The sequence below is a fragment of the Mixophyes fleayi genome, chromosome 3 (assembly GCF_038048845.1).
Source record: "Mixophyes fleayi isolate aMixFle1 chromosome 3, aMixFle1.hap1, whole genome shotgun sequence".
NCBI classification, from domain to species: domain Eukaryota; kingdom Metazoa; phylum Chordata; class Amphibia; order Anura; family Limnodynastidae; genus Mixophyes; species Mixophyes fleayi.
The window spans coordinates 201,627,826-202,707,065 of NC_134404.1; the positions used below are offsets into that span (position 1 = coordinate 201,627,826).

General features: G+C 41.0%; 10 protein-coding genes and 2 long non-coding RNA genes across 15 annotated transcripts; 8 read left to right on the plus strand and 4 right to left on the minus strand.

Annotated features, from left to right (window-relative positions):
- Positions 1-18,036: 18,036 nt before the first annotated feature.
- Positions 18,037-56,782, plus strand: LOC142144323 (heat shock factor protein 2-like). 3 transcript variants are annotated; one of them, XM_075203001.1, is made up of 13 exons: positions 18,037-18,252; positions 21,603-21,711; positions 22,388-22,560; positions 26,732-26,815; positions 33,686-33,810; positions 40,346-40,409; positions 40,918-40,967; positions 42,392-42,464; positions 47,594-47,718; positions 49,048-49,182; positions 51,662-51,731; positions 51,986-52,061; positions 52,484-52,563. In XM_075203001.1, the coding sequence occupies exons 1-12, from the start codon at positions 18,160-18,162 to the stop codon at positions 52,058-52,060; spliced, it is 1,176 nt and encodes a 391-aa protein (XP_075059102.1). In that variant the 5' UTR covers positions 18,037-18,159; the 3' UTR covers position 52,061; positions 52,484-52,563. The 3 variants fall into 3 exon arrangements, with proteins under 3 accessions (XP_075059102.1, XP_075059103.1, XP_075059101.1); XM_075203002.1 differs by having other exon boundaries at positions 51,991-52,061; positions 52,484-52,557; XM_075203000.1 differs by lacking the exon at positions 51,986-52,061 and adding an exon at positions 56,243-56,782 and having other exon boundaries at positions 18,040-18,252; positions 52,484-52,562.
- A 17,135-nt stretch (positions 56,783-73,917) lies between these two features.
- LOC142144326 (heat shock factor protein 2-like) lies at positions 73,918-615,839 on the plus strand. 2 transcript variants are annotated; one of them, XM_075203006.1, is made up of 12 exons: positions 73,918-74,113; positions 76,514-76,622; positions 76,908-77,035; positions 77,156-77,280; positions 80,947-81,022; positions 82,555-82,616; positions 82,727-82,811; positions 85,487-85,632; positions 86,938-87,195; positions 90,646-90,751; positions 93,352-93,436; positions 615,522-615,839. In XM_075203006.1, the coding sequence occupies exons 1-12, from the start codon at positions 74,021-74,023 to the stop codon at positions 615,533-615,535; spliced, it is 1,287 nt and encodes a 428-aa protein (XP_075059107.1). In that variant the 5' UTR covers positions 73,918-74,020; the 3' UTR covers positions 615,536-615,839. The 2 variants fall into 2 exon arrangements, with proteins under 2 accessions (XP_075059107.1, XP_075059106.1); XM_075203005.1 differs by lacking the exon at positions 615,522-615,839 and adding an exon at positions 95,185-96,205 and having other exon boundaries at positions 73,920-74,113.
- On the minus strand, positions 166,700-179,274 carry SERINC1 (serine incorporator 1). Its single transcript, XM_075203003.1, has 10 exons — positions 179,101-179,274; positions 176,437-176,598; positions 176,163-176,356; positions 175,706-175,785; positions 175,234-175,371; positions 174,847-175,016; positions 173,970-174,060; positions 173,744-173,885; positions 170,108-170,335; positions 166,700-168,229 (listed from the first exon to the last, which is right to left on the minus strand). Exons 1-10 carry the CDS (start codon positions 179,137-179,139, stop codon positions 168,091-168,093), a joined length of 1,383 nt encoding a protein of 460 aa, XP_075059104.1. The 5' UTR covers positions 179,140-179,274; the 3' UTR covers positions 166,700-168,090.
- Positions 451,840-464,081, plus strand: PKIB (cAMP-dependent protein kinase inhibitor beta). The gene is made up of 2 exons (XM_075200652.1): positions 451,840-451,999; positions 463,298-464,081. The coding sequence occupies exons 1-2, from the start codon at positions 451,852-451,854 to the stop codon at positions 463,372-463,374; spliced, it is 225 nt and encodes a 74-aa protein (XP_075056753.1). The 5' UTR covers positions 451,840-451,851; the 3' UTR covers positions 463,375-464,081.
- On the plus strand, positions 548,101-580,620 carry SMPDL3A (sphingomyelin phosphodiesterase acid like 3A). Its single transcript, XM_075203004.1, has 8 exons — positions 548,101-548,473; positions 550,791-551,004; positions 551,874-552,018; positions 555,774-555,870; positions 558,890-559,068; positions 561,338-561,518; positions 572,629-572,753; positions 579,220-580,620. The coding sequence occupies exons 1-8, from the start codon at positions 548,374-548,376 to the stop codon at positions 579,556-579,558; spliced, it is 1,380 nt and encodes a 459-aa protein (XP_075059105.1). The 5' UTR covers positions 548,101-548,373; the 3' UTR covers positions 579,559-580,620.
- A 14,248-nt stretch (positions 615,840-630,087) lies between the features above and the next one.
- FABP7 (fatty acid binding protein 7) lies at positions 630,088-633,883 on the plus strand. The gene is made up of 4 exons (XM_075203008.1): positions 630,088-630,277; positions 630,650-630,822; positions 632,006-632,107; positions 633,620-633,883. Exons 1-4 carry the CDS (start codon positions 630,205-630,207, stop codon positions 633,668-633,670), a joined length of 399 nt encoding a protein of 132 aa, XP_075059109.1. The 5' UTR covers positions 630,088-630,204; the 3' UTR covers positions 633,671-633,883.
- An 8,297-nt stretch (positions 633,884-642,180) lies between these two features.
- Positions 642,181-652,912, plus strand: LOC142143216 (uncharacterized). Its single transcript, XM_075200928.1, has 4 exons — positions 642,181-642,732; positions 642,976-643,059; positions 643,537-643,813; positions 652,771-652,912. Exons 1-4 carry the CDS (start codon positions 642,228-642,230, stop codon positions 652,910-652,912), a joined length of 1,008 nt encoding a protein of 335 aa, XP_075057029.1. The 5' UTR covers positions 642,181-642,227.
- A 174,883-nt stretch (positions 652,913-827,795) lies between these two features.
- CLVS2 (clavesin 2) lies at positions 827,796-890,806 on the plus strand. Its single transcript, XM_075203009.1, has 5 exons — positions 827,796-829,163; positions 845,205-845,379; positions 885,507-885,617; positions 886,680-886,903; positions 888,107-890,806. The coding sequence occupies exons 1-5, from the start codon at positions 828,775-828,777 to the stop codon at positions 888,195-888,197; spliced, it is 990 nt and encodes a 329-aa protein (XP_075059110.1). The 5' UTR covers positions 827,796-828,774; the 3' UTR covers positions 888,198-890,806.
- A 65,268-nt stretch (positions 890,807-956,074) lies between these two features.
- Positions 956,075-1,034,961, minus strand: LOC142143217 (uncharacterized). The gene is made up of 33 exons (XM_075200929.1): positions 1,034,913-1,034,961; positions 1,034,705-1,034,749; positions 1,034,552-1,034,596; positions 1,033,812-1,033,856; positions 1,033,194-1,033,238; positions 1,033,042-1,033,086; positions 1,032,396-1,032,440; positions 1,027,600-1,027,644; positions 1,027,023-1,027,067; positions 1,026,870-1,026,914; positions 1,026,315-1,026,359; positions 1,025,833-1,025,877; positions 1,020,889-1,020,936; positions 1,018,848-1,018,895; positions 1,015,932-1,015,985; positions 996,758-996,802; positions 977,851-977,898; positions 977,375-977,425; positions 975,540-975,566; positions 973,143-973,208; positions 972,860-972,925; positions 970,940-971,005; positions 969,350-969,415; positions 968,762-968,827; positions 966,691-966,756; positions 965,639-965,704; positions 964,523-964,588; positions 964,299-964,364; positions 963,850-963,915; positions 963,389-963,454; positions 962,977-963,042; positions 962,700-962,765; positions 956,075-960,788 (listed from the first exon to the last, which is right to left on the minus strand). Exons 1-33 carry the CDS (start codon positions 1,034,959-1,034,961, stop codon positions 960,643-960,645), a joined length of 1,869 nt encoding a protein of 622 aa, XP_075057030.1. The 3' UTR covers positions 956,075-960,642.
- On the plus strand, positions 1,009,108-1,013,093 carry LOC142144329 (uncharacterized). The gene is made up of 2 exons (XM_075203010.1): positions 1,009,108-1,009,391; positions 1,011,807-1,013,093. Exons 1-2 carry the CDS (start codon positions 1,009,223-1,009,225, stop codon positions 1,012,706-1,012,708), a joined length of 1,071 nt encoding a protein of 356 aa, XP_075059111.1. The 5' UTR covers positions 1,009,108-1,009,222; the 3' UTR covers positions 1,012,709-1,013,093.
- Positions 1,034,962-1,045,043: 10,082 nt separating the features above from the next.
- On the minus strand, positions 1,045,044-1,046,450 carry LOC142142853 (uncharacterized). The gene is made up of 3 exons (XR_012689359.1): positions 1,046,402-1,046,450; positions 1,045,660-1,045,704; positions 1,045,044-1,045,085 (listed from the first exon to the last, which is right to left on the minus strand). It is a non-coding gene; the product is annotated as an uncharacterized LOC142142853 (long non-coding RNA).
- Positions 1,046,451-1,046,557: 107 nt separating this feature from the next.
- Positions 1,046,558-1,048,117, minus strand: LOC142142854 (uncharacterized). Its single transcript, XR_012689360.1, has 4 exons — positions 1,048,070-1,048,117; positions 1,047,917-1,047,961; positions 1,047,175-1,047,219; positions 1,046,558-1,046,599 (listed from the first exon to the last, which is right to left on the minus strand). It is a non-coding gene; the product is annotated as an uncharacterized LOC142142854 (long non-coding RNA).
- Between the last annotated feature and the right edge of the window lie 31,123 nt (positions 1,048,118-1,079,240).

The following is a 1,079,240-nucleotide window of genomic DNA, read 5'->3' on the forward strand; positions in this document are numbered from 1 at the left end:
AGCCCGAGTTGCCCCTCTATGCGGTTCAGCCCGAGTTGCCACTCTATGCGGTTCCGCCCGAGTTACCACTTGGTGCTGTCTGCTCTGAGGCTTCTCACAGCGCTGTCTGCTCTGAGGCTTCTCACAGCGCTGTCTGCTCTGAGGCTTCTCACAGCGCTGTCTGCTCTGAGGCTTCTCACAGCGCTGTCTGCTCTGAGGCTTCTCACAGCGCTGTCCCCTCCGAGGCTTCTCACAGTGTTGTCTGCCACGAGGCTTCTCTCAGTGCTGTCCCTGTCAAGTCTGCCGCCCAATCCGGGCACCCTGCCAAGTCATCTGCCCAGTATGGGTTGTCTTCTGCCAAGGGGGTCCTACCCAAGTCCCCAGGGATGTATGTTCAACACGAGCTGGCCGAGTCTCATGCTAATTCGAATTCATCCTCTGTTCAAGTCTTCCAACCACCTACCTTCAATGGGGATATTCAGCAATTTCATGCTCTTATTAAATTCTGTATATCCTATTTTCCCTCTGTATCCAACCTCCTTGATACTCAACAAAAGCAAGTGTTTTACATGTTGGCCAACTTTACAGGGGAAGCTCTGGAATGGGCAGAGCCCTTAATTGAAACCCAGGATCCCATCCTGTCTGATTTACAGCTTTTCACTTAGCACTTGCCAATCTCACTCCCAGTGCTTCATCTGTGCCACATGTTCTATCTCCTGCTACTCCAACTTTGAGATTATCGTTTTCTTCGCTCCATTTCCAGCAACCCTCTAAAAACCATAAAAAGAAAGTGAAGAAGAGGAAGAAGAAGAAAGATTCTCCTGGATCTCAACTCCCTTGTGGCGTGGTTTCTATACCCTTTCCGTCCTTGCATGAAGACTTCTCAAATACATGCCCAATTCTGGACTATGACTCTGACTTTTCTGACCATTTCTAGTATTTGTGCGTCTGGAATCCGCCCTTTAAGGAGGGGGTACTGTCACGACTTGCACTCTGCAGCTGCTATCTGCAGTGACTCTATTGGATTTGCTATGCTTTTTACTTGTAGTACCACTGCCCACCAAAGGGGCCACTGTTCTACTTTGATTTTCCTCCTTGATCACTGGGACTGGTTTCAGCTGCATGAGGCATATTTAAACCTGCCTGCTTCAAACAGTCTGGGCCAGATCATCAGGTCACTCCTGTGAGCATTTCCATGTGCTTTGTTCCAGTCTGCATTACCAAGTTGTTTGTTCCAGTCTGCATTACCAAGTTGTCCTCTCCAGTCTGCATTACCAAGTTGTCCTCTCCAGTCTGCATTACCAAGTTGTCCTCTCCAGTCTGCATTACCAAGTTGTCATCTCCAGTCTGCATTACCAAGTTGTCATCTCCAGTCTGCATTACCAAGTTGTCATCTCCAGTCTGCATTACCAATTTGACATCTCCAGTCTGCATTACCAAGTTCTGTTAAATTGTTGATCCCATTGAACTGTTGCTCTGTCTTCCCATTTCGGTATATCTGTGCCACAATCCGTGGTGGTTTGTTATTTGTGTTCTTAATAAAGCCACTTTAACCACTTACACTCTCTCCGTGGTCATACCTGGGAAATCCTGACAAAGGGCAGTCAAGATATGGAATTCATTGCCAGGGAAGGTTGTGATGGCAGATTCAATAGATATGTTTCAGAAACGGTTAAACAAATTTTTAGCAGAAAGGTGTATCCAGGGATATGACCGTTAATTAAAATGTAAGATAGTAGTGGATATAGGGTAAAAATAGGACTGCAATATTGAGTCTGGGGGGATTTTCACAATTGAAACAGATTGGCGGTTGCTTACTCTGGATCAACTTCAAACATAAGTGCAGGATCGCAGATCCAAAATAGGTTGAACTTGATGGACTGGTGTCTTTTTTCAACCTCATCAACTATGTTACTATGTATCTACTCTATCTACATCATTGTCTATTACTGGTTCATTTTACATCTTCGTAGTGAGCAGTGATTCATCGCTGCTGCATATCTGGATTTCATTGATCTGTTCATCCCCAGTAATGTCATTGAACTTTGTATTATGTTCCACTCCTTAGTGGTAGAAGTGGTGACTTTGCTTGTTAGGCATTCAGTCTGCATTATTGAACTTCATAGATGGTTCCTACTCTCTGTTATTATCGTGATCATCATCTGCAGTTTATTCAACCTTCGGTAAACTTTGTATTATATTTTACAATAAAGTGGTAATCCTTATTATCACCATTTGATGTCCGAATTGGATTTCTTCTGCTATTTAAGCTGTTCTCCATCTGTCTCACTGGGAACTCCCTGGAGGGCCGCGACCTGCAGGGTGGAAGTCGCTGAAGCCCAAATTCCCTTGCGAGAGTCTCTGGTGAATACCTTCCACCTTGTTAGACTCCGCACCTCTAGGGAAGTCTAGCCAATACCAGTCGAGACAGCAGGATCTCCCTCATCTATTCGTGAGTTAACCTGACATTGTTCTTCCGCAAAGCATTTGCTGCTTGATGTGTGCGGGCACCTGTTGGTAAATCTCTGAGGACTGTGTATATCTTCTTTGTGGGTGTCTATGTGTGTCTATGTGATTCCCTCCTAGTTGGCCCAAATCTTCTATTGTCCCCCTGTTCCTCTGTATTTATTCTCTTGTGAGTCTCTTGCTACGTGTCCAATTTTAAAGCATTTAAAACACCTCACTGGCTCTTGCTCTTGCTTTTTTCGCTCCCCATAATTAGTGTAGTTATACTGTAGTTGTGTGTATAATCCTTCTAACTCCTGGATAGTTACCATCATTAACCTCTCACACTGCAACTCCTTCCTTTTATTTATATTTCTATCATGTTCCACAGCAGATTCCCTAAGGGCATCTACCGTGATTCCCCTCCAATTAAGTAACGAGCTTTGCACCATGATTTTAAAATTTTCCTTGAGGCCATCCATTAAAACTGACATCATCCTTTATGTCTGAAAACCCAGTGTATTTGGCTATTGCTGTCAGAGCTCTAGCAAAATAGTCTGCTGCAGTTTCACCATCTTTTTGTTTGATAGTGAAAATTTTTCTCCAGTTCACTACCACTGGAAAATATATACCCAATTGGAGAGTTATGCATTTAATATTTTCCTGATTGTCATCATCTGATAAGGACTTATCTTCCTCCAACATGCAATCCTTAATAAACTTTTGTACATCAATATTGAGAAGAAGACAGGCCCTCAACACCACTCGCCAATCTTTATTAGTTGGCTATTGAGCATTGCCCAGATCTTTGACAAATTTCTGACATCTGGCCAAATCTTTCCTACGGTCCGGGAAATTACACATAATTGAATGCAGCTCAGATATGGTCAATGGACAATGCCTTGCTACATGTTTTATGGTAACTACACCATCTTTGTCTGCTTTCCCATTGGGAACTGCTATTGTACAGAAAGAATGTAGGCCCACCAAATCACTACATTCTGGACTAATTGCTGGAATCACTGTTTCATGACAATGAATGTTCCCCCACCTATTGGTCTCTACACTACTCTCACCAATTTCAGCCGCTGCCCCTGCTGGTGGGACCGCTCCCTTTCTTTGTCTACGTGAAACCTCTTGCATGTTAATTGCATAGGCTTCTCATAAAACGGTAGCAACAGTTCGGATCACCTTTGAAATTGTTCAGTCCCATCTGTCGAGCTTTAGAGTTTGCTTGCAAACATATATATTTACTGTGCACAAAAACAGACCTCTCTCCCGTTGGTCCTTTAACCACTTCTCAAGATTGTTTTCAAATTGTGGCAAGGCCACTACACCACTTTGTCTAGTACGTTTAGAGCTCGGCATCTTTTCTATGTCAACTTCTCTTGTCTCCAGCATCTAACACCGTTCATCGATTTCATGTTCACGTGCTGCAGCTCTATTTCCAATCTCTTCTGCTCTTTATACTACAAGTAACTAAAATCTTGCAGTATACCTCTTATGCCATTTAGGAACCATCTTTATGACTTCAACGTCATAAAAACTGACCCACCCATTGGTAGGTCAGGTCAAGTAACTGACTCATCAACTGGAGCTTTCTTTTGTATGACAACCAAGTAAGTCAAGTCGCCTGCACCACTTCCTTGCTTATTAGTTTTCTTCCCATATAAACTTGGTTTTGTTCCCATATAAGTTTGTAATTACTGCACAATTTTTTTTTTAGACACTTACTCGCCGCTGTTTCTACACAAAAATACTATACCTTAATACCTAGTATCCCCACCCATAGATCCACGTTTAATGCCCTATATTAAATTAATGTGGACCACATTGTTTTGGCAAAACCAGTCATCCTATGTTAAATAGTGTAGCTACCAGTACATGGAGCAGTTGTGGCTGCCGATGCTCCTTGGACAGTCCCTTGATGGTCGGTATTAGTATTAAATTTGGATTCTGCCTCTCTGGTGGGTGGAGTGTGACTCAAACAAAATGTGGGAGTGGCGTTGCATGATGTGACATCATAAATATGAAAGATGCATGTCTGCAGCTAGAGTGACTGTTAAAAAAAAACAAACACTAAGGGGTAAATGTATCAAACTGCGAGTTTGCCAGCATGTTGAAATCGCGGCAAAGTTTACCCGCGATTTTTTGTAAAAAAACTGGAAATGTATCAAGCTGCGATTTTGAGACTCATGTTCAAAATCGCTGGTCATCTCTGGCGATTTTGAGCGATGTAAACACCGACGAGTTTAGCAATTAACGTAGCACATTGCGCATGCGCTACGCTACTTGCGTAAGCGCTAAATACAGTAATATGTGATTTCCCCACTAGCGTGGGAAAATACCATAATACAGTACTTAGCTCTGACGCAAACAGCGTAAGAGCATTGCGGAACGGACCTCCTACTAGGTAGGAGGTGTTTGCGGCGGCTCCTGGCTTTTTTTTTTTTAACTTCAATCAAGACTAAAGAATCGGGAAATTACAAATATGTGCCCCTTCTGGGTGAAGTGTTCCAGTTGGCACAGATTCATTTATGGAGGTACAAATGGCTGGGACTGGGGCAAGCCGGCAAGATGGATGTACAAATAATAAGGGACATTGGATCAAGAAAGAAGACATCATCGGTAAGTATTTGTTTTTTTTTATTTTTATTAAATAGTTGTGGTTAAAAAGAGGGTGGTTAGTGTCTTTATTGTGGGTTTTTTATTTTTAATAAATATGTGTGGTTTGTATGAGGGTTGTTTTTTTGTTAACTTTTTTCTTTGTGGAACTACAGGGCCCAGCAAGCCAGGAATGTCAGGGCATGTTGGCACTTGTGGTTCTCCAAGTGCCAACATGCCCTGGCTGCCGTGGGTATGCTGGTGCTTGTAGTTATACAAGCACCAGCATGGCCACACTGTTTTTGGCAATCTGGCTGGCTGGGACTTGTAGTTCCACAAACAAAATTGGTGTCAGTTTATTTTTTTTAACCATTTAGCGCCGTATTACCCTACTACCCACAGCCCAGGGGTAGTAGGAAGAGCCCTAGTGCTATCAGCACTGGGCTGGTTCTTTCTAGGGGGGGGAACCCGCTAGTTTTTTTCGGCGGACCCCACTCCCTAGGGAATCCAGCCCAGCGCTGAACAGTCTAGGGTTGGTTAGTCATTATGGCAGGGGGACCCCTGCCGCGCGTCCCCCTGCTATAGTACCGCCAACCCTGGCTGGTTTGCCTAGTGCTGGTAAAGTGAAAATCGGGGGGACCCCACGCAAAATTTTTCCCCGATTTTCACGGGACCAGCACTAGTCAGGCAGCACTAGGGTTAAGCATAAATAGTGGGGGGATCTCACGCTTTTTTTTTTTTTAAACTTTTATCTGTTCTTTGACTTTTTAACACTGCCAGGGCAGTGTAACAGTGATGTGTTGATACAACACGCTGCTATCAAGCAGCGTGTTGTATCTGGCGTGTTTAGAAGCAAACTCTCCTGAGTTTGCTAACTCGCAGCTTCATACATTGTAGACTTGTATAGCTGCAGTGGCAAACAGTGGTGAGTTTGATCTCTGGCGATTTTGCAAGTAGCGATTTTGACAGAAGCAGAACTCTGGCGATTTTGTATGAAAACTCAGCTTCATACTAGGGATGTGCACCGGCGACTTTTGAGGTCTCGTGTTTTGTGTTTTGGATCCGGATTTTCGTTATTTTTGAGGTTCGGATTTGTCTCGCAAAACACTTGACGAAAGGTCTCGGTTCGGATTTAAGGTATTGGATTCGGATTTTTTTTGAAAAAAACATAAAAAGTTTAAAAATCAAGTTTTTGGGCTTATTTTCACTCCTAGGCTATTATTAACCTCAATAACATTCAATAACAAGCATTTCCACTAATTTACAGTGTATTCTGAACACCTCACAATATAGTTATTAGTCCAAAACGTTGCAACAAGGTATCTTTCTGGACTGCGTAGAGGAGTGGGTCACCACAATATATTATAAACCCTGAACTTTTATGATTCGCACCAATAATTGTACCTGGACTGCGTAGAGGAGTGGGTCACCACAATATATATTAAAAACCCTGAACTTTTATGATTCGCACCAATAATTGTACCTGGACTGCGTAGAGGAGTGGGTCACCACAATATCTTAAAAACCCTGAACTTTTATGATTCGCACCAATAATTGTACCTGGACTGCGTAGAGGAGTGGGTCACCACAATATCTTAAAAACCCTGAACTTTTATGATTCGCACCAATAATTGTACCTGGACTGCGTAGAGGAGTGGGTCACCACAATATCTTAAAAACCCTGAACTTTTATGATTCGCACCAATAATTGTACCTGGACTGCGTAGAGGAGTGGGTCACCACAATATCTTAAAAACCCTGAACTTTTATGATTCGCACCAATAATTGTACCTGGACTGCGTAGAGGAGTAGGTCACCACAATATCTTAAAAACCCTGAACTTTTATGATTCGCACCAATAATTGTACCTGGACTGCGTAGAGGAGTGGGTCACCACAATATCTTAAAAACCCTGAACTTTTATGATTCGCACCAATAATTGTACCTGGACTGCGTAGAGGAGTGGGTCACCACAATATCTTAAAAACCCTGAACTTTTATGATTCGCACCAATAATTGTACCTGGACTGCGTAGAGGAGTGGGTAACCACAATATCTTAAAAACCCTGAACTTTTATGATTCGCACCAATAATTGTACCTGGACTGCGTAGAGGAGTGGGCACTGGGCACTACAATAAAATATATAAAAAACCTTCAACAGATCTGCATTACACTACACATACGGTTGCTCCTCCATCCTCTCCATCATATACATGTTGGAGTTTTAGCGTGTGACAACCTCTTGTTTTTGATAATGTCAGTGCATTTTGAATATTTTTCAATTTGCCCCACACCACTGAATGTACTTTATCTATGATACGCAATACGCATCTATCTATCTTGACTGCGTAGTGTGGTGGCCCCGGTACACAATTTGGTACCGAGGCCACAATATAATTAAAAAACCCTCCACGTGTCTGAATTCCACCAAACAAGTATCTGGACTGCATAGTGGGGTGGCCCCGGTACCCAATTTGATACCGGGGCCACAATACCTCCTCCAAACATGGTACAGACAATTCGTCATTGAGAGACCCCAGACAGACAGGGTCGAAGTGTTATTGTTTGACTTTGTAAACCCAAAAAAATGTCCCTGTTGCACATAGTCGTGCAATGAAGACTGACTTTTTCATTTAAAGGCACGATCTTTAAAGTGTAGTGTTTGTAAGTCTAAGTCATATTATACTTTTGGTATAATTGGTTTATTTTGTTCCTCTTTATGGTAATTAATTAGTAATAGAATTAAAGTAGGAAATAGAATTAAAGTATGAAATAGAATTAAAGTAGGAAATAGAATTAAAGTATGAAATAGAATTAAAGTAGGAAATAGAGTGGTATAGAGTTGTAGTGTGGTATAGATAGAGTGGTCCACACAATATAATAATAAAACCCTCAACTGGTCTGAATTCCACCAAACAAGTATCTGGACTGCGTAGTGGGGTGGCCCCGGTACACAATTTGGTACCGGGGCCACAATACCTCCTCCAAACATGGTACAGACAATTCGTCATTGAGAGACCCCAGACAGACAGGGTCGAAGTGTTATTGTTTGACTTTGTAAACCCAAAAAAATGTCCCTGTTGCACATAGTCGTGCAATGAAGACTGACTTTTTCATTTAAAGGCACGATCTTTAAAGTGTAGTGTTTGTAAGTCTAAGTCATATTATACTTTTGGTAAAATTGGTTTATTTTGTTCCTCTTTATGGTAATTAATTAGTAATAGAATTAAAGTAGGAAATAGAATTAAAGTATGAAATAGAATTAAAGTAGGAAATAGAATTAAAGTATGAAATAGAATTAAAGTAGGAAATAGAGTGGTATAGAGTTGTAGTGTGGTATAGATAGAGTGGTCCACACAATATAATAATAAAACCCTCAACTGGTCTGAATTCCACCAAACAAGTATCTGGACTGCGTAGTGGGGTGGCCCCGGTACACAATTTGGTACCGAGGCCACAATATAATTAAAAAATTGGGCATCAACTGTCACCGTTGTTTAATATCTGATACACCTAAATATGGACTGCACAGTGGAGTGGCCCCGGTAGTAAATTTGGTGCCGGGGCCACAATACCTCCTCCAACTTCCAAGTGTAGTGTTTATAAAGACACACAGCGTCGAAGTGTTATTATTAGTTGACTTTCTTAACCCTAAAATTGTCCCTGTTGCAAATATTCGTGCAATGGACAGTTACTTTTCTATTGAAAGACTCAAGCTTTCAAGTGTAGTGTTTATAAAATATAAACAACAATACAGTAGTTTTAGAGCACGTCAATACCTCTTGTTTTAAATTATGACACGGCATTTTACTTTTGGTTTAATTTCTTGAATTTTTTTACATTTGGTTTTACTTTTTGAACATGGCAAACGACTGTTGCTTGGTCATATAATGCAAAAAAAAAAGTTCCAAGATGGAATTGTCCTTGGGCCCTCACACCCACCCTTATGTTGTTGAAATAGGACATGCACACTTTAACAAACCAATCATTTCAGCGACAGGGCCTACCAAACAACTTTGGCTGAAATGATTGGTTTGTTTGGGCCCCCACACCAAAAAAGCTATTCATCTCTCCCTGTACAGACTAAACAGGCTCTACTGAGGCAAGATGTCGTCCTCATCCTCAACCTCTGATTCCTCTCCCCCTACAGTGTGTACTTCCTCCTCATCACACATTATCAATTCGTCCCCGCTGGACTCCACAACCACAGGTCCCTCTGTAGTATCTGGAGGGCAGTGCTGTACTTCATTGAGGAATTGATTATTCATTTTTATAAACATCATTTTTTGAACGTTGTGAGGAAGCAACCTCCTTCGCCGCTCACTGACCAGGTTCCCCGCTGCACTAAAAACTCTTTCCGAGTACACACTGGAGGGGGGACAACTCAGGTAAAATAGAGCCAGTTTGTACAGGGGCTTCCAAACTGCCTTTTTTTCCTGCCAGTAACAATATGGACTGTCTGACATGTCTACTTGGATGGTGTCAGCAAAGTAATCATCCACAATTTTTTCTATTGTGACAGCATCCAATGCAGCGAGAGTAGACATGTCTGCAATGGTTGGCAGGTCCTTCAGTCCGGACCAGATGTTATCAGCATCCCCGCCAGTGCCTCTTTTGGGAAAACTGAGCTTTTTCCTCGCAGCCATAGATGTGGAAGAAAATGAGGGTGGAGCTGTTGGCATGTCACGGTCCTCTTCAGAGGACAATCTCCTGACCAGCAGGTCTTTGCACCGCTGTAGACTTGTGTCCGCCGGAAACAGAGACACAACATACGCTTTAAACCGAGGATCGAGCACGGTGGCCAGAATGTATTCCTCTGACTTTAAAAGAGTGACCACCCTCGGATCCTGGCAAAGCGTACGAAGGGCTACATCCACAAGAGCTACATGCTTGGTGTAATCGCAATGGCTTACCAGCTCCTCCCTCACTTTCTCCAGCTGCTTCTGCAACAGCCTGATCAGGGGAATGACCTGACTCAAGCTGGCAGTGTCGGAACTGACTTCTCGTGTGGCAAGTTCAAATGGCTGCAGAACCTTGCACAACACGGAAATCAGTCTCCACTGCGCTTGACTGAGGCGCATCCCCACTCCTTTGCCTATGTCGTAGGTGGCTGTGTAGGCCTGAATGGCCTTTTGCTGCTCCTCCATCCTCTGCAGCATATAGAGGGTGGAGTTCCAGCGCGTCACAACCTCTTGTTTGAGGTGATGGCAGGGCAGGTTCATGCTTTTTTGATGTGCCTCTAGTCTGCGGTAGGCACTGGCTGAATGCCGAAAGTGTCCAGCAATTTTGCGCGCCACCGCAAGCATCTCCTGCACACCCCTGTCACTCTTGAGGTAATGCTGCACCACCAAATTAATGGTGTGGGCAAAACATGGGACGTGCTGGAAATTGCCCATATTTAATGCCCGCACAATGTTACTGGCATTGTCTGACACCACAAATCCCCATGAGAGTCTAAGTGGGGTAAGCCACTGGGAGATAATTTCCCTCATTTTCTCTAATATGTTGTCAGCGTTGTGCCTCTTATTAAAGCCTCTAATGCACAATGTTGCCTGCCTTTGCATGAGCAGCCATTTTGTAGATGCTGCTACTGATGCAGCTGTTGCTGTTGCTGCGGAAGGGGATGCATCTACCCAGTGGGCTGTCACAGTCATATAGTCCTTCGTTTGCCCAGAACCACTTGTCCACATGTCCGTGGTTAAGTGGACAGTGGGTACAACCGCATTTTTAAGAGCACTGAGGACACTTGATCGTACTTCTCTGTACATTTTTGGTATCGCCTGCCTAGTGAAGTGGAATCTCGAGGGGATTTGGTACCGGGGACACAATACCTCCATCAACCCTCTAAATCCCACTCCACTGATGGCGGACACCGGGCGCACGTCTAACACCAACATTGCAGTTACAGCCGCAGTTATACGCTTTGCAATAGGGTGACTACTATCGTATTTGGTGGTCATGGCAAACGACTGTTGGACGGTCAATTGTTTTGTGAAAGACTTAGCGGTCTTACGACTTCCCCTCTGGGAAGATGACCGACTAACAGCAGCAACAGCAGCAGTGGCAGTAGTAGGCGTACCGCTGCAGGATTCCTCGGATGAATCCCGTATTGAGGAGGACTCAGTCTGGCTGCTGACTTGGGCTGCAGGACTGAATCTGATGGAGATTGTGGAGGAAGTTGACGAGGAGGGTGTTGCTGGTGTGTATCCAACTGGACCACGGGATTTAGGTGTCCCTGTACCGATGAGGGTCCTAGCCCCAGTTCCTGAACTAACCACTGAACTATGAAGGTTATTCAGGTGACGTATAAGGGAGGATGTTCCTAGGTGGGCAAGATCCTTACCCCTGCTTATTTGAGCTTTACATAAGCTACATATTGCCATACATTGGTTGTCTGGATTTGGATAAAAATAACTCCAGACTGAAGAGGTGCATTTTTTGGTCTTCTGACCAGGCATGACGATGGGCTTTTTCATCCCATGGACATCAGCTGTTTCCCCCCCTGGTGCCTCATTTACAATAACCACATCACCATCCTCATCATCAAGTTCCTCCACAGCGCCAGCTACATCATCAATAGCCTCCTCCCGAGCCACCTCTTCCCGTACAGTGATGGGAAGGTCAGGCTTGACAACCACCAACACCCTTGGACTCGCCTTGGGGATTTGTGATAATTTCTCTTTAGAAGGCAGAGTTGTTTGCTGTTTTGTTGCTGACAGCATAACTCTCTTCAATTTTTTGTAGGGGGGGGGAGGAGGAGGAGGGCTAAGATCCGTGGGTGAAGCTGAACCACTAGTCATGAACACGGGCCAGGGCCTAAGCCGTTCCTTGCCACTCCGTGTCGTAAATGGCATATTGGCAACTTTACGTTTCTCCTCAGATGATTTTAAGTTTCTCTTTTTGCTACTTTTTCTTAACTTGGGCTTTTTGGATTTTACATGCCCGGTACTACGAGATTGGGCATCGGGCTTGGAAGACGACGTTGATGGCATTTCATCGTCTATGTCATGACTAGTGGCAGCAGCTTCAGCATTAGGAGGAAGTGGGTCTTGATCTTTCCCTACTTTATCCTCCAAATTTTTGGTCTCCATTATATGTAGCACAAGATACTGCAGAATGTGTGAACTTGGTAATATTGCAGTACCAATGGACTTATACTGCTGGATTGGTTTTGCAAATTTGGTTATAATTATTATATATTTTTTTTTTTTAAATTTTTTATTTTTTTTTACTTTTTTTTTATTTTTAAAAAACTTGGGAATAGTGGGGAAATAACTATGCCCTTCGAAGCACAGAGCACAGGACACAGCACCACTGGACTGAACAGGACACGGCACAGGACCCAGCAGCACTACGGAACTCAGCAGGACAGAGCACAGGACACAGCACCACTGGACTGATACTGCAGAATGTGTGAACTTGGTAATATTGCAGTACCAATGGACTTATAATGCTGGATTGGTTTTGCAAATTTGGTTATAATTATTATATATTTTTTTTTTTTTAAATTTTTTATTTTTTTTTACTTTTTTTTTATTTTTAAAAAACTTGGGAATAGTGGGGAAATAACTATGCCCTTAGAAGCACAGAGCACAGGACACAGCACCACTGCACTGAACAGGACACGGCACAGGACCCAGCAGCACTACGGAACTCAGCAGGACAGAGCACAGGACACAGCACCACTGGACTGATACTGCAGAATGTGTGAACTTGGTAATATTGCAGTACCAATGGACTTATAATGCTGGATTGGTTTTGCAAATTTGGTTATAATTATTATATATATTTTATTTTTTTTTATTTTTTTATTTTTTTTTACTTTTTTTTTATTTTTTAAAAACTTGGGAATAATGGGGAAATAACTATGCCCTTAGAAGCACAGAGCACAGGACACAGCACCACTGGACTGAACAGGACACGGCACAGGACCCAGCAGCACTACGGAAACTCAGCAGGACAGAGCACAGGACACAGCACCACTGGACTGATACTGCAGAATGTGTAAACTTTGTAATATTGCAGTACCACTGGACTTTTACTGCTGAATGTGTGAACTTGGTAATATTGCAGTACCAATGGGCTTATACTGCAGGATTGGTTGTGCAAATTTTGTGGTAATTAAAAAATATTAAAGTAGTTTTTGGTATTTTTTAAAAAAACTTTTTTTTATTTTTTTAAACACAGGGGAATATTGGGGAAATAACTATGCCCTTAGAAGCACAGAGCACAGGACACAGCACCACTGGACTGAACAGGACACAGCACAGGACCCAGCAGCACCACTGACCTCAGAAGGACAGAGCACAGCACACAGCACCACTGGACTGATACTGCAGAACACAGCACAGCACAGCACAGCACAGCACAGCACAGCACAGAACTAAACAGCACAGAACTAAACAGCACAGAACTAAACAGCACAGAGGACCACCTAACACACTCTCCCTCTACCCTGATCAATGCCCGAGTGAAGATGGCGGCGACTAGCGGGGAATTTATAGGATCCGAGTATCGCGAGATCCGACAACGGGATTATGAGTCAGAGCCTCAGTTTCACTTTTGAATTTGGCGCCAATACCCGGATCTGTCTCGGATCCGACTCGGATCCGCAACGTTCGGGTGGGCTCGGATTTCATAAATCCGAGTGCGCTCATCCCTACTTCATACATCGGCTAGTTTCAACTCTCCTGAGAAAATCGCTGGAGTTGCAAACTCGCAGCTTGATACATTTACCCCGAAGCCTTACAGGTGGCATATACCGTGACTTGGCACTGCAATTTGCATTATGCACCAGCAAAGGAAGCACCATGTGCCAACTACCACATCTGGAAACAATGATGAACATGGAAAGTAGGCAGGAATTGCACTTCTGCCTCTGTTGCCACTCACTCCTCCACCTTCCCCAGTCAGAAAAAGCTAAGACAGTATAACTGTCACGGTTGGCTTATGGGAAATTGATCTCTATGCTCTGCTGCACATGGCTTAGCCCACCCACAGGCGCGGAGTCTAACAGGCAGGTGGTTTTCACCAGGAACCCCCGCAAGGAGGTATGGATTTAGCGGCACCAAACCTACAGGTCGCTGTCCTGTGAGTGGGTGAACAGCAGAACGGTGTAGAGGAGCCAGGTAACACGGGTAGACAAATGAGGCACAACGAGAATAGATGTCCTGTGGTACAACGAGGAAAAGCCGAGGCTGTCACAATGGTGTATCCAATGGTGATTGATAGAGATACTGGAACAGCGGGAGTACAGCACTGGAGTATGCTGAGCACACACGGGAGAGCAGAGGTAGCTGAGGGAGAACAGCCAATGAGTCACCAAGGCAGTTGCGGCTCACAGTGATAGCGGTTAGAGAACTGTAGCTGTCACGCTGAAGTACAGTTGAGATGGTAATATCAGTACTGGAGCAGCAATAGTTCAACACAGCAGGAGACTGAGAGCAAACTGAAGTAACAGAGGTAACCCGTAGTAACAGCTGCTGAGTCACAGGTGTAGTAGCATCTCTGAGTGGTAGCGATGAGAGAACTGAAGCTGTCGCGATAAAGTACAATGGAGATGGTAGTAGCAGTGCTGGAGCAGCAATAGTTCAACACAGCAAGAGACTAAGAGCAGACTGGAACACAGGCAAACCACGAGGAGAACAGGAACCAGAACCACAGGCTACAGGAAGTGAGCTTGAAGAACAGGCATCAGACAGGTGAATCCAAGAGGTTTAAATAGTGCTCCAGAAGTGCTTAGCCAATGAAAAAGAGGGAGGAGGTCCTCAAGTGCAATAGGCTTGCACCTGCACAGATCTGAATATAGCTGAATGAATGAATGAAGTTAGTCTGATGCTGGAACATGGCAGTTTCCAGATAAATGAAATGCGGGTAACGGGACAGGTACTACTTGCGGGACCGAAGCATTACAATAACTTTAAATGAAACTCAGGGACAAATAGTGTGAGTATTGCACCACCAATGGGTACAGAGTAGGGGTGACTACATACCCTTGTGACTTGTGCTTTTTATAATTTACTAAGTCAGTAAACTTTCACTGAGTGAGTTCCATTACTAACATATCTATAATTATCTGGACTAATGCTGATGCGATCATTATACAAATTGTCCACTTCACCCATCTCATCTAATTTAGCAGATAACCATGAAAACCTGCACTGTTAGAAGTTATTGATCACTGAGTAGTGAACCTGTTTATAAGTTATTCAATGTCAGACATTACTACTACATAAATATTCATATAACACTGCACATATATCAAAATATAGAACGTATAAACATAATATAAGTCAGCTTACACCATATAATTAACTTAAAATTATTGAGGTGACTAAATACTATAAGGTTGGGTTATACTTAGGAACTTTAAAAATCTCCTCTTCAGGAGATCCCAGAGTGGAAGTCAAGTGTCTAGTGCAGGGTGAGCATGCACCACAAATAACTTCATTTTGGCTCCGAAATGAAATTCAGTAGCGGAAAAATGACACCATTTGTGCAGGAATGGATTTGAGAGAAAGGCCTACTCTACAGGTTTGGGGGACTACTCGAAATTCAGGAGGCAAGTATAGGTTAGGTAGTCTGACATCTAACCTCCTTTCATCTACATCTTCCCTTCCATTTTTCACCTGCATTTTTCTCTTACTTAAAACCACATTACATTCATCAGATTGTAAGCTTATAAGCAGGGCCCTATTACTGTTTTGTCTGTTAATACCCAGTCTATTACTACAAGCCTTAGCCTACTGCATTTTTAAAGCAGCATGACTATGCCCCACTTCCCTCTTCCATCTAACCCTCCACACCAGCTCCATACAGTGTTTCTTGGGGATGCTCCGTTTCTCTTACACAACCTGGTAAGGGGTGAGCACACTATTAAGGGGTGTGTGACCGAGCAAGCCAACGAGCATGTGGCTTCCCATTGGATTGTATAACCAAACCATAACCCATTTTGACAGCCATGTTAAATCAGCTTGCACCACCCAGCTTATACAGGACGGAACAAGATTCATATCAACATCTACAAGTCCAGGAATATTTCAAGGAACGTGTCCATGCTGGCAACAAACCATTTAAACCGGGTACTGTCGCTGGAAACATTTGGTCAGCCAAAGTAAAATAGATGTAAGTGACTGTAGAAAACAAAAATGAAGACTTCATACTGTAAAACATCACAGGATAGATAACTTTTAGTTATATGGCTACTAGCATTCTGAAAAATTCTGATTCTCTGAAAGTCCCCAGTTACGTACAGGCTGCAGAAAACTTTTTACCAATATCATGATCCCATTACGATTACACTGCTTAGTTTATTTATATATATATATATATATATATATATATATATATATATATATATGTGCATGTATATATATATGTGTATCTACTATATAAAAGCCTAGTAGCGTGTGTCTGTGTGTGGAAAAAAAAAAAAACAAGCTGCAGCGCCACCTGCTGGGCGAAGTTATACACTGACCTACTAAATTCTTAGTGTGTGTGTGTGTGGGGAAAAAAACTCAGAAAGGGCTGAAATTTGCTGCAGCGCCACCTGCTGGACGGGGTTATACACTGACCTACTAAATTCTTAGTGTGTGTGTGTGGAAAAAAAACTCAGAAAGGGCTGAAATTTGGTATACTAAGATGTTTTTAATTTGTGAATTTAGTTTGTTAATTGTTAAAAGTGTTTATAAAGATTTTAAAAAAATATATATATATTTCTTGAAGGAGAAGTGACAGTGGGGAGTGGTTGGTGGTTGCCGGGGGTGACAGAGCGAGAGCAGTGTGATACTCAGGGCCGCTGAGAGAGATCCCTGTGTCTGGATAGACATCTGGATAGATGTGGCGATAAAGATGAAGGATGAGGTGATGGAGAAAAAATGATGTGGTGGTGACATGTGGACAAAACCACGTTAAAAAAGGGCGCTTGCGTCAGGAAGTAACGCTCTTCCCCTGAGGAGGCCTGGCCTAGCCCCAAATGCATGACAAGAACCTTTTTAACACCTTAAGTAGCTTGATTTGACTAGAATGCATGAGTATCATGCACGGGTTAACTTGTATATATACAGTGGCGCACGCAGGGGGGGTTTCTGAGTCTCTAGAAACCCCCCCTGCGCTAACTAAGTGGCCACTGTCCTATACAGCAGCCGCGGCGCTGTCAAAGAAGCGTCCGTGGCGGTGCTGTATACCGCGGCTGCTGTATAGGACAGCGCTGGCGAAACAGAGCTGCTGCGCATGCGCGGGCGCATGCGCAGCAGCTCTCTCTCTGGTTTTTGTTTGGGGGGTTTTTGGGTCGGCGGGGAGAAACCACCCCCCCCCCCCGACAATCCTCAGTGCGCCCGATAGATATATATATATATAATGTGTGTGTTTGTGCAGTGGCGGATCCAGGCGATCGCCCCCCCCCCCCCCCCCCCCCTAGCAGACACTTGCTGCCGATGGCTGCACAGTATGTGCAGGTCCGTCCAGCCGTGACAGGCAGGGACAGTGTGCTGCCCGGCTGCTCTGATTGTGTTTCAATCAGAGCAGCCGGGCAGCACACTGTCCCTGCCTGTCACGGCTGGACGGACCTGCACATAGTATGCAGCCGTCGGCAGCCTAAGATGTTAGAAAGGGGCGGGGCCTAAATCGCCCCCCCTAAATCGCCTCGGGTACACCAGTTTTCTAGATCCGCCCCTGTGTGTGTGTATGTATATGTGTATATATATATATATATATATATATATATATATATATATATATATAAATATATTAAATCGCATCCAGAAAATTGGCTCATATCTTCCTTTTTTACTAACAAGCAGTGAACATCCTTTTTAGTTTGATATTTCTTCATGGACAGTTAAGGTGGTAAGGAATATAATGTACGCAATGACTTACTGTGGATAAAACTTTGTGAATAAAAAAATAAAAAGTGGGCGGGGAGAGTGGGAACGTTCCATCTGTACGCAGAATAGTGGCGTCGGTTGTCAGTCATGTGACCCTGCACCAGCGTTGTGTTGATGTGGGAGTCATGTGTGGGGGCGGGGTCACTTGTGTGTGGACAGTGTATGGAAATCATGTAAAGCGACTGGGGACAATAGGCAGAGAGTAGCATAGAGAGGAGGGATCACAAATATTGGCGCACAGCAAATATGAAGGCCAGCTCCGGTGTCCCCAAATTCCTCACTAAAATATGGGCTCTGGTGGAGGACCCCAGAAATCGCGATTACATCTGCTGGAGCCAAGTAAGGAGGACCGGTGCCAGGAGGGAGGGAGGCTGCCATTCGTACATTACCACGATTGTTGTTACAAAATCACATTTTATCCTCAAGAGCTGATGTTGGTTTGCGTTATTCCCCCACCCCAGTAAGGGGACGGTTATTATTACAATTGAGAGTAAACCTTCCACTAGCGAGATATTTGGTCAACTAATACATTACTAGCGATACACCTACAATAGAGAAATGAAATCCTTGATCTAGTGATCTATTCTGTATAACAGTCGTTCTGGAAAATCGAAATTTAATGACTTGTTCATTTTGTGCAATTGCAAAAACTAGTAAAATCCACCAATGTCTAAACTTCACTTGCAAGAAGATTGCATTCAATGTTTAATGTGTTAATGTCATTGTAGTTAACCATAACTTTGCATTTCTTTCTGTTTAAGCTGGATTCAAGAATCGTCTAGGTTTTATTATTCAGTGGCCAATATTATATATTATTCCAGGTATTTGGAATGGTATCTATTTTCTTTAATGTGGCCTCGTGGCACGTAATATTGTTTTTCATGCTGCCAATGTGTGAAACCTATTTTTTTTGCTGCCTCCCGCCTAACAGCCAGGTAGTGATATTTTTTTTTTTTTTTACAGAATACATTCCATACTGCACAATGGGATTAAAATGGAACAGATCAATATTTTTAATATAAGGCATACACAGACCCTTCATACTGAAAACCAATTGATACAAAATTATGAAGAAAGGGGTACAAGTGAGTCACAAGTGGGCTTATTTATAAAACTGGTGACTTATATACAAATGTGCTATAACCAATAGCAACCAATCAGTTTTGAATCTAATTTTATTGATTTTAGTCAAATCAGCTATTTTTTCTAAACTGCAGTAGAGAAAAAAATCAGATTAAAGCTGGCTACTTTTGGTTACAACACATCTGTACATAGAGCCATTTTACAAAATAAGCCTCAAGATGTAGGCAAGCAGGTTGAAAGTGTAAAGGAGGATGGTGAGCTAAGGGGCGATCTCTAAAATGGGTTTTAAGGAACTACTTAAATGTTAAGAATTTGGGGTAGTCTCATGGAGCAAGGGAGAATGTAGCAGATAAGATGTTCTGATTTAGAAAAGTCCTCCAGATAATAAACATACGTGAAAACAAATGTTTCCTTTGTTAAATGTAGCACCTCATGAGATGGTGCATGGTCTTCACTATCTCCAACAACCTGCAAATGAGATATACGCTGTCTTCTTACATTGGGTGGGGTACCTTTTTACGATGGCCATCTCGCCGGTACTAGATACGCCGACAGGAATACACGAAGGTGTATTCACCGGCTCACTGGTAATGCTGACCGCTTTAAACAGTGCCCGGAAACCATGGCGATGAATGAAGAAGTCGGCAGGTAAGGATGACGTAATTTTCATGCCTCACATTATGTTTGCTGTTCTTAACCTGGGATTTTAAGGAGGCGCCACCTGTACAATGTATGAGGTTTTCTAAATAACATTGTACAGGCAGCGGCTCCTTAAAATCCCAGGTTAAGAACAGCAAACATAATGTGCGGCATGAAAGTGACGTCATCCTTACCTGCCGACTTCTTCATTCGTCGCCATGGTTTCCGGTCACTGTTTAAAGCTGTCAATATTACCAGTGTGCCGGGGAATACACAGAGGTGTATTCCTGTCGGCGTATCTGGTATCGGCGAGATGGTCATCGTTTTAATGACTACCACCGCTAACATTTGCTGTTAAGAATATACTGTAGTTTGAGACTTAGGAGATATGTTAACTATGTGGTGACCATTTTCTTCTAAGCATGCCTCACAAACTTTTGAACTGAGTTATTGAGTTATTGTACTTCTACTTTATGAAGGCTGTGGAGATCATTTACAATGGGCAGAACGGCCACTCTATAGCTCAAATACTGCTTTGGAGTCACTGTCCATCTCAATTTGCACAAATGTTTTTAGCACAGTGCACTGCAGAACTGAAATTGAATTTTCGTCATGACATATTGGGTTGTAGAGGGTGCATTTTTCATTGGCTTTCATAGCTATGCAGATAGGAACTTGGCCATTTGCAGTTCCAAGGCTTAGATTTTTGCACCAGCTTAGAGCCGCATGAAATCAGGTCTAGTCTTACGCTTTTGATTGAGAAAAACTTCCCATACACAAGACACTAATAAATATATTTCATTTTCAATGGGTAGCGTGCTCCCTCTTCAAATACTCAACCAGCCTCGGTGTATGATAGCATGGTCTGCATTCTATAGTGAAATCCAGCTATAGACTGGTTAGTGCAGTACTGATACCCATATGATAGAATGGTGCAAACATAGCACCCCCAGCTCTACATAGGCTACTAGTCCAGCACTGAAAAGAGCTGGAACTTTCACCCCAGCTCTTCTTCTTTCGGGATTCAATTTGTATTGTTGTGTGCCCCCCCCCCACGGATTTTTAATTGTATGTTAATCCCCAAGATTTGAATTACTTTGGCAAAAAAATATTTTATAGTTAACAAAGTGGAGTAGTGCATAAGAGTTTGATAGTCTCTCACCCAATTAAGGTTTGTTTTTGTTTTTTTATAAATGATGTGTGCTATTGATTTATTTTTACTCTTTTATTATAGTGGACAGGGCCTTGGGACTCCAGTTCATTATACTTGGCAAGGGTGGCACTCCAGAACTCCCAATCTTGTAGGTTTCTCTGACCCCCACATTCCATGGTTGTTTGGAAGAGTCCCAGGGGTATATTTACTAAACTGGGTTTGAAAAAGTGGAGTTGTTGCCTATAGCAAATAATAAGATTCTAGCTATTATTTTATAGATTGTACTAAATAAATAACTAGAATCTGATTGGTTGCCATAGGCAACATCTTCACTTTTTCAAACCGACAGTTTAGTAAATTTTTAAGCCCAAGTGTTTTTCAGCGCAGGTTAGTCTGGGGGGGAAAGACTGTTTTTTTTTTTTCCCCCTTACAATGTTTCTATTGCACAAGGAATGCTTTCTTTAAGGCTTTTGCTTTAATTAGTGCAATTTCCTGGCCTTTTGGAGCTTGACTGAACTGTAAAATATTTATGTATGTAGTATAATGTATGTGTAGTTTTTCTTTAATATTTGAACTTGTGTATGAGCAGACTTTTCCCATGTTGGTACATAAGGTATATATCTGTGGAATTAATATATTGCGTTATGACCTTTCCATCATTTTCTTTGATCAGTTTCAATAGTTGACATTTTATGGGAGTACGTGCTGTTCCCTGTGCTTGCTCTTTAACTACCGATATTTACGCCATAGTGCTCTGCTTGTATGGCGGTGACAGAAATACTTTAATTTATATAACACTTATGTTTGGATATAGGATGGAAACAGCTTCATTGTCTTGGATGAAGAAAGCTTTGCAAAAGAAATATTGCCTAAACATTTCAAACATAACAACATGGCCAGTTTCGTGAGGCAGCTCAACTGGTGTAAGTATAGAGTCTTTCATGTGTCTTATGATTGCTTGCACATATCTGAAAAAGCCAACAAAACACAAGAGCAGCTTCTACCTTTAAATTGGCTGTGGTATGCTTGCGTGCTTATTCCCTGTATACAATTGTTTGTAATGGCTACTGTGAACTATAAACTATAAAAGCAGGGATAAATATACTGCATTCTGTTATATAGTTCCGGACACCTTAAAGGAGATGTCCGCTGAAATATTTTTGTTTTCTATCACATCGTCCAGTTGGCAAGATGACTTTCAAACGTTTTTAGCAATTCATAATAAACTGCTCCCTTTTAAACTTTGTATTCATCGAGAGTTGAAAAATAATACTAGTTAAAATCATAGACAAAACTTAGTCCTTTTGTAAGCGTGCATCATAAATATTCTCTGCAGCTAGTGGTCAAAGTGTAAAATTAGGAGTGACGGTATGGAAAATGTAATGAAAATGTAACTGAATGAAATTTGATAGTTTTACAATCAATGCAGTAGGAGAAGAGGCGGTATGCATACCACTGTATACTCTGCCACTTTGTCCACTGATCATAGCACTTTATTTACCTAGCTTGTGAAAGTGTATATTTGTTTTGACCTAGAGGATGCACCTAGGTAAACCCATCTGTGACAATAGATCTCTGGGTTTTTTTTGTTTTTTTCAGATGGCTTCCATAAAGTTATGCAGGATGAGACTGGTGCAGCTAGGCATGATAAATATTGTTCAGGCAGATATCAGCATAACTTTTTCAAGCGTGGCCAAGAAGAGCTACTGACAAAGATAAAACGGAAGGTAACGTCAAGTACCGGAGACAAGCGTGTGTTCCGCAAGGCCAAGGTTTGTTTGCTTATTTGTTCACTATAAATGTCAGGTCTATTGTCCAGTAATTTCATTAAAAGAAGACAAGAACATAATACACACAATATATTATATATGTGTGTAACATGGAAAATATTATTTCTCTTTCATTCTATCTGGGGGACAATGCTACCATGGGTTGTATGTGGGAGCTTGGAGTTGGCACTTAACAAGTTAATTCATTTGTTTAATACTTGCTGACAGAACTCCTCCCCTCTAGCCTTAGTGTTTGTTGATTACCCAAGGAGTTGGGCTTACTGTGGCTGCTCTGCAGCTACATCTTGCTGATTTTATTTTATTTTCATTCTATTTTCATGTTTTTTTACTAACTGTGTCTATGCTGCACTACAGCACATACACTGGCTGGGATACTATGCAGAACTGAAGGGGACTCCTATGCTGAAAACAGCTGCAGCTGACAGAGTTCAGTGAGAGCAGGACGGCTCAACACTGCCGCTGCTTCATGACAGGTGCTGCCAGCGCTCTCAGGGACCACTGTCACACCGGAGCCCCTTCCTGGCACAGAGACCCATCAGGTCACTACAGTTAAGGGTACCGGTGCTGCCATTGTGGGCAGAGAGCGCCGGTACATGGTGAATGACGCCCACCATTTGGATGGATTGTACCAAGTCGCCTGCTCTTCAGAGCATGGGGGGGACTTGTGTACACACTTTTGATGCCATCTTTGTTAGCAAAGAGACGTATGTGTAATGGCTGTGCTGCGCTTAAACATATAGAAGCAGCACCACAGCCAGCATGTACCACTACAGAGCCTTCATGAAGGAGGTGGAGAACTGAGCTCCCCCTGTCCTGGCAGGCTACATGGACTCTTCCTGAAGCAGGAAGACACACAAGAGATGAAGAGACTGCAGATACAAACTTGCTGACCGGCTTCTTTCTCTGAGGCACGGTGTAATAGACCTCATGGAGCTAAGTACCTACCTTTTTTTCTTTTTCTTTTTTTTACAAATTTCACTATACATAAGAGAGAAAGCACAGTGAAGCAGCCCGATTAGGTGTTTCTTTCCCATCTGCTACAATATTGTATTCCTGAAGCGGGAACTGCAGACAGGAAGGCAATTACATGGCTACAGGCTCCTCTCTGTCACTGATGGTCCTTGGCCTCTAGGAGGGCTAAGTACTTTCATGAAAGTTTTTGCATGTATATGAATGGATGTGTGTGTGTGTGTGTGTATATAATATGTGTATGTACAGTTCACTATTATGATATTCAGCACCTATTCGTGTACATGTGTATGGGTATATGAGATGCTCTGTTTATTAAGTGACAAATGGTATTACCACAGTTAATATACATTTTGCTATGTACAGTATCCTGTCTAGAGTTAACTTAGACAAGAAGTATACTCTGAAACAGGTATTGCATATTTCATTCAAATTGAGATATTGTTTGTGCTTAAAGCAGAGGAAGAACAGATATCCTCTATATTTACTCATTCTGCACCTGTTGTGTCTGTGTTGCTTTCCTAAGGTATGAAAAACACGAGGAAATGGTTTGCTGCAGCAGTTACCTGGTCACAGGAACAATGGCTGCAAAAGAAGCGCGGTAAAAGGTTTTACTGGTAATACTGTAAATAATAGTTTCTCTGGTGCGCTGAAAGACCCAGGGCTGGCTGTGCAGATTGTGGGGCTTACCCAGGGTAACGCACCCCCCATATTTATACACACACACACACACACACATACCAGTGTATGCATCCAAGTGGATCAGTAGCGACAGGTGTTTAGCTACTTGCCAGGCCGGTGGAGATGTAAACTAGTGCTGCAGCCTTTTTCCTTACTGTACTCCCTTCCAAGGGGGTGAAGTATCAGCCCCAAAAGTAGATACGGGTCTGTGCTGGCTTGGTCACATAGCATCGGGTGTTCTCCCAGGAGAACCCAATCTCTCAGTGATCAGTGGAGACCTTAAACCATTGACCTGGTTCTTGGTCTCACCCACATTGGCACCATGAGCGTAAGTGTCAGGGGTCCACTTCGGTCCGCCCTCTAAGCCTGTCTCAGACTAGGACTCTTCTAAATCAGAAGAGGTATGAAGGATTCTGCCTCTCTCCACAGGTATAACGGGAAGAAACCTCCAGGCACAAAGACATTGTGGATCTGGTGGTGGCAGGTCACCTAGCCTGGGACCTTATCTAATTAGAAACAAACCTGATGGTAAAAGAAGGCTCATAGAACTTGACACTTATCCTCTGCCGCTTGGAATTATGGTACCGCGGGTTTCTGGTGCTTAAGACAGACACCCAAGCAACATCCCAGCCTAACTCATTGCAGGATCATTAGGTCTTTGGAAACTTGGGCAGACCAGCGGACAGTGAAGTTGCAAGGCACCCCGCTCCCTATGGCATGCCGTTGTCGGAGGTTCGGGAATACAGATATGCTGAAACGCTATATGCAGCCTCGGTTCATTACCTGTCCTTAGACGGTTGCAGGACTATCTGATTGAGGTCCTTATGTGCCGACACTAAGTTTGTAAAAATTCCTCATAACCTTCTCCCTATTCAGGTTGGGTCTCATTAGGACCAGAGGCTGACATACATTGTTAGCCAACGGGAGATTAGTGCCCTCCTCCTGTGGTATACTTCAAAACAAACTTGGGCTCCGAGAGTGACTTTTCCGCCGGCCCCTCCAGGGCGGTGAGTCTGACAGTCCAGCGGCAGTCCCCTTTTGGCCAGGGCCGTTCATGGGGGGGCTGAGCCTTTCTTCTCATAAAAGGCACCCGACTCCTAGCTTCTGGATGCTGTCAAGAGCCTTGGGCTGCATCTTGCTTAGTCCAGTACCACATTATTACACAGGATTCCGCAAACTGATAAGCAAGGGTTATTTTGTCAGGATCCCAGGATACAGGGCAGAGGCGTTATACTACATCCCCCTTTGGCTTCCCTACCCAGCTAGGCCGTTCAGTCCCATACGAGCCCTCATTCTGTATTTTTTCTCAAGCTTTGGGTTAAGATCCACTGTGGTCTCCGTTCTTTTCAGAGTTCAACTTGGAATTCAGTCCATAAAGTTTTATTTTGGTGTTCTCTGACCATACAACTTTTTTCCCCATGGCATCAGAATCTTCTAAGTGTTTCTTTGCAAAGAGCAAACAAGGCTGAGTGTGACACTTTTTCAGAAGAAGCTTTTTTTATTGCCACCCTGCCATAAAGCTTGTGATCAAATGCTTTCAGGCTCTTTCATCCAGTTTGGAAAAACAGCCCAATCTAGGATGGTGCCATACTCTTTCCACTTCTTAATAATGCTTTGAATGGTACTTGGAGAGTGTAAAGGCCAATGAAATCTTTTTGTATCCTCCTAATTTTTGCACAGGCAGAGGGGAAGAGTTGAGTGGAGTGAAGACGTTCCTAGCTAAGTGTAAAGATGTTCCTCTTTTCCCAAGCAGTACAGGAAATAAATTTTATTTTGTCTATCAAGATTATTCAAATGAGATAAAGGAACTTGAATTCTGCACCAGCTCACAGCTGGCTCACATTTGTCTTGTCCTATTTTTTTAGTTGGGACCCTGGAGTAGCAAATTCCGGCTACATAGCATTTTTTTTTTTTTTATTGTTGTCTCATACAGGAAACATTGTGATGGAAAAGTCACTCTAGGGGTCCCAATCCTGTTAATTACTCTGTACTCGCAAACAAAGGGAAGCTCTCTGTACCTCAACATTTTGTTGGTTTTCACTATGGCAGGGGACACCATACTTGTGGTCTTTCTGTTATAGTGTAAACCAGTCTTGACTCGTTGAAAACTTGAGCATGGTGTCCACTGTTTTTGTTTGTTTGCTTGTTTTAAACTTTTTTATTTTTAATATCGCAATATTCTATGACTCTATTTTTCAGTTTGATATTTTGTATGTGAAGTGTTATTACATAATTCAGTGGGCAGTACTTGTGGACTCATCTATGTCCTTTGTGGGTAGTATAGTAGTACAAGAGACCTGTGCTTTGTCTTCTTCCCTCTGGTTACTGCCACTTGAAAGAACAGATGATACAGATTACATACATACGTCTTTTATTAACTTTATATTCTCTTGACAACCAAGGTCAAACTAATGTATACATCTGTCTTTGTTACAAATAAATATACTCATACGCTTCTGATTATGCAACATCTTAATCATAACTGCATAATTGGTCCTTACAGGAGGCCGCGCTCGGGTGCGGAGAGGAGACGTGCGCTTTGATGTGTGCTGTGCAGACCATCGAGACACATGAGTGCAAAACGAAGGTACTTTTTGTTGTACTTCATAAATGTACTCCTGTGTATATTTTTCTGAATGTCGGTTACCCTGTTATGATTGATGTGGGTTGCAAACAGCCTGCTGCAGATGTCTTGGGGATATTCGGTGAAAAATAATTATTTTTTTTAATGCCAACTGATTAAGTAGCACTTTCTAAAGTATGCTTTTTATTTTTTTTTCTCTATTATTTATATCCATTCCCACCCTAGTGGAGCGAAAAGTCTAAATTTTAGACCCCACAATAACATAGGACCCATGTCCCAAGCAAGGCAGCAATGATCATCACTGTCCACTGTGCTGCCCATAGATATGTAATATCAGATTCTTCAATTAGTACTTTCCTGGGCTTTTGAACTGTTATCTTTAAGTAATTCCAGATATCCTATTAAGTCATGAGGAAAAATGATTGATGGGAGTATATAGAACTTGGTTGCTCATTAGTTGCAAGTTTCCTCCTGACAGGCAAGCTTCCACCATCGGATTGGTCAGTTTTTGTCCTGTTTTAGGTTCTCTTTCGTTAATATGTTTTTAGGAGAACTGCCATGGAACTTCACTGACCATAAATGTATGCCAAGACCCTCAATTGTGCCATGACACCAAAATACTACTATTTTACTTCTTTCTGGTAGCACCTTCATGTGCACAGTCTTTTACAAAAATATAATGACTTATTGATATTGGCTGATCAAAATTAGACATTGTTCTTCTATCCCTGACTTGCCATAGTCAGAGATAAGGTAGGATGGAATTTTTTACTTTGCCTGATGGAGGTTGGGTTCTTAATATTGATGGGGGATTACCATGGGGAAACAACAGAATGGTTTAGGTTTTTTTTTTCCTTGGGTTATCTGGTGTCAATCCCACGGGCTGCTACCAGAAAATAATTGCATATCGGCTTCATTGTGTGTGTGACTTTCCTGCACCAAGTGGTTCTAATATTGACATTTCTATTTGGAACTCCAATACCAAATAGCACAGTGCACAAATGCATTAAGGTTTCCTGTTATTTTTGTGTGGAACGGATGTTGATGAAACTTCAAACAGTGTGGTCACTACATCTGCTTTTCTGGCATATGATGAGTGACTGATGGCCAGATCTGTAATGAACACAGGGTACAAAGTGGAGATAGACTCCAACCAGCACTTTCTACATTTGACACCCCATATGTCCCAGTCAAGGTTCCATGAGCTATTGTTTTGGACTTGACCAGATGGCCTTGGAGTTGGTGGGTTCTAGAACTAATTTGATGACTGTTGCATTAGTCTGCATATCCTACAGTTAGGATTGACTGGCTTTAAAAACCCACCCTGAGGCCAGCGAAAAGTTGGTCCAGTATACAGCCCTCCCCAAGCTGATGCCAGAATCCTTACATTACATTTAAAGCTACTGTGCTTTTCCCCTTATGAAAAACCCATTCTAGAGGGCTTCTCTCTTTAGCCATGTCATGGACAAGTATTTATGCTCTGCAAATGTTTGTACAAGCCTCAGAGAAGTGCATAGTCCAGGCCACTGCATTTGTATGCAGCTGCCTGAATGTGATGGAGATAGAAGAAGAAAAAAAAAGACTGTTCTTGTGGCTATATGGGGGTAGAAGAGGAATTTTGGGGGAGAGTGTTTTTGGGATGAGAATTCTGTGGGGTATCAGATGCTATATGGAGAAGGAGTATCTTAGGAAAAAACATTTGCATTTACAAGTGCTAGGTACCCTTGTTCCAACAGTTCACGTGGTACTCAAGGGAAATTATATGGGCAAAGAAGTGTTTTGGGAGGGATATTCCGGTCTGTGAAAAAAATTGTATCCTGGTTGCAGGTGTGAATAAGGAGCTCTGTTAGGAAAGTGCATCCCAGTGTGCTCCAAGGGTATCAAAATATCATTAATTAGTTGTGTGTGCTACTGTCCCTAAACTGCTAGAAGTGTGCCAAAAAAAGTGCCCCCCTAGGCTGTGTAATATTTTAGCATGGGCTGACCTGCATGAAGGTCAAGGTGAAATGGTGTTTTGGGGTTTCTGGGAGATAATTAAATTAAGCTATTTTTTATGCATTGCCCAAGGTGCTTTTTCTGTCAAATGTTGTTGCACTGTATGGTACTTAAGTGTAATGACAGGGAATATGTCAACATATATTTTGCTGTCATCTGTATTTACAATGTATTTTGCTGTTGCCCTTTTATTGGGGCTAAATGTTCTCCCTCTGTATTGCGTTTCAGTCTTGTGTCTCCTCCACCCCCATCTAGTTGTCAGGACAGCAAAGAATCCCTGTGTTTGTTGCAACTCCTAACTTGTGTCCTGTGGATGGTGTTGTCCTCCCAGATACTCGAAATTGGTTCTGCTGTGTTAAGTCTGCCATTTTATTTGTATATTTTGTGCCTGTGCCTAACATCTTGTGTACTAGGGAGAGGAGAACAATTTCTCCTTTGCTATAGCATTGTGCAGATCATGGGATACACTTATGTCATATCACATTTCTCAGGAAAGCAGTGCACTAGTTGTGCCGGCTGGAATTGAATTAAGTACTCTGTTATGTACATCACCTATATCAGTTGCACGTTCGGTAAAACAAGAGATTCCTGAAGTGTATCATGGCTGTAATATGCCTCTTTCTGATTACTTGTTCAATGATGGGGTAGATTATGTGCGTGGTACTGGTGATTCTCCTGCAGTGGTGAAGTCTGCCAATTTTTGTGTACCGAGCAATACAATGTTCACTAATGTTCTGATGGTGACTTCCCCATTGTCTGTGGTTTCTTAACAGAGGGTGGAGGAGCTGAGCTTTGTGATAATAATGCTATAGAGAACATGCAAGTACCTGCTTGTACTACCGTTTCTGCACCGTTTATTATTTAAAGTACTGTTGCTCTCCGCAGTGCCGTAACTAGACATTTTAGTGCCCTGGGCGAGACAGGGTACCGGCGCCCCCCATCTAAGTGGGAGTGGCATTTCACAAGTGGGTGTGACCAACCTAATGTGTGGGTGTGGCTACCACTTTACTGAAAGAAAAAATAAATAAATAAATTATATATATATATATATATATATATATATATATATATATATATATATATATATATATATACACACATACATACATACATACATACATACATACATACACACACACACACACACACACACACACACACACACACACACACACACACACACACACAGTGGTGGGATTCCAATAAATTAACAACCGGCTCTCTGCCCTAATGACCATTTAAAGTTTGCAAAAAATATATAGCAATAGGTATTCTAATATTTTATGCACTTAATACTCAAATAAAAACAGCAAAACTGTCTGTGTCTGTGTGTTAAGGAATTTAGAGTGAAAGCCCCAATGGGGCAGGGAGTGATGTAAAAAGAGTTCTCTGTACAGCAGTGCAGAAGAAATTCATAAGTTTAGTTGTTTTATGTAGAGGACAAAGTATATATTTATTTTACATAAACTGTACTGGGCATGAATTTAATGGGGGTTCACACATACTTAATTTGAGGTGTGATACTAAATTGTCTGTCTTATTCATTTATTCATATAATGCCTCAATGTAACTCAAATACTGCAGTATGTGTAGGTTGAAGTTACTTTAATATATTGTGACAACAATTGTCATGTGTTATCCTTGTCTCTGGAGGCAGATGTAGTTGAAATCCTTTAAATATTATGAATTTACTCTGCAATGTTAGAAGGGAGGTGCTTCACTTTGTGGGCCAGCAGAGTGTGACTGAGAGGCTTGCAGACTTGCTCTGCAGAAATGCACTGTGGTGATTGGTGAATTATTACAGAGGGGCAGGGATATTGATGTCATGGCAGCTTATCTGATACAATTTTAGCTTTTTTTTCACAAGAATATAAGGTACCTTAAGGAGAGTGTTCTAAAAATGTATGATGTAGGTTTAGCTGTCTGTTATGTAATGGGGCGGAAATATACTCTATTAAACTCTACTTTTTAGCAGAAATGCAGTGGAATATCACTGAACCAAAAGATATTTAACCGTCATTGTTTTATATTTGAAAATTTTTACTTTATCTTGAAGTTTGTGCTCATTACACAGGTACAAAAATGAGAATGAGAGAAAGAGAATGAAAGAAAGAGAATGAGAATGAGAGATAGATCATTTGGAATGCAAACTTGCGTTCCAAATGCCAACCTTCCTGTCAGTGGAACGCACATGCGTTCCACTTAAGGGCAGAAGCACTTCTTGTAAGTTAATGTTAATCTCTCTCTCTCTCTCTCTTCAGCCCTTAAGAGGTCATGGACCTGCCAAATTTAGAGAAGTCATTGATGTGAGCATAGTGGTACAAAAGATACTAACTACAGATACATCTAGTCTAGTCTACTTTTGTGTATGTGTTTTATTTATCTGTTTATTAATATAGTTTACATTTAATACTTTTGACATACATCTGCTGTTCGTAATAAATATCTATATTAAAGATTATATCCATCCACAAATGAACTTCTTAGTCATCAGCCAACGGCCCCCTAACTAGCAGAAATGTGATCTACCCAAATGAGTGGACCCCACAGTTTGAGAGTACTCAATCCTGCTGGCGCTGTACTGGATATTCCCCTTGTCTTGATAATGCAGGAAATTTAAAAAGCATAATAAACCTATTTTTTAGATAGAAGCATGATCTTAAGTGGCACTGTAATTTATTTTTGTTTAAACCTTTCTTAATATCTTTTGTGCAATATTTATTGGCTTGAGGGGTTCCAAGAAAATGTGCACCAACACCTCCAACTCACCAGTGGATATGATGAATAAACATATCTTGGAACTAAACATTTACAATAACCCACATAGTGCAGCATTTTATATCTGATTTTATTAATTATGAAAAAATGCTGTAATCTCCTTCTCTGTGATACTCCAGCCACTGGTCCTCGGTACAAATACAACGCCTGCGCCCCCACACACACACATAATATAAATATAATTTGACTTACCCTTTCCATCGCGCTGCGCTCTGCTCTGCTCTGCTCTGCCCCAGCAGTTCTCCTCGCTGAATATGACGTCGGGCGTGATGACGTTACGCCCGACATTCAGTGGGAGAGAGGAGATTGCCGGGAGCCGCCGGGAGATCAGGTGACCTTTTTTTTTTTATTAACAATTTTTCTTTATTAGCAAAATTTTTTTTTACTATGCCGGCGGTCTGGGGAAGGTAGCGGGCGGCTGCTGCGCCCTCTTGGGCTTGCGCCCGGGGCGAAGGCACCGCCCGCACCACCCTAGTTACGGCTCTGGCTCTCCGCATAGCACCACAGCCTGTAACTGTATTTGAGGCAGATTTATTTCTTAATTGGGAAGGGTTTTCGCATATGTTTGTCAAACAGATTTCACAGCTGCAATTGTGTCTGTAGTAGTGCTGTCCTTTTATCAACTACTTGTTTAGCCATGTGGGACCTAAGTCTGATATCAGAGCCTATTGCTAGGTCTCCAGTGTGAGTGTTTTACACAAATTAATTCTGGCATCTGTTTGCTGACATGTCTGGTCCCTTTTGATAGCCAAATTGTGAAGTATAGTGTCATAGGTAAGAGTTCCTCACTACTTGATCTTCAAACTCTCCCTGTTCAAGATGAATGTGTCATATGGTCTAGCTTTATAATTATATGATTTGTTGACAAATCTAGCTTATGAAGCCTTTGGGGAGCTATTTGTGTGAAAAGTGACTAGTCTGTACTGTGTAATTCATTATAAAATTTATTTTCTTAAAGCTGAATTATGTCTGTATTCCCCCATGGTACTGTTGGTTACCAGTGGCCTATTGCAATTGTCCTGGGAAGATGTGTAATATCATATTCTTCTATTAGCTCATTAATTTCCAGGTTTTCAACTAATATTAAGTAATACCAGAGATCCTAGTATCACAATAATGGATGTGAAAAAGCGAACGTGACTAGTTTTTTTGGAAAACCTGATCGGATCATAAAATGCCCTGTTGTGGAGTTAAACACCTACACAAAATATTCTCCTTCCCAGGTGGTGTGTTTATTGTTGTCATCCTTTGAAGCTCCAGTGGGGTCTTAATAACCTTTAGAAAATGAGGTCACAAGAGGACAAATGACTGAGGCATAGTACAGAGCAGTGTGCTCTGGCTAGGAGTTGCTTCACAATAGACCAGCCTCCTCCATCTGAATGACCAATGGTTTATAACTTAGGATGCATAAAAAGTAACAGTATTTCCTGAGTTTCCAGATGGCAGTACGCAGTGTAGCCAAATTTTTACTAACATACATTGACATCAAGGGGGGAATTCAATTGAACCACAAGTAACACGGCACATACACTATTACCGTTGGTGCAGTCATTTTAAATCTGATTTCTGCTTGCGGCTCTCAGGGCTGCGAGCAAAAATCAGTGTTGAAATTACCATACTAACGGGTAACACGGTCAATAAATTCCCCCCAGTCAGTTAGTTTTGGGAGGGTGCCTCTCATTAATACCCAAAGGGACTGATCAGTGTGAAAGCAGCTCTAATGGCCTACATTTTAAGCTTTTTCTGAGAATATGCATATTCCTTCTTGTATTTGTAAGTTGTCATAATGTCGATGATCTTTTCTATTGCTGTTGGTCTTATACAGTCTCCTTATAACCCAGTGTCTGTAGCTATTTCTTTCAGATTTTGTGTACGCCAAAATATAGTATAGACCCATTATGCGTTTGTTAGCCGTAAACACCCTTCTAAGAGGGCTTTTTTCCCCTGCTTTGGTACTCCCATATATGTGAAATTTGGTAATGTATGCAATGGTACTCGCATATGCTTAAAGCTAATTGTTTTTTTTAATTTCAAAACAAGCTTGGAAATGAGCACTATGTTAACAAAGCATTTAATGTATGTCCAATAACTTCCTGACAGGTTCCTGTTCCCTGTATTGAGGAAGGTAAAACAGGACCAGATGACATGCAGAAAATATTAACATTTCTCCATCAGCTGCAAGCAAGACAAGATATACTTGATTCAACTGTAGAATCTCTAAAGAGGTACAGAAGGGGACAATTAGTTGGAGATCTAAACCTCATTGGGTTTTTTTATTTTTTTTTATTTCTTAGATAGAGAATGCAAAAATGAAAAAAGGGGGCTATAAGATTGTACAGAACGGTTGCACAGTGCATTTCCAGAATTGTGTTTTCAGTAAACAATTCAATGCTAAAATAGTAATTGATGTGTATGTCATCAGTTATTGCATTTCTTAGTACTTTGTTCTCAACATACCGATAAAGCATTGGAAAAATCCCTTGATTTTCATTTTAAAGCAGCAGGATTATTCTTTCTAGGACAGTTAGAGGACAAATCTAAAAGTAATGTCCGGTGTATGTGTTTCAGGCTGAAATGCAAACAATGCTGGTTCTATTGTTTTGTTGCACAACCTAAACATTTTGTAAGGCATAATATCCTCTTGTGTGTTTTAGCAAAGAGATCATGGAAGATTATGTATCTGGGAATAGTTCAAGTTTGCAGCAATGTTACTTATAACATGAGGGCAAAGGAAAGCTGGGAGAAACATTTTACTGTGTTACATAAAAACTATGGGCCTTTCTCATTTTTTTGCTTTACTTTCCTTCATGAATAACTTCAAACCTTCGCAAAACCATATTGTAATTAATGCAAGGGGTGCAGATGAGTTTTCATTATTTTGCACGTAAGGAAAATACTGTCTTGTGTTTTCATGTAGGATGCAAATACTTAATAGCTCGATTTTTACACTGACATTAAAAATTGATCTAGAACATGCTCTACTCCAGTGATAAATCTGTCCTCATGTTTTAAATTTCCCAAAGTGCCTCCTTTTTTGTGCTTTACTTTCATTAATCAATCAGGCCCTGTATGTTTGATAAAGGGTGGTGTCTCATGCCCATGAAATTGTGAAATTGGAATTGGTGTGATAAGAATCATTGGAAACCTCCTTATTTTCTTTCTTAATAGCACAAACGCCTTGACAGATGTCTGCTTTTAAAACCTTTTTCGGACCCTGTGATCCTTTTGGGAATTTATTTTCTAAAAACTTAATCAAACTTTAATTGTGTCAATTTGTATTTTTGTGTAAGGCAGACTTTACCATAAGTCTCATTATTTAAGTTTTTATTGCTTGAAGTAACTTCGTATTTTGTGCTGTTGCAGCTGTTATACTTTGTAGATTTTTCCCTCAATCCATTGGCTTTTCGTTGTACTGCTAAACAATTGGTGAATGTTTTATGACAAATTAATTTATAGTGTTGTCTGTAGCGTGAGTAGCCTAAGCTAGTCTGATTGAGTGATTGGAACAATACGCCAACACGTGAGACTGGCTGTTCTGTATGGCTACAGTAGGTGACAAAGCAGACCTGAGCTACCAGCAATTCTAAGGTGGGAATTCAATTCTGCTGCGAGTAACGTTGCGCTAAATCGTTAATACAGTAATTTTAACCTTGATTTTTCTTGTCTACCATTGGGGGACACTGCAATACATTGGGGTATAGTAGTGGGTCTAGGAGTTTAGGCACTTATCAAGTTCTTTGATCATTTACTAGCAGACACAAGCACATCTTCACAGTCCTAATCAGTTCATGAAGATGAACGCCTGCTTACCTCCTCACATAGGGCCAAGAGAATCTTCTCTGATGCGTCTCAGGGCCGCAGTCAGGATTCTGACTATTCCTCAGAAGAGGAGGGTGAGGTAGACTTTAAACTGCTGGAGGATGACTCGCTCACTTCTATAGATTCTTCCCCCAGAATGTAGATAACCTCATTCTGGGAATCGGGCACTCTTTAGGTTTTGCTGAACCCAAGCCCACGGCCCCTTCAGGGTTCTCCCTGTTTAAGAAAACTAAGGCGCAGGCGGCTGCTTTTCCACCATCCCCTCAGATGATGGAGGTGGTATCTGACACATGGCAAAGGCCAAATAAACAGTTTATGATCCTGGGTAGATTTAAATCATTTTTCCCGCTTCCACCACTAGACTCCATTAAATGGGAGGCTTCCCCTAGGGTGGACCCCCCTGTGGCACGGTTGTCTTCCTCTTTGACTATGCCGACCCAAGAGCGGATTTCATTAAAAAATTCCACTGATAAGAAGTGCGATCAGGCCCTCCATTCAGGTTACGTTGCGGCAGGCAGTATGTTTAAACCCACTATGGTGTGGTCGCCTGGACTAACAAGGCTATACAGCATAGGGCTAGACTGCTGGTTAAGGGTATTCAAGACGAATCCCCACACGCAGAAATTCTTTCCCTAGACGAGCATATCCTGGACACCTGAGATTATGTAATCCAAGCAGCCATGGATACTGTGTCTGTCCTCATTATCGCAGCTCGGCGTACCTTATGGTTATGCTCTTGAACAGCGGATGCTGATTCAAAGCGAGCTCTAGAGAGTTTGCCTTTTGATGGGGTTATTCTCTTCGAATCAGAGATAGAGAAGATCTTTCAGGTGGCCACAAGAGGAAAGAGCAACGCTTTTCCCATGGGTTCCAGCAGGGACAGGGATGTTTTCGGTCCTTTGGCCAAGGCCGGACCACCCCATCCAGAGGCCAGTCCTCTGCCCCCATGAGAAGTTATAGCAGAGGCAGGGGTGCTATTAGGCGAGAGGCCTTGAGACTGGGTGATAAATCTGCAGCGTGACAATCTTCCCCTACGAGAATCTGTGGTGGGGGCACGCCTTCTTCGTTTCCAGCGCCAGTGGCAGACATCCACCACGGACGTTTGGGCGCGAAAAATTGTGTCCAGGGGCTATGTCATAGACCTAGTTCAGTTTCCACTACAAAGATTCTTCACCACTGCAACCCCCCTTTGTCCCCTCAGGCGCAAGGCTCTTCAGGAAGCAATCCAGAATTTGCTGGCAGCCAGTGTTATTGTTCCCATTTCAACACAGGAAAGAGGTCAGGGGCTTTACTCCAGTCTCTTCCTAGTACCAAAGCAGGACGGACCATTACGTCAATATTAAATCTGCAGTCTTTGAACAAGCGCAAGTAAAAACTCAAAAATTCAAGATGGAGTCTCTTCGGACTGTTATCGCCGGAATAGAACAGCGAGAGTTCCTGGCGTCCATAGACATCAGAGATGCCTACCTGCACATTCCTATATGAAGGGGGCACCATTGCCTTCTCCGCTTTGCAGTAGGAAACTCCCATTTTCAGTTCAGGGCCCTACCTTTCGGCCTAGCAACCGCTCCTCGAGTGTTCACCAAGATCATGGCGGGGCTCCTGCGGAAGGAGGGAATCACAATAGTTCCCTATCTAGATGATCTCCTTCTGAAAGCACTGTCTGCTTCGCTCTTGATTTGTCACATGCAAACCATGATACAGTTTCTAGAAGCTCATGGGTGGATTCTGAATTTACCCAAATCATCTTTTTCCGGGTCTCATGTTCAACACAGTCACCCAGTCTATTTTCCGGAGGAAAAGGTCCTCGCTTTCACGCAAAACCAGGACTGTACTGGTGCGGAAGCAAGTCTCTCCTCAGCTTCGTGAAACTCCTGGGTGCGATGGTTTCAGTGTTCGAGGCTGTGCCCTTTGCACAATTACACTCTAGCCCTCTTCAACAGGGGATTCCTCGAGAGTTGTTGGGATCTTACAAACATTTAGACAGGCAGATCATTCGCCTGTCAGAACCCACTCGTCTTTCCCTAGCGTAGTGGTTATCCAAACAATATCTGGACCAGGGTCAGACCCTTCAGATGGACCCTTAGTTACAAGAGACGCAAGTCTGCTAGGCTGGGGAGGGTTAACAGGACCCCCTAAAATTTCAGGGCCTCTGGTCCCCCCAGAAGGCCACTCTCTCAATAAACATCCTGGAACTCAGAGCGGTGTACAAGACATTGAAACAAGCTGAGAGTTTTCTGGCAGGAAAGCCTCTTCAGATCCAGTGAGACAATGCCACGGCCGTGGCATATCTAAATCGCCAAGGGGGAACCCGCAGTACAGGGGCAGTGCGAGAAACAGCCAAGATCATGGTATGGACAGAGCGCCACATACCCCAAGTATTAGCCGTTTACATTCCAGGCATGGACAATTGGGAGGCCGACTTCCTCAGCAGAGAGAGGGTTCACCTGGGCGAATGGTCTCTCAACAAGCGGGTCTCTGTCCCCGCCGGAGATCGATCTCATGGCATCCAGACTAAACCATCAAGTACTGCTCAAAGTCTCGAGACCCTCAAGCACATTTCACGGATGCCATGACAGTTCCATGGCACTAAAGGCTAGTGTACCTGTTTCCACCGATACCCATGGTGTCGTGGGTACTAAAGAAGTTAAAAAAAAAAGAGCTGGTAGCTCCTCATTGGCCTTGCAGGGCTTGGTTTTCAGACATTCTGAAGCTGGCAGCATATCCCCCTTCTGACTGCCAATGCGTCCAGATCTTCTCATTCAAGATCCTCTTCTCTGCCACAATTTAAATCGGCTAACTTTGACGGCGTGGCTATTGAGACCTTAATTCTCAAGGCCAAGGGTTTTTCTCAAGAGGTTATTGGTACTCTGATCAAGGCCAGGAAACTGTCTTCCTCCATATATCATCGAGTCTGGAAGACATACATCCTTTGGTGTGAGGCCCAGAATTTCCACACATCCAGGTTTAGCCTGCCTAGGCTGCTGGCCTTCCTGCAGGCCAGCCTAGACAAGGGGCTCCATCTAGGGTCCCTTAAGGTTCAGGTCTCGGCGTTCTCTATTATCAGCGGAAGCTGGCGGCCGTCAGGGACGTTCAGGGACCTTCCTGCAGGGGGTCCTTCATGTGCAACCACCCTTCGTTCATCCTGTGGAGCCTTGGGACCTCAACCTGGTGCTCATTGCGCTCATCCATACCTTGTTTGAACCTCTAGAGTTGGTGGATTTCCGCCATCTCACTTGGAAGACTGTTTTCCTCTTAGCTATCTCGGCAGCTCGTAGAGTGTCGAAATTAGCGGCACTCTGTTGCACTTCTACTTTCCTGGTTTTCCATGAAGATAGAACGGTACTTTGCACCAAACCTTCCTTTGTTCCGAAGGTTGTGTTAAGGTTCCATTTAAATCAGGAAATTGTAGTCCCGGCTTTCCTTCCTCCGCCTTCCTCGTCTTCTTCTACCGTCCCTTAGAATGACTAGTTAATATTGTATGTGGTTCGTGCTCTCTGGTGTTATGTTGACCGCACGACCTCTGTCCGTAAGACCAAGGATCTTTTTGTCCTTTACGATGCACATAAACGAGGTTGACTGGCCTCTAAACAGTCTCTTGCCCGTTGGATCACTTCCATTATTAGACTGGCTTATGCTCGATCATCTCTGCCAGAAGACCTGTCCCGGTATCATTGAGGGCTCACTCTACCAGAGCGGTTGGCACTTCTTGGGCGGTGCGTCATGGAGCTTCGGCAGAGCAGCTACATGGTCATCTGTCCATACATTCGCAAAATTTTACAGGTTGCAGGGCTTTGCATCTTCTGATGCGAGCTTTGGGCGCAAGGTATTGCACGCAGCAGTTCCAGAGCATTCCCTCCCATAGGGGCAGCTTTGGTATGTCCCCAATGTCTCGCAGTGTCACCCAATGTTAGGCAAGAGAAAAGAAGAATTTTACTCGCCGTAAAATCGATTTCTCTTCATTGGGGGACACTGTGCACCCTCTCTTGTCCTGTAAATAGTTCTGTTGTGTGAATTCTATACTTCTATTCTTTGCCCTATAGGGCTCCCCTTCCTCATACACTTGGTTAGTCAAAACTGAGTTATCCACAGGAGAGGAGGGGCATAGTAGGGAAGGAGAATGAAGATCAAAGAACTTTTGTAAGTGCCTAAACTCCTAGACCCACTACTATGCCCCAATGTCTCGCAGTGTCCCCCAATTGAGTAAGAGAAATCGATTTTACGGTGAGTAAAAATCTTCTTTTCTGCTCGCGGCTCACTGAGCTACGAGCAGAAACCAGCGTTAAATATTACCGTATTAACAGTAATAGTGCCAATAGTGCGCAGGCCGCGTTACTTTTCGTCAGAAACGCAGCCAATTAAATCCCTCCCCCTTCCCCCCTAAAAAATCTGCAGTCACTTATTCACACTGATGCTAGATGAAAGTATGACAATATGGGAATTTTGTTTGTATATGTTTTCAGTGCTCTTTTCATGTGCTGCAATAAGTAAGCAACAACTTATTATAGTGTTATATTTTTTTATTATTAGGGAGTTTATTAAATAAAAAGCATAAATCATTTTTGTACATTTTATATACTCTACTGTACAGGCAGTAGAATAGACCATGCTGCATAGTATTAAGATTTTTGAATTGTATAGTATGAGTTATACTAGAAATGATTGCTTTTTATTTTGATGTGCTCATGTGTTAAATAAGGCTGGAAAAGTACACTGTCAGCCTTAATACTGAGAGGACATAGGGTACAGGACATGATTACGTCCCTTAAATAGGATCTGGCCCATGAGCTTATAACAAAACTGATATATGGTCCGTCCTATTGGAATCTTGGACGGCACTGTATCCTTTAGGTGAAAAGACAATTTTAAGGGCAGAGCAACTTTTAAAAGCTCATTTACCTCAGTAAATATGTCATATGTGCCCTTTCTTGTTTTAATCAGGGAAAATGAGGCTTTGTGGAAAGAGGTCCTACAGTTGCGACCGACGCAGGCACAATTTGAACCTGTGAGTACAAAGTACTTTATAAATTTGGAACACCTTGAAAGGCCACAGGAAGCCTGATTACGTACACTAAGTAATTATTATAATGCCTACATTTTTATACTACTTGTAGTAGACATTTGCATGAAAAAGTCCCAAACTTTTCTTTTCTCATCATAATGGAGGCTTTTTTTTCTTTCTGAAAGCTTTACAGTTTGCTTGATGTGTCAGGTTGATTGTCCTGGGCCTGTTAGAAAGTTCAGGAGAACCAATATGCACACTGGCTATTTTTACATTTTTCCTTCCCATGCAATTGAATGGATGTGTTTTGCAAAACAAGTGACACAAACTCTTTTGTGGGTGTTTTCCACTTTTGGGCAACCCCTCGTCAATATAAAAATCCCTCCCACCCTTTACAGAGGCTGGTCTGCAGAATTCTGTTGAAGAGCTTAGGCTGGATTGTAGCACTCGCGTTTTGAAATTAAGCAAACTGCAGCACTAGTGCTTATTACTATAATTGTTTTCTTTTTAGGTTGCCACTTCTCAGTCTTATGACCATATGGCATCTTTGCAAACAAACCAGTAAGTGGAGCTTACATTTAATAGAGGATAAAAGGATTACAGGCAATACAGGCTAGACATATTCATGTTGGTTTGATCGCATGATAGATGCCTTTCACTTTCCTTCAAATGTGCTTAATGTGTGTGTGAATTACTTGCAGTTAGTGCCATGTTATGTGTTCTTGTTTGACTGTGGCACAGAATGAAAGCATCTGATCAATAAGTTGTTCTCCCAATCCCAACCAATCTAGCTTAAATAGTTTGTTTTGTCAAGGAAAGCCTGGAATCTGTCTGGTTGCAATAAAGAATATTTTTTATATACTCAGTGTCCACTTTATTTGATACACCTGCCGGTTTATGCAAATGTCAATATTATCAGCCAATCAATGAATACGAGTATGCAAACATGGCCAAGAGGTTCAGTTGTTGTTCACACCAAACACCAGAATAGGGAATAAATGTGATCTAAGTGACTTTGGCCATAGAATGATTGTTGGTGCCAGACTACTTATTTTCTGGGATCTTTATACACAACAGTCACTAGAGTTTACAGAAAATGATGGCAAAGCATCTAGTGAGCGGCAGTTCTTTGGGAAAAAATGCCTTGTTGTCCAGCTGACAGGAAGACTACAGTACCTCAAATAACCATTCATTACAACAGTGGTATGCAGAAGAGCATCTGTGAATGCACAACACATCAAACCTTGAAGTGGATGGGCTACAACCTCAGAAGACCACTCCTGTTCGCTAAGAATAAGAAACCGAGGCTACTGTGGGCACAGGCTCGCCAATACTGTTGAAGATTGGACAAAATGTTGTCTGGTCTGACAAATCTGGATTTTTGCTGCGGCATGCCGATGGTAGCGTCAGAATTTGGCATAAACCACATAAGGCAGGATGGATCCATGGATTTGTGTCAATCATGCAGGCTGATGGTGAAATAATAGTGTTGGGGTGTTTTCTTGGCCCACATTGGGCCCCTTAATGCCAATTGAGCAGAGTGTAAATTCTAAAGTCTACCTGAGTATTGTTGACCATGTGCATCCCTTTATGGCCATAGTCTACCCATATTCTAATGGCTACTTCCAGCTGGATAACACACACAATGTCACAAAGCACATCTCATCTCAAGCTGGTTCCACGAACATGACAATGAGTTCATTTTACTCCAGTGGCCTCCACAGTCACCAGCTCTCAATCCAGTAGAGCACCTTTGGGATGCTTTCATATCAACAAATGTTTCCAGAACCTTCCACATTGAATTCAGGTTGTTCTGGGGGCAAAGGAAGTGGGGGGGTGTCTTCTTAGTATTAGAAATGTGTACCTAATAAAGTAGCCACTGAGTGTATATATAGATGTTTGTGTGTGTGTGTATATATTGTGTTTGTATATGTATACATAGAATGAATAAATACACAAATAATGTGTTTTGCATTGTGTTGTAGGCCTCTCATGATTGACAGTACAGGAAACTACAACCAACTGTCAATTTCCAAAACCCCTCAAAATTCTAATCAGGTAAATCTTAGTTGGTTTATTATTGCTGTGATTTTAGTTTTTTATTTATATTTTTATTGTATTTTTAATTATACAACTATATTCAACTGTGCTTACAACTATCAATAGGTTTTAATTCAAAGAAACGAATAAAATATAAAAAATTACTGTGCAAAAAACAGGATAAATTTCCCACATGCAGTGTACACCAGCTCAATTTTTTGAGTTATAAAATGAGTTAGATTTAGTTTTTGTTTATATTGCAGGCAGTCTACGCTGTTGTTAAGTTTTCTGTTTTATTTTTAAGACTTTTACGTTTAAAAATTACATTTCAATAAAAACTAGTTAAAGGACATTCCTATATTAAATGGAGTTTGGTCTGATCAGTTATTTATGCCCTGAATATGAATTTGTTAAATGAAAGCAAATATCTTGCTGCCTTACTTTAGAAGATGAGTTCCATGAGGTGTATCTAGCGCAGTGATGGGCAACCGTTACACGTCATACTTCAAGGACCGCACATTCCCTTTAATTTCAAAACCTCTTCGGCACACGCATGTCACTCATCCCAAAATGCCCCCCCATGCTCTAAGATTCCACCACATGCCCCTCAAACTACGACCTGTCAACATGTTTCTCCAACCCCCCCCCTCCCTTACAGACCTCTGCACATGTGTCCCGCAGGTACAAGTTTATATTTAAAGTGCCTGGTTCATATGTCCTGCTTTTATTTCCCCTTTCCACTGTATTCTATGAGAGACTTGGATTCAAAGCGGCTCATCTGTCAGTTGTTAATTTGACTATTTTGCATACTTACAGCTGGCTATCTGTGCGAATACTTTTCATGTAATAATTCAGTGAATTGGCACTATTCATGCTGATATAGTACTGCTATCCACCTACAACATGTGAAATGTGGGAGGTTTTAACAGTTATCCAATTTCTTATTCGTACTCTCTTAGTATCTTAAAAATAGCAGCAATTCAGATAGAGTAAGTGTCAATGCTGTCAGAGGGCTGTCTCCCACTGGTGTCATGTAAAGCTGTAAAATCATGACAGGACTTCTGTCATAAGTAGTGTGACAGAATGGGGCTTACTTTGCCACTTTGTCAGAGATTGATTTTACAAATGTGTCTTGATCAGTAATTTTCCGCTACTGATACTGACCACTCTTACTGGTACAACTTTGCTTCTAGTCACTCACCGACTCTCCCAACCGCTCACAATAGTCAAACCACCAGGCTTCTTTGCCAGCCACTGCTTGCTTCTAAATGGAGTTTAAGTAGTGCAGTACCTTTTTGCTGAATATGGCTGGTTTCTCCTGACTACTTACTTTGAATCAAAGCTGTTCGGTTGCGGGCAGAATATTGACTCAATGATGGGTACAGCACAGGACAGGTGGGTGATGGATGAGTGTTAGCAGGTGTAGATGTCTTGCAGGAATAGAGCAGGGTGTTTTAAGCATTTTTGTCGTACAACGCTGGAGTTATGAGTTCAATTCCCAGCCAGGGCCTTGTGTGTGTGTGTGTGTGTGTGTTAGGGATTTTAGACTGTACGCTCCAATGGGGCAGGTACTGATGTGAATGACAAATATTCTCTGTACCGCGCTGCAGAATTGGTGTTGCTATATGAATAAAAGGTGATTATGATGTACACATTGCTTATATAGAGCCAACTGCAGTTTTTGCCACTGCCATATAGTCAAATAAGCTCTTAAAATATTATACCAATCCTATGAGTTGATGTGCCAGGGTGTCCAATCTGGGAGAGGAAGTAGGTTGACTCGGACTACACAATCTTATCGGCTCAAGATTTAACTGGATCAATGGGACAAGGAACATGTGCTGTTAATTTCTTCCCTGGTTAGTCACGAGAACAGACCTTTCATTTTACAAACAGGAAGGCTCAACACAAGGGACTCAACATATACATTGTTGGCATCAGGGTTTAGTTCTGAGCAAAGGGGTGTCTAAAAATCATGTTTTACTACAGTTCACAGTATTCTGTGCTTCCCAACAACTGCATACTTGCAAAAATCATTGGGACCATTTCACCCACTAGCCCTAATGTGGTTTTCACTCCTGGTGAAAAGAGTCAAAACTAGTTACCATGTCACATCCTATGGAAAGTGGAATACATTCCATGCTGAAATATAACTATTTTTAAAACCCACAGAAACACCAATTCATAACTAATGGGCATCATACAATAGAAAAGTCAGTATGCTAATACAGTTATTGCAAATCCCATAATAGACACCATCTGCATTTTGCCGTCAATAGAAATCATCTATACAATAAATTGTTTTCCAATTTCCTTGTGGGGAAAATTGAGGCCAGTGCTGTCTGTTCTGAATAATTTTGTTTGTTTTATGGAAAGATATTAAGGGTACTTTTAATGAACCAAAGTCTCTGGCGATTGTATCTGAGCAGAGTGTCATGTCTGTGGGTGACTGAATAATTTTATTAAACATGGTTTAGTCTCTAGAAGTCTGGAAATCAGAATATGACTAGATTCATGCTGGTGTTCTGGGGGTTAAGATCCGTAAATGCGTGGAGCCCCAGGCCTTGGCTTATGAAGCCTAGTCTAGCATTCCTAGAATCCTGTGCACTCATGTATGCATTATATTCCAGCACACACGGTGCACCTGCTTGCATAATATCACTGTGCGGTGTGGCCACACCATCCACAAATGTCTGAAGTGTAGCAGGGACAGGAGCAGCCCTGCTCCTTTACATTCATGATCTTTAGTCCATCATAGGAAATTGTGAGGGCTATTTCAATATATTCTTGCAAGAATTGTGTGCCCTACTTTCATTGGTAACAGAATTAAGATTAATTAATTATCCCCTGGATAAAGCGGTGACTGTAGTGGTGGTAAATTAAAGCTTCTATAAAAAGGTATATTCTATCAGACAAGGCTATGCAACTATAGCAAATAATCCCGCTGTTTTATAAGGAAGCTTAAATTTGCCTTAATTGAAGTAAAAAAAAAATGGATAATATCCAGGTGTCTGATACCAGACTACTGGTCAGTTTAGAGTTGAAAGTCTTAGGCTAGGTACACACTGAAGAATTTTCCGACTGACGTGTTTCCTCAAACGATTGTACCTACAACTGAAGTTCCAATCAGTCTGGCGATTCATCTATACACACTGATGTGATTTACCTTCAGATCTGTGCTCTTCATCTGGTCCGTCATCTATCTGGTCCTCTAGTCTTCAGAGAATGACAGCACAATATTCATTCATTCATTCTTGTCACATTGTCACACTGATTAAAACTGCCTTGTTATAGCTATTGACATGTGCTAGCGAATTTCGGTAGCTTCTGTGACTCTCAAAAGAAACATTCTGTCTCAGAACTAACAAATTAATTATTCCTTCTACAGCACTCTCTTCATTTATTCACCGGGCCATTCATTGCTATTATCGGTTGAAAAGAGCCCAACTCTAAACTCTATGGAGACCGTGAGCATGAGTGCATACAAACTCCAAGATCGGTCGGAAAATATTAAACAGTATGCCCAACCAAATGAAATGATAATCGGCACTTTGGGACAACTTTAGATCATCATGTCACTATACACACTTGCACAATATCTGACAAAACGGTCGAATGTCTGCTGGAGGTATTTTGTGCAATCATTGGGCCAGTGTGTAACTAGCCTTATACAGCAGTAGCCTACAAAATTAAGACATAATGGTGATTGCCTTTGATTTTAGCATAAGGTGCGTTCAATAGTCTCTACTAATTAGTGGTCCTATCTCTTCTCAATTTTTTCATTGGATTACAGTTCTTTCTGGTGTGCAGAGGAACTTGTTGTGCCCCAACTTATACAAGCCTATATCTGGGCTGGTGTGGGTACGGAGACAGAATAAAATGGATTTTATTTTGACATGTGCATACATGCACTTGTGTTCAAAACAAAAGTTAGGTGCAGCACTTGATGTCGGTGCATATGGAACCTTAGTGTTATAGAAAAAAGCAAATATTGTAAAATGTTTTTCAGCTATACCTCAGTGCAGAAATGAATACGTTGAATCATGTCCTCTAACAAAAGGCATTTTTAACCCCTCACCTCTAGTCGATCTTCTCATTCACTACCTGTGTATACAGAAGACAATAGCCTTTCTATGCTGTTGGCCTCTGTATGCATTATCAGAACTGTGGAGCGGCATTCTAGCAGTATTAAAAAAAATAAAAAAAATCATTATGCTTTGGGGAAATTCTTTTATTCTGGCAGTATTTTTTGATATTTTAAGTGACTGTATGTTTTGCATTCATTGCATTTTCTGTAAATGCATGTTGAAAAACATTATTTTGTAATGTGCTAGTTGAAGCCTTTAGGGTGCCACCCAGGTCAAAAATAGGTTTTGTTTTTGTTGTTTTTAATGCATAAATTTTAATGTACTACTCTGCTAATTTATGTTCATGGCGACAGTGACCATATCTCAGTGTATGTTATTACAGTCTAAGGATCTGTGTTAAGAAATGAACCCTAATGGGACATTGAGTCTTAATGGCCCACCTGATTTTCACCAGCAGACTTTGCAAAACGACTTGCACTTGTATTGTTACAAGAAGACCGTCGGACAGGGCCCCTAAAGTAGGCTAACTATGCGATTTCTGATTAACACACAAGCAAAGTATCAAATCACAAGACAGCCAAGGTCATAGGCAAGAAGGGTGGGTAGTCAACAATAAGCTGAGGTCAGGGCAGGTGGATGTCAAGCAAAGTCAGGAAGGATAGCCCGTGACAGAGAAATCCACAAGAAAATTTTATGCATTTTTGCTCCGCAACATTGCCTGTTTCACAGGCAAAGGTAACGTGAGATTGAGGGGTTTAATTAACCCATGAACTTCTTTGGTTGGCCACATGGGGAACACAATTGCAAACATTGAATAATTAGATTCTACAAAGGACTGAGCAAATACAAAGAAAAGTATTGAACTTTGGCTCATCTGTAATTACTGCTTATCGACATTAGGGGAAGATATTATAAAAACTGTGGAAACAAGGCAAAGAAAGACAGAGGCCAGTATGTAACAGGAAGCTGAGAAAAATCATATGTTTTTATACATAATTTTGTTATCTTGTTACCTTTTGTTATTTTATACATTTATTGTATGTCATGTTCAATGTATAGGCATTTGACAGCAGATTACCATGCCCCAATGACAGGAAGTCCAGCAGAGGCACCAAAAGAGCTATGAAAGAAGATCTGGACAGCTCTGCAGAGGAGCCCAATGACAGTTTCTTGAGCATTTCTTTGTAAGAGGATCACTTTTGCTTAATTTACCTATACATAATTTCAGATTTTCATTCTTTTATTGTACCCTTGTTATCTTTTGCTTAAATTTCTGTCCTTTTCTCCTGGCCGAATTTGACAGACATGAAAAATGAGTTGTAGCTACACCCAATAGGACACAGGTTATTTAGAAAACCTTGTTCTTTGTAATGTGTTACCCATTTTTAAAGATAGACCAGGTCCGTTTTCTTACAGCATCCAGATGGGGACAAACTAATAGTGATGTTAGGGACAACTGAAAAAGGTCCTGTGATACTAGGCCTGGTCTGTGTCCCTTTAGTTTCAAAGGAAAGTATTTATTGGAAATGTCCATTTTTCTTCTTCAGCCATAGGGACCACATACATGACCAATGTACATACATGACCAATGGGTACACGGCAAAACCCTCGAGATATGGAGGGAAGGAATGCTCTCAAGGAGGCCAAATATAAAACAATCTTTGACAAAAGCATTTTAAAAACACAACCTCCAGCACAAGTAGAACCCTTGGGAGAGAGGAAAATATAGTGTTTACTGTAATATAGCACTGTTTCAGCAACAGTATAGACTTCTGACTTGTCTGTAAGTGGTGACAATAAAACCTTTAAACCGGACAGCACTTTTCACAATCTAACAGTGAGCCACCATAAAGGAGAAAACTAAAATATAATATGTAGTGTACACTGTGAAAACTATATTTAAAAATATAAGTGACTACGCTACCTGAAACAGGTGAAACAAAACTTTTAATGATTCAAATCACACAGAGTAATGCGATTTAAACACTGCATCGAATCTTTGTATAAGTCAATGGAAATTCCCCCTCTGTGTAAAAAGAGAACACAATATTGTGCACTTTGAGATATACAAATACATTTTTAAAGTAATCCAAGTGCTCACCTTGATAGAGGTGAATTTATCTTGTTAATTCTCTAAGTCTTCAGTGTAATTCTCCACCATGTATTAAAAAAAAAATAGCCATAGTGCTCTCTGTCTGCCACAATCTCATATAAAAATAGAGTTTGGAAGATGTGTATATAAATATATTCCTCTTAGTCCTCAGTATTTACTACTTACAAATTATTACAAAGATAAATATTGACACTAATTTCTAAATTTGTTTGCAGGATACTAACCTATACTGAAGTGCAAAATACAAATAAAATTGAAAGTCTGTTTAAAACGATTGAAATATATGAAATTGCAGCTGCTTTTATTGTATGTTTGCTGAATTGTATGTTTGTTGTTTTGATACTGAGCTAAAACACACAACAAAACCTAACAAACTATTTTGTTTTCTCTGCAATCATAGATCTCAGGAGTATGAGAAATATCAGACGGATGACTCCGATGATCACTCAGATGTACACTCAAGTCAGAGTGAGGCAATGGTTAATGAGGATTATGCTTCTACTCAAAACCATTCGTTTGCAAAGATACATAAAAAGTAAGTAATGAGATCTGACATTTGTAATTACCTTCCGTTCACACAATGAGTGCCCTATTAAAGTTTATAGACCATTTCGAAGTGAATATATGTTAATATTTACTAGCAAAGTGATTTAAATCATAAACACAGTTTAAAAAATTAAACTGAACAACATATGTGGACACCAGCAAATATCTTCAATTGCATCATCCAAAAATCCAGTAACTGCACTTCTTATCTCACTGCCCTGGACAATGTAACTTGCCGTTTGTTTCTTTCTCTTTCTATTGTTTTATTTGCTAACCCATATAAAATTTCACAATATTTACCAAACTTTCTATCTATCCTTACATGGTATTATCTTAAGATTTTTAAAATTATTTGCCCCCACCATGCATCACCCAAAACCACACACACGCGTGAACACTATTCCATTCCCCTCTAACAATCATTATCTTCTTAACTGTATTATCCTCAATCAGTTGCCACAAAATAGGACCATTATAAGTCTCGTAATCATCTTTTCTCTCTTTTTCCCTCTCCATAAAATCTGCATTTTGAACTCCTACTTTCTGCGTGTTGCTATAATCTATCATTCCCCTGGCTCACCCCACAATTCCATTAATATTTCTCTACCTGGCTACATTATTTGTTATCACCACCATCATCTTGGGTGATTTCAGAATCCTAATTGGTTATCCTTATTCTCCTTCTGCCTCCAAACTATTCTCTCTAACCTATTTTATCTGCCTCACCCAGTGGACTGACTTCTCTTCTCACTGTGATGGCCGCTGCCTTGATCTTGTTTTCTTCAGACTTTGTTCAAAGTTTGAATAATAATATTAAGTTTATGATTGCATTTAATTCTACTTTACTTCTCAAGACAATTACCCGATCTCCTGCAAGTTCTCATCTACAGCTGTAACCTATATGTACTCTAACTCTACCAAGCCTCCTCATACCTGCAGACAGTTTTCAACTTGGCTCCTCAATTTCTACATTCTCTTAAACACGCTGCCCTCAAAGACTGTCCCAAAGTAAAATGACATCCTCCTATATACTGTTATTTACCTCTCCCACCAAAATGTTATGAACATTGCCAAAAAGATATAATAACTCTTCTCAGCCCTCCCACACTTGCTTCCTACTTCAAGGACAAGATCAGACATGAAATGTTACGGTCTTCCTCGAGCAGCAACCTGCTCAGTTCACTGAATCACACAAATAAAGAAGAAGCATCTTCTATCTTCTCCTCCCATTCTATTACCTTTCTACTGGACCCGATACCCTCACAAATCAGTTGTTCATTCTACTTATCAGACTGCTCCTTCAGTGTTTTTCTCAGATTCCACTTCCTTTATTAGTTTGAGTATAACAAATTTAGATCTTAGGCCCTGTGCTTAGCCTTTATCTTTACCAATTCTCTTATAACACTAATAAGTTCCTTTTCAATTTCATGATCACCTTCATGCATATGATGCATTTATCTATCCTCTCCAATCTGTATTGCCCGAATTACTAAATGTCTCTCTGCCATTTCATCATGAATGTCATCTTGCCACATCAAACTCGTTCATAATATCAGTCATCAAAAACTACATAACTGACATCTCTATTCCTGTTGACAACAGGATAATAAACTCTACTCCTTGAGTTGGGTGTCATCCATGACTCAGAACTATACTTTGATCCCCCATCCAATTTGTATCCAAATTCTGTTGCATACTTCTCAGAATAGATACATATCATCTCACACAAGAAACTGGAAAAAAACATTGTACTGGTCCACATTAGATGCCTGTATTTTACATAACTCAAGATATAATACTTTTAACATACAAAGTTATGAACAAAACTGCACCAACCTACATCTCTTATCCTGTATCAAAATATTTCCCAACTTGATCCATCCACTCTGCTTTCATTCTAGATTACAAATCCCGCATACAACAAGCCTTTCCCCTACCCTCAAAACCTTAACTTGTTCCCTGAACCCGCCTCTTTAGTTTATCAAATTCTCAAACAATCTTATTAACCTCCCTATGCTTTTCTACCTGCTTCACATCTCTCTATATAATCCAATCATTGCTTATATTAATTCACCTTCTATACTCGCATGGCTCTTTGACCCCCAAATCGGCATTGCTTTGTGACTGGGTCATATTACCCCACTAAGCACTTTTCCCATTGCAATCTGGCAACATTATGCAATATGTGGCACTTGACCTCTTGTATCAAATGCCTGTTTTATAATACATTGTAAACTAGCGAGTGGGGTGTTCTTATTTCCAGTTTTCGATACCCAGTCTTGTTTAATTAGTGTTTCTCCCAATTTTTAAGCACTTCAGACAAATAGCTGTAAAGCATAATGTGTTTTTAAAAATGGTTTGCACTTTGATTACTACATCTGTGTTAATTTTTCATGGACTAATAACTATTTACATGTCTGTAAATGGCAACAGATGTGTGGCTAAAATAACCGATTCTTTTTATTTAGCTCAATGACACACCGCAGAAAACAAGTACCTCACAAGAGAATAAAAAGCAATACAGAGAGATATGCTTTGGTAAGTTTTAGAACAGAAAAAATTACACACTTTCTTAATTTCCTGGGATCATACTGTTGCAACAAACTTTCTAATTCTGTTCAGCAATTAAGAGGATAGATTACCTAGAAAGCAGTTTGGGGAAAATGTTACGTTAAAGTCCTCCAAAGAATATGATCTCAGCAGGCGTGCCTCTCAACATTCCTCACTCTTCGTAGGTAAACATTGTTTTGGATTAGTATTACTAATTAGAACCATTTGTTGTTTTGTCTCAGGATAGAAGTTTAAGAAAAAAAACTGCCATGCATGAGCAAATGTTATCTGAGGGTTGGGTGCTAACCAGAAGATGAAGTAAGATGTAGTTTATTTTTTGAAAAATAACGCAGCTCTTGGCTAGTATGCTATAAATATAACTGCTTGGTGCACTACTTAAAAGGATGACATGTTGAGACCTAAGTACATTCAGTGCCACTCGTGTAGAATATCAGAACTTGTTTCCTGTTAGTATTGTTTTGGCCATTCTATTGGCTTTGAGTCTTGATGGAAATAATTCATTTAGAACAATGTTTTAGTTATTACTCATTTGTACAGTCATGTATTTAACATAGTGAAATATTCTTCAGTTGTGTATTAAACGCAAGACCAGCTAAAGTAAAACCAGAATATCTGAGAACAGCTTACAAAGTATATGCAAGATAAAAATACTTGTATAAATCAAGGAAAATTTTGACACTGTTTATTTTTTAATGTCTTTTTTTTTTTTTTGTGTCTAGCCAAGTAAAGCACAGAATGGAACACAATGGATTGGTGGTTCAGAGAATGAAGATGAATGCAAGAATTGCTTTGACTCTGGTAATGCATATAATATAGACTAACAAAAGTGGTTTCAAAATAAATATTTTCATTGTTCTTATCCCAGTCCTAAGGGATATGACTCTACCACATTGTGACATTTTAAAGTCACAATGTGGTAGTAACGTTAGTCTAGTCTGCAATCAAACTGGCATTGGCTTGTTACTGGTTGCATGATCACTGTGAGTACCACGGAACTCTGTAATATACAATAGAAAGTAAGTCAGTGACAGCATTGCACACTTTCTGTCCAATTCACTTGTTACATACAGTTCTCAACAGTGTTGCATACAGTTCTTGAGGGTTCGTAGAAAATGCCTATGTCTCATTACTCAATTTGTACACAATTGAATACTGTAATGAATTGTCATATACATAAAACAGAATAGTGACTGGATGGTGTTATTAATAAATAAGAAAGTTGCATTTATTCATGTTAAATACAGACGCAAATACAAAACACGTTCCGCCTCTCTAAGTTATTGAGTCATAAGCGCAAGATGCAACAGAATCTGCATATGGAAAGAAGTGCAAGACTTTATGTGCAGTACAGCAATGCGTATTTTACATAAAACACACATACTCCAACTCTACATGAGCCACTAAGGATAAAGGTAGTCTGTGTATATGAGTAATGTCTCCAAAACCAGGGTTCCCAGACACTGTTGAATCTCTTGGGTTTCCTTTGTGTGACGACTACTGTTTCCTTAGTTATATATCATTTATTTTTGAGTTGGGCAACCAGCATTTAGGTTTGTTATGCATTAATTGCTTGCAACAAATTATAATGAACGGTTATTGGTGCTAACTAGCTATGCTTCATGGTTTTGGTTTTTTTTTTAAACTAGAGATGGATATGTTGGCTTATGGTTGTGATTCATTTAAATTACAAAATTCAAATCCACATGTAATGGATTTACATTTTTTACCTTGATCACCAAAGTTTCTATATTTAATTGGTGGCTTGACCATAAGGCTAAATAGTTATACCAAGATTAGTGTAAACACAATTAAATGTCAGCACACCCACCCCGTCTGCTATTTTGATGTTTGTGCAGAATCGTACACACACCATTGTTTTTGTTGTAGATTCTGGTTTGATTTAAAAATTTTATTCTAATTTGGAGATCTATTTCAGAAAACTGAGTTGACCATGGTCTGTCCCCAAGATGGGAGGCTAGAAATGTTTACATTTTTGTTAGCAATAAATCATGATCTGACAAATTTTGGAACAAGCTTATAGGGGGGAATTCAGTTGACCGCAAGATATTTTTTAACACCGTGTTAATTCATTTTAACGCTGTTTTTTATCATTTTCATGCGGGTTAACTTTACCCGCGATTCAATTTCATTTTTAAAGTTCCCTTTTTTTTTCATGAAACAGTCCTCTCGCACTCCAGCAGAAGGTCTATTGAAAGTATAGGGTGGGTGGGTGAGAGCCCGCCACGTTAAAAGCTATTCAAATTTTTTTTAACGCGGCGTGTTAGGCCAATATGCCGTTTTATCTCGCACCTCCTTGGGGTGTGCTAAAAATAAAAACCCTAAGAAAACTATTTGAAATAATGGAAAAAGAAGAGATAAACATAGTTTTATCGGTAATGCATAACATGTAAAAGTTGATTTTATTGTTAAAAAAATATAATGAAAAAAAACTAAATATATTTATGTATGTTTTTTTTTTGTACAAATATGTATGTACTGATGTGTTTTGACATGGTGTATATGATTCTATATTAAAAAATAGTGAAATAAAGTATGTTATAAAAAGTACTGTAATGTAGATATTATCAAATAGAATGGTTGTGTAATGCAATGTAATGTATGCCAACCTTTTTTTTTTTTGTTATACATGACCGCGTTAGACACTCTCCTAAAAACTCGCAAACACCAATGATTAACGCGCGGGGGCAGTGTTACCTCTTTTTCAATTGAATTGCATAAGTTTTAACGCTGCGTTGACTAAAAACGGTTGCTATAGCAGTTAAAAACCCTGCGTAGAATTTTTATTTTATTTTTTTTTTTTACGCTGCGGGGGGGGAAAAAAAAAAACTTGCGGTCAATTGATTTCCCCTCATAGTATGCTAAATGGGAAATAAAGTTGATATTGGCAAAAATTTAATTAATCCAGGCATAAAACTTGTGTATTTGAAAAATGGAGTAACCTTTCGCATTCCCATTATGTTCCCTCTATATGTGGATCACTTTGGCCAATTGAGGTAAATCTTTAAACTTCTATTTCCCTGTCAGTCTGTCTGAATTCAGATGAGACCTGTCAAGGACTGGGTCCGTAACCATATTCAGGTCCTGGCCTGCAATCGGGTGATTAAAAGTGGAGGGCCAGTATACGATGCATGACATTGGAAATAAAAGATAATAGATGATCAATCGAATAATAGTACTTTCCAAGTGGTCTTATATATCAAAACCTAAACTATTTACAACATCATCTAGGTATGTGCAAACATTCACTTATCTTTTGAATGCCTGAGCTGCAAAATAATAGATGGATAGATAGATGGATTCATTCATAAAGTTAAAGTACATGTTTTATACATACAATGTTTTATAATAGCAAAACTTATTTGTAGACATATCTGCACTTTAGCCTTAAATTACTGTAAAGAATTATTAAATTGCTCCAGTCACAAATAGGCACAGCTATGTGTACTTAAAAATGGCATATATAATGCATCAATCTTGCCATGGAAAAGAGAAAAGCACCTTTGTTAATATAACAAAGCAGGTGGGCCCATTGTTCTTCAGCAACGTCATTTGGCGAGCCCTTTGTGCATAGAATAGGGCCACATTAGCAGGAGCAACATTTGTCCCAAGACAAATCACTAAAGTGATGCAATAAAAAAGAGACCAATACAAAATGTCAACACCACTCGGACAATAAATCATCTGGTAGACCCTCTTCTGAGTCATATTCAATTAAAGCCTCCTGGGTGTGTAGAGAACACCAGTTGGATTCAAGACAAGGGCCTGGAGATCTAGTTGGTCGAGAACTTGCTAAGATAGGTGGAAGAAAGCCTAGGAGAGATCCTACATCCCAGTTTGTGGTTTGCCTCCATTCATGCTAAATAGCGGTAGTCATGAGCCATTAGCCAGATTATACTAATGCACACCTTTTTAGGCGGTATATAAAGGGCGAGTAGGGACACCACAGTTGATGGGAAACGGGGTGTTTAGCCATCTCGGGTACCAAGCTTACATTCCAGATTTAAGTCAAGATGGCTCTGCACATATACACTCCTTGTGGTAAATGTATCAAGCTGAGAGTTTTACGGTGGGTTTGAAAAACTAGCGATAGATAGATTCTAGCTATCATTTATTTAGTACATTCTACAAAATGATAGCTAGAATCTGGTTGCTACAGGCAACATCTCCACTTTTCAAACCTGCTGGAAAACTCGCCACTTAATACATTATCCACTATGAGTATTTTTCTTAGTTAATCATTATGTATTAAAAATCCTTTTGGCAGTAGCACTTAAAAAATAGAACAAAATGCAGTTTAAAAAATAACAATGATGGTGCCAAACTGCATCCTCACATGTACCAAGCCTAATCCTGTTCTTATTTTCAAGCAAAATGCAAATAGGTTTTAGTTTATGTTGGTCAACTACTTGGTATATAGTTCAATATTCAATATATATATATTATTTTTCTATTCAAAGGCTATCCAAAGAAGACATTTAAAACATGCAGAGGCTCATGTTTAAAGATGGGACAAATGCTCAAAAAAATGCATCAGGACAATACTAGTCTGACTGAGAAGGTTCTAGCTGTGGAACAACAGTCTTTTCAGAAACTTTCTGAAATATCAACAGTGCTGTCCTCTTTAGTTAACTACATGATGAACACACAAAGTTCCCAAAGATCTTCCCGTCCACATTCTCTGGAAGCAGCAAAGACTCATGTAATTGGAATTGAAAGACAGCGTTCCCAAAGTCATCATCATGGACAGTGGCCTAATGCTACAACAAGTTATTCAGCCAAGAAAGAATATGATTCTTAGCATATATTTTACAAATGTTACTGTACAGATATAGGACATCAAATGATAATGCATCCATTGTAGGTACTGTGCTAGTCTTTCAGTTGTATCTAGTAGTAGTAATTTTTAAACTTTTTGGTGTGCTCGTTTTAGACGTGTTACATTGCTTTTAAATGACTGTTATATTCTCTATACATTCACATAAATGTATACAACATTACATTGTTTTATGGTTACATTTTATTTTTTTAATTGCTAATATCCTCACTATGGAAACATGTTGCCCTTTACATAATTGGTACAAAGGAAAAGGACTTAGGTTAAGCTTTTTAGCTACAAATATATTTTACCAATTTACTTGTGAATATTTAAAAATAATTACACAGAGCCAGAGTGTCTGTTATGTATTGACTTATTTTAATTGATTAATTAGAATATGCCCTTTTTTTTTTTTTTTTAGATTTGCAACAAGCATGAATAGCCTATTTGTTGCAAAATAGAAGGAAACACTGGGCTGTTTATCTTTTGGTGTAGTTAATAATTTTGTTTTTCACTGCTGTGTTAGCATTATTGACTGGGCAATCCATGTTGTTCAGCTTTGTTGCTGTCAAATATTGATTTCTGGCCATCATATCTATAACCAAGAGTTTATAATTTGATTTGCACAGTTGTGTTTGTTGGTCTTTTATGTAAATTAAAGTGCATCTTATACACAGTGGTGGTATCCATTCTCCACAGTGTATAGGTAATGGTTCCACACTAAAGTTTGGACCCTCCTGTAGGATCTCTAACTCGTGTGGAAGGTAAGAGAGCATTCTGCTCTGCCGCCCGCAAACGGCCAGCTTGAGACTCCTGCAAGGTACAGCTTCAACTCCTGGCCAGGTTCCACCAATGGACTCGCAGTGAGTATAATCACTCTGTGTCTATCTCTCGGTGCAGAGTAATATAACGCACATTCGCACCTCTCCTCGAAACCCTAATGTGTCGCAGCAGGCTGTCCCCAACATTGCCACTAAGCTTTAAGGTATTGTAAACCTTGGTTTATGGTGAAGTTTGTGCTCCATAATCTGACAGAGGCGGTTCCTTCACCTATAACTCATTCAAATTGTGGTGCTGTTACAATTGTCTACCATTCTGCACCCCACATATTGTTGCACCCATTAAAAATTCTAAGTGATGCAGCTGATATGGGGGTGTTGTTCAATGTGGGATTTTATCTATTGGGACTATTTGTTATTTCTCGGGTGGTAACAGAAACTTGGCCGATGGGCCTTCAGCTAAAACGTGCTGCCCTAAATCTCCCTGTTAGTGTACATCATGCCACAATGTGAAAAACAAGTCAGTCTGTTGCAGCTAAGCTGGAAAAATATTGTCGCACATCAGCTGCAAATACAATTACTGAAACTTCTGGTTCCTCGTGACAACACTCCTTGCTTGTCAACCCTGACACTGCATATACAGCGGCTACTTCTTCCCTACCGCAAGTTCTCCAGGCAATTATTGACTCAGAAAAAAGAGTCGAATTGGAGAAGTACAGTCTGATCTCTTCAATCCGACAAGATTTCAAAAAAATGCATGAGAGGTCGAACATAGAATTTCCATCTCCGAGGATGCTAAAACCCCCTATCAATGGGAAAATATCTAACTTAACCTCACATGCAAATTTATGTAAACCTAAAATGTCTGATCTTGAGTAAAGACTTGAAAGACATAATCTGCGTTTTGTTGGTCTGCTAGGGAGAGCGGAGGGCAACAACCCAGAGGTCTTCCAAGAAACTTGGCTTTCCCAAATGTTTGACAAAGTCACTTCCATCCCACAATTTGCAGTTGAGGGAGCTCATCTACCGCCACAAGTTTCTCAACCTGGTGCCCCTCCATGTAGTTTTATAGCCAAGGTCCTGCATTTCATATACATAAAAAGGCAGAAAATTTGAAAATTATTCAGTTGCTGTGTTTCCTGATTTCGCCATAGAAGGCCAAATAAGCTGTACCCAGTACCCCAAGTAAAAAGGAGCCTCTGCGATCTTACTCTGTGTTCCCAGCACTGCTACAAGTGGTAGAACCCATTTATTTGACTCACACCATGCAGCAGATGATTGGGTTGACAATAGGCCTCAGGGCATGGGTCAGGCAGACCATTAGACTTTTGTGAAAGTGTTTGGAATTCTCCATAGGTTACACATTTATTAGGACTGCTATTTTTTTTTAGTGTTGGTTTCATTAGCATACTATGTAACTGGAGGTTCTTAATGGATGTTCACAGGTAACTCAATATGTAGGGGAGTTCCCTGCTAAAAAGCCAACAATATATGTTTATATCTGCTTTTATTAAACGTAAGGGATCTAAATCACAATGTTAAGAGATCTCTTGTATTTCTTGACTTGGGCTAAAACAACTCGACATAGCGTACCTGGCAGAATTTTATCTTATAGGAAGCCGTAGCCTAGATCTGTGATAGTAATGAGACCTGTCACACTGAGATCCGCTATTATAATGAGACCTGTCATACCGAGATCCACTATTTGCAGACAGTCGTGTGAGTGCATACACACTGCAGGATCGTAAGGCAATTGGAACAATAATATCAAATAGTACAACCAACCAAATGAAACGAGGATCAGAACTTTGGGACGACTTTTGATCATTGTGTAAAAATACACACTCACATGATATCTGCCAGAGCGGTCGTATGTCGGCTCATTATAGGTTTTTTATACAATCATCGGCCCAGTGTATACTTAACCATAGAAAACATTTGCTGGGGTGGACTTTTTTTTTTTTCCCAGAAAAAGGAAACTCAATTAGAACAAGCAGGTTCTGACCTTGAAAGACTTGCCTTTCCACACCCTTAACCTCAGATAGACGACAATGGGTACATTCTCAGAGGGAGTGTGCTGACCACTTGATAAATCTAAATGTATACTCCTTTTCTCCAGACACGCTGTGTATGCTTAAAAGGACAAAAGAGGTAGTCTTGGCTTATTTAGGCAAAACGGAATTACAAAATAAAACTCTACCTATTCAAATGATCAAGGTATCAAATACTTCCATAGTGACCAAATTGCTGAACTTTTTTGTGGATGTTATTAGCACTTGTATGACTCCTGGGCGCACTATTCACATCAACTTATAGATTGTCTGGACCTTCCTAAATTAGATGCAGAATTGCTTCACTTGGCGGGTGGGGAAAGTGTGGATAAAATTGCACTCTAATCAGACGACATGCCCCTGTTTCTGAGGGACGTTAATGATTCCCTCAGCAATTTATTGAATTTAATAATGGCTTTCACAATTTATCTGGACTTGGTCCAAATTCAGCAAATTACATCTCCCTGGGTGGATTTTTTTTTTTTTTCTAGAGATAAATCTCTTTGCGGAATAGGTACATATTAAATTGACCACTGTACATGACTAGAGCTTCATGTGGCCTGGCTTTTTTCCTAATTTGAAAGCATATTATATTGCCGCACAACTAGCACATTTGAGAGGGTAGATCAGGGACTCCCCAACCATAATTTGGGCAGGTTTCTTCATGAGGAGACTGGGTCTTTGTACACTCCTCTTTAAACTCTCTGTTGAGCACAAGACTATCCAGAGCTACAGCACCCTTTCTCCGACAAGCAGTACTATAGGGAATATGATACAGGTGGTGTTGGATTGTGCGGGTACAGATCCCGATTTGCCTGTCTTTGGTAACTCCTAAAGTAGAGAATTACACAAATTAGGGAAGAATAACACTTGGCATAATCTTGGAGTCAACTAAAATAGTCAGTTGTATATGAATAACTACTTTAAATCTTTTGACCAACTAAAGAGGGAATTCTCTGTTCTACAGTTTCTTATAGCTGAAACATGTCATATGTCCTCTTTCCATTACATTTAGTCCTTCCCCAATTAAAGTACTTCTTCAACAGGAGGGATCAAAAAACAATATCCACTTTATATACTAATATCCTCCATCCTCTTGCTTCATATGATTTGAATACTCTCAAATTTAATTGGCAAACTGACCTTTGACCACTTAGTAATAAGGTGCCTGATTCATTAAGGATCTTAACTTGAGAAACTTCTTATTTCGGTCTCCTGGACAAAACCATGTTACAATGCAAGGGGTGCAAATTAGCATTCTGTTTTGCACATAAGTTAAATACTGTCTGTTTTTTCATGTAGCACACAAATACTTGATAGCTTATTTGTACACTGAAATTTAAAGTTGATATTTGTGTGCTATATGAAAAAACAGGCAGTATTTAACTTATGTGCAAAACAGAATGCTAATTTGCACCCCTTGCATTGTAACATGGTTTTGTCCAGGAGACTGAAATAAGAAGTTTCTCAAGTTAAGATCCTTAATGAATCAGGCCCAAGGAGTGGAGCTTGTATGGTATAGCACCAAAGAGGCAACCTCATGTACTAGTTATCGGCAAATCCAACAGTACATTTTACACAGACAATACTACTCTATGATAGATAGAAAGAAAAAAATAGCTGTAACTGCTCTAAATATGGCATGGATTCTGCTTCCTTCGTGCATTGACTATGCGATTGTCCCGAGGTACAGCTGTGTTAGGTTGCATGTAAATTTGGAATTGCAGTAGACGTACTATTAAATAAAACATTGGTACAATATGTAATTAACCTATTGGCTTTGGCAAGGTAGTTATTGCCAGAACCTTGATGGCTCGCGAATACCTGAGCTTTCACATTTGGATTGCCCTGGTAAATGATGCTGTAGCACATGAGAAATATAATTCTAAGAAAGCCACACAGCAGTACTACACCAACTGGTCCACAGCAGTACTACACCAACCAGATAATGGTGTCCTCTATAAATTACAATAAGTCCTACTATGATGAGAGAGGTGAGTCTTCTATGGGTCTGGGCAGAAAACTATCTGACAGGCTTGTCCGCAGCTCATACAACAGGAACCAGCTATACAAAAGCCAACTTTCTGAGCTGCAAAATATAACACCCAGGAGAAGGGGCATTGAACAAACAAGTATTCCCCAAAATTGTAAAAAAAAAAAAAAAAAGCTGGGCCTAGCATTAGTGGACCTTATGGGGCAACATCAGAGAATGCTAAAGTAAGGAGGTTTTTTGCCAGATAAATGGTCAAGGAAGCAGACACTGAATGTTTTCTGAATAAAGTGTCAGTTCAGCCTTGGCTATGTATTTTTGCCAATGATAATTTATGTCATAAAGAAAATAACAAAGGACAAAGTGAGAGTGATATCGATATTGGCAATCCGCCCACAGAAGTCATGGTTTTCTCAAATATTACAGCTAGATGTGCAAAAAACTTTGCTCTGATATGCCAACCAAAACTGAGGCTGGCAGCATCGCTACTTAGCAGAGACTCTTAAAGCGCCAAGTATTTTCAAACGGACTCATTTCCACACTATTAAAAACAAGGAAAAGGTCCACAACCAAATCATATGGGATATGTTTTGTAAGTAAAGTAAGTTTGTGACAGTAAATACTCTGAAAGTCTACATTTCTGCTCTAGGAGCATTGCTACATAGAAGGATTGTCACAAATGTTTATGTAATATTTGTCCAGGCTGCAAAGAAAATAAGGCCTCTCATTTGCTCTGAGCTAGCTTCATGGGACTTCAACTTAGTGCTAGAGACTCTCAAAGTCAACCTTAAAGCTTTTGAAAAATATTCCTCTGAAACACCTAACAATGAAAGATGTATTCCTGGTTGCTATTAGCTCAGCAAGATCTCAGATTCACAGGCATTGTGGGCAGAAGCAGGGGCGGATCTAGAGAATATTTGTACCCGGGGCGATGTAGGGGGGGGCATTTATGCCCCGCCCCCTTTTTGACATCTGAGGCTACCGGCGGCTGCAGGTCTGTTCAGCAGTGACAGGCAGGGACAGTGTGCTCCCCGGATGCTCTGATTGTGTTTAAAACACAATCGGAGCAGCCGGGCAGCACACTGTCCCTGCCTGTCACTGCATAGTGTGCAGCCGCCGGCAGCAAGCCCCTGCTAGGGGGGGGGGCGATCGCCCCGATCGCGCCCCCCCCCCCCCCCCCCCCCCCCCCGCCTGGATCCGCCACTGGGTAGAAGAGCCATTTCTTAATGTACAAGAAGACAAGGCCGTTCTTAGGACCAACTCTATGTTTCTGCCAGAGGTAGTCTCTCAATATCATATCAACCACAATATTGTTCTTCCTTCATTTTGTCCTAAACCAAAAAAGAAAATATCATTGTTTAGATTTAGTTGAAGCCAATAAAATCGATTTGAGTAGAACAAAGGATTTAGGAAAATAAAGCATTTATTTATTTTAAAAAGTGGCAAAAGGAAAGGTGATTCAGCCTCAAAAGCAGCAGTAGCAAGATGGATAAAATATTACATCAGAGCATATACAGTAAACAAAGTAGACATGCCAGAAAGTATCAAGACACATTCTACTAGAGTTATGGTGAAATCATGGCCATAGAAGGATTTGCGTCCATTGAATAATTTTGTAAAGCTATAGTATGGTTTTCTAGACATACATTTACCAGATATCATATAAACATTCAAGCTTCAGCAGATGCAAAGTTTGGAAGAAAAGCGCTGATTAATGTAAACAGCAAAAAAAAAAAAAAAAGCAAGGAAAAATGTTGAGTTTATTATTAATCTTCATTTGAACTATGTGAAGGGGCTCACCCTAAGCAAAGTGCAGCTTTGGAATCACCCCCTTGTGCATGCTGCCATGGATGAGTGAACTTATTATTATGTGCTAATCTGGTTTCCTTGAGTCTTCTATGGCAGCATGATAGCCATTTCTAAGTTCTGTTATTACTAATATATATGTGTTGCAATATTTTTTCAGCTTGGGGAGAATCTGAAGACACATGGAGAAGAGGGGTGTGGCTATATATACCCTCCAGGTGTGTCTTCTTTCTTGTCCTAACTCAACTAGAGGGGAGGATGTAAAGTCAGAGGCCACAGCTGAATGCCAGGAGTAATGGCCTAAAGGGTAGGCTGTGGGCATGTCCAACAATGAACAGGTAAAGTTCCATAAAAGTTAACATGTGTGGGCTACCTGTGCCTTCCAGTAGACAGACTAATATTGCTATACACCAATCAGCCACAACATTAAAACCACTGACCAGTGAAGTGAATAACATTGATTATCTAGTTACAATAGCACCTGTCAAGTGATGTGGTATACTAGGCAGGAGATGAACAGCCAGTTCTTAAAGTTGATGTGTTGGAAGCAGTAGAAATGGGCAAGCATAAGGATCTGAGTGGCTTTGTAAAGGGCCAAATTGTGATGGCTACACTGGGTTAGAGCATCTCCAAAACTGCAAGTCTTGTGGGGTTTTCTAGGGTTAATACCTACCAAAAGTGGTCTAGGAAAGACAACCATGGGCAATGTTCTGTTGGGAAACCATGGGTCCTGGCATTCAAGTGGATGTTGCTTTGGCCAACTACCTAAATATTGTTGCAGACCAAGTACACCCCTTATTCGCAGCAGTATTCCCTGATGGTAGTGGTCTCTTTCAGCAGGATAATGCGCCCTGCCACACTACTAAAATTGTTCAGAAATGGCTTGAGGAACACGACAGAGAGTTCAAGGTGTTGACTTGACCTACAAGTTCCCCAGATCTCAATCCCATCGAGCATCTGTGGGATATGCTGGAACAACAAGCCTGAGCCATGGATATCCCACCTCACAACTTACAAAACTTAAAGGATCTGCTGCTAACGTCTTGGTGGAGTCCATGCCTCAATGGGTCAGAGCACGAGGGGACCACCAAAACAATATTAGGCAGATGGTTTCAATGTTGGGGCAGATGGATGTATAAATAAAGAGACCATCCCTAATCATTTCACACACAAACCAGTGCAGCCTGTCAACACTTGCAAGTGCCACCACACTCATGTTTTTTTCAACAAAAAAATTAAATGTTAGACCTGGTATGACAGGCTGGACATCCTATGCCACCCTTTCCTTTTGCTGGGCACCAGCTGGTCCTGTCTTTCCACGTCTTCTTTTACCCCAGATGCACCCCTTCTAAACGCTATGGGAGGCACTTTAGGCTCTTTCACCAGCACCTGGAACCGCTTCTTTCTGAGTAAACTCTTGCCGGTACCCCTTACTTCAGATCAGGGTTGTTGTGGATGGTTCCACTGGCCTCTCACAATGGCCAGAGCTGCAGGTTAGCGGGCAGAGCATTGTTATTAGACGCCGAGTCCCAAACCTGGTAAGCCAGGTAAGTAGCAGGATGAGAGCTCTCCTAAGAACACCTGGTACAGTAAGTACACTGATCCCTATGTCTGGCCAGAGATCTGAAGGGGTCAACAATCTGAGTGTTTATAATAAATAAACATATATATATATATATATATATATATATATATATATATATATATATATATATACATATATATATAAATGTGGAAAATGAGTGAGGGTAGTAGTGTAATTGGATGACACCATGATTGCAGATTATGATTTTATATACACATTAATTTATTCTCTTACCAATATTTACTGAAAAATAGTCTTGGGAGGACTTATGGTATTAAAAAATATACCTAATACACATCATCTTCAGAGTCATGTATTGAAGAGTAAACTAGACGGTATTAACAAACATCCATTTATTTATTTGTTATACAATTTTATAAGCAGAATAAAACAATGGTCACTTTTACATTAGGGATTATGATTAGTCTTATCTCAGAAGGGTCATATATAAAAAGAATCTGTGGCTTAATGGTGTTTCCTAACTCTAAGTTTCATGTAACCATCTAATGAATAATGTCATGTTGAAGGATAGAAATATCCATATGATTCACGTCAATCTATGGTTATAACAGTAATCATAATAATGTATATAAGTGCCAATGTAATGACTATGAATTATTAAGGAGATTATATGATTGATTTACTACCTGCCTATTAATTCTATAAACACCAATCAAAAATGGTTCCACTGTGGAACGCACGGGATACTTATCATCTCTACACCATCACTGCAGTGGACACAATCAGATTGTCAGGATCTGCCAGCAGCCCTCTGCATCGCATGCTGCTTATTGGCAGCTCCTGTCTCTAGGACCTTGGACTTGTTTTATTATATTTATCTGGCAGTACCTCTGTTCACCAGAGGTGCTGCTATTGTGCCTTTTCCTTAGTTATTACTAGGGGTTTACTTGTGTCACTATCTCCTGCACCTGGATGTTACCTATTTATACCTGCCTGTCTTCCTCTCCTGTGCTGTTCATTGTTGTTTTGTTGCCTTCTCCTTTGATTTGTCTCCTGGTTCTCCTGTGCTCTCGGACTTCACATTGCTACTATGGATCTCTCTTCATCTAACCATTCCACCTGTATCCACAGTATTCCTTGCAACCAGTATTCAGTTATCTCTGATATTCCTGTGCAGTTTCAGCATTATTTGGTTCAAACTATTTATCTGTATGTTGATCAATAAACACCTATATTCTTTATCACATCCTGGGCTCCATAGCTGTGATTTACAATATTGTACCTGACCAGCATTTCGTTTTGACAATAGTGTATAATTTGGAGAACACAATTAAGAATGAATGATACCTATTGTGAATAGGACCAATTGAGGTTAAACAACGTTGGACTGCTGGAAATCTTGCTAGAAAGACTTGATTTTTAAGTTTACATCTGTGGAGACTGTGACGGTTGCTGCCTTAATATATTGCTGCTATAAGACTGGGTATATAGATTTATATGTGTGGATAACTGCTGCTTCGAATTTATTGTTCCTATTTCTAAAATTGGACTTTTAGAATAATTGTCAGGAGAGTACTATAGGATCACTCCTTAATTATTACTATTTATGAGAATTTTTATTGAATTTCCCTTTTATTCATAAATTGACAGTTTTAATACAAGTTTTTAGTATATGGTATTTTAGGAATTTTTGATCATTAGTAGTGATGTGCAATATTCAAGTTGTTTTATGTGTTTTTTATTCAGCTATATATGTATTTTAATTTAGAAATGTTATTTATTGAATGATGGAATAAAATAAGCTTAAAAGATAAGTGGTATTAATATCAACCACTGGACGCTATATGGTCTAAGTGTATAATAGTTATTGCAAGTACACACTGATTCATTGAATAGTAACACAAGTACGAACACTAATACCATAATCATTTTAACAATATCAATATTCAATTACACACCCAAAGGAAGCTACAATATGGACTGATCCTTTATTAAACCATCAATCATTGGTGGAAAATTAGGTTTCACTGACACTGGTTTCATAGTCTCACTGACTAATAAGCTGTTATGTTTGTATTGTCGCTACCAATGAATATTGTCCAATGTGATTATTGTGGTTCCAATGCACAATGAGATTTATTAGCAAAAGATAGCAGGATAACAGCAAACCATGATGATGTATACGAAGGTATAATGAAATACATTACGCTTGCGCCCCTGGGCCCAGGTCCAGCGTCAGTCTTGAAGTCTGCAGTGAAAGAGATTTAATATTGGGCCAGATGCTTCCTTATATACAGTTTGAGTTAACATAAACAGATGTCACAAATATACACAGATAACACTAAGAAAGTTCTTCATTGGTCCAGGATTTACAATGTTCCAGTAGACTGCAGGTCATAGGTCAGTTCATTTGATCTCTCGCCAAAGATGGGGGCAACTTACTCAGTTTAAACTGACACATAAACAAAGTGCTTTTGAGTGTTAATCTCATATCATTCATAACTTGTGATCTCTAAGTGCGATCGCTACTCTGTTCACACCGAATTTCAGCTGGTAAAATATGGATTAATATAAGACCAAACGCCACACATTTCTGAGGACCTGAACCATAATTACCTTTACTGTAGTATAATCTATGTATAAATAATCTCTAATACATTTACTAATAAATGAATGTGGATTGGAACATTAATAAATGTGTATTATTTACAAAATGTAAATGTAAGTGTGTGTTTACCTGTGAGATTGCATTATTAACCGTAGCGTACTAATTGCAATCGCACAGTAAAATAATATTAATCAATTTAGCCTACTTCATCCAATTATTCGACTTCCACAGAGCCTACCATCCAATGATCTGACCCAGAATTCATACCCAAACAATAAGTCATTTGAGCACATAACCATTATTACTTTAACATTATTTTAAGGGAGTGATGCCCTTTGTGCATGCTGCTCTTGCACTCATTGGAAAGAGTGCAGGCTATAACGAGATTATGATACTCACAATGTCGACATAAAAGGTAGAATCAATTGCCAGCTATGTGGCACGTTAACATTTTAACTATGGGAAAGCAGTTGGAAATCCTCGTTATAAATTGAATCAGTGTGGCTAAGAGCTCACTCTGCGCTGGAGCTCTTTTGAGCTAGTTTAGCTTTGTGAATCAGGATTTTTTGTTTTGCCAAGCAAGGATCGTTTGGACCTATAACAGTTGAAGACCCCTGAATGCAGCTGAGTAATTGAATAATAAAAAGGATAAATGAGGGTTTGTGTAGGGCATGTTGGCATTATATATATATATATATATATATATATATATATCCAAAAACGTAATAAACAATGGCGCTCACAGCAGTATTGTATAAAGTTAGTATAGAGAAAGTCCACACATACACCTCTTCCACATATGGAGGCAGCCTTCCTTATAATAGGTGGGTAAGTCCAGAGTCAAATGGAAAGTCAAACAAGGATACGGCGCACAATGGTGTGTTACTAGGAATTTATCCCAGGTTCAGTGTTTATTACGTTTTTGGATATATTATACTTTGGTTTTTGTTTTAACAAGGCTGCACTAACAGATTGTAAATCTTCACGTAAAGATGTGGAGAAACACAGACAGAATCTCACAAAGAACTAATCGTTGCCAAAAAATATTTAACGATAATGCTAACCCACTAGACTTAACATCTGATTTGGATAGTCTATTTTGGGATGTGGAAAAACTTTTGGTGAGAGAAACACGTATTTGGTGGGATGTGAAGGGTCTAGAACATTACATTGCAGTAGACCGCATCCCCAGGGGCTTACGTATCAACAAATCCCCCACTTTTGGGACTGACAATACTGAATTCATGAAAGAATGGGACCAGGCTTTACATGATTGTTCAGTTAAACTTATAAAACTTATTATCCATGAGAAAAAGAAATTGTTTCATCAGGTAGAAGAAGAAATTAACATTAAAGACTCCCTGTTAGAACCACATAAAGATAAAGAAGATTATCGTATTAACGAACAGGTACTCAATAAAAAGCTAGAAAGAGTTGAGACGGAAGTAATTAGAACTAAAGAGAAGAAATTTATGAGGGATAAGCATGATTATGACACCAAAAACATAAAACAGTGGAAAAGACATGTTCCACAACACAACTATAAAAATACCCCCTATCCGAATAGTGCCCCGAAAATGGATACTAACTGGCAAACAGTCCAACATGGACAGAAAAAATTTAGAACTAGTCCCCAGCAGAATCGCCCTGCTGAGCACCTGCCTCTCAGAAATAGATTTACTACATTAGACAGGGTGGATGCTAGCGATAGTGATGATTTTTTGTCTCCAGTTCGTATGTTACACGAAAGGGGGGGAGACAGGAAACACGTAAGAGAGAATATAAGAATAGCTTCGCCACTGAAACGCAGGCACACGGAAGAAGGGGAAAACGAGGGGGCATTCAGAAAGATAAGGAGAAAATACACCACATCGACAATGGAACGTTAAGAACTAATGGGATCTTTAACCTGTCCAAACACCAACTGAGCACATCAGAAATTTCAGTCCTTAGTAAAGGCCTTTCATTTGCCCCTACCACAAAACCTAACAAGTTCCAAATGTTTATAGACATCAATAAATTTACAAGGAAATTAACATTAAAAAGACACTTTGCTAGGAAAGAGACGGCAATAATTTCTAACTATGAGAATGCTTCTAAATCAGGCTTAAAGCCTACTTCAAAATTTTATCCATTAGAATCTAGAAGTAGTCACATAGACCTTTTCCAGGAATTGGTAGTGAAGGATTTATGCCACATGGATTATAAGAATCCAAGGTACCCTAATCTATCTAAACAAGAATTAACAGCCATAGAAACTCTAACTAATAACAAAGACCTAATTATTAAGCAAGCGGACAAAGGGGGGGGCATTGTGTTGCTGGATAGACAAGCATATATTGAGGAAGCCGAGAGACTTCTAAGTGATGAAACATCATACACAAAATTACAAAAGGACCCAACGCCTGACTTTATATCCACTTTAAGGGACACCATCTTGAAGGGTCTACGAAAATATGTTCTAACTAAAGAAGAATATCAATATCTCCTAGTTTTGAACCCTATCATTCCTATATTTTACTATCTCCCGAAGATACATAAATCACTTGATAAACCTCCAGGGAGACCTATAATCGCTGGTATAGATTCTTTAACTTCTCATTCCTCAGAGTACGTAAATGTTTTTTTGAGCAAATATGTAACTAAATTAGAGTCCTATTTGAAAGACACAACCAGTGTACTTAACCTATTTGAAAATTTCAAATGGTATCCAGAATACACATGGCTCACCATAGATGTGCAATCTCTCTACACAGCAATTGAACATGATAGAGGTATTAACGCATGCAGGGAGTTTTTAAATTCTGACCCCGATCTATCCCAAGACCATAAAGATTTTATTTGTGAGTTAATTAATTTTATCCTTACTCATAATTATTTCAAATTTTTAGACAGCTTTTACCTCCAGACCTGTGGAACCGCGATGGGGACAATTTTTGCGCCAAGCTTCGCGAATTTGTTTATGGGAAGTTGGGAGAAAATATATATCTATAATCCTAACCCTTTCTCGAAGCACATTAAATTTTATAAGAGATACATAGATGACATTCTAATGGTCTGGGAAGGAGATGATGATTCCATTAATTCATTTTTAACATACATTGATAATAATGACCACAATCTTAGATTCACTGCAAACCGCAATAAACATAATATTGAGTTTCTAGATCTAGTCTTGACGGGCTCAGACAATGAAGTTGAAACCCAAAATTTCATCAAGACTGTTGATACTAACAGCTATCTACACTTCAAGAGCAGCCATGTTAATAGATGGAAAACAAATATCCCCTTCTCACAATTCTCTAGAATTAAGCGAAACTGTAGTAACGATTCCCAATGCAAAACCCAACTTTCCATATATGCACAACGCTTCCAAGATAGAGGATATCCTAAACATCTACTACTAGATGCTCTGAAAAAAACAGAGGAGACAAATAGGAATGAATTAATGCAGTATAAGAATAAGGAACCAAAAACTGGATATGTTCCGTTTATCACCAATTATAGCGTAGGGGAACATAGGATCAGGTCAACACTAATCAAACACTGGGAAGTATTGAGAATGGATCCCATTCTAGCTAGTATCCTACCCACTAAACCTGACATTGTTTTCCGCAAGAGCAGAAACCTCAAAGACACTCTAGCTCCCAGTATGATACCAGAAAGTACCCTGAACACCACTAAAAAAACATTCCTGGAAATCAAGGGATTTAATAAATGCAATCACTGTAATATGTGCAAATATGCACATCCAGATAAGAAAATATTCTATAATCATGACAACAGCATAAAATATGACATTAAACAATTTATGAATTGTCAAACATCATCCGTGATTTACCTATTAGAGTGCTCATGTGGATTGAAGTATGTGGGCAAAACTAAAAGACCACTGAAATTGCGGATACAAGAGCATGTCCGCAATATAAAAAACCGAATAGAATCACATTCAGTATCTAAACATTTCATTAACATACACAACTCAGACCCTAGTTCCCTCACGTTTAAAGGAATTGAAAATGTTCGATTAGGTCCAAGAGGGGGAGATATCCAGACGAAGTTGTCTAGACGTGAGATGTTCTGGATTTTCCAATTAGGTACTTTGGCCCCTGCTGGTTTTAATGAAGGCTATGAGATTGCACCTTTTTTATGATCCTTTATGACTCTTATGTATTTTCATATATATTTTTATATGTATCTCTATGTATTTTTATATGTTTTATGGTTTTATGGTTATTTTACCTGAACTATTCTCGTGCTACGTGTTGTTTTAATGTTAACATTTTATAATGGTATACTCTATGATTGTAATACATATCTGAGCCACTACCCTATTACGATTAGGATATATTTATAATGACTCACTTGCATATACTATATGTAATCTATCTTACCTTATTTATGCATTATTCTATATATATTTACTGTGTATTTGTAAATGTTTTATACATTATATTGTGTTCACCTACATGAGATCCTTAGATCCCGTTATCTACTACTATTTCCAGCACTTTAGCACCTGCACTAAGATGGCCGTTTTCTGGAGCCATCTATTCATAATTCCTTTACAAAGATGGCCACCGCTATCACCTGTACAAATATGGCCGACAAAAAGGTCATTCCACTAGAATTCCCCTTTACCAAGATGGCCACCGCCATGTATTGTATGTAACTTTTGTCACAATCACTGCTAAATCCTTCCCCCTCATCCTTACACTATATCCCTCAACTACACCTTGAAATAGCAGAATAAGAGACTGTCTGTGATTAGTAAATCACGACAGTATCGTAGCCGCGCATGCGCAGTAAGACCGATGGGTCGCGCATGCGCAGTTCGTCTAGCGCAATGCGCATGCGCAGTTCGTCTAGCGCAATGCGCATGCGCAAAATGGCGATGCGCATTACTATAAATAATCCCTGGTTTCAGGCCACACTTATCACCTCCTGAGGAAGTCCTGTTTGAGGACGAAACGCGTAGAGGCTTCTTTCCAACTGTTCCTGTGTATTTGGGTCACCACACCATTAGTCGCTCCTGTGCGGAAGACTGTGGGAGGTTCCTGCTGTACCTGAGGACATGGTATATCTGATACCTGAATTTCAGATAAGCTTGCATTATTATTACTCTTTGTGAGTGTGCATTTTATATGTTAAAATCCTGATTAAATACTGTTACCTTGAAATACTACACCATATAGTGTTTTATCTCCTTTTTTCTTACCCATTGAGTGGAAGAGAGATATGTTTACAGTATGCTGATGTTTTTGACTGGAGACCAGACTTGCAGTTGCTGAGTATGCTGACCACATAATATTGAAAGTGAAGTGGTTGTTAAGCTGTGTTCCAGTCTTTGGATTAATCATACAGATAAGCGATATAATTTCCTTTGGGTGTGTAATACTATGGTGATGGGCTATCACTAACACACTGCTTCTACTAATCCTATGCCTATATCATTCTGTCTTTTATATGTGCAAACTGGACTTATACCCTTGGTCCTATAAGACCGTCCAGCAAACGTGGAACTTTGATTCATTGACTATATTATCATTTCCCCACTGAACCTGGGATAAATTCCTAGTAACACACCATTGTGCGCCGTATCCTTGTTTGACTTTCCATATATATATATATATATATATATATATATATATATATGTATATGTAATACATGCTTTTTTTTTTATTGCATTTGCTGCAGGTGTTGCTGGATTAAATCTAACCCTTTACGTTAACATTGTGACTATCAAATTTACAAACCCTGTCCACCTAATGAACAAATTGACAAAACGGTGTCAGTATTGCATGCTTTCCAACTTTTCCTCGTTGGCCTCAGGGCGAATCCGGCGGAGGTAGGCGTGCTGGGACAGGGCTTGGCAAATCGCATTATTTTGGCCCTTCCCCCTAAACGATTGTCACAATTTTGGCCAATTACAGCAGGGGGTGGGGCTAAGATGACGCAATATTTGCGTCATTAAGCCCTGCCCTTTATCTATTACAGGGCAAGAACCAGAAGGTTGTCCTGCTCTCCCGGTAGGTCTCCCAGAAATGTGGAAGTCTCCCGGACATTGCGGGAGAGTAGGCAACTATGCATTAAAGAAAAGCAGCTAATGAATCTCCAGAGACTGAAGTGTCTTTTACATTATTGTCTCCATTACTGAAGTCATATTGGCTTACTTATCAGTTTTTGATTAAATCATGGTCTTCATGAAAATGGCCACCTCCACAGACATCAAACAAAAGTGGATAGTATTTCTACGCCCTATTTATGGTATTAGGATTATACCGTTACTACGCCCAGTGACCCGAATACTAGCTAAACAACCAACCGATTCCCCAGGCAGAATCATTTTATTAGTCAGCGGCACGTTAAGAAGGACTCCCGTAACCAATCAATTGTTGCGTGCAAATCCCGCCCCCACCACCACCTGTCCCACCACGAGAGGTTGTGCACGTTATGTAAAGTCGACTTGCAAGCTCTCAATTATCCTCTTCCAGTGCGCGACTTGCGCATTATCATCCAGGGGGCGTCTCCTGTAGGCGTGTAGATGGTGTGTATAGTTTGCGCATGCGCAGTTTGTCAGTCTAGCTCCCACATCGGTCGGGTAGTACTGTGTTTGCTTCTCAGTGGAGGTCGGGACAATGAAACAGAACTCCAACGTGCCAGCATTCTTGAGCAAACTGTGGACATTAGTTGAGGACTCGGACACTAACGAGTTCATCACCTGGAGCCAGGTAACCGCCTCCGGGCCTGTGTGCGATATGGCATGTCTACCATCTTGTGCCAGTGGCCTGGGTGCCGTCATGTTGGCACCTCCGGCCCAGGTCACATTCTGAGTGATGAGGACGGAGTCTGTGTCTGCATCATTGAATGAACTTAGTTGTTCTGTAACCTCCCCCAAACCAATGCGTTTTCTGTACATTGATTCTTAAATACGAGAGCTGTAGTAGCATGTAGCTGATGTGGTCCCTAATATAGGGACATTACACCTCTCCAAAGCCCCGTTACCATATAAAGGCACAAGGCCTTAACTCCACGCTGACTACTTATGCACTCTAACAAATCTGTTTTGTACAAACAAATGGTGAACCATCTGCAGTTTGATCAAACACTACTTGTGGCTTACATATGATAACACAGCTTGGAATTCTGGTTTCGCCTCTCTCCCATCACTGTGTTATGGGCCCACATAGAAACTTTGTTTGCAGCTGACATACAGGCACAGCTTTGTGTTTTTGATTATGTACAGCACCTGAAAAACCAGCTCTCTGCAATTTCTCTTAATGGTTTTTTTTTGATGGCTGAGGAACAAGCCACCTTGTGTATATAGACTAAGGGCTAGATTTACTAAGCTGTGGGTTTGAAAAAGTGGAGATGTTGCCTATAGCAACCAATCAGATTCTAGCTTTCATTTATTTAGTACTTTCTACAACAAGACAGCTAGAATCTGATTGGTTGCTATAGGCAACACCCCCACTTTTTCAAACCCGCAGCTTAGTAAATCTAGCCCTAAGTTTATTCTTTGTGATATGTTTTCAATTGACAATTGAATTGTTTTAAATAAATGCTAAAGGCAGGCGTTGAAAAAACATGTATGAAAGGGAATGTTTTAACTTTTCCCATAAGACTTTACTGAGCATCACACCTCAGAGATTTGACATTTTTTATAATGTAAAGTTATCAGACTACATGCAGTTACTCAGTTTCCTTGTTTTATGTTTAAAGATGGAAATTATCTGAAACATGAATTTAGTAGTCTTCTGCAATTGATGGGTATAGTCAATAATAAAATATATGCAGGATTTGAGGGCTGTAATACTAGGACTTGTGAGTGGAACCTTTTAGTAAATGTATATAAATTGTGAGCTGTTATTTTTCTACTTTGCATACAATGGACATGGACAACTGTTGATTTTCCGAACATATATCAACTTTAGACCGATATCCTGATCAGTAATTAATAGAGCATCAACACAAATGAAAGTTTTTCAAACAGTAGGACAGTTTTACCGTTGTTTTTTCTGACATAACTACATTGTAGCATTGTCAGAAAGATTTGGAGTCATTGGATCTTATGTCCAAACGGTCAGATCTGTGGCTGTTTTGTAGTTTCAAATTGTACAAATATGATCATTTATGGGGATTACACTAACAGCAGTCTTGTAAAATTTCTTATTAGTGTATGCACATGATGAGTGCCTGTTTGGAACAATGGTTCCTGGAGAGTGCTATAGTAGTTGACAGGTTTGCAAAATAGAAGCTGAGGCTAGATACACTGAAGAATTTTTCAACCAACCTGTTATCTAAACCGTACGATCAACCAAATGAAACTATGATTGGCGCTTTGGGACTACTTTAGATCATCGTGCCACTATACACTCGCACAATATCTAACCAAACTTCCGGATGTCGGCTGATTGTAGGTTTTCGTGCAATCATCGGGCCAGTGTGTACCTAGCCTTAGATAGGTTGATGCTAGTTATGCAGACTCTCGTTTTTCTCCCAAAAGAACATTTACTTAACAAACCAACTGAAGGCTTTATTGAAAGTCATGGCTGAAATTAAAAAAGGTGATTTAACATTTTTTTTTTATTTTGGTCATGACATAAGATAGAAGTTGGTTTGATATTTAGTAGTTTGCTTTATAACAGTGATTGGCAACGGGGTGCCCTACGAACCTTCAACTGCAGCCCACAGCTCCTTCCAGCTTTAATGTCAGATTTGTTTCTTATAACTCGTAACACTTTTTGTTTAAATACCTGCTGATATGTTATTACATATATATGTTTCTGTCTTTGATTAAATAACTTTTTAACTTTTGGCTATGAATGTTTGGATTTATTAACACTTGCCAGTGTCTACGTGTTTTTGTTTTTTTTTATTCTTTGATGCAATATTCCCATCAATTGTCCTTTTTATTTGTAATAGAAAACCCACTTACATCCTGCTGTTATAATGTTACAGGTACCTAACTGTACCGATACCATGATAAGCTATTTTCGATAATACCCTCTGTGTGCTGTATTCATTAGCATGCCCTATGTTTATGTCTCTGTTCCACACTAATAAATGCCAGCCGATTGTTACTACTTCTTTTCTCCCTTCTAATTATTGTAATGTTTCCTTTGTTTCAGAATGGGCAGAGTTTCTTAGTCCTCGATGAACAACGGTTTGCGAAGGAAATCCTGCCGAAGTACTTCAAGCACAATAATATGGCCAGCTTTGTGAGGCAGCTAAATATGTGTACGTATAATGGTTGATTTGCACATACGAAAAGCCACATAACATTGGTATAATTGTCTCTTGTTTCAAATTCAAGATGGGCAACAAGAAGTTCATAATATCTGACCTTTTTTCTTTCACATTTTATGGAAGAGTGAGATTGTTGTAATAAGCATTGTTTATCGAAAAGGCCTGTGCATTTGTTGTAAATGACAAATTTATTTGGAAATATTTTAGTCTACAAATGACTCTGCAAATTGTAGTATCTAACTACAGTGTTTTTGTTTGTTTTTCCTGTCCCCTTAGATGGTTTCAGAAAGGTGGTTCATGTGGATTCTGGAATTATGAAGCAGGAGAGAGATGGGCCAGTTGAATTTCAACATCCATTCTTTATGCAGGGACAAGATGAGTTATTAGAGAACATCAAGAGGAAGGTAAGAGTGGCAGTCTAAGTATCGCACACATGGGAAGCCTTACTTTTATTTTATTTTTGTTGTGCATGAACTGGTTTGCTTGTGGCCATCATCTAATTTTGGTTTTGTTTGTCTTGCTAGGTATCCTCTACACGGCCTGAAGAAGCCAAGGTGAGACAGGAAGACATATCTAAAATCTTGAACAATGCTGCAAAAGTTCAAGTCAAACAAGACACAATTGATTCAAGGCTATTTACATTGAAAAGGTAATTTTATGCTTGAAGACTCATTGAAAAGATTGTATTGCATAAAAATGTAAAGAGCTAAGAAAGTGTTGTGCCTGGAAATCGGTATGGATTCAGACACACTGACATTGAGGCGATCAGTGTGCAGTCTTAAATGTTGATAGTTTTGCTTTAATGTTTTACAGGCCACAAAATAATGAATGCAAATGGATGTGTACACACCCTTTCTGACAAGCTTTTCGCTGTGTGTCAATTTTAAGTTGCTTGCAGCATTCATAAGTGTTATGTTGATTCAACATAATGTAGATTTGGGGTGTTATAATAATGTACACTGATTTGTGAACACATTTTTGAACTGGTAAAAGGATAAAGTACATAACTTTTGTCAGCTTTTAATGGGCATTTTTTTTTGGGGTTGCATACTATACAATGATGCTGGAAATTACAACACTATATACCCTGACAGCATTACAGCAACGCCGACTCACTGGAAACACAGGCAGCTTGAGAGGCAGACTTTACTAAATAGCGTAAGCGTCCCATGACGGCACATTGAAGAGACACGCTGTCATCGGAGCTCTTGAGATACTAATTTAAGGAGGCGCCGCCTGTAGAAGATTATTTACTAAGCCATGTACATTGTACAGGCGGCGCCTCCTTAAATTAGTATCTCAAGAGCTCGGATGTCAGTGTATCTCTTCAATGTAACGTCATCGAACGCTGCCAGGCTCTTAAGCTTCCGCTATTTAGTAAAGTCTTTCAAGCTGCCTGTGTTTCCAGTGAGTCGGCGATGCGGTCTTCGCTGTTATCCTTCTGGGGTAAGTAGTGTTGTGATTTCCAGCGTAGTAAAAGTGAGTACCGCCATTAATTTTTTTTTTTCTATGCCTGTATGTACAAGTGTGCTACTAATCTTGGTGTTTAGTAACTTGTATGATGACCATTAAAAGTGCAGCGCGTGTCGCATAGAGGTTACAGACACTTTCTCAACATTGATTGTGATACCCCTTTCCTTCTTCTCTGCGACAAGATAATTTGATAAGTGAAGAAGGTAAAGTCGCCTTTTTTTTTTTAATCCATTCAAGTTGGTAATGCTAACCCAATGCAGTCCCAGTTGTCCATGATGCATAGATTTGTTGGTCTGCTGCCACATTGGTGACCACTTTGTCACCAGTGACAATATTAACTGAGGTCTTGTCACTCTGAATAATGGACAAACTTCATTCACTGCAAATCACTTTTCCAGCCAACTTAATATTCTCCACCCACTGTCCCCCATTTCCTTACTTATTCCTAGCCAGTGATACAAGTGCAAACATACTCTCTAGTTCTAGGCCTGCTTAATAATACAATTGTGGTATAATAATGTATGTTTGATGGCGCATAATAGTGGGGTCCAGCACTGAGTTTTTAACTTCTGTTGTAAATATATTACATGATCAATTTAGTACTATGCAGCATAGCCTGGGAAGGTACAGTAGCATCTAATTCCCCCTGAAACACTATGCAATTTAGCAGTATGCAGGGTCGTAGGAACGAAAATTTTTATGGTGGGCAAAAGGCCAAGGACTGCTATACGGCTTGGAGACCCTTTTTCTTGCGTTTGGTATCTAATTTTATGACCATTGTAACAGTGAAATCCTATGTTCATTTTTGTCAGTGTTTCAGGGGTTGGCCAAAAAATGTATCCATACATTATTAAATAAATATTATTATTAATAACTACCAATTAGTACAATAGCTATTAGAAAGATAGATACATTCAATTGTTCATCTTAAAAATGTACATTTTTTTTCATAGTCATTAACCTAGTTTTTATTCAGATTTCATTGACAGCCTAATCTCATTTGATTGGGAGTATTTTTAAATCTATAGTCACTGCCTCGCTGGTTATGGTATGTGCTATAAATTTAAATTGCTAAATCTCATGTTTGTTACTGGACGCACCGCACAAAATTTAGGGTAAAAGTAAAGTGAATAGTTCATCAACAATACAGGTTATTTATTATATGTTTATAAGTGGAACACTTAGAGGTTTTTTTAAAATAACCAAATCAATTAATCTGTATTAAATCTTCACTAGGGCAATCTATATTAAAGAACATTTGGTAGTTATACGAAGACCATCTATAATTTAAAAAAGTTTCACAAGTTTAGAACAGATGCCATGACTTCAGAAAGTAGCATGAAGGTTTTTGTGTAGACGTTCATGGGGGGAGGGACTGCCCCCTTTGCCTCCCCTGGTCCCTACACCCCTGGCAGTATGTACTAAATCAGACTCTTTTGTGATAATTATTGGTACAGTGTTTAGCTTGCTTATTTTGTCTTTACAAAGTCCATTTATGACCCGGGCATATTTTTGGGTATTACAAGCAACTCATGCAGGCAGCATTGTGTGAGATGATCTCGTGCTCAACCTTGGTTCATTAGGCCCCAATGACATCGGTGAGGCTTAAGGTGTAAAATGCTCCATGCTCTGCTAAAGTTTACAGTTCCTAGTGAATAATTAGGCTGCATATTCTTGCTTATTGGTCCTTTCCATAAAATCATTGCCTCTGTAGGAGACTGGAGCACTTTGACATTTCTTTGTCTTTGCAGAATAATCGGTTAAAATAGGTTTAATTTGGAATGATTGTTACATGGAATATAGCTGCTTAATTTTTCTGTATTTTCACTATTTCCACCTTGTTTAAATACAGAATCTGTGTGGGGTTTTTTTTTTTTTTCTTCTTAAGGTCCTTGTGAAGGAGAATTTTAGATTAAGTTGCAATTTGCAACTTTGTTTAACTTATGATGTTTTCCCCTGTCCTTTTTGTATGTTGCAAGTCGGATGAATCAATGAAATTGTGAATTATGTGATGTTTTTTTTTTTTGTTGTTTTTTTTTCTCTGTTCTGTTTCAGTCTCGGGCTTGGGTTACATATTGTTTTGTTAAGTTATTGAAACTGTTGTATTTCTAATTCTGATTTGGATCTTTTACGTTTCCTTTTGTTTTATTTTTACCATGATCTCAGATTTAAAATAATTGACTTGTTTGTATTATTGTTTTTGGGTTTTTTTGTGAATTAAATAAGCATACAATAAATTGTACTGGTTCTGTATCACACACACACACACACACACACACACACGGTTGCAGGCTTTAGGCAATTGAAGAAGGAATTGCCATCATAGCAATGTTAGTATATTTAGGAACAAATATTTCCTCATGGCTTTTAATTTTATTGGCTTGTACATGGCTTCATTTAGCTTTTATTAAATACATTATGTACGTTGCTTTGGGATAATAAGACAGCTCTTCTATGCTCCCTGCATTCAATACAGTTATATCCAGAGAGAGCAGCTTTGCATGGTATTCTTGTGCAGTAAAACTGGCTAGAGATATGTTCTGACTAAAAAAACACATGTGGAGTCTAGAAAGATAACGCTATGTTATTTAATAATAGTTGAAGGAAGATTTGCGTAGGCCAATAATTGAATATTGTTGTGGCCTTATACATGGTATAATATGACTGTATATATAAAATCTCATCGGTCCAATAACCAACCTGTGGGGCCTAGTGGCCAGATCGTCCTGTGTAAGGGAGAGTTTAGAAAATGTTGGCCTCTTATCTGGTCACCACTAACTGGCTTATTCATTAATCTAGTTATTTTTGTGTACTGACCGTTATTTGTGGGTTTCCTTTGCAGGGAAAATGAGGCATTGTGGAGAGAAATTTCAGAACTACGAGCCAAACACTCTCAACAGCAACAGGTTATTCGTAAAGTAAGACTTTTTTTTTATTAATACTTTTTTCCTAGATTTTCTAAATCAGTGTGCCAATATACATTGATAACAATAATCAAGACAACTTTCTGGTTGGCATAACCTTTTAGACATCTCATTAGAGGTACAACGCAATATAAGTTAATATACACAATAAACCCACCCACAATTTACCACCTATATCTGCCTGCTATTTTGGTTAGGTTGCTGCTAAAGCAAGTTGCGGATAGAACTTGTCATAAGTTGAAAATGTGGTGAACATGCCTCTCACACACACACTTGCACCTTCTGTTCTCCAGAGAAACATAACCCAATGTAACTTGTTGTACCACACATGATCCAACAGCTGTCGTACAGCTACAGGCACCCATCTCCTTTGTGAACAATGGCTCATATAATTCCACACCCCACACCCTTCTTCACAGCAACCCACAATTGCTATACTGTTTTCTAATAACACGATGCAGCACCAAACCACATTATACACACCGTTTCACATCACACAGCCATTTGTGCTTGTCCTTGCTATAGATTCCCTCTGACAACCAAATTGGGACTGTGGTGACCCTTGGGTGACTCCTACCCATCCTTTTTATATGTATTTTTTTTTAAAGCCTTCAGTTAGCACTTCTACCGCAGTAACAAAGTGGAAACTGTAGTTTAAATTACCAATGACACCTTGCTCAGTTACTGGGTGAGTCGATCAGGTGTGGTTACCATGAGATGCACTGCTGATGTGGAGGTAATGGGGAGAGAGACCTTCAGGCAACTATAGGTACTGAATGCAGACTTCTTCCGTGGACCATTCAGATAAATACTTAAAACTATTTACAGCAGTGTGTGGACAGAGTGATCAGACCAGTACAGACTTGGCCCAGGCCAACATGTCTGACCTTTGTACCAAAACATATCTGTACAAGGAACAATGAAAAACCTGACAGTGGCGCAAAAAACAAATGTGCTCATTGATAAATGTAGGTACATTTAACTTAAGAATATTTTTTTACCCTTCAATAATGTTACATTTTCAAGTTACGTTTAAAATTAAAGCAAACCCCCTTCAAAACCAAACCATATACAGCACACACTTGGCAGCCAAGCCCCTCTCTGTCAACTTCATTAGTGCTTCATTAGTGAAATGTGAAAAGCGTTTTTCTCTGCATGTTGCAGGCTGCTTTCTCACAGTATAGTACGGACATTGCTAAGCTCGCTCACAGCAGAACATTTTATCAATTTTCATATTGGAGCAGGGCATTAAATTACCGTAATTCAAACAGTTAACCAGCGACTATGGCACTTTGTGTGATAGACAGCAAGACCATGTAGAGGCACTGGCTTTTTACTGAATCACAGAGAGGCGGATATTATAATTTAAATGGCCATGGGCAGTCAGTACATAGTGGATTGTTTAGTATTTTGTTTAATTTTTTTGTGTGTTTGAACTCTTTACAATTGCAGGGGAACATATCCCCTTTAATACGTGACTTACATTAAAAAATGTCCAGATGTAAAATGTTCTTTAAAATTTGCAGATTGTGCAGTTCATTGTGACCTTGGTGCAGAATAACAGATTAGTGAGTTTGAAGAGGAAACAGTAAGCACCTTGTTTTTATAATTTTATACTGAGTCATTTGGATATAAACGAGCAGTAACTGACTTTATTTCCCCCCCCCCCCCTCACCCTTGTTATATATTCATCTGCAGGCCGTTACTTCTGAACACAAAAAGTTCTCCCAAAGCCACCATTTTACAGACAATAGTTAAGGAGACAGTTGAAGACAACCGTCATGTAAGTGTCTTTCTGCTCAGTGCCTAGTATAAGTTAAGTGAAGCTACTTGGAAACAAATGATCTCTGTATATGTACTATTGGTAGTAATCATATTTGATCTGTTAAAGGCTGTTTTGTAAAGGTGACTTGTTGAGTGGAGGTAGACCATGTGACCTTTGCAAATCCCCTTCCTTCTTTATGACCTGTAATATTTGATTTGGAGTGAGAATATACTAGACCTTTGTGTCACTCCACAGAGCCCTCTTTGTATTTGGTCAGATGTTTCCTTCATTCTAGGTATGGACAGAGTACCTGTTCCAAGTTCATGTTGCACTTACATTTCGTTGCTTTGTCTGTTCTAACTGGTGTGGGACATAAATTGGATTATCTCCAGACATCTTTCTGTTGTACTATTTGATCTTAATGAAAGTTTCATATTAGGGTCTTTAAAAATTCAGGCTTCACGCAATGTTTGCTCTTCAAACCATGAAACTTGCCCCAGGATAATATCCAAACTTTCTTAAAAGGTGTAGTACGAACTGAGCTTCATATCCATATATCAAGATAAAGAGTAAGACCTCTACTTAACATTTTTGTACTGCTTCTTCAGTCCATCCGATGCTGCCTCACTGACTTGAAAGATCTTACTTTTAGTATTTCATAGGTACATGGATGAATCAAAAAATGCCAACTCCTCTTCCTAGCCAAGGCTTATGTTTTACACCGATCAGCCACAACACTAAAACCACCTGCCTAATATTGTGTAGGTCCCCAAAACAGCATTGACCCATCAAGGCAAGCACTCCACAAGACATCTGAAGGTATCCTCTATCTGGCACCATGATGTTAGCAGCAGATACTTTAAGTCCTGTAAGTTGTGAGGTGAGGCCTCCATGGCTTGGACTTGCTTTTCTGGCACATCCCACAACTCTGTCATGTTCCACAAACCATTTCTGAACAATTTTTGCACTGTGGCAGGGCACATTATCCTGCTGGAAGAGGACACTGAGATCAGGGAATACAGTTGTCATGAACTGATGTACTTGTCTGCAACAATGTTTGGGTAGGTGGTATGTGTTAAAGTAACACATACATGAATGCTAGGACATAAGGTTTCCCAGCAAAACATTGTCCAGAGCATCACACTGCTCCGCCGCCTTGCTTTCTTCCCATAGTGCATCCTGGTGCCCTCTCTTCCCCAGGTAAACACACCCATGTCTGGTCATCCACATGTTGTAAAAGAAAACGTGATTCATCAGCCAGGCGACCTTTTTTCATTGCTTCAAAGGCCAGTTCTGCTGCTCACATGCCCATTTTAGGTGATTACAGCAGTGCACAGAGGTCACAATGGGCACTCTGACCGGTCTGCAGCTGCACAGTCACATACGCAAGCTGCATTGCACTGTGTGTTCTAACGCCTTTCTATTATAGCCAGCATTAACTTTTTCAACAATTTGTGCTACAGTGGTTCTTCTGTGGGATTGGACTAGACAGGCTAGTGTTTGCTCCCTATACGACTCGGTGAGCCTTGGGTGCCCATGACCCCATCGCCAGTTCATCGGTTGTCCTCCTTAGACCACTTTTGGCATGTACTAACCACTGCATACCAAGAACACCCCACAAGACCTGCCGTTTTGGAGATGTTCTGACTCTTGTCAAAGTCTCTTGGATCCTTACACTTGCCTATTTGTCCTGCTTTCAACACATCAACTTCAAGAGCTGACTGTTCATTTGCTGCCTAATATATCCCACCCCTTGACAGGTGCCATTGTAAGGTGGTGTTTTTCACTTCATTTGTCAGTGGTTTTAATGATGTGGTTGATTGGTTCATAATGATCTAAATACACTATTTTGTTTGTGGACTTTCTTCTTTCTCTTTACCTTTTTACACAGGGAGTCTTCCTCTACCTGTTGCTGCCATCAGTTTGTGATTACACTCTTAGATTTAGGTTGCTTGTTTTAGAAATTCAAACATCAGCTTCCTAACATCTTTCATATCTGAAAGTTGACATGCTTAGCACTTTGATATTCTTCTCTCTCTGTTACTTAAAAGAATATTATTTATCACTGACGTTTTTCAGTAAAACTGATAAAGTTTGAACCTGATGCATAAGCAACCAGGTGTCGTTCACTATACTATAAGTGTTTTTTAAAGTGTTGATCAGAGCAAATCATTGCTAGAAGACTAGGGGTAGCCCATGTGAGGAATGGGAGAATCCTTTTGTCTAAGACGGGACTGTACTACCATGCCTACTATGAATTTGTCATACAACCATTTTGTATTTCCATTTTTTTCATATGGCTGTTTCTTATGTTTTCTCTTTCTGGGTGGTGTACAATATGGTGTCCAGGAAGCAAATTTGTGAAGTAACACTGTTGCTTTCCCTTAGTGTTCTTACACAGCCTTTTAGTCTGTTTTTTGTCTCCAAAATGATGCAGGCTCATTTGACTTGCTACACTGATGTAGATCAGTTCAGTGAAAAGGGACTTGGTAATTGAAACAAAAGACTACTTCCTATAGATGTGATGTCTATGATTAGTCAGCTTAAGCTTCTGTTTCATGTCCTGCCTCCTAGTGATAAAGGAGTATGCACCACAGATATCTGCAGTGACATTACTGGCTTTAAAAAATAAAATGATGGTAAGTGAAAAGATTTCCCCCTGTATTGTAACATTGAGCTTTAATGTTTTGCAGATTCCACATAGGGCAGAAAGTTTGAACAGAGGCGAGATTTCTGACGATATAGTAATTTATGACATAACAGACAACTTGGAGGATGAAGGCGAGAGAACTGTAGGCATACCTGAGAATACTGAGAACCATTCTTCTGACGTATCGAAGTAAGTGATCAGTTTTCATGTCACAAGCATATACTGTATATCATTACTTCCGGCTTTATTTCCATGTTATCTACTGAGTATTAAAATACAATAAAGTGAATAACCTCGTTATCCTTTCTCTTTGCTAGTTTTTTTGTACCTTGCCCTGTGCCACCATCTATTTTTTTTTTTTTTTTAATTGAGTAGGGTTCTGGAACCTCTGACTCTCTTGCCTTAGGGTCTCTCCAGAGCAGAAGATTGTGAAACTAAATGAAAACAAAATGGCGATTTTAGCATTATAAAATGAGTACAAAGTGAAAATATGAAAGACAAGTTAAGGCTAAATTATATTCCTTTTTATAGTATATTCTCCAATATGCAATATGTTTGTTTCTGTGTTTTTGTTACTATTTTGCTGTACTCTTGAGCCAAAAACATTGGTTACTACTGGAGTTATGTATGAACTACTGGTTTATGTTGATGGAAGGGCAAAAGAAGGAACTGAAGTGCACTCTATAAAACTGCAGCAAAAATCAGTCCTATTGGTTTTGCTAAACAATCTCTCAAACAGCTTTTATGATTTAGGTGATTTCTGTTGCAACATAAAATCTCAATTTGATACTTACACGGTAAGCAAATTAATTCTTATCCATTATCCAACTATAGCCACTATTATGAACTACCTAGGTATCTAAATAGCCCAGACTCTTCCTGGTCACATCTTATATTACATTTTTCTTGCTCTTTCCATTGTGTTTCACTAATTGGACGTCCTATACATTTCACTGCACTCATGGTGGTAATGGCAAGTGAGGAATCCCCTAAAAAGGGCAGTAAACAAACAATGCACCCTTTATCACACAAATGTGACTTCCTCCTGGAAGAAAATACAGTTATGTCCCCTAAAGTAAATGCTGTTTTCACCTCCTGGTTGCTGAGAAGCACTGGGTGTACACAGCGAAAATGTGTATACATTAGACTGCAATTGATCAAGTGATTCACTCTATATAGATGGACTGCTCAATTCACACTGTCCATAAATCTATTGTCATTGCCTATAAAGTTACATATGTATATAAACGCGGACATTGGATTTATCTAGAGACTGATTTGGGCAATCACTGGTTTGTGATGATGCTGAACTGAAGCATCTAAATAGGTGTTTTTTTTTTTCCATAATGCTTTGCTGTACAGTCCAAGTAAATTGGGGTTAAGCCCAATAGTTTGTAGTTCAACTGTAACAATTTATAGGGGATTCTTTCCCCAAACTCGCTCAAAAATACATAATGCAGCAGAAAAAAACGTCTGCACTTTTGTTTTTACCAGTGATCGTCTTTCACCTGAAATTGTTATCGTGGAGGATGATAGCGAGGATGAAGATACCCTAGTTGTCCAAGGAGATAGAACTGCAGAGGTGATTGGGCCACTGAGCCCAGTTTGTGAGAACATTTCAAGCCCACTGATGTCTGGTGCTGTGCAACTGAATAACCAATCTTCACTTACCACAGAAGACCCTGTCACTATGATGGATTCCATTCTTAACGAGAGTGGTGTTATTTCTCAAAATATTAATCTTCTTGGAAAGTAAGTTTATTATTGTGTGTGGTTTTGATGTACTGTTGTATGTTTAATTATTAGAGTAATAAAACTATAATTTATGTGTCTTTCGTTTTACATTTAGCAGCTTTGTTTTTTGCTTAAGTTATAAAAAATATAGTTGCCCTTGTAATGCTGTAAAAAGTTGTACTATTTTGTGGGATAGGAGATTCTTTGAAGTTGTCCTTCAGCACAAATCTTTGATGTACATTATTACATATGCTTATGTCAAACTTAAGTCCACAGAAAAAATGCTAAATAGCAGTTCATATAGTATATTGTCTGTTCTTTCTTTTTTTTTTATTTGTATGTGTAACTTTTTTATTGATGGATTTTTGAAGTACAGACAAGGAAGTAACTGGTTTGTACCACAGAATGAAGTGGCCAAAAATTCTTTGGTTATCAAATCCAGTCGGTGTTTGTTCCTCTTTCCGTTCCTTAAAGGGGATTTGGGGGAGGGGGGGGGGCAGAGATTTCAGAGGATGCAGAAGGACCAAGTAAAAATCTCAAGAACTGTATTAATTAATCACATTGGGATATATTCCACAGGTGTATTTTCAGAGGTGTGATTACTTTCTCTTTAAAGAGGTTGTCTAGGGTGGAAAAGGAACACCAATTGTTATAATTGCAGTTCAGAGTAGATTAATACCGCTTTCATACTGCCGCCCCGGCAATATCCCGGGTTTTTGCCGGGGCTCGGAGCGTCCCAGCTCAGAAACACCATTCATACTGCACCTCCGACCCGGGAATTTCCCGGGTTGACCCCATTCATACTGCACAAGTCTGTGCCCTGGCAATTTGTGGGAGTCATCACCAGAGCAGTTTTCATTGGCTGAAAATTTGACCTCACTTGTTTGAATGTACCACACAAATGTAAAAGTAAAAAAAAATGTTTATTTCACATATTGTATTTTGTTTTGTACATATTTCCTCATATGTCTCTTCACAAAAATATAAAATGACACCATACAAAAGTGCTTACTTGCATGTAGAAAAAAAAAATATATATATATATATACACAAGTAGTAAACAGAAGACACAAATGTGCCCAAACAGTAAGTGCAAATTTGCTTTTTACGTAATATGTCAAGCTAACGGCGTGTTTCCAGATCACACGTAACATACATGATAAAAATTAACTGTTAAGCATTTGTCCATAAAACATGATTATTACAATTGCCGATATTGTGGCATTTCTGGTTGTGAAGGGGTTTGGTTACCAGGTGGGTATTCTATGTTGGGGTTACCCATAGGTTGAGCATGTTGTGTATAATGTACCGGGTTTGGAGGGTTATTGTTGCCGAACATGGTTTGCCCCCGCTGGTACATAGGATAATGTCCGTCATAATAGTAAGGACTTGGAGGAGGTGCCTGCACCCGTGAGAGGAGTCTGTCCATGAATCCCATCATACACTCATGATTTTCACGTAACACGCGTTCCTGCATGTTCATGATTTGCATGAGGAAAGAGTCCTGGAGATCCCGCTCATTGTCCATGAAACGCTGCAGTTGTGTATTCTCGTGTTCCCTCATGTTGCTCTCCATCTCCCGCAGTTGATCCATCATGACAGTTGTCATTGTTTTAGTTGCTTGGTCCATTTTGTTGGGCCTTTTGCGTTTTTAGGAACGTTGTAAACTGTACGTAGAAAAAAAAACACAGTAAAACATACATTAGAATATATGTGGCAGAACAAAAAAGCAGTGTTGTAAGCTGATATGTGCTTGAGGCCTCCTCCCTCTTGCCCAGTAGTTTTGCACTGCAACATATGCGTGTTAATGTTTTAATACTTTGGAGTGTATTATACTTGTCTTTTGGGCTTTTTGTTGATATAGTTCTCTTTTTTAAGTTATGTAGATATATTGGTATTTGGCTTGCATTTCTGTTGATATAGTTCTCTGTTTTTGGCAGTTATGTTTATACAGTTACATTTTTTTTTTGCCAATTCTGTAGATATATTGGTATGTATATATAGTTGGTTATTATGTGAGATTATTAAAGATACTTACTGTTGGAGCGTAAACTGGGACCTGGCATAGACTTTGACACCGGCACTGGTTCTGGCTGCGTTTCTTGCAAAGTATCTGTAACGACTTGCGCAGCAGGGAATGGCTGTGAATCGTTCAGTTCGTCCAAATAAATGTTGGTGTCATCTGTTGTAGAATCTTCTATTATTACCGTTGCGGCCTCGCTTGTCTGTGTGCTCTCTGGTGGTGTTGGTATAGCCGCATCCACATTGCTAGAAGATGACAGTGCAATTGGATTTGTCAGAGGAGAATGTCCAAAGACCATATTGCACTGGTCATAAAAGGGCCAGTCCGTTCTTGCAGCGCCACTTTTGCGCCTGTTGTGGTCATGGACTTTAGTGTACTGCTTCCTCAGGGACTTCGATTTGTTCAGGACTTGTTGCTGTGTCCTCTTTATGCCACGTTGTGTGAGTATTTTGGCCATGTTGTAGTACACTGTGCCATCCTTCACAGTCCCAGTCACTTGCCTTCGAATTTCTTCCTCCCCTCTGACATTCAGCAGCTCATGCACCTCTTCCTCCATCCAGTGTGTGATAATTGCTGTTAATACACACTTTTTCAGAGAACTCCACCATTTCTCCTAAACTCCTTCTAGAATCTTCCAGGGGCTCCCACCGATGACATCATCCTCCAGAGACAGGCAGACAGCCAATCAGCTTGTTTTTTGTGCAACTCGGGTTGAAAAACCCGGGTTGCACCATTCATAGTGCAGGCAACCTGGGTCCGACCCGGGAATTACCCCTCGATAAGTCCCGGGTTTTTAGACACGGGATTTTTGAGTTGTACCATTCATACTGCACCAAGACCTGGGTCGTTTGAGCTCGCCCCGGCAAAAACCCGGGATTTTGGTGCAGTATGAATGGGGTATAAGAAGGGTTGTCCTTTTAAACATTAACATGTACTTTACCCTGAGAAGGAAAATGCAGTGTGAGCAACTGTTTAATTTATAGTCTTAACCTCAAGCTCACGTGTTGAACTTGAGCCTGAGCAACTGAATCTTTGCTCAGTTTGGGCAAACTTGGGTGGTTTAAGTGGATGGGATCGGTCTATTTGACACTCATGGAAAGTTGATCATTTCTTTAGTTATTTGTGCATGTTGAAGATTGCACAAATAACTGTAAATGCCACTAGCCAGCAGTGCCATTTATAGACATCTGATAATGATAGTATAATAACTACTTAAATAACATCTTTATAGGGCATCACACTTGCTTTGGGGGCACAAAGGTTGCGATATCAGGCTAGCATTAGGAAAGAGGTTTAGTTGTTATGTGGAGTTTTGTTTTTGCATCTGTCTAGTGTTGTGGGGGTTTACATTTTGTACATGGGTCTACTTGACACCTGTACAAAATGTTGCAAAATGCATAAAATTTATACACGTTTTGACCTTTTTATCTTCATTTTGTTTCCAGAGTTGAACTTTTGGATTATTTAGACAGCATTGATTGCACGTTAGAAGACTTCAAAGCATTACTCTCTGGGCGTCAGTTCAGCATAGATCGAGATCTGCTGGTAGATGTATGAAGCAATTTATTTCAAATTCACTGTTTATTTAAAATTACTTTACTTTATAACAATTAGACCACAAATGCTTGCTTATATTATGACAATTTCAAAAAGGTTAAAAGTATGAACAAATATTGTGTTTTTATAGAATATAAGCTACATTATGGAAGAAATAAAAATGAACAATGTTTTTCTTAATGAGGTATTAAGGTAAAAGGCAAGCTAGCTTTCTTAAAGCTAAATAATAACACATCCTGAAGACCATGCTATTTACTCTTCTTGTGTTGTGGTAACACTGCATGTTAATTATTTGGTCATTTGCTGTGCCACAATCTCTTAATTTTACCATGACTTACAGAAACACCATGAAAGAAAAGTGTTATTAAAGAAACTTCATTCTAGAAACTAGGGGGTAAATGTATCAAGCTGAGATTTTTCCGGCGGGTTTGAAAAGTGGAGATGTTGCCCATAGCACCCAATCAGATTCTAGCTGTCATTTTGTAGAATGTACTAAATAAATGATAGCTAGAATCTGATTGTTTTTTCAAACCCGCCGGAAAACTCTCAGCTTGATACATTTACCCCTAGGATTTAATAAAGCATTTTTTTCCATTTATTATGAGTCAGCAAGAATGGTACCGCAAAGTTTTTCTTTTCTGTTTAAGATGTGGGGTTTGATACGTAGCTTCCATTTCTGTAAAATGATGAATGTTCTTTGAATTGTTATGCCAGTTGCAATGCAATCTCAAAGTTGTCAGTAAATAGTGAAATTGCCTGTTTACAATTAATCATAGAGGTGTATTGAAGAGCTAGGGACTGCTTATCTGCAGGGGAAACCAGCACGAAACGCCACAAGCAAGCTCTCTAATTTAAGGTTCACAGGGGTATGTTTCCCTTAGAGGGCTTATCTAAATGTGAACAACTACTTTACCGAAACACTGTTACTTAGGTGTATTGAATTGTCGTTTCAAGTTACTCAGAGCTTCTGGAGGAAAAAAGGTATTTTCTGAGAGATTATAGCTCATCCTTTTTTGTCAAAAATACTATCTGTTGACCTGTTCATAGATTAGTTAGTATTTTCTGTGAAATATTTTGTGTGTCCGTGCCTATTCTTGCTTGTGTGTGACTTTATTTTCTGCTCAATAATGGCTGAGAAAAGTAAAGTAACACATACCAAATATTTTGCCTGTTCCAAATGTAATCCTAAATTACCTGGTGAACATCTGTACCCAGGGGTGCTTTGTGCTGGCTGCACAGCGACGCCATTAAAAACCTTAAACATAGACACTCGGGGGCAGCTCTACAAAAGATAACTGGCATGTGTCAGTGGTTGTACGGATTTATTAGTTTGTGCGCTCTTCACTGGTTTGTTTAGGAACTAAAATGAACCATTTATTCTCCCACTTGTGATAGTAAATTTTCAAGATCCACTGTGGAACCTATTGTCACTGGGTGTTTGAAACCTTCAGTGCCAGCACAGAAATGATGTACTTAGGACTAGGTATATCCCTTTCTTTTACAAATGACTTCTTATGGAAATAACTTTTTAGTTTAATTCATGCCACTCTGTTTTTCTTTTAATAAAAAAAGGACTCTTGGGTGGACACCAGGAAGTCACAAGCGTAACTTACATTTGTGTGGTTTCTGCCCTGACAGTGAATAAGAGTCAGCCAGGAAGAACTCTCCCATAATGGTGTATGGGATGCTTTCTGTACACAGATAAGGATTTCTGAGAGACCGCGGTGTTCTGTGGCACAAAATGCCCTTGGCTGAAAATAAATTAAAAAAGTGGAAAAAATCCACATGTAGACCCAACCTCAAGTGCATTTATCTCATATGCCTATAAACATTTAAAGTTGCAGAAGATGATTTGGGGTATATATTGTGGGTTGAATGGTATAACATTTGCTTAGGAAAGATTGTTATATGTGTACTTATTATTTTTTAATGCCCTTTATTTACCATAGTTGAGTAAATAATTTGAGACCTATTTGTTATGAAAAACAATATAAAATATGCTTTGAGGTAGAAGAGAATGTATTCCCAGCATGTGAAAACTGTTTGGCCACCTGAGGTGCAAAACCAGCAAACGCATCTGCAGTAAAATAGTCAAGGATCCGTATTGTTGACTGCTTTAAGAGACTACAATTTCTTCAAAATTGTTCTGTTTACGCTGACACTTGGGTTCTTTAAATGGTTTTCTTTGTGTTTGTAGTCCAGTAGCTGGTATTCCATATATAGAAGGCTTCAACAGCCTTGTCATAATTCTGCATTCCAAGATTTCTTGGAGATGGCACTGGCTCATTGTCCATCAAGTACTATTTTGTTCACGTTAACACAAAGCTACTGGAGTTTAATAAATGAGACTATATTCTATCCCTTCCCTCCTCAGCAAGTATTTCTTGTATACGGGAAGTTTTTACTTCAAAATTAGAATCTTCAATCAAAATGTTTGCGAATAGTGCATATTGTGCATATTTACTTTAAATATTTGATTACAATTACTTTTCTTTAATGTAAAACTATTTTATTTTACAAACTGTCTAACAACTTTTGGCAATGTCAAAACCGAGAACAAATTTCTTTTAACTTTTTTTTTTTTTTTTGTACAGCTGGAAACAAAAAGCATGGAATCTCTAAGAAGCAGTGACATTATTCCAGAATCCACAAATTGCAATGCAGATGGCCAGAAATCAGGTTAGGTTTCCTTTGTTTTCTGGTATGGTTTTTTACAATATGATTAAAATTTTAAGAGTGTAACCTGCACAGTTTGAAAAAAAAACTGAAAGGCACCTTATGTGTCTCAGGGGCACTCAAAGGATAATGAGATTATTTAAAACTTATATAAATTTTATTAATGTCAATTAAATATAGTTATATAAGTCCCTTATCTTTTATATGGAGTGAAATGTGAAAGTGTATAATGGGTTGCGCAAACTGTATTGTTCCTATAGAGAAAAGACATAACGGACTGTAATTGCCATCAGCCGTTAGTCCTATACTGATACCGCTACTAAGTTGGCAATATTAGCCTATGATATCGACTAATCTAAGCAGCCACACTACACAACCTGCTCAGCCCTATAGCATCCCAAACTATATAGTAATATATTAGAACAGGAGAGAAACAGCACGTGTAACGCCGACGCGCGTTTCACTCTGCTAAGCTTTATCAAGACCTTGATAAAAGATAAGGGACTTATATAACTATTGGACAATGGTTATTATATTTTGTGACTAAGACCACTACAATCCAATTAGGGATCGTCTCCTTATGTGTAATGTGATTCCTGATTCTTAAAGGGATATTTCTCACATATATAATCTTTGACTGGTGGGATCTGGAATTAATCCCACATGACAGATACTGGGAAATTTAAGGATTGGGGCATACTATAAGAACACATTATGATCCTTGACTCTCATTACATGTAATAATCTGAGAGAGTACACTTGTGTATCATCAATCCCCAATTAGGGATACATATTTATGTATGACCAATACCCAGTGGATTCATAATCTGAATGAACACTGCTCAGCAGGGAGTCTATGATAACTCTCTATTATGTTCAGCACCCCGTCTTAAACTGATAAAGACTATTGTAGAATCGGCACGTTTCGATAGTCTACCTATCGATCTCAACAGTCATTACCTTTGGTTCATTGTGTCATATACTTGTTTTTAATATTTCACTACTCCTAACCATATTCTAGTAGTTATATTTTAATTGACATTAATAAAATTTATATAAGTTTTAAATAATCTCATTATCCTTTGAGTGCCCCTGAGACATATAAGGTGCCTTTCAGTTTTTGTTTTTTTTTCAAACTTTGTAATTTGTGTGGGTGCACCTATTTCAGATGTGAAACCAATACATATAAAATGTGACATTAAGATATTAATGATTTTTTATATCTGGAGTATGTAGGATTATCCTGGTGCGATAGGGTGGTTCTTAATAAATGTATCCTGCACAGGCATGTTTTCATCGCCGTTTCATTAAAGAACTCCGTTGTAATGAATGCATAGTAGGTTATTTTGAGAGCTGATATTTTGTGCTAGTAATGGTTACCGTCTCATTACTGAACTAGGACTTTAATGTTCTACAGACCTGGATTTCCGTGTCTTCTGAGTTTTGTGACTGACACAATGATGGCACATGTGAAGAGGTGGCGGCACAATGTATTGACGCCACTGGCCCCACATTAATAATAATTAACCAGTCACAAAAGAGACCATTCCCAATTGCTTTCTGGAGCAGATGTAAGGATAAATGCATAGAAACTACTGCTTGAGATTGGTGTTTTGTTTTGTTTTTTTCCTGTCTGGATGTCTCTGCATGTAGTAAGCAGTTGAAACTTATCTGTGTCAAATCGCATAACAGTTTATGCAAATTTAAATATCAACCGTTTGTGATAATCTGTGTGGCTTTCCTATCTGCAGACCAACAACTTGTACAATATACAACATATCCACTTATGGCTTTCCTGGATGGAGATGCTGGTGGCTTTACAACAGAAGCACAGACTGCCAAAGCAAATGAAATGGACAATCTTCTGGAATCTAGCCTGGACTCCGCACCCCCACAGAGTAAACTGGTGCGCCTAGAACCGCTGACTGAAGCAGAAGCCAGTGAAGCTACCCTATTTTATTTATGTGAACTTGCCCCTGTGCCTCTGGACAGTGAGATGTCTCTATTGGACAACTAAAGCTGTGGCTTACTGTACACCTGTATATATTCATCAAAATGATGAACTATTTATTTGAAGTATCATTTTTGGTACTGTTTTTTTTTTTGTTTTTTTTTATTCTTTTCTGTTTTTGCAATTTTAAGACACTGTGGGATATCACATTTTGTTATGCACAAAAACAATTTTCGCGTTAGTTGTAGTAAAAAGGTTGAGATATTGTTTTTAACATTGGTTTCATAATCCAAGCTTATTTTATTTGTTTGGCTACTTTTAGTTTGTAGGCTGGAACCTGAGCTCCATTAAACCATGTTGCTTTCATATGTAATGTGTATAGATCTGCTCTGCAATGTGCAAAAATTATTAATGCTGAGACACAAGCACTTGTAAAACTGCAACCCTTTAAACACAATGCAAAAGGGCATTTTATTATACTTGGCAGTCATCTCTATTCAATGTGCAGTGTGACTTGGTTTACATCTGAGGTACTTGAGCAGGTGATGCCTATTTATATAAACCATATGCTGGAATTATATATTTATGAACATCTATGGGAAAACGTGACCTATGAATAAAAGTGCCTGTCCTTTTTAGTGTGTGTTTTGAGGGACCAATGAAAAGTACGGTTTAAAATACAGTGGGTCTTTTATGTAAACCCGTTAATGCACTACTTACTGAAGGTGACTTTATTATGGCAGTGACATGTTTTACTTAAATAAACCAATCTGTCAGACTCTATTAAATGTGTACTTTAATTAAAAATCAGATTTTTACGATTTGTATAAATGTTAATGATCTGGAGAGGTTGAAAGAGAATTGGGTTTTTTGCACTTGTCATAGGACTGCACATTAGAATTTGAAAGCCTTCACATTAATTCAGTGTAATTTTTGCTCCAAATGTACAAATAATGACACAGTAAATTTTCTATTACTTTTTTTTAAATTCAGATCAAATTAATTAAATTTTACCAGAAATTGTAGCTTTCCTGTAGTTAAGAACTAAAACCTTCTTATTCTACAGTGACGTTGTATTAATTTTGTCTTCATTATATTTTAAATGCAAATTAAACATGCTCCTCTTTTAAATGAAAGCAAATTACTATTTGCTGATGCTGTAAAATCATACTTGCCCAGTCTCCCAGAATGTCTGAGAGAGCGGGCCATCCTCCCGCATCCTGCAAAGATTGCAGGATCCGAGCCTCCATGACACTGTTTGCGGTGAATCGTGTCATTTCATGGAGGGAAAGAATAAAAGCTTGGTAAGTATGTGTTTAAATGGCAACCAGATCTTCAGGTCTTGTAATCAGACCAATATTTATTGGGCAGTACCAATTATTTTGGGAAAAATTGGTTAAAAATGACCAGTTTGGCATACAAAACGACTCTTACTAGTTTTGGTGTCGAAAATATGCCTGGTTGTGTAGCATATCTTTGCGTTTCACACTGCGTTTTCAAAATGAACGTACTCAACTGTGGCTATTCAGACCTGTGACATTTTGGCACTAACGACTACTTACTCCTGAGGAGGAGTGACTGGGTTCAGTTTGGATTGTAGTTGCAGATATGGATGAAAAAAATAATTTCTCTTTCATCCAGTCTGGGGGACACTGCTTACCATGGGGGTTGTGGAGGGGAGCACGGGAGTTGGCACCCAGCTAGTTAATCTTTAGCACTGCTGACAGACCCTTCCCCTCTACAATCCCCCTGCCTCTTCCTGTCAGTTTTTTCTAGGTGCCCAAAGGAGTTGGTCAAGTTTTAGAAACAGCTAGTTTTTTCTTTTATTTATTTTTTAATAACTTTAATTTTCTCTACTATTTAGAATAGTTAGGCTTAGGGCAGAGCTGTAGAGAGCACACTCCCAGAAATGATGCAACACTGACCAGGCTCTGTCAGAGGGAGCAGACTGCTCTCAATGGCAGAGCATTAGCGGTCAGATTACAGAGTGACAGGCGTTCTCCCGGACGCTGTCACTCTTGGAGGCTCCTCCGATAACCGGCGCTACCACTGCAGGCATAGAGCGCCAGTTATCGGAATACCTTGCCGGCGGCCATGATGACGTCGTCGGTCCGTGGAGGTGGGCAAGAAGAAGGAGAGAGCGGGGGCCATACCAAGATCCCCCCTCGGGAAAATAGGAGGGGGCATCGGGGTATATATCGCTGCAGGAGACCTCTTCTAAGGGGTCTTCATAACTCTGCCAGAAAGATAAGTTCCTTTTTAAAAAAAAAAAAGAGGAAAGGAGAGACAGAAGGCTGCAGAGGGGGAACTATCACAGAGCTCCCCTGCTCTTCAGCACAAGTGGTACAGTCCAGTCTTCTGGCGCCAAGGAAGCCCGGGAAGGAACTTATCTTGGAGGGAGCAGGCACCAGGACACTGCTGTTGGACTTCTCCCCTGTGTGGCCCTTTTGGCTAAGTACCAAAAACCTTTCTTTAACCATTTACAAACGGTATTTTGTGGTTTGAGGAGGGAGGCTAGTAAGGATTATTGAATTCTCTTACTTGCATAAATATTACACTGTCTGTTACACACATACAAGTACAACTTTTATTACAGATTAGTTGGTTACTTGTTGCTTGCTCTGTCTCTCTCAATATATGTTTATCTAGTGTGTTTGGTGTGCTTTTCCTTATAAAATGTCAGATAAGGGAAAAGGCCCTATTGATAAATATTTTACATGTTCTAGATGTCATGTTAAATTAACTTGTGGGCAGAAGGACCCGTTGGCGCTCTGCTCTGACTGTGAAGGAGGGGTCCCCTCTGCGCAAACCCTCCTTGACACAGTCGGTTTCCTCTTTAGCACAGATTATCTCTCAATCTACTCAATGGCTATCTAGTGTGGCAGCCCCTGCGGCTAATAATGCTATTACACCTTTAGGCCTCCCTGCTGTCACAAATTCTATTGAAACGGCTATAGCAGGACCTTCCTCTTTGCTTACGGACCAGCCCCTTGTTCCCACAGAACCGGCATGGTCCGCAGCATTTATAAATGGTTTGGATAAACTAAACCAGTTGCTCAAATCCCCAGACATTCCCCCTGCTAAAAGAAAGCGGCTTAGATCCGCTAATCCTCTTGTGGTCCTTTCAGATTCTGAAGGTTTTTCAGAAGAGAAAGGGGAAACAAATTTTGATCCTGACCAGGTTCAACCTTTGGAACAGGAAGAGAACACTAAAAGTCAGTTTATTGACGATTTGGTTTTAGCAGTAAGACAGGCGTTGGACCTCCCAGAACCGGAGGATCCTAGTCCTAGAGACAGAAGTCTTTAAGAAGGCCAAAAGGAAGGATATCCGGTTTCCCCCTTCTGTAGAGCTCAGAGATATTGCAGAGGGAGCCTGGAAACAGCCTGATAAAAGGTTCTCTGTTTCCAGGAGGTTTTCTTCCCTGTATCCATTGCAAGAGAACGTGGCTCGCTGGGAGGGAATCCCTAAAGTGGATATTCCAGTAGCCCGTTTGGCGCGACACACTCTCCTACCAGTCCCGGGCTCTGCAACTCTGCAGGATGCCACTGATCGCAGAGTGGAATCTCAGCTAAAATCTATATTTGTAGCAGCGGGTTCTTCCTTTAGACCCACATTTGCTTCAGCTTGGGTTGCTAGAGCTATGGAAGCATGGGCAGATCAATTGGCAGAGGCTTTACAGGACTCTGATTTACTTCCCCTAGCTTTACATTTGAAAGAGGCATCGGGATACCTTTATGAGGCGGCCCAGAGCACAGCGTCTGTGTCCTCCTCTATTCAAGCTGCATCTATTTCAGCAAGAAGAACGTTATGGCTGAAATCCTGGGAGGGAGATTCGGAATCAAAGAAGTCCGTTGAAACCATTCCTTTTTCAGCCGCAGGTTTGTTTGGCCCGGAATTGGATACTATGATTTCCCAGGCAACGGGGGGCGAAAGCACTTCTTTGCCGGTATTATCAAGTAGGAGACGGGCCCCACGGTTCAGCTCCTTTTGTCACCCCTTTCGGGGGACCTCCTTGCCAAGGGGGCAGTCATTTAGAGGTAGACAACGGAATGCTCGAGGCCTCTTGGTCAGAGACTTGCTGGGTCCGGTACCACATCGTTTTTTTGTAACACCGCTTCCCCGAGATCCACAAAGAAGACAGGCAATACAGGCCTGTGTCGCCTCTTTTCTTTTGCAAAAAAAAGTCATTTGCAGGGTCCCAGACAACCAGAAAGGGAAGGGATTTTATTCAAATCTTTGTCTGGTCAAGAAACCGTACGGGTCCTTTCGACCCATTCTAAACTTGAAAAACCTCATTGTGCACTTACAAGTAGACAAATGTCGGATGGAGTCCCTGAGGTCGGTGATAAACAGCTTACAGAAATATCAGTTTATGGCCTCCATAGACATAAAGGACGCATACCTCCATGTTCCCATTTGGAGCCGATCATCAGTCTCTCCTAAGATTCACAGTGGGGACCTCCCACTATCAGTTTCGGCCTCTTCCCTTCGGCCTCTCCACAGCTCCGAGGGTCTTCACGGTGATGGCAGTGTGTCTTCATTTAAAGGGGGTTCAGGTCGTGCCTTATTTGGACGATCTGCTCATCAAATCCTCCTCAGAGATTTGCTTATGTCATCACCTATCCCTCACAATATCGGTTCTCGAGAGCCATGGGTGGCTGATAAACTTAAAGAAATCCCAGGTGGTCCAGTGCCAACGCATGGTCTTCCTAGGACTCCTCATGGACACCAGCCAGCAAAAGGTGTTCCTGCCGGTGCAAAAGATCACTTCTATTCAGAGTATAACATCTCAGATCCTGTCCTCTCCCAGTCCCTCAGTTCTTTTGTGCTACGGCTGCTGAGAAAGATGGTGGCCACCTTCGAGGCAATCCCCTACGGTAGGGCTTATTCTCGATGCTTCCAGTGGGATCTGTTGACAAAATGGTCGGGTTCCCACCTGTGTTTGGACCTCCAGAGGACCTCGCTGTCTCCGGGGGCGAGAGAATCGCTCCAGTGGTGGCTGAAACAGGATCACATGTCGATAGGCAGGTCCTTTGCTCCATGCTCATGGATCATAGCCACAACAGACGCCAGCCTGAGAGGTTTGGGGGCAGTAGTCCTTCACCTCAGGCTCCAGGGGCTCTGGTCAGTTCAAGAATCAGCCTTATCAATCAACACGTTGGAGTTGAAGGCAATTCTTTTAGCGCTTCTAGGGGCCCAGACTCTGACTGGGTAGCCCTGAAGGAGAGTTCAGTCCGACAATGCCACGGCTGTGGCATATGTCAACAGACAGGGAGGAACAAAGAGTGCAGCTGCAATGAGAGTTGCAGCTCAGATTTTTCTTTGGGCAGAACAGTATGTTCCAGCAATCTCGGCGGTATTAATTCCAGGAATAAAAAATTGGGAGGCCGATTACCTCGGTCGCAATGTGATGATGTCGGGGGAGTGGTCCCTCCATCCGGAAGTATTTCAGTCTCTAGTTCAGAGGTGGGGTCTTCCGGATATGGATCTCATGGCCTCCAGACACAACAAAAAAAGTTCACAGGTTTTGCGCAAGGGCAAGAGACCCCTTAGCGGTAGAGGAGGACATGATGACCATGTCATGGAAATTCAGGTTGGGATATCTGTTTCCCCCGATTCCGATGCTTCCTCGAGTACTCAGACGAGTGATGCAAGGCAGACGGCCGGTGATTTTACGCAGACATAATCTCCATGGCGGTAGGACAAGGATATCGTCTTCCGTCACGAGATGACCTTCTTCTACAAGGTCCCTTTCGTCATCAGAATTTACCTCAGCTCAGTTTAACGGCGTGGCTGTTAAAGCCAGCCTCTGGAGAGCTAGGGATTTCTCCCCCAGTGTAGTGAACACTATGATGCGAGCTCGTAAACCTGTGTCAGCTCGCATCTATCATCGGATTTGGCGAGCCTATAACAGATATTGTGAAAAGAAGTCTTTTCACACGTCTTTTCGTCTCCCTCGCTTAATAGCGTTTTCTTCTTGATGGGCTGGAAGCAGGACTCCGTTTAGGGTCCTTAAGAGTTCAGGTATCGGCGCTTTCAGTTTTCTTTCACCTGAAGTTAGCGGAGTTGCCATACGTCAAGACTTTTCTTCAGGAAGTCTTACATATTCAGCCTCCCTACGTTTTGCCTACAGCACCATGGGATCTTAACCTGGTAATGGATATGCTTAAAGGGCCTCCTTTTGAGCCATTACTGGCGACAGATTTTAGGTGTCTGACCTGGAAGGTCGTTTTTCTTTTGGCAATTGCATCTGCACGTAGGGTTTCTGAATTGGGAGCTCTGTCTTGCCGAGAACCATATCTGTTTTTTCACGAGGACAGAGCGGTATTAAGAACAATCCCTTCTTTTGTCCCAAAAGTTGTTTCGGCTTTCCATTTGAAACAAGATATTGTGGTTCTGGTTTTTTCATCGACTTCTTATTCTGATCAGCAGTCTATGGAAAAGTTAGATGTGGTTAGGGCTCCGTATTTATGTCAAAAGAACTTCTCAGGTTAGATGTATAGATTCTCTGTTTGTTCTTTGATTCTATCAAAAGAGGCTGGCCAGCCTCAAAACAGTCCATTGCAGGATGAAATACGGCAACCGTTAAGCAGGCTTACATAAGGGCTAGCCGTCCTGTGCCAGAGAGACTTACGGCCCATTCCACCAGATCGGTAGGGGCGTTGTGGGCAGTGAGAAATGGGGCTTTTACAGATCAGCTTTGCAGGGCAGCCACCTGGTCCTCTGTCTACACCTTTACAAAATTTTACCAGTTTAATATTTTTGCATCCGTGGATGCAAATTTCGCTCGTAGTGCTCTACGAGCAGGGCTTTCAGCGCTCCCACCCTTAAGGGTCTGCTTTAGAACGTCCCCATGGTAAGCAGTGTCCCCCCGACTGGATGAAAGAGAAAAGAGGATTTTTGTACTTACGTTAAATCTGTTTCTCTGATTCCTTCTGGGGGACACTACGATCCTTCCCTTCTGCTTTTCCTCTCTGTGCTCTTGGTTGATTGGCCTTTTCTCCTTAGGACTTTTTAATTAAATGACAGGAAGAGGCAGGGGGATTGTAGTGGGGAGGGGTCTGTCAGCAGTGCTAAAGATTAACTAGCTACGTGCCAACTCCCGTGCTCCCCCTCCACAACCCCCATGGTAAGCAGTGTCCCCCAGACGGAATCAGAGAAACGGATTTAACATAAGTACAAAAATCCTCTTTTTTTCTCTTTCCTACCATTGGGGGATACTGCGAGACATTGGGGTATAGTAGGTGGGACTGGAGTTTAGGCACTTATCAACTTCTTTGTTCATCACACTCCTGCCCTACTATGCCCCTCCTCTCCAGCTCCGACCTCAGTTCTTTTCTAAGTGCCTAAGAGTTAGGTCACATAGGTATAAGCTCCAGCCTACACTTGTGTTCATTTTAGGTTTTTATTTTTAATTCCGTTGCAGTGCAGGGATCGAGCCTAAGACCCAGAGGAGTGAATAGCCTGTTGGCTTCCTTCACTGTGGGTCCCTGCACAAGAGACCCACGGTGAAGGAACGGTGCATTATCTTCCCCTAGAAACAAGCAGTTGGGCCACAAATTGTAAGTCTGCCATACAGGCAGTAGTCTGTCACAGCCAACACTACAATTAGAATGGCCATAAAGACGGCCGAGGGCTTAATCTTTAGGGAGTTAAGCTGCAATAGCCTCTCCACCGCCCAACAGACATGCCAGCAAGCCACCCCCCCCCTTCTAAACAACGAGCAGGGGGGACTGTGAAGCGATTGCTCTACAAAGGAGGCGATTTGCTTGCTAATGCTCCCCGCAGCCTGGGCACCATAGAACTTTAGGCGGAGGATGCAATAGCAGACAGCCATGCTTTGTATGTGCTGTTCGGCGGTACATGGAAACGGTCATCTTAGAGGACGGATAAAGGGTGGAACTTCTTTCACGCTCCCCCTTTCAGCTTCCTAGTGCGGACGGTGGCCATTCCTGGAGACTGTGCCGAACAGATGCAACCGCTTTGCCTCTAATCTGCCGGTACCTCTGTATTGTTTTACTTGTTTAGTTTATTAAACAGAGTTAAACTTGTTCAGTCTCTATTTGGACATAGACTAGGACTGTTTCAGAGTCTGGGGACTTGGTGTCTAATACTTAGATGTTCTCTGTAGCATGTCTATGTACTAGGTAATTCCTAATAGATATAAAGGGCTTGTTATTGTGACTTTGTGCCTTTACATTTCAATATGTCTGCATAAGGAACTTCCAAGAATAGTAGATATTCACTGGTATGTCTGTACTATAATATATTAATAACATAATATACCATATTTCCCTATGTATAAGACGCACTTTTTTCCCAAACATTTGGGGTCTAAAAACTGGGTGCATCTTATACAGTGGCAGCGGGGGAATCCATGGGGAGGGGGGGGGGGGGGGACTATTGCCCACCTCCAGAAGTAGGTCACCATCTGAACTGACATTATTTATATACCAAAATGACAAGATTCAGTTTTATTCTGTGACACTTTGCTTACCATTGTCTTATGTTTCATACGGACTCGCTGGTACGTCTGAGCTGCATTATCTCTGTGACAAATATATTTTTATATTGCCTCTTCAACAGCTTAGCCTGGATGTTCTCTGTGCAGCTTATGATGCTAAGGTCTGCGAACGAGGTGCTCCCACTTCGGTGTCAGCAGCTCTGGAGAAGCCAGTCTAGGCTAAATCACCGGCAGCATCAATGGCCGAGCTCACTAAGGTGGTGATAGGATCTGAAAAGATACGTGATTCCCTCTTTTCTCACGCTTCTACACACTCAGCCCACACAAATCAGATCTGTCGCAGGCATGTCTTCCCAGACTGAAGCGGCTATGTCTCTGTCCCGGTCTGAGTCCACCCAGACATAGACACATTTGCTCACCATCTCGTAGGGGTAAGCATAATTTTGTTGTTCACAGTCACAATCAGGATATGGTTCATTCCTCGACAGAGGATGGCTAGGTGATCTTGATTTACAGACTAAAACATGCTTAATTTTGAAAGTTCCACATTCACTCTCAGGATGGGATAGTCTCAGCTTAAGTATCAGACACACTTTAACCCTTGTGAAACTTGAGTCTGCGGCCTCATCCTCGCCTTCTCAGATACTGGGTAGGGAGAGTGTCTGCTTTTTGGCAGAAAGCCAAATAAACAATTATTACACTAGACAGATTCTCATCTTTCTCCTCTCCTGGCAGAGAGAATAGTTAGAGAGTAAGGAGCCTTATTCTGCTATTCCTACGCAGGGCAGGCGCCCATAAAAGGTTTTCTCTGACAAAGTGTAATCTGGCCTTCACTCAGCTTAAGTGACAGCTGGCAGTTTGTTTACATCCAACCGGGTCATGGCTGGGTTTTGAAAAAGTTATTCAGCCATGGTCAAGCAACTAGCCAGATGTGTTCTGGAAGAACGTTCCAAGAACGGAGCTTATCACTTTGACACCATTGCAGTGTAGTCTCCAGGGTCCACTGGAGGTAAGAGTACATCTCTTCCTGTCAACTCCACTAGGCCACATCAAGGGCTGTCTTAAGCCCTTTGTTCCTTTTCTTGAGAGGAGGGGTATAGCCAGGGGCGTGGTACCCCATTGCATACTCACTTCTTAGGAGCATAGGAGCATATAGTTCCTGCACAGGTGCAGTTAAGTGAGGAACCTATATATCTGGTGGTATTCCCAAAGGTTGGGGTATTTTATTCCAAACTCCTCCTTTAGAGCCCACTCTCCAGGGCGGTTGGCGCTTATTGGACGGCACATCTGGGTGCTTCGGTAAAGCAGTGGTGCAGGGTGACATCGCCCACATCTTCTGCAGAGTTTCTGGGTTGCATGGCTTTGCATCTGCAGATGCAAGCTTTGGGGACAGAATGTTGCGCGCAGCCATGCCAGAGCAATCTTTCCCTTAGAGGCAGCTTTGGTATGTCCTCAATGTCTCGCAGTGTCCCTCAATGGTAGGAAAGAGAATAGAAGATTTTTACTCACTGTAAAATTGATTTCTCTTACGCCATTGGGGGACACTGCTCACCCTCCCTTACTCTGAAAGTAGTGCTGGTTTTGGGGCTATTGTCGATATTGCTTCTTTCTTTCTAGCTTGGTTAACAGCCGACTTGGCAAATCTATTTGATTTACAGATTCATATTGAGACTTTAATAGTCACTTGTGCATAGATTAGGATTTCCCAGCGTGTTATAACAAAGATTTTAAAAAAAAGATAGAGAGCTAGAGAGAGAAATATCAAGTTGGGAAGCTATTCCTACTGTATTAGCTAGGTTATTCAAGTTTTAAATTATGCTTTATAGTGAAAATAATTGATCTCATAATATATGCAATTTAAAAAAAAATATAAATATATATATATATAATTTGTTACTCCAGTTCATTTTGTTGAAGTACTCAATGGTAGCCCTAATCGGTAGGTCCATTCTTAATCAGATAATAAGTTGACACCTCCGGGAATGTGTCTGGTTCTTTGAGCAACTTCTCAAGCTATCTGAAACATGTAAATATAAAAAATGAGAGGGAATATTTATGCTGCCATTTGAATTCTTCTAGCAAATTAAATTCACAGGTCTGCAACCAAAAAGCTGTTTTCATAATTTTATCTGATTCTTATGTTTTTTGGTGCGCTGAATTCGAAAATGACCACCATTTTTTCCTGGGACGTCGGTTTTTTTTTCACAATCGAAACGTGCCTTGGTCAAACAGGTAGCTGGAAATCGCAAAATTTCAAATTCATCATACTTGGGGGAAAAAAAACTGAACATGGAAAAACAAGTTTATTTTCACTGCCAGTGCTCCCAAAAACATGAAATAAATGTTTATTGGTCCTGATGGTGATCACTGCATTGTTGAGTGTGCTTGTTAGGGCCTGCCCGGACATGTTCTTTCATGCATTAACTTGTTCTCTGATTCCTTCACAATCTTGTATTTCATTTCAGTCATCATCCTGCTATTGTCTGTGTGCTTCAAAAATAATGCAATGCCTCTAAGAAAGTGTGTAAATTCACCTGACAGTTTCTGGTTCATATGTGGAGCGTTCATGGTGAAAAAGCAGCAGTTGAATATTACGGATTTTGTTAAGAAAGTTCATTGACTCTTCCAAAAGAAGCTTAAAAGCAGTTTTACTTCACAATGGTGGCTGGCCGTTATGCGTCCATTCCTGTTGCTTATTCGGTGTACTTGAAGGAGACTTATGAGAACTTGGAGTTGGTACTCAAGAAAGTGGGTTATCAAAACCAAAACTGGTTGGTATGTGGGGATTTAAAAGTATTGTGTATGCTGCTGGGACAACAGGCTGGGTACACCAAATACCCTTGTTTTCTATGTTTATGGGACAGTAGAGACCGACAAAATCACTGGAAGCAAAAAAATTGGCCACCAAGAAGTCTAGTTGTTGGTGAAAAGAATGTTCTCAGAGATACATTGGTACACCTGAGAAGGTTTTATTACCACCACTCCATATAAAATTAGGATTAATGAAGCAATTTGTTAAGGCACTTCCCAAAGATAGCGAATGCTTCAAGTAATTAGGATCCAAGTTTCCAGGATTATCGAAGGCAAAACCGAAAGAGGGGGTTTTGTTAGCCCGGATATTAGAAAACTCTTAGCCGACAAAGACTTCATTAGTTCAATGACTCCAACTCAAAAAGAAACGTGGGTTGCCTTTACTGTGGTCATAAAAAACTTTTGGGGAATCCAAAAGGACCCAAATTACAAGGAAATGGTGGAAACAATTTTGAAAGCGTTCCACAAGCTTGGTTGCTCCATGCGCTTAAAAGTCCATTTTCTCAACTCACACCTTGACTATTTTCCTGAAATTTTGGGAGCAGTGAGTGAAGAGCAAGGAGAATGTTTCCATCAAGATATAAAAGAAATGGAAAGAAGGTATCAAGGGAAATGGAGTGTTACGATGATGGCTGACTACTGCTGGATGTTGTACAGGGATCTTCCGGAAGCCACCTATAAGAGGAAAAGCTCAAAAATAAGTTTAGAGTTAAAAAAAAAGACTTTCACAAGCAATCTACTTGAGTGTGGTGTTAATTTTGTCGTCACCTGTGCAAATGAGTTAATATTTTTCATGTAAATAAAATATTTGAGTTAAGAGATTTTTGTAAACGATGACCACCCGTTTGTTCGAAAACCTGACGTCCCAGGACAAAACGGCTGTCATTTTTGGATTCAGCGCACCAATAAACGTAAGAGTCAACTAAACCAAAACCGCTGTCCAAAAATTTTTTTTTTTGCAGACCTGTGTTATCAGTGAGTATAATTTGCTTATTTCCTTCTCGGACTCCATGGTGGCTCTAACAAATTAAATGTACCCAAGCAGCAACACAGGGTGGGTCCAAGAAAATTAAACATTGATCAATCCATATAAAATATTTTATTGAACAACTGCTTGAAGGATTTTCCTTCCGAACTGAATGGCAGCCAAAGCAATGATCTGCAGAAGGTAATGTCTGGAAAAGGTATGAAGTGATGACATCCTGCTATTTTGCATAAATCACTTGCTGAAGCCTGAACCCTGTGTGCACAGGAGGTTGCCACCACTCTTGGGGAATGAACCCTCAGTATTTTAGGCTTGTAAGAGGAGCGAACATGAGGTGCCAGTGACAATGCATCTCCAATCAATCTTGCAAGAGCTGTCTTTGGATGGAGTTTGCCCTTGTCTTGGCCCTTCCTGAAGTACAAGGAAATGGTTCGTCTTTCTGAATTCCTTTGTTCTCAGAGATTCAAAGAAATTTCTCTGACAAGGTCTAGAGTATATAGCCCTTTCTCAGTTTCACTAGATGGCTTATGACAAAACAGAAGTAGATTTTCTTTAATCACATGAAATGTTGAAACTACCGTGGACAAGAAGGCAGAATTTGTTCTTTGCGCTACTTTTATTTGTTCTAAGAATAGTGCCTTGAGTGTTAGCCATTTAAGTGAAATATATATATATATATATATATATATATATATATATAAAATTATGTGTGTGTGCGTGCTTGGTTATTGGTTTGATAGTGGATTATATGTGTTAGATTCTACTTAACCAACTTGCATTTTTTCATACTGTTTGTTACAAGATATAACCTGTCTGTTGGAGATTAGTTGCTATTCTTGTATATATTTTCACACTATACCTTGTGTAACTGCATTCTGTTACTTCAGTGTGTTTTCCTCTTATGTCTGATAAGGGAAAAGCACCTTCTACAAAACATTTCACATGTTCAAAATGCTAAGTGAAATTGCCTATTGGACAGAAGTACCAGGGGGCACTTTGTACTGACTGTGACGCAGGGACACACTCTATGAAGGTCAAGCCTAGCCTACTACCACTACCGGATGAATCGGCATGGGCATCTTCCCTGGCAGTCTGTTACTACACTGGTCCAACTGCTTACTAAGCCTAAGATGCTAACAGCAGTTTCTGCCATTCTCCCTGCAGCTTTGGGAGAAACTGCCCTTCCGGTGACTACAGGTATGCCAGTGACCGCAGGGACATCGGATGTAGCTTTGGCGGGTACATCTTCACTGCCCACTAACCTAGGCTCTTACGGAGAACCAGCTTGGTCCTCATCCTTTGAAAGAGGCTTAGACAGACTAAACCACCTTCTAGAAGCGCCAAGAATGGCGCATTCTAGAAATAAGAGGTCTGGGTATACAAATCCCCTCCCTCCTATCCCTCTCTGATTCTGAGAGATCTTCAGAAGAGGAAGTTGAGGCTAATTTTGATTCCGACTATACACATATCACGTACCAGGAAGACTACCCTAGATATCAGGGCATTGATCTGGTCTTAGCCGTCAGACAAGCTCTCGATGTTATGGATTTGGATGAACCCAAATCTTCGGATCAGGGCCTTTTTAAAAAAAAAATGAGAAGACATGCTATCCGGTTTCCTCAGTCAGTGGAACTCAGACATTGCAGAGGCTGCTTGGAAACAGCCGGACCGAAAGTTTACCATTCCAAGGAGAGATTCCTCACCCTGTACCCATTACAGGAGGAGGATTTGGCCCAATGGGAGCAGATTCCAAAAGTTGATAAACATGATGCTTGCTTAGCTCGCCCTACTACGCTTCCAGTGCCGGGAACAGCGGCCCTGCAGAATACCACTGACCGCAAGGTGGATGGTCATCTAAAATCTATGTCACGACAGGCACTTCCTTCAGGCCAATGTTTTCATCGACATGGGTTGCCAGAGCGGTGAAATCATGGGCAGAACAGTTGGTAGAGAGACTGCAGCAGTCAGAATTGCTTCCCCTTGCCCTACATCTGAAAGGGGCGTCTGGATACTTATATGAGGCAGCCCAGAACTCAGCCTCCATTTCGGCCTCAGTGGTGGCAGCTAGAAGGACCCTATGGCTGAGGTCCTGGGACACTGACGCAGAATCTAAGAAATTGCTGGAAACCTTACCCTATTCAGGCGCAGTTTTGTTCGGGCCGGAATTGGACAATACCATTTGCAAGGCCACAGGTGGCAAAAGTATTTTCTACCAGTAAATGTTCCTAAGACTAAACCTCCTCATTTTGGCTCCTTTACTAGAGTTTAGACAGCCACAGGCAGATTGGTAGCAGGGGGCATTTCTTCAGAGGCAGACCCTCCCCCTCCGTGAGACGTCCTGTTTCCTGACTCTCACCCACCCATTCTTGCGGAAGCAGGAGTGGGTGGGGGGGGGGGGTTTGAGTGTATTCAAGGAACATTGGAAAGGCGGCCTCCCAAGACATTTTTGATTTGCGGAATCATGACGTGAGGGTACATGATAGACCTGACAGGCCCAGCCCCTCATCGCTTCTTTACAACATCCTTACCCCACGATCCAGAAAGGAGACAGGCGATGCAACTCTGTGTCACTTCTCTTCTTTCTGCAGGAGTCATTTGCTCGGTCCCAGACAATCAGAAGAGACAAGGGTTCTACTCAAATCTCTTCCTGGTTCCGAAACCGGATGGCTCATTGTGACCCAGTTTAAATTTAAAACGTTAAATCTACACCTGAAGGTGGACAGATTTCACATGGAGACCCTCCGATCAGTGATCAATGGACTGGAGGCAGACAAATTTTTAGCGTCAATAGACATAAAGGATGCCTTTCTTTATGTCCCCATCTGGGAAGGACATCAGTCACTTCTCAGATTTACGGTAGATTCATCCCACTACCAATTCCAGGCTCTCCCCTTCGGTCTTTCCACAGTGCCCAGAGTCTTCACAAAAATGTCAGTGATGGCGGCATCTCTTTGTTCCAGAGGAGTCAAAATAATACCATATTTAGATGACCTACTCATCAAGGCCACATCAGCGAACCTATTACAACAGCACCTGACGCTTACCATCAGGATCCTGGAGTACCATGGATGGATGAAAAATCTCAATTGATTCCCTGCCAGAGGATGACCTTCCTGGGGCTCATCATAGACACCAGGGAACAAAATGTTTCTTCCAGTGGACAAGGCCAGATTGTTACCAGAACTAATTGCACTGGTCCTGGCCACTCCCAGTCCAATCGTATACATGCACCTCCTAGGGAAGATGGTGTCAACATTCAAGACAATTTCTTATGGTCGGTTTCATTCCCGCTGTTTTCAGTGGGATCTTTTAACCAAGTGGTCAGGTTCACACCTACATTTGAATCGCCAGAGGATAAATTTTGTCATCCAAAGCGAAGGAGTCTCTTCAGTGGTGGTTGGTCCAGGATCACCTAGCGGAAGGTGGGTCCTTTGCCCCATGGTCCTGGATCATAGTGACCCCGGACGCCGGCTTGAATGGGTGGGGGGCTGTAGCCCTTCACTTACGCCTTCAAGGCCTTTGGTCTCAACTCAGGAGTCCTCCTTGTCTATCAACATTCTAGATCTAAAGGCCATGGTAATGACTCTTCGAGGCGCACAGACTCTCCTTCAGGGTTCGCCAGTCATTCTACAATCAGACAATGCCACAGCAGTGGCTTATGTCAACAGACAAGGCGGAACCAGAAGTGTAAGCGCAATGTCAATTGCAGCACTGATCTTTTCCTGTTCAGAACAGCACGTTCCCTCAATTTCAGCTGTGTTCATCCCAGGCATCCAACACTGGGAGGCAGATTATCGGAGTCGTGATGCTGGGGGAGTGGTCACTCCATTCGGAGGTCTTCCAGTCACTAATTCAGAGGTGGAGTCTTCCAGGCCTGGATCTCATGGTGTCGGGGCACAACAGGAAGGTCCCAAGATTCTGCGCAAGGGCAAGAGACCCCCTGGCATTGGCCATTGACGTCATAACAATGCCCTGGAGTCTCCGGTTGGGATTTCTGTTCCCACCCATACCCATGATTCACAGTGTTCTCAAAAGAGTAAGACAGGGGGGGTGGGACTCCCAGTGATTCTGATAGCCCCCGCCTGGCCGCATAGAGTATGCTACACGTACATAGTTTCAGTGGCGGTAGGTCAAGGAATGCGTCTTCCACTGTGAGACGACTTTCTCCAGGGCCCATTCCGACATCAGGACTTACAGCGGCTGACTTTAATAGCATGGCTGTTGAAGCCAGACTTTAGTGATCTAGAGGATTCTCCCCTAGAGTCGTAAACACCTTGTTGCCAGCTCGCAAGCCAGTTTCTGCTTGTATCTACCATTGCATCTGGCGCACCTGAGAATAGGCCATGCCATAAAACAGCCTTTCGTCTTCCCCCGTCTTCTGGCATTCCTTCAAGATGGCCTGGATGGGGGTCTCCGTTTGGGCTCTCTAAATTTACAAATGTCAGCCCTTTTGGTTTTCTTTCACCTTCGAATTGCGGACATGCCTGATAAGACTTTTCTGCAGGGAGTCTTGCATATACAACCGCCTTACGTACCGCCTACAGCTCCATGTGATCTCAACCTAGTACTTGATATGCTTAAAGGGCCTCCTTTTGAACCGTTACATTCAGCTGATTTTAAGGTTCTTAATATGGAAAGTAGCCTTCCTTCTCGCAATTGCATCAGCTCGTAGAGTGTCAAGAGTTTGGAGCCCTTTCGTGTCGTGAACCATATTTGTTTTTTCACGAGGATAGAGTAGATCTACGGACTATTCCTTCCTTCGTACCTAAAGTGGTCTCGGCTTTTCACATGAACCAGGAAATTGTGGTTCCAGTGTTTCAGCCTGGACCATCGTCTACCGAACAGAATCCGATGAAATGTTTGAACGTGGTCAGGGCTCTCCGTGTTTATGTGAGGAGGATTGTTCACAGACGCACTGATTCCTTATTTATCCTGTTTCACTCTCACAAAAAAGGCTGGCCAGCCTCAAAGCATTTCATTGCATATGAATTACTGCAACCATTAGGCAGGCTTACATCAGTGCTAACCGGCTGGTGCCAGATCGCCTCACTGCCCATTCTACCCGTTCGGTGGGGGCGTCCTGGGCCCCGAGAAATGGGGCCTCAGAGGACCAACTTTGCAGAGCAGCCACCTGGTCCTCGGTCCATACATTTACTAAATTCTATCAATTCCATGTCTTTTCTTTTCAAGACGCCAATTTTGACTGTAGAGCTTTACGTGCCGGGCTGTTAGAGTGGTCCCACCCTTTAGGTAGCTGCTTTAGAATGTCCCCATGGTAGCAGTGTTCCCCAGATAGGATGCAAGAGAAAAGAGGATTTTTATACTTACGATAAATCCGTTTCTCTGATTCCATCTGGGGGACACTGCGCTCCCACCCTTCTGCTGTATGTTCTTTGGTTTGACCTATTTTCCTTGGGGCTTTATAATTAAACTGAGAAGCTACAGGGGGTTGCAGAGGGGAGTGGTCAGTCAGCACTGATACATTAAACAATTGCTTAAGTGCAAACTCCCCTCATACAACCCATGGTAGCAGTGTCCCCCAGATGGAATCAGAGAAACTGATTCATCGGAAGTATAAAAATCCTCTTATTTCCACTGCCTTTAGATCTTTTTTAGTGTGCGTGCAATGAGAGGAACAGGAGGGAACACATACCCCAGTTGGCAGTTCCAAGATCTTGTGAGAGCATCCACCCCATCTGCTCTGGAGTCATTGTGACTGGAGTAAAATCGCTCTGTCTTGGTGTTTAGACTTATAACCATAAGAACTGTCTGGATGGTCGCAAACTATACCACCAACTGTTGAAACCCCTACTTGTGCAATGCTAACTCCTGGGTGGATCTGATACCAACTGCGATAATCTGCCACCTTGTTGTCCTTGCCTGCTACATAAAGAGCTGATAGAGAGATCTTTGATTATTTTCTGCTCATGATTTGATGCCAATACTTTGTCATCTTGGTTTTGTTCTTGGTACCAGCTTGGTTATGAATGCCACTAACATTTGAATGTCTGAAAATATTTTGCAATGGTTCTGTTGCAACTGAGGCAGAAAATTCTGTATTGTGTGCCACACTGCACTTTCTTCCATAATGTTTGTATGCAGCTTGTGGCTGGATCACTTATAAATAACTTATTGTATGAATTTATTTAAAGGAAATAGTGCAGTATTTATATAATTGCAGATGTACTTGTTTTGTTGTATCGTGTGGCACTTTCTATAGGAAGTGCATTCTTTTCTGGGGTATATGTCTGATGCAATAAGCATTTGTTTGAGGAGATTGTTGTGTACCATCAAGAGAAAGTCCTCATTAAGGCTAATTGTCTATTCATGCGAGTAACCAACATGTCCTTTTTAGTCTAAATGCACCACAGGAAGTCGTTACTGTTGTTTCTGAGTAGCCTTTTGACTAGAATGTTAGAACATGTCTGAACATTGTAAACCGCACATGATATAGATAAGTGTAAATTTTGTTACATATAAATTGCATTTAAATCCATGTTGGGGGAACATATTGCATCCTGATACTAAAAATAACTCAATCTTCTTGGAGCCAGCAAAGAGTTCAGGGAGCTGGCTTACCCCCTGCATAGGCGGTCCATCCTGTCAAACTGCTTAATTTCTTTTTGAAGTCATGCCCCTTGTACTACATCTCCTATGTCTAGATGGGCACCCCAACCGTTCGAGCTTGACTATATTATTCACACAGTCCACTTTAGCTCTGATAGAGGTACTCCCTTTTCATTTAATGCTGTATCCTGCCACCAGTTGACAGACTCTCTTGTGCTCTCTAAGTCTTATAGTCTGACTCTGAGGTTCTGGACTGTAATACCATTGATGGACCCTAGTTTGATTCCTCATGTGCATCTAGTCCATGGAAGGATCCATATGGTCGAAGAAAAATCCATAATAGCTTCCCTTATTGAAGGTTGCAGATACTGAATTCGATAGATTTGTGAAACTTCAACACGATTTTTCTTCAGACAAAGCTTCAGTGTATTCCCACAAAATTCTGCTGTTGATAAAGTCACAAGGGGACTCTTGACTATGTTTATGATCCAACAATGTTCTTATAGAAAATAGATTACTTTGAGTGTCTTGGTTCGGCACTGTGTACTGATTTCCTGAGATCCAGAATATTGTTCAGAATAAGACTATACTGAAATCCCTGCTTCCTGAAAGCAGCCATAAAATCTCTAGTACCTTGATAAAGTTTCTGGGAGATGTCAAGTGGCCAAATGGCAGACTGTGCAAATTGGAAATGGTGCTCTAGGCTGAAGAACCTTATTCACCAATTGTGGTGTAGTTAGGATATGTAGATAGGCATCATTTTGAGGTAGGGAAATCTTTGTAAATTTTATTTTCAGAGCAAAAAAGAAAAAAAAATCTAAAGGACTAAATGAGTCTTTTGAAATCAAGAGCTGCTTCAAAGCCTCCTGCCTGTTTTTCTACAAGAGCATCAGGAGTAGAAGCTGGTATATCTCTAATGGAGAAGCAAGAAATATATCTAGTATCTACTGCTCAGTGTCTGTAAACTGCTGCAGACTACCGTCTTTTGCATATCGGATGACTAATTTCACAAAAATATTTTCTCTTGGTTCCACTCAACTTTATCTTGTACTTTTTGTTTATAATGTACCTAGCCCAGTAAGCTTGCGTAGTGATGCCTTACACTCCTGACACTCACCAAGTATGCAGAAGGTGGTGTTAGCTAGGTCATTGTGAAATTCTCTGTCTTCTTTCCTCGAAAGGAAGGGATGCATTTGACAAATACTGTCTAGCATACTGTTTGCTAGAGCCATGGGTCTTTAAGAAGAAAATGGTATTTTACAAGCCTATGACAAGTTTTTTTTTTTTCTGTGACTTTCTGAATCATGGCGTCCAGTCTATCACTAAAAATAAAACTGCATTGAAAATGAAGCGCGGTTAAACGATTTTTGGACTGTTGATTTGTCAACCAGGGATGGAGCCAAAGGCCGTTCCTAGCCACTACCGCTGCAGCTACACTTCTGGCAAAAAGTATTATCGCATCAAGTGATGACTCAGAGGAAATCTATTCCTAATTTTTTTTATTCCCATATTAAAGTATCTATTTACGTTTTTTCGAATATCCTTATACAAATTTTCCAGACAGATTCTGATGTTCAGGAGACTGAAGCCACAGCTACTCCAGAAAAGATGTGAATATTTTTAAAACACATCTTCACTTTTTTCACAGTGGCTAAGTGGTTAGCACTTCTGCTTCTCAGCACTGGCGGCATGAGTTCAATTCCTGACCCTGGCATTATCTGTGAGGAGCTTTTATGTTCTCTTTCTGTTTGTGTGAGTTTCCACTGGATGCTCCGGTTTCCTCCCACACTCCAAAAACATACTCGAAGGTTAATTGTTAATGGGGCAGGGACTGATATCAGTGAGTATTCTGTACAGTGCTGCGGAATAGTGGCGATATATAAATAAATGGTGATGATGAATCATTTGAATTTTCCCCTGGGAACCATAGGTAAGCCCACATCCACAACAAAATAAAAAAACATACTATACTCACTGCTGCCTTATCTTTGAAGAGACAGCAAAAAGACAAGGAAGGAATAGTCGCACTACCTTCCAGAGGTATCATTTTTTTGTTTAGATTTTTTTCACTCACCCTGGGAATGTGTGTTGCTTGTCTCAACCTCTGTCACTTTGCTCTGCTGCTGATGCTGAGCTCCTCTTCACAGGCACTCTAATGCAATTGCCACTGTTCAGCTGGCAACAGTTAGTGCCATACCCAATATCTGCTTCTGAAACAGGTTCAAACAATGTGCCACACACTGATATTGATGCAGCCACTGTGTGCTGATGCTGAGCTCCTTTTCAAATTCACTCTGACACCACTGTTCAGCTGCCCACACCTGCTGTTAACACAAGACCACGTATGACTTGACTCTGCCGTACAGTGTCTGCTTCATAAAATATCTACCCATGAAAGAAGTTTAAGCAATGTTCCACACACAAACAATGTTGCTAATGACAGGCCGAGTAGCTTGTCCGCTATTAATACAGAACAGCAGTTGTCTGTCTTAAGTTGTCTGTAATTGCGTCTGTCATAAGCATGACGTAATTGGTAATGATTTTGCACCTGTTGTATCTTGAGATGCGTGTGTCTATATATGTACAGCAACATGCTTTACACTTGCAGTTTTCACACAAATTCATTCAACACTAAATGAGTCTCATAATCTATCCCTAACAGTTTACTGTATGAGAGGCTGTATATAGCCACTGGGTGGTAAGTTTACTGCAAGCCAAACTTTTCCTCTAATTTTAGTTAGATGCAAGTTGCAAGTCCCAGGAACTGTGTGTGCAGTGATATTGAAATGTGCTTAGCAGGGGCTGACTTGCAGACTTTAGCCTGTGGAGCAAGCACACAACACACTCCCAAAAGTAGCGGCCCAGTGACATCAGATTTTTAAAGCAAAGGGATTGTTTTTGCTTCACCATATATACTAAGAGTTGTTATATGTTTTAGGATTAGCCTAAAACAAATAATATGAGAGGTGGTACTGGGAAGAGCACTAGGTGTCAATCTGACACCCTTGACCTGAGCTCGATTAAGGCTCTGGGGGGCCTGGACACTTTAGACAGGTGCCCCAATGATGTAACATGGTTATCATTTTAGACAAATTGTATACAATACACAGACAATACTGTGTGCACTTCTGTTAGGTGCGCACAGTTCTGCCTTCAAGAGCATTACAGTGTGAAGTGGGACATACCTCCCAACTGTCCAAATCCTGACTAAGCGAGACTGTCACCCAAATCAGGGACTGTCCCTCCAGATTCAGGACAGTTGGCAGACTGTCCTGCTCTCTCCTACCTGTTCTTGTCACTTTCACCACTTATGGCTGCTGGTGTCTTCAGCTCAGTTGCTGCTTGTCTGGATCCTGGAATGTTGGATGCCCTATTTGAAAAAAAAAAAATGGGTACATAAGATTTAGAAAATTCCAACTAGTCCCCAGTGTTAAATCAGTAGCACACAAGTTTTAGAATTAGGCCTCCCTCCACCCCCAACATTAAAATACTACGATCTATTTAGCAAATGTGAATATATTTCCCTCCAACCAGCCCCAACATTAAATTAATAGTATTCCCATTTAATACATAATCCTTTTTCCCTCCCTCCAAACAGCCCCAGCAATAAATTAAATAGTATTTACGTTTAATATAACCATTTTCCACAACAATTCATATTTACAATTACAATTAATAAATAGCTCTCCTCCCCATAATCACTCCCATATTCAATTAATAGACCCAAACCACCTCACCTTACATTAATAGGACCCAATATTAAATTAAATAGCCCCAGCAATAAATTAAATTGCCCCACCATCAACCCCCCAAAAAAAATAATTCATTAAATAATTAGCCCCCACCTGCACTCCACCATTAAATAGCCTACCTCTCACACTATATTAAGACCCTCCCTCCCCTTCCCTCACATATATTGACATACTGCCCCCACACAAACTATTTATTTTCTGGCCTCCCACACACACATTATATATATATATATATATATATATATATATATATATATATATATATATATATTATGCTATAACCTTAAGAGAAATTAGCAGATATTATGTTCAGTTTTAAAGAAGAATTATTCAAGGTTGTGAAACTACATAGAAGGATGTTCCCATGAACAGAAACAGACCAAGGATATGCAGCAAAGCGTTCTTCACAGATAAAACCCAAGAACTCAAAGCTTGGGGCAGCACAAGAAAATTGGTAGAAAACCTAGAAAGAGAGAACGCAGAAAGAAGAAAGAATTGTTTGAATTGTATTGGAAAACTGCAATATATATTGTTGATTGACTTACTTTCATGATCTACTGTCTTATACTTGGTTGTTAAGCATCTATACCCCTTAACTTTTATGTATAAATACAGATGCTGAAGCGGTCTCAAATTGGATCAGAATAAAAGCTGCTCAGCATTATATCATACAGGTGTTGAGAATTTTTCTGTTCACCAGTCGACTGCAAATCAATGAAGATCTGACTGACATTAAAGGTGATTGATAGAAGTATCGGTAAACCCCGATACCCCAACATTGCTGGGGGCTCGTCCGGGATGCCCCAATATCTCCACACCTGACGCCAGACTCTACTGATGTCGAGAGAACTGCTGAACTAAATTCCGTACGGTGAGTAAGAAAAAGTGTAGGTTTCTGCCTTCTTACTCAGTTCAGTATTTCTTTGTATGTCTAAGGAGAGTCAGTTGAGGTGATTAGAGTGTATTCCATGAACCCAATGTTCAGTCAGAAGAAAAGATAATGACATTATAAATGTATGGACACTGTAGATTATGATGGATGTAGACAATTTGAGTTAGAAGAAAATAAGAGAGGTTTATGTAAGAATTGTACCTGCTGCATTGTTCTAAGAAAATATTCAGATTGCAAGGGACCTAGACTAGAGGGTGTTACAACTACAAATGCATATTACGGTTTTGTGAGTAATAAAAAAAGAACTATATTGTACCTTTAGGCTTCCATTTAAATACAGCGTTATTAGAGAAAAATTTACGTCAGGATTAGTCAAACATAATTACATACTGGCCACAAAATCATATGTTACCAGATTATAAACCTATATGTCCATACACGGACTTGAGGGGAAAAATCGGATCAGCCATAAGTGCCAGCCTTTTAATCTAAAGCCGATAAAACTCACATCTAGTGTTCCTAGGGCAGACTAGGAGGTAAAGGATTAAAGACACTGTACAAAGGGGAAAATGATATTACCTTATTCTGCTTACAGGACATTGTATTCCAGATACTGACTGTACTGTGATGAGTAACCCAGTAATTTGGGAACAGAATATGCCTATTATAGGTAAACCCATGGATATAATTGAGAGAGAAGATAGTAAAGCTCTTAAAAGAATTCATAAAGTACTCAAGAGAGCAGGATTTCCGTATTTCCCCAAGAAGGGACATTAGACTTGGAGAAATGGTCTCTGTTTAATTTGAATAATAATGGATAAAAAGGCTTGGAAGATTAGGTCAATATGTGGATATGCATGAGAAGCTGAATGATATAATGAATCAAGTAGGTTGTGTACTACAAATGTATGTTTTATGCTGCGCAGCTGAAAGAGTGAAATGTGTCCCCCCTTATTCTGTGTAAAAGATTTCAGTGTGTTGAGATAAGAAGGACTCTGTTTTTGTTATCTGACAATGTATGCAACATTGCTAAAAAGGTTCTTCGGACATATTTTTGTTACTCTTGAATTATTGAAGCATACTCAGAGTGCTGAGTGGTAATAATATATTGAAGCTGACTTGTATTTAGTTGAATGCTGGTACTTGTAGATCCACAGCAGTAGGTGGGAAGATATCAGTTAATTTTTCTTCCTCTGTATGTGAGTTGTGATTGAGATTCGTGTTTGTCTGTCTTGACCGTTTTAAAAGATACATGTTGAAAAGTTGAAAAGTTGTATATTTGTAAATGTAATGCCTGCATTGATTATTTGTAAGCTTTTGAAGAGATGCAAATGTTTGGTCCGTCACTCCATGATTCAGTGGACAGATAAAACTGTAAATAATGTACAGATAGTGTCAGAAGAAAGTGACCTTCAGCTGGCTGAGGTCCAACAAGCCGTTTCTGTATTTGAACAAAATAATTTTGTTTCTGAAGTTGAGAAAAATAGCTTTCACTTTAAGTTAAAAAAGAACTGTGGGAGTGAGCTTTTACATGCAGATATTACAAACGGTTTTAATCTGTGTGAAAATGGCGCTGATGAATGTTATCAGAAATCAGGAGGGTTTGTTATGCCCTTAAGAAATGTTACAAGATAAAATGCCATCTGTGAGCGAGACTTGTTTAAGTGAATATATTTGTACTTTCGATACGGAAATCACAGAATCTGAAAATATATGTGAACATTTGGTGATGGGAGATTCTGTTGAGAAAATGCTGAGTGATTTACAGACACAATGTGAGGTGCCCAACGACAGTACTCTGATTTATGAGAGGAGCAGTGTTGCTTTCAAAATGGCTGTATGCTTAGAAAGTTTTCTGGGGACATTCAAGGAGGCTGAACAAGGTGATGATGAGAAAGGATTGGTTTTGAACACTCGCCCAGGTCACGTCACTTTGACATTCCCTGTTTGTGAGATTAGGGACTGCCCCTTTGAGGAAATCATATTTTCATGGCATGGAACGCATAGTGTCTCAGGTAAGCTACACAGAGAATCACGTAAACAAGTGTCTTATTAGCAGCTGTTCACTGCACAACAATATTCACTGGTTACCTGATAATGGTGTACTGAAATTGACAAGCATGTTACATGCAATATACACTGATTAGGAAATGTGAATTAATGACAGTTACTGTAATCTCTAATGAATAAATGTTATTCACCATGCAAAAGTTTTTTGTTTTTTTTTTCTCTTCACAGAAGGTCTCCAGCTACAGAGAAAGACCATTTTAGGCAATCCAGATTGAATTTATCCAACTTCCAATTAAGAAGTTTGCAATATGTTTTGGTCCACAGCTACAACAAACATAAGTAGAAACTAATGAAGGATTTAAATAACGTACACTCTGCTGAGTAATGATTACTGTGTTTTGGAAAGAGATTATTATTATTATCATTTATTTGTTAGGCGCCACAAGGTATCCGCAACACCGCACACAGTACTAACAGTAGACTATACAGGGTGAAACCATATAGAACAATGAACAAAAAGTGCCAATACTTCAGAAACTCCGGCCAGTCATATGCAGTAAAGACGGAGCGGAAGAACAGGTATGGAGACAGGAGGGGAGGGGGCCTTGCTCATACGAGCTTACATCCTAAGGGAAGGTAAACAGATCAGGCACAAGAGGAGCCAGTTGAGGCAAGAGGAGAGAAGGGAGGACGAGCTAAAGGGAGGAGATGGGGGTTAAGTAGATGGTTGGTAGGCTTTGAGGAGGAGGTGAGTTTTGAGTGCACGTTTGAAGGAGCACAGAGTACTAGAGAGACGGATGGAACGAGGGAGGTCCAGAGAAGGGGGGCTGCTCGGGAAAAGTCTTGGATTCTGGAGTGGGAAGAGGTGATAAGAGTGGAGGAGAGGCGGAGGTCGTTGGCCGAGCGCAGGGAGCGGGCAGGAGTGTAAATGGAGAGGAGGTTAGAGATATAAGGGGTATTAGACTTTATGGGCTATTCGAATAGCAAATGCATGAACTAAGTGGTTTTTTTTATTGTATAAGGTCAGAAGGTATGTTTTTGAAAAGAAAAGACGAAATGGACTAACATAGTTGCATATGAAATAGTGTTTGGGTTTGTTTTTGTTTTGTTTGTTTGTTTGGGTTTTTTTCAACCAAATTTTACATTAGTTGGTTTGAAAGAAAGTAATGCAATGTAATGTCAAATTATGGTAGATAACAAAACGTTTTTACTTTTATTCTCATAATAGTTTTGAGTTAATCAGTGTTGTCAAGACATTCACTGCCCTTATTTACTGTGCTATAATCGTCATATGCTGTAAATACTTCTTTGCATCGTAGGTATGGTAATGCATTGTTGGGAATTCAATGTTTGTACATAAATGAAAAAAGACTTAAGACTTTGAGCTATTATCCGTGCTCCTGCATTAGAACTTCTGGATGATAGTAAGCCATTTACACTCTCCGCTGAGCAGAACCAAATGTTTAACCAATTTTAAGCTAAAGTAACTCCAGCACCAGCACTGGCTTTGCCAGATTATGACAGAGCTACTCAAGCACATGAAGATGAAGGTTTCACTGGAGATAATGCCCAACATCGCAGACTGTTTAAGACCAGATTCCTTAATCATCAACAATTGTTCCTTATAAGACCAAAAGCAGCGACAATGGAAATGCAATCTGTGCTCCAAGTCCTGGAAGGTATAGAAGACCGCGAAAAGGAGAAGCAGAGGAAAGCCAAAGACAAGTCCCAAACTCAGAGAATTACCATTCATGTGGTCCAAGAGAATCAAGACTGGAAGGTTTGAACAGACACAAGGGGTGCACCTAAGCAACAAATAAAGAAAAAAGAAAACATGACTCTGGAAGAAATGAAAAAAACAAGGGGTTTGTTTATTTTGCAAACAGAGAGGGCACATGAAAAGAGATTGCATTAAGCATAAGAAATGGCTTGAAAGAGGAAATCAACAAGCTACAGACCAACAATCCGCATAGCAAATTGGCAGTCCAACGTACCCCCTGCTCACAAATAGCCAAACTCTGAAAGATGACTTGAGTAAAGGCCTAGTGAATGTCATATTACCTAATGGTCAAGAATGTGAGTGTCTAATTGATATTGGAGCAAGCCACACTGTATTAAGAAAACAGGAGGTACCTCAGCAACTATTAACAGAAATTGATTTACCTGCTACAGGCCTAGCAGGAAAAAAAAGGAAAATTAACAGAAAGTAAACCAGTCACACTTTTAGTAGGTTAAGAGAAAGTAGACGTACTAATACAATTTTTCACTTGCTCATCTTGTCCCTATAATCTAGCTAGAGCAGATTAGCACATGTCAAAAGGATTAGACTTTTAATCTACCAGATTGAATGAACATAGTACCAGACAAGTTATGGGCCAAAGGAAAACAGGATGTGGAAAATAGGATGTGGGTACACTTAAAGTAAGTCCTGTAAAACTGACACTAAAACCAGGAACACATCCTGTCTCAATTAAACAGTACCCACTTACTGCAGCTCAAACCAAAGCACTCTCAGAACAAATACAAAGCTACCTACAAATAGGGGTGTTAAAAAAATGTAGCTCTCCTTATAACACACCCCTATTCCCAGTAAAGAAATGAGATGTCGGACAAGAGGTGAAATATCAGATGGTTCATGACCTAAGAGAGGTCAACAAAAGATTACTGATCAACACTCACATTGTGCCCACCCCGCACACTTTGCTTAATCAGATACCTCCAAATGCAAAATGGTTCTCAGTAATCAACTTGGTGAACGCTTTCTTCTTAGTCCACATTACAGAAGATCAACTTCTTCTAGCCTTCACCCATGATGAAAACCAATACTGTTTGGACAAGACTCCCTCAAGGAGGAGCCACCAGACCATCAGAATTTTCAGAAGCAATGGCACTCCAAGGATGGAGACCTATTAATCTAACTACTCAACTTATCCAATATGTGGATGATCTCATGGTGGCTGCGGAAACTGAAGAAGAATGCAAAGCAGAAATACTGTAATTACTATGTTTCCTTGCCGAACAAGACTGCAGAGTATCACCAAGCAAGTTGCAGCTAGTACAGGAAAAAGTAACATTTTTGGGACATTGTATCTCTGCAGGAGCAAGACATCTTCCAACTGAAAGAGTTAAAGTTACACGAGACATGAAGACACCAAAAACAGTCAAAGAAATCAGAGCCTATTTGGGGCTCATTGCGTATTGCAGAGAGTGGATCTCCTCAGCTTCAATTCTTATGCAACCACTGTATGAATGCTTGAGGAAACAACAGGGAACAGAACCGCTCAATATAACTGAAATAGAGAATGCAGTGCAAGCCTTGAAACATGCCAGCTCTACTGCACCAGCACTTGGACTACCGGACTACCTGAAACCATTCACATTGTTCTGCCATGAGCAGTCAGTCATGCTCTTGGGGTCCTCACACAGAACATGGAACGAAACAAAGGCCACTGGCCTATTATTCGGCACAGTTCGATCCAGTTTTAAGAGGTTCTCCATCATGTACACAAGCAACAGCAGCAATACTGAAAGAAAAGGTAGCAGATATGGTATTGGACCATGCACTTAATATTCAAATTCCACATGCAGTCACAGAAATAATCAATCAAGCAAAGACAAGACATTTGTCTGCAGCTAGACTAACTAAATATGAGGTAGCCTTACTTAGCGACTCACATGTAACAATTACCAGATGCACAGTCCTCAATCCAGCAACCCTGCTTCCCATTGATGATTCAGAAGAGGGGAGTAAGGGGAGTCACAAAAGAGATGACTCATCAGACAGGGGATATGAGGACCTGAGTGAAGCATCTGAAGAAGCTGAATAAATACACACACACACAAAAATTTTCACATGACTGTTTGGAACTTATGAAATTAGAAACTTCAGCTTTGCAAAATGTCACTGACAGACCATTTTTAAATGCAACCCTAACGCTTTATGTAGATGGATCTAGATACTATGTTGATGGAGTTCCATACACAGGCTATGCCATCACTACTGAGGAAGAGGTGATTGAATCAGGAACACTGTAATGGAGCATCAGCACAAGAAGCAGAATTGATAGTTCTAACTAAGGCTTGTGTATATGCAGAAGGACAAATAGCCAATGTATATACAGATTCACGTTATGCCTGGGGAGTGGCGCATGATTTGGAAAAGTAGAGATTTCCAAGTGTTATGTGCGTATTGTCGCTAAACAATAACGATTGTCGAACCTCGAGTTGTGTTTCCAAAGCACAATGGTTTATTCGCAAATAGTAGAATAAATATGCTCAAGCGAAGTAATAGTAAATACAGCCGTTACTTATCGCAGGCGCTCTGGATCCAGTGCAGTCATTCAATCCTGAAGTCTGGGGACAAGATGTCTGCATGCTGGATCACAAGCTGCTGCTTATATACACAATCAAATACAGTAATACAATGAAGATGGTATAGCTTGCATCTATTGGTCCAGGTCTCAGGAATTTCCAAGGGGTTGTCAATCATTGGCTGGTCCATCCTAAGGAATCCAAAGGAGGGGGTCATCTCTGCAGGGGGTATGCTCTGCTCTTCCCGCCAAGATTCCTTAGTCTTAAGTAGTTCATAATTCCCTATCATTCATAACTTGTGTATGCACTCTGCGATTCCCTCGCAGAGTGAACCAAACAGTAGGATATGTAACAAGGTTCATTATGATACCACTCATGATGTTATTCCTTCAACCCGTTCCGTGTATTTCACTAATATGTATGTAACTCTGATATAACGTATAAATACTACTATATTTCGACATAACTGACTACGTGTTGCAACTACCATTAATGTGTACTATTTTATAAGTATGCGTGTTTGTGCGAATGTATGGTAAAAGACCAATTACTGTTGCTGCCACGTGTAGTTGATGCGTACGCCCTTTCACGCCGTAGCGTGCCCTTGTACGTCGATGCGTACCGTACGCATCTTTTCAGACAAAGACAACCAAGTTTGCTAGACTTTAATTGAAATGACTTTATCCAATTTGCTGACTTCGACAGCTTCACCCTTTGATAGTGCAATAAACTATCACCCAATCACCGTTTCAAGTTCAGGATTATACAATACTTCTTCACAGACCATGATCTCGGTATCTGGTACCACCCTTTCAGTCTCTTTCACAGTGTTACTCCTATGAGACCGTTTTCCACACTTCAACACAGTAGGAACACATTTGACAACTAAACCAATTGCTAAGATGACACCCAGTATAAGGAGAAGGAGCTTACCTACACTAGCAACCATTTCCTGTACCCACTCCCCCAGACCGGAGAACCATTTCACAGGGTTCAACCACGAGAACCAACCCGCCACCTTTTCCCCGACCTCATATAACGAAGAATTGTGACTCTTTCGAAATTCCCATTTCAGCTGCAGAATTTCATTCATCTTCCGGTCTATAACCTCTTTAGGGTCATCAGTATTATTAGTAATGTACGTGCAACATTTGACACCGAACTGGGTGGCCAGTGTCACACAGTACCCACCAGTAATAGAGGTGAGATAATTTAGTACCAGTCTATGTTGCACCAACTCCTTCTTGTACGCTTGTAGCTCCCTTCCAGTATACCTGAAAGTGTTATCATACATCTCGGTGATATTATCTATTAATTTGGCTAGGTCTTGGATATATTTAAAGTTTAATGTTCCCCGAGCGGTCCTGGTGAGATCTAGGGCAACCATAACTTGGAAACCAGCAGTTTCACTAATCAATTTTGTAGCTATGGGTTCCTCACCAGGAATCATATTTCTCTTGCCACGGTGTTCATACTGTGTGTGTATGTATGGTGGTGATGTAGTCTTGTGAATATCAACCATTTCTTCATGAGTAATGGTCATGATTTCAGGAACCAGTTTAGCTAAGAAACACAAGCCCTTGGAACTCGGAGTCACCCAGGAATAAGCTTTCCTCCCACAAACAAAATACACATCATCAGGGAGAACATAAGGAGCAGTATGCCCATGAATTATATCACACAGAGTTTTGATAAAACTACCCATGCCCAGTGTCTCCATTTGTTCTAGACACGTGTCGGCATTAATGACATTTTTACATTTATCTGTAGAGATTTTTCCAATGGATACCTTCTTATGTTTGGTTATACGCCCTAATTTGTGACCTCCATCAACATTCCTGCCTAGTAGTGACCTTGTGAGTCTCCCTCTAAAATGAGTGTGACGAGCCATTGTCTGATCTGATAGGTCAGCCTCCCAATTCTCCAGGCGCTTTGCATGAGTTATGTTTAAGCACAGCAAAGATCTGCCTATGAAGTATTGTCGAAGCGTCAGACTAGGGGACCTAGTGTTATTGTACCTCCCGTCTATGGGCCTCCCACCCCTCAATTCGAGTACTTCAGATATGTTTAGAGGGAATGGCACTAGTCCTATATTATGCTGCCCTTGAGGCACGTGAGAGCACACCCAACACTCGGTTTGGTTTAGCACCTTACCCACCAGGGAGTGATAATCCTCCAAAGGATGCCCGCCTATATTCAGAGTACTGGGGGACTGGCATCGTTGGATGCATCTCTCTTCAGCTAGGGAGTCGCAGAACTTGCAGATACAATACTCATCAGACAATAGCCCCTCACACTGCCTCCGTGTTCCTGAGCTAGCAGACCTTTTCATAACCCCTGGACCAAGTTTGATAATGGGCTGCTCTGAGTATCCTATTAACTTTTCTTCGGCCTCCATTTCATCCGTATCACTCCCAGAACTCTCCTCCGTCCTCCATCCTCCTTCACAAAAATAGAATGTCCTAGAAAGAGTAAAAACAAGGAAAATCCTGGAACAAAAGAAAAACAAAAACCGCCACTCCATCGCTGGAAAGATAATTCTGAGGCAACGTCTCTGGTTCAGGTGTCTCAACTGCAGGCTTTAGGTCTCCCGGAACAGGCTCACAAGTGACAGATCTATGTCGTCGGTCTCAGTTTTATCTTGTACTTTCTTCGGATTATGGACTCTCCTGCAGTGGGTGGAATGGACCCAAGTGTCTCTCTCTGCAACCTTCAGTGATGTAGTACTGGTCAGCAGCACTTGGTACGGGCCTAACTCAATAGTCTGTTAAACAACCTGAACGTAAGAAATTGCGGATCATAACATAGTCTCCAGGTTCAACATCATGACAGTTCGTCTCTGGCATACCAGGTGACAGCATTTTTAGTTTTTGTTGTTGTTGTTTTAGCTGTCTACTCATTCTTATAAGATATTGTACAGTCACTTCATTATTACACTTCAAGTCGTCTTGTGGACTCACGATCAAATGAGATTGTCGTCCGAACAGTATCTCAAAGGTGGACAGATTAAGAGGAGGTCTAGGAGTGGTTCGAATGCTATGGAGGACCAACGGCAAAGCCTCAGGCCATGCCAACCCAGTTTCAGCCATTATCTTACCCAGCTTGTTCTTTATAGTACCGGTTACTCTCTCTACCTTACCACTGGCTTGTGGTCGGTAAGGGGTGTGAAGTCTGCTGCTGATTCCCATGAGTTTACACATATTTTGGAAGATATCACCAGTAAAATGGGTACCCCTATCACTTTCAATGATTCTAGGGATACCGAACCTACACACAAAGTCTTGTACAATTTTCTTGGCAGTGAACACAGCAGTATTAGTGGCTGCCGGATATGCTTCTACCCAACCGGAAAACACATCAATACACACTAACACATACTTTAAATTCCTGCACGGTGGTAATTGGATATAGTCAATTTGTATTACCTGGAAAGGTCCGTCTGTAGGAGGGATGTGGGATGGCTCAGTTGGAATAGTTTTCCCAACATTTTTCCTCAAACAAGTAAGACATGACATTGCTTTCTTACCAGCCTGAGAGGAAAATCCGGGAGCACACCAGTATGCTCTCACCAGTTTGCACATACCTTCTTTACCCAGGTGAGTCAGGCCGTGTGCTGCTTCAGCCAGGCTTGGATAGTATGTTCGGGGAGCTACAGGCTTACCTTGTCCATCCCTCCAGAGTCCTGAGGACTCTTGACCACATCCCTTCGCCTTCCAGACCGCCTTTTCCTGCAGGGAACACAAATCTTGCATTTCAATTAATTTCTGCATGTCTAATGTCTGAAAAACCATCATAGTCTCGGTCGATACAGTCATAGGTTGCCCTGCTGCCCATTTAGCAACTTCGTCTGCCCTGTTGTTGCCCAATGACACTGGGTCTTCTTCAAAGGTATGGGCTTTGCACTTTATGACGGCTACTGTTCTGGGTAACTGTATCGCTGTCAGAAGTCCTTTTATGTGTTGTGAGTGTGCCACTGGTGTACCTGCTGCTGTCGTAAAGTTTCTAAGACGCCAAAGGGCCCCAAAATCGTGCACTACCCCGAAGGCGTACCTAGAGTCAGTATATATATTGGCTGATTTACCCTCTGCCAATTCACATGCTCTCCTTAGTGCTACTAATTCCGCCACCTGGGCTGAGCAAGGGGTTCAGCTTCTACCACATCCTGATCATCTACAACAGCGTAACCAGTACATAGCTCTCCTGTCTCTGTCTGTCTATGGCAACTTCCGTCTGTATAAAACGTAAAATCTACATTTTCTAAGGGGGTGTCACGTATGTCGGGCCTTGCAGTAAAGGTCTGATTCAGGTGTTCCATACAATCATGCGTGTCAGTATTCTTGCCTAACTCATCATCAACCAGGGTCTCCTCACCTCCCACCCTTTGTGTCTCTAGAGACACATACGGAAGGTATGTAGCTGGATTTAAGGTGCTACATCGTTTGATGGTGATGTTTGAGGGTGCCATCAGGGCTAGTTCCCACTTTGTGAATCTAGCTGAAGAAACATGTCTGGTTTGGGCTGAATTTAACAGAGCTGATACAGCATGGGGTGTATAGATAGTTGAATTGTGTCCTAATACTACGTCCTCGCTCTTACTCACCAGAAGAGCCGTTGCTGCTACATTTCTGAGACATGTTGGGAGTGATCTTGCCACATTGTCTAATTGTGCATTGTAGTATGCTACCGGTCTGCTAGCGTCACCATGTTTCTGTGCGAGGACCCCTGCTGCACAACCATCAGCTTCTGTACAAAATAGCTCAAAAGGCTTTTCATAATCAGGTATTCCCAATGCAGGTGCTCTAGTCAGACTATCTTTAAGATTAAAGAACGCTTGCTCTGACTCTTCTGTGTGTACAACACGTTCTGGTTTCGAGGAAGAGACTAGCTCCTGCAATGGTAATGCCAGAATAGAAAAACCTGGGATCCAGGATCTGCAGTATCCACACATCCCCAAGAAAGTACGAATCTGCTTCTGGCTCTGCGGCAGAGTCATGTGTTGTATGGCCTCAATTCTGTCGGTTGTCAGGTGTTTTAGCCCCTTAGTGAGGCAGTGTCCTAAGTATTTGACCTTAGTCTGACATGGCTGTAATTTATCCTTTGCCACCTTGTGCCCTGTTTGTGAAAGATGAAGCAACAACAATTTAGTATCATGTAAACATGACATAAAAGAATCAGAGCACAACAACAAATCGTCCACATATTGAATTAGAACAGACCCATTGTGGGGTTGAAAGGATTGCAAACAGTCATGTAAGGCTTGGGAGAAAATACTGGGGCTGTCAATGAACCCCTGGGGTAGTCTGGTCCATGTGTATTGCACTCCCCTGTAGGAGAATGCAAAAAGGTATTGGCAGTTAGGGTGAAGAGGGAATGAGAAGAAAGCAGAACATAGATCAATGACAGTAAAATGACTGGCAGACGGTGGAATCTGCATGAGGATGACAGCTGGATTTGGCACTACGGGGAATTGGCTCTCAACAACTTTATTAATTCCCCTTAAGTCCTGGACTAATCTATAGCCCCTCCCCCCATTCTTCTTCACAGGGAAAATGGGACTATTTGCTGTACTGGCTGTACGAATTAAAATCCCTTGTTGTAACAGCCTCTCAATAACAGGATATACCCCTAGTTCCACCTCCGGTTTTAATGGATACTGTGGGATTTTTGGAGCTATCCTACCACTTTTTAGATTGACCATGACAGGGGCTACGTTTGACATCAGTCCAGTGTCCTGTCCATCTCTGGTCCATAGGGAACCTGGTATTTCCAGCAACATCCCCTTTACTTGAGATGGACTTTGTTCTATAACAGGAGAGTGTAACATTAACCTTTGAGGGGTGTCCAATATATCCTGTACCTCATGTGCGACCTTCACACCATCAGAAGTACAGTATATGACACATCCCATTTTACATAACAAGTCTCTCCCTAGCAAGTTAGTAGGAGCCGCTGCAGCCAAGAGAAACGAATGCTTAGTATGCAGAGGCCCGATAGTAACTTCAGCGGGTTTAGTTAGAGGATAATGTAGCACTTATCCCGTTACCCCCATAGCTGGAATTGTTTTACTGGTCACCTGTAGATTGAAAGGAGAGGTTATCACAGATCGGGCCGCCCCTGTATCTACGAGAAAAGTTTGTTTCCTACCAGCTATGTCAACTATCATTCTTGGTTCTTCACTCTGACTCTCAGTTAACCTCACTGGCTGTAGACTACAGGTATGACCTGACCCCTAGCGCTGACTATTGATTTCCCGCGCAGCATTTGCTGCTGTAATATGCGCGGGTAGATGTGAGGCTTCTAGTCTATGTGAATCCCTCCTTGGAGGATATCTATGTGACCCACCCTTCTGTGTATTGAGTCTTTCCTTTTTACAATCTCTCATGTAATGTCCTTCCTCGTTACAGTTGAAACACCTGATCACTTTAGGTTTCTTGTTATATGGGTTGTATGCTGGTGGTCGTGTATGCACCCTTTCTAGAGCCTGTATACTTACCGTCATTAACCTATCACTTTTCTCCTCCCTTTTTCTAAAAAGGTTTTTGTCATGCTCCACAGCAGACTCCCTAAGAGAGTCTACCATGACGCCTCTCCAATTAGGTAATGTGGTTTGTACTCTCGTCTCTTTTAATTTTTTCTAAGGCCATCCATCAGTACCCCTACAGCTACCTCTCTGTGATGTGGGTCCTCACTTATGTTGGATATCCCAGTAAACCGTGTTATCGCTGCTATAGATCTAGTGAAGTAATCTGCTGCTGTTTCACTATCCTTTTGTTTAATGGTGAAAATCTTACTCCAATTTACTACTACTGGAAAATAGATGGCTAAGTGTTTGACAATTTGTTCTATATTCTTTTGGTTAATTTCATCAGTCAAGGTGTCATCTTCCTCCAACAAACAATCTTCAATGAATTTTTGTATGTTAGTATTGGGAGGAAGACACACCCTCAACACTACACGCCAATCCTTATTGGTTGGTTCGTGGGCATTCCCTAAGTCTTTAACAAATTTCTGACACTTAGCCAACTCTTTTCTAGGGTCTGGGAATTCAGTCATAATGGAACGTAATTCTGATCTAGTCCAGGGACAATGCATTGTAACATTTCTTAAAGGAACTACACCATCCTTATCTGGTTTCCCATTGGGAACTGATATTGTGAGGACCGGGAACGCACCCTCTGGTACACTGACTTCAGGGGACACTACAGGATTTGCTGGTTCTAGATTTAGAACGCTTTCACTCCTAGTGATCACGCTACTCTCACCTATCTCAGCCATTTTCTCGTACTTGCGCTGAGCCTCTAGTACACTAACAGCATGGGCAATGGCCGAAATCACAGTGGGTTCATCTTCATTTTCAGATACACTTGATTTAAACTGGCTTAAAACAGGATACAACTTAGCAATTTTTCTATTTTCAGTTTTAACAACGGCTGTACTTACCCCTCCCGCCACATAAGGTGGCGGGGGTGCGCTTGCGCTGAGCTCGCCACGCTTCTCACCGGTTACATCTGCCTTGCGCGTGCTTTTCGCCACGCCTACTTCCGGTTTGCATTCGCTGCTCTGCCACGTGTTGCCTTCCATTTGCCACAATTTTAAACAATCATTATGTCTATTTCTCTTTTTCGTTGACTTGATCAACCATACTTTATCTTTTACAGTATTTAGTACCTCTGCATTAAAACTTCCTATTGTTGGGAAAGGCCTATCACAAGCTTTGGTCATCTCGACCCACGTGTCACAATACACAGTTGCGTATGCACCATATTTCTTACACATGAGAAACCTCGCTGAACCAATAGGGCCTTCCTTAGGCAGTACACTGACCATCTCTAGCGTATGCTTAGCACCCATGTTGAACAATATACCAACTCTGTTGCTACAATCACAGCTAGAGATCTCTAATGCTCGGTGAACGTATTTCCTTTAGCCGCATTCACTCGCTTTTCTCGCACCCGGCGAGGATCCCTAATACAGAAATATCACTGTGGGCCCCAAGGGCTATCAGCTCCTCGATACCCTGGCTCAACCACAAAATCTGCTGAGTTTATTATAACTGGGAGAACAAAGTCAATACAATCAACCAGTCTTTCCAATATAATTCCTCCTAGCTGCTTCACCAATTCGCACTAAAGATGCGATTAGATCGCACTGCCTACCAATACTAATTATTAGCAAACCTTGCGATCTATTGGTAGCGCTTTTGCGAAAACCCGGTTTTCGCATTCGGTATACCTGCCCTGTATACCGTCCTTCAGTTGGGCAATCCGCCTCGTCAGACAGCAACTGAGCACAATGAATAATGAACAGTGTATCTACGTTACAACATCACACACTATACACCTTTTCTGCGCAGAAAATCAAAAGTTCCCAACAACAGTAATAATATCTCAGAGGCTTTCACAAGTAATTATACTATACATGTACAATAACTATCAAAACGATTGTTTAACCACGTGGCAAGTCTACCGGAAGTTCGCGTACGCACAGCAGGAAATACACATACGCTAAGCAATGCAATACAGTTAAAACGCACAATGACAGAAAAAAGAAACAGTTTTCTCTTTTGTCCCTAGGTTCTAGTTAGCGTGCCCTAGATAATGCAAAACGGACATTCGGTTTCGCAACACAAAGTAAAATTCAGGTTTTGAACACCATGCGTTCTTACCCGTTTATGACGCGTCTCCACCCTTTGTTGAGGAACCGAAATCCGTTGGTCTTGCGTATCATCGGCAACGAAACCTCCAAAGCTCACGAGCCCCCAAAATTGTTATGTGCGTATTGTCGCTAACCAATAACGATTGTCGAACCTCGAGTTGTGTTTCCAAAGCACAATGATTTATTCGCAAATAGTAGAATAAATATGCTCAAGCGAAGTAATAGTAAATACAGCCGTTACTTATCGCAGGCGCTCTGGATCCAGTGCAGTCATTCAATCCTGAAGTCTGGGGACAAGATGTCTGCATGCTGGATCACAAGCTGCTGCTTATATACACAATCAAATACAGTAATACAATGAAGATGGTATAGCTTGCATCTATTGGTCCAGGTCTCAGGAATGTCCAAGGGGTTGTCAATCATTGGCTGGTCCATCCTAAGGAATCCAAAGGAGGGGGTCATCTCTGCAGGGGGTATGCTCTGCTCTTCCCGCCAAGATTCCTTAGTCTTAAGTAGTTCATAATTCCCTATCATTCATAACTTGTGTATGCACTCTGCGATTCCCTCGCAGAGTGAACCAAACAGTAGGATATGTAACAAGGTTCATTATGATACCACTCATGATGTTATTCCTTCAACCCGTTCCGTGTAGGGATGAGCGCACTCGGATTTATGAAATCCGAGCCCACCCGAACGTTGCGGATCCGAGTCGGATCCGAGACAGATCCGGGTATTGGCGCCAAATTCAAATGTGAAACTGAGGCTCTGACTCATAATCCCGTTGTCGGATCTCGCGATACTCGGATCCTATAAATTCCCCGCTAGTCGCCGCCATCTTCACTCGGGCATTGATCAGGGTAGAGGGAGGGTGTGTTAGGTGGTCCTCTGTCCTGGTAGATCTCGTGCTGTGCTGTTTAGTTCTGTGCTGTGCTGTTTAGTTCTGTGCTGTGCTGTGCTGTGCTGTGCTGTGCTGTGCTGTGCTGTGTTCTGCAGTATCAGTCCAGTGGTGCTGTGTGCTGTGCTCTGTCCTTCTGAGGTCAGTGGTGCTGCTGGGTCCTGTGCTGTGTCCTGTTCAGTCCAGTGGTGCTGTGTCCTGTGCTCTGTGCTTCTAAGGGCATAGTTATTTCCCCAATATTCCCCTGTGTTTAAAAAAATAAAAAAAAGTTTTTTAAAAAAATACCAAAAACTACTTTAATTTTTTTTAATTACCACAAAATTTGCACAACCAATCCTGCAGTATAAGCCCATTGGTACTGCAATATTACCAAGTTCACACATTCAGCAGTAAAAGTCCAGTGGTACTGCAATATTACAAAGTTTACACATTCTGCAGTATCAGTCCAGTGGTGCTGTGTCCTGTGCTCTGTCCTGCTGAGTTCCGTAGTGCTGCTGGGTCCTGTGCCGTGTCCTGTTCAGTCCAGTGGTGCTGTGTCCTGTGCTCTGTGCTTCTAAGGGCATAGTTATTTCCCCATTATTCCCAAGTTTTTAAAAAATAAAAAAAAAGTAAAAAAAAATAAAAAATTTAAAAAAAAATAAAAATATATAATAATTATAACCAAATTTGCAAAACCAATCCAGCAGTATAAGTCCATTGGTACTGCAATATTACAAAGTTCACACATTCTGCAGTATCAGTCCAGTGGTGCTGTGTCCTGTGCTCTGTCCTGCTGAGTTCCGTAGTGCTGCTGGGTCCTGTGCCGTGTCCTGTTCAGTCCAGTGGTGCTGTGTCCTGTGCTCTGTGCTTCTAAGGGCATAGTTATTTTCCCATTATTCCCAAGTTTTTTAAAAATAAAAAAAAGTAAAAAAAAATAAAAAATTTAAAAATAAAATAAAATATAATAATTATAACCAAATTTGCAAAACCAATCCAGCAGTATAAGTCCATTGGTACTGCAATATTACCAAGTTCACACATTCTGCAGTATCTTGTGCTACATATAATGGAGACCAAAAATTTGGAGGATAAAGTAGGGAAAGATCAAGACCCACTTCCTCCTAATGCTGAAGCTGCTGCCACTAGTCATGACATAGACGATGAAATGCCATCAACGTCGTCTTCCAAGCCCGATGCCCAATCTTGTAGTACCGGGCATGTAAAATCCAAAAAGCCCAAGTTAAGAAAAAGTAGCAAAAAGAGAAACTTAAAATCATCTGAGGAGAAACGTAAAGTTGCCAATATGCCATTTACGACACGGAGTGGCAAGGAACGGCTTAGGCCCTGGCCCGTGTTCATGACTAGTGGTTCAGCTTCACCCACAGATCTTAGCCCTCCTCCTCCTCCCCCCCCCTACAAAAAATTGAAGAGAGTTATGCTGTCAGCAACAAAACAGCAAACAACTCTGCCTTCTAAAGAGAAATTATCACAAATCCACAAGGCGAGTCCAAGGATGTTGGTGGTTGTCAAGCCTGACCTTCCCATCACTGTACGGGAAGAGGTGGCTCGGGAGGAGGCTATTGATGATGTAGCTGGCGCTGTGGAGGAACTTGATGATGAGGATGGTGATGTGGTTATTGTAAATGAGGCACCAGGGGGGGAAACAGCTGATGTCCATGGGATGAAAAAGCCCATCGTCATGCCTGGTCATAAGACCAAAAAATGCACCTCTTCGGTGTGGAGTTATTTTTATCCAAATCCAGACAACCAATGTATGGCCATATGTAGCTTATGTAAAGCTCAAATAAGCAGGGGTAAGGATCTTGCCCACCTAGTAACATCCTCCCTTATACGTCACCTGAATAACCTTCATAGTTCAGTGGTTAGTTCAGGAACTGGGGCTAGGACCCTCATCGGTACAGGGACACCTAAATCCCGTGGTCCAGTTGGATACACACCAGCAACACCCTCCTCGTCAACTTCCTCCACAATCTCCATCAGATTCAGTCCTGCAGCCCAAGTCAGCAGCCAGACTGAGTCCTCCTCAATACGGGATTCATCCGAGGAATCCTGCAGCGGTACGCCTACTACTGCCACTGCTGCTGTTGCTGCTGTTAGTCGGTCATCTTCCCAGAGGGGAAGTCGTAAGACCGCTAAGTCTTTCACAAAACAATTGACCGTCCAACAGTTGTTTGCCATGACCACAAAATACGATAGTAGTCACCCTATTGCAAAGCGTATAACTGCGGCTGTAACTGCAATGTTGGTGTTAGACGTGCGCCCGGTGTCCGCCATCAGTGGAGTGGGATTTAGAGGGTTGATGGAGGTATTGTGTCCCCGGTAGCAAATCCTGTCGAGATTCCACTTCACTAGGCAGGCGATACCAAAAATGTACAGAGAAGTACGATCAAGTGTCCTCAGTGCTCTTAAAAATGCGGTTGTACCCACTGTCCACTTAACCACGGACATGTGGACAAGTGGTTTTGGGCAAACGAAGGACTATATGACTGTGACAGCCCACTGGGTAGATGCATCCCCTTCCGCAGCAACAGCAACAGCTGCATCAGTAGCAGCATCTACAAAATGGCTGCTCATGCAAAGGCAGGCAACATTGTGTATTACAGGCTTTAATAAGAGGCACAACGCTGACAACATATTAGAGAAAATGAGGGAAATTATCTCCCAGTGGCTTACCCCACTTAGACTCTCATGGGGATTTGTGGTGTCAGACAATGCCAGTAACATTGTGCGGGCATTAAATATGGGCAATTTCCAGCACGTCCCATGTTTTGCCCACACCATTAATTTGGTGGTGCACCATTACCTCAAGAGTGACAGGGGTGTGCAGGAGATGCTTGCGGTGGCGCGCAAAATTGCTGGACACTTTCGGCATTCAGCCAGTGCCTACCGCAGACTAGAGGCACATCAAAAAAGCATGAACCTGCCCTGCCATCACCTCAAACAAGAGGTTGTGACGCGCTGGAACTCCACCCTCTATATGCTGCAGAGGATGGAGGAGCAGCAAAAGGCCATTCAGGCCTACACAGCCACCTACGACATAGGCAAAGGAGTGGGGATGCGCCTCAGTCAAGCGCAGTGGAGACTGATTTCCGTGTTGTGCAAGGTTCTGCAGCCATTTGAACTTGCCACACGAGAAGTCAGTTCCGACACTGCCAGCTTGAGTCAGGTCATTCCCCTGATCAGGCTGTTGCAGAAGCAGCTGGAGAAAGTGAGGGAGGAGCTGGTAAGCCATTGCGATTACACCAAGCATGTAGCTCTTGTGGATGTAGCCCTTCGTACGCTTTGCCAGGATCCGAGGGTGGTCACTCTTTTAAAGTCAGAGGAATACATTCTGGCCACCGTGCTCGATCCTCGGTTTAAAGCGTATGTTGTGTCTCTGTTTCCGGCGGACACAAGTCTACAGCGGTGCAAAGACCTGCTGGTCAGGAGATTGTCCTCTGAAGAGGACCGTGACATGCCAACAGCTCCACCCTCATTTTCTTCCACATCTATGGCTGCGAGGAAAAAGCTCAGTTTTCCCAAAAGAGGCACTGGCGGGGATGCTGATAACATCTGGTCCGGACTGAAGGACCTGCCAACCATTGCAGACATGTCTACTCTCGCTGCATTAGATGCTGTCACAATAGAAAAAATTGTGGATGATTACTTTGCTGACACCATCCAAGTAGACATGTCAGACAGTCCATATTGTTACTGGCAGGTAAAAAAGGCAGTTTGGAAGCCCCTGTACAAACTGGCTTTATTTTACCTGAGTTGTCCCCCCTCCAGTGTGTACTCGGAAAGAGTTTTTAGTGCAGCGGGGAACCTGGTCAGTGAGCGGCGAAGGAGGTTGCTTCCTCACAACGTTGAAAAAATGATGTTTATAAAAATGAATAATCAATTCCTCAATGAAGTACAGCACTGCCCTCCAGATACTACAGAGGGACCTGTGGTTGTGGAGTCCAGCGGGGACGAATTGATAATGTGTGATGAGGAGGAAGTACACACTGTAGGGGGAGAGGAATCAGAGGTTGAGGATGAGGACGACATCTTGCCTCAGTAGAGCCTGTTTAGTCTGTACAGGGAGAGATGAATAGCTTTTTTGGTGTGGGGGCCCAAACAAACCAATCATTTCAGCCAAAGTTGTTTGGTAGGCCCTGTCGCTGAAATGATTGGTTTGTTAAAGTGTGCATGTCCTATTTCAACAACATACGGGTGGGTGTGAGGGCCCAAGGACAATTCCATCTTGGAACTTTTTTTTTTGCATTATATGACCAATCAACAGTCGTTTGCCATGTTCAAAAAGTAAAACCAAATTTAAAAAAATTCAAGAAATTAAACCAAAAGTAAAATGCCCTGTCATAATTTAAAACAAGAGGTATTGACGTGCTCTAAAACTACTGTATTGTTGTTTATATTTTATAAACACTACACTTGAAAGCTTGAGTCTTTCAATAAAAAAGTAACTGTCCATTGCACGAATATTTGCAACAGGGACAATTTTAGGGTTAAGAAAGTCAACTAATAACACTTCGACGCTGTCTGTCTTTATAAACACTACACTTGGAAGTTGGAGGAGGTATTGTGGCCCCGGCACCAAATTTACTACCGGGGCCACTCCACTGTGCAGTCCATATTTAGGTGTATCAGATATTAAACAACGGTGACAGTTGATGCCCAATTTTTTAATTATATTGTGGCCTCGGTACCAAATTGTGTACCGGGGCCACCACACTACGCAGTCCAGATACTTGTTTGGTGGAATTCAGACCAGTTGAGGGTTTTATTATTATATTGTGGGGACCACTCTATCTATACCACACTACAACTCTATACCACTCTATTTAATACTTTAATTCTATTTAATACTTTAATTCTATTTCATACTTTAATTCTATTTAATACTTTAATTCTATTTCATACTTTAATTCTATTTAATACTTTAATTCTATTACTAATTACCATAAAGAGGAACTGCCGCTTCTATTTAATACTTTAATTCTATTAGTAGTTACCATAAAGAGGAACAAAATAAACCAATTTTACCAAAAGTATAATATGACTTAGACTTACAAACACTACACTTGAAAGATGGTGCCTTTAAATGAAAAAGTAAGTCTTTATTGCACGACTATGTGCAACAGGGACAGTTTTTTGGTTTACAAAGTCAACCAATAACACTTCGACCCTGTCTGTCTTTAACATACTTGATGGGATCTCAATGACGAATTGTCTGTACCATGTTTGGAGGAGGTATTGTGGCCCCGGTATCAAATTGGGTACCGTGGCCACCCCACTACGCAGTCCAGATACTTGTTTGGTGGAATTCTGACACGTGGAGGGTGTATTTATTTTATTGTGGCCCCGGTATCAAATTGGGTACCGGGGCCACCCCACTACGCAGTCCAGATACTTGTTTGGTGGAATTCTGACACGTGGAGGGTGTATTTATTTTATTGTGGCCCCGGTATCAAATTGGGTACCGGGGCCACCCCACTACGCAGTCCAGATACTTGTTTGGTGGAATTCTGACACGTGGAGGGTGTATTTATTTTATTGTGGCCCCGGTATCAAATTGTGTACCGGGGCCACCACACTACGCAGTCAAGATAGATAGATGCGTATCATAGATAAAGTACATTCAGTGGTGTGGGGCAAATTGAAAAATATTCAAAATGCACTGACATTATCAAAAACAAGAGGTTGTCACACGCTAAAACTCCAACATGTATATGATGGAGAGGATGGAGGAGCAGCCGTATGTGTAGTGTAATGCAGACCTGTTGAAGGTTTTTTATATATTTTATTGTGGTGCCCAGTGCCCACTCCTCTAGGCAGTCCAGGTACATTTATTGGTGCGATTCATAAAAGTTCAGGGTTTTTAATATATTGTGGTGACCCACTCCTCTACGCAGTCCAGGTACATTTATTGGTGCGAATCAAACAAGTTGATGGTTTTCTTATTATATATATTGTGGTGACCCACTCCTCTACGCAGTCCAGGTACATTTATTGGTGAGATTCATAAAAGTTCAGGGTTTTTAATATATTGTGGTGACCCACTCCTCTACGCAGTCCAGGTACATTTATTGGTGCGAATCAAACAAGTTGATGGTTTTCTTATTATATATATTGTGGTGACCCACTCCTCTACGCAGTCCAGGTACATTTATTGGTGCGATTCATAAAAGTTCAGGGTTTTTAATATATTGTGGTGACCCACTCCTCTACGCAGTCCAGGTACATTTATTGGTGCAATTCATAAAAGTTCAGGGTTTTTAATATATATTGTGGTGACCCACTCCTCTAGGCAGTCCAGGTACATTTATTGGTGCGAATCATAAAAGTTCAGGGTTTTTAATATATATTGTGGTGACCCACTCCTCTACGCAGTCCAGGTACATTTATTGGTGCGATTCATAAAAGTTCAGGGTTTTTAATATATATTGTGGTGACCCACTCCTCTACGCAGTCCAGGTACATTTATTGGTGCGAATCATAAAAGTTCAGGGTTTTTAATATATATTGTGGTGACCCACTCCTCTACGCAGTCCAGAAAGATACCTTGTTGCAACGTTTTGGACTAATAACTATATTGTGAGGTGTTCAGAATACACTGTAAATTAGTGGAAATGCTTGTTATTGAATGTTATTGAGGTTAATAATAGCCTAGGAGTGAAAATAAGCCCAAAAACTTGATTTTTAAACTTTTTATGTTTTTTTCAAAAAAAATCCGAATCCAAAACCTTAAATCCGAACCGAGACCTTTCGTCAAGTGTTTTGCGAGACAAATCCGAACCCCAAAAATAACGAAAATCCGGATCCAAAACACAAAACACGAGACCTCAAAAGTCGCCGGTGCACATCCCTAGTTCCGTGTATTTCACTAATATGTATGTAACTCTGATATAACATATAAATACTACTATATTTCGACATAACTGACTACGTGTTGCAACTACCATTAATGTGTACTATTTTATAAGTATGCGTGTTTGTGCGAATGTATGGTAAAAGACCAATTACTGTTGCTGCCACGTGTAGTGGATGCATACGCCCTTTCACGCCGTAGCGTGCCCTTGTACGTCGATGCGTACCGTACGCATCTTTTCAGACAAAGACAACCAAGTTTGCTAGACTTTAATTGAAATGACTTTATCCAATTTGCTGACTTCGACACAAGGATCAAACATGCCAACTTTAATTAATGAGCTATTTAGAGTATTGGAACTCCCTAAACAAGTAGGAATTATAAAGGTTCAAGCTCACACTAAAGAACAAACTCCATAAGCAAAAGGAAATAATTTTGTAGGTCAGGCTGCAAAAAAGGCAGCCCTCCAAAAAAAGAATATTACATTTCTAATAGACTCAACGGAAGGGGACGCAGACAAATTTAAATTTCCAGACCTACAAAGCCTCAAAGACTTTCAGAAACAAGCATCAAAGGAAGAAAAGAAAAAGTGGGAAAAAAAGGTGCACAGCTTGCTTGATGAGCAAGGAATATGGTCAAAGGAAAATAAATGGTGACATTAAATTGAAACTACAGAAAATGATGCAAGAAACCAAAAAGACTTAGGGCTAGATTTACTAAGCTGCGGGTTTGAAAAATTGGGGATGTTGCCTATAGCACCAATCAGATTCTAGCTGTCATTTTGTAGAAGGTACTAAATAAATGAAAGCTAGAATCTAATTGGTTGCTATTGGCAACATCCCCACTTTTTCAAACCCGCAGCTTAGTAAATCTAGCCCTTAGAATGTTTACCAATAGTTCTGTTTAACATTAGAACTACACCTATGAAGAGACACAGATTTAACACCATATGAAATTCTGTTTGGCACAGCACATAGAACAGGCTGTTAATTTCTACAGCAACTATGGCATGTACATGGTTACTTGTTGAAATATGTTGCTTTATTATAGAAACAACTAACTGAAATACATGGTCAAGTGTTCTCTTCCATTCCATACCCTAATTTTGATACAGGTACCGACAGACTGGAACCTAGGGACTGGGTGGTCGTGAGAACAAGAGTCCTTATCAAGTCCTGTTGGCAACTCCCATGGCAGTAAAAGTACAGGGAAAAAGACACCTGGATTCACGCATCACACTGCAAAGTCTTCAAATCAGGGGAGTCTTGTTCTGATAAATAGAAATGTTCTGTCTTTTGGTATTGATATGTCTTGCCAGAATAGTTATGAGTGAATTAGGGATCAAGGCCTCCCTAACCCAGTGTGAAACAGACAGATAAGTGACAAATTTTCTATGCCACTGTGAAAAACAGAAGGGGAAGGAGTGTTCAACAATTTACACTCATAGGAGAGTAAACTCTGAAAATATATGTGTGTGGATGCATAACCTCATTGGCAAAGTTGTCAATAATGATTCATTTTAAATATTGGGAATATTGGCATTAGTAGCAAAGGGTTTGGCAATCCTGTTGCTTGTATATGTGGTAGTGAAAATTGTTATATGGCTGATTAAGAAATTACTGATACTTGATTGTTGTTCCTGCAGGAAAAATGAGCTTCCTAAACCAGTAATGATCACAGAAATGTCTACAAGTTTAATGCCTGAGACAAACTGTGAACATTATGAACAACGGTCAGCAATCAAACCAAAAAACTGCACATTCTGCAACAAGAGATTAATAGTGACCATCAAGAAACTAGAATGAAAATTTATATAATTCTTGTAATAAAATTGATGAGAATCCTAGGGCAGGCGTGGATCCTGGGTCAGGTACTAAGTCAGTTAAAAAAATCTATGAGCAGATAATTGTGGGATGGAATTGAAAAATGGATTGTCACATCATTAGTGGGACATATTTGTTAATGGATCTTATTCCATGAAGAAAGCAATGAATATCTTGATTCATCCATTGTTACTAATTCTTATTGTACTAACTATAATGATTATATGGAACTGTTACCTAACATGTAATACAAGGAAAATTCTAAATGGATATCAGCAAAATATTCCCTTCTATAAACCTATATAACACATTAAATAGGGAAAGAAGAGTTATGGTGATAAAGATACCAGGGGATACGTGCTGAATGAATTATTATTCTATCTATATGGGGTTCTTAAGTTACCATATTGTATAAAGGTAAGTGTTAAACGGTCTTCTGCTGATTATAACCATGACTGATAGGTAGAAGTTAGAAGTAGATATTTAATCAGAAGAGGGAAGTGTAAGGGTAAAATTGTATGATTATTGATTTAATATCTGTCATATATTAAGCTTTAGAAACTAATATGTTATGCTATAACCTTAAGAGAAATTAGCAGATATTATGTTCAGTTTTAAAGAATTATTCAAGGTTGTGAAACTACATAGCAGGATGTTCCCATGAACAGAAACAGACCAAGGACACGCAGCAAAGCAAACCGTTCTTTACAGATAAAACCCAAGAACTTAAAGCTAGGGGTAGCACAAGAAAATTGACAGAAAACCTGGAAAGAGAAAGCAGAAAGAAGAAAGAATTGTTTGAACTTTGTTGGAAAACTGCAATATATATAAATGTTGATTGACTTACTTTCATAATCTTCTGTCTTATAATTGGTTGTTAAGCATCTATACCGCTAAACTTTTATGTATAAATACAGACGCTGAAGCGATCTCAAATTGGATCAGAATAAAAGCTGCTCAGCATTATATCATACAGGTGTTGAGAATTTTTCTTTTCACCAGCCGACTGCAGATCAATGAAGATCTGACTGACATTGAAGGTGATGGGGTATCGGGGTTCACCGATACATCTAACACTCACATACGATAGTTTATATACTGTCCACATACAATATATATACTGACCCCCCCACCCCTCCCCCCACACACACAATATATACTACCCACACACACACAAAATCAACACCCCTACTTACCTTATTTCACCCACGCATCTGCGGCAGTTCACACATGGGATGGCATCTGTCACGTGGTGCGCGTCCCATGTGACAAGCCACACAGGGAGGGGAGGAGAGGCCGCGGCCAATGATGAAAGATGGCTGGTCCAGGAGGAGGGACCAACCACCAAATAATAGAGACTTGGGCTGGTTCATGCACCGGCCCAAAATAGTAATTTTCTGTCCGGTCCGGGGGGAAATCTGCTCCCCGGCCCAGCCCGCCCCTGGTGTTTGTACTTTTAATATGAAAAGTGCATCAGATGCATAGGATTTTCTTCCCTCACATGAATGATACATCTGGTGAACATAACATATATATTTTTACAGTTGTATGCCCTAAAATGACAAACATAAGCGCACTACATTTCCAATAGTCCCAAAAGGGGCAGAAACCAAGCATATATGCGAGTGAGGGTTACAGTGCACCACTTACCAACATCCATTTCAGTGTGTGTTTTATGTACAATGCAGTTCTGCACTATATTGGGTACACTGAGGGACCAGGTACATAACATACTGAGTATTCGAAGTGAAATTAAATTGTTATTTTCTCTGCTTCAATAATATTGTGTATTATATTGTTGTCAATGAATGCAAGTGTGAATACGTATAATATTTTATACACTTATTTACAGAACCTATTGTCAAAATCTGTTATTTGGAGCAGTATTTGTATGATGATTCCAGCTTAATAAATATGGAGAGCTCTAAATCAAAAATTAAAGTGAAAGGAGGTCCTCAGAAAGCTAGAGAATAAAGAACAAAAGACATTGATTTGGCTGTAAATGATCCTAAACAAGTGAAACAGTTTTTTACATGGGTATATTTTAAGTTAACTGTTTATGAATACAGATTCAACCAGTTTTGGATAGGTACCTATTGTTATTTTTGGTGTTTAAAAACACATGTGGAAATGCGTTAGTCACATGTTTGATACTAGCATTTTCCCTAGCATTTGGAGGCCACAGGATTGCCGAATACATTTACCCACTGAAATATAACCGTATTCACTCAATGGGCTTTCTGGGCTACAGCCCAGGGGCCTCTGGAAGATGTGGGGCCCTAAGAAAGATTTGTATGCATTCCATAAACTTTTTTTTTCCATAATGTCTGCTTTTCTGGCCCCGACTGTCACTGTATGTGGCCATTCCCGTTGGGCAGCTAACAGCAAAATTGATGCTGTTAGCTGCCCTGCTGTTCCTGTCAGTGCGGGCACGGTGCACAGTGCACTGCTTAGTGAGGAGGTCTTGTAAGACTGACATCTCTGTCATAGTCTCACGAGACCTGCTCACTAAGCAGCACCCTGTGCCCGCACTGACAGGGCAAGAAGAAGAGGTGCCAGCCGGAGCCTGCTGTAGCAAACAGAAGACCAGAGGAAGACAACAAGTAGGTAAGTGCTATATATCGGAGAGGAGGAGCGGAGCATGGAGTTGATACATTGGGGCTGTGGGGTGGGGAGAGGACATGTCATTATTAGGAGGGGGAGACCAGTACTATCGGATGGGGCCTCACAGTACCTGTAGCCCAGGGGACTACAATTTCTAAAACCGGCTCTGCCCACTGTAATAGAACAATAAAACAGAATGTGTTCCTGAAAAATTGAGTATTAGCAGTAAAAGTGCTAGTGTGTATGGTGACACTATAAACAATGGCTTCTAATGTCAGGCTCATTATATGCCCTTTTCTAGCATTAAAAGTACTAATAAAATGCATATCAAAAGATGCCATAAGATCTGAAGCCTAAGTATGCATTCACTCTTACTTGTTTATCAAACATAAAATACAATACATCTACAAAACATTACAAAATATCAAAAGTCAAATTTTGTGAGATCTCTGCTCTAAAGTTTAGACCGCTATGCTTTAGCATACTTGACATTATGGTTATGATACAAGTATTTGAAATATTTTGCATTGTGCAAAGTATTACTAAAAGGGGGTGGTTACTTATACGAGTGAATATACAGCATACAAACGTTTTACGTTGTTACAGTGCATGGATTTTCTTGAGTGAATGTGTTCACTTTTCTAGTTTCAAATACATATTTATAAATTCATACACTTTGTTGATGTTCCTTTTGGTTCTACATGATGAATATTTAAAGCTGCACTAACACCTAAAGTATTGAACAGTTTGTTCACAGTTTTACAATGGCTGCAGATGGGTGGAGAAGTAGGAGTGAATGAGAGGACCAAAGTCTACTGATCAAAAGCCGCAATGTTCACGATTATCATTGGTTCTCCCCATCTCGCCCCCTTCAAAGCATCACACAAATCCAGTTTTCAACCAGGAAAATGTCACTATCTCTGAGAAATATCTTCTGCACTAAGCGCCCCCAGCGCTCTGGAGCTTGGGTTGACCTATAATGGTGGTAATGCAGCTTTAAAGCTACATAACTTAAAGATCTGGGGCCTGATTCATTAAGGACCTTAACTTAAGAAACTTCTTATTTAAGTCTCCTGGACAAAACCATGTTACAATACAAGGGGTGCAAATTAGTCTTCTGTTTTACACATAAGTTAAATACTGACTGTTTTTTTCATGTAGCACACAAATACTTGATAGCTTATTTGTACACTGAAATTTAAAGTTGATATTTGTGTGCTACATGAAAAGTCAGTATTTAACTTATGTGCAAGACAGAAAACTAATTTGCACCCCTTGCATTGTAACATGGTTTTATCCAGGAGACTTAAATAAGAAGTTTCTTAAGTTAAGATCCTTAATGAATCAGGTCTCTGATGGTTTCTTGACACAAAGTTTATTTCAGGCTACTGATGTACCCCATAAAAAGCAAACAAATGAGGATTTGGCTGGTATAAGTGATAATGAAAAACCTCCAGAAGTGTGAGAAGGAATTGAATTTACAAGCCAATGTCAGTGTTTTGGAGGTTTTCCATGAATGCAGCTCTCAGCTGAGCTTTCAACTACTTCCACACAGTCATTCCCAGGAAGAACTTAGGAGCCCTCCTTAGCTAGAGGGTATCACAGTAGAAGAGAGCCACGACTTTGACATGGTTGTAAAATCCATTAGCCTGTTTTGCTTTGTCTGTCAAGCTCTATTGCAGGAAAATTGCATATGTTGAACAGCACCATTATCAACAACCTACCATGGATATTGACAGAGTTCCATTTAAAGAGGAAGATTTCTATTTTTTCTATAGGAAAAAACAAAATGAAGACTAAGTTAGGCGCTCTTGACTAACATTTTGGGTACAAAATCTAAGCATTTATCTGCAGCATATGCATCGCTTTTCAGATTCTGAGTCACCCGTTGTTAGCGTACACATTTCAGACACTGACATCAAGCTGTAAATACGTATGAATCCTCAAAAGGTCATTGTGATACTGCTAATGCATACTTTATTGTAAAAAAAGAACAGAAGCATTGACACATTAATAAAGAATAAGCTTCAATATGAAAGAGAGTGAAAAAGAGGAAGAGCAGGAGCAGTTGGTCATGGAAGTGTAGTGACTAGTTTTTATCATACCAGACCAAAATTAAAGTGATTATGGCAATTGATAATCGTATTGAGCAATTAATCATTTCTAAAATTGGTGCAAGGAGATTTAGCATCCAAGTTAATTCCAGACAAGATGCAGGAACTGTAGATCAAGCAACAGTTATCATTAGGTATATGAAGAAAAGAAGAGATTCAAGAACGACTAATTTGAAAATTATTTTGTCTGTTAAATTGCACGGCATCTTTTATTGGAAATTCCCACAAACTTATAGGCCAAACAATTTCATAGAAGACAAGGACAAGAAAAGCTTTTAAGATTGCATAAAATTGGTGTTACAAGATGGTGGGCAAAAGAGAAGACCCTTAATTGGTTATTTGAAGAGAAGCAGTCCCTGTATTTGGATGCTATGGAGGTTTTATTTTCAATCTCGACGTTGGGAAATTGTGATTCAAAAACCAGTTCTGAAGCTACAACTTTATATGAAAATCTGTGCGAGTTCAAGTCCATTTTAACAGCAAATGTATTCCTTGCCATTTTTTATGTGATTTGACCAGTTTCAAAATACAAACCAGTGGACTTGACTTTATAGTAGCATGGAAAATGGTTGAGAATTCCATTGACCAGCCAAAGAAAATTGATTTTAATCATATTAAAAAAAAGGCTACACATTTTCCATGAAAAATGAATGAACTTCCATATCTCTTCTCCCCTTTGCCTCCAAAATTCTCGAGAGGCTCGTCTGCAGCCATCTCACCTCCTACCTTTCTGAACACTCCCTCCTTGATCCTCTCCAGTCTGGTTTCCGCCCCCTCCACTCCACTGAAACTGCCCTGGCTAAAGTCACCAATGACCTCCTCTCTGCTAAAGCCAGGGACCACTTCTCCCTTCTCATCCTCCTTGACCTCTCTGCAGCCTTCGACACCGTTGACCACCCCCTCCTCCTTCACACCCTCCAGTCTTTCGGCCTCTGCGGCCCCGATCCTTCTCTGTCACCACCTCTGGGTCTCTCTCCCCCCCCATCCACCCTTCCAGTCGGGGTCCCTCAGGGCTCTGTTCTGGGACCCTTACTCTTCTCTCTATACACCTCCTCCCTGGGTGAACTCATCAGCTCCTTCCGCTTCAGCTACCACCTTTACGCTGACGACACTCAACTATACCTCTCATCTCCTGATCTCTCTCCCTCCCTCCTCTCTAGGGTGTCCGCCTGCCTCTCTGCCATCTCCTCCTGGATGTCCTCTCAATTCCTCAAACTTAACCTTGCCAAAACTGAGCTCATAGTTTTTCCTCCCTCTCATACCTCATCCCCTTCTGACCTCTCCATCACTGTCGACAACACCTCTATCTCCCCTGTCCCCCAACTTCGCTGCCTTGGTGTCATCCTCGACTCCTCTCTCTCCTTTGGCCCCCACATCCTCTCTCTTGCTAAATCCTGCCGCTTCCAGCTGCGTAACATCGCTCGCATCCGGCCCTTCCTCTCCCAAGATGCCACCAAATGCCTTATCCACTCCCTGATCATCTCCCGCCTGGACTACTGCAACCTCCTCCTCACTGGCCTCCCCCACTCTCATCTCGCTCCCCTTTGATCTGTTCTTAACGCTGCCGCTAGGCTTATTTTCCTTTCTCGACGCTCCTCTTCTGTCTCCCCCCTCTACCTAGCCCTTCACTGGCTCCCATTCCCCTTCAGAATCCTCTTTAAGCTCCTCACACTCACCTACAAGGCCCTCGCCAACTCCACTGCGCCCTACATCTCCACCCTCCTCTCTATTCATGCTCCATTCCGCCCTCTCCGTTCTGCCTCTGACCATCGCCTCTCTTCCCCCTTATAACCTCCTACCACGCGCGTATCCAAGACTTCGCCCGCACTGCCCCCCTCCACTGGAACAAGCTCCCTCCCTCCATCAGAACTTCCCCTAATCTGTCCAGTTTCAAACGGGCCCTAAAAACTCACCTTTTTCTTAAAGCCTTTCTGTCTCCCACTTAACTTCCTACCTTATCTTCTGCCTCCGTCCCCCTACTCTCCCTCTCTCCCCTGCATCTCTCTGTCTGTCCACCCCTCCCCTTAGATTGTACGCTCCTCTGAGCAAGGCCATCTCTCCTCCTGTTTCCACTAACTCTGCTCTCAGAGTGGGTGCAGAAAGAGGTCAGTGTGCAGAAAGGGGGGCAGTGTGTGTTTTGAGGGGGACAGAGTGTGTGGATTTCTGATCAATCTGAATCTGAAGTTTGCATATTTGTACAGAACATTTTTGCATTATGTGCATTTTTGTGAAGTTTATTTATGCATATATATTTTTTGTTGCATTATTTATTTTTCCTTATTTAAGATTAACATTTATAATTGTCACGCTTCAGTGTAAATCACAGCTATGGAGCTCAGGATGTGATGAAATCATAAAAGTGTTTAATGAGCAGGTTTTATACACACAATAATACGAACCGAATTTTGCTGATATTGCACAGGGTTTTCTGAGTAAAGCTGAATATTGGTAGCAAAGGAATACAACGGATGCAGGTAGAATTACTGAGTGGAGAGAAATCCAGTGTAGTGATGTCGGCAACAGCAACATGTGAAAGTCCCAGAGCACAGGAGAACACAACCATAAAGAAAAAGCAACTAAACAACAATGGCCAGCACAGGTAATAAAGAGGGGCAGGTATAAATAGGGAACACCCAGGTGCAGAAGATAATTAGTGCAATAGGTAACCCCCTAGTAATGAGAAGGAGAAAAAGCACAATAGACATTAATATAACAAGTCCATGGCCGGACTGGCCATCAGTGTGGGCCGGTCCGGCTCCCTGCCACCCCCCGATTAAAGTAAATAAAATATTATTTTTTTTGCGTGTAGCCGTCATGACGTGTGACGTCATGACGGCTCTGTGGGCCGGCACGGCTCCCGCACTTCAGGTTCATCACATCGCGCGGCCGCGTAGCACTAGTTGCAGTGAATTCCCGGAGACAGTTGACAGTGCTGAGGTAAATGCATTTGTTATTTTCACAGGGAAGAGGAACGGGAAATGTGTGCAGGGGGGGAGAGGAACCGAAAATGTGCGCATGGGGGAGGAAGAGGAGAGGAGAGGAACCGAAAATGTGTGCAGTGGGGGGGAGAATGTGTGCAGGGGGGGGGGGGGGAGAGGAACCGAAAATGTGCGCATGGGGGAGGAAGAGGAAAGGAATCGAAAATGTGTGCAGGGGGGGAAGGAGAGGAACTGAAAATGTGTGCAGTGGGGGGGGGGGGGAGAGGAGCGAAAATGTGTGCAGTCAGGGGGAGAGGAACCGAAAAAGTGTGCAGGGGAGGGGAGAGGAACCGAAAAGGTCTGCACAGGGGGAAAGGGGCTGGAAATGTCTGCAGGGGGGAGAGGGGCTGAAAATGTCTGCAGGGGGGGAGGGGGGGCTGAAAATGTCTGCAGGGGGGGAGGGGGATGAAAATGTCTGCAGGGGGAGGAGAGGGGCTGAAAATGTGTGCAGAGGGGAAAGGGGCTGAAAATGTGTGCAGGGGGAAAGAGGGGCTGAAAATGTGTGCAGAGGGGAAAGGGGCTGAAAATGTGTGCAGGGGGAAAGAGGGGCTGAAAATGTCTGCAGGGGGGAGAGTGGCTGTAAATGCCTACATGGTGAATGAAATGTCTTGGGTGTTATTTAAAAAATAGAGCAGCTTTGGGGAGCATGATATCTCTTTTGTGTGGCAGTTACATGGCTGCTCTCTAATATTCTAGTGATAGTTGAGACCAAATACCAGTGAGATGGGGCTGGTAGAGGTTAATATTTTATTGACCAATGTTCAGATATTACTTATATATGCCTGTACAATGGGTTAGTGTTATCTGGCCATAATGGAGTGGTTTGTTTTTTTAAATTAAAAACCCTAATCATTTTGGGTTTGTTAACATTTTGCAATATAATAAATGTTTTGCATTTTCAATACAGGACTCCAAATTTCCAAAAGCCAGCGAGAAGACAACAAAGCAGCAAGAGAGAAGAGCAAGAACAGGTAAGAGACAACGGCGCAATCAATCTAAATTTGAGTGCTGGAGAATATTTCTGAATATTTATATTTAGGAGTATTCCTATACATTGGAAGGGGAGACGCTGTTGGTGTATTTGCCTATGGTGACCGGAACCCTTAATCAGGCCTGGACCAGCAACGCCACTTCAGCGTGCAGCAATATTGTGCATGGAGCTCATAGTAGGTGGGTCTGTGTGTTTTAAATGCCAGGGCTGATTTTTAGTCGCAGTCCGGCCCTGAACAAGTCCAAAAAGTCCTGGGGGCAGGAGCTGCCCATACAAACAGCATGAAATGCAGAAAGCTGCAGGCAGATCCTGACAAAAATAATAAAGTACTGTTGATGAAGCAACACTAAAAAAGACTATTTTTATATTGATAAATATATATTGTACCGAAAACCACCCTTTAGTGATGGACCGCTACTTATTGGCCAGTGCTGTGTGCTTGCCCCCCTTGGCTGAAGTTTGCCAGCCAGCCCCTGCAAGCCAATGTGGTTGCCACAGGACAGAACCAGTAAGAGACTATTATATTTTGGATGCCTTTTCAAGACTTGTCCAAACAAGGATTTTAGAGAAGCCAAAACCATACAGACCTTGGGAGAAATGATGACAGATAATTCCATGCAGGAATTTCAAGGCAGGGAGTTCCTTGGATTTTTCAAATTTTCCTCCCAATGATGTCCAAGAGGTTCATATGGGACACTTACTTGTAGGATGCAGGATCTCCAGTTTCTCTAAAGATTGATTCTTAACAATTGCAAATGTATGGGTTTTTTCAACAGTCACATTAACAACATACAAAAATCCCCATCTCCAAGACTCCATTCGAAAGATAGGCTATGTAGGAAAGCTTGATGTTGCTAAACTTTGAACAGGAATTTTGATAATTATGCCAAAGAAATTCATGTTTCTATTCCAGGATTTTAATTGTAAAAAAATACAATGGAGGATATTGTATAATATTGGACTTACAAAACCTCAAGAAATAAATAAGGTCCCAGAAATTCAAGATGGAATCCATGTGTTCAAACCTCTATGAAATATAGGTTTTGGACTCATTTCGGTAGATCTCAAAGATGCATACCTTCATGTGCCAATAAGACGATCGCATTCAACTTTTCTTAGGTTTCTCATATTCAATCAGCATTTCAGAGGTCTTCCTTTTGAGACATTCAGAAAAGTAATAATTGTGCTAATTGCAAAGTTAAGACAAGAAGGAATTTTGGATGCTATTCTGGTAAAGGCAAGATCCAAGCAGGTGGCACTTCTAGCTGCAGCTCGAGCTATAAAAGTTCTAAAACTGCATGCTGAGATTATTAATATGGAAAAGAGTCACAACCATCTCAGAGTCTAAAATTTCTTTGGATTCCTATGCAGAGATTTGAACCAGTTTGGAACAGAGATGTCAAGGTCATGCATCAATTGATTCCATTGTGAAGACAGTAAGGCAAGACAATAATTATTATAGTCAAAGGAGGACACGCTGGCAGTAGGAAAATCATTTGCAGGTCACCAGTAGCTTGTAATTTTTACAGTTGCCAGCAACACAGTATGTATTGCTCACTGCAGTTATCTGACAGCTTAAGGATTATGGCAGGACCACACTGCAAGACTGCATCCAAGCGCTGATAAACGTTTTCAATATTCAAGGCCTGTCTTCAGTTTTAGCAGGCTACTGCAGGATGTGCAGCTTGTGCAAAGCCTGTCGATGATGAGAGCAGTCTGACCATTGTTGAATTAGTCAGAGTGTATCTTGAAGCATTTATCAGTAACTCATATAGTCGGTTTAGAAAATATCTCCCTAGTCAGCGGGGCAGACACAGGAAACACCTCTTAGGGTATATAGTGTGACTCCTTCCTCTAGGTGTACCGTTGTGTAATTTCCCAATCTGCTTTTGGAAAATATATAACAAGGGTGGGAAAATTAGGGTTGTTATGGAGTGCTCAGAGAAAAAGTAATTAACAGTGAATATAATGCAGGGTTGGGACTACCATTGGTGTGGCAGGTGTAGTGCACTGGGGCGGCCCATAGAGATAATGGGGCCTGCTGGCAGATGCAGAGGGTCAGGGGGCCTTATTCCCTCTTCTCCACCTCCTTGCACCGGGGCCCACAGCTCGCTATTTCCGCCTCTGATATAATGTATTTCTTCTGTTGACTCCCTGGCAGGCTTAACAATTGGTAAGTATCCAAGCAACAGCATATGGTAGGCTCAAGAAGTAAGTGATACCAATAATGAAATGCAAGAATTGTATTGACCTATAATCTAAAGGATTCACCTTCCAAATTGAGCATTCATAGCTGATGTCACATCCAAAATGTAATGTATTGTAAAGGTGTGATGACTACCCTGCTGCTTTTGATTGTTGAAGCCAGAAACCTGTATGCCCAAGAGGTTGTCATTGCCCTAGTTAAATGTGCTGTCAGAATTCCAGGTATGTGTTAAGACAGTGTCAGGAGTCTGTTGTTATTTTGAATTAACTCTGCAGTACCTCTGTATTACCATCAGTACTGCTGTGAACTTTAGACATTTGCACCTTACATGTAGACGTTAACCTTCTTCCTTTGTAAATCTGCACTTGCTTCCCTGAGTATATATGCCTGCCCTTGCTGTCCATTGATTTGTTTCCCATGAACAGTGGTCTGGTATGTTCTAGCTATTTTTATTCCATGTTCCTGTGCTTTGGACATCCTGCAAGCCAGTGTTTTCTTCCTATGTGTTCTAAGTAGAGATTGCTCTAACAATCAACAGCCTCTGTAAACATTTTTCTTCTTCATTACTTGGATTTGAGCATAATGAAGGTAATATAATCTACTGATTGATATGAAAGGTAGACTCTACTTTAGGTATGAAAGTTAGATTCATCAGCAGCACTACTTTATCCTGGAAACTGTTCAAGAATGGTTTCTTACACCATTATGCATGTAGTTCTCTTATTCTTCTGACAGATGTAAACACCACCACAATTAATACTTTGGGAGACTGACTTATTAAGGCACGCAAACTGAACGTAGTGTGCTTTTTTTTTTAATGTCCTTATTCAACTAGGTGCGGATGTAAAGATACGTTGTTTGATAACTATGGGTCTAGGTCCGATCCACTCTAACAAACAATACACTGCAGGATTTATCCAATACATATGTGGAAACTAAAGTCACAAAAGAACGTACAGAATGTATTTTTAAATAAAATACATTTATTAGGATGTTATGAATGTTTTTTGTTTGTTTTTAAAGATTTGTTTATTCAAGATCATTAACAAACATAAAAGCATGGTACATCATCATCAGGAATCTGTCAGAGCAGATATGACAAGCAGGGGCGGATCTAGAAAAATGCTGTACCCGGGGCGATTTAGGGGGGGGGGGCGATTTAGGCCCCGCCCCTTTCTAACATCTTAGGCTGCCGACGGCTGCGCACTATGTGCAGGTCCGTCCAGCCGTGACAGGCAGGGACAGTGTGCTGCTCGGCTGCTCTGATTGCAGCAAGTGTCTGCTAGGGGGGGCGATCGCCCCGATTGCCCCCCCCTGGATCCGCCACTGATGACAAGGTCAACATGGGTGTAACATGCTGCATCGTACAAAGGTGTGGATAAACCAATTAAAGGGACCATAGTTTTTCAAAGAATTTTGATACAGGAAAAGAGAAAGAGTGAAAAAAAGGAGAGAAATAGAGATGAAGATGAGAGCGGAAAAAGAGAAAAAAGGGAAAGAAATGGTTGGAGGAGAGAAGTAGGCAGTGTGGCTAGGGCCGCAGGGGGGGGATATTCAGAGGGCAATAGCTCTAGTTATGCTATGGGTGGGGGGAGCAATATTGAAAAAAGGACAACCAGGGATCCTAAACTCTGTTAAAGAACTTAGAGGAGTTATTGATTATGTTTGTCATAAATTTCATAAGGTGAGCACCCATACTCAATTTGGCTTTGATCGCACCAAAATTGTATTAGTTTTGGGCATTCCCACCAGATATGAACAAGTGTGCCCACCTCAGAGCACCCATGCCAGCAACGATCTGAGGCATCAGGTAACATCTTGTGAAGCCGGATCGGGACGTAATACCACCTATACAGGAGTTTATATATGTGTTCTTTGATTTTATTGAGCTGGAGGCAGCATTCTCCCGTATACCAGCCCAGTCTTCGTCATCTAAGGAATTACCCAAATCTCGTTCCCATGCCAACTCGTGGGGGACCCGAGTAGAATCGAATGGGCGAGATACCTCAGAATATATAGTGGAAATTAAGCCAGATGTGAATGCCCTGCTCAGGCACATCGCCTCAAAGTGAGTGGGCGTGCAGAGAGGTGCGTTTTGATTAGAAGTATGGAAGTTGTGAATTTGGAGGTACTGGTATAAGTATTTAGATGGGATTTCTATAGCTGCTGGAATATCAATGAACTGTGGAAAAAGGGTAGAGCGGGACATATCATTCACATAACGGACACCTCGAGAGTATCAGGCGCAGAATTCAGAGGGTTGCAAACCTGGTGGGAATTCTGGGTAGTTGAATAAAAGGATGAGTAGAGAGCGATATGGGCAGATAAATAATAGTGTTTGAAATTTGGGAATCCAAGGCCACCATCCCCGAGAAGATCTCTGAAGGACTCTCAGCCCTATTCATGGTCGTTTGCCAGCCCAGATAAATTGAGAGGTAATGTATTGGAGGTATTTGAACACATGGGAGAATTCGAATAGGGAGGGTTTGGAACAGATATAGTAATCTCGGGGGGATGGTCATTTTTACTGCATTAATACGTCCTATCCAGGAGATGTATTGGCGAGACCAGGATTGAAGGTCAGACTTCACTTTGGAGAGGGTGTGAAGAAAGTTGGCTTGAAAGAGCTGGTGATGGCGCTTAGTTAAGAAAAGTATTTCAGTTTTTGTAGCCACCATTTTAAGGGAAATTGTTGTTCTATTAGAGATTTGTCTGATTGGGGAATGTAGAAGTCCAGCGTCACGGTTTTATCAGGATTAATTTTATATCCTAAAAATGGCCATAGGTTTCTAGTTCAGAAAGGAGGGGGGGAGGGAAGTGATGGGTTGAGAAATACTCAGCAGAATGTCGTCCGCGTAGAGGGCCACTTTATGGTCTCGGACACCTGAAATCGCCCTGTTAGCACAAATTCTGGCAGCAATGGGTTCAATCACTAATGCAAAAATAAGTGGAGAGAGGAGGCTTCCCTGACATGTACCATTCGAGATATTGAAAAGTGATGAAGTGTACTCATTGGCTGAATCTGTGGCAGAGGGGGAGCGATATAAGGCTGAGACACCCTTGAAAAATTTACCAGAGAAGCCCATTGATCCAAGGACCCCTTTCATGAACGGCCAAGAAATGCAATCGAAAGCTTTTTCAGCATCTAGTACCATAAGTAGAGGGGATTTTGCCGACATGTATGGAATGGATTCGATGGACATCCCTCCTGGTATTGTCTAGTGCCTGTCGCCCTGCAGTAAATTCGGATGAATCGGGATCGGAAGGAGGGGGTTCAATCTAGTGGCTAGAATCTTAGCGTAGAGCTTTAAGTTGAAGCTAAGTAAAAAGATAGGTCGGTATCCAGTGCATTGTATGAGATCTTTTCCGGGTTTTGGGATAACTGCAATATTAGCCTGAGTGATAGCTAGGTGAAAGGATGCTCCTTCTATGATTTGGTTAAAGAGGGAAGTACCAGTGAATTTCTTATAATATTGGGCTGTAAACCCATCAGAACCAGGGGCTGATGATGGTTTGAGGGTCTTTATGGCTGCTAAGACTTCTTCAGAAGTGATATCGGCATTGAGTGTAGAGAGTTGGGAGAGGGTACGTTTTTAGGTAGAGGGGTTATCAGATAGATATGATTAAAAAAAAGTCCGGCATGAGATCTCCCCGGTGCTGTGAAGCAGAAAGATTGTACAGTGAGGTATAGAAGCTAAATTCGTTAACTATGTCTAAAGGGTCCAAAGTTCATAAGTAATGGAGCTGGTGGATTTCTTATGTATATTATCAATCAGAGCACGAGTGCGCTTCTGTTGAAGCTTTCTGGCCAACATTGAATCCGCCTTGTCCGCTTTATCAGAAAAAACGTTGTTGAAGCTTTTGTATGAGTGAGGCAGCTCTGCGAGACAGAAGCGTGTTCAATTGGCCTTCCAGTGACTCGACCTGTGATAAGAGAGCAGGGTCTGAGTTTTTTTTATGTTGCCTCAACAGGTCTGTGATGCGCTGTTCAAAGGAAGATATTTCTAAGGCAGCACGTTTCTTAGATTGCGAGGCAGTGCTAATAAGCTGGCCGCGGATAGTTGCTTTGTGGGCTTCCCATATGATCCCTCATATGATCCTTGGCGCCACCTCTGGGGATGAATTTTCTTGAAAGTAATTAGAAATAGCCTTTTTGATGTCAACGAAAGTGGTAGAATTTAATAGAAGGGAATCATCCAGGCGCCAGCATGGTGAACGTGAAATACTGTTGTAGCATATCGAGAAGTACATACACTCCTGCATGATCTGTCCAAGAGAAAGGAGTAATTCCAGCTTGAGTGGTCATAGTCATGAGTGATTGAGACACATGGAGCATATCAATGCGAGACTTTAGTTGGTGAGGGGTAGAAAAATGAGTTTAATCTTTTGCAGTAGAATTTTTAAGATGCCAGATTTCAAAGCAGGTGTGCTGTTTTAGTTATGTGCACAATGTCAAGGAGTCAATAGAGGGTGGGGTAGGTGGTGTTCGAGAGGAGGTAGAGGTTTAGTCTAATTGTTGATCTAATACCATATTGAAGTCACCCCCCACTATGACATGACCTTGGGCTAATTGCTCAACGTGTCTAAATAGTTCGATAAAGAAGGGGCCATAGATTGAAACTAGAGTGATTAATGTGGAACGAGTTGTACCCAGCACCAGTATGAAACGCCCCTCTGGGTCAGCATAAGCAGAGGGGGATCGGAAGGGAACCTTGCTATATATAAGAATGACAACGCCCTGTTTTTTTGCAATCAGCTGAAGCAAAGCAGGTCTGGGAAAACTGTTTACCCTGAAGTTGTGTGTGAGTACCTGTGAGATGGGTCTCTTGGAGTAAGACGATGCCGGCTTTTTCCCGCCTGCAGGCTCCCAGGACTGTGATGAATTTGCGTGGGGAATTGAGGCCATTAACATTGCTGGAGAGGAGTTTCAGGGCCATGGCATCGAGTGAAGAGCAGATGCTAGATGAGGGGCAAGCTGCCAGTTGCAATAGGAAAACAAGTTTGACCATATAGAATCAGGTGGGGGGGGCAGTCAGGGGGGATGGGGAAACCATATGGAACAGAAAGGAGCTGAGAGAAAGCTATCAATAAGTCTTGTCTTCTCACGAGTGAGAGAGTGAAGGACCTAGTAGGAGAAGAGGGACAGTGGACAGTCAAAAGGGCCCAATTGGGCAAGAACCCTGAGTAAAAAGAACCAGAATGGGGTTCAAAGACGTAGTAAAAGAACTATACATTAATGAATGCTAAATACTAAAGGGTGTGTGGGGGGTGGCCCAAAGGTGAACTCGACCAGGACCTTGGACCCACTATAAGAGTTTTTCCTCAATATAATGACAACAACAATAATGAACTGAGAGAACAGTGTGTGGTGTAATATGTAAAAACCAAATCCGATTTACAGTATAATTAAATAGAGAAGAGTGGAGGAAGGGGAAAGGAGGCAGCAGGTCAAATACTTTGAGTTTGAAACAATTAGTATATTTCTGAATGCGCTAACGCTTATAACCAAACAACCAGTTGCTTTTAAAGACAGCAATGGACACAATAAGTTCAAGAAGCAATACTGGATCAATAATCAGACAAGGTGGGGAACTAGAGAACGGATGCTCCTGTAAATGTTAGATCACCATCTGTAATGGTAAAAAGACAACAAACCATAACACAGCAAAGGAGAGTCATGATCCCCTCAGGGGGAAGGAGTGGTATCTCGAGCATGGAGCTGTGAGGTCCGAGTCCACTCTGGTTGTAGAGGAGCTGGGTGCTGAGGTTTTGGAGATCTTGGTTGTTGGGTACAGGCCACTGGAAGGGCATCCAATTTGGCAAGGAGGGTGTGACCTTGGTCCAACATTTTAATGTAGTGGGTGGAGTTGGTCGCAAAGACTTGAAACTGGAATGGGAAACCCCAATGGTAATGGATGCTATGTTGACGCAAGACTGGTGATGGGCTGTAGGTAGTGCCATTTTTGAATCGTAGTTGGGGCAAGATCTTGAAAAAGTTGAATGTCTGTTTCTCTAAAGGATATAACTGGTTTATCCCTAATTGCCATTAACACCCGCTCTCTGGTGCGGAAGTAGTGTAGGCGAACAATTATATCCCATGGAGGTTGGACAGGTGCAGGCTTGGCTCTTTAACCTTTATGTGCACGATCCATGAGGCAGTCCATGTCAGAGAGATCAGGCAAAATATGGAGAAACAGAACTTTAATAAAAGAGTGGAGTTCTGATGGAGAGTTATCCTCTGCAAAATTTATAATGCGGACATTATTACGGCGAGAGCGATTCTCCGAGTCCTCCTGTTTCTCCTTCAAGGCCTCTATTTCGTCATGGAGGCTGGATAGTTCATTATCCAACATCGACTGTGAGCAACATAAGTCGTCTGTTTTTGTCTCCAGGGCATCCGTCCTGTTTCCCAGTGAGGTCAGCTCTGATTTGAACTCATTGACGGCTTTAGAGATTTCTTGCTTGAATGCAGCTTTGACACCCTCGAGGAAGCTAGTCATTCATTACAGGCTGGATTTGTGGGTCTAGCTCAGCTTCAGCAGGGGTGGGGGAATCTGACACTTCACTGTAATCAGCTTGAAGAAAAGGAATTTTGGATTTAGTTCTGAAGAAGTTGGTAGAAGTTCCTTGAGCCGGGTTCTTTGGTTTCTTGGACACTGTAGATGTAAAGAATGCCACGCGCGTTCTAGAAGACTCAAAAGGGGAAAGGGATAGGGTAATGAAGAAGAGGGAAGGGAACCACAAACTAGTCACAGAATATATTAGCAGGGTCCATCCAGGTCCAGGCCGAGGAAGGCGGTTATATTAGATTTGCCTGAGTTTGTGATATGTATAGAAGTCCCAGTAGATTATGGTGAGGTTCAGGTAGTCACCAGCCAGTGGGGTAGGACTGTATTGAAATGGTCCCATATTCCCAGACAGGTAGGAGGCCCTATGTGTCTTTTTATTGCAGGCCAGTGAGGATTGGATGCAGGAGCCGATCCTGTGTATCCTGTGTGCGAAAGGTGTTAACAGAAGACAGAAGATTTCTGGTGCGGTCTGGCTGCAGTCAGGTGGGTAAGATGGCCGCTGTTCCGAGAGTGTAGTATTCTTCCCCAGGCCCTGAGTTTCGAACCAGTGCTGGCTGTGTTAGGCTCGTTGCGCACTATGGACTCAGAGACCCATTTGGCGGGTTAGTTAGTGCAGGAGAGTCCTTATGGGGGAGCACAGGGTAGGCCCTGCCGTATAAATTGCTGAGTTTCAGGACCCCGGCAGCAGTACATAAATTATTGCAGTCCCTGGGGGGGTCCAGATGTTGCATTCAGGAAAATATTGCTGTTTTAGGAATAAAATTTTCGTTTTCCAGGACTTCCCGGTGATATAACAGGAGCTGGAGCAAGGTATGTCTGCTATAGGTGGCTACCAAGCCATGACCCCCAGCATTCCAGCATTAAGAGATGTTAATAGTACCAACTAAATCTATAAGATGGGGTGTAGTTCAAATATAGGCACTTGGGGGCAGCAGAGTTCAGACTTTTGTCTCAGAACAGCAGGAGGGAGAAACTGCTTAATTTGTAGTGGGGCTGTTTTGTAGACAGATTAGGGGTGAAGTCACTGAAATGAACGGTACTCACATTAGCTACTGAAGATCACCAGCTGATGAAGAAGAGAGCCCCTTCTCATGTGAGATCCGGACACCAGCATGTCTGTGTGCAGAGCTGTGCAGCTGATTCCAAGGCTGTTGTGGGCCCTGGGGGCTCCAGAAAATGCCTCCAGCATGATGGCTGACGGCAGTTGAGAGGTAGGTGTCTGAACAGTGGGACTGCAGTTCGGTGGATACTGGTGCACTTCGTGGTGCATTGGGACTGGGTCTCTGTCTGGTAACTGGCGGGCAGCGGAAAACTGAGGGTAATATTGCTACTCAGCGTGCAGCATCAGGGGCTGCACAGGCCGCTCGGCTAAGGGGACAAGTCCGGGCAGAGAGCACCAGACAAGTTGATTTGTGCACCAGCGGTCTCAAGCTCAGAGGAAGTATGAGGGTGCAGTAGATGGTCTGGATAACAGCAGGGCAGATGGAAATACCGCAGGCGGGAGGTGAAAGCAGGGCCTCACCTATGAGTGGGCACTGTAGGAAGAGATTTTGGGGCCACTCCACGCAGGTCTCCTTGAGTCACAGTACTATCCCCTATCACTCCAGTATGTGGGGGACAGTGTAAATCTTTTTGGTAGGGAATTTTAGGGTGAGTGATGGAGCTCACTGAAAACGTGTCTGACACGAATGGCATCCAAGGCACGCCCCCCGGATGTTATGTATGTTTACTGTACACAAAATGCATTTTTAGTTTCTTCTGATAGCAAACACATGTTCTCGCCTACATATGCGACAGTCCTATCATTCCACGCCTACACCAGACCTGTAGCTTGTGCAAGCGATACTACAGAAAAACATGTACCTTAGAGATGCCCAAAGCTTGAATCGGATGCTGCTGACTGTGCTCAAGCTTGACATGCCCTTACTGTACATTGAATATGTGCATACGCTCATTCCCGTTGGCTGTATGCAGTAAAGATCCTTTGCATTCAAAGATGAATAGGACGTTGCTGCGTTCTCTGGTGTTTCTGGGCATGTGCAGAGCAAATTTACACAAAATATGGCACATATCATTATATATGTTACACCTTGCGGCTATTGACATGAGCTTTCAGAACAGGAGACAGAGGTCTTTTTATCTTTAGCAGCTGCCTTTCCCGTAGAGATGAACCCACTCACAGGCACTCGGCTGCCCCCAGGTCTTAAGCTCAGCGTCCTGATAGCTCATATACAATAACGTGGTAGGTGGGTAGAAGATAGTAGCCAGACAGGAGTGGATGATCAGAAACTAGCCAAAGTCAGGTGTCTGTGGCAGGTAGAATAGTCAAAAACAAGCAAAAGGGTCAGGGCTGGCAGCGAGCAGGGATATCCAAATAACAAGCATAGATCAGGGCAATCAGAGTTCAAGCGGGTCCAAAACAAAGCAAAGGTCAATAGGGAAGTCTATCAGGAATCAGCAACACAGCAGGTGCACTCTCAACAGGGGATAAACTCTATAACCGGCAGGGAGCCTAAACACTCCTTGCCTTAAATACTCAAGGAGACCATTCAGGGAAGGGGGAAGTTGTGGATCCCAATGAGGCCCCCAGCAGGTGTATTGTGCTCATTAATTAGCCTACATACTATGGTTACTACTGCGAGCACATCAGACTGCCAGCCCGCGGCGCTGAACAGAACAGTGCCTCGGTCGTTGCCCTGGCAACAACCGAGACAAAGGTCCCGGAAGTGACTGTTGTCGTGACAGCCGGGACGCAGGTAAGAGCGAGCGGCAAGGAGCCGCCGCTTGTAACAGTTACTTAATGAATCAGGCCCTGAGCGTTAGCCATTTAAGAGAAATTGGAAATCTCAAAGGGAATTGACACTAATGCCTCAAGTTAAAATCCCATGGTTCTAATAAAGGCCTGATGCAAAGATGATTATTTTTTACTGCTTAAAAAAAAAAATCATAAGACTAAATCATTCAATGCCAGTTTTGTGTCCAAAAAGATACCAAGCACTGAACCTTCAGGGTGCTGATCAGCAAAACACTTTTCTAACCCTTTTTACAGAAAATACAGTACTTGAAGAATTCTTACCGACACTGGTCTAACAGACTTCCGTTTGCATCAGAGGACACTTTTTTATGCAAAACTTGTAGTAAATTACATTCTGCTTTCTGGCATCCAACAGTAGCTTAATCACTCAGTTATAGATTCCTGAGCAATGATCGCTCAATCTTCACCCCATCAAGGAGAGAGCACTGAGATTCAGGTGCAGAATTTGTACCTGGTGTAGGAGGTCTGGTCGAATTGGTAGAAGCCAAAGTTGCTCTAGAATAGTATTTCTTAACTCCAGTGCACCCCCAACACCTCATGTTTCAAGGATTGGTCTGTGTAAACAGGTTTGATAATTACTGACCCAACAAAGTAGTGACCTGTGCAGAATTAATGAAATCCTAAAAACATAAGCTGTTAGGGGTGCGTAAGAACTGGAGTTAAGAAATACTGCTCTAGAAGCATTTCCCAGGATACTGCAGACAATGCTCGATGAGGTTAAAATAGAATAGCCATTACCTCCACTGCTCCTTTCCGAATTTTCCTTAATGTTTGTGTAATTAAAGGGAAAAGAGGAAGTACATATCCCAAATGGTTGTCCCAAAGTCTTGTCACAGCATCGGTCCCTTTTGCTTTGGGATGGACATAAAATCGATCCATCTTGGTATTCTGAATGTCACCATCAAATCTATTTTAGGAACTCCAAAACTCTTTCAGCAGAAAGACCTTTGTGCTGGCCCATTCTCCTCTTAAGGAGTGTGCGACATAAAAGAAGTTGGAAATGTCCAATTGCCTGCCAAACTGCTTTCATCTCCAAACAGTTTGTATGTAGCTTTCTTTCGTTATGTTGCTATGTGCCTTGTCACGTGTGTTCGAATGTGCACCCCAACCTCTGGTGCTGGAGGCTGTTAACCCAACCCACTCTGGTTCCAAGAGGGGTACTCCTTGATCTTTCACTATGTTAGTTTCACACCATGGAGACTCTTGACTGTCAGTTTTGAAAAAGTGGAGATGTTGTCTATAGTAACCATATTCTAGTTATCATTTATTTAGTACATTCTACAAAAAGACAGCTAGAATCTGATTGGCTGCTATAGCAAATATCTCCACTTTTTCAAACCTGCAGTTTAGTAAATATACTCTGAGGACCGTTAACAAAACCTCCACTGCTTCTCTACCAGAAGTCTGGAGTAGAAACTGGTGCCTTTGATTGACAGGAACTAATGAAATCACCTATTTACCCTTCAATGTCTGCAGACTGTTGCACAATGCTTTCATTTACACTAAGGAGGCTGGACATTTGGTTTTTACAAAAATCTGCCCTGCCTTTAAAATTCTCCAAATTCCCTTTTGTAACCTTTGGATATAATGTCTACAACCAGACGCTCCTGAGCAGGGTCCAAATCTTTACATAATTCTAATGCATGCCACCCAGAGTGGACCCTAGGGATTGTGTTACCCTTACATCTTAGAATTATTTGGCCTAAATCCTCCTCCTTTACCACTAGGGGCACTAAAAGGCTGTTTAGAACTATTATGCCCAATCTGTTATAGTTTTTGCTGGAACTGCACCTTCTTGGTTCCTTAAAGTGCAGACAAGTGAAACAAGCCCTTGTAGGATCTTGTGTTAATTAATGTAATTGATCTTCTCTGACTTTGTAAATCAAGTCCAGCTTGTCACCAAATCATGACAAACCCTCAAAAGGAAGTGTGACTAACAGATTCTTAGATGGATCTGCTACCAAAAGACAAAGCCAAAGAGCTCTTTTAACCACTAGTGTTAATCTCCCCTTTAGCTACTTCTATATACAAGAAAGAATACATTCTCTCAGTTCTTTTGGAGTTTTTCCGGTTGATCCCACTCTTTATTAATAAGATCTTTAACAGCAAAAAGTACAAAGAAAATTCTCTAATTACACTGGTTATCATTAAAGGCATCTTGCAAGATTGTCAGGTTTGGTGTGTCCTGTATCCCAATAGCTTTATGAATATGCTCCAGAAGCAGCTCAATATCAAATGAACAGGGCTCTTCTCTCCACTATCCATGGAACAATCCTGATCAAGTGGCAGATCAACTGCTTGTAGTCACACACACTGTATAAATGTGCCTGTTGGCCGAGAATACTGCCCAGCCACAATCAGAGTGGTCAGACAACATCCTCAGCTGGCCTCTCAGTCGACAGGCAGCCCACCCCTGCTAGGAGTGAAAGGGGATGGGCACTAAATCAATGACCCTCAGGTCGGTAGATTTGAGTCATCAATATAGAAGTTATACTAAAGGCCAAACAAAAGAATAAGTTCACATAAAGAGGTATGTAATGAGAAAATCAGAGGGCCGAGAACAGCCTCCCAACAGATATTGGCAGTGGAGGAAAGGGGATGTGCCAAAGTAGGAACATTGAAGGAATAGTTGGATAGGTAAGATGTAATCCAGGAAATAACAGTGTCATAAAAGCCAATGGAGTGGTGGTGTGCAAGAGAAGAGGGTGATCCAACTGTTTCAAAAGTGGCAGGAGAAGTGAACCATAGGCTGTGCTGTAAGTATATCAGTGATCATGTTTGTAAGGGCAGATACCCTGGGGGTGAAAGCCTGTTTACAGTGTGTCGAGAAGGGAATTAAGAGAGGAAAAAGCAGGTTAGGCAATTGTAGACAAGCCGCTTAACTTGGTAGGTTAGCACATTTCCTACCTGGTCATATCTTTTACTTAGAAAATGTTGTTATTTTGATTAGAAAACAAAATTGTCTTTTCTCATGATGTGGTAGCGAGGGGGAAAAAAAAAAGCAAACTATAGTGCACGCAAATAGAAGTGTCTGCTTTATTTAATAAGATAACACATTAAAATAGTTCAATAAAGTTAAATAAAAAAAAATTATGTTTGCTCTTACAAGTTTTATTTTGCAATCAACGGCCTAAACGTGGCTTCTTGTCATTAGTGCAAAATAAAGAAAATATCAGTATTATTGAATTACTTAATATACAGAACAAAGTACACACTTGTCAGAACATAGTAAAATGCCAAAATTGCACACATTGACTACAAAATGTTAACTTTTACACACTAACCTGGACATTATGTAGTCACACAATCATCAAAAAACAACGGTCCTAACACTACAAAACATGCACTGTTGAGAGATCATAGGACATGTTTGTGAAGCACTGCACATCTTTCTATCCAGCAAATCCTATACAAACCAATCACTATTCTCTTACAAATCTTCAAGATAGAAAATAATGTTGTCACTTAGTTTGACCTAATCAGTGTTACCTGTCAGTTGTAAAGTTTTCTAATTATGTCAGTGATGGAATCTCCCTGAACCCTGATCTTGGAGTGTTGTTTCTTACTTTAACTGAAATTCTGCTTTGTGCTATAAACACACTGAAGTTTGCAATGTATTTTAAACACACATAAAAAGACATATAAACCACACTGTGTATCGTATGCTTCCACTAGTGTATTCAATCTGTTTTTCTTTTAAATGTAAATGTGTGTTTAACAAAATAGGCATCTTGTTCCAGACAAGCACATACCTGAATTTGACATAACTGCATCTCATTGTGTTTACAGTACAGTCTTATGAAGTTTTCAACTTTAACAATGCAAGTAAAAAGCACTGAAATGGAACAAGCATTCAAAACATACTGCAGCACAAGTTAAACACGCATAAAGACGCAAATATGTATTGTCTCATTTTGTACAATTAGTTTACATGTTCTTAAGCTAGAAACGCATCTTTAACACAAAACACTGGTAGCCTAAATGTCCAATTATTAGTGGACTGAAAAGAGATTGTAATTAGAACAAAACACATACTGCCAGCACTCATGCTTTTGTTGCCCCCCATGAGTCATCTGGGCTACAACTACTTGCTCCGTGTGTGTGTGTGTGTGTGTGTGTGTGTGTGTGTGTATATTTTTATACTGTAACACTTTCATGAATCTTTAGTATGTCTAAAATAAAAAGAAACCTGTTGACACTTTTTGTAAAACATACTGCATTGGAAATGGTTAGTATAAATAATGGAGGCTCTATGTAGTGTAGCTTCAAACAGCTAGTCTTACTGTACATATACTGTGGCATCATGCAAGGGAAATGCTAAGATAGAACATGCACAACTGACAAAAGCTGCTAGAGCCCAGTGTTCCAGGCACATTTATAGAGATTGCATGTTGCCCTTTGTTTTCTCTTCCACTAATCAAAGTCACGATTGGTCAACACCAATGGAGCAGCTAGTGTCCAAACGTACAGTGCAATGCACACCCAACTTGATGAAATCTTCACCCAAACAGATGGCCATTTGCTAGTCATGGTCTCATAAGAAGAGTCAGGGCTGGAAAGGAAGAAACAAAAAAATTTTAGTGACATAGGTCATGCTTTAAAGTATGGAGTGGTTACTTGGGGTAGTGAGCATAAGCAGCATCAACATGGAGTAGGGATCTTTACACAGTGTGGGCAACAATTTTGTGAGACAACTAAAAACTATTAGACTGTAGCCTATCAATTCACTTAGAACCTGTACCTCATGAACAGAAGTGAGGCCTCAATGATGTAATCTCTTTTTATGCAATTTATAGGCTGTACACCACCACTCTAACTAGAATGAAGGTGACAGCCCGTGAGGCTATTGTACAAAATACACTAAAGAAATCAATACAGCTAAAGATCATTAAAGTGGACCAGTCAATAACACAGTAGAGACAGCCATTTTGTGGAATTAATGATGCATGATTATGGAATCAGTACATCAGAAATATAAGTTAGGTTTCATGATTATTAGGCAGTGCCTTTAAGTGTATTCACATTTACTTTAAGATCTGCAGTCACACAGGGTCTTAATTTATATATAAGGAAAAAAAAGGAACATTCCAAAATAAAAACCCATTGTGTTCTATTTGTTTCCTTACACATCCAAACTAAGGACTGTTAACACAGTTTAGGAGAGGTCAGTCAATAGAGCATAAATAGATGATTTGGTTTCCACACATGTGCAATGCCTTCACCTAACACTACATTAAAAACAAAACAAAAAAAAAAACAAAAACATGCCCATGGGCAAATGTATACCCATCATAGTTGTTAATTATACGATTGATTTAAGTATTCCCTGCATCTTGTGCTCTGGCGCCTCAGTGGTCAAGCACCCTTTGTCCAGAACAGAGATTGGACAGCATTCTCAAGTAAGCTCGAGCAAAATTCATCATTTGTTATTATGTGACATGTATCTCTAGAAGTGGTTGCTATTGGTTTATGAATTATGTAAAGTGCAATGTATAATGCATATGAGAAACATGCAGGGATCTGCTGTGTGCGTAAAACTGTACTTTCCCCTGAGCATATGATAACGTTCTGTCTACCAGTTTTCAGTGTTTTCCGTAGAATGTTTTTTAATGCTATATCTTCATGATTACAGACAGGTGAATGGATAAGGGCTTCGGTGTACAAGCTTCTTTCTAGCGAGCTGCTAAGGCTAGATTTGCAGCGCATGACATGCGCTGCTACTCCCTGAAACATTCTTCTGACCAGGTATATATTAGTGACTGTCAACACGGTTTGTGGACCTCAGCCTTTTCCTGCTTTATGTCCCATCAAACCCAGATCTTATTCTATGCTTTATGCCCTGCCGAGATCAGATGAGGAAGGATACGCAATATGCACCACATGGTCTCCCTTCTTCCTCCACAGGAAAGAGTATGCCATTCCTGCTTCCTTCACCAGAGAGGTAAAGAATTTTTAGGCAGACCCTTTTATACACTATGCTGCAAAGTTATCTTCCTTTGGTCACACTTAAACAAGTGAACAGACATTCTCTGTCATGGAGCGCATTGAAAGCAAAAAGTGTGACCGGTTGATGAATGGAATCCTCTCTGCAGATGTGTTTGCTTTACACCTAATTTTAAAAAGCAGCTGGAAAATCTGATCACCGAGGCATCGCACTGGATTTATCAGATTTGTTTTTACAGCTTATAACACTTATTTAATTCTACATTAAAATACCTGGTTATATGTTATTACAAAGTGTTGTATCTTTCTTACTTACGAAAATTAAGGGTAATGATCCTTTTGAATGTTAGAGAGCTGTACCTGCCACACTTACATTTTACCAAGTTGCCCATCACTGGTATACAAGTCAGTGGAACTCCTTGAACATTCAACTAATATATTTTATGTTTAATTTACATAATCTACAGTTTGTAAATGTGAAACTCACCTGTACCAGTTAGTAAGGGTCATCATGATATACAGTGAGGCCAGAAACAGCATGAAGTGAAAGAATGAGTAGCTGTAAGTAACCCCATCTCGCTCGTTGTCTACAGCACGGTGCAAATCCTCAGAATCACCGAGAGAGCCATCACTTCTATTCCCATCTTCTAACAGTGTGGATTCATCACTAGTTAGAGTCAGTTTGTTCACTTGGCTGTTAGATGATGTCCGAATGCTGAATACATAAAAAAAAAAAATCATTAAACAGAATAAATGCAGAAACTCCCTAAACAATGGATATAGAAGTGATTCTGTTTGCTAACAGTGATAAACACTGTGTGAACACTGATGTCCTAAGAGTTAATTTTTTTTTTTAGCCTAAATCAAAATTCACATTCAATCCTCTAGGGATCAGGGTTTTAAGGTTAAAGATCCACCTGGCCGCCTCCTTTGAAATGAGTGCAACAAAGTTTCCCGCTCTCCCTGGTTTTTGGACCTTACAGAACCCCAAAAACTTGACAGCTGATGGATTGTGATCATGGTACTTAAGGAAGTGGTCAGACACAATATGGCTTTTCAATTGATTTTTGATGTTCAGCAAGTGCTCTGAAATCCTCACATGCAGTTTGCGGATTCTGCGTCCGACATACTGTCGCCCACATGGGTAGATACACGACCCATGTGGTATCACACGTTATTTTGTCCCTGATTTTGTGGGACTCCCCTGTGATATTCGAACGGAAGCTGGTGGTGGGTTTTGCTCCATTCTGTTTAGTAAGTCTACATGCTTGGCATCTAGTACAAAAAAAGAAGCCCTCGCTTTTCTCTTTTAGCCAAGTTTCTTATTGGCCCTTTCTATTTGGGGGAATGCAACATTTAACAAGTTTGGTGTTGAGAGAATCTGACTTCCTGTATATCATCTTGGGGTTTTTGGGGAGGATGCCCTTCAAAGAGTCATCTATAAGTAATATATGCCAGTGTTTCCAGATGATTTTCTCTAACTCCTTGTGGTTACAGCTGTATCATGTTATAAAAGATTCTAACTGCTCATTCGTGTTCTTCCTGGTCTTGGGTATAAGGAGGGTTTCCCTATCAGTCTCTCTGATCTTCTCAAATGCTTTTTCTATTGCTTCCTTGTCAGTCTCTTTCTAAGAATCTTTCCCTTATGATTCTGGATTGGTCATAATAAAGGGTGAGATTGGTGCAGTTGCGCCTAATCCGGGTAAATTGCCCCTTTGGAATGTTAGTAAGCCATCTTTTAAGGTGATTGCTTGAAGCTGGAATAAAGGAATTGCAATCTACTGGTTTAAGGAATGTTTTTGTCTGTATCTGGTTCTCCATAATGGAAATATCATGGTCTAGGAACTCAACCCTTTCTTCGCTGATCTGAGCAGTGAACTTGAGATCGTACGTGTTGAGGTAATCGAGACATTCAAGAAGTGTGTCCCTGGTCCCGGTCCATAGACATAACACGTCATCTATGTACCGGAACCAGCCCAGGATGAACGGAGTGTATGTGTTGCTGTGCCAAATATTGTGGTTCTCCCAATGGGCCATTAACAGGTTTGTGTAACTGGGCACGAATTTCGCACCCATCGCAGTACCGCAAACCTGCTCATAGTATCCCCCATTAAACCAAAAGTAGTTATGGTGTAATATGAACTCTATCCCTTTCATAATGAAATGGATCTGTTCAGTGGGGATGTCCGTCTCTGTAGTGAGGATGTGTTGTACATGTTTACATCCCGCTTGGTGAGCAATGATGGTATATAGTGAGCAGATATCACAAGTCATTAGTGTGTACCCTGCACGCCACTCAACATTCTGTAATAACAAACATGTGCCCGGTGTCTCTAAGCTAGCTTCTTTGTTTTGTAACTACAGGTTGGAGGAAGGAATGTAACTTGAAAGGTGAGTAGTGAAGGATTGGATGCCCGATACGATGGTGGATCAATGAGTGACTTGTGAATCTTAGGAACACAAATAACTGGGAGTCTTGGATTTTGAATGTGTAAATACTGGTATTCCGTTTTGTGAATGCTCTGTTGAGGAGTATGGTGAGCTGTAACCAAGTTAACGTGAGCACGAGAATTATAGTCTTGAGTCACTAAAAAGGAAAAAAAACCAAAACAAAAAACAGTTCTGGTCTTTGTCGAGTGCCAATTTTTGCAGTTTGTTTTAGAAAAAAATTGCTTCAGCCTTAAGTTCAATAGCTATGATCAAGAGGCTGGAGGAACACCAGACTCCCAAAAATCCCCTTATTTTACTACACAGAGTAGGATGAATGGGATTTCTGTTAAATGAGAAAATTACTTGGGAGTCGCCAAGAATAAGTGCAAGGACATCTTGAGTGTTTTTTTTCCACAGCTGTAATAGAAACCAGAGACAGACTGGTACAGATCAAGTTTTTTTCCCACAGTGTATGCTTTAACATATGACGATCATGGGACTTGCATAATCAGATTAGCGTTCTAGCTGTAATAGCAGCAGCTGTTGCATCTTCTATATAGTAGGGGGTGTGCTATAAAATTCAATCCTAGTCTGAGCAAAAATACCTAGGTCTGTATGTGATATGCACAGAACACCAAATTTTTTGCATTACTAAAGCCTGAACCAAACACCTCCAGTAATACAAAATTAAAGAAAACAAAAATTATGTACATTAGTAAATGCTAGAGATTTTTTGGTATATAAAAAGTGCAGAAAAATGTAGTGTTAAATCAGGGAAATAAATCCATTGAAATGCACAATACAGAACCAGGGGGATCGTGAAAACCCCCCCGAATATCTATAAAATCAAGGTGCAAGAAAATGGGGGTTTACATTATAATAGTAATAATCAAAAATAATCCTATCATATTTCAAATTATACTTCTTTTTTTTTTTTTAATGGAAGTTATGACGTGTACTGTCAAATTTAGGCATCATTTTCAATTGCTCAGCCGTCATAAAATTACAAAAAGTTTTAACAATAAATAAATGTGAAGTAGTTGCAAAATAATTCCAAAATAAATGCTTAAGTGTTTCCAATTATCACCAGTGAGCACGGTACGACATCCAAGCCTGCCAACATTCCCAATTGGAATATTTGGACAAACTAGGAAACTAAGAAAAAGACATTTTGGATGAGGTTACTTCTTTTCGGCAGTAAGCCCTATCCTTTCTGTCTGCTGAAAATTAAGTTTGTTCCACAAGTAAAAAATAAAATAGGAGTGTTGGCAAGTATTTCACATCGCAATTTCAAAATGGAGGGGTGCAATGCCTGATGTAACAAACCCTGCAACATCTACCAACTCTAGTGCATATCTACCCAATAGCTAGAAGAGGGCACTGTATTGCTGTGCAAGTATTTTAATTTACTTTAGTTTCTAAGTAGCTTCTTTTTTAAAAGTGTAGTAAAATCTGGAAAAATATTATTGCACGAAAAACCCAACATCAGTTTATTGATAAGAGCAGGTGGAGTATGGCCTCCATCTAGCTGCTTAACAGTCTCGGGTAATTTGGGATCTTTATTTCAAGAATATATAACTAACAAACAAGTGTACATTTCTATGTGAAATGTTTCTACAGTATCTTGGATAACATACAGTAAGCTACAACAATCCATTTCTCATATGTATTACATACACACACACACACACACCTGGAGTACAGGACACAGAGCAAGAAGAGAATGAGTCCCACAATTCCTTGAGCATCCCACCACTGCACAACCTGAACTTGCCCTGGAGTAGTAGTGGTATTGTAGCCAATTATACCAAGCAAGCTGGGATTGCATTTCCGATCTAGGAGACATCAGGGGATGGAAAAGTGAATTGTGTATACAAAGTTTAGCACAATAATACAACACGCCTATATAATATGCATACCTGGCTCATTGGTCATGGCAGACCAAGTCAGATACATAGTGTAAATGGTGATCACGGATGACTGCAGCAGACCAGATCTGGGCTGAGATTCCTTTAGACAAATATGCAGAAAAATGCAATAAACATCTTATATTGTGCTTTTGAAATAAACCTTGAATCATTTTATATTAGACACCCATTAACAAAGCTTAGATCCGAGATGCATTTGTAATTTGATTCATAGTACTATTTTATAAATGAGTTCAAGTCGCCAAGTAGCCATACCCATCTAAAGCAGTCATGGAATTATGTTAGCAAACAGTAGTAGCCATGCTTCAAATTATTCCTGGGTTTGCCGTCTTTTTGAGGCAGAGGATCAAAAACACTCCCTCTGCCTTCTCTTGTTGGCAGTAAGGCCAGAAAAAAACTCCCATCTTCTCCCTAATGTTTCAATGATGCTACTTGGCCAGCCTTGGCTCTGGTTTGGCTCAGCTGTGTCATGAACTCTTGGGAGTAAAAGGCAGAGAGAAAAATCTGAGGGGGGAGAGTGGGGGGGACGGACCATGGAATAATTAAAATTATCTACTGCTTGAAGGCACAATTTAAGCACTATCAAAAGTATCAGTCATTGAGCATCCTTCTCAACAAGATAAATTAGTATACATTTAAAACAGTATATATATTTTTTTTTCTACTTTTTTTTGTTTGGGGTGTTCTATTAACAAAGAAAACTTATTGTGAAGAAATTGGGGCACATAGGTATATCCTTTTGTTTTCCAAAGCAACTCTTTCAGAGCATTTTTGTAACCAAATTATAGGCATCAAAACTGTAAAACTCATTGCACCCTTCATTCTAATTACCGTGGCGCTACCACCCAGTAAGCTTAGGTCTACATACCTGGATTTTAGGAAGAACTGACATCATAGAGGCTCCAATACAGAGAAGCAAATTCACACTGATAAAAGCTTTGTTTTCAGTGCAGCCCTCAGGATGCGTGTAATAGACATAAAAGAGCACAACAGCTACCAGTGACAAGGCATAGTTAATACCAGTAGCTGACAGCAAAGCTATGGAAATAGAGACATAAATATTCAGGATTAAATAAAGTTATGATTGAGAACAAATTAAAATACATCTTAATGGATTTTAGACTTGTCATTGCATGTGCCATATTAAATATTAACAGGTATGCTAAAAAGGCAAAGGAAAAAAAAACATTTGCAGAGGGAGTAATAGAGGTCATTAACATCTTTCATTAAATAGTACTACAAAAATGTCACTCACCTGCATACCAGCACCGAGAGTTTCCTTCTTCCATCTTTTCGACCCAGGACTCATTCCAAGAGTGAGCAAAGTCAATCAGCAACACAAGCTGGATGAGGATGAAGCAGAAAGCCCCACCCATACCAACATAGAACCACACTGAAATCAGTAAGAAAAAAATGTTATTACAGATGGGGGAAAAAAAAAAAAAAAAGAGAATACTACAAAAACACAGATGTCAGCAGTGTCAGACACATTATAAAAGAAAACTAGAACTAGTACACCGGGCAACTGCACCTCTAGGGTACAAAGCAAAATTTGAAAGAAAATAATTTTTATTTACCAGTTCTTTTGCATTGCAAGTCATACTTTAAGTATTCATAAAATAGGGGTGTTCAGAATTTCTGTACTGACCTACCATTACCTGTATGTATTATGACATTATATATTTATATAAATGGTCAACAAGTGACATGATGCTGCCAAAGTTCACCTGTTGTAAAGGGTCCTTCAGGGATGAAAAATGCACCAACGGTAATTCCAATGGCTGCAGCAAACTTAAAGAACCACAAACTACAAATGAAGAAATAAAAATCCCCATTAGAAATTAAAATTATTTCATTGCTATATTATATCTATATCTTTACAATTTAATGGTAAAAGAAACAAAAGTTGCAGAATGCAGCTAATTGACTTGGCTGCTTGTTTCACTAATACATCCCATTAAGTGTTGTTCAAATAATGAAACCGTTTATAGAATTTAATATTTAATTAAGAAATACTGTAAATGTTATCATGAAAGAAATGTGATATCTGCTATTATTTATGAATATGCTAGCTATTAGTTTCTACTATTGGTAAGATTAACAAAATAACCAATGAAATAATTCATGAAGCATACTTTATATACATAATTGTGTCTTTATTTGTTCTAAATGAATGTGTCTCACCCATTGTGAATTGCAGCCCGTGGATCCTGGCTACTCTTCACTTTAATCATAAGGAGAGAAAAGAGAAGGAAAAACATGGCCATCCCAAAGCACACACGATACACAGCTTTGTACCCGACCAGCACATCACAGTTAACATGAGCACTCACTCCTGGGATTGTTGAACCCATTCCTCCATCACAGAAGCCAGGAATCTGCAATATAATGTCATTATGACAATTATATCAACACACAATTACATTGATGCCATTTTTTTTCCCCTCTGTTTTCTGACCTTCTTCAGCTGTTCCTCCATTCCTGGCATTAACATCACACAAGCAACTCCGACCCCAAGAAGCAATAAGAAGGCATAGATAAGTCGAGTCACTGTGGAATTGTTCCCACTTGGGCAGCACCGGCACAACAAGCATGGTGCACTGCCACAAAGGCAAGGGATCTAAAAAAGAAATACGTAAAATCACTGGATGTAAATCATGAAATAAATGGTGGAGACCCTAATATAAACATTATAACGCCAATAACCTGGTGGACACTCTTAATCAGAACTACTATATAACCACATGGACAGTAGCCACCAATCTTCTTCTGCCTCTTCCCCTTCCCTTATCCTCCGTTCCTTCTTCTCTCCCTCTCTCCCCCGTGTCCCTCTGTCTACCCCACCCCTTAGATTGAGGGTCATCTCTCCTCCTGTCTTCACCCCTTTTAACTCTGCTCTCGAGCTACCTAGCCTTCCTGCTTGAGGACCCTCTCCCCCCCCCCCCCCCCCCCCCCGTCCCCTCTCACTCCCTCCTCTCCCCTCTGGGGGTTTCCCTGTCATCCATGCCCTCCCTCTTGGGCTCTGTCGTATGCGGACCTTCCCCTCTCCCCTCCCCTAGCTGTGCTTTGAGTTCACTGAGTTACTGTGCTTATTGTTTACTGTACTGTGCTGTCTCACCTCGTATTGTAATTTTGTTTGTCCCTGTATGGCACTACGGACACCTAGTGGCGCCCTATAAATAAAAATTAATAATAATAATAAAAATCTGATGGTGCTCGTTATGGCACTGAAAGCTTTTAATTCTGCTTAGCTGTAAAAGAAAAAACAAAACAAACAAAAAACCTAAAGAAAATAAATAAGTTCCTGTTCAATATAAATAATTTATCTTTATATGGATACTGCAATGCTTGCTCAAGCCACATTGACTGACTTGCCCTTTTGGTTAAGTAATAATTTAATAATGAGTATTTCATAGATATTGGGAAAGATCACATTCTCCATTTTCAGACATTCCTTACTTAATGTATTCCACAAACCCAGAGGGCTGAAGCTGTCAGAGTAAAATGTGTATTAAAGATGACACATGACTAATGGCTATGCCAAAAATGCAGCTGTCACTAGAACAAGTGTATCAAAAACACTCCACTCAGAACTAAATGTACATTGTAATATCTTCCCCCATCCAACTTGCAAAACAGCAAGAGTCTGGTGTATGTGGGATCCCCACCATTTGCGAGATATTAGCCTTCTGCCCCAGCACCCGATAAATGGTCAATTCTTCAACTAGACGCTGCAGAAAAATTCAGAATTTCGTGTTCTTGCATCTCTTGTATCAAAATCTCAGTGCTGTCAACACAAGCAAGCACCAAGGTGTCATTGGGTCAAATATCAAACTTCTCCACTAGGAGACTTAACAGCTGATCAGGTGCCACAAGTGAGACTCTCACAAATAACTCTTTGCCCAAGACACTGGGTCCTTGCAAGTTGAAGGATTGGGTCTTGCAGTATTAATTTATTCCTGTGTGGGGCCCTTCTTGAGGTATATAATGGGTGTCCTTATTAGTTATGTCCGACTTAAATCATTCATTGAAAAGCAGTCACTCTTATACATCATCTTGAAACTGTAATTTATAATTCTATTGCATGTGGAATTTATATACAAATGCTTAAGAGATCTGTGCTGCTCTGCCATGCATCAATCTAGGGAAGTGCAGAAAGCTTAGATCAAATGGAATTGCTCTGAACAGACTAGTAGAATTGCATATAAGAGGATGACTAATAAATATAGAGCAAAACAGTGGTCAACATACTATGCTTTGCCATTAAAGCTGGCTTTTAGTAATTATCTAAGATGCATTGGAATTTTTTTTGCTATTTCTGAATCAGCTTTAATCATGCTGACAAAATACTTATGTCTGTAGAACAATTTGACTGCCAATTGATGGGGTCACATGACTTTGCTATTCTCTATGTAGTTAAACTTCCTTAAACTAACAACCCAAAGAATATGTTAAATTAAATATATACTACCTTATCAGTAGACAATAATTGAAATTCGCAAAATGAAACATAAAGCTCTAGCAAACATGGCCTTTTTTTAAAAAAATAAGCATAGTTAATGTCGATAGCATTACCGACAAAGAAAAGAAGCAGCAAAATAAATAGTTATCAGTCAAAAATATGACAATCTGATAACACTGCTAACCTACACACACAGCATACAAAAGCAGATGGCTTGGACCTTAATAGGTAACCCAAAATTTTCAACACCTGAGCTAAACAATACATTTTACACCTTAAGTGCATTTGCCTTCACAGTTGTTGCTAATGTAATACATTCTCACATTTCTGTAAACGGCGTTTTAGCACATATGTGTTGGCAGCCATGATAAGATACTATTATCTTTCTACATAAAAGATGTACCATACAGAAAAACCTCACTGATAAAAAAAAAAAAAAGCCTTAGTAATGCATGCACAATGTGTCTACGATAACAGATTACTTATATAGAAGGAGGACAGGGAACAAGTCAATGACACTAGGCGGTGTCCTTCTAGATAAATTCTATAGCATCGTGTAGTTTAGATTATTAGACATAGAGGTGACAGACAGCTGTGAACCTCGCTAGGCTTGTACATCCCCTCACAGCCCACCCTTAATACAACCCCAGCAGTAATTACCCAGCTGGCAGCAGAACACAGGCCTAGGACTCCCCCCATGTCGGCCTCGGTGTCGCACAATAAAAATGGAGCCTTCGCGAATGCACCCTGTTTACAATCTACACAAGAAGCTCTGTCACTTCCGTCTCTGTTATCCGCCCCATCTCATGGTGTAAAAACATGTTAAAAAAAAAATGGAACCGTATGCTCTGGGACGGCCATTTTACTAAAGACAGAATTCAGGTATATTCGTAGGCAGCTGGCTATAGTATGATGGATTCTGTAATGTAGAGAGAACTAGAAGAACTCAGTTGGGTCTCTAGTGTTTTAGACTGCGATGTCTGAGAGTCACGTGTTACACCACTGTTATGCAGTGATGTCATGTTCGCTGACTCAGTTTTATTCATTTGCAAGAATTCTATCCATATCCATAACAAGAAATCCATCATGTGGTAATAAAACGCTAAACATTCCTTGTGCGTGACCATAAATTGAGTATTTTTCAGTGGGTGCCAGTTTTTCAAGGGCGTATCGAGTTATTGCAACCACATATCTAATTCGGAGATGCAAGCTTCCATATAATGTGGTGTAGACTCCTGATACATTTGAATTATGAGCATTTGTTGAAATCGCCTAAGTGTTGTTCTGCATCTTGCGCACATACAACAGGAAGCATAGGGGTGACCTTTATAAACAGATCTATCTTCATGTTACATGAGTATCCTAGGTTTTGTGTTTCAACACAAAGAGGGAGTAAATTTAAGTTTGCAAGCTGTTTTTGTACCATATTAATGAGTACTGAAAGTTGTAATGGATTTGTGAATAGTATTATCTTTTCAGTTGTTCGTTCCAGCTGTTAACAATGGCAGAAACATCTTTAATTGCATATATTATCCTTACCCCCATAAACCTTAACACTTTCAGAAATGTGTCTGAGGCAACGAACTTGGGACTATATTAATACAGGTGTTATTACCAGGTCATGTCTGGTTTTCATCTGGGTAATCAAATTACTTCATACTTGCCAACTCTCCCGGAATGTCCGGGAGACCCGAAATTCAGGTAGGTCTCACGGGAGAGCAGGCAAATATCCCGCAAATGGCATCTTGCTGTCAAAATGATGCGATTCGCGGTTAATCGCGTCATTTTGGCAACCGCCGCGACAAAATGGCATTTTGTCGCAGGGGCGGAGCCAAAATGGTCTGATTCACAGCGCCCCGCCCCTCCCGCCCTGAAACCACGCCCCCTGCTTGGGATCTCTCGGAAAGAAGTTTGAAAAGGTTGGCAAGTATGAATTACTCCCTTATAAATCATAGGATTACAAGCAGATCACCATTTAATCCCATATAATTTGGTAGGCTACTATGGCAAATCTGTACTTTGTTTATTAGGGTTTCTCAAGTTTCAGAGAGTATGTCATGCCTGCATGCACAGGGCATACATGTGCTCCTATATCAAATATTAACTCAAAATAGTTCACAGTGAAAGAGATATGAAGGTGGGAATAATATAGACACTTTTTTAATTTAGAAATATATATTTATCCAAAAATGATAAAAAATGTCAGCTTCTGTGATACTTAAATACGAAATTGTTAATAAATCAAATGAATTCTCAAAACAAAATAAATGTTTAAAAAAAGCCACTTTAGAATAAACTTGTTACTGGTGACTGCAGCTTTACTGGGGATTTGTCCCTAAAGTAATTGAAACAATATGCACAGTTAAGAAAAGCGCAAATTTCCTGTAGCAAGTAAATCATACCACCACAGATTTATCAATCCACATATATGAATTTAATTAATATAAAATACATGCAAATGATATATACAAAAATAATAAGAAATAATTAAAAATACTTAAAAACGAATAAAAAAGTCCAACTTATTCCAATTAAGAACCCGATGTGCTATTCATTAGTGACATTGGATCGACTGTGGTCGGTTCCCGGAGGAGATGCTAGAAGCTCAAGTGGTGACAATTGCGAAACCAGGCAAAGACGCAGCTGACTATTGTAACTACAGGCCGATTGCTCTTCTCAATACTGACTTGAAAATCTATGCTAAATCAAATGCCAACAGGCTTAGTCCTCTCATATCTGGCCTAATCCACCCTGACTAGGTATACTTTGTCATGGGGTGTCAAGCCTCCGATAACACGAGAAGAGTCTTAAATATTGTGAAATGTATCTCAAGATCCCAGGAGGAGCTGTTGATGCTTTCCCTGAACACGGAGAAGGCATTTGACAGACTCCATTGGGGATATACGCGACGGGTATTGTTGAAATTTGGTTTTACTGGCACTATTTTGAAGGTGAACTTGGCGCTCTATGATGGCCCGTCCGCCAAAGGGTTTGGCAATAGATTCCTCTCTGACAAATTTGCCATCTCTAATGGGGCTGTCCCTTATCCCCTATCATGTATATATTGGCCATCGGACCATTGGCAGAATGCATACGCAGCTGTAATGTTTGCAAGGGTTTCAACCTCTGGGGCACCGACCACGGTCTTTGTTTGCGGATGATGTCCTTCTCCTTGTATCCAGTCCGAAAACCTCATTATTGGATTTACACAAAATTGTAACTGAATATAGCCAGGCGTCGTATTATAAGTTAAACACTACAAAAACTGAAGCTCTCCCTCTTAACCTCCCTTTGGACTCTTTGACACGCCTGAAGGCACGCTTTAAATTTGCTTGGAAAGAACGCTCACTTTCCTATCTGGGGATAATTATCCGCTATTGATTGCCCAGCTTACCAGGTCATTAACCACTTGGATGGGCTATGAGGTCTCCTGGCTGGGTGGAGTGGCTGCGTGGAAAATGATGTTGCTCCCTAATCTGATTGTTTTTAGAACTATCCCATACCTACTGCCAAAGAAGTATATGGACGCGCTCCATTCCCTTATGCTTAAATACATATGGAGGGGCAAACCCTCCAGTCTGTTCTTTACCCGAATGGTTCTGCCCAGAAGACAAGGTGGGCTTGCTTTACCCAACCTGCTAAAATATTAAGAGGCTTGTATTGTATCTCAGATCCGGGATTGGGATCTTCCAGCTCACCACAAGCCCTGGGTTCACCTTGAACGTGCCCTTCACCCTTCCTTTCCCATAGCTGAACAGCCCCCTTCCTCCATCCAAGATGCACTTAGAGTTTGGGATAGGACGGTAGGATCCTCCCTAGATTTTGTACCCCCAACTAGTAATGTCTCTCTCTCCAGTGTTTCTACACTTATCCCTGACCTTGATCTCTCTGGCTTTCTCTCTGAAAGCTTCTGCTCTTTGGTACATTTATTTGGCATGATGGGGCTCTGCTCCTTTGCACAGCTGCAGGATCGCTTTCGCCTTCCCTCTAAAGACTTCTACAAGTACCTGCGGCTGCGACATTGGATCACTGACTTTTTCCGTCTGACCTGTCTGTTGAACCCTCCTCCGCCCCTCCTCTATTCTAAACTGACTAGAGGCAACAATAAAGGAGGTATTACATTCTGGTACACATACCTCATCACTCTCCCTGTTACTACTAAACATACCTCTCAAATAAATCTTGTTATATCTCTGTCCTTAACTCAATGGGATTAGATTTACAATCTATCTAAAATGTCTAAATGTACTAATCACATAGAGATGTTTATGAAGCTTCTATATAGGACCTACCTCACCCCGTCCCGACTACACAAGATATGGCCCTCTCACTCTCAGCTTTGCTGGTGCCAATGCGGGGCTGTTGGAGATATCTTTCATGTGTTTTGGTCCTGTCTGGTAATCCAGCTGATCTGGATTGATGTTTTTCGACTAGCAGAAAAAGTTACGAAGGTACAACTAAACCCATCTCCACTCATTGCCCTTCTCCAATTATTCCCCGAACAACTGCCGAAACACCATAAATATGTGTGGGGCCATATCCTTATCGCTGCTAGAGCAGCCATTGCACAACAGTGGAAGCAAGTCTCCCCTCCCTCCATTTACAAAATTGTGTCTAAAATCCACTTCAGCTATGAGATGGAGACATACAAGATCCCTTATTCTATAGCACCATCTTCACCCATTGTCAAGTGGATGACCTGGCATGAGTTCACCACTGAAGGTTCTAAGATGACATGCCCACTAGACTTGCCGAACACTGCCACTTAAGACCCTCTTGTACAGCCTCTCCAAGCGCCCCCATGAGACATGCAATAGTTTGGTTCTAGTTTATTTATCTGCCTGAAGTTTGCCTTGTATTTTAACCCTCATACACTAATGCCATTTCATATTTTGATTGTATCTTGTGTTTTGCCTGCTCCCCACTATGTACCCTTCCCCATTCCCTTCGTTTTTTCTGTATTCCTTTCCCTTACCATTTAAATATCCCAATAAAAATAATTCTGACAAAAATAGTATAATTGGATCTACAGTGCACTTGTAGAACATAGTCATCTTGTAAGTTTTAACAATCCTTCAAATAAATATTTCACATTCAGAATTCGAACTTTCAACCTTTAGGTCTCTAAACCTTTCACTAATCCACTACTTACTTATGAAATCAAATGCTAATCAAAAAGATTGAGAGGAGTATTGTAAACTAACGATGTTAACAATGGGATCCACGTTGCGATTCCACTTTAAACGGGAACTAAAGTTAGTAAAGCTGAACTCAGCTGCTCCGTGACTTAAGGAGAGGTATGTATATAGAGCTTGACACAGCTGTGTCGGCGATTGTGCTCTCCATCGGCTACAGACACCTCAGTTCACACTTGATAATTTGCACATAGTCTCCAAAGTACAACAGTATATTTACTCACAGTAGGTTTCTATTCCCAAGTGTAAAAAAGATAAAGTACCAGATCCACTTCTCCAGATGTTGGTGTTTCTCCTCATGAAATCCACAATCTAAACTGCACATTGGTCCTAATGGCAGACACACTTACAGGTTTCTTCATAAACGCTGTGATTTCATCACAGGGTTAACGCTGGAGAAATTATAGATTTCTCTGGCATTAACATAATTACTGACACATACTGCTGTCCACATATATCTCATGGGGACAGCAGCATTAGGTAATTTATTAAGATGCAAAATGGAAAGCTTCTCGCACCAAAGTAACGCCATCTCCGGATGGCGTTACAGGTAATTTTCAAAAAAATCTTGTTTAGGAGGGCATTTAACACATACTTGGCCACTTTCCCGGAAGGTCCGGCAAAATTCCGAGTAGGTCTCCCGGACTCCCAGGAGTGCAGGCTACCATCTGGATCTCCCGGAGGGGAGGTTGGAAATGTTGGCAAGTATTGCAGCGTTTCTTCTTTATGTGCCGCTGTGATTTGGACCGGTTAGTGTGGTTGTCTCTATAGAGCTTCGCATGCTGAACAATCAACCAACAACACTGTAGTATAATGAAGCTAAACAAGACAAAAGTGTTTTGGCGAGGTTTCAACACTTATCTGTGTCAGGTTCTGAATACACAGAAACTAAAGGGTAACTTTTTTATAAGGCAATTGACTAATGTCTGGGCACACAAAGCTGTACATAATCACACTAGGTTACTTAATCTTCCTGTAAATCAGTTCCATTACAGATAAACAAGTACATGTAGCCAGATATAACAGAGAGTTACACCACTTGATAATACATTTTAGCGTTTTTTTTTTTAACTACTTTTATTCTTATGTATTGATTTCTGAATATTGTGAGGTAGACTCTTTAAGGAAAGTAAGGCAATAAATTGAGAAAATGTTCTTTTGGACAAACCATATTACAATTCATGGGGTGCAAATTAGTTTATTTTTTTTGCTCATAAGTTAATCAATGGCTGTTTCTTTCATGTAGCACACAAATACTTGATAGCTTTATTTTTACACTGATATTTAAAATTGTTATATGACATGCCTTATCCCAACTATAGATCTCTTCTACCATTGTAAATTTACCCCCACTCCAATACAACATGATTTTGCCAAGGTGCTATTTTTTTTGCTTTACTTTCCTTTATGAATCAGGCCCAGCGTGTCCTTTGGACCAGAAGAACAGAAGACGTTGCAAGCATTTCTGGAATTGCAAAAGGGGGGTCCTTTGGGACAGAAGAACAAAATATATTTTCCCTGGACTATTTGGAATACAAATTATTTGGGACAACTTCATGGACCTTTGTGGAATATGATGGTTTTATTTGAACATAGTTTCAAGAATAATTGGATTGAAAGCTTCTAAGAACAGGAAAAGACATTTGTTGGTAAGTATTTGTTTTTTATTTTATTTTTAATAAATAGATGTGATTATAAAGAGGATGTTGTATTTTATGTTGGTTTTTTATTAATTTTATTAAAATAGTGTGGATTTAAAGAGGGTATTGGGGTTTATTGTACATTTTTCTTTGTGGTACTACAGGTCACAGCAAGCCGTAGGTGTCAAGGCATGGTGACACTTTTGGTACTCCAAGTGCCAGTGTGCTGGTGCTTGTAGTACTACAAGCACTGGCAGGGGAGGGCTGGCAGATTTCAGCCCGAGGGGCAAGACTCAACTCAGCAGCCTATTTGAAAGGAAAAAATGCAGGTGGCCCAGGGACCAAGCCCAAGGTAGCCCACTATGGGACCAGCCCGGGGGACAAATGCCTCCCTGCCCCCCAGCCCAGCCTGCCCCATAGCACTGGCATGTCCATACTGTTAATGGCAGCCTGGACTGGCTGGGACTTGTTTTTCCACAATCTAAAATGTTTTTTTTTTATTTTGAATACTTTCCTGCTGCGTTATTGCCCTACTACCCTACACCCATCGTCCCAGGAGTGTAGGAAGAATCCTAGTTCTTTCAGCACTGGGCTGGGTATTCCTAGAGGTGGGGACCGCATGATTTTTTTGCAAACCTCACTCCCAAGGAAATCCAGCCCAGTGCTGAACAGCCTGGGGTTGGTTGTCATTATGGCAGGGGGGGCCCTGCTGCGTGTCCCCCTGCTATAGTGCCACCCAGCCCAGCTGGTTTGCCTAGTGTTGTATGTGTTGAAATCAGGGGTGACCCAACGCATTTTTTCCCCCAATTTCGGTGCAACCAGCAGTAGGGTGGCAGCGCTATGGTTAATAGTGTTTAGAGGGGGGGGGGGGGTCCTGCATGTGTCTAGCCCAGCAGTGTAACAGTGATGTGTTTGCAGCATGCTGTATCTGGCAATTTTTTATTTAAACTCGGGCGAGTTTGCAAAATCGCAGTATCATGCATTTGGCGATTTGTATAGCTGAAGTGGCAAACCGTTGGGACTGCAATTTGTGGCGATTTTGAAAGAAACACTTCTCTCGCTATTTTATATGTAATCACTGTTTAATACATAGGCGAGTTTAAACTCGATTGAGAAAATCGCTGGAAATGCGAAATCGCAACTTGATACATTTACCCCAAGGTCATTGAGAACAGAGTAGAAAATGCAGTCTTGCTAGAAAAATAAATATAGGGAGAATTAAGAAGTAAAGATTCATAATCTATATGATCTTTTTAGGCAACATGGGAGGAATGCAAGCTGCAATTTCGCTCCACCTCATACCAAGCCAGGCTCATTATTATTATTTATTTATTTGTAAGGTGCCACAGATTCCGTAGCGTCGAATACATAAAGAAGTAACATCTAGATGAGGTAATACACATAAGTAGCACAGATGAGTGTGAGTAATGCTATGGGGACTCACACAAAGTGCGGTGAAATGAATGACAGGACATACAAGGGAGTCAGACAGTGGACAGACATGGGGCAATCGGTAGAAAGAACCCGGCCCGAGAGACCTTACATTCTAGAGGGAGGGGTAGCTTAGTGATTACCACTTCTGCCTCACAGCACTGGGGTCATGAGTTCGATTTCCGACCATGGCCTTATTTGTGTGGAGTTTGCATGCTCTTCCAGTGTTTGCGTGGGTTTCCTCCCACACTTCAAAAACATACTAGTAGGTTAATCGGCTGCTATCAAATTGACCCTAGTTTCTCTCTCTCTCTCTCTCTGTGTGTGTGTATGTGTGTGTGTATGTTAGGGAATTTAGACTGTAAGCTCCAATGGGGCAGGGACTGATGTGAGTGAGTTCTCTGTACAGCGCTGCAGAATTAGTGGCGCTATATAAATAGATGATGATCGTCACAAACATGCTCCCAGCTTTCCTGACTTTGTAGTGTTTGCTGTATGAGGTTACACACGATTCCAGTCTGCAGTCTCTACCTATCACACAGGTTATAGACCTACTGAATTGCCCCCACACTGTGCTTTCACCCCCCCCCCACACTTTGCCACCACCTATTGAATTAAGGCAATAGGACCCCAATATACTGTCCCACCACTGGCACGCAAGGCTTCTGACTACCCACAGGCTAGCAAAGCCCACACCAACAAACAAAGGGTTAACTCTTCACACCTCCGGGCTGTTATACAAATGTAAAAGCAAGCACACACTAGGCTTGTTAGTCAAATGTATCAACAAATCACACACCGCCATTCAAAGGGTTAACTTGGTTGAGCTATATTCTTCTTAACAGGCTAATAGATTTGTTAGAGTATCAAGGACACCAATTATTAATTTTATAGACTTAATATACAAAAGTATAGGACATACAGATATAGATATAGATATATATATATATATATATATATATATATATATATATACACATAAAAAAAGATAAACAATTGATAGAACATACACGAGTAAATAGTTTAAAATAAAAGGAGTTACATTCAGAGTATAACTTACATGAGTTGTATAATCTGTGCCAGGGGAAAGAAGATGGACAGCTTATCAATGTGGATTGATTTTCCAAAGAGACTGACAATTTGAAAGAGTCCCTACGGGATTCGAAACGCGTTGGTTGACTCAAACGGCAGTTCCTGTGACCATCTGAGACATTATTACACCTTTTATTGGGAGTAGACTGGACCCGGGTAATCCATCCTATCTCTCATAATTTGTGTTTGTGACCTATTTATCTATGGTATGCTAATAGAAGGACACCAGTTCCTGTCTTTTATAGTTTTATATTCATTGTGAAATTATTAAATGGAATTATGCTATGAATGCTTTGTTTTTGGCATTATGTTTTCATCGTTGGAGTATTTCTGGAGGAAAAAGATCACCTCTACCATCAGATGTTACTAGATGTGCTGTATTCAAGAGTCATCTTGTAAGCAGATCCCCTGCGGGGACCCCTTCACGTGGTTTATATCTACAATATGGCCATATGATTTAGACACACTTGGAGAAGGGAATATCCCCACGGGACACTATATTGATAATAACTACAATACTACACTGATACTATATTGATACTAATACTACATTGATAATAATATGGGACAATACTACTCTATGTGTTTTTATTGTTTGTTACAGTATCTCATGTGATCATGGTGCTGGTGAACTTTTATATGTTTGATCCACTTAGCGCTGTGACGTATACAATTTTTTTTATTTCTGTGTGCATTATTTGAAAGCTGGTGGTCTTTCTTGTATATTTCAGGCAGCTTTGAGGAGTGCATTAGCGCCCATTCCTGAAATTATTTTCAATTTCTACATGGGTGGCATTAAGACACTGCTATCTTCTAACACTGGGATGTGCAGAGCCACCGAATACACAAACACACAGACTCTCACATTTTACACTTTAGTAGCTCAACTTATAAATGGATTTATTTGTTATACCATATTTACACTGCAGTTATGGTTTAGGCCTTATTCACCACAATTATGTGATGGGTTAACCCTTATAAATAACTGTAAGTTCTCTCTGTTCACAACAACAATGATGATGATGATGAGGGGTGGTGAGAGACAGTAGGACCAACTGGGAGAAAATGAAGATGGCAGACGAAGAAATAGGAGAAGAAGCATTAAAAGGTCAGAACATGTTGTGGCAGACATACAGTATACGGCTGTGTTTAATCCCCAGTGGTAAGCATACATGTGTACATTTACAGTTCGGGGGGTAGTTGGTCAAAGTCCAGTCAGCCTATGTAATCTCCGTCCTTGCGTCCTCACAGAGAGCCTTGCTTGTGATGTCCCGTGCACTGGAGCTCCGTTTGCGCATGCGTGTCCTATCCTTTTGGTCCGGCAGGGAACCTAAGCTTGTATCTTGGTTCCACTTTGGTATTGGAGAGGATTCTTTCCTATCCGGACGGGTTCAACCTATTCTTAGCCTCTCCGGATAAGGTTGTGCAGAAATGAAAGTGATGATAATCACGCATGCGCAAACGGAGCTCCTGTGCACGGGACATCACAAGCAAGGCTCTCTGTGAGGACGCAAGGACGGAGATTACACAGGCTGACTGGACTTTGACCAACTACCCCCCGAACTGTAAGTTTACACATGTATGCTTACCACTGGGGATTAAACACAGCCGTATACTGTATGTCTGCCACAACATGTTACTATTGGCCTAAAATGAGACAAACATATCGGAGAACTAGATGATAACAAGGAACTTGTTCCCTTTAAAGTATATGCTCATGACAGTCCATAGGAGCAGATCTTATTGAAATTCAACTTATCTATGTTTTATTTTTACCCAAACCAGAGGAATTATATGTTTGTGCAATAAAACCATACATAGAAGTATTACTTAAGAGTGTTGGATTGCTTTTAGAGTGGTGGAGCGCCAGGGAACTATTTACTGTCTTAGAATATTGTGAATGTGGGAGAGAACATTCAGACTCCCAAGGGCAGCACCTCACTTTAATAGACTCAAATTGTTAAGACAGACAGCGCTGGGGACTTTTTCCATTTTGTTCCTAATAGTAGATAGTAGCGGAGTCCAGCAACCAGGCCGAGGTCAGAGGGGCAACAGCAGGCAGCAGAGAGGAGTCCAGGCAAGGGTCAGGGCCGGCAGAAAGCAACGTATCCGAAAAACAGGCAGAGGTCAGGGTCACAGGCAATCTAACAAAGTTCAGTAAGCAAAGAATACACAAAGAATCTATCCTGAATAACACAAGAGCAGGAGCAGGAGAGCAGGTAAGCCACAGCAACAGGAAGCTATAACCGGCAGTGAGGCTCAGTGCCTTAAGTAGTGAAGTAGACCAATCACCTGCAGAGTGCACAGCTGCCATTCCCCAGTCAGCCAGGCTGCACTCATACACATCTGTGCGTGCACACCCAACTGTTAGACAGTTGGCCGGGCGCTGCAGCAGGGGGTACTGAGTGTCCCGGTTGTTCCCTAGGCAACCAGGACAAAGCAGGAGGCAGTGACGTCCCGGTCATCATGGTGACGGTCGGGACGCCAGGGGCAGAAGGAAGCGAGCCGCGGCAGCCAGCCATGGAGCTGTGGCTCGTGACATTATGTTGTCAACCAAGAGGGTGATATTGGGAGGGACAGCAACACTGGCAGGAGGAAAGATGATGAGCTCGGATTTGGAGATGTTGAGTTTGAGGAAGCGCTGTGACATCTAGGTAGTTACAGCCGAGAGACAGCTAGATTCATAATCTATATTATTTTTTTCAGGCAACATGGGGAGAATACATGTCACAATTTCGCTTTACAGTACAGTGCTCCAACTCATGCTAAGCCAGGCTCATAATCTTTATGATTTTTTTTAGGCAACATTGGGGTAATACAAGCCACAATTTCACTTTACAGTCCAGTGCTCCGTCTCATGCCAATTCAGGCTCCAAATCATTGCGTCACTGTCACAAAGATATATATATTAATGTTCAATAGTGACTTTATTGCTTTGTAAAAAGTTTTTGATAGACGAAATCTGTTCTGCAATACAAATAGTCATAGATTGGAAAGGTGATACAATGCTTATGACTAATGTACAATACTAGAACACTACTTTAACACTAATAATAACATATGGAGACATCACTAAATTTCTATACACTGCATATTTTATTGAATATTAGGTGCAAATTTACCATGACATGGTCACACTGTTTAATTTTCTTCATTGTTAATATATATCTCATCCTGAAACTTTTGTTAAGTAATAAGGCATTTATCTTGCTGTATTTCAAAGCGTAATGTACTGATTCTTTCACCAGGGGGCACAACAGATCAAATAAAGACAAATGTATTTGCATATAGTGAGGAAAATCTTATATTGTAAATGTGAAAAATATCTCTTCTATAGCAATAGTAATCAAATCTTTCTGTTTTAAATGGATTCAGAAACCACACTGTCATATTTAATTCTGAAGCTTACCAAAACATAATTGGTGGCACTATATCAATAAATAATGATGAAATGCTTGAGCTGCATATATTGGGATTATTAAGAGTTTAGGTTAGAAAGCCAGGGTTATTAAAAACATTTCTAACACTGAGGAGAATTGAATGAGGTTATATTTTGTTGACAAACTGGAACACAATTATAGTGAGAAAAACCACATCCATTCTCTCATCATGTCCTACCTTGACTACTGCAACCTTCACCTATAGCCATCTGTCCTCATTTTAAATCATCTTAAATGCTGCAACAAGAATGATCTCCCTCTCTGGCTGTCCGTGTTCTCCAGAACCAAATTCAAATTACTCACCCTCACCTAGAAATTGCTCCACAAGTAACTTTGGGTACAGCTCTGGGAGGCAACCACATCTCTTAGAAGGGCCAGTTGCTTGCCCCGTCTAGCTCATATCTTCAACCACTCTCTGTACTGGCACATTTCCATACTGCTTTAAAAACATTCATCTTACCAGTAAACCATCTGACAATACAGCCTCTCTCTCTCCAGCTACCACCTTATTTCACTACCACTCTTTGCTTCTAAACTGCTTGAGCAAACGCTCCAGTTGTTGAGCCTATCACTTTTTCTCTCCTCTCTCTGCCTACTTGATTTTCTGCCTTATCAGCCTTCCATCCTCAGCATTCCACTGAGACTGCACTCACATAATTGATCAATTATCGAAAATCTAAGGGTCACTTCTCCATAGTCAACTTCCTGGACCTCTTTGCTGCTTTTGATATTGCTGATCACCCTCTTCTCCTGCATAGCCCACACTCCATTGGCCATTGAGACATAGCTCTTTCCTGGTTCACTTGCTACCTATTGAACCGCCCCTTTAGTGTCTCTCCCGATTGCACAGCCTTCTATCTGTTTGGGTCCTACAAGGCTCTGTTAGCAGCCCTCTGTTCTCCTCACTGTATAGATCTTCTTTTGGTGAACTAATTTGCTCATTTGGCCTCCAGTATCACACCCTAATCTCCATCACCAATGACTTTTCTCTTCTGTAGTATCTTGTGCCCCAACACTACCTAAAGCTGAACATGTTCAAAATGAGGATGAGCGGGCTCGGATATCTGAAATCCGAGCCCACCCGAACCATGCCGATCCGAGCCGGATCCGAGACAGATCCGGGTATTCCCGCCAATTGCAAAACTGAAAGCGAGGCTCCGAATCATAATCCCGTTGTCGGATCTCGCGATACTCAGATTCTATAAATTCCCCGCTGGCCGCCGCCATCTTCACTCAGGCATTGATCAGGGTAGAGGGAGGTTGTGTTAGGTGGTCCTCTGCCCTGCTATATTCTGTGCTGTGCTGTGCTGTGCTCAGTCCAGTGGTGCTGTGTCCTGTGCTCTGTCCTTCTGAGTTCAGTGGTGCTGCTGGGTCCTGTGCTGTGTCCTGTTCAGTCCAGTTGTGCTGTGTCCTGTGCTCTGTCCTTCTGAGTTCAGTGGTGCTGCTGGGTCCTGTGCTGTGTCCTGTTCAGTCCAGTGGTGCTGTGTCCTGTGCTCTGTCCTTCTAAGGGCATTGTTATTTCCCCATTATTCCCAAGTTATAAAAAATTAAAAAAAAAGTTATAAAAAAAATTAAAAAAAAATAATTATAAAAAAAAGAAATTAAAAAAAAATATCCAAAAACAATCCTGCAGTATAAGTCCATTGGTACTGCAATATTACAAAGTTCACTGATTCTGCAGTATAAGTCCACCAGTGGTACTGCAATATTACAAAGTTCACTGATTCTGCAGTATAAGTCCAGTGGTACTCTCCTGTGCCGCATATAATTTTTAAAGGCTTTGCCGAGTGTGTGTGGCTTAGGGGTACGCTCTCTTGTACTACATATAATGGAAAACAAAAATTTGGAGGATAAAGCTGCGAGGAAAAAGCTCAGTTTTCCTAAAAGACCCGCTGGCGGGGATGCTGATAACATCTGGTCCGGACTGAAGGACCTGCCAATCATTGCAGACATGTCTACTGTTGCTGCATTGGATGCTGTCACAATAGAAAAAATGGTGGAGGATTATTTTGCTGACACCATCCAAATAGACATGTCAGACAGTCCATATTGTTACTGGCAGGAAAAAAAGGCAGTTTGGAAGCCCCTGTACAAACTGGCTCTATTTTACCTGAGTTGTCCCCCCTCCAGTGTGTACTCGGAAAGAGTTTTTAGTGCAGCGGGGAACCTGGTCAGTGAGCGGCGAAGGAGGTTGCTTCCTCAGAACGTTGAAAAAATGATGTTCATAAAAATGAATAATCAATTCCTCAATCAAGTACAGCACTGCCCTCCAGATAGTACAGAGGGACCTGTGGTTGTAGAGTCCAGCGGGGACGAATTGATAATGTGTGAGGAGGAGGAAGTACACACTGTAGGGGGAGAGGAATCAGAGGTTGAGGATGAGGACGACATCTTGCCTCAGTAGAGCCTGTTTTGGACTAAAAACAATATTGTGAGGTGTGAGGTGTTCAGAATAGACTGGGAATTAGTGGAAATGATTGTTATTGAATGTTATTGAGGTTAATAATAGCGTAGGAGTGAAAATAAACAAAAAAACTTGATTTTAACACTTTTTATGTTTTTTTCAAAATAAATCCGAATCCAAAACCTTTAAATCCGAACCAAAACCTTTCGTCAGGTGTTTTACGAAACAAATCCAAACCCAAAACCTCAAGGAAATCCGAATCCAAAACACAAAACACGAGACACCAAAAGTGGCCGGTGCACATCCCTAGTTCAAAACAGAGCTTATCATCTTCATTCCTCCCAAAGTTACCACCTGCCCTCAAATCTCAATCACCATTAATAATACCACAATGTCCTCAGTTTCCCACACCCACTTCCTTGGTGACACACTTGACACCTCACATCCAGGCTCTCTCCCAGTCCTGTCACCTACACCTTGAAAATATTCAAGATGCAGCTAAATCCCTTATCCTTCTCTCATCATCTTCAACCTTGACTACTGCAACCTTTTCCTATAGCCATTTGTCCTCATTTTAAATGATCTTAAATGTTGCAGCAAGAATGATCTCCCTCTCTGGCTGTCCACGTTCTCCAGAACCAAATTCAAATTACTTACCCTCACCTAGAAAGCTCTCAACAACTACACCTCTTCATACATCTTAAATAGCATCTTAAAATGCTTCCTCTTTGGCTAACTTCTGACCTGCGCGTAGTCTCACCTCTGGTAACCACCTCTCATTTCACCTGTAATACTTCTCCTGTGGCACTACCCACTTCTGGAATTCCCTGTCACGCCATAACAGACTCTCAAATCTCTAATTGCTCTCTGAAAACCCAACTCCTTATTAGAGCTTACCCTACTCCCACTTATACTACCCACACAATTACACACTCACAATTTTCCCAATTTTATCTGAGCCACAATTGCTTCTGCTGTGTCTACCTTGTATGTCCCTGTTTTATGTATGTCCACTCTTCCCCAATATCTGGTGCTGTGCAGAACTGTGGCACCTTACAAACAAACTAAATAATAAAAATCGGCATATAGCTCAGTTTCAATTTCAACACACTGTACTGGGATCTACCAGCCATAAAATAAATTTTGATGCACTAACAGCATAATAATTTAAATTTAGACTTTAGAACAAGGGTGTCTTTGGTGTACATAAATATATGCTACATTAATCTAGAAAAACATTAATTCTAAAAAATAAATCAATACTATATTCCAAAGTTAATGATATGTTAATTAGTAAAAGTAATCTCTATTAAATGCAGGGGAAATTTATAAGCCATTCATTTTATTTTGGGTTTGGTGTGCTAAATAGGCCTTTGTATTAAGTGGGAATGTTATTAATTTAATGTCGGGGTGGGTGAAAGTTGATATGTCTGTTTATTAAATGGGAATGTTATTAACTAATGTTGGGGTGAAGTGGGTCTGTTTATTATATGGGAATGCTACTAATTTAATGACAGGGCTGATGAGGATGGGAATATGTCTGTTTATTAATTTAATGTTTGGGGTAAGGTGGCCTAATTATTAAAAGAGGGTGCTATTTGCTAAATTTACTGTTGTGGCTATATGGAGGGGGGGATAGAAAAAAATATTAAGTATGAATGCTATTAAATTCTGGGGCTGATAGGGTGGTAGGAGGCTGGTTTATTAAACAAAAAAGCTACTTATTAAATGTCCGGTTGGTTGGGTGGGGGGGGGGGGGTAGATTGTCCAATCACTACTCACTCACTACTCGACGTTCCTTGGATCCGGCCAAGTAGCAATTTAGTGTAAGACACCAGCAACAGCACCATGTAGTTAAAGCTGCAAGAACAGGTCGAAGAGTCAAAGTGTTGGAGATTGGAATTGCGCTTGTAAAATGCTAGGCACATCCCCTCTGGTGCTGCAATCCCGTGCAGGGGGTGGGGAGTGAGGGGCTCCAGTGCTCTGTCTTGCCCAGGGCACTAAAATGTCTACTTATGGCTCTGGGGCACAGAGTTTATTTACAGTGCAGAGATTATAGCAATGCTTGTAATTAAACATACTACTAAAAGGTCAATTTAGTACATGAGCATTAGGTGTGTTCCTTTTGTTGTATATTGTATTTAATAAAATCAACAATTTTGATAGTTCCAAATACATATATACAGATATGAATAAATGAAACAAAATAAAAATAAAAGTATCAGCTAATATAATAAAATGTTTTAAAAGTCCAAAGTTGCTTTGATACACAGTTCCCTATTTTGTTATCTTTCTGGGATCTCCTTTGTCGTTCTCGTGGTATAAGATAAAACGAAAAGTGATGTTTAGAATTTTTTGGGATAATAATATTGCCTTCTTAAAGTCAAGCAACAAAGGCAACCATGGTGTCCAGTTCCTAATGGAGATGTGCAGTTAGCTAACTGCCAAACATTTGTATTCTAATGACCTGCAATGAATTCCATCTGATTGGGAATAATTCAAGGTCTAATTTAATTAGACACTATAATTAGATAACTATAATTAGACACTTAATTAGGCCTATAATTGTTAGGAAGAATCACCTAGAAGAGCAATTTAAAAAACACAGTATACATTGCCTGCTGTATAGAGCAAAGCCCTATTGCTGGCAAAAACAGCAGCTTTAACCAGCAATAGGAATTTTCACCCTATGATAAATTTACCCCATAGTGTGGCCTATGTGGGAACCTCCTACTAGCAATGAGACAGAAGGTTCCCATATAGGCAGGGCATAGTTTTGACTTGACTGCCTCTAATGTTTAGGTTCTGCTGTTTGTTATAACATAGACAAATTCCCCCAGCACACTGCTATAGCCAGCAACAGATCTGCTATTTCTACTGTAGATAAAAATGCAAAAGTCTCAGTTGCACACATTTGCAAATGTATGTTGAAGCCACCCACCACTCCAAGGTGCTTTTGCTAATAGGGTGGTCCTACTCTAAACAATGAGAGTCCCATATATTTGGGCCATACATATGTGTTTTTAAATTGAGAGCTAACTTACCAAAGAGGTACCCCAGAGACCTCCAAATAGCAATCCAATGTCAGTACTCCCCCTCAGCTACTGACACCAACATGCCTCTCAGACAAATAAAGAACTGGTAGTTGCTCAAATCAATTTATAGGCTATAACAGGTGCATGAAAGGGTGGGGTTATCCTAAAAGGAAAAAAGACAAATTCCCCCAGCACACTGCTATAGCCAGCAACAGATCTGCCATTTCTACTGTAGATAAAAATGCAAAAGTCTCAGTTGCACACATTTGCAAATGTATGTTGAAGCCACCCACCACTCCAAGGTGATTTTGCTAAAAGGGGGAGTACTGACATTGGATTGCTATTTAGAGGTCTCTGGGGTACCTCTTTGGTAAGTTAGCTCTCAATTTAAAAACACATATGTATGGCCCAAATATATGGGACTCTCATTGTTTAGAGTAGGACCACCCTATTAGCAAAAGCACCTTGGAGTGGTGGGTGGCTTCAACATACATTTGCAAATGTGTGCAACTGAGACTTTTGCATTTGTATCTACAGTAGAAATAGCAGATCTGTTGCTGGCTATAGCAGTGTGCTGGGGGAATTTGTCTGTGTTTTTTCCTTTTAGGATAAGCCCACCCTTTCATGCACCTGTTATAGCCTATAAATTGATTTGAGCAACTACTAGTTCTTTATTTGTCTGAGAGGCATGTTGGTGTCAGTAGCTGAGGGGGAGTACTGACATTGGATTGCTATTTGGAGGTCTCTGGGGTACCTCTTTGGTTAGTTAGCTCTCAATTTAAAAACACATATGTATGGCCCAAATATATGGGACTCTCACTGTTTAGAGTAGGACCACCCTATTAGCAAAAGCACCTTGGAGTGGTGGGTGGCTTCAACATACATTTGCAAATGTGTGCAACTGAGACTTTTGCATTTTTATCTACAGTAGAAATAGCAGATCTGTTGCTGGCTATAGCAGTGTACTGGGGGAATTTGTCTGTGTTTTTTCCTTTTAGGATAACCCCACCCTTTCATGCACCTGTTATAGCCTATAAATTGATTTGAGCAACTACCAGTTCTTTCTTTGTTTGTTATAACATACCAAGATCACAATTCACTGGTGTCTTCTTGTTGGAGAATACACCAGAAAATGATCACTTGTGGGAGGGGCTAGGGGAGAAACTTCCCTGGGCCTCTAATTGGCAGATATCTATAATATAAAAGCCTAGTGGCATGTGTCTGTGTATGAAAAAAACAAAAACAAGCTGCAGCGCCACCTGCTGGGCGGAGTTATACACTGGCCTACTAAATTCTTAGTGTGTGTGGAAAAAAAAACCTCAGAAAGGGCTATAATTTGGTATACTAAGTGTCACTCATCGGACTGTGAGTGCCATTTCTCCTGTGTTCAGGAACCGTGGCCGTCCGCCATCCTGAGGGTCTGCGCATGTGCAGCCCTTATGAAACCTTCAGTACCTGTTGCTTTTAATTGATTGGATGATCAGGCAACCCTCCCTATTTAAACCACCTGTGATCATTACCTGGTTGCCTGATCTTGGAGTCTCATTCCCCATGAGCCTCTGAAGGTGTTCCTGTGTTTCCTCGTGTATTCAGCTCCTGCTGATTCCTGTTTCTGCGATTGTGGTTTCCAGACCACTTCAACTCTCCTGTGTTCATCGTGCCTGCACTCAGCTGATTCCTATCTGCTACTACTACCAGGACTCCAGTCCGCCTCAACTCTCCTATGTTCAGCGTGTCTGCTCTCCGCTGCCTCCGTTACTACTGCAGGGTTCCAGACCGTCTCAACTCTCCTGTGTTCATCGTGTCAGCTCTCCACTGATTCCTATCTGCTACTGCTGCTGGATTCCAGACCGTCTCTACTCTCCTGTGTTCAGCGTGTCTCTTTTCTGCTGCCTTCGCTACTACTACCAGATTCCAGACCGCCTCTACTCTCCCGTGTTCAGCGTGTCTTCTCTCCGCTGCCTCCACTACTACTGCCGGATACCAGACAGCCTCAACTCTCCCGTGTTCATCATGTTTCCAGTTTTACTTACTACTGCTTCCTCAGTATTGCTCCGTTGATACTGGTTACCTGCCGTGCGCTGCACCAACCTGATTACCGCTTCCATCCTCCAGTGGTCTCTCCTCCTGCCGGCTGTCACGGGCACTAGGAGTCTTTACCCAGGGATCACCAGGTGGTAGGCTTACCAGAGCAATGTAGATGGTAATAGTGTACTCTGGTAGCTGGGTGATCACGGAACAGAAGATGGTGGATGATGAGATGCTCAGGAAAGTCTATGACTAGCAACACTGGTAATATGGAGGTAGTAGTACACGAGGAACTGTATGGACAAGGACACGTGAAGGTAGTCAGTGGTCTGCGATAGCAAGTTGTACCACTGCTATAGTGAGGAGGGATGTCCAACAGAAACGAGGAGGTGAGAGAGTCAGCGGTCTGCGGATAGCAAGTTGTACCGCTGTCTGAGTGAAGGAATGGAATCCAAGTGGAGGTATCCGGGGAGTCAGTGGTCTGCGATAGCAAGTTGTACCACTGCTGTGTGAGAGGATACTGGAACAGGTGATACTGGAGACAGGGATCAGTGGTCTGCTACTAGCAAGTTGTACCACTGAATATATATGTGAGGAGGTGCACGGGGAGAGGCTGCAACACAGGATATACACAGGCACCTTATACACAATCCACAGTAACATGCACAATATATATAAATGACTGAACAGCTCTGCAAATATAGAAAGTCTCTTGAAGTAGTCCAGCACAAGTTAACACAGTCAATGATGGCAATAGACTCAGCGGCTAGCAGGCTCCAGAGGAGAACCAACACAGTCCAGCAAGATATGCAATACACCAGCACAGTCAATGAGAAGTATGCATACCGTGGTTCAGAAGCAGGCAGTCAGATAGGAGTGCAGCGATACCTGAGCGGCAGGAGGCCGGCTGGATGAGAAGTCCCTGGATAGATGAGGCAGCGGTCTAGTAGGTGCAGCGCACAGGTAAGTAGACCAACAGGGACACGAATCCACAGGAATCAGTAACACGTGGAACTGGACTCATGGAGGACCCAGGAGAATGGAGATGATCCAGCAGAGGAGTAGTTGATGAGATACGAATCCAATGCTGACAGGAGGGTAGAGGCCAGCGGGACACGTGAAGGCGTGGAGAGCGGATCAGCAGTAGATGGACGATAGCGCGGTCAGCAGCAGCAGGGCTCTGCGAGTACACGGAGGTAACCAGTAGCGATGGAACACGGGAGAGCAGAGTAGACCAGGAGCTGTTGATCACGGAGAGAAGCGGATGGCAATGAGAGCAGCAGTCTCGAGGAAACACAGGAGAGCTGAGAAGAGACTGCAGTGCACAGGCCAGCGGATAGGAATCAGCTAACAGTCACGATGGTGAACACAGGCGAGTTGCAAGCTGGCGGCTGTAGTGCACGGAGGCAGCGGATAGGAATCAGCTAACAGTCACGATGGTGAACACAGGCGAGTTGCAAGCTGGAGGCTGTAGTGCACGGAGGCAGCGGATAGGAATCAGCTCACAGACTTGATGAGGCACAGGTGAGTGGATGTGAAGTAAAGGCTGGAGTGCACGGAGGCAGCGGATAGGAACCAGCAAACAGTCACAATGAAATATAATAGCGTTGATGTGGTTTAGAGAACTGTAGTGCACGGAGGCAGCGGATAGGACTCAGCAAACGGTCACAATGATATATAAAATGTTGAAGTGGTTTGGAAGACTGTAGTGCACGGAGGCAGCGGATAGGAATCAGCAAACAGTCACGATGATACAGTTGATGGTAGAAGTGGTATGGGAACCACAGTAGTAGAAGTGGTTTGGAAACCACAGCGGTAGAAGTGGTTTGGAAACCACAGGAATCAGCAGCGCTGAATACACGAGGAATACAGGAACATCTTCAGAGACTCATGGGGAATGAGACTCCAAGATCAGGCAACGTGGTGTTGACCACAGGTGCTTAATATAGGGAGTGTTGCCTGATCTGCCAATTGAGTTAAAGGGACATACACTGAAGTAAAGGAAAGGGCTGCGCATGCGCAGACCCTCAGGATGGAGGACGGCCACGGTTCCTAAATGTCCGGGAAGAGGCACTCACAGTACGGTGAGTGACAGTACCCCCCCTTTTAAAGGTGGGCACAGAACGCCTGGAACCGGGTTTGTCCGGATTTTTGGAGTAGAACTTCTTCAAAAGGGCAGGAGCATTAAGATCTTCAGCTTTGATCCAAGAGCGCTCCTCAGGACCAAAGCCCTTCCAATGAACGAGGAAACGGAGGACTCCTCGCGAAATTTTTGCGTCTAGTACCTCAGTAATCTCAAAATCCTCCTCCTGATGAACTTGAACTGGCTGCGGAGCTGAGGGAGGATTTGAGAAACGGTTGATAATAAGAGGTTTGAGTAAAGACACATGGAAGGCATTAGAAATCCGAAGATTCTTAGGAAGAAGAAGTTTCACACATACTGGATTGATTACTTGAATGATCCTATATGGACCAATAAAACGAGGGGCGAATTTCATAGATGGAACCTTCAAACGAATGTTTTTAGTAGATAACCAGACACGATCTCCAATTTTTAGTGGTGGAATAGCCCGCCTCTTCTTATCTGCGAAAGATTTATATTTGATAGATGTCTTCTTTAAACAGGTTTTGACCTGAGACCAGATATTTTTAAAGGTCTGACAAGCAGTCTCCACCGCAGGAACTTGGGTGGGCGGGAGGGCAGGAAATTCCGGAAAAGACGGATGGTGACCGTAGACCACAAAAAATGGAGTTTTGGATGATGACTCATGGTACATGTTGTTATGGGCGAATTCAGCCCAAGGAAGCAACTCTACCCAGTTGTCTTGATTGGCTGAAGAGAACATCCTTATAAAAGTCTCAAGATCTTGATTGACACGTTCAGTTTGTCCGTTAGATTGCGGATGGTAAGAAGATGAGAGTGCTAATCGTATGCCCAAGGTTTTACAAAGGGCTCGCCAGAATCTGGAAACGAATTGTACTCCTCTATCCGACACAATCTCAGAAGGACATCCATGGATACGGAAGATCTCTTTAATGAAATGTTCAGCCAGAGTAGACGAGGAAGGCAAACCAGATAGAGGAATGAAATGAGCCATCTTCGAAAATCTGTCCACCACCACCCAAATAGTGTTATGATTCTTACTAGGTGGTAAGTCAGTAACGAAATCCATACTAATATGGGTCCACGGTTTGGACGGAATGGGTAGTGGTCGCAGCAACCCTGCTGGGGTTCTGCGGGAGGATTTGAACTGGGAACATAGCTCACAGGAAGCAATGAACTCTTTGACGTCTCTCCTCATTGAGGGCCACCAGTAACTTCGAGAGAGAATCTCAAAGGTCTTGTGTTCACCGGCGTGTCCAGCAAAACGAGAGGCATGGAACCACGAAAGAATTTTCCTCCTTAGAGTACGAGGCACGAGGGTCTTCCCAAATGGTAGCGTTTTGGTGGAAGAAGCAGCCAGTGAGATACATTTGGGGTCTAGAATGGTATGGTTGGAAACCTCTTCTATATCGGAGGACATCACAAAAGCTCTAGATAAAGCGTCAGCTTTTTTGTTCTTGGCAGCTGGTTTGAAGGTTATTATTAATTCAAAACGGGAAAAGAAAAGAGACCATCTTGCTTGACGAGGGTTCAAGCATTGGGCAGACTGGAGATATGACAAGTTCTTATGATCCGTGAAGATCGTCACCGGATGGCGAGCTCCCTCCAATAAGTATCTCCATTCCTCTAATGCAGCTTTGATAGCTAGTAACTCCTTGTCCCCGATAGTATAATTCTTCTCTGCGGGCAGGAGGCCCCGAGAATAGAAGGCACAAGGATGGAATTTTTGCTGTTCCGAGCGTTGAGAGAGAATAGCTCCTAAGCCCACATTAGAGGCATCTACTTCCAGGAAGAAGGGGAGTGTCACATCAGGCTGTCGAAGGATTGGAGCCGAAGAGAAGGACTCTTTTAGTGTTTGAAAGGCTTGAAGAGCCTCAGGTGACCATTGCTTAGGATTAGCCCCCTTCCTAGTCAGGGCCACAATAGGAGATGCAATGGAAGAAAAGTCTTGAATGAAGCGTCTATAGTAATTGGCAAAACCTAAAAAACGCTGGATAGCACGGAGAGTAGTTGGCTGGGGCCAATGTAGTACAGCATTCACCTTGTCTGGATCCATCTTCAGGCCAACTCCGGAAACTATATACCCCAAGAATGGAATCTGGGGTAATTCGAATGAACATTTTTCTAATTTACAGAACAATGAATTTTTCCGTAGCCTGGAGAGGACTTCTGCCACATGTTGGTGGTGAGAAGGCAGGTCCTGTGAAAAGATCAATATGTCGTCCAGGTAGACGACGACACATACATATAATAAGTCCCGGAAGATCTCATTGATGAAACCTTGAAAAACAGCGGGGGCATTACACAGCCCGAAAGGCATTACCAGATATTCGTAATGCCCGTCTCTGGTGTTAAACGCTGTCTTCCATTCGTCACCGGAACGGATTCTGATTAAATTGTAGGCACCACGAAGATCCAACTTAGTAAAGATACGGGCTCCCTTGATGCGATCGAATAGCTCAGTGATCAGCGGAATGGGATACCGATTCTTGATAGTAATGGCATTGAGTCCACGAAAATCTATGCAAGGGCGTAAAGATCCATCCTTCTTTTTAACGAAGAAGAACCCAGCTCCAGCGGGAGAGGTGGAAGGTCGAATAAACCCACGCTGGAGGTTCTCCTGTATATACTCAAATGTAGCTTGAGTTTCAGGTAACGAGAGTGGATAGACCCGGCCCCTGGGGGGAGTCTTGCCAGGTAGAAGATCGATCGGACAATCCCAAGAACGATGAGGAGGAAGACGTTCAGACTGAGCTTTATCAAAAACATCAGTAAATGAAGCATATTGAGGAGGGAGTCCCGGTGAGGTAGATGAGATGGAAGATTGCTGTACTTTGAGAGGAGTGACTTGGGAAAGGCAACGATGGTGACATTCAGACCCCCAAGACGTGACTTGAGGGGTGCGCCAGTCAATCTGTGGAGAGTGACACTGAAGCCATGGAAGGCCTAAGACAATTGGACTAGTCGTAACAGGAAGGATTAAAAACGATATTTCTTCATGATGCAGGGCACCAATCAGAAGGGTTACTGGAGACGTACTCTGGGTGATGAGACCGTTGATGAGACGCGATCCATCTATAGCCGTCACAGTAATGGGTGTTTTTAAGGTAATCACTGGTAGGGACCATTGATTTACTAATGATTTGGAAATAAAATTTCCTGCTGCTCCGGAATCAATCAATGCCTGTGACTCAAAGGTTTTGGTAGCACAGGAAATTGTAACATCAAAGGCGCAGACTTTAGATTTCATGGAAGATGGAGAGGACTCCAGGGACCCTAACTTCACCTCTCCAGAACTAGTTAGGGCCTGGCATTTCCCGATCTCTTAGGGCAAGAGCTGAGCATATGAGTGGAATCAGCACAATAGATACAGAGTCTATTCTTTACTCTTCGTTTCCTCTCCTCTGAAGATAATTTGGAACGTCCTATCTCCATGGGAATCACAGAGGGTGAAACTGGACGAAATTGAGGGTTAGAACGAAGAGGTGCTTTAGCAGAAGTTGTTTTCCCAGCCTCTCTTTCACGAAATCTCATATCAACACGATGGCAAAGAGAGATCAGATATTCAAGTGACGAAGGAAGCTCCTGGGTAGTCAGTGCATCTTTAATTTTATCGGAGAGCCCCTGCCAGAAGGCGGCAACTAGGGCTTCAGTGTTCCACTGAAGTTCAGAGGCTAAGATCCTAAATTGAATGACGTACTGTCCTACTGTATGAGATCCTTGTCGCAGACGGAGGATGCTGGAAGCAGCGGAGGTCACACGACCTGGTTCATCGAACACACTTCGGAATGTAGAAATGAATTTGGCACTATCTTGCAATATTGGGTCGTTTCTCTCCCACAGAGGGGAGGCCCAAGCCAGGGCTTGTCCAGAAAACAAAGAGATAAGATAGGCCACTCTGGAACGATGGGTAGAAAAATATTGAGGTTGGAGCTCAAAATGGACTGAACATTGGTTAAGGAAACCCGTACAAGTTTTGGGGTCCCCATCGTACTTTGACGGAGTAGGCAGGTGAAGCGTAGAAGCTGTAGACACCTGGGATGGCACTGGGGAAACGGAGGAAAGCACAGGAGCCTCAGTAGTAGCTGTCACAGTCTGTCCAGATGTTCCTTGGGAGGTTAACGATTGATAACACTGAAGTAACAGCTGTTGGCGGGCATCCTGTTGCTCCACACGGCTGACCAGATGCTGCAGCATCTCTTTGGCGGTAGGTTCCGTATCTGGGTCTGTCATGGCCTGATCTTACTGTCACGGGCACTAGGAGTCTTTACCCAGGGATCACCAGGTGGTAGGCTTACCAGAGCAATGTAGATGGTAATAGTGTACTCTGGTAGCTGGGTGATCACGGAACAGAAGATGGTGGATGATGAGATGCTCAGGAAAGTCTATGACTAGCAACACTGGTAATATGGAGGTAGTAGTACACGAGGAACTGTATGGACAAGGACACGTGAAGGTAGTCAGTGGTCTGCGATAGCAAGTTGTACCACTGCTATAGTGAGGAGGGATGTCCAACAGAAACGAGGAGGTGAGAGAGTCAGCGGTCTGCGGATAGCAAGTTGTACCGCTGTCTGAGTGAAGGAATGGAATCCAAGTGGAGGTATCCGGGGAGTCAGTGGTCTGCGATAGCAAGTTGTACCACTGCTGTGTGAGAGGATACTGGAACAGGTGATACTGGAGACAGGGATCAGTGGTCTGCTACTAGCAAGTTGTACCACTGAATATATATGTGAGGAGGTGCACGGGGAGAGGCTGCAACACAGGATATACACAGGCACCTTATACACAATCCACAGTAACATGCACAATATATATAAATGACTGAACAGCTCTGCAAATATAGAAAGTCTCTTGAAGTAGTCCAGCACAAGTTAACACAGTCAATGATGGCAATAGACTCAGCGGCTAGCAGGCTCCAGAGGAGAACCAACACAGTCCAGCAAGATATGCAATACACCAGCACAGTCAATGAGAAGTATGCATACCGTGGTTCAGAAGCAGGCAGTCAGATAGGAGTGCAGCGATACCTGAGCGGCAGGAGGCCGGCTGGATGAGAAGTCCCTGGATAGATGAGGCAGCGGTCTAGTAGGTGCAGCGCACAGGTAAGTAGACCAACAGGGACACGAATCCACAGGAATCAGTAACACGTGGAACTGGACTCATGGAGGACCCAGGAGAATGGAGATGATCCAGCAGAGGAGTAGTTGATGAGATACGAATCCAATGCTGACAGGAGGGTAGAGGCCAGCGGGACACGTGAAGGCGTGGAGAGCGGATCAGCAGTAGATGGACGATAGCGCGGTCAGCAGCAGCAGGGCTCTGCGAGTACACGGAGGTAACCAGTAGCAACCAATAGGTATCAGTAGCGATGGAACACGGGAGAGCAGAGTAGACCAGGAGCTGTTGATCACGGAGAGAAGCGGATGGCAATGAGAGCAGCAGTCTCGAGGAAACACAGGAGAGCTGAGAAGAGACTGCAGTGCACAGGCCAGCGGATAGGAATCAGCTAACAGTCACGATGGTGAACACAGGCGAGTTGCAAGCTGGCGGCTGTAGTGCACGGAGGCAGCGGATAGGAATCAGCTAACAGTCACGATGGTGAACACAGGCGAGTTGCAAGCTGGAGGCTGTAGTGCACGGAGGCAGCGGATAGGAATCAGCTCACAGACTTGATGAGGCACAGGTGAGTGGATGTGAAGTAAAGGCTGGAGTGCACGGAGGCAGCGGATAGGAACCAGCAAACAGTCACAATGAAATATAATAGCGTTGATGTGGTTTAGAGAACTGTAGTGCACGGAGGCAGCGGATAGGACTCAGCAAACGGTCACAATGATATATAAAATGTTGAAGTGGTTTGGAAGACTGTAGTGCACGGAGGCAGCGGATAGGAATCAGCAAACAGTCACGATGATACAGTTGATGGTAGAAGTGGTATGGGAACCACAGTAGTAGAAGTGGTTTGGAAACCACAGCGGTAGAAGTGGTTTGGAAACCACAGGAATCAGCAGCGCTGAATACACGAGGAATACAGGAACACCTTCAGAGACTCATGGGGAATGAGACTCCAAGATCAGGCAACGTGGTGTTGACCACAGGTGCTTAATATAGGGAGTGTTGCCTGATCTGCCAATTGAGTTAAAGGGACATACACTGAAGTATAGGAAAGGGCTGCGCATGCGCAGACCCTCAGGATGGAGGACGGCCACGGTTCCTAAATGTCCGGGAAGAGGCACTCACAGTACGGTGAGTGACACCGGCGTTCAGCCGTTCAGGTATCCCTGCACGTCTCTCTGACAGCCTGCTCTCCTGAACCGCGGTATGCATACTTTCCATTGACTTTGCTTTTGTATTGCATATCCGTCTGGACTGTGTTGTGTTCATCTCCGAAGTCTACTATCCACTGAAGCTATTGTTACCATTGACTTTGTTTCCTTACCTGGATCGCTATAGTGACTTTGTATACTTCAAGCAGCGCTTGTCAGTTATTATTGTATTGTGGATATCATTGTGGGATCAAGTTCTGTGTGCCCCGTGTATCCTCTGCATTACATTCATCTCCTCGTGCCCCTCCTCACATATATATAGCAGTGGTACAACTTGCTGACGCAGACCACTGACTCCTGTTTCCCTGTGACACCAGTTTCAAGTATCCTCTCACATAAGCAGTGGTACAACTTGCTATACGCAGACCACTGACTTCCCCGTTACCTACTTGCACTTGGAATCCATTCCTTCACTATAGACAGCGGTACAACTTGCTATACGCAGACCACTGACTCTCACTACCTCCTCGCTACTCCTGGACATTCCTCCTCACTATAGCAGTGGTACAACTTGCTGTACGCAGACCACTGACTCTCCTCCCATTTACTTGTCCATCTGGTTCCTCGTGTACATACATCTACTCATTACCAGTTGCTGCTAGTCATAGACTTTCCTTGAGCATTATCTCACCATCTGCTGATTCTCCTGTTCCGTTGTCACCCTGCTACCAGAGAACCATAGTACCAGCTATATTTCTCTGGTAAGAACATCATCTGGTGATATCCTGGGCAAAGACTCCTAGTGCCCGTGACACTAAGATGTTTTTGATTTGTTATTTTAATTTGTTAATAGTTAAAAGTGTTTATAAAGATTTAAAAAAAATATATATATTTCTTGAAGGAGAAGTGACAGTTGGGAGTAGTTGGTGGTTGCCTGGGGTGACAGTTGAGAGTGGTTGGTGGTTGCCGGGGGTGACAGTTGGGAGTGGTTGGTGGTTGCCAGGGGTGACATGTGGGAGTGGTTGGTGGTTGCCGGGGGTGACAATGGGGAGTGGTTGGTGGTTGCCGGGGTTGACAGAGCGAGAGGAGTGTGATACTCAGGACCGCTGAGAGAGATCCCTGTGTCTGGATAGACATCTGGATAGATGTGGCGATAAAGATGAAGGATGAGGTGATGGAGAAAAATGATGAGGTGGTGACATGTGGACAAAACCACGTTAAAAAAGGGGCGCTTGCGTCGGGAAGTAACGCTCTTCTCCTGAGGAGGCCTGGTGTCACTCACCGGACTGTGAGTGCTTCTTCCCGGACATTTAGGAACCGTGGCCGTCCTCCATCCTGAGGGACTGCGCATGCGCAGCCCTTTCTAAACCTTCAGTGTATGTTCCTTTTACTTAATTGGCAGATCAGGCAACCTCCCTATATTAAGCACCTGTGGTCACTACCACGTTGCCTGATCTTGGAGTCTCATTCCTCATGAGTCTCTGAAGGTGTTCCTGTATTACTCGTGTATTCAGCGCTGCTGATTCCTGTGGTTTCCAAACCACTTCTACTACTGTGGTCCCATACCACTTCTACCATCAACTGTATCATCATGACTGTTTGCTGATTCCTATCCGCTGCCTCTGTGCACTACAGTCTTCTACACCACTTCATCGTTATTTTATATCTAAGTGACTGTTTACTCATTGCTATCCGCTGCCTCCGTGCACTCCAGCTTTTACCTCACTCACCTGCTTCTCATCAAGTCTGTTTGCTGATTTCTATCCGCTGCCTCCGTGCACTACAGTCTCCTGCTTGCAACTCGCCTGTGTTCAACATCGTGACTGCCAGCTGACTGCTATCCGCTGCCTCTGTGCACTACAGTCTCCTGCTTGCAACTCGCCTGTGTTCAACATCATGACTGCCAGCTGACTGCTATCCGCTGCCTCTGTGCACTACAGTCTCCTGCTTGCAACTCGCCTGTGTTCAACATCGTGACTGCCAGCTGACTACTATCCGCTGCCTCTGTGCACTACAGTCTCCTGCTTGCAACTCGCCTGTGTTCAACATCGTGACTGCCAGCTGATTACTATCCGCTGCCTCCGTGCACTACACTCTCATCTCATCTTTGCTGTGTCTTCTTCGAGACTGCCGCTTTTCATTACCATCTGCTACACTTCGTGATCTACAGCTCCTGCCCTGCGCTGCACTCCTGTTTCCCATCGCTGTTGGTTCCTGTGGTTGCTACTGGTTACCTCCGTGTGCCGCTGAGTCCTGCCGCTGTGGTCAGCGCTATCGTCCATCTCCTGCTGATCCACTCTCCACGCCTTCACGTGTTCCACTGGTCTCTACCCTCCTGTCAGCATTGTATTTGTATTTCATCTACTACCCTCTGCTGGATCATCTCCATTCTCCTGGGTTCTCTATGAGTCCAGTTCCACGTGTTGCTGACTCCTGTGGATTCGTGCCCCTGTCGGTCTACTCACCTGTGCGCTGCACCTGCTAGACCGCTGCCTCACCTATCCAGGGACTTCCTATCCAGTCGGTCTCCAGCCGCTCAGGTACCGCTGCAATCCCATCTGACTGCTACTGCTGAACCACGGTATGCATACTTCTCATTGACTGTGCTGTGTATTGCATATCTTGCTGGACTGTGTTTGGTTCTCTCTGGAGTCTGCTATCCGCTGAGTCTATTGCCATCATTGACTGTGTTATCATTGTGCTGGACTACTTCAAGAGACTTTCTAGATTGCAGACCTGCTCAGTCATTTATATCTATATATATATCTGTATTGTGCATATTACTGTGGATCGTGTATAAGGTGCCTGTGTATATCCTGTGTTGCAGTCTTCCCCTGTGCACCTCCTCACATATATATTCAGTGGTACAACTTGCTGATGTCAGACCACTGATCCCTGTTTCCGGTATCACCTGTTCCATCCTCCTCTCACATAGCAGTGGTACAACTTGCTACCGCAGACCACTGACTACCTGGATACCTCCACTTGGATTCCATTCCTTCACTCAGACAGCGGTACAACTTGCTACCCGCAGACCGCTGACTCTCATCACCTCCTTGTTTCTGTTGGACATTCCTCCTCACTATAGCAGTGGTACAACTTGCTATCGCAGACCACTGACTACCTTCACGTGTCCTTGTCCATACAGTTCCTTGTGTATTATTATCTCATTATTACCAGTGTTGCTAGTCATAGACTTTCCTGAGCATCTCACCGGCCATCATTTCATGTTCCGTGATCACCCAGCTACCAGAGTACTCTATTACCATCTACATTGCTCTGGTAAGCCTACCATCTGGTGATTCCTGGGTAAAGACTCCTAGTGCCCGTGACAGTAAGATCAGGCCATGACAGACCCAGATGCGGAACCTACCGCCAAAGAGATGCTGCAACATCTGGTTAGCCGTGTGGAACAACAGGATGCCCGCCAACAGCTGTTACTTCAGTGTTATCAGTCATTAACCTCCCAAGGAACATCTGGACAGACTGTGACAGCTACTACTGAAGCTCCTGTGCTTTCCTCCGTTTCCCCATTGCCATCCCAGGTGTCTACAGCTTCCACGCTTCACCTGCCTACTCCGTCAAAGTACGATGGAGACCCCAAAACTTGTAGGGGTTTCCTTAACCAATGTTCAGTCCATTTTGAGCTCCAACCTCAAAATTTTTCTACCCATCGTTCCAGAGTGGCCTATCTTATCTCTTTGTTTTCAGGACAAGCCCTGGCTTGGGCCTCCCCTCTGTGGGAGAGGAACGATCCAATATTACAAGATAGTGCCAAATTCATTTCTACATTTCGAAGTGTGTTCGATGAACCAGGTCGTGTGACCTCCGCTGCTTCCAGCATCCTCCGTCTGCGACAAGGATCTCATACTGTAGGCCAGTACGTCATTCAATTTAGGATCTTAGCCTCTGAACTTCAGTGGAACACTGAAGCCCTAGTTGCCGCCTTCTGGCAGGGGCTTTCCGATAAAATTAAAGATGCACTGACTACTCAAGAGCTTCCTTCGTCACTTGAAGATTTGATCTCTCTATGCCATCGTGTTGATATGAGATTTCGTGAAAGAGAGGCTGAGAGAACGACTTCTGCTAAAGCACCTCTTCGCTCTAACCCTCAATTTCGTCCAGTGTCACCTGCTGTGATTCCCATGGAGATAGGACGTTCCAAGTTATCTTCTGAGGAGAGGAGACGAAGAGTCAAGAATAGACTCTGTATCTATTGTGCTGATTCCACTCATGTCCTCAGCTCCTGCCCTAAGAGATCGGGAAATGCCAGGCCCTAACTAGTTCTGGAGAGGTGAAGTTAGGGTCCCTGGAGTCCTCTCCATCGTCTATGAAATCTAAAGTCTGCGCTTTTGATGTGACTATTTCCTTTGCTACCAAAACCTTTGAGTCACAGGCATTGATTGATTCCGGAGCAGCAGGAAATTTTATTTCCAAATCGTTAGTAAATCAATGGTCTCTACCAGTGATTACCTTAAAAACTCCCATTACTGTGACGGCTATCGATGGATCACGTCTCATCAACGGTCTCATCACCCAGAGTACGTCTCCAGTAACCCTTCAGATTGGTGCTCTGCATCATGAAGAGATATCGTTTTTAATTCTTCCTGTGACGACAAGTCCGATTGTCCTAGGCCTTCCATGGCTTCAGTGTCACTCTCCCCAGATTGACTGGCGCACCCCTCAAGTCACGTCTTGGGGGTCTGAATGTCACCATCATTGCCTTTCCCAAGTCATTCCTCTCAAGGTACAGCAAGCTTCCATCTCAGCTATTTCACCGGGACTCCCTCCTCAATATGCTTCATTTACCGATGTTTTTGATAAAGCTCAGTCTGAACGTCTTCCTCCTCATCGTTCTTGGGATTGTCCGATTGATCTTCTTCCTGGCAAGACTCCTCCCAGGGGCCGGGTCTATCCACTCTCGTTACCTGAAACTCAAGCTACATCTGAATATATACGGGAGAACCTCCAGCGTGGGTTCATTCGACCTTCCACCTCGCCCGCTGGAGCTGGGTTCTTCTTTGTCAAAAAGAAGGATGGATCATTACGCCCTTGTATAGATTTTCGTGGACTCAATGCCATTACTATCAAGAATCGGTATCCCATTCCGTTGATCACTGAGCTATTTGACCGCATCAAGGGAGCCCGTATTTTTACTAAGTTGGATCTTCGTGGTGCCTACAATTTAATCAGAATCCGTTCCGGTGACGAATGGAAGACAGCGTTTAACACCAGAGACGGGCATTACGAATATCTGGTAATGCCTTTCGGGCTATGTAATGCCCCCGCTGTTTTTCAGGGCTTCATCAATGAGATTTTTCGGGACTTATTATATGTATGTGTCGTCGTCTACCTGGACGACATATTGATTTTTTCACAGGACCTGCCTTCTCACCACCAACATGTGGCAGAAGTCCTCTCCAGGCTACGGAAAAATTCATTGTTCTGTAAATTAGAAAAATGTTCATTCGAATTACCCCAGATTCCATTCTTGGGGTATATTGTTTCCGGAGTTGGTCTGAAGATGGATCCTGACAAAGTAAATGCTGTACTACATTGGCCCCAGCCAACTACTCTTCGTGCGATCCAGCGTTTTTTAGGTTTTGCCAATTACTATAGACGCTTCATTCAAGACTTTTCTTCCATTGCATCTCCTATTGTGGCCCTGACTCGAAAAGGGGCTAATCCTAAGCAATGGTCAACTGAGGCTATTCAAGCCTTTCAAACATTAAAAGAGTCCTTCTCTTCGGCTCCAATCCTTCGTCAGCCTGATGTGACACTCCCCTTCTTCCTAGAAGTAGATGCCTCTAATGTGGGCTTAGGAGCTATTCTCTCCCAACGCTCGGAACAGCAAAAATTCCACCCTTGTGCCTTCTATTCTCGGGGTCTCCTACCCGCAGAGAAGAATTATACCATCGGAGACAAGGAATTACTGGCTATCAAAGCCGCATTAGAGGAATGGAGATACTTGTTGGAGGGGGCTCGCCATCCGGTGACGATCTTCACGGATCATAAGAACTTGTCATATCTCCAGTCTGCCCAATGCTTGAACCCTCGTCAAGCAAGATGGTCTCTTTTCTTTTCCCGTTTTGAATTAATAATTACCTTCAAACCAGCTGCCAAGAACAAAAAAGCTGATGCCTTATCTAGAGCCTTTGTTACGTCCTCTGATATAGAAGAGGTTTCCAACCATACCATTCTTGACCCCAAATGTATCTCACTGGCTGCTTCATCCACCAAAACGCTACCATTTGGGAAGACCCTCGTGCCTCCTACTCTAAGGAGGAAAATCCTTTCGTGGTTCCATGCTTCTCGTTTTTCTGGACACGCCGGTGAACACAAGACTTTTGAGATCCTCTCTCGAAGTTACTGGTGGCCTTCAATGAGGAGAGACGTCAAAGAGTTCATTGCTTCCTGTGAATTATGTTCGCAATTCAAATCCTCCCGCAGAACCCCAGCAGGGTTGCTGCGACCACTACCCATTCCGTCCAAACCATGGACCCATATTAGTATGGATTTCGTTACTGACTTACCACCTAGTAAGAACCATAACACTATTTGGGTGGTAGTGGACAGATTTTCGAAGATGGCTCATTTCATCCCTCTGTCTGGTTTGCCTTCCTCGTCTATCCTGGCTGAACATTTCATTAAAGAGATCTTCCGTATCCATGGATGTCCATCTGAGATTGTGTCTGATAGAGGAGTGCAATTCGTGTCCAGATTCTGGCGAGCCCTTTGTAAAACCTTGGGCATACGATTAGCACTCTCATCTTCTTACCATCCGCAATCCAATGGACAAACCGAACGTGTCAATCAAGATCTTGAGACTTTTATAAGGATATTTTCATCAGCCAATCAAGACAACTGGGTAGAGTTACTCCCTTGGGCTGAGTTCGCTCATAACAACATGTACCATGAGTCATCATCCAAAACTCCATTTTTTGTGGTCTACGGTCACCATCCGTCTTTTCCGGAATTTCCTGCCCTCCCGCCCACCCAAGTTCCTGCGGTGGAAACTGTTTGTCAGACCTTTAAAAATATCTGGTCTCAGGTCAGAACCTGTTTAAAGAAGACATCTGTCAAATATAAATCTTTCGCTGATAAGAAGAGGCGGGCTATTCCACCACTAAATATTGGAGATCGTGTCTGGTTATCTACCAAAAATATTCGTTTGAAGGTTCCATCCATGAAATTCGCCCCTCGTTTTATTGGTCCATATAGGATCATTCAAGTTATCAATCCAGTATGTGTTAAACTTCTTCTTCCTAAGAATCTTCGGATTTCCAATGCCTTCCATGTGTCCTTGCTCAAACCTCTCATCATCAACCGTTTCTCGACTCCTCCCTCAGCACCGCAGCCAGTTCAAGTTCATCAGGAGGAGGATTTCGAGATTACTGAGGTATTGGATGCAAAAATTTCGCGAGGAGTCCTCCGTTTCCTCGTTCATTGGAAGGGCTTTGGTCCTGAAGAGCGTTCATGGATCAAAGCTGAAGATCTTAATGCTCCTGCCCTTCTGAAGAAGTTTTATTCCAAAAATCCGGACAAGCCCGGTTCCAGGCGTTCTGTGCCCACCTTTAAAAGGGGGGGTACTGTCACTCACCGGACTGTGAGTGCTTCTTCCCGGACATTTAGGAACCGTGGCCGTCCTCCATCCTGAGGGACTGCGCATGCGCAGCCCTTTCTAAACCTTCAGTGTATGTTCCTTTTACTTAATTGGCAGATCAGGCAACCTCCCTATATTAAGCACCTGTGGTCACTACCACGTTGCCTGATCTTGGAGTCTCATTCCTCATGAGTCTCTGAAGGTGTTCCTGTATTACTCGTGTATTCAGCGCTGCTGATTCCTGTGGTTTCCAAACCACTTCTACTACTGTGGTCCCATACCACTTCTACCATCAACTGTATCATCATGACTGTTTGCTGATTCCTATCCGCTGCCTCTGTGCACTACAGTCTTCTACACCACTTCATCGTTATTTTATATCTAAGTGACTGTTTACTCATTGCTATCCGCTGCCTCCGTGCACTCCAGCTTTTACCTCACTCACCTGCTTCTCATCAAGTCTGTTTGCTGATTTCTATCCGCTGCCTCCGTGCACTACAGTCTCCTGCTTGCAACTCGCCTGTGTTCAACATCGTGACTGCCAGCTGACTGCTATCCGCTGCCTCTGTGCACTACAGTCTCCTGCTTGCAACTCGCCTGTGTTCAACATCATGACTGCCAGCTGACTGCTATCCGCTGCCTCTGTGCACTACAGTCTCCTGCTTGCAACTCGCCTGTGTTCAACATCGTGACTGCCAGCTGACTACTATCCGCTGCCTCTGTGCACTACAGTCTCCTGCTTGCAACTCGCCTGTGTTCAACATCGTGACTGCCAGCTGATTACTATCCGCTGCCTCCGTGCACTACACTCTCATCTCATCTTTGCTGTGTCTTCTTCGAGACTGCCGCTTTTCATTACCATCTGCTACACTTCGTGATCTACAGCTCCTGCCCTGCGCTGCACTCCTGTTTCCCATCGCTGTTGGTTCCTGTGGTTGCTACTGGTTACCTCCGTGTGCCGCTGAGTCCTGCCGCTGTGGTCAGCGCTATCGTCCATCTCCTGCTGATCCACTCTCCACGCCTTCACGTGTTCCACTGGTCTCTACCCTCCTGTCAGCATTGTATTTGTATTTCATCTACTACCCTCTGCTGGATCATCTCCATTCTCCTGGGTTCTCTATGAGTCCAGTTCCACGTGTTGCTGACTCCTGTGGATTCGTGCCCCTGTCGGTCTACTCACCTGTGCGCTGCACCTGCTAGACCGCTGCCTCACCTATCCAGGGACTTCCTATCCAGTCGGTCTCCAGCCGCTCAGGTACCGCTGCAATCCCATCTGACTGCTACTGCTGAACCACGGTATGCATACTTCTCATTGACTGTGCTGTGTATTGCATATCTTGCTGGACTGTGTTTGGTTCTCTCTGGAGTCTGCTATCCGCTGAGTCTATTGCCATCATTGACTGTGTTATCATTGTGCTGGACTACTTCAAGAGACTTTCTAGATTGCAGACCTGCTCAGTCATTTATATCTATATATATATCTGTATTGTGCATATTACTGTGGATCGTGTATAATGTGCCTGTGTATATCCTGTGTTGCAGTCTTCCCCTGTGCACCTCCTCACATATATATTCAGTGGTACAACTTGCTGATGTCAGACCACTGATCCCTGTTTCCGGTATCACCTGTTCCATCCTCCTCTCACATAGCAGTGGTACAACTTGCTACCGCAGACCACTGACTACCTGGATACCTCCACTTGGATTCCATTCCTTCACTCAGACAGCGGTACAACTTGCTACCCGCAGACCGCTGACTCTCATCACCTCCTTGTTTCTGTTGGACATTCCTCCTCACTATAGCAGTGGTACAACTTGCTATCGCAGACCACTGACTACCTTCACGTGTCCTTGTCCATACAGTTCCTTGTGTATTATTATCTCATTATTACCAGTGTTGCTAGTCATAGACTTTCCTGAGCATCTCACCGGCCATCATTTCATGTTCCGTGATCACCCAGCTACCAGAGTACTCTATTACCATCTACATTGCTCTGGTAAGCCTACCATCTGGTGATTCCTGGGTAAAGACTCCTAGTGCCCGTGACACCTGGCCTAGCCCCAAATGCATGACAAGAACCTTTTTAACACCTTAAGTAGCTGGATTTGACTAGAATGCATGAGTATCATGCACGGGTTAACTTGTATATATATATATATATATATATATATATATATATATACAAGTATATTCACTGATTGCTCACACTAAGCAACACATTTTGTGTCTACTGCAAACACTTCCTTTGATCCTATAATTATGTATTAATGTGCTCTGTATTGGTTAGTTAGTGACAAGCATCCCAGCTTGTCATTCAGGGCTCTGCAAGAAGCAATGTACAGTATCTCTATGGTTTTTATTTTTATCCCATAAGGATTAAAAGCTGGAAAAAAAAGAAGAGAATACCCACCAGAGATTTGGCTGATTAACAAAAAAGCATGTTTGGGCGTGTCTTTATTTAGATAAAGTATTTTTTCACAGTGTGTTAGTGTTTTTCACAGTATTTTTTGTGTGGGACTACAGGACCAAGCAGGCCCTGGATGCCAGGACATGCTGGCACTTGTAGCTCTACAAGTACCAATATCCCCTGACAGCTATGAGTATGCTGGCACTTCTAGTTCTACAAGGAGTTTATGGCTGTGAGTGCTTGTTGGAACAAGTAGTGTCACAAACAAAAATGCTGATTTATGCTGATCACTTTGGGTTCTTTTTTAAATGTAATTATTTATTTGATATTTTTTTTAACTGTACATTTAAGCCTAAGTCATCATCATCAAACTGATGAACCAGTAGATGTCCACTGTACATAAAAACCACAGTAGTCACATATCTTTTGGAATGATATCTGATAATGTTATAATTCCATCATATTTGTGATGTTCAAACAGTGCCAACACATCCTGTACCTCATTATATGCTATCAATTAAACTTATTTTGAAAAAAATTATTATGAGAACCACACCGTGATTCTAGTGCCTTAATAATCAACTCTGTGTAATTTTGGTAAGTGTGTAGGCTGCTGAAATTTTTTGTGTTTTCTGAATTTGTATTTAGAAGTGTTGTCACAATACCGCAGCTACCCTTTAGATATTTAGTGACAGGCAAACAGTGTCATGGAGACTACCAGAGATGATTCCTTCACCAAAATTAGCACTACTGGGCAGTGCTTCAGCCTATTCCTTGCCCAAGTACTGGCAGGGGCGGATCTAGAAAACTACTGTACCCGGGGCGATTTAGGGGGGCGATTTAGGCCCCGCCCCTTTCTAACAGTTTAGGCTGCTGACGGCTGCACAGTATGTGCAGGTCCGTCCAGCCGTGACAGGCAGGGACAGTGTGCTGCCCGGCTGCTCTGATTGTGTTTTAAACACAATCAGAGCAGTGCACTTATTAAAGGCAGTACTGTGTTGGCTGCCAAGAAGCCCTAATGACATTGTTTTTCAATTTTTAAGAATCCTGATTGTCCCTTTATATTTTGTCTTACTACTTGTCATAACCACATAACTCATAGAGCAGAAAATTAAACTGTATTATAAATAGAGTATGTAAAATATATTTATGTCAGTTTTTTCTGGTTAGCTAGAGCATTAAGAATCGGTTAAAGAAGAAAGCAATCAGTTTTTTTAATTACAATGTTTTTTCCCCATTTCTATTTATAGCACTATTCTTTCATGTAAGCATACTAATTTACAGATAGCGGGCCTGATTCATTAAGGAAAGTAAAGCAGAAAATAGGAGTAACTTTGCACCTTGGCAAAACCATGTTGCATTGGAGGGGGCTGTAAATTTAATATGTGATGGCAGATTTATAGTTGGGGTAGGGCATGTCCTAGATCAACTTTAGATCTCAGTGTAAAAATAAAATCATGCATTTGTGTGTTACATGAAAAAACAGCCAGTATTTATCTTATGTACAAAATAATAAACTACTTTGCACCTCTTGTATTGTAACATGATTTGTCCAGGAGAAAACTTACTCCTTTTTTTGCCTTATGTTCCTTAATGAATCAGGCCCAGCATGCTCAAAATTATTAATTTAAAATTTCAATGTCCTAAAGATAACTGCTTAAAAAAAACCCATTAAATACACCAGAGGTTATGCAGCTTTACTCTAATGTAGCCATACTTTTTTTTAATTACATTGATTTTATTGATTTGAACTATTGATTTGAGTTCCATGTTTTTGTACTTTTGTTTATAAATTTGTTTTGGAATTCATTTGCATGGGTATTTATTAACAAAATTTAATTCAAAATTAGATTTTTAAATGTAATACAGAGCAAAGTTTACATTTTTTTATAATGTATTAAAGTGTATATTTATGACAGTTTTCATTAATGTGGGTTGAATTACTTTTTCTTCTCATTATATGTGAAACATTTTCTTTAGCCTTTTTCAAATAATAAATGTCCAATTATAGATTAATCTCTTGATCTGGTATTAGTTCCATCTCTTTGTTAATTCGCTCTTCAGAGTTCTACGTAATGTTACAACAAATCCGTTAACCTTATGTTTCTTGTAGATGGTATTTTTAGCATGGATTAGAAAGGTTATGTTTTCAATCTCATTGCAAATGTCAAAACTGTTCTAATCAGCTGTTGAAAGTGCATATTTAGGGACCACACAACAAAAATCAAGTTGATGATCTCTGAATTGAGAAAACTGATGTTTTTTTATTGTCTATTAGAGTTAACGGATTAGAATGTGTGCTAATGAAAGATGGCTAATTTTGTTAATTTTTTCATCTGGAATCCTGGATAATATGTACCTGCTGTTCTGCAGGTTAGTGCCAATTCATATGTATTTTTTTTATTTTCATTAGAACAGTTGTCAAGATAATGCTTTTCTTAGCACCTTTCTATTAAGCTTCATTATTTATGATTTTTTTTTGGCTATAGCATTAATGTCTATATATTGAAGCAATGAACATTGAAATATATAATTTGGCTGCAGAAACCAACTTCATGGCCATCCAATCTGTTCATTTATTGGCTGTTTTATTAGGGAAAAAGGGGGTTATTTGGGTTTTTTTGCAGTTATAAATCTCCAGAATATGTAGCCCCTATGCTCATGAGTGCCTCAATACACTGGAACGGGAGAAGGGTGGTAAACCTTGCGGTTAGGGTTATCTCGTGTTTTTCTGATTTTCTTAACACAGTGCTTCCACCCAAGTCAATCTATCTCATCAGGATGTGGGTGTCTGCAGGGTCCACCAGTGGTTGACTCAGGAAACCCCTACATGTCTCGCTAAACCAACTGTAGAAACATACACACACTCATGTAAAGGGGATAAGCCACTTGGCATATTTATTATGGAAAACCTATTGGCCTGACACCTGGCAAGTGGTGGTTGGTGTATACTAAGGGAATTAGTTTCTGTGTAACAGTGATGGAAAAGGTGCAAAGTAATATAACTAAATAATAAGAAATATAAAAGAATATGTGGAAGATGATGGTTGAACTCAAACACAAGTAAATTATGTTTGCTGAACAATACAGTGCAACATCAATAGTAAAAGACAGTCACAACGGGAAAAGATGAGGTGCTTAAACACGATTGACAATATCATGCAATAGAAGAGTAATGGTGTGGGTTTCCTCTGGGTGCTCCACTTTCTTCCCACACTCCAAAAACATACTGGTAGGTTAATTGGCTGCTAACAAATTGACCTCAGTCTCTCTCTGTCTGTCTGTATGTGTATGTATGTTAGGAAATTTAGACTGTAAGCCCCAATGAGGCAGGGACTGATATGAGTGAGTTCTCTGTACAGCGCTGCAGAATTAGTGGTGCTATATAAATAGATGATGATGATGATGATGAAAGCTAATCGCCCTCCTGCTCAACCCCTCTTCAAAAGAGGAGACAGATACAAATGGTTTCCAACTGATAGTTTAGCCCTCAGATCAACAGAATGGTGAATGCTCCATGTGAGACCGCCATCCCCAAAGATTCCTCATTTGAAACACAGAAACTCAGGCACTCTGGTATGACAAGTGTAATGTCAAATCTATAAGAAAAAAGGCTGCTAAAATTGCTGACCTTATTAAATAATCAGCTCTAGCATGCATTATAGAGACCTGAATATCTGAAAATGCAGCTCTTATCTTGGAGGTCAAGCTAATTTTTCTGTGTTCTACCGCTCAAGCCAGAACAACAGCAGTGGCAATCTGCTTTAAAAAAAACACTTAATCTTAGGGTCCACTCAATCATTTGATTGTATTGCTGCCCAGAGTTTTACAGTTTGGGTTTTAGAGTCCTTCTAATCTACCACTCTCCCACCCTCAACCCCGGAGATGGGAAAATATTTCTAAAATAAATTTCAGACATTGGTGCTGGTCTAGTCCTGGAGCATCAATGATGACTTATCCGGTGGGATTTTAATAAGTCAATGAAAACTCTCACACCTTGGCCAAGACAAGGTATTCCATCTGTTACTCATAAATGTGGTCACACATTTTTTAAGAGTGGATTAGAAGTCTCTAACATAATAATACACCCAGTTACTTTGTCAAACCACTACCTCATTTGGTGTTCAGTTGTTCACCCAAAGAGATGACCAGGTATAATCCAATGAGGGGTGTTACTGCCTAGGCTATTACAGAAAATCTGTATCTCTCTGGTGTATGGGTGCATTTGATGATCCTTGCTCTCTTGTCCATTACCATAATAGGGTCGTGATGGCTGCAATGGATACTATTGCTACTGTTCAAATACATCTCTGGGGGCAACACCATCAAGCACCTTGGTTTGAAGAGAATATTGGGGAGCTGAAGAATAGGGGTCATGGTCTTGAAAGATATAGAGATATATAAATCATTTCACCCAGCAGTAGCATGTATACAGTATGCTATGGCCTGCACTACCACTGCTATGCGGAACATGCTCAACTGTACCTGTTCTTTGCTCAAGGTACTAAGAACCCAATACCAATCCTAAATGACTGTTTATTCTTCATTGTCTGAAAAAATGAGTGCCCTGTGTACTCCATGGAAATCAGCTAGACTTCCCTCTCACTGCCAGGTGCCTGCTGGAACCTGAGGACTTGGAGGAGGATCAGTAGACACCTGCCAATAAGCAGGTATCCAATCCATTGGGGAAGTCTTATCTGAAACCAGCCGTGCCAAGGCTGCACCATTGTGGTAACCAAGTCAGGTTCAAAAGGAGACACGTAGCCATCTGCTGGGTGTTCTACTGTGGAACAGGCTGAGTAGGAGTTTCGCTCTGTTGGACTGGTCCAGGATCATGCTGTTTTGTGGAACTCCTAGTTTCTATGGACCTTTTTACCTTGGTAAATCTGCATGGCTGGATTGTATATACATATATTTATTTTAGATATTTAATAAATACACTTGTACTTTTCCAGTTGTTTGCCTAAGTGGTAGGTTTTGGACACATTATTATAAAAAGAATGTTAAAGAACACAAGAGGGTTCAGAGGTAGGTAACCTCATTAGTAAAAGTAATGGCAAGGTTAATTACAGAGAGGTTAAATTATAGAGAGGATATAAAAGTAGATATTTACTTTGGAAAAAAGGCACCACAGAGGTGATCAAATTAATATTTATAAATATATTCAATGTCAACACAAAGATTTGCAAATGGAAGAGACAGTTTCACCAGCATAGAAAGAGCCATTATCCTGTTATTCCAGGTTACTGAATGCATGTGAGGCCTCTTTACAAACACACAGGCATGCTGCACATATGAAACCCTATATTTGTTATTGTGTTTAAACGTGTAATTTTATTAGGTTTTTGGTTGATTGGTTTCTTATAAAGGTTTTTTTTATACATTTTTCTTTATAAATTATTTTGTTTAACTTGCTGTAAGAGTTTTGGGGTTTTTATTGCTTATTGCATTTTGTAGATTTTATATGCCTCAGAATGGGTTTACAGTGATGGCAATATATTTGAAACTTCAATTTCCTTATATATCAAATGCATGACACGATCAGTAGATTTTGTTCTTTAAAAAATGCCAAATGGTGACAAAAAAACCCCACATGCTAAACCAATAGTACCCAAGTTCCTCACCTGTCTTGCGAGTTGATGTTCCTCTAGATTAACAGCTGGTGGAAGGAACTCTGCTGACCCTGACCCAGGAGAAGAGGCAAGACCACAGCAGAGACAAAAGCCCAGTGGCAATAAACCGCATTCATTTAAGATATGCATGATCAATGCAGAAAGCACCTGCCAGCTTCAAGGGTCTACAATCAGCCCTAGAGCATCCGCAACTTATACAGTTACTGACAGGAGTATAAGTGTCTCTGTGCAGGTCTGCAGTTGTGTGCAAACACGTGAACACACCCTTACTGTACTAGTTGGTTACATTAGATTGCCCCTTCCTCTCCAGTTGCAGGCGGCGGAAGTGTCATATGTGTGCAAATCTGCAACTGTCCAACTCAGCCTCAAGCCATAAGGCTCCCTAACTTAATTACTAAATATAAATAGAGTTTTCCTGTCACATTTAATTGATTACACAATTCTTCGTTTTTTGGACTATTTTACTTCTAGCCGACAACATACAATAGAAAGTGTACATGCATCAAAGGATACTATACTAGATTATTCTTAATGATTTACATTTCAAATCCAATATATCAGCTTTACTATTTGTCATCTTCAATAACATTTTAATATTTAAGGTAAGAACAAACAAAATAAAAAGGAAATGGGTAAGGGAAAAAGGTGTGTTTTTTAACGATTTGTCATTTTGAAAAAGACTATGAATGCCTTTCTTTATCACAAGGTAAATATGTCACCTGAATTATATTAGAACCATTGTTCTCAGATTTGATTTGATTTGTCCACTTTGTCTTCTCCATATTTGCTATAAACTAAATTTTAGTCTTCAATTTATGTATGTTTGTATAGTAGGTATCTCATGTTGTTTCCAACTTTGAGCTATTATACACTAAGCAGCATGCAGAACACGTTGCTAGCTATATCAATATTAATGACCGGGAGGCTGTGATGATATTGGGCTAAATTGCTCTGTGCCACACAGCTGGCCTAACCGGTACCTATCCAAGGTTAAAAATCACCCAGGTAAATATCCAAAACAACAATATTTAGTTTAATTTAACAAAAAGGTAGCATCAAATAGCAAAAATAACATTTAAATAATAACTTGCTGTATGTGAAGAAGATAATAACAGATGCTGCACAGGTGTGCAGCTTACAAATGCTGTCTACACTGCATATAAACAAGTAGATGTACTACACAGTTGTGTAGTACATAGTAACCTCATAGAGACTGTATATATCTATACAATCTGTTCCACAACTGCTGTATAGAAGACTGCTGTTCACCAACTGCAAGGTATATAACCTATATACTGCAAGATATACCATACTTGCCAACTCTCGGAAAAAAGTTTCCGGGAGAGGGGGTGTGACTGGAGGGCGGGAGGGGGCGGGACGAGGCCAAACGTGTCATTTTGGTCCCGCCCCCCGCGAAAACGTAATTTACGTCACCGGGGGCGGGGCCAAAATGACGCAATTGGCCTCGTCCCGCCCTCCAAAATGGCGTCAATCACCGAGAAGCGATTCTCTGTGAAATCCAGGATGCGGGAGAAATGCCAACGAGCCCGGGAGCCCAGGAGACTGAACCGAATTTCGGGAGTCTCCCGGACATTCCGGGAGAGTTGGCAAGTATGAGATATACTTCATCATCATCATCATCATCATCATCATCATCATCATCATCATTATCAACATTTATTTATATAGCCAGCAAATTCTGTAGCGATTTACAAATGGGAGCAAACATTAATAAAACAATAGAGGGCAATACCTGCTCGTAAGCTTACAATCTATGGGGCAATGGGAGTTTGAAACACAGGGGCACATGCTACATCATATTGCACGTTGGACCACTGTATCCTGTTATAATAAACCAACATTCCTGGTTAAGTTACTGACGTGTGGGTTCACCTCCTTCTCACATTCCGCTAACACCTATTACAGGCATCTGCCAATAGGTTATCCCAATAGCTTTGAGATCATTTGTATAAAGGGACTGCTTTATGGGCATATCAGGGTCAAATATGTTTTTAATATCATGGGATTGATTCAGGGACAATTATTGTTCTAATATTTCATTAGGTGCAGTTTTAGTCTCTCCATCTTGTACTATACCTTTATTCAGGTGCCATGTAATGCTTAGGGGAGAAGTGGAAAAAACATTTAGATCAACTACTACTGGGGTATGGTCAGACCAATTTATAGAACTCAGGAAAAGCATATCAATTCTTAAATATATATCATGAACTGTAGAGTAAGATATATAATATCTAACCAAATTATCCCATATTCTTCAGGAAACAAATTAAAGTTGATTCCTAAGAAGAGTGGAAATAGCTTTTGAGTGCACTCATTCATAAATTCAGATGAAGAAGGCAAAGACATGTAACTGTCTAAAATATTGTTTATAATAGTGTTAACGTTGCCAGACATTATAATCTCTCTTTTTCTATGCTGAGAGATTTTCTGGTCTAAGGAAGCAAAAAAAAAACCCCACTGATTGTTCTTGAATTGTTGAGAATCTGTTGCAGATAAAATCATTGCTTTCTTTTGAAAAACCTGCGTAAACCCTGGAGGAGTCATCACCTTTTTTCCCTTAGGCATTGTAGTTTAGTATTACTAGATAGGGTTTGCGAATAATCAATTCCTCTTTATAGAAAAGTAAAGATGTTATATCTCCTTGACAAGTGCAGCATAAGACTGTGGTGCTACCTTTTAACTGATTGTCTTCTTTATTGCTAACAGGAATACACTATTATATATGTTATATAATAACACTATCATATTTGATCATACTTAACTAGTCTCTGTTTGACCTGTTACACATAAATTTGCTCTATACTCTCTCATTAACTATCTCTGTCCCTAATTGTCACTTACTTTGTTCTTTTTTGCGTTTGTAAGTCATTGTTATACTTATTTTAACTTACTTTTTCTACATAATCTATTTTTTCTTAGTATTCTTATTTCTCCTCTGTAATTCTGTCTCTCAATTTCTTATTCCTACTCTATGCTGTTCTTTTATCACCTTGATGATTCAATTTCCTCCTTGTTACATTCCTTTTCACCTAATCTATTCCTTTATCAGGGTCCTCTTTCAAAATTCCTTCAAATCTTGTCTATTCCTCTCAGACATTTCTCAGGTCCCCAGGTCCCCTTGCCAGACCTGTCCTAAGCTGATCATTGCCACAGTTTCCAAACAGCTGGCCAAACAAGCTGGATCAGCTAATCCTTTTTTTTGCCCACTGAAGCCCCTTCACTTTGCACTGCTGGCTGGCATGCATTCTGTCCAGACATATCTGGCTTTTCGATGAGAAGAGCATGAACATACATGCACTTGAGAAGACATGCTGGCACAACCCACCCATTCAGGTGTAACGCCTGTGGGGAACAGGACAGACGCACACAGATAACTTACCTTACAAACGATGGTCACCTCCTGTCCGCTTCCGATGCACCCCAGTCACTCTCCTATCTCAGCAGACCAGCAAATGAGATCACCTCATTTCACTTCCCTCTCGATTGCCGCCAACTCGATTTACTCTTGCCAAGGGCGCGGGACTACGAGTACTTGAGACCAGGAACAGTCCCGTCTCAAGTACCCCACTCACCTCTCGGTGAGGGCCTAACCATAAGAAGGAAGAGAGCGTTATACTCACCGGGCACTCCAACTTCCGGTCCCTGCTCTCCTGCTCCTCTCCGTCACCTGTGGACGACAGACACAACACAGGCTCCCTCTACCAGTGAGGCTAGTATGTACAACCCACACAACTGACACTAACTAACAATAGGCGGCCCGACCCTAAACAAACAAACTAATGGTCAGGACCGCAACTTGACTATAAACTGGGTGTAGTCTACTGCCTAAACCTCCTCCCTCTACTTTACGGGGAACACCAGCCGGTGTTCACGTTCTATGCCGAAGGGCTGATCCTAAACCCTCACCCAGGTCGTACCGAGAAGACTATCTTCTCCTATGGGGTCACTCAGGGAATCCTAAGGACCAGTTGCACATGGCATGAATAAGGCTCACTGGACCAGCGCACCACCGGAGCGTCAACTGCAGCACGGAACCGCCAGTCGTCACTACCGGAACTCGAAACGGCTGCCTTCACTCAAGCAGAACACCGTCCCAGTCCAGAACTGCCAGAGAACCTGCCGGAACTGAGAACTGGAACACCCAAATAGAACCACAACACGCCCCTGGAACTCAAATGGGCTGTGCTGCGCTGAGGTGCCCAATCACCGCCTCTGGATACCAGCATAACCCCAAGGACCTACGGAACGGGAAGACTACTGTGTGTTCTTCCCTTACTTTGTGTTTGCTCCTAACTACCACTTGTCCCCACAGACACAGGTTATTCCAGGAAAACAGTAAGGAACAAGAGCTTACCTTTGATGGGGTCCTGACGTCTTGCACCTGTAAAGAAACACACACAGCACAACCAAAATACAAAGCACAACACAGTATTCGCCACACAGGCGGAATAAGACTTCGCTAATGTATGTGGCAGGCTGACCACGTAATACACACCTGCTATCTAACCAGACGGTTTAGTATAGCACTAATAGGATCCTTCTGCTCTACTGTTACCTAGGATTATCACCTAGCATACTCATCACATACTGGGACTGCACCCTTTTCTACGCAGGGCTCTCATGCCAGCTGCCTACAGGGCCTGGTGCCCTCTTTACCAAGGGCCTTATGCCCTACACCATGGACTCTCTGCCCACCTAACTACAGGGCCTTGTTCCCTGACTATGGGCCTTTTGCCCCCTCTCTGCCTTGGGCTCTGAGCCCACTAACTAGGGCCTTGTGCCCTTCAATATGGACTTTAAGCCCTCTAACTACCTATATGGGCCTTGTTCCCCTAACTGTTGCCATGGCCTAGTGCCCGACTGTTCCCATAGGCCTTGTGCCCGACCTTATTGCTGATTATTCTTGCCTGCTCTGTGCAGGATACTCAGCTTGACCGCGCCGTCTTCTTTTCCGGCTCTTCACTGGCTTTTCTTTCTTGATCCAGCGCTCCGGACATCCCACGACGTCTTCTTTTCACTCCGCCGACGAACTTCTGGCAAGATGGTGCCACCCGGCGGCTTAAATAACCGCTGGCGTGCCGTCATCACTGGGCGCTGCCACGGGCGCTCATTACCTCACCGCGGCGCCAATAATTTAAATGCCGGAGGTGAGCCAGGATTGGCTCACTTATCCGGCCGCCGATTGGCCAGCAGGTGGAGATGAGCCCTGATTGGCTCATCCTCCCTCTGCTGACAGGACCTGCGGAAGATTCATCGCTGGATTGCAGGAACAATAAGTGATTTCCTCTTCTTTCTTCACCCTTTTCACGGGCACAGCAGCGGGATGATTCTTCGCCCTCTTCATGGGCACAGCATCCGGATCTGCGGGGCACATCTCTACACAGGAGAGCCTGTTTTATTATTAAAATGTTTATTAGTCCACTCAGGAGTGGCTATCTGTACCTAAGCGACCATTACCAACCCGCTGCACAAAGTACCACCAAAAATGCATAATATCATATATATTAGACATGGATGAAGATTTGCACGTAAAGAAACATTTGAGTAAGAAATTGTCAATAAGGAGTGACTAGTAATAATCATGTGCACTACTGTAAAAGGAATTTCTCAGGCAGGGTCAGTGTTACAATTAGGTGAACTATGGCAGTCAACTGATAAGGAGGAAGAGGGGAGTGTGTTTAATTATTTCTATTTATTCGAACGTTTCCTACCTTGTGCCATTATACTAGTGGCCACGTCAATTTGAATCAGGCTGTGAAATAAAGAATCATTAGGAAATGTCAGGGATAAAGCACATGTAGACTAGAGATCCTCACTGACCCCCGTGTTTTGGTTTTGGTTTTGGATCTGGATTAACGTCGTGTTTTGGTTTTGGTTTTGCCATACCGCCCTTGCGTGTTTTGGTTTGGGTTTTGTTTTGCAATTTTGTTTAAAAATCAATGTTTTTGGGCATAAAATAACTGAATTTAGTGCTCCACCTGGTTCTTGGATAAGTAATGTAATTGTAAAGCTATATAAGTATGAAAAAAATCAGTTTAATTCCTGGTAGGCCGTCATTAATTCTACACACAAACCAGATTGTCCTTCTCTCCATCTATGCATATTGGCAATGCAGCCATCGTCTTTGGGTGTATATTACACCCTACACTTATAGTTACATATCTAAAGAAATGGACAAAGGCAGTTTGGTTACTGTCTCTCTAGGCCCCCCTCCACTTGTAGAAAATAGTAAAAAATTCAGCCGTTATAGACTGTGCAATATAAATTGAAAAGGACAAAGCCAGTTTGGTTTCTGTCTGTATAGGCCCCCCTCCACTTGTAGAAAATAGTAAAAAAAATTCAGCCGTTATAGACTGTACAATATAAATTGAAATGGACAAAGGCAGTTTGGTTTCTGTCTGTCCAGGCCCTCCTCCACTTGTAAAAAATAGTAAAAAATTCAGCCGCTATAGACTGTAGAATATAAAAAGAAATGGACAAAGGCAGTTTGGTATCTGTCTGCATCAGACCTTCTCTCCACTAGGAGTAAAATAGAAACTATTCAGCCGTTATAGACTCTAGAACAGGGGTCGGGAACCAATGGCTCGCGAGCCAGGTGTGGCTCTTTTGATGATTGCATCTGGCTCGCAGATCGATTTTTCACTGCTCATGTCCTGTTCAGGGCTGCAGTTTGCTGTAGGAGCAATTTTCCATTATTTTAATTGGATGATACTGGCCTACGTTGGCCGTTGCTGGGTAAACAGGTAAACGCCCCCTTTTGAATCAGTCTGCTCGGTCATTAGCAGTGTTGCCAATTGTCGCGGCTTTTTTTTGTCTGCCGCGGGTCGCGGTTTTTTGGGCTTTTTTTTTTTCCTCATCTGCTGGACAGCCGGGGAGGAGTACTCTGCAGGGGAGAAGATCGAGTGTAGGTAAAGTATAAAAGGTGTGAACTAGAGTAGAGTATGAATGGGGGTGTGAATGAAGTATGAATGGAGTGTGAACGGGGGTGTGAAATAGAGCAGAGGGGATAATGGACACTAAGGAGGAGGGTCATTGTAAAGCATATTTAAAAAAAAATAATAATAATCAATAAATCCTAAGTATATATATATATATATATATATATATATATGTGTGTGTGTGTATATGTGTATATATATATATATAATATATATTGGGCTTGTTTTTGGGCTTTTTAGGATTGTGTTTGGCTTGTTTTGGGCTTGTTTTTTACGAATTGGTTGCTTATTCTGTATTTTATAGTTGGCAACCCTGGTCATTAGCTCAAAGCTAACCCTTCGACAAAGAAGATGGCGAAAAGAAAAAAAGATGATGAGTATCGTATATTTCGGGACGAATGGACCGAAGAATTCGCCTTTGTGGAGAGAGCAGGTTCTGCGGTGTGTCTAATTTGCAATGACAAAATTGCATCGATGAAACGGTCGAATGTAAAGCGGCACTTCGACACGTGCCATGCTACCTTTGCATCAAAATACCCTGCGGGAGACAGCAGAAAGAAAGCGGCCCAAGAGCTACTGAGCAGGGTGCAAGCTAGCCAGCAGCAACTCCGCGTATGGACCCGGCAAGGTGACTATAATTCCGCTAGCTTTGCTGGATCTTTAGCAATAGTGAGGAACGGAAAACCATTCACAGATGGCGAGTATGCTAAAACGTTCATGCTGGATGTAGCCAATGAACTTTTTGATGATCTTCCGAACAAAGACAAGATAATCAAACGGATACAAGACATGCCTCTGTCGGCAAGAACTGTTCATGATCGTACCATCATGATGGCAAACAAAGTGGAGGAAACGCAAGTGAAGGACATAAAGGCCTCAGACATGTGGGTGAATAAGTTCAAGTCACTGAATGAAGATTTGGAAAGAATCACACGACAGAAAGCGGAGTTGGCGAGCAAGCACATGTGGACAGAAATGAAAAAACTTCAACCCGAAGACCAGCTGATTCTCAAAACTTGGAACGCGCTTCCTGTCACATACCACACACTGCAGCGTGTGAGTATTGCTGTGTTGACCATGTTTGGATCTACGTATGCATGTGAGCAGTCATTCTCACATCTTAAAAACATCAAGTCCAATCTGCGATCACGTTTAACGGATGAAAGTCTCAACGCTTGCATGAAGCTTAACCTCACCAAGTACCAACCAGACTACAAAGACATCAGCAAATCCATGCAGCACCAGAAGTCGCATTAATGGTGAGTATTATAACAACATTATTTAAAAGAATAAATTCAGAGGCGTTTTATACTGACATTTAGTTGAATTCACTTTTAAAATATATTATATGGCTCTCACTGAAATAAATTTCCAAATATTTTGCTTTCATGGCTCTCTTAGTCAAAAAGGTTCCCGACCCCTGCTCTAGAATATAAATAGAAATTGAGAAAGGCAATTTGGTATCTGATGAAGAGTACATAAATAATCTATTATTTATGTTTAATTTTATAATATATGAAGAGATTCAGTCACAATTGAATTAGCACACTAGCTTTGCACAAAATCAGCCATCCTTCCCCCACTGGGAAACATGATATCAGATAATCAGGTTTTCAGCAGTTGGCCAGTAATTAACATATGAAAGACTGTAGTCAGGTTCTAAACTCTGCCCAAAAGAAAGGTTTTTATTACACAAGGAGAGACCTTCTCTTTTGGAAGCTGTTGCTGGCCTGAGCAGACATGACATCAGATGCATCACGGCCTACTTAGGCCCTGACTAGTATGGAGTGTGCATGGCATGAAAGGTGAGTGTGAGCATATTGTAATGTGTTGTTGAATGGAGGATGTTACATGAGAATGAATGATTATTTGTTGTAAGTGATATGAAAGTTTAAGTTAGAATGAAAGTTTGAATACAGATGGTAAATGTGATTGGATTGATATGGACAGAGTTACATAAGTGTATAGCTTGTTGGGATAGATTGTTGGTTTAAATGAAAGCATTTATGCTATACATAGTTTGAATTCCTGTTGTGTTTGGGATAGATTGTTGATAGGAATGGAGACGTTTGTGCTATGCATGGTTCTTTGTTGGTTAAGTTTTGGTCATGGAAACATTAGTGCTTTATGTTAAATACCATGTGTTAAAATTGGCCAGTGGACATTGAGTGTTAAATGCTGAATAGAGAGCTATTTGTGGTGGACTGGCTAATACTACTTGTAATGAGTAATGGGTCTGTACTGACTTCACATTGTTAGTAAGTGAGGCATTGTGAGCCAACATATGTTTGTAACAAAGCATGGCAAGTCAGCCATTTTGGATGGTGACTACATTGTAAGAAGAAGTTTCATTATGGACTTTGAATGAGATGAATGGAGTGAGTGTATCTGTGTGGATTCCCTTCCCCTACCCCTTCACTACACAATACATACACACACATACACCTTTAGATAAGAGTTAGTCAACACACACACAATTACATATTACAGGCAATAAGAATGATGTATGGCACAAAATCTATATTTTGTGTACAATATTGTTACGCTGTTTATTGTTCTATAATATAATACAACACACTTTAAATGAATTTATATCTTGTTGTGGTTATTCTTGAAGCTTGACGATTTAAGGGAATATAAGAATGATGTTTCTTGGGTTAATATAGAAATACCTTTTGCAAGGAGTTGGTTGATGGCAATAGTCATATATATAACGGTATTAAATGGTCATACATACATTTGCCAGAATATTAAGGAAATTAAAACCCAAAAGGAGGTAAAAATCCTTCAACAGTATCTGTCTGCATCATAATCATCAACATCATCATTAGCGCCCTCGTCGCCTACCCAAATCTCCCCCTCATCCTCTTCTAATTCCAAAGTGGCATCCTCAATTGGTGTATCACTGGCTACACTCGGGCTGTTCAGGCACACATCAGCAGAACTGCTGAAAGGGCGCTTCTTTATGGGTACACAAACAGAATGCTCACGATTAGACATACCACTGGTGGATGGACTCTCTACAGAGATTGGTGTCATTTCTGATTCAGAGCATACGTTATCCTCTAATTCCTTACTGTTTTCTTGCAGCTCGGCTTTCCCGCGTAACAGTAGTTGTGCACCACTTTTAGACTCCAAATTACTTGGTCTTGCTTGGTGACGAGTGACTGTACAAGAAGAAGGCTCAGTAACATTTTTTGATCTGGCACTAATAGAGATAGACGAAGGCCTCATTCTTTCTTTGCCACTGCGTGTGTAGAATTACATGTTGGCAATTTTTTTTTATCGGCATTTAACTTTTCCTCAGTTACACTTCTTTTTCGCTTCAACACTGTAAAAAATTTTTGGGTGCATGTTTTTTTCCCTGATTTAAAAAGACTATGTACTTTTACATAGGCTTTACCAGATGATGTACTGGGAACACTACCATCAGGACTGGTGCCAGCACCTGCTTGCTGATTCTGCTCACATGTGGACTGCTTTGATTCCATTTTAATGAGCCCAAAGCACTTGTAGTGCAAACAATTGTATAGATACTGCTGATAAATATCCCTTTTGACAGCCATAAAAATTAGTGTTTCACACTGGGGAATATGGGACACCCCAAAGCACTTGTAATGCAAAAATTTGTAGAAATACTGCTAATAAATATCACTTTTGACAGCCAGAAAAATTAGTGTTTCACACTAGGGAATATGGGACACCCCAAAGCACTTGTAGTGCAAAATATTGTAGAAATACTGCTGACAAATATCACTTTTGACAGCCAGAAAAAATAGTGTTTCACACTGGGGAATATGGGACACCCCAAAGCACTTGTAGTGCAAAATATTGAAAAAAAAAAAAGCCTCCTCTATCCTCCTCTCTTCCTGCTCTAACAATTGCTAATAGAATTGGTAATAATAATAGAATTGAATAGATTATAATTGAAATAATAATACAAAGAATAAGTTGTACAATTATTGCTCTGTCCATGCTCTAATACAGCCTGTGACCTAACCCTACTCTCTCCCTCTGTCAAATGGCGATGGATTGCTGTGGAGGCGTGTATTTATGCTTTTCAAATATACGGAGAACCGAGCTCTGAAATACGAATACGTCACAATGACGTTTTGCCTCGATTTCGATTCCGAACGGGCGGGAGAGTACCGAGCCTGCATACACAAGTTATGAATGATATTGGATTCTCCTTGTGGCATATCCTGATTCTCCATTCGGATCCAGCCTGCCTGACACCGTTCCATCTTACAGCTTCACTGGTTACTCCCTCTGAGGACCACGACCTGCGTGTCTCCCGCAGCTAAGACCATACTCCCTTGCGGTGGTTCCTGGTGAAGACCTGGGACACGTTAGACTCCGCGACTCTTTGGTGAGTAGTGCCAAAACCAGTAAGCAAACATCCTTGAGTTGTGACAGTATACTCTGGCTATGACGTCAGATGGAACAAATGAACCCTCAGCTCGGGACCTTCTCATCCTCCTGGGTCGCCGAGTGGAACAGCAGGAGGCCGATCAGGCTCGGTTACTCCAGTGCGTCCAAGGGATTATGTCTCGTCTAGACTCCCTGCAGGCGGTCCAACCTCCCCCGACAGAACCGCCCGCTGCTCCGTCCATTGTCGCAGCTGCACCGGTGGCCCAGTCTTCTTCTTCAACTCATTCCATTGGGTTTAGAATGCCTCCACCTGAGAAGTATGACGGAAATCCTAAAAAATGCAGGGGCTTCCTCAATCAGTGCGCAATCCATTTTGAGTGCAACTCCGCTGCCTTTTCATCTGAACGCACCAAGGTAGCCTTTATGATATCTTTGCTCAACGGACAAGCCCTGGCCTGGGCTTCACCCTTATGGGAGCGCAACGATCCGGTACTAGGGAACTCAGCAGCATTTATTGATATGTTTCGCAAGATCTTCGATGAACCTGGTCGGATCTCCTCAGCTGCCTCTAGTCTATTAAGTCTTCGACAAGGTTGGTTGTCAGTTAGTCAGTATGCGGTACAGTTCCGTACCCTTGCTTCGGAACTTCAATGGAACAACGAGGCCCTCATCGCTACCTTTTGGCAGGGCCTGACGGACCGAGCAAAGGATGAGCTGGTTACCAAGGAACTGCCCTCTGACCTGGACACCCTCATTTCCCTGTGTATCCGGATTGACCTACGTTTCAGGGAGAGAACGTCAGAGAGATCTCTCACAAGACGCCCTTCTCGCTTGGCCCCTACCTTTCAAAATCCTATTTTGGTTACGGAAGAACCGATGCAGTTGGGGTGCTCTAAATTGACACCTGAGGAACGCGAGAGACGGTTTAAACAGAGACTGTGTCTGTACTGCGGAGAGTCCGGACATGTACTAAGCCTCTGTCCTAAAAGACCGGGAAACGCTCCCTCCTAAACGGTAAGAGGGAGGCCGCCTTAGGAGTAGCTGTTTCCACTCCCTACTCAACTTCTAACCCTGAATTCCTCATGCCTGTTCTACTGGTCGGTTCTAAGGGACCCGAGCGGATTCTAGCCTTCGTGGATTCCGATGCGGCCAGGAATTTCATCTCGGCTTCTCTTGCCTCTCAGCTTCAGTTGTCCATTCTGGCTCTGCCTCAGACGTTAACACTAACAGCTGTAGACGGTAATCGAGTCAGTAACGGTACCATCTCCAGCATCACTAGTGCCGTTCAGTTGCGGACTGGAGTCTTACATCAAGAGTGGATTCAATTCCTAGTGTTACCACAGTCCGTCAATCCTTTAATTTTGGGCCTTCCCTAGCTTCGGGCCCACTCTCCACAGTTTGATTGGGCTCGAGCTGAAGTTATCTCCTGGGGTCCGCAGTGCCATAAACAATGTATCTCTTATCCTCGTTCCAATATTTGTCTTAGTCAAACCAATTCGGAGACTCCTGCACTACCTTCGGTCTACCTAAACTTCAAGAAAGTTTTTTCCAAGCAAAGATCAGAGATTCTTCCACCTCATCGCCCTTGGGACTGCCCGATTGATTTAATTCCGGGAAAACAGATTCCTCGTGGTAGGACTTATCTCCTGTCTTTGCCAGAGACCCAGGCTATGTCCCAATATATCTCCGAGAACTTAGCCCGAGGGTTCATCAGGAAATCTTCCTCTCCGGCCGGAGCAGGGTTCTTTTTCGTCAAAAAACAAGATGGATCTCTACGTCCTTGCATCGATTACCGACAACTAAATAAAATTACTACAAAGAATCGGTATCCTCTGCCCCTTATAATGGATCTTTTTGATAGAATCAGTGGAGCCCGAATCTTCACCAAGCTAGACCTCCGTGGGGCATATAATTTGGTACGAATCCGTCAAGGAGACGAGTGGAAGACAGCGTTTAATACGCGGGATGGACATTTCGAGTATCTAGTTATGCCCTTCGGGCTTAGTAACGCCCCCGCTGTCTTTCAATCCTTTGTAAATGAGATCTTCCAAGACCTTCTATATCACTCTGTTGTTGTCTACCTGGACGATATCTTGATCTTCTCCCAGGATATTCCCTCTCATCGTCTGCATGTTAAGGAAGTTTTATCTCGACTACGAGCTAATCAACTCTTCTGCAAACTAGAGAAGTGTATCTCCGAAGTGGAGCAACTCCCTTTCCTTGGGTACATTGTCTCTGGATCAGGCTTATGTATGGATCCAAAGAAGGTATCTGCATTACCAGTTTGCCTCTTCCTCAAGGGACCAAGGCCATTCAAAGATTTGTTGGGTTCGCCAACTATTACAGACAGTTCGTTAAGGGGTTCTCTTCAATCATTGCCCCAATAACCGCCTTGACCCGCAAATCATTGAATCCCAAAGAATGGCCTTCCGATGCCCTGAAGGCTTTTGACACTCTAAAGCAAGCCTTCTCGTCTGCACCAATCCTGTCTCAACCAAACCAATTGGAGCCCTTTTTCCCAGAAGTTGATGCTTCCGCCATAGGTGTTGGAGCAGTGCTTTTTCAGAAATCTGATTCTGGTACTCATCTCCCCTGTGGGTTTTTCTCTAAAAAAAATTTGCCTCATGAGAAGGACTATGGTATTGGCGACAAGGAGTTGCTCGCAATCAAGACAGCCTTGGAGGAGTGGCCATCCAGTAACGGTCCTAACTGACCATAAGAACCTGCTTTATATCAATGAAGCTAGGTGCCTCAACCCACGTCAAGCACGATGGGCATCATTCTTTGCACGCTTTGAGATTATTCTAACTTACCATCCGGGATCTAAGAACATCCGAGCGGACGCCCTGTCTCGATCCTTTGACAATGTTGATCTCTGCAACTCTCTGAAACCACTGAACATCCTAACACCTACCAGGGTTATCGCTCTTACCAAGACTTCCTCCAAAACACCTCCTAGGGGTTGTTCTTTTCTGGAACCTAATCTACGAACTAAAGCACTACGGTGGGCTCATTCCTCCAAACTGGCGGAACCTGCCGGGGTGAAGAAGACTTACGAATTTCTTCATCAGAAATATTGGTGGCCTGCCTTGCATGCTGATGTACGAAAATTCGTGGCCTCATGTGCTACGTGTGCTCGTTGTTAAAAACCCAGATTAGCCCCATCAGGGCTTTTACAACCACTTCCTACTCCAGACCTTCCTTGACAAAGTATATCCATGGATTTCATCACCGACCTTCCCCCCAGTAATGGGTTTACTGTCATCTGGGTCGTCGTTTACAGATTCTCTAAAATGGCTCACTTCGTACCTCTGCCGGCCCTTCCGTCTGCTTCCCAGTTAGCTCCTATCTTTATTAAGAAGATATTTAGAATTCATGGCTGTCCCCGTGAAATCATTTCGGATCGTGGAGTGCAGTTTGTTTCCCAATTCTGGAGAGCCTTTTGTAAAATTCTTGGTTCTAATTTCAAATACTCGTCCGGCTATCATCCACAAACCAATGGCCAAACGGAACGAGTTAACCAGGACCTCGAGGTCTTCTTACGATGTTTTTCTTCAGACAACCAAACAGAATGGGCTAATCTCCTACCTTGGGCAGAATTTTCTCACAATTTCCATCATCATGAGTCTTCTGGTGCCTCTCCATTTTTTATCGTTTATGGAGCCCAACCCACCCTCCCAGATTTCTCCGGTCAGGTTTCCTCGTCAGTTCCCGCTGTTGAGGATTTAATGCGGAACTTTTCCCAGATTTGGTCAACTACCAAAACCAAACTCCAAGAGACTTCTCAACGCTATAAGCAATCAGCAGACCGCCATTGGTGATTTGTCCCTCTATTACAGGTTCACGACAAAGTATGGTTGTCCACACGCAACCTCAAGTTGAGAGTACCTTCTCAAAAATTGGCTCCTCGTTATATCGGCCTCTACTCCATAACACATGTGATTAATTCAGTAACCTATAGACTCCGGTTACCTCCTTCCCTGAAAGATCCACAATGTCTTTCATGTCTCTCTTCTCAAACCACTCGTACGCAATAAGTTTCATTGGTTGCCTCATCATCCAGCTCCTGTACGGACTACTAATGGTAAAGAATTTGAAGTGAGTCGAATCCTGGACTCTCATGTCCTCCATGGACGACACCAATTCTTAGTACATTGGAAGGGTTTTGGCCCAGAAGAGAGATCCTGGGTGCAAAAAGAAGATCTTCACGCCCCTATTAAAACAGTTCCTTGAGCAAAGATCTATCCAACAAAGTAGGGGAGGGGGTACTGTCAGACGCCGTCCCTGTGCTTTGTCAGCTGCACAGAGACGGACGTCTGCTGCTGTTGCCGAGCGCCCGGTTGCTAGGCAACCGGGCGTACTTCCGGGTCGGCGATCACGCGTTCCGTTGCTAGGCAACGGAACGCTTCTCAGTAATTCCGGCGGTGGTGTTTAGCGTCACCACCGCCAATGATTGGACTGTCTCCTGTATATAAGGGTCACTCTGGCACTTGGTGAGTGCCAGAGTATTAGGTCTTAACAAGTTATGTATTTATTGTGGCGAGCCGGACCACTTTCTGAATTCCTGTCCAAAGAGGTCGGGAAATGCCTGGCCCTAGTCTGCTCCGGGGAGGTCAGACTGGGGACATTTAAAACCTTCCCATACTCTGCTTGTTTTCTCACAGTCTCCGTATTATGGGATTCCTCTGAAGAATTCTCTCAAGCACTAGTGGATTCGGGTGCTGCAGGGAATTTTTTTTCCTGGTCTCTAGTATTTCAGTGTTCTATTCCTGTGTTACCCTTAGAGGTACCTGATACCATCAGTGCCATTGATGAGTCTCAACTCCCGGGAAGTATGGTTTGCTACCAAACTGTCACAACTCAGGATGTTTGCTTACTGGTTTTGGCACTACTCACCAAAGAGGCGCGGAGTCTAACGTGTCCCAGGTCTTCACCAGGAACACCGCAAGGGAGTATGGTCTTAGCTGCGGGAGACACGCAGGTCGCGGTCCTCAGAGGGAGTAACCAGCGAAGCTGTAAGATGGAACGGTGTCAGGCAGGCTGGATCCGAATGGAGAATCAGGATATGCCACAAGGAGAATCCAATATCGTAGTCAGGGATAGCCGGGTCAGGTGTCAGAAGCGTAGAGAGAGTTGTCAACAAGCCGGGTTTGGTACACAGGGAAGGCAGAGGAAGAATGGTCAGGAACAATCCGGGTAATTCACAAAAGGTAACACAGGAACGCTGGAGCTAGGTGAGACCTAATACTCTGGCACTCACCAAGTGCCAGAGTGACCCTTATATACAGGAGACAGTCCAATCATTGGCGGTGGTGACGCTAAACACCACCGCCGGAATTACTGAGAAGCGTTCCGTTGCCTAGCAACGGAAAGCGTGACCGCCGACCCGGAAGTCCCAGTCTCTGTGCAGCGGACAAAGCACAGGGACGGCGTCTGACACAAACTAAACCACTTACTCTCCGTATTGGGGTTCTGCATTCCGAAACAATCTCATTCTTTATTTTGCCGCACTCTACCACTCCCATTATCTTAGGTCTGCCATGGCTTCGTATACATTCTCCTAGCTTGGATTGGAATACCTCTGAAATTCTGGCCTGGGGATCTCATTGTCGTTCCAACTGCCTAGCTCAAGTCAAGCCAGTTAAGATTCTGTCTTCCACTACCAAAACGTTTCTCCCAGGATTACCTCCTCAGTATCAAGACTTTGCGGATGTATTCAATAAGGTCCAAGCTGAGCTTTTGCCCCACCCACCGCCCTTGGGATTGTCCGATAGAATTGCTCCCGGGGAAGGATCCTCCCAGAGGAAGAGTCTTTCCACTTTCCCAGCCTGAAACCTCGACCATGTCAGTATATGTCAAAGAAAATCTACAGAGGAGCTTCATCAGGCCGTCTGTCTCTCCTGCCGGAGCGGGCTTCTTTTTTGTCAAAAAAAAGGACGGGTCTCTCCGCCCCTGTATTAATTACAGAGGTCTCAATGCGGTCATGGTAAAAAATCAGTATCCTATACCTCTCATCACCGAGTTGTTTGACTGCATCAATGGGGCCAAAGTCTTCTCGAAACTAGACCTACAAAGGGCCTACAACCTGATCTGTATACGCTCCGGAGACGAATGGAAGACAGCATTTAATACCCGTGATGGTCATTACGAGTACTTAGTTATGCCCTTCGGACTTTGTAATGCTCCAGCTGTCTTCCAAAGTTTCATTAATGAGATCTTCAGAGACCTGCTCTATTCATCTGTGGTCGTCTACCTGGATGACATTCTCATCTTCTCCCAGGATGTTCATTCACATCTCCAACATGTCATTGAGGATCTGTCTAGGCTCCAGAAGAACCAACTGTATTGTAAGTTAGAGAAGTGCTCCTTTGAAGCTTCCTCCAAGCCATTTCTAGGGTATATCATCTCCAGTTCTGGGCTACAGATGGACCCTGAGAAAGTTCGAGCAATCTTGGATTGGCCACGTCCCGTCAACCTCAAAGCGGTGCAACGCTTCTTAGGGATCTCAAACTACTACAGACAATTTATCCAGGGGTATTCCACCATTGTTGCTCCCATCACAGCCCTCACGAAAAAAGGGGCCAATACCAAGGATTGGACGGAGGAAGCCTTGGAGGCATTCACATTTCTGAAACGGCCTTCTCTTCTGCACCCATCCTCAGACAACCCAATCTCTCGCAACCATTTTTTCTAGAAGTGGACGCCTCTGCTATTGGAGTAGGAGCAGTACTCGCCCAGAAGTATCCTCTTAACAAACTTCTTCCTTGTGCCTTTTTCTCCCACAAGTTTCTACCGGCAGAACGGAATTACACAATTGGAGACAGGGAGCTGTTGGCCATGAAGTTGGCTCTGTCAGAGTGGCGTTATCTTTTGGAGGGGGCGCAGCATGTGGTTACCATATTTACTGACCATAAAAATTTGTTATACCTACAGTCCGCTCAGTGCCTCAACCCTCGCAAGGCCCGTTGGTCACTGTTCTTCTCTCGTTTTAACCTCCGTGTGACCTTCAAGCCAGGTCATCTTAACAAGAAAGCAGATGCACTTTCCAGGGCCTTCAACTCTGACCTGAACTCTGATCTACCTCTCAGTCGTCCCATCTTGGATCCTAAATGTTTGGTAGGACTCACTACGACCATTTCTCCTCCTCCTGGGAAAACATTTGTCCCTGCTTCTCTTCAGAAAAAATTACTCTGCTGGTGTCAATTCTCCGGACACGCGGGGTTTATCAAGACTTATGAGTTGATATCCCGCTCCTATTGGTGGCCTACTATTCAATCAGACGTCAAAGATTTTGTAGCTGCTTGCAACATATGTGCCCAACACAAAAGTCCTTGTGTGAGTCCTATGGGTCTATTACAACCCTTGTCCATACCCACCAAGCCCTGGACTCATATCAGTATCGACTTCGTTACTGACCTTCCACACAGTAAAGGATGCAATACCATCTGGGTCATTGTGGACCACTTCTCTAGGATGGCCCACTTTGTTCCTCTCATAGGTCTGCCGTCTTCATCAGTCCTCGCTCAACACTTCATAAAATAAATCTTTCGTCTGCACGGTTGTCCCATGGAAATTGTATTTGACAGAGGGGTTCAGTTCACCTCTAAGTTCTGGCATGCTCTCTGTAAATCCCTTGGTATACAACTCAGCTTTTCCTCGGCCTATCACCCACAATCCAACTGCCAAACTGAAAGGGTGATTTAGGATCTGGAGACATTCATCAGGTTATTCTCTTCCGCCTCCCAGGACAATTGGGTTGACCTCCTGCCATGGCCCGAGTTTGCACATAACAATCTCTTCCATGAGTCTTCTGCTTCTTTACCATTCTTTACGGTTACTGGGCTTCATCCTCTGTTTCCCAAATTTTCTCCTCTCCTACCCACCCATGTTCTGGCTGTTGAGGATACCATTCGTGACTTTTCCACCATGTGGACTAAAGTGGTTGCAAATCTTAAAACGTCTTCCTCTCGTTATAAGACATTTGCGGACAAGGGGTGCCGAGCGGTTCCAGCACTCAAGGTGGGAGACAAGGTCTGGCTATCAACTCGGAATATTCGCCTCAAGGTTCCCTCCATTAAGTTTGCTCCTCGCTTCATTGGACCCTATAAAATAAATTCGGGTCATCAACCCAGTGTCCTACAAGCTTCAGCTGCCCGCTTACCTTCATATTCCCAACTCCTTCCATATTTCTCTTCTCAAACCCCACATTATCAACAGGTTCTCCGTTCCAGTATCCACCTCCACAGTACCCAAATTTTCTCAGCAACAGGAGTTTGAGATCACACAGATCCTGGATTCCAAGATCTCCAGAGGAATCACCAAGTATCTGGTAGATTGGAAGGGCTTTGGTCCAGAAGAATGCTCTTGGGTCAACGCTTCCGACCGCCATGCTCCAGCTTTGCTCCGAAGATTCCATGCTCAGTTTCCACGGATGACTTCGTCTAAGCGTCCAGTGGCCACTGTTAAGGGAGAGGGGGTACTGTAACGCTCCGGTCCACAGATAGTACCTGTCTCGTTACCTGCAGTCCATTCATCTGGAAACTGCCATGTCCCAGCATCAGACATTCTCCATTTCATTCATTCAGCTATATTCAGATCTGTGCAGGTGCAAGCTTATTGCACTTCAGGACCTCCTCCTTTTTTTTCATTGGCTAAGCACTTCTGGAGCACTATTTAAACCTTCTGGATTCACCTGTCTGATGCCTGTTCTTCAAGCTCACTTCCTGCAGCCTGTGGTTCTGGTTCCTGTTCTCCTTGTGGTTTGCCTGTGTTCCAGTCTGCTCTCAGTTCATGGTCTGTGCTAAACCATCGCTGTTCCAGTACCTCACTTACCATCTCCAGTGTACTTCATTGTGACAGCTCCGGTTCTCTCATCTTTACCACTCAGAGCCGCTACTACATCTGTGACTCATCAGCTGTTACCACGGGTTACCTCCGCTACTCCAGTCTTCTCTCAGTCTTTGGCCGTGTTGAACTATCGCTGCTCCAGTACCTCTATTACCATCTCCAGTGTACTTCATCGTGACAGCTTCAGTTCTCACATCACTACCACTCAGAGCCGCTACTACATCTGTGACTCACCAGCTGTTACCACGGGTTACCTCCGTTACTCCAGTCTGCTCTCAGTCTCTGGTCGTGACAGCTTCAGTTCTCTCATCGCTACCACTCAGAGCCGCTACTCTCTCTGTGACTCATCAGCTGTTACTACGAGTTACCTCCACAACTCTAGTTTGCTCTCAGCCTGCAGCCGTGTTGAACTATCGCTGCTCCAGTACCTCTATTACCATCTCCAGTGTACTCTATTGTGACAGCTCCAGTTCTCTCATCACCACTGTTCAGAGCTACTATTTCTTCTGGGACTCGGCAGCTGTTACTACGAGTTACCTCCACCACTCCAGTCAGCATTCAGCCTCTGGCTGTGTTGAACTATTGCTGCTCCAGTACTTCCATTACCATCTCCAGAGTACTTCATAGTGACAGCCTCTGTCCTTTTGTTGTATACCATAGAGCACCTATTCTCCTAGTGACTCATTGGCTGCTGACCATCAGCTATATTATTGTTGTGCCTGTATTTATACCTCTCATCTGTGGACTCCATCCACTTCACCTGGCTCCCCCACATCGTTCTGCTGTACACTCACTCACGGGACCACAACCTGCAGACTTGGTGCAGCTAAGACCATACCTCCTTGCGGGGGTTTCTGGTGAAAACCACCTGTGTGTTAGACTCCGCGCCCGTGGGTCGGCTTAGCCATGTTCAGCAGAGCCTAGGGATCAGACGCGGGCTGGGAGAGGCGTGGCCGGGGGGCACACAGGTGGCCGCATCTCATGAAAAGGGATGTCATGTGATGCGGCCGTCTGTGCGCTGACGCGGCCGCATCTGATGTCATCAGATGAGGCCGCGGGGGAAAGATATGTATTTTGCAGCCGGGGGACGGCCTGTCGGCCTACCCCCCGGCCCTAATAGTGGCCTGACCGAGCGGCCCGGGGGGCCGATGCCCCCCGCCCCCCGGGCCAGCCCGCCACTGCTAGGGATCAATTTCCTGTAAGCCAACCGTAACACTCTGCCTGTTCAGTGGATATTACTTCTATCATTGCTTCTATCATTGTAGTTTCTGGTCTTGTTCAATGGATATTTCCTCCTGGGGGTAAATTTATCAAGCTGCAGGTTTAAAAAAGTGGAGATGTTACCTATATCAGATTTTAGTTATGCCTTTATCTAGTACATTCTACAAAATAATAGCTAGAATCTGATTGGTTGCTATAGGTAACATCTCCACTTTTTCAAACCTGCAGTTTAGTAACTATACCCCTTGGAGTCTCTGGTTTTGTTTTACTTCAAATTGATGTAAGGTGTATGATTTGTTAAATCATAATACGTAAAACATTATTAATCATTTTGCTGGTTTGGATGTGTGAGCGGGAACAGAGATTTGCAGGTTGGAAATCTGTTTCAATACTGTGACAGAAAGGATTACAAAATCTGCTTTAACCACAGTAGGTGGTGTGTTAGGATATAAGTGTATGAATGTTGAGTTTGTAAAAGAAAAATTTGGGACCAAAGACAAACAGTGAACAATAATGGAACATGTACAGACATGATCACTTAAAAGATAAGTGATTCAGTGAGAAATGTGACTGCTGCTAAGGATGAGCTAGCTTTAAGAATGTTAAGGACAAAAATCCATATTAGTTGTTACATTATGACTTTACAACGATATTCTGTGAAGTCAGTAAGCTGAGCGTGTGGTTATCTGCTATGTTGCTTTTGACACAAAGAAGATCTTCAATTTTCCACTAATGCAGTTCATATCAAAGACAAAGTACTATATTTACCAAGTTCAAATCTTAGTAATTCTTCTGCTGATCTTATCCACAGGAAGGTAAAAATAATAAATCTTGTTATGTTTTAGACACTTGAATTAGTACACATATGCAATTATTAGATACCAAAAGGTTAAAGTTTCATCCGTCACTGTTGAGCGTCCCCTGGATGTCAGTACTCCATATGCCAATAACAATATCTAAAAACGGGTATTGAATGTAATCTGGATTGCTTGGGACTTGGGGCATAATAGATAAAGATTTTTTCCATAATTTTTTATTTTCATTGTCCTCTCATGTTACTTGAGTCCTGTACGATCATTGGCGATCACTGCGCTGATTGTGTTTAGGTGATGACATCTTTGTCTTGATCTTCTGAGACCTAGAAAGCAGACTTTTGGTAGAGTAATATTCTTTAACTTTATATAATTTTATATCTTGTGACAAATATTTAGATACTCTAGGCTCAGAGAGCAGGACAGGACTATTTGGGTCAAAAATGAGTTACTGTTTCTACAAAAGGCAGGTATGAAAAAGTGCTACTTGATTGCAAACAGATATAGAAATTATTTATTATAGATAATATTTCAGTTAAAATTATTTTTATAGCTTCTCTATAGTTCCCGAAAGCATCATATGAAAAATAATTTGTAGTTAGTATACAGAGTTAACTGTGGGGAAGTTTGAGATCTTTAATCCAGTGATATGTATTTATACTGTAATGTAATGCACAAGTGATATTGTTACGGACTTACCTTATCCCCGCCGCTCCGTCCAGCCGCACTTCCACATTCAGGACCATGTGACCGCACCCGGAGGCGGTCACATGACCACAACCTAGAGGCGGGGATTTTGAATCCCCTTCTGTATAAAAACCTCACTCTGACACTCGCTGAGTGTCAGAGCAACACTTACCTGTTCCTGGCTCCTGCTCTTCGTGGATTGCAGTGTCTTCCTGTTCCTGTGTCTCCTGTGTGCTGATCTCTGCCTGTTTGACTTCCCTGGCTCTCTATTCCCTGTGTACCGACCCGGCTTGCTGACCATTCTCCTATTCTTGTGACCCGTGTACCGAACCTGGCTTGTTGACTCCGAGTTGCCTTCTGATTCTGCCTGACCCCATTCCTGTGTACCGAACCGGCTCGTTGACTCCGCTACCACCGCTTCACTCCGCTGTACTACATCTTGAGGCGAACCTGGGGACCGCGACCTGCGACTCCTGGCAGCGAAGCCCACCCCGCCTTGCGGCGGTTCTTGGTGAACACCGGGGAGATCGTTAGACTCCGCACCTCAGGTAAGCTAGCGTTAATCAAGATTAGTAATATAGTATCCAGAATCTGTTACAGTTTGCTCTGACCATGGATACCACAGCTAAAGATCTGTTGGAGCATTTAGTAGGAAGGATGGATAAACAAGAAGCTAACCAAGAGCAATTTTTAAAATTCCTCAATAGTCTATCCACTCGCTTGGATGTTGTCCAGAACACCATAGTGGCTGGTGGATCACCTGGGCCGGCAGTGGCCCCTGTACCTCAGGCCGCAGCAGCAGCTTCTTCCTCGCAGCTACGGTTGCCTAACCCACCTAAGTTCGATGGAGACCCTAAAAATTGCAGAGGTTTTTTAAATCAATGCTCCATACAATTCGAGCTTCTACCTGGGAACTTCCCCTCCGGAAAAACGAAAGTGGCCTATGTGATTTCGTTATTGTCCGGTCAAGCTTTAGCATGGGCTTCCCCCTTGTGGGAGAGGGACGACCCCATTCTACATAACTTCAACCTCTTCTTGTCCACCTTCAAGAAAATATTTGATGAGCCAGGAAGGGTGTCCAATGCCGCTTCCGGCTTACTACGTCTCCGCCAGGGAAACCAGTCTGTGGGGCAGTATGCGGTCCTCTTCAGAACCATGGCCTCTGAACTTCGCTGGAACGATGAGGCTCTAGTAGCTACATTCTGGCAGGGCCTTTCAGACCGAATCAAAGACGAGTTGGTATCCCAGGAACTCCCTACGTCTTTGGACGACATTATCTCCCTCTGTGTCAAAGTTGATTTGCGTTTCAAGGAACGTAATTCTGAGAAGGAACAGTCACGGCGTAGCATGATTCGCTTGGCCCCCAACTTCCAAACCCCTGTTCTTCCCCCTGAAGAGCCCATGCAACTTGGGAGGACCCGCTTATCAGCCGAAGAGAGGGAGAGGAGATTTCGGAACAAGCTGTGTTTATATTGTGGAGAGAGTGGCCATCTTCTGAGTTCTTGTCCCAAACGCTCGGGAAACGACAGGGCCTAACGAGTTCTGGAGCTGTGTCGTTGGGCCTCTTTTCTCAGTGTCAGTCAGTTCCCAATAGTAATGATTGCCTGTCTATTCCCATTTCCCTTCAGTTAGGACAAAAGACCTTCCCGCAGTCGGCTCTTCTAGATTCCGGAGCCGCAGGAAATTTCATTTCCGCCACAGTAGTTAAACAATTCGCTATTCCCACACAAGCCTTGGAACAACCCATCTCTCTGATGGCCATTGATGGGGGAAGAATCCCTGAGGGGTCCATCCTGGTACGCACTATTCCTCTTCTACTTCAGATAGGAGCACTTCATCGGGAGAAGATTTCTTTTTTAGTAATACAAAGATCTACCAACCCAGTCATCCTAGGACTTCCTTGGTTTCGTGCCCACTCTCCCACCTTGGACTGGAAATCTGGTCACATATTGTCCTGGGGACAGTCCTGCTTCTCTCGCTGCCTACAGAGAGTGGTTCCCCCGAATAGTCCCAGACGTACCCAAGAATTTCCTGTGACTCTCCTGCCTGAGCCATACCAAACCTTCTCTGATGTTTTCTGTCAACAAGAGGCCACTAGACTTCCCCCTCACAGAATCTGGGACTGTGGCATTGATCTGATACCTGGTAAACCCATTCCCAGGGGCCGTGTTTACCCCCTTTCCCTCCCGGAATCTAAGGCTATGGAGGAGTACATCCAAGAAAATCTAAACAGGGGCTTCATCCGCAAGTCTGCCTCCCCAGCTGGGGCTGGCTTCTTCTTCGTAAAAAAGAAAGATGGGGGCCTCCGCCCTTGCATTGATTACAGAGGCCTGAATGCCATTACCGTTAAAAATCGGTATCCACTGCCACTGATTTCTGAACTATTCGACCGGATCAAGGGTGCCACCATCTTTTCTAAACTTGACCTCAGAGGAGCGTATAACCTTATACGCATTAAGGAGGGGGATGAATGGAAGACGGCGTTTAACACCCGAGACGGCCACTTTGAATATCTGGTCATGCCTTTCGGGCTATGCAATGCCCCAGCCATATTTCAGAGCTTTATGAATGAGCTGTTTCAAGACCTCTTGTACCAATCTGTAGTCATCTACTTGGACGACATTCTCATCTTTTCTCAAGATCTAGCATCTCATCGTACTCATGTATTGGAGGTCCTCTCTCGTATCCGAAGAAATCAGTTATTTTGCAAATTGGAGAAATGCACCTTCGAGCAGAGACAAATTCCCTTCCTGGGATATATTATTTCGGGCACCGGTCTACAGATGGATCCCACAAAATTGAAAGCCATACTTGACTGGCCCCAACCTTCAGGCCTTAAAGCCACTCAACGCTTCCTAGGATTCTCCAACTATTATCGTCAATTTATCAAGGGGTACTCCTCTCTCGTGGCTCCCATCACAGCATTGACCCGCAAATCTGCTGATGCTGGTATTTGGTCCTCTGAGGCTATCCAAGCCTTTATATTATTAAAGTCTCTCTTTTCATCCGCACCCATTCTTCAACAGCCAGATTGTTCTCGTCCCTTTGTCCTGGAGGTAGACGCCTCTTCTGTTGGCACAGGAGCCGTACTATCACAGCGAGGTCCTTCTGGAAAACTTCATCCCTGCGGATTCTTTTCCCGTCGCTTTTTACCTGCTGAGAGGAATTATGGGATTGGCGACAAAGAGCTCCTGGCCATCAAATTGGATCTCTCCGAATGGAGACATTTACTAGAAGGAGCGCAATTCCCTATCACCATATATACCGACCATAAGAATTTGCTTTACTTACGCACTGCCCGATGTCTAAATCCTCGTCAAGCAAGGTGGTCCTTATTCTTCTCACGCTTTGATTTCAACATCACTTTTCACTCAGGATCTAAGAACACGAAGGCAGACGCCTTATCTCGCTCTTTTGATCCAGCTGACATGGAATCCTCGGAAGATAAGAAATTCATTGTAAATCCATGTCAAGTATTGGCAGCTACACACCTGAAAAAGGGTTGTCCTCCAGGCAAAACATTCATCTTGCCACATCTACGCACCCGGCTCCTTCACTGGGCTCATCACTCACTCTTCTCTGGGCATGCTGGCATTCGCAAGACCTGGGACTTATTGTCCCGAAGCTACTGGTGGCCTTCCTTGCTGGAGGATGTGAAGAGATTTGTTGCTGCTTGTTCCAAATGTGCTCAACACAAGACCTCTAGGAAGAAGCCTTATGGATGCTTGCTCCCATTACCCATTCCTGATTACCCTTGGTCACAGATCTCCATGGATTTTATCACGGACCTTCCCCCTTCCAAATCCTGTACTGTAGTGCTTGTGGTCACGGATCGCTTCTCTAAAACAGCCCACTTTATTGCTCTCAAAGGCCTTCCTTCTTCCTCCTCCTTAGCCGATATTTTTATTAAAGAAATATTTCGCCTCCATGGCTGTCCTCAACATATTGTCTCCGATAGGGGATCACAATTCATATCAAAATTTTGGCGGTCTTTTTGCAATAAATCCGGGATCAAGCTTGACTTCTCTTCCGCATATCATCCCCAGTCCAATGGGGCTACTGAGAGAACCAACCAAGAATTAGAGAAGTTTCTCAGAATATTTATCTCTAGTAACCAAGACAACTGGGTGGACCTTCTCCCTTGGGCCGAGTTCGCCCATAACAACCATTTTCATGAGGCCATCTCTAACTCCCCCTTTTTTGTTCTGTATGGCTGCCATCCTAGACTACCCACCTTCTCTCAAGTCTCATCTTCTGAAGTTCCAGCAGTGGACTCTCTGGTTCGTAACTTCTCTGATATTTGGGAACAAACCAAGACAAACTTAAAACAAGCAACTACTCGTTCCAAAAAATTCTACGATAAAAGGAGAAGAATGACTCCAAGTTTTGCAGTTGGTGACAGGGTATGGCTATCCACCCAGAACATTCGTTTAAAGGTTCCCAGTAAAAAATTTGCTCCCAAGTTTATTGGCCCATTTGCTATATCTGAGATTATTAATCCCGTAGCCTTTAGATTGAGTCTGCCTCCCTCCTTACGCATACCCAATGTCTTCCATGTCTCCTTGTTAAAACCGATGGTAACCAACAGATTCTCCACCTCATCCAGAACTCCTCCTCCTGCTGTGGATCGGGATCAAGTGGAATACGAGATTAAAACTATCCTAGATTCTCGTAAAGTTCAAGGTGCCATACAGTTCTTGGTGGATTGGAAGGGTTACGGCCCTGAGGAGCGCTCATGGGTAAGAGCCATTGACCTACATGCTCCCCGTCTACTTAAATCCTTCCATAAAAAATTTCCTTTGAAACCCTATTAGGTGTTCGGAGTCCACCTTTATGGCAGGGGGTACTGTTACGGACTTACCTTATCCCCGCCGCTCCGTCCAGCCGCACTTCCGCATTCAGGACCATGTGACCGCACCCGGAGGCGGTCACATGACCACAACCTAGAGGCGGGGATTTTGAATCCCCTTCTGTATAAAAACCTCACTCTGACACTCGCTGAGTGTCAGAGCAACACTTACCTGTTCCTGGCTCCTGCTCTTCGTGGATTGCAGTGTCTTCCTGTTCCTGTGTCTCCTGTGTGCTGATCTCTGCCTGTTTGACTTCCCTGGCTCTCTATTCCCTGTGTACCGACCCGGCTTGCTGACCATTCTCCTATTCTTGTGACCCGTGTACCGAACCTGGCTTGTTGACTCCGAGTTGCCTTCTGATTCTGCCTGACCCCATTCCTGTGTACCGAACCGGCTCGTTGACTCCGCTACCACCGCTTCACTCCGCTGTACTACATCTTGAGGCGAACCTGGGGACCGCGACCTGCGACTCCTGGCAGCGAAGCCCACCCCGCCTTGCGGCGGTTCTTGGTGAACACCGGGGAGATCGTTAGACTCCGCACCTCAGGTAAGCCAGCGTTAATCAAGATTAGTAATATAGTATCCAGAATCTGTTACAGATATTAACAGATATATAAACTCCTGTTCTATATAAATATTGGGTTCTTATGTCATGGCTTGTAAGTTAAGATAATATGTACACAATGTCTTACTTAAAGAATTCTGTATGGGCCAAAGAACCTAAGAATGATTTAATTCAACTAAACTTTGTAATGTTTTTAAACTTAGAGTCTGATATCATAACTTCAGTTCATACACTTGTGTATTATAAAAAGAAACGGATCTCCTATTGTAACTTATTATGTATAGAAGCAGTCACTGCAGATTTCTGTAGCTGTCAGCCTAAAATCTTGTGTCTTATATGGCTATAGAACTCGAATAAGTGACTTTCACAGTGCAGTGCACACTTGTACTACCTCGGATCCTCTCTAGGGCTTATGTTCAATTCCTCTGTAATACTCTGACATAACAATGGATGTAAGGGACTGCGTCAAAAGAACTAAAGGCGATATATACTCCCTAAGCAGCATTCACTTCCTGATCGGGTGAGATACAACAGCATTACTATTCTTGTGGGAGCATCTGGATTTGATATCCAACAGGGATTTTTCACACAACAAAGCGTGTTATCATTTACAACAAAGTAAAGAGATTTTAAAACAATCCGAGGTAAACCCTAAGGACATACAGGTGAGCTGGCCACTCACCCTGACTAGGCACTGCCTTATAATCATTCATATTGAGTATGCTGCATACATGAGACTTCCATAAAGACCATCTTAAAATAATTGCCTTTGATTTACACTAGATGTATGACAAAAGATTTTGTTTTGTACCCTGCTGAATCCACATGATTGTGATACTGTATATGTTTTGATATATTTTTTTAGTACTTTGTTTTTTGTTTACTCCTGGACATTTTCTTTGGCATTTGATTGTTTTATTTGTGTTATCAATTTTATGTTAGCAATAAAGATCAGAGTTTGCTTTAGATGAATTTCCACCATATTTATTTGTTGGAATAACCATACATTTTTTATTCATTTTGTTCTGCCCTACAGTGCCTGCATTTGTTTGTTTGTTTGTTTTGTTTTTTTTGTGGCCATTATATCCAGGGATTGGCACTCCCTGTATGGGAAGCAACATTGGATCAGATTAAATTGTTTCAAAAACATTTTTTATTTGAAATCTGAGCACCTCTTGCTTCTGTTTTTAACATGAGCTGCCTTGCTGCCTTTAACCAGCACCACTCAGGTGCGGCTCCTAATTACCAGCTTTCAATCAGGCCTCCAGTCCTCCAGCAAGCAGCTTACACAAATACACATTTTCCTGGGGTTTCAATGTAAACAAGGCAGAAAGCCTGGGACATATCCCTCTGCCATTCAGCATTTATTCAGTGACGTTGTCACATATACCCCTTCCCTGTTTCAACCTGTGGGTGAAACACTTGTAATTCCTAAACAAACCTCTATCTCTCGCCAACAACTAATGCTGTGGACTGGGTGCAAGGGTACTGGCAGTAAAATTCTATCTAAGGTTTTTTCTACCCATTGATGCTTGGCCGTTATGAAACCATGGTCCCGGTCTAACACCGATCTTCAATTCAGTTTAGGAACTACCTGTTAATATGGAGTACTATGCTCCATCTCCCATCTTGGTAGTGGTGTCCCCTCTGATCTAGGGAAGACAGGAAGTCTAGTAGCCTCCAGTCGTCCGCATTGCTCTACTTAGCATGCAGCTCTCAGCTGTTTCGTCCAAGTGACATTTGACCTGTACAAGATGTTATAATTGGTGCTGCATCCTTTTTGTGTTCTCTTACTTAGATATAGATATATAAAGTGACCAGAGGCTCAAAAATATATATGAGCAACCTGATCTCTGACATTGCCCACAATATAAGTTTACTACCATCTGCATATATGAATGTACTATAATAGAGTTAAGTACATTAACTGCATAAGCTTGTCATATTGCCTGTCTGTTACAGTCAGTATCAACTGTGAGCAACTGTATATATCTATATATCGTCTGTTACAACTAGTTCTAAAAATAAAACCAACAAATTGGTTAAGTTTTAAAAGCTTCTTGTGATTTATTATCTACCAACAACGCCACTGACACCTATTGCATATAACAGCACAAGTGTCAGGATAATAGGTTTCTGCCAATACTACGAACCATTCCAAAAAAGTATTTTATTGCCATGTAAGGGTACGATAACCTATGACCATGTTCCACTGGCTTCCTATTAATAATTTTCACACTTTTTCTGGCTTTTATTAGGATGGGGTATTTTAATTGTTATGGGGCAAAAACATCTTTCTTTACTTTAGCACCAGGTACACATTTAGCAGGTTTAATAACAATTTCTATTTCAATAGGATGTAAACTACCTTGTACTCCACTGTTGCTCTCATCATTTTCTGATACATCAATCACAGTTTGAAAAAGGGAGCAATTCAGACATGGGGAGCACTCTCACTACCACTGTATCAGTGGTATTATCACATGGGTCTGGGCTATTTACTTTGGCAACCAACTTGGTTTGCCCTAGCTTGCAGAAGTGGGAATCTCCAGGTTCTGAGCCTATAATCTCTGTACATTTCAGTTCATTCCACTGCCTAGCACCCTTTTCCTCTGGAACAGTATTACCAGAATCCACTGGAGATCGCCGTTGTGAAACTAGGGGCTCAGTTCTTCTGCTGCCACATACTTTGTCTGCACCACTTTAGGAGCAATAGACGAGGTCAGGGACTCAGCTTCCTGGTGCGGCTGACTTTTCAGCCCCTTCAACTGCTGCAGAGGCAGGTAGGCAACATTCATTGTTTGCACCACCTTTTGGAAAACATTACTAACTTCCTGGATTCTTGTCACCTGAACCCCTTTAACCTGCTACACAATGTATTGTACAGATTTAGGGGTATTCTGTAAAATGAATACGTACATAGGCGCTCACGGATGTATATATAGATAATGGATGAAATCTTCTCTTGCGCTCCCCCAATTAGAGCAATTCACATGTAAAATATAAAATACATAATATAGTGTAATAAGTTCAAAACTACCTGTCTTCCACCATAATGGAGAATCCCAGAAATATCCCAATGATGGTAAAGAATTATCAATAACCACCAGTGAGGAAGGGTGATAGTTCATCAATCATGTGTCTTGTGTCACCATCTCCCTTTCAATCCATATGCTTATAGAATGCCTTCTTTCACACTGGCGATGTGTGAATATCACACTTTATCCTCCACATGAATTGTAAATATATGAATGGTGTCCCCCTGGCATCAGTACCATAAAGGAATGGAAAAAATCTCTAGTGCATTAACATTTTTTATTAAGAACCATATAAACATGATAGAAAATTAAACATACATAATGTGTAATCATAAAAACCCATTAACTAGGGGGGATGTCCCCTACCAGATGTCCGGACTTTAACAACTTTGAAAAGGAATGTGAAACAGGGTCTCCTTCCTTCTATTAATATGTCCATCCAAAATTCGGAGTCATCTAGATCTGTTACCACTGCGTTTCTATTCCTCCTGGAATCTTTTTCAAGGCAAGATCACATTCATCCATTCTCCCTCTTTGCCTCTTTATAGCCTACTAATCTAACATCGAGATCGCGTGGCGGCGAATCTGGAAGTGCCATACTAAAAAGAGGCTTTAGGGGTATATTTTGTTATGTTTGTCTAGTCGTTATCAATGAAAATTGTCCGCTGTGATTTTGTGTGGTTCCAACGCACAAAGAGATTTAATAGCAAGATGCAACAAATAACAGTTCAATAAATAAAGTACAGCCGATACATACGCAAATGCTGTGGATCCAGCATACAGTCATTCAATCCCGTGGTCAAGTAGACTTTATGATGGTCTCAGTGCTTGGTTTATATACAGTTTGTGATACATAAAAAACAGTAGTGATGTCATGGCAAGTTTCCATTGGTTCAGGATTCAGGACAGTCGAGTATAATGCAAGTCATAGGTCTGTTAATACAATGCCCTCCAACGGTGGGGGTCAACTTTCCAACAGCTGCATATGTGTCTTCCCGCCAAAAAGCTGGTTTAAACTGGTCTATTAACATTACACACACAATATAATTCTGATCATTATTCCTCTATCATCCATAAATTGCATACGCAAGGTGCGATCGCTTAGCCGATTGTATCGGATATCTGGTGGTAAAAAGTGGATTAAAATGACACTAAACATGATATGTTTCCTATATCCTGAACCTTAGATATCAACAAAGTGGTTTTAACATTATTGTATTAAACTATTAAATCTATTACATTCCATTATAAAAGACTGTATGTTGGAACTTTATTAAGGTGAACTATCTACAAATGAATGTGTGAGTGTAAGTGTATGCAGAAATGTGTGAGCTAGTGTTATTGATAAATATGCTGTATCGTGCTAATCGCATATTTTCTGCTAAAGTTAATTAGATTGATGGTTATTAATTAGTTAAACGACTTCATCCAATTATTCGACTTCCACAATTTAATAAACTGCGGGTTTAAAAAAGTGATTTTGAGAATTAACTTTATTTTCTTTTTCATCTATAGACTTTTGTTGCCTTTCCAGTGTCGATATCTTTGTTTCAGCCTGGGCAGGAGAATCTCTTATTCCTGTACTTTTTTTGAGAAGCTCGCTCTTCTGGCTTTGCTGCCTGGACTGAGAAGGTCTCAACACCCAGCTTATCATGTGGAATCTTTAACTCTTCATACTGAGCCTTGTATCGCTTTCCAATATTTTCACCCTGGGCTGTGGTCTTAATTTTCTCTTGTATATCTCAGATTTTGGTATCAGGTTCTTTCTGCAGATTTTCCTTTTCCTTCCTCAGTTTTATTGCTTCTTCATTTGCACTCTGACCAGGGCCGGACTGGGACTAAAAATCAGCCCTGGCATTTAAAGCACACAGGCCAACCTCTGTTGATTAGCAGGAAAAACAAATGTGTGCCGCAGTGCAGTGGCGGTGCCGCCATAGGCGTAGCTACATTATGTTAGGGGCATGGTCAAAATGGTGCGTTGATACATACATTATAATAAAACATTACATTTATCAGGCCCTCCCCATCCACATTACACCACCCCCCCAGATACATTATGACACCCCCAGCCCACTGTACTTATCTATGCTTCTGATGCTGCTGACATTCCTGTAGAGTGAGCAGGGATGCTCTGAGTCTCATGAGATTAATAAATCTTGTGAAACTTAGAGCTCCTCGGCTTGCTCTGTAGGCTGTGCCCTGTCTGGGATGGAGCACAGATCCTCCTGCTGACCAACTGGATTAAGGCTCGGGGGCCCGGGCACTTAAGTCAGGGGGGCTCCTATGATGTAATTCGGCTATTAGACAGATTTTTGAAAAATACAAAGGCAATACTGTGTGCACTACTGTTAGGTGCACGCAGTTCTGCCTTAACAAGCAGTACAGTGTGAAGCAGGACATATATCCCAACTGTCCTTGTAGTCAGACCAAATCCTGACTAAGTGGGACAGTCAACCACCAAATTCAGAACAGTTGGCAGACTGTCCTGTTGTCTCCTATCTGTCTTGTCATGGTCACCACTTGTGGCTGCTGGTGTCTTTAGATCAGTTGCTGCTTGTCTGGATCCTGGAATGTTGGATGCCCTATTTGGAGCAAAAAATGAGCAGATGAAATTTAGCCCTGGTGTTAAATCAATATAGCATCCATGTTTTAAAATTAGGCCTCACTGCAGCCACAACATTAAAGTACTAGTATTCACATTTGATAAATACATCTATTTCCCTCCAACTAGCCCTGACAATAAATAGTATTCCCATTTAATAAATAAAACTATTTCCCTCTCTCCAAAGCACCCCAGCATTAAATTAAAAATCCAATCACCCCATCTGAAATTGATAGGCCCCACTATTAAATTGCCCCCACCATCACCCCACAAATAGAATAGCACCCAATAATTAGCCCCCACCTGCAATTCCCTATTAGATTAACAGCCTACCTCCCACATTATATTAAGAGCTACCCATACACACATTATTGTCATACACCGGCCCTCACACACACACATTATGGTCATACGCCGGCCCACACACATATACTATAGTTATATTGTTACACACATACACACTATAATCATACCCTGTCACACACACACACACACACATACTATAGTTATACTGTTACACACATACACACTATAATCATAAAGGTCATTGTTTGGATATTTTTTTTTTTGGGATATTTTTGGGTAATTTGTATTCATTGTCATTCAGAGCTTGATTTATATATTTTTTAACTTTGTCGATCCCATTTTTATTGGCGCCTGTCAGTAAATTCTGTTATTTTTTTGTTACACTATAATCATACCCTGTCACACAAATAGATCCCCTGTCACTCATATAGATCCCCTGTCACTCATATAGATCCCCTGTCACACATATAGATCCCCTGTCACACATATAGATACTGTCACACATATAGATACCCTGTCACTCATATAGATCCCCTGTCACACATATAGATCCCTTGTCACACAAACTACCCCTCCCCACGGCGCTGTGTACAGTCTCTCCTAACACATGGTACGGCACCTATCACATGGTGCACGTCCCATGTGACATCTCCAGAGCCATTCATAGAAGAGAGGGGAGGAGGGGAGGCGCAACCGCACCAGGAAGTAAGTGTAGAACCGATCCCACCGCTCAGCGCACAGACTGTCATGCCGAATTCTGGCATGACAGTCTGTGCGCTGAGCGATGGGACCGGCCAGCTAGCAACTGGCCCATCTGGCCATCGGCCCTTCTGGCATTTGCCAGAAGTGCCAGATGGTCAGTCCGACCCTGACTCTGACATTGACTTTGACTTGTATTCTGGGCAGCATTTACCATTGCAATATCAGTTTTCAACTTTCCAATCACTTCAGTAAGCTGCTCAGTTCAGGCCCTCCAACTTTTTACATCTTCCTCAGTCAACTTCTTTTTCGCCTGCAGCATCCCACTTTTCTTACTGAGTTCAGAGTTAGATGCTTGCAATGACAGTAACTTTGCTGCAAGTTTCCGTACCTCAGCTTGAAGCTGCTGTAGGTCATGATCCACATCTTTACACCAGCCCTCCTGTACCTGCAAGAGAGATGCTGTCTAATTACATTGCATCGCCAGGACACATGCTATACTTAGGTGAGCATGCCCTTACTGCTTGTCCAGCTATAAGGAGTCAGCAGTCTAAGATATGCACAAATCAATATATAAATGGAGTTTGGAGAACATGCACAGTACATAAATGTATTTATTCATGCCACAAAAATTTACTTTCCAACTCAAATGCGGCCCTATATGTTACTATTTCTGTAGGGAGCATTCTTCCAAATAGATCAACAGGGACTGACTGCACTGTCATTACACAATACTAATTGCACACACTGATTGTGTTAAAATTCTGACAAAGTAATCTTCATAGTGATTTAATGATTTTTATTTTGAAAACATCCATGATGTATTGGCCTACTGGAGAACACAGGACAATGTACCATGGGTAGAGTACTAGCTCTAGTGCTTGGCCATGAGCCTTGAAACAGGCTTGATGAAAAAGTTTTAACAGTAAATGTAAGTCAGGATAAAATACACTATATGTATCGCCATGATAACTGCCTTAGGCTTTATAATCCTATAGACCTTGAAAAAATAGACAGAAATTATGGCAAGCCTTGAAACAGCATAGAAAAGCAGAGTGAATAATAAATACAGTATGTAATTGGAACACATATCGTTCTAAAATCAGATACAGCTATTCCTCTGCTTGCAGATAATGTGTCAGGATTTGTAAAAATCACTGTTTTTGCTCTCTGATGATGTGAATGTTTTTTATTGGCAAGGAGCAGTGTTTCCTAACATGCCGAGACATACAGTACAAAGTGTATCAAATATGGAAGAAATGCATTTGATCTCATATGCTCACATTAATTCCCTAGCAACTGGAGTCTTCAGAAGCATCTATCTTGAGAATGCAGATTTTGCCTGTAGATTGTAATATTTTTTCCCACACTAGCTTTATTATTTATACAGCTTTCTTCTTCAACGCTGCATGTTCCCTGATAACACGCAGTTCGCTTTAGCTCACCAACATTCTGTGTTCACTGCAAATTTTATTTTGAGCATTTTTAGGTTATATGTTTAATGGTAAATTAATTGCACATTAGAACTATTATGACAAAAAAACATACATTACACTCGTATTTACTAACATTGCTCAAAGGTGCAAATATATACTAAAACCATAGCAATCAGTCAAGCAATTGATTTTATTAAAAAGTACAGTCCCTTATTGTAAATCCAGACGCATTTCAAGGTGCACACCCATCTGAACTGCATCCGGAAAATAGAATTCCATTTTTCTTTGTGGGTTTACAGATACCCCTGCAAATGCCCATGTTGGAAGGAGTGGAACTTCACTTAAAGGCCAAACTTTTAAAAAAATATATTTATTTAAACTCTTCAGCTTTTCTCCTAAAATACTGCTCAGCTTAATGTATGTCTTACATGTGTTATGAGAAAAAGGGGACATAGGAACTGTATTCATTATGTGAAACTTTTGTGTTTGTTAAACGTTTTATGATATTGTTCAAAGTGTGCCCAGAGATGTGTTTTCCTTCAGGTACACAAAAGTAAGGTGCATAATGTGATCCATAAGAAGTATATGACGAGACCTGGTCTGGTGCTGGAAAATTTAAGTCCTTTTGTGGAGTGAGAAAGGCTTTGCACCCATTTGCAAAGCATGGACTGTTGCTATTTAATACTACTATTTGCTTACTCAATTGCAGACATCCCTTCTGAGAACACTGTTTGTATGGCAGGCCTTTGGGTCAAAGCTTTATACAATGGACTTTCTAAAAAATAAACAAGCAGATCATTTGCAGGAACAGTCACTTGTATTGAACTTCACATGCTGAGTAGAATCCCCCCCACGGAGCAAGGGTGACACTACCACAAGATGAACTTAGGTGGTTGCTTAGGACTCCAAGGTTTTTGTGAGTGCATGAAACACTGAAGATGAGAGGGCTAATGTGTTACAGGAGGGGCAGGCATGCACTTTCACTTGCCCGAAAACACCCCTCTAGGAATGAAGTGGTCCCAGGGCATTTTATGGTTCCTGGTGGCTGGCCCTTACATGGTGGGCAATCCTTATTTTGGGTGACTGTGCCACTCTGTCAGGACTTTGTGTGAGAATGCAGCAAGACAGTCAGGAGGTATGGTCGTTTCATATTCCTCTGCTCGCAAACAAGGAGCTGCATGCAGCATTGCCCATGAATTTAATTTGTCTAAAATTATAGCCAGGCCACTTCCATGCTGACATAGCATGGTGACTCCCTCTAAAAAAACCTGCATTTGCTTCTGAGTGGGAAATTGCTGGCAGCTTTTTTAGCATGCCAAACCCACTACGTGCAATGGCCAGGCCGTGGACTTTTTAACATTGTTAAAGATATGAAATAACTGAGGTGTGGTATAGCTGCATACATTTTTATTGTTCCTGTAGAAAATTTTACGTATTTTATATGTTTAAGCAAGTTAAGTTTTACTTTGGCCCCTATAAATAAGTACTATATTCCAATCCTTTGACCTGCTTTATTCACTCTAAAAGCAGATAGGGGATATCACACACATATTTAAAGCACCACCCTTTACCAGGATCGAGCATCAACAAAAATAGACCTACCTTGATGTAGGGAAGAACCAGGGTGATAATTTAAAGTGATTCTTGGAAGGGACCGGAACTTATACTTGCCCCCAGGCAGAAACATAAGTATTAGTTCTTGAAACACCCTGTCACAATTGGTCACAAGGATCATTTCTGTGAGATATATATATATATATATATATATATATATATATATAAAAAGCAAAAGATGACTAAGTCCAAGGCGCAACAAATGCAGCAATCTAAGAGGCAGCTTGTAGCAAACAATAGGAAACACCAAACCCTATACAATGTATACAAAACGACAGCAAGTTTGCAGACAGGCGCCAATCAAGAGATATCCAAAACAACTAATCAATTGCAGGAATAAAGAACATTCAGTAATAAATCAATAATGATCGATAAGTCAAAAAAAGCCCTAGATTCCAATGGGAAAAAGATGATGAATCTTCTGAAAAAGTCCCAATCATCATCATCATCATTTATTTATATAGCGCCAACATATTCCGTAGCGCTTTACAATTGGGGACAAACGTAATAAACTAATAAACAAACTGGGTAAAACAGACAAAGAGGTGAGAAGGCCCTGCTCGCAAGCTTACAATCTATGGGACAATGGGAGATTGACACATGAGGTTAAGTATACATTTTGCATCTTGGCCCATCCAGACTGCAAAGGTAGGGTGACTCATAAGCTAAATGATCCTGTCACACAACAATGTTGGTCCGGGGGTAGTTGTCTTGTGTGAAATTGTGTAACAGGCTAAAGGTAGTGAGGTTAAGATGGTGGTTGAGGAATATTATAAGCTTGTCTGAATAGGTAGGTTTTCAGAGAACGCTTGAAAGTTTGTAGAACAGAGGAGAGTCTTATTGTGCGAGGGAGAGAGTTCCATAGAGTGGGTGCAGCCCGAAAAAAGTCCTGTAACCGGGAATGGGAGGATGTAATGAGGGTGGATGAGAGACGCAGATCTTTTGCAGAACGGAGTTGCCGAGTTGGGAGATATTTTGAGACAAGAGAGGAGATGTATGTTGGTGCAGCTTTGTTGATGGCCTTGTAGGTTAGTAAAAGTATTTTATATTGGATTCGGTAGAAGACAGGCAGCCAGTGTAGAGACATACAGAGTGATTCAACAGAGGAATAGCTATTTGCAAGGAAAATCAGTCTTGCCGAAGCATGCAAAATAGATTTTAGGGGTTTGAGTCTGTTTTTGGGAAGACCAGTAAGGAGGGAATTGCAATAGTCAATGCGGGAGATGATTAGTGCATGTATTAAGGTTTTAGCAGTGTCTTGTGTGAGATATGTGCGGATTCTGGAAATGTTCTTTAGATGTATGTAACATGATTTAGATATAGAGTCAATGTGGGGAACAAAGGATAGGCGTGAATCAAGGATTACACCTAGGCAGCGAGCTTGTGGGGTGGGATTTATGGTCATGTTATCAACAGAGATAGAAATGTCAGGTATGCTCTTGTTGGCGGGTGGGAATATTATTAACTCTGTTTTAGAAAGATTAAGTTTGAGTTGACGAGAGGCCATCCAAGATGAAATGGCAGAAAGACAGTCAGTTACACGGGACAACACAGATGTCGAGATATCAGGAGAGGATAGATAGATTTGGGTATCATCCGCATAGAGATGATACTGAAAGCCAAAGGAACTTATTAGATTTCCAAGAGAAGCGGTATAGATAGAGAACAGCAGAGGACCTAGCACCGAGCCTTGTGGTACTCCAACTGATAGGGGAAGCGGAGCAGAGGTGGCTCCAGAGAAATTAACAGTGAAAGAGCGATTAGAGAGGTAAGATGAGAACCAGGATAGAACTGTGTCTTGAAGACCTAGGGATTGCAGCGTTTGTATGAGAAGAGAGTGGTCAACGGTGTCAAATGCAGCCGAGAGATCAAGGAGAATTAGGAGAGAGTAATGGCGTTCAGTCTTAGCAGTGATCAGATCATTAACAACCTTGGTCAGCGCAGTCTCTGTGGAGTGTTGAGAACGAAAGCCAGACTGAAGAGGATCCAACAGGTTGTTTGCGGAAAGAAAGCGTGTGAGGCGAGTGTAGGCAAGTCTCTCTAGAAGCTTGGAGGGGCAAGGGAGCTGAGAGATGGGACGGTAATTTGATAATTGATAATTTCATAATTCCTCGTGGGTCATTCATAAAAAAGAGAAAGAAAACCAAAACATAGTGCAGTCTGCAGATATATAAAGATAAAGGAGGAGTAATCCCTATAATCTCCGTGCACTAGTAAATGGACAGGAACACCTCATGTGATGAAGGGTTAAACTTAACCCCTAAGGGTTGCGCACTCACCAAATAGCGTAGTTAATCAAGCCCGTAACACAGATGTTGCTCCTTATAACAGTGAATCTTCTAACATGGAATTCCACTCGATCATAACGGAATCCAAAAGAAGAAAAAACGCTCCATAGTATAAAAACGTATACACAAATTTATTCACGAACAACAAAAAACAAACAGTACAGCGTCAGACGGAACCTGGAGATAGGGAATAGGTTGACCCTTACCGTCCTCAGAAGGGCAAGAGACGTGTCTTAAGGTAGAAAAGTATAGCGAGCAATGTCCCGGGCAGCACTCACTATTGACCTCAGTTCTGCCAGAAATCACACACCGAACAACGGTAAAGGAACAGATCCCCGCTACAGCCGTGCGGATTGGTGAGTTTATGTTTTGTTTTGTTTTCTTCTGGCTTTCCTGCGGCTGAGGGGACCGATTGAGAGGGAGCGTGGCAGAGGAGAGGGGACAGCGTGACAGAGGAGAATGGACAGCGTGACAGAGGCCAGAGGAGGGGACAGCGTGACAGAGGAGAGGGGACAGCGTGACAGAGGCCAGAGGAGGGGGCAGCGTGACAGAGGGCAGAGGAGAGGGGACAGCGTGACAGAGGAGAGGGGGCAGCGTGACAGAGGGCAGAGGAGGGGGGCAGTGTGACAGAGGGCAGAGGAGGGGGACAGTGTGGCAGCGTGACAGAGGAGAGAGGGCAGCGTGACAGAGGCCAGCGGAGGGGACAGCGTGACATAGAAGAGGGGACAGCGTGACAGAGGCCAGAGGAGGGGACAGTGTGACAGAGGGAGAGGAGGGGAACAGAGGCCAGAGGAGGGGACAGTTTGACAGAGGGCAGAGTGAGAGGGAGCTTGACAGAGGGCAGAGGAGGGGGATAGAGGCCAGAGGAGGGGACAGAGGGCAGAGTAGGGGGACAGTGACAGAGAGCAGAGGAGAGGGACAGAGGCCAGAGGAGGCGGACAGTGTGACAGAGGAGAGGGGGACAGTGTGACAGAGAGCAGAGGAGAGGGACAGAGGCCAGAGGAGGTGGACAGCGTGACAGAGGGCAGAGGAGGGGGACAGTGTAACAGAGGGCAGAGGAGGGGGACAGTGTAACAGAGGGCATAGGAGGGGGACAGAGGGCAGAGGAGGGGGACAGTTTGACAGAGGGCAGAGTGACAGGGAGCGTGACAGAGGGCAGAGGAGGGGACATCGTGACAGAGGGCAGAGGAGGGGGGCTGCGTGAGAGGGGGCAGAGTGACTGGATGCAGAGGGGGCAGTGTGTCTGGATGTAGAGGGGGCATTTTTGCATACAACTAAATAAGTATTTCTGTCCTGACCTAAATACTTATTAAATTTTTTTGACCCAACTACTTCTAAAACAGGACTGCTCAGTAATTATTTTGGAGGGGTGCCTTAAAAAAATTATGGAAACTCAAAGGGTGCCGCGAACTGCAAAAGTTTGGGAACCACTGATATAGTGTATATGTCAATAGAATGTATCTGTTTTGCATATTTGTCCCTAAAATACTCTTTGAATTGTATATCTGCCAGTTGAATGCTCTCTGTATTGTTTCAGACACTTCAATACCCTATATATTGTAAATAAGACACTATAAATCGTCCTGTATCACACCGGAAAGCATTTTGGAGTGTATAGAGGACACAAGAATAGGCTCTGCATTAAATATTGGTCAGATGGAGTTCTGTTTATAACTCAACAATTTCACTGCCTGTTGAAGACCACACCCACATCAGTGAAAATAGACACACAGCGCCTGATTCATTAACAAATGCTAATGGTGATATGTGCCGTATTTTGCACAAAATCGCTTTATGCATGTCTAGAACCAGAGCATACTCCAGTGAACGCAGCAACGTCCAATTCATCTTTGAGCGCAAAGGACCCTTATGACAGTCTACGACTATATGGGTGGAGTGGAGATGGGAAGGGGCATATGCACGTAAGCAATGTATAGTAAAGGAGTTCCCTGGCACATATGTGCAATTCAAGCTCCAGCGCACACAGAAGTAAAACTGCTTTTTAGACTTAAGGTTTGCATCTGCTCGAGATCAAGTCTAACTCACTGATAATAGTGATGACAAAACACAGCATTCCTCAACTAATGGAAGAACTGACTATTCACCTGCACACCTGACAACAGTCACCTCGTTATACAACACTGTAGAAGACTGCCATTTTGTCACAGGGAAGCTGTGTGCTGACATTTAGGATATTACATGTCTAATATTATAGAATTCTTCAACCACAGAGGGAGGTGCATGTTTTACAAGTAGTGCATACTTGTGTGAATGTTTAATATCATTTTGATACGTATTCAACATAGCAATCTAATACATTACCAATGTTTGTCTGTTTCAAAATGTTATGTGTATGTTGTATATTCCCTACACATTTGCATACATTTGCATTGTGGTTGTGTGCTGTAAAAGCTTTTAAAAGTCTTCCCAATGTCATCTACTATGTATGCCTATGTAGTACCATACACTTGTAATGCATGTTTTTTTAATTATTATTATTATTTAATTAAATTGTCAGGTGTAATAAATTTCATGTCATGCTTACTTTTATAGTTTTTGGGGGGATCCTAGGCCTCCATATTTCCAAGACTATTTCGGCTATAAAGAATATGTGATTTCATCATACTTTACATCTAAGTACCTTTTGGTCTTTGCTTCAAATGTTATGCTTAAAATAAATTGTCCAAAAAAAAAGCAAACCAATGGGTTTTTTTTAAATTTGTGTACTACGTGAAATAAAAAAATCAAACAATGACAAACAAAGCCACACGTGAAAATATACATCAGAAGAAATATTATTTGGTTTGCGGCGACAATTGCGCCCTGGGCCAATATTTTGCATAGTGATAACTTTTTGTTTTTTTTTTATTACGGGTCACCTGTGATGTTTTCTCCACTAACGGTGGAGGAGCAGGTGCTGCCTCAGGTGGTGGAGGAGCAGCAGAGGGTTTAGGGTAAACTTGGGGAGGATAATAAGGGTGAACTTGTGGGATAATGAAGGTAAACTTGGGGCATAGGGGCATGAGGGGAATAATGCTGCATAGGGTCCTGATGGGAGTAGTGTTGAATAGGGCCCTAAGGGGAGAAATGTTGCATAGGCGGATGAGGGGAGTTTTATTGCACAGAGGCATGAGGGGAGTAATGTTGCATAGAGGTATGAGGGGAGTAATGTTGCATAGGGGTCTGAGGGAAGAAATGTTTCCTAGGGGCATGTGGGGAAAAATATTACATGAGGGCATGAGGTGAGTAATGTTGCACAGGGGCATGAGGGGAGAAATGTTTCCTAGGGTCCTGATGGGAGTAATGTTGCATAGGGTCTAAGGGGTGTAATGCTGCATAGGGGCATGAGGGGAGAAATGTTGCATATGGGCATAAGGGGAGGAATGTTGCATAAGTGCAGTAGGAGGGTAATGTTGCATATGGGCATGAGGGAAGAAATGTTTCCTAGGTGCACAAGGGGAGAAATGTTTCCTAGGTGCACAAGGGGAGAAATGTTTCTTAGGGGCCTGATGGGAGTAATGTTGCATAGAGTCCTGCTGCTTAGGGGTATGGCAGAAGAAATGTTTTCTAGGGGCCTCAGGGGAGTAGTGTTGAAAAGTTTATTCCCTTGCAAACATGCAGGCTGCTACTTTCACCAGAATGGAGCTGCAGGCCCTAACTTTAACAATGGACTGTATTCTCGGCTCATCTCCTTGGCACATTAGTATAAGGCTATAAGGCTGACAAAGTTTGCTTGCACCGTAAATATGGCAGTAGGCGAACAACTGTTCAACTCCAGGGGGTATATTTACTAAACTGCGGGTTTGAAAAGTGGAGATGTTGCTTATAGTAACCAATCAGATTCTAGTTATCATTTATTTAGTAAATTTTACAAAATGACAGCTAGAATCTGATAGGTTGCTATAGGCAACATCTCCACTTTTTCAAACCCACAGTTTACTAAATATACAACCAGGAGTGAATTGAAGAAGCAGGAACTCACAGCTTTTTTTTGGAATTGAGGAGAGATATTAGAAAGTGTAATTTTACAATTAATAAAAATGTATTCATTTTTTTTTTTCAAGATAAGATTACTTCTATATCTGGCACATTACAAAGCAATATGACTTCTAATAACCTTCATTGGACAAAGTACAAGGCCTGCTATGTATTAGTGATGTTTCTGAATCAGTATTTGATTAAAAATATTATTTTCCAGCTGAATGTTGATATTTTAGTTTGTTGTTTAAATTTCATTTCAAAGATTGTTTATAAAAAAAAGTTATTGGGTAACGGAAATTTTTTTTGTGTGTGTTTTATTATTCTTAAGAAAATATGTACTAATTTTGGATTTTTGTACCTTTGCGGTATGTAGAATATTCCATATTTATATTTTTTGTCGTTAAAGAGGATCTCCACTTGAAATGATTTATCCCCGTTCTACCCTGTGTATACATGATGATAAACATATTTGTGTACCTAGAATTATTTACAATGTGGAGTCTTTTCAGAGCTGAGAGTAATGTCTAGGACACTGGAGATCACAGGGTTATATGACAGCTGCATAACTCTCTTTCACAGAATTCCTGGCTTCCGTTGTCCCTTAGCTCCAGGATTATTATTATATGTTAAATTCTGATATTATGTTGCAGTTTTTTTGTTTCTTTGCTGGACAGCTAAAGTATAGACGTCACAGACAGGTAGGAACATAATGAAATAGCCTGTAGCCAGTTCTGCGTGAACTGGTCTGTGCATTCGCAAGTTCTTCGAACCTCTCATAGCAGCGGTTGATAACCAAATGAGTCTCTGTCCTTCATCAGTAGCTTTATAGCAATATTTTTATGGCTGCTTAAACAAAGATACTGTGAGACAGTTCTTTTATTTGTTACTAAATTAGCTACAAGGATGGCTAACAGCTGCCATTTGAAAACTGTTCATTTTCATATGAGATCAATCTATACTATGATTATAGGATTAATAATTAGTTATTAATTAATAATTATCTGGCCATTCTTTACATATATTTTTATGTGGGGAGACCTGAACAAATAATATCTGCATCTAAATTTCAATGTCTTTGAAAATAAATACATGTAGATAGAAGCCGGGTGCCATGTGGCAATGGCAAGATTTATAAATATGTAAACTCTCACCCCCCTCCGCTCTATATTCAATGCGGCTGCAAGACTCATCTTCCTCTCACGCCGTTCCTCCTCTGCCTCCCCTCTCTGTCTTGCCGTACACTGGCTCCCCTTCCCCTATAGAATCCTTTTTAAACTCCTTACCACCACGTACAAGGCTTTCTCCCAGTCCACTGCCCCTTATATCGCTAACCTCCTCTCCATTCACCAGGGCCCGATCAAGGGTACCAGCCGCCCTAGGCTATTACAGCCGCAGTGCCCCCCTCCCCCCCCAATATAAGCGTATCGGAATACTCCTGAATATGTATATTCAGGAGAATTCGCCAGCATTCAAATTTAGACAGTACATTCTGTGTTACCTGTTCTTGCTCTTCTCTGTTCCTTGTTCTTGCAGCTTTGTTGTATTCTAGCTGCTTATGGAAAGTCTGGGTCCTGTTTTGAAAATATGCAGCAATTGTATTATAATGCTAAATGTCAACAAATCCTGAATGATTAGGCTCCAAAACACAACAGTCCATTGTGGCCAGATAAAACTACCCCATAGCACAGGCATATGTAGGCAATAAAACATATGAAAATTGTTGTCAAAGAGCTATAATCAAATATAAACCTCTATCAGCCCCACCTGACTAATATTTAGCATTCTAATGACCCTAGAACCACAGAGACCATCCTCATAATCGCTACATAATACAAAGATTATGGCCCCTCAAAACTGCTCTAGTTTTTTTAAATAGTCCTCTTAACCATTTCATCAGCCCCGATCAGCCTCATCACCTGCCCCTTTAGCACTATCTGCCCCCATTAGCCTCTTCACCTGCCCCCTTAGCATTGTTATCTGCCCCATTAGCCTCTTCACCTGCTCCCTTAGCATTGTTATCTGCCCCCATTAGCCTCTTCACCTGCCCCCTTAGCATTGTTATCTTCCCCATTAGCCTCTTCACCTGCTCCCTTAGCATTGTTATCTGCCCCCATTAGCCTCTTCACCTGCCCCCTTAGCATTATCTGCCCCATTATCCTCTTCACCTGCCCCCTTAGCATTGTTATCTTCCCCATTAGCCTCTTCACCTGCCCCCTTAGCATTGTTATCTTCCCCCATTAGCCTCTTCACCTGCCCCCTTAGCATTGTTATCTGCCCTCATTAGCCTCTTCACCTGCCCCCTTTAGCATTATTATATGCCCCCATTAGCCTCTTCACCTGCCCCCCTTAGCATTGTCATTTGCCCCCATTAGCCTCTTCACCTGCCCCCTTAGCATTGATATCTGCCCCATTAGCCTCTTCACCTGCTCCCTTAGCATTGTTATCTGCCCCCATTAGCCTCTCTTTACCTGCCCCCTTAGCATTGTTATCTGCCCCCATTAGCCTCTTCACCTGTCCCCTTAGCATTGTTATCTGCCCCCATTAGCCTCTTCACCTGCCCCCTTTAGCATTGTTATATGCCCCCATTAGCCTCTTCACCTGCCCCCCTTAGCATTGTCATTTGCCCCCATTAGCCTCTTCACCTGCCCCCTTAGCATTGTTATCTGCCCCATTAGCCTCTTCACCTGCCCCATTAGCCTCTTCACCTGCCCCCTTTAGCATTGTTACCAGCCCCTCCGCCCCCAGACATAAGGACTTACCTGTTCTAACTGCACAGCAGTCTTCTCTCCAGCGCTATACATGACAGACAGTCCTGATGTGGAAGTCCTGATCTCACGTGACCACAGTAAGAAGCTCCCGCGACCGTCCTGACAGGCAGCTAGCAGCGATCGCTGCCAGACTGCCTGTCACGTAGTAGTGACAGTCGGGCCGCCCCCTTTACACCAGGGGCGGTCCGATGATGCAGACCCGGCGCTGCCTAAATTAAAAAAAAAAATGGCAGTGAAAAAAAATTAATCTCCGTGCCGCTGCGCCCCCCAGGCTCCAGCGCCTATTGACTGATCAGGCCCTGCCATTCACACTCCTGCCCGCTCCTTGCGCTCGGCCAATGATCACGGCCTCTCCTCCACACTGATCACCTTTTCCCACTCTCGAATCCAAGACTTCTCCCTTGCTGTCCCCCCTTCACTGGAACGACCTCCCTCGCTCCATCCGTCTCTCTCCCTATCTGTGCTCCTTCAAACGGGCACTTAAAACTCACCTGTTCCTTAAGACCTACCAATCATCCACTTAACCTCTCATCTCTTCTGCTCATCCTCCCCTAACCCCTCTTCTCTCTCCCCTTTGCTTCACTGTCTCCCTTTTGTGCCTGACTTTGTTTACCCTCCCTTAGGATGTAAGCTCTTATGAGCAGGGTCCTCTTCTCTCCTGTCTCCATACCTGTTCTTCCGCTCCGTCTCTACTGTATTTGCCTGCCCGGAGTTTCTGAAGTATTGGTACTTTGTGTTTATTGTTCTGTACTGTTTTACCCTGTATAGTCTACTGTTTGTACCGTGTACGGCGCTGCTGAAACCTTGTGGCACCCTACAAATAAACGATAATAATAATAATAATAATAATAACTCTTATGTAAAGCTGCCTGTTCTCTAAACTATCCAGTAAAGATATCTGAATGTTTAGCTTGCAAAGCTTTTTTCAGTTCAGGCAAATGACATTTAAATTACTCTGCTAAATGGTGCCTGGACCTGTAAATCAGAATCACTCACATCTTATCTATAGAAGTACCTCATTTGCTTAGCGAATAAACAATGACAAATTGTTTTCATAGCCAAAGCAGAGATGAGATCAACCAGAAGCCTAATTCGATGTAGCTCTGCAAGGGGTTATTGCAGAAACTCAAGTAAACAATAGGTTTTATTTGCATTTGTGAAGGAGTAGAAGTCTACACCAACCAATCTGAAGATTGGGTGGAGTGCTAAATATGGATTGGACCAGCGCACTTAGTTTTGCAGAGCATGCAAGAAAAAATTACATTTTATTTGTGGAGCAAAATTGATTGACATTAGATAAAAGAATGGAGAAGACCATTTTTAGGGACATAATTGGACACACAGCCATTTCCACTCTACAAAATGACATCAATTTTGCATCAGGGTGAGCTTGCAGAAATTGTATGGTCTTCCGGGTGCACTTTGGCACAGAAGCACACATCTAAGTACAATCTAGACGAGGCCTGTCCAAACTGAAAACTACAAGCCCCAGCATGCTTTGCCGGTAGACCACCAGTTGATAGCTGGAAGGGCATGCTGGGACTTGTAGTTTCACAACACCTGGAGGGCCACAGATTGGACAGGCCTGATCTAGACAATGTAAACAATGTTCAAACACAAGTAATAGGAGGTTGGACTTGGTGGGATTTCATTGCAAAGGCATCTCCCAAGAGCGGAGAATAAGTGTGCACCTTAAAATTCACTGGGCGGCCCTCTATGTGCACCACTGCAAAACCAAGGCATTTTGGTCTGTACATACAGTGTACTTTATAAGTGAGTGTTCGCTACTGCAACTATAAGGCTACAAATAATACTATAGAAGCACCTAAAACTGGGTAGTGTAGTTAAGGGTAAACTTTTGAATTACACTTTTGCATTAACTTCAAGAGTAATTGGTATACAATGTAAGTTCTAGTGCTAGAACATAAGGCTAGAGCTACAAGGCGATTTCTAATATCTCCTATTAAATGTCATGAGATTAACCACTTAGAAAACACAATGCAATTTAAATTATTTTATTCAATTAGTCTCATGAGATTAATTACCAAACTGAAAAAAATCTTCCTGTTTTCTCTATTTTAAATAGCATTTCTTGCGCAGAATTGAGCAATTTATTGCTCATCCCATTAAACTCAATCGGAGGCGATTACATTTCTTTGGTACCTATTCTTTATTTATGCATTGTTTAGTAGATAACAAAAGTCAATAATATTAATAATTTATAAAAAATCAACATATTAAGTCACTAACATAGAGAACATTTTTAGAATATTAAAAAACAAACAAATACAAAACATAATGGGGGAAAACATCCAAACAAGGGGAAGTGAGAGGGAAAAAAGGAGGGGATACAAGAAGGGGAAGTAGATAGAAAGGTACATAAAAAAAACCCCAAAAAACACTTATCAGAAAATACATGTACAAATACTTATCATTTTGATGGAAGGGCAAATGTTATTATTGTATGGTAGTCATCTGTTTCTTTAAATTTCAACCAGTTAAACCAAGTAGTTGTGAATTCAGAGATTACTGGCTGAGAGGGATAGCTCTTTTATGGACATATAAAAATCAATATAAGTAAACCATTCTAACATAGTAGGAGTTGAAAGTGATTTCCAGCATACTGATATCAGAGGTTTTGCTGCATTATTCAGATGTTTAAGAAGTGATTTTTTTATATGAAGAGATGGGTATATTAGACCAGGAAAGAAGCCAGAAACCAGGGTCAGTCGGCACATCCTCACCGGTAATATTTTTTGGAAAGATGGATTATTTTGTTTCAATACACAGAGAATTTGGAACAGAACCATCACATAATGATTTGGGGTCCTATATGTGGATTACATCTCCAACAAAGAGGGGATCTGTTATTTGAAATTTCATGTAAGAATTGAGTACATTTGTACCATCGAGTCAAGATTTTATATTGAGTTTCGGTAACAATGGTATTCTGTGAACATGTATGAGTGGCCATGAAAATTTTTGGCCATTGGATTGGCTCAATAAAATCCTTAAGGTCAATCTCTAATTTTTCTGTAAAACTAGATTTATTTGTAAATTTGTCTTCTATATTTTGTAGATATTGAAAACAGTATGTTTGGGTATATTAGTGAGAGCATAAAGCGTTTCAAATGGCGTAAGAGGTCTACTGATTTTAGATAGAGTATCCCATTTGTTGAGGAGAGAATGAAGTTGCATATATCTCCAATATTAATTTGTGGGAAGTGAAAGTTCTGATTTGAGTTCACTAAACCCCCAGATATTCCCATCATTGACCAAATTGCCCAATCTTTGAGTAGCCTTTGATGTTCAAGCAATAAATTGCTTAGATTGGAGTGCAGGGGGTAAATGTATCATGCTCAGATTTTGAAAATCCAGCGATTTTCTTGCGGGTGTTTAATCTCGCAGATGTATTAAAGTGAGATTTGCTGTTAAATCGCCAGAGATGTGTTTTTGTCAAAAACGCTATTTACAAAATCGCTAGAGATCAAAGTCCAGACTGTTTGCTACTCTAGCTATACAAGTCTCAAATGTATGAAGCTGCGGTTTAGCAAACTCTCCTGATTTTGCTTGGAAAATTGCCAGATACAACACGCTGCATCCTAGCAGCATGATTAGTAAACACATCACTGTTACACTGTCTGAATATATAGCCACAGGTCCCCACGGCTGTGAAAAGTTTAAAAACAGATAAAAGTTTTTAAAAGAAAATGTTTGGGGTCCTCCCATCCAAGCACTATTAACCTTAGTGCTGCCAGCCTAGTGCTGGTTGCATGAAAATCGGGGAACAACTTGCGTGGGGTCCCCCCCGATTGTCATGCAACCAGCACTAGGCAAACCAGCCCAGGGTGGATGGCACTATAGAGATTACATTTTTCACCGCACCAAGTTATAACCCCTTGTCAATTTAGAGGTATCCTCTCATATCATAACTAGGGGAGGTGCACATACACAGTATAAATGTCTATACTGGAAAAGAAAGAAAGGAAAAATTGTGTATACAGGGCACTCTTTTAATTTTATGTATATAGATATAAGTTGCTGTTAAGAATTATAACTTTATTCCAATAAGTAAGAAATCTATTAGTGAAATAATTAAAAACACTGAGTGAATGAGTATGTATACCAAATTAAGAAATTCTGTTAAAAAAAGTAAAAAAAACTACTATGCTGTCTCACTGTATTTTTATAGCAGTCAATTCAGGTGAGCTGTGGAGATATCACGTTTGCAAGACATTATAGCTAGCATACATTGGTCTGTAGTCTAACCTTTTTATAAGTCTCTCCTTATTATAAGTCTATATAAACAGGTAGACACTATGAGCCTGAGTCATTACGGGACGCAAAATGAGCGCAGCGTACGTACGTGCACTAATGTACGTACTTTGTGGCTGCGAACGGCCGAAGTCATGAAGCTGCGTATGGGAGAATACGCAGCTTCATGACTTGCGGCGCAAGTCATCCTATTCTACCCGTTCACGTCCGTACAGGCCGGCACATACTTGCATTACGTGCAGAAGCGAACGCTACGCTGATTAGTGCATAGTAACATCATTGGTGTATCTCTCAATTGTTGAATCATGGTGCTGGTTGCAATTAACCGTAAAAATATATCTTCTCCTTGTTATGCTACTTTGTTTACCCTGTCAAGATGTTTTACTTTTGATGATTAAAATTTCGTAATATTGAAATATTTACAGTGTTTTATCGTATATCATATATCAGTATATCATGTATATTTGATGTGTTTTTATAATGTCATATGTATTATATTATTATTATGTTATATAAGCCTTTGGTGTCAGCTGGAAGGAAAGGAATATTAACAGTAATGAAGTAGTTATTCAAAGAACCTATGTTTTCAATCCAGAGATTTTCAACAAAGACTTGCCCAGACTTCTTCGACTTGTCCATTGCATCCAGGAGACTCAAAAGGATCAGGATACGCCTAAATACTTTCTCATCCAATTGTTATATGATAGGTGTAATTTATAGTATAACCTTCTTTTGTTGAAACACAAAGTACATCTCTGGTCTGTTTAACATCAGAGTTTTCAGCATAGAAAAAGAGTGGAAGCTTATTATTTTGTAAAGAAACAATGATCCAATTTTATTCGTTAAGTGTCTTTTGCTGAAGGAATTTTTTTATGACTTTATTAACCTATATAACACCAATGAGGTTAATTGCCGCTAGCCCTGTTTTCCCTGTGTATCAGGTTGTGTCTTGGTTCTGTTGTCAGTATATGTTTTAGAAAGAGGTTATGTCGTACCAAACTGTTATTTCTTTGGGCCTTATCACATTATATCCCGGATGTGAGGTGTGACCCTATTGGTTGGCCTCTTCTCCATTGGCTTTTAAACAACATCTTTACTTAAGTGTATAATGCTAATACGTAAATTAGTTCAATGAAATCACACATATACCAGTTTTTCTTGTAACAAAAATAATTTAATTTATATACTAAAACTATTAACAAATGTTAAATAAGAAACAGGAAAAACAAGAATCAATAAAAGGTATTTAACATTTTTTTGAGATATTTTATTTTATTTTTACATTTTTTTGCTTTTTCTTTATGCTTTTAATATATTTTTTTTCTTGTTTTTTTAATTCATCCAGATGCCTCTGGCTGTGCCTTGGAGGACCCATCGACTCCTCATCAGCTGGAAAAAATGAAAGACAACAATTTAGTAAATGCACTCTTAATACATTTCAATGTGGTGAAATGCTAGCTGTCGGTTCTTGTACCTTTGCATTTTGTAAGCTCGGTATACTGCATAAATGAATGTTAACCAAACACTGGCCCCATTCATTAAATTTTGATAAATGTAGAAGTACATAACATATACTGAAAACAGAACCAAGACACAACATGATACAAAGACAGGTGACAGGGTAAACCAAATCAGATTATCTCTGACAGATAGTGATGGTAGAAATCAGCAAGAAGAAGGCCTAAGCTTAAGAAAACAGGGAAAACAGGCCTATGGAAAAAGGACAAGAGGGTGAAGGTACTGTAGAAGGAGCACACAACAAAAGAGGGCCATGCGCATGAGAGCTTACAACCTAAAGGGAAGGGGGAGACACAAGTAATACAAAGTATTATATTATTATTATATTGTTTTGTTGTATACATTAACTTTCTGCAAAATTTAGCCAAGGAGAATCTCACACTCTAGGGTGCATTTTTAAAGCCTGCCAGCTGAGTTGGTCTGCGCACAAGACAAGAATTGGTGGGAGGACATTTTTCCCATTGTAGGAACTTAGGATGCCTTGTACTGTGAATGGCCAGTGAAAACTGTTTGTCATGTTCTACCCAAAAAATCCAAACATCATATATTGCAAAAAAAAAACCCACAACTAAAGTATACGAAAATTACCATGTAATGTACTTACTTTCCTCAACCAGCACTTGTGGTTGCTGAGAGGTGGATTCTGGTTGGCTCTGGAATAGCAGAGGTGATGCTGCCAGGTCAGCGGACTGCGGCAAACCCTCCACCACCGCTGACTGCACCTGTTGCTGTTGGCTACCACCTGGCGCCTCCGGTGTAACCACCTGTTGATGTTGGCGGTGGTGTTCGGAGCTGCGTTGGCGTCCTGTTGGAGACCATTATGTGTTATCTTATGTGTATTTTTGTAATGTATTCACCATACACAGCGAATACATACATACATGCAGCGAATGGTAGCTTGGAATGCTAAAATGGTACTCATGTCAATAACATTAAATTTGTAAATAAATGTACACTTAAATTTTTAACATATATATAATAGGACATAATCAGAATAATCGCAAATAAGACTAACATTATTCATACGTTTAGTATGAGAATGGTCAGAAAATAGGCCTTTTCTGTCCATATTTCCTGTGAGAAGAAAAAATTTCATTGCCATATTATTTAGTGTTTGAGCACGACTTACTAGCAATAATTTCAGCCCTCAAATGTGCAAGGAGGTCGGGCTGCCGTCTCCGCAGATCACTCCATCGGCGTTGCAATGGCACGATGGAGCGGCGGGTACCAACCTGCATACGCAGACGCCTGCGCACGGCTCTGTATGCCTGCAGTTTCTCATCATTTCCCACATACCTCCCTGCGGGCTCAAAACAACGGTCCATCGTTGCTGTCAGCACCCGCAGTTCGGTAGGTGAGAATACTGCAGACCTCATTTTGTCTCAGAAATGACGTTTAACATCCTGCTTACCGATTGGTTCTCAGTGCACGTCGGTGCGACTGCACGTCCATCGCGGAACCTGTACTAAGATGGCTGACTGACCTGTCAATCACTGCTCAAGCGTGCCTAGCATTCTGGCGCGTTCGCAACTGAACGCACCACTATAAAATCGCATACAGCATGCGATTGTTCGCCCTGACAATTTGTGCATGGCTTTTCGAAGTTGTTGTTGTCAGGAAACGGTTAATATTGCTCCATTTTGTGGTAAGTAACATGGGCCTAGGTCTGCTACCTGACATAGATAGCGTCGTAGGAAATGAAATAATTGCACTTTCTTTTTTCCTTTTTTTAGATCCTACTCACTTTCAAAAAAAACTTCAAAAGCAGGAGAACCTTGCTCCATTTTGTGGTAAGTAACATGGGCCTAGGTCTGCTACCTGAAATAGATAGCGTCGTAGGAAATGAAATAATTGCACTTTCTTTTTTCCTTTTTTTAGATCCTACTCACTTTCAAAAAAAACTTCAAAAGCAGGTGAACCTTGCTCCATTTTGTGGTAAGTAACATGGGCCTAGGTCTGCTACCTGACATAGATAGCGTCGTAGGAAATTAAATAATTGCACTTTCTTTTCTACAGGAGAACCTGAACATGTCTGAACAAGACTCCAATGAGCCATCCGGCTCATCATCTGCTGCTGCTGCTGCTGCTGCTAAAAAAACACGACAGCCTAGTTTCTCAAAAAATGAAATCGACATTTTGGTCGAATTGGCTGTTGATAGGCTCCACTCCGCGTCCACTCTCTGCACCATCAAAAGCAAGAATATGGGAAGAAATTACAAATGAGGTCAATGCCGTGGCTCCAATCAGACGCAAGGTTAATGAGGTCCAGAAAAGGTAAATATTTAAGCGTACAAAAATTGGTTAAATGTGTCCAGATTTTGTGGATAATATTATCCTGCTAATGTGTATATTTTGCACACAGGTGGCAAGACTTTAAACGCCGCCTAAAAGATAAAATTTCTAAACACAGAAGACATGCAAGAATGACAGGTGGTGGACCTCCAGCAACGCTGGAATTGACTCCATTGGAGACCAGGGCATTGGCCTCTTTGGATGCGGAGATGGTTCAAGGTGTGGGCCGCATTGACACCGGACGTAGCCCAGCCGCCATCGAGCCTATCACAGCTACAGGTATATACACACACACATATATATAAATATATAAATTCACACTAATTACCTAAGGACAGCATTATTTATTTCATTTTTTCCCCTTGTAGGGCCCAATACAGCGGAAGACATTTCAGAGGATGAGCTGCTGGAGGAGCCACGTGATGTGGAAGAGCATCAGATGAGTGAGGAGCCAGAAGTCAGTGAACGGGAATCACTGCACGCATGCTATCACAGTATTAGAGACACAAATGCCACTATTGAGTCCAATACCACAGATATTGCCACAACCCTGACCCGTATGGAGCACACTTTACACAGTAGCCTCACCCGTATAGAGAGCACTATGGACTTAAACCTTTCATCTATCAACACTACCCTTACCCGTCTCACTGACCTTATTGCAGTGTATATCACCAATCCACAATCACGCATATCACAGGAATCTTCACCTACTTCTTTCTCTCCATCTCTTAGTCCCATGTATCAATCATACTACACTTCACCCGATTATCATTACACAAGTAGGCCTTATCGCGCGCACCCGTCTTCACATATTGAACAACTCCACTCTCAAGGTTCTATTGGTTCTAGTCTAAGACCCCAAATGCATCGCCATCATTTTCAAACCAACCCATATGTTGACATTGAACCATATTCCCATTCTAATCAGCAATACAACTATTATTTACCACCATCTGCCATCTCTGCCCCATCTGCCATCTCTGCCCCATCTGCCATATCTGCCATATCTGCCATTTCTGCCCCATCTGCCATCTCTGCTCCATCTGCCATCTCTGCCCCATCTGCCATATCTGCCCCATCTGCCCTCTCTGCCCCATCTGCCCCATCTGCCATCTCTGCCCCATCTGCCACCCGTGCACCCCGTGCCACACAATCGTCGGCTGCTGCACAGTCACTCACTGCTGCTCCACTGGCCTCTGCTTCCTCACCACTGTTGCCTTCTATTTCACGGGCTACCAGAAGCCAGACTCATCCTCGATGTGATGCAACCATTATACCAGGAAAGAGGGCCCGTAAAAAAAAATAATTTTTTGTTTGATGTGTTTTTGCTATTGTGTAAATAAATTGTATAATTATAAACTTATTAGCTATGTATGTTGTATTTTTAAAAAACATTACAAAAACACTTACAAGAGAAGTAGGTGTCCAGGACATATTGCTTGAAAGACACAGCATCAACTGATTCTGGAGGGCTGGGGTCAGCATCTAACACCTCATGGACAGCAACCTCGGCCTCCTCCACTCAAGGAACCCCACTCCTAATGGCGATGTTATGGAACACCACGCACAGAGCTATGATATCACACACAGTGGATGGAGCATACATTAGAGCACCACCAGACCGATCTAGGCACCGGAATCTGGCCTTTAAAAGACCAAATGCCTGCTCCACAACCGATCTAGTGGCTGTATGTGCGAAGTTGTATGCCATCTCCTGCTCCGTACGTGGGTTTAATAGAGGAGTGAGGAGCCAAGGGCGAAAAGGGTATGCGTTATCTCCTACAAGGGGTGACAAGAATGAAAAAGTTTAAAAATATGAGCGAGTGTCATAATTGTAGACACAAATAACTATATCTATGCCAACAAGACAGGCAACATGGATGAGAAATAATGGCAAAAGAAGCAATCAGACACATAACATATTCAATGTATTTGTAACCAAGGTTTAAGTTTTTGAACAACTTTTCATATGGGCAGCTATCCATGTTGGATTTTAAGGTAAACATTACAATTAAATGTACTTTTGAATGATATTGCAATGTGCCTTTGTAATATATCTACTTAGCTACCAAACTTAAGACATTACTATTTCCACTTTAAACTACTACATACATGACATGTTTGTTAAATAATAAAAAAAACCTAATAGCCACGCATCACCATTCGGCCTTGCACCACCTTGCCTCAGTTGCAATCTTTCCCACATCCCTGATTGCCGGAAGGCAAAGGAGTCATGTGTACTCCCTGGCCACATAGCTACCAGGTTACGAATCTGGAGAGAGGCGTCACATATAGCTTGGACATTTATAGAATGTAAATGCTTGCGATTTAAAAAATTAGCAGCATTCCCACCGGAGGGGACCAAGGCTACATGAGTCCCATCCACTGCCCCTATGACATGCGGGAAACCGGCTATGTGGGAAAACTGCCGTTTTATCGGCACCAGGGACTCCTCATCGAGTGGCAGATGTATGAATTGCCTTAGACGCGACACAAACGCCCCCAGAACAACCTTTAGCACACGACTGAAGGACTTCTGGGACATCCCTGAAGCGACTCCCACAGTGGTCTGAAATGACCCTGTCGCGCAAAAGTGCAATACCGCCAACAGTTTAGTCAATGGCGGTATTGCTGTTGGGCTGTTGCACTTGGGCTCCAGTTCAATCTGCACTATGCGCAGGTTGTCCAGGATGACACGAGGCGGGAGCCGATAACGCCGCACCACCTCAGCATCAGACATGCCAAAGAGGCTGACACGTGGCCTGAACACACGCTCCCTTGGTCGGAGACGATGGGTTACTTGCTGATTTTGGGGGCGGCGATGCTGGTTGCCCTCCTGTGCTGCCACATGTGCCTCGGCCATTTCTAAGAAACGCTATATTTGAAAAGAGAAGGATGTGAAAAAAATACAATTAACTCATAGTTTGGAAAATGTCACTCTTATTTGCACAGGAAACATTGACAATATACTTACAACAATAAGTGGATTGGCCAAACTCATAATGTGGCTAAAAAAACAAAACAAAAATTGTCAGAGGGTGAATAAGAAGTTATTCCATCTGCTTCTATGCTATGTCAGGTTGCAGACCTAGCCCCATGTTACTTACCTCAAAATGGAGCAGGATTATCCTGGTCACTTGCAAACAATTGTCAATGGGAAACTAAAAAAGATAAAATAAAGTAAACAAAAGATAAAAATAATCTACAAAGTACTACACAGCCCAATACAAGCAAACTATTATCTGTAACTATTATCTGAAACAAAGTATAACACGCAAAATAACAAAAGAGTCCAAGACAATTCAAACAATAAAATGTTAAAACAAATCAACCAAAGAAACCATAGTAATAACTTAAAATATATCATGCAAACATACCAGTAAATGAATCAGCAGTGAACAGGGCAAATCATCTACGCCGAGCTTTATAGCAGTGGTTAATTAGCAGAGAGTATGCAGGTGAGGGTCTGCATGCGTCCTGATCAAATGGGCGTTCCTTCGGATAAGTTGTGTGTGCTCGTGGTTTAGATCTGAGAGATAAACTAGACCCTTGTCAGGCGCAAAGCGTACGCCACCACAAACGCGATCAGCTGCGTTCGCACCACTATGACTTGGACGTAGTTAGACGGGAACGCCCCTATGAGAAATTGACTACGGCACCACACCCCTCAACCTCCCTGTTCCCGCCCAGAACTCGTAGCTCGTCGCAAATGGGTTTTGCGATCGCGGCCGTACAGTTTTTGCGTTCGCGAAAGTAAACTGACCCGGCAACCGAGCATGCGCACTAAACTTTGGCGTTCGCTACGCGCTGAAAAGGGACATACGTCCCTTGATGACTCAGGCCCTATGTATCCATTCATACCAGTATATATCTCCTCTCAATTGCAATCCCACTAACTAGCTCCTAGGGGTCGGGTTTTGGTACTATTAGGGGTTATTCAGTAGTTATTCACTATGAAGATGTTTTCAATATAGTCACATATTTGTTTGTCGCCACTCACCTATAATACTCCTTTGTTAAATGAATTAGGTAGTCTATATCAGGATGTTAATTATTCTGAAGAAGTCTAAATAATGCTTCAGTACATAGCATTTTCACACTGCTCAGTGTCTTTATGTATACAACCACCTTAATTGGTTTTGTCATTCCCGTTCATTTCATCTGTGTATTAATAACATGCGCTCGTATATTCATCTAACGCTTCTACCCTATCAAGCTATAATGAAGTTAAGGGATGAATGCTCAATGCCGCTAGTTGTAAATCATTCCTGCATTCCTACTTTTCCTCTATTGCAAACAGGGATCAGTACGTATTATTATTGTTCTCCTTCAAGCAGTCTAGGATATGCTATTAGCAGATATATATATATGATACTGCTAGGATTCCCACTTCAAGCATGATACACAGAGATACCCTATCTAATCTGATAAAAAAGGGTTCTATAATAAACAGCTCATTCGTTAAAGATTACAGCAAGCAACAGTGAGCTCAGCTAACGCCAACGTGCGTTTCGCTAAGAGCTTTATCAAGGCCTGGATGGCACTATGGCCAGGGCCCTCTTAAGAACATCTTGAGCCCCCGGGCACAGCAGTGCACCGGAGCCCCTATATATACAAAAAAAAAAAAAAAGATTATATATATGGGCCCTGCAGCCCAGGGGGGCCCGTCGGAGGCAGGAAAAAAAAAATCGTGCTGTCAGCTGGCGATCCGGCTCCCTCCCTGGTCTCCTCCTCCGTCATCACGCCCGCCCGACATCCATTGCGGAGCGCGACGGAGGAGGAGACCAGGGAGGGAGCCGGATCGCCAGCTGACAGCACGGTAAGTATTTTCTTCTTTTTTTTCAGGTTTTTTTTTTTTTTTGCTTCCTCTGACGGGCCCCCCTGGGCTGCAGGGCCCCCGGGCACCTGCCCATTGTGCCCTATGGGAAAGATGGCCCTGACTATAGCAGGGGGACATGCAGCAGTGGTCCCCCTGCCATAATGATAACCAACCCCAGGCTGTTCAGTGCTGGGCTGGATCCCCTAGGGAGTGGGTTTCGCCGAAAAAAACTAGCGGTCCCCCCCTCTAGGAATAATCAGCACAGAGCTGAAAGCACTAGGGCTCTTCCTACCCCCGTGGGCTGTGGGTAGTAGGGTAATAACAGTGAAAATTATGTAAAAAAACAAACGGACGACATTTTGTTTTGTGGAACTACAAGTCCCAGCCATTCCTGGGTGCCATAATCAGTCTGGGCATGCTGATGCTTGTATAATTACAAGCACCAGCATACCCATGGCAGCCAGGGCATGCTGGCACTTGGAGAACCATAAGTGCCCTCATTCATACCACATACATTTATTAAAAATAATAAACCCCAAAATACTCACCAATTTGATGTTTTTATCTGGTGTCAGCAGCTTTTAATTCAAAAATGCTTGTAAATGTCCCAAATAATTCGTAATTCCAAAGTCCCTGCTTGTAAAAGTCCAAAATAATTTGCAATTCCAAAGTCCCTGCTTGTAAAAGTCCAAAATAATTTGTAATTCCAAAGTCCCTGCTTGTAAAAGTCCAAAATAATTTGTAATTCTAAAGTCCCTGCTTGTAAATATCTTCTGTTCTTTTTGGCCAAAAAGGCCCCCTTTGTGCTTGTAGTTTTCTTTTCTTCAGCCCAGGAGGCGCCCTATATTTGTAATCCAAATCCGGAACATGCTTGGGTGAAAAAATAAAAAAAGGACACACGATGCAGGAACAGCTTGTACAGTGTACAAGCTCCGATACGCTATGGACTTAGCACAGTCGCGAGGTCAGGGGCTGGCTGGCAGACTTTAGCCCCGGGGGCAAGCACATTGCACTGGCCCATAGGTAGCGACCCATCCTTAAACGGTGATTTTTGGTACAATGTATATTTATCAATATAAAAAGTGGCTATTTTAGTGTTGCTTAACTCAGCGATACTTTATTATTATAAATGATAAATATAAAATATAAAAACAAATAATGCCACAAAAAAAACCCTCACTTTATATTACATTTTATTTTTAATATTCCATCTCCCTACAGCACTTTTTTTTTTACATAACTGGCTAATTATAATGGGTTAAAAATCACATTATAGCAATATATTATATAATAATGTTCTATTACAGTACTGAAAACAAGGGCTGATTTATCAGAATGCAAAAAGCCTTGTTTTTGCTTCACCCTATATACTAATAGGGTTATTATTTGTTTTAGGGTTAACCCAAAACAAATGATATGAAGGGTGCTACTGGGAGGAGGAGTAGAACACTAGATGGGAATATGACACTCTGGCCTAGAGCTGGATTAAAGCTCTGGGGGGGAAGGGTACTTTAGACAGGGGGGACCCTATGATCATTTTAGACACAGACAATACTGTGTGCACTATTGTTAGGTGAACACAGTTCTACCTTCACAAGCAGTATAGTGTGAAGCGGGACATACCTCCCAACTGTCCTTGCAGTCGGACCAAATCCTGAATAAGCGAGCCAGTCACCCAAATTCAGGACTGTCTCCCCAGATTCAGGACAGTTGGCAGACTGTCCTGCTCTCTCCTACCTGATCTTTTTACTTTTACCACCTGTGGATGCTGGTGTCTGTAGATCAGTTGCTGCTTGTCTTGATCCTGAAATGTTGCAGGCCCTATTTGGAAAAAAATGGGTACATGAGATTTAGAAAACTCCAATCAGCCCTGGTGTTAAATCAATAGCACTCACGTTTTATAATTAGGCCTCACTCCAGTCCCAACATAAAACTAATAATATTCACATTTGCTAAAGAGATCTATTGCCCTCCAACCAGCTGTGACATTAAATTAATAGCAAACACATATAATAAATAGACATATTTCCCTCCAAACAGCCCCAGCAATAAATTAAATAACATTTACATTTAATAAATATAACCATTTTCCACAACCATCCCCGGAATTAAATTATTCATATTCACATTTAATAAATAGCCCTCCTCCCAAAACTCAGCCCCATATTCAATTAATAGCCTCAAATGACCCCAGCATTAAAGGTCCCATCACCTCACTATTAAATTAAATTGTCCAACCATCATCCCACAAATAAAATAGCACCCATTGAATAGTTATTTATATTAAAAATAATTATAATTAAACCTGCACTCCACCATTAAGTAGCCTACCTCCCACACTATATTTACATACTGCCCCCCTCAAACGCGCACACTATATTTACATACTGCCCCCCTCAAACGCACACACTATATTTACATACTGCCCTCCCTCAAACACACACACTATAGTTACATACTGCGCCCCCTCAAACGCACACACTATATTTACATATTGCCCTCCCTCAAACGCACACACTATAGTTACATACTGCGCCCCCTCAAATGCACACACTATATTTACATACTGCGCCCCCAAGGAACATAGAATTTCTGTAAGAGGTAGGAAAGGAAGTAGTACTATGCCATGATATTTCATTTTGCATGCAAAGATAAAGAAAATAAAGTATTCGTTTAGAGTTGAGTTTTTGAAAAAGTGTTCAAAAATGTAAAATAAATATTGTCCTCATAGAACACACATGCAATCACCCTCTCCTCCAGCAGCAAAGCACACTGTCAGAGAGATAAAAGGGAGGTGCACTCCTACCCTGCATTGAAGTTAAAGAACAAAGAGTTCTGCTTTTATCAGGTTGTAATTGTCACGAGCCGCGGCGGCACTTACAGCCGCCGCGACTAACTTCCTTCTCTGTTCTGCATCCCGGCCGTCACCTTGACGACCGGGACATCATTTCCGGGCAGGACCCGACCGGTCGAAAGCTTCTGTTCGGCGCTGCGTCCCGGCAATGAGAGGAGGCCGGGTGCATGCGCAAGACCCCTCTGGATAGCCTGCAGGCTAATAGTGATTAATTAGGCAGAAATGATTGGCGGTGATTGTGTCAGAGCTAGGCCCTGATTGGCCACATGAAGTACTTAAGGCAGGGAGGGCTTAGCTTCCCTGCCGGTTATAGCGTCTGTGTAGTACACTTGCTGACCTGCTCTCTGTTTCTGCTGTTTGCTGTTTTGACCATTGCCTGTTTACCGGATTTCGCCTTCTTGCCTGTGTCCCTGATCTTTTGGCTTGTACTTCGGATTCTGCTGACCTGCTCATGACCCTGACCCTTTGGCTTGTTCTGACTATTCTTCTGTGCAAGTGACCCCTGATCTCGGCTAGTTTACTGGATTCGCTGTCCGCCATTACTTCTCATTCCTGGGTTCTCCACGGCCGTTACCCATCACACGACCCTCCGTTTGTCTGCAGCCAAGTCTGTCCCCACCACTAGGAGCAACAGTGAACACCAGACTTTCAGAGCAGACTCCGGGTTTTGTGGTATCGGCTGCTGGGGTTTTTAACAGTAATACAGAATTATAATAAGGAATCTCACCCAGCATGAAGTTATGTAGTTAGTTAAAGAACATATTGAGAGTTTTAAATAGCATTCTCTCTCTACACCAGTCAGTTGTTACATCAGAAGTTTTTATTAAATTAGAGAACATTACAATTGATGGTGCATTTCCAAATTGTTCTGCTTGCTTATTTATTTGTCCACACCTGCAATGATAATTGGTCATATTTTAGAACAAAAGATGAAATCGGTAACTGGTAAAATGATGTTTGTGGACACTGACATACCTGTGTCCTTATTGACCACAAAATGTCTTGGCATGTACCTCTAATGCTGACACGCGGTTTGTCAGATTTTGGTTTCTTTTCTGCCTCACTAGTGGTCAAGAGTCGCCTGGTGAGCGTCTTTTTAGACTCTGGGGGTGCAGTAGAGGTAACATACTTCCAATATGTTTTAGTTTTTTCTCCTTGTATGACATGTGTCACGCTGTAGGCCTATGAAGGCTGAAGAGAAATAGACACTAACCGGTATTAGCGCAACTGGTCCAACAGGCATGGAGTCTAACGTGCCCCTGGTGTTCACCAGGGACCCCTGCAAGGAGGTTTGGACTTCGCAGCAGAGAGCACGCAGGTCGCGGTCCTATTAGCCAGTTACCAGTGTAGCGTAGAGAGGTCAGACGGTTCCGGGTCACAGCAATCAGGGATATCAGGTACAAAAGGGAAATCCAGTAGAGTAGTCGCCAAGCCGAAGTCACGGTACAGAATGGGTCACACAGAAGAAGAGGATGGTCGCCAAGCCGGGGTCACAACAGTAAACAGGTACCAGGATACTCAGGAACAACAAGGGAGTGTGGAAGCCAGGAACACTGGTGGTGAACCTGTTACTCTGGCACCCTAATGGCGCCAGAGACAGGTTTAAATAGAGGCTAGGGTAAGCTGATTGGCGGGCAGGAGGAGGCGGTATTCATAGGAGCAGCGGCGTTCCGTAGCAACGGAATGGGGAACAGGGCGCATGCGCCCGAAGAACCCGGAAGTGGAGTCCCGGACCGCCGACAGGAAGGTCAGACATCCATTCCCCGTCTGACAGGGGATCAGCGGGGACGGCGTCTGACAGTACCCTCTCCTCTCCTCCCTCTCGGAGAAGGATCTACTCTCTTCAGGAATTTTGCAAGGAGACGAGGAGCATGAAGGTCGGCTTCAGAGACCCACGATCTCTCCTCAGGACCGTAGCCCTTCCAGTGTACTAGATACTGGGGTTTGCGGTGGAAGAGACGTCTCTTCAGAATCCTCTCGATTTCGAATTCATCACCTAAAGATGTTTTAACAGGTGGAGGAGGAGCAGGTTCCGTGAAGAATTCGTTGAGAATTAGTGGTTTTAGTAGTGAAATATGAAATGTGTTATGGATCTTGAGAGATGGAGGTAATGAAAGCTTGAAGGAAACCAGATTGATCAGTTGTGCTATGGAAAAGGGACCAATAAACTTAGGAGCCAATTTCATGGATGGGACTTGAAGTCGAAGGTTGCGCGTAGACAACCAAACACGGTCTCCTACCCTCAGGACTGGAGCAACTTTTCTATGAAGATCAGTCGCTTTCTTCTGTCTCTGTACTGAAGTAGACAGTGCTTCTTTGGTTTGAGACCAGATTTGAGAGAAGTCATGGATGAGAGTATCAGCCGCTGGTACTAGAGAAGAGGGAGCTTCGGATAAGAAAGGAGGAGTGGGATGTCTGCCGTAGATAATGAAAAATGGAGAACGACCAGAGGAGGAATGCAGAAGATTGTTGTGGGCGAATTCGGCCTAATACAGACGTTTGATGATCAGAAGCAAAAAACCGTAGGAAACACTCCAAGTCCTGATTCACTCGTTCTGTTTGTCCATTAGTTTGGGGGTGATATCCGGAGGAAAATTTGAGACTGACTCCGATCTTATTACAAAAAGCTCTCCAGAACTTAGCGACAAATTGTATTACTCTGTCAGAGATGATCTCTTGAGGACATCCATGAAGACGGAAGATGTTCTTTAGAAACAACTCTGCGAGTTTAGGGGCTGAAGAGAGACCTTTACAAGGAGTGAAGTGTAACATTTTTGAAAAGCGGTCTACCACGACCCAGATGGTATTGTAGCCATATAAATATATGTATACCCAATATAAATGAGCAAGTTGCTACAATGTACACTGGAATAGGATGAAGACAATATTGAAAATAGCTAATAGTACATGTGATTATATCACTTAAATGATATGCATAACATTATTTAATAACTTTGGAATGCATAACATAATGAATCGAACCAGGTCCGAAAAGTGTTAAAATGTCTTGTATTCATAACATATAGACTACCATCCGGGATGATCACACCGCTATACGTATGTAAACTCTCCTTCAATGTCCATATGAAAAAATCGAAATCCTGGTTAGCAAACCACAATAAAAAGTGTGCATATGTAGTGGCAGTTGATAAACAGGTTTGATGACCTCCAGAAAGGCACTAATTGAAACTCCGTCAGATTCAAAGGATCAAATCAAATAGTAACCACCAATTACTCTAAAGATGTGGATTCTCTTCGTTTTCTCCATTACAGGAGCAATCATTACAAACCCTGGAGAGACAATATTCCCAGGGGACAGTTCTTGCGTTTAAAAAGAAATTGTTTACAACCCGAGGAATTTATTATTCACTCTAGGAAACTTTACACAGCATTCCAACAACAGGGCTAGCCTGATTCCATTCTGAATAAGGCTTTATTGGATGTTAATAAGATCGATAGATCTGAATTATTGGCTCAATCCAAAAAGAGCAGAAACATGCAGGATAATACTAGATCTTTTTCATTCATTACCCAGTACAATTCTGCAGCATGTGATATTAGAAAGGTTATCAATAGAAATGCTTCTTTGTTGAGATTGGATAACTTTATAGGCAAGGATATTAAGACCAACAATATGGTGGTATTTAGAAGATCTAGAAACCTCAAAGAAACATTAGCGCCAAGTTTATTCAAGCATTTTGATAAAACTCAACACATTTCAAAGCCTATTGAATCTGCCAATAGATGGCTCAGTAGATCGAGCGGATTTTATAAATGTGGTAAACTAAGATGTATCACGTGTAGTTTTGTTGATCACAAAGCATGTGATTTCCTGTCATTTACAACAGGTGAAAAATTTCCCATTAAAAAAGTCATGGACTGCCAATCTACATATGTGATTTATCTTATTAATTGCGTCTGTGGAGTCCAATATGTAGGACGTACTACTAGATCTTTGGCCACACGTTTTTTGGAACACAGACGCAATATAACAAATAGTGTTAGAACACATAGTCTTTCGTCCCATATCAATACTTGCCAGGGCAGCAGCCTATTGGGTTTAAAAATAAGAGCAATTGAACAAATAGATAAAACTAAGAGAGGAGGAAATAGGTTCAATTTGTTGTGCAAACGCGAGGCGTTTTGGATTTTTAAACTGAATACTTTGTTCCCACATGGTTTGAATGACAGCATAGAGCTTAATAATGTATAGAGTTACAGTCTCTGCTATGTTTTGTTTGTTTTTTTAATTTTAGGTATTTTGGATAATTAATGAACTTGAGTTCATGTGCTGATATTTTAAGAGTGCCGTTTGATTTAATAACTAGGTTTTTTTAATATATATGCCAGACCATTATTTTGGTTCCAATTACTCTTGGATTGTTAAAATCCCTTTTTTTTTATATATATATATATATATATATATATATGTACATGCTTTACTATAATAATGTTTTATTAAACTATGGGTATAGCCGTTTAGGTTAACTTAAAGATTGGTGCGGGTTGGTTACAGTATATATCTTTTATGATACATTAATATGTTAACCAAGAGCTTTATGAGCTTTACGTGTCAATTGATGATAGATGTCAATATGGATGGACATTACTACTTATATTTTGATACAATATCAGCTTCATGTCAAAGGAGACGATGCCGTTATAATTGCGGTTCACTTTAAAATAGAATTGGTGGTTCACGGTCTCCTGTGATAATCAGATCGTGGCTGATTATGATGTATCACAATCCACTATATAATATTGAATGAATTCGTTCATGTTTTGGTTCTCTTTTCCACACAAATGAAGGGAACTTAATATTGGCTGATTGGAGCTAATTGATTGCTCTGCTTCACATTGGACTATCTTTACCACGTGATCGCATTGGACAGGTATATGACAACCTCCCCATCCACGGCTGTTTATTCATTGCCTCTGATGAAACGGCAAACTAGTGCCGAGAAACGCGTCAGGCGAATACTACACTACTAACTGGAAGTTTGGAGACTTGAGAAATTTCATCCTTTTTTACCCCGGGGTAGGACTTTATATATCCGCTGTTTTCATGATTCTTCTGAGCGGCTACTGATACGGCTGAAGCCGCAGTTGGAGGACACTGAACCCGGCATGCAGGTTTGATGCATATGTCTCTTTATAACAACCAAGCTCCATATACCTATTACAATCTATATGAGTATTCAGAGCTGGGAGCTTAGGTCATTGAGCTCATTCACAAATCGGCAACATCACGCCTATATTTATAACGTGTTATACAAATATATTGAGATATGACCTTTGAAGAGAGCGACCTTTCTACATAGTTGCTCAGATTACCCTGGACATTAATTTAATATATTATTGGCACTTTACAGAAGCCGGCTACGGCTCCTTTGAATCTGACAGAGTTTCAATTAGTGCCTTTCTGGAGGTCATCAAACCTGTTTATCAACTGCCACTACATATGCACACTTTTTATTGTGGTTTGCTAACCAGGATTTCGATTTTTTCATATGGACATTGAAGGAGAGTTTACATACGTATAGCGGTGTGATCATCCCGGATGGTAGTCTATATGTTATGAATACAAGACATTTTAACACTTATCGGACCTGGTTCGATTCATTATGTTATGCATTCCAAAGTTATTAAATAATGTTATGCATATCATTTAAGTGATATAATCACATGTACTATTAGCTATTTTCAATATTGTCTTCATCCTATTCCAGTGTACATTGTAGCAACTTGCTCATTTATATTGGGTATACATATATTTATATGTGTATTTTTTATGTATTAAATTTATATGCCGATTTGAGTTTTGCGCTATCTTATATTTATTCATTCTTCAGTATCTACTTACCTAATGGGTCCAGATCCCGTTTAGACAGCAGCATCTCAATCGTGTGTTTTAGGGTAATTAGCGCCCCTCACATATGTGTGTTTGTGGTATTGTAGCCATTGCTCAAAGGGAGATCGGTGATGAAGTCCATTGTAATGCTGGTCCAGGGAGAATCCGGAATAGGCAGAGGAAGGAGAAGACCAGGAGGACTTTGTCTTGGCACCTTATGGCGTGCACAAACCGAACATGCAGATACGAATTTTTGAACATCTGAAGCCAGTTTAGGCCACCAATAGTATCTGGAGAGGAATTCCTCGGTTCTCTTGTAACCGGCATGGCCGGCAAATTTGGACTCGTGAGCCCAACATAGTAGTTTAGAGCGGAGATGAGGTTCCACAAATTAACTACCCCGAGGGGGAGAGGTCGCTGAAGAATTGGTAATGGACACTATTTATGTTGGATTTAGAATCATTTTGTTGTCTAAACAAGTGAGAATACTAGTATTATCAAAGGACCTGGAGAGAGCATCGGCCTTGGAGTTTTTGGAACCGGGACGGAAGGTAAGAATGAGTTGGAACCTGGCAAAGAAGAGAGACCAGCGAGCTTGACGGGGGTAAAACATTGTGCCTCCTGGAGATAAGTAAGATTTTTATGATCTGTCATTACCGTGACGGGATGTAAGGCACCCTCTAGTAAGTGGCGCCACTCCTCAAGGGCAATCTTAATGGCCAGTAATTCCTTGTCACCGATTCCATAATTTAGTTCAGTGCTAGAGAATTTCTTGGACAGGAATCCACAAGTCTCTAATGTTCCTGAAGAAGATCTTTGGGAAAGTATTGCTCCAATTCCAACCGAAGAAGCGTCCACCTCAATGAAAAACGGTCTCCCCTGATCTGGCTGTTTGAGTATAGGGGCCGAAAGAAATGCTTCTTTAAGAGTCTTGAAAGCCAATATGGCTTCGACAGGCCATGGTTTGCTGCAGGCACCTTTTCGAGTTAAAGCTGTAATAGGACAAATGATGGACGAAAAGCCTTTAATGAACTGCCGGTAATAATTGGCAAAGCCGATAAAGCGTTGGGTAGCTTTGAGACCAATAGGTAATGGCCAGTTGACAATGGCCTCCACTTTCTGCGGATCCATCAGCAGGCCCGTGCCTGAAACTATGTACCCTAGAAATGGAACTTGTGAACGCTCAAAAAGGCATTTCTCCAGTTTACAATATAAGGAATGTTTCCGGAGATGAGAAAGAACAGTCTTGACATGAAGACGATGGGCATGTAAATCAGATGAAAATATTAAAATATCGTCCAGGTAGACAATCACGAATTGATACAGAAGGTCCCTGAAGATCTCGTTGACAAAATCTTGAAAAACTGCTGGGGCATTGCAAAGTCCAAACGGCATCACTAAGTACTCATAGTGCCCGTCACGGGTGTTAAATGCCGTCTTCCACTCATCGCCCTTCCGAATGCGGATCAAGTTATAGGCCCCTCTGAGATCTAATTTAGAGAAGATCTTGGCTCCTCTGATCCGATCGAACAGTTCTGTAATTAAGGGGAGCGGATAGCGTTTTTTGATGGTAATATCATTAAGACGGCAGTAGTCTATGCAAGGTCTTAATGAACCGTCTTATTTTTTACAAAAAAGAATCCAGCTCCTGCTGGCAAGGTAGACTTTCTGATAAATCCTCTTTGAAGGTTGTCTGAGATATATAAAGACATCACCTTCATCTTGGGGAGAGCCAGGGGATAGACTCTACCTTTGGGAATGGTTTTGCCGGGAATTAGCTCAATGGGACAATCCCATGCTCGGTGTGGAGGGAGAGTCTCTGCAGCGGTCTTGCTAAACACATCAATGAAATCTAAATACGGCTCTGGTAGTTTGAGGTGAGAGTCCAGAGAGAGACAAGGAAGTTGGTTAGGAGGGAGTATTTTCAAGAGACATTGATCGAAACATGAAGAACCCCAGGAGGTAACTTGAGCGTGAGCCCAATCGAATTGTGGTGAATGTTTTCTGAGCCATGGTAACCCTAAAATGATGGAGTTAACGGACTGTGGGATAACCAGGAACTGAATCCACTCTTGATGGAGAACCCCTACCTGCAACTGGACTGGAGCAGTAGTGTCAGTGATGGAATCGTTGCTGATACGGTTACCGTCAACTGCAGTAAGAACCAAGGGTTGCGGCAATGGAGTGCAGGGTATGTGAAGGTTAGACACCAGAGTGGCAGAGATGAAGTTTCCTACAGATCCGGAATCCACAAATGCAGAACAACTTAGGGAGGAATCCGAGAATTTGAGGGTGACAGGCATCAGAAAACTGTTATCTTTGGAAGGAGAGGGAGAATGGAGGCAGGAACCTAGAACAACCTCCCTGGTGTTGCCTAGTCGGTGAAGTTTTCCGGCCTCTTGGGACAAGAAGATAGCAGATGGCCGGATTCTCCACAGTAAAGACACAGACGATTCTTGATCCTGCGTTCCCTCTCATCCCGTGACAGGCAAGAGCGTCCAATTTGCATCGGCTCTTCCGCCAGGAGAGCTGGGGATTGAAAACGAGGAGCCAAACGTACAGTGCGACGACCTTGGACCCTCTCCTGAGAACGCTCTTGAAGGCGAATATCTACCTTGACACACAGAGAGACCAAGTCGTCAAGCTTGGACGGAAGGTCTTGAGAAGCCAGTGCGTCCTTGATAGGATCTGACAGGCCTTGCCAATAGGTGGCGGTGAGAGCTTCATCATTCCAGCCTAATTCTGAGGCTAAGGTACGAAACTGAACAGCATATTGGCCTGCAGTTAAGGAGCATTGGCGAAGAGCTAACAAACTGGATGCAGCCGAAGACACTCGACCAGGCTCATCAAATACCCTCCGGAAGTTCTCAATGAAAGTATCAGAATGAAGGAGGGATCCATCTCTTCGTTCCCACAGTGGAGAGGCCCAAGCTAGGGCTTGTCCCGTCAGGAGGGAAATAATGTAGGCTACCTTAGCTCTCTCAGATGCGAAGTTTTCCGGTGTCAGTTCAAATTGAATGGAACACTGGTTCAGGAATCCAGGGCATCCTTTGGGATTACCGTCGTATTTCTCTGGGGTTGGAATCCGTAGTGTTCTAGAGGTAGCAAGTACTCTGCTTGGGGGTGCAGCGGCCGGAGCAGGAGCAGGAGCTGGAGCTGCTGCCTGAGAAGTTCTCAGGGAATCCAAGGGGGAAATCACTCCTTGCAAACAATGCAAGAGTTGCGCTTGTTTGGACTCCTGCCGTTCTACCCGTACTCCTAAATGGATGAGGATGTCTCAGGATGAGGGTTCTCCGGTACCGTCAGTCATGGCCAGAGTAAACTGTCACGCTGTAGGCCTATGAAGGCTGCAGAGAAATAGACACTTACCGGTATTAGCGCAACTGGTCCAACAGGCGTGGAGTCTAACGTGCCCCTGGTGTTCACCAGGGACCCCCGCAAGGAGGTTTGGACTTCGCAGCAGAGAGCATGCAGGTCGCGGTCCTATTAGCCAGTTACCAGTGTAGCGTAGAGAGGTCAGACGGTTCTGGGTCACAGCAATCAGGGATATCAGGTACAAAAGGGAAATCCAGTAGAGTAGTCGCCAAGCCGAAGTCACGGTACAGAATGGGTCACACAGAAGAAGAGGATGGTCGCCAAGCCGGGGTCACAACAGTAAACAGGTAGCAGGATACTCAGGAACAACAAGGGAGTGTGGAAGCCAGGAACACTGGTGGTGAACCTGTTACTCTGGCACCCTAATGTCGCCAGAGACAGGTTTAAATAGAGGCTAGGGTAAGCTGATTGGCGGGCAGGAGGAGGCGGTATTCATAGGAGCAGCGGCGTTCCGTTGCCTAGAAACGGAACGGGGAACAGGACGCATGCGCCCGAAGAACCCAGAAGTGGAGTCCCGGACCGCCGACAGGAAGGTCAGACGTCTGTTCCCCGTCTGACAGGGGATCAGCGGGGACGGCGTCTGACAACATGATTATTGTTGCTTCTGATATTTTATATGAAAATTGCATTGTAATTCATGTAAACAAAACAATGTTTGTTAAAATTCAGTGATTATATTTCTGTTACTGTACATACATATGTGATTATAATTAATGAGTTAAAATATATATTTTCATAGTCTGGATTAGAAAATGTTAGATTAATGAAAGTATTCATTTTAACATAGAATATGCTTTAGAATTGCAGGGAATCCTGAGAAAAGAAAGATATGTTCAAGGGACATGCGCAACCAATCAATGGGTCCTTGTGAGAATGATCAGATCTTTCTCTGATCCCACTGTAACAGTTCAGGACACGTGTCAAATATAGTTTTCTGAGTGTTTAAAATTGAAAAAGTACTTAATAGACAATGTGGTTTTTTTACTACCCTATTTATAAACCAACAAAAGGAACACTGGGTATCTAATGGATGTGCCAAAATTGATTCTGAATTCCGGGTTGATCTGGTGATATGGACAGGGTGTCTAAAATCACTGCTCAAGCCATTAGCGGTTGTTATTCATGGTGCTTCTCACAGTGGTAAGAAAGGATTGATTAGTACAGTGAGTACATATTGGTTTGCTCTTGGCTTTTCTGCTGTTGCCCAAACTATTTTCAGTTCATGCCCCACATGCTTGCAAAACAACCCAGGCAAACCTGCTGCAGTTGACAAAAAGGGGGGTACCACTGCACCAGGTAATCGCTATTTTGTATCCAGATAATTAACTTATATTATATTATATTTGATGTTATTTCTGGATGGTGCACTCATACACAAAATATGCTAATGTCTAAGAAGAAGAGAAAAGAGAGAAATGTGCTTGTTTGAGGCACTCAGCGATTTTCTAATAAATAAAATATCTGAATCTTTATTAGTTATACTAAAATTGAGAATAAATCCCTCCAATTGTGATAGCGAAATATAAAACCAATAAAGTGATCCTAAAGTGAATTAAAATAGCAAAATAATTAAGCAAAATAATAAAATAGCAAGGCATAGCAAATTATTTTGCTATTTTAATTCACTTTAGGATCACTTTATTGGTTTTATATTTCGCTATCACAATTGGAGGGATTTATTCTCAATTTTAATAAAGATTAATATAATAAAGATTCAGATATTTTATTTATTAGAAAACCTGCTGCAGTGGCAGCATCTGGTCATCTACCAAGAACTCATTGTCCCTCCAATGTATTAAAACCCCAATGCCCAGTGACCACACTACCCTTTAGCAAGGAGCCCATAATAATGCCCCAGTGTATCTGTTACCGGGACCGTGTATGCCGAACAGTGTGTTGTCTCCCGGGTGCTCAGGCTTGGCATATTGCAGATTGGATAGACAAATTATTTGGAGGGGCTGGGAATGATCCGGCAGTTTTGGTGCATGATGGTACCAATGACCGAGTTAGAGGAAGATAGGGTGTCCTAAACACAGAGATTTCAGGGACATAGGTTGCAAACTTAAGGCAAGGACATCCAAGGTAGTATTTTCGGAAATACTACCTGTGCCACGCGTTAGTCCAGGGAGGCAGCGGGAGATTAGGGAGGTTAATGCGTGGCTAAAAGATTGGTGTAGGAAGGAGGGTTTTGGATTCTTAGAGCACTGGGCTGATTTCTCAGTCAGTTGCCATCATTATTGTCGAGATGGATTGCACCTGAATGAGGAGGTGGCTGCTGTGCTAGGGGAGAGGATGGTTAGAAGGTTAGAGATTTTAAACTAGACTTCAGAGGGGGAGGGGCAAGCAAGTATTTATAGGATAGACATTGAGAGTAGTAAGGAGGAATTTAACAAGAGTTTAGGGGGTGGAGAGGGAGGAAAGGGAAGCATAGCCTATAAGGAAAGGCCCTTTTTAAAGCAAAAAGAAATACCTAAGGGAGGCAATAGACTTAAGTGTATGCTTGCAAATGCAAGAAGCCAGACAGGTAAAATGGGGGAGTTAGAACTAGTAGCAATGAATGAGCAGTATGACATTATAGGTATTACGGAGACCTGGTGGGATGATACACATGACTGGGCAGTCAACTTGGAAGGTTATTCTCTCTTCAGGAGGGATAGGGTAAATAAAAGGGGAGATTAATCCAGAGTTAAAACAAGTATTCAGGAAGTTATTTACAAGAATATTGGTGATAATATAGAGGCATCATGGGTGGAAATATCCAGTGAAGGAAAAAGTGCAATAAACGGCCAGATGTTAGTATGACTGAGGAAGCTCAACTTCTACAGCAAATTGAAAATGCTACACAACTATGTCAAGATTTAATCATGGGGGATTTTAATTATCCGGACATTGATTGGAGTACTGAGACCTTCGGTACAGCTAGGGGAAATAGGTTACTGAGCAAGCTAAAAGACCATTACATGTCCCAATTAGTAGAGGAACCAACTAGGAACCGGACTATACTGGACCTAGCAATAACAAATAATGTAGACGTAATATCATATATTCAAGTAAGGGAACACTTGGGAAACAGTGATCATAATATGGTCTCATTTGAAATTAGTTTCCAGAAGCAACAGTATAAGGTAACAACTTTAAACTTTAGAAATACAAATTTTAATATGCTAAATGAATCTATGAAGTGCATAAACTGGGATAAAGTTTTTGAAGGAAAAAATGCAGAAGAAAAGTGGGCTGTATTTAAAATGTTGTTGGAAACATCATCATCATCATCATTTATTTATTTATATAGCGCCACTAATTCCGCAGCGCTGTACAGAGAACTCATTCACATCAGTACCTGCCCCATTGGAGCTTACAGTTTAAATTCCCTAATATAGACACACACTCACAGAGAGACAGAGAGGGAGACAGACAGACAGACAGAGAGGGAGAGACTAGGGTCAATTTTGATAGCAACCAATTAACCTACCAGTATGTTTTTGGAGTGTGGGAGGGAACCGGAGCACCTGGAGGAAACCCACACAAACACAGGGAGAACATACAAACTCCACACAGATAAGGCCATGGTCGGGAATCAAACTCATGACCCCAGTGCTGTGTGGCAGATGTGCTAACCAGTAGGCCACTGTGCTGCCCAAACATACATGTATAAGTTCATTCCTACGGGAAATAAATGTAAAAGAATTAAGTCTAAACCAATGTGGCTAAATAAAAAGGTAAGGGAAGAAATGAAAAGGAAGATGCGTGAATTTAAATTGTTTAAATCTGAAGGGTCTGAGGAGTCCTTCCGTAGGTACAAGGAATGTAAAAAAACATGCAAAAAGGAAATTAGATTGGCTAAATTAGAAAATGAAAAACAAGTGGCAAAAGAAAGTAAGACAAACCCCAAAAAGTTTTTTAAGTATATAAATGGCAAAAGGATTAAAAAATATAATATAGAACCCCTAAGATGTGAGATGGGTGAATTGATAAATGATACTAAGGAAAAAGCAGAGGTATTAAACACTTTCTTTTCTTCAGTATTTACTAGAGAGGAACAAATGGTAGGAATAATACATAAAAAAATGTAAATGAAACCGTACAATTAATTAATACTTGGCTGACAAAGGAAGAAGTCCAAAGGCGACTGAAGAATATTAAGATAAATAAAACTTCAGGTACAGATGGTATACACCCAAGGGTTCTTATGGAGCTAAACTCAGAAATAGCTAGACCGCTATTCTTAATATTCATAGATTCAATCTCATCAGGTTCAGTACCAAGGGATTGGCGAATACCAGATGTGGTGTCATTGTTTAAAAAGTGGATGAGATCACAACCAGGGAATTATAGACCTGTAAGCCTGACATCAATAGTGGGGAAACTACTGGAAGGTATATTAAGGGATAGTATTCACGATATCTTGTTGTGCAATAAGATTAGTGGGAATCAACATGGATTTGTGAGGGATAGGTCATGTCAAACTAATCTAATTAGTTTCTACGACGATGTTAGTGGGTTACTTAGAACAGGGCAGCACAGTAGATGTGGACTATTTATATTTTGCAAAGGCCTTTGATACAGTGCCACACAAGAGGTTGGTTTACAAAATAAAGGAACTGGGTCTTGGAAAAAACATTTGTACTTGGATCGAAAACTGGTTAGAGAATATGGAACAGAGAGTTGTGATAAATGGAACATTTTCTAATTGGTCAAAAGTTTTAAGTGGAGTACCTCAAGGTTCCGTGCTGGGGCCACTCCTTTTTAATATATTTATTAATGACCTTGGTGATGGTTTAGAGAGTAAAGATTCCATTTTTGCAGATGACACTAAACTCTGTAAGGTAATAAAATCAGAACAAGTTGTAGCTTCTCTACAGAGGGACTGAAATAAACTGGAGGTTTGGGCAGCCAAATGGAATATGAGGTTTAACATTGATAAATGTAAGGTCATGCATTTAGGGATCAAAAACAAGCACAAAATCTATAAATTAAATGGGACTAATTTAGGGGAATCTATAATGGAAAAGGATTTGGGAGTGCTCGTAGACAGTAGACTTAGCAATAATGCTCAACGTCAAGCAGCAGCTGCAAGGGCAAATAAAGTATTGGCATGCATAAAAAGGGGCATAGATGCAAGGCAAGACAGTGTAATTTTGTCACTGTATAAATCGTTGGTAAGACCTCCTCTTGAATATGGAGTACAGTTATGGGCACAACTCTATAAAAAAGATATTTTGGAACTAGAAAGGGTTCAGAGAAGGGCGACAAAATTGATAAAGGGTATGGAGTCATTAAGTTATGGGGAAAGGTTAGCCAGTTTAGGCATGTTTACTTTAGAAATGAGGCGTCTAAGAGATGATATGATTACTATGTACAAATAGATAGAGAGTCAATACAGAGAGCTTTCATGGGAACTTTTTATCCCAAGGACTATACACAGGACACGCGGTCAACTCTAAGGTTAGAGGAGAGGAAGTTTCACATCCAGCAAAGGAAGGGGTTCTTTAGAGTAAGGGCAGTCAAGATATTTAATTTACTCCAGGTAAGGTTATAATGGCAGATTCAATAGATATGTTTAAGAAAGGTTAGACAAATTTTTAGAGGAAAAGTGCATCCAGGGATTCGACCGTTAATTAAAATGAAGGATATTAGTGGATATAGGGAAAAATAGGATTCCAATATTTGGTGTGGAGGGATTTTTCCAGATTGAAATAGATTGGCGGTTGCTTAATCTGGATCAATTTCAAATATAAGTGAGGGATTTCATGTTTAGCGTGTAGGTGCACCTACTTCGCTACAAGCTGAAATTTGCACTGATATTAGCACATATGTGTTTCTATTTTGCATTTACCAATTTTTGGTTTTTCTATATGTTTTAATAAATAATTTTATTATTGTATACTTTGTGCATGAGTGTTTTTGTGGAAGACCCGGCTATACCATCGAATATTTTTGGTGTTATATTTATTTTTATATTTGGGGTGCAGATCCCCAGCGTTGGTACCGTGTCCGAGCAGTCATTTTCAGTGCCGGAATAGGAGATATATATATTTGTTGATATTTATGTACATGCAAGGAAATTTGAGAAAACAGGAGGGTTAGTTATTCATTGTATTTCTATATGAAAAATACAGACACATAGCCCAATCCTGTATGTATTTTCCTTGTACCTTTCTTATACATAATTCTAAGTCTTCTTTAGTTTTTTTTTGCTTAATGTTATCAAGATTGATCAAAGGGAGGAATGTTGTTGAAGCCAACATGATTGACACAATATTGACTGTTTATGCTTAGCATTGTATAAATTAAGCAATAAAATATTCTTATATTTTGTGTGTCCAATTCTGTTCTATTCAGAATTCAGCTGGAAGGGGTCTGAATATTTGTATTCTTAGGCCAGGTACACACTACAGAAAATTGGTCCTGAGTGCATAAACATTGAAGAATTGCAACAACTTTTTTAGTTCAATTTAAAAATCACATGAAAAGATACGATGTGCTTTGGAACGATAATCGTTCATCGTTGCAGCGTACACACTAATGCAGAATCAGGCCGAAAAAAAGTTTAACGTTTCATTGGCTTGATAATCGGCCGAAAAAACTTTAGTGTGTACCCAGTCTTAGTGGCAGAAGGAAAAACTTATTTACTTTTAGATTTAAAGGACAATAAGAAAGGTAAAGCTAAATTAGTTGAAGTGACATTTACGGTGCCACTAATTATAACAATGTTTGTGTATGTTGTTTCTTTATCTCAAGGTAGCCAATGTTTATTAGAAACTTTTTTACCATATTAGGAAACTGTAAATAAGAGTAAAGATTATTACATTATGTAACAGACGTTATTATAATGATTCAAAGCTTGTACATCTGATGTGAAAGAAATAAAAACTTCATTTTTTGCTTTAGAAGACTATAAAGTGTTTATGCCTTAACAGCTGTCATGAGCCAGTCAGGGATCACCATGTCATCAGCCCATCCCCATCGAGCGGCTATATAAATAGACCGTAGAACAGTACAAGTGGCATGGCAGTAGCTAAGAAGCAGGACAGGGCAGCAAAAAAACTATCACTGAGCACTCAATGAACTTCTGCCCAGCGGCCAGTACAAGTAACAGCTTTTTGTGCCAGGAATACACAGAATTGGCAGCTGGAGTAACACTCAGAATTTACTGGATAGGTGTTGAGACCAGGATACTTGGACAGTTTACTTTCTGGGCATTGGTCAGAAATAATTCCTGTTTATTGTGTTGGTACAAGTCAAGCCGAGCTTGGTCGTATAAGTGTCCATTTCGAGCCTGTAGATCAGTGGGCTAAATCGTTGTACCTTTTATGCCATTACATCTTTCTCATGGGTGAAGGAGGCAAACCACGTGGTGCAGACTACGCATCCCTCATTTTCTTATCTGGTTGCCGTATAGCTGCCTGTTGCCTGCTACTGCCTTTCCAGGCGTTTTTAGGCCTACTAGCAAACACTGAAAGCGTGATTTAGAGCAGCACATAAGTGTACTTGCAAAATGTAAAGATGCATATTGGAGCAATTTATTCACTGCGCATGTCCACATGTTACATCCGTATTTAGAATCACACGTATATTGCACTTGCGTCCCATGTACTTGGTGAGGTGTTTCAGAGGAGTTAACATGCAAGTGAAGTCCAGTGCAGATGCAAGTTAAGCATTGCCACTTTGAGATGCGTCTTGACTTTAACAGATCTTGAAATATGCTAGTTATGAGATTTACATTTTGCACCTACAGTATGCATATAGAAGATGAATCAGTACCATAGTGTTTTAGGCACCCTAGCCATTGCCACCCTTGGTAAATATCTATTTTTGCTAATGGTAACGTCAGCGCTGCAGCAATATACATTTCCCTTTGGAACTGGAAGGATATGTAACTTTTCCCCCATCCTTCCAGCTTGTATACAATTAGTGCTCCCATACATTATGAGCACAAAAAATGGATAATGAGAAAGTAATCTTGCAGTCTAAAACTGATGGTGATCATAATGCTGGCACTGAAATGTCAGCACTTAACCTGCCAACAAGAACATGTCGGGGTATAGCCATTCGACCCTCCTCCATTACTCTTTTAATGGTGGCATTGTGATTAGCAACATTGTCAATGCTGGCAATCACACTATCAACATTGTAAAGGTGTCAGCACAATGAAACTGTCGGCATTTAGCCTGCTGACATATTCATGAGGACAGTTCCAGTTCCGGAATTACATACCCCGCCCTCTAAAAAGACCCTAATGCCAATTCCCCAAACTAGTCTCAGAAGAGAACTTGTAAATTTGTCCCTACCATCATAGCAGAGGCAAGCAATACCATTTCCCTACTGCAGTGTTAGAAGTCATAAAGTATACAGATGAATTTTAGCTAGGACAAAAAAAGTCTAAATCACTACAAACATTTTCAACATAACCTTTTATTTCAGGCTTGAAAAAGACCCATGATAAATTGAAACAATGCTGTCTCTAGCCTGTTTGTAATTTGTTACCTGTTTGAATTGATTGGACTTGTACTGTGGCCGTTACACACTGTTAGTCAGACCTTGTGCTTGTGAAATAGTACAGTATAACTATTTTTTTTTTAGTTAAAATGTATGTCCTGCCGCTCAAAGAACAACTCGTAGACTTGAAACTAGAGAAGAATCTAATACAATTTTTCATTGCTTCTCACTATAAAATAGATAGCAATTCTAAAATATGTACATAATTGAATCCATCAATCATTAATCTCTTCCATGCTTGAAAAAATTATTTAATTGAAGCTGTATGTCCCAAACCACTAATTAGAACCCATTGGTCACAAATAGTTGAGATGAGTGCTAGATGGCTTCTGAAGTCACTTCTCGCACTCTAATTTGTCTGAATGCTGTGTGCTTTAATACTGATATCAGCTATATCCCTTTAACTTACCTTAATCAGAGCTAAACTCAATCCAAATGAGGTACTAGGAAGGTAATTGTTTTGGGTCACCTTCATTATGCCAACATTGTGCCCTCATGACTATTCAATTGCGGATCCCATTGCAGAGATACCTATGCCAGCCACTTGGCACATATACTATTACTTAGTCAGAGCTACATAGTAAAGGTCCCATTGTAACTCACAGTTTACAGATAATAATGTTGTTCCAACTTCACAAAGACTATTTTGCTAGCTATATTGTACAGATATTTTATTAACAGCCCCACTGAATACAGATCTAATTTCTGGCTCCACTACTGGCTTCACTGCTGCCCCCACTGCACAGGTGACATTGCAAAAAATTCCTCTGTAAAGAGACCTAGGGGTAAATGTATCAAAGTGCGAGTTTGCCAGCGTGTTTAAATCGCGGCAAATCGCGGGTGTTTACCCGCGATTTTTGAAAAAAAAAAATGCAAATGTATCAAGCTGCGATTTTGAGACTCATGTTCAAAATCGCTGGTCATCTCTGGCGATTTTGAGCGATGTAAAACACTCATGAGTTTAGCAAACTCTCCTGTGTTTGGCAAACTCGCCTGTGTTGTAACAGTGAGTTGTCAACACATCACTGTTACACTGGCCCTGGTAAAAAGTAAAAAAATAGATAAAAGTTTTAAAGAAAAAAAGCGTGAGGTCCCCCCGCTATTTATGCTTAACCCTAGTGCTGCCTAACTAGTGCTGGTCCCGTGAAAATCGGGGAAAAATTTTGCGTGGGGTCCCCCCGATTTTCACTTTACCAGCACTAGGCAAACCAGCCAGGGTTGGTGGCACTATAGCAGGGGGACGCGCGGCAGGGGTCCCCCTGCTATAATGACTAACCAACCCTAGACTGTTCAGCGCTGGGCTGGATTCCTTAGGGAGTGGGGTCCGCCGAAAAAAACGAGCGGGCCCCCCCTTAGAAAGAACCAGCCCAGTGCTGATAGCACTAGGGCTCTTCCTACTACCCCTGTACTGTGGGTAGTAGGGTAATACGGCGATAAAGTATTAAAAAAACAAACTGACACCAATTTTTTTTGTGGAACTACGAGTCCCAGCCAGCCAGGTTGCCCTAAAAACTGTGCCTATGCAATGAGCTACGTTACTTGCGTAAGCTCTAGGTACAGTATTAGGTGATTTCCCCACTAGCGTGGGAAAATGCCATAATACTGTACTTTGAACTTACGCAAACAACGTAAGCTCAGTGCGATACGGACCTCCTACTAGGTAGGAGGTGTTTGCGGCATCTCAAGACTTTTTTTATTTTTCTTCAAGCAAGCACACAGATTCGGGATCTTACAAATATGGGCCCCCTTCTGGGCGAAGTGTTCCTGCTTTTCAACAATCGTTTTTGGAAGTAAAAAAATGGCTGGGACTGGGGCAAGCCGTCAAGATGGAGGTATAAATATTAAGGGACTGGGGCAAGCCAGGACGTTGGTAAGAATAAAGAAGACATCATTGGTGAGTATTTGTTTTTTTTTTTATTTTTATTAAATAGATGTGGTTAAAAAGAGGGTGGTTAGTGTCTTTATTGTGGGGTTTTTATTTTTAATAAATATATGTGGTGTTTATGAGGGAGTTGCTGTTTTGTAAACTTTTTTCTTTGTGGAACTACAGGGCCCAGCAAGCCAGGGATGTCAGGGCATGTTGGCACTTGTGGTTCTCCAAGTGCCAACATGCCCTGGCTGCCGTGGGTATGCTGGTGCTTGCAGTTATACAAGCAACAGCATAGGCACAGTTTTTAGGGCAACCTGGCTGGCTGGGACTCGTAGTTCCACAAAAAAAATTGGTGTCAGTTTGTTTTTTTAATACTTTATCACCGTATTACCCTACTACCCACAGCCCAGGGGTAGTAGGAAGAGCCCTAGTGCTATCGGCACTGGGCTGGTTCTTTCTAGGGGGGGAGCCCGGACGTTTTTTTGGGCGGACCCCACTCCCTATGGAATCCAGCCCAGCGCTGAACAGTCTAGGGTTGGTTAGTCATTATGGCAGGGGGACCCCTGCCGCGCGTCCCCCTGCTATAGTGCCGCCAACCCTGGCTGGTTTGCCTAGTGCTGGTAAAGTGAAAATCGGGGGGACCCCACGCAAAATTTTTCCCCGATTTTCACGGGACCAGCACTAGTTTGGCAGCACTAGGGTTAAGCATCAATAGTGGGGGGACCTCACGCTTTTTTTTTTTCCAACTTTTATCTGTTCTTTAACTTTTTAACACTGCCTGGGCAGTGTAACAGTGATGTGTTGATACAACACGCTGCTATCAAGCAGTGTGTTGTATCTGGCGTGTTTAGAAGCAAACTCTCCTAAATTTTGCTAAATCGCAGCTTCATACATTGTAGACTTGTATAGCTGCAGTGGCAAACAGTGGTGAGTTTGATCTCTGGCGATTTTGCAAGTAGCGATTTTGACAGATGCAGAACTCTGGCGATTTTGTATGAAAACTCAGCTTCATACATCAGCGAGTTTCAACTCTCCCGAGAAAATCGCTGGAGTTGCAAAATCGCACTTTGATACATTTACCCCCTAGTTGGTAGTCACACTTCACATACCACAATAAACAGAGATCACACAGTTTGATAGTGCAGACTCCCAGTTTCCCATCTGAAACCTCCATATCACATGCTCTGTGTGCGTACAGAACATAGCAGACCTGGGGTACTACTTACAGGACCTTGTTAGTAGTTAGCATATGGAGCAAGGAAAACACCTTGAAAGTGTGCTAAGTCATATTAAAGGTAATGACAAGTGTACCTGCCACCTTCACTTGGGCAATTGAAGTTCTAAGCTTGTGCCTATGTTGTTTTGCCAATAATACAGCACTGGCCATAAAACTGTCTACACTCTCTGATTGGCTAAAAAGAAAAAAATCAATCTTAAATTGATCCAAAATCAATTTCAATTAGCCTAATCATTATATGTATTTACAAAGCTGAATTTACAAATTGATTCACTCTGTTTCAAACAACCCTATTCTAGGTGCCCAAAACTTATTTTGATATACTGAGTTTTTTTTGTTTCATTATTATTTCTATAACTTTATTTTATCATGTTTGACTTTGTTCCCCACATGGTCTGTCTTAACATACAAAGTCAATGGTCTTTGCAAACACATGTTAGTAGTCCAGATATTATAAAATCACTTTACTGTGATTAGCGCTCTGGCCAGTTAGTGTGCTCAAATCACTCAATAACTGGAAAAAAAAATCAAGGTAGACTCAGTGGTCGAAGTAGGATGGTATATAGTGTTATGCCATGTCGCCACTTCTCCTACTGCTTTTATTGTAGAGCTATAACATGCCATTCACTTACATTTTCCATACCGCCATTTGTAAATTTCCACTTCTACCACTGGGTAGATTTATATAATCCACATATCAGTTAATATGGAATAAGCTCATTATTGGTCATAGGCATGATTACTTGCAGATTTATGGTGATCTTTGTGCCATACAGGTAAACTATGAATGTATAACAGCTTTAGCCAATAATAGTAATGTATTGGCTAAAAGACATCAGGTAATAAAGGGCATTTAAATAGAGTTGCCACCTGATTGCTTTCATCTGGACAGTCCAGGTTTAGGAGGTTGTGTCCTGATCTTAAGTCCCTGTCCGGGTTTCAGAGGAGCTCGGTACCAGATGGACAAAAGGCCTGTTGAAGTTCCTACATCAAGTGAATTGGGAGTTGAATTGTAAAAACTTGTGAACAGCAGCAGCATCAGAATCAAGAGGAGGCCAGGTATGTATACAAAGGTACAGTGAGAAGAGCAGCATTGGAGGCTTCCCCAGTGAAACAATATTGTATGACCGTGTGACTGATCAAAAGTATCTCCTACGCACATGATCTGCAGTGACACCTAATAATCACAAAGAGATATTATATATCTGGGTTTTAGTACAGCTTAACATTCTGCCACCAGCCTTTTCTTACCTTGTTAGTTAAGAGCCCACAGAAGAAGAGCATACCTGTCAACGTTCAATGTTGGCCTCCAGGAGATCTAGGGGGAAGGTGGGTGTAAGGGGGTGGGCATTTTGCCCATGCCCTCGGTGACGCAGTGAAACAAATGCGTCATTTTACCATTATGGGCGGGCCTAAATGATGCGATTCCCTGAGAATCACGTCATGGAGGCGCTAAATCCTACCCACTTCACTAAGAAGTGGGCAGATGTGGGAGAGTGCCTTACTCTCCGGGAGTTTCCCAGACATTCCTGGAGAGTGGGCAAGTATGAAGAAGAGTGTTGTGAATTCCACTGTGAATTCATACAGTCTGAAGATCAGCAGGAAAGATAAGTAAATGGGTAATGTGCCTTCTTTATTTCTGGGTAGGGGGCTAGCATGGGTAGGGGGGGCATATATTTATGGAAGAAGGATAGGGCAACAATTCTGCAGTGGAATTGTAGGCATTTTAAGTATTGTGTGGTGATTTCAGAGGTTAGTTAAGATGCAAAAGTTATAACGTTTAATCAATAGATCACTTTATTTTGTAAGTACTTTACAACTGGTTCTTTTGGTGTGTATTTAAACTATGTATAGTCTAAAGTCATTTTTAATCAGGGCTTCTTTTTAGGAACATTTAGGGTGTATGGATAAAAATATAGGGCCTGATTCTTTAAGGAAAGTAAGGCAAAAAATACAATACATTTCTCCTGGACAAAACCATGCTACAATGCAAGGGGTGCAAATTAGTTCATTATTTTGCACATAAGATAAATACTGGCTGTTTTTTCCACGTAGAACACAAATACCTGATAGCTTTATTTTTACACTGAAATTTGAAGTTGATCTATTACATGCTCTACCCCAATTATAAATCTGTCCCACATTTTAAATGTAACTCCCTCTCCAAAACAACATGGTTTTGCCAAGGTGCAAAGTTACTCAATTTTTTTGCTTTCCTTAATGAATCAGGCCTATAGCGTTCGCTCAGCACAGAGCTCCTCCATGGTTCTCATATTTAAAAACAAATAAATGAATACAAATATCTGGCTAATTCTTCCGTGCCATGTTTTTTCATTTGACTTCAGCACCAAATATTTAAGGAAGCAAATAAGATTAATGATACTTCATAATGTAATGAGTTAAGGTTAGCTTGTGTAGAAAATTCCCTGCTATGGATACCACTTATATCAGCTCAGCAATTGTAAGCTAAAGTACATCTCTGGATACTGTGTTTCTCTATGGACATGTAAATCACTGAGGCTATATATTACAGAACAAGCCATCCTGGTCCCTTATGAGTTAGGTGATGTTAGTCTCCCATATACAGACAGTTTTTTTAAATATCTTCTCTCTTTAAACAACTGTGGTTAGGTCTAGAAAACTGGAAAATGTCTTATGCTGCTCTGTGCACTGTATTAATTTTCCTACACACGTCAGGTTTTGGCCATTAACAAAAAACAGGCAACCCTACATTTAAATAATGCATCATACACCATTTAATAATGCCATTATGCAATAACAATATCATTAATACTCATTTACATAATAATTATTCATTTATGTGTAATACTTTGTATGCCAATCTACAAATAAGGAACTACAGACAGGAAGGAATACTACAGCCAGGGTGTAACTACAAATGTCTGTGCCCCACAGCAAAATTGTCATGTGACCATCTACACACCATTATCAAGTCATACTCACCACCACATCTGCTCCATCCCCAGTCAGTATCCAATAGGGCATACTAATTACATTAGTAACAGTCTGGCACGTTAGTCTGAATGATATATAATGTCATTTATCCTCATTATTTTTCATTTGAAGACATATTAAGTTTGTTCGTTAAGGCAAATTGTTTCCTCTGGGACAGGACCCCCTGTACTGTAAACACATGGATTTCTATACCTATACTTACGCAATTTAACGCAACCATAATATATTCTCTGCTACAGGTGACCTCACATATGCTTCAAACCTTCCAGGCATGTATACTAATGTGTTATTTCAGTGTCCACTTGATGGCAGTGCATCTTCCTAGAAATGTTTAGTGCTAAGATTCAGCCAGGGGAGGGGATTCTGTCGAATCAAGTCACATAATAAAGACAGTTGACTCAAAGTAAAGGTGTATGTGTGTGTGGGGGGATTACTGAGAAGAACAACTGTGACGGCATCTCGTAAGGCACAGGGAGCTGTGAGAGCCGTTATCCAAACACACTACCTGAATTAGTGCTGCTGCTAACATGACCTCCACAGCTCTCTGCAGAGGTCTGGATTATAAAGGCTGAGCAGTGTATCCTGAGTCTGTCAAGAGGGGTAGTAACAGCCCCAGGGTGCTGATACTGATCATCTCATTGGTGAGTTAACACAATTTAGTCAATATTAGAGTGGGGTAGTAAAAAAATCGAATATATATATATAAAAATATATATATATATATTTGTCAATATGTATCAATATATATATATATATATATATATATATATATATATATATACATATATGTGTGTGTGTGTGTGTATATATATATATATATATACACTTTTTAAATCAAATACAAAATGAGAATTTAAAATGATTGTGTTCTAATCGTTTAAAAGCAATTGCATATTTAACCCTTATCCTTCTTTATCCTTCATGTGATTTAAGAAAACAGTACATTCTCACTTCTTAGACTAATAAACTGTAATTAGAGTCAATAGATGGGAAATGAGAGAAAGGGGGAGGTGGGGAGATAGTTTCATTCATGCTGGTAGTAAAGGATGCTCTTTGGCTGCTAGAATTCCTCTACTTTATGTGATAAACATATGTGATTAAATTAATAGACAGGTGGATTTATAGTGCATAAACAAACTGCTTATATGATGTTGTGGTGTCCTTGGCTATCGATTAAGTGGTTTGAATGGTTATCTATTCATCTTTCTACAATATATATTCAGTTCTTCTGTATTGCATCGTCTAAGAGTAAGAAATGCTTTAGAATGTAAATATGTAACCTAGTACTAGGATCAATTCTTTATGTTGTATATCTCTGATGTATGACAGTATGGCAAACAAATCATTTCACCTAAAGCAAATACTGAACCTTTGTTCATCATAAAACCTTTTTTTCTATCTATCTATCTATCTATCTATCTATCTATCTATCTATCTATTTACCTAGTATAACTTATTCATATAGACATAAAGGGATTGTTAATATGTTGCCTGTTATCTATACAGGTTTTTTTTTTTAGTATCAATAGCAAAATCCCCAATCAACCATTGTTTAATTTTCCTAAGATGATGAACATTTTATTATAGAAGTAAGGGATAATAATCAACATTTGATTCTGGCCCTGGCATTAAAACTTAGGTTACCTATTTAGAACAGTCATATATTAATGGGCAGCATGATGGCACAGTGCTTGGGCAGTAAGGTGGCACAGTGGTTAGCATTGTTGCCCTACAGGGCTGGGGTAATGTGTTTGATTTTGACCAGGGCCCTATCTGTGTGGAGTTTGAATGTTCTCCCCGTGCCTGTGTGGGTTTCCTCAGGGCCCTCTGGCTTCCTCCCACACTCCAAAGACATACCAGTAGGTTAAATGGCTTCTATCAAAATTAACTGTAGTGTGTGTCCGTGTGGGGAATATAGATTGTAAGCTGCATTGGGGCTGACTGATGTGAATGATTAAATATTCTCTGTAAAGCACTGCACAACATGTAGGTGCTAAAATTACTGTTAATAAATATTATCAAAATGAAACATCATAACTATGACTATAAATCAGTGTTTATATTTTGTCACATAATGTTCATCAAAACAATATAGAGTAGCAAATGCACAATGTAACATTAAGACATTTTGCAAAAAATGTAAACATCTGAAAGTTAGCCTTGTATTTCAAACAATGTTAAACTTTACAATGATCCACTTCTCTTAAGATCTTTTTTTTATTTACAACAGCTTGCTATTGTGTACCTGAATATGTGATCCAGCTATTAAAACCAATAGGGAATGTTTATAATTCAATTTAAACTATACAAAAGCTAATGATAGAGAAAAATATTTTTGGACCATAAAAAGAATTGTACAATCACACTTTTACAATGTTCTTCACAGCAAGTGACAATACAAATGGACAATTTCCATAGATTTATAGGGCCTGAGTTATTAAGACACACATACTGGGCCTGAGTCATTAAGGAGAGCAAAGCATAAAAAAGGAGTAACATTTGCACCTGGGCAAAACCATGTTGCATTGGAGGGGGAGGTAAATTTAAAATGTTGGGACAGATTTATACTTGGGGTAGGACATGTCCTAGATCAACTTTAAATTTCAGTGTAATAATAAAGCTAGCAAGTATTTGTGTGCTAGATGAAAAAACAGCCAGTATTTAACTTATGTGCAAAATAATAAACTAATTTGCACCCCTTAAATTGTAACATGGTTTGTCCCAGAGAACATTTACTCTTTTTTTGCCTTAATGACTCAGGCCCACTGAGCGCAGCATGCTTTTGTGTTAACTGCGCGTAACTCTGCTCTGCATAACGGATCTAAAGATACGTATGGTGATGACTACGGCTCTAGGTTTACTCTGCTCTACTAGACCAGAAACTGCAGATACGTACAATACCTGTGTTGAATAGAAAAAAAAATATTAAGCAATTAATGTTACCTGTCAAAATTATAGTCATTTATAATTACACATGGAAATTTAAACAACAACATTTTTTTTAATGTTTTTATTCCTTGGAAACACAATTATTAGGCTGTCCTTAATGTCTACTGTATATAAAATAATTGTTTACAGTGGCTCCTGATTCCAAACACGTTTTCGCATGCATATTCAGCCGTCATCACTAGTTTTTGGAACTTAAACTAGCTTCCCAGTTGGAGCAAGAGATACGGTAGAAAACGAGCATGCTTCTGTGTGTGCCTCAGTTTGACTTAGACGTGGCTGCGCGGGAACACCCTTACTGTATATTGCCTATGGACTATTCACCTGTCCCAGGTGTGCAGGTGAATAGTCAATTCTCCCATTAGTTGGGGAATGGTGTGTGTGGTCATCACTATCATTCGTGAGTTAGTCTTGACCTTGAGCAGATGCAAAACTTGCGTCTGAAAAACAGTTGTATTTCTGTGAGCGCTGGAGCTTGAATCGCACATATCTACCGGAGAACTCCTTTACTTTTACTATGTGCAACCGCCTATTCCCCACCCCGTTCCCTCCCCAAAATCGTTGGCTGTAATAAGTGTCGTTTGCGCTCGAAGCTGTCTTGGTTGTGACTTCGTTCTGTTGTGTATCGTCTGGTTGTGAGCATGCGGAGCGTGATTTTACACACCAAACCATCATATACATTCCTTAATGACTCAGGCCAAAAATGTCTAAAACGCTTGGTGTCCTTTATATAACATCATCTACCTGTTTAAGGATAACAGGAAGTTTAGTAAAACTGCTACAAATTATTAAGTTACGTGCAACATTCTTACTAGTAGTTCTGACATTTTCAGGGATATTGCATGCAAGCAATACACACATAAGTGCTCTGAAGGTGAATCTTCCAAGATGAATATCCTTGGGATGTAATAACAATACAGTAGAATAAATTGTATTCAAATTCCTTTTATGAATCTAAGTTCATAAAAAATAAAATATTGAGAATATCTTTAAGAATGTGTACAAGGTTAATAAGAAATTACATGTATGTTGTCAATGACAAAAATCTCAAGGGACAAATGTCTAAAAATAGAGCTGTTTCTAGAAATAGATGATCACCCATCATTAATGAACTAGCTATCTGCTTTATTGAGACAAGCTTGTCAGTTTTTACATACCACCCTTATCATTAGTTACCGCTATTATTATATTGAAGCTGGGGTTATTTACTGAACGGTACTGAACGGTAATATAGCTCACATCTAGAACTGTGCTGTATATACATATCTGGCATGTGGTCCATCCTGTGATAAATAATTGCAGTTTTACCCATAACTACAGTGGGTAATGTCTAATCATCTCACTGTGACTGTATATCACATGTCTATGTCATGACTACAGGTATATGAATATTTCCTAATGAGCGCTCATAGCAAGTTTAAATTAGGTTTAAAGAAAACATTTTACCAGCTTCTACATTGTCTTTTTTTTAACCTTACTAGATAGTGCCTTATGTGTATACTACTATTATACTACTATGGTTACATTTGTTATGACTGTGACCGTTAAGGTCATAGCCATAAAAAATATGGCAGTTAGTACAGCAACAACAAATATTCTAAGAATACAGAATAGTGTACAGGTATAAAATAAAATTATTGCGGTCATCTAACCATTGTTATTTGCCCATGTTATAATCATCTATGTTATCTTTTACATAGATTGATTTATGACAGTAGCAATAAGGACTGTTGTCAAATTGCATGCATATATCCTATTTAGTATCTATAGGAAGCTTTTGCTGTTAGCTGCCTGCCATTCTCCATGACCTGACAGTCGGAGACGGGGGCGAGGACAACCCCACCCGATGAATGCGATGCCCGAGCCCACTGGACTCTAGTCCAGAAAGCCCCTGGGTTATATAGACACATGAAATATGGAATGCCTAGCAATGACTGAACAATCTAGGCCTCCCTCCCCCAAACCAACCTGGAGAAAACAAGGGTTTGTGTTTATAGAAATTGAGATGTTTAGATAGTTATATTCTATATACAGAGTTAGAGGATAGAGTAATTAGCACCCATCTCTCTTTTCCCTAACGGTGCATTCTCCTGAAACCACTTAATCCCTTAGGTTTCCATTAGCTATGTCCAAATCACAGCGCTGGCAACCCCATCCCAATAAAACATTGTCATCTACTCTGCTGCTTTTACCCACCCACTTTGGCATCCAGAACTTTCAGATGCTCCTCCGCTTATGCTTGCACCTTCTACCACAGAATCATAATGTTTCTCGGTGCTTCAAGCACGACTTCACTCAGCCCTGCCTGAATGGTGAGCAGGTGGTGGAGCGGGCATGTCCTCTGCCACTACATTGGGAAAAGAAGAAACACACAGTCTCTCCAGAAAAAATTTAAAGTCCAGCATGCCAAGCCCTGCACCACACAGTGAGAGGATAAGACCACAGCATTAAAGCAGGCCTGCACGGAGTAGTGTTTGGTCTGGTCCCCACCCCTCTAGGATGCAGGGAGGTGGGAGAACATTAGGTAGTGTGACCATCAGAGATTTCCCCACTTACCCAGTGGGCCAGACCGACCCTGAGTGTTGGTAAAATAACTATGTGTGGTGGGTGTCTAAATAGTGGGGGAGAAATGTGTGGAGGGCACAGATCAGATTTTTTCCTACAATGTAACCTTTCTTGCTTCTTATCAATCAAATTATTTTTACTAATGTGTTAACCACGTTCCCTGAAGTATTTATGCCTGAACAGCAACTTGTGGAATATGGAGGACTGGCAAAAAAGCCACAAGTATCTCTTTATACTGACACAATGGCATTTTAGCGCAAATTTCTCTGAAGCTTTTCATATAATCTTTCTATATATTATTAAGACACCTGTAGTCTACCACATTTTCTCACCTGACTGTAAAATCCAGTGGAGACTTTGACAGTGTTTATTTATCGCTGATGTTTGTTACTGACTTTGCTTTATTGTTTAATTATAAAACAGCATGAAGAATAACACAATTACAGTGGAAATTGACAAATAAAGCCAATAGGAATCAGGGGACTACAAAAGACATTTTAAGCCCAGATACTAAGCAGCCTTAACAATGGTAAACATTTGTATATAGTTCAATCAATGATAAATTACAATTTTCTGGGGACCTAAAATGTACTTACACCATGGGACCCCAACCCACATGCAGGTCTTAGTTATAAGTAAAAAAAAAAGTATTTTATGAAAGAAAAAACTAAAAATTTATGTAAAATTTGGACTTGTCTTTAAATTGCCATTAATACTTTTCAATAGGATTTACATCTATCACTCTGGGGCTCAGATGCTCAGAGTAACTTATATAATAAAGAAAGCACACTATAATAAGTTTGCTAGAAATTATGGCTGGCAGACATTTGCTAGATTGACAGCTGGTATAAAGCAATGGAAACAGAGGAAGGTTTAGTATCATGAGGATCATAATATTTAGGGATGTCACTTTGGTGCTGGGTGCATTCCTGAGGCTATAAATGCTGCTCAGTGCAAGGATGCCGTACCTTGAGTTTACCTGACCACAGTTCAGCATACCTGTTATCTGTGTTTCTGTGTAATAACACGGCATTGTTTGACCTCCACTGTTGTTGCTTGCCATAATGACCCTGCTAACTATTTTGACCATGGTTTGTCTCTTTACTTGTTTGTTCACGTTTACTAACTGCTAGGTATACTAGTAATCATCCATGCTAATTACTTTGGTGTGAAGTGGACGCTGAGCTTATTGCTATTTTTGTTATCTGATTGCCCACTGTTTTGGCTCTGTACTCATCAACTTGAACACTGAAAGGAACTGTGTTAATACATGTTATTAAAGAGAAGTAGACGCTGAGTTTGTTTTTTTATTGTGCCATTGGATCACTTGTTGTTTGTACTGTTATTGCCCTGTTGCTGTACTCCATTTTACAGACTGGGCACCTGTGCATCTTTGTTCAGATTTACTGCTACTGTCCCCGGTTCTGTAAGTCTGCATGCACATTACTGATTCCACTTTCACATTGCCCCCTCAGCAATATACCAGGTATATTGCGCGGGACAGAGCCTCCCACCCCTGCAAATTCCTGGGTCGACCGGGTTCACACTGAACACAGGTCTGCCTGGCTCTTCATGACAACATCACAAGAGGAGCTTTGATTGGCTCCTCTTGGAATGTAAGTTTTTATTTTTTTTTCTTCCTCTTTTTAATAGCTTTCAGTGAGACCCAGGTTTTTCAACCCAGTTCTCACCGTCCAGACTGGATGCCGCCCTGGTCGGACCTAGGAATAACCCTCCAAAATATCCGGGTCTAATTCCCGAGTCATCCGACCCAGAAATTAGCAGGGGACCCGTTCACACTCAGCCTCCAACCAGGTCATCGGGGCTGTGACCCGGGTTTTTGAGACAGTGTAACTGGGGTATAAGTGAATCATTGTGAAGCAGGTTTAGGTTATGTTAAGCATAAACTATTATAATTGCATTGCAGTTACACTGGCACTCTATGCCGATTGACTAGTTGGAAACTTATATTGTGCACAGAAGATGTCTTGCTGCGTTTAGATGGATGAATTACTATTATATGCATGTGGTATCAGAACTTTGGTACAGTTGGACAAATTTGTTGCTATAAATTTCTTTTGGAATTGTGACTGTGGCCTTCACTACAAACCTAGTTGAAGTATTCCAGAATCCTTTGTGAAATATATCGTAAAGCTGCTTATTACTATTTTTTTCTAATATCTCATACTATTTTGAAAATATAGGTTAGGTTGGCTCCTGAAGTTCAACTTGCAGCCTTGACCTGGACCTGCATGTTCATGTTTATCTATCAAAGTACTCTCAAGGGTATAACTGCATCCATAAAGACTGTTGTTACAATCCACTGGTGGTCTGTCCTTTCATATACATTTCTCCTACCAATCCTAACAGCATGTGTGCTTTTCTTGCCTTTCTCTGTCTATCCCTCTCTGTATGAGTCTCTCTGTGTCTCTCTGTCTGTGTGTTTGTGTATGTCTCTTTCTGCTCCTCTCTATCTGTCTGTTTCTCTCTTTGCCTCCATCTATCTATTCAATTTCTACACAATTTTCATTCATATATTTATGTATAAACGTGTTTTTTTTAAACTAACATTCCCAAGGAAATCATTTATAACAATAAGATTATTTATTCCAATGTATATATGTAATCATTTTTATAACAGAATAAAATGCAAAAGCAAAGCATACAGTCACTCAGGAGACAGCCAATGTAATTTTCCGGCCAGAAAAGGTGCCAACAGACCAGCCCACTGTTCTTTGGGCCAATCCTTATGCTCAGCAGTTCTTTCAAAGGTAGTACGAAATGTCCATGTCATCCGCCATAGTCTTCTTTTGCAGAAAGTGATTAGCTCGTATGGTACTGGAGCTAGACCCTGAGCTAGAGGACACACTTTTAGCCACTGCTGTCAGGTGTTGTACTACCTCAGTCAATGTTACGCGGTCTTGATGCTTGTGCCTGCACTTTTCCTTGATGGCTGCATGCTGCATCCTGCATTTTATGCAACTTTGTAGCCGCTTATACCCAGGACATGTATTATGCTGTTAACAGTCTCTGAAAGTATCACTCATTTGATTTTATTCTCTGAGCTGGCACAGGCCTGCTGCTGCTTTCAACATGTGCAGATATTTTCTTGCAAGCTTTTTCTCCATCAAGTTGTGACCGGGTAGGGGGGCCGGTACCATCTCCTGGGGTAAATGTTGTTTATAGCAAGCGAGAGATTTCACACAAGTCCAAAGGGTTCGTGCAACTGGCCTCAGTCAGTTTTATTCAGTCAGAAAATGGATCATGGTTACTAGATAAGCTCTTAGAAGGTCTTCACCTTTAGCAGCCGCCTTTCCCATAGAACTATACTTGTTCGGAGGTTTTCTGCAGTGGGAGAACAACCATATTGTGGAGTGGCCGTCTGATTCTGGTCTGATTCCACAGGTATATGAAGAAGTAATTAAGCATGATTGGCGCTGCTTACCACAGTAAATCAGAGCGGCAGATAAAGTCTGGCCCTGTGTGCACAAGTGCTCTTACTTGTCCTTCTTGTAGGTTTCTGTGCTTGGGTTGACACATGCTTCTTTACTGCAATACATCTTTAGGATTACCCCTTTCATTAATTCAACTTCTCTGTTTTTTTTGGAAAATATTGCTTAGTTTCACGAAAGTGAGAATCTTTATTACATCTGTCAGTCTTGTGTGATTAAAGGTGCTTGTTTACATCATAGTTGCCCACTCTCCCGGAATGTCTATGAGACTCCCGGGAGAGCAGACAAACCTCTTGGTTTCTAATGGCCACAATGGTAAAGTGGCGGGGGGCGGGGCTAAGGACGCGAATCGTGAGTCATCGTGTCCCACCCCCTGCTGTAATTGGTCAAAAACAGTGATTGATGGTTTGGGGGTGGGGCCAAATGATGTGATCCGTCAGGCCCCACCCTCAACATGCCCACCTCCCCCTGATCTCCCAGAGGAGTTTTTTCAAATGGATTCAAGTATGTGGTTTACATTAGTCATGGTACACCGAGAAATGCGCTTTCCCTTAGAAGAGCAATTTGAAGGAGCAAAGTCTATCCTGCTAAAAGTATAGGGACAAGATCCACTTTCTGGTGCCTCAAATGTGGTGAAGAATTCAAGCCCTTTGCAGGAAGAAACTGCTGTGTGCCCTTTCACATAGCATAAAATAATCTTTTAAATGCTTTGTTTACACCTCTTTATCTCAGTTAAGTAATCCCATTTTATATAATGAAATCTCATTTCCTTGTGTCAGGGTAAAGTGTAAAAGTCTGCACTTGCCAATGTCTGAGGTCCACTCAAATTCTCCCATCAGACCATGTGATATTAAATACTTTTATGTCAAAAAAGACAAAAGTATTATACCCCAATTTTTTTTTTATATTTGCTAGCTTTCAGAGCACAGAGGCCCCTTCATCAGGCAACTTTACAGATGACTGACTAAGAAACAGGCACAATACCTAAGAGCTGTTACATGAAGAAATTTGTACAGGGGGAGGGGGGTTATATCATTAAGAGAAGCTAAAGTAATAAAACTGAGGTTTTTGTTGCGGATGGAAGCGTAAAGTCCTATGAGTTCAGATCTCTGACTTTACGCTTCCATCCATAACGAAAATCTCAGTTTTATTACTTTAGCTGATATATTCCCTCCCCCCCGTACAAATTTCTTGTATTTAACATCACATCGATTTTTCTGGCTAACACGGTACTGCAATAATATTTTTTAAAAATATTTTTTTTTAGCTACCCATCACTCAGACCATGAAAACTTTTGCACTCAACAGGCACCGTCATCTTGGTCCACAAATCTATGCGCATCCTTTTAAAATTAGGCATACTTGTGCAAAAGTAGGTGGGTGACATCACACACTGCTTTTATGTACTTTTGCAAGCGTCCTGTGTACATTAATAAAAAACGAGAAGTGTCTGCTTTTCACAATGTCTAGCTAGTTATGCCAATGAAATGCACTGATATGCACTCAATTTTTTTAATCAAATTTTGCAACAAAACAGGTTGTTTTGCTTTCTCTTTACTATTTGGTGCAGTGTGATTCCACAGTGTATTTGTAAATCTGCATTTTGCTGTTGTTGTGTGGGATGAATGATTGTTGATCTTCACTGCAATTTTTATACCTAAATGTAATGTTAGAGAGTCTAATTTGGAGAATAAACAAATCAAAAAGACATAGGTAGAGACAGGACTGCTGAGAGGAAGTTTGGGCCTCATTGCTGAAAAGTCTTGCCCTCCCCGCAGGCAACCTGTGTAGGAAGTCATAAGCTCTCTGTTATTGGTCTGTGCAGTCAACCAACCCGATTCTATGGCCAACTAAAGGACCAAAGAGTTTGTTTGAACCCTGTCTTCCCTCCAGGCCCTACCAGAGGGGGGGGGGGAGGCTAGGTGGAAAATTTTACCAGCCCTCCAACTGGCATGGGGCCTCAAAATTTTCTGACTTAATGTTTTTGTATTCCGACTCCGAGGTTTTTCTTTTAGATTTATCCATTTGCTAATTTGGCAATTTCCAAGAAATAAAAGTTCAAACCTAACGCCTAAACATTAGTGATTAGCGGGTTCGGATTTTGCTAATCCGAGCCCACCCGAACAGTGCGGATCCGACGGGATCAGAGCACTGTTCGGGTATTTCCGCCCGCGAAAAAAATCCAAAATGAGGCTATGACATCCAAGTCTCGCGTCGGATCTCGCGAGACTCGGATGTCATAAATTCACCGCTCGCGGCCGCCATCTTCATTCTGGCTGCGATCACTCGTGAGAGAGGTTGTAGTTAGGGAGCTCCTGTCCTGCTTTTCAGTGGTTTCCTTTGAGATCCTGTGCTGAGTCCAGTGGTGCTGCCTGTGTCCTGTGCTCTGTTCTGCTAAGGGCATTGTTATTTCAAAATTATTAAAAAGTTATAAAAAAAATTTAAAAAAAATTATAAAAAACTTATACAAAAATAATTAAAAAAAATATATAAAAAAATTATAAAAAAAGTCTCTAAAAATTTCTACTACAATATATGAATAGGTTCACTGTTCCTGCAATTAAGAAATATTAGTACTGCAATATATAAAAATATGTTATATAGTTTATATAAACTACGTTCACTGTTGCTGCTGTACCAAAAAATAGGTACTGCTATTTCAAAGTCAAACTACGTTCACTGTTGCTGCTGTACCAAAAAATAGGTACTGCTATTTCAAAGTCAAACTACGTTCACTGTTGCTGCTGTACCAAAAATAGGTACTGCTGTATAACTCCAGTCCAGTGGTACTCTCCTGTGCCGCAGATAATTTGTAAAGGCTTTGCCGAGTGTGTGTGGTTTAGGGGTACGCTCTCTTGTGCTGCATATAATGGAGTACCAACATTTGGAGGATAAAGTAAGGAAAGATCAAGAACCACTTCCCCCTAATGCTGAAGCTGCTGCCACTAGTCATGACATAGACAATGAAATGCCATCAACGTCGTCTGCCAAGGGCGATGCCCAATCTCCTAGTAGAGGGCATGTAAAATCCAAAAAGCCAAAGTTCACTAAAATAAGCAAAAAAAGAAAATTGAAATCATCTGAGGAGAAACGTAAACTTGTCAATATGCCATTTTCGACAAGGAGTGGCAAGGAACAGCTTAGGCACTGGCCCGTGTTCATGACTAGTGGTCCAGCTTCACCCAAGGATCTAAGCCCTCCTCCTCCCCCCTCAAAAAAATTAAAAAGAGTTATGCTGTCAGCAACAACACAGCAAACAACTCTGCCTTCTAAAGAGATGGCATCGCAAATCCCCAAGGCGAGTCCAAGGGTGTTGGTGGTTGCGAAGCCTGACCTTCCCATCACTGTACGGGAAGAGGTGGCTCCTTCCACCATTTGCAGCACGCCCTCTGCATATGCTGGAAGGATAACCCACAGTCCAGTTACAGATTTGGCTAATGAAGGTGTCAATATTGTACACCGGGAGGAGGATATTGATGTAGCTGGCGCTGAGGAGGAACTTGACGAGGAGGATGCTGATGTGGTTATCTTAAATGAGGCACCAGGGGGGGAAACAGTTGTTGTCCATGGGATGAAAAAGCCCATCGTCATGCCTGGGCAGAAGACCAAAAAATGCACCTCTTCGGTCTGGAGTTATTTCTATCCCAATCCGGACAACAAATGTATGGCCATATGTACCTTATGTAAAGCTCAAATAAGCAGGGGTAAGGATCTTGGCCACCTAGGGACAACCTCCCTTATATGTCACCTGAAGAACCTTCATAATTCAGTGTTTAGTTCAGGACCTGTGGCTAGGACCGTCAGAAGTCCAGGGGCACCTAAATCCCTTGGTCCTGTTGTATCCACACCAGCAACACCCTCCTCGTCAATTTCCTCCACGATCTCGATCAGAGATAGTACTGCAGTCCAGAAATATTAGTACCAGAGATTAAACTACGTTCACTGTTCCTGCAGTCCAGAAATATTAGTACCAGAGATTAAACTATGTTCACTGTTCCTGCAGTCCAGAAATATTAGTACCAGAGATTAAACTACGTTCACTGTTCCTGATTGGTTTGTTAAAGTGCGAATGTCCTATTTCAACAACATCAGGGTGGGTGGGAGGGCCCAAGGACAAGTCCATCTTGCACCTCTAGCAAACTCTTGCAAACTGCCATCCTGTCTGCCACTGCAGTGCCACTCCTAGATGGGCTATGTGTTTGTGCCGCCCACTTGTGTCGCTTAGCTTAGACATCCAGCTACCTCGGTGCAACCTTTTGGACTAAAAACAATATTGTGAGGGGTGAGGTGTTCAGAATAGACTGGAAATTAGTGGAAATGAATGTTATTTAGGTTAATAATAGTGTAGGAGTGAAAAAATTTTAGCACTTTTTATGCTTTTTTAAAAAAAAATCAAAACCCAAAATCAGAACCAAAACCTTTCGTGGGGTGTTTTGGCAAAACAAATCAGAACCCAAAACCTCAAGCTAATCAGAACCCAAAACCCAAAACATCAAAAGTGGCCGGTGCACACCCCTACTAAACATGTTAATTGGTTAATTGGCACAGTGCACTGCAGGGCATGTGCTTATTTTACCACAATCGACATTGGTATTATCAACAAAAGCGATGCTGTCCAAATGAAATAATTTCTTAAAATTCCTACTTGTATTCTTTCCCTTATCTTCTTCTTAAGAAAAATCTTTCAAATGGTGAGACCTGTCCACAAGACTGGTTATGCTAGAGTGTAACGTTTTATCTGCTCAATCTGAATGGACCTTGAGTAGAGATTGGAAGAATCTGTACAACCAAATACCGTGACACGAGAGTTCAATGCTCCACAAATAAAATCATGTGGCATGGAAGTGAGCCTTCAGAACAATATTAATGCTCAAAATTTTCAATTGAAAAATGGTTTGTCATGTTTGATAATTTCACAAAAATATAAATGGAAAGGAAATTGCTGATTGAGTATTGGATAATTTGGTAGCATTAAAGCTGTTTTTTCAAGCATGCATTGGCCAAGCCTACTACAATTGATCTAGACTGGGAAATACAATGGAGTACAAGCAATTCTGCTTAAGCAAAACTCATACTGTATTTTCTCCAGTTGTCGAAACCACATACTAATCCTGGGCGTTGACTGCTCTAAATCCTGTAAGGAGAATATTGCTTACTTTGGAACTCTGCAACAAATGTACAATATCTTCAATTCCTGAAATTCCGAAGGAGCCTGTCCCTGCTTCACTTCGTCATAGAGTTCAAAATTGTGGCAGAAAACATTGAGATTCCAACCGAGTTATCCACCAGTCGGCAGGTGCCTACTCATTCCGAAGCTGAAGAGCACTATAGGGTCAACGTTTCCTATGTAGTCGTAAAATCCATTCTGTCTGGTCTTCATCATTGATTTACTTCATTGGAAGTAATTTGTAAATTGTTTACTTTTTTTGGGAGTTTAACAAAGTGAGTAATGAAGACCTTTCAGCTACAGTACAAGAAAGATATTGCAAACTAATTTTCCTGAAGCGAATTTATAGTACAAACTTTAAGTTAGAAAGCCAAAGAAACTTCTTACAGAAATGTTAGAACGAGGACTTTCTGGTGTGTTTCCCAACATCACAATTGCTTTTGCGCATTTTTGTCAGTTGGTCAGCATCTGTTGCTTCTGGTGAACGAACATTCAGTGTGCTGAAGAGCATAAAGAAACTATCATCGCTCAGCTATGGGGCACAAGTGATTGAATGAGCTGGCGATGCTCAATATTAACTGTGATGTGGCACGGAAGTTGGATTTTTCCACAGTGATTGCTGCATTTGCAGAAAAAAGCTAGAACAGCACTTCTAATTTGAAATCGTTAGTAATCCAGTACATCAGTATATGTATACAGTATTATATTTGTAAGATTGAATAAAGTTAAGCATTAAAATCAATTTAAAATACATTTTAAAAACATTTTTTTTTTAAGAAATAGGGGGTAGGGGGTCTCTTAATTTGGGTTTCCTTGGGCCTCTATGAACCTCTGAATGGACTTGCTCCCCCCTCCTATAATCCAACTCTACACTTCTCTAGGGCATATGGGGCCAGAACCTTGGGCCCCCTTAGTGCACTCACCACATTCGCCACCAGTGTAGTCTGCCATTGCTATTATTTGATATTCAGTAGACTAATCTTTTTGTGTTTCGGGTTAGATGTACTGTTTAAAACAAAAAAAGCTTGCAGTGTATTTATGGAAACACTTGTCTACTGCTTTTTGTGACAAAGAGTAAAATAAATAAATGTGCTGTTAAAATTAATATTAAACTGAACTGCTGGAAAAAATCTGGTTTTGATCACCTCTCAATCTCATACATGAGTTTAATGGCCTTAAAATTAAACATTGTGTTTTAACAGCACAGGTTAATAACATTCTTCAAAGGGAATTTTTCTTTTCATAATGTACATGTCTCTGAAGAAACACAATGTTTCTTGCCGGGAGACCTGTCACTTGTAATGATGCCATTTCGAGAGTACCTCTGCTCAGAGCCTGGAGCGTTACATGCTCTGTGAAAGCCACAGCATTACAAGGATCTTTTTAAACAAAATGACAGCACAAGTATTAGTTGGATACTGTCACACTGTTGGCCTTTAAATGGCATGATGAAATAAAGCATTTATTTATAGACATAAAATTCAAATGTGTCTCCGGTCAGAAGAACATTTACTGGAGGGCAAATTGGTCATATTGTCACAGAAAATGGCTTGTTGGTAACAGTTATTTTCCTATAGGAGGTTAGCCTTTGGAGCACAAACTATATGTAGGCAGCTTTACTAGGAAAGAATTATTTGACAAATTAAAAAGCAACAGTATTGTAGTAAATTCATATCAATATAGAAATTAATTATATTATGGTGCATGCTACCACTTTTAGTGCCACAAGTAAGTACTTTAAATTGTGTCCCCAACTGGAAGTTTTAATTGTTGCCATATCAGCAAAAAAATATTATTGCTCCACTGGTAATGAACTAGTATACCATAATAATGTAATAAAATTAAAATAAAAAATCCTTACATTTAATCATGAATGGAATTTGGCCCACTAATTTATTAAATTAAATAATTTTTGCCCCTTTAAGAAAAGAAGTCATGATTATCCTCATAATTAAAACTTGTATTGTGCCTCCTGTTATGTTAACATTAGCCAGCAGTGGAAAGCTGATCTGTTTGCCTATCCAAAGTAGCGCGTTGATTCTGGCGATTTTCACAGCGATCTTGTGCGAGTTTGCCTAAACCGATGGCGGGATAGGTGTTTTAAAATTCGACACAAATCGCTGAAGATTAGATTTTGGAATCTCAAAATCACAGGTTAATACTTTGCACATAAAATCGCTGAAAAAAAATCACACTTTGATACATTTACCCCCTGGTGTAAATCTACAGCTGTTTACTTTAGATTTCAGAAACATCTTGTCTTTCATTGTTAGTGCATTCTTTGAATACATAGCTTCTCAGCACGACAAGGATTTATAATAAATAAGATCTAAAAATACAGCTTCTTCTATATGCTAATCCTCCAGTAAACCGCCATACATAAGAAGCTCACAACCAACTTACATAATACTGTTTCAATGACAAATCCTTATTAACCTCCTGTATGCCAAACTGCTGGGAATTCCAGAGATTAACATATTAGACAGAGAAATCAACTCACATTCCAGATTAGTGGTAGTATTGGTATAAGATTAAACTAGTTGCAATAAGTCTTACTGAAAGCTTCTTTTGTATATGAGGTCCTTTTAATAGCCCTAGCCTATCTATATCTCATATTTATATGGCTCCCAACATTTGAAGTTGGGCAGTCAGGACTGTGAGGGCACTACAGGGGTCAGGGAACTTTTTTACTTTTTACCCCAAAATATATTTAATACGCCGACGTTACCCCCTTGATTTGAAAGGAAGGAAATCATATATTATTAATTATTGGAATTCAAAATTTTATTGAATCTATTCAAAATTTATTTGAAAGCTTCAACTTCAAAACTTCAGGTTTTGGAGAAATGATGTTGCTTCATTTTTGATACGAGAGCATCAATATTGGGGCATTTGGATGTCAGAGCAATTTGGATACAGTCTTCAGCGTCCAATCGATTTCCCTGCTTTGTTTTTATGTTCGTTAGAGTGGAAATCCTTGTTCGCAAAGGTAGGTTGTTGCAAAAGGCAGCAACTTTCTGACTGCCTCCTCATGGGCAATTTTGAATGCCTTCGCAGCTGTTGACATCCAAAAATATGACAGATCTGCTTTGTTTTCAAATGCAATATGTGCTTCATTATTGCATCGAAGCTCAAGAAGTGCCTCTGCCAACCCTTGAGGCTCTTCTGATACAACAGCAATTTCACATTTAAAGGGGTCTACAATCCAACTGACAGCATGTAAATTGGCAGCATTACCCCCAGGAATTTCATTTTGACCTCATTTGGGGTAATTTATCTCTATCTATCTGTAACGCTTCGGTCCCGCAAGTAGTACCTGTCCCATTACCCGCATTTCATTTATCTGGAAACTGCCATGTTCCAGCATCAGACTAACTTCATTCATTCATTCAGCTATATTCAGATCTGTGCAGGTGCAAGCCTATTGCACTTCAGGACCTCCGCCCTCTTTTTCATTGGCTAAGCACTTCTGGAGCACTATTTAAACCTCCTGGATTCACCTGTCTGATGCCTGTTCTTCAAGTTCACTTCCTGCAGCCTGTGGTTCTGGTTCCTGTTCTCCTCGTGGTTTGGCTGTGTTCCAGTCTGCTCTCAGTCTCCTGCTGTGTTGAACTATTGCTGCTCCAGCACTGCTACTACCATCTCCATTGTACTTTATCGCGACAGCTTCAGTTCTCTCATCGCTACCACTCAGAGCCGCTGCTACTATTGTGACTCATCAGCTGTTACTACGAGTTACCCCCGCTACTTTAGTCTGCTCTCAGTCTCCGTCTGTGTTGAACTATTGCTGCTCCAGTACTGATATTACCATCTCAATTGTACTTCATGATGACAGCTCCAGTTCTCTCACCGCCACCACTCAGAGCCGCTACTACTACTGTGACTCATCGGCTGTTACTACGAGTTACCTTGACCACGTCATTTTACGCTCAGTCTCCCGCTGTACTGAACTATTGCTGCTCCAGTACTGATATTACCAAATCTGATGTACTTCATCGTGACAGCTCCAGTTCTCTAACCGCTATCACTGTGAGCCGCAACTGCCTTGGTGACTCATTGGCTGTTCTCCCTCAGCTACCTCTGCTTTCCCGTGTGTGCTCAGCATACTCCAGTGCTGTACTCCCGCTGTTCCAGTATCTCTATCAATCACCATTGGACACACCATTGTGACAGCCTCTGCTTTTCCTCGTTGTACCACAGGACATCTATTCTCCTTGTGCCTCTTTTGTCTCTACCAGTGTTACCTGGCTCCTCCACACCGTTCTGCTGTTCACCCACTCACAGGACCCTGACCTGCAGGTTTGGTGCCGCTAAATCCATACCTCCTTGCGGGGTCCCTAGTGAAAACCACCTGCCTGTTAGACTCCATGCCTGTGGGTGGGCTAAGCCATGTCCAGCAGAGCATAGGGATCAATTTCCCATAAGCCAACCGTGACACTATCTATCTATCTATCTATCTATCTATCTATCTATCTATCTATCTATCTATCTAATCTATCTAATCTATCTCATATATTTCTATGTCCCTTTGCTTGCTAGTTCAGTTGACAATCATTGGCTCCAGCAGATGTTCCCTGTTTCCAATTTTCTCCAATCTTATCATCCCTCCACAAGGGAAAGCTCCCACCTGGCATCCTGTGGATGAAGACTATGGGCCCGATTCATCAAGGCACGTATCACGTTGATTTTGTGCGTATCACGTGCCAAATCACTTTTAGTATACCCAGAACCGGGCCATACGGAACTAAACGCAGCAATGTTCACTACAGCCTATGATTTGCGGGAGTGAATGGGGCAGGCAAGGGGCTTTCGTCAGTAGTCAACGTTCAGTATGGGCATTCCAAACTCTACCTTGCACAGCCTTGTCCAATTCAAGCTTTGGACATCTCAAAGTTACTTTTTTTCTGCTGTATCTCTTGCTCCAGGTACAGGGCTAGTTTAAGTTCTGAGTACTAGTGATGACAGTCTCGTATTCCTGCTATAACATGTGTTTGTAATTAGGTGCAACTGTAAAAATGTATTTTATTTTCAGTAGACATTAAGAACATCCTAATAAATGAATTTATTGAAAAAGCAGAACATTAAAAAAAATGTTTCTGTGCGTTTTTTTGCGAATGTATATTCCACATAGGCATTGGACGTATCCTTGTGTAGTAGAGCAAAGCAGACCTACATCCGTATTAATCAGCGCACGTACCTTCAGATTAGTTCCTGCGCTCAGTATGCGTACCTTGATGAATCAGGCGCTAGAATTTCATCCTCTTAAATGACACATGTTGTAGGATAGATAGCCTTTCACAAACAAATTCAATATGTTGCCCCTCCTTAAATACACCCATAAAATAATAGTGCCTATGACATCAAGGAGTGCCATACCGAATATAGTTGGAAATACCCGGTAAGACATATGAGTGAACTATCCATTATACATTGAAGTAATAGATCTAATAGGATTGAGGGCTTTATATTTAAAGTGCCTAGATCTAGCATTTGTACTGGTCTCCTGATGTTTATTAGAATAATATAAGATAATGTAGATGTAACTTTCTTGAATAATTTACTACAATACTTACTAATACGTAATTTTTCCTAGCTATGTGGTTAATTCAGGATATCAAATTATTGATTATTAAGTTGTTACAGGAGGACTAAAGAAAAAGGAATCCATACTTCTAGGATACAAATGTAGAATATCATATACATGAGCAAGTTAGTATATTCTAGCAATATGAAATTGTTAGACGATCTGATGATTGTATTAGTAAGTACCATGCTTTCACCGGTATGTGGCTTTCACTAAATAGCCCACTATTGTTGCAATCCACTCCACAGCAGAGGCAGTACGGTGGCTTAGTGGTCTGCCTCACAGCCCTAGGATCATGAGTTTGATTCCTGACCATGGGCTTATCTGTGTGGAGTTTGTAACTTCTCCCTGTTTTTGCGTGGGTTACCTCCGGGTGCTCCAGTTTCCTCCCACACTCCAAAGAAATATACTAGTAGGTTAATTGGCTGCTATTAAATTGACCTTAGTGTGTGTATGTGTGTGTGTGTATGTTAGGGAATTTATACTGTAAGCTGCAATGGGGCAGGGACTGATGTGAGTTCTCTGTACAGCGCTGCGGAATTAGTGGAGCTATATAAATAGCTGCTGATGATAATGATCAAATAATGTGCTTCATCTTCATATCACCCTGAAGTGTACATTCTTAGGGGGGAATTCAATTGGCGCATGATATTACGGTAATAGTGCGCATTATTACCGTTAATACGGTTTTTGCTTGCAGCTCAGGGAACCGCAAGCAGAAATCAGGGTTAAAATTAGTGTATTAACGGTAAAAGATTTAGCGCCGCGTTACTCGTGGCATAATTGAATCCCCCCTTTATATTACTTTGTTTTCAGCCAACATTATAAAGATGGAGCACTGTACTAAGTATAAGATTACATATTTTTATTAAATGTTTTTCTTTAAAAATGTTACTTCTCCTTTCCTAAAGACACAAATATTTTCAGAATGATCTTTTGCAAGTCATGTGGGACAACCTGACCTTAATGCAGAAATGTTGCCAAGATCAATTTTAGCTTTAACCCCCAGACACAAAGCTCTAATAAGGTATTAATGCTTTGGCACTTTGAGTTTATTTTACTTTTAGTTTTAAACCCAGACCTGATTTATACTCATATAATGTCTACTTAGAAGTTACGCCTAACATCAATAGTGGGTAATCCTAAAGTAATAGTTGCCCGGGTAACAATTTGGTGGGTGATTCTACCTTCGAACCCACACCTTTACCCTGTAATCAGTGCTAGTGTCCACAATTTGAGACCACACAAAGAGTAGAGCTTTCAGCATTGGATGATGCATACAGCTTTCATTGCATTATAGAAAGGAGGGGTGTATGTGCGAGTGTCAGAAATTGAATGGATGTGCACTGCTGTGATCACTACACCCTCCAGCACAGTGGAAAAGACTGCCTTCTTCAGACCTTCAGCACTGGATTCTTTCTTATCTGATTTATCTGAAAAATAAGGCAATTGTGAGGGTCTCTGGTGAGTAATCACAGCCAAATTGCTATAGAGGAGAGGAACACCTTCTAAGATGCAAATTGGGTCATTTTTTCTGTCTGGTCTGGAAATGTCAGAATTGCAAAGGGAAATCTGTTGTACAGTGACATCCACACATTTTGAATTCCATGCAGTTTTTGCTCTAGAAATAAAAAAAAAAGAAAGACTAAAATCAAAGGCATCAATCACACTTCACTGAAATACATCACTGTTGTCAACGTATGCGCTGAGAGCAAATGCTTTGTACTTTATATAACTAAATATGAAACCTCTAGAATATAATTTTGCATTTACTGCAGCTTGGGAATGAGATTTTAATACTACTTTGTAATACTAATGTTTTTATATACAAGGAAACCAGTTTAGCTTTCTTTTATGCACCACAAACTATGTAAGTCACAGAATCAGCAAATGTTAGGCCCAGAGGTTTAGTACATTGTTATGAAGTCTTTATAATGAAGTCACTAGAGACATATATACAATGTGAAAATAGAGGGGGTGTACACATTTAATTAGTCATATTTGCATTGTCATTTATGGTGACATGTTTGAAATGTATGAAATCAGTATATGCAGCAAAAATATTTTGAAAGGACAATAGTCTTCAATCAGTGAACTTATTATTCATACATAATTGTTTTTTTGATGTTGTAACAAGGAGATTACAAGTAAAAATGTAACTGCCTATTTTGAATCTGTAAGAAATGTGTAGTTTGAACCCTACTATTAAGCCTTCCAAAATGCACCAGGAATCCAGATAATGATCACTTGGTGTTTCAGGCTAAAAGGCTTCCAGTTTCTTAGGAAGCATTCAGGAGCCAATATATGGTTAATTAATAGGTATAGACATATACATATTTCACAATACAGCTTAAAACTGTGCTATACATTATAAAAAGTAACACTTGAAAAAAGGGACCGTCTGTATCCCATATTTCAGTAAACTGAAGCCTCCTGACTAAGGTTTGAATATTTTATAGGATACTTTAGTAGTTTGGGCTACACAAATGAAAAACAATTCCAAAACTGTTTAAATGATCAGCTCCCTGAGGTACGGTGTTTATGTAATGCCATGGTGACAAGCATATGCTGTGTAGGTTATAGCTTCAGGTGCAGGTGCTGTCAGCTGTAACATTATTAGATGTATTACTTGTATTTTGTTTTTTTGTTTTTTAAGTCCCTTTATTTATGGAATTTTTGTATATTATCATGTGTCGGAACAGCAGTACAAAATGAAAAACATGCTTGCATAACATATCAAGTGCATAAGAACTGTGATAAGGAACAGAAGTACACCAAAACAAACAAACAAAAAAAAGAGAAGGACATGTACATTACATAAACATCAGTAAGTCACTGCGCTGTGGAATTAATGCTGCTATATAAATAGCTGCTGCCGATGATGCTAGGGAGTGGGAGATTGGCGGGGTGGGAAGGTGGGGTTCAGGAGTATGTATCTGGAGTCAGGGGGCTGTAGAGGAGGTCACTAGAAGTTGAGGATGTTTAGGAGGTGCCTGGTAAATGCCTGGTAAACTTTGTAAAAAGAGGCTACTTTGTTGTTCTGGAGGCTGATGATATATTCCATTCTGGATAAAAACATATACGGTTTATGACCTTTCATCTGGAAGGAGGGTTATGGTTTTTCCTGTTTTTGGAAATCTAAAATTTTGCTGCACATGAGAAGTGCAAGATAATTTTATTGATAGATTTGTCAAGGTGGAGTACAGGGGCGCATAAGAGCTGGTTGGCCAGGTAAGCCGTGGGCAGCACGGTGGCTTAGTGGTTAGCACTTCTGCCTTACAACACTGGCATCATGAGTTCAGTTCCCGACCATGGCCTTATCTGTGAGGAGTTTGTATGTTCTCCTCGTGTTTGCATGGGTTTCCTCTGGGTGCTCCGGTTTCCTCCCACACCAAAAACATACTGGTAGGTTAATTGGCTGCTAACAAATTGATCCTAGTCTGTGTGTGTGTGTGTGTGTGTGTGTTAGGGAATTTAGACTATAAGCCCCAATGGGGCAAGGACTGATGTGAGTGAGTTCTCTGTACAGTGCTGTGGAATTAGTGGCGCTATATAAATTGATGATGATGAGCCCAGTAATGTCCTCAATAAGAGTCCAAATATTTGTCTAAAAGGAAATTATGACTGGACAAGACCCCCAATTGTGTTTGAAGTCTTCCTGCATGCCGTATTCTCTCCAGCAAGGAGGTGTTGGGGAAGATTGTGTGCAGTGGAGTAGGGATCAGGTACTTGGAGACCCCAGCATGGATTGTTTCCCACATATTCTCACTGAGGTTTGTTTCCAGGTCAGCATCCTAGTGCTCTACATGTGTGTTATGTGATTAAGTCCCTCCTCCACTGGAAGCCAAATTTAAGTTTGAGGATTTGTTTTATAGATTTGGGCAAGTGCAGTAGCAATGCTTCAGATTTACTGTTATAGAACAGACTTCAAGACCATCTTGAAATCCGACAACTCCTTGAACAGGTTAGGGATCGTAAACTATGTACTTGGTAAGGGATAACTAAATATCCGCAAAAAAGGGATATTTTGTGGTCTGAATTAGTGGTGAAATAACAGATATGTCTGGGTTAGTGTGAATCCTGATGGCCAGGGGCTCAGAAACCATTGCAAAGAGCAGGGGGAAAGGGGACAGCCCTGTCTAGTGCCATTAGCCAATGAGAAGGGTCTGGAAGTCAGGCCGGTGATAAAAACTAAGGCAGTGGGATTTCAGTAGAGGTCACCAAAAGCTTTTAGGAATTTGCCTGTGAAACCGAACCGCTGGAGAATAAGTGCCTTGTACTTCCAAGAATCGCAGTCAAAGGCCTTCTCCGTGTCTAGGGTAAGCATCAGCAATGGAGTTCTAGTTTTATTAATTAGGTGAATAGAGTCGATTATGCACCTAGTATTGTTGAGTAGGTGCCAAGAGAGCCTCCTTCAAGTAAGTAAAGTTGCAAGTGATCCGATCATCCAAGTAGGGTAACAAGGGTAAACATTGTGGATAATAGACAGCAATAGCTAGTATGAGGGAAAAAGTGCAGACTTTGTTAAATAGCAAAATGCAGCACAGACAATACATTAGGTGGTACCAGAACGGTAGGAACATCAGACATCATGAGAAGGATCTCTGTTGCGTGATGCAGGACCAGATTCCTGTAAGTATGTAAGCACATCTTTCCCATCTCGTGGGTTCCTGATGATTTGTGTTGTGATTTGTGATGTGTTTCCGCCAAAGTCGATGATTAGCTTAAATGGGAAGCCCCAGGGGTAGTGGATTTCCTTATCTCCCAGAGCCCTGGTGAGATCCCGAAGATCCTGATGTTTTGCTATGCTAATCAGAGCTAGGTCCTGATAGAATTCCAGCTTGATGGTGTCATAAAGAAAATGTGGCTCGTCTCGGACTGTGGAGAGGATATGATCCCCATCCTTAAAGCTGAGTAGACAGATAATAACATATTGCAGCGGCTCGATGTCGAGTGGTTTGGGGCGAAGAGCCCGGTGAGCTATCTCAATGGGTACCACTCGGGGACTGAGTTCTGGACACAAATCTGCGAAGAGGCCCTGAAGATAGGTTTAAAGAGAATCTTGGGTGACAGATTCTGGTATGTTGCAGATGTGCACATTGTTGCGCTGCTTCCAATTCTCCAGGTCTTCATTTTTGTTTTTAAGGTCTTCAAATTTGGTGCTGGAATGGTTTAAGTCTTTATTAGTCTCCTGTTGGCATCTATGTGGGCAGAAAGGGACAATATGTCCACCTTAATTGAAGAGACCACCATTTCCAGTTGTGTCTCAAGGGATTGTTTGAACTCAATGATTAGGGTAGTTAGATCGAGAATGTCCTCTTTGGTAGAGGGGGTTGGGTGAGGAATAACGTCCTGCTCTGATGAGGAGCTCGGTGCTGAGAGAGCATCCATCAAAGGGGAAATTTTGTCTTGCTCAGTGAAGTGCTGTGTGATTTCGTAGGTGGTGCCTTTCTTAGATTTAGCTGTAGAGCATTGCATTGGTAAATCTTTGGTCCGTTGCAGGAGAGAAATAGGAGTTCAAACGTCAGTTTACACCACGGTGCAGAAATAGAGATTGGTTAGTAACGAGCCCAGAAAATTGTATGGTCTTTCAAGAAGCCATGAGAGGAGGGAAGATGAATGCAACAGGTAAGGTGTCTTGAGTGTAGGTGGGTGCCTCATGGCAGGGCCCAAGCAGTGTCCCTGTGAATGAATGCAACACCCTACCTGATGGTGACTGGCCTAGACAGTCACGAGGTATGGCCCTCTTGTAACAAGGTTAACAACAGTGACAAGTGTCGGTGTGGATCGGTAGTCTTTTCGAGGAAAGCTTGCAAGAATCTTGACTTGTAGAATGTGGCAGTCCAGGACAAGGCAAGGACTTACGGGTGGTATTGGTATGGGAGCAGAAGTACAGGCACTATGCCACCTGAAGGTTGAAGAGGGGTATTGCCACTTTGGGGTTTGGTCCCGGAGTGTTCACATAGTGTAACAGCCGCGTAAAAGAAGACTCAGGGAGCTGACGGGTTGGGACCAAACCTTGCACGAGATACTGTCCTGTGTAGCATTCCTGTTTTAGGAAGCTCTGTCCCCAGGCATGCTATATTTGTACAGAGACCAGTCCCTATTTCAGAATACCGCATGTGGTTGAAATGCTTAGAATTTTGGTGCAGACTAAGGGAGGGCTGGTCATATTGTAATACCCCAGGAAATTAATGTAAGTTCATGGTTCCCTGGTTGACTGGTTCTTGTATAGATAAATGAGGACTGGATCATCACAAGGTGGCTGCTCTGCAATAGGATCTACTCCCAGAGGGACCTGGTGCAGCTGGAGAGCATAGTAAGTGGGTCCCGGTAGATTCTTGTGAGGACCACTGTGGATGACACCTGGACAGATGGCAGCCCAGCCCTTTATGTCAGTAAGGCGGCCCTGAGTCCCTAGCACCCTAGATGATGAGTGGGAGGTAAGAATAGGGGCAGGGGACACTTGGATTTGGATTCTGTATAGTTAAGCCATAGTATGCCTGGGGTCATGCAGTAAAGCTACTAGAGACTGGGGGAGAACTCTGCATTACAAAGTCACCATATGTCAAGGTCTGTATAGTAAAGCCACCAAAGATTATATGGAGGTTTGCGTAATAAAGGTACCAGAGATTTTAGTGGCCCTCATTGTAAAAACACCAGATATTTGGTTTTCTTCATAATATAGTGGCCTCCAGAAAAGGGTTGGCATTGAATAATGCACTGTGTTTTGACTAATGGTCACAATAATGCTCTCTGCATTGTATAAAGGTCACTAGAATGTTCTTTGTATTATACAGACATCACTATATTTATGTCTGTATTGTATATTTATGCTCTATGTATTGTATTTTGGCCAGTTTAATGCATTTTGTTTTGTATAGAGATCAGTTGAATACCCTCTGCATTTTCTGAATGACAGTAGAATAATCTCTGTAGTTTATAAAGGTCACTAGAATGTTCTATGTATTGTATATCAAGATAAATTATTTATTGATTAGAGATTGGTAGAATGTTTCCTGTTTTGTATAAAGATCACTAGAATTTTCTCTGTATTGTATAAAGTTCAATAGGGGCCTTATTCATTAAGGAACTTAAATTAAAAAGTTTCTTATTTAAGTCTCCCGGACAAAACCATGTTACAATGCAAGGGGTGAAAATTAGTTTTGTTTTGCACATAAGTTAAATACTGACTGTTTTTTCATGTAGCACATAAATACCTGATAGCTTATTTGTACACTGAAATTTAAAGTTGATATTTGTGTGCTACATGAAAAAACAGCCAGTATTTAACTTATGTGCAAAACTTATGTGCACCCCTTGCATTGTAACATGGTTTTGTCCAGAGACTTAAATAAGAAACTTCTTAATTTAAGTTCCTTAATGAATCAGGCCCTAGAAGTGTTGTTTTGGTCACTGGAATACTATCTATATCATATATTGCTCATTAGAAGGTTCTTTGTATTATATAGATATTACTAGAATGTTTTCTGTTTTGTTTATAGATCACTGTTTATCAGTCAGTAGAATTCTATATTTGTTGTATATCAGTCATTAGATTACCATGTGTACTGTATATAGGTCACTAAAATATTCATCATCATCATCATCATCATCATCACCATTTATTTATATAGCGCCACTAATTCTGCAGCGCTGTACAGAGAACTCATTCACATCAGTCCCTGCCCCATTGGAACTTACACTCTAAATTCCCTAACACACACACACAGACAGACAGACACTAGGGTCAATTTTGATAGCAGCCAATTAACCTATCAGTATGTTTTTGGAGTGTGGGAGGAAACCGGAGCACCCAGAGGAAACCCAAGCAAACACGGGGAGAACATACAAACTCCACACAGATAAAGCCATGATCGGGAATTGAACTCATGACCACAGCGCTGTGAGGCAAAGGTGCTAACCACTTAGTCACCGTGCTGCCCCATATTGTCTGTATTGTAATAGTGTTTCTAGAAAAATCTGTCTATTGTATACTGGTCACTTGAATTCTGACTGCTTTTTATAATGTCAGTAGAATGGTTTGTGTAATGAATATAGGTCACTAGAATGCTCTGTATATTTATAGAGATCACTAGAATGTTGTCAGAATTATATCTAGGTTACTAAAATAGTCTCTGCATTCACAGTAGCCAAATGGGGTATTATATTTTGATTATGTAATTTATGGAAAAAAAATAAAACAAACTTTTTTTAATGTTTTACTATTATTGCCTATATTATTAGCATGTGGCATTAACTGAATAGATTTTTTTTTCTGTGCATTATTTTGTAATTTTATATTCCCCATAGGTATTGGACATATCCTGCAGTGTCTTTGCTAGTATTCCAGAACAGACATACACCCGTATTCCAAGAGAAAAGAGAAAGAAGTATATGTTGAGGCACTCCAGGAGGTTATGTCACATTAAAAATATCAACTTTATTTGTATGCATTAAAAATCAATTCTTTTTATAATTTCATACAAATAGCGAAAAGAAAAACAAAATTGTTAATTATTAAAATGCTGCAATAGCTTTGTTATCTCACAAATCTTTTGTTCAAAAACACCTTCATTTGTGTTATGTAGATATTTCTCGGCCTATATTATTGATCTGGTAAATCTTATTATAACATTTTCTTAAAGCTTTAGTATAGAATATAATTCAAGATAGTAATTTTACGTCAACTATCTAGTTATGATAAAGCGAACGCCGACGCGCGTTTCGCTTGTATGCTTTTTCATGCCCTGAAAAAGCATACAAGCGAAAAGCACGTCGGCATTCACTTTGTATATCTCATGACCTGCCATATACCTACAATGAATATTATACCTGGATAGATAGACTTGCTAGCAAGTACACCCTCTAATAGCATTCTATGGCCATAGCAAACTACAATTAGGCAGTCAGCAATACACGAGTGCCTCCTATTATATGACTAAACTACAAGCCATCTGCTTTGAAGTAGATATGATTTGAATAATGTTGTTCAATGATCACAGACAGTCACTTATAAGGCAGTGGGAAATATATGATAGCCTAATGGCTAGATTACATTAAATAATGTCTATATCAATATTATCCCAGCAAGCCTCAGTGATAATATAATCAATCAATAAATAAATGAGTGACTTGTAAATATACTTAGTCATAACCAGATAGTTGACAGAAAATTACTATCTTGAATTATATCCTATCATTTGGCCACATATACTAACACTATATTAACATTTATTTTTAGGGTGAAAGCTTTAACAAAATGTTATAATAAGATATACCAGATTAATAATATAGGCAGAGAAATATCTACATAACACAAATGAAAGTGTTTATGAACAAAAGATTTGTGAGATAACAAAGCTATTGCAGCTGAGTCTGCATTTTAATAATCACTATATGTTCACTTTTTGGTTTTATTTTCGTTATTTGTATGAAATTATAAAAATAAATGATTTTTAATGCATACCAATAAAGTTGATATTTTTAATATGACATAACCTCCCGGAGTGCCTCAACATATAATTATTTCTCTTTTCGCTTGGACTATATTTAAGTATTTGGGTGCACCCTTTAGTGACATACTAATTAAAGATTTGTGGATTAAACTATATAATCAGCAATATAGGGGATGTGTTATAACTAAACTGTGAATAATACCTTGGTGCGGTTAACTCTTTTATGAATACACCTGTATTTATCACCACACCCATCTTCAGAGGCAGTTGACTTTGAACTTGTGTATACCTTATTTACGTTCTATGGGGGGTATTCAATTGACGGCGGGATCGCCGAAAATCCCGCGTTTGAAAAATATTACCGTTAATACGGTAATATCTCGCTGGATTTCAGCTCGCGGCTCCCTGAGCTGCGAGCTGAAATCCAGTGAGTAAATTACCGTATTAACGGTATTTACGCGCAGGATTACCGTACTAACGGTAATATTTTTTAGAGCGCAGGATTTTCGGCGATCCCGCCGTCAATTGAATACCCCCCTATATGTGTCCCTTAATGGATCCAGCCAACAGTCTTTTTAATCCATATGATAAATTTATATACTAATTATTATTAGTTGGGTGATTGACATAACATGATAGAATATAAAAAAAATTCATAATGCTACTTTTAATCAGGGCCATTCCCTTCTGCAAAATCAGGCAAGTGACTTGCACCTGTGTTCCAAAAACAATAACAAGTGTATCCAATTTGCTTGAGAAAGCTGTACTTAAAAAATATTTTCTTTTATCTTTACATCTCCACTAGTTCAAATTAAAAAGTGAATTTCTTATATTATTAAAACATGGGAATACAAAATGAATTTACATATGGGTCAAATCTTCAGCTAATATTGTTCAGACTTGGCAAGTGAGTTAATGTGAGTTTATTATATGGTAGGATTAAGACCTTTAATTTAAGGTTAGTATTACTATTATTATTTTATTATTGTTTGTTATTATTTTTGTATTTTACTATTTGAGCTTTTTATGATACCTTGTGGCTGAGATAGAAGTTCCTTTGGAGACTGTTCTATGTAGTTGAGGGGCTGGCCTGAGAGACAGGAGAACTCAGTTAGAAAGTCCAAGTCAAGCATTAACTTAAAGTATACCTGAGGAACCTCTCCCAGGTGAACAGTGGATGGTGGGAGAAACTGCTTGATTTATATAATTATATTGTAGTTATTTATTTTACTAATTGAATTATAAAAATAAAAACATCTCTCATTAATGAATAATTGTGTTACTTTTATAATTACATGCGGTATCGAATAGCAATTAATATTAACTTGAGAGCTTCTAGTAACTTTGTGGCCTTTAAATACATTAGTTGTTAAGACCTATTACACTTTTGCAAAGAATAATGTGCCACAAGAGTAAGACACTAGCTCCAATCTCAAATTCCAAGCCTCTATGTATCCATGCTTCAACAATTAAATGCCACTAGCAAAATCAGCTGTATCTTAAATAAGTAAACCATCAATTCAAATAAGCAAGCAGTTAAGCATAGATGAAACTTAATTAAACATATTATTTGTGTTTAACCACTAACATGAAATGACACATGACTGATAAATTGGTGCATTCACTACATAGGCAACATATTTTGTAACATGAATATATTGCTACAATACCTACTGTATTTTTAAGCATTTTGTTTTAAGTGGAACTAAGGGTGACAAGGCTGTTAACATGAAACCATCTGTTTTTTTCTCTTTCTAAGAATTGATCAACTAAACTAATCATTTCGTGTCTATTCATACTTTCAAGTGGGTTGGAATAGCTATTACACAGTAGGTTGTTATTGTTGGTTTCTAGAAATGTACAAGCATATGTTACTGGATTATAATACAAAAAGGCAAATGTATGTGTGTGTATAATTCATGTGGATATCACGAAATATATATATATTTTTAAACCAACCACATTTGTATTAATAATTATACTGTTTAGAGTTAATAATTTATTTCATAATATTAATTTTTTTGTATGCATTCTGGCCTGCAGCCTGTTCTGATTTGAATACGGTCGGAACTACGCTAGAGTTCTGTGCTCTTTTTATACTGTGTGCCTTCCAATTTCAATCAGGACCACAATTTCTATTCATTACATATATCAAAATTAACTATATAATGGCAATTATTGAATTGTAAATACATAGTACATGGCTTCAACTAACCAAACAGCAGTTCTGATTTCTTGCAGGCAAGCTAATAGGGCCAGAGCCACAGTTAAATTAATTTATGACATCAGAATAAAAGTTGGAACTTGGGTGAGAAATCTTTTGTCCTAATTTTTAATTTACAGAATGTTGAGAAGTATAAACTAATAGTAATGTAAAACATAGTGTTAGCATTCACTAACTGGAGTTCCGGAAGGGCCATTTTTTATATAAATCATCACTTGCATCTTGGGTTGATGTTGTGCAGTCAACTGGCTTAGAGTTGCCCATCTCTTTTCCTTTACTTGGCCAAACAGCGGAAACAAACTGTTCTTAGATATACTGCCTTATTTTTATACAGGCACTAAGCAAACCATCCGATACACTAGTATCCTCGGGACTTTGCATAGTTATTTGTTGTAGAGTATCCCTTTTCTCTATGTACTACAAATACAGAGATTATCAGTGTGCGAGAATCTCCAGAGATTTAAAGAACATTTCCTGCTCCATCTACCTATTGACAGATGCTGGATATATTGGTATGTTTTCATTAAGGCCAGGAAAAACCTGTTCACTTGCTTCCTGAATATCTCCAGTTTTTTGTTTTTTTTAAATCTCTTTATTTTTGCAAAAACATGAGAGCCAAACAGTAGATTATACAAAAAATGAGATAGAAGACTCGAGACATATCGAAAAAAATACAAAGAGGTAGTACCAATCTCAAGATAAAGTATTACAAACATTTTTCTTTTTTTTCTTTTCCTTTCCTTGTTGAGTTTAAGCAGCATATTTTATAAAAAAATAAAAAAATGTAAAAATGTAAATTAAACTAACAGGGTGATTCAATCCCCCTATAAACAATAAAGGACTCTACTACTGTGGAGTTGCCGTTATGTTTTTCCTTATTTTTTATCATTTTTTTAAGAAAAGGAGAAGAGAAGATAGAAAAATAAAGGAGGGAAGAAGAAAAGGAAAAGGGAAAAGAGGAGAAGGGAAAAGATCTTATGAGTACAAAAGTTATTTAGGTGATGGGTGGTGGTGCTTGATGGTAAGAGTACCAAAAGTCCCAAACCTTGTGAAACTTCAGAACTTTGTCGAGAAGAAGACTGGTAATATATTCCATAGTGGCCATGTACCACACAGGAGAGACTACACTTTGAAGGCTAGGTGGGTGAGGGGATTTCCACTCTTTCGCTATCTGCAGGCGAGTAGCAGCACAGATGTTTTGGACAAGTCTGTCTCCCTGTTTATTTAGAGCTTTGACCCGGGAGCATAGCAGCATGACCATTGGGTCGGGCAACACCTCGATGTCTAAAATTCTTGTTATTAGGTTAGCAACCTGCGATCATAGATTACAGATACTAGGACACGTCCACCAGATGTGGTAGAATGAGCCCACCTCACCACAACCTCTACAACATAGATCTAAAGTACCAGGATATATTATGTGCAATCTAGCAGGCACAAGATACCATCTAGTGTATACTTTGAATGTGTTCTCACGAATTGAGGTGTTGATGGAGATTTTAGAGATTCTCATCCTGAGCCGGGACCATCTCTCCTGATCCAAGACCCTACCAGTGTCCTGAAGCCAAGCCTCCTCAAAGGATTCAGTTAAAACAGACTTTGGGCTCAGGAAAGTATGATAAATATCAATCCTTGAGCGTCTGAGCTATTCATACAACTCCTCTCGAAAGGTGTAGGCTTGCGTAGTTTAGAGGATCTACAAAGTGATTCTATGAAGCCTCTGATTTGAATACATGCAAAGTGTAAGGACGAAGGAAGGCCTTTTTTCTCTCTGATATCTGGAATGGCGTGGGGAGCAAATTCTCCCAAAATGTGGGTAAACTGAGTGAAGCCCGCCTCTTGCCAAGGGCGTGAGAATGACTGACTATTTCCTCTCAGGAAAGAATATCTCCAGTTTTTAACTGTTTATACACCACTACTGATGATGTACTTAATGAGTATGTCATTTCTATTAGAATGCTTGATATCTGCTGATTTTCCCATTGGAAAAAAACCTGTGATATTTAAAGCATGCACCGAGACCGATTTACACCTACTAAGTAAATAATAGTGAATCTGTTCTTTCTTTTCTTAACAAAAGACTTCCTTTGGATGTACTACATTGTTTTGAGTTGCAAATCAACATATTTTTTTTTACAAATAAAACTTAACCTTTAGCCATCAGACTTGTACTACTGTTAAGACCAAAAATGTTTGTGACCCTGGGTTAGAGAATAAATTTATGTTGACATACAACATCTTCTGTAGAATGAGGGCATGTGGATTTTCTTCCTTTTCAGACTGTTTTGGTCTGTTTCTATCCTTTGAAGGACCCTCCGATCGATTTGGATTGAAAAATATATATCTACGGTACTGTGAGTAACGTTGGGATATATGATCGAACTGTCTATGAGATTCACCTATGCCCCTCCTCTTTCTTGAAATTAAGACAGAGAAAGATATTTTCTTATTGAAACTCAGAAAATATTTTTCTTCTGTATATTTATTCTTTGTGCTTCTGTTTGAGTAGATGCCTATTATCCTTTTCCATTTTTTGCAATTACATTTTTCTTATCTAGTAAACACAATTTGACATGGGCTAAACAGCAATCACTGCACACATTTTTGTTTTGATCCTTTCATTACAATTTGTCCGATAGACAAGGGTGATTCAATGGTCATACAAACTTATCAGGATTAATTCCGGTATTTTGGGACAATTTGTGTGAGCGTGTGACTTTCTTATGTTTCTTTCCACAAATTAATTTGTGATTCATATTTGTATGTTTAGCATTGTGCATTGTTTCTTGAGCTACTTTGTTTCAGTTACGCTATACTATGATTAATGTTTTCATCATGTAATTTAGGAGTTGACATTATGCATATGGAAATTCCCCTTTTTTGGGAGGTATGCACCTGGGGCACTTGCCAATTCTTCTTTGCTATTAGTGCTTTAATGGTACAGATGATATAGTGATAGTATTACATTTTGTAAGCCTGATGAAAGTTTTGTATCTTGTATGAAATGTTGATGGGAATTTAGAATTTAATTTCTAAACCTATTTGCAAAGAACTTTGAGTGTGTCCCATTAAACTTGGCAAAATAACCCGTGATTTGTGCACCCACTGTTTGTTTGTATTGACAAATATATTGTTATTTATTCATAGAAATCTAGAAGAAGTTTGAATCCGTTAGGAAAGCTTGCTCCCTGAATATCTGTAATTGTCAGATAAGAATTTCCACCATTGCTGATATCCTACTTTAGGAATGTTATATGTGTTAAAATAAATGATAATATGTGACATGATAGCATTTTAAATTTGTTTTAAAAAAGATGTATCTTCATAGATGCATGAGAATGCATTCAATAAATGTTTGTATGCCTATTATCAGTACAGCTTAATATACACAGCACCACAAAGTCACTTTAGATAATGCAAGGGAAATGTCAATACAATTTAGGAGCTTAGCATAAGTGTTTGGGGGTATTTATAGGACTTTATCCAAGCATATATGTTCATAGGTCTGAAAAGAAGGATAATTTGTAAGTAAGAGAGATTGGATTTGGGTACAAAAGGGACATCTAGGCAGTGGCAGATCCAGGGGGGGGGGGGGGGGCGATCGGGGCGATCGCTCCCCCTACCAGGGGCTTGCTGCCGACAGCTGCACACTGTGCAGGTCCGTTCAGCAGGGACAGTATGCTGCCCGGCTGCTCTGATTGTGTTTTAAACACAATCAGAGCAGCGGGACAGCACACTTTCACTGCTGAACGGACCTGCACATACTGTGCAGCCGCCGGCAGCCTTAGAACACAGAAAGGGGGCGGGGCCTAAATCGCCCCCCCCCCCTAAAATCGCCCGGGGTAGGACAAATGTCTGGGTCCGCCCCTGCATCTAGGACATATTCACTATCGTATGTCTTTAATAAATTCATGCAATAATTATAAAATGTCACCTATGGAGGTAGCCATTTTTAGGGCTCAGCCAGTGCTTACAACAATGCAGCCTATCATTTAGCAAGAGAACAACACTGCATGAATATTGGTTATGTCTTATGAATCTTGAACACGAGTTACCTCAGAGAGGTCAATGGTTCCTAGTGAATTAAAAAGGTTGAACTCTCATGAAAATGAATTCAGACCTCCAAATGTGTTTGTGATAAGCTCTACTGTTCGTTAATTATTTGGACACCTTTTGAACCATGATCTCCGCCCAGCTTTCATTTTGGTTATTTTGAGTGCTGGTCCCGCTGTAGTTGACATGGGAACCACTTGACACTGTTTTTTGTTGCAGCTCTCTGATATCACCTCCATCCTTATGCTCTTCCCCCAAGTATTAAAGTGCATGTCTAGAGGGGAAATGTTTTTGTTCTACAGGCTTTGGATAGCCATTAATTAACCTGACCCCTTTTTAAATGGTTTGTACATCTGTGTTAAGTACCTCTATTTGATTTGATAGCTGTCTGCAAGGAATGCTTTGAAAAGTTGGAATTATTTAGTGCTATCGTAGGCGACATCTAATTGGTTGTGAACTACTCTGCATCACTGGACTCTCCTTCCACATTCCTCAAGCATTTAACATCACTTAGGTGTCCTAAACCTTTAAAATAATTCACCACCTTCACTCCAGGCAGGAATATATATAGCACTGACAGTGATGTCATGTTATAGTCTTACATAAGCATATATTCACAATAAATCTTCTCTTTATCATACACCAGTGATGGCTAACCTTTTCGGCTTGGTGTGTCAAAAATCAGAAAAAAGTGTAGCCTTCCTCGGGTCGCGTGTCACTTAAAAAAAATAAATATATATATAATTTAATAAAAACATAAATATAAAACAACACTACATAACATTGCTAGTGGCCAGTATCTGGTTTCACCCTGTAGCCCAATGACAAATTATATATATATATATATATATATATATATATATATATATATATATATATATATATATATATATAATTATCATTGGGCTACAAGATGAAACCAGATACTGGCCACCAGCAATGTTATGTAGTGTTTTTATTAATAGACAAAAGACTCCATTTCTGGTGAGCCTGCAGGGTATGCAGAGCTGTCTGATTATATATAAATATTGTATTATAGGATAAAAAAAACTTTTTTAATCCTATAATACAATATTTATATATAATCAGACAGCTCTGCATACCCTGCAGGCTCACCAGAAATGGAGTCTTTTGTCTACAAATAAAAACACTACATAACATTGCTGGTGGCCAGTATCTGAGGCTATTTTACTATTAAATATTATAAATAGCCTTTACAAGCCCTACCGTGCTCCAGGGAAGCGCGTCATTGAAGTAATGCCGGGAGATATACACAAAGGAGGAGCTGCTGTGACTGCGCGTGCGCAGCAGCTCCATTTCACCGACGGGGAGATGTACAGCAGCCGCGGCGCTGTCAAAGAAGCGTCCGCGGCTGCTGTACAGAAAAAATATTTGGTATGTTTAAAACAGGCAGTTTGACTGAATCGCCTGGCGTGTCAGTCAAACTGCCTCCGCGTGTCACCAGTGACACGCGTGTCATAGGTTAGCCATCACTGTCATACACAGACAAAAGTATTATGTCCAGGATGTGTTTTCTATATGAATATTTATATGCTTTTATAAGTGTATACTTCACTCCAATAAAAATATTTAAAAGATACCATAGTTCCACAATACATCAGTACTTCAGATTACTACTCAAAAAAACTTTGGAGAATTTTTTTTTTTTTAAATATAACCCATAATGCAAGGTCTCATAGGAATAGGCACCTTCTGCTACAGTTACAATGCGGCAGATGGAGAATCCAATAAGAACTGATCAAACTTTCCTTTTGAAGTACTTAGCAATTACTGTTGCCGTAGTTACCCCTAATCGTTTCCACAAGTAAATAGTGCTGTCTCTGTACACTTCTAGGTCCTTGAGAACATCAGAGACAGATTCACTGTGTTCACTGTGTGTTAATTCAGCTGCAGCTGAACAAAGAAAAATACCATTTGAGTTTAAAACAACAGAAAATCCATTTGCATTGACAGTGAAAATAAAATGTTTTCATTTTCATGAACCGTGAATAAATATGACATTGTAATGTTTGTTTAAATGGCTTCCACCAGTTAATAAAACAGATGTGTTGTATGTACTGTCATTAGGAAAAAGTGATGTTGTGCCAAAACAGTTTTTTTGTTACCATGTGCTTTTATATATAGAATAGTACACTGTATTCATTGTTATACAAAGTGAACATTACATTAAACATCTTTATTTCATTGCTTCATATTTTCTATTTACTTTATGCAGACAGTTCACAAAGCACAAAACTGTCAATGCAAAGCATAAAATTCAATTTGACGTAATGGACCTCTAATGCGCTGCTATTCCTATCCAAGCTGGCGGAGGTTAGATTTCTTCATATACGTTTAAAGGGACGCTTTTTACACCTGCTAGTTGGAGAATCGCATTTTGCATGTTTTTATGTCACTTCACTCACATGACCCCATGTCCCTAGGGATTCCAGCCCTGTGCTGACCAGCTTGGGGCTGGTTGTCATTATGGCAGAAGGACCCCACATTGCAGATTTATTTACTGCTTAGTGCCAGTGGGTATGCTGGCAGCACTAGGTGTTGGGTGGGAGGTTTGGGCTAAATGTGTTTTTTCTTTGTCAATAATAACTATTTTGTGCTGGACCCGCCGGCTGTATAGCCTTTTGAATGTCGACATTGTAACTGTCGACATTACAATTGTCGATAGTCACAATGTCACCGTTTTAATGTCGACAGTATAAATGTCAACATATCCACCATCGCCAGAATGACTACATCCCTAAGACACACCTTTCCACCACTTTAAATAATACGTAGCATCATTGGCATTTTCTTAAAGCCAGTGGATAATTACCTTTAATCAAGTAAATATTCTTCACTATAAAGTATATTATAAATGCACAATAATTTTCTGTCTGCTGACATGTTTAGAAGAAGGTGAAAAGTAGTTGTTTCAAATATATTGCCAAATAACAGTATGTCACTCAGTGTTACAGTCTGTATTTTTATTAAAAAAATACAATCATTTAAGTTAATGCCCTTCACTGTACTTTATAATAGAAAGTATTTGCTTGGTCCTATTTTATCCTCACTTAAGAAAATGTAGGCAGAGATATGCAAATCATTCCTTACATTTTCCCCTTGGCCAAGTAGGCCTCATGGAACTTAGCTAAAAAGTACAGTTCTGCATATGACTCTACATATCTGGCTGTTTCTATGTTAATATACTACCATTCAGGTAACATAGTTGCCCAAAAGGGACATACAAGGACCAACTTGCATGTCTCCCCTCATGGAACATGCAAACACCATCTGTATAAGAAGATTGCTATTGTCCCATCACTTTAAAAATGTTTTTGATATATTTAAAATAAACACTACAGTCATACACAATTAGAAGTTACATGATCTTATAAATGATCTCTTAATCTTATAGGAAACACTTGATTTCCCTCTTGGCGTCGGACATTCGTGGTGAATCCATGCACTACATTCAGACCATTCGCTTTGATTTATTTTGTTTAAAGCTATCCCCTTGTGAATTCAATGTGAGCTCCTCAATTCCCACAAAATGTAACTAATTCATAGATGTATGATCAATGGCAGTGAAGTAAATGGTCATACGGTTTCATTTTTCCAGGGATACCATTCATTTTAGTGCAAATGGCATATTTCTGATTATCAATTCTGTCTTTTAGGGGCAGTGTTCTGGCATTACAACCCATTATTATACTACTGTTTATTTGGGATGAATATGGTATGTAAAACCCAGATATGGAAAACTAGGATTGTCAGATAAACCTGAGTCTAACTACATGTCTAATATGCTCTCCTTTAAAGTGCATTAAGGGACAGCTGACAATGTCTGCAAGTCTGCCACCTACAGATCACAGCCTATTGTTGGCTTTTCCACAAATCCAGCCAAACAAAAACATTTTTAAATGGCCATTACATTTTGTATTTAAGTACCTCAAAGCAAACTTAAATGATTGCAGTGGAAATAGAGCACACAACAGTGGCCTATATTTCATATGAAAGAGTAGCAGTTTAGACATTTGATGTTTCTAGATAAAACACCTCCACCAATCTTGAAAGTGCAGACATAACCAAACTGTAAGGCTATTTTTATTTTTTCCTGACAAACATTATACATGTCTTGGTTTTCAGACTTTGGATAAACATCATATTATGCAGTGCTTTACAGTGAATACTTAAGCATTCACATCAGTCCCTGCTCCAGTGAAGCTTACAATCTCTATTTCCTACCACACAGACACACACACACGCTAGGGTTAATAATGACAGAAGCTAACTAACCCACCAGTATGTCTTTAGAGTGTGGGAGGAACTGGTGTACCGGGAGGTAACCCATACAAGCATGGGGAGAACATACAAACACAGATATGGCTTTGGTTGGAATAGAACCATGACACTAGTTGCTAACTACTGTGCCACATTGCTGGAAATATTGAAAAAGCAAATATATTTTCCACTCCACTGGAATCTAGATGTTTCAAGAATTGGTTCAACCTGTGGCTCTGAGGACTTAACCTTCATCTAATTCTTTCCAGTCCTATGGGATCTATGCTAAATCTGCTAATGAGCAAACGTTGAGTTCAGAGGTTTATTGCTGTGAATGTGTGTCCTGTATAATTGCCTTTTTTTGCAGTCCTGGTAGAGTGTTTAAATCAATTAAATGCAGCTAAGAAATTACTTCAGATTTGTCCTTGAAGTATTGATGATGTTATTATCAGAAGAGACAGTGTTATAACATATACACTTCACAGGGGTTGATGACCATCATAGTAATTTAGACAATAAGCTCTGTACTGTTGAAAGTGTCAACTGAAAATATAATTATTTATTTCACAGTACTGTTGGATGACCTAAAAAAAAAATTGGAAGAAACTTGTCACGGGCACTAGGAGTCTTTACCCAGGGATCACCAGGTGATGGACTTACCAGAGCAGTATAGATGGTAATATGGTACTTTGGTAGCGGGGTGATCACGGAACAGGAGACAGCAGATGGTAGAGAATGCTCGTGGAAAGTCCTATGACTAGCAGCACTGGTAATATACAGGTAGTAGTACACGAGGAACTGAATGGACAAAGGAAACGTGAGGGTAGTCAGTGGTCTGCGGTAGCAAGTTGTACCAACTGCTATAAGTGAGGAGGAATGTCCAGCAGCAACGAGGAGGTGATGAGAGTCAGCGGTCTGCGTTTAGCAAGTTGTACCGCTGTCTATGTATAGGAATGGAATCCAGGTGGAGGTATCCGGAAGTCAGTGGTCTGCGTTAGCAAGTTGTACCACTGCTTTGTGAAAGGATACTGGAAACAGGTGACTCGGGAACAGGGATCAGTGGTCTGCCTCTAGCAAGTTGTACCACTGAATATATATGTGAGGAGGGAGCACGGGGAGAGAAATGCTATGCAGAGTATACACGGGCACACTGAACTTGATCCCACGATAATATGCACAATATAGTAATGACTGAACAGCACTGCACAATAATACAAAGTCACAGGAACTATCCGAGCAAAAGGTAACACAGTCAAATGATGGCAATAGTCTCAGCGGATAGTAAACTCCAGAGGAGAACAACTCAGTCCAGCAAGATATGCAATACACCAGCACAGTCAATGAGAAGTATGCATACCGTGGTTCAGGAGCAGGCTGTCAGACAGGAGTGCAGAGATACCTGAACGGCTGGAGGCTGGCAGGATGCGAAGTCCCAGGAAGGTAGAAGCGGTAATCAAGTAGGTGCAGCGCACAGGTAGGTAGACCAGCAGAGATAGGAACAAATACTCAGGAAGCAGTAGTATATAGAACTGGACACCTGGAGAACACTGAAGTGTAGAGATGGTCTAGACGAGATGAAAGCAGCGAGGCGTTGATCCGATGCAGACAGGCGAGTTGACACCGGCAGGAACTCTGTAGAAGCACGGAGAGCGGATCAGCTGGCTGCAGACACGAGTAGAACTGAAGGGTAGCAGCAAGCAGGATACTGCAGGGACACGGAGGTAGCGGATAGGAATCAGCTAATACAGTCACGATGAAACACAGGAGAGTCGAAGTGAGTTGATAACTGTAGTGCACGGAGGCAGCGGATAGGAATCAGTTAATACAGTCACGATGAAACACAGGAGAGTTGAAGTGGTCTGGAAACCACAGGAATCAGCAGAGCTGAATACACGAGGAAACACAGGAACACCTTCAGAGGCTCATGGGAATGAGACTCCAAGATCAGGCAACGAGGTATGGAACTCAGGTGCTTTAAATAGGGAGTGTTGCCTGATCAGCCAATTAACTAAAAGGAACATGAACAGAAGGTTTGAAAGGGCTGCACATGCGCAGACCCTCAGGATGGTGGACGGCCACGGTTCCTAAACACACGGGAAGAAGCACGCACTCACAGTCTGGTGAGTGACAGTACCCCCCTTTTAAAGGTGGGCACAGAACACCTGGAACTGGGCTTGTCCGGATTTTTGGAATAAAACTTCTTAAGAAGAGCTGGAGCGTTGAGATCTTCAGCTTTGATCCATGAACGCTCCTCAGGACCAAAGCCCTTCCAATGAACGAGGAAACGAAGAACTCCTCGCGAAATTTTTGCGTCGAATATATGAGTAATCTCGAAATCTTCCTCCTGATGAACTTGAACTGGCTGAGGTGCTGAAGGAGGGACCGAGAAACGGTTGATGATGAGAGGTTTGAGCAAAGACACATGGAAGGCGTTGGAAATGCGAAGATTCTTAGGAAGTAGAAGTTTGAAACAAACTGGATTTATCATATGAATGATCCTATATGGACCAATAAAACGGGGAGCGAATTTCATAGATGGGACCTTCAAACGGATATTTTTGGTAGATAACCAGACACGGTCTCCAATTTTCAGTGGTGGAATAGCCCGCCTCTTCTTATCTGCAAAAGACTTATATTTGGCAGATGTCTTCTTTAAACAGGTTTTGACCTGAGACCAAATATTTTTCAAGGTCTGACAAACAGTCTCTACAGCAGGAACTTGGGTGGGAGGGAGGGCAGGAAATTCCGGAAAAGACGGATGGTGACCGTAAACCACAAAGAATGAAGTTTTGGAAGATGACTCATGGTACATGTTGTTATGAGCGAATTCAGCCCAAGGAAGCAATTCTACCCAGTTGTCTTGATTGGCTGATGAGAACATCCTTATAAAGGTCTCGAGATCTTGATTGACCCTTTCAGTTTGTCCATTTGATTGAGGATGGTAGGAAGATGAGAGTGCTAACCGTATGCCCAAGGTCTTACAAAGGGCCCGCCAGAATCTGGAAACGAATTGTACTCCTCTATCTGACACAATCTCAGACGGACATCCATGAATACGAAAGATTTCCTTGACGAAATGCTCAGCCAGAGTAGAAGAGGAAGGCAAACCGGACAAAGGGACAAAATGAGCCATCTTCGAAAATCTGTCTACCACTACCCAAATAGTATTACAATTTTTACTAGGCGGAAGATCAGTAACAAAGTCCATACTAATATGGGTCCAAGGCTTGGATGGAATGGGTAGTGGTTGAAGCAAACCCGCTGGGGTTCTGTGGGAGGTCTTAAACTGGGAACACAATTCACAAGCAGCTACAAACTCTTTGACGTCTCTCCTCATCGCGGGCCACCAGTAACTTCGAGAGAGAATCTCAAAGGTCTTGCGTTCACCAGCATGTCCAGAAAAACAAAAAGAGTGGAACCACGAAAGGATTTTCCTCCTAAGAGTAGGAGGCACGAGGGTCTTCCCAAATGGTAGCACTTTAGTGGAAGAAGCAGCCAGCGAAATACATTTGGGGTCTAGTATAGAGTGGTTGGAAACCTCTTCAACGTCAGAGGACGTCACAAACGCTCGGGATAGAGCGTCAGCTTTTTTGTTCTTGACAGCCGGTTTAAAGGTTATGATTAATTCGAAACGAGAAAAGAAAATAGACCATCTTGCTTGACGAGGATTCAAGCATTGAGCAGACTGTAGATATGACAAGTTCTTATGATCCGTGAAAATCGTCACAGGGTGACGAGCTCCCTCCAACAAGTATCTCCACTCCTCTAATGCTACTTTGATAGCCAGCAACTCCTTGTCCCCGATAGTATAATTCTTCTCCGCAGGCAGGAGACCCCGAGAGTAAAAGGCACAAGGATGGAATTTTTGTTGCTCCGATTGTTGGGAGAGAATGGCTCCTAAGCCAACATTAGAGGCATCTACTTCTAGGAAGAAGGGAAGTGTCACATCAGGCTGTCGAAGAATGGGAGCAGAGGAGAAGGACTCTTTAAGAAATTGAAAGGCTTGGAGAGCCTCAGATGACCATTGCTTAGTATTGGCCCCTTTACGAGTCAGGGCCACAATAGGAGATGCAATGGACGAGAAGCGTCTATAGTAATTGGCAAAACCTAAAAAACGCTGAATGGCACGAAGAGTAGTTGGCTGAGGCCAATGTAACACAGCATTCACCTTTTCTGGATCCATTTGTAGACCAACTCCGGAGACAATATAACCCAAAAATGGAATCTGGGGCAACTCGAATGAACATTTTTCTAGTTTGCAGAATAATGAATTTTTCCGGAGTCTGGAAAGGACCTCTGCCACATGTTGGTGATGAGAAGGCAGGTCCTGTGAAAAGATCAATATGTCGTACAGGTAGACAACGACACATACATATAACAAGTCCTGAAAGATCTCATTAATGAAGCCCTGGAAGACAGCGGGGGCATTACATAACCCGAAAGGCATTACTAAATATTCATAATGCCCATCTCTGGTGTTGAAAGCTGTCTTCCATTCGTCACCAGACCGGATTCTGATTAAATTATAGGCACCACGAAGATCCAACTTGGTGAAGATCCGAGCTCCCTTAATGCGATCAAATAACTCAGTGATCAACGGAATGGGATACCGATTTTTAATAGTAATGGCATTGAGTCCACGAAAATCTATGCAGGGGCGTAGTGATCCATCCTTCTTTTTTACGAAGAAGAACCCGGCTCCAGCGGGAGAGGTAGAAGGTCGAATAAAACCTCGCTGGAGATTCTCTTGGATGTATTCAGATGTAGCTTGAGTTTCAGGTAACGAAAGTGGATACACCCGACCCCTAGGAGGAGTCTTGCCAGGTAGAAGATCGATCGGACAATCCCAAGAACGATGAGGAGGAAGACGTTTAGACTGAGCTTTATCAAACACATCGGCAAATGAAGCATACTGCGGAGGAAGTCCCGGTGAGGAAGATGAGATGGAAGATTGCTGTATTTTAAGAGGAATGACTTGGGAAAGACAACGATGATGACATTCAGCTCCCCAAGACGTAACTTGAGGAGTGCGCCAGTCAATCTGGGGAGAATGACATTGAAGCCATGGAAGGCCTAAAACAATCGGACTTGTAGTAACAGGAAGAATTAAAAACGAAATCTCTTCATGGTGTAGCACACCAATCTGAAGCGTTACTGGAGACGTACTCTGGGTGATGAGACCATTGATGAGACGTGATCCATCTATAGCAGTCACAGTAATCGGTGTTTTCAAGGTAATCATTGGTAGGGACCATTGATTCACTAGGGATTTAGAAATGAAATTTCCTGCTGCTCCAGAATCAATCAGTGCTTGGGACTCAAAGGATTTGGTAGCAAAGGAAATCGTAACATCAAAAGCGCAGACTTTTAATTTCGTAGAACATGGAGAGGACTCCAGGGACCCTAACTTCACCTCTCCAGAACTAGTTAGGGCCTGGCATTTCCCGATTTCTTAGGGCAAGAATTGAGCATATGTGTGGAATCAGCACATTAGATACAGAGTCTATTCTTTACTCTTCGGTTCCTCTCCTCAGAAGTTAATTTGGAACGTCCTATCTCCATGGGGATCACAGGAGATGAAGCTGGACGAAGTTGAGGGGTTGGGCGAAGAGGTGCTTTAACTGAAGTTGTTTTTTCAGATTCCCTTTCACGAAACCTCATGTCTACACGATGGCAGAGGGAAATCAAATCTTCTAATGACGTAGGTAGCTCTTGGGTAGTCAGTGCATCTTTAATATTATCGGAGAGCCCCTGCCAAAAGGCGGCAATTAATGCTTCAGTGTTCCACTGAAGTTCAGAGGCTAATATCCTAAATTGAATGACGTACTGGCCTACTGTACGAGAACCCTGACGTAAACGGAGAATGCTGGAAGCAGCGGAGGTCACACGACCTGGTTCATCGAACACACTTCGGAACATAGAAATAAATTTGGCACTATCTTGTAATACTGGATCGTTCCTCTCCCACAGAGGGGAAGCCCAAGCCAGCGCTTGTCCAGAAAACAATGAAATAAGATAGGCCACTCTGGAAAGATGGGTAGAAACATTTTGAGGTTGGAGCTCAAAATGAACTGGGCATTGGTTGAGAAAACCCCTACAAGTTTTGGGGTCTCCATCATACTTTGACGGAGTAGGCAGGTGAAGCGTGGAAGCCGTAGACACCTGGGATGGCACTGGGGAAACGGAGGAAAGCACAGGAGCTTCAACATTAGCTGTAACATTCTGTCCAGATGTTCCTTGGGAGGCTAACGCCTGGTAACATTGTAGCAACAGCTGTTGGCGAGCATCCTGTTGCTCCACACGGGTAACCAGATGCTGCAGCATCTCTTTAGCTGTAGGTTCCGAATCTGGGTCTGTCATGGCCTGATCTTACTTTCACGGGCACTAGGAGTCTTTACCCAGGGATCACCAGGTGATGGACTTACCAGAGCAGTATAGAATGTAATATGGTACTCTGGTAGCGGGGTGATCACGGAACAGGAGACAGCAGATGGTAGAGAATGCTCGTGGAAAGTCTATGACTAGCAGCACTGGTAATATACAGGTAGTAGTACACGAGGAACTGAATGGACAAAGGAAACGTGAGGGTAGTCAGTGGTCTGCGGTAGCAAGTTGTACCCCTGCTATAGTGAGGAGGAATGTCCAGCAGCAATGAGGAGGTGATGAGAGTCAGCGGTCTGCGTTTAGCAAGTTGTACCGCTGTCTATGTGAAGGAATGGAATCCAGGTGGAGGTATCCGGGAAGTCAGTGGTCTGCGTTAGCAAGTTGTACCACTGCTTTGTGAAAGGATACTGGAAACAGGTGACTCGGGAACAGGGATCAGTGGTCTGCCTCTAGCAAGTTGTACCACTGAATATATATGTGAGGAGGAGCACGGGGAGAGAAATGCTATGCAGAGTATACACGGGCACACTGAACTTGATCCCACGATGATATGCACAATATAGTAATGACTGAACAGCACTGCACAATAATACAAAGTCACAGGAACTATCCGAGCAAAAGGTAACACAGTCAAATGATGGCAATAGTCTCAGCGGATAGTAAACTCCAGAGGAGAACAACTCAGTCCAGCAAGATATGCAATACACCAGCACAGTCAATGAGAAGTATGCATACCGTGGTTCAGGAGCAGGCTGTCAGACAGGAGTGCAGAGATACCTGAACGGCTGCAGGCTGGCAGGATGCGAAGTCCCAGGAAGGTAGAAGCGGTAATCAAGTAGGTGCAGCGCACAGGTAGGTAGACCAGCAGAGATAGGAACAAATACTCAGGAAGCAGTAGTATATAGAACTGGACACCTGGAGAACACTGAAGTGTAGAGATGGTCTAGACGAGATGAAAGCAGCGAGGCGTTGATCCGATGCAGACAGGCGAGTTGACACCGGCAGGAACTCTGTAGAAGCACGGAGAGCGGATCAGCTGGCTGCAGACACGAGTAGAACTGAAGGGTAGCAGCAAGCAGGATACTGCAGGGACACGGAGGTAGCGGATAGGAATCAGCTAATACAGTCACGATGAAACACAGGAGAGTTGAAGTGAGTTGATAACTGTAGTGCACGGAGGCAGCGGATAGGAATCAGTTAATACAGTCACGATGAAACACAGGAGAGTTGAAGTGAGTTGATAACTGTAGTGCACGGAGGCAGCGGATAGGAATCAGCTAATACAGTCACGATGAAACACAGGAGAGTTGAAGTGGTCTGGAAACCACAGGAATCAGCAGAGCTGAATACACGAGGAAACACAGGAACACCTTCAGAGGCTCATGGGAATGAGACTCCCAAGATCAGGCAACGAGGTATGGAACTCAGGTGCTTTAAATAGGGAGTGTTGCCTGATCAGCCAATTAACTAAAAGGAACATGAACAGAAGGTTTGAAAGGGCTGCACATGCGCAGACCCTCAGGATGCTGGACGGCCACGGTTCCTAAACACACGGGAAGAAGCACTCACAGTCTGGTGAGTGACAAAACTTTTGTATATTTATGCATGAAGTGCTTTTACACAAAACAAAATATATGTCATCTAAAATTTGAATAGAGATGAAGGAACACCCCTATGAATTAGTACGCAAGTTAGTTTCGTAGCTTATCACCATGAAGTGTCTAATTAGTTTATCCAGACCGGCATTCATAATTCCCTCTTGCAGTAGATTCATTTATGTTCCACTTTATATAGTGGGTCCAGAGAACTTCTCACTCTTCATATAGAAGTAGCATTTTTGTACGATCAAGTTGAACCCTTTTTTGGAAATGGTTAAATTCCCAAAATCTTTCATTAGTCCTTAATTTGTCCTTAAAATTAAATTCAGAAACAATAGGGACCGTAGCCAGGTGGAGCACTATTAATCAATCTTATGTTGTCAAATTATTTTTTTTAATGTTTATGCTGTCCTTTCATTAAGTGCTCAATAACAAGGACAGACCTTATTGCATCCAATTTGACTTTACCCTTGTGGCAGCATTGATTGAATAGTTTGTCAGATGGCTGCTCATCTACAAAATGTTTAGCGTGGAAAATTTCACAAATACTGTGAAACTGTTCATAGGACCACAGTTATGAGCATTAATATGTGTTTCATCAAAGTTACTGGCATAAAGAATGGTGTGGTATCTTGTTTGTTGACTTTGTAGGCGTTGACGTCATATTACCTCTGTTTTGTTCACTCTTTGATTGTTTTCTTTGTAATGGGCAATTTACCGAGGAGTCATAGTAGCATGGCGATGACGATCACGTTCTCTTTGGACATCAGTCATAGTCTGTCGTTGGGCTTTATTCCACTCCGCCTTTTGTTTTTCTGCTGCTTCGTGCTGTTCAGTTACTCTCACAGCAGACATTGCCTTTTCGGGGACATCACAGTTACACTTTGTTGCTTAAATTAGTTAGTATATTCCTAATAATTTAACACTAAGCGCAAAGAAAACGAATGAATAGAAAATCTAGTCAATTTGGAGTAGCAAAGGTCATTATAAATGCTAACTGCCACACAAAGAACCTAAATAAACCAAACAAAAAAAGTCCAAGAAATTAGAAAAATCTAATTAATAGAAATAGTCAAGTACACAAAAGAGTCATTCGTAATCGTTTTTCAAAATGTATTTGTGTGTTTTGTGAGTGTGTATTGATAAAGGTGAGGAGCAGCCAAGGAAAAGTTATTATGATGTAACTGAAAAGTTGGAGTCTTTTGGAATAAATCACATTTTGTTGGGGATTTTACCTACCCCTTTCTCACGTAGCAAAACTATGGATTTCTGTTCCACTGACCATGTTTAAGAGAGCTTACTCCTGTTGGCTGGTTAGGGGGTGGTAGGGACGGATGATGGTGAGTAGAGGGCCCCATCAAAATATTGTTATTGGACATTTCTAGTTATGCCCCTGGCTGCCCCCAAAATGAAGAGGGATATTAAACTTGAGCCTTACCTTCTCTGTTCTCTGTCTCACTGTTGAACATTGTGTAAAGTGGCTCCATTTCAAATATAAAAAATTGAATAAACAAAATAAAGAAAAGAATAAAATACCCTGCCTATATGGCCTTTCCAAAAATCTAGGCACAGGGTACATGGTGTACTGATGAATCATTTATTCATTTATTTATTTATGGGTGAAAATTTTCATTTTAAATTGTTGGTGTAGATACTGAATAAAGAAGGGAAGGTAAAATAATATATGGAATATCAAAGCATTCCTGGTGTATTTTGAGGGCTCTTCTCTTGCTAACAAGTAGATTTTTTTTTTTTTTAACCAAATTCTATTTTGAGATAAAAGCAAAATGTATTTCAGTCTTCAAAATAGTTTTGTCTGATGTGGGAGTTTGTCTGGATTACTTTCAGTCACACTATCCTAAAATAATGTGTCCGCTAGATTGGATGTCTTCTTTAATCAGCCTGAGCAATGTTTTCTGTTTTAAAAGCTTCCCTACAAGCACCATGTCTGCACCCTAAATATTTAACAAAGGTTAACACGTTGTAAGCAATCTTTGGTAGACAAAATACCTAAAATCAAATTCAACATATTGTCTTCTTATTTTTGCTATAATTAGAAATAAATTACTGTTAAGAATGAATCGGTAGAAAATAAGGAACAATAAAGTGCAAGTTATAATTTACATATGTTTGTTTGTTACAGATTACGTTCTTTTACAGAAATCATTTGCATGTCTGTAGATTAACGTATATTTCTTTTATAGGTTCGAAAGATGCAAAGTCATTAAAGGTACACTATTGTTAAAGTGAGACTGTTATGATTGCAGTTCCAATAAATAGAGCTATCAGTAGAATAATATTGTTTTAATGGTATCAAAAGCCATAAAACACTCCGTAATTCATCATTGTTCTTTCAATGTCAATATGTCCTTGTCAGACTGTCAAGTTTACTCTAATAGACATTCAACTTTCAACCTCCTAGGTAGGTTTTGTTTTGAATCTGCATGGTAGAGGACAAGACAGCATGGAGACATAGTATGGCAAAAGATTAAATAACATGTTCGGTGCTGGTGACGGTCAGAAATCCGGCAGAGGAAATTCCGGCACTTAACCTGCCGACATAAACATATCGGCAGGCTAAATGCCAACACTTCCATTGTACTGACATGTTCCCAATGTCGCTAGAGTGATTTGGGACATTGACAATGTCGCTAATCACAATGCCGACATTAAAAGAGTAATGGAGGCGGGTCGGGCAGCTATACCCCCAGAGAAAAATGCTGCTGGTAGTGGACACTTGCCGCAAAAAAATTTTTGCCCTGATATTTAGAATTAAAATCTGTATCATTATACTCCCATTCCTTGAGTTCACTTTGATGAATCCAGATAATCCTTTTAGTGTCCTGTATCTTGGATACCACAACACTTTGTTCTTCATGCATGACTTTTATAACAATTTTTATAATATAACCAGTGAGGTAATTAAAAAATGAATAATACCAGTGCTTTTTTTCCCATTGAACGCTGGGAACGGCGTTCCGGCACCTTTTTTTTTTTTACTTTTTCTTTACTTTTCTTTTTCTCTGCGGTGCTGCTACAGTGCAGCACCGCATCTGTGTGTGTGTGTGTCCTGCTTCCGTCGGCCGGAAGCAGGGCAGCGGGAGGAGCAGCGATCGAACTAAGAGGAGTGAAAAGAAGTATGCAAAGAAGGTAAGTAATACTGACTACAGAAAGCGGGATGGGGCGAAAGTAGAAGAGGGCTACAGAAAAACAAAGGGCGAGCAGAAAGAAGGCTACAGAATAGAGGGGGGGCAGAAAGAAGGCTATAGAATAGAGGGGGAGCAGAAAGAAGGCTACAGAATAGAGGGGGAGCAGAAAGAGGGCTACAGAATAGAGGGGGAGCAGAAAGAAGGCTACAGAATAGAGGGGGAGCAGAAAGAAGGCTACAGAATAGAGGAGCAGAAAGAAGGCTACAGAATAGAGGGGGAGCAGAAAGAAGGCTACAGAATAGAGGGGGAGCAGAAAGAAGGCTACAGAATAGAGGGGGAGCAGAAAGAAGGCTACAGAATAAAGGGGGAGCAGAAAGAAGGCTACAGCAGGGGACATGTCAGTGTGTAACAGGTGAGTGATGTCCAGTTGTTATGTTTGTTTTATTAAATTAACATATGGGGCCTCCCCTCTAGATATCCTGCGTTTACTCCATCAGTCATCTGGACTGCAGCCTTGCCAGCCAACCAGGAGGAGGTAGGAGTTATTATTTTTACTTTACAATTGTCAAGTGTGTGAGGGGCAAGGAAGGGAGTAAATTTATGTGTATATATATATATATATATATATATATATATATATATATATATATATAAATTTTTTATTTTTTTTCATAAAAGATTAATAAGACGTGAGTTCCGGCACCTTTTTTTTTTTACAAAAAAGGTACTGAATAATACTATAGCATGTTCTGTATTCCACTTTCATGATGTTATGAAACTCAAAAATATAATAGATACTTTTTTTTCTTATACCATACAAAATTGCATATGATACTTTTTCTTTTTTTTGCGACCCACACAATCTTAGACTTAGATTATCTGCTCAATTGGGATTTTGAGTTTGACATGCCTGGACTAGCACCAGAGACCACACCAGATCAGTAGAAGAGTAATTTAATACTCTGGCACTCATGACAACCCCCCTGCACTTGCCCTTTGGACCTCTCCTCCTAAAGGCAGGCAAGTATGAGTGTCAGGTTTTGAACCCAGGGCATCTGCTTCTGTGGACTGCTGTTCTGCTGACTGAGCTATTCTGGCTGCTGGACAGCTCTTTGCCTTTACTCTGTGTTCTAGCTCAGTTTCACTGATCTCCTAATGTTCTAGCTCCTCTCTTTGACATTCTAAAAGACTGGGCTGTTCCTGTCTTCCAGATTATTATGCTCCTGACAATGATAGTTCCTGTTGCTGCATTCTGCCTTCAGTTATCTACTACACAAGTACCGACCTTGGATTGTCCTCAACTATGCCACTTCCTGGGCCCTTTGCCTTAATGCCTTTCTGTGTACTGAACCCAGCTACTGTTGACCATTCTTTATTGTGGCCTGCCTTCCTTCCTGCCACTGGACTTCTATTCAGTCTCTGGACCATTACAATGACTTAATTGTTTTTAAACTATGACACTGCTTATCTATGACTTATTTACATATTGAATATATAAACTTGTAAACTTTTATTATTGAAAACATTATAGCTACCTTTTGCAATGTGCATCTTTAGTGCTATATTTAATAGATATTTCCTTATGATTAGTTAACAAACCTCTTTGCAGGTTCGCAGGAAAATCAGTTGAACTAGGTTAGGTGGATAATAAATGGTATGCAACACCTGTTATTGGTAATGTATGTATGTATGCAATTAATTTCATATGTTTTTAAAACAAATATGATGGTTAATTTATGCAGCTTTATAAATCTCGTATCTGCAATATTGTACGTGTATTCTATTGCTTGGTTCAATTTCTGTTTGCGGCCATGTAGCAAATACAACAAAGCCAGACAATAAACTAGATCAATATAACAATTCTGTCATCAAACATTAACGTATTGTTTATAGAGGCTAATAATGTATGTAAATTAAGGGAAGTGGTGTCTGTTTTTTTGCTCATGTAATTTGACATTTAAAGACTAACTACACCTAAATAACTGGGATTAACAGATGAAAGATAATAAAGCAGTTTAGGAGAAAACAAAGTGTTATATGAAAAGCTCTGAGCAACTGCAAATTCACAGATATGAGAACAAAGTAGTTACCTAGATATCATTTACTGCTCAAGTATTCACTTATGCACTTGGCCAGATCAACTATGGCTCATAAGCCTAACGCCAATCATAAATGACATACAGATCCTTTCACTTTATTATCAATTGTTATAGCTCATTGTCCTGTAGTGTTTTTAATTTGATTTTTACTTGATTTGATTTACTTGATTTCAACTTTCATATTGCAGTATATATTGTAGTATGTGACCTAGACAAATAAAGAAGAACCTTAACACTACACAAATATACATTAATAAAATAGAACGAGAGAGACCAAAGGAAAATGGAAAGAGTTGAACACTGCATCTTAAGCACCAGTATCCTGATCTTGTTTATTCATCTCCATGTCTCTACTCATGCATATTACATCCCAATATTGTATCAAGTTCTCTTACATTCTGCTTTAGACTGTTGAGCTCTGAAATGAAAGCAAACTCCTCTACCACCAAAGAGTCAAATAAATAAATAATAGACACATGTACATTCATATAGTATTAAAAATAAATTATTTGCACACTGATACCTTCCATTAATATACCATATTCTTTTTACTTTGTACTTGCAAGACATCAAAATAACAACTTGGAGATTAAAAAAGGCTAAAATGCATTGGTTCTCAAATGTATATACAGACCACAACCACAAGGAAAGTGAGTCATGTAAAATAATAATAATAATAATAATAATAATAATAATAGGTACATAGTGTACTGTATATCTGCCAAGTCTTAGCTAAGTTGATAATTCATAGTTTTGTTGGCCATGAATGGGTGGATCTAGTCAGTTAGCTCAGTCGCCAAACAAAGAAACTCTTGTCAATTTGGCCACATATGGTGTATGTTAAACCGCACAGATGCAGTTGCTCTGTGGATGAACTAAAAGCCAGACAATAAAATATCCAGTAAGGTGCAGTTGGTTGATGACCGTACACACATGCTGATGCACTTAGAAACATGGTTGAAAGATTTCTGTTTGATTTTGTAGGGTTTTTTTGAAAGCTAGTAATGTTTCCCACAAATTGTGATCTTGGGCCAGCTTGGTCCACAATGGCCAAATTGTTTGACAAAATTATTGTATGTGTGTCCAGTGTTTGTTACTTATTTTCTATCTGGACCAAGATAATGTGCAGGGCCAGGCTGGGCTGGGGGGCAGGGGGAGATCTGCCCCCCAAGCCGATCTCTTGGGCTGGGTCACTGGGCCACCTAAATTTTTTTCCTTTAACTAATAGGCTGCTGAGTCTAAATTTTCCAGCCCTCCCCTGATCATGTGTACTCACTCTAAACAGGATAGAACTAATGTTTTGGGCTATGACACAAGTTAAAAATTCTTGAATTAAACTTTTATCATGGTACAATATCTTGTTCATTCTGAGAGAGAGAAGATAATGACAGGACAAGGTACATCAGCAACACCATCTGAACTGCTATTCTAGTGTACCAAATTGGCAAGTCAAAGTACAGTGACATAGTGCTGATTTTTTTTTTTTTTTTTTGAAATATAGTTTATTCAGATTTTTGTCAAAAATAAACGGTACAGCATTTGTTATGGTCAAACAATTCATAACAATATTAACAACAAGAGTTTACAACACAGATGAGGCATAGAACTCAGAGCCACCACAAGCGTAGTGGTCCGCAGGATTAGTAATATGCAGGTAAACGAGAGTCAAAAGAGATATGGTTATGAAATATCCGGGGTACCATGAGGGGAAACTGGAGAGGGGGAAAGGGAGGGGGAAAGGGAGAGGAAATAGTGGAAGTGGAAAATAAAGGAGAGGCAGTTTGGGGGGGGGAGAAGGGAATGTTAGTAAGGGGAAGAGCACAGGAGAAGGAGGAAGGGGAAGCAGAATCTAGCAAGACTTAGCGCCAACAATTACTAAGGTACGTTGTTTTCATTCTTTAAGAAGGGGAATGTGTAGCAGAGAAGTAATCTTGCCACCTGTGCCATGTGGAGAGAAATTTGTAAGGGTGATCATTAACTACACTAGTCATGTGCTCTAGGTTGTGTATTTGCCAAACACTTTGAATTAGTTCCGAAACAGAAGGGCACTCTGATTGTTTCCATTTCTTGGCTATTAAGCATCTGGCTGCAGTTAGGATATGGCCCAGGAGTAACCACATAATTTTATGGGTGTCAGGGGGTAGTCGAGGGAGGAGAAAGTATGAAAGATGGAATGGAGATCTTAGATTAGACACTTTATAAATAAGGTCGGCTACCTCCTTCCAGAAGGGGATGATTTTCGGGCAGCTCCACCAAATGTGGGACAGGGAGCCACGCTGGCCACAGTTGCGCCAGCAGAGGTCCAAAGATGCCGGATAGATTGTTTTCAGTCTGGATGGGACTAAATACCACCGGAACAATAGTTTATAGGAGTTTTCTTTTATATTTGTACAGATGGAGGATTTGGCGACTGCCTCGCGTATCTCAGTCCATTCCTCAGGATCCAGAGACTCGGCCATCTCCTCCTCCCAGTGGAGCTCATGAGTCTCCTTGTCAGGCAGATTATGATTCAATAGTAGAGAATAAAAAGTAGATATCAAGCCTTTAGAAGACGTTTTGTTTTTACAGAAGGTTTCCAGGGGGAGCGATTGTGAGGAGCACGAGGGTCTATTAAGGAGGAGAAAATGTGACGAATTTGAAGATATTGGTAAAACACGGAGGACAAGAGATGGAAACGCTTACGAAGATCTGCAAAGGTCGGAAAAAAACCCATTGGGACAATATCGGAAAGAAACAAAATATTCTGTTTTGTCCATTGGGAGAAAGATTTCAGGTTGACCCCTGGAGGGAAAGAGGGGTTATGCCATAGAGGGAACATCCGCTTGGGGTTAGACAAGAGTTTAAAAGTGTGGGTGCTATATCACCATATTTCAATAGAGAAACGAACTGTAGGGGGGAGGGAGAGCAGGGGAGGAAAGTCCTTAGGGTCTAGCCAGAACAAAATACTGGGAGATAGCATCTGAAGGAGGTCAGCCTCTGTGTCGACCCAAAGCCTAGTTTGGGGGGGAGAATGAGAAAGAACGGCTTGGGTGAGGTGTGACGCCAGGTAGTATTTATGGAGGCACGGTAGCCCTAAACCACCATTCCGGGCGTGACGAAAGAGAACTTTGAGACAAACTCTAGGACGACGGCCGGACCATATAAATTGTGAGATGCTTGCCTGGAGATCTTTCAGAAAGAGTGATGGGACGCGTACAGGGAGAGTCTGGAAAAGGTAAAGAATCCTTGGTAGAATATTCATCTTAACGGAAGCCACTCTACCAATCCAAGAAATATACCTTGGGGACCAGGACTTAAGATCGCGCTTCAGAGCGGCTACTAGTGGGGGAAAGTTGGCCAAAAATAGACGATCATATGTTTTGGTGAGATTGACACCTAGGTATTTAATGTGATGGGGTTGCCAGTGAAATTTGAAGGTGTCTTGCAAGTGAGATTGGGTGTTCGGATGGAGATTAAGGGCTAGGGCTTCAGTCTTATCGGAGTTGATTTTAAAGTTTGAAAGGAGACCATACTCGTTAATTTCAGCAAAAACAGACGGGACAGAAACATGAGGGTTTGTAAGGGTTAGAAGGACATCGTCTGCGTACAGGGCTAGTTTCGCCGATCTTAAACCTGTGGAAATACCAGATATATTAGGGTTGAGGCGAATCCTGGAGGACAGAGGTTCCATCATTAGGGCAAAGAGGAGGGGAGAGAGGGGGCATCCCTGTCTGGTACCATTCCGAGTTGAGAAAGCCGTAGAAGCACATCCGTTAGCCAGGACCGTTGCTGAGGGGTTGAAGTAGAGAGAGGCAATTCCATTGAGGAAGGGACCTTGAATGTTTGATGCTTTGAGAACCTCGCGCATGAAAGGCCATGAAACCCGGTCAAAGGCTTTTTCAGCGTCAAGCGCGAGCACCAGAGCCGGGGTTTTAAGCTTATTTGAAGCATGGATTAAGTTGATGACTTTCCTTGTGTTATCAGTTGCCTGGCGGTTGGGAATGAAACCCACCTGGTCAGGGTGGACCAAGGAGGGGATCACACCGGCCAAGCGGTTTGCTAAAATCTTAGCGAAGAGTTTCAAATCAGTATTTAGTAATGATATTGGGTGATAACTTGCACACAGGCTAGAATCTTTTCCCTCCTTCGGGATCACCACTATATTGGCTCTGGTGGTGGCGCTGTCAAACTTTTGGCCCTTGAGGATCGAGTTAAAAAGATCTAGGAGCATGGGTGAAAGGACAGGGAGCAACTTTTTGTAATATATGGCCGTGAGACCATCCGGGCCCGGGACGGAGGTATTTCTCAGAGATTTGACCGTAAGTTTCAATTCGTCAGCAGATATATCCTGACTAAGTGAGGTAGATTGCGATATGCTTAGCGCTGGTAGACCACAAGTATTTAAGAATGTTTTAATACGAAATCTGAGGTCTCTAGGGGGGGGAGCGTCAGATTGAAGGTCGTACAGTTTGGAGTAAAATTCCTGGAACCGGTTAGCTAATTTTTGTGGATCAAATTGCTTACAGGAGGAGGCGTCTAGAATATGAATAATTCTGTTGCGGGTCAGTTTGGTATGTAAACTACGAGCCAAGAGGGCGTCAGCTTTATTTCCTTTCTCGTAGAATCTTTGGCGGAGCCATTTCAGGGTGTTGGCTGCTTTAGTGGACAAAGTTGCTGTAACTGAGCTTTTACAGCCAGGATTTTGAGATAAGTTTTGCGTTTTGGGTAGCGTTGATGTTTCTTGGTGAGGGAGAGAAGCTCAGATTCGAAATCTTGAATCCGAGCTAAATGAACATTTTTCTGGGCTGATGACATGCTAATTAAGAGGCCTCGGATAGTGGCTTTATGAGCCTCCCATACAACAGAGTGCGAGATATCCGGGGAGGAGTTGAAGTTCATGAACTCCTCGATTGCCTGTGACACTTTCTGTAAGTTTTCCGGTTTGGTGACAAGGGTGTCATGCATGCGCCAGGACCGATGAGGGCGGACTGCGGGAAAGATATCGACAATAAGAGAGACCGCCGCGTGATCTGACCAGGTAACTGGGATTATATCCGAAGAGCGCAGGGTGGAGGTAGAAGATTTATCTGTGAGAATCATGTCAATGCGTGTATGGACGTTGTGAGGGATGGAGAAATGTGTGTGTGCGCGAGCAGAAGAGTTCAAGACCCGCCAAGAGTCATAGAGATCATACAGCTTTATTAGGGAGCAGAGATGACGGGAGTCTCTAGAGGTCCGCAAGGTGGAGGGTGACGGAGGAGAGCGGTCTAGCTTTGAGTCCAATGTGACATTGAAGTCACCACCCAGAATAACGTGTCCCTTAGCTGACTGAAAAAGTTTAGCGAAGAAATCTGAAAAGAAGGATCCCTGTCCCACATTAGGAGCATAGAGAGTCGCTATGGTTATGGGCGTTTGGGAAATAGATCCAATCAGTATTGTATGCCATGTCTAGGGGGAGGCCCAAGACCTATATCCCGAAGCTCCATACGGACAATGGCATATCATTTGAACTGGCATTAAATCATGTCTAATATAATAAAGTGAAATCTGGGGGGGACATCCAGAGAAGCGGGCAACATCGCAAAAGTGGATTAACGACTATATACACCTGGGGAGGGTCTCTCGTCAGGTCAGGAAGAGATTAAATGTGTGCGTTTTAGAGGTTCAGGGTTTGTATAGGGGAAAATCTGAGAATCGAGTGGACACATCGACAGTAACATGTTTTAAATCAACAGCGTCTAAGAGGACTAGCAACACCTCTAGAATAGTGAACATATCTAAAGGCAGTTATTGGGTAACAATAACCTATCTAGGATACCCTTGTCAAAATAGTGTAACTTAGGGAGGACTCACTGTGCAAACATGATCTCCAAATAACACCACTGTGACGGTCTATTAAACAGACATTTTACAAAAGAGAAAGCATTATGCGAAACATCAAACAAGAGTTATTGGAGACAGTAGTATCAGGGTATGTTAACTAACAGAGTCATAACCTTGTCAAAGTAGTGTAAGTTGGGATGGACCCAGCTGAAATGTCTAGGTCAGTCACAGAGTACACCACCCTGTAGAACTATTGAGTAGAAAGATAATCACTGGCTGGAAGTGACAAGGAACAACAAACATATATTAATAATAATAAAAAAAAAAAAAAAAAACAGTTACATGAGTACTATTAAGTCGAGTCCTCTGAGGAGAGTCCGGGATCTAGATCAACGCTGATCCGGGGGTCCGAAGAACCTGTACTGGAAATCAGGGAGAGAGGGAGAGGCAAGAGAAAACAGGAAAACAAAAGCGAATCGGGAAAACACACAAGACATGTTGATGGCGGGCGGAAGCCCGGCGAGGAGACCCAAAAGCAAGTTAGGCTGTAGACCAATTAGGTAAGGGAGCTCTCCGCAGGGGGGAAGAGCTGTTTGCAGGCAGGGTTGGAGCAGTCATCGGGATGCCCAGCTTCTCCAGCATTAAGATACCTTCTTCATGAGTCTTAATCCTTTAGTGGGAGCCATTGTGAGTAACCTGTAGAGAAAAGGGGAAGCCCAGCGATATCGGATGCAATGATTTCTGAGGGCTTTCGTGATAGTGATTAGGTTGCGGCGTTTCCTTAGGGTTGAAGGAGCTAAATCCTGAAAAATCTGGAGGTTATGACCTGAGTAAGAAATAGCTGGAGTATTGCGTGTCGCAGCTATAAATTGTTCTTTGATAGTGTAGTAATGGAATCTCATCACCACGTCTCTGGGTGGTTGGTCCGCAGGAGGTTTGGCACGCAGGGCTCTATGAGCACGGTCCAGTAGAAAGTCAGAAGAAGGAGTGTCAGGAAGGCATTGGCGGAGGAGCCCCTCTAAATATTTAGGTAAAGCTTCAGCATCAATGAGCTCCGGAATATTTTTAAGGGGGACGTTGTTGCGTCTTGTCCGATTCTCAACATCCTCATTGTGGTCTTGCATATCTGAGATAGATTGACGCATTTCTGCGAGTTGTTTGTCGACCGATTCTTGGTGGGAGCAGATATCATCTACTTTACGTTCTACTGAATCTGTGCGGTTACCAAGGGCCAGAACCTCAGCTTTAATGTCCTGAATGACAGCTCTCATCTCAGATTGTATGGTGGATTGAATTATTTTCAACAGCTCTGGTGTGGAGCAAATTACATTAGAGGGTTGGGACCCCTCGTGGTCCGAAGCCGGCGAAGAAGGAGTTTCAAGTGTGGAAGCACCCGCTTGTGTTCTGTCTTTGCGGGAAAACATGGCCGGCTGGGCAGCTTTTTTCGGTTTGTGAGACATAACTCAGGAAGCAGATGAAGCACTTGTGCGGTACTCCTCGGCTGCGGAATAGTATGTTCAAAACACGATGCTAGCATATGATCCCCAAGGTTCAAGGGAGGAGTTTAATTACTCCTTATTAAAAGGGTTATTAGTAGGTGGGGGAGGAGAACACAGGGGTTCTGTGTTGTCTTGTATAGGGAGTATAAAACTTAAAGATATCAATGGGCAGTAGGGTATGTATACCGATACTAGATGGCGTCAGAGGCCAACAAAAAAAAAAAGTCCTGGGGGCCTAATTTATGAACTGCACAAGTAGGCCACTAGATGGCAGTAGGGCACCGGATGGGACTTGTGAAGAATATAACGTATATTTTAGCCACAAGATGACAGCAATATCACAATGGATGCAAAAAACTCCTTGCTGGAAGTTGATATGGTTGCAAAAAATTTTGTATTTTGGTGAAGACGGCAAAGCTGCTTATTTTGATGTCGCCTTGGCTTACACCCTATTTTGGAAGGGTACAGAGTTTGTGAATGATATTAGAGCTAAGAGGCTTGTCTGCACTCTTCGTGAAATGAAGCCTGAAGTCTCAGAAATTTCCCTCTGATCTGGAGGCTATGTCAGGGGAGCAATATAGGATCTCAGGGTGGACTGAGTGGCTCCAGGGGGAGGAAATGTAAAACGCTGCCCACCACCTCAGCGTGAAGTGGCCGATGGGCTGTCTGCCAAGGTGGGGGGGGGGGGGTCGCAGGGAACCGCAGCCACTCACCCTCTACACGAAGATCTGTGTCCAGACAGCAGGCACTTGGAAGCTGGTACAGCGTTTTCTTCACTGTGCCGACCGTCGGGAGCGGGAACAGAGGTAGGAGCCGCGGGGGAGATATTGCAGCGGGAGGCAGCTCCGGGGAGATTAGTCACTACTGCGCTCTCGCTTCTCCCTTTTTTCTTTCCCTCTCCTTTGAGTAGCGCAGATGGTCCGGGGCAACGCAGGCAGAGAGCACTCACTGCGGGCAGAGCTGCAGAAGATCTTGAGCGCCGCTCACTCAGGCCCCGTTTCCTTCGCGCCCAAACTGCAGAGCGATAGCTTGGGGGAAGATATGAAGCCCCAGGGGCAATAAGCTTGGACTGAGGCTAAGATGGGGAGGCAGTAACTTCTCCTCTAACCGCTGGTGGTAAGAGTAGAAAGAAGCTGCCGAAATATTAATTAAGGGGATAAATATTTCTTAGGAGACGGAGCCTCTAGAAACCACGATCGGCCATCTTAGCTACAAGGCCACGCCCCTGACATAGTGCTGATTTTATGCATGTTGGTTAAATTATTTAAACAAATCTGATATCTCTTTTAATGTGATATTGATGTTTTCACTTAATACAGAAATTCACATATGCTATCAAGCTGTAAAGCAACTTTTGTTTGCATTTTGCATACAGATTCTAAAGCATTTGTTATTTAGTACTTAGCATTCTGCATTGAAAGATAATGCATCACATCAATAGTTACATTTAAAATTGCATGCAGTCTCCCGGGGGTAATTAATCAGAACAAAATTTCCTTGTTCCACATCTGCACATAAGATATTTCATAATTTGACCTTAAATTTTCCCACTTCTACTCGAACTGTAACACAGCAGAATGAATGAATTAATTGCCATTGTCCAAGCTCTATTGATAAATGTAAAGTTTGTTTTTGCTGGAATTTTGCAATCGTCTGTTCCTCTGCAACACTCTATGTGAATTTTTACTGCACTTTTGTTCTTTCCTATAATTAGCCTAAAGTGGAAAACTATGGCATGTTATCTGCTGTTCACACATCAAAGCAGTTCACCATACAATACTTGCCTGCAAGTCAGAGATGGACAGACTTTTGATCCACTCTACTTACAGAAAATATTCTGCTATCTAACAAACATCAGAAATGTGGTTCAATTGCGTATAATGCAGTAGCAGCAGCGTTGGCAGACTTTTTGCATAGTAGGAGGAACACTTTGGCACAAAAAGCTAAAATATTGGATTAAAAATATATATATACAATTCTTATTATAATATGAATTTACTTGATTCTGTGATTTCCTTGTTAAGTCTCAAATTATATTTTATTAATGATAGTAAAAGTAAAAAGATGAGCATGCATTCAGGGCCTGGCGGAACATGGAAAGCATGGTAAGTGCGGCAAGAGGGCGCCGTTCAGCTGTGAAAAAATATATTTTTTGCAGCATGGGCGACATGTCCTGTTTTGTTCTGAGTCTCCGCTCTAAATGCAGCAGGAATTGGAATAAGCACAGGGGTATGGGGTGGCAGCCCATGCGTAGTAAAGTCCAAAATGGGATTTGCTGCGCATTTACAAATTCTGGCAGTGGAGTGCTGGACATCCCAGCATCGGCCCTGCATGAGTCAGTATAAATATGTGAAAAAGAAATATATAAAAATATATATAAATATACAATATGAGCTAAAGCCATATAGCAGTCCAATGTATTACTGTATCAAACTCCTGCGCATAAGTTGTTTAGTGGGAACATTATAGCACAGTTACGCATCCAGAGAGTAGATAGTGATAGAGCTCATATGTCAAATACCATTCTTTGCACTACAAACAAGTCGCCCCTACAGTTGGAATAAAACCAATAATCACATTTTGTTGGTTTAATTTTGAAGACAGGAAAATATAGCTTTCTTTCACCAGAAAAATGGACAAGGAACAACAGGGAGCAAGGATGCTTCTTTCCAATAGCACAAAACCCTCCCATTATGACCTTGGAGTTTCAGAAATGACACTGCGGACCTCATGAAGATGGTGAGTTACTGTGACTTCTCTATACAGCGTAGGGTTCTATAAACATAATATGAGCTGCTGATAACTATGTTTGTTGAGATAATTCAAATAATTCCCAACCAGCTATTGTACCGTCCTGTTAGTGTCATTTTAGTGTCTTTTTCACATCTGTACAAACCTTTGCCACTACCTCAACACTCGTAGCAACCATAAACATGTGCTGAGGATTAGGCACATATATTTTTCCTAATTTGACAAGTTGCCACAAAGCCTCTTTCTCCTGAAAAGAACTGTATTACTGTTAATCAGTACGTGCTGGTTATACTTTCAGTGGGATGGTTTTTGTATTATCTAGGTGCATTTGATAAGTGAGAGATAGAAAGAGAATTACTGAGAAACAAAATCAATGGAGTGTGGAAGATGTAACAAAAATATTTGTTTGACATGTCATTAGATAAGATAATATTATATAAAATAATACTAAGGTATTTTATTCACCTATTCTGACACTGACTATATCTGTTAGAATGTAGCTGTCACTTACCATACATAGCTCAAACTACACGTCCTTTCAAAGTTAGATTTCAAAGCACAGAAGAAAGAGTCTTAATAAAGTTTGGACACAGATTTTTTTTGTAATGCAAAGAAGCATTAATGCTCCAATCATTTTTTGACCCATCATCAAAGTAATCCATAAGGTCTTAAGATGAGGGAAGACAGTGCAATTTTGCCATTGTATAAATCGCTGTTAAGACCTCATCTTGACTATGGAGTACAGTTCTGGGCACCACTCTATAAAAAAGATAATTTGGAACTAGAAAGGGTTCAGAGAAGGGCAACAAAATTGATAAAGGGTATGGAGTCATTAAGTTATGAGGAAAGGTTAGCCACTTTGAGCATGTTTACTTTAGAAAAGAGGCGTCTAAGGGGAGATATGATTACTATGTACAAATACATTAGGGGTCAATACAGAGAACTTTTATGGGAACTTTTTACCCCAAGGACCATACACAGGACACGCGGTCATCCCCTAAGGTTAGAGGAGAGGAAATTTCACAACCAGCAAAGGAAGGGGTTCTTTACAGTAAGGGCAGTCAAGATATGGAATTCATTGCCAGGGAAGGTTGTGATGGCAGATTCAATAGATATGTTTAAGAAAGGGTTAGACAAATTTTTAGCAGAAAGGTGTATACAGGGATACGACCGTTAATTAAAATGTAGGATAGTAGTGGATATAGGGTAAAAATAGGACTGCAATATTGAGTCTGGGGGGATTTTCACAATTGAAACAGATTGGCGGTTGCTTACTCTGGATCAATTTCAAATATAAGTGCAGGATCGCAGGAGATCCAAAATAGGTTGAACTTGATGGACTGCTATCTTTTTTCAACCTCATCAACTATTTTACTATGTATGTTACTATGACAGTTATAGCACACATTAAGCAGTCAATGAGAAGGGGAGACAAGTACAACCGCCTGTGTCAGAAAGAGGCCTTCTGAATATTCAGTCTTAGGACTTAATATCCAGAGGGTCTATATGAAACTGTAGATCTCAGCGATCTGTAGTTTATCACCACTCTCACTTACGATAAAAGTAAAAATTATTTCTGCACTTTATTATTAGACAACATTAAGCAACATTGGCTTATATTCCTCCCTATTTCTCTTCTTACCTTTTTTTGAGTCTTTGTGATTGGAAAGATGAAAATGATCGTACTAATGTGATTTAGTGATGAATCTAAGTGTTGCAAAAATAAGTTTGATTTTTGTATATTTTCTTTTATTTTTTATAAATGACTGTGTATAAATAACTTATGAATAAATAATTAAAATAGTAGCAGGGGGGCAAATAGTTGAGGTAATCTCTATAGTCAATTAACAGATTATTGAAAATAAAAGCGTAACACTATCTTTAACTTCTTGTATAACGGTCTATTATTAGTAAACTTAGGGTTAGTTAATAATGATTTGGAGGAACTGTTTTTGCATATCGTATCAACTGCTTGCCAACATATGTTAACTAATTAAACAACCAGATGATTGTTTGTTTGCTGTTTAGTATCAAAGGGAATAAAGAATTCATGATTTGAAAAAACTACAGATCGTACAGTTGTGGATATTTGTATGGATTCCCACAGCACTGGATCTTTATACACTGGTGTAAAAGCTAGTTCAAATTATTATATATTGTTCACAATCTGATGGTGGTGTAGTTTGTGGTTCAAATACTTGCCTTACTATTAGTGTTTTTGGGGTCCTGCTTCTTATTAATTACCTATTTGAAACTGAAGCATGTTGGGAACGTAATATGGATCAGCTATCCGTGCACACATCACCCCTGTGGTGTTGACTGAGGCTGTGGGATGTATTGGTCTGAAGGATACAAAGAGGCCATGTAAGCATATTGATTACTGTGAGTAATACATTTGTATCAACATTCCGCAACTGACTGTTAAATATATTGGTCCCAGGTTGTTTGTATAATAATTAAAAGCAATTTGGACACCTTTTTGTCAGATATATGAACTGCTGAATATTGACAAATTGGCAAGCTGAAAGAGATACAATATTTGATGATGAAGCTTGCAGCAAATGTTATATGTTACAATAAGGTGACTTACAGTTGTTTTTGTGTAACATGCATTGATCGATTAAAGAATAATCCTGTATGTATGGTTTATTTTGCTCATGATGTCACCATAGAGGCCATTTAAAAAAAGAAAGTTGGGTTGTCACTGAAAACTGAACATCTTTCACAGTTACTGATTCTTGTTCCTATGGTTTCTGAATTTATTCAGTGGACCTATTTGCAAAGTAAAAATAATGTGGAGACACACACTCTGGGGCTGATCTACACTTTATTGTTGACGGTGGTGGTGGGGATGGTTTACCAATTATATTGACCTCATAACAAAAAAAAATACATGTGTTTGTATATATCAAGATTCCATATGCTGTTTCCTCAAATTCTACTGATGTTCACTTCTGTTTCCTAGTGTGTGTATATGTGTGAATCTTATATGTGTGATGCTTATTAATCTCATTCCCAATTGTAAAGTGCTAAAGAATTTGCTGGCACTATATGAATAAATGATGATGATGAATGAAGATGACACATGTTGCTGTACTTTATTCTATTTTTAACTATGAAACTTTTTTCCAGCTTCATTGAGTACACAAGCAAATTATTTATACATGCAAAGATGATCTGCAGGCACTACCATTATTATTTTTAATATTGTCTTGGTAGATAACTTGAAGGATTTGGCGAATAGCAGATGTGGTGCCGTTGTTTAAAAAGGGGACGAGATCACAACCAGAGAATTATAGACCTGTGAGCCTGACATCAATAGTGGGGAAACTACTGGAAGATATTTTAAGGGACATTATTCAGGATTACTTGGTACGCAATAAAATTATTAGTGGGAATCAACATGGATTTGTGAGGGATAGGTCATGTCAAACTAATCTAATTAGTTTCTACGAGGAAGTTAGTGGGAACTTAGACCAGGGCAGGACAGTAGATGTGGTCTACTTAGATTTTGCAAAGGCCTTTGATACAGTGCCACACAAGAGGTTGGTTAACAAAATAAGGGAACTGGGTCTAGAAATCAAAATTTGTACTTGGATCGAAAACTGGTTAGAGAATAGGGAACAGAGAGTTGTGATAAATGGAACATTTTCTAATTGGTCAAAAGTCTTAAGTGGAGTACCTCAAGGTTCCGTGCTGGGACCACTCCTTTTTAATATATTTATTAATGACCTTGGTGATGGTTTAGAGAGTAAAGTTTCTATTTTTGCAGATGACACTAAACTCTGTAAGGTAATAAAATCAGAGCAAGATGTAGCTTCTCTACAGAGGGACTTAAATAAACTGGAGGATTGGGCGGCTAAATGGAATATGAGGTTTAACACAGATAAATGTAAGGTTATGCGTTCAGGGATCAAAAACAAGAACGCAATCTATAAATTAAATGGAATTAATTTGGGAGAATCTATAATGGAAAAGGATTTGGGAGTGCTCGTAGACAGTAGACTTAGCAATAGTGCTCAATGTCAAGCAGCAGCTGCAAGGGCAAACAAAGTATTGGCATGCATAAAAAGGGGCATAGATGCAAGGGAAGACAGTGTAATTTTGCCACTGTATAAATCGTTGGTAAGACCTCATCTTGAATATGCAGTACAGTTCTGGGCACCACTCTATAAAAAAGATAATTTGGAACTAGAAAGGGTTCAGAGAAGGGCGACAAAATTGATAAAGGGTATGGAGTCATTAAGTTATGAGGAAAGGTTAGCCAGTTTAGGCATGTTTACTTTAGAAAAGAGGCGTCTAAGGGGAGATATGATTACTATGTACAAATACATTAGGGGTCAATACGGAGAGCTTTTATGGGAACTTTTTACCCCAAGGACCATACACAGGACACGTGGTCATCCCCTAAGGTTAGAGGAGAGGAAATTTCACAACCAGCAAAGGAAGGGGTTCTTTACTGTAAGGGCAGTCAAGATATGGAATTCATTGCCAGGGAAGGTTGTGATGGCAGATTCAATAGATATGTTTAAGAAAGGGTTAGACAAATTTTTAGCGGAAAGGTGTATCCAGGGATACGACCGTTAATTTAAAATAAAGGATAGTAGTGGATATAGGGTAAAAATTGGATTGCAATATTGAGTCTGGGGGGATTTTCAAAATTGAAACAGATGGGCAGTTGCCTACTCTGGATTAATTTCAAATATAAGTGCAGGAACACAGGAGATCCAAAATAGGTTGAACTTGATGGACTGGTGTCTTTTTTTCAACCTCATCAACTATGTATTAGCACCCTCTACACAGCTAACACAAGACAACAACCCTCTGACCAACATTGGTACACACACAGCCCACTAAGTACTTTTACCTTTGCATTCTAGCTGGTACAGTGTGCAATATGATGTAGCACATGCCCTTGTGTTTCATACTTCCATTGTCCCATAGATTGTAAGCTTGCGAGCAGGGTTCTCGTACCTCTCTGTCTGTATGTATTACCCAGTATTGTTTTATTAATGTTTGTTCCCAATTGTAAAGCACTATGGAATTTGCTGGCGCTATATAAATAAATGATGATGATGATGATCCTAACTTGTGCAGCCTCCACTTCACAGCACTAAGTAATAATTTGACTGCCACAAACACTGATAATTTATTTCCAAGCAGGGGCTAGAGGTAGTCCAAAACTGCTTCGCCTGATCTTTTGATTAATTGATTTTAAATATAGCTTGGTTGGTGCTCTTTGTCTCAGGAGCTAGATATTTTCTTCTGATAAAGCTACGTTGAATAGGTAGAAAAATGTTTCAGGTCTATTTTATTGCTCAGCTGTGATTGTGTTGTAATAATTTGATACATTTTAATTCTCCTTTGGAGTGCTTTCTTTATGTTGCAAAGACAAAGCCCACTGACTCTTGCCTACTATACTATGATTAATTTGATACAACTGTATATGCAGAGTCATTTGCAGATACATTTATCTGCAGTCTGGAAACTGCGGCGGAGGAGGTTGTTACTATGAATGAATTTGACTTCACGGATTTGGGAACAAATTCAAATTTTCCTGATATTGTGTTGGGATTATAGACATTTGGAGTTTAATTATTGTCCCCTGTTTAATATATTACTGATTTACTGTTTGAACATTATAGTACACCACCCTTGCTTGAGCATATGTGACATGTGGGTGTGAAAGGACTAATCAAAACAAAACCACCTGTCTAAAAATGACTAAAATCCCGCAAAACTATATCTCACACCCACTAGTAGCCACTTTGTTCTGCCTCCAATAAGATTTAGTTCAAGAGCTGATACCCCTAGTAATTCTTCAGTTACTTCCTGAGTTTTCCCAAAATATAATCTTAATTTACAAAGAATTATTGTAAAACAAACAAATCTCTGCCTTCACTGTAGGGTTTAAAAAAAAGAAAAACAAGCCTGACATGTAAATTCTTTAAATTATTAAATTGAGTTTAACATGACAAAAAAAGTCACAATGCTTGCTGAAAAAAATGGATAATAACTTGACGTACAGAAAATATATAAGCAAAACAAATGTATTCAAATAAAACAGGAATAAAAACAGCAACGGTCATAGCACACTCGCTTTAGGGAAAGGATAGAAGGTCTGGACAATTCATCAGTGGAAAGTCTGACCCTCAAGAACTGACAATTTCTAACAATACTTCATTACTTTTTAACATTTTTTTTTCTTTACTTGTGACATTAGGCATAAGAAGTACTGTTATGCTGATATATTTTATGAATGGTTTTATTACCCGTTTTGTTCAAACACAATTCTAGTCAGGAATTCTCTTTAAGAATATAACTGTGACATAATATTCCATTTATATCCATCAAACAAGATATGATTCTCCGCACATAAGCATTAAGATAAGTTGGAATGATTCCTTGGGGAAATACTCTGTGCTTCATTCAGAGTTAAAGTCAAAGCAAAAAAAGAGAGCAAATTTACACCTTGACAAAATAATGTTGCACTGAAGGGGTGGCAAATGTAAAATGTGCAGACAGTCCTAAAGTTGGGTTCGGGCATGTCCTAGCTCAACCTAACCCTAGCTCCACTCCATCTTGCAGTGTAAAAATAAAGCTGTCCAGTATTTGTGTGCTATGTGCAAAAAACAAAAATGTATTTGCACCCCTTACTTTGCTACATGGTTTTTCCCAGGAGTAAATTGCACTTTTTGTTTTGCTTTGCTTCTAACCCCTTAAAGAGACTCATAGAGGGAAATTCAGTTCCCTGTGCTGTTCTAAAGAACAACGCAGGGTGCACATTTATTACCGTTGTAACAGTAATTCAACGCAGATTTTTGCTTGCAAATATCAGCCTTGAAATTATCGTAGGAACGGTAATAATGCGCAGCAATTACCGTACTATCGGTAATTCTGCGCACCCCGCATTGTTCTTTAGAACAACTGAGGGAACTTAATTCCCCCCCCATTATTTCTCTGTCTTCTCTGTATGCAGCTGGTATCTATGGATGACACATTTTATGAGACTTATTTCCTTGATTTCACTTATATTCTGTGGTCCTCTCAAATAAGATTTATGAAATATATTGTTTTGATGTGTGTGGTTTCTGATATAAATATATAATGTCCTGGAGTGATACCAACTGGTCTTACTTGTCAAAGGAATTTCTGAAATCTTTCAGCATCTGGGGGTGGCACAACAAACCATAGCCTGTGACATTGATGAGGAGCAGCATGGTGGCATAGTGGTTAGCACTTCTGCTTCACAGCACTGGGGTCATGAGTTTGGATTCCCGACCATGGTCTTATCTGTGTGAAGTTTGTATGTTCTCCTCATGTTTGTGTGGGTTTCCCCCGGGTGCTCTGGTTTCCTCCCACACTCCAAAAAACATACTAGTAGGTTAATTAACTGCTATCAAATTGGCCCTAATCTCTCTCTCTCTCTCTGTGTATGTGTATGTATGTATGTAAGGGAATTTAGACTGTAAGCTCCAATGGGGCAGGGACCTATGTGAATGAGTTCTCTGTACAGCGCTGCGGAATCAGTGGCGCCATATAAATAACTGATGATGACGTTAAGCTTCTTTGCATAAACACTCAATCAAGGTGACACAAAGCAGATCTCTAAAATGGATATCAGTATCCATTAACCCCTGTTAAACTCACACACAGGGAATTGCTACAAACAATGTTATTGAAACCCACTTAAGTTTATGATAGAAATAATGATCACATTAATATATTACTTTTCTTTAATCCTGACAACCATTGTTCAGTGCCTATATGTGAATAAACAGTGTCACCATCTTTAAGTGGCAATCTAATGGATCTTTACAAATTAGTCAGATGAACCCTAATTTCCATTATACATAGTTTATTTTGCCTCCCACAATTTTCATGATTGTTCCTAATCGATTACTGGGAGTTACATATATCTAAAGCCAAAAGGTTGGATTAATTTTTTCCTCTATCTCTATTGTGATCTGTCTGGTTTTTGCACAAGCAGTGATATCATTCATTTGGCTTTCCAATTAATTCAAACATCAAGAGGACTTTAATTAATCATATTGTACTGGATTACCAATGTCTTTCTATTTATGAGACTTTTAATATTTATTGCTATTTATCAGTTGTTAATGGTACACCAGTTTCTGATTTATTCAAAACAGTGTATCTATAGTGATATGAGTTTTAATTAGGTTATGTACATTGTTTTAATCAATGTTTTTTTTTTACCAAACCCATTTTTATTTTTGCCTTAATTATTATTAGAATTAACATTTATTTATATAGCGCATATTAGTATTTACAATTGGGAACAATTTTTTTTAAACTTGCCTGAAGAGCTGGGTTTTGCAAGGTTCTTTGCAGTATATGCCTGTGGCTCTTCCTTTTATATGTATGTTTGTCGAGGCTGAGCTTCAGATTGATCAGGTGCCAGTGCTAACAGACTTGTGATAGGTCAATGTATCACTGAATTTTTCCGCATCTCAAATGCACCCTCTAAGTAAATGAGCCTGCGCTATTTACTTAGAGGAGGAACTAGGGCAGTCTCCAATGGATCCTCCACTGCACTCAGTACATTTGTGAATGCACAATTGCACTTATTTGTTCATCAGAAAAAACTATATAAATTGAATTTGTCCTATAAGTTTACAATCTAGTTTTGAAGATGGGGTTTATATTTTAATTTGTTTACCCCTTTCGTTCCGCACACTCATTTACAGTTATCAAGCTAATGATTACAGCACTGATCACAGTGCTAAAAATATAATAACATATGAATAGAGAACACTGAATAAAGAGCACATATCTTATTGTAAAAAATACATAAAATACAGCCAATTATCACCAAGGTAAAATACCAATGATCAAATCTAATGTTTTAATATGTTCTGGAAAGTAATTGAGATGTAAAACACAAAAAGACAGACTAAGATCTATTTCCTCAGTGTGTCTTTTTCCTTCTCTTACATAGAGTTTGACATGGAATCCGGCATGAAATATATATGTTAAAACAGAATAATCTTTTCCAGTATCATTAAGTGCAAAAGCATCTTTTTGTACATCTCTAGAGAGATAACATTTATTTTCAGGCCCTATCATTATTACTTTAGTAATGTTGCCTTGGTAAATAACTTGAATCGTTTAAAATTTTCAAAAATAGTTTTTTTTGCGCATGTTTAACATACTCTGATATTACCAAACTTGGCACACGGTAGACGTCATGCTGTTTATCTCTTTGACAAATTGTCTGTACATGTTTTCAGTATGCAGTCAGATTCTCTTACCATTCAAAAATAGCAAAGAGATAAAAAAAAACAGAAATGCTAGAGAGAAAATACAAATATTTTATTTAATTGTCCCTCACTGCTCTCTACTACCTCTACTACCATTACACGTGCCCAATCCCGGTGATTCTTACCTGGATCGCCTGCCGTTGTGCCGCCTCCGTTCCCGCCATCATACACGCCGCGGCTCCCACGTGCTGCTCTGGTCATTGTCCGGACGCTGATGCCGTCTCAATGCCGCCACGTTTGGTCTCCTCTCGGGTCTGTGCACTGCTGATCCTCCGCCGTCTGCTGCTCCAGTCCCGTTGCACCTGCCTGCCTGCCGTCTCCTGCTATCCCCGGATCGGATGCCGTCAGCGGTAGTTGGTCTTCTGCCTGCTCCGCCCTCCAACTGGCCTCCGCTCCTACTGCCCTCCATCCGACTGACCTCCGCTACTACTGCCTGCCCGCCGCTCCAGCTGGCCTCCGCTCCGATGCCTGGTCTCCTACTGTGCCTGCCACGTACTCTGGCCTCCCGTCTCGCCTCCCGCTGCCTGGCCCCGCTGCCTGGTCTGCCACATCTCCTGCTGCCGGGTCTTCAGTTGGATGTACTATTTACAGCCTGATCCTGCCGCTTACTTCACATCCATTCCCCAGCCTCTGGGAGCTACTCGGGGACTGCAATCTACTTTACGGCTCCGGAACTCCAACGCCAGACACCAACGCCACACTGCTGCCCTCCTCTCTGCGGCCTCGTGCACACTCTCCTACTCTGGGCTCCCTGGTCTCTCCAGCCGGACTCCTGTCTTGGACTCTTCTACCCGGGTCTCTTCAGCCTGCCCTAGACAGCCTGGACTCTCCGGTTCCCCTCCTCCACACCTGGTACAGACTTTTGTGTCTCATATTGCATTTTCATTTCACATTTACCTCCAGTTAGCTTACTCTACCTCAACTTAATTTTATCCTGTTGTTTTGTACTCTATTTTATCCTATTGTTTGTAGTTTTGGTTATTTTCACTTGCATTTCGTCTTAATTTTATCTGCTTTTCATTTAATTCATTTTATCCGCACTGCATTTTAATTTAATTTAATTACTGCGTTTCTAATTTGGCTGCATCTCATATTGTTTTTGCCACAGCCTTTTATCCGCACTGTATTTTAATTTAATTACTACGTGTCTAATTTGGCTGCATCTTATATTGTTCATATTGGTTTTCCCACAGCCTTTGTTCCTGCTCTGTACCATGCCGCCTCGCTCCTTTCCTATACCTGTCCTCTCCCCTAGCACCCTTCTCTGGCCCAACTCTCACCCTCCCCCTCGCTCCATCAACAAAGATAATCTCATCCGCATCTCCCCAGCTCTCTCCCTCCCTTTTTCATGTGCCCTCTGGAACTCCAGGTCCATCCGAAACAAACTATCCTCCATCCACGACCTCTTCATCTCCAACTCTCTTTATCTTCTTGCCATCACCGAAACCTGGCTTACATCTTCTGACACTGCCTCACCTGCAGCTCTCTCCTACGGAGGCCTCTCCTTCACCCACTCCACCAGATCGGATGAGCGTCCAGGAGGTGGAGTGGGCCTCCTCCTGTCTCCTAACTGCACTTTTCGGGTCCTTCCCACCTTACCTTCCCTCTCCTTCTCCTCCTTTGAAGTTCACTCCATCCGTCTCTTCTCCCCTATTCACCTCCGTGTCTCCGTCATCTACCGTCCCCCTGGCCCCACCTCCCTTTTCCTCGACAACTTGGCCGCCTGGCTCCCCCACTACCTTTCCTCTGACCTCCCCTCCATCATACTTGGCGACTTTAATATCCCCATTGACAACTGTTCTGACCCCGCCACCATCAAACTTCTCGCTCTTTCCTCCTCTCTTGGCCTTACTCAGTGGACCTCCTCCCCCACCCACTGTCTTGGTCACTCCCTCGACCTCTGTGATCTCTCTGACTTCTCCAACTCTCCCTTCCCACTCTCTGACCACCATCTCCTCTCCTTCACTCTCTCCTCCTCCCCTTCTCCCACCCCGCCTAAGGCCACCCTCACTAGGCGCAACCTGGACGCTATCGACCCTACCTCTTTCTCCTCCTCCATTGAAACTCTCCTATCACCCCTTCCCTCTCTGGCCTGTCCGGACCAGGCGTCCTCTCTCTATAACCTCTCCCTCACTACTGCCCTTGACGCGGTCGCCCCGGCCTCCTCTATCCGCCGACGCCGCCTTATCCCCCAACCATGGCACTCCAAACTCACCCGCTTCCTCCAAAAGTGCTCTCGCACTGCTGAACGCCTCTGGAGAAAATCTCGTTCCCTGGCTGACTTCCTTCACTTCAAATTCATCCTCTCCTCTTTCTGCTCTGCCCTCTCCCTTGCTAAACAAACCTTCTTTAAGTCCCTCATTTCTTCACAGTCCTCCCATCCCCGCCGCCTCTTTGCCACCTTTAACTCCCTACTCTCTCCCCCCCCCTCTGTCCCGCCCTCCCTCTCCGCTTCTGACTTCGCCACCTTTTTCTCGTCCAAAATTGACGCCATCAGACTGAACACCTCCTCCTCCCCTTCCCCCACCACCCTCATTTCTTCCCCTCCCCCCAACAACCACATCTGGTGCTCCTTTTGCCCCACTACAGGTGAAGAAGTCCGCTCCCTTATTCTCTCCTCCCCACCCTCTACCTGTCCTCTCGACCCCATCCCCTCTCACCTCCTTCGCTCTCTCTCTCCCACTGCCTGTTCTTACCTCGCTCACCTCTTCAACTTATCACTCTCCTCTGGTATAGTCCCCTCCTCTTTTAAACACGCTCTTATCTCCCCTATCCTCAAAAAACCCAATCTCGACCCCACCTCTCTTGCTAACTATACGCCCTGTCTCACTACTCCCCTTCGCCTCCAAACTTCTCGAGCGGATTGTCTGCAGCCGCCTCGCCAAACATCTCTCTGACTATTCCCTCCTTGACCCTCTACAATCTGGCTACCGTCCCCTCCACTCCACCGAAACTGCCCTGGCCAAGGTTACTAATGATCTCCTAACGGCCAAGTCCAAGGGTCACTTCTCTATACTTATTCTCCTCGACCTCTCCGCAGCCTTTGACACAGTGGACCACCCCCTCCTGCTGCAAACCCTTCTCTCTCTTGGCCTCTCTGGATCTGTCCTTGCCTGGTTCACCTCATACCTTGCTAACCGCTCCTTCTCTATATCAACATCTGGCTTCTCCTCCTCCCCCCACCCTCTCCCTGTTGGAGTCCCGCAGGGCTCTGTTCTCGGTCCTTTACTCTTCTCGCTCTATACTTCCTCACTTGGCGCTCTCATCTCCTCCTTTGGTCTTCAGTATCACCTTTATGCTGACGACATCCAACTCTACATCTCTTCACCTGATCTTTCCCCCACCCTCCTCGCTCAGGTATCTGACTGGCTCTCCGCCATCTCCTCCTGGATGTCGGAGCGCTTTCTCAAAATCAACATTTCCAAAACTGAACTCATTGTCTTTCCTCCTCCCAACCACCCATCCCACCATGACCTCTCCATTGTCGTTAACAACACTACCATCTCCTTTGTCACCCAACTCCGCTGCTTGGGTGTCACCCTTGACTCCTCTCTCTCTTTTGCCTCCCACATTCATTCCCTTGCCCAAGCCTGTCGCTTCCAACTACGCAACATCGCCCGCATCCGTCCCTTTCTCTCTCAGGAGGCCACCAAAACCATCATACACGCACTCATCATCTCCCGCCTGGATTACTGCAACCTCCTCCTCACCGGCCTCCCCCACTCTCGTCTCTCCCCCCTCCGCTCTATTCTCAACGCGGCCGCAAGACTCATCTACCTCTCACGCCGCTCCTCCTCTGCCTCCCCTCTCTGCCTTGCCCTTCACTGGCTCCCCTTCCCCTACAGAATTCTTTTCAAACTCCTCACCACCACTTACAAGGCGCTCTCCCACTCTACTGCCCCTTATATCTCCAACCTCCTCTCCATTCACACTCCCGCCCGCTCCCTGCGCTCGGCCAATGACCATCGCCTCTCCTCCACTCTGATCACCTCTTCCCATTCCAGAATCCAGGACTTTTCCCGTGCAGCCCCCCTTCACTGGAATGACCTCCCTCGCTCCATCCGCCTCTCTCCCACTCTGTGTTCCTTCAAACGTGCACTCAAAACTCACCTCTTTCTCAAAGCCTACCACCCATCCACTTAATCCCTATTTCCTCCGCTCATTCTCTCCTCTCTCCCATTGCCTCAACCGGCTCCTCTTGTGCCTGGTCTGTCAACCCTCCCTTAGGATGTAAGCTCGAATGAGCAGGGCCCTCTTCCCTCCTGTCTCCTCACCTGTTTTTCTGCTCCATGCTTATTGCAGCAGCCTGCCTGGAGTTTCTGAAGTATTGGTATTTTTGTTTCTTGTTCTGTACTGTTTCACCCTGTATAGTCTACTGTTTGTACTGTGTACGGCGCTGCGGAAATCTTGTGGCGCCTAACAAATAAATGATAATAATAATAATTGTCTTTAAAGCGACATATTTTACAGTCAGATTACATTGTTTCAGTAACAATGGGTGAACCATCCCATGTTTTGGTTTTATTTCCATTATAGTGTTATGGTGCTGGATTTGCTTTTAACAAAACCATGCTGGTGTAGCCCTGCTTTAGGCAGGCAAACCCTGGATACCTTTATGTATTGCCTCAGTGTAACAGCCACACAACGCTGTTGGTACTGGAAAGATGTTCACATTGTTAGTCCTGCTGATAAGCAATAGAATCTCCCAGTCGCTCTGCTCCCAGTCACCAAGCTTTTAACCTCCCTAGAGTCTTTCCGTACCAGGGAAAGTTGGCCTTATTTGGTTGCATGCGCTTATATGAGGGGGTACCCAAAAGAAACCAGAATCAATTTATAAAAAAATAGTGTATTTATTTGTACATTTTAAAACTTCAGTCACCTGCAAAGTACTCTCCACTTGAATCATTGCATTTGTCCAAATTGTTTTTCCATTGCTGAAAACATTTTTTAAACTCATCGTCGTTGATGCCTTTTAGTACTTTGCCTTTTTTGATTCACCTCTTCAATATCAGCAAAACGTTTTCCTTTACAGTCTTTTTTCATTTGAAGAAATAAAAAAAAGGTCGCAGGGGGCAAGATCGGGTGACTACGGTGGGTGAAGCAAATGTATCATGTTGTTTTAGGCTAAAAATTGCTTAACACACATCGCTGTGTGGACAGCTGCGTTAGTCTCTCTGGTTAACGGCAAACACTCGGAGCACGAATTTTGCTGCAACTCATTTCATGCCCAAGTCCTCGTTTAAAATTCGCTGACAGGAACTCCATGAAATCCCAGTCCACTCCATGAGTTCATCGATGGTCCGACGGCAATCTTCCAGAATGGCTGGACGAATTTTCATAACATTTTCCCCTGTTTAGGTGGTCCAAGGATGTCCGGAACGAGCTTGATTGTCAATTGACATTTCACCTCTTTTGAAACTGGAGAGCCAGTCGGAAACTTGTGTTTTACTCATGACATCTTCCTTGTATGCTGTTTGTAGCATAACAACCATTTCTGCTGCATTTTTTCCAAAAAGAAAACAAAATTTTACAGCAGCACGTTGTTCGTGTGAATCAGTCATCACAAAAAAAAAGGCGAAAGATTGAATAACTCGTTGACAAAAAAAATCACTGGAGTCAAACGCTACATTCCTCCCGCAATGTCGGCAGACATACTGGCTCAGAAGTGTTCTGCAAACATTCACCTAGCAGCGGAAGCCCATACTACACGTTCCCCGCCTTCTAGAACATGATTCTGGCTACTTTTGGGTACCCCCTCGTACAATGACATTGTCCAATAATCCAGAACAATGTAGAACAATGGGCTTGTATAATGAAAGTATCTGATAATATGAACAAAACAGAGTAGTGTTCAGAATGAATTTTTATAAAAAGATTATCAGATATTCTGATCAGTATAGGTATGTGCTAACATAATATATTAACCCTTATCTTGTGGTTTACATATGAATAAGGTAGGGAAAGGTGTCTCTCATGCCCACACAACATAATAAAGGCATTAATAGATATTAATGGATTTTGTGGTTAGATATAGTCAACAGTTCAGTCCTAGAATGAAAGAAGGATAGTAGTAGACTTGACATTATTATATGTCCCCATATCCCTATTTCACAACAGTGTTTTAAACTACTTCTAGTTCAAAGCTGCTTTCATTGTAACCAATCAGATGTTTGCTTCCATTATTATTGGTTGCTATATATTTTTTTTGCAGTTATTTGTAAATATCCCATCTCCTCGCATCACAGTTTTCACTTAAATCAATTTTTATTTTTCACAAAAGTATTATAACCTGAACATATGGGTTCATAATGGAATGCACAATTAAACCATAACTGTCAGTGTAATTACGAAAATGGAAAATTAAAGGTTAATAGATGCAACTAATAGGGTACTTTCGGTAGTTGCTAAGTAACTAGACTGCTGGGTAATTTTAAAAATATCTATTATTCTATCTTACATAATAGCTTTGATTGCCTATTAATCCTTAACAACCTGAATTCATATATTGAATTATGTATTATGGATATATCATATATAGTCAACATATATGTATATTGGAAATCCAATTTTTTTAAACATCGGTGAATTAATGGCAGGTGGTAATTACAAACACAGCTTAGTTTGATGTAATTATCAACACCATCTGCCTGCCTAACATTAGGGCACTTGAATGGACCAGTGTTAAATTAAAAAGGTCATTCACCCTATTTGTAATAAATAGATTCCATAGTTGCCAATATATGAATATAATTTCTATAGATATTAACTTAGATTTTGAAGCAATTTGATATATTAATGTTACATACAGCTCACTTGACCTTTCTACCCATGGTCTGCTAACATTGCATGACTTTTTCACATGAATATTATACCAGACTCTATTTTAAATATTATTCTTCAATTTGTCTTTGATTTAATGTTTTAATAATGTACTGTGCAGAATAAAAGAAATGCTAGAACTGCATACAGAGCAAGAGAAATGCAGTAGGTCAATATTAGATAATTTATGGGCCAGGGTGAGAGACACAACCTGCAAGGGAAAATCTTCATCTACTTAGACTGTTCATGTAAACTACAAAGTGTAATGATACTTTTTGACCCACATTACATAATATTGTGTCACAATGTATTTCTTTACTTATTTTGGTCAAAGTGGTCCTCTAGTTATTTATAATCTCCCACTAAGCATGTCACTCCCAGGTAGCAGTCTGATGGAATCATGTCCCCTGTAATCCCCGACATTAATTTACACCTATGTACATTTTTTGATCTATGTATGCAATTTCTTGAAAACTGCAGGCACTGAGAACAATTCAAAGTGTGTACAATCAGTTACCATTTTTGTTCCCTGTAGCCTAGATAAGAAGAGATGAAGCAATACCGAAGGTGACTAGATTATAAAACAAAGCCATTCACTGCTGGTCAGTGCACAAAGAGCTGTACCCTGGCAACCTAATGTACAATAGAGCACATTCCTTGGTGGTCCAGTGTGCAGCAGATTCCATTCAGTTGTGGCCCAGTAGACAATAGAGCACACTCCCTGGTATCCTAGTAAGCAATACAGCACATTACCTGGAGGTTCAGTGTACAACAGACTTATTCCTTAGTGGGCCAAAAGACAATAGAATCAATTCTCCGGTAGTCCAGTAGACAACAGAGTCAATTTCTTGTGGGGGCAGCCTAAGCACTGTCACTAGGTCATGGAGCTGCTCCAGTCTACATGCTGATCCAGTGGCCAATCAGAACTCATTTGAGGAAAGGAAACTAAACTCTAACAACCAATAATAAGGGCTGATGTGTTTAATTTCATTTCATGTTCTGAATTCACTACCATTGTTCAGTGTAAGAGAAAAAACAGAGCTGCTATCAAATGATATAACAGTGCTATCAGATGATATAACAGTGCTATCAGATGATGTAACAGAGGTTGACAGCAACTCTGTGACCTGAAGCATTGCTCAGCGTGACTGCTCCCACCAGTTCGTAATCAGTGGGGCAGTCTGAGGTTCTGTGATGCTCAACTGTACATTGGAGGACAGCTGTACCCTTGCCTCCTCTGCCTTGAATCAGCTCTGAGTAGCATAACATATTGACAAATAATAAAATTAGGTTTCCTAATAAAATAAAACAGAAGCATTATTTATACCCTGGTTTTTACAATATAATAAAAATATAAATGACTGTAGATGCATTTCTCCAGACATGCTTTTGTTGAATTACTTGTAGAAAAATGAAATTCTAACTCATCAAATGCAACAAGACACTAAGTGACCTACGTATGAATCTGCAGCAATAAGACTTATTGTGGTGACCAACAAAAATGACATCACTGCAATGTATCAATAAAACATCATGGGGTAATACTGGCCGGGAGCTGTATAGTTTAACTTACCACTTCACTGGGCCAGTCTCAGGGGATATGAGTATGTGTGACCCAGCTAGCAGGTTCGCTCATGCGCAGTTGAACTAAAAGCCTAGGCTTGGGCTTTCAATTCCACTTATAAAAAATAACAATACAATAAGTAGTAGCAAGATATATTAGAATATGAAATAATAAAAATTTATAAGCTACTGATGATTGAAAGAATATTTTATTGACATAATAAAGCATTTTTCAGTAGTTTTTTTCTGCTATTGCCATTTTGAGAAGAAGAATCCTTGTTAAATAGAATTCCCCATGCAAATCTTTTTGCCAATGAAGACTACCTTCAGTCATAGCACTGCCATCACCAGCGGTAAACCCTTGATAGATAAGGTGAAGCCAATAGGGATTTTCACCCTTTACTAAATAGTGCCCTAAATGAGAAAATGAACAATCAACATCAAGTTAGAAGAATGTGTAAACACTAAGAAAGTTGGTCGTTCCAGTAGGTATAGCAGTGGTGATGACCAGTATGATTACATATCCTTTTAACAATAAGTTTTGAAATGTTTCCTAAATAGTGCATAATAGGATAGGTGCATAATCCGATCTGGCTGTTTTATCCAACTGCCGAAGGCTGGATTTTTCTGAATTTCCACATATGTGTGTTGCTACATGGCCATTATTTTAGCAGCCTAGCAGGAAGAAATGTGACTTAGTGCCAATGTTATAAATAAGATAGAAACATGACAGATAAAGGATGGCAGGTATGAATGATAAGAAAGCAGGCTCTATCTAACGAATACAATACGGTGACCTTTAGTAGCACTCATCTGCCCAGAACACAACCCCTTATGCTTAATCCACAGCTCTCTTGTTTCCAGTTCCAGCTTAGGGGTTGTTCCTGACAGTTGGCTTTTAGCTTCCCCTTGTCAAGCCCAGAGTTCCGATCAATAGGTACTGCCTAAGAACTGCACGATTTTAACCGGTTGTCATGGAAAACAGGAAACGCGTATATTCAGCCAGGTGTATTAATGCTAATCATAATTGCCACATCATATCAGCGATCTCAAACTGTCCCCTTGAAGTCAAGAATTACTATTCACTCTAGCAAATTGAATTGGCAGACATTAGGTAGATAATCATGTGGAGGAGGGTGGTGATTCAAACTGCCAATGAAAAGTGAGCTTCACACTTATTATGAATCCCGTGTGTTACTGGGTTGTGGCAAGATATGGAAGTAACTACAGTGTATAGGCAATTTTATTTGCTTTATATAATGAGAAAGCTGAAGTTTTCAATAACAGGTACAGTAGCAAATTTGACAGCTAACTTGTTTAAAATGACACAATGAATCTACTTAGACAAGATCTAATAGGGCGCTTCACTCAGGTGTGCAGCTGTGTAAATACCTCAGAGTTTCCACACACAACTCCACAATAAAATACACTGTAATACACAAAATGGTACGTACACTGGCGCTCCCGTTCTTGAAACACAGAGAGCTTCTAAATCAGAGAGATACACTCCCTCAATCCTCTCATCATGTGAGGTACATAATAAAAAAGAAAGAAAACCAACATAGCATAATAACGTAAAACATCAAGTATAGTCCACCACCACTATGGGCATGTATGGAGTGTTCAAAACTTGGTGATGATAATAAGTTTCAATACAGCACCCGTGATCCTTCCTCCAATTTCCTCCCCCTCAGGGTATGAGCTTACATTCAGGAAGTCAAATATAGACCTGTAGAATAAATCTCCGTTTCCTTACAGACGTCTCAGCACGTGTGTTGTCACACTCCACTCCAAACATATAGAAATATACAAAAGAAGGAAACAAAGCAACCGCACTGGTGCATTATCTCACAAATACATTTATTTCTGATAAAACAGTGCAACTAGTAAAATCAATGAATATGATCAGAATCAATAAAAATGGCCCCGTACCAAATGTCCAAGATAAGAGTGCCTGTATACAATAAAACACTGCTGCAGTTCAGGTCCAAAGTACACGATAATGTCACCTGGGCATTTGATCATCGGGTCATCAGCCAACGCATTTCAACCCGATATCCTGGGGTTTATCAAGACATTGATAAAGACCCAGGATATCGGGTTGAAACGCGTTGGCTGATGACCCGATGATCAAATACCCAGGTGACATTATCGTGTACTTTGGACCTTTATCAAGACATTGATAAAGACCCAGGATATCGGGTTGAAACGCGTTGGCTGATGACCCGATGATCAAATGCCCAGGTGACATTATCGTGTACTTTGGACCTGAACTGCAGCAGTGTTTTATTGTATACAGGCACTTTTATCTTGGACATTTGGTACGGGGCCATTTTTATTGATTCTGATCATATTCATTGATTTTACTAGTTGCACTGTTTTATCAGGAATAAATGTATTTGTGAGATAATGCACCAGTGTGGTTGCTTTGTTTCCTTCTTTTGTATATTTCTATATGTTTGGAGTGGAGTGTGACAACACACGTGCTGAGACGTCTGTAAGGAAACGGAGAATTATTCTACAGGCCTATATTTGACTTCCTGAATGTAAGCTCATACCCTGAGGGGGAGGAAATTGGAGGAAGGATCACGGGTGCTGTATTGAAACTTATTATCATCACCAAGTTTTGAACACTCCATACATGCCCATAGTGGTGGTGGACTATACTTGATGTTTTACATTATTATGCTATGTTGGTTTTCTTTCTTTTTTATTATGTACCTCACATGATGAGAGGTTTGAGGGAGTGTATCTCTCTGATGTAGAAGTTCTCTGTGTTTCAAGAATGGGAGCGCCAGTGTACGTACCATTTTGTGTATTACAGCTAACTTGTTTAAATTATTTATTTCCTTGAATACATTGTTATACTAGTATATAATTTTTGAAAAACCTGCTTAGTTTCACAAAAGTCATTGCAATTTAGCAGCAAAAAAAATTGTGGATTTCTCTCTTTTCAATTACAAAATGCAGATAGCTTTAACTAGGTTGATGATGTCACTGATTTACATCATAAATCAGTGATATCACTCAGCATTCATATAAAAGCTAGTACTGGGCACAGAACTCTTAGTTATCAGCTACATTTTACATACATTTACTAACAACTGACATTTCCAAAAAATATGATTTTATTATATATAAAAATATAATTTAACATCACCATTCTGAAGGGCATGTTCTTAAACTGTTAGTTTTAATCAGGCATATTAAATATTGTAACATTTTCCATGTCACTACACTTTATGTAGGATTAAAATACAATAAACTGTAGTTATTATTAAGGCAATTGATATAACCAGATAAAATATAATGTTGTTAATGGCAATTTAGAGTATGTGAAAAGGGAAATAACTCTCATTAAAGATTTTAATGTTTTAACAGCTTGTAGTTTAATTGATCAATGTTATCTGCAGGGTGTACAGACAATCCAATATTTTTCTAAACAATTTATTTTTAAATATTGGACATTCCACAGTTAACAGTTCAAGGATAATGGTAGATTGCCTTTCACCTGCAGCGTTAGGCTGCTGGTAAATAGGACAATGAGATCGCATCAGAGAGATCACTTCGCATGATGCATTCCAGTGGTGTTTAAATATGCATCGCTGCGGTTTGCAGCGATGCATATTTAGTAGCACTACATTGTAATGATGCATATACCCCATAGTCCCTTATAAGATAAATACATTTATAGTGCCTCCTTATTGAAATAAATACAATTTCTTTATTTCCATCTATACTGCTCACATTGATGCAATTGTCCCAATATCCACTCCGAGCCACACTTGCTACTCCTCCTCATAGCTCTCCCTATCCTTTATTTTCATGTCTGCATTTGTTGTGTCTTCCTTTCATGTCCCTGGTTTATGTGCACCCCTCTATTCCACCCCCCCCCATCCTGTTAAGCACTGAAAAATGGATTGAGAAAGTCTGCATGACAGACGAAACGCGTCGCTATTGTTCTTTTCGTGCTGTTCCATTTTGCCACTGATTATCCTGGATGTGAAGACTTTCTACCCCAGTGATTTACCTTCATTGCTCTAAGGACTCTCTACTCACTCACCGATTTTCTTTCCGGAATATTTAGTTGGTGTGCACCATAGACAAACTTCTGCCTATTTTACAAGAGCCACTCGTGCAGTAAGGATGCTTTTTTCATTCAGTGATCCGAGGTGGGTGAAAGTTGTGATTTATATTACCTTCCCCATTTATGCTTATTTTCCCACTGATCTAAGAAAGGTAAACTGGATTTTATTCCATTGGACATATTGAAGGATACTGGAGGTTATCGTTTTCATGGGAGTCTAGAGACTACTCCATACATCCGGGATTTACTCATTATTTCTCAGCTGGCAACTAATACAATAATTCATTATCGATATTACACAGAGCTCTGTTGTTTATTGTAGCCATTTATTTATTGGCTGCCATCATTTAAATATTATGTGTATTATGTAATAAATTGTTTTGTATTATTTATATATAGGTACTTTCAGCACATTTCTTGTTTCTTTTTTAAGCACTGCAAAACACTAAGGAACCTTGCAAATGAACAACAGCAATAATATAAATTCTATGACAGGTTTGATTCAGACAGAGTCGACATGTTTCTAGGGATACCAGTGTTATGCAATGGTATATTTAAATGCCTGACAATAACATTAATGCTTTATAATTCTAGCATAATTGTGTTAATTGTTTGTCTAACAATAATGTCCTAGAAGCTAGCAATGTGTTTTCCTCTCCCATTATGAATTTACAATTACCTATTTTTGTACTGGGAACTAAAGTCTACAAAATGTGTCCCACTAGTTTATTATTGACTTTTGCAATTCCATTTAACAATATGTAAAATATGTAAAATGCTCTGTGCAATTATGCTAGAATTATGTGTAATTAATTCCAAGAAAAACAGCTTTGAATAGAATCGTACTCAGTGCTCCTGCAAATATTTATACAGAGGAAGCAGTATGGTGTTTTAAGCACAAAACGAAAAGTATTTGTTTTACATGCAAGTAATAAAAACAGCTCTGCTTATATCTGCATCTCGGTGCACTACACTTCAATTAACGTAAAGGTCAAAAAGATATTTCCAAACAAGCTAGACAGATAATTACTCCTTCTATGAAGTAATTCACTTTCTCCACCGATTTTCCAATGATTTTTTTCAGGATGCCGTCAACTAAATACACTATGATACTGCAATGGATTTATGTAAAGAGGAATTGATTAATAAATCAGTTACAGTTTTTTTTTATCTTTATTCACATTACATTTATAAGAGGTTTATCTTATAGTGCAATGGCGCACGCAGGGGGGTTTCTGAGTCTCCAGCAACCCCCCCCCCCCTGCGCTATCCAAGTGGCCACCATAGCGGCACTGTCCTATACAGCAGCAGCGGCGCTGTCAAATAAGCATCAGTGGTGGTGCTGTATTGTATACATTATACAGCACCGCCGCGGACGCTTCTTTGACAGCGCCGCGGACGCTTCTTTGACAGCGCCGCGGCTGCTGTATAGGACAGCGCTGCTGAAACAGAGCTGCTGAACATGCGTGGGCGCATGCGCAGCAGCTCTCTCTCGTGGGTTTTTTTTTTTACCCCCCCCCTGACAATCCTGCGTGCGCCCCTGTAGTGATAGGTTAGCAATGTTTAAAAAGAAGGATCAAGGATATGAAAAGTAAGCGGACACTGCCATGATTTTTCCACTCTTTGCTTAAATATATTACAAATATACAAGTATACAATATTACCAACTAATACTGATGATACAGCCACTATTTTATGCAGCAAATTGTAATGACAAGTGTCAAGTGACTGAGGCAGAAAGTGAAATTCTACTGCAGGTATACCATGTAGAGACAATTAATCACAGTAAAACCAGGGTTTGTTTATTGGTTAACAATAAGGATTATTACTAGAGATGCTCAGGCTCGGTTCCCCGAGAACCGAACACACCCAAACATAGCAGATCCGAGTACTGAGCTACTTTTGCGCGCCCTTGCAATTGAAAATGAGGCAAAACGTCATTGTTACGTCATCGGATCTCACGAGTTTTGGCTTCTATAAGTACCGTCCTCCACGGGAATCCAGCGCCATTTCAAAGAGGGACACAGAAGGGGTAGCACAGTACTTGGCAGTCTGTAGTGCAGTTGGGCAGCGTCATAGGTAGAAAAGAAAGAGGAGGGGTAGCAGTGTTCTTCAAAGTCTCCAGTGACATTCAGGAGAGCTCCATTGCTAATTGTCATTGCTGAAATAGAAATAATAGGTCTAGTAGTCTTGGTCTAAATCTGCAGTCAAGTTGTACTGTGTTATATAGGTAAAAGACAAAGAGGAGAGCTCCATTGCTAATTGTCATTGCTGAAATACAAATAATAGGACTGGCAGTGTTGTTCTTAATCTGCAGTCACATTGTACTGTGTTATCAAAATGGATTCACAGCAGTACACAGAAGAACAGGAGCACCAAGCAGCTACTAGCACCAGTCACGATGATAGTTATCCCTCTACGTCATCTACAAAAGCCTTTGTTAAAATGCATAGTGTTTTTAAGTCAGGGAAACAAAAATGTAAAAAAGCACCTTTCACCTTGGTCAAGAAAACAAGACCTGTAATCCAGGCAAACTTATCTGCAGAAAAAAATAAAATTGCCAACATGCAATTCTACACACTCAGTGGCAAGGAAAGAATGAGGCCGTCGCCTTTCTCTATGAGTGCTAGTTCTGCAAATGTTACTGAGGCATCTTCTTGTAAGGTCAGTCATGACCAAGCAAGACATTGTCATTCGGACTGCAAAAGTAGTGTCCAAATACTTTTACATGTAAATGCAGAGGAAGAAAACAGTAAGGCATTAGAAGAAAATGTATGTTCAGATTCAGAAATGACACAAATCCCTGAGGAGAGTCTATCCATGAGTGCTATGTGTAATCCTGACCTTTCTAATAGTGTACCCATAAAGAAGGCCCCTTTCAGCATTTCTGGAGATGAGTGCATGAACAACCTAAGTGTAGCCGGTGATACACAAATTGAGGATGCCACTTTGGAATTGCAACAAGATGAGGGGAATATTTGTGTAGCTGACAAGAGTGCTAATGAGGATGTTGATTAGGATGATGTTGTTTGTGTAAGTCCTGCACCAGTGTAAGCAGTTCTTGCATGTGATAAGAAGAAGGCCATTGTCATGCCAGGGCATTAGACCAAAAATCCTGACAACAGTTGTCTAGCCATTTGTAGCATTTGTAAAGCCACAGTCAGTAGAGGTAGGGAACTTAACCATCTAGGAACCTCATCCATATTATGCCATTTGAAGTGAGTTCATGGCAAACTGTTGGGAAAATTGGAAACTTATGCTAAAAAAGTAACAACAACCAGTATCATCAGCTAGGTCCCTTCTCTCAGCTAGATCCTGACACCTGCAATTTACATCCACAACACCGTCCTCATCAATATCCTCAGTAGTGATCGGGGTTAGTCCTCCATCCAAGTTGCTAAGGCTAGATGACTCCTCCACTATCCTGGATTCCTCAAAAGAATTAGTGAGCGTTAGTCCAACTGCTGCAGCTGCTGCTGCTGGGGGTGAATCTGCATCCCAGAAGCAGACCAAGAAGAAGACTACTAGTAGGTTACAACGATTGACTGTTAAACAATCCTTTGCAAGAGGAAGCAAGTATGAAAGCTGTCACCCAGTCGCAAAGCGGATCACAGACGCCATGGCGACTATGCTAGTATTAGATGAGGGGGCTGCAGTGCAAGGGGAGAGGATGGTTAGAAGGTTGGAGGCGATTTTTAACTAGGCTCTGGGGGATGGACAAGCAAGTATTTATGGGATAGATATTGAGAGTAGTAAGGAGGAATTTAACAAGAGTCAAGGGGGTGGAGAGGGGGGAAAGGGAAGCATAGCCGATAAGGAGAGGCCCTTTTTAAAGTAAAAAGAAATACCTAAGGGATGCAATAGACTTAAGTGTATGCTTGCAAATGCAAGAAGCCTGACAGGTAAAATGGGGGAGATAGAACTAGTAGCAATGAATGAGCAGTATGGTATTATAGGTATGGGAGGATACACATGACTGGGCAGTCAACTTGGAAGGCTATTCTCTCTTCAGGAGGGATAGGGTAAATAAAAGGGGAGGAGGAGTATGTCTTTATATTAGGCCATAATTAAAACCAAGTATTCAGGAAGTTATTTACAAGAATATTGGTGATAATATAGAGGCAACGTGGGTGGAAATATCCAGAGGAGGAAAAAGTTCAGAGAAGTTGCTAAGAGGGATATGCTATAAACCGCCAGATATTAGTACGATTGAGGAAGCCCAAAAAAAAGGCTGCACAACTAGGTCAAATTTTAATTATGGGGGATTTTAATTATCCGGACATTGATTGGAGTACTGAGACCTGCGGTACACCTAGGGGAAATAGGTTTCTGAGCACACTAAAAGACCATTACATGTCCCAATTGGTAGAGGAACCAACTAGGAACCGAACTATCCTGGACCTAGTAATAACAAACAATGTAGACGTAATATCAAATATTTAAGTAAGGGAGCACTTGGGATACAGTGATCATAATATGGTCTCATTTGAAATTAGTTTCCAGAAGCAACAGTATAAGGGATCAACTAGGACTTTAAACTTTAGATAGGCAAATTTTAATATGCTAAAGGAGTCTATAAAGAGCATAGACTGGGACAAAGCCGTTGAAGGAAAAAATACGGAAGAAAAGTGGGCTGTCTTTAAAATGTTGTTGGAAACATACAGGTATAAGTTCATTCCTATAGGAAATAAATGTAAAAGAATTAAGTCTAAACCAATGTGGCTAAATTAAAAGGTAAGGGTAGAAATGCAAAGGAAGAAGCTTGCATTTAAATTGTTTAAGTCTGAAGGGTCAGAGGAGTCCTTCCGTAGGTACAAGGAATGTAATAAAACATGCAAAAGGGAAATTAGATTGGCTAAATTAGAAAATGAAAGGCACGTTGCAAAAGAAAGTATGACAAACCCCAAAAAGTTTTTTAAGTATATAAATGGCAAAAGGATTAAAAAAGATAATATAGGACCCCCAAGAAGTGAGATGGGTGAATTGACAAATGATACTAAGGAAAAAGCAGAGGTATTAAACACTTTCTTTTCTTCAGCATTTACTAGAGAGGAACAAATGGTAGGAGTAATACATAAAAATGGAAATGAAACCATGCCATTAAATAATATTTGTTTGTCAGAGGAAGAAGTCCAAAGGCGACTGAAGAATATTAAGATAAATAAAGCTCCAGATGGCATACACCCAAGGGTCCTTATGGAGTTAAACTCGGAAATAGCTGGACCGCTATTCCTAATTTTCAGAGATTCAATCTCATCAGGCTCAGTACCAAGGGATTGGCGAATAGCAGATGTGGTGCCGTTGTTTAAAAAGGAAACAAGATCTCAACCAGGGAATTATAGACCTGTAAGCCTGACATCAATAGTGGGGAAACTACTGGAAGGTATTTTAAGGGATAGTATTCAGGATTACTTGGTATGCAATAAAATTATTAGTGGGAATTCATATGGATTTGTGAGGGATAGGTCATGTCAAACTAATCTAATTAGTTTCTACGAGGAAGTTAGTGGGAACTTAGACCAGGGCAGCACAGTAGATGTGATCTACTTAGATTTTGCAAAGGCCTTTGATACAGTGCCACACAAGAGGTTGGTTTACAAAATAAGGGAACTGGGTCTAGGAATCAACATTTGTACTTGGATCGAAAACTGGTTAGAGAATAGGGAACAGAGAGTTGTGATAAATGGAACATTTTCTAATTGGTCAAAAGTCTTAAGTGGAGTACCTCAAGGTTCCGTGCTGGGACCACTCCTTTTTAATATATTTATTAATGACCTTGGTGATGGTTTAGAGAGTAAAGTTTCTATTTTTGCAGATGACACTAAACTCTGTAAGGTAATAAAATCAGAGCAAGATGTAGCTTCTCTACAGAGGGACTTAAATAAACTGGAGGATTGGGCGGCTAAATGGAATATGAGGTTTAACACAGATAAAGGTAAGGTTATGCATTCAGGGATCAAAAACAAGAACGCAATCTATAAATTAAATGGAATTAATTTGGGAGAATCTATAATGGAAAAGGATTTGGGAGTGCTCGTAGACAGTAGACTTAGCAATAGTGCTCAATGTCAAGCAGCAGCTGCAAGGGCAAATAAAGTATTGGCCTGCATAAAAAGGGGCATAGATGCAAGGCAAGACAGTGTAATTTTGCCACTGTATAAATCGTTGGTAAGACCTCATCTTGAATATGCAGTATAGTTCTGGGCACCACTCTATAAAAAAGATAATTTGGAACTAGAAAGGTTCCAGAGAAGGGTGACAAAATTGATAAAGGGTATGAAGTCATTAACTTATGAGGAAAGGTTAGCCAGTTTAGGCATGTTTACTTTAGAAAAGAGGCGTCTAAGGGGAGATATGATTACTATGTACGAATACATTAGGGGTCAATACAGAGAACTTTCATGGGAACTTTTTACCCCAAGGACTATACACAGGACACGCGGTTACCCCCTAAGGTTAGAGGAGAGGAAATTTCACAACCAGCAAAGGAAGGGGTTCTTTACTGTAAGGGCAGTCAAGATATGGAATTCATTGCCAGGGAAGGTTGTGATGGCAGATTCAACAGATATGTTTAAGAAAGGGTTAGACAAAATTTTAGCGGAAAAAAGTGTATCCAAGGATACGACCGTTAATTAAAATGAAGGATAGTAGTGGATATATGGTAAAAATAGGACTGCAATATTGAGTTTGGGGGGATTTTCAAAATTGAAACAGATTGGCGGTTGCTTACTCTGGATCAATTTCAAATATAAGTGCAGGATCGCAGGAGATCCAAAATAGGTTGAACTTGATGGACTGGTGTCTTTTTTTCAACCTCATCAACTATGTTACTATGTTACTATGCTATGTTACAGATCTGCATCCAGTATCCACTATTAATGCAGCTGGTTTTAGACAGTTACTTGAGGTCTTGTATCCCCATTACCAAATTTTATCATAATACCATTTTACTAGAAAACCAATTCCTCACCTCCAGGGCCTGATTAAGGGTTCCAGCCGCCCCAGGCTAACACACCCCTTGCCGCCCCCTCCCCTTCCCGCGCAGCCCCCCCCCCCAACCAATACCTATATTTCTATATTTATACACAGTCTTCAAAGTGGAAGCTTAGAACAGTTTTACAATTAAGGCAGTAGAAGTGGAGGTATGGAATTACACAGTCTACCAGCCCACTTCTCCACTGTGTGTGTGTGTGTGTGTGTGTGTGTGTGTGTGTGTGTGTGTGTGTGTGTGTATATATATATATATATATATATATATATACATGTGTGTGTGTATATATGTATATATATGCACAAAATTGTAAAATATTAATACATAAAAACACATAGTCCTGATTCATTAAGGAAAGGAAATCCCCCAAAAATTGTAACTTTGCATGTGGGCAAAACCATGTTGCATTGGAGGGGGATGTAAATTAAAATGTGGGGAAAGGTTTATAGTTAGGGTAGGGCATGTTCTAGATCAACTTTCAATTGCAGTGTAAACATAAAGCTAACAAGTATTTGTGTGCTCATGAAAAAACAGCCAGTATTTAACTTGTGTGCAAAATAAGAAACTAATATGCATCCCTTGCATTGTAACATGGTTTTGTCCAGGTGAAAACTTACTCATTTTTTTTAATTACTTACATTCATGAAGCAGGCCCACATTAGTTTGAAAACACATTAAAATGTCACTAAAGTAAAAATACACATTCAAAGTTAAGACAGATTGCACTGTTCTCTCTTACCTGATCTTGCAGCGTAGACTACCTGATGTTCTCTCTTACTGGATCTTGCAGTGTAGACTACCTGATGTTCTCTCTTACTGGATCTTGCAGTGTAGACTACCTGATGTTCTCTCTTGCTTGTTCGTGAAGCGTTGTTGTCAGTTGGCTTCTGGAACCTTGGGGTCCTGTATTGAAAATGTGCAAAAATGCAAAATGTTAAAAAACCCTGAATGATTCAAACACAACACTCCATTATGACCAAATAAAACAACCCCTTACTACAGGCATATATAGATAATAAAAGATATGAAAATTATTTATAATAATATACTAACATCTACCAACCCATGACAGCCAGTTAATTAGCCCCCCAGCCCTTAGCTAATTTATAATTGTTATGCCCCCTGCAGCTTATTTACCCCCCCCCCCCCACCCCCCGAGTTATGATCTCACCTCTGGCCCCCATATAGAGAAAAATATTTATCCCCCTGCACCTTATTCCCCCCCCCTCCCCCAAGTCATGATATGTGCCACTCCCCCCCCACCAGTCATGATCTGTGCCTGAGGCCTTCCCCAGTAATTATTTGTGCCTGAGGGCCCCCCCAGTAATTTTTGGTGCCCGAGGGCCCCCCCCCTGAATTTTTGGTGCCTGAGGGTCCCCCCTCATGAATTTTTGGTGCCTGAGGGTCGTCCCCCCCATGAATTTTTGGTGCCTGAGGGTCCCCCCCCCATAAATTTTTGGTGTCTGAGGGTCCCCCTCATGAATTTTTGGTGTCTGAGGGTCCCCCCCCATGAATTGTTGGTGCCTGAGGGTCCCCCCCATGAATTGTTGGTGCCTGAGGGTCCCCCCATGAATTGTTGGTGCCTGAGGGTCCCCTCCCATGAATTTTTGGAGCCCTAAGTTCCTCCCTCCATGAATTTTTGATGCCTGAGGTTCCCCCCTTCATGAATTTTTGGTGCCTGAGGTTCCCCCCCCCCATGAATTTTTGGTGCCTGAGGTTCCCCCCCATTAATTTTTAGTTGCCTGAGGTTCCCCCCCCATGAATTTTTAGTTGCCTGAGGTTCCCCCCCATGAATTTTTAGTTGCCTGAGGTTCCCCCCCCCATGAATTTTTAGTTGCCTGAGGTTCCCCCCCCATGAATTTTTGTTGCCTGAGGTCTGTCCCCCCATGAATTTTTGTTGCCTGAGGTTCCCCCTCCCCCCATGAATTTCTGGTGCCTGAGGTTCCCCTCCCCCTGGGTTATTATCACTCCATGGGCAGCCCACAGTGCAGTTTACTTTTTAACTTACCTGCCGAGAAATCTTCTGTGTGCTCCGGCGTCCAGCAGTGACTGTTTCTTCAGTGCAGGCGCGCTCTGTCTGCTTAGTGTGATCTCGTGAGATGTTAACATCTCACGTGACCACACTGAACAGAGCACCGCCGCCGCAGTGACGGCAGATGACAGCCCCTTTCAGCATACTATAGCCAGAGTATGGAGTCATAGGCGGACTCCATACACCACAGGCGGACCCCGTTAGGAAACATTTTCGCGGGCGGGCGGGCTGGGGTTGAATGGGAAAAAATAAATAAATAAATAAATACAAAATATCTTTCAAAAAAATAAATAAATAAAATCTTTCTATTACCCAGCGCTGCTGCGCCCCCCTCCCCCCGACCCGGTGCCCCAGGCTGCAGCCTGGTCAGCCTGTTGGCTGATCAGGCCCTGCTCACCTCTACCAGAAGGTTCGTAAAAATGTAATTATTGGGCTACAAATGCTATTCTACCCACTGTACGCTTAACCACAGATATGTGGACAAGCGGAACTGGGCAAACTAAATTATTATTATAGATTATATAACTGTGACAGCCCACTGGGTTGGTGATTCGCCTTCACCAGCAGGAACAGCAGCAGCATGTACCCAAATACGGCACATTTTTCAGAGGCAGGCTACTCTGTGTATCACTGGCTTGACTAAGAGCCATACAGCTGACAATCCGTTGCAAAAACTAAGGGATGTCATTGCAACATGGCTTATCCCGCTTGGACTCTTCTCAGGATGTGTCATTTCTGATAACGCCACCAATATTGTGAGAGCATTACAGCTGGGTCAATTCCAACACTATCCCTGTTTTGCTCACACAATAAACTTGGTGGTGCAGAGCTTTTTAAAACATGACAGGGACGTGCAGGAGATGCTGTCTTTGGCCCGTAAAATATCTGGTAGCGTGTAGGAGATTGCAGCAGCTGCAAGAGCAATTTAATTTGCACTGCCACCAACTGAAGCAAGAGGTGGTGTCAAGGTGAAATTCCACCCTGTATATGATTCTGCGGATGGAGGAACAGCGAAAAGCCATCCACGCTTACTCCACAAGCCATGACATTGGGAAAGGAGAGGTGGATGTATTTTACTCAAAAGCAGTGGAGAATACTTTTTGTGTTGTCCAAGGTGCTAAAACTCTTCAAATTAGTCACCTGTGAAGTGAGTTCAGACACTGCTATCTTGAGTCAAGTGATTCCCTTAATTAGACTTTTGGGAAAGCAGCTTGAGAAACTGAAGGAGGAGATTAAACAAAGCAATTACGCTAAGTATGTTGGACTTGTAGATCAAGTACTTTATTCGCTTTGCCAGAATCCAAAAGTTATCAAAATCTTGAAATCAGATCACTACAGTTTGGCGACTGTGTGGGCAAAATCTAGGTTTAAGAGCTATGTCTTCTCTTTGTTTCCAAGTGACCCAGATATGAAGAGATGAAAGGAGCTCCTGGTGAGCAAGATGATAGCTCAAGTGTTACGTGACAGGATGGCGACTCCTCCTTCAGTTTCTTAGCCAACTACTGCTAGGAAAAACATAGCTTTCCCAAGAGACCCAGGGATGATGCAGATGATTCAGCACAACATTTTCACATGTGGTCTTGTCTACTGTAAAAGAATTGACCAGAATTAGTAACACCTCTGCTGTAACTCCAAAGAATGGTGAAGGATTATTTATAGTTTTTTTGAATGGTATAAAGACAACAGTTTTATTAACAAAGAACAACGTTGCTTGCAGAAGTAATGTCAGCATGGATGTCTAAATAGATGTGTGTATGTTTTACCTTCCACTTTGTTGCTGTTTCATCAGTATTGCACAAAGTCTTTGTAATCTGCATTTTACGTCAAAGGTAGCTAACTATATTATAATTTTTGGGGAATTGGGGCTGAATCGAAGCTCAGTGATGAACGTGGTTTTTGCTGTGAATTACAATGGCTCGTTCAATGCATTGTCTGGCACCCTGGATTGGTCTTGGTCTGATAAAAGCACGCATTCTGGGGGGGGTGGGGGGGTGGGGGGGGGAACATGGCTCATCGACATGTTTTAGCTGTAGAATTTCCACAGTTATCCAAAGAATGGGTGGAGCGATCAAATGAACCATAACTGATTTCATGATCCAAGGATAATTCCATCTTGCACCACTTTTCTTTTCTGCCACTGCTGTGTGGCTATGTTTTCTAGATGTGCTATGAACTGCCGTGTGTTTGTATCATTGCTCTGTCGCTTAGCATCCAGCTAGGTCGCTGCAGTCTTTGTTTGAAAGTCTATGAAAATAAATATTGTGACCAGTGAGATGGTCAAAATTGACTGCAAATGACTTGAAATTATTGTTATTGGGGTTAATATTAAGGTAGGGGGGATAAAAAGCAAAATTATGTGATTTTAGCGGAAAAAAATTAGGGATTTTAGAAAACAATAGGGATCCAAAACCAAAACACACAAGGGCGGTTTTGCCAAAACAAAGTTAATCCAGATCCAAAATTAAAACCAAAACCAGAATACGGGGGTCAGTGAACATCTCTAATTATTACACAGATTGGGTGCGCCCCAACCATAATTTCATATGTACTCAGGGCCTGATTAAGGGTTCAGGCTGCCCTAGACTAATATGCTCATAGTGCTTTCTCACCTTCCTTGCCAGGCTAATAGGCAGTAGGTAAAAACTTACTCTTCCTTAATTTAAAATCCGTCTTTGCCCCCCCCCCTTCCCACTATTGTTTATGTTCCCATGTTTTTGAATCTCAGCTCCACTTGGCTTCTGAAAAGAGTCACAGCAATCTTTGTCAGTCATTTAGTTTTCATTAAAATCAGAACTATATACCAGACTGGAGGGATGAACGAGCGCTACTGAGGGTGAAGATGTGAAGGTGAACGGGGCTGTCACGTCTGCGACTGTCGCTATACTTGTCACTCCTACTCACTTTTCCTCAACCACTCACCCAAGAATGTTTCATTGTCTTCAGCCTTTACCATGGGAATACGTTAAGCTTAAAAATTTACTATTCTTTTCTTGCATGTTTTCTTTTTACTTTGGAGAACAACTTTTCTCTGATATTTTAAAATAAATTGCTGTTTATACCTCTCACGCTTACAATTTTGCAGGCCCCCAAAATCCTTGCATCCTAGGCTGCAGCCTAATCAGCCTATTGAATAATCAGGCCCTGACATAGCTAAGAGAGGATAGGTATGAACGTTGTTATTGGAACAATGGTTGTTAGGGAAATGTTTGGATATAATGAAATAGACTAATTTGGGTTTTTAGATGAAATATTAAATATACACCTAGTGGGCATGAATTGCAAGTGGAGAACATTTTCTAGACATTGTGGGCCTGACTCATTAAGGAGAGTAAATGCCAATACGTTGTGTATTTTTGGTAAAATAACTCTGCACATGCTCACAACTGGAGCATACGCTAGAGTATGCAGTAGCATCCAATTAATCTTCCAGCGCAAAGGACAGCTATGACAGCTTACAATTTCAGTGACAGATTGGGGCATATGCATGTAGTCAATGTACAGTAAAGTCAATGAACAGCAGATATGTCCGATTCAAGCTGCAGAGCTCACAGAAGTACACTGTTTATCAGACGTAAAGTTGTCACCTGCTCGGGGTCAAGTCTAACTCACCTATGATATTGATGACCAAACACAGAATTCCTCAACTAATGGGAGTATTGACTATTCACCTGCATACCTGCACACACTCATCTTATTATTCAACACTAAATAAGACTGACAAATGGAGATTACTATGGTGCCCTTTCGCCAGACAGATTATATTATTATTATTATTATCATCTTTTATTTATATGGCACCACAAGATTTCCACAGCGCTGTAAATAATACAAACAGTAGTCCATGCAGGGAAAATGGTACAGAACAATAAACCAGTAATACCATGACTTCAGAGACTCCATGCATAGCAATTATAGTGAAGCTGGAGCAGAAGAGTAGGTAGAGAGACAGGAGTGAAGAAGGCTCTGTTTATAAGAGCTTACATCCTAAAGGTAGGGCAAACAGGCGACTGCAACAAAGGGAGTCAGAAGAGGGGAACAAGCGCAGGAGGAGTGAGGTGATGAGAGCGAGCATGGAGAGGGGAGCGAGGTGATGAGACCGAGCATGGAGAGAGGGTTAAGTGGAAGGCTGGTAGGCTTTGAGGAAGAGAGGATATTTGAGTGCCTGTTTGAAGGAGCACAAATTAAGGGAAAATCGAATGGAGCAAGGGAGGTCATTCCAGTGCAGGGGGACAGCCCAGGAGAAGCCTTGATTCTGGAATGGGATGAGGTGATCAGAGTGGAGGAGAAGCAACGTTCATTGGCCGATAGCAGGGACCAGGTGGGCGTGTGAATGGAGAGGAGTTTGGAGATATAAGGGACAGTAGAGTGGGAGAGGATCTAGTAGGTGAGGGTAAGAAGTTTTAAAAGGATTCTGTAGGGGGAAGGTAAGCCAGTATAAGGAAAGGCAGAGAGGGAAAGCAGAAGAGGTGCGGCAAGAAAGGAAGAGAAGTCTCGCAGCCACATTGAATATAAAACAAAGGGGTGGGAAGGTGGGAGCGAGGGAGGCCAGTAAGGAGAAGGTTACAGTAGTCAAGCCAGGAAATGATGAGTGCATGGATAATGGTTTTCGTTTTATCCTGAGATAGGAAGCATGGGAGGTCATTCCAGTGCAGGGGGGCAGCTCAGAGGAGATGGTCATTGGCCGATAGCAGGAACTGGGTGGGAGTGTGAAGGGAGAGGAGATTGGAGATATAAGGGGCAGTAGAGTGGGAGAGGACTTAGTAGTTGAAGGTAAGAAGCTTAAAAAGAATTATGTAGGGGAAGGGGAGCCAGTGTAAGGCAAAGCAGAGCAGGGAGGCAGAAGAGGTGCAACGAGAAAGGAAGAGAAGTCTCGCAGCTGCATTGAGTATAGAACGAAGGGGAGCGAGGTCGAAACGAGGGAGGCAGATGAGGAGAATGTTACAGTAGTCAAGCCCGGAAATGAGTGCATGGATAATGGTTTTGGTTTTATTCTAAGATAGGAAGGGCCAGATGCGGGCGATGTTCCTTAGTTGGAAGCGACAGGATTGGGCAAGGGATTGAATGTGGGGGGCAAAAGGGAGGGAAGAGTCAAGGGTGATGCCCAGGCAGCAGAGTTGGGGAACAGAAGAGATGGTACTGTTGTTATCAGTGATGGAGAACTCCAGGTGAGATGAGGATATAGACGGAGGGAAAACAATGAGTTTGGTTTTTGCATTATTAATTTTAAGAAAGCATGAGAACATCCAAGAGGAGATGGTGGAGAGTCAGTCAGATACACGGGAGAGGAGGGGGGGGGGGGAGATAGGATACTAAAGACCGAATGAAGTAATGAGAGCACTTAGGGAGGTAGTATAAAGCAAAATGAGTAGAGGGTCGAGAACAGAGCCTTGAGAGACTCCTACAGGGAGGGCGGAGGGGGGGGGGAGGATGAACCAGACGTGGATACATAGAAAGAATGGTTGACGAGGTATGAGGTGAACCATTTCACAGAGCCAGAAAGGCCAAGAGAGTGAAAGGTCCGCAAAAGGAGGGAATGGTCCATGGTATCAAAGGCCGCAGACTCGTCCAGGAGGATGAGCACGGAGAATTGACCCCTGGATTTAGCAGAGAGGAGATCATTAGTTACATTGGCCAGGGCGGTTTCAGTGGAGTGGAGGGGGCGGAAACTTGATTGGCGATGGTCAAGGAGGGAGTTGTCTGAGAGGTGATTGGGGAAGCGGTCAATTCGCTCGAGTAGTTTAGAGGCATAAGGGAGAAGTGAAATGAGGCGGTAGTTAGCGAGTGAGGTGGGATCAAGATTAGGTTTTTTTTGGGAGAGATCAGGGCATGTTTGAAGGAGGACAATGCCAGTGGAGAAAGACAGGTTAAAGAGGTGAGTTAAATAGGAGCATACAGTGGGGTAGAGGGAGCGAAGGAGGTGAGAGGGGATGGGATCCAGGTGGTATGTAGATGGGGAGAGAAAAGAATGAGGGAGTGGACTTTTTCACCTGTAGTAGGGTGGAAGGAGCACCAGGGTTGGTTGTTGGAGGAAGGAGGAGCGAAGAGGGTGGCAGGAGAGGGAAGGGAGGAGGAGACAAAATCTGTAGCAGAGAGGGAGAGTGAATAGTAGGAGGGGTGAGGAGAGAGGTGAATCTGGCAAAGAGGTGGCGGTGAATAGAGGTCTGAGAAGACATGAGGGACTTAAAGAAATATAGTTTAGTGAGGGAGAGGGCGGAGCAGTAGGAAGACAGGATAAACTTAAAATGAAGGAAGTCAGTCAGGGAGTGAGACTTTCTCCAGAGGTGTTTAGCAGTGTGAATGCACATCTGAAGGAAGCGGGTGAAATTGGAGTGCTAAGGTTGGGGAATCAAGCGGCAGACAGAAATGGCAGAGGCAACAGTGTCCAAGGCAGTGATGAGGGAGTGGTTATAGAGAGAGGTAGCTTAGTCAGGACAGACCAGGAAGGGAAGAGGAGAGAGTAAAGTTTCAAGAGATGAGGAAAAAGAAGTAGGGACAAGATTGCACCTAGTGATGGTCGATTTAGGCAGGGGGGGAACAGATTGAAGGAGAGGTGATGGTGGTCAGAGAGTGGGAAGGGAGAGTTGGAGAAGTCTAAGAGAGCACATAGATGAGAGAATAACACTTATCTTGAAGACTATGCCCAGAATTTTATTATTATTATTATTAATATTTATTTATAATAAATATATTTATTTAGAATCTACAATAGGCTGGCTAGGTTGCAGTATAAGTGCAAAAGATTTTGGAGTTTTATTTGCATTCATATTGGCAAGTGCTAAAAAAGTAATTGGATATTTTTTGGGGGAAAAAAACTATTATTGTTCGGTCTGTTTATATTTATTAATCAAAACATTTGTAATTGGAATTATTTATGCATGTATTGTGAACTGCAATTTAGATCTGGGGGATAGTGGTGTGGTTAGGGTGGGATATCTCCAATGTCAATCCGCCCCAACACCCTGCACCAACTGATCATTGGTGAAGACAGATGTCATGGTCTCCAGAGGACTGAGGTCCAGGGCAGCTGAGGGACCACCTCCTGGCATGTGTGCGGTGGTCTTGGAGTTTGCCCTTGGGGTGACACTCAAAGTCCTGCCACTTATGTGAAATGTTCAAGATAAAAATGTTGCAATGAATACAATCCAAAATATTTTAAAAAGACTTGTGCAGACATACATATAGATAGAAATGTATTGAGCCTGAAGGTCACATACTAATAACAGAAATCCAGAGGCGTAACTAGGCAGGTGCGGGCGGTGCTGTCGCCCAGGGTGCAAGCCCTAGGGGGCGCAACGGCCGCCCGCTACCTGCCTCTTTTACTGACAGACCTCAGAATCAGATTGACGGCTGTCCGGTGCATCCGAAATGGCGCTCGACACCCAGCTCCTCCTCACTTCTATACTCTGCCCTCTGCGTCTGTTGTCATGATGTTGCTAGGCAGCAGAGGAGCAGAGAAGAGCCAAACAGCGACGACTGGACAGGAAGGAAGAAGAAAGAAGGTAGGACTTAAAGCAAAAGCTTCAAAGGGGGGGTGTGTGCTACTATGATAGAGGGAGGGGGTGAATGTGTGCTGCTATGTTAGGGGGGTGCTGCTATGATAGAGGGGGAGATGTGTGCTGCAATCATACAGGGAGGGTAGGGGGATGTGTGCTACTATGAAAGAGGGAGGGGGTGAGTGTGTGCTGCTATTTCAGAGAGGGGGATGTGTGCTGCATGCTGCTATTATGGAGGGGGGTGTATGCTACATGCTGCTATGCTTTATGAGGGAATGGGGGGTGGTATGCTGCCATAATGTCAGAGAGAAGGGGAGGGTGTATTAATATAAAGTGTGATATGAGGGTAGGGAGGATGGGAGTCTTGGTACATGGGTGGGAGGAAAGCTATTAATTTAATGGTGGTGTTTAGGTGGGGGCTAACTATTTAATGGGTACTATTTTATTTGTGGGGTGATGGTGGGTCAATTTAATTTATTGATGGGACTTTTTAATTTAATAGTGGGGTCTATCAATTTAACTTGAGGTGACAGGACCTTTAATTTAACGCTGGGGTGGTTTCTGGCTATCAAACTGGGGAGGGGGTGAGTTTGCTGAGGAGGGCTAACTATTAAATGTGAATATTAATTATTTAATTCCGGGGATGGTTGTGGGAAATGGTTATATCTATTAAACGTAAATGCTATTTAATTTATTGCTGGCACTGTTTGGAGGGAGGGAAATAGGTTTATTATTAAATAGGAATACTATTATTTTAATATTGGGGCTAATTATTAAACGTGGGTGCTATTAATTTAACACCAGGGGGTAAATGTATCAAGCTGAGAGTTTTCCGGCGGGTTTGAAAAGTGGAGATGTTGCCTATAGCAACCAATCAAATTCTAGCTATCATTTTGTAGAATGTACTAAATAAATGACAGCTAGAATCTGATTGGTTTTTTAAACCCGCCGGAAAACTCTCACCTTGATTCATTTACCCCCAGAGCTGGTTGGAGTTTTCTAAGTTTCAAGTACCAATTTTTTTTTCAAAATAGGGCACCCAACATTCCAGGATCCAGTTACTTCCTATGGACTGAGGCCATGCTGTGCTGTCCCTGGACATCTTATGGTAAGTAATTTTTCAGAAACTACAGTTACACACACTGAGCACGCACACACAGGTACAGAAACTGGGCATATATGCACTGGTACAGACACTGGACACAGACATACAGGGATGACATTCTGGGCACACACATATGATGAGACTGAAGGAGGTGTGGTTTAATGAAGGGGGTTTAATGAATATGAATCAAATTAATGTATGATGAGGAGATTAATGCTTAAACTGGATGAGGGAGTTAATGTTGATAGGGGTTTTATGATGATCCTGGAGTTAACAATTTTGAAGAGGATTTAATTCATGATTAGGTGGGTGGTATTGTGAGGCAGTCACAAAATTGTTCTTTGTATTATATGGGGTCACTGTCACACTCCGGTCCTGCAAACGGGTACCTGTCTCGTTACCTGCATCTCATTTATCTGGAAACTGGCATGTTCTAGCGTCAGGCTCTCTCCATGCATTCATCTACTGTCAGATCTGCGCAGGTGCAAGGTCTGTTGCACTTCAGGACCTCCTCCCTCTTTTTCATTGGCTAAGTGATATTGGAGCACTATTTAAACCACCTGGATTCACCTGTCTGATGCCTGTTCTTTAAGCTCAATTACTGCAGGCTGTGGTTCTGGTTCCTGTTCTCCTTGTGGATTGCGTGCACTTCAGTCTGCTCTCAGCTTGTGGCCTATGTTTAACTATCGCTCCTCCAGTACCTCTATTACCATCTCCAGAGTACTTCATCGTGACAGCCTCGGTTCTCTCATTGCTACCTCTCATAGCCGCTACTATCATCATCATCATTTATTTATATAGCGTCAACATATTCCGTAGCGCTTTACAATTGGGGACAAACATAATAAACAAACTGGGTAAAACAGACAAAGAGGTGAGAAGGCCCTGCTCGCAAGCTTACAATCTATGGGACAATGGGAGATTGACACATGAGGTTAAGTCTACATTTTGCATTTTGGCCCAGCCAGACTGCAAAGGTAAAAGAGACTCATAAGCTAAATGAACCCGTCACACAACAATGTTGGTCAGGGGGCAGCTGTCCCGCGTGAAACTGTGTAACAGGCTAAAGGTAGCAAGGTTAAGAGGGTGGCCGAGGAATATTATAAGCTTGTCTGAAGAGGTAGGTTTTCAGAGAACGCTTGAAAGTTTGTAGACCAGAGGAGAGTCTTACTGTGCGAGGGAGAGAATTCCACAGTGGGTGCAGCCCGAAAAAAGTCCTGTAACCGGGAATGGGAGGATGTAATGAAGGTGGATGAGAGACGCAGATCTTGTGTAGAACGGAGTTGCCGAGTTGGGAGATATTTTGAGACAAGAGAGGAGATGTATGTTGGTGCAGCTTTGTTGATGGCCTTGTAGGTTAGTAAAAGTATTTTATATTGGATTCGGTACAAAACAGGCAGCCAGTGTAGAGACATACAGAGTGATTCAACAGAGGAAGAACGATTTGCAAGGAAAATCAGTCTTGCCGCAGCGTGCAAAAGAGATTGTAGAGGTTTGAGTCTGTTTTTGGGAAGACCAGTAAGGAGGGAATTGCAATAGTCAATGCGGGAGATGATGAGTGCATGAGTTAAGGTTTTTGCAGTGTCTTGCGTGAGATATGTGCGAATTCTGGAAATGTTCTTCAGATGTATGTAGCAGGATTTAGATATAGAGTCAATGTGGGGAACAAAGGATAGGTGTGAGTCAAGGATTACACCTAGTCAGCGAGCTTGTGGGGTTGGATTTATGGTCATGTTATCAACAGAGATAGAAATGTCAGGTATGCTCTTGTTGGTGGGTGGGAATATTATTAACTCTGTTTGAGAAATATTAAGTTTGAGTTGGCGAGAGGACATCCAAGATGATATGGCAGAAAGACAGTCAGTTACACAGGACAACACAGATGTCGAGAGATCAGGAGAGGATAGATAGATTTGGGTATCATCCGCATAGAGATGATACTGAAAGCCAAAGGAACTTATTAGATTTCCAAGAGAAGCGGTATAGATAGAGAACAGCAGAGGACCTAGCACTGAGCCTTGTGGTACTCCAACTGATAGGGGAAGCGGAGCAGAGGTGGCTCCAGAGAAATTAACAGTGAAAGAGCGATTAGAAAGTTAGGATGAGAACCAGGATAGAACAGTTTCTTGAAGACCTAGGGATTGCAGCGTTTGTAGGAGAGGAGAGTGGTCAACGGTGTCAAATGCAGCCAAGGGCTACAGGAGAATTAGGAAAGAGTAATGGCGTTCAGTTTTAGCAGTGATCAGATCATTGACAACCTTAGTCAACGCAGTCTCTGTGGAGTGTTGAGAACGAAAGCCAGACTGAAGAGGATCCAACTGGTTGTTAGCGGAAAGAAAGCGTGTGAGGCGAGTGTAGGCAAGTCTCTCTAGAAGCTTGGAGGGGCACGGCAGCTGAGAGATTGGACGGTAATTTGATAGAGAGTTTGGGTCGAAATCTTGTTTTTTTAGAATAGGAGTAATCACTGCATGCTTGTATAGTGATGGAAAGATGCCAGTAGAGAGTGAGAGATTACAGATTTGAGTTGGAAGTGAAATGAGCACAGAAGACAGGGTTCTACCAATTTGCAAGGGAATAGGATCAAGAGGACAGGAGGTAGAGTAGGAAGATAAGAAGAGCGTAGAAATTTCCTCTTCATTTGTGGGGTCAAATAAAGAGAGGGTGTCAGAGGGTAGTGGGAAGGAATTGAGCTGATTGCTTGTCAAGGAAGAGAATACCATTTCTAGTCTGATCTTGTCAATCTTGTCCTTGAAGTAGGAAGCAAGATCCTGAGCACTGATAGTAGATGGAGGGTTCGGGGTGGGAGAGTTGAGAAGATATTTAAATGTATTGAAAAGGTGTTTGGGGTTAGAAGCCTGAGCATAGATAAGAGATTGGAAGTATGTTTGTTTTGCAGTGTCCAAAGCATTTCGATAGGAGTGGTAGACAGAAGTATATGTGAAGAAGTCATTAGAGGTGCGAGATTTACGCCAGTGACGTTCTGCTTTACGGGACAGTTTTTGAAGATTTCGTGTTGCTTTAGTGTGCCACGGTTGACATCGAAGTCGATGTGTAGTATGTAGTGTCGCTGGAGCCACTTGATCAAGGGCTGTTTCTAAGGTTTGGTGAAAATGGGGTACTGCCATCTCAGGGGATGAGAATGTAGAGATAGGGGAGAGAAGATGTTGGAGAGAGGTGGAAAATTGTTGAAGATTAATAGAATTCAGATTTCTGCGGGTATGAGGAGGCTTGGTAGAGTTAGACTGTAGAGAAGTTAGAGCAGTGGGGGTGAGTGAGTAGCTGATAAGGTGATGATCCGAGAGGGGGAAGGGTGTGTTAAGAAAATTAAAAACTGAGCATAGTCTAGAGAAAACAAGATCAAGGTAGTGGCCATCCTTATGAGTAGATGATTCAATCCACTGGGAGAGGTCAAGTGATTAGGTTAGAGAGAGTAGTTTGGAAGCAGCTTTGGAAGGTGGGTTATCAATGGGGATTTTGAAATCACCCATGATGATGGTGGGGATGTCTGAAGATACGTAGTGAGTGAGCCATGCAGAGAAATCCTCAATAAATTGTTGGTGTGCTCCAGGGGGACGATAGATTCACTGCAACAATGAGAGAGAGTGGATTAAAAATGCGAATAGCATGTACTTCAAAATATGTGAACGTGAGTGATGGGACATTTGGTAGAACTGTAAACGTGCACTGTGGGGAGAGAAGTAGTCCAACCCAACCGCCTTGTCTGCCTTCAGGTCTGGAGGTGTGGGTGAGATGGAGGCCACCATGTGAAAGTGCTGCAGGTGAGGCAGTGTCTGATTGCATGAAGGTTGAGGTTTTTTGAGAGGAAGAGATCATGAATGGAGGTAAGTTTGTTACAAACAGAGCGTGCATTCCAAAGGGCACATTTAAAGGACTTTGGAAGAGAGGGGAGACAGATGATGTGTTTGAGGTTTGCTATAGAACGGTAGTGCTCTGATGTATGTGTGTGTGAGGAGTGTGGGGGACCTGGATTAGGTGATATATCACCAGCTAATAGAAGCAGAGTGAGAGAAAGATAGGCAAGGGGATTGTAAGATGTGTGACTTTTTATTTTCTGGTGACAGCTGGAGGTTGTACTTGTTAAAGATAATAAATAGGACAGCAGTTCATGGGTGTTGACTAGAGGTGAGTGGAGTAATGCAGGTGCAATATGAACAAATGTTTGTGTTGGTGGAGGGGTGAAAGATGACACAGTTTTAAAGATCATGCCATGAAAAGAGACCAAGAAAAGCAATTTGTTCCACATTGTGATAAAAGGCGTTAAAGGCAAAAAGTTAGGGGATTTTAAAGAATTACCTCTTTGCAGTGTTCCATATAGAAAGACAAGTAATGCAGAAACAGGCTGTGGCAGATGTTGCTTATTGCTGGAAGTAAAATCCAGTCAAATGTAGTCCAATGTTTGTCCAACTCTGTTGTCTAACTGTGCATTTTCCTCCACTTTGTGAGAAAATCCCACTTCGTGAAGAAATCACATAGGTCTACCCATAGACTGAGGCTAAGATGTAGTCAGGCTAATTTAGCAATACTCTACAGATGTGCTAATTGGTCAGCTAATCAAAGGAAAAGAAAACATTTGTTTCATAGGCTAGAGGAGGCCAGATACCTATCATAAATTAGGCATCAATAAAAGACTGGGCCAACCTACGTTTAAACAGATAACAATTTCCTAGAACATACTTTTAAACACAGATTGCAGGGATGAATTTCACAGATTAATGATCAGAGTAGTAGTAGTATGGATGAACATACCTGGAGATGAAAAGAGAAGAGAAGGATGAGGGTTAGTTGCTGTGTTGTCTAACTGCATCTGTGACTCATCAGCTGTTGTCCCGAGTTACCTCCGCTACTTCAGTCTGCCCTCAGCTCGTGTCCTGTGTCGAACTACCACTGCTCCAGTATCTCTATTATCAACTTCCGAGTACACCATTGTGACAGCTTCGGTTCTCTCACCGCTACATTGCAGAGCACCTACTACTCCTGTGACTCATCAGCTGTTGACCACTATTCTCCTATGTTCCTTTTCCCTCAGTGACCATCAGCATATATTACTATTGTTCAAGTGTCTCTACCACTTACCTGTGGGTTCCAGCGCTACTTCCTGCATCTCCTGGCTCCTCCACATTGTTCTGCTGTTCACTCACTCACGGGACCGCGACCTGCAGGATCGGTGCTGCTAAGACCATACTTCCTTGCGGGGGTTCCTGGTGAAAACCACCTACCTGTTAAACTCTGCTCCCGTGGGTGGGCCTAGCTATGTTCAGCAGAGCCTAGGGATCTATTTCCAGTATAGCCAACCGTGACAGTCACTAGGAAGGTATCTGTATTGCAGTCACAAGAATGCTCTCTGTATTGTATGGCGGTCATAGGAATGCTCTCTGTATAGTATGGTGTTCATAGGAATGCTCTCTGTATAGTATGGCGGTCATGGAACTCGTCTCTGTATAGTATGGCGGTCATAGGAATGGTCTCTGTATAGTATGGCGGTCATAGGAATGCTCTCTGTAGGGGATGGCGGACACTAGGATGCCCTTTATATTGTATGTATGTATATATATATATATATATATATATATATTTATATTTAGTGTGGTGGTACTAAGGTGGCACAGTGTGATAAAGATGGCTCTATGGCACAGTGTGATGGAGGGGAAACTGTGATGGAGGGCACAGTGTGATAAAGGGGCGGTGTGATAAAGATGGTACCATTATAATTATGTTTCAATTTGTTTCAGTGAGTTTTATTTCAATAACCAATTCACTAGCTGCATCGAGAGTACTGTGATTCTATGGAGGCTTATCACATAAAGATCCTTACAAAGTCAGAACATGAAGAATGGGGAAGGAGGGGGTTTCAGTGCGGCCTAGAACTTGTAACGCACTAGCCACACCCACACAGTAGGTTGACCATGCCCACTCGACGATTGTCACTCCCACTTACATGGGGGGCGCCGGTACCCTGTCTCGCCCAGAGCACTAAAGTGTCTAGTTACTGCACTGCAGAAAGCTACCCAATGCTAATATTTATTTGGAAGACTTAAAAAAAAGGTAGCAAAGTAGGATAATGTACAATTTGTTAACGTTATAAAAGATGTTGGTCTGCCATACCTTGAACAATGTTTTTATGTTTTGTCAAATTTTCAAAGAACTGTACAATATAATAGTTTTGATATATAAATAAAACAAAGAACAAAAAACGGCGAACCGTTTTCTGACCTCAGTCACCAATCTTCTAACTGGGGCCACAGCATTGACCTGCACAATGATATCCTCCCAGATCTGCAGATTAGCTGGGGGCAGAGAGCTGCTGGTTGGTAGTGTCTCTACCACCAGCGGTACCAGTACTTCCACCTCTCTTGAAAAATGTGTCTCCTTCTGCTAAGAGGCAGAGGAAGAGGATTTAGAGCCTTGGCTTGGGCCAGGTTGCTGTGGCTCAGCCATCATTCTAAACAGACAAAGGCAGTAATTACTGAAAAGCATTTCATGGTCTATACACTATCCCACATATGCCCTTGTACTCCCCAGTAGAGAATGGAGAGCACACAGAACTTTAGATAAAGCTTGTATCACACTGTAGCTGAAGCTGTAGGTTGTGATCACAAAATGGCAGGGCTGAATAAGTGCCTCTCCAGCATATGCAGGTGCATTCTCATGCAATTTCCTGTGTGTCAGCAGCTAGACTATGTCATGTCACTAATTGCCTGGGTACGGCTGAATATTTGAAATTGACTGACGGATGAAAGTCAGCCAGTTTAGATATGGTATAGAAGGGATCCTCTACTGACGTGCCCATATGTGGCCTGAGAGCTAATCAGTGGCTAGAATGAAAAGTCCTATTCACGTGCAAATATGTGGGCTGCTACCTTAACCAGGCTTGAGCTCCGTGCCTTGGTCATGACTATGGACTAAGTACTGTATCCTTCTCCTCGTTACACCAGTAGGAGAAAAATACAGCGAATAGGGCTGCTAAAGTTTGTCTGCACCGTAAATGCGGCAGCAAGCAAACACTTGTCCAGTAGCCGCAGCACTGGAATGAGTTAATGAGGCGCCAACCGCAGCTCCTTGCGGAATTGAGAAGCGATATTAAAAGGCGTAAGTTCAAAATTATTAAAACATTTCTATTTTTCAAAATAAGATTACAGTTATATCTGGCCCATTGCAAAGCAATATGGCTTGTAATAACCTTCATTGGACAAAATACAAGTATTGCTATGTAATAGTGATGTTTCAGAATCAGTATATGATTAATATAGAACTCCCAGGTCAAGTCCATATCAAAGAGGTGTAGAGGCATGATTATTTGGCAAATGATGGTTCATGTGTGAAATTTAATGTTTTACATTGCAACCTAACATTATTTTTATGTATCTATGTATGTGTGAGACAGAAATAACATTTAGAAATAAACTAATGTGTCATATGTATTCCATCAAAATGCCGCTGTCTACACCGCCAACATCAGCAGGCTAGGGAGGAGCCCCTGAAGAAGGCCCAAGAGGATGCTCTGGAGGAGGACTAAGAGGAGAACCTGGAGGAGGCCCAGGAGCACAAGCACTTTCTCTTACCTCAGGAATCCTTCTGTCGATTTCCCCAACCCCCGAGGATTACTTTTATAAACCCCACCCATTCCCACTGCCTTGAGGAGAACCATGTGGAAGAGATTGAATGTGAGGGGCGAAGTTGGGGAACAGAGGAGATAGTTGTGTTGTCAACAGTGATAGAGAGGTAGGGAGGGGAGGAGACTCTTTATGGATGGAATACAATGAGTTTGGCTTTGGCCATGTTAAGTTTGCGAAAGAGTAAGGGCATCCAGGAGGAGATGGCAGAGATCCAACTGGACACCTAAGAGTGGAGGGAAGGGAAGAGATTGGGAGATGAGAGGTAGAGTTAAGTATCGTCGACAAAGAAGTGGTACTGGAGGCCGAAGAAACTGATGAGTTCACCCAGAGGGGAGATGTACAGAGAAAGTAGCAGAGGGCCAAGGACAGAACCCTGTAGGACTGCTACAGGAAGGATGGATGGAGGGGCACATTGGTGAGGTAGGAGGATGAAAATTACGGTGTCAGAAAGGCCAGTGGTGGGAAGGGTGTGGAGTAGGAGAGGGTCATCCATGGTGTCAAAGACCACAGAGAGGTCCAGGAGGATAAACAGGGATAAGTGGCACCTGGATTTGGCCAAGAGAAGATCATTGGTGATTTTGGTTAAGGCAGTTTCTGTGGATTGGAGGGGGCGGAAGCCAGATTTGTGAGGATCAAGGAGGGAGTTGTCAGATGTGATGGTGTGATTATAATAACTATAATAACTAAAACATGAATGTAAGAAATAAAATTACATGTCAGTGCATTCCTCTGTCAATCAGCAATACAAATGCATGACATACACAAACGTTCAGCTTCCGGAGAATTAGCTAGAGGAGCAAATACAAACATACTGCTACATTCTCCATTTTTTACGTTACGTAAGTGGCTTAGTACCGTATTGTTCAAGGAACGTGTTGCCTATATATGCCTAAATATGTATTCAACAAAAGAAGTTTCTCGAGATACATTCATTGTTAAATGTGGACGTGCACATGTGTGAGTGATGCACTACAGATTTTTGGAACAGTAATCTCAGTATTATTGTTTTTCTCACATTGCACTTATTTATATTCAGCCAATATTTTTCTGTGTGCAAATAGTTTCTTCATAGTAATTATATAGGTACAATATATAATATGCCTATATGTCAGAAAATAACATATAGTATTTGTTGAAAAGTTACAAATTCCACATACTGAATTTTTCCGGAGATTTCCGAAGAAACCTGGATGTCTGGGTTCCTTGACCCCTCCTCAAGGGGGGGTACTGTTAGACAGTGGCTCCGCCTGGCGTCCCGGCCGTCGATATAATGACCGGGACGTCACTTCCGGGATTCAGGCCGACCGTTGCCAGTTCAGTATTAGAGACAGGTTCTTATTGGTCTGTCTGTGCAGGGTCAGGTGTACTTCCTAGTACAGTGGAAGAATCGTGGGCTAGAGGAGCGGTCCGCCGCCGCGACTCACTGTGGCTCCGCCTGGCGTACCGGCCGTTGCTATGACGACAGGGACGTCACTTCCGGGATTCGGGCCGACCGTTGCCAGGGCAACGGCCGGACACTGAAGGTGATCTTATGAGCTCTGGCAGCCTCGTATCGGGCACATGCGCAGTTATGTTCCTCAGCTCTGGGCTGATTTAGTGTGTTGTAGCCTGCACCTGTTCAGTATTAGAGACAGGTTCTTATTGGTCTGTCTGTATGGCAGGCAATTAGCCTGCAGATGTGCATACCCCAGGGGCAAGCCCTGATTGGTCTATGTCTGTATTTAAGGCAATGAAGTAGGAGTAATTGGTCATACTGGTGCTTCCACAGTCACAAAGAGAGAGAACAAAAGAGCCCTAAGTTCTTGTAGTATATTTGGCTTACCATGGGGCCTGAAAACTTCCCAGACCTCAGTGCAGTTGCTACCATTAGGCGAACCAGTGCAGTTGATTAAGGAGCCAATGGTAAGGAGGTGCCTACAACACAGAATGCCACTCCTTCAGGTTTTGAAATGTCCCTGCACTGAGCGCCATTCACTGATAGGACAGAATAGCAGCTGGCAGTTTCTTAGCTGTGAAGCTGCCAACTGCTGCACCTCCATGTCTTTTATATACATTGGGAGTGTAGCAATTGGCTAAGGTGTCACAGCCTAGGACCTCACTCCCAGAATGAGGAACAAGGCATGCACCCCTCCCACTTGCAAAGGTGAGACAAAGTGGGGGGAGGGGACACAATGCCCATAGGTGTGGGCAGCTCTGATGGTGAGAAAGATGCCGCTTACCACACCCACAGATCTTATGCTGGCCCTGACCGCTACCCTTGTTGCTATGCCAGTTTCTATATTCAGATATTACTTTCTTTGTGCTTAGAAGGTGTGCATACTATATTACAGCTGCTACTTGTATTGGAGTAGTCATCTCACTGAATTGTATTCCAAATATTTTAATTAATAAGCAAATTCCATAAATATCCTTGAACAGCTGAAAAGAAAAGTGGTGCTATAAGAGCAATAATAATTGGATAGATTTGTATAACACATTTGAGGTTGTGGGCTGATTGCCAGGTTTAATAATAATATATTTTTTGCGGCTATTGTTTACAATGACACTGTTCAATTCCATTGTATTATACTATTTTATAGAAATATCTACATATCATTAGGCCTTCAATGGAATGACCTGCATCTGATACAGAAGTGAACCATGGCTGGAATTTTTTTTAATCACTTATAAATTCCAGTGATAACAAAAGAGGTATCTGAGATACTGGAGCCAGAGATAGTGCTGTTTGTAAACCAGTCAGTACATTGCCAATTGTATAGCTGTTCCCTTTCATAAGAGAAAATGAACACAAATGTGACACTGACAAGTCTCTATTCTTGACCTTAGACAGGGAAGCTATCCGCCTATCTGTCCAACATTCAGGCAACCATCGATAACACAATAATAGATACCACACCAAGCATTGGAGAGGGAATAGCCACAGGCTTTTATTGAAATCCTCAGATTGTAACCTTTAAGAAGAGGGAAATACTAGGGCAAACTATTGCCCACCAGATTATCCACAATGCAAGGGTCCCGTTAACAATGCCCATCAATCAGCTACCTGATGCCTCCAATCCAGGTGACAAATGTAAACCGTAGTATAGTAACCCAAACCATAGCTGAGAGCCTCTCCAGGACTGCCACCCCCAGCAAACCCTGGGGTTCTGCCCAATATATAAAATACATTTAACGTATAAATTTACTCCATCTTGTATATACAAGCTGGTCTAATTTTATAAGTCTGATGGTAAAGGAGGCTTATTTATTAAATGTAAACACTATTAATTTAATGTCAGCTGGCTGAGGGAAGGAGGCCTCTTTATAAAATGTGAATACTATTAATTTAATTTTAGGGCTTGTTGGGGGAAGGAGGCATATGTATTAAACAAAAAAGCAACTGAGCTTAAGACCCCAGCACCAAGTAGTCCGAGTTGCAGTAACAGGTTGGAGAGTGCAGCACAGGATTGAAGAACAGTCTAGCGCTTGAAAACGGAATGGCATGACCCCCCCCCCCCCCCACACACACACACACTAGGATGAAGTCCCCCCTGGCAGTATCACATTACAAGGTGGCAGCATCTACTTCCATCAAGATGGGGGGGGGGGAGGGTTGTCTAGTAACGTCTCTGCCTGTAGGATAAAAAAAACTGGTCTGCTGTCTAGCTCCAGAAAATCACATTTTTCATACAGTCAACATGCAAACCAGACATTACCAGATGGAGAAGGAAGAATAGCTACAGGGTGCATGAGACATTACAGGCCTCTTCAGATCAGTTAGCTTTGTCATCTCTATGATCCTTTATATTGTACGCTCCTTTGAGCAGGGCTCTCCTACCTCCTGTCTCGATCACTTTTAACTGCGCTCTCCAGCTACTCAGCTCTCCTCCTCTTGGTCCTTCTCCCCTCTGTCTCCTCTCGCTTCTCCACGCTCCCCTCAGTGGCTCTTAACCTATCATCCGTGCCCACCCTCTTGGGCAAAAGTTACCTGCCTGTACTGACTTTTCCTCTCCCTCTCGTTAGCTGAGCCTAAGCCCCAGAGTTATAGTGCTTAATGTTACTTGTACTGTGCTGTTTCACCTTGTACTGTGCCATTGTTTGTTCTTGTACGGCGCTACGGATACTTTGTGGCGCCTTATAAATAAAAATTAATAATAATAATAATAATAATAATAATCCAGCAGAAATCACAAGAGACTTTGCTCTATAGTAACAGTTGTATGTATTATCAAGTCTGCTGGCCTTCTGAAACACTGCTAGTCCAGTAGTTCAGTTGTAAGACTTAGTTATACTGGTTAGGTATCCTGTCTAATCTACTACATTGGTTCGCATGATCTGGTCCTGTATATGCACATTCCATGATATAACTAGATAGATGGGGGAGGGTTCGTTCTTTTTTTTTTATTTTAAGGTAGGATGTACTTATTTGTATGTTCACTGTTAAAGCTTCAATAAAAACACTTTATTTAAAACTATAATGGCCACACATATAAGTCTGTGTAGCTGTTTAAGCTCCCTCCTGCACCAAATCAAACCCAATGTCAATACATTTTAGCTGTTTTTTATGAACTTTGCATAGCATTTGACTAGGAGCATTTCATAAGACTAGGCTATCTCTTATTGTGGTGCCTACTGTTACCCAAGTGTGCTGGTCTGTATGAATTAGATGAGTCAAATAACAAAACAATATTCAAATCAGCCATAAGTACATCTGATGCACACAAAATCACTTTTCCACAATCATGAGGAAGATCAGAATCTCACTCCACACACAGTAACCACAAAATGTTTTTGTTTATATCTCTCTTAAGCTCTGCAACAATAATAACCTATACGGACTTTTCTGGATTTACTTACATTTATGTCACAAATGGTAGAGAAATCCATGTTCTTAGTTGTTTACTAATTAAAATGTACAGAAGCATATAAGAAGTAGTTGAGAGAGTGGGATAAAATCTAAAATTAAATAGAAATAATTATTTAGTCGATTTTTGAAACAATAAATGTACTTGTATCTGGTGCTTGTATGTGCATCTTTTTCAAAGTATTAAATAATCACTCTGCAATTCAGGCTATTTTCCATTGTGCTAAGCCTAGTTATCAGCAGCCCTAATTCATAGAAATGTCTGCTTTGTGTGCTATTATATTTATAGCCAATGGCTGGCCTCTGGCAGAGATGACAGAGAGCTTCCGTATTCAAACACAGCTGGTTTGGACTTCAAGTAGCTTAGTGAACAATAGCACTAATCTATCGCTTCAGTTATATGTCTAAAGAGAACATAGGAAGTGTAACAGATCTCTCACGCTGTCTAATTGTGACGCAGCATCAAAATGCTATAATATTTCCTTCTTAGCAATTCCATTCAAGATAAGGTCAGGTTGTCCATTGTAAGTTACCACTGTTGGATGAAAAGTGAAAAACTGATCCTCCATGCATATCATTTGTTCAACAAAGCAATGCGGTAGTGTATAGAATTAGGTCTGCCAGCTTTTGTTAAGGCCAAAACTGGACATGTGTAGGAAACTTAGTCCAGTGCATGGTGCAGCACAATATGTTTTTTAACTTCCCATACGTGACCAGGAATTAATATAGAGCCCTTAAAAATCTACATGTCCATAGGGAAACACCATCTAGAAATGTGCTACAGCTTACAATTGGGGCACTGATGTAAGTGATAACCACAGCAGGAAATTTTCTAAACAAGCTGACTTTATTATTATTCCATATGAATTTCATTGATCTTGAAAAGTAAACCAGGTAGGTGGTGATGGGTTTGTATGAAGGTTTGGGTAATAATATAGCTACATATTACAAATAGTAGAGTTAGTTAATAATATTTGGCTAGAAACAATTGATAAGATTTGGCTATGTCTATAAAGTGCCCTCTGTTACCTAAACTGTGAAGATTTGAATTCAAAGATTTATTTATAAGTGTTGATCAAACTGTAAAATCTCTTACTTAATGTACTGGCCTTCATGGATTTGAAGAGTATCAGTCAAACAACAAATAATATTAAAATCCACAATAGAACTCACCCATACAAATTCTCAGATGCTTTAATTATACTTGCCAACTTTTTAAATCATGTGACGAAGTAGGAGGGGACGTGGTGACATTGTCGCGTCACCATAGTCCCGCCCCCACTAGAAAATGCCAAAATGCACTTTATTGAATAGTGGGGGGAGGGCTAATGATGCTCTTGCACCATTAAGTCCAACCCCCCCCCCCCCCCCCCCACTATTCAATGCTGTGAAATTCACCATTGTACAGTAGGGGCAGTGCTATGGTGATGCAACAATGTCATCATGCCCCCATCACCATCAAGATCCGGGAGGCTGCCTAGTCTTACGTTAGTCCGGGATGACTACCTGAAATTCAGGAGCCTCTCAGAGGTTCCAGGAGAGTAGGCAAGTATGGCTTTAATAATGGTTTTGGTTTCTCAATTACTAGCTATGCAACAGTCACCTACAAGCACTTTTCTGTGGGCGCTTGCTATTAATATATATATTTCCTTTTGTGTTAAGTCAAATGAACAAAAATGTCACAGGAGTAGTGACAACATTTTTTTGTTATGTTTATAAATATTATGTACCAGGAACATAGAGGTTTTAACAATTACTTTTAAATGTAAAACAAAAAAACTGACAGTTACCACAGAGTAATAGGGTTCTCGACTATGTGACCATAAGATTATATCCATACACCCTGAAATGGCAGTAATAAGAAACCCTGATTAAAATGGTTATAGCACATATGCAGCTCAATCAAAACTTAGAAATACTATAGAAATGAGTGACAATTTTGAACCTGTTCAGTGAAATATTTGCCTCATTTGTCTGAGAAAAGTTGTACATTTTGTTAGACAAATTTAGCCGTAAGTTTTCCCAGTCCTACTCTGACCACACGACACAGCTGAATGAATTTACAGTGGTTTTTCCAGCTCTGTTCATAGAGTATAAGTTCCACAAAATTCCACTTTCAAATACAGTACGGAATGGATTTCTACGGATCAGCCAAGCCAAAGTAGAACTTGAAAATAGTATTGTGGATATTTCTCAGCTCTGTGGATGGCCTGTTCCATTGTGAAACTTCATTTGTGTGAAATTTCATCTTCACTAGACTAAAAAAAAACCCAGAATAAATGGACCTATTGATTATTACATACTGTCACAGTTCTAAGACCTGTTTTTAACTCATACTTGCCAACTCTCCTGGAATGTTCGGGAGACTCCTGAAATCTGGGTAGGTCTACTGATTCCCAGGAAAGCAGGCAATTCTTCCGATTCCTGCCCACTTCCTATTGAAGTGGGCCTGATGGGAGCCTCAATGACGTGATTTGCGGTTAATCGCATTATTTGGGCCCCACTCCCGAGACAGAAGTTGATTTCATCTCTGTGGCAGGGCCAAAATGATGCAATTGACCGTGCCCCACCCCCTTCCGACCCCTATCCAGCATCTTCCGGACCTCCATATATCAAAGTTGGCAAGTATGGTTTAACTCCTATCTGTCCCAGCTAAATTCACCAAACTACAGTTTGAAGAGCCCACAATTCTACTGTACAACTGTTACCCTATTGTTGCCCTATCCTTCTTCTTTAAGTACATTCCTCCCTGTCTATGCTCACCGCCAAGTAGTCAAGGAATGCACACGGCACATTAGGCATTCACTTATCCTTCCTGCCAGGGCCTGATCAACCACTAGGCTGACCAGGCTGCAGCCTGGGGCGCTGGGTCCCGGGGGGCGCTGCACTGTGGGTATTTTTTTTTAAAAAAATTTTATTTATTTATTTATTTATTTATTTTTTCATTCATTTTTTTTTCGGGGTGGGGGAGGGGGGGTCGCCGCGGGGGGGTGGAGGGCTCGACGATCAAAAGCATTGGTGGTCAGTGGTTAGCAACACACAGCCAATCGCCAGGCTGCCTGTTGCTGTGCAGCAGACAGGAAGCAGGACGTCTTCACTTCCTATCTGCTGATCTGAGGAGAGGAGAGGAGCGACGCTGGCACAACTACAGGTAAGTGAAGGGGGGAACTGCCCTGCATATCTATAGGGAGGGGGGGAACTGCCCTGCATATCTATAGGGAGGGGGGGGGAACTGCCCTGCATATCTATAGGGAGGGGGAGAACTGCCCTGCATATCTATAGGGAGGGGGAACTGCCCTGCATATCTATAGGAGGGGGGGGAACTACCCTGCATATCTATAGGGAGGGGGGGAACTACCCTGCATATCTATAGGGAGGGGGGGAACTACCCTGCATATCTATAGGGAGGGAGAGGGGGGACTGTCATGCATATGTATAGGGAGGGAGAGGGGGACTGTCATACAAATCTATAGGGTGGGAGGGAGGGCTGCCATGAAAATCTATAGGGAGGTAGAGAGGTTGATATGTATGAAGGAGGGCAGAGGAGGGGGGCTGATATATGTGACTGGGGGAGTTTTGATGTGACGGGGGGGGATAGCTAGCTAGCAGAGTGGAGGTAAGGAAAATAGCTGCAAGGGGGATGGATGCAGGGTGGGAGGTAAAGAAAATGGCTGCAGCAGGGGTTAAGGAAAATGGCTGTGCGGGGGGGTTGTGGTTAAGGAAAATGGCTGCAGGGGCTTTTTAAAAAATAGAGCAGCTTTGGGGGGCAGAATCTCATGATTGTGTGGTGGTCACATGGGTGGTCTCAGCAATCACTAGAATACTAAATATTAGTGAGATGGGGCTGGTAGAGGTTTGTATTTGATTGACAACAAATATTCAGATATTGCTTATATATGCCTGTCCAATGGGGTACTTTTAGCTGGCCATAATGGAGTGCTTTGTTTTAACTAAAGGGCCTAATCATTCAGGGTTTGCATTATAATACATTTTTGCATTTTCAAAAAAGGACGCCAACTTTCCAGAAGCCAACGAGAGGATAACAAAGTTGCAAGAGAGAAGAGCAAGGACAGGTAAGAGACAATGGCACAATCTGTCTAAATTTGAATGCTGGAGAATACACCTGAACATTCATATTCAGGAGTGTTCCTATACACCTATATATTCGGAGGAGGGGGGGGGCGCTGCGGCCGTATTAGCCTAGGGCGGCCAGAACCCTTAATCAGGCCCTGCTTCCTGCTGATCTTCAGACTGTATTCATTCACACTGAAATTCACAAAATTCAGTGAAAGAGATTCATAAGTGAATATGACCGTTTAAAAGTTTGATAAAATGCTAATACTTTAATAACATTTTTGAAGCAATTAATATATGAATCTACATTTGAAACTTGAAGTTAAATATTTTCTTTACTTGTCGGTATAACAAACACTCACGCTGCCATTGTCAGATTTATTTTGTCTCCAAATATAAAGCAACAGTACAAATGAAGCATGATGCAGCATCTATCTTTTAAATGTAATCAATTCCACATAGGATTTGTTATCTTTCGGGAAAAACATCTGCTAATAAGCTCAACTGGATGATTACTTGAGAGCTGCAAACTAATCAATGCGTTTCCAAGAACTATCTAGTTCATAGAACAGAACAATTATGTTGTTTATGCTGCTGATCATTTGGAATATTCTGTGAACAGGTTTTGCTATGCTGGAACAGTTCATTACGTTGCACACTGTTTTTATAGATGAAACTCAGCATTTACTTTGAAAATCATTTTCAATACCTCTCTATCGCCTGCCATGCAAAAATAATCATTTTTATTAAAATGAAGTCATCTTGAGGGTAACATAATGTAAAGTACTATCACCGGAGTCTTTGTATGATGTACAGTGTGATGTCAGCATGGTGGCTTAGTAGTTAGCACTTCTGCCTCACAACACTGACACATGAGTTTGATTCCTAACCATGACCTTATCTGTGTGGAGTTTGTATGTTTTCCCCGTGTTTGCGTGGGTTTCCTCCGGGTGCTCTGATTTCTTCCCACACTCCAAAAACATACTAGTAGGTTAATTGGTTGATATCTAATTGACCGTAGTGTGTGTGTGTGTGGTGTGTGTTAGGGAATTTAGACTGTAAGCCCCAATGGGGCAGGGACTGATGTGATTGAGTTCTCTGTACAATATATGGATGATGATGATGATGATGATGATTCAGAACAACTGATTCCATGTCTAACACTTGATCAATATGGAGAAAAGATATTCCGTCCTACTGTTGGCCAAATGAGGTCTTTATGTACAGCTGTCTTATATTGCAATGTTATCTACAGCTGAACAGCTCAGACTCGAAGCCTATTAACATACAGAACACTTTGATATTTGTATCAGTGCTTAATTACAGATGGGGCAGTAAAGTTGTTTACTTGACTGGTTTACTAACATGCTTTTAAATAAATTAGGTGAGGGTCCAAAAGATCTGGCTTTACAACACCTATCAAGTGTTGGATTTGTGCTGTCCATAATGGCAATATCCACAGGTATGAAACATTCACTTCCTGCAGTACAAATCCCATTTTCACCTGTTTTGTGCAAATGAGTCAGAGTTTAATACACCATGGATCTTACAAGTTAAAATGACGACATCTGCATTCTCCATGGACTTGTTTTACACCTTCCTGGAGAACTTTATGTGGTAAATTTCTAGGGACATTTGTACCAATATATTAAAAACTCTTAAACAAGCCATAGTGACACACGTCTCCATGTCTGATCGTTCCAAGCCTTTGTGGTGTTGTGACACACTTGCACACCATGTATGTAGTATATTGTAATAACTGAAATCAGAATGTTGAATAGATATCTGTTTGTTTGAAACCCAATGTGAATTACAGATTATTTTCTGTCACTTATAATTAAAACATAGTTCATCTATAAGTTCCATTCATATATCTCTTATTTTCCCTCGTTGCCCTGACACACTGGTGTGAAATCTCTGTGGTTGTAGGATAGATTTGAAGTGATGTTTTTTCACTTTTTCCAACATACTCATTTACAATTGGTTCCCCAAAGGACAGTGTAAATTGATTTTCGGAAAGCAGTTTCCAAATCCAGAATGTGAATGTTTATTTATATACATGGGTGAGGCAGACAGGATATGGGACCATCACACCAAGATGTTTTGCAATCTGATCTCTTACATGATCAAGAAACAAGACCTTTTATATCAGTGCTCATTACTATCTCTTTAGAAATAATATAGAATTTGTTGATTGAAGTATAATGACAACATACATTGGTAACAATTGCATTTACAACAGTACAAGCTCAAGAGCAGTATCATTAATACGTTATTAATTATTGGTTTATAGGTTAGAACAAGTTACTTATATGTATTGTGTTGCATGGACCTACTGATATAACACAGTTAACATGACAACATGCTATAAATGTAGCTTACAATACTGTACACAGTAACATGCTGTCCTTGTACAGCGACTGCCTCTGCATGTGATTAAAAACACAAAGAGCCCCTGTTGTAAAATGCAAACCATACCCACCACCCACAACTTTCTGTTTAATATTCCTAGCCTTGATGACTCCACTCCCGTGAATTATCTGTGAAAGTGCTTCTTCCTTCCTACTGTGCGGAGTTGAGTTATTAGTATCTGCGATGACTCATTGCAGTACAGAATGTAGATGCATAAGATACTGTAGACTTAAAACAATGTTGCATGTATCTTGGAGGTTTAGGTTTGTGAAACTTTTCTTCTAACCGTATACGGTATAGTGTGGCTTCAATAATTCCGTAATAAAAAAATGCAAAGATCCAAAGCTCGAACAGTCAGTAAACTAACGAGCTGAATTTATACAAGGACGAAAATCCCTATTGCTGGCGGGTGTTTGTCGGTGATAGGGTTTTTTCTCACTTTGCCCTATTTGTGATTTGCCGGCTTTCGCTGGCTATATTTCCCCCAAAGGCACGGGGAAACCTATTGAGGGCTTCCCCATGCCATAATGCTATAAGCAACGCAGCTGTTCCTCATGCATGACCCAGCCCACTCTTGGCACCCCTGCTATTTACACCATATGATTGGCACAAAGTATTCCTGTAAATTATATAAAACTGAAATGCCTGCATGTTTTGACCATTAACTTTTTTTTCTTTTGTGTTGCTGAGATCTATAGTGAATAGGACTGTACAGTAAGCTGTTAGGGTTGTGGTCTGATTTATTCAGATTTCCCACTCAGGAATGTTGGCAGGTGTGCATTCATTGTCTGAAGGAATTTATTTTTATTCCGTACAGTACATTCATTTAAGGCTAAAGATAAAAACAGTAAAACAATGTAGATGTTTGATAAATTCATACAATACACTGCCAAGCCCGTGTTTAGTCATTCTGCTGTCTAAGGCGGCCTGAAATTGTTTTCATCCCTTACTTAAACTACCAGCTTAAGTAATGAATGCCAGCAATTAGTGTTGCTTTAATTTTCATTATATTTATCATTATGTTAAAATATAAGCTTTTGCAGGAAGAAAATGTTAAATTACTTTGTCTGTGCACTGCTAATAAGAGTGTGATGTGTTCTGTCATGTCATATAAATACACCCCCCTAATTTTGTGCAACATTGTCATTGTTTTGTGCAAGTAAAAGTGTCCAGTTAGGCTAGGTACACACTGGCCCGATGATTGCACGAAAAACCTCCAATCAGCCGACATCCGACTGTTCGGTCAGATATTGTGTGAGTGTGTATAGTGACACGATGATCTAAAGTCGTCCCAAAGTGCCGATCATCGTTTCATTTGGTTGGTCATACTGTTTAATATTTTCCGACCAATCACCGACCAATCATGTAGAGTGTATGCACTCATGCTCACGATCTCCATAGAGTTTACAGAGTCGGCCTCTTTTGAGCCGATGTTAGCAATGAATGTCCTGGTGAGCTATAACAAGGTGGTTTTAATCAATGTAACAATGTGACAATAATGAATGAATGAATATTGTGCTGTCATTCACTGAAGACTAGAGGACCAGATGAAGGATCAGATGAAGAGCACAGATCTGAAGGTAAATTGTGTCAGTGTGTACGCATGAATCGCATGAATCGTCAGACTGATTGAAGTTTCAATCATAGGTACAATCGTTTGAGATAACACTTCGGTCGGAAAATTCTTCAGTGTGTACCTAGCCTTACCTGGTGTGAATTCATTTAATTGAAAGGTTAAAAAGGGTAGTGTGAAGAAGATAAATGGAGTAAATATTTACAATATAATATACTTCATTTAAGATTATATGTTAGGTGAGCTAGTTCATTTTGTTTAGTGTGGATAGTTTGCTCTTTTCCACTTCTCATTAGCTGTTGTGTATTAGTACAATGTACAGGCACATTATTTTTTTTGTTGTTTATAGCAATGTTAAAAGAATAGTATTAGACTACAAATTAAATGCTGTATGAGCTCAGAAGACTAATGCAGGAATAATTTGTATTTTTGCTTTTCTACAATGTTTCTTTAAGTGGTTTGTAGGAAAAAAGTCCATAATTTCATGCACATTCTATACAGATTACTTTCTGCATTTTCCTTAAGTAAAACATGCTGATTAAGTGGAGTTTACGATTTAAGGGCCCAGATTAGTTTACACATGTGAGCTTTAGGATGTAATATGATTATGCGGCTAAGGCTAAAAATGGAACTGACTCCTATGAAGGTGTTAGAGGTTATCAATTCTGAGGTTGGACAGACAACACGTTCTGATCATTCAGCAGTTATGCAGCTACCTGTGCACAAAACTTTTGTTACACATACTCAGATGGATTACAAACCATACTATAAATACATTTCACTAAAAAACAAAGATATAATAAAGTTACACTGACAGTAATAATTCAATGATATTATAAAAAAACCCACAATTTTCAAACTGTTTCATAAAATATAATTTCTCATTTGACCACAAGTTTCATCAGTGGAATTTTACCTTCGATGTTCCCAGTCCTACCACAAACACATCCCACAGCAGAATGAATGGCCTGCCTTTGTCCCAGCTTTATTCATATACTATAATATTCAAAAAATGAGTAATGCATATAGTGATTCCAAGTAGTGGATCAAAGTAATACATTTTAGAAATGTAATTTACTGAAGCTGTCCACATAGGTCATACAAGAAGAAAAACAGCATTAGCATAATTTTGCTGTAATGGTTGAATATGTATCTTTTGAATCGTTGTTAACTATAATGATGTGTTTCCTTTCTTTTAACTCAGTGGTTTTTTTTTAATGCAACACTTTTAAGGCTCCATTCTATTCTTTTCTATTGAAATATATCTGATACTAGATGAATGTAGTAAAAAAAGCATACCATGACATGAGTATGGTCTATATTACTAGTGTTTATGCATATTTATGTGGGAGAGTCCTAACTTTAAGGGGCATATTCAATTCTTGGCGTTATAGCCAAATATCTTGCGGCGCGCGCACTATTACCCACGTAAATACCGTTATTACGGTAGGTTTCTCGCTGGATTTCAGCTCGCAGGTCCCTGAGCTGCGAACTGAAATCCAGCTTACTATTACTGTAATAACGGTAATAGTTTTAACGCCGCGGGGAACTCAAAGAATTGTATATGCCCCTAAGAGCCTTTCCCATCATCTTGACAGCCAGGACTTTTGTCCTGACTGTGAAAAGCAAGAACATCCAAATTAGTGTGGCGCGGGTGCTAGATTAGCAATTAACATGCCAGCATTATAAGGGGCATGTATAAAAATGCTGGACTGTGTCCCACTTCTGGTGGGACTGCCTGATAATTTGTGATTTTTGGATCCACACCTCAGACATCGTCCACCAGACAACTGGAGTATTTGTCTCTAGAGAGTCCCTGACAATTCTTCTTAATCAGCCAGTTCCCAATCTCAGCAAGTCCACTGATCGCTTGGTCACACATATCTGCCAGGCCTCCAAGCTGCTCATTGCTAGGGCCTGGAAACAGCCCCCTCCTTGAATACTGAGCTATAACCGCATCTCTTTTCTCTATGGAGTACATCACTGCCCTCTTAAACAACACACTACCCATAAATTAATTGATCTGGTGCCCTTGGTTTACTCCCACCTTTTCCGATCCCTGGCAACGCCTGAACAAGATATGTCTTCCCTTCAGTGGCGGATCCAGGGGGGAGCGATCGGGGCATTCGCCCCCCCTAGCAGCAAAAAGCTAGGTCCCAGCCACCGATTAAAACGGGAGGGGCGGGGCTAAGCGCGAGTGGGGGGCGGGGCTAAACATGGGCCAGCCAATCAGCAAAGGAGGGGCGTGATTATGCAAAATCGCCCCCCCCTAAACATAAAGTCTAGATCCGCCCCTGCTTCCCTTAACCCCTTGTCTTGTCCCCTCCCCCTCGCCCCTCTCCCCCACCACTCACGATCCTTCCATATGAAACGGAAAAAACCTGTATCTGCTCATGTGCTTTCTCACCCATTCATTTCCTTTGTATTGTACCACTGATATGGCTTGAAAATAAAGAGATTCAAATTAAATAAATGATGGACTGCACTTTGCTTCTTGGCCTTTTGGCTAAGATCAAGTGTAGTTCTGTCCTAGGAGGGTAAGTCAGGGGCCCTCCCATAATAGACATACTACAGTGGTCTTCTGACCAGAAGGGCAGTAGTTTGAAAGCCCGGGAGTAGCAACCCGGGGATGACTGAAATCACTTTGGGAATGTTGACTCTCCCTTGAAAGTATGGCACAGTGCACGAATCCCACCTTTTACCTACCTTTAACCTTCACTTTCTTTCTATGACATGGCCTTTTGATTGGGCAGGAAAATGTTTAAAATTCCAACCAAAAGACTGGGGCTGTCTGGCAGGGTCATTATTTATTTCATTTATTCTCTCTTATGTGTATCACTTGCACTTATTTTTTATTTTTTGTGTGGTTGTGTGGTCCTTGTGGCTCCCACCTTTCTGAAACCGATGACATCCCAGAAGGCTTTTTGCCATGGGAGAAGCTCCGGCAGAAACCCAGGAGAAAAGAGACCACCTAGACTCACAATGAAGGGGGTCTGAAGATCCTTGCCCCCCTAAGGGACCTTATGGTACTGTGGGGTCTGGGACACAAGGGCCCTTTATCGTTAGAGAAGGGCCTGAAATCGGAATTCTTTTATGCACTTTTTGGAGCACTTAGGTGACAGAAAGCACCATCCCAGGCTTTCAATAAAAGAAGGTACTCTGCACTGGTTTCATCTAATTAAAAGGCTGCAAAAAGAGACCTCAGTGACTTTGAAAGAACGATCATTGTTGAGGAGTATTTGGCAGGAGCCTCAGAGCTCAAGACAGGTGAACTTGCTACTGTTTGATGACCACATTGCCTAAGGAAATGTAAGAGTTTGGAAAGAACTGTCAGCGCTGTTTCTTAATATGAGATTGCTAAATACTCAATAAAGCAGCCAAAATGGGAGTAAATTGTGATGGGTACCATTTCACCATGACTGGATCGCCAATACCATATTCGCCGACAGGAATACACTGAAGGTGTATTCTCCGGCACACTGATAATACTGACAGCTGGAAACAGTGACCGGAAACCCTGCCGACGAATGAAGAAGCCGGCAGGTAACAATGATGTTACTTTCAAGCTGCACATTAGGTTTGCTCTTCTTAACCTGCTATTTTAAGGAGGCGCCACCTGTACAATGTATTAGGCATTCTAAATAACATTGTACAGGTGGTAGAGAAGGTGAATAGAGAAAACGATGAAACAAACCTGCTGGAAATGTTAAGAATCACCCCTTATTTTTAAGTTATTATTATTTTTATTACAATACTGGACACTGTGAAGGAACTAACAATGGGAAACATCTAATTTAAAGTTATTCTCAATAGCCAAGGAAGATTCATTTCAAACATTTTTTTCCTTTCTGAACAAATGTTTTGAAACAGCTGATAGACATCCAATGGAATTCACCAAAGAATCTTTATAAGCTGTCACACGATTTTGGATACAGTTACTAAAAAAAATAAAAAAATGCATAACGTGCGAAATTCATAAGTTTGACATTTATGAATGCTGTGTCTTTAAAGGGATTTCTCCTGTTTTATTTATCACAATGTCTTTACAACCTCATTAAATTGCACACAAATGAGCGAAAGACTCTCAGCTGTACAATTACGAGTGACATCTACATCTGCACCAACATTTACCCTTTAACGCCAGGGAACAACTACCAGAGAGTCTAAGGAGATTTAGCCTTGAAAACATCACCATCAATGGGCAAGGTGAGTGGAATTGCGTACTTCTATATAGTGATATCCGTTCACAAGTTTGAAGCGCGATGCAAAGCACATAAGTAACTTCAGATCAACTGACTGCAAATTTCAACCTTTGGTGTAAGCAGCCAATTTCATCAAAAACAGTCTGATAATAACTCCAGAAATAAGGATAGCAAAGTTGGCTGCTATATATAAACCTCAACTGGTAATACACGTTTGTGAGTTCAGTAGTGAATAAAGCACACGCAACGGACTGCGAGCAGTGGAAGAAGGTGAAATGGTCAGATAAAAGATCATTCATCATGTGTGCCGCCATCCTACAAAATTCGGTAGCCCTGAGTCCTTGCTTGTTTTCAACAGTAAAGGCTTCTAGTGTTTGCATAAAGTTGTGTGGTACATCTTCCTGGCATGGTTTGAGTGCAGTCTGTCATCTTAACTCCACGTTGCAACATTACTTTCCCGGTAGGTAGGGTCTTCCAGGATAGAAATGGCCCCATCCAAAGAGTATGTGTTTAATGGTTTGATTCAAATGACACTGACATTATCCATGGACTTCTTAGTTACCAGATCTAGTCCCAAATGAGCATTTTTGGGATATTCTGGAACAATGCCTGAAACAGCATTTTCCACCACCATCAACCAGGCATCAGTTTAGTCACTTTTTTGTGGAATGATGCTGCATCTACGCTGCTCAGTTCCACACATTGGTAGACTCAATGCCATGGTACACACAGGCTGTACTGACTGCATGTGGTGGCACAATACCCTATTAAGTAACTTTATATTGGTCTTTCAATAATTTTGTCCACTACCTGTCTATAAATCACTGGTAGGGAACAGTCAGTCGAGTGTCATAGGCCTTAAACAGTATTACCTATTGCCCTTCTGCCTTCAATAATGTTCCCTAGTAGGTTTTTTTTTCATTATTCTGATGTTGACAACATTGTATATTCCCATAGCATTTATAGATAAGCCTGCTATTTGGGCTACGTGGACACATTGCACTGATACTTTAATGTAATAGTTTCAGTGTGTTTTTAAAGATCACTACTTACCTATATGTTACTATAAGGTTTTTGGATTAATTACATTTTACCATAGGTTCTAATATGAGCCATGTGCTGAATAATGTCAAAGTAACTTAGACCTATATACAGTCATAAAGTTTTGAGAATGACACAAATATTATTTTTCACAAAGTCTGCTGTCTCAGTTTTTATGATGGCAATTTGCATATACTCTAGAATGTCATGAAGAGTGATCAGATGAATTGCAATTAAAGTCCCTCTTCTCCATGACAATGAACTTTATCCCAAAAAACAACATTTCAATTGCATTTCATCCATGCCACAAAAGGACCAGCTGACATCAGGTCAGTGATTCTCTCGTTAATACAGGTGAGAGTGTTGATGAGGACAAGGCTGGAAATCACTCTGTCATGCTGATTGATTTAGAATAACAGACTGGAAGCTTTAAAAGGAGGGTGGTGCTTGAAATCATTGTTCTTCCTCTGTTAACCATGATTACCTGAAAGGAAACACGTTCATCATTGCTTTGCACAAAAAGGGCTTCACGACAAGGATATTGCTGTTAGTAATATTGCACTGAAATCAACCATTTATTGGATCATCAAGAAGACAGGTTCAATAGTTGTGAAGAAAGCTTCAGGGCACCCACAAACTTCCATCAAGTGCCAGGACTGTCTCCTAAGGTTGATTCAGCTGCGGGATCGGGGCACCACCAGTACAGAGCTTCCTCAGGAATGGCAGCAGGCAGATGTGAGTGCATCTGCATGCACAGTGAGGCGAAGACTTTTGGAGGATGGCCTGGTGTCAAGAAGACCAGCAAAGAAGCCACTTCTCTCCAGGAAAAATATCAGGGACAGACTGCTATTCTGCAAAAGGTACAGAGATTGGACTGCAGAGGACTGGGGTAAAGTCATTTTCTCTGATGAATCCCCTTTCAGATTGTTTGGGGCATTTGGAAAAACGATTGTTCAGAGAAGAAAAGGTGAGCGCTAGTATCAATCCTGTGTCATGCCAACAGTGAAGCATCCTGAGACCATTCATGTCTGGTGTTGCTTCTCAGCCAAGGGATTGGGCTCACTCACAATTTGCCTAAGATCACAGCCATGAATAAAGAATGGTACCAAAACATCCTCCAAGAGCAACTCTCCCAATCATCCAAGAACAATTTGGTGATGAACAATGCCTTTTCCAGCATGATGGAGCACCTTGCCACAAGGCAAATGAGATAACTAAGTGACTCGGGATCAAAACATCAAAATTTTGGGTCCATGGCCAGAAAAACTCCCCAGACCTTAATCCCATTGATAACTTGTGGTCAATCCTCAAGAGGCAGGTGGACAAACAAAAACCTACAAATTCTGACAAACTCCAAGCATTGATTAGGCAAGAATGGGCAGCCATCAGTCAGTATGTGGCCCAGAAGTCCATTGACAGCATGCCAGGGCGAATTGCAGAGAACTTCATAAAGAAGGGACAACATTGCAAATATTGACTTTTTGCATAAACTTATTGTAATTGTCAATAAAAGCCTTTGACACTTGTGAAATGCTTGTAATTTTACTTCAGTATACCATAGCAACATCAGAAAAAGGGTCTAAAAACACTGAAGCAGCAAACTTTGTGTCATTCTCAATATTTTTGGCCATGACTGTAGTATACAGTAATACCCTTATACAATAATCGCCCACCATCTAATTCCTACTTAGTCATAGGATCAGAAAATGATGTTTAATTACAGTCATTGTTTGCTTATAATGTCCCTTCAGGTCATTGTTTAGCAGTAACCTCAGACGTGTGAGAAACATCGGAACACAGATAAGACAATAAACACAGCATGTTTCCTGCTTAGTCCCAGACTTTAGATGTTAGGAAATGACTAACCAGAGAATATATCATTTCCCCTGCTTACAGTGTTTCCCATTTAGAGAGGAAAATGTTGCTCAACTTTGGAACAGCATCAACAGGTCTAGGACTGCTGACATTTATTTTATTGTATGGCCAATGAACATTTTTAAACACAGAAAAAAGCATACAAACATTCATACAAACATACAAAAAGTCATACAAACAACATGCTATAGAAAAAACATTTTTTTTTGCTTAACAAACACCTACAAATTGTAGTGTTTAACATTAAATAATGGAAATTAACCTAATTATTAGGCAATTTAGAAGCCCAGAAGATAGGTGGTGTTGCAGGTCATTAGCTCCTGTAGTAACAGCACTATTTCTGATCATCATATAAATTGCATACTATTCGGGACACTGAGAAATGTGCTTTTATACAAATTTTGTTTTACAATGTTTCTTACCAGAATTTTTTTGACTGAACAATTATTTATTATACTAATATGTTGGTAAAGAAATGAACATAACTGCAAGAGAATGTGAATGAGGAATTGTTAGTAAGTATTCTCAACAATATATTGTGTTAGAATAATGGGTTTATGTGTAATATATCAGAGTTAGTTGAGGACAGTTTTGCTTAGATTTATTTTTCTTAATGACAGTTGAAAAATTAAACTAGTTTATCATTTACTTGCTTTCAGTAAGAGTACTGAAGTTTTGTTCCATTCACATTGTTTATTCCATACCTAGCTAAAACAATATATATGTTACTTTCATAGAAGAACAAAAAAGCCCATTACCCATAGAAAATAATGATGCCTATTTTTTCAGCTGCAAAGTAGCCCAGTGTCATAGACTATGATGATGATACAATGTCACAGGTTGAGGGGCTGTCTCAGATGGTGCAATAGCATTAAAAATGCTTAAATGAGGTTTGGAGTCTAAAGGATGCCCTTTATTCCTTAAAGAGCCGCGCATATGCAAGTTTACTTTAGAAGTTTGTTTACTTTAGAAAAGAGGCATCTAAGAGGTGATATGATTATTATGTACAAATACATTATAGGCAATAGAGAGAACTTTCATGGGAACTTTTTACCCCAAGGACTATACACAGGACAAGCGGTTACCACCTAAGGTTAGAGGATAGGAAGTATCAAAACCAGCAAAGGAAGGGGTTCTTTACAGTAAGGGCAGTCAAGATAGGGAATTCAGTGCCAGGGAAGGTTGTGATGTCAGATACAATTGATATGTTTAAGAAAGGATTGGACTAATTTTTAGCGGAAAATTGTATCCAGTGTTACGACCATTAATTAAAATGAAGTATAGTACTGGATCCAGGGAAAAATAGCACTGATATATTGGGTCAGGAGGGATTTTACCTGATTGAAACAGATTGGCGGTTGCTTCATCTGGATCCATTTCAAATATAAGAGAGGGATCACAGAAGATCCAAAATAGGTTGAACTTGATGGACTCATCTACTATGTTACTATGTAAGTAGGCTGTTTCCATCAGGACTTGAAGAAAGCTGTGGTCTTAGGATCCAAACAAGAAGCCTGCATCTACCGGGTAATTCTTTTTCTAGAGAATGCCCCTGAAGCTGCCTAAATTTTATCACAGAGGGTAATAACCTTATCAAGTGATGCTGAAACATCACAGACTGTCAATTCATCATTAAACTTGTCTGAAAGACTCTGGCAAAAGTGATTACAAGGCTTGTATGACAGCAAGAGACTCAGCTAGGCTAATTAAATATGTGTCTATACACTGATGTACGGGACAGCATCTTTGTGTAAAATATGATTGTTGCTTTTTCCAGTAGGTATGGACCAATCTAAAGCTTTTCCGGAGAGTACAGAAATGGTACATGCAACATGTTCTGAGATGACGATTCCAAGCTGTACAGGCTGTAGCTTTAGTTGTATTGTGGATTGATTTAGGAAAATGTCTACAGTCATGAGAAACTGCACAATAGTTGGGTGGGAAGGTAATATGTGGGGTCGAAGCTGACTGAACTGGCCAAAGTACAACTATTGCAGGAACAGAATTAGCACTAGACATTGAGATGATTGTAGCTAATTATTCCTGAAGGGAGTCAAAGTGCTTTGAAATACTTTGTGGAAACTGAATAATGTGAACTTGTTTGTTTTCCTTGCTTGCTTCTGCACTCGTTCAGAGCAATCTAGTTGTTAAAGAGGGCAATGGAACATTAGCAGGGTCCATGACCTGAGATGAGACTGTGGGAGATGTCACATGGTTTGGTTGTTGACCCACTGTGCCAATAATTGTTGATGCTGGCTTAATATTTGAGTCAAATGAAAGTTTGTTCTTCACCAGAGACCCTCTCAAGGAGGTGATGGGTTTTGCAACAAGACACCAAACAGGTTGTAGCCCATAAGTTATCCCTGCAAGGCAATGACTGACACAGAAAGCACCAGGATCAAGACACATATTCGAAGACAGAATTAGTGTCAATTAGAATGGATGCCAATCAAAACTCTTATTCATCACATTTTTAAATATTCAAACACATTTCAAATATGATTTTTTTGTTGTTGTTTTATTATAATTGATATTATTATTATTATTATTATTATTATTATTAATAATTATTATGCAGATACATTTTGCATGCTCCAGAGTCTCTGTTGCTATGCCCTACTAAATTTTAGGGACTGAATATTGTTTGTCACAGTCACCAAGTAATAGAATCAGAGCCAACCCAAAGTATTTTTGCACCTTATCTACCAACCCACTCTTAAAATTTTGCAATAACGTTTTTGTTTATTAGCTTTCAAAAGTAAATTGTATATGTTTTTCTTTTTTTCTCTTTTGGAACAGATGGGTGTACTTGTGGTAACATATTGGAGTAAATCTGTTTATAGTAAATGCGTTGTGTGTGGAAATATAGTCATAAATATGGTGCTATAGTTACTTTTATGTAACTTGTCCAATCCAAAAAATATACTGAAATGTGTAATCTTGTAAACTTACATCTCCTGATTGTATTAATACCAAACTATAGAAGGAATTGTAAGTATATATGCATAACATCATTTTACCTAATTTCAGTATGTATACTGCATAGTCCCACACCAAAGGTACACATTTAATTTTAAAAAAAAATCTTTATTTCAAATGTAAGATCCTGATAATTTAGAGGAGACTTTAATGGGTATTCCTTATTTCTGGAAGTAATAGATACAGTGTAACTCAGAATAGAATAGGCATATTTATTATATGTGAATACTATTAGTTAAATTCTGGGGCTGATTGGTAGGAAAGAGGCCTGTTTATTAAACAAAAAAAGCTACTGATTTAGTAATCCATTTATGACACATGGCCTATGGCCAGTGTGTTCCTGCCCAGAGCACTAAAATGTCTAGTTATGTCTAGTTACAGTTTTAATGTCAGGGATACATGTGAATGCTTCAATCTTCTCTTTGCAGCATTGTTTAATTTGATGGCTCTATATAAATAATAATAAATTTACTTATGACTCATTAATATGCAAAGAGAATTTCTGTTAACTTGCAGACTGGATGCCAGTCACTCAGGATCAGCTTTCCTCATTGCCCAAATTTATGCAAAATAGAGATGCTCTGTCTTCCCAAAATATCCTAAACCAAAATCTATAAGTATCAGGTATCATATTGGACAGATGTAGCAAAGTATAAAAATGACAGTGATTTCAAGTATGCTTTATCACTTGCAATTTGAAACACATGAAAACTGGATCCTATTTCTTTAGCGTATTTCTCTCAGCAGGTTGTGTGCCAAAAAACATTTCTCATTGTATCAAAAGCTATAATTAAAGGACACAGTTAAGCAACATTCAGCATTCCCATTGATAATCCCACTGTTTCTTCTGCCACTAAACTTCTTTCACTTACTTCTTCCTTTGGTCTCTCCCAGTGGACCTCATCTCCCACCCACTGTGATGGGCACTCCCTTCACCTTGTCTTCTCCCACTAGTGCTCCATATCTAGTTTCTCCACTTTAGCCTTCACAATCTCCAACCACAACCTCCTTTCCTTCAGCCACACCTTACCTCATGCTCTTCCCCCTGCACCCAAATACACACGTACACAACAAAACCTAAGTTCTCTTAACCCAATCCACTTTTCATTTTCACTAAAAAAAACTATATTCTCCAATAACTGCACTGTCCTGTCCTAATCAGTGTGTCTCTTTCTATAACAAAACACTTACTTCAGCACTTGACAATGCAGCTCCAGCTACAACATATAGTCTCCGATGATCCAAACCCCAGCCATAGCATAACAAACATGCTACCTGCAAAAGTGCTCCTGCATTGCAGAGCACTATTGGAGGAAATCTTGTTCCTATCCTGATTTCCTCCACTATAAATTCATCTTTTCATCTTACAGCACTGCCCTTTCAATTGTCAAACAAACATTCTTCAAATTTCTAATATCCACCAAGTCTTCTAACCCACGTCGCCTCTTTGCCACCTTCAACTCACTTCTCTGACCACCCGCACCTCCTCCTCCTTCCTCCCTCAATGCCCATAATGTGGCAACCTATTTTAATGACAAAATTGACACCATTTATCAAGATATTTCCTCATGCCATATGTCACTCAGTCCACTCACTCTACCCACCTTTACCTACACTCCCCAATTCACCCAATTCATTCTCTCCAGTAACTGAAGACGAAGTCTCTGCACTCATTTTATTTTCTCATCCTAAAACCTGTCCACTAGACCCTATTCCCTCCCAACTTCTCTACTCCCTGTTCACCACTGCATGCCTACATTTAACTCACCTCTTCAACCTGTTTTGCTCCACTGGCACATTTCCATCCTCCTTTAAACATGCGCTCATCTCACTTATTCTGAAGAAACCATCTCTCGATCTAGCATCTCTTTCCAACTACCGCCCTATTTCTCTCCTCCCCTTTGCCTCCAAACTACTTGAGCGATTAGTGTACAAACGCCTGTCTCACTTTCTCTCTTCTCATTCCATTCTCGAATCTCTGCAATCAGGCTTCCAACCCCAACATTCCACTGAAACTGCTCTCACAAAAGTGACCAATGATTTACTTACTGCAAAATCTAAGGGTAATTCCTTCATACTAATTTTCCTGGACCTCTCTGCTGCTTTTGATACTGTTGATCACCCTCTTCTCCTACACACCCTTCAATCCATTGGCCTTCGTGACACAGTTCTTTCATTGTTCACTTCCTACCTATCGAACCGCTCCTTTAGTGTTTCTACCTCTGGCACATCCTCCCTTCCACTCCCACCATCTGTTGGGGTCCCACAAGGCTCTGTTTTGGCCCTTTACATTTTTCATCGTACACCTCTTCTCTTGGGGCACTAATTTGCTTATTCGGCCTCCAATAGCACCTCTGCACTGAAGACATCCAAATCTATATCTCTTCCTCTGACCTCTCTCCTTTTTTACTATCTTGTGTAACCAACTGTCTTTTTGCTATCTCCCCATGGATGTCCCAGCGCTACCTAAAGCACATGTTCAAAACTGAGCTTATTATCGCCTCTCCTGCCAGAGTCACCACCTGCCCTCAGATCTCTCTCACTGTCAATAACAACACAATTTCCTCGGTCTCCCAAGCCCGCTGTCTTGGTGTCACACTTGACTCCACCCTTTTGCTTTATTCCTCACATCCAGACTCTCTCCCAGTCCTGTCGAATCCACCTTAAATACATTGCCAGAATACGCTCTTTTCTTACAAAACATGCTACCAAAACACGTATCCATTCTCTCATCATCTCCTGTCTTGATTACTGCAACCTCCTACTATCTGGCATTCCTGACAACCATATATCCACACTTCAATCCATCCTAAATGCTGCTGCAAGACTTATCTTCCTCTCTCACCGCTCCACATCTGCTGCACCACTTTGCAAATCTCTACACTGGCTCCCTCAAATCTCATATCAAAATACTCTTCCTCCCGCCCTCTTAGATCTATCTCTGACCTTCGCCTTGCCTCGTCTCTGGTAACCACCTCTCACTCCCGCCTACAAGACTTTTGCCATGCTGCGGAGCACTGTGGCACCTTACAAATCTACGATAATAATAATAATAATAATAATAATAATAAGAAGCAATGCTTCTTTCTCCATTTAACAACTACTTATGTAATATTATATATTAATCTTAAAATCTCTCAGCCTGATTCATTAAGGAAAGTTAAGTAAAAAAATTTAATAAGTAGTCTCATGGACAAAACCATGTTACAATGCAAGGGGTGCAAATTAGTTTTCTATTTTGCACATAAGGTAAACAATGCCTGTTTTTTCATGAAGCATACAAATATCAACTTTAAATTTCAGTATACAAATAAGCTTTCACTTATTTGTGTGCGACATTAAAAAACAGGATTTAACTTATGTGCTAAATAGAAAACTAATTTCCACCCGTTGCATTGTAACATGGTTTGTCCAGGAGACTACTTACTCAATAGTTTACTTAACTTTCCTTAATGAATCAGGCTCTCTGTCTCTAATGATTTACTTTACAGAGTGCAAATGCAGAGCTATTATTTGGTTAGACTACAAACAATTCTGTCTAGAAGGAGCAGCTGTTAGTTCCACTTTACATTGGCTTAGACATCAGCAGCTGGCTGTCACAAGTGGTGATAATCGTTTTCATGATGCTGACAAATCCGTCAGCATTGAGTCCTACAAAAGAAAACCGATTTGTGAAAAATACGACTACAATCTAAACAGACTTACATGAATGTGCAGCTTTCCGAAGGAACCGCCACTCTGAAAGTCAGGGCTTCCGGAGTCCTGCGTGTTCGGAAGCCCTGGCTGTCCGCATGGCGGTTCCTTCGGAAAGCTGCACATTTAGTGTTCAAGTAAGTCTTTTTAGATTGTGGTCGTATTTTTCACAAATCGGTTTTCTTTTGTAGGACTCAATGCTGTCGGATTTGCCAGCATCGTCAAAACATACCCAATCCGTCACAAGTCTTAGTGGATTATGATGTGTCCAGCAATACACCCCTGTTATTACAATATAAATGATACTGTCTATGAAGCAGTACATGTTGTTTGTTCTAATCATCAGTTAAAGTATTGTAATAAATGTATTTTTTATATCAGAAAAAAACACACACCACAAAATGGTTTCTGCAGAGTTATAAACAGAACGTCTACCTTCTGCTGCTCTCTCATGGGATAATGAATGTGAGTCACATTTACTTGAGACTTAATCATGCCTAGCCTCTGTTAAATGGTAATCAAATCTTGAGAGTGAGTTTCTCTCTGTTTATAGAGACATTAATGCAAACTATTCTGTTAGGCATGTAAGCCATACAGATTCTTTTTTTTCTTTTTTCTAAAAATGTAACCTGATATAACCATTGCTATCATATATCCAATAAGCATTTGACATGTGGTTCACATGCAGTCAGTGTGCAATTGATGCATTTGCATGTGCTTCCAAATGGTATAGAGAGTGCAAATGATACAGAGCTTTTCACATTAAATTCAATGGGGTTCTACCAGCATGTGTGCTGCATATAGTAATCCCTTTGAAATTGATTATTTGTCACTAAAACAGGAGGAGAATATATATGGGAATATATGAGAATATATTGTGGGCAGCACAGTGGCCTAGTGGTTAGCACATCTGCCTCACAGCACTGGGGTCATGAGTTTGATTCCCGACCATGGCCTTATCTGTGTGGAGTTTGTATGTTCTCCCTGTGTTTGCGTGGGTTTCCTCCGGGTGCTCCGGTTTCCTCCCACACTCCAAAAAAAACATACTGGTATGTTAATTGGCTGCAATCAAAAATTGACCCTAGGCTCTCCCTCTTTGTCTATCTGTCTCCCTCTCTGTCTGTCTGTCTGTGTGTGATTGTGTGTCTATAGTAGGGAATTTAGACTGTAAGCTCCAATGGGGCAGGGACTGATGTGAATGAGTTCTCTGTACAGCACTGCAGAATTAGTGGCGCTATATAAATAAATGATGATGATGATGATATGGGCTCCCACTGCTATAGTGAAAACCAACTTAAATGATGGCAACAAGCATGTGTCTCCCTGCTATAATGGAAAGGAACCCCAAGCTGGACTGGTTCTCACTATTATTAGGGGGACCACTAATGAGGGGTCACCCTGTTATACAAGTCTCAGTCTGATCAGCACAGGGTTAGAGCCTTTTTGGGGGAGTTTCTTCCTCCAAGAGACTGCCAACCCTGTTTTGAACAATGTTGCACTGTTCCCAGCCTCCCTGAGCTGTGTAAGCTGGGTAATCAGGGATATTAGAATCCTAGAGTGGCAAATTTGTCCCTTCAGCGGTCCCAGTATAATGGTAAGGGGTCCTCAAGACCCCATTCCATTATACTAAAATAGCAAATATATATAAATAAAATACAGACACATAATTGTTAAATCAACTTTTATTTAAATAAAAACTCTATCAAATACCTATGTTAACCACTTTATTGAAAAAATATGTCTTCCATTGTAATCCAATGGAATGTTCTTTATCATTTGATCTAAGGAAAATTAAATAATTGTAAACCAAGGGAAATCTTTTAATTATAATACAATAGGAAATATTTTATGTGTAATTCATGGGGAATAAATTTAATAAACAATATCAGACATCAACTGTTTGCTAGGAGCACATTACTAAATTATAGAAGAAACAATTGGGAGTCTAGCCAATCACAAGCTGTTTCCCACGCTAGCCAAAATGAGATTGCCTGAAGGTGCTGTTGCCCTCACAATAGTAGAGACTAGTTAAATCTTTATTGATATTAAGCAAAGCAAACTAACAATCCTGTGGACCTCCATTCATGTCAATGGGTCATTCATTTTAATGGCCTATTCATTTGAATGAGGTTATTACACAACCCCATTGAAATGAATGAGTCATTGAAAACAATAGACCATTGACATGAATGGAAAAAATACAGTACAATGCTGGTATAAGGGCACTGACGCTGAGTTCTGATACTCAACTTTCTACCTAATAGCATTCCTAAATCATGTTTCTTAAGAACCTTTAAATATGTGTTTCCATGTAAACTGTGCCTGAATAGTACAAAATGTGCCCCGTTGAAAAGGTATCTCATCCTTCAAACATGCACTCAAAACTCACCTCTTCCTCAAAGCCTACCAACCATCTACTTAACCCCCATCACCTCCCTTTAGCTCGTCCTCCCTTCTCTCCTCTTGCCTCAACTGGCCCCTCTTGTGCCTGGTCTGTTTACCCTCCCTTAGGATGTAAGCTCGTATGAGCAGGGCCCCCTCCCCTCCTGTCTCCATACCTGTTCTTCCGCTCCGTCTTTACTGCATATGACTGGCCGGAGTTTCTGAAGTATTGGTACTTTTTGTTCATTGTTCTGTATGGTTTCACCCTGTATAGTCTACTGTTAGTACTGTGTGCGGCGCTGCGGATACCTTGTGGCACCTAACAAATAAATGATAATAATAATAATAATAATAATAGTGGTCATAGATGCGTGCAGAAAGATGAGTAGCCTTTGTGATGACATAGCAGCATCTTCCAAAATACTTTATATTGACATACATTTGCATGCTTTGCTCTTGCTAAAAATGTAAGTGAGGTGTAGTGTTTAAAAGCCAGTGGGTAAGGGTCCTAAGGAATAGAATGTGAAATTTAGAGATTTTTTTTAACTGTTTTAAAGTATTAGAATTTTGTCATTATTAGCTTGTGTCAAGTTTGATAAGTGAAAGAAACGACATTGCTGGTGTCTAGGTTTTTTTGTTCTTTCATTATAGTTGAAAGATTAACAGCATACAACAAACATTTACAGCATATCTGGCAACAAACCATCCATTGCTGTTAAAAGGGCTGTCAGAAACAGGGGCATCAGTACCCACTCACCATGTTTCAAATAAGATGAGCAGTAACAGTATTAAAATTAGTGAATGGCATGGTGCTATTATAGGCAGGTGCAGATTAGCTTTTTAACTGCCGTTACAGCAGAAATCTGACGCTGAGTTCTGATATTCAACTTTCTACCTAATAGCATTCCTAAATCATGTTTCTTAAGAACCTTTAAATATGTGTTTCCATGTAAATTGTGCCTGAATAGTACAAAATGTGCCCCGTTGAAAAGGTATCTCATCCTACAAAATAAAATCAATTTTTTGCTGATGGGGCAATAAAAACTGTTGTCCTGCCCCTATTCCACATTCCTCGACACCCATGTACTCCAAGCTTCTCTGATCAGATGGAACTAAATTTTTCGTACCCATAGTTATCACCATCGTGATGCATTAAGCCATACTCTTTCCCAAATAAACAGGTGCGATGGTGCAAAAAGGGTCCCATAACATTACAAAATGCCCCCAGTCAACCAAATAATGCACAAAAATGGTGTCCACATTGATCCCATGTTCATGTATACTAATGAATGGATGTGGACAAGTGACTGATTTTAATAATGGTATTTGGAGAAAGGAGAACACTGGGGATCCTGTAAAGTAACACATATCTTCCTTATTGAAACTCATTGGTGTAGGAAGATCTTGAGAACATATAGTCTTTAGGGTGAGGATGTGCTGTACACTTCAAGGTACTTGATGTTTATTGCAAAATATATGGAGTATGATTTATTCTGTATTAAAAATGGAAGTGCAAAAATTGTCTGTCATAGATATAAAAGAATTATGAGTACTTGGATTGGTGACAGGCTTGGAATAGTATGTGTAGCGTAGTTCTATGCCATAATCATCCGCCAGGGCCAACAGTATATTTAATTTGCTACTGATATTAACATCTACATTTTTGAGCGAGTGACTACTCATTTAACAGCAATTGTCGTAAGCAAACACTTAAGGCACTTGTCTGCAACAGTTAGATTTTGGGCTGTCTTGCATGAACTGCTCTCTTTGGGTCATGCTCCAGCATTTCAAATGGGATAAAGTAAGGACTTTAACTCAGTAAGGCAAAAGCACAACATTTTTTCTACATCTGCCTTTCGGTTGTAGAATTACTTGTTTGTTTAGTGTCATTGTTGTGCTGCACCGGTGATCGCAAAGAATGGTGCCCAGAGAGCAGCCAGCTTCCTCTGTTGATCTACAACACAGAGTTTACATTCCTACAAATTCCAGGTTAATTAGAGCAGCAGATGCTGAAAATCCTTCCAAAAGAAGCTGCCGTAATTCTGCTGCTCCTGATCGCAGGCAAAAGTGGAAGTTCCATTCCTATACCTGTTTGCATGCTTTTAGTGGCATTAGAAATGGCTTGGAAAAGCATGCTTTTTATCTAAAGTGGGTAAGTGGCTTAACAAACGAAAGAACACAGCTACACATATTTAAAGAACAAATCCATCTGTAGTGGAGATGTTATTGATTAAATATACCCTCCTCCACATAAAGCAAACAGGGGTGGAGGCATTTGGGAATCTCTTAATTTACCAGAAGCTGAGAAGCAGATTCCTTTAAATCCTTGTTTGCTCTCCTTGCAGCGCTCAGCAGATATTTATGGAACAGCTCCTATAGCAGTCTCTAACACTTTCTGGCCTTACATTCACCTTGTCTTCATCACAGTTCTTCCTATCTTACATGTGTCAGCTGTACATTCACTCACCACATAACGATCATTTCCTCCATGGGTTAGAAGAGAGAAAAAGTGAATGACTATGATCAATGATATACAACACATAAAACGTTGTTGTGCTGGATGTTTTCATAACCACTATGGTGGAAGAGTCCATTTGCACAACCAAGTTCCAGCAGTACAATATTCAAGTTCTGCTTTTACTTAGACATTCCAAGGAATGTCATTCCGAGGCATATCAATTTTCATTTTGCAAAATGTAATAGTTAATGAATGAATCTGGTGTGCTTAAGTAAAACTGGGAACACTTGAAACCACATTTTGCTGCCGAATGTGGTATGAGGTGAATAAATGTTCCTTTCTGCATACAAGTTACTTAAACTTAACATTATCAGAAATCTCCCAATGTAATTCCAAATTGTTTGCATGGCCATTAAAATAAAGCCTGATCTCACTCACTAATAATTCAGTTGTGCTAGGTTGGGCCAGTAAATTTACCTCTACAAATATTTTATGGCTAAAGAGGTGAGAGATGTATTTTCTGTAGAGGTATGATATATGGTGCATTCACTTGGGGCATTTAGATCTTTAGCACTTTGTAACAGTGTTTAGAGCTTGTTTTAAGTTAACCTAATAGTGACTCCAAATGGTTCTAGGGTGGAATGGAAAGGAGAAATGAATGGTGTGCAGCACATAGAAAAATGGGGGAAATAAACGAACACATGTCCATTGAGTCTATTTACTCATAATACAGTGGTGGTGTTGGGGAAAACACCATTACAAGTGGAATAATCACCAGGATCTATAATTCTCTTTGCATGAGTAGCATAACATAAAATTACTATTGTTTTTATTATTATTATTATTATTATTATTATTATTATTATTATTACATTCTTTATTACTATGCTTTTATTATTATTCTAACAATTATTATATGACACTTCTATGTGTTTGATTATAGATGTTGCTATGAAGAGAGAGGTCAGAAATGACTGATGTGGAGCCTGTGGTCACAGATTTTGCAGCATCAGGAAGATCAGGTCGCCGCAATGCCTTACCAGATATCTTGGGTTCTCCAGCAGGAGCAGAGACCTCTGATCTGCCACAGAAATTAGCAGAGCTCTCTGTATCTCAAGGTAATTGTTTTATTATAATACATTTACACAGGCCTGGCGCTCCCATTAGGCAAGGTTAGGCACTTGCCTAGGGCGCCGGGCTCTGGAGGGCGCCTGGAAGGCGCCACAGAACTGTAAATTAATTTTAAAACTGTGCGGCGACCGCTGACCATACCTGTCACGGCCGCCACACAGCATTCAGATGCATGGGGAGGGGGGGAAGAGGCTATTGCTCACCACCGCCACCTCTCTGCTCCGTCTCCGCCCCTCCACTCTCTAGTGTCAGTGAGTGGAGGGGGGGAGACGGAGCAGAGAGGCGGCGGTGGTGAGACAAGGTAAGAAAAGATGGGGTGAGGAGGGAGGAGGGCGCCAATTTTTGCGGGGGGGGGGGGGGGGAGAGGGCGCCTATTTTGCCTAGGGCGCCATGGACCCTAGCACCGGCCCTGCATTTACACTGACTGATGCTACAACATTTCACCATTAACGATTTAATACCAGTAATAGGGTGTTGACCCATCTAAACTATGTAAAACTGCCTAATGCTACTGGCAAATAGAGTACCATATTCCAGTGCCTACTCTGATTTCTCCTGCTTTAACCGATTGATAAATTAAAAGAACAGCTGTGATGGCTCATCTTAGCTTAGTAAATAGACCCCTCTGTGAGTAATTTATGAATACTGGCACTGTGCAGTTTCATACAATTGTGAACATCATTTTGTCCTGGTAGTTAAAGTGCTGTAAAGTTTTACTCATACGTTTCATTGACAGCTCTTTGTGACTTCATACTTGCCATTTCTCCCGGATTGTCCGGGAGACTCCTGAAATCCCGGAAGGTCTCCTGGACTCCCGGGAGAGCAGGCAAGTATCCCGCATACTGCTATTTGTTGGCCAAAATTATGCGATTCGCCGTGAATCGCGTCATTTTGGCCCCACCCCCGTAACAAAATGACATTTTTGTCGCCGGGGTCTGGTCAAATGACACGATTGACTGCGCCCCGCCCCCCTCCCACCCTCCAACCACGCCCCCTGCCCGGGATCTCCCGGAATGCAATGTTATAAGCTTGGCAAGTATATGTTACTTGCGTTATTATTTCTGGACCTATTGCACTGCCCATACTGACTGGTTTTACTTTATATCTCTTGCAAAGGAATGTGCATGTTTGATATGAGAATCCCAGAAAGCTGGTGAAGACATGCATTATCTTGTTCCATTGATGCATCAGCCTGGACTTAATTCTCTAGCTCAAAGCCATAACTACCATAGGTGCAGTGGGTACAGCTGCTATGGGGCCCTCAGCTGACAGGGGCCTGCCTTCCCTGTCAAAAACCAATGTGTATATGTGAGATTTTCACCATATGGGACAAAATTTTGCAATGGTGTACACAAATGTCTATTTACGCCCCCTGACTCTTACCGAACCATATGAAATGTATGTATTCTAATGACACTATTGTTAATTTGAAAGGAAACCTCTCTACCTTTGTCTCTTAGCAGCCTCCACTGTTCTTTTACTAAGATATGCCACATCCGCATGGACAAGTCCCTGCAAGTATCAATGCCTTCCAAAGTTGCTAGGAAAGAGGCAGTCCAAAAAGGAAATAAAAAATTGCTGACCGAAAATCAATATTGAGAGCCTTTGAGGCTAACACTGACAAACATTTTCAACACCTTAGACATGATTTTGCCAACGTCATAGAGACTCTTGCCTAGCGAGGTTGGAGGAGCGATGTTCTGAGATGGAGAATGCAATGTCTGCACAAGAGCTGCGTCTTGTCTTTCTGCACAAGACAATGGAGACATTACAGGTTAAAGGAGAAAACCCTGATAATAACTTAAGGCACTAAAACCTCAAAATAGCAGGTCTTTCTGAGGCTGTTAGGTATGAGGAGTTCACAATTAAATGCATGATGCTAAACCCAACTAATATAATATTTGCAGTGAATTATCTACAAGTGTTCTCAGACCAAGAGGAGGCTTTTGCATAAACCGTACAGCAACATGAAGAGCACTCTAATTGATCTTATGATGACTAGGTGCAGCTAGAAGTTTAGAGGGAGGCTTTTTGGTACCTGATCTGTGTCTATGTACCAGTGGAGATTATGGTGATGGCTACAGTATTTGTAAAAGTGACAATTTCCTAATGTCTTTGACTATTTTAATAATGTTCCTGTATTATTGTTTCTGGTTGCATGTTGATGATGTATGGGCTAATGCCTTCTTGTCAATCTTTTCCAAGCAAGCCTACATGGTCTCAGCCTCCCACAAACTCAGAGAACGACTATATTGATGTGTATTTTTCATAAATGCAAGAATTTTGCACCTACTTTGTACACTCCTGACACATATACTTTGAATGTAGTAGAATGTAACTCCCCAGTCAATGGCAGGAGAATCACACCTACCTTGGCTAAGGATTGATATCATCTTGTTTCAGGAATCCTTTCTGCTCGAACACTTGAGAACCAGCTGGGTTGGTCAAACATACTTTGCCTGATTTACAACAGAAGCTGAGGGACAGTTATTTATTTTTTTACTGTCTGTCTTTCCAGGTCCATATCATTCTTAATGACCAAGAGGAAACATCTCTTTTTTTCTTAGAAGCCACCCTAAATTCCTGAAAATATATCATAGTTAATTTATAAGATTCAGTGACTCTGATGGATCCTTTTTATAAATCTTACTAACTCTATTGCCTCTTTTGGATACCACATGGTTATTATATCAAGAAATTTTATTGCTGTGGGGAACCCTAATCTGGATAGACTCTTCCCTAATGTCTTCCCTAAGTGCTACAATAGCCTTGCCAAAGTAATGTCCAAAAATAATACTTTGGCTCCTTTCAGGCATGCACATAGTGCATCTTGCACCAAATGTCTATGCATGGTTAGGGCTGCAAACTATTAACTAGACTATTTGTTGATATTCTCCCCCTTGAGATAGACATTGACATGGGGATGTGGTCTGATCATACTCCTTTGTGGTTCAACTTGGACTAGTAGGGGCACAGAAATTTGCTTAGTGGTATTTTCAAAATGACTTTACTTTATTACCAAGCCCAAGCTGCAGTTTGCTCTGAAATCTGTGTGACTTGACCATAAAGCAAATAATAAAGCACACATGGAGAACCTCATCAGGTATGCATACATAGCAGTGCTCAGGAGGATAATAATGTTTCAGAATTTCGAAAATATTTTGCTGAAAGCTATAATATATCACTGTTCAGGGAGGCCCAAACATGTTTTTCTATATGCAAAACTGATCCCTCCCCTAATAATGGGATCAAGTATATGGAAAGTAAAATATTGGTAAAATATTAGTACTGCTCCTGACTTGTAAAACTCATAACCTGAAAATCAGTTTTGCTGAGCAGTGCAAAAAATATTTAAAAAAAATATTGAAATTATATAAAGTAATGAAGAAGGTGCATTTTAGGGGTGCTCTTGCTGTTTGAAGATGCACATGGTCGTCTCTACTTTGCAAAAGTACTTCATACTGGCACCAACCTTTAGGAAATCAAGTCTCATCCTATAATTTACCCTTTTGCGCCTTCAAGATGCTTGCTTGGATTAATTGATGTCATAAATTAGCACAACTATGCAGTATTTTAGGAGGAAAATGGAGAAGATTTATTTAATAAAATGTGTGTCTCCTGCTTGCCTATATGAAATACCTAGAGGTGGGCAAATCAAATTTTAGAGCATTACCATCATTCCTGGTTCACCAAACATTTTTTGAATAAATAAAACCCATTGCAGAATCCGGCCAATTGCAGTGCAAAGAATGTGAAGAAGCCAATCAGCAAATGTATAGAAACCTCTAAAAGGAGCTTAAAATCCATCTAGAAATATTGAATTAGTGGAAAACTGTTTTCCGTGAGACAGTGTGTGACTAATACTATTAAGAGCTCAGACTACTGTACGCTTGTGTGCGGTAACATTCTCCAGTCTATGTTTTCATCATAAATGATTAGCACTGCTGTCTGCTAATACATAATGCATATTAGAAACATACATCCCATATGCTGAACACTGTGCTGTTTAGGAGTACTATATATTTTTAAGTATTTTTTTTCCATTTTACAAATTGCCCTTATTGTCACAGTCCTATGAAACATAGAAACATAGAATTTGACGGCAGATAAGAACCGCTTGGCCCATCTAGTCTGCCCATTGTTTTATTAACCTATGGTAACCTTAAACCTTATTTGATCCCTTATTCTTTTTTAGAATATTCTTATGTCTATTCCAAGCATGTTTAAACTGCTCTACTGTATTAGCCTCTACCACATCTGATGGGATGTTATATGCTTATTAAAGTTCTTGTTAATTATGTATAATATCAATGCTCACATTTTTATTTTCATTGATCGCATATACTTCTGTCCATTGTATACACATCTATTAGTAGTATTGTTTCTGTTACAAGTTACCTTTTCGAAAGCACATATTAGTTTTGCAATCAATATCATCATAAATGTAAATAAGCATTAAAACATCCAAATATCAAATAAACTCTGGAGGTCATTTAGGTACAGAGACAGATTAAGACCACATGCCACCCTAGGCAAGATACTGGTTTGAGCCTCCCTTCTCTGGTTCCTCTATATAATTCTATTTACCTACTGTATACACACCAAACGCTATACAGAGGTCACATATTACATCACACAACTGGTATATACACTGGCATGCCTATATTGCCCACCAACTTTTCTCACACATTAACTGTATAGGTGCTGACCCAGCAGTACAATTTACAGTAGTATACAGTACACAGACAGCAAAGATCCATAATACAATACGTAATACTATTAAATTAGACATAATTATACAAAGACCAGATGTTTACTAATTAACAGATAAGTTGGTAATGCAGGTTAAATTATTTACAGGACAGTGAGAAAGAGTGATGGTAATGCCCAATATGAGGTAGGCATGGGCTCAAGACAACAGGGCTAGGAAAGCAGGCCTGGAGGTTTGAATGTGAGGTTTGAAGAGGAAGGAGTTGAGGATGACCCCGAGGCAGTGGACCTGACTGACAGTAACTAGAGTAGTGTTGTCAACAGAAAGTGAGAGGAGTTGAGGTGTGGGAGCCCATGAGGGGGAAAGACGATGATTTCAGTCTTAGAAATATTGGGCCTGAGTCATCAAGGAGAGCACAGTAAAAAAAGTAATACATTTGATCTTGGACAAACCATGTTACAATGCAAAGTGTGCAAAGTAGTTTATTATTTTGCATATAAGAAAAATATGCCCTTCCCCAACTATAAATATGTGCCCACGTTTTAAATTTACTCCCCCCTCCAATGCAACATGGTTTTGCCAAGGTGCAAAGTTATTCTTTTTTTTTTGCTTTGCTCTCCTTAATGACTCAGACTAAAAGGGGCATATTCAATTGTTTCTTTTCCGCGCCGCGGAAAAACTATTACCGTTAATACGGTAATAGTTAGCTGGATTTCAGCTCGCGGCTCAGGGAGCTGCGAGCTGAAATTCAGCGAGAAAACTACTGTATTAACGTTTTTTACGCACACAATTACCGTAATAACGGTAATCGTGCACGGACCGCGAGATTTCGCTGTTTCCGCTGAGAATTGAATATGCCACATAGAGGCTTATTTAGAGCTGGACGATTTTTTGTGTCAAAAGAGCAAGTGTAAAATACATGGTGCAAAAGAGGTACATTTTACATGTTTATTTGAGTAGCACAATAGCTTACAATTTATGCAGTTGAAAATAGACACATCTGCATAAAAATACATTTCAAGTATATCTAGATACGCTTTAAGTGTATTATGAAGCAGCGGCATACTTGCTACATTAAACATCATTATCACGTTAATGATGATGAGTGGTGTTTTAATGTAAAAATAAAAAATGTTTAATAAATGTTTTTGCTAAAAACAGCATAAAAAGTGATCCAAACACCAGCACTAATAGTCAGGGACATCTAAAGCACTTACAGGGAGACAAAAAGCATGGCGTCCAGGGGGGGGCTGGCAAATTTTAGCCTGGGGGGCAAGACTCAATTCAGCAACCTATTAAGAACATTTTAAAGGAAAAAGAAATGCAGGTGGCCCAGTGTCCAGTCCAAGGTAGCCCACTATGAGAGCAGCCTAGGAGGCAGGCACCCCTCTGTCCCCTAGCCCAGCCTGCCCCTGATGGTGTCCCACCAGGATATGATAGGGTGGGCTGGTCAAACTATAACAGGAAGATCCGCAGCATGAGGTCCCTCTGTCATAATGTAACACAGCCCCAGCCTGTTCTGTACAAGGCTGATTTCCACATTATGCAAAAAGTTTAATATGGACACATTGATATGCATTTTTCACGCACATGCACAGAGAGAAAGCGTGATTTACACTTAAAAACATGGCTTGTACCCAAATGAACCCCATAATAGTTTAGGCTAACAAGTTATTTTTTCTTTGTTTAACAAATGACTTTATCTCTCAAATGCAAAATGTATGGCATACGTACATTTCCCATTTATAAAAATAGTGTCCAAATCATCATATCTCAAGATGGTTTTAATGAATTTGTAAGCAATTACAAGAAGTTTGTATTTGCAGTTTAATATCTTATCAATCTAGTCTACAGTTGTTGCAGGATGTTTCTTTGTTCCAAATTAGTGTAATGTTATATCTATCAGTTATAATAACATTTTTTACAGCATACGTATAGTTCCTGTGAATCTTGAATGGAGTGAATTTATGAGTTATCTATTGCTGATCTATTTTTATTTTTCCAGTGTACTATGGCCTAATTGCACTTTCAATTCCAACTGCCACACGTATTACACATTTAGACAATATAATAGAAGAGAGTTTTGGCAATACAGACCACTGATCAAGCATTTTCTTCTAATATCCTAGTGGATGGAAGAATTATAGGACAATTTAACTACGATTTAACTACGATTCTAGCATTTTCTGTCCTTAAATTGCGGAACTGGTTAAAGTTTCATCCTCTTTTTCAAATCTATTTTGTAAATCTATTAACACCAGTCCCATCAAATAAATTTTTTGGGACTGGTGTTAATAGATTTTCTGTGGGACGGAGTTATGGTGAGTTTGCTGAATGTCATTATTACATTCATTACCACTTACATATTATTTCTGACATACTTCATCATCATCATCATATTTATTTATATAGCGCCACTGATTCCGCAGCACTGTACAGAGAACTCATTCACATCAGTCCCTGCCCCATTGGAGCTTACAGTCTAACTTCCCTAACGCACACACAGACAGACCTACAGACTAGGGTCAATTTGTCAGCAGCCAATTAACCTACCAGTATGTTTTTGGAGTGTGGGAGGAAACCGGAGCACCCCGAGGAAACACACGCTATGTCACTGTCATTAACAAATTTGATCACCTTATTATCTTTTCAGATTCTTAAGGATACATGAAAAATCCTTAAGCAGTATTTATGGTTTTCAATTTACCATTTTATTAATTACCAATTGTATGATAACCCTCATTTACGGTTTCTTTCCAATCTCACACTCTATTTAACTTTTTTAAAGATAGTCCTTTTCATATTCATTATCTTTTAAACATACTCCCGGAAGCTGACAATCAGAACTTCCAAAATCATTGGCTAGAAAGGTGTAAAGATGTTCTCTTTCTCTCTCTCCTACTCTGCTTCTTTTTTCCTCTACAGGATGGTAGCGGTAACGAAAATGTCTTGTCATTACACATTAGAGAGATGCAATTTAAGATACAGGGCTCATGTCACTTTGTTGCTGCACGGCAAGTCAAATGTGAATTGTAGTGCACCTTGCAATACATGTTCTTATCTGAGAGTAGATTGGAACATTATTTCTAGGCCTGTGGAAAAAGAAAAAGCTTCTGGAACATGTTCTTCCCTTTAGGAGTTAGATTTCTGACATTCCTAATACCTATGCTGTTGGCAAATTTTATCCCCTGGAATGCTTCAGACAGGTTACCTCCCTCAGTTGTAGATTTTGAAAGTGCTGGTGGCTAGAAAGACAATCTTGACCAGTGCCGTAACGAGGGTGGTGCGGTCGGTGCCGTCGCCCAGAGCGCAAAGCCAAGGGGGTATCTGCCTTCAGCCCTTAAGTTCCGCTTAAGTTTGCGTTCCAAATGCCAAACTTCCTGTCAGTGGAACGCACATGCGTTCCACGGCGGAACCTAACAGCTGAAGCATCAAACTCTGGTAAGTTAAAACCTCTCTCTCTTTCTCTCCCCCCACCCTCCTCCCCCCTCCTTAGATGGGGGGCGCCGGCGCCCTGTCTCGTCCAGGGCACCAAAATGTATAGTTACGGCACTGATCTTGACACATTTGATCCCTTCTGCTACCCCCAAATTGCAAGAGATTACTTCTCCGGCAAAACATTTATTTTGTTATTTGTTCCCTACAGAAACTTTTCACTTTGATCTATTTATTTTATTTTATTTTTTTATTCAGATACACTGAATAGTTTGCAACTCAGCAATTGATATGGGAATGGCTAGCTGTGGTGCTTGGGTCAAAGTTTAAAAATCTGGAATATTATTGGGGAAAGCTAAGGTCACTTACACAGGACATAGCAGTGACTCATTATATAATTGTCTGCGTTGTTGCTCAGGCTCTGTACAGCATTTGTTTACAGTACTGAGACAATTGCAGACATCAGCATGGTTTGTTTTTGTTTAAAGGATTTTGGCAGGGAGGGGGACTAAAATGTAAAATTGATACAAACACAACACAACAACTAGGCCAAATGGTTAACATAACATTGTCATATTGTATTAAAAATGTAAGGATAAAACCAGTGTCCTTTCATATAGGATACCAAGAACATATAGCTTAAGTGAAACATACACTTATTCTAGATGAGAATATTTGTGTATCTCTGTGTGCAAAATTTCTGGCAAGTTTATCCAAATTTTATTATGAAACTGTGTGCTAAAATAACAGAGCAAGATCATAGTGTACACTGCTTATATAAACTCACCTTAAATCATACTTGCCAACTTTGTATTGTTGGCCTCTGGGAAATATAGTTCAATACCCTTTTTGACATTAAATAAAGGTAAAGCACTCACAGATAACCAGCAGTAACATGCAATATATGGAGGATTCAACATTGTGTAAAACCAATCTCTCCTTGAATATACCACTTTCTATGTGTATGTGCAGTAAAATAAAGTTAGATTTTGAGTTCTATGTAACTTACAGACGCAGCTCCCTATACCTGGCGAGGAGGATCAGGGGAGTGCAAAGCAGCATCTCCAGATATGACTGTTAGGTGTCTATTTTGTATCTCAAGCATTGGTATAAATATGATGATGATGATGATGATGACCACCACCATGTATCTTTTATGTGTTTTAAATTCTTTATATAAGTATAAATTAAAAAAATCATGCACTCACCCACATTTATGCCAAAGCAGTCCCATGTTGAATATCACTGGGACCTCATCCGAGGTGGTGAGTGCCAGGATAGTAGTGAAAAGTTATGAAATTATTAAGTATTTTTGTGAAACTAGTTACAGAAATCCCTGCCAACCAAGGCACAGTGGAACATGTAGTTAGGCTAAAGTACCCAATAGTAATAAAAACAAAACGCATACACCAAACGGTAAGACAAATAATCACGACAGATTTAAAATATGGAAGGGAAAGCACCAGTACCATGAGTGTTTCTTCCCATTTTGGTGACTTTGCAAAGAAATCGCACGGAGTTTGAAGAAATAGTTTACCTAACCAATCAGGATGCTAGTTTTACCGGTTGACATTACTCTTCTCTATTGGGTAGATGCAAGGATTGATCAATGGTGCTATTCTTAGAGCTGTCTTTTTCTGCAGCCCTGCACCAACACATACTCTCTCTCTCTACACTGTACATATACACCGATCAGCCACAACATTAAAACCACTGAAGTGAATAACATTGATTATCTTGATACAATGTCAAGGTGAAGAGTAAGTTATGTTGGAAGCAGGAAAAATGAGCAAACGTAAGCATCTGAGCAATTTTGACAAGGGCCAAGTTTTGATGACTAGACGACTGGGTCAGAGCATCTCCACAACAGCAGGTCTTGTGGGGTGTTAGTATCTTCCAAGGATGGACAACCGGTGCACCGGCATCAAAGTCATGGGTGCCCAAGGCTCATAGATTCACGTGGGGAGTGAAGGCTAGTCCATCTGGTCCAATCCCACACAAGAGCTACTGTAGGACAAATTGCAGAAAAAGTTAATGCTGGCTATGAAAGAAAGGTGTCAGTACACACAGTGCATAGCCACAGACCGATCAGAGTGTCGATGCTGACCCTGCATCTAAAATGGGCACGTGAAAAAACTGGACAATGGAGCAATGGAAGAAGGTGGCCTGGTCTTATGAATCACGTTTTTTTGGAGAGATTTCAAAGCCAGTAAGGGTTATTTACTAACATTGCTCAAACACGCAAATCTGCACTGTAGCCATAGCAACCAGATATTAAGTTTAATTTGCGACTGTGCAAAAATCTGCAGTGGAAATTCTCTTCTGTGACATCATGTGTAAGCAGTTTTACTGGTAAGGACAGGTCAGGGGCATTCTTTAGTGTGTATGGATTAAGAGCACGAGTCAGCCAACGTGCAAAAGTGATACTCTGTTTTGCAGGATGAAATTACTTAAGCGAAAAAAAGAGGTGGAGAGGGTGCACTTAGGAAGGGCATACAGCCTTATTCTCCCTACAAAAGATTTAGATTTTTCCACCATTTCTGGTCTCATCTTGTATTTTTAATGAGATATATTTTGTACCTTCAAGTTGAACTTTTGTGGAAAGTGCATTTCTAGCCGCACTGCGGCCAATGTAATGTAAACCTTTAAACAAAAATGACACATGTAATAAATAAAATTGGAGACCTCACTTTCATTATTATTTAAAGATATAAATGAGGATAAACAGAGCAGTATTTTAGGAGAAAATGGAAAATTTAAACTGAACGAACGGGTGGGCCTAAAGTGGTAGTGCATTTTCTCAAAGATTAATTTTATCTGGGGCAGTTCCAAGGACCAGAATGTAAGCATGCATCTTGAAATGAGCAAAGGAACTAGGCGCACTTTAGCAAATAAAGAAGCAATGCGGGTACTCATTTTTTACACATGACCCATATTAGCTTTTTTCTATGTTGTGCAAGTTAAACAATAAAACAAATGTCTGATTGGATGTTATAGTGCACAATTGAGCAGTGGTAGTAAATAACTCTCAAAGCACTTTAGGGCTACATATTGAACATTGTAGAACCTTGATTTGACTTCTTTACAGTTTGTTGTACTTAAGTGAACTAATCTCATGTCAATATTTTGTCTTATATAGATGCAGGTGCAGAAGGAGGAGGGGCAACTTCAGGAGAAGCTTCTGCTGAAACTCCAGAAGAAAAATCAGATACCTGAGAGACATTCTGAAATATACTCACTAAGAGACACTGTTGGGCTGTGTGGGGACTATGCAACATATTTGGATGGGAATAATATATCTCTTAGTGCTCAGCTCAGTTGCTGACTTTAAATAGAAATGTAATTTCTACTGTAGATGGAGACTGTGTAGGTTTAAAACACATTTAGGAAAGAGCTATTTGACAAAGAATGTTAAGTGCGTTATATTTTCCAAAACTGGTTTGCAACCAATTTGCAGCTCTGAGCACAATAACAACTGTACTATATAGCCTATTAGTTATTGTTTTCCATTTGTTTTCTTACATATAAAAATAGAACAGTAAAGGTTTGGTGTTCAGAACACTTAGAACGTTGTTTCATTAGTTATGTCACCATGTCTCACACATTTCATTTTGTCTAGGACTGTAAATCACTGCAGGAATTAGGTCATTTTAAGATATTGTTCAAAAATTATTGTTTGTTCCTTGAAGGAGAAAATACATAAAGGCAACCAACTTCCCAGTGCCTTAATGTCATAAATTTTATATATGACAAGCCCGTAACCTGAAAACTGAGCCTGTATAACATGCATCACATACAGAATTGGCAGAAATAGTAACCAGCAGCTGAAAGATGCATTTCTAAGTGTCACTTTGTCAGCCAATGTAGCGATGTTCGTGATTTCATTTGTTTGATATGAAAATAAAAACGATACTGGCATTTTAGGCATTGTGTATTAATTGCAATTCTAAATGTACATTCCTTAGGGATGACTCATTTTACAAGATGTCATTAAAATTTTTATTTTTCTCTTAAAGTGTTTATCTGCCTAACAAGAAGACAGCAATAAATAAAACATTGATTTATAAGCAGGATGAACACATTTACATGATGCATTTATAACCCAGCTGGGAGTAACATTCTGTGCAGTTGCTGTACATCTGCTAATAATTCAAAATACAATATGCCTAGAGAAAGATAAGTGGCACAGTACTGAACTGTATTATGTAATGAATGAATTGTAATCCCAGAACATGTATATAACAGATGTACACTCGGCCCAAGCTTCTGTTGCCAGGAATAACCTTAAAACTAAATGTTTCCCTTGAATGACTCTAGACATACAATAATTATTGAGGGACAGATTCATTTACACAAGCAAAACAAATGTAAACTGTGTTTTTTATTTAAAAACACACATAATTCGAGCATACGCACATCCGTATTCAAAAAGCGGATCTGATGAAATATGGGTCTAGCTGCACTCTGCACTACACTGCAGGGTAAGTCCAATACATATGTGAAATATAAGGATATATTTTTAAAACATTCTAAAAAGGAAAAGTGGCGATATTGCCCCCAGCAACCAATCAGATTCTAGCTATCATTTATCAAGTACATTCTAGAAAATGATAGCTAGATTCTGATTGGTTGCTTTGGGCAATACCTGTACATTTGCTTTTTAGAATGCTTGATAAATACACCCCATAGTCCCAGAAGAATGCACAGAAAAAAAATCAAATATGCAATTATCGTTACCTGTTAATAATATAGTCATTAATAATAAAATTTAAATTAAAGAAACATTTTTTAATTTTTTTTTTCTTTCAAAGAAATACATTTATCAGGATGTTATCAATGTATACTGTACATAAAACACATGTTCTAGCATGCATACGCGACCATCATCACTATTACTTGGCACATATCTTTGAGATGCCCAAATTTTGAATCGGACATTGCTGCCAAGGCCTGATTGAGGGTACCAGCCCCCCTAGGTTAATACACCAGTAGCCACCCCGACCAACCCCCAACAATATTATATTCAGCAACAAATCTGTAATTATGTGTCTAAGTTTACTATAGATTCAATAATTGATTGCTGATACAAAGTGTATTTTTACAACAGTAGAGGTGGCAGTATGGCATACTACTGTATACCAGTTCACTTTGACCATTGTATATATATTATTTAAATAAATAGACACAAATCCTGCATACTTTTCAAAAAACTATACAAAAGAAACCACTGAACAGTATATATAATGTGCACTGGCAGAATCTTGTTTACAATAAAAGAATTCGCTCCAGGCTTACAAACCTTTATTTATTACTACATAAAGCACACTTTCATAGCGCTGCATTTTTCTTTTATTTTCATTTTCTCACATTGGAGGAGGGTTGCTACCTCCTCATTGCAGCAGCTTGATTTAAGTCTAAGTATTGACTATAATAATCCTAACAATAAAGGTATATTATTTTTGCGCCATTCTAAACTAATTCTTTCTTTTTTCTTCTAAAACACATTTTATGTAAACATGTTAAAATATCATACTGCACGTAGGGAGCTACATGTTGACGGAACTGATTACAGTAAAATTCAGCATTCAAATTTAAAAAAATTGCGCCATTCTCTCTTAGCTGATCTTGCAGCGTAGACTACCTGATGTTCTCTCTTGCTTGGTCTCTGAGCTTTGGTGTCAGGTGGCCTGCATCTAGAAACTTGGAGTCCTGTATTGAAAATGAAAATTAAAAATTGTATTGTAATGCAAAATGTTAACAAACTTGGGCTGATTAGGTTATTCAAACACAACACTTTTATGGTGAAATAAAATAGCACACTAGTAGAGGCATATATATATATATATATATATATATATATATATATATATATATAGACAAAGTATATGAAAATTATTTATAATCATATGCTAACAACTACCAGTCCCTAGTATTTAGCATTCTAGTGACCATTGAGACCACAGAGATCATCCTTGCGAACGCCACAATATAGAGAGATCATGTCCCCCACCAGCCATTTCATCACCTTCCCCACCAACCATTTCATCACCTTCCCCACCAGCTATTTCATCACACCCCCAGCGGCCAATTTATGATCCGCACTGACAGGCCAGCTAACAGCATTAGATTTGCTTTTAGCTGCCTCGCTGCATAGTGGCAATCGGCGCCGCCGCTTGAGACCAGGGTCGGCCCCAATGACTGGACCAGCGACCACCGCCATAAAAAAAATATACACTTGGTAGAGTTATGTCAATTTTGCCAGCGCTACGCCTTGCAGGGCCCAGCGCTCCAGGCTGCAGCTTGATCAGCCTATTTGTTGATCAGGAACTGGTTGCAGCGTGCTCTCAAGCTGACACACTCTTACTACTTGCATATGCCTATTCCACTTCCCATTCCACCCATGAAAACATAAGCTGAAGTAAGTGCCCTTTGCACTCGAAGATGAATTCAATGTTTTTGCGTTCACTAGCGTATAATCTATTTCTGGGCATGCATGGAGCAATTTTATGCAAAATACAGCACATACTGACATTTAGATTTCTTAATGAATCAGACCCTGTGTGTCATAGTTCTTATTAATGCCCGAATAATAATTAAAACCTTTTTGAAAGAGACACAGCAAATTCGATTATAATTTCAGGTGCATTATCCTCAGATTCTGGTAAGAACATATATATATACACAACTATGGGGTCCCCATAGCAACATTTTGAAGGGCCCCCAGAGTTTCAAGAGAGGGATACCTCTTTCCAGAGTGTTAGCCTTAGTATGCCACCAAAGGGGGCTTTTTTAGTGTCACTAAGCAGGCAAGTCTAGTGTTGCTCATAGTACATGTTGTAGTGCCATTATGCTCCCCACCCTCTTGCTTGTGTTATGCTCCATTCCCCTCCTCACTTGTATTATGCCCCCTTCCCCTCCCTTGCATGTATTACGCTCCCCTTACCCTCTCCATTTGTATTATGCTGTCCAACCCCATTTAAATTATGTTCCCAATCATCTTGCTTTTATTTTACTTTCCTCCTCCCACTTATATTATGCTCTCCTCCTTCCACATATACGTTTCTCCATTTATTTTTCCTTTAATCTCCACTTCACACTTGTGTTTCACTCACCTCCGCCCAACTTAAGTACCCTCATTGCAGGCAGTAATGTGTGACACATATTTTGAGAGATGTCAGAGGCCAACCTGCATTCTTAGCTTGCGCACCACATTTGCATTGTGCGCTCTGCTCCGTCACTAAACACACTCACCTTTTAAGGGCACCTCCATGGAGTGGACTTCCTGCAGTAGTTTCCCAAGTGCAGCTGAGCAATGCAAAATACAGCCCACAAACCAAACCCTCACCCCTTTGCACATATGCATTATTGGAACCAACTTCACACACAAAAAATAACATTATGGCTGCAATAAAACTGTAAATCCATAACTTTTACATAATCAATTTAGAGATGCTCAGGCTCGGTTTCCCAAAAACCAAGCCCACCTGAACATCGCTGATCCAAGTACTGAGCCGAGCCGAGTCGGCTCTGTACATTTCTGTGCCCTCGGAATTGAAAACGGGGCAAAATGTCATTGTTGGGTCTTCGGGTCTCGCAAGTTTTGTATTCTATAAGTACCGCCCACAATGGAGATATGGCGGCATTTCACAGAGAGACACAGAAGGGGTAGCAGGGTTCTTGACAATCTCTAGTGCAGTTGGGCAGCGTCATTAAAGAAAGTTAAAGAGAAGGGTTGGCAGTGTTCTTCAAAGTCACCAGTGACATTCTATAGAGTTATAGCTCACACAAAAACTTGAGAGGTGGCAGTTTTCAGTGCTGAAAGAGAAATTATATGGATGGCAGTGTTCTTCAAAGGCTCCAGTGACATTCTACTGTGTCATAGTTCACCAAGAAACAGGAATGGTGTCAGTGTTCAGTATTGAAACAGAAATTCAAATAATAGGGCTGGCAGTGTTCTTAAAAGTCTCCAGCCACATTGTACTGTGTTATTATTAGAGATGGTCAATGACCCCCGTGTTTTAGTTTTGTATTCGGTTTTGGATCTGGATTACCTTCGTGTTTTGGTTTTGGTTTTGCAAAACCGCCCTTGCGTGTTTTGGTTTTGGTTTTGTTTGGTTTTGTTTTGCTATTTTCGAAAAAAATAAAAATTTTTTGGTCTAAAATAACCTAATTTAGTACTCCACCAGTTTCTTAGATAAGTGAGATAATTCTAAAGCTAATAAATTATGAAAAAAACAGTTTAATCCCTGGTAGGCTGCCCTTAATTCGAACACTTGTCTGCAAATTATACAGACAAACCTAGGTTGTCTACCTCCTCCATCTTTGATTATTGGCAATGTAGCCATCGTCTTTGGGTGTATATTACACCTTACACTTGTAGTTGAATATTAAAAAATGCAGTCTGCACAGACTGTGGAACTGGAAAGTAAAATTAAATGGACCACAGTAGTTTTGTGGCTATCTATGCCCCCCTCTGCCCTTCACTTGTAGTTGAATATAAAAAAAGCAGCCTGCACAGACTGTGGAACTAGAAAGTAAAATTAAATGGACCACGGCAGTTTGGTGGCTATCTATGCCCCCCCCCCGCCCTCCACTTGTAGTTGAATATAAAAAAAGCAGCCTGCACAGACTGTGGAACTAGAAATTCGAATATACAAAGAAATGGACAAAGGCAGTTTGGTATCTGTCTGCATCAGACCCCCCCATCCACTTGTAGTAAAATAGAAAAAAAAGCAGCCTGCATAGACTGTAGAACTAGAAATTCGAATATACAAAGAAATGGACAAAGGCAGTTTGGTATCTGTCTGCATCAGATCCCCTCTCCACTAGGAGTAAAATAGAAAACTATTCAGTCGTTATATAATCTAGAATATAAATAGAAATTAAGAAAGGCAATTTGGTATCTGTCTGCATCATAATCATCAACATCCTCATTAGCGCCCTCGTCACTTTCACAAATCTCCCCCTCATCCTCTTCTATTTCCAAAGTGGCATCCTCAATTTGTGTATCAGCGGCTACACTCGGACTGTTCAGGTACACATCAGCAGAACCTTCTTTATGGGTACACTAACAGAATGCTCACGATTAGACATACCACTGTTGGATGGACTCTCTACAGGGATTGGTGTCATTTGTGAATCAGAGCAAACATTATCCTCTAATGCCTTATTGTTATCTTGCAGCTCGGCTTTGACGCATAACAGTAGTTGTGCACCAATTGTAGGCTCTGTAACTTTTTGGGCTCAGCCACTAATAGCCAAAGGTGAAGGCCTCATTCTCTCTTTGCCACTGCGTGTGTAGAATGGCATGTTGGCAATTTTATTTTTATCGGCACTTAACTTTTGCTCAGTAACTTCTTTTTCGCTTCAACACAGTAAAAAAAAAATTGTTTTTGATTTTTTGACTGATTTCGAAACTGTGTAGTTTGACATCGCCTAGCCCAGATGACGTACTGGGAACACTAACATCAGGACTGGTGACAGAACCTGGTTGCTCATTCTGATCATATGTGGACTGCTTTAAATCCATTCTGAGCCCAAAGCACTGGGGAGTGCTAAAAATTAGTTGGTAGATACTGCTGACAGATAGTAATTTTGACAGCCAGAAATATTTATGCACAGTTATGGGGGACACCCCAAAAGCACTGGGGAGTGCTAAAAATTATTTGGTAGATACTGCTAACAGATAGTAATTTTGACAGCCAGAAATATTTATGCACAATTATGGGGGACACCCCAAAAGCACTGGGGAGTGCTAAAAAATTAGTTGGTAGATACTGCTGACAGATAGTAATTTTGACAGGCAGAAATATTTATGCACAATTATGGGGGACACCCCAAAAGCACTGGGGAGTGCCAAATATTGAAAAGAAAAAAACCCTCTATCCTCCTCTCTTCTCTAGCGATTTTTGTTACAACAATTGGAATAAGAATATTGGATTCTCTGTCCCTGCTCTAATCAACCTGTGACTACACCCTGCTCTCTCCCTCTGTCAAATGGCGATGGATTGCTGTGGAGGCAGGTATTTATAATCTTGAAGTATCGCGAGAACCGAGCCCCGAGATCCGACGACGTCACGATGACGTTCGGCCTCAATTTGGATTCGGAGCGGGCGGGAGAGTACCGAGCTACTCAGCTCGGTACTCGGATACCCAAAGTTTGGGTGGGTTCGGTTCTCGAGGAACCGGACCCGCCCATCTCTAGTTATTATAAGTCACATAGAAACAGGAGAACTGCCAATGTTCTTGTCAGTCTACAGTCTATGTGCCATTGCTCATTTTCAGTGCCAAAAGAGAAATAATAGTGCTGGCAATGTTCTTAAAAGTCTACAGTTACATTGTACTGTGCCATAGCTTGCACAGAAACAGGAAAGTTAGCAGTGTTCAGTGCTGAAACAGAAATTCAAATAATTGGGCTGGCAGTGTTCTTAAAAGTCTCCAGTAACATTCTACTGTGCCACAGCTCACACAAAAACAGGAGAGGTGGCAGTGTTCTTGCCAGTCTACGTGCCATTGCTCATTGTCAGTGTTTAAAGAGATATAATAGGACTGGCAGTGTTCTTAAAAGTCTACAGTCACATTGTACTGTGCCATAGCTCATACAGAAACACGAGGGGTGGCAGTGTCCTTGTCACTCTCCAGTCACATTGCTCTATGCCATTTCTCATACAGAAACAGGAGGGGTGGCAGGGTTCTTGTCACTCTCCATTCCTCAGTCACATTGTTCTTGTCACTCTCCAGTCTCAGTCATGATAATATTACGTCAAAGCCTATATTCAAGTGCATTGTGCTTTTAAGTCAGGTAAACAAAAATGTTTAAAAAAGCTTCTACCTTTTTAAAGCAAAAAGAAACCTTTCTAATAAAGATGAAAGTTTACTGTAGAAAAACATAAAATTGCCAAAATGTCATTCTACCCAATATACTAACAAACATACCAGCATCAGCTACCACCCTTCTCTCAGCTAGATCCCAGCATCTGCAATCTACACTGTCATCATCCTCACCCTAATAATACTAATTCATCGCCCCTGGAATCCACCATTATAGAAGGCTCTGTACTTTGATGTAATTGCCGGTAATGGCCTACCTCGTGGAATTTATAGTTAATTTAATGACAGACCTGTCACGATTTTTGGTCAATTGTTTTAGACCAGACCAAATGTCAAAATGTTGTGCTGACTCATCTGCATCACCACTGGGTGTCTTGGGAAAGCTACGTTTTTTTCCTTCCAGCAGTTGCCAAAGAAACTGAGGGAGGAGATGTCATCACATGTACCACTTATGCTGTCAGCTTGCTGATCCGAAGCTCATTGCATCTCTTGAGATCTGGGTCAGTTGGAAAGAAAGAGAAGACATAGCTCTTTAACTTAGGATAATGCACAGTTACCAAAATGAAGTGATCCGATTTCAAGATGTTGATAACTCTCAGATCCTGGCGAAGCGAATAAAGTACTTGATCTACAAGTCCTACCTAGTTAGCGGAATTGATTAGTTTCATATCCTCCTTCAATTTCTGTAGCTGCATTTCCAAAGGTCTAATTAGGGAATCACTTAACTTAAGCTAACAGTGTCTGAACTCACTTTACAGGTGATAATTTGGAGTGATTTCAGTACCTTGCACAACACGGAAAGTATTCTCCACTGCGCTGGACTAAAGTACATTCCCCCTCAAATTCGATTCTTCTTGCAGCAGTGTACATCCCTTAGTTGAAAAACTAAGGGATGTCATTGCAATATGGCTTATCCCTGTTAGACTTTACTGATGAAATGTTATTTATGATATCACCACCACAGCTGGGTGAAATTCATCACATTCCCTGTTTTGTTCACACAATGAACTTGGTGGTACAGAGAATTTTGAAAAATGACAGGGATGTGCAGGAGATGCTGTCTGTCGCCTGAAAAATTTCAGGACATTTTCAGCATTCTGCAACAGCATGTAGGAAATTGCAGCAGCTGCAAGAACAATGTAATTTGCCCTACCACTAACTAAAGCAAGAGGTTGTATCAAGGTGAAATTCCACACTTTATATGCTTGTGAGGATGGAGTAACAGCGAAAAACTAACCATGCTTAATCCACAAGCCATGACATTGGGAAATGATGAGGAATGTATTTTAGTCCAGCACAGAGGAGAATACTTTCAGTGTTGTGCAAGGTGCTGAAACGATTTGCAGTAGTCACATGTGAAGAGAGTTCAGATACTGCTAGCTTGAGCAAAGTGATTCATTTAAATAATCTTTTGGACAAGCACCTTGAAAAATTGAAGGAGGAGATGAAACAAAGAAGTTACGCTAAGTATGTCAGACATATAGATCAAGTACTTTATACGCTTCGCCAGGATCGAAGAGTTATCAAATTCTTGAAATCGGATCACTACATTTTGACAACTATGCTTGATCCTAGGTTTAAAAACGATGTCTTCTCTTTATTTCCAACTGTCCCAGATCACAAGAGATGCAGTGAGCTCCTGGTGAGCAAGTTGACAGCTGAAGTGCTACGTGACACGAAGGCGTTCCCTCCTTCAGTTTCTCAGGCAACCGCTGCTAGGAAAAAACTAAGCTTTTTTAAGAGACCCAAAGATGATGCAGATGATTCAGCACAAAATTTTGACATCTGTGGGTAAATGTATCAAGCTAAGAATTTTCCAGCAGGTTTGAAAAGTGGAGATGTTGCCTATGGAAACAAATCAGATTCTAGCTATTATTTTGTAGAATGTACTAAATAATTGATAGCTAGATCCTGATTGTTTTTTTTAAACCCGCCGGAAAACTCTCAGCTTGATACATTTACCCCCTGGGGGTAAATGTATCAAGCTGCGAGTTTGCAACTCCAGCGATTTTCTCAGGAGAGTTGAAACTAGCCGATGTATGAAGCTGAGTTTTCATACAAAATCGCCAGAGTTCTGCTTCTGTCAAAATCGCTACTTGCAAAATCGCAAGAGATCAAACTCACCACTGTTTGCCACTGCAGCTATAGAAGTCTACAATGTATGAAGCTGCGAGTTAGCAAACTCAGGAGAGTTTGCTTCTAAACACGCCAGATACAACACGCTGCGCTGCTTGATAGCAGCGTGTTGTATCAACACATCACTGTTACACTGCCCTGGCAGTGTTAAAATGTTAAAGAACAGATAAAAGTTTTAAAAAAAAAAAGCGTGGGGTCCCCCCGCTATTTATGCTTAACCCTAGTGCTGCCTGACTAGTGCTGGTCCCGTGAAAATCGGGGAAAAATTTTGCGTGGGGTTCCCCCGATTTTCACTTTACCAGCACTAGGCAAACCAGCCAGGGTTGGCGGCACTATAGCAGCGGGACACGCGGCAGGGGTCCCCCTGCCATAATGACTAACCAACCCTAGACTGTTCAGCGCTGGGCTGGATTCCCTAGGGAGTGGGGTCCGCTGAAAAAAACGAGCGGGTCCCCCCCTAGAAAGAACCAGCCCAGTGCTGATAGCAGTATGGCTCTTCCTACTACCCCTGGGCTGTGGGTAGTAGGTTAATACGGCGGTAAATAGTAGAAAAAAACAAACTGACACCAATTTTGTTTGTGGAACTACAAGTCCCAGCCAGCCAGGTTGCCAAAAACAGTGTGGCCATGCTGGTGCTTGTATAACTACAAGCACCAGCATACCCACGGCAGCCAGGGCATGTTGGCACTTGGAGAACCACAAGTGCCAACATGCCCTGTCATCCCTGGCTTTCTGAGCCCTTTAGTTCCACAAAGAAAAAAGTTTACAAAGCCACAACACCCTCTTATATACCACATACATTTATTAAAAATAAAAACCCCACAATAAAGACACTAGCCACCCTCTTGTTAACCACCACTATTTATTAAAAATAATAAAAAACAAATACTTACCAATGATGTCTTCTTTCTTGATGGCTTGGTCCTGTCCTCAAGTATTTGTAAATCCATCTTGCCGGCTTGCCCCAGTCCCAGCCATTTATACCTCCATAAGGGAATCTTTCCCAACAGGAACTCTTCGCCCAGAAGGGGCACATATTTGTAACATCCCGACTCTTTAGGCTTGATTTGAAGTTCCCCAAAAAAATAAACTTGAGGCGCCGCAAACACCTCCTACCTAGTAGGAGGCCCTAGCCGCAATGCTCTTACGCCGTTTGCGTAAGAGCTAACTACTGTATTATGGTATTTTCCCACGCAAGTGGCGTAGCGCATGCGCAATGCGCTACGTAAAATTGCATAAGCGCTAGTTACTATAATATGTGATTTCCCCACTAGCGTGGGAAAATACCATAATAGAGTAGTTAGCTCTTACGCAAACGGCGTAAGAGCATTGCGGCTAGGACCTCCTACTAGGTAGGAGGTGTTTGCGGCGCCTCAAGTTTTTTTTTTTTGGGAACTTCAATCAAGCCTAAAGAGTCGGGATGTTACAAATATGTGCCCCTTCTGGGCGAAGAGTTCCTGTTGGGAAAGATTCCCTTATGGAGGTATAAATGGCTGGGACTGGGGCAAGCCGGCAAGATGGATTTACAAATACTTAAGGACAGGACCAAGCCATCAAGAAAGAAGACATCATTGGTAAGTATTTGTTTTTTTTTTATTTTTAATAAATAGTGGTGGTTAACAAGAGGGTGGCTAGTGTCTTTATTGTGGGGTTTTTATTTTTAATAAATGTATGTGGTTTATAAGAGGGTGTTGTGGCTTTGTAAACTTTTTTCTTTGTGGAACTACAGGGCCCAGCAAGCCAGGGATGTCAGGGCACGTTGGCACTTGTGGTTCTCCAAGTGCCAACATGCCCTGGCTGCCGTGGGTATGCTGGTGCTTGTAGTTATACAAGCACCAGCATGGCCACACTGTTTTTGGCAACCTGGCTGGGACTTGTAGTTCCACAAACAAAATTGGTGTCCGTTTGTTTTTTTCTACTATTTACCACAGTAATACCCTACTACCCACAGCCCAGGAGTAGTAGGAAGAGCCCTAGTGCTATCAGCACTGGGCTGGTTCTTTCTAGCGGGGGCCCACTCGTTTTTTTCAGCGGACCCCACTCCCTAGGGAATCCAGCCCAGCGCTGAACAGTCTAGGGTTGGTTAGTCATTATGGCAGGGGGACCCCTGCCGCGCGTTCCCCTGCTATAGTGCCGCCAACCCTGGCTGGTTTGCCTAGTGCTGGTAAAGCAAAAATCGGGGGAACCCCACGCAAAATATTTCCCCGATTTTCACGGGACCAGCACTAGTCAGGCAGCACTAGGGTTAAGCATAAATAGCGGGGGGACCCCACGCCTTTTTTTTAAAAAAAACTTTTATCTGTTCTTTAACATTTTAACAGCTGCCGGAGCTCTGGCAGCTGTATCACAGGTCAGTGTAACAGTGATGTGTTTACAACTCACTGTTACAACACAGGAGAGTTTGCCAAACACATGAGAGTTAGCTAAACTCGGGAGTGTTTACATCGCTCAAAATCGCCAGAGATGACCAGCGATTTTGAACATGAGTGTCAAAATCGCAGCTTGATACATTTCCAGTTTTTAAAAAAAAATCGCGGCTAAATACCCGCGATTTGCCGCGATTTAAACACGCTGGCAAACTCGCAGTTTGATACATTTACCCCCTGGTCTGGTTTAAAAGAATAGCCAAAAAATCATGGCACTTCTGCCGTAACGCCAACTGATCCTACTATCAACATCCAAAGAATGGTGGAGGATTATTTTAATGACAGCATAGAAATAGACATGTCAGACAATCAGGGAGTAAAAAAAGGCAATTTGGAGACCCACCTACAAACTCGCTTTGCAATACCTAAGCTGCCCACCCTCCAGTTTGTACTTGGAAAGAGTTTTCAGCACAGCAGAGAACCTTGTCGGCGAATAGCGTAGGAGGTTACTTCCTAAAAATGAGGAGAAGATCATTTTCATCAAAATGAACTACAAATTCCATGAGGCCTTTACTGGCATTTAGATCAAAGTACAGACACTTCTGTAATGGTTGATTTCAGCGGGATGAATTAGTATTGTGTGAGGATGATGACAGTGTAGACTGCAGGTGCTGGGATCTAGCTGAGAGTGGTGGTGCTGACTACCCCGACAATATTTACCCCGACGCGGCGACCCCGAACGGCTACTTTACGACCTGGCTCTAGGAAGATTGCTGTGACTGCCGACTGCCAGGTATCACGACCAATGAAGAATCCGGCCACTCTGTATGACGTCACTGCCGATCGCGACATTCTTCTCCTTGCTGTTAAGGTGGAAATGTAAGTATGCGGCAATAGACAATGTACTTTGCTTAGCGTTGCAGAAGAAGAGAGAAGGAGAAGAGCATCACAGTCGGCAGTGACGTCATGCAGAGTAGCCGGATTCTTCATTGGTCGCGATCCCTGGCAGTCAGTGGTCACAGCAGTCGTCCTGGAGCCAGGTCGTGAAGTAGCCATTCCGGGTCGCTGTGTCATGGGGTAAGTATTGTCGGAATAATGGCAGCCATTATTCCGTACCCCACCCGCTGATGCTGGGATGCTTATTAATATTTGGGTAAAATGTTATGTTGACAATTTTATGTTTTTCTACTGTAAAGTTTCACCTTTATTAAAGATGTGTTTTTTTATTTAAAAAGGTAAAAGTTTATTTTTTTACATTTTTGTTTTTGACATTTATGTTAGAGAGACTTTTATAATGGTGGATTCCTGCGCGGATGAATTATTATTGTGTTACGATGATGTACACACTGATCAGGGTGATGATGAGGCTGAAAATGATGACAACATCTTGCCACTGTAGAGTTCATTGATAGCACTGTTACCTTAGATGCCTTAAGCACATTGTTGGCTTGTTTTGTGGGGGCCCAATCACTTCAGCCACAAAAGTGGCACTCTTTGTCACTGAAGTCAATGGTTTGTTAAAGTGTGCATGTCCTTTTTAAGATCCAAACATAAAGGTGGGTGGGAGAGCCCAAGAACTATTCCATCTTGCACCACTTTTCCTTTCAGCTACTGCTGTGTGCCAGTGTTACCTACATGTGCTATAAGTGCTGAAGTTTGTTTTCAATCATCCTTTCAGTTGCTTCTTTCTCGTATGTGTGACCACATACTTTGTTTTTCACTGGGTTCACCATCTCCAACTGTTATAGGAGTACACTGAGTGACGGTGATCTCTTCGTCTTCATCTTCCAAAGCTTCGTCTACAGGAGGCAGTGACACACCCATTTGTTTTCTCAGGTTTCTTAGCTGTTCTTTAAACTGCACATATTTATCATCCTGCCTCAGGGCCTCCTCTGTATTATTCTTCTGAAGCGCAGTGTATCTCTTGTGTACAAGCTCTCTTACATCCGGAATCTTATCGGGTGGGTCATGTTTTAACTTAAGTATGGTCTCATCAACTGCATCTATATATTGGTTTAAATCTCTGTTCAATGCAGCGTATTCCAACATGGCGGATTCCATGCTGCCCACATGTTCCATGTCACAGTCTGTCTGAAGCAGATCTAATGCCACTCCAGTTGTAATATTCATTCCTGTGTCTACTTATGTTTGGCAGTTCTTCAGGGATGAGAGGGAGGTATCCACAGCGGAGAAGGAGAATAAAGTTGCAGCGCGAGCAGACATGATTTAATAATGTAGTGTTCATTGACAACACTGTTGGGGTTAGGGCAGCTAAGCTATTGATAGCTTGTTTTGTGGGGGCCCAAACAAACCAAGTACTTCAGCCACAAAAGTAACACTACTTGTTCAGTGGTGCACGCAGGAGGGGGGTTTCTGGAACTCCAGAAACCCCTCCTCTCCGCTAAAAAAGTGCCCTACATAGCGGCACTGTACTATACAGCAGCCGCGGTGCTGTCAAAGAAGCGTCCGCGGCGGTGCTGTATTGTATACAGCACCGCCGCAGACGCTTCTTTGACAGTGCCGTGGCTGCTGTATAATAAAGTGCTGCCGAAACGGAGCTGCTGCGCATGCACGGCAGCTCTCGTTTTTTGGGGGGTTTTTTTGATGGTGAAGGGGAAACCCCCCCTTAAAAATCCTCTGTGCGCTCCTGTTGTCATTGGAGAACTTAATTTGTTAAACTGTACATGTCCTTTTCAATATCTTACATAAGGGTGGGTGAGAGGGCCCAAGGACAATTCCATCTTGCACCACTTTTCTTTTCTGCCACTGCTGTGTGACAATGTTTGCTAGAGGTGCTATGAACTGCGGTGTGTTTGTGATGTTGCTCTGTCGCTAAGCATCCGGCTAGCTCACTGCAGTCTTTGTCCGAAAGTGGATGAAAATAACATTGTGATCTGTGAGGTGGTCAAAATTGACTGGAAATGACTGGAAATTAGTGTTATTAAGGTTGCGAATAATGTAGGAACAAAAAAAGAGAAAAACTATGTAATTTAAAATATTTTAGCTATTTTTCTAAAACATACAGATCCACAACCAAAACATGCAAAGGCGGTTTTGCCATAACCAAAACACGAACTTAATCCAGATCCAAAACCAAAACCAAAACATGGGGGTCAGTGAGCATCTCTAATTTATTTATTACAAATGGGATCAAAGGGATGAAGAAGGTGTATTTTAGGGTGTGTCTTACTTTGTGAACAGGTACACAGCCATTTCAACTATGTAAAAAGGACTATATTTGCCCCAGTTCTGAGATGGCAGAGATTGGATCTTGTCTTATACGTTTAATGACATATTGCACCATCCAGTAATTCGTTCTATTTAATTGGAGTACACTTTCTATTCCCTTTCTGGTCCATTTTTCTGCCACTTATATCCCTTTATTGATGCAGAACTTGATGGCCTCAATCTCCACCATGTCTCATTAGTATAAAATAAATGTATTATTCAAGTAATGAAAATGATTAATGTTTGAAAAATAAAATGGTAATATGAGGAAATAGGAGGCTCGCAGATCGCAGTGGTAATCTTTAACGCAACAAAGACAACGACAACAACATGACAAGTACGAAAATGTCATTCATGACAGACTACGAAGACTGAATGTATGAAAAACAGACCTGCAACATACCAGACGAATGATCATGCCGGCACCTGAAAATGACATCAGTTTCAAGGCCAATACTATCATTCCTGCTCTTAAGGGGGTTCCAAGTCACTTTTTCAAGCTGACGTGACAACCTTTACAGGAAAGATAGTCCAGAATTGTGGAATCCCAGGTTTGAGCACACGGACCAGTTCACCTACAAAGTAAACTAGACACAGATGTCAATAAAATAAAGAAATGTTTAAAAACTATGACACAAAACAGAACAAAACAAAACAGTGAATGAATATAAATGTAACCCCTGGACGCAGAGCTTACCAGAGGAGGATAGCTTGGTCCAATTTTTTGATTGACATGGTGGGTGAAGTTCAAGACAGTAGGGCCAGTGTAACACAACTTTGGTTGCTGAAAATTGCAATTCCCAGCAACCTCTAGCTGTAAAATGTTTGGACATGGCATCTGTCACAGTCTGCCTCTGGCTGCACTGCAACATCTCCCATTGGGATGCTGCTTGCTTCCTGCAGCTTTTGTCTGCTAAAAATTACGTTTGGACCTTGCTGATATGTGAATCTGGCCTGCAGTACCTCTCTACCACCAGAGGTACTGCTGTCCTACCATTGTACATTCCACCTCACTAGCAGGAGTTACCTCACTCCCTAAAAAGCACCCACACCTGTTTCACTACTTTATAATACTACCTCTCCCAGTAATCTGTGGCAGTTCTTGCCTGCTGCTATTGATTCTCCAAAGTATCCTGTGTCCTGTTCCAGTCTGACTTCCTGATATTGACCCCTGCATGTTCCTCGGTTTTGCTGCTTATCGTTTGACCCAGACCCAGGCTGCAATCTTGACTATGCTCCAGCTCATTCCCTGGTACCTTCATGGCTCTCCTGGCTTTGACTTTTTGACTTGTTTGACCATCCTCTATTCTGACACCCACTGATTGATTCAGTGCTTCATGCCTCCTGGCAATACTTCAAGTCCTTCTACCATGGTTCTTCCAGTACCTCATGTCTCCTGAGTAAACCAGGTATCATGCCATCTGCGGTTCAGCCAGTGCCTCGTGCCTCCTGAGTCTATCAGGTATCCTGGCACCGTGGTACATCCTGTGTCTTCATCCTTATCTGATTCTCTTGCCTCTGAGCTAGGTCTGGAATCCAACTACTCTGTACTGCCTCTACAAACTGTTTTATTATTTGTGACTTCCTGAGTTATTCAACCTTTATTGCCAGTCCTGCTGTTTGTATCTGCTGCCTTGAACTGTGTTGCCGTTTATCATTTACTGCACCATTCTCTGCCTGTGAATCTCTACTGCCTAATAAAGACCCTTTACTTTTACATTATCAATCTCTCTGGAGTTCATGCTAGGAATCCTGACAGCATCAGAGCCCACCAAAAATCAGGGATTTTTTTTTTGCCAAAATCACAGAAAAAAGAAAAAGAAGGCGTCAGAGAGGAGATTGGCAAAGGAGGGAAGAGAGGTTTGGCCATAATCTGGTATGCAGCCATATCCAGAAAAGTCAACTGCAACAAGAAACAAATGTCTGTAAGTCTGCTGAGCTTGTAAGAGGGATAGAAACACCCAGCAAGAGAACCTGTTCATTATGTGAGCCGACTTCAAACACCCCCAAAATACTTTCACAGAAAAGTATGGTGGAAGTCTATAAATTGTTCTTAATCACAGAGGGCATAATTTATGAAGCTCAAATGACAGAGGCACTAAAAGCCAAGGTTTCAAGACTAGTGAAAAAAGCTGTCTGTAAGACAAGACTGCAAGACTATTTGAGCTAATTGCAAGACAATCATAGAGGATTGCCAATTCCATAGAGGAGTCTGCAATAGCCAGAGATTAGCTTGCCAAGTGTCCTGAACAAGATGCAAGAGAGGCAGAGGGTGCTCAGGACCTTCATAAAGGGGAAGAGAAAGCCAGATACCAGAACAGAAGAGAAAGCAAGACGCCAGTGCGGAGGGAAGAAGAGGACCCAAACACCCGATAGATCCAGGGAGTGTCCAGAGGGTAAATTTATCAAGCTGCGGGTTTGAAAAAGTGGAGATGTTGCCTATAGCAACCAATCAGATTCTAGCTGTCATTTTGGAGAATTTACTAAATAAATGATAACTACAATCTGATTGGGTTGCTATAGGCAACATCTCCACTTTTATCAAACCCGCAGCTTGATAAATTTACCCCCAGGACTGTGTCAGTTGTTTACTATGTGTCCTGATTTTTTTGCAGTTATTCCAAGTCCCTGCCTCTGTGCTACTGATACCGCTGTTGCTTTGACATTACCATATAGCAGATCTGAATTAAGGCTTTGTGGGGCCACGGACACTTAAGACAGGGGGGCCTCTATTATCTAATACACATAAAGATAGTGTTGCCCATATACAAACATGCGCCCCTTGTATATCTCTCCCATTGTCTGCGTCGTATCTCTCTCAATGCCCACTCTATATCTCTCACATTGCACCCCATTTCTCTCACATTGCCCATCATATGTCTCATTGCTGTCTTCTACTTGTCTCTATCACTGCTGTCCCTTCAATACCTCTACCCCTTGCCCTTGGTGTTAATAGACACTGCTGTGCTCTCCTACCTGTTCTTGTAGCTGTGACTACCTAGTCCAGCCCCAACATTAAAAGGCATTCCCTTTTAATATGTACATATATTCCCCTCCCCCACCAACCCCAACATTAAAATAATAGCATTCCCATTTAATATGTAGACCTAATCCCCCCCCCCCATACACACAAACACACACACACAAACACCAACTCTGAAATTAAATATGATTCACATGTAATAAAAAGGACTATTTCTCCCAATCAAACCCATATTTCTTTTACAGATTAGGAACTGTAAAAGTAACGACAACCCCACTAAAAAAAATTTAAGCGATTGGGCACCATCAACCCAGCCCCATATTTTTTTTTAGAGATTTAGCACCAGCTTCCCCCACTGCAGTTCTTAACTTACTGGCTCCTCTCCACTTCTCTACTTCTTCTTCCCTCTGCTTCTCTTCTAGTTCTTCCTCTTCTTGTCTCTGTAGGCACTGACATCATGATATCACATACTCAGCGATTCAGGGCAGAGAGCACATGCAGGAAGCTGTGTAGCCCCTTGGGAGAGGCGGGCCCGGAGCACTGACCCCTATGTCCCTCTTAATCCAACTTTTTCATATAGTGTGGAAAGCCACTAGACAAAATTACCGATCTTTGAACAATACCTGTTCACAGATTCCTGAACATTTCCAGAGTGGACCAGTGTCTGCTGCATGTGATACGGCACTGCACCATACCCAGATATATTTGCCCATTACGCAGTCTGTTTGGACAGATGTACTGCTTTGTGTTGCCCTACAATGTTGAGACTATTCTGCCCTCACCTAACCCTACCACACTTTTAGATGTGGCTACCATAAAAGGTACTAACACGCCCCTTCACACTAAATCTACTCCTATCGATAGAGGAACAGTTTATTTTTACACTGTGCTGAATTTCACCCACAGTTTAGACATGATGCCTGTCGTTACAGGAACTTATTCCTCTTATCAGACAAATATAGGAAATATCACCATTATCATCATTATTTTCTGCATTTTAAAGTAACCAATTAGCATTCGTACCATTATCATTGCATTGTTGCCAATGCTTGTGTTGTTATTGCATTATTCTTCTATGCTATTGTCCACAATGCTGGGCCCCATACCAAAGTTTGGTCCGGGGCCAGGTGATGCTGATATACTCCTGAGCCTCTTCTGATCATTCAAGGGTGGTGTTGAGAAGAAGGCTCCAGTCCACTCTGTTCTTTTCAGACACCCCCTGCATCCACTAGTCATAAGCTTGATATACAAGTTACAGAACTCCAAACAGTTTGTTTCCACCTACCGTCCAGATTGCAGACTGCAGTCCACTTAGAGGCAGCCACCAAAACAAAGCTTTATGACAGCAGCCTTACAGATCAACAGATTAATCTGTCAGATGCTGGCTGATTTTAACTGGAAGTATTTGTATTGCAGAACATGTGGATATAATTTTAGGAAAGGACCTTTGAAATACTTGACATTTTTTAATACAGTGAATAGCAACATGGCCTATTTACCAATGCCACATCATATGTCAAAAGCATTTTCCCCTTTAATTTCACTCTGTGTTTGAAATAGAAAAGTACATATATCAATAGCACCTTGCTGCAAACTACTCCCGGTAGGCTGAAATGTTTAGCAACGTAGCTAACAGCTATGTCCTAGTTGTCCTACATTCTAGATTGCTTATTAATGATTAAGCCACAATCATTTCATGTGGTAACTCACTATTTTCAATTACACAAACTTATGTACATGCTGTTTCTTTCCTGTAAATGGCTCTGGATAAATTGAGCTGATAACAGAAAAAGAAAATTCTTAGTAGACAATTGTAAAGTTATACACTTTGGTAACCAAATGTACATTTTTCCATTAAAGGGTATGTTCACCTTGTTGCTCACTAATTTAAAGCTAAGCTGTCCCCTTGACAACCATCTTTCTACTTGCACTTGTCAGGGCTGACCCCTTGCTATATCAGATGACTCTCAGTCTGAGACAGCCAATTACATTAGCTTTATAGATGATTGTATTGTTTTGTTTTCCACGATATGTTTCTTATTTATGCAGAAACATAACACTTTCATTCCCTCTCCAGTCAGCATTTTTAAACATCCTTCTGGATTACCAGGAAGTCTTTGTAAAATGTTTGAGAACTGGCAATGTACCTTTTAGAGAACAATAGATTCCACCTTACTATCCTACCATATACAGTGTTTTCCACATGGTTGGCATGTTAACACTAACATTACGCATACCCACCCATGTTTGAAATGCTCAAGGCAGGACACAGAAACGCCTCCTCCGAAATGAAGACGGGGGAAGGGGGCTGTCTAGCACTTCAACAGTCCTAGGCTGTCCCCATCCCTTCAAAACGTGACCGTCCCAGCAAAATCAGGACAGTTGCGACATATGCATTTGGCAATATAAGCGATACCTACACAAATATTCATTGGTTTTGTAACCTTCCTGAGTATTGTGCTCCTTGTTCTTGGAGTGATGTTTATTGTATAAATCTTTCAGCATTCTCGAGTTGTAAACAGCACACTTATATTGGGAATAAAAGTTTGTATTAATTCTAATGTACACAAAACAATACGCATATAACACATTATAGTACATGTATTAGAGGTTTGTTTGTTCTGATTTATATTTGCACGTGTGTTTGTGTCATTTGGATAAATAATTTTTAGACCATATGAGCTCATATGGCAATTGATGTTACTGTTTTATTGAATGTTTTATACGTTATATAATAAAATTATTGCTATAAATATCCACAAATATCTATATAATTTTGTTATAGCACAGAGAGTGCAGTTGCAACATTTTTTTGTTATTTAGATTTTGTAATTGGGGAAGGCAGATCCTCAGCAACTGCCAGCCTTGTGCTATAATCAAACTCAGCATTGAAAAGTTTTTTTTGTTGGAGATTATTTACAAAACAATACGGGTCTGCAAAAACCTAACTTCTTGCAGTTACTGACTATAGGATGATTTAGAGCGAAGCGCAAATCGAGCAATTGGCAAAAAAAAATTTTTGGCCTGATTAATCTTCAAACGCAAAGTGAACGCACTTGGAGTTTTAAAAAAACGGACATAACCTACACGCATGTACGTCCAGATTCAAATATAAGCGGATCTCAAGACACTTTTCCATTTGAATATGTTTCTAAGTAGGCTCTGGCTATATATTACTTGCTGTATGCAGATAGACAGAACAAACCACAGGATATGCACATGCATATGTACAATATGAAGTCCCATCAAAATGCAAAGCAAAAAAGATTTTGCAAAAATAATTTACAACTATTTACACCTGCCCTGTAGCTGGTGCAAATTATATGGCTAAAACCACGTACTTAAGAGATGCCTAGAGCTTGAATGGGATGAATGTGCATGCGCTAGACATCGGCATGTCCATACCATACATTGCCTATGTGTGTCTGCCTCTTATTACCCCCATACCACCTTTCAAGTCATAGGCAGTCGGAAGTGTCCTTTGCATCTGAACATCAAATGCGGTTAACAGACGAAAAGTCCTTTTTTGAGCATGCGCAGAGAAATGTTACAGGACGTATGGCTGAAGACGAATCAGGCCCTTTGTGCTGCAGAGTGAAGAGAGGTATAAAATGCAAAACCTGATTTCAAGTTATGAGGGAACATGGCTTAGCTCAACTCTAAAATGCAGTGTGAAAATAAAGATGGCCTGTATATAAGAGCATGCAGTATTTCCCCCACATATAAAAAGGTAACCGTTTGCAGTGCAACATGTTTTTTTTCAGCTGCAAATTCTGCACTTGGCTACAATTGTCACCTAAATCTGCTGTATAGAGTACTTTAACATCCCATTTAATTTTTATCTTATTAATCTGAAGTGAACTGCTTATTAGAGTCAATTGTCCTAGAGATACTTAATCCAACAAAGGCAATGAAGTGCAATTTCTAAGTGTTATTTGTTTAATTGGATTACCATTATCTATTATAAGGACTAAGATTAGATACACACTATATAAAATTTCTCCTGATGCGATATCCTAAGCAATTTTACCAACTATATTAAAAAAAAAGTCCCATTCAGCATGCCGATTCATGTGTACACATGTAACAGATTCTGGATACTATATTACTAATCTTGATTAGCACTGGCTTACCTGAGGTGCGGAGTCTAACGATCTCCCCGGTGTTCACCAAGAACCGCCGCAAGGTGGGGTGGGCTTTGCTGCCAGGAGTCGCAGGTCGCGGTCCCCAGGTTCGCCTCAAGATGTAGTACAGCGGGATGAAGCGGTGGTAGCGGAGTCAAACAAGCCGGTTCGGTACACAGGAATGGAGTCAGGCAGAATCAGAAGGCAACTCGGAGTCAACAAGCCAGGTTCGGTACACGGGTCACAAGAATAGGAGAATGGTCAGCAAGCCGGGTCGGTACACAGGGATAGGAGAGCCAGGGAAGTCAAACAGGCAGAGATCAGCACACAGGAAGACACTGGAAACTGGAAGACGCTGCAATCCACGAAGAGCAGGAGCCAGGAACAGGTAAGTGTTGCTCTGACACTCAGCGAGTGTCAGAGTGAGGATTTTATACTGAAGGGGATTCAAAATCCCCGCCTCTGGGTTTGTGGTAATGTGACCGCCTCTGGGTGCGGTCACATGGTCCTGAATGCGGAAGTGCGGCTGGACGGAGCGGCGGGGATAAAGTAAGTCCGTGACAACACACTAAACACATTTTTTTTTAATAAAGTATTTTTATTGAATTTTGGGTTACAATACACAAATACAAGATCAAACATCCTATCTAACTATCCCCTTTTTCTATAAACATTGTACAGGGATATCATGCAAACTGAGATCATCACAACATTTTCAATCAGTAATGCATATACGAGGTAAATAACATAATTCCCTTGAGTTGTCTCTAACCATATAGAATGACTAAAATTGCACTTCAGATCAGACCTAATTGAAGCTAATGAGGCTGCGCATGGCTGCTGGCTAGCTACTTCCCCTGTAACTTCCCAAGCCCATCACATCATCTTGATGAGGCTGAATAACAAATCCTGATTCATACCAATGATGCCACACCTTATGATATTTATGCATGGCCTTCCTGCTTTCATACATGAACCACTCATTACTCCAAACCTCCGTGACCAGAGTGGTCCAATGCAGCACACCAGGTGGCTAAGTCGCCATCCAATAACCTTAGCCAGAGAGGCCAGGGTAAATATGTATTTGAAAAGTGGGTTGTCCAGGTACTCTTCTAGTGTAATACCAAACAGATAAATCTTGGGACACAACGGCGGGGCCCACAGGGATCGTGGAGGAGATACAGTCCCATATTCCACCCCAAAAAGACTGAACAGTTTGGCATGTCCATAATAGATGCCAAAAAGTGCCCTCAGTGTCACCGCATTTGGGGCACTCTGAAGAAGCGCTTCGGTCCATCCCGTACAGCCTGGATGGGGTTAAATACAATCTATGTAGCATGTAAAAGTGGACCTGCTGGAACCTAAGACAAGAGGTGACATGTCTAGTACCTCCCACCGCCAGACTTCATTCCTCATCGAAAAGAACACCCAAATCAGCTTCCCATTTTATTCTAAGTGAATCCAATCCTGGAGACACCTGAGGTAGCAATAAGGCATATCATACCACTTTCATACTGCCGCCCCGGCAATATCCCGGGTTTTTCAAGGCGGGTTTTTGCAGGGGCTCGGAGCGTCCCAGCTCAGAAACACCATTCATACTGCACCTCGGACCCGGGAATTTCCCGGGTAGACCCCATTCATACTGCACAAGTCTGTGCCCTGGCAATTTGTGGGAGTCATCACCAGAGCAGTTTTCATTGGCTGAAAGCTGGAATATGAAAAAATCTCTCTCTCTCTCTCTCTCTCTCCCCGGCTTTCACCATTCATAGTGCAGGTGACCCGGGAATTACCCCTCGATAAATCCCGGCTTGAAGACCCGGGTTTTTAGACCCGGGATTTTTCACTTGTACCATTCATACTGCACCAAGACCCGGGTCGTTTGAGCTCGCCCCGGCAAAAACCCGGGATTTTGGTGCAGTATGAATGGGGTATAAGACAGATATAGACTTATAAGACCCCACAGAGCGTAATACATTTTTAACTGGAGAATCTGATATCTGAGGTACACCCCTAGGAAACTGGGTATTTAGGGCGTGTCAAATGCAGACACCTGAAGAACCTGTTGTTGGGTAACTGGAAGTCCATTCTCAATTGTTCATATGTTCTTAAGTGACTATCTATATATATTTGGCCATTGATTTGAACTCCAGCCCTTCTCCACAGCACTGATCCCTCCAACCCTACCATCTCTCTGAACCTATAATTAGACTACAAGGGAGTGTCCGGGTCCAGCCCTTCACCTGCCAGAAGAGTATGTGAAACTGCCCAAATCAGTGAAGCCTGCCGTATTATTGAGGCCACCTCACTAGGTTTGTGCCTAGATAGCAATACCTGCAAAGCTCCAAGCTCCAATGAGTGGTTTGTCTGGTCCCCCAAGAAGTGCCTGAGAGTGGTGTCTTGCGTGGCGCCCAAATGTGTCAACTGTTTTGCCAGGTAGTAAATTCTAAGACTTGGCAGGGCCAGTCCTCATTTTTTTTTTTTGTACACAGATTGTTATAGCGCACCCTCACTCTCTTGTCACTTCAGACCAGTAAAATAAGATGTTTATTAACATTTTGGAAAACCTGTAGGTATACCGGAGTGTGCTGAAGGGGGATTACCATTTTATTTAGATTGATTCTACCAGTCACTGTAAAAGGCAGTTTACACCATGTGTGGCTTTTAGTCTTTAAGTATATGTTATTGGGTCAATATTTACAGCAACATATTCAGATGCATGGGCTGTAACCAAGATGCCCAAATACTTGAACCTGCTGGTCCACAGAAGTGACAGACAATGCACAGCACCAGGCGGAGGTTACCACCCCATCGGAAAAACCACCGATTTGTCCCAGTTGATCTTAAGTCCTGAGTATGTTCCAAGCTCCACAACCACCTCTAAAAGGTGAGACAAAGACCCATCAGGCTCCCAGAGAAAGAATAACATGTCTTCCACATATAGTGCTATGCTGTCAGTGACACTTCTCATCTCTATGCCTCAAATGTACTCGTGGGAGCGGATCAAACAGGCCACGGGCTCAATTGCTAGAGAAAAGAGGGCAGGGGATACTGGGCAGCCCTGTCGAGTTCCACGACCCAGACCAAACGGTGCTGTCGTGAAGCCATTGACACTCATTCTAACTGCTGGTGCAGAGTAACAAGACTGATAAACCTGGGGCCTATGCCAAACCGCTCCAACACATGACAGAGATAGCCCCACTCAATGGAGTTAAAGGTCTTGGCCGCATCCAAGGACACAACCACTGCCCACTCCCCAGCCAACCAGGTCCTCTAAATCTGCGTAAATAATCTTCTGACATTAGTAAGCATAGACTTGCCAGGCATAAACACCGTCTGGTCTGGGTGGACGACCTCATGGATGAACTCATAAAGCCGTATGGATTGAATTTTTGACAGAATCTCTGCATATGTGGTAATCAGGGTACAAAGGATCTTTATAAGGTTTCAATATAAGGATGATACTGGCCTCAGACATAGAGGTGGGAAGTGAACCAAACTCCAGCAACTGGTTATAGGTCTCTAACAGCCTAGGGACAACAAATTTGTTATACTGTTTAGAAACTTCTATCGGAATATAAAAGAAAATTGTAGATAGGAAATATACCATCAATGCCCGGAGCTTTGTGGTTGGAAAATGAGGATATAGCTGCTGCAATTTCCTCCTCAGTGAAGGGGAAATGTAGCAGATCAACCGCTTCTTGGGACATTCTCGGGAATCTTACACCTCTCAGGTAGGTTGTAAGCTGGATGGCTGTATATCTACCTTGTGTATAGATTACTATAGTATTCGTAAAACACTCCCACAATTTTGGCCCCAGTATATTGTTTTACATTATATTTGTCTATAATGACTGGAATTGTCCTAGTGGACATTTCATCTCTTGCCAGACATGTCAAGTAACTGCCCCCATGATGGTTTGGAAATACTGATTGTGTCTGGAGAAGAGAAGCCTTTGGCTTTGCTTGTCATATAGGAAATCAGTCCAGTCATACTGTGCCTGAAGCCATTTCAGTCTATCATCACCAGTACGTCCCTACACCTCTGCTCTTCCTCCCTCTGCCTTTTAAGCTTTTTAATATTTGAAATCTCTTCTATAAAACTAGACCTCATAAAAGGCACAGCACAGCCGGGTTGAGCCCACCTCGTTACCCATAAAGTACCCCTCCCAGAGACATGTCAGGCCAGTTTCCCCACTAAGTCTAGATAGCCAATGGGGATTTAGTTTCCAAAACCGGAGACCCCACTCAGCCTTAAAGTCAAAGACAGCCAGGATAGGAGAGTGGTTGGAAATGCCCTTAGGGAAGTTCTCCGGCCTGGTGACCAAAGTTTGTGAGGCAAGGAACATATCTATCCTCAACAGGGAGTGGTGTGTATGGGAGTGACAAGAAAAGTGTCTAACCTCTGGGTTCCCAAATGTCCAAACATCCACCAGCAGCCCCATAGCTTCAATAAGTTTACCAAAGGTAGTAGGCCTACTGGATATCAACCTCGCGCCACCTATCTTTGGAAACATCTGTTACATTATTGAAGTCCCCCAGACACAGCACCAGTGTGTCCGGAGCCATGACAACAAATGCAATCCCCTTACACATGATGTCCCTACTGTATGGGGGTGGGATGTAAACGGCCAGGACAGTCTATGGGGTGTAATTAAAAGAGGCCCTGAGAAAGACATAACTGCCACCTGGGTCAATTTGCACCTGGTCCAACACAAAGTTAAGCTGTTTTCTAATTACCACTGAAACACCTCTGGAGTAGGTTGAATGGGTAGCATGGTAAGCCCAGCCCACCCAAGGCTTTATGAGGGAAAGAACCTTGCTGCCAGTAAGGTGGGTTTCCAAGAGACACACCACAACAGGACTGGCCTTCCTTATCTGACGTAGCACCAATGATCGCTTGATTTTATCATTTAGCCCCCTAACATTCCAGGCAAGCAGACAGAGTCACCCCTCTACAGGCTTACTGACAGTTACATTGGCCATTGTAATCTATCATCCGGATGGGGCATAGGATGACACCTCGTCCTTGGAGAGTCAGGACCGGGGCTCTTCATTCTCAAACAGCCCTACACAGCAGCCAGTACATTATAGCAGCAACATATTATTATGAAGTGCGTAGGAAAAGACAGTTCAACACGGTTAAGCACTTGGAAACACATGATACAGCGACCTACAGCTAACTCAGAAACTTTATCCATACCTCCCTGTACACGCATTCTAACCTGGATCCCCCTAAAATTCTAAACATCCCAACAATTAACCCCTAAACTTTTCACTGCAGGAGAATTCTCAGACCCCTACTATCCAAGAATAGACAGAACCTAAGTCCTCTAGCAAATTATTCCCACACGCAGTAGCGAAATATGTAGTCATCTCAAGTCTGCAGAACCCATAACAACTATAGTTCCCTGGGCTTTTTGCTTGGCAGGTGGCTGTATTTCAAGCCAGTTCGCTGCTTCCATCGGGGTGGTAAAGAGAAAGGAACCCCTCATCCCCTGTGCCCTTAAGCATGTCAATTATCTCTGGGCCTAGCAGGTCGGACGCCTCTCCAACCAGTCCTCCGCTTCCTGTGGGGTAGCAAAGAAGTGGGAGCGGCCATCTATAGTGACCCGCAGCCTGGAAGGAAAGAGCATAGTATAAGGAAGCTGTATATCTCTCAGCTTTTTCTTTGTCGTAGTAAACTGTGATTGGGCCCTTTGAACCTCCACTGCGAAGTCCGGAAACACCATGATCGTTTGGTTCCCAAACCGCAGAGTGTATTGTTGCCTGGTCATCCGAAGAACCGCATTTCTGTCTTTAAAGTGAAGCAGCTTAGCAATAAAGGTTTTGGGCGGGGCACCTGGCTGTGGGGGCTGGGGTGGCAGTTGATGAGCCCTTTCCACAGCAAATTATTGGGAGAATGTCTTCCTGATTAATTCTTTTGACAGCCAATCTACTAGGAAGGATTCAGGACTAGATACCTCCCCTCTCTCTGGTAGCTCCACAAATCGCAAGTTATTGTGTCAGAGCCTGCCCTCCATATCCTTCATCTTGGCTTGGCACTGACCAATCTGAGCAGCCAGACCTATAATCTTACCTTGGAGGGGGGCCGTGGCATTTTAAAGATTGGAAAGTCTATGATCCACCTTCCCTACTCTCTCCCGTATCTTTTGTAAGTCATGACCTATTAGCGAGAGGTCGGCCTGCACCTCTCCAATCTTGTTCATAACCCTCTTCTCAGAGGATTTCATGGCCAACAGAACTTGCTGTAGAGAACAGGGATCCCCTGGTGTTGGCACATCCATACCCGATAAGGGGGGGGAGGGTTGAGGCATCACAGATGAAGAGGAGGTTGCCTGTGAGCCCTGCACCGATGCGGGCTGCCTGGCATGTTTCCAGCTTGGCTGCTGCCATAGTGGCATGGCCTGACTTGCCCATTCTTCTCCACTCAGATATCAAGGGCACTCAAAACAGATAGTAAGATATTTCTGAAGCGATCTCCCCCACTTTCCCAATGCTGTGTTTTAAGCTTCCTCTAGTGGTGCACACAAAGATGTATCCCCAAAGTACAGACCCCAGTGCTGTACATACAGATTAGAGAGGATAACATGAGGTTACGTTCCAGGATACAGAACCCCGTGATACAGAATAGAATTGGGGCAGCATGGTGGCTAAGTGGTTAGCACTTCTGCCTTACAGCACTGGGGTTATGAGTTCAATTCCCAACCATGGCCTTATCTGTGAGGAGTTTGTATGATCTCCCCGTGTTTGCGTGGGTTTCCTCCGGGTGCTCCGGTTTCCTCCCACACTTCAAAAACAGGTAGGTTAATTGGCTGCTAACAAATTGATCCTAGTCTGTGTGTTAGGGAATTTAGACTGTAAGCCCCAATGGGGCAGGGACTGATGTCAGTGAGTTCAATGTACAGCGCTGCGGAATTAGTGGTGCTATATAAATAAATGATGATTGTGCATTTGATACTACAGTGTTTCTCAGTTAACTGACTCCTGTGCTGATTTAGCAAACTGTGAATGTTTCTTCCAGCCAGTCAGATATATGTTATTGAGCAGATGAACACCCTAATAATCAGTAGTGTATCTTCAAGGTCCAGAACAGGTTACTTAGCCACGGGTGTGCAGTGCTGTTGAATGGCAAGGTGGAATAACCCCTACCCTCCAAACAGCACAGGCGATGCAGGGTAAGCACTGCAAACAGGATATAGTACTAAACATTGTTTCAGGCTAGGAGAGCATGAAGGGGTCAGTCACGTAGAAGAGCTGATGGGGTACTCACTGCGATGAAAGCGGTTTGCAGGACGACTTGTGCCACATGTAGGAAGGAGATATGTGGGACTTGAAAATGGCGGCAGGTGGCAGTTATTGTTCTCCTTCCTCCCTCAACTGCACCCGACATGCCGCTGTGAAGTTAATGCAGGTGCCCGATCCCTTCACTAAGAACAATGGTAGTCTCCACTGCAGGCAGACCCGATGGAGTCTCAGAAGGGTGTGATCCGTGGCAGACTCAGACAGCAAGGGTTGCCAGTCGCACGCCGCTATGCTTCTCTTCCGGTCACAGCGATGTAAAGGCAGTGCCTGGTGTTGCAGGACCTCACAGCCAGTGGGCCCACAAGTTGCAAATATTAGTCCAGGGTTCCCAAAGTCGGTCAGATAGCTGCAAGCAGCAGGAGCATATTGGGTGACCCTGCCAGCAAAATCCGGGCTGCAAACTATGGGATAAGGAATGTGCAATCTGTTATGATCTGCCTCTAGGACATTGTTGCAGCGTACACACTAATGGGATATCAGACCAAATGGTTGGTAATCATTTGATTTGCCTGATAATCGGCTGAAAACACTGTAGTGTGTAGCCAGCATTAGATGGAGATCAGATAACTTTTTAGATAAAATAAACATAAGGAGTACAAAAACACTATTCTAAATAATTGTAAAAGGTTCACAACTACTCTAGCATCTAACAGCTGTGCATTCTTAATTTGGAATGGCCTTAATGAGGTTTTTCATTCTCTAGATGACAACTGTACATAACTTTGTAACAATATGAAATAAAGATTTCACATTCTAGTGTCCCACTGTTCCAAGTCTCAACGCTCCTTTCAGGTGTAGTTGTCCTGTGGTGAAAGTCACCTTGAAAATATGGATAGACTTTTACTTTGCCTTAGTAATGAATGCCACCACAATGTTAACATCCCATATGTTACTAACACAATTCACATTACATACATTACATGTTCTTTAAGTAGTTCAAATAAGATGCATATCTATCTATCTATTGTCGAAGTCGTATAATTGGATGAACGAAAGTATATTGGTTGATATTGTCTTATTGGGCGATTGCATTCAGTATGCCACGCTACACATGGCATATTGCGATCGCTCTGTAAAATACGCACGCACACACTCGCATGACAACATTTAGTTATTTATGTAATTCATATTCATATTGGTTCCGTCACACTGTAATTTATTAGCAGATAGTATGTGGTTTATTATTAGTCTATATATATATATATAATTTGATTATATGTACATTTTAGTGTTATTAAAGGTTTAGGTTATAGGAAAGGTGTCATGCCTGATATCATATTGTTCCCCTAATCATCAGCAGCTGTCCGGTGCAGTCGGCGAAGAGATCGCACATTGCATACTTTAGTTATTGATATTAGAGAATAAACCTTTGTATGATGCTGACAATGAAGGGAGCAGACCCCCTGAAGAGATGATCCCCACCTTTGGATTCCTTAGATTGAATCAGCCTATGACCTGTTTACCCTGGAGCCACCCAACGTCTGGACCTATAGAAACAAACTACGTCATCTCTATTGTTCTCTGTAACACTGAATGTGTATATATGATCATAGCTGCACACCCAGCCTTAGTCAACTCTGACACAGTATTCTGAGCAGATATACTGTCCATTGGGTCCCGTGGTTAGCGCAGCGAGCGCATGCGATAGCAGTGGTATTGTCACGGGCACTAGGAGTCTTTACCCAGGGATCACCAGGTGATAGGCTTACCAGAGCAGTATAGGTGGTAATATGGTACTCTGGTAGCAGGGTGATCACGGAACAGGAAATAGCAGATGATGAGATGCTCAGGACAGTCTATGACTAGCAGCACTGGCAATATGGAGGTAATAATACACGAGGAACTGTATGGACAAAGGACACGTGAAGGTAGTCAGTGGTCTGCGATAGCAAGTTGTACCACTGCTATAGTGAGGAGGAATGTCCAACAGAAACGAGGAGGTGATGAGAGTCAGCGGTCTGCGGATGGCAAGTTGTACCGCTGTCTGAGTGAAGGAATGGAATCCAAGTGGAGGTATCCGGGGAGTCAGTGGTCTGCGTTAGCAAGTTGTACCACTGCTATGTGAGAGGATACTGGAACAGGTGAAACTGTAAACAGGAGTCAGTGGTCTGCCACTAGCAAGTTGTACCACTGAATATATATGTGAGGAGGTGCACGGGGAGAGACTGCAACACAATATATACACGGGCACCTTGACTTTGATCCACAGTAATATGCACAATATAAATGTATAAATGACTGAACAACACTGCCAATATAGAAAGTCTCTTGAAGTAATCCGGCATGAGATAACACAGTCAATGATGGCAGTAGAGTCAGCAGATAGTACACTCCAGAGGAGAACCAACACAGTCAATGATGGCAATAGACTCAGCGGATAGTACACTCCAGAGGAGAACCAACACAGTCAATGATGGCAATAGACTCAGCGGATAGTACACTCCAGAGGAGAACCAACACAGTCCAGCAAGGTATGCAATACACAGCACAGTCAAAGGGAAGTATGCATACCGTGGTTCAGGAGAAGGCAGTCAGACAGGAGTGCAGAGATACCTGAAGGGCAGGAGGCCAGCAGGATACAAGTCCCTGGATGGGTGAAGCGGGGGTCTAGCAGGTGCAGCGCACAGGTAGGTAGACCAGCAGGGAACACAGGAAGGCGTGGAGAGCGGATCAGCAGTAGATGGATGAGTAGCGCTGAGAAGTAACAGCAGCGGGTCTCTGCGGGAACACGGAGGTAACCAATAGCAACCAGCAGGTGCAGTAACGATGGGACACCGGAGCAGAGTTGAACTGGAACAGATGATCACGGAGAGTAGCGGGTAGCAATAGTGGCAGCAGACTCAAGGAAACACGGTAGAGTTGACAAGGACTGAAGACTGAAGCGCACAGAGGCAGCGGATAGGAATCAGCTAAACAGTCACGATGAAACACAGACGGGTTGCAGGTTGAAGACTGTAGTGCACGGAGGCAGCGGATAGGAATCAGCTAGCAGTCACGATGATGAAACACAGACGAGTTGCAGGTTGAAGACTGTAGTGCACGGAGGCAGCGGATAGGAATCAGCCAAACAGTCACGATGATGAAACACAGACGAGTTGCAGGTTGAAGCCTGTAGTGCACGGAGGCAGCGGATAGGAATCAGCTGGCAGTCACAATCATGAACAGGTGAGTGGATGTGGTTGAAGCCTGTAGTGCACGGAGGCAGCGGATAGGCATCAGCTAACAGTCCCAATGATACATGGTAGAGTTGAAGTGATTAGAAGACTGTAGTGCACGGAGGCAGCGGATAGGAATCAGCTCACAGTCACGATGATACAGTAGATGGTAGAAGTGGTATGGGAACCACAGTAGTAGAAGTGGTTTGGAAACCACAGAGGTAGAAGTGGTTTGGAAACCACAGGAATCAGCTGGGCTGAATAAACAAGGAAACACAGGAACACCTTCAGAGACTCATGGGGAATGAGACTCCAAGATCAGGCACCGTGGTGTTGACCACAGGTGCTTAATATAGGGAGGTTGCCTGATCTGCCAATTTAGTTAAAGGAACATACACTGGAGGTATGGAAAGGGCTGCGCATGCGCAGTCCCTCAGGATGGAGGACGGCCACGGTTCCTAAATGTCCGGGAAGAAGCACTCACAGTCCGGTGAGTGACAGTACCCCCCCTTTTAAAGGTGGGCACAGAACGCCTGGAACCGGGCTTGTCCGGATTTTTGGAATAAAACTTCTTCAGAAGGGCAGGAGCATTAAGATCTTCAGCTTTGATCCATGAACGCTCTTCAGGACCAAAGCCCTTCCAATGAACGAGGAAACGGAGGACTCCTCGCGAAATTTTTGCATCCAATACCTCAGTAATCTCGAAATCCTCCTCCTGATGAACTTGAACTGGCTGCGGTGCTGAGGAAGGAGTCGAGAAACGGTTGATGATGAGAGGTTTGAGCAAGGACACATGGAAGGCATTGGAAATCCGAAGATTCTTAGGAAGAAGAAGTTTAACACATACTGGATTGATAACTTGAATGATCCTATATGGACCAATAAAACGAGGGGCGAATTTCATAGATGGAACCTTCAAACGAATATTTTTGGTGGATAACCAGACACGATCTCCAATTTTTAGTGGTGGAATAGCCCGCCTCTTCTTATCTGCGAAAGACTTATATTTGTTAGATGTCTTCTTTAAACAGGTTTTGACCTGAGACCAGATATTTTTGAAGGTCTGACAAGCAGTCTCCACAGCAGGAACTTGGGTGGGCGGGAGGGCAGGAAATTCCGGAAAAGACGGATGGTGACCGTAGACCACAAAAAATGGAGTTTTGGATGATGACTCATGGTACATGTTGTTATGGGCGAATTCAGCCCAAGGAAGCAATTCTACCCAGTTGTCTTGGTTGGCTGAAGAGAACATCCTAATAAAGGTCTCAAGATCTTGATTGACTCGTTCCGTTTGTCCGTTAGATTGCGGATGGTAAGAAGATGAGAGTGCTAATCGTATGCCCAAGGTTTTACAAAGGGCCCGCCAGAATCTGGAAACGAATTGTACTCCTCTATCCGACACAATCTCAGACGGACATCCATGGATACGGAAGATTTCTTTAATGAAAAGTTCAGCCAGAGTAGACGAGGAAGGTAAACCGGACAGAGGGACGAAATGAGCCATCTTCGAAAATCTGTCTACCACTACCCAAATAGTATTGTGATTCTTACTTGGTGGCAAATCAGTAACGAAATCCATACTAATATGGGTCCAAGGCTTGGACGGAATGGGTAGTGGTCGCAGCAACCCTGCTGGAGTTCTGCGGGAGGATTTGAACTGAGAACATAAATCACAGGAAGCAACAAACTCTTTGACGTCTCTCCTCATTGAAGGCCACCAGTAACTACGAGAAAGAATCTCAAAGGTCTTGTGTTCACCGGCGTGTCCAGAAAAACGAGAGGCATGGAACCACGAAAGGATTTTCCTCCTCAGAGTAGGAGGCACAAGGGTCTTCCCAAATGGTAGCATTTTGGTGGATGAAGCAGCCAGAGAAATACATTTGGGGTCTAGAATAGCATGGTTGGGAACCTCTTCTACATCAGAGGACGTCACAAAAGCTCGAGATAGAGCGTCAGCTTTCTTGTTCTTAGCAGCTGGTTTGAAGGTTATAATTAATTCAAAACGGGAAAAGAAAAGAGACCATCTTGCTTGACGAGGGTTCAAGCATTGAGCAGATTGCAAATATGACAAGTTCTTATGATCCGTGAAGATCGTCACCGGATGGCGAGCTCCTTCCAACAAGTATCTCCATTCCTCTAATGCAGCTTTGATGGCCAGCAACTCCTTGTCCCCGATAGTATAGTTTTTCTCTGCGGGCAGAAGACCCCGAGAGTAGAAGGCACAAGGATGTAATTTTTGTTGCTCCGAGCGTTGGGAGAGAATAGCTCCTAAGCCCACATTAGAGGCATCTACTTCTAGGAAGAAGGGGAGTGTCACATCAGGTTGTCGCAGAATGGGAGCAGACGAGAAGGACTCTTTGAGGATTTGAAAGGCTTGGAGAGCCTCAGATGACCATTGCTTAGTATTAGCCCCTTTCCGAGTTAAGGCCACAATGGGAGATGCAATGGATGAAAAGTCTTGAATGAAGCGTCTATAGTAATTGGCAAAACCTAAAAAACGCTGGATGGCACGAAGAGTAGTTGGCTGAGGCCAATGTAGTACAGCATTTACTTTGTCTGGATCCATCTTCAGGCCAACTCCGGAAACTATATACCCCAAGAATGGAATCTGGGGTAACTCGAATGAACATTTTTCCAATTTACAGAACAACGAGTTTTTCCGTAGTCTGGAGAGGACCTCTGCCACATGTTGGTGATGAGAAGGCAGGTCCTGTGAGAAGATCAATATGTCGTCCAGGTAGACAACGACACATACATATAATAAGTCCCGAAAGATCTCATTGATGAAACCCTGGAAAACCGCGGGGGCATTACACAGCCCGAAGGGCATTACTAAATATTCGTAATGCCCATCTCTGGTGTTAAACGCGGTCTTCCATTCGTCACCGGAACGGATTCTAATTAAATTGTAGGCACCACGAAGATCCAACTTAGTAAATATCCGAGCTCCCTTGATGCGATCAAATAGCTCAGTGATCAGCGGAATGGGATACCGATTCTTGATAGTAATGGCGTTGAGTCCACGAAAATCTATACAAGGGCGTAATGATCCATCCTTCTTTTTGACGAAGAAGAACCCAGCTCCAGCGGGAGAGGTGGAAGGTCGAATGAACCCACGCTGGAGATTCTCCTGTATGTACTCAGATGTGGCTTGAGTTTCAGGTAACGAGAGAGGATAGACCCGACCCCTGGGAGGAGTCTTGCCAGGTAGAAGGTCGATCGGACAATCCCAAGAACGATGAGGAGGAAGACGTTCAGACTGAGCTTTATCAAACACATCGGCAAATGAAGCATACTGAGGAGGGAGTCCCGGGGAGGAAGATGAGATGGAAGATTGCTGTACTTTAAGAGGAATAACTTGAGAGAGACAACGATGGTGACATTCAGGCCCCCAAGACGTAACTTGAGGGGTGCGCCAGTCAATCTGGGGAGAGTGACATTGAAGCCATGGAAGGCCTAAGACAATCGGACTTGTCGTAACTGGAAGAATTAAAAACGAAATTTCTTCATGGTGTAGTACACCAATCTGAAGGGTTACTGGAGACGTACTCTGGGTGATGAGACCATTGATGAGACGTGATCCATCTATAGCCGTCACAGTAATGGGTGTTTTTAAAGTGATCACTGGTAGGGACCATTGATTCACTAGTGATTTAGAAATGAAATTTCCTGCTGCTCCGGAATCAATCAATGCCTGTGACTCAAAGGATTTGGTAGCAAAGGAAATCGTAACATCGAAAGCGCAGACTTTAGATTTCATAGACAATGGAGAGGACTCCAGGGACCCTAACTTCACCTCTCCAGAACTAGTTAGGGCCTGGCATTTCCCGATTTCTTAGGGCAAGAACTGAGCATATGTGTGGAATCAGCACAATAGATACAGAGTCTATTCTTTACTCTTCGTTTCCTCTCTTCTAAAGATAATTTGGAACGTCCTATCTCCATGGGAATCACAGAAGGTGAAACTGGACGAAATTGAGGGTTTAAACGAAGAGGTGCTTTAGCAGAAGTTGTTTTCTCAGATTCTCTTTCACGAAATCTCATGTCTACACGATGGCAAAGAGAGATCAAATCTTCTAGTGACGAAGGAAGCTCTTGGGTAGTCAGTGCATCTTTAATTTTATCGGAGAGCCCCTGCCAGAAGGCGGCAACTAATGCTTCAGTGTTCCACTGAAGTTCAGAGGCTAAGATCCTAAATTGAATGACATACTGTCCTACTGTATGGGAGCCTTGTCGCAAACGAAGAATGCTGGAAGCAGCGGAGGTCACACGACCTGGTTCATCGAACACACTTCGGAACGTGGAAATGAATTTGGCACTATCTTGTAGAATTGGATCGTTTCTTTCCCACAGAGGGGAGGCCCAAGCCAGGGCTTGTCCAGAAAACAATGAGATAAGATAGGCCACTCTGGAACGATGGGTAGAAAAATTTTGAGGTTGGAGTTCAAAATGGACTGAACATTGGTTAAGGAAACCTCTACAAGTTTTGGGGTCCCCGTCATATTTTGACGGAGTAGGCAGGTGAAGCATAGGAGCTGTAGACACCTGGGATGGCACTGGGGAAACGGAGGAAAGCACAGGAGCTTCAATATTAGCTGTAACAGTCTGTCCAGATGTTCCTTGGGAGGTTAACGATTGGTAACATTGAAGTAACAGCTGTTGGCGAGCATCCTGTTGCTCCACACGGCTGACCAGATGCTGCAGCATCTCTTTAGCAGTAGGTTCCGTATCTGGGTCTGTCATGGCCTGATCTTACTGTCACGGGCACTAGGAGTCTTTACCCAGGGATCACCAGGTGATAGGCTTACCAGAGCAGTATAGGTGGTAATATGGTACTCTGGTAGCAGGGTGATCACGGAACAGGAAATAGCAGATGATGAGATGCTCAGGACAGTCTATGACTAGCAGCACTGGCAATATGGAGGTAATAATACACGAGGAACTGTATGGACAAAGGACACGTGAAGGTAGTCAGTGGTCTGCGATAGCAAGTTGTACCACTGCTATAGTGAGGAGGAATGTCCAACAGAAACGAGGAGGTGATGAGAGTCAGCGGTCTGCGGATGGCAAGTTGTACCGCTGTCTGAGTGAAGGAATGGAATCCAAGTGGAGGTATCCGGGGAGTCAGTGGTCTGCGTTAGCAAGTTGTACCACTGCTATGTGAGAGGATACTGGAACAGGTGAAACTGTAAACAGGAGTCAGTGGTCTGCCACTAGCAAGTTGTACCACTGAATATATATGTGAGGAGGTGCACGGGGAGAGACTGCAACACAATATATACACGGGCACCTTGACTTTGATCCACAGTAATATGCACAATATAAATGTATAAATGACTGAACAACACTGCCAATATAGAAAGTCTCTTGAAGTAATCCGGCATGAGATAACACAGTCAATGATGGCAGTAGAGTCAGCAGATAGTACACTCCAGAGGAGAACCAACACAGTCAATGATGGCAATAGACTCAGCGGATAGTACACTCCAGAGGAGAACCAACACAGTCAATGATGGCAATAGACTCAGCGGATAGTACACTCCAGAGGAGAACCAACACAGTCCAGCAAGGTATGCAATACACAGCACAGTCAAAGGGAAGTATGCATACCGTGGTTCAGGAGAAGGCAGTCAGACAGGAGTGCAGAGATACCTGAAGGGCAGGAGGCCAGCAGGATACAAGTCCCTGGATGGGTGAAGCGGGGGTCTAGCAGGTGCAGCGCACAGGTAGGTAGACCAGCAGGGAACACAGGAAGGCGTGGAGAGCGGATCAGCAGTAGATGGATGAGTAGCGCTGAGAAGTAACAGCAGCGGGTCTCTGCGGGAACACGGAGGTAACCAATAGCAACCAGCAGGTGCAGTAACGATGGGACACCGGAGCAGAGTTGAACTGGAACAGATGATCACGGAGAGTAGCGGGTAGCAATAGTGGCAGCAGACTCAAGGAAACACGGTAGAGTTGACAAGGACTGAAGACTGAAGCGCACAGAGGCAGCGGATAGGAATCAGCTAAACAGTCACGATGAAACACAGACGGGTTGCAGGTTGAAGACTGTAGTGCACGGAGGCAGCGGATAGGAATCAGCTAGCAGTCACGATGATGAAACACAGACGAGTTGCAGGTTGAAGACTGTAGTGCACGGAGGCAGCGGATAGGAATCAGCCAAACAGTCACGATGATGAAACACAGACGAGTTGCAGGTTGAAGCCTGTAGTGCACGGAGGCAGCGGATAGGAATCAGCTGGCAGTCACAATCATGAACAGGTGAGTGGATGTGGTTGAAGCCTGTAGTGCACGGAGGCAGCGGATAGGCATCAGCTAACAGTCCCAATGATACATGGTAGAGTTGAAGTGATTAGAAGACTGTAGTGCACGGAGGCAGCGGATAGGAATCAGCTCACAGTCACGATGATACAGTAGATGGTAGAAGTGGTATGGGAACCACAGTAGTAGAAGTGGTTTGGAAACCACAGAGGTAGAAGTGGTTTGGAAACCACAGGAATCAGCTGGGCTGAATAAACAAGGAAACACAGGAACACCTTCAGAGACTCATGGGGAATGAGACTCCAAGATCAGGCACCGTGGTGTTGACCACAGGTGCTTAATATAGGGAGGTTGCCTGATCTGCCAATTTAGTTAAAGGAACATACACTGGAGGTATGGAAAGGGCTGCGCATGCGCAGTCCCTCAGGATGGAGGACGGCCACGGTTCCTAAATGTCCGGGAAGAAGCACTCACAGTCCGGTGAGTGACAGGTATGTATGTATCTTTTGGTATTGGCTGTGCTGTACTGTACTGTATTATATTACAATCTTGTATTGAACTGTTAACTTTTTACATCTGCTAAAATAAATCACTTTGTGCGTTAGAAACACAATACAATCGCTTGGGCAATGCTTATTTGAAAACGATAAAATTACTTTAATAATTTGGGGGCTCGTGAGTTTAGGAGTTACGTTATCGGCAGGTATGCAGCGCTCATGGTATTCGGTTCCTCAACAAAGGGTGGATTGACGGACGCATCGCATAACAGGAAAAAACGCAATGTGTTTAAGACCTGTGGTTCACTTTGTGTTGCGAAACCGAATGTCCGTTGTTGCATAGACTGAAGGAACGCTAATTTGAATCTAGGGACAAGAAAAAAAAATATTTATTTTTATTGTCGTTTTGCGTTTTAAAGGGTATTGCATTGCCTAGTGTATGTGTGCTTCCTGTTTAGCGTGTATGAACTTCCGGTATTGTTACCACGTGTTTAAACAATCATGTTCATAGTCTGTTATATATGTAACATAGTCTACATATGTGTTAATATGTTCATAGTCTGTTATATAAGCATTTGTTAAAACCTCTGTAAAACTACCATTGATTGGGAAATCTATTTTCTGTGCAGAAAACAAAAGGTTGTATGTGAATGGTATGCATAAAGATAAGAGAAGAGTTTGCATACTGTTGAAAAGAGATAGATAACGGAAGAATTTGCATACTGTTGAAGACAGACAAAGAGGTGATTTACTATTGAAAAGACAGAGATATCGGTTGCTGCCTGACCAGGGAAACTGGATGAGCAAGGTTGTGTTTGAAATAAGAACAATTTAATAGGTAGTATGTGGATTTTTTTATGTAACATACAGTGCAATTTAATAAGTAGTATGTGGATTTTTTATGTAACATACGGTGCAGTTTTAATAGGTAGTATGTGGATTTTTATGTAACATACGGTGCAGTTTTAATATGGTAGTATGTGGATTTTTATGTAACATACGGTGTTATAAGTAGTATACAAAGTATACGGTGCAGTGATATGGTAGTATGTGGATTTTTATGTAACATACGGTGTTATAGGTAATATATAGTATTCTAAGCTGTATATGGTGTGGGAATAGGTAGTATGTGGATTTTTTATGTAATATACGGTGCAGTGATATTGGTAGTATGTGGATTTTTATGTAGCATACAGTGTATTGAAGAAACACGTGGTTTGAATAAGTAGCATACAGGATATACGGTGAAAACAGATTTTGTGGTAGAGTCCAGGGTATCGAGGAGCTGATAGCCCTTTAGTCCGCAATGATATTTCTGTGTTAGGAGGTGTGTGGGCGTAGCCTGTGAAACCATCCACGGATAAAAATCTCTAGTAGGTTCTGTTTGAAAGGAGAACAGGTAAAAAGTCTTTTTGCATAGCGTTGAGAAATAGGTTGTTTTCACAATGGATGCGAAGCAAACGCTAGAGATAGTTTGTGTTGTGCTGCCTAATGAATGGCCGGTTAGTTCCACAAGATTTCTCATGTTTAATAAATATGGTGCGTATGCAACGGCATACTGCGACAAATGGGTCAAGATGACCCGGGAGTGTTGGAAACCTTTCCCAAACATAGGTAGTCTTGATTCAGAGGTGTTAAATAATGTTAGAGATAAAGTGCGGTTGATTAAATCAACAAAAACGAGAATTGAACATGATGACTGTTTAAAATTGTGGCAAATGGAAGGTAACACATGGCAGAGCAGCAAATGCACAGCGGAAGTAAGTGTGGCGAAAAGTGCGCGCACAGCGGAAATGAGCGTACCGGAAGTGTGCGTTCCGGAAGTGCGCGTTGCAAAGCGTGGAGAACTGAGCGCAAGCACGCCCCTGACAAATTCGGTCGGGGCGGATAGTACAGCCAATACCAAAAATGTGAAAACTGTAACTAGTAACTTGTATGTTGTTTTAAGTAATGTTAAAAGTAATGTTTCAGGACAAGGAAAGGGAACGGTTCCACCAGCAGGGGCAGCGGCTGAAAGTGGTGAGAATAATGTAAAGGTTAACACAGGGGAAGACATCCATTGTACTGCAGCAGCAATTTCAGCAACTAGTCATAGTGATTTGGTAGACTTACATCCTGTCTGCACTACAGCAGTTCCCAATGGGAAGGTGGACAGAGATGATGAAGTTCCTTTAAAACATGTAGCAAAGCATGATCCATGCACTAGGTCTGAAACATTTTCAATTTTGTCTGATTTCCCTGATCCTAGGAAAGGTTTGACCAAATGTCAGCAGTTTATTAGATATTATGGTAATATGTACGAGCCAACTAATTAACGATTGGCGAGTATTATTGAAGACCTGTCTTCCTCTTAATACTGATATACAAACGTTCATTAAGGATTGTATGTTGGAGGAGGATGAATCCTTAACCGAGGATGATAATCAGGACAATACTAGACATATAATCACACAGTTGGCCATATATTTTCCAGTTATAGTGGACTGGAGTAAAATTTTTACTATCAAGCAAAAAGATAGTGAAATTGCAACAGACTATTTTTGCAGGGCTCTGATAGAGATGGCCAAATATACTGGGGTATCAGACATAAAAGATAATGTATATTACAGGGAGGTTGCTATTTCAGTTCTAATGGATGGTCTCAGGGAAAACTTACAAAGAAGGGTGCAAACTTCATTACCATACTGGAGAGGAATCACTGTAAGTGCTCTCAGGGAGTCAGCTATAGGACATGATAGAAGTATGAATAAACAGAAAGAGACACTAAGTGATAGGGTAATGATGGTAAGTCTCCCAGCATTAGAGGGATTGCACACACGACCACAGTGTAATAACACCTGGGTTAAGAAAAAGAAACAACATGAGTTGAGGAAGTGTTTTCTATGCAATAAAATAGGACACCTAGCAAAAGATTGTGCAGACATGACAAGGACGTGTTTTTATTGCCTTAAGAAGGGACACAGGAGTAGGAACTGTGTAGAGAGAAGAATGGATACCTGGGTTGGAAATCACATAGACATCCACAATGGAGGCGTACACTTCTCTCAGAGGTTCCCCTACAATTGATTGCACACTCTGTAACAACTAATATTTTGGGGGAGAAATATAGCCGACTCTAGAGTTAATCTGTGGTAAGTATTAATGTGCAAAATGTAGAAAGAAACTTAGTTAAAAGGTAATCTTTGTTGATTTTGTTTGTTTGTTTTATGTTGTCACATGTTTGTTTTCCTAAATCGCTGGCTGATGGTAAAGAATGGAAATGTTTGTTTTGTTTGCTGTTTTGAGATAACTATCTTGTTTCCCTCTTACAGATAAAGGGTACACAGAAGAAATATAGACTCAGTGTTTAAAAGGGTGAGATAGAGAAATAGATAGATTACTCTTGAAAGACTAATTAAAAAAAAAAAAAGACAATTAGAACACTCTTTGTTTCAGGCTGCAGTGACTCATGATAATTTGTTTGGCTGAGAATCATTATCCAAAAATGAAGTATGTACATACTTTGCTCCAAGATATAGTTTTATGTATTTTAGAGAAAATATGAATCACTAAGAGTAAATTTTTCATTTCTCTATCATAAGTTAGAAAAATTCGTTGAAAAGGTATGTAGTCAATGTGATACCGACTTCTTAATGAACAAATGACGGACGACACTGGATTGCACGGTTGGTTTAAGACCCCCTAGTCAAGTATGGGGAGGGGTCATAGTTTAGCAAATAGCTAAGGGGATTAGTGGAATGAATACAGCCATTTTCCCCATGGAGTCCAATCCAGCTGTCATTTGTGCTGTAAAATCTCCCTTTTTACATGTATGTATGTTTGTATTCAAATCTTTGTATTCCTATTATTCATTGCTTTCTTGTTTCTCATTCTTTACACAAATGCTAGTACCTCTCTCTCTTTTTCTCTCTCTCTCTCTGCTCTGGTAGAGATAAAATCAGACACAGTCTCATCAATGGGGCTAAGACATATTTTTAGTTTTTACATAAGACAAGTTCAGGGTTACACACACTAGATTGACATAAATCACAGAAACAGTCAGGGGTTTTGTTTTCATGAGTATAGAAACTGTTGATTTTAAGCAGAAAGGTTCTGTCATGGAAATACAATTCATGTTTTATAGATTGCATATCTGTTTTGTTTTTTGTTTTGGTTCGTGCCTCCTGTACAAAAATGTGCCTTTATATGGATGCACAAAGGGTGGAGACAGGAGATTGCTAGAGGATAGGCATACAGATATGCATCTCTGTATAGAACATTGGAGTAGGATTTTTACCACAAGATACGACTTAATGAGAAACCCTAGAAAATGTAGAATTTTCATGTTTTACATTTTTTCACTGTTAGACAGACATGTACTGGATACTGTTATATTTGAAGAAAGTGTTATAGAAGTAGACCCCTTTGCCTTTCCCACTTAGTCAAGTAGCTGAATGTGAGATACTGAGAATGACATGTGAGTTGGCAGAGGGAAAATCGATTGATATACATTGGCCTTCAGCATTTTTCTAGTCTAGGGGGCGATGTTGAGGTGACTGAAAACTCTGTTATAGCAAAACCAGCACATGAGTAGGACACTACATAGAGGACTTTATACAGTGACACAGTTACCAACTGAAGTAGCTGCTAGTAAAGTCCACACTTACACACACGACCATACATGGCTGTCACACCAGGGCGAACATAGCTGTCAAATAGACAGCAGGGTTTTATGTGACAGCTAACAAATCCATGTTTTGTTTTGTTTTTCGTTGTATTGTTTTAGTTTTAAAAGGTGAACACACACACACAAACATGCACACATACACATATTGGTGAATATATGAAGATTTGTGTTAACTGAGGAATAAACTGTCTGGAAGGTGAAGAGATGTGGTGAGGAGTCTGGTGGACTCTGGAAAGATGGACAAGGTAGACCAATATAGCCATCCCATATCCCTCCTGCTGATGGGTTTTCCTCCAGATAAAACAAATCCACGTCATCCAATTACCACCATGCAGGATCCTCAAGTATACACTGGTGTACTAATGAAATGTGTCTGGGTAAAGGTGTATTGAAATGTGTCTAATGTATTACTGTGTCATACGCAAAGCTTTTGTTATTCAATGTGATAGTCCTAGAGTTATAATAGATGATAGGGGTATTCATGTTATTTAATAACAGATGTATAATGTATGAGTAGTGGTAACAAATCACATACTTTCAATTAGCCATAAACCAGTGTGAACATAAAGTAGTGGTACTCGGTAGAACGAATTGAATAGAATAAGAGTTGGAACTTGATTGAAGTGACTGATAGCTTCGGCCACTAGTCCTTTCCCGCTACCAAAAGATCACTCCTGGGCAGACTCCTAACCTGTCAGTTTTTGAAATGTTCTTGACCCCTCGTGAGATGAGATTGTAACTGGGAGGCTAGGTTAGACCTTGATAGAAGGTAAATAGTGAGACAGCAACCGAGAACGTCCAAAACACTGTTTCCTGAAAGGTCACACTAACTGTCAGGATGTTGGATCGGGAGAGTAAGTTGTGGAGCAGAAATCTCTTAAGCTTAGGTTATTTGACAGACAGGTACCAGGTGTAGGCTACCAGCATCACGGCTTCAAGGGTAGCAGAGACACACTGGTGCCCACTCCACCCACTGCAGAGGGGCCAACACTCAGAGAAGGGTCCAAGGGCACTCATGAGTCTGTTCTGGAAGGCCTCGAATGCAGTTAGTAGCACCTGAGCCAAAGGCTAAGACTGTTGTCCAGCATGAAGTTGTAGTTTTTCCTGTTTTGTGTTCTCTCATTTCATTCTCTTCTCAGGACGGTTAATTCTTTTGATTATTAGCAGGTGACAGAGACTGGTTCAGGTAATGATAAGGAGGTATTGGGGAGGAAGGAGAAGTTAGTAGCATAATCGGTCCAGCCAATTACTCTATTCAATTCAGGGGTAAAGGAAAATTTAGAAACCTCGGAGCTTGGAGAAAGTGCGAGGGGCTATTGTCTGAGTAGCATTACGTCCGTAAGTATGGCGACCCCATGGTTAGAAAAGAGGTACACCCAGCGATGCCAGTCCAGTAATATTCGGACTTGAGCAGGCACCCTTGAGAATGATTATCATTCTTGGGAGGGTAAGGTTTTAGACCAAACAAAGTGCTGGGCGTGCTCACACGTGCCTCAGTGATTATATCAAGTAGGATTAGTTCTCTTTCCACTAAGTATTCTTGAGGTACCCGAACTATAGGTGGGAGGTCACTAGGGGAAAAAGTACGACACCTAGGTCCCTTAGTCTGAAGTCTCCCAATGCTTTGCAAGCCGATCACTGTTAAATCTGAGTATTGGGAGACTGGGAATAACGAATAGACAATAGCCCACCCACAAGTGTTGATGAAAAGAACTGATGACATTATTAGAAGTGTGTATATTAACGCAAGCTGAAGGAGATTGTATATGACATTATTGATAGACATAGGATGATGCTATTAATGTACATGAAGTGTGTATTCTGAGCTTAAAGACTAGCGTTGGACAGATGAACCTGTTAAACTTGAAGAACTGTAGTAGAGTATTCTGTATAACTGATACATGTTCTGTTGTACTCTGTACCTTTCCGAATAATTTATTACGTGTTTTTTTGCACCCTTGAAGGGCATACAAATTGTTATCTCCAAGCTCCAGAAATATACGGTCTATGTTAAAAGAAGAAATTGTTTTGAGGATTAAGACTCTCTATTATGATAACTTGTTTAGAGCTACAAACAGCGTGGTCATACACCAAGGGGGACTTGTATTACATAACAATGAAACGTGGTACTGAGATTCTGCATATAACATCTTTAAGGTGATAGTTTATTGTACTATCAAAGGGTGGAACTGATGAAGTCGTATAATTGGATGAACGAAAGTATATTGGTTGATATTGTCTTATTGGGCGATTGCACTCAGTATGCCACGCTACACGAGGCATATTGCGATCGCTCGATAAAATACGCACGCACACACTCGCATGACAACATTTAGTTATTTATGTTGGTTCCGTCACACTGTAATTTATGAGCAGATAGTATGTGGTTTATTATTAGTCTATATATATATATATATATATATATATATATATATAATATGATTATATGTACATTTTAGTGTTATTAAAGGTTTAGGTTGTAGGAAAGGTGTCATGCCTGATATCATATTGATCCCCTAATCATCAGCAGCTGTCCGGTGCAGTCGGCGAAGAGATCGCACATTGCATACTTTAGTTATTGATATTAGAGAATAAACCTTTGTATGATGCTGGCTATGAAAGGAGCAGACCCCCTGGAGAGACGACCCCCACCTTTGGATCCTTATATTGAATCAGCCTATGACCTGTTTACCCTGGAGCCACCCAACGTCTGGACCTATAGAAACAAACTACGTCATCTCTATTGTTCTCTGTAACACTGAATGTGTATATATGATCACAGCTGCACACCCAGCCTCAGTCAACTCTGACACAGTATTCTAAGCAGATATACTGTCCATTGGGTCCCATGGTTAGCGCAGCAAGCGCAAGCGATAGCAGTGGTATGTATGTATCTTTTGGTATTGGCTGCGCTGTACTGTACTGTATTATATTACAATCTTGTATTGAACTGTTAACTTTTTACATCTGCTAAAATAAATCACTTTGTGCGTTAGAAACACAATACAATCGCTTGGGCAATGCTTATTTGAAAACGATAAAATTACTTTAATACTATCTATACATATATATATATATATATATATATATATATATATATATATATATATAATATATATATATATATATCATCATCATCATTTATTTATATAGCGCCAACATATTCCGTAGCGCTTTACAATTGGGGACAAACGTAATAAACTAATAAACAAACTGGGTAAAACAGACAAAGAGGTGAGAAGGCCCTGCTCGCAAACTTACAATCTATGGGATATATATATATATATATATATATAAATATAAATGCAAATACAAAAAAGGAGCCACAAACATAGTGTGATAACGTCAATAGCAAAAAAGTGGTATATGGGGATTTATTAACCCTATTTTATATTGTATTTTTAATATGTTTATGTATGCTATTGACTCCAATTAACGAATTAGATAATGACCCGTTGGTATCTCTATTTCTTACCTGTTTCATTATGTAATTGTTGTTTTTATATGAGTTTGTAGTACGGTTTATTATTTTATTTTTTAGTAAATAATGCCATTGTATCTATTGAAATATTTTCATATTCCCGGAGACACGGAAGTGATGTAGTCTGTTTGGGCGGAAGTGACACGGTCGTCTGAGGGCGGAAGTGAAAGCTCGGCCCGGATTTCCTGTATATCGTATTGCTGATGGAGAATGGGGATTATAAAAGGAAGGACTCCCCAAATGTTTGGTATTCACCCTTTTGAGAAAGTCTTTATAGACAAAACGCGTCAAGGGAGCATCGGTTATTCACTACTTGATTGGTTATCGGAAAGGAGGTTTTGTGACCAGAGAAGTGGAAGAAATTATCTATTCCTCGTGGCATTCGTTTGTTTCGGTGAAAAGAACTGTTATCACCTGCGGCCAAGGGGTTTCCTAAGGAGTTTTGGATGAGTCCATTTTACAGATAAGCTTGTCTTGTTTTTATACAATGTACGGGCAATTTATTGCTATAAATAGATATGGCATGTTTTTTGATTAAAAATCTTTTATAAAAGGATATTTATTTGTATGTTATGAACGCACTACACTATTATTTGCTATATCCCTATTGAGTTTTAGTATTGGACAAGACTCAGAAGGTCTAATTTACTCAAGAAGGAACTCTGGGATTTCCAAGGGATACTATTGTTCAGATAAGCGATTTTATCTTCTGTTTTTGGTACGAGACCAATTAGGAATGTATGGTCACTTGTTTTTTGCTATTGACATTATCACACTATGTTTGGCGCTCCTTTTTTGTATTTATCTAGGTGCCACATCCGCAATTGATGTATAAAGTGAAGCAGCCTACTGTATGTGATTTTTATATATAAGCACAATATACCCACGTGACTGTGTGTTACTGCACTGAGCGCTGTTGTCTTTTTTCACTGTTTTTATATATATAAATATATATATATATATATATATATATATATATATATACACATACACATACTTAAGCAATGCTTATCACATCAGATTATCAGTATAGATAAAAATTGTAACAGAATGTATCAAATGTCGTCTCCCTTTCCAGGTCTGGTGGTTGGTCTGCCCTTCCATATTCAGTATTCTAACTGTTATTTTACAGCCTGAGAAAAAGGGAGGCAATTTACCCTCGAGAAAAGCTTGGCAGTCTGGTGCTGTTGATCCTGTTGTCAGACCCCGTGTGACAAGGCAATTTGTTTTCCTTGCTAACATCAAAGGATTTCCGGTTTACTGCACAGGCTGAAATCCTAAATCCAGGCAATGAAATGTTTTCAGTATTTCATCTTTGTAGACGTAAGATATTTTTTAAAGCCTTTGAAGCAGTCATCATGCCTTAAATAATACATATGTATTTTTTTTTCCAGTTCACAGTGTTATATATTGTCATGGCCCTAGCACAATAACATACTGTACTTCCTGACACTTACTTTAGATACATTGTACATGTGTTGAAGTAACAGAATAATAAAAACTATGATCTTCAAATTAAATATTTACATTTTGTCATATATATTGCATGGAATGCAAAATGCATTAAAAATACAGTAGGTGATCCAAAGAAGACGCTTATTCATCAGCAGGTAAAGCTTACAGCAACAAAATAATACATAGAATTAATGAAACGAAGTGGATATTGCATACAATAACTATTCATTGGAACAAACCAGCTGTTGCTTTAACAATTGGCGATTTACACCTGTTAACAACAACAAAAGGTAAAAGCGGAAACTTATTTTTACAGCAACCTCAAAAATCAGCAGGTTCTCCACCCAACCTTTGTTTAAAGCATTTAGCATTATGTATATTTATATATATATCTATAACCAGTGCTTTTTTTGTAAAAAAAAAGGTGCCGGAACTCACGTCTTATTAATCTTTTATGAAAAAAAATGATATATATATATACACATAAATTTACTCCCTTCCTTGCCCCTTACACACTTGACAATTGTAAAATAAAAATAATAACTCCTACCTCCTCCTGGTTGGCTGGCAAGGCTGCAGTCCAGATGACTGATGGAGTAAACGCAGGATATCTAGAGGGGAGGCCCCATATGTTAATTTAATAAAACAAACATAACAACTGGACATCACTCACCTGTTACACACTGACATGTCCCCTGCTACGGCTGCCTACCAAATTTTCTCACATATAGCCGCTAGCTATTCTCAACCCTATTCTGCACCCTGGTTTTTTTGTGGCCCTCTCTTTCCACCTCCCTCCTTTTTCTATAGCCCTCTTTCTGCTCCCCTTCTTTATTCTGTAGCCCTCTTTCTGCTCCCCCTTTATTCTGTAGCCCTCTTTCTGCTCCCCCTTTATTCTGTAGCACTCTTTCTGCTCCCCCTTTATTCTGTAGCCTTCTTTCTGCTCCCCTTTTATTCTGTAGCCTTCTTTCTGCTCCCCCTCTATTCTGTAGCCTTCTTTCTGCTCCCCCTCTATTCTGTAGCCCTTTCTGCTCCCCCTCTATTCTGTAGCCTTCTTTCTGCTCCCCCTCTATTCTGTAGCCTTCTTTCTGCTCGCCCTTTGTTTTTCTGTAGCCCTCTTCTACTTTCCCGCTTTCTATAGTCAGTATTACTTACCTTCTTTGCATACTTCTTTTCACTCTTCTTAGTTCGATCGCTGCTCCTCCCGCTGCCCTGCTTCCGGCCGACGGAAGCAGGACACACACACACACACGGATGCGGTGCTGCACTGTAGCAGCACCGCACAGAAAAAAAAAAAGTTCAAAAAAAGTTTAAAAAAAAAGGTGCCGGAACGCCGTTCCCAGCGTTCAATGGGAAAAAAAGCACTGTCTATAACTATATATATATATATATATATATATATATATATATATCTATAACTATATATATATATATATATATATATATATATATATAATATATATATATATATATATATATATATATATATATATATAGAGAGAGAGAGAGAGAGAGAGAGAGAGAGAGAGAGAGAGAGAGAGAGAGAGCAATAAAATGTTCCTTATGTGTATGTTAATAAATAGAAAAAAGCATGTGGGCAATAAAATGTTCCTTATGTGTATGCTAATAAATAGAAGAAAACTTGTAAGGCTACAATATTACAGTGCTTGGTTTGGATGTCTATCAATAATGCCTTCTACTAACAGTCTTCAGAGGCTGTCTAATAAACTTTCCTTCTGTTGCTCCATGGAGACCTCCCAACAACTATTTCCCAGAAGACAAAACCTCAGGTAATCTTGCATCAGTCTCTCATCATCATCATCATCATTTATTTATATAGTGCCACTAATTCCGCAGCGCTGTACAGAGAACTCATTCCCATCAGTCCCTGCCCCATTGGAGCTTCCAGTCTAAATTCCCTAATATAGACACACACTCACACACACACACAGAGGGAGAGACTAGGGTCAATTTTGATAGCAGCCAATTAACAGTATGTCTTTGGAGTGTGGGAAGAAACCGGAGCACCCGGAGGAAACCCACGCAAACACAGGGAGAACATACAAACTCCACACAGATAAGGCAATGGTCGAGAATTGAACTCATGACCCCAGTGCTGTGAGGCAGAAGTGCTAACCACTTAGCCACTGTGCTGTCTCTCTACATATTACTTTAAACTGGAGTCTGCTTGATGAGGTAAACATGTCACCTATACTTTGTTGTATTGTGTAATTCCGCTATCAATTTTAATAGTTTTAATTTTTTTAAAGTATATGGAACAGGATACTACACCAGAGCATCCATAGGGGCCTATTTAGCATAATCAGAAGAGGTTTAAATCCCCCCAAAACTGCCTCTTTATTCGCAAATCCTGTTCCCATAGGTGTCTATGACGACTGCGATTTTGCCCTATTAAGCCCTGAAATTCGAAGCTTGACACTGACAACTAACGCTAGCTGAAGATGGCATTAGCCGTTATATCCTATGGGGAGAGCATTGCAGGAGAGGGTTCTTCGTATCCTTTTCCAGCAGGCTTAATGCCCCCCCATCACAAATTCAACCAGGCCATGACAACCCATTCGTAAAGGGATTGTGATTGAAATCACTTTACTATAGGTTACTCTCTAGAACGGGCTCCTATCAGAGTTACTATCCAGTGTAACCAATTGTAATAAATTGTCATGTTAATTTAGTTCTTATCAGTGTGGTAAGAAATGATAATTAACATGAGCAATTTGATATTGGTCTTTAATAGGCCCCTTAATCTGCTCTGACAGACATGATCTAAATTGGCTGCAAAGTGCTGGTCATTACACTCACAATTGAAGGACCAAATACAGAATTCTCTACTGTATTACTCAACTGTCCTACGCCCCTGCTTCAGTGATCGCAGATGTGTCTCAGTGTAAGCCACCTTACCAGCATCATCATACGGTAAGCCAAGGCTGCAAAAAATGCATACATTCTAAAAATAGGACTAAAGGTGTTCAAACTAAAAGCCCATGTTATAATAAGGACATGACTATTCCCACTCTTTGCTATAAAAAAGAGTGAGGCCTTAATATTAAATAAAGTTTGAAGCTTTCCCTAAAGTTGAAACAATCTCCATTTATCAAACCATGGCATAATTGGGAGCCTGAAGAATCCTAGCGGATTCTTCCTAAGCGGATAACCTGACAGAAAGATCTTGAGACAGGGTTTGAAACTAGTTCACCAGAACCTGCGTAAGACTAGGTGGTCTAGTCACCATGGGAACTCTTTTCCTGTTATGGCTGGTGATGTTGGGACAGACGCCAGACACATGATGATTCCCTAGAATCATCTGATGAGTTCTTCACCTAAAGCAGCCAAAGCTGTCATAGAATGCTCTATACTCACTGGTTCTTGGATGCCTCCAAGACTCAAATTATAGTAGATACTTATCTAAATGTTGGCTCTGTGTAGGTCAATTGGAGACCCAAACAGGCATTAATGTAATATGGTCATGTGACCCTCAGATGCTAGGAGATTCCCCATCTAGGATGCCTAGCAACCAGGGCCGGATTAAGGGAATGGAGGCCCCTGGGCAAAGGGGGCCTCCATTCCCCCGTGAGGCCCCCCCCCCCCCCCCGTGATCCGAGCTGCCTGCCCTCCCCTTTTCCCCCGGCACTTACCTCCTTCTCCGGCACGCTGTACGCTCTTTACTGAGGAGATCTCGTGAGAGTGAGACTCACGAGATCTCCTCAGTAAGGAGGCTACAGTTCGCCGGGGAAGGACCGCAGTGAAAGTGCTCAGCAGCACTGATTGCGCCGGGGGCGCCCCCGCCCCCGACCCATCAATACTGCTGCTGAGCACTTTCAAGGGCTCCCTGGATGCCATAGGCCCCTGGGCTGTAGCCCAGTTAGCCCTATGGTTAATCCGGCCCTGCTAGCAACCCATCACCGTTGAAAAGATACAAGTGACTCCGGAGAACATTTGACCCTAATTCAAGAACCATTTTATAAATGACTCAAATATCTTTATATGTGGAGCTTTACATCAAGGATAACTAGCTTGAAAAGTGATCACATTCAAAGCATCTGTGTGATATATTCCTTAGAGCCCAAATAGACCAGCAAGCATTGTATTTTCATAAAATAATTACAAGGCTACTTTCATATAAGCTTCATATCTGTGGAGGAGGACAGAAAGGAAGTAATTTTTAAAGAATCCAGATATGTCAGGAATAGAGCATTTAGTGTATTTTTCTCTTTACTATATTGTACCCATGGAGGGCATGCTAGTTGAAAGAAAGGAATAACGAACATAAAGGATATGTACGTGCAAAAAAACACAGGACACAGAGAATATTTTAACATTTTCCAATTTACAATCATAAAATCATGGGAGAAATTTACTATACTTCGCCTGGAGAAGGTTTTCAAACGTTTTGATGTGTAGTTTGTAAACTGTGTTATTTACCTAAAACAAAACTGCAAATCAAATCACATAAAACAAACCAACAAGCTGTCTCATTTATCGAGCAATCAAACTGCATGGCAAACCACAGGTGGCAAATAAAAAAAGAAGTGGTTGTGACCACATGCAATTTGAGCTATCTTGTCTGTCAGAAAGGACAAGAAGAAATGATTGCCAATAGAGTACCGGCCCAATGCTGACTTGCACCTGGTACCCATGTTATTGTCAAAATATAGTGCACACATCTGATATGTGGCAGGTTGCACACTACATACTAACTGTTGCTTAGTAAATTTCCCTCTATGTGTTGTAAATGTTCTTAACAGATTACTATAACTGACAAGGCTGGCATAGGTTTTTCAAAAATCAAACTGATATTTGAGAGGGCTGAGAATCTATGACATTGTCAAACCTTCACTGTAATTGGGATATTCAAAAACTACTGTATATTTTGGATTAAATCTCTCTTACCATTATTTTTAATTGGTGATATCATGCTCTAAACAATTATAAGGATTGTAAAATTATAGTTTAATTTCCTCACTGGGTTTGCAGTTTTAGAACAGTGTGATATGGAATTGGATTCTATTCTGGTCTGACTTTTTATATTTAAAATATTGTATAGTGAAAGTAATTGAAAACTAAATTAAATAGACGGATATGAAAAATACGGATACACAGAAAAGACGAGGTGGCTATGGAGAAACAGTGCTCTCTAGTGGGTAAACTGCCTTACTATATATATATATATATATATATATATATATATATATATATATATATATATATATATATATATATATATATATAGTTATAGATATAAAGATATAGATATATACATATATATATATATATATATATATATATATATATATATATACTCCTTTAAAAAAATGTCAGTAAGACATTGTAATACTCTTGTGACACAGATGCATCAAATTACTATCATCAATTACACCTGCACAGCACTGGCTCAGTAACATGCTTGGATACCAAAATTAAGCTTGCATGTCTGAATCACTCATCATAAAAGATTACCAACAATTAAGTCTGTTCCAGTTTACTCATCTAATCAGAGTGCTGGTTCATTTCCTCATCATTTTAATTAACCCAACTTGAATGTAATTAATTTATTATGTGCTCACTTTATTTGGTGAAATAAAATACCATCTGTCTTTACGACTACATTAAATGAGAATTTGACTGCATGGTTAGATAGATGCATAACTCCAACTGAAGGTGCTTCCAGCTTTGAAAAAAAGATCCTCATCAATATGAAAAAAAATCTCATGTCAAATTACTCAGTTGGCCATAATTAGCATTTGACATCTAATTTAATAATAAAAGCTAAAATATTTATTTAATATTTAAAAGCTATAAAATATTTATATTAAAATATTTAATAGTTACCATTCTTTATGACCCATTTCTATGTCTATTCTTGGATGGTCTAATGAGGTTAAATATATTGTAAAACTAAGTAATTATTAACCTTATCCAGCATGCTCAATAGCTGGGATCTGCATAGCAACTAATGAATTAAGTACCGGTATGATAAACAAGGCACTGAAGGTAGACACTGCTTAGCTGATACATTTTCTTACATTTCAAAATTCTGATGCAATGAGGTGAGTAATTTCATGCATGAATTTGTTGCCATGCAACAGCTGTAACCTGCAATAGTTTGACATAGTGCTTAGTTAATGAGAAAAACAGAAAAGAAATGTTAATGCAACCGGATATCATTTGTATACAACTTTGGTACAAAGCAGTGTGTCTGGACACATTTGTGTGTCACAATATCAGACTGGATGTATCACAAGAGTAACAGGTGAAAACTCTAGTTATTAGGATTATATATGAATTATATTTTCGGAATAAATGAAATAAGTTGGTGTAATACATTTTAGCAAGCACATGCATATTTAGCTTGTATCTGGCTTTATTATAATATTTTAACATTCCAGTGACACAATAAAAGGAGTTGTGTCATCTGCATTGGTGGGAATGTCACAACACAAAAGGCTGGGAACCACTGGTTTAATGGTGTTTTATTAACATAGCAAAAAAAACTGTCCATTGCTAATATACAGTCATGGCCAAAAGTTTTGAGAATTACACAACTATTGGTTTACACAAAGATTGCTGTTTCAGTGTTTTTAGACCTTTTTCTCAGATGTTGCTATGGTAAACTGAAATAAAATTATTAGCATTTCATAAGTGTCAAAGGCTTCTATTGACAATTTCATTATATTTATGCAAACAGTCAATATTTGCAGTGTTGACACCTCTTTTTGAAGACCTCTACAATTCGCCCAGGCATGCTGTCAATCAACTTCTGGGCCAAATACTGACTGATGGCCGCCCATTTTTGCCTAATCAATGCTTGGAGTTTGTCAGAATTTGCGGGTTTTTGTTTGTCCACCCGCCTCTTGAGGATTAACCACAAGTTCTCAATGGGATTAAGGTCTGGGGAGTTTCTTGGCCATGGACTCAAAATTTCGATGTTTTTATACCCAAGCCACTTAGTTATCACTTTTGCCTTGTGGAAAGGTGCTCCATCATGCTGGAAAAGGCATTGTTCGTCACCAAACTGTTCTTGGATAGTTGGGAGAAGTTGCTTGTGGAGGATGTTTTGGTACCATTCTTTATTCATGGCTGTGTTCTTAGGCAAAATTGTGAGTGAGCCTACTGCCTTGGCTGAGAAACAACCCCACACATGAATGGTCTCAGGAAGCTTTACTGTTGGCATGACACAGGACTGATGTTAGCGCTTACCTTTCCTTCTATGGACAAGCGTTTTTCCAGATACTCCAAACAATCTGAAAGGGGATTCATCAGAGAAAATGACTTTACCCCAATCATCAGCAGTCTAATCCCTTAACCTTTTACAGAATATCAGTCTGTCCCTGATGTTTTTCCTGGAGAGAAGAGGCTTTTTTGCGGGCCTTCTTGTCACCAGGCCATCCTCCAAAAGTCTTTGCATCACTCTTATTGAAAGCCTTAAGCATGCTTTGGCTTGGAAAAGTCTTTGCGTCACTGTTCATGCAGATACACTCAAAAAATGACTGCTGCCATTCCTGAGCAAGCTCTGCACTGGTGATGCCCCGATCCCGCAGCTGAATCAACTTTAGGAGACGGTTCTTGCGCTTGCTGGACAATCTTGGGTGCCCTGAAGCCTTCTTCACAACTATTGAACCTCCTTTTAAGTTGTTGATGATCCGATAAATGGTGGATTTAGGTGCAAAGTTACTAGTGCAATATCCTTGTCTGTGAAGCCCCTTTTGTGTAAAGCAATGATGACTGCATGTGTTTCCTTGCAGATAACCATGGTTAACAGAGGAAGAACAATGATTTCAAGCACCACCCTCCTTTTAAAGCTTCCAGTCTGTTATTCTAACTCAATCAGCATGACAGAGGGATCTCCAGCCTTATCATCGTCAACACTCTCACCTGTGTTAACGAGAGAATCACTGACCTGATTTCAGCTGGTCCTTTTGTGGCATGGCTGTAATGCAGTGGAAATGTTGTTTTTGGGATAAAGTTCATTGTTCATTGTCATGGCAAAGAGGCACTTTGAAATTAATTGCAATTCATCAGATCACTCTTCATTACATTCTGTAGTATATGCAAAATGCCATCATGAAAAATGAGGCAGCAGACTTTGTGAAAAATAATATTTGTGTAATTCTTGAAATTGTTGGCCATGACTCTACAGCCACCATTTCAACTTAAGGGCCCGATTTAGATTTGGACTTAAGTGCAGCTGTGCCCTGTAAAAATGCAAATAGTTTTGTGTAACTTGCACTTGCAGAGAGATGGATCGGTGGTGTTCAAGTGCAAGATGAGTACAGAAGGTTGGTGTACCATGCACCCTGAAGATGTGGCATAATTACACTTTTCACATCTCCAGATACAATTGTTAGGGGTCATAGTTATTGTGGCTCCCGAGAGCCTCCATTAAATATAGATGCTGTTGATGAGGTCAGCACTTTTTAATATTTAAAAAAATAATAAATAAAATAAGCCTGCTTACAAATACCCCCACCCCTCCCCATACTCAAATAGTAACCACAACCAATGTTATAGCTTGGGCTAGTTACCACTAATGAAGGGACAACTAGTGTGGAGCCCCCCTTCAAAAGCGGTAACCAACACCAAGCTATGTGTGAAAAAAGTGTGTCACTCCCCCCACCCCGAGATAGCCAGACCCAGTGCTAGTCAGGACATCCTGGCACCCCTGTGTGATGAGTGCCAGGGTAATAGTGAAAAGTAAAAATTAGATGAAATACTATCGTGTAGTGTAAGTCCAAGCGAGGCCTTGCAGCTATTGACTGCATGCGCATGCTACTACTTCTGAAGTCAGCATGCCCTCACAGGTATGGGCCACTGGAAATTGTAGTTCCACAAATGTACCTAGAAGAAAAAAAACACATTAATAATATAGCATTTTAATTAAATTAAAAACCATCCCAAACACCTTGTTAACTATTTAATACTCTCCTAAATGCATCTTGTTTCTTCATTCCTGAAGTACAGGGATTATACATAAAAAGCTATAATATATTGATGCTAGTTGCTTGTAGATGAGCTGTGACGAGAATTAATGTATTTAAGTCACCTTGAGAGGCCAATTCGAAACCAGCTGATCACATATTGGCCCCTTCATTCATATTTAAGGCTCCGCTAGGACCAACTAACGTTGTCCTAATACAGTGGCTTTTCTCCAGATTCCTATGGACAACTTCAAGGATGAAGAAAGAAGGTTACCTGAATGCCAGCACATGCTGGTGATTGCAGTTTCACCATCACCAGCATGCCCAATCAGTTAATTGGCTGGTAGGCCTTGCTGGGACTTGTAGTACCACAGCAGGATTTCATCTATGTTTTACTTTTCCCTATTAGCATGGCACCCACTGCCGGTAGGTTATTGTTTTTTCCAGGTGTGATTTCTTCAAGGGATTTCAATCCAATGCTGACTAGCCTGGAGCTGGTTTCACATAATGCAGTGGGGTCCAACACTGTGGATGTTCCATTTATATTGTGACCATTTCAGCCTTGCATAGTACTCATTATTCCCTGCTTTAGCTGTAGCAAGCCCAGGTTATAGTCCCGTTGTTAGTTACTTACTTGAAGCATTTATTTATTTATTTTCACATATTAAATATATGGCAATCATCATTACAAGTTGTTGAAGATTGCTGGGTATGTGACAAATCTCACTTGGCTAACTGGCAACAGGTGAGAATGGTTGTAGGTTTTGATGGATCCTGTCTCCATTTCTGACTTTACTCTGTAGGCTTGAATCATCATCATCATCATCATTATCATCATCAACTATTTATATAGCACCATTAATTCCATAGCACTGTACAGAGAACTCACATCAGTCCCTGCCCCATCGGAGCTTACATTCTAAATTCCCTAAGAGAGAGAGAATGAGAGAATGAGAGAATGAGAGAGAGAGAAAGAGAAAGAGAGACACACTGGGGTCAATTTTGATTGCTGTCAATTAACCTACTAGTATGTATTTAGAGTGTGGGAGGAAACCGCAGCACCCGGAGGAAACCCACGCAAACAAGATAACATACAAACCCCACACAGAACACACATAAGGCCATGGTCGGGAATTGAACTCATTAACCCAGTTAAGCCACGTGCTGCCCTAATGCTGTTGAATTTCTGCACTACCACATGTGGATCTCCTCTCTGGCAATCAAGCAATTTGTGATTGCCTGGCACTTTTGAACATCTTGATCAGTACTGAAAGGTTGCAGTTCATGCTGTTTGATCCAGGCATTTTATTGAGTATTATTCCTTCTTCCAGACCTCTCTCCAGTTTCCTCAACCAGCCTAAGTGTTGCTCTCATTTCTCCTTTAATCTTACAATCTACTACAAGTAAAGTTTAACTGGCAAAAGTGTTAGAAGAGACTCTGAAACATTTATATTGGAAGCCTAGCCTTTCTACTAAAAATTAGAAAGTAAGTTGAGTAGCCAGTGGGATATTTTTTTTAATGCAGTTAGAGGTTTAAGAATGCACTCGATAACTGATGTGTCTACTCCACCGTCCTGTTCTCTTGACATCAACAGTGCCTGGCATGTTGAGTAGAATAAACCTCTCAGGCTGCTGATTTGTTTGTGGATAATAAGGGGATGGTGCAGAACATTCTGATTTCTCAGTTTTCATCACAATCCCTCTGTAGTGTAAGTCCCTCTTAACAAGCCATTGTACATTCCCCTTTGAGGGGTCATCCAGCTATGCTCTGATCAAGTCATCTTTCCTCAATAAATTCCTCCAGTTATTCAGTAGCAGTGCTTCAATGTTGGATTTCAATGAGTATATGCCACACTTGACTAGTGACTCATGCTTCTCATCTATGGTACAGGTATTTCCTACTACTGTAACCTCTGTCAAGACTACCTGGTACAACAGGGCACTAGCATCAATGTTGTTCTTTAACTTCTGGAAAGCTTCTTCACAGTCACAGGTCCATCTATCTCCATCGGTTTTACCCATAATAGCATTTTTAATTGGGGGCTTGGTATTGGTTGGCACGTAAGTTGTGATTTTTGAATACTGAGGCGCAAGTCTTTGAGGTATCCACAAGGACACTAAACTCACATAAAGGATCTGAACTCTGTGTAATAGCTTTGTAACGCCCCCCTGCGGGGAAAACAGGGACAGACGCAACACAAACAAACTTACCTTATGAACGATGGTCACCTCCAGTCCGCCTCCGATATCCCAGCTGCGATCCGATCCCAGCAGATCCGCAGCCGCAACCCTTGTCACCTCCAACCACGTCCCTCTAGGAAAGAGACAAAGATTACGGCCGTGCCTACCAGGTAAGGGCTGTCCGAGAATACGGCAACGAACATGGACACTCTCAGTCCAAGCCCACTTGCCGCCTCCTCGCTTTGTTCTTGCCAAGATGCGGGGGACTACAGGCACTTAAGACCAAGACTAGTCCGAGGACTAATCCCGCCTCAAGTACCTCACACACCTGCCGGGGAGGGCCTAACCGAAAGGGGGAATCGAGCGTGATACTCACCGGGACACTCCCACTTCCGATCCGGTTCTCCTGCACCTTCCCGACTCCTGCGGATGACAAGAACACACAGCCTCCCTCTACGCTCTCAGTGAGACTAAGATGGCACCCACAAAACTGGACTGACTACAACAGCGACCCGACCCTAACAACACTCTAATGGTCGGCAACGCAACTACATCAAACAACTATCACTAACTAGGTGTGGTGCACTAACGGAACTGCTCACTTACACACTACAAGGAACACCAGCCGGTGTTCACGGACTAAACCGGAGGGCGGTTCCTAACCCCCTCACCCAGGTCTAACCAAGGAGACTGTCTCCTTACGATGGGGTCACCCACGGACCCTAAGGACCGGCTGCTTCAAGCCCGACTGAGGCTCAGTGGAACAGCACACTAACCCGTGGGCCGACTGCCGCACGGAACAGCCGATCGAACTGAACCGCCCGACTGCCTGTACTCGGGTATCTCACACGTTTCCTTACGTCCGGAACCACAGGTCCTCCTGCACGGAGCCGGCCTTGGGGACCCTCAATCAGAACCACGGCCGCCCCTGGAACTGCCTCAAGGTGTGCTGCACTGCCACCAACTCACTCAGCCACCCCCTCTGGGAACCAGTGTGACCCCGGGGACCTAAGGGACAGGAAAACTACGTGTGTTCTCCCCTGACTATGTGTATGCTGGTAACTACACTTGTCCCCACAGCACGGGTTAGCACAGAACAACACAGGAACAAGAGCCTACCTTTAATGGCGGCCTGACGTCTTGCCCCTGGACACAATTACGTAGCACACCCAAAATACTGTAATTCAACAATACCCGCCGCACAAACAGAATACAATATACAGTACTTTGTAAGCTACTTACCAGAGCACACCGCTGCTAGCCAACCAGCCAGTTGCTACAGCACCACAGGAGCCTCTGCTCTACTGTACCTCCTAACTACGTGTGCTCACCTCACACAGGACCGCGCCTACACTCGCAAGGCTCCCACGCCTCTATCACACCACCACCAGGGCCTTCTGCCCTTCACACCATGGGCCTCTTGCCCAGTTGCACACAGAGCCTTGTGCTCTGATTAATGGGCCTCAGCCCCCTCTCTACCTCAGGGCTCTAAGCCCACTAACTAGGGCCTTGTGCCCTGCTACCCAGGGGTCCTAGCCCCTGCCTACCGAGGCCTGTGGCCTCCCTAGCTACCTACTAGGGCCTTGTGCCCTTTATAGCTTACGGGCTACCAGCCCCTTCACAGGCCCTGTGGCCTTCCTATGGCCACTAGGCCACTAACTGCCTAAGGGCCTTGTGCCCTTGTACCTGGGGCTCTCACGCCCCCTGTCTAACTAACAGGGCCTTGTGCCCTTTTATACCTGTGGGCTCTGAGCCTCCTCTATCTAACTAACAGGGCCTTGTGCCCTTTATAGACAATATGGCTGTCACTCACCGGACCGTGAGTGCCTCTTCCCGGACATTTAGGAACCGTGGCCGTCCACCATCCTGAGGGTCTGCGCATGCGCAGCCCTTTTCTATACTTCAGTGTATACCCCTTTAACTTAATTGGCAGATCAGGCAACCTCCCTATATTAAGCACCTGTGGTCACTACCACGTTGCCTGATCTTGGAGTCTCATTCCTCATGAGTCTCTGAAGGTGTTCCTGTATTACTTGTGTATTCAGTGCTGCTGATTCCTGTGGTTTCCAAACCACTTCTACTACTGTGGTTCCATACCACTTCTACCATCAACTTTATCATCATGACTGTTTGCTGATTCCTATCCGCTGCCTCCGTGCACTACAGTCTTCTACACCACTTCAACGTTATTTTATATCAATGTGACTGTTTGCTCATTGCTATCCGCTGCCTCCGTGCACTCCAGCTTTTACCTCACTCACCTGCTTCTCATCAAGTCTGTTTGCTGATTTCTATCCGCTGCCTCTGTGCACTACAGTCTCCTGCTTGCAACTCGCCTGTGTTCAACATCGTGACTGCCAGCTGACTACTATCCGCTGCCTCTGTGCACTACAGTCTCCTGCTTGCAATTCGCCTGTGTTCAACATCGTGACTGCCAGCTGACTGCTATCCGCTGCCTCTGTGCACTACAGTCTCCTGCTTACAACTCGCCTGTGTTCAACATCGTGACTGCCAGCTGATTACTATCCGCTGCCTCCGTGCACTACACTCTCATCTCATCTTTGCTGTGACTTCCTCGAGACTGCCGCTTTTCATTACCATCTGCTACACTTCGTGATCTACAGTTCCTGCCCTGCGCTGCACTCCTGTTTCCCATCGCTGTTGGTTCCTGTGGTTGCTACTGGTTACCTCCGTGTGCCGCTGAGTCCTGCCGCTGTGGTCAGCGCTATCGTCCATCTCCTGCTGATCCACTCTCCACGCCTTCACGTGTTCCACTGGCCTCTACCCTCCTGTCAGCATTGGATTTGTATCTCTTCTACTACCCTCTGCTGGATCATCTCCATTCTCCTGGGTTTCCTATGAGTCCAGTTCCACGTGTTGCTGACTCCTGTGGATTCGTGTCCCTGTCGGTCTACTCACCTGTGCGCTGCACCTGCTAGACCGCTGCTTCACCTATCCAGGGACTTCCTATCCAGTCGGTCTCCAGCCGCTCAGGTACCGCTGCAATCCCATCTGACTGCTACTGCTGAACCACGGTATGCATACTTCTCATTGACTGTGCTGTGTATTGCATATCTTGCTGGACTGTGTTTGGTTCTCTCTGGAGTTTGCTGTCCGCTGAGTCTATTGCCATCATTGACTGTGTTATCATTGTGCTGGACTACTTCAAGAGACTTTCTAGATTGCAGACCTGATCAGTCATTTATATATATGTCTATCCATATTGTGCATATTACTGTGGATCGTGTATAAGGTGCCTGTGTATATCCTGTGTTGCAGTCTTCCCCCGTGCACCTCCTCACATATATATTCAGTGGTACAACTTGCTGATGTCAGACCACTGACTCCTGTTTACAGTTTCACCTGTTCCAGTATCCTCTCACATAGCAGTGGTACAACTTGCTAACGCAGACCACTGACTCCCCGGATACCTCCATTTGGATTCCATTCCTTCACTCAGACAGCGGTACAACTTGCTATCCGCAGACCGCTGACTCTCATCACCTCCTCGTTTCTGTTGGACATTCCTCCTCACTATAGCAGTGGTACAACTTGCTACCGCAGACCACTGACTACCTTCACGTGTCCTTTGTCCATACAGTTCCTCGTGTATTACTACCTCCATATTGCCAGTGCTGCTAGTCATAGACTTTCCTGAGCATCTCATCATCTGCTATTTCCTGTTCCGTGATCACCCTGCTACCAGAGTACCATATTACCACCTATACTGCTCTGGTAAGCCTATCATCTGGTGATCCCTGGGTAAAGACTCCTAGTGCCCGTGACAGTAAGATCAGGCCATGACAGACCCAGATACGGAACCTACTGCTAAAGAGATGCTGCAGCATCTGGTCAGCCGTGTGGAGCAACAGGATGCTCGCCAACAGCTGTTACTTCAATGTTACCAATCATTAACCTCCCAAGGAACATCTGGACAGACTGTTACAGCTAATATTGAAGCTCCTGTGCTTTCCTCCGTTTCCCCATTGCCATCCCAGGTGTCTACAGCTCCTACGCTTCACCTGCCTACTCCGTCAAAATATGACGGGGACCCCAAAACTTGTAGAGGTTTCCTTAACCAATGTTCAGTCCATTTTGAACTCCAACCTCAAAATTTTTCTACCCATCGTTCCAGAGTGGCCTATCTTATCTCATTGTTTTCGGGTCAAGCCCTGGCTTGGGCCTCCCCCCTGTGGGAAAGAAACGATCCAATTCTACAAGATAGTGCCAAATTCATTTCCACATTCCGAAGTGTGTTCGATGAACCAGGTCGTGTGACCTCCGCTGCTTCCAGCATCCTCCGTCTGCGACAAGGATCTCATACTGTAGGCCAGTACGTCATTCAATTTAGGATCTTAGCCTCTGAACTTCAGTGGAACACTGAAGCCCTAGTTGCCGCCTTCTGGCAGGGGCTTTCCGATAAAATTAAAGATGCACTGACTACCCAAGAGCTTCCTTCGTCACTTGAAGATTTGATCTGTCTTTGCCATCGTGTTGATATGAGATTTCGTGAAAGAGAGGCTGAGAAAACGACTTCTGCTAAAGCACCTTTTCGCTCTAACCCTCAATTTCGTCCAGTGTCACCCGCTGTGATTCCCATGGAGATTGGACGTTCCAAGTTATCTTCTGAGGAGAGGAAACGAAGAGTCAAGAATAGACTCTGTATCTATTGTGCTGATTCCACTCATGTCCTCAGCTCCTGCCCTAAGAGATCGGGAAATGCCAGGCCCTAACTAGTTCTGGAGAGGTGAAGTTAGGGTCCCTGGAGTCCTCTCCATCGTCTATGAAATCTAAAGTCTGCGCTTTTGATGTGACTATTTCCTTTGCTACCAAGACCTTTGAGTCACAGGCATTGATTGATTCCGGAGCAGCAGGAAATTTTATTTCCAAATCGTTAGTTAATCAATGGTCTCTACCAATGATTACCTTAAAAACTCCCATTACTGTGACGGCTATCGATGGATCACGTCTCATCAACGGTCTCATCACCCAGAGTACGTCTCCAGTAACCCTTCAGATTGGTGCTCTGCATCATGAAGAGATATCGTTTTTAATTCTTCCTGTTACGACAAGTCCGATTGTCCTAGGCCTTCCATGGCTTCAGTGTCACTCTCCCCAGATTGACTGGCGCACCCCTCAAGTCACGTCTTGGGGGCCTGAATGTCACCATCATTGCCTTTCCCAAGTCATTCCTCTCAAGGTACAGCAAGCTTCCATTTCAGCTATTTCACCGGGACTCCCTCCTCAATATGCTTCATTTACCGATGTTTTTGATAAAGCTCAGTCTGAACGTCTTCCTCCTCATCGTTCTTGGGATTGTCCGATTGATCTTCTTCCTGGCAAGACTCCTCCCAGAGGCCGGGTCTATCCACTCTCGTTACCTGAAACTCAAGCTACATCTGAATATATACGGGAGAACCTCCAGCGTGGGTTCATTCGACCTTCCACCTCGCCCGCTGGAGCTGGGTTCTTCTTTGTCAAAAAGAAGGATGGATCATTACGCCCTTGTATAGATTTTCGTGGACTCAATGCCATTACTATCAAGAACCGGTATCCCATTCCGTTGATCACTGAGCTATTTGACCGCATTAAGGGAGCCCGTATTTTTACTAAGTTGGATCTTCGTGGTGCTTACAATTTAATCAGAATCCGTTCCGGTGACGAATGGAAGACGGCGTTTAACACCAGAGACGGGCATTACGAATATCTGGTAATGCCTTTCGGGCTATGTAATGCCCCCGCTGTTTTTCAGGGCTTCATCAATGAGATTTTTCGGGACTTATTATATGTATGTGTCGTCGTCTACCTGGACGACATATTGATTTTTTCACAGGACCTGCCTTCTCACCACCAACATGTGGCAGAAGTCCTCTCCAGGCTACGGAAAAATTCATTGTTCTGTAAATTAGAAAAATGTTCATTCGAATTACCCCAGATTCCATTCTTGGGGTATATTGTTTCCGGAGTTGGTCTGAAGATGGATCCTGACAAAGTAAATGCTGTACTACATTGGCCCCAGCCAACTACTCTTCGTGCCATCCAGCGTTTTTTAGGTTTTGCCAATTACTATAGACGCTTCATTCAAGACTTTTCTTCCATTGCATCTCCTATTGTGGCCCTGACTCGTAAAGGGGCTAATCCTAAGCAATGGTCTACTGAGGCTATTCAAGCCTTTCAAACATTAAAAGAGTCCTTCTCTTCGGCTCCAATCCTTCGTCAGCCTGATGTGACACTCCCTTTTTTCCTAGAAGTAGATGCCTCTAATGTGGGCTTAGGAGCTATTCTCTCCCAACGCTCGGAACAGCAAAAATTCCACCCTTGTGCCTTCTATTCTCGGGGTCTCCTACCCGCAGAGAAGAATTATACCATCGGAGACAAGGAATTACTGGCTATCAAAGCCGCATTAGAGGAATGGAGATACTTGTTGGAGGGAGCTCGCCATCCGGTGACGATCTTCACGGATCATAAGAACTTGTCATATCTCCAGTCTGCCCAATGCTTGAACCCTCGTCAAGCAAGATGGTCTCTTTTCTTTTCCCGTTTTGAATTAATAATTACCTTCAAACCAGCTGCCAAGAACAAAAAAGCTGATGCCTTATCTAGAGCCTTTGCTACGTCCTCTGATATAGAAGAGGTTTCCAACCATACCATTCTAGACCCCAAATGTATCTCACTGGCTGCTTCATCCACCAAAACGCTACCATTTGGGAAGACCCTCGTGCCTCCTACTCTAAGGAGGAAAATCCTTTCGTGGTTCCATGCCTCTCGTTTTTCTGGACACGCCGGTGAACACAAGACTTTTGAGATCCTCTCTCGAAGTTACTGGTGGCCTTCAATGAGGAGAGACGTCAAAGAGTTCATTGCTTCCTGTGAATTATGTTCGCAATTCAAATCCTCCCGCAGAACCCCAGCAGGGTTGCTGCGACCACTACCCATTCCGTCCAAACCATGGACCCATATTAGTATGGATTTCGTTACTGACTTACCACCTAGTAAGAACCATAACACTATTTGGGTCGTAGTGGACAGATTTTCGAAGATGGCTCATTTCATCCCTCTGTCTGGTTTGCCTTCCTCGTCTATCCTGGCTGAACATTTCATTAAAGAGATCTTCCGTATCCATGGATGTCCATCTGAGATTGTGTCTGATAGAGGAGTACAATTCGTGTCCAGATTCTGGCGAGCCCTTTGTAAAACCTTGGGCATACGATTAGCACTCTCATCTTCTTACCATCCACAATCCAATGGACAAACCGAACGTGTCAATCAAGATCTTGAGACTTTTATAAGGATATTTTCATCAGCCAATCAAGACAACTGGGTAGAGTTACTCCCTTGGGCTGAGTTCGCCCATAACAACATGTACCATGAGTCATCATCCAAAACTCCATTCTTTGTGGTCTACGGTCACCATCCGTCTTTTCCGGAATTTCCTGCCCTCCCGCCCACCCAAGTTCCTGCGGTGGAGACTGTTTGTCAGACCTTTAAAAATATCTGGTCTCAGGTTAGAACCTGTTTGAAGAAGACATCTGTCAAATATAAATCTTTCGCTGATAAGAAGAGGCGGGCTATTCCACCACTAAAAATTGGAGATCGTGTCTGGTTATCCACAAAAAATATTCGTTTGAAGGTTCCATCCATGAAATTCGCCCCTCGTTTTATTGGTCCATATAGGATCATTCAAGTTATCAATCCAGTATGTGTGAAACTCCTTCTTCCTAAGAGTCTTCGGATTTCTAATGCCTTCCATGTATCTTTGCTCAAACCTCTTATTATCAACCGTTTTTCAACTCCTCCCTCAGCTCCGCAGCCAGTTCAAGTCCATCAGGAGGAGGATTTTGAGATTACCGAGGTACTAGATGCAAAAATTTCGCGAGGAGTCCTCCACTTCCTCGTTCATTGGAAGGGCTTTGGTCCTGAGGAGCGCTCTTGGATCAAAGCTGAAGATCTTAATGCTCCTGCCCTTTTGAAGAAGTTTTACTCCAAAAATCCGGACAAGCCCGGTTCCAGGCGTTCTGTGCCCACCTTTAAAAGGGGGGGTACTGTCACTCACCGGACCGTGAGTGCCTCTTCCCGGACATTTAGGAACCGTGGCCGTCCACCATCCTGAGGGTCTGCGCATGCGCAGCCCTTTTCTATACTTCAGTGTATACCCCTTTAACTTAATTGGCAGATCAGGCAACCTCCCTATATTAAGCACCTGTGGTCACTACCACGTTGCCTGATCTTGGAGTCTCATTCCTCATGAGTCTCTGAAGGTGTTCCTGTATTACTTGTGTATTCAGTGCTGCTGATTCCTGTGGTTTCCAAACCACTTCTACTACTGTGGTTCCATACCACTTCTACCATCAACTTTATCATCATGACTGTTTGCTGATTCCTATCCGCTGCCTCCGTGCACTACAGTCTTCTACACCACTTCAACGTTATTTTATATCAATGTGACTGTTTGCTCATTGCTATCCGCTGCCTCCGTGCACTCCAGCTTTTACCTCACTCACCTGCTTCTCATCAAGTCTGTTTGCTGATTTCTATCCGCTGCCTCTGTGCACTACAGTCTCCTGCTTGCAACTCGCCTGTGTTCAACATCGTGACTGCCAGCTGACAACTATCCGCTGCCTCTGTGCACTACAGTCTCCTGCTTGCAATTCGCCTGTGTTCAACATCGTGACTGCCAGCTGACTGCTATCCGCTGCCTCTGTGCACTACAGTCTCCTGCTTACAACTCGCCTGTGTTCAACATCGTGACTGCCAGCTGATTACTATCCGCTGCCTCCGTGCACTACACTCTCATCTCATCTTTGCTGTGACTTCCTCGAGACTGCCGCTTTTCATTACCATCTGCTACACTTCGTGATCTACAGTTCCTGCCCTGCGCTGCACTCCTGTTTCCCATCGCTGTTGGTTCCTGTGGTTGCTACTGGTTACCTCCGTGTGCCGCTGAGTCCTGCCGCTGTGGTCAGCGCTATCGTCCATCTCCTGCTGATCCACTCTCCACGCCTTCACGTGTTCCACTGGCCTCTACCCTCCTGTCAGCATTGGATTTGTATCTCTTCTACTACCCTCTGCTGGATCATCTCCATTCTCCTGGGTTTCCTATGAGTCCAGTTCCACGTGTTGCTGACTCCTGTGGATTCGTGTCCCTGTCGGTCTACTCACCTGTGCGCTGCACCTGCTAGACCGCTGCTTCACCTATCCAGGGACTTCCTATCCAGTCGGTCTCCAGCCGCTCAGGTACCGCTGCAATCCCATCTGACTGCTACTGCTGAACCACGGTATGCATACTTCTCATTGACTGTGCTGTGTATTGCATATCTTGCTGGACTGTGTTTGGTTCTCTCTGGAGTTTGCTGTCCGCTGAGTCTATTGCCATCATTGACTGTGTTATCATTGTGCTGGACTACTTCAAGAGACTTTCTAGATTGCAGACCTGATCAGTCATTTATATATATGTCTATCCATATTGTGCATATTACTGTGGATCGTGTATAAGGTGCCTGTGTATATCCTGTGTTGCAGTCTTCCCCCGTGCACCTCCTCACATATATATTCAGTGGTACAACTTGCTGATGTCAGACCACTGACTCCTGTTTACAGTTTCACCTGTTCCAGTATCCTCTCACATAGCAGTGGTACAACTTGCTAACGCAGACCACTGACTCCCCGGATACCTCCATTTGGATTCCATTCCTTCACTCAGACAGCGGTACAACTTGCTATCCGCAGACCGCTGACTCTCATCACCTCCTCGTTTCTGTTGGACATTCCTCCTCACTATAGCAGTGGTACAACTTGCTACCGCAGACCACTGACTACCTTCACGTGTCCTTTGTCCATACAGTTCCTCGTGTATTACTACCTCCATATTGCCAGTGCTGCTAGTCATAGACTTTCCTGAGCATCTCATCATCTGCTATTTCCTGTTCCGTGATCACCCTGCTACCAGAGTACCATATTACCACCTATACTGCTCTGGTAAGCCTATCATCTGGTGATCCCTGGGTAAAGACTCCTAGTGCCCGTGACAATGGCCTACTGGCCCACTATTTTTATCAGGGCCTAGTGCCCAGGTCCCTGGGCCTTGTGCCCCTAATTTTCCGTGCCACGGGCCTTGTGCCCGAACGTGGCCACGGGCCTAGTGCCCGAATTTAACGTTGAGACTACTTACCTGCTCTGCGCAGGAATCTCAACTTGCCACACCGTTTTCTTCCTTCTCCGGGTCTTCCAGACCCTCCAGCCGGCGGCGCCTCTTCTCCTCTTCGGCGCTGGGTCTGCTGCAGGGGCGGGGGCGCTCTCAGCCCTTACAAGGGCTCCCCGCCGACGATCTCCGCTGCTTCTGTTGTTCTTCCACTCCGGACGTCCCACGACGTCCTTCTCCCTCCGCCGCCGGACTCCTTCTGACAAAATGGCGCCACCCGGCGACTTATATAGTCGCCGGCGTGACGTCATTAGCCGGCGCAAGCGCTGATTGGCTCGCGTCGGCGTCAATCTTTCGAATGGCCGGGCGCGAGCCGCGATTGGCTCGCGCATCCGGCCGCTGATTGGCCAGCGGGGAAAGATGAGCCCTGATTGGCTCATCCTTCCTCCGCGCACGGGACCTGCAGGAGAGAAGCCATACTTACCGCCGCTGGAGCGCTGGATGGGTAAGTCACTTCTTTCTTCTTTCTTCACCCTCTTGCTGGGCACAGGAGCTGGGGACATCTTCTGTCCCTCCAGGGACACGGCGATCGCGGGCATCTTCGCCCGCTTCTCGGGCATCGGGCATATCTTCAGCCCCTCCAGTGGCATCCTTACAGCTTCAAAAGTCAAGGCCAAATTTTAGCAGTTGCTACATTCTGCTGCACTCAATTTGATAATGTGGAATGCCACCATTGGCAACTACCTTGTACAGGGTTTTGTCAAGCTAATAGAGATAAACTAACATCTTCCCTACTTCTACTAAGTCACTTTGATGGTATACTGTAGGGGTGTGCACCGGGCACTTTTAGTGTTTTGGGTTTTGGGTTCTGATTTGTTTTGCCAAAACACCTGACGAAAGGTTTTGGTTCTGATTTAGGGTTTTGGGTTCTGATTTATTTTTAAAAAAGCATAAAAAGCACTAAAATCCATTTTTTTTGTTTTTTTACACTCCTACGCTATTATTATCCTCAATAACATTCAATAACAATCATTTCCACTAATTTCCAGTCTATTCTGAACACCTCACACCTCACAATATTGTTTTTAGTCCAAAACGTTGCACCGAGGTAGCTTTCTGGACTGCGTAGTGGAGTGGCCCCGGTACCCAATTTGGTACCGTGGCCACAATACCTCCTCCAACTGGTCTCAATTCCACTGCACATATGGCTGCTCCTACCTCCTCCAACTGGTCTGAATTCCACTGCACAGATGGCGGACACCGGATGCACGTCTAACACCAACATAGCTGTTAAGGCTGCAGTTATCCGCTTTGCCATAGGATGACTAGTCGTACTTTGTGCTCATGGCAAACGACTGTTGGACGGTCACATAATGCCAAAAAAAGGTGCAAGATGGAATTGTCCTTGGGCCCTCCCACCCACCCTTATGTTGTTGAAATAGGACATGCACAGTTTAGCAAACCAATCATTTCAGCAAAAGGGCCTACCAAACAACTGTGGCTGAAAAGATTGGTTTGTTTGGGCCCCCACACCAAAAAAGCTATTCATCTCTCCCTGTACAAACTAAACTGGCTCTACTGAGGCAAGATGTCATCCTCATCCTCATCCTCTGATTCCTCTCCCCCTTCAGTGTGTACTTCCTCATCCTCACACATTATCAATTCGTCCCCGCTGGACTCCACAACCACAGGTCCCTCTGTAGTATCTGGAGGCCAGTGCTGTACTTGATTGAGGAATTGATAATTCATTTTTATGAACATCATTTTTTCAACGTTCTGCGGAAGCAACCTCCTTCGCCGCTCACTGATCAGGTTACCCGCTGCACTAAAAACTCTTTCGGAGTAAACACTGGAGGGGGGACAACTCAGGTAACTTGGGACTGCACAAACAATGAACGTAGTAATAGAAATGGCAGTTCCTCTTTTTTGGGACTGCACAAACAATGAACGTAGTAATAGAAATGGCAGTTCCTCTTTTTTGGGACTGCACAAACAATGAACGTAGTAATAGAAATGGCAGTTCCTCTTTTTTGGGACTGCACAAACAATGAACATAGTAATAGAAATGGCAGTTCCTCTTTTTTGGAACTGCAGAAACAATGAACGTAGTGATAGAAATGGCAGTTCCTCTTTTTTGGAACTACAGAAACAAGAACGTAGTAATAGAAATGGCAGTTCCTCTTTTTTGAAACTACAGAAACAATGAACGTAGTAATAGAAATGGCAGTTCCTCTTTTTTGGAACTACAGAAACAATGAACGTAGTAATAGAAATGGCAGTTCCTCTTTTTTGGAAGTACAGAAACAATGAACGTAGTAATAGAAATGGCAGTTCCTCTTTTTTGGAACTACAGAAACAATGAACGTAGTAATAGAAATGGCAGTTCCTCTTTTTTGGAAGTACAGAAACAATGAACGTTGTAATAGAAATGGCAGTTCCTCTTTTTTGGAACTACAGAAACAATGAACGTTGTAATAGAAATGACAGTTCCTCTTTTTTGGGACTACAAGAATATATTGCTCTATAATATTTTTTATACTTTTTCAATTATTTTTTTATATTTTTTGTAAAAAAAATGTGAGTATTTTTTGGGTATTTTTTTTACATTTTTAAATGATTTTTGGCTAATTAACAAATTGCTATGGACTTATCAGAAACAAATACAGGACAAAAGCACCACTGGACTCAGCAGCACAGACACTGGCCAAAGCACCACTGGAATCAGCCGGACAGAGCACTGGAAAAAGTACTACTGGACTCAGCAGGACAAAGCACCACTTGACTAAAGTAATCAGCAGGACAGAGCACTGGACAAAGTACTAATGGACTCAGCAGGACAAAGCACCACTTGACTAAAGTAATCAGCAGGACAGAGCACATCAACCTCCCTCTTCAGCAACCACAGGGAGAAGGAAGATGGCGGCCGCGAGCAGGGCATTTATGAGATCCAAGTCTCGCGAGATCCATGTCATAGCCTCGTTTTGCATTCCATGGGCGGCCGGAAGTACCCGAACAGTGCTCGGATCCTGTCGGATCCGCACTGTTCGGGTGGGCTCGGATTAGCGAAATCCGAGCCCGCTCATCTCTAGCATACTGTACATATTATTACTGTACTACCGGTAAAAATGTGCAGCCTCGATGTATCTGAGAACATTGTGGCTAATTGAATCAGTGTTGCTCTCAACTATCTGTTGTTGCAGGTTTAACAACCTGGTATTGGATTCTTGTACGCATCCTGGAATGTTGGGACCTGTTTGGAAAATGTATAGGTTCATGAAATATTGAAGATTGAGCAATAAGTGAACACAATAAAAAAATAAAACATTACATTTATCACGCCATGCAAAGCCACATCACGCGACTGCTCAGCCACATCACGTCATCCACCACCCACATCATGCCCCGCACCAGCCAGCCATATCACGCCCCCCCCCCCCCCCCCGGCCACATCACACAACCCCCAGGTCACATCATTAACATCCTCAACACATCATTAACACTCCCAGACACATCATTAACCCCCCTAGAACATTATTAAACACCCCCAGGGACATCATTAACTGCCCCCCAAACACATCATTGACACCCCCAGCATACTTACGCAGCTCTGCTGGTCCTGGAGAGTGAGTAGGGCAGCTGTAAATCTCGTGAGATTACCAAATCTCACAAGATGCTGACAGTTCCATTTCTCCCCATAGACCTAGGCACCCACCCGCAGAGGAAAAAAACAATTTTTTATTTTTTTTAAAAGTTTTATTTTTGCAAGGTCATGATAACAACAGAGAACGATTGACAGAGTGCATACTATTAGCAAAACTAGCAAAATTAGTCAAAAAGTAACAAAGTCAACAACCAGCGTTGAACATATAATTTTAGTAGTAACGAGTGACCCAAAGTTTGTATTGAAAGAGGGAAGGAGGAAAGAGAGTATATAGAGGAGAAAAGGAGTGTGAAGAGAGAGAGAAGAGGGAGGAAAGTGAGAAGTGACTAGATCCATTGTTAGTTGAAGAGAAGTCCAAGTGTAATATGAGGTTTTAGAACTGACTTAAGTAAAAGGTGGGCACGCCTGAAAGAAGGATAACCATGGGTCCCAAACCTTGGTGAAAGCTCTCGAGGAATTCCGGATATACTGGTCATGAACTCCATCCGTTCAGTCTGGCAAGTTCTATTAATTATGGACTGTATGGAAGGAGGGGATTTCGATCGCCAGTCTGCTGCTATTTGACAGGTAGCTGCCGAAACAATGTGCCTAATCAGTTTATTCTGGTGTCGGGATGCCGAGGGAGCTCCCATAGGAAGAAGAAAAAATTGGGGCTCTAGGGGAATATCCACCTGGAGGATTGAATTAATCAGACTTCCAATCTGAACCCAGAAGCCTGACAGTATTGGGCACGACCACCATATGTGGAGGAATGTACCTTCATGGGAGCACCCTCGCCAGCACCGATCAGATGTATCAGGAAGGATTTTGCGAAGACGCGAAGGCACATAGTACCATCGATATAACACCTTATAAACGTTCTCTTTAATTCTTACACAGATGGAGCTAGAGGCGGCGTTCTCATAAATTTCAGACCATTCCTCATCCAGTAGCTCTTCACCAAGGTCCCGTTCCCAGGCTAGTTCATGGGGCTCTAAGCGAGGGAGAAGAAGGAGCAAGTTCGTAGTAAAGCGTTGATATTAGGCCTTTAGTTGAAGAATGGCGTAGACATAGAGCTTCAAAGGTGGAAAGAGGTCGGGCTAGCAGGCGATCTTTGACAACACTATGAAAGTGGTGAAGTTGCAAAAACTGGTAGAAGTGCTTTGAGGAGATGTGGATATGCGATTGAATTTCAGAAAACTGAGGAAAAGTTACAGAGGTGGATAGATGATTTAGGTAAATGACTCCCTGTGAATACCACAGCTGAAATGAGCTATGATGAAGTCCGGGAGGAAATTCCGGAGAGTTGAAGAGCGGAACAAATGGAGAGGGATGGGGAGACAAAGCATACTTTTGGGATGTTGAGTCCCAGATAGATAATGAGTGTGAAACTATTGGATGACATAACGATCGTTTAGGGCGACGAGACCTTGGGACCCATAGGAGAGAGGATAAAGAAAGCAATCCCAGACCTTCTGCCTCAATTTTAGACCATACTCTGGCTTCTGTCGGACCGGACCACAAGACACACTGAGCGAGTTGGGCGGAGAGGCAATACCTTAGAAAATCAGGAATCACCAAGCCTCCCCCCCTAGGAGACCTCTGAAGAACCTTAAGACGGACTCGGGGTCGTCTACCCGACCAGACAAGTCTAGAGACGTGGAATTGCAGGAATTTAAAAACATATGGTGGGATGCGGATGGGGAGGGTCTGAAAGAAGTAGAGCAGTTTAGGAAGGATATTCATTTTGACGGCGTTAATGCGACCAATCCAGGAAATAAAGCTGAGACCATGATGCGAGATCTGTTTTTACTTGGTCAAGTAGATGAGGGAAATTGGCTTGGAAAAGATGTTGATAGTGCTTTGTGATGTAAACACCCAAATATTTAATTTTGTGGCGGCCCCATTGGAAAGGGAAGGAGCGCTCTAGTTATAGCTTGTCTATAGCCGATACATTAAAATCTAGAACCTCCGTCTTATCTGGATTAATCTTGTAGCCCAAGAAATAGCCATAATGGTCTAGCTCACCTAGGAGGGGGGGGGGGGCGACGTTTTGGGGCTAGTAATTGTCAGAAGGACGTCGTCCGCATACACGGCAATCTTATGAGTAGAGGGGCCTACCTGTATGCCCGATATCTCATGGTTGTTTCGAATTCCAGCGGCCAATGGCTCAATGACAAGAGCAAATATCAGTGGGGAGAGAGGGCATCCCTGGCGAGTGCCATTCGTGATCAGAAAGGGCGTCGAGGTCAGGCCATTAGCAGAGACAGTAGCTGACGGGGACCGATAGAGGGCTAGAATACCTGTCAGAAATCTATCTGTGAATCCCATTGCTCGAAGCACCCCCTCCATAAATGACCAGGAGATGCGGTCGAACGCCTTTTCAGCGTCGAGCGCCATGATGAGAGAAGGAAGATTATCATTGTTTATTGTATGAATTAGTCAATAATCCTTCTGGTATTATCAGGGGCTTGACGCCCTGGAATAAAGCCCACCTGGTCAGGATGGATGAGGGCTGGGAGGAGTGGGTTCAGCCTAGAGGCCAAAATCTTAGCAAATATTTTCAGGTCAACGTTTAGTAAAGAGATGGGCCTGTAACTAGCACAGAGGGTGTGGTATTTTCCCGGTTTAGGGATAACAATTATGTTAGCCCTAGTAGTAGTGGAGTCAAAAGAAGCCCCCTCCAGCACCTCGTTGAAGAATTTTGTCAAATGAGGACCGAGGACCTCTGCAAACTTTTTATAATACTGGGGAGTTAGACCATCCGGACCAGGAGCTGAGGAGGATTTCAGAGATTTGACCGCCACCATTACCTCCGGTAGAGTGATATCTGCATTCAAGAAAGATTGTTGTGCTGTAGTAATTCTAGGGATGGATGTAGATAAAAGGTAATCAGACAAGGTGGGGTGCAGAGGATCCTGACGAGGGGGGGAGCCTCAAGATTATAAAGAGAGGAGTAGAAATCCCTAAATTCTCTAACTATCCCCGCTGGATCATAAGTTACATCTCCCGAGGGAATCTGACGAATTTTATCAATATGTTGCAAGGCTATTTTTTTCGGAGCTTTCTAGCCAATACAGAATCGGCTTTGTCCGCTTTATCATAGTAACGCTGTTGGAGTTTCTGCATTGTGACGGCTGCTCTACGGGATAGGAGGGTATTTAGTTGGCCCTTCAGTGATGCAATCTTGGGAAGTAGGACCGGGTCGTGATGAGTTTGATGCTGTGTAAGGAGTGTGGCTAACCTGCTTTCCAAGGAAGATATTTCTTTGGCTGCTTTCTTTCTAGCCGCTGCTGATTGACTAATTAATTGACCTCGAATGGTAGCCTTGTGCGCTTCCCAAACAGTTCCCTGGGTTACATCAGGGGTTGACTTTTCTAGGAAGTAATTAGTAATGGAGGTCATAATGTCTAGGCAGATAGATCTATTAAGTAAAAGCGAGTTGTCTAGACGCCATCTACTGCGCAGGGGAGGCGGTTTAAAGAGATCTAATACGAGGGAAACACCCGAATGGTCTGTCCAAGAAAGGGGCGTAATGTCTGCCTGCGTCATGTGATGAGTGAGTGAATGTGAAATGTGTAACATGTCTTTGCGCGTATATAGTTGATGCGGGGCTGAGAAGTGAGTGTATTCCTTAGCATCTGCATTACATAGTCTCCAGGAGTCGTACAAACGATGGTGTGTAAGGAATGTGGACAAGCTGGACGATTCAGGAGAGGAGGAGATGCCCCGCCGGGAGGAGGAAGGGGGAGACCTGTCGAGGACCGGATCGAGAGTAACATTAAAGTCCCCTCCCATGATAACAAGGCCCTGCGCCAACCGCTCAATTTGCTTAAAGATCTTTATGAAAAAAGGCTTTTGCCTCTGATTCGGGGCATAGACTGAGACCAGTGTGACGGGAACAGAGCGGAGAGTGCTGCTCACCAGCAGAAAGCGGCCTTCTGGATCTGGGAAAAAAACAATTTTTAAAAGAAATGTAATTACATTTTTTTTTAAAAAAATACCTTGCTTGTCAGTGGAAGCCTGGACCTCGGAAATCTGTACCCGCCCCCCTCCTCCCTCGGCGCCCCTGCTGTAGGGACATCCATATGGAGATAGCTGAAACACAGTTGGGTACACAAGATAGTACAGATGTGAAGAGGTCAGGGGACGAGATATAGATTTGGGTGTCATCAGCGTAGAGCTGGTACTGGAGGACAAATGAGTGAATTAATGCCCCCAAAAAAGAGGTGTACAATGAAAAAGTAAAGGGCCAAGAACAGAGCCTTGTGGGACCCCAACGGATCGTGGAGGGGAGTATGTGCCAGAAGTAGAAATGCTAAAGGAACAGTTCAATAGGTAGGAAGTTAACCAGGATATAACTGTGTCCCTAACGCCAATAGAGTGATGGGTGTGTAGGAGAAGAGTGTGATCAACAGTGTCAAAAGCAGCAAGGAGGTCCAGGAGAATGAGTATAAAGAAATGAGCCTTAGACTTTGCAGTAAGTAGATCAGCGATCACTTTTGTGAGAGCAGTTTCAGTGGAATGTTGGGGACGGAAGCCTGATTACAGAGAGTCGAGAATGGTGTTAGAGGAGAGAAAGTGAGACAGGTGTTTGTACACTAATCACTCAAGTAGTTTGGAGGCAAAGAGGAGGATTTTGATACGAGATTCCTATACATAGAATCCCCAGATCCAGTAAGGTTTAAGAATCTAGGGGAAAATACCAGCAGTTCAAACCTAAAATCTATAGTTCTTGAGCTTTTCTGATACACTGATCGGCCACAACATTAAAACCACTGACAAGTGAAGTGAATAACATTGATTATCTTGTTAAAATGGCAACTGTCAAGGTGTGGGATATATTAGGCAGCAAGTGAACTGTTAGTTCTTGAAGTTGATATGTTGAAAACAGGAAACTGGGCAAGCGTAAGCATCTGAGCAACTTGGACAAGGGCCAATTTGTGATGGCTAGACGACTGAGAGCATCTCTTAAACGGCAGTTGTTGTGGGGTGTTCCCAGTATGCAGTGGTTACTACCTTCCAAAAGGGGTCCAAGGAAAGAAAACTAGTAAACCAGTGACAAGGGTCATGGGTGCCCAAGGCTCACTGATGCGCGTTGGCAACAAAGGCTAACCCATCTAGTCCAATCCCACAAAATTGCTGAAAAGGTTAATGCTGGCTATGATAGAAAGTTGTCAAAACATACAGTGCATCACAGCTTACTGCATATGGGGCAGCATAGCTGCAGACTGGTCAGAATGCCCATACTGACCCCTGTCCACCTCTAAAAGCAACTACAATGGGCATGTGAGCGCCAGAACTGGACAATAGAACGATGGAAAAAGGTGGCTTGGTTTGATGAATCACATTTTCTTTCACATCATGTGGACGGCCGGTTCATGTGCGCCGTTTACCTGGGGACGGATGTTACTTTGATATGTACCACCCACCTAAACATTGTTACAGACCAAGTACACCCCTTAATGGCAATGGTATTCCTTGATGGCAGTGGCCTCTTTCAGTAGGATATTGCACACTGCCACACTGCAAAATTTGTTCAGGAATAGTTTGAGGGACCAAAGAGTTCAAGGTGTTGAGCTCCAAATTTTCCAAATTCCCCAGGCCTCAATCCGATTGAACATCAGTAGCATGTGCCTGGAAAAATAAGTCCAAGCCATGGAGGCCCCTACTTGCAATTTACAGGACTTAAAGGATATGCTGCTAATGTCTTGGTGCCAGATACCAAAGCACACCCTCAGAGGTCTTGTGAAGTCCATGCCTTGATGAGTCAGAGCTGTTTTGGTGACATGAGGGGGACCTATACAATATTAGGGAGGTGGTTTTAATGTTGTGGCTGATCATTGTATAATATTGCATGCAATGCACACAGTACCACCCTGTACATGGCACTTATCTAAACCCTTCCCCATGCACAAACAGCTTATCACTGACAGAATGCATATATAATATACTACATAGCTTCATGCTTTTCCTCTTTCCAAGAGATGATATTTTCCATAGGTTCTGGCACTAACATAAAAGAATATATTAATAAATGCAAAACAAAGAAAACCCCATAGATTTGGGGGTAGATGTATCAAGCTCTGCTTTATTCAGAGATTAAAGATAGTCTCCAAGTCGCAAAATGTATTAAGCTGCGTTTTTTACTCTGATCTTCAAAATCGCTGGACATCTCTTGCAATTTGCTGGGATTTCAAACACTCCCGTGTTTAGGTTAAAAAATCCAGAGAAAACACGCTGCTTCCTAGCTGCAAAATTAGTAAACACAACACTGTTACACTGCCTGTCTATAGAGCTGCAGGTCCCGGGGGGCTGTCAAATTTAAAAGATAGATAAATGTTGAAAAAAAATGTGTGGGGTCCCCCCATCTAACCACTATTAGCCTTATTGCTGCCAGTCTACTGCGTGGGGTCCCCCTGATTTTCAAGCAACCAGCACTAGGCAAACCAGCCAGAGTGTTGGCACTATAGCAGGGGGACACGTGGCAGGGGTCCCCCTGCCATAATTACATACCTAACCCAGGCTGTTCAGCAATGGACTGCATTCCCTAGCGAGTGGGGTCCGCAAAAAAACAAAAACGTGCGGGCCCCTCTAGGAATAACCAGCCCAGTGCTGAAAGCACTAGGGCTCTTCCTACACCCCTGGGCGGTGGGTGTAGGGTAAAATTGGCGATTGCAATAAAAAAAACAGATGCCAATTTGCTTTGTGGAACTACAAATCCCAGCCATGCCAGGGTGCCATAAACAGTCTGAAATGTGTCTTAGAGAGTAGGCAAATGTATCTGAGAAAGTAGGCAAGCATGGAATGGCTATGTTGTGAACATTCTGATGATCTGATTAATACCGAATTAATACGGAACCAACGGATGAGCAAAGAATGAAGATTGATTACAAGAATGTGGTCAGAACCAGATCTCATTTGGATCTTTGGCTTATGATTTTTGACTTCATACTGATTGATAAAATCCTAGCTATTACAAGGGGGGCAGTTAAAAAATAGACCTCTAATTCTCTACATATTGCCCCTTCCGTCAACACACACAAATCTCACAGGTTCCTACCTACTGCAGAGTCTAGTGGAGAATGGCCAGTGGCATATCCACCATGGATGCAGGGTGTGCAGTGCCCATTAGTCAAGGAACCTTGTCATGGCCCCTTGTCTTATGAGCCTACCTTGCACCTAGTGTTACAGCCACCATCAAAGTCTCTCCTAGTTCAGGGCAGTCCTCTGGGAAATCTGGGATTTCATGTTGCTTTACACTGCCGACTCCACCCCAGCCTTCTGTTACATAACATCAACCCCTTCTATAAGATACAGTGTGTGAGGAGAATATAAGCATATTAATTTGACAGTGACTTGGGTAGAGATTAATTAACATAATTAATTACAAGCAGGCAGAGCTTGGAGTTGCTAGAACTTTAGGGAATGCTGGAGGACTTCATACAATGTGAGTAATCTTTCATGGAGAGAGCAAGGCTCCTGTCTGACTGCTGACTCCCTCCACTTATAACTTCCATTTTGCTGAGTCATTATCCTTTCTCTGCTCTGCAAGCATCACCTATTAATTTATAAAAGCTAGAATAGATATCTCCTCACTCTCTTTGGGAGGCGCCATGATGGATTAGCCTGTATTTGGGGAGTGACTACAAGGAGCAATTTCTATCTTTATATTAGTGACTGGTTCAGAGAAGTCTTTATATGTCTTAATAATACAGTATATAAAAGTGTCTTTTTGCACTTTTTACACGGATTTTCTGTATTTATCAGATTTTAAATATCTATATTATTATAAACAGAAATTCACTTATTACTGTAATGAATCACTAAAATATTGCAGCAGCTGAATATTAACTTACTGCTTCGTCGGGCCAGTCATGACTAGCCGATTCACGCATGTGCAGTGGAACTTGGGCTACAGTGTGTCTTTGCACTTTGTTACCTACCACACATAGTGTGCCCTTTCTCTGTTCCATAATTGTGGATATATATATATTCCAAATTTGAGGATATTTTCATGTAACAGTGTGATATGTGTTGACAAATTCCTTTTACGTAATTTGTTATTGAATTGAGAACTATTTGATATTTATGTATGCGTTTTTAATTTTGTGAATTGTTTTTAATACTACAAAAATGATAACTACAGTGGTTAAATAATAAAGTTATTTTGCTTTTGTTAATTTGCTTTGTCCTCTTTATTTAATAGAAATGCAACGTTCAAGTCAGATTGTAGAAATCTTTATATGTATTTATTTAATAATGAACAAAAAACAATGACACCCCTGTCCCCTTTAAGTTGGGCTTTTTAGGATTGGTTTGGGCTTGTTTTTCATTTCAGAGTTGGCAATCCTGCCCCCTCCCTATAGCTCTGTCTCATTGCGCTTACCTTTATTTGTTACTGCCGATACTGTTATGCAGCATCAATGCATGCTTCTTACTACTCAGACAAAAAGTAAATACACTTCTTATCTGAGCACTGTATTGTGGGGCTGCCTGATGTCTCCTTGGTAGGCTAAGACAGTGCTCTGAGGAGTCAGGTTAACTTCATCATCATCTATTTATATAGCGCTACTAATTCCGCAGCGCTGTACAGAGAACTCACTCAGATCAGTCCCTTCCCCATTGGAGTTTACAGTCCAAATTCCCTAACATACAACACACACAGACAGCAGTGGCGCACGCAGGGGGGGTTTCTGAGTCTCCAGAAACCCCCCCCCCTGTGCTAACTAAGTGGCCACCATAGCGTCACTGTCCTATACAGCAGCCGCGGCGGTGCTGTATTGTATACAGCACCACCGCGGACGCTTCTTTGACAGCGCCATGGCTGCTGTATAGGACAGCGATGCCGAAACGGAGCTGCGGCGCATGCGTGGGCGCATGCGCAGTAGCTCTCTCTCGTGTTTTTTGGGTTTTTTTGGGGTCAGGAAGGGGGGGCGGGGGGGGGACCCCCCCTGACAATCCTGCGTGCGACCCTGGACAGAGAGAGAGAGACTAGGGTCAATTTTAAAGCAGCTAATTAGCCTACTAGTATGCATTTACAAATGCATGAGGCAAATCACTATCTCCGGTTTTAGGTGCCAGGGGGCTCCCTTAGAGAATGCAGATATGTTTCATACTATACTATATACTTAAAAAGCATATATAATTAATTATCAAAATTATTAAAGCTTCTGGGGGCCCAGGTCCCTGACCATTCACTTGAAATTTCCATGCTAGTGTTAAATATGATTTTTTGTTAAGGCCTCATAAAGCCCTTGTTCAGCCATTTTTGTAACTCACATAGATATATTATTTGCAAGCCCACATCCTTGAGGTTAAGCTGACATAGAGAACTCCTGTAAGAATGTAGCAAGATTTGTGAACAATAGGTAGTTTCATTTTCAGCTCGTAGTGTGGGAGCTGTGCCCATGACGTTGGATATGGCAGAGAGAAGATAAACTTCCAGCCCCTTTTGAGATAAGAACAATTGACACATCTGTCCTGAGAAGGGGGAGAAAGTAAACACCTCAAGAATACGTGAGAAAATTAATCCGCAGCGCATCCCATAGATTATTGTATGCTTATGATTTAGGATTCATATATTCAGTAGGCTATAAAGACTTGTATCTTTGTATCAATAAACAGAGAATATTCCTTGTATACAGAACTTGGCCTGTGTCTATTCTCTCCAGCTGATTGAAGCGCTTCCAGATATACTTGACACCACAGGCAAACTTGGATCAGATTTTAGATCTAACACTAGCACTTCTGAATTCCCACTTTGCCAAATGTGTGTGTGTGTGTGTGTGTGTATATATATATATATATATATATATATATATATATATATATATATATATATATCTATAGTCAGTGTTATATGTCAGTAAATGATAAAGTGTACCTACAAGTATCAAAGCATCATTTACACAAAATGTGACATATTCAATTGGGTTCCATGATCGCGGTAACAAGCGGAGTCTGCATTACTGAAGGTAATATGGTACCCCAATAAGGTGGCTTTTCCTTTGCAAACCCTGTTCTGTCGCGTTACCACGATCCCTGGGACCTAATTGAATATGCCCTAAAAGTGTCTTATAAGTAAGTTTGGATGATTTTACATACTTAATGTAACTCTGTGAAGGGCACACATGCAACCCCCAGCTCTTTCATGCTTCATTTTTAGATTTGTTTGTTTATAACACTTGTTTAAAATGTCTGCTGAATTGTTATTACAGATAGCTGTCTCTTTCGTTGATTAAAGTATTTGGTTTAATTTATTACTGAGGGTAAGGGGTAATGTGCTGCCCATTTGAAGTATAGAAGTTGCTTATCACTGATGTAACTGCTTCCACTGTGAATGAAAAATAGTTTGTCCTGCTTCAGTCCTTTATAGTGTTATAAATTATATTATAAATATAGTCATGTGACACAGACAAAATGACCTCTTACACACTTGCAGACCAAACATGGTAAAACGTCATTACTGAATAACTACGGTATAATCATTTGAATTAAGTAGTGAGCATAATGTAGTGTAAGTAATTTCAATACACATAGCATTATATAATATATATATATATAATCTTACTATAATCAGAATTCTAGATGTTTAATGCACATTGCTGTCGATAGTAACCTTCCAAGCACACACTGCTGAGGATCTTGGAACTCACACTAGGAACTAGACCAGACTGCAACTACAATTGATATATACTGCTACAGTTCCTGCAAAGGTTAACAACAACAGTAACCCGAGAAGTTACTCACACCGAGCATTGAGTAAACAAGGAAGTTTTTCGGCAAGTCATGTGAAGAAACTGCTGTGAGATCGTGAATATCGAGCAGAAGAAGATGGGGTCTCTCAATGTTTGGTGTTTCCTTATGGTTCCTTTGGTCGCCTCGGCTCTTCCAGTGAACAGTGGGGGTTATAATAAACAGCAAGGGGCTCCAGGTAAGTACACAAAGCATGTGGCTGTACATTACACACATACTTGGCTTACTATGTGCACAATTGCAGAAACATACTTTTCGGCTGTGGTATATTGTACATACACTCGTGTATGTAATAAATAGTACTATCTGTAATAATTCTATACTAATACAGGGAGTAATGTCAACAGGCAGTGTTGTTTCGTAATAGATTTGTGTGGATATGGCTTGTGAAGCGATTACATGTACCTATACCTGGCAGGAAACATTGTGCATAGCATTCTCTCTCCTGTCCTCTTCCTCTAATCTCTCTCATGTATTTTATTTGTATTAAATTGAGTCAACAAATAATAAGCAACATTCAATGGTCAATACTACACAGAGAGGTGGAAGACCAAAGATTTTGTGGCAGTGTAAATACAATATGCATTTTCTCTGAAACCACCCCTCCTCCATCCTTCCATCTTGTTACAGATGCTACTACTTTCAATTTAGGGCACATTTTGATATCATCAGGACCTAATTAAGGATTTGGGCCACCCTAGGCTAATATATTAATAATCCCCTTCACCTTCCAAGCCAGGTTAATATTTGATGGATACAAATGAACTCGTTTTAATTTAAAATCTGGCTTCCTTCACACACCTCCACCAATGTTTATTTTCCATTGTTTTAGAAACTCCGCTTCACTTGACTTTTTAAAAGGGTCACTTATTTTGTGTTAATTTAAAATCAGAAATGTATAGCAGAATGCACACGTGAATGAGTGCTACTGAGGGAGATGACGTCTGCGCCTGTTGCCATCCTTCTCTCCTACTCATCCCAAAGCGCCTGCTCTAGGATGACTCATTGGACCTTATTCATAAAGGTACGCATACTGAACGCAACCCGTGTTTAGTATTAAACGCACATATTTAGCGCTCCCTAATTTTTTCAACGTACGGATCTCAAGATACGTGTGCTGTTGAAATCGGGTGTCAGACTGCTTTGCTCTGCTACACAAGATGCTGCAGGATATATCCAATATACAGAAATTTTTTTTGTTATAGAATTAATGTCACCTGTTAATAAACTGTATGCTGTTTTTTTATTATTTCCCCCGTCCATGAAATACCATTATTAGGAAGTTTATTGAGCATAATATACATTTTTACAGTTGCCTGTGATTGTAAACACCTTATAGCATGCATAAGGAACAGACATCACTATTGATCAGGACTTAGACTAGCCCTGTGGCTGGAGCAAGAGATATGGCAGAAAAACAAGTAAGTTTGAGATGGCCAGAGCTGGATTCGGACGCAGCTGCATGTGCTTGAGTTTGACACTCCATTACTGTACAGTTACTATGGCAACACACCCCTTCCCCGTCCTGTTCGCTCCCCAAAATCGTAGTATGCAGTAAGTGTCCTTTGCGGTTGAAGCCGGAGTGTATAGGGCTATGTTTACGGACGTATCTTCCTGTTCTCGGCATGCACAGAGTGATTTTGCGTACAATACACTCAAAATCGGCAAATATGTGTCTTGATAAATCTGGCCTATTGTCTTCAGCCTTTACTATGGAAATGCGTCAAGATTAAAACCTTATTACATTTTCTTTCTTGTCTTCTTTTTTACTTTAGAGAACAACTATTCTAAAATTAATTTCAGTCTATACCTCTCTCTGCAACAATTTTGCACCCCCAAAAAATGTTGCACACCCACAAAAGCCTTGCCCTCTAGGCGTCAGCCTAGTCAGCCTATTTGATAATCAGGCCCTGACTATCATGATAATTTGTAAGCATTTTTATAAAATTTCGAATAAAAACCATCTTCAAGGTTTTTGGACACTGTGCAACAATACAGGTAATTAGACAAATCAAAATAACTATTAAAAATTCAAATTAAGGCTTTTCATATACATATTCGATGAACAATATGGCGGCCTTACACAACTAATTTATGCATCCAGTTAATATAGAACTCTTGTCATTACCACCTCTTGATATTACCACCTCTTAAAATAGAATGTCATTTAAAAGCCCTATATATAGCTTAGAAAGATTGGGGACCAAAGCTGCCCCCATCAAAACTCCTTTACACTGAATTAAACATTTTGATTGCCTTTTTAAGTAATTAAATGTAAGCACAAGTTCAAGAGCTATATGTTAAGATTTAGGCTATAATTGATTACTTGTAATAAAGTATCATTGGGTATGTTGGTATATAGCAGTATATATCACTAAAAAAGAAACTCGATTTGTATGACTAGCAACTTAGATAGAGTGGTGGTTTCTTTAAACCATTTTGGTTTGATTTGATATTTGTTGAAACTACAACATAGCTTATATTTTTACTTTCAGGTCAGTTTTGGCATATTTCAGACTTGCATTTGGATTTCTCATATCACTTAACTGATGATCACACCAAAGTGTGTTTGTCCTCTAAGGGTGTCAATGCTTCAAGTCCAGGAATTTATGGAGACTTCATGTGTGACTCCCCATATGGACTTATATTATCAGCAATTAAATATATAAAGGACTCAAAGCAAAATGTTGAGTTCATGATATGGACTGGGTAAGTTATGTATCTCACTTTTATTCTCTTTCGCTAGATGCATAGTAACTTTTGAAGTTTCAGAGTGTAAAACTAATATCTGCATGCTCTTTGTTCTGTTCCTGCACACATAGTCACAACTCAGAGCTAGTACTGTTTTATATATTATGTGATGAATTATTCTAATCAAAACTTATAGGCCTTGGGAAGACATTACAGGATTATTGGGCAAATACAATACTATTATAGGCTAGACCAGGCTTGGCTAACCTGTGGCACTCCAGGTGTTGTGAAACTAAAAGCTTGTAGTTTCACAACACCTGGAGTGCCACAGGTTAGCCAAGCCTGGTCTAGAACAAGATAAACTAAGCATAGTTATGTTGGCCATAATTGGTCTGATACTTTATCTCAAAACGACCATGATTTCTAATAGGGATCTTATCAAAATATATAGGATAATTTACAGCCATGTTGGCAAAGATGACTATATTGTGTTTGTGGCCATATCTTGACCTCTTTAATGGGCTTCGACATTTCTGCAAGTAATCCGACAGCCACGGTTCAGCTAAGTTGGACAACGATCTTGTAATTTAGCTCTTGGGTCGAAAGTTGGATCAATCTAATAGCTGTTCTAGATGCTGGTTAAAGCCCTACAACAGGAATATTTCTATACAGAAATTTCTTAATATTTCCATTAGACAAAAACAAATGGAAAACAAAACATTAAAAATAGGGTTAGTGTATATTTAGCAGAAAGTTAAATCAGAGAAAGTACAAGAAGATGTATATTTCTATCTTGTATCTAACACACTAAATAGAAACAGATAAGTAGGCCCATTTTATTCTGTACTCACTATAAATAAATGTCTTTTCTTGTGTCTCTTCCACAGAGATAGTCCGCCTCATGTTCCTGTAAATGAACTATCTACAAAAATGGTAATAGATGTCATTAGGAACATGACCTCTACCATTCGCACCCTCTTACCTGATATGCTCGTATTTCCAGCACTTGGTAACCATGACTACTGGCCCCAGGTATCTTGTCTGCTTTAAAGTTTTGACAATTTTATCTTCATTGTTCAAAATGACGGCTAGTTGAAGAACTGATAAACTCAAAATAATAATGTTTTTGTTTCCACCACACTATCATAAATTACTTCTTCCCCATTGTGCCAGAGAAACTATTACCAGATAGCAAGAAGGAGCCCATCTTGTGGTGGTGGTTAGCCGAATGTACAATATGCCTCTGGCTGTTATCATATTGCTGCAGGTCTTCATCAGAGAAGTCCTGCAGTGTTACAACAGATTAGTAATTGACAGATTAGTAATTGACAGATAAGGAGCAGCTTAGACCAATGAAAGCGAATGCATGACAGTTGCTTCATGTTTCTACACATTTCTTCTATGCATATAAATATTTTCCACTGAATGCACTTATTTATAGAACTGCTGGCATCAGTACTGTTTGGTGGTATGTCAGCCTTGCTTGTTGTTGTACTATAAACTGGCCATTTACCATGTCTGCCTGACTTGGTAATTTGCGTACATAGATGGGTCTGACTTGTATGATAGAGAACATGATTGTTGTACATTAAGGTATCTGTTGTCTCTTAAACCCCTTAAAGGGATTCTCTGGTTAAATTATTTCCCTTCCAACCTCAGCTTATGACCCTCTTATATTGATCATTGGTTTTTGTTAGTACTTATCCAGTGATTCCAACATTGATTGAACATTTCCATGCAGCCACCCTGCCTCTCTAACACACTGTAATGTGATATGTCTCATAGTACATTATTGCTTTATCTCTAACTAAATAACTATGAAATATAGCACATACGGTGGACTGGAAAACTGCATGAAAACAACATTTTTTTCCATTTAAACTGAAATCGGGCAGCTGAGGCACTAAACATCCCATGATCATGGGCAATGCCATAGGTAAGTGAGACAAACACAATTACAAGAGTCTTATAAGTAATTGTTCCAATGGAAAATTTAAATTTGACTGCAGAAGATATTTGTTTTTTATAACCATACCAAATTGCTATAAATTGATTTAAACAAGAATAACCTTTTAGCTACTCTACATATAATCCAGTGAATTTTACCTTGTTTTCTTCAAGACAAATATGGTTTATTTTATTTATTTTTTAAGTGCAATATACAAGGAAAAACAGGCAAAGATATCAAGACATTTCATGATTCTTCCTATAGTTACTGTTAAAAAGTAAGTGCAACTTGGAATCCAGAAACTTACCACAAAATGTAACGGTAAATTATAATAAAGATGTAGAAATACCATTCTACACCAGTAATGTTAACAGAAGTCCTTTTCTGTTTTCTCTTAAACATAAGTCCTTATTTTGAACAAAGTTTTATTTAAAATCAATTCTCTGTTAATATAACTTCCAATTGGAACAGTCTTAAAGTACAAAGTTCCAATACATGTAAGCTCACCCTCACCTCCACTCTACTTTACCTTTTCCTTACTCCTTAGTTTACTTTCTCTCTAGGGGGCATATGTGTTAATTTTTCAGCCGCATTTAATAAAAAATCATCCTGGGACAGCGCATCTGATAGGAGGCTGTCCCGGGAATGATTTCACTTACCTTTAAACTCCCATTTTCTGTCTCTTCTCTCTGCTCACTTTGGCAAAGTTGCTATAGTCACACATGCAGAGAGACATATTTGCAATAGTGACTGAAGGGGAGAGCAGGTTAGCTGTGTTGAGGGATCCGAATCCTGATAAGATTCAATGGCTAACGGCATCTTCAGATGGTGTTAGCTATTGCAAGCAACGTTACTAATATCTTTGATTTTTGGAATTTGGTAAATCACACAAAATAGCAGTCCCCATAGAAACAGTGTATATGCTGCAATCCGATAGCTATAACTTCTATACTTAATGTTGGGCAGTGGTTAGCACTTCTGCCTCACAGCACTGGGGTCATGAGTTCAATTCCCGACCATGGCCTTACTGTGAGGAGTTTGTATGTTCTCCCTATGTTTGCGTGGGTTTCCTCCGGGTGCTCCGGTTTCTTCCCACACTCCAAAAACATACTGGTAGGTTAATTGGCTGCTATCAAATTGACCCTAATCTCTCTATCTCTGTGTGTGTATATTAGGGAATTTAGACTGTAAGCTGCAAAGGGGCAGGGACTGGTGTGAATGAGTTCTCTGTACAGCACTGCATAATCAGTGGCGCTATATAAATAAATGGTGATGATGATGATGTGATTAGTCCCTGAAATGACTGTTTTTGAGGGGTTTTCAACTCAAAGGACCTTGATAATTAGGCCCCTATATATGTTACTTATGCCTGATGCTATGTTCTGCTTGGCTGTATCTCTCTCCTTTGTTTTTAGTCAAGCGCTGTCTCCCTAGTATCCTTGTACAGTTCCTGTCTGTGCTGCGTAGTCCTTGCCTCATTTAGAGCTCTGCTTCTAGGAGCACAGACTCCGAAGAGGCTGCATCAGAGCATGACCTGACTGGAGTCACAGACTACACTCCGCAGCTGTTAAGCTTTCAATTAGAGCAGCTGTGTAGGATCTATCTTACTACAGAGAGCCCAGAATACCATTGACGTTGCTTTGTAGAAGTTCTGGCTATATGTGACTGCCAGGATCCTGTTAAATAGAATTAATAGTTGGGGAGTACTATAATAGGTAAGTTAGGGAATTTAGTATAGAGTTTATTTAAAGTGTGAAACCTATTTAGCAGCAGCTGAAAACATACTCTTCCAGAGAAGCTTTCCCTGGCTAGAATTTATTTCTTTACAGCACCACCTCCATTTGTTGTCAACACACTTTCAACCAGTCTGCCCCTCGCAGATCTCATCTTTTGTTCCCTTTCTCCCTTTAGATTGTAAGCACTTACAAGCAGGACCCTCATTGCTTGCCCTTACATGTAATGTCTGCATACCTTTTGTTTACTGACCGTCAAGGGTGATTTTAGGGCAGTCATTCAAGGTTGACAACATTGCACCAGTTTATGAAAATGCCCAAAATTAATGACCATTAAAAGTTAATATTTTTTGTATTTATTTATGAAGTGATCCAGTATGTTTCATATAGGAAATTCACCTCTGCACAACACTGCAGAAAGTTTTCTCTATATAAACTTGGTAAAAAGATATGATATAACAATAACAAGGAAATAGACACCTGCTTTCATTAATGTAACATGCACAAGTCTAATGAAATAATCAAAGGTAGTGTTTGACCAGTGACTATGGGTTACAGTACATTAGTGCTGTTTGTACAGTGTTACTTAACAAATGCAAAGTTTTTTATTTGGTATTTTATGCTGTGCTACTTTGCATAAATCCGTTCATGAGGCATCTGCTTTGACATAAATAACTATTGGGTCTATTTATTTAAAAGGCAAAGTGTTCACCGCCCATTGGCCTTCGCACTATACATCAAGATGTCGCCGCAGATGATGGCTGTGCCAAAGCATAGCGTAAGGATTTAATAAGCATGGCAGAGGTACATGTATCTGTCTCAGGATGGCGATATCAGAAGAAAATCAATAGTAAAGTGCTTTGAATAAAGCATTTTGTTCAATGGTCAATATTTTTAACATTTTTTTTTTAGATATCTTTTTGTTATTATTATTATTATCATTATTATTATTATTAGTTTATTTTATAACAACATGTAACTGAAAGCCCGAGTCATCTGTACTTTCATGAACCAACTAGCCAAGTCAGCATGCATATCCCCTCAGACAGGGCAAACAAAGTGGTAGGTTAACATTATTTTCAAGATTGCTTCTCTGTGTATTTCAGGATCAGTTCCCAGTATCGGGGAGTGAGATATATACAGCAGTAGCAGAGTTTTGGAAACCATGGCTCTCTGAAGAAGCTCTGAGTACTTTCCGGAAAGGTGAAACTTATTACTTGCTATTGCTTTGTTGTTCTACATAGTGACTGTAGAACAAATTACTTCACCCAAGAAGGAAATAAGTCAGTGTCCTTGTGTAAAAATTCCCCAGTGTTACACAGCAAACTTGCAAAACATGCAATTTGCAACTCTTTGAACAGGGGTAGAGAAATAAACCAACAACAATAATAGTGATAAAAATTATAGTAGATAGATAGATATTTGTGTTTACATACCATGGTGTAATTAACATATAATTAACGTCTTCACCATGTTATAAAAATTTAATCTTACATCACATGTCAAATTTCCTATATCTGATGTTAAATTGTCATTCTTTGTTTAACAAAAAGATAAGCCAATATGAAGAAACCAAGTGTGAAAAAGTATGTGCGCCCAATGAATTGGCAGCTTGTAGGGTGGGGTTATCCTGAAAGGAACAAACACAGAGAACACCCTTTGAAACACCTGCTATGAGCCTATAAATTGATTGACCAACTTCCACTTCTTTATTGTTTGTTTGAGAGGGGCAGCACAGTGGCCTAGTGGTTAGCACTTCTGTCTCATCTGGCTGCGCTGGGGTCATGAGTTCGATTCCCGACCATGGCCTTATCTGTGTGGAGTTTGTATGTTCTCACTGTGTTTGCGTGGGTTTCCTCCGGGTGCTCCGGTTTCCTTCCACACTCCAAAAACATACTGGCAGGTTAATTGGCTGCTATCAAAATTTACCCTAGTCTCTCCCTCTCTGTCTGTCCCCCTCTCTGTGTGTGAGTGTGTGTGTGTTAGGAAATATAGACTGTAAGCTCCAATGGGGCAGGGACCGATATGAATGAGTTCTCTCTACAGCGCTGCGGAATTAGTGGCGCTATATAAATTGATGATGATGATGAGAGGCATGTTGGTGTCAGTAGCTGAGGGGCAGTGCTGGCACTGTATTGACATTTGGAGGCTTCTGGGGTACCTCTTGGTAAGTTAGCTCTTAATTTAAAAACACATATATGTATGGCGCAAATATATGGGATTCTCACTGTTTAGAGTTAGGACCACCCTATTACCAAAAGCACCGTGGAGTGATGGGTGGATTTAACATACATTTGCAAATGTGTGCAACTGAGACTTTTTCATTTTTATGTACAAGTACAAATGGCAGCTCCTTTGCTGGCTATAGCAGTGTGCTGGGGGATATTTGTCTGTGTTTGTTCCTTTCAGGTTAACCCCACTCTTTCAAGCACCTGCTATAAGCCTATAAATTGAGCAACTTCCACTTCTGTATTGTTTGTTTTAAATAATAACAGCAAATCTATGAGAATCTCCAATTTTAGGTAACCACCAATTGATACATTTACACCTAAGTCTATTACACTACACCATTTACACCCCTTTAGATAGCTATGTTGGAAGTGATGCTGACCAGTATCCTCTCTGGAAATTCCAACTGAAGTTCAAGTGATTTATTTTTTTAAATAAAACACTTCCTCTCTTTGAGCTGTAAACCAATAACTTCCCCCAGGCTCCCTGTCAAGGAAGGACAGTGTAGGTAAATTGTAGCACAATAGGGTGCTAAAGTATGTGTAGTGTGCATACACATATTGTGGAAATACCAACCAATCAGATGTTTACTTTCATTTTGTAAACTGCAGTAGGAAAATGACAGAATCTGATTGGATGCTGTGTGTTCCAGGACATTTCATTTTTGCACATAGCACTAGGTTAACAAATGAGCCATAATGTATAAGAAAATAAACATAATTCCTATTCACAATAAAATAAAAAGATCTTCTGCTAAGATAGGCACCTGTTCACATTATTTAAATAAAAAGACTCAAAGGGGTAGATTGAGTTTAGCACGAGGTGTCTCCGAAACGACCACGGAGACACCTCGCGCGTATTTTATGGCTTAAATCTCCGCTCATTTTATCTAGCTCCTCATACAGGTTTGAAGAAAAATGACCAGTGATTCCAACTGTAATTGCCAACAATGTACGTGCGCCACATCGTTGTCAATTCAATCTCCCCCAAAATATATATTTTCTTTACAAGTAATATTGACTATTATAAGTATATTTTATATGTACAGATCTCTCTTTAAGAAGATTTACAAGTAACATTTGTAATTTCAGGAAAAGTTTGGGCACTAGAAGATACTGCGTTTAAAATGGCTTTCGGTACAGTGTGATATTGTGAGAATATTATGTTGTGGCTAGTGGGCTACGGAACAAATTAGACAAATATTGTTACACTATTAATATTTATAGCAGCTGAACCCATATGAAAGCAATTTAATCTATGCAAAAGCATACATCACTTAAGACGTTAGGGGCATTTTAGAAAATCTGATGCACAGGTAGAAAAAAGTAATAACACGGATTGTACCAAAGCAGCTTCTCTTGGTTCTACCACAGTTTATAAATGAAAGTTATTGTCTTATTGCTGTCTGAGTTTTTATATATTATGTGAGCACCAGTTTTCATAAATGTTCCTAATTTGGTTTTGGCATATTTCTTGATTTAGATTTTATATAAATCTCGAGTGAAACTGACAATCTTTTCCTTATGTTACAATTCTATGTGTAGATACATGTACAGAATTCAGCAGACTTCAGGACTTAAATGAATATAAATCAGTTTACACTTTTCAAAACCACAAATAATGAGACCGCTGTACTGATACAGTACATATTAAGAATGCAAGTAATTTGGTATCTTTTAGTGTTATAAGCAGCATATGTACTGTTATGGATAAAAAAATTACTACTAGGAGAAATTTGTGAGCTCTCGCTTTCAAAGAGGAACAGTATTATGTATATAACTATATATTTGCATACTTGTAATAAGGAACTGGTACATTTTGCTAAAGATACACTATTTTCTGTTGTAACAACCTAAATAGATTTAATAAACTGTGTTTTTGAGAGATAAACATAACTTGTACAGTCACTTTTGACGCTTCTTTGAAATGATACATAATAATACTCATTAATCACATTTTTTACAAAGTCTTTTGCTTTTTGTAATATACATAGGAGGATACTATTCCCAAATCTACAAATCAAATATGTCTTCAAATCCTCTGAGAATCGTCAGTTTAAACACCAATCTGTACTACAGTCCTAATAAAGTAACAGTCAACATGACTGACCCAGCTGATCAGTTTGCCTGGCTGGAGGAAACATTGCAATTTTCTCGCCAAAACAACGAAAAGGTAAAAGCAGGTTTTATGCTAGTATGTTAGTAGCTGTAGTATGTGAAATGAGGTTATATATTTGCTCTTTTTCAGTAATTTCTTAATAAAAAGTTTCCAGGTAGATAACTGATGGGAGTAAGCTCATGAGTATTATTGAAGAGAGTAACTACTGAAATGGTTAAAGATGTTTGTAACAAATTCCAAGCTGACATAGTAAAGGAATTTATACAAGGCTGAGATAAATACATGTCTTTCCTATTATTAAAGTGGAACAAATTTAATCATTAATAGATAGATGGGAAGACTAGATGAACAATTTGTCTTTAAAGGACGTTGAAGCCTATGTCTTCTGTATACAAACTGTGAAACAAGCGCACACAGCTAAAACTACACCACTAGATTCAATACTTCCATACAGACAGCATGACAATAAGATCAATGATAACAAACAGCCGGGATGTGGAGAGAGGGCTTTGTATAACTGTACTTTTAATAAAATTAACAAAAAAGTGCTGCACAAAATCAATTAATAGCATTCCTATACCTCCATTTAATGAACACAAGGAAATGAACATGAAGTTCCCTTGTTACTGTGCTCCCTTTCTGGTGCTTCAAAAGCTATTGGAATCTGTTGCTAATATTTATTAGACAACTATGAGGGCTCTGAATTGTTAATGCTGTCAAAATTAGGATTTCATTAAACAGAGGACTGTAGAAGCAGTTTCTTATCTGACACTATAAAAAATTCAGAGCACACAGAGCTGGTTGTTAGATGTTAGTACTGGCTTATGGTGACCCTTCCCCTTAATAACAAGGAAATAAAGTGAGTGCAAAACACAATGTGTCATCTGAAGAGTCTAAAAGGGTTAAAATAGTCCAAGCCTATTTTCTTGAATGCAGCTGTGGTGTTGAGTGGCCATCTAGTGGTTAATCAAGGTAGGAATCATAGTGGGAAGTGGAGAGCGATACAAATGGAAACTATTATTGTCATTTATTTATATAGCATTAATAATGTTAATGCAACGCTGTCACATCAGTCATTGCCCAAATTGGAAGTTGCAAGCTAAATTCTGTACTAGAGGCACACAGACTAGGGTCCGTTTGTCAGGAGACAGTTACCCTACTACTATGTTTTTGGACTGTGGGAGCAAGCTGGAGCACGCATGGGGAGCACATACAAACTCCATATAAATAGAGCCCCGATCGGAATCGAACTCATGAGCTCAGCAGTGTGTGGTTGCAATGCTAACCACTGCGCAACTGTGCTGCCCCGGAAATGTGAAAGGGTAGCCCCATGTCTTAGTCTGTTCTTCTTATCATAGAATGAAGACAATATATATTGGTTGCTTATGACGCAGCGTGTTTCTCTGTTGAAAGCTCTTATTTAAACAAGACACTGTGGGTCTGATTCATTAAGAAAAGTAAGGCAAAAAAAAGGGCTACATTTTCTTTTGGACAAACCATGTTACATTGCAAGGGGTGCAAATTAGTTTATTATTTTGCACATTAGTTAAATACTGGCTGCTTTTTTATGTAGGACACAAATACTTGATAGCTTTATTTTTACACTGAAATTTAAAGTTGAACTAGGACATGCCTTATCCCAAGTATAAATCTGTCCCCACGTTTTAAATGTACCTCCCCTCCAATAGAATATGGTTTTGCCCAGGTGCAAAGTTACTCCTTTTTTTTTTTTTTGCTTTATTTTCCTTAATGAATCAGGCCCTACATCATTTTCTTTTTGTGGACTTCTAAAGCAGGCTGATGTCATTTTGATTTTAAAGAACAATACATTTTGTACCATTATTTTATTTATTATTTTCTGCATTGTACCTTATTGTATCTTACTTTGCCTTAATTGAAAGTTTCTGTCTACAAATTATGCAACCTTTGTGGGTTAGGTTAATATTGAAAGAATTTTCGTGTGTAGAAAAACATTTACTGTACTCAACATGATTATTTCATATGTACTGCATATAAGGTCATTTAAGAAATATTTTTGATTATTGTAGTACGAATAATTGGATTTTCCTGAATTTTCATTGTTTTTTGCAAAGTGAAATTTTTTAAGTTTTGTTTAATAGCACACCAAGGTGTTGTATAATTCCAGTGAACTCTGAGTCATCCTTATTATTTACCATAGGGAAAGTTAATACATACATGTTTCTAGTTAATACTAAAAAGGGACATTGCTAAGTACAGTTTATTCAGTTTTTACTTTGTAAATTTAAATATGACTTGAGAATTGACACTAATGTTCTTGTGCTATATCATTTATTTTATGTAGGTTTACATCATTGCTCATGTTCCTATTGGTTTCCTTCCCTTTACACTACTCATCCCTGCAATGAGAGAACAGTTCAATGAGAAACTGGTAAAAATTTTCCGCACTTATAGCGACATTATTGTTGGACAGTTTTATGGACATACCCACCGAGACAGTATTATGGTTGTTTTAGATGAAAAAGGTAAGCTTGTTTATTCTGTTTTGAAAAATATGTTGTTTAATAACATTTCATGTTTATATGCAGGTTAAATAAGTCATGTGTTTTATAAATGCAAATGATGCACTTCTGCTTGGGGAACATAAAAGCAGAAATTCTCTATTTAGTGCTTCTTTTCAGTGCAGCCTCAAAGCAGAACTTCATAAATAGATAATGAACACTGCAAGAGATGTTTTATATTTATTTTAATATATTTTCATGTAAAAAAACGTTGATTGTAAACATAAAGGAAGAATACAATAAGACATATACAATGTTGGCAGAAAATTTGTGAACTCTATTCAATTTTCTATGTAACTACATTCATTTGACCTAATATGTGATTGGATTATAGCTAAGCCATAATACAAGATAAAGAGTTATGTCAATGATTAAGAGAATCTGGTTAAACAAATAAAACACACAAATTGTACCTTTTCATGTATTTCTTGTTCAACATGCTGATCAAAGTGGAACTTTGCTAGGCCATATTATTGCTCTTGTATAAACCACCTGTAATATTTTGACTCCCTGCCCGTCATGGAGTGGTTGCTCAGCACTGGATTACCATCTCCCAGACTCCCGGGAGAGTCGTCCATTCTCTTGGAGCCCACTTATTTTTCTTGTAAATGAACGGGGCCTTATTGACACCAATAGCACCAACCCTCCAGCACCCACAAGAGGTACAACTCATAAAAGGCATATCTGTGAATGTGTTCATGTCTAACTGTGCCTTTACTGTACTCCCGAGTCTTAGATGTAAGGGGGTGCGAGATGATGATATGCAAAAATGTATAGACATACGCATTTTTGATATTCCAGTTCCTTGCAGATTATCGGTCAGTTCATTTGATCCTTACAAAGGGTGAAGGGCAACCTCCCCCAACCATAGTTCACATGTTTTGACTCTGAATGACCAGTTCAAACTGACCCACACAACAGTACTTTTTATTATTAATCTCATATTGCTTGTATCTTGTGATCGATAGATGCGATCGCTACTTTGTCCACACGGGGTTAATGCTGGTGAAATAAGCTTTAATTTGAGACCAAACTCTTTACCTTTTAAAACAGCTGAACCATAAATACCTTTACTACAGTATTATATATGCATAAATAAACAATCTAATACATTTTACTAATAAATAAAATGTGGATTGGAACCTTCATAAATATGAACTATAAGTAAATGTGTAAGTGTATGCGCGTGTTATTTATCGTGTGATTGTGTCATGACACGTGGCGCACTGAATGCGATCGCACGGTAAAACAATATTTAATCAATATACTTTCATTCAATTATTCGACTTTGACAGTTTCTTGGTTCTACCCTTTTAAATAAAAAATCTTTCTGTTTTCATCCTAAAATACTGATTTGTTAAGCGCTGTTTATGGCTTAAATTAATGATGATGGGGACATTGGGACAGTCTTTTTTTTATATGTGGACAAAATATTTGCACTATATATTTGCTTCAATACAGATTTGGCCATGGTTTTAAATGTTCCCAGTCCTACTCTAATCACACCACACAGTGGAATGCACTAAATATCACCACCTCATCTCCATTTATTTTGCAAAATACAAATTTACAAATACAATGCAGAATGGTATTCTGCTGAAGTTCTGACCACATGAAACTGATTTTCACAGCGATTTCACACTTTTGTGATTGTGAAACTTTTTTTTTGTATTGTTCAGAATGCAAATATTGGCCAAAGTGCAAGATGGAGAGAAAAATCAAAATTCAAAATTCAAGTCCTTTTGTAGAGGACCATCTCTCGGGCCAACTCCTCCCATTAGCTGGTACAAAATTCTAATCTCTTGCAAGTTTCGCCATCTTGCTCCTTAGACCCATGTACCGTAGCGGAAATCTTGGCGCACTTGTGTGAACAGAGGAGCAAGGCCGGTACAAAGGTGACTTTCCACTGCACATTGGATGTTGTGCACTTTGTAACTGACCTCTTTCTTGTAATTGCATGATATGCATCTCAGTTACACATACTTTAATATCCGGTGTATGCACATGCAGAAACCTAAGCGGTTTCCTGAGGGGGATGGGGGCCATACACATACCTAAGAAGCTGGAGGAATTTTGCATAGCTTACTAAGGAGTCTATTTATCTTTACCTGTTGATATCGCAGTGATAGAAAATATTCTATCTCTACAAGTTACCATTACAATTTCACCTGGACAGCTCCCTAGTGGTACGGTCTGGCAGCGGTAAGGCTGAACTTACTGCTTCAGTAGTGCAGGTTGCAGGCATATGCGCATGTGGAAACTGGCTGCCGGTTCACACATGCACAGTGGGACTGGAAGTCCAGACCTGGGCTTCCAGTTTGAATTTCAATTTTTTTTAAATAGAAAATTGAAATTTATAAAATTAATTTCATATATTTAAATTATGAAAAATCCTTTATTTAAATAATAAAGTGTTTTTTCTTGTGCAGATCCTCTTTCACCATCCTGAGTACCGCTGCTCTTGTTGTTAGGTAGGCTTTCCTATGCTTTTCATGGAGAAGTCATTGCCAGAGAGCCCAAGTGAAACACTGACCCGGTGGCTTTGATAGATAGGGAGAAACCCTGTTTCCAATGAAAATGCACGTTTTTGTCAGAGAAAGGGCTTTTCGTCCTATCCTAAATGGACCCCTAAGTGAGACTGAGGTAGATTCAATTGGCCGCGCCTCAGAACATCGCTGCCGCGCTTTATTACCGTTACTACGGTAAAAAGTAACACAGATTTTTGATCACACCTCTATGGAGCATGAACAGAAATCACTGTTACTTCTGTCAGAAAATATCCGTGAGAGGTGTTTTGCGGCCGTTCCGGAGGCACCCCATGCGGATATTTTCTGAATTGAATCTGCCCCTCTGGGTTATTGATGCAAAGCCTTATATGGAAATGGAGAAACATTGGTTGTATTAGGAATTGAAAACCAAATAAAAACAGATTTTAATGTCAGCAAACATTATTCTACATTTGTTTTACTGATTGGACTCTTGAAAAAACACTATTATTAATCTGTTTTAATTTTCTCAACATGGGACAGATGTCTGTTAATCCTTACAAATACTTTTATACATACAGGGAAACATTTGTTTAATTATATAGACTAGCCTTAGCCCTGTCCCAGGAAATAGATAGAGCCTGCAGCATCAGGAGGAAACCCACACAAACACAGGAAGAACATGCAAACTCCACACAGATTGGGCCCTGGTCGTAATTAGACTAGGGATGTGCACCGGCGACTTTTGAGGTTTCGTGTTTTGTGTTTTGGATCCGGATTTTCGTTATTTTTGAGGTTCGGATTTGTCTCGCAAAACACTTGACGAAAGGTCTCGGTTCGGATTTAAGGTTTTGGATTCGGATTTTTTTTGAAAAAAACATAAAAAGTTTAAAAATCAAGTTTTTGGGCTTATTTTCACTCCTAGGCTATTATTAACCTCAATAACATTCAATAACAAGCATTTCCACTAATTTACAGTGTATTCTGAACACCTCACAATATAGTTATTAGTCCAAAACGTTGCAACAAGGTATCTTTCTGGACTGCGTAGAGGAGTGGGTCACCACAATATATATTAAAAACCCTGAACTTTTATGATTCGCACCAATAAATGTACCTGGACTGCGTAGAGGAGTGGGTCACCACAATATATATTAAAAACCCTGAACTTTTATGATTCGCACCAATAAATGTACCTGGACTGCGTAGAGGAGTGGGTCACCACAATATATTAAAAACCCTGAACTTTTATGATTCGCACCAATAATTGTACCTGGACTGCGTAGAGGAGTGGGTCACCACAATATCTTAAAAACCCTGAACTTTTATGATTCGCACCAATAATTGTACCTGGACTGCGTAGAGGAGTGGGTCACCACAATATCTTAAAAACCCTGAACTTTTATGATTCGCACCAATAATTGTACCTGGACTGCGTAGAGGAGTGGGTCACCACAATATCTTAAAAACCCTGAACTTTTATGATTCGCACCAATAATTGTACCTGGACTGCGTAGAGGAGTGGGTCACCACAATATATTAAAAACCCTGAACTTTTATGATTCGCACCAATAATTGTACCTGGACTGCGTAGAGGAGTGGGTCACCACAATATATTAAAAACCCTGAACTTTTATGATTCGCACCAATAATTGTACCTGGACTGCGTAGAGGAGTGGGTCACCACAATATATTAAAAACCCTGAACTTTTATGATTCGCACCAATAATTGTACCTGGACTGCGTAGAGGAGTGGGTCACCACAATATATTAAAAACCCTGAACTTTTATGATTCGCACCAATAATTGTACCTGGACTGCGTAGAGGAGTGGGTCACCACAATATATTAAAAACCCTGAACTTTTATGATTCGCACCAATAATTGTACCTGGACTGCGTAGAGGAGTGGGTCACCACAATATATTAAAAACCCTGAACTTTTATGATTCGCACCAATAATTGTACCTGGACTGCGTAGAGGAGTGGGTCACCACAATATATTAAAAACCCTGAACTTTTATGATTCGCACCAATAATTGTACCTGGACTGCGTAGAGGAGTGGGTCACCACAATATATTAAAAACCCTGAACTTTTATGATTCGCACCAATAATTGTACCTGGACTGCGTAGAGGAGTGGGTCACCACAATATATTAAAAACCCTGAACTTTTATGATTCGCACCAATAATTGTACCTGGACTGCGTAGAGGAGTGGGCACTGGGCACCACAATAAAATATATAAAAAACCTTCAACAGATCTGCATTACACTACACATACGGCTGCTCCTCCATCCTCTCCATCATATACATGTTGGAGTTTTAGCGTGTGACAACCTCTTGTTTTTGATAATGTCAGTGCATTTTGAATATTTTTCAATTTGCCCCACACCACTGAATGTACTTTATCTATGATACGCAATACGCATCTATCTATCTTGACTGCGTAGTGTGGTGGCCCCGGTACACAATTTGGTACAGAGGCCACAATATAATTAAAAAACCCTCCACGTGTCAGAATTCCACCAAACAAGTATCTGGACTGCATAGTGGGGTGGCCCCGGTACCCAATTTGATACCGGGGCCACAATACCTCCTCCAAACATGGTACAGACAATTGGTCATTGAGATCCCAGACAGACAGGGTCAAAGTGTTATTGTTTGACTTTGTAAACCCAAAAAACTGTCCCTGTTGCACATAGTCGTGCAATGAAGACTGACTTTTTCATTTAAAGGCCCGATCTTTCAAGTGTAGTGTTTGTAAGTCTAAGTCATATTATACTTTTGGTAAAATTGGTTTATTTTCTTCCTCTTTATGGTAATTAGTAATAGAATTAAAGTATGAAATAGAATTAAAGTATGAAATAGAATTAAAGTATGAAATAGAGTGGTATAGAGTTGTAGTGTGGTATAGATAGAGTGGTCCACACAATATAATAATAAAACCCTCAACTGGTCTGAATTCCACCAAACAAGTATCTGGACTGCGTAGTGTGGTGGCCCCGGTACACAATTTGGTACCGAGGCCACAATATAATTAAAAAATTGGGCATCAACTGTCACCGTTGTTTAATATCTGATACACCTAAATATGGACTGCACAGTGGAGTGGCCCCGGTAGTAAATTTGGTGCCGGGGCCACAATACCTCCTCCAACTTCCAAGTGTAGTGTTTATAAAGACAGACAGCGTCGAAGTGTTATTAGTTGACTTTCTTAACCCTAAAATTGTCCCTGTTGCAAATATTCGTGCAATGGACAGTTACTTTTTTATTGAAAGACTCAAGCTGTCAAGTGTAGTGTTTATAAAATATAAACAACAATACAGTAGTTTTAGAGCACGTCAATACCTCTTGTTTTAAATTATGACACGGCATTTTACTTTTGGTTTAATTTCTTGTATTTTTTTAAATTTGGTTTTACTTTTTGAACATGGCAAACGACTGTTGATTGGTCATATAATGCAAAAAAAAAAGGTCCAAGATGGAATTGTCCTTGGGCCCTCACACCCACCCTTATGTTGTTTAAATAGGACATGCACACTTTAACAAACCAATCATTTCAGCGACAGGGCCTACCAAACAACTTTGGCTGAAATGATTGGTTTGTTTGGGCCCCCACACCAAAAAAGCTATTCATCTCTCCCTGTACAGACTAAACAGGCTCTACTGAGGCAAGATGTCGTCCTCATCCTCAACCTCTGATTCCTCTCCCCCTACAGTGTGTACTTCCTCCTCATCACACATTATCAATTCGTCCCCGCTGGACTCCACAACCACAGGTCCCTCTGTAGTATCTGGAGGGCAGTGCTGTACTTCATTGAGGAATTGATTATTCATTTTTATAAACATCATTTTTTCAACGTTGTGAGGAAGCAACCTCCTTCGCCGCTCACTGACCAGGTTCCCCGCTGCACTAAAAACTCTTTCCGAGTACACACTGGAGGGGGGACAACTCAGGTAAAATAGAGCCAGTTTGTACAGGGGCTTCCAAACTGCCTTTTTTTCCTGCCAGTAACAATATGGACTGTCTGACATGTCTACTTGGATGGTGTCAGCAAAGTAATCATCCACAATTTTTTCTATTGTGACAGCATCCAATGCAGCGAGAGTAGACATGTCTGCAATGGTTGGCAGGTCCTTCAGTCCGGACCAGATGTTATCAGCATCCCCGCCAGTGCCTCTTTTGGGAAAACTGAGCTTTTTCCTCGCAGCCATAGATGTGGAAGAAAATGAGGGTGGAGCTGTTGGCATGTCACGGTCCTCTTCAGAGGACAATCTCCTGACCAGCAGGTCTTTGCACCGCTGTAGACTTGTGTCCGCCGGAAACAGAGACACAACATACGCTTTAAACCGAGGATCGAGCACGGTGGCCAGAATGTATTCCTCTGACTTTAAAAGAGTGACCACCCTCGGATCCTGGCAAAGCGTACGAAGGGCTACATCCACAAGAGCTACATGCTTGGTGTAATCGCAATGGCTTACCAGCTCCTCCCTCACTTTCTCCAGCTGCTTCTGCAACAGCCTGATCAGGGGAATGACCTGACTCAAGCTGGCAGTGTCGGAACTGACTTCTCGTGTGGCAAGTTCAAATGGCTGCAGAACCTTGCACAACACGGAAATCAGTCTCCACTGCGCTTGACTGAGGCGCATCCCCACTCCTTTGCCTATGTCGTAGGTGGCTGTGTAGGCCTGAATGGCCTTTTGCTGCTCCTCCATCCTCTGCAGCATATAGAGGGTGGAGTTCCAGCGCGTCACAACCTCTTGTTTGAGGTGATGGCAGGGCAGGTTCATGCTTTTTTGATGTGCCTCTAGTCTGCGGTAGGCACTGGCTGAATGCCGAAAGTGTCCAGCAATTTTGCGCGCCACCGCAAGCATCTCCTGCACACCCCTGTCACTCTTGAGGTAATGCTGCACCACCAAATTAATGGTGTGGGCAAAACATGGGACGTGCTGGAAATTGCCCATATTTAATGCCCGCACAATGTTACTGGCATTGTCTGACACCACAAATCCCCATGAGAGTCTAAGTGGGGTAAGCCACTGGGAGATAATTTCCCTCATTTTCTCTAATATGTTGTCAGCGTTGTGCCTCTTATTAAAGCCTGTAATGCACAATGTTGCCTGCCTTTGCATGAGCAGCCATTTTGTAGATGCTGCTACTGATGCAGCTGTTGCTGTTGCTGCGGAAGGGGATGCATCTACCCAGTGGGCTGTCACAGTTATATAGTCCTTCGTTTGCCCAGAACCACTTGTCCACATGTCCGTGGTTCAGTGGACAGTGGGTACAACCGCATTTTTAAGAGCACTGAGGACACTTGATCGTACTTCTCTGTACATTTTTGGTATCGCCTGCCTAGTGAAGTGGAATCTCGAGGGGATTTGGTACCGGGGACACAATATCTCCATCAACCCTCTAAATCCCACTCCACTGATGGCGGACACCGGGCGCACGTCTAACACCAACATTGCAGTTACAGCCGCAGTTATACGCTTTGCAATAGGGTGACTACTATCGTATTTTGTGGTCATGGCAAACGACTGTTGGACGGTCAATTGTTTTGTGAAAGACTTAGCGGTCTTACGACTTCCCCTCTGGGAAGATGACCGACTAACAGCAGCAACAGCAGCAGTGGCAGTAGTAGGCGTACCGCTGCAGGATTCCTCGGATGAATCCCGTATTGAGGAGGACTCAGTCTGGCTGCTGACTTGGGCTGCAGGACTGAATCTGATGGAGATTGTGGAGGAAGTTGACGAGGAGGGTGTTGCTGGTGTGTATCCAACTGGACCACGGGATTTAGGTGTCCCTGTACCGATGAGGGTCCTAGCCCCAGTTCCTGAACTAACCACTGAACTATGAAGGTTATTCAGGTGACGTATAAGGGAGGATGTTCCTAGGTGGGCAAGATCCTTACCCCTGCTTATTTGAGCTTTACATAAGCTACATATGGCCATACATTGGTTGTCTGGATTTGGATAAAAATAACTCCAGACCGAAGAGGTGCATTTTTTGGTCTTCTGACCAGGCATGACGATGGGCTTTTTCATCCCATGGACATCAGCTGTTTCCCCCCCTGGTGCCTCATTTACAATAACCACATCACCATCCTCATCATCAAGTTCCTCCACAGCGCCAGCTACATCATCAATAGCCTCCTCCCGAGCCACCTCTTCCCGTACAGTGATGGGAAGGTCAGGCTTGACAACCACCAACACCCTTGGACTCGCCTTGGGGATTTGTGATAATTTCTCTTTAGAAGGCACAGTTGTTTGCTGTTTTGTTGCTGACAGCATAACTCTCTTCAATTTTTTGTAGGGGGGGGGAGGAGGAGGAGGGCTAAGATCCGTGGGTGAAGCTGAACCACTAGTCATGAACACGGGCCAGGGCCTAAGCCGTTCCTTGCCACTCCGTGTCGTAAATGGCATATTGGCAACTTTACGTTTCTCCTCAGATGATTTAAAGTTTCTCTTTTTGCTACTTTTTCTTAACTTGGGCTTTTTGGATTTTACATGCCCGGTACTACGAGATTGGGCATCGGGCTTGGAAGACGACGTTGATGGCATTTCATCGTCTATGTCATGACTAGTGGCAGCAGCTTCAGCATTAGGAGGAAGTGGGTCTTGATCTTTCCCTACTTTATCCTCCAAATTTTTGGTCTCCATTATATGTAGCACAAGATACTGCAGAATGTGTGAACTTGGTAATATTGCAGTACCAATGGACTTATACTGCTGGATTGGTTTTGCAAATTTGGTTATAATTATTATATATTTTTTTTTTTTTTAATTTTTTATTTTTTTTTACTTTTTTTTTATTTTTTAAAAACTTGGGAATAATGGGGAAATAACTATGCCCTTAGAAGCACAGAGCACAGGACACAGCACCACTGGACTGAACAGGACATGGCACAGGACCCAGCAGCACTACGGAACTCGGCAGGACAGAGCACAGGACACAGCACCACTGGACTGATACTGCAGAATGTGTAAACTTTGTAATATTGCAGTACCACTGGACTTTTACTGCTGAATGTGTGAACTTGGTAATATTGCAGTACCAATGGGCTTATACTGCAGGATTGGTTGTGCAAATTTTGTGGTAATTAAAAAAAATTAAAGTAGTTTTTGGTATTTTTTAAAAAAACTTTTTTTTATTTTTTTAAACACAGGGGAATATTGGGGAAATAACTATGCCCTTAGAAGCACAGAGCACAGGACACAGCACCACTGGACTGAACAGGACACAGCACAGGACCCAGCAGCACCACTGACCTCAGAAGGACAGAGCACAGCACACAGCACCACTGGACTGATACTGCAGAACACAGCACAGCACAGCACAGCACAGCACTAAACAGCACAGAACTAAACAGCACAGAACTAAACAGCACAGAACTAAACAGCACAGAACTAAACAGCACAGAGGACCACCTAACACACCCTCCCTCTACCCTGATCAATGCCCGAGTGAAGATGGCGGCGACTAGCGGGGAATTTATAGGATCCGAGTATCGCGAGATCCGACAACGGGATTATGAGTCAGAGCCTCAGTTTCACTTTTGAATTTGGCGCCAATACCCGGATCTGTCTCGGATCCGACTCGGATCCGCAACGTTCGGGTGGGCTCGGATTTCATAAATCCGAGTGCGCTCATCCCTAAATTAGACCCATGATTTCCGCTCTCTCATACAGCAATGCTAGCCACTGGGACACTGTGCTGACGATAGTAACACGTGGGGAGGGAGTGGATTGTTATAGCTTCACCACATAACCTGAGCCCAGGGATTTTACCCTAGGCTCTATGATAATTATCATAGATACTGTGTGACATTTTCAAGGGGGGTGTGATCAAGAAGACAAATGAGAAGTTGCAATAATGAAGATTGCAGCCTCTTATTAGTCCTCCTGCTCACATCCCCTACTGCAGCCATTTTAAAGTTTTGTTTTAATTTTGATTCATCTCTTTTGTGGTGGTAAAGTTTTAGGGGGGAATTCAATTCCCCCCTGAAGTACCCCTGAGCTAAAACTATTACTGTTATTACGGTAGTTTTAACCCAGATTTCTGCTCGCAGCTCAGGGAACTGCGAGCAAAAGTGTTAGAACTACTGTAATAACGGTAATTACGTGCACTATTACCGTAATAACGCTAATAATGCGCACTATTACCGTAATAACGCTAATAATGCGCACTATTACCGTTATAACGCTAATAATGCGCACTATTACCCCGTAATAACGCTAATAATGCGCAGGCCGCGTTACTTTTAACAGTAACGCGGCCAATTGAATTCCCCCTATTAAGTGTAATGAAAATGGCTTTTTGGATAACAGCAATAATAATGATCAAGTCACCTTTTGTATAATTTCTCATGTGATATGTTCTCTCATATCCATTATTTCATATGTGTGAAAATATGTGGTAAATGCAAAGAGTAAGCTCTTTTGTGGTGATTTTGCATTTCCTATTGACTTTAACCTCAGTAATCCAAGATTGCAAAACAAAATTACACAATTTATAGCAACATTTGCTTCTATAACAAACATTGAGCAACTTATATTAAAAATAATTACTGATTATATTTCATTTCAGAGAATCCAGTTGGATCTGCATTTGTTGCACCAGCCGTAACACCCATTAAGTCCTCAACAGAGGCAGAGTCCAATAACCCAGGATTTCGCCTGTACCAGTATGATACTAGTAATTACATTTTGCTGGTGAGTATTAACAAATAATACATGTATAGAGCTCGCATAATTCTAACATAGAAGAATTATCTGAACTGAAATTTCCTCTCCTTATACTTTCTTTTAGGCCCTTTTAGGGTCATTTTGTTTAGGAGTTTCAACAATGGAAAAATAAGTTTCTCATATGTCCAATTGGTGGACACTGCTATACATAGGGGTATAGTAGGTGGTACCAGGAGTCCAGGCACTTAAACAGTTAAATGTGTGAGTGTAACTCCACCCCCACTATACCCCTTCCACAGGAAGAATAGGTTAGTTTTTGTGCCTTAGGAGTAGGCATGTTTTCCTGGGCTCCTGCCCTGGATTTAATGTTTTTTTATTTATTTAATATTTATTTAATACTTATTTTTATAGGGGGGAAGTGCTGGGCTCAGGGACACCTCCCAGGGGGGTGTATAGTCTGCGCCCTTCCTCCACCCCGGGTCCCTGAGCCGTGGTGAGTAGCTTTGACATCTATCTCAACCTCAGCACAGCCGGCTACTTATTTTTCAAATTTCCAGGCAAAAGACAGCTGTCACACAAACAGGTGCTGCGGTCTCGCCCCCCTCCCCCATAGACAACGAGCATTTCCGGCAAAAAAAGGGGGACCAGAGTAGCCACAGCAGATCTCCGTTGAATCGGAGAGCACAGCTGTGCCTGCAAATCACACAAGAGGGCACAGAGAGCTGTGTGGACACTGGGGCAGCCATTGGATGTGAAGAATATCCCTCAATGTGGAGGATGGAGCCCTGCTGTGCCCCTCATACAGGACAGGTTTTTAAACCTTGTTATGCAGCTCTTTATACAATTTGATTGTGTTTAAGATTGTGTGTGCTTGTGTGTGAGGCTCTCATTGTTGTCACTGTTTAGCATTCCAATTATATCTGTTTGAAAGATTTACATATTGTATTGTGATACACAGAAGGGGTCACCAGATATATTCGTAAATACATCCTGGACCCTTGTTAATATATATATTGTATATGTAATTCCTGTATTTTCCCCCCAAAAATAAAATAAGTAAAGAAAAAAAAAATGTCTATTATATTCTCTGTGAAGGAGTGTATATATAGATATTGCTTACCGTGCTCACATTGGGTGTTAGAAATTTTCACCATGACTGGAAAGGGGTCCTTTAAGAAGGGAACTGCTGCAGGGTCTGTTATGCATTACAATTGTGCCAAGTGTAGCGAAAAATTGTCTTGTGGAGCCCGGAGGCCCTGTGTACACTTTGTGAGGCGGAGATTCGGGATCACAGCCAGACCCAGTCTGCGTCCAGGTCCGTGGATGAACCTGCTTGGCTACGTCCTTTGACTTCAACATTAGCAGAGCTCACAAGGGTAATATCTCTTTGGGAGGTAGGTCAACCTTCTACTTCTGTTTCTGCACCACACCAGTCAGATACACAGTCCGGACAGTCCACTTCAGGGGCGCCCCATGTAGAATCATCTTAAGTACAGTCCCTTGCGGTTTCAGCCCAGGGTTTAGTTGTGGCAACTTCCTCATTGGAATGCTTACTGAAAGCGGCTAAGAGACCGTCTCATAAGCGTCTCAGGAAGCTAGGGATTTAATGTCCACTTCAGAGATTTTATCAGAGGAAGAAGGTGAGGTTCAGCGAGATTCGGGGGAGGAGGATTCGGCCAGTGTGGAAGATTTATCCACAGTGCAGGGTGTAGAAGACCTGGTGTTGGGAGTGCGCCCTACTTTAGGCTTCACCAACCCAGCGGTTTCCCGGCAAGCTGGTTTTTCTCTGTTTAAAAGACAGATGAAGCAACTTATTTCTTTTCCTCCATCGCCTCAATTAATGGAAATAATTTCTGATGCCAGGAAAAGTCTGATAGGCGTTTTACCAGGACAGCGAAATTTAAAACTCTACTCTTTCAGTTAAAGATTGTGACAAAAGGGAGGCACTTCCAATGGTGGACCCTCCCATAGGCAGTTTGACTAGAGCAACCACTTAACCAGTTGAAGGAATTGTTTCCCTCAAGGATGCCAGAAACAAAAATTCGATTTTTTGTTTTTTTTTCCTTAGGGCAGCTTATGATGCAGCTGGTAGTATTTTTAGGCCGTCCATGTCCACGGCTTGGATCAGTAATGCTATCCAAGCATGGGCAGAGCAGTTATCAAAAGGCCTCCGGCATGGAGCCCCTAGTGAAGAATTAATGGTGCTCTACGATCATATTAGAGGTAGCGTAGGCTTCATTGGATGTCAGTGCGGCCAGGCTCTCGGCACTGGTCATAGCAGCAAGACGTTCTCTATGGTTGCGTTCTTGGTCCACGGACGTGGATTCCAAACGCACCTTGGAGACGGTTTCTTTTGATGGCATCTCCCACTAGATTAGACCAGCTCATTTCAGAAGCCACGGGCGTGGTAAAATCTCTTTTTTGCCTGTCTCTCAGACCAGGACTAGACAGCCTAGGGTTTCGGTCCTTTTGGCCCTTCCAGAGATCTAGAGGATCCCCTGCTATGGGTCAGTCAAATGCCCCTGCTAGAGGCGGGTTCCGTAGGGGTCGGGGTCCCTCTCATAGGGGACATCCTACCTCCACACACAGAGCTCTGGTGGGTGCACGTCTTCTGCTTTTTCGGGACAGGTGGCTGGTATCATCATTAGAATCATGGATCAGGGGCATTGTCACGAGGGGGTACGTCAAAGACTTGCTTCAGTTTCCTCGTTGACGGTTTTTCACCATGAGGCTTCCAGCCTGCGGTATTCGAAGCAAGGCCCTGCAATCCAGAATTTGCTGGACGCTGGAGTCATCATTCCAGTTCCGCCACCGGAAAGAGGTTTGGGGTTTTACTCAAACCTTTTCCTAGTCCCAAAGCCGGAAGGCTCTTTCAGACCTATGATAAATTTAAAGACCTTAAACTTACAGTTCAGAGTCAGGGGAATCAAAATGAAATCTCTCAGATCAGTGATTGCGGCTATGGAATAGGGAGAGATTTTAGCTTCCATAGATATAAGAGACGCTTACCTGCACAATTTCATTTGGCAAGGTCATCAGTGTTTACTACGCTTTGCAGTAAAGGAAAATCATTTCCAAATCAGGGCGTTACCCTTCGGTCTAGCGACCACTCCGAGGGTATTTACAAAGGTGATAGCAGTAATGGGGCCTTTCTCCGCTCCCAGGGTGTCACGATTATTCTTTACTTGTACGATCTTCTTTTGAAGGCTCCATTGGCTCAGCTCCTGTTACCACACATTCAGTTGACTAGATCGTTCCTAGAGGAGCATGGTTGGATAATTAACCTGCCAAATTCATCTCTAATCCTCTAATCCCATCGCAGAAGATGCGGTTTCTAGAGTTAGATTTCGACACTAGGTGTCAGAGAGTGTTCCTCCCGGAAGTCAAGATGCTCTCACTCCAGTCCAAAATCAGAGACTTCTTAAGCAAGCGCCCGGTATCCCTGCTGTGATGCATGAGGCTGGTGGGGACAATGGTGTCAGTTTTCGAAGCAGTGCCTTATGCTCAGTTCCATTTGCGGGTTCTGCAGTGGGAAATTCTGCGCAAATGGTCAGACTCTCACTTACATCTGGACAGGCAGATGATCATCTATCATCTCAGGTCCGCCTCACTTGCTGGCTGCTCAGATCACATCTCTCCCAGGGATGATCTCTTCAGAACTGGGATTGGACGGTTGTCACAAGTCTGTCAGTTTGGGGGGGACTCATTGCATCCCTCAGATTCCAGGGTCAGTGGGACCCGCTGTAGTTAGCTCTTCCCATAAACGTGTTGGAGCAACGAGCTACATACAGGGTGGTGGTACAAGCTTGGGTGTTTATGCACAAAAAGCCGATCAGGGTCCAGTCGGACAATGCGACGGCTGTAGCGTACCTCAATCATCAGGGAGGCACGTGCTGTGCTAGGGCCATGAGCGAAGCGACCAGGATAATGGTGTGGGCAGAGAAACACATTCCAATTATATTGGCAATATTCATTCCAGGTGTAGACAACTGGAAGGCCGATTATCTCAGCCAAAACACAATTCATCCAGGAGAATGGTCCCTTCATCCGGAAGGCTTCGATCTCAGGGTTCAACGCTGGGATTGTCCAGAAATAGATCTGATGGCCTCGCGGTTGAACTTCAAAGTTCCTCTCTTTTTGGTCGAAGACCAGGGACCCAGCAGTGGAATTAGTAGATGCTTTAGTGATTCCTTGGCGGTTTCGCCTAGTTTACTTATTCCCTCCCCTTCCTGTACTTTCTTCAAGCTGGTTTGATCAAGGGGTTGCGCTTAGCCTCGTTGAAATCGCAGGTTTCAGAATTGTCCATTTATTTCCAGGGTAAACTGGCCTCCTTCCCGGAAGTTTATACTTTCTTATAGGGGACGCTTCATATTTTGCCTCCATTTGTTCATCCTGTCTTGACTTGAATTTGGTTCTCCAGGCTTTGATTTAAGATCCTTTTGAGCCTTTACAGTCTGTGGAGCTTCGTTTCCTGACTTGGAAGGTGGCTTTTCTTTTGGTGGTGTCCTCAGGACGTCAAGTTAAGTAGATGGGGGCTTTATCTTGTCCCCCCCCCCCTTTTGTTTTTTCATGAAGACCGGGCACTGCTTTGCACTAAGCCTTCATTTGTCCCTAAGGTTGTTTCCCGTTTTCATTTAAGTCAGGAAATTGTTGTCGCTGCTGTTGCTCAGAGTTCTAGGTCACGTGATCAGTTTTTGTTGCTTTTAGATGTAGTCAGGGCTCTTAGGTGTTATGTGGACCGCACAGCTGGTTTGTGTAAAACCACAGATCTTTTTGTGCTTTATAGCGCAAAGAAAGTGGTTGGCCTGCTTCTAGGATCCCTTTAGCTCGGTGGATTACTTTCACCATCAAGCTAGCTTACTCGAGGTCGGATAGACCGTTGCCAGAAGGTTTGGCGGCACATTCCACTAGGGTTGTAGGCTTCCTGGGCGGCGCGTCACGGAGCTTCTGCTAAACAGCTGTGCCGGGAGGCTATGTGGACATCTGTTCGCACGTTTGTAAAATTCTATAGGTTACAAGACTTTGCATCACAGGATGCCAGGTTTGGCCATAGGGTTCTGCGTTCAGCCATGTCAGAGCAGTCCCTTCCTTAGGGGGCAGCTTTGGTAGGTCCCCTATGTATAGCACTCTCCCCCAATTGGACGTATGAGAAAAATAGGATTTTTGTACTCACTGTAAAATCCCTTTCTCATTGTCCATTGGGGGACAATGCGCGCCCACTCTTGCTCTGAATGTTGACTGTGTTGTTGTGGTTAGCTAACCTAGTTGACCTCTTTCGGCTTTGTTAAACATAAACTGAATATCCTTCTTGTGGGAGGGGTATAGCAGGGGTGGAGTTACACTCATAGACTTAACTGTTTAAGTGCCTGGACTCCTGGTACCACCTACTATACTCCTATGTATAGCAGTGTCCCGCAATGGACTACGAGAAAGGGATTTTCCGCTGAGTACAAAAATCCTATTATTGTGAGTTGAAGATTTTGGGTGAAAAGAGACTTGAAAAATCTGGATCATTTGGGAACCCTATATATGTATGGGATATCATGGAACCAGTTATCCAGAGAGTTTTAAAAAACAGAGGCAAAAATGTAAAATGCTGTTCAGTGATTTATCATACACTGACATGATCACTGACAGTTTCTTCCTGTAATAACCATAAGAAGCTCTGCAAAGCATTGTAACACGTTAAAGAGTGCCATAGGCAATGTGGGTTAATTTCTTAATGTGGTGTTAGTACATTTTATTATCAAAATCACAAGAAAAAGACCTTATGCAGAATAACCCATGCCCCAAGTCTTCTGAATAATAGATCCCATACTAATATATACATTTTTGTAGATGAAAAATAAAGATGAACTCATTATAGTTCATCAAATTAAAAATGCCCCTTCCTGTTTTCAACTTGCAATAAAGTGTATTAATGTTTTTTTTTTTTGTTTTTTGTTTTTTTTTAACATTTTAAAACAGTAGTGTTATTTTAACTAGAGATTACTGGTCTTTTTACATTTAGTAATATAAAAATACATAGGGGCATATTCAATTGGGTCCGGAGTCGCGGTTATGCGGCAGCTACGCATTACATAAGGTAATACAGTACCACAAAACGCTGTATTGGGTAACGTGTAGTACCTTCGCCGGCCATTCTGGAGCATAACCACAATCTCCAGACCTAATTGAATATGCCCCATTGAGTGTTTACCTTAATTAACATTAATGTTTTGTGATCGCATTTAGATCACATGTCGGTTAACAGGCTGTGGGGACCAATCTGTTTTTTTTTCTTTTATCCATAAACTGATTGAGCTTCAGTGTTTCCTATTTTATTCCTTACTGGCTATATTATTACAGTAGTTTGGCTTCACAATTTAAAGTTTATCTCTAATTGCAAAACGCATTGATTTCTCAATTTCTAAGAAGCTATTTTTAGGTATATTATTTGTCATAACTCTTATGTTTAAAGATTTTTAAAAAAAATATATTTTTTTTGTTCAAGGATCTCTGGCATTACTACTTAAATCTCACTGATGCAAACTTAAGGAAGGAAGCCTTGTGGAAGCTGGAATATATTATGACCAAAGAGTACAGCATAAAGGATCTAAGGCCTGAAAGTTTGGAAGAACTAGTCAAAAGATTTCAAAAGCCAAAAAGTATGGACTTCCAAAACTATTACAAGAACTACTTAGTGAGCTTTGATTATACTGAAGATTGTGAGGGATTATGCAAACAACGACAGATTTGTGCAATACAATATGTTGATGCAGCTTCTTATGTAGATTGCATTTTAGAAAGTTTCAAATTTAATAATATTGAGGTCAGTAAAAATTTAATTTAACAAGAACGAGAAATGATAGTGTGATATCAGCTTTTTATTATACATATTCTATTTTGTCAGAGTAATCAGAGAGTAACAATAATTATAATCATAAGTAATCAACAAACAAAAATACACAATATTTTTTGTAAGGTGAATGTGGTTAGGATCTTGGAGGGAGCTCCTCATCTCAGCAGAATAGACTGTCATGTGAAAAGTAAATGATAAAAAATTTAGGTAATAAGCTGTAAAAAAATGATCTGGTCAGGTACTTCCCTACTGGATAACCAGTTTTAAACCAGTGTGTAGGCATAGCTACCATTCCTCCACAGCACCTCACTCTATCAAAAATATTAGACTTCAAGTAGATGCATACGGTGAACTCGGCACATATGGATCAATCAACATGTGCCTCCTTTTACAGTGACCCTCAGCTAGATTTTGGGCCACCATATATGCATAAAAACCACTGCTTACATCACAGAGGACAATACGTGTCATATTAACAGAGCGAATAGATCAGAAAGCATGGTAGTTTTCTCCAGTGATTATTCATTTTGGTCCTCTTGTTAAGAGATTTCCTTGTGAAATGGTGAGGTGACAATGATTAATGCAACTGTAATAAAATCCTTGTCATATGACCTACAAAAGGTACTGAGAAATCAAGATTGACTTTCCATTACATGAGATAATGTATACAACCTAGGTTGATAATTTACTGTTAAACGATATAAAACAGTATAAATCAAACACACAGCCCCCCAATGGCACACTGTAAGTCTCAATGTAAAGACAATTTTTTTTGTATAAATATGTGATATATGAATAAACTCTCACATTTGATATGATGTCATAGGCTGGACATCTCCCGCTGCTATACAGAGGATATGTGAACTCCCCAATAACAAACAGTACAAAAACAATGTACAGCGCCGAGAGTTGTCACGAACCCTAATTACAAATGTGACACTAACACAGATATCAAAAGATGTATATATTATGTATAAATATATAATTGTATTAATATCTCACAACAATAAAAACTAATATTGCAACAATAAAGGCTGTACTGCAATCAAAAAATTTCCTAGATACAGTATATTAAAATAACACCATGCTGGCATGTGTACACGTACATAAAGTACAAAGGTCAATTATGAAACTGACAAATCTGCATATACCAATGATGAAACCGGTGGTGCAGGTTATATTAGCCGTGTGAATACTGTCAGCTTATTGATAGGTAAGTGGTAAATATATGTATGGAGAAGTACAAACACAGTTCAGAAGAGTCCTCTATAAGAGATGTAGCGTAACACTTTGATTAAGCGAAATTGCCTCTTCAAAAATAGTGCTAGTTATAAATTTACGCTTAATCAAAGTAATTTCAAAAACATAATTATATTTGTATTTAAACAAATATCTTATGTGTTCTATTTAAAGGCTGTGTTTTCTGAAAGAGGAAATATTTCATATAAGCTGATGAGATCCTGAAGGTCTATCACACCTATCTGCAGCCAGCAGGGCCAGCGTCGCCAATAGGCAACTGCCTAGGGCGCTGGACTTTGGGAGGTGGGTTGCATTGTAACCAGGTAACCACAATAGCAATGTCTCTGAATGAGACATTATTAGTTAGGCAGCCAGGGCGGTTAAATCGCCCACTTGCTATATCCCTACGCCGCAGTCCATAGGTTATATAAAGGTGGTGCTGCCTTGTCTCTCTGCATCTCTCTAGTACCTGGCTCACAGCATCATGACATCACAATGCTGTCAGTGGAGAGGAGCTGAGAGGGTCCAGGAAGCAAAGAAGAAAGCAGAAAGAAGAAGCCGAGATGTGGGCATGAAGAGAAAAGAAGAATAGGTAAGATAGTTACAGAAACACAGAAAACGGAGGGAGAGGGGCTTCAGAAAACGTAGAGGGATTGGAGAAAACGTGGAGTGGAGATGAGGCTACAGAAAACGAGAGGGGGAATGGAGAAAATATGGGGAGGGTTATGTTCGAAAATCTCCATGAGTTACATACTATTAATTTAAAGAAACTTCAGGTTTGAGCAACAATATATTTTATTACGATTTACACTCTATTTGGCTCTCCCCTATTGCTATCTATTAGTATAATTAATTTTACATCTGCACAATACATTTAACACATAAACAAAGGTAATCTAAATGACATACATACAGTTTTAATCTGCTTATTTATTAAAATCTTGTGGGTAAGAGGGCATGTGAGAAAAAAATTGTTTGGCAGGGGGGCATGTTTGAGAAAAGCTGGTGGGCAGGGGAGCCATTTGAAAAAAGCTGGTGGGGAGTGGGGCATGTGCTACAAAAGCTGGTGCGCAGGGCAATGTGTGAAAAAAGCTGGCTAGGGTACAGAGGACAGAGAGGTGCATATGAAAAAAGCAAGTGGGCAGTGGGGTATGTGAGAAAAGATGGTGGAATGGAGGTGGCTTGTGTTATAAAAGCTGATGAGTACGGGTGACATGTGTAAAAGTCAGGAGTCATATCTGAGAAAAGCTGGTGAGCAGCAGGGGACATGTTAGAATGTAACAGGTGAGTGATTTTTTTATTTACTTTTCTCTGAAATCTAACATTTGGCGCCTCAGCTCTCTAAATCCTGTGTTTGCTCCTAGTTAGCAGTGAAGCCTGGACAGCATTCTGCATCAGACATCAGTACATCTGGAAGTCAGTGCATCTGGACTGCAGCCTGGCCAGCCAGGAGGAGGGAAGAGTTACTATATTAATTTTACAAATGTTAAGTGTGTGAGGGGCTGGGAAGTGGGAATTAGGGGGAGGAGCGGCGATAGGCTGAAGCTTTACCTAGGACTCTGAGAAACCTTGCACCAGCCATGAGCCTCAGGTATGATCCCAGGTGGGGCTCAGGCAGTGGAGTAGAGACTCTCAGGTGGTAGCAACAGCTATGTGTCTTCAAGAAGGTATGACTGGAGAGACTCAGCAGACAGCCCAGTATAGAGAGAAGAAATTAAGAAGGCCCAGGGTGTGGTCAGTGTTTGACCTGCAGAGAAACTGCAAACAAAGAAACTGCGGGGGGTAAATGTTTCAACCTGAGAGTTTTCTGGCAGGTTTGAAAAGTGACAATGTTGCCTATAGCAACCAATCACATTCTAGCTATCATTTTGTAGAATATACTAAATAAATGATCGCTAGAATCTGATTGTTTTTTCAAACATTTACCCTCAGGAGAGAGTGGGTTTGATATAGTGAGTAGATAGAGAGGGTTCAAGAAGTAAGGCAGTGACCTGAATACAGGTTCGGGGGTAAATGTATCAAGATGCGAGTTTCCTATAGCAACCAGTCATTTTCTAGCTGTCATTTTGTAGAATGTACTATATAAATGATAACTAGAATCTGACTTATTGCTATAGTCAACATCTCCACTTCTCAAACCCTTCAGAAACTTGCAGCTTGATACATTTACCCCTAGTTTATTATTTTCTGATTCTTTGTTTTGTCAAATAAAGCATTATTATGTTTAAAGTTTAAGTTTGTTGGCCGGAGACAATTAATTAGTACCCAAACACCCATCACTGACTGAAGGGCTGAGTTAATTCCCTAACCAAGCTGCTCAAAGTACCTTAAGGCTATCTCAAATATAGTTGTCAAGTATCCCAACAGTTAATATTTTGAGGATTTTTATTGTGGGAAGGGAACAGTTTGGATAATTCTGTCAAATACGTTAAATTCCATATCATCAATTAAAGAAGTTCATTAGATATATACTGTTGGATTACTGAAGGGCTGAAATTGAAAAATTGTGATGTATCCCTTGACTGTGTTGTGCTGTATAAGAAGTACACTGCATAAGGATAAGAGACAGTTATTCCACAGTCAGTTGCCATTTTCTACCAGAAGGACAGATTAAGAATATGGCAAACAGGATGGTTGCTAACTGTAACATCTGATTATGTCACTTTTGAGAGAACTGACCAATTAATCAGCAATGAAGGTCTTCAAATGTGCCCAGTTAAGAATATATTTTGAATATGACCTGTTGGGAATACTGGAGGACCCAAACTGATAAATCCTGATGTACCCAACATGACATGAGGATCATATAGCTTGTTGATGTATCACTGTCCCTTGCTTTACTTTAGACTTCAGTTTTGGCCTAATTGACCTAGAGCTTATAATGATGATGGGGGCTGATGATAATGAAAGGCATATTGAGCACTGTAAATTAATATATAGGTGTGGATGGTTGATTAAATGTGTGGTGTGTTAGGTTATTATTGTAGCTTTACATACACAAAGAAATTTGGAAAAAACTCCTAAGTCAAAGAGCTATAATAAATATAAAATAATCCTGTTAATACATTATACACATACACATGCCCAACTAATGACCAGTATACCATTTATAATCTAGTTACCAATATTCCATACAAAACTCTAAAATATGATGATCAGTATAGCACTATATAGCTACCATATACCATACTGATGATCAGTATACAGTTCAAATACCCATATTCTGATTATTGCTACAGTATACAATTACCCTTTCAGGGTAATTCAACAAAGCCTATAACTACTAGGATGAATAATGTATTTTTGTTGCCCATTGATACAACATAGGTAAACTTTGTTATGTGCATTGGAAATAACTAAATAAACCAATTTTATGTTGTGCCCCAGGCCAATTAAAATAACAGTTCTCCGTAGATTATATAAAACAATAAGGTGAGATGAGCACCTTGCCATAGAGGATGTGACAACGGTGGCATATGCAGAGACTTTAAATGTAGAGTTTATCTACCTTGCATTTCCAGACCTCAAACCTCTACCTTCTTTTTGGCTCTGCTGGTCTCACAATTTGTGATGTGACTTTTGATTTTAATTAGTTGCCAACAGTTTACAATTAAGTTTAACAGGAGAGACTGAGACGTGAGAAGTTGCAGGTACTTCTGCAAATGCTATTGGGCATTCTGAAGAATCTACTAAGCATAGAGCTTCTTCTGCTAATATTTGGCTATTGTTACTGTTGTACTTTTAACTGGACATAAACCATTTTGCACATATTACTACTATTTTGAATATTACTATTATTTGCAGCCTCTTTATTTTATACCAGTACTTCTAAAAAAGGGATGATTTCAGATGGAGGGCAGGGGTTTATTTGATTATTGGGAAATTCGCTAGTTATGACTTGTCGGGGGTACCTGAGGACTGCTGCTGAACACTCCTGATGTATGACATGTAGTATATCACATAGTTAGGTGTACTGTAACCTGACATATTACCTGCAGGACATTGATAATATCACATTACAGAAAGACATAAGAAGAAGATCCAGTTGCTCCCTAGCAACGTGCCACTTGACCCTTAAAAAAGGAGAGTAGCATCAAGATTATAAGTACAATTACTCCTATACAAGTTGGTTACCCCACTCTCACCTAATCTCAGGTCACAGTATCTCTCCTAACTGTACAAAACGTGGGTCATGTGTTTCATTTAATATATCTTCTTAAGATTGTAATCTCTACTGTATATTTCAGTATTGTTTTATTGTTGTGCTGTATTTTTCGACACCCTACTGTGCAACATGTTGACATTACTAATAATAATAGAAATATTTATAATAATAAGTAAAGGAAAACAAAGGATATTGATAACACTACTAACTTTATTAGGGCTTTGCAAGTTACAAATTGTCCACTAGATGTCATTGGTACTCTTGAAAATTGTCCAATACACTGGTTCTCCTTTACGAAGTGCAGCCAAACAATTTTGTTTTGTTTTATACCAAAGCTTCTGGATAGTTCGCCCAGCTTTCCAAAAGTGTGACCATCACATGAACTGTTTATGTGCTGTAAAAAAGTCTGCACGTTGCTTTAAAAAGCTGTCAGAGTAGGACATCTAATTATGACTCTGTCTAGATTAAACATGATCAGAATGCAGCAGAGAACCCGGTTTTGACATCATTATGGTTTGAATTTGAATTTGCTTGAGGTCATTTACAAACGCACTCAGTGTGCTCCTCATAATGCCCTGATTTTCACCGGCTTTGCGTTGTCCATCTAGTGCACTTCAAGATGCATGCCTTCTCTCTGTTTTCAGGAGACACATTCATAATTATTTATCTAATTTCAATAACCATACTCTGCAAAAGAAAATCTAATTTTTGCCCTGCTCCGCAAATTAAGATGCAATGGTACTAGTTTTTATCCTGTCTCCTCAGCCTGCAAACTTCTTCTGCTCCACAAAACATATTTTACCCAGCAACCCTATGCACTTTGGCACTGCTCTAAGTACTTGTATGCAAATCAAGGTGGATTGTGGGACCAAAGTTAATCTTGCACTGCACTTTGGACATTTTAATAAATTATCTTCACTGTATATAAAGCAATGACTTGCTGATTAAATATAAGTTGTTCTTTTATTGTGAAATGTGATTGGAAATGCATTGTGTTATTACAGCTACACTAACTTAAACTTGTACTTTTAAGTTTGTGTTAGGATTCTGTCATTAAACTTCAGGAACTGTTTTTCATCAATGCACAACCAAGTAATCTGCCATAGGGTGACATATTTTATACAATTGAAAGCCATGTTTCCATTTGATATCCCCTGATGGTGAAACCAGTAATGCTTGTACACTTTTTGAATATTTATTTTTTTTTATCGCTATTTATATTACTAGTTATTATATCCAGGTTTTACCACTGTAATTTATTACATATGGGCTGATTCACTTAGCCTCAAAGTTCCCTGTGTGATATTATAGGTCATGATCTTCACTCATCTTTGCTCACACCTTATGGAGGTGTGAGCAAAGAAGAGTGAAGTTTTCATTGCTGTAATTGCTGGTAATGTGCACAGAAATATAGCCGTCATATTACTATGGAATCTCATTTCTAATTGAATCAGCACTTTAGATTAGAACCCCTTTTGCCATATTTCCAGGACATTAGTTGCTCAGTGGTGGATTAACATGATCCGGGGCCCTATACTGTTTGTACACCATGGGCCCCTACATGTCAAATGTACATCATACAGTGCACAAGACACCTAGCGATAGGTGGAGGCTCCCAGACACAAGATTTCAAAATGCCCAGCATGGTATGAAGACAAAGCAAAAATGAGTGGGAAAAATAATAGACGCCACCTAATTAGGTCAGTAATACCTTTGAATAGGATTACTTCCATCAATTATAAAAAAAGAAAAAAAAGCCATGACATGCATAGTCTAGTAATACTGCAGTAAAATAAGAATATTGCATTATTGTAATTTTTTTCATTTTCAATAATTTTTATTAAAAATTTTCAAAAGTCTATGGGGTAGAGAAAAAAGAAAAAAAGAGAGTCAAAGCTAGGGGAAACACTGGAGGGACCCCCACGCCCCTCCCACGCAGGGGGGAAAGGAGTCACTCGGGTGAAACAAGACTCATAATATCAACAATATACATACAGAGGAAAATTAATGTCCTCAGCAGTCCAATTCCTGTACCTTTTGCAGAATATAAGTTTGTCCCAGATGTTTTTCCTGGGGAGAAGTGGCTTCTTTGCTGGCTTTCTTGACACCAGACCATCCTCCAAAAGTCTTCGCCTCACTCTGCGTGCAAATGCACTCACACCTGCTTGCTGCCATTCCTGAACAAGCTCTGCACTGGTGGTACCCCAATCCCACAGCTGAATCAACTTTAGGAGATGTTCCTGGTACTTGCTGGATGTTCTTGGATGCCCTGAAGCCTTATACACAACTATTGAACCTCTCTCCTTGAAGTTCTTGATGATCCGATAAATGGTTGATTTAGATGCAATCTTACTAGCCGTAATATCCTTGCCTGTGAAGCCCTTTTTGTTCAAAGCAATGATGACTGCACTTTCCTTGGTTAACAGAGAAAGAACAATGATTTCAAGCACCACTCTAAAAGCTTCCTGTCTGTTATTCTAACTCAATCAGCATGACAGAGTGATCTCCAGCCTTGTCCTCAACAACACTCTCACCTGTGTTAACAAGAGAACCACTGACCTGATGTCAGCTGGTCAGTGATGGTGGAAATGTTGTTTTTGGGATAAAGTTCATTCTCATGGCAAAGAGGGACTTTGAAATCAATTGTAATTCATCCGATCACTCTTCATGACATTCTGGAGTATATGCAAATTGCCATCATATAAACTGAGGCAGCAGACTTTGTGAAAAATAATATTTGTGTCATTCTGAATACTTTTGGCCATGACTGTAGTGACATAGCTAAGAAGCATATGAAACAATTGTTATCACAGATAAGTCTTGAGGATAAAGCCAGATAAAAAAAACAGTGGTTACAATTGTATCAGGAACTAAGATAAGTCCCTTAAGGTATCTTAGCCTTGGGATAAAGCAGTTTGTACAGTCCCAGTCTTTCAACAATCTCACCGCTTGATGTAATAATTTACTTCGGCAGATCTGAAATCTTCCACAGAAATACGTTGACTGGTTCACGGTGTTTATTAGCTGTCAGATTTAGGAGTTCCTTTGAGGTCAAGACATGGAGACAAAGTAGGTCTTTCATAAGTTTACAGCAATATATCAAGTCCTTTACACGTTTCTCCATCTATTGTGACGGTTTTATCAGAAGGTATTTTCATGAAAGGGAACACATACTTATTTTACACTTATTTAATGTGTACTTTATTCATTATTTTAACCATTTTGTTAGACTACAACCAGCATTGCCAATTTCTTTTTGTGTGTGTCCATAAACTGCATAGTCTGTGGCCCCCTCAATAAAACAGGAACATGCAATAGAACCAAGAGAAACAAATCTGGGGATTGTAAAGATATGATATGTCACTTTTCTTGTTTGAAGGGACAACATCTTGAAAAAATGGGTTTGTAATTGTTATGTTTTTTCTTTAAACAATGGGGTCTTGTCTTGTATTCGATGGTAAACAAACAACTGTTTTAATTATTTGGAACTGTTGTGTGTGCATGTTTGTCCACCACTATACTATCTTATACAGGAAATACTTTTTTGCTTAATTAAGCTGGCTCAGGCTACCGGTGAATGTAGTGAGTGAGTAGTATGACATCATTGAGGTTGACAGAGCAAAGGTAAACATATAACAACTTCACCTCCACAAGCTAGTAATGATTTTCCAGCAATACAACTGCAGAAATGGAGACTTTTGTTGCTAAATGTGTCCAAAAATGTATATAACCTTTGTAGATCCAGGAGGCCTGTATAATCGGTCTTCCAAAGCTATGCATAGATATCGGCAATTATACCTGCGAAGATATTGAGGGTGCAGTAAGAGGGGGATACTAGCAGAGCAATGAAGGTCTCCACTATCAATTGTTATCAATAACACAATCATCACACCTCATCTCAAGCCCATGTTCATCAGTCTGAGTACTGCAAGCACATCTGTTAAGACGGTACTGAAATCTTCCATCCGGACATCGCCTCGGAGTGTCTATGTGCACTATGTGGCACGTTGCACAAAATGTGATCTTCCCCATAATGCCACTAAAGTCATGTACTTACCTTCTGCTTCCATAGACCGTTCCCTGACTCTGCTCAGGTCTCTGTGCATTGCTGTTCATGCCTGTGCTCCAGTCCCTAACAATGACTTCTTTTTGTGGTAATAATTGTTTCTGTTCTCAGAAGCCGTCTTGCTTACTAGCATAACCAGTTCCTTTCAGTTGCCATCTTGTATTTTTGTTGGTAACTATATAAACCTGCTTAATTTCACAGGTCCTTGTTTGATTGTAGGATTCTGCTTATGGGTGCGTTGTTTGTATGTATGAAAACATTTTTAAAACATTTGTCTCCCTGTAGAGTTTTTTTTCTGTCTGTTCTCTAAGTATCCCTGTCTCCCAGCTGCCCTGTTGCCTCAAGACTTTTGTTTTGTTATTCTGATCTGTTGCCACTCTGCCTGTTAGACTATTCATATGTTGGACTCCCACTACTCTAGTGTGACTGCTCACCTTCCTGGGATTGCTGTAAAAGACCGGACTGCTGTCTGAATCCTGGAAGACTAACTGGAAGTTTCAAGTGGTTGCAAAAGGTAGTCCCGAGTTTTCTCTACAAACTAATATTTAGTTTAAAGGCCTTTAGTTAACATGTGCGCTACTGGTTCCTGTAGGGCTAGATACCAGTGCATACTGGTGCTTGTAGTTCTGCAAGTGCCAGCATGCTCTGGCAGTCATGCTTTTGCTGGCACTTGTAATTCTATAAACACTTTTGGCAAGCCAGGCTTTACTGGGACCAATAATCCACCAGCAAATAAATATATTTTAACAAAAATTTCAACCTTTTATTACCCCATTGCCACCACACGAGAGGTCTGGGATGGGCCCCTGTACTTTCAGCATTGGACTATTTTCCTTTAGTGGTGGGTACTCTTGAAAGTGCAGCTCTGTGCTCAATGGGCTAGGACTAAGGACAAGGGGATCATGCAGGTTTACCTGCTACTTTGTTATCAGTCAAGCCTGTTATAGTGTAGTTGGTTGGCTATGGGTGCAGGTACTGGAAGCACTTTTGGGAGGGAAGAGAGTAGTGAGAGATGCTTCTCATAGGGATTACCTTACACATTTGCTTACACATTTTCTGTGTGCACATGCAATACAAAGATGCATATTTTACACATTTATCCCCACCCCCGGTCCTTCCCACATATTACTCGCTTCCATTCCAAGAATATTTTGAATGCTCATTTTAAACTGTGACCTGAAAAAGTGCTGTGCTTTAACCGGTCCAATGATAATGCTATAAAATTAGACACAAGCACCTTTGAAGCTGTAAAGTACTTGATTGAAAAGTGATTGTGTGGCACCACTCTTTAGCTATTTCTCAAACATAAATTATGCACAATTTTTCCTCAATAATACATTAATATTGACCGTCTCCAGGTGTCCTGTTTTTGCAGCTGGAATTGAATATAATATTCTTTTTTTTTTTTTTTTTTTACAAGAATTAAGACTCCTGATGCAACCATGCGATAAATATGTTCAAATCTATGCCTTTTTGTTATCTGGTTTTAATGCTTTTTCGATTAAAAGTATAGAACACATTTCAATGGCTCCATTGACGTCTTCTTGCCTTTTGATCATTGCTTGTCCTCACAATGAAGCCTAAATGACTAGCGGTAGTCCCTCCAATGAAAAAAAGAGCTTGCAGAGAGCATCTGAAAAAAAGAATTAAACACTGAACATTCCAATGTACAAACAGGGGCACAGCAATGAACAACAGAAATAATGGTAGTAGGGTGATTATATGGAACAAAGGACTCTTATGTGCCATTTGCAATAATTTCTTTAAGTTTAGATTTTGTAGGACCATCTGTTATCTTTCCAAATTCATTATTATATTAGACACACCAAAAAAATTGAAGAACTAAATCTGTTTCCTGCATGTCCTCCATCATTTTCTTTGTTTTCAAAAGAGCATCAACTGCTCAGTTTAAAAAGGAAAACATAAATAAGGGAGCAGAAATACTAATCTAAAAATACAAGTAAGCATGTATAAGAAGACATGTTAAAACACTGAAGTTAATCTGTCATAATAAATATAAAGTTCAGTTTTAATAATACTGCTTTTTTATTTTTTACATTTTTACTTGTTTCTGTCTTGTCTACTGATAGTTGTTCAATAAGGGTGTGGTACGTTATTTGCACAATGGTGATGACGACAAGTGAAATTACGATATAATAAAGGCGATTGCAATAAGCATGATAACAAGTAAATGCAGACTTACTACTTACTATCAATACAAGAGAGCAGATGGGAGACGTGTCCTGCATGGCTGCTATAGATTACGTACGCAGGGAATATTGGCACTTGTAATTAACGTCACTAGCAATGCAGAAACTGAGATTTGGCTTTTTAAAGCGGCATTACCACAATCTTAACCCTACCTCAAAGCCTAAGATTAACTCTAACCCTAACCCTAACTGTAACCCTAACCCTAATCATTCGACTACTTTTTCTGTTCCGCGGGTCCATGGTATTGCCGCTTTAAAAGTCCAAATGTAATTTTTTTCATTTCTAGTGAGGTGAATTATAAGTGGCGGCATTTGCTTTTTTCGTAATCTATAGGAGTCGTGAAGAGCATATGTGGGACATCTGCTATGTCGTATTGATAGTAAGTGTGCATTTATTTTTTATCTTAATTATTGCAATCGCCTTTATTTTATCGGAATTTCAGATGCCGTCATTAGCATTGTCGTTATAATAAGTACCACCGGTTCAATAATGCCAGTGGCAAGTGAAGCCAAGGAGAAGATGGTTGAAGGAAATTATTCTAATAGTAAAATAAATATTGCCTGCCTCTGCAGTTAATATGAGCGATATTAAAAAAGCAGTCACTTTCTTTATGTATTAAACATAGAACCAACAGATATCCCCTATTGATGTATAGTGGAAACAGGTCAGTTTTAAATTTCTATTTATTACATTTATATGTATTAACATTTTATATTTATATAGTGCCAGCATACTCTGCAATGCTTTACAATAGGGAATAAACACAGTCATTAAATAAAAACGTGTATTAACAAACACAGAAGTAAGAGGCCCAAGCTTGCAAGCTTATACTCAGGGCATCGAAGAGGAATTCTGGGCCTCGGCACAGCTACTTCATGGGGCCCCATTATAGTTGAGCATGGCAAAAGTGGGAGTGGTCATACATTTGGTGGCGTGGCTGTGCATCATTGGGACGTGTCTAGCAGGTGAAAAGCGCTAGACCACCCTCCTACAGAAAACACCCTGCATTGCTGTGTACACCATTGGCAGAAGTGTGCAGTGCCAGCTCGCCGGAGCGTGACATATGTGCCAGCAGTCCTGACTTTCAGGACAGCGGGACAGTGACCTCATAGTACCTCTTAGTTGTGCCCTCATCGTAGAGGCCCAGTTAATACTGTGGTAAATAGTCCTGCCCACAATTCATAACATATCACATAGTAGAGTCCCCAGTTCATATTATACCACAGTAATGCCCCTATTCATTTTATGCCACACATAAGTACCCCAGTTCATATTATGCCTCACATAAGTGCCCGCAATTCACATTCACGGGGGGCAATACAATGGTAGAGGCCCACCAGAGGGGGTGTGGCCAGCCACTAGAGAGGCGTAACCAAACCACCAGAGGGGGTGTGGTAAGCCCACAAAGGACAGCTAGCACCATAGTGTAGTATATAAAGAATGCAGTGTGTATATAAAGAGTATACAGTCTTGGCCTGCCCCTTAGATTGGGCAGAACAGTCACCAATAATCGGTATTGTCCCAATAGAATCAGAACATTTGACGGACTGTCCTGCTCTCTCCTACCTGTTCTTATCACTTTCACCACCTGTGGCTGCAGGTTTCTTTAGTTGCAGCTTGTCTGGGTCTCGGAATGTTGGGGGCCCTATTTGGAAACAAAATGGGTGCTGTCACGAACAGCACTCACCTGAGTCTGCGTGACGCATATGTGACACAGGGTCAACCACAAAGACAACCACCTGGTCTGTCTAAAATGATTAAATCCTTCCCTATCTATGCCACACACTAGCTTTGCGATACTAATTACCACCACCAAGGTTGTTTCGGATAAGAGCTGACACTCTTATTTAGGAAGCCTTCGGTTCTCCCTAGCATTAATCCAACACAATTTACTTTAATCAGAGTTCACTTAAACCACAAGGTTTGCACAGTTTCAATTAGGTAGCGTCTGGACCAAACTGTCGCGTGAATTCATAAGAACACAGAGACTAGAACTTATTAAGTGTAATTTAATATGGAAAATACATCCACAATGCTTAAGATAAAAAGATAATAAAATGACATACAAATATAGTGCAATTGTTTCTTATAAAATAAAAAGGATAAAACACAGAATTGATACCTCACTTAGAATCAAGTTTGTGGTGCCGGGAGGAGCAGGAAAAAATGGAACCTCTTCAATTAAACTCCCTCAGAAGAAGAACCCAGGGTTACATTTTCAATACAGTTTTAAAGTCAAGCTACAGGGCCCCCCAGCCCCCTTCCCTGTGAGGTCAGAACCAACAGGAGGGGAGAATGCAAATTAGGGTCTTATGACTTTGCTGTTTGAATACCTCTAAGTCAAGTTTTCTTTACACCGTCCTAACTTTTCAACAGTATGGTTTACGAACATGATTTTACCTTCACACAACAGGTCCTAAGTTTCCCTTCATCTGCATACCACACATGCCTCTGGTATGTATGATATTGGAGAAAATGATATGATCTTTTCCTGTGCCCTTATTCAGCTTGAATCTGTCATTAACATACAACCCAGTCTCTGCAGTCGGCCTGTCTGGGGCCTCCCAAACATGTGTGAGATTTCATTGTCTTGCAAGAGATCTCCTCAAAGGCATTCACATTTGCCATCCTGCCATAAATGGTATAAGGTGCTATCCTTATCTACCAGCCCCCCTGGGTGGTTTAACATCCACAAAACCCATTGATCTAACAGCTTCTAAGAGCACCAGGTCACACTATTTCTAGGAAGTAATACACAAACATATATTTGCAGATTTATGCCTAAACATTAGCTTGCACATGACACCTTCCCTTTTTAAGAGATGGCATGGGAATTGACTGACAGGTCATAGCCCAAGCCATCTCCCACAGATCCCACCTGGTTCAAATGGAATAGCTGTTAGCCGGGTCTCAATAGGTTCTCTGGGGAGAAGGGTTAAAAAGGGGTTACATATCTCAGACTGCTGGGAATTCTGGTCTGGCAATATCTGTGGGCTAACCTCTGTATTCTTAAAGGGTCCTATCCCTTGCGCTGCAGCTACTAGATCCAATGGCAAGTCCTTCTTCCCCTCATCTGGCAATCTACAGACTGTCAGGGCACACGCATCACTGTCATTAGGAGCCTTCAACAGATTATCATGAAAATTTCTCTCTATCATCCTGGCAGGGGGATCATACCACTGCTTCTGGCTTGTCTGGGCCTGCGTCATGTTCTCATGTACCAACCCTGTTGCAGTGTGCACTTTGTCTCTAATTCTCATGTCCTCTAAGTTAAAGCCTGAGGGAACAATGGCCTGGGATTCCTGACACTGCACTTCTAGGTGGGGACACACTATGCAATTCTTATCTTGGGGGCTACGGAACAGGATGCTCCCCTCCCTCTTGGACTCATCTATCTGGGGGTGTAGAGTAACAGGGAGTTTGGGCCCCTCATCTACCTCCTCTAAGCTGTTAGACGGCTGGCTAAGTGAGAGTGGGCTAGCCACTGACCCCCCTGTCTCTATAGAAAACTCAGATGAATGGTCAGAACTCAGATGTAGATCTGAGTGGTGAACATTCGAACTACAGGTCCCAGCAGCAAGGTAAGGATTGCTGTCACTCGCTATTTCCCGTTGGTCAGGACTAGGTGTCTCCCCCCCATGCTCACCAGCTCTGTGTGCAGCTGGTTTAGGCACAGAATATACATCTTCACTCTGCCCGCCCTTCCAGTTACCTTGTACAGCATCTTCTGGGCATATTACCTGGGTAGAAACATTGTCTTTCTCTAGCACAACAGAAGTAATCACATGGGCATCTGACCCATTTCTAGTAAGCATAATATTTACACCAGTATTAATGCCAATTTCTGCAATAACAATGTCCGCTGTCCCTATCCCATGACAAGATGTCAGTGTGAAGACAGGTTTGGATTCTAACACAATACTGTTATTGGCATTATCCTCATTATTCGCATTAGGTACAATAATACATTCTCTTTCCTTGTCACCTCCTGGTGCCTGGGAAAAAACATGGTTACTCTCAGCAGGTTCTGGTACTGTAACATGGGCGGCATTAAAATCATTACACACTTCAGGTATAATATGGCATTTCCGTTCCCTGTCACACCCTGCTGCCTGGGAACAAACGTTGGTATTCTTAGCTGATTCTAACACAGTGACATTAGCATCATTACCTACATAAGGTATAATAAGACATTCCCTGTCCCTGTCACATCCTGGTTTACACCTTTCAGGTGCAATTGAACAGACCTTTTCCTTGTCACCTCCTGCTACCTGGGAACAAACTTTGGTACTTTCAGTTGATTCTGACACAGTAACAGGGGTGGCATTGACATCGTCATTACAGACATACTGAGACAACATTCTTCCTAAATCTGTCCCCAGTAACACATCTATAGGCATATTATCCGAGACCCCGACATCCCTTATACCTCTTCCAGCACCCCAATCAAGGTAGACTTTGGCTACAGGTACAGTTAGGTGAATTCCACCAACCCCTTTCACAGAAATACATTTTCCTGGAATGAAGTCCTCTAACCCTATCAGTTCTGAATGAACTAATGTAACATCCGCACCAGTGTCTCTTAACCCCACAGTTACCTTGTCACCCACAGTGACTGTTTGTAGGTTGTCCTTCCGGCCCCCTTCTGGTCCCGCAACACACAGGACAGCTGGTGAAGATTGCAGGGAAGGTACCCCCCCAGCGGAGGGTGAACTGGTCTTCTTCTCTGGACAAGCGGTACTAATGTGCCCCACCTGGTTGCACACAAAACACCTGCGGGTGTCTCCCACAGCAGGCTTTACCCCAACCCTCCCAAAAGATGAAGAAACAGTGGGTGATGGCGTTGAGGGGGGTGGCGTTGATCCTCCTGGCCGGCCCCCTTTCCAGGCCGACTGCCCTGGCACAAAAGTTCCTCTTTTAGCTGCAGGTGCCCGGGTGACAGTGTACTTGTCAGCCAGTCTAGCTGCTTCCGCAGATGATGTAGGGTCACGATCCACTACCCATTCCTTCACATCAGCTGGGCACAAAGTCAGAAACTGCTCCTGGATCATCAAATCTTGCAGAGCATCAAAGGTGGTGATCTGTAGCCCTCTAACCCACTGTTTGAAAGAAGCACACAGCTGGGCCACAAGTCCTGAATATGTGTCAGAGGCACTGCGTTTTAAATCTCTGAATTTCTGCCTATGCGCCTCTGGGGTGATGTTAAAACGTTGCAACAGGGCACTTTTGATTGCCTCATAATTTCCGTCCATCTCAGGTGGAAGATCTGCAAAGGCCTCTAATGCTTTACCTCGCAAACCAGGGGTTAGATATTGTGCCCACTGATCTTTGGCCAGTCCATACTGTCGGCAAGTCTTTTCAAACCCTCGCAAAAAAGCATCTACATCCCCGTCTTTTTCCAATACAGGGAAATTCTCAGGACGGGGTCTGCTAATACCAGTGTCTTTGGCTTCTAGCTGGCGTTTGAGCTTGGCAAGCTCCAGCTCATATCTCCTATCCGCCTCTCGCTCAGCAGATTCTCTTTCTGCCTGTCGCTCTGCTTGGCGCTCCGCTGCCTCCATAGCAGCGCGCCTCTCTGCTGCCTCCATAGCAGCGCGCCTCTCTGCTGCCTCCATAGCAGCGTGTCTCTCTCTCTCCTGACGGTCAGCAGCTTCCTTCTCCTGGAACTGCTGTATAAGTTGCATTTTAGTTGTAATGTCCGCTGGGCCCAAATATTTCAGGGCGGTTTGCATATAAACGTCCATAGCAGTGTCCACACATGAACCATTAGAATCATCCGAAATTAACCGTCCCTGGTTTTGAGGAATATCCACAGTCAGGTCCGCTCCTGAGTCCTGGCTATGCTCTTCCTCGGACACAACTGTGAGTTGATGTTCATCCCTCTGTACAAGAGCTTCAATCAATTGCTCCTTACTTTTGCCACTGGTGGGAATTACTGCATCCTCACAATCTGAAATCAGCGCCTCCTTTGTCAAACGTTTATATGCAGCAGCCATTTCCTCAGTTTAATGCCAAATAAAAAAAGATAAGAAAAAAAAGAGAAGGGGAGGGAAAGAAACAATTGCTGTATGTCTTATAATGTTTTAAGCATTGAGTTTAGTCTCTGGTGAATTAGTCTGTATTTCCTCTCTCAGGGATCACACAACCCTAATTCACTTAAGTTCTTAAAAAAAATAATTAAAAATATATCCCACAAGCTTGCCACCAATTTGTCACGAACAGCACTCACCTGAGTCTGCGTGACGCATATGTGACACAGGGTCAACCACAAAGACAACCACCTGGTCTGTCTAAAATGATTAAATCCTTCCCTATCTATGCCACACACTAGCTTTGCGATACTAATTACCACCACCAAGGTTGTTTCGGATAAGAGCTGACACTCTTATTTAGGAAGCCTTCGGTTCTCCCTAGCATTAATCCAACACAATTTACTTTAATCAGAGTTCACTTAAACCACAAGGTTTGCACAGTTTCAATTAGGTAGCGTCTGGACCAAACTGTCGCGTGAATTCATAAGAACACAGAGACTAGAACTTATTAAGTGTAATTTAATATGGAAAATACATCCACAATGCTTAAGATAAAAAGATAATAAAATGACATACAAATATAGTGCAATTGTTTCTTATAAAATAAAAAGGATAAAACACAGAATTGATACCTCACTTAGAATCAAGTTTGTGGTGCCGGGAGGAGCAGGAAAAAATGGAACCTCTTCAATTAAACTCCCTCAGAAGAAGAACCCAGGGTTACATTTTCAATACAGTTTTAAAGTCAAGCTACAGGGCCCCCCAGCCCCCTTCCCTGTGAGGTCAGAACCAACAGGAGGGGAGAATGCAAATTAGGGTCTTATGACTTTGCTGTTTGAATACCTCTAAGTCAAGTTTTCTTTACACCGTCCTAACTTTTCAACAGTATGGTTTACGAACATGATTTTACCTTCACACAACAGGTCCTAAGTTTCCCTTCATCTGCATACCACACATGCCTCTGGTATGTATGATATTGGAGAAAATGATATGATCTTTTCCTGTGCCCTTATTCAGCTTGAATCTGTCATTAACATACAACCCAGTCTCTGCAGTCGGCCTGTCTGGGGCCTCCCAAACATGTGTGAGATTTCATTGTCTTGCAAGAGATCTCCTCAAAGGCATTCACATTTGCCATCCTGCCATAAATGGTATAAGGTGCTATCCTTATCTACCAGCCCCCCTGGGTGGTTTAACATCCACAAAACCCATTGATCTAACAGCTTCTAAGAGCACCAGGTCACACTATTTCTAGGAAGTAATACACAAACATATATTTGCAGATTTATGCCTAAACATTAGCTTGCACATGACAGGTGCATTTAGAAAATTCCAACCAGCCCCGACGTTAAATCAATAGCACCCATGATTAATTATCAGGCCTTCCTCCAGTCCCAACATTAAAGTAATAGTATTCCCATTCAATAAATAAACCTATTTCTCTCCCTCCAAACAGCCCCAGCAATAAATTAATAGTATTTACATTTCATATATATACCTATTTACCTATTTACTGCAACCATCAGTGCCATATAATAATTCATAGTCACATTTAATAAAGAGATCTCACTCTATCCAAACTCACCCCCACATTCAATAGCCCCCCCCCCCAAACCACCCCATCTTAAATTAATAGTCCGCACTATTAAATTGCCCCACCATCATCCCACAAACAAACTAGCACCCATTAGCCACCACCTACCTCAGACTACATTGCCACAAGCCCCCTGTGTCATCATACACACTACATTGTCCCAAGCCCCCTGTGCCATCACACACACTACATTGCCACATGCCCCCTCTGCCATCATACACACTAAATTGCCCTAAGCGCCCTGTGCCATCACACACTACACTGCCACAAGCCCCCTGTGCCATCACACACACACAATTGCCACAAGCCCCATGTGCCATCACACACACATTACTGTGCCCCTTCATCATCACAATGCTGTGCCTCCTTATGATCACACTGTGCCCCTTCAACATCACACTGTGCCGCTTCATCACAACCACGCTGTGTCCCCAGGGCCACCGAGAGGGGGAGCAGGTACTGCTAGGAGGCCCGCAGCGCCGGCGTCCCTCCTCCTTCCTCTCTGCTCCATTTCGGACGTGATGTCATCACGTTACGCTCGACATTCAGTGAGGTGCGGCGCAGAGAGGACCCAGAAGAGAGAAGACATAAGATGGAAGAGAGAAGAGAAGAGATGAAACAAGCCAATACAAAGGTATGTAAAGGGCGGGAGGCAGGGGGAGAAAAACAAAGCCACTGAGTGATGAAAGAGATGGAGGTGGGGGGGAGAATGGCATAGTGATGAAGGAGAGGGGACAGGATGGCACAGTGATGAAGGAGAGGGTGGGGCAGAATGGCACAGTGATGAAGGAGAGGGGGGAGCAGCATGGCATAGTGATGAAGGGGAGGGGAGGCAGCATGACACTGCTTCACCCCCCTTCATCACTCTGTGCCATGCCACTCTCTCCCCTTTCATCACTGAGCCATGCTGCTTCCCCCTCTTCATCACTCTGTGCCAAGCTGCTTCTCCCCCTTCATCACTCTGTGCCATGCTGCTTCCCCCTCTCCTTAATCACACTGTGCCATGCTGTTCCCCCCTCCTTCTTCATCACTCTGTGCCTTTGCCCCCCCACTCCTCCCCTTCATCACTCGGTGCCTCCCCCCCTTTCCTTTTTCATCACTCGGTGCCCTTCTCATCCCGCTCCCCTTCTTCATCACTCTGTGCCTTTCTCCCCCCCTACCCGTTCTTCATCACTTGGTGCCATTCTCTCCCCCTCCCCCTTCTTCATCCCTCTGTGTCTTTCTCTCCCCCCTCCTCCTTCTTCATCACTTGGTGCCTTTAAGTTTTCTTCCCCTTGCCTCCGTTCCTTTACTTACCTTTGTATTGGCTTCTTTCATTTTTTTCTTCTCTTCTCTTCTGTCTTCTTGCTGGCTGCTCTCTGTGCTGCTCCTCACTGAATGTGGGGCGTGACGTGATGACATCATGCCCGACATTCAGTGAGTGCGAACGGAGCAGAGAGTAGGGCCGCCACGATCATGTGATTTTTTTTTTTTTTAAGTACCTTGCTCCCCCACCAACGAAGGGGCCAGAGCAACCCCCACCCCGCAAAAAAACACCAAAAAAGACAAAAGAAAAAACAATTTAAAAAAAAAACAAAAGAAGCCGGTCAGCAGTGAGGGCCCGAGCCGGGCCCCCCCTCTCAGCGGCCCTGCTTATACTATAGGGGTGAAAGTTTGGTTAAGTGACCACCAGTAAGAGAATACCAATCGTCAGTGGGGCAGAATGCACAAATGCTATCCCTGTCTTGTGTAAGATTTGTGTGTATTTTGTGTTTTATGTTTTTATGTTTCTTAGGCTGGGTGCACACTACAGAATTTTCAAACCAATGTGTTATCTACAACCATTGTATCATCTACTAAAAAAAAAAAGTCACGGTCAGCATTCTGATTCATGTCTACACTAAGGGTGTGCACCGGGCACTTTTAGTGTTTTGGGTTTTGGGTTTTGGGTTCTGATTAGCTTGAGGTTTTGGTTTCTGATTTGTTTTGCCAAAACACCTGACGAAAGGTTTTGGTTCTGATTTCGGGTTTTGGGTTCTGATTTTTTTTTAAAAAAGCGCTAAAATCCTGTTTTTTTGGTTGTTTTCCACTCCTACACTATTATTAACCTCAATAACATTCAATAACAATCATTTCCACTAATTTCCAGTCTATTCTGAACACCTCACACCTCACAATATTGTTTTTAGTCCAAAACGTTGCACCGAGGTAGCTTTCTGGACTGCGTAGTGGAGTGGCCCCGGTACCCAAATTGGTACCAGGGCCACAATACCTCCTCCAACCATGGTACAGAGCATTCATCATTGAGATCCCATCAAGTATGTCAAAGACAGACAGGGTCGAAGTGTTATTTGTTGACTTTGGGAACAAAAAAACTGTCCCTGTTGCAAATCTTCGTGCAATGAAGAGTGACTTTTTCATTTAAAGGCTCAAGCTTTCAAGTGTAGTGTTTATAAGTTATATTATACTTTTGGTTAAATTTGTTTAATTTTTTTTAATTTTGTTTTACTTTGTGCTCATGGCAAACGACTGTTGAACGGTCACATAATGCCAAAAAAAGAGTTGCAAGATGGAATTGTCCATGGGCCCTCCCACCCACCCTGATGTTGTTGAAATAGGACATGCACACTTTAACAAACTACAGGGCCAGGGCCTGTAGCGACAGGGTCTACCAAACTACTGTGGCTGAAATGATTGGTTTGTTTGGGCCCCCACACAAAAAAAGTTATTCATCTCTCCCTGTACAAACTAAACTGGCTCTACTGAGGCAAGATGTCGTCCTCATCCTCATCCTCTGATTCCTGGCCCCCTTCAGTGTGTACTTCCTCATCCTCACACATTATCAATTCGTCCCTGCTGGACTCCACAACCACAGGTCCCTCTGTATTATCTGTAGTGCAGTGCTGTACTTGATTGAGTAATTGATAATTCATTTTTATGAACATCATTTTTTCAACGTTCTGAGGAAGCAACCTCCTTCGCCGCTCACTGACCAGGTTCCCCGCTGCACTAAAAACTCTTTCCGAGTACACACTGGAGGGGGGACAACTCAGGTAAAATAGAGCCAGTTTTTACAGGTGCTTCCAAACTGCCTTTTTTTCCTGCCAGTAACAATATGGACTGTCTGACATGTCTATTTGGATGGTGTCAGCAAAATAATCCTCCACCATTTTTTCTATTGTGACAGCATTCAATGCAGCGACAGTAGACATGTCTGCATTGGTTGGCAGGTCCTTCAGTCTGGACCAGTTGTTGTCTGCATCCCCGCTAGCGGGTCTTTTAGGAAAACTGAGTTTTTTCCTCGCAGCCACAGGTGTGGAAGAATATGAAGGTGGAGCTGTTGGTATGTCACGGTCCTCTTCAGAGGACAATTTCCTGACTAGCAGGTCTTTGCACCTCTGTAGACTTGTGTCCGCCGGAAACAGAGACACAACATACGCTTTAAACCGAGGATCGAGCACGGTGGCCAGAATGTATTCCTCTGACTTTAAAAGAGTGACCACCCTCGGATACTGGCAAAGCGTACGAAGGGCTTCATCCACAAGAGCTACATGCTTGGTGGAATTGCAATGGTTTACCAGCTCCTCCCTCACTTTCTCCAGCTACTTCTGCAACAGCCTGATCAGGGGAAAATACCTGACTCAAGCTGGCAGTGTCGGAACTGACTTCTCGTGTGGCATGTTTAAACTGCTGCAGAACCTTGCACAACACGGAAATCAGTCTCCACTGCGCTTGACTCAGGCGCATCCCCACTCCTTTTCCTATGTCGTAGGTGGCTGTGTAGGCTTTAATGGCCTTTTGCTGCTCCTCCATCCTCTGCAGCATATAGAGGGTGAAGTTCCGGCGCGTCACAACCTCTTGTTTGAGGTGATGGAAAGGTAGGTTCAGACTTTTTTGATGTTGTTCGAGTCTGCGGTAGGCACTGGCAGAATGCCGAAAGTGTCCAGCAATTTTGCGGGCCATCGCAAGCATCTCCTGCACACCCTTGTCACTCTTGAGGTAATGCTGCACCACCAAATTAACGGTGTGGGCAAATCATGGGACATGCTGGAAATTGCCCATATGTAATGCCCGCACAATGTTACTGGCGTTGTCTGACACCACAAATCCCCTGGAGAGTCTAAGTGGGGTAAGCCACTCCGAGATTATTTCCCTCAGTTTTTCTAAGAGGTTTGTTAGCGTTGTGCCTCTTACTAAAACCTGTGATACACAACGTTGCCTGCCTTGGCACGAACGGCCGTTGTGGAGATGCTGCTACTGATGCAGCTGCCGCTGTTGCTGCGGAAGGCGATGCATCTACCCAGTGGGCTGTCACAGTCATATAGCCCTTAGTTTGCCCTGAACCACTTGTCCACATGTCCGTGGTTAAGTGGACAGTGGGTACAACCGCATTTTTCAGAGCACTGAGGACACTTGTTCTTACTTCTCTGTACATCTTTGGTATCGCCTGCCTAGTGAAGTGGAATCTCGACGGGATTTGGTACCGGGGACACAATACCTCCATCAACCGTCTAAATCCCACTCCACTGATGGCGGACACCGGACGCACATCTAACACCAACATTGCTGTTATTAACGCAGTTTTCCGCTTTGCCATAGGATGACTAGTGTCGTACTTGGTGCTCATGGCAAATGACTGTTGGACGGTCAATTGTTTGTTGAAAGACGTAGCGGTCTTACGACTTCCCCTCTGGGAAGATGACCGACTACCAGCAGCAACAGCAGCAGTGGCAGTAGTAGGCGTACCGCTGCAGGATTCCTCGAATGAATCCCGTATTGAAGAGGACTCAGTCTGGCTGGTGACATGGCCTGCAGGACTAAATCTGATGGAGATCGTGGAGGAAGTTGACGAGGAGGGTGTTGGTGGTATGTATCCAACAGGACCAAGGGATTTAGGTGTCCCTGGACTGCTGACTGTCCTAGCCACAGGTGCTGAACTAAACACTGAATTATGAAGGTTCTTCAGGTGACGTATAAGTGAGGATGTCCCTAGGTGGCCAAGATCCTTACCCCTGCTTATTTGAGCTTTACATAAGCTACATATGGCCATACATTTGTTGTCTGGATTGGGATAAAAATAACTCCAGACAGAAGAGGTGGATTTTTTGGTCTTCTGACCAGGCATGATGATGGGCTTTTTCATCCCATGGACAACAACTGTTTCCCCCCCTGGTGGCTCATTTATGATAACCACATCAGCATCCTCCTCGTCAAGTTCCTCCACAACCCCAGCTACATCAATAGCCTCCTTGACACCTTGATTATCCAAATCTGGATCTACACTGTGGGTCATCCTTCCAGCATATGCAGAGGGTGGGCTGCAAATGGTGGATGGAGTGACCTCTTCCCGTACAGTGATGGGAAGGTCAGGCTTCACAACCACCAACACCCTTGGACTCGCCTTGGGGATTTGTGATGTCATCTGTTTAGAAGGCAGAGTTGTTTGCTGTGTTGTTGCTGACAGCATATCTCTTTTAAATTTTTTGGAGGGGGGGAAGAGGAGGGCTTAGATCCTTGGGTGAAGCTGAACCACTAGTCCTGAACACGGGCCAGGGCCTAAGCCGTTCCTTGCCACTCCGTGTCGTAAATGGCATATTGGCAAGTTTACGTTTCTCCTCAGATGTTTTCAATTTTCTTTTTTTGCTAATTTTAGAGAACTTTGGTTTTTGAGATTTTACATGCCGTCTAGGAGATTGGGCATCGCCATTGCCACACGACGTTGATGGCATTTCATCGTCTATGTCATGACTAGTGGCAGCAGCTTCAGCATTAGGAGGAGGAAGTGGGTGTTGATCTTTCCCTACTTTATCCTCCAAATTTTTGTACTCCATTATATGCAGCACAAGAGAGCGTACCCCTAAACCACACACACTCGGCAAAGCCTTTACAAATTATCTGCGGCACAGGAGAGTACCACTGTACTGGAGTTATACAGCAGTACATAGTATTTTAAAAATATTTTTTTTACAATTATTTTTGTATAATTTTTTTTATAATTTTTTAATTTATTTTCTTTTTTTTTTTTTTTTATAATTTTTGTATAACTTTTTAATTTAGTTTTTAGCAGAACAGAGCAAGGACACAGGCAGCACCACTGGACTCAGCAGGACAGAGCACAGGACACAGGCAGCACCACTGGACTCAGCAGGACAGAGCACAGGACACAGCACCACTGGACTCAGCAGAACAGAGCACTGGACAAAGCACAAAAGTACCACTAAGATTAAAACAAGAACAGGAGCTCCCTAACTGCAACCTCTCTTGCGAGTGATCGCAGCCAGAATGAAGATGGCGGCCGCTAGCGCTGAATTTATGACATCCGAGTCTCGCGAGATCCGACGCGAGACTTGGATGTCATAGCCTCGGTTTGGCTCCCAGATGTTCCCGAACAGTGCTCGGATCCCGTCGGATCCGCACTGTTCGGGTGGGCTCGGATTTCGGAAATCCGAGCCCGCTAATCCCTAGTGTACACACTATACATGTTTTAAAAGATTTGGCTGAAGTGTGTGAAATGCAGTCGTCTAACCCCAGGAGACTGGAATTTGTGGATAAGAAAAAGGTATGTTTCTTTAAATTAATTAAATGTGTACAAGTGAAAAGAATCATTTGAAAAATGCAGCCAGGACAATCAAGACCACTATGTGTATGTGAGAACAAAATAAAATGTTGTCCAGCGCTCTAAAGCAAGCAATTTATAAATTAATATGTGTCAGCATATACATCAATAGAAGAATTTTGTGCACAATACAGTGATATTTTATAGCAATCAATGTAATATTTAAGACTTTTTGATAATATGCAAGTAATCTGGTGATTTTCACTGGCTCAATATTTACAGTAAAAGGGTGAGATGACCAATGCATTCCCATATTGTGACTGGTGATTGTGAGTGAGGTCAGCCATTGCAGTCCATTGGAAAAGAGAGGCGAGCAGTGAGTTGTTGAAGTCAGACCACTGGAGTAGCAAACCAGCTTTTTCCCTAGCCTTCAACTAAACACCCATCTCTAATGGTATCTACCACATATACCAACACTATGTGCGTAGAACATGAAAACAATCAGTAGAACACTTACATTATTCAATGCCATTTCTCCAATGATGCCAGCCTTTTCCAATATGGTGATGGCTCTGACCCCTCTTCCATAACTATGTTAACTTCTCCCATTTCCCAGCATAGTTTTTTTGCATTTTTTTTGTATTGTCCTTCTATCTTTCCTTATCTTTAAAATATTCTAATTTTACCCATGACTCCTGCCTGTCTTCACATGTCTCACTTTGTTTCTTTAGCTCCTTGTTTTCCATGTATCCCATTGCAGTGCCCTGATTTGTTTCCATGTCCCTGATAGTTTCTCTTGCTCCACAGCATCTCTTCTTTCCTCTAGTGTTTAACTGCACCTAGACCCATAATGCTTAATTTTTCCTTTTCTCCATTGCTTACTGCTTTCCTTGCACCACAGTGTCTTCCTGCAGCTCAATGTCAATCCTGCTCAAATTATTTCATGCCTTTAATGTATTCACCACCTCCTATGTTGGAATGTCTGGCTCCTTAGCAGAAGTGGTCTCTTCATTCACAATGGACTACTTCACATAACTAGTCACATTAACATCAACTGCTCTATTGTTAACACAAAGTGCAGAAGAAGACTATGTAAAGCCTTTTATGTTAAAAAAAGAATAGTACTCCTATACATGTAACCAGGCAGCCTAGAGAATTGTGAGACATACGAAAAGGGAATAGATGATGCTTGGGGGAATCAAGAAGACAGACAAATATAGTGGGGAGGACATTCAACAAAAAGTCAAAGTAAATACAATTTAAATAAAGCAGTGCCTGTATCATAGATGCCCCAAGTTATGGCCTTGCCCATCAACCCCTATAAAACATTTGGCTCTGGCTAAACTATAATATGTAACATTCCATGATATGGAACATCCTCCTTTGATATTTCTCCCAAGGCTGATTGTTGTTAACATAGCAATCCATTGGATATATCACACTTCATTTAACCCATTTTTAATATATATAATATATAAAATATAAATATATATAAAATGCATTCTGTTGATTCTTCTTCATTGCACAAAACCTCTCTTGCTGTTTAACCTTACACACTAAACCATACGTGAATAAAGACACTGACAACAATTTGAATTTTGGAAAAGTAGGTCAAAGTAAATTGCGAGTCAGCTAACAACGAATAGCAAAACAAAAAATGTATGGTTTGGTATTGGTAGTGGTAGCCACAGGCACTAACCACTAGTCCCAGAACAAAGACCTTTACGATAGGCCGATGCTAAATCTGGCGTCATAGTGACTACTCCTCCTCTGGGCTCACAATGACATGCCCACACAAAGCAGGTCAAGGGATCCCCCACACAAAGGACCAAGACCCAAGGTGCTTCGAAGGGGACAGTGACATGCGGTCAATCAGCTATAGAATCGTATGAATTAATCACTGACTGCATAATCTTCCTGCCACACTGAAGTCCTTTAACAGCCTACCACCAAGTGACTTAACTACCTCCCCTAGCTGCCAGTGGTAACCCATATGAAGGTAAAAACCACGGAGGCATATAGCTAATAAGGCCTAGATCTGGGGAAAAAATAGGAAAAATCCCTTCATGCCCTATGCAAAAGCCACAAGCAGCAAAGCCCTGGGTTACTGAAGGTGTGGGAGGGAAAAGAGTTGAACGTCACCCCTAACTCCTGGGCCTGATGTAAGTTATATAGACAACTGACTTCCATCACCCAATGGACTTAATTGCTGAGATGGCAGTGCCCACTTCAGCTAGAGCAGTAGCCACCCCAATCCAGATGGAATGGGCACTGTAGAGGGCTGGGTCGATACCCATGAAAACACCAAAGACCGCTTGAATAGCATATTGACTGAATTTAGTGAGGGGGAGGAACCGTTGGCATGAACCCAACCAAAGTGCACCCCCATAAGGTCTAATCCCAACAAATAGTGTGCACAAAGCCAGTAGGCCAGAAATAATGTATGTCTAGGAGGCATCAGACTTCCATCACCCTAAGTGCTTTAATGCTGCGATGGAAGACCTGTCTAAAGTCGCAGCAGTAGACGACTGGGTATTATTCTGCAGGTCCCTGTGTAACAAAATATGTGACGTCACTCTGAGGACTAAAAGTTAGATACTTCTTGAATATTCAGGAGTATTCTCCAGCATTCTCTCTTACCAGTTCTTGTTCTCTCTTGTTGTTCTTGCAGCTTTGTTGTCTTCTAGCTGGATTCTGGAAATTAGAGGTCCTGTTTTAAAATCATGTAGCAATTGTATTATAATGCAAAATGGTAACAAACCCCGAATGATTAGGCCCTTTAGTCCAAACACAACAGTCCATTACGGCCAGATAAAACTACCCCATAGCACAGGCATATGTAGGCAATAAAATATATGAAAATTGTTGTCAAAGAGCATTAAAAAAAAATACAGACCTTTACCAGCCCCAACTGACTATTATTCAGTATTCTAGGGACCCTAGAGACCACAGAGATCATCCTCATAACCGTTGCACAATACAAAGATCATATCCCTCCAAAGCTACTCTATTTTTTTAAATGCCCTACTCAGAAATTTCTTTTAGCCTCCTCACCTGCCCCTTCAGCCACGTCACCTGTCCCCTCCAGCCTCCTCACTTGCCCCCTCCAGCCTCTTCACTTGCCCCCTCCAGCCTCCTCACTTGCCCCCTTCAGCCACCTCACCTGCCCCCTCCAGCCTCACCTCCCCCAGCCTCCTCACTTGCCCCCTCCAGCCTCCTCTCTTGCCCCCTCCAGCCTCCTCACCTGCCCCCTCCAGCCTCCTCTCTTGCCCCCTCCAGCCTCCTCACCTGCCCCCTCCAGCCTCCTCACTTGCCCCCTCCAGCCAACTCACTTGCCGCCCCACCCCCCGAGATATTAGAACGGACTTACCTGCTGTGGAGTCCTCTCTTCAGCGCTGTGTATGACAGGCAGTCTGGCAGCGATCACTGCTAGCTGCTTGTCAGTGCAGCCCAGGCTCTTCTTACTCTGGTCACGTGAGATGTGGAAGTCCTGATCTCATGTGACCAGAGTAAGAAGTGCCCACAGCCACACTGACAGGCAGCTAGCAGCAATTGCTGCCAAACTGCCTGTCATGTGATAGTGACAGTCGGGACCGCTCCTTTGACCAGGGGCGGCCCCGATGACTCCAGTTTCATTTAAAAAAAAAAAGAAGAAAAAATTCATATCGGTGTCGCTTCGCCCCCCCAGGCTCCAGCGCCCCAGGCTGCAGCCTGGTCAGCCTATTGGCTGATCAGACCCTGCCTAAATGGCATTTCTGAAACCTCTGACCTAAAGTCAGACGGTAAGTATCACCGCACTAGTTCTATCCATGACTCCAGTAGTTGTTGCCGCCCACAGATTTAAAATGTATATAGTAGTGACAGTATCCTTTTAGTTAATATTAACTATATGTATAGTCCCAGGAACAGAATATCTACACAAAGTAGAAGAGCAGGCAAATATAACCATGTGGTGCACAAACGTTAATGCATGTGAAGTTGGTCAGTCTATAGCGAGGTAAAACAATGTGGGTTAATACCTTAATTGATAGTAAGCTATACTCCTGTTGGCTAAACATGTGCATTGAAGAAATGAAAGCACTGAAATTAATGTTGATTTACAGTATTGTATGAATAATAGATGTAATTGAATATTTCAGAAAAAAAACAAAAAAGAGAAATAAATTAGGCGCTATAAATTGCAATAAAGTAACCTGGGATTAGCTGCTGCAGCTGCATATGGGAAAGGTATAACCCACAGCAACGTACAGACCAAAAAAGACAACCAGCGCAAAACAAATACCAGAAAAATGAAAATAAATAAAAAATATATATTAAAAAAACAATCGGCATATATAAAAAACAAACTATTTATTGCTGGTTGAGCCAAAAACATATGGCTCTACATATAAATGACAATTATGTATGAAACAAATGAATAATTTCACGTTAGGAAAAAATATCCCATATAAAACATACAATAAAAGAACAATAACATCTATTTGATATAGACTGGATAGTGATCCATGAAATGTTCCAATAAGGTATGAATGTAGTCGGTTAGTAGATGCCAAATGACACTAGGGATCCAGACCATAAGAACCACGCCAATCAAAATACAAGACTCTGGGAATAAATTCCCAATATTCTAGGTGTCTTTAAACCAGGAACAATGTTAAAACTCATATAAGCATAGAAAATCAACGGAACTACAATTGATAGCAGTGACATCAACTCACGGACTCACCGCTAGGAAAGACGATTCCAATACTCCGAATACACGGTGGTCACGTGACTGGTGGGTGCGCATCCTGATGATTGAACCGTATGGACATAATGTAAGTCTTGGTAGTTCCTACCACAGTATTGATAGATAGACCTCCTTGACGCGTTTCCTCTGACCACAGCAGACTTTTTCAAAGCAAAGAAAAAGTTGAGAAAGTCTGCTTTGAAAAGTTAATTCCTGCGATGGCGGTCTGTGAAAACTTTTGATCGAAGAGAGGCCTGGAGCAATGCGGAGTGGACCTTTTTCCAGATAGTTTTTAGGCGGAAGGCTGTAGGACGTATACCAGGCAAACCAGAGGGAGAAATGGAAGACAGAGAGTTGGCCCTGGGATGATAGCCATAATTGCAAAAGAAAGGAGACATGCGGGTGGAGAAATGGCAAGAATTATTATAAGCAAATTCGGCCCAAGGGAGTAAAGAAGCCCAGTTGTCATGAAACTTAGAGATGTATAAGAGGAGAAATTGCTCCAATGACTCGTTGGCTCTTTCCGTCTGCCCATTAGACTGTGGATGGTATGCAGATGATAGGCTGTTGTTGATATCTAGGAATATGCAGAAAGATCTCAAAAACTGGGTGACAAATTGTGAGCCAACAATGTCTTCAGGGAGACCATGGAGGCGGAAGATATACCGAACAAATAATAAAGCACTGGGCAGCTTGGCTAAAGGAACAAAATGTGCCATTTTGCTGAACCTATCTACCACCACCCAGATGGCGGTGTGTCCGGATGACCAGATGACGAAGGTAAGTCTACGATGAAGTCCATCAAGAGTTGTGACCAAGGTTTAGTTGGACTAGGTAGAGGCATCAGTGGATCTGAGGAAAAACTTCTGATAGATTTCTGGCACAATCTTCACAAGAAAGAACAAAATCTTTAACATCAGAGGATAAGGAAGGCCACCAGACAGTACGAGAAAGAATTTCAGTAGTCTTGGAAATTCCTGGATGTCCACCAGTCTTACTTTCATGGGCTTCAGATACTACCACCTTCCGAAGATGGATAGGCACAAACAAACGGCCTTTAGGGGTCTCTGGAGGTGCTCTCTTCTGAAAATGTCGAATATTTTTTACAGGGCTTTTGGTCAATCTGGCATGAATTAGAGTTGAAGGATTAATAGAAAGAGGTTTAACCAGTGGAGAATGGCAGGAGATGAAACTCCAGGAAAGCGCAACGGCCTTGACATTTTTCGTAGCTGGCCGATAGAAGATAAAAAATCTGAAGCGAGTGAAGAACAAGGCCCATTGAGCCTGTCTGTGATTCAGACGTTTAGCAGATTCAATAATCAACAAGTTCTTGTGATCTGTAATGACAGAGACTGTATGCTTTGCTCCTTCCAGCCAATATTGCCATTCTTCAAGTGCTCATTTTATGGCTTAGATTTCACAGTTCCACATCATAATTAGCCTCGGCATTAGAGAATTTCCGTGAGAAATAGGCACACGGATGAAGTTTATGGTCACAAGGGTTTTTCTGAGACAATAAGGCTCCTGCACCTATAGTGGAGGCATCTATCTCCACCAAAATAGGTAGATCCGGATCAGGGTGTCTCAGGATAGGGGCAGAAATGAATGCAGCTTTCAGGGCCTCAAATGAGTAAATTGCATTGAAAGTCCAATTAATGTTATCAGCTCTCTTGCGGGTCAGGGCAGTTATTGGTGCTACCAAATCTGAAAAATCAAGAATCAATCATCGATAATAATTTGTGAAGCCCAAAAACCTTTGTATGGCCTTAAGATTGGTTGGTCGCACCTACTCCAAAATTGCCTGAAACTTACTAGGCTCCATGGAAAACCCAGAGGAGGAAATCATGTATCCAAGAAACGACACCTTTCGGGCTTCAAATTCACATTTCTCCATTTTAGCAAAAAGTTGGTTTTCCCTGAGTTTTAAGAGAACTTGCTTAACATGGAGACGATGCTGCTTGACAGATGAAGAATAAATTAGGATGTCATCCAAGTATACTACTATGAAATGACCCAGGAATTCACGGAGGACACATCAGATCTTGAAATACCGCAGAAGCACTACATAGGCCGAATGCCATTAACAGATACTCATAATGACCTGAGTGGGTGTTGAAGGCAGTCTTCCATTCGTCACCTTTCCGGATGCGTACGAGATTATATGCCCCATGCAGATAAATTTTAATAATCACAGTAACACCCCGGAGATGATCGAATAGAACAGATATGAGTGGAAGCGGATAGGTTTTTTTTATGGTGATTTTATTTAGGTCGCGAAAGTCAATGAACGGCCGAAGTGTACCATCTCTTTTGGAAACAAAGAAGAATCCTGCTCCCAGAGGGGACTTAGAGGGCCTGATGAAACCCTTTTGGAGGTTCTCCTTCACACAATCTTCCATAGCCTGGGATTCAGGTATAGAAAGCGAGTACAATCTTCCTTTGGGAAATATGGAGTCGGGTACCAAATCTATGGTACAATCATAATACTGATGAGGAGGTAAAGTATCAGCAGCTTTTTTGGAAAAAACATCCCGGAAGTCATGATATGGCAGGGGTAGTAGGTCTGGCAATGGTTGGATCACCCGAACGGGCAAAGACAAACAGGATAATGAGCAAGTAGAAGTCCACTGAACAATCTCTCCTTTGCTCCAATTAATGGCTGGGCTATGAAGCTGGAGCCAGGGATGCCCCAGAATTAAAGTAACAGAAGGACACTTGATTAAATAGAAAGGCAAATACTCAGAATGCAGGACCCCAACAGTGAGTAGCAAAGAGGGCGTTTGAAAGCAAATCTTACCTCCAGGTAATGGACCACCATCGAGCCCACATACAGTAATGACTGGATTGATCTTAACGGGAGTAATTCCCATAGAGCTGGCAAATTCAATTTCCAAAGAGTTCCCTGCGTCACCATTGTCCAGGAAGGCAGAGATGGAAAAAGAGTGCGCACCCAAAGAAATGGAGGCTGGGACCAAAAGAGCATTTTTGCAAGATATGATCTGCAGACCTAGGTCTGCCCTTTTCCCAACTTATTAGGACAGGAGCGGAGAGGACTTTTGTTTCCACAATATAAACAAAGGCCCAAGGTACGTCTCCTTGTTCTTTCTTGCTGGAATAGTCGATAAGCCCCTAATTACATTGGCTCCATAGGTTCCATCGTAGCAGTAGATGAGAAAAGAGGTGTATCAAATAAAGGAGCTTCTTTCTCAGCTTTTCTCTCCTTTATACATCTATCAATCTTGATGGCCAGTTGCATCAATCCTTCCAATGAAGCGGGTGAAGGGTATTGAACCAAATATTAGGACTTTGCCTGTGTGTGGTTGCAGTACCTCCATTCCACCAGAGGTGCTGCTGTTTGCCCCTGAACTTTGCACCTTTCCTGTAGGAGTTAATCTCCTTACCTGATTAGTACCAGCACCTGTCTCACAGCTTCATATAAATGCCTCAATCTGTGTTTTGTGCAGTTCATCATTTATACCTGGCTGCTGCTTTTCTCTTGTTTATTCCTGTTCCAATTTTGCTCTACTTTTGACTGATCTCCCATTGTGACCCTCTGCCTGATTACCAGACCCTGCTTGTTAGCTTGTGACCCTGACCTCTGCCTGGCTACTGGATTCTGCTTGAACTCTTGGTGCCCTGACCTCTGCCTGGTCACTGGCCTCAACTAGTCTGTCTGCTTCCCTGAACTGCCTCGTGCCTCTGGCTATCTGGAATCCTGACCCCTGCCTCCTTAGTTTGGAGCCTTGTGCCTCCTGGCAATTGGGTAACTCTATATACTAGTTCCTTGCTTTTGTGCATTTAAACTTTATTTGTCATTGCTTGGAACCTGTTGCTTCTGTGGAATATTCCTGCCATTCATCACACCTGTTCATATTTGTGTATTGGAGTATACCTGTTTATTCTGCTACCTGAAATATGCATATTCCATTAACTGAATCCTTGTTCACATATTTTGCCCAAATAAAGACACTTGGTTTTTCTACTGCTATTGCCGTGTCCTTAATTTACTAGGAATCATAACACCAAAGATTCCTTAATTTGGTCGGACAAGCCTAGGCAAAACTGGCTACGTAGAGCTGAGTCATTCCACTCGCTGTCAGTGGACTACCGCTGGAACTCCGCTGAGTATTCTTCGGCCGAACTTTGGCCTTGCTTCAGAGATCTCAGGTGGGACTCAGCAGAAGCCACGCGGTCCGGATCATCATACAAGAGACCTAATGCACTAAAGAACGCATTCACCGACTGTAAGGTGGGACTATCAGCAGGTAAACCTAAAGCTGAGGTTTGAGGGTCTCCCTGGAGAAGTGAAATTTCAATGCCCACTCTTTGTTGCTCTAAACCGGATGAACGTGGCTGCAAAATATAGTTTGCAGCTTTCTTGGAAATTGCAGAATGAGGCTCTATTCCCAGAAAAGCGATCCGGCAGATTTAGTTTAGGTTCAATCGCCGGAGCCCTGGTGGCCAATGAGGCTCTAGAACAGTGGTCGGCGAACAGGGGTAAATTACCCCAAATGGGGTAAAAATTACTTTTCCGGGGGTAACCATACGCCGCGGCTCCAAAGCGGGTTTTTTTTTCCCCTTAAATACATCACCTGACCGCACGGCTCCCAGCAGTCCCCTCTCCTGCTCTCTCCCACTGAATGTCATCACGGCCGACGTCAATTTCAGTGAGGAGCAGAAACGAGCAGCGGCAGAAGAAAACAGTTGATGAACAGAAAAGAAGAAAAAAGAGAGAAAGTCAATATAAAAGTAAGTTAAATAACAGAGGCATATAGGGTGAGGGAGGAAAGATAAGGGGGAAACAAACTATGGAGGCATATATATATATAGTCAATTGCATTATTATTAGATGCTTGACTAGAGCCCTGCGCAACAATCAGGCCCCACCTGGTGCTCAATTAGAGGTGCTTTCGTGTCTTTTTCTCTCTTTGGATTGTTTTACATTGGTGCTTAAATCAATTTCCATGTGTTCATTTTGTACAGCTTTCAGCAAGTGTGATCATTTTTTGTGTCTGTCCAAGAGAATTTCATACTGCTTGTTTTGGGGGAATCTGACTTATTTTTGAATTTTATTGGAATAAATATATTTTCATTGTATTTTCGTTTAATTTTTTATATATGGAACATAATGTCCTCGTAATTATAGCTACAAATACAACTTCTTGGAAGAGATTCATCCAAACCGTTTTTAGATTTTGTGGTATGATATGGTCATCAATTGCTGCCAGGCTGTGTACCGTACTAGCAGGATATATCATCAATTTCTGGGGGTACAGTGTGCATTACAATTAATTTCAGTGGTTATGGAACCTCCTTTCTGTGCTCTCTAAATGTGTGCTGAAGGGTTACAACTTTTCCAATCACTGTCTTTTTTACCCTTCAGATGACATCAAATAGAAAACGAATATACCAGGCAGAGTTCCTTGATTATGGGTTTACCGAAATTGACGACAAAGGAATAATGAAACCACAGTGTGTTGTTTGTTTAAAAGTACTGACTGCAGAATCTTTCAAAAAGAGTCAATTGAAGAAGCACTTGGATAATTTGCACCCACATCTGAGTTCAAAACCACGGGAATATTTCGCAAATTTGGAAATGTCTGTCAAAAGACAAAGACTGGACAGCAACTTGAGAGGTACATTCAATCAACGTTCAGCATCAAAGGCTAGCTTTGAAGTGGCCTGGTTGATTGCTCGGAACAAAAAAACGTATACTATTGGTGAAGAATTGGTTAAACCAGCAGCTTTGAAAATGGCAGAGATTATGTGTGGTCAGAATGAAGCCAAGAAACTAAATTCAGTGCCCTTGTCTGCAAGAGTTGTTAAAGGAAGAATTTCTATTTTAGCAGAAAATGTGAGGCAAGAAGTTATTACCTCAATAAAAGAGAGTAAATACTTTGCTATTCAGCTTGATGAGACTACAGATGTTAGTAGTAATTCGCAGCTGATGGTATATGTCCGCTACAAAGGTTTACGTCTCATTGAAGAGGAATTGTTGTTGTGTTCGCCTCTCGACTTGCGATATCGTGGGATTGATATCTTCAATAAAGTTAATGAATACTTTAATGGCGTCAATTTAAAGTGGGAAGACTGCGTTGCTGTGTCTGTTGATGGAGCTCCAGCTATGTTGGGTCATGTTAATGGTTTTTCGGCTTTGGTGAGAGAGAAAAATCCAAAAGTTGAAGTAAACCACTGTATTATCCATCGCCAGGCATTGCTTGTGAAACATTTGGAACCTGCACTGGAAGCCGTCATGCATGATGTTATCAAGATTGTCAATCTTATCAAAGGACATGCACTAAACACGCGATTATTTTGTGAATTATGTAAAGATGGTGAGGCTGAATATACAGACCTACTTTATCATACAGAAGTGAGGTGTCTCTCACATGGAAATGTTCTGAACCGAGTGTGGGCTCTCAAAACTGAACTTGAAATTTTTTTGGTTGATCAAAAGCATGTTCTCGCAGAGAAGTTTACAAACTCCACGTGGGTTGCACATCAAGCATATTTAGCTGATATGTTTGAGCATGTTAATGTATTGAACAAAGATTTGCAAGGAAAAAACATAAATATAATTTCAGCCAGAGAAAAGATTTCTGCATTTGGATCAAAGCTTTTATATTGGAGACAGAAAGCTGAACAGAAAAAGATAGCTACCTTTTCAAAGTTAGCTTTGTTCTTGGAAGATTGTGAAAATATTACTTTTGAAGACATCAAGGGTACAGTTATAAGGAATCCTACCAAACTCAAAGAGCGGTTCTCTGATTACTTTCCAGATCTTGATTCACATGCTGTCGGTTGGATTGTAGACCCATTTCAATGTGAAATTAATGTTGTACCAGAAGAACCTCAAGGTTTGGCAGAGGCACTTCTTGAACTTCGATGCAATAATGAAGCACGTATTGCATTTTAAAGCAAAACAGATCTTTCAAATTTTTGGATGTCGACTGCTGCAAAGGCATTCCAAATTGCACATGAGGAGGCAGTCAAAAAGTTGCTGCCTTTTGCAACTACCTACCTTTGCGAACAAGGATTTTCAACTTTAACAAACATAAAAACAAAGCATAGAAATCGATTGGACGCTGAAGACTGTATCCAAATTGCTCTGACATCAAAATGCCCCAATATTGATGCTCTCGTATCAACAATGAAGCAACATCATTTCTCAAAAACCTGAAGTTTTGAAGCTGAAGCTGATTCCATACAGGTTAGAAGTCAAATAATTAATAATATATGATTTCCTTAATTACTATTATTAATATTAGTAATATTTTGTTAATTTCTAATCATGGGGGTAACGTCGCCATTTCTAAATATATTTTGGGGTAAAAAAGTTCCCTGACCCCTGCTTTAGAAGCTTCCTCTTGCACAGATAAACGGTGCGACAGTCCCTGGACCATTTGAGACAGAGTCTGGATCTGACCAGCGAACACTTGCGCTGGAGTTGGATTAGTCACGCTCTCTTCCAAGGTTTTGGCTGGTTATAATGCTAGGATTGCAACTACTAATAAGTCTTTAGAGCTGAGCTAGTAGAAGTCTTCACCTTTAGCAGCAACCTTTCCCATAGAACTATGCACATTCACTAGTACTTGGTTGGATGCCCCCAGGACTTATCTCTATGGCAGTAGAGGCTTATCAGGGTAACCGCGGCTAGGAGCAAGGTAGCTGCAATACTGGAGGAGGTGTCCGGGACCAGATTTGGGTTGCGGGGCCACAGGAAGGGTCAGACAACAGGCCGAAGGTCAGGGCTGGCAGCAAACAAACTGGTCCAAAGTTCAGGCAGAGGTCAGGGTCACAGGCAAAGAAGCAATATCCAAAAATCCAGGCAGAGGTCAGGGTCACAGGCAAAGAAGCGATTTCCAAAATCCAGGCAGAGATCACAATGAGGAATCAATCAGAATGTCAGGAAACAAGTAGAACAGGAAACCAGCAGGTCAGCAACACACAAGCAGCAGATGCTATAACCGTCCCTGCCTTAAATACATGGAAGGGCCAATGAAAAACTGGGAGGCACAGGAGGGAGAATTGGTCCCAGCAGGAGACTAATTAATAACTAGTAGAGCGCAGGCGCCCGGTTGCCAGCTGGCCGGGTCGCAGCGGTGATAAGAAGAGCGTCCCGGTCATTGCCAAGGTGACGGCCACGACGAAAACAGGAAGTGATGCCTCGGTCATCATGATGACGGCCGGGGCGTGTCAAAGGAGCCCAAAGCATGTTGCGGTGGTGGCTCGTAACAACCATGAAGTAGAAATCAGTGTAAGTTAAAAAAACAGAGACAATCCCCTCGTCAATCACTGATTAGAGATCAATGAACGCCCTGCAATAACAAAATTGATGGATTTTTAGTTTCTACATTGGTCGATACAAATTTAATAACTAACAAATCAGTATCCCATCAGAATAAACTGAGTGTCACTAACTGAATAGCACCAAGAAGGGAGCTACAGACTATTCCCGCTTGCTCATAGCGTAAATGATAATTCAGAGCCCGCTAATAATAAAACACAGAAAGTCTGAGTCGTAGACTATCTCCCATAACTAGTGAGTCATAATTGGTGGGTAGTCATGAGGCCACATGGTATACTTACACTAGTAATAGATGACTAGTCAGATGCGCAACCTAAATCGTTATTCTATTCTTGTAGACATAAAGTTGCGGACATGAGATCCGCAGCATGCGCGCTAAAACGCATGCCATTGCTATATGCTGTATCAAGGCAAAATACGATGCTGATGTAGCAGGACATATAAACTTGCATCGACCAATCATTAGGCAATTTAATAATCACGTGCAGGCTATAGATGTACCTGCTTCTAGTATTAACTAAATCCTATGTCATTCCTTTTAAAAAAAAAATGCTGTTTATAGTACTTATAATTAGAGATGTGCACCGGCGACTTTTGGTGTCTCGTGTTATGTGTTTTGTATTCGGATTTCCGTGATGTTTTGGGTTCGGATTTGTTTTGCAAAACACCTGCCGAAAGGTTTTGGTTCGGATTTAAGGTTTTGGATTCGGATTTTTTTTGAAAAAAGCATAAAAAATTCAAAACTCAAGTTTGTGGACTTATTTTCACTCCTACGCTATTATTAACCTCAATAACATTCGATAACAAGCATTTCCACTAATTTACCGTGTATTCTGAACACCTTACAATATAGTTATTAGTCCAAAACGTTGCAACGAGGTATCTTTCTGGACTGCGTAGTGGAGTGGTCCCCACAATATAATAAGAAAACCATCAACTGGTCTTAATCGCACCAAAAAATGTACCTGGACTGCGTAGAGGAGTGGGTCACCACAATATAAATTAAAAACCCTGAACTTGTATGATTCGCACCAATAATGTACCAGGACTGCGTAGAGGAGTGGGTCACCACAATATATGTAATAAGAAAACCATCAACTGGTATGAATCGCACCGAATAATGTACCTGGACTGCGTAGAGGAGTGGGTCACCACAATATAAATTAAAAACACTGAACTTGTATGATTCGCACCAATAATGTACCTGGACTGCGTAGAGGAGTGGTCACCACAATATATATAATAAGAAAACCATCAACTGGTATGAATCGCACCGAATAATGTACCTGGACTGCGTAGAGGAGTGGGTCACCACAATGTAAATTAAAAACCCTGAACTTGTATGATTTGCACCAATAATGTACCTGGACTGCGTAGAGGAGTGGGTCACCACAATATATATAATAAGAAAACCATCAACTGGTATGAATCGCACCGAATAATGTACCTGGACTGCGTAGAGGAGTGGGTCACCACAATATAAATTAAAAACACTGAACTTGTATGATTCGCACCAATAATGTACCTGGACTGCGTAGAGGAGTGGTCACCACAATATATATAATAAGAAAACCATCAACTGGTATGAATCGCACCGAATAATGTACCTGGACTGCGTAGAGGAGTGGGTCACCACAATATAAATTAAAAACCCTGAACTTGTATGATTCGCACCAATAATGTACCTGGACTGCGTAGAGGAGTGGGTCACCACAATATATATAATAAGAAAACCATCAACTGGTATGAATCGCACCGAATAATGTACCTGGACTGCGTAGAGGAGTGGGTCACCACAATATAAATTAAAAACCCTGAACTTGTATGATTCGTACCAATAATGTACCTGGACTGCGTAGAGGAGTGGGTCACCACAATATATATAATAAGAAAACCATCACCTGGTATGAATCGCACCGAATAATGTATCTGGACTGCGTAGAGGAGTGGGTCACCACAATATAAATTAAAAACCCTGAACTTGTATGATTCGCACCAATAATGTACCTGGACTGCGTAGAGGAGTGGGTCACCACAATATAAATTAAAAACACTGAACTTGTATGATTCGCACCAATAATGTACCTGGACTGCGTAGAGGAGTGGGTCACCACAATATATATAATAAGAAAACCATCAACTGGTATGAAGAATCGCACCGAATAATGTACCTGGACTGCGTAGAGGAGTGGGTCACCACAATATAAATTAAAAACCCTGAACTTGTATGATTCGCACCAATAATGTACCTGGACTGCGTAGAGGAGTGCGTCACCACAATATAAATTAAAAACACTGAACTTGTATGATTCGCACCAATAATGTACCTGGACTGCGTAGAGGAGTGGGTCACCACAATATATATAATAAGAAAACCATCAACTGGTATGAATCGCACCGAATAATGTACCTGGACTGCGTAGAGGAGTGGGTCACCACAATATAAATTAAAAACCCTGAACTTGTATGATTCGCACCAATAATGTACCTGGACTGCGTAGAGGAGTGGGTCACCACAATATATATAATAAGAAAACCATCACCTGGTATGAATCGCACCGAATAATGTACCTGGACTGCGTAGAGGAGTGGGTCACCACAATATAAATTAAAAACCCTGAACCTGTATGATTCGCAACAATAATGTACCTGGACTGCGTAGAGGAGTGGGTCACCACAATATAAATTAAAAACACTGAACTTGTATGATTCGCACCAATAATGTACCTGGACTGCGTAGAGGAGTGGGTCACCACAATATATATAATAAGAAAACCATCAACTGGTATGAAGAATCGCACCGAATAATGTACCTGGACTGCGTAGAGGAGTGGGTCACCACAATATAAATTAAAAACCCTGAACTTGTATGATTCGCACCAATAATGTACCTGGACTGCGTAGAGGAGTGCGTCACCACAATATAAATTAAAAACACTGAACTTGTATGATTCGCACCAATAATGTACCTGGACTGCGTAGAGGAGTGGTCACCACAATATATATAATAAGAAAACCATCAACTGGTATGAATCGCACCGAATAATGTACCTGGACTGCGTAGAGGAGTGGGTCACCACAATATAAATTAAAAACCCTGAACTTGTATGATTCGCACCAATAATGTACCTGGACTGCGTAGAGGAGTGGGTCACCACAATATATATAATAAGAAAACCATCACCTGGTATGAATCGCACCGAATAATGTACCTGGACTGCGTAGAGGAGTGGGTCACCACAATATAAATTAAAAACCCTGAACCTGTATGATTCGCACCAATAATGTACCTGGACTGCGTAGAGGAGTGGGTCACCACAATATAAATTAAAAACACTGAACTTGTATGATTCGCACCAATAATGTACCTGGACTGCGTAGAGGAGTGGGTCACCACAATATATATAATAAGAAAACCATCAACTGGTATGAAGAATCGCACCGAATAATGTACCTGGACTGCGTAGAGGAGTGGGTCACCACAATATAAATTAAAAACCCTGAACTTGTATGATTCGCACCAATAAATGTATCTGGACTGTGTAGAGGAGTGGTCACCACAATATAATTTAAAAACCCTCCACGGGTCTTAATTCCCAAAAAAAAGATTCTGGATTTCGTAGTGGGGTGGCCCCGGTACACAATTTTTTACCGGGGCCACAATATTATTAAAAAACCCTCCACGGGTCTGAATTCCACCCAAAAAGTTTATGGACTGCGTAGTGTAGTGTTCCCCACAATATTATTCAAAAATTTTGCAGCAACAGTCAACGTTGTTTAATATCTGATACACCTCTATCTGGACTGCATAGTGGAGTGGCCCCGGTACCCAATTTGGTACCGGGGCCACAATACATCCTCCAACCATGGTACAGAGCATTCATCATTGAGATCCCATCAAGCATGTTAAAGACAGACAGGGTCAAAGTGTTATTGGTTGACTTTGTAAACCCAAAAACTGTCCCTGTTGCACATAGTCGTGCAATGAAGACTGACTTTTTCATTTAAAGGCACCATCTTTCAAGTGTAGTGTTTGTAAGTCATATTATACTTTTGGTAAAATTTGTTTAATTTGTTCCTCTTTATGGTAACTACTAATAGAATTAAAGTATTAAATAGAAGTGGCAGTTCCTCTTTATGGGAATTAGTAATAGAATTAAAGTATTAAATAGAATTAAAGTATTAAATAGAGTGGTATAGAGTGGTAGTGTGGTATAGAGTGGTCCCCACAATATAATAATAAAACCCTCAACTGGTCAGAATTCCACCAAACAAGTATCTGGACTGCGTATTGGGGTGGCCCCGGTACCCAATTTGATATTGGGGTCACAATAAAATAAATACACCCTTAACTGGTCAGAATTCCACCAAACAAGTATCTGGACTGCGTAGTGGGGTGGCCCCGGTACCCAATTTGATACCGGGGCTACAATAAAATAAATACACCCTCAACTGGTCAGAATTCCACCAAACAAGTATCTGGACTGCGTAGTGGGGTGGCCCCGGTACCCAATTTGATACCGGGGCCACAAAATCTACTCCAAGTTCCAAGTGTAGTGTTTATAACATCTTAACACTACACTAATTCTAGCACGTCAAAACCTCTTGTTTTAAATAATGACAGGGCATTTAACTTTTGAGTTAATTTATTGAATTTGTTGGCATTTTCTTTTACTTTTTGAACATGGCAAACGACTGTTGAATGGTCACATAATGCCCAAAAAATTGTTGCAAGATGGAATTGTCCTTGGGCCCTCCCACCCACCCTTATGTTGTTGAAATAGGACATGCACACTTTAACAAACCAATCATTTCAGCGACAGGGCCTACCAAACAACTGTGGCTGAAATGATTGGTTTGTTTGGGCCCCCACACCAAAAAAACAATTCATCTCTCCCTGTACAAACTAAACCGGCTCTACTGAGGAAAGATGTCGTCCTCATCCTCAACCTCTGATTCCTCTCCCCCTACAGTGTGTACTTCCTCCTCCTCACACATTATCAATTCGTCCCCGCTGGACTCCACAACGACAGGTCCCTCTGTACTGTCTGGAGGGCAGTGCTGTACTTCATTGAGGAATTGATTATTCATTTTTATAAACATCATTTTTTCAACGTTGTGAGGAAGCAACCTCCTTCGCCGCTCACTGACCAGGTTCCCCGCTGCACTAAAAACTCTTTCCGAGTACACACTGGAGGGGGGACAACTCAGTTTAAAAATAGAGCCAGTTTGTACAGGGGCTTCCAAACTGCCTTTTGGAGTTCTACCACGTCACTACCTCTAGTTAATTTAGATTGCAAGGCTTGTAAATATAAATACTTTGAAGATAAAAAAAGCAGGCTGCACAGACTGTGGAGCTAGAAAGTGAAATTAAATGGACCACGTTACTTTGGTGGCTATCTATGCCCCCCCCCCCCCCGCCCTACACTTGTAGTTGAATATAAATAAAGCAGCCTGCATAGACTGTAGAACTAGAAATTCAAATATACAAAGAAATGGACAAAGGCAATTTGGTATCTGTCTGCATCATAATCATCAACATCCTCCTCAGCGCCAGCTACATCAATATCCTTCTCCCGGTGTACAACATTCACACCTTCATTAGCCAAATCTGTAATTGGACTGTGGGTGATCCTTCCATCTTCCTGTACAGTGATGGGAAGGTCAGGGTTTACAACCAACAACACCCTTGGACTCGCCTTGGGGATTTGTGATGTCATCTGTTTAGAAGGCAGAGTTCTTTGCTGTTTTGTTGTTGTTGCTGACAGCATAACTCTCTTAAATTTTTTGTAGGGGGGGGAGGAAGAGAGCTTAGATCCTTGGGTGAAGCTGGACCACTAGTCATGAACACGGGCCAGGGCCTAAACCGTTCCTTGCCACTACGTGTCGTAAATGGCATATTGCCAACTTTACGTTTCTCCTCAGATGATTTTAAGTTTCTCTTTTTGCTATTTTTTGAGAACTTGGGCTTTTTGGATTTTACATGCCCTGTACTAGGAGATTGGGCATCGGGCTTGCCAGACGACGTTGATGGCATTTCATCGTCTATGTCATGACTAGTGGCAGCAGCTTCAGCATTAGGAGGAAGTGGGTCTTGATCTTTCCCTATTTTATCCTCCAAATTTTGGTTTTCCATTATATGTAGCACAAGAGAGCGTACCCCTAAGCCACACACACTCGGCAAAGCCTTTAAAAATTATATGCGGCACAGGAGAGTAGCACTGGACTTATACTGCTGAATCAGTGAACTTTGTAATAGCAGTACCACTGGACTTATACTGCTGAATCAGTGAACTTTGTAATAGCAGTACCACTGGACTTATACACTGCTGAATCAGTGAACTTTGTAATAGCAGTACCACTGGACTTATACTGTTGAATCAGTGAACTTTGTAATAGCAGTACCACTGGACTTATACACTGCTGAATCAGTGAACTTTGTAATAGCAGTACCACTGGATTTATACTGCTGAATCAGTGAACTTGGTAATATAATATTGCAGTACCAATGGGCTTATACTGCAGGATTGGTTTTGCAAATTTTGTTGTAATTAATTTTTTTTTTAATTTTTTTTTTGTATTTTTTTTTATAACTTTTTTTTAATTTTTTAAACACTTGGGAATAATGGGGAAATAACTATGCCCTTAGAAGCACAGAGCACAAGACACAGCACCACTGGACTGAACAGGACACAGCACAGGACCCAGCAGCACCACTGAACTCAAAATTGACAGAGCACAGCAGACAGCACCACTGGACTGATACTGCAGAACACAGCACAGCACAGCACAGAACTAAACAGCACAGCACGAGATCTATCAGGACAGAGGACCACCTAACACACCCTCCCTCTACCCTGATCAATGCCCGAGTGAAGATGGCGGCAACTAGCGGGGTATTTATAGGATCCGAGTATCGCGAGATCCGACAGCGGGATTATGACTGAGAGCCTCGGTTTCAAGTTTTCATTTGGCGCCAATACCCGGATCTGTCTCGGATCCGACTCGGATCGGAAAGGTTCGGGTGGGCTCGGATTCACAAAATCTGAGTGCGCTCATCTCTACTTATAATGTTGTCTGAATGTATCCATATAGTTAGGTGTTGTCTATGCACTATGTATAAAGAAAATTACATATGAACCGGAAATAGATTAAAGAAAGCGTAAATGCCTGTATATGAGATATTTAATCTTAAAACCAACTCATATAGCGTTGATTGCATGGAGACATATAGCTTTAAGTAGATGTAGTAAAGGCAAAACACATTGTGATTGGAGAAGCGCACCAAGCCTCCCTTGTGTGGGAAACAGTTATCCCAATGCTAGTAAGCATGGTGACTCCGCCCGGTCTCAGCAAGGCCAACCAGATTGCTACATCCATAAAACACAGCAGTAAGCTAGGTTGGCCACTTAACTTGAAAGTGGTCATATGAACATCATAACAATTTTTACACATAGATAAAAGTGACGCTTCTCATATGGAGATAACGAAGCATGTTCTAGTCTGCCGTGGGTCTGGTTTTCTATGTAAGCCGCTGCAAAATATAAGGGGCCTACCAGCCACTTGGGTAGCAGTGTTATCCACAAAACCCGTTGTCAGATGGATGGCATTAAGAAGTAGCCAGGTGGGGGCAGTGAAATACTGTGCAATAATAATAATGAAAAATGTTGGAGGCTATTGCCAACACTTATATTACTTATAGAGACTTGCCACTTGTGGGACTGGACACACTTATATAATTTCTAAAGACTCTGGAGGTTATTGCTTGTTTGCTGGCTGGACTGGACATATTTAAAATTGTGTTTGTTTGTTTTAGAATTAATTAAACTGTATGCCTGGCTAATTCTCTGCCTGTCTGGACTGAATGCCAGGATTGATAAGACTGGTGGTCAGTGGTTTAATGCTGCTGGCTGCAGTGCACACACAGTGCTATTATAATAAGACGCATTCCGACTCCTTGAGCTGGGTGCCAAGTAAAAGCAGCTGGGTGGAGCACCTGGGAAATAGGTCCCAGAGAGAACACTGGGCAGAACTTATAAGCCATTACCCAGAGAACCATTATCTGAGATGAAATAACCTACTTAGCCTGGTAACGCCGCCATGCATACCCTGTGTGGCTGTGTGCTTAGTCAGGTATGCTGCTATCCAGCCATGATAGGTGAGCGTGTAATATCCTCACAGGAGTGTGCAGACCCTGGTCCGCATCTGAAGAGCTGGCACTGTACTATCTTAATCTGTCGTGTGTTGTGTAGCGAAATACAGTGTGTGCATCATGCTCACCAGAGACGCATGTCTTCGTGTCCACTCCCGAGTGTTCCCGAGTTCCCATAAACAACCCTGGGTGTGACCACAAGGGGAATGCTGGGGAAGCGGAGCGGGGGTGGGGGGGGGGGGGCATTATGTGGCACCCCTGATTGGAGTCTTACAAAATGGAGGGGGGGTGAGTTGGCTTCTGGATTCAAGGCAGCTACAATGATATGTAGGCTGCAGTATGTAGAGCAACGGAAGAGCGATAACAATAAGGAGAACAGTTGGAACCACTGGACAAGAAGAGCGAGCGGAGAGAGGGGACGGGCTATCTCTCCTCCACCACTCGCATCCTTGGTGGCGCACAGGTGGTCTCCAAGAGCTGAACAGGGAATTGCTCGCTCTGGGGGCATTACTCATAGAGACAGACTTAATTAGCCGTAATGTTCTTCAGAACATCGTGACCCTGAGATTTTTACAGAAATTTCCGCTGATTTTTCTTCACGCCCCATAGAGGTGCGAGGAAAAATGAGCAGAGATTTTATCATGGTAACGGTAAAAATGTGCAGCCGTGATGTTCTGAGTAACATCGCGGCTAACTGAATTCCCACCATAGAAGAAATTTGTCTGCGCGAAAACAGCCGGACGGTTCCCTAGCAACCTCTTGCACAGCTGGGGACGCCTGCAGAATCAGACATCGCCCCTGACATGCTCACGGCATGCAGCATGAGCCTCCGGCGAAAACAAGCACAGACCAGGAAGGAGGTGATGGAGCAGGACAGCACCAGGAAATGGTGAAAAGGTTTGGAGGGGGGTTGTAACAGTGGCATATGGTAGGGAAATGGTGGCAGAGGGGGGGACCTCACCAACCTGTGTTAACTGGGTGCTAAGGGGTGGGCATGGTAGCAGGGGGAGTAAAGGAGTGAGGGGGATAACAGCCTGGGAAGGGGAAAAGGGTCCGGGAGAGAACCAAGGAAAAAAGGGGGAGTATGGCAGCAAAACCAGGTGACAGAGAGTGGAGAAGAGAAAACCAACATGGAGAATACCCGGTTTCTCAGCGATACATCCCCTGCTGACAGATCCAGCAGAGGTATAGGCAACACAGAAATAGAAGAAAGAGGAAAAAGGAAGGAGATAGGGAAAGAAGAGAAGAAAAGCTGGAGGAAGGAATACTAGAGATACGGCGACAACAGAAGAAGGGTGAATACTAATGCTCAGAAAAGGAGTGAGGAAGGTAAGGTATGAAACAATATAAGCTTAAAAATGGACTTGACGTGACTTATACTGCCCCTTGTCTCCACAGCTCACACTGTATTTGTGCAGCAAAAGAGACCCAGCATATATGGCCAGACAAGGCTCCTCCCCCCATTTATACTGTGTATGCCTGGCAGATGTCAGCAGACTTAACCCCAAATAGGTAAGTAAATTACTCATGCACAAACATATGCGTTTAAGTGCCTTTGGCTTATGGCTTCACTTGTCATTACCTAATAAAAACAAGTTTTTTTTCACCCAAAATTAAATCAAAGTTATTATAAGAAATAATGTATCTCTATGTGTGTGACAGGTGTGGTAAGAATGAACAGGCATAACATACATCTTATTTTTTGCTACAAAGGTTGAAAACCAATTAACCATGTGACATAATGTTTAGTTAATCTATGAAATTCAACCATTGTTTTCTTTTAAGTGACAAAGTCAGTAAGAAAGATGAGGACCACCCATGATTTGGTTGAGCAATAAATGTGTAAAAGAGGGTATGTGTGGGGTAGACTTATTTAATAAAGGACTTTATCACTCTGTGTTTATTTAAGTGTATTTTTTACAGGTGAACTACAGATCCCAGCGTGTCCTATATGCTGTGAATATGCTGGCACTTGTAATTCTACATGCTCTTGTTCAGGGATGTAACTAGAAATGTCTGGGCCCCAAAGCAAAATCTGTGCAATATCATGAAGTGGTGATACCCACCAATATGTTTGCTCCATCCGCAGACAGTGTCCAATAGGGTACTAATTGCATTAGTAGTAATTGCATTAGCAGCGACCTGGCACTTTACTCTGAATAATATACACAGTCTTTTTATCCTCATTATTTACCAGTTTGTTTCTTAATATAAAGCCATATTCACTTCTTAGTTTAAGGAATACATTTTTACTCTCTGATAGTGCCACCTGTGCTGCCAGGCAGGAGCTGGCTGGGCTGGGGGGCAGGCCAGTCTCATAGTGGGCTACCTTGAGCTGGGTCACTGGGTTATCTGCATATTTTTCCTTTACAATTCCTAATAGGCTGCTGAGCCAAGTCTCCCCCCCCCCCCCCCCTCCTCGGGCTAAAATTTGCAGGCATCCCTGCTGCCCAGTCCCCTTTAGTTACACCATTAGTTCTTAGAAATAATTTTATTTGACTTGTATACAATAGAAAATAAAACATTGCTGACTTTCATCATTAAAGTGTAAAATATAGAACACTGCAGTGACATATTCGGTGTAAGTGCTACTGCGATATTCATCCTTACAGCAATAAAGCAGCTCATTGTTCTTCTGCACAGGCATTGCAACAATTGGATTACATTCAGAATCCTGCTGTAGCCCTTGTATTTAATCACCATCCATTTACCCACGCCCCCACCCCCAACACCCGCTTAGCATTGCGGAATGAACTGAAATAACCTCACGTCACTCAGCATGGAATGAGCTATATTGCTGGGAAAAATTACCTTCAGTTGCAAAAATATTGATAATGTATCTTATCAATATTCTTTCTCTTGTATATATTGTATTATTAAAATTTTAAAAGTGAATATAAAATACTCATTTAATGTACATTTGTATCCACAAATATGTAAGAGAAATGACTTGGCATATAAAAAGCAAACTCGTTTATTTCCTTCCTGCTGAGCTATCAGTGCATGCATTATGTGTATATATGGTATATTGCATGTTTATTATTTTTAAATAGACCTGTGGGGAGAGTTTTGACAAATTTTGTTGTCACAGTTATATTTTTACAGGACTTATTTTTAGACACTGTATTGTTTTCAGGTACAGGATATGTGATTCATACCCATTCATGATCATTTTACTTAAATTTGTTCTTCTCAATAAGTTATGAGTATGTAGTAAAAATAAATAAGTAAAAATGTGTGTGTACATACATGGGGCTCTGCCTTAGGGAAGTCATATTAAAGTCTACAAATGAAGCTTGGTTTTTTTTTTCAGATGTGACCTCTTTTGAAACTAGTTCAAGTGCACTGGACTAGGCATTTAGTTTCCTGACCCTTTGTCTGAGCCTGAAGAATTATCCTTACCACTCCCCTTGCCAGTCGATTGGTGTGTGAGGCATGATAGGGTTGGACCCCTTTCTTCTTCCATATGCCCAGCCCCCATCACCAGTTGCAAGTCTCCCAATAAGTACAGCTCCCATGTAATGCAGGACAGAGCATCTCTTAGAAAGGAAGAAAAAGCAGGATCATATTTTACACTGTGCTCTGTTCCCTACATCCACTGATAAAATGGTAGATGCTTTCTGTGCCACATGGAAACTGATAGACAGCCAGAACTTTGATGAGTACATGAAAGCCCTGGGTATGTGCATATTCTGTAACTTAAAGATTTGTGATGTGTACAGCATCTGCTGTAGATACTGATACTCTACAGCATTTCTGAGCTGCAAGCCAGCAAATCTGCAGCCCTGCTTTTTAAACACCTGCAGACTACAGGCATTACTAAGTCATTAAAAGGATTAGGAACTATTTCAAACAGCAGATGACTTTACTGCTTAGTGATCGCAAAGTAGGACTCCAATAGAATTGTAAGGGGTCTTTTACACAGTTGTCAGTTTCGATGTATGTCATTTTTATTTTCTAGTGCTTGCTGTATTCCATTCCCCAGGGAATGGGACAGCATTTAACTTCACTGACATGATTGTTAATTGTATTTCTTTGCTGCTTTCTGCAGGGGTTGGCTTTGCTACCAGACAGGTTGGAAACGTAACTAAGCCGACCATCATCATTAGCCAAGAAGGCGACAAAGTGGTGGTCAGAAGTCAGAGCACATTCAAGAATACAGAGATCAGCTTCAAGCTAGGAGAGGAATTTGATGAAGCCACTGTTGATGACAGAAACTGCAAGGTGAGTAAAGGATAGCAAGCAAATAGCTTCGTATAAGACAGAGCTGTATAAGGAGATCTAAAAAAGGGAAGATGCTTGATGTGCGTTGTTCCTGTACAACACTGTATAAAAAAAATTGTGTTTTTTTAAAAAAAAATTAGGACAGAAGTAAACTAAATGTGGAGTCAGGGCATGTTTTTGTAGAGAAAAGTTACAAAGTATTTTAAAGTTATATTTTCTATAACGTACTTGTCATTTTACTACTTAACACAGTGCAAAGATTGAATGTGGAACAATCGTATGTTGCACTACAGCATTCATACATAACAGGGATGGATTATATCACTGTTTTGGAAAATATCTTGTATTTTACAAAAGTGACTACTGTGTGTTCAAAAGTCACTGTACTCTATTAATTACAGTTAAATTAAATAGTTTGGATTGTAAGTTTACACAATATTTGAAATATATATTTTGAACATACATCCCAAATAAAACTAACACATAGTTGATTAGTAATTAATGCAATCCTTATAAGAAATGTTTGCTATTGCTGTTCCAAAAGTCTAGTTTGCTTCTACCAAACCATTGAATAATAAATATCCATTGTTGTTTAACATATGTGTCTACTTTTAATTGGTTGATCTTGAACTTGCTATGACAGCTGACTGTATAAAATTACCTATATAACTGATCATTTGGCTTAAGGGAGGGCAGTTTTGACATTTGCCCTGTACCCCAGCATTAAAAAGCACCATTGAAACACAAGATGTCTCAACTTTGTTATATATTCATTGCATTAATCATTGAACTATCTAGCAACCCCAATTATATTTTTTAATGGTAGCACTTTATGTTCCAACCTAATAAGTATAGGAAATGAGCTGAACATCAACTGAATTAAGGGTGCTGATTGGTTGGCCTGTTACTGTACGTCTAGTTTTCAAGTGTGGTGTTTAATCTCTCATTACCTATGCTGTTGTTTGAGCAGGTGACCATATTAGATCTGAAGCCCAGGATAGTTGGTGAGAGATACCATTGTCAAACGATCCCAATATAATATATATACGTTATATGTATAAAAAAATCATATTTTTAAACCAGTTGTAAATAAAGTAAGTAAATGGTATTAATATTGCAGCAGAAGCTTTTTTTTTATCTTTTTTTTGCATCTTTTCATTCTTACATTTCTCTCCCCCAACAGTCCAATGTTTCCCTTGATGGTGATAAACTGGTCCACATACAGAAGTGGGACGGTAAAGAAACAAAGTTTGTAAGAGAAATTAAGGATGATAAAATGGTTATGGTGAGTAGAAATAGAGATGATGGGACCTCTTAATATGAAAAGTATATTTGGTGAAATGTTGTTCATGATGTTTTTACAAACAAATGGTCTTTGGGACAAATCCCTTTTTAGTAGGGACCTCTTGAAATGAATTTTCGCATACTGTCAACCAACTCACAAACAGCACTGGGGCACAGAAACCGTAGATACAGACGTGAATCATATTAATATTTGTGAGTTGAGAAATGCAAATATTACATTGATAATTTAAAAATGTATATATTTCTTTCCCAGGTTTTTCAAATGATGGGTCACACATTTATTTTAACTACTTTCTATCTGAATCTTATTAAACAAATATGTCATAGAATAGAAATGTTCGGGTACCCAAGGGGTCCCAGAATTAGCTTTAGGAGCAGCATTTCCACTTCTACCACAAGCTGGGTCCCCTTACTTTATATAGATCGCTTTATTAGTCCACAAATTAATAGCATGTGCCATAATATTTCCATTATTGTAGCAATAATATTAATTACAAGTAAAGTAGGAATTAGGATTAGAGACACAGACTACAGTGTTAGAAGATATTGTATTTATGACAGAAATCTTATCCCCTAATTGCTTTCCAGCAGGGCTTGGAGATCCTAGGATTTTAGTTATGATCGCTTTACTGAAACACAAATTAGTTCATCTCTAGCTTAGTTAATATGTCAAAGCCATCTGTGTGAAATGAAACAGCTAACAGCTGGTCTATATATTAAACCATACAGACTGAATCATCTACACACCTATGTGTATGGTAAAAATACCACTCAGTTGGTTGTCCTTGGATTCAACTGACTGCATAAATAAAACACTTAAATCAATACACATTGTTAAACTCTATTTTATGCAGTCTTGCAAAAAAGCTGTATATGATTACCATGGTAAAGCATTAAATTGCCAGAGTATTTCATTTTTTTAACCCTGATATTACAGGTACATTAAACATAAAATCAATCCTCTCTCCACAACGAATACAATGACAACAGAAATCCTGAGCAGGTTTATTAAATGCAAAAAATGTATGCAACACTGAAACTGATCAGAATGGCCCAGCTGTCCATATTGATGTTATTAAATAAGAAATGAAACCAATCTGCTTACTCATTGATTTACAATGACGTAGTAGGAGCTGCTAAACATTCTAACCATACCACCAGTTGGGCACCTGTTAATTGCAACTGCACTAAAGAGATTATGCTAAGAAGTCACCATCTGTTCATTTTATCTTGGCATCCATAAACAGAATATATGAAGTGACATGTTACAGCTGCATAACGTAACATGTGTAACTGATGTAGCCTCTATTTTGTGCCTTTTGATAGGATTGTTACCATCTTTGCATAACATAGTTAGCAATGCACAAGAGTGTCCATAAGGTAAAATGGGATCAGACTAGGACATAGGCAAAAGGAAATATAAGTTTAGCATTTTAGTTTGAAAACAGAACATAATTATAAATGTTTTCTTCTTTTGTTGCTCTCTCTATAGACTCTAACCTTCGGTGACATCGTTTCAGTCCGTCAATATGAGAAGGCCTAAACTCGGAAAACTTGTCTCTGCTCCCTGTTTACTAAAGTGTTACATCCCTACACGAATTGCACTGAAGATTTCACATCTTTACTGACAATTTTTTTTGCCCTCCATGAAAACCAACTTCTGCAACACTGATCAATGTACACTACCAAATTGATAAGTTTGCATTTTCGCTGATGTAACAGCTTTTTATTAAAATGATAAAAACATGTATTTTTATTCATGATGTTGACTCATTTATTCTAATACATAGCCTCACCCGAGTGAGAGTTGGTATATTACTGTGTGGGCTTCATAACCTGCAGGGCCATCTTTTTCATTGGGCACGATGGGCAGGTGCCCAGGGGCCCTACGGGCAAGGGGGCCCCATAGGCAGGGCTCTTAATTAGAATAAATAATCCTGCAAAAGAAAAAACCTGCAAAAAAACCCTTCAAGGTTCACTGAGCAAGTACATCTATCTATCTCTATGTATCTATCTCTATATCTGTATCTGTATCTCTATACATCTATATATATATATATATATATATATATATATATACACAAGTTAACCCGTGCATGATACTCATGCATTCTAGTCAAATCAAGCTACTTAAGGTGTTAAAAAGGTTCTTGTCATGCATTTGGGCCATAGCCCAGGCCTCAACCACCAACCACTCCCCACTGTCACCCCTGGCAACCACCAACCACTCCCAACTGTCACTTCTCCTTCAAGAAATATATATATATTTTTTTAAAATCTTTATAAACACTTTTAACAATTAACAAATTAAATTAACAAATTAAAAACATCTTAGTATACCTAATTTCAGCCCTTTCTGAATTTTTTTTCCACACACACTAAGAATTTAGTAGGTCAGTGTATAACTCCGCCCAGCAGGTGGCGCTGCAGCTTGGTTTTATTTTTTCCACACACACACACACACACACACACACACACACACACACAGACAGACTAACACACGCCACTAGACATTTATATTATAGATATATATATATCTATATATGTAGGGGCCCCGGTGCACTGCTTTGCCCGGGGGCCCATATTGTTGTTAAGATGGCCCTGATAACCTGTATATGATATTCATTTATTTCTTAAAAATAGTCTTCTTTTAAAAGGCGACAGTAAATCTTCCTGGACTGCTGCTAAGTCAGGCTACATTTTCAGACTTGACTTCTCCTGATGTCTTCCCAATCATTTATCTAATACACATCCCAGGACTTTTAGGCTGTTAGCTGTAGATATTGAGGAAGGTCATGGATCCCCCCTACACTTTAAATCCACCTCTAATCCTGACTATCTCTGCTCTTTTCAATAGCATGTAAAACCAATGGATCTTCTAACATCTAAGATCCCTTTACGAAATTTTGTACTTTGCTAACCACATGCAGAGGGATGTGCTAAGAAATACCACATTATTGCTTTAGTGTTAAGGGGTAACACAGTCACAGTCTTCTTAAGTCACATTCTACCTCTCACTGTTGGTGCTGCTGGTAAGGTAACTGCCCAACATCATCCCAAATCTTTCCACAGAAACTTGTCAGCGGTGAATACAATTATCTTACTATAAAGAAATCATCGATAATTCTGTCCATCTCTAAATTGATGCTTTTCCAAAGCGGTACCTGGCATCTATTTTATTAAACTCATTGCACAAGTCTTGTAACTTCTTGTGTCAAGAACGTTGGAAGGTATTTATATTCTAAAAATGGCCGCCGGTGAGAATCAAGTGACCCAGAGTGCAGCCATCTTAATGTTTGAAAGCTTTGCCTTGTTAGCAGGGCTGCCAAGAGGAATTCAGGGTCCCGGTACAACAAATTAATGGGGCCCCCCTTATAGTTGAGTAAGCAAAATTTTTTTTCAGGAGTGTGGTCACACGATTGGGGGCGTGGTAATGCACCATTGGGGCGTGGCTAGCACATCAAAATAACTAGGTCCTGAATTCACCGGAGCGTGACATTTGTCCAAGCACTCCTGACTTTCAGGACATCTAGCACCCTTGTGTAGTATAGGAAGAATGCAGTGTGTACAGAAAGAGTTCAGTCTTGGCCTGCGCCCACTGGGCTCACCAAACACTCACCAAACATTGTCATTGTGCCTACTAGAATCACAACATTTCACACACTATGCTGCTCTGTCCTACTTGTTCTTCTCACTTTCACCACCTGTGGCTGCTGGTTTCTTTAGTTGTGGCTTGTCTGGATCTTGGAATGTTGGAGGACCTATTTGGAAAAAAAATGGCTACATTTAGAAAATTACAGCCAGATGCAGCGTTAAATCAATAGCACCCACGATTAATAATTAGGCCTTCCTCCAGCCCCAACATTAAAATAATACTATTCACATTTAATAAATAAACCTATTTCCCTTCATGCAAACAGCCTAGCATTACCTATTTCCCGCAACCATCACTGCCATTAAATAATTCATAGTCACATTTAATAAATAGAACTCATTCTCCCCAAACTCACCCCCACATTCAATAGCCCCCAAACAGCCCCATCTTAAATTAATAATCCCCACTATTAAATTGCCTCACCATCTCCCTACAAACAAAATAGCACCCATTAATTAGCCACCACCTACCGCACACACACTACATTGCAACAAGCGCCTGTGCCATCACACACACACACACTACTGTGCCCCTTCATCACAACTACACTGCGCCCTCCATGCTGCTTCCCCCCTTTTTATTCACTCTGTGCCTCTCTCCCCTTTTTTTTTTAACTCTGTGCCTCTCTGCCCTTTTTTTTATTCTGTGCCTCTTTGCACCTTTTTTGAACTCTGTGCCTCTCTGCCCCTTTTTTTTTTTTTTAACTCTGTGCCTCTCTGCCCCTTTTTCTTTAACTCTGTGCCTCTCTGCCCCTTTTTTTTTCTCTGTGCCTCTTTACCCCTTTTTTTCCTCTGTGCCTCTTTGCCCCTTTTTTTCCCCCTGTGCCTCTTTGCCCCTTTTTTTATTCTGTGCCTCTTTGCCCCTTTTTTTATTCTGTGCCTCTTTGCACCTTTTTTGAACTCTGTGCCTCTCTGCCCCCTTTTTTTTTTAACTCTGTGCCTCTCTGCCCCTTTTTTTGCTCTGTGCCTCTTTACCCCTTTTTTTCCTCTGTGCCTCTTTGCCCCTTTTTTTCCCCTCTGTGCCTCTTTGCCCCTTTTTTTATTCTGTGCCTCTTTGCCCCTTTTTTTATTCTGTGCCTCTTTGCACCTTTTTTTTTAACTCTGTGCCTCTCTGCCCCCTTTTTTTTTTAACTCTGTGCCTCTCTGCCCCTTTTTTTGCTCTGTGCCTCTTTACCCCTTTTTTTCCTCTGTGCCTCTTTGCCCCTTTTTTTCCCCTCTGTGCCTCTTTGCCCCTTTTTTTATTCTGTGCCTCTTTGCCCCTTTTTTTATTCTGTGCCTCTTTGCACCTTTTTTGAACTCTGTGCCTCTCTGCCCCCTTTTTTTTTTAACTCTGTGCCTCTCTGCCCCTTTTTTTGCTCTGTGCCTCTTTACCCCTTTTTTCCCTCTGTGCCTCTTTGCCCCTTTTTTTCCCCTCTGTGCCTCTTTGCCCCTTTTATTCCTCTGTGCCTCTTTGCCCCTTTTTTTCCTCTGTGCCTCTCTGCCCCTTTTTTTATTCTGTGCCTCTTTGCCCCTTTTTTTTCCTCTGTGCCTCTCTGCCCCTTTTTTTTATCCTGTGCCTCTTTGCCCCTTTTTTTATTCTGTGCCTCTTTGTCCCTTTTTTCCCCTCTGTGCCTCTTTGCCCCTTTTTTTATTCTGTGCCTCTTTGCCCCTTTTTTTTCCTCTGTGCCTCTCTGCCTCTTTTTTTATTCTGTGCCTCTCTGCCAATTTTCTTTAATCTGTGCCTCTTTGTTCCTTTTTTTATTCTGTGCCTCTTTGCCCCTTTTTTTTATTCTGTGCCTCTTTGCCCCTTTTTTTTCCCTCTGTGTCTCTTTGCCCCTTTTTGTTTCCTCTGTGCCTCTCTGCCCCTTTTTTTATTCTGTGCCTCTTTGCCCTTTTTTTTATTCTGGGCCTCTTTGCCCTTTTTTTCCTCTGTGCCTCTCTGCCCCTTTTTTTATTCTGTGCCTCTTTGCACCTTTTTTTCCTCTCTGCCCCTTTTTTTATTATTTGCCCATGTTTTCCTCCATGCCTCTCTGCCCCTTCTTTATAGCACTGTCCCTTTCTGTTTTCCTCCCCTTGACTCTCCGTTTCTTTACTTACCTTTTGGTAGGTTCTTTTTTTTCTTTTCTCTTCTTCTCTTCTGTCTTCAAGTATTTTTTTTTTTTTTTTTTTTATTTCTTACAGCTCCCCCCACCAACGGACACCCCCCTGTGGGAAAAAAATGAAAGAATGAAAGAAAATGAGAAAAAAAATAGCAGCGAGGGCCCGGCCGGGCCCGGGTAAAATGTACCCGTTCCCCTCCCCCTCTCGGCGGCCCTGCTTGTTAGATCCTTGCTAGTGATTCTGACTCATAGCACCACTTCAATATATTCATAAAGTCTTTGCTGAAACTGCATCACCAGCAAGTGACATTGATGGCCACCTGGCTATAAAATTGTCTGCAAAAAAGATATCTGTTAATAAAATTCAGCTTAAGCCAGACAGGCTATATACCAGAAAGGAGCAGTAAAAAAATCAGTGACATAAGTCAAAATTGTCAGTGTAACAAACCAAGTGCAAGTTAATAATACAATAACCGGTGTTAAAGTATTTTTTTTTCATGTTTTTTGTTTCCCCAATGCTTGGATTTGCTAGTTCTAAATTTAAATCACATTATTATACTTTATGTATATAGCACCACCATATTACACAATATAGTGTAAGGAATATTTGTCATTCACACAGCCCCACTGCATCCACTGTGCTATCCACAATCAAAGCAACTGCCTGTCCATTCCCAATTACCTTGTGGGACCAGACATATTTTCCAAAGGTAATTCCCACAGAGTTGCACCAGACAATGCAACTGTGGCTTCTTTGTGCAGTTTAAAAAAACAAACAAACAAATATTTTATTTGAAAATCCATATTTATATTAATGATTATCCTGTTAATAGTTGGTCATTTATTTTATAATATAATATTTTTTGTATGCATTCTGATGTGACCTTATATTGCAAATACTCTTGTGCACATACTGCAGTCTTTTCTATCTATGTAAGGCAAATGCTGTTAAGGCAGAGTGTACTTACAGCCAGATTCAGTGCAGCTGCTCTGTTTTGGCCAACTTCTGTGTATTCCGTCGCTTCTCTGTAGTGTACAGTCAGTACTGCGGCCATTAATCACCTTAATCTGGCCCTACATTTGGATATGTGTGGGCACATCCTGTGCAAATGCTTATGTGAGTACTGCATAAATGGTAGCTTTAAATACCTTTAAGTTAAAACCAGACAGGGGAGTGAGATAGGAAAGGAATTAGAAAAAATGACTGTATGTGTATCAAGCAGTGAGTTAACAGGTGAAGCAGGCAAGGCATGGATAACTTGGATGGATACATGAACTCCAGGGCTTCAAATTCTGGAAAAAATATTAAGTGGTCTCTATCTTTAAAGAGATCACCCTTTTAATATGGTATCATTTATCAATGACATTTTAAAACATCACTTTATACTATAACATATTTGATGGACTTGCTATGTTGCCCACAAACTTTACATTAAAATACAATGACACATAAAACCAATCCCTATAATTGAGGTCACTTCCTTTCAAATGATGACCATGGGTAAAAACTGTGATGCTTGGGGCTTAGACAAGTATGAAAACATACTTTTGGAATGTGTTCATATGGAGGTTCTGTTGGTGATAGATTCCAACTGGAAGTCTGGGGTTGGCTGTGGTCTGCATTTTTACATGGGAAAGCAAGTGTTATTTTTAAATGATAAGAGCATACTTGCCTACTTTTTAAATCTTTACTTCTGGAGATCGGAGTACAGATCTTGTGATAGTGGGTAGAAGGTGGCGTAACGACGTCATTACGTCACTATAGCCCCGCCACTACCATAAAATACAAAAATTCATGGTATTGAATAGCGGGGGTTATTCGGGAGCCTCCTGGAAATTCCAGTAGAGTAGGCAAGTATGGATAAGAGCCCTAGTTAAGCATATTGCAGTGAACATTGTAAACATTGTATGGTTGCTGTATTTCATTAAGCATAATAAACTGTATCCTATATTTTGACTGTTGAAATAGAGTAAGATACTTCTGCATTGCTGTAACAAGAATGTTAGCAGTCATTGGGGTTACTAATACATCCCTTCAATCAGTGATATGTAAATCATACAGTTACTGTGGGTATATAAAACGAGGCATGATGCAGAATGGCTTCAGTTTAAAAATGTATATATTATACAGGCAAGAGATAGCAAATATGGCAGTTCTATAGATAAATGTGATATCAACAAGCTTAGTTTGTATGTTGTGGAGTTTTGTCTTCCAGTACGTAACTGTAGCCTGAGTTATAAATGCATAACTGGGTGTCGGGAATTGTTTTCAACCCAAGCTGGATTAGACTCCAGCTGCTGACAATACCAAGATGACGGGTTTAAAATAATAAAAGTTCAGCGTTTAAGTTAAATAGCAGGTCATTTCCAATACTACTTTCATAATATAGAACAGGGCTGAAAATAGACCTGAGGTATGATTGAATAACAATGCATAGATAATAACTTGACACTTCCAAGAAATATATATATTAGAGATGTGCCCTGACCCTCGTGTTTTGGTTTAGAAACCGTTGTCGGTTCTAAATCGTGTTTGTGTTTCAGCTTTGCTACCTTTTTTGCAAATAAAAGTGAAAGGTTTTGGTTTTGGATCTGGATTTAAATACACATTGTGAAAAATAGGTAAAATAATGTAATTTTGAGCTGTTGTTGCATAGTGTTGATATCACCCTTTCATTGCACCCAAACCTCCTTCGCAAGTTCAGACTTACTATTACTGTAATTGACTATGTAAATAGCCACACGGACACCAATGTAAATTTGGCAAAAATTTACAGTTTTTATTTAAACAAAAATGGTGGGTGAGAGAACAATGTGAGTCCGCTAACAACTAATAGCAAAAACAAAAAGTTGAAGAACAAATTACACCACTGGTTCCAGGATATGATCCTTTACGATGTTATGGCTTACTAGTAACTGTTGTAAGCTTTTAGAACTAACAGGAGAGGTTTTTACCAATAGCAGTAGAGTTGGATGCACTCACTGGTACTCAGATGCCACCAGGACTTAACTCAACATAGAAAAAGCTTATGAGCAGGAATCGCTAGCACAGAGATAGGAGAAATGAGTCCACTCAGGAGACAGCAATTATTTAATTACAGCCATGCACTATGGCTGCCTGTTACTAGCGTGAGGTTTCCCTGGTGTCAGAGTGATTACCTCTGCTGCAAGTCTAGAGGCTTACCCTGGGGTGATTTTTCAGCCCACCCTCCCCATAAATGTTTACGAGTCCCCTGGTTTGATTCAGAAGGGCAGCATTATGGCACAGGGCAAACAAGATAGGAAAGCTCTGCTCTTGCCTACCGATGAATGCTCTGGCAATGTATTGTGTGTCTAATTTTTAAATTTTTGTAGTATGGGTGCAGGCATCCTTCATATATTTACTTTCTAAAATGTCTAACTCTATTCATTCCTACCAGTGTCTATCCAGTGACCTCTACCTGTTAATTTAATTACAGCAGTTTGCCCCAGCTGCCTGTTACTAGCTGTGATGTAGTGGCAGTGTGAAGAGTCATGGTTGCCCTGGCATCAGAGTGAATACAGCCCTTCTTGGGGAAAGCCTCTGCTGCATGTTTCAGGCGGTCCCCTTTACCTCGAGCTTAGAGAAAACTTCCCCTGGGGTGAATGATGTTTTAGCCCTCCTTCCCCATAAATATATGGTTTGATTCAGAAGGGCAGCATTATGGCACAGATCTACCTTACTCCAAAGACAATGGGCTAGATTTACTATCAGGCGTGATGCATGGCGGCTTGAAGCCGCCATGCATCGCGGCGGTTTTCCGGCGTGTTTGCATTGCAAACAGCCGGATTTACTAATGGGCGCATATCAGCTTCAATTTGAAGCCGCCGGCGATGTAACGGCGGGATGTAATGCTCAAAGCCGCCGGCGGCTTTGAATAGAACATGGCGCTTTTGCTTTAAATGACGGCGCTTTGGTGTAAGGGCGTTTTTTTTGAAAATTACACCTGTCTCCTGGCCTGTTACTATTGGCTATTTTCAAACTCAGGAGATTTGACATCACAAGCCCTATATAAACCACTGGCCTGACACTTTTTTCTCTGATAGGGTTTAGAGGAGTTTTGTGAGAGGAGTTTGAAGGATAGTGGTTTGCTGAGAGTTGGTGAGAGTTGGAGTTTGGTGGATTGGTGGAGCGATATCTGATTGAAGTGTGAGTAGTCCTGCGGTATTTTTCTGTTTTATACATTTATTTTCTCTTATTTTCTGTATTGTTTTTTTGATATTTGACTTGTCCTTTGTCTGTGTTACTTGTGTGTGACTGTGTTGAGAGTGTGTCTGTACTTAGTGTAGTTTGACTTTTGTGTTTGTAAGTCTTTCTGTGTTTTGTGTGTTTGACATTTATTTGTCATTATGTCCAGAGATAGGAGGGGAGAACAGGCTGAGGAGAGGGAGATGGAGGTTGAGGGGTCAGAGGAGGGAGAGGGAGAGGTTGAGGAGACAGGTCAGGGCAGGAAGACCAAGACAGGGAGGAATGTGCGCTTCTCACATGATGAGAATTGTGTGTTGGTGCACAATATCGTTCCCTGTTATGAGGTCATACTAGGCAACCTGGCAGCCCGGACTCCTCTAAGGCGGCGTCACCAATTGTGGGGGCGTGTCTGTGATGCCGTGAACGCAGTGGGCCCACTAAAGAGGACAGTGGCGCACTGCCGCAAGCGGTTTTCGGATATAAAAAGGAGGCTGAAAGAGAAGATGGCCCAGGAAAAGAGGGCAACCAGGCGCACGGGTGGTGGCCCCCCTCTTCGTATTGAGTACACAACGTACGAGGAGGAGCTGCGACAGATAATGCCGGCAGAGATTGTCGAGGGGATAAACGTCCAAGACACGGATTCGCCCTCTTTTGGACAAGTAGTTGGTGAGTTATTTGCATATTTTACTCTAACAGTATTTATATTTTTTTTCTCTTTTTAAAACTGCTTTTCTCTTTTTAAAACTGCTTTTCTCTTTGTAAAACTGATTTCTCTTTGCAAAACTGCTTTTCTCTTTGCAAACGTTTTTTCTTAAATTTTTTTTTTTTTTTCAAAGTGTATTTTTGCCTCTAATAGTTTGTAAAGGTTTTTTTTTCTCATACATTGTATGCTTTTTCTAATACATCCAGAATCGCCAGGACCGCAGTTCAGTCCCAGTGCCAGACCTACACCTCCACCTTCAGCGAGAGATTCGGGCACAGACGAGCAAGCAGGTGCGTGATTTCTGTTTAGGAGAGAAATAATGGAGTTACTTGATTTTCTGTGCAAATGTTGCTGTCAATGTTGTTTTTTTTCCCTTTTTATTGTTTGCAATGAGAAGTTAGGGCTACATTTTACTAAACTGATATGTTGCCTATAGAAACCCATCAGAATATACCTTTACTTTATTTATTGCATTCAACAAAATGACAGCTAAAATCTGATTGGTTGCTATAGGCAACATCTCCACTTTTTATAGCATGCAGTTTAGTCAAAATAACCCAGCATGTACTACACAGTCCAAATGATAATGGGTATTAAAAGGATAATAAGTACATCCGTAAGCAGGTAGCATAGGACTAGAAATCAGGAATGCAAACATTGTGAAAGAATCTGTAGTTGCTAAAGAATATTCTTTCCTATCCAGTGTTCAGAATGCAATATACAAACATATTATATACTATATACTTACCGTAATTTTTCATACACAGGGCCCTCTTCATACCAGCCACCTCAGGCGGAGTCCCTGGAAATGTCCCCTGAGCCAGAGGATCTAACGACCATCACCCTGGTAACAGTGGATGCCCCTGTGTCTGGCCTCCAGGAAGTTTCACCTGGCCCTGCTGAACCATCACACCACCAACCTGCACCTGAAACTATGGACCCAGCCAGAGAAATGGCGCTGTCTATTGGCGCATTCCAGCAGCAACAGACATTGTTCATGGACAGGCAAACTGGCCACATGGCACAAATTGCAGCCCAGTTGAGGCGAATACACCGCTCCACTAGCCAAATCCCTGCTGCAATAAACCGGCTGGCAAGCGCTTTGGAGCAGACGAATGTGCAGCTGGCCCAAATGTCTGGGTCTGTGGACGCCATGCATTCCTCCGTTCGTGAGGGGAATGCCAATGTTATCCGGCTGGCAGGCCAACTCCAGCAGGAACTGATTGCCCGCTTGCCGGCCCCTTTTTCATCGGCCTCCACCAGTACTGCTAGTACGCCGACCAGATTAACATATAGCACTCCTCCAAGGAGAGGTGCTCGCACCAGGGGTGGGCGAGGGAGGGTAGAGAGTGGGGCTAAGCACAGTGATATGCCAGCAAAAAGACGGCGCTAGGGCAAAAAATTTATTATTGGGGAATGTTTTGTGTAAGCTTTTTCTTTTATTATGTTGTAATGCAATAAATGCAGTTATATTTCATTCATATCATTCTTTCTTTTCTTCCCATTAAACAAGAGTATACTGTTTTCTTTAAAACGATGCACTAATTTCACGTACACATTGACCTCTAACTGTCACTTTACAGGGATTTTAACAATTACAACATTCACAGTACACACTATCCTCTGTTTAAAGGGTCCAATTTTATTAAAATATTCCATTAATAAAACCATTGCACTGACATAAAATCAAAAACCAATATATGTTTTTTATTGTATGCACTTACATTTAAAGTAGTTTGTAATGAGACGGTCTCAAATCTGCCTCCCCCTGTGTGCTCTGCACATCACCAAATGGGACACGGGCCCCTACTTGTTCACTGTGTACTGCAATAATCGGTGGGGTAAGTTGATGTAAAGCTAGATTATGTATCAGACAGCAAGCCAGGATAATATCAGACACCTTAACAGGTGCATACATAAGCACCCCACCAAATATATCTAGGAACCTGGTTTACATGAGTACAAACATTGGTACTACGTCCACATCAGGCAAAGATTCCAGATTCATATGCACTTTAAATGCATGTGGAGTGGCCGGTAAACCTTTACATCAGTAAATAGGATTCAATAATACAGGATGGGGAAAAAAAAAAAAAATCCTCAAATTACATGCCAGTTTGCCCATTTCCCATATACAATCCTAAAGGAGGAAACTTTGCACAAAATGGCTCTTTCTCTTATGTTAGAAATGGCTAAATAGTTCAAACAGCACACTGTTTGAACAATCTCGCTGCTCACAAGCAGCGCTTTCATTTTGGTCTATTGAATGGCGGTTTTCCAGCGGCTTTATAAACCCCCTAATAGTAAATCCGGCTATTTGTATGTAGAACATTGTTGAAACCGTCATGGCGCTTTATACAAAGGCGAGTTTGGAAACATCATTTTTGGCCGTTTGGACGGCGGGTTTAGCCTTAGTAAATCCGGCGATGGCTAAACCGCCGCCAAACCCGAGGGTGTGTAGGGTAGTGGTGCTCCTGCGTGATCAGTGCTCTGTCCTTGCTGAGTCCAGTGGTGCATTATGCCTGTGTCCAGTGCTCTGTCCTTGCTGTGTCCAGTGGTGCTTTTGTCCTGTGCTCTGTCCTGCTGAGTCCAGTGGTGCTTTTCTCCTGAGCTCTGTCCTGCTGAGTCCAGTGGTGCTTTGGCCAGTGCTCTGTCCTTGCTGAGTCCAGTGGTGCATTATGCCTGTGTCCAGTGCTCTGTCCTTGCTGTGTCCAGTGGTGCTTTTGTCCTGTGCTCTGTCCTGCTGAGTCCAGTGGTGCATTATGCCTGTGTCCAGTGCTCTGTCCTTGCTGTGTCCAGTGGTGCTTTTCTCCTGAGCTCTGTCCTGCTGAGTCCAGTGGTGCTTTGGCCAGTGTCTGTCCTGCTGAGTCCAGTGGTGCTTTAGTCCGGTGCTTTGTTGTGCTAAGTCCATACAAATTTTATAATTATTAAAATCTCTTAAAAATTACTTAAAAAAAATTATTTTAAAAATTATACAAAATTAATTAAAAAAAAAATATTTAAGCAGTTCTAAAGAATAGGTACTGCAATCTATATGACATTTACTACATTCATTGTTTAAGCAGTTCCAGAGAATAGGTACTGCAATCTATATTACATTTAATACGTTCAATTTTTAAGCAGTTCCAGATAATAGGTACTGCAATCTATATTACATTTACTACGTTTATTCTTTAAGCAGTTCCAGAGAATAGGTACTGCAATCTATATTACATTTAATACGTTCAATTTTTAAGCAGTGCAAGAGAATAGGTACTGCAATCTATATTACATTTACTACGTTGATTTTTTAAGCAGTGCAAGAGAATAGGTACTGCAATCTATATTACATTTACTACGTTCATTCTTTAAGCAGTGTAAGAGAATAGGTACTGCAATCTATATTACATTTACTACGTTGATTTTTTAAGCAGTTCCAGAGAATAGGTACTGCAATCTATATTACATTTACTACGTTCATTCTTTAAGCAGTTCCAGAGAATAGGTACTGCAATCTATATTACAAGAGAAAGTGAGGGAGGAGCTGGTAAACCATTGCGATTCCACCAAGCATGTAGCTCTTGTGTATGAAGCCCTTCGTACGCTTTGCCAGGATCCGAGGGTGGTCACTCTTTTAAAGTCAGAGGAATACATTCTAGCCACCGTGCTCGATCCTCGGTTTAAAGTGTATGTTGTGTCTCTGTTTCCAGCGTACACAAGTCTACAGAGGTGCAAAGACCTGCTGGTCAGGAAATTGTCCTCTGAAGAGGACAGTGACATGCCAACAGCTCCACCTTCATTTTCTTCCACACCTAAGGATGCGAGGAAAAAGCTCAGTTTTCCTAAAAGACCCACTAGCGGGGATACAGACAACATCCATTGGATGCTGTCACAATAGAAAAAATGGTGGAGGATTATTTTTTTGACACCATCCAAATAGACATGTCAAACAGTCCATATTGTTACTGGCAGGAAAAAAAGGCAGTTTGGAAGCCCCTGTACATACTGGCTCTATTTTACCTGAGTTGTCCCCCCTCCAGTGTGTACTCGGAAAGAGTTTTTAGTGCAGCGGGGAACCTGGTCAGTGAGCGGCGAAGGAGGTTGCTTCCGCAGAACGTTGAAAAAATGATGTTCATAAAAATGAATTATCAATTCCTCAATCAAGTACAGCACTGCACTACAGATAATACTGAGGGACCTGTGGTTGGGAAGTCCAGCGGGGACGAATTGATAATGTGTGAGGATGAGGAAGTACACACTAAAGGGGGCCAGGAATCAGAGGATGAGGATGAGGACGACATCTTGCCTCAGTAGAGCCAGTTTAGTTTGTACAGGGAGAGATGAATAACTTTTTTTGTGTGGGGGCCCAAACAAACCAATCATTTCAGCCACAGTAGTTTGGTAGGCCCTGTCGCTGAAATGATTGGTTTGTTAAAGTGTGCATGTCCTATTTCAGCAACATCAGGGTGGGTGGGAGGGCCCAAGGACAATTCCATCTTGCAACAATTTTTTGGGCATTATGTGCTCTTTGGGGCCTAGTTCTATCTCCATCAGAGATATTCCTGCAGGCCATGTCACCGGCACAGCTATGTTGGTGTTAGAAGTGCGCTGCATACTCTGTCTGATTTAGCAGAAGCTAGGCGTTGCCCTTGATAAGCAGATAGGCTTTCCGTGATATTACATTGTCAGGGATTAGGCTAAACAGAGTGTCATGGTATTTGAGATCCCTACCTTACCTACGCACAGCGTATACAGCGCTGCAATTTGTTCTATCATATTAATGTTTAGATAGGGTCTCTCCATATTAACACACTCCGCTTGCTCACATCACCCAGTGAAGCAAGCGCTATATAAGTGCCAATTTTTAGACATGTTAGGCAGAGTCTTTAATGAGAATACAGTATCTATATAATTGTGCTTTAAGATCTTACATGACCTTTAATCAGGCCACTTTAATCGCTGCTTTATTACAGATCTCTGTCCAGTGATCATCATGCATATTTTTGCAGAACCAAGTTAAATATATAAACAGGGTCTCCTAGAATACGTACTATTTTATTTAAAGGAGTGTTAAGGGGCATTACACTCTAATAGAGAGACTCATCATTTCTGAATAAACAAAATTATATAATTCTTGTTAAGTTCCAAAAAAGAGGAACTGCCATTTCTATTACTACGTTCTTTGTTTTTGTAGTTCCAAAAAGGAGTAACTGCCGATTCTATTAATACTTTCTTTCTTTCAGTAGTTCCAAAAAATAGTAACTTCCATTTATATTACTACGTTCTTTGTTTTTGTAGTTACAAAAAAGAGCAACTGCCATTTTTATTACTACGTTCTTTCTTTCTGTAGTTCAAAAAAATAGTAACTTCCATTTATATTACTACGTTAATTGTTTGTGCAGTCCCAAAAAAGAGGAACTGCGGTCTTAACATCTATGTTGGTTTTAGACGTCCATCCGGTGTCCGCCATCTGTGCAGTGGAATTCAGACCTGTTGAGGGTGATATATTGTGGCCCCGGTACCAAATTGGGTACCGGGGCCACTCCACTACGCAGTCCAGATAGATGCCTATCAGATATTAAACTATATTCAGTGTTGGGGGCAAATCCAAAAATAATTAAAATGCACTGTCATGATCGAAAACAAGAGGTATTGACACGCTAGAACTCCACCCTCTATATGCTGCAGAGGATGGAGGAGCAGCCATATGTGCAGTGGAATTGAGACCAGTTGGAGAAGGTATTGTGGTCCCGGTACCAAATTGGGTAATACAGCAAATACAGCTTACGCAAGTAACGTAGCGCATGCGCAATGAGCTACGTTACTTGCGTAAGCTCTAGGTACAGTATTAGGTGATTCCCCCACTAGCGTGGGAAAATCACATTATACTGTAGTTATAGCTTACGCAATGAACGTAAGTTAATTGCGGTTAGGACCTCCTACCTAGTAGGAGGTGTTTGCGGCGCCTCAAGTTTTTTTTTATTTTACTACGATCAAGAACACAGAGTCGGGATGTTACAAATATGGGGCCCTTCTGGCCGAAGCCAAGAAGATATTCTACAAGCCATCCCGTTTGGAAGTATAATTTGCTGGGACTGGGTCAAGCACGGATCTTGGAAAGAAGAAAGAAGACATCTTTGGTGAGTATTTGTTTTTTTTTATTTTTATTAAATAGATGTGGTTTAAATGAGGGTGGTTAGTGTATTTATTGTGGGGTTTTTATTTTTAATAAATATGTGTGGTTTGTACTAGGGTGTTGTTGTTTATCTACCTTTTTTCTTTGTGGAACAACAGGTCCCAGCAAGCCAGGGATGTCAGGGCATGTTGGCACTTGTGGTTCTCCAAGTGCCAACATGCCCTGGCTGCCGTGGGTATGCTGGTGCTTGTATTTATACAAGCACCAGCATGGCCACACTATTTTTGGCAACCTGGCTGGCTGGGACTTGTAGTTCCCCCCCCCCAAAATGGCGTCCGTTTTTTTTTTCATACTTTTTCGCCGTATTACCTTACTACCCACAGCCCAGGGGTAGTAGGAAGAGCCCTAGTGCTATCAGCACTGAGCTGGTTCTTTCTAAGGGGGTGAGGGCCCGCTCGGTTTTTTTCGGCGGACCCCACTCCCTAGGGAATCCAGCCCAGCGCTGAACAGTCTAGGGTTGGTTAGTCATTATGGCAGGGGGACCCCTGCCACGTGTCCCCCTGCTATAGTGCCACCAACCCTGGCTGGTTTGCCTAGTGCTGGTAAAGCGAAAATCGGGGGGACCCCACGCAAAATTTTTCCCCGATTTTCACGGGACCAGCACTAGTCAGGCAGCACTAGGGTTAAGCATAAATAGTGGGGGGACCTCACGCTTTTTTTAAAAAAAACTTTTATCTATTCTTTTACATTTTGACAGCTGCCGGAGCTCCGGCAGCTGTATGACAGGGCAGTGTAACAGTGATGTGTTGACAACTCACTGTTACAACACAGGAGAGTTTGCCAAACACAGGAGAGTAAGCTAAACTCAGGAGTGTTTACATCGCCCAAAATCGCCAGAGATGACCAGCGATTTTGAACATGAGTGTCAAAATCGCAGCTTGATACATTTCCAGTTTTTTTTTCTAAACTTGCGGGTAAACACCCGCGATTTGCCGCGATTTAAACATGCTGGCAAACTCGCACTTTGATACATTTACCCCCATGTGTTTGTTTACAAATAGAGATGTGATGAACAGGAATGCTGCAGGCAACCAGGAGGGACCCAGGTAGCCATGATATGACAACTGCAGATGTGGTAAGTGCGGCTAAGACCCCGATGTGTCACACAATGCCAGCATTTAACATTGTGTCCTCTCATTATCTTTTAAATGTCTACTATTGCCACTGTCTGTAGATGTCCGCTGACGTCTTAATGAAGGACTTCATCCGTCATCGGTGCATTTGCTTTCTCCAATTTAATTAAAAAAAGAATTAACCATATTATACCATACTTTACGGTTCTCTAACTCCATCACATAGCATAAATCATCAGCCATTATATCTCCATCATATCACCATCTATATCTATCTATACCGTATACTTTGCCATGGACAAAATCTGTCCTCCTAATTTCTCACAATTTCTTTCAATTGCATTGTCAAGACATGTTTTGGGCAACTAAATCTGCATCAATGTGAGTATTATTTCTTACACTTAACTAACAGAACATATACATATACATTCTATACTTATATACATGGATTTTGGGGAACACCTCTGCTGCAGGTCTCGGGCAGTCCCCTTTACCCCAGGGTTGGGTGAAGTTTCCACTGGGGGAATGATTTTCCATCCCTCACTCCCCATAAATATATACAATTCCCCTGGTTTGAATCAGAAGGACAGAATTACGTCAAAGAGCATATAAGTAAAACAAGGTAAGGAAAGCCCTGCCCTTGACAACCAATGAAAGCTCTGGCACTATATTGTATTGTGTGCGCAATCTTTCAATTGTTAACTGCACTCGACACAGGCTCACAAAGTAGTATATAATGATAGGAGGGACACTGTGCTGGTATAATGTTTGGATTCGCTGTGCCAGTGTAATGCATTGGATCCTTATTTTAAAATGTGTAGTATAAATATGGGTTTAATGTGTAAAAGAGATATTTACATAGGTCTCCCAATTCACAACAAGCATGATTTAGTATGATAGTAAGCATTTGACAATGGAAAGTATACAAGGTGGCTTGAAGAAACTCAGATACCTCCAGCGTAAAAGGTAGAGGCAAACAGGTTGCAATCACAATCAAAGATATGCGAGAAATTTAGGAACATTACATTTCACTATTTGAAAGTGCTGAGAAGAATAATTAGAAATGAGAATTAGGTAGTAAGAGTCCACATTATTTAAACAGTTACAGTACATGTATGTAATATTATACACTAGCTACCAGAGATTAGAGACCTGCCATACATTAGCAAAAACTGGATATCTGCTATGCACAAGTCACCAGAGATTAGAAGCACACTAGGAACCAAAGATTGGAGGTCTGCTATACACTAGCCACCAGATTAGAGGTCTGTCACACAATAGCCAGCAAACTTGAGTCTGCTTTGTACACTAGCCACCAGAATGTACTCTGCTTTATATACTAGTCAACAAACTTGCTCAGTGTTGTATTGACTCTGTATTGATACTTTGTATACTAGCTGCCAGAGGAACTCTATATTGTAGTCACCAGAACGTGCAGTGGATTCAAAGGTGCTGTCAGGCTCTGTCCCCTCTTCCTCCATGCAGTGCGGGGACGGCTGCCTGACAGATTAGGCCGGGGGCATCCTGTTTCCAAGCAACAGGTACGCAGCGTCCCCTGCTGTCCTCTGCCTGCCAGGCGCAGGCGCTCTGATGCAATGGGACGCTTCCTGTCGGTGGTCAGCGAGTTCTGACCACCCCCCTGTGCGCACCTATTGCCTCCTCCCTGCTCCTATTTAAACATTGCTCTGGCACCATTAGGGTGCCAGAGTATCAGGTTTCCTGCCTCTAGCTTTGCCATTAGATTATTTACCTGTTGTGACCCGGCTTTCCTGACCATTCTCCTTGAGTTGCCCCGTTCTGTTCCCGCGATTTTGGCCTGTCTGACTACTTTTCGGATTATCCTTTGGCTCTGTTTACTCCTGATTGGCTTCTGACCTGGACCGTTTGACAACTCTACTGCTACACCGGCAACTGGCTATTGGGACTGCGACCTGCGACCTGCGTGCCCTGCACAACTAAGCCAAACCTCCTTGCGAGGGTCCCTGGTGAATACCAGGGGCACGTTAGACCCCGCACCTGCTAGTTCAGTGGCGCTAATACCGGTTAGTGGAACCTGTGCTTCTGCACTTCAGCCGAGCCTGACAGTAAACTCTGGACATGACTGATGGTACCGGGGAAACCCTCTGCTTGTGATCTCCTCCTTCATTTGGCCCAATGAGTGGATCAACAGGAGGCTAACCAGACACAGCTACTCCGATGTATCCAAGGAGTAGTATCCCATTTGAACTCTTTGCAGGGATCCTTGAATCCTCCTCAAGCAGCTCCTCCTGCCTCACCACCTCCCAGCGCCAATCTCACCTCTTTCAGGAATCTGCATATACCTGCCCCAGAGAAATATGATGGCAATCTTAAGGGTTGCCGTGGATTTTTAAACCAGAGCTCAATCCAATTCGAACTTGCTCCGGAGAATTTCTCTTCTGAAAGAGCCAAGGTGGCCTACATAATTTCCCTCCTTACTGGACAGGCCTCGGCCTCCCCCCTTTGGGAACGGGATGATGCCTCTCTCCGCAATGCTTCCATCGTTATTGTGAATTTCTGCCAAGTTTTTGACGAGCCCGGTCGTGTGTCATCTGCCGCTTCGAGTCTCCTTGCTCTCCGGCAGGGGTCACTCTCTGCAGGACAATATGCCGTCCAATTCCGGACTTTAGCCTCTGAGCTAAAATGGAATGATGAAGCTCTGACAGCCACCTTTTGTCAGGGTCTGTCTGAGCAAATTAAGAATCCTCTAACCTGGACGATTTGATTTCTCTAAGTATCAAGGTGGACATTCACCACCAGGAACGTTCCCTGGAGAGGGACCAGAGCCGGCGCTCTTCCCGATTAGCTCCCCGCTTCCAGTCTCTATGCAGATTGGACGCTCCCGTCTCACCCGGGATGAACGGGAGCGCCGGATAAAGAATCATCTTTGTCTTTATTGTGGAGAGTCTAGCCATTTGTTATCTGCATGCACCAAGAGGCCGGGAAACGCCACCTCCTAGACGATAACAGGGAGGTTGTCCTAGGATCCAGTTTTCATATTCCCTACTCTATCAAAGATGCCAACTTCTTGATGCCAGTCACCCTCTATACTTCGGATGCCTCCTTGGAATGTTCCGTCTTTGTGAACTCTGGAACCGCAGGGAACTTCATATCCGCTACTCTCATGTCTAAACTCCATATTGCCTCCCATCCATTGCCTCAACCGTTGGTGCTGACTTCAGTGGATGGCAATTGCGTCAGCAGTGGTTCCAGCTCCTGTATCACCAGTTCTGTCAGGTTGCAGGTAGGTGTTCTCCATCATGAGTCGATCAAGTTCCTGGTAATTCCGCAATCCATAAATTCCATCATTCTGGGGTTGCTGTGGCTGAGAACACATTCTCCTCAATTTGATTGGCATCATGCCCAGTATTCCCCCTGGGGGTCCTCCTGCTTTCAAGGTTGTCTTTCTAAAGTTTGTCCAACTGCTCATCTGCCTTGTCTTTCGCTCTCCCCTCTGATTACACTCCATGAATCATACCTGGATTTTCTTGATGTCTTAAGCAAGTCATCCTCTGAGAGACTACCTCCACATCGTTCTTGGGATTGTCCCATTGAGCTCATTCCTGGTAAGACCATCCCTAAGGGTAGGGTGTATCCTCTGTCTTGTCCCAGTACACCGCCGAGAACCTCCAAAGAGGTTTCATTCATAAATCCTCCTCTCCTGCTGGGGCAGGATTCTTTTTTGTCAAGAAGGACGGTTCTTTAAGACCCTGCATCGACTATCGCAGCCTGAATGCCATAACTGTCAAGAATCGGTATCCTCTTCCCCTCATTCCAGAATTATTTGACCGCATCCGCGGTGCTCAAGTCTTCACCAAGCTTGACCTCAGGAGATCTTACAACCTGGTACGCATTCGTAAAGGGGATGAACGGAAGACAGCCTTCAATACTCGGGATGGACATTACGAGTACCTGGTAATGGCCTTCGGGTTCTGTAATGCCCCAGCTGTGTTCCAAAAATTTGCTAACGAGATCTTCCGAGATCTGCTTTACCAATCGGTGATTGTCTATCTGGATGACATCCTGATCTTTTCCCTGACCTGTGCTTCCATCGCGGTCATGTTAGGTTGGTTCTCTCCCGCCTTCGGGACCACTCCCTGTATTGTAAGCTTGACAAATGTCTCTTTGAATGCTCCCATGTTCCCTTCCTCGGCTACCTCGTCTCTGGAACCGGTCTCCAAATGGACCCCCATTCTCAATTGGCCACAACCATGTGGTCTCAAAGCCACGCAGTGGTTCATCGGGTTTGCTAACTACTACCGCCAGTTTATCAAAGGATTCTCATCCCTCATCGCTCCCATTACAACCTTGACCTGTATTGGAGCCTGTTGCAAGATCTGGCCTCAGGATGCTGTTGCTGCCTTTAAATCCCTTAAGGAGGCCTTAATTTATGCTCCTATTCTCAAGCAACCTGACCAAGGGAGACCATTTCTTCTAGAGGTCGACGCCTCCTCCGTAGGAATAGGGGCTGTCCTGTCTCAAAAATCTTCTTCTGGCTCACTTGAAACATGTGGGTTTCTCTCTAAGAAATTTTCCTCCTGTTAAAGGAACTATGGGATCGGGGATAAGGAGCCTTGCCGTCAAGATTGCCTTGGAGGAGTGGCGTTATCTTTCGGAGGAGGCGCAACATCCCGTGACGGTATAGACTGACCACAAGAATTTGATCTACCTCCAGGAGGCTCAATGTCTCAATCCTCGCCAGGCCCGCTGGTCACTTTTCTTTTCCCGTTTCCAACTGGTACTTACTGTCGAAGTCGTATAATTGGATGAACGAAAGTATATTGGTTAATACTGTTTTGCCGTGCGGTTGCGATGCGTACGCTACGTAACACAGATCCGTACGCCACCTAACACAGCGCGTGGTGCAATCGCACAGTAAAATACGCACGCACACACTCGCATTACAACATTTAGTTATCTATATAATTCATATTCATATTGGTTCCATTACACTGTTATTTATGAGCAGATAGTATTTGGTTTATTATTAGTTTATATAATATGATTATATGTACATTTTAGTGTTATTAAAGGTTTAGGTTATAGGAAACCTGTCATGCCTGATATCATATTGATCCCCTATTCATCAGCAGCTGTCCGGTGCAGTCGACGAAGAGATCGCACATTGCATACTTTAGTTATTGATATTAGGGAATAAACCTTTGTATGATGCTGGCTATGAAAGGAGCAGACCCCTGGAGAGACGACCCTCACCTTTGGATGCCTTAGATTGAATCAGCCTATGACCTGTTTACCCTGGAGCCACCTTTTGTCTGGACCTATAGAAACAATCTACGTCATATCTATTGTTCTCTGTAACACTGAATGTGTATATATGATCATAGTCGGGCACCCAGTCTGCAGTCAACTCTGACACAGTATTCTAAGCAGATATACTGTTCATTGGGTCCCGTGGATGCGTAGCGAATGCATGCAATAAGAGCGTGGTATGTATGTATCTTTTGGTATTGGCTGTGCTGTACTGTACTGTATTATTTAATAATGTATTGAATTGTTAACTTTTTACATCTGCTAAAATAAATCACTTTGTGCGTTGGAAACACATACAATCGATTGGGCAATGCTTATTTGAAAATGATGAAAGTACTTTAATATTACCTACCGGCCTGGTTCCAAAAATCTCAAAGCAGATGCCTTATCCAGATCATTTGACAACTCTGACTCCCTGTTTCTCCCAGATTGTAGACCCATTCTCAGTCCTGTCTGAGTGGTGGCTTTAACCAACTCCTCTACTGTGTCTCCCCCTTCTGGATGCTCCTTTGTTAATCATCACCTTCGCCCTAAACTGTTAAGCTGGGCTCATGAATCCAAGTTCGCAGGTCATGCTGGCTACAAGAGGACTAAGACATTTCTCTCCAGGTACTATTGGTGGCCCTCCCTTGGGTCTGATGTCCGCCAATTAGTACAGGCTTGCAGCGTATGCGCTCATCACAAGGTTCCTAGACAGAATCCTTCTGGTCTTTTCCTCCCCCTCCCTATTCCAGATTCTCCCTGGACCAGCATCACCATGGACTTTATTACCAAATGACCTCAGAGTCATGGCTACAACACTATCTGGGTTGTTGTAGACCGATTTTCTAAGATGGCCCATTTCACCCCTCGTAAATGTCCACCCTCGGCTCCTGATCTTGCATGTTTGTTCTTGAAGAATGTTGTCCCCAGGAGATAATCTCCAATCGTGAAGTCCAATTTGTGGTGAGGTTCTGGAGAGCCTTCTGTGGGAACCTTGAAATCAAGCTTAAGTTTTCCTACGGCTATCAACCCCAGACCAACGGGCAGACCGAGCGTGTCAATCAAGTTGGAATGTTTCTTGAGATGCTTCTCCTCTGAACATCCATCCTCCTGGAGTGATCTTCGCTGTTGGGCAGAGTTTGCACTCAATAATCACATACACTCTTCTTCGGGTTGCTCTCCCTTCTTCAAGGTCTACGGCAAACATCCTACACCTCCCCTCCTGCTAGAGGCTCCTGTCTCGTCTGTTCCTGCTGCCGATACTTTCACTCATGATTTCTCGCAAATCTGGACCAAGACTCAAGCAAGTCTTTCGGAGGCCGCTCTGTGGTATAAGGGCGCTGCTGATCGCCATCGTATAAACCTACCCGTCCTGAAGGTTGTAGATCGAGTATGGCTAGCCACTTGTAATCTCAGACTCCGTGTCCCCTCTATGAAGTTAACTCCTTGCTTTATTGGCCCCTTCTCCATTTTTTTAAGTCATTAATCCTGTCTCTTACAATCTCTCCTTACCTCCTTCCCTCAAGATCCACAATGCCTTCCACATCTCCTTGTTAAAACTCCTGGTCCTCAACAGATTCTTCAAGGAACCAGCCATGCCTCCTCCTATCAAGACCACTCTAGGAGATGAATATGAAGTGGAGATAATCTTGGAGGTTCGCTCTCTCCTTGGCAAGATCCAGTACCTGGTATATTGGAAAGGCTACGCCCGGTGGAGAGATCTTGTGTTCATGAAACTGACCTTCATGCCCCTTGTCTTCTTGCTGAGTTCAGAGAGAGGTCTAATCCTTCTTTGAGGGAGAAAAGGGAAGGGGGTACTGTCAGGCGCCGTCCCCGCTTCCTCCCTGCAGTGCGAGGACGGCCGCCTGGCAGACTTGCCCGGGGGCGTCCTTATGCAAGCAACAGGCACGCAGCATCCACGGGCGTCCTATGCCTGCCTGGCGCAGGTGCTCTTATGCGTTTTTAAACCCTGCTCTAGCACCATTAGGGTGCCAAAGCATCAGGTTTCCTGCCTCTAGCTTTACCATTAGATTTATTTACCTATTGTGACCCAGCTTTCCTGACCATTCTCCTGCTCTTGCACCATTCCTGTTGTGACCCGGCTTGCTGACCATTCTCCTAGAGTTGCCCCGTTCTGTTCCCGAGATTTTGGCCCGTCTGACTACTCTTCGGATTATCCTTTGGCTCTGTTTACTCCTGATTGGCTTCTAAACGAGACCGTTTGACCTCTCTACTGCTACACCGGCAACTGCGCGCCCTGCGCAGCTAAGCCCAAACCTCCTTGCGGGGATCCCTGGTGAATACCAGGGGCACGTTAGACTCCGCACGCTAGTTCAGTGGTGCTAATACCGGTTAGTGGAACCTCTGCTTCTGCACTTCAGCCGTGCCTTACAGGTGCCCTTTTTACCAGTCTTTGGGACTCCAAAATTTTTGGGGGCAGCGTTGTTTAAAGTCAAACAATAACTTCTTAAAAAAAATACATTATATAATATATATAAGACTTTAATTTACAAAAAACTCTTAGGGATATATTTACTATGTGGCAGTCTTGTAGAACCGCCAACTCCTGGCGCCTTGAATTCATTTTTTAAAATGGCACTATTATTAAAGAAAAGGCCAATCAGGTTTTGTTTTTAATAAAGCTGCCATTTGAAGAAAATGACTTCAAAGCGTCGGGAATCCGCGGTTCTACAGAACTGCCATTTAGTAAATATACTCCTTGGACTTTTGTTAATGGCATATTTATAAATAAGTACATAGTAATATACCATGGCTATGGAGGTTGAAAAGTCACAGGTCCATCAGGTATGTCGAAGTCAGCAAATTGGATAAAGTAATTTCAATTAATATCGAGCATACTTGATTGTCTTTGCCTGAAATTATGCGTAGAGCACGCTACAGCGTGAAAGGGCGTATGCAGCCGCAACACGTGGCAATAAACAGTTTCTACACTTTTACACACATTCGCACAAACATAAACATTTGTAAATAGTACACATTAATTGTAGTTGCAACACATAGTCATTTATGTCGAAATATAGTAGAATTCATGTTTAATAAAGAAGCTATATGCATACTAGTGAAACCTATGGTTCAAGTTAAGGGAAATGTGTCATGTTTGATATCATATTAATCCCCTTTACATCAGCAGCTGTCCGGTGCATTCGGCGAAGAGATCGCACATTGCATACTCTAGTTATTGATGTTAGGGAATAAACCTTTAATATGATTCTGACTGTAAAATGCTAATGGGCTGGTTGTAATTGGAGTTATGGCGGGAAGATCAGAGCTCATCCCCTGGAGAGATGACCCCCACCTTTGGATTCCTTAGATTAAACAAGCCTATGATCTACAACCCCCTGGACCTTCCTTAAACCTGGACCAATAGAAGCAAGCCACATCATCTGCATTGTTTTACTGTATTTCTGTTTGCATATAAGCATGAGCCTCACATCCAGTGAACAGACTTCTTGTCCACAGACTTCAGGATCTAGAGCGCCTGCGATAAGTAACGGCTGTACTTATTATTTCGCTTGAATTATTCTGCTACTTTTTGAGAATAAATATTTGTGCGTTGGAAACACAAATCGAGATTCAACAATCGTTATTGGATAGCTCTTAACAATTTGGGGGCTCGCGGCGGAGGTTTCGTTGCCGGACGATACGCAAGACCAACGGATTTCGGTTCCTCAACAAAGGGTGGAGACGAGTCATATACGGGTAAGAACGCAATGTGTTCAAAACCTGAATTTTACTCTGTGTTGTGAAACCGAATGTCCGTTTTGCATAATCTGATGGTGCGCTAACTAGAATCTAGGGACAAAAAAGAAAACTGTTTCTTTTTCTGTCATATTGCGTTTTGATATATATGGTATTGCATAGCGTATGTGTACTTCCTGCTTAGCGTATGTGAACTTCCGGCAGATTTTCCACGTGGTTAAACAATCGTTTTGATAGTTATTATATGTGCATAGTATAATTACTTGTAAAAGCCTCTGAGACATTATTACTATTGTTGGGAACTTTTGATTTTCTGCGCAGAAAAGGTGTATAGTGTGTGATTTTGTAACTTAGATACACTGTTTATTGTTGATGTGCTCAGTTGCTGTCTGACAAGGCAGGTTGCCCAACTGAAGGACGGTATACGGGGCAGGTATACCGGGAGCGAAAACAAAGGAAGTTTTCATGCGCGCTCCCAATAGTAATCGCAACGTTTATTTATAGTTAGTATTTGTAAGCTTTGTAAGCAAGGAAAGCCGTGATTGTAACTTGGGAAGGCAGCGGGGAGGAATTACATTGGAAAGGCTGGTTGATTGTATCGACTTTGTTCTACCAGTTGTAATAAACTCAGCAGATTTTTGTGGTTTAGCCAGGGTATCGAGAAGCTGATAGCCCTTGGGTCCCACAGTGATATTTTCTGTGTTAGGGGTCCTCGTTTGGTACAAGAGGAAGCGAGTGGATGCGGCTTGAGCAAATACGTCCACGGCCAGTAAGAGATCTCTAGCGGTAGAGTGTTTGTAGCAAAGGGTTGAAAGTGTTTGTGGAAGTGTGGTCTGCATAGACTGGTACAGTTCAACATGGGTGCTAAGCATACGCTAGAGATGGCCAGTGTACTGCCTAAGGAAGGGCCTATTGATTCAGCATGGTTTCTTATGTGCAAGAAATATGGTGCATACGCAACTGCGTATTGTGACACGTTGGTCGAGATGACCAAAGAGTGTGTTAGGCCTTTCCCAACAATAGGGAGTTTTAATGCAGAGGTACTAAATAATGTAAAAGATAAAGTGTGGTTGATTAAGTCAACGAAAGTGAGAAATAAACATAATGATTGTTTAAAATTGTGGCAAATGGAAGGCAAAACGTGGCAGAGCAGCGAGTGCACAGCGGAAGTAGGCGTGGCGAAAAGCGTGTGCATAACGGAAGTGGCCGTTAAATAGCGTGGAGAACTTAGCGCCCCCGCCACCCTATTTGGCAGGAGTAGTAAGTACAGCCGTTATTAAAAATGAAAAAAAGGAAATTGCTAAGTTATATCCTGTTTTAAGTCAGTTTAAAGCAAGTGTTTCTGAAGAAGAGGATGAACCCACGGTAATTTCAGCCATTGCCCATGCTGTTAATATGTTAGAGGTTCAGCGTAAGTATGGAAAGGGGGCATTGGCTGAGATAGGTGAGAGTAGTGTGACCACTAGGAGAGATAATATTCAAAGTACTGAAGTAGCTAACCCTGAAGATAGTGAACCGGTGAGTACGTATCCAGTCTGCACAATATCAGTTCCCAATGGGAAGGCGGATAAGGATGGTGTAGGTCCTTTAAGAAATGTAACAATGCATTGTCCTTGGAGTAGATCAGAATTACGTTCCATTATGAATGAATTCCCAGATCCTAAAAAAGAGTTGGCTAAATGTCAGAGGTTTGTTAAAGAATTAGGAAATGCACACAAACCAACCAATAAGGATTGGCGTGTAGTGTTGAGGGCATGTGTTCCTCCCAATGCTAACATACAAAAATTTATTAAAGATTCTTTGTTGGAGGGGGACGATACCTTGACAGAGGAGGTTTTTCCAGTAGTAGTAAATTGGAGTAAAAAGCAGAAAGATATTGAAACAGCAGCAGATTACTTTATTAGAGCTATAGGAGCGATAACACGGTTCACTGGAATATCAAACATAGGTGAGGACCCACATCACAGGGAAGTAGCTGTAGGAGTACTAATGGATGGTCTTAGGGAAAATGTAAAAACCAGAGTACAAACCTCATTACCTAATTAGAAAGGCATCACAGTAGATTCCCTTAGGGAGTCTGCTGTGGAGCATGATAAAAATATCTTTAGGAAAAAGGAAGAGAAGAGTGATAGGTTGATGACGGTGAGTATACAGGCTCTAGAGGGGATGCATACACGACCACCAGCATACAACCCACACAATAAGAAACATAGATTGATCAGATGTTTCAACTGTAATGAAGAGGACACGTTAGGAGGGATTGTAAAAAGGATAGATACAACCCTAGAGGTGGGACACATAAATATCCTCCAAGGAAGAATTCACATAGATTAGAAGACTCACACCTACCCGTGCATATTATAGCAGCAAATGCTGTGCGGGAAAGCTATAGTCAGCGCTAGGGGTCAGGTCATACCTGTAGTCTACAGCCAGTGAGGTTAACAGAGAGTCTGAGAGAAGAACCAACATAGCTGGTAGGAAACAAACTTTTCTTGTAGATACAGGGGCGGCCAGATCTGGGATAACCTCTCCTTTCAATCTGCAGGTGACCAGTAAAACTATTCCAGCTATGGGGGTAACGGGAAGAGTGTTACATTATCCTTTAACTAAGCCCACTGAAGTTACTATCGGGTCCCTGCATACCAAGCATTAGTTTCTCTAGGCTGCGGTGGCTCCTACTAACTTGCTGGGAAGAGACTTGTTATGTAAAATGGGATGTGTCATATACTGTACCCCAGATGGTGTGTTCTTAGATATACCAGAGAAGGTCGTGCATGAGGTACAGGATATATTAGACACCCCTCAAAGGTTAATGTTGCACTCTACCGTTATAGAACAGAGTCCATCTCAAGTAAAGGGGATGTTGCTGGAAATACCGGGGTCCCTATGGACCAGAGATGGACAGGACACTGGATTAATGGCAAACGTAGCTCCTGTGATGGTAAATCTAAAAAGTGGTAGGATAGCTCCAAAAATCCCACAGTATCCATTAAAACCGGAGGTGGAACTAGGGGTATATCCTGTTATTGAGACGCTGTTGCAACAAGGGATTTTAATTCGTACCTCCAGCACAGCAAATAGTCCCATTTTCCCTGTGAAGAAGAGTGGGGGGAGGGGCTATAGATTAGTCCAGGATTTAAGGGGAATTAATAAAGTGGTTGAGAGCCAATTCCCCATAGTGCCTAATCCAGCTGTCATCCTCATGCAGATTCCACCGTCTGCCAGTCATTTCACTGTCATTGATCTATGTTCTGCTTTCTTCTCAGTCCCTCTTCACCCTGACTGCCAATACCTTTTTGCATTCTCCTATTGGGGGGTGCAATATACATGGACCAGACTTCCCCAGGGGTTCATTGACAGCCCCAGTATTTTCTCTCAAGCCTTACATGACTGTTTACAAACTTTCCAGCCTAGCAATGGGTCTGTTCTAATTCAATATGTGGATGATTTGTTGTTGTGCTCTGATTCTTTTATGTCATGTTTACATGATACTAAATTGTTGTTGCTCCATCTCTCGCAAACAGGGCACAAAGTGGCAAAGGACAAATTACAGCCATGTCAGACTAAGGTCAAATACTTAGGGCACTGTCTCACCCAGGGGCTAAGACATCTGACGACTGACAGAATTGAGGCCTTACAACACATGACTCTGCCACAGAGCCAGAAGCAAATTCGTACCTTCTTGGGGATGTGTGGATACTGTAGATCCTGGATCCCAGGTTTTTCTAATCTGGCATTACCATTGCAGGAGCTAGTTTCTTCTTCGAAACCAGAACGTGTTGTACACACAGAAGAGTCAGAGCAAGCGTTCTTTAATCTTAAAGATAGTCTGACTAGAGCACCTGCATTGGGAATACCTGATTATGAAAAGCCTTTTGAGCTATACTGTACGGAAGCTGATGGTTGGGCAGCAGGTGTTCTCACACAGAAACATGGTGACGCTAGCAGACCGGTAGCATACTACAGTGCACAATTGGACACTGTGGCAAGATCACTCCCAACATGTCTCAGAAGTGTAGCAGTGACAGCTCTACTGGTAAATAAGAGCGAGGATGTAGTATTAGGACATGATTCAACTGTCTATACACCCCATGCTGTATCAGCTCTGTTAAACTCAGCTCAAACCAGACATGTTTCCTCAGCTAGATTCACAAAATGGGAACTACCTCTGATGGCACCCTCAAACATCACCATTAAATGATGTAGCACCTTAAATCCAGCTACATACCTTCCATATGTGTCTCGAGAGACACAAAGGGTGGGAGGTGAAGAGACCCTGGGTGATGATGAGTTTGGCAAGAAGTACTGATACGCATGATTGTATGGAATATATGAACCAGACCTTTACTGCCAGGCCTGAAATACATGACACCCTCTTAGAAAATGTAGATTTTACGTTTTATACAGACGGGAGTTGTCATAGACAGACAGAGACGGGAGAACTATGTACTGGTTACGCCGTTGTAGACGATCAGGATGTTGTAGAAGCTAAACCCCTTGGTCCACCTCCCTCAGCCCAGGTGGCTGAACTAGTAGCATTAAGGAGAGCCTGCGTGTTGGCAGAGGGTAAATCAGCTAATATATATACTGATTCTAGGTACGCCTTCGGGGTAGTGCACGATTTTGGGGCACTTTGGCGTCTTAGAAACTTTACGACAGCAGCAGGTACGCCAGTGGCATACTGACAACACATAAAAGGACTTCTGACAGCGATACAGTTACCCAGGACAGTAGCCGTCATAAAGTGTAAAGCCCATACCTCTGAAGAAGACCAGGTGTCATTGGGCAACAACAGGGCAGACGAAGCTGCTAAATGGGCGGCAGGGCAACCTATGACTGTATCGACCGAGACTATGATGGTTTTTCAGACATTAGACATGCAGAAATTAATTGAAATGCAAGATTTGTGTTCCCTGCAGGAAAAGGCGGTCTGGAAGGCGAAGGGATGTGGTCCAGAGTCCTCAGGACTCTGGAGGGATGGACAAGGTAAGCCTGTAGCTCCCCGAACATACTATCCAAGCTTGGCTGAAGCAGCACACGGTCTGACTCACCTGGGTAAAGAAGGTATGTGCAAACTGGTGAGAGCATACTGGTGTGCTCCTGGATTTCCCTCTCAGGCTGGTAAGAAAGCAATGTCATGTCTTACTTGTTTAAGGAAAAATGTTGGGAAAACTATTCCAACTGAGCCATCCCACATCCCTCCTACAGACGGGCCTTTTCAGGTAATACAAATTGACTATATCCAATTACCACCTTGCAGGAATCTAAAGTATGTGTTAATATGTATTGATGTGTTTTTTCGGTTGGGTAGAAGCATATCCGGCAGCCACTAATACTGCTGTGTTCACTGCAAAGAAAATTGTACAAGATTTTGTGTGTAGGTTTGGTATACCTATAATCATTGAAAGTGATAGGGCTACCCACTTTACTGGTGATATCTTCCAAAATATGTGTAAGCTCATGGGAATCAGTAGCAGACTTCACACCCCTTACCGATCACAAGCCAGTGATAAGGTGGAAAGAGTAAATGGTACTATTAAGAACAAGCTTGGTAAGTTGATGGCTGAAACTGGGTTAGCGTGGCCTGAAGCTTTGCCACTAGTCCTCCATAGCATCCGAACCACTCCTAGACCTCCTCTTTATCTGTCCCCCTTTGAGATACTGTTCGGCCGACAACCTCATTTGATCGTGAGTCCGCAAGATGACTTAAAGTGTAATAATGAAGTGACTGTACAATATCTTATCAAAATGAGCAGACAGCTAAAACAACAACAACAAAAACTCAAAATGCTGTCACCTGGTATGCCAGAAACGAACTGTCATGATGTTGAACCTGGAGACTATGTTATGACCCGCAATTGCTTACGCTCAGATTGTTTAACAGACCGTTGGGAAGGCCCGTACCAAGTGCTGCTGACCAGTACCACATCACTGAAGGTTGCAGAGAGAGACACTTGGGTCCATTCCACCCACTGTAGGAAAGTCAGGAACCCAGAGAAAGTGCGAGATAAAGCTGAGACCGACGAAACTGACCTGTCACTCGTAAACCTGTTCCGGGAGACCTAAAGCCTGCAGTCAAGACACCTGAACCAGAGACATTGCCTCAGAACTATCGTTCCAGCAATGGAGTGGCGGTTTTTGTTTTTCTTTTGTTCCAGGATTTTCCTTGTTTTTACTGTTTCTAGGACACTCGATTTTTGCGAAGGAGGATGGAGGACAGAGGCAGGTTCTGGTAGTGATACGGATGAGATGGAATTAGTAGAATACCCAGAGCAGCCCATTATCAAGCTTAGTCCAGGGGTTATGAAAAGGTCTGCTAGCTCGGGAACTCGGAGACAGTGTGAGGGGCTATTGTCTGATGAGTATTGCATCTGTAAGTTCTGTGACTCCCTAGTTGAAGAGAAGTGCATCCAGCGATGCCAGTCCACCAGTACCCTGGACATGGGCGGGCATCCTCTGGAGGATTATCACTTCATAGTGGGTAAGGTTCTAAACCAAACTGAGTGCTGGGTGTGCTCACACATGCCTCAGGGACAGCATAACATAGGACTAGTACCGTTCCCACTAAACATCTCTGAGGTAGTCGAATTGAGGGGAGGGAGGCCCATAGATGGGAGGTACAATAACACTAGGTCTCCTAGTCTGAAGCTTCGACAATACTCATTAGACAGATCTTTACTGTGCCTAAACATCTCTCATGCAAAGCGTCTGGAGAATTGGGAAGCTAACCTATCAGATCAGACAATGGCTCGCCACACTCATGTTGGAGGGAGACTTGCAAGGTCACTAATAAGCAGGACTGTTGATGGACACCAAAAATTAGGGCATGTAACTAAACATAAGAAAGTATCCATTGGAAAGGTATCTATAGATAATTGTAAGAATGTTATCCATGCCGACACGTGTCTTGAACAAACCTTATGTGATATAATTAATGGGCATACTGTTCCTTATGTTCTCCCTGATGATGTGTACTTTGTTTGTGGGAGAAAAGCTTATTCCTGGGTAACTCCGAGTTCCAAGGGTTTGTGTTTCTTAGCTAAACTGGTTCCGGAAATCATGACTATTACTCATGAAGAGATGGTTGGTATTCACAAGACTACATCACCACCATACATACACACACAGTATGAACACATTGACAAGAGAAATCTGATTCCTGGTGAGGAGCCCATAGCTACAAAATTGATTAGTGAAACTGCTGGTTTTCAAGTAATGGTTGCTCTAGACCTCACCAGGACCGCTCGGGGAACGTTACATTTTAAATATATTTAAGACCAAGCTAAATTGATAGATAATATCACCGAGATGTATGATGACACTTTCAGGTATACTGGAAGGGAGCTACAAGCGTACAAGAAGGAGTTGGTGCAACATAGGTTGGTACTGAATTATCTTACCTCTATTACTGGTGGATACTGTGTGACTTTGGCTACCCAGTTTGGTGTCAAGTGTTGCACGTACATCACCAATAATACAGATGACCCCAAAGAGGTTATAGACCGGAAGATAGACGAAATTCTGCAACTGAAATGGGAATTTCGAAGGAATCATAATTCTTCGTTATATGATGTCGGGGAAAAGGTGACAGGTTGGTTCTTGTGGTTGAACCCTGTAAAATGGTTCTCCGGTCTAGGGGAGTGGGTACAAGAATGGTTGCTAGTGTAGGTAAGCTCCTTCTCCTTATACTTGGTGTCATCTTAGCAATTGATTTGTGTGTCAAATGTGTTCCTACTGTGTTGAAGTGTGAAAAACAGTCTCCTGGGAGAAACACTGAAAACGAGACTGAAAGGGTGGTGAGAGATACCGAGATCTTTTTCTGTGAAGAAATATTGTATAATCCTGAAGTTGAAACGGTTATCATGTGATAGTTTGGTGTACTATCAAAGGGTGGAGCTGTCGAAGTCAGCAATTTGGATAAAGTCATGTCAATTAATATCGAGCAAACTTGATTGTCTTTGTCTGAAATTATGCGTAGAGCACGCGACGGCGCAAAAGGGCGTATGCAGCCGCAACACGTGGCAATAAACAGTTTCTACACTTTTACGCACATTCGCACAAACATAAACATTTGTAAATAGTACACATTAATTGTAGTTGCAACACATAGTCATTTATGTCGAAATATAGTAGAATTCATGTTTAATAAAGAAGGTATATGCATACTAGTGAAACCTATGGTTCAGGTTAGGGGAAATGTGTCATGTTTGATATCATATTAATCCCTTTTACATCAGCAGCTGTCCGGTGCATTCGGCAAAGAGATCGCACATTGCATACTCTAGTTATTGATGTTAGGGAATAAACCTTTAATATGATTCTGACTGTAAAATGCTAATGGACTGGTTATAATTGGAGTTATAGCGGGAAGATCAGAGCTCATCCCCTAGAAAGATGACCCCCACCTTTGGATTTCTTAGATTAAACCAGCCTATGATCTACAATCCCATGGACCTTCCTTAAACCTGGACCAATAGAAGCAAGCCACATCATCTGCATTGTTTTACTGTATTTCTGTTTGCATATAAGCATGAGCCTCACATCCAGTGAACAGACTTCTTGTCCACAGACTTCAGGATTGAATGACTGTTCGCTGGTTCCAGAGCACCTGCGATAAGTAACGGCTGTACTTATTATTATTTCGCTTGCATTATTCTGCTACTTTTTGAGAATAAATATTTGTGCGTTGGAAACACAATCGAGATTCGACAATCGTTATTGGATAGCGACAAAACGCTCTTAACAGGTATAACGTTTTCTACATTCTATATGTACTACTTTAAATGTGAGATGATCCCTGGGTATGTCTCTGGATCATGTTCATGTTCTTCCATTTCATGAGTTCATCATTAAAAACAGCAAAAGAAAATATAGTTATAGGAGTGCATAATTGAAAAGTTGTACAATACAAATTTCAATGACAAATTGCAACTATTGTGTATTGCTTGTTTATATTTTATGTGTCATTTGAATATTGAAGTCCCGAGTAGTGTCAGTGGGTTTAATTAAATCTGCTGTGTAATGTATCAGTCAGCAATTCCCTGCATCTTATGTCAGGCTGGTCAGGTTAGAAGGAATATATTACAGTTCTATAAATAATCATACATGAGAACTAGCCATATGTTGATATTAGTAAAGAACCTACACCAATATTCAGAAATAGAAGACACTGCTAAATATATTTCTTCGATTTCATATTAACACCCCATGATCCTTTATTATAGATGATCATTTTATAACAGGTGATTGTAGTTTCTCACAGCTTATATAAGCTGATATAAGCTCCTTTTATAGTAATTGACACAGTGTTGCAATTTTGTATTATTTAATGTTTATTTGTAACAGTCGCTATTCCGATGTTCCTACATTCTGGAATTGTGGATAGCGCTTCAACAATCTTAAGGCAGCGCTTAGTGAACCATATGGGCCTGATTCATTAAAGCACGTAAACTGAGATTTTGTGCTTATAATCCACACAATTACTGAGAAAACTTACTCTCTCTGAATGAAAGATAGACGTCCATTATAGGGGATAACTATGCAGGACAGTAACCCCCTAACAAACAGAGTCCTATACAGAGTAGGGAGAGAAGGCTGGTGCTGGGACTATATAGGTACCGAACATAACCCCCCCTCTATAAGTTAGACTGCAGATCTGACTGCACCGGCAATGACCTTATAAAAACTGATCTCCTTGTTATTTTTAGCAAAAACCAATTGACATGTAAATCTAGATACATGTTTATTAAGTGCTATCATGAGACTGTAGAAGCGCTCTCAACAGTTCCAAAATGTTGAAACGTTTATATTTGACTAATACAATCAGTGTTTGTTAACAGCAAAATTGCAACATTTGTCGATTACTATAAAAAGAGCTTATAGAATCACTGCGAGAAACTGCAATCACCTGTTACAAAATGGTCATCCATAATACAGGATCATGGGGTGTTAATATGACATTAAAGAAAATACTTAAGCAGTGTTTTCTACATTTGAATATCTGTGTTGGTTCTTTATTAATTTCAACATATGACAGTCTTCATGCATGATTATTTATAGAATTATAATATATTCCTTCTAACCTTAACTATAGGTAACCCTAACACCAGGCACAAAGAATTGCTGACTGGTACATTAAACAGCAGATTAGATTAAACCCACTGACATTCCTGGGGGTATATTTACTAAACTGCAAGTTTGAAAAAGTGGAGATGTTGCCTATAGAAACCAATCAGATTAATTTTTTTAGTACATTCTACAAAATGATTGCTAGAATCTGATTGGTTGCTATAGGTACCATCTCCACTTTTTCAAACCCGCAGATTAGTAAATATACCCCCTGGGCGCTTAACTATTTGTAAACATGATTTAATATAATAATAATTTGGCATAAAATCTAAATACTTTTGCAATACACAATAGTTGCAATTTATAATTGCGATTTTCATTTCATAACTTTTATTTATGCACCCCTATAACTGTCTTTTATTTAGCTGTTTTTAATGACGAACTCATGAACTGGAAGAATATGTGGAACCCATGCAATGGAAGAAAATGAATTTTAATGCGTATGAATAAAGATGATGAATTTTGAAGAGCACTTCAACAGATAACCGCTTGTTCTTCTAAATTCACCTCCATAATGCACAGTATATTTTTGAGAAGCCCTGACACTTACACTGCAGCACAGCATCAATTACATTGCATCACTCTGCCAGGCTACTCTGAGCTTAGCATTGCTTCTAACAAGGAGAATGAACTCAAGTAACCTGCCATCATCATGAGAATGCAAATAGGGAGAATCAGGCTTTGTGGTGAGTAGGCAACATAATTGAGCTAAGAGATGATGGAGGTATGCTCCATTTTTCATCTGTTGCTGGGTTCAGTATAGTTTGTGTGTGTGAGAAAGTTTGAATGAAGCCTTGAATTCCCACAGTTTACACTGAACATGTTACAAATCTTGCTGCCTGACCTCTTGGCACGCATGACTCCCCTCATCCATCTTAGAAGGGGATCATTGTTCTCTGCAGAATAACAAGAAGGCAGTTCTACTGACACACTGAGCTTCATGATGGCAAGGATCCATAGCGGGAACACCAGACCTCCACAAACCATGCTTGGTTTTCACAGAAACCTTATTCTTGCAAGTTTTCCCTGATAGTAGAGATTTCCGGGCTCACAGAGTAATCTATCATTCCTGAAGGATTTAAATGTGTGAGCCAAGAATTAAATTGACTTTAATACAGAAAAAGTTTGGCATTTCTGTGTAAAAACAAAGGTTGTTTTGAGAAACTAAAAATTTACACCTATTAAACTATGTAGGTGAACAAACAGCTTCCAAAATATAAAAATTAATGGAAATTAATGCACTCAATAAAAATAACACTGAGTAATACATGTTTATTTTTTATTAGCTTGCACAAATTCTGCAAACACAGTTTTTGCTTATTTTATGCTACCAGGCAAAACTTTTTAAAGATGTAATTACAAAATACAATGTAATGAAGTGTCATATAAACAAGAGAGAATATTGTCTTGACAGTGTTATTAATAGATTTGAAAGTTGCATGAAATGTACTTAAATACTACCACATCCATCATTTACTGCTTTAGAAATTTAGTGGGAATCTTCTACACTGCAGTAGTCCCACTGGCCTACTCCAAATAGATGCTTTGCAAATTAGTATAATATAGACACAACACTTATGTATGAAGTACTATTAGCTGGAAGTGTAAACAGTTAAATAGAAGCAGATAGATAGTGCTGCAGGTATCAGCACATACTATAACACCAGACCTCTAGTACTATCCCTTCTCTTGAGAAGCATATCTGGACATGTATCCACGTCTCATGTCCTTACTGTACTAAAATTACTACAGTGCTGCAAGGCGTAAGGGGCTGGAAGTCTAAGGGACGCTGAAATCTATACATGGATGCATTTTGATGCACATGTGTAAAATGAAAATGCATTAAATGTCCGCCAAAAAAATGGGACATGATGTAAAAAAGTGCTATGGCTCCAATAAACAGAACCTGCTCTGTTGCACCTCCATTGGTGCAAAAGTGTTTGTGCTGCAATTATTTAAGTCGATTACACCCATTTAGCTGGCAGACACCACAAGCGTGAAAGCCTTCTCCAGAATCAGAAGAGGAAGGAGGTTCAATTAAGATAAATGATAAAGGACATCATGGTTGCCAGTAGCTGTCACCATTGGCAGGCTTAATAATTGTGGATGATAATGCTTCTGGGTTACTGTGGCCACCAGTTACTATTGTTATACTGCTATTTTATGTATCAATTGTTCCCACACCTCTTAGATTATAAGCTCATTTAGGCAGGACCACCTTTACCTTCCATTTCATTTTATTATATGTTATTTATTTATATATTTATGATGACATCAACGCTGGTGGCAGGTCTATTTGGTGTACCATGGTTGGCGTTTATTGTTCACACACATTTGCTAGATCAACAGCTGCTCTGAGACAAAAAAAACAGATGAAGGATTATTGATATATGTTCCTTGATGATTAGTAAAGTTATACAAGTGCTGGGGTGCATACTTGTGGCTATAAGATCGGCCAGTGCACGGATGCCTTGCCAGATTATTGAATCTACCTGCCCAGTGTCCAGCATACCTGTTATATGTGGTCCTTTATATTAACCCAGCATTTTTGTTTGATCTCCATTGTTAGTTGTCTGCCATTCTGCCCCTTCTATTTGTTCTGACCACATGACCTACTTGCTCCAGCTCCTAACTACTGATCATCATTTTTTATTGGTAATCATTTATGCCTTATTATTTTGAATTGGAGTTGACATTGGGCCTATCTCCATTGTGTTATCTCATTTCTTGCTGTTTGCACTGCCACTACTCTGGCGCTATACTTCATGAACTTAAATGCTGCAAGGAACCTTCTTGCTAATTATTTGATGTGAAGAGGACGCTCAGCCTATCTCCATTGTGTTATCTGATTTATTTCTGTCTGCAGCGCTGCTGCTCCCGTGCTGTACTCTGATGGGGTGTGGACACTGAGCCTAGTTCCATCATGCTGCTAGATCATCTGTGGTTTGCACTGCCACTGTTCCGACACTGTAATCCATTCCAGACTTGGCACCTCTACACCTGTGTCTGGGCTTACTGCTGCTATTATGCATCCTGTGAGTCCGCTGTGCATATCATTGATCTAGTGAAGCAAGATTATGGTTGTTTTCAAAACACTGTCTTTTCACCATTTGCAAAACTGTTTCTCTGATGCTGTAAGCCAGTAAACAAGTGGAAGCTTAATGATAATCTTCTCAGAACATTTCCTGCTCGATTCAGATGCTATAATTGTTACATATATTTGTTCTCAGAACTTTGATTTTACACAGACACTCCTGTTCCTACACATTTCTATCGTAACTGGGACTTTAGGATTTAGTCTGGGCCTAGTTGGAGTACCTCCCAGAATCCCTGCGTATATGTATTTAAAAGCAGCCTGCTGCTGTTTCTTATGAATATTTGAACCATTAACTGATTGATGGGTCAGGCTATCTTCTTAAGATTTTCTTCGTATTTGCAACCTGACATAGTCCTGAACCTTCATGTGATAGCTGAAATAGATATTGTCACATGTATTTTCATTCACTGAGATTAGTTAGTAAGAATAGGAGGTTACCAGCCACTGGTTTCTGATCTTGAATGTATATCTCTTACAAGTCCTGACAGTGTAGTTGTGTGCTTTTGGATTTGGGTACAGGATAGGAGCATGAGGAAAGGTAGGGCTGAAGGAAAGAATGTTTTGGTCAGAGAGCAGGAAGATCAAGGTGGAGAAACTGGAGATGACCAGTGGATGGGAGATTAAGTCCACTGGGCAAGAACAAAAGAGGAAGTAAATTAAAGAGGTTTTGTGGCAGCCGACACATTGGGATTATCAATTGGAATGTTGAAATGATCTAATACGAGATTAAGCAGGTCGAAGGGCAGGAAATAAGTGAGCCAGGCAGCAAAGCTATCAAGGACTTGGGAAACTGGAACAAGGGGCGATAAATGACAGCAACATGAAATTCTAGAAGAGGGAACAGATGGATAGTGTGGATTTCAAAGAAAGAGAAGAAGAGGGAGGTTTATTCAAGACCCAACCATGGCCTTATCTGTGTGGAGTTTGTATGTTCTCCCTATGCTTACGTGGGTTTTCTCCGGGTGCTCCCACACTCCAAAAACATACTAGTAGGTTAATTGGCTGCTATCTAATTGACCCTAGTCTGAGTGTGTGTGTGTATGTGTGTGTGTGTGTGTGTGGTAGGGAATTTAGACTGTAAGCCTCAGGGCAGGGACTGATGTGAGTGAGTTCTCTGTACAGTGCTGCAGAATTAGTGGCGCTATATAAATAGCTGATGATGATTATTTAGACAGTGCAGAATGGAGAAAGTAGGATGCCTAATCAACCACCTTATAAGTTACAGTCTGGGAATATGGCTAAGGGGGAGTCCCCAATAGGAGACAACTGCTTTGGAATGTAGTGTCAGGGGAGGTAAGCCAGATTTTTGTATGGAGAAAGAGATTGAGAGATTTTAACTTTAATCTTCTTTCATCAAATATAGAACAAATATAGAGTATCTATGCTGAATGATGCAATACATATACTACATTTACACACTTATCATTTTGTGTTACAAACCTGATATTATCTTCAAAAATTGTATAATTCAATTCCAAACAGCAGGAACAATCAGTATAAATTATATTACACAGCTAATGTATACATTGATATCCTTGCTCTTAAAGTTATATAACCAGGTATAATAACAAAGTGGGTAAAGTGTACAAAATCTGGGAGGGTTAGGGTGGTGTAAGGAACACAGAAAGGTTAGTGATGAGTTTGTGGTGCTGATCCTTGTCGGAAAAAAAGGGTATGTGTGAGGGCTCCTAGACATATGTGTAATCTCCACAAAGCACATCTATGTTTTTTTTCTCAAATATTAATAGTAAGAGCTTTTTATCATGACTCAAATACCCAATCTATCAATTTTATACTAAGCCATGCCTCTGCTATCCTGTTGATTATTCAGGATCCTGGGATATATTTCTTCCAGTAAATTTGGGCACCTATACCACATTGTATTGAGTCTCCAATATGAAGGCACTTAAGAAGCTGGCATGTGTAAATTTAAATATCTTTCCCCAATTAAGGTCTCTCCCCCTCTTGTCTCTCTGCTATGCTTTTTGCACAGCACTATATAGCTTTTCAATGCTTAACTTGTAAATCATTGAGAGTGGGTAGGTCTCTGGGGAGCCATGCAAAGTTACATAAATGAAGACCACTTTCTCCTAACCCTACTAGCCAAGACCTTAGACCCTATAAAGTGTTGCATTTGTAAATTACTCCAATGCTACATGTGGAAGGTTATATTTGCTTAGCCTATCATGCAGCTGAAGGACCCCATGCAATTTCACCTTCTGCCCAACCTGAAAGACTTTCACCTGCATCATTCTGTGAAGATCTTCAAGTAGAGCCCTGGAAGGAAATCTGGATTTGCCACAATGGGTGTAAGCAGAGAACCTGGTGTATAACTGGGGAAGAAATGTACTTATCTAGCCGTAGCCATGCTTGTAGGGTTTTAGCATGATGGTGTTGAGGAGAAGGTGTGGTCTGAAGCTGGAGAATCGCGAGATCTGAACTTGGTCTGCAGAGATATCTATATTTCAATGAGGAAGGAATAACTAAGTGATTGGCAAAAAAAGCATATAAATGATAGTATAGTAGCAATAGTGATATCAGTATTCATACCAAGATTGAAATCGGAAGTGGAGGCTATATATTAGAATAGCATATATAAAAATAATAAAAGTATAAAAGTTAAAAGATAAAAAATAAAGCAATATAAAAATAAGAAATATATCTGTGAATGTTAGACTTTGAAAGTAATAGCTAATGTATTGCTTAGGTTTAGTGGTCCTTGAAATCACTGCAGGTTACTAACTTCTAGACCCTATGCCACCAATGGTTTCAAGCATTTAAGTGGACATAGTCCTCAGGAGTTTTAGATCAATAAAAGCTTGTTAGATTGAAGCAACATAAGAAGAAACCAGAGACCATTCTGGCAGTACTGTCCATGCAAATCTCCTTTTATATTTAATTTATGGAATTAAAAATGTGTTTACAATGCAAAAATCCTTGAACGTAAATATTTTATTCTGATTAATTATAAAGCGCCAATATATAATCTAACTATTTGCTCAGCAGTTCTCTGTTTACAAATGGCAAAAATTCACTAATAATACAATTAATGTGTGCAAAGTTTTCAACTTTCAAACATACAACCCAAATTCATCACTTACCCTCCTGCTGTCCCACGCTGTCTCCAGACATGCTTCAGAAGAAGTTTTGCTGCGCTGGGAGACCGTCCTGCTAATTAGACAGCTTCCTGCCCAGGGCCTGATCAACCAATAGGCTGACCAGGCTGCAGCCTGGGGCGCTGGGTCCCGGGGGGCGCTGCCCTGTGGGTATTTTTAAAAAAAAAAAAAAAAAAAAACTTTTTTTTTTTTTTACATTTTTTTTTTCTTCATTCCTTTTTTTTTTCGGGGTGGGGAGGGGGGGGGGTCTGCTGCGGGAGGGGGGGGGTGGAGGGCTCGACAATCAAAAGCAATGGTGGGCAGTGGTTAGCAACACACAGCCAATCGCCAGGCTGCCTGTTGCTGTGCAGCAGACAGGAAGCAGGACGTCTTCACTTCCTATCTGCTGATGTGAGGAGAGGAGCGACGCTGGCACAACTACAGGTAATTGAAGGGGGGAACTGCCCTGCATATCTATAGGGAGGGGGGGGGGACTGCCCTGCATATCTATAGGGAGGGGGAGGGAACTGCCCTGCATATCTATAGGGAGGGGGGGGGACTGCCCTGCATATCTATAGGGAGGGGGGGAACTGCCCTGCATATCTATAGGGAGGGGGGGGGGAACTGCCCTGCATATCAATAGGGAGGGGGGGGAACTGCCCTGCATATCTATAGGGAGGGGGGGGGAACTGCCCTGCATATCTATAGGGGGGGGGGAACTGCCCTGCATATCTATAGGGAGAGGGGGGGAACTGCCCTGCATATCTATAGGGAGGGGGGGAACTGCCCTGCATATCTATAGAGGGGGGGGGGGAACTACCCTGCATATCTATAGGGAGGGGGGGGGGACTACCCTGCATATCTATAGGGAGGGAGAGGGGGGACTGTCATGCATATGTATAGGGAGGGAGAGGGGGACTGTCATACAAATCTATAGGGTGGGAGGGGGGGGGGCTGCCATGAAAATCTATAGGGAGGGAGAGAGGTTGATATGTATGAAGGAGGGCAGAGGAGGGGGGCTGATATATGTGACTGGGGGAGTTTTGATGTGACGGGGGGGATAGCTAGCTAGCAGAGTGGAGGTAAGGAAAATAGCTGCAAGGGGGATGGATGCAGGATGGGAGGTAAAGAAAATGGCTGCAGCAGGGGTTAAGGAAAATGGCTGTGGGGGGGTTGTGGTTAAGGAAAATGGCTGCAGGGGGTATTTAAAAAATACAGCAGCTTTGGGGGGCAGAATCTCATGATTGTGTGGTGGTCACATGGGTGGACTCAGCAATCACTAGAATACTAAATATTAGTGAGATGGGGCTGGTAGAGGTTTGTATTTGATTGACAACAAATATTCAGATATTGCTTATATATGCCTGTCCAATGGGGTACTTTTAGCTGGCCATAATGGAGTGTTTTGTTTTAACTAAAGGGCCTAATCATTCAGGGTTTGCATTATAATACATTTTTGCATTTTCAAAACAGGATGTCAACTTTCCAGAAGCCAGCGAGAGGATAACAAAGTTGCAAGAGAGAAGAGCAAGAACAGGTAAGAGACAATGGCACAATCTGTCTAAATTTGAATTCTGGAGAATACACCTGAACATTCATATTTAGGAGTGTTCCTATAAACCTATATATTCGGAGGGGGGGGGGGGGCGCTGCGGCCGTATTAGCCTAGGGCGGCCAGAACCCTTAATCAGGCCCTGTTCCTGCCATCTGATTGTAGATAGCTCCTGTCATCTACCAGTCAGTGTGTGGGACATCCCAGCACTGATTGGTGAATGGCCAGCACCAACCACCAATCTGTGTGCTAGCATCCGTCTACTGGGTATGACAATAGAACCCAATAACTGCAGCAGCACAGTTTATAGCAGCAGCTGGCGGTTAAGGATATCCCTAGCCATTCCAATGATGTTTTACAAATAAACACAATTGGAGTGGCTGGGAAGTATCCTCTGCTTGCCTCACAGCTGGTAGCTTGGCTATGGGCTGTGCAGCTTCAGATATTATGGCCCGTAATTGAGCTAGATCTGGCTATAATGACCTAGCCAGAGTCTCCATACAGATGACAAAAAATAGTGGGAAAAAGAGACAGCTCTGTCTGTGCCTGGTACTGTTTTTCATATTAAATGAGACAGAAATGCCTTAATTTATTTTAATTCTTTTTGAAAAATGTGTACAGAGCCAAAACCCTGTGCTGTAGATAGGTCCATCCCAAAATTTCTCATTAGACCAGTCATAAAATCCAAGTCCACTCTGTCAAAGACCTATTCACTGTCTGTGACAAGTGTGTTGTGGGGAAATGGACATGCAATATGGTTATTAGATTGATTACTTTGGTTGTGTTATCGCAGGCCTCGTGACCAGGCACAAATCTCACCTGCTCACCATATACCAGTCTTGGGCACTGATGGCCTTCTCCCATGACTACCCAGCTGGATGCTACCGATCTTATCAGAATGGGGCAGCTGACTTCCGCCACAATTGACCACTTCTACACAGTGCATACCCGGACACTGAATGAAGAACAGTCCTCTCCCCTCCTTCTGCTTGTAGTGGTTATATAATGAGGGTGTTGAGGGACCATGCTTAAAGTGGGTATTCTGTAGCAATGCTCAATCTATTTTATCAGAGCGAGGTCCTGCAATGCTCTACTCAGGGAAAAACAAGCCTTTTGCATAAAATATTGGGAGTATTTTTGTCCAGCACCCTCCATCCATGAATTTATGATTATTGCACTCTGGACATTGCAATTACTGAGGTTCAATTTTATACACTTGATACATTTAACCCCATGTCGTGTTAATACTTCCACTACATGTTTCCTGTGTGCTTTGACGTTGTGAGAGAAGATTAAAATGTCTAAATTCTATGAAGAACTGGTATAAGATGTCCTGGAAGATCTTGTTTACAAAATTTTGAAAGACAGTTGGAGGGTTACATGATCCAAATGGCATTACAAGATACTCATAGTGCCCAACCTTGGTATTGAAGGTGGTCTTCCACTCTACTCCTTGTTTAATGCAAACAAGGTATAACTTAGAAAATATTGATGAAACTTTGTTGTGATCCATTAGTTACGAAATAAGGGTTAGGGAATATCAATTCTTGAACGTGACGACAGTGCCGTAACTAGAAATTTTGGTGCCCTGGGCGAGACAGCGCACCGGCGCCCCCCATCTAAGTGGGAGTGGCATTTGACAAGTGGGTGTGGCTAGCACTTTAGTGAAAGAATTGTTATATGCACACACACATTTGTATATTTAAAAAATATATAGCGATAGGTGCCTCCTCCAAAAAATATATAGCGATAGGTACCCCCTCCAGTGGTATCCACCCTGTAATCCTCTGACTACAGCATCTCTCCATCGTGTTACAGCATTGCCTATTCCACTGTTAAGAACTGTAGTTATATTACTGCCTTACCAGTTTTGCATCTTGAACCGGTATTACCTGTGTTTCTAATAAACCGCTTCATTCACTTACCTTCTCTCCGTGGTCTTACCTTGGGAACCCTGACATTTTTCCTCTTTTGTCAAGTATCTGCTTGAACTCCTCGATCAGTGGCTTGGTCTGCTCATAGTTGTCAGGAGTAGGTACAGCATGCTGAAAGGTTAGGAGGGTCAGAGTATGCATGAACTTGTCTTTACCTGGCTTAATTTAAGGTATAAAAATGTGTTAATGAATCAGGCCGATATGTGTCCTTCTGCACATATCACATTCACTCTTTTTATTTTTTCAAATCTGTTGAATTCAACAAATAAACAGTAATTGTGCATTATAAAAAAAAGTCGTATTTAAGTTTGTATCTTGTAGAGACTGTATTAACTTATTTTCACAGATTTAATGAAACATGCAGTTTGACTTTAAACCGTGTGCAAACCTAGTACAAAGTTTACCGCAACAGACTTAACGCAAAATATGGTTCTACCAAGTACTACTCTGCGTTGGGAATTGAATACTTATGCAAGCAGTATTTTTCATATTTTATTTTTTTTATTTAAAAAAATAAATCTGCAAATAATGAATTAAGAGTTTGAACATTTACATTAAGAGCCTACTGGTTTGCAATAAAAAATAATGTCTGAAACAATCTGTGTAAATGCCATGTTTATATGGACAAATCTGTTGACTTTTTAGGGGTTTGAATACTTTAGCACAAAACTATCTAACCTAATCTCTGAGTGATGTTTGTTTGTAGTTTTAATGCCGGAAGACAGAAAAAGAAGCCAACTAAAATGTATGGAATAGTGTCTAGTCTAGGGGCTAGATTTACTAAGCTGCGGTTTTGAAAAAGTGGGGATGTTGCCTATAGCAACCAATCAGATTCTAGCTTTCATTTTGTAGAAGGTACTAAAAAAAATGAAAAGCTAGAATCTGATTGGTTGCTATAGGCAACATCCCCACTTTTTCAAACCCGCAGCTTAGTAAATCTAGCCCTAGGACTTTAAACCCATTGCTTGAGACAGTGGCTTAGTGGAGGGAACTCTGGATGAGGGAATAACGTTCATGTTTGGTTGATCTACTACTGAGAGAAAATGTGTGAGAGTTGCTGCTATGAAGATCTGCACTAAAATCTTCTGTTCCCTTTATAAAATCTAAGTCTATCTTTCCAGGTCCCTCGTTTCCATCATTGTATGCACTGGAACAAGTAACTATGGACTGTAATAATAGCACTTCATTATTATTACATTCCATACTATATTTTTTTAGCAATAATAGACAGCTGTCATTATGAGTTCCAGGCTTTTTATTTAAATTAAGGCACATAGTGCCACCAAAGATAATTTTGTACTGCATCTCGCCATTTTATACTTTGTAAATTACCTCCTGTATATGGCATATGCATGCAGTGCTGCATATTGTATGTGTATTCCAAGTGTAACCATAAACTACTGGGGTTTTACTTCACATGAAAAGTTAAAAAGGTGGTTCTGTGTTCTAGTTATTTGCTTTATATTAAAGTTTTTAGCAAAAACTTGTTTTACTAGATCAGAACTAGTGTATATTTTATGTAGAAGAAAGTGAATTATACATTCTAAATTATTTCTGAAGGGAACAGTGTCATTCTAGATAACATTTTAATCATTCACTATTATGTATAATATGCTAAGTACTGCTGACTATGTTATGCTGGTAATGATGGTTATAACTGGAGATGCTCAGGCTCGGTTCCCTGTGAACCGAACACACCCAAACTTAACAGATCCGAGTCCTGAGCCAAGCCGGCTCGGTGCTTTCATGCGCCCTCGGAATTGAAAGCAAGTCAAAAGGTAATTGTTATGTCGTCAGATCTCGCGAGTTTTGGATTCTATAAGTACCGCCCTCCACGGCAATCGAGCGTCATTTCACGGAGGGACACAGAAGGGGTAGCACAGTTCTTGGCAGTCTGTAGTTAAGTTGGGCAGCATCATAGGTGGAAAAGAAAGAGGAGGGGTAGCAGTGTTCTTAAAAGTCTCCGGTGACATTCAGGAGAGCTCCATTGCTCCATTGCTAATTGTCATTACTGAAATACAAATAATAGGTTTAGCAGGCTTGGTCTTCTAAATCTGCAGTCACATTGTTCTGTGATATATAGGTAAAACACAAAGAGGAGAGCTCCATTGCTCCATTGCTAATTGTCATTGCTGAAATAGAAATATTAGGACTAACAGGCTTGGTCTTCTAAATCTGCAGTCACATTGTACTGTGGTATATAGGTAACACACAAAGAGGAGAGCTCCATTTCTCCATTGCTAATTGTTATTGCTGAAATATAAATAATAGGACTGGCAGGCTTTGTCTTCTAAATCTGCAGTCACATTGTACTGTGTTATATAGGTAACACACAAAGAGGAGCGCTCCATTGCTAATTGTCATTGCTGAAATACAAATAATAGGGGTGGCAGTGTTTTTCTTAATATGCAGTCACATTGTACTGTGTTATCAAAATGGATTCACAGCAGTACACAGATGACCAAGAGCACCAAGCAACTGCTGGCACCAGTCATAATGATAGTAATCCCTGTAGGTCAACTGCTAAAGTCTATGTTAAAGTGCATAGTGTTTTTAAGTCGGTAACTAAAATGTAAAAGAACACCTTTTACTTTGGTCAAGAAAAAAAGACCTGTAATCTAGGCAAAGTTATCAGCAAAAAAAAAAAAAAATTGCCAACATGCCATTCTACACACGCAGTGGCAAGGAAAGAATGAAGTCTTCACCTTCCTCTATGAGTGCTAGTTCTGCAACTGTCACTGAGGCATCTTCTTGTAAGGTCAGTCATGACCAAGCAAGACCTTGTCATTCGGACTCCAAAAGTGGTATCCAGATACTTTTACGTGTAAAAGCCGAGCTGGAAGAAAACAGTAAGGCATTAGAGGAAAATGTATGTTCAGATTCAGAAATGACACAAATCCCTGAGGAGAGTCTATCCACGACTGCTATGTGTAATCCTGACCTTTCTGATAGTGTACCCATAAAAAAGGCCCCTTTCAGCATTTCTGCAGATGTGTGCATGAACAGCCCAAGTGTAGCTGGTGATACACAAATTGAGGATGCCACTTTGGAATTGCAACAGGATAAGGGCGATATTTGTGTATCTGACAAAGGTGCTAATGAGGATGTTGATTAGGATGATGTTGTTTGTGTAAGTCCTGCACTGGTGGAAGCAGTTCTTGCACGTGATAAGAAGAAGGCCATTGTCATGCCTGGGCATAAGACCAAAAATCCACCACTTATGTGTAGAATTATTTTTACCAAAATCCTTACAACAGTTGTCTAGCCATTTGTAGTGTTTGTAAAGCCACAGTCAGTAGAGGTAGGGACCTTAACCATCTAGGAACCTCATCCATGTTACGCCATTGAAGCGAGTTCATGGCAAGCTGTTGGTAAAATTGAAAATTTATGCTAAAAAAATAACAACAAGCAGTCCATCATCAGCTAGGTGCCTTTTCTCAGCTAGATACCAACATCTGCAATCTACATCCACAACACCATCCTCATCAATATCCTCTGTAGCGATCAGAGTTAGTCCTGCATCCAAGTTGCTAAGGCTAGATGACTCCTCCACTATCCTGGATTCCTCAAAAGAATTTTTGAGCGTTAGTCCCACTGCTGCTGCTGCTGCTGGGGGTGAATCTTCATCCCAGAAGCAGACCAAGAAGAAGACTACTAGAAGAAGACTACTAGTAGTTTTCAACAATTGACTGTTAAACAATCCTTTGCAAGAAGAAGCAAGCATGAAAGCTGTCACCCAGTCGCAAAGCGGATAACAGACACCATGGTAACTATGCTAGTATGCTAGTATTAGATATGCGTCCAATATCCACTATTAATGCAGCTAGTTTTAGACAGTTACTTGTGTTCCCGTTACCAAATTCCATCACGACACCATTTTATTAGAAAAGCTATTCCTCACTTCTACCAGAAGGTTCGTAAAAACGTAATTATTCGGCTACAAAATGCCATTCTACCCACTGTACACTTAACCACAGACAATTGGGACTGGGCAAACTATAGATTATATGACTGTGACAGCCCACTGGGCTGGAGATTACTCTGTGTATCACTGGCCACACTAAGAGGCATACATCTAATAATCTGTTACAAAAACTAAGGGATGTCATTGCAAGATGGATTATCTCGCTTGGATTCTCCTCAGGATATGTAATTTCTCATAATGCCACCAATATTGTGACAGCATTACAGCTGGGTGAATTCCATCACATTCCCTATTTTGCTCACACAATAAACTTGATGGTGCAGAGCTTTTTAAAAAATGACAGGGACGTGCAGGAGATGCTGTCTGTGGCCTGTAAAATATCTAGACATTTCCGGCACTCGGCAACAGCATGTAGGAGATTGCAGCGGCTACAAGAGCAATTTAATTTGCCCTGCCACCAACTGAAGCAAGAGGTGGTGACAAGGTGGAATTCCACACTATATATGCTTCTGCAGATGGAGGTACAGCGAAAAGCCATCCATGCTTACTGCACCAGCCATGACATTGGGAAAGGAGGGGGATGTATTTTATTCAAGTGCAGTGGAGAATACTTGTGAAAGATGCTGAAACCATTCAAAGTAGTCACCTGAGAAGTGAGCACAGACACTGCTAGCTTAAGTCAAGTGATTCCCTTTTGGAAAAGCAGTTTGAGAAACTGAAGGAGGAGATTAAAGAAAGCAATTACGCTAAGTATGCCGGACTTGTAGATCAAGTACTTTATTCGCCTTTGCCAGAATCCAAAAGTTATCAAAATCTTGAAATTGGATCACTACAGTTTGGCGACTGTGATTGATCCTAGGTTTAAGAGCTATGTCTTCTCTTTGTTTCCAACTGACCCAGATCTGAAGAGATGAAAGGAGCTCCTGGTGAGCAAGATGACAGCTCAAGTGTTACGTGACAGGATGGCGTCTCCTCCTTCAGTTTCTCAGTCAACTGCTGCTAGGAAAAAAACATAGCTTTCCCAAGAGACCCAGGGATGATGCAGATGACTCAGCACAACATTTTGACATCTGGTCTGATCTAAAAGAATTGACCAAAAAACATGACATCTCTGCTGTAACTCCACCTGATCCTACTACCAACATCCAAATAATGGTGGTGGATTATGTTAACAACACCTTAGAAATAGACACATCAGACAGTCCCTTTACATACTGGGAAGAAAAAAAATAATTTTGGAGACCCATGTACCAACTCGCTTTGCACTGCCTAAGCTGCCCACCCTCCAGTGTGTACTCGGAAAGAGTTTTCAGCACAGCCAGAATCCTTGTCAGTGATCGGCGTAGGAGGCTACTTCTTAAAAATGTGGAAAAGATGATGTTCAAAAAAATGAACTTCAATTTCCACGAGGAAGGCCTTTCCCACCAATTACATCAAAATACTGAGACTTCTGTAATGGTGGATTCCAGCGGTGATGAATTAATAATGTGTGAGGATGATGTACAAACTGATAATGGTGAGGATGAGGCTGAGGATGATGACAACAACATCTTGCCACAGTAGAGTTCACTAACAGCACTGTTACCTTAGGTGCCTTAAGGCCATTGTTAGCTTGTTTTGTGGGGGCACAAACAAACCAAGCACATCAACCTCAAAAGTGGCACTCTTTGTCTCTGAAGTGCTTGGTTTGTTAAAGTGTGCATGTCCTTTTTAAGATCCAACATAAGGGTGGGTGGGAGGGCCCAAGGACAATTCCATCTTGCACCACTTTTCCTTTCAGCTAACGCTGTGTGCCAATGTTACCTACATGTGCTATATACTGTTGTGTGCTTTGCAAAAATCTTTGACACTCATTGATGATGCAGATGACTCAGCACAAAATTTTGACATCTGGTCTTGTGTACTGTAAAATAATTGACCAGAATTAGTGACACCTCTGCTGTAACTCCACCTGATCCTACTATCAACTATCAACATCCAAAGAATGGTAGAGGATTATTTTAAAAAATTTTGAACGGTGTAAAGACAACAGTTTTATTAACAAAAACAATGTTGCTTGCAGAAGTAATGTAAGCATGGATGTCTAAATAGGCGTGTATATGTATTACCTTCCACTTTGCTGCTGCTTCATCAGTATTGCACAAAGTGTTTGTAATCTGCACTTTATGTCAAAGGTATCTAACTATATTATAATTTTTTGGGAATTGGGGCTGATTCGAAGCTCAGTGATTAACTTGCTTTTTGATGTGAATTACAATGGCTCTTTTTAGTGCATTGTGTGGCATCCTGGATTGGTCTGTCGCCATGTATTAGCTGTAGAATTACCACAGTTATCCAAGGAATGAATGAACCATAACTGATTTCATGATCCAAGGACAATTCCATCTTGCACCACTTTTTCTTTTCTGCCACTGCTGTGTGGCAATGTTTCCTAGATGTGCTTTGAACTGCCGTCTGGTTGTGTAATTGCTCTGTCGCTTAGCTTCCAGCCAGGTCGCTGCAGTCTTTGTTTGAAAGTGTATGAAAATAATATTGTGACCTGTGAGAAATTCAAAATTGAGTGCAAATGACTTGAAATTAGTGTTATTGAGGTTAATAATTATGTAGGGGGGAGAAACAAAAACATGTGATTTTAGCAAAAAAAATATAGGGATTTTAGAAAAAAATCGGGATCCAAAACCAAGACCAAAACATGCAAGGGTGGTTTTGCCAAGACCAAAACCAAAACACGAAGTTAATCCAGATCCAAAACCAAAACCAGAACACGGGGGTCAGTGAACATCTCTAGTTATTACTAGGTGGTTATAGTATGCTGGGTATAATATGTTGGTCACTGTTATTATTGCCATTATTCTGTAGGGATTATACTCCACAATTCAGCTATGCCCCATATTTTGATGAGCTCTTACTCTGTATGTATTGGCACCTGCATAGTGTTATTAATGTATGCTGGGATAGATAACAACAAACTCATAATTATTGTCTAATTTATACTTTAATGTTATTTTAGGTATTAACATATTCAACATGTTTATCATTACACTACCTTCATCTGGCCTCACCCTAAATTAATGAACTCCAATCATGTCAATCAATTATGCAAACTAATTTGCATGACTCGCCTATGCTTTTCTTGTGATGCAATGAGGACACCGATATTATCACCTTTATCCCATGTAAAGCCCTAGCTGTTTTCTTGTTATGATTATGACACTGTCTTTATCATTATCAATATCAATTTGCTGTGTGTAGTATACTGTACTGCAAAGCACCAAGTATAATATACCCAGATATTGCAAAATAAATCTATATATATAAATAATAGTACCATAGATCTTTTAATACCTGTACACAATTTGAATCAAAATGATTTAATATTTGTGATCAATCAAAGACTGCATAAAGTAAATATATAAAAAAAAAATGCATAATTTTATAAACTTGCTTAGAACTGAGCTCAAACAATTGCTTTAATCTAAAACGATAATGAAGAAAATCTTTTATTAATGAAGCACTAAGTGAATGACCTGAGGTTACCCTGAGTGGAGACGAACAGTTCGCACATAAAAGACGTACACATTTTAAAGTCGGCCTCCCTGAGAAACATCCAACCAAAGCGACTCCTTTACATTTCATGCTTCATTGATGCTTTGTGCACTGTGAATGCTTTCCTGCCTTTGCTGTCTTTGTAAGGACAGCTTGGGCTAAGATGTGATTTACTTGTAAGCCGATTGTTGTTCCATGTGTGGACAGAACATGACCAGTTTGGCTTCAGCCAGTCACTGTGAGCCATGGCCATTACATCACCATCAGACCATGGCTTAGCCAGACAGTACCAAACAGCCTTTTTCTTGTTAGCTTTTAAAAGCCATAAGAAAGCCTGGGAAAAGAATACAGCAACAGCTTTTCACTGGGAACTGCTATTTTTTCTATCTGTATCCTAATGAAATGAATAAAAAAACTCTCTTCTTATTAAGGCAGCAAGGGGAAATAAGAAGCTATCTCCATGTTAATTTATTTACTCAACTCTTATGTTGTAGTGGTGTATGTAACCATATTGGCATGTCTCCACCTAGAGAGTGCCTTCTTTAAACTTTCAGCTTTCCCCATTCATTCACAATGAAGATTTGTATTCATGCCAACTAAGTGGAACTGGACGATTCAGGGTGCTGATTAACTTTTCTTGCTGCATATGCCAAATGGCACAGGACTGTTATAATTACTTGTTGCAATAAATGTGGACAGCTATATTTATACATTCATTTTAAATTAACTTATTGCCAACAAATTTATGAAATTAAGTAATTCTACCAATGGAAAAATTACCTACTCTATTAAACATTTTCTCTATCTTAAACGAAGTGGGCGCTCTTAGAGCAGATGCTGCCATGCCTTTTTTTTTAGAACTTGACTCTTCTTTTGGAGCCGTGGATGGCTCCGAGCAGCAAAATTGGGAAGGAGTTAATTTAACACAATGATAAGAGTCGGATAGTATGAGATCATATGGTATATTTACTAAACTGCGTGTTAGAAAAAGCGGAGATGTTGCCTATAGCAACCAATCCGATTCTAGGGCCTAATTCATTAAGGATCTTAAATGAAGAGGATCCTTATTTCAGTCTCTGGACAAAACCATGTTACAATGCAAGGGGTGCAAATGAGTGTTCTGTTTTGCACATAAGTTAAATACTGACTGTTTTCTCATGTAGCACACAAATATCAACTTTAAATTTCAGTGTACAAATAAGCTATCAAGTATTTGTGTGCTTGAAAACAGTTGTCTATCCTACTCTATGTCTATGTGTCCTCTTAGTCATAAGTCGGGATCTTAGTCATACTTACCATCTCTGTCGGTGTCATCTCACTCCCATCCGGGCCTCTCCTGTTTGCTTGCAGAAATGGGCACTGAGAACACCCTATTTAAACCAGCTCCTGAGATAAGCTCATTTCCAGAACAACTCACTTTCTTCTCCTGAGGATAGTTCCCTGGCTCCGGGCTTCAGTTGTTTCCAGCACTGTTCCTGATGACCTCTGCATTTACTAAAGTGCCTGTTTCTCAGCAAGAATTCTGCATCTCTTAGCAGACTGCTGAAGACATTACTATATTATTCACATCTCTCCAGTACTAACTGCCAAACACCTCTGAGTTTCCTATGGCACTTCCATTCTGCAGTAGCCTGATGTTCTGCAGGTACCATCAATCTTGTAGCTGGGGCTAGCTTTGAATCACAAAGAGTTCCTTTCCATTTCTGTGAATCTGTGTGTGGGTACCAGGTCTGTGGTCAGCTCGCAGTCCTCAGTTTCTCCACTCTTGGTTTTGGTTCTGAGCTCTGAGTTATTGTTTCAAGTTCTAGCTTTTGTCTGCTGTGATTTTCCGTGGGTTGCCATGCATCTGAGTTCCCAGTAGTGGGTTTCAGTTCTGTGTGCTTGGTTACAGGTGTCGGGGTTGAGCTCTCCATGAACGGTTTCAGATTTTTACAACAACAAATTCCAATTTCGTATTCTGGCACATACCCTGGTCCTCAAACTCCTTCATTTCTGCTAGTGCTACTCAGGATTCTGCAGACTATAAAATATTCTTTGGCATTCCTTAGATGAGCAGAGGTTTTATCAAGGCCCCCAGTTTCACCTATACTCCTGCCTCAGCTAGACCCAAGGATCCCTACAGGGATCAGCAAAAACAGACGAACATGACACTCTTATTAAAAAGTTGTAACTACTCCTATCACTGCTCACTCCTTATTTTGGTAATTTCTGAAAGTAATCAATAAACATTACACACAGGCCCGGCTCTTCAATTAGGAAGCGTTAGGCAGCTGCCTAAGGTGTTGGGGTTTTGGGGGTGCCACAGTGGGCAGGTGCCAGGGGAGGGCTGGTATAATTTAGCCCGGGAGGCAAGACTCGAGTATGGAACCAACCCGGGGGAGAGATGCCCCTCTGCCCCCCAGCCCAGCTTGCCTCTAGCTGGTGCCAGGCATTTTGATGTCGGCTGCGTGATGCCCCGGAAAGAAGAAGCTCCAGGTTAATACCTCCAGCCTCTCATTTTTTCAAGGTAGGAACTGAGCACACGGCCAATACATCCCAGCTGACAGGCAGCTGTGGGACCTCCTCGCACTCCAGACTACAGGGGGTGCTGCAAGAAATCGGAAGTACATCAAGGGGAACTGTCATGTGAACAATTCTCTTCTGACTATGACAGGGATGCCCAGTCAGTAATAGGTAAGTGTTACGGTTCTGATGCCTTAGTCAGTATTTGCACAGGCTTACCTAGGGCGCGGAGTCTAACGGCCTTCCGGTCTTCACCAAGAACCACCGCAAGGTAGGGTGGACTTTGCTGCCGAAGAACCGCAGGTCGCTGCCCCCAGGTTAGCCTACTGACGTAAGGGAGAAGGCTCTAAGTGATGGGTAGTCAAACAGGCAATATGACAAAGTGATGCAAATACAGGCACTAACTGTGAATTCCAGGGTTTGGAGGTCTGGCACAGTCACCGGTAGATGAACAGAGTCGGTTGAGTGCGTAGCAGGAGATGGGTCCAGAAGAGTCGAGACACAGCCGAGTCGGTACACAGGAGGTATCAGGTATACGGTGCCAGAGGGAAATCCAAAGAGTAGTTGATAACACAGCCGGGTCGGTACACAGGATGGTCAGTCCAATTTGCGGTGCCAGGGATTAAGCCAAAGAGTAGTCAGGTCCCAGCCAGGTTGGTACACAGGAGTAGAAGGGAAATGGAAGTACACAGGGAGCAGGGTCACAGGAGTCAGGTACACAGGAACAGGTAGCCAGGAACAGGAAACACATTGCCCTGACACAGGCAGCGTGTCAGAGCAGAGTAGATATAGAGATTTGAATTCCCCACCCAGGAGTCACATGACTAGATGCAGGGAGAACCCGGCAGTGCGGGGGCGCCATCGGGAGAAGCGCTGAACAGCAGAGGATACAGCTGCCAGACAACGCTGACAGCGCAGCGGAGCGGGAACAAGGTAAGTTCATAACAGTAAGTGAGGATGGAGGGAGGAATTAATATAACTGTTGGAAAGTGAATAATGAAGGGGTCGGGCATGATTATTGGGAGTTGATCATAAGGGGGTTAATGATCTTAATGTGGTACTGGGGGGATCATGACAATAAATGGGGTTAATTAATGATATAGGGCTTAATTAATTATGGGGATGAGGGGGTTGATGATTAGAAAGGAGTCAATGATGGTTGAGACTTTGCTTAAGGCGCCGAGAATCCTTGACGGACCCTGATTGCACATATATAGGTACATCCTCATACTGGACTTGCTATGATAGAGATTGTTGACACGGAATCGGTACACTAAGGAAACAGTGATCTTTGCAAGTTTTAGAATCAAAACAAATTGGAAAATACAAAAATAATTTTCCCCATACCCTCCATGGGAGCTGCAATTCTCAGTACTACTATTACTATTACTATTACCCTTAATGTTCTTATTATGTGCTTTTCATATACATTGATATATTTGATATTTTCTTATTATTTGAAAACTGCTAATAAAGTGAAGTGCAAAGCCATAGTTTTAATTAACCCATGATTTACACTGAATACAGCTTTATTGAATAAGCCTGGCTTTACATTATTCATTTTATGTTATTTTATGTTATTGCAGGAGCAAACCTTTATTTTATTTTCCATGTAGACTAATTGAAGTTTAGCAAGTTTATATTCCTTTCATTTTGAACCTTTAACATCAATATACAAATAGCAGATATACAAATAAGTCTTTGGTGCCATCTTGTGTCAGAACACGGTAGTTTGTTTTTATGATGAAGTTTTCTTTTTATTGTTTTATTACATTGTATATAGTTTATGAAACAAACAAAATAAAACAAACTTATCATTATCTCAATAGAAAAAATAGTGACTTTCTAATAACTTGTCGCTAGAAAATATCTCAAGTTTTATTACAATCACATAAACTGTCATTTACCTACTAATTCAAATATATTTGCCAACAGTTTTATTACACAAGACACTTTTATGAACTGAAACTCCCATAATTTCTGAAAATGTTGCCATGTCATTGCAAAATTTAAGGGTCATTTTGAAAGTGTACGACTGAGCGTACAGTTCAAATGTCATTTTGTGACATAATACGTCTTTTTTGCATTCATTTATACAGTGAAGTGCACGGATTTGTTTTCCATGATGGCTGCAATGTCAACCTAAGGAGATGGTAGTACCGCTACCAAGCATTAGTTACTGAGTTAGTCAGTGGGTGTTCAATCAAACATTTGTCCAATAATGTCCAAAACCAGTGCCGCAAAAACAATATGGTTTGTGGGATGGTTGAAAGTTCCACTCCTGTGACCATCTTGATTTCAAAATATTGTATTATAAATATATACTTTCATGAATCGAAAAGTGGAAACACAATCCCCCTTAATAGTATGAGATAAAATGAAAGATTACAAATCTTTTAGGTGTTTTTTTTAATATCATGTTGTGCATAATTGATTGGCATGTCTAATAATTTAATAATGGCATAATATGTTATGAGTTATATGGTATATGCTCTAATTATTATTATTATTATTATTATTATTATTATTATTATTATTATCGTTATTATTTCTGTGGTGTTCAAAACTTATTTGATTGCTGTGTTTCTCCCCACTATGTACCCCCCTCCCCTTCTTTTTATCTGTATCCTTTCCTTCCACTCCCCCCTTTTTTTTTACTTTCTGTACCCCTTAAATTTTGAAAACTAATAAATACTACTGAATTTAAAACTTATTTGATTAGCTTATATAAAAATCGCCTTGAATTTATCCGGAACAGGTGTAACTAATTCATTATATGTTCTGATTGGCGGAATGGGATTTAGAAACCTGAATATGGACACGTTATTGCATGCCTCTGAAGAAATACCTAAATTTCATTAAATAAGTCAGGACCTACTAATTATTTTTACTGGGTGTATAAGACCTCATATACATCTTTAAAGCTTCATAATAGAGGAATGAGGAGTCTATATGCTCAGAGCACATATATAGTGGTGAGACTATAAATCAATATATAACTACAAACTATACCAAAGCTTGTACTATTTTACAAGTTTATAATGAACTTATGTTTTAATGAGGCTCAACAGCAGACAGGGAATAAAGACCCAGTCACAATGCTGAACTGACAATAATGATATGCAGGATAATAGCTGAAGCACAACAGTAACACAGTGCTAAACAAGATCCAGGAATATGAATACAAATATTGAGACATACAATGTAGCAGAAAATCTCTGGCAGTAGACACTCTGGTAATGCAGAAGTATCTCTGAGAACAGTAAACAGTCTCTGGGGGGGTAAATTGTGTTCATTAGATTTAGTTATGCACACAGGCTAATTGCAACACAATCCAAGAGGTATGAAACTCTTTTTGTCTGATGTTGTGCAGTCACATACTTGGGGTGCCCTGTTGTCATGTGGCACCCCATTCTCTGTTCTGCTCCGGCTAAGGAGTGGGTGTGGCATCTGAAACCAGGGGATACCCTTAATATTCAGGGATTTAAACACAGATACAGTGGAGTAGCCACTAGTGGCCGGTGCAGTGTAATTTAAAAAAATATTGGGTGCCAAACCATTTCAGTTCAAAATATAAAAACTTTATTTTAACTCATTCTCCTCCAGCACAGAATTGCATATCGGCTGCAATAACATTTTGTTCCTTTAACGCCATCGCCAGCATAATGGTTACAATGTAGTTATATTCTATTGCTGACTCAGTGGTGATTTGGAGTTCCCTGGCAGCTTTGTGGCTGCCTGATGGGACTTGTAGCAGCGCTTCCTGGACTCAAATGAAATCAGGAGAAGCGGGACATGCTAGGAACTCGAGCTGATGTTCCCCCGATGCAGAGTCCTTGGAAGTACTTTTAAGTGGGAGATTTAAAGATAAATCTCTCGCTCTAGACAATCTGACACCAGGGAGGAGAGGAGGCTGAGCCCCCTCTCCCTGGCAGCTCGTGGACAGGGAGGAAGTACACTCCCCCCTGCCACTGGCAACAATATAAAGAGGTGTCAACCCCTCCAGGCTGATTCACGTGCTGGCTGCATGAATCAGTCTGGATTGGTAAAAGGAGCAGGAGGCTGGATTACCTCCTACCAGGTTATGTGTTTAAAACTGTATATAAAGAGCCCTGTTTTCCATCTAATGTATTATTCCATCTGTACTTCTGGATGATTACTAGTACCTCAAACTAATGTGAAACAGTTCTTATTGTTATGACTCGCTGGGCTCTCTGTCAGAGTAACTAGATAGATAGATAGATAGATAGACAGTTAGTTAGTTAGCAGTAGGTAGGTAGGTAGTTAGGTAAGTTTAGATAGCCACTGGGTATTTAGATAGGTAGTTAGTTTAGTTCTTAGATAGATTAGATAGATTAGTTTAGGTAGATCAGATATGCAGATAGATTAACTAGATGTATTAGATAGGGTCAGTTAGGTCTGTCTCTGTCAGAATTTGCCCTCAATTCATGCTGTAATTATGCCCCACCTGGCCAGCCTGTTTCTCCTAGCTCATTCACCTGGCTTCCTCATTATCACCTGCAGCCTATTGTTTCTGCTCTCCTTAAATATCCAACTAATGCTCTGCAGGATTGCCGTTAATATGTTTACCATAGTGTTCTGCTCTCTTGTGTTTTCCATGTTACCTGTTCCTGTTGTCTCCTGCCGGCTTAGTGTATCCCCGTGTACCAGACCATTTCCGTTCCTGTCTACTCTTCATTGGATTTCCCTGTGTACTGACTCGGCTCTACTTTGACTCTTCTCCTGTGTTGATATCCCGTGTACCAGACCTGATTCTGTTCCTGACGATTCTACTATCTATTCACCAGTTCCAGTCTGCTATCTCCTGGACCTCAGTAAAGTTGTGCTCCCAGGCACGGCTCTGGCGTGATCTGCAGCTCCTCTGTTCATCCTAACCTTATACGGAGAGGCAGCCCCTGCAGCATCTCGGCGCTTAGATTTCAACAATCTTCCTTTGGCTCCGGAGTCCACCTTGCCACAGGTACTATTGACTGTTTACATATATCACTGTGTGCCTATAATTGTAGTTATCCCTGGCAACCACCTAGGAACTGTTTTCCTCCAATCTCCGGACTCTCACCGGTACTGTGGGCTGTAGTTACCCCTGGCAACTGCCTAAGAACTGTTACCCCTAAATCTCCTGACTCTCACCGGTACTGTGGGTTGTAGTTACCCTTGGCTTCTGCCTACGTTCAGTTCCTTCATCTCTACCCATCTCTGCAAGTTCCGTTCCTTTCCGGACAAGCACCGGTACAGAAGTTGCTGTGTATCAGGGGACCGCTCCATCAACTGTTCCTTTATTTATTCCAGTGGCCACGAGTGCTATATCAGTCTTGCCACCATCCACTCGGTGTCTCTCTTGTCTCCCTCTTGCACTTCCTACTCTACGGCCTCTGTAACTTTATTCCTGGGTTCTCCCCAGCCAGTGCACATCTCACGACCTTCTGTTTGTCTGCAGCCAAGCCTGTCCCCACCACTAGGGGTAAAAGTGAACACCAGATGATCGGAGAAGGCTCCAGGTTTTGCAGTACTGGCTGAGGGGTTCCTAACACTTATTAGGATCTCTTGAGCTAATTAACATGTCTGCTTAAGGATCCTGCTTGCACCTATTTACCTGCTGTAATTCCTGTGACCTACAGATTAGGCCAATCTAATCCATTATCTGATTGTTCTGAGGTTGGGACCCAATGACTAGCATCAACACTCTGCACACTACCCTGCAGCTCTGGCCAGTTTGAGAGGCCAGGGTGAACCATCCACAGCAACCCTGATCTGAAGGAAGAGGCCAGGGGTACCAGCCCAGGTGGCTAGCAAGTGGGTACATTAGCAGTGAGAGTTACCCAGAAGAAAGTGGTTCATGATGCCATTGAAGGAGCCTAGTAGTGGCAGCAGAGCCTCTCCTACTGCATTTAGAGGGGGGCAGTTGCGATAAAGAAAGGAGATTGTGTCAAGGCAAGCCCAGCTGGTCTCCAGCAACATGACAGGGCATCAAAGGAGGTCCATCCTGTCACAATTACTTTCTCTGGTGTGTTATAAACTAATATGCCCTAATATGCAGTGGGAATCAAATAATCAAGCCTATAGCTTCCTGGTGTGGTGGGAGGCTGCACAGTGAGCAGCCCCAACATACTTTTAGGAATCTAAAGCTGCCCTCCAAGAGTATGCTGGGCATAGTTAATTGCTAAGCCTACTGTTGGTGGCCATGTGTTCAATATCAGCCCTTTATTGTTAATAACAACTAACAGCAAGTAACACAATTGAAACACAAACACCAATCCTTATTTATTCTCTGTATTGACCCTCAATGTATTTGTACATAGTAATCATATCTCCTCTTAGACACCTCTTTTCTAATGTAAACATGACTAAACTGGCTAACCTTTCCTCATAACTTAATGACTCCATACCCTTTATCAATTGTGTCACACTTCTCTGAACCCATTCTAGTTCCAAAATATCTTTTTTATAGAGTGGTGCCCTGAACTGTACTCCATATTCAAGATGAGGTCTTACCAATGATTTATACAGTGGCAAAATTACACTGTCTTCCCTTGCATCTGTGCCCCTTTTTATGCATGCCAATACTTTATTTGCCCTTGCAGCTGCTGCTTGACATTGAGCACTATTGCTAAATCTACTGTCTACGAGCACTCCCAACCCTTTGGTGTATGCCATCTGGACCTGGAGCTTTATTTATCTTAATATTCTTCAGTCGCCTTTGGCCTTTTTTCTTTGTCAGCCAAGTATTAATTAATTGTACGGTTTCATTTACGTTTTTATGTATTATTCCTACTATTTGTTTCTCTTTAGAAAAGAAAGAGTTTAATACCTCTGCTTTTTCCTTAGTATTATTTATCAGTTCACCTATCTCACTTCTTAGGTATCCTATATTTTCTTTTTTAATCCCTTTGCTCTTTATATACTTAAAAAACTTTTTGGGGTTTGTCTTACTTTCTTTTGTAACTTGTTTTTCATTTTCTAATTTAGCCAAGCTAATTTCCTTTTTGCATGTTTCATTACATTCCTTGTACAAATGGAAGCACTCCTCAGACCCTTCAGACTTAAACAATTTAAATGCATGCTTCTTCCTTTGCATTTCTTACCTTACCTTTTAATTTAGCCAAATTGATTTAGACTTAATTGATTGCGCCCATGTACAATGCACAACGCTTTGTAAAGTACATTGTACATGGCCGCATAATTAATTTACACTCTTAACAGCAGCGATAACAGCGTTGCGGATATAAGTGACATCATCAAATCGTGCCGTGTTCTTCATTCATCGGGATTGGTTCCAGTTGCTTGCCACATCAGTCATCATCGATCCTTGTTGGGAAGTTGTCAAGATGTCGGGGTAAGTGTTGTCAGGGTAGTCAGCATCGATATGCTGACTACCACCGGTCCTGTGTTAGCTTTGTAGAGGGTGGTAATAACGTAACCTAGGGAAATTAAGAGGGTGGTAGAAGCTTGTCTGAAGAGGTGGGCTTTCAGAGAACACTTGAAGGTTTGAAGAGTAGAGAAGATTCTTGTGGTGTGAGGGAGTGAATTCCATAAAGTGGGTGCAGCCCGAAAAAAGTCCTGTAACCGAGAATGGGAGGAGGTGATGAGAGTGAAAGAGACGTAGATCTTGTGCAGAACAGAGGTGTCGAGTTGGGAGATATTTTGAGACAAGTGAGGAGATGTATGTTGGTGCAATTTTGTTGATGGCCTTGTATGTTAGTAGAAGAATTTTATACTGGATTCACTGAAAAACCAGCAACCAATGTAGAGACTGACAGAGTGACTCAGCAGATGTAAAATGATTTGTAAGGAAATTAATCTATTCGATGCATGGAAAATAGATTGTAGGGGCTCAAATCTGATTTTGGGTAGACCAGTAAGAAGGGAATTGCAATAGTCAATGTGGCAGATGATGAGTACATGAATTAAAGTTTAGGCAGTGTCTTGTGTGAGATATGTAGGTATTCTGGAAATGTTTTTTAGATGTATGCAGCATTATGTAAATATAGAGTTGATGTGAGGAACAAAGGATAGTTGTGAGTCAAGGATTATACCTAGGCAGCGAGCTTGCGGGGTGGAATTTATGGTCATGTTGTCAACAGAAATAGAGATATCAGGCAGTAAGCGTCTATTGTTGGGTGGGAATATTATTAACTCTATTTTTGAAGGATTGAGTTTGAGTTGGCAAGAGGACATCCAAGATGAAATGGAGAGAGAGGTTACTTGTTCCCTATGAGATGGCAGAAAGACAGCCAGTAACACGAGACAACACAGATGGTGAGAGATCAGGAGAGGATAGATAAATTTGTGTATCATCCGAATAGATATCATACTGAAATCCAGAGGAGCTTATTAGTTTTACTAGAGAAGTGGTGTAGACAGACAATAGCAGGGGGCCTAGGACTGAGCCTTGTGGTACTCCAACTTCTAAAGGAAGGGAAGTGGAGGTTGTTCCAGAGAAATTAACACTGAAAGAGCGATTAGATAGGTAGGATGATAACCAGGATAGGACAGTGTCTTGAAGACCTAGGGATTCAAGCGTCTGTATGAGGAGAGAGTGATCAACAGTCTCGAATGCAGCAGAGAGATCCAGGAGAATTAGAAGAGAGTAATCCGCTTTAGTTTTAGCTGTGATCAGATCATTGACAACCTTGGTCAGCGCAGTCTCTGTGGAGTGTTGAGAGCGAAAGCCTGATTGAAGAGGATCCAATAGCTTGTATGCAGAAAGGAAACGTGTGAGGCGAGTATAGGCAATTTGCTCGAGAAGTTTGGAGGGGAGCTGAGAGATGAGGTGGTAATTTGAGAGAGAGTATAGCCTTCAAAGTTGACTGCCTAGTCATGTGTATCATCCCACCAGGTATCCGTAATACCTATAATATCATACTGCTCATTCATTGCTATTAGTTCTAACTCCCCCATTTTACCTGTCGGGCTTCTTGCATTTGCAAGCATACACTTAAGTCTATAGCCTGCCTTAGGTATTTCTTTTTGCTTTAAAAAGGTCCTCTCCTTATCGGCTATGCTTCCCTTTCCCCCTCTCCACCCCCTTGACTCTTGCTAAATTCCTCCTTACTACTCTCAATGTCTATCCCATAAATACTTGCTTGCCCCTCCCCCCTCCGAAGCCTAGTTTAAAAGCTTCAACCTTCTAACCATCCTCTCCCCTGGCACAGCAGCTCCCTTCTCATTCAGGAGCAATCCGTCATGACAATATAGATGGCAACTTACCGAAAAAAACAGCCCAGTGCTCTAACAATCCAAAACCCTCCTTCCTACACCAATCTTTTAGCTACATTAATCTCCCTAATCTCCTGCTGCCTCTCTGGACAAGCGCGTGGCACATGTATTATTTCTGAAAATACTAACTTGGAAATCCTTGCCTTAAGTTTGCAACCACGGTTGCTGCTCTCCTTCCTTAAGAGAGAGCCCGAGGGTAAGCAGGCCTGTGCTGGACACCGAACCAGTCCGACGTGCTGGAGACGAATCTGGAAGTGACAGACATCACTTTTGGTGTGGCTTAATTTCCAGCAGCGGTGCCCAGGCTGCAGCCTCATCCCCGGCAGTCCTAGCCACCAGTAATTCCGTCAGGGCAGCTGGCTAAGCCAGGGGTGGGAGTGTCACAAATCGGGGTCTTATCCCTGTTTACGCCACTCGGCAGTATCATATCACTGTGCATCTCCCTCTTGTCAAAATGCACCATTCTAAATCCTGGGACAAAGCGTAAATTCTGCCTGCTGTACTGGAGGCTTCCATCTTGGGCGAGACATTATGCTGCATCCTGCTTATTGTGAACACCTGACTTCAACCACCAACTAGCTCCCTCTGCAGACTATAAAATTCACCTCCTACACTCAGCTAATTGCCAGTGCAACACTTTCCTAGTTCCTGGTTCCAGCTTACAACTGTTGCTGTTTGTTTCCTGCTTCATTCTACCTGCTGCTGTACAGATTTCAGCCATTAACCCCTCGTGTGAGTTCAGATTCATTCTGCCTGCTGCTGTATAGATTTCAGCCATTAACCCTTTGTGTGATTTCAACTTCATTCTGCCTGCTGCTGTACAGATTTCAGCCATTAACCCTTTGTGTGAATTTAGCTTCATTCTGCCTGCTGCTGTACAGCTTTCAGCCATTAACCCTTTGTGTGAATTCAGCTTCATTCTGCCTGCTATAATACAGACTTTGGCTATTAACCCTTCGTGTGGATTCTGATTCATTCTATCTGCTGCTGTACAGATTCTAGCTGTCACCCCTGGTGTGGATCCTGCTCTCTTCTGCCTATCACTGTCTCACCTACTGGCTATTTTGGGTAGTAGAATACTGCTCTGAGTCTTCCAACTTCTGGAGCCATCTCTGTGTCTCTGGGTACTGGCTTCCAGTTTAAGACTTGTCTCAGGTTCAGAGTTCTGAGTTGACCGGGCCAATTGCAGGCTTATATAGCTCAGGAGGTATTCACCCCTGACAATCAACTGCCTGAGTTTTGAGCCTTCCCCGTTCCAGTTTTAGTACTATATTCACCTGAATTTCTGGATCCTTGGAGGTACCAAGTCTCTGGCCGTGGGTTCAGTCCCTCTGTTCCTGCATCCAGGTTCAAGGCATCCAGGTTCCAGTCCACCAGGTCCAGATTCCAGTCATTATTTTAGTGCGTAATGCAGTCCAGCATTCTTCCTCCCATCTGGTGTACAGGAGTAGAGCACATCCTCCATGAGCAAGATCTTCATCCGGCCTCCTAGTTTCCACTTCTTGCCTGCCACAACTAATCCCAAAGGTCCCTAGACGGATTTCAGAAACCTTATTGCCGTGAGAGGGAGCGAGTGAGTAGTGTTGCATACTCGAGGCTCTCGCAGCAGGTCTCACAGCAGGGCCACTAATGTCCGGTCCTCCCATGACACAGGGAGCAGTTGCTTCTGCGCAGCATCTATGGCTGATAGCCAATGGCCCAGTGGGTCTCCCCCGGGTCCACCGGGTCACAAAGGTCAATGCATTTGTTTGTTGACAATTATACTAATCGCTCTCTTCCAGAAGATTACGTGGTTGACCAGGTCATGGACTATGGTGGTTTTGATGCTCTCAGTGGCATTTTCTGTTCGATCTGGCTCAGGAGGCCTCAGAGTGTGATGACGAGTATTTACATGATGACTTGCCTGTGTTTTCAGACTGTAAAAGTACTAGAGCAGATTCTGAGTTTTGGTACCTGCCTACAGAAATTTGTAAAGATGTTGTGCAAGTATTTTGTGCCCCAGCAGGGTTCCAAGGGGAAAGGTTAATTCTGGGTGTCTGGTAGGTTTTGCAGGCTAACAGAGTTGAAGATGCTGTGCAGTGAAAATACCAGTGTGACTGTTCACTGAAAAAGGCCAAGAAAGTGGTGGCTGCAGCTCTGGCAAAAGGAGGTGGCGGTGAGGCTAGTTTCAAGACATACAGCAACTGGCTTATTGGGTGTTATCTGTTTGCAGCCTGTTACCTTGAGTCTCATCCCAGGGAATATATGGAGATGCTCAAGTACCTTGAGATGATTTACAAAATGTATGTGTCATCTCAACCTGGTACATAGCTAGAGTATGACGAGGAGTTCAGAGCCAAGTACGATGAGATTTATGTTAGGGTTCCAGGACGTTGAGACCTTGCTCAAGGTGACTCAAGAGGGGCGGGTTGGCACCTTTGCAGCTGTCAAACGGTGGCCCCCATGGTGGGGAAGGCCTGGCATGCCCTTTAAGCGAAGGGGGCAATGTTATGATCAGGGGTGATGCAGCCATGACTGGCGTACAGGTTTGCACATGCCTGCTCGCACTTCGGAGGGACTCACCAGGCAAGAATTTGTGACAAACCTGCAAAAGGGGAAGGGGACAATAGCCTTGCTGGTGCTCTGTAAGACTTTTTCCCCCTCCATTTTTTTTTGAGCTTTGCCCGTTGGTTGGCCAGATATCCCCAGCGGTCGGATGCTGAATTTCTGCCTTTTTGCTGGGGTTTCATTATTCCATCACGTTGTGCCCTCTCAGGTTAAAACTTAAAATCTGCTTTTGTGTTTTTGGAGGTTTTAGCCGAGAAGGTGGACAAGGAGGTGGTTTTACGGCATATGTGTGGCCACTTCCTGGAACTGCCACTGAAGGACATAGGTACTTGACCTATTGATGTGGTGCCTAAGAAGGCGTCGGGGAAGTTCCATCTAATTCAGCATTTATCGTTTCCGCCTGGGGCATTGGTGAATGACGCCATCTTGGCATGGTTCTGCAGCGCTTCGTTTCCAATCTTTTGAATCTGCCCTGGACCTGATACACAGCTTCGGGACCACGGCTTTATTGGCAAAGGTGGATATCGAGTCCACCTTCTGGTTTCTCCCGTTGCACCTGGATTCCATTCCTTTCACAGGATTTAAACTGGAGGACAGATTCTATGTGGACAAGTGCCTTCCCTTGAGCTGTGCCGTGTCCTGATCCTTCTTTGAGTGTTTTAGCACCTTTCTGCACTGATGCATGGCCGCTGGTATGGGTCACCATGGAGTCCCTCACTATCTGGATGACTTATTCTCCAAGGTTGCCCTATTTTATTCCATGGGTGTGTTGGTGGCACATGATAAGATGGAGGGTCCTACGACCCTGCTGTCTTATCTGAGGTTTAAGATTGACACGTTAATGGGATTGAGTCGGTTGCCTGCTGATAAAATCGCAAAATTGCAGGCAATGATCTCCACGGCGAGGGAGTCCCCAGAGATAAGCTTGAGGAAGGCCTAATATCTCCAAATAGATACTGAAAGGACTCTGTGTATACCTTGACAAAGACCCCAGAGGCGGGGTTGAAACGCGTCGGTGAAACACAGATCAGCCCACTTGACAGCAGTGTTACATGCGCCGGAGGAGAGAGGACTGTCTAGCGGAGATTGCCCGGGAGCTATTCAATCTACACGCTGACTCTTCACTTAAGTCCGGTACGGGTCCACTTGTTGTTTACGTTGGGATACCGTATATGATAAGAGAATTTTATTGTGGTGCTTTTAAATTATGTGAAATAAACCCTGATGATATTATGCCAGATTCTCTTTGCATATTTCTCTCGTTATATATATTTAGAGTGAGCACCATGTGGCAATTGAATCAGGCACGATTGTGGATATCAGTCAGCGGATTAACTTCACTGTGTAAGTGATTCATCTCATTTTCTCACTTACTTCACCTGTGTGGGGTGTTAAGTAACTGTTAGTTTACACACGGTGAAGTGGATATATGTCACTTTTTTTTAGAACTAAGGAAGATGGATTTTTGTTAATGGAAATATTAATTTGATATCCATTTATTCTCTTTTTTTCCAAAATTTTTACGGATCATAACATGTGGAGAGTTTTATAAAAGACAAAATTATGCTCTTTCATGTGACATTTGCCTCTTGATATCACCTGTAAAGAAGATTGCATAAACTGGACCTATGAGAAGCTGTCACGACTAGTATAGCATACCTGCTATCGTTGGCACTACTCGGAGGAAGGCGCGGAGTCTAACGTGCCCCTGGTGTTCACCAGGGACCCCCGCAAGGAGGTATGGACTTGGCTGCAGGAAACACGCAGGTCGCGGTCCTTCCACGAGTCAGATAGCGAAGCACGAGAGGGATATCAGACAGGCGGGTTCAGCAATGATGCGGGTAATGCAGGTACACAAGGAGAATTCAAACGGGGTGTGAGTCAAGCCGGGTCGATAACGTTCTGACAGCGAGGTACAAAGGGAAATCCAAAGGGGTAGTCAAGGCAATCCGGGTCACAATGGTCACAGGCAAACGGCAATAAACTGGAGGAAGGCAAGGGTCAGGAAACAGATAGACACAGGAACACTGGAACGCTGGAGGACAGGAAAGGACCTGAAACTCTGGCACAGGAGGTGAGGTCAGAGGCACTTAAATAGGGCTGCTAACCAATGCCCTCAGCACTAGTGGTGCTGTAATAGCTGTAGCGCCGTAGCACTAGTCATAGGGCAGCGCCGTAGCGCTCTCTATCTGCAGCGTCCCGTTGCCTAGCAACGGAGACGCTTCTGGGTCTGGGCTGGCCGGCCGGGAGGAAGGGGAAATGACGCGTCTGGTTGCTAGGCAACCAGACGTTCTTGTATGGACGGGCGGGCGGCCGCCGAGCGGCGCCTGACAGTATGCCCTCCTCCTTCTCCCCTTGTTTGGAGGAATCTCTTAAGTAATTGAGGAGCGTGAAGGTCCGGTTTATCCACCCAAGATCTTTCTTCCGGGCCAAATCCCTTCCAGTGCACAAGGAACTGTTGTTGCCCGTAGCGAATGCGGACATCCAGGATCCGGCTGATCTCAAACTCTGTTCCAGAGGAGGTTTGAACCGGAGGAGGTCGAGATGGAGGTACAAAGAACCTGTTAAGCACCAATGGCCGGAGTAGGGACACGTGAAAAGTATTATGACATCGTAAAGAAGCCGGTAGCTTTAGTTTAACACACACTGGATTAATAACTTGTGAGATGATGTAAGGACCAATAAAACGTGGAGCCATTTTCATAGATGGTACTTTGAGTTTTAAGTCTTTAGTGGAAAGCCATACTTGATCCCCTACCTTCAATAGGGGAGTAGCCCTACGGTGGCGATCTGCAAAGATCTTATGGTGCTGTGATGCCTTTTGTAGAGCTGCTTTGGTTGTGGCCCAAATGATAGAGAATTCTCGATAAAGTGAGTCCACCGCTGGAACAGAGGAGGAAGAATTGGGAAATGGATCTGGGATAATAGGATGCATCCCGGTCACAATAAAGAATGGAGAAAACCCGGTAGATTCATGGACATGGTGATTGTGTGAGAATTCTGCCCAGGGAAGGAATTGCGACCATCTGCTTTGATTATCAGCGGTAAAGCAACGGAGAAAAGTCTCTAAATCCTGGTTGATCCGCTCGGTCTGACCATTGGTCTGGGGGTGATATCCCGATGAGAATTTTAACTCCGTACCCAGTTTTTTACAGAAAGCCCTCCAGAACCGGGAGATGAATTGCACTCCCCTGTCAGAGATAATTTCCTTAGGGCAGCCATGAAGTCTGAAGATCTCCTTGATAAATGTGTCGGCTAAGTGACTGGCTGAAGGTAGACCTGAAAGAGGAATAAAATGCACCATTTTAGAAAATCGGTCAATGACAACCCAGATAGTATTGAATCCAGAACTGCAGGGAAGGTCAGTAATAAAATCCATGGCTATACTCTCCCAGGGAGCATCCGGCGTAGGTAGGGGCTGGAGCAACCCAGCAGGGACCTTCCTGGAAGTTTTGTGTTGGGCACAAATGGTACATGCTGCAATAAAGTCCCGTATATCAGCGCGTATGGTAGGCCACCAGAACCGACGGCAGAGAAGGAATGTGGTCTTCTTTATGCCCGCGTGACCCGCGATACGGGACGAATGGGCCCAACGCAACACCTTGAGTCGTAATTGTGGTTCCACAAATGATCGTCCTGTGGGCGGAACATCCTTCACCGTATTGGTAATAGCAATGATGTTCGAAGGGTCAATAATGCAATGAGGAATTGATGGGTTCAGGCGGTCTGTATCATCAAAAGAACGAGATAGAGCGTCTGCCCGCCCATTCTTAGCACCTGGACAGAAGGTAAGAATCATGTTGAAGCGAGCAAAGAATGATGCCCAGCGGGCCTGCCGAGGATTCAGACAGCGAGCTTCCCGAATGAATGTCAAATTTCGGTGGTCTGTAAAGATGGTAACTGGATATAGGGCTCCCTCTAATAGGTGCCGCCATTCCTCCAAGGCTGCTTTAATAGCGAGAAGCTCCTTGTCTCCGATTCCGTAATTAATCTCGTTGGGAAGAAATCGTCTGGAGAAGAACCCGCATGGAGAGTGGGTACCTGAAGGTGTCTTTTGGAATAACACGGCTCCAATGCCTATTGAAGAGGCGTCCACCTCCACAAAGAAAGGTCGCTGTTGATCCGGCTGAGAGAGCACAGAGGCAGAGGAAAAGGCTTTCTTCAGAATAGTGAAGGCAGAAACAGCTTCTGGAGACCATATCTTAGGATTGGCAGATCTCCTAGTTAATGCTGTAATTGGAGCAATGATGGACGAGAAATCTTGGATGAACTGTTGATAATAATTGGCGAATCCAATGAATCTTTGGATACTTTTAAGACTCTGCGGTTGAGGCCAATTCAAGATGGATGACACCTTGGTGGGATCCATCTGTAACCCGGAGCCGGACACAATGAACCCAAGGAAGGACACTTGGAGAACTTCAAAAACACATTTTTCCAATTTGCAATAAAGATGATATTTGCGCAGTCTTCGTAAGACCTCCCTCACTTGTTCTTGATGAGAACTCAAGTCTTTAGAAAACACTAGGATGTCGTCTAGATAAACGACTACGGAGGTGTACAATAGATCTTGAAAGATGTCGTTAACGAAATTCTGGAAGATGGCGGGGGCATTGCAAAGACCGAAGGGCATTACCAGGTATTCAAAATGCCCATCCCTCGTATTGAAGGCGGTCTTCCACTCGTCACCCTTCTTTATACGAATGAGGTTGTAGGCCCCTCGTAGGTCTAATTTAGTAAACACTTGAGCCCCGCTGATTCTGTCAAATAGGTCAGAGATAAGAGGTAACGGGTACCGATTCTTGATGGTAATACGATTCAGGGGTCTATAGTCAATGCATGGGCGCAGGGACCCGTCTTTTTTTTTGACAAAGAAGAATCCAGCCCCAGCAGGAGAGGTAGACTTGCGAATAAAACCACGTTCCAGATTCTCCTTGATATATTGGGACATTGCCAGGGTCTCTGGGCGAGAAAGGGGATACGTTCGCCCCTTGGGTATAGGTTGATCGGGAAGCAAAGTGATGGAGCAATCCCAGGGCCGATGGGGAGGTAATAACTCGGCCTCCGTTTTACTGAATACATCTTGGAAGTCGGTGTATGCAGCTGGAAGGCTAACTTCCGTAACCGTGGACTGAGCAACAACTTGGGAATCAGGAGGCAGAACACTAGGTAGACATCTATGATGACATTCTGTACCCCAACGAGTAACCTGAGCTCGGTCCCAATCCATCTGCGGAGAGTGTCTTCGTAGCCATGGAAGCCCCAAGATAATGGGATTGATGGATTTTGGCAACACCAACAACTGAATCATCTCGCTATGGAGGGCTCCAACCATTAACCGAATAGGTGACGTGATGTAGGAGATGGAGCCACTGCTGACACGGTTCCCATCTACTGCTGTTAACGATAATGGTTGAGGCAAGGGGAGAGTTGGAATTTGAAGCCCAGCAATGAGAGTGGCAGAAATGAAGTTCCCGGAGGAGCCAGAATCCAGAATCCACAAAGGCCGTGGTGGAGAAGGGACCTCTAGGGGTGCTCAGGGTGACTGCCATAAGAAGCTCAGGGGTGTTTTTTGAGTAGGGAGCAACTGTGGATACTCCTAAACCGGCCTCCCTGCTACCGTTTAGGAGGACGGGTTTCCCGGTTTCTTAGGACAGACCTTGAGAACATGTCCGGAATCGCCACAGTAAAGGCAGAGACGCTGCCTGAAGCGCCTCTCTCTTTCTTCTGGGGATAAACGGGACCGTCCTACTTGCATGGGTTCATCCATAGGCAAAACTGGGTTTTGAAATTGAGGAGCCAGACGAGGAACCACTCGCTTAGAGACAGGACGTTCCTGGGTGCGTTCTTGATAACGTAGGTCTACTTTAATGCATAGCGCAATTAGGGTATCAAGATCAGAGGGGAGATCCCGAGAAATTAGTTCGTCCTTAATACGGTCGATTAGACCTTGCCAAAAAGTTGCGACCAGCGCCTCGTTGTTCCATTTCAGCTCTGACGCTAAGGTCCGGAACTGGATGGCATATTGCCCAACAGATAAGTTGCCTTGACGCAGGTTCAGCAAGCTGGTGGCCGCAGAGGCTACTCTCCCAGGGTCATCGAAGACTCTCCTGAAAGCTTCAATAAAGGAGCCGGTGTTATTAAGAAGAGGGTCTCCATTTTCCCACAAAGGCGAAGCCCAGGCTAGTGCTTGACCACTCAGGAGGGAGATCATAAACGCCACCTTCGTTCGCTCTGAAGGAAATGCTCCTGCATTGCACTCAAACTGGATGGAGCACTGGTTCAAGAAACCCCTGCATTTCTTGGGATCTCCATCGTATTTTTCAGGTGTGGGGATACGCATGCCAGAAGTTGCAGTGGATACCGTAACCACACTGGCGGACGCCCCTGGGGCGGTGGTAATGGCAGGAGCAGCAGGCAGGGAGCCTTGTAAGGCATCGAAGCGTGTAGCGATACCTTGAACACATTGTAGGAGATGTGCTTGGGCTGCTTCTTGCTGTTCTACTCGCTGAGCCAAATGAATGAGAAGGTCCCGGGCTGAGGGTTCCCCCGTTCCTTCGGTAGTCATCGCCAGAGTTTACTGTCACGACTAGTATAGCGTACCTGCTATCGTTGGCACTACTCGGAGGAAGGCGCGGAGTCTAACGTGCCCCTGGTGTTCACCAGGGACCCCCGCAAGGAGGTATGGACTTGGCTGCAGGAAACACGCAGGTCGCGGTCCTTCCACGAGTCAGATAGCGAAGCACGAGAGGGATATCAGACAGGCGGGTTCAGCAATGATGCGGGTAATGCAGGTACACAAGGAGAATTCAAACGGGGTGTGAGTCAAGCCGGGTCGATAACGTTCTGACAGCGAGGTACAAAGGGAGATCCAAAGGGATAGTCAAGGCAATCCGGGTCACAATGGTCACAGGCAAACGGCAATAAACTGGAGGAAGGCAAGGGTCAGGAAACAGATAGACACAGGAACACTGGAACGCTGGAGGACAGGAAAGGACCTGAAACTCTGGCACAGGAGGTGAGGTCAGAGGCATTTAAATAGGGCTGCTAACCAATGCCCTCAGCACTAGTGGTGCTGTAATAGCTGTAGCGCCGTAGCGCTAGTCATAGGGCAGCGCCGTAGTGCTCTCTATCTGCAGCGTCCCGTTGCCTAGCAACGGAGACGCTTCTGGGTCTGGGCTGGCCGGCCGGGAGGAAGGGGAAATGACGCGTCTGGTTGCTAGGCAACCAGACGTTCTTGTATGGACGGGCGGGCGGCCGCCGAGCGGCGCCTGACAGAAGCGTTCTGATTTGTGTGAACATTGATGGACTCTTCCTCTTTTCTATTCTTTGGTGAACTTGTTATATGCACCTTTATACCTTTGTTGTATTATCTGTGATATATTGAATGTTGTGGCATTTATTGTGGTATTAGGCAGCTGTGACAGGGAGCGCTTTTTTGATCTCTCCCTTTCTGTATGCTAATTTGACTAATTTTAGTCCACTTTGTGATCTTTAGCTGCACCCATGTTTGCACATAGAACTAAGAGACAGGAATATATGAAAGATATATTCAAAGATGGTAAAGAGAATACATTTGATCTCCTTGATGACGATCTAGAAGGAGTAATGGCTAAGATGGAGAAGCTATTAATTAAGGAAAATAAGATATGGTGGGAAACAGTCACTCTTGAAAAGTATATGGCTGATCAGATCATCCCACTAGGGCTTAAAATTAATAAACTTCCATCATTTGGGAATAATACTAAAAGTTTTGAACAGGAGTGGTTGAAAATTTTAGACTGTTGTTCATTTTCCCTGATTAAATTAATTATCGAAGAACGAAGGAAAGAACTACGAAATCTGGAGGAGGAGATAGAAATTTTAAAAACCCTTATTAGACCCTTTGAGGATTTGGAGGATTACCGGAGGTTTGAAAACAGGATAACAATTAAACTAATGAAGGAAGATAGATTGATTAGAATCAAAAAACAGCGTAAATTTCAGCGTGATAAAAACAACCTTGATAATAAAGAGAGTAGAAAAAAATCTCCTCAACCTATTAGGGATGATTGGAAAGGAACTAACAATGTCTCGAGACGTTTTAATACACGTAAGGGAGATCTATATCACAAGAAATATGATGATGGAATCACGTATAGAAATTTAGGTGATGCACAAAATACCTCTAAGACTAGGTTAGATGATAGGAGTTTTTATGGTAATAAGATATTGGGGAAAAGGGACTTTGGATGGTCTAATAGAAAAACGGAATATGGTCCTAATAAAGGATTTGATGATCTTAGACCATGTGAAAAGAATAACTGGGAATCTCCCCCTCAAAGGAGAAGGAGTCCAGTGATAAGGAGAAGGAAACACCTTGATTCCAGAAGATACGAGAAAAGAGAGAGTGAGGAGAAAGGAGATAATTTTAAAGAAGATTCCCCAATACATCAAATTCAACCAACTACGAGTAGAGATGAATATATGAAAATGAGAGATGATTCTAGAGGTAGGGAAAAGAATGGTAATCATTTTTTGGGACAAAGAGAAAGAAGAAGGACCAGACACAAATAAATAAAACTTCCGTCCGTATCAAAAAGAGAGGAAAAAGAGGGGGATTAGAAAAGAGGAGGAAATTCTTCTTGAACAAAAAAAGTATATCAGAAAATGGAATGTCAAAACATGAAAGGAAAAATATAAGTGACATCCATTCGACTAAGATATATAATCTGTGTACTTACACTTTATCTAAAGAGGAGGAATCCGTCCTAAAAAAAGTTTTAAAACTCTCCCCAATATATAATCTGAAACCATTTTAATTTTTTGTTGATTTACAAAAATTTCTCAGAAAACTGACACTCAAAAAGTTTTTTGCACTAAAAGAGAACAAAAAAGTAAGTCCAAAGAAGAAAAGTGATTTTAAGAAAAAATGTACCTTCAACCCAACCTATTTAAGAAAAGGTCATATAGAAACCTTTGGAAGATTGGTACTAGAAGAGGTGGAATCTTGGGATAATATGATAAATAAAAGGAATAATTTAACCAAAGGAGAAAAACAAGCTTTAACATCTTTGAAGGCCAACGATGATATAGTTATAAAACCCGCGGATAAGGGGGGAGCTATTGTTATTATGGATAAATTAAGTTATGTCGCAGAGATAAACCGACAATTAATGGATGGACAAACCTACCTAAAGTTAAGAGGAGATCCTACTATGAAAGTTATGAAAGATCTAAAAGTATTAGTTGAGAAATATCAGATACAAGGGACAATTGAAGAGGAGGTAGCAAAGTTCTTGATCCCTGAAAATCCAACAGTGCCTTCTATATATGTCCTCCCTAAAATCCATAAGAGTACCACTTCCCCCCCAGGAAGACCTTTTGTGGCGGGGGTCAATTCTGTAACTTCTAAACTTTCAATGTTTGTGGACCACATTTTACAACCTCATGTATCAAACGTCAGGTCACATCTTAAGGATACTCATGATGTATTGATGAAACTTAAAAGTATTGAATGGCAAGATCAGTGGTTTATGGTTACAGCCGATGTATCTTCTTTATATACGATTATTAGGCATGAACAAGGTCTTTCTGCTATACAGAATAAGTTGACAGAGGGGAATGTAGATGAGAAAATGAGAAATTTGGTATGTGAAAGCATCCAATATATTTTAAATAATAATTATTTCTATTTTGAAGGTCAATTTTATCTACAACAGATAGGAACAGCTATGGGCACCAGGTTCGTACCGTGTTATGCCAACCTCTTCATGAGTTTGTGGGAGGATGTGTATATTTGGAAGGATGAGAGATGGGGAGCGAACCTGGTGTCCTGGCTTAGATATATTGATGATATCTTTTTTATTTGGAAGGGGGATAGGATTTCCCTTGATCTTTTTTGTAATTTTTTAAATTCAAATTCTTTTAATGTCGTTTTGACATATAATATCAGTACGGATTCGGTTAATTTTCTGGATTTGACGATTTACGCAAAAGAGGGGGTGATACACACTAAAACTTTCACGAAGCCAACTGACAGCAACTGTTATATTAATATGTCTAGCTATCACCACAAAAATCGGCTCGATAATGTACCAATGGGACAATTCATACGCATTAAAAGGAACTGTACGGATGACCAGATATGTGAAGATCAGATCACTAAAATGAAAACACAATTTCTACAGAAAGCTTACTCGAGTCAATTATTGGAGAAGGCTCATATGAAGATAAAGAATATGGAAAGAACATCGCTATTAGAACCAAAGAAACAAACAGACGAAAAGGAAACAAAAGATATTATGTTTATTACACAATATAACAACAAGCATAAGAACTATGAGAATGTCATTAGGAAATATTGGAAGGTATTAACTAGTGATCCGGTTCTTAAGGATGAGCTACCTAAAAAACCGAAAATTGTGTATAAAAAGGCTCCTAATATCAAAGATCAGGTAGTCCGTAGTATATTGCCCATGAAACGGAATCAACAACGGATAACCACTACAGGTTTCCATAGATGTGGCATGTGTATATCCTGTAGATCTGTTCCCAGTATTGAAACTAAGATAGTTGAGTGTAAATCCACAGTTAACAATTTGAACTATAAGATCAAAGATTTTATTACCTGCCACACGAAGAATGTAGTGTATCTAATTCAATGTAAATGTAAAAAACAATACATAGGAAAGACCAGCCGCCCAATGAAAATCCGCTTAGCGGAACATATGAGGAATATAAAGAAGGGATATATGAATCATACATTATCAGCACATTGTAAAGATGTGCACAACTGTGATATCAACTCAATAGAGTCTTTTTGTGGCATTAAGAAAATTACTAATAATTGGAGGTGCAATGATATCGATGTAAGACTAGCCAAAGCAGAAATGGAGAATATCTATAGATTTAAGACCTTGTTACCTGATGGCCTCAATACCGAGTTTGAACTGAAATGGTTTTTAGAATAAAATAGGAATAGAATACTACTTATATTGGTTTCTGAAGTATTGATCCTTAAAAGATTTGGGTGGTTGTCTCCGATTGTAGTAAAGAATCCATGTGAGAGGTTGAGATTTGTAGATTATATGATTATGATCACAATTTGGGGAACATGAAGTGTTTTGCCATAAAAGGGATTGGGTATTAAACCAGACACAGTATAATCTGTATATTGCTGAGTGTGATCATGTATATAAGGAATGGGTGGTACAGAGCTTAAATTAAATTATCTTATGATTCCATTACAATACCAATACTAATATATGTTTAGTGTACTTGTATGGGAGCTAATTATTTGTGAATTGATTAGCGGTATGATGGCTGAGTTTATAATATGAATTTGCTATATACTGAATTTTTTATATACTGAATTTTTTTTTATATACTGAATTTTTTATATATTGAATTTTTAGTGAACGGTTTATTGTTCTGTCCAGTTGATACTTGATTTCAGATGTATAAGCCTCTTATTGTTTTTAAAAAAGGAAGAATCCGTAGCCGGAATGAATAAGTTGGTTTTATAATTGTTTTTTTATAATTGTTGTTTTTCTATTATTTGCATTATCATTTCTTGTATCGACTTGAGTAACTGTATCATTAGTATGAAGACGCATACGATTGACTAATATAAATGAAGAAATGAAGCTTTATTTCTATAACCGGATTATACGATCAATGATTGGACTCTTTAGGCTTAAATAGATACTGAATGGACTCTGTGTATACCTTGACAAAGACCCCAGAGGCGGGGTTGAAACGCGTCGGTGAAACACAGATCAGCCCACTTGACAGCAGTGTTACACGCACCGGAGGAGAGAGGACTGTCTAGCGGAGATTGCCCGGGAGCTATTCAATCTACACGCTGACTCTTTGTCACGACTGATAGTGGGTGTATGACTGATAGTGGGTACCTGCTGTTGTTGGCGCAACTCAGAGGAAGGCGCGGAGTCTAACGTGCCCCTGGTATTCACCAGGAACCCCCGCAAGGAAGTATGGACTCCGCTGCAGGGACACGCAGGTCGCGGTCCTTCCTAGAGTCCACAGCGAGATACAAGGGGGTGTCAGACAGGCCGGTTCAGCAACGTTCAGGTAGAGGAGGTACAAAGGGAAATCCAGAAGAATGGTGAGGCAAGCCGAGTCGGTAACTTTCAGGGAGCGCAGTACAAAGGCAGAATCCAGATAGGGGTGGTCAAACGGTCCGGGTCAAAAGGGTCACAAGCAGCACGAGGAATGTCAGGAACAAATACAGCAACTGGTACACACAAACGCTGGAGACAGGAAGACCTGATACTCTGGCACTGATTAGAGGACAGGAAGAGGTTTAAATAGTGTGGGGATCCAATCAGCATCAGCGCTGCAGCGCTGTCATGCCTGCCGCCGGGAATCCACATAGCGTCCCGTTGCCTAGCAACGGGGTGCGTCATACCGCTAGGAGTCAGATGGCAGGGGGGATCCGGAAGTGATGCGTCTGGTTGCATAGCAACCAGACGCGCGGTCAGGCAGTCAGGCGGCCGTGCGGACGGCGCCTGACAGTATACCCTCCTCTTCTTCCTCCTGTTTGAAGGAACTTTTTGAGAATTCTAGGAGCGTGAAGGTCCTGCTTGTCCACCCATGATCTCTCCTCTGGGCCAAATCCTTTCCAATGGACAAGAAATTGCTGTTTGCCACGAAGAATGCGAGAGGCCAAGATCCGACTGACTTCGAATTCAGTTCCAGAAGAGGTTTGTATTGGTGCGGGACGACAGGGAGGTCGATAGAATTTATTGAGTACCACTGGTCGTAGTAATGAGACATGAAAAGTATTATGACATCTCAGAGAAGGAGGAAGTTTCAATTTAAAGCATACAGGATTAATGACTTGCATGATGGTGTACGGGCCAATAAATCGAGGAGCCATCTTCATAGACGGAACCTTTAGTCTTAGGTCCCGGGTGGATAGCCATACTTGGTCTCCCACCTTTAAGAGAGGAGTGGCCCTCCGATGACGATCTGCAAAGATTTTGTGATGCTGAGTAGCCTTGAGTAAAGCCATCTTAGTCTTAGCCCAAATGAGAGAAAACTCCCGATAAAGAGTATCTACGGCTGGAACCGGTGAAGAGGACACTGGAAAAGGATCCGGAAACACAGGATGACTTCCGTATACAATAAAGAAAGGGGAGAATCCGGTAGACTCATGAATGTGTTGATTATGGGAGAACTCCGCCCAAGGAAGGAATTGAGATCATTTATTCTGGTTGTCGGAGGTAAAACAGCGGAGGAATGTCTCGAGATCCTGATTGATTCGCTCCGTCTGTCCGTTGGTTTGCGGATGGTATCCCGAAGAGAATTTCAATTCTATGTTCAATCTCTTACAAAAGGTTCTCCAAAACCGGGATGTGAATTGGACTCCGCGGCCCGAAATGATCTCCTTCGGGCAACCATGTAGTCTGAATATCTCCTTGATAAAGATATCTGCCAGACGACTGGCCGTGGGCAGTCCAGTTAGAGGAATAAAATGTGCCATCTTCGAAAATCGATCAATAACCACCCAGATAGTGGTAAACCCTGCACTGAGGGGTAGGTCTGTGATAAAATCCATGGCCACACTTTCCCAAGGAGCATCGGGGATAGGGAGTGGACGAAGAAGGCCTGCCGGAACTCTTTTACAAGTTTTGTGTAGAGCACAAGTAGTGCAGGAAGCAATAAATTTCCCAACATCCGCACGTACATTAGGCCACCAGAAGCGTCGGCAAAGCAGCGATGTTGTCTTCTTTATTCCAGCATGGCCGGCAATGCGGGATGAATGAGCCCACTGCAGGGTCTTGAACCGGAGATGGGGTTCCACGAATGACCGGCCTGGAGGAGGAGAGGACGTTTTGGTCCTAGTAAAGGCTACGATATTAGAAGGATCAATAATATGCTGAGGAACCAACGGTCTTAAACGATCGGAATCGTCAAATGAGCGAGATAATGCATCGGCACGTCCGTTCTTGGCTCCCGGGCAGAATGTGAGCTTCATGTTAAATCGAGCAAAGAAGGATGCCCAGCGGGCTTGCCGAGGATTAAGGCAACGAGCCTCTTGAATGAACACTAGGTTCCGATGGTCGGTAAACACAGTAACAGGAAATATAGCCCCCTCCAACAGATGTCGCCATTCCTCCAGAGCCGCCTTGATGGCCAGTAACTCCTTGTCCCCTATTCCATAATTACATTCACTTGGAAGAAATCGTCTGGAGAAAAACCCACACGGGTTGTGTGAGCCAGCCGGAGACTCTTGAAAAAGCACCGCCCCAATGCCTACCGAGGATGCATCTACCTCTAAGAAGAAAGGTCGTTCTTGATCTGGCTGGGACAGAACTGGGGCTGAAGAAAATGCTTTCTTTAACGTTATGAAGGCAGACATGGCTTCCGAGGACCAAACCCTGGGGTTGGCAGTCTTCCTGGTTAAAGCTGTAATGGGGGCTATAATGGTGGAGAATCCCTGAATAAATTGGCGATAATAGTTTGCAAAGCCGATGAACCTTTGAATAGCTTTAAGGCCTTGTGGCTGAGGCCAGTCCAGAATAGCTGACACCTTGGTGGGATCCATACAAAGACCTTGACCCGACACGATGAAACCAAGAAAAGGTACCTGGCTAATCTCAAACACACATTTCTCCAGCTTGCAGTAGAGGTGATGTTTCCGGAGTCTACGTAAGACCTCCTTTACTTGTTCCCGATGAGTCTTCAGATCTTTAGAAAATATTAATATATCGTCTAAATACACTACCACAGAAGTGTATAACAGGTCATGAAAGATATCGTTAACAAAGGTTTGGAAGATGGCTGGGGCGTTGCAGAGGCCGAAGGGCATCACCAGGTACTCGAAATGTCCATCTCTGGTGTTAAAGGCCGTTTTCCATTCGTCTCCTTCTTTGATGCGAATCAAATTATAGGCCCCACGGAGATCTAGTTTGGAAAAGATTTGAGATCCACTGAGTTTGTCAAAGAGGTCGGAGATGAGAGGTAGTGGATATCAATTTTTGACAGTGATGCGGTTGAGAGGACGATAATCAATACAAGGCCGAAGAGACCCATCCTTCTTCTTAACAAAAAAAACCCCTGCACCCGCTGGGGAAGTGGATTTGCGGATAAATCCCCGTTTCAGGTTTTCTGAAATATATTGAGACATGGCTGACGTCTCTGGACGAGATAAAGGGTAGGTCCTCCCTTTGGGGATGGGTTGGTCAGGAGATAAAACAATAGCGCAATCCCAGGGACGATGAGGAGGCAAGATCTCCGCTTCCACTTTACTGAATACATCTTGGAATTCTATATAGGCCTCAGGAAGGTGGGTTAGCTCGGAATGAGCCATTACTTGACATTTTGGAGGCAAGACTCTAGACAGACATTCAAAGCGACATCCTGAACCCCACGACATAACTTGAGCGTGGTCCCAATCCATCTGAGGAGAATGTTTTCTCAGCCACGGTAGCCCCAAGATGAGGGGATTAATGGACCTCGGCAACACCAAAAGATGGATCATTTCGCTATGAAGTACTCCTACCATCAACCAAACAGGAGAAGTCACGGAGGAGATGGAGCCGTGAGTGACACGACTTCCGTCGACTGCCGTCAGAGATAACGGTTGGGGCAATGGGTTTAGAGGTATTTGGAGCTGCGAAGCTAGATGAAGTTCCCGGAGGAGCCGGAGTCCACAAAGGCCGTGGTGGAAAAGGTACCCTTGGGGGTGCTCAGGATGACAGCCATCTGAAATTCTGGGGAATTTTCTTTAGAATAGGGAGCAACTGTGGATTCTCCTAAAACGGCCTCCCCGCCACCGTTTAGGAGGAAGAGTTTCCCGGTTTCTTGGGACAAACTCTTAGCAGGTGTCCCGGATCTCCACAATACAGACACAGGCGTTGTTTGAAGCGTCTCTCCCTCTCTTCAAGGGATAATTTAGAGCGTCCTACTTGCATTGGTTCGTCCACTGGCAGGATGGGATTTTGGAACTGGGGTGCTAGCCGTGGTATGAACCGTTTGCCAGGAGAGCGTTCCTGCGTGCGCTCTTGGTAGCGCAAATCCACCTTGATGCACATGGAGATGAGAGAATCTAACTCAGCCGGGAGTTCTCTGGAAATTAGCTCATCCTTAATCCGGTCCACCAGACCTTGCCAAAAGGTTGCCACCAGTGCTTCGTTATTCCATTTTAACTCGGAAGCCAGGGTTCGAAATTGAACTGCGTATTGCCCCACGGACAGGTCACCTTGGCGGAGGTTTAACAAGCTGGTAGCTGCAGAAGCAACTCTTCCGGGATCATCGAAGACTTTCCTGAAAGCTTCGATGAAAGAGTTGGAGTTATTAAGAAGTGGACCCCCTTGTTCCCATAAAGGTGAGGCCCAGGCAAGGGCTTGACCACTGAGGAGGGAGATGAGAAAAGCTACTTTGGTGAGTTCTGAAGAAAAGGCCCCTGGGTTGCACTCAAATTGAATGGCACATTGGTTCAGAAAGCCCCTGCACTTCTTGGAATCACCGTCAAACTTTTCAGGTGTCGGGATGCGTACACCGGAGGCCGCTGTAGAGACCGTAACCACACTGGATGCTGTGGATGCCGCAGAGGTTATGGCTGGTGTAGCGGGTGCAGCATTCTGAAATGTATCGAAGCGAGTAGCAATCCCTTGGACACATTGTAGAAGATGCGCTTGGGCTGCTTCTTGTTGCTCCACTCGTTGAGCCAAATGCAGGAGTAGGTCACGAGCAGACGGTTCACCAGACCCCTCCGTTGTCATGGCCAGAGTATACTGTCACGACTGATAGTGGGTGTATGACTGATAGTGGGTACCTGCTGTTGTTGGCGCAACTCAGAGGAAGGCGCGGAGTCTAACGTGCCCCTGGTATTCACCAGGAACCCCCGCAAGGAAGTATGGACTCCGCTGCAGGGACACGCAGGTCGCGGTCCTTCCTAGAGTCCACAGCGAGATACAAGGGGGTGTCAGACAGGCCGGTTCAGCAACGTTCAGGTAGAGGAGGTACAAAGGGAAATCCAGAAGAATGGTGAGGCAAGCCGAGTCGGTAACTTTCAGGGAGCGCAGTACAAAGGCAGAATCCAGATAGGGGTGGTCAAACGGTCCGGGTCAAAAGGGTCACAAGCAGCACGAGGAATGTCAGGAACAAATACAGCAACTGGTACACACAAACGCTGGAGACAGGAAGACCTGATACTCTGGCACTGATTAGAGGACAGGAAGAGGTTTAAATAGTGTGGGGATCCAATCAGCATCAGCGCTGCAGCGCTGTCATGCCTGCCGCCGGGAATCCACATAGCGTCCTGTTGCCTAGCAACGGGGCGCGTCATACCGCTAGGAGTCAGATGGCAGGGGGGATCCGGAAGTGATGCGTCTGGTTGCATAGCAACCAGATGCGCGGTCAGGCAGTCAGGCGGCCGTGCGGACGGCGCCTGACACTCTTCACTTAAGTCCGGTACGGGTCCACTTGTTGTTTACGTTGGGATACCGTATATGATAAGAGAATTTTATTGTGGTGCTTTTAAATTATGTGAAATAAACCCTGTGTCACTCACCGGACTGTGAGTGCTTCTTCCCGGACATTTAGGAACCGTGGCCGTCCTCCATCCTGAGGGACTGCGCATGCGCAGCCCTTTCTATACCTTCAGTGTATGTTCCTTTAACTTAATTGGCAGATCAGGCAACCTCCCTATATTAAGCACCTGTGGTCAACACCACGTTGCCTGATCTTGGAGTCTCATTCCCCATGAGTCTCTGAAGGTGTTCCTGTGTTTCCTCGTTTATTCAGCCCAGCTGATTCCTGTGGTTTCCAAACCACTTCTACCTCTGTGGTTTCCAAACCACTTCTACTACTGTGGTTCCCATACCACTTCTACCATCTACTGTATCATCGTGACTGTGAGCTGATTCCTATCCGCTGCCTCCGTGCACTACAGTCTTCTACCACTTCAACTCTACCATGTATCATTGGGACTGTTAGCTATGCCTATCCGCTGCCTCCGTGCACTGCAGTCTTTCATTCACATCCACTCACCTGTTCATGATTGTGACTGCCAGCTGATTCCTATCCGCTGCCTTTGTGCACTACAATCTTCAACCTGCAACTCGTCTGTGTTTCATCATCGTGACTGCTAGCTGATTCCTATCCGCTGCCTCCGTGCACTACAGTCTTCAACCTGCAACTCGTCTGTGTTTCATCATCGTGACTGCTAGCTGATTCCTATCCGCTGCCTCCGTGCACTACAGTCTTCAACCTGCAACTCGTCTGTGTTTCATCATCGTGACTGCTAGCTGATTCCTATCCGCTGCCTCCGTGCACTACAGTCTTCAACCTGCAACCCGTCTGTGTTTCATCGTGACTGTTTGGCTGATTCCTATCCGCTGCCTCTGTGCGCTTCAGTCTTCAGTCCTTGTCAACTCTCCCGTGTTTCTTTGAGTCTGCTGCCACTATTGCTACCCGCTACTCTCCGTGATCAACAGTTCCAGTTCAACTCTGCTCTCCCGTGTCCCATCGTTACTGCACCTGCTGGTTGCTATTGGCTACCTCCGTGTTCCCGCAGAGACCCGCTGCTGTTACTTCTCAGCGCTACTCATCCATCTACTGCTGATCCGCTCTCCACGCCTTCCTGTGTTCCCTGCTGGTCTACCTACCTGTGCGCTGCACCTGCTAGACCACCGCTTCACCCATCCAGGGACTTTGCATCCTGCCGGCCTCCTGCCGTTCAGGTATCTCTGCACTTCTGTCTGACTGCCTTCTCCTGAACCACGGTATGCATACTTCCCATTGACTGTGCTGTGTATTGCATACCTTGCTGGACTGAGTTGATTTTCCTCTGGAGTGTACTATCCGCTGAGTCTATTGCCATCATTGACTGTGTTATCTCATGCTGGATTACTTCAAGAGACTTTCTATATTGGCAGTGTTGTTCAGTCATTTATACATTTATATTGTGCATATTACTGTGGATCAAAGTCAAGGTGCCCGTGTATATATTGTGTTGCAGTCTCTCCCCGTGCACCTCCTCACATATATATTCAGTGGTACAACTTGCTAGTGGCAGACCACTGACCCCTGTTTACAGTTTCACCTGTTCCAGTATCCTCTCACATAGCAGTGGTACAACTTGCTAACGCAGACCACTGACTCCCCGGATACCTCCACTTGGATTCCATTCCTTCACTCAGACAGCGGTACAACTTGCTATCCGCAGACCGCTGACTCTCATCACCTCCTCGTTTCTGTTGGACATTCCTCCTCACTATAGCAGTGGTACAACTTGCTACCGCAGACCACTGACTACCTTCACGTGTCCTTTGTCCATACAGTTCCTTGTGTATTACTACCTCCATATTGCCAGTGCTGCTAGTCATAGACTTTCCTGAGCATCTCATCATCTGCTATTTCCTGTTCCGTGATCACCCTGCTACCAGAGTACCATATTACCACCTATACTGCTCTGGTAAGCCTATCACCTGGTGATCCCTGGGTAAAGACTCCTAGTGCCCGTGACAGTAAGATCAGGTCATGACAGACCCAGATACGGAACCTACCGCTAAAGAGATGCTGCAGCATCTGGTCAGCCGTGTGGAGCAACAGGATGCTCGCCAACAGCTGTTACTTCAATGTTACCAATCTTTAACCTCCCAAGGAACATCTGGACAGACTGTTACAGCTAATATTGAAGCTCCTGTGCTTTCCTCCGTTTCCCCAGTGCCATCCCAGGTGTCTACAGTTCCTACGCTTCACCTGCCTACTCCGTCAAAATATGACGGGGACCCCAAAACTTGTAGAGGTTTCCTTAACCAATGTTCAGTCCATTTTGAACTCCAACCTCAAAATTTTTCTACCCATCGTTCCAGAGTGGCCTATCTTATCTCATTGTTTTCTGGACAAGCCCTGGCTTGGGCCTCCCCTCTGTGGGAAAGAAACGATCCAATTCTACAAGATAGTGCCAAATTCATTTCCACGTTCCGAAGTGTGTTCGATGAACCAGGTCGTGTGACCTCCGCTGCTTCCAGCATTCTTCGTTTGCGACAAGGCTCCCATACAGTAGGACAGTATGTCATTCAATTTAGGATCTTAGCCTCTGAACTTCAGTGGAACACTGAAGCATTAGTTGCCGCCTTCTGGCAGGGGCTCTCCGATAAAATTAAAGATGCACTGACTACCCAAGAGCTTCCTTCGTCACTAGAAGAGTTGATCTCTCTTTGCCATCGTGTAGATATGAGATTTCGTGAAAGAGAGTCTGAGAAAACAACGGCTGTCAAAGCACCTCTTCGTTTAAACCCTCAATTTCGTCCAGCTCCATCCTCTGTGATTCCCATGGAGATAGGACGTTCCAAATTATCTTCAGAGGAGAGGAAACGAAGAGTAAAGAATAGACTCTGTATCTATTGTGCTGATTCCACGCATATGCTCAGCTCTTGCCCTAAGAGATCGGGAAATGCCAGGCCCTAACTAGTTCTGGAGAGGTGAAGTTAGGGTCCCTGGAGTCCTCTCCATTGTCTATGAAATCTAAAGTCTGCGCTTTCGATGTTACGATTTCCTTTGCTACCAAATCCTTTGAGTCACAGGCATTGATTGATTCCGGAGCAGCAGGAAATTTCATTTCTAAATCACTAGTGAATCAATGGTCCCTACCAGTGATCACTCTAAAAACACCCATTACTGTGACGGCTATAGATGGATCACGCCTCATCAATGGTCTCATCACCCAGAGTACGTCTCCAGTAACCCTTCAGATTGGTGTACTACACCATGAAGAAATTTCGTTTTTAATTCTTCCAGTTACGACAAGTCCGATTGTCTTAGGCCTTCCATGGCTTCAGTGTCACTCTCCCCAGATTGACTGGCGCACCCCTCAAGTTACGTCTTGGGGGTCTGAATGTCACCATCGTTGCCTCTCTCAAGTTATTCCTCTTAAAGTACAGCAATCTTCCATCTCATCTTCCTCCTCGGGACTCCCTCCTCAGTATGCTTCATTTGCCGATGTGTTTGATAAAGCTCAGTCTGAACGTCTTCCTCCTCATCGTTCTTGGGATTGTCCGATCGACCTTCTACCTGGCAAGACTCCTCCCAGGGGTCGGGTCTATCCTCTCTCGTTACCTGAAACTCAAGCCACATCTGAGTACATACAGGAGAATCTCCAGCGTGGGTTCATTCGACCTTCCACCTCTCCCGCTGGAGCTGGGTTCTTCTTCGTCAAAAAGAAGGATGGATCATTACGCCCTTGTATAGATTTCCGTGGACTCAACGCCATTACTATCAAGAATCGGTATCCCATTCCGCTGATCACTGAGCTATTTGATCGCATCAAGGGAGCTCGGATATTTACTAAGTTGGATCTTCGTGGTGCCTACAATTTAATTAGAATCCGTTCCGGTGACGAATGGAAGACCGCGTTTAACACCAGAGATGGGCATTACGAATATTTAGTAATGCCCTTCGGGCTGTGTAATGCCCCCGCTGTTTTCCAGGGTTTCATCAATGAGATCTTTCGGGACTTATTATATGTATGTGTCGTTGTCTACCTGGACGACATATTGATCTTCTCACAGGACCTGCCTTCTCATCACCAACATGTGGCAGAGGTCCTCTCCAGACTACGGAAAAACTCCTTGTTCTGTAAATTGGAAAAATGTTCATTCGAGTTACCCCAGATTCCATTCTTGGGGTATATAGTTTCCGGAGTTGGCCTGAAGATGGATCCAGACAAAGTAAATGCTGTACTACATTGGCCTCAGCCAACTACTCTTCGTGCCATCCAGCGTTTTTTAGGTTTTGCCAATTACTATAGACGCTTCATTCAAGACTTTTCATCCATTGCATCTCCCATTGTGGCCCTAACTCGGAAAGGGGCTAATACTAAGCAATGGTCATCTGAGGCTCTCCAAGCCTTTCAAATCCTCAAAGAGTCCTTCTCGTCTGCTCCCATTCTGCGACAGCCTGATGTGACACTCCCCTTCTTCCTAGAAGTGGACGCCTCTAATGTGGGCTTAGGAGCTATTCTCTCCCAACGCTCGGAGCAACAAAAATTACATCCTTGTGCCTTCTACTCTCGGGGTCTTCTGCCCGCAGAGAAAAATTATACTATCGGGGACAAGGAGTTGCTGGCCATCAAAGCTGCATTAGAGGAATGGAGATACTTGTTGGAAGGAGCTCGCCATCCGGTGACGATCTTCACGGATCATAAGAACTTGTCATATTTGCAATCTGCTCAATGCTTGAACCCTCGTCAAGCAAGATGGTCTCTTTTCTTTTCCCGTTTTGAATTAATTATAACCTTCAAACCAGCCGCTAAGAACAAGAAAGCTGACGCTCTATCTCGAGCTTTTGTGACGTCCTCTGATGTAGAAGAGGTTCCCAACCATGCTATTCTAGACCCCAAATGTATTTCTCTGGCTGCTTCATCCACCAAAATGCTACCATTTGGGAAGACCCTTGTGCCTCCTACTCTGAGGAGGAAAATCCTTTCGTGGTTCCATGCCTCTCGTTTTTCTGGACACGCCGGTGAACACAAGACCTTTGAGATTCTCTCTCGTAGTTACTGGTGGCCTTCAATGAGGAGAGACGTCAAAGAGTTTATTGCTTCCTGTGATTTATGTTCTCAGTTCAAATCCTCCCGCAGAACTCCAGCAGGGTTGCTGCGACCACTACCCATTCCGTCCAAGCCTTGGACCCATATTAGTATGGATTTCGTTACTGATTTGCCACCAAGTAAGAATTACAATACTATTTGGGTAGTGGTAGACAGATTTTCGAAGATGGCCCATTTCGTCCCTCTGTCCGGTTTACCTTCCTCGTCTACTCTGGCTGAACATTTCATTAAAGAAATCTTCCGCATCCATGGATGTCCGTCTGAGATTGTGTCAGATAGAGGAGTACAATTCGTTTCCAGATTCTGGCGGGCCCTTTGTAAAACCTTGGGCATACGATTAGCACTCTCATCGTCTTACCATCCGCAATCTAACGGACAAACGGAACGAGTCAATCAAGATCTTGAGACTTTTATTAGGATGTTCTCTTCAGCCAACCAAGACAACTGGGTAGAATTGCTCCCTTGGGCTGAATTCGCCCATAACAACATGTACCATGAGTCATCATCCAAAACTCCATTCTTTGTGGTCTACGGTCACCATCCGTCTTTTCCAGAATTTCCTGCCCTCCCGCCCACCCAAGTTCCTGCTGTGGAGACTGCTTGTCAGACCTTCAAAAATATCTGGTCTCAGGTCAAAACCTGTTTAAAGAAGACATCTAACAAATATAAGTCTTTCGCAGATAAGAAGAGGCGGGCTATTCCACCACTAAAAATTGGAGATCGTGTCTGGTTATCTACCAAAAATATTCGTTTGAAGGTTCCATCTATGAAATTCGCCCCTCGTTTTATTGGTCCATATAGGATCATTCAAGTTATCAATCCAGTATGTGTTAAACTTCTTCTTCCTAAGAATCTTCGGATTTCCAATGCCTTCCATGTGTCCTTGCTCAAACCTCTCATCATCAACCGTTTCTCGACTCCTCCCTCAGCACCGCAGCCAGTTCAAGTTCATCAGGAGGAGGATTTCGAGATTACTGAGGTATTGGATGCAAAAATTTCGCGAGGAGTCCTCCGTTTCCTCGTTCATTGGAAGGGCTTTGGTCCTGAAGAGCGTTCATGGATCAAAGCTGAAGATCTTAATGCTCCTGCCCTTCTGAAGAAGTTTTATTCCAAAAATCCGGACAAGCCCGGTTCCAGGCGTTCTGTGCCCACCTTTAAAAGGGGGGGTACTGTCACTCACCGGACTGTGAGTGCTTCTTCCCGGACATTTAGGAACCGTGGCCGTCCTCCATCCTGAGGGACTGCGCATGCGCAGCCCTTTCTATACCTTCAGTGTATGTTCCTTTAACTTAATTGGCAGATCAGGCAACCTCCCTATATTAAGCACCTGTGGTCAACACCACGTTGCCTGATCTTGGAGTCTCATTCCCCATGAGTCTCTGAAGGTGTTCCTGTGTTTCCTCGTTTATTCAGCCCAGCTGATTCCTGTGGTTTCCAAACCACTTCTACCTCTGTGGTTTCCAAACCACTTCTACTACTGTGGTTCCCATACCACTTCTACCATCTACTGTATCATCGTGACTGTGAGCTGATTCCTATCCGCTGCCTCCGTGCACTACAGTCTTCTACCACTTCAACTCTACCATGTATCATTGGGACTGTTAGCTATGCCTATCCGCTGCCTCCGTGCACTGCAGTCTTTCATTCACATCCACTCACCTGTTCATGATTGTGACTGCCAGCTGATTCCTATCCGCTGCCTCCGTGCACTACAATCTTCAACCTGCAACTCGTCTGTGTTTCATCATCGTGACTGCTAGCTGATTCCTATCCGCTGCCTCCGTGCACTACAGTCTTCAACCTGCAACTCGTCTGTGTTTCATCATCGTGACTGCTAGCTGATTCCTATCCGCTGCCTCCGTGCACTACAGTCTACAACCTGCAACTCGTCTGTGTTTCATCATCGTGACTGCTAGCTGATTCCTATCCGCTGCCTCCGTGCACTACAGTCTTCAACCTGCAACCCGTCTGTGTTTCATCGTGACTGTTTGGCTGATTCCTATCCGCTGCCTCTGTGCGCTTCAGTCTTCAGTCCTTGTCAACTCTCCCGTGTTTCTTTGAGTCTGCTGCCACTATTGCTACCCGCTACTCTCCGTGATCAACAGTTCCAGTTCAACTCTGCTCTCCCGTGTCCCATCGTTACTGCACCTGCTGGTTGCTATTGGCTACCTCCGTGTTCCCGCAGAGACCCGCTGCTGTTACTTCTCAGCGCTACTCATCCATCTACTGCTGATCCGCTCTCCACGCCTTCCTGTGTTCCCTGCTGGTCTACCTACCTGTGCGCTGCACCTGCTAGACCACCGCTTCACCCATCCAGGGACTTTGCATCCTGCCGGCCTCCTGCCGTTCAGGTATCTCTGCACTTCTGTCTGACTGCCTTCTCCTGAACCACGGTATGCATACTTCCCATTGACTGTGCTGTGTATTGCATACCTTGCTGGACTGAGTTGATTTTCCTCTGGAGTGTACTATCCGCTGAGTCTATTGCCATCATTGACTGTGTTATCTCATGCTGGATTACTTCAAGAGACTTTCTATATTGGCAGTGTTGTTCAGTCATTTATACATTTATATTGTGCATATTACTGTGGATCAAAGTCAAGGTGCCCGTGTATATATTGTGTTGCAGTCTCTCCCCGTGCACCTCCTCACATATATATTCAGTGGTACAACTTGCTAGTGGCAGACCACTGACCCCTGTTTACAGTTTCACCTGTTCCAGTATCCTCTCACATAGCAGTGGTACAACTTGCTAACGCAGACCACTGACTCCCCGGATACCTCCACTTGGATTCCATTCCTTCACTCAGACAGCGGTACAACTTGCTATCCGCAGACCGCTGACTCTCATCACCTCCTCGTTTCTGTTGGACATTCCTCCTCACTATAGCAGTGGTACAACTTGCTACCGCAGACCACTGACTACCTTCACGTGTCCTTTGTCCATACAGTTCCTTGTGTATTACTACCTCCATATTGCCAGTGCTGCTAGTCATAGACTTTCCTGAGCATCTCATCATCTGCTATTTCCTGTTCCGTGATCACCCTGCTACCAGAGTACCATATTACCACCTATACTGCTCTGGTAAGCCTATCACCTGGTGATCCCTGGGTAAAGACTCCTAGTGCCCGTGACACCCTGATGATATTATGCCAGATTCTCTTTGCATATTTCTCTCGTTATATATATTTCGAGTGAGCACCATGTGGCAATTGAATCAGGCACGATTGTGGATATCAGTCAGCGGATTAACTTCACTGTGTAAGTGATTCATCTCATTTTCTCACTTACTTCACCTGTGTGGGGTGTTAAGTAACTGTTAGTTTACACACGGTGAAGTGGATATATGTCACTTTTTTTTAGAACTAAGGAAGATGGATTTTTGTTAATGGAAATATTAATTTGATATCCATTTATTCTCTTTTTTTCCAAAATTTTTACGGATCATAACATGTGGAGAGTTTTATAAAAGACAAAATTATGCTCTTCCATGTGACATTTGCCTCTTGATATCACCTGTAAATAAGAATGCATAAACTGGACCTATGAGAAGCGTTCTGATTTGTGTGAACATTGATGGACTCTTCCTCTTTTCTATTCTGTGGTGAACTTGTAATATGCGCCTTTATACCTTTGTTGTATTATCTCTAATATCTCCTCTGTCTGTTCAGTTTTGCTTGTCGGGTGATACCTATGGACAAGATCTATTAGAGCAGGTAGACAACTTGTCCTTGCTGTTACATTTAGTTTTCATCCGAAATTCTGGCTGATCTATGGGTGTGGGAAGTGTTCCTACAGGACTTTATTGGGTGCATGTTTGGCTCATAACAATGTATGGCACAGACTACTCAATGGCTGTTTTGGTGCTCAAAGTGCTTCCTCAAGGGCTGCCATACAAATAATGAGCACAGACCAGTTTATAAAGGCACAATTAATTAAGAACACACCCCACTGAATGCACCTGTGCAGTAAAAGTGCATACTAACTAGAGATGGTCACTGACCCTTGTGTTTTGGTTTTGGTTTTGGATCTGGATTACCTTCGTGTTTTGGTTTTGGTTTTGGCAAAACCACCCTTGCGTGTTTTGGAAATGGTTTTGTTTGGTCTTGTTTTGCAATTTTGTTTTAAAATCAATTTTTTTCGGGCTAAAATAACCTAATTTAGTACTCCATCTGTTTCTTGAATAAGTAAGGTAATTCTAAAGCTAATAAATTATGAAAAAAACAGTTTAATTCCTGGTAGGCCATCCTTAATTCTACACACAAGCCAGATTGTCTTCCTCTTCATCTATGCCTATTGACAATGCAGCCATAGTCTTTGAGTGTATATTACACCCTACACTTATAGTTAAATATAAAAAGAAGCAGCCTGCAAAGACAATTTTATAAATAAAAATGGGCAAAGCAGATTTTGTGTTTGGGTGTATAATATTCCCCTAGATTAAAATATAAATAGACAAAGGGAGATTGGTGAATGTCTGTATATCACCCCCTCCACATATAGTTAAATAGAAAAGAAGACTGCCTGCATAGACTGTACAATAAAAATAGAAATGGACAAAGGCAGTTGGGTGTCTCTCTGTATTAAGGGTGTGCATCGGGCACTTTTAGTGTTTTGGGTTTTGGGTTTTGGGTTCTGATTAGCTTGAGGTTTTAGGTTCTGATTTGTTTTGCCAAAACACCTGACGAAAGGTTTTGGTTCTGATTTAGGGTTTTGGGTCCTGATTTATTTTTAAAAAAAGCATAAAAAGTGCTAAAATCTAGTTTTTTGTTTGTTTTTCACTCCTACGATATTATTAACCTCAATAACATTCAATAACAATCATTTCCACTAATTTCCAGTGTATTTGGAACATCTCACACCTTACAATATTGTTTTTAGTCCAAAACGTTGGACCGAGGTAGCTTTCTGGACTGCCTAGTGGAGTGGGCCCGGTACCCAATTTGGTACCGGGGCCACAATATATCACCCTCAACTGGTCTGAATTCCACTGCACAGCTATCTGGACTGCGCAGTGGAGTGGCCCCGGTACCCAATTTGGTACCGGGACCACAATATAAAACCCTCAACTGGTCTCAATTCCACTGCACAGCTATCTGGACTGCGTAGTGTAGTGGCCCCGGTACCCAATTTGGTACTGGGGCCACAATAAAAAAACCTTAACTGGTCTCAATTCCACTGCACAGCTATCTAGACTGCGTAGTGTAGTGGCCCCGGTACCCAATTTGGTACCGGGACCACAATATAAAACCCTCAACTGGTCTCAATTCCACTGCACAGCTATCTGGACTGCGTAGTGTAGTGGCCCCGGTACCCAATTTGGTACTGGGGCCACAATAAAAAAACCTTAACTGGTCTCAATTCCACTGCACAGCTATCTAGACTGCGTAGTGTAGTGGCCCCGGTACCCAATTTTGTATCGGGGCCACAATAAAAAAAACCTTAACTGGCCTCAATTCCACTGCACAGCTATCTGGACTGCGTAGTGTAGTGGCCCCGGTACCCAATTTGGTACCGGGGCCACAATATAAAACTCTAAACTGGTCTGAATACCACTGCACAGATGGCGGACACCGGATGCACGTCTAACACCAACATAGCAGTTAAGGCCGCAGTTATTTTTTTTTGGAACTACAAAAAAAAAAACGTAGCAATATAAATGGCAGTTCCTCTTTTTTGGAAATACAGAAAGAAAGAAAGAAAGTAGTAGTAGAAATGGCAGTTCCTCTTTTTTGGAAATACAGAAAGAAAGAAAGAAGGAAAGTAGTAATAGAAATGGCAGTTCTTCTTTTTTGGAACTACACAAACAATGAACTTAGTAATAAAAAAGGCAGTTCCTTTTTTTTGGAACTACACAATCAATGAACGTAGTAATAGAAGTGGCAGTTCCTCTTTTTGGGAACTACATAAAGAATGAAAACATTAATAGAAATGGCAGTTCCTCTTTTTTTGAACTACACAATCAATGAACGTAGTAATAGAAGTGGCAGTTCCTCTTTTTGGGAACTACATAAAGAATGAAAATATTAATAGAAATGGCAGTTCCTCTTTTTTTGAACTACACAAACAATGAACATAGTAATAGAATTGGCAGTTCCTCTTTTTGGGAACTACATAAAGATTGAAAGTATTAATAGAAATGGCAGTTCCTCTTTTTGGGAACTTATCAAGAATTAGAGCATTTTTTTTATTCAGAAATGATGAGTCTCTCTATTAGAGCATAATGCCCCTTAAAACTCCTTTAAATAAAATAGTACGTATTCTAGGAGACCCTGTTTATATATTTAACTTGGTTCTGCAAAAATATGCATGATGATCACTGTACAGAGATCTGTAAAAGAGCAGCGATTAAAGTGGCCTGATTAAAGGTCATGTAAGATCTTAAAGCACTCACAATTATATAGATACTGTATTCTCGTTAAAGACGCTGCCTTACGTGTATAAAAGTTGGCACTTATATAGCGCTTGCTTCACTGGGTGATGTGAGCAAGTGGAGTGTGTTAATATGGAGAGACCCTATCTAAACATTAATATGATAGAACAAATAGCAGCGCTGTATACGCTGTGTGTAGGTAAGGTAGGGATATCAAATACCATGACACTCTTTTTAGCCTAATCCCTGACAATGTAATATCACGGAAAGCCTATTTGATCATCAAGGCCAATGGCTAGCTTCTGCTAAATCAGAAAGAGTATGCAGCGCACGTCTAACACCAACATAGCTGTGCCAGTGACATGGCCTGCAGGAATATCTCTGGTGGAGATAGAACTAGGCCCCAAAGAGCACATAATGCCAAAAAAAGAGTTGCAAGATGGTATTGTCCTTGGGCCCTCCCACCCACCCTGATGTTGTTGAAATAGGACATGCACACTTTAACAAACCAATCATTTCAGCGACAGGGCCTACCAAACTTCTGTGGCTGAAATGATTGGTTTGTTTGGGCCCCCACACAAAAAAAGCTATTCATCTCTCCCTGTACAAACAAAACTGGCTCTACTGAGGCAAGATGTCGTCCTCATCCTCATCCTCTGATTCCTGGCCCCCTTCAGTGTGTACTTCCTCATCCTCACACATTATCATCATCGTCCCCGCTGGACTCCACAACCACAGGTCCCTCTGTATTATCTGGAGGGCAGTGCTGTACTTGATTGAGGAATTGATAATTCATTTTTATGAACATCATTTTTTCAATGTTCTGAGGAAGCAACCTCCTTCGCCGCTCACTGACCAGGTTCCCCGCTGCACTAAAAACTCTTTCCGAGTACACACTGGAGGGGGGACAACTCAGGTAAAAAAGAGCCATTTTGTACAGGGGCTTCCAAACTGCCTTTTTTTCCTGCCAGTAACAATATAGACTGTCTGACATGTCTATTTGGATGGTGTCAGCAAAATAATCCTCCACCATTTTTTCAATTGTGACAGCATCCAATGCAGCGACAGTAGACATGTCTGCAATGGTTGGCAGATCCTTCAGTCCAGACCAGATGTTCTCAGCATCCCCGCCAGCGGGTCTTTGAGGAAAACTGAGCTTTTTCCTCACAGCCACAGGTGTGGAAGAAAATGAAGGAGGAGCTGGTGGCATGTCACGGTCCTCTTCAGAGGACAATCTCCTGACCAGCAGGTCTTTGCACCGCTGTAGACTTGTGTCCGCCGGAAACAGAGACACAACATACGCTTTAAACTGAGGATCCAGCACGGTGGCCAGAATGTATTCCTCTGACTTTAAAAGACTGACCACCCTCGGATCCTGGCAAAGCGTAGGAAGGGCTTCATCCACAAGAGCTACATGCTTGGTGGAATCGCAATGGTTTACCAGCTCCTCCCTCACTTTCTCCAGCTGCTTCTGCAACAGCCTGATCAGGGGAATGACCTGACTCAAGCTGGCAGTGTCGGAACTGACTTCTCGTGTGGCAAGTTCAAACGGCTGCAGAACCTTGCACATCACGGAAATCAGTCTCCGGTGCGCTTGACTCAGGCGCATCCCCACTCCTTTTCCTATGTCGTAGGTGGCTGTGTAAGCTTGAATGGCCTTTTGCTGCTCCTCCATCCTCTGCAGCATATATAGGGTGGAGTTCCAGCACGTCACAACCTCTTGTTTGAGGTGATGGCAGGGCAGGTTCACACTTTTTTTGATGTTGCTCGAGTTTGCAGTAGGCACTGGCAGAATGCCTAAAGTGTCCAGCAATTTTGCGGGCCACCGCAAGCATCTTCTGCACATCCCTGTCACTCTTCAGGTAATTCTGCACCACCAAATTAATGGTGTGGGCAAAACATGGGACGTGCTGGAAATTGCCCATATGTAATGCCCGCACAATGTTACTGGCGTTGTCTCACACCACAAATCCCCAGGAGAGTCTAAGTGGGGTAAGCCACTGTGAGATGATTTCCCTCAGTTTCTCTAAGAGGTTGTCAGTGTTGTGCCTCTTATTAAAACCTGTGATACACAATGTTGCCTGCCTTGGCACGAGCAGCCGTTGTGGAGATGCTGCTACTGATGCAGCTGCTGCTGTTGCTGCGGAAGGCGATGCATCTACCCAGTGGGCTGTCACAGTCATATAGTCCTTTGTTTGCCCTGAACCACTTGTCCACATGTCCGTGGTTAAGTGGACAGTGGGTACAACCGCATTTTTCAGAGCACTGAGGACACTTGTTCTTACTTCTCTGTACATCTTTGGTATCGCCTGCCTAGTGAAGTGGAATCTCGACGGGATTTGGTACCGGGGACACAATACCTCCATCAACCGTCTAAATCCCACTCTACTGATGGTGGACACCGGACGCACATCTAACACCAACATTGCTGTTATTAACGCAGTTATCCGCTTTGCCATAGGATGACTAGTGTCGTACTTGGTGCTCATGGCAAATGACTGTTGGACGGTCAATTGTTTGGTGAAAGACGTAGCGGTCTTAAGACTTCCCCTCTGGGAAGATGACAGACTACCAGCAGCAACAGCAGCAGTGGCAGTAGTAGGCGTATCGCTGCAGGATTCATTGGATGAATCCCGTATTGAAGAGGACTCTGTCTGGCTGGTGACAGGGCCTGCAGGACTTAATCTGATGGAGATCGTGGAGGAAGTTGACGAGGAGGGTGTTGTTGGTATGTATCCAACAGGACCAAGGGATTTAGGTGTCCCTGGACTGCTGACGGTCCTAGCCAGAGATCCTGAACTAAACACTGAATTATGAAGGTTCTTCAGGTGACGTATAAGTGAGGATGTCCCTAGGTGGCCAAGATCCTTACCCCTGCTTATTTGAGCTTTACATAAGCTACATATAGCCATACATTTGTTGTCCGGATTCGGATAAAAATAACTCCAGACAGAAGAGGTGGATTTTTTGGTCTTCTGACCAGGCATGACGCTGGGCTTTTTCATCCCATGGACAACAAATGTTTCCCCCCCTGGTGGCTCATTTATGATAACCACATCAGCATCCTCCTCGTCAAGTTCCTCCACAACGCCAGCTACATCAATAGCCTCCTTGACACCTTGATTATCCAAATCTGGATCTACACTGTGGGTCATCCTTCCAGCATATGCAGAGGGTGTGGTGCAAATGGTGGAGGGAGTCACCTCTTCAGGCTTCGCAACCACCAACACCCTTGGACTCGCCTTGGGGATTTGTGATGTCATCTGTTTAGAAGGCAGAGTTGTTTGCTGTGTTGTTGCTGACAGCATAACTCTTTTAATTTTTTGGAGGAGGGGGAGGAGGAGGGCTTAGATCCTTGGGTGAAGCTGAACCACTCGTCCTGAACACAGGCCAGGGCCTAAGCCGTTCCTTGCCACTCCGTGTAGTAAATGGCATATTGGCAAGTTTACGTTTCTCCTCAGATGTTTTCAATTTTCTTTTTTTGCTAATTTTAGTGAACTTTTGGTTTTTGGATTTTACATGCCCTCTAGGAGATTGGGCATCGCCCTTGCCAGACGACGTTGATGGCATTTCATCATCTATGTCATGACTAGTGGCAGCAGCTTCAGAATTAGGAGGAGGAAGTGGGTGTTAATCTTTCCCTACTTTATCCTCCAAATGTTGGTACTCCATTATATGCAGCACAAGAGAGCGTACCCCTAAACCACACACACTCGGCAAAGCCTTTACAAATTATCTGTGGCACAGGAGAGTACCATTGAACTGGAGTTATACAGCAGTACCTAGTATTTTTAAAATAATTTTTTTATATTATTTTAATTATTTTTGGATAATTTTTTTATAATTTTTTTATTTACTTTTTTAATTTTTTTTTTATAATTTTTGGATAATTTTTTATTTATTTTTTAGCAGAACAGAGCATAGGACACAGGCAGCACCACTAGACTCAGCAGGCCAGAGCACAGGACACAGGCAGCACCACTGAACTAAGCAGGACAGAGCACAGGACACAACGCCACTGGACTCAGCAGGACAGAGCACTGGACAAAGCACCACTGGACTCAGCAGAACAGAGCACTGGACAAAGCACAAAAGTACCACTAATATTAAAACAAGAACAGGAGCTCCCTAACTGCAACCTCTCTTACGAGTGATCGCAGCCAGAATGAAGATGGCGGCCGCTAGCGCTGAATTTATGACATCCGAGTCTCGCGAGATCCAACGCGAGACTTGGATGTCATAGCCTCGGTTTGGCTCCGTTTGGCGCCCGGAAGTTCCCGAACAGTGCTCGGATCCCGTCGGATCCGCACTGTTCGGGTTGGCTCGGATTTCGGAAATCCGAGCCCGCTCATCTCTAGTCTGTATAGCCCCCCCACCCTCCCCTTGTAGTTAAATAGAACAAAGACAGTCAGTATAGACCAGGGGTTGGCAACTTTTTTCTATCGGAGTGCCGGCTAAAATCTAGTCAAGCCCAGGTGTGCCAGTTGTGTATATTTATATATATATATATATATATATATATATATATATATATATATATATATACATACATATATATATACACATACATATATATATATATATATATATATATACACACACACACACACACACACACACACACACACACACACACACACACACACACATACATACATACAGAGCTGCCTAGAGAAATTCATGGCCCCAGTACAGCAACTCCATGGGTCCTCCCTTATAGTTAAGCATAGTGGCGGCACAACATTTTTTTTACAATGCGAGTGGTCGTACAATTGGGGGTGTGGCAGTACATCATTGGGGGCATGTCTAGCAGGTGAAAAGCACCAGGCCACCCTCTTACAGAAAAATGCATTACTCACACATGCCCCCTTGCTCAGCAGCTTTGCTCACATATGTCCCCTCTGCTCACATGCTTTAATCACACGTGCCTCCCTCTGCCCACATGCTTTAATCACACTTGCCCCCCCTCTGCCCATCACCTTTAGTGACACATGCCCCTCTCCATCACACCTTCTTCTTACCTTATTCTCCACTGCACAGCATGGGAAGATATCCAGCAGCCTGCCGAGTACCATGTAACCACTGCAGTCACATGACCTGGCGTCTGAAGGTACCTGAGCTGAAGAGGATTTAGCCACTACCGATCCCCCTGCACTCAAGATTATTTTTTTTTAAAAAGTACTTTTAAAATATTATTTATTTTTTCAAAATTAGGTCTCCAGAGGGGAATCGGGCCTCCAAGCAGGCCCAGGCAATTTGTAGCCGCCCCCTCCCCTCTCGGCGGCTATATATATATATAATTATCTCTCATTTTATGAGGCTAATATCATATTAACAGTAAGGGACCAGCAAAAAAAAAAGTTATGCCACACAGTAGTGCCCCAGTTCACATCATACCTCATAATTGTGCCCCCAATTCATCTTATGCCACATAGTTGTGTCCCCAATTCATACTTTGCCACGGTTGCCCCCATAAATACATAGTATTTCACAGTTGCCCCCATAAATACATAGTATGTCACAGTTCCCCCAAAAATTCATAGTATTTCACAGTTGCCCCCAGAAACACATAATATGCCACAGTTGCCCCCAGAAACACATAATATGCCACAGTTGCCCCTAGAAACACATAATATGCCACAGTTGCCTCCAGAAACACATAGTATGCCACAGTTGCCCCCAAAACACATAGTATGCCATAGTTGCCCCCAGAAACACATAGTATGCCACAGTTGCCTCCAGAAACACATAGTATGCCACAGTTGCCCCCAGAAACACATAGTATGCCACAGTTGCCCCAGAAACAAATAATATGCCACAGTTGCCCCCAGAAACACATAATATGCCACAGTTGCCCCCAGAAAAACATAATATGCCACAGTTGCCCCCAGAAACACATAGTATGCCACAGTTGCCCCAGAAACACATAATATGCCACAGTTGCCCCCAGAAACACATAGTATGCCACAGTTGCCCCAAAACACATAGTATGCCACAGTTGCCCCCAGAAACACATAGTATGCCATAGTATGCCACAGTTGCCCCCAGAAACACATAGTATGCCACAGTTGCCCCCAGAAACACATAGTATGCCACAGTTGCCCCAGAAACACATAATATGCCACAGTTGCCCCCAGAAACACATAATATGCCACAGTTGTCCCCATAAAAACATAATATGCCACAGTTGTCCCCAGAAACACATAGTATGCCACAGTTGCCCCAGAAACACATAATATGCCACAGTTGCTCCCAGAAACACATAGTATTCCACAGTTGCCCCCAATACATTTTATGCCACAGTAATGTCCCCATTGACTCTTATGGCCTCAGAATTGGATAAAAAAATTTTTTAGGACACTAATAAATTAATAAAAAATGATATAATTTTATACTTACCTCTTCTAGCAGTGAAACGGTCCACAAAGGTGCTTGGGAGGAACTGCGCTGCCGGCACTGAACTGCTGCGCAGGCGCAGCAGTTCAGCTCTTCTCCGGCTGTCATTTTTAATAAATGACAGACGGAGAAGTGCTGAGCTGTTGTGCTTGCGCAGCAGTTCAGTGTTGGGGAAGGAATGAAAGCCGGAGAAGAGCTGAACTGCTGCGCTTGCGCAACAGTTCAGCTCTTCTCCGGCTGTCATTTAGAACAGTCGGACGGTGTGCCAGGACTCAAGGGGCTGCGTGCCACGCCGGGGGTTGAAGACCCCTGGTATAGACTGTACAATAAAAATAGAAATGGACAAAGGGAGTTTGGTATCTGTCTGTATAGCCCCCCTCCACTTGTAGTTAAATAGAAAAGAAGATGGCTTGCATAGACTGTACAATAAAAATAGAAATGCACAAAGGTAGTTTGGTGACTGTCTTTATCAGCCCCTCCACTTGTAGTAAAATAGAAAAAAAGCAGCCTGCATAGACTGAACAATATAAAAAGAAATGGACAAAGGCAGTTTGGTTTCTGTCTGTGTATGACACCCTACCTTTAACGTGAAATTGACAAAACAGCAGCCTTTCAAGACTGTACGTGATATAGAAATGCCATAAGTCCCTTTCCTATTTGGGGGTAGATTGCACCCTACACTTATACTTATACTTATTTTTTGGGGTGTGTTTTTTTCCCTGATTTAAAAAGACTATGTACTTTTACATAGGCTTTACCAGATGACGTACAGGGAAGACTACCATCAGGACTGGTGCCAGCACCTCCTTGCTGATCCTGCTCATATGTGGACTGCTTTGAATCCATTTTAATGAGCCCAAAGCACTTGTAGTGCAAAATATTAAATAGATAGTGCTGCTAGATAAGACTTTGAGCACCAGAAAAATTGTCGTTTCACACATCGTTACAGTCCACATAATTGAACATGAAAGTCTTATTTAAATGCAGCTTGTTGATACCTACACAGATCAGTATAAATTACTCACTGTGTGCAATTTTATTAGAAAACCGAATAATCAGTAATGTCATGTAGGCTTACATCTGATCAAATACAGAAAGCCCACAGATGTAAGTCACTATATGCCACATTATTAAACAGTCAGATCGTTTGTGCAGTGATGATCGAGCACCGATTACATGGTTGGAACAGCAAGCCCTAGAATAATAAAGCAGGGGGATAGGGCTATAGATTCTACCTCAATGGTAAATACATCTAAGCCAACATACAATAACACCCCAAGATTGATAAACTAACCAAGTGGCATTACCCACAACGAAAGTACACACAAAGCAAAAAAACATATGTGATATATTGATACCCAAAATAATAAATAGAGCAGTGTTCCCAAACACAACAAAAATATACAAAATTGAATAAATAAACAAAAAAGGAAAACACACAAACAAATGCTAAAGAAAAAACAGAGAAATCAAACTCTTAAAGTACTACAATTAATGAAAACGAAAGAAACTAAATGAAAAATAATCTTATAAAAAACAAATAATCCTATACAAAACAAGACAATAATAATTTTTTCATTTATTGGCAAAGGTGGATATTGAGTTCGTCCATTTCTAAATACTGTCAGCAAATGTCACAGCACCGCTGAGTATTGACTTCTTACCAAAAAACAAGGCTGTTTTAGGATCTACAGAACTACCATCTCTGTCCAGCTGTGGGACCCACAGAGCTCAACTGTCATTGCTGTTTCAACACCTGTTTTGCTACTCACTGAGCTCAGTTGTGATTGCTGTTACCATCTCTGTTTGGCTGCTGGATCCTCCTTTGGTCTCTCCCAATGGACCTCATCTCCCACCCACTGTGATGGACACTCCCTTGACCTTGTCTTCTCCCGCTACTGCTCCATATCCAGTTTCTCCAATTCAGCCTTCCCACTCTCTGACCACAAACTCCTTTTCTTCAGCCCCAAATTAGCTCATGCCCTTCCCCCTGCACCCAATACGCACGTACACAACAAAACCTAAGTACTCTTAACCTAATCCATTTCTCATTTTCACAAAAACAACTATTTTCTCCAATGACAGCATTGTCCTGTCCTAATCAGGCTGCCTCTTTCTATAACAAAACACTCACTTCAGCCCTAGACAATGCAGCTCCAGCTACTACATATAGTCTCAGACGATCCAAACTCCATCTATTGCACACCAAACAGACCCGCTACCTACAAAAGTGCCACTGGAGGAAATCTAGGGCCTGATTCATTAAGGATCTTAACTTAAGAAACTTCTTATTTCAGTCTCCTGGACAAAACCACAATTTAGACACAATTTAGACACACAGGATAATGCTGATCTCACACACAAAGACAAAAACAGACATGTTAATTTTAATAAATATACAAATTAAGACTGCAGAAGCCACTTGCTGGATGGCTCAAAGACCAAACAAAAGAAAGGTTATAGAGAACACCTAAAATATGTCATATATTAAAATTGGTAAAAAAAGGCATGCTTCTGAAAACGACTTTGAAGACCAAGGGCAAATAGACCACACTTTAATGTGATGACAAGACATACAGAGACAAACAAACAAACTAGCACAGCCATAGACAATGACGTGACCGAAGACTTTTCACAATAATGAATGATGAATCGTGTTGATGGTAAGTCTTGAGGTTGATATACAAACAACATGTTTTCTTGCTGACACATGTGCTGCACTATCTTTCATTTCCAATATTAACTCTCATCCTGTCTCTTCCGAAGCTGTGATGGCTGTGGGAGTGTCTGTAAAAGATGTGTAGTCGAATAAGTCTGAACTGTAACTGTCACACTGGCTCCAGCACTCTTTTCTCCTTTATGCAGTTGCTCCTGTTTATTGGGAAGAAATTTGCTTTGTAAACTAAGATATATTATCCATTGTTCTGAAAAAGGTGTTTTTCTTGACATATGTGAAAAGCATCAGACATTTGTACAAGGTTAGTTATGGTCACATGAAACCAAATTGTACTTGTTGCAAACCCAGATTGATAAGACACTCCTATTATCATTCCCTCCCATATTGTGGACTGAGGGCCCATATGATATAGGATTGATGGCAACAATCTCTCCTGCACAACTTACAATAAAGAGTCATGCACACCTACCTAAATTACATCAATGTTCTTTGAAGTCTGAGGCTGATATTGGTATTTTTTCAGTGATAGAAAGCCTTTTGAAACAAGGAGTGCTTGTAAAAACAAATTTCCAACACCCTGTTTTCCCTGCTAAAATGAATGGTGGGCAAGTCTACAAACTGGTTAAGGATCTGAGGGTTTTTAACACCTTAGTGCAACCTTTCTTTACCGTTGTACCCACCCACTAATAGTTAATGAGATAATAATAAGAATTAATGTCTCCAAACCTCGGGGATAGTAGATGTGCATGTAATTAATAGTTATCCAATCAGTGTCAAGCTAAATGAACCTCTGCATAAAATGTACGTGCAAATGTATTATAGGTACCTTCTGATCTGCTGGGCTCATTGGTCCATGTACATTTCATTAAATGATTTGAGATTCCCTTCTTTTAAAAATGGCTTCATAAGAGGCGAATGTATGGACTGGCTAAAGCTGACAGTGTTGGATATGAAATGTCGATGGTCATAACGTCAACACAGTTAAAACATCGAGATGTAAAATGTGGACAGGGTTTTGGAATACACAAGGACAGTTACATCATCTGTCAAATTAATTTGTTATTTTATTCAAGCATGTTTCAGTGTACAAAAGGGGGTCCTTTAGACCAAAGAAAAGAGGACTCTGCAAGCCTTTGTAGATGTACAAAAATAGGGTTGGACTAGAAGAAAAGGGGTTGGACTAGAAGAAAAGAAAACATTCTCCATGGACTATATGGATTACAAATTATTTTGGACAACTTCATGGACCCTTTGGAATATAATTTATTTGGACATGGTTTACGAGCCTATTTGGATTGCTTTTAAGAACAGAAGAAAACCTCTGTTGGTAAGTATTTGGGGATTTTTTATTTTTAATAAAATAATGTGGTTATAAAGAGGGTCTTGTGGTTTATTTAACATTTTTCTTTGTGGTCCTACAGGTCACAACAAGCCATGGGTGTCAGTGTATGTTGCACTTGTGGTTCTCCAAGTGCCAGCATACACTGGCTGCCATGGGTATGCTGGTGTTTGTAGTTAGACAAGCACCAGCATGTCCAGACTGTTAATGGCAGCCCAGGCTGGCTGGGACTTGTAGTGTCACAAACAAAACTGGTGTTTTCTTTAGTTTAAATACTTTGTTGCGCTGTTATTACCCTACACCCACCACCCCAGGGGTGTAGGAATATCCCTAGTGATTTCAGAACTGGGCTGGGTCTTCCTTGGGGGGGGGGGGGGAAGCACTTTTTTTTATAAAAAATCAGATAATATTGATATATATAATATATTATAATAGTTTTTCTCCCTTGGACTCCTGAAATCACTTGATTTCTCCCCTAGGCTTCTGAACTCACTTAATTTCTACCCTGGACTCCTGAAGTCACCTGTTTTCTCCCCTGTACTAGTGAACTCACCGGGATTGATCCGTACTGCTGCTCCTTTACCTGCTTCCTGTGGACACTCGCCTTCAGGACTGCCTGTACCTGTTGATTCCTGTGGATACTCACCCTCTGAACTCACCTCTACCAGTAATCACCATTTGTTGCTGTGCATTCCTTCTCTGCCTGCCTTTGCACTCTCTATTGCATTACCTATTGTTATTGCCTGCACATTATTTTTATTTTATTGTTATTTTTTTAACTTCTGTTTACCTTTATCATGTCTTTGCTAGTCTTCATTTAGTTTTATCCTTGTGTAATAATTTACAACTGGTTGCCCATCTTTGCTCCTCGCCTATTCTCTACTCTCTTCCTACTTTGCATCCCCCTGCTTCTCTTCCTCCCCTCCTCATTCCCCTCTTTTCATCTCCCATCTTGCCCCCTTGTTAATTTCCCAATATGCCCCCTCGTTCATGTCCTATACCCATCCTCTCCCCCATCCCAATCCATCGCCCCAATATTATTATTATTATCATTTATTTGTTAGGCGCCACAAGGTATCCGCAGCGCCGCACACAGTACTAACAGTAGACTATACAGGGTGAAACCATACAGAACAATGAACAAAAAGTACCAATACTTCAGAAACTCCGGCTAGTCATATACAGTAAAGACGGAGCGGAAGAACAGGTATGGAGACAGGAGGGGAGGGGGCCCTGCTCATACGAGCTTACATCCTAAGGGAGGGTAAACAGACCAAGCACAAGAGGAGCCAGTTGAGGCAAGAGGAGAGAAGGGAGGACGAGCTAAAGGGAGGAGATAGGGGTTAAGTAGATGGTTGGTAGGCTTTGAGGAAGAGGTGAGTTTTGAGTGCATGTTTGAAGGAGCACAGAGTAGGAGAGAGACAGATGGAACGAGGGAGGTCATTCCAAAGAAGGGGGGCTGCACGGGAAAAGTCTTGGATTCTGGAGTGGGAAGAGGTGATAAGAGTGGAGGAGAGGCGGCGGTCGTTGGCCGAGCGCAGGGAGCGGGCAGGAGTGTGAATGGAGAGGAGGTTAGAGATATAAGGGGCAGTAGAGTTGTAGAGAGCCTTGTAAGTGGTGGTGAGGAGTTTGAAAAGGATTCTGTAGGGGAAGGGGAGCCAGTGTAAGGCAAGGCAGAGAGGGGAGGCAGAGGAGGAGCGGCGTGAGAGGAAGATGAGTCTTGCGGCCACATTGAGTATAGAGCAGAGGGGGGAGAGACGGGAGTGGGGGAGGCCAGTGAGCAGGAGGTTACAATAATCGATGCAGGAGATGATGAGTGCGTGGATGACAGTTTTGGTGGCATCCTGAGAGAGAAAAGGACGGATGCGGGCGATGTTGCGTAGTTGGAAGCGACAGGCTTGGGCAAGGGAATGAATGTGGGGGCAAAAGAGAGAGATGAGTCGAGGGTGACACCCAGGCAGCGAAGTTGGGTGACAGAGGAGATGGTGTTGTTGTTGACGACAATAGAGAGGTCATGGTGGGATGGGAGTCTGGGTGGAGGAAAGACAATGAGTTCAGTTTTAGAGATGTTGATTTTGAGAAAGCGCTCGGACATCCAGGAGGAGATGGCGGAGAGGCAGTCGGATACCCGAGCAAGGAGGGTGGAGGAAAGATCAGGAGAGGAGATATAGAGTTGAATGTCATCAGCATAAAGGTGATACTGAAGACCGAAGGAGGAGATGAGAGCACCAAGGGAGGAAGTGTAGAGCGAAAAGAGTAGAGGGCCAAGAACAGAGCCCTGCGGGACTCCTACAGGGAGAGGGTAGGGGGAGGAAGAAGAACCAGACGTGGATACAGAGAAGGAGCGATTAGCGAGGTATGAGGCAAACCAGGCATGGACAGAACCAGAGAGGCCGAGAGATAGAAGAGTTTGCAGCAAGAGGTGGTGGTCCAAGGTGTCAAAGGCTGCAGAGAGGTCAAGCATGATGAGTACGGAGAAGTGACCCTTGGATTTGGCTGATAGGAGATCATTAGTAACCTTGGCCAGGGCAGTTTCGGTAGAATGGAGGGGGCTGTAGCCAGATTGGAGAGGGTCAAGGAGGGAATTGTCCGCGAGGTGCCTGGTTAGGCGGCTGCAGACAATTTGCTCAAGTAATTTGGAGGTATAGGGGAGAAGAGAGATAGGGCGATAATTAGCAAGAGAGGTGGGGTCAAGATTGGGTTTTTTGAGGATAGGAGAGATAAGAGCGTGTTTAAAAGAGGAGGGTACTACACCAGAGGAGAGTGATAAGTTGAAAAGGTGTGCTAGGTAAGAGCAGGCCGTTGGAGAGAGAGAGCGAAAGAGGTGGGAGGGGATGGGATCGAGAGGGCAAGTAGAGGGTGGAGAGGAAAGAATAAGGGAGCGAACTTCTTCACTGGTTGTAGGGCTGAAGGAGCACCAGAGTTGGTTGATTGGGGGAGGTGAAGCGATGAGGGTGGCGGGAGAAGGGGAGGAGGAGATGTTCAGTCTGATAGCCTCAATTTTGGAAGAGAAGAAAGTGGCAAAGTCAGAAGCAGAGAGGGAAGGCGGGACAGAGGGGGAGGGGGGGAGAGGAGGGAGCTGAAGGTGGCAAAGAGGCGGCGGGGATTGGAGGACTGAGAAGAAATGAGGGACTTAAAGAAGGATTGTTTAGCGAGGGAGAGGGCAGAGGAGAAAGAAGTGAGTATGAATTTAAAATGGAGGAAGTCAGCCAGGGAGCGAGATTTCCTCCAGAGGCGTTCAGCAGTGCGAGAGCATCTTTGGAGGTAGCGGGTGAGTTTTGAGTGCCAGGGTTGGGGAATAATGCGGCGTTGGCGGATAGAAGAGGCCGGGGCAACAGCGTCCAGGGCAGTGGTGAGGGAGTGATTGTAGAGAGAGGAGGCCTGGTCGGGACAGGCCAGGGAAGGAAGGGGTGAAAGGAGAGTTTCGAGAGAGGAGGAGAAGGTGGTGTGGTCAATAGCATCCAGGTTACGTCTAGTGAGGGTGGCTTTGGGTGAGGCAGGAGCAGGGGAGGAGGACAGAGTGAAGGAGAGGAGGTGGTGGTCAGATAGTGGGAAGGGAGAGTTGGAGAAGTCAGAGAGATCACAGAGATGAGAGAAGACAAGGTCAAGGGAGTGACCAAGACAGTGGGTGGGGGAAGAGGTCCACTGAGTAAGGCCTAGGGAGGAGGAAATGGCAAAAAGTTTAATGGTGGCGGGGTCAGTACAGTTGTCAATAGGGATATTAAAGTCGCCAAGTATGATGGAGGGAAGGTCAGAGGAAAGGTAGTGGGGGAGCCAGGCAGCGAAGTTGTCAAGGAAAAGGGAGGAGGGGCCTGGGGGACGATAGGTGGATGGGGGAGAAGAGACGGATGGAGTGTACTTCAAAGGAGGAGAAGGAGAGGGAAGGTAAATTGGGAATGACACGGAAAAATCAAAGTTGGGGGATAGGAGGAGGCCCACTCCGCCTCCTGGACGCTCGTCTGGTCTGGTGGAGTGGGTGAAGGAGAGGCCCCCGTAGGAAAGAGCGGCGGGTGAAATGGTATCAGAAGATGTAAGCCAGGTTTCAGTGATGGCAAGAAGATTAAGAGAGTTGGAGATGAAGAGGTCATGGATGGAGGAAAGTTTGTTGCAGATGGACCTGGAGTTCCAGAGGGCACAAGAGAAAGGGAGGAAGGGAAGAGGGGAGATACGGATGAGATTATCAGGGTTGATGGAGTGAGGGGGAGGGTGAGGGGTGGGGCAGTGAGAGTTGGGTGAGAGAAAGGGGCTAGGGGAGAGGATGGGTATAGGAAAGGAGCGGGGCGGCATGGTGAGAGACAGGGGGGACTGGGAATGAGAGAAGGGGCAAGAAGAGGGTAAGGGCAATTAGCGCAGAGGTGAAGGCAGCAACGGGGGCCAGAAGTGGGCCAGAGTGGTCTAGTTAGATATGGGCTGACAAAGCAGAGTAAGACAAGAACAAAGGAAGGACTGCAGAGAACAATGAAGTGGAGCAGGAACAAAAGGCAGTGGCAAACACAATTTAAAATGCCGTAAAAATAAAATAAAATGGAGATAAATTAACTAAAGTGCAAATACAATTAAGGTAAAATACACTAAAGATCTCCCTCTCACTAAAGATAAATGAAAATGGAGATAAATTAATTAAAGTGCAAATACAATTAAGGTAAAATACACTAAAGATCTCCCTCTCACTAAAGATAAATGAAAATGGAGATAAATTAATTAAAGTGCAAATACAATTAAGGTAAAATACACTAAAGATCTCCCTCTCACTAAAGATAAAATAAAATGGAGATAAGTTAATTAAAGTGCAAATACAATTAAGGTAGAATACACTACAATAAGATAAAATAAAATTGAAGTAAAATAAGTTAAAAGAACTTAAGGTAAATTTTAAAATGAAAAATAAGGTAAAATACACTACAATAATATAAAATTTAATTGAAGAAAAATAAGTTAAAAGAACTTAAGGTAAATTTTAAAATGAAAAACACATGGTAGTAAATGTAGTGGATGGCCGCAGAGAGCCTATACCAGGAGGAACAGGAGAGTCCAGGGAGTCCAGAGATCAGGGTAGTCCACAGGTATTCGCGGGAGCAGACCGGAGGGACCAGAGTTCAGGAACAGGTGTGGAGTTACGGTGGGTCACGGAGACAGTGCCAGGAACAGGTTCAGATCAAAATCCACTGTCCCCTACATTCCAGCAACCCTGCCAATCTCATCCACATCTCCCCACTTCCCTCCCCTTCTCCTGTGCCTTCTGGAACTCCAGGTGCATCCGTAACAAACTGCCCTCAATCCACGATCTCTGCAACTCTCTTAACTTTTTTGCTATCACTGAAACCTTGCTCTCCTCTACTGATACTGCCTCTCCTGCCACTCTCTCCCATGTGGGCCTCTTCTTCACCCACTCCACCAAACCGGATGACCGTCCAGGAGGTGGGCCTTCTCCTATCCCCTAACTGTACATTTTAGGTTATTTCCATCATGCCTTCCCTCTCTTTCTCCTCCTTTGAAGTCCACTCTATCCGTCTCTGCGCCCCCATCCTCCTCTGTATCTCAGTTATCTACCCCCCCCCCCTGGCCACATTTCCCTTTTTCTTGACAATTTCGCAGCCTGGCTTCCCCACTAGCTTTCCTCTGATCTCCTCTCCATCATATTAGGTGATTTTAACATCCCTATTGATAACCCTACTAATCCTGCCTCTACTAAACTTCTCAACCTTTCTTCCTCTTTTGGTCTCACTCAGTGGACCTCTTCCCTCACCCAATGTCTTGGTCACTCCCTTAAACTTGTTTTCTCTCATCAATGTGATCTTTATGAATTCTCTAGCTCCCTTCTCTAACTTCCTTCCCACTCTCTGACCACCATCTCCTCTCCTTCACTTTGTCTTCCTCCTCTGCGCCACCCCCGCCTACAACTACCCTCACTAGGCACAATCTTGACACTCTTGACCCTACTTCAATTTCTTCCTCTCTCAAAATTCTCCTCTACCTTCTTCCCCCACCCTAGCATACTCTGACCAGGCGACCTCCCTCTATAATCACTTCCTCACCACTGCCCTGGATGCTGTCACCCCTGCCTCTTCTGTTTGTTGCCACCACCTGATTCCCCAACCATGGCACTCCAAATTCACTTGCTTACTTCAGAAGTTCACTCATGCTGCTTAACGCCTCTGGAGGAAATCTCGCTCCCTTGCTGATTTCCTCCATTTCAAATTTATCCTCTCCTCCTACCGCTTCGCCCTTTCCCTCACCAAACAATCTTTCTTTAAGTCCCTCATATCTTCTCTGTCCTCCAATCACTGCCGCCTCTTTGCCACGTTCAACTCTCTCCTCTCCCCCCTCCTATCCCACTCTCCCTCTCTGCCACTGACTTTGCCTCATTTTTCTCCTCCAAAATTGAGGCTATCAGATTTAACATCTCCTCCTTGGATCATTCTCCTGCATCCCTCATTGCTCCGCCTTCCTCTAACACCCAACCCTGGCCCTACTTCCACCCTACCTCGGGTAAAGAAATCCACTCCCTCGTTCTTTTCTCTTCCCCTTCTAACTGTCACTTGGAACCCATCCCCAATCACCTCCATAGCTCCCTCTCCCCCACTGCCTGCTCCTTTCTTGCTCATTTCTTCAATTTGTCACTCTTCACTGGCATCGTCGCCTCTCCCCACCTCTCTCGTTAACTACAGCCCCTTCTCGCTTCTTTTCTTTGGCTCCAAATTACTTGAGAGGGTAGTCTATAATGGCCTCATTAAGCGCCTCTCTGACAACTCCCTCCTGGACCCCCTCCAATCTGACTTCCGCCCCCTCCACTCTACTGAAACCGCCCTGGCCAAAGTTACCTACGGCCTTCTCTTGGCTAAATCTAAGGGTCACTTCTCCCTGCTTGTCCTCCTTTGACGCCGTTGATCACCCCCCTCCTGATGAACACCCTTTCTTCACTCTTCCTCTCTGGCTCTGTCCTTGCTTGGTTCTCCTCCTACCTCGCCAATGGCTCCTTCTCTGTATCCATTTCTGGTTCCTCCCCCCTTCCACCCTCCTTGTAAGAGTTCCTCAGTGCTCGGATCTTGGACCTCTACTCTTCTCACTGTGCACTACCTCCCTGGGTGATCTCATCGCCTCTTTCAGTCTCAAATATCATCTCTACGCCGATGATATTCCACTATAAATCTCTTGTCCTGATCTTTCCCCCCTCCTCTCTCGAGTATCTGACTGCCTTTCCGCCATCTCCTCTTGGATGTCTTCACGCTTTCTCTAAATCAACATTGTTAAAACCAAGCTCATTGTCTACCCTCCTTCCACATCCTCATCCCATCTTAATCACTCTATCTCTGTTAACACCAATAACATCTCTTCCGTTTCTCAACTCCGCTGCCTGAGCATCACCCTTGACTCTTCTCTCTCCTTTGCACCCCATACTCAATCTCTAGCCCAATCCTGTTGCTTCCAAATCTGCAACATCGACCTCATCCAGCCCTTCCTTTCTCAGGATGCTACGAAAACGATCATCCATGCCCTCATTATTTTTCACCTTGATTACTGCAGCCTTCTTCTAATTGGCCTCCCCCTCTCCTGCCTCGCCCCCCTCAAGTCGGCTGTGAGACTCATCTTCCTCTCCCGCCGCTCCTCTTCTGTCTCCCCTCTCTGCCTTGCCCTACACTGGCTCCCCTTCCCATACAGAATCCTTTTCAAACTGCTTACCCTGACCTACAATGCCCTCTCCCACTCCACTGCCCCATACATCTCCAACCTCCTCTCTATATACATTCCATCCCGTTCCCTGGGTTCTGCCAGTGACCATCGCCTCTCCACCACTCTGGTCACTTCATCCCACTCCAGAATCCAAGATTTCTCCCAGGCTATCCTCCTCCACTGGAATGTCCTCCCACGCTCCATCTGACTGGCCCCTAATTTGTGCACCTTCAAACGAGCATTTAAAACTCATCTGTTCCTCAAAAGCAAAAAGCATATCACCCTTACTCCTAATCTCCTCTCTTCTCATCCCCTGTCCCACTACTCGCTCCTCTTTCCTCTGACTCTGCATTGTGCCTCCTGTCTGTTTATCCTACCTTTAGGATGTAAGCTCTTACGAGCAGGGCCCTCTTCCCTCCTGTCTCTCTACCTTTTCTTCTCCTCCAACTCCACTATGCTAGCTATATTTGGAGCTATTGAAGCACTTGTATTTTTATTCACTGTTCTGTACTGTATTACCCTGTATGGTCCACTGTCTGTTTTCTGTACAGCACCCTAAAAATAAAGATTAATAATAATAATAATAATAATAATAATAATAATAATAATGTTAGTGAGGCCAAAATCGCGCAAGTTTTGCTTTTAAAACTTGTAATCAATCAGAAAGGAGTATTGGATTGAAAATGACGATTTTATCTAAACACAGGCGAGCTTACATCGCTGCAAATCATGGGAGATGAGCAGTGATTTGGTTATTCATACTAAATATTTCTACTTAATACATATGGGGCTAGATTTTCTAAACTGCGGGTTTGAAAAAGTGGAGATGTTGCCTATAGCAACCAATCAGATTCTAGCTGTCATTTTTTTAGTGCATTCTACAAAATGACAACTAGAATCTGATTGGTTGCTATAGGCAACATCTCCACTTTTTCAAACCCGCAGTTTAGTAAATATACCCCATGGCATCTTGGACACTCAAATCATTGGTTATCTCTTGTGATTTGTGTCGATTTGAAATGGCAGAAAAAAATCGCATCTTGATACTTTTACCTCCAGAAGTAGGTGAGTTTTGGGTAAACATGCACTCCTCCAGTCCTATCCAGTAAATAGTAAGTCCATCAATAAATTGCAACACTCCATGATAGTCACTCAAATATAGTACAGCAATTTCACCTCAAGCTCTGGGTTTTATCATAACTGAGACCTGTGACACTGTAGTTTAAGTTCTACGTGTACAGTATGTGAGGACACCAGGGTTAGAACCTAAGCTCAATAGATACCTGACCCTCTAGGTTCTCAGAATCACACAGGTAAGGAGACAAGAAAAAGATAATGATCCCTTTATTCACACAAGTGTTCACACATAGTAAAATTCAAAAGAGAAATACTGCCCCTCGCCAAATATACAAGAATGTTAGCTAATAACCAGTGGCAATAAAACACCCAAACAGCACACAGGAGAGGTTTTTGCCACACAGGAAGTTTCACAGAATCCCAGTCAGGCCACAAATGAGTTCCAAAGTTATTCTACAGGATGGCCATTGGGCCGGATTCAAGTAGTTATCCTCCTGTCCCTCTGACTCCCCCTGTCCATTGTCATTGTTGGCTATTACTTTATTTAACTCACTTATCTCAATTCCTCTTGTCTACCTTCTGACTCCCCCTGTCCTCCTCTCCCGCCTCTCTGCTTCAGTCGATTCTTCTGTACCCTCTACTTCTTCCACTCCTCCCACGCCCCTCCCTCACCTCACTATGCCTCCCTGTTCACTTGCCATACCCATACTCTCACCTCGCCCAACTTCACGCTCCTGTTCCCGCACTCCCCCGCGCACCGCTAACCTTGCCAACCTTATCCCCATCTCCCCTCTCCCCTCCCTCCCTTTCTCCTGTGCCATCTGGAATGCTAGATCCGTCCGCAACAAACTCCCCTCTATCCATGACCTCTTCTTATCTAACTCTCTTAACCTTCTTGCCATTACCGAAACCTGGCTCACTGATTCCGACACTGCCTCCCCTGCCGCTCTCTCCTATGGCGGCCTCTCCTTTACCCACTCCGCCAGACCTGGTGACCGCTCAGGCGGTGGAGTGGGCATTCTCCTATCCTCCACCTGTACTTTCAGACTCATTCCTCCTGAACCCTCCCTCTCCTTCTCCTCTTTTGAAGTCCACTCTATCCGTCTCTTCTACCCCATCCATCTCCGCGTCTCTGTCATATAACGTCCCCCTGGGCCCTCCTCCCTTTTCCTTGACAACTTTGATGCCTGGCTCCCACACCACCTCTCCTCTGACATCCCCTCCATTATCCTCGGCGACTTCAATATCCCTATTGACAACCCCACCGACCCTGCTTCCGTCAAACTCCTCGCCCTTTCTTCCTCCCTTGGCCTCTCCCAATGGACCTCCTCTTCTACCCACTGCCTTGGTCACTCCCTTGACCTTGTCTTCTCCCACCGTTGCAGTCTGTCCGACTTCTCTATCTCCCCCTTTCCACTCTCGGACCACCATCTCCTCTCATTCTCTCTCTCCTCTACTCCTGAACCCCTCCCCCCACCCAAATCTACCCGGTCCAGGCGCGATCTCGACACCCTTGATCCTGCTATTCTATCCTCTTCTCTCGAAACTCTCCTCTCTCCCCTTTCCACCCTGTCCTGCCCTAATCAGGCGGCCTCCCTTTATAACCAAACCCTCTCCTCCGCCCTTGATGCGGTCGCCCCTGCCCAGCCCATCCGCCTTCGCTGCTCCAATCCCCAACCCTGGCACTTCAAACTTACCCGCTTCCTCCAAAAATGCTCTCGTACTTCCTCCACTTCAAGTTTATCCTCTCCCTTCTACAGCTCTGCCCTCTCGCTCGCTAAGCAATCCTTCTTTAAATCCCTCATCTCCTCCTAGTCCTCCAACCCCCGCCACCTCTTCGCTACCTTTAACACTCTCCTGTCTCCCTTCTCCCCCCCTCCCTTCCTCCTTATCTGCCACTGACTTCATCACCTTTTTCTCCTCTAAAATCGCAGCCATCAGACTTGAAATCTCCTCCTCCACCCACTCTTCTGCCACCCTCCCTCTCGCTCTTCCTCCCCCCTCCACTCTCCCCCCAGCCACCAACTCCTTCTCTCCTTCCGCCCCACCTCGGGTGAGGAAGTCCACTCTCTCATTTCTTCTTCCCCCCCTTCTACCTGCCCCCAGGACCCCATCCCTTCTCACCTTCTTTGCTCCCTTTCTGCCTCCACCTGCTCCCACCTCGCTCACCTCTTTAATCTGTCCTTCTCCACCGGCATCTTCCCCTCCGCCTTTAAACATGCTCTCGTCTCACCCATTCTCAAGAAACCCAACCTTGACCCCACCTCACTCTCTAATTACCGTCCCATTTCCCTTCTCCCATTTGCCTCCAAAATACTCGAGAGACTTGTCTGCAACCGTCTCTCCACCTACCTCTCTGAACACTCCCTCCTGGATCCTCTCCAATCAGGCTTCCGCCCCCTCCATTCCACTGAAACTGCCCTGGCTCAAGTTACGAACGATCTCCTCTCGGCTAAAGCCCTGGGCCACTACTCCCTCCTGATTCTCCTCGACCTCTCAGCGGCCTTTGACACCATTGACCAGCCCCTCCTGCTTCACACCCTTCAGTCCATTGGCCTCTCTGGTACCGTCCTCTCCTGGTTCACCTCTTACCTTGCCGACCGTTCCTTCTCTGTTTCCACCTTTGATTCTCTCTCCCCATCTTCCTCCCTTCCAGTCGGGGTCCCTCAGGGCTTTGTCCTTGGACCCTTACTATTCTCACTATACACCTCTTCTCTGGGTGCACTCATCAGCTCCTTCGGCCTCAAGTACCACCTTTATGCTGATGACACTCAACTCTACCTTTCCTCTCCTGATCTCTCTCCCTCCCTTCTCTCCAGGGTATCCGCATGCCTCTCTGCCATCTCCTCCTGGATGTCCTCTAGATTTCTTAAACTCAATCTTGCTAAAACTGAACTCATTTGCCCCTCACATTCACTCTCTCGCCAAATCCTGCCGTTTCCAGTTTTGCAACATTGCCCGCATTCGGCCCTTCCTCTCCCAGAATGCCACCAAATCTCTCGTCCACTCTCTGATCATCTCCCGCTTGGACTACTGCAATCTTCTCCTTATCGGCCTCCCCCTCTCTAATCTCGCTCCCCTTAGATCTGTACTTAACGCCGCTGCTAGGCTTATTTTCCTCTCTCGCCGTTCCACCTCTGTCTCCCCACTCTACCAAGCCCTTCACTGGCTCCCCTTCCCCTACAGAATCCTTTTCAAGCTCCTCACTCTGACTTACAAGGCCCTCGCCAACTCCACTGCTCCCTACATCTCTAACCTTATCTCTATTCACACTCCCTCCCGCCCACTGCGATCGTCCAATGATCGTCGCCTCTCTTCCCCTCTGATTACCTCCTCTCACGCACGTATCCAAGACTTCTCCCGCGCCGCTCCCCTCCATTGGAACAAGCTCCCCCGCTCCATCAGAACTTCCCCTAATCTGTCCTCTTTCAAACGAACATTAAAAACCCACCTTTTCCTTAAAGCCTTCCAGTCTCATGCCTAAACTCCCACCGGTCGGCTACCTCTCTTTCTCATCCCTTCTTCCCTTCTCCCCCTTCCTCGACTCCGTCTCCGTTTCTCCCGTCTCTCCGTCTCATCCATGTGTCTGTCTGTCTCCCCCCCCTTCAGATTGTTCGCTCCTTTGAGCAGGGCTCTCCTACCTCCTGTTTCCATCACTTTTAACTGCACTCTCCAGCTACTCTGCTCACCTCCTCTCGGTCCCTCTGCCCTCTGTCTCCTCTCGCTTCTCTCCGCTCCCCTCAGTGACTCTCAACCTGTCATCTGTGCCCACCCTCTTGGGCCATAGTTACCTGTCTATACTCACTTTTCCCCTCCCTCCCTCTCTTTCATGCTGTGCCTGAGCCCCCAGAGTTATAGTGCTTACTGTTACTTGTACTGTGCTGTTTCACCTTGTACTGTGCCATTGTTTGTCCCTGTACGGCGCTACGGATACTTTGTGGCGCCCTATAAATAAAAAATTAATAATAATAATAATAATATCCTCCAATCTTGCTGATCCCGGCCGCTCAGCCAACTATCTTAGTGGGACCCAGAGTACCATTCTCCCTACACCAAGGAGGCTCACCACTTTGGATCACGAGGGACTCAAGATAGAGTAAGGGTCCAACAAACATCCTCACTGGGATAGCAATGTCCAACAAGTATTTGTCTCCTGGTAGAGTTCGATAGCCCTCTCCCAGTCAGAGTTCCTTCCCCTTCAAAATATCCCGGCACACACACACACCTCCCCTCTCCTGGGTCCCGTGGTTGGGTGGTAATAGGATTACCGATTACCACTATTCCAACAAGTGTGATTCCTACATAAAAACCTCGATGGCAGAAGAAGACGGCTGAAAGAGAAGCAGACTTATAGACGACGAGGGAGATGTCCGATGGCACCGCAGGCTGACAGGCGCCGATTGTGACTGGAGACCTGTCCGGCACTGCAGTGTGACGAGGGAGCGACTTGCTTGAATGGTAATTTAAAGCGGCAATGTCCAGACCCGAAATTGTTAGTGTTAGCCTGCGGGGTCCAGATATTGCCGGACCCCGCAGAGCTTTTGGAGACCATAGTGAGGAAGTAGCCCATTTTTTGGTCAATGCAGCAAATGTGGAAATTATAGTATAGAATTCTTTGTTGAATTAGTATTTGACAAATCCCAAGATTTTTTATAGATTCGCTGACTGACTTCAGTTTCCAATTGTTTGTGCCTTTGTAGAATCCATATAAATACCATCCTTAGAAATAGCATAACCCAAAAAATGGCACTTCAAACATTCACACATTTATCCAGTTTTGCAGAGAGTCTATGTCATCTTTTTCAGGATTAGAATTCTATGTGTTCAAGATGTTCAGACAGAGAAAATGAAAAGTTCAGAATGTAATTGAAATATATAACAATACACATACGCATAAAAAGGAGAGCAAAGCCAACATAAAAATGAGAATACAAATAAGAATATATTTATAGCCTTTGCAGAGTGAATCACAGTGGAGCTGTGCAGGAGCTAGATGGGATGAGAAGATGGTAAAGATCAGTGCCAACTCTTACCCTACTACATGTACCTAGCGGATCTTACCCTAATCCAAGTGGTGTGCTGGGCTTGCAGGGCAGTCTCTGTCCATGTCCACTTTGATGCTCCCAGACACTGCTTCTGTCAAATCTTAGGTTCTTCATGGCCACCTTGACCTGCACTTGGAATTAACTCTTCATTGTATAGCATTCTTTTTGGGTCACAAACGTTCAGTGATCAGTATAATGCACCAACGCGTTTCATCTACTGGGGGGCTTTGTCAAGGATGGTTCTATTATAAAAAGGGGAGTTATTTAAAGCTTCTTCCTCATAATTTTTTTTGGCTGGTATTAAAAATTAATGTATGCAAAAAAGTGTTAAAAGTATTAAAAATTTAAAAATACATATAAAAATATATAAACAATTAGCTAAAAACAGAATACAGAATTAATAAAAATTATATATGACACCGAAAGTATTCTCAATGAATAGGTATAATAATGATAATGGAGGGACAATTATTATTTGAAATTTTTTAAAAATAGTTACATGCTGATGAATTGACCTAGGTCAAAATCTAAAGTAAGACCTCAGGTAACACCCAAAGAGAAGAGCTCCATTGCTCCATTGCTAATTGTAATTGCTGAAATATTAAAAATTCATTTAGCTTCCGCTTTCACAGTCATTTACACAATTGCCTCCTCTCCAATTCTTGGGAATCTGTTCTATTCTTACAAATTTCAGTTTTCTAAAATCTTGATAGTGTGTTATAAAAAAATGTTCAGGCACACTTTGAGTATTCAGGGATCTTTTGATGTTATACAAATGCTCAGCAATACGTAAAATTAACTTTCTTTTCGTCATACCTAGATACTGGAGTCCACAAGGAGACTCCAGCATATAGATAACCCCTTCAGAGTTACAGGTAATCCGTTTATGGATATTGAAGCTTCTACCACTTGGTATTTTTCTCCTTAATTTAGTAAAACAGCTTTCTTAGTAGTAGAAAAGGATATGTACGCTTAATATTGAGTATTATAGATTTCCAATAGATTCAGGGCCGCCATCAGGGGGGTACAGGGGGTACCCTTGTACCGGGCCTGGGCTCACCGGGGGGGCCGGCGGCAGGGCCACCAAGAGGGGTGTGGCGGGTACATTTTACCCGGGCCCAGCCATGCTCATTTTTTATTTTTTATTTTTTTACTTTTTTTTATTGCAATTTCTTTCTTTTCTTTCTTTTTCTTCCAGGGGGGCGGGGGGTGCAGTCCCGACTTGTTCCTTGTTGGGGGGAGCTGGTCAATAATTACATACACACGTGATCGCGGAGCCAGTGTCCCTTCTCCCTGCTCCTTTCACACTGACTGTCGGGCGTGACGTCATCAAGTCACGCTCGACATTCAGTGAGGAGCAACGCAGAGAGGACCAAGCAAAAAGAAAGAAGAGGAGACAGAAGAGAAGAAAAGAAAAGAAATAAGATAACAAAATGTAAGTAAACAAACAGAGAGGCAAGGAGAGGAAAGCAGAAAGGGACAGTGCTATAAAGAAGGGGGGAGAGAGGCAAAGTGTGAAAAAGAAGGGGGAAAAGAGATGTTGTAACACAACATGTTGTATTAGAGGTGAAGTACTGTTTATGTTCTTTAACATTTCACTATATAGAAGTTTAATCTGTCTTCATGGACTGCTATTGGCTTTTATTTTTCACTGTGACCATTAGAGATGGGCGGGTCCGGTTCCCCGAGAACCGAACCCACCCGAACTTTGGGTATCCGAGTACCAAGCTGAGTAGCTCGGTACTCTCACGCCCGCTCCGAATGCAAATTGAGGCCGAACGTCACCGTGACGTCGTCAGATCTCGGGACTCAGTTCTCGCGATACTTAAAGATTATAAATACACGCCTCGACAGCAATCCATCGCCATTTGACGGAGGGAGAGAGCAGGGTGTAGTCACAGGCTGATTAGAGCAGGGACAGAGAATCCAATATTCTTTTTCCAATTGTTGTAACAAAAATCGCTAGAGAAGAGAGGAGGATAGAGGTTTTTTTCTTTTCAATATTTGGCATTCCCCAGTGCTTTTGGGGGTGTCCCCCCTAATTGTGCATAAATATTTCTGGCTGTCAAAATTACTATCTGTCAGCAGTATCTACCAACTAATTTTTAGCACTCCCCAGTGCTTTTGGGGTGTCCCCCATAATTGTGCATAAATAATTCTGGCTGTCAAAAGTCATATTTGTCAGCAGTATCTTACCAAATAATTTTTACCACTACAAGTGCTTTGCGCTCAGAATGGATTCAAAGCAGTCCACATATGATCAGAATGAGCAACCAGGTTCTGTCACCAGTCCTGATGTTAGTGTTCCCAGTACGTCATCTGGGCAAGGCGATGTCAAACTACACAGTGTTTCAAAATCAGTCCAAAAAACCAAAACCCAAAAATTTTTTACTGTGTTGAAGCGAAAAACAAGTGTTACTGAGCAAAAGGTAAGTGCCAATAAAAAAAACCTGCCAACATGCCATTCTACACACTCAGTGGCAAAGAGAGAATGAGGCCTTCACCTTTGGTTATTAGTGGCAGATCCAAAAATGTTACCGAGCCTACAAGTGGTGCACAACTACTGTTACACGTCAAAGCTGAGCTGCAAGATAACAGTAAGGCATTAGAGGATAATGTTTGCTCTGAATCAGAAATGACACCAATCCCTTTGGAGAGTCCATCCAACAGTGGGATGTCTAATCGTGAGCATTCTGTTAGCGTACCCATAAAGAAGGGCCCTTTCAGCAGTTCTGCTGTTGTGTGCCTGAACAGCCCGAGTGTAGCCAGTGATACACCAAGTGAGGATGACACTTTGTCTTTAGAAGAGGACGTGGGGGAGATTTGGGTATCCGATGATGAGGATTCCAAAGGGAATGGCTAGTTGATTTTAGGGCAGAGCTGTCACGATTTTTGGGCAATTCTTTTACAGCACAACAAATATCAAAATGTTGAGCAGACTCACCTGCATCACCACTGGGTGTCTTGGGAAAGCAATTTCTTTTACAACAAGCAGTTGCCAGAGAAACTGAAGGAGAAGACGTCCCAACAAGATGTTGATAAGTCTGGGATCCTTGCAAAGAAAATTAAGTATTTAATCTACAATTAAAATATAGTTAGCACATTTACTTTGTTTTATTGCACACTATAATTTTTTGTAGCACCTTTTCAAAATGTATTATTAAGGCAATCACTTGACTCAAGCTAACCGTGTCTGCACTTTCTTCACAGGTAACTACTTCGCTGGACTAAAGTATATTCCCCTCAAATGCTAGTCTTTTTGCAGCTGCTGCATTCTCCTACATGCTGTTGCAGAAACCAGAAATTGACCCTAAATGTTTCTGGACACAAACAGCATCTCCTGCATGTCATTTTTAAAAAGTTCTGTAACACCAAGTTGATAGTGTGTGCAAAACAGGAAATTTGATGGAATTCAACCCCGCTGTAATGCTAGACCAATATTGGGTTCGTAATCAGAAATGACATATCCTCAGGAGAGTCCAAGCAGGATTAGCCATCTTTCAATGACATCCCTTAGTTTTTGGAACAGTTTGTCAGCTGTATGCCTCTTACTGAAGCTGCTGATACACAGAGTAGCCTACTTCTCAAAAATGTGACGTACCTGGGTATATGCTGCTGCTGTCCATGCTGGGTAAGGCGAATGACTAACCCAGTGGGCTTTCACAGTCATATAATCTTTAGTTTACCCAGTTCCGCTTGTACACATATCTGTGGTTAAGTGTACAGTGGGTAGATTGCCATTTTGTCGCCCAATAATTAAATTTTTAGGAACTTTCTGGTACAGGAGAGAATTAGCTTTTCTAGTAAAATGGTATAGTGATGACATTTGCTAACAGGGACAGAACACCTCAATTAAATGTCTTAAACCAATTGTATTAATAGTAGGGATGTGCACCGGCGACTTTTGGTGTCTCGTGTTTTGTGTTTTGGATTCGGATTTTCGCGATGTTTTGGGTTCGGATTTGTTTCGCAAAACACCTGCCGAAAGGTTTTGGTTCGGATTTAAGGTTTTGGATTCGGATTTTTTTTGAAAAAAGCATAAAAAGTTCAAAAATCAAGTTTTTGAGCTTATTTTTACTCCTGCGCTATTATTAACCTCAATAACATTCAATAACAAGCATTTCCACTAATTTACAGTGTATTCTGAACACCTCACAATATAGTTATTAGTCCAAAACGTTGCAACGAGGTATCTTTCTGGACTGCCTAGTGGAGTGGTCCCCACAATATAATAAGAAAACCATTAACTGGTCTTAATCGCACCAAAAAATATACCTGGACTGCGTAGAGGAGTGGGTCACCACAATATAAATTAAAAACCCTGAACTTGTATGATTCACACCAATAATGTACCTGACTGCGTAGAGGAGTGGGTCACCACAATATAAATTATAAAACACTGAACTTGAATGATTCGCACCAATAAATGTATCTGGACTGCGTAGAGGAGTGGGTCACCACAATATATATAATAAGAAAACCATCAACTGGTATGAATCGCACCAAATAATGTACCTGGACTGCGTAGAGGAGTGGGTCACCACAATATAAATTAAAAACCCTGAACTTGTATGATTCGCACCAATAATGTCCCTGGACTGCGTAGAGGAGTGGGTCACCACAATATATATAATAAGAAAACCATCAGCTGGTCTTAATCGCACCAAATAATGTACCTGGACTGCGTAGAGGAGTGGGTCACCACAATATAAATTAAAAACCCTGAACTTGTATGATTCGCACCAATAATGTACCTGGACTGCGTAGAGGAGTGGGTCACCACAATATAAATTAAAAACCCTGAACTTGTATGATTCGCACCAATAAATGTATCTGGACTGTGTAGAGTAGTGGTCACCACAATATAATTAAAAAACCCTCCACGGGTCTGAATTCCACCAAAAAAGTTTATGGACTGCGTAGTGTAGTGTTCCCCACAATATTATTTAAAAATTTTGCAGCAACAGTCAACGTTGTTTAATATCTGATACACCTCTATCTGGACTGCATAGTGGAGTGGCCCCGGTACCCAATTTGGTACCGGGGCCACAATACCTCCTCCAACCATGGTACAGAGCATTCATCATTGAGATCCCATCAAGTATGTTAAAGACAGACAGGGTCGAAGTGTTATTGGTTGACTTTGTAAACCAAAAAACTGTCCCTGTTGCACATAGTCGTGCAATGAAGATTGACTTTTTCATTTAAAGGCACCATCTTTCAAGTGTAGTGTTTGTAAGTCATATTATACTTTTGGTAAAATTTGTTTAATTTGTTCCTCTTTATGGTAACTACTAATAGAATTAAAGTATTAAATAGAAGCGGCAGTTCCTCTTTATCGGAATTAGTAATAGAATTAAAGTATTAAATAGAATTAAGGTATTAAATAGAGTGGTATAGAGTGGTAGTGTGGTATAGAGTGGTCCACACAATATAATAATAAAACCCTCAACTGGTCAGAATTCCACCAAACAAGTTTCTGGACTGCGTAGTGGGGTGGCCCCGGTACCCAATTTGATACCGGGGCCACAATAAAATAAATACACCCTCAACTGGTCAGAATTCCACCAAACAAGTATCTGGACTGCGTAGTGGGGTGGCCCCGGTACCCAATTTGATACCGGGGCCACAATAAAATAAATACACCCTCAACTGGTCAGAATTCCACCAAACAAGTATCTGGACTGCGTAGTGGGGTGGCCCCGGTACTAAATTTGATACCGGGGCCACAATACCTCCTCCAAGTTCCAAGTGTAGTGTTTATAACATCTTAACACTACACTAATTCTAGCACGTCAAAACCTCTTGTTTTAAATAATGACAGGGCATTTAACTTTTGAGTTAATTTATTGAATTTGTTGGCATTTTCTTTTACTTTTTGAACATGGCAAACGACTGTTGAATGGTCACATAATGCCAAAAAAATAGTTGCAAGATGGAATTGTCCTTGGGCCCTCCCACCCACCCTTATGTTGTTGAAATAGGACATGCACACTTTAACAAACCAATCATTTCAGCGACAGGGCCTACCAAACAACTGTGGCTGAAATGATTGGTTTGTTTGGGCCCCCACACCAAAAAAACAATTCATCTCTCCCTGTACAAACTAAACAGGCTCTACTGAGGAAAGATGTCATCCTCATCCTCAACCTCTGATTCCTCTCCCCCTACAGTGTGTACTTCCTCCTCCTCACACATTATCAATTCGTCCCCGCTGGACTCCACAACCACAGGTCCCTCTGTACTATCTGGAGGGCAGTGCTGTACTTCATTGAGGAATTGATTATTCATTTTTATAAACATCATTTTTTCAACGTTGTGAGGAAGCAACCTCCTTCGCCGCTCACTGACCAGGTTCCCCGCTGCACTAAAAACTCTTTCCGAGTACACACTGGAGGGGGGACAACTCAGTTAAAAAATAGAGCCAGTTTGTACAGGGGCTTCCAAACTGCCTTTTGGAGTTCTACCACGTCACTACCTCTAGTTAATTTAGATTGCAAGGCTTGTAAATATAAATACTTTGAAGATAAAAAAGCAGGCTGCACAGACTGTGGAGCTAGAAAGTGAAATTAAATGGACCACGTTACTTTGGTGGCTATCTATGCCCCCCCGCCCTACACTTGTAGTTGAATATAAATAAAGCAGCCTGCATAGACTGTAGAACTAGCAATTCAAATATACAAAGAAATGGACAAAGGCAGTTTGGTATCTGTCTGCATCAGATCCCCTCTCCACTAGGAGTAAAATAGAAAACTATTCAGCCGTTATATAATCTAGAATATAAATAGAAATTGAGAAAGGCAATTTGGTATCTGTCTGCATCATAATCATCAACATCCTCCTCAGCGCAAGCTACATCAATATCCTCCTCCCGGTGTACAACATTCACACCTTCATTAGCCAAATCTGTAACTGGACTGTGGACGATCCTTCCAGCATATGCAGAGGAAATGCTGGATGGAGTCACCTCTTCCCGTACAGTGATGGAAAGGTCAGGTTTCACAACCACCAACACCCTTGGACTCGCCTTGGGGATTTGTGATGTCATCTGTTTAGAAGGCAGAGTTCTTTGCTGTTTTGTTGTTGTTGCTGACAGCATAACTCTCTTAAATTTTTTGTAGGGGGGGGAGGAGGAGGGCTTAGATCCTTGGGTGAAGCTGGACCACTAGTCATGAACACGGGCCAGGGCCTAAGCCGTTCCTTGCCACTACGTGTCGTAAATGGCATATTGCCAACTTTACGTTTCTCCTCAGATGATTTTAAGTTTCTCTTTTTGCTATTTTTTGAGAACTTGGGCTTTTTGGATTTTACATGCCCTGTACTAGGAGATTGGGCATCGGGCTTGCCAGACGACGTTGATGGTTTTTCATCGTCTATGTCATGACTAGTGGCAGCAGCTTCAGCATTAGGAGGAAGTGGGTCTTGATCTTTCCCTACTTTATCCTCCAAATTTTGGTTTTCCATTATATGTAGCACAAGAGAGCGTACCCCTAAGCCACACACACTCGGCAAAGCCTTTAAAAATTATAGGAGAGTACCACTGGACTTATACTGCTGAATCAGTGAACTGTGTAATAGCAGTACCACTGGACTTATACTGCTGAATCAGTGAACTTTGTAATATATCAGTACCACTGGACTTATACTGCTGAATCAGTGAACTTTGTAATATCAGTACCACTGGACTTATACTGCTGAATCAGTGAACTTTGTAACAGCAGTACCACTGGACTTATACTGCTGAATCAGTGAACTTGGTAATATAATTTTGCAGTACCAATGGGCTTATACTGCAGGATTGGTTTTGCAAATTTTGTTGTAATTAATTTTTTTTCAAAAAAAAATTTTGTATTTTTTTTTATAACTTTTTTTTAATTTTTTAAACACTTGGGAATAATGGGGAAATAACTATGCCCTTAGAAGCACAGAGCACAGGACACAGGACCACTGGACCACTGGACTGAACAGGGCACAGCACAGGACCCAGCAGCACCACTGAACTCAAAATTGACAGAGCACAGCACACAGCACCACTGGACTGATACTGCAGAAGAACACAGCACAGCACAGCACAGAACAGCACAGCACAGCACAGAACTAAACAGCACAGCACAAAACTAAACAGCACAGCACGAGATCTACCAGGACAGAGGACCACCTAACACACCCTCCCTCTACCCTGATCAATGCCCGAGTGAAGATGGCGGCGACTAGCGGGGAATTTATAGGATCCGAGTATCGCGAGATCCGACAGCGGGATTATGACTAAGAGCCTCGGTTTCAAGTTTTCATTTGGCGCCAATACCCGGATCTGTCTCGGATCCGACTCGGATCGGAAAGGTTCGGGTGGGCTCGGATTCACAAAATCTGAGTGCGCTCATCTCTAATTAATAGTGGACATTGGACGCTGATCTAACACTAGCATAGTACCCAGGGCGTCTGTGATCCGCTTTGCGACTGGGTGATAGGTTTCATTCTTGCTTCCTCTTGCAGAGGATTGTTTAACTGCCAATTGTTGGTTCAGGGGATATTGATTATGAAGGTGTTGGGGGGGAAGATTGCAGATGCTGGGATGTAGATGAGAGAAGGGAGGTAGATTATGCTGGAATGCTTGTTGTTATTTTTTTTAACCGAAGTTTCTGATTTTCCCAACAGTTTTCCAAGAACTCTGTGAAAAATGACGAAACATGGATGAGGATCCCAGATGGTTAAGGTCCCTACCTCTACTGAGTGTGGCTTTAAAAATGCTACAAATGGATAGACAACTCTTGCCAGGATTTGTGTAAAAATAATTCCACACTTAAGAGGTGGATTTTTGGTCTTATGCCCAGGCATGACAATGGCCTTTTTGTTATCACTGGCAAGAACTGCAGCAATTTTTATTTTCAAGTGTATGAAAATCATATTGTGACATAGGAGGTGTTCAAAATTGAATAAAAAATGACTGGAAATTAGTGTTACTGAGGTTAATAATAATGTAGCTACAAAATAATACCTACATTATGTTATTTTAGCACCAATAAATGTAATTTTTTTAACAAATTGCAAAACAAAACCAAACAAAACCAAAACCAAAACACGCAAGGGCGGTTTTGCAAAACCAAAACCAAAACCAAAACACGACGGTAATCCAGATCCAAAACCGAATCCAAAACCAAAACACGGTGGTCAGTGACCATCTCTAGTTACCATGTTGTCTCAAAGTGGAGGTCATTTAGCTATATGAGGTAGGTGTTAGGTATTTCAGATGACTATTCATTGATTGACAGCATGTGGAATGCATAAGGAAGGTTTAATCAATCTTTCCCAAAATTATGTTGTTGTTTTCAAAAAAGATGTAGCCCCATCTATTATTTTTAAATCTCCACCCCTGTTCACCAACTCTCCTAATCTTTGTACTCTGGCTTTGAACTCATCTCCCCTCTCTGGGAAAGTGTGTATGCCATTTTATTGAATGCCTGCTGGACATCAAGCTTGGTACAGTACAAGAGGGCAAATGATCTTAAATGGGTTTGGTGGGGATGCTTGCCCGACAACTACAACCATTTGCTGTCAGCACACACATATATATATATGTGTGTGTGCATATATATATATATATATATATATATATATATAATCACTTTTTACACACACACACACAATTTATATATATATATATATATATATATATATATATATATATATATATATATATATATATATATATATTTATTGTGCCTGAGATAATATTCATTTATATCTCCCTGCTCTGAATCTATTGAACTGAGGATGGCATATTTTTATATACAGGCAGTACTGTAAATTGATGTATATATAAATACAGTAACATTGCTGCTGTGCCGCTAGTCTCAAAAATATTCTAAGATACGAAACTCTCAAATTTCAGATCTGTTTGATAAAGGTCAACATAATGGTACTGTGTGTTTAAGTTGCCAATTTGGAGAATGAACGTTATAACATTACAAGTTTACAATTGATCATCCAGTTTTGGTTAGGAAAACATTTTTAAACTAATCCTTTAGATCAGTGCACTGATCAGAATCTAATAGAGTCTCACTAGCTGTGCATACATGAGACTTATGATTATACATGTTTTAGTAATTTTATTCATGTTTTAGTTTAAATGAATTGTTTTTGTATGTTGATACATGAACTCAATTGTACATGATTAGTGGTATCTTTATTCCCAGTGCGGTTATTTTTCTTTAAGAAATAATATACAATATGTGTTCTCCAGATTTCTTTTATATGCAATATAGCAACCAGGAAGTATATTATGATGGTGTGGGAGTGATTTTTTACTTATTAGTGCTTGTTATAGTACACCCCCGAACCTGATTTGCTGCTTAGCGTTGGTCAGGATCTCACATAATTCAGGCAGTCAAATTTTGGGTCTTATCCCTATTAATTTATATGGTATGGATCAATAATGTCAATGGCAAAGCCAATGCTCAATTGCCCAGTTTAAACCCATGAAACACTTGCAATTAAAAGCATTCATTGTAAAGCTCTGCTTTGTAGGGTGTAGGGTGATAGTCATAGTCAAGCTTAATTTAGATCCCGACAGGCAATAGGCTTTTTCTTCTATTTGTTTTTAACATTTCAACTTGCTAATAAACCTGTGTGACTGTTGCCATATCTGGCTCTACACCAGGAGACAGCAATTCCTCTACCTGACAACATTACAATGTATATATTATTTTATTTAGGGATTGCAGTAAATGAAGGTGGCTGCCTTGTTCTCCCAACTACATTTTAGATAAGTTTTCCTATTTAGGGACAGAGACAAATCTAAAGTTATGGACATTTGTTTAGGTCAATTAATTGTGCTACAGGACACATATCCTTTGAATGTTGTGGGTGTGTGGATTTTTAGCAAACTGTATAAATTCTGTTTTTAATCTCCTTGAACAGCTGAGGAATGAATTCCCCTGAATTCTATTTATTTTTAAGTGACTTGCATAGATCTATGGTGACTGCACAGCTGTATAAAACACTGTTTCCCAGTAGACTACGCACCTCACCAAGTCACCATCCTTAACTATGTCAATAAGACTTACAGTATTTTTCCCCTGCTCATGGTATGCTTCATTGTTAACAACAATGTTTTAAATGCCTACACTTAAAGATCATTCTTAATCCTACAGATTTCTATTAGCCTCAAGTTGCACTTCAAGTAAGTGCACTACTATTCAGAAAATCACCCACGCTGCATCAATAGCTAAATTGAGATTATTTTTATAAGAACTGATTAACTCTGACAGAATATATTCAGATAAACTTCATGTTATCTGGAAGATATAACATTGCTCAGAAACTCTTTCTCCTATATGATACATGGTATGTGTTTCTTTATAAATTACTCAGCACAGTTGATTAATGCATACATGGTTTGAAATAATTTTTCATGTATCTGAGTTGTGGTTAGTTGCTTAGCACTGAATGGCATCAATATGTACATGTGTGTTTTTACATGGATGTTTAAAACACAGAGGTCCTGATTCATTAAGGAACGGAAATGCCGATATGTGCCACATTTGCTTAAAATTGCACTGCGCATGCCCAGAAATGGACTTTATGCCAATGAACGCAAGTACATCCAATGAATCTTCAAATGCAAAGGACAATTCCAACAGCCTACAATTTCATGGCCGGGACGGGGGAGGGAAGGAGGGTATATATGTTGGCAATGTACAGTAAGGGGGTACCAAGCTTGAGCGCAAGCAGCAGCATCTGATTCAAGCTTGCTTGGGGCATCTCTTGGGAATATGTTTTTCTGTTGTATCACTTGTACCAGCTACAGGTCATGTGTAAGTACCAATTAATAGTGATGACAGTTATGTATGCATGCTAAAACATGTGTTTGCAATCAAGAGCAATGTTAAAATTCATGGGGAAAAAGGTAAAAAAAAAGTTTTTTCTCTTTTTAAAGGTTTTTCATTAATGACTATATTATTAACAGGTGACAATAATTGAAGACATTTTATCTGTCTGTTCTCCTGGGATTTTATACTCCACATATGTATTGTACATATCTTGCAGTTTGTTGTGTCTGTTTCAATACGGCAAGTGAATAAGTAGAGCGTAATTACATCAGTATTCAGCAAGAGACGCTTCTTCAAATCCACTTCTAGTTGAATACAACAGGCATATGCCCGACTTAGGTGAGTTTTTTAAAAATGCACAATATGTTTGTTTTGCAAGCCATAATGAATCAAGCCTAAAATATTGTCTGATCATCATATTTGACAGCTAAGTAAAAGATGGCATGTGATTAGTTCTATTCATGTGCTGCTTGTCCAGAGAAGACATACCAAGTAGGCATCCCTTTCAAATTTCTGATGCCTACTAGCTGTCAAGGGCAATGTGTCCACAGTCCAGGGAAGTTCATGAAAACCTAGAAACACACTTTTCAGTGTTGGGGTTGTTGCCTCTAGTAGCTGGTGAGCATACTTTTTTTTATCCTCTATAACATCCCATACTGAAAAGGATAAAATATACTACACTAACGAGTTTCTTTCTTAATTATAATAATCAAATCAGGCTGGCTTGCACATAGTGGCAGTTAGAGACTTTCTCTGTAGACATGCTGCTTTTATCTTATTTATTTAATTATCAATTTATTAATGGCTTTGGTCTTGCTTTTGAAGGCTATTTTAACTTTAAAATGCATTTTTTGAAGCTGTTCCAGCTATTGCATCATATCCTGTGCATAACAGTGTTAATAAGAGATACTGAAATGCTTTTTTTACTGAGTGATGATGCTAATCATCACTTATTCAAAGCTCTTTGCAGCTCTAGATAGCACTTTTTGACAGTTCTGTTTTTAGTAAATGATACCACTTTTTATTGCTAAACTTGTGATGCATGTGTTTTTATTTATGTATTTTTATAGAAATCCCTAAACTGAGATAACTGGGAACTCCACAGGTCGTGATATATTAATTCTGGTCTCTGTGTGTACTGGTCAGTTCTCCAAGGCTTGACATCCTCTGTAAATGTATGCAGCAATCCTTGCATTTCTGCACAGGAAGTTGACTGGATGGGTGCCAAACATGGAAAACCCACAGATATTTTTTTTAGGGAGATGTTGGCTGACGTTTTACCTGCCTACACCCTTCGATAGAATACCACCTTAAAAGATGTCTATGTCATATACTGTAAATTTTCCACATGGATCTTCATGATCGCCGCTTGATAAACATACCCCGTAGTCTGTAAACTTACTTTGGCACATATAAGTATCTGCATTGGTTTACAAAATTTTCATATATACATGGAGGGCCTGAGTCATTACTGCACATATCTGCTGTTTTTTCTGCGCACGCCCAGAACCGGGACATACAGCTGGAAAGTCCTTCAGTGGTGTGCTGAAGACTGTTCTGCGGGCGTTCCTCAAGCAATTCATCCATCTGCCAATCAATGAGATGTTCTTTGTGCCAGTAAAACGTCAGTTTTCCACCATAGCTGGCTTTCCGCATGTCATAGGGGCAATAGACGGAACACATGTAGCTCTGGTCCCGTCGAGAGGGAATGCTTTGATTTATTTGAATCAGAAGCATTTCCACTCAATAAATTTTCAGGCTATATGTGATGCCTCTCTCCAATACACATGACTCCTTTGCCCTCAGGCAATCAGGGATGTGGCAAGGATTGCAACAGAGGCAAAGCGGTGCAAGGACAAATGGCGACGAGTGACTATTAGGTACTATTTCCATTTTACAAATTATTTATAAATAAGCGTCCTGTGTCAGAAAGCCCTTGCTATATGATAGGCTTTAAACTGGGAGCCAGACCATAATTTGTTAATATGTACACCATTGCCAATATATAGCATGTAACAATGGCAAATTTTATGGGGTTGGTTTTTTTCTTTAGGATACTTGCAGATCGGTGGTAGTCCTTAATTCGGCTTTAAGAATGCCGACAAGATTGTGAGCAACGTCAAAATTGTGATTACTATAAGGCGAACAAGCAGTAAATACAGACTTACCATATAACAGACATCCATAATTCTCCCAACGCTTAATCATCAACATCATCATCATTTATTTATATAGCGCCAACATATTCCGTAGCGCTTTACAATTGGGGACAAACATAGTAAACTAATAAACAAACTGGGTAAAACGGACAAAAAGGTGAGAAGGCCCTGCTCGCAAGCTTACAATCTATGGGACAATGGGAGTTTGACACATGAGGTTAAGTCTACATTTTGCATTTCGGCCCAGCCAGACTGCAAAGGTCAAAGTGACTCATAAGCTAAATGATCCTGTCACACAACAATGTTGGTCAAGGGGTAATTGTTTTGTGTGAAATTGTGTAACGAGTGGTAATAGGGTAATGTAGTGTGGTTAAGAGGGTGGTTGAGGAATATTATAAGCTTGTCTGAAGAGGTGGGTTTTCAGAGAACACTTGAAAGTTTGCAGACCAGAGGTGAGTCTTATTGTGTGAGGGAGAGAATTTCATAGAGTGGGTGCCGCCCGAAAAAAGTCCTGTAACCGGGAATGGGAGGATGTTGTGAGTGTGGATGAGAGACGCAGATCTAGTGCAGAACGGAGATGGCGAGTTGGGAGATATTTTGAGACAGGAGAGGAGATGTATGTTGGTGCAGCTTTGTTGATGGCCCTGTAAGTTAGTAAAAGTATTTTATATTGGATTCGGTAGAAAACAGGCAACCAGTGTAGAGACATACAGAGTGATTCAACAGAGCAATAACGGTTTGCAAGGAAAATCAATCTTCCCGCAGCGTGCAAAAAAGATTGTAGGGGTTTGAGTCTGTTTTCGGGAAGACCAGTAAGGAGGGAATTGCAATAGACAATGCGGGAGATGATAAGTGCATGAATTAAGGTTTTTGCAGTGTCTTGCGTGAGATATGTGCAAATTCTGGAAATGTTTTTTAGATGTATGTAGCATGATTTAGATATAGAGTCAATGTGGGGAACAAAGGATAGGTGTGAGTCAAGGATTACATCTAGGCAGCGAGCTTGTGGGGTGGGATTTCTGGTCATGTTATCAACAGAGATAGAAATGTCAGGTATGCTCTTGTTGGTGGGTGGGAATATTATTAACTCTGTTTTAGAAAAATTAAGTTTGAGTTAGCGAGAGGACATCCAAGATGAAATGGCAAAGACAGTCAGTTACACGGGACAACACAGATGTCGAGAGATCAGGAGAGGATGGATACATTTTGGTATCATCCGCATAGAGATGATACTGAAATCTAAAGGAACTTATTAGATTTCCAAGAGAAGCGGTATAGATAGAGAACAACAGAGGACCTAGCACTGAGACTTGCGGTACTCCAACTGATAAAGGAAGCGGAGCAGAGCCCCAGAGAAATTAACAGTGAAAGAGCGATTAGAAAGATAGGATGAGAACCAGGATAGAACAGTGTCTTGAAGACCTAGGGATTGCAGCGTTTGTATGAGAAGAGAGTGGTCAACGGTGTCAAATGCAGCCAAGAGATCCAGGAAAATTAGGAGAGAGTACTGGCGTTTAGTTTTAGCAGTGATCAGATCGTTGACAACCTTAGTCAATGCAGTCTCTGTGGAGTGTTGAGAGCGAAAGCCAGACTGAAGAGGATCCAACAGGTTGTTTGCGGAAAGGAAGCGTGTGAGGCAAGTGTAGGCAAGTCTTTCTAGAAGCTTGGAGGGGCACGGGAGCTGAGAGATGGGTCGGTAATTTGAGAGAGAGTTTGGGTCAGAATCTTGTTTTTTTTTAATAGGACTAATCACTGCGTGCTTGTATAGTGATGGAAAGATGCCAGTAGAGAGCGAGAGATTACAGATTTTAGTTAGAGGTGAAATGAGCACAGGAGACAGGGATCTACCAATTTGCAAGGGAATAGGATCAAGAGGACAGGAGGTAGAGTAGGAAGATAAGAAGAGAGTAGAAATCTCCTCTTCATTTGTGGGGTCAAATGAAGAGAGGGTGTCAGAGGGTAGTGGTAAGGAATTGAGGTGATTGATTGTCAAGGAAGAGGATACCATTTCTAGTCTGATTTTATTAATCTTGTCCTTGAAGTAGGAAGCAAGATCCTGGGCACTGATAGTAGACGGAGAGTTTGGGGTGGGAGGATTGAGAAGAGATTTAAATGTGTTAAAAAGGCGTTTGGGGTAAGAAGCCTGAGCATAGATAAGAGATTGGAAATATGTTTGTTTTGCAGTGTCCAGAGCATTTCGATAGGAGCGTGTCTGATTGCATGAGCCATGTTTCTGTTATTGCCAGAAGGTTGAGGTTTTTTGAGAGGAAGAGGTCATGTATGGAGGTAAGTTTGTTACAAACAGAGCGTGCATTCCAAAGGGCACATTTAAAGGACTTTGGTAGAGAGGGGAGACAGGTGATGTGTTTGAGGTTTGCTATAGAGTGGTAGTGTTCTGATGTATGTGTGTGCGAGGAGTGTGGGGGACCTTGATTTGGTGATATATTACCGGCTATTAGAAGCAAAGAGAGAGAAAGATAGGTAAGGGGATTGTAAGATGTGTGAATTTTTATTTTCTGGCGACAGCTGGAGGTTGTACTTGTTAGAGATAATAAATAGGACAACAGTTCATGGGTGTTAACTAGAGGTGAGTGGAGTAATGCAGGTGCAATGTGGACAAATGTTTGTGTCATGATCTTCCTGCAGCATATTGCTTTGCCTGGCAGCTCCTGCCTCCTGGACTATCAGACTTTATCACTTGTGTTCATTTTATGTGTTAGCAGCAGTACATCTGATCACCAGAGGTGCTGCTATTGTGCCTGTTGTGCTCCTAGTTCCTTAGGAGTTAACACTGCTTCACTCATTATCTCATGCACCTGGCTGTGTTCCATTTATACCTGTCTCTCCCAGCATTCAGTGCTGGTTATTGTTGTCCCATCCTGTTGTTCCTTTCCTCTACTGTGCTTTTGGTTTCATGCTGCCTGGATCTCTCCATATAACAACTTACCTTCATAGGAACCTACACAGTGGGAAGAGATGCAAGGGGTGATGACATCATCACCACACACACCTGGCTGCTGGGGAGGTTGGGAGTTTCCGGGTCTGGACTATAAAAGCCAGACCTGGGACTCCCCGCTCTCTCTCTGCTGCCTATCTTCCCCTGGACAACAAGCATACATTACACTACAGGAAAAGGATAGGAATACACTTCACTACAGAAAATATACACTACACTACAGAAAAGAATAGGAATATACTACACCATAGAAAAGAGACTCTACACTTCAGAAAAGGAAAAGAAATACACAACACTACAGCTCTATACTACAGACAAAGAATTAGATTACAGACAAAGAATTGGATTCAGGATACAGGGATTTTATAAGTATCATTGATAATAATATTTATATAAAATTATATGTTTTTGTAATGTTGATTTAACTATTTATAAACATATAACTGTGTAGCTATTGTTTGATATCTTGGATAGTTAAATCAATATTATAAATATTAATTGTTAAAAATACACATGTAAAGAAACTAGTGCAAGGATATTGTAAGGTTAAATAGTATAGGGTGTTATGTGCGTATTGTCGCTAACCAATAACGATTGTCGAACCTCGATTTGTGTTTCCAAAGCACAAAGATTTATTCGCAATAAGTAGAATAAATATGCTCAAGCGAAGTAATAGTAAATACAGCCGTTACTTATCGCAGGCGCTCTGGATCCAGTGCAGTCATTCAATCCTGAAGTCTGGGGACAAGATGTCTGCATGCTGAATCACAAGCTGCTGCTTATATACACAATCAAATACAGTAATACAATGAAGATGGTATAGCTTGCATCTATTGGTCCAGGTCTCAGGAATGTCCAAGGGGTTGTCAATCATTGGCTGGTTCATCCTAAGGAATCCAAAGGAGGGGATCATCTCTGCAGGGGGTATGCTCTGCTCTTCCCGCCAAGATTCCTTAGTCTTAAGTAGTTCATAATTCCCTATCATTCATTACTTGTGTATGCACTCTGCGATTCCCTCGCAGAGTGAACCAAACAGTAGGATATGTAACAAGGTTCATTATGATACCACTTATGATGTTATTCCTTCAACCCGTTCCGTGTATTTCACTAATATGCATGTAACTCTGATATAACATATAAATACTACTATATTTCGACATAACTGACTATGTGTTGCAACTACCATTAATGTGTACTATTTTATAAGTATGCGTGTTTGTGCGAATGTATGGTAAAAGACCAATTACTGTTGCTGCTACGTGTAGTGGATGCGTACGCCCTATCACGCCGTAGCGTGCCCTTGTACGTCGTAGCGTACCGTACGCATCTTTTCAGACAAAGACAACCAAGTTTGCTAGACTTTAATTGACATGACTTTATCCAATTTGCTGACTTCGACAAGGGAATAAAGGTGGTGAACCTAGGGTTAATTTTTTATTGATATACTACGCTATGTTGAACAATGTTATGATATATGTGTGAACTGTAAAAGCAAGGTTTTCTGTGTTAACAGTAAAATACTTAAATTTGAACACATACATACATATGTTGTGAGTATTGGTTATTTATAACGCATATATATTATGAAGTAGCGCTGAGTTACAGTAGTTATTGGATTCTGTAAGGCTTAATTGTTGTTTAGTGTGGTTAAAAGACTGAATAAGGAAACTTTATTTAAGGAAAAATGCAAAAAAGTGTGAGTTTATAATGAGTGTATCTGAGAACAGAATATGAAGATAGCGTGCGCAATTAAGGCCGCAAGTTCTTTTACAAGGGGTAATATCAATTTATGTACTTTAAAAATTAATTTTGTCCCTGGTGCACTAGAGGTGCAAAGATGGCCAGGGTGCCATTAAGTGTCTGGGCATGGTGGTACTTGTGGTACTACAAGCACAAAAATAACCATGGCTACCAGGGCATGCAGCCGCTTTGGGATTCACAAGTGTCAATGTGTTCTGCCACCCAGAGTCTGCTGGTGCCTATAGTTCAACAAAGTAACATGTGAAAATAAAACACATAAAAGCACAATGGTAAACAGATTTAAATTTAAAATAAAAACAACACTACATGACCCTCATCTTCCATCTTTATTGCACACCTGCATGAAGTGTATTTCATCTAGCTTTCCTGTATTCTTTGCTAAATAACAGATAATAAAAAAACTAGCCCCTAAGATCTTCCTATTGCTTATGTTCCTATTATTAACAGGTTTCCCATTAAAATGCATAGTGTACGCTACCGTACGGAGATCCAAGAAGTATCTAGCGGGCACATGCCTTACGAAGACGGGAGGAGTGGCATGGTACACCAAAGTTTACGTGACGTAAATGCTGTTAGTGCCGAAGTCATTAAGCAACGTGTGTAACCATTTGTGCCTTGTTGACTTCAGGAGTACGCAGAGCCGATTTATGTACGTTTTACACAAAACGCAGGTTGTGCTCCGTATGCATGTTTTAATGACTCAGGCCCAGAGAGTTTAAAGTACCGAATTCTAAGGAGGAGTCCTGTTAACCCTGTAACTTACCACTGAAAGCAAAATTGTATTCATGTATGGAACTTCTCTGACAAGTTTTTAACTCCTAGATAAATCAAATGGTATGTTTAAAATATACAAGAAATAAAACAGGAAAAAATAAAAACGCAGCAAAATTAATAATATAGATTTGATTACTTAAATATACAAGCACAGTTACTTGAATCTAAATGTATTCAACATGAATTTATGTAATAAACATTGTATAAACATTTCTAAAGAGACATTTCTTTTCTCCAACAAAACATACATTATCAGGGAGGATTTGTCAGGGGGGGTTCCTCCGCCCCCGGAAAAAAAATAAAATTCTAGAGACCTGCCACGCATGCACGGCAGCGCCGTTTCGGCTGCACTGTAGTATACAGCAGCCGCGGCGCTGTCAAAGAAGCGTCCGCGGCGGTGCTGTATACAATACAGCACCGCCGCGGACGCTTCTTAGACAGCGCCGCGGCTGCTGTATACTACAGTGCCGACATGTAGGGCACTTTTTAGCGGAGGGGGGGGGGGGGTTCTGGAGACCCAGAAACCCCCCCCTGCGTGCGCCACTGATTATACACTTTTAAGAATAGAAATTTACAGTACATTCTCTAATGCTGAATTACCGGTACACGACTACAATTTACAAAGATGCTTTGTAGTAGAGCTACTGTAATGATATGCTTTGCACTATGACTACACTCTAAATTCATGGTGCCAGAGTGGTGCCACTCTAAGGGATAGATTTGCCACTCATTGTATTTTGAGGCCCAAACTGCAGTATTTATTATCCTGCAGTTTGGAGGCTGAAAGCTCAAACCGCACCCAATGTGTTACTGATTGCAAACCCCTAATACACATGCAGTTTAGACCAAAACCTTTTTTTAAAACAGATAAGAAACATCCGGTTTTACCCTTTAACATCTGCAAACACCCAGTACTCGAAGGTTCTGAAAAATTGTTTGGACCCCTGCAGCTAGAAAGGCCCAGTCAAATGCTGAGTATCACTGGACCTCTCCTGGTACCCCTGGCTAGAGGGTGCAAGGGTAATTAACTACTTATGCCACCAGTAGTAGTGAAAACAAATAAGTAGCAGTGTCCCTGGTATAATAAAATAACTAGTAGGGCCTTATTAAACATAATAAATTTGATGTACCCTTGGTTGTAATATAGTACATTAGTTGTGCCCTCTTTTGCAAGATAATTACATCATTGTTCTCCCTTTTTGACATAATATATTAGTTATGCCACTTGTTGTAAAATAATAAATTAGTTGTGAGTTATTAATGAAAAATAAAAATTATTTAGCCCATTGTTTTTTTTAAAAAAAGAGATGTGATACAAGGTCCTCTCCTGATGGTACAGGTGCCCTTCTCAACTTAGCAAAATGCACCCGGATGTCTCTAGGTCATGTTGGAGATGTGGTTCTGGACCAGGAACCACCTTCCACATATGGTGGTCCTGCCCTGTGATAGCGACATTTTGGAGTAAGGTGAAAACTGTTACAGAGAAGATTTTAGGCACCTCAGCCCCAGATAGATCAGCCTTCTGGTTATTCAGTATCTCAAATATGCCAATCTCTCCATACAAAAAATCCTTACTTCGGCATCTATGTAATGCCACCTTAGCAGTTGTCCCAGTCCACTGGCGGTCTCCTGTGCCCCCTGATATACAGGAGTGGTTTAGACAGATTGACCTTTATTGGCTTATAGAGGACATATACTTCTCCAGCCAAGAAAAGATCACTGAATATGCTGCATTATGGCTACGATAGCTTGAATTTAAAGAATCCACGTCTTACTGCTCTCTTATCGACTCGGTTAACTATTCTCAGTTGAGATCTGAATGTTGATAGATGCGTATGCGAGAGGTCACGTTACATGTAAACCCTGTGGACACTACCTATTTTACCTGGGCTTTATACACCTGTAGGAGTTACCCCGTCCCCTATCCACTCTTACCTCCCATCTCTTTAACTTATCTTCATCTTCTTTTATGTCTATGTCATTACATCTTTATATAATTGTTCTGTATTGTATATTCGTAAAAAACTAAGTTATTTTACTGTGGCTTAGATTATGAATCTTACTGTGACTCTAAGTTTGAAACATGCCTTACTTGTTACATGTACTTCATGTTTGTTTTAATTTTGAAGATTTAATAAAAAACAAATTGCCCAAAAAAAAAAATGCCTCCATAATTAACTCCCCTCTTTCAAATGAGGGTATCCCTAAATGTTTAGTTGCTAGGATTGGGGAGATAAGGCATTTTTAGTGCCTTCCCCATTCCTTCCATTAAAGATTTTTTTCTGTAGTGCAGTGGCCTAGTTCCGCTCTCTCAGTGACATTATCACACACCAGCAAGATGGCATCATCAATCTGTGCATACTCCCATTTTCCACCAGCAGTAAATGCTATTGGGTGTAGGCAGCCAATCAGGAGTGGTCTCTTACACCTCTCAGCTATTCACAGATAGCCTATCCTGTAGATCAGATATGGTCAGTTGTGATGCTGCACTAGTGTGGGGAGTAGAGGTAAAAGTAGGATAAGCTGTAATAAAGAGAAAGGTTTTCTGAAAGAGCTCTTAAATATTTGAAGGCTGTCATAGAGTCCAATTGAGTGTAATAAGGAATTCCATAAGTGGATAGCAGCGCGGTATAACTCTTGAAGGTTAATGTTTGAGGTGATTACCAGATGCCTGGTGAGGCACATATCAGCAGTAGTTCTAAGAAGGTGAGAAGGAGTGCATTGTGGGTTCTTATATCCCCACACGGTGCTCCAGTCAGACTGTGCGTTGAGCAGGCTCTGCAAAGAACCCCAACCTGTCCAGTTGCTTTCAAGCGATAAAGCATTTTATACTCCTACAGATCCATGATTTCATCTGCAACATGTAATGAAATAGGGCATATTTACACAAAAACAGGTAGGAATAACTACATTAGAGGTGGTACATTTTGAAACTGTTGCAAATGACTCTCGATATACTGAAGTTGTGTAAAGAGCTATGTAAAAAGTAGAGATGTTCACTGACCCCCGTGTTTTGGTTTTGGATCTGAATTTATTTTCTGTTTTGGTTTTAGTTTTGGCAAAACCGCCCTCGCGTGGTTTGGTTTTGGTATTGCATCCAGATTTTTTTATAAAATCACGATTTGTTTTTGCTAAAATCACATAATTTGGCTCTTTTTTTTATCCCTACATTATTATTAACCTCAACAACATTAATTTCCAATCATTTCCAGTCAATTTTTGTCAAGAACACTGCTACCCCTCCTGTTTCTGTATGAGCAATGGCACTAAGCAATGGCACTGGAGACTGGAGAGTGACAAGAACACTGCTGCCCCTAATTCTCTGTGAGAAATGGCACTGAGCAATATCACTGGAGACTGGAGAGTGACAAGAACACTGCTACCCCTGTTTCTGTGTGAGCAATGGTGCTGGATCTCCTGGGGAGGAAGGTACTTATGGAATCCAAAACCCACAAGATCCGACAACGCAACAATGACGTTTTGCCTCGATTCAGATCCGAGAAAGTGTGAAAGAAACGAGCCGGCTTGCGAGCCTACTCAGATCCCCTAAGTTCAGGTGGGCTTGGTTTTCAGAAAACTGAGCCTGAGCATCTCTAGTAAAAAGGAAGGGCAATCTACCCCAGGCATATGAAATAATAATAAATACCAATAATAATTTATAATAATAAATACCTAAGATGGAACCACAAGACTACATTATCACCTTTATTATTAACCATGTGACATCGCCCAGAGAGTTAGCTGCAATTTTACCTATCTATAGTTACAAACATTTACTAGAGATGAGCGGTTTGGATTCAGAGGAATCCGAAACATTTGAGATTTCTGGGTCCTTGCGCCAAAATCGGATCTGAAAACTAGGCAGACGTAATTTTTGGGAAAATGTTGGATCTCGTGAGTTTTGGCTTAATATCTTCTATATATAGTCCCCCTCGTGTTCTTATCTGCCATTTCATAGCAGACAGTGTGTAGGGAGGATGTCAGCTGCAGTGCTCTGCTGTGAAAGTCGCATTTAAAGTAGATTACAGTGTTAGACGGGTGCAAGGGAAAGAGGAAAGAATAGTATAGATTTGATTGATTATAATTTATTTTAATGCAGTTTAGTTTTCCAGAGATCAGTGAGGTAGAATACTTTGCAGATCAATGTTTTCATATATATTACTATATGAAAATATAACTAGTATTTAGTGGAAGAAAGCAGTTTGCATTTGCTGTATAACTATTAGCAACAGAATCCTTTTAAAATGTTAAGTTTTTCTAGTGAAAGTAATCTTGTGTGGGGCACTGACATCTGTATTAAGTGGGGAAAAACTCAGTGTTTGTGTGTGAGAGTCAGGAGCAGAACCCCTCCAAAAAACTACATTCTAAACTATATCGTATTTTTCAATACTTATGGAGTTGTTAAGGGTCATTCAGTGACATCTATTTTAAGTGGGGGGAAAAAAAGGGTGTTTTCATGTGAGGGTTTTTTCTGGGCATTTTTGACATTCAGCGACCACATGTAGAACACTGCAGCGGCTGCAAAAATATGTAACTTGCCACCAACTGAAGCAAGCCCATTAAATTAATTAAACAAAAAAAGAAACTGTAGCGTAGGGAGTGTATGGTTTAGGAGATAAAATGTTGAAACACTATGGACACACTAAATTTGGAATGTTAGACAGCATGCATCATGGAGAGTGAAGAGGCAGAGTTCACTAGATAGACAGTGACATCTGAAGATATTTAGACAGGTAGATAGATAACCAATTTTAAAGTGTTACCTAATTTGCTGGCGCTATATAAATAAATGTGGATGATGATAGACAAAGTTGACCTGCATCTATACTAAAAAATTCAAAGAGTAGTACTATCGACTTCTTGATTGAGCATTCATCTGTAGCCAAGAGTGGAACTTTCAAATACCTTGTTTTACTTATAAGTGGTTGTTTTTGCTATGAGTAAGGTACAGTAAATCTCTGCTGTAATGCTTTCCTTGGGAATTAAACAAGGGGAATCTGATACATTTGCCAGCTACTATCTTTATCTACATCCAGTTACTATGTATATCTACATACTAATGGCCATTTTGAGTTTAAAATGTTAATCTTGATTTGTCCTTTTGGCTAAGCTTATGTAGTACGCTTGGTTTAGGATGCCCTGAATGGGCGAGTCTCCTTGGTTTGATGCCAGAAGGCGGTGGTGTTTAGAGCCCAAGGTGCCTCTGCCTCCAGGGGACAGGGCCCGTAGGCTACCTGAAAATGCAGTGGTGGTGGAACTAGAACTCAAACCTTGCACTACCCCACGATAAAGGGGACTGCCTCAGGCTTGTGGCAGAGGTGGTACTGAAAACCCATGTATATAAATATAGAATGTACATAAAAATAGAATGTATAAATAATATATATATGTTATATTAGTGAAGTGTAAGAAATATGTAAAATAGGCAGTTCATATAGGCAGGCCATAGTTGGCCTCCCCACACAAATAAATATGTATAACTGACATTGATGCATATTTGCTTGCAAAACATCTGTCTTGACAAGACAATGCAACTAAAAGTTCACAATATGAGAAATTAAAAGGACAGAATTTGGCACTGGCAAAGAATACAAGTATAGATTGCGATATAATGGCTGACGATTTACGCTACATAATGGAGCTAGAAAACCCTATTGACTGGTTAATTATTATATTAATTGAATTGGAAAAAGCAAATGCAATGATGGCAAAGTTACAAAATCCTTCATTAAGACAGCTCGCTGAAGACTTTGACCAAAATTGGTGAAAATTTAGACCGTTGTGAAGGGATCATTAGCAAATAGACTAGAAATGACTGGAAATTAATGTTAATGCTATAAATAGAAATATAGGAGCAAGGAGTGAGCTAATCCTAGCCTGAAGTTTGCATCAAGGCTTGTTCCATCGGTAACTATGACCTTATACCACAAAACTATTACAGAAAACTGTATTTATTAACTAGTATTTATAAAACATCAACTTTTCTGCAAAACTGAAAAATTAGCAATAACGGTCACCCTTCATCCAAAATAACTCATCTGGCTCCCGTTTAAGATAAATAGAAATAACCTGCTTTAACCTTAACTACCAGCTGATTTATATAAATAAATGATGATGATGATGATGATGATGATGATGATGATGATGATGATTTAAGCCCTCCCCACTTCATTAGATTGAGCACACAGTCACATAAGTGGCCAGTGGTTTAGCCATTGAACCTGGTCCTGAATTCAGTCTTTCAATACTTACAACCACTGTATTCTTTTTCAACCAATTAGTTCCTTTGAATCATTACATTTAATATCTCTTTTCTTTGTTTTGTAAGAGGTATCTGAAGGCTATATCCTTAGCCCAATATTTTCCTTTAGGTTTTTTTTTACTTGGCCAACGTCTATGTATTTCAGTACCATCTCTATACTGATGCAGAAATTATCTTTTGGTTTTCCTAACATGTGTATCTTTTATCTTCCTGTCATGTTTATATCAAAAAACAACCAGCGGCATTTCAACCCTCAAATATTCATGACATACCAGAAATCATAGTTAATATGATAAACTATTCAAGCCCTCATATCACAATTGATTCTGTAATCTAATGCTCTAATTTTGCTGAATTTTACATTAATATGCATTACCCTATCTTCAGAAAATGCTTATTGTCTAGATGAACCTTAATAAAATTTAATTTTTGAAAGCAAAAACAAATGGAATAAATACCTGTTATATTTGGGGTTTAACTAATTGTCTGATTTTAAACAATAGCAATATCATGAAAAGTGTATTATGTATTGTGACACAGGCACACTTAGGTGATTCATACACGGACAACTTCTTGTTGAAATAAACAATACTTTTTTTGTTCCATTACAATAAGTACAGCATACACTTTCCATCAGGATGACACCAGGAAACCTATCACTAGCTAGACATAAATCTCCTGTCTAGACACCGGCCACTGTTAAATACAGTCTTTTATAGTTGAGACCCCTTCCACAGCCTTGACAGAGTTCTGAACCACTGGGTTCAGAACTCTGGGAACAGCAATTTTGGAAGGCAGGCCCAGCTTGGGCAGGTGATCAGTCCTTGAGTTTTTGGTGTCTAGTGCACCTAGCTTTAAAGTGACCAAGCTCACCACACTTGAAGCATTTTCGATTAGACACCCTTACAGCTAGACCTGGATTAGCAACAGTGTTCCCTCTTAGGCCCTTGACTTTGGATTTACCCACTTGGATGTGCGCAACCTTGGGGTTCACCAAACTCCTCTGAGAGGATGTCAAGGCCACTGCTTGGTCACGTTCCTTAACATATCTAGAAGAAAGTGTCTTTTCTTCATGGAGTAATTGTTCATGCTTTTCATGCTCTAAAGCCAGATCAAGCCTCTCTAATTTGCACTCCACAAGTTCCTTTACAGACTCAGTTGATGTCTGCATCTCTTGTTGAACCATTACAAGCTTCTGTTTTAAAACAGCAATTCCTTGGTCTTTATCTGCTGATATCTCTTTAAGAGCTTCTACAGCTTTTCGCTCACAATTTCTGTAACAGATTCAGTTCATCTTTCAAAGATTCAAAACCCCCAATTTTCTGCTCTCTCTGATGCAATCTCTCTGCAGTTTCTATAAGATCACATTTTCTTGCTTTCTCTGCTGATTTGAATTCCACATTTTTTTTACAAAACAGCTTTTTTCTTCTGTAAACATTTTCTCCAGGAAAACATACTCTTCCCTGGTCACATAATCTGTACCAGGTAACATCAAATTTGTGCAAACAGCATGAGATTTTTCAACATCATCTCCACTTTGTACACTTTCATGCAGGTTTTCCATTTTTTCCCTTGCGAGAACTGCATTTCAGCCACACCTGTTTGTAAACTTTCTTTTTGACAAATATTATTCTTTCTCTTGTCCATGTTGGCTGAAGAAAAGAAATTTAGTACTGGTAGCAATTACTCTGTTCTGTTGCAGCCTTTAAACATAAAAAATGACTCAGTACTTTCCACAGGCAATTATTAAGACATCAGGTGCTTTAACATCCCCCACTGGTAAATTGCAACTTCTCTGCACAGATTGTCTATGGACCACACCCATCTCAGAGCTCAGTGAATAAAGAAGTTGTGAAACTATAATGCCCAGCAATTTTTAAAACCTTTGTTTTCTTTTCAGAAAAAGCAAAACAGGTGCTGAACAGTTCACAGTAATGTTGCTTACTTATGTCTCTCCACAAATAAAATATATGCTTTCTCAGCAATCTCTTTACTGCAACTGACACCTTTATAACAATTTGGTTTTTGACAGCGGTACTCATTTTCTGTCACTCAGCACCATTGCATCTGGTTGGCTGGGTGGACAGCTGTGCGTTGTATGTCTTTGGCGATCCCACTTCTAACACCACTTGTGACACAGGCACCCTCAAGTGATTCAAACACTGACAACTTCTTGTTGAAATAAACAGGACTTTTATTGTTCAATCACAATAAGTACAGCGCACATTTTCTGTTAGAACGACACCAGGCAACCTATCACTGGCTAGACATAAACCTCCTGTCTAAACACCGACCACTCTTTGGTATTGGTCGGCATACACAAGTGTACAATACAGTCATTTATAGTTGAGACTCCTCCCACAGTCTTGACGGACAGGCAACACTCCCCCTTAACCTTTAAAAAAGAGTTCCCCACAAGTGTTCTGTAATTAGTTCTCTGCAGACACACTCCATCATTCTGCTGGAAGACACTTTCAAAGCATGTAAGTTAAATCACACTTTATATTTGTCACATTTGTCTCAGACCTGTATATCTCCGAATCCAGGTGCACTGCTATACCTGTATGTAACTCAGTCTGCAGCTTTTTACCTATAGACTGTCAGCTGAATAGTTTAATTGTTTCCACTATGTAATCACTTGGGTATTATAATGAAATTTTTCAGTTAAACCTACACAGCAGTGATGTTTCATCTGGTGTGGTTGTTTCCAAATTATTAAGTACCTCCTTTCTACAATGGTGGTATAAATACAATTGTAAAAACTGTGAATGTTTCATAGGCAGACAGAAAACATTTCAATGACAGAATGTTTCCTTCTTGAATCTTACTGGTTGTGGAAATTGTTTACCGTAAGGATGTTGTTGGAATGCTTGATTGTTTCCTAACTGAAGCGGTATCTGCAGACATAGTTGCTATGGAAACTCATTTTTCTTTTTCTATTAAAAGGCATACAATTTTCACTTGACAACAACATACTTTAGATATTTGAAGACAAAGCTAGTTTTGTTACCCAGGGATATTAAATCCCTGTTTTCACTCTAATAATCTTTTTCTCTCTGGTTAATCTGTAATAGCACATAGCCATTAGGATGAAACCATGAGTGCAGGAGAGCAATTCACTTGAAGATGCAGTTCATGTTGATAAAGCCATCCATTTAAATTTTAAACCAATGAACATTGTTAATATTATTTCTGTCTTGCTAACTAATATAAACAGAAGAGCAGTTATTCTAAACCGAAATTATCTTTTTCCTCCTGTCAGTTGTAGGAGTTCAAAGGAGTTCAGGGGCATATAGTACCTTTCAAAGAAATGTTGAAAAAATAATTATTTTTTCTCTCATTATTATTAGTAGAGAGGGAGAGGTTGAGTGTGTGTCTTGTCATATAAAATATTAACAGTATTTTGTAGTGCACAATAGAGCATGGGGTTACTTTATAAGACAGAAAAGAATGCACCCTCTTTCATACATAGCCGTACCACATTCTGGTTATGGAAACTGTCCTTGGAGAATTATACCTAGTTTGTGGAAAGATCATGGGCTGTGTTAGACAAGATGGGTCCCAGGGCAGAGACCAAGGGCTTGATTTACTAAACTGCGAGTTTGAAAAAGTGGAGGTGTTGCCTATAGCAACAAATCAGATTCTAGTTATCATTTACTTAGTACATTCTGCAAAATGCCAGCTAGAATCTGATTGGTTGCTATAGGCAACATCTCCACTTTTAGTAAAAAGTGTATGTAAATACTATCTCACCAACATATGAAAAATAATATCAGCTAAAGAGATGGAAATTGGCCTCATTTTTGAAGATTGCTCGATGTGAATCTAAAAAACATACTGCTGGTTTTATGCTTTTTACATATTCTTTTTTTTAAAATTGTATATTATCTATTCTGGTTGTTCTCATGCACTCTATAACCGGCCTACCAATGTGGAGCATTGAGGTCATCCTCATACACCCAGGACCTTTCCTCGGGACTGAACCCTTTCCAGTGGAGCAAATACTGGGACCATCCATGAAGCTTGCGAGTATCCAGAATATGACTAATCTCGTACTCGTTACCAGTAGCTGGGGGGAATTGTATGATGAGAGAATGGTATATGAGAAAATTTATTGAGTACCAATGCTTTCAGTAGAGAAATATGGAAAGTATTGTGAACTTTAACAGAGGGAGGGAGTTGGATTCTATAAATTATGGAATTAACAACCTGAAGTACTGGAAAGGACCCAATAAATCATGGGGCCAATTTCATAGATGCTACCCATAGCTTAAGGTTATGTGTGGAGAGCCACACCTTATCACCAACTTGCAAAACTGGTACCATTTCGATGACGGTTTATACTGCTGAGAGGACTGTAAAAAGTTCTCTTTAGTGTCTGACCAGACTTTGCCAAAATTGCAAACCATAGCATGAGCAGCAGGAACTGTAACTGTCGGGAGGAGGAACAATCGGAAAGAAGGGGATGGGCACCATATACAATAAAGAAGGGGGAGGAACCAAAATATAGATGCATGGGTAGGGTTGTTATGGCCAAACTCTGCCCAGGGAAGTAGTTTCCTAAGTCAGATTGGTTGTTACTGGAAAAACAGCTGAGAAATAATTCAAGATCTTTTGTAGCCCGTTCCGTCTGGCCATTAGTCTGGGGGTGATAACCAGAGGAGAATTTCAGCCCCATTCCCAGATCTATACAGAACGACCTCCAGAAAAAAACAGGAGATCAACTGTACTCCACAATTGGATATGATTTCCTGCGGACACCCATGGAGATGAAAAATTTCTTTGATAAATAGTTTGGCAAGTTTGGAAGCGGAGGGAAGAACTTTCATTGGAACAAAATGAGCCATTTTAGAGATCCTGCCCACAGTTACCTAGATAGTAATAAAGCCATTACTGGGAGATAGATCCGTGAAAAAATCCATGGAAACATTTGCCCAGTGACGATTAGGGATAGGCAATGGCAAGAGTAACCCGGATGGAGGTTGTCTGGGTACTTTATTCTGGGCACAAATGGCACAAGCGCCAAGAAATTCCTTCACATCAGCATGAAGAGTGGGCCACCAGTAACAACATGACAGTAAGGAGGGAGTTTTCATGAAACCAGTATGACCTGCAAATTTAGTGGTGTGAGCCCAACGAAGAGCCATAAGGCGGAGATGTGGTTCCAAATAGGAACAGCCGACAGAAGGAGTCTTTGATGAGGACAACAATACTGGAAGGCTCGAATATGCGAGATAGGGCTTCTGTCCGGGAGTTCTGAGCACTGGATTAGTAAGTCAATTTCAGGTCAAAATGAGCAAAAAATGAGGACACCTGGCTTGGCTGGGGTTCAAGCACCAAGTATCCCGAAGGTAGACAAGATTTTTATGGTCAGTGAAAACCATAACAGGATGGTGAGCTCCTAATAGATGACGCCACGCTTAAAGCACAGTTTTAATGGCTAGCAGTTCTTTGTCACCAATCCCATAATTATGTTCAGACACAGAGAATTTTGTAGAGAAAAAACCACAGGGATGTAAATCACGCAAAGGGGATTCTTGCGAGAGAAGAGCCCCTACTCTGACTAAGGAGGCGTCCACCTCCAGGAAAAAAGGTTTCTCTTGGTTGGGATGAGTCAGGACTGGAGCAGAAACGAAGGCCTCCTTCAAAGTGGCAAATGAAGAGATGGCTTCAGGGGTCCAATTTCTAGGGTTGGCAGACCTCTGGGTCAATGCGGTAATGGTGTCACGGGCACTAGGAGTCTTTACCCAGTATCACCCGCTGATGGTCTTATCAGAGCAGTAGAGTTGGTATATGATACTCTGATGACAGGGTGATAATGGAACTGGAAACAGCAGATGGTTAGAGAATGCTCAGAAAGTCTATGACTAGCAGCACTGGTAAACAATAGGTAACTGAACACGAGGATCTGGATGGACAAGGACACGTGAGGGTAGTCAGTGGTCTGCGCACGGCAAGTTGTACCACTGCTATAGTGAGAAGAATGTCCAGGAGTAATAAGGAGGTGGAAGTCAGCGGTCTGCGTATAGCAAGTTGTACCCCTGTCTGTAGTGAAGGAATGGAATCCAGGTGAAGGTAACGGGGAAGTCAGTGGTCTGCGTGTAGCAAGTTGTACCACTGCTTATGTGAGAGGATATATGCAACTGGTGACACAGGGAAACAGGAATCAGTGGTCTGCCTCTAGCAAGTTGTACCACTGAATATATATGTGAGGAAGGACAAGAGGAGATAAATGCAATGCAGAGTCTACACGGGTACACTGAACTTGATCCCACGTTGAACTGCACACAATAATAATAATGAATGAACAGCACTGCCCAGATAAACAAAGTCACTAGAATAGTCCAGCAAAAGGAAACACAGTCAATAATAGCAATAGTCTCAGAGGATGGAAACTCCGGAGGAGAACAACTCAGTCCAGATGGATATGCAATACACCAGCACAGTCAATGAGAAGTATGCATACCGTGGTTCAGATGAGCAGGCTGTTAGAGATAGCTGCAGGGATACCTGAGCGGCAGGGAACTGACGAGATGAGAAGTCCTTGCAGAATGGAAGCGGCAGGTAGGTGCAGCGCACTGTAGGTAGGCCAGCAAGGACGACAAATACTCAGGAAGCAGTAGTATATCGAATTGAACAACAGGAGACCACGGGAGAGCTGAAGCGATGTAGCAGAGCTGGAAGCCGAGGAGCGTAGACTCGATGCTAACAGGCATGTTGACACAAATGGACACACTGTAGAAGCAGTAGGCAGCGGGTCAGCTGACGGCAGGTAGAATGCAGACTGGAGCGCTGAGACGAGCAGGACTCTGTAGACACGCTGAAGTAGCTAACAGGAATCAGCTGGAACAGTAGCGATGTAACACAGGAGAGTTGGAGAGATCTGTAACTTGTTAGACACACGGAGGCAGCGGGTAGGAATCAGCTGCTGGAGTCACGATGAAACACAGGAGAGTTTGAAGTAATCTGTAACTGTAGATATACGGAGGCAGCGGATAGGAATCAGCTGCTGAAGACACTAGGAACACGAGGAGTAGAAGTGGTCTGGAAACCACAAACGGCAAACAGGAATCAGCATCAGCTGAACACACGAGCAGGCACTGGAACACCTTCAGAGACTCATGAGGAATGAGACTCCAAGATCAGTCAACGTGGTATTGACCACAGGTGCTTAATATAGGGAGTGTTGCCTGATCAGCCAATTAAGTTAAAGGAACAGAACTGAAGGTTAAAAGGGACTGCACATGCGCAGTAACCATTATAATGGACGGACACGGTTCCTAGCTACCTTAGAAGTAGCACTCACAGTCCGGTGAGTGACAAATGGGAACAATGAAGGTGGAAAAGTGCTTGATAAATTGCCTGTAGTAATTGGAAAAGCCAAAAAAACATTGCACAGCTTTGAAGCCGGAGGGTTGAGGCCAGTTGAGGATGGCAGAAAGTTTCTCTGGATCCATCTGGAGATCTGAGACAGAAATTATATAATGAAGATTGAGATTTTAGGAACTTCAAAAACACATTTTTCAAGTTTGCAAAACAACTGGTTAGCATGGAGGCGGGAGGGGACCTCATTCACATAGGACCGGTGAAAAATAAGGACAGAAAAGAAAATTAGAATGACATCCAGATACACTACCACCGTACTGTAGAGTAGGTCACAGAAAATTTTGTTAATGAAGGACTGGAACACTGCAGGAGCATTACAAAGTCCGAAGGGTATTACTGTGCATTCTTAGTGCCCATCGCGGGTACTAAAGGTAGTTTTCCACTCATCCCCCTCCCGGATTCGGATTAGATTGTACGCCCCCCGTAGATCCAGCTTGGAAAAGATTTTGGAGACGCTAATCCGATCAAATAACACAGTGTTGAGAGGGTATCTGTTTTTAATGGTTATAGTGTTCAACTGCCGATTGTCAATACAAGGAGGAAACGTCCCGTCCATTTTCTTCACAAAAAAGAAGCCAGCATCTGCAGGAGACGAAGACTTCCTGATGAATTCTCATTCTCAGGTTCTCAGCAATATTTTGGGACATTACTTGGTTCTCCAATAAAGAATGTGTCTAAATCCTATCCCTAGGTTATAGGTTTATCTGGTAGCATATCAATGAGACAGTACCAAGGACGGTGAGGAGGAAGGGTCTCAGAAGCCACTTTACAGTAGACGTCCTGAAAAGAAGTATAGGGAGCTGGGAGACCCGGTAGGGATGAGATGATTCTTTAAGGAACAGCGGATCTTCCGGTTTGATTGTAGGGAGACATCTCTCGAAACACTGAGTACCCCAAGAAGTAACCTGAGCTGAATTCCAGTTGAATTGAAGTACATGGGGTCTGAGCCAAGGTAAACCCAAAATGACAAAGTTAATAGACTGAGGACGGACCAAGAACTCAATCGACTCCGAATGTAGCACCCCTGCTGTCAGCCAAATAGAAGAAGTGATTCGGGAGACAGAACCATTAATAACTTGGTTCCCATGCACAGCAGTGAGGTATAACGGCTGAGGCAGATCTCAAGTAGGAATGTGGAGTTGTGAAGCCAAAGTGGCAGATATAAAGTTACCCAGAGGAGCCGAAGTCCACAAAAGCAGACTTATTCCTGCAACATATCTGCCTTATAAATCACTGAGCTACCTCAGCTACAGACTCTACAAGCAGATATGATTTTATTACGATCTCAGCTGGCTCAGTTTTCTGCCTTACATATGGACCCTTTAATGAGACTGTCAGATTTTTTTTCTCACAATTCAAATGCTCCAACCGTCTCTGCTGCTGAATCAGTACAAACATCATGTTTTCATAATGCTACTACTAATTTAAACTTTACCAAGAACTATGGTGTAACAAACTCCAGGTTCACAGGTGGTCCACGACTCCATCTGACCAAAGAGGGGCGGCAGCGCAGAAGAACTAATAAATTATGTCTCTACTATGCCAGTAATATATACTTTTTACAATACTGTCCTTTCCACAGATATGACAGCCTACAGAACCAGTTTCTGTTTATTCTCCTCCTCATTCTGGATTTGCTAAAAATCATGGAGTTCAACATGGGTATTAAAGTAATTTGATCACTTACCAATAAAACATTGTCCATTGCGATTCTTGTGTTTCCAACGCACAATGTATTTAATTGCAAGATATAGCAGGATTTTACAGCAAGCCATTATTACATATTAAAGATGTTACATTTAAGCAGGAAAGTATAAAAACCAAATATATTACTTCTTCCTTATTGTGTTCACCCTGCTCCAGTGAATGCAGTCATGCTCTCACGCTGCCAGGATCAAAGAACAAAAGCCAGCATGCTTGTATATACTGTGCTGATAACACTTAGTGAGGTCTTCATTGGTCCAGGGTTAATGATATTCCGGTCCCTTGCAAGTTATAGGTCAGTTCATTTGATCCTTAAAAAGGGTGAGGGGAAACTTCCCCCACCCCATTGTTCACATGTTTTGACTCTGAATGACCAGTTCAAACTGACCCACACAAAAGTATTTTTGAGCATTAATCTCATATAGCTTGTATCTTGCGATCGCTAGATGAGATCACTATTCCGTCCACACCGGGTTAATGCTGGTGAAATAAGCTTTACTATGAGACCAAACTCTTTACCTTTTAAAACACCTGAACCATAAATACCTTTACTACAGTATTATATATGCAGAAAAAAACCCCAATCTAATACATTTTACTAATAAATGAATGTGGATTGGAACCTTAATAAATATGAACTATATAAATAAATGAATGTGAAAGTGCAAGTGCATGCGTGCGTGTTTTATCGTGCGATCACCATGACATGTAACACGTGGTGTATTGATTGCACGGTAAAACAATATTAATCAATATACTTTCTTTCATTCAATTATACGACTTCGACAGCTCCACCCTTTGATAGTACAATAAACTATCACCTTAAAGATTTTATATGCAGGATCTCAGTACCACGTTTCATTGCTCTATAATGTAAGTCTCCCTTGGTGCATGACCATGCTGTCTGTAGATCCCAGGCAGGTTAACATAAAAGAGAGTCATAATTCTAGAGGCAATTTTACTTTTACTATAGAGCATATACCTCTGGAGCTTGGAGATAACTTTTTGTATGCCCTTCAAGGGTGCAATAGAACAGGTATCAACAATATAGAATATCCTACAACCGTTCTTCATGCCTAACATGTTCATCTGTCCAAAGCATGTCTTTTAGCTCAGACAACATTCAGATAATGCATGTTCATCAATAACATCATCCTATGTCTATCAACAATGTCATATACGATCTCCTTCAGCTTGAGTTAGTGTATAAACTCTAATAATGTCAACAGTTCTTTTCATTAACACTTGTAGGGCAGGCTATTGTCTGTTTGGTCTTCCCAGTCTCCCAATAGTCAAGTTTCTTTATACGTGAAACAGTGATCGGCCTGCCAAATATTGGGAGACTGCAAACTAAAGGACCTAGCTGTTTTACCTTTCCCCTAGTGACCTCCCACCCCATGATTCGGGTACCTCAGGAATAATTAGTGGAAAAAGAAATTGTCCTACTTGATATAATCTCTGAGGCTCGTGAGAGCACACCCAGTACTTAGTTTGGTCTAAAACCTTACCCACCCAAGAGTGATAATCATTATCAAGGATGCCTGCTCAAGTCCGAATATTACTGGACTGGCATCACTGGATTTACTATGGGGTCAACGTACTTACGGATGTAATACTCCTCAGACAATAGCCCCTCCAATTTCCCAGTTTTTCAAATTTTCCTCTACCCCTGAATTGAATAGAGTAATTGGTTGGACTGATTGTGCTAACACCTTCTCCTTCATCCCCAAATCCTCAATATCACTACCTGCACAATTGAAAGAATTGACTGTCCTGAAAAGAGAATGAGATGAGAGAAACACAGAACAGGAAAAACTACTACTTCATGCTGTACAACTGTCTTTGCAAAGTCCTTGGCTCAGATGTTGCTAACTGCAATTGGGGTCTCCCAGAACAGATTCACGAGTGTAATTGGAACCTTCTCTGGGTGTTGACTCCTCTGCAGTGGATGGAATGTGTACCAATGTCTCTCGGCTATCCTTAAGGACGTGATGCTGGTCGTCAACACTTGGTACCTGTCTGTCAAACAACCTGAGCATAGAAAGTTACAGTTCCACAACTTACTCTCCCAGTCCAACATCCTGACAGTTAGTGTAACACCTCAGGAGACAGTGTTTTGACCGTTCTCGGTTGCTGTCTCACTATTTGCTTTTCCTCTCAAGGTCTCAGTCTCTCTGTTACAAACTCATCACAAGAAAAAGTCAAAAACATTTCAAGACAACAGGTTAAGAGGCAGTTTAGGAGTGATTTTGATAGTGGGGAGGACTATTGGCCAAAGTTACCTGCCACTCCAATCAAGTTTCAACCCTCATTCTATTCAATTCGTTCTAGCTAGTACCGTTACTTTATTTTCCCACTGGTTTGTGGCTAATAAAAAGTATGTAACTCACTATCACTGATCATACATTATACAGTTATTACCAATAACATGAATACCCCTATCACCTTTTATAACTCTAGGGATATTAAATCGAATAACAAGAGCCCTGAGTATGATACAGCAATACATTACAAACATTTCAATACACCTTTTCCCAGATTTATTTCATCGGTACACCAGTGCATACTTGAGGATCCTGCAAGGTGGTAATTGGATAATGTATATTTGTTTTACCTGGAGAAAGTCCACTTGTAGGAGGGGTATGGGATGGCTCTATTGGTATTGCCTTCCTGACACTCTCTCAATCAAGACAGGACATTGCCTTCCTACTAGCTTGAGAAGAAACATCTGGTGCACCCCAATATACTCTTACCAGCTAGCACATACCTTCTGTACCCAGCTGAGCCAGACCATGTGCTGCCTCTGCTAGGTCTGGAAGATACACTCTGGGAGCTACTGGTCTACCTTGTCCATCTCTCCAGGGTCCAGGAGACTCCTGACCACCTCCTTTCACCTTCTAGACTGTTTATTCTTTAGGTAACACAAATCTCATTTATTAACTAATTTGTGTGTGTGTGTGTGTTGTACACAGTTTAAAACAATACAACTAAAAAACAAAACAAAACATAGATTTGTCAGCTGTCACATAAAACCCTGCTGTCTATTTGACAGCCACGTCCGCCCTGGTGTGACAGTCATGTATAGTCGTGTTTGTAAGTGTGCACTTTACTTACAGCTACTTCAGTTGTTAACTGTGTCACTGTCATAAGTCCTCCATGTAATGTCCTACTCATGTACTGCCACTGCTATAAAAAGTTCTTTAGTCGCCCTAACGTCGAAACCCTTCATTCTATGGGGAGACGTATGTGGGGTTAGACGTGTGTGATTTCTGCACTAAGTGGGATTTTCTCACAAAGTGGACGAAAATGCACAGTTAGACAACACAGTTGGACAAACATTGGACTACATTTGACTTGCTTTTACTCCCAGCAATAAGCAACATCTGCCACAGCCTATTTCTGCACTACTTGTCTATTTATATGGAATACTGCTAAGAGGTAATTCTTAAAATACCCTTGCTTTTTGCTTTTACCCCTTTTATCACAATGTTTCACAAATTGCTTTTCTTAGTCTCATTTCATGGCATGATCTTTAGGACTGTGTCATCTTTCACCCCTCCACCAACACACAAATTTGTTCATATTGCACCTGAATTACTCCACTCACCTCTATTTAACACCCATGAACTGTTGTCCTATTTATTATCTCTAACAAGTACAGCCTCCACCTGTCGCCAGAAAATAAAAGGCCACACATCTTACAATCCCCTTGCCTATCTTTCGCTCACTCTGCTTCTATTAGCTGGTGATATATCACCTAATCCAGGTCCCCCACACTCCTCACACACACATACATCAGAACACTACCGTTCTATAGCAAACCTCAAACACATCACCTGTCTACCCTCTCTTCCCAAGTCCTTTAAATGTGCCCTTTGGAATGCACGATCTGTTTGTAACAAACTTACCTCCGTTCATGATCTCTTCCTCTCAAAAAACCTCAACCTTCTGGCAATAACAGAAACATGGCTCATGCAATCAGACACTGCCTCACCTGCAGCACTTTCACATGGTGGCCTCCATCTCACCCACACCTCCAGACCTGAAGGCAGACAAGGAGGTGGGGTTGGACTACTTCTCTCCCCACAGTGCACATACACAGTTCTACCAAATGTCCCATCACTCACGTTCACATCTTTTGAAGTACATGCTATTCGCATTTTTAATCCATTCTCCCTACGTGTTGCGGTGATCTATCGTCCCCCTGGAGCACACCAACAATTTATTGAGGATTTCTCTGCATGGCTCCCTCACTTCTTATCTTCAGACATCCCCACCATCATCATGGGTGACTTCAACATCCCCATTGATAACCCACCTTCCAAAGCTGCTTCCAAACTACTCTCTCTAACATCCTCACTTGACCTCTCCCAGTGGATTGAATCATCTACTCATAAGGATGGCCACTGCCTTGATCTTGTTTTCTCTAGACTATGCTCAGTTTCTAATTTTATTAATACACCCTTCCCCCTCTCGGATCATCACCTTATCAGCTACACTCTCACCCCCACTGCTCTAACCTCTCTACTGTCTAACTCTACCAAGCCTCCTCATACTCGTAGAAATCTTAATTCTATTAATCTTCAACAATTTTCCACCTCTCTCCAACACCTTCTCTCCCCTATCTCTACATTCTCATCCCCTGAGATGGCAGTACCTCATTTTCACCTAACCTTAGCAACGGCCCTTGATCAAGTGGCTCCAGCGACACTTCATACTACACGTCGACTTCGATGTCAACCGTGGCACACCAAAGCAACACGAAATCTTCAAAAACTGTCCCGTAAAGCAGAACGTCACTGGCGTAAATCTCGAAGCTCTAATGACTTCTTCACATATACTTCTGTCTACCACTCCTATCGAAATGCTCTGGACACTGCAAAACAAACATACTTTCAATCTCTTATCTATGCTCAGGCTTCTAACCCCAAACGCCTTTTCAATACATTTAATCATCTTCTCAATCCTCCCACCCCGAACCCTCCATCTACTATCAGTGCTCAGGATCTTGCTTCCTACTTCAAGGACAAGATTGACAAGATCAGACTAGAAATGGTATCCTCCTCCTCAACAAGCCATCAGCTCATTTCCTTCCCACTACCCTCTGACACCCTTTCTTCATTTGACCCCACAAATGAAGAGGAAATTTCTACGCTCTTCTTATCTTCCTACTCTACCTCCTGTCCTCTTGATCCTATTCCCTCGCAAATTGGTAGATCCCTGTCTTCTGTGCTCATTTCACCTCTAACTCAAATCTGTAATCTCTCACTCTCTACTGGCATCTTTCCATCACTATACAAACATGCAGTGATTACTCCTATTCTAAAAAAACAAAACTCTGACCCAAACTCTCTCTCAAATTACCGTCCCATCTCTCAGCTCCCTTGCCCCTCCAAGCTTCTAGAGAGACTTGCCTACACTCGCCTCACACGCTTTCTTTCCGCAAACAACCTGTTGGATCCTCTTCAGTCTGGCTTTCGTTCTCAACACTCCACAGAGACTGCGCTGACCAAGGTTGTTAATGATCTGATCACTGCTAAGACTGAACGCCATTACTCTCTCCTAATTCTCCTTGATCTCTCGGCTGCATTTGACACCGTTGACCACTCTCTTCTCATACAAACGCTGCAATCCCTAGGTCTTCAAGACACAGTTCTATCCTGGTTCTCATCTTACCTCTCTAATCGCTCTTTCACTGTTAATTTCTCTGGAGCCACATCTGCTCCGCTTCCCCTATCAGTTGGAGTACCACAAGGCTCGGTGCTAGGTCCTCTGCTGTTCTCTATCTATACCGCTTCTCTTGGAAATCTAATAAGTTCCTTTGGCTTTCAGTATCATCTCTATGCGGATGATACCCAAATCTATCTATCCTCTCCTGATATCTCGACATCTGTGTTGTCCCGTGTAACTGACTGTCTTTCTGCCATTTCATCTTGGATGTCCTCTCGTCAACTCAAACTTAATCTTTCTAAAACAGAGTTAATAATATTCCCACCCGCCAACAAGAGCATACCTGACATTTCTATCTCTGTTGATAACATGACCATAAATCCCACCCCACAAGCTCGCTGCCTAGGTGTAATCCTTGATTCACGCCTATCCTTTGTTCCCCACATTGACTCTATATCTAAATCATGTTACATACATCTAAAGAACATTTCCAGAATCCGCACATATCTCACACAAGACACTGCTAAAACCTTAATTCATGCACTAATCATCTCCCGCATTGACTATTGCAATTCCCTCCTTACTGGTCTTCCCAAAAACAGACTCAAACCCCTAAAATCTATTTTGCATGCTTCGGCAAGACTGATTTTCCTTGCAAATAGCTATTCCTCTGTTGAATCACTCTGTATGTCTCTACACTGGCTGCCTGTCTTCTACCGAATCCAATATAAAATACTTTTACTAACCTACAAGGCCATCAACAAAGCTGCACCAACATACATCTCCTCTCTTGTCTCAAAATATCTCCCAACTCGGCAACTCCGTTCTGCAAAAGATCTGCGTCTCTCATCCACCCTCATTACATCCTCCCATTCCCGGTTACAGGACTTTTTTCGGGCTGCACCCACTCTATGGAACTCTCTCCCTCGCACAATAAGACTCTCCTCTGTTCTACAAACTTTCAAGCGTTCTCTGAAAACCTACCTATTCAGACAAGCTTATAATATTCCTCAACCACCATCTTAACCTCACTACCTTTAGCCTGTTACACAATTTCACACAAGACAACTACCCCCGGACCAACATTGTTGTGTGACAGGATCATTTAGCTTATGAGTCACCCTACCTTTGCAGTCTGGCTGGGCCAAGATGCAAAATGTATACTTAACCTCATGTGTCAATCTCCCATTGTCCCATAGATTGTAAGCTTGCGAGCAGGGCCTTCTCACCTCTTTGTCTGTTTTACCCAGTTTGTTTATTAGTTTATTACGTTTGTCCCCAATTGTAAAGCGCTACGGAATATGTTGGCGCTATATAAATAAATGATGATGATGATGATGAACCCTAGACTAGAAAAATTCTGAAGACCAATGCATATCAATTGATTTTCCCTCTGCCAACTCACATGCCATTTTCAATCCCACACATTCAGCTACTTGGCTAAGTGAGAAGGGCAAAGGGGTCTATCTCTATAACACTTTCTTTAAATATAACAGTATCCAGTACATGTCTATCTAACAGTGAAAAAATATAAAACATGAAAAGTTTACATTTTCTATGGTTTCACTTATGTCAGGTCTTGTGGCAAAAATCCGACTCCAATGTTCTACACAGAGATACATATCTGTATGTCTAACCTCCAGCGATCTCCACCCTTTGTGCATATATATATAAAGGCACACTTCGCACAAGAGACAAAAAGGCAGTGTCACGGGCACTAGGAGTCTTTACCCAGGGATCACCAGGTGGTAAGCTTACCAGAGCAATGTAGATGGTAATAGTGTACTCTGGTAGCAGGGTGATCACGGAACAGGCAATAGTAGATGATGAGATGCTCAGGAAAGTCTATGACTAGCAGCACTGGTAATATGGAGGTAATAATACACGAGGAACTGTATGGACAAGGGCAAGTGGAGGTAGTCAGTGGTCTGCGTTAGCAAGTTGTACCACTGCTATAGTGAGGAGGAATGTCCAACAGAAACGAGGAGGTGATGAGAGTCAGCGGTCTGCGGATAGCAAGTGGTACCGCTGTCTGAGTGAAGGAATGGAATCCAAGTGGAGGTATCCGGGAAGTCAGTGGTCTGCGGTAGCAAGTTGTACCACTGCTATGTGAGAGGAATGGAACAGGTGATACCGGAACAGGAATCAGTGGTCTGCCTTCAGCAAGTTGTACCACTGAAAATATATGTGAGGAGGTGTACGGGGAGAGACTGCAACACAGGATGTACACGGGCACATTAAACACGAACCACAGTAATATGCACAATATATATAAATGACTGAACAGGTCTGCAAATGTAGGAAGTCTCTGAAGTAATCCAGCACAAGGTAACACAGTCAATGATGGCAAAAGACTCAGCGGATTGCAGACTCCAGAGGAGAACCAACACAGTCCAGCAAGATATGCAATACACCAGCACAGTCAATGAGAAGTATGCATACCGTGGTTCAGAAGGGAGTCAGACAGGAGTGCAGTGATACCTGGGCGGCAGGAGGCCGACAGGATGAGAAGTCCCTGGATGTAAGAAGCAGGAGTCTAGTAGGTGCAGCGCACAGGTAAGTAGACCAACAGGGACACGAATCCAATGCTGACAGGAGGGTAGCGACCAGGGGAACCAGGAAGGCGTGGAGAGCGGATCAGCAGTAGATGGACGATAGGACTGGCAGCGGCAGCAGGACTCTGCGGACCCACGGGAGAGATGAGATGAGGCTGAGGTGCACAGGAGCAGCGGATAGGAATCAGCTAGCAGTCACGATGATGAACACGGGCGAGTTGCCAGGTGGAGGCTGTAGTGCACGGAGGCAGCGGATAGAAATCAGCTCACGGTCACGATGATGAACACAGGCGAGTTGCCAGCTGGAGGCTGTAGTGCACGGAGGCAGCGGATAGAAATCAGCTCACGGTCACGATGATGAACACAGGCGAGTTGCCAGCTGGAGGCTGTAGTGCACAGAGGCAGCGGATAGGAATCAGCTCACCGACTTGATGATGAACAGGTGAGTGGATAAGGAGAGAAGGCTGTAGTGCACGGAGGCAGCGGATAGGAATCAGCAAACAGTCACTATGGAATATAATAGCGTTGAAGTGGTATAGGAGACTGTAGTGCACGGAGGCAGCGGATAGGAATCAGCAAACAGTCACAATGGAATATAATAGCGTTGAAGTGGTATAGGAGACTGTAGTGCACGGAGGCAGCGGATAGGAATCAGCAAACAGTCACAATGATACAGTTGATGGTAGAAGTGGTATAGGAGACTGTAGTGCACGGAGGCAGCGGATAGGAATCAGCAAACAGTCACGATGATACAGTTGATGGTAGAAGTGGTATTGGAGACTGTAGTGCACGGAGGCAGCGGATAGGAATCAGCAAACAGTCACGATGATACAGTTGATGGTAGAAGTGGTATGGGAACCACAGTAGTAGAAGTGGTTAGGAAACCACAGAGGTAGAAGTGGTTTGGAAACCACAGGAATCAGCAGCGCTGAATACACGAGGAAACACAGGAACACCTTCAGAGGCTCATGGGGAATGAGACTCCAAGATCAGGCAACGTGGTGTTGACCACAGGTGCTTAATATAGGGAGTGTTGCCTGATCTGCCAATTGAGTTAAAGGGACATACACTGAAGTATAGGAAAGGGCTGCGCATGCGCAGACCCTCAGGATGGAGGACGGCCACGGTTCCTAAATGTCCGGGAAGAGGCACTCACGGTCCGGTGAGTGACAGTACCCCCCCTTTTAAAGGTGGGCACAGAACGCCTGGAACCGGGCTTGTCCGGATTTTTTAAATAAAACTTCTTCAAAAGGGCAGGAGCATTAAGATCTTCAGCTTTGATCCAAGAGCGCTCCTCAGGACCAAAGCCCTTCCAATGAACGAGGAAACGGAGTACTCCTCGCGAAATTTTTGCGTCTAGTACCTCAGTAATTTCAAAATCTTCCTCCTGATGAACTTGAACTGGCTGCGGAGCTGAGGGAGGTTTTGAAAAACGGTTGATAATAAGAGGCTTGAGTAAGGACACATGGAAGGCATTAGAAATCCGAAGATTCTTAGGAAGAAGAAGTTTCACACATACTGGATTGATTACTTGAATGATCCTATATGGACCAATAAAACGAGGAGCGAATTTCATAGATCGGACCTTCAAACGAATGTTTTTAGTAGATAACCAGACACGATCTCCAATTTTTAGTGGTGGAATAGCCCGCCTCTTCTTATCTGCGAAAGATTTATATTTGATAGATGTTTTCTTCAAACAGGTTTTGACCTGAGACCAGATATTTTTAAAGGTCTGACAGGCCGTCTCCACCGCTGGAACTTGGGTGGGCGGGAGGGCAGGAAATTCCGGAAAAGACGGATGGTGACCGTAGACCACAAAAAATGGAGTTTTGGATGATGACTCATGGTACATGTTGTTATGGGCGAATTCGGCCCAAGGAAGCAACTCTACCCAGTTGTCTTGATTGGCTGAAGAGAACATCCTTATAAAAGTCTCAAGATCTTGATTGACACGCTCAGTCTGTCCGTTAGATTGCGGATGGTAAGAAGATGAGAGTGCTAATCGTATGCCCAAGGTTTTACAAAGGGCTCGCCAGAATCTGGAAACGAATTGTACTCCTCTATCTGACACAATCTCAGACGGACATCCATGGATGCGGAAGATCTCTTTAATGAAATGTTCGGCCAGGATAGACGAGGAAGGCAAACCAGACAGAGGGACGAAATGAGCCATCTTCGAAAATCTGTCCACCACCACCCAAATAGTGTTATGATTCTTACTAGGTGGTAAGTCAGTAACGAAATCCATACTAATATGGGTCCACGGCTTGGACGGAATGGGTAGTGGTCGCAGCAACCCTGCTGGAGTTCTGCGGGAAGATTTGAATTGGGAACATAATTCACAGGAAGCAATGAACTCTTTGACGTCTCTCCTCATTGAAGGCCACCAGTAACTTCGAGAGAGCATCTCAAAGGTCTTGTGTTCACCGGCGTGTCCAGAAAAACGAGAGGCATGGAACCACGAAAGGATTTTCCTCCTTAGAGTAGGAGGCACGAGAGTCTTCCCAAATGGTAGCGTTTTGGTGGATGAAGCAGCCAGTGAGATACATTTGGGGTCTAAAATGGTATGGTTGGAAACCTCTTCTATATCAGAGGACGTCACAAAAGCTCTAGATAAAGCGTCAGCTTTTTTGTTCTTGGCAGCTGGTTTGAAGGTTATTATTAATTCGAAATGGGAAAAGAAAAGAGACCATCTTGCTTGGCGAGGGTTCAAGCATTGGGCAGACTGAAGATATGACAAGTTCTTATGATCCGTGAAGATCGTCACCGGATGGCGAGCTCCTTCCAATAGGTATCTCCACTCCTCTAATGCAGCTTTGATAGCTAGTAACTCCTTGTCCCCGATAGTATAATTCTTCTCTGCGGGCAGAAGACCCCGAGAATAGAAGGCACAAGGATGGAATTTTTGCTGTTCAGAGCGTTGGGAGAGAATAGCTCCCAAGCCCACATTAGAGGCATCTACTTCTAGAAAGAAGGGGAGTGTCACATCAGGCTGTCGAAGGATTGGAGCCGAAGAGAAGGACTCTTTGAGTGTTTGAAAGGCTTGAAAAGCCTCAGGCGACCATTGCTTAGGATTAGCCCCTTTTCGAGTCAGGGCCACAATAGGAGATGCAATGGAAGAAAAGTCTTGAATGAAGCGTCTATAGTAATTGGCAAAACCTAAAAAACGCTGAATAGCACGAAGAGTAGTTGGCTGGGGCCAATGTAGTACAGCATTCACCTTGTCTGGATCCATCTTCAGGCCAACTCCGGAAACTATATACCCCAAGAATGGAATCTGGGGCAATTCGAATGAACATTTTTCTAATTTACAGAACAATGAATTTTTTCGTAGCCTGGAGAGGACTTCTGCCACATGTTGGTGGTGAGAAGGCAGGTCCTGAGAAAAGATCAATATGTCGTCCAGATAGACGACGACACATACATATAATAAGTCCCGAAAGATCTCATTGATGAAGCCTTGAAAAACAGCGGGGGCATTACACAGCCCGAAAGGCATTACCAGATATTCGTAATGCCCGTCTCTGGTGTTAAACGCTGTCTTCCATTCGTCACCGGAACGGATTCTGATTAAATTGTAGGCACCACGAAGATCCAGCTTAGTAAAAATACGGGCTCCCTTGATGCGATCGAATATTTCAGTAATCAGCGGAATGGGGTACCGATTCTTGATAGTAATGGCATTGAGTCCACGAAAATCTATGCAAGGGCGTAATGATCCATCCTTCTTTTTGACGAAGAAGAACCCAGCTCCAGCGGGAGAGGTGGAAGGTCGAATAAACCCACGCTGGAGGTTCTCCTGTATGTACTCAGATGTGGCTTGAGTTTCAGGTAACGAAAGTGGATAGACCCGGCCCCTGGGGGGAGTCTTGCCAGGTAGAAGGTCGATCGGACAATCCCAAGAACGATGAGGAGGAAGACGTTCAGACTGAGCTTTATCAAACACATCAGTAAATGAAGCATATTGAGGAGGGAGTCCCGGTGAGGTAGATGAGATGGAAGATTGCTATACTTTGAGAGGAATAACTTGGGAAAGGCAACGATGGTGACATTCAGGCCCCCAAGACGTGACTTGAGGGGTGCGCCAGTCAATCTGGGGAGAGTGACACTGAAGCCATGGAAGGCCTAAGACAATCGGACTTGTCGTAACAGGAAGGATTAAAAACGATATTACTTCATGATGCAGGGCACCAATCTGAAGTGTTACTGGAGACGTACTCTGAGTGATGAGACCGTTGATGAGACGTGATCCATCTATAGCCGTCACAGTAATGGGTGTTTTTAAGGTAATCACTGGTAGAGACCATTGATTTACTAATGATTTGGAAATAAAATTTCCTGCTGCTCCGGAATCAATTAATGCCTGTGACTCAAAGGTTTTGGTAGCAGAGGAAATCGTAACATCAAAAGCGCAGACTTTAGATTTCATGGAAGATGGAGAGGACTCCAGGGACCCTAACTTCACCTCTCCAGAACTAGTTAGGGCCTGGCATTTCCCGATCTCTTAGGGCAGGAGCTGAGAATATGAGTGGAATCAGCACAATAGATACAGAGTCTATTCTTTACTCTTCGTTTTCTCTCCTCGGAAGATAATTTGGAACGTCCTATCTCCATGGGAATCACAGAGGGTGAAACTGGACGAAATTGAGGGTTAGAACGAAGAGGTGCTTTAGCAGAAGTTGTTCTCTCAGCCTCCCTTTCACGAAATCTCATATCAACACGATGGCAAAGAGAGATCAAATCTTCAAGTGACGAAGGAAGCTCTTGAGTAGTCAGTGCATCTTTAATTTTATCGGAGAGCCCCTGCCAGAAGGCGGCAACTAGGGCTTCAGTGTTCCACTGAAGTTCAGAGGCTAAGATCCTAAATTGAATGACGTACTGGCCTACTGTATGAGGTCCTTGTCGTAGGCGGAGGATGCTGGAAGCAGCGGAGGTCACACGACCTGGTTCATCGAACACACTTCGAAATGTAGAAATGAATTTGGCACTATCTTGCAATATAGGGTCATTTCTCTCCCACAGAGGGGAGGCCCAAGCCAGGGCTTGTCCTGAAAACAAAGAGATAAGATAGGCCACTCTGGAACGATGGGTAGAAAAATTTTGAGGTTGGAGCTCAAAATGGACTGAACATTGGTTAAGGAAACCCCTACAAGTTTTGGGGTCTCCATCGTACTTTGACGGAGTAGGCAGGTGAAGCGTGGAAGCTGTAGACACCTGGGATGGCACTGGGGAAACGGAGGAAAGCACAGAAGCCTCAGGAGTAGCTGTCACAGTCTGTCCAGATGTTCCTTGGGAGGTTAATGACTGATAACACTGAAGTAACAGCTGTTGGTGGGCATCCTGTTGCTCCACACGGCTGACCAGATGCTGCAGCATCTCTTTGGCGGTAGGTTCCGTATCTGGGTCTGTCATGGCCTGATCTTACTGTCACGGGCACTAGGAGTCTTTACCCAGGGATCACCAGGTGGTAAGCTTACCAGAGCAATGTAGATGGTAATAGTGTACTCTGGTAGCAGGGTGATCACGGAACAGGCAATAGTAGATGATGAGATGCTCAGGAAAGTCTATGACTAGCAGCACTGGTAATATGGAGGTAATAATACACGAGGAACTGTATGGACAAGGGCAAGTGGAGGTAGTCAGTGGTCTGCGTTAGCAAGTTGTACCACTGCTATAGTGAGGAGGAATGTCCAACAGAAACGAGGAGGTGATGAGAGTCAGCGGTCTGCGGATAGCAAGTGGTACCGCTGTCTGAGTGAAGGAATGGAATCCAAGTGGAGGTATCCGGGAAGTCAGTGGTCTGCGGTAGCAAGTTGTACCACTGCTATGTGAGAGGAATGGAACAGGTGATACCGGAACAGGAATCAGTGGTCTGCCTTCAGCAAGTTGTACCACTGAAAATATATGTGAGGAGGTGTACGGGGAGAGACTGCAACACAGGATGTACACGGGCACATTAAACACGATCCACAGTAATATGCACAATATATATAAATGACTGAACAGGTCTGCAAATGTAGGAAGTCTCTGAAGTAATCCAGCACAAGGTAACACAGTCAATGATGGCAAAAGACTCAGCGGATTGCAGACTCCAGAGGAGAACCAACACAGTCCAGCAAGATATGCAATACACCAGCACAGTCAATGAGAAGTATGCATACCGTGGTTCAGAAGGGAGTCAGACAGGAGTGCAGTGATACCTGGGCGGCAGGAGGCCGACAGGATGAGAAGTCCCTGGATGTAAGAAGCAGGAGTCTAGTAGGTGCAGCGCACAGGTAAGTAGACCAACAGGGACACGAATCCAATGCTGACAGGAGGGTAGCGACCAGGGGAACCAGGAAGGCGTGGAGAGCGGATCAGCAGTAGATGGACGATAGGACTGGCAGCGGCAGCAGGACTCTGCGGACCCACGGGAGAGATGAGATGAGGCTGAGGTGCACAGGAGCAGCGGATAGGAATCAGCTAGCAGTCACGATGATGAACACGGGCGAGTTGCCAGCTGGAGGCTGTAGTGCACGGAGGCAGCGGATAGAAATCAGCTCACGGTCACGATGATGAACACAGGCGAGTTGCCAGCTGGAGGCTGTAGTGCACGGAGGCAGCGGATAGAAATCAGCTCACGGTCACGATGATGAACACAGGCGAGTTGCCAGCTGGAGGCTGTAGTGCACGGAGGCAGCGGATAGGAATCAGCTCACCGACTTGATGATGAACAGGTGAGTGGATAAGGAGAGAAGGCTGTAGTGCACGGAGGCAGCGGATAGGAATCAGCAAACAGTCACTATGGAATATAATAGCGTTGAAGTGGTATAGGAGACTGTAGTGCACGGAGGCAGCGGATAGGAATCAGCAAACAGTCACAATGGAATATAATAGCGTTGAAGTGGTATAGGAGACTGTAGTGCACGGAGGCAGCGGATAGGAATCAGCAAACAGTCACGATGATACAGTTGATGGTAGAAGTGGTATAGGAGACTGTAGTGCACGGAGGCAGCGGATAGGAATCAGCAAACAGTCACGATGATACAGTTGATGGTAGAAGTGGTATTGGAGACTGTAGTGCACGGAGGCAGCGGATAGGAATCAGCAAACAGTCACGATGATACAGTTGATGGTAGAAGTGGTATGGGAACCACAGTAGTAGAAGTGGTTAGGAAACCACAGAGGTAGAAGTGGTTTGGAAACCACAGGAATCAGCAGCGCTGAATACACGAGGAAACACAGGAACACCTTCAGAGGCTCATGGGGAATGAGACTCCAAGATCAGGCAACGTGGTGTTGACCACAGGTGCTTAATATAGGGAGTGTTGCCTGATCTGCCAATTGAGTTAAAGGGACATACACTGAAGTATAGGAAAGGGCTGCGCATGCGCAGACCCTCAGGATGGAGGACGGCCACGGTTCCTAAATGTCCGGGAAGAGGCACTCACGGTCCGGTGAGTGACAGGCAGATATGCAATCTATAAAACATGAATCATATTTCCAAAACAAAAACCCTTCTGCTTAAAATCAGCAGCTTCTATACACATAAAAACAAACCCCTAGCTGCTTCTGTGACTTATGTCAATCTAGTGTGTGTATCCCTGACTCCGTCTGATGTCACAAACGTCTTAGCCACATGAATGAGACCATGTGTACGTGTTTTCGTATTTTCTTTACAAGAAAAAAAATGAGATACTGACTAGGGAAGTAAAGACTGTGAAATAGTAAAGCAAAGAAATCATAAGAATACAAGGATTTGAAAACAAACCGAAAAGCAGAAAAAGAGATTTTACAGTAAACATGACAGCTGGATTGGACACTATGGGAAAAATGGCTCTACTTATTCCACTACTCCCTTTAGCTATTCACTAAACTATGACCCCTCCCCATACTTAACTGGGAGCTCTTACGTGTCACCTGTCCAATCCAGTGTCCTCCGTCGCTAGCTCATATGGAACTCAGTATCACTATCACTATATATCTTTGCAACAGACTTCCTAATAGAGAAGTGCAAAATTAACTCTTAGTGACTCATACTTAGTATCTCACATATGTTTGTATCTGAAATACATAACACGACATTTAGAGCAAAGTATATACATACTTCATGTTGAATAATGACTCTCAGCCAAATAAATTATCATGAGCCACTGCAACCTAAAACAAGGAGTATTACAATGACCCATTGTTAATTTGTTTTTCAAGGGGAATTTTTCCACTCCTCTATCCAACCTCTTAATCACTAAGCATATATTTCTTTTGTTTGTCCTTATCTATGAAAAGAACAAGATAGTTATTTTCAAACAACAAAGAAAACAGACATTTTCATTCCTTACCATTGGCCAGCGATCAGGAAAGCAAGCACAAGACAACATAAAACAAACAAGCACTAACAACAAAATATACTTTTAAATCAGTTTCTTTCTAAACCTGCACATTGATACTTACCACAGATCCACATTTACCCTGCCTGGTTGAAGGACTACAGGTATGACCTGACCTGTAGAGTTGGCTATAGTTCTCCTGCTATGAGGTGTGCAGGCAACTGTTGAGAAACCTCTGAGACTTGTGTGTGCCTTCTCTGTGGGTGTCTATGTTATTCCCCCTTAGGTGGCCCAAGTCTCTTTGCTTCCGCTCTTGTCATTATACAGTCCTTTGCTTGGTGTCCTGTTTTAGTGCATCTAAAACACTTCCTCAACTCATGTTGTTTCCTTTCCCTATACCAGGTGCTATTATACTGTGGTCGTGTGTGCAGTCCCTCTAGTGCTTGGATACTTACCATCATTAACCTATCACTTAATGTCTCTTTCTGTTTATTTATATTTTTATCATGTTCTATAGCTGACTCCCTGAGAGCATCTACAGTGATCTCTCTCCAGTTCGGTAATGAAGTTTACACCCTAATTTTCAAATTTTCCCAAAGGCCATCCATTAAGACTGAAACAGCTACCTCCTTGTAGTGTACTTCATACTTTATGTCTGATAACCCAGTGTATTTGGCCATTGCTATCAGAGCTCTAGAAAAATAGTCTACTGCATTTTCACTATCCTGTTGTTTGATAGTGAAAATTTTACTCCAGTCCACCACCACAGGAAAGTATATGGATAACTAAGAGATTATGCGTTTAATATTTTCCTGATTATCATCATCTGTTAAGGACTTCTCTTCCTCCAACATATAATCCTCAATAAACTTTTGTATATCAGTATCAGGAGGAAGACAGGCCCTAAACACCACTCGCCAATCTTTATTAGTTGGCTCATGTGCATAACCTAGATCTCTAACAAATTTTTGACACTTGGCTAAATCTTTCCTAGGATCTGGGAAATCAGACATAATTGAACACAGTTCAGATCTAGACCATGGACAATGCATTTCTACATGTCTTATGGGAACTACACCATCTTTGTCCACCTTCCCATTGGGAACTGCTATTGTGCGGACAGGATGTAAACCTGCCAAATCACTACATTCTGAACTAGTTGCTGGAATTGCAGTTGCAGTATAATGGATGTCCCCCCTTCTATTAATTCCTACATTATTCTCATCAATTTCAGCCACTGCCCCTGCTGGTGGAACCGTTCCTTTTCCTTGTCGGTGTAATGTTTCCTGCATGTTACTGGCATGGGCAATGGCTGAAATGATGGTGGGTACATTTTCTTCTTCTGAAACATTACTCTCATCATTACTTAATACATCATACAAATTACTCATTACATTTTTAACATTTTTGGTACTGGCTGTACTTACCACCCCAACCGTATTTGGCTGCGAGGGCGCATGTGCGCTCAGTTATCCACGTTTCTCAATGCTCACTTCCGCTGCGTGTGCCCTTTGCGCCACGCCTGCTTCCGCTGTGCACGCGCTCACTTACCACATGTACCCTTCTCGTTGCCACAATTTTAAACAGTCATCATGTTCAATTCTCGTTTTTGTTGATTTAATCAACCGCACTTTATCGCTAACATTATTTAACACCTCTGACTCGAAACTACCGATGTTTGGAAAAGGTCTCTCACAATCCTTGGTCATCTTGACCCATTTGTCGCAATACGTCGTTGCGTACGCACCATATTTCTTAAACATAAGAAACCTCGCCGAACCAATCGGCCCTTCCTTAACCTCATCAACCATTTCTCACATTTGTTTAGAAACTTGTTTTCACCATATACCTTGTATACTACTTTTTCAAATCATATACTTCTTCAATACACCATATACTTCTCACAATACCGCATACTGTTAAAAACCACACCGTATCCTACTCACAATACCGTATCATACTGAAAAAATACACCGTATACTACTAAAAATACCGTATACTACTGAAAAACCACACTGTATACTACTAAAAATACTGTATACTACTGAAAACCACACCGTATACTACTAAAAATACTGCATGCTACTGAAAAACCACACCGTATACTACTAAAAATACCATATACTACTGAAAACCACACCGTATACTACTAAAAATACCGTATACTACTGAAAACCACATCGTATACTACTCAAAATACTGTAAACTACTTAAAATACTGTTCTCTTTTAAAACATAACCTCTGCCGTCCAGTCCACCTCGTCAGGCAGCAACCGATATCCCTGTCTTTTTCAACAGTAAATACACAAGTCTCTTTAACTGTTCTCCTTTCAAACAGAGCCTACTAGAGAATCCACCCGTGGACGATTTCACAGGCTACGTCCACTCACCTCCTAACACAGATATATCAACGTGAACCACAGGAATATCAGCTCCTTGATGCCCTGCCTCTTCAACAAATCTGCTGAGTATATTAAAATCTATTTTTTAAACAATAGTAATAACGTTTCAGAGGCTTTAGCAAGTCATTATACTATACATATAAAAAACTATCAAAAACTACTGTTTAAACAAGTGTCAACAACACCGGAAGTACACATACACAATGCAGGAAGTACACATACTCCTTGCAATGCAATACATTTAAAATGCAAAATGACAATAAAAAGAAACAGTTTTCTTTTATGTCCATAGATTCAAGTTAGCGCTCCTTTAGATTATGCAACAACGGACATTCGGTTTCACAACACAGAATGAACAACAAGTTTTGAACACATTGCGTTCTTTCCCGTATGTGACGCATCTTCCACCCTTTGTTGAGGAACCGAAATCCGTATGCGTTGCGTATCGTCCGGTAGCGTAACCACCAACTACGACCCCCAAAATTATTAAAGTCATTTTATCGATTACCAATAAAACATTGTCCAATGAGATTCATGTGGTTCCAACGCACAATGTATTTATTTGCAAGATATAGCAGGATTTTACAGCAAGCCATTATTACATATTAAAGATTTTACATTAAAGCAGGAAAGTATAAAAACCGAATACATTACATATTCCTTATAGTGTTCACCCTGCTCCAGTGAATGCAGCCATGCTCTCACGCTGTCAGGATCAAAGAGATAGAACAAAAGCCAGCATGCTTGTATATACTGTGCTGATAACACTTAGTGAGGTCTTCATTGGTCCAGAGTTAATGATATTCCGGTCCCTTGCAAGTTATAGGTCAGTTCATTTGATCCTTAAAAAGGGTGAGGGGAAACTTCCCCCACCCCATTGTTCACATGTTTTGACTCTGAATGACCAGTTCAAACTGACCTACACAAAAGTATTTTTGAGCATTAATATCATATTGCTTGTATCTTGCGTTCGCTAGATGCGATTGCTATTCCATCCACACCGGGTTAATGCTGATGAAATAAGCTTTACTATGAGACCAAACTCTTTACCTTTAAAAACACCTGAACCATAAATACCTTTACTACAGTATTATATATGCAAAAATAAACAATCTAATACATTTTACTTATAAATGAATGTGGATTGGAACCTTAATAAATATGAACTAGATAAATAAATTAATGTGAAAGTGCAAGTGTATGCGTGCGTGTTTTATCGTGCGATCGCCATGACACGTAACACGTGGTGTACTGATTGCAATCGCACGGTAAAACAATATTAATCAATATACTTTCTTTCATCCAATTATATGACTTCGACATGGGATATTGTGAAAAAGAAACACATAAAATCCAGAGACATCATATTTCATGAAACAGAGACACCTAGTGGAGAAATAGAAAGTGATGTTCAAGAAAAGGTAGTAATACCTGCATCCTCAAATGTGTCTGATTAGGAGACTTTGAATCTTGACAAGCATCAGGAGACAAGAACTTCTGTAAGAAGCAATAAGGGAAAACCTCCAAGGTAATACAGTAAGGAATATGCCAACATTGCGTTCTCAGAATCACAAAATTTGCCAGAAGCGACATCCAGTGATGATTGGGAATAGTGGAAAAGAGCAGTAGAAAAATAAATGACATCTTTGGTTGAACACTAAACCTGGACTGTTGTTGATAGGCTAAGCCACCCTAAAGGAATTAAAAACAAGTGGCTTTTCTGTAAAAAACTAAATACAGACAGATCGATTGCCCATTACAAGGCTTATTTTGTTGCAAAGGCATTTACTGAAAGGTCCAAAATAAATTTCGAGAACATTTTCTCACCTGTGGCAAGGTATAGTACACTTTGATAAGTCATTGCCATATCTACATTGCATGATTTGTTGCTCTCTAGTTTATTGATATGGACTTTGTACATTAAGAGACTGACCACTGTCTATACCACAAAATGATAGATAGAAAACTGTTCATTGTTGTTGTATTTGTGGACAACTTGATGCCAGCAGGCCAAAAAAATCACATAGACAGTATAAAAAGTCTATTAGAAAACAAGTTTAGATTGAAAGAATTAAGTTATGTACATCACCTGTTCGGAATGAGAATTTCACACTATTTGAATGTTGAGACAGTCACCATAGGCCAACAAAATTACCTGCTTGAATTAATAGGTGCAGCTGTAATCTGGACAAGTAGGAAGTAGCCTACAGTTGCTCTTTCCAACACCAAAGCGGAGCCTCAGATGTGATAACAATTGTGCCATTGTCTTGTCAGCAAGTACTAAGTTTCACGTGAACTTATAGGAACAATAAGGTGTTGGGGATCTGCGCTCCCTAATGTACGTAAAGGCGTAATGCTGCCGTAGGGACTGGTATAATGTAGAAGGGGAGTCCCAGCCTTTCGGATAGAATGAATCAAAAAAGTTTTGATTCATTGTTCCAAGGGACAAATCTTTTTGATTCATCAGGTGAGCTTGTTTAGAAAACTTCAGTTTATATAAGTTATGTTACAAGCAGGCAGAATGCTGCTGATATGCTTACAAATGGACTTGCTTCGCAAGTGTTGATCACATGTCCTAAAAAATGTGGTTTGTTATGTCATGAGTATTGATGACATTATTTGTTGTGTTAACTCAATGTTTTTGATTACAAGAGAACTATGTGAATGTTTATTATTAAGGTTAATGCATGTGTTTTTTATTTCTTGTGATTGGAGGCATCACTAGGCAAGAGGGGGTGCTGAAGAGGAGCATGCCACATGTATACAGAAACAGGACTTTTAACCCAATCCACTACCATTTTAATTAAAATTACTATTTTCTCCTATAACAGCATTGTTCTGCCCTAATAAGGCTACCTCTTTCTAAAACAAAACATATAAAGTTCCATATAAAGTCTCCGACTATCCAATCCCCAACCATGGCACAGAAACAAACCCACTACCTGCAAAAATGCTCCCACAGAGCAGAACAATACTGGATGAACTTTACTCCACTGATTTCCTCCACTATAAATTCATCCTTTCATCTTACAGCACTGCCTTTCTAATTGCCAATCAAACATACTTCAAATCTCTAATAACCAACATTTTTAGCCAACTTCAACTCACTTCTCTGCCCACATGCACCCTCCCCATCTTTCTCCCTCACAGCCCATGATTTTGCCACCTACTTCAAAGACAAAATTTACACCATTTTACAAGACATCTCCCCATACCAAATTCCAAACACACCACCCACTGTACCCACAGTCACCTACACTTCCCAATCCACTCTCAATTATTTCTCTCCAGTAATTGAAGACAGAGTCTCTACACTCATTTCACCCTACAGCCTGTCCCCTTGACCCTATTCCCTCTGAACTTCTCTGTTGCCTCTCCCCAACTGCATGCCCAACTATAGCCCAACCTGTATCACTCCACTGGTACAATTCCATCCTCCTTTAAACATGTGCTCATCTTACCAATTCTAACAAAAATATCTTTAGTTGCAGACTCACTCTCCAAATACAGCCCTATTTCTCTGCTCTATTTTGCCTCAAAACTACTTTAGTGTACATCCGCCTGTCTTATTTTCTTTCATCTAATTCCATTTTAGACTCTCCGCAATTAGGCTTCTGTCCCTAACATTCCACTGAAAGTGCTCTCACAAAGTGATCAATGATCTACTTACTGCAAAGTCTAAGGGTCATTTCTCCATACTCATTATTCTGGATCTCTCTGCTGCTTTTGACACTATTGATCACCCTCTTCACTTACACATCCTTCATGCCTTTGGTCTTCGTGACACAGTTCTTTCCTGGTTCAATTCCTACCTATCCAACTGCCCCTTTAGTGTTTCTACTTCTGATCATCCTCCCCTCCACTCCCATTATCTGTTGGGGTCCCACAAGGTTCTGCTCTGGGCAGTGTCGGACTGGGCCATAAAGGGCCCGCAGGGGAAACCAATGATTGGGGCCCACCTACTGACATTTATCTCTGCAAAGCGCTGTGGATGCATGGCCAAATGAAAAATCTATATTTCCATAACACATTTAAAGGGAAATATGCAAATATGTGTTAAAAAAAAAAATGGAGAAATGTATTCTTAATACTACCTGCAATTGATGAATTTCTGTGACCTCTTTATTCTCAGTCTGTGCTACTGCTGGATTCAGGCTCGTCTGGTCCAGGGCCCCTGATGCAACTCAGTTCCTGCCATCTCGTACTCTCACCTCTCTCAAATCACCAACTTTTCCTATTGATCCAGTTTCCTCCTCAGTTTTCAGTCCTTACCTCTCCAAAATCTCATATCTTCCCCTCTGTTTTCCCGCTATATATATATATATATATATGTATATATATATATATATATATATATATATATATATACATATATATATATATATATATATATATATATATATATATATATATATATATACACATACACACATACATATGCACACAGTTATTAAAGTAGGATGGGATGGCAGTATGCCATTCTACCACTTTTCCTGCTTTGATTGTAAAATTATCAAATTCCATTCACTTACATTTTTCATGCCGTCACTTCTAAATTTTCACTTCCTTCAATGTGTGTGTGTGTGTGTGTGTTTTATTCCTTAACACCTATTAACATCTAAGGAGTGTGTATATAATACACACCCCTTACAATTAGAATGTAATAGTGCTCTGTGTTCAAGTTCTCTGTCTGTGTTTAGTAACCCTTCAACCACTAGAATATTCTGCTGTTCATCACATGGAAATTGAAAAGTGATGCTGAATTGTCTGCTGGTGTCCTGATTGTGCACTCTATATACATCCTGATTGTACACTTTATATAGATTACATTTGTTGTATATATTATTGAACATAATATTCAAGACACAGTGGGCCTGAGTCATTAAGGCAAAAAAGGAGTAAATGTTCTCTAGGACAAACCATGTTACAATGCAAGGGGTGCAAATTAGTTTATTATTTTGCACATAAGTTAAATACTGGCTGTTTTTTCATCTAAGCCACAAATACTTAAAAACTTTATTATTACACTGAAATTTAATGTTCATCTATGACATGTACTACCCCAACTATAAATCTGTCCCCCCATTTTAAATTTGCCTCCCCCTCCAATGTAACATGGTTTTGCCCAGGTGTAAATGTTACTCCCTTTTTATGCTTTGCTTTCCTTAATGACTCAGGCCCAGTATATTTTGTAAAAGGTCTGCAAAGGTCATTAGAAAAATGCAGTTTTTGTACTGTGTTTTGTTTTGTAATATCTTTCTAATTTATTACCCTGTTGTCCTTTGGGGGCTCATAGTATATGTCTACATAAATAAGCCTCATGACCTGTCTGCTTTAAATGTACAAACTGACAAAAGGCATAGTAATATACTGGTACAAAATGTATATAAGGTGTTTTCATGTTTAAATATTTACCCCTTATCTGTTTGTCACCCTTACCTGCACCCTATTCTCTGTATCTCTTGTCCATGTCCATTACTTATTCTGTATCCCTTGTCTCTGGTTTTTTTTGTGGCCCCTTACTTCTTTTTTTGTGCCCTTATCTTGGTACTTGCTCTTCTTATCTATTCTTCTTCTCTTCTCCTTCCAATGTCTCTTGCTGCTTTTCAGTCTGCACATGTTACATCCTGCTGTCGGGAAGTCGCGACCTGTGACCTCAGTCAAAGGTTTACAGCTCTGCTTTCCCTCTTCCTGGTTTTCCTGTGCAGTGGCAGCCGGAGCCAGCACATCTATGTAATTAGGAAGAGAGACAATTATGACTCCCCTCCTTCACTGTTTGTGTCTGGGGGCTTACTGATTTTCCAGGTGTCCCAGTGGGCCAGTCCGACACTGACTCTGGGTCCTTTACTTTTTTTTACTGTACACCTCTTCTCTTGGGAAACTAATTTGCTCATTCCGTCTCCAGTAACAACTCTACAATGATGACACCAAAATCTATATATTTTCCCTTGGCCTCTCCCTTTCAGTACTAACAAGTGTAACCAATTCACATTCTACCATCTCCACATGGATGTTCCAAAGCTACCAAAAGCTCAACATGCCCAGAACAGAACTTATCTTCCATGGTCCGAGAGTCACCATCTTCCTTCAAACCTCCCTCACTGTCAATAACACCACAACTTCCTCAGTCTCCTAAACTCACTGCCTTAGTGTCACACTTGACTCTGGCCTCTGATTTATTCCTTACATCTCCCAGAAGTGGTGACACCACCTTTAAAAACATTGCCACAATACTCCCTTTTCTTACCCAACATGCTACCAAAACTCTTATTAACCTTAAATTAATACTCATTACTATGACCCACAATTAAATAAAATAGTCCCCATCATCAAATAAAAGTGAACGATAAATAAATTAATATATCTCACTTACTATTAAATGATTATCACCCACCGCTGTCTCCACCCCTACTATAGTAAGAGCCCTCCCCCAACACTTACCTTTTACCATCTAGCTCTGTAGATTTCAGAAGCAAACTCATCTCTTTATTTCCTTGCTGTCAGCATACAATTCTAGCAGACTGATCCCTAAATAAACTGCAGTAAAAATACAGCTATTGCGCTATAAATAGCATCTTGCACCCAATTCAAACATCTCCATTATTTAGCACAGAATTACAGCCTACATCACATCCAGATGATAAAATGGCAGACCAGAAGAGTTGGGAGGGCTATAAATAGAAGTTATCGATCCACAACTTGCAAGATTTGACATTTTACAGGGAAAGTCATTTTGCCTTGTTTCCATAACCGATTTTGGAGTGAAAATGATTCGTGCTCCGGTTTGACTCAGATCTCCAACATCGGATCTTATCAGATTTCTCTGAATCTGAATTACTCATCTCCATTATATATACTATACATCTATATTCTCTACAAGTACAGGTTTGTGTTAAACAACTTTGCCTCATGATAGAGTATAAAGACAGAAAGAAGGACGCTAGAAAGATAAAGATATTTACCTAATTTATGAAACACATTCAATGTACACTGAACAGCACACTTTGTATTTATATCGGTGTACCTAGATGTTCCATCTTGCACAACACATGAAGGTTCACACCATGGAAAAATCTAGGTGCTTTTAGTACCACCCTTTTCACTTAATTACATTTACACTTCTCTGCTGAAAGCCTACACTGCTTTTAATGGACTTCGTAAAAGAAGCCCATAATGATGACAGTTCCCATGTGCAGCGTGCTGTGTAAACTAGAAAAAATAAATAAAAAAGGTCAATGTACCCAATCTTCAACCAATCCCAGCACTAGGCAGTCTAGGCTCGTTTCCACTATAACATGTAGACCATGATCATAGAGTTCCCCTGCCATAAAGAAATCCAGCCCAAGGCTGGTGAACCTAATAGGTGCTAAAATAGCATGCCAATAGAAAGGCTTCTAGCCTTGTCCTGAAAAGCGTTGGGACTGTTTCCGACCTTCTTGCGGCAAGGCTGGGTTCCCTGGAGTGGTAATTTTGGCACCTCAGTGTACCCAGTATAATGGATGGTGTGTGCAATATAAGGTCACATCAGAACCAATGCCAAAAATATTTTATTATAAAATAAATGAAAAACTATTAACAGTAAAATCATTGATATAAAAATTAATTTTAAAAGATATTTTGTTCTATTAAATACATAACTCAAGATGCTTTCAATGCATAATGTACATAAAATGCATTTTTATAATCTATCTTACTTGCATACACATGTTCTGTGCAAGCTAGCAACATGCATACGTGTAGTTTTTAAAACAAAGACTATGCAGTCATCAATATCAATCAGCACTTACACCTTCCCGGTAGCTGGTGAAAATGATAAGGGTGAAACCCAGTTACGAGAAACCCAGGAGTTGATCAGGCCGCATTTGTGTTGAACCGTCATTGGCGCACCGTTACTGTACATTGCCTAAGTCAGTCCACAACTTCCGCCCCCTTTCCGCCCCTCAAGATGTAAGCTGTTGTAAGTGTCATTTGCACTCGACATGAATTGCATGCAATTGGGTTTATTGGCATAAGGTCCATTTCTGAGCATGCACAGAGCTATTTCACACAGTATACGTTACGCAAATGAATGTATATCCTAACATGAAACATGCCCTATGTGTCCTGCAAAGGAACTCAATTTGCCACATGAAAGCATGCGTCATTTAATAAACAGGTCGAAATGCATGGGAAAAAGGCACACATGACTTTAGCAGTATGCGGTTCCATATTTTCAGGAACATGAAACTAGAGTCACATGACTGAGAGCATATCCTACAGATATGTAACATACAAACATGCTAATTTATTCTTACCTACCCAAGTTTTTAGTCTTCACACATAGATCATAGTCCCAAATTTGGTGTAGAGATGAGCAATCTTCAAAACGGTTTATATGTATTTTTATATATATATATATATATATATATATATATATACCAACAATTCGGTGCGCTCAACTCAATTATAGTAGGTACCAGAGTCTCAACGTGCTTGTTCGTGATCCAGCTCTTCTTCTCACGGAATTAGCTTAACACCAGCAGTATATAATCTGCGCGTCTTTCCCTTCTATTTCCCGATCTCCACGGGGGAACAACCAACACTCCTATAATATCAAAAAGACAGTGGCGCTTCCGTAGTGTATTATCCAAATAAAATGTTTTATTCCAAACATTAAAATAGCATGTACCAGATGGTAAAGGTATTCAGGCATAAATAGTACAGCTCAAATATTCACATACGAACAGCACTATTAAAAGCATGTGTATATATATATATATATATATATATATATATATATATATATCTATAATATAAAAGATATGTGTCTGAGTGTGAAAAAAAAACTAAGCTGCAGCGCCACCTGCTGGGCGGAGTTATACACTGACCTACTAAATTCTTAGTGTGTGTGGAAAAAAAACTCAGAAAGGGCAGAAATTTGGTATACTAAAATGTTTTTAATTTGTTAATTTAATTTGTTAATTGTTAAAAGTGTTTATAAAGATTTAAAAAAAATATATATATATATTTCTTGAAGGAGAAGTGACAGTTGGGAGTGGTTGGTGGTTGCCGGTGGTGACAGTTGGGAGTGGTTGGTGGTTGCCGGGGGTGACAATTGGGAGTGGTAGGTGGTTGCCGGGGGTGACAGAGAGAGAGGAGTGTGATACTCAGGACCGCTGAGAGAGATCCCTGTGTCTGGATAGACATCTGGATAGATGTGGCGATAAAGATGAAGGATGAGGTGATGGAAAAAAATGATGAGGTGGTGACATGTGGACAAAACCACGTTAAAAAAGGGCGCTTGCGTCGGGAAGTAACGCTCTTCCCCTGAGGAGGCCTGGGCTATGGCCCAAATGCATGACAAGAACCTTTTTAACACCTTAAGTAGCTTGATTTGACTAGAATGCATGAGTATCATGCACGGGTTAACTTGTATATATATATATATATATATATACATATATATATATATATATATATATATATTGTCAAAGTCAGCAAATTGGATAAAGTCATTTCAATTAAAGTCGAGCAAACTTGGTTGTCTTTGTCTGAAAAGATGCGTACGGTACGCTACGGCGTACAAGGGCACGCTACGGCGTGAAAGGGCGTACGCAGCCACTACACGTAGCAGCAACAGTATTTGGTCTTTTACCATACATTCGCACAAACACGCATACTTATAAAATAGAACACATTAATGGTAGTTGCAACACATAGTCAGTTATGTCGAAATATAGTAGTATTTATGTGTTATATTAAAGTTACATGCATATAAGTGAAATATACGGAACAGGTTGAAGGAATCATATCATGAGCGGTATCATAATAAACCTCTTTACATTTCCTACTGTTTGGTTCACTCTGCGAAGGAATCGCAGAGTGCATACACAAGTTATGAATGATAGGGAATTATGAACTACTTAAGACTAAGGAATCTTGGCGGGAAGAGCCGAGCATACCCCCTGGAGAGGTGACCCCCTCCTTTGGATTCCTTAGGATGAACTAGCCAATGATTGACAACCCCTTGGACCTTCCTGAGACCTGGACCAATAGATGCAAGCTATACCATCTTCATTGTATTACTGTATTTCTGTGTGTATATAAGCAGCAGCTTCACATCTAGTGTTAAGACATCTTGTCCCCAGACTTCAGGATTCAATGACTGCACACTGGATCCAGAGCGCCTGCGATAAGTAACGGCTGTATTTATTATCATTTCGCTTGAACACATTATTCTACTATTTGCGAATAAATCTTTGTGCATTGGAAACACAAATCAAGGTTCGACAATCGTTATTGGTTAGCGACAATACGCGCATAACAATTTGGGGGCTCGTGAGCTTTGGAGGTTTCGTTGCCGATGATACGCAAGACCAACGGATTTCGGTTCCGCAACAAAGGGTGGAGACGCGTCATATACGGGTAAGAACGCAATGTTGTCAAAACCTGAATTTTACTCTGTGTTGTGAAACCGAATGTCCGTTTTGCATTGTCTAGGGCACGCTAACTAGAACCTAGGGACAAAAGAGAAAACTGTTTCTTTTTACTGTCATTGTGCGTTTTAACTGTATTGCATTGCTTAGCTTATGTGTATTTCCTGCTGTGCGTACGCGAACTTCGGTAGATTTTCCACGTGGTTAAACAATCGATTTGATAGTTATACATGCATAGTATAAATCACTTGTAAAAGTCTCTGAAACATTATCACTATTGTTGGGAACATTTATGATTTTCTGCGCAGAAAACTAAGGTGTATGTGTTTGGTGATTGTATGATTTTAAAGTGAAAGTTGATTTACTGTCAAAAAGACAGGGATATCGGTTGCCGTTTGACGAGGCGAGCTTGCAACCGAGGTAGTATACAAGGCAGGTATACTGGCAGCAAAGCCCTGTTTGAAAAGAGAACAGTTAAAAAGCTTTTGGAAACTTTCTCCCCAAGGGCAATCGCAAGGTTTAGCGATAGTTAGTATTGCTAAGCGGTGCGATCGGACCGCATGGTTTTGCAACCGTGCTTGTGACTTGGGTTGAACGGCTGGAGGAATTATGCTGGTACAAATGGGTAAACTCCGGTACTACCAGTTCAGTAATACTCAACAGAATTTTGTGGAGAGCCAGGATATCGAGGAGCTGATATTTCTGTTGTCCATAGTGATATTTCTGTGTTAGGAGGTGTGTGGGCGTAGCCTGTGAAACCGTCCACAGATAAAAAAATCTCTAGTAAGTTCTGTTTGAAAGGAGAACAGGTAAAAAGTCTTTTTGCGTAGCGTTGAGAAATAGATTGTTTTCACAATGGGTGCGAAGCAAACGCTAGAGATGGTTGATGTTGTGCTGCTTAAGGAAGGACCGCTAGGGTCAGCTAGGTACCTTATGTTTAAGAAATATGGTGCATACGCAACTGCGTATTGCGACACGTGGGTCAAGATGACCAAAGATTGTGATAGGCCTTTCCCAACAATAGGAAGTTTTTATTCAGAGGTACTAAATAATGTAAAAGATAAAGTGTGGTTGATTAAATCAACAAAGGTGAGAAATAGACATAATGATTGTTTAAAATTGTGGCAAATGGAAGATAACACGTGGCAGAGCAGCGAATGCACTGCGGAAGTAGGCGTGGCGAAAAGCGTGCGCACGGCGGAAGTAGCCGTTGAGAAGCGTGGCGCACTCAGCGCAAGCGCGCCCCGCCACCTTATGTGGCGGGAGCGGTAAGTACAGCCGTTATTAAAACTGAAAAAAGGAAAATTGCTAAGTTGTATCCTGTTTTAAGGCAGTTTAAAACTAGTGTATCAGAAGATGAAGATAAACCCACTGTGATTTCGGCCATTGCCCATGCTGTTAGTGTACTAGAGGCTCAGCGTAAGTATGAGAAAATGGCTGAGATAGGTGAGAGTAGCGTGATCACTAGGAGTGAAAGCGTTCTAAATCTTGAAACAGCAAATCCTGTAGTGTCCCCTGAAGACAGTGAACCAGTGGGTGCGTACCCAGTCCGCACAATATCAGTTCCCAATGGGAAACCGGATAAGGATGGTGTAGTTCCTTAAAGAAATTTTACAATGCATTGTCCCTGGACTAGATCAGAATTACGTTCCATTATGACTGAATTCCTGGATCCTAAAAAAGGAGTTGACTAAATGTCAGAAATTTGTTAAAGACTTAGGAAATGCCCACGAACCAACCAATAAGTATTGGCGTGTAGTGTTGAGGGCGTGTCTTCCTCCCAATACTGACATACAAAAATGTATTAAAGATTGTTTGTTGGAGGAAGATGACACGTTGACTGATGAGATTAACCAAAATAATATAGAACAAATTGTCAAACACTTAGCCATCTATTTTCCAGTAGTGGTAAATTGGAGTAAGATTTTCACCATTAAGCAAAAGGATAGTGAAACAGCAGCAGACTATTTTTCTAGGGCACTAGCATCAATGACACACTTTACCGGAGTAACTAACATAAGAGAGGATCCACATCACAGGGAAGTAGCTGTAGGAGTGTTAATGGATGGTCTTAGGGAAAATTTAAAAACCAGAGTACAAACCTCATTACCTAATTGGAGAGGTATCACAGTAGACTCTCTTAGGGAGTCTGCTGTGGAACATGACAAAAATATCTTTAGAAAGAAAGAAGAGAAAGGTGATAGGTTGATGACGGGAAGTATTCAGGCTTTAGAAGGAATACACACACAACCACAAACATACCAAGCATACAACTCAAGTAAAAAGGTAATGGTATGTTTTCGTTGTCAGAAAGAGGGACACATAAGGAGATTCTGTCCAGAAGCAAGGAAAGAAACATCAAGGGGGGAATCATATAGGTATCCTCCACGGAGAAACACACATAGGCAAGAGAACACACAGCTACCCGCGCATATTATAGCAGCAAATGCTGTGCGGGAAAATGACAGTCAGCGCTAGGGGTCAGGTCATACCTGTAATCTACAGCCAGTGAGGTTAACTGAAAGTCAGAGAGAAGAACCAACAATGATAGTTGACATAGCTGGTAGGAAACAAACCTTTCTTGTAGATACAGGGGCGGCCCGATCTGTGATAACCTCTCCTTTCAATCTACAGGTGACCAGTAAAACCATTCCAGCTATGGGGGTAATGGGAAGAGTGTTACATTATCCTCTAACTAAACCGGCTGAGGTTACTATCGGGCCCCTGCATACCAAGCATTCGTTTCTCTTGGCTGCGGCGGCTCCTACTAACTTGCTGGGAAGAGACTTGTTATGTAAAATGGGATGTGTCATATACTGAACTTCAGATGGTGTGTTCCTAGATATACCCGAGAAGGTCGCTCATGAGGTACAGGACATATTGGACACCCCTCAAAGGTTAATGTTACACTCTACTGTTATAGAACACAGTCCATCTCAAGTAAAGGGGATGTTGCTGGAAATACCAGGTTCCCTATGGACCAGAGATGGACAGGACACTGGACTGATGGCAAACGTAGCCCCTGTCATGGTCAATCTAAAAAGTGGTAGGATAGCTCCAAAAATCCCACAGTATCCATTAAAACCAGAGGTGGAACTAGGGGTATATCCTGTTATTGAGAGGCTGTTGCAGCAAGGGATTTTAATTCGTACAGCCAGTACAGCAAATAGTCCCATTTTCCCTGTGAAGAAAAGTGGGGGGGAGGGGCTATAGATTAGTCCAGGACTTAAGGGGAATTAATAAAGTTGTTGAGAGCCAATTCCCCGTAGTGCCGAATCCAGCTGTCATCCTTATGCAGATTCCACCGTCTGCCAGTCATTTTACTGTCATTGATCTATGTTCTGCTTTCTTCTCAGTCCCCCTTCACCCTGACTGCCAATACCTTTTTGCATTCTCCTACAGGGGAGTGCAATACACATGGACCAGACTTCCCCAGGGGTTCATTGACAGCCCCAGTATTTTCTCCCAAGCCTTACATGACTGTTTGCAATCCTTTCAACCCCACAATGGGTCTGTTCTAATTCAATATGTGGACGATTTGTCGCTGTGCTCTGATTCTTTTATGTCATGTTTACATGATACTAAATTGTTGTTGCTTCATCTTTCACAAACAGGGCACAAGGTGGCAAAGGATAAATTACAGCCATGTCAGACTAAGGTCAAATACTTAGGACACTGCCTCACTAAGGGGCTAAGACACCTGACAACCGAGAGGATTGAGGACATACAACACATGACTCTGCCGCAGAGCCAGAAGCAGATTCGTACTTTCCTGGGGATGTGTGGATACTGTAGATCCTGGATCCCAGGTTTTTCTATTCTGGCTTTACCATTGCAGGAGCTAGTCTCTTCCTCAAAACCAGAACTTGTCGTACACACAGAAGAGTCAGAGCAAGCGTTCTTTAATCTTAAAGATAGTCTGACTAGAGCACCTGCATTGGGAATACCTGATTATGAAAAGCCTTTTGAGCTATACTGTACAGAAGCTGATGGTTGTGCAGCAGGTGTCCTCACACAGAAACATGGTGACGCTAGCAGACCGGTAGCATACTACAGTGCACAATTAGACAATGTGGCAAGATCACTCCCAACATGTCTCAGAAGTGTAGCAGCAACGGCTCTTCTGGTAAGTAAGAGCGAGGACGTAGTATTAGGACATAATTCAACTATCTATACACCCCATGCTGTATCAGCTCTGTTAAATTCAGCCCAAGCCAGACATGTTTCTTCAGCTAGATTCACAAAGTGGGAACTAGCCCTGATGGCACCCTCAAACATCACCATCAGACGATGTAGCACCTTAAATCCAGCTACATATCTTCCATATGTGTCTCTAGAGACACAAAGGGTGGGAGGTGAGGTGACCCTGGTTGATGATGAGTTAGGCAAGAATACTGACACGCATGACTGTATGGAACACCTGAATCAGACCTTTACTGCAAGGCCAGACATACGTGACACCCCCTTAGAAAATGTAGATTTTACGTTTTATACAGAAGGAAGTTGTCATAGACAGACAGAGACGGGAGAGCTATGTTCTGGTTACGCTGTTGTAGACGATCAGGATGTGGTAGAAGCTGAACCCCTTGGTCCACCTCACTCAGCCCAGGTGGCGGAACTAGTAGCACTAAGGAGAGCGTGTGAATTGGCAGAGGGTAAATCAGCCAATATATATACTGACTCTAGGTACGCCTTCGGGGTAGTGCACGATTTTGGGGCACTTTGGTGTCTTAGAAACTTTACGACAGCAGCAGGTACGCCAGTGGCACACTCACAACACATAAAAGGACTTCTGACAGCGATACAGTTACCCAGAACGGTAGCCGTCATAAAGTGCAAAGCACATACCTTTGAAGAAGACCCAGTGTCATTGGGCAACAACAGGGCAGACGAAGCTGCTAAATGGGCAGCAGGGCAACCTATGACTGTATCGACCGAGACTATGATGGTTTTTCAGACATTAGACATGCAGAAATTAATTGAAATGCAAGATTTGTGTACCCTGCAGGAAAATGCGGTCTGGAAGGCGAAGGGATGTGGCCAAGAGTCCTCAGGACTCTGGAGGGATGGACAAGGTAAGCCTGTAGCTCCCCGAACGTACTATCCAAGCCTGGCTGAAGCAGCACATGGCCTGACTCACCTGGGTAAGGAAGGTATGTGCAAACTGGTGAGAGCATACTGGTGTGCTCCCGGATTTTCCTCTCAGGCTGGTAAGAAAGCAATGTCATGTCTTACTTGTTTGAGGAAAAATGTTGGGAAAACTATTCCAACTGAGCCATCCCACATCCCTCCTACAGACGGACCTTTTCAGGTAATACAATTTGACTATATCCAATTACCACCGTGCAGGAATCTAAAGTATGTGTTAGTGTGTATTGATGTGTTTTCCGGGTGGGTAGAAGCATATCCGGCAGCCACTAATACTGCTGTGTTCACTGCAAAGAAAATTGTACAAGACTTTGTATGTAGGTTCGGTATCCCTAGAATCATTGAAAGTGATAGGGGTACCCACTTTACTGGTGATATCTTCCAAAATATGTGTAAACTCATGGGAATCAGTAGCAGACTTCACACCCCGTACCGACCACAAGCCACTGGTAAGGTGGAGAGAGTAAATGGTACTATAAAGAACAAGCTTGGTAAGGTAATGGCTGAAACTGGGTTGGTATGGCCTGAGGCTTTGCCATTGGTCCTGCATAGCATTCGGACCACTCCTAGACCTCCTCTTAATCTGTCCCCCTTTGAGATACTGTTCGGACGACAACCTCATTTGATCGTGAGTCCACAAGACGACTTGAAGTGTAATAATGAAGTGACTGTACAATATCTTATAAGAATGAGTAGACAGCTAAAACAACAACAACAAAAACAAAAAATGCTGTCACCTGGTATGCCAGAAACAAACTGTCATGATGTTGAACCTGGAGACTATATTATGATCCGCAATTTCTTACGTTCAGGTTGTTTAACAGACCGTTGGGAAGGCCCGTACCAAGTGCTGCTGACCAGTACTACATCACTGTAAGGTTGCAGAGAGAGAGACACTTGGGTCCATTCTACCCACTGCAGGAGAGTCCATAATCCGGAGAAAGTGCAAGATAAAACTGAGACCGACGACATAGATCTGTCACTTGTGAGTCTGTTCCGGGAGACCTAAAGCCTCTAGTCGAGACACCTGAACCAGAGACGTTGCCCCAGAACTATCTTTCCGGCGATGGAGTGGCGGTTTTTGTTTTTCTTTTTCTTTTGTTCCAGGATTTTCCTTGTTTTTACTTTTTTTAGGACATTCTATTTTTGTGAAGGAGGATGGAGGACGGAGGAGAGTTCTGGTAGTGATACGGATGAGATGGAGGCAGAGGAAAAGTTATTTGAATACTCAGAGCAGCCCATTATCAAGCTTGGTCCAGGGGTTATGAAAAGGTCTGCTAGCTCAGGAACTCGGAGGCAGTGTGAGGGGCTATTGTCTGATGAGTATTGTATCTGCAAGTTCTGCGACTCCCTAGTTGAAGAGAGATGCATCCAACGTTGCCAGTCCCCCAGTACTCTGAATATAGGCGGGCATCCTTTGGAGGATTATCACTCCCTGGTGGGTAAGGTGCTAAACCAAACCGAGTGTTGGGTGTGCTCTCATGTGCCGCAAGGGCAGCATAATATAGGACTAGTGCCATTCCCTCTTAACATATCCGAAGTACTCGAATTGAGGGGTGGGAGGCCCATAGACGGGAGGTACAATAACACTAGGTCCCCTAGTCTGACGCTTCGACAATACTCCATAGGCAGATCTTCGCTGTGCCTAAATATATCTCATGCAAAGCGCCTGGAGAATTGGGAGGCTGACCCATCAGATCAGACAATGGCTCGCCACACTTATTTTAGAGGGAGACTCACAAGGTCACCAATAGGCAGGAATGTTGATGGAAGTCACAAATTAGGGCGTATAACCAAACATAAGAAGGTATCCATTGGAAAAGTCTCTATAGATAATTGTAAAAATGTCATCCATGCCGACACGTGTCTAGAGCAAATGGAGACACTAGGCATGGGTAGTTGTATCAAAACTCTATGTGATATAATTAATGGGCATACTGTTCCTTATGTTCTCCCTGATGATGTGTATTTTGTTTGTGGAAGGAAAGCTTATTCCTGGGTGACTCCGAGTTCCAAGGGCTTGTGTTTCTTAGCTAAACTGGTTCATGAAATCATGACTATTACTCATGAAGAAATGGTTGGTATTCACAAGACTACATCACCACCATACATACACACAAAGTATGAACACCGTGGCAAGAGAAATACAATTCCTGGTGAGGAACCCATAGCTACAAAATTGATTAGTGAAACTGCTGGTTTTCAAGTAATGGTTGCTCTAGATCTCACCAGGACCGCTCGGGGAACATTAAACTTTAAATATATCCAAGACCTAGCTAAATTAATAGATAATATCACCGAGATGTAAGATGACACTTTCAGGTATACTGGAAGGGAGCTCAAAGCGTACAAGAAGGAGTTGGTGCAACATAGACTGGTACTAAATTATTTCACCTCTATTACTGGTGGGTACTGTGTGACACTGGCCACCCAGTTCGGTATCAAATGTTGCACATACATCACTAATAATACGGATGACCCTAAAGAGGTTATAGACCGGAAGATGGATGAAATTTTTCAGCTGAAATGGGAATTTCGAAAGAGCTTTAATTCTTCGTTATATGAGGTCGGGGAAAAGGTGGTGGGTTGGTTCTCGTGGTTGAACCCTGTGAAATGGTTCTCCGGTCTAGGGAAGTGGGTACAGGAAATGGTTGCTAGTGTAGGTAAGCTCCTTCTCCTTATACTGGGTGTCATCTTAGCAATTGGTTTAGTTGTCAAATGTGTTCCTACTGTGTTGAAGTGTGGAAAAAGGTCTCATAGGAGTAACACTGAGAAAGAGACTGAAAGGGTGGTACCAGATACCGAGATCATGGTCTGTGAAGAAGTATTGTATAATCCTGAACTTGAAACTGTGATTGGGTGATAGTTTGTTACACTATCAAAGGGTTGAGCTGTCGAAGTCAGCAAATTGGATAAAGTCATTTCAATTAAAGTCAAGCAAACTTGGTTGTCTTTGTCTGAAAAGATGCGTACGGTACGCTACGGCGTACAAGGGCACGCTACGGCGGGAAAGGGCGTACGCAGCCACTACACGTGGCAGCAACAGTATTTGGTCTTTTACCATACATTCGCACAAACACGCATACTTATGAAATAGTACACATTAATGGTAGTTGCAACACAGTCAGTTATGTCGAAATATAGTAGTATTTATGTGTTTTATTAAAGTTACATGCATGTTAGTGAAATATACGGAACAGGTTGAAGGAATCATATCATGAGTGGTATCATAATAAACCTCTTTACATTTCCTACTGTTTGGTTCACTCTGCGAAGGAATCACAGAGTGCATACACAAGTTATGAATGATAGGGAATTATGAACTACTTAAGACTAAGGAATCTTGGCGGGAAGAGCCGAGCATACCCCCTGGAGAGGTGACCCCCTCCTTTGGATTTCTTAGGATGAACTAGCCAATGATTGACAACCCCTTGGACCTTCCTGAGACCTGGACCAATAGATGCAAGCTATACCATCTTCATTGTATTACTGTATTTCTGTGTGTATATAAGCAGCAGCTTTACATCTAGTGTTCAGACATCTTGTCCCCAGACTTCAGGATTGAATGACTCCACACTGGATCCAGAGCGCCTGCGATAAGTAACGGCTGTATTTATTATCATTTCGCTTGAACACATTATTCTACTATTTGCGAATAAATCTTTGTGCGTTGGAAACACAAATCGAGGTTCGACAATCGTTATTGGTTAGCGACAATACGCACATAACAATATATTTATATATACACATTTATATGTATGTATATATATATATATATATATATATATATACACACACACTGTAAAAAAAATATATATATATATACATATACATATATCTATATATATATATATATATATGTATATGCATGTATATATATATATATATATATATATACATATATATATATATATATATATACAGACACACACTGTATATAAATGTGTATGTGTGTGTATATATATATATATATATACACACACTGTAAAAAAAAAAAATATATACATATACATATATCTATATATCTATAGATATATGTATATGCATGTATATATATATATATATATATATATATATATATATATATATATATATACACACTGTACATATATATATATATATATATATATATATATATATGTATATATATACAGACACACACTGTATATAAATGTGTGTATGTGTGTGTATATATATATATATATATATATATATATATATATATATATATATATATATATATATATATATGGACATTCTTAGTCTACATGTTTTAGACAGACATATATACAGTTTTTATATTTCAGAAATGTCCCAATGAAAGTACTTTCCCTGTATTATTTATTTACAGATAGAACTTACTGGTTTAAACTAAGTACTACCAATAAAAGAATACATGTACCAAGGGGCAGCAGGCACGTCTTGCTTTCTATACATGCTGTTAGCCTTCTGGTGGGCTTGGACCAGTCTGGGGAGGGGCTGTGCTTTAGTGCCACAAAGGAAAAGACAGCAGGTGCAGAATTAAATAAGGATCAGTAACAAAGAATGTGAGTGGCATGTTGGGGGGAGATAAGAACAGGGAGGATGCTGCATACTGCTGGGTTGTTCGAGGAAGCAGGCAGCTGGAGTCCCTGCTAATGCTATGAGCAGCAGCTATAAGCAGAGGTACTAGCTGCATAGTATTATTGGTTCAGCCAAGGCTGACGTCACCTACCCTCCAGCAGCAGCAGGACCAGAAGTGATTGAATGCACAAAACAGACGGGCAGCCTCTCATCTCATTGCCATCCTAACCACAGCAACTGCAAGGCAAGAACACAAGCTACAGAGACAGACTGTACACTTTAGGACTCTCTAATTTCTAGCTGGATTCTTATAAACCGAATCAAATGATTAGCTGGTACATTAGAAGAATAAGAAAGAAGAGGAATTGCTAGACCATCGCTTTTACCTTATTGCCTAGGAAGGTACTGTTATCATCATTACAAAATCAGCTGCAGTAGCCACATGTAAGGGGGACTTCAGCCTCCTCCCTAATCTCTATTTTGTACAGTGATTTTGTGTTTCTACTGTGGGATAAGGATTTTGCTAACAGGAAGAGCTACTGCAGGTTGCTGCATTATTCAGGATTTTTCACTGAAGATGGGATGTATGCACCTATTTATTTATATTGCAGCGGTTCTATAACCACTAAGGATAACAGCTCTAAACCTGCGACAGGATTTATGTGAGCATTATATACCCATAGCTGATAGAAATCACTGACTGTGGTTATCAGGGCTTATGACACATGAATACTGAAATAAGAGACCATAGCAGTGTTAGCTATATGTATATCCAGAAACACAGGAATTTAAACAGGAAAATAATGTACCATTGGCTTGGTGTTATAAGTGAGCTGCAATATACACTGTAAGATCATGGGCAAGATGCTGAAGATACTCAATGCTCCTGAATACTAATACTGCCTCCTGCTGCCTGGGGGCGCTCTCTTTATCTCTCCAATTCTCATCCCTAAGGCCAGAAGATACAGAAGCACGAAGGGCTTAAATTTTGTTCTAAATCCTTAATATTATGGACAAATAGTGTTGTGATTTCATTCAAATAAGGAGACCTTAAGTATTCATTGTATTTTCCCTATTGGTACATACCAGCGTTTTACCTGTTTTCTGGACACAACTTGCAACCAGGGCCTCTCAGGAATATAAGAAATTTTTGTCTTGCCCGGTCAACATGACTCACTTACAGGCTGGCCTGTCCCCTGAGACACTAGAGAAAGCTCGCTTGGAGCTCAATGAGAACCCAGACACCTTGCACCAGGATATCCAGGAAGTAAGGGACATGGTTATTACACGGCCAGATATAGGTTTCCTCAGGACAGATGATGCTTTCATTTTGAGGTTTTTGAGGGCGAGGAAATTTAACCATTTTGAAGCTTTCCGTTTATTAGCCCAATACTTTGAGTACCGCCAACAAAATCTGGATATGTTCAAAAACTTCAAGGCCACTGATCCAAGTATAAAGCAAGGGCTCAAGGATGGATTCCCTGGAGTACTCTCCAACCTTGACCACTTTGGTAGGAAGATATTGGTATTGTTTGCTGCCAACTGGGACCAGAGCAGGTAAATGTGGGGTCATGTTAAGACAGATGTGACTGATGTGACATACCACCTATGTCAGTGGATGCATTGTACAGTAATACAAATGTATAAGCAAGGTGCTACAGGCCTAAATTAAGTAAGCATTTAAGTACATTTCCCATCAAATTAATTAAATGCAACACTTACAATACAACACACAATGGGCTTGATTCATTAAGCAAAGTAATGAAAAAAAATGAGTAACTTTGCACCTTGGCAAAAACCATGTTGCACTGGATGGGAAGGTAAATTTAAAATGTGGGGACAGAATTATAGTTGAGGTAGGGCATGATCTAGATCACCTTTAAATTTCAGTGTAAATACAAAGCTATCAAGTATTTGTGTGCTGCATGAAAAACAGACAGTATTTTTCTTATGTGCAAAATAATAAATTCATTAGCACCCCTTGCATTGTAACAATGTTTTGCAAAAGTTTAAAGTTACTCATTTTCTTGCTTAACTTTCCATGAACCATATTTTACTATAGATATTGGTCATACAATTTAAAATGTTTCTAATTTCTCTGACAAAATGTTTTGGTTCATTTAACTTTTTTCCTCTGAAGATTGATTTTCAAGTAAATATGGCCCGTTATATAATTTGACTATCTTTGCCTCTAGTGTCAAAAAGATATGGCACTTTTTTTAGCTTTTTCCACCATATTGTCAGTATGTATCATTGGAAAACAAGCTTAAATTTTAAAAAAAAAAACACAAAAAAAATAAAATTGGGATGCACAAATAGGTTCACATCTCTATCCTTGAAATTGATTATAAGATCTCATTAAAATGCAGATCATTGTTCTCAATGTTACATAACAACCACCAGATATTGATTTGTGCTGCAATTATGTTAGGACCAATTTCTATGCAAATCTGGATGTTTCTGCAGTGGGATCTCTTTTGTGTTTCTATTGTGTATCTCCAAGCAGACAGTGGCGCATTAAGAGTAACGTTATTTTTCTGTGCAATGTCCATTCTATCCCTCTGTGTGCGCACAGAAAAAACACAGAATGTAGCAACTGGGTATGTTTGAACACTGACTCTATGGCAAGGGCTGATTTTTTTCTCCAGAATGTTTTGCCTTTTAGTGTGAGCACATGCAAAAAAAAAAATCAGAGTTACCATTCAGGAGAACAGTTGTTGCCTTACTATAAGCCAGCAATTTAAAACTAGAGAATTGAAACAGATTGAGCGCCTGCAACCATTGTAGCCAGTAAGTTATATTATCTTAATGAAAGTACAGCGAGATAAATTTTGGATTTTTAGGCAGAACAAAATACTGAATGATCATGAAATGCAACATACAATAGCTTGCACATAAGAAGTTAAGGTATCCAGAGATGGGGAAGCTAAAAAAGAGGATTATTTTAAACAACAGGATGCACTGAATCAAGTACTCAAGACATATTCGACAAAATGGGCAGACTAGATGGGCCAAGTGGTTCTTATCTGCCGTCACATTCTAAGTTTCTATGACAATGGAATGGTATATAGAAATATGGGTAAATGTTTAAATACTTATTCAATTAACCCAACAATAAGGTAACTATTAGCCACATGCATACATCCATCTGCATATGAAAAAAACATTTATTTGCAACTCAATATGAGATATTAATATTGGATTTACAAGTGAGTCCTGCACAGCTCAGTGTGACACTGACATCATATCACATCATTCACATTACACTTTAGCATATAGCAATAGATGTGTTATATTTATTTAGCAGTAGAACAATATATTATCCCTAGTGCAACTAGAAAGACGAAGCACTCACTGTAATTGTGTACATAGCTGTCATAGGCCTAAGCTACACAGGCAATTTTAAATATCATGAGAGTCATTTGAAAAACTCTGTGATACTTTATGCTACTTTTCACAATTAAATGCCTATGTTTGATCTCTCTGAAATCTCATTGCACAGGTCACCTTAAAAATAATGCCCAAATAAGTAACTAATTGCTCTTTACATAATAATTAATGGACGTAATCGAAGTTCATATGACATTAATGTCATTGTGCGTTTTAAGGCAACGGTTGCTCAAGACAGTGAATAAAGATCACTTGTTTTTATTACTTCATAGGACACAAGTTGCTGCAAAATAAACAATCGCTGGTTAATTATTGATAAATGAAGCAAGCATGCGGTTTAAGTTTTCAGTCTCCAATCTGTAGGATATTTGGGACTGAAAACTGCTGGCGAGGTGTGGTGAGTTACACAAAACAAAAATCACACTTTAGAAAATTTAACTCCATGTGTTCATTGTTAGTCCTCTTTTTCGGCTTGAACCGATGCGAGTCTGGAGAATATTGGTGGAATGTTCCCGCAAGTCATATACATAAGATTAGTCCCCAAGCTTAGTGTTGCTACATTGTGACCCTAACATAAAGATATGTGCAAATGTCAATGCCAATAGTTACAATTACTGGGACTTTTCAATATTATTACATGGAATATTCACCTCATTCTATATTTGAGCAACAGATTTTTAACATTTCTCCATAGTAATTTGGCCTTAAGGGTTTCAAATGGAATTCCCACTACAATTTTTTGTTCTGCTCAGAATTCCCCAATCATTTTGTTAAGCCCGGATTTTTCCCTTATTACACCCCAACCGCAGAGCAGAATAAATTAATGTCATTGTCACCACAGCTCTATTTATAGACTATAAATTCAGCAAATTGCTACATTTACAAATATAGCATGGAATGGTGAAGCAAAGGCGCAATGTGAAGACTGGTTTGCTGAGATGGCCTGTTAAACAGTGAAATTTGGTTTATGTGAAATGGCACTGGAACTTTTTTTCATCCATAATTGACACAATTATTACTGGGTTTTCTGCTGCCACAGAGGAAGGAGATCCCATGAATAATGCCCAAATACAGATATAAAGGAGATGGTGTATTCATTTGAAAATGGACATTTTGGAGAGTATAAATGTGCTTTAACATAAAATAAACTAAATGACATAATCTAGAATGGTCAGGCATGGGGCAAAAGCTGAGACTGCATGTTTGAAAGCAGTGTTGTACCCCAAGGCAGTATCTTTGCTTTGACATCTTTAGGAACGTACAATGAATTTGGATGGATGATTTCACTAGTTGTGTATATGTATTAGGCCCACTACGCATAGAATTAGACCCTCATCTCTGTATTGCCTTTAACATTTCTAAACTGAAAGAAAGTATGTTGCATAAGGGAGCTTTAACAAAAAGGTAAATTATCTAAATATTTAAAGTAATCACTAAATAAATAACATGGGGAATGGAAGGTAAGATGTTTGCTATGACATACTACAGATGATTTGGAATTCTGAATTTCTCCAAGTTTAATGGTCATTTACTGTATTTTGTCCTTAGAAGGATTACTTGGTAAATAAAGTGAATCTAACCTCGACTGTCAACTGTCAGTCATAAACTGAAAACTGGTTTGTTGCCAACATAACTCAGATCCAATGAGATTACCATAAGACACAGAAATATCTGCAATGATTTTGCAATCATGTATACTTCAAGACAATTTGATTTACATCAAAGTATATTTCCATCAAAGCTGTTCTAGAAACAGAAATATATTGCATTGAAAGCTGTACTAAAAAGAATCTGTTCTCTATGCACAGCAATTTTAGGTCATTGGAATGGAGATTTTGAACCATAGAAAAAGCATTACATTGCAAATCACATTTTGGCAATGCATATTGCAGTAAAAGGAACAGTCCTACTATTTTCATGAAAATCAGCCTAAATTAACATTTGGCTCACAGCTGACCAGTAACAGTACATTGCATAACATTGGTCACAGCAGGAACATTTTCTGTAATAAAAATTGAGGGCTATTCTTTAAGAAAATTATACTTCTCAATGGCTTTAAAATGGAATGAATGTAATTTGAATGACTGTAACTCTTTTGCTAGAAGTTCCTTCTTTTTTACTACTAACATGCAGGCATTTCATAAAGACATTTCCCTCTCCCTAACTCTCTCTCTGGGGCCTATTTATCAAGCATTCCCCCTGTGTTAAACCCCCAAAAACAACAGTTTTCGGGGGTTTATCATGAAATTACTATGTATTATTGAAGCATCGCAGCAGAAATCTCAGATATCTGCTGATTTTCATTTCCTATTGTTTTTCTGAGCACTCCCCATAACAGTCTATGGGAAGTGCTCAGAACCGCTATGTATGAAAGTCTTCATAGAGATATTTTTCTCTTTTTCTACATGTTAATGTACCCCATCTGAAGCTGGTGTACATTAACATATCTGAAAACTTTTGCAGCTGTCAGCTCTGCTCTGAAGAGCAGAGCTAGACAGCACAGGTGTGGAGGGATCATGTGATCCCTCCCTGTCACTTATCGCACCGTTTGCCTTCCAGGATGTTAGTGTGCATGCACCAAGTTTTCGGTCGGCGCATGCGCACTAAGAAAAAAGAAAAAAAAAAAAGAGAAGATCACCACAGCCTTCAAAATTGAGAAGAGACTGCAATGATCAGGTGAATCACTTCTCAGGGACAGCATGTTATCGGCACTGCTGTCCCTGAGAAGTTTTTTTAATACATTGCCGTTACTTTTCAATCCTTATCAAGGAGATAAGGATTGAAAAGTATCAAGTGAAAAAAGAAGGGTCATAAATAGACCCCACTGTCTTCTTTTCTTGTATTGTTGAAGTGATGTCATAATATATTCAAATAAATTACTATATTTTGGCCCTAGATTTGAATTGGGGAGATATATATACTCACTCTACCTCATACACACTCTATCACAAGGCTGCATGATGGTGAACTGTCTGCCCGTCTTTCGGTCACTAGAGGTAATGTGGGAAGAATGATCTCACAGAGGGACAGGACTCTTATGATTTTTTCTGAAGCAAGCAACTGCTATTACATGCTTCTACCCAACATTTGCGTTCACCCCCATTCTCTACAATCACCCCTCCATTCTCGGTTCTCTCTAACCCCTGCAATAGTTTACTTACCTTTCTACATCTTCTTGCTGTCTCTTTTTGGCTCCTTTCTATTGATTAGCACTGTGACGTTATTAATTGCATGATGTCAGCAATCATCATCATCATCATCATCATCATTTATTTATATAGCGCCACTAATTCCGCAGCGCTGTACAGAGAACTCATTCACATCAGTCCCTGCTCCATTGGAGCTTACAGTCTAAATTCCCTAATATAGACACACACACACTCACACACAGACAGACAGAGAGGGAGAGACTAGGGTCAATTTTTGATAGCAGCCAATTAACCTACCAGTATGTTTTTGAGCAATGCTGTAATTTCTATATTAAAGGAACTAACGATGTATAACTTCTTCCATCGAAGTTACATTGCTAGCCATAGGCTCCACAAGATGCGCTGTTATATGTAACTGAAAATAACTGTCACAGTTTCTAGACCACCCAGCAGGTCACATGTTCTAGGTCACAGAGCAGGACTGCAAATAACTGTCACAGTATCCAAACCATTCAGTAGGTCAAATGTTTCATATCACCCAGCTGATGCAAAGGGAGAGTTCACTAACTGTCACAGTTTCCAGAGCAACCAGCAGATGCACAGGTGTATTGCAAACTGTCATATTTTCCAGAGGACAATGGTAATGCATTGTTGTAAATGGCGGGCGGACATTTTGCGGCATAATTTTGAAATGATGCAACTGATTATATGGCCAATATTTTTCTGCAAATCTACAGACCAATACGTTTAATTTGGTGTATGATGTGCTCTGATCAGACAACGACATCATATAAATAAGTCACTCAAAAAAGGGGGATAGATTAATGTGATTAAAACATAGTATAACCAATGTATATGTCATTAAATAGACCAACTCTTGAATAAGGGGTGCAATTTTTGGTACCACACTGTAAAGGATATAGATGAACTTGAGAAGGTTCGTAGATGGGCAACATTATTAATAAAAGGATTAAATTATAGAGAGGAGGCTAATAAAACTTTACATTGCAAAGAGAGCTTTGCAGGTTACCTAATTAATATATCTGAGGTCAAAACATATGTTTCTCTAGTGCAGTGGTTCCCAAACTTTTGCAGTTCATGGCACCCTTAGAGTCTCCATAATTATTTCAAGGTACGCCTCCAAAATAATTATTGAGCAGTCCCATTTTATAAGTAACTGGGTCAAAGAACGTAATAAGTATTTAGGTCAGGACAGAAATACTTATTTAGTTGTATGGAAAAATACACATAAATCCAAGGGAAAATAATATTTTTATATATTTTTTTCAATTATATTTCTGTCAAAGAATAATTTACAGCTAATTCACACTGTACCCTCCTTCATCTCCACACACTCTGTGCTCCCCTACATCATCTCCCCACTCTGTGCCCCCATACATCATCTCCACACTCTGTGCCCCCTGCATCATCTCCACATTCTGTGCCCCCTCTGCATCCACACACTCTGTGCCCCCTCTGAATACACACACTTTGTGCCCCTTCTGCATATACACACTCTGTGTGTTCTCTGCATATACACACACTGTGCCCCCCCTGCATCCACACACTCTGTGCCTCCTGCACCCACACACTCTGTGCTCCCTGCATTCACACACTCTGTGCCCCCTGCATCCACACACTCTGCCCCCTCTGCATCCTCCCTGTGCCCCCTCTGCACCCTCGCTGTGCCCCATCTGCATCCTTGCTCTGTCCTCTCTGCCCCCTCTGCATCCACGCTCTGCCCCCTCTGCATCCTTCCCTTTGCCCCCTCTGCATCCTCACTGTGCCCCCTCTGCATCCTCGCTCTGCCCTCTCTGCCCCCTCGCTCTGCCCTCTCTGCATCCTCGCTCTGCCCTCTCTGCATTTTTGCTCTGCCTCCTCTGCATCTTCGCTCTGCCCCCTCTGCATCCTGCCATGGAAGACAGAAAAAACGAAAAACAAAAAAAACTGTGACGTGGACAGGAAGAGCAAAAAACAGAAAAAAACGTACCAATCCGACGGTGCCCGGGACCCAACATCCTCCTCTCTCCCACCGCTTGTCACTGAATGTAGGGCGTGATGATGTCACGCCCGACATTCAGTGACATGCGAGGAGGGAGGAGGATGCTGGGTCCCGGGCGCCGGCGGATTGGTAAGTTGTTTTTTTCTTTTTTTTTTTCCTCTTCCTGTCCACGGCACCCCTGTGACAGCGCCGCAGAACCCCTGGGAGCCGCGGCGCACAGTTTGGGAACCTAGGCTCTAGTGTGTTTTGCACCAAGGTCCTTTAAACTGTTATGACACTGATGTGAAAGTCAACTAGCTAGTGCAAGTGACAACCACATGTTTTAGGCAGCAAAATGTTTCCAGTTAACACAAAATACAAAATGATTACTCAAGTTAGCTGGAAAAGATAGGTCGTAATTTATCTCCAGAAAAAATAAATCAATAGTACAACACAATTAATAAACAGGCTCTGTGATTAAATTTTTTAATCCCCATATTTAATACAGAGAACCCACTATGCAATATCAGCCCCTACAATATATTAAAAGCCCTCATCAACTCCAAATGACATTCATAACTGCACATTTAATAAAAATAGAACCCATATTAAATTATTAACCACCACCAGTTATATATAGATACCTCACTGCAACTCGCTCTGGGGATCCTGCTACTTCACTCACATGTACATTTCTCTAAGCTGCTAGTGTTGAATTCATAGATCTGGAGAGAAGACTTTCTATGTAACATCAATCAGACTTTATCACCTGGTTTCATCTATAGCCCACATATTAAGTAAAGCTCAGTATAGTACAGTTAACACTTGGGAGTTGAGCTTTAATATACAGCAGTAATAACCAAGCACAACTGTTACCTCCCTCCACCTCAACAGGCACATTGGGAATTTGAGGATTTACATACATAAATTGATATTTGATATGTGGCCATAAAGACAACCTAGATGATATATTACAGCTACACTACTCATATTACTACCTACGTAATGCTTTGTGAAACATTAGTATTCTAAATATAGGAAACTGTACATTGCAATAGCATAATAGCATCTGTACATTACTATTATAATAGGAATAATTTGACTAATGCTCCCTTACCCCTATTAGTAATCACACCTCACTCGTTATTTATAGCACCTCCTCCCTGCTAATAATCACACCTCTATCCTGTTATTTTTTTATTTTACTGAAGGTGATGACTTCTATAAGTCATTTAAAATATCAGAGACTGTCTTATGAAGGCTGTGTGATATTAAGACATGTTCAATTTAATGTATATATCTAGTTCTTTTTATCTAAGAGCTGCATTTAGTGGCCAACGAATGGCTGGCAAACTCCTGATACTGGTATATGTGTCATATCTGAATTTCTTTTGAAAATATAAAATTTTTAAGGATAATTTGGATTCAACTTTTTTTACCCACAGGCTGCCCTGGCACATGTGCAGTGCGCACCCTGTACCCACGGTGGATACGCAAATGGTCTGCATATATCTAAAAGTATCCATCTATAGTGCTATCTATCTCATACTTACTAACTTTTTTAAGTTGGTGTCCGGGAGACTCTCTGCAACAGGTGGGCATGCGGGGGGCGGGGTGCCGAAATTGCGTCATTTTGACCCCGCCCCCGCGATGTAATGACGCAAATCGTGTCATTTGACAGCGGGAGGCGGGGCTAAATGCCGCGATTCCCGGTGAATCTAATTCTGCTTACTTCACTAGGAAGTGGGGCACTTCCTAGTGAAGTGGGCAGAATTCGGGAGATTGCCACACTCGCCCGGGAGTCCGGGAGACTCTCGTAAAATGCGGGAGTCTCCCGGACATTCCGGGAGAGTTGGCAAGTATGATCTATTTCATTGGAAGCAATTCAATTAGCTGCAAAGTGTCTCTGGAATGGAGATTTGACAGAAATCTCTGCTCCTTTTTCCATGCACCCCATAGGGGTGAGCGGAGATTTCTACTGTAATTGCCGGCAGTGTGCATAGCGTGATGTCTGCGCGCCTCATCGTCCGCAATTGATCCTTCTCCATTGTGGGTTTATTTCATTGTATGGTATAATAATCAAAATATTAAGTGCAAGAGATCAGTGGTGGGCTGTGATAGGAGGCCAAAATTCTATTTCTGTACCAGAGAAAATAGTAGTGGTTATAAGAGAAGAAGTAAAGGGGTTTTTAACCTTCAAACATACGTTATTGGTTTGTACATGACCGCCACTTTTGTTAGCTATTTTGATTTTTTTTTTACAGCTACCTTCTGTGTTTTCCTTGCAACCTATAGATAATTTAAGCAGAGTTGTTTATTTTGTTGTCTTTGGATATGACATGAAGTTATCTTTGGACACAATTGTACCATTATTTTATATCAAAGTGAAAAACATAAATATCTTTGTCTGGTCGAAGTGGACTGGTATACGGTGGTATGCCATACCGTCACTGCTCCTACTGTTGTCATTGAATAACTATTAAATTCCCTTCACTTGCATTTTCCATACTGCCAATTCTAAATTTCCACTTTAAAAACTGGCCTAGATGATATGAAATATTTGGTGAAAGTCACGGAAGAAAGCCAGATAGATAAAGCAATGTATTTCAGAAAATTTGGCAGAGAGAATGAGAAGACCAATAAAATAATGTTGTCTAAAAGTGTAAAACATCCGTAAAAAGAGGTGAAAAAAATTAGAAGGGGTGTGAATATTTTTTTTTCTCCCTCTCAGGCCACTGTGTAGTTTTAAAAATGTAAAATATATAACCTAAAAAACAGCAGGATGTGTAAATGTGGTATTTCCTGTGATACCGGACCTTTTAATGTTGCTTATATAGTCATAGTTATTGTTTTGTTAGGACTTACATACTTGTACCTGTTTTTTTTTTCAAATTCTGCCTACCTGAACTCTGTCATTACCCACAATATCATGTGATTGTGCTTCTGTAATGTGAACTGTCTTGAGATGTAGGTTTTCATCTAGAAAAGGCCACAATTTTGTCACCTGAACGTAAGAATAAACCTGTGGCTGCAAAATGATGTTCTTATGTGTGTACTTTGTGTTCCACATATCTTAATATATATGCAAATTAAAATGAAGTATAAATATGCGGCCATGTCAAGATACGCTCTGAACGTATCTTGATGAGGCTGGAGTAAAGATACAGCCTTCATCATCATCAATTTGATAATTACTTGTGTATCTTTAGTGTATCAAAAAAAGCATAATTAAATAAATTAATAAATTAAAAAAATGGTGAGCCCTTCTTTAAATATGTGCTATATTTTGGACTGTTTACAGCTAAAGCAGATTTACAAAGATCACATGCTCACAGCTCTATAAACATAAAAAGTCCCATCATTGTCTTATTTATTTTTTAATTCCAATTTGTTACTCCAGCCGGGGCTAGTTTCACAATTGGGCATGCCACACTTATTGTCCAAGCCCCTGCTGTACTTAAGTTGAAGTTGCTCTCTTCCGAGCTGCCTCCCAAGCATATTGGGCCATAAGTGTATGTTATGTTTAACGATAAATCTAGCAGGCAACAAAATCATTCACCATAAACCACGTCTGACTGTTGTTTACACCATTTGTTTGCTAAAGAAGACAACTGTAGCCCAATGTAAATAGCACATGCCATTCTACTATGTAACTGTTCCATGCAGACACAGTCCATCTTTTGGACTGAAATTTCCTTGTCCCTGCTTTTTTCTCAGGTCTCCCTCTTTTGGGTCTGATGTAAAGATCTGTATGAATAAACTCTTCCATTAACATTCCAGATGTCACAATTTATCTTCAAACTGTATAAGCATGAGCCTTAAATGTTATTAAGTGTTTACTTCTTTAGAGGCTTAATTGTTGTGTACAGTAAATAGTGTTTTATGGCAACTTGTATTTGAAAGTCTCTCAAAGTGTAAAGATGAGGAGTTTTATAACATATACTATATGGACAAAAGTATTTGGCCACACTTGTTAATTGTTGAATTGAGGTGCTTCAATCAGACCCGTTACCAGAGGTGTATAAAATAAAGCACCTAGTCATGCTGTTTTCATTTCCAAACATTTGTGATACAAAATGTGTCATTTTGAAGAGCTCTGTGACTTTAAGCGTGGTACTGTGATAGGATGCCACCTTTGCAATAAGACAGTTCGTGAAATTTCATCCCTGCTGGATATTCCACGTTCAACTGTAAGTGATATTATTAGAAAGTGAAGCGTTTAGGGACAACATCAACTCAGCCAAAAAGCGGAAGACGACTTAAAATCACAGAGCGGGGTCAACGACTGCTAAGGCACATGGTACGTAAAAGTCGCCAACGCTCTGCTGATTTCATAGCTGAAGAGTTCCGAACATCTTCCATTGGCATTAATGTAAGCACAAAAACTGTTCAGTGGGAGCTTATTGAAATGAGTTTCCATGGCCGAGCAGCTGCATGCAAGCCTCACATCACCAAGACCAATGCCAAGCATTGGATGGTGTGGTGTAAAGCACCCAGACACTAGACTGTGAAGCAGTGGAAACGTGTTCTGCGGGAGTGAAGAATCACGCTTTTCTGTTAAGCAGTCAGATGGGTGAGTCTGGGTTTGGCAGATACCGGGAAAACATTACCTGTCTGTCTGCATTATGCCAACTGTGAAGTTTGGTGGAGGAGGGATAAAGGTATGGGACTGTTTTTCAGGGTTTGGGCTAGGCTCCTTATCTCCAGTGAAAAGCAATCTTAATGCTTTAGCATCTCAAATCATTTTGGACAGTGCTATTCTTCCAACTTTGTGGCAACAGTTTGGAGAATTCCTTTTCTATTCCAATATGACTATGCCCCAGTGCACAAAGCAAGGACTACAAAGACATGGTTTGATGAGTTCAACATGGAAGAACTTGACTGGCCCGCACAGAGCCCTGACCTCAACCCTGTCGAACACCTCTTGGATGAGCTGGAACAGAGATAGCAAGCCAGGCCTTCTTGTCTAACATCAGTGCCTGACCTCATAAATGCTCTACAGAATGAATGGGCACAAATTCTTACAGAAACATTCCAACATCTTGTGCAAAGCCTTCCAAGAAGAGTGGAAGCTGTTATCGCTGCAAAATGGGGACCAACTCCATATAACAGTACATGTATTGAATACATCATTACAGTCTGTGTTGGTGTAATTGTGAAGCGTCCGAATACTTATGTCGATATAGTGTATGTTAAAGTGGAATTAAACTTGGCCTATTTTTTAACTCCATTTACAAGGCATATAAATATCCAAATGACTAAGATTTCTGTACCATAATGAGGTAAACATTGATGACAGTATCTGACAGTTACACTAAGAAGATCAGTATGATCTTAGTGATGGATGAAACTGAGATGGAAGGAACAAGCGTTAGACAATCATTTGCCACCTTTTCCTGAATATTGTAAAGCTGAACGCAGAATTGTAGTTGCAAATGCTTTAAGTCAGTTCTGCAATCCCTGCCTCATTTGACTGGTAGTAATAGTGATGCTGTTCCTTATTTACTTCTTATCTTGTATTGTAAGAACAATTTTACAAAAGTCTGTAATGTACCGAAATGACAGTGGAAATAAAAATATATATGGTGCAATATACTTTGCTGTTAAAATAACAGTATATTTATTGATCTAAGTTAGGCACTAGGGTCTGAGAGCAGACTGAGACATAACTTTGCTTACTGCATTTGGGCTTTTTGCACTTACAAATAGGACTTACATCTGACTCTGCATGATCCCCTAAATGTAATGTGACATTATCAAGGCAAGCTGCAGCCTCTGTGATCTATTAGTGTTACAGAAATTGCACACACTGACTTACCAACAGGCTTTTTAAGAAGAACATTAATAGATTTCTAATTAATTGCTTACAAATACGCTGTCAGTATTGTGAAATGTCATTGAGACAATGTATATTTTAGTTATAACTAGAAGTGACTTGTTGTTGCAGGGTATTAATGGGAGATCAGTAGTACCCATCCTGTTAGTCACACTGTATAAAAATGGTAGTGGTATCTAATACTACATTAATGTTTATGGGATGTGAATGTACAAAGCTACATATATGTTTAAGATTCTTTTTATCCTGGTGATATTCTTATAGCTTATGAATATATATTTGTACTTGATTACAATTGTGTTGCTACATAATTAATTATGGGTGTGCTATATATCAATAAGAAAAATGAGGGTAGGTGCTGTTAAAGCAAAACAAAAAAGGTTTTGTATTCTACTAAATAAATGTTTTGCACATGTATGATCAATATTGAGTAGCCACATGAATAAATTCTACAAGATAATTTCTCCCAGATATGCCCCAATAAAAAAGTGTTTGTGTGAAGGGCATAGCTCAGTTTTAAATGATATGTTATAATGCTTCCGTTATACCATATTGACAACCATCAACCACTGAATATCCATTTGCATGAGGCTTGACCTGTACCAGAAAACGAAAAAGGTTAAAAGAAATATCTTACATTATTACAACGGTAATGCAGGTTGTTTGTTACTGCTTTTGAGCACAGCACACTAAGGTATTCTAGGTCTCTGCTCTCATCCTCTATAGCATATTTTGTCTTCCTTTCTCTTTGAGGCTTCGTCTCTTTGTCACTGTGAAACTGAACAATGAACAAGGGTTATTTATTATTCTTAACGTTTCCATCTGGGATCCAAATTAAACCTGTGAATCAGATATGGTATCCTTAGTTTTTAATTGACAATGTTTTTTATTTTTATTATTGTTGTCCGCAGATTTGCCATATTAGTGTTGAAAATATGACAAAAAGAAAAGTAAAGACTTCTACAATATAATAATAAAACATGGTTAATAATTAGTTTATTAGTCTGTATTACACAATAGGCTTGCAAAAGGATGATTATGTTAAACAGAATGATGTAGTTACCCATGTGTTCGGTCCTAGACCATAGGTTAGGAACTCTTAAATAAATGTGTGCCAAATAATGGGGTTCTGTGGAACAGTTGCACGAAAAGCCAACACGGTGTTATCACCACATTACTGGTCCATATCTAGGATTCATACTCTCACCAGTGCCGGATTAACGGAATGAAGACCCCTGGGCTAATGGGGCCCCCATTCCCTGTGAGCCCCCCCCCCATTAGCAGCCTGGCCCCCCTGTTAGCCGACCGCCCCCCTCCTTCCCCCCAAGCGCTTACCTTCTCCTCTCCTGTCACTGCAGTCCTCCTTCCGTGCCGCGCTGTAAGCTCCTTACTGAGGAGATCTCGTGACACTCTCGCAAGATCTCCTCAGTAAGGAGATTACTGAGCGCCGGAGAAGGAGGACTGCAGTGACAGAGCTCAGCATTGATCGGGCCCGGGGGCGCCCCCGCCCCTGTCCCGATCAATAATTTTGCTGAGCTCTGTCAAGGGCCCACTGGATGCCTGAGGCCCCTGGGCTGTAGCCCAGTTAGACCTCGGGTTAATCCGGCCCTGACTCTCACACAGGGACAGGGATCAATAAAGCAATGGGGCAGGGGCTGATGTGAGTGAGTGAGTTCTCTGTAGAGCGCTGCGGAATCAGTGACGCTATATAAATGATGATGATGATGATGAAGATGATAATATGAAATGTAAATGAATCAGATTGTAAAAAGTTGTTTAGGATCACATAGCTGCAGCACCATATATAAAGTGTTAAAGCATTATTGGGCAAAACAACATTTGCATTTGTTTGCACAATTGCAAATATATTTAATAAAATAGATACCGACAACTGTGACATATTCAACATATGTCAACATAGCAGATATCCAACATTTTTATTATCATAAATCACTACCGAGAGGCACTGGCTATATAAATACACTATTCAGAAACTTTATTATTAGAATCATTAGTTGTGTATTGGGAGGAGTTATGACTGGTCATAGTTGCCACAATCATACTAATTTTAAAACCCATGTAGATTTTAAAATTGTTGAAGAGTGTAGATAAACATAATATTATTATTATTATTATTATTATTATTATTATTATTATTAATTTTTATTTATGCCCACTGTATGGCCCACTGTGTGGCCTATTAATATGAAAAATATACTTCTTAAAAGTATTGGTGACACCCTGCTTTTTCACGCCCCAGATATATTTTTTATCACTAATGAAGAGGGGTCATTTACCAAAATAACAACCTTCATATTGCATGAATATATATAATAATATCAGGTTAACAATGGACAGGTGGCAAATATACCTCTACAACAATCTATTATGATTATTAAAATTGCACACTTGAGTAAAATCATTATCCATTTGTGTTAATAGACTTAATTACATTTTTATGGGGGTACATTTTGGTCCTTTGACTGTTTTTAAAAGTTTCACTGTAAGTTACGTTACCATTGACAGCAGTAGAAAAAAAGACAGTGTTCCCCTTCCGCTTGCTAGATGTGCTGAACATACAAGCAAATGAAGAGCGGAAGCAGTGTATTTAATACACTGCATGGAAATAGAGGAGGGCTTAAAGTGAAGGAGAATGAGGCTGATGCACAATTGGATGCAAAACGAGAATAATTTACTCTTAAAAAAAGAGCACAGAATACAAGCATTTTTCTGACCATATGCAGAGCCTCCTGTGTGTCCGCCGCATATGCGCCTGGTTTACAATAATTCAACATTATCAGCGTGTATTTGCCTTTAGTGTACTTGGCCTACGTTTAGCATGCCCCATTCCTACCCTTCCTGTAAGTGTTAGAATCAGTTAAGTCTGCATAATAGTATATGCGTGCACTCACTTTCTGGGCACGCAAGATACACTATGCACACTAGCATATGTTCCTCTCTGCATTAGCCAAAATGTAAGAAGAGAAGTCCCCACCTACTTTCTCATTCTACCAATTAAAATATATGGCTATAGGAGAGATAACCATTTACCACCACAGATCTGAATAAGCGCTTCACATATATGTTTTACAAATAGAACATTAATATCAAACACTTCAAAATGGTAAAACTTATTTCATAACATAAAAAATGCTCTAAAATATTGAAAATTACTAAAAGTTGACTTGAAATAATGAATATTTCAGACACCATTGTTGTAACATGTATCTTGTCTCTCTTAGATACACACTTGTGGATATACTTCGTGCAATACTGCTATCTCTAGAAGCTATGATTGAAGACCCAGAACTTCAAGTCAATGGATTTGTTTTGATAATAGATTGGAGCAACTTCACCTTCAAACAGGCTTCAAAGTTGACCCCAAGTATGCTGAGACTAGCGATAGAAGGTCTGCAGGTAAGACCGTACCTGTGTTAAGAATGACACATCTCAACTCTTCACTAAAAGTTTTGCAAACTATTAGAGCTGCACACTTGTACTGCATTAGAGGTAGCTATCAGTTATATGACATGTATAACTCAGCTTGCTGCACCTTTACATGGGAAATGGTTAGATAACTTTTTAGAATTGTGTCATAAAATTCTGAATGTCTTGTAAAATCCTTAAAAATTGAGCGAAGTAGCCATTGATTTGTATGTTACTTTAATGTCATCTTTGTTTATGTTCTGTTTATAAAATAAACATTTTGTGGATTCACGTAATTATCCACCAATAAATTGTCCTGGATCCATAAAGAGCTTATCCATATTATCACTCATCTTAAGGTGTCGTAATACTGTGCTTTTCAAGTGATCCATTTCCTGTGAGCAGTCCCTTTTGATCTAATAGTTGCAATAACTCTTTTTTAATTCCTGTCCCCCTTTTGTGTTTTATATTATCCATCACATAATTACACAGTGAGAATATAATGCCAACTTTTCCTAATTATCTTAGTAGCCAACATAAATAAAATGAAGAATTGCCCTCTACAGCAGTGGTTCCTGCACAGGTTAACATGCTTGCCACATAATTAATCATTTTTGTGCACCCTATGAATGCTAAGATACAAAAATATCAAAGAACAATCGTGATAACTATAAGTACAGGCTATTTATTTTTACTACTCAATTAACCTATATGTTATATATCATATTCATTGATTGTATTTGTCATTCCTTAATCATCCATCTTGGCATTGTACAGACATACTTGCACGGAGTTATTGCTCTGGCAGTTCAAATAATCTTTAAACTCCGGCATGCTGTCAAGAAGGCGCTGAACGTGTTAGTACATACATTGAACTACAAGAAGATCAATAGTGGGTCGTATACAGGTGACTTGTTTTTAATTGCCAGAAAACACAGAAACTTAATTAAATAAGAATTTGTCTAATAGAGTATTAGTAAAGTCACATTGGTCTTGCTTCACTTATTATGCATAATAAATAGGATAAACATGCAACTTGTAGAACTGAAAATAAACAGTTTAATCATATTGAGATGCATTTGCATGTTTTAGAAAGCAATGAATGCTTTAGAGACATGTTTAATATTCAGCTTAATCTAAGGGTTTGAGAAGTATCTCACATGACCCATGTCTCCACCAGTATCATTTCAGCATTAATGTTACCCTTCAGTATATTTTTTTTCTTGAAAGTGTTCTTTTAATATTAATTTTCAGCGTCCCCAAACCATGCTCTTCTAATCACTATTTTACTGAATGTATGAATACATTTTTTTGTTATATATATGTTGTACTAGAGTCAGAGCAACTATTATATTCTCCAAAACTGGTTACATATGGACCTGCAGGAGATGGTTGATCAGAGCAGCATTTAGCCAATCTGTGTGGTTGTTACCATTTGTAGCGCAGACCACTGCATACTGGTGTATGCACTGCATTTGCTACATAGCTATGCATACAACACTGCAGCATGGTCTGCCAAATTTATCCTTTTCTCCTATTTCTTACAAATTGCACTTCCTCACTATAATGCACTCACTACCACAAGAAACAATTGTTTTCAGTAGTTTTCATTAGTGTCGTTAGTTGTCTAGGTGTAGAAAACCACAGATAATTCACTCTGATCTCTGAATGCAGTAGGGCATGCAGTAGGGCATAAAGCACACCTGAAAATGCACCCTCTCCAAACTTCTCATTTTAATAATCTCCTTCTGCAGACTGACATTTTCTAAACTGCTTCTCAAAATGAGGAGCACTGTAGTATTTAATCCGTACATCAGCAGGAATGACTTCAGTCCACCATACTCCTTCCCTGACCTCTGTAACCTGCTACTACTCTGCAAATGTGGCCATCATGTAAAAGAAAAAAATATTGCTTTCAGGATACATATAAGCAGACTCAGAATAATGAAGATAATGTAGTTTAACTGGTTAGACAGAAGGAGGCTATGAAGGAAATCAGATGTGCAAAAGCTCAGGCTGAGGACAAAGTAGAATGGTAATACTAAAGATGGAGGGATACAAGGGTATAGCAGATCATCAAAATAACTATTTATCGGCATACTTGCCAACATTTTTTTTTTTTTTTCCGGGAGATGCCGGCTGGGACGTGGGCGTGCAGGGGGCGGGGCTGCGAAATCGCGTCATTTTGGCCCCGCCCCCGTGACGGAATGACGCAAATCGCGTCAGTTTACAGTGGGGGCGGGGCTAAACGCCACGATTCCGGGTGAATCGCGGCGTTTAAACTAAATTTTTCTCCCTTCCTTTCAGGGAGATTGCCACACTCGTCCGGGAGACTCTCGCAAAATGCGGGAGTCTCCCGGACAATGCGGGAGAGTTGGCAAGTATGTTTATCGGTGCAAAAGGGATTTATGGGATTTCATGCATTTTTAACCTCTATATAAAAGGAATTTCATACATCATATTTTCTGACAGAAAACGAAAACAGAGGCACAGCCTCTGGTGGAAATTGCTTGTCTGTTAATAACAACAAGTGGGGGCTTAACATTATGTGAATGCATAACAGCAGAACACTATTTCATCTTAATGACTGGAACCAACAGGAATATTGGCGTCCTTGTGGGACCACAAATGACAATAAGGGATCACCCGACAGCTGAAATGTATCTATTTCATGTCAGCTGCAGCTGTCAGCTTTCTTTGTCTCAGACAAGTGGAAAATATCATCAGCCGGAGTAATATCAGTCATTTATAAAGATATACTGCCCAATGCATCTGAACACCATAGATCAAGCTCAAGGTGGTCAAGTAAAGACAGTCATATATACAGTAGATTCCAGGGAAAGATTGTAATATATATATATATATATATATATATATATATATGGTGTTATAAAAATAACATAAATCACATACCTTAAAGTTTATATTGTAATATTATTAAACAAATTATGGGACATGTATTGTGATTAGATATGCTCACTGACCCCCGTGTTTTGGTTTTGGTTTTGGATCTAGATTACCTTCGTTTTTTGGTTTTGATTTTGGCAAAACCACCCTTGCGTGTTTTAGTTTTGGTTTTGTTTGCTTTTGTTTTCTAGTTTGTTAACAAATTCCATTTTTTTGGGCTAAAATAACATAATTTAGTGCTCCACCTGTTTCTTGGACAAGTGAGGTAATTCTACAGCTAATAAATGTCAACGAGCGCTGACCCCCCAGGGATGTGTGCTTTTATCAGACGCACACCAATCCAGGGTGCCAGACAACGCACTAAAAAGAGCTAAAAATTCATTGCAAAAAAGGCAGTTTGGTGTCTAACTGTATATTACACCCTACACTTATAGTTAAATAGAAAAAGAAGCATCCTGCAAAGACTGTATGATCAATAGAAATGCCCAAGCAGATTTTCTGTTTTGGTGTATAGTATTGGCAAACCTTATTAGTGCAAATTATGAAAAATACTGTTTAATCCTTGCTAGGCCCTCCTTAATTCTATAGCTACACACACCAATCCAGGGTGGCAAGCAACGCTCTAAAAATAACTATTGACATTCATAGCAAAAAAGGCAGTTCGGTGTCTGTCTGTATTTTACACCCTACATTTATAGTTAAATAGAGAAAAAAGCAGCCTGCAAAGACCGTACCATAAATAGAAATGCCCAAAGCAGATTTTCTGTTTGGGTCTAGATTACACCCTACACTTATAGTGAAATTGACAAAACAGCAGCCTGCAAAGACTGTACGTTAAATAGAAATGTCCCAAGTCCCTTTTCTCTTTGGGGGTAGATTACACCTTACACTTATAGTGAAAGTTTTAAAAAGATATTGTGGTCATCATCTTCAGCATCATCCTCACCCTCATCAGTGTGTACATCATCGTCACAGACTATTAATTCATCTCCGCTGGAATCCGCCATTACAGAAGTGTAAGTACTTGGAGGTATTTGCCGATAAAGGCCATCCTCGTGGAAGATGTAGTTCATTTTGATGAACATCATCTTTTCCACATTTTTCAGAAGTAACCTCCTACGTCGATCACTGACAAGGTTCCCGGCTGTGTTGAATACTCTTTCTGAGTACACACTGGAGGGTGGGCAGCTTAGGTATTGCAAACCAAGTTTGTACATGGGTTTCAAATGACTTGTTTTTCTTCCCAGTATGGAAAGGGACTGTCTGACATTTCCATATCAATTACCTCTTGAGAGTAATCCTCCACCATCCTTTGCATGTTAATTGTAGGATTGGTTGGAGTTATGTGCAAGGTCACACATTTTTTGGTAAAATCTTTCAAACCAAACCAGATGTCAAACTGTTGTGGTCTGCCACCTGCGTCATCCCTGCTTCTCTTTGGAAAGTGCAATTTGGTGCCAGAACCTCATGTGCCAGAACTGCTGCCACTGGTGCAGGACTTACACAAACAACCTCATCATCATCAACATCCTCATTAGAGTCCTCATCGGCTACACAAATCTCCCCCTCATCCTCTTTTAATTCCAAAGTGGCATCCTCAATTGGTGTATCACCGGCTACACTCGGGCTGTTCAGGCACACATCAACAGAAATGCTGACAGGGCCCTTCTTTATGGGTACACCAGAAAATAGCTTTTTTTAAAGAGGGGAATTTCTGACACCCCAAGCACTTGTAGTGCAAATTCAGAAAGATATAGTGCTGGTATATAATAATTTCAGCACCAGAAATATACTTATGTCAAAGAGGGGAATATCTGACACCCCAAGCACTTGTAGTGCAAATTCAGAAAGATATAGTGTTGGTATATAATAATTTCAGCACTACAAAATAGCTTTTCTACAAGAGGGGAATATCTGACAGCCCAAACACTTGTAGTGTAAATGAAGAAAAATGCCTCCTACTACTCTCTTCCTGATCTATTTGCTCCTCCAATTACTCCTACAATTACTGCTCCAATTACTACGACCGTCACCTAACCCTTCTCTCTCCCTCTCTCAAATGGCGCTGGATGTCTGTGGAGGCGGCTATTTATTCATTCTAAAAATCGCGAGATCCGAGATCCGACGATGTCACAATGATGTTTTGCCTCGTTTTGGAATCCGAACAGGCGGGAGAGTATCGAGCCGACTCAGCTCGGGACTTAGATTTTGGAAGTTCGGGCGGGTTCGGTTCTCGTTGAACCAAGCCCGCCCATCTCTAATTGTGATGCTCACTGAATTGTATAATGTCAGCAGGAAGCAGTGTAACTACATATTTATAGTAAATGATCCATAAGTTCACTTTGAACTCACTCCAATGTTAAAATGCTTGCATCATATATTATTTAGTAAAATTGTTATAACTATCACATTTATTACAGCTATTTGAAAACACATTTAAAGTGTAATAGAGCTTACTAAGCTTTCAATATTTTGCAGCAATACCTTCCTTCCCAACAACCTAATCAATCCACAAAGGTCATTGTACTTGCTAAATTATAATCTTCAGGTTGCTGTATCTGGAATATTTTTTGTTAACAGGTCTTTTTGGCTGCTGGTTGTAAAATGCACAACATTCCAGGGCTAATCTAGTCAACAGCAAATCAAAAGTCCCATTTTTGAGACTATGTAGGCACTGCAATCTGGAAAAGAGATTGAGTGGTGTTGTACCAGGTCAAAGGACACCGACCATTTTAATACTTTTGTGAAAATAAAGTATTATGCTCAAACTAGTAATGGAACTGAAGTTTGTCTGTAATACTGATAAATGAAAATAAATTTGTGTTGGGTTCAATTTACTGGAAACTGAAGAATTCTGCAGTTAAGGGCAACAACTGTCAGAAGTGTTCAAGCACTCTATAATGTAAGAGACAGATATAGCATTCTGCTTAGACATCGAGCTTAAATAACTGAGCAACACATCACTTTCACATGGGATCACAATAGATGAATTTTACTTGTATTTCTTTGTCAAGATACCAGGCAGATTGAAAACTGAGTTCATGGCACAAGCGTTACATTTATAGTTAGTAAATAAGATGCTGTCTTATTAACCAATATATCAGTATTTTTGCTATTAATTTTCAGCACTTACATCTTTACATGGATTATAGATTAAGTCTAAATTGTTTGTGTTGTTTGTGATTTAACCAATGTAAGACAGGCTGCCTATCTCCTCGGTGTGTTTTTTATATGTAATCTTCAACATACTATTATTCACATTGATGCTGGTAAGTCACTCGCTCTGAATATTTATAACTAGTTTGTTAACATATCTAATGTTCCATCTATTCTCTCACCCCCAGGCTGTTGTTTGGGCAGAGCAAAGAGGGCAACTGCCTAAGGCCAAAAGCCATTTATATTGAACAGTATGGCTTTTATGGTAATATTATGCTGTTACACACTGAGCTTTTACAGTCCCTGTCTCATTAGAGCTTACAGTCTATTTTCTCTGCCACACAAGCACAAATATATTGTCTTTCTTTTTTTTCCATTCTTAATTTTCTATTTAACTCAAAAATATATAAAACATACATTTCATTTAAAAACATACAAACTTGGTAACATCATGAACAAAAACAATACACATTCCTCTTCAATAGGAAAATAAAAATATCATATATATATATATATATATATATATATATATATATATATATATATATATATATAACAAAGATTCCATATACAAATTATCCTTATATTATTATAGATTTATCTTACAAATATTGAAAATCGTTATTTCGATGTGGCCCCATGTATAGCAACAGAATTCACAGTTTATATAGTTTAATGTAGTTTATATGTAGCGTTTAATAGAGTTTATTCAAAACTCTATATTTATACCATTCTGTAGATCTAAAACAATCATAGATTTGGATTTTATTTTGATTTTATATTATTATGAGTTAATGTAACTTTCCCATATGTTAAATAATTTCTTTATTAGCTTCTCTTTATGTATGGATGCTTCTATCCAGTCCATCTTAAATACATATGCCAATTTACCTTTAAATAATCCTAAAAAGTTAAGGCTGTATCCATAATTGTAAAATACTTCTTGTTGCAACTTCTGAAATAATAAGGAGCAACTCAAATAACCATTGACTATGATATTTGAATACAAAGCAAGAGAAATGACAGTATATGAATGGTGATTTTATAATACAGTACTTTAATAATCCTATCAATGTTGTTACTACCCTAATTTAAAACAAGCAAATTATCCAGGCAATAATGGGCCACAACTGCAGAGTAATTATGAAAGTGAAAAATAAAACCATATGTAGAAGTATATCCCTTAGCGGATGCTCCACTCCATTGGTTTGTGTAAAGTGCCTCGGAACACTGCCTTGGAACAATTTTGTTATTTGATTTGTCTGCTTCAACAAACTTCTTACATTTCCTACTGCTAATAGTTTTTTGAGTGTATCTAGCTAAAAAAAAAAGTAACAATCAGGCTCACCAAACTATTCAGAATATTCTGTATTGCTGGATATTTCGAGGCCCGAAGACACACAACCTGTGACAGCCTAAGCCACTCCATCTATTAGCTAAACCTCTATTTCTAGCTTTGCTGATCATGTCACATAGCAGAACCCTGTCCCCAAGTACCCCTTCTAGGAGGAAATTATCATTGCTGATGAAAAAAGAAACAAACATTGACACAAATGTAGATGTAGAGTGAAAAGGTTTCTTCATAGCCTCTGTCGGTCCTAAACACAAACCTGCTTTGTGTAACGATAAACCCAGTACTGATATACAGTAAATGTCTTATTGCTCGTCAGTAAAGGTTTAAAGGTCCCAAGGTTCAGGCACTACATTTAAAAATGAATGATGCTGAAAGGAAAAAGTACTGTGTGTTCTTCCAATGATAAGCAATCTCAATAGTGGTAGAAATATAGCCTTATAAATCACTTCTAATACTTTTTGTCAGGAGATGTTAAGTTTAAATGCTCTTTCTCAATTTCAACTGTTTCATCCTGCACATGATGTAGAAAATTATTGTTCACATTTCAGTGACAAATTGATTCCCCAAAGTATTTTCAACAGACTACTTGTATTGTTGCTTCCATTTTTGTTCATTATATTTCTCCTTGACATTTAATAAAGTCATGTGCTCGAACATAATGCAGCATTTGCCACTTAATACATCTGATTTAGTGTTACTAAAAGATTAAAACACATCAATGCTGCATTTATATGTCAAAAGTAATCTTCCGTGATGCTTTCTGTTCAGATTATTCCAACCAAAGATGTGTATTGAATGGGGGGTTGAACACAACATCTTTGGTATCTTTTTAATTCATTTGTTCTGGACATTTGTGTACAGTAAATGCCAGTAGCATTGTTCTACAATTGTAAATCCAGTCTAATAGCATTTTAAAACTGATAAGTAGGTTCTAGGGTGCATGGAGGTATTGTGTATGGTGGCAAAGTAAACAAATATTTTCCTAAAAACAAAAAATAAGCTTTAATACAAATGGGAGTTTGGTGGCAAACATAATACTATTGTGATTCTTTGGACTTCATCCTATTGAGACTTTCTGACTTGAACTGTCTTATTCCATAACTAGCAACTTTATCTATATGTGCACTACTATTTATCCTGTACTTAGGATTGATATAGCTCGTCACAATACCAGAACACATTTATATTGTCAACTGTGTCATTAAGGCTTACCTGCTATCATTTTGATTGTCGTTCTGGCCAGAACTGGTTTTTATGTTTGCCACAAACTCCCATTTGTATTAAAGTTTATTTTTTGTCATTAACAACATATTTGTTCACTTTACCACCATACACAATACCTCTATGAGCCCTAGAACCTACTTTATCTTATCGATTGCATTTAACTCTGGAGGGTGGGGACTCCCCCTATCATCACATAGGTTCTACCCAGTGGCTGCACACATATCTATAAGGAAGCATGGCTTCACCCACAACCATTGTTCCTCTAATAGCATTTTAAACAGAGATAACTAGAACTGTATATTTTTAATATTAGACTGCATTCTTCTGGAGTGTTATGGTTTCTATTGTGTTTAATATATGGGGGTAAATGTATCAAGCTGAGAGTTTTTCGGCGGGTTTGAAAAACCAATCAGATTCTAGCTATCATTTATTTAGTACATTCTACAAAATGACAGCTAGAATCTGATTGGTTGCTATAGGCAACATCTCCACTTTTCAAACCCGCCGGCAAACTCTCAGCTTGATTCATTTACCCCATGGTGTTAGAATATACCTATACAACAAAGTTACCTTAATAAACCCAAAACATTGTTACAGCAATTTGATTTATCAATTGAATCAAAACTGCAAAATTCAAGTAAGGGATTATTTTTTAATAATGGAGAAAATTGTGTTTGAAATGACTTACTGACTTAAGTGATGCCACTAGTTCCTAGTGAATTGATATGCATTATCATATATTTTATACATTTTAGTTCAGATCACAAAATAGATGAGCTCAATGTGTGGGCGACAGGTACTCTTTAAAAAAATCTGCATATTGCTTCTCAATATCCACCTCTGTAAGACCTTCTTCATCCTTTTCCACAGTCATTACTACTTATATCAGATTTAACAACTTGTTTGTGCAAAATTATCAGCAAGGCAGCATAGGCACATACATAATGCCAATGTTGCCCAAGCACAGCTGCCGAGTAGCAGACATGTTTAATGCACTTGCCATCACATATACAGTTACTGTGCCTCTAAAATCTCCTCCATCTGTAAATGTGTGATGTAAAATAAAATTGTGTATCTTCATAAATAATTACTGATAAATATAGATGAAAATATGGGTATTTTTTAAATTGCAGCAAGGTTGTCTACATTGCATGACACCCTAACACTCAGCCTTTATCTTCGCTGTGTTAAGTAGTGCTGCTAAAAAGGGGAGGATGTAGGACCCAGAAGTCCCAGTTGAATGCAGCAGTAGTCAGTTGTGCATAGTTCAGGTGTTAAGCACTCCCAAGTGCGACCATCATCTATAAGCTATACACAGTAAAGTATATACCATGATCAGAATGCATGTCACATAGAGGATTCAGAGAGAAGAGAAATATGGTTGCCTGGACTACTATTATTCTCCTTGCCTCCCTGCTACAATACTTCTGAGCATATTGTGGTGTTGTGAAATATGACATAGCCGTGAAATATGACATAGCCAGGAAGGATGAAACTAAAATATGAAATTCATAATTGCCTACTCGCAATATAAAAGGGTTTAACAGCTATTTTTATTGTATACCAGTGTCATCTAGGGGGCAGCTAGGATAAATCTACACAAAACACTTTGAATGTGAATATTTGGAGACATATGGTATAGTGTAAGTGTCCTGTTCCTTAGTGGGTTGTGAATATTTCAGATACATTAATTCTCCCAGGATCACAGATTAAATAGGCATGTCAAGTGAAGAGATATATGTAGACACCAAATTAAGGCTTTCAAAATGACAGTGCTGGGATTAAGTCCAGTCCTCATTATTTCGTATACCAAGATACATATTAAAATACCCATCAAAGCAAAATTGTTCATAATTTATATTAAAGATATCCACTGTATATTTTTATAATCAGAACGACTAGGTACAGCAAATATGTTAAGCTTAGAGATCAGCTTAATAGCAAATGTAATCAAATTAATTATTGGCCCAAATAATCATTTTTTGATAGAGATGTATCATGTGTCATATCTACACGTAGGTAAATTTATACTCTGTAGATTGCATGTATTGATAAGATTCTGTGATGCTCGAGAGGAAACTTATGGTCTGTCTATGTGTTTATGGCTATTCTTCAATAGATTGTGATTCACACCCATTAGCAGACACACAGCCCTCTTTTAGTCTACCTCAAAGGAGGGCTGAAGCTGAAGCAACATGTTTAAAAAATCACTGTATATTATTAAAAAACTATCATATCCCTACCATGTAGGGGAATAAGTCCATGTTTCTGTGTGCTCCCGCAGTACATAGGAAATTGCATACATCTTTGTCTAGCTCTGTATTTCTCTTTTTCATTTTAAGAAACTTGTTTGCATTGCTTTATATTTCTGTATGTTATTTTGTTATTAATTAAGCATTGTGGCTTTTTTGCCATATTAAATTTATTTTATTAACGTTCTGTCTCTGTCCACTTAACAAATTCATGTGCTTATTAAGCTTGGTGATCTATAACGCTACACAACTGGACTATAGGTTATTATATGGTTAATGATTACTCTGATTAATTTAAAGTTTAATTGTAGTGACATATAAGTGTAGGGAGAATCTAAGAGCTCCTGCAAAGTGCTAGCTTTGAAAATATCTCTTGGTCATGAGTGAAATATGAATTTGAGTTTTTTTAAAATAATTTTTAGATAGACCAGGTGGTCTTGTAGTGATCAACCCCTTTCACATACACATCATGCAGGCTCAGGTGTGTGTTGTTTGTGACATGTGGCTTGGTTGTTGTTATGTTCAATGTGGCAGCGGCAGGCTGTGCTGGGGCATCTGTCGCCCGGGACAGTCCCATAGTGGGGTACCCTGGGCTGGGTTACAGGGCCACCTGCATTTTTCTTTCTTTAATATAGGCTGCTGAGGTGAATCTTGCCCCCCGGGCTAAAAAATTTGCCAGCCCGGGAGGCAATCTGTGCAATCTAGGCTACCCTCTGGGTTATCTGTGCAATCACATTGCACAGATACAGCAGAGGGTATCTGTGCAATGTGATTGGGAGTATGTGTAATGTGATAATTGAGTTTTTTGCAAAATGGATGGTACAATCATTGCAATGGGGCAGGGGGAACTGTACAATTCATATGGGACATCTGTACAGTGTGGCAGAGGTACTGTACAATGAATCCGCGGGTTGTTTGCAGCCTGGCTGGGGGTTCTGTGCAGTGTGGCTGTAGTATTTTCAGTATGGTTGGGTTAGGATGCGAATAGATCCCAAATCTGCATGTCTGGACTTAAATTGGTTTTAATGCATCAGTTTTGTTTATATGCACTATTTTTTAACATCATCCTTCTTATTTAGCCAATGACCTCCATATTATACACATTTTGTATTTATATTTACTGATGTACAAGTAAATATGTGTATATGTCCAGCTTGAACCATTCAGGAGCTCTAAGTACCAAAAGTGGGATTGCAAACACTTTATTTTGTACCACATTTGCCTTGCATCACATGTAAAAACAATGAACAGATGGAGTAAATTTATTTCATATTTACTACCCCAGAGTTGTGGAGAAGGTACTGGAATGTGACACACTAGCCCCACCAACTCCAAAGTGTTTTTATGCAAGTGCAGTGCATTAATGGTGTCATTGGCATGCCTAGAGCCAAGTTCTGATTTGAATCATTAGTCTAATTGCATTTAGCTCCATCTTTTTTTATAGTTTCCCTTTCATCACTCTCTACATCAACCATACCATGTTAAAATGATACTGTGGGCTGATTTGAATGGGTACAAGTCAGACAGGTTCTAGTGGAAGCCACATACACCTTTGGAAGAAAGACTAGACCATTATGTAATAAAAGAAGTTAGCCAACTTCTCATTATTACTTTGTTGTCTTCATGGAAGTGTAACATTTTGTGTTGCGTTTATAACTTATTTAGTTCAGTATACATTACATTTCAACTCAAACTAATGTAAAAACAAGAGAACACATACAATCCGTAACTCAATTGGTAATAATGTAGTTTCTCCAACACATTTAATACAGAATAGTATAAAAGTGTGGGAGCACATTTGGACGAGATTCATAAAAAATTAATTAGCAGACATTGATGGGATGGCTGCCACTGAGTTATGGCAGCTGTCCAATTGGCTTTAGCGATATATTTGCTCTGAACGGTGTGCTAATGTTGAGAACTGAAGAAGCATCCAGTTGCAGACATTTTTTTGCAGAGCTTCTTTCCTGAATATTTCTTACATTTTATCTGGTCAAATGCATTTGAATATGTATCTTGTGTTCAGAATAAAGAAACATAGAAGATCGGCATTTTAAACATCAGTGTTGTGTTAACCTAATAACATTTCAATAAAGTTGATCAAAATAAAACAACAAAATAATGTATAAATTAGAGATGTGCGCTGACCCTCGTGTTTCGGTTTCAAAACCGGTGTCGGCTCTAACCCAACTACGTGTTTTGGCTTTGCTACCGGATTTGTCGAACAAACGCGAAAGGTTTTGGTTTTGGATCTGGATTTAATTGAAGATTACTATTACTATAATTAAATAAATAAATAGCATGGCTACCTGTAAGGAAATACATGCAGTCATCATTGCTTTCCGCAAAAAGAGCTTTACAGGCAAGGATATTGCTGCTAGTAAGATTGCACCTAAATCAACCATTTATCGGATCATCAAGAACTTCAAGGAGAGAGGTGTAATAGTTGTGAAGAAGGCTTCAGGGCACTCAGGAACATCCAGCGAGTACCAGGACCGTCTCCTAAAGTTGATTCAGCTGCAGGATCGGGACATCACCATTGCAGAGCTTGCTAAGGAATGGCAGCAGGCAGGTATGAGTGTATCTGCACGCACAGTGAGGTGAAGACTTTTGGAGGATGACCTGGTGTCAAGAAGGCCAGCAAAGAAGTCACTTCTCTCCAGGATAAACATCAGGGACACACTGATATTCTGCAAAAGGTACAAGGATTGGACTGCTGAGGATTGGGGTTAAGTTATTTTCTCTGATGAATCCCCTTTCAGATTGTTTGGGGCATCTGGAAAAACGCTTGTCCGGAGAAGGAAAGGTGAGCGCTACCACCTGTGTCATGGCAACTGTAAAGCATCCTGAGACCATTCATGTGTGGGGTTGCTTCCCAGCCAAGGGAGTGGGCTCACTCACAATTTTGCCTAAGAACACAGCCATGAATAAAGAATGGTACTAAAACATCCTCCAAGAGCAACTTCTCCCAACCATCCAAAAAAAGTTTGGTGATGAACAAAAACCCACAAATTCTGACAAACTCCAAGCACTGATTAGGCAAGAATGGGCGTCCATCAGTCAGTATGTGGCCCAAAAGTTGATTGACAGCATGCCAGGGCGAATTGCAGAGGTCTTCAAAAAGAAGGTTCAACACTGCAAATATTGACTGTTTGCATAAACTTAATGTAATTGTCAATAAACGCCTTTGACACATATGAATTGTTAATAATTTTACTTCAGTATACCATAGCAACATCTGACAAAAAGGTCTAAAAACACTAAAGCAGAAAAGTTTGTGAAAACCAATACTCGTGTCATTCTCAAAACTTTTAGCCATGACTGTACTACCAATTAATAACATAATCATCAATCATATTTTAAAATTGTCTTGTGCCTAATGTTTTCTTTATTTATTGAATGTGTAAGCAACAGCCTTATTATGGTTTATCACACCTGGTTATGGATTCCTGCACTGGACAGCTGCAATGCATCAGATTCATTAGATTTCACTGCTTTCAGGCAGTTATTACAGATAATTAAGCCTGAAGACTGCAGATAAGCATGTATATACATGTCTTGGGATAACCGACTGATTATCTACTGAAATCATTATTGAAATAACATTATATTATCCTTTAAAATTGCACAAAATTGGTTATACAACTGAAGTAAATACACCCAGGGGCAGGATTAAAAAAGATTGCTAAAGTGGCCTCATGTTGTAGGTGGACATGAGTATACACACTTTTTTCCTGACTTCAATCTACCACAAATTCTAGTGGTGTTCAGATAGATGGATGTTGATATATGTCTGAATGAACATATGCATATAATAAATGCGCTTTTTCATGTGTGCGTTTTTTCCTGCCTACTGTCGATTTTAGGTGACATGACAGGACAGGCATTTTTTTTAGTGGTCTGAGACAGAGCTGAGATGACATTCTTTATAGGGAATATAAATTCACTTTTGTTACTATATTACTTTTATATTTATTGTTGGAGTGCGTTCACACCATTTTTTTTTTTGGCACAATAACCTATGATTCCCTAAATAGCAGTAAAATGCCCAGCTCTTTTTATAATATCTGTAACCTAAGCAACAAATTACCATCCTTGCCAACAGTTGTACTAGATACACAAACATTCTTCCCCTCTCTCCCTCTCACTGCCTCCCTATCTCTTTCTCTGGCTCCCCGCCCCCTTTCTCTCTCACTCTCTCTCACCCCTTCTCCCTCTCCCTCAGTGTTTGATGCTCATATAGCAAGTGCAATCTGCCTTTGGTCATTAATGCTGGCCACACACAATTAGCAATTAGCCACATAACACAGTGTGTGGTCAGAAAATCAATCTGTAAAACATGATGGAAATACATTAAACTTCCCACTGCACTAGTTACATCAAAAGTGATTCGGCCAACACTATATGTGTAGCCCGCTAGTTGCTGTGGTGATTGCGGTCCTCTATTCTAATACATATCATTGAGGAGCTGCTATAAATATGTAATTTCTGACCCTTGTTACAAGCAAGACCAAGCACTATATTTTACATTAAAAAACATAAAATAAATAACTAAATAAATATAACCTCAACCTGGATGGTGTTATCTATCCGGCACTATGATTAAACAAACTATGTACTGTTTGTTTGTTGTATTGTTGAAACAAACAGTGTAACTTAATATTTCCTCTTCATTGTAACAATCAAATGTTTAAAAGAAAAGGGGAGGTTACTGTCGCACTGATTAGGGAATGACCCTCCAATATAAAGTTCTTAAGAAAATTCCTATCTCATCTGGAGGGGTGCTACCAATAACATGTTTATTATAGTTCAAACAAAAAAGGGAAGCTAGAGGTTATTTATGGTGCACAAAGTTTCCCATATCTCAATTATTATGACACAACATTGATTAAAATATAACCTTTATTAGTATGTTATATAAAATAGTCTTCTTAAAATAGCGCGAAATTGAATGTGATTAAGTGAATATGTGAGTTAAAACTCTGGGTGCGCAAAAACTTCTCTGAATTCATTAATGACCTGTGCAGTATTGTTAATCTAGTAGGTATATACCATCCAGATTAAGCTATGTTTACTGTATCCCTCACCAATTCTGTGTTGATAACAGGGATTTGTTGTAACATATATAGAGAGTCAGAAGAATAATTCCCTGAGACTCTTGTTTATAGTGGCTTGTGAATTGGGAATACTTTATACCATTATATAAACCTATATAACATTACTAACAACTGAATATAGGATCTCCTATGTATAGTAAAAGATTCTACCTATATAGAGTCCATTCAGATAATATTTGGTTTATAGCTATACTGTCGCTGCAGTGCTTTGATCTCATTATTATGACCCCTCGGTTCTATGGTTCACTTGTCCTTGATAAAGCTAAGCGAAACGCCCATCGGGCGTTTCTCTGTGTGCTTGCTCGTACTTCTATAAAATACAATATGACCTTAGTTATGCAGGGCTAGTAGAATCATTAGTATCCTATAGTGCAGTGAACCATAGAACCGAGGGGTCACAATAAGGAGATCAAAGCACTGCAGTGATAGTATAGCTATAAACCAAATATTATCTGAATGGACTATATATAGTGCAGTGAACCATAGAACCGAGGGGTCATAATAATGAGATCAAAGCACTGCAGCGACAGTATAGCTATAAACCAAATATTATCTGAATGGACTCTATATAGGTAGAATCTTTTACTATACATAGGAGATCCTATATTCAGTTGTTAGTAATGTTATTTAGGTTTATATAATGGTATAAAGTATTCCCAATTCACAAGCCACTATAAACAAGAGTCTCAGGGAATTATTCTTCTGACTCTCTATATATGTTACAACAAATCCCTGTTATCAACACAGAATTGGTGAGGGATACAGTAAACATAGCTTAATTCAGAGAAGTTTTTGCGCACCCAGAGTTTTAACTCACATCTTCACTTAATCACATTCAATTTCGCACTATTTTAAGAAGACTATTTTATATAACATACTAATAAAGGTTATATTTTAATCAATGTTGTGTCATAATAATTGAGATATGGGAAACTTTGTGCACCATAAATAACCTCTAGCCTCCCTTTTTTGTTTGAACAACAATCAAATGCTGTAACTTTTGTGTATTTATCTCTGTTCTTTTATTTTAATATTTCAGCTAGCTTTTACTTTTACATTTAGAGGATCACAGCTCAAATAAAAAAACTGTGCTTACAAAATGCAGCTTTTTGATCCCTTGTGAGGAGGAAATCTATTTGTCTTACTCACGAAACTGTGGGTGCAACAGTTCAGTTTTCCTGATTACACAAAAGAACTGAAAAAGAACAGCATTCTGTACAATTTGTTTTCTTTTTACATAGCCCATAATGGGGTCTTTTTATAGTTTACTTCAAAAATTGTGGAGAACAAAGAAAACTTTATGATGCAGCTTATATTGATGGTATATAAAATATGGGCTATTCAATTTGTCAATTTATAATTTTCCCTTTTTTAGCCAGCAAACAAGTAATGTATAATTAAATTTACTTCACCAATTTTAACATTTATTAAATTACTTACACACCAAAGTATACACATGGGCTGATCCAGGCAATAGACCTGAGCACTGAATTCCCAGACCCTATGAGGCTATTTGGCCAAAACGGCACACATGATCAAAACACTGTCATTGTTAAACTTAATTTTCTACCAGAGCTGATCCCACAGATCCAGATCCAGATCAGATGTTGATAAAGTGTGATGGTTATTTGTGGACTACCTTTTGCATCCTATTACATTTACCTGGGTATATTCACTTAACCATGCTACAAGGTTCAGCCTTTTAGGTTTCTATTAGCTCTCAGAATCACACAAAGTGTGAGTATAAAATAAATATGATAAAAACTAATTGCTTTCATGTATATTATTGTAGTTATTATTATTAATCTTTATTTATAGGGTGCCACAAGATTTACGCAGCAACATATAGAAATCAGAAAGTGGACCATATAGGGTAAAACAGTACAGAACAGTGATCAAAAATACCAGTACTTCAATAGTTCAAAACAAACTAGGCTTGCACATTGGAGTTGGAGGAGAAGAATAGGCAGAGAGAAAGAAGGGCCCTGCACGTAAGATCTTACATCCTAAAGGGAGAGAAACATACAGGAGGAAAAAAGGGGAGTCAGAGGAGAGGAGCGAGTAGTGGGACAGGGGAGAGAGGTGAGTAGATGTGAAACATCTACATGTTTGGACACAATTAGCATTGTTCCACAATATATTTTCCCTACTGTACTTGATATCTTACTGGAGAGTACTGGTCACTCATTACCAACATGCTCTATTTGAACTGCAAGCAGGGCCGGTGCTAGGGTCCACGGCGCCCTAGGCATTTTTAAAAAAGCGGCGCCCCCCCCCCCCTCCCCCGCAAAAATCGCCTCCCTCCTCCCTCCTCTCCTTACCTTGTCTCACCACCGCCGCCTCTCTGCTCCGTCTCCTCCCCTCCACTCACTGACACTAGTAAGTGGAGGGGAGGAGACAGAGCAGAGAGGTGGCGGTGGTGACAAAATAGCCTCTTCCCCCCCCTCCCCGTGCATCTGAATGCTGTGCGGCGGCCGTGACAGGTATGGTCAGCGGTCGCCGCACAGTTTTAAAGTCTTTTATTATTCTGTGGCGCCCTCCAGGCGCCCTCCAGAGCCCGGCATCCTAGGCAAGTGCCTAACCTTGCCTAATGGGAGCGCCAGGCCTGACTGCAAGGATTTATAATCAATCCAAAATCTTTGATCTCTAGTCTGTTACCTTACTTCTCCCACATTTTGAGCTCAATAACTTGTACCATACAGTTTGCATAGGCAGAGGTACACTAGAGCAGTGCAAAAACAATTATTCATTTTGTTGAGCAAGATTACAGTAATAATGTAGGTGGGTATAGAGTGCATGTTTTCAGGCACCTCATGCATGTCCATTTCCACACATTTAATGGTACCCATTTGGTACCTCCATGTTGAATGTTGGTAGAGAAGACCATTTTTATGCGCTCTCCAATCAATGTAATAAAAAGCTTCATACACACAAAGTTGCATCCTGTGTTGCTGTAGAGTGGGTGTTATTGGCGACTACTATCAGACACAGAAGCATGTTGCAAGCGTTGCAGGACTCCAGAAACAAAGATTTGATCCAGATGAGCAATAGGCCCTGAATTGACACCTTAATAGACTTAATAGACTATATTGAGAAATCAAATTTTGGAGGAAACTTTTTTTAAATATAATTGTGAGTACCGCCACGGCTCGCTTCCTGCGCTCCCTGGCACTTCCGCCCAGTACCCGACCGTTGCTAAGGCAACTTTCATACGCCTCTTCAGCGCCGCGTCCCGGCAATGTAGGAAGCCGGGTACGCGCGCGCGCTCAGTAGCTCTCATTTATTAGTTTCAACCTGTGAGCTGAATTAGCTGTCATTAGCCTGCGTGTGTGTGTTTCTCAGGGACAAGCCCTGATTGGTCTCCCTGAATATTTAAGGCAGTGAGGTCTGCAGCCTCACTGCCGGTTATAGCTTGCTTGTTTAGTTACTGACCTGCTCCTGGTTTCCTGTTGCTGTCTTCTGGATACTCTGTTGGATCTCCCGTGTTTTGACCCCCTGCTTGGATTTGGACCCTGCCTGCTTTCTTGTGACCCTGACTCTTCTGGCTTGTACTTTGGACCCTGCTACTTTGCCCGTGACCCCGACTTCTGGCGTGTTTACTGATTATCCTGCTTGCCTGTGACCTCGACTATCGTTTGACTACCCGCTGCTTTCTACCAGTCTCCTGGCCCGCCGCTGTGGTCCTGCATTACCAACCCACACTACACTTGGAGCTAATTCCTGGGGGCATCCGAGTACCGGTGAGCGCGTCAAGCTCTAAGGGAAAGGCGGCTGCTAAAGGCGAAGATCTCCATCATCTAGTTCTGTGGGTTGGTGATCAAGGCCAGCAGCCTAACACCAATTATAAGTCATAAATCTAAAAGGTTTCTATTGTAAACAAAGCAAGTACATAATCTTCTCTGGTTGACTGGCATATTGAGCATGACATTTACAGCTGTATGGTTTTATGAAATTATTCATGTCTACAGGTTATCTGTAAGATTTCCAATTTAGTTTTTATTACAAATGATGTAATGTCTGAAAAAATATTTTTTCCTACTGTATGTATAGTAGGAGTAAACAAAAGATTGTAAATATTTTATCTAACTCCCAAAATCCCTTGTTTAAACTGGGGACAACTAAGTTCCCATAATTCTGATGTAACATAAAATCTATGACTTCAATAAAACAAAGTTAAAGTATATCAATAAATCTCTATTTGTGTCCAAAAATATTTATTTGTCTCAGAACTCAGTTTATAATCAATTATAGAAAATAAGGAGGCACCATTTATTGATTTCATAATATAATGAGATCCCTATTAAAAGTAAATAATTAAAAATAAGTAGAATCTTTGATACAGATCAATAGGCTTTTTATATGTTGCTGTAGAAAATTATATTTTGAGATAAATTCTCAGTCAGTGATCTTAAGACCTGAAATAATTGGTCAGCCTAGTTCCTAGTAAATTGAGATATTGCATTCTCATAAATATGAAGATCAGGGATGTCCTCACTAAGGGGTATATTTACTAAACTGCGGGTTTGAAAAAGTGGAGATGTTGCCTATAGCAACCAATCAGATTCTAGCTGTCATTTTGTAGAATGCACTAAATAAATGAAAGCTAGAATCTGATTGGTTGCTATAGGCAACATCTCCACTTTTCCAAACCCGCAGTTTAGTAAATCTAGCCCTAAGTGTAGGTGACAGGTCTGATTTTAATTCTTGTTTACAAGGCCGTTGCTAGGGCTGTGCGGTAGGGGCAACTGCCCAGGGCGCAATGCTGAAGGGGGGAGCAATTTAGGAATGTTTTAGGTTCATTTGGTTAAAATTGAGGGCTAGGGGGGCGGCATTTGTCTTTCTCTCCCAAGGCACTAGAATTCTAAGTTACGGCTCTGCTTGTTTATTTAATAAATCATTATCCATTGCTTTCACCAATAGATTTCTCTGCTTCCTTCTACTCTATAATGATAGCAATACTGAAATGATTAATTTCTCGTACAGTGTGTTCTATTATTATTGTGGATATGACTAGCTTCTCGATGAACTGGTAACAATGCCTTTGCCCTTATCTGAGGGGAAGCTAAATATTAAGTTATTCCCAGAAAGGAATTTCATAGCTTTTCATTCTTTTGGGGTTAAATTATGGTTGAATAATGTTTTCACTTTTGTGACATTTTCTTTTAAAATGTGTTGCAAAACACACATTTTAACCTTTACTATATTTCTGAATTTGAAAAATATTTCTGATCTCTCGTTCACATTCAGCATTTGCTTATGCGTGATCTGTTTTCTTTTTAGACTGGTAGGCAGAGGCTGCCATGGACCTTGATGTTTACTAAAACTAGTTTACAAAATCTGCCTGTAAGCAAAGTAACTCACTCTAGTAAACAAATGTTCCCTTCATCAAATAAATTGACAATGAAGTTTTGTTCCTGTCTCAATAAGTGTTATTTCTAGCCTTCTAACAAGTACAGTTCAGCTGTAGAGATCAATCACAGTCAGTTCTTTTATTCGCCTCGGTTTAAAAAAACAAGTGTAACCTATGGAATGAACCTTTATCCCTCTCGCTTTCAGAGATCTGTGATTTATGGTTAAAAATATTTCAAATGCTGTAGTACCAGGGTAAACTACAATATACAATGTAAACCATTCTGTGCTGTTGTTTAGAAGCTCTCTGTGACAGTATTTCAGCTAATCTTCCAGTGAATAATATAATCATTGGTGGAAATGTCTTTTTTTTTTAAATAAACTGCTTATTTTGCAGCACAGTGGCTTAGTGGTTAGCACTTCTGCCTCACAGCACTGAGGTCATGAGTTCAATTCCCGACCATGGCCTTATCTGTGTGGAGTTTGTATGTTCTCCCTGTGTTTGCGTGGGTTTCCTCCGGGTGCTCTGGTTTCCTCCCACAATCCCCAAAAAACATACTGGCAGGTTAATTGGCTGCTATCAAAATTGACCCTAGTCTATGTTTCTGTCTGTCTGTGTATGTTAGGGAATTTAGACTGTGAGCTCCAATGGAGCAGTGACTGATGTGAGTGATTCTCTGTACAGCGCTGCAGAATTAGTGGTGCTATATAAATAAATGGTGATGATGATGTAATATATTTCAAGTTAGGGCTAAACTGTATTTCCACAATATCCATAATTTTAACCTCTTCTCAAACCTCAGATCAGCTAGTTTATTTGTCTTTCAAATGTTAATATATATTTTCTTATCACTGTATCATCACATTGAGGTGCTTTGTACACTTTTGATAAACTTAATCAGCTTTTTACTAATATATACTAAATTTACAGTCCCTACATTTTACTTACTTGTGGAGACCCAGGTGTCTGTCTTTTGTCTGAATAAATCAGCACATTATGTATTTCTGTATATATGGAGAAAAACAGTTTGTATGGAGCATGAGCTAGGATGGACACAGAAACTGATTTCTATATTATTTGTACAAAAGCCTACTGCCGTGTTTACCCCAAGATCTCAGTCATGTCCACCACCAGGGGCGGGCTGGGCCGTGGGGCAGTGGGGCATTGGTCCCCCGGGCTGCTCAGAGTGACCGCTATTCGGGCCGGCCGGCCCTCCCCGTGGATGCAATATTACCTCAATATTGCATCTACGGACAAGCGATGCGGCTGCGTCAGCGCACAGGCGGCCGCATCGCGTGTCACGTGATGAGGCCGCCTGTGCGCCCCCGGGCTGCATATTGCCAGCCCGCGCCTGTCCACCACAACTTTAGAACTTTTCAAAACATCATAGAAATGTATGGAGTGAAGTGTTGTATGCCCCCTCCTGCACAACTGGTACATTGGCAGGGGAGGAGGTGTACTAACATGTTGTGGTCCAAATAGGAGAAATATTCTTAAGCAGGTGACATTTGCTGGGCTGATGCTTCAATACCAGACCTGCCACTCAAGTAGATATATCAGATGACATAAATGTTCCTCAAGACTTCTGGAGAAAATTATGATGGAAATGCACATAGATTAAATTAGTCTCAAATTTCTAGTCACTTAGACATTTCCAGCTACTGGAATGTTTTCAATGAGTTTGTCGGAACAAACAGCATATAGATTTTGACCAGGCACATCTGTGTAAAAAAAGCTTTTGTTTCAGACACTTACTGTACCAGCATCTGGAAACCAGGTAAAAAAAGGCTGAGAAGTATTTAGAATGATATACAGCCTAGGAAGGCACAAGGCAAAGGATAGGCATCACAGTGTGTAGAAAGAGGTTAGACAAGTGTCTGTCATTCCCTCCGCTGAGACAGCACTTGTACGCTGTCACCCATGCCCCATTGGTCTGGTTACGGCTGCTCACTGCGAGGTGACTGACACAGTAACAAGCGCGGTGACTGACACAGAAACAGGAGTAAGGGCAGGAGAGGAAAATGACCTTCTCTGTAATACTCATGGAATTATGTCAGCCTAACCTTTTGGGTATAAGGTTAGAAGAAACAGGATTCTTCAGTCACATTTTATATACATGAGGCAGATGATAGTGCACATTCTGCAGCTACACCAATATAATGGAAAAGGTGCTATAACCATCTCTTGAATTGTTAGTAATTGGTGAGCCTAGTGAATGCTGAAATAATTCCCCCTGTACATATATTTAATGACTTCCATGTACATTGTGCTGACTGTGAAACTTCCCCTTGAAATTTGCTATACAAGATTCTTTAGATACAATAGTAACTCTGTCAGGAGCAATGTTATTATTAGAGGCCATTGAATTGGAGGTAAAATAAGTTTTAAATATGGGACTGGAGTAAAAAAGTTATTTTTCAAATAGTAACACAATATATTTAATACTCATTTTTCAAAAATATGCAAGTTAATTGCAGATATTTTGCATGTATTTTGTAAGCTAGAATGTAGTTTGTCATCTCAAAGACAGATTTATTTCCAAAGAGACACCAAAATTACTTAGTGACCTTTTACTAGTCCGTTTCTAAAAGCCTTTTCTGGCATCAATTAAGATTAGTGACAATCTCATGGAAAACTGTCCTGCTGAATATAATCTTGATGTCTGTGATATGTTTAAATATTTCCTCTGGCTTCTTCTGTATCAGTTACAGTGTATGAGAATTTCCATATGCATTAGTCAAAGGGGACCCATTTTACCTATTCAGGAAATTTGGAAGACTTTGAAAAGTGTACTTGAACATCTGTCACCATACTAAAGAATATTAAAAATGTAAAAATATAGGTGAGACTGCATATCTAATTTAATTCACTAATAAAAGATGAACTGGCATTGAACATTGAGGGGCAGATTCAATTCAGCCGCGACTAAGGCGGTGTTAAAGCTAATACCGTTAATACAGTAATTTTAAGCCTGCGTCCTGCTCGCGGCTCCCTGAGCCATGAGTAAAAAGCCGGTGTTGATATTACCGTATTAACGGTAATTATGCGCACTATTACTGTAATGTCGGTAATAGTGCGCAGGCCGCATTACTTTTTACAGTAACGCGGCCAATTAAGTCTGCCCCTGAGAATTTTGTTTGAGCTTGATTTTGAGGTTAAGGGTTCTCTTTTGCAGACCACTAGAAGATAGCATAGAAAGACATGTTGAAACCACAGCATAAACCTCATCTGTGTGCCTGTGTGACAGTATTTATGTAGAATGTGGATTAAGTGTAATTATTGTATGACTTGCTATTCTGTTTATTGAAGAACTGTCCAAGTATTTTTCTGAAGCGTGACTCCCATGTTACTATGTTCTTGCAAGTTGAATAATATTTAGAATACAGTCTATGCAGTTTTTTTTGTCATGGTGGGGGAAGGATAAGAAATCTACTGTTGTTACTGTTTCCACTGTTTTCAATATTACTTATAAGATAGGTGTTCTAAACCCATCCACAGTTTTACATTATTGAGAACTAATGTATTAGTTCTACGCAGGGGGGTACGGGGGGTACTGTTGTACCAGGCCCGGGCTCACCAGGGGGCCCGGCGGCGGCACAACACATACTTACCAGGGGGCCCGCTGTCTTTCAGTCTCCGCTGGTCTGCGTTGCTGTCTGTTGCTGTCTTCAACCTGGCTGTCAGCGTGACAGCCAGGCAGCAGAATGCGATCGCAGGGGTGGAGGAATCATTCCCCTGCGATCATGTGATCTGCCTGTGACAGCCAGGCAGCTGCCAATCATGATCGCAGGGGAATCATTGCTCCGCCCCTGCGATCATGTGATGTTCCCTTCACACTGATCCCGCCGCAGAAGAAGAGGGAGCAGCTGCAACATCTCTGTAACTGTAAGTATATTTTACAGATTTTATTTTCAGCTTTTTCTGTTGGGGGGGTGCTCATCGGGAAGGGGGCGCTCACCAGGGGTGGGCCCGACCCGCGTCATTTTTGTACTAGGCCCCATGATATCTGATGGCGGCCCTTGTACTATGGCTGGCATGTCCAACTATGTAAACTATGTGCATGCACATGGCAGGAAGTAATGTGGGCAGCATGACAGTGATGCATGACTGTTAAGTGGTAATGCAATGCTCTTGCACTCTGAGAGTGCTAAAATCAAAATGTAGTGTACGTTCCTCACCGTTCTACCACCAGAGACTGCGCGTTAGAGTAGAAGGGAGACAGGCTATAACCACTGTGACCATATTCTTTGATATTGCACTTGATAAAGGTCAGCTAGCTCCTGCCTCAACAAAGCTGATATAGTAAAACAATATTTGGAAGTGCTGGATTTTTCAACCATAATGAGGTAAAACTTTTTATAAAAAAGATTTGCAAATGATCTTAATATATGTTGAGTCATATGAATTAAAACAGGTAATACTATTTTTTCACATACATAAAATGTATAATTATGTTTTTATCATATGCATTCTTTAATAGATAATATATTTATTGCTCAAAAGCAGACAAGCTATCTGTTTACTTGTTTCTCTCATTATTAGAGCTCCTCAATGCCTTTATTATTTAATGGCTACTTCCAGCATGATAATGTGAAATGTCACAAAACACACAAAGCTGGTTCCATGAACATGGCAATGAGTTCAGTGTTCGCCAATGACCTGAAAAGTAACTAGATCTCAATCTAATAGTGCACCTTTGAAAAGTGGTGGAACCGTAGATTTGCAGCATGAATGTGTAGCTGTCAAATCTGCTGTAACTGCGTAATGCTATTATGTCAAAATAGACCAAAATATCTAAGGAATGTTTCCAGCAACCTTATTGAATACATGCAACAGAGAATTCAGGCTGTTATGGAGGCAAATTGCAGACCTACCCAGTACTAGGTATGTATACCTAATAAAGTGGCCACTAAGTGAATGTAAGGCAGATATATAGGTGCATTGTGCAAAATTAATAACAATGCATGCGTACATTTTTTAGTTAGTAGATAACCTCTAGTGTGCATTTGCAGACTAGAGGTAATGGACTGTAGAGTTGGATGCATCTTGCATCTTGTGCTTATAGCTGCATGTGGCCACTTACAATTGAAAAGGCAGAATGGGGAAGGAGGGGGGTTGTAAGGGTGTCTTGAACCAAATGTGACTTATGTAGTCTGAAACTTAGACATATAGAGAGGATACTTGCAGGTGCTCGATCACTGGTGCAATTTACGAACTGATAGAGGATCATCAACTTAGAATTGACTGGCTCAAAATACCAATGTAAGACTTGTCCTTTTGATGTATTTTAGACAGAAACTACATCCAACTATACATGAGGCCAAATGTGAGAGACATTTTTTGTGAACAATTTTGAGCATGGTCAGGATCAGAAGCGGAACTAACGATCTGTGGGCTCCGGTGCCGGGGTCCCCTACCCTCTGCATCTGCCATGCAGCAGACCCATTATCTACATGGGCCCTGGTGCACTGCACCTGTTGCACCAATGTTAGCTCCACCACTAATTAGGATCAGGGAATGGTAAATGATGGCATCTTGGGTGGCACACATCACAAAAGCATGCTTATCTTTTTAATTCTCTACTTTTTATACGAACTGTAACAAAATACTTTTAACTGAATGCAGTAAATTAATATTGGAATTTCTAAGAAGAAGGAGAGTCACTAAATTCCAGTTTATGATCTCCTATGGGTTAGAGCAGTAGTGCTTAATCTGTCTTGTAGCTGAAGCCCTGAGTTTATGTATGCCATATTTCTGACAAGCATGGTCCTCCTTCCTCTTGTTCCCTCTCTTCCCCCTCCACTTCACATTTCTACCCCTGTCAACCTTCTTTGTCATTTTTTGTCTGGGAATTTATGTTATTCTTCTTGTATTTGTTACAAGTACTGTTTGTTTTATGTCAATTATTGTGAACTTTTGTTTGTTTATGTGAAATATGTCTACCTTGTTTATATTACTGTGAAAGTTTGTTTCACCCTATACATAAACTCTAATAATAATGATAATTTTGGCTGGCCTTATAGTTTATTATTGGAATTCCAAGAAAGTAAGGGATATGATAATTGAGGTGCATGCTCTGTGCAGGATGATACTTACTTGGACACACACAGTCAGAGAGAGAGTCTATGGTCAATTTGATAGCAGCCAATTAATCTACTAGTACCTAGGTTCCCAAACTGTGCGCCGCGGCCAGCATTCAGTGAGAAACGAGGAAGGAGGAGGATGCTGGGTCCCGGGTGCCGCCGGATTGGTAAGTAGTTTTTTTCTTCTTCCTGTCTACGGCGGGGCACAGCGAGGGGCAGAGGCTGAGGGAACAGAGCGGGCAGAGGCTGAGGGAACAGAGCGGTCAGAGGCTGAGGGGACAAAGCGGCCAGAGGCTGAGGGGACAGAGCGGGCAGAGGCTGAGGGGAAAGAGCAGGCAGAGGCTGAGGGGACAGAGCGGCCAGAGGCTGAGGGGACAGAGCGGCCAGAGGCTGAGGGGACAGAGCGGCCAGAGGCTGAGGGGACAGAGTGGGCAGAGGCTGAGGGGACAGAGTGGGCAGAGGCTGAGGGGACAGAGGCTGAGGGGACAGAGCGGGCAGAGGCTGAGGGGACAGAGCGGGCAGAGGCTGAGGGGACAGAGCGGGCAGAGGCTGAGGGGACAGAGCGGGCAGAGGGGACAGAGGCTGAGGAGACAGAGGCTGAGGGGACAGAGCGGGCAGAGGCTGAGGGGACAGAGCGGGCAGAGGCTGAGGGGACAGAGCGGGCAGAGGCTGAGGGGACAGAGCGGGCAGAGGCTGAGAGAACAGAGCGGGCAGAGGCTGAGGGGACAGAGCAGGCAGAGGCTGAGGGGACAGAGCGGGCAGAGGGGGCAGAGGCTGAGGGGACAGAGCAGGCAGAGGCTGAGAGGACAGAGCGGGCAGAGGGTGAGGGGACAGAGGCTGAGGGGACAGAGCGGGCAGAGGCTAAGGGGACAGAGGCTGAGGGGACAGAGCGGGCAGAGGCTGAGGGGACAGAGCGGGCAGAGGCTGAGGGGACAGAGCGGGCAGAGGCTGAGGGGACAGAGCGGGCAGAGGGGACAGAGGCTGAGGAGACAGAGGCTGAGGGGACAGAGCGGGCAGAGGCTGAGGGGACAGAGCGGGCAGAGGCTGAGGGGACAGAGCGGGCAGAGGCTGAGGGGACAGAGCGGGCAGAGGCTGAGAGAACAGAGCGGGCAGAGGCTGAGGGGACAGAGCAGGCAGAGGCTGAGGGGACAGAGCGGGCAGAGGGGGCAGAGGCTGAGGGGACAGAGCAGGCAGAGGCTGAGAGGACAGAGCGGGCAGAGGGTGAGGGGACAGAGGCTGAGGGGACAGAGCGGGCAGAGGCTAAGGGGACAGAGGCTGAGGGGACAGAGCGGGCAGAGGCTGAAGGGACAGAGCGGGCAGAGGCTGAGGGAACAGAGCGGGCAGATGCTGAGGGGACAGAGCGGGCAGATGCTGAGGGGACAGAGCGGACAGATGCTGAGGGGACAGAGCGGGCAGAGGCTGAGGGGTTAGAGGCTGAGGGGACAGAGTGGGCAGAGGCTAAGGGGGCAGAGCGTGGGGGCACAGTGTGTGTGTGGATGTAGGGGGCACTGAGTGTGTGGATGAGTGTGTGGATGCAGGGGGCACTGAGTGTGTGGATGCAGGGCAGTGCCGTAACTAGACATTTTATTGCCCTGGGCGAGACAAGGCACCGGCGCCCCCCATCTAAGTGGGAGTGGCATTTGACAAGTGGGTGTGGCCAACCTAATGTGGGGGTGTGGCTAGCACCTTACTGAAATAATTCTGTTACACATATTTGCAAATGCATGAGATATATATATACCAATGGGACACCACAGTCCCTATTGAGTATTATGGGGACTGCTGGATTGTGCGATAATTTGCTTAATGAGGAAGATATCTCTGATATCTCCTGTTAGACTTTTGTTAAATAGCCACAATACTTAAAAATAGGGATGAGCGCGCTCGGATTTCTGAAATCCGAGCCCACCCGAACGTTGCGGATCCGAGTCGGATCCGAGACAGATCCGGGTATTGGCGCCAAATTCAAAAGTGAAACTGAGGCTCTGACTCATAATCCCGTTGTCGGATCTCGCGATACTCGGATCCTATAAATTCCCCGCTAGTCGCCGCCATCTTCACTCGGGCATTGATCAGGGTAGAGGGAGGGTGTGTTAGGTGGTCCTCTGTGCTGTTTAGTTCTGTGCTGTTTAGTTCTGTGCTGTTTAGTGCTGTGCTGTGCTGTGCTGTTTAGTGCTGTGCTGTGCTGTGCTGTGCTGTGCTGTGCTGTGCTGTGTTCTGCAGTATCAGTCCAGTGGTGCTGTGTGCTGTGCTCTGTCCTTCTGAGGTCAGTGGTGCTGCTGGGTCCTGTGCTGTGTCCTGTTCAGTCCAGTGGTGCTGTGTCCTGTGCTCTGTGCTTCTAAGGGCATAGTTATTTCCCCAATATTCCCCTGTGTTTAAAAAAATAAAAAAAAGTTTTTTTAAAAAATACCAAAAACTACTTTAATATTTTTTAATTACCACAAAATTTTCACAACCAATCCTGCAGTATAAGCCCATTGGTACTGCAATATTACCAAGTTCACACATTCAGCAGTAAAAGTCCAGTGGTACTGCAATATTACAAAGTTTACACATTCTGCAGTATCAGTCCAGTGGTGCTGTGTCCTGTGCTCTGTCCTGCTGAGTTCCGTAGTGCTGCTGGGTCCTGTGCCGTGTCCTGTTCAGTCCAGTGGTGCTGTGTCCTGTGCTCTGTGCTTCTAAGGGCATAGTTATTTCCCCATTATTCCCAAGTTTGTAAAAAATAAAAAAAAAGTAAAAAAAAATAAAAAATTAAAAAAAAATAAAAATATATAATAATTATAACCAAATTTGCAAAACCAATCCAGCATTATAAGTCCATTGGTACTGCAATATTACCAAGTTCACACATTCTGCAGTATCAGTCCAGTGGTGCTGTGTCCTGTGCTCTGTCCTGCTGAGTTCCGTAGTGCTGCTGGGTCCTGTGCCGTGTCCTGTTCAGTCCAGTGGTGCTGTGTCCTGTGCTCTGTGCTTCTAAGGGCATAGTTATTTCCCCATTATTCCCAAGTTTTTAAAAAATAAAAAAAAAGTAAAAAATAATAAAAAATTTAAAAAAAAATAAATATATAATAATTATAACCAAATTTGCAAGACCAATCCAGCAGTATAAGTCCATTGGTACTGCAATATTACCAAGTTCACACATTCTGCAGTATCAGTCCAGTGGTGCTGTGTCCTGTGCTCTGTCCTGCTGAGTTCCGTAGTGCTGCTGGGTCCTGTGCCGTGTCCTGTTCAGTCCAGTGGTGCTGTGTCCTGTGCTCTGTGCTTCTAAGGGCATAGTTATTTCCCCATTATTCCCAAGTTTTTAAAAAATAAAAAAAAAGTAAAAAATAATAAAAAATTTAAAAAAAAAAAAATATATAATAATTATAACCAAATTTGCAAAACCAATCCAGCAGTATAAGTCCATTGGTACTGCAATATTACCAAGTTCACACATTCTGCAGTATCAGTCCAGTGGTGCTGTGTCCTGTGCTCTGTCCTGCTGAGTTCCGTAGTGCTGCTGGGTCCTGTGCCGTGTCCTGTTCAGTCCAGTGGTGCTGTGTCCTGTGCTCTGTGCTTCTAAGGGCATAGTTATTTCCCCACTATTCCCAAGTTTTTTAAAAATAAAAAAAAAGTAAAAAAAAATAAAAAATAAAAAAAATATATAATAATTATAACCAAATTTGCAAAACCAATCCAGCAGTATAAGTCCATTGGTACTGCAATATTACCAAGTTCACACATTCTGCAGTATCTTGTGCTACATATAATGGAGACCAAAAATTTGGAGGATAAAGTAGGGAAAGATCAAGACCCACTTCCTCCTAATGCTGAAGCTGCTGCCACTAGTCATGACATAGACGATGAAATGCCATCAACGTCGTCTTCCAAGCCCGATGCCCAATCTCGTAGTACCGGGCATGTAAAATCCAAAAAGCCCAAGTTAAGAAAAAGTAGCAAAAAGAGAAACTTAAAATCATCTGAGGAGAAACGTAAAGTTGCCAATATGCCATTTACGACACGGAGTGGCAAGGAACGGCTTAGGCCCTGGCCCGTGTTCATGACTAGTGGTTCAGCTTCACCCACGGATCTTAGCCCTCCTCCTCCTCCCCCCCCCTACAAAAAATTGAAGAGAGTTATGCTGTCAGCAACAAAACAGCAAACAACTCTGCCTTCTAAAGAGAAATTATCACAAATCCCCAAGGCGAGTCCAAGGGTGTTGGTGGTTGTCAAGCCTGACCTTCCCATCACTGTACGGGAAGAGGTGGCTCGGGAGGAGGCTATTGATGATGTAGCTGGCGCTGTGGAGGAACTTGATGATGAGGATGGTGATGTGGTTATTGTAAATGAGGCACCAGGGGGGGAAACAGCTGATGTCCATGGGATGAAAAAGCCCATCGTCATGCCTGGTCAGAAGACCAAAAAATGCACCTCTTCGGTCTGGAGTTATTTTTATCCAAATCCAGACAACCAATGTATGGCAATATGTAGCTTATGTAAAGCTCAAATAAGCAGGGGTAAGGATCTTGCCCACCTAGGAACATCCTCCCTTATACGTCACCTGAATAACCTTCATAGTTCAGTGGTTAGTTCAGGAACTGGGGCTAGGACCCTCATCGGTACAGGGACACCTAAATCCCGTGGTCCAGTTGGATACACACCAGCAACACCCTCCTCGTCAACTTCCTCCACAATCTCCATCAGATTCAGTCCTGCAGCCCAAGTCACCAGCCAGACTGAGTCCTCCTCAATACGGGATTCATCCGAGGAATCCTGCAGCGGTACGCCTACTACTGCCACTGCTGCTGTTGCTGCTGTTAGTCGGTCATCTTCCCAGAGGGGAAGTCGTAAGACCGCTAAGTCTTTCACCAAACAATTGACCGTCCAACAGTCGTTTGCCATGACCACCAAATACGATAGTAGTCACCCTATTGCAAAGCGTATAACTGCGGCTGTAACTGCAATGTTGGTGTTAGACGTGCGCCCGGTGTCCGCCATCAGTGGAGTGGGATTTAGAGGGTTGATGGAGGTATTGTGTCCCCGGTACCAAATCCCCTCGAGATTCCACTTCACTAGGCAGGCGATACCAAAAATGTACAGAGAAGTACGATCAAGTGTCCTCAGTGCTCTTAAAAATGCGGTTGTACCCACTGTCCACTTAACCACGGACATGTGGACAAGTGGTTCTGGGCAAACGAAGGACTATATGACTGTGACAGCCCACTGGGTAGATGCATCCCCTTCCGCAGCAACAGCAACAGCTGCATCAGTAGCAGCATCTACAAAATGGCTGCTCATGCAAAGGCAGGCAACATTGTGCATTACAGGCTTTAATAAGAGGCACAACGCTGACAACATATTAGAGAAAATGAGGGAAATTATCTCCCAGTGGCTTACCCCACTTAGACTCTCATGGGGATTTGTGGTGTCAGACAATGCCAGTAACATTGTGCGGGCATTAAATATGGGCAATTTCCAGCACGTCCCATGTTTTGCCCACACCATTAATTTGGTGGTGCAGCATTACCTCAAGAGTGACAGGGGTGTGCAGGAGATGCTTGCGGTGGCCCGCAAAATTGCTGGACACTTTCGGCATTCAGCCAGTGCCTACCGCAGACTAGAGGCACATCAAAAAAGCTTGAACCTGCCCTGCCATCACCTCAAACAAGAGGTTGTGACGCGCTGGAACTCCACCCTCTATATGCTGCAGAGGATGGAGGAGCAGCAAAAGGCCATTCAGGCCTACACAGCCACCTACGACATAGGCAAAGGAGTGGGGATGCGCCTGAGTCAAGCGCAGTGGAGACTGATTTCCGTGTAGTGCAAGGTTCTGCAGCCATTTGAACTTGCCACACGAGAAGTCAGTTCCGACACTGCCAGCTTGAGTCAGGTCATTCCCCTGATCAGGCTGTTGCAGAAGCAGCTGGAGAAAGTGAGGGAGGAGCTGGTAAGCCATTGCGATTACAGCAAGCATGTAGCTCTTGTGGATGTAGCCCTTCGTACGCTTTGCCAGGATCCGAGGGTGGTCACTCTTTTAAAGTCAGAGGAATACATTCTGGCCACCGTGCTCGATCCTCGGTTTAAAGCGTATGTTGTGTCTCTGTTTCCGGCGGACACAAATCTACAGCGGTGCAAAGACCTGCTGGTCAGGAGATTGTCCTCTGAAGAGGACCGTGACATGCCAACAGCTCCACCCTCATTTTCTTCCACATCTATGGCTGCGAGGAAAAAGCTCAGTTTTCCCAAAAGAGGCACTGGCGGGGATGCTGATAACATCTGGTCCGGACTGAAGGACCTGCCAACCATTGCAGACATGTCTACTCTCGCTGCATTGGATGCTGTCACAATAGAAAAAATTGTGGATGATTACTTTGCTGACACCATCCAAGTAGACATGTCAGACAGTCCATATTGTTACTGGCAGGAAAAAAAGGCAGTTTGGAAGCCCCTGTACAAACTGGCTCTATTTTACCTGAGTTGTCCCCCCTCCAGTGTGTACTCGGAAAGAGTTTTTAGTGCAGCGGGGAACCTGGTCAGTGAGCGGCGAAGGAGGTTGCTTCCTCACAACGTTGAAAAAATGATGTTTATAAAAATGAATAATCAATTCCTCAATGAAGTACAGCACTGCCCTCCAGATACTACAGAGGGACCTGTGGTTGTGGAGTCCAGCGGGGACGAATTGATAATGTGTGATGAGGAGGAAGTACACACTGTAGGGGGAGAGGAATCAGAGGTTGAGGATGAGGACGACATCTTGCCTCAGTAGAGCCTGTTTAGTCTGTACAGGGAGAGATGAATAGCTTTTTTGGTGTGGGGGCCCAAACAAACCAATCATTTCAGTCAAAGTTGTTTGGTAGGCCCTGTCGCTGAAATGATTGGTTTGTTAAAGTGTGCATGTCCTATTTCAACAACAGACCTCTCAACTGCAGCTCATCCCTCCTCTGCGGGGATAATGTCTCCTGTGCTCTGACACGTCACTCTGTGTACTCTCAGCCTCAGGATCTGACACTACAGCTACCATGCCTCTTGTAGCAGCCCTCACTCCAGGGCCTCTTCCATGTGCAGTGTCCCCCTCTCTCTTGGGTTCACTATAGTGGCATGGAGTTCTCCCCCTCATCCAGGGCACACATTCCTTGCCCTGGCTCAGTCACCACGCTCAGACTTTCAGGCAATGCTGGGGGAGCCTGGGAGCTTCCACCCCAGGTCCCCAGCTACAACTCTCCTCTCCTGTGTCTTCTCTCTCTTTCTGACACTTTAAAGATCGTGCCTTTAAATGAAAAAGTCAGTCTTCATTGCACGACTATGTGCAAGTGCAACAGGGACATTTTTTTGGGTTTACAAAGTCAAACAATAACACTACGACCCTGTCTGTCTGGGGTCTGTCAATGACGAATTGTCTGGAGCATGTTTTGAGGAGGTATTGTGGCCCCGGTATCAAATTGGGTACTGGGGCCACCCCACTATGCAGTCCAGATACTTGTTTGGTGGAATTCCGACACGTGGAGGGTTTTTTAATTATATTGTGGCCTCGGTACCAAATTGTGTACCGGGGCCACCACACTACGCAGTCAAGATACTTGTTTGGTGGAATTCAGACCAGTTGAGGGTTTTATTATTATATTGTGTGGACCACTCTATCTATACCACACTACAACTCTATACCACTCTATTTCCTACTTTAATTCTATTTAATTCTATTTCCTACTTTAATTCTATTACTAATTAATTAACATAAAGAGGAACAAAAAAAACCAATTTTACCAAAAGTATAATATGACTTAGACTTACAAACACTACACTTGAAAGATCGTGCCTTTAAATGAAAAAGTCAGTCTTCATTGCACGACTATGTGCAAGTGCGACAGGGACATTTTTTTGGGTTTACAAAGTCAAACAATAACACTACGACCCTGTCTGTCTGGGGTCTGTCAATGACGAATTGTCTGGAGCATGTTTTGAGGAGGTATTGTGGCCCCGGTATCAAATTGGGTACCGGGGCCACCCCACTATGCAGTCCAGATACTTGTTTGGTGGAATTCCGACACGTGGAGGGTTTTTTAATTATATTGTGGCCTCGGTACCAAATTGTGTACCGGGGCCACCACACTACGCAGTCAAGATACTTGTTTGGTGGAATTCAGACCAGTTGAGGGTTTTATTATTATATTGTGTGGACCACTCTATCTATACCACACTACAACTCTATACCACTCTATTTCCTACTTTAATTCTATTTAATTCTATTTCCTACTTTAATTCTATTACTAATTAATTAACATAAAGAGGAACAAAAAAAACCAATTTTACCAAAAGTATAATATGACTTAGACTTACAAACACTACACTTGAAAGATCGTGCCTTTAAATGAAAAAGTAAGTCTTCATTGCACGACTATGTGCAACAGGGACAGTTTTTTTCTTTACAAAGTCAACTAATAACACTTGGACCCTGTCTGTCTTTAACATACTTGATGGGATCTCAATGACGAATTGTCTGTAGCATGTTTGGAGGAGGTATTGTGGCCCCGGTATCAAGTTGGGTACCGGGGCCACCCCACTACGCAGTCCAGATACTTGTTTGGTGGAATTCTGACACGTGGAGGGTGTATTTATTTTATTGTGGCCCCGGTATCAAATTGGGTACCGGGGCCACCCCACTATGCAGTCCAGATACTTGTTTGGTGGAATTCTGACACGTGGAGGGTGTATTTATTTTATTGTGGCCCCGGTATCAAGTTGGGTACCGGGGCCACCCCACTACGCAGTCCAGATACTTGTTTGGTGGAATTCTGACACGTGGAGGGTTTTTTAATTATATTGTGGCCTCGGTACCAAATTGTGTACCGGGGCCACCACACTACGCAGTCAAGATAGATAGATGTGTATCATAGATAAAGTACATTCAGTGGTGTGGGGCAAATTGAAAAATATTCAAAATGCACTGACATTATCAAAAACAAGAGGTTGTCACACGCTAAAACTCCAACATGTATATGATGGAGAGGATGGAGGAGCAGCCGTATGTGTAGTGTAATGCAGACCTGTTGAAGGTTTTTTATATATTTTATTGTGGTGCCCAGTGCCCACTCCTCTAGGCAGTCCAGGTACATTTATTGGTGCGATTCATAAAAGTTCAGGGTTTTTAATATATCTTGTGGTGACCCACTCCTCTACGCAGTCCAGGTACATTTATTGGTGCGATTCATAAAAGTTCAGGGTTTTTAATATATTGTGGTGACCCACTCCTCTACGCAGTCCAGGTACATTTATTGGTGCGAATCAAACAAGTTGATGGTTTTCTTATTATATATATTGTGGTGACCCACTCCTCTACGCAGTCCAGGTACATTTATTGGTGCGATTCATAAAAGTTCAGGGTTTTTAATATATTGTGGTGACCCACTCCTCTACGCAGTCCAGGTACATTTATTGGTGCGAATCAAACAAGTTGGTGGTTTTCTTATTATATATATTGTGGTGACCCACTCCTCTACGCAGTCCAGGTACATTTATTGGTGCGATTCATAAAAGTTCAGGGTTTTTAATATATTGTGGTGACCCACTCCTCTACGCAGTCCAGGTACATTTATTGGTGCGAATCAAACTAGTTGATGGTTTTCTTATTATATATATTGTGGTGACCCACTCCTCTACGCAGTCCAGGTACATTTATTGGTGCGATTCATAAAAGTTCAGGGTTTTTAATATATTGTGGTGACCCACTCCTCTACGCAGTCCAGGTACAATTATTGGTGCGAATCATAAAAGTTCAGGGTTTTTAAGATATTGTGGTGACCCACTCCTCTACGCAGTCCAGAAAGATACCTTTTTGCAACGTTTTGGACTAATAACTATATTGTGAGGTGTTCAGAATACACTGTAAATTAGTGGAAATGCTTGTTATTGAATGTTATTGAGGTTAATAATAGCCTAGGAGTGAAAATAAGCCCAAAAACTTGATTTTTAAACTTTTTATGTTTTTTTCAAAAAAAATCCGAATCCAATACCTTAAATCCGAACCGAGACCTTTCGTCAAGTGTTTTGCGAGACAAATCCGAACCTCAAAAATAACGAAAATCCGGATCCAAAACACAAAACACGAGACCTCAAAAGTCGCCGGTGCACATCCCTACTTAAAAATGTCTAAGCCATTCAGAAAAATCCATTTCGCATAGTTTAGGGCTCTGTGATTGTACAATTCATTATCCTTTATTGGATATTAATTACATATTACTTCAAATGTTTGGTTAAATTCAACTTACATAATGTACAATTCTGTCCAGAAAAAAAACATACATAAAACACAATTGTATACATTTATAAGTCTCTGTAATATTATGCACCACATGAAATGAAAGTTATTTCTTATCAGTGTTCAGCACTGAGGCAAACATGTGAAATTGTTAAAAGATGACAACCAGTTAAAATTCACAAAGCTTCTATTTATAAACAATGTCCTGAATGAACATTCCTCCTAATGTTTGTAAATCCTGAATATTGGCATAGGTGTCCAGGAATAGTGGAAACGTTCACTTACAGTTAGTGGCAGTATATCCCTTTCCGTGTCCGGTTTCTATCTGCAGAGCTTGTTACCTCTCCTATATAAATTGGAGGGTGATTAACTCCTGGATCTGGCGTGACTGCAGCATTCCATCCAGCTTCTGAAAGGGACTAATACACACGGACGTCATGAGAGAGAGAGAGATTAACTTTCCGCAGTGGAACGCATGTGCGTTCCACCGACAGGAAGTTCGGCAAAGCGTTCCAAATGCCGAACTTCCTGTCGGTGGAACGCACATGCGTTCCACTGCGGAAAGTTAATCTCTCTCTCTCTCATGACGTTCGTGTGTGGACGGTAAAAAGGCAGAAGATAGGGCTAGGTAGCGGGCGGCTGCTGCACCCCCTTGGGCTTGCGCCCGGGGCGACGGCACCGTCAGCACCACCCTAGTTACGGCTCTGATGCAGGGGGCACAGTGTGTGTGGATGCAGGGGGCACGGTGTGTGTGGATGCAGGGGGCATGGTGTGTGTGGATGCAGGGGGCACTGAGTGTGTGGATGCAGGGGGCACTGAGTGTGTTAGCTGTAAATTATTCTTTGCCAGAAACATAATTGAAAAAAAATACATAATTAAATTCTTTTCCCTTGGATTTATGTGTATTATTTTTGTATACAACTAAATAAGTATTTCTGTTGTGACCTAAATACTTATTACGTCTTTTGACTACTTATAAAACGGGACTGCTCGGTAATTATTTTGGAGGGGTGCCTTGAAAAAAATTTTGAGACTCTAAGGGTGTCGCGAACTGCAAAAGTTTGGGAACCACTGTACTAGTATGTTTTTGGAGTGTGGGAGAAAACCAGAGCCCCTGGAGGAAACCCACGCAAACACAGGGAGAACATACAATCTCCACACAGATAAGGTCATGGTCAGGAATCAAACTCATGACCCCAGTGCTGTAAAGTAGAAGTGCTAGCCACTAAGCCATCGTGCTGCCTCTTTCTTTGTCTACGTTCAATGTTTCTTGGTCATGATCACTTACATTTGATTGCATTGTATAAAATAAAGATAATTAATGATAATTAGCTTGGCACACAATCATCATTCAGCATACCATACCCCAGCGCGATTTGTAGGCAGAATGTAATCATGCACACGGTTAAAAGAAACTATGATTCTTTGTGGTTTATGCTTTAAGCAGTTAAGCTGAGTACACACTACGAAAACTTTTGACCAATTTGTTATCACTTACGATTTTACAAACGACTGATGTTCCAATCAGTCTGTAAAATCATGCGTACACACTGTACACGATTTACCTTCAGATCTGTGCTCTTCATCTGGTCCTGTAGTCATTTAGAGAAAGATAGCACAGTATTCATTCATTCATTCATTCCTGTCACACTGATTAACCGCCTTGTTATAGCTATCCACATGTCATTACAAATTTTGTTAGCTTCAGTTAGTAAATAATCAGTCTCAGAATGAATGGACGACTTATTCTAGCTAAAGCACTTTGTAAATTTGTTCAACGGGACATGTTCATTGCCAGCATCGGTTGATAAGATCATGACTCTGCAAACTCTATAGAGATCATGATCCTGAGTCAGGGGCGGGCTGGCCCGTGGGGCAGGGGGGCATTGGTAAGGCAGTTTCAAATCATGTGATTTGCTAACAAATTGCAAAGCTGTTTTATGTCCCGTTTGGCATTTAGTAAATCTCACAGTTTCCAAACATAAAACCGTCAGAAAAAGTATGGTTTACAAAACTGTATTCCCTTAGGACTAATGTTTGAATGTTTGGGACACTGTTTCTTAACTGCTGTTTAAAGATATACTGGGGAAAGATGTCATTTATTATAAGTTTAAGTTTATTTCACATTCATTACCAGACAGTTAGCAGCAAAGGGCAGATGAAGTGAGTTAGATAACATAAAAACAGCAATTTACTTACAGGCTCCATATACCATACTTGAAAAACCCAGAGGCAAGCATAAATTATACATAAAATGTGATTTTCAATTGCAATTTTTAAACTGCACTAGCTTGCTCAAGGCAATTGCTACTAAGGGATAAATAGGCATGGCACGTGTATTATTGTTCTCACGCTAATATAATAAATTAATTCAATTTCATTTCAACATCACACTTTTCTTTGTTTGTATTTTAACAGATAATGTTTTTTTTATTTTACAGGATAGTTTTCCAGCTCGTTTTGGAGGAATTCATTTTGTCAATCAACCTTGGTACATTCATGCCCTTTATACCGTCATACGACCCTTCTTAAAAGAAAAGACACGGAAAAGGGTAATTTTTATTCTTTGTTTTAATATACAAAATGGGAAACATTCTTTTACAATTACAGATTTCACTCCATTATTTTATTGTATGAATCCTCCCAGAGTGCAAATTACTGAACATGCCATTGTATCTCTATATAATTTGCCATTATAATTCTAACTTACATAATTAGTAATGATTTTTTTGAAAGTAAAGTTGTAGTCCACCTGTATATAAATGTCACAAATGGTTACAAATATTGTTTTAGTCCCCTTGTATACACAGATTAGATATGGTTGAAAAATGTTTACAATGTAATAATTCTTCTGTTTTATTATAACTTATAAAACGCATGGTGACATCATTAAGGAAACACGGACATTCAGTCTTCATTGCCCTTCCTCTTGTGTTGCCTTCCATTCATCTGACATGTAACAGAACAGAATTCAGTTTAAATGTAGCTTTAGAAATGACAATTGTTCCTTATGATGATCACAAAAGCCGTTCACATGGCCACTCAAGGCAGCATAGGATGAATGTTCAATGTAATGCGGTTTGCAATTATTTTTTTCCATCTAAGCTCCATTAAGCATTCGTCCTGCATGTGTATGGCCACTGCGATCCACATAGGGATCACAAATCCCTTTTTAAAGTTAGAGTAGAATTGTATTCTGCTTAATCTAATTGCAGCGGAATGCAACATAGGAAAGGTAGTGTGAGCTAAGCCCCTGTGTGCCTCTACCCCCCCTCTATATATGTAAGACTCACTATTAACCTGTGTGCAACACAGGACTAAAAAATAATAATTCATTGTGTGAACTGTCATTATGAACAATATTTTGGGTAAAATCTTAAAAACTATTTGTAGTATTACAAAAATAAGCACCACAATTTTACAATGAATTCTAAAAAACTGTCAACTATTTAATATTTAGACTTATGTTGCTTTTAAAATTGTTCTAAAAATGCAGATGTACTTTTGGTACATTTTTAGCACATTACAGTAGTTATACGTTTTTTTGTTATGTCATGTAACATTCTTTCAGGTATAGGTAAAGTATTGCTAATTGTATGCTTTGTTTTGTATAGATATTTTTACATGGTAATAATCTCAATAGTTTGCATCAACTGATTCACCCAGAAATTCTACCTTCTGAGTTTGGTGGAATGTTGCCACCATATGACATGGGAACCTGGGCAAGAACACTCCTAGACCATGAGTATGATGATGAAACCGAATTCAATGCAGATTCTTACAAGATGCCGACAAAAGTGGAAGTGGAAAAGGACTTGTCTCCTAAGGCCATGAAGAGGTATATTACACATGCACTCACAGTTGTTGTAGACACAGTGTGCGGCACTTGTCCCAACGCAGCTCATATCTATATATATATATATATATGCATTGCATTAAGCAGCATTATTAACATGCATTGTTAACATCCTCCACCCCTGCTATATGCACATAGGCAGCTAAATGTTTGGCCCAACACATCTTTCTCTACGGTACAAACAAAGACAAGAGCTTTAACAGTAGATACAGTTGGGTAAAAATTAGGAGAATTCAACTACATGTTTGTGCCTTAGTTTTCTGTACCTTTCATTTACTCTGTCCAATGTATGTGTGTCAACTTTAACTGTCACTCTTATAGGTATTTATTTTATTTTACTGTCTTTTTGCAAGAAGCACCTTTTACACATCTTTAAGTATGGCTACATGCAGAGCCGTAACTTAGAATTCTAGCGCCTGGGGCGAGAAAGACAAATGCCGCCCACCTAGCACTCAATTTTAACCAAATTAACCTAAAATATTCCTAAATTGCGCATCCTTTCAGCGTTGCGCCCTGGGCAGTTGCCCCTGTCGCACAGCCCTAGTTACGGCCCTGGCTACATGGTCCTTTTTTTTTAAGGAACACTGTAATGGGTAATCTACCACTTATGTTTTAGGAGTAAATATGGAATACATATGAGATATTTGGCAACAATTCAGTTGATTTACCACCATTTTGCAAAAGAGTGACTGTGCAGTAACCTATAGCAACTAATCAACACTTCGCTTTACCATATCAAGTACCAGCAAGACTAATTCAATCAAATCTCTGATTAACTGCAAAGGGTTACTGCACATTCGCACTGCTAACGCACATTTAGAAATTTGGAACTAGGAGAGACAAGAGACAATTAGGCCACGCCCAAAAGGACAATACATTACTGCCTGCTTAATTATGAACATCATAATGTTTTGATTAGTGAACCGATATATAGTTTTCTACTAAGATGAAGGAGGCAGGTTTGCATTCTCAGTGTGCAGTATTTCTGTCTGCCTAGCAACATGCATATGAATAAGGAACTGATATAAGTACAGTGCATTGCTAGTGTTCTGCAATTTCCAGGGTATGAATATGTAAACTAATCTGAAATATTTTCCATTGCAAATTACAGACAATTTTAAAAGTCAAGACATTTTCTTCAGGCCATTGGGAACATTGTTCTGATTTGTATTTGTCTGTTTACAGATCACAGTCAGTAGTGGATCCTGGGGTGCTAAAACACAATGACAAAAATGAAGAGGACACCACACACCAACCCTTACTCTCTCTCGATTAGCAGAAAATCTGCAGCACTCTCACAAGATTTGGAAGAGAATTTTCCAAAAATAACTTAAACACTACAGGAATGTAGCAACTGGAAATGTATTATATATGTTAGTGTTGCATAATGTAATATTACAAAAAGGTGTCTCTACTTTGCAAGTGTTAAGAGGCCACAAAATAATGCTTTTATTCTGTAAGTGCCAACTTGTTGTTTGTAAATAGATTCCAAAGTAATTTCTCTCTTTAGATATGTAAGTGCTCATCGGAACACTTCTGTGAAAATGGTTTCACGCCAAACCATAATTCAAATTGTGTAATATAAAGAAAAAAAGAATACAAAACAAAAAATTATATTATTATAGTAGGTTCCATCTTTTTATATAAAGCCATATAGCAGCTACCACACTGCTTTTTATTCTGAATATTGCATACAGACATTTCAATATGTAATTGTTTTTCTAAAACATTGGGAAAAGGAAAGGGGGCCTTTGTGATTTGCAAACAGAAGTATCTGCTTGGAATACGAGGGAAAACATGTTGGTTTTGTTAAAGACAACAGAACAAAGTATATATGTACTGTGCCAAACTGGTTTGTTATTGAGATTCGTGATGCTAGTTATTTTCCACAGTATTATTATTATTATTACAGCAAGCCAGTAAAAACTAGAATGAGTAAGCCCAGTACCATTGAGTACAAACAAGTAGATGTGCTGAAAAGTATTTTTGGAATCTCATTTGTTTATTGCACAGACAATTTTGTCAAGCAGTGTTTCAAAAAAAAAATATTCCATGTTAATAGTAGTACTGTCTTCAACATTATACATTTAATGTGACAGGTTGGTGTGTTCATAGACAGCAAGCAAAAATCACAATCTAAAATTAGTGGATTACATCTACTACTACTGCTATGGGTCAAGCTACATTTTCGTGTATATTACAGTGTTTCCAGTCACTGTTCTACACAATGTTGTTACTATATATAATAACACAGAGGAGGGAGCAATTGTTACTGAAGCTCCCTCTTTATAGTACGTTCTGCAAAGTGCATTCATTTTGTCATTAGTTATTTTTGTATGTTGTGATTTGCTACATGACATTTTAAAAATGATTTTCACAAATTTAAGAGATTAAAGGGGCACCAGTTTTAATTATGAGTTCCTACTCAACAGTAATCTTTTTCTGCACAATATTCATTTTACTGCCACTTGTTTTAAGATTAATGTGTATATCCATGTGGCGTTCTATATGTGTTGTAATTCACCTTTTTTTTTTCAAAACATTGTTAGGTTATGTAGAATTTGTGTATTTCTGTAGAAGCTGGATGGTTATGTACAGTGATAGAGCCTCTGAATAGTTTTGGTATTATTACACCTTGACAGTATCTTAAAAAGTTACTCTAACTCATGTATTTATATAAGAATATTATTACATCTTATGCAATGGTATTATTTGCTATACTAAAGGAACGTAGGACCTCCGGGAAGGTGAACTATACAATCAATATATAACTTCCACCTAAATTAAACCATGCTTTTTATGATGCAAGTTAAGATGGCCGCCAAATATTCTCATGTCTGCCATACATTTACTGTAGTGATGGTCACTACATTAGTGAGTGTCTCTAAAAAATAAATGAATGAGTTTCTAACATGAAGTACTCCTTAAATGAAGAATGAGAGGCTCATGTTAAGTTGAACGCAAAGGGCCTCATTTACAGTCGGACGCAAAGTTCGTTTTAGGCGCATCGACCACAAAACCACTATCACGCATGTGCAGCAAGCACCATATCCGTCTGCCGCTTGGAAGCAAATTACACTTGCGACAACTTTCTGCTTACTACGAGGGAAAGAGCGGAATTCAGAATTGTGAAGGCGTGAACTTGTATATTATAGACACAGGGGGTGTGACCCTGTAAGTAAATCCTGGACTCAGTAAGGCTTTGACGCAACACATGTCGAAAAAGGGCTAAAAATGTGCGGCAGGAATTAGGTGGCGCAAGTAGTAAGCTAGCTGCACGAACTGCTCACAGCTCGGTAGGGTATTAGGAGTGCATGCCACTCGTAATACCCAATCAAGCTGCGGCACACTCCCACTCCTATACGTCTTAGACGCACATTGCATCCGACTCTAATTGAGGCTCAAAGTGTTTTTCTACCATATAGTACGGTTTTTTGCACCCACACCACTAGACAAACCAGTCCACAAAACACAGTGTATGCCTGAAACACAATTTGTGTTCAACTTAACATAAGCCCCTGAATGTGTAACTAAGACGGCAGAAATAAGTGGCCCCAGCAAACTGAATATGTTGTAAGTGAGACAAATTTCTTTCTCTATCAAATGTGAACAAGCTCCAATTTAAGACACTGAATTATTACAGACTTTCTTTCCACTAAAATGTGCCATATTCCTAAACAATTACACCAGAGTAAAACTAAGGTTTTGTTCTCCTTGAGATTTTTCTGGATGTGTAGGATCAAGTTAGAGCGTTTAGGAGTATAAAAAAATAATGTTTAAATAATTTTACATGCTCCTCCATGCTCCATGGCTAGTTTAATATATAATAGAGTTATTTTCCGAAAATATACAATGTGAATGCAACGCCTCTTGGTGATAACTGGAAATAAAATCTGTTAAAATAGCTCAAGGTATACAATACTTACAATGCTAAAAAACTAATCTAAACATCAGTCATTTAAAATATGTAGTATACATATATATATATATATATATATATATATATATATATATATATATATATAAAATACACTTACCCTAGGAGACTAAATATGTGTAGTCGATAGCTGTATTTTGCACTGCAAGTAAATGAAGTCACACCTTGGCTTCGGTCTTGATTTATTTATCATTATCTTTTATCTCACTTGTGTTGTAAAAAAATGGACATGGTTTGCTTATCATGAGTACATTGATTAGGTTAATCAAGATGTTGCTTGTAAACCATTTATCTCTTATTATACAATGGACATGTTCTGTACACGCTGGCTACCTTACACGAAGATGAGACACACTCCAGAGAGACTACAGGCCTTGGAGTGTAACTATGGTAACAGAGTGATTCCTGCTCTATTTCTCCAGTGCATTATAAATATTTTATGCAAGAAAATGTCTCTTTGCTGCAATCCTAAAGAACAGAAAAAAAATACTGTCCTTAATGTTTATTTTAATATACGTGTTTCCTTTTCTGTGAACTCACTGTAAATTAAATCTTCATATATGTTTATTATATGAGAATACATAGACTACAAACATGACAAACACATGTGATGCATAAGTATTGTTACAAACAGAGGTAGCAGCCAGCCAGCATCCTATTATGAAGTGCTATAAAATATATATATATATATATATATATATATATATATAATATATATATATATATATATATATATATATATATATATATATATATATATATATATATCATATTACATTAATGAACACCTAACGGAGAAACGGAGAAACAGATTAAATCAGTCGAATTGCATCTCTCATATTGCTCCCCAACTGTATAAATAATTAAAGCATTACATTTGGCTACGTTCATAAAACAAGTACTCCTTATTACTTCAAAAATGAAAAAGAAAAGTATAGCAGTTATAGGACCTTATTCCTATAATCTCCGCAATAGATGTGTATCAGAAGATTGCTTTCTAAAATGCTGGACACACATTGAAAGCCCATCAAAGCTTCAATGTGCTAAAGTCTCAGTCTGTGACATAGTCTGCTGCACAGACCACTCAACTGCAACCTACTCAAGCAAGAATAAAATAAACTGTTTTCTTCTTTATTTTTTTGTTTTCTTTAATTGCTGTAACTATTCATGTAAGAGCTGACATTTGTGTGATGCTTGTGAATCATACCAACTGAAAATGAATATTTTTACAAAATTCCAATGACCTGTTTAAATACAACAATACATGTTAGGATAAATATTTTATTTTATTTATTTGTATTTATTTAACTTATTTTACCAAGAATAAACTTATGAGCATTCTGCCACTTTATGTTTCTTGAAATATGTCTCAGGTGTGCAACAGTTATTCATATACAAAATGGCAAGGGTGAAAAAATGCTATGCTGCCATAAGTGTCCCAATATTTGGACACAGACTAACAAATCACATTTTTCCAAATAGGATACACATTTTTTTAGCTTTCCTAAAAGCATTAATCCTTTTAAACTTTTTGTCTAACTCAGGGTTGTGTCATTGCACACATTGGGCCTCATTTAGTGTCGGACGCAAAGTTCATTTCAGGCGCATCCTGCACATTTCCACTGATGGGGCATGCGCAGTAAGCAACAGTTCCCTGCAGTTCCGTCTGCTTTTCAGACACAAGTGTACACTGTAACAGCTTGTGTCTCAGTACAATGGAACACGGAGTTATGTAGGCGTGACCGTGAATAATTCAGATACTATGGGCGTCTACCCGCAAAAACTACCCTAGTCGGATCAAGAGGCAGGCGGAACACACATCAAACAAGACTGAAAAAAGTGCAGCAGGAATTAGGTGGCGCAAGTAGGTAGCTAGCTGCAGGAACTGGTTGCAGCTTGGTTAGGGTATTACGAGTGGGACGCAACTGGGATTGCATGCCACTCGTACTACCCTACCAAGCTGTGGCACACTCCCACTCCTACTCTTTCACATTGCGTCCGACTCTAAATGAAGCCCATTGAGTAGCCATTTAAACTAGTCACTGTTGCTTCATTGAATTATGTGTAGCATATTGAATGCAGAGGTGACTACATACATTAGTGTCAACATATATTATAGTCAATCGTTAGCCCAGCAGTAACCTTAGGTCCCCAAATCAGGAATGGGCCATATTCTACAATAAAGAAACAAAATATTTGGAAATGCTATCACTTGTTGCAACTAGATGCACACTGAAGCCTGGGTTAGTTTACTAAAGGACAATGTTCAAGTTAAACTCTGCATTGTAGCATGAAGTGTCGTGATGATCATTGTTGCTGTAATGCAATAACTGGACCAGGGCATGTGGAAAAAAAGAAGTTAAATGTCTATCCAGTTGCAACAGCAAGGCCAAGGCTACTAATACTTGTATGTAGATCAATAAGAAAGTAAGGAGTATATTTACTAAACTGCAGGTTTGGAAAGTGGAGATGTTGCCTATAGCAACCAATCAGATTCTAGTTACCATTTACTTAGTACATTCTACAAAATGACAGCTAGAATCTGATTTTAGTAAATATACCCTCAGGACACCAATGCGTTGGAAGTAACTGCCACATAAGGATTTGGATGTGTCTGTAAGAGAGGGAGCGGTTTAGCAGGTTCTATGTATACATAAGTAATCTTCATGCTATCAAAATAACAAATAAACAGAAAGGTGGAGGTGGCGGGGCTGATTCCTCTGTTTAAAAGTAATTTATAAAGCTACAAAAATGTGGGCCAATAATATGTTGTGGAATCAGGGGTTGCAGTTTATTTGGGTAAGTAAACAGATCAGGGGGTAAATGTAACAAGCTGTTAGTTACCGGCTGGTTTATAAAGTAGAGATGTTGCGTATACCAACCAATCAAAATGATAGCAAAAATCTGAATGGTTGCTCTAGGTAACATCTCCACTTTTTAAACTCGCTGAAACTCACAGCTTGATACCCCCAGGTCTTCTAGATGGAGACACTTGCTGGCTGTGCACAACTGTGCATCTTATAATGAGCAGAGTTGACTGAAGGTCGATCAGGGATTACTGCTGAATGTGGGCTAGGCACACTTGTGCACCTTATGTTATGCTCACATGTAACCATGAGAGTTTGTTTGCTGAACAATATATTTAGATGTTTACTTTAAGGGGGCAAACAGAGCAGCTGACTACATTTTCAATGGGCCACCTTTATGCAGAAAAGTGCATTTATAGGTCCAATTCTACAAATGTAATAGAAAATTCAAGCATAGGATGGTGCCACATGTAATAAACACAATCCCAATGTTCCCTCACTTTATGAGTTAAGATATAAATGATATTAGGAGCAATTCAAAAGTTGGCATCAATGAAGGGAGAAGTCCTAAATTGACAATAGGCAGGACATAGAAGAAATATTTTTACTCTTTCCATGTGGACAATCCCACAAAAAGTTATGCAGAGTGCTTTATTGCAGCAGTTACTGAAAGTAGAAAATAGGTGCATTTGCACATAATTAAATGTGCACAGTGCCATATTTTTTACAATGCGTAAATAGTCCTGTTTGTTACATTGTCAATACACTATATACGCCCCTTTCATTCAGAGCTTAATTAAAGCTTTGGGGGACCCAAGACACATGGGACAGGGGGAGCTCTATTGTCTAAAATTAAGGGCATAGTGTCATCATTCACAAGACAGAAAAAGTGTGTTATTGTTACCCTCATATCTCCCTCATTCCCGTTCCATGCCTCTCTCATCGTAGTCCCCTCCGTGTCCCTCTCATTGCAGCCCCCTCCATGTCATTCCCAAAAAAAATCTACCACCACTATGAACCAGCCTCATCCAACTAGTTCTGATGCACTAGACACAGGATCTGTACTTTATTTAAAAAATTGCTCTGGAAACAGAAAGAGGAGCATATTCTGGTTACAACGATGAAGCTGGATTCTTTACTACAAACCAAAGGGTACTATGCAGGGTCTGTGCTAGCATGTCTAGTGCCCCCTGCAAAAAGTAAATTTGCGCCCTACTCTTTTATAATTTAGTTGCTCATTCAATAATGCTTTTTTGTTTAATACAAATCAAATAAAAAATTTTAATAAAGAGAGTAATACAAATAATACAAATTAATACATTGAACAGCAAGCATGAATTGCTATATGAATAAAATAAATTAAGACTATATATTCTTTGCAATAAAATTTTTCATTTTTGGCAAATTAGTTTGGTTGTGCCCCCTCCTTCATCACAGTGACCTCTTCTTCATCACACTGTACTCCCCTTCAACATCATATTGTGCCATGGTGGGGCAGCAACAGGTGGTTAGCACTTCTGCCTCACAGCGCTGGGGTCATGAGTTCGATTCCCAACCATGCCCTTATCTGTGGGGAGTTTGCATGTTCTCCCTGTGTTTGCATGGGTTTCCTCCGGGTGCTCCGGTTTCCTCCCACACGCAAAAAAAACATACTAATAGCTTAATTGGCTGCTATCTAAATTGACTCTAGTCTCTCTCACTGTTGTCTGTGTGTGTGTTAGGGAATTTAGACTGGTAGCTCCAATGGGACAGGGACTGATGTGAATGAGTTCTCTGTACAGCACTGCGGAATCAGTGGCGCTATATAAATAAATGGTGATGATGATGATGATGGTGTCATCTTTATCACACTGCCCCTTTATTATCACACTGTGCACTCTTATCACGCTGTGCCCCTTCACCATCACACTGTGCCATGGTGCCATCTTTATCACATTGCCCCTTCATTATCATACTGTGCCTCTTCAATACCCCACTTTAACATCACACTGTGCCCCCTTATGATCACATTGTGCACCCTTATCACACTGTGCTCCTTCATCATCTCACTCTGCCATCCATCACACTGTGCCATGGCGCCATCTTTTTCATACTGCCAACTGTGACCATTTTTATCACACTGCCTTTTCATTACCGCATTGTGTCCCTTCATCATCCCACTGTGCCACAGTACCATCTTTATCACACTGCCCCTCATCATCACACTGTGCCCCATATGATTACACTGTACCCTTCATGCTGCTTTTGCTCCCTTCACCTGTTCCCTTTTATATCACTGTGCCCTCCATGCTGCTTTTGCTCTCCTTCACCTGCTTCCCCTTTATAGCTCTGTGCCATGGTGTCTCCATTTCTTTACTTTTCGTTCTATTGTCTTCTTCTGTTTTCTTCTCTTCTATCTTCTTTCTTGCTCGTGATTTGTGGTTCCTCTCTGTACGCTCCACACTGAGAAAATATCGGGCATGATGTCGTCACGCCCGACAGTCAGTACAAACAAAGGGAGGAGGAGAGGAAAGTGGGGGGCACTGCCACGATCAGGTAAGTATTTTTCTATTTCTTTTTTAGGGCATAATTAGGTCCCAAACGCCGCGATTCCCGGTGAATGACGCGTCATGACGTCACGGGGGCAGTTCCAAAATGACGCACATTTTGGAGCCCCACCCCCATCACGCCCACCTCCCATGGCAGGCTCCCGGAAACCAACTATTCAAAGTAGGTAAGTATGAATTTACACAACATATATTTTACTCCCTTAGCGCAAGCAGTGCTCAAACTTACTACATTACTGTGATACAGTTAGAAATGCCACTATTAATTATCAATGACATTTATATTAGAGCAAATCAGAGGGTTTCTTGACAATCTTGTGATAGATAAATATAATGTTTAAAATATTTCTTGAAGTATAAAAAATAAATAAAAAAAGGTAACATAGTAACATAGTAACATAGTTGATGAGGTTGAAAAAAGACACCAGTCCATCAAGTTCAACCTATTTTGGATCTCCTGCGATCCTGCACTTATATTTGAAATTAATCCAGAGTAGGCAACCGCCCATCTGTTTCAATTTTGAAAATCCCCCCAGACTCAATATTGCAATCCAATTTTTACCCTATATCCACTACTATCCTTTATTTTAAATTAACGGTCGTATCCCTGGATACACCTTTCCGCTAAAAATTTGTCTAACCCTTTCTTAAACATATCTATTGAATCTGCCATCACAACCTTCCCTGGCAATGAATTCCATATCTTGACTGCCCTTACTGTAAAGAACCCCTTCCTTTGCTGGTTGTGAAATTTCCTCTCCTCTAACCTTAGGGGATGACCACGTGTCCTGTGTATGGTCCTTGGGGTAAAAAGTTCCCATGAAAGCTCTCTGTATTGACCCCTAATGTATTTGTACATAATAATCATATCTCCCCTTAGACGCCTCTTTTCTAAAGTAAACAGTAAAACTGGCTAACCTTTCCTCATAACTTAATGACTCCATACCCTTTATCAATTTTGTCGCCCTTCTCTGAACCCTTTCTAGTTCCAAATTATCTTTTTTATAGAGTGGTGCCCAGAACTGTACTGCATATTCAAGATGAGGTCTTACCAACGATTTATACAGTGGCAAAATTACACTGTCTTCCCTTGCATCTATGCCCCTTTTTATGCATGCCAATACTTTGTTTGCCCTTGCAGCTGCTGCTTGACATTGAGCACTATTGCTAAGTCTACTGTCTACGAGCACTCCCAAATCCTTTTCCATTATAGATTCTCCCAAATTAATTCCATTTAATTTATAGATTGCATTCTTGTTTTTGATCCCTGAATGCATAACCTTACATTTATCTGTGTTAAACCTCATATTCCATTTAGCCGCCCAATCCTCCAGTTTATTTAAGTCCCTCTGTAGAGAAGCTATATCTTGCTCTGATTTTATTACCTTACAGAGTTTAGTGTCATCTGCAAAAATAGAAACTTTACTCTCTAAACCATCACCAAGGTCATTAATAAATATATTAAAAAGGAGTGGTCCCAGCACGGAACCTTGAGGTACTCCACTTAAGACCTTTGACCAATTAGAAAATGTTCCATTTATCACAACTCTCTGTTCCCTATTCTCTAACCAGTTTTCGATCCAAGTACAAATTTTGATTTCTAGACCCAGTTCCCTTATTTTGTAAACCAACCTCTTGTGTGGCACTGTATCAAAGGCCTTTGCAAAATCTAAGTAGACCACATCTACTGTCCTGCCCTGGTCTAAGTTCCCACTAACTTCCTCGTAGAAACTAATTAGATTAGTTTGACATGACCTATCCCTCACAAATCCATGTTGATTCCCACTAATAATTTTATTGCGTACCAAGTAATCCTGAATACTGTCCCTTAAAATACCTTCCAGTAGATTCCCCACTATTGATGTCAGGCTTACAGGTCTATAATTCTCTGGTTGTGATCTCGTCCCCTTTTTAAACAACGGCACCACATCTGCTATTCGCCAATCAAAGGTCTTTCCCATATTTCTAATTGCAGCCTCCCTCCTCCCCCATAGGTCTTATAACAGCCTCCACCTCCCCCATAGGTCTCATTGCAGCCCTCCCCTCCCCCATAGGTTTCCCATAGGTCTCAAAGCTACACCCCCTCCCCCATAGGTCTCATAGCAGCCCCCCATCCCCCATAAGTCTTATTGCAGCACTCCTGCTCCACAAAGATCCATTGCAGCCCCTCTCCTTCCCATAGGTCTCACTGCAACCCCCCTTCTCCCCCATGTCTCATTGCAGCCCCCTACCACTTAGGTCTCATTGCAGACCCATTCATATAGCTTGTCACCGCTTATCACTTACCTTTAGTATTGACTTCCTACACCATTCTGCAGCTCCGCTGTGCTCACCTTGCTGCTCAGACAAGCAATAACTGCACTTCTTCTCTGAGCACTGCCTTGATGAGGCAGCTGGAAACAGTTATTAGTCTAATGCATTTATTTTTAAATGTATGAGGCTAATCTTTCTGTACAGTTTCGGAAAGCTGTATGAGCACTCCGAGGAGTCTGTACAGTAAAATTAGCCTCATGCATTTAAAAATAAATGCATGAGACTAAAAACTGTCTCTGGCAATGGGAGTTTAGCTTATTCCAAGATCAGCAATGCAACCATAGATCATCAAATACATAAACATTTATTAATATTACTTTGCTATTCAATAATGTGTTCTATACACGTACCTCATAACATTTTATAAAGGAAAAAAATTGCACCCTAAAACAACCAGATCTATCTGAGCCGCACACAGATCTTCACAACCACACCTGCATTACTGTGGTCCCACTCACTTAGCAATAGGTCATTTTAGGTACCAAGAAACAGAACTATTGAAAGGTATGTTTATTTATATGTGTCTCATTTCTTATACTGTTTCAAAATACCTTTATTAAATTCTCTGACACAGCTGAAATACATGAATACACTTTTTTCATGTTCACAACACATTCAACCAACAAGTCCTTGGCCTTAACTATTCCTAACCATTACATGTAAACTCGTGGCAGAATAACACATATTGGTACATCCTTTATCTTTAATGGAAAATACTATATTAACTAATGCTGTATAAGTTGAAAAAGTAATGTCCTTTGAGGAAGGAGGAGTTAGATATAGTGTTTATCCATCTACTACTGTAATTTATTATTATCCCACCAAACCATTGTATAATATGACCCAGGGCCATCTTTTCCATTGGGCACGATGGGCAGCTGCCCCATAGGCACGGCTCTTAATGAGAATAGATAATCCTGCAAAAGAAAAAAAACCTGCAAAAAAAACCTACAAGGGTCACTGAGCAAGTACATCTATCTATCTCTATCTCTATATACCTATATCTATATCTGTATCTGTATACATCTATATATCTATATCTAGGGGCCCCGGTGCACTGCTTTGCCCGGGGGCCCATTATGTTGTTAAGATGGCCCTGATATGACCTGCCTATTTACTTTATCCCCATGCAATTCTTGAGCTTCAGACGTCCCTTCTGCTGCTATGTCTGTTTTTGTAGTTTCATGTGTTGGAATGACATCAAATTGTTCAACTGTTTTCTTGTTATCCATTTTCGCTTAAATGTCTCCTATTTCTCTGACATTCCGGCTCTGACATTTTCCAAAAGTCTTGGTCTCAGAAGATGTCTTGTGCTTGGTAACAGAGTCCTTGAATGTTTGAGGATTTGGTATATATATATATATATATATATATATATATATATATATATATATACAAGTTAACCCATGCTTGATACTCATGCATTCTAGTCAAATCAAGCTACTTAAGGTGTTAAAAAGGTTCTTGTCATGCATTTGGGCCATAGCCCAGCCCTCAACCACCAACCACTCCCCACTGTCACCCCCGGCAACCACCAACCACTCCCAACTGTCACTTCTCCTTCAAGAAATATATATATTTTTTTTTTAAATCTTTATAAACACTTTTAACAATTAACAAATTAAATTAACAAATTAAAAACATCTTAGCATACCAAATTTCAGCCCTTTCTGAATTTTTTTTCCCACACACACTAAGAATTTAGTAGGTCAGTGTATAACTCCGCCCAGCAGGTGGCGCTGCAGCTTGGTTTTATTTTTTCCACAAACACACAGACAGACTAACACATGCCACTAGACATTTATATTATAGATGTGTATATATATATATATATATATATATATATATATATATCATTGTAACGTATCTCCCTCCAAGGCTCCACTGCCCTTGCTTATGTTCCATTCTCCTACATCTCCTTTATTGCTTTATACATCTCTCTTCATCAACCGCCAGCTCTGTTATTCGTCACCACATCTCCCTTCCCCACCCCCCACCCATTTACTCATCACACCAAACATCTTCATCATCCTCTCCACTATCCCTTTTCATCACCATCCAAGCCCTATTATTCATCATGCCCTCCACCATCTCTCTTCATTACCTCTTTTCATCATCCCACTAACAGGCCTCTCCATCATTCCCCCAACATCCCTCTTAATTATCTCTTTTCAACATTCTCTCTTTTCTTTTAATAATCTCCATCTTCCCTTTCATTATCTCCCTTCATTACACCCCCCTTGATCCCTCTTCATTGTGTCCCAACCCTGTTATTCACCATCTCCCGACCAACACTCTTTATTATATCCCTTTATCATCCTCCTTATTAACCCATTCCCCATTATCACAATCCCTCACTTTATCCTCTTCCACTTATCTTACCTTATGTAGTAGAGTGAGAAGGAAATTAGGGGTATATTTACTAAACTGCGGGTTTGAAAAAGTGGAGATGTTGCCTGTAGCAACCAATCAGAGTCTAGCTATCATTTATTTAGTACATTCTACAAAATGACAGCTAGAATCTGATTGGTTGCTATAGGCAACATCTCCACTCTTTCAAATCCGCAGTTTAGTAAATATACCCCTTAATGTGCATTACTAATATATGCTGCCAGCACTCAGTGCAGAGATGAAAGAGGAGTCAGACTCTTAGCTGTGCAAGAAAATCGATAAGCACTTGTGGCCAGTGCAGCGTCTTATGGGGCAGTTTGCACCCAAACAATATGCTATGATTACTCCACCCACTCTACATCAGTGATGTGGAATGCCACATCTTGAAAAGTGGTATTGTAGATTTTTATTCATTGTCTCCATTCTTGTATCTTCCAGATAATCAATTCCCAGAAATTTCAATAATAGTCCACTGTTATAAAACAAATCATCATCATCATCAGCAGCAATTATATATAGCGCCACTAATTCTGCAGCGCTGTACAGAGAACTCACTTAAATCAGTCCCTACCCCATTGGAGTTTACAGTCTAAATTCCAGTCTAAATTCCCTAACACATACACACAGACAAAGAAAGAGAGATTAGAGTCAATTTGATAGCAGTCATTTATGTTTTTGGAGTGAAACCCACGCAAACATGGAGGGAACATACAAAATCCGCACAAATAAGGCCATTGTCAGGAACAGAAGTGCTAACAACTAAACCCATGAATACCTTCTCTTTCTTCCTTGAAGATGATGTGTTTTACAGACAATGAATTTATTTGAAGGCAGTAAGAAGAAGTTTCCACAGGGGCATTCCCTACATACTTGGGCAAGACCTGTAAAATGACTGTCTTTAGGGTTTCCAGGGTATTATCATTCTCAGTGCATATTTGTATTTATATTTTTTAGCCTATTTTCTGGCATAGGCAGATATTCCCATATATTGATTTTTTCAATTTTGTTTTATGTTTCTTCATCTATTAAATAGGTTATTTGTGCTCATGTGAGGTTAGAAAGTGTCCAATGTATGGCACCTCAGTCCAGAGGCGAAACCAGCGAGCTGTAGGTTCTGGTGCATTGAAGTGGGGAGAAGGGAACCGGGGCCCATAGATCGCTAGTTCCACATACAGTGGGCCCCATTATCTCCACGGTCCCTGGTGCACTCTACCTGCTGCACTAATGGTAGTTCCGACACTGCCTCAATTAATTTCAACTTGAATTTCTCAATGTAGAGTATTTTTCTGCATCTCTCACAAATTTTCTTTATCAGAATCAGTTTATGGTCCTTAGTGGCAGATTTCAGGTTTTTGCCTTCCTCAACAGTAAGTATATCATCTACTATCAATGTTGTCTCAGAAAGCACTTCCAGAGCTTGATTTAATTTTGTTGAAATACCTCTGGTGCTGGACTTGTTTCCATTTGCATTCTAACATAAATTATTTGATTCCTTATCTAACTTCAAATGCAGAAACCATACAAAAATGTTCTAGCTGTGGCTAAATCTGATAAAATATTGTCTATCATATGCATCGGGTAATGGTTTATTTTCAGGGCTTTTTTCAATATTTTGTGATGAATGCACATTAATTTGCATGAAGACTTTTTTACTTGTTTCATGTTCACAACAAATAGGTCAACAAGTCTTGTAACCACAACATCTAAACTAGTGAGAACATAATATGCTACATAATAAGATAAATTGTGTGTGCAGCAAAACTAAGGTATTTAATAATGAATTGTTAAGAAGCCATGTTGTCTGTTTGTCAGCCAAGTAATGTTTGCACCCATTTTTTGGTGTGGAACCCCAAACCTCTCCTTTCCTTTACATGCTATGAAAGAGGATAGAGTGCAGCTGTATCCTGTTATAATGTCTGAGGATTCCGTTTAATAATATTATAAGGACAACAGTAACAGACAGTGAGAGCTCATGAAATTTGCAACTGAACATTTTATTTATCTCTAGAATTGTGGGTATATTTCCATTACTGGTTGAAGAACTGTTTATGTAATTGGGTTTCTCAGTGTTAAATTAATAAGCCAGTAGATAATTAAAATATTTTTTTTCTAAACTGAGTACAATTATTTTACAGTAAGACGTATATGGGGTCGAACCAATGAAAATTAAGGACAAAATGCTGCATTATATTATTATTATTATTATTATTATTATTATTATTGTTGTTGTTTGTGATACACCTAGTACTAGATCCTTATTTTATAGCTCCTGGCACATACACAACTTCACTATAGCAACAATAAATAAAGGGCATGATGTAAAAAATGACTTGCTGCATGTTTCTTGTGTGTAAGGAATAAAAATAAAATATTATATTAATAATGAATCTCTGGAGAAATGGGAATTGAAGTACAGTGTGGACAAGAACATTACTTACGTAATACTGGACCATTATTTAATAAGAAAATAGATAACCAGTCATCTAAGAATTACATATGATTGGGAAGAAATCTGGTAAAGGCACAAGTTTATAAGCTGAAACATTTATAGCCTTATTTAGATTTGAACATAAAGATACCAATATGCATGTGAGCAAAGGTGCGCCTGCTCATCTGCATTACCATGTCTATATTTTTAGTTGCACACATTATAAGATACTACCTTAAATCTAGCATATAGATGCAAATATGAAACAATCATCATCACAACTCCAAAACTTGCACCTAGTTTATATAAGTACAAAATTACATCACAGTTGTTTCAAGTAAGATTCAAATAAAACACAGTATATACAGTGATAAGCCACAACATTAAAACCACCTGCCTAATATTGTGTTGGTCCCCTTGTGCCATCAAAACAGTTTTCATTTGTCGAGGCTCTGACTTTTTTATCCAGCACATCCCACAAATGCTCGATCAAATTGAGGTTTGGGAATTTGGAGGTCAAGTCAATACCTTGAACTTTTTGTCATATTCCTCAAATCATTCCTGAACAGTGCTTGCAGTGTTGCAGGGTGCATATTCCTTCTGAAAGAAACCACTACCATCAGGAAATACCGTTGCCATGAAGGGGGTGTGCTTGGTCTATAGTAAAGTTCTTTAAGTTTGTTATAATTTTAGTATGAACAGTGGATCAGATCCCAATACCAAAAATATATTGAATATTGTTGTAATAATAAGTATCAAACTGCAGGCCAGTCTCTTTGTACCAATTTGCATATCATACGCCTTTTGAAACTTATGGCTCAGGATATTAATTTGACATAATCACCATATCAAGTAGTCTCTCCACATAGCCTTAAATAATTGTCTTAAATCTTACCCAAATTCTGGGAATACAGTTTTGATCCTTAGGCAAAGACCCTTTTGAGCATTTTACCTATACCTTGATGTGTAGAGTGTCTCCTGCCCTTTTTCACTCCAAAACAGAAAATCATATGACTGCCTTGTAGGAAAAAAGCTGCAGCCAAACGCTTACTTAATTCAGCAGTATACGGAGAATCTCCTCTGATTCCACTCCGGACAAATGTTGCCCCTTAACCGTGATGTAAAATCTCACTGACAGCTCAGAAACTGCCCTCCAGCTGAGCTTCCACATGTCTACATACAAACATACAAAAGGTAATCCACTGTCAACCAAATATAATCTTCTCCACTGCAACTTAGCGACGCATTTCGTTCCTAAATGGGAACTTTTTCAGGGCATTTATATTCCAATGCTCTTGTGGTAATTGCATACTTGCCCACTCTCCCAGAATTTCTTGGGGACACTTTCTAGTGGGCAGGATGTGGGATTTTTTTGCCATGCTGCAGTCTACAGTCTCTGCTATGTGTTGTAATGTGTTGTGATGCAGTAGTGATAGTTTAACATCCACATGGCTATTGTACATTTCTTAACTCACCTAAGATAAAAAAAAATACCAATGCCATGCTGCTGCAATAGTTTAATTTGAGAATATCAGTCATGTTATCCACTTATTTATTTATATTGAGTTTGCTAGCTTCTAAATTTTCCTTGGGAGATCATCTTTTTATTTGTGAAAGTGAAAAAACATGCTGTAGACAATGGCAGCCTACCAAAGATGAAAATGCATTTAAGCTTCACCCACAATTGCTGTTTGCAGGCTTATGAATCAGTGGTCGAAGTGAGCTTCTACACAGTGGTATGCCATAGTGCCACTTCTACTACTACTACCTTCATAGCAATTCTATTAAATTCCATTCACTTGCACTTTCCATACCGCCAGCTCTAAATTTCCACTTCGACCACTGCTTATGATGCAATGTGCAAACTCCTTATTTTGTCAAAATATCTCCTGCTCTACTTCATGCTTGAATAGAAAATGTAGAGCAAGACAGGTGCATACTTGGGGGGTCCACATTCTGTAGTACCCTCTCCCCCTTGTTCTGAAATCACACATTTGGAAATGAAATGCATTCAAAAGTTGGTGCAAATCAAAAATTTTGGAAATAGCTGTATGTCTATCCACATAGCAATGCGTACCACCAAAAGTGCACCCTCTTCATGCCATTATCTCTGTACAATTACCTGACCCTGCAAATGACACTTTGTTTTTGCACTGCTCCACAAACTTAGGTGCACCTACTCAATACTATGCAAGGAGTGTCCTTGTTCCACCCAAACTACTGTTCTTTCACAAAGCCTACCGTCTTGCTCTGGAAACCCATGCACTGTAGTGGAAATCTAGGAATCTAGATACAACTTTGTGTTTTACAAAAGAGCTTGGGACTTGAGAGTAGTTCTTACCATATTCAAATCCAATCGGCTCTCAAGATACATTTCAATATGAATCTGGGTGTACGTACGCGCTGCCTAAACAGTACTTGTATTACTTAGAAAGACAGAACAAACTGCAGTATACACACAAGTGTATGTACAGTATAAGGTAACATCAGAATACATACAAAAATATTCTATTATAACATATATAAGAACAATTAAAGATTAGAAATAATAATATAAATATTGATTTAAATAATTACTAGTAATCGGCACATACACCTGACCTGTAGCTGGTGCAAGTGAAAATCACGTACCTTAGAGATGCCTAAATATTGAATCAGACACTGCTGTATTCGGTCGAGCTTGGCACACCGCTACTGTACATTGACTACGTGCTTACGCCCATTCCCCTCACCGTTCCAGCCCTGAAATCATAGGCTGTTGCAAGGGTCCTTAGAACTTGAAGATTAATTGGATGTTGCTGTGTTCTCTTTTGTATGGTTTGTTTCTGGGTATGCGCAGAGCGATATTACGCGAAATATGTCACATAACAGCATTTATGTTTCTTAATGATTCAAGCCCACAATACGTTTTCATAGTCTGTCTTACTTGACTACACATGCCCTGTGCTAGCTAGTGACACGCATATGTGTTGTTTTTAAAAAAAAGACCATTCCATCTCAGTTATCACTATCAGTCAGCTCTTGCACCTGATCTGTAGCTGGTGCAAATATTACATCTGAAACCAATCGTAGTTACAACAATACCAGGATTTGAATTGGCCACATCTGTGACAGAACGCCCTCGGCACGCCCTTACAATACATTGCCTACCTTAGTTTGCCTCCCCATTCTGCCCCTCAAGTTGCAGGCTATCATAAGTGTCATTTGCATTTGCACATAAATTGTATACAATTGCAATCATAGACGTAAGGTTCATTTCTGAGCATGCACAGAGCTAGGTCATGCAAGTCACGCACGCAAATGAACGTATGTCTGAACGTAAATCAGGCCCTGAGTGTGGTTTATATGTGTAACTATACTGTAACTATGGTCTTTGTGTCTGAATTTTTCATTATAAAACTCACTTAAAGCGCTTAAATACCTCTGGGTCCAAAGGTAGCATAGACGCTACTGAGTGATCCTGATGTGTCAAAGTCACAATGTTATAGAAAAAATATAAGTTGTATAAAACATTTTATTACTTCTACAAAGCTAATTGAAAATGTTAAAGAATCTTATACTTTAACTTCTATTAATATATCAGTATTCAAGGTAAATGTTATTGAAATCTTCACTTCCACTAATAACCAGCTGTCTTGCTAGAGTGTCATAGAGTTACAGAGTGATAAAGGTTATGTGTGGGTTTTTTCTAACATTTTAAAGCATCAATCCCACACATAGGTTTATTTTTATTTATTTTTTATCTTTTAAGTATGCCCCTGTATTTTTTTTAGCTTTCCTTTTACAAATCATTATCTTCTTTCAAAATATCTCTGGAGGTTGCAAAATAAGGCTCAAAACTCTCAACATGTAATGTGAAAGCCGAGTGGGCTAGAGAATGGGAAGGATTTTATAGTACACAGAGCAGAGGGATGTACAGTCATGGCCAAAAGTTTTGAGAATGACACAAGTATTGGTTTTCACAAAGTTTGCTGCTTCAGTATTTTTACAATTTTTGGCAGATGTTGTTATGGTATACTGAAGTAAAATTACCATTACATTTCATAAGTGTCAAAGACTTTTATTGACAATTACATTAAGTTTATGCAAACAGTCAATATTTGCAGTGTTGACCCTTCTTTTTGAAGACCTCTGCAATTCGCCCTGGCATGCTGTCAATCAACTTCTGGGCCACATACTGACTGATGGCCACACATTCCTGCCTAATAAATGCTTGGAGTTTGTCAGAATTTGTGGGTTTTTGTTCATCCACCTACCTCTTGAGGATTGACCACAAGTTCTCAATGCGATTAAGGTCTGGGAAGTTTCCTGGCCATGGACCCAAAATTTCGATGTTTTGCTCCCAAGCCACTTAGTTATCACTTTTGCCTTATGGCAAGGTACTCCATCATCAAAAGCGTTTTTCCAGATGCTCCAAACAATCTAAAAGGGAATTTATCAGAGAAAATTACTTTACCCCAGTCCTCAGCAGTCCAATCCCTGTACCTTTTTGCAGAATATCAGTCTGTCCCTGATGTTTTTCCTGGAGAGAAGTGGCTTCTTTGCTGGCCTTCTTGACACAAGGCCATCCTCCAATAGTTTTTACCTCACTGTGCGTGCAGATGTACTCACACCTGTCTGCTGCCATTCCTGAGCAAGCTCTGCTGTAGTGTGAGTGGGCTCACTCACATTTTTGTCTAAGAACACAGCCATGAATAAAAAATGGTACCAAAACATCCTCCAAAAGCAACTTCTCCCAACCATCCAAGAACAGTTGTCAGCATGCCAGGGCGAATTGCAGAAGTCTTCAAAAAGAAAGGTCAACACTGCAAATGTTGACTCTTTGCATACACTTAATGTAATTGTCAGTAAAAGCCTTTGACACTTATGAAATGCTTGCAATTTTGATTCAGTTTACCATAGTAACATCTGACAAAAAGGTCTAAAAACACTGAAACAAAGCAACTTAATTCTCTGGCGCTAAATTCTATAGCTAGTATTACTCTATAAGAATATCGGTATCAAATGCAGCAATTTCAAAAAAGAGACAGTGTTAAGTCTCTATATACAAACCAAAACAAAAACATTAGAAATGCGCAGAATAACCGTTGATATATTTTATTAATTCTAGCTAATGCACATAAGTATGTACAGAAAATGAGGACTGATTAATATCACTTGAATAAAAATCAATTGATACAAACATACAAAAAATTCTTGGCCAAGAATAAAATATCTACAACACAATAAAAAAACAGATGTATTCAATACATATCACAGTGGTCCATATATATTATAAAACAATAATAGCATCTTTATACAAAATGTATATAATAAATTGGTTATAGCTCTGGATGAGTGTCCAATAATTCCTAATGAGATCTATATGTAATCTCTCACTTATATAAAGATGGATATAGAAGATGTAAGTTTGCGTTCAGATCCAAAAAATACACCAATATTTGATGTTAATTATTAGGTGTATATGTAAAAAAATTTCCTTATTATACATTCGAAATATTGCATTTCCGTATGAACGTGGTTCCGGCAATCAGCAGGTCCGGTCAAATTCTTCGGTGCGCACCTCCAAACGGAATCCGGATATACAACACACCTACAGAAAATAAACGTTGCTAACATGTCAGGTCACAAGAGTGTGTTTTTGTGTAAAAGTGACCTGACATGTTAGCAACGTTTATTTTCTGTAGGTGTGTTGTATATCCGGACCTGCTGATTGCCGGAACCACGTTCATACTGAGAAGGTAAATCCTTTATGTATGCTTTGAATAACGTTACACGTTGACGTTAAGATCTATTGAGTAACTTTTGGAGACACACATTGGAATCTTTATTGTTTAGCCGCTATAGCGATAAGAAGATTTACCTACCAGCTCCGCTGACATCAGTTACTTCAGCTATTATATACAACAGCTTATGTGAGATGTCTGTGTTGGCGGCAATAAAGGCACAGAAGAACTGATTTGTTTCATCTATACTGAAATGCAATATTTCGAATGTATAATAAGGAAATTTTTTTACATATACACCTAATAATTAACATCAAATATTGGTGTATTTTTTGGATCTGAACGCAAACTTACATCTTCTATATCCATCTTTATATAAGTGAGAGATTACATATAGATCTCATTAGGAATTATTGGACACTCATCCAGAGCTATAACCAATTTATTATATACATTTTGTATAAAGATGCTATTATCGTTTTATAATATAAATGGACCACTGTGATATGTATTGAATACATCTGATTTTTTATTGTGTTGTAGATATTTTATTCTTGGCCAAGAATTTTTTGTATGTTTGTATCAATTGATTTTTATTCAAGTGATATTAATCAGTCCTCATTTTCTGTACATACTTATGTGCATTAGCTAGAATTAATAAAATATATCAAAGGTTATTATGCGCATTTCTAATGTTTTTGTTTTGGTCTAAAAACACTGAAGCAGCAAACTTTGTGAAAACCAATACTTGTGTCATTCTCAAAACTTTTGGCCATGACTGTATTAAAGTCTCTCTGCTAATTACATCATGTGCCATGTGACTATGATCATTTGACAAGTGCAACACTCTTACCTTCAAAATGGCCAACCCTTACTCTTAATCTCATTCATATGTTAAAGCAGTGTATTTAAATAAACAAAGAAACACCACTCTGTAAAAACATAACAGCAGACTGCGTAATGTAAGTAAATAAATAAGTATTAGAAGCTATAATAAACAAAACTGGCAATTCAATGTGTTGGAGTGTAAATCTGAGAAAGGGACTGATGGAACATAAAGAAGGAAAGAACAGGGGGCCTTAGATTAAGGCTTGGAGTGCCGCATAAGGCCTTAGAGTCGCCTGTTGCCCATCCCTGCTTTAGACACATCTGACTGCCTATGTTTCAACTTAATGTGAATAACTTCCAAGAAAATTCACTTTCAGACAGAAATAATTATGGCAGCTTATACTGATATCTGCATCTAATACTGGAAAATGGAATAGCATTAGAAAATCTACTGTTTCACAGTTCCCAAGGTATAAAATTATTAAAACATAACTCCAGAATACCGGAGAACCATATTATCGTTACCAATACAGATTTTCTGATGTGATCACTGTGGTTCCAAAGCACAAAAGGGTTTATTAGCAAAGCATAAAAAGACAAAGTTTGGTATACAAATGCGTGTGACAGTTGGCATCAATTCAAGCTTCAATCAGAATGCTCTGGTCTCCAAAAACCAGAGCTCACATTTATACACAGCACAATTGTGAATGTAATGACATCACAGTGACACACAGTTATAATTCTTCATTCATTGGTAGAAGGGTCTTGCACTCTCAGATACTCGGCGCGGCATTAGTGGATTCCTCTGGTCATTGTTCTCAGGAATGCCAGATCTCCTTACTTCAGATTCCCACCAAATTGGTTCTTAGTGACCCTTGAGTGCTTGCTATTAGTGTGTAGAAAAATTATATCATTTATAACAAGTGTACGTCAAGTGTGAATACTACATAAATAGCAATGGATGCATTCTCATTAAATTGTAATCAGACTGATACCAAACACGGTATAATTCAAATGTTGGAAACATTTTTTGGCACTTTGTTTACCACAATATATTTTATATGAAAAGATTATAAGATATATAAAACACACTTTATAGTAAAAAGTTACGTTGCATATGATTTGCATCACAACTGGTCGCAATGTACAGAAATTATTAATGTACATCCTTCACCCAATTATTTATCTTTGACACTACCCACCCTAGTGACGGTGATCAAGATTTAATCGGCGACAACTCTTGCACCCATCTCCGGCCCAATACTGTGGATATGGGAAAGTATTTTCACACCCAGGCAAATATTGTAATAAAGAATATTTAAGGCATCCCTTTGTGCAACTCACCATGTCTCCATAAAGCAATCAATTTGTACTGTGTCTGAATTATCAGACTAGCCATATGTCTGCCACAGTGTTATAGGTGACTCCTTTTGCAATATATTCACTTTATTATTCTTGTGTATTACTATGTACTTCTACATTCATTACGCAGACTGCTTTTCATGCCTCCCCCCACAGTTCTCATTGTCCTTTCCTCCCTCCTGCAATTTTAACCATTTAGCCTTCACCTCTTCTTCTACCTGCTCAGTCCACTAAGCTTAAGGAAGTATTTGTTAGGTTACCCCAGGGTGGCTACCGCACTTTCAGGGGATGTATATATAGAAAGAGGAAAGCAATAACATGGCAAACATATCTAGGCAGATTCAACTTTAATTAAACATGCCCGGTACCCAGCTCTACTTTTACTATTATAGGGACACCTGGGAGATATAGCATAAAATGTGTCTCAACTACAGTCTTAAATTCTGTGGAAATCAATGTACTTGGATGATGGGGATAATCTTAACATCTTGTTTCACCACAATAACTAAGTTATGGATACAATGTGAATATACTTTTAACAAATAAAAATATCTATTTTAAAAACACTATTAATAGTCTCTTCTACAGTATTTGTGAGAGATGTGTTGTTGCTTGGTAATGCAGACACACAGTAATTTTCTTTTAACAGTGATTCACAGGAATCTCTAACTAATGTTATGAAATGTGAACACACAGATTAACATATCCCCGTGTGTTTTATTAAACATTTACAATTTAATATTAAAGTAGGTAAGGGAAAGAAAGGTACTGAAAATGGAAAAAAAATATATGCTAAGAAAACATTACCATCATCCATTTATCTATATTAAATATCTTAATGCTATTATCATATCCCTCACCAATTTAGTATAGGCAGCACAGATCAGTTGAATTATGTTTCTAAGAATCTTATTTTAATTGCCCTTCTGTTTCATTCCCAAGCAAGAAATCTACATATGTGACATTTCTAAGGAACATTAATTAAACTACACAATAAAAGCTCTCCTGCATCTTGAATTGCTAATAATATCTCTTCCTTACAGTGAACATTGTTATTCTATTTTGAATTGCTAGTTAACATAGTTTGTCTTCCAAGAAGATGTTCTGGAAAATCACTAAGTGAACAATATTGTAAGTTGAAGGTAAAAATAATATAGATTTTATTTTCTATTAAGGTTTATTTATTGACAATTCAAATTTAATGATCTCCTCACAAGCTTGGCTAAATTTTACAGTGGACTTACATGGGCCAGTCCTACTATTCAGGCTCATTATGTGCATTGCCAAACTGGATAAAACACTATCGATCAGAGCTTGTACAAATGCGTGACTGAATTATAATGACGAGATCACTTTTGACTTCATTGGGGCAGTCAGTGTGGTTGTTGGATGGCTACACACAGACTGATAGTGGTCAAATTTCAAATGCATTTTCCAACATGCATGATAACGGTCCAGCCAGTGTCGGACTGGGGCATGAAGGGCCCACCGGGGAACTGCAATGCTAGGGGCCCACCAGAGGGGGTGTGGCCAGTCATCATAGAGGCGAGACTAGATGCTAGAGGGGGAGTGGTCAGCCCACGAAGGACAGCTAGCACCATAGTGTAGTATATAAAGAATGCAGTGTGTGTATAAAGAGTACACAGTCTGACCTGCCCCTTAGATTGGACAGAACAGTCACCATAAATCGGGATTGTCCCACTAGACCAGGCTTGGCTAACCTGTGGCACTCCAGGTGTTGTGAAACTACAAGCCCCAGCATGCTTTGCCAATATATAGCAGCTTATTGCTGGAAGGGTGTGCTGAGACTTGTAGTTTCACAACACCTGGAGTGCCACAGGTTAGCCAAGCCTGCACTAGACTCAGAATTTTTGACAGACTGTCCTACCTGTTGTTGTCACTTTTACCACCTGCAGCTGCTGGTTTCTTTAGTTGCTGCTTGTCTGGATCTTGGAATGTTGAGGGCCCTATTTGGAAAAAATAATGGGTACATTTAGAAGATTCCAACCAGCCCTGGCATTAAATCAATAGGACCAACAATTAATACTTAGGCCTTCCTCCAGCCCCAACATTAAAGTTATAGTATTCCCATTTAATAAACCTATTTCCCTCCCCCCAGACAGCCCCTGCAATAAATCGCATTTATGTATAATACGTATAATAAATATACCTATTTCCCGCAACCGTCACTGCCATTAAATAATTCATATTCACATTTAATTAAAAGCCCCCAAACCACCCCATCTTAAATTAAATTGCCCCACCTTCACCCTACAAAGAAAATAGCACCCATTATTTAGCTACCACCTACCACACACACTTTACATTGCCACAAGCCCGCTGTGCCATCACACACACATTACTGTGCCCCTTAATCACCATGCTGGGCCTCCTTATGATCAGACTGCGCCCTCCATGCTGTTTTTGCCCCCCCTTCATCACCCTGTGTCATGCTGCTTTTGTTTCCCCCTTCTCCTGGCCCCCCTTAACTCTGCCATCATGCTCCCCCTTCACTCTGCCTTCATGCTCCCCCTCCACTCTGCCTTCATGCTCCCCCTCCACTCTGCCTTCATGCTCCCCCTCCACTCTGCCTTCATGCTCCCCCTCCACTCTGCCTTCATGCTCCCCCTCCACTCTGCCTTCATGCTCCCCCTCCACTCTGCCATCATGCTCCCCCTCCACTCTGCCATCATGCTCCCCCTCCACTCTGCCATCATGCTCCCCCTCCACTCTGCCATCATGCTCCCCCTTCACTCTGCCATCATGCTCCCCCTTCATGCTCCCCCTTCACGCTCCCCCTCCACTCTGCCATCATGCTCCCCCTTCACTCTGCCTTCATGCTCTCCCATCATGCTCCCCCTTCATGCTCTGCCATCATGCTCCCCCTCCACTCTGCCATCATGCTCCCCCTTCACTCTGCCATCATGCTCTCACATCATGCTCCCCCTTCATGCTCTGCCATCATGCTCCCCCTCCACTCTGCCTTCATGCTCTGCCTTCATGCTCCCCCTCCACTCTGCCATCATACTCTGCCTTCATGCTCCCCCTTCATGCTCCCCCTTCATGCTCCCCCTTCATGCTACCCCTCCACTCTGTCTTCATGCTCTGCCTTCATGCTCCCCCTTCATTCTGCCTTCATACTCTGCCATCATGCTCCCCCTCCACTCTGCCTTCATGCTCCCCCTTCATGCTCTGCCTTCATGCTCCCCCTTCATGCTCTGCCATCATGCTCCCCCTTCATGCTCTGCCATCATGCTCCCCCTTCATGCTCCCCCTTCATGCTCTGCCATCATGCTCCCCCTTCATGCTCTGCCATCATGCTCCCCCTTCATGCTCTCCCTTCACGCTCTCCCTTCACGCTCTGCCTTCACGCTCTGCCTTCATGCTCTCTTCTTTCTTCCATTCCCTCACTTACCTTTTCTATCTGATTCTTTATTCTCTTCTGTCTTCTGTCTTCTGTCTGCGGCGCTCCTCACTGAATGTCGGGCGTGATGACGTCACGCCCGGCATTCAGTGCGCACGGAGCCAGCGCCGCAGACACGCAAGTTTTTTTTTGTTTTTTTTTTCTTCAGTTACTCGCTCCCCCACCAACGAAGGGGGAGCGATCAGGGTTGGGGCCTACCGGGGGATAGACCGGTCCCCCGGCGGGCCAGTCCGACACTGGGTCCAGCAAATTTTTATATGAATATTATCAAGCATTGAGCTTTCTTTAGGGCCTCATATGTTGCAGTATCATGTCAGGTGCACAATATTGCTAGTGATAACGCAGTGAGTATGTGGACAGCAGTATTCTTTTGATAATGGAGATGCACTCATTTTTCTGCTCACTATAGGATTTGTTGGATCCCATCTATTTTAAGGGTCCTGCAAAAATGTGTGACTTTTTAAAAATATTGAACCAAGGTATCATGAGAGAGAAATAGCCAATAATGGTTTAATATTAATTATTTGTCAACAGTGTTTGCTTTTTATACAGTCATATTTTCAGCAAATGATATGTACAGAAATGGCCAAAAGTTTTGAAAATTACACAAATATTATTTTTCACAAAGTCTGCTGCCTCAGTTTTTATGATGACAATTTGCATATACTCCAGAATGTCATGAAGAGTGATCAGATGATTTGCAATTAATTTCAAAGTCCCTCTTTGCCATGACAATGAAGATTATCCCAAAAACAACATTTCAACTGCATTTCAGCCCTTCCACAAAAGGACCAGCTGACATCAGGTCAGTGATTTTATTCTTAACACAGGTGAGAGTGTTGACACGGACAAGGCTTGAAATCACTTTGTCATGCTGATTGAGTTAGAATAACAGACTGGAAGCTTTAAAATGAGGGTGGTGCTTGAAATCATTTTTCATCCTCTGTTAACCATCTTTACCTCCAAGGAAACATGTGCAGTCATCTGGGCTTTACACAAAAAGGGCTTCACAGGCAAGGACATTGCTGCTAATAAGATTGCACCTAAATCAACCATTTATCGGCTCATCAAGAACTTCAAGGAGAGAAGTTCAATAGTGGTGAAGAAGGCTTCAGGGCGTCCAAGAGCATCCAGCAAGCGCCATGACAGTCTCCTAAAGTTAATTCAGTTGCAGGATCGGAGCACCACCAGTGCAGAGTTTGCTCGGGAATGGCAGCAGGCAGGTGTGAGTGCATCTGCATGCACAGTGAGGCCTAACCTTTGGAGGATGGTCTAGTGTCAAAAAGGCCAACAAAAAAGCCACTTCTCTCCAGGAAAAGCATCAGGGACAGACTAATATTTTGCAAAAGGTACAGGGATTGGACTGCTTAGGACTGGGGTAAAGTCCTTTCCTCTGAGGAACCCCCTATCAGATTGTTTGGGGCATTTGGAAAAACGCTTGTGCGGAGAAGGAAAGGGGAGCTCTACCATCAGTCCTGTGTCATGCCAACAGTAAAGCATCTAGAGATCATTCATGTGTGGGGTTGCTTCTTGGCAAAGGGAGTGGGCTTATTCACAGTTTTGCCTAAGAACACAACCATAAATAAAGAATGGTACCAAAACATCCTCCAAGAGCAACTTCTCTCAACCATCCAAGAACAGTTTGATGATGCCTTTTCCAGCATGATGGAGCACCTTGCCATAAGGCAAAAGTGATAACTTGGGGTTTGGAGATCAAAACATCGAAATTTTGGATCCATGGCCAAGAATCTTCCAAGACCTTAATCCCATTGAGAACTTGTGGTCAATCCTCAAGAGGTGGGTGGACAAAGAAAAACCCGCAAAGTCTGACAACTCTAAGCATTGATTAGGCAAGAATGGGTGGCCATCAGTCAGTATGTGGCCAAGAAGTTGATTGACAGCATGCCAGGGTGAATTGCAGAAGGGTGAACACTGCAAATATTGACTCTTTGCATAAGCTTAATGTAATTGTCATAAAAGCCTTTGACACTTATGAATTGCTGGTAATTTTACTTCAGTATACAAGAGCAACATCTGACAAAAAGGTCTAAAAACACTGACGCGCCAGACTTTGTGAAAACCAGTACTTTTGTCATTCTCAAAACTTTTGGCCATGACTGTATAAAAGAGTGGCTGCTTTTTGCTAACCAAATAATTTTCAGCAACACCGGCCTATACCCAATAAAGGAAGATAAAAGGTCTGATTATTCTTTAAACGCAAAGTGAACTCAACTTGCGTTTAAAAAAAATTAGATGCCACTTGCACGCATGTACACCCGTACATATACCATTTGAATATGGGTATAAGTATGCTCTGGCTATATGTTACTTGCCGTATGCAGACAGACAGAACAGACTGCAGGATACGCACATGCATATGTGCAATATCAAGTCCCATCAGAACGCATGCACAAAATGTTTTTTAAAATAAAATTAATTGACAACTATTAATACTATAATCATTAATTAAAATATATGTAAAATATTTTTTTTACATGAATACATAAATCAGATGTTCTTAATGCATCCTGTACATAAAATAAATTTTTATAGTTTCTCTTACTTGCAAATACATTCTAGCATGCATACGCGTCAGTCATCACTGCCAATCGGCACTTACATCTGCTCTATAGTGGTACGCTTGTACGTGTGTCTGCCCTTCCCATCCCGATTCCTCCATACAAGTTGATGATAGTCGGAAGTGTGATTTGCGCTTCGGCATGAATTAGATGCAATTGTGTTCACTGCTCTAAAGTCTGTTTCTGAGCATATGTAGAGCAATTTCATGCAAGATACAGCACATAAGGCGGAAGAATCAGGCCCAAATTGTCTAAAGTGTCCAAAGGGCTCATTTACCTTTTACCATGCTCTGCTCCTATTTTTTCATTAGTCCAGTTTTTGCATAAAACAAAAGAGTTGTCAGGTCAAAAAAGAAATCTGTGCGGGTGCAAAATTTTACTTATTCTGATGGCAGGATCAAGGAGGAGTTGCAAACTGCAGACTGGATGCACTTATGAGGCTCATTATTTCCACATGCAAAAACAAGATTTTATTCTGCTGGACAAGATTTTTATGTTTCAATGAATAATTGATGATATTTTACTGCATATGTCCCTAACCTCCCCAGTTCCATCTTTCAACTCGTAGGCTGTCGGAAGTGCTATTTGTGCTTCAACTTGAATTGAAAGCACTTGCGTTCAGTGGTGTAAAGTCAGTTTCTGATCATGTGCAGAGCACACAATGGGACTTACGTCCAAAGATGAATCTGTCCTAGCATGTGTAAACACATCTCAGTGTGTTCTCTCCACAGCTTACAACTGTCATTACAAATGTGTCTCAGCAAGAAAAGTTTCCTTGTAGTTTATCCTTGAGCCAAAAGCATGACAACCTTGGTTAGAGCTTTTGTTGGCAGACAAACAAAACATAAGATCAGTGATTTTTTGGGGAAATGCCACATAAATTGCATTTTATTTCAAAATGTATAAAAACTTGATCCCACTTACATTAATTATAGAGGTCTTAATTATGAAGAGTCTGTTTTAACAGATTTACAGGTGTACAGATGGATCGGATGTTATTGTACATATTGTAGCTCAATTAAATCACATTTCACAGAATGGGAAAATGACAAATATGAAAAAACTTGAAAAGCTTTGATAGTGAAAAACTTAATTGCCAAACCAAAGCAAACAAGGTGAGCAAAATGCTGCAATAAAGGTCGACCCAATCGCATATCTCTCTCAATAATCTCATATTTGGAATGTCATCTGCCATGATGTCTCTGTTGCTGACTTGATGTAGAGATGTGTTGTCCCCCTACACTAGAGATGGGCGGGCTCGGTTCCCCGAGAACCGAACCCGGACGAACTTTACCTATCCGAGTACCCTGCCCGCTCGGATTCTAAATCGAGGCCAAACGTCATTGTGACATCGTCGGATCTCGGGGCTCGGTTCTCGCGATAATTGAAAATTTTAAATACCTGCCTCCACAGCAATCCATCGTTATTTGACAGAGGGACAGAGCAGGGTGTAGTCACAGGCTGATTAGAGCAGGGACAGAGAATATACCTTATTCTTCATCCAATTCTGATAACACTTCTGATAACAATTCTGATAACAATTGATAGAGAAGAGAGGAGAATAGAGGAGTCTTTTTTTTCAATATTTGGCACTACAAGTGCTTTGGGGTGTCCCCCATTCTTTTGCATTAATATTTCCGGCTGTCAAAAGTCCTGTTTGTCAGCAGTCTAAAAAAAAAAATATTTAGCACTCCAAGTGCTTTTGGGGTGTCCCCCATTCTTTTGCATTAATATTTCTGGCTGTCAAAAGTCCTGTTTGTCGGCAGTATCTAAAACAATTTGTAGCATTGCAAGTGCTTTGGGCTCAGAATGGATTCAAAGCAGTCCACACATGAGCAGAATGAGCAACCAGGTTCTGTCACCAGTCCTGATGGTAGTGTTCCCAGTACGTCATCTGGGAAAGGCGATGTCAAACTACACAGTCTTTTGAAATCAGTCAAAAAAACACACACCCAAAAAAATTTACCGCGTTGAAGCGAAAAAGAAGTGTAACTGAGGAAAAGTTAAGTGCTGATAAAAAAAAAATTGCCAACATGCCATTCTACACACGCAGTGGCAAAGCGAGAATGAGGCCTTCACCTTTCTCTATTAGTGGCAGATCAAAAATGCTACCGAGCCTACAAGTGGTGCACAACTACTGTTACGCGTCAAAGCCGAGCTGCAAGATAACAGTAAGGCATTAGAGGATAATGTTTGCTCTGAATCAGAAATGACACCAATCCCTAAAGAGAGTCCATCCAACAGTGGGATGTCTAATCGTGAGCATTCTGTTAGTGTACCCATAAAGAAGGTTCTGCTGATGTGTGCCTTAACAGCCCGAGTGTAGTCGTGATACACCAATTGAGGATGCCACTTTTGAATTAGAAGAGGATGAGGGGGAGATTTGTGTAGGCGATGAGGGCGCTAATGATGATGTTGACGATTATGATGCAGACAGATTACAAATTGCCTTTGTCCATTTCTTTGTATATTCTAATTCTACAGTTTATACAGGCTGCTTTTTTCTATTTTACTACAAGTGGATGGGGGGGGGGGGCTGATGCAGACAGATACCAAACTGCCTTGTCCATTTCTTTTTATATTCCAGTTCTACAGTCTATGCAGGCTGCTCTTTTTCTATTCAACTACAAGTGGAGGGCGGGGGGGGGGCATAGATAGCCACCAAACTGCCTTTGTCCATTTCTTTTTATATTCTAGTAATACAGTTTATACAGGCTGCTTTTTTTCTATTCAACTACAAGTGGAGGTGGGGGGGGGGGGCGGAGATAGCCACCAAACTACCTTGGTCCATTTATTTTTACTTTCTAATTCTACAGTCTATGCAGGCTGCTTTTTTTCTATTCAACTACAAGTGGAGGGCAGGGGGGGGGCATAGATAGCCACCAAACTACCTTGGTCCATTTATTTTTACTTCCTAATTCTACAGTCTATGCAGGCTGCTTTTTTTCTATTCAACTACAAGTGGAGGGTGGCGGGGGGGGGGGCATAGATAGCCACCAAACTACCTTGGTCCATTTATTTTTATTTTCTAATTCTACAGTTTATGCAGGCTGCTTTTTTTCTATTCAACTACAAGTGGAGGGTATAATATACACCCAAAGACGATGGCTGCATTGCCAATAGGCTAAGATGATGAGGAAGACAACCAGGTTTGTGTGCAGAATTAAGGACTGCCTACCAGGGATTAAACTGTTTTCTTCCTAATTTATTAGCTTTAGAATTACCTTACTTATCCAAGAAACGGGTGGAGCACTAAATTAGGTTATTTTATGCCCAAAAACATTAATTTTTCAACAAAATTGCAAAACAAAACCAAACAAAACCAAAACCAAAACACGCAAGGGCGGTTTGGCAAAACCAAAACCAAAACACGGGGGTCAATGAGTATCTCTACCCTACACACACACTGTGCTTCATTTCACACAAAGTAGAACATTTACCAAATTGTGGTTTCACAAAACTACATGGTTTGTGGCGTTTTTATGCATGGTTTAAAAACAGTGAGATTTATTAAAGGCAAAACCACACATCAAACTTCATTATTTCAAACCGTTAGATATGAAACTGCCCCCCGACTTTTACACATGGAAAGAATAAAAATGATACAATGTTCCAAGCTGCAGTCTGCAAAACCAGACGTCAAACCTCCAGACATAAAGGCAGAAGTTTTAGATGTGGCTCTGACAGGTGAGATTGCTTAAATCGCATGAGATTTCAGTATGAAGCTTATAAAAAGAAACCTTTCTGCTACTGAAGGAGTTGACATTGTTAATTATTAGTGAAATGGTAGGTGTGATTTGCAACATTTAACTGCACGCTATAATGTAATGCACAAATTATTATGTATTTTACACTTCATGGCCACAGAATCATTTCAATCAGTGAGCTCAAGGCACTTTTCTTAAGTGCTTTAAACAGACTGTTGTATACATATATCTGCTTCCCTAGTCATGAGACCCAATTGCAGGACCTATAGTCGGCTCTCTATACCAGAGAGCAGATATATATATCTATATTTATAATAGATAGATAGATAGATAGATAGATAGATAGATGGATAGATAGGTAAATAGATGGATGGATAGGTAGATAAATACCTGTCTTCTGGTTAGATTGCCTCAGATTACACAAGATTAGCATGAGTGCATGAGCGCAACCAATAGCTCCCATGACTGTGATATATATATATATATATATATATATATATATATATATATATATATTTTGTTATATTTCGTTATATTGAATGAGGCACATATTAGTACTAGGTCTGTAACAGAGGGGGCTTTTAGACTTTTGTAGAGAAGGTTCAAGTGCCTTGATAAAACTGGTGTTGCACTTCATTATGCCTTGAAAAAGGGGGTGATATACAGTCAGGTCCATAAATATTGGGACATCGACACAATTCTCATATTTTGGGCTCTATACACCACCACAATGAATCTGAAATGAAACAAACAAGATGTGCTTTAACTGCAGACTTTCAGCTTTAATTTGAGGGTATTTACATCCAAATCAGGTGAACGGTGTAGGAATTACAACGGTTTCTATATGTGCCTCCAAATTTTTAGAGAGATCCCGATCAGGTGACTTGACTGAAGATGGAAGATATTTCTGGCAGACTGCATTTACAAAGTCCATGTTGTTGTGGGTAATGGGATCATCAGATTTAAGAAGTGTTTTAATTGGCCTACTGTGTTTTACAGTGTGACATTCCCCTTTCCACTGACGTTTGCAGCTTAGTGCCATCTTTGCTGCCTAACTCTCCAAAATCAAATCATAACAGTGAACTATGTTAGTGATGAAAACACAGTTCTCAACATGTGTGATCCAAATATTCAGCCACCTGGCCATTGTCATCACACTCTGCCTCATCTTTACCGTCCTTAACCTCATCTGCCACTTTCTTGCCTACTTCCTTTTATTCCCCCTGAGCACTCTCACTGCCAGCCTCCAATTCATCTTTCACATAGCCTTCCCAAAACACAAAAACCCCCAACCTGCCCACCACCATCACCAAACTGGCTACACTACCAGTTACACCCAACTCGCACACAAATAACACAGAGAGGACTAAAAGTAAACACAACAAACAGTAATAATAACAAAGAAATAAGTAGCAAGGCAACAAAAATGCACAAGACAGCTCTCACAAATTGTTAATTATCAGGTACCTTGATTACTCCTATACAACTATTCTCTCCTATTCTCTATCTCATATGGCCCCTATCAAAGATAATGAGAAAAGGATATGCTTTTTATAGATGATCTGCCTATTATAAAAGTCAATTGAAATCAACACAGTAAAAAAGCATGTTTTAAATCAGGGGCTGACTGGCAGACTTTAGACCGGAAGGCAAGCACACAGCACTGGCCCATAAGTAGCGGGCCAGTGCATTATATGTTCATCAATATAAAAAAGAAGCTATTTTTGTGTTGCTTAACCCAACAATACTTTATGATCATAAATAATAAATCTTAAATAATGAAAATAAATAAAGCAACAAAAAACAAACCTCACTTTATATTGCACTTTTTTTTACATACCTGGCTGATTATTATGGGGTATATATATAACACTATATAGCTATAAGATCACAACAATAAGAGCAACAAAAAACAGATATGTCTGTCCAATCATCACACTACTGTCTCTTCATCACCCTGTCCTCCCTTCCTCACACTACTGCCCATTTCATCACCCAGCTGCCCCTCATTACTATGCCCCATCACACTGTTACCCCTCATCACACTGTGACCACATCACACTGTGCCCCCCTCATCACACTGCCCCCTCTACTCACACCACATGCTTTACTCACACATACCCCCCTCTACCCACATGCTTTACTCACACATGCCCCCTCTGCCTACATGCTTTACATACACATGCCCCCCTCAGTCCACATGCTTTACACAGACATACCTTCTTTGCTCACATGCTTTACACAGACATGTCCTCTCTTCTCACATGCTTTACACAGACATGCCCCCTCTGCCCACATGCAGTATACACACATGCCCCCACTACCCACATGCTTTACACAGACACACCCCCCTCTGCACATATGTTTTACACCCACATGCATCCTCTGCTCACATGCTTTACAAAGACATGTCCCCCACCGCTTACATGCTTTACACACACATGCCCCCTCTGCCCACCTGCTTTACACAGACATGCCCCTTCTGCTCACATAGGTTTCACACACACATGCCTCTTTGCTCACATGCATTACTCCCGCATGCCCCCTCCCCATCACATTACCCCTTCTACTTACCTTTTTCTCCACCAGAGACTTCCAGCTGCACAGAAACAGGAAACTTTCCAGCAGCTCCTGCACTGTGCAACATGTGACTGCTGCAGCCATGTGATCTGGTGATGTCACACTCTGAAGGGGATCTAGAGACTGCCTTGCAAGAGATGCGATTTAGGCAGCCTGTGTGGTCCATGCATGGGCTGCCACATGGCATATTACTCACTGCAGGGCCATCATTCATTCAATATTGTACTATAGTTTTTAGTACAATATTTTATGAATGAATGATGCGACCATATTGAGTAGTATGCGTTGTGACAGCTCATGCACGGAACGCACAGGCTGCCTGCATTGCATTACCACTGGACCACCAGGAGACCTAAAATATAATTTAATTGTTCAGCATGGGGGGCACATGCCACCCTGCGTAGCCCACCCCTGTTTTAAACACGATCGAGTTTTGGGCTGAAAAACGGTAGTTTGCTGGACACTACCACATCGATTAATCTGGTGGTTTGGCTCTGAAAACCACATGTAATGTGTTTTGCAAACCACTTTCAAAACGGCTGCTATGTAAATTTCCCCCTAATGGCAAGATATTATAATGCAGCACCAGGAACATAATGAGGGACTAATATATGTTTCATGTGAAATGCTGGTTGACCCCTCTGTCATAACACAGAACATAAGACACCAGTGCCCCATGTCCATGAAAGCGATGTCTGTTGACAGATTTTTCCTCAAACACTGATGCCATTATTTTTTCTATCCAACAGCAAATTGAGGATTTTTTTTAACAATATCTATTTATTTTGGTTGAGCCAATATTTTATGAGAGGTGGGCTGAGTATTTTCTGGTCAATTTAACAGAAAAATATTTTAAACATGCAATGTATATAGATATTTTGGGGGGAGGAATTTGCTTAACCAAAATATGAAACTACACTCCTTTTGCAATGAGTTGTCCCAATGCTACCAATGACCACAGTGCTGGAGGAGGTGGGGAGGGTCAAGGGTGAGGAGATGAGGTGACAGAGGACTGTGCCACCCAGGACAAGGTTGTTGTTTCTCCTGACGGAAGAAACGCTCTGTGTGGAAGTAATGCATTTGTGTCTAATCTTTCCTGGTTTATTACAACAACAAAAAACAGTCACTGTGTAAAACCTTCTGCAAAAAAAGTAGATTGTAGAATGAAAAATATACATTTACATTTATTTTACTCTCATAGTTTACACTATATTTGCTTTACAGCATAAATTCACTGGCTGCTTTCTTTCTTCATGAACTTGTGTTATTAAGAATAAAAATAGAATGTCAAGTGGATTTGAAAAGAGCTATCCAGAGTTCTAGAAGATCTGTAATTTGTTTAAATTCAAGAACCTAATTCCTTCATGTCAGTAAAAAAGTATTAGCTTATCATTTTTTTTCTCTATTGATGTAGAATAATTTGCAGTTAATTAAAATAACAGGGACTTTAGTCTTGTGAAAGAAAATCTGCCCGAGATTAAAGCAATTACCTTCTGTTTTAGGCTTTTAATGTGCAATGTTGCTGAAGACATGTAATCAGAATTCTGTGTCTGGGGGCAGAGAGGTGCAGCTGTTCTATACATGTACAGTCTTACTCTATGTGATGTATTTCAGCTGGTATTTTGCAAATAGTAACTCATTAATAAGTAATTGGACACTTTTCTAGTGGGTAAATGTTTTAAACAAAAAAAAACCCACAAATAAAGATACATGGGCAATGTGACCAATATTTTTGGCTTCTGTATAATGTATACAGATTAACACCAATATTTTAGATATACTTTTGGATGGTCAAAACATGAAGATGGCTCAGACACCTGATACAAACATCTACTGTAGAAAATACATTATGAGAGTTGTTCCAGGAATCTAAGAAGTGATGACTGAAACAGGGCAACACGGTGGGGTCATGAGTTCAATTCCCGACCATGGCCTTATCTGTGTGGAGTTTGTATCCTCTCCTTGTGTTTGCGTGGGTTTCCTCCGGGTGCTCCGGTTTCCTACCACACTCCAAAAACATACTAGTAGGTTAATTGGCTGCTATCAAAATTGACCCTAGTCTCTCTCTGTGTCTGTCTGTGTGTGTGTATGTTAGTTAGGGAATTTAGACTGTAAGCTCCAATGGGGCAGGGACTGATGTGAATGAGTTCTCTGTACAGCGCTACAGAATCAGTGGTGCTATATAAATAAATGGTGATGATAGCGATGATGATGAACATTATATGAACACAGGTCACAGAGCCCCATTAGGATATGCTTTTCTTATGCATCTTCTTAGTGTTGAGTGGCATCATGATTTTAGGTTCAGCAATTACTTTTGTGACAAATATAGCTTCAACAGTAGTAGCCTTTGGTCGCAGACTAGTGTTTAGATGCAAAATACAGGTCTGCACTAAGTAAATCAGAGGTGGAACATACATTACACCAGCCCCCATTCAGGGCACTACCTCACCTATTGGGCACTCTTTATCCTATTTGCAGCTAGACCGTGTACCACTTTCTCTTTAGTATCTGAATTCAAATACAGTCCTTGTATAGCTTCAGCCAGTCATTGTGATCACTCTCTTTTTCTCTCAGAAACACAGAACTCTTCTGAGACCCTCTCTCAGCCTGCCTGACTTCTGCAAGACAAGCCACAGCTCCTCCACTGAGCTCTCTACTGAGTTGTCTCCTCAGCTCTGAGTTATTTTCTCAGATCCTCACTGAGCACTCTCTGGGAGAGTCTATTTATCCAGGGATAAACCTCTTGTCCATCGCAACCAGGTCCTCTACCTGAGCCTTCCACACCGAGCCTCTGTTGAGTGTGGCCACATACTTTTTTAACCTTGTTAAGGGTATCCAAATATTCCAGACCTGGACAGGTTGTAAACTAGTGACACCTAGCCTGCAACCATTAAACTTTCGATATTCAAACTTTTCTAAATTAATACCAAGACTTTGAGACCCAACCCACACATACATATAAACACCCTCCACTGGCATGGAATCAGTTAACTTTGAACAGTTTTGTTTGTTTGGATAGTTTGTTACATACAACTTTATTTTGCATTTTCATTGGCTGTCACGTATACTGAATGATTATTTTGCATGGGAGGTAACTTATAAGCATTACTAAAATATCACAGCAAAATTATTTTGAAAACTGTACCAGTAATTGAGAGATCTGGAAGAATTAAAGCAACAAACAATTAATGAAATCAAGAATAGATGTAGAACAGTCTATACAAAATAATGAATTGTTATATATATTTTTTATTTCAAGGTCAATTCAAAAGAATCTCCCATTGCTTTGCCTAGAACAGCTTGTTTCATTAACATATGCATGAAGACCACAGACGCCTGAGGATGAAAATGTGCAATGTGTAAATGTGCTCTGTGACTAGCACAAACATTCTCTTGTGCATGCAAAATATGAATCATAAACCGTATTCAAAAGGTTGTTTGTAATATTTCTCCTTCTCTCTACACAGATAATAATAGGTTACATGTACCTTAATGTTAAACACCACATTCTTCCAATACATCATTTCACTTTCATCTGTCTCAGTTGGAAATTTAAAAGTAACAAACGGCAAAGGTGTAAAATAGAGCTGTTATATCATTATATCATTGATTGCTTTTTATTTTGTTTGCAGCTTTCACTGTTCCCATTTATGAACTGCAAAAAATGTGGACTGGCATTACTACTTTATTTTCGATAATGCACCTAATCGCCTGGTCTGACCAGTGTATTGCTGACCCACCTCCATGACATTGGGGGCTTTGTCGCTACACACAAAAATTTTGCATTGTGGAAAAATGTAAACATCACTTCAAAGTCCAACATCCAATCTACTAACACTTAAATTAATCTGAAGAGAGAGGGGGCAGAGGGGCTGTCTTTATTACATGTCCCTTTTGTGTGTTTTATGGATTATGTTTCATTGCTTCAAATGCACCTAGAAATGAGCTTCATCATCAAAGGACAACTAAAGGGTGCAAAATGCATCCCACAGAAATATAACCTGGGGCCCGGTTTACACTACTTTTGAGCAGGTGGGAAAATCAAGCCCTTTTGTGGAGAGAAAAATACTGTTTGCCCACTCGTAACTCTAGAAACGGCTTTCTAAATGAAGTTTTTTCACCTCTGAAAACTCATTTAAAATAATACTGTCCTGTAAAAAAAATCTTGAGTATCTATTTGGTTAAAAAGTTGGGTTCACTTGTACACCTAATTCATACATAAAAAGGCACACACTGATTTGTTGAACTGCTGCTGATGTAAGGGAAAGACTGTGCCCTTGCAATCTATCTCTCTATCTCTCTATCTATCTATATATCTATCTATCTATCTATCGTGGAAAGAGCCCGCTACTGCTGAAGCACACGTGAACAATGTCTTCTTTTTATGCAGCTTTATTGTCAGGATGGAAAAATGTATTTGACACCATATGAATTTCACACACATTCTGGAGACCCTAAACGCTAGCTAGACATAGACCAGCTCTCTAAAGACCAGCCAGCTTTACCAGTGTTGGCCTCAATGAACAATGAAAACAAGCAGGGTTTTATACATGACACTCCTCCCACAGGCCTAGCTTGAGGGGCAGGTGACACACCCACCTTCCCTTTAAGAGAAAAATCCCATCAATGGTTCTGTTTGCACTAACAGACACACCCTGTCTGTTTGCTGTGAGGAAGGAGCTTCCAAACCATTTGAGTTAACCAAACTTTAAACTATTTTTTGTTACACATAAGTCTTTGTATGGTTTATCATCAATCTAGGTGCATAACTGCACCAATGTTTTACTCTGCTTGCACGCTTTCTCTGCATATTGTCAGCTAAATGCCTCCCTTTGTTACATATCCCTCCCCCTAGCGTCTCCAAGTAGAGGGACGCGGACTTTGCGAGGAGCGCATATTTTCGTGACAATGCATCTGCATTCTTGTGCAGAATCCCAGGTTTATGTTCTACTGAGAACTTGAAAGGTTGCAGTGCCAAGAACTAGCGGGTTACATTGGCATTTACTTCCCGGTTGTTTTGCATCCATCGCAATGGTGCATGATCAGTTATTAACGTGAACTCTCTGCCTAGGAGATAATAGCGCAGAGCTTCTGTAGCCCATTTTATATTCTTTCTCCACAGTGGCATATTTTTGTTCCCTTGGAAGCAACTTACGACTTAGGTACAGGACAGGATTTTCTACTCCATTCTTCTCCTGTGACAAGACTGCTCCTAAGCCAACACCAGAAGCATCAGTTTGGAGGAAGAACCTCTGGGTAAAATCCGGTGCTTGTAGAACTGGAGAGGAAAAAAAAGCTAACCGAAGATCAGACCAGGCGGCTTCTGCAGAGTCAGACCAGCTCAATCTGTCTGGATAACTTTTTTTTAACATGTCCGTAAGTGGAGCAGCTCTAGTGGCGAAGTGGCTTACAAACTGCCTGTAGTAATCTACTAAGCCTAGAAAGGTTCTTAACTGCAATTTTTTTCTGGTCTTGCCCAATTTCTGACTGCCTCCACTTTGTCTAGCTGGGGTATTACACGCTCTCGACCAACAACGTACCCCAAATATTTGGCATCTCTCATGGCTATGGCACATTTCTTTGGGTTAGCTGTTAATCCTGCTGACCTTAATGAAGCTAAGACCGCCTCAACTGGCTAAATGTGATCCCCAGTCTGGGGTATAAATCACTATATCATCCAAATAAGCGGCTGCATAAGCTGTGTGAGGTCGTAGCAATTTATTTATGGCCCTTTGGAAGGTGGCAGGGGCCCCATGAAACCCAAAGGGTAGGAATTTATATTGAAAGAGACCATCAGGGGTGGAAAATGCAGTCTTTGGCTTGGCCGTAGATGTCAGGGGGACTTGCCAATAACCCTTTGTTAGATTAAGAGTTATCAAATAGTTACAACCAGCAAGAATTTCTACCAGTTCATCCACACGTGGCATTGGATAGGCATCGAACTGGGACACACTGTTTAGGCGCCTAAAGTCATTGCAAAACCTAATTGTCGCATTGGGTTTCGGGACAAGCACAATGGGACTATTCCACTCACTAGTGGACTCATCAGTCACGTCTAACTGGAGCATTTTCTCGATCTGCTTTCTTACGTCCACCATTCTGGCTTTGGGAATGCGATACGGCATCTGTTTTACAATGACTCCTAGCGGAGTGACAATGTCGTGTTTGATTAAGGTAGTGCGCCCAGAAATGGAAGTGAAGACATCCCTATTCCGGCGAATCATTTCTTCAGTCTGTTGTCTCTGCATAATAGACAAAGCTGGCTCTAGACTTAGACTTTTCCATGGCAGTACTCACTACCTGAGGAGAGGTTTCCTCATCATGCCAAGGTTTAAGGAGGTTAACATGGTATATTTGCTCCTCCCTTCTCCTACCTAACTGGTGGACCCTGTAATTGACAGGACCAACAGCCTCTAGAACTTCATATGGATCCTGCCAATGGGCAAAAAGTTTGCTTTCCTGAGCAGGAACCAGGACTAGAACCTTGTTCCCAGACTTGAAAGATCGAACCACAGCACTTTTGTCATAACTTTTCTTCTGTCGTTCCTGAGCCTCTTTTACATGTTGTTGTACAATGGGCCCTATCTTTCCTAGCCTCTCATACATTTGGGACACAAATTGTACCAGATTTGGCTCCCTGGGACCTTGCTGCTCCCACCCTTCCTTTAACATATACAAGATACCCCTAGGCTGTCTCCCAAACAATAACTCAAAGGGACTAAACCCCGTTGAAGCTTGAGGTACCTCACGGATGGCAAACATCAAATATGGAATAAGAGTCTCCCAATCATTTTTCTCTTGAGCCACGGCTTTCCTGAGCATGTGCTTTAATGTGCAGTTAAAGCGTTCCACCAAGCCATCTGTTTGTGGATGGTACACGGAGGTGTGAAGCGCTGTCACCCCTGACAACTGGCACATGTCCTTCATATGTTTGGACATGAATGGGGTGCCCTGGTCTGTGAGAATTTCCTTTGGTATACCCAAGCTTGTAAACATCAATACAAGTTCTCTAGCTATGGTGCTGGACTTTATGTTTCGTAGAGGAATTGCCTCTAGATACCTGGTTGCAAAGTCAAGCACCACTAGTATATATTAGTGCCCACGTGCGGATTTTTCCAGTGTCCCCACAAGGTCCATGGCTATCCGTTCAAAGGGAACTTGTACTATTGGTATTGGAATGAGAGGTGCCCTGTACATGGCTTTGGGACAGGTTCTCTGACAAATGGGACATGACCAGCAATACTTTTTCACTGCCATGTGTACTCTGGACCAGTAAAACCTAAGCAGAACTCGTTCCTGTGTTTTATCCTCCCCTAGGTGTCCTCCACAGACATATGTCACTTCTCCCTGCTCATCCTCCTTGACCTCTCTGCGGCCTTCGACACTGTGGACCACCCCCTCCTGCTTCAAACACTTCTCTCTCTTGGCCTCTCTGGATCTGTCCTCGCCTGGTTCACCTCATACCTCGCTAACAGCTCCTTCTCTGTATCCACGTCTGGCTCCTCTTCCACCCCCTCCCCTCTCCCTGTTGGTGTCCCTCAGGGTTCTGTTCTTGGCCCTCTACTCTTTTCGCTCTACACCTCCTCCCTGGGGGCTGTCATTTCCTCCTTCGGTCTTCAGTATCACCTTTACGCTGACGACATCCAACTCTACATCTCCTCGCCCGATCTCTCCTCCACCCTCCTCTCTCGTGTATCTGACTGCCTCTCTGCCATTTCCTCCTGGATGTCCTCGCGCTTTCTCAAAATTAACATCTCCAAAACTGAACTCATTGTCTTTCCTCCCCCTAGACTCCCCACCCACCACATCCTCTCTATCACTGTTAACAATACCACCATCTCCTCTGTCACCCAACTCTGCTGCCTGGGCGTCACCCTCGACTCCTCTCTCTCCTTCGCCCCCCACATCTAATCCCTTGCCCAAGCCTGCCGCTACCAACTACGCAACATTGCCCGCATCCGGCCCTTCCTCTCCCAAGATGCCACCAAAACTATCATCCACGCACTCAACATCTCCCGCCTTGATTATTGCAACCTCCTTCTTACCGGCCTTCCCCTTTCCCATCTCGCCCCCCTCCGCTCTATACTCAATGCGGCTGCAAGGCTCATCTACCTTTCTCGCCGCTCCTCATCCGCCTCCCCTCTCTGCCTTGCCCTACTCTGGCTCCCCATTCCATCCAGAATCCTTTTCAAACTACTTACCGTCACTTTCAAGGCTCTCTCCCAGTCTACCGCCCCCTATATCTCTAACTTCCTCTCTATTCACACCCCTGCCTGCCCCCTGCGCTCGGCCAATGACCGTCGCCTCTCCTCCACTCTGATCACCTCTTCCCACTCCAGAATCCAAGACTTCTCCCGTACTGCCCCCCTTCACTGGAACGACCTCCCTCGCTCCATCCATCTTTCTCCCAATTTGTCCTCCTTCAAGTAGGCACTCCAAACTTACCTGTTCCTAATAGCCTACCAACCTTACACCTAACCCCCTCATCTTATCTCCTCCGCCTGCTCTCCCCCTCTCTCCTCCTAGCCCCCCTGTTCTCTCCCCACTTCTTTAACTTGCTCCCTGTGTGCCTGTGTTCTGTCTACCCTCCCTTAGGATGTAAGCTCATTTGTTCTCCATACCTGTTCTTCTGCTCCGTCTTTACTGCATTAGCCTGCCTGGAGTCTCTGAAGTTTTGGTATTTTTTGTTTACTGTGTGTAATGTTTCACCTTGGTTAGTCTACTGTTTGTGCTGTGTACGATGCTGCCGAACTCTTGTGGCGCCTAACAAATAAAGGATAATAATAATAATAATAATATGTGTGCTGCTTTTAACACTAGGGGTACATGGACCCGAGGAACCATTAATTGTTCTACTTTTTCACCCTGTACAATAGCAACTCTATACAGAAAATTATTTTTGACAATAAAATATGGTATACCTTCTGCAGGTTGGGTGGCTTTTGCAACCCCATTCACCTAAGTCACACTTTTAAAGGCATGTTCCAAAGTGGCATCATTAAGTTGGTCCCAAGCAAAGTCCTGCAGAGGAAACAAAATTGGTATTGCGGACCAGTCCGTATCCTCACTGACAGGCGGGATGGGCTCATCCGCGACATCACCAGCCAATGTTAGTTTGGACTATCCAGGTGGAAGCTTTTGTGGAACTTCTGCTGCGACTCCCAGGATGGCATTCCGGTTTGGCGATTCCCAAAGATCGATGTCCAGATGTTGTGGATTCTTAGGCAGCTCCTTTAAGACCAAGCTTCCGATCGTTGCATCAGTTGTCGGCATGTCTGGCCGGATCCGCTTATCGAGGACCTCATTAAACAGTGGGAAGTCTTGCCCCAAAATGAGTGGATATGGGAGTTTAGGTGCTATGGCAGCTACTGCCATAATGGCTTTGTCTTTGAGCATGACTGGAAGTAGTGTTCTTTCATACTCCTCTGTCATCCCATGTACACAAAGAACCTTCACCTTTGGCAACTGAGAAGTTATGGTTTCAGGTAAGGCCGAGCTGGGAACCAATGAAAGTTTACTCCCTGAGTCAACCAAGGCCAGGACAAAGTTTTGGTTGATTAGCAGCATCACCCGGAACAAACAAGGACTTCCTGACATGGGACTCATGGTAAAACAGCTTGGGAAAGCAGGCCCAATATGTGCCACGGAACAGTCCATGGGTTCTGGTAGTTTAGGACATTCTGACTTAAAGTGGCCTGGCTCACCACATTCGAAGCACTTCAGATTAGACACCTTTGTAACTGGCCCTGTTCGTAGCAGTTTTGCCATTGGGCCCTGTAGCAAGGATTGTCAAACCTGGCTTTTGGCGTGGCATCAGCTTTGGCACGAATGCAGGTTCTTTAGTCATTTGCTGTAGTGCACAAAAACCTTTCTACCACTGTGGCAAGCTCTTCATCAGTTTGTGGGTCTGATTGCAGCACCCACCTTTGCAAATCGCGGTTCAGCCCTCAGATGCAGTGATCTATCGGCAGAACTTCAATAACCCGAGAAGGCGAATTCTCCTCAGGCTGTAGCCATTTATTTAAAACTTTAGAAAGCTCAGCCAATTGTGCTCTTACCGGCTTATCTTTATAATAGCACCATTAGTGATAGTGCTGGGCTCGGCCTAGCCCGGAAAACCCAATGCGAGTCAATATCTCAGACTTTAGACACAAATAATCAGAGGCCTGGTCCTCAATCTTTAGGAGGCCATTTTGCCCTTTTTGCAAGTCTCTCAAAGGACACCAGATATGCTTTAACGTCATCAGCTGCCGACATTTTCCGCAGAGCCGGACCAGATGGTTCATCTCTGTCATGCCTCATCTGGCTTAACTCTTCCTTTAAGAGACTGGTGTTTTCCCCCTGTGCCTTGGCGTCTCAAAGCATCTGAGCTTGCTGCTCTTGATGCGCAGCGGCCACATTCACGAGGGTTCTACTTCCTCCATGTTAACATCTGCGCGGGTTTGGTAGCAGAAACTTGCTTCCCGGATGCATCCCACTTCTGACACCACTCGTGGCAAGAGCCCACTACTGCTGAAGAACACACAAGCAACTTCTTCTTTTTATGCAACTTTATTGTCAGGATAGAAAAATGTATTTGACACCATATGAATTTCACACCGATTCTGGAGACCCTAAATGCTAGCTAGACATAGACCAGCTCTCTAAAGACCAGCCAGCTTCCCCAGCATTGGTCTCCCTGAACAATGAAAACAAGCAGGGTTTTACACATGACACTCCTCCCACAGGCCTAGCTTGATGGACAGGTGACACACCCACCTTCCCTTTAAGAGGAAACTCCTATCAATGTTTCTGTTTGCACTAACAGACACACCTTGTCTGTTTGCTGTGAGGAAGGATCTTCCAAACCATGTGAGTTAACCAAACTTTAAACTATTGTTTGTCATACATTGCCTGGTTTATCATCAATCTAGGTGCATAACTGCACCAATGTTTTACTCTGCTTGCGCGCATTCTCTGCATATTGTCAGCTAAATGCCTCCCTTTGTTACTCTATCTATCTATCTATCTATCTATCTATCTATCTATCTATCTATCTATCTATCACCTACTTAAAAAAACAGTATCCCACTTTGGGTGGGCTCTCAAAGCAACAAAGTCTGCAGAGGCTTTAGAACACAAATGCAGTCAAAAACTTGCACTGCCCTGTAACCAGGAGTGAGACTCATCCTGCATCAGCATCTCTCTTATTCTTAACAGCCAATTTCCATTGTTCTCACTTCATTACAACTGGCCTTCCTCCCCATTTGGTTCACTCACAGAATTCCTCCACCTTCATTCCTCCACAGCATTCCTCCAAATAATAAAGATAGCATTTTTAATGTTGTTTAATGCATAGGCTAATTAAGATGGGATATCACTGGGTGTAGATTCTCTATTACAAAATTGCCAATATCTCAATGCAATTACTGCATTACAATATACTAATACTAAGGATAGCATTATATTTATGACCTCACTTGTCATCATTTAAGAATTGTGCAATAAACATAAAATACATGTATATATGATAAGCACAATACAATAGAGGCATTGTTAAGCACAAAGTGAGACATCCAGCAGACTAGATCCCTAGTTTCAATGTCCTGACACCTTCATCTCATCACACATGGGTCATTTACATAAATCCAGCTGTTTTGCCATATGGAGCATAAAAGGTAATTAATGCTTTGCTTTTAATTTTAACAGTAAACTCAGCCCAACACAAAATACTTAGGTTGGAGTTCTTTAATTTATTGTGGAAATAAAGAACATATTAAAATTGTTTTCAAGGAGTTGTCCAGTTTTGGACAACTTTCCCTTTTTAAACCAATCTGTATGAATTCTATGAATAAGGCCTGATTTGGATGATATATTAGATATGCCCCCCTATAGAATTAGAGCAATCACAGTCAAGGAAATAAAAAAGGAACCAAAGTACAACAGTCACCTCTCAGGCTGAACGAAGAAAACCTGGAATCGGAAAAAGGAAGAAGATGACCCGGAGGACTACGTCTGGGAACCTTGTGACATGCACAAATGGTACAGGCCTGAACATATTTTACGGACATGAGAGCCAAGAGAGGGCCACCAATAATACCTGGATAGAAAAGCAACAGTTTCCTTGTAGCCCGAATGAAAAGCAAATTTGGAATCATGGGCCCATCAACAGCTTAGAGCGTAGATGACTCACGAAAGAGCAACCAGGAGGCGGAGACGTCACCGAAGAGTTGGTTAAGGCTACTACTTGAAGAGCACTGAGGATAGGTATGGTAACAGGAGGACCCAAGGAGTCAGAATTATCAAAGGCTCTGGACAATGCATCGGCTCTCTATATTCTTGGAACCCGGGCGGTAGGTGAGAACTAACCAGAAACGAGAAAAGAAAAGAAAAGAGACCAACGAGCTTGGTGGGGATTTAGACATTGATCCTCCTGCAGGTAGGTAAGGTTCTTATGGTCAGTCATTACCATCACAGGATGTTGAGCTCCCTCCAAGAGATAACATACCTCCAACGCGTTCTTGATAGCTAACAGCTCTTTATCGCCAATCCCATAATTCTGCTCACAGGATGAAAATTTCTTAGAGAGAAACCCGCACAGTTCCAAGGATCCAGAGGGGGTCTTTTGAGATAATATAGCTCCGATCCCAACAGAAGAGGTGTCTACCTCCAGAAAGAAGGGTCTCTCCTGGTCAGGTTGCTTAAGTACTGGTGCAGAAATAAAGGGCTCCTTAAGAGATTTTAAGGCGTCCGTGGCCAGGTCTTACAGCAGGCTCCTTTGCGGGTCAAAGCAGTATTAGGAGTAATGAGGGAGGAGAATCCATTGATGAACTGACAATAATAGTTGGAAAACCCAATGAACCGCTGAGTAGCTTTAAGACCGCAGGGTTGTTGCCAGTTGAGAATGGATTCCACCTTCATGGATTCATTTGAAGACCTGTTCTGCAAAGAGTTAGTCGATGAAAGGAACTTGTGAACACTCAAAGAGGCATTTCTCCAACTTGCAATATATGAAATGAGCCAGGAGGCGGGAGAAAACCACCTTAACATGATTGCGGTGAGAAGACAAATTGGAAAAAAAAACCAGAATGTCATCAAGGTAGTCAACGACTGACTGATAGAGAAGGTCTCTGAAAATCTCATTGACGGACACTTGAAACACAGTTGGGGCATTGCGGAGCCCGAATGGCTTTGCAAGGTACTCATAGTGCCCATCCTGGGTGTTAAAGGCCATCTTCCACTCATCCCCTTTGCGAATGCGTACTAAATTGTAGGCTCCTCTAAGGTCCAATTTGGTGAAGACTCGAACACCGCGGATACGGTCCAACAATTATGGAATGAGAGGAAGAAGGGATTCTTGATGGTTATGGCATTCAGGCGGCAGTAGTCTAATCAAGTTCTCAAAAAACCGTCCTTCTTCTTGACAAAGAAAAAACCAGTCCCTGCTGTGGAGGAAGATTTACGAATGAAACCCAGCTGGAGGTTCTCGGAAATGTACAGGGACATGGCATTAGTCTCTGGTAATGATAAGGGATATACCCTACTCTTAGGAATGGTTTTAGCAGGAACAAGCTCAATGGGACAGTCCCATGGACGGTGTGGGGGAAGTTTCTCAGAGGCTGATTTACTGAAGACATTGGGGAAGTCCAAGTAAGGTTCAGGAAGCGTCACTCGAGAGGAAAGTGAAAGACAGGCCAATTGTTTTACTGGACAAGGAATCTCGGAAAAGCATCTCTGGAGACAGGAAGGACCCCAAGAAGTAACTTGAGCCCGGTGCCATTAAAATTGAGGAGAGTGCTTATTCAGCTAGGGTAAACCCAGAATGATGGAATTCACAGATTGCGGCATGGTCAGGAACTTAATCCACTTGTGATGTAGAACTCCTACCTGCAACTAAACTGGACTGGTAATACAGGTGATAGAACCGTTGCTGACGCGATTGCCATCCACTGCAGTCAGAACCAAAGGTAGCGGCAAGGAATGAAATTGAATATGGAGTCTTGACACAAGATTAGCAGAGATGAAGTTACCAGTGAATCCAGAATCCACAATGGCAGTACATGCAAGAGATTCGTCAGAAGTTTTCAGGGTAACTGGCATCAAAAATTTGGCATCCCTGGGGGAACAGGGAGCATGAGAACTGGATTCTAGGATGCCCTCTCTCTCTTTGCCTAGCAGGTGGCATTTTCCGGTCTCTTAGTACAAGCGGAATGTAAGTGACCGGCCTCTCCACTATAAAGACAAAGGTGGTTCTTAATGCGCGTTCTCGTTCGTCGCGGGAAAGACGAGACTGTCCAATCTGCATGGGCTCCTCCACTGAAGAGACGGGAGACTAGAAGCGAGGAGCCAGACAAAAGGAAAGGTGACGACTTTGATCCCTTTCCAGGGAGCGTTCCTGCTGACGAATATTCACCTTGATACTGAGTGAAATGAGATCATCCAGACTGGGAGGAAGAACTCGGGAGGCTAGCACGTCCTTAATTTGATCAGAAAGTCCTTGCCAGAAAAAAGCAACTAAAGCCTCATTATTCCATATTAGCTCAGTGTCACAAATCGGGATCTTAGCCGCACTTACCTCATCCGCCGCTGTCATATCACGGCTACCTGGGTTCCTTTTGGTCATCTGCAGCATTCCCGTTCTCCACACCTTCGTTTGTAAACAAACACATACTGTTTGTTCTGCTGCATGGGCGCGGCCATCTTGGATGCAGTCAGGTGATCATTCCAAACCAACCAGATTCAGAAGCTGTGATCACATGAACTGATCAGCCAATAGTTATTTGGGACATCCTATTTAAACCTGCTGCTGTGATCTGTTCATTGCCAGAACAACACACTTCTCTCCAGAGGATAGTTCTTGGCTCCTGGTTCCAGTGTTCCAGTCTGCATAACTAAAGTGCAGTGTTCCTGTCTGCATAGCTAAAGTGCAGTGCTCCTGTCTGCATAACTAAAGTGCAGTGCTCCTGTCAGCATTTCCAGACTGCTCAATCCCCTGCTATATTTTACATTCAGCAAGAACATGAGCAGAAAGATCATCCAGCCTGCTAGTTTCTGTTACAGTCCTGCTCCAGCAGGCCCAAGGGTCCCGAATCGGATCAAGAAATTCAGACGACCGTGACAGTTTGTTCTGGCCAAATGGATCCGCTAGGGGAACATACCCCGAGGGAGGACTCTGTCCAAATATTAGCTGAACGCATTGAGAGACAAGAAACTAACCAGGGGCAAATTTTGAGATTGCTGCAGGATGTTTCTACTCGTATGGATACCTTGCAGTTATTCCGCAGTCAACCATCCCATACTCCGCCTGAGCCAGTAATACCTGCTTCACTACCTACTTCATCCGGACTCCATCTTCCCACGCCAGCTAAATACAATGGCGATCCGAAGAATTTCCGCGGGTTTCTCAACCAGTGTAGTATACACTTTGAATTGCATCCCGGGAATTTCCCTACTGCACGTACCAAAACTGCTTATATTGTTACGCTACTATCAGGGCAAGCTCTGGCATGGGCATCACTGCTCTGGGAAAAATCTGACCCAATTTTATTTGATATTGATAGCTTCCTGTCTACTTTCCGCAGAATATTCGATGAGCCTGGAAGAACAACGTCAGCCGCTTTAGATATTTTGCGGCTTCGGCAAGGGCAGCAGTCTGTGGGCCAATATGCCGCTCAATTTCAAACACTTTCCTCTGAACTATCTTGGAATAATGATGCTCTTGTTGCGGTCTTCTGGCAGGGCCTGTCTGACCACATTAAGGATGTATTAGCGTCTCGGGACTTACCTACAACACTAGACCAATTGATTACCACCTGCAACCAGGTTGATCTTCAGTTCAGAGAGAGAGCACTAGTAAAGAGGAAGCTGAAACACCCCAAGTTCCACCCTATTCAACGGGTCCGTGTACCGTCTCCTTTCCCTGAAGGACCCATGCAATTAGGCAAAGCACATCTTTCACCCACCGAGCGAGAACGGCGAGTTAGAGAGAAACTTTGCTTATACTGTGCCAGTTCCGGACATCTGTTATATCATTGTCCTCGTAAGCCGGGTAAACACACTCTCCTAGCTGACGATGAGGAGGTGAGCCTAGGACTGGCCCTTCGCTCCCCACAAGGCAAGGACTGTATTATCCCAGTCACTCTGAAACACGCTCAAGGCTCCCAATACATTTCAGCCCTGCTGGATTCTGGAGCAGCTGGGAATTTCATGTCTGCCAAATTAGCTGCTGAACTAGCCATTCCACTAGAGAAAATTCCAGTGACCATCTTTCTCTCTGCGGTTGACGGTAGCCGTATTCCAGGGGGTACCATTACGCATCAGACTTCTCCAGTGACGCTCCAAATAGGAGTTCTGCATTCCGAGTCTCTTACCTTTTTGGTCATCCTAGAAGCCACTAGCCCTGTGGTTCTCGGGTTTCCATGGCTTCAAACGCATAACCCCCATATTGACTGGTCGACTCCACAAATCCTGGCGTGGGCTCCAACTTGTTTCGGGTCCTGTTTACAACGTGTTCTTCCACATTGCTCCACCTCTGATAAGGAAGTTTTGCCAGTTCCTTCTGCCTACCAAGAGTTCACAGACGTTTTCAGTAAGCAGGCCACTGAAACTCTACCACCTCATCGGGATGGGGACTGTGCCATTAATCTTGTTCCGGGTAAAACCCCACCGCGTGGCAGAGTCTACCCTCTTTCTATCCCTGAGACAAAATCTATGTCTGAATATGTAAAAGAGAACTTGGAAAGGGGCTTTATTCACCCATCCTCTTCACCGGCAGGAGCCGGGTTCTTTTTTGTAAAGAAAAAGGATGGTGGATTACGCCCCTGCATCGATTACCGAGGTCTCAATGACATTACCATCAAGAACCGGTATCCTCTGCCCCTTATCACAGAGTTATTTGACAGAGTCAAAGGTGCCCAAATATTTACGAAGTTGGATCTCCGCGGGGCCTACAATTTGATCCGTATCAGGCGTGGCGATGAATGGAAAACCGCCTTTAACACCAGGGATGGGCACTACGAATATCTTGTCATGCCATTCGGTCTGAGCAATGCCCCAGCAGTTTTTCAGAATTTCATAAACGAAATCTTTCGGGACTTACTGTACCATACTATTGTGGTATATTTGGACGATATCCTCGTTTTCTCCTCTGATATCCAGTCCTATCGCAGACATGTTAAAGAGGTCCTCAGCCATCTCAGAAGGAATAAACTGTATTGCAAGCTTGAAAAATGCACCTTCGAAGTTGAATCCATTCCATTCTTGGGGTATATCATCTCGAGCACTGGTCTCCGTATGGACCCAGAGAAGGTGCAAGCTATTCTTAACTGGCCTCAACCATCTACACTAAAGGCAGTACAGCGATTTCTGGGATTTGCTAACTACTATCGAAAATTTATTCGTGGCTACTCTACTGTAGTAGCACCACTCACCGCCCTCACCAGGAAAGGAGCTAATCCTGCCAAGTGGTCTGAAGAAGCCCAACCTGCTTTTCAACTTCTGAAACAAGCATTTATTTCTGCTCCCATACTCAGGCAACCAGATTTAACCTGTCCATTCTACTTGGAAGTTGATGCCTCATCTGTCGGAGTAGGGGCAGTTCTCTCCCAAAAACCAGCTGATGAGCAATGGCAGCCCTGTGGGTTCTTCTCCCGAAAATTTTTACCAGCTGAACGAAACTATGCCATAGGGGACAAAGAGCTGCTTGCCTTCAAATTGGCGCTTGAAGAGTGGAGGCATTTACTTGAGGGAGCTCGTTATCCTGTCACAATATACACGGATCACAAGAATCTGCTCTACCTTAAAACTGCACAGTGCATGAATCCACGTCAGGCCCGATGGGCACTATTCTTTTCTCGATTTAATATCCATGTCACCTTCCGTCCCAGTTCCAAAAATCGTAAGGCCGATGCTCTCTCACGTTCTATGGTAAAAGAGGAAGATTCCATCACTGTGGATCCACGGCCTATTATCAGCCCACTCAGCATCGCAGTCAGTAGACCCGACAATACACCTCCCCAGGGGAAAACTTTTGTTCCTGAGAATCTGCGTAAAAAATTGCTCCAATGGGCACATTGTTCCAGATTTGCCGGTCATGCTGGCATCCGCAAAACTCAATCTTTCATATCGAGAAGCTACTGGTGGCCTACACTTCATCAGGATGTTCAGCAATTTGTTTCCGCATGTGGCAGCTGTGCCCAACATAAAAGTTCAAGACAATCTTCAGCTGGTCAACTTTTGCCTCTGCCTATTCCCACCAAACCCTGGACCCATATTTCTATGGACTGTGTTTCCGATTTGCCCAATTCTAATAATTTCAATACCATCTGGGTCATCGTTGACCGATTCTCTAAAATGGCGCATTTTGTTCCTCTCCGTGGACTCCCATCAGCACCTATCCTGGCTCAGCAATTTATAAAGGAGATCTTCCGTTTGCATTGGTGTCCTGAAGAAATCATCTCAGATAGAGGGGTTCAGTTTGTGGCGAAATTCTGGAGATCCTTGTGCCAAGCACTACTGATCAAACTAAACTTATCTTCGGCCTATCATCCCCAATCCAACGGGCAAACGGAAAGAGTTAATCAAGACCTAAAAACATTTCTCCATTTATACATATCCTCTTCTCAAGACGACTGGGTAGATCTGCTTCCTTGGGCAGAATTTGCTCATAATAATCATTATCACGAATCCTCTGCTTCCACTCCATTTCATACGGTCTATGGCCTACACCCCAGGGTACCCTTGTTAACGCCACTTCCTACAGCCTCAGTACCTGCCTCTGAAGTTTTCCTAAAGAATTTTTCAGGCCACTGGCGCCAGGTACGGGAATCTCTATTTAAAACAACCCAACGCTACAAAATTCAGGCGGACAAAAAGCGACAAGCCATTCCAAGCTTGAAACCTGGAGACAGAGTCTGGCTGTCTACTCGCAATCTACGCCTCAGAGTTCCATCTATGAAATTCGCTACTCGCTTTATTGGACCGTTTAACATCTCCCGAGTCATCAATCCAGTGTCCTACAAATTACATCTACCATCTTACCTCAAGGTACCCAACACCTTCCATATCTCTCTCTTAAAACCACTGGTGCTAAATCAGTTTTATACACCCAAACTGGTTTCTCCTGAAGTGCAGACTGAACATGGTGACGAATATGAAATTAAAGAGATCTTGGACTCTCGGTTTCGACATAAGACCTTACAATATCTAGTCGACTGGAAAGGCTATGGTCCAGAAGAGAGGGCCTGGATCAAAGCTTCTGATGTTCACGCTCCATCTCTCATCAAAAAATTTCACTGCAAGTTTCCAACTAAGCCCCAATCTAAGTGTCCAGTGGCCACTCGTAAGGGAGGGGGTACTGTCACAAATCGGGATCTTAGCCGCACTTACCTCATCCGCCGCTGTCATATCACGGCTACCTGGTTTCCTTTTGGTCATCTGCAGCATTCCCGTTCTCCACACCTCCGTTTTTAAACAAACACATACTGTTTGTTCTGCTGCATGGGCGCGGCTATCTTGGATGCAGTCAAGTGATCATTCCAAACCAACCAGATTCAGAAGCTGTGATCACATGAACTGATCAGCCAATAGTTATTTGGGACATCCTATTTAAACCTGCTGCTGTGATCTGTTCATTGCCAGAACAACACACTTCTCTCCAGAGGATAGTTCTTGGCTCCTGGTTCCAGTGTTCCTCTCTGCATAACTGCAGTGTTCTGCAGTGTGTGCAGTGTTCCTGTCTGCATAACTAAAGTGCAGTGCTCCTGTCTGCATAACTAAAGTGCAGTGCTCCTGTCAGCATTTCCAGACTGCTCATTCCCCTGCTATATTTTACATTCAGCAAGAACATGAGCAGAAAGATCATCCAGCCTGCTAGTTTCTGTTTCAGTCCTGCTCTAGCTAGGCCCAAGGGTCCCGAATCGGATCAAGAAATTCAGACCACCGTGACACTCAGATGCTAGAGTCCGAAATTGGACAGCATACTGTCCGGCTGAAATGGACCCCTGTGGAAGCGCCAGAAGGCTAGAGGCGGCAGAAGATACACACCCAGGCTCATCGAATACCTGACGAGAATTCTCGATTAAGACAGAGGAGTTGTGCAGAGAGACATCATCCCGTTCCCATTGGGGAGAAGCCCAGGCCAAAGCCTGTCCGGAAAGGACGGAAATTATGTAGGCCACTTTAGCTCTCTCAGAAGAAAAGTTCTCAGGGGCGAGTTCGAACTGAAATGAACACTGGTATAAAAAGCCTTGACAACCCTTGTGGTTGCCATCATGCTTCTCAGGGGCAGGAATGCGCAAGTTAGCACCCATGCTAACAGTGACAGGAGGAGCCGCTGTAGGTGGTGGTTGTGCTGGATTCAATGATCCTTGAAGAGAACCTAGTCTGGGTACTACTCCCTGGATGCACTGGAGAAGTTGAGCCTGGTTAGTCTCCTGTTGTTCCACACGTTGAGCCAGGTGTAGAAGGAGATCACGAGCAGAGGGTTTGTTGTTGCCGTCTGACATGGCCAGAGTATACTGTCAGCCTGGAAGAGCCGATGAATGCAGAAAACAACTGGTCTTAGTGCCACTGAACTAGGAGGTGCAGAATCTAACTTACCCCTGGTATTCACCAGGAACCACCGGAAAGAGGTCTAGCAACAGGACGCCCCCAGCCGGATTCATCTGGTGACCGACCCCGGAACAGCGGGGACGGCGCCTGACATCACCATTATATGATGATAACCTTATAAAAAAAGTAGCATGTAGCCAGTTTCACTCTATTTTGGAAACATTGAAACTGGAAAAACTGTTACATTAAAGGCACATGAGGCATTAGGCCAATTCTAATTAAGTAGACTTGCTGTTATTATATAAGACTTCTTATATACTTGTAATGTTCAGAGAGGAATTACTAGCTGGTAATGACGCAGCTGAACAAGGAGGTGCGGAGTCTAGCGCATCCCCGGTATTCACCAGGGACTCCCGCAAGGGAGTTTGGGCTTCGCTGTAAGAGGGTGCGCAGGTCTTGGTTATCTGAGACAGCCAGCAGCGTAGTAATGGAGTGGACAAAAGTGTAGTCAGACAATCCAGGTTGGAACCAAATGGGCGGGAAGGTACAAGGAATGAGCCAAAGAATAATCAGAGGCAAGCCAAAAGTCAGGAAACCACACAGGCAGCAAAAGTACAAAGCGAAATCCTCAGGCAGGTCAAACAGATAGTCAGGTCAAAACAATAGGAAACAGGAACAATCAAACAGAAACAGTGTTATAAATACGCACTGGATGAAGCCTGATAGGCGGGAGGTATATCGGCGGTCAGAGACGCTGACCACCCACCATAAGTCGCCTAGTGTTCCTGTTGCCTAGCAATGGGACGCCGAAGTAACAGCGCATGCTCAAGCCGAACCCGTAAGGAAGAAGGTGTCCTGTTGTTAGGCAACAGGATGCTGATTGGAAGTTACAGGCGGCCACCCACCTACTATCAGTGCGGAGGCGGCGCTTGACAGTACCTCCCTCCCCTCAAAACCGAGCGGTTAACGGACTGACCAAGAAAGTTGGAAAGAAGAAAAGGGGCGTGAACATCCCTATTGTTTACCCAAGACCTCTCTTCTGGGCCGTAGCTTTTCCAGTTGGCCAGGAATTGTTCACTATGTGAAAGGAATTGTGAACACGGAGGGAAGCAGGCAGCCGGAGCTTGTAGGTAACAGCATTGATGATGTGCAAGATGCCGAAAGGCCCAATATAACGGGGAGCGAATTTCATTGAAGGTACTTTAAGTTTGAAGTTATGGGTGGATAACCAGACCTTGTCCCCCACATGAAGAATAGGGCGGAATCTGCAATGGTGGTCTGCAAAGAATTTGTGACTATTGGAGGATTGCAACAACTTGTCTTGAACCTGAGACCAGATCCTAGAAAAGTCATGAACCATTCCCTGAATAGCTGGGATGGAGAGACGGCCATCTTCAGAGAATGTGGGTAATACAGGGTGTCTGCCTAGCAATGGGACGCCGATCATAAGTAACAGGCGGCCGCCTCTCGCACCTACCGTCAGTGTGGAGGCGGCACCTGACAATACTTGAGTTGATAGCGATGCAGTTACACAGACTATAGTTTTTTTAATGTAATTTATATTAAATGGGCTATTGTATTTAAAATGATCATGAATCTCTAAAGGTATATTTTTTATATTCAACCTGATATATTGGTATATATTTATATTTAATCTTTTACATGAATGGAATCACAATTCTGAGCGCTTCTATATTTGGAAGCTTTTCTGAAACAGGGCTGCAACCACTTTTTAAAGGTGGTAATAAGCCACAAATGTGCTTTCTCTCTCCTTCCCCATTCATTTGTACATTGGGAGCTTCCATGCATGTGAAGGAGATATAAGATGATCCAGGCTTCCAAATATTGTCTACAGGTTATGCTGGATAAAGCACTGTATAGTAAATGCATTGGCAAATGGGACCTGTTGGCGACTCAATGTTACGACTCTGCCTATGTATTGTATGTGGCAACGGTACCTTTAATCCTTCCGAGGTGCTGCTGTTCTGCTACTGAGCTTGTACCTTGCCTGAAATGGTTCACTTCCTTGCCTAATTAGAACTGCACCTGGCTCACAGCTTCCAATACTTGCCTCAACTTGTGCTCAGTGCAGTTCATCCGTGTATACCTGGATGCTGCTTGTGTCTCCCTGTTCCAGCTTGGTTCTGCTGCTGCTTGATCTCCCGTTGTGACCTTGGCCTGTTTACTGTTGATGCTTGTTTGCTCGTGACTCCGGACTCTGCCTGGATACTGGATACTGCTTGAACTCTCATTGCCCAAAACCTCGGCCTAATTAACGGACTATGCTAGTTTGCTTGTGACCCTGTACTCTGCCTGAACTCTGGTTTTGCTTGTACTTGTGTTGCCCGGACCTCTGCCTGGTCACTGGACTAACTCCTCTGTTTTCTTCCCTGCATCCTGGCAATGGGGTAACTCTATATTTGTTCCTGCATTTTAATTATATTTGTCACTTGCTTGGAACCTGTTGCTCTGTGAACTTTCCCTCCATACCTGTTCATATTTATGTTGGGAGTTATACCTGTTTATGCTGTTACATGAAAACCTGCATATTCCTTGAACTGAATCTTTGCTCATATATTTTGCCGGAATAAAGACATTTGTAATTATACTTCCGTGGCCACTTCCTGGGTTTACTAGGAATCATAACTGCCATACAATCTAGGCCTGCTGATTGCACGCCCTCTGCTTATTCCTGGGATACCTAGTATTTTTGTATTGAACTCTGTGTTTGGCTATTGAGACCATGTCAGTTAATCCACAACTACAAATACTGCAGATGGACATTATTCAGTTCCGTTATCAAATCTTATAGGTACCTTCCTTACTCCAAGAACTACTTAAAACCCTTTCTGCTTCTGTGTTGTGCAGTTTCACCACAAACACTGATTCTAAAGCAACAAATGCCTTTAAAAAAAGCATGCAGACTGCAGAAAATCCGCCGGGAACTTTTTCTGACATTAATGGTGATGCATCTATGGTAGTGCCAGTGGTCTCTACCTTCAGGGATTCTAAATGGGCAAGCTACCTGCATCCCCATCTGCCCGAGGAGGAGCGATGGCGCAGAAGGATTGGCAAACTATGCCTCTACAGTGCCAGTGGCAAACATTTATTTACAAGATTTTCCACTCCGCAGACCACGACATCCTATGGAGCAGCCTTCAGTGTGCTCCTCTCCAGATCCTGGATTTGTCTGTATTTCACCTCCTGTTGCTATATTACAACCTGACCTGTTCCCTGGGATGGAGCCTAATCCGCCAGTTCCAGCTGCTTGTTCCGAGGTGCCAGCTCCTGCCTCTTGTTCCGAGGTGCCAGCTCCTGCCTCTTGTTCCGAGGTGCCAGCTCTTGCCTCTTGTTCCAAGGTGTCAGCTCCTGACTCTTGATCTGAGGTGCCATCATCTGCCTCCAGCTCCGAGGTGCCATCATCTGCCTCCAGCTCTGAGGTGCCATTGTCTGCCCCCAGCTCTGAGTCTCGTGCCACTGTGTCCGGCCCTGAGTCTCCTGCCGCAGCCTCTGCCCACGAGTCTCCTGCCGCAGCCTCTGCACCCGAGTCGCCTGCCACTGTGCTGCCTGGTCCTGAGTCTCCTGCTACCATGCTGCTGTCTCCACTTCAGAGTCTTCAGCTGCTGTCTCCAGTTCTGAGTCTTCAGCCGCTGTCTCCAGTTCCAGGTCCTCAGCCGCTGTCTCCAGTTGCATGTCTTCAGCCATTGTCTCCAGTTCTGAGTCTGCAGCCGCTGTCTCCAGTTCTGAGTCTTCAGCCACTGCCTCCAGTTCTGAATTGCCAGCTGCTGTCTCTGTTCCTGAGCTACAGCCTGCCCCAGAGGGGGTGCTGCTGCTGCAGCCTGCTCTAGAAGGGGTGCTGCCCCTCCAGCCTGCTCCAGAGGGGGCGCTGCCCCTCCGGCCTGCTCCAAAGGGGGCACTGCCCCTCTAGCCTGCTCTAGAGGGGGCCCTGTCCCTCCAGTCCACTTCAGAAACATTGCCAGTCCATGCGGTTCAGCCCGAGTTGCCAGTTTATGCGGTTCAGCCCGAGTTGCCAGTCAATGCGGTTCAGCCTGAGTTGCCAGTCAATGCAGTTCAGCCTGAGTTGCCAGTCCATGCGGTTCAGCCCGAGTTGCCACTCTATGTGGTTCAGCCCGAGTTACCACTTGGTGCTGTCTGCTCTGGAATTCTCACAGCGCTGTCTGCTCTGAGGCTCTTCATCGGGCTATCCAGTCTGAGTGATGTGCCCAGTCTGGGCTTCCCATCAGGTGTGCCCAACTTGCCGTCCCAGCCTGGGACTCCTGCTCTGCCGTCCCAGCCGGGGACTCCTGCTCTACCATCCCAGCCAGGGACTCTCCAGAGACTGCTGCACAAGCTGGGAACTCTCCAGATTCTGCTATTGAGCCAGAGCGCCCAGAGGCTGCTAATGAGCCAGAGCGCCCAGAGTCTGCTATTGAGCCTGAACGCCCGAAAGCCTCTTCCGAATCTTCAGACCCTTCTCCAGCCTACTTTGACAGAGACCTGAAACAATTTTCTTTAGTCCTTCAACTCTGTATGAAACAATTTGAAGAGTCTCCAGGATATTTCTCTGACAAATTTAACCAAGTTGGTACTATTATCATAAATTTCAGAGGGGAGCCACAGACTTGGGCCTTCTCCCATCTTAATTCTGATGATCCCATTACCAACAACACCATGGACTTTGTAAATGCAGTCTGCCAGAAATATTATCCATCTACAGTCAAGTCACCTGATCTGGGTTTCTCTGTGCCCATATCAACCTGTGTGTCAGTTCCTGCACTTGTCCATAAATTCCCTATAAGCGTCTCTTCAATCATGCAGTCTGTGTCACCTAGAAAGACAGATAACAAGAAGGAAAAAACCCTCTCTATGCCACCTCAGTCTCAACAAGCATCAACCTTGGTGACTGGCTTTATAGGCATATCGCCATCTTGTAATAAAATAAAAGGTCCTATCCTGACCCTTGGCTGGGACTCAGACTCTGAAAGTGAATTTGTTGAAGATACTAGAGACTCAGTGGACGAACTTGCCAATTCTTCTTTTGCTTTTGAGGAATTGGGTCTTCTCTGTACTCATTTAGAGAAGAGCCCAATTGTGTCTTCAGGAAGATCCCCTAAAAAGAAAAAGAAGTGGAGAAAAAACTTGAAGAGAGCATGTATGGAGCATCTGGAATCCGCTCCTTAAAGGGGGGGCTATGTTACGACTCTGCCTATGTTTTGTATGTGGCAGCAGTACCTTTAATCCTCCAGAGGTGCTGCTGTTCTGCTACTGAGCTTGTACCATGCCTGAAATGGTTCACCTCCTTGCCTAATTAGAACTGCACCTGGTTCACAGCTTCTAATACCTGCCTCAACTTGTGCTTAGTGCAGGTTATCCGTGTATACCTAACTGCTGCTCGTGTCTCCCTGTTCCAGCTTGGTTCTGCTGTTGCTTGATCTTTCGTTGTGACCTTGGCCTGTTTATCGCTGATGCTTGTTTGCTCGTGACCCCGAACTCTGCCTGGATACTGGATACTGTTTGAACTTTCGTTACCAAAACCTTGGCCTGATTAACGGACTATGCTAGTTTGCTTGTGACAATGGACTCTGGTTTTGCTTGTACTTGTGTTCCCCGGGCCTCTACCTGGTCACTGGACTCAATTCCTCTGTTTGCTTGCCTGGACAGACTCGTGCATCCTGGCAATAGGGTAACTCTATATTTGTTACTGCATTTTAACTATATCTGTCATTTGCTTGGAACCTGTTGCTCTGTGAACTTTTCTTCCACACCTTTTCATATTTATGTTGGGAGTTATACCTGTTTATGCTGTTACATGAAAACCTGCATATTCCTTGAACTGCATCTTGTTCATATATTTTGCCAAAATAAAGACATTTGTAATTATACTTCCATGGCCGCTTCCTGAGTTTACTAGGATTGATAACACTCAAGTGTTAAACGATAACCTGCTTGAAGTTGGAGAGTTTGAAACTGCTAATCACTGTTGTCTCACTTTGGTGTTTATATTTTAAACGTTAATGCACTATACATTCTTTTTGCTTTTTGTTTTTATATTACCCCTTAGGAAATGTTATAAGAACAGATCAGAAGAAAAGGAGAGATCACTTTTCCAGTGAGAGTGGGCAGGAAGAGTATGCCAAGTACAGCAATTACAGGTGGACGCCTTAGCCAGGGGTGTGGTGTGGGAGGAGTCCCAGTGCTATCAGCACAGGGCTGTTTATTCCTAGGGGATTCCTGCATTATTTTCCAGGCCCAATTTAAGTAGAGAATTCAGCTCATGCTGAACAGGCTGGGGGCGAAAACACTATGCTGCAAGTTTCTCTGTTATAGTGAAACCAGTCCAATGTCATAGCCTGGTGCTCGTTTAAGCTTTTGTGAGGATCACACGCTGTCCATGTTATGTGGCCTTATCAATATATATATATATATTGATGCTTTTTAAACATATGTTCATGTAGACACTATGGTGTAATGCATGCAATGTATGTTAGGATGCTGCATTTGTACAGCACACATTGTATGTCTTGGACACAAAATCGTCCAACATTACATTAGGTTCTAAATGGCTAATGCAGAGCTGGACATATCTCTGTTTTGTTAGTGTAATATATGCAATTTCATAAAGCATATGCACACCTAAAAAGCGTACACTTATATGCATATGCAGATTCAATATAATCTCATCTATATATTAGTAGCATAAGTGCGACTTTTAGAAGTGACTTATTTCTATGATGCCATTGTCTGACAAAACTAAAGGTTTTAACTAAGGTCTGTAGAATTGCAGAAAAATATTGGCATTGCTTTGTTTCAGAGATATTTTGCAAAACGTCCGCCCACCTGCCATTTACAACAATGCATTACCATGTAAAGTAGTGTATAAAAAAGTTATTGAATTCTGTTAATAAAGTAATTTAATCATAACACTTTAATTTAAATTCAAGCGTTAACCGCCGGGTTTCTCTAGTTGGTCCTTATTACTGGAGAGAGAAATTGTGGAGGGAAGGTGAAAGAAAATGTAGGCCAACACATTTTTTCTTTGCTTCACAGTGCAGTGATGGCAACAGCAGGAGGCTCAGCAGTAAGTCAAACAGGGGCCATGGAGGAGGGCCTGGAGGAAGCCTTGGAGGAGGGCCATGAGTAGGCTGCAGATGAGGGCTACAAAGATGACGTGGAGGCCAGCTCTGGGGAACCATTGGCCATGGAGGAGGTTTGACCATCGTCAATGACCCCAGATCATCATATTTATAAGGCACCACAGATTCCACAATACTGTACAGCAAGGATACAACAATATAAAACAAATATATATAGTAATAATGCGTAAATACAATAGTACTAGCATACAGCAAAAACAGCAATAGACATAGCTCATATATTAAATAGCACAATACAGCATACCATATACAGCATACAATGTAAACAGGGACATAACATCAAGATGGGCTGACAGGAGACAAAGGGTATAGAGGACACTGCATGTAAGACCTTACATTCTAGAAGCAGGTAAAGATAAATAAATGTAACTTCTTATCCTCGCTGAAAAACATGTCTATTTTTGCAGGCATGACACTGAAGATGACTTAATGTTGGACAAGGATATTAATGGTGTATGTGAAACGTTAGAAAATGTGAGTCTTCAAATTAATTGAACTTAATTTAATCTTGTATGAGAAAATATTTCTTAACCTGTATTTGCTTACAGAAACAAGTCATCTATAAATGCAATACTTCAAAAGATTCAAATTATGACATTGTCTAAAAGGCATGTAAACCTACTTGGTCAAAGGAATGTAATTCACGGAGGTATCCGCTTATTCTGGCCGTGAAGACAGACTTGATGCACTCTGCCATATAAAATAGATCTTTGTTTAATTATTGCTTTTGTGCATAAGCATGTAAATTAAGAGTGCATTATCCAAAAGCCTATATTCCGTAAAATAAACCTCAATTATCAATAATGATGGATGTACTCTGTATTTAGGGCATGTTTAATTTGTTTAACGCATTTTTATTACCACACTTATATTTTGCCATTTTTTCATCCAAGGATTCTGCAAATGAGGACTTAACCCTCAAGGATAAAATGGATCTAGCCCAGGCATTTCTGGATGACAGACGGGTGTTATGTGCTATGCCCTGGGCCAAATGATGGCGTATGTACAGCTACTCTATACAAATCAATTTTAGGACAATTTGTTTTTTACTTTTTCTATAAAAAAAAATATGAAAGTTTATTAAAAAAAAATTAAAGATTGAAGTGTTGGTTAAATATCTTTGTTTCATTGAACATAAATTCTATGGTTTTATTCAAAGGAAGTGAATGCATTTTTATGAAACAGTGATTAATGTGAGCTATTAGTGTTGTAGTAACAGTATACAATGCATATATAAAAAAAGGTGTTAATTGTCAAGGTCCAAAAGTATTTATTGCTTATCAATGGGGCAGCGATGTTATATTCTCAATGCACGATACACATAAATACATAAAAAATAATGTAATAAAAATGCTACAAATTAATAATAAACATTGTTAATGGGGATGTGATAATACACAAAAGATAAAGTTGTATTATTGTATTCATGTAGAATATGCTGCAAGGGATTAATAAATTGTGAATAGTTTAAATTCATAAATGTGGCACACGCTACACTCTACATTTGCAAACATGAAGACTTTATGATAGACACACCTATGTGCCTGACATATACCTGACGCACATGGTACTGGTGCAGACCTGGATGCATCTTATGAAGTGTCTAAATACGCATTTGCTTTTTTACTCATATGGGTCCAACTCAGCTTCAGGACCTAAGTGCAATGACATCTATGGAATCTAAAACCAAAAAGGCTGCAAACATATACAAGGTAAGGTGAAAAACAATAATAGCAAACATGCCTCACACAATCCCCATACACAAGAGAGGCACCATTGAGAAAAAAAAGATCACTCTGGGGGAAGGACACCTAGGTCTTCAGTTACTGTAGAAAACACAAGTTTGGGCATCAGAACAACAATTCAATTTGCAGATTTAAACATTTTACAATTGGATTTGAGTAATTGGTCAAAAAAACATTTTTTTTACCAATTAGTTTAACTCTAGTGTAGGTGTATATCCTTATTGTACAGGAGCACCAACCATCCAAACAGGTTCCACATTTACTGCTCACCTCCAGTCCAAAGACTCAAACTCACAGAAAACGTCCGATGATATTTGTTTCATTGAGACTGGAGTTATTCACTGTTGTCAAAAATAAACAAATAAATAATGAATAAATAACACAGTAAAATAAAAACAAATAAGTTAAAAAAGACAAAAAAAATGTAATCCCTTAGCAGACAAGTGAGTAAGAATAAACATTTTGTATATGGATGGTGACTCTTGGACCTCAAGTTAATTCACTAGTCATAGATTCACTTAACTCTACAAATACAAAAACCTCCCGCTTCCAAAGTAAAATATAGTTATCACTTTGCTTGTTAACAGTACTAAAAGAAAATATAAGGCTTCCAAGTAGAGTGGAATTTTTGTGAAGATCCCAGGTCTAATTCTACTAGATAAACTTTACTTAGATGTAGATTATATTGATATTACTATGAACTGTTTCCCAAGACAAAGTGGGACATCTCCAATTGGCTGTCAATAGGATCCATACAGATGTTTTATAATAGGTGAAGAGCAGAAACCACTACCAAGTAAACATAGGTTACCACAGCTGAAATTCATATGGCATCAGGGGCGAACGGAGGATTGTCAGGGGGTGGTTTCCCCCCCGACCCAAAAAAACCCCCACCACCCCACGAGAGCTGCTGCGCATGCGCAGCAGCTCCGTTTCTTCAGCGCTGTCCTATACAGCAGCCGCGGCGCTGTCTAAGAAGCGTCCGTGGCGGTGCTGTATACACTACAGCACCGCCGCGGACGCTTCTTTGACAGCACCGCGGCTGCTGTATAGGACAGTGCAGCTATAGCGGCCACTTAGTTAGCGCAGGGGGGGTTTCTGGAGACTCAGAAACCCCCCCTGCGTGCGTCACTGGGCATAACTACTATTCATGCATGATTGTAGCATCCTCTCAATAACCTTTAATGCAGTACTAGGGAACAAAAGGTAGCACAGACTACACTGTATGTTGCAACTAAGCTTATTAGCCTTATCATCTATTCATCCTCAATTGCCATACTAAATACGTACTAAATTCAAAATATCATCAAACGTGCCACACTTATTTTCTTCTTTCAACCCTTTCATTTAGTCTGACCTAACATCACTCTTATAGGAACCTTTCTTCCCAACTTCTAACCCTCATCTACAACCAGATATTTGGGCAAATCTAACATCTCTGCCACTGTGTTGTGCTGTTTGCCCTTTTTGTACTTCATAATTTCAAGTTGTTGCTAATAAGGTAATATATACCGTATATACTCGTGTATAAGCCGAGTTTTTCAGCACAATTTTTATGCTGAAAAAGCCCCCCTCGGCTTATACTCGAGTCAATAAGTTTTCCCAGTTTTTTGTGGTCCTCGGCTTATATTCGGGTCGGCTTATACTCAAGTATATATACGGTACATTTTGTCTTAGTTTTTACCTCCCTGTGTTGTCTATGTAATCATCTATTATACAGTTGAATGTGCTGAAGATTTGTAATAACAAAATATTAATAGGTCTTTTTCATATCATTTGTATTGTTTGTATGTTACATTAAGACTATCTACAATTTCCCAGCACAGTAAAGCCTATATAAACATAAACCTAAGGTATATCCTGACAGGTGTAAAACAATACTCAGACATTGAGATTTAATCTAAAAAAGATAAAAACATATAGTATATAAACTGAAATAAAAACCTGTAAAGAATTAAAAAAAAAAATTCACAGTATATTGACTATGTGCATACACTCCTTCCCCTCCTTGTTCTGCCCATGAAATTGTAGACTGTAGTAAGAGTCCTATGCTCTTGATGGTGAATTGCACACACTAGCGTTCACTGGCGTATAGTTAATTTCTGGCATGCGCAACGCAAGTTAACACAAAATACGTCACGTATTAGCTTTTACATTCCTTAATGAATCACATTGCCCATTTTCATACATGGCCTTAGAAAAGTATCCCATATTGGCAACGTCTTATATAACAGCATTTGTATAATATTGTACCGACAAGCTTCATGTCAGAGCAAAAATTGAAAGGGGATGTAATGTGTAGTCTTCATTAATTATGACAATCTATACTTCTATATGAACCATGTAATATTGTTACGAGCGGCGGCTCACCGCTGTTCGTTCCTTCCTGCATCCCGGCTCTCATGACAACAGCCGGGACGTCACTTCCGGTTCCTGTGTCCCATCCAATGTCAGGGAAACGCTCGGAACGCTGTTGTAGTCAGCGCCGCGTTCCGGCAATGCTGGACAGCATGCTCTCTAGTCCAAACACCAGTGGCTAAATTAATGAATTTATTAACAACTCTTGGGGTTCATTTACTCTCCCTCTAAGCTCCTTGCTGATTGGTCTCTTTGAGTGTTTAAGGCAGGGAGGGCTTGGCCTCCCTGCTGGTTATAGCGTTATTCTCTGTGGATAGCTGAGCTGCTGTGTGCTGTGTTGCTGACTCCTGATAGATTCCCTGATTTGACCTTGGCTTTGTTTTGGACCCGCGTGAACTCTGATTGCCCCGACCTCTGCTTGTTATTTGGATACCCCTGCTTGCTGCCAGCCCTGACCTATTGGCCTGTCTTTGACAACTCTGTTTGCTTCAGACCCCAGACCTTGGCTTAAGTCTTACTATCCGTTATCATCTGGATTACCTCCTCTGGCCTTGCCGTTGCGGTTTTGTTAATAAATTTGCACTACAATAGAGTTAAGACCTGGGGGCATCCAAATACCTGTGAGCATATCAAGCTCTATGGGAAAGGCGGCTAAGTTCTGTAAGTTTATTACGAGACTGGTCAGCCTAACAAATATCTTAAATAAGAAAATTCAACTCAAAAATAAAACAAAATATTGTTCTGCAAATCAAGTTTATTTTATGTACTCATATGTATTGCATATACACACTACTATGTCAAAGCCCTGGTAGTTTATAAACATTTCAGTACAGCAGCAATTTATTCTTAAGACTACAGTTTGTAAACATGGCTCACAAAGCCAGCTTATAATTAAATGACAGTCAGGATATAAAATTATAATGCATCATGGTCATTGTTCTGCAATTCTCAAAACAAAAATCACAAGGAAGCATAATAACAGCATTCTTAGCAATAACAGCAATGTACAGCCATACTTTATGAGATATGACAAGATTTAAAAATGAAAAAGGTCACTAAAGATGAATTGAGTTTCTTATGTCCTGTAACATTAAAAGCAGAAAATTTTGAAAAGGTTATATGTTAGTAAAATGAATATTGTATACATGGCACTCTCCATATACAGCAAGTGTAAAGTTGTAATTATCCTGGTAATTATAACTCTGTTTCATGCTTCTGAGTGGTTGACATCTATGTAAAGTGATGATGTAACTCATTATGAACTTGGTTAAATTGGCATTAAAGATGTCAAACTGGTTTATGTGGTGCTATAAAACAACTGCAAATGTAATTGTATTTTGCAGTGTATGTTATACGCATTTCTTTCGGCTTGTTAAAGTGTTTTAATTACCAACTGAGACATTCTTAGCCATGTAGGTAAACTTCAGTTAAATGAAAGGACTTCAAAAACATTTAAATCTGATATACTCAAGTTGGTTTATTAAGAATCTGAAAAAATCTAAGTGCCTGATTTAGAGTTAGACATAAGTCAAACTGCAAGCTGCAAAAAAAATGCTTTGTTTTACTGTACATGTGCAATAAAACCGTGCAGAATTTAGAAGATACTTATTTTGAGTATATAAATAGATATGTAGCCTCTGAGGAGGAATATATGTTGCAGCACCCGAAGGCCTGGGTAAATATACATGTTCATGTTCACGAACACATTTATTTAGTATGTTTTTTTAAAAAAGAATAATTAAATGTTATAGTCTGGGTTGTTTACCACTAATGCAGAGGGACAACAAGCATAGATTCCCATGCAAATGCATCACCCAGCACCAGGATATGCCAGACTGCAGCTGGTTACATTATAACTGGGAGACACAAAGTGAGATTCCCCTGACATAATGTGAAACAAACCCCAATCTGAGCAGCACTGATAAATAGGACCCACAAAAAACATGCAGCTTCTCCTAAGGGAAAAAAGACCCAATGCTTAATAGCTGACACCACTGGATGCCAGGGTATGAGTGTAAATTCATAAAATTATAAACTACTATCAGTTACTTACTACTTGGGTTTGCTGGTGCCTGTAGAATTACAAGTACAAACATGCACATGGCTGCCAGAGCATGCTGAAGCATGTGGAACTATAAACCGCTAGCAGCCAGAACCCTTTGGAACATGAAGTTATAACAAAAGTGCCTTATATTAAAAATCACACATAGTCTGAATGTATTTCCCTAGGGAATTCTGCCCCATGATGACCAGGCTGTTGCTGTTTTCACATTATGACAGGAGACCCCATGCTGTTATAGTAAGGCTAACCCAGCCTGACATAGCCTGGTGCATGTACCACTTTTGAAGGGGGACCCTACACTCATTCTTCCCCTGCTTTAACTGCAACCTACCCAGGCGATAGCACCGGTCTTGGCTAATTTTCTTTCTTTATTTCTTTCTTGGAAAAAATCATCTTCAAGTTGATGATGATAACTGCAGTGTCTTTAATTCTGGCTGCGTCAAGATATGCTCAGAGTGTATAGAAGAGTTGCAACTCAATACATGTGAACCTGCAATTTGAATATGATGGTGTACCCTAAATCAGGCCTTAAATGTGCAGGAATCAATGGCAATCAAAAACTAATTATCTTCCCTACATTGCACTACAGATGAAGTACAGTCTATTACAGTGAGCGAATATTTTTTGGCATAAAATTTTTGCACATTAAATATGTAAAGCTATACACAGCTATGCTATTCAGACATTTGTTACGAGATAGCACACATGCTTCAGTAATTCCTTAGTGACGTTGCACCATTTATTGAAATAAACTCTGCTCCATCTGTTAATAAATCAAAGATAATTGCTGATTGTTTGCTGTTAGATACAGCACATTTGAACAGTATTAAGTGTGTGCCCCCCCCTAGAAAACATTATTAAAAATGTCATTTGCATTAGAAACACCACTATATTTATGATATAGTCATGAGGCCACAAATAGTATTGAGAGTTTTAAGCAAAATCTATATTCACCACTTATAGACCATAATATAACATCAATTGACAAAATATTTTTTTACTTTTGTCTATTTAACTACATTTATTAAAGCTACTGTGCTAAGTTGTGCAGTGTTCACAGGGGCGTAACTAAACATTTGTTGGCCCTAGAGCAACAGGCCCCTCCATGTACTGACCAATGGTATAAAAACTCACAGGGACTGGCAGGGAAGATAGGGCCCCCCAGCTTTTGGGCCAATAACAATTATACCCCTTGCTACTACGGTAGTTACATTCTTTACTGTACAGCATTCTACCAACAACGTCAATGCTCATTGTGTTTCATATTGCCTGATGGAAGGAGTTATTGATGTTAATTAGAACAAACCTGTTGGTATATTAATTGGTCTGTGATAAAAATATGTCTTGCACAGTGAAGAGATCAAACACTCTAGAGTGCTCCCACTTTATTCTACTGGGGCTCAGTCAAAGAGGAGGAAAGGGAGCAGCTGTCTGAAAACAGATTAATTCAAATGACTGGATATTCAGTCACTTTCGCTTAGTGACCCAGCTGGTGACACTGTTATTCTACTTATTTCCACAGCTCTCATCCAACACATTTATACTTGTGCCAGAGCTGCAGATACATGCACCAATACGCATTATGTTTTCCCAACTGCATCTAACCATTCTCACTGAGGAAAATACATTGAGTCTTCAAATCGTTAATGAAACCTCGTAACATAAAATGTTAATTAACACAGCGCATTAAAGCAGTGTCATTCATGTGTATGCAAATGTCTATTCAATTTAATGTATAACCTTTTTAATGTATAACCTCTAGTGAAGAGTAACTTTGTCTATTAATTGTTCTAACTTACTCTTTTGTTCCTTTACCTGATAGTGTTTGTTAAATACAGAACTATAGCTGGCCTAAAATATAATATCATGAGCTTTCTGGTATCAGATATACAATAATAACCATATAGGCTATCCAGTAAAATAATATTTTGCTGAATCATCACAGCAGCATAGAATATAGATAAGCACATGCAGGAAGCACAATGTTTATGGTGATGATTGGTTGATGAGTACTAATTACTATAGTTTCTACTATAGTTTTACATTATCTGTACATTGAACAGGCTTCATAGAAAGCTGTCTAGTTTGCTACCACTTGATATACATTCTCCAGTAGCAAGCCAAAGGACAAAACCATGCAATGTTTTTACAGCAAATGCAATTATATATTAATATGCACACTATAGCATTTTAAACGTATTTAAAAACACTACACCAAATCCAACCACACTTGAAATTTTAAAATAGCCTAGCTAAAGCTATTAAATGTCTAAAGCAGCATGATGATATTCATTTGTTAATTTGTTAATTTATTTGTTACCATCATCAATCTACCTGTACAAATAAACAAATTGGCTGAATAATGTATGCCATTTAACCACAATTACATAGTTACAGGCAATGTCTGTTCAATAGTACTTAACAAACAGCACATACATAAATGTGTTGATAAACCAAGTGATTAAATAATACAGTATGGCGGAACTGCATAGACTTAACAGTGTAGATGAGGGATATAATCTACATGTCTGCATGTGTGTGTGACACTGTATACTTAGCAGATGACATGTATTTTTTTCAATGAGATAATGCAGTTTACTTGGTATGTATGTTGCAAGAGAATATTTTAATCATGTGCCCATGCTTTGCAAAACACAACAAGCTAAAAACATGACATGAATGGGCCATAAACTGTTCAACAGCTTAGCACCGTTTAGTAAACATGAATCACCACATTTTGTAACTCTTTCAGTCTTGGCAGTTTCATATTTTGCTTTTGCAGTAGTTAAATTGTCTAAAAATTATGCAGTTCTATGTACAAGTACTGTAGGTATTTTTGTCAACCAACAATAGTTTGCCTAGAGAAGTACCATTTCATTTACTGCCACTGCTATCAGCACAATAAAGCTAATTTTTCAACATTAATGCAAGAAACCAGTTGCATTATTTTGATCTTAGTGATTTGCCTTGTACTAAAAGATGACAAAGAAATGATATAAACTTATAAATATGCTTAGTCTTGCAGTTTGCAGTTCTTACTTCTTCTCTAGGCTCTCTCACATTGTCACATAATGAAGGACCGGCTGCCCTTGTCATGACATATCATTACATGTCATTCTCCTTTCTTACTCTCATAGCCTTTACAAATGTAAACACCTACTCTGCCGTGTGACCTGTTCCCAGGGCACGCACTCTAATTTCTGTCAAAAAAAAGGTTTTGTTAATAAATATCAATTATATATCTAGTGTCCATGTGCTCTTGTCTTTGTCCCATCAGGGAGAGAATGACTAGAGGATTGTTCTTCACTGTAGGCTGGGGTGGAGAAGAAAGGAATTTTGTAATCATTTAACCCATCATGGATAAGGCTCTGGAAGAAATTAAGAACACCTAAAAGAAGGAAAACAATTGTTATGTGTTTGCTGCATATTAGCATAATAAAATGTAAAGCAAATATTTCAGTGTTCTACAGAAAAATAATTTTGGTAAAAGCATGTTAAACACCTGACACATTTCATACAAACCCATGATTTTTATGTATTTGTGATGATCTTTTGAAAAGTGTTGTCTCTACTCTGTATTTGACCTGCTGTATTTGCTTTTCAAACATTTATGTTTGAAAAGCTACCCATGTTTTGGGATATGGTCCTTTATTTTGTATTCTCTAACTAATCCTGCTTTATTTTACCTGGTTTCCACTTGGTCCCCTGTCTTTGCCTTATCCCCAACCTGTCACATTCCAGGAAGCTACCCTGCACTTCTGCTTCAGTGCATTGCCCTGAATCACACATGTATGCAGAAGGAGAACTGTTTACTTATCTCCGGGCTTTGTATTTAAAACTAGCCATGTTTTATATTTCATTATCTTTATGTAAACTCTTCAGTTCACTACCCATATGATTACGTCTATTGTTGAACAATTCATTCTCTACCTGCTCAAAACCACCTGAGAAATAATGCTATGATGCAGGGGTATCTGCAAAGCTAATGGGATGTCTCCAGTACTCCTGCCATGAATGCTTGACATCCCTTCGTGAGAGTTATACATGTGATAAGGACCATTTGCCTATTGTCACTCAGGAGCTCCCAGTTCCTCACTTTTATGCATAAGGGAAAATGCCAGAAAATGTTTCAAATATGTTTTCATTGTTAGATAGCTTTAATGTATTGATTTGTACAAACCACCTTGCAGCTTTTGTTAAATACATTGCTCTTACTGCTAGCGTCTATCGGGACAGACTGTCTGTATAATATTAAGCTGTTCTTTGGACACAAATAAACCAGAGTCTATTGCTATTTACTGTTACTTAGGGATTTTTGTTTCCTCACTTTTTTGCATTAGGGAAATCTCCACAAAGTGACTTTCATTTGTTTGCTCATGTACTTGTGCAAGTAGGAGACCAGTGGTTATGGAAAGGGAATGTTCTGTCTATAGCTATACTGCAGAGATGAAAAGCTTTAGTATGTAGAAAGTCCAGCAACATTTTTTCAATCCTGATTTTATTCAGGGTTGCGATAATGTTACTTAGCTGTTGCCAATGGTTAATGGCAAACAGATATGTTTTAACCAAAACTATCCAGAGGAAAAATTATGTAACAAAACCCTTACAAAGTCAAAGGCTGTTGTTTATTTTCCAATATGCTGCAATTAGTTGTAGCAAATTACTCTCTAAATTGTGGGATACAAGAGCATTAGTGTAGAATTCTCCATAAGACATAAGTATTTACATATGATGAGGCAAGCAGAACAGAAACCTAAGAATAGTCTTTTTATATCTATGCTAGCTCAAATTTAAAGCGTTCTTGACCAGAGCCCAGGGGTCATGGGGTTATGGGTTTGATTCCAACCAGGGTCATACCTGTGAGGAGTTTGCCTGATGCATGAATGGGTTTCCTCTGGGTACTCTGGTTTCATCCCACACTCCAAAGACATACTAGAAGGTTAATTGACTTTATATATACATATTGATTGTAAACTCCACTGGGGCAGGGACTGATGTGATGATTAAATATTCTTTACAAAGCACCTTGTCATATGTAGGCGCTATATAAATAACAATTAGTAACTAAATAAATACAAAGCTATAACTAAATAAATACAATGGCTATGTGGTAGTATAATACGCTCCAGTAACGGTTACTAACATAAGTTCTATGTTCATCAGACCACAATACAAGAAGATGTCAGTTATGCTCTGAGGGTCTTGTATAGGACTAACCATGTCACCTCTGCAGTCTTTACCCAAAATTAAAATAAAAAAGGCATGGAAAATTGCAAGTACGCAGAATAAATAACATTACCTTCTCCCAGCTGCTTAAGTCCGTTAAGACTGTTAATGAAAAGACTTTGTAAGTAGTCAAGAAGACCTGGAAGAATACAGAAAATGTTGCTATACAGGATGTATTTTTAAGTGAACATTGAGGTATGAAAATCAAGAGTAATAATTTCATATCATTACACATACATTTACTAAGAGATGTACAAGTGTTATAAATATCTAATGTTATGCATATCTTTATCACTGGGGAGAACTATTGTTTTTCACTTGGACTATAAAGTACAGTAGAATAACTTTACCTTCTCTAAGCTCAGTAAATTTATTAAGTCCATCATAGAAGAGATTCTGGAAGTAATGAAAAAGTCCTGAAAGAATTAAGACACAATTCAGTTTTAATTATAAATATTGAGGTAAAATAAACCACAATTAAAGGGAAACTTCATTTCATTGTATAGCATCTACACTGGAGATCTGTCATCATAAATAAGGGTAACATAAATACAAGTAAATCTCTGCTTGGACAATATAATTCTTTGAATGTTGAGTTACCCTTTCCCAACTTTATATTTCTTCAAATAAATAAGACCATGTACTAAGTGGTGTACAAGTGTATTGCACAAAGCAGGTTTTTTCAACTGCTTAGAAAGAAATACCAAACCTACTGATGGTTATTCTATGTTCGGACGGACATGCAATGCAGGACATTTTTACCTTCTTTGAACTCATTAAGTTTGTTAAGTCCATGGTAGTAGAGACTTTGGAAGTAGAGAAGAATATCTGAGGAAACAAAGATATACCATATATATGTATCTGGCTATTCGATGAACCTAAAAATATAAATCTCCATATATGAAGCAGGAAGAACCCTAACTTTTTATTTCAACTTTGCTAAAAAAAAAAGTTAACATTAATTAAGCACCCCCTTTCCCTCACAAACAGCTATTGCCAATACCACATCTGTTGACAATGTGCAAAGGAGATCTACTATAGGTAAAACACTGAAATCATAAAACAAAGCATGTCAGTTATGCATGATGTGGCATCCTTCATATAAACCACCCATGTGCAGGCTACATAGAATATTTCTGATACACAGAAAACCGGAAATCAATCACATTAAATCTAATAAGGAATACCATGGTTGACTGTGCTGTAGTTTAGGATAACATTACCTTCTCTGAATTGATTGAGCCAATTTAGGCTATCATAGAAGACACACTGAAGATAGTGAAGAATATCTGAAAAGACAAGACACAATGGAATGTTGGTAATCCGAATATTAAGATAACTACTACTACTGTACAGCAATCACTTTGAATTAAGGTTGTTCACATTTGCATTAATTACTTGATTTTGATGCAATATAGAGAAACTACATATTTTTAAGTATCTGCTATATCTAAGGGATAGACAGCATTTGAACAGTCTTAGTTAAGTATAAAAACATCAGTCACAGTATATATATTTATACTACTGTCCAGAAGTGGCTCTTACAGATAAGAACATTTACAGTATCGTATTCAGACCATATACTTAAAGAGAGTTATTTAACAAGATGTGTGAAACATTGAAATGTTAAATGGGAGGATCAGTACTATATTCTAATGAAGGAAAACATTACCTTCTCCAATTTGAATAAGTTTATTTAGCCCAACAAGGAAAAGACTTTGTAGGTACTGAACAAGATCTGAAATTACATAGAATTGATGTCAATTGTTTATAAAAATATGCTATATACTACACACTTTACAGCTAGCTAATTTTTTTGTTTTCAGTAGGAAAAATACCAGGACAAGGTTGCCTATGCTTTGTTTCACTGTGGCTTTAATTGCACCATAAAATTACCTTTTCTGAACTGATTAAACTTGTCTAGCCAATCATAGAAAAGATTCTGCAAGTAGTGAAGAAGGTCTGGAAAAGAACAACAGAGATTGTCAAGTTTCACAGTTAAGAAAAACACTTTGGGATAGATTTACTAATACTTCTAAAAAGCAAATGTGGAGGTGTTGCACATAGCAACCAATCAGATTATATCTTTAATTTTCTAGAATGTACTGATGCTAAGTGCAATACCTCCACTTTTCCTTTTTAGACATTTTAGTAAATCTACCCCTTTAAATCATTATACTTAGGTGTATTTGTTTATTTGACACAGTGTATGTGCAATTGTTATTTTGACTGATTGGAAAAAAATACTCAGATAAAGGATGTATGCTCTATATTCCACTTTATCTGTAATGTTATGTTCATCTTTTCGTTACCAATAAATATTGTCTACTGCGATCACTGTGGTTCCGAAGCACATAGGTTTTATACGAAAAGTATATTAAAAGGCAAAATTTGTAATGTATAAGCATGCGCCTGCCAGCACTGACACAAGTCTCTATGAGAACGCTCTGGGTTCCAAAACACAAAGATCAACAATTTATACACTGTACAGTTGTAAAAGTAGTTACATCACAGAGATATACAGGTGCAGTTTTAAGGTCTTCATTCATTGGGTGAAGGTTCTTGCACTCTCAGATACTCAATATGGCATCGGTGGATTTCTCTGGCCATTGTTCTTGAAATTGCCAACTGTTCTTTTATCAGGCTCGTGCCTCTAGACCTGAATAACTGTTATTTTATGACTCCTGTCTACTAGCTATTTGGTGTATGAAATAGTGATATTGTTTATAACTTGCGTTCTCATGGTGTGAAGGCTACACAAGTAACACAAGGAATGTTCTCATAAAATTGCAAGCAGATTGATACCAAACTTGATGTATTTCAGGTGTTGGAAACATTATTTAGCATTTTCACCACATTATATTTTATATGAAAAGTTTATAAAATATATTATGTTATAATAACATTTATGTTGTATACGAATACATTGCAGCTGATTGTAGTATACAGAAAATATCGATTACCACCTTCATCCAATTATTTAACTTCAACAGTAGTTTAAATTAACTTTACCTTTTCCAAACTCAGTGAGCCTGTCAAGACACTCATAGAAGAGATTGTGTAAGTATTGAATAAGATCTGTGAAAAAACAGACAAAATTATTATTATATATTGATAATGTAATGTCTGTTGCCCTAAAATGAGCCTGATGCCTGCTTATAATATTATTAAAGTCAATTTGATCATTATATTGATGTTGGTAAACTCAGTCAGGAGACAAGCACTGAGCTGTGTTTGGGTTCATCTTGCATGCGGACTAACAGTCCCCAATGTAACCAGTTAAATCAGGATATTGGTAAACGAGAATGATCTCAGCTTGATCTTATCCAAGCTGATAACCTACGTGTATGGAAAATATTGGGCATTGGTCCTGTTAGTCAACACTCAGGCCAAGCAGCAGGATTATTCTGAATGTGATGACCAATAGGACCAATGCCCAACATTTTAATTAAAAGTGCACCAACCAATTTTAGCTCACAATTTTTGATTTTGATTTACCCACATGCACACATTTCACCCATTTTTTACTATTTTAACTTACTAAATAAGTTTTAAATAATAACTAAAAAAGTTGGCTTTAAACAATAAAGACGCTAATCTATAAATCTCTGAAATAAGGAGAAACTCATTGCACCACCCTGAACAAAGTCTTTCTCTCCTTATTTGCTCTGAATGTGGTCAGCATTATGTAGAAAATTATGACTTAAGATCACTAGAAATAAGCCTGGGCATTTATAAGACTCCCTTCATTTTGAAACAGAAAATGAGCACTCCATTTGTAATGATATCTGTTCCATTTGTAACTGTCATCATTGGCTTTCCTCTTTCTGTCAAATGCACTAAAACACAATAAGTTCCAGTTTTAAATAATGATGTCAATGCAGGTTGTAAAAATAATAATAATAATTCCAGTTGAAGATTTTTAGTTGCGTAAAAAAGGATTGCCTTGGGAACTGTAGAACACATGGGGAGTTTAGTAATTTAGTATGTAGTGTTTATCAGACATTTTTGTAACTAGTAAGGAAGGCCATGGATGACTGTGCTGCAGTTTAGATTAAAATTACCTTTTCTGAATTGATTGATCTTATTTAGGCTATCGTAGAAGAAACACTGAAGATAATGAAGAAGATCTGAAAAAACAAGACACAATGGTATGTTGGTAATCTGAGTATTGAGTTAACTACTACTACTAAAATAGCCATAGCGATAGCTGAACAATATGTCCCAGATTAACACTAATCTATATGAAAGGTTGTGTATTACTGAGACAACTTCAACCATCTGACCCACTTTCTCATTGACCCCTTTCAGTTGGCCTCTCGCCCTCTTCACTTGACCGATACCAACCACAAGTGACCAATGACATTTCCTTGCCCACTTTTCCCTTTGTAAACTCTTTGAACTCTCCATAGCTTTTGACACTGTTGATCACTCTCTTCTCCTTGACATACTTCACTCTCTTGGCCTTTGTGACACTGCTCACTTCTGGTTCGTCTCCTACCACTCAAGTTGCTCCATCAGTCTCTCTACTTTCAATTCTCACTTTCCTTTCTCTGACTCTCTGTATCAGCGTTCCAAATGCTCTCTTCTTGGCCCTGTACTCTTTTCTATCTCCTCTCTTACCAAACTCATCTGCACTTGTACCTCCACTACCACCTCTATGCCGACAACTTCTAAATTTACCTTTCCTTACATGACTCCTCACTCTCTTTCCTATCTTGTGTGTCAAACTGCTGCTGTCATTTACACCTCTTCCTCAAATGCTTCCTCAAACTTAACAAGTCCAAATCGGAGTTTACCATCTTTACCTCTGCTAACATCTCCTCTCCTCCCAGCGTCTCTCTCAAGCCTATAGCATCACTCCCATTCCACTCCATCATTTCCGATGTGCGCTGGCTTGGTGTCATCCTTGACTTCTTCCTTAGATTTATCCCTCACATTCAAGCCATCTCACATTCCTGCTGCATCCAACTCTGCAACTTTGCCAAAGTATTCCTCTTCCCCATTCAAGATGTAGCTAAAACCTTGGTCTACTTGCTGATTATTTCTCACCTTGACTACTGTAACCTAATCCTTACTGCCTCCCCACCCACCTTAACTTTCTTCAACCCATCCTGAATGCTGTGGTTAGACTTATCTTTCTCTCCCACCACTCTTCATCCACTGCCCCTCTTTATAAATCCATTCATTGGCTCCTCATTGCCTCAAAATTAAGTTCAAACTGCTCACCCTTATCTACAAGGTCTTCACCAATGGTTCCCCCCATATATACTGGCCTTGTCAAAATCTACATCCCAGCAGAGCCACTCCACTATAACCTCGCTGCTGCCCTTCTATGGTACACCTTGCCTCATCCTACTAAAACTCTCCTATTCATGCCAACCTACCCTACCCCCCTAAATGCTCATCCACTCCTCCCACCTCCTCCAATCAGCAGACTCACTCTTTCCCCCATTTGCATGTACTCTCTATACCCTCACTCAAGAATGCAAGCTGTCCTGGACAGGGTCCTATACTACTTATGTTGCATGTCTGCCTCTCTCATGCCTTGTTCCCACGTCTTAAGCTGACTCTTCCACTACCTTATGCTATTATTGCTAGTTCATGGCCATCCATAGAGTTAGTATGCCTAATCTATGTACCTGATATTATCTGTATCTATCATTATATTTATTGTACTAAGCTTTTCATATCTGTAAGATGACAGTGCTTTGGGATCTGTGGTGCATTAAAATGTACATTGTAGATTAATTCATACAGGGCAGTGGAGCCAGTGATGTTATAACAACTCAATTTATGTTTATAGTAGCAATATTTTGACCTACATCAAAGTGCATTAGGATAGAGTCCAAATGATGAGGGAGGTGCTTCAACTATCTGTAATAAAGTTGTGCTATTTTTTTAACAGATCTTTAGTGAAATATCAGCTTAATGCTGAACATTGTCTTTTACATTTTTTTCACGGTTCCCTTATGAGAATTTCAATTTTGGGGTTTAGTGGTCATTGAAGTAAGAAAATAATCAGTTCTGACAATAACATTTTGCTATTGTCATTTACTCAGCACTGTACAATAATCATATTTTATTGATTGAGTAGGAATACCCAGACCAATTACGGTTGTGGATTGTTATTACCTTCTGTTAACTGGCTAAGTCTATTAATCCCATCATAGTAGAGACCCTTGAAGTATTGAAGGATACCTGAAAGAAGAGAGACACAATTGGTACATGACAGATGGAATGGGCACCAGTGATATGGTGTCCTGTTTTTAAGTTGATGAAATGAGCTATGGTTATTCATAAAATGCTATATATGTATTTGCATAGCACTGAAACACAAACAATCTTTTAAAGTTAATGTTTCACAGCTATATAATGAGGTAAGCACAGAATTTATGTTTTGCATGGGCTTGCAATCAGTGGGGAAAATATTTGTGAAAATACATGTTTCAGGACATCAGCAATGTCCCCACATATAAGAAAGTATATCAGAATTTGTATTGTATATGGAACAAATACAAATATATACATCTCATATGTGCAATTAAAATGTAGCTATTTTATCATGATCTGCTACCATGATGTAAGAAAATAATCTTGTCTGACCTGAACATATTAGTAGGGTCATTTATTCAGCACTGTATAAGAATCATGCCTTATTCATTGAGTAGAAATACCCAGGCCAATTATGGCTGTGGCTTTCTCTTTGGTGGTTGTTATTACCTTCTGTTAACTGGCTAAGTTTATTAAGCCCATCATAGAAGAGACCCTTGAAGTATTGAAGAAAACCTGGAAAAAGAAAGACACAGTTGGTACCCAATGGATGTATTGAGCACCAGTGATATGGTGTCTAGTATTTAGGCTGAAGAAAATCAAGTTATGGCTATTTTTAATATATTTTTTACAAATTTGAATAACACTGTAAAGCACAAACAATGTGTTAAAATGTATGCTTCATGGGTTGTATAATGAGGTAAACACACAAATCCTTTGTTTTGGGGCTTTGCAATCAGAGGGTGTAAAGTCTTTTTTTTATAAAGTATGAAGTAGTGCAAAATTGAGATTTCATTTTGCAGAGAGAGACTATTGAAATAAGGTAAGGGCCAAATGGCTATTCTTAGGGGTAATCCTTGCTATGTAGAGGAGTGCACAGTCATTGTCTCTCTGCAAAGAGTATGGTTTTTGAACTAGTTCTGAGCTGGTGGAGATCGGGAAAAGTGGTTTCTAAGGCACATTTTGTCTAATATAAATAATAAAAACCTTCAAACACACAGAACTTAGATAGAACACATACAAGAGAATGTTGAACAAGGATGCAGATGCATTGAATACAATATTTCATAAATTATAATTCTGTTGATCCAGTGAGAGGCACAACAAACCCTCTAGAGTGACAGCTGACGATTTAGACTATTTTAGGAAAAAATGGTTTCTTGACCCCATATATGGCAATAAATTCGCTGGATCAAACACCCTCATAATGTTCACTACTATTTATGGCTACAGATATCATTTTTGTAAGAAAGGCATCCAATCTATTGTTATATTCTGTTGTGAAATTGTCCTCACCACCTCATGTAATGAATTACACAACTTAATTACCCTTACAGTAAAAAAAAAATCCTTCCTGTGCTCATAGTGAAATTCTCATTCTTCCATTTGGAATGGAAACTCCCTGTACTTTGTATAGTCCTTTGGTATGCAAAGTGAATTAGTCAATTTTTCTGTATCAAATAAAAGTGACAAATGGAATAAAGTATCATTGCTCCCATACCTAATTTAAAACATATTGGAGTTAACCAGAGTAGTATTTTAGGTAAAAAACAGAAATGTTTCATTCAGTGAAAAAATTGGCTCTAAAGTAGTAGTACAAGGTTGGACTTTTGATATGAAAGTTACACTTTTGCATATAGTTCCTCTTTGCTCAATTGGGTGCACTTCTAGCTTGCGAGGCATCTTCCAAGGGCAGAGAGTAGACTTACATCCTAATGTGCACTGAATGGAGAATCTAGATGCACTGGTGCGAAACTAAGGTGTATTGCTATGCATCTCCAGTGCGCTTCAAAAATAGGGCACAAGACGCAACTGATTACCTAAATAGAGATTTGTGTTTTATGAAACTCTGATTCTGAAAGCAGTATTTTACCTCTATTGAACTAAGTGCTTATGTGTTCAAGTTATGAGGGAATTAGTGGGAACAATAGTCCTGATACAAAAATACAGATACCTAATGGATAAACAGAAGAACATATACCAGAAGAACATATATGGGGCTATAAACATAAAACATAGACATCTCAGAAATAATATTACCTTCTCCGAACTGAGTAAGTTTATTAAGTCCATCATAGAAAATATTTTGGAGGAAGCTAACACAATCTAAAGAAAAGCATAGAGTTTGTATGTTAATATTTTGAAAATAAGTAATTATTTCAATACAGAAATTCTTGTTCATAGTACTTCTTTTCTGACTCACGTTTTGAGTTTGCCTGTTACAACACTTCTTAAACATATAATAAAGTCATATTCCAAAAGCTGCACTTTGTCACATACATAAAATATGAAGAATTTTATGAATGTCAAAATATATGTTAAATATACAGCTGTCATTTATGTTTTTATGCAAGTAGCGATACCAGCTTTTAGAAGCCACGGCACCAAATTAATTAATTTGTTGTTCCTTCACAATTCCCTTAAATAATAATCAATCATAATCAACAATCATGACAATGACATTTTATCTGCCTAAGGTGGCTTGGTAGGTGCTTCTGTAAGCTTCGTCCGATGTGGATGTCTGATCTCTTTCCTACACAGCTCATATAATCCCGGGTTTCATCTCAACTGCTGTATACTTGAGAAATAGGATCATTCTTCCATTGTTTGGAAGGAATCTAATTTAAATATATGAGGATAAGGACACGCCATTTGTTTTAATTTAGTTGTACATTTGCAATGTGGATATAGTATATATTTTTACATTCAATCTCATTTGAAATTAAACGTATCACTCGACGTCCATTCCTTTTGTTTACATTTTTTTTTAGAAAATCAATCCCTTGAAAAGGAAACTCTTTTGAAGAAACAAGTTATTAGTGTTGTAGACCGTGCCTGCTTAACCTGAACATGGAGGAGCGGACAACTGCATTACAGGCAAATTTGTAAAAACCCTAAAGTGGGTGTATTCATGACGGGTAATGAGTTTTTCACATGATGATTATATTTGTTTATTTTATTTATTCACTGACAAGTATTTTTCATTTTTAAACAATACTGGACTATATTTTGTTTTATCTTTCTTGAAGCAACAAGTGACTGTTGAGGAAGCTGTCTCTTCAGTTGTTTGGAGATCGTATTGGGAAAAATAGACAAACTTTATTTGAAGACTTATTTGGACTTTTTGTGGACCTTTAGTTGTTTATGTATTATTGTACATTTTGTATGTTTTAAAAGGGAAAGCACTTGTTTGATAATCCCATTTTTTGGGATACTGAATGTGTCTTGATATTTTATATTGATGGTCCTAAATTTATATATTTCATTTGATTAAAAAGTATATTCGCAGGGATGGCAGTTTTTCGCGACTGCTGTTCATAGTGAAGAATTTAAATAGTCACGATATTGCAATACTTATCTTTTGCGATAAGGATTGAAATGGATCGTGTTGAAAATGCGGTGGTTAATAAATATGCCTGTTACTCTGTAACTTGAGCTATATTATTTGGGATACTGAATGTGTCTTGATATTTTATATTGATGGTCCTAAATTTATATATTTCATTTGATTAAAAAGTATATATGGAAGTTATTAATATTATTGTAATCATTAGAAGCGACAATCATTAAGATATTGCTAATTAAATAGAATTGGCCAAGTGCCTTATTTTATATCCTTATTTCTAGTACATAATGAGATCTTTTATAATCCTCTAGATTTAATATATAATTATAGATAATATAAAATTGTTTAAATTAGATTTATTATTTCTGATTCAGCATGAAAAAATATGAGGAGACCATTGTTTATTTAATTGTGGCTTCTGATAATTGGCATAAAGAGTCGTAAGCCAAAGATGCACAAAAAGTTTTATATTACTATTTGTGCATGTGTGCAGTATGAAATTTATATTTTATGCAAAAAAATCCAGACATATGGACATTTGCATTGAAAGGAAAGAAATGCACAGTTTTTAAATAACTATTTCCCACTTTTGTTATAGTGTAAGATGACATTACCTTCCTTGAATAAATTAAGCCTATTAAGACCATCATAGAAGAGACTCTGGAAGTACGGAAGGACATCTAAAAAAATGGAGACACTGGTGTTATTAATTTGTAATTTGAGTAAGCCATTTTAATTATTCACTTCAGATCATTGCATTAATGCATTTATTGAGCAGTCTAATAATCCATTAATCGATGTTCTGCATGCATGAAAAGCAGTTCTAAAAGTCTAGGAGAAATATTCAAATATGACTGCATAATTTTTCACTGCTGCTGAATTGCATAATAACGTTACCTCCTCCGAACTGATTGAGTGTGTTAAGACCATCATAAATGACACTCTGGAAGTAGTGAAGAAGATCTGAAAGAATACAATTACAATTGGTTGTTAGATGAGTAGTAAAGAAAGAACAGAAAGCACTTAAATGTCCATTCACTAATAGTGCAGTAAATTTAACTGAAATGCTGACAATGCTAAAAAAAAATCAGGTCATAATATTTTTTCCCCCTTATGGAGTGATTTTCTAAACTTTTAAGCATTAAACTTAGGAAACAACATTTCACACAAGAATAAAAAATATCTCAATGTTATTAAAGCTACAATCCATGCAATTATGCAGCAATTCCATGAAAAATCAAGGTTTCTTTTTAACATAAATCACTGTGGAAGGCTATTGTCATATATGTTCTGGGATAAAATATAGTAAAAAATTATTAATAATAATAATAATAATAAGATTTGCATATCCAAATGTATATGAAACTAGGGAGGCATATGTACTGTATTATATGTGTTGCCATTGTTAATGATAATTGTACTAAGTACCATTCTAATTTCCTTCAGAGTATGAATTTGTGATCAGTGTTCTCTTTCAACACTTTTCCTGTATTTTTAGCTCCTGTTCTTTTCTCTTTTTTCCATGGTGTAGTTAAATTATAAATTAAGGAATGTTCCTTGATCTGCCTATATACCCTACCACTGTAAAGGCTTAAGGCCTTAGGGTGTTGCTGCAGTAGAGAGCTCCATAAAACATGGAAAATAATAATAATAGTAATAATAATAATTATAATAATAATAATAATCCTAATTGTAAAGCGCTATGGAATATGTTGGCGCTATATAAATAAATGATGATGATGATAATAAAAATATTGCGTTAGTCACTTTCAAGCTTGATAAGTAAGTTACAAATGAGGAAAACCATGTTGTAGGAAGCAAAGCAAATCTCTCATAAAGCATTGGGAAGAATATGCATAACTATCTTAAAGGCCTATTTATCAAAGACATTTTTCATTGAAAACACCCGAAAACAGCAGTTTTCCGTGGATAGCCACATATTAATGTATCTTCTTAGTAGATATCGGAGATATCTACTCTTTTCCCTGTTACTTTGAACACAAAGGCAGTCCTCATAGGTTTATATGGGGACTGCTATTTTGCCCCATTTAACAAGTTCCAAAAATCAGATATTTTCGCAACTTGTGCCTGATGACTAATGCCAACTGAAGCTGGCGTTAGCCATTGAAACCTATGTGGAGAGCATTGCGTTAGGGGGATCTCCGGATCCCTCACCCCAACTTACCTGCTTTCCCCTTCGGTGACCACTTTGTGATAGTGACCATTGAGGACATAAGAGACAGGTATTCGCAGGGATGGCAGTTTTTCGCGACTGCTGTTCATAGCGAAGAATTTAAATAGTCACAATATTGTAATACTTATCTTTTGCGATAAGGATTGAAATGGATCGTGTTGAAAATGCGGTGGTTAATAAATATGCCTGTTACTCTGTAACTTGAGCTATATTATTATTATTATTAATCTTATCATTTATTTGTTAGGCGTCACAAGGTATCCGCAGCGGCGCACACAGTACTAACAGTAGACTATACAGGGTGAAACCATACAGAACAATGAACAAAAATGACCAATACTTCAGAAACTCCGGCCAGTCATATGCAGTAAAGACGGAGCAGAAGAACAGGTATGGAGACAGGAGGGGAGGGGGCCCTGCTCATACGAGCTTACATCCTAAGGGAGGGTAAACAGACCAGGCACAATAGGAGCCAGTAGAGGCAAGAGGAGAGAAGGGGGGATGAGCTAAAGGGAGGAGATGGGGTTTAAGTAGATGGTTGGTAGGCTTTGAGGAAGAGGTGAGTTTTGAGTGCACGTTTGAAGGAGTGCAGAGTAGGAGAGAGACGGATGGAACGAGGGAGGTCGTTACAGAGAAGGGGGGCTGCACGGGAAAAGTCTTGGATTCTGGAGTGGGAAGAGGTGATAAGAGTGAAGGAGAGGCGGCGGTCATTGGCCGAGCGCAGTGAGCGGGCAGGAGTGTGAATGGAGAGGAGGTTAGAGATATAAGGGGCAGTAGAGTTGGAGAGAGCCTTATAAGTGGTGGTGAGGAGTTTGAAAAGGATACTGTAGGGGAAGGGGAGCCAGTGTAAGGCAAGGCAGAGAGCTATATAATCCATGTTGTAATTCCATGGTAAAACAAATATCACCTTTTCTTAAATTTCAGGCTAGGAGTCAGAGATGATGAAATAATGCAGTACCATGCTTGAAAAAAAAACATTATTTAGTTAAAGTCAGCTTTCTAAGTGAGTTAGATTATAACTGAGAGCAGCATGCAGTTTTCAGTTCTCAAAGTGAAAGGACAAAAGCTATACAATGGTAAACTATGCTCTCAGGGCTTACCTTCCTTATCCGAGGAAACATCTTCATCTGCTGAATGCATCAGTGAGTAAGGAAAAATCTTGTTAGACTCTAATAGTGCCATTGGAGTATTTAACATTGATTTGTTTTACATTTAATATTTGAATCAATTAATTTTTATTACATCTCAGCATAAAGTCTATCAAGTTACAATACTACTGTATTTATATTTCACGTTGTCATATCAGGACTGTATTTTGAGCCAAATATTTGTAAGTCAATTTTTAGTGTGACTTGGTCAGCAACCTAGAGCATGATCTAGGCCACTGATGAGAAGTAAATCTGGGGCACCATGAAGAGCTGTGAACTCTCTTGAACGGTATAACATACAATCTATGAAGCAGGGTGATGTTTCAGTATTACTGGACTGACATATGCTGCACAAAGTAGGAGAGGGTCTGTTTAACACTACTGTATGATGTTATGCAGCTCTAAAAAAGACATTGTGGACCTCATTTAGAGTTGGACGCAAAGTCCGTTTTAGGCGCATCGAACAAAAAAACACTATCCCTCATGTGCAGCAAGCACCATTTCCGCCTGCGTCTTGGACGCAATTAACACTTGTGACAGCTCACTACGAGAGAAAGGGCGAAACGCGGAATTGTGAATTGTGAAGGCGTGACCCTATAAGTAAATCTTAGTCGCAGTGTGGCACAGACACAACACAAGTCAAAAAAGGGATAAAACTGTGCGGCAGGAATTAGGTGGCAGAAGCAGTTAGCTAGCTGCAGGAACTGCTCGCAGCTCGGTAGGGTATTACGAGTGGGACGCAACTGAAGTTGCTTGCCACTCGTAATACCCTACCAAGCTGCGGCACACTCGCCCTCCTACACTTCTTAGACGGACTTTGCGTCCGACTCTAAATGAGGTCCTATAAATATTTATACTTTTTTTGAATTTGCTTTCCATTTACATATCCCCCTTTTTTAGGCTTTTCTGGATTTCACTGTTTTGAATGAACCAGTGCTGACACTATGCTCAGGCTACTTTGGGCTTGTGCACAAAATGTGGAGGAGACCGCTGCTATGTTGTTATGGTGCCTGGCATTCACAAACAGTTTGTGGGCCCACATGGCAAGTTGAAATGCTTTCACTTGCATTTCACTTTTGAACATCAATGTTTTGCACATTTGGAACAAGTCTATTCTGGTCCAACGGCAATGTATCATGTTGTGTAATAACAACCTCATGATTATATATTTATTTTGTACTTTTTAAACTTTTTTTTACCCTTTAGCCACTTACAGTCAACATTGTATACTTTTGTTATATGAATTGAGTTTGGATTAATATGTGTTTTGTTGTTTGGGGGTGAAATTTTGGATGGTTAGGGCTCCCATACCTAGGCTGAGGGACACTTCCAAACTGTCCCCACCCAGCATTTAGACAAATATGTACCTTAAAAACAGGATATATGAGAGAAGATGTCTATGATTATGTTATTTAATTCACACCACAGAATTCATTTGGAGAGGGGTGGGATGAGGGCTTATATGAATGTGGCATATTTTAAATCCGTTTGTGTCCAGTTAATTTATTTCAAAATTATGGGAATCCACTCACATGATGGACAAATTCCCTGGAATCAACTTAAGTCAAGAAATATTGTCCAAAACTTATTAAAACAGATCAAAATTCTACTAAATCATTTATGAACAACCAGCTTACAATGAGAAGTGGCTGCGCACATTGTCCCTTAATAGTTATTCTTTAGTTTTGAACAATTAAATCAAGAGGGCCATGAAGAGTACAAATTATTTTTTTATGAATAATATAGAAAAATAAAGTGTAAGCTTTTTACATATTCTATGGCCTTACCTTTTTTGATTTCCTTTTCTGGAAGCTTTTTCTCTGTTATTTTTATTATTTCTAAAATGTAAAAATGTTATCTTAGTAATGTACAGTACATATGCAGTAGTGGTCATAGTAAAAAGTATTAAGGTAGGTCCAGTTTTTGGAACACATTTGAAGTACTTTGAAACTTAAGATTAAATGCATCAAAAATATCAATCTATTCACTTGACTGGGATTCTTTAAAAAAATAAATAAAGAAAAATACTTGTAAATGCTTAAGAGTGTTTTTCCTAAATACACACCAGGTAGAGGAGTGGAAACTGAGGACTGTCTAATTTTGCATGTTCCTATCTGCTGAGTGAGGGAAAGATCATATATGACAGTCTGGACTTAATCTAATGTGTAAAGTGGTAATTCAGTTACAATAATGTTAAACAAATGTTAAAGAATTTTAGAATAAAAAACAAAACAAAACATAAAAATATATTTTCTTTTTTTACCTTTTTGTTTCTTTTTTATGGGTTTCTCTTCAGTCACATTTTTCACTGCTAAAAAAATCAAATGAGCAAATTCATAAATGAAAATATTTTGTAATAAAAATGTGCAATTAAAATTGATTAAACACATAGACCCTGAATCATTAAGGAACACAAAGCAAATGCAAATTGTGTTTTTTAAGATTGAACAGAAATTGCATGCAAGTATGCCCGTAATCATATACAAGCGTATCTGAAGAACTCTTTCTAGTTTAATATGGGTGTAAGTATGGTCTGCCTATACGGCATTTGCCATATGCAGACAGAGAAAACACACTGCAGGATATGCACAATGCACATGTATATATAAAATCCTTTCAGAACGCACAAATAAAAAGAAAAAATGGAATATATTAACATCGGTTAACAATATAATTATTAATAAAAATACATTAACAAACACTTTTTTTAAAAATGAAATACATATATCAGGATGTTCTTAATGCCTACTGTATATAAAATGCATTTGTACATATGCTCTTCATTGCCAACACAGATTCTGGCATACATACTTGACCATCATCACTAGCAATCGGCACTTACACCTGCCCTGTAGCTGGTGCAAATGAAACAACTAAGAATCATGTACCTAAGAGATGCTCAGAGCTTGAATCAGATGGATGTGTGTTTGCTTAGTCTTGCAACACTCTTACTGTACATTGCCTACCTGCATATGCCCCTTCCCTCCCCCATTCAGCCCTTCAAATTGTAGGCAGTTGGAAGTGTCCTTATCGTTCGAAGATAAATTGCATGAACTTGCGATCACTGGCATATAGTTCATTTGTAAGCATGTGCAGAGAAATTTTAAAATACGGCACGTATCAGGACTTACGTTCCTTAATGAACCAGATCCAGAGACTGTTGTGGCAAATATGCTAATTTTGGATGGGATGCGAAAGGTCAGAAATCACAAATGTGCCTTCATTCACCTGGCCAAAAATTTCATCAGAGACCCCAATTTTTTTTTGCCATGCTGAAATTCATAGTGCAGCTGCCGGGTGGCCACTGTAATGCTTTTACTTTGAGAGACTTGCTTTGAATCCAGTGACAGTTAGAAGAAAAACAGTACAAAGCGATAAATAATAGGATGTTATAACTAGATGTATATTGGGACAGTGTATCTGTTAGGCATACAGTGTCATCTAACTGTTACTGAGCTATGCTAGTGAGGATCTTAAACAGTGTCAGGGACAATGATAAGACAAGGGGACAAAATGAGGGATAAGTAGATTCTAACTAAAATTATGTGTCACTGGGAAATGATAAGCCCCACCCACCTTTGGGCAAAACTCCACCGCATTCATAGAAGCTCTCATTTATTTAAGCTCCAATAGGAACTGTCCTTTATATCTGAAACAGCCTGTCGTCATCCCCCATCAACAATGAGTGTGACAGTCTCTGTCTTCATGCTTCCCTCTGTGTGTAACAGTCTCTCCATTTCTCTTACCCTGCCCACCATGTGTGCTCTCCCTGCTTCCCACTTTGATTGACAAAAGATTCTAAATAAAAATATGTTTCTTGGGGGAGCCATGCCCACTTTAAGGCAAAACTCCACCCCTTTCAAAAAAGCTCCTATATGCACGACAGCTTTTGGTTCACCTTTATGTAACTGCTGACAAGCAGGTCCAAAGAGTAGGGCAGATGATTGTACTGGATGACTGTTAATTATGGTTGAGTCAGCTCGCTTAATAAAAGCTGAGAACTATGTATAGAAAGTATAAGTGTCAATTGAATCAATAATGTTACTGCTGTGCAAATGTTTCATGCAGCATATTTTAAGAAAAGAAGCACCTACTATCTGCAGTCTTTTATTGTACTTCATTCTGTCTCCTGACCAGTTAATGTGAGATGATTTTCTTCATCTCGCATCACGGATCTTGCGATATGGCAGAATTTTCGGCAAAGTAAATGAGAACACATCTGTATGTCATTTCCCACTTTAGTATGAGAAGGTTATTATATATATTCAAGACTCTAGGCCCATGACAGAAACTGTAGTGCTTAGACAAGTACAACTGTTCCATTACCACAAAATGTTATTGGAACAACTCTAACTCTGCATTTGGTGTTTTTCCATGTATTTGTCTAATATAGATATTAAGGTATATATATATATATATATATATATATATATATATATATATATATATATATATATTCCTGTTACACTGAGTTTTCATGATAGTGGTAGTAAATTTTCTGGTAAAGCAAAATGTAGTAAATTTCTATATATATTTAAATTCCTCCAGGAATACTCATTTCAACCTAATAGAAAAGTTTCATCACTTATAACTTAGTGGCAGAGATGACATAATATATGTCTAACTTATACATTCCACTTTAATAAACACAATTAAAGTTGTTTTCTTTTTTCCCTTGAAATGACCCTTGTATTATATCCCCTCCCTCTCCAATAATTTTACTTATAGCTAGAGGTCTGTGAAGCTTCAGAATTTCTGTTTGCTGTCATTCAGGCAAATTGTGGCTCAGAATTAGTTTTGCTTTTTTAAATTCTGCTTGCAAATTGGGAATAAGTTTGATTTGCATCAATTCATTTCCATTTGCTTTCATTCATGGAATCCGACTCCCATTAGTAAAACCCTCTTCTTATACAGTCGTCTACAATCTCTGTGGGAGCAGCAAGCAGGACAAAACAGTGAGTGAGAGAGCTATCAAATACAGGGATTTTCCTGCTGGTGTATAATGCGGGTACAGTTTGGTTTGCCCTGACTTATGTGTTACCTCCAAATTAGATTATGATCCCTTTCCATATTCTGGATCTGTACCAGTTTTTCAAGCTTTCCCTGTCTAGCTCAACTACCCCTTTGCACGCATACTATGGACTTGACGATAGCAATGTTATCCGCATCACTGGGAAAAAATTGCTTGCAATGTTAATTGTCCTTTGCATAAAGTTTCGTTTTAATTTCTTGAACTGGGAACTTTTTTTTAACACTTATTCGTAATGCTGAAGGTAATGGAGAGTAAGCAGCCTTGGCATTAGCCATTACTGAGTTATAGGTTTCACTTAGTCTATGATAAGTTACAAAATTCTTCAGTATAATGTTATAGGGGTGGCCAGAAAGAGGCAAATTATACGGCTCAGATAGGACAGGCTATTATTTTTATGCCTGTCGTGTGTCTGTTGAAAAGCAATTATATTTGTTGTATGACTTTTTCTCTGCATCATCATTGCTGGGCAGTTTCTGAAAATATTTAATTTCATTGTGTAGGACTTTGCACAAGCTTTTGACAGCCATTCAATTTTTAAAAGAAATCTAAATAAGATGCTCATCCGGCAAACTGCTGTGAATAGGTTTGGCACAGTATTGTCATTTCAGATGTACTTTGTTTTCCTCCCTGGTGGGACCTGACACATTGTCCTCAAATTTGACAAAGGTGTAATTAAATAAAGTTCTGTGTCAGAGTTTAATAAGGAGAAAGGTATAGTTTTACAAATTGTGAGCTGAGCTGTCATCATGGGCTAGCTAGTCTATAACTTCATGTATTTATTCATTGCTTTCACAAAACCATTGCTTTGGCTTAAGTGTAGTTAGTCACATTTTTTTTTTGGGGGGGGTACTTTTCTTTTCTTCACCAAAATAATCAGATTTAACTGACAGATAATACAAAAAAGTCAATGCTTGCAAAATTCAATAACAGCTGCAATTAGGAGGTGGACAGACTGACTAGTGACAGTAACAAGTACAGAAAACATAGGGGTTTCTTGAACCAATAAGTGCATTTTTAAAAAGTAGACAAGTTGAGTGGACAATGCAATGCCTGAGTATTCCTACAATTAGATAGTTAATGATGCTAATGTGGAGGTAACATTTTTGGTTTTTCGCCACTCAGTGTGTCTTAAACAATACATTAGTTGACACAGCAAGCAATATATTGCCTGGATCTGTGAACAAAAGTGTAGATAATGATAAACACAAAAAAATTGGCATTGATTGGGATTTATTATAGTACTAAATTAAATAAAAGTGTGATATAGAGATATTGCACAGAACAGAAGTATAAATGATTAGAATAGTCCCAGGACAGGCCAATGTTATTCACAATTATAAATAGTAGCATTCACACATGTTTTCCACTAGTGCAATCTAGGAAGAATAAGTGCCAGAAGGACCATAAATATATATATATATATATATATATATATATATATATATATATATATATATTTATTTTATAAGGCTATAGTCATGTGACATTTCTTGATTCTTGCTGATTGACTTCTTTAGTTTCCATGCAATGTGATTGACATGATTCTTTAGAGGACGTAAACTAGTTAGCAAGTTTTGGGGATATCTGGCTCGTTTTGTGAATTGTTGATATATGTGATTGCTGGGACCCTGCTTAATAGAGCAAATAATGGGACTCCACCAAAGTACTAATAGTTGGAATGGAGGGGGTTTAGTACTGGGGTTATTTTAAGTGAAAATTCCCATTAAGACCAAAATCACATTGGGGCTTTTGTCAATTTTTTTTATTTTTTTTTAAGTAGTTATAGAATTTTTCCCATTGAACACTGATGAAGAGTATATAAAAAAATCTATTATTTATGTTTCATTTTATAATATATGAACAGATTCAGCCACAATTGAACTAGGAAGCAACTAGGAACAACCCCCACCCCCCCCACTGGAAACATGTGACTTGTAAATGCAAGTGAAACAGGTTTTGTTCAGTTGGTCTGTAATCAGCATATGAATGCTGTGAGCAGTTCCTGTGGAAGGTAGTCTCCGCCCACTAGAGGGGGTTTACACGTGACACAAGGAGAAACTTCCTTTTTGGTGAGCTGCTGCCAGCCTGACCAGACATGCGGCTATAGCTTCTAGCTGGACATGCAGGCAAGTAAGTTGTTTGATGGTCTTCCAGGCCCTGGATAGTTATGATGAAGTTTTTGAATGGAATAAATGAAAGGTGAGTGAGTCTGGGAACATAAATGTTATAAATGTTATAATGTGTTGTTGAATGGAAGATGGTCGAATCTGGACACATATGTGGTAAAGTAAATGAGAATGAATGATCATTTGGCTGTTGGACTTTGAATGAGATATGTGAGATGAATGGAGTGTGCCTGTGTGCTCTCCCCCCCCACCACCACAGGTCTCCCCCCTCCCCCGTCTCTACACACACACACACACTCACACACACACACACTCACACACCTTTAGACAGTAGGTATAGCTTGACTCACACACATACACTTACACACACACAAGGACTTGTATATTTATATTACAGGCAATAAATGTAATATATGGCACCAAAATCTATACTTTGTGTAAAATATTGTTACACTATGTACTGTTTTATAATATGAAACTACATTTAGTGTGTGGTTATTCTTGAAGAGATGAGCATAAACAATTATATGAATATTAGTCCTGTGGATTTAAGGGAATATAAGAATTATATTTGTTAGGTTAATTTAGAAGTACCTTTGTGAGGAGTTGGTTGCATATATAACGGTATTAAATGGTAATCCATACATTTGCCAGATTATTAAGGAGATTAAAACCCCATAACCAATATAGAAATCCTTTTACAAACATAATCTATGTAATTCAAACTTTCAATGAAACTGTAATTATCTTGAGATTTCATTTACATGGTTAAATTTAAAATAGTGTCTTTTGAGAAAATTTTAGACAATTAGTAATCAAGTCAGAAATGTGCTCATGTCATGTTATTTTCCTTGTGCCATATTCAAGGCATAGTAATAGTAGATTTTCATATAACATTTCTTTTCTGTGTACCTCACACCAGTATAATCAATAGATGGCTGCGGCTGAAATTAAATATTTGCCTGTATTTTGCAATACACAGTTAAAGGTTTTGCACAGCAAGGCACCTCTCAATTGGAAATATTTATAGAACTAGTGGAAAGGGAAAGATTGTATTGCCCATAGCAAACAAACAGATTTTTACAAATTTAAAAAAAGAAAGTAAACATTGGTTTGATTGCTGTATCACATTTTTCCTTACCACTTTCAATAAAATGTCCCTCAGTGGTCCTCATTTATGAAAGGCAAGATTGCGGACATGTTGCACTAAATCCATTGACAGTGCAATGTAGATTGACATTTACAAGTGCACTTACATTTCCGCCAAAAGGATGGAGAGGGTATACAGAATTTTTAGGGTGGTTTCTTGCTTCCACTTTTTCTCCAAAAAGGGACTTGATTAATTGAAACTATAAATAAGGCTAAATCGAACAGCATTTTAGGAGGAAAATTGAATATGTTTAATTCAATAAAAGTGGTGGTTTTAAAATGATAGAAGGTTGGACTTTTTATGGGACATTCATGGGACTCTATGGACTTTTGTGTCCCTCCGCACACCAAGGCACACATCAAGTTTGCAGAGGCACACTCCAATTCAAAAATAAGAAACTTTGCAGTGTGCTTTGTAAAGGTTGAGGTATAGTGTTTGCAAACAGTCATATTCCCTTTTAGCTTTGTTATGAATTACAGGGTTACTCTATTTCTGTGTATATACCTTGCCTGAATAGAATTAAGGGTACTAGGTCTTCATTGAAGGCATTTTTGTAAAAAAACTTGTCTGCACTTTTTATAGGATGGTGGTAGCTAATATATATTACTGACATGCATTATCCATGGTAAAAATATTCAGAACACTGTACAATGCCAGAATTAACAATATCTTATAAGAATTCAGTAAATGAAACATGACAATAGCATAATTTGACAATTGATGTTATCACAGAACAATTTCACTTTTGATTTAACATTCTCCTAGTCTTTTTGTACTTAGAAGGTGCAGAATTTGTATTTAAAAACACAGAACATTTATAATTAAATACATTTCCCTGGGTCATACTCTTTGAACACTAACATTTCTCACTTCATTAACAATTCTGTACTTTCATGGCATTGATTAAAATACTGGCATGCAAAGCTGACATTTGGTATGAAGTGCAATGTTCTGTGTTCATTCATTTTAATGCAAAGGCAATTAGCTATTAAAAAGCAGCAATTTCTGAAGTTGAAAGCATTGTTTTCACAGTTAGTTTAAGCACATATGTTAATATATTGCTTTAAGGGTTGTATAATAAAGCATGTCTTTATATATTTAAATATAAAGTAGAACCCTGTAAATAATATTTCAACACAATGTCAAGGTAATGTTGTTATTTTGGTTATGTGTGTAGGTTCACCATATAAAGAGACTTAGATAGTGCTTAGACTTTGTTTATAAATAAAAATCCATTTTTATATTTTTGCCATTGATTGGGTCATGGTTTCAGATAGATAACGGGTTCAGTACAGAAACAGTGCAAAAACTGAGAAAGCTCAACAATGAGCTATGTACTGTCTGGCTACTATCTAGGTGAAAACTATATAAAAATGTTTGAATATTCCTGTTAACTAAAAAGTTGCATAGCTAGTAAGGTTGAAAAAAAGGACTAGGCCCATCAAGTTCAACTTTAATAAATTCTAAATGAGTAGATCAGAGGTAGGCAAAACAGAAACCCCAGCCTCATAGTGGAAAAATAATTTTATCCTAGCCCAGAAAAGGGTCATTTACCACTTTAATGTTCTCAAATAGTTACAGCCACAGATACTATTTCTTAAAAATCTATTTTTTAAATTCAGTTAGTGAATTTGCCATCATCAACTTATATGGTAAGGAATTCCACAAATTATCCACCCTTAAAGTAAATAATGCTTTCCTATACTGATTGTGAAAATGTATTTATTTTATTTGCAAATAATTACCCATCGTGATCTCCTTGCATATATTTAGAAATTGTATTTAGGTCACCATCAAAATGCCTTATTTTCAAGTAAGCAAACTTAGTTTTTCAATCCTGTCTTTTTAAATTAACTCTTACATTCTCTTGATTAGTGCTGTCAGGCTACTACCCTATATAGCTTAGTGTCATCAGCAAAATTGGACACCTTTCAAGGTCATCTAAAAGCTCAATAGTAAAAACATTAAAAATAAAAGGACCTAATTCTTATTCCTGTGGTAAGCCATTAATGCAGTCTAAATAAATGTGTGTATAATCAATATTTGTCAACCCTTAAGCAATATATACTTTTCCTCTAGACTTAGTTTCTAATTTTTGCTTTCAGACTATTAGGTTGAGCAGTAGCAAACACTTTCATTAAATCCAAATAAATCACATTGATTGCAATACCAAAATCCACTTTTGAAGTTAACCTCCTCATAAGAGTGAATCATAGATTTTAGGCATGACGGGTCCTTTATTAAACTATTCTTTTTGTTGTGGAAGACTGGGTAGGGTAATTGTGGATTCTCATGATGTTTTCCTTACACTGGATGTGACATGGCTGGCAGGTAGGAAGGGCAATCCAAAATCTACTCATTCCTCCACACAAACAACAATCTAAGTATCACCTTTTTATTTGTTTTACTAGGTGGTGTTTGTGGTGTAAAAGACGTTATATACAAGCAAAGTGCATAGCTGAATTCTGCAGTTTTTATATTAAATGATTGCCAACAATTTATTCCAGAATAGCATCCTTCAATATCATTTCAATTTAATTATTTATGACAGAAGTGGTTTCAGTTTTGTTTTTTTAAATGTTGGTACCAAATCTGCTTTCCATTAATCCTGAAGCACTAAACCAATTATCAGGGAATGCATTAAGAAATGGTAATCTGTCAATTAATGAACCTGGTTGCTTCAACTCACATTGGTGTATGTCATCTATGCCAGGTGCTTTATTTGCCTTAATCTTGTTTAAGTGTAACTGCACTTTCTCCTATGTATAAATAGGTAATATTTACTGGGATATATAAGCTATTGCTACACAGTCTATTTCCTGGCATTTTTTTTCCTCATTTGGGAATACAATTGGAATGAAACATATCGAATACAAGTGAGGGGGCATTTAAACTTCAACACTGCATCATATTTTTAAACATTATATTACATGCAAAATCTTATTTCCCTGTTGGATAACGCTACTGTGCAAGCACAGTTGGCAACTCATCATAATAGTGAAGTCAGTTAACTTCCATCATCCCCCCTTCCCCCCGTGGGAGGGGTAGTAAAGGCTAAATTTACGAGTTGAGGGCTCAAACTCATTTTCGTGAGGTAATTTTACCTCATGAACACACATTAAAAAGGGCCCTTGCGTCGGGAAGTAACGCTCTTCCCCTGAGGAGGCCTGAGCTAGGCCCAAATGCATGACAAGAACCTTTTTAAGACCTTAAGTAGCTTGATTTGACTAAAATGCATGAGTATCATGCACGGGTTAACTTGTTCTCTTATATGTAGCTGTGTCTAAACTACTGCTTTTTTAGGTACATAGTAGGCTAAAATGCATAGCCTACTGGATGCTTTCTTGGTACCTTGTAGCTAACTGCATCTCCACTTTGATGGTTCTTCTCTACACAGTCATTTTCCTAAATGTTTGTTTTATAATATAATATCTTTTAGTATGGTATTCTTTGTATTTTTACAAAATTTAAACCAGGAGCATTGAAGTGAAGCCCAACAGAAGCCTACCCGGGTTCTTCTTGTAAGGAAGTTGAGCATAATTTTTGCTTGTCCATTGAGTTAAGTTTTAAGATTTATGCTGGTAAACTGTATTTATCTTTCATCAGGGATGGAAAACACTTAGCATTGCATTCAAAGGGTTGATTGATGGGTTAATGCTCTGCATTTTTTTGGCTGATAGCCCAGCAAGCAAAGCAGAGCAACTTAAATGATGTAACATTTTCAAGACCATTAAACAAACATATTTGAGGCTTTTATTCACTATGTGCAAGGTTGAAGTAATATTGGATTTTCAAGACCATCAGTCAACACATGCTTGGCAATTAGGTAACAGTGGGAAAAGTGTTTTTTTTTTCACATGTACTTTTTGTTGTTGCTCTATATATAACAAGCAATATCAGCAGAGAAGCAAAAAGATAAATAAATATGTCTAAAGCTACTGCAGCTTTACATTTTATTTTTACATTAAACCATGCATATATATAATATATAAATATCTTTAAAACATATTTGAAGAAGCAGCATTAATACATTATAAAACAATGATGATGATTATTATTAATAATAATAATAATAATAATAATAATAATAATATTCATCATCATCATCAATTTGCATATTGGTTTTTAAAGCTTTTTTTAACCCAAAGCAAAAAAAATTACATTTAAGCAGCAGTCCTTTCTATTTACTTAACTTTCCAAGATAGACAAGGCACTATTTACAATATCTCAGCTTAATCTACAATCCATAAAAATAAATGAATAATAATAAACTTAGTTTCAAATTGTCTAGAAAATTTTGGTTGGGAATAAGTTTTTACTTGTGTAATCTAGTGGTTTATTTTGTTTTGGTAGCATATTAAATGCGGAAATTAGACAGGTTGGCAAAAAAATATACTTTTACATAATCTTTCTGATAGTTACATAATATTTAGAAAAAATACAGAAAATGTATCTCAACCCCTTGTATTTGTAAAATTATCCTCAATTTTATTTGTCTTGACACCTAATATTTATATATTTTTCAAGGTCTGAGGTAGTTAAAAGAGCTAAAACAACATTATTTTTGCCAAAATCTTGTTTTTGTTTTACGTATGAAGTTTTTTTAGGACTGACTGAAGACTGAAAGAGGACTCCCCTATTTTTATCAGTGCAATAGCAGTTACTATTGGACCTGTGTTAGTATGACTCTATTAGCAATGCCTTGCTTGGTATAACTGATTCAGCTATTCTAAGTAAATATTTGTTTTCATATTTTTTATTCTGTTTGTTTATGTATCCTTTATAGAGTTCATTAATCTAGGCCCCTGATTTAAATTATGCAGCTTGACTAATAGGATTCAAGATGGATAGAAATGAACAAATGCACTAAAAAAGCCCTAAGCTCTTTTTGTCTTATTTAGATGTCTTGAAATGAGTCTTAGTTGTAAGTTTCCATATTTATCAAGATGTTTTCAGAATATTTAATAAAATATTTGTTGGCATTTTTGTCCTGTAAAATGTTTTTTTTTCTCTCTAAAAACTACTGTGCTGGTATAGTATCTTGTGATTTACATTTGTATGTTTATGTTATTAAATAGCAATTTGTAAGTTCCATGTTTATGGCACAATACTTATTATGATATAATACTGTTTCAATAGCAAATATATCTATGCTCTCATAGATGGATCTAATTTGTTAAAAAGAAGAGATGCACATCTCTATTCAACTCAAACCCAATTTCTTTTTGTGTGATATTTTCACAACACCTTTGTTAATAACTTATGCAAGATAATATCCATCTGCAATAAGCTATTCAAAAAGAGTATATACTGTAATTTTTCAACAGATTTCAGAATTAGTAACTTTTGCACACACCATAAAATGTATACCCATAAGTGTATACCCGTATTAAAGTTTTACCCATATTTTCCTAACAATGTATTTGTACTTTTAACATTTGTTGTGAAAATTGTCTATTCACAAGTATTGTCATTCAATTTGCTGTTGTCATAGCCATGCTCGCCTTTTCACAGAGCTTTTTGAAAGTCACCAACTAAAAAACTGCGTAAAGCACACATGAATAGTTAGTTTAATATAAGTTTAACAGCATGCATTTTTTGACAATATCACTATTGTGATGGCAATATAGGTTCCAGCTGTTAATGATCATATATACTACCAACATAGGGCCTGATTTAAAGTAGGATGCAAGTCCAACTCATCAACGCAAATAGCACTTATAGCCAAGGATCCGTCTCAGTTTTGCATTCTGACTGAGACTGATCTCCCCCTTGCACCTCTCTGCGCTTAGAGAGGTGGGATGGGAAGGTTAGTGGGCGAGCCTAGCAAGGTGTGCTCACACTCTTTAAATGCTATTCTGAGTTGAAAGCAATCGCAGATGGATCTCTAGGAGACTGAAGGAAAGAAGGGAAACAGAGATATATGTCAAAATGGGGCACTTCAAGGAACCAATTCTCGACAAATAGAAAAATTTGTTTAAAAAAATTAATACTTTATTGGTATACTCTAAAATATAAGAGAAAAGGCTAGCGAAATATTAAAAAATGAAAATAAAATATGACTCCCAAAGTACAAATCAAATAGTTAAAAAAAACTGCAAAAAGCTGCTAACCACCTCACTACTCCCAAATTATCTCTATATAATGTCCACTTCAGCTTCAGTGTTATTGACATCAATATGGTAAAAGAATGTTAGATAATTGAATGAAACATCGTGACCCATACCTATTCCAAATTTAGTGGTATAAGGTGTTATGTCTCAGAGGATAAGCCACCTGCACCTTTATCCACCGAGTTCAGGAGATTTAAATTAGACCATAATCTGAGTTATTCTCCAAAAGAGAAATTGGACCATAATCAGAGTTATTTACCAAGAGAGGAAATGCACATGTTTACTAATGTATTTCTACATATGTAACACCTTGATACGTCATAGCCAATGTGTCATAAATGTTTGATTCCAACCCTGACTTATTACATATTCATAGGAGTAACCAACTGTGTTGCTGAGATTCCAAAATTAATTCACCAATATTAAGTAGGTACACTATTCAGGATAATGCAGTCAAACTACAATCATGATTATCTCTTAATAAAGATACATGACTGTTGATTGATACATTAATAGCTCAAATTATATCCTGATATATAATATCTCCTATTTCAGAGAAGGTTAATTCTGCCCTTCAAGTTGCTCCTAATGCCACAGTCGGTAGATTATGACATTAGGTATGTAATAATAGGGTAGTCTCCTTATTTCTGTGTTTTCTAAAAAAAAACACCCAGCTGTACAACTAAAAAGATCTGTTCTTATCTAATCTAATTAGAAACTCTCTCATACATGAGTCAATAGAACGCTGCCTATCCCCATATGATATGATAATTCAATCAGCCAATTCTAAATTTATGGAGATAATAAGCTATTTTGTTGAAGTATTTAATATAGCTTATATATAATCAGGAGACTATTCAAATCTGGTCCAATGGATAATTTTCTCATATATCGGTCTCTGAAAGCTGCCTTTTCCAAATATAATTAATAGCTCATCCAGCCGTTAAGCTGTCAGTGGATTCGCCTAGAGCGGAGAGCAGCTATTTAAGTTAGTTTCCCTAAAACAGGATCATACCGGGTTCAATTCACACTATTTCCAAAATTATTCAACGTATAATTAGAAGTTAGATTTCATTGGAAAGAAGTTATATAATTTCACATTTCACATTAGTAGTAGTGAGCGTGGCATGTCGTCGACGAGTGTTTCGCTAGCAGCTTAGTCAAGGTTAGATTTTAGAGTATGCCAATAAAGTATTCATTTTTTTTTAAACAAATTTTTCTATTTGTCAAGAATTGGTTCCTTGGAGTGACCCATTTTGACATACTTCTCAGTTTTTCTTCTTTCCTTCAGTAAATTATATTATGTGTGGGTGCACACCCCCCCCCCCCCCCCCCGGTATTTAAAAGAGGATTTTCAATCATGACACTTTATGTTTGGGGGTTTTGAACCATACCCAGTATGGTATATAATTCTTGGTGTGATAGATCTCCAAGAGACCTTAGTGTATTAAAGAACATGTAAAAAATATTAACTTAAAAAAAGGTGTGCACCCTTTCCCACACGGCTTAACCTTGTGCTGTTTGGGGTGTGGGGGAAGCACAATTTTTTTACATTAATTTATTTAGTCATTTATTGGCTTTTAGGGCCGCTGTGACTGACAATTTTCCATGACATCTATATTGTCATGCTTTCAGTAAGAGCAGTCAGGGTAAAGAATCAATATGTCAAATAGAATAATTCAGTGGTGTAAGGAAAATTTTAAAACATGACCTATAGTAATGTAGGTATTGAGGACTAGACCATCAGATCTAGCTCTACTGATATGACCTAAAATAAATGCATTTTTCCTAATGAAAAATATAACAGTTCAACTATACTTACTTATTTTCACAGCATAACAATTGTTTATATTTTTAAATAAAAAGAGAATTAGAATAGAATTGAGTTAATAACATGATAAAAACATATAACCAATAACTTGCCAGATTAAATTTTACCAGTCTATTGCGAGTAAATCAGGCTGCTATATGACAGCTTTTAAATTTGCACCACATAATTGCAGGCTGTTTCTTGTGGATAAAACCTGCAACTGTAATAAATATAGTGATTTTTGTTATATCAGCAGGAACAGTGGATGTTGTATTTTCATTGCCCTGGTATGGACACAGTTCTGTTATGCTCATTGCATTGCATACAGTATAATGATGTCCACAGAGCAGCTTTGTATCATATCCAAGGGAAGTTAAACAATGCTGTTTCATGATGTAAACATATGATTGAAATAATGGAAGGGAGCAAAAAAATAAAGTAATATGTTTAGAAAAATATGCAGAAGAGCATTTAAAGCTAATTAATTAAGGCAAGGGCTTTAAGTGTTAGGCCTCTATAAGTAAGCTTTTATATGCTGTGTGGTTCACCTTACACAATCCAAACTAGCACAGGTGAAAATCACATTTGCTTATTTCATAGTAGACTGTAAGATAGAATAAGGACTGTTTGGTAGCAGTGCTGAGTCAAGATTGCGCAATCTGCGTTATATTCACTGTGCCATCTGACAGTAACCAGATAAATATGACATGTATACTGTATCAGTATAAGAAATGTTTGTTGCAAAATGTTATAAAAATAATAGCCGTACTGCTGTTTTCTAACAAAAAAAAAAGTTTAATAACAGTAAATGAGTATAAAGCATTTAAGCTTGCAGAATATATTATACATTATTATTTGCTTAGCACCAGCTTTTTTTTCATTACAATTACACAAACGATCAAGTCAAAAATAAAAAAAACACAAGAAAAAGACAGTTACAGAGCAGCATATAAAAGCATTTTTAATTTAAAAGCACAACCATGGAGAGATTTTCCCGTCCATAGAGACACAAAAAGCAAATAGTTACATATTAATTATACACATTGACAGTGAAGTCCTGCTTTTCTTAATGTTATATAGTCTGCAGATGCAAAGAGCATGTAGAGTTAGAAAGTATTTGCTAAGGTCCAATCCATATTCTCAGGTAACAGATACAACTGTGATCAACCAGTGTTCAGAATTATTATACTGGTTTTCGTTTAAAGGTCTTATGCCTTTATAAAGGAAAAACATGATTTATTATGTAGTGTGTGGGAAGTGGTCAGGGATTGTACCTTTATCCAAATACATAACAGTCTGCAGTACAGTAACTGAGCAGAACACAGATTTAAAGGGTTGCAGATATCATGCTGTGCGTTTTCACATCACACAAAACTCAAAATTTGTAGTGACATTAATATTTGAGACAAAAATAATACTATTTACATGAGCACACTTGCAATAAGTAATATTGAAGCTGTACACAGTTTGTGTGTCTTGTGCGCTTACAGGAAAAAACACTAAGTAAACCATTTGGCCTATAAAGTTGATTGCTATGCCATTTTGATTGCTGTTCTTTGTCAAAGAAACCATGTCTTACTTTATAAGTGTTAGGAAGCACTTAAAGATACAGAAACGTCTTAATAGGATGCGTGCCTAATTATGTTGGTAAGGACATAAATGCAGGTATTAAAATGTTATATTTTAAATGCATTACATTAATTTTAAATATACCAATTATAGCAAAATGAAAGGCCATTTCCACACAAAAAGGTACCCTTCTCTCAATTAGCAGATCTGTTGATGTCCTGTGAGAGTGTTACCTCCGCATTTTAAAATCAAACAGTGTTAGCGTAATGTTTCGATCATGTTTTTCCCTGATTTCTGCTATAAACACAAGTGACCAAGATAGTGTGTGCTTCACCACTAGCGGCCCCCTTTCCTAAATAAATGATTCACTTAGCGGTAATCATTTGCCTATGGAAAGTACACAATGAAAAGGATCCCAATGGTTTGTACCACAGAAAGAGACAGAGATGTCTCCAGGGTCATAAAGCAAAATGTCAAAGCTGAATCAAACAAGCCAAGTTTGTTACATGGAAGATCAAGCATAAACAGCTGGATTATAGGCACTCAAGTGCAATGATCTGGCAAGTATATCAGTGAAAGGACCATGTTATATAGAAAATGTGATTAGGCTTGGATGAGTCATTTGTGTGCCACTTCAGACGTGAGCGCATTACTGGTTGCCAGTTTGTTTGCATTTTAGTGCTGGATGCACTCCACTTCTGCATGCATTGTCATTTACTGGTTGTTCATAAAATATAATTTATATAATATAATTTAGCAAAGCTTATGGATCCTAGCAACCATACCAGAAGATATTGAAATTGTCCATACTCTTGCTTAGTCAAATATACAATTTTTTTTCCTTTCATACCTGGCTTGTACTTCAATAGAAATTCAATAGAAATTCCTGGCAATATGCATTTTACCTCTAGTTCATCTTTTATTTGTATTATGTAAGTAAAACTACATGTCCCCAGTAAAATAAAGTGACATAAAATTGCTATAATTAGAAACCACTGTAAAAAGAGTAAGTTAAAAACAACATTGTAAATAGATCATTTTAGTTAGCTGGGTTTTTCCCACAAATGTAGAGTTAGACCTTAGGATATTCACACTCTCATGGTTGTTGGTAGTAAAACTTTTCTTGACTATATGAGTATTATTACTCAAGCGAGTGGGATGAGCTGGGATTGATCTGTATGTGTAAAAGGAGTTATTACTTGTCACTGTTGTCAAAGGCCACCTAAAAATATATAATATGCACAGGCCAGTTCTATTACAATTTTTTTTATGTTCTTGCTATATACAGACTATCTAATTTCTTTGCTTTTTTTTTCTTAAAAAAAAAACAGAGGAAAAAAAGCCTTAGCATCTATTAACCTCCTGAGTACTCTCCTCAAAGTTATTTTTTTAACACTATCATTAGCTATATTGAATAGATTGCAGTAACTACTATAGGAAATCAGTCTGCTATACATATTCACTTCCTTGATATTTAGTGTAATTGTTACATTCTAGTGTCTAGTATAATGTCACACACATATTTTCTCTGACGAGACAATCCTCTAAAATATCAATCTAACCTCTAATATGCCATCACAATTTCTTTTTGCTCACTGTTTATGAATGAGGCCATAACAAGCATCAACATGTACTGTAAGTTGCAAAATGTTTTTGACCATGTGAAATCAAAATAAAATATTTGAAATAAATAATTTATGATCCATACAAAAAAGCCACAAAAATCAAGGCACATTATTTTGTTTTAAACTATTAAAAACTTTGGGTGGACATTACCTTTTGGTATCAGCAAGATTGGACTAAAACAAAATATTTTTCATAAGCATATATGTGTACTTTGCCATTTCTAAAATTGCCACTTATGGGATCAGCGCTGCCAAAGTATTTCCATTAATAAGGGCACATAAATGTTATAACTGTATGTGTGTACAAAATACATTACAGAAAAAAAATGTAGCGACGTCAAGGAATATGACCCATCATTTGGACTACACAATAGCTATACTTAAACCTATGGCCCTGCCCTAATTATATTTTTAGTACCAGATAAGGCATTTAGCTTATGTTCTAAGCTTGGAAGCATTCAGACTGACATTATGTAACACGAACATGTTATCCATAAATGCATAATAATCTACATTATGGACTTATTCACTTAATTAATTTGTGATTTAAGAGGGAAAGAATGTACATTTTCTAATGTTTTCCTTCTATGAACTATATTATTGAGGTCCACAGGCTTATTGCGCGCCAGAAAATTCTTTGGTGACATTAAAGGTCAATCAACCCTGCTTGAAAGGCTAAGTGACATACAGGACCTCATTTAGAGTGGGACGCAAAGTCCGATTTATGCGCATCTAACCAAAAAACACTATCACACATGTGCAGAAAGCTCCAAATCCGCCTGCATCTTGGACGCAATTAACACTTGCGACAGCTTGTGACTCACTACGAGAGAATGGGAGGAACACGGAATTGTGAAGGCATGACCATGTAAATGCATCCTAGTCGCAGTGAGGCGCAGACGTAACACACGTAACACACGCCAAAACAGGGCTAAAGCTGTGCGGCAGGAATTAGGTGGCGCAAGCGTTAGGTAACTGCAAGAACTGCTCCAGCTCGATAGGGTATTACAAGTGGGACTCAACTGGGGTTTTCTTGCAACTCGTAATACCCTACCAAGCTGCGGCACACTCCCACTTTTACACTCCTTACACAGACTTTGCGTCCGACTCTAAATGAGGTCCTCACTGTGCATTATGGCATTGACTAAATTTCAACAAATAGAGGAACCTTAATTTTACCATTGATTCATGGCAATTGTCTTACATGTTTATATACTGTACAACATAACTATGGGTATTGCATTACTTTTACATGAAACTCTCTTTTACATTATATACAAGCTTTGCTATATTCACTTCTGATTTCATGCATAAGACAGACAGAAGTGGAACAGAATCCCAATTGCATATATTACCAAAAAAAAGTGGTATTTTTACTAGAAATGTGATTAATACATTATATTGTTATGCAAGTTTGTGAACCATTAATTTAAGTGAAAAAGTTAGCATAGCATGTACCAAGTCTAACTAGGTTAGGTATAGATATAGCTTTTGTTTTTTTCCCCTGACATGGACCATTTTGGCAAATATTCTGTGAACATCCTGCATTCACTCTTATTGAACCAAAGAGTTGTAGGCAAGATCTTACTGCTTTCATTCTGTGGAAATCATTCTACATATAATTCTTTTGTAGTTACTTATGTATTTTATTTTACCAAAGAAACATTTTCTAGTTATTTAATTAATTTATTTGTAATAAATATTTTATATATACAATGGTATGTATAATTTAGAAGATTACATACATGACTTTTGTTCATGGGCAGATTTTTCAGCCTTGACATCTTGCTCTGGAAAAGACATAATGCAGATTCTGATTATTTATAATGATCTATAACACACGAGAAACTTGCTCTTAATAATCCTTTTACATTATGTCAAGAAAGCATGGTGCCGTAAGGCATGTTGTTTTTTAACTCCTTCTCCGCTGAGGCTTTTCTCGTCCCTGTGCTGTGCCAATTTTTTCTCTGTTTGAGAAGGTCACATTCCAACACAAATTATACATTATTATATTCAGACGACTTTGCATTTGAAATAATACTATTATATTACTTACACCTCCTGACACAGCAACCCAAAAGTGTTTGTTTTTATTGAAATAGCAAGAAAGTGACCCAAAAGATAATGGGCCTGAGTCATTAAGAAAATTAAGGCAAAAAAATGGAGTAAGTTTTCTCCTGGACAAAACCATGTTACATTGTAAGGTGTGCAAATTAGTATATTATTTTCCCCAAGGTAAATTCTGGCTGTTTTTTCATGTAGCACACAAATACTTGATAGTTTTATTTGTACACTAAAATTTAAAGTTGATGTAGGACACGCCATACCCCAATTATAAACCTGTCATCACATTTTAAATTTACATCCCTCTCCAATGCAACATGGTTTTGTCAAGGCGCAAAGTTACTCTTTTTTTTTGCTTTACTTCCCTTAATGAATCAGGCCTAATGTGTGTGGTTTTTTTTTTTACTAAACACCACCAATATATGTAGTGAATCTTGCTTTGGCATCAATCCACATTTCCTAAACAGCAAACTGCAGGATTCTACACAGGTTTTCATAATAAAATCTGCACTTGAAAATAATAAAGCATTATTTGATAGTCTACACTGTCTTGAATTAAATGCATAAAACATGTAGGCTGTGGATAAGTGGCAAGATTATTTCCTTATCTTACAATTTGCTTTACCCCACCTCACCATATTGCAAATAGAACTTTTCATTACCAGAGCCAATAGTCAGCTTAAGTCGTGGTTCTGGGTGCTGGAGGACTTAATTCATAGTTTTAAACAAAGCACTATAGAAGCTCCACTATTGAAAAGCTATGGATGACTTTGAACATCTTGTAGTATGGCTCAAAGCTTCAAGCCACCATAGAAGCTCCCAGGGCCCCTTATGTGCTATGAGTAAGCTGTAATGTTATAGGAAGCAGCAGTAGTGCAAATGTGGACTACCCCCTTTAAAGCACAAGTCCATTCCCTTTCTTATCTAAATGTTATGATTTTTATTACTCTTGTTAACTATTGTGGTTTATTATTTTATATACTATCTTTGGTCCTGATTTAGAGATGAACGTAAGTGTTTGCTTCCCAAAATATGTTGCCTGCATAAAAATTAATTGCACTGCGCATGCACATAACTTCCTTATTTTAAGTTGCACTTGTGGCCACTTGCACTTGAAGAGGCAGATCAGGGGTGTTTTCATGTAAGGTCTGTACAGCAAGAGCATGGAGACTCATGCCAAACATGCACTTTAGAGAATTTAACTTGCATCGTTAAGATATGCATTCTAGGAGGTGTATCTTTGCATGTCCCATTGGTCTGGTGCAATTAAGTTAATGATGATGATGGCTGCATTTTTACTCCTTATGTATCTATATGATAGAATCAAAGTTGCTCAGCTGAGGTACCATTTCTTACACCTACGCAAAAGTCGCAGTTTCTAAATCAGGCCCTTTGTGATCATTGGAAGCAAAAATATGTAAAAAAACTGTATAAGTTTTAAACATAATTTCATGCATTATGATTCATACAAAAAAAAATGTGGTGCCATATATAGTCTGCATTATGCATTCAATATATTTTTTGATAATTCCAAAAAACAATAAAGTTCCCAATGATGGCTTGTGGCTAGTCTGTTGTTGCAATGAATGGACCGTCTTGTAGTTATTTATTTTTAAGGTCTATAAGCTGCTAGGAAATTAATCAATTGTCTAACTTTCAAAAATGAAAACACAAGAATGCTTACATATATCTTATTAACTTTCTATCCCTGTAACCATTGAGATTCATATAAATTCCCAAATATTCAAGATGGACATATCTATTAATTGATCTATCAAGGGTGCACTCCAGAATGATAATATAGGAAAAAGGAAAAAAGAAAAAGTAATTCAAAATTGTAGGCACTCATTACAGTAGAGCAAAATCACCATATATAAAAAAATTATGTACATTATAATTCGATGCCTTTTTATAAATATAATTAAAAGCATGTAACTTTCCCCAAAAAATATGTCATTACGAAATATGAAAACATGTAAGAATGAATGTGCAGTGTTAAATAATGAAAAGGATCACAGTAATTAAAATCACAAGGCTCCCTTATCTGTAAAAGATATCTTAAAATATATATATAATTTTTTACTGCTGCACCTTCTGTGAATGAAAAAAAAAACTCATCTGTGACCCTGTTATTAATCATGATAATTACAATGTATCATGGTAATTTAGACATTTTACATTTTGAGCATCCAAATATAGTATCAGCTAAAAAGTCCCTTCATACTTAATGTGTTATTATGATGGATATAGACATAGCAGGGTCAAATTCCATTGCTTCTCAACCAAAATAACTTTATATATCTAGCATATCAAACTGAAGAGTTTATGGACCATCTCCAATCATTCAATCCTTTGACATCAAAACACATTATTGCATAATTGCAGATTCTATTGCTTATTATAGTGGAGATCACCCACACATGCTTTTATATCACAATGTATGATTACAAATAGTATTCCTCCTAATAGTGGAGATCATACATGAAGTATTTTCAATACATTGTGATGTTTCACTATATTGTCACATTCACATTAACTCCATTATCAAACATCGCTAGATATACATTAATGAAGTGCATTCTGGGACCATTGTTATCTCCAGCTAAGCTAGAGTGTTATAAGACACAAGAGTTGTATCCACAAAATTAAATATTACCCTAAGATGATGTCATGAGAGAAATGTATGTCAGAACATGCAGACATTGTTATTCACATCACAGTCAGGGGGCCAAATCCTGTGAGGTTGGCAGGGTTAAGCATTAGACTTTACAAATGTCATCAAGTGCAGCTTTAGTCAAAGAACAATAAACATGTACATCATCATCACCCTAATTACCACCAAGGATAATACCAGGTTCATTTTGATTTTTGGGACTACAAGCTGGTTTAGCAGGGCTTGTATGTTTCTTCTAAAGGACAACATGATGGATTTTTATTTGTTGCTTAAAGGCTGGCATCCTGAACTTTGTTCCCCAGTGACCTCAACTGCCCATTGTGTACCTATGATGCACTTGACCATTATCATTTTATCCATGTCAATCTGAAAAACACGGGCAGCACGGTGTAGCATGGTGGCTTAGTGGTTAGCACCTCTGTCTCACAGCACTAGGGTCATGAGTTTGATTCCAGACCGTGGCCTTATCTGTGTGGAGTTTGTATGTTCTCCCCGTCTCTGCATGGGTGTACTCCGGTTTCCTCCCACACTCCAAAAACATACTAGTAGGTTAATTGGCTGCTATCAAACTAGCCCTGGTCTGTCTGTGTGTGTGTGTGTTAGGGAATTTAGACTTTAAGCTCCATTGGGGCAGGGACATATGTGGGTGAGTTCCCTGTACAGCACTGCAGAATTAGTGGCGCTATATAAATAAATGATGATGAAGAAAACAATAACTGTCTGGGTATTTGTACACTTAGATAATAGTGCTAATGACAAGTGGAGAAAAAAAATAATGTTTGCCAGTCAACGTATTGTAAAAAAATTAACCAATTAAGATAGCAGGTAATGTGTTTGAACGCCTGTATGAGTAATAACAAGTACAGAAACAATTGGTTTTGTATTTAATACAGTACCAAATGAATAAAGCAGGGTGTTTGCTGATTGGCTTCTTTATGTTCCATGCACTGGGATTAGCCTCATTCTCCAGCGATTTTAATTGCGCAAATCTGAACTGAATTTCAGAATTGGATGAATTGATTCACTTCTAGTTGTCTAGTTTTCTATATTTCATTTGCTGAATGTGAGTGCTGGATCTATAGCAATGTATTAACATGACACAAGCTGTGGGGCATGCTTTAGACAGTGCAATATAAAATGAGAATACTTGCAAACCATTTAATAACATTTTGCTGTTCTATATATTTGTTCTCTATATTTGTAGTTCACATGACTTTTTATAAGTCTGCTGCTTCCTTTATGGTTTTTTTAAATGCTGTTTCGTTGTATGTGTACTATAATGCGCCTACTTTGGCTTCTGTAACAACTTTAAATACAATAAATAATTTCATTACAGGTTTTCTAGTTATGGTTTTCCTATTTATTTTACTTAATTGCATAGCATAGCAACTTCCAATAAATTTAACTAGATTGCGTCTGTTCTTTATGCTGTACCAGGGCATAGCTTACATGTAGCAATTTAGTAAATTCCCAACATTTTCTGTTCAGACAAAACACTTTTTTTCAGTGAGGTAAGATACAGCACAAGTTTTTTAGAGATAATAGAAATGAAACTTAAAAATAAAAGGCTTAAAATTGGCTTTCTTCTGCTTTTGTGCTTTGAGTTTTTGTGTCTGAGTCATTAAGGAGAGCAAGGCAAAAAAGGAGTGAATTTGATCCTGGATAAACCATGTTACAATGCAAGGGGTGGAAATTAGTTTATTACTTTGAATGTAAGCAAAATACAGGCTGTTTTTTTATGTAGCACACAAATACTTGATGGCTTTATTTTTACATTGACATTTAAGTTGATCTAGGACATGTCTTATCCCAAATATAAATCTGTCCCCACCTTTTAAATGTATCCCCCCCCTTCCCCGATGCAATATGGTTTTGCCAAGGTGCAAAGTTACTCTTTATTTTGCTTTGCTCTCCTTAATAACTCAAGCCCATTGTGTTTTCCTTTAGAGTACCTTCCATTGCATAAAACGCAACCAGAAGCCACCATCTAAATTCTGATTACTCAGATTACTATTCCATTCTCTTGTGCCCCATAGTAGCTATGTTTCCCTAAACTTTCATTAGTTACTTAAACAGGCTTTTTACCTTAAATAACCACTGTACTAACTTATATTCCAATAATAGTGCTTTGGTATAAACCTTGGACCCCACCATACACTCTGTTTACCAGGGTTCCATCACACACACATTGTTATGACTGCATATTAGCTTAATATTTTATATCATAGCAATAAAAAGCATGAATATACAATCATTGTACTTATACTGTACTAAACCAATATACTGATTTACAGTGTGGATCCTTGCATTATTTCTCACAGTTTATTTGTTGTTTCCAGTAGAGATGCTCACTGACCCCTGGGTTTTGGTTTTGGTTTTGGATCTGGATTATGTTCGGGTTTTGGTTTTGCCAAAACCGCCCTCGCGTGTTTTGGTTTGCTTTTTTTTTAGAAAATGCCACATTTTGGGCTAAAATCACATAATTTAGCTATTATTTTGTACCTACATTATTATTAACCTCAATAACACTAATGTCCAGTCATTTCCAGTAAATTTTTTAGCACCTCACAGGTCACAATATGATTTTCATATACTTTCGCCCAAAATACTGTGCCATAGCTCACCCCCAAATAGTTGCCAGTGTTCAATGCTTCAACAGAAGTAATCGGCCTTGAATTTCTTTTTCAAAGTCTATACTCACATTGTATTGTGTCATAGCATTATTAATAGGCCTGGCAGTGTTCTTTAAAGTGTAGTGATATTGTACTGTGCCATCGATATAGATCCACATCAGTCGAGAACAGACCAGTAGCACCAAGCAGCTGCTAGCACCAGTCATGATGATAGGAATGCCTCTATGTCATCTGCTAAAGCCTATGTTAAAGACTGAGGTGCATAGTGTTTTTAAAGTGAGGGAAACCAAAATGTAAAAAAACTCAATTTTCCTTGGTAAATTAAAAAACACCTGTAATCAAGGCACAGTTAGCTGCAGAAAAAATTAAATTGTCAACATGCCATTACACACGCAGTGGCAAGGAAAGAGTCAGGCCTTTCTGTATGAGTGCTAGTTCTGCAACTTTCCTTGAGGCATCTTCTTGTAAGTTCAGTCATGACGATACAAGACCTTGCAGCACGGTGCCTTTGCGGTGTTCTTTCACAGTCCTAAAACATACTAGTCGGTTAACTGGCTGCGTTTGTGTGTGTGTCTATGTTAGGATTTTAGACTGTAAGCTCCGAATGGGGTAGGGACTGATGTGAGATAACATAACTTATAACTAAATCTTATAACTATCTACATAACTAACATAACTTATAACTATATCTTATAAATATCTACATAACTAACATAACTTATAACTATATCTTATAACTATCTACATAACTAACATAACTTATAACTATATCTTATAACTATCTACATAAATAACATAACTTATAACTATATCTTATAACTATCTACATAACTAACATAACTTATAAGGGTTTCTGCTTAGTTCTCATCTGCTCTGTACAGCGCAGTACAATTACTGGCGCTATATAATTAGCTGCTGATGATGAGGATGATGACAGGGACGTGCAGGAGATGCTGTCTGTGGCTGGAAAAATTTCTGGACTTTTACCGCCATTCTCCAACAGCATGTAGGAGATTACAGCTGCTAGGTGGTAACACCGTGGAATTCAACCCTTTGTATGCTTAAGTGGATGGAGGAACAGCGAAAGGCCATCCACGCTTACTCTACACCCTATGGTAAAAAATGGGGAATGTAATGTAAAATGAGTTCAGCACAGCTACCTTGATTCCGTTAATTAGCTTTTTGGGGGGGAAAATTGTGCATATCAGACTGGTTGATCAAGTACTTTATTCGCTTTGCCAGGATCTAAGAATTATCAACAATTTTAAATCTGATCACTACATTTTGGCGACTGTGCTTGACCCTAGGTTTAAGAGTTATATCTCACACATATCTCAAGAGATGCAATGAGTTGCTGGTCAGCCAGTTGACAGCTCAAGTGGTACATGACACCACAAGCTATACTCCTTCAGTTTCTATTGTGACTGCAGCTAGGAAAAAATAGCTTTACCAAGAGACCCAGTGGTGGTGATACCTGAGTCTGCACAACATTTCAGCATCTGCTCTGGTCTAAAAGAATTGCCCCAAAACCGTGACAACTTTGGCTTAATATGTACTACAAATTCCATGAGAAAGTCCTTTGCTGGCAATTACATCAAAGTACAGAGACTCCTATAATAGAGTCTTAGAGCATGGAATAATTAATATTGTGTGAGCAACAATGATGTACACACTGATGAGGATGAGACTGGTGACTGTATATTGCAGGTGCTGGGATGTGGCTGAGAGAAGGAAGCTAGCTAGTTTTTTCTCCAATTCCCTCTGAATCTACTTCCCTCAGTATATATCATCGTGTTCTAGTACTTTTCTTCCTTTAAAGAATGTTACCCTCTTGTATCTTGTTAAAAAAACATTCAGAATTATATAATTCAAAGTTTTTATTATGTCCCTCCTTTCCCTTTTGTTTCTGTGTAGGCAATGACACTGAGACTGAAGAGTGACAAGAACACTGTTGTTAACCCTTCTGTTTCTCTGTGAGCTCTGTGAACATCAATGCCAGCCTATTACATTCTCATTCTCCTATTTCTGGGTGAGCTCTGACACAGACCAATGTGACTGCAGACTTGGAAGAATACTGCCAAACACTTCTCTTTCACTTGCATTAATAACGCCGCCTAACTGCTAAGAACCCTGCTACCCCTTCAGTGTCTCTCTGTGAAATGGCGCCGGATCTCGTTTTTGGGCATTATTTATAGAATGAAAGTCTTGCAAGATCCGACGATGCAATGATGACGTTTTGCCTCATTTTCATGCTCAACTCGGATACCCTAAGTTCAGGTGGGCTCGGTTTTCGGGAAACCGAGCCCGCCCATCTCTAGTTCCCAGCCCCTCCAACATGATTCCTTCCAAAACAGAACTTTTTATTTAATTTACTATTGCAGTAACCTGTCCTAAATAAATTCAATTATGAGAAGGCTGGTTTACCATCAATTAGTTAATCAAGCACATTAATTACAATAGTAGATTAGGTGGGAATTTTGAGAAGAGAACACTGTATACCAGGTGGAAGGACTGATATTGTATTTATATTATTGCCACCCCATTGATATTGCACTAAAACTCTTTCCACGGCCAGTTAGATAGATAGCACAGATCATGGGTATTAAAATGTGAGAGCGAGCATTGAAATCTCATTCTAACACAGCAAAACTAAACTTGCTATTTATAATGTGACATGTATCCCTTTGAAACCATGTACTGTGGAAATATTAAAAGCACTCACTTTAATAAACTTACAATTGTATATTAACTGAATAGTCACATATTTTTGACTTTGTAGTAAGTGGACTTAAATTTCACACATAGGCAGTCAGTGAAAGTCGTCTTTCTTCTATGTCATTGCACAGTGAGAGATAAATTGTTTAGGTTAGGATCTGTCAGGCCGGGGGACTGGTTTCCATAAGGTATGGTAGGCCTGCACTTAGGTGTAGCAGGGACTTTGTTACATTCAGTGAGATCAACCATGAGAGCTCTAGGGAAAGATTATTGTTTCATTACTTTTAGGAGAATGTTTTGGACTGACATACATTGAACTCTATATGTTCTTATTAGAGTAATGTTGATTGCTCTGTTTACCTAAAACTACACTGCAATTTGTAGTGCAACTGTGGAGCAGGTGGGGCACAGTCCAGTGCAGACTGCGCCCCACCTGCTCCAAAGTGTAGTTTTAGGTAAACAGATGAATCGACATGCTGGTTAACTTCATATGTACTGCTTGGTATTTTATACAGTAGATTATATTTTAGTATTCTAGCAGTTCCTCTGCTAAAACAGAAACTATAAATAAGCACTCAAAGGCTTCCTGCCTGATATATTTTAATTAAGTTACAATTCAAGCAGCACAGAGTACGACTTTGAAATTAGGGAATGTATTCATGTAATGAACGAATTCATTTGCTGTGCATACACATATCAGGAAACAAATTCAGTGCCTAAAGCTATGGGCACAGTCATACCACTTATAGTTATTTTATTTACTCTTATGCTAGAAAGTAAGATTTCTGAACAAATTGACACACAAACATTTTTACCAAACTACAATGATGCAATTCCAAAATGTGTACAAGACAACCAACTCCAGGTCCACCAATAACTGTAAAGCACAATAACCCTGACTTAAAGCAAACAACAAACCTAGCCCCCATAAGGAGTGCTAACTTACTGTGGGGCAGCACAGTGGCCTAGTGGTTAGCACCTCTGCCTCACAGCACTGGGGTCAAGAGCTTGATTCCCGACCATGGCCTTATCTGTGTGGAGTTTGTATGTTCTACCTGTGTTTGCGTGGGTTTCCTCTGGGTGCTCCTGTTTCCCCCCACACTCCAAAAACATACTGGTAGGTTAATTGGCTGCTATAAAAAAAAAAATGACCCTAGTCTCTGTCTGTCTGTCTCCCTCTCTGTCTGTCTGTGTCTGTGTTTGAGTGTGTGTCTATATTAGGGAATTTAGATTGTAAGCTCCAATGGAGCAGGGACTGATGTGAGTGAGTTCTCTGTACAGCGCTGCGGAATTAGTGGCGCTATATTAATAAATGATGATGATATGTGCCTCTATATCAAGTGGTCAGCTAGGATACTTATCAAAATCACTGACTGCTGTGGTTCCCTACAGACCCAGTCACTTTGGTAACTTGACGTGTTTTCAGCGCTTCATGGAAAGGACTCTCTCTTGCCTACACAAACACAAAACTTTCCTGAGCTCCTCTCTGGCAGAATGGGACAGACCTCTTGTCTGTCTCCAAATGGTCCCTAGTATCAGCTCTCCTGCCTACATCAGGACACACACACAACTGCCTACTGAGCTACCAACTGACCTGCCATGTGTGTGGTTACACCCCTTTTCATTTTTGCTGGAGAAGGCAGGAACAGGTGTCAAATTAGCGCTGCTTAGCATGTCTGGACCAAAACATCAAAGTATTTTAAAAACAATCATAAAATTAATTCAACATATTAACCCTTTTTTATATATAGAATTATGCTGTTTTAATCATTCACATCAGTCCCTGCCCCATTGGCACTATCTTAATTCTGTACCACGCATGCACTAACATTAATCTACCAGTATGATTTTGGACCAAGCAAGGAAATTGCAGCATCGGAAGGAAACCCATGCAAACTTGGGGAGTTTATACAAACTGCACACAGATAGGGGCATGTTTGGAATTGGGCAGATAGCCCCAGCACAGAGGGCAGCCTTGCTAACCACTCTGATATCATGCCACCCGGTGTCATAATAAAAAAATATACATATTAACTGTTTGTGTCTTTATTTTTTTTACTTTTTTATTCACAATTCTTTTAAAAACATTTTGTTAGAATGTGTTTACATATAGTACCAAATAATTTCATATCGTAGACATCCAGGTCTATGTTAGAGTTTGTAAATACGTGCTCCAACACCAGGGGCTGTGATGTAGATGATGTAGGCCTACCTAGACACAGACCATCTCTTTCAAGCAAGAAACATCAATGATTATGTCACCCTTTGTTACCACTATGGCACTATTATGATGCAGGAGGAAATCTTTCACATTGCTTACCCCATATGCTATAGAGATTTGAGGGGAATGGGCTTTAAATGCTATTCTAAATGTGAGCAATGTAAGGGTTAATTTTAGATAATTAGAAAAGTGAAGCAAGATACATATATGTATAAAATTAAAATCATAAAAATTGGCGTATCCAGCTTAAGACCAGCAAGCTGTGTAGTAGTAGCATAAAAAGGCACACGTCACTGGCATCAAACACATAATGTCACTTTGATTTAAACTGCTCTTTGTTATAGGATGGCAACTGGGTTAATGTAGGTTCTTTATGACAAGTGAGGCTTTTAGGACGAACGCACTTAAAGGGCGACAGGGTTTGTAACAAGCTGAGTAATTACCTGGTGTAGTATGTCATGGGGTGGGTTCCAGCCAATGGTTGCTCACCTGGGAGGGACCTTGGTAGAATATAGCAGGCTGCACTTCCTGCTTGTGTTCACTTGCAGCACGAGATTCCTGTAGGAGACCCAGCAGCAAGAGAAACGGATAAGTACCACTTGTGGATTTATTCATTGCCTATTATCTTTATTCCTATCTGCACTCGTCTTTCACTTTATATTTTGCTCCTCTCTATTATTCCCTTCTCTCTCCTCGTTTTCAACCTCTTTTTTTTTCTGCCTTTTTTCCTTTCTCCCAAATCTTGCCTTTTTCTCCTCTTATTCCTCTCCCTCTCTTCTCCGCTTTCCCTGCTCACCCCGCTGTCCTCCTCTGTCCTGCCAACATGCCCCGTCCTAGGAGAAATGCCCCACGCCCGGCGCGCCTCAGGTCCCCCTCCCCCCCTCGCTCCCGCCGCCATCTTGCCTCCTCTCCCCCCTCGCTTCCATCATCCTCCTTCCATCCAGCCATCACCTCTAGCGGTGCCCCGCTTCTGGCCCCCCTTGCAGGTCATCCTCCCGCTGTTACAGCCGCACGGCGCGGCCGCGCCACCCCCTCTCTTCTCCCGGCCGGTTCGCGCATGCGCAGAACGCGCGCCCCATCGCGCCCGGCCGGGTCCCGCCACGCAGACTCCTCGGCATGGCTGGCTGCAGGGTCAGCCAGCGGCCCTGTCAGTGACAGCAGCGGTCAGCCCCAGCAGTGGCAGGCAGGCACCCCCCCTCCCACGGCAGGCGGATATGCCCCCAGTCCTGTCAGGAGCAGGGGCCAGGCCCTAGACACCCTATGCCCCATCACCCCCCCTGAACCAGCAATGAGGGCTAGGTATCAGGAGCACAACCCTCCTGCCCCCCATCAATTGTCCTTCCCTCCCAGCCCATTTCTCCCCCATAGTAGTGGGGCATCTGCATGGGGGTCTAATCCAGGTAGGGATCATCAGGGTCCCAACATGTCCCAGGCCCGTACCCCACCTCACGGGGACCACCGTCACCGACTAGGGGGGGGCACACTTCCCGCCAGACACACAAGAGTTTTTGGAGACAACACCCAGGCGCCGGTGTGGCCCTATTTTCAACGACAGCGTATATCCCCTCCAGCGTCTCGCCTATACACGTCTCATTGGGCCTCTTCCCCGGGGTACGGGGCGGGGGGGCCTTATTACGGGGGTCAGGGGGGTAGGTCCGACAATTTCGTAGTCGATTATCACCATTCCAGCGGCGGTAATTTCGGTTCAGGGCCCCCTCCCCTCCTTGGGGATAGCCGCTTAGAGCGGAGGCGGGAGTCATTTTCAGCGTCCCCCAGTACGGCCCGCGGGCCAGCCCCTAACCTCTCTACCGAAGATAGGGATAGTAACACGGCGCGGCGGCGCTTGGACTATTTACCCAGACATCAGATAACTGTCCCCCTTTCCGTTTCAGAGCCTACTGTTATGCATCCGGAGACGAGGGTCGGCAGTCGCGACCGTCCGTGTGCTGAGGCTCAGGATCAGACGACGGCAGAACGAAGGGAGGAAGTGATCCAGGACACGTCAGGAGGACAGGCCACAGCGGTGTCGCTAGGGCAGACATCTGTCGGTGATGGGAATCCTGCTCCTGCTGGTGAGTCCAGTTCCGCTACTATACATAAGTCACACTTGTTGGATTCACCCGTCCTCTCCACAGATAGTGAGTCCTCTGGCTCGGGTGATAGACCCAGGAAACTAATTAAGTTGTTGGAGACTGAATTGCTAGGTAAGCGGGGTAAGCACGCATCCCAGTCAGGAGACACAGATCTACCAGCGGTCCGTAGCGAGTTGGGGCAGGTAGAATCCCTTGAGATCACTCACGGTATTAGGCCCAGTGTGCGGGATAGAATCAGAAGGGGCAAGTACGTGGATATGTACTCGTTAACCGGTGAGGATAAGAAGGCGCTGGCAGCAGCCTGTGAAAAATCGGGCATGGGGGAGGAGAAGTACAGATCCTTCTCTAGATGGGCGAATGCATTTTCCATTTTCGCCACAATATATCTAGAGTCCAGGCCCAGCGAGCAAGCGGAGGTGTGGAGATATATGCACTTGATTAGCGGGATGTTCATAAAGGACGGCCCGGTAATCTGGAGAGCATATGACGAGCTTTTCAGGAAGCGGATGAGCGGGCGAGAGAAGCTTCCGCTCGGATATAAGGACATTGACACATGGTTGGAGCTAATGAGGCCTAGCAATCAGACTGCAGAGGGTAGCGCAGGTAGACGGTTTCAAGGGCCGGGGAGGGCGCAAAACGCCCTCCCCCCGAAAGGAAGGTGTTATGATTTTAATGCAGGGGCCTGTCAAAGAGGTTCACTCTGCAGATTCAGGCACACTTGTACAGCCTGCGGCGGCCATCATCCAGCCACCGAGTGTGCCAAGGCTCGGGGAAGTGGAGGAAGGGGAAGAGGCGCTGGTTCGACTCTGCCGAGTCAAGGGGCCATCGCCAATTGATCTGGCCGAGCTGGACAAGTGGCTGTCGTGGTTTGATGATAGGGAGACCGCGGCCCTACTCCACGACGGCTTCCATTTTGGCTTCAAACTTCCGGTTCAGGGTAGCATTTCCACAGCAGCTCCGGTGAATCTAAAATCTGCGCTCGCTTTCCCGGAGGTGCTAGACGAGAAAATAGGCAAGGAGGTTGGTTTGGGGCGCATGATCGGCCCGTTCCGACTCCCTCCTATTACCAACCTCATTTTGTCCCCGGTAGGCGTAGTTCCCAAGAAAACAGAGGGAAAGTTTAGACTTATCCAGCACCTGTCTCATCCCGCTGGTCAGTCGGTTAACGATGCTATTGACGTTAATCTCAGTTCAGTCAGTTACCAGTCATTTGAATCGGCTCTAGCCCTGGTGCAGGAATGCGGCAGGGGCTCATTGCTGGCCAAAGTGGATATCGAATCGGCCTTTAGATTGTTACCCCTTCACCCCGAGTCGTATCAATTCATGGGTTTTCGGCATCGTGGCGGATACTATATCGATCGCTGTCTTCCCATGGGTTGTTCGATTTCATGTGCACTATTCGAGAAATTCAGCGGTTTCTTGCACTGGTGCATTCAGGCGGGGACGGGGTGTCGGTCGATTGCGCACTATTTGGATGACTTTTTGGTGATCGGGCCTCCTGACTCCACGAGTTGTCGTGATACCCTTTTTTCCACGGAGGCGTTGTTTAGGGTGTTAGGCGTTCCCATCGCAGCAGACAAGACAGAGGGCCCTACTACGTGCCTATCATTCCTCGGGATCGAGATCGACACGAAGGCAGGGTTCTGTAGGCTCCCAGAGGATAAGGTTACTAAGATGTACGAGGCCATTGCGGAAGTGTTAGAGGCAAACGCTAGTCCCCTGAGGCAGATACAGTCCTTGTTGGGGCGGTTCAACTTTGCTTGCCGGGTGATCCCCATGGGGAGGGTTTTCTGTAGGAAGCTGCAAAGAGCCACGGCAGGTAGGAGTAGGCCACACGCAATCATAAGTCTATCCAAAGTGGTTAGGGAGGATCTGCAGATATGGCTCATTTTCCTTAGGGGTTTCAATGGCAAGCGTATCTGGCCGTCACCTCCGGTAACAAACTCTGAAATCAATTTGTTCACGGACGCTGCAGGGGCTTCCGGTTTTGGGGCTTATCTCGACGGACACTGGTGTGCGGAGGAATGGCCCGAGGAGTGGCATAGGGACGGTATCACTAAGAACTTGTTGGTTCTCGAACTGTTCCCGATTGTGGTAGCAATCGAACTGTGGGCTCCCGCTTTGCGGGGTAAGCACATAGTCTTTTGGTGTGACAATATGGGGGTGGTCCAGTCCATCAATAAGCAGAGCGCTTCGGCCCAACATGCAATTTCGCTGCTGCGTCACCTAGTTCTGCGCTGTCTACAGTATGACATCTCGTTCAGGGCGGAACATGTCCCGGGGGTGCAGAATTGCCTAGCTGACGCGTTATCTCGTTTCCATTGGAGCAGGTTTCGCAACCTGGCTCCTCAAGCGGACGATGTTGGTACCCCGTGTCCCCCTTGTGTTTGGCAGATCATCAAGCCGGCATAAGAGGGCTCGCGGAACAAGCAATAGCTCCCTCCACCCTGAAAACATATCAGTCGGCGTGGAGACGGTGGTTGCTTTTCAGCAGACAAAAGGACCAATCAGAGGCAGGTCAGCAAGATGCCATGCTAGCCTTTATGTGGGATAGGTACTCGGAGGGAGATTCAAGGACTACTATGGCATCCACCCTGGCCGGGATATCATTTATGGCTAAGCTGCACGGTTACCCTGACGTCACAAAAGGATTTTTGATTAATAAGGCCCTGAGGGGATGGGGGAGAGTCCGTCCCTCTCATGCCGATACCCGTTTACCGATTACCTCTAACATTTTGGAAGATCTGATAGGGAATGTGGGGTTGGTTACCTTAGATAGTTACGAGAAACTTTTATTTAGTTTGGCCTTTTCCATGGCTTATTTTGGAGCCTTTCGCATCTCAGAGTTGGTAGCCAGGTCCAGGGGACATCAGGAGTCAGGTTTGAGAGTTGAGCATGTCAGTCTGGGCGAAGGGATCTTAGCCTGCAAAATAGTTAAATCAAAGACTGACCAAAGCGGCAGGGGATCATGGGTCCAGTTAACCTCCCAGCAGCCATGTCTTATTTGCCCGGTCAGGTTAGCATCATTGTTTATGAGTAAAAGACCTCATGCTAATTTGTTTCTGTGTCACGCTAATGGTATACCGTTGACAAAATATCAATTCGCGACCATTTTAAAACGTACCTTGCAGTCTATTAATTTAAACAGTACATTATACGGGACACACTCATTTAGGATCGGTGCAGCTACATCCGCTGCCTTGGCAGGTTCTTCTAGCGAAGCTATAAAAGCACTGGGGCGATGGAAATCTGCGGCTTTTAAGTCATATGTTAGAATTGACAAGGTTGTTGACTGATGTTGTAATGTTTAATCAATTTGGTTTTTACAGTTTTTTCGTTTCTACCTCTACTTCTCTCCTGAGTCTTCAACCGTCCCATCCCATTTCCCCTACCCATCCCATCTTCTCCCTCCATTTGGTGGGCTACCCTGGGCTTTTCCGCTCGCCGCTTTAACGTGGGGGCGCGAAGGGATTTTCACCCGGGTTTCCCTGGGCGTAAGTCCTGATTAGTGGTGGCTGCCGGGGTTTTTCCGGGTGTTGTTTACCTTCGCCTGGGTGGTCTGCCCCCCATATGTGTGTCCTCCCCTCCCCCCCCCCCCCCCCTTGTGATCGAATTTTCCGCGTACTATTCTTCTCATACCTTCCTATACCAAACCTGGCTGTCTTCCCAACTTCAAGGCATGTTTGTTAACACGGTTTTTCTGATTTCAGGTGATGGTGTTCCAGCTAAGGTGGTGTGGATCATCGGTCATTCATTTATATTTTGGGCCGCTGGCCACCCTGGGTCTAAGGTTATTCCGAATCTTGGCAGTACGGTTATAAGATGGTGGGGGAAAAGAGGTTTAGGCTGGCCGGATATTATTCCGTGGTTGACAAGGCTCATTAGACAACAAGGCCCACCAGACGTACTGGTAGTACATGCAGGAGGTAATGATTTGGGAAAAGGAAAGTCCTTAGATCTCATCATAGTAATTCGGGAGGACCTGCGACGTATACACGAGGCGTGGCCTGATATCATTATTGGTTGGTCGGCTTTAATTCCCCGATTAGCATGGAGAACGACCATTCCCTTAAAGAAAATGACGGTTATGGTTAGGAAGTTAAATAGCGCCATCCGGAAGGTAGTTCGGTCCTTGGGAGGTATAGTCATCGACCATCCGGGGTTGGGGGTGGAGTCACCACACCTTTTTAGACGGGACGGCGTTCACCTTAACGAAGAGGGTATGAGGCTCTTCATAGATAGGATCTGCGGGGGAGTGGCGGCGTGTTTCGGTTAGTTGGTGGCGGGCTGCGGCGTCTGTAGGGCGCAGCGGGGTAGGAAGGCACTGCGTTCAGCGGCTGATTAATGGGCGCACGGGTAGTTGGTCGTAGGTCACTGCCCCCTTTGAAGCATCAGTAACTCCTTTTGGTCCTTCGGTGAGGAGGGTCCCTGTTCGGCTCGGTGAGGGAGGGCAGTGTGAGTTGTAAGGGGCAGTCACTCTGACGTCAACTCAGCGCTAAGTATGTAGGGATTTGTTCCCCGTGATTTGAGGACTCACGGCGGTTTGCGCCAGTCCACTAAGTGATCTTGTGCTATCAGCTCGTGAGCTGTTACGCAGTGCTCTTTCTCCGCCACCATAGGTTTTAGTTAAAATAGAATCCTTACAATAAAATTCCTGCCATTTTTTAATAACTTATCCAGGTCTACGCGTCTTTATTTGCATGCAATGTGTAAAGTTTAAGGTTGATGTGAAGTTTGTGGGAACATACACAGTGAGCCCTTTATGACAAGTGAGGCTTTTAGGACGAACGCACTTAAAGGGCGACAGGGTTTGTAACAAGCTGAGTAATTACCTGGTGTAGTATGTCATGGGGTGGGTTCCAGCCAATGGTTGCTCACCTGGGAGGGACCTTGGTAGAATATAGCAGGCTGCACTTCCTGCTTGTGTTCACTTGCAGCACGAGATCCCACCCTCCCATCCCTCAATTTTAGTGGGGTCTTTTGAGGTGGGGTAGGAAGGCACTGCGTTCAGCGGCTGATTAATGGGCGCACGGGTAGTTGGTCGTAGGTCACTGCCCCCTTTGAAGCATCAGTAACTCCTTTTGGTCCTTCGGTGAGGAGGGTCCCTGTTCGGCTCGGTGAGGGAGGGCAGTGTGAGTTGTAAGGGGCAGTCACTCTGACGTCAACTCAGCGCTAAGTATGTAGGGATTTGTTCCCCGTGATTTGAGGACTCACGGCGGTTTGCGCCAGTCCACTAAGTGATCTTGTGCTATCAGCTCGTGAGCTGTTACGCAGTGCTCTTTCTCCGCCACCATAGGTTTTAGTTAAAATAGAATCCTTACAATAAAATTCCTGCCATTTTTTAATAACTTATCCAGGTCTACGCGTCTTTATTTGCATGCAATGTGTAAAGTTTAAGGTTGATGTGAAGTTTGTGGGAACATACACAGTGAGCCCTTTATTCATATTGTATTCATGCTCTATCAACAGCCACTCTGTAAATTCCAAGATGATCCTATTTAAATAGTCATCACACACAGACAAAACTAATGTGTACTGAATTCAGCTAAATGCCCTTCAACAGTAAAGTGATTCATATAACATATGTTTCAGTATTATAATAGTATTCTTAAACACACAGATTATAGTTTATTAAATGACCATTCCAGCAATATATTTGTTTTCACTTTTGATACAATCAATTTGAATTTATCACAGATATATATTTGCATGAGTGTTACAGTTTCTCTGGCTTCAGTGATCACTGGTAGAACTTTCCTGGCTGATGACACTGAGCGTATTAACCGTTTTGCTGATTTGTAGCTAATTGGAAATTCTGCATTTTACAGAGTTGAATTCATGGTCACCAAAGAAATGGTTAGTAAAACTTGCAAACAAAACAGCATAGGTTTATATGTGTAATAACCTCCATGGGCATGATTCAGAAGTGTTATACATTTGTAAGGTATTGTATAGACACAGTCTTGAGGTTGTACATTATGGAGACCTCTTAGTAAGTAGCAGTTTACTTCAGTAGAACACATCACTGCTCACCACATGATATACCTGTGCAGCTTGCTAAGCAGAAATGTTGAGTAGAATTCTGGGCCAGTGACATATAGAAAGTTTAAAAAATAGGATACTACTATTTGTACTTTGGGTCAGAAGACAACTAATGTGATTGTAAGTTTGATTGGAATGGATATTAGTCAAGATTAACTAGTCCACAGCATTCATTCGCATGTTTTATCAGAAGCTCATTTGTATGTGTAAAGGACCTCTAGACACAAAATGGAAAATAAAATATCAGATTGACTGCACAAGTAATAATAATTATTTAAAATTTTCACAGGCATGGCCAACCTGTGGCTCTCTAGGTGTTGCGAGGCTGCAAGCCGCAGCATGCTTTCCCAGCAAATAGCCAGGTGACAGCTATCAGGGTATGCTGGGACACCTGGAGAGCCCTGGTTTGGAAAGGCTTTGTCTAGCATAAGAAATACTTACACTAACAAATGATTGGAAATAAGGAATACAACTCACCTTGCTTTTCTGGCTTGACTTTGTCATCTTTGTCATCTATCTGAATATCTTTCTCTATAATAGGGAAGGAACAAATGTATAAGCTATTCAATAAAGTATGTTTTTTTGCACGTCATTCTTTGCTTGTACTTTGTGAAAAACATGAGAACAAAGCCGAAGATGTGAGAAGCAGATGAAAATAGCTCATTGTTATATTAAGTGCTAACCCATCACCACAGATGTCATAGACCCTTCCGGCTATGATAACAGATCATGTGCAAAGCTTGTCACATACACAAGATGAAAAATTGAATAAAGCAAGCACATCAGCTCATTATATTTGGTTGAAATATTCTGATGCAGTAACTTGCTATTTATTACATGGTGTTGTACTGTATGTAAACCAGTAGATTAAGAGGATGGCTGGTTTAGGACATCATATACAGTTCAATAGCATATCTTCACACAGGCTTTTTGCTTCTAAAACATAGCAAATCAAATGAAGTGTAGCATAACATTTAGCAAAATGGAGAGTTACTGTAGAAAGCCATAACATAGCATACTTTTTCTTGATTTAACTGTGACTGAAAATTAGTAGAAAATATAATACACATTCAATATAGGTTATTAGTATCAAGACATTCAAAATGATTCCCCTGTAAAAATATAAAATATTAGTAACAGTAAACTAAAATACTTAAATATGCTGATTGGATGTCTCGCACATTCATGGCTGCATTGTCCCAGGAAAACAAAATAAAAATGGAATATGAAGGCTTTTTTTTTTTTTAACACTTGTCCCCTCTGTGCATTTTCATTCTTCATTTCTACTTATATTTTATGGTGGCTGCATCCCTGACATTCCCATTCTTAAGCTGTCTTTCCCTTTACGCTTTCTTTTACCTATGCCCCTATAACATCATCTCCCCTGTCTCTCTCACATATCTTCCTGAACCATCTTTTCCCCTGTTCCTCTCACTTAAACCCCTGCAGCATCTTCTCCCCTGTCCCTCTCACATCTCCCCCTGCACCATTTTCTCCCCTGTCTCTCTCACATGTCTCCCTGCACCATCTTCCCCCCTATATATTTAAAATTTCCCTCTGCATCATCTTCTCCTCTGCCCCTCTCCCATTTCCCCCTGCACCATCTTCTCCCCTGTCTATCTCACATTTCCCCCTGCACCATCTTTTCTCCTGTCCCTCTCAAGTTTCCCCATGTATCATCTTCTCCCCTGTCCCTCTCACATTTCCTCCTAAACTATCTTATCCCCTCTCTCTCTACCATATCTCCCTGCACCATCTTCTCTCCTGTCCCTCTCATATATCTCCCTGCACCATGTCCTCCCTTGTCTCTCTCACATTTCTCCCTGCATCATCTTCTCCCCTGTGCCGCTCACATTTCCCCCTGAACCATCTTCTCCCCTGTCTATCTCACATTTCCCCCTGCACCATCTTTTCTCCTGTCTCTCTCACGTTTCCCCATGTATCATCTTCTCCTATGTAGAAGATTTACTGCGTCTCTGGCAGATTTTTTTGCTTGCAAACCAGAGAGCTTTTGAAAAGGAGATACTGATTGACCCTAGTCTCTCCCTCTCTGTCTGTCTGTGTGTGTGTGTGAGTGTGTGTCTATATTAGGGAATGTAGACTGTAAGCTCCAATGGGGCAGGGACTGATGTGAGTGAGCTTTCTGTACAGCGCTGCGGAATTGGTGGCGCTATATAAATAAATGATGATGATGATGATTTGTAGGAGGATAGCTAAGAAAAATGACATATCACATGCTTAAAATGTACTTAACTTGCTATTTAAAAAAATCTTGTAAGTGGGAATGCAGCTTTAATTTGTTTGTTCTTGCATCTATAATGCCATCTTAACTTCTTTAATCTATAATGCCAATATCAACAGTGCAATATTCCCCCCTACCAGTCTGAACAAACACTAAACAAATACCACAGGAATTTTCATCAATTCTTATATATAATGCAAGAAAATAAAGAGAAAATGATAGCCAAGAGTATGGGCGTGTTCTAATCTGCATTGCTATCTTGCACTGATTTGTATATTGAAAAATTCCCCTCACCCATCTACCCCTACTTTAATCCGTTCTAAATTCCATGGCAAGGCTGATCTTCCTTTCTCAACATTCCACATCTGCCACACAACTCCGTAACATATCTACACTGCTCCCAACATCTTCGGAATTCAATTTAAATTACTAACATCCACTTGCAAACCCCTCAATAACACCACTCTTTATACACTTAAATCTTATTTCAAAATAATTTCCATACTGTCCAAGTTTTTTTTTAATGAGCTAGTCTCTTCACCTTTATTTTCATGTCTACATTTATTTTGTCTGCCTAGTATGTTCTTCATTATGTATGCATTTCCCCCCTGTCTGATGCTGTGGAGCACGGAGGCGTCTTACAAATCAATGATAATAATAATAATAATAATAATAATAATAATAAAAGTTTAATGTTGTTCAATTTAACAGTTTTTTCTGTCCTCCCTATCCTGTTTTTAGCAAAAATCACATTAATCTGTGAAGAATGATAATATTTAGTACATGATATTGGCTAATTCTGTATTACTGTTTATACTTGTGTTACTAAGGTAATAGAAGTATTTATAATATTGCATGTTTTTATCTTTAAGGTAGGATAATTATTACTGTAGTTATTATACTATTCATATATCTACCTACTTTTTTACTGAACATATCTGTGCTAAATTAAGCTCAATATGCAGCAGTCAAATTTGTTACCCTATTTTTTGTACCCAGAAAACTTACACCTTGTCAGAATGATGAAAACATGACCACATTGTTTTGGGTTTTTTACTCACCTCTTTTAATTTGGACCGCTTGAATAAGTATTACTAATAGTTATATAATGACATATTTAGCAGGTAATAGTAACATTATTTTGGAGTTACCTTTCTTTGGTTCTGTTGGTTCCTTTCCAGGCTTTTCTGTCACTGTTTCTAAGAAATATTATGTGAATTAGCTATAGCTGTACACTTTACAATGACTGCAAAACTTTAAAAGATATTTGCAACTCAATAAAGACATAGCAGCAAGTCAACATACTTTCTGAATTTAACAGTTTTTGATGCTTTTATGCATGCAAATTGCAGAAGCGCAGCAGAAAACTGTTTTTTGTCATATAATGCACCTATGTTTACTCAATTGCACCTATTTCTATAGTCAAATAGAAGTGATGACTGTTTATGGGTGGATCAGGATGTTTCATGGTGAAACCTAGCTATCGTAATGCACTTGATTCTGATCCTTTTGCTCCATATAGGTACAAGTTGTGCAGGGAATTGCATCCATATGTGTGTATAGACCAAGGTACAGTATAAACATTAACATGCCAAGTTGTTGTACAATTGTGATACTTGGAGAAAAGGCAGCATTGATATCATTTACTTTTATTACTAAATTAAGACACACGTGTGACTCCATGAAATATTTTAGGAGAAAGAAGGAAAAGTTCTTATTAGCTAAAGGAATTTATCCAAGGTGAGGTGACATATTGACAATATGCGCAAGCCATTTATGAATCACAATCCCGCTACATGTTGAACATTAAAATGCGGAATGGGGGTATTCAGCAATTTATACACTTGGTGCCTCATGTAGAGTTGGACGCACTGGCTGTCAAATACGCAGATGGAAATTGCATCCATTTCCACTGCTGACACTGTGTTGCAGATGCAGAGAGAGTACTAGGCCAGTTTGCATAGCGCATTCAAGCATTTTTTTTTTTAGACAAGAAGGGAAGTTGTATTAGAGAGTTTTATCGATGTCTAATAGTAAATGTGTTTGTTCCACGTCAAACTAATGTATTAAAACATGGGTGCAAATCAGACATAAGTATCTGTGGCAAGTGTTAGGAACCCCTCTAGCCGGTACAGCACAACCCGGAGTCTGCTCTGCCAGTCAGGTGTTCACTGGAGCCCCTAGTGGTGGGGACAGACATGGCCGCAGACTAGCAGAGGGTCGTGAAGTGCGTACCGACTAGGGAGAACCCAGGAAAGCGGAGTGAAGTCCAGGCAAGGGTCGAGGGCCGGCAGCAGACAGGGAATCCAATACACAAGCCGAGGTCAAGGGTCACAGGCACGGAAGCAAGGTCCAGATACAGGCAGGAAGATCAGGGTCACAAGAAACACAGGCAGGGTCCAAATCCAGGCAAGGGGTCATACACAGGCAATCCGATTGTAATATCCACAGGCCAGAACTGGGAACACAGCAGGTTAGCAACTGGCAACAGGAAGCTATAACCGGCAGGGAGGCTAAGCCCTCCCTGCCCTATTTACTACCACTGACCAATGGCAAGCAGAGGAACTAGCAGCTGATCAGCCCCAGGAGGAGAATAATTATAATATTCTGTTCCTTATGCTCTGCGCACGCGCCCGGCTGCCCCTAATGCCGGGACGCGGCGCTACATCCACGGTGCATCCCGGTCGTTGCCTAGGCAACGGCCGGGGAGAAACTGGAAGTTACATCCCGGTCATCATGGAGACGGCCGGGACACTTCCTGTCGGGCAGAGAAAGTCGTGGCGGCGTGAGGCACTGCCGCGGCTCATAAAAGAAAGTACCTAGTGTAAAGCAGGTACATATGCTACTAGTTCTGAGCTGTGCAGATCTTAAGATATGCACGGCTCAGCATATCGGAGGTAATTATGCAATTTTTACGTCTGGCTTTTTACAAGTAAATCATGCACGTTTTGTGGCCAGCTCTGCATGAGCCCCTGTGTCTCTGCTTAAAACAGATATGAATTACAAATACAAAGATATATTTTGATATTTATTTGAACTTTTGTATGCTTCACTGGTGAAAATATTCTAAAATGATGTGAAATGTTGATTTAAAATTACTCTGAGGAATTTTATAAACTCATTTGAACTTTTTCATTTGAAGAACCCTTTACTTAAAAAGGTTTACATGCCGTCATGCATCTTTAAGGTTACCTTTCTTAGATTCTCTAGATTCTTTTTCAGTTTTTTTCAGTGTTTTTTCTAATAAAGATAACATTTTGTGATTAGGCGCATATTACATTTGGTACTGACATTACGTGAAATGTTTAAAATAGAAGACAAAAACAGTATTTTTACATTTCACATTTCTGCATGCATTTTAAGCATTTTATACAACAGTATGTTGTCTTTCAAGCTTTCAAGTTCTCCTTTAATGTGTCCAATAATGACTGATTTCAATCAGATTATTATCAGATGTCGTGCTTATTTCAGGCAATGCCTAGAACATGGAATTCAAATTAAGCTCAGATAGTCTACTTGTTAACTGGTGTTTTGCACCTGTAGTGCCCTATCCACAATAATCAGCAGAATCTTCAGATACGTGTTCTATGCATTGTTCATTAAAAACATAAAAATAGTTATGGAAAAAAAATTGTTTGCTATCTATAAATATTTAAAAACAGTTTCCCCTACGATTAACATGGTGACCATGATTATTTTTTATTAAAAGAGTTTATAACAGCCTTTGATCCAGTGGCTCCAGCTACTCTTCACACTCCATGTTAACTTTGATGTCAGCTGTGGCACACTAAAATAACACAACATCTTCAAAGCAAAATGTTATTGACGTAAATCTCTTACTTCTGGTGACTTCTTCACGTATTATGCTATGTACAATTCCTATCAAAATGCTCTGGACACTGCCAAACAAACATACTTCCAATCTCTCATCTCATCTCAGGCTTCTAACACCAAATACTGTTTTAATACAGTTAAATCTCTTCTCAGATCTGACATGAAATGGTAACCTTTTCCTAAACCAGTTTAATTCCTTCCCTATTCCCTCTGGCACCTTCTGTTCATTTGATCCCACAAATGAAGATGAAGGGCCTGATTCATTAAGGATCTTAAATGAAGAGGTATCTTATTTCAGTCTCCTGGACAAAACCATGTTACAATGCAAGGGGTGCAAACTAGTTTTCTGTTTTGCACATAAGTTAAATACTGACTGTTTTTTCATGTAGCACACACATATCAACTTTAAATTTCAGTGTACAAATAAGCTATCAAGTATTTGGGTGCTACATGAAAAAACAGTCAGTATTTAACTTATGTGCAAAACAGAAATCTAGTTTGTACCCCTTGCAGTGTAACATGGTTTTGTCCAGGAGACTGAAAAAGGAAGTTTTTCAAGTTAAGATCCTTAATGAATAAGACCCCATATGTTTGGAAAATTTCACTTTTTTTAAATGAGGATTATTTAAATAATGAATATGGTTAGCTTTCTTCGATTTTCATGATTTCATCATTTTGTTTCTATTAAATATATAAATATTCTGTTAATCTGTGATTAAATGAAAACATAATTTAAGTTATTAGAATATACTGTTGTGCTGTATGCCCCTAATGCTAAAACAGACAGTAGAGGGAAAAACATAAAAACATTATACAACTGTCACTGTGTAAAGGATACACAGGGTCTTCCTTTTAAGAATTTATTCATACTACTCATTTTAACATGCTGTGGTCACATTCCATTAACTGCATGTATGCTGCATCTACAATGCCTTAAAAAGCATAGTGTGAGCAAGCTCTAAAACTACTGTAGGATGATTATGTCAAACCTGCTAAGGATTATGTCACAAACTATGTTTTATGCTTATATTTATACAGAGGAGGGCTGGCAAATCTCAGCCCAGGAGGCAAGACTCAACTCGGCAGCCCTTTTAGTAGAGATGGTCACTGACCCCCGTGTTTTGGTTTTGGATTTGGTTTTTGATCTGGATTACCGTCGTGTTTTGGTTTTGCAAAACCGCCTTTGCGTGTTTTGGTTTTGTTTTGCTATTTTGTTGGAAAATCAATGTTTTTGGGCCTAAAATAACCCAATTTAGTGCTCCAACTGTTTTAGAGATAAGTAATCTAATTGTTGAGTTAATAAATCATCCAAAAAAACAGTTTAATTCTTCATTGGTAGGCCTTCATTTATTCTACACACAAAACAGATTGTCTTCCTCTCCATCTATGGCAATGCAGCCATCGTCTTTGAATGTATATTACACCCTACACTTATAGTTAAATATGTAAAGAAATGGAAAAAGCCAGTTTGCTTTCTGTCTCTAAAGGCCCCCCTCCACTTGTCAAAAATACAAAAAAATTCAGCCGTTATAGACTGTACAATATTATGAGAAATGGACAAAGTCAGTTTGGGGTCACTCTGTCTATGACACCCTACCCTTAAGGATAAATTTCTTGACCTGTCTCTGGGATGACGATTCACCCCCAGCAGCAGCAACAGCAGCAGCAGTGGGACTAACGCTTTCTTCAGAGGAATCAATAATAGTGCAGGAGTCATCCAGCCTTAAGTGGGATGCCGGGCTAACTCCGAGCGCTACTGAGGATATTGATGAGGATGGTGTGGTGGGTGTATTTTGTAGCCGTAGGGATGTCGGTGAGCGGAGGGTCTTAGCTGATGATGGAGTGCTTATATTTTTTTGGGAAGAACTTTCAGCTTTTCCCAACACTTTGCCATGAACTCTCGTTAAATGGCGTAACATAGACGAGGTTCCAAGATGGTTAAGGTCCTTCCCTCGACTGACTGTGGCTTGACATACACTACAAATGGCTATACAATTGTTTTTGGGTAGAAATAATTCCACACATAAGAAGTGTTTTTTTTTGTTTTATGCCCAGACATGACAATAGCCTTTTTCTTGTCACGTGCCAGAACTGCTGCCACTGGTGCAGGACTTACACAAACAACCTCATCCTCATCAACATCCTCATTAGCGCCCTCGTCGCCTACACAAATCTCCCCCTTATCCTCTTCTAATTCCAAAGTGGCATCCTCAATTTGTGTATCACCGGCTACACTCGGGCTATTAAGGCACACATCAGCAGAATGCTCACGATTAGACATCCCACTGTTACATGGACTCTCCACAGGGATTGTTGTCATTTGTGAATCAGAGCAAACATTCTCCTCTAATGCCTTACTGTTATCTTGCAGCTCGGCTTTGACGCGTAACAGTAGTTGTGCACCAATTGTAGGCTGGGTAACTTTTTGGAATCTGCCACTAATAGCCAAGGTGAAGACCTCATTCTCTCTTTGCCACTGCGTGTGTAGAATGGCATGCTACCAATTTTTTTTTTATCATCACTTAACTTTTGCTCAGTTACACTTTTTTTTCGCTTCGATACAGTAAATTTTTTTTGGGTTTTTGTTTTTTGCACTAATTTGGAAACACTCTGTTGTTTGACATCGCCTTGGCCAGATGACGTACTGGGAACACTAACATCAGGACTGGTGACAGAACCTGGTTGCTCATTCTGATCATATGTGGACTGCTTTGAATCCATTCTGAGCGCAAAGCACTGGGGAGTGCTAAAAATTATTTGGTAGATGCTGCTGACAGATATGACTTTTGACAGCCAGAAATATTTATGCACAATTATGGGGGACACCCCAAAAGCACTGAGGAGTGCTAAAAATTATTTGGTAGATACTGCTGACAGATATGACTTTTGACAGCCAGAAATATTTATGCACAATTATGGGGGACACCCCAAAAGCACTGAGGAGTGCTAAAAATTATTTGGTAGATACTGCTGACAGATATGACTTTTGACAGCTAGAAATATTTATGCACAATTATGGGGGACACCCCAAAAGCACTGAGGAGTGCTAAAAATTATTTGGTAGATACTGCTGACAGATATGTCTTTTGACAGCCAGAAATATTTATGCACAATTAGGGGGGACACCCCAAAAGCACTGGGGAGTGCCAAATATTAACAAAAAATAATAAACCTCTCTCCTCCTCTCTTCTCTAGCGATTTTTGTTAGAGCAATTGCAAGAAGAATATTGGATTCTCTGTCCCTGCTCTAATCAGCCTGTGACTACACCCTGCTCTCTCCCTTTGTCAAATGGCGATGGATTGCTGTGGAGGTGTGTATTTATAATGTTGAAGTATCGCGAGAACCGAGCCCCGAGATCCGACAACGTCACGATGACGTTCGGCCTCGATTTGGATTCGGAACGGGCGGGAGAGTACCGAGCTGCTCAGCTCGGTACTTGGATACCCAAAGTTTGGGTGGGTTCGGTTCTCGGAGAACCGGACCCGCCCATCTCTACCATTTAGGAACATTTTATAGAGAAAAAAAATGCAGGCTGCCCAGTGACCCAGCCCAAGGTAGCCCACTATGGGACTGGCCCAGTGGCAGATGCCCCAAAGGCCCCCAGCCCAACTTGCCCCTGTGTTTATACCTCTTGGGTAATTATTTTGTCATTTTGAGTTGAATGACACCTTGCATTTCAGAAGTAACTTCAGAACTATTGTCTCTACCAGTATATTGCCCTTTCTTTTTTAATGTTTTTGTGTGTGATACATAGAAGAGTGCTCTTGCAACCCTCCCCCCCCCCCAAAGATACAAGTGCAAAACTATTTAGGAAAAAAATCTAATCTTCCTTCTTTCAACAAAAAGTGCTTAAAGAAGATCTTACACCAGGTTCCACATTATACTGTTTTGCTTTCGTCCATAGTGCCTTGTGAACTTGTGCCACCTTATAACTTTCATTTCTCTTGCTGAGTAGACTTAAGGAGGCATGCCCGAGAGAGAGAGCATAGTGCATGAACAGAAATTTGAATAAAAAGATATCAGGCCAACAGCCTCATGGGAGAACCATACTTTTTTATTTTACATACATATAAGGGACTATATAGAAAAGCAGAGAATAATATCAGACCTGACATTACCTGGTGAGAGATACCTCCCACACTCCAAAAAACATACTAGTAGGTTAAGTGGCTGCTCAAAATTGACCTTAGTCTTTCTCTCTGTCTGTGTCTCAGCACTTTTCATGTCTATATATGAGTGCTAGTCCCTATTATTATAACAATATTGCTTTTCAGATCAGGTGAGGCATTTTATTTGATTACCTATCTTTGGTTCTGCTGATTCTTCATGTTTTTTCACTGGTGTCACTACAAAGACATATGCAAGTGAGAAAGTGTTAATCTATGTGTTAATGCTTCATACAAACAATTGAACTCACTGGTAAGTGGTATGATCGGTAAAGTATGTCATTACATTAAATTATCACAACTACCTTTTCAACTCAGTGTCTCAAAACATTTCTACTTGCTTCCTCAGTTATGCTTTAGCAATGCTTTTAACATTCAAGGTGTTATCCAAGTGCTCACAAATAACTGGGTCAACTGCTGATCACATATAGCCTTGCCTGGTTATCTCAGTTAATAGGGAGGTCCAACAGAGTATCTCAGTGGATTTCAATTAGAAGACCTATTTCAGATGTCTGCTGCAATAGAGCGACAGCCAAGCACTTTCGAAAGTCAGCAATATTTGAATGCTTGGACCTAGGGTCCTTAAATCTGACTACTATGTTAAATCATGTTATTACCTTTCTTTTCTGTTACTGGTTCTTCATGTTTTTCCACTGCTGTCTCTGCAAGGGAAATTGCTAATGATTGGGTTGCAATTGAAGGTACACTTTGCAAAATTGCTGTGCAACAGGATTTCTTGTTAACTAAGGTGAAACATTTTATATGATTACCTATGTTTGGTTTTGCTGGTCCCTTTCAACTCGCCTCCTCGATTACCCTGTATCAAGGCTTTTAACATTCAAGGGGTTATCTATTATTTGTCTAACAAGATTACTAATCCCTCTCATTTTTCAATAACAGGACAATGATGGGGATCAATTTCTGACACCACCAGCACTGAAGCTGTTATTCAGTGTCCACATGCACATTTGTAGCTGAGTGCAGTAACAATAGCCTTTGGATCTACTTGGCACTGTCACTAGAAGAGGAGCTCCAACACAATTGTTCCATGACTTTGAATTAGAACCACTGTTTTTGATCATGTCTGCTAGTACAGAGAGGCAGCTGAACAATAGCTCCAGGACTAAGTACCATGAAATATGACAGGAAGATAAGGTAATTAAGATGGTTACCTCTCTTCTCTTTTGCTGGTTCTTCATGTTTTGTCACTGCTGTCTCTGCAAATGCAATTGTTAATAAATTAGTTCCAAATTACAGAACATTTTGGTAATTCCTTATATTGTCAGTTTGTTTTTTATATTAACTTAGATATGCTATCTTGTTACCTGTCTTAAGTTTAGCAGGCTCTTCCTGTGTTTTCACTTGTGCCTCTACAAGGGAAATTGATAGTTAGTGAGAGTCTACCTACATTTTGTGTAAATGTTATATTGCAATCATTTAGTTAAAATAAGTAGTTTATTAGCTACAATATGTCATTACATTGAATGAAGACATTCACCGGTTGTATTCTTCTCAGTGTATTAAACAAAGTAATGGTCTTTATTATGTTAGACTCTTCACCCATGCTCTCTCAATGATTGTAAAATTAAATACATTTTCTTATTTCTATAACACATTTTATCGATAATAGTACTATGGTTGGGGATCTTTAACTAAACCCCTCAGATTTTGTATATTTATTTATATTCTACCATTGCTGACAACCTTTGGTATTGTAACTTTACATTTATCAAGTGAAATCTGGCACAGTGTATCTTTGACTTTTTATTTGAGCCACTTCTTCAAAACTGTAATGGAGAGAGCGGAGCAAGGCCAAAAGTTATCAGCATTATCCATGTCTAAATGTGAGTGCTAGTACCTATTGTCCTCTAATAAACCAGTGAAGGTCAATTATATGATTACCTTTCTTTTCTTTTACTGGTTCTTCAGCTTTTATCACTGGTGTCTCTGCAAAGGAAATTACTCATGTTTGAGTGGCAATATACAGAACAGATTGAAAAATTGCAATATAATAAGAGTTATATTTAAACTAGGTGAAACATTTTATTTGGTTAACTGTCTTTGGATGTACAGGTTTTTTTTAGTTTTTTTGATGGTGTCACTACAAAAGAAAATTGCTAGTGAGAAATTGGCAATATACATCTAGCCTACATGCCTGATACCAACAATTCATCTCACTAGTAAAATATATCAATATGCCAATAGTGCAATACATCATTATATTAAATTATCACAACCACCTTTTCAACTCAGTGTTCCAAACCAGATCATGACCCATTCTTAGTTGCCCCTTTAATTACACTCTATCAAGACTTTTAACATTTGAAGAGTTATCTATTTTTTTCAACAAGATTACTAAACTTCTTTCCTATCCCAATAACAGTACTGTGGTGGGGATCCTCCTCTAACACCACCACCATTAAATATGTGATTCGGTGTCCACGTGTACTAGAGATGGGCGGCCTCGGTTCCACGAGAACCGAACCTGCCTGAACTTCCAGAATCCAAGTCCCGAGCCGAGTCGGCTTGGTATTCTCCTGCCTGTTCGGATTCCAAAAAGAGGCAAAACGTCATTGTGACGTCGTCGGAATTCGCGATTTTTAGAATGAATAAAAAGCCGCCTCCACAGACATCGAGCGCCATTTGAGACAGGGAGAGAGAAGAGTTAGGTGATGGTCGCAGTAATTGGAGCAGTAATTAGAGTAGGAAGAGAGTAGTAGGAGGCATTTTTCCTAATTTACACTCCAAGTGTTTGGGGTGTCAGATATTCCCCTCTTTGAGAAAAGCTATTTTCTGGTGTTGAAATTATTATATACCAGCACTATATATTTCTGAATTTGCACTACACGTATTTGGGGTGTCAGATATTCCTCTCTTTGAAAAAAGTAATTTTCTGGTGCTGAAATTATTATATACCAGCACTATATATTTCTGAATTTGCACTACAAGTGTTTGGGGTGTCAGATATTCCCATCTTTCAAAAAAGCTATTTTTTTCTGGTGCTGAAATTATTATATACCAGCACTATCTCATTAAAATGGATTCACAGCAGTCCACATATGAGCAGGATCAGCAAGCCGCTGTTGGCACCAGTCCTGATGGTAGTCTTCCCTGTACGTAATCTGGTAAAGCCTATGTAAAAGTACATAGTCTTTTTAAGTCAGGGAAAAAACACACAAAAAAAAACCTTTTACAGTGTTGAAGAGAAAAAGAGCTGTAACTGATGAAAAGTTAACTGCCGAGAAAAAAAGTTGGCAACATGCCATTCTACACACGCAGTGGCAAAGAAAGAATGAGGCCTTCGCCTTTCTCTATTAGTGCGAGATCTAAAAATGTTATTGAGCCTTCTTCTTGTACGGTCACTCGTGACCAAGCAAGACCAAGTAATTTGGAGTCCAAAAGTGGTGCACAACTACTGTTATGTGTGAAAACCGAACTGCAAGAAAACAGTAATGCATTAGAGGAAAATGTATGCTCAGAATCAGAAATGACACCAATCCCTGAGGAGAGTCCATCCACGAGTGGTATCTATAATCGTGACAATTCTGATAGTGTACCTATAAAGAAGGGCCCTTTCAGCATTTCTGCTGATGTGTGCCTGAACAGCCCGAGTGTAGCCGGTGATGCACCAATTGAGGATGAAACTTTGGAATTAGAAGAGGATGAGGGGGAGATTTGTGTAGCCGATGAGGGCGCTAATGAGGATGTTGATGAGGATGAGGTTGTTTGTGTAAGTCCTGCACCAGTGGCAGCAGTGTGGCACCAGTGGCAGCAGTTCTGGCACTTGAGGTTCTGCCATGAAATTGCACTTTCCAAAGAGAAGCAGGGATGACTCAGGTGGCAGACCACAACAGTTTGACATCTGGGCTGGTTTGAAAGATTTTACCAAAAAATGTTTGACTTTGCCCATATCTCCAACCAATCCTACTATTAACATGCAAAGGATGGTGGAGGATTATTTTCAAGAGTTAATTGATATGGAAATGTCAGACAGTCCCTTTCCATACTGGAAAGAAGAAACAAGCCATTTAGAAACCCATGTACAAACTTGCTTTGCAATACCTAAGCTGCCCACTCTCCAGTGTGTACTCAGAAAGAGTATTCAGCACAGCCGGGAACCTTGTCAGTGATCGACGTAGGAGGTTAATTCCGAAAAATGTGAAAAAGATGATGTTTATCAAAATTAACTACATCTTCCACTAGGAAGGCCTTTACCGGCAAATACATCCAAGTACTGACAATTCTGTAATGGCGGATTTCAGCAGAGATTAATTAATAGTCTGTGATGATGATGTACACACTGATGAGGGTGAGGATGATACTGAAGATGATGACTACAACATCTTTTTAAAACGTTCACTATAAGTGTAGAGTGTAATCTACCCCCAAAGAGAAAAGGGACTTGGGGCATTTCTATTTAACGTACAGTCTTTGCAGGCTGCTGTTTTTGTTACAGACAGACACCCAACTGCCTTTTTTGCTATGAATGTCAATAGCTCTTTTTAGACCGTTGCATGCCACCCTGGATTGGTGTGTGTAGCTATAGAATTAAGGAGGGCCTAGCAGGGATTAAACAGTATTTTTCATTATTTGCACTAATAAGGTTATGGAATAATATACACCCAAACCATTTATATTTATGGTACAGTCTTTGCAGGCTGCATCTTTTTCTATTTAAATTTTAATGTATAGGAATAATCTCGACCCAAACAGAAAAACTGTTTTGGGCATTTCTATTTATAAAACAGTCTTTGCAGGCTGCTTCTTTTTCTTTTTCAATTGTAATGTTCGGGAATAATCTAGACCCAAACAGAAAAGTTGCTTTGGGCATTTCTATTTATAAAACAGTCTTTGCAGGCTGCTTCTTTTTCTATTTCAATTTTAATGTATGGGAATAATCTAGACCCAAACAGAAAATTTGCTTTGGCCATTTCTATTGATCATCCAGTCTTTGCAGGCTGTTTTTTTTTCTATTTAACTATAAGTGTAGGGTGTAAAATACAGATAGACACCCAACTGCCTTTTTTGCTATGGATCTCAATAGCTCTTTTTAGTGCATTGTCTGGCACCCTGGATTGGTGTGTGTCTGATAAAAGCACACATCCTGGGGGGTTCAGTGCTTGTTGACATTTATTAGCTGTTGAATTACCTCACTTATCCAAGAAACAGGTGGAGCACTAAATTATGTTATTTTAGCCCAAAAAATTAAATTTTTTAACAAATTGCAAAACAAAACCAAACAAAACCAAAACACGCAAGGGCGGTTTTGCCAAAACCCAAACTAAAACACGAACGTAATCCAGATCCAAAACCAAAACCAAAACACGGGGGTCAGTGAGCATCTCTAACGTGTACAGCTATAACTCAGTTCAATATCAATAGCCTTTGTATCTATTTGAGACAGCTGACTAATGGCTCCAAGACTTGGTATCAAGAAATATGAAAGGATGATAAGGTGATTAATACGGTTACCTTTTTTTCTTTTGCTGGTTCTTCATAATTTTTCACTAGTATCTCAGCAAATGCAATTGATAATGATTTCATTCCAATTTACAAAACATTTTGGTAACTTGCTATATAGCCAGAATGTTTTTTGCATTCACAAAGATATTTAATCTGGTTACCTGTCTTTTTAGAGATTCTTCATTTGTTTCACTTGTGCCTCTACAAGTGCAATTTCTAGTTAGTGAGAGTCTGCCTACATTTTGTGTAAATGTCATATAACAATAATTTATTTATAAATGATTGACTTATTAGCTACAATGTATAATTACATTTTATTATGACATTCACCTGTTCTATTAAGGGAATCAATCAAACCAATGGCCTCTTTTCTGTTAGTCTCTTCACCCATGCTTTGTCAATGAGTGTAACATTAAAGAGATTTTCTACTTTATGTAGTACATTTTCAAATCTCCTTCATTTCTCAAAAATAGTACTATGGATTTTTATCTAAACCCTCCAGCTTTCACTCTATTTATCAATGTCCTAATGCTTACAAAAAACCTGGACAACTGCTGACCACCTCTGGCCCTACTTGGCTACTTCTGTAGATGTGAGGTCTGAGTCATTGTCTCCTTGACTTTATATTAGAGCCGCTGTTTCAGAACTAAACCGTAATGTAGAGGGAGCCAAGGACGTCCAAAAGTCATCAGCATTTTACATATCTATATATGAGTGTGAGCACTTATTGTTCAGCAACAAACAAGATAAGGAATTAGGTGTGGTATTATATTTGGTTACCTATCTTTGATTTTATTGGTTCTTCATGTTTTTTCACTATTGTCACTACAAAGAAAATTGCTAGTGATAAAGTAGCAATCTACATCTTGCGTATTTGCTTGATATCAGCAATTCATCACATTAGTAAGTAGTATGAAAGGTAGAATATGTCAATACATTCATCTCACTAGTACAATACGTCAATACATCAATAGTACTATACATCATTACACTGAATTTTTGCAATCAGTTTTTCAAGTCTGTTTTTTAAAACAGATAATGATCCATTCCTATTACTAATCGCCTCCTCAATTATACTCTAATAAGACTTTTAATTAGAGCCACTGTTGAAGATCTAAACTGTACAGAAGAGAGAGCCAAGAATGGCTACAAGTAATCAGCATTTTCCATGTCAACATGTGAGTGCGAGTACTTAATGCTTTAAAACAAACCAGTTAGTAAAATTATATGATTACCTTTCTTTTCTTTGACTGGTTCTTCAGGTTTTTTCACTGGTGTTTCTGTAAATGAGATTGCTAATGATTGAGTACCACTCTACAGAACAGTTTGAAAAATTGCTATATAAGAAGATTTATTTTTAGAGAAGGTGAAACATTTTATTTGGTTAACTGTATTTGGCTCTGCAGGTTATTCATGTTTTTTGACTGGTGTCACTTAAAAAGACAATTGCCAGTGAGAAATTACAACCACCTTTTCAACTCAGTGTTCTAAAACAGATAATGGCCCATTCTTCTTTACCTCCTCAATTATCCTCTCTGAAGATTTTTAACATTCAAGAGGTTATCTATTTTTTCCGTCAAGATTACTAAACCCTCTACCTTCCCAATAACAGTACTATGGTGGGGATCCTTCTCTGACACCACCACCATTGAATTTGTTATTCAGTGTCCACTGGTACAGTTAGAGTTGGGTTCAATATTAATAGCCTTTGTGTCTACTTGGCACTGTCTATAGCAAATGAGCTCCAACACACGGGCTCTATGACTTTGAATTAGATCCACTATTTCAGATCTCCGCCAATGCACAGAGGCAGCAGAACAATGGCTACAGGACTTGCTAAGATGAAATATGTCAGGAACATAAGGTGATTAATATGGTTACCTTTTTTTTCTTTTGCTGGTTCTTCATGTTTTTTCTCTGGTGTCTCTGCAAATGCAATTAATAATGAGTTAATTTCAAATTACAGAACATTTTGGTAATTTGCTATATAACCAGATTGATTTTATATTAAATTAGATATATCATCTTTTTACCTGTTTTAGGCTTTGGAGGCTCTTCATGTTTTTTCACTTGTGCCTCTACAAGGGAAATTGATAATTAGTGAGAGTCTGACTTCATTTTATGTAAATGTTATATTGCAATCATTTAGCTAAAAAAAAAGGTGTATAAGCTGCAGCATGTCATTAAATTGTATTATGACATTTACCTGTTCTACTAAGGAAATCAATAAAGATAATGACCTTTTTTCTGATAGTCTCTTAACCTATGCTTTGTCAATAGTTGTAACATTAAAGAGATAATTAACATTATGTGAAAAAAATTCTAAATCTCCTTCCTTTCTCAATAATAGTACTATGGTTGGGGATTTTTATCTAAACCTCCCAGCTTTCACTCTTTTTATCAACTCCTATCCCTTACAAATAACCTGGACAACTGATGACCACCTCTGGCATTATTTGGTTTTCTCCGTAAAAAGTAATGTCTGAGACAGTGTCTTCTTGGCTTTTAATTAGAACCACTGTTGAAAATCTAAACTGTAATGGAGAGGGAGCCAAGAACGACTAAAAGTCATCAGTATTTTCCATGTCTATATGTGAGTGCAAGTACCTATTTTTTTTAAACAAACCAGTTAAGTAAAATTATATGATTACCTTTCTTTTCTTTGACTGGTTCTTCAGGTTTTTTCACTGGTGTCTCTGCAAATGAGATTGCTAATGACTGAGTACCACTCTACAGAACAGTTTGAAAAATTGCTATATACCAAGAATTATTTTTAGAAATGGTAAAACATTTTATTTGGTTAACTGGATTTGGTTCTGCAAGTTAATCATGTTTTTTGACTGGTGTCACTTAAAAAGACAATTGCCAGTGAGAAATTGTCAATCTACATCTTGCATACATGCTTGATACCAAAAATTCCTCTCACAAGTACAATACGTCAATAGTACAATACGTCATTACATTGATTTATTACAACCACCTTTTCAACACAGTGTTCCAAAACAGATAATTGCCGATTCTTCTTCGCCTCCTCAATTATCCTCTCTGAAGATTCTTAACATTCAAGGGGTTATCTATTTTTTCCGTCAAGATTACTAAACCCCTCTCCCTTCCCAATAGCAGTACTATGGTGGGGATCCTTCTCTGCCACAAGCACCATTGAATTTGTTATTCAGTGTCCACATGTACAGATAGAGCTGGGTTCAATATTAATCGCCTTTGTGTCTACTTGGCTCTGTCCATAGCAGATGAGCTCCAACACACGGCTCTATGACTTTGAATTAGATCCACTATTTCAGATCTCCGCCAATGCACAGAGGCAGCTGAACAATGGCTACAGGACTTGCTAAGATGAAATATGTCAGGAATATAAGGTGATTAATATGGTTACCTTTTTTTTCTTTTGCTGGTTCTTCATGTTTTTTCTCTGGTGTATCTGCAAATGCAATTACTAATGAGTTAATTTCAAATTACAGAACATTTTGGTAATTTGCTATATAACCAGATTGATTTTTACATTAAATTAGATATATCATCTTTTTACCTTTCTTAGGCTTTGGAGGCTCTTCATGTTTTTTCACTTGTGCCTCTACAAGGGAATTTGATAGTTAGTGAGAGTCTGACTTCATTTTATGTAAATGTTATATTGCAATCATTTAGTTAAAAATAAAAGATGTATAAGCTGCAACATGTCATTAAATTGTATTATGACATTCACCTGTTCTACTAAGAAAATAAATAAATATATTGACCTCTTTTCTGATAGTCTCTTCTCCTATGCTTTGTCAATGGTTGTAACATTAAAGAGATTTCTTTTTCATTCAGTCTGGGGGACACTGCTTACAATGGGTTGTGGAGGGAGCTTGGGGAGTTGGCACCTAACTAGTTAACTTTTAGTGCTGCCTACAGACCCCTCCCCTCTACAATCCCCCTGCCTCTTCCTCTTCCTGTCAGTTTTTTTCAGGTGCCCATGGAGTTGGGCAGTGTTTTTAGTGCTTTGTGTAATTTTATTACTTTTATTTTATTCTTTTTATTTTACTTCATTTTTTCCCATTAGCAGGCTGGAGTGTGTTCTAATATAGAGGACACACTCACAGCACAGCAGCGCAGACGCTCCCCTGCCAGATGAGAGCCAGCGGTTCTCACTGACATGTACAGGAAAGGAGATGGAGGAAAGGGTGTCTAAAATTGAGAGTGACAAGCGGTCTCACGGACCGCTGTCACTCCTGAGCCTCCCCGATAACCGGCGCTGCCATTGCAGGTATAGAGTGCCGGTTATCGGATATGTCAGTTGATGGTGGCCATTTTGGATTTTGGGAAGGAGATCCTAGGAAGAAGGGGGCTATACCTGGATCCCCCCTCATGCATAGGAGGGGGCATCAGGTATTATCCGCTGCGGAGACCTCCTCTGGAGGTCTCCAATACTCTGCTACAGAAAATTCATTTTTATTTTTTAATCGCTGCAGAAGCAGCACTACTGAAGTGGGGCAGTTAACACATAGAGCTCACCCTCCTTCCTGAGAGAGAGAGATGGTCTGTCCCAGTCTTCTGGCACCAAGTAGAAGTCCGGGAACAGATCTGAGGGAGCAGGCACCAGGATACTGCTGTTGGACTTCTCCCCTGTTTGGCCTATGGCTAAGTATCTGATTTATTTAAACACATATGCTGTATTGCTGTGTACAAGAGGGCTAGTAGGAGTTATATTATAGTTCTCCTACCTGCTTAAATATTATTTTGTGTTTAAAATATTACAAGTACAACTTTTTATCTAGATTAGTTGATTCTTGTAGTTACACTTTCCTCTATACATATTATATCTCTCTCTCTCTACTCAGCTAAAATTTTTCAATTTAAGTCTGTGTGTTTGGTGTGCCTTCCTTTATTCAGAAATGCCAGATAAGTGAAAGGGCCCTAAATCAATATTTTTTACGTGTTCTAAATGTCATGTAAAATTAACTTGTGGGCAGAAGGACCCGTTGGCGCTCTGTTTGTGAAGCAGGGGTCCCCCCTGCGCAAACCCAACAGGTCTCAGCCCCTTCATCGGAGGAACCGGCCTGGGTGGCCTCCCTGACACAGTCGGTTTCCTCCTTAGCACAGATTGTTTCTCAATCCAATCAATTGTGGTCTAGTGGGGCAACTTCGGTGTCTAATAATCCAAATACACCATTGGGCCTCCCTGCTTCCTCTGGTTCCAGTGGAACGTCTATACCAGGACCTTCCTCATTACAGACGGACCAAGCCCCTGTTCCCACAGAGCCACCATGGTCCGCAGCTTTGTTAAAGGGTTTGGATAAACTGAACCAGTTTTTCGAATCCCCAAATATTCCACCTGCTAGAAGGAAGCGGCCTAGATCTGATAATACCCTTATGGTCCTTTCAGACTCTGAGGAGTTTTCAGAGGAAGAGGGGGATATTAATTCTGATCCTGACCAGGTTCCACCATTGGGACAGGAAGAAAGCTCTAAAAGTCAATTTATTAACAATTTGGTTTTAACAGTAAGACAAGCGTTGGATCTCCCAGAACCGGAAGATCCGACTCCCAGAGACAGAAATCTTTTTAGGAAAGCCAAAAGAAGGGCTAGCCATTTTCCCCCTTCTGTAGAACTTAAAGAAATCGCAGAAGGAGCCTGAAAACAGCCGGAGAAAAGGTTCTCTGTTCCCAAAGGTTCTCTTCCCTGTATCCATTGCAGGAAGAGGATGTGGTTTGCTGGGAGAGCATTCCAAAAGTGGATATTCCTATAGCCCGATAGGCCAAGCATGCTTTACTCCCAGCCCCAGGTTCTGCATCCCTACAGGATGTCAATCACCGCAGAGTGGAATCCCAGCTAAAATCTATATTTGCGGCTGTGGGTTCTTCCTCTAGGCCCACATTTGCATCAGCTTGGGTTGCTAGAGCCATGGAAGCATGGGCAGACCAGCTGGCAAAGGCATTACATGATTCTGATTTACTTCCTCTGGCTTTGCATTTGAAGGAGGCATCGGGGTACCTGTATAAGGCGGCCCAGTATACAGCGGCTGTATCCTCTTCTATTCAGGCTGCATCTATCTCAGCAAGAAGAAGTTATGGCTGAAATCATGGGAAGGAGATGCGGAATCAAAAAAGTCAGTGGAAACCATTCTTTTTTCAGTGGCAGGTTTGTTCGGCCCGGAATTGGATATCCTAATCTCTCAGGACAACCGGGGGCAAAAGCACTTCCTTGCCAGTATTCCCTAGCAGGAGCCGGAACCCTCGGGTCAGCTCTTTTTCGTCAGCCTTTTCGGGGGACCTCCTTTCCTAAAGGACAGTCCTTTAGAGGCAGACAGCCCAATTCTCGAGGCTCCTCTGCCAGGGGGAGATCCTTGTTTGCAGCTAGGCGCCAGGCCCAGGAGAAGCTTGCGTCATGACGACCACTCTGTTCTGCAGGGGGTGCCAGTGGGGGGACGTCCTCCCAAGATTCTTGGATTCGGGGTATTATATCAGAGGGGTACAGGATAGACCTGTTGGACCCCGCTCCACATCGTTTCTTCCAAACTCCGCTACCCCGAGATCCATCAAGATGGCAGGCTATGCAGGATTGGGTCACCTCTCTTCTTTTTCAAAAAGTTATCTGCAGGGTTCCAGATTACCAGAAAGGGCAGGGGTTTTATTCAAACCTGTTTCTGGTCAAGAAGCCGGACGGCTCCTTTCGCCCCATCCTAAATTTAAAGGGCCTCAATGTGCACTTAAAGGTGGAAAAATTTCGTATGGAATCCCTGAGGTCGGTGATAAACGGCTTAGAGAAGGATCAGTTTATGGCGTCCATAGACTTAAAGGACACATACCTCCATATTCCCATATGGATTCACCATCAGTCTCTTCTAAGATTCTCGGTGGGATCCTTCCACTATCTGTTTCGGGCCCTACCCTTTGGCCTCTCAACAGCGCCGAGGGTTTTCACGAAGGTCATGTCAGTTATGGCAGCATGTCTTCACCTTCAGGGAGTTCAGGTCGTGCCTTATTTGGACGATCTGCTCATCAAATCCTCCTCAGTAGATTGCTTATGTCATCACTTGTCCCTCACCTTGGTGGTCCTCGAGGGCCACGGATGGCTGATCAATTTAAAGAAATCCCAGATGGTTCCGTGTCAATGCATGGTTTTCCTAGGCCTCATCATGGACACCAGCCAGCAAAAGGTTTTCCTGCCTGTCGAGAAGGTTGCTTCAATTCAGAGCATAACAACTCAGGTCTTGTCTTCCCCCAGCCCCTCAATGCACTTGTGCATGCGGCTGCTGGGAAAGATGGTGGCCTCCTTCGAGACCATCCCCTTTGGTTGAGCCCATTCTCATTGTTTCCAGTGGGATCTGTTGACAAAATGGTCAGGATCCCACCTTCGCTTAGATCTCCAGAGGATCTCTCTATCCCCGAGGACGAGACAATCACTCCAGTGGTGGCTGATTCGGGATCACATGACGGTGGGCAGGTCCTTCGCTCCATGGTCATGGATCATAGCCACGACAGGCGCCAGCCTGAAAGGTTGGGGGCGGTGATCCTACATCTCCGGCTCCAGGGCTTTTGGTCGGTTCAGGAGTCGACCCTTCAATAAACGTGCTGGAATTGAAGGCTATTCTTTTAGCCCTTCGGGGGGCCCAGTCCCTCCTCCAGGACCACCCCGTCAGTCCGACAATGCCATGGCTGTGGCATATGTCAACAGACAGGGAGGAACCAGGAGTGTAGCTGCAATGAAGACTGCAACTCAAATCTTGATTTGGGCAGAACTATATGTTCCAGCAATATCGGCAGTATTCATTCCAGGAATAAGAAATTGGGAGGCCGACTACTTAAGTCGAAATCAGATGATGCCAGGAGAGTGGTCACTCCATCCAGAAGTGTTCCAGTCTCTGGCTCAGAGGTGGGGTCTTCCGGATAAAGATCCCATGGCCTCCAGACACAACAGAAAGGTCCACACATTTTGCGCAATGGCAAGGGACCCCTTAGCGGTGGCAGTGGACGTAATGATTATGTCATGGGACTTCAGGTTGGGATACCTGTTCCCTCCGATTCCCATACTTCCTCATGTGCTCAGACGAATAAAACAAGGAGGTCTGCCAGTAATTCTCATAGCTCCCTCATGGCCGCGATGAGTCTGGTACGTGGACATACTCTCTATGGCAGAAGGATCGGGGTTACGTCTTCCATCTCGAGTGTGACCTTCTTCTGCAGGGTCCCTTCCATTACCAGAATTACCTCAGATCAGTTAACGGCATGGCTGTTGAAGCCAGCCTCTGGAGGGCTAGAGGTTTTTCCTCCAGTGTGGTGAACACTATGATGCGAGCCAAAAAGCCAGTCTCAGCTCGCATCTATCACCGGATTTGGAAAACCTTTATCAGATGGTGTGAAAATAGGACATGTCACACGTCCTCTTTTCGTCTCCCTCGTTTATTGGCTTTTCTTCAGATGGCCTGGAAGCAGGGCTTCGTTTAGGTTCCCCAAAAGTTCAGGTATCGGCACTTTCAGTCTTTTTTCACCTGAAATTAGCGGATTTGCCAGATATTAGGACTTTCCTCCAGGGAGTCTTGCATATTCAGCCTCCCTATGTTCCGCCTACAGCACCGTGGGATCTCAATCTGGTGCTGGATATGCTTAAAGGGCCTCCCTTTGAGCCTTTACTTGTGGCAGATTTGAAATGGTTGACCTGGAAGGTCCTATTTCTTTTGGCTATTGCATCTGCACGTAGGCTTTCAGAATTAGGAACTCTGTCTTGTCGGGAACCATATCTGGTTTTCCACGAGGACAGAGCGGTATTAAGAACCCTCCCTTCTTTCGTTCCTAAAGTAGTTTCGGTTTTCCATCTGAACCAAGAAATTGTAGTTCCGGTCTTCTCATCTACTTCCCATTCGGATCAACAGTCTATGGAAAAGTTAGATGTGGTTAGGGCTCTCCGCATTTATGTCAAAAGAACTTCTCAGATTAGACGTACTGATTCTCTGTTTGTTCTTTATGATGCTAATAAGAGAGGCTGGCCAGCCTCAAAACAGTCCATTGCAAGATGGATTACGGCTACTATTAGGCAAGCTTACATAAGGCTAACCGTCCGGTGCCAGAGAGACCTGGTCCTCTGTCTACACCTTTACAAAATTTTACCAGTTTAATGTATTTGCATCCGCAGATGCAAATTTCGCTCGTAATGCTTTGCAAGCGGGATTTTCAGAGTAGTCCCACCCTTAGGGGGCTACTTTAGAACATCCCCATGGTAAGCAGTGTCCCCAAGACTGGATGAAAGAGAAAAGACGATTTATGTACTTACGTTAAATCCGTTTCTCTGATTCCGTCTGGGGGACACTGCGATCCCTCCCTTCTGCTTTTCTTCTGTGTGCTCTTGTTTGACTGCCCTTTTTTCTCCTTGGGCTTTTTATTTAACTGACAGGAAGAGGAAGAGGCAGGGGGATTGTAGAGGGGAGGGGTCTGTAGGCAGCACTAAAAGTTAACTAGTTAGCAGTGATCCCCAGACGGAATCAGAGAAACGGATTTAACGTAAATACATAAATTCTCTTTTTAAACTTTATGTAAAAAAATTCTAAATCTCCTACCTTTCTCAATAGTAGTACTATGGTTGGGGATTTTTATCTAAACCTCCCAGCTTTCACTCTATTTATTAATCTCCTATCCCTTGCAAATAACCTTATCTGTTTTTTCCGTCAACATTACTAAACCACTCTCCCTTCCCAATAACAGTACTATGGTGAAGATCCTTCTCTGACACCACCACCATTGAATTTGCTATTCAGTGTCCACATGTACAGATAGAGCTGGGTTCAATATTAATAGCCTTTGTGTCTACATGGCTCTGTCCATAGCAGATGGGTTCCAACACACGGGCTCTATGACTTTGAATTAGATCCACTATTTCAGATCTCCGCCAATGCACAGAGACAGCTGAACAATGCATACAGGACTTGCTACCATGAAATATGTCAGTAATATAAGGTGATTAATATGGTTACCTTTTTTTTCTTTTGCTGGTTCTTCATGTTTTTTCTCTGGTGTCTCTGCAAATGAGATTGCTAATGATTGAGTACCACTCTACAGAACACTTTGAAAAATTGCTATATACCAAAATTTATTTTTAGAGAAGGTAAAACATTTTATTTGGTTAACTGTATTTGGCTCTGCAGGTTAATCATGTTTTTTGACTAGTGTCACTTTAAAAGACAATTGCCAGTGAGAAATTGGGAATCTACATCTTGCATACATGCTTGATACCAAAAATTCATCTAACTAGTATAATATGTCAATAGTACAAATTGTCATTACATTGAATTATTACAACCACCTTTTCAACTCAGGGTTCCAAAACAGATAATGGCCTATTCTTCTTCGCCTCCTCAATTATCCTTTGTGAAGGTTTTTTAACATTCAAGGGGTTATCTATTTTTTCCGTCAAGAATACTAAACCCCTCTCCATTCCCAATAACAGTACTATGGTGGGTATCCTTCTCTGCCACAAGCACCATTGAATTTGTTATTCAGTGTCCACATGTACAGATAGAGCTGGGTTCAATATTAATAGCCTTTGTGTCTACTTGGCTCTTTCCATAGCAGATGAGCTCCAACACACGGGCTCTATGACTTTGAATTAGATCCACTATTTCAGATCTCCACCAATGCACAGAGGCAGTTGAACAATGTTATAGGACTTGCTACCATAAAATATGTCAGGAATATAAGGTGATTAATATAGTTACCTTTTTTTTCTTTTGCTGGTTCTTCATGTTTTTTCGCCGGTGTCTCTGCAAATGCAATTACTAATGAGTTAATTTCAAATTACAGAACATTTTGGTAATTTGCTATATAACCAGATTGATTTTACATTAAATTAGATATATCATCTTTTTACCTGTCTTAGGCTTTGGAGGCTCTTCATGTTTTTTCACTTGTGCCTCTACAAGGGATATTGATAGTTAGTGATATTCTGACTTCATTTTATGTAAATGTTATATTGCAATCATTTAGTTAAAAATAAAAGATGTATAAACTGCAACATGTCATTAAATTGTATTATGACATTCACCTGTTCTACTAAAAAAAAAAAAAAATATATTGACCTCTTTTCTGATCGTCTTTTTACCTATGCTTTGTCAATGGTTGTAACATTAAAGAGATTTTTAACTTTATTTAAAAAAATTCTAAATCTCCTTCCTTTTTCAATAATAGTACTACGGTTGGGGATTTTTATCTAAACCTCCCAGCTTTCACTCTATTTATCAATCTCCTATCCCTTACAAATAACCTGGACTACTGATGACCACCTCTGGCATTATTTGGTTTTCTCTGTAAAAAGTGATGTCTGAGACAGTGTCTTCTTGGCTTTTAATTAGAACCACTGTTGGAGATCTAAATTGTAATGGAGAGGGAGCCAAGAACATCTAAAAGTCATCAGTATTTTCCATGTCTATATGTGAGTGTAAGTACCTATTATTCTGAAACAAACCAGTTAAAAAAAATTATATGATTACCTATCTTTTCTTTGACAGGTTCTTCAGGTTTTTTCACTGGTGTCTCTGCAAATGAGATTGCTAATGATTGAGTACCACTCTACAGAACACTTTGAAAAATTGTTATATACCAAGAATTATTTTTAGAATTGGTAAAACATTTTATTTGGTTAACTGGATTTGGCTCTGCAGGTTAATCATGTTTTTTGACTGGTGTCACTTTAAAAGACAATTGCCAGTGAGAAATTGGCAATCTACATCTTGCATACATGCTTGATACCAAAAATTCATCTAACTAGTATAATATGTCAATAGTACAATATGTCATTACAATAAATTATTACAACCACCTTTTCAACTCAGTGTTCCAAAACAGATAATGGCCCATTCTTCTTCGCCTCCTCAATTATCCTTTGTGAAGGTTTTTTAACATTCAAGGGGTTATCTATTTTTTCCGTCAAGATTCCTAAACCCCTCTCCCTTCCCAATAACAGTACTATGGTGGGGATCCTTCTCTGACACCACCACCATTGAATTTGCTATTCAGTGTCCACATGTACAGATAGAGCTGGGTTCAATATTAATAGCCTTTGTGTCTACATGGCTCTGTCCATAGCAGATGAGCTCCAACACACGGGCTCTATGACTTTGAATTAGATCCACTATTTCAGATCTCCGCCAATGCACAGAGGCAGCTGAACAATGGCTACAGGACTTGCTAAGATGAAATATGTCAGGAATATAAGGTGATTAATATGGTTACCTTTTTTTTCTTTTGCTGGTTCTTCATGTTTTTTCTCTGGTGTCTCTGCAAATGCAATTACTAATGAGTTAATTTCAAATTACAGAACATTTTGGTAATTTTCTCTATAACCAGATAGATGTTTACATTAAATTAGATATGTCATCTTTTTACCTGTCTTAGGCTTTGGAGGCTCTTCATGTTTTTTCACTTGTGCCTCTACAAGGGAAATTGATAATTAGTGAGAGTCTGACTTCATTTTATGTAAATGTTATATTGCAATCATTTAGTTAAAAATAAAAGATGTAAAAGCTGCAGCATCTCATTAAATTGTATTATGACATTCACCTGTTCTACTAAGAAAATAAATAAATATATTGACCTCTTTTCTGATAGTCTCTTCACCTATGCTTTGTCAATGGTTGTAACATTAAAGAGATTTTTAACTTTATGTAAAAAAATTCTAAATCTCCTTCCTTTCTCAATAATAGTACTATGGTTGGGGATTTTTATCTAAACCTCCCAACTTTCACTCTATTTATCAATCTCCTATCCCTTACAAATAACCTGGACAACTGATGACCACCTCTGGCATTATTTGGTTTTCTCTGTAAAAAGTGATGTCTGAGACAGTGTCTTCTTGGCTTTTAATTAGAACCACTGTTGGAGATCTAAACTCTAATGGAGAGGGAGCCAAGAACATCTAAAAGTCATCAGTATTTTCCATGTCTATATGTGAGTGTAAGTACCTATTGTTCTGAAACAAACCAGTTAAATAAAATTATATGATTACCTTTCTTTTCTTTGACAGGTTCTTCAGGTTTTTTCACTGGTGTCTCTGCAAATGAGATTGCTAATGACTGAGTACCACTCTACAGAACACTTTGAACAATTGCTATATACCAATATTTATTTTTAGAGAAGATAAAACATTTTATTTGGTTAACTGTATTTGGCTCTGCAGGTTAATCATGTTTTTTGACTGGTGTCACTTTAAAAGACAATTGCCAGTGAGAAATTGGAAATCTACATCTTGCATACATGCTTGATACCAAAAATTCATCTCACTAGTACAATACGTCAATAGTACAATATGTCATTATATTGAATTATTACAACCACCTTTTCAACTCAGTGCTCCAAAACAGATAATGGCCCATTCTTTTTCGTCTCCTTAATTATCCTCTCTGAAGGATTTTTAACATTCAAGGGGTTATCTATTTTTTCCGTCAAGATTACTAAACCCTTCTCCCTTCCCAATAACAGTACTATGGTGGGGATCCTTCTCTGACACTCCACCATTAATTTTGCTATTCAGTGTCCACATGTACAGATAGAGCTGGGTTCAATATCAATAGCCTTTGTGTCTACTTGGCTCTGTCCATAGCAGATGAGCTCCAACACACGTGCTCAATGACTTTAAATTAGATCCGTTACTTCAGATCTCCGCCAATGCACAGAGGCAGCTGAACAATGGCTACAGGACTTGCTACTATGAAATATGTCAGGAATATAAGGTGATTAATATGGTTACCTTTTTTTTCTTTTGTTGGTTCTTCATGTTTTTTCTCTGGTGTCTCTGCAAATGCAATTACTAATGAGTTAATTTCAAATTACAGAACATTTTGGTAATTTGCTATATAACCAGATTGATTTTTACATTAAATTAGATATATCATCTTTTTACCTGTCTTAGGCTTTGGAGGCTCTTCATGTTTTTTCACTTGTGCCTCTACAAGGGAAATTGATAAATAGTGAGAGTCTGACTTCATTTTATGTAAATGTTATATTGCAATTATTTAGTTAAAAATAAAAGATGTATAAGCTGTAACATTTCATTAAATTATATTATGACATTCACCTGTTTTACTAAGAAAATAAATAAATATATTGACCTCTTTTCTGATAGTCTCTTCACCTATGCATTGTCAATGGTTGTAACATTAAAGAGATTTTTAACTTTATGTAAAAAAATTCTAAATCTCCTTCCTTTCTCAATAATAGTACTATGGTTGGGGATTTTTATCTAAACCTCCCAGCTTTCACTCTATTAATCAATCTCCTATCCCTTACAAATAACCTAGGCAACTGATGACCACCTCTGGCATTATTTGGTTTTCTCTGTAAAAAGTGATGTCTGAGACAGTGTCTTCTTGGCTTTTAATTAGAACCACTGTTGGAGATCTAAACTGTAATGGAGAGGGAGCCAAGAACATCTAAAAGTCCTCAGTATTTTCCATGTCTATATGTGAGTGTAAGTACCTATTGTTCTGAAACAAACCAGTTAAATAAAATTATATGATTACCTATCTTTTCTTTGACAGGTTCTTCAAGTTTTTTCACTGGTGTCTCTGCAAATGAGATTGCTAATGATTGAGTACCACTCTACAGAACACTTTGAAAAATTGCTATATACCAAGAATTATTTTTAGAAATGGTAAAACATTTTATTTGGTTAACTGGATTTGGCTCTGCAGGTTAATCATGTTTTTTGACTGGTGTCACTTCAAAAGACAATTGCCAGTGAGAAATTGGCAATCTACATCTTGCTTACATGCTTGATACCAAAAATTCATCTCACTAGTACAATTTGTCAATAGTACAATATGTCATTACATTAAATTATTACAACCACCTTTTCAACTCAGTGTTCCAAAACAGATAATGGCCCATTCTTCTTCGCCTCCTCAATTATCCTTTGTGAAGGTTTTTTAACATTCAATGGGTTATCTATTTTTTCCGTCAAGATTCCTAAACCCCTCTCCCTTCCCAATAACAGTACTATGGTGGGGATCCTTCTCTGACACCACCACCATTGAATTTGCTATTCAGTGTCCACATGTACAGATAGAGCTGGGTTCAATATTAATAGCCTTTGTGTCTACATGGTTCTGTCCATAGCAGATGAGCTCCAACACACAGGCTCTATGACTTTGAATTAGAGCCACTATTTCAGATCTCCGCCAATGTACAGAGGCAGCTGAACAATGGCTACAGGACTTGCTAAGATGAAATATGTCAGGAATATAAGGTGATTAATATGGTTACCTTTTTTTTCTTTTGCTGGTTCTTCATGTTTTTTCTCTGGTGTCTCTGCAAATGCAATTACTAATGAGTTAATTTCAAATTACAGAACATTTTGGTAATTTTCTTTATAACCAGATAAATTTTTACATTAAATTAGATATGTCATCTTTTTACCTGTCTTAGGCTTTGGAGGCTCTTCATGTTTTTTCACTTGTGCCTCTACAAGGGAAATTGATAGTTAGTTGAGAGTCTGACTTCATTTTATGTAAATGTTATATTGCAATCATTTAGTTAAAAATAAAAGATGTATAAGCTGCAACATGTCATTAAATTGTATTATGACATTCACCTGTTCTACTAAGAAAATATATAAATATATTGACCTATTTTCTGATAGTCTCTTCACCAATGCTTTGTCAATGGTTGTAACATTAAAGAGATTTTTAACTTTATGTAAAAAAATTCTAAATCTCCTTCCTTTCTCAATAATAGTACTATGGTTGGGGATTTTTATCTAAACCTCCCAGCTTTCACTCTATTAATCAATCTCCTATCCCTTACAAATAACCTGGACAACTGATGACCACCTCTGGCATTATTTGGTTTTCTCTGTAAAAAGTGATGTCTGAGACAGTGTCTTCTTGGCTTTTAATTAGAACCACTGTTGGAGATCTAAACTGTAATGGAGAGGGAGCCAAGAACATCTAAAAGTCCTCAGTATTTTCCATGTCTATATGTGAGTGTAAGTACCTATTGTTCTGAAACAAACCAGTTAAATAAAATTATATGATTACCTATCTTTTCTTTGACAGGTTCTTCAAGTTTTTTCACTGGTGTCTCTGCAAATGAGATTGCTAATGATTGAGTACCACTCTACAGAACACTTTGAAAAATTGCTATATACCAATAATTATTTTTAGAAATGGTAAAACATTTTATTTGGTTAACTGGATTTGGCACTGCAGGTTAATCATATTTTTTGACTGGTGTCACTTCAAAAGACAATTGCCAGTAAGAAATTGGCAATCTACATCTTGCTTACATGCTTGATACCAAAACTTCATCTCACTAGTACAATTTGTCAATAGTACAATATGTCATTACATTAAATTATTACAACCACCTTTTCAACTCAGTGTTCCAAAACAGATAATGGCCCATTCTTCTTTGCCTCCTCAATTATCCTTTGTGAAGGTTTTTTAACATTCAAGGGGTTATCTATTTTTTCCGTCAAGATTCCTAAACCCCTCTCCCTTCCCAATAACAGTACTATGGTGGGGATCCTTCTCTGACACCACCACCATTGAATTTTCTTTTCAGTGTCCACATGTACAGATAGAGCTGGGTTAAATATTAATAGCCTTTGTGTCTACATGGCTCTGTCCATAGCAGATGAGCTCCAACACACGGGCTCTATGACTTTGAATTAGATCCACTACTTCAGATCTCCGCCAATGCACAGAGGCAGCAGAACAATGGCTACAGGACTTGCTACCATGAACTATGTCAGGAACATAAGGTGATTAATATGGTTACCTTTTTTTTCTTTTACTAGTTCTTCATGTTTTTTCTCCGGTGTCTCTGCAAATGCAATTACTAATGAGTTAATTTCAAATTACAGAACATTTTGGTAATTTGCTGTATAACCAGATTAATTTTTACATTACATTAGCTATATCATCTTTTTACCTGTCTTAGGCTTTGGAGGCTCTTCATGTTTTTTCACTTGTGCCTCTACAAGGGAAATTGATAATTAGTGAGAGTCTGACTTCATTTTATGTAAATGTTATATTGCAATCATTTAGTTAAAAATAAGAGATGTATAAGCTGCAGCATGTCATTAAATTGTATTATGACAATAATCTATTCTAATAAGAAAATAAATAAATATATTGACCTCTTTTCTGATGGTCTCTTCACCTATGCTTTGTCAATGGTTGTAACATTAAAGAGATTTTTAACTTTATGTAAAAAAATTCTAAATCTCCTTCCTTTCTCAATAATAGTACTATGGTTGGGGATTTTTATCTAAACCTCCCAACTTTCACTCTATTTATCAATCTCCTATCCCTTACAAATAACCTGGACAACTGATGACCACCTCTGGCATTATTTGGTTTTCTCTGTAAAAAGTGATGTCTGAGACAGTGTCTTCTTGGCTTTTAATTAGAACCACTGTTGGAGATCTAAACTGTAATGGAGAGGGAGCCAAGAACATCTAAAAGTCATCAGTATTTTCCATGTCTATATGTGAGTGTAAGTACCTATTGTTCAGAAACAAACCAGTTAAATAAAATTATATGATTACCTTTCTTTTCTTTGACAGGTTCTTCAGGTTTTTTCACTGGTGTCTCTGCAAATGAGATTGCTAATGATTGAGTACCACTCTACAGAATACTTTGAACAATTGCTATATACCAATATTTATTTTTAAAGAAGATAAAACATTTTATTTGGTTAACTGTATTTGGCTCTGCAGGTTAATCATGTTTTTTGACTGGTGTCACTTTAAAAGAAAATTGCCAGTGAGAAATTGGCAATCTACATCTTGCATACATGCTTGATACCAAAAATTCATCTCATTAGTACAATACGTCAATAGTACAATATGTCATTACATTGAATTATTACAACCACCTTTTCAACTCAGTGTTCCAAAACAGATAATGGCCCATTCTTTTTCGTCTCCTTAATTATCCTCTCTGAAGGTTTTTTAACATTTTTTACGTCAAGATTACTAAACCCTTCTATGGTTGGGGATTTTTATCTAAACCTCCCAGCTTTCACTCTATTTATCAATCTCCTATCCCTTAGAAATAACCTGGACAACTGATGACCACCTCTGGCATTATTTGGTTTTCTCTGTAAAAATTGATGTCTGAGACAGTGTCTTCTTGGCTTTTAATTAGAACCACTGTTGGAGATCTAAACTGTAATGGAGAGGGAGCCCAGAACATCTAAAAGTCATCAGTATTTTTCATGTCTATATGTGAGTGTAAGTACCTATTGTTCTGAAACAAACCAGTTAAATAAAATTATATGATTACCTTTCTTTTCTTTGACAGGTTCTTCAGGTTTTTTCACTGGTGTCTCTGCAAATGAGATTGCTAAGGATTGAGTACCACTCTACAGAACACTTTGAACAATTGCTATATACCAAGATTTATTTTTAAAGAAGATAAAACATTTTATTTGGTTAACTGTATTTGGTTCTGCAGGTTAATCATGTTTTTTGACTGGTGTCACTTTAAAAGACAATTGCCAGTGAGAAATTGGCAATCTACATCTTGCATACATGCTTGATACCAAAAATTCATCTCACTAGTACAATACGTCAATAGTACAATATGTCATTACATTGAATTATTACAACCACCTTTTCAACTGAGTGTTCCAAAACAGATAATGGCCCATTCTTTTTTCTCTCCTTAATTATCCTCTCTGAAGGTTTATTAACATTTTTTACGTCAAGATTACTAAACCCTTCTATGGTTGGGGATTTTTATTTAAACCTCCCAGCTTTCACTCTATTTATCAATCTCCTATCCCTTAGAAATAACTTGGACAACTGATGACCACCTCTGGCATTATTTGGTTTTCTCTGTAAAAAGTGATGTCTGAGACAGTGTCTTCTTGGCTTTTAATTAGAACCACTGTTGGAGATCTAAACTCTAATGGAGAGGGAGCCAAGAACATCTAAAAGTCATCAGTATTTTCCATGTCTATATGTGAGTGTATGTACCTATTGTTCTGAAACAAACCAGTTAAATAAAATTATATGATTACCTTTCTTTTCTTTGACAGGTTCTTCAGGTTTTTTCACTGGTGTCTCTGCAAATGAGATTGCTAATGACTGAGTACCACTCTACAGAACACTTTGAACAATTGCTATATACCAAGATTTATTTTTAAAGAAGATAAAACATTTTATTTGGTTAACTGTATTTGGTTCTGCAGGTTAATCATGTTTTTTGACTGGTGTCACTTTAAAAGACAATTGCCAGTGAGAAATTGGCAATCTACATCTTGCATACATGCTTGATACCAAAAATTCATCTCACTAGTACAATACGTCAATAGTACAATATGTCATTACATTGAATTATTACAACCACCTTTTCAACTAAGTGTTCCAAAACAGATAATGGCCCATTCTTTTTCATCTCCTTAATTATCCTCTCTGAAGGTTTTTTACCATTCAAGGGGTTATCTATTTTTTCCGTCAAGATTACTAAACCCTTCTCCCTTCCCAATAACAGTACTACGGTGGGGATCCTTCTCTGACACCACCACCATTGAATTTGCTATTCAGTGTCCACATGTACAGATAGAGCTGGGTTCAATATTAATAGCCTTTGTGTCTACTTGGCTCTGTCCATAGCAGATGAGCTCCAACGCACGGGCTCTATGACTTTGAATTAGATCCACTACTTCAGATCTCCGCCAATGCACAGAGGCAGCTGAACAATGGCTACAGGACTTGCTACCATGAAATATGTCAGGAACATAAGGTGATTACTATGGTTACCTTTTTTTTCTTTTGCTGGTTCTTCATGTTTTTTCTCTGGTGTCTCTGCAAATGCAATTACTAATGAGTTAATTTCAAATTACAGAACATTTTGGTAATTTGCTATATAACCAGATTAATTTTTAAATTAAATTAGATATATCATCTTTTTACCTGTCTTAGGCTTTGGAGGCTCTTCATGTTTTTTCACTTGTGCCTCTACAAGGGAAATTGATAATTAGTGAGAGTCTGACTTCATTTTATGTAAATGTTATATTGCAATCATTTAGTTAAAAATAAAAGATGTAAAAGCTGCAGCATCTCATTAAATTGTATTATGACATTCACCTGTTCTACTACGAAAATAAATAAATATATTGACCTCTTTTCTGATAGTCTCTTCACATATGCTTTGTCAATGGTTGTAACATTAAAGAGATTTTTAAATTTATGTAAAAAAAATCTAAATCTCCTTCCTTTCTCAATAATAGTACTATGGTTGGGGATTTTTATCTAAACCTCCCAGCTTTCACTCTATTTATCAATCTCCTATCCCTTACAAATAACCTGGACAACTGATGACCACCTCTGGCATTATTTGGTTTTCTCTGTAAAAATTGATGTCTGAGACAGTGTCTTCTTGGCTTTTAATTAGAACCACTGTTGGAGATCTAAACTGTAATGGAGAGGGAGCCCAGAACATCTAAAAGTCATCAGTATTTTTCATGTCTATATGTGAGTGTAAGTACCTATTGTTCTGAAACAAACCAGTTAAATAAAATTATATGATTACCTTTCTTTTCTTTGACAGGTTCTTCAGGTTTTTTCACTGGTGTCTCTGCAAATGAGATTGCTAAGGATTGAGTACCACTCTACAGAACACTTTGAACAATTGCTATATACCAAGATTTATTTTTAAAGAAGATAAAACATTTTATTTGGTTAACTGTATTTGGTTCTGCAGGTTAATCATGTTTTTTGACTGGTGTCACTTTAAAAGACAATTGCCAGTGAGAAATTGGCAATCTACATCTTGCATACATGCTTGATACCAAAAATTCATCTCACTAGTACAATACGTCAATAGTACAATATGTCATTACATTGAATTATTACAACCACCTTTTCAACTCAGTGTTCCAAAACAGATAATGGCCCATTCTTTTTTCTCTCCTTAATTATCCTCTCTGAAGGTTTATTAACATTTTTTACGTCAAGATTACTAAACCCTTCTATGGTTGGGGATTTTTATTTAAACCTCCCAGCTTTCACTCTATTTATCAATCTCCTATCCCTTAGAAATAACTTGGACAACTGATGACCACCTCTGGCATTATTTGGTTTTCTCTGTAAAAAGTGATGTCTGAGACAGTGTCTTCTTGGCTTTTAATTAGAACCACTGTTGGAGATCTAAACTCTAATGGAGAGGGAGCCAAGAACATCTAAAAGTCATCAGTATTTTTCATGTCTATATGTGAGTGTAAGTACCTATTGTTCTGAAACAAACCAGTTAAATAAAATTATATGATTACCTTTCTTTTCTTTGACAGGTTCTTCAGGTTTTTTCACTGGTGTCTCTGCAAATGAGATTGCTAAGGATTGAGTACCACTCTACAGAACACTTTGAACAATTGCTATATACCAAGATTTATTTTTAAAGAAGATAAAACATTTTATTTGGTTAACCGTATTTGGTTCTGCAGGTTAATCATGTTTTTTGACTGGTGTCACTTTAAAAGACAATTGCCAGTGAGAAATTGGCAATCTACATCTTGCATACATGCTTGATACAAAAAATTCATCTCACTAGTACAATACGTAAATAGTACAATATGTCATTACATTGAATTATTACAACCACCTTTTCAACTCAGTGTTCCAAAACAGATAATGGCCCATTCTTTTTCGTCTCCTTAATTATCCTCTCTGAAGGTTTTTTAACATTCAAGGGGTTATCTATTTTTTCCGTCAAGATTACTTAATCCTTCTCCCTTCCCAATAACAGTACTATGGTGGGGATCCTTCTCTGACACCACCACCATTGAATTTGCTATTCAGTGTCCACATGTACAGATAGAGCTGGGTTCAATATTAATAGCCTTTGTGTCTACTTGGCTCTGTCCACAGCAGATGAGCTCAAACGCACGGGCTCTATGACTTTGAATTAGATCCACTACTTCAGATCTCCACCAATGCACAGAGGCAGCTGAACAATGGCTACAGGACTTGCTACCATGAAATATGTCAGGAACATAAGGTGATTAATATGGTTACCTTTTTTTTCTTTTGCTGGTTCTTCATGTTTTTTCTCTGGTGTCTCTGCAAATGCAATTACTAATGAGTTAATTTCAAATTACAGAACATTTTGGTAATTTGCTATATAACCAGATTGATTATTACATTAAATTAGATATATCATCTTTTTACCTTTCTTAGGCTTTGGAGGCTCTTCATGTTTTTTCACTTGTGCCTCTACAAGGGAAATTGATAATTAGTGAGAGTCTGACTTCATTTTATGTAAATGTTATATTGCAATCATTTAGTTAAAAATAAAAGATGTATAAGCTGCAACATGTCATTAAATTGTATTATGACATTCACCTGTTCTACTAAGAAAATAAATAAGTATATTGACCTTTTTTCTGATAGTCTCTTCACCTATTCTTTGTCAATGGTTGTAACATTAAAGAGATTTTTAACTTTATGTAAAAAAAGATCTAAATCTCCTTCCTTTCTCAATAATAGTACTATGGCTGGGAATTTTTATCTAAACCTCCCAGTTTCCACTCTATTTATCAATCTCCTATCCCTTACAAATAAACTGGACTAGTGATGACCACCTCTGGCATTATTTGGTTTTCTGTGTAAAAAGTGATGTCTGAGACAGTGTCTTCTTTGCTTTTAATTAGAACCACTGTTGGATATTCAAACTGTAATGGAGAGGGAGCCAAGAACATCTAAAAGTCATCAGTATTTTCCATGTCTATATGTGAGTGTAAGTACCTATTGTTCTGAAACAAACCAGTTAAATAAAATTATATGATTACCTTTCTTTTCTTTGACAGGTTCTTCAGGTTTTTTCACTGGTGTCTCTGCAAATGAGATTGCTAATGATTGAGTACCACTCTACAGAACACTTTGAACAATTGCTTTATACCAAGATTTATTTTTAAAGAAGATAAAACATGTTATTTGAGTAACTGTATTTGGTTCTGCAGGTTAATCATGTTTTTTGACTGGTGTCACTTTAAAAGAAAATTGCCAGTGAGAAATTGGCAATCTACATCTTGCATACATGCTTGATACCAAAAATTCATCTCATTAGTACAATACGTCAATAGTACAATATGTCATTACATTGAATTATTACAACCACCTTTTCAACTCAGTGTTCCAAAACAGATAATGGCCCATTCTTTTTCGTCTCCTTAATTATCCTCTCTGAAGGTTTTTTAACATTTTTTACGTCAAGATTACTAAACCCTTCTATGGTTGGGGATTTTTATCTAAACCTCCCAGCTTTCACTCTATTTATCAATCTCCTATCCCTTAGAAATAACCTGGACAACTGATGACCACCTCTGGCATTATTTGGTTTTCTCTGTAAAAATTGATGTCTGAGACAGTGTCTTCTTGGCTTTTAATTAGAACCACTGTTGGAGATCTAAACTGTAATGGAGAGGGAGCCCAGAACATCTAAAAGTCATCAGTATTTTTCATGTCTATATGTGAGTGTAAGTACCTATTGTTCTGAAACAAACCAGTTAAATAAAATTATATGATTACCTTTCTTTTCTTTGACAGGTTCTTCAGGTTTTTTCACTGGTGTCTCTGCAAATGAGATTGCTAAGGATTGAGTACCACTCTACAGAACACTTTGAACAATTGCTATATACCAAGATTTATTTTTAAAGAAGATAAAACATTTTATTTGGTTAACTGTATTTGGTTCTGCAGGTTAATCATGTTTTTTGACTGGTGTCACTTTAAAAGACAATTGCCAGTGAGAAATTGGCAATCTACATCTTGCATACATGCTTGATACCAAAAATTCATCTCACTAGTACAATACGTCAATAGTACAATATGTCATTACATTGAATTATTACAACCACCTTTTCAACTCAGTGTTCCAAAACAGATAATGGCCCATTCTTTTTTCTCTCCTTAATTATCCTCTCTGAAGGTTTATTAACATTTTTTACGTCAAGATTACTAAACCCTTCTATGGTTGGGGATTTTTATTTAAACCTCCCAGCTTTCACTCTATTTATCAATCTCCTATCCCTTAGAAATAACTTGGACAACTGATGACCACCTCTGGCATTATTTGGTTTTCTCTGTAAAAAGTGATGTCTGAGACAGTGTCTTCTTGGCTTTTAATTAGAACCACTGTTGGAGATCTAAACTCTAATGGAGAGGGAGCCAAGAACATCTAAAAGTCATCAGTATTTTTCATGTCTATATGTGAGTGTAAGTACCTATTGTTCTGAAACAAACCAGTTAAATAAAATTATATGATTACCTTTCTTTTCTTTGACAGGTTCTTCAGGTTTTTTCACTGGTGTCTCTGCAAATGAGATTGCTAAGGATTGAGTACCACTCTACAGAACACTTTGAACAATTGCTATATACCAAGATTTATTTTTAAAGAAGATAAAACATTTTATTTGGTTAACTGTATTTGGTTCTGCAGGTTAATCATGTTTTTTGACTGGTGTCACTTTAAAAGACAATTGCCAGTGAGAAATTGGCAATCTACATCTTGCATACATGCTTGATACAAAAAATTCATCTCACTAGTACAATACGTAAATAGTACAATATGTCATTACATTGAATTATTACAACCACCTTTTCAACTCAGTGTTCCAAAACAGATAATGGCCCATTCTTTTTCGTCTCCTTAATTATCCTCTCTGAAGGTTTTTTAACATTCAAGGGGTTATCTATTTTTTCCGTCAAGATTACTTAACCCTTCTCCCTTCCCAATAACAGTACTATGGTGGGGATCCTTCTCTGACACCACCACCATTGAATTTGCTATTCAGTGTCCACATGTACAGATAGAGCTGGGTTCAATATTAATAGCCTTTGTGTCTACTTGGCTCTGTCCACAGCAGATGAGCTCAAACGCACGGGCTCTATGACTTTGAATTAGATCCACTACTTCAGATCTCCACCAATGCACAGAGGCAGCTGAACAATGGCTACAGGACTTGCTACCATGAAATATGTCAGGAACATAAGGTGATTAATATGGTTACCTTTTTTTTCTTTTGCTGGTTCTTCATGTTTTTTCTCTGGTGTCTCTGCAAATGCAATTACTAATGAGTTAATTTCAAATTACAGAACATTTTGGTAATTTGCTATATAACCAGATTGATTATTACATTAAATTAGATATATCATCTTTTTACCTTTCTTAGGCTTTGGAGGCTCTTCATGTTTTTTCACTTGTGCCTCTACAAGGGAAATTGATAATTAGTGAGAGTCTGACTTCATTTTATGTAAATGTTATATTGCAATCATTTAGTTAAAAATAAAAGATGTATAAGCTGCAACATGTCATTAAATTGTATTATGACATTCACCTGTTCTACTAAGAAAATAAATAAGTATATTGACCTTTTTTCTGATAGTCTCTTCACCTATTCTTTGTCAATGGTTGTAACATTAAAGAGATTTTTAACTTTATGTAAAAAAAGATCTAAATCTCCTTCCTTTCTCAATAATAGTACTATGGCTGGGAATTTTTATCTAAACCTCCCAGTTTCCACTCTATTTATCAATCTCCTATCCCTTACAAATAAACTGGACTAGTGATGACCACCTCTGGCATTATTTGGTTTTCTGTGTAAAAAGTGATGTCTGAGACAGTGTCTTCTTTGCTTTTAATTAGAACCACTGTTGGATATTCAAACTGTAATGGAGAGGGAGCCAAGAACATCTAAAAGTCATCAGTATTTTCCATGTCTATATGTGAGTGTAAGTACCTATTGTTCTGAAACAAACCAGTTAAATAAAATTATATGATTACCTTTCTTTTCTTTGACAGGTTCTTCAGGTTTTTTCACTGGTGTCTCTGCAAATGAGATTGCTAATGATTGAGTACCACTCTACAGAACACTTTGAACAATTGCTTTATACCAAGATTTATTTTTAAAGAAGATAAAACATGTTATTTGAGTAACTGTATTTGGTTCTGCAGGTTAATCATGTTTTTTGACTGGTGTCACTTTAAAAGACAATTGCCAGTGAGAAATTGGCAATCTACATCTTGCATACATGCTTGATACCAAAAATTCATCTCATTAGTACAATACGTCAATAGTACAATATGTCATTACATTGAATTATTACAACCACCTTTTCAACTCAGTGTTCCAAAACAGATAATGGCCCATTCTTTTTCGTCTCCTTAATTATCCTCTCTGAAGGTTTTTTAACATTTTTTACGTCAAGATTACTAAACCCTTCTATGGTTGGGGATTTTTATCTAAACCTCCCAGCTTTCACTCTATTTATCAATCTCCTATCCCTTAGAAATAACCTGGACAACTGATGACCACCTCTGGCATTATTTGGTTTTCTCTGTAAAAATTGATGTCTGAGACAGTGTCTTCTTGGCTTTTAATTAGAACCACTGTTGGAGATCTAAACTGTAATGGAGAGGGAGCCCAGAACATCTAAAAGTCATCAGTATTTTTCATGTCTATATGTGAGTGTAAGTACCTATTGTTCTGAAACAAACCAGTTAAATAAAATTATATGATTACCTTTCTTTTCTTTGACAGGTTCTTCAGGTTTTTTCACTGGTGTCTCTGCAAATGAGATTGCTAAGGATTGAGTACCACTCTACAGAACACTTTGAACAATTGCTATATACCAAGATTTATTTTTAAAGAAGATAAAACATTTTATTTGGTTAACTGTATTTGGTTCTGCAGGTTAATCATGTTTTTTGACTGGTGTCACTTTAAAAGACAATTGCCAGTGAGAAATTGGCAATCTACATCTTGCATACATGCTTGATACAAAAAATTCATCTCACTAGTACAATACGTAAATAGTACAATATGTCATTACATTGAATTATTACAACAACCTTTTCAACTCAGTGTTCCAAAACAGATAATGGCCCATTCTTTTTCGTCTCCTTAATTATCCTCTCTGAAGGTTTTTTAACATTCAAGGGGTTATCTATTTTTTCCGTCAAGATTACTTAACCCTTCTCCCTTCCCAATAACAGTACTATGGTGGGGATCCTTCTCTGACACCACCACCATTGAATTTGCTATTCAGTGTCCACATGTACAGATAGAGCTGGGTTCAATATTAATAGCCTTTGTGTCTACTTGGCTCTGTCCACAGCAGATGAGCTCAAACGCACGGGCTCTATGACTTTGAATTAGATCCACTACTTCAGATCTCCACCAATGCACAGAGGCAGCTGAACAATGGCTACAGGACTTGCTACCATGAAATATGTCAGGAACATAAGGTGATTAATATGGTTACCTTTTTTTTCTTTTGCTGGTTCTTCATGTTTTTTCTCTGGTGTCTCTGCAAATGCAATTACTAATGAGTTAATTTCAAATTACAGAACATTTTGGTAATTTGCTATATAACCAGATTGATTATTACATTAAATTAGATATATCATCTTTTTACCTTTCTTAGGCTTTGGAGGCTCTTCATGTTTTTTCACTTGTGCCTCTACAAGGGAAATTGATAATTAGTGAGAGTCTGACTTCATTTTATGTAAATGTTATATTGCAATCATTTAGTTAAAAATAAAAGATGTATAAGCTGCAACATGTCATTAAATTGTATTATGACATTCACCTGTTCTACTAAGAAAATAAATAAGTATATTGACCTTTTTTCTGATAGTCTCTTCACCTATTCTTTGTCAATGGTTGTAACATTAAAGAGATTTTTAACTTTATGTAAAAAAAAATCTAAATCTCCTTCCTTTCTCAATAATAGTACTATGGCTGGGAATTTTTATCTAAACCTCCCAGTTTCCACTCTATTTATCAATCTCCTATCCCTTACAAATAAACTGGACTAGTGATGACCACCTCTGGCATTATTTGGTTTTCTGTGTAAAAAGTGATGTCTGAGACAGTGTCTTCTTTGCTTTTAATTAGAACCACTGTTGGATATTCAAACTGTAATGGAGAGGGAGCCAAGAACATCTAAAAGTCATCAGTATTTTCCATGTCTATATGTGAGGTGTAAGTACCTATTGTTCTGAAACAAACCAGTTAAATAAAATTATATGATTACCTTTCTTTTCTTTGACAGGTTCTTCAGGTTTTTTCACTGGTGTCTCTGCAAATGAGATTGCTAAGGATTGAGTACCACTCTACAGAACACTTTGAACAATTGCTTTATACCAAGATTTATTTTTAAAGAAGATAAAACATGTTATTTGAGTAACTGTATTTGGTTCTGCAGGTTAATCATGTTTTTTGACTGGTGTCACTTTAAAAGACAATTGCCAGTGAGAAATTGGCAATCTACATCTTGCATACATGCTTGATACCAAAAATTCATCTCATTAGTACAATACGTCAATAGTACAATATGTCATTACATTGAATTATTACAACCACCTTTTCAACTCAGTGTTCCAAAACAGATAATGGCCCATTCTTTTTCGTCTCCTTAATTATCCTCTCTGAAGGTTTTTTAACATTTTTTACGTCAAGATTACTAAACCCTTCTATGGTTGGGGATTTTTATCTAAACCTCCCAGCTTTCACTCTATTTATCAATCTCCTATCCCTTAGAAATAACCTGGACAACTGATGACCACCTCTGGCATTATTTGGTTTTCTCTGTAAAAATTGATGTCTGAGACAGTGTCTTCTTGGCTTTTAATTAGAACCACTGTTGGAGATCTAAACTGTAATGGAGAGGGAGCCCAGAACATCTAAAAGTCATCAGTATTTTTCATGTCTATATGTGAGTGTAAGTACCTATTGTTCTGAAACAAACCAGTTAAATAAAATTATATGATTACCTTTCTTTTCTTTGACAGGTTCTTCAGGTTTTTTCACTGGTGTCTCTGCAAATGAGATTGCTAAGGATTGAGTACCACTCTACAGAACACTTTGAACAATTGCTATATACCAAGATTTATTTTTAAAGAAGATAAAACATTTTATTTGGTTAACTGTATTTGGTTCTGCAGGTTAATCATGTTTTTTGACTGGTGTCACTTTAAAAGACAATTGCCAGTGAGAAATTGGCAATCTACATCTTGCATACATGCTTGATACCAAAAATTCATCTCACTAGTACAATACGTCAATAGTACAATATGTCATTACATTGAATTATTACAACCACCTTTTCAACTCAGTGTTCCAAAACAGATAATGGCCCATTCTTTTTTCTCTCCTTAATTATCCTCTCTGAAGGTTTATTAACATTTTTTACGTCAAGATTACTAAACCCTTCTATGGTTGGGGATTTTTATTTAAACCTCCCAGCTTTCACTCTATTTATCAATCTCCTATCCCTTAGAAATAACTTGGACAACTGATGACCACCTCTGGCATTATTTGGTTTTCTCTGTAAAAAGTGATGTCTGAGACAGTGTCTTCTTGGCTTTTAATTAGAACCACTGTTGGAGATCTAAACTCTAATGGAGAGGGAGCCAAGAACATCTAAAAGTCATCAGTATTTTTCATGTCTATATGTGAGTGTAAGTACCTATTGTTCTGAAACAAACCAGTTAAATAAAATTATATGATTACCTTTCTTTTCTTTGACAGGTTCTTCAGGTTTTTTCACTGGTGTCTCTGCAAATGAGATTGCTAAGGATTGAGTACCACTCTACAGAACACTTTGAACAATTGCTATATACCAAGATTTATTTTTAAAGAAGATAAAACATTTTATTTGGTTAACTGTATTTGGTTCTGCAGGTTAATCATGTTTTTTGACTGGTGTCACTTTAAAAGACAATTGCCAGTGAGAAATTGGCAATCTACATCTTGCATACATGCTTGATACAAAAAATTCATCTCACTAGTACAATACGTAAATAGTACAATATGTCATTACATTGAATTATTACAACCACCTTTTCAACTCAGTGTTCCAAAACAGATAATGGCCCATTCTTTTTCGTCTCCTTAATTATCCTCTCTGAAGGTTTTTTAACATTCAAGGGGTTATCTATTTTTTCCGTCAAGATTACTTAACCCTTCTCCCTTCCCAATAACAGTACTATGGTGGGGATCCTTCTCTGACACCACCACCATTGAATTTGCTATTCAGTGTCCACATGTACAGATAGAGCTGGGTTCAATATTAATAGCCTTTGTGTCTACTTGGCTCTGTCCACAGCAGATGAGCTCAAACGCACGGGCTCTATGACTTTGAATTAGATCCACTACTTCAGATCTCCACCAATGCACAGAGGCAGCTGAACAATGGCTACAGGACTTGCTACCATGAAATATGTCAGGAACATAAGGTGATTAATATGGTTACCTTTTTTTTCTTTTGCTGGTTCTTCATGTTTTTTCTCTGGTGTCTCTGCAAATGCAATTACTAATGAGTTAATTTCAAATTACAGAACATTTTGGTAATTTGCTATATAACCAGATTGATTATTACATTAAATTAGATATATCATCTTTTTACCTTTCTTAGGCTTTGGAGGCTCTTCATGTTTTTTCACTTGTGCCTCTACAAGGGAAATTGATAATTAGTGAGAGTCTGACTTCATTTTATGTAAATGTTATATTGCAATCATTTAGTTAAAAATAAAAGATGTATAAGCTGCAACATGTCATTAAATTGTATTATGACATTCACCTGTTCTACTAAGAAAATAAATAAGTATATTGACCTTTTTTCTGATAGTCTCTTCACCTATGCTTTGTCAATGGTTGTAACATTAAAGAGATTTTTAACTTTATGTAAAAAAAGATCTAAATCTCCTTCCTTTCTCAATAATAGTACTATTGCTGGGAATTTTTATCTAAACCTCCCAGTTTCCACTCTATTTATCAATCTCCTATCCCTTACAAATAACCTGGACAACTGATGACCACCTCTGGCATTATTTGGTTTTCTGTGTAAAAAGTGATGTCTGAGACAGTGTCTTCTTGGCTTTTAATTAGAACCACTGTTCGAGATCTAAACTGTAATGGAGAGGGAGCCAAGAACATCTAAAAGTCATCAGTATTTTCCATGTCTATATGTGAGTGTAAGTACCTATTGTTCTGAAACAAACCAGTTAAATAAAATTATATGATTACCTTTCTTTTCTTTGACAGGTTCTTCAGGTTTTTTCACTGGTGTCTCTGCAAATGAGATTGCTAAGGATTGAGTACCACTCTACAGAACACTTTGAACAATTGCTTTATACCAAGATTTATTTTTAAAGAAGATAAAACATGTTATTTGAGTAACTGTATTTGGTTCTGCAGGTTAATCATGTTTTTTGACTGGTGTCACTTTAAAAGGCAATTGCCAGTGAGAAATTGGCAATCTACATCTTGCATACATGCTTGATACCAAAAATTTATCTCACTAGTACAATACGTCAATAGTACAATATGTCATTACATTGAATTATTACAACCACCTTTTCAACTCAGTGTTCCAAAACAGATAATGGCCCATTCTTTTTCGTCTCCTTAATTATCCTCTCTGAAGGTTTTTTAACATTTTTTACGTCAAGATTACTAAACCCTTCTATGGTTGGGGATTTTTATCTAAACCTCCCAGCTTTCACTCTATTTATCAATCTCCTATCCCTTAGAAATAACCTGGACAACTGATGACCACCTCTGGCATTATTTGGTTTTCTCTGTAAAAATTGATGTCTGAGACAGTGTCTTCTTGGCTTTTAATTAGAACCACTGTTGGAGATCTAAACTGTAATGGAGAGGGAGCCCAGAACATCTAAAAGTCATCAGTATTTTTCATGTCTATATGTGAGTGTAAGTACCTATTGTTCTGAAACAAACCAGTTAAATAAAATTATATGATTACCTTTCTTTTCTTTGACAGGTTCTTCAGGTTTTTTCACTGGTGTCTCTGCAAATGAGATTGCTAAGGATTGAGTACCACTCTACAGAACACTTTGAACAATTGCTATATACCAAGATTTATTTTTAAAGAAGATAAAACATTTTATTTGGTTAACTGTATTTGGTTCTGCAGGTTAATCATGTTTTTTGACTGGTGTCACTTTAAAAGACAATTGCCAGTGAGAAATTGGCAATCTACATCTTGCATACATGCTTGATACAAAAAATTCATCTCACTAGTACAATACGTAAATAGTACAATATGTCATTACATTGAATTATTACAACCACCTTTTCAACTCAGTGTTCCAAAACAGATAATGGCCCATTCTTTTTCGTCTCCTTAATTATCCTCTCTGAAGGTTTTTTAACATTCAAGGGGTTATCTATTTTTTCCGTCAAGATTACTTAACCCTTCTCCCTTCCCAATAACAGTACTATGGTGGGGATCCTTCTCTGACACCACCACCATTGAATTTGCTATTCAGTGTCCACATGTACAGATAGAGCTGGGTTCAATATTAATAGCCTTTGTGTCTACTTGGCTCTGTCCACAGCAGATGAGCTCAAACGCACGGGCTCTATGACTTTGAATTAGATCCACTACTTCAGATCTCCACCAATGCACAGAGGCAGCTGAACAATGGCTACAGGACTTGCTACCATGAAATATGTCAGGAACATAAGGTGATTAATATGGTTACCTTTTTTTTCTTTTGCTGGTTCTTCATGTTTTTTCTCTGGTGTCTCTGCAAATGCAATTACTAATGAGTTAATTTCAAATTACAGAACATTTTGGTAATTTGCTATATAACCAGATTGATTATTACATTAAATTAGATATATCATCTTTTTACCTTTCTTAGGCTTTGGAGGCTCTTCATGTTTTTTCACTTGTGCCTCTACAAGGGAAATTGATAATTAGTGAGAGTCTGACTTCATTTTATGTAAATGTTATATTGCAATCATTTAGTTAAAAATAAAAGATGTATAAGCTGCAACATGTCATTAAATTGTATTATGACATTCACCTGTTCTACTAAGAAAATAAATAAGTATATTGACCTTTTTTCTGATAGTCTCTTCACCTATGCTTTGTCAATGGTTGTAACATTAAAGAGATTTTTAACTTTATGTAAAAAAAGATCTAAATCTCCTTCCTTTCTCAATAATAGTACTATTGCTGGGAATTTTTATCTAAACCTCCCAGTTTCCACTCTATTTATCAATCTCCTATCCCTTACAAATAAACTGGACTAGTGATGACCACCTCTGGCATTATTTGGTTTTCTGTGTAAAAAGTGATGTCTGAGACAGTGTCTTCTTGGCTTTTAATTAGAACCACTGTTGGAGATCTAAACTGTAATGGAGAGGGAGCCAAGAACATCTAAAAGTCATCAGTATTTTCCATGTCTATATGTGAGTGTAAGTACCTATTGTTCTGAAACAAACCAGTTAAATAAAATTATATGATTACCTTTCTTTTCTTTGACAGGTTCTTCAGGTTTTTTCACTGGTGTCTCTGCAAATGAGATTGCTAAGGATTGAGTACCACTCTACAGAACACTTTGAACAATTGCTTTATACCAGGATTTATTTTTAAAGAAGATAAAACATGTTATTTGAGTAACTGTATTTGGTTCTGCAGGTTAATCATGTTTTTTGACTGGTGTCACTTTAAAAGGCAATTGCCAGTGAGAAATTGGCAATCTACATCTTGCATACATGCTTGATACCAAAAATTTATCTCACTAGTACAATACGTCAATAGTACAATATGTCATTACATTGAATTATTACAACCACCTTTTCAACTCAGTGTTCCAAAACAGATAATGGCCCATTCTTTTTCGTCTCCTTAATTATCCTCTCTGAAGGTTTTTTAACATTTTTTACGTCAAGATTACTAAACCCTTCTATGGTTGGGGATTTTTATCTAAACCTCCCAGCTTTCACTCTATTTATCAATCTCCTATCCCTTAGAAATAACCTGGACAACTGATGACCACCTCTGGCATTATTTTGTTTTCTCTGTAAAAATTGATGTCTGAGACAGTGTCTTCTTGGCTTTTAATTAGAACCACTGTTGGAGATCTAAACTGTAATGGAGAGGGAGCCCAGAACATCTAAAAGTCATCAGTATTTTTCATGTCTATATGTGAGTGTAAGTACCTATTGTTCTGAAACAAACCAGTTAAATAAAATTATATGATTACCTTTCTTTTCTTTGACAGGTTCTTCAGGTTTTTTCACTGGTGTCTCTGCAAATGAGATTGCTAAGGATTGAGTACCACTCTACAGAACACTTTGAACAATTGCTATATACCAAGATTTATTTTTAAAGAAGATAAAACATTTTATTTGGTTAACTGTATTTGGTTCTGCAGGTTAATCATGTTTTTTGACTGGTGTCACTTTAAAAGACAATTGCCAGTGAGAAATTGGCAATCTACATCTTGCATACATGCTTGATACCAAAAATTCATCTCACTAGTACAATACGTCAATAGTACAATATGTCATTACATTGAATTATTACAACCACCTTTTCAACTCAGTGTTCCAAAACAGATAATGGCCCATTCTTTTTTGTCTCCTTAATTATCCTCTCAGAAGGTTTATTAACATTTTTTACGTCAAGATTACTAAACCCTTCTATGGTTGGGGATTTTTATTTAAACCTCCCAGCTTTCACTCTATTTATCAATCTCCTATCCCTTAGAAATAACTTGGACAACTGATGACCACCTCTGGCATTATTTGGTTTTCTCTGTAAAAAGTGATGTCTGAGACAGTGTCTTCTTGGCTTTTAATTAGAACCACTGTTGGAGATCTAAACTCTAATGGAGAGGGAGCCAAGAACATCTAAAAGTCATCAGTATTTTTCATGTCTATATGTGAGTGTAAGTACCTATTGTTCTGAAACAAACCAGTTAAATAAAATTATATGATTACCTTTCTTTTCTTTGACAGGTTCTTCAGGTTTTTTCACTGGTGTCTCTGCAAATGAGATTGCTAAGGATTGAGTACCACTCTACAGAACACTTTGAACAATTGCTATATACCAAGATTTATTTTTAAAGAAGATAAAACATTTTATTTGGTTAACTGTATTTGGTTCTGCAGGTTAATCATGTTTTTTGACTGGTGTCACTTTAAAAGACAATTGCCAGTGAGAAATTGGCAATCTACATCTTGCATACATGCTTGATACAAAAAATTCATCTCACTAGTACAATACGTAAATAGTACAATATGTCATTACATTGAATTATTACAACCACCTTTTCAACTCAGTGTTCCAAAACAGATAATGGCCCATTCTTTTTCGTCTCCTTAATTATCCTCTCTGAAGGTTTTTTAACATTCAAGGGGTTATCTATTTTTTCCGTCAAGATTACTTAACCCTTCTCCCTTCCCAATAACAGTACTATGGTGGGGATCCTTCTCTGACACCACCACCATTGAATTTGCTATTCAGTGTCCACATGTACAGATAGAGCTGGGTTCAATATTAATAGCCTTTGTGTCTACTTGGCTCTGTCCACAGCAGATGAGCTCAAACGCACGGGCTCTATGACTTTGAATTAGATCCACTACTTCAGATCTCCACCAATGCACAGAGGCAGCTGAACAATGGCTACAGGACTTGCTACCATGAAATATGTCAGGAACATAAGGTGATTAATATGGTTACCTTTTTTTTCTTTTGCTGGTTCTTCATGTTTTTTCTCTGGTGTCTCTGCAAATGCAATTACTAATGAGTTAATTTCAAATTACAGAACATTTTGGTAATTTGCTATATAACCAGATTGATTATTACATTAAATTAGATATATCATCTTTTTACCTTTCTTAGGCTTTGGAGGCTCTTCATGTTTTTTCACTTGTGCCTCTACAAGGGAAATTGATAATTAGTGAGAGTCTGACTTCATTTTATGTAAATGTTATATTGCAATCATTTAGTTAAAAATAAAAGATGTATAAGCTGCAACATGTCATTAAATTGTATTATGACATTCACCTGTTCTACTAAGAAAATAAATAAGTATATTGACCTTTTTTCTGATAGTCTCTTCACCTATGCTTTGTCAATGGTTGTAACATTAAAGAGATTTTTAACTTTATGTAAAAAAAGATCTAAATCTCCTTCCTTTCTCAATAATAGTACTATTGCTGGGAATTTTTATCTAAACCTCCCAGTTTCCACTCTATTTATCAATCTCCTATCCCTTACAAATAACCTGGACAACTGATGACCACCTCTGGCATTATTTGGTTTTCTGTGTAAAAAGTGATGTCTGAGACAGTGTCTTCTTGGCTTTTAATTAGAACCACTGTTCGAGATCTAAACTGTAATGGAGAGGGAGCCAAGAACATCTAAAAGTCATCAGTATTTTCCATGTCTATATGTGAGTGTAAGTACCTATTGTTCTGAAACAAACCAGTTAAATAAAATTATATGATTACCTTTCTTTTCTTTGACAGGTTCTTCAGGTTTTTTCACTGGTGTCTCTGCAAATGAGATTGCTAAGGATTGAGTACCACTCTACAGAACACTTTGAACAATTGCTTTATACCAAGATTTATTTTTAAAGAAGATAAAACATGTTATTTGAGTAACTGTATTTGGTTCTGCAGGTTAATCATGTTTTTTGACTGGTGTCACTTTAAAAGGCAATTGCCAGTGAGAAATTGGCAATCTACATCTTGCATACATGCTTGATACCAAAAATTTATCTCACTAGTACAATACGTCAATAGTACAATATGTCATTACATTGAATTATTACAACCACCTTTTCAACTCAGTGTTCCAAAACAGATAATGGCCCATTCTTTTTCGTCTCCTTAATTATCCTCTCTGAAGGTTTTTTAACATTTTTTACGTCAAGATTACTAAACCCTTCTATGGTTGGGGATTTTTATCTAAACCTCCCAGCTTTCACTCTATTTATCAATCTCCTATCCCTTAGAAATAACCTGGACAACTGATGACCACCTCTGGCATTATTTGGTTTTCTCTGTAAAAATTGATGTCTGAGACAGTGTCTTCTTGGCTTTTAATTAGAACCACTGTTGGAGATCTAAACTGTAATGGAGAGGGAGCCCAGAACATCTAAAAGTCATCAGTATTTTTCATGTCTATATGTGAGTGTAAGTACCTATTGTTCTGAAACAAACCAGTTAAATAAAATTATATGATTACCTTTCTTTTCTTTGACAGGTTCTTCAGGTTTTTTCACTGGTGTCTCTGCAAATGAGATTGCTAAGGATTGAGTACCACTCTACAGAACACTTTGAACAATTGCTATATACCAAGATTTATTTTTAAAGAAGATAAAACATTTTATTTGGTTAACTGTATTTGGTTCTGCAGGTTAATCATGTTTTTTGACTGGTGTCACTTTAAAAGACAATTGCCAGTGAGAAATTGGCAATCTACATCTTGCATACATGCTTGATACAAAAAATTCATCTCACTAGTACAATACGTAAATAGTACAATATGTCATTACATTGAATTATTACAACCACCTTTTCAACTCAGTGTTCCAAAACAGATAATGGCCCATTCTTTTTCGTCTCCTTAATTATCCTCTCTGAAGGTTTTTTAACATTCAAGGGGTTATCTATTTTTTCCGTCAAGATTACTTAACCCTTCTCCCTTCCCAATAACAGTACTATGGTGGGGATCCTTCTCTGACACCACCACCATTGAATTTGCTATTCAGTGTCCACATGTACAGATAGAGCTGGGTTCAATATTAATAGCCTTTGTGTCTACTTGGCTCTGTCCACAGCAGATGAGCTCAAACGCACGGGCTCTATGACTTTGAATTAGATCCACTACTTCAGATCTCCACCAATGCACAGAGGCAGCTGAACAATGGCTACAGGACTTGCTACCATGAAATATGTCAGGAACATAAGGTGATTAATATGGTTACCTTTTTTTTCTTTTGCTGGTTCTTCATGTTTTTTCTCTGGTGTCTCTGCAAATGCAATTACTAATGAGTTAATTTCAAATTACAGAACATTTTGGTAATTTGCTATATAACCAGATTGATTATTACATTAAATTAGATATATCATCTTTTTACCTTTCTTAGGCTTTGGAGGCTCTTCATGTTTTTTCACTTGTGCCTCTACAAGGGAAATTGATAATTAGTGAGAGTCTGACTTCATTTTATGTAAATGTTATATTGCAATCATTTAGTTAAAAATAAAAGATGTATAAGCTGCAACATGTCATTAAATTGTATTATGACATTCACCTGTTCTACTAAGAAAATAAATAAGTATATTGACCTTTTTTCTGATAGTCTCTTCACCTATGCTTTGTCAATGGTTGTAACATTAAAGAGATTTTTAACTTTATGTAAAAAAAGATCTAAATCTCCTTCCTTTCTCAATAATAGTACTATTGCTGGGAATTTTTATCTAAACCTCCCAGTTTCCACTCTATTTATCAATCTCCTATCCCTTACAAATAAACTGGACTAGTGATGACCACCTCTGGCATTATTTGGTTTTCTGTGTAAAAAGTGATGTCTGAGACAGTGTCTTCTTGGCTTTTAATTAGAACCACTGTTGGAGATCTAAACTGTAATGGAGAGGGAGCCAAGAACATCTAAAAGTCATCAGTATTTTCCATGTCTATATGTGAGTGTAAGTACCTATTGTTCTGAAACAAACCAGTTAAATAAAATTATATGATTACCTTTCTTTTCTTTGACAGGTTCTTCAGGTTTTTTCACTGGTGTCTCTGCAAATGAGATTGCTAAGGATTGAGTACCACTCTACAGAACACTTTGAACAATTGCTTTATACCAGGATTTATTTTTAAAGAAGATAAAACATGTTATTTGAGTAACTGTATTTGGTTCTGCAGGTTAATCATGTTTTTTGACTGGTGTCACTTTAAAAGGCAATTGCCAGTGAGAAATTGGCAATCTACATCTTGCATACATGCTTGATACCAAAAATTTATCTCACTAGTACAATACGTCAATAGTACAATATGTCATTACATTGAATTATTACAACCACCTTTTCAACTCAGTGTTCCAAAACAGATAATGGCCCATTCTTTTTCGTCTCCTTAATTATCCTCTCTGAAGGTTTTTTAACATTTTTTACGTCAAGATTACTAAACCCTTCTATGGTTGGGGATTTTTATCTAAACCTCCCAGCTTTCACTCTATTTATCAATCTCCTATCCCTTAGAAATAACCTGGACAACTGATGACCACCTCTGGCATTATTTTGTTTTCTCTGTAAAAATTGATGTCTGAGACAGTGTCTTCTTGGCTTTTAATTAGAACCACTGTTGGAGATCTAAACTGTAATGGAGAGGGAGCCCAGAACATCTAAAAGTCATCAGTATTTTTCATGTCTATATGTGAGTGTAAGTACCTATTGTTCTGAAACAAACCAGTTAAATAAAATTATATGATTACCTTTCTTTTCTTTGACAGGTTCTTCAGGTTTTTTCACTGGTGTCTCTGCAAATGAGATTGCTAAGGATTGAGTACCACTCTACAGAACACTTTGAACAATTGCTATATACCAAGATTTATTTTTAAAGAAGATAAAACATTTTATTTGGTTAACTGTATTTGGTTCTGCAGGTTAATCATGTTTTTTGACTGGTGTCACTTTAAAAGACAATTACCAGTGAGAAATTGGCAATCTACATCTTGCATACATGCTTGATACCAAAAATTCATCTCACTAGTACAATACGTCAATAGTACAATATGTCATTACATTGAATTATTACAACCACCTTTTCAACTCAGTGTTCCAAAACAGATAATGGCCCATTCTTTTTTGTCTCCTTAATTATCCTCTCAGAAGGTTTATTAACATTTTTTACGTCAAGATTACTAAACCCTTCTATGGTTGGGGATTTTTATTTAAACCTCCCAGCTTTCACTCTATTTATCAATCTCCTATCCCTTAGAAATAACTTGGACAACTGATGACCACCTCTGGCATTATTTGGTTTTCTCTGTAAAAAGTGATGTCTGAGACAGTGTCTTCTTGGCTTTTAATTAGAACCACTGTTGGAGATCTAAACTCTAATGGAGAGGGAGCCAAGAACATCTAAAAGTCATCAGTATTTTCCATGTCTATATGTGAGTGTAAGTACCTATTGTTCTGAAACAAACCAGTTAAATAAAATTATATGATTACCTTTCTTTTCTTTGACAGGTTCTTCAGGTTTTTTCACTGGTGTCTCTGCAAATGAGATTGCTAATGACTGAGTACCACTCTACAGAACACTTTCAACAATTGCTATATACCAAGATTCATTTTTAGAGAAGATAAAATATTTTATTAGGTTAACTGCATTTGGCTCTGCAGGTTAATCATGTTTTTTGACTGGTGTCACTTTAAAAGACAATTGCCAGTGAGAAATTGGCAATCTACATCTTGCATACATGCTTGATACAAAAAATTCATCTCACTAGTACAATACGTAAATAGTACAATGTGTCATTACATTGAATTATTACAACCACCTTTTCAACTCAGTGTTCCAAAACAGATAATGGCCCATTCTTTTTCGTCTCCTTAATTATCCTTTCTGAAGGTTTTTTAACATTCAAGGGGTTATCTATTTTTTCCGTCAAGATTACTTAACCCTTCTCCCTTCCCAATAACAGTACTACGGTGGGGATCCTTCTCTGACACCACCACCATTGAATTTGCTATTCAGTGTCCACATGTACAGATAGAGCTGGGTTCAATATTAATAGCCTTTGTGTCTACTTCGCTCTGTCCATAGCAGATGAGCTCCAACGCACGGGCTCTATGACTTTGAATTAGATCCACTACTTCAGATCTTCGCCAATGCACAGAGGCAGCTGAACAATGGCTACAGGACTTGCTACCATGAAATATGTCAGGAACATAAGGTGATTAATATGGTTACCTTTTTTTTCTTTTGCTGGTTCTTCATGTTTTTTCTCTGGTGTCTCTGCAAATGCAATTACTAATGAGTTAATTTCAAATTACAGAACATTTTGGCAATTTGCTATATAACCAGATTGATTTTTACATTAAATTAGATATATCATCTTTTTACCTGTCTTAGGCTTTGGAGGCTCTTCATGTTTTTTCACTTGTGCCTCTACAAGGGAAATTGATAATTAGTGAGAGTCTGACTTCATTTTATGTAAATGTTATATTGCAATCATTTAGTTAAAAATAAAAGATGTATAAGCTGCAGCATCTCATTAAATTGTATTATGACATTCACCTGTACTACTACGAAAATAAATAAATATATTGACCTCTTTTCTGATAGTCTCTTCACATATGCTTTGTCAATGGTTGTAACATTAAAGAGATTTTTAACTTTATGTAAAAAAAATCTAAATCTCCTTCCTTTTTCAATAATAGTACTACGGTTGGGGATTTTTATCTAAACCTCTCAGCTTTCACTCTATTTATCAATCTCCTATCCCTTACAAATAACCTGGACAACTGATGACCACCTCTGGCATTATTTGGTTTTCTCTGTAAAAATTGATGTCTGAGACAGTGTCTTCTTGGCTTTTAATTAGAACCACTGTTGGAGATCTAAACTGTAATGGAGAGGGAGCCCAGAACATCTAAAAGTCATCAGTATTTTTCATGTCTATATGTGAGTGTAAGTACCTATTGTTCTGAAACAAACCAGTTAAATAAAATTATATGATTACCTTTCTTTTCTTTGACAGGTTCTTCAGGTTTTTTCACTGGTGTCTCTGCAAATGAGATTGCTAAGGATTGAGTACCACTCTACAGAACACTTTGAACAATTGCTATATACCAAGATTTATTTTTAAAGAAGATAAAACATTTTATTTGGTTAACTGTATTTGGTTCTGCAGGTTAATCATGTTTTTTGACTGGTGTCACTTTAAAAGACAATTGCCAGTGAGAAATTGGCAATCTACATCTTGCATACATGCTTGATACAAAAAATTCATCTCACTAGTACAATACTTAAATAGTACAATATGTCATTACATTGAATTATTACAACCACCTTTTCAACTCAGTGTTCCAAAACAGATAATGGCCCATTCTTTTTCGTCTCCTTAATTATCCTCTCTGAAGGTTTTTTAACATTCAAGGGGTTATCTATTTTTTCCGTCAAGATTACTTAACACTTCTCCCTTCCCAATAACAGTACTACGGTGGGGATCCTTCTCTGACACCACCACCATTGAATTTGCTATTCAGTGTCCACATGTACAGATAGAGCTGGGTTCAATATTAATAGCCTTTGTGTCTACTTCGCTCTGTCCATAGCAGATGAGCTGCAACGCACGGGCTCTATGACTTTGAATTAGATCCACTACTTCAGATCTCCACCAATGCACAGAGGCAGCTGAACAATGGCTACAGGACTTGCTACCATGAAATATGTCAGGAACATAAGGTGATTAATATGGTTACCTTTTTTTTCTTTTGCTGGTTCTTCATGTTTTTTCTCTGGTGTCTCTGCAAATGCAATTACTAATGAGTTAATTTCAAATTACAGAACATTTTGGTAATTTGCTATATAACCAGATTAATTTTTAAATTAAATTAGATATATCATCTTTTTACCTGTCTTAGGCTTTGGAGGCTCTTCATGTTTTTTCACTTGTGCCTCTACAAGGGAAATTGATAATTAGTGAGAGTCTGACTTCATTTTATGTAAATGTTATATTGCAATCATTTAGTTAAAAATAAAAGATGTATAAGCTGCAACATGTCATTAAATTGTATTATGACATTCACCTGTTCTACTAAGAAAATAAATAAGTATATTGACCTTTTTTCTGATAGTCTCTTCACCTATGCTTTGTCAATGGTTGTAACATTAAAGAGATTTTTAACTTTATGTAAAAAAAGATCTAAATCTCCTTCCTTTCTCAATAATAGTACTATGGCTGGGAATTTTTATCTAAACCTCCCAGTTTCCACTCTATTTATCAATCTCCTATCCCTTACAAATAAACTGGACTAGTGATGACCACCTCTGGCATTATTTGGTTTTCTGTGTAAAAAGTGATGTCTGAGACAGTGTCTTCTTTGCTTTTAATTAGAACCACTGTTGGATATTCAAACTGTAATGGAGAGGGAGCCAAGAACATCTAAAAGTCATCAGTATTTTCCATGTCTATATGTGAGTGTAAGTACCTATTGTTCTGAAACAAACCAGTTAAATAAAATTATATGATTACCTTTCTTTTCTTTGACAGGTTCTTCAGGTTTTTTCACTGGTGTCTCTGCAAATGAGATTGCTAATGATTGAGTACCACTCTACAGAACACTTTGAACAATTGCTATATACCAATATTTATTTTTAAAGAAGATAAAACATGTTATTTGAGTAACTGTATTTGGTTCTGCAGGTTAATCATGTTTTTTGACTGGTGTCACTTTAAAAGACAATTGCCAGTGAGGAATTGGCAATCTACATCTTGCATACATGCTTGATACCAAAAATTCATCTCACTAGTACAATACGTCAATAGTACAATATGTCATTACATTGAATTATTACAACCACCTTTTCAACTCAGTGTTCCAAAACAGATAATGGCCCATTCTTTTTCGTCTCCTTAATTATCCTCTCTGAAGGTTTTTTAACATTTTTTACGTCAAGATTACTAAACCCTTCTATGGTTGGGGATTTTTATCTAAACCTCCCAGCTTTCACTCTATTTATCAATCTCCTATCCCTTAGAAATAACCTGGACAACTGATGACCACCTCTGGCATTATTTGGTTTTCTCTGTAAAAAGTGATGTCTGAGACAGTGTCTTCTTGGCTTTTAATTAGAACCACTGTTGGAGATCTAAACTGTAATGGAGAGGGAGCCCAGAACATCTAAAAGTCATCAGTATTTTTCATGTCTATATGTGAGTGTAAGTACCTATTGTTCTGAAACAAACCAGTTAAATAAAATTATATGATTACCTTTCTTTTCTTTGACAGGTTCTTCAGGTTTTTTCACTGGTGTCTCTGCAAATGAGATTGCTAAGGATTGAGTACCACTCTACAGAACACTTTGAACAATTGCTATATACCAAGATTTATTTTTAAAGAAGATAAAACATGTTATTTGAGTAACTGTATTTGGTTCTGCAGGTTAATCATGTTTTTTGACTGGTGTCACTTTAAAAGACAATTGCCAGTGAGAAATTGGCAATCTACATCTTGCATACATGCTTGATACCAAAAATTCATCTCACTAGTACAATACGTCAATAGTACAATATGTCATTACATTGAATTATTACAACCACCTTTTCAACTCAGTGTTCCAAAACAGATAATGGCCCATTCTTTTTCGTCTACTTAATTATCCTCTCTGAAGGTTTTTTAACATTTTTTACGTCAAGATTACTAAACCCTTCTATGGTTGGGGATTTTTATCTAAACCTCCCAGCTTTCACTCTATTTATCAACTCCTATCCCTTAGAAATAACCTGGACAACTGATGACCACCTCTGGCATTATTTGGTTTTCTCTGTAAAAATTGATGTCTGAGACAGTGTCTTCTTGGCTTTTAGTTAGAACCACTGTTGGAGATCAAAACTGTAATGGAGAGGGAGCCCAGAACATCTAAAAAACATCAGAATTTTTCATGTCTATATGTGAGTGTAAGTACCTATTGTTCTGAAACAAACCAGTTAAATAAAATTATATGATTACCTTTCTTTTCTTTGACAGGTTCTTCAGGTTTTTTCACTGTTGTCTCTGCAAATGAGATTGCTAAGGATTGAGTACCACTCTACAGAACACTTTGAACAATTGCTATATACCAAGATTTATTTTTAAAGAAGATAAAACATTTTATTTGGTTAACTGTATTTGGTTCTGCAGGTTAATCATGTTTTTTGACTGGTGTCACTTTAAAAGACAATTGCCAGTGAGAAATTGGCAATCTACATCTTGCATACATGCTTGATACCAAAAATTCATCTCACTAGTACAATACGTCAATAGTACAATATGTCATTACATTGAATTATTACAACCACCTTTTCAACTCAGTGTTCCAAAACAGATAATGGCCCATTCTTTTTTCTCTCCTTAATTATCCTCTCTGAAGGTTTATTAACATTTTTTACGTCAAGATTACTAAACCCTTCTATGGTTGGGGATTTTTATTTAAACCTCCCAGCTTTCACTCTATTTATCAATCTCCTATCCCTTAGAAATAACTTGGACAACTGATGACCACCTCTGGCATTATTTGGTTTTCTCTGTAAAAAGTGATGTCTGAGACAGTGTCTTCTTGGCTTTTAATTAGAACCACTGTTGGAGATCTAAACTCTAATGGAGAGGGAGCCAAGAACATCTAAAAGTCATCAGTATTTTTCATGTCTATATGTGAGTGTAAGTACCTATTGTTCTGAAACAAACCAGTTAAATAAAATTATATGATTACCTTTCTTTTCTTTGACAGGTTCTTCAGGTTTTTTCACTGGTGTCTCTGCAAATGAGATTGCTAATGATTGAGTACCACTCTACAGAACACTTTGAACAATTGCTATATACTAAGATTTATTTTTAAAGAAGATAAAACATGTTATTTGAGTAACTGTATTTGGTTCTGCAGGTTAATCATGTTTTTTGACTGGTGTCACTTTAAAAGACAATTGCCAGTGAGAAATTGGCAATCTACATCTTGCATACATGCTTGATACCAAAAATTCATCTCACTAGTACAATACGTCAATAGTACAATATGTCATTACATTGAATTATTACAACCACCTTTTCAACTCAGTGTTCCAAAACAGATAATGGCCCATTCTTTTTCGTCTCCTTAATTATCCTCTCTGAAGGTTTTTTAACATTTTTTACGTCAAGATTACTAAACCCTTCTATGGTTGGGGATTTTTATCTAAACCTCCCAGCTTTCACTCTATTTATCAACTCCTATCCCTTAGAAATAACCTGGACAACTGATGACCACCTCTGGCATTATTTGGTTTTCTCTGTAAAAAGTGATGTCTGAGACAGTGTCTTCTTGGCTTTTAATTAGAACCACTGTTGGAGATCTAAACTGTAATGGAGAGGGAGCCAAGAACATCTAAAAGTCATCAGTATTTTCCATGTCTATATGTGAGTGTAAGTACCTATTGTTCTGAAACAAACCAGTTAAATAAAATTATATGATTACCTTTCTTTTCTTTGACAGGTTCTTCAGGTTTTTTCACTGGTGTCTCTGCAAATGAGATTGCTAATGACTGAGTACCACTCTACAGAACACTTTGAACAATTGCTATATACCAAGAGTTATTTTTAGAGAAGATAAAACATTTTATTTGGTTAACTGTATTTGGCTCTGCAGGTTAATCATGTTTTTTGACTGGTGTCACTTTAAAAGACAATTGCCAGTGAGAAATTGGCAATCTACATCTTGCATACATGCTTGATACAAAAAATTCATCTCACTAGTACAATACGTCAATAGTACAATATGTCATTACATTGAATTATTACAACCACCTTTTCAACTCAGTGTTCCAAAACAGATAATGGCCCATTCTTTTTCGTCTCCTTAATTATCCTCTCTGAAGGATTTTTAACATTCAAGGGGTTATCTATTTTTTCCATCAAGATTACTAAACCCTTCTCCCTTCCCAATAATAGTACTACGGTGGGGATCCTTCTCTGACACCACCACCATTGAATTTGCTATTCAGTGTCCACATGTACAGATAGAGCTGGGTTCAATATTAATAGCCTTTGTGTCTACTTGGCTCTGTCCAAAGCAGATGAGCTCCATCACACGGGCTCTATGACTTTGAATTAGATCCACTACTTCAGATCTCCGCCAATGCACAGAGGCAGCTGAACAATGGCTACAGGACTTGCTACCATGAAATATGTCAGGAACATAAGGTGATTAATATGGTTACCTTTTTTTTCTTTTGCTGGTTCTTCATGTTTTTTCTCTGGTGTCTCTGCAAATGCAATTACTAATGAGTTAATTTCAAATTACAGAACATTTTGGTAATTTGCTATATAACCAGATTGATTTTTACATTAAATTAGATATATCATCTTTTTACCTGTCTTAGGCTTTGGAGGCTCTTCATGTTTTTTCACTTGTGCCTCTACAAGGGAAATTGATAATTAGTGAGAGTCTGACTTCATTTTATGCAAATGTTATATTGCAATCATTTAGTTAAAAATAAAAGATGTATAAGCTGCAACATGTCATTAAATTGTATTATGACATTCACCTGTTCTATTAGGAAAATAAATAAATATATTGACCTCTTTTCTGATAGTCTCTTCACCTATGCTTTGTCAATGGTTGTAACATTAAAGAGATTTTTAACTTTATGTAAAAAAAATTCTAAATCTCCTTCCTTTCTCAATAATAGTACTATGGTTGGGGATTTTTATCTAAACCTCCCAGCTTTCACTCTATTTATCAATCTCCTATCCCTTACAAATAACCTGGACAACTGTTGACCACCTCTGGCATTATTTGGTTTTCTCTGTAAAAAGTGATGTCTGAGACAGTGTCTTCTTGGCTTTTAATTAGAACCACTGTTGGAGATCTAAACTGTAAGGGAGAGGGAGCCAAGAACATCTAAAAGTCATCAGTATTTTCCATGTCTATATGTGAGTGTATGTACCTATTGTTCTGAAACAAACCAGTTAAATAAAATTATATGATTACCTTTCTTTTCTTTGACAGGTTCTTCAGGTTTTTTCATTGGTGTCTCTGCAAATGAGATTGCTAATGACTGAGTACCACTCTAATGAACACTTTGAACAATTGCTATATACCAAGATTTATTTTTAGAGAAGATAAAACATTTTATTTGGTTAACTGTATTTGGCTCTGCAGGTTAATCATGTTTTTGACTGGTGTCACTATAAAAGACAATTGCCAGTGAGAAATTGGCAATCTACATCTTGCATACATGATTGATACCAAAAATTCATCTCACTAGTTCAATACGTCAATAGTACAATATGTCATTACATTGAATTATTACAACCACCTTTTCAACTCAGTGTTTCAAAACAGATAATGGCCCATTCTTTTTCGTCTCCTTAATTATCCTCTCTGAAGGTTTTTTAACATTCAAGGGGTTATCTATTTTTTCCGTCAAGATTACTAAACCCTTCTCCCTTCCCAATAACAGTACTATGGTGGGGATCCTTCTCTGACACCACCACCATTGAATTTGCTATTCAGTGTCCACATGTACAGATAGAGCTGGGTTCAATATTAATAGCCTTTGTGTCTACTTGGCTCTGT

Excerpts from the sequence above, each read along its gene's own strand:
- LOC142144323 (XM_075203000.1), top strand. The coding sequence starts at position 18,160 with ATGAAGGCCAGCTCCGGTGTCCCCAAATTCCTCACTAAAATATGGGCT. Across the intron at positions 33,811-40,345 it reads ACTGTAGAATCTCTAAAGAG|GGAAAATGAGGCTTTGTGGA; the intron begins GTACAGAAGGGG and ends TGTTTTAATCAG. Across the intron at positions 52,563-56,242 it reads CAAGAATTGCTTTGACTCTG|GCTATCCAAAGAAGACATTT; the intron begins GTAATGCATATA and ends TTCTATTCAAAG.
- LOC142144326 (XM_075203005.1), top strand. The coding sequence starts at position 74,021 with ATGAAACAGAACTCCAACGTGCCAGCATTCTTGAGCAAACTGTGGACA. Across the intron at positions 76,623-76,907 it reads TGTGAGGCAGCTAAATATGT|ATGGTTTCAGAAAGGTGGTT; the intron begins GTACGTATAATG and ends CTGTCCCCTTAG. Across the intron at positions 82,617-82,726 it reads GTGAGTTTGAAGAGGAAACA|GCCGTTACTTCTGAACACAA; the intron begins GTAAGCACCTTG and ends ATTCATCTGCAG.
- SERINC1 (XM_075203003.1), bottom strand. The coding sequence starts at position 179,139 with ATGGGGGGAGTCCTAGGCCTGTGTTCTGCTGCCAGCTGG. Across the intron at positions 176,599-179,100 it reads TGTGTTCTGCTGCCAGCTGG|ATCCCTTGCCTTTGTGGCAG; the intron begins GTAATTACTGCT and ends TTTCTTTTTTAG. Across the intron at positions 175,017-175,233 it reads CTCTCGGTGCTGGTATGCAG|CTTTGCTGTCAGCTACTGGT; the intron begins GTGAGTGACATT and ends CTATTTCCATAG.
- PKIB (XM_075200652.1), top strand. The coding sequence starts at position 451,852 with ATGACTGATGTGGAGCCTGTGGTCACAGATTTTGCAGCATCAGGAAGA. Across the intron at positions 452,000-463,297 it reads AGAGCTCTCTGTATCTCAAG|ATGCAGGTGCAGAAGGAGGA; the intron begins GTAATTGTTTTA and ends TGTCTTATATAG.
- SMPDL3A (XM_075203004.1), top strand. The coding sequence starts at position 548,374 with ATGGGGTCTCTCAATGTTTGGTGTTTCCTTATGGTTCCTTTGGTCGCC. Across the intron at positions 548,474-550,790 it reads TAAACAGCAAGGGGCTCCAG|GTCAGTTTTGGCATATTTCA; the intron begins GTAAGTACACAA and ends TTTTACTTTCAG. Across the intron at positions 561,519-572,628 it reads GGTTGTTTTAGATGAAAAAG|AGAATCCAGTTGGATCTGCA; the intron begins GTAAGCTTGTTT and ends ATTTCATTTCAG.
- FABP7 (XM_075203008.1), top strand. The coding sequence starts at position 630,205 with ATGGTAGATGCTTTCTGTGCCACATGGAAACTGATAGACAGCCAGAAC. Across the intron at positions 630,823-632,005 it reads TTGATGACAGAAACTGCAAG|TCCAATGTTTCCCTTGATGG; the intron begins GTGAGTAAAGGA and ends CTCCCCCAACAG. Across the intron at positions 632,108-633,619 it reads AGGATGATAAAATGGTTATG|ACTCTAACCTTCGGTGACAT; the intron begins GTGAGTAGAAAT and ends CTCTCTCTATAG.
- LOC142143216 (XM_075200928.1), top strand. The coding sequence starts at position 642,228 with ATGTCCAGAGATAGGAGGGGAGAACAGGCTGAGGAGAGGGAGATGGAG. Across the intron at positions 643,060-643,536 it reads GGGCACAGACGAGCAAGCAG|GGCCCTCTTCATACCAGCCA; the intron begins GTGCGTGATTTC and ends TTTCATACACAG. Across the intron at positions 643,814-652,770 it reads CAAATTGCAGCCCAGTTGAG|TATCAAGGTGGACATTCACC; the intron begins GCGAATACACCG and ends GATTTCTCTAAG.
- CLVS2 (XM_075203009.1), top strand. The coding sequence starts at position 828,775 with ATGACTCACTTACAGGCTGGCCTGTCCCCTGAGACACTAGAGAAAGCT. Across the intron at positions 845,380-885,506 it reads TAGCGATAGAAGGTCTGCAG|GATAGTTTTCCAGCTCGTTT; the intron begins GTAAGACCGTAC and ends TTTATTTTACAG. Across the intron at positions 886,904-888,106 it reads TCTCCTAAGGCCATGAAGAG|ATCACAGTCAGTAGTGGATC; the intron begins GTATATTACACA and ends GTCTGTTTACAG.
- LOC142144329 (XM_075203010.1), top strand. The coding sequence starts at position 1,009,223 with ATGCATCCGGAGACGAGGGTCGGCAGTCGCGACCGTCCGTGTGCTGAG. Across the intron at positions 1,009,392-1,011,806 it reads TGGGAATCCTGCTCCTGCTG|ATCATCAAGCCGGCATAAGA; the intron begins GTGAGTCCAGTT and ends TGTGTTTGGCAG.
- LOC142143217 (XM_075200929.1), bottom strand. The coding sequence starts at position 1,034,961 with ATGTTACAACCATTGACAAAGCATAGGAGAAGAGACTATCAGAAAAGA. Across the intron at positions 1,027,645-1,032,395 it reads ACCAGTCAAAGAAAAGAAAG|AGACACCAGTGATAAAAGCT; the intron begins GTAATCATATAA and ends TTTCCTTTGCAG. Across the intron at positions 968,828-969,349 it reads ACTTAGCCAGTTAACAGAAG|GTATCCTTCAATACTTCAAG; the intron begins GTAATAACAACC and ends CTCTTCTTTCAG.